Genomic DNA, 1,112,835 nt, shown 5'->3' on the forward strand with positions numbered 1-1,112,835 from the left:
TAGCAGCACAGCATAACTATGTATGAAAACACTAATTCAGGAATTTTAAAAGAGGTTTGGTTTTTTAAAATGCATGTTCTAATTTTTATGTCTTAGGCCTAGAGAGGCAATTGGAATAATGGGGGTGAAATCCATGCTCCATTGACTTCAGTGGGGCTAGGGTTTCACCGATGGTAACTAAAGGCTGGATCCTACACCCACTGAAGGCAGTGGGAGTGCTGCTATTGACATCAGGGGGTGTAGGATTGGGACCTAACACAGCCTGGATTTAGAAGCAAAGGTTTTAAGTAAAACAGTGTAAGAGTAGCCACTGGAGTCTGTGGATAAAGATCCTGTCACCTGATGGGGAAATTAACTGTTTATAACCCTGATGTGAACGAGACTAGGAAAGTTCAGTCTCTTTAGCCAGCACTCCTAAGCCTCACTCCCTTTTCACCTTTTAATGGCCATGGAAGAGCCCTATAGTAACTCCCACGGACTGTGTGCCTGTGGGAGGGCAGACGGACTCTCCTGAAAACCAGGAATAGCCCCGCATAAAAGACTTGAGTTCCCTAGAAGTAGCTCTGCCACTCATTCCCTAAGGGGACAGAATGGAGGGGATGTTAAAACACTTTAGTATCTGGACAAACTTACTCCTGAGCCAGTGTTGATCTCCTTCTGGGGCTTGCTCAGCAGGAAGTCATGCATAGTTTGTATTGGGAAGTGCTCTGCAAGAGTCCTGTGTGCTACTGCTTTTATGTACTGTGCACTCATCACCTTATATTATCACTGACGTGATAGCATAGCATAGGAACAGGGCCCCAGGAGGAGCAGCTTCATGCTCATGTCATGCTGTGTGTAGAACACGGAGTTGCCTTCATCCAACCTTGAGCCTATGGCTTCTGAGACCTAATTAGAGCTAACACTCTTTTTCCATTAGCCTGGCCTCATTTTTACTTCTGTATTTTATTTTGAAGAAGCCTGGAAATGTACAAGAGGAGATGTACTTTTCCATACAATTTTCTTTAAGCTTCCTGGGTCCCGTAAATTTGCATGAAGATATTGATGCATCAAGAGTTCCCATAATCTTACATTGTTATCCAGTCTACTTATTGCTAAGTATATGGATGCCCCAGCAGTGAGTGGATTAGATCTTAAGTGTAACTGCCATATAGGACATTTGTAGTTTTATGCAGAAAGTATGTGTAAGTTATGGATATAACCCTTGGCACTGAAGCAGAGTTTGGGGAAGGCCAAAAGAGCATCTGAGTGCTTTCACAAACCCAGGATTGGAGCTTCCATTAGAAGGAAGGAGGAAGCCCCTCTTCAACTATTCCCTGTTGCTGTTGGGTAGCAACTTGTCGTAACCCATCAGAGCGCGTAAGACCAGGTATTTTTAGTGTAGACCCTTTTGTCATATATCTCTTATACACCAGCCTCCAGGAGAGTTGTGCCCTCGGGAGAAGCACCTGGTAAGAAGGAACAAGAGGAGGAAGTGAATTATTTTTGTTGAATTCTTTTGTCCAAACTGACCATTTTATTTTTGGACTTCTGTTACCCTGGAAAGGGCAGCGCTTAGTTTAGCCAGAGGGAAACTAGCAATGGGGAAATGGAGAAAGTGGCTACATCACCAGAGGACCAGGTAAAAGATATGTGTGATAGATGGTTTAGGTTTAGCTGGCTTTTCATGCCTGTGTGCTGTTCTTACAGTGTAATATGGGGTAAAGTCTGAGCATTCAGCACTCAAAGCTGGAAAAAACTTTGCTTATTCTTTCAGATGTTTGTGGCACCTTGACCAAAAAAAAAAAAAATCTTGCTAGCTGATTCAAAAGTCTAATTCTTGAATTTTATCTCTGATCTTACCTTCTGTTTCAATAGTAGTAGTAGTAGTAGTAATGTAACTGATACAATTTACATTAACTAAGGTGAAATGATAAAAGACTGAAGTGCACCCTATGTAAAATAAGGAATAGCACGTACCCAGGATTAAAAGTTAAATCCATTCCAAAATGCTGGGGTTATATTCCCCAGTTTTCAATGTGAAAGCAAGTCTTGTGTCTCACCACAGGAAACAGACTGAAACGCTTGAGAGGAGCATATACGCACATGCATTTTTCGCCCCATTGTTTGTCACTCCAGCAGCTCTCAGCTAGAAACCTCTTCCTGTTCCTTGAACTTAGATGTTTAACACCTAGATGTGGCAGGACTAGAGGGAACCAAAGCTCTTTATTCAACCTGACTGTGGTAAGTTTTCAGCTAATAGCTAGTCCTACAAATGGGGCACACTTAGATGTGAGTTCTTGGGTCAAGGTCTTGTTCTTCAGCTTGATAAGTACTAGCCAAAGCCTGTAGCTCTGACTCAGTCCTTATGTTAAATCAATGAGAGTTTCCCCATGAATAATTACAGAGTAAGGGCTACAGAATTTGGATTGCTAATTTTATTCTCCATCTCCCTGGCCCAATTTTACAAACAAAACCATCAGAAAGAGTCTTATTTGCCTCTTTCCCTCCCTCCCTTTATTTCAGAATACCTCTGGACGATTTCTGAAATTCCTATCACCATCAACAAAGCCAGCCTCTTCTCCCTTCCACTCCCGTGCAAACCTAAATAAGTCACCAAAACAACAGAACACACCAGTGGAAGCTAAGGCATATGCATTTAGAACCCAACGTGAGAGAAAGCTGTGTTAGAAAACAAATGAAAAAGCACCACACATTTTTATAGCACTTTCATCTTGAAGCACAAAGTACTTGACAAATTATGAGCCTGATTTTGCAGTGTTCTTATTCAGAAAACACTCCTGCTAACACATAGCAATCAGAGCATTAAAATTCAGGCCTATTATCTATTATACACAAACATACAGAGGAATCTTTTCAACAAAATGCAATTGCCTTTGGGGAAAAAACACAACAGCTGCTTAACAGTATACAGTGACCCTATGAGACCTTTTAGGGACAGGAAGTTAAGAATACTGTACCCAACGGAAATTGCAGGGGATTTTTAGATTCATAGAAGATACTTAGATAAACTGGAATTGAGACATGACATTGGCATGAACACCTCAGTTCCTACAAAAGTTTGATCAGATCTCTAATGACCATGAATGTCAATCATTTCAGTTATACATCTCATATAAAGACACAGGAACAACAAAATACAGTTGTTGGGATAGCTAATGCAATACTCTTTGGGGGACCAAAAGTTAATTTTTAATACACAAGCTTTCAGAACTCAAGGTATGAGCATCAAGTGTATTTTCAAATAGGAGAAAGAAGACAGGGGGACCAAAATTTCGCCTAGACTCTCAATCTGTATGTCTGAACATAAGTAGGGTTAGGCCTAGTCTACACTAGAAAGTTTGGTTGACATAAGCCGCCTTGCGTCGACCTAATTATGCATGTGTCTATACTTAAAATTTGTCTCTCCCCAATGTAAGAACCTCACTGTGGTGACACAGTAACACCCCCTACCCAAACAGCAATGAGCTATGGTTGATGTACTGAAGTCAATGCAGTCCAAGTGTAGACACTGCATTACCTATGTCGACCCTAACCATCCTTCAGCAGCTGTTCCACAATGCCTGACACTGACTCCTCTGTTTACAGTCATGAACTTCACTTCCATGGGGTCACAGAGACCACAAGCCCATCTCTCCCCCCCACCCCCCTTTAAAACCCTGTGAATTTTTGAAATGGCTTTTCCTGATTGCCCAGCTTGGCGAGCACATTAGCAGCTCTCCATTGCTGTGTGCAACTGGCCAGCCAACAATGCCAACTACATGCTCTAAATGCACTCTGGGCTGGAGTAGACAGGAGATATTGGATCTCCTGGGCCTGTGGGGAGAAGAGGCTGTGCAGTAACAGCTATGGATCAGCCATAGGAATATGGACATCTATGAGCAGATTACATGGGAGAAGCAGGATAGGGGGTATGAGAGGGACCAGCAGCAGCGCTGCATGAGAGCAAAGGAACTGCAGCAGGCTACCAGAAGGCCAGGGAGGCCAACAGTCCCACCACTTTTACAAAGAGCTGCATGCCATACTTGGCAGGGACCCCACTACCACTCCACACACCACCCTAGATACTTCTGAGGAGCCTGAGTCACAGGCCCCTGCCATGAATAGTGAGGAGGAGGATGTGAGATGTGGAGCTTGGGGGGTCTAGCTATGCCATAAGCCAGGACCTGTTTTAGACTCCATCACAATCCTAGCAGTTAAATACGGGCAAGCCTGATTCAGGGGAAGGAAGCTCAGGTAAGTGTGTAAATGTATTTCCCCTTACAATGATGCAAACAGCTAGAAGAGATAGAAGTACAACAAAGACAGGTAAGTTATCTGCTTTTCATTCCCCTGCAGAGTTAGGCAGGGGAGCATGGGGAGCAGTTTATGTACAGAGATGGTACGCATTGAATCCTTGGAAATCTTAATGAAATTTTCATGGAGGTACTCTGCAATCCTCTCCCAAAGGATCCTAGGGATGGTGGCCTTAGTTCTTCCACTGCAGTAGAACACTTTCTCACACCACTCCATGGTGACTTTGGCAGGCACCATTGCTGTGAACAGGCTAAGGGCATACAGGCCTGGTCAACTTTGGGATGCCAGCATTAGCTGAGCTCTGTGCCTTTGTTACCCTCAGAAGTGAGATATCAGTAAAATCATCCCTGACTATGGAAAATGGTGCCAGTATTCAGTACCATTGCCCTAGATTCAGTTTCATGTAACCGAGCAATTCCCTCATTTCCCTTACCCCTATGGGCCATACTCACCATGGCTGGTGCTGTGCACAAGTACTTCAAAGCAGAAGTGTCTTAAACATGTCTGGTTTAAAACTTTGGGGAGTAAGGGAAGGGAGTTCAGAACCTTAATTTTTGCTTTCCATTGTGACTGTTCTGACAATGGTACCTCTGTGTGTTTTATTTGTAGTTGCAGGCTTGAGGGGTTCTCCCTCCTCACCCATGGAATGCCTGAGCCAGATAAGGAGGAGAAAGAGGGGGAGAACCTGGGATGAGATGTTCAGCGTGAGCCTGCAAGCCAGTGCTGCATCAGACCATAAGCAGAGGGCCTGGAGGGTGAATCTTTCAAGCTGCTTGGAGAAGGAAAGAGGGGACAGGAGAAAGGCCCAGGAGTCCCAGCAGGAAAAGGAGAGGAAGATGCACTAGGGGGCTTCTCTGGCAGTAAACACAGATGCTGCACATTTTTGTGGACCTATAGGTCCACAAATCATAGGCTTGTCTCCCTTTGCATTCCATGGAGCTCTCCACTTTAGCGCCTTCAAACCCTCCCCTACCCCTACATTCCTCCTGGCACCAGAGGCTGCATCCTTACCCCTACCACTCCACAGCAGAAGACAGTAAGAACAACCACAGATTCACATACACTAACCTGAGAGCGCCACTGTTGCTGTAAGTGTCGTCAAAACGGATATGAATGTTCTTTCCCTTTGTCAATTACAACTGGATCAGAACTTAAGTTTTGAATGCATTTGTTGTTAAATTCCATGGATTTTTTCCACTGGTTTTGTTACTCCATAAAATTCTACTCTTTGGAACATAATTCATCTTTATTAGATCACAATGTATGCTGCAGAATGCCTAGCAGTGCTGAAAGCACTCACTTCCTTGTTTTTGTACTGTGTGACAGTACTCATAGGATTAGTGACAAACAGTGTAATAGTTATAAACATACAGCAAGGACCAGAAAATGAATAGATGCGCTGACAGTGTTATAGACAGAGGTGCACACCAAGTGCCATATAATTCCTAACAAGCCCCAAAACTGCAAGGCCAGGTACAGCACACAGTTCCCAACCTATTACTGTGGCTCACTGTTAACATACTCTTTCAAAGCCTTCCTCAGCCATATAGCTCTGTGCTGAGCTCTTCTAGCAGCCTTTGTGTCTGGCTGTTCAAACTTGGCAGGACAACCGCCCCACCTCCACCCCAGCAGTAACATTCCCCCTTTGCCTCACAGATATTACACAGGACACAGCAGGCTGCTATAATCATTTGAGAAAAATATCCCAGAGATCTAATCTTATGAGTACACAATGTTATTGTCCCTTCAAGCTACCAAAAGGACAGTCGACTGTCATCCTGCACTGGCTGAGCCTGTAGTTGAATCTTCCCTTGATGCTGTCAAGGTAGCCTGTGCACAGTTTCATGAGCCAAGAGAGCAAGGAATAGGCAGGTCCCCCAGGATCTCTATTGGCATTTCAACATTCTTTCTTAACCGGCAGATTACCACGGGCAAAGTCCCTGCTTGAGGTTTTCTAAACATTCCTGTGTTCTTAGAGACACAAGTGTCATGCATCTTCCCTGACCAGCCAACACTGATGTCAGCAGAGCATCCCTGTTGGTCCTCCAGCAGTTGCAGAACCGTGGAAAAGTAGCCTTTTCTGTTAGATGCTCTGAGGCAAGGTGGGCTGGTGCGTAGGATACGCATGCCATCCATCACACCACCACAGTTCAGGAATCCAATTGCTGCAAATCCCTCTGCTATGCCCTGCACTTTGCTGAGAGTCAGAGTCTTGTATAGCAGGAGACGATTAATGGCCCTGCACGCTTACAAGACAACAGCCCCCACAGTGGACTTTCCAACTCTAGAATGATTTCCCGCGTACTGGTAGCAATCCAGCATCGCAAGTTTTCACAGTGTGAATGCCACTTATCTAACCACTGCCAGTGTTGCTCTCATTCTAGTGTCCCTGCACAAGGGCTAGGGCGAGCTCGGCACACAGATCCATGAATGTGGTCTTTCTCAGGCAAAAGTTGTGCATCTACTGCTCATCCTACCAAACCTGCATTATTATGTGATCCTACCAGTCAGTGGTGGTTTCTCGAGCCCAGAAGCAGTGCTCCGCCATCTGCATCTTCTCCATGAACTCCACCATCAACCTTAAATTGGTTTTTGCTGTACCCCACGTCTATCTGTCCTCCATGAAACTGTCCTCTTCCCCACTGATGCAGTTCTTCTTGCAGCACTGCAAATGCTGGAAGATAATGCAGCCTGTTCTTAAAATGCTCATGACAATAGTGCAGAGCTGTGCAGCATCCAGCCTTCTGTCAGAGATGGCAGACAGAGGACACCATGCAGGTTCATGGGATTTATTTTTTAAAGGTACAAAAAAGTTATGGATATGGTTGACTTTATAGTCTGGAGAAAGTTGCATGTCAGGAACTTTGCACCTTTCTCCCAGTCACCCCTGTTTCTGCCACACCATGCATTGACAAAACTTCCTGAAAGACAGTGCACTGGATGGTGGTGAGCTGTACGCTGGAATACCAACCTATGGGGCACCACACTGTGCACGCATTCCTGGTGAGTACCCGCAGAACTGACACAAGGAGCCAAGCATGCACATGCACAAGCGATATACCAAGTACAATAGATTTATGCCAACACAAATTGTGTTGGCTAAAGTTTATTGCGTAGACATGCCCTTAGGCTTTGATCTGAGATGGCAAAACTTATGGAAAATTTATACTCTGCCATACATGCCTAATTACCATCCAAAGGGTTTGTATGTCCTGATTTCAATATCAGGAGCTGGCATGAACTCATCCTACCCCGTAGTATATGCTGTCTTGACACTACATATAGTACAGTGATTACAACTTTAAGAAGAAACAAGGAAAGTAATTTCCCCACTGCCCACACAGAAACATTAGAAGGAAATGCTGAGATAAAGTGGAACCACCATTTGTTTGTCCTATACTAAGATCCTCTGATATTAATAATTATTTCTTGTGTAAGCCACAGCAACCTGAGATTGTTTGTCTGATAAAAGCAATACTGAAACTCACTTTTCTTGTTTGCGAGCACCAGCATTTTTCTAATCACCTCTGTGGCACGCACATGGTTAGTCTTCTGTTTTCTCTTGTTTCTATTCCTTCAGATTTTAACCATACTTTCTGGAGTTCAAATTCTTTTTCATAGTCTATTATAGATATATATACACATACATAGCCCATTCCTGGAAATCAATGGAAGTTTTGCCTAAGGAAGCGCTAAGGTCCAGAAAATGCATGTTAAAGGACAAAAAAAAAAAAAAATCCTAGAGCGACCAGGGGGGACTCAACTCCCTACCATGCAGTTGTCCATAGATCTGCATGGATCTTGGTACACCCATAAAGGGCAGGACCACCCATGCAGAGGCCAGTGCCTCTGCCCAGACAATCACTTTTGCATGGAACACTGCTCTCGCAGGAGTTGTATTCCCACTGGCCAATCACCTTGTGCAAAACCCTCAGCTCCGAACGGCATGCAGATGTGGTGCTTAGGCACAGATATTGCGTTGGCTCTCTGCCACCTCTGGAAGGAAGCATGTTGATCGATGGGTGGTGGCTGCTCCTCAGCGCTTCCACCACCAGCGTCCAGACCCCAATTCCTAGAGCTCCCACTTTTTTTTTGGCAGGGGAGGGGGTGGGACAGAGAGCAGGGAATAATGCTGCAAAATTGGTACGTCCCTTTCATATTCCACATCCACTTCAGATGTACCCAATCTGGCTCAATGCAAGGTATCATTGTGGACAATCAGGTCCAGAGTAAGGAGAGCAAGATGGGCCCATCACTTTAAATAGGTTGATTTCCAGTGTAATAGTTGATGTCTAGTGTAATGGTTGGAAGATAATGACATCTAATCAGTCCAGAACATTCTTTTGCATTAACTTATCATGGAATCAGGATGCACACACTATGCAGCCAGCTACAATTTCCAAAGCTTCATGGCCTGGGCCATTACATGAGAATTAAAATCCTTTTAAAAGCTGTAAATTATGGTGGGGGGACTGATCTTGATTTTAACTAAATATCACTCAGACTTGTCCGAACAATATTAGAATCAGATCATAGAAGTCTAACACACATTGACTGTTCCTTCTATCATTCCTTTAGAAAAGATTCTATCTAGCTTCTGCAAGTATGTGCCCATCGCTGTGGTATCTAGACAGCATCTACAAGTTAAAAGCCATGCATCCAAAATAATGTTGTGCATCTCTTCATTATTTGATTTTGTAGGCAATTATTTCTAGTAGACTAAATGTCTTGTTTATTCCTAGGATTATTTGCTCAATTTGAGGTTTATGTCTTTTGTTCCTACACAGTTATGTCTATTTCCTAGAAAGGTCCCACTCCTCTTGAAGTTAGTGACAAAACTCCTGTTAATTTCACTGAATACAAGCTCAGGTCCCAGGCTGGAGCTGCTCACACACTAAGTCTATGTTTGCACATATCTGAAGAAAGAAAGATGATAAACAGGTATCAAAATGTTATTTTTCTTCCGACATTGCTTTTGGGTCTACATACAAGCATGCACACATTTCTGAACCACGAGAAGTTTGTCTCATGGTGGGTGCAGTGGTTTGGAAGTTTGTATTCCTGCATTTGCACTTTACCCTCTGACTTTTGTCAAGTCACTATTAAAAAAATCTCTGTGCTTCAGTTTACTCATCTGTAGAATGGGCACAATAATAGCTACTTCAGTGAAGGGTTGTGAAACTTAACCCATTCACGTTTATATAAAAAGTGCCCCAAGCTCCATATATAAACATTACAATAATTGTAAAATACATTAACAATATGATATGGTACCTATCAATAATTCTTTACATTAGTATCTTTATTCCTCTTAAAATAGGGCTCTAAGTAGAGGAACAGTAAAAACAGTTCAGGTTATAAACTCTTGATCAGGCACATTGATGTGGAATGTGAATGACTAAAGAATGTATGGATACAGCTAAATAAGTAATGAATCATATAATGCCACTTTAGCAAGTTCAGTGCTTTTATTAAATTTAGCACCATGGTGCTCCGGACTGCAGATATGCAAAAGTTCAGATACTGTAAAAACAGTAACAGGTCTATCATCAGTGAAAAGTGTCTTCCTGACATAATTAAATATATTTAAAAACACTGTAAAAACTATTGTAATGATATTTTGTGAAAGATTTATCTAGAAAGTTTCCATGCTGCCCCCTGCTCCCTCAAGAAATACTCCATCCCAATGTTGCAGGCAATTTCTGTTACAATAGCTATAGATCAAATCCTCCTGTCTGAATTTAAAACTCCTGAGTTCATGTTGAAAATACAACTCCGATTGGCCCTGATGGAATACACTTTTTAGGACTTCCAGAAAATGGCAACTAAAAGTTGGCTCAGTGAGCATGACACATTTCTTTAAGTCATCTTAGTCATTTTAGCTTGCAAATGCTCCCTCACTGACTTGGCTCAATGTATTTCCTTTTGCTACACCAAATTCTGCCCTCTGATGTGCACTTGCAATTCATTGACTTCAATGGGAATGGGAGTACAAATTTTAAGGGATAATTTGGCCCTATGCATGTCTAGGTGTTCTCCCTCCATTGCTAGAAGTGTATTCTCGTCCTTGCTCACTGCAGTTTTCCCTCATTTAATTCACTCTATTAAAGACAGTTAAAGCCCCTTTTAAAATTTCTAAGCCTATAGTTTGGCTGTAAAAGAAATTCTTAATTAATCCACTATTCACTATAGCTGGAGAAGTTTGCATTTCCGCAAAAACCACTGGCATTCAGAGTTTCAGCTGAGAATGTGCTTGGATGAGTACCACTCTTCAAAGTGTTCAATTACATTAACATTACAGTAGCAAGCCCGTTAAAGGTTACCTTTAGAAAAAGCCTGCTAATGCTCTTGAGCAATAGGTTGAGATCCTGCCCTAGTGATTTCATGAGGTCTCCTTGCCCCCAAGTACACCAATATAGAGGGAAATGACTATCCTAATCGTTTTAAATGCTCTCCTACAGTGATAAATGATTCTTGGGAAGCTGTATCCAAAAAAAAAAAAAACCTCTGTTGTTGCTGGGGATGTATACAAAAGGGGTGTTTGCTAGAGCACCCCTTTTGTGTGCCAAATCTGATTGCTTATTGTTGCGTAACCCAGAGATATGCAATTTATTTTAGAAAAATAGAGCACAGAGATTCAGATCTTTTATGAATAGGAAATTGAAAAATCTGAATAACTGATAGGTACATGGCATTGTTTCCTTCTGTTAAAGTAATTTACTTCGCAAGGAATAAATGTTGTTAACTTATCAGCACCCAAATACCTTTGTGAGCCTTGATACAAACTAACGTATTTTCAAGAGAAGCAATATGTCTCAAACTGTAGAAAGGGAATATGCATGTACACACACACAAAATAGCCCCATCTACCACCCACCCAACTTATACAATCAAAATGTTGTCAGTACAGGATTCTAACTACTCAAGATTAAAAAACAAACCCTTTATGCTTCATGGAGTTTTTGGACTTGCTAAAAAAAGGTTATTTATTTAGCTGCTGAAAGAATGGAATCACCTTTACTATATAAAATTATATTACTATATAAAACAAAAGGTATGTTTACCCTTGAAAACAAAACACAAACCAATGCCATAATGTTGTATGTTAAGTAGCAACTGCTAGTGTGTACAGTTACTGCTATTGATTTTTTATTTCCAGCTCTGCCATTTTACAGCTCAATACATAGCTTTTACAATGAAACGTTTATAAGGCCTGCATAAGTAGTCAAAGTAGTTTGACTTCAATGAAATACTCAAATACTTAAAGCTAAGCATGCGCTTAATCATTTTGGAAGTCAGTTGGCTCTTCAGTTTTTGAGGGTTTTTTAAAATCATAAACTACTAACTAGTAATTTAAATGGCATGGAAAAAAATGCCACCTCCGCCTAGGGTTACTACCTCGCAGTTATCATTCCTAAGTGCTTTTGTGTTACGTGTCATATTGAGATCAGTAAATGATTTCTTAGGTTCCTCTAATTATTCAGCTCAAGACAGAGCAACTATTGTAACATCAGCTCCATTTTGAGATTAGTTTGCTTCATGCTATATACTGCCTTCGATACATAGATAATGAGAGAGACTGATTAGCTCAAATAACAGCCATAAAAATCAATGGATTAATTTTCTGCCTAATAGTCAAGCATGACATACACTCTGGATTGACCTTTTGCTGTTATAAAATGGCTTTATGTAAATATCTTACAGAAGTTTTTAACGTATAGTTATGCATATACGGAGACATATTTATATAATAAAAATGTAAGTGTCTTGGAATCATCAAAGTATACACATTGCCAGTTTATGTAACCCACCTGTTCGTTTCAGAGGAACAGCCGTGTTAGTCTGTATTCGCAAAAAGAAAAGGAGTACTTGTGGCACCTTGCTGTTACTCATCTTCCTTTCTCCATTCCTCCCATGATGTTTGTTACGTCCATTTGATGTCTTAACTGATTCAGACTTCTGGGCACTCCTACAACACAAACAAATCAATAATGATATGCTGTTGTGCAAATAAAAATAGTGCTACAATAACATTTGAAGCCAGCTGATTTTGCTAGCCCAGTGGCAGAGCTCTGCAGTAAGGCAGAGAAGACCTGAATTTCATTCCTGACATGAGTTTTTGGCTTCCTAGAATGGTAGATGCTTAGAGTGCTGTAGATAGAGCATCTTTAAGCTCTGAGGTGGGAAGTCGTTCATGCCACAAGTAGTAGTTCACAAACACCTCTGGACTTGTAAGAAAATATGTGGATAGGCTCCAAAGGGAATCCATCCTAATCCTCTTCCACCAAAGTGATGTGGGCTTTGGTCTTGAGAGTGGAGAGTGTAATACAGAGATACGGGTCTAGAAAGGAGATAGAGGACCCCGAGGGGGGGAAAAAACAACATATTTCTTCCCGCTTTGGACGGACTTACACTCCTTGCACTACCACGTCCAGGCTTCACCGGAGCTATTTTTAAAGGTGCCTTTCACTGACTTCCAAAATTATCCTAGCACTCTTGGATCGATTCCACTCTCAGGCGGTCGCTATTAGCATGGGTAGAACTCTTCTTGGCAGGCTGGAGTGCACTGTAGAGCTCGTTTTGCTGTTTGTCTGAGAAGATGCAAAATGCACGCAGCTAATAATCTGGGAGGCTGGAAAAGGACCCTTATATGGAAACCTGTGCAATAAGGAGGATGATCTGGTACTTAAGGCACTGGCATGGAACTCAGGAACTCTGGATTCAACTCCCAGCTCTGCTACAGACTTCTTATATGTCCTGGGCAAGTCATTTAAATTGGTAAGTTCCCCATCTGTAAAATGGGAATAATATTTCCATTGTCTACCTTATCTATATAGACTGCAAGGCCCAGATTTTTAAAAGGTATTTAGGCATTGCTGCACTCACCATTGCAACACCTCACTGATTTAAGAGCCTAAGTCTCATTTCAAAAGGGATCGAGGCACTTAGTTGCCAAAATCCCATTGACCAGAACAGTGTTTTACTATAGATTTGTCTAGGGTCTAACACAGTGAGGCCTCAAGTTGCTACTATAATACAAATTTTAAAATAACGTAGGGTGCAGATAGGATCATTAACCATCTCTTCTAGTGCTTGAGTACTAGAGGAGGATCGTGTCCCACTTGTTTCAAAAGAAAGAGGTTCCTTACATTCCTTATCCCCCTTTGTACTCCAATACAGCAGATAAGCCCTTTAAATACATTTGGAAAATAAATCCATGAATAAAAGTAATCACAGATTCCTGTTAAGGTGCAGCTGTTTGGTCTACCTCAGTTGGTCTACCTGAGCACTCAGCTACTACTGGTGAAGCCAGGCTGGCTTTGTAATTTTTTTTTTAAACCATTATGTGCACACTTTTGAACATGATTTAAGTACAATGAAAATTATTTGCCAACCACCTTTGCCAATATATAGAAAGCTATGATGTTGTTTCTATGGAAATTGCAGATCCACCTTAAAATGGAGGAAAATGCAAGGTAGATGTGAGAATTTTATTCTCATTTAGAGATCAGGGTTAAACTATAAAACGCATGGTACTAACATCATGTTTTCTTCCATGGAAAAACCAAGTTGAAAATTTAACTTTTGTTAATGCCCTCCTCTCTGGTACAGTAGGACTTATTTATGAGGAGTAAAAGTCATTTTCATTTGTCACTCTACAAACATGCATGAGGCATAAACATTGCTTAGAGACAGATAAGGAGTCTTCAGCCTACATTTAGTATTAACATTGATTCTATTGTGAAACACAATGTTGCCTCTTCTTCACAAGTGAGTTTGCAGTGACCTCTATAGGATAGACCTAAAATAGATGCACTTGTGTTCCAAGCTAAGATACATGAAATAATAATCATGCTGAACCAGTTTGTGCCCCCACAGGTTCACGTACAGTGGAAACCCTCCACACACAGATCTTCCCATCTCTGTGTGGGAGGAGGAGGAGGATCACCAACCTTGGTATCATGATGCACCCAGTCACAAGGAACCTGCTGAGATGTAATACCTGTGGCTGCATTGAAGTTTCTAAAGAAAACTTCTGCTCTGGGAAACCCTTTTTTGGGATGGGTTGCAGGGACAGCAGCGGGTGGAGAAGTTAAGTGGAGCACAGGTTTCAGTGGAGCACCACGACTAGACTGAAAAGTGCAGGGCAGAAGGCCTGATCCTGTAAGCTCCTGTGAGGTGCTGAGCACAGGTATAATGCCGGGGGTGGTGGTGCGGGGGGCAGAACTTGGCTGGAATTTCCACAGTCCAGCTTCTGGAGGATGTTCAATTCAATTTACACCCTGGGTGGAGAGCAGTGGAACTGAATGATATCCCACTGTGCGGCAGGCACTCTTCATGTAGAGACAAGAGACAGGAGCTAATTTGATTTCCTTGGACTGTTTTGACTGAGCAATAATAGAATGCAGTTCTTCAAATCAGAGATCATGGAGAGGAGCAAAGGTACATAAACACAGACCCCAATCACTATAGATTTCCAGTTCCATTTCTAAACCAGATAGATAAAGTCAACTGCAAATGCACATTCATACTTGGGGATGCCTATCTGACTCTTTTGAACTTTGTGCTCATCACTAATCCAGACAAACAATGGTGAATGGTTCCTACAAAAGACTTCACCAAAAACCACATAGCTGAACCTCATGCTTTCGCTGCTGTCTAGAACAAATAAACCATGCATTAATTATTAGGGCCAGATCCTTAGAGGAGAAATCCTTCATAGGCAGAGGATATCCGCTTTATATTGTGAAAAAACCCACACTTTAGACACTATTAATTTTGAAACCAAAAGTATCCAAAAGCAATACAGCTGCATGTCTCCCAGTCATACGTTCATATGCAGCCACTGATTTTGGTTGAAGACAACACTAAGATACAGTAAAAGCTGTGTTATGCGGCACTTTACCAACCCGAAAGCACTATAAACCAGCATTTCTGATCTTCATTGAATGTCTGGTTTATAGTCCAGTTGGCATGGGGCCAGCTAGCTGCCTACCTGGCTCCACATGACTCCCCGCAAGTGCCAATGTGTCCCTGCTGCTCCTAGGCGGAGGTGCAGCTAGGTGGCTCTGCAGCTCCCATTGGCTGGGAATTGCGGCTAATGGGAGCTGTGGGGGCAGTGCCTGTGGGTGGAGGCAGTGCGTAGAGCTGCCTAGCTGCACCTCCGCCTAGGAGCAGCAGGGACACATCACTGCTTGCGGGGAGCCACCTGAGATGAGCACCACCCAAATCTGGCACCACCCCATCCTGTGCCCCAACCCCTAGCCCTGAGCCCCCTCCCACACCCAAACTCCCTCCCTCTTAGTTAACCAGAATTTTTGACTTATCGGCACTCCCCCATGCTGGAGAACAACAGCTCAGTCTGTTCAGGGAAAGCTTGTGGTAGCTTTTCGGACTTTACTGTATATTGAACTGAGAAGTGCATATTGATCTTGAATCTGATGGTTAGTATTTACCTTGAAAGATAGTCTCAGTGTTGAAGAAAAACAAGCATTAATATGTACTTCAGTACTTTTCATGTTCAGTTCACTTGAATGTTAGGCAGTGCTTAATTTGTGTCAGGGCTGAGCCCTGGCACCTCTAGGCTTGGCAGTTCATAGCCCCAGCAACTCTGGGCTTGCTGCATCAGTTATGAATGTAAAAAAATTGCTTGAGCCCCAGCACCTAATTGCTTGACTCCCGGCACCTCTGTCATTACAAATTAAACACTGATGTTAGATAGTAATAATAGTGGTGGGGCAATTTATAGATCTCAGAACAGAACAGTTAGTTACAGTGCTTAATTTGTGTCAGGGCTTGCCAGGGCTGAGTGCTGGCACCTCTGGGCTTGCCACTTCAGTTATGAAAGTCAAGAAATTGCTTGAGCCCTAGCACCTCTTTCATTACTAATTAAGCACTTGTTAGTTCCTTGTCTAAGGACTAAGAGGAGATTAGCACCAGAGCACACAAAACTATAGTTCATTCTCTTCTATACTTATTCCTTTCGTTTATCTGCATACAGAAATCCTATTGATTTTTTTTAAAAGTAATTGATTTCAAAGGACTATATTTACAAAAATCCTTGCATTTTACCAATACAAGATTGCACTGCACGTCTGGACTAGAATCCTGAACTTCAGGCTGCTAGTTCTGTGGTTGATCGAGCAGTGGTACCAAGGCATCATCTTATGGTGACTGAATTAGGACAAAAGGGAACGAAAGCTACTAGTTTTTTCCCCCCCACTTCCCCTTCGAATGCCCTGCAAGTAAGAGTTCTTTACAATCAGGTTCTGAATTTACTTCTATTAGAAGGCATTCTTCATAGAATATGCGTCATGTGCCTCATTGGGCACATGACCAGAATTCCTCACCAAATTGGTCTGCTGATTGGATCATTAGCTTCTCCAGCTTGGGCCAAGTACTGATGAGGAGTTCGATGGGAACGGTGATTCATGTCCTCCATTAGAATGCATTGGGAAATGCCTTATTCACAGTTAATATGTGGGGATAATGGCTCAGCTGTGTGGCTTTATAGCCTGATTTTGAGGCACTGTCTCCTTTAGTTAGACTTTAATGCTTAGAGCGACTGACACCTCACAGCAGGGCTTAACAATTGGGGTACACCGGAGGCACAGCCCCGCTCAGATAAATGAAGAAACATTTTTTAAATGACAGCTGATGAAAGGTGCTAGACTGATGACCCAGGATACTGAGGTCCTGCCATTATCATCCATACAGAGCCTACTTGTGCATGCCTTCTTCAGGCAGAGCACCCACTGAACTCTGTGTAAGTCAGAAAAGCCACCACAAGCTTTGCCTGAACAGACTGAGCTCAGAACAGATATGCTGTTGCTGCCCAAGTTGTACAATTTCCCCCACACTGCTTCACTCATGTGCCTCATCCCCACCCAGGAGAGGTCACTTCTAAGAGTGAAAGAGATGTTCACTTTCATTGTCCATTTTTTCCCACTGGCTACTCTAATGTTGTTGCCAAGGGCATTAACAGGTGATGAGCACGGTAGCATATAATGATTTTTAAAATTAGTGTGTGTCAGGTCAACCTAGGGTTACCAGACAGCAAATGTGAAAAATCGGAAGGGGGGGGAGAGTGGTAATAGGACCATATATATAAAAAGAGTCCCAAAAACTGGTACCGCCCCTATAAAAATCAGGGCATCTGGTCATCCTAGGTCAACCTCAGAGTAAAATAAATTTACTTCACCTTAATTCTATAAGCACAGCAACCTGGGCCAGATTTAGAGGCAGGTCACCCAGGCGACCGCTTGGTGTGCTGGTTTTGTTGTTAGCGACAAAAGGGAAAATAGAATGTTTGAAGTAAAGTGTTTCAGGTATTCCACATGTGGATTTGTTTTTCCACTAACCTCCTAGAATGTTCTGGAGGTTTGTAGAATCTCAAGGAACCTTCCAGACTTTCTGAGAACTACATTTTCCTTGAACCTCCTAGAATGCTGTCAGCCATGCCCTTGTAGGTATATAAGTGACAGGGCACTGCCAGTCAATCAGGGAGATTGGGAACAAAGTGAAGTGAGAGCCCAGCTGCGACATTGTGAACCTTGTTATATTGTTTCAGAGTAGCAGCCGTGTTAGTCTGTATCTGCAAAAAGAAAAGGAGGACTTGTGGCACCTTAGAAACTAAAATTTATTTGAGCATAAGCTTTCGTGAACTACAACTCACTTCATCGGATACATTATATTGTGTAATTGGGAAAGTGTACTTGTGTTTTAAGATTTGACGAGTGTAAGCAATGACTAATAAAGGACATATTTAATGAGACGTGCTTCAGTTCGCAAGAGCAAAGGGGAGAAAAGCGACCTTTTGAACTAAAGGACAAGGGTTAACATTGTAAAACTGTCACCAACTGTAACGCTATTTAATACTGGTCCACGCAATGTTGGTGCACAATTCAATTTCTTGAAGTTAATACATTTCAGTTATTCTTAAAATTAAAAAGTCTATAAGCTTAGAGGAAACTAATTTTTATTTGCTTATATATGGCATGATTAAATACAGATTTACAGATCCTAGCATGCAAATTTATCTTTCATGACAGGGATAAATCACGCATGCAAATTATGCAAAGTTGTGAAATGGGCTACAAATGCAATCAAAAATACAATATTCAAAAATTTAAACAAATATGGGGGAGGGGGGGCTTCCAAAGACACTCCTCAGAGTGCCATTTGGTCTAGGCCCGGCCTTGACAGCAATTAATGCTGATGAGGATCCTTGTGGCACACTTGTTCTAGTATCTACAGTGTATAGCATGCATTTTGGTAAAGAGGCTCCAGTACAGCTGCAGGATATCAATGAATAGCTTGTCAGCCACAAAATAGCATGGAAAGGCATTTTCAAAAAAGTGTACTTAATTAAGGAGCCTCTGTAGAGCTCAGACAAGTTACAATGCCCCACCTTCAATCAGACTCTCTACAGGGACAAAACAATTTGGGCGGGGAAGTTTTGATAGCAGAAGCCAGTTGATGCTCTGGACTTGAGTTACTGACCTCTGGCCAGTCAATAGGGAGTCAGAAAAACTTTACTGTAATATTGCAGTGTTCATGCTGCAATCCTGCTGAAGGTGCTGCTGCTGTCACTTATTAAACTCACTCCAGAAAACTCTGGATTGGTTATATGACCTTTTAGTCGACAGTCCTAGGAGCTAGCAAATGTTTGAAATGCCTAACAGTCTCTAACACGAGATACCTTATTTATCTTGTGCTAGTCCAATTTGTATCAGCCTTCCACAACAAATGAACACAATTGTTCTTTTGGGTATCCATTATTTTTTGAATGCTACCTTTTAAGAGTGTTAGCATGAAGCTCATAACATGTATAACACAAAGCTAGTTAACAATGCAACATACACTACAATGTATTCTTTGTGCTGTACGATCCTGCCATTGCTGGGCCTGAATTTGTAACCCACTTTCCCTCATTTATCCGTGAATGAGAAAATATGAGTATTTTAAGAGTATCCTGGATAGAAAAAAAAAAACCTGGTTGGAGGAGCTAGTGTAAATGGATTCTACTGGTATCAGGACACCAGAGAGCCTGTGGGCTATTCTTCCTAGGAACGTTTACTGGCAGAACTGTAGCAGTATATAATTATGGCAGCATAGCTTCACATGTGGACACTCTATTCCAGAACAAAAAAGTGACTTTATTCTGGTGTAATTATTGTACTTCCAAAGGAGTAAACAGAGTAATTACTCCAGAATAAAAGAGTGACCTTATGCTGGTATAGTGTGGCATAGCTATAGTACTACCAGCCAGTTCCCTTGTGTAGATAAGCCCTTACTGGAATCCCAGAATAACTCTACTGAAGTCAATGAATGTACACTGGTGTAACAGAGATCAGAATCTGATCTCTGGGCAGCAGCAAGGAAGCTTGCAGTAAGGAAGTTGAAGACTCCAAAGACCATGTAACTACATGGCCTTTGTCCTTGAGCAATAGAACTGGTGGCAAATGAAGCAGCTAAAGGCTTGGGGAGTGGGGGAGGGAGGGTATAACCCAGAATTGCTATTTGAAAGTGGATTAAGTAAAAATGGTACAAAGGCACTGTAGCTCCCCATGTGGGCACTTCTGATCCATGCTAAGCATGGAATGGCTATTGTGCTTTAAATTTACACCCTAGCTGATTTTGCAATGGCTTCCTCACAATGTCAAGTCCTAACATTTTTCAAAGGTGTTAAACCCTGACTACGCTAGGTGCTAAACTGAAAATCCTGGTCCCACTGAAGTCAATAGGAGTTTTGCCACTGACTTCAACGGGGCTAGGATTTGTTCTGTAAAATATATAAATCTTCTTATCTCACATTAAAACAACACCTTTTTGTTAGTCTAGAGAAGGCCTATGTTCCTTGAAAAGCTCGATCAGATTTGGAGAGAGGGAGTTTATACTGAAGCCCTGGCAGGAGTGCAGCTAACAGCTATGCTAGGAAGTCTGCACACTGCACCAGAGACCCATTAGTGAATTGCCAGCATATCACAATTCCACTCTGTGTGCCATGCTTCCAGGAGGAACAGCCCAGTGAGAGGAAGAGCACCCTCGGGATTCTGGGCTGCTCTAATTTACAGCAGCCTGCAGAGGTCTGTTTCACAGCCTGATGCAGCCCACAATCCCCATCATACACTATAGATCCACCAGCAACCCACACCCAGCACCTAAACTTATACCAGGGGCAGCATAGGGCCAACCTGAAACAGTGTTTGTGCCTGGAAAATCTCCCATGGCTCCTTGCAGGCTGAGTGGAGAGAGAGGGCTGAATCCCTCCCAAGCTCTGATAACTCTCCATATTTAAAGTCATGGACATTCATGTATTAGATCTGACCTAGAGGAGCCCAGGGTGGGGATAAGCTTCATATGGCTCTGTCCTATCTACCATTCTTTTCCCCCTAACTCTGGACAAAAAAGTTAGACTTTTGCAGCTTTGACACTACCTTCAATTTCAGGGTGCTTCAACCCTTATTCAAATGACTTCATATTGCATACACTCTACTCTAGCCTATCAAGTTTCAGGCTGATCTGTCTCCACCTGTAGAGTTTAGAGGTGATGGAAAATTCACTTTCGCCAGAATCTCAGCTGCAACCTTCAGAGAGGAGTGTCTGGGTGCTGCTTCACAATAGCAGAGAGCCACCCTGCACTGAGAGGATCTTGAAGAGGTATAGAAGGAAAAGACACTTCAGGTAGTTGGGTCTATCCTTTCAAAAGTAGAGGATACGAAGAAAGGACAACAGGAGAATATCCAGCTGTATCTGTAGTTCTAGTGTCACACTCACCATAGCATCAGCATGTTTTAAGCAACGTTAATTCTAAACTTAATTTGTAGAAAATATCTTGCCTTCAACTGTAAAAAAAAAAAAACCTTAAAATAAATGAAGCATTCAAAAAAATGGGAAAGAGGGGAGATTGTTACCCATTCAGCCTAAACAGCGAATGAAGGGAGAATAAGGGCACATCCAAATGCCAGTCAGATAGTGATGTCTCAGTAAAAGAGTAAGATTGACTTTTTTTGTTCTAATTGTTTTAATTTCCATACAAATTAACAAGGAATCAGTTATATCGTCCCATGTGGAAAACTTGGTACCCATATGTGAGTTGAGAAAATCTAGGCAAGGCAAGAGACCTTTCTATAATAGAGACCTCAGAGCATTTCCCTTCTGTGGAATTTATTCAGAGGAATGAAGAGCCATTTATCATGACAGCTATAGCATTTGGTGCTGTGACCTTACCAGATCTCACAAGCTAAGCAGGGCTGGATCTGGAAATGGGCAGCCTTTCAATGGGACAAGATTAGATACACCCAAAATACTACAGGAAGTGTGCTGGTGGATCCAGCAGATGACACTCTTCTCTTCTGAATCAGTATTTAATCAGTGCGCCAGCATGATGTTAAACAGCACTGTGGTTGGGGTATCTGACTAAGTATTCATATCATGCTGATCACCATACTAGCTGAGAACTTGATTTTGCAGGGCACTAATGAATGTAAGGGAGAGACGGTTATGCTGATATAGGCTAAGGTGTGAATTTAAAATATTCTAGTTATGCCATTATAATCTCTAGCACAGACACTCATTTTGACATACATGCCTTTTTGGTTTAGCATGTATCACTTGGGAAAGGGTTTAAACTAATAAAAAGTCACTTATATCAGAACAGAGTATCCACATGGGGAGTTACCAGTGTAACCATGTAGACAAGGTCTTAAATGGGCAGGACCACATTTTTCTCTTTTCCACACTGCTAAATAGGCCTCCCATCTCCACTAGCTCACAACACACTTCTGGCCAATCCAGTTTGCCACAAACTATCAGATGAACTGCATGAAGCCTCCTTGCCTACTTATGAGCCAGAGCAGCCTCTGGCAAGACCCTTTAAATGGATGCTACTAACAAGGGATCAAGGCCAGGTCTATACTACAAATTTTTGCCAGAGTTGCTGGCCAGGGCCGATTTGTGACCAACATAACTGTGCCGGGAAGAGCCTTTAGTGTAGATGCAGTTATAGTCAGTCAGCAAACAAACTTCCAAAGTATCATTGGCGGAAATGATGCTGGAACAAGTTAGTTGATAGCTTAGAACAATGTTGCAGACAGATTACAATACACTGAACCACAAAGCTGAGTAGTCATGGACAAACTCTTGATTATTGGACCATAGAACCAAATGAAGAATGGAAAAAAAGGAAAAAAAGTACAATGGCTGAGTCATCACCCGGTTAAACAAGGGCCATGGTCGCTGCTCAGAAACCAAGGCAGGAGTGAAAAGTATGTGATCTGAACAAATAAAAACAACATGCAGAACAGGGAATTACATGATGTACTTGAAAGATAAGAAATTATTCCTGAACATAGAACATAACATTATCCTAGGCCAGAGCACTTGCAGTAATGATGCAAGTGAAAAGATATGAGTGTGAAATCGTCTATGCAAAATGATATGGGAAGGCAATGGAGAATTCTATCATGATGAACACAGGATATTGAAAAAACAAGCAGTCCTTGTGGCAACTTAGAGACTAACAAATTTATTTGGGCATAAGCTTTTGTGGTCTAGAACCCACTTCATCAGACGCATGGAGTGGAAAATACAGGAGCAGGTATAAATGCATAAAAGGATGTGAGTTGCCTTACCAAGTGTGAGGTCAGTCTAACGAGACAATTCAATGACTCAACCACTCCCAGTCTTTATTCAGGCCTAATCTGATGGTGTCCAGTTTGCAAATTAATTCCAGTTCTGCAGTTTCACATTGGAATCTGTTTTTGAAGTTTTTTTGTTGAAGAATTGCCACTTTTAGGTCTGTTATTGAGTGACCAGGGAGATTGAAGTGTTCTCCTACTGGTTTTTGAATGTTATAATTCCTGATGTCAGATTTGTGTCCATTTATTCTTTTGCGTAGAGACTGTCCGGTTTGGCCAATGTACATGGCAGAGGGGCATTGCTGGCACATATCACATTGGTAGATGTGCAGGTGAATGAGCCCCTGATGGTGTGGCTGATGTGGTTAAGTCCTATGATGGTGTCCCTTGAATATATATACAGACAGAGTTGGCACCATGGTTTGTTGCAAGATTTGGTTCCTGGGTTGGTGTTTTTGTTGTGTGGTGTTTGGTTGCTGGTGAGTATTTGCTTCAGGTTGGGGGGCTGTCTGTAAATGAGGACTGGCCTGTCTCCCAAGGTCTGTGAGAGTGAGGGATTGTCCTTCAGGATAGGTTGTAGATCCTCGATGATGCATTGGAGAGGTTTTAGTTGGGGGCTGTAAGTGACAGCTACTGGTGTTCTGTTACTTTCTTTGTTGGGCCTGTCTTGTAGTAGGTGACTTCTGGGTACCCTTCTGGCTCTGTCAATCTGTTTCTTTGCTTCACCAGGTGAGAATTGTAGTTTTAAGAACACTTGATAGAGATCCTGTAGGTATTTGTCTCTGTCTGAGGGATCGGAGCAAATGCGGTTGTATCTTAGAGCTTGGCTGTAGACAATGGATCGTGTGGTGTGGCCTGTATGAAAGCTGGAGGCATGTAGGTAAGTATAGCAGTCAGTAGGTTTCTGGTATAGGGTGGTGTTTATGTGACCATCGCTTATTAGCACCGTAGTGTCCAGGAAATGGACCTCTTGTGTGGACTGGTCCAGGCTGAGGTTGATGGTGGGGTGGAAATTAGAGAAGATGGTGGATATCAGGGTGGAGTTGCATTGGTGCTGAAGCTAAAGGCAAGCCTGACTCTCAAGGCATTTAACCCGATATCTCTTTGTATGCTGAAGAGGAGATTCAGAATCAAATCCTGTGCTGTTACACTTGTATTATTGTATGTGCTGACCTCAGCAGCGCCAAAGGAAGAAACTGCTGAATTTTTAGAATGATCCACAGGAGAGAGAAAGATGACATACATGGAACTACAGCTTGCAAAGAAACAGGTGTTTAGACCAGGACAAAGTACAATAGATCTATTATTTGTGATAAGACAAATAGAGAAATATATAGAACACAACCAAACCTATTACAACAACTCTACAGACTTTAGATGCTTTAATAGCATTTGGCAGAAAGGCTTATGGCAAGTTTTGAGAAGGTATGGCATCCCTGAAAAATTGATCAAGCTACTAGAAAACATCTATAGCAAGTTGGTCAGGGTAGACAAGAAGCTGATGGAATTGTGCAGGACAACCATAGGAATGAAACAAGGATGCACACTATTGCCAGATTCATTCAGCTTGGCTGTAGAATGGAGAGATAAAATGGATGGAGTCATGTTATGTGGCAGGACGGTGCATAACCTTAGATTCACAGACAATATTGACCAAGGAGGATTTACAGAGAGTGACTCACAAGGTAGACTGGAAAAGCAGAAGACTCTGATTTGAAGATCAGCACAGAGAAGACAAATTATGGCAATTGGAAGACAAAAGAAAGAGATAAAGATCAAACTGAGAGACAAAGAACTAGAACGAGAGGAAATATTTGTGCACCTTGGAGGATTAGTACTGAAGAATGGGAATGGTGAAGATGATGTAAAATGAACTAACTAGCTGCTAATGCATTCAAAGACTCAGAGATCTGAAAGGCTAAAGACATTTTGATTTAAAAAACAAAAATCACTGCATATGAGAACGGTCACGGCACTACTGCTGATGTTATATTCGTAATAATAAAGCAATGGAGAGGGATTCACACATTAATGCTTTGTTTATTTCTCACTGAAAGGTGCTCAGAAACCAAGGTGATGAGTGCAGTGTAAAAAACATGAATTGTTTTGCAATTGTAGCCGGGGGCATGTCTGCGAAGTTGAAACCTCCTCTCTTTCTCCTGGCTCAGATTTGGGATTTATTTCTTTGCTTAGGTGAAAGCTAGGTTAGGATTGCTGAGCTGTGTAGCTATACTGGTAAAATGCTACAAGTATGGATGTGGCTCCTACTGGCATAGCGTATTCCAGCATCCCTGAGTGAAACAAGCAATATTGGTAGAAGTGCGAGCTTTGCCATAGGATATTTTATGCACTTGGAGAGGCAGATGTGCCCTTTCCCTAGTAGTTTTGCCACTAGCTACCCTCACTAGGTTTAGCATGCCAGATGAGGCAAAATCACGGCAGTGTGTGGCACTGTTGTGCTGTTTGGAGCCTCTTCTGAGAGTGAGTTGCCTGGACCAACTGCAAGAGAACCATCATGTGTGCATGCAGCCGTCTACTGTGCAGAGGTACTCTTTGGAGCTCCGACCATGCACTCCTACTCCTCCACTCAAACTAGTGTGCTAAAAATAGCAGTTTGGCATGCTCCCAGCTGCTGTGCAGGTATAGGCTCCATAGACTGATGGATCTGGCTTACTCTGCTGGTTTCCTATGGTGTTTCTGCTATTCACGACCAAGGAGGGAAACAAACAGTTTTGTTTAAATATAGAACTAGAATACATTTCCCCAGCCTCTCGGCCATTTTCTTTGTTGTACACGCACCCTGGTGCATGAGGTTGAAATACAGGTCACAGGGAATACTGGTGGGTCAAAATATTGGCAGCATCTTACTGTATCTATATCATGCATGGGACAGCAAGGCTAGCTCCCTAACATTTATGATCCCCTAATTCTGATTATTACATATTTTTTTCTTCCATCCTGAAGTTTCATTTAGCCAGATCTCTTCAGTTAGGAGTGTTTGTTTCCTCAAGCTGTGAGTTATGAATTTTCTGACACAGGCTACTCGTAATAGCAACTGCTTTTTTCTTTCTCGAGCGAGAGAGCGAAATTTCTTTTGGCACATAGCGGAACAAACAAAGCAACAACAAGACTGGGAAAATATTAGCATGAAACACAGTGGACACAAGTACATTTTCCTAGAAACTGAAATAGTTAACAATTTACAAGCAACCAGAATGACAAAGGCTTTACCAATACTCAAGGGCAAATCCGTAGCTGTTGCAAATGGCTATAGCGGAGGATTTGTCCCTTGGAGTTTTTTGCTAGCATTTCCCACTGTTGCTACCAATGGCAGCAGCAGAGAGAGCTCTAGTCTAGACAGAGCTTCAGGTGTCGACTGGCATTTTAAACATGTGGGATAGCCTTGGCAGAAATCAGTGTTTTGTAACTATATATTCTTGATTTTTTTTAAATCTATTTAAATGTTCACAATTGTGGGAAATACAGGGAAGACACAAATTGTCAATATTGCAGGTCAAAACATACAAAATAGTCTTAAGTCAAATTCTAAAGTTCAAGCAGCATTTTTCCTTGCTTTGCCTGTTAATTTTGATCATTGGAAACACTGTCATTTTGTGCATGTACAGTGAAATTGATGTTTACCAAAATTTACTGATAAAAATTAGGGCTGTCAAATGATTAAAAAATAATCACAGTTAATCAGGAGATTAAAACTGTGATGAATTGCAACTTTTTTTTTAAAATTGCACTGTAAAGCAATAGAATACCTACTAAAAATTATAAATATTTTTTACATTTTCAAATATATGGATTTCAGTTACACAGAATACAAAGTGTACAGTGCTCACCTATTATTAGATTATCTTTTTTACAGTGCAAATATTTGTAAACAAAAGAAATGAGATGAACTGAAAAATAGTATTTTTTGCTTTTTTAGTGCAAATATTTGTAATAAAAATATGAAGTGAGCACTGTACACTTTGTATTCTGTATTGTAATTGAAATCAATATATTTGAAAATGTAGAAAAACATCTAAAATATTTTTAATAAATTTTAATAGGTATTCTATTATGGTTTGACAGTGTGATTAAATGGCTATTAATCATGTCTTCTTTAAAAAAAACTAGTTAATTTGTTGTGTTAATCGCATGCATTAACTGCGATTAACTAACAGATCTAATAAAAATCTAATCCTTCAAAGCCTAACTATGGGTTGTTTTTTTCCAAGATGTTCAGTGTCAATTTAAAACTATTCTCCCACTCAAGTCAGCAGTAGAATTTGTAAGGACTTCAATGGGAGCAGAGTTAATCATTGCTGAGCCCTTTTAAATATTCCTCCCTATGCTGTATAAGACAGTGCATAATATGCCAGCAACCACCAGAACCATGTCTCCATTTGCACTTCTATGACTGCAGTCACTGTTGAAGATGAACCAGTGGTAGCAACAGCAAAAAAACAAGACAAAAAAACCCACCACAGTCTTACTGTATTAAATGCTTATAAGAAGATTGAGTAGAAGACATGGCTTTAAAAAAAGAAAAAAACAAAAACAAACAAAAAAACCTCCTAAGGTTTTGTGAAGTCTCAGAAGATATCACACTTTCACTATTTGTTAGAAATATTTTGCTGTCATTTTGTGGTCACTCCCCATGCCACTGTTCTAAGCAGTTATGCATACACTCAAAAGAAGTGGTATGGTTGCCTCTATTGGGATTTACAGTGTATCATACTCAGAGCTCAGGACCAGAGCTGGTCAAAAACTCAGAATTTCCATTCTGCTGGAAATTCTGACACACAAAAAGAAATGGCTCCAAATTCAAAAGAAGAGTTCAAATTCTGAAATGTCCTGCAAAATGAATTTGGTAAAAAAATAATTTTGGCTCAATCAAAACATTGTTTGACTAAAATTGAAAGGTTTTGTTTCAGTGATGATTTTTTAAATATTTTGTTTAATTTTACATTTTAAAATTAGGGCTTAATAATTGTTAATATAAAAGCATATTTAATAAAAATAAAACCCAAACACATTTATAAAACAAACAAAACAAAAAGCGTTCCATATTTCTCAAAAACAAAGTGTTCCATACATTCAACATTTTTGTTTCTAATTATTTTTAAATGAAATTTCATCAGAAAAATCACATTTCTGGAGAAAGTTTAGATTTCAACAAAATGGGTTTTTTCCCCAAAGGCAAAAAATATTCTGCTGGAAAATTCTGACCAGCTCTTTTCACTACTAAGAACGCAAGGGCTCAAATCCTCAACTTGCTGAGCTTCTTCTGCAAGTGCTGAGCACCCTTGTTTCCCAAGAGCTCAGCAAGAAGATCTTGGTATGAAATTACCAGGGAGAAAATAAAGAAGGGTTGGGTAAAGGTGTTGCCAAGAAAGGACTGTGACCAGTGACACACATGCTAGTGACAGGAGAAGTAATGAGGAAACGTTGTTAAACAATAAAGGTTCAAAGGAAGGGAGGTCCTGGAAATAGAAACTCATGATGATGTAAATATAGGGAAGGTAAACTGTTGCATTGTTTACAGGCCTGATGATAATGTACTATAGGTGGAAGTGTTTCGGTAGAAAGCAAACTGTAAAGTTCAGACCAGGAACTGGAAGAGGAGCAGGTTCCAGAGGCATCTCCTGCTGGGCACATCCACCTACAACACAGCCCTCCCACAAGCCAAAATTTATTTTAAAAATCAGAACACTCGTCAGTGCACAGAAGCATCAGCTATTTTGTTTGCAGCCTGTACAGAGGGGAGGTGCACGTGCGCACACACACACAGCACGCGCCCTATGATGGAGACTTTATTTGTTCTTCCTTATTGTTGCTTTTCTCAATCTAAAATAAGTATGTGAAATTGTTGTTCTTCATAAATGCAAATATACCAGTGAGTGATTGTGGCTGTTCTCACAAGATCCTCTTGGGTCACTTCCATGCCAGATCTAGAAAAAAAAATCTATTTTTGGATGCCATTTAGACCCAGAGCCATAGGATCAGATAGAGAGTTGAGGATTTGAATTGGAACGACACTTGAAATTCAAGGGGTAAAGCAGAATGCCCTTGCCTTTACTCTGGGAGAGAACAAGTTAAAAATGGAGAGCCTTATTGAATAGGGTTCATGTAGTTGCTGGCAGAATTCAGGCAAGAGTTTTTAAACAAGAATTGAGATCAAGGGATACAAATGAAATTTGGAAGTGGGGGAGCAAAAAAAAAAAAAAAAAAGTGGCCGGATTTACCAGTTCATTATACTAGTTGTATTCCAGTTTACCTTTACTGAATCAGTGGAGTTTCCTCCCATGTAAAGTTCGTGTTATGGAGTGATGAGTGATACCCTTGATATTTACTACTGAACTTTTTTACCACTTCAAAATAAGAAAGGAGACATGGGAAAATCCTGGGATAGCTACAGACTATTTACTTCCAGTTAGACTAACTTACCACAAGATGTCACCAACGCCTAATAAAAGTTTAGGAAATAAAAATTAGGTTTCTTTCAGCACAATTTTTGCAAAGTGATTTAAAAAATATGCACACTGTTCTTTGGACAAAGCTCACCATTGCCATAAAACTGGGCCCTTCTGTTCGAGATCAAACATTTCCCAATTCATAGTTTACTTGTGACACATGGCTTTATATATCTGCAGTATTGTTGTTGTTTAAGAGGTCTTCTACAATATGCGAGACCCCCATTATGCTTAACAATCTGTCCCAATATGTATGTAGCTTAGACACTCTGGTTACCTTCCCCAGATCGGAAGAAGAGCTGTATGAAGCTCAAAAGCTTGTCCCTTCCACCAACAGAAGTTGGTCCAGTAAAAGATATTGCCTCACCCAGCTTGTCTAACAAGGCTACATAATCATTCATAAATGCACACAAATCAGTGCCCCAGTTTGCTATGCAGCTCCCTAACACAACAATTTATAGTAAAGGTGGAGTCACTGTGCATTAGTGGTGCCTGACCCTGGGGAGCAATGCCTTGGGACAATTCCAGTGTTGTTCTAACTAGAGTAACTGATCATTAAATATGGGCCTTGGTTCTGTAGAAACCCAAAAACAACATGCGAGATTTTCAAAGGCACAAACAGGAGCTTACTTTCAATGGGAGTTGGGAACCTAACTCCCCTTTGTGCCTGGAGTGGGGTGTGAGGGGGAAAGAGAAGGAACCACACACACCAGGTTCCAAGGGCTGAAATAAAGAGCTGTTTGTTAACATTAATTTTGTTAAGAAAAAGTTTTCACAAAAGGATGATGCATCTGATTTGTTTTCCTTCAAAAAGTACACTTTGGGGCATGCCCTTAAGACTCTGTTCACTGACCCTACTCTTTTTAACACAGGCTATTGTGTAGAAGTTTCCAGCCCTGGCTGTGCATTATTTTACTCAGGTGTTTACAGCTGCTCAGTACAGTCGGTAAAAGATATCTGGAATCAAAGAGAGGTGAAGTGACTCGACCAGTTCCTGGTGCTCAGCACTTCTGTAGGCTAGGCTCAAGAAGTCTGGAGTCGGGCACCTAAAAATTAAGATGCCCACAATCAAATGCCACCTCGGACTCTTTTGGGACTGGATTAGCTGGGGCATTCAAATGTCATACAGCAGAGGGAACACATAGGTACCTCCTTTGATCTCTGCCTCATCGGTCCTAGGATATTTTTTGTTGTTTAAAATAGAACAACTAAAATCACTAAGCAGATGCTGGGGTTAGCTGAGCTGTGGAGAGCACAGGCCAGATAGTGCAAAGGGGGATTAAACTCATCACCACAGTTTTACTCCCTGGACTGCTGCTCTGTGAAGGGTCAGTTCCCCTCCACTGTGTTACAGCAGTTGTCCCCAACATTAACTCTAGCAGTTACAGGGGGGAAAAACACACATCTGAACATCAGCATAACCAGGAGTATCACAGCTCCCTTTCCCCCTCTGTTACAGTGGCATCAAGGGGTGAGTGTCACTTTACAGTGTAAGAATGATGTCTGGTAGTGGTGTAGTGATCTTCCCTGAGCTGATTAAACTATCTTTAGTGACAGATTGCCTAGGCAGAGTGGCGTAAAATGAGTATACCACACACCAGATTCTGACCCATTACACTTACATCATTTAAAAACAATGTGGGGGGTGAGATGGGAGAAAAATCTCAACGCCCCGGGAGGCTGATTATTGTGTAATAATGTATTTTTGGCTATTGTTTCATCATGTCCTACCTCCAGCATGCCATTATTGTACAATAACACAAGCCTTATGGCATCTTGTTGCTTAGGTAACAGATAGCAGGGTCCAGACGGATACATGATTACAGAGAGTAGGACCAGGTCATTTGCACTAAACCCTAGCAGAAAATAAGTTAACAAAACTTGTGTGCACTTCTGCAGCCCACTGACATTAGAAAAGAGAGTTATTCCACGTGGTACTAGTGGATTAAGGGATGAAAAGACAGGATGCCCAGTTTAAGTTAAAATGTTTTTACCAAAAGATTTTTGAATAAATCCAACTGTTGCTACTCTGTGCCAATAACAAATACACCAAATCTGGTTGTTCAGTCCTGCAGTTCTTATTTGGGTGAAATTTTTCTTGAAGCCAGTGAGGGTGTTTCTATAAGGGTTTGGGAGCAAACTCTTACACATGGCTCAACAGCTTGAAGTTAGTAGAGCTATATATGCAGTGAAGGAGGTAAAGATACAAAATGCCAGCTTTACTTAAAAATAGTACTAACTAAACATCCACATTCAAGATGGGTCTGAGCCACATAGTTGTGAAAAGGGGTCAAACCCTGTCTTTTCAAGATCCAGGCCCAGATTGCTGTCTTGGGCTCACCTCTAAACTATACTGGGTAAAATTCATCCCAGGAAGAGAGCCAGCACAAAGCCTATGCATCACTTAAACCCCCCAGAGATCAAACTATTCATCTAAGCTCTCTGACATGGAAGCTAAGTTTTCCATTCCCCCAGCCCACTGCATGATTTCAGTTGGCTTCCAACTGCTATAGCTCTGGGACAAGACCCCAGCCCAACCACCTGTAGGCTATGTCTACACCAGCACTTGCTGTGGTATAATTTATGTTGCTCAAGGGTGTGAAACCCGCCCAAGTGATGCAAGTTATGCTGACTTAAGCGCTGGTGTGAACAGAAACTCTCCCACCGACATTACTCCAGACCTGCGAGTGGCAATAACTGTTAAGCTGACGAGAGAGCTCTCCCCCATTAGAGAGCTTACAGTGGCTCGGCTGCATCGCTGCAACTCCGCCGCTGTAAACACTAAAGTAGCCGTAGCCTAAATCAAGTCCTTTTGTAAATACATGTGTGTTCTGTCAGTAAGAATCCCTACTCTCATATAGCTTCCACCATGCCATTCTGGGTGTTTTGCAACTGGGTTGCCTCCACCCTTAGGCCCTGGTCCAGCAAGGCAAGTTAGCACAAGCCTCACAACACTGCTGTAAGGTAAACAGGTAAGTAATATTATTCCCATTGTAAAGCCAGTTTCCCCTTCATAAGGGAAGGGAGGGGAGGGGGGGATATCTGCCAAGCTCAGTGATGGAGTCAGGAAGAGAACCAGGACCCCACATCTCCTGCTCCCCTGCCTCAACAAACCATGCCCTCCCTTAGATGTCTGCAAGACCCTGTGGGTCACCAACCTCTCTGTCTCCTTCCTGCTCACTCTTAACAGGGAACTTGTTCACAAAATGAACTACCAGAAAATACTGTAAGTTGAATAGGTCTTAGTTGCACACATGCCCTGAGCCTGGACCTTCTTTCCATTACTTTGTGGGTAAAATACTGTATTAAATAAGCTCCGTGACACAAGATGGGTTTACCCCCCTTATTTGTATTATAGTGGTTTCTGCACTAGTTGCCAAGATCTTGCCTAAGAGTTTTATGTCAATCGCTAAAACTATTAAATCAGCACGTCAGGGCTGCAGCAGTCGCATTTTCCTTAGTTTATACCTGAGAATGATGGAGGCTAATTGAGGGAATCTGGCAGCCTGTTTCTGAATGCTGATTTATACAGGTTATGGTGGCTCTGGTGTATTAAGAGGTAAGTCTGCCTTCACATGGGGCATTTCCCTCAATGGTTAAAATAGACCAAAACAGAGGGGGCAATTCAGTTCTCATCATGGTTGTTGATATTGTGAAGAAAAAAGTGTCAATGCATCATTTGGGATGGGTTATGTCACAGGAAAAAGAAAATAAATGTACCTGATAGGAGAGTCCATGTCCCCAGCCAGGTCCACACTCAGCCTAGTAAGTGTATTGGGGAGTGCATTCAAAAGGTGAATATGGAACTGTGATAGGGGAACATCCCATCCACACACCCCACTAGGGATTGCCAAGAAGGGAGAGGGAACTGACAGAGCCATGCTGTTTCCCCTGGTATGGAAAGGAAGGGGAAAAGGGATAAGGGATAAGGGAGGGGAAGCCAGGGGCATGGTCTTCCTTTTCCCCTGGAAAAAGGAGTGATGGCTAGAGGGGGCAGGCTATCCCTCTCTGACCCCTGGAGGGGAGGGGGAACCAGCAGATGCTCTGTCAATCTTCCTCCTTTCTTCTCCAGGAAGACAGGGAACAATTATATTGAATTCTTCTTCTTCTCTCTCTCCCCCTCCCCCGAGATGAGGGAGCTGTTTCACTTACTGGTGCAAAGGCTTGAAACTCAAGGAAGTTGGAGCTCAAGAAAATCCCCAGCCCGGCACCAGCTCTTCCTACTTCACACTCTCCCAACTGCCGAGTCCAAATTTCCCCACTTAGTGAAGATGCAAAAAGAAGGAGCATTCGAGGAGAGCTAAGCTCTCCAAGCACACACAAGTAAGAGGAACAGGGACTATCCTGCTTTAGGTAGAGGAGTGGAGCTGCACTCTTATAGCCACTGCTCAGCATCACAAATTTGTTGGGCTGATAACCCCCCCTGTGAGCTTGTTGATTCAGCACTTCTAGGTTGCTGGCCAGTTTACAAGCCTCTGAGGTCACTGGATTAGTACCTCTAAACTTGCTGGGTTTATGTCAAGGAACAGGTTTTTGTGGGGTTACTGGCTCCTCAGATCTAGTTTCCTGGGCTTATGGCAAGGGACCGGCCTCTCAGAAGTCACTGTCTCAGCCCTTCTAGTTCTCTGGTATGATGTCAAGTTGCAGGTCTTTGTAAGTTCAGTGACTCAGCAACTCTGATTTGCTGGTCTGATATCAAGGGACACGTCTTTGTGAGGTTACTTGCTCAGCACTTCTAGCTTGAGGGGATGATGCCAAGGCCCAGATCTTTATTAGTTCATGAGCTGAGCACTATTAGCTTACCAGCATGATGTTGAGGGATTGGCCTATGTGAGGTTACTGGCTCAGCAGCTCTAGCTGGCTGGTCTGATGTCAAGATGGTTTGATGCTATTGGCTCAGCACTCCTAGCTTGCTGGGCTGAAGTGAAAGCATGTGCGTGAGGCTATTGCCTGTTTTCTCTGATTCAGGAGAGGAGACAGCAGTGCCAACCTCCCCCTAGTTATTGTGTTCACTTTACTGGTTGCTATAAGTTTTCCTTTTCCACAGGAAATATAGCTTTGGAGCCACATAGTCCAGTTTATAGCAGCCAGACTGGAGATATTGCTTAGAATAAATTGCACAATCTTTCAAAATGTTGTGTTGCAGTATAACCTTCATGTAAGAAGGTGATTACATTCGTCTCATTTGATATACTGGTACTCTTTGCTTGATTTCAAAAATGAGTTGTTCTACCATTTTGATGTCTGTCTAATCCAGTTCTCTTATTGTCATTTACATTTTGGCTCCAATGCAGACTTTATTTTCCAGCATTGTGACTTTTATCAGTGACTTTGTTTTTGGCACTGGGGGAGAGGTTCTTAGATCATGTAGGATAACTTCCAAAGCCATTTCAGAGCATGGAAAATTGCCTTCTTGCTTTTTTTTTTTTTAAACAAAATATGATATATGTCATCTCCTTAGATATTGGCATATATGTGCCTGGCTCTCCCCTGCCTTGTCCATATGTCTCTATGCAAACTAAATGTAAAGTGTTTCCATGCTGAGCTGGTAGCTTTTTACACCTACTTAGTACCGGTATTAGTGACTTCACACAGTGCAAGACAGTGAAGAATCAGATCCATCATTTTTGGAATTTATGGGACTAATTCTCCTCTCAGACTGGCGAGAATCAGAACTCCAGTGAAGTCAACTGAGTAAGGGTGATATAAAGCCACTCAGAAGCAAATCATGCCCCTGTATTTCAGTTCTGGAAATGCAGAGTTGTTGGCCCCGATACGTCACTGAGGGAAGTATCACTTCCTCAGGTCAGCTAGTTACAAGTGGAAGGGGGACGGGGGGACGGGGGAATGGCAGGCTTTTATTAGGAACTGCCCTACGAATCAGACCCAAGGCCCATCTAGTCCAGTAGCCTGTTCCCAACAGTGCCCAGTACCAGATGCTTCAGAAGAAGGTGTAAGAAACCTTCCTCAGTAGGCAAATGTGAGAGCAGATTATGCCACCTTCGGTCTCAGACTCTAGTAGTTAGAAATTAGTTTAAACCCTGATGCATAAGATTTAACATCTCTCCCAAAATATGTTAGCACGAATTATGGTTACAAGACTATCCATGGTTATCTGTATGACTGTCCAATCCCTGTTTGAATCTTGCTAAACTCTTGACCTCAACATTTTGTGGAAGTAATTTGAACAGCTAATTGCAATCTAATTGTTTGAAAAAGCATTTTCTTGTGTCAGTTTTAAATTGACCACCTTTTAATTTCATTGAATGTTGCCTTACTTGTGTGTTATGGCACAGGGACAATAGAAGTCGCAGATTGCTTTTTTTTTAAAAACATTTAATTTTAGACTTTTATTGTTTCTCCTCTTGTCATCTTTCAAAGTTAACAATCCCATTCTTTTCAATCACTGTTCATCTGTGATTTTTTTCTATCCCCTTGATCATGCTTGTCATCTTTCTCTGAACTCTCTCCAGTTCTGCAATATCTATTTTGAGGTGGGGTAACCACGAACTCCACACAGTATTTCAGATGAAGCTGCACCATCCATTTATGTGAAGGCATTTCAGAGATTTTCTGCAGCTGTGTGTCCCCCTCATGCTTTGAGCATGGAGCCAGTTTCTTGAAGCTTTATCACTCCAGTGTGTTAACTATGGGACACAGTCCAATACAGTCAATTTGGGGACACCAGATAAGTATTAGTTAGCTACCGTACCATGTTAATGATAGATGGAGCAGCACTGTCCTTTGGGCAATTTTAAATTAACACTGTTAATGTGTTGCAGAAGTGGAAAGAAAGGCATTCAACTATGACAGCTGTTAACTCACAGTATCGCACGTGTGCTGTATATAGAAGAGTGTTTAGCAAACAGAAAGCTGTACAAGTGACAAGTACTGCTGCTGCCTGTCACTCTTTAAAACACAAACCTCAAAAATTTCTCATTAACAAGCTTGTAATCCTTTTATAAATTAATCCTTTCTGTTGTATTTGTTCTGGTAGTTTTTTTTGTACTCCAACATTAACTTCTCAATTTTTGGAAAAAAACAAAACCCATACTTGCTTGTTTCCCCATTACTTCGGTTTTTGTATTTTTATTTTTGTTTGTTAAGCCTAACAGAGGCTTTCCCCTTCTCTGCTCCTCTCCTTGCATCTATGCTGTAAAGAATGTCCCTCTTGTTTCCCTCCACATCAAGCATAGAACTTCTCCCCCAGCATAATATTCATATTCATTCTAGGCCTGATTCTACCTTCAGGTAGATGAATCAACTCACCGCTGGAATGTCTTCTCACAGCTAGGCATGACACAGCAACCTTTTCTCCTCTAGTGCCCCCCTATGGACAGCAGTTCCAGCCCTGCCATGGCCTGTGTCTTCTCATGACTCAGCTTTCCAGCCAGATCATGTTTAGTCCCACCCCTCCTGGGGTAACAGCAAATTCAACAATCCTACCATCTGGTCTGCCACTCTCAATTCTATACCCACTGGTCTGTATGCCCTTTTCTCAGAGCTTCCCATAGCCCATGTCCCCTTCTCAGCAGCTTCATACCACCTTACCAGTGGGTGGTAGGGGGAAATCTAGGCTTCCCTCTCCACTGGGTTCTAGTCCAGGGACCCCCGGAAAGGCAGTCAAGGTTTACTCCACAGATTCCTTGCTGCCACCGTGGATTTCTTGCTGTTATCTCTTTCCTAGACGCTCTCCTCACCCTAGAAGTGCCTTCCTGTTTCCCACATCTCTTCACTCAGTCTCCCAGTAGCAAGGACAGAGTTATTCCCTACAGCCCCTTCTACTCCAAACTTCCTGTTTATAGAACCATGCAGTCCCTACCCAGCTAGGTTTCATTTACAGGTGCAATCAAGTGGGCAAACTGAGCTCTAAGACTCCTGTTAACTCTTTACCCCAGATAGGTGAACAAACACCCCATCACACTCCCTTACTGACATTGAGTAGAATCTTACTCAGCAAGTAGTCACACTGATTTTAAATGGCATTCCTTGAAGAGTAAGGTACTACTTTAGGGGAGTAAGAATGATAAAATATGGCCCTCTATTTGCTCTGCCTTCTTTCAGCAGTCATGTTTTTCAAGTTAGGTTCTGAATAAGTTATTAGAGCTGAATCACTACGTTAATTCTCTTAAAAAGGAAAGTATCATGCCACTAGAGCAGGAGTTTCTCAATCCAAACCCCCTGGGTATTAGTGAATGTTTAACCCATTGTAATTCATCTGTTTAACTAGCACTATTAAAATAGGATTCAGGAATACCATATTGTGAATGGCTGGCTAAAACAGTCCTCTTAGCATACAATTAGTGACTATATCATCAAAGTCCGCATTAAGGATCAGTCCTCATCACCACTCTAGCTCCAATTTCTTGCATACATTGCTGATTGAAGCCAAGATGGATAGTCTCAGGGTTTGTCTATGGAGCTAGTTAGCGCACAGCCAGCAGGAATGTGAACATACAGTGCTTTGCACTAATGGGCCATATGAGCCTTGCCACCATGCAATAAAAAAGTGCACTACAGAAATTACACATTTCAAATGGAAGTTTCAAGCCTTCAGTGACAGTCTCATATTGGGCAGAGGGAAGGGCCCCACTGCCTTAAGGAGAGCACTGGGAGGTCTTACTTGCCAGAAATTTAGTAAGGCCACAGCCAATGCTCTACTCCACTATCCAACCCCCCTGCTCCCCACCCCCTTACCATGCTGCTCAGAGCACCAGGACTGGCAGCCATGTTGCCTGGCAGGAGCTCACCGCCCAGAGCACTGGTGGCACAGCGAGCAGAGGCTGTGGGGGAAGGGGAAGCGCGGGGGAGGGGCCAGGGGCTAGCACTAGAGCCTTCCAAGAGACAGCCACACCCTGGCTATGTCTAATCTTGGAGCTAGGGGTGCAATTCCCAGCTCACTGTCACACTCACACTAGCTGTCATTGAGCTAGCATAGCTGAGGTAGCACAGTCCGTGGCAACACAGACTAACTGCCCCAATACATACCCATGGGGCCCAGGTGGGTTTGTACTCTGAGTGGCTAGCCTGTGCTACCATTCAACACTGCCCATGCTACCATGGTTATAGGACTATTTTTAGCATGCTAGCTAGATGAGAGCTAACAAGTATGTCTACACAAGCTGGGAATCACACTCCTACCTCCAAGTGTAGCTGTATCCCATAACTATTAATGGTGGTATGCTTATTATTATTTTAAATCTATGTTGTAACTCCATGTTAGAAGCCCTGCCTGCTGCTAGCATGGACCATTATGTACTTTCAGTGAGCCAACTGTAAGAACCATACAGCATCAGCTAGAAGGACTGGCAAAGGCTCCAAGCCTCCATTCCCACACACACTATCTCATCCCTGTTGAAATAAATGTAACTGAGTAGAATTTGGCCCTGAGTCTACTAAGATAGTACATTTGCCCCAAACAGATGAGAAAGCTACTGGCATATTCTCTTATATTAATCACCTTCCTAATTATGAGCATTCCACTGAACTTGAGGGCAGATAGTAAGGGTGATGAGCATTCTAATACACTACAGAGCATGCTTTATATTGTTAATGTGAAAGATTATATTGCTTAGCAAACAGGAAGTATGCTTGTGCAATATTTATTGTAACTCTAGATGAATTTCCACAAGAAAATTTTCCAGCATTTAATCCTTCTATTTAAAACTGACACTTTCCCCTCTTAGTTGAGCTACAGTATCTACACCAGCCAATACATTAATTCATGGGTTGTGTTTACATGGCAATCACAGATTAGGTTCATGGACTACATGCAGTCATTTTCAAGTGGAATAGTTGTCCCAGTCTAATAAAACACCAAAGGAAGCTCTTTTTTTAAAAGTCTACTTCCTAAATGATTTGCTACCAGAGGGCCAAATTTCACTCCCAGGTACACACACATATATATATCTGATATAATTGTGAAATGTATGTATTAATACCATGAGGACTTACAAATACTCAGTGATATCATGCTTTGAAGTCTGTGACTAAACAGGGAGAATCTTTCCCAGATAGGAGGGAAAGAAATTATCTGTCTCCAATGAAATTAAGCAAGGAGTGACCAAAACAGTGGAAGCTCCATTTACATATGAATCAGCAGGGTGATGGGAAGTTCACAGGAAGGAAGGAACAGCATGAAGTCATTCTGAATCTAGGGACAAAGCAGTGAGTTTGGAAAAAATATAAGGAGAGAGAAGAAGCCATCTTGGCACCCATCATTAGACATACATAAGAAGCTAGAGATCTTGCAAGCTGAGAAAGATGTGTCCTTCCACCAGGGGGATAGAAAACTACCTTGAACAAAGATCGTAAGTTGCTGAAGTTGGTCTTAGCCATTAGAAAGCATATTTACTGTTTGTAAGCCTTTCTAACTTCATTACTTCTAGTTGGTATCCCTTAACCCATCTCCTTTTGTTAATAAACTTGTTTTACTTTTAATCTAAAGCAACCCAATGCTGCATTTGAATTAAAGTGATTGTTGACTCCAGTTAATGTGGCAAACTGCTGGGTATTGTCTCTTTAAAATTAGCAAACAAACCTTATTACTTCTCTGAGTAGCTCAAGAGAGGGCTGGATCCTCCAGGGTAGAGGATTTGGGGAAAATTTAGGACTGAGAGTGTGTTGATCACTTGGCTAGTAGTAACCAAAGCTGGTGGAGACCAGGCTGTGGTGTAACAACCTGGCTGTTCGAGTCAGAGTTGCTGGACTAGGGCTGTTTAAACACAGACACTCGGTGCATGCTGGCTGCGAGTGTTCAGTATGGGAACTACAGCAGCAGAGCATTTAAAGCATGCCAGGGTTGCAGGGTAGGCAGTGACGTAACTCCTTACTGGTCTGGATTACATCCCAAAACATTACACTTAGCATTCCTCTTTCTTTGCCATGTCTCGTACTGGGCAGTATTTGGAACAATCTGTCGTTAAAAAAAAATTGCTGTTCACAAATACTTTGTCTTGTACTTCAGTAAAGGAGAAGAGAATGACAGAAGCGGTCAATTGTGCTTTCAAAAGGTCAATATGGCATGACCCCAATATCCTATATGTCCTGACAGTCCATTTACAATTTGCTTTTTCCCTTTGAAATTAAGCATCACAGAAGGATTTTGATGCCAGCTGTTATTCCTTTGCCCTGCTGTGTTCCAATGAAAGCCCATTTATCCAGTACCTGTGGTGACAAGCAGGGACCAGTGGCTAGGCTATATATCACCAGGTTAGGAGACAGACCTCTCACTGTTTTCAAAGTTGACATTAACAAAACATTTACATTTGTTTGTTGCTGGTGCAGGAGAATACACCTTGACTGGCACACAGGAGTCCACACACAATTCTCTCCCCCTCCATCATCAATGCATGGAGCCACTTCTCAAAGTGGGAGGAGGCTTGGAAAAAGAAGCCAGTTCAGGGCTGGAGGGAGGGTTCTCCTATGCATGGCATAGAATGGTGTCAGTTCTTGGAAAAGAGGCCAGTTTGGGGGTTGAGGAATCCCCCCCTCCCAGTACATTAAGCCAGATCCAGGAATAGGATTGGGAGCAAATGTTGGCTCAAGAGCACTGCCCCGCATCTGTCACTAGCAGAGAGAGTTGAGTGACATGCTGGGAGAAGGGCAATACTTACACTGTGAACTAGTTTCACTGGCCTATTGTGATTATAGATGTAGCTTTATCTTTTTTCCCCTCCAATGTGTTACTATAATTTAAACTGCTGGCTAAGCATATCCAGTCACTTCTAGGAACACTGTACAAAATTGCACAGCCTTCCTTGTCTGAAATTCAGCCCCTCTTAGCTCTTCTAGGAGCAGTGATACAAAAGAACATTTTAGCTAGTGCAGAAAGACATGGAAGAAAGATCTAGGCATAGAAGGAGCCATCAATTTCTCTGGGAACAAGTGGTATCATACTTGTACTTTCATAAGCACTGTCATTTGGGGTGCCTGGGCCACAGCCAGAAGCAACAATAAATGTGGGACAACTTCCTATGGTCAAAAGGCAGAGAGATAAAGGACAAGTGATTTTTCATAATGTTTCCATTTTCTTTTTGATTTCCTATGATGGGTCTCTAATCACTCAGAAACAGCATCCAATGCCTTCTCACGCATATCTGTGGTTTTGTCTATCAGCTGAGGGTAGTGCCACTAGCGTAGGCAGCTTACATGGCTTGGGAGCAAGTTTTTACTTCCCACTCATTAGAACGAGCTAGTCAGACATTTTAGCCTACGGCCAGAGTAACAAATGGGGTTAATCCTGACAAAAAGTACAAGCATCTCATTAAAAAGGTATGTAAAAAATATGGCCCAGGGCTGTATGTTCCCTTGCAGCATCTCTCATGCAAGTGAAGCAAAAGAGGTCACATTCAATTAACTATAACTTTGTTACAACGTCCTTACAAGCCCTATGGCCAGGTGCTCCAGAGGAGAAAAGACTCCCCACTGTCTCTTTGGGTGAAAAGGGAAAAATTCTGCCATAGTAGAGCTTCATTTGCTTAAGTTACCTACCCTCTGTTTCTCTAGCAACACTCTTGGGGACACACCATAATTTACATGATCTTGGATTGGGGTGGGTAGTGGGCTCCCATCAAGGGGAAAGCACTCTTACCTTGTGACAAAGAGCTCCCTTCTGTGCAGCCAGGCCACTGTTCGGGGTCCTAATGCTCTTGCTTACCTCTCACAGGGAATGTGGAATGAGGAGTCTGCTGCAAGAGCAATCACAGAGAACAACAACAAGGGAGCCAAGTGGACTCCGGTGAGATCCTATCTACCCAGTACTCTAACAAAGCTGAATCACCAAGCTGGGCTAAGGAGGGCGCCTCCCGGCAAGCAGCTCCCTTTGAACTAGAGACAGACCTGCACAGAGACACAAGGGCTATTGCTACTCACTGATCCCAATCAGAGTGGTGTTTGGTGGGTGAGTGAGATGATATGGCCAAGAGACTGTCACCTGTGGGACAGTCTCACCAGGGCACAGGAATGGAGTTAGATGCTGCCAAAATTACTGGAAGGAGGGTATTTTACTCTTTATTCGCATACATTTTCTGTTGCTGTGTTTTCCCAATTTTATAACTGCATTCCCTTTCCCCAATCAATATTCCTTGTTTGTACAGCCTTGGCTTGCTTGTGAGTGAGAACATTCTGCCTGTTAAAGGCCTCCAGGGAGGGTGTATTTAGTTTTCCCAGGTTTCTGGATGGGATTCATGAGATGCACATATCAGGCATTGGTTGCTATAGAAGGCTCTCATTAAGCAGATTAATTATTTTCATGAGTGCAAACAGAGGTGGTGCTAGCCCACTGGGGGCCCTCAGCAGTAATATTTTTGTCCCGTCCCCCCCCAATAATAATAAAAAGCAAATAGGCAGGGCCCTGGGCATTGCTTAGTCTGCTTATGCCTAGTGCCAGCTCTGAGTGCAAAACATTTAGTTCTGTGCCTGCACTAAATATTCAACAAACAGCTAATCATGATTTTAAAAATTCTGGCACATACCTTTCCTACATTTTTACTACAGTGCTACATGTTCTTGGATGTCCATTGGAGAAAACAGAAAAATGTATTCAGTTCAGGTAATGTTTACATTTTCTTAATGGCCTGGTTTAAATTCACAAACTCTGTGAATAATAAGAATCTGACAAAATGCACATGAGTTAAAATAATGTTAACAACTAAACAAAAAGGAAGTCTGGAAATACAATGCTCATTCACCTCTAACTGGACAATAAGTCTACAATATGACTGACTTTCCATTGTGTGTCACTATTTAGTTCTTGGGGTACTTTCATTTCAACCCATGTAATGGGCAGATATGTCAGCTCTGTTTAGATTATACTCTCTTGATCCTGCAATCATATCATCTTTCTTGGGTTGTAACTTCATCAGAATCATCAACTAAGCATTTTGGCCTCAGTTTGTAATGGGATGGGACACCTCTAAGCAGGGGTGCTGGGCACCTCCTGGCTTGAAGTAATAATAGCATGCATGGCTTCCATCATACATAGGGTTTACAGTTTTGTTCAATGGCTTTCAGCACCAGCCCTATAAAAGTTGTTCCAGCATCCCCGTCCCGAAAGGAAAACCTAGGTGTTATAGGAAATGTTGTTAACTCAATAGAGGCCACGCTTTCTTCTGAATTAAGATGATAGATCACCACATACTGTGTGAAAAGTGGCAGATCACTAGCATCTGATCAAATTCCTGATCAGATACCTATATTATGCCTAAATAAGGGCCCGATTCTGTAATCTTCATTTAGGCAAAATTCCCATTTAAGTCAGAGACTGAGTAAGTAAGTAAGATTTGGCCTCTACTAAATGCCCCCACAGTGTCTATTAGATAGAGTTAGTAAGTACCTTCATCTCTAAAACACTAGGCCAAATCCAGAAGTTCTTATTCAGACCTTATAAAGCAAAAATCCTGTTTAAGTGAGTAGGAATTTTGCCTGAATAAGAATTGCAGCATAGGAGTCACTGCTCTCTTATGCTCCCGGTACAGAATGGCTATTACATTTCTATTCTACATTCCAATGGTGATCTGTACATAAACAGTCTAATTCAGTTCTTATCCTCCAGAGCACGTGGAATAGGCTCACCCAGTGAAAGAAAGAAAGAAAAAATATAATGTGACGAAATCCAACTAACCCAGCTCAAAAAGACACTATAAAAGACTATCAAAATTTTCACTGACTTCCAAATAGCAGGGGGGAAAATGTCATGCCCAACTTGGAAAAATGTGGCTGATATGACAAATTTTGCAGAGAACACTGCATTCTTGGAAAGGCAGATTACAGAATGATTTTAATTTCAAATAAAATGTCTCACAGCTGTAGTGTCTATTTAGAAATATTGACAGCCTCAAGCTTATTTCCATGGTAACAGTAAGTAATCAGCAATGAACATTTTCTTTCATACATAAATGGAAAGAAGGTTGAACACAAAATGAAATACAAACTGTAGCAGGGCCAACATGCCATGAGGCAAACATGCTTTTGGAGAATTCTGCGAACCAAATTCTGCTCTCAGATACACAAGCACATGGAGCAACTCTCTCGGGTTCAGTGGAGTTACTTCACGTTTGCACCTGTGTAAATGACAGAAGAATAAGGGCTTTACAAGTTGATACTGCAGAATGGCCCAATACATTTCTTTTTTGTTTGGGCAACTACATTTATTTTGGTGAAAGTGAACAAGAGCCAGAATTGTACTAAAAAATGTCTAAAGCAAGAGCCTGCCCACAAAAACAGAACTTGGAAAAAAATGTCACATCACCCCATAAGAGCGCAGAGTTCTCCACATTTGGTGGTAGGCTGGAGGCATGGCTCTATAGACACCTCACTTATCAATCTACTGATTCAATAAATCTCTGTGAGAACTCTTAGACAGTGGACAATATCAGAAAGTGGACAATGGGGTGTGTGATAGGTTAGGCCTCTGCAACATGCCTCCATGGCCAGCCACTTACCCTGCCTCATGGTCTTCAGGGGTCAGCCCTCACCTCCCATGAGGTCCAATGCAGTGGTGCTATAGCTCTCCAACTAATGCACTCTTCATTTCCACCAGTGCTGAGATATTAAAGTCCGAAAATAAGAGAAACCAGGAACTCAAAATGTTGTTGTCCCATAAGTCCACAGCAGCACTCCAGGCCTATCTTCAAACAACCACTCATTTGGTTATCTTGAGGACCCAGTCATCCAATCCACCAGGAATCATCCAACCAGCGAACTGTCTCAGACTCCTGGCTGCAACCTGGCTTCTTTCACAGAAGGGGAAGCAGAGTTATACTTTCCTTCCTAGTCAGACATCCACTGACTAGTTTTCTTCTTTAAATCCTCTCTCCCCAAGTGCAATCTGTTACAGGTGTAACAGAGCAGGGCTAATTGGATCCACAGGCTCTCATTAACCCCCTTCTTGCTAATATGCGGCCCGTATGCCCCATCAACAAGGGGATAGGGCTGATAATGGAATATCCCACAATAAAAAAAAAAAGATTAGTTTATTTATAGGCAATTCTCTGGTACTTAACAAAATAAGCTTTTATTTATAGATGTTTGGCTCAAATCCAGCCCAGGTTAGTTCTAAAAAAGAGTTGTTGCCCTTTGGTACCTGTTTGGTGGTTTCACACCAACTGCTAGTGAAAGAGGGTCCACATCACAAACCTCACAACAAGCACCCTTGTTAGCAAGTCACAGCAAGGAGGACAAGGACCTGGAAACTGAACTCCCCTCTCACCCACAACAGGTTAGAGCTCAGCAACATTGTCAGGGTATTACAGAGATGCTTGCACTCCTTCTATTTGTTCTGGAGTTTTAATGTGGATAAAGAGAGCTTCACACTCCAGAGCTGTCAGTCAGACATACTTCATGAGCACTACATTTAGTTGAAAAGAATTCAAACTTGCCTGAGTGAAGGGCAAAACTGAATTGCTCACCACTTGAATGACAACTGCTGAATGGCGGATTGACACTGAACAGGAACCTTGAAGGTGTGGAAAATGAAACTCAAAGATACTCAAGTGGAGGAGGTAATTATATTAAGAGCAGCAATTACAAAACACACCTACTCCCAAAGACAAACTCAGTTGCCAAAAAACCAGGCCTGTTCTCAGAACTTGCTAGATATTGAGATACAGGTTCATGGCCAAAAAATATTGTGTCCCACAGCTCAGCAGGATTCAAAGAAGGATTGGATATTAGTCAGTATAACAAGAACTTCCAGAGTAGTAATAAAGGATTTTTTAAAAAAAGAGAGAAAGAAGGGTGTGTTTTGAAAGGGATATAAACTCACATGCTGCAGGATATAAGCCAACTTTTAAATCAGTGGTTCCCAAACTTTTTACTAAGACAACCCATCAACTGCTCTCTGCCCCGATGCTGCAACCTTAGTCCTGGCCACATGCAGAGGGGAGGCTTCAGGGGGTTGGGACTGGAGAGCGAGCCCACCCCACAGACACCTCGCAGCAGCAGCTCCTGTCCCAGAGTCCTGCTTCAGGCTTTGTGAGCTGATGCACAGGGCTGCAGCATCACGCAGATTTGGTCTGGATGCCTTTTCATCTTGATGAAGGTGCAGTAAGACCAAATTTGAGTGAGTGGCTCTGCAAACCCATCCGCCAGGTTGGAACACCCAAAGTTGCCCCAGCCCTGTGGGACAGACTGAGTATGGAAGGGCTCATTCTTCAACCCCCCGCAGCCTGGGCCTCGCCTCTGCCCTGGGCAGGGAGAAGCATATATTTGCCTAGGGCCCAGTGACAGGTTAATATAACCCTGGATGTGGCAACCCATACAGAAATTTCCCATAATCCACTGGTGGGTTGGGATCCACTACTCTAAATAATGGGTATGAGGCTGAAACTTTCCCTTGAGACAGGTTATCCCATAACTGCCTACTGCAGGTTTTCTTGTACCTTTCCTGAAGCATGTGGTACGGACCACTATCAGAGACAAGATACTGGACTAGATGGAACTTGGGTCTGATCTAGTCTGGAAATCCCTGTCTTCCCATGGTACCAAAGTCAGAACTATCTTGGCTTTTATGGAAGAATTGCTAGCAAAGCTACTGGGAATCAATACTAAGGAGGACTCTGTGTATATAGAAAATAGTTAAAGGATGCTTGGCATGCTTGTCCATAAATCAGGGCTGTGAAGGCAATCATAATGGAAGATTTACAAGAACACGAGAGACAGACACAGATGCTCAGCTACTATACTGAGAACGGAATGTCTATTTTTCCAAATCTGAGCCCTGTTACTGAATCTTGATGGAAAGACAGCTACTGATTAGAAGATAGATTAGCCATACAAGCTTCAAGTCTTTTCTCAAGGTAAGAGAAAGATAATGTGTATCTTTTGGGACACAGCCATAGCTAACCAGTAACTTACATGTTCAGCAGGAACTTCAACACTGCAATTTCAGCTATATATATTAAGTGTCAGTTCCTATTCCCACTGAAGTCTATGAGAAGTTTGCCAGGGACTTCAGGGAGATCAGTATTGGGCTGTGAGATGACACATGATGGTTCAGTTACCTTACTTTTTAATTGGCTATGTTGGATCAGTTTGCTTACTGTAATTGGTTATAGGCTGGAATGTTTTGGTCATTTATTGGTTGTATTACATATTTAGGAGAAAAATGTGTTTTGTTTTACAGATGTCATTCCCAGGCATTTTCCTTACTAAAGGAATCTCAGGCACAGTGGCTCAGATCCTGATCTCCAGCACAGGGGAACACAGTGGAGGTCATGGCAGGAGGGGTGCAAAGGTGGCTTTTGTGCTCATCCAGTCCTGGACCTACTGTATGCCAGTCCATCCCCGTGACATAAATTAGTGCACCCCAATAATTGATCTAAGTTACTGCCAGCAATGAACAGTCCCAATGGACCAATACAGCATCTGGGGGACAGGAGGGTGCTAGGATTCTCTGACTACAACCCCTTCTTGCTGGCCATATTCCCAACAAGGGCAGCAGAGAGGGAGGCATACAAGCCTCTAAGCCAACTATATGCCACTAAGGGCTCTCTGTCCACTGGAGTGAGCCTCTCGCAGCTAGTTATGTTGGCTGTATGGACAGAATGATCTTGTGATGTAGTGTAAAGCAGCCACACCAGACCCCAAGATCAGTGCCAGTGTGCCTCCCATTAAAGCAAAGTGCTTAGCTTCATTCTCACTGAGTTTTATTTTCCTTACTCAGGCTTTTATATACTGGGCTAAATTCCGCCTGAGTTATATCCTAGTCTCAACCCTGCATTCATTGTGCACCTAAAACTCTAGATGTCTTCACTCTGAGTTGAGTGTGCCAGGATTGCAGGATTGTTCCCACATGCAGCTTTATTGACTTCCACAAGTTGTTAGGGCAAAATTCAATGTGCAGTGTAATAATTATGGACCAGATTCTGCTCTCAGTTGTGTTCCCAATCCCCATTGACTTAAATGGAAGTTGTGTGACCCTAACAAAGTGCAGAATGGGGCCCTATAGATGGCTTACACTTGATGGACCTATAGATGGTTTACAATTTTAGCTGTGTATTAACACGTGTTAATTAACATAATTCTAAATTCTAGCATAGACACTGCACAAACATTTGTTCCAGATAAAGCTGAGCAAAATTGGGATGGAAATATCAGATTTTCACAATGTTTTTGTCCTGAATCAGTACAAATTGAAGCATGGATTTTTCATGGAATGACATGTTCCAAAAAAATTTGATTCAGAAATGCCAAAACGTTCCATTTTTAGTCAGTTCAGTAGTAAAGAAACTATATTTACCTATGGTGGCTCATTGCCTCATGGGAGCTGTAGTATGGGTTCAATGCCCCTATTCTTCCCTATGGGCCAGGCACCCTGGCTGGAATACATCTTCCACAATGCATCTGCAGCCATATGACTCCCATGATGCACAATGTTTCTCTGTCAGCAGTAAGCCTTATTGCATCATGGGAGATGTAGATCAGGCCTCCAAACTACAGGTCCCATGAGGCAATGTATCAAAACAGGAAAATTCAGTTAAACATTGAACTGACCTGAAATGGAATATTTTGTTAAATTTTTCCCATGAGAAAATTCAAACATTTTGGCAAAATTGAAGTTTTCCCATGGAAGTTCTCAATTTTGTTGTGGAAACGACATTTTCTGTTGAAAAAAATTTCTAACAGAAAATTCCCGACTAGATCTCATTGCAAGCCTGATTTTCCACTGAAAAACAGAAATAATTTCACTGAGGTCAATCAATGGAATTATTGTTTGAGAGAGAAGAATCAGGCTCACAGTTTGGTACTTATCAGCACCTAAAAGTTGTCATGTTATTCCAAATATCTGTGGCCAAGAAAAGCTGGAAATCTCAAAGATGCAAGAGTTATGATTAATTTTCTAAGCTCCCCTGCTTCTGTTAGGATTGGAAATATGATTAAGGATATCCTCTCTCATAATGGAGAGGATGAGGGCAGAAAGAGTCAAGCTTAATGGGGGAAAGGGCAGAAGAGTCTGTACACAGTAGAGAACACTCCCTTCCCAAGCCTGGAATGGAACCCCTCCTGAATCTCACCATTCCTTTGCTGTCAGCAAATATTTGTGAAACCCACAAGCAAAGCATGTGTTCCCCCTCTTGCTCTAGTGCTGGTCCACACAGAGGATGACAATTACTGCTATCAGTTACTCCATTATCTGTTATAATAACTGATATATTATAACTAACAGTTATCAGTTACTCCATTAGCTCACGTGGAAATATGCACACTTAAAACACATGTTAAACTATATTGTTAGGGTTGTAAAGTCAAGCACCTAAAGTTGGGAAATGCCAGAATTAAGGTTGCCTGTGCAACCTTAACTGGGTTCCTTTGTGTATATGCTTCATAAGACTCTTTAATTACATGTTTACATACTATTTTTTCCCACAGGACCTCTGCCTTGCTCAGTGTACTGGATGATCCAAAAACATACATGACTGGAAATGGGAACGGAGGGTGGGACATAAGCCCTAAATGGGGCATGGAAACCTGTCAAAATGTATATGATGATGAATAGTATTGAGGTTATACTACTTTCATAGAATCATAGGACTGGAAGGGACCTCGAGAAGTCATCTAGTCCAGTCCCCTGCACTCATGGCAGGACTAGCTATTATCTAGACCATCCCTGACAGCTATTTGTCTAACCTTCCCTTAAAAATGTCCAATGATGGAGATTCTACAGGAAATTTATTCCAGTGCTTAACCACCCTGACAGGAAGTTTTTCCTAATGTCTAACCTAAACCTCCCTTGCTACACTTTAAGTCCATTGCTTCTTGTCCTATCCTCAGAAGTTAAGAAGAACAATTCTTCTCCCTCCTCCTTGTAACAACCTTTTATGTATTTGAAAACTATCATGTCCCCTCTCAGTCTCCTGTTTTCCAGACGAAGCAAACCCAATTTTTTTCAATCTTCCCTCATAGGTAATGTTTTCTACATCTTTAATCATTTTGTTGCTCTTCTCTGGACTTTCTCCAATTTGTCCACATCTTTCCAGAAATGTGGCGCCCAGAACTGGACACAATACTCCAGTTGAGCCCTAATCAGCACAGAGTAGAGCAGAAGAATTACTTCTCATGTCTTGCTTATAACACTCCTGCTGATACATCCCAGAATGATGTTGCCTTTGTTTGAAACAGTGTTACACCATTGACTCATATTTAGCTTGTGGTCTACTATGACTCCCAGATCCCTTTTCTGCAGTACTCCTTTCCCATTTTGTATGTGTGCAACTGATTGTTCCTTCCTAAATGGAGTACTTTGCATTTGTCCTCATTGAATATCATCCTATAAACTTCAGACCCTTTCTCCAATTTGTCCAGATCATTTTGAATTTTAATCCTGTCCTCCAAAGCACTTGCAACCCCTCCAGCTTGGTATCATCCACAAACTTTATAAGTGTACTGTCTATGCTATGATGAAGATACTGAACAGAACAGAACCCAGAACTGATCCCTGTGGGACCCCACTCATTTTGCCCTTCCTGCATAACTGTGAACCACTGATAACTACTCTCTGGGAACAGTTTTTCAACCAGTTATGCACCCACCTTATAGTAGCTCCATCTGGGTTGCATTTCAAATACACTGCTGTTTCCCTGGGCTACTTCCTATCTATTAGCCACTTTTGCTACTTTCCTGCATGTACATAACATAGGTCTACTATGGTTCCCAGGGCTCTGGCTTCTCCCTAGGTCCTCCCAGCTCCTTCTTTCTCTTGCTGGAACTCCAACCCATCAGGACAGCCACTTTGTGCCCTACACCAGACATGCCAAACCTGCAAAAAAACAAACAAACAAACAAACAGAAATTGGGCTTGGTTTTGGCTTAGTTGGCTTGTGAGTTGCTTTTTGGCTTGTAGCTTGGTGCTTGTAGCTTGTTGCTTCTTTTTTTGATCAGCTCCCGGCAAACAGGGGCAAGGGGTAAGCAGGGGCAAGGGGGGAGAGAGTCAGCGGTGCACAGTGGGCCCACCACAGTCCCAGAATGCATGCCGGAGGGATCTAGTCACATAGAGTGTTGGGGTTCTTAGGGATTGGCTTGTTTTGGCCTTGTTTTGAAATGGAATTAGCTTGATTTTTGGCTTATTGTGGAAGTCAGGATGCTCATTTACCACATGAAAGTTGGCAACTGTGCCCTACACCCTTCCCTTCTTCAGTCTACCTTCCCAGAAAGCAGGAACTCCCTTCCTCTTCTCTCCTGGACCTCCTCCTTCACTTCCTTCTTTTATGAAGACCCAGCTCCTTCCCCACTGAGTCTAATAAAAAATCAAACCTGAAGCACCCTCCAGGTGAAGCAAGGTGGGCTGATCTCTCAGACTCCTTGTTCCCATGTTCTGTTTGGTAGACACCCCATCACACGGGGGTGCTGTGAAAATTAATTAATTAATATTGGTGAACCACTTGGATACTACAGTGATGAGCACTACAGAAAAGCCCATGAAAAAAATAGTACTTCTCTCTTCAGAGAAGGCTTTGAATAGTGTGTGATAAATAAGGCATAGGGCCGCACATTAAACAATGAGGAAAAAACAAAATATTGAATAGCTGCTCATTAAGTGAGCGCTGTCCAGGCTGTGCACTGAATGAGGCAGGAGTTTGTGGAAAAAATTGCATGGGACCATGTAGTTAAAAACTATGGCATAACGTATACACACAAGGGAGCTGATTTAAGGTTTCACAGGCAATATTAATACTGGCATTTCCTTACTTTTTAGTGCTTAATTTAGCAACCTTAATAATGTTTCTAAATGCAGTTTTTGTGTGCAATAATTTCTGTACACTGTAATAGACATCTTGGGAATAAATATATCAGGATTTATATTTTAAATATTTGGACAGTGTTGGTTTTTCAAATCAAATTTACAGAAACTATAATTTTTCTTGTTGGTCTCACATGTACACCTGACCTTGCCATCATTTACAGACTGTTATAGGAATCAAAAAATGATCCCCTGTCCCTGATCCACCCTGTAAACTCACACTCTTCATGCCACAACTGTTTTTCAATTATTTATCATCCCTCTGGATTATCTAATCACAGCCTGAAGTCAGCAGTGGATTATCTTGTTATACTAAATCTTGTTTGAGAGGAATCCCATCTGTGTGGCAAGCTCTTTAATGGTTCTTCTTTAAGAGGATTGGGATGCATCCATTCCTGACTGTATCCTAATTACATGTTGAACATTGCCTATAGTTACAGCTTTGGTTTCTTGGCATGACAATGGGCATATTCCTCTGAAGTCAAATATTTACTAGAATGAAGAATCCTTGATTCATGCCTCAGGTTATAATTCACCCCCAGATAATCAAGTGTTCATACTCTGTGGCAGTTGTTAGGGTTGCATAACAATTCATTCTAGTGAAGTAGAATGAAAACTACCCAATTTGTTACCCAATTTGCTCTGCTCCTCCTCATTTCCTTTAACTTCTGCTTACATATTTTCATTTTCCCCTTTATTAAGTTGTCTTCTTAAAGTGCTTTTCTCAACACAAAGCTACGCAGATTGCTGTTAACTTCAAATTAATGCAAAACAAATTATTCCCTCCCTCTACAATAACCACATGATGCACTCTGAAGATTCTCAGATTACAGTTGCTTATTACAAATTACTAGACATCATGGAGGCCATTCAGCCAGCAGTTTCCTTGACTAAGTCTTCACTACACAGATCACCCAAGGGATTAATACCTGGGTATGAGCACCCCAGGTAGCCTTGAGCAGCTGAGAGCATCCCCACTGCAAAGTTTTACCCATGTTACAGCGTACTTGCTGTTTCTCCACTCACCCATGTTTGTCTGGGGGCACGTCCCATCGTTTGTTATGTTGAGACACTCAAACTTTCTTTCCCAGTCAGTGGTGCCAATTGCAGGAGAACTTGTTTATCCACCAGGGGGAATTGTGGGAAAGAAACTGGAGGACTATCAGCACTCAGGTGATGTTGCCTGTGTCCTCACGGCACAGTTGGTGGGTTCTAGCCTGAATTAAACTGAAGCCCAGGTTCTAATCTTCACCCCCATCTGGGTAAACTAGCCTAGGCTTAAAGCACCTCCAGACTGAAGTCAGAGGTTTTTCCTGTTTGGATGGTTGGGGGGATTGAGCTAAGAGCCTGAGTTAACTGTGCCATGAAGACAGACCCTTTAAGGGTCATCCCCTTCTCCTCCATCACTACCAGTTTCTCTAGTCCAGTTGCCCTGACACCTTTCTGTATATTTTCCCGCTCCTCACCTAAGGGAACATGAAGATGCACTGAACAAAGATGACTGTTTTAATTCAGATAATTGTATCCTACCTTTCACTATAGCTCTTTCGGATTTGTTTGGAGAATAGCTGTTATCTTCATAAGGAATGATTTGCACTATTCAGTATTATTTGGAAAAACATATGGCTAGTTACTAAAAAGAAATCCAGCCACAGAGGATGTTGTTTCTACCTTTGCATCCTGACTTCAACAAATAGATTAGTACCCTTACACGAGTACTGATGCAATATATTTCAGCAAAACCAAGGGTTTGGTCTTTGTATGTATGACAAGTCATCTTCATTTCTATTCTTCAAAGGGTTTGCCACTTTATGCTGTTTGTATAATAAATTCATTATTTTCTTTTTCAATAAAATTGCCTAGGTTCTTAGGAAATCCAGATATCTGTGGACACAAAGATCTTCACAACATGTTCCATGCTATTTCTTGTGCATTGACCACCCACCATGAACTGATCTGTATAACCACTATTCTCTTCTCAAGACCCACATCTGCTGAAATGCCTGTGAGAAAAATGCCTGTTAAAGATAGCTTGAGGAACAGGCGGGGATACCTTCATCTTTATAGGTTTTTTTAAAGTGTCATGTATTTAATTCTATCTCTCTCCCCTCATTCTTCATATGTCACTTGTCTTCTGTCCAGGAAAGGGACCATGTTTTGACATGTATTTGTATAGCACTTAGCTCACAATGGGGCCCCAGTCTTGGCCCTTTGAACACCACAACAATCTAAGTATCATTAAATAATGCCCATCATTACCTGGCACCTAAAACATGTGTTGGGTCTACTTAGTGAAATCTCTTGAAAAATGACTTTGTTGGACTAGACCAAATATTTCCTCACGAATAAACAGCACACTGATTACAGGAAGAAAAAACTAGAGGAGAGAAAGAAGAAATATATATATTTGTAACTGTGTACTGCATGTTGTCCTATCACATAACCTTTTAAGTAACTGATACATGGCATATAATGCAGGGAGAAGCAGCAGCAGTCGCATTGGAACACATACTTCTATAAATATGGTAATGTCCCTGCAGCGAATAGACTATCAGATTACCAGTGTGCTGTAATGAACCTATAAATGTCATGCTTCATGTATCAGTGATGATAGCAACATGAAAGGTACTCTAGTCACAATCACAATTCCTTCCAAGTCTTTCTTCTCCTTCCCTGATAGGACACTCTGCCCCCCACATACCCCTTTTCTACCAAAATCAGATGCCCCTCTTTTACAAACGTTATGAGTTATTATCTGGGAGCTCATACACCATCAGATTCTCCTCCCTGTTTCACAGTTATCTTGGTATGGAAAATAAACAAGCAGAAACATCAAAGTATTCATTGATCTGTGAGAATAATTTCCTAATTTGGTATTATATTTTAGTTTATTTCTGCCACAACCAACACCTCCTGCATTTCCTTAAGTAACAAAACTGGCATATGGCTTACGCTGCAGATGGAACATTAGAGGCATGTACCATATCTTCCAAGATAAAGAGAAAGAGTTCCACAAGACTCTGAAGGTCTTCTGGAAATTAGAAGCATAACATCCCTCTAGCTGTCTTGAGCTGCTAAATACATAGGTAAAAATAGAGTACCAATAATATCAGAGCTCAATCCAGCTCACTGAAGTCAATGGGAGTTTTGCCACACATTTCAAAGAAAGCATGATCAGAGTCATTATACGACAATCTTTTCTTAGAGGAATTCAGAAGAAATACCAATAACTCCTCTCTCTCTATCTCTCTCTCACTCTCACTCTCATTTTTTTAAGCTAAATGTCTATCCACTTATTTCTTAGAACAGCTTTGTAACTGTGATAGCCAGGATAAACTTTGGTGGCATGCACTGTAATCATATGTCTACACTACGAAATTTGGTCGATTTTATAGAAGTCGATTTTTAGAATTCGATTTTATACAGTTGATTGCGTATGTCCACACTAAGCGCATTAAGTCAGTGGACTGTGTTCTCACTACCATGGCTAGGATCGACTTACAGAGCGGTGCACTGTGGGTAGCTATCCCACAGTTCCCGCAGTCTCCGCTGCCCATTGGAATTCTGGGTTAAGCTCCCAATGCCTGATGGGGTAAAAACTGTGTCGCGGGTGGCTTTGGGTAAATGTCACCAGGCCCCCCTCCCTCCTTCCCTCCGTGAAAGCAGTGGCAGACAATCGTTTCGTGCCTTTTTTCTGGGGTCCTGTCCGCCAGCCCTGCTCAGCCCACTGCCTGCCTGGATGATCAGGTTTATGTAACGTGTGGTTGTGTATTATTAATAGTTTGGTGTGTCTTGGGGCTTCTCTTTTTTTGCCACAGACTTTGCCAAATGTACAGGATTGTTTTCTCTAGCTACAGAAGCTACTTAATGCAATGTCTATATCTATGGCCTTCCTGCTCGCAATGCGGTCATGCCTCCGCCCAAGGCTGACACAGCGCGGAGTGCATGTGACACAGCGACCTGGCTTGGGCAGGATTGCTAGTGAGGCATGATGCTTTTGCTGTTAAGCAAACACAGCAATTCTTTCCTGGCCTCTGCCACTGAATGCCTCCATGCATTAAGCTGTGCCCTATCAGTGCGGGAGGACTGCATGAGCTTGGAAAACATGTCAACACGAGTGCATTTTTTTCGCCTTCTAATCTGCGATAACCTCAGGGACGGAGATGATGGGGGAGCGTAAAAACATTCTACGCTGTACGATTCTGAGGAGACTGCATGGTCACCCGTGTTGCCGAGTGCTGCTGAGTTCACCACACTGGCCAAACAGGAAATGAAATTCAAAAGTTCCCGGGGCTTTTCCTGTGTACCTGGCTAGTGCATCTGAGTTCAAAGTGCTGTCCAGAGCGATCACAATGGAGCACTCTGGGATAGCTCCTGGAGGCCAATACCGTTGAATTGCGTCCACACTACCTGGGTGAAAGTAAGTAGAGTGACTTACCAGTACGCTGGGGCCAGCTCTGGCCGCTGGAAGGGGTGGGGCTGAGGGGGTCAGAGCCAGCCCCAGCCCACCCTGTAAGGTAAGTGCCCCCTCCACTCCTCCCCCACCAGGGTAGCAGCAGCAGTCCAGGGCTCCGGGGGCTATTTAAAGGGCCCAGGGTTCCCCAGCTTCTACTGCCCCGGCCCTTTAAATAGCTGTCGGAGTCCTGGGGAAGCGGTGGCTATTTAAAGGACCGGGGCAGCAGAGGCAGCTGAAGCCAAGGGCCCTTTAAATAGCCCCTGGAGCCCCTGCTACCTAACAGATGCAGGCCAACATTTTCAAAAGGAACCAGTGATTTTGGGTGCTCAGCCTGAGACACCTTAGGCCTGATTTTCAAAGTGCTGAACATCAACAACTGTAGGGAGCTGCAGGTGCAAGATGTCTGACAAATCAGGCCCAAGGCGTCTGATGTTAGGGAGCCAAAAAGTGGAGCAGATTTATCATTTTTAATATTTGACCCTTAGCCTTGTAGAATCTCAAGAACTGAATTATTTGACAGGTTTCAGAGTAACAGCCGTGTTAGTCTGTATTCGCAAAAAGAAAAGGAGTACTTGTGGCACCTTAGAGACTAACCAATTTATTTGAGCATGAGCTTTCGTGAGCTACTGCTCACTTCATCGGATGCATACTGTGGAAACTGGCAGTATGCATCCGATGAAGTGAGCTGTAGCTCACGAAAGCTCATGCTCAAATAAATTGGTTAGTCTCTAAGGTGCCACAAGTACTCCTTTTCTTTTTGTGAATTGTTTGATTAGCTCATTTTGCATGCAGTGATACCAAAACTATAAATACTACAGTATCACACACACTATTAGAAGTAGTCACTTTCTTTAAAGATGTCTGATATTCATGAGGAACAGCACAATGCTAATCCTATTCATTCATAAAATATTACAATTATAAAGTGTATGGGCAACACAGAAAAAGTCATAATAATATTACATAAACACTTGTATATAAATGGCATGGGGGAACAACTGGCTGAGAAATACCTCTTGTATCAAGCTGTAAACCACACAGGGACTGATTTTGCAAACCCTATTCACACTGAGTAGAATTTACTAGCCCACTGAAAGGAATGAGACCATGCAGCATGTAAGAAAGTAGTATTCAGAGTAATAAGGATTACAAGAATTAGGCCCATAGCATTAATTAAGGTATTATAATAAAGTAGAACAAAATTTATATTAATATATGTCCTGTAATAATACTCTATAATTATAACAGGACGGTTAATATTTTTAACTGGACACCTGCTCAGTGGGTCTTTTCTCTCGCTAAGAAACCAACAAAGGAAAAGTAGCTAAGACAGTCTGTCAGCAGCCAGGAGGGCTCAGAGGTAAGTCCCCTTCTGTCTCATTTTGTGTGAGATCTTTAATCTTCCTGTTTTCCATCTTTTATTGCCCTTTAACTCTACTCTTCCTACGGAGCCCCTGTGTCAGGCTCTGCTACCTCCTGGCTCAGGACTGCTCTGGTTTATGGCATTAGGCAAGTAGAAGGTGCGAGTGCAGGAAATGGTCTGAGATGGTAATCTATGCAATGGTAGGGTGCCAGCTGCAAGCTCTGCCTGATTGAACAGAAAAGTTGCTAAGCTTGTCAGGAAAGTTAGTGATATGGTTATGGAACTCACATGTCAATCTGTGACTGAGTGGCCTCAACAAAACTTGGGACACATCTGTTAATACAGTGATCTGTGTATCATTATACGCTTGCTTCACTTGTCAATTAGTAACATTAGTAACTAGTGGGTTGGAGTGGCTTGGGTTGAAGGTGGGAAGATGTATTTTTCCAGATATTTCTCATTAATGGTTTTTGAAGAAAACCTGAAAAGTGATCTACTTCCTGCAAAGAGTTACTAGAAGGCAGGCTTAAACAGGTTTCTATAGAACTAGTCTTCTAGGACTACTGTAAACAGAGATGGGTCTATGCCATGATGGTTCTGTGGTCATCCAGATCTAAACTTCCCTACAATGTGAGGTAAATTGGACCAAATGTTCTAGTTTGAGCTCATATTTAATGAAAAGGTATTTTTCCATGAATGTTTTCCCTATTTGTAACTGTATTTTTAGTTTGAACATCTGTAGGAGCTTGCAATTTATTTCTGTTTTGAAACAATGATTCACTGATTATCATTCTCTCACCCTTATCCAGAAGGATGGCCCACACCTTTATTTCTTTCTTTCCTTTCTGCACCCCCCCTGCACAAAATATATTTCTTGCCTGGTAAAAAGTCCCAAACATGGAGACCTAACCATAAACAATCCATACCTTTGGGGAATGGTGAAATCTACCCTCTAGCTGGGAGGAAAGTAAAGAGCAAGCAGGGTGAATCAAAGTGCAGTGGCCCAAGATCAGCAGGTCTTGTCCCCATGGATCTTGGACCATTTACTTGCAGCCATGCACTCCCTGGTCCTGACTTCAGCAACAGCACAACTCACAAGGCTGCTATTGACTGCCTCAACACCCACCTGCCATTGCACTTACCCCTTCCTTTACAGAATTTGGAAGAAATACAGCAGCAAATTTCCCGGACATCTTACTCATAGATAATGTAACCTGCCACAGTAATCTGCAAAGCACTTTTTAAACCACTCCATTTCAAAGCTTTCTCACTGAATAGTAGCATCTGCTGGTGATTTACTTGTTGCATTTTTCTGGCAAGGAAAAACATTACAACCAGAAAACAGCCTAAGTATGGATCTTTACTTTATTCAAGTTAATGTCAAGATTTCATAAAAGAGAGAGTTCTTGCAAAGTGCCTAATTAGGGTAATTTCCCTGGTAAGACTGGCACATAGAAGATCTTCAGAACTTAACTGATACCCTTAGCTCAATGCAGTTTATACATTTGAAATCTCATGTTCTAAGATTTTTCTGCAGTTTCCTCCAAGTTAAATTCTCTGCAGCTTCCTGCACCTTTTATCTTTGTGCAGTGCTACAAACTATAAACTAAGTGACCATGGCCTCGGTGAAAGTCATTTGACAGAACAAATCTCTCCTCACATATCTTATAATTTCTTCTTTACATCTCTGTAATATTTGAGGTGACATAACAAGCTAATAGAAGGAAACTATCAGCAATGAATTATGCACATATTCGTTTATCACAGAAGGAGGAACTGTTTTATGGCAATCCTTAATGTACATTATATCTCTTTCTCTACCACATAAATGGATACAGCTGATTCACTGACTTGTCCTTGACATAGTGTCACACAGCAGAGCTGATAATAAGTCATTCACGACCACATTGCTAACACACCCAGAAAATCTAGACATATGCAATACTGCAAAGACCAATATCCTGAACTATTTCCATTTGTAATGCAGGATGTATTTTTAATTTAAATCACTTCAGTGGTCTGAGACCTAAATGTAGGTCTTCAGTCCTAATCAGGGTGGAGTCAGATTACATAATTAGTAACGATATATGTCACAATTTAACTGGCTCACCCATGCTATAAAATAAAGTGATCTTCCTGCATGTCATATTATGTTCAAGAGGAACACCATAATACTAGTCCTGTCCCTGATAAAAGGCATGTTTTGCCTTTCTCTGCGGGTTCATATCACACGGTCATAGAATGTGGACGAGAACTACAGTGGACATATCCTCATGCAGTCACAGATCTGTGAAACGGGGTTTGGTTTTCTCATTGAGGACATCTCTATTTATCCTTCCAAAATGTTTAACCAGTCCCTATTAGTTTGAAATGGGCACAGCACTTGAAGTTCTACTGCACATTTTGAGCCAGATTCATTACTGCCCTTCAGCCCCTTTGTGGTAGCACAGCTGGTGGAAAGAGACACAGGGCAGGCAGAAGCCATCCCCCGCACCCCACCCACCCCGTGAATAGCACCAGCAGAGGGCCTCTGTGCCAAATACAGAGGCAGCTCTGCTCTGCTCCCTCAGTAGCTTCTGTTGCTGGGGGCATTCCAAAGTAATCCATGGGCATACTGGAGGTCAGCTGGAGTTGGAGGTGTGGCTGGAGTGGTCCTGTGCCCTGAAAATTCCCTGCTGCCAAAAGCCACAGGGAGATAATGGCAATGCAGAGTCTGTTCATATCCTATGCCAGGGCTGAACTGGCCTCACAGTCCCTGAACAGTGGTGCAAGCCATCTGCACTCAATTCCCGCACTGGCACAGGGATGGACTCAGATGTTCATATTTTAGTCTTTTGGTTACTTTCCTAAGCGACAAAAGCAAATACTGTACTAGGAACAGGGATCACACTCAAGGTATTATGCCTCCTAAGGGAGTCCTGTCATTAGCTTTTTCTTCTGTTATCTGCGGTGTTTTATTTTTACAAAGACTATTTTATCAGTTCAGAGTTTTAGAAAGGTTTGTTTATTCTCACAAAGCATTTCAAGTCAGGACTGTGAAAATATGATAAACCTGTAGTCAATAAAGTTAATTATAAACCTATCAGAATGCTCAGGTTGAAGTCCTGGTTTCCTATTGATAACTGCCAGTCTTTATCTGCTATGAAAAGATAACTGCTATAAATCAAGCAGTGAATCTATGACAACATGCTATTGTACAGCTCAAATTTTAACCTTTCAAGAGATACAAAGGTAATTACATTAATTGTCTTTATATTTTTATACTTCACATTTTAATGCCCTTCAGGTCAGGGACTTCTCAGTAGTTAATTATCAGATGGATTAAGGCCCTGAGGCAAAGCCAAGGGACTTCAAATTTTCCACCCTCTGGCCACTAATAAATAAATAATAAAGTAGTTACACTTAGTACTTGTATAGCACTTTTCATCTGTAAATCTCAGAGAGCTTTACCAAGGTAAATAAGTACCATCATCCCCATTTTGCAGATAGTGAAACAGAGGTGCAAAGAGGTGAAGTGATTTCCCCAAGATTATATAGTGAATCACTGGCTAGAGAGGGAACACTAGTGATGCCTATGTGTCTTGTGAGTGAATATAAACAATCCCACTGAGATAACTACTTGTATAATTTCCACTAATATATAGGCTTTTGTATACTAACAGCTGTGTGAAAGATTTACTTACCACACTGACTGAGCATTCACCAGGCTACATCGTACTACACTACATTTATTTCTGTACCTTCCCTTATCCCCAGTAGACACTCTGTGGAGCAATTGCACTGGGACGGTTCCTCAGCTGTGCCGGTCTTTATCTCCTAAGTCCTGGTCTACACTGCGGAGCTGGAGTACAGGAGTCGACAGGAGGGTGCTCGGGAGTCGATTTATCACGTCTAGATTAAGATAATGGAGCTGCACTGGTTTACACTGGCTGGGAATCTGGAGCTTGTACACACTAGCGCTTACTTCAGTATAACTTATGTCGCTCAGGGACATGGAAAAGTCACACCCCTGGGCGATGTAAGTTTCACAGACTTACGTGACAGTGCTATGCTGGCGGAAGAAGTTCTCCCATTGACATAGCTACTGCCGCTCAGGAAGCTGGAGTAATTGTGCTGACAGGAGAGCGCTCTCCCGTCAGCATAGAGCATCTGCACGAGCAGTGCTACAGCAGCACAGATACCTTGGTACAGCTGAGCCACCACAGTGATTCTAGTGTGACTAGCCCTGGCCGTTTGCTTCTGGTCAGTAGGAACCAATCCCTATGTTCTGACTGCCAGGGTTTGCGCCAAGCGTCATTGTTATCTCATCTCCTTTACCATAGGAAACTTTCCAAATGCCAGTGATCCTTCCAGATTCACCAGCCCCTGCTTCTCAGCACTAAGGATGGAATTTGACATGGCCTATACGTTCATCCCTCTTAAAGTTGTGCAGGGGTATCCTCTGCCTATGGGGCATTTCTTCGAACAGCCAACTACTGTATCTGTGATTTGCTCCAATATAATTCATGAGGAGATTCTTACTATGGAACACATAATGGACTGCTCCTAAATATTCGCCACCAGCTGAGGCTGTGGCATCTCCAGTACTGACAACCAGTTTTCTCTCCAATTGCCAGTGCTTTCAGACAAAGATAAATCTGTATAGAAAACCTGCATAGAGGTAATGAAAATCACAAATTTCAATTTGCAGAGTTTCTTCCAGAGCATCATGCAGTTAAACAGGCAGGGGCAAGACCCACTAAATCCATGGATGTCCTGAGATGTCTGGAGAAATCCCACAGTTCTCAGGACACCTGTGGAAAGCTGAGGCAGTTGCATAGAAGACCAATGCAACCATAGGGTACTCAAGTACATCGTGTTCCCCATAGCATCAGCCTGGACGCTATGAACTCCCAGCTGCAGACTCTCCCCCAGAAATCCATTCTTAAGAGCAATTTCAAAGCATAGAGGGGAATATACATCCAAATTGCTGTCTGTGTCAACATTATCTTCCATAGTGCACAATGTAACATCTAATGTATATTGGCCTAAACATCATCTAAAAATAGCTGGTAACAAGAGTGTTTTCCATGAGGAAATATTAGGCAAACAAATCCCAATCAGATCATCCTACTACATTTCCCTCCAGCAGCAAAAGAGCCTTTTAATTCTGTTTATACATATCTCGATAAGGGAAGGAGACTGTCAATAGTTCTTCTCTGACTTGAGCTGCCTGATAAGGTTTTAATCTTTTTCATTGTCTAACTAATCCTTTTTGGAAATATCACATTTTGCAATCTCTTTAAGAAGTAGGCAACCAAGTATATGATTCAAAACTACCTCTCCCAAGTCACTTACTATATTCTGCTAATCATAATTTTCACAAACGCATTCCATCTCCACTGCCACGGGCAGCATTGAGCATTCAGTATGCAGCAGGTATTGTCAGAACCTAATTACATGACCAGTGCAACCATTCCCAAATTGTATCAGCTTCTGTCAGTTGAGAACGAGCCATTTCAAATACTTGTCTTTGTAGATATTCACCAGAAAAATCACTCTGTGATTAATTAAAATGAGTTATGCAGCACAAGCTGAAAACCTGGCCCTCGCCCAAATCAATTCAGCATCATTTTTCTTCTCTTGCTCCCCATTTCTCTCCTCCCACCCCATTTTTATTCCCAGACTTCCCTACCTCTGCTATTAGTCAGCATTCATCTGTACAGTCCTTTACTTCTTAATAGTAAAGAAAGTCACACAACTTCTGCCAATGCTTCAGCCTTCTCCCTCTGCCAGAGACTGAGTACATCACCTCTTTAAGATACTCAGCCTTTGTCAAGAAAAAAGTGGAAGAGTCATGTTCACATCTCCTACATAGCTGAGCCGTTAGCATCCCAGAGAATTACAAGGCACTACTACCCACAAAACAATATGGAGTTGCATGCTTTTTTTAATCCTCGCTGCAGACACCACTCAAAGTTAGTCATGTTGGGCATCAACACCAGTGCAAATTTATTTCTCCTTTATTTATCTATATTGTGGTAATGGCTTGGAGTCCCAGTTATGGTCCAGGACCCCATTGTGCTAGCCAATGTAAAAGCACAAAAAAAAGAGATGGGCCCTGCCCCAAAGAGCTTACAAACAACAAAATAAAGCTTTCTCTGTAAGGATGTGTTTATTAAAATATTGCCAACGCCAAATGTTAACAAAACCATGAGTTAGTCCCTAAAGAACAATAAGGCTATCTTAAAAACCATGAGATTTCTAAAACATACTAAATTTTGAGTTCTTTTTATTGGCCTTCTGGTTTTCCAGTCTTTAAGGTGCACTGGGGTTACATTTTTAAACTTTTCTCTACAGTCATAAGAGCTAAAACTTACTTTTTTAAAAAATGGAAGCTGAGATTCTCATGTATTCATGCAACTCCAAGACCTCAGGCTTTAAGAAAAACACCAAATATTGCGAGACTTATGATAAAAATCATGAAAGTTGGCTACAAAATCATTGCTTAGCTATGCCCAGCATGACTTTTATGGGCCCTGGCCAGTACTGAAAATAAATTGAAAGTTTGGCCACATGGCTGTAATTATCTTTAGTATGCTTCGCAGTCCAGAATTTTTGAAAGCTTTCCCCATTTTGGCCTCTAGGTCTTTTGGGAGTGTGAGTTAACCTGTTTTGTCAAACTTGCTCAGCACAGTACAGATTAATGTTCACCCACTCATCCATTTCTATGTGTTACTGAGTGATTTAAGCTTTAAAACCCTCTTGTCATTCGCTATCATTATCTTCTGCAGGAAAAGCATTCTGCTTCATTACATTATGTCTTCATTAAAATAAACCTTCAAATAGCATGTGGGTGAACAAAGCCCTCCAGTTTCATCTACGCCATTTGTAAAGAGTGGCAAAGAGCCCATTGCCTGCACAAATCAGTAATAATACAATTATATTAAAGTAGCTACATGTATGACACATCAATATTATATAATGAGTCATTCTGCAAAAGTGCAGGAGTGGCAATAAAATATTATACTGTCCTTCACCCTTCATTTATCATTATTGTTAATGCACATTTCACACTATGGAAAAGAAAAAATGCCAACCTGATTCGGCAACATAACAGCATAATCTTTTTAGTGGAACAATTTGCTATTCCATGAGCAAAACAATATTTGCTTAACACATTATTATTTCTCAGTTTCTCGGAAGGAAAGAATTTAGAGCAAGCGTAAGCAGGACCAAATTTTCTGTTTGTTCCTGGAGCTTAAACACCATTGCTATTATTAAACAACACTTGCTCTGAGCTGGAAGAGCATTCCCTGCGCTCAGACAGGAACAAGTATAACTAGGCCATCTCTGATAGGTGTTTTTTCAACCTCTTCTTAAAAACCTCCAGTAGTGTGGATTCCACAACCTCCCTCAGAAACCTATTCCAGAGCTTAATTACCCTTATAGTTGGAAAGATTTTTGTAATATCTAACCTGGATCTTCTTGCTGCAGATTAAAGCCATTACTTCTTATTCTACCTTCAGTGGACATGGAGAACAATTGACCACCATCCTCTTTATAACAGGCCTTAACATATTTGAAGACAATTATCGGGTCCTTCTTCAGTGTTCTTTTTTCAAGACTAAACATGCTGAGCTGTTTCTTTAACATTTCCTCACAGGCCAGGTTTCTAAACCGTTTATCACTTTTGTTGCTCTCCTGTGGACTCTCTTCAACTTGTTTGCATCTTTCCTAAAGTGTGGCACCCAGAGCTGAACACAGTACTCCAGTTGAGGCCTCACCAATGCTAGTAGAGTGGGACAGTTACCTCCTGTGTCTTACATATGACACTCCTGTTAATACATTCCAGAATGATATTAGCCTTTTTCGCAACTGCATCACATAGTTGATTTATATTCAACTTGTGATCTACTATAACCCCCAGATCCTTTTCAGCAGTACTGCAACCTAGCCAGTTATACCCCATTTTGTAGTTGTGCAATTGATTTTTCTTTCCTAAGTATAGTACTTTGCACTTGTCTTTACTGAATTTCATCTTGTTGATTTCAGACCAATTCTCCAATTTATCAAGGGCATTTTGAATTTTAATTCTGTCCTCCAGAGGGCTTGCAACTCCTCTCAGCTTGGCATCATCCACAAATTTTATAAGCATATCCTCCACTCTGTTATCCAAGTCATTAATGAAAATATTGAATCATATCAGACCCAGGACAAACCCCTGTTGGACCATACTAGATAGGCCCAATGCAAAAAGTCTGCATCCAGGTAATCCCACAAGCAGCGCGTACAATTTTTTTACCACTTAAATTAGGAAATAAAAATTTCAACATATTTCCTCTGTTGGAAATTATTTTAATTATTATACAGCTAGGACCTGTTCTAGTTCCCATTGAAATCTATGGTAATACTCCTGTTAGCATCAATGCCAGCAGGAACAGGCCTTAATAAAAGTTATGAGAGATTTGGAGTGATTTTTAAGATATAGTAGAGTCATTAGTAATGAGGGTTTTTTTAAACAATATGTAAATTAATTATTCTGGGTTTTTTTAATAAGAGATAAGGAGTTGGCACTTTTGTGACATGGCTCTCAAAGGGAAGAAGCTGTTATGATGTGGCCAGTTAGTTTACGCGGAAGTGGCATGGGTTTGGTAGAGAAAAGCTATCCAGCAGAAGCTGTCACCACCAGGCGATACACTTGCAACTTAAAAGATAAATACCCTAGAATACATTAATATATAGGGCCAAATGTATCTCGGCTATAACCCTATTGGCTTCAGTGGAGTTGAACGAGGATGGATTTGGCTCATAATGTTTTATCATAGCCTTATTAATTTGGCATGACTTTTATAAAAATATTATTTAGCCTTTCACTGCTGATTGCAGGCCAAATCCTGCTGTTTTGATTCATGTTGAAACACATGCTGATCAGCCAATCTATTTTGAACAAACTCAGCTGTGGAAGATACAGAGAAGGGTTATTAAGCTGATACGGGTATGGACGGTCTTTGCTAAGACAGCAGATGAAGCTATGCAATCTGGAGGAGAGGTCCTTACAGGGAATCTTACTGCAGTATACAAGTACCTAAAAGGGGATCACAAAAATCAAATAAGGATCTCTGTGTGAATTTAGAAGCAGCAACAGGAAAATACATAGACAATCCTATAAAATTAAAAAAGAATATAGATTAAATACACAGGATACTGCAGATGCAACTCATATTGATTTAAATGGGAACTCAATATGCAGATAAGCTGTAGTTTTAGGGTCTTTTCCCCCCCATCAAAAGGTAATAATCAGCATTTGGGTAATCTCTGCCCCTGGAGGTAATGGTAGACTTTACCCAAGATTTTTTTAAAAAATATAGGCAATGTGACACTAAAGTTATCTTGAGGGTTTAAACTGGATTATGTCATTAATTATGCTGATTGTCAAATTTGAGGTCATGTCATGAGAGGATCAGGTCCACACCAATTGGGTCAGATCTGAGAGCTGCAGGTGCTCAGCATCTATCGGGGTCACAATTCAGGGAATGCTTATGTGCATTCCTGAAATGGGGCCGGGATCAGGCCTTTTATTTCCACTGCCTGTTTTCTGTTGGAAAGATAAGAGTAGAGCCAATGCAAGGCTATTTTGAGGAAAGCTAAATTCTGTAATTTTTAGAATAAAATAGTGTGTTTAATAGGCTCATTTTTAGATAATTCTACAAAAGATTGCAGCTTTCCTCTTACCATGCTCCATAGCCAAAAAATATCATCAGTCACTTTCATGAGAAGAGTAACCAGTGCAGCAAGCTGAACTCATGCCAAGCGATGACAACTGGAAATGTTTTGAGTACTTACAAATGCCATAATTTTTATTAAATTATATTTTCTGAAGATTTGCTATATTAGGCAGAAGTGAAATTATCTGATAATTTGAAATTTCCTAGAGGTTGCCAGGCTTCGTGATAAGAATAATTGATGCAACATTCCCATTTAACGGACTTTCCATTAATAAAAAGGCAGAATAAATCATTCTGTCAATGGCTCATGTAGGATATTAGCAACTATTTTGGGCAATTTTTTCCAAATGCTTTAGTTGCATCAATGTATTTCAACAAATTTAATATTTACAGTGGAAGAATTCTCCTTGAATTCAGCACTGCCCTGAGACAGCTGTTCATATCCAGCCCTGGTCAGTAATGACTAAACGCCATTCCATCTGATGGTGCTTTGGTGACTTGCAGTATGTGAAATGACTTTGGTGGTCTCTGTCCAGTTCTGAGAAGACATGTCTCCATCACAAAAGTGATCTCAGCTGGTAACGACTGGCAAACCTGGCAGAGAGAGTACAAGGACTGAATTAGCAAGAAGACTCCATTGTTCTTTCTCCCCTAAAGATGATGCCTTCAGGTCAGTTTTGAGGCACACTGGTGGGAAAGGTTGTGATACCTGTTCTATGGCTCAGCAGAGGATTTAAATCTCCAGTGCCATCTATCTTAGCTACTTGTATATCTCCTATCACTGCAGTACCTGAGCACATCACAACCCTTAAGGCATTTATCTTCACAACACCCCTGTGAGGTAAAGAAGTACTATTATCTCCATTTTACCGATGGTGAACTGAGGTTCAGAGAAGATAAGTTACTTGCACAAGATCACACAGGAAGTATGCTTTTGCAAACAGGGACTGCTAACAGGGAGTTTCGAGAGGGAGTTCTCCAGGTGAAGGAGGAGCAAATACGGGACCCTTGGGGTAAGTGGCTGTCTGTAGTGTGTGTTTGTGTTTGGGGGTTACTTGCTGTGTGCTGAGCTTGTGTTTGTTTGTTTGTTTGTTTTGTTCGTTTGAAGGACTGTGTGCTGTGGCTGGCAGTTGGAAGCTGTGAGCTTCTAAACAAGGTTTGAAATCTAGAAGCCTTCGTTCATTGGCTGAGCCTTAGTCGGGGGTGGGGCTATCAAGAAGGCCAGGGCTTTATAAAGTAGTGAGCAAGTGACCAGGGAGCGTTGCGACCAGGGACTGCTAACAGAGAGTTTTGAGAGGGAATTTGGAAAGGGGGCAAGGTACACTTGCCATTCTTTAAAACCCTTAAACTAAACTAAATCAAAACTTCTTGATTTAAACAAAAACCCTATCATTAACCTAGGTAGCTGTAGGAGAGAATGCAGGCAGAAGCCCAGCAGCAGAGTGGGGGCTATCCTGTTTATTGCACTCAGTGTTACATGTATGATTACCTGCCCTGTGGGCAGGTGGCGTATGTGTGCATTCGGTGCAAGGAGCTCCTGGCCCTCAGAGACTGTGTACGGGCTTTGGAGGCCAGGGTGGCGGAACTGGAGGAGCTAAGGGAGGCAGAGAGGTATGCTGATGAGGCTTTCTGGGACACTGTAGATTTGTCCCATTTCCGGTGGGACAGCCCCTGTGCTGTTAAGGAGGATGAAAAGCCCAGAGAAGGAGAGCAGTCAACGGGAACAGAGGGAAACCTTCCCATAGTTGGGACCCTCCTTCCAGATGATGTTGGGAGTACCCTGTCACACTGAAGTTACCTCTCCAGGGGAGGGAACTCCAGTCATTAGGAAAAGGCAGGTGTTAGTAATGGGAGATTAGATCACTGGAAACATAGATAGATGGGTTTCTGATGAATGAAGTGATGTGATGAAGTGAGCTGTAGCATCCGATGAAGTGAGCTGTAGCTCACGAAAGCTTATGCTCAAATAAATTGGTTAGTCTCTAAGGTGCCACAAGTACTCCTTTTCTTTTTGCGAATACAGACTAACACGGCTGCTACTCTGAAACCTAAAATGATTAGGGGGTTGGAACAGGTTCCATATGAGGGGAGATTAAAGAGGCTAGGACTTTTCAGCTTGGAAAAGAGGAGACTAAGGGGGGGATATGATAGCGGTATATAAAATCATGAGTGGTATGGAGAAAGTGAATAAGGAAAAGTTATTTACTTTTTCCCATAATTTAAGAACTAGGGGCCACCAAATGAAATTAATGGATAGCAGGTTTAAAACAAATAAAAGGAAGTTCTTCTTCACACAGTGCACAGTCAACCTGTGGAACTCCTTGCCTGAGGAGGTTGTGAAGGCTAGGACTCTAACAGGGTTTAAAAGAGAACTGGATAAATTCATGGAGGTTAAGTCCATTAATGGCTATTAGCCAGGATGGGTAAGGAATGGTGTCCCTAGCCTCTGTTTGTCAGAGGGTGAGATGGATGGCAGGAGAGAGATCACTTGATCATTTACCTGTTAGGTTCACTCCCTCTGGGGCATCTGGCATTGGCCACTGACGATAGACAGGATACTGGGCTGGATAGACCTTTGGTCTGCCCCAGTGTGGCCATTCTTATGTTCTCATGTGGCAGAGCTGGGAGCTGAATCTGAGTCCCAGGTTAGCATTCTAACAACCAGGACTCATGTCTGTGAACCTTTCATAGAATCATAGAAACTATAGAAATGTAGGGCTGAAAATGACCTCAAGAGGTCATCTAGTTCAGTGTTTCTGAACCTTTTTGATACCAGGGACCAGATTGTTGCCTTCCTAAACTGTGTCATGGAAATCTCAGGGACTGGCGCTCGTCCACGGACCGATCATTGAGAAACATTGTTCAAGTCCACCCCCATTCTGAGGAAGGATTAAGGTCATCCCTGACAAGTGTTTGTCTAACCTGTTCTTTAAAACATCCAGTGAGGGGGATTTCAAAACCTCCGAAGGTAACCTGTTCCAGTGTTTAACTACCTTTATAGTTAGAAAGCTTTTTCCTAATATCCAATCTAAATCTTCCTTGCTACAAACTAAATCAATTACTTTTTGTCCTATCCTTGCTTGATATGGAGAACGATTGATCGCCTTTCTCCTTGTAACAACTTTTTACATATTTGAAGATTCATTATGTGTCCCGTCCCCCCACCAGCCTTCTCTGATTTAGACTAAATTAGCCCAATTATTTCAACATTTCCTCATAGGTCCTGTTTACTAAGCCTCATATTTTTGTTCCTGTCCTCTGGACTTTCTCCAATTTGTCCATTTTTTCATGAGCATAAACAAAAAAGTAATGGCACTTTTACATGATCTGATTTGTTTTTGTGTGTGTGACACTAAGCACCCCTGTATTCATACCCTGTGCACTTTCATAATAATCTTTGTACAAAATATGCCTTTTAAGGTATCATTTGAAAATTAACTCACTGATCATTAATATTCTTTCACGATGTATATATGTGGTGAATTTTAAGATTTATGGATATATGGTAGAATTATGACTAAAGTGTGTTTAAACACACGTCAGGGGAGTTGATAAACCGATCTGCCTTAGACAATGGAAAGGATATTTGATTCTCCAACCAGCCCAATCTTCAGGCAAAGACAATGAAGGTCCCTTTACAAATTAGGTAAACAAAGCTATTAAGCTTATAAATGGGGGAAGAAAGAGCATGGAGCTTCCTTCACCACTAGACTCCATGTCACCTTCCTCACAGCTTGAATAAACTTTAGTTTGAGGGGTTTACTGGTCTATAAAGATAACGGCTCTGAACCTCAACTGATAAGCAATTGAGTCAATTTATACAATTGTATTGTATTATGAAAGTGTACAGACTGAGGTCTTTTCTGTAAGCTAAAGACAAAATGGTGATTAATATAATTGTGAAATGTATGTAATATATATGAGGAAATATGGATACTTAATTATATTATGCTTGAAAATCTGTGGCCAAATGGGGAGAAACAGATATCCTTCCAGATAGGAGAGAAGGCAGCTATCTAGCTGTCTCCAGTGAGATTAAGCAGGGTGTGAGGCTGGCAGACCAGGTGCCAGCATAGGTGCTGGAACTAGGTGTGTTGGGGGTGCTACCGCACCCCCTGGTTTGAAATGATTTCCATCATATAAAGGGTTTACAGCAGTGGTGGGCAACCTGTGGCCCGTGGGCTGCATGCGGCCCATCAGGATAATCCCCTGGAGGGTTGCCAGACAATTTGTTTACATTTCTACAGCTACCCGCAGCTCCCAGTGGCCATGGTTCGCCGTGCTCAGCCAATGGGAGCTGTGGAAAGTGGCGCGGGCCTTTTGTTTTATTTTTTAAGTTATTTTATTTTTACTTTATTTCAGTGTTGTGTTTGAAGGGAAGAGTGTATTTACCCCAGTATTAATAAGCTGTGATGTGTTCTGTGTCATTAAAGGAAAAAAACTAACATTATTTCTCTGAACTGTCCAGGAGAGGGTTGAACATTCTAGAGCACATGGTTTGGGGAAAATTCAGGACTGGAGGTGTGTTGGGGTCACCTTGCTGATTGTAAACAAGAGTGGTGGAAGCCAGAGTGGGGCTGTGGGACTGTAGACAGGCTGCGGAGCTCAGAGCTGCTAAACCAGGGTAGTCTAGCACACAGCCACTTCAGTGTCTGACATGTATGCTTGTAGGCTAGTTGTGAGCATCCCAGGCTGGGAGCTACAGCAGCAAAGCACTCTAAGGCACCCAGGGTTGCAGGGCAAGTGGTGACAAAACCCCTCACTGGTCTGGATTGCTCCTCAAACCTAGTCATAATCTGGTACTTCTGGAGATCTTTATAGGTATGAACATTTTCCCCAAAAGACAGGCTTGAATGAAATAACTATTAGAGAGATCTACAATTTCCCTATTGTCTCTCTATATTAAACATATTGAAAATTTCATCAAAGTCTTCCACACAACATTTAATAGTTATTCCAGAATGTCTTAATGTCACACAAAATTCAAAGTGTCTTGTTTAAATAACATACAGCCTTTTGTTTTGCTCAGCAAGTGTGATCACTGGGTACACTAGCTATATGGTTGATAACCACCCAAATTATTGGGGAAGGGATGTTGGTCATTTTCCATAGTTGTGCTCATTTTTCAAATAACTTCAGTATCTCAGGAGTGATCTATGAGCCTGTAATTCTTTTCCATTTTATTGGGATACTTTTATTACAGATTCTTTTCTAGCTCCCCATACAGAAACTGCCAAGTTGAATCTACATCCAAGATCATAGAATCATAGAACTGTAGGACTGGAAGGGACCTTGAGAGGTCATCTAGTCCAGTCCCCTGCACTTATGGCAGGGCTAAGTATTATCTAGATGATCCCTCACAGGTGTTTGTGGAATATCCATCATTGGAGATTTTTAAGAGCAGGTTAGACAATCTCCCTAGACAATTTATTCCAGTGCTTAACTACCCTAACTACAGAGCCAATTTCTGTCATTCTATAATAATAAGATCAATTTTTTAAAAGCCTGTTCATTAGAAAGTTTAAAACATCTCTATTTCACCTGCATAAGTCTCTTTTTAAATGATTCCTTAATTTTGTATGGATGCAGTAAGTTATCCACATTGTGTTCTTAAGTTCATGACCACTGAAGTACAGTTGATGAAGGAGGCAAAATATCTACTGTTTTAGGGTAGCAGGGTTCTATCCTGGCTTGATTAAATCTTGGTAGGAACAGAAAACTAGCAGAATGGAGCAGAAGCAGTGTCCTACAATGGTAAATAAGAGATGCATGGATCTATTCAGTATGATCAAATAGGAATATTTGACATCTCACCAGAAAGTAAAACAGTGAAGAATATTTTATGTTTATATGGCACATTTCTTTCTGAAAGATCCCAAAGCATTCACACATTGTATAGTGTAACGGTTTAGATAATTATAAAGCTGTACAGCACCACTGGAATGCAGCTGCTTCCCAGGTGGCAAAGAATAGCCAATCACCACAGTGCCCAGTACTGAGGACAAGCGCACTGGGGTAAATCCCTATTTCTCACCTCCAAAAAAGTGCTATGAAATCTTACCTCCAATAAAGTGCTATGAAATGTCCACACAAAGAAGCAGACAGGATGTTGTTTTTTCGGGCTTGTGGCACCTTAAAGACTAACAAATTTATTCAGGCATAAGCTTTCATGGGCTAAAACCCAAGAAAGATACTCATACACAGAGAAGACTGTGACGTTACACTCCATATTCTTCATAGAAATATGGTTATGATATGACTATGGCCTAACTAAGATATATTTTATGCAAGATGGATCTTTTAAGGTATTGGAAAGGTTATGATTTATTGAATGTGATTATCCAATTTGTATGCATGTGTCATTTCTGTATATAAAGTTAAGAATATTGATTATGTAACAATTACAGCTGTGTGTGTATTTGGGAAACACCCACCAGACAACCGGTCATCACAGCCTTGATGGGTCTTTAGGAAGAAACAGTAAGACTGTGAAGATACTAATCTCTCTCCTTCCTGAGAGGGGTCCTGGGACATTGCTGTGACAAGATCACCTGATACAAAGTGCCATTTTGGACACTGCTGGTACTTTTCCTTGGTAGGGGGATGGGGATCAAACAAAGGTTTCCTGCCTTTTAATCTGGACTCTCTTCCATTGCCTACCCAAGAAGAAGGGCTGCTGCAATTATCTGAAGGGACAAAGGAATCAACCTGAGGGGAAAGGCAGGGGTGAGTCCAGACTGAGACGGGGGTCCAGTCTGTAAGAAGAAATAACTGGAACTCTAAACTACAGAAACTGTGCAACTCGCCTAAGATAACATTTAGGGTGAGAAATTACTTCTTGAAACCAGTCTCTTTAAGATCTTAAGCTTAGTATGCATGTTTTGTTTTATTTGCTCAGTAATCTGCTTTGTTCTGCTTGATATCCCTTATAATAATTTAAAATCTGCCTTTTATAGTTAATAAATTTGTTTTGTTTATTATCAAACCCAGTTTGTGCAATTTCTAACTGGGGAGGGGGGGCAAGAAGTTGTGCATATCTCTCTTCACATTGAGGGAGAGGGTGAATTTTTATGAGTTTGCACTTTCAAGATCTTTCTATACAGCGCAAGACAATATACCTTTGGGTCTGCACTTCAAGGGAGGTGGGCACCTAAGTGCTGGGGCAAGTCCCTTAAGCTTAGTCTTCCCAGAGCTGATCTCAGTGTCTGTGTCTTTCTGCAGCTGGGTTTGACCCTCCCTGTGTGTGTGCTAGAGGAGACCTAAGAGCCTGGCTCAGCAAGACAAGGTAAAGGGAGCCAGGCTGGCAGAACAGGAGGGGCTCAGTGAAACCCCAGAACAGCAGGTGGCATCCCAGAATGGGGGTCCAACCTGTCACAGTGGCATAGTCAAGCAGGATAGTGTGCACAGCTTATTGCCCTGAAACACCGGTGGTGGTTTTAAGTGTGTTGGCTAGAGAACAGACAAAGTGGTTACTGGTTTGTTATTTTCTTTTTGATTATTTCGGGTAAGGGAAGTAGAGGCAGAAAATCAGCAAGATGAGTGAAAACAGTACAATGAGTCTGGGGACATTGCTGAATGTTTCATCACCTTTGAGAGGCTGTGTATGCTCCATGCAATTCCTGAGGATCAACAGATGACCACTTTGGTTGCAAAGTTGACTGGGAGAGCTCTGGACATATTCAATAAGATGCCAATTGGTGATGCTTCCAATTATGGTAAATTTAAGGAATTGGTTTTAAAACCGTTTCGCATTACACCTGAGATTTATGGAGTAAAATTTAGAAGCCTTAAGGGAGGGGTTGGATTAAGTAATGTGGCTTATGTGAACCAACTGAGAGATCTACTGGACAAGTGGGCAAAGGGAAAAGGTATTACAAGCTTTGAAGCTATGTGTGATTTGGTTGCTCAGGAACAGTTACTGAATATGTCTAATGATGATGTAAAACAGTGTTTATGAGATAAAAAGGTAGAGATGGTCGAAGAACTTGCAACTTTTGCAGATAAATTTGAACAATCCCAAGCACCTATTAGGAATAAATCACAGGCAGAGGCGTTTAAGTTTGGTGGGAAGCAAGGTCCCTGTTTTACCCCTGGGAAGAAGGAGGGTATATGGGAGGCTGGACACTCACTGCCCCAAGTTCACTCCTCCAGTCATCATCACACTGAGGGAGAGGGCAAATTTTTATGAGCTTGTGCTGTGCAAATATTTTTTTTTCAGTGCAATACAATATAACTTTGAGTCTGCACTTCAAGGGAGGTGGGCACCTGAGTGCTGGGGCAAGTCCCTTAAGCTAAGCCTTCCCAGAGCTGATCTCAGTGTCTGTGTCTTTCTGCAGCTGGGTGTGGCCCTGCCTATGTGTGTGCTAGAGGAGGTTTAAGAGCCTGGCTCAGCACGACAGGGTATAGGGAGTCCAGGCTGGCAGAACAGGTGGGCTCAGTGGTATCCCAGTACATCAGGTGGCACCTTAAAGTGGGGCAAACTGTCACAGAGACATAATGGATCAATTTATTTTCCTCAGAACTGGGAGTTAGCTCTACCAAAATTTAAATGTTTGATTTCAGGGAGCATAGTACAGTATTCTAAATGTAAACAGCTATTTCCTCCAGCTCGAAGGAAGAGTAGTGGAATATAGATCAAATAGCCATGCATAGAGAAAAGGTACATAAACAGAAAGGCTTGCTTCCTTTTTCTGACTCTTGGTAACCTTGAGGCTGGTTTAGTCAATACCCCTGTGCAAAGTGGGTGCAAAATTCAATCAAATCCCACTCCTTCACTCACTGATGGTGGAGATAGTGTACATCCATGGTGTACAAGGATAAACTGTCAATGCAAGGAGGAAGACAGTGGCAAACCAGGGCCAGAGTTTCAATGTTCTGCATGGACCTACTCCTCTTGAAGCCAATGGGAGTAAGTTCAGGCCCCATGTGTCTTTTTCTTTTAGGGCAAAAGTCTACATTACAGCGCTACATCAGTGTAGCTGCACCGATACAGCTGTAGCGTGTCTGGTGAAGACACACTATGCCGATAGGAGAGCGCTCTCCCGTCAGGATAATTACTCCACCTCAGCAAGAAGCAGAAGCTATTTTGGCTGGAGAGAATCTCCCACCGACAGTACTGGTATGGACAGCGCAAAACTTGCATCGCTTGGGGGGAGGGGCTTTTTCACACCCTTGAGTGAAATAAATTAGATCAACTTAAGCGGTAATGATGACCTGCCCTCAGTCTTTTCTTTTATGTCAAATCGCACTATATAGTACATGCTTATAGCAAAAACTATAAATTAGTTAGTGTCTTCATCCTTTACTTAACTATTTTTTGTTCCAAATTGTATTTGTTTTGCTCCTTCTTTGTTTTTATAACACAAGTATTCTGCCAGCTTTCATTTTAAATTGTCTATAAACTTTTTTATTTTTAATTAAACTAACATGATACTTATTAATCTATTTCCTTTTGAATGATGAACCTGCAATAAAGTTAGTTGCGAAATTTCCATCTAAATTAAATAGATGATAAAACAGATTTCCCCCCAAAAAACCCTAAGTTTTCTGCCTTCCAACTAGTTCTCCCACATAATCATTAATCTGTTCTGCCTGGGAGTAGCAAATCTTCCAAAATTTATACTGGAAAAGTTTGTAAGTTACAATGTCTAATTTAAACAAATAACAAGAATAGTAGTAATTTGCCACCTCACATTCTGCACCACTACAGTTGAATCATTAGAAGATTCGGCCTGATGGTAGCATCCACCGTCTTTCCTATACTTGCCAACTGACTTAAACAAAATTGGAAAAACAAGCCAGAACCAATATATTTACAAACATATATTAGAGGAAGCCTTCCCATAGTCCCACTAGGCATGGGATCGTATTAGTACATGCAATAATCATGCTTACAACACAGAATATTTTGCCCTTTTTTCTATTACAGTGTCAACATATCACATGAGAAAGTGAATAATATTTCTTCAGACTTCTAATTTTTAAACTTACTAGGATAAAATCCCAGTAGAAAGTCCTATGGCTCTTTCTTTTCCCTTCTCTTCTCCCCAACTTTTTCTGACACAAATGATGGAGCAGAGTATTTCACCACATTTGGAAAGCTTCCTTACTTAGTGAAGCATTCCATAGGTAAGAACAAGTTACACCAGGAGTGAAGGTAAAGGAAAACCCGCACCCATTGTAAAGGAAAACCCCCACCCACTCAAAGACTGCTCATATTTTGCATGTCCAGTATACACAATAACTTTGCGTGGGTGTGGCACACTCCTCTCTCTGCCGCCAGTGCCTCCACTGCAGACAACTGCAGGCAGGAGTTGCTAGAGCTAAGCTTGCCATTGGTAATGGAGTGCAATATATAAATATGAGCAGTCTTTGAGTGGGTGGGGGTTTTCCTTTACCTTCACTCCTGGTGTAACTGATTGTTCCCTATGGATGGATGTAGTAGTACTGCACTGTGTTGACCACTTGGTCACCAGAAGTGCTCTACAGCCAACACTCACGTAATCACTGTGTGTCACTAGGCTGGGTCAGACTCTTGGGTTATATCTACACTGCAATTAGACACCCATGGCTGGCCCATGCTTTAATTACAGTGTAGAGTTAGGGCTTGGGCTGGAGTCCGAGCTCTGGGACCATCCCAGGATCCTAAAGTCCAGGCTCCTGAACATCTACACGGCAATTAAACAGCTCCTTAGCCCAGTGCCAGGAGCTGGAGTCAACAGTCAGCTGGCAAAGGCCAGCACATGTGACTAATGGCAGTGCAGACCTATCCTTAGACAGGACAAGCCAGCCTTAGGAAAATGTTTACTGTTTTCCCCTAGTCCAGCTCACTGACATGGCCTTTAAGACATGTCCCTATTTTTCTTCCCCAGAAAGCCAATGCAGGTGTAAAGGCCAGGGGTAGAAGGGGGTTGAGAGGTCTGGAAGGGGTGGGGGAAGAGAAGTGGAGAGATTTGTGAGCAGAGGAGGAGAGGCTGGGGGGATGGGACACCAGAGAACTTCCCTGGGTGCCCCTAACTTCTCCGGCCAGTCTGTATAACTTACAGCAGGCAGCTGTCCCAGAGGCGGAGGGGCTGTCCCCGGTGGGCGCTTGGGCTGTGTGACCTTGGGCAGGCCCCCCAGTTTGCCCCTCGGGGGAGAATGACACAGGGCCTCCTTTGGCAGCAGCTGGGAGAGGCGCAGGCTGCGTCGGAGCGAGGAGCGCCCCCCGGCGGGAGAGGCAGCACAGCCTCCGCGCCCAGCAGCCTCCCCGCCTCCTGTCAGGGGGCGCCTGCGTGCAGGGCTGGCGAGGCGGGAGCGCGGCCAGGTGTGTCTGTCTCTTGCCTCCGCCCCACGCTCCCTCCTCCCGCGCCGGGGAGTCGCAGAGCGCGGCAGCAGCGGCAGCAGCCACACGGGCGGAGCGGCAGCGGCAGCGGCAGGAGGAGGCGCCGAGCTCCCAGCGCAGCAGCTCGCCCAGTGCAGCAGCCGCCGCCGAGCCCCGCGCAGCGCGCACACCCCGCCGCAGCTCAGCCGGTGCCGCCGCGATGGCGAGGAAAGGCAGGAGGGGCTGCGACTGCCAGCGCTTCCTGAGGAACAACTGGCTGCTGCTCAGCACGGTCTGCGCCGTGGTGCTGGGTGAGTGGGGCCGGGCAGCCGGGGCTGGGGGAGCTGCGGCATCCTCCGGGGCTGGGACAGGGAGGATGCTGCTCCCAGCCGGGCGGGCAGGCAGCAGGGTGATTTCCGCGGCCCAGCAGCAGGGACCCCAGCCCCACCTCTCCCTCCATCTAGTCCTCCTCTGTCTCGTGGCTCAGGCCTGCTCTTAATCGTGGTCTTCCAAATTTGGGGGGGAGGGTGGCGGATAAAGAGCCGCTCTATCTAACAATCCCCCATCCACGCAGCCATCCGATTCCTCTCCCCCCGCCCCAAGTATCTCCCTTTGGGGCTTTCTGGAGCATGTCTCCGTGGAAACAGCAGCAGGAGAATCAGCATCCTAGTTTAGCCAGGCAGCGGCACGTTTGTGATGATGGTGATGAATGTTACCATCTCGCAGCGCAGCAATCCGATTACCGTATTTTACGTTCACACGGGGAGTGTGTGTGTGTGTGTGGGCGGGCCAGTGCTGGAATGCCGGTAATGACAAGGATGCATTTCTATAGCGCTGCCTACCAAGGGGCCCTATCCTGCGTTCCTTATGCACCAAAAAGCTACTAGTAAAATCAAGGGAGCTGTGGGTACACAAGGAATGGAAGATCAAGGCTCTAAAAGTCCCCCTGAATGTCTGGCATCGACACATTTGTGCTTTAATTCGCCATCCTGGCATATATCAGGGATAATGTCCCCCCCACCCCCTTCTCCAAGATGGAGAGTTCTTTCACTGTAATTATTTACAGGGGCAGACACTTCAATCTCATGTAGGCAGGCTCTCTTTCAGCTGCGACTTGCCTCACTGTAAAATAAATAAATAGAAGACCCTCAGTGGTTTTTTCCTGCCGGGATTTGCTAAATAATTAATTTGCCATCTCATTTACTTGACAGACTGTATGGTGGATTGTTAGAAGTGTAAATTACTCTTATGTAGCCAATGCACTTCTAATAAAATATTAACACCTATTAATGCCAGAAACTTAAAATAATAATAATTTGAGACAAATTAATGTTAGACTGAATAAACATTTTTCTGTTCCTACATATTGGCTTTCTTATTGGTTAAACTGGTTTTCAGTGTTAACGACAGAATATAATCATTACACTATAAAATAAAACCACAGCTTGAACTTTGCTGTTCTGCTTGTTAAAAATAGAAGTTTTATGCAAATTAAATAAACCAATTGCTGTTATAGCCACAATTAGAAATAGAATTGTGGGGGAGAAGTAGTATTATGGACAGTCCTAATTTGATATCATACTTATCTCCCTTCCCCCCCACAGCCTTTTCTGTTACTTCATCACCGTCTCCAATATTTATGCCACAAACTTTGAATAAAAATATAATTAATAATACGCCTCTGAATTTTTTTCAATCTGACAGGAAAAATCTGCAGACTTCTGTATTAATGGGGGTTTAAAATATCATGGGACTGTAATGCTCATTAGTGGTATCAGACTGATAAACCCTACAAAATTGAAGTCATTTGTGTATCCACACCACAGGTGCAACACACTGCAAGCAGCTTCAGCATACAGACTTGTCAGCATGCCTCAAATCTGACAAGAGAGACCTCCTATAGATAAAGAGGGGAGTTCATTCTCAATGGCCATTCAGTGTTAGGCCTGTAGGCGGAGGCTGTCAACAAAGATGCAAACAGTGGTGGTGTTTTTTGTATTTGGACATCTGCCTATCCAGGTTACAGGCCACTGAACTTTTGGTAATCTCTGATGCTTAGTTTGTGCCAACATCCTGCAGTAAAAAATTCTGCTTTTTGTTACCAATCCAATGTGCCATCTAGTGCCCTGTAAAGTGGTTTCAAATGGATTTCAATATTTTAGGGATGGATAATAATTTTTTTTCCCCCTGAGGAAAAATGGCACAAATTTCTGCAAATCAGAGAATGTGACCAGAGTGGCTGAAAGGGTGGTTATTCAAGTTTTGGATGACACATTTAAAGATATTTTTGCATGAAATATAATATTTGTCACTGGCATATCTCCTGCCTGTTTTCTTCTGGTTATTATTTTATGACTTTTTAGATGAGGACAGCATCCTTTACTTTTTTGCTCCTACACGGATATGTTGCTTCCATTGTTTTGTTACTTACATTTGCCTTTGGACATTTTTTGTTTTTTTCAGATTAATTACTAAATGATTTGAAGTGTGTGTGTGTGTGTTTTGGGGGGGGAGATGATTATTATTATTTTGTAACTCTCCCCATACTATAATCTGGAAGTAAAATCAGTTTATGTCCTCATGCATATTTTTGTGTGTGTGTATGTGTTGTCATCTAAGGGCTAGATTTGCAAAATAGCTGTGCTCAGTTAGGCATCACAATAAATGGCCAGATTTTGAAAAGAGGTCATTACACTGGATGCTGAGCTCTTTTGAAAATCTGGCCCTCAAGGACTACATACACCACCACTATTTATTATTTTTATTATTATCCATACACAGTTGTTGTTCTCAGATGTGTTTTTCATGAACTGGACTAGTTATTTCCTAACTATAGAAATGCTACCGAACAATATTCAGGTTTCAGAATAGCAGCCGTTTTAGTCTGTATTCGCAAAAAGAAAAGAAGTACTTGTGGCACCTTAGAGACTAACCAATTTATTTGAGCATAAGCTTTCATGAGCCATAGCTCACTTCATTCAGTGGAAATGCATCCGATGAAGTGAGCTGTAGCTCATGAAAGCTTATGCTCAAATAAATTTGTTAAACAATATTCATTTTCACATTAGCTTCAACAAACAGAACTGAAATTTATGGCCTGACTGCAACCCCAGGTAAGCAAAATGCCTGCTAACTCCAAGGGGAGTTATACAGTGCAAGAGTTGAATGGGGTGCCAAAACATTGAGGTTGAGTGACGTCGGAATTATGGGGAAGACTTTCAAATTACAAATAGAGGATGGGAATGCAAATGCCCTATGTGCCTTTGAAAATCAACAAACTGGAACCTTAGTATGTTTTTTTGATTAGTTACAAAATGACACAATATTAACAGAGTAAATCAGCTTGAGATAAAGCTATCTTAATCTTCAGGAACAAAGTTGCCTATTGCAACAAGCTGCATGTTATCTCCTATATTTCTACTGTTTCTCAGTGGTGGTATAACTTATATACCACAACATCAATAAAACCCTTTTCAGAACAATTTAATTTAATTACATGTCATAATAAAATGTCATTTGCTTATTACAGTCTGAGAAGTGTTTGCAATATACCAGTGGTTCTCAAACTTTTTTTACTGGTGATTCATTTCACATAGCAAGCCTCTGAGTGCAACCCCCCTAATAAATTAAAAACACATTTTTATATATTTAACACCATTATAAATGCTGGAGGCAAAGCAGGGTTTGGGGGTGAAGGCTGACAGCTCGCAACCCTCCCCCCCAAGTAATAATCTCATGGCCCCCTCAGGGGTCCCGACCCCCAGTTTGAGAACCTCTGCAATATACCAAAACTCCATAAGTCTCAGAATTGTAAGCCCTTCTTAATTAAATTAGCATACATACTGATTTTGTGCATTCTAGAGCACACAATTTAGTTAGGAAATAGCTTTTTTCTTTATGAAGATGGTTAGTTTGTAGGAGGAGTATAACATCCCATAGAGAGGAAGAGAATATAATTCAGAGATCATTCTGATGATTGAAAAAATACCCGGCTTTTATAGAAAACTATATATATGGTAAGGGATGGATATGAAGAATACTGCAAATTACTCAAAAGAATGTTTAAATTGTTAAACTATTTGGGGAAGGCTCAGATGCTCTAGCATTTATGGTGGTTTGATATAGCTTTTGCCCATCATAACTAAGGAAGATAAGTAAGCTAGAGAACAATATCATACTCATCTCTGGAGATTAAAAACAAAAACAAGAAAGGTTCAAGATTCTGGTGGGATTTTCTTCTGCACACTTGTAATATAATATGGGAAGCATTTAATTATGTGCCTGAGCTATTCATCTTTTCATATGAATAACATTTTTCATTTTTAAGAACCCATCTTATGTACTTTGGAATTTTTTAAATTTTTTTTTTACAATCTGAAAACAGATTTATGATCTGTGGTTTAAGATTTATGCAAAAAGTATTTTGTAAGCCTGATGTTGTTTTGTGTGTGGGTACATCCATCTGCATTAACTGAAGAGTAAGAATAAGGATTTTTTTAAAAAAGGATTTCTGTTCAGAACTGTTTGTTCTTAGTTTCTAAGAAATACTGTGTGCATTCAGTGAAATAACATGGACAACATGCTGTAATTTTTCAGATATTTCAAGTAGAAGAACTTTTTGGAACAATTTTGGTTGGATTTTTTATGTTTTAGTTTTTATTTGAAAATGACCCTTTGAATAAAAACAACAGACTGAAGTGATTATTTAGAAAGAATACATTTTCTGGACTGGCTTACAGCTTTACAATCCAGACTGAGCAAAGGGCAAGAGCAGAGAAGGGACTGAACTGTCTCTCTGAGTGTCATGCTTGTGACTTTGAAATTTCCTTTCAACAAAAATTTGTGTGTGTAAAATGCAAATGTTCAAGGAAAGAGCACAAGACTGGCCAAAGTGAATTCATTTATAAATTCAAAAGAAAGTTCACAGAAATTTTTAGTTTGTTTCTGTAGGTGAACCAAAGAGTTAATGCAGGTCAGATATCCTCTCTCCATTTTAGCATTTCATATTTCTTTGCCAGGGTAAGCAGTTGTCAATAGTGCAACCTCATGGTCATTTGTGTTGTCTAATTGCAAGGCTACACAAAGATGTAGGTAAGCAAGTTAACCTAGAACACTACAATTTTATTTATAGAAAGAAAAGGAGTACTTGTGGCACCTTAGAGACTAACCAATTTATTTGAGCATGAGCTTTCGTGAGCTACAGCTCACTTGTGTTTGGGCACCTGACATTATATATTTAGTTATTTAACTAACCAAGAATAAAAGGCAATCTGTTCTAATTCACTCCTGAACTTGAGAGTGAAAAACAGCCCTTCCCCTCCATCCCCACCATCTCCTGCAACATACACTAAATAAAGAGAGGCACCAAGCATATTAACTAAAGAGAATGCAGTCATTTTGTTTGGAGGACTTTTAAACAAGCAACTGTCCCACTCACCCCCTCCAAATTGTACATCTGCTTAAGAATCAAAGCAACATTGACAGGTCAAATTTGTCCCAAATGTAGATTTTGTAAATAAGATTTTACAGAACTGAAGGCAATAGCGAAAGAACCTATAAAAGAAAATGACCAGACTATTTTCATTCTCTAACCCTAGAGAAAATCAAAAGTAAACAAAGAGCATCCATGATGGAAGTCGCTGTTAAAAATCCTTTCACTTCTCAAACTGTAACATTATATGGAACATGGCCAAGCAGATTTTTAAAATATGATCACTATATTGACAGTGCTGCCTGTCGACGGGACTGTGGATGGCAAGATTCCCTTTCCATGGTCAATGTGCTATCCCATTTACCAAAATGACTGTAACCACTGCATTTGTAAGAGGTGGGGAATAGTGTTTCTGTACTCTGCCATTAACTCCCTTCTTTTCTCCAGGCTACATCTGCCTATTCACTTAGACTACTTCCTGAATTCCCAAACAGAACTCAGACTACAGTGATGGCCACTAAATAGTTAACATTTTCTTACTGTCACCACATGTGAGGAAAGGTGATGATCAAAGAAGGCCAAAACACATGGCAGGGGTTAAAGAAGAGCTGGGAATGGGGTGTGGTAGGGTTTAGGGAAGTAACAGGAGCTGTCCATGGTGGCTAGGGAGGCACAGCAATGGTAAAGAGACAGAAAATGGGAAGGGGGACAAGAGTTGAGGAAGCGGAGGAGGGGAAGGCAGCATGATAAGGGAGAATATAATTGATGGGGAGAGAAGGTTGAGTCAATCGCCATGGGAGCAGGGACGAGTGCAGAGAGAAGAAGACATGCTTCTCTGCAGAGCACTTGTTAGCCAGAACCATGGAATCCTGTCAGAGGGGAAAAAACAAAGAAAACTAGATTGAGAATCCCTAGTTCATGTAGCCTGAAAGGCGTCTCCATGCTGGAGGCAGGAGAGAAATGAGCTCATTGAAGGCCTGATCCTGCACCATTGAAGCTAATGGGAATTTGGTCATTGATTTCAATGAGCATGAGATCAGAGTCTTAGCTTGTCCAATCTCTTTATGGGAAGCATTACATCACTAGTGCCATGTCTGTTTTCCCACCTTCATCTCCTGGGAGGAGGGTATGTGCTAGGAGAAGAGACATTGGAGTAAATAAAAACAATCTAATTAATGAATTGCAGAGCTATAATTCCTGCTCAGGATTTAAATTATTATACAAACTACAGGAGCCCCATTTCTGTTTTTTACAGTGTCACTTCAGTAGTATCATAGGCCCAAATTCACCATTTCCCACTATTTAGTCTAAAATTAAAATATGATTATTTTATATTTCATAGTACTGACATATGTCTGTCTGATATAGTACAAAAATACAATAAAAGAACAGTAAGGCTGCAAAATCAAGCACTCAGCAATTAGGAAGTGCCAGAAGTAAAGCTGCTTGTGCAACTTTAATTTGGCCTCCTTGTGTGTATGCATTGTGCTACAGTCTTTAATTACACAATAACTTATTACTATTTCCCCTGGACCCCTGTCTCATTCAGTGCACAGGATGGATGGTAAGTTCTTAATGAGTAGAGAGTCAATATGTTATTGTCTTTTCATTGAATAATGTCTGACCCCTTCGCTTATTTACTGCACAGTATTCAAACCCTGCTCTGAAGGCCGAATTAATAATTTTCTCATGGGTTATTCCATAGCGCTGATTGTAGTATCTCAGTGTTTCACAGACATTACTTTATTTTCACACCGCAATGAGATAAGGGGTGATATTATCCCAATTTTACAGATGGACAACTGATGCACGGAGGTTAAATTGTGGGTGCTCAATTTAAGAACCTTAGGACTCAGTTTTGCAGAGTACTTAGCATTATATAGCACTTTGTATAATCAAAGCATAGCTCCCATTGTCTTCAGTTGCAGAAGTGAGTCCTCAGCTACCTGACATGGAAAATTACAACATTAACAGTTAAAATTTGGCAAAGTTATAAGCAACTGAAAATAGGGCCTTATACTGAGAAGTGTCAGGAACCCTTAATAACAGACAGAGTCAGACAAGGGATAATCTGTGGGATAATGATGATGATGAGACCTCATCTTTCAGGGATAAGATTACTAAATAGATGGTGTGGTTTCACATCACTTATTAAACCTCCATTTTCCGTTGGCCAATTAGTCACTCTTTGTAGGCATACATATTTTGTCCTGAGATCTTCCTGACACAGTTTAGGAAGGCAGCAAGGCAGTCCCTGGTATCAAAAAGGTCGAGAAACGCTGTATCTAATAAAGGAAGGAAGTATTACAATGAGGAAGTTTACTTTTAGAGTAGCTGTGTAACTTCACCAACTCATTTATGAGTATGGCTCTGTGTCTGTCACAGAGGTCATGGGTTCCACGACTTTATGACCTCTGTGACTTCTGCAGCAGCCAGTGCAGCTGGCACCGGGGCTGCCCAAGCAGATGAGGAAGCCCCTGAGCCAGTTGCACCAGCTACCTCTGGGGCAGTTTGGGTATGGGAGGAGGTTCAGGGCTGGGGGTTGGGGTGCAGGGCAGTGCTTACCCTGCAGCTCCTAGGCAGAGGGGCCAGGGGGCTCTGCATGCTGCCCCTGCCTGGAGGCACCACCTCCACAGCTCCCGTTGGCTGTGGTTCATTGCAAATGGGAGCTGTGGGGCCGGAACTCATGGCAGGGGCAGCGTGTGGAGCCCCCCGGCCTTCCCTCCCCCACCCCACCAGGAGCTGCAGGGACATGCCGGCCGCCAGTTGCGCGGAGCCCGGTAGGGAGCCTGCCAGCCCTGCTAACCTTCCTCCACCCCCAGTAGGGGGTCCTGGACTATGCGCCACCACCCACCTCCTCCCCAAAACCAGCAGGGGTCCCGGGACACCCCCCCACAGCACCTCCAGACTTACCCCCCACAGCACCGGTGGCCCCCCCATCCCAAGTTTTAGTTAGGGGTATATAGTATATAAGTCATGGACAGGTTGTGGGCTGTGAATGTTCGTTTACTGCCTGTGACCTGTCCATTGCTTTTACTAAAAATACCTGTGACTAAAACGTAGCCTTATTTATGAGATAGGAAGCACAAAAATTCCACTTTGATTTGGGAAGGGTTAAAGGTAAAAAGAAAATTAACCCCTCTGTAGCTGCAAGTGATGGGGGTGTCTAGCCAGTCAGCAAGACTCTCCTCAACCTCAGTCCTTTAAGATGATGATGTGTCAACAGGCACTTGAGAATGCGTACAACTTCTGATTATTTCTTTATAGAGCAACCTTTACTTTGCTGTTATCAATATTTTTATCATTTATTTTTACTACCGTTGTGCCCAGAGCTCCCAAGCAAGATCAGGGTCTCAGTGTGCTGGGTGCTATATATACACCTGGTAGAAGATCTTTCCAGTCCTGAAAAGTTTTCAACCTAGACAAGACAGACAAATGGGTGGAGAAAGGAAACACTATTATTCCCATATTACATATTGGGAACTGAGGCACAAATAGATTAGGGACCTAATCCAGAGCCCACTGAAGTATAAGGGAGATTTTTCATTGACTTCAATGAGCTACAGATCAGACTTTCAGGTTACACAAGGAGTCTATGGCAGATCTGAGAAATGAACCCAGATTTCCTGAGTCCCCATTAAAAGGGGGGAAATCTTGTTAAACAGATGCTGGAGGGAAAAAAAGTGTTTACCTAAGGTTTTGAGGAGAAACACAGCCTTTCTTCAAAGTAAAAACACTAGTTTGGCAATCTTCCATGGGACATGTTCAGTTAAGAAAACACAGTGTGAAAATCTCATTGCCAAGGGCATGAGACTCTGCCTCTGGGTGTAATTGTATCTACTAGGTTTTCTTACAAATGCCACTAATTAAATAGAGAGACAAGATGGGTGAGATGTAGTACCTTTTATTGGATCAACTTCTGTTGGCAAGAAAGACAAGCTTTCAAGCTACACAGAGCTCTTCAAAATTTAGTAGGAGTGCTACGTATTTAATCATTGAAGGGCCTGCTGCAGTAAAATATAACCATGGCTTTATGAGTTGAGCAAGCCCAGAAGGCCATAGATGCTGAATTAGTGGCAGGCCACCTAGGTAGGAAGGGGAGCAATCGACTGTGAAGAAATAGCCTTTTACGTTTGGGCCCCAGAGCCCCATCCAGGGAAAGGATCATTCTGCCATGAATGCTTCCTACACCTGGAGTAAACTCACTGCCTGACCTGATGCTGGGGGTGGAGCTACAGGCAAGTTAAAGCTAAGTCATCTGTTTTCTTTATTTAAAAAACATTTTAAAGCTCTATGTGTGTGTTTTTGAATATGGGGAGCATGGGTTTGTCCCAGCCACTGCCGTCTTGGTGGACGGGAAAAATCCTTTCTGCTCCATCCCTGCTCAGTCTCTCGTGTTTTATTTTTAAAGGTGGGTGAGACTTTTGTCTGTTGTCAGCATCTGTTTAACAAGATTCCCCTCCCACCCACCCCCACCCCCATTTTCCTCCTTCTTTCCAGCTAACAGGAATTGAACTGTTAGCTTGGAATATCTTCATATATTTGGACCCTTTAAAGTTGAGTTGTTCTCTGAAAATTGACTGTAAAAATGGCACAGGGAGATCCATGTCTACATTGCAAACTGGAAAAAAAAAAGTGTGTTCTTAATTTGTGTTAAAATAGCAGTGTTGCCATGTCTTCACTGCTTTTAACTTAGGTTAGTAGTTTGAGTTCAACCTCAGGCTCCCCTACAGGCTTTAACTCGAGCTGCTAACCTGAGTTAAAAGCAGTGAAGACATGGCAGCACTGCTATTTTAACCAAGATAAGAACACCTTTTTTTTTCTTTTTTTTTTCAGTGTAGACATACACCTGGACTTGTACTTTGGCACTAGTAGTAAAATTCTGCAGTCCAAAATCTGACCTCCATGACACCTGTACAAAGCACATTGCCTTCACTGGGGTTGCAAAAGAATAAGAATTTGGACCCGCAGCGGGAACTTAATTGGCAGTTCTCTTGATGATGCATAAGAACAGATAGACTCCATCATACTTTCTCTTAACTGTATTGACTCTGCAGGGTTAACAAGAATAAAAAATACTTCAAATTTATTTTTACTACTCAAGTGAGCAGAGATGACTGAATGTGTACAGGAAGCAAATGAGTTGAGAAATAAGATGACTTTTTCACAGTTACATGTCTAAGCAAGCAGCATACAACTGGAGAAATGCTGAACACTCTTGGGGATCCCACTGGTGTAGTTCCTATGAGAGTAACTGCAACATGGGGGAAGAGACAGCAGCAGAACACTTAACATGGCATCCCTCTTTTGATAGACACTTGGTATTTCCCCTCGAAATGGAAGATAGCCTTCATGTCTGCAATCCCAGGGAGCATACTGGACTCCTTTGGGCAGGCAGCTTCAGATGTAAATTTGGCCTGGAATCTCTGACACAATTTGTAATTTGTAAAGTATTTAGGCTTGGCTTGAGAAACTTTTCTGCTTCAGAGAGATGTAAGGGAAACAAAACAAAACACTATTCTGAAAAAATATTAAGACCTCAGTGTTTCCTATTTCCATTTCCTTGTTCCGTCATCTCTGGGTTCCCCTTTTCTTGGCTGTGGCTCTTTTCTCCTGAACCATTTCTGTGCACTTGCAAAACACAGCATGAAGCACATAAAAAATGAAAAAGGATGAACCATCTTTGGAAACACATTTGTGAAAACTGAACTGTTCCTATTTTTGTCATGAGGACAAAACAAAGAGATTATGATAAAGCAAGTGAATTACTGTCTGATAGGTTCATGATAATGTTGGTTCTCCATTAAACATCTGATATTCACTTCCGTTCTTTAAATCTTCAATTACATCTTTTATTAATTTGGAATTTTTAATGAATGCAAACCAGACATCCTGAGTCAACGATTAGTCTGGAAATTTAATGAGAGGTTTCAGTTTCTTCCTGCTGTGATACTAAGTGTCACACACGCAGTAGTACCTCTTTAAACAGCTGTGATGCTTGTCTCCTTTTCCTTCTCCAAAACTCCATACAATTCAATCCAATTCATTTATACGTAGTAGCACAGAAAGACAGAATCCGTGTTGTGAGTTACAAGACACAGCATCTCTAAAAGAGACTCTGGATTGACTATTAAGACACAAAACAGACTGTGGATGGCTTTATTTCTAAGGGTATGTCTACACTACGGAATAAGGTCGAATTTATAGAAGTCGCTTTTTTAGAAATCGGTTTTATATATTCGAGTGTGTGTGTCCCCACAGAAAATGCTCTAAGTGCATTAAGTGCATTAACTCGGCGGAGTGCTTCCACAGTACCGAGGCTAGAGTCGACTTCCGGAGCATTGCACTGTGGATAGCTATCCCGCAGTCTCCTCTGCCCATTGGAATTCTGGGTTGAGATCCCAATGCCCGATGGGGCTAAAACATTGTCGCGGGTGGTTCTGGGTACATATCGTCAGGCCCCCGTTCCCTCCCTCCCTCCGTGAAAGCAAGGGCAGACAATCATTTTGCGCCTTTTTTCTTGAGTTACCTGTGCAGACGCCATACCACGGCAAGCATGGAGCCTGCTCAGGTAACCATCACCCTATGTCTCCTGGGTGCTGGCAGACGCGGTACGGCATTGCTACACAGTAGCAGCAACCCCTTGCCTTGTGGCAGCAGATGGTACAGTAAGACTGGTAGCCGTCATCGTCATGTCCGAGGTGCTCCTGGCCACGTCGGCTGGGAGCGCCTGGACAGACATGGCGCAGGGACTAAATTTGGAGTGACTTGACCAGGTCATTCTCTTTAGTCCTGCAGTCAGTCCTATTGAACCGTCTTATGGTGAGCAGGCAGGCGATACGGATTTCTAGCAGTCATACTGTACCATCTTCTGCCGGGCAGGCAAGAGATGAGGATGGCTAGCAGTCGTACTGTATCATCTTCTGCCGAGCAGCCATGAGATGTGGATGGCATGCAGTCCTTCTGCACCGTCTGCTGCCAGCCAAAGATGTAAAAGATAGATGGAGTGGATCAAAACAAGAAATAGACCAGATTTGTTCTGTATTCATTTGCTTCCCCCCTCCCCCGTCTAGGGGGACTCATTCCTCTAGGTCACACTGCAGTCACTCACAGAGAAGGTGCAGCGAGGTAAATCTAGCCATGTATCAATCAGAGGCCAGGCTAACCTCCTTGTTCTAATAAGAACAATAACTTAGGTTTACCATTTCTTATTGGAACCCTCCGTGAAGTCCTGCCTGAAATACTCCTTGATGTAAAGACACCCCCTTTGTTGATTTTAGCTCCCTGAAGCCAACCCTGTAAGCCGTGTCGTCAGTCGCCCCTCCCTCCGTCAGAGCAACGGCAGACAATCATTCCGCGCCTTTTTTCTGTGCGGACGCCATACCAAGGCAAGCATGGAGGCCGCTCAGCTCACTTTGGCAATTAGGAGCACATTAAACACCACACGCATTATCCACCAGTATATGCAGCACCAGAACCTGGCAAAGTGATACCGGGCAAGGAGGCGACGTCAGCGCAGTCACGTGAGTGATCAGGACATGGACACAGATTTCTCTGAAAGCATGGGCCCTGACAATGCATGCATCATGGTGCTAATGGGGCAGGTTCATGCTGTGGAACGCCGATTCTGGGCTCGGGAAACAAGCACAGACTGGTGGGACCGCATAGTGTTGCAGGTCTGGGACGATTCCCAGTGGCTGCGAAACTTTCGCATGCGTAAGGGCACTTTCATGGAACTTTCTGACTTGCTTTCCCCTGCCCTGAGGCGCATGAATACCAAGATGAGAGCAGCCCTCACAGTTGAGAAGCGAGTGGCGATAGCCCTGTGGAAGCTTGCAACGCCAGACAGCTACCGGTCAGTTGGGAATCAATTTGGAGTGGGCAAATCTACTGTTGTTGGGGCTGCTGTGATGAAAGTAGCCCACGCAATCAAAGATCTGCTGATATCAAGGGTAGTGACCCTGGGAAATGTGGATGGTCATAGTGGATGGCTTTGCTGCAATGGGATTCCCTAACTGTGGTGGGGCCATAGACGGAACCCATATCCCTATCTTGGCACCGGAGCACCAAGCCGCCGAGTACATAAACCGCAAGGGGTACTTTTCAATAGTGCTGCAAGCTCTGGTGGATCACAAGGGACGTTTCACCAACATCAACGTGGGATGGCCGGGAAAGGTACATGACGCTCGCATCTTCAGGAACTCTGGTCTGTTTCAAAAGCTGCAGGAAGGGACTTTATTCCCAGACCAGAAAATAACTGTTGGGGATGTTGAAATGCCTATATGTATCCTTGGGGACCCAGCCTACCCCTTAATGCCATGGCTCATGAAGCCGTACACAGGCAGCCTAGACAGTGGTCAGGAGCTGTTCAACTACAGGCTGAGCAAGTGCAGAATGGTGGTAGAATGTGCATTTGGACGTTTAAAGGCGCGCTGGCGCAGTTTAGTGACTCGCTTAGACCTCAGCGAAACCAATATTCCCACTGTTATTACTGCTTGCTGTGTGCTCCACAATATCTGTGAGAGTAAGGGGGAGAGGTTTATGGCGGGGTGGGAGGTTGAGGCAAATCGCCTGGCTGCTGGTTACACACAGCCAGACACCAGGGCGGTTAGAAGAGCACAGGAGGGCGCGGTACGCATCAGAGAAGCTTTGAAAACCAGTTTCATGACTGGCCAGGCTACGGTGTGAAAGTTCTGTTTGTTTCTCCTTGATGAAACCCTCCGCCCCTTGGTTCACTCTACTTCCCTGTAAGCTAACCACCCTCCCCTCCTCCCTTCGATCACCGCTTGCAGAGGCAATAAAGTCATTGTTGCTTCACATTCTTTATTCATTCATCACACAAATAGGGGGATGACTACCAAGGTAGCCCAGGAGGGGTGGTGGAGGAGGGAAGGAAAATGCCACACAGCACTTTAAAAGTTTACAACTTTAAAATTTATTGAATGACAGCCTTCTTTTTTTTGGGGCAATCCTCTGTGGTGGAGTAGCTGGTTGGCCGGAGGCCCCCCCACCGCGTTCTTGGGCATCTGGGTGTGGAGGCTATGGAACTTGGGGAGGAGGGCGGTTGGTTACACAGGGGCTGTAGTGGCAGTCTGTGCTCCAGCTGCCTTTGCTGCAGCTCAACCATACACTGCAGCATACTGGTTTGGTCCTCCAGCAGCCTCAGCATTGAATCCTGCCTCCTCTCATCACGCTGCCGCCACATTTGAGCTTCAGCCCTGTCTTCAGCCCACCACTTACTCTCTTCAGCCCGCCACCTCTCCTCCCGGTCATTTTGTGCTTTCCTGCACTCTGACATTATTTGCCTCCACGCATTCGTCTGTGCTCTGTCAGTGTGGGAGGACAGCATGAGCTCGGAGAACATTTCATCGTGAGTGCGTTTTTTTTTCTTTCTAAGCTTCACTAGCCTCTGGGAAGGAGAAGATCCTGTAATCATTGAAACACATGCAGCTGGTGGAGAAAAAAAAAGGGACAGCGGTATTTAAAAAGACACATTTTATAAAACAGTGGCTACACTCTTTCAGGATAAACCTTGGATAGACCAGGGCTAAATTTCACACTAGTGTTGAGGTTTGACAAGCATCCTCAGACTAGAAATATATCTACAGAACAAAAGCAAAGATAATTGAAGTTAAACTCAGTTCCTTTGCTGTCTGACAGCAAGTTCTGAAACTTTTTTTTCAAAGCAAGATTTGTTCATTCATTTGACAAAACGTTTCCCCACCTCTCATGTAAATTGGTTTTGAATTAGGGATGTCAAGCGTTAACCTTAATTAATCACACAATTCAAAAAATCAATCACGTGATTAATCGCACTGTTAAATAATAATAGAATACTAGGGCTGTCAAGTGATTAAAAAAGTTAATCGCAATTAATCACACTGTTAATAAGAGAATACCATTTATTTAAATATTTTTAGATGTTTTCTACATTTTCAAATATATTGATTTCAATTACAACACAGAATATAAAGTGTACAGTGCTCACTTTATATTTATTTTTGATTACAAATATTTCCAAGTAAAAAATAAGAAATAGTATATTTTAATTCACCTAATACAAGTACTGTAGTGCAATCTCTTTTTTATGAAAGTTGAACTTACAAATGTAGAATTATGTACAAAAAAAACCCTGCATTCAAAACTAAAACAATATAAAACTTTAGAGCCACTCAGTCCTACTTCAGCCAATTGTTCAGACAAACAAGTTTGTTTACATTTGCAGGAGATAATGCTGCCCACTTCTTGTTAACAATGTCATCTGAAAGTGAGAACAGGAGTTCGCACGGCATTGTTGTCACCGGTGTCGCAAGATATTTATGTGCCAGATGCGCTAAAGATTCATATGTCCCTTTATGTTTCAACAACCATTCCAGAGGACATGCATCCATGCTGATGATGGGTTCTGCTCGATAACGATCCAAACAGAGTTGACTAATGCATGTTCATTTTCATCATTTGAATCAGATGCCACCAGCAGAAGGCTGATTTTCTTTTTTGGTGGTTCAGGTCCTATAGTTTCTGCATTGAAATATTGCTCTCTTAAGACTTCTGAAAGCACGCTCCACACCTTGTCCCTCTCAGATTTTGGAAGGCACTTCAGATTCTTAAATCTTGGGTTGAGTGCTGTAGCTATTTTTAGAAATCTCACATTGGTACATTTTTTGTGTTTTGGCAAATCTGCAGTGACGGTGTTGATAAATCAAACAACATGTGCTGGGTCATCATCCAAGATTGCTATAACATGAAATATATGTCAGACTGCAGGTAAAACAGAACAGGAGACATACAATTCTCCCCCAAGGAGTTCAGTCACAAATTTAATTAATGCATTATTTTTTTAACGAAAATCATCAGCATGGAAGCATGTCCTCCGGAATGGTGGTAGAAGCATGAAGGGGCATACAAATGTTTAGCATATCTGGCATGTAAATACCTTGCAGTGCCAGCTACAAAAGTGCCATGCAAATGTCTGTTCTCACTTTCTGGTGATATTGTAAATAAGAAGCAGGCAGCAGTATCTCCCGTAAATGTAAACAAAGCTGTTTGTCTTAGCGATTGGCTGAACATGAAGTAGGACTGCTTGGACCTGTAGGCTCTAAAGTTTTACATTGTTTTGTTTTTGAGTGCAGTTATGTAACAAAAAAAATCTACATTTCTAAGTTACTTTTTCACAATAGGGATTGCACTACAGTACTTGTATGAGGTAAATTGAAAAATACTTTCTTTTGTATATCATTTTTACAGTGCAAATATTTGTAATAAAAACTAATATAAAGTGAGCACTGTACACTTTGTATTCTGTGTTGTAATTGAAATCAATATATTTGAAAATGTAGAAAACATCCAAAAATATTTAATAAATTTCAGTTGGTATTCTGTTGTTTAACAGTGTGATTAATCGTGATTAATTTTTTTAATCACCATTAATTTTTTGGGTTAATCACGTGAGTTAACTGCAATTAATTGACAGCCCTATTTTGTACATGAAACTTCAGGCCTAGACCAACGTGCACAGTTCAAACTGATGGGGAATTTGGCCATATAGATTAAGAACTTTATAAGGATTTTTCAATAGAGGGAGATTTGAAAGGAATGACTGTTAGGTGCCTTTCCATGCCATAAAACCCAAAATGGAATAAAGCCACTGAAATTGATGGAACATTCCTGCCCCACCTGAAAAGCAATAAGACCATCAGTAAAATATTTCCTACCACTGATTTCCCACTGACTGTCTAAAACAACCTCTGTAGGACTCCTTGTGCTATTTTCCCATTCCACAAAAATATAAAGACGCCTTCTGTCCATATGCCCCAGTAAACACAGATAATGCACCAATTGAGGCTAATCACAGATACTGTATTTGCATTGTTAATCTACTGTCAAGGTTCCTTCCCCACTCTGAACGCTAGGGTACAGATGTGGGGACCTGCATGAAAGACCCCCTAAGCTTATTCTTACCAGCTTAGGTTAAAAACTTCCCCAAGGTACAAACTTTGCCTTGTCCTTGAACCCTATGCTGCCACCACCAAGCGTGTTAAACAAAGAACAGGGAAAGAGCCCACTTGGAGATGTCTTCCCCCAGAATATCCCCTCAAGCCCTACACCCCTTTTCCTGGGGAAGGCTTGATAAAAATCCTCACCAATTTGTACAGGTGACCACAGACCCAAACCCTTGGATCTTAAGAACAATGAAAAATCAATCAGGTACTTAAAAGAAGAATTTTAATTAAAGAAAAGGTAAAAGAATCACCTCTGTAAAATCAGGATGGTAAATACCTTACAGGGTAATCAGATTCAAAACATAAAGAATCCCTCTAGGCAAAACCTTAAGTTACAAAAAGACACAAAAACAAGAATATACATTCCATTCAGCACAACTTATTTTACCAGACATTGAACAAAAGGAAATCTAATGCATTTCTAGCTAGATTACTTACTAATTTACAGAAGTTCTCAGTCTGCATTCCTGATCTGTTCCTGGCAAAAGCATCACACAGACAGACAGACAGACGCCCTTTGTTCCCCCGCATATTCCAGCTTTGAAAGTATCTTTTCTCCTCATTGGTCATTTTGGTCAGGTGCCAGTGAGGTTATCTTAGCTTCTAAACCCTTTACAGGTGAAAGGGTTCTGCCTCTGGCCAGGAGGGATTTTATTGCACTGTATACAGAAAGGTGTTTACCTGTCCTTTTATTTTTATGACATCTACCTCTTCCTTTTCCAGAAACACTGTAGCATCTGTAGCATTCTTGCATCTGACCCTTGCAAGCAATACCACATCTGATGAATACATATGTTCCCATGCCTTTAATTGCTTTCTAATGCTGAAGGGCAGAACTATAACACAGATAAAAAATTTGCAGAGTCTAATTCATTTTTTTTTAAATTGTTCCTCTTTCCAAGTGTTTCACATTCCATGCTTACTTGTTAGCTTCTTGAGAGACAGAGTGCAACACATCATGTCCATTTACAAAGATTACAAATTATTCAACCCTAACACTTTCACAATATATTGCAAAACAAACTTTTCTCAGACCTCCACATGTTTTAGGAATCACAAGCAACCTGACCCTGCTTAATCAGAACTCCATTTCTAGGTCATCTCTTTGATTTCTCAACGTTGTTGTCTTGATTAGTTGCAGAGTAATAGTTTCTCTACACGTCACTATCTTGTATCTTCAGTTTCTCACTAAACAGCCTTTCCAATCTCAACTATTATAGCCAGAATAAAGGTTTAAAAAAAACAGTTCAGGGTCAAATGAAACATTTTGTTTTGATTTTGAGCGTTGAATGTTTGAATTGTTTTTTCATGACATTAAAGATTTCTAAATAAGAAGCCATTTCCAGGTGAAAAATTAAAACAGCTTATTTAGAACTTGTCAGAAAGAAAATGTTTTTATTTTGTGGGAGAGGTGTTTTTTTAATTTTTTTAAGAAACACAGACAATTTGGTGAAACCCATATGAATTCACAAAATGTTTTGGTGTCACCAAATCTGCATTTTACACTGAAAAATGGTTCGGTCAAAGATTTTTGCCCTGCTGTACTTAGGAGAGGGCAAGTAGATTTGCTAAAAAAAAAAAAAAAAAAATAGTGGATAAGTAGCAGTTGAAGCCATGTGAGTGGAGGAGATTCTCGAAAGAAAGGCTGTAAAGTGAGATGGGAAGAAGACTAAGAACAGAGACAGATGGTGAGTAACTCAAAGCTGATAAGCTCGTCTCCTGCAGACTGGAACCTGGAATAAATATTATGTCTTGAGAAGACCCAGGTTTATAATTTATCAGCTATGTAGTCCTAGTAATCAAGAATAATGACCAAAATAAATTTTAAAAATATCACAGTGAATGACATCAGATTTTTAGAACAACAAAAATAGAGGTCTGAAACCAAGAGGTCACTAGAGTTGTTATCTTGAGCCATCCAAATTAACTCATTATGGGAAGCGAGGAGATCTGATTGTTGAGAAATAAGCATGTTTTTCAGATTATATTTGAAATTATTTTGTAATAAAAACAAAATGTTTATTATTTTGTGGCTATAGATATTTTACTTATAGGGCTTCATTTGTTTTGTTCTATTTTCAGATTGTGTTTGATCTATACAAAGAGTGAAAATGTAAGTCATTGACTTCAGTGGAGGTACATCATGAATGAACTTGGTCCTGGGCAGTGTTCCCATTAATTTTTCCCACCCATGTGTGGAATTAATTTTGTTACGTGCACCAATATGGAGGTGATATGTGGGGGTTGGGGTGCAGGGGCTCTGGGGTGGGGCTGGGGATGAGGGGTTTGGGTGTGGGAAGGGGCACCAGGGCTACGGTGAGGAGAGAGGACTCCGCCCAGCTCTCTCTTCCCACAGCAATACCTGGGCTGTGAGAGAGAGGCACCTCTCCGCACCATGGCAGCTCCGGGGTTGGGGCTGCAGGATAGGCACCGCTTCCCTGGCCCCAGCAGATCCAGGCCGGGGCTGGGCTCTGGCCAGGGGAGGGGCGCTCCAGCTGGGCCAGGCCACTCCAGTTGCACCTGGGTCCACGCTGCCCTGGCTGCGGCTAGGGCCAGGCTCCGGTCGCACCTGGGTCCATGCTGCCCCAGCCGCACCTGGGTCTGGGCTGGGCCGGGCCGTTCTGTCTGTACTTGGGTCTGGTCCAGGCCGGGCCACTCCTGGGTCACCCCGAGCTACGCCTGAGTCCAGGCCGTGGCTGGGGCTGGGCTGGGCCACCCTGCCAGGACCGGGCACCCCGGCCATGGCAGGTTGGGGGCCTGGCTAGGTTGGGGCCGGGGGAGGGGCGCCCCTCCCCTGGCCAATCCCCGGCCACAGTAGGTCCCCAGGTGGGTTCCCTGAACACCTGCACAGCGCTAAATATGCTGCTGCATGGCCGCGCCACTTACAGGAAACTTAAGTCCTGGGGTCAGTTTTGTTCAACATCTTCATTAATGATCTGGATGATGGGATGGATTGTACCGTCAGCAAGTTTGCGGATGACAGTAAGCTGGGGGAGAGGTAGCTATGCTGGAGGGTAGGGATAGGGTCCAGAGTGACCTAGACAAATTGGAGGATTGGGCCAAAAGAAATCTGATGAGGCTCAACAAGGACAAGTGCAGAGTCCTGCACTTAGGAAGGAAGAATCCCATGCACTGCTACAGGCTGGGGACTGACGGGCTAAGCGGCAGTTCTGCAGAAAAGGACCTGGGGATTACAGTGGATGAGAAGCTGGATATGAGTCAACAGTGTGCCCTTGTTGTCAAGAAGACTAATGGCATATTGGGCTGCGTTAGGAGAAGCACTGCCAGCAGATCAAGGGAAGTGATTATTCCCCTCTATTCGGCACTGGTGAAGCCACATCTGGAGTATTGTGCAGCCGGGAGGCAGGGCATGGGGGAGTGGATCTCTGGGGACCTGGGGCGGGTGCTGGGCTGTGAGGGAGCGGGGAAGATCTGTATGTTGAGGCACTAGGGAATGGGGGTTCTGGGCAGTTGTGGTGGGGCTGTGGGCAGGGGGGCACCGGACAGGGGTGGTGGCGTGCAGGGCACTGTGCATTAGTGGCAGGGTCTGGGGGAGGGGCGCTGAGCATAGCGGGTCCAAGGGGGCTCTGGCCATAGGGAATGTGGGGGGGAAGGCTGTTCTGTTGTTAGGCGGGTGGGATGTGTGGCACGGCATGACCCGCCCCACGAGGGAAAGGGGCATGCTGGCAGCCCTCGTAAAACCCAACTGTTGTCTTTGTGCTTGGAAGAAGTGCAAGGGCTGTTTCCTCCATGCAACCCTGAGGCCCTGGCCCTGCTTTGTTGCACCAGGAGAGCTAGCTGTGACTGGCTGTGGAGTTATGAAGGCACATGGCTGCAGTGATGCAGCTCCACAAAGGCCCCCCCATGTGCTAGTGCTTAATCAGCAAAGCTGAGTCCTGAGGAAGCAGGAGCTTGTTGACAAGGCACCTATTTTATTTTTTTAATAATTCCTAAATTTCTGTCATTTGCCAGATAACACCATGGTAAAAGGGAAGAAGCACTGTAAGTGTAGTTCTCTCCCTGCAAATGTTATGCACCAGTCCTAGCGAATGTTTCAAAAACAATAGCTATAAATAATAAGATGCAGAGACATACTTTACAGGTGAGTCAGATTATGCCAAACAGGTGAACGCCTACATGATGCCCCAAATGAGACAGACACATCTAAGTACTTGGTTTGCAGCTGTACCATTTAGAGGGTTCCCTAATCACAGTTTACCTAGTCTCTGAGGTTCATGCCTGCACAGAGCAGGCAGGTACTATCACCTACTTAGAGAGCTCCCATGCCTCCTGGATTTTGAGAGGCCTCAGATTTGATAGAAGTAGCTCTGCAGTGTAGCTAACTCTAGATGCTATCATTTCACATCATTTCCTGCTTCCTCTCCATTAGGCAGAGCTATAGGAGAAGCACAGGGTTCCCTCTTCAAGAGCTAGGACACTGTACAACTTTCTGTGGTGGAGACTCGTTTGTGATGAATTGATGGGTAGTTACCCTCTCCTATCACACCGACTGCTATTAGGGGTCGGTAAATAATTGATTTTTTTTTTGTTTGCTGGCAGTTCCAAAAATATTGGGGGGGAAATTGATTCTGGTTGAACCCAATCCAGAAATTAAAAAAAAAAAATCAGTAAATCAAAAAAGTCTATTTTGGGTTGAATGAAATGTGCTGTGCCTGTGCATTTTTAAAGGGCTTGAGTCACAAAAGGGGGAGGGGAGGAGCCCATCATATAACCATTAGCCAACTAGTTAGGGTGCTCACCTGGGATGTGGGAGATCTTGCTTCAGTTCTTTCTTCTGCCTGATGTGGAATGGGGTTTTGAACTTCGGTCTCCTACCTCACAGGAGCGAGCCTAGGGTTGCCAATTTTGGCTGGACATATTCCTGAAGGTTTCATCACATGACGTAATCCTTTCATTCTTGGAGACTCCAACTCAACCCTGGAGGGTTGGAAACCCTAAGTATGCCTGAATCATTGGCCTATAGGGTATTTTGGGGAAGAGGTGTTGAAGCTGTTCCATTTTTATTTAAAAAATTAAGTGGAGCAAGGAATTGAACCAAGAGCTCCCACATCCCTGGTGAGTGCCCTAAGAACCAGGTTATCGAGCAGCAGTTTTCATGCCCTCTTGCCCAATGATTATTCAAGTATTTTATAGAAAGTGGAACCACTCCAGGAGAAATGGAATAACAAGAAGGGCGAGAAGAAGAAAATAACAGATTGAAACTTTGTCTACACTAGAGAGTTTTTACTGTTCCTAATATTGGTTCAGTTTCAAAGATGGTAGCAACAGCAATAACATGGACATTTTTAACTGTGTCCTCTAAATTGCTCAGAACAGGTCTAATCAGCATAGTGTTAAAACACTGGTGCGTACAGGAATCTGTTCTACACTAGACTACATTTCCTATATTGCATTACATTTCCCAAGGATAAAATTCCACAGTCAGAAAAGAGGTACTGACATAATTGATGCTGATGACAGCTCAGAAAGGAATGGAACCTATGATTCACAAATTCCAATACATAGGCAAATATGTGCTGCCTACCAAAATTCCCCCATTATTTCAATTGAATAAAATATTCTTCTAACTTCCTGTCCTAAATTCTAGTGTAGCATTTCTAGCTCCATTTTTAGTGGCTGTCCTATTTTAACTCCACAGTGCTTTGAGGTGCTACACAAGTCATTAAGAATTAATTGCTGTTTACTTGTCAGAATGTAGACTGAATAGGGAAGTGGCAGCACCGCTGTTTCAAAATATTGCTGAGAGAGGTAAGCCTCTTCTGTGGCACTGTCTGAGATTCCAAAGCAAACAAACAAATTACATGGGTGAGAGTCTGAGGAAACCCCACCCCCATCTTAAAAATTTGAAAAAATGGCATGTAGAAGTGGTACCTAAAAAAGTGGAGAGGGTAACAGAAGATCAGGGAAAACAACTTATGAATGGTAACCCATTCCACTTTCCAGTAACCTTATTAAATACAGTACAAGGAAATCAAAAGGTGTATATAATCATTTCATGAGTAAGTCACCATCTGGAATAATTAAAAAGACACTGTTCAAAGACATTTTTGTCACTGTTGTTACAAGTAATACCTAAGATGACTGGAACTGAAAGAGATTAAGGGAAAATATTTTTCAACTTGCCTGCCATGTGCCTCTGACAGCTCTTTGGGTATAATCTATTCCCTTTCCCACCGTCTAGTCAACTAGACCCAATCCTGGAGAAAGAACCCACTGGCTGGGCCCTGTGCAGAACCTGATTGAAGTCAGTGGGGCTGTGTGTGAGTGCAGAGGTCAACCTGCACTATTGTCTTTGCAGAGCAAAGGCCTTAATCAGTTTTCCTGTTTGTCTTGGTCTTTTATGCAGCAATGTGGGAGAGAAACACATTTTTAAAAATAGGAAAATGTGCTTTTGAAACTGCAAAAATTGTCTGAGAGGCGCAAGAGCAAGTCTAGTACCCAAAGCTACTTTGAACTCTGTTTTTTGAAACTGACTAGATTTTAAGTAGATGTTATCTCTAACATTCCCTTCTCCCCAATCCAATGCTGCCAACTACTCTCCGTTCTTAATGTTCCATTTGCTCTCTCACCTAAATATTGCATACTTAGCAACACTGAACGTTTCCCTGGCAGAAGTGATGGGTTCTCTTCAGCTCGTGACTCAGCCTGACATCAGTTCCTACTCCCTAGCTAGCACCTCTTTATCCTTACAGTGGGAGATTGGTAGCTAATGGTTCCTTTTCCCATCTCTCCCCTTGAAGGCATTTTGGAAAAGTTAGCCACATTTGTCCTCTAGCCAGAGCTCCTGCCTAGAGTAAAGGAAATAAGAAGCAGACTGTTAAATAGCAAGACTTTTTCCCTAAGCTTTTCAGAATTATTTTTAAAGACCAACCTTGCTCTGAGACTGTACCTGTTCCATTCTGTATTAACAAGTATTTGTATATATGGTGGCACTGTACTTTATATACATTACAACACTTTATTTTAAATGTAAACTCCAGTCCTGAAAACACTTATAAATGTGTTTAACTTTAGGCATGTGAGTAATTCCATTGAAAACACTGGGATCTAAATTTAAACATGTACATAGGAGTTTGCAAGATCAGGGCCTTAGTGACTTAGCTTGATAAGTACACATTCAGTAATTTTTTTTACATTTAGGGCTTTAAGAGCCTTCTTTAGAATTAACATAGAACTCAGACTAATTCTTTTCCAACACATTTCATTTAGGCACTTAGATAAACAGCAGAGAGTTTTGTGTCTCTCCTTCCACTGATGAAGGACACTTGCATAATATTGCAAATATCTTGAAGGCGGATAAGATTCAGGGTGTTGCAGGAAGGTTAAACTGTCTGTGCTCACTGACAGAAATTAATCAGGAATAGCTTTTTAGTTGCTTGGGATTTGGCTGAAAGGTTAACTTGCACATTAGTAGAAGCAATACAAACGAGGTAGAAGTTCATAAAGTTCCCATGCCTAGTTGCTGCTGTTCTGTTTGGAGTGAAGAAAAGATGGTTTATCATCACACTTGAGGGAGGTAAATTTTATGGTACTTACAAAGAGCACACAGACATGCAGACACTTAAAGGGTGGAAGATAGCATTTGAACTAGTGAACAACACAACAAAAGGATTTTTTGGGTGGTGATACATGTGCAAATCCTTAGTTTACATAAAGCACCATGAGATTCTAGTCTCCATGTGGAGCACACAAGATCTAAGTATTTAAGGTCTCATATGAAAGACACCATATAGCAAGACTGTGGTACTCAGTTTATCTGCACTGGAAGAACGAAGAGCTGAGACAAGCTTAAATGGATGTGAACCTGAAGTTTCTGGGGCCATAAAAGACCCTTAGCCAGCTAGGGAAAAATTATTCAGGTGCAAACACTGTGTAGGGATGCCATAGAGAAGGATAGAGAATGTGCTCGGAAGAGGCCAAGATGTTCTGAAGATCCAGGAGTCCCCACAGCGCCCATGCTCCACTGCTGTGGCTGCCTGGGTACCCCATAGGCATACCCCAGGGGATACTGCCATAAAGTAGAGCAATTCCTTCTTGCTGTACTTAACACACCACGTGCCACACTGGCTCCCAGAGCAGACAGGAATAGGGAGAGGTTGAAGCTGGCTCAAAGCTGTGCCTTTCTGTGCTGCCCCCCCCCCCATCCTCTCCCAAAAGACATAGAACACCAGCTGAGGCATTTTAAATCTGGTGCTTAGATCAGAAAGTCCTCACTGTAATTTTCAAAGAGCTTGGTCATATATTCATGCAGTAGCCCAGAACAGAGCTTGCAACTGCCAAAGCAAGGGAAACCCCAATAAGCAGCAACATTTTAAAAATATGTTCTTAATGTTTTACGTATTTATAGCTGGCTTTTTTCATTTCCCCCCTCTTCTTCCTCAGAACCGCTCCCACCGTTTCATCCCATAACCTACCATTTTGCTCTCAAAGAAATGTGATAACTTTGGAAACAAACCTTCTGAGAATCAAGGAAATACCTTGTACACAATTTTTGTCAACTGATTAATCTTGATTTACTTACTGCTGTCACAGAAGCAGCAGAGTCCCAAACCAAATAAGGCCCCTATCCTGCAAGTATCCATTTACTTCAATGAGCTTTACATCAGTCTCTTAGACCTGGTCTACACCTAAAACTTAGGTTGACCTACCTATGTCACTCTGGGATGTGAAAAATTCACACTCCTGAGAGATGTATTTCAGCTGACCTAAGCCCCAGTATAGACGCTGCTAGGTCAACAAAAGAATTCTTCCATCAATCTAGCTACCACCTCTCAAGGAGGTGGATTAATGACAGCAATGAACAAATCTCTTCCATCACTAAATGGCTACTATGCTACACTAGTATAGCTGCAGCTGTGCTGCTGCTGAGCTTGTAGTTTTAGATATACACTAGGCCTAGATTTTTAAAGTTATTTATTGCACCACCTACCTGACTTAGGCCAAGGCTACACTTAAAACTCTGCATCGGCGCAGCTTAGGGTGACTACACAGCAAGTGTGAAAAATTAGAATACTTTTTTTTTTCGGGGTGGGGGTGTAGCTGCATATATCAGACAAAGCCCCTAATATTTGGATGGTCCCAATAATAACGGGACATTTGGTCACTGTGATGCAGCTGCACTGCTGTAACACTTTAATGAAGATGCTGTAAGCTGACGGGAGTCAACTCTCCCGCTGGCGTAGTTAATCCACCTCCCCAAGAGGCGGTAGCTGTGTTGACATGACACTGTCCACCATGGGGGGGTTAGGCTGGTATAACTGCATCGCTCAGACGTGTGGATTTTTCACAGCCATGAGCAACGTAGTTATACCAATATAGGTCTGTAGAGTAGACCTCATGAGCCTAAAAGTGACTTGGGGGACGGGAGGGAGGGGAATCGATCTAAGTTATGCAACTTCAGCTATGTGAATAACGTAGCTGAAGTCGACATACTTAGATTGACTTACCGTGGTGTGTTCACCACGGTGAGTCGACTGCTGCCACTCCCCCATCGACTCTGCCTGCGCCTCTCGCAGCACTGGAGTACAGGAGTCGACAGGAGAGCGCTCGGGGATCGATTTATCGCATCTAGATTAGACACAATAAATCGATCCCCGCTGGATCGATCGCTGCCTGCCAATCCGGTGGGTAGTGAAGACATACCGACATTTCAGAGCCTAAACTTTCAAGGAGTCTTAGGAGCCTAAGGCCTGGTCTACACTAGAAAATTAGGTCGGTTTAACTAAGTCGGTCACGAATGTGAAAAATCCACACCCCTAGATCAGCACAGTTAAGCCAACCTAAATCCCCTTGTAGACAGCACTTGGTCAATGGAAGAATACTCCTATCAATTTGGCTACCACCTCTCAGGAAGGTGGATTACCTATGTTGATTGGAGAACCCCTCCCATCCATGTTGGTAGTGTCTATGCTGAAGCACTACAGTGGCACAGCTGTACTGTCACTTTTGAAAATGAGACTTAGGCTTCTAAGTCAGTTAGGTGTTGCAACACTGAGTGGAGCAATACCAGAATACCTTTAAAAATCAGGGCCTAGTCTAACTTTAATGTGGTAACTAACATAAGTAAGAGTTTGCCGGATTGGGCCAGTCCTGCATGCTGAACTGAACCCAGTTGGAGATTAGGGCTCTTGACACTTTGCATGACTAGGACCTGAATGTGCAGAGTGATTGCAAAGTTGTTGCCTTATACAACTATTCCCTTTAAAATAAAAACTACGGTGGAGGGAAGGTGAGGGAAAAAAATAAAAAAATATTTACCATTTTCATTAAATTGCATAAAATACAGACTGGGAAATATAAAAAGAAAGGATCAATGATAACCCAACTAAATATAACTGCAATATCAAACACCCATCAAGTCATAGTTAAACACAAATTATTGATTAGAAAAATAGTATCCAATATCTCAAACCACACACATCTATGTGAAAAGATCTGCTCTACAAATTATTTTGGGGAAGTTCTATGGCCTGTGTAATACAGGAGGTCAGACTGATCACAATGGTCCCTTCTGGCTTTGGAATCTATGATTCTATAATTATTTAGGGAAACAAGAGTTAAATAGCTGTCAAAACATTGGTAAACGTGTCTTAGCCCACTGATGTTCATTTCTTAGATTAGGTTAAAATTGAAAATAAAGGGTTTGTTCAGCCAGAGTGGAGGGATTAACTCTCCTGGACCAGGATTTGTTTTCAGTAATATTTATTATCTTTTACCTCATTCCTTTAAACAGAGTAATCACCTAATTTGTTTAAGAGAAAGATAAGAATAAATATCAATGTGTCTGATAATTTCTTTTTAGCCATTGATTATACTCACTGGCTGATGTTTTCTGGGTGGCTCAAATGGAGTAATACAAGCATAATTTGATTTGAATAGTGGTTTAAGTTAATTGAATACTTGGTGATTATTAAACAAATGTAGCAACTACAATGATGCGGTCTGATTTTTCACATGATGTTTTTCTTTCTAATGACATGGAGTGTATGATGTAAAAATATTGCTAGTTTACATATATTTTAGTTGATATGGATCAACCAAATCAGAAAATTCCTTACATATCAATCATCTTAGTTTCTTTTTTAATATACCAGTAGAATTAACTGTGATAAATGTTTTAAGTTTTTTAAAATTCCATTTGCAAACCCTCCTGATAGATGTAAATAGAGTAAGTTGTACAAAGTCCTGCTGGCCTTGTGGTTAAGGGCTGAGCCTCAGAAGACCTACGCTAAGTTTTCTCAAAACAGATGCTTAAAGTTAGGCTCTTGTGACCTTATTTGGTTGCCTAAATTACTGGTCCTCACAACTCAGACATTTTATTCTATTATTTATTGTATTAATTAGTTACCTGACGGTAATATGCCAAGAGAAAAGACTGAGGTGTATGTATCTCTGTTTCTACATGGTGTCATTTTAAAAGTCACCTTACTTTGGAAAAAATAAAATTGGTAGTCAGTTTTGTTTTACCCATTTTTTAATACTTGTTTTCTTCTCCTCCACCTCTATGTATTTATGACAACCTACTGCATAATCCTGAATATGTGTTATGTTTTTAATGTACCTTCTAGGTATTGGGGTAGGAGTTCTAGTACGAGAGTATGGCAAGCTCTCCAACCTGGACAAGTTCTACTTTGCATTTCCTGGAGAGGTTCTGATGAGAATGCTCAAACTCATCATTCTACCCTTGATCGTATCAAGCATGATTACAGGTATGACTAAAAATATGCTGTTTGTTATGTTCCTTCAACTGCTGTTTGGTTTTTCTTCTCCTTTTTTGTGAAAATAAATTGTAAGAATATTTTATTAAACTCTTATCTGCAATCCTAGATTATAAAAATTCTATTTATGTGAAATGTTTCTATATAGAATGTGAATGGAAATAGAAGATTAAGTCAGAATGTGATAGATAATGCTGCTAAAAACCAGATGTATGATAAAACTCTCCCACGATCATTTGCAGGTCTTGTAAATCATCTCTCCCACCCCATTCTTGATGGTGGATTAAGTGCTTCCCAATTATAGGTCCAAATCTGCAAATACTAACTCTGTGTACTCTCTATGAATGCACAGTAGTAAGTACTACAACTAGTAGTAAAATATTTGCAGGATCAAGCTTTAAATGCAGAAGGTGGCAGAACTGGCTGTCAAATATGCTCTAACTACAAGTTTGTTGTGGTATTTTTTTCATTTGTTTGTTTTTTATTCTCTCACTTTTTGTTCAGGAAACAAAAGCTCAAGTAGTCTTCCTTTAACACTCCATAATAAACCCACCCATGTTTGCCAAAGTGCTCTACTCTGTCATCTCCATGCAGTCTTTGCTTTTGGCTTGTGTTCAATATGCCCTTTGTCGTTTGGCTGGGTTATCATGGAAAGGGCTACAGGATTTGACTGAGAAGAGGGAGATCACCTTGTGGTTGGAGAGTGAGTGAGAGAATGCTGAGCATAGGGATGGCATGAAAGAAGGGTTGAAGACAAGATTGGTAGGAAGGAATAAAAGCAGCAGTCAGAGGCATGTACGCTGTAAGGGACTCAATCCTGAGTTTACTGAAGTCCATGGCAAAGATCCCATTGATTTCCATGATGCAGGATCAAATGCTATGCGGCAATTGCCAGAAAATGAGTGCAGCAATAGAGGCAGGAGTGGAGCTGGCCAAGCCTTGGAGGCATGATTCTGGTGTAAAGGTGAGAGGAAGCCAGTGAAGGAATTTGAGATGAGGAGAAACAAGAGCAGCAGCAGCAGCAAAGTTTTTGTTGGGGTTTTTTTTGGCGCCATTATTTTGGATACGTGAAAGGGAGTTGCAAGAAGGAAGTTGCAAAAATCAAGATGAGAAGTGGCCACAACATAGACAAGGTTTTTATCAGAAGTGATTAATATGAAAGAGGAGATTTTAGAGATTTCCCAACAGCCAGGATGTGGGGGGAAGAAAAAGAGGAGAAAAAATACCCTAAGTTTTAAATGATGGAGAGAGCGGTGGCTATTTTATGGTGCTGGAGATGGGAGGGAGAAGGAAGGAAAGAGGAGTTCTATTTTTTATCATGTTGAATTTGAGTCAGTGACAAGAGTTCCAGGAAAAGCTATCAAGAGGAAATAAGGCCTTTTCTCTTTTCAAACAAGCTGTGAAATAGGCTCACTCCTTTGAGTGGTGGATGAAACTGGACCTGGATTTTCAAAATAAGTGATATAATCCAGTTAATTTGTACAGGCTTCAGAGGATCCAAATTCATTATTCATGAATAAGGCTATGATTTAATCGTGAGTGTTTTTAGTAAAAGTCATGGACAGGTCATGGGCAAAAAACAAAAAATCACGGCCCCATGACCTGTCCATGACTTTTATTAAAAATATTCATGATTCAATCTTGGGGGGGGGCGCACTGCAGGGGGAAAGCTGGGGGCCCGCTGTGCGGGAAGAATCCCAGGGGGCCTGCTGCTGCTCCGGCCCCGGCAAAGGGGGAGTCCCAGAGGGCCCGCCACTGCTCCAGCAGCAGCTGGGAGGGGGGAGCCCTGAGGCCAGCTGCATTGGCCGGTGCAGCTGGCTGTGAGACTGCCCAAGTAGATGGTTGCAGAGCTGCTCCAGCAGTGGTCGGTGTGGCTGTTCCCAGTGTTGCCTAAGCAGCTGGCTCTGGTGCCAGCTGCTTGGAAGGCCCTAGGGTCAGCCACACTGGCCACTGCAGAAGTTGCGGACGTCGCAGGAAGTCACGGTATCCATGACTTCCGTGACCTCCATGGCAGACACAGAACCCTATTCATGAAACAAGTTCCTGTCCAACATTTCTGTTAGAGACATAATTTTCCCCCCACATAATATGCTTACCACCTACCATTTCCCCCCAAAATATCAGTAATCTGTGTTTGTAACTACTATTGGGAACTCAGAATTCACTGTCTATAGACTGCAAGGCCTAAATTCATAAAAAGAGACCCGTGTGAGCTGTTTTGCTGTTGCCTTGGCAGATTTGGTTTCCGTTGAACACAAGTGCATATTTGTCATACAAATGTGGCAGTTTCTTGGCACAGAACTCAAACAGCTTTTGCTAAAGAAGAAAAGACCAGACAGTGTCATTGCCTGGGCAATCAACATTCCAATTCTGTTCAGTAATTTATGTATTGCTTTAAGTTCTGTAACTCCTGGAGATATTGACAATAACTTCCAGTATCCAGATAGCTATGAAGTGCTTGCTAAGAAAACAGAATAGGCATGTCCATGCAAGGTAGTCATTTACACTGCTATCACTATTTTCCTTCATCCTGCTGTGCAAGACATTGAGTGGATACTGCTTTTGCCACATGGAAAGTACAATATGATAGTATTGAGGAACTGTCGCAGACTGAGGTGTCATTAGAGGAGGTTTTGGAACAAATTGATAAACTAAACAATAATAAGTTACCAGGACCAAATGGTATTCAAGAGTTCTGAAGAACTCAGGTATGAAATTGCAGAACTTCTATAATTGAAATCAGCTTCTGTCCCAAATGAGTGGTGGATAGCTAATGTGGTGCCAATTTTTAAAAAGGGCTCCAAAGGTGATCCCAGCAATTACAGGCTGGTAAGCCTGACTTCAGTACCAGGCAAACTGATTGAAATTATAGTAAAGAACAAAATTATCAGACATATAGATGAACATAATTTGTTGAGGAAGTCAACATGGTTTTTGTAAAGGGAAATCATGCCTTGCCAATCTACTAGAATTCTTTGAGGGCGTCAACAAGCATGTGGACAAGGGGGATCCAGTTAATATAGTGTACTTAGATTTTCAGAAAGCCTTTGACAAGGTCCCTCACCAAAGGTTTTAAGCAAAGTAAGCTGTCATGTGATAAGAGGGAAGGTCCTCTCATGGATTGATAACTGGTTAAAAGATAGGAAACAAAGGGTAGGAATAAATGGTCAGTTTTCAGAATGGAGAGAGGTAAACAGTGGTGTCTCCCAGGGGTCTGTACTGGGACCAGTCCCATTCAACATATTCATTAATGATCTGGAAAAAGGGGTAAACAGTGAGGTGGTAAAATTTGAAAACATAAAAGGTTGTTACAAGGAGGAGGGAGAAGAATTGTTTTTCTTAACCTTTGAGGACAGAACAAGAAGCAATGGGCTTAAATTGCAGCAACGGGGCGTTCAGGTTGGACATTAGGAAAAACTTCCTAACTGTCAGGGTGGTTAAACACTAGATCAAATTGCCTTGCTTAACAACTCCCCTGCTTACATGGCTTGCTTACAAGACTCCTGCTAATACATGCCAGAATAATGTTTACCTTTTTTGCAACAGTGTTACACTGTTGAGACATATTTAGTTTGTGATCCACTATAACCCTCAGATCCCTTTCCACAATACTCCTTGCTACGGAGTCATTTTCCATTTGTGCAGTGAGTGTTCCTTCCTCAGTGGAGTACTTTGCATTTGTCCTTATTGAATTTCATGCTATTTACTTCAGTTTGTCCTGTTCATTTCTAATTTTAATCCTATCCACCAAAGGACTTGCAACCCCTCCTAGCTTTGTATAGGCCACAAACTTTATAAATGTACTTTCTATGCCATTATGTAAATCATTTATGGTCTGGTCTCTTGATTTTCCCTTGATACAGGATACACTTTAAAATAAATTGACCATGATGGGGAAAATCTTAGCCCCAATGAAGTAAATAGCAAAACTCCCAATGATTTCTTCCGTGAGGCAAGGATTTTACCTGATGCATTTTCAACATTGGGAAGCAAAATCCCTCTCTTGTGTAAATGGAGAGCTTGGCAAGAGATAATTTTCCTCTGCTGTCTTGGTTTCCCACGCTGTAAAGGAGAGATGATAATACTTGCATGGCTACCTCACAGAGGTATTGTGAGGATGAAGGGCCTGCTCCTGTGGAAGCTAGTGGGAGTTTAGCCTTTGATCTTATGGGAGCAGGACTAGGCCCTAGTAACTAGTCAATGTAAGTGCTAAGTGGAAATATTATTTGTGACGTCTTCCCATCTCCCCTGATAAAGCTTTAGAAAATCTTATTAAAATATGAGAAATGTGGTTATTATGCTGTCAAGAGCTCTGGGAATATAGGAGATTCAGTATAATACAGTGTTCTTTTTAATTAATTTTAGTTTACCGCAGAGACCAAGTTGTAATTATTCCCATCTCCCCATACCTAATTTTATTGGCTAGCAGATATAAATTTTACTATGTCCAAAGGGCCCATTAAAGATCATTTGGCCCAAAATATCCAATTTCTTTGGTGCTCACTGAAAAATTCATCTTTCAAAGTGCAATGTTCCCTAAGATTGGTAACATTTCAGACTTTACCTGTATACCGACGTAAACGTCTTAATCAGCTAGAGGAAAAGAATGATATTTTACTCAGATTTGCCTAATAATGTGTCATTCACCTGCAATAATTCTTCACATAAAGGTTGTGATTATGCTTAATAGGAAATAATAAGAAAGTTCTAGAACTGTCTAGAAAGGGACTAGAGACAGTTTACTGGTGATTAGAGAAAGGGACTTGGTTAATGGATGGAATCAATTATAATTGGGATGACAAACAGTTGAAGAGGGGGCACATGGGCAGTTTGTGTGCTATTGGGGGCTTGGTTTACTAGAACTTAAAAAAAGTTTCAGAAGGTATACAGATGCAGGGCATCTATTAAACATGTTTCTAAATAGAGCTCATCTAATTAGTTTCAGCTTCCATTCTTCACAGACTTAAATTTACAAAGTGGTTGTTTCACAGTCTAACTCTAGTAAATGTGAAAGCTGCTGATGAATACTGCAAATGCATGAATAATGTTTAGTGACTGCCAAACATCAGTGCATAGAATCATCTGACTCCATATGCCTTAAGAGAAAGGAAGTGGTAGGAAACAAATGCTTGAGTGAAGTAATGAAAACAGGTCATTCTTCTGAAGCAAAATGTAAATAGTGTCAGCTTTGTGCTGATTCACCTAATCAAAATTTATCTTTCCTTGTAAGTGTGTAAACCCCAATTACCACAACAGGTGCAAACCCCAGCTTGTCCTTGTTTGCAGGTCAGCATCAGTGCAGCGGCTATGATTGCTGACCATTGATGACTGAATTGGGACTATTCCAAGTGCAGACTAGACCTGAGTAAAAATCCTTTTCTCCTTACACTTGCTCAACTTTCACTGTTTGTTGTGATGATTTTACTAGCTCTGAAGTCAGCACAGATTGCTCCAGAACAAATAAGACCTGCATTTCTATGTGGAAAAAAATCAAAAACTTTTTAAAAAATATGTAAAATTGTTTATACCTTCTTTGTAAATCATAAAGGAGCAATAAATAAATAAAAGGCACAAGCCAATTTTTATTTCCTGTAGTGTTTGGGAATTAGATAGTATCCCTTTAAATAGTTTTGACCCTTTAGTGGCCCTCACAGTCTTCTGTAGTTCAGAAGCCACTAGAGCCCTGCAGAGCAGCAGTGTGTATATGAAGCTAGGCCATACATATATATCATTAGCAAACACTGTTATTTGGACCCCACTGTGCCGGGTGGTTACTTTACATCATGTCTATTGTGTAAAGAGCAAAAAGACACATTTCCCTTGCAAGTCACCTTTACATTTTGGGCTGAAGGATGCCAAAGGCAAACACCCCGTGGTGTTCAGTGTTACTGAGGCAGAGAGAACTGCAGTGTCATGGGCTATTAATAGACAAGGATTTGCTTCCATTCTCTTAAGACTGTACAGCCAGTCCTGTCCCATCAATATTGGTTGCCATCATGAAACATAGGCAGTCTCTGCATTATTTAAGGTTTTTAATTATAATAAAATTTTGAAGTGCTGTTCTGGTTCACAGAGCATGATCACCACCAACTCACAAGGGCAAAGAATCTAAAGAAAGCATGCTGCAGTATCTGTAGCCTTCAATCTCTTTCTGACTCACTGAGGGGTCACTGAGGATCTATTGTTTGTGGCAATCTGATCAAACCAAAAGTTAAAGTAATTCACTGTGCTGTACTGACTTTCTTTATGTGCCATGAGCTACCCTCTTCCTTTCCTGTATTTCCTTATATGTAGTAACATTAATGCCACGAGCCGTTAAAATACTTACTGTCTTAGCGTTTCCTTTGTAGGGGCTGTAAGCTAATAATTGCCCATCTGTTCCTTTGACTGCTGGTAATACCTGGCTAAATAAAGCATTTTCAGGGTGTGCCTCGTTAACAGTATTCACATCATATTTTATGTGCAGTAATTGGGGATTGGGTGTCTACTGTATCCATTAACTACCTCTACGTTTTCCTGTGAAATCAGTTAGCCTTTTTGTTTGGCAGTGATGTGTTATCCTCCCTCTAATTTAGACTTTTAGTCCATCCCACGTTCTAGGTTCACATCATGGATTCAGAGCCGTGTAAAATCTGGTTTTGTTTAATGTATTCCTTACGTTTTGTGTGAGCTAAGTACTATACTAAGAGTTTTGTTAAACATTAAAATGTACTGGGGAATGATCCCATATAACAATGTGGGAATTAATACTACAGGTAACCAGGTCACTAGCTGTGATGAAATAGTCTATTTTGGAATATGTCTGTTGCCAGTAAAGCAGTAAGTATATCTCTTTTTGTGGCGCATAGGAGGTATCAAAGACTTTTTACTTAACTTAGTTATTGTGTCCCTTCAAGGGACAATAGTCATGAACTTGGACTTATCTAGCCTCCAAGACCTGATTAAAAGTCCCTGAAAGTGTGCTCGTTTTTTCTCTTTTTTCTTCTAAAGTTGGATTCTGTCTATGTTTTTGTCTTATGTTTTATTATCGAAATGACAACTTACTGAAATTTTGCAGCAAGTGTTTTGGCATTCAAAGCAATTACTTTCCATCTATCCATATGAAGTTTGAAAGTTGGTGAATTTGCATATTTGGTGTGCAATGGTATTTTTGTGTATTCAACACATATTAAACTGCTGATTTCTAATTAGCCTCTCATATCTTTCAGGTGTGGAAAAAGTTATTTGAAATGCTATATACTTATCTCTTTCTAATAATTATGATCACTTTTTCTATTGTCTGTTTTTAATTCATTTGTGTCTTTTATTCTGAAAATGTTCAGTAGATTAGCAAGTGAGTTTAGCTTTCTATGAGTTGTCAGAGCAAATGACAAACATTCAAGTGTCTTCTTTATACTCTATCAAAACTATCTCTTGCCGCTTGGTTATAACTGACAGCATTCTTCCATTCTGTTTTTAAAAAAAAAAAAAAAGCTAGGTAGTGCATTTTTGATTGGACAGCTAGAATGGGTCTCATTCTTGGGTCTAATTCTAGAACAAGCAGAAACCAATATGTGATGACTGTATAATCCTTACCTATGCATTTATTTGTCAGCAGCACTGCAGTTGAGATCCCATTCACTGTCAGATATACCAAAAACCCTTCATCAGCATTTTAGTGCAAATTGCTCAGCCCACATTATATGCAGAGGCACACTACCTTTTTCCTAGTTATTTGGTGGTGAGGGGTTAAACTAAGGACTGAAACAATCCCCAAACTTCCATTATTATTCATTGAATAGTAAGCAGTCCTATACAGAGAACATCAAGTGCCAGGATTTTCAGTAATGCTAGGTTAGATTCCTAAGCCCATATTTAAATTCCTAACAGAGTGGACTGATTTTGAAAAGTGCTGAGCACCCAATAGCTTCCATTAACTACACCTCACAATCTGGCAGCCCACCACCTTCATCATACAATGTTTCCTTACAGTTAAAATTTTAGGGCCAAACTTAACTTTTACACACAAACAAATGTAAACTGTGTTTTATTAGCAGTCATAAAATGCCTCAACACTAGAAGGGTTTACACTGAATTTTGCTGTGAAAACACTTAACAATGTGGGGTAGTGACAGTTACACCAATGTTTAAAGTACAGGTTATACTAGCCGCTCTAGATGTAGATAGACAATGTTTTAAAGCTTTTTCATAATTCTTATGTCGTCTAGTCCTGGAGAATATACTGTGCAATCCAGATAAGGGAATAAATTAAATGTTCATGTATTATACTTTATAAAGTCAAGATTCATGGCCATCATGGAAGAGATGAGGTTTTGGGAGGGGTGTGATTAAAGAGAGAGTGGTGTCATTGTAAACTAGGACTGGAAGATGATTCCAAATATGGGGGCAGTATGGAAAAGACAGAGCCAGAAATGGAAAAAGGGAAATTGACAGGAGGGTAAAAACTGGCATCACTGAACGATAGGAGTAGGTTGCTCTTAATTATGCTGGGTCACATTGGCTGGGATTAACTGGAGCACAGCACTCTCCAGCCACACTCTTTCCACTATTGGGGGTGGTAGGCACGCAGCATAGAACTATTCTGGCAACTTCATGCTGCTGAGGGCATCACTTTACAGCAGGGGTAGTCCTTGGGGTTTGTTTCCACACTCCTTTTATGCTGTTCCAATGTACAGCAAACTCTGCCGTCCTATGTCATGAATCTGGCTATATTTCCACATTTACTTCTCTCCTTTACCATACTTGTCTTACCAATGTAGACCAGTTGGTTGGTTTTTTAATGTTGAAAACTGGCCATTTTATGGCATGCAAAATCACATTCCACTTCAAGTCAACCTGCAAGATAGTGCAATTTACAGAGCTGGTACACTCTATTTGGTGAAAATATTTCAGGACACTTTACGCAATAGCACAGGCGCATACTCCTGCCCAGTGAAACTTTGTATAGCTTTGTATAGCCATATCTTCTATATTTAGGACGCAATTCTAATTTACAGTAAAATAAAATAAAATGCTTTTAAAAGAAAAGTGTAGATTACACCCATTTTTAGGTACACTGCCAGAATGGTGTGAAGGGGCCTTAGTGTAAATGAAATAATTTCTCTCACTTCATGAATGCTGCCAGAATGAGATCTCAAGCCAGAAGCATAACAATTAAACTACTAGTTGCACTCCAAAACTCAGTTTACAACCTTTTTTTTTTTTTTTTTTTTTAAGTTCATCCACTCTGAGTTTGTGAAAGGAGACAGGATGAGTTTCAGCATAACTGCAAAACTGAATACTTTATCATGCTCCTTGTAGATTCAGATGCACTAATTTTAAAGAAACGAACACTACCAGTTGTTAAGCCAACTATATACAGGGAATCCTTTTCTCAGGCTGCTTCTTTATCTCAGCTTATCCTGGCCATATCTAGATATTGCAGGAATCTTTTAATTGTGTGTGAGCTTGAACAGCCTTTATGGTGCAAAAGTTAAACACATCAGAAAGGAGACTGCAATTGTAGAGCCAGGCACAGGGAGCACCAGTGGGGATGCATCAGCCCTGCAGCATGCTCACCCATTTCCTTCTGACCCATTGGGGATGTTTTGTGGGGTTCTGTGAGGTTCAGATTCTGCATATGGGGGGAAGGCTGATTTTGTGTAACAAGAATACTATACAATGTGTAGCATTATTACCATGCCAAACTTCAGCACCTGGAATGGCAAGACAATCGCTACTACAGTAAAAGTTATGCACTCTGACGTGAATGATGTGATATTTGAAATATACATATTATACAAAATCTGTTATGGTGCTTGTGTGAGTTCCAGGGTTCCCTTGGCTCCGTGCACTCTAGGGAATCTCTCAGCCCCATAGGTTAAGGGCCAGTATACACTGCAGTCAGCGGCATTTCTGTTCCCCACTGGAGCAGGATGACAAAGTTATACTGCTAGACTGAGGGTTTGGACAGAAACAGGTTTACCAGCTATCCCTCTGAGATATTGGGTGGGAAAAGCAAGGCAATGGGCAGCTAATGAAGAAACACTAGGGAGGAGCAGGCCAGTCATCTACCCCTGAAAATATGAGGTGAGTGGGTTCCCTTCCTCTCAAGGAGAAGTAGAATCTGGGGCCTGTTCCAGGAGGAGTATTCTAGAGTCAGCAGAGACTTCTCCCAGACCTGGGCATCTGAAGGAGTTGGTGCTTGGGCAGCGCACGGAGACCACCTCCCCAGGGGCTGGCAGGGACGTGTCGGCCACTTCCAGGAGCAGTACCGAGCAGCGGAGTGAGGATGGGCAAATGCCCCCTTGACACCTCCCCCACCCCACCCCAATCAGCGGGCCTGAGGGCTGGGATTATTTGTTCCCACTGATGATCATGAGGAGGGGGAAGTGCCCAGGCCATGCATAGAGGGCCTACTGATGTCAGCAGCAGGCTAGATGGGTGAAAAAATATTTGTGTTATTTGTAATGTAACATTTGATTCACCCATTCTTTATTGTCAGGGCAGGTGAATACAACTTTCACCCCTACTTAGATACAGTGGTATTGTTCATAAAATGGCTTTGAGTTCATCCTGCTCTACTCAGTCATAAAGGAGACACATGCATGATAACATGCAAGCTGAATGCACGTTTTGCTTGAGAGCTGAATTTGAGATCATAGACCTTTCAAGAAATTGCAGAATAGCGTAAAAGACCCTCTCCACGTGAAACGATATTTGCATCTGTAGCCTGATGTAATGTATGATAGCATGAATTACATGAAAACATAGTAGAAACAATGCCTGCAGAGTCTAATATTAAATTTGCCAAATTTCACGGCAGCCAACATCCATATAAATTTGTTACTACTGATTAGCATTAATGTCCCATGGAAGATGAATATAAACTTAAATTCTTTTATATAATAAAAGGAGGAAGAGTATATGTAATAAGACTCCAACACTAGACATAGAACCCTGGATTTTCAGTTCTTAGAGATAAAGGAGTAACTCTCATAGCTGATAGCAGTAGTAAGTGTTGATCCTTATTAGACTAGCCACTAGAGGAGGACACAACAGTCAACAAGTTACAAATAGGCAGAATATCTTTCCTTAGATTTGATTATTTTATATTCTCATTATATTCAGATTAAAATTTGGATAAAAGTGAGGAACAGCCCCTGGATTTGAGTGTTTACAGGGCTTTTGTGTGTGGGTAGTTCCAGTGGTCACCCTTAAAAATTTACTAATCTCTTTAGATAAATTTTCAAAACTAATTAATAATTTCAAGTTCCTCAATTTTAGAGTAACCACTTGAAATGCCTTGAAGGACAGGGCCAGCCTCGGGGGTGATCAGGGTGTTTGCCCTAGTCATCACCATCCAGTGGCACCATATTCTCTGTGTGTATATAAAGTCTGCTGCAGTTTCCATGGTATGTATCCGATGAAGTGAGCTGTAGCTCACGAAAGCTCATGCTCAAATAAATTGGTTAGTCTCTAAGGTGCCACAAGTACTCCTTTTCTTTTTAATCAATATCCAGGCACACTGCCTGGCTGCTCTGCCATTTTTTGTTTTTGTGTTTTGGCTCAGTTGCTCAGGGGGTGCCAGAAACTTTTCCCACCATGGATAGCAAAACACGTAGTACCAGCTCTGTTAAAGAGACCTGATTTTCAGAAGTGCTGAGCACCCATAGTGTAGATGAAAAGAGAGTGAAACAAATTATTGAAGAATCATTTGTAAGCCCCTAGAGGATAATGGAGGTATAAGGTATAGCCAGTATGGATTTGTTAAGAATAAATCATGCCAGCCCAACTTAATTTCCTCCTTTGACAGAGTTACTGACCTAAAGGATAGAGAGGAAGCAGTAGATGTGATACACCTTGATTTTTAGTCGGGCTCTTGACACAGTCCCACATGACATTCTCATAAGCAAACTAGGGAAATGTGGTCTAGATTAAATTACTTAGGTACACAGCTGGTTGAAAGACTGTACTCAAACAGTAGTTATCAATGGTTCACTGTCAAAACAGGAGGACATATCTAGAGGAGTCCCATAGAGATCAGTCATGGGTCCAGAACTATTCAATATTTTCATTAATGAGTTGGATCATGGCGTGAAGAGGATGCTTATAAAATTTGCGGATGACACCAAGCTGGGAGGTGTTGCAAACTTGACAAATTGGAAAACTGGTCTGAAATCAAGATGAAATTCAGTAGAGACAAGTACAAAATACTACACTTTGGAAGGAAAAATCAAATGCACAACTACAAAATGGGGAATAGGTGGGTAGGTGGGAGTACTGCTGGAAAGGATCTGGGGGTTAAAGTGGATCACAATTTGAATATGAGTCAACAAGGTGAAACATTTGCAAAAAAGGCTAATATAATTTTGGGGTGTATTAACAGGAATGTCGTATGTAAGACATGGGAGGTAACTGTCCCATTGTACTGGGCCCTGATGAAGCCTAATGGGAGTGTTGTGTCCAATTCTTGGTGCCACGCTTTAGAAAAGATGTGAACAAATTGGAGAGAGACCAGAGGAGAGCAACAAAAATTATAAAAGGTTTAAAATATCTGAACTATGAGGAAAGTTTTAAAAAAACTGGGCATGTTTAGTCTTGAGAAAAGAAGACTGAGGGTGGACTTGATAACTAGTCTTCGAATATGTTAAGGGCTGTTATAACAAGGACTATAATCAATTGTTCTCCATGTCCACCAGCGGTAGGATAATAAGTCATGAGCTTAATTTGCAGTAAAGGAGATTTAGGTTCCTTATTAGGAAAACTTCCTAATTATAAGAATAGTGAAGGACTGGAATAGGCTTCAAAGGGAGGTTGTGGTTTTTAAGAACAGGTTTTAAAGAACAGGTTGGTTAAACACCTATCAGAGATGGTCTATGTTTACCTGGTCCTGCCTCAGTGCAGGGGGCTGGACTTGATGCATTCTCGATGTCCCTTCCAACCCTATAGTTCTATGATTCTATGCCCATACTAACGAAACAACACTACATTTTTGTTACTGTTATTGCCTGTTGAAAAGCACTAACTGTAGCTTGAGATGTCTTATGTATTTCCTCCCATTCATGCTTCTGTTCTGACAGCCTATAAATAAAATTAAAAACATATGGTTTTGTTTACATAGGATGTCCATGGTGGCATTTCCAAGGCTTAGCATTTGGAGGTGGCAGTGGGAATGGCTAAAATTAAATAAATAAATAAAATAAAGCAGCAGCAAGCAGCAGTAGTACTGGTATGAGCTGAACAATGTTCTAATGGTTCCCTGAGCTGCTGCAGAAATTTCTCATTTCAAGCAGTGAAGCTGATGCAATTTGGTGCAGTTTTAAACTGCATTTTGTCTATGGATCAGCCTCTGAATTACTATGCAAATATGGATAATAGGGGCATGAACAAAGTGGGACAAGCAGGGGCATGGGCCCTGAGGCCACAGCGGGGGCACAGAGCTCCTCCGGCCCCAGAGCCATGGTGGGGGCACAGGGGTCCTGTGGCCCCGGGGCCGTGGTGGGGAGAATGAGCTCCTCCGGCCCCGGGGCCTCCGTGGGAGCTGACAGCTCCTCCGCCCCGGCCGGGGCACAGAACGTGCCTCTCCAAAAGCAGTTAAATTTAAATTCCTGTGCGCACTCCTCATAATAGACATGATGCAAACAGATGCAATAGCTCGTTCTGCCCCTCAAGGGGCCTTGCTCTTATTTGTTATCTTTCACAATGGAAAATTAGGAAGGGAGGTAGCTGCCCCCTATGATGCCCCAGTGGGCATGTCTGTAAATGTCAATTATTTCCCTGCAGCAGTGTGATTTGATTTCTCTCCAGACCAAATACAAATACCATGTAGGATTTTGGGTGGCTGGTGGTTGTTGGCCAGGCAGTAAACACCATAATCTTTTCATTAAAATAATAAAGGAAGTGGGATGGTCCTTTGATTAAGTCTTTTGTCTCAGCAGTCAATTCCACACAGAGCTCAACCACTTGCTGGCTGGCTGGCTGGGAACTGGCCAAGTCAGCAGATTGAAAGTCGCGGTGTAGAGAGAGTTTACGTATTGGTCATCAAATGTGGCACCACTGAAAAACGCAGTTAAACAGTCTGCCTTTTGCTGATTCTACTTAATGGACAATTTATTGTGCGGGCTAAGTGGGATGGTGGAAGAAATGGATTCTGTCCGTTTCCACTCATCTTAAGTTGACTTGTTTCAGTCTTGCTAAGAGAACTGATGAGAAATGCTGCAGATATGCATTTGATGATGACTTTCCCTATTTCTAGAGCAGGGGTGGGCAAACTTTTTGGCCTGAGGGCCACATCTGGATATGGAAATTGTATGGCGGGCCATGAATGCCTGGTGGGGGAGGGGGACTCTGTGGGGTGTAGCATGGAAGGGCTCTATAAGGGATATTACCAAGTGGGGGCAGGGAGGACTCATGGGGTGTGGCGCAGGGAAGAGAGCTCTACAGGGGCGGTACTGGGGACTCCTAGGGGTCTTGCTGGCAGTGACACCAAGGCAGCCGTACCAGGCACCACCATGGGCGGAGGCACCCTAGCTGGGACGAGTGTGGCCCTGGGCAGATTTGAGGCTCTCGAGGGTGGGGCCGTAGGAGACCGGGAGGGGACTGGGTGCGCAGCAGCGTGGGGGGGCGCTGCCACGTAGGGGTGGGCTTCTGATCCTGGAAACAGCACGGTGAAGTCGTGCCTGCACAGTATGGCTCTGCGTGCTGGAAGATGGTGCTCATCAAGGGAATTATGAGTTGGGGACTGGGGAGCACCGGGCGGGGCAAGCCCCTGACCCTGCTCCCCAGCGGGAGGAGCGGGACAAGCGCCCGACCCCACTCCCCAGCGGGAGCTCGAGGGCCAGATAAGAACATCTGCTGGGCCGGAAGTGGCCCGCAGGCTGTAGTTTGCCCACCCCTCTCCTAGAGTCACAAAAAAAGTTGTTGTAGCTCGATGTGAGACGTGGTCTTGGACTGGGACCACTACAGAAGCAGTTGCATTAACATGGACATCGTCTGTAAGGGGCAATGGAAAAAGACGTCTCAAGAATTTAGCCCCTTGCTCTCAAACAGAATAGCTCCTGAGACAGGTGAAAGGAATGAGAAACATGCCAGGACAGAGCTGCTCAGACCTTAAATATCCCTATTATATAGCTCCACCCTGTTTACTTCCAAATCTCTAGGGACTTTTGAATTAACTAAGTAGAGTCCTAATAAAGCAGAGTTATACAAATTTGGCATGGCAGTATAATGAATGAGTGGCAAAGTTTAGGAAATAATAAAGTTATAGAACTATTCAGAAGCCTAGAGGAAAGGAGAACAGGTGGAGTTCATTGGTGATTGGACAGAGTGAGCCTTGTGTAGGTAGTAGGGGCAAAGTGTTGTCTGTCATTGGAAGAAGAAAAGAGGGGAGTGCATGTCGCTGAAAATAATAAGGGATTATTATTTAGAAACTTCTGAAAGTTGGATCAAGCAGCAAGACAGAAAAGACTGGTGCCCGTCTCAAAAAGTGTAAAAAAACTGGTGTCTCCTGATTCTTCAAGATCAAATGTACTACTGGATGAAACTTTGTCTATTGAAATGGAAGAGCAAAACAGTAACGATCCTGCAAAATATACCAGCAATGAAATGTTAGAAGTTTTCAAGTAGCTCTTACACATCAGCTTCATTCAGGAACAATCTCGGATCCTCTTGGTACCAAAAGAATGGCAAAGATTACTCAGGATTATTCCCTGAAGTAAAATGCAATGCAAAAATTTGACTTTGAGGAAACTAAAAGTTTCTTTTATACTAACGCATCTCATTCAAAGTAGCACAAACTGAGCATCTGATTGATGCCCCAGCTTCTCAATGACTCTTGGTGGCACTCTAAGGAACATTGTGTTTTTGCATTTGCATTCAACTTTGCACTGGGCAAAAGGAAGATTTTAATCAGAACACATCATTCATTTTATACAACAAGGGTTTTCAGGAGCAGCAGTAATTTAATAAAAGAAAATAAAAAAGTGTTGGGGAGATTTGAGAGATTACAGGTGACTGACGCTAGTATCCAGTGTAAGTGGAAATTTGGCTTGATGTAATTAACAAAGAACTGGTATCACACAAATGCAAAATTTTAAAAATGGGCCAGAGAAGCTATGAATCTTTTCCATTACTTAGCCAGCATCACTGATCCCAAATGCAAAAGTCAGAGATTGAACCCCAAAAGGAAGAAACATGGCAATTGTCAATGTTGTCAATTCTCATGATTTTATTGCAAGTCTTGCCATATTTGGATTTTTTCTTAAAGACCCAGCTCCTGAATTCTTGTAATAATGTAAGAATCTCACTTTTTTAAAGTTAAGTTTCTAGCCCTCACAACTGAGGAGAAAAGCTAGAAAAAGTCACCTCCCCTAAAAGCTCAAAAACTAGAAGGTAAATAAAAAAGTTCAAACTCTATTTTTTTTTATTTCAATCTTATTATTTTTGAACTATTATAATACTGATATACTATAAACTAAAATTCTTTCCTTCTCTTCTAAAATTGAAGATCCATATTTCTACACTAAATTTGTGTTTGCAAAGAACTTTGTGTTTTAGTCCATTATGCCAATATGGTGACAAATTGTGGAAGTAAAATCCCAGAAGATAGGACAATTGATTTCAGAATGTTGAAGGGACCATTGTGATCATCTAGTCTGACGTCCTGCTTAACACAGGCCATAGAACTTCCAGGAATTAATTCCTGTTTCAAGTCCAATAGCTGTGGTTGAACTAGAGCATATCTTTAGGAAAACATCCAATCTTGATTTAAAGACTTCCCAGTGACTGAGAATCTACCACAACCATTTTCCTCTGTACAGTACATTTACACTCTGCTCCAGTACATTTGGATGGTTTGATCAAAACTTAAAAGTAGATAAAACTGCTAAAGAGGTATGGTAAAAATGTATGGTATTTAAGGGCAGATACAAAAGCATGGTAGGGCTAATTATTGTATTCTCATATTTTACTTACAGAATTGCAAGCTTTATGTTTTTGATAATGTGTTTGCCACATTTGAGCAATAAATATGCTTATGAACTGAATCATGTAGTGTGTTTTCTGTGTTTCATTTTATAAAACCTCCATGACTCTCTTCAATTTTTTTCACTGGGATTTTTGAGTGGTCTTTTTTCCAGAAAAAAAGTTTTTTTATTTGGGGGAGGGAGAGAGGGAGTACAACACCCTTGTGCTATATCAGTATGGTGAATTACTCAGTCACTCCTTGCTAATGAGGGACTAATGCATTTACGTGAGATTGTTTTCTACTTTTTAAAAATAAAGTGTACACTTGCGTTTTTCTACGTGAAACAAATCCCAGCAAAGGAAAAGTGCACATTTTTAAAGTCAGCCTGAAGTACGGTATAGATCTGTCTCTAGACGATTCTGTGGGAGTTGTCATGAAATACTGCTTCGCTCTCGAGGTTGGTGGTATAATCATAAAATCTGAAGAAAATCCATTTTTCTGTAAGTACTTTTTTAAAAGAACAGCTCTTCTCTGAAAAATGACTGCATGAGAATAGCATGTTCTTACTCAGAGCAGCTAACCATTACCTCAGCTTATGTTACTGGCAAATATATTTTTGGACTGCTTTTTAGGTTTGGACTACTTTTTACTCCTATTAACACAGCACACCTAACATTGCAATGGGAGAGCAAGCTGAATTCTAGCATGGGCTTGCTCATCAGCAACAGAATTGTTAAATCAGTGAAAAATGCAGGGCCATATTTTGCCTTAAGTTACACCACTCTAACTCCATTGAACACAATGGGATTGCATAGGAACATCATTTTGGAGCCAGTAGAATTGCTGTGACAGGAACTTATCCTAATTATAGAATCTTTATTATTAAATACATGAGGGAAATAACATAGTTTTATTTTCAGCTCTCTGGTTGAGTTAGCAAGGGGGGCAGATTGAAGAGAATCTTAAATCAGAGCCTTGTTTTTAAGAAACCCCATCCCTTTTAGTGTTTATGGTAGGATTTATATTTTACCACTGCTGGAGCCACACTTGGAGGCCAGTACTGATACTCAATGTGACATCCGATGAAGTGAGCTGTAGCTCAGGAAAGCTCATGCTCAAATAAATGTGTTAGTCTCTAAGGTGCCACAAGTACTCCTTTTCTTTTTGCGAATACAGACTAACACTGCTGCTATTCTGAAACCTGACAAAATACATAGTTTTCTAAACTTTGAGTATTTTCTACCAAAGTATGATTTGTCTTTTAGCAGAAATCTATCCATTTGCTTTTTAAAACATGGTTTAAAATCTTGTAAGTGAATTTATCGTTTGTGGGAGGTGTGGGATTGACAACCCGCGAAACCAAACTCCTTCTATTATACATAAAGCAAGTATAGAATTAATTATCACACATATCTCAAGAGCACTTATCACCATAATATCCAAGCATGGACAGAGGCAGTGCAAACTCTCCCACTCTATCCTATGTATTGGACCAACTTCCTGACATAAAAAGTGAAAAATCATAGTCTGGTTTCCATGCACATTTGTTTCTTTGGTGGGATTGCTACCACAAAGATGCAATCAGCACTCATTGTGGTGCTGGTTTTTCTGCAGATGACCTGAGAATGCTGGGAAATGGGTTCTGCCCATTTGAGATCCTATATATATATGACTGTGCCCAGAGGGTTTGTTTCAAGTCTTACTGTACATACCCTGGTTCTTCTCTGTTAGGTCTTGTAATACCATGAAAGTCCAAGTAGTCAAATAGTTATGGGTCTATTACAGGAGTGGGTGGGTGAGGTTCTGTGGTCTGCACTGTGCAGGAGGTCAGAATAGATGATCATGATGGTCCCTACTGGCCTTAAAGTCTATGAGAAGAAGACAACATACTAAGAGACTCTCCATACTTTTTTTAATTGTTGTTTATACATATTGTGGAAAAGAGTTGATCACTACTATCAGGGTATTATCTAAGCACCTGATGCTCAAGCTATTATTAGCATGTGCATAAAGTACATTTGCCACAATCTTTGCTGTGGTTAGGGGTCCATATGTAAGATTTTTGTCAGATTTTTGTCTTTGAAAATATTTAAACTTACACCCACTCACTTTTCTGAGGTTAAACATCTTAAGTAAGTCGTTTCTTTTCTCGTCTGAAGGGAAGCCAACCAACCTCTGAGAACCTGACTACATATACTGATCAGTGCAAACATAAGGGGATCTCTGAGGTATAACAAATAGATAGTAGTGAGTCATTAACTAGCTGTGGTTATAGATTATTGAGTTTCAGAACCTGTTTTGGTGCTTGTTTTACAATTGTACCCTGGTTATTGAACTTGAGATATGTTGGCATGACTGTAAATCTTTGAAATAGTTAAATCTTCAGTGCAGAATTCCTTTGAACGTAAGAGAACCCTTCTCAAAAGCCTGGTATTTGATATATTAGTGCCAGAGGTTAACATTTCTTAAAGCTAATTTCAAATACAACCACCACGTCAGAATTCCTGCTTGACTCCTGCACCAACAAAAGCTGTTCTCTCTTACTGGCAGTGGCAGATCTAAGCACAGTGGTAGAAGCAGCTCTACTCACTCCTCCCCTTTTCAGAAGAATTTAAGTTTTCATTTTTAAACAGAAAATAAGTTTCTTACTTTTCTGGTTACAAAGAAAAACCTTCCATGGCAGAACCAATGCATTGTTTCTTGCCTGAGTATGCAGCCAAGCAGACTGAAACAATAGCTCTGTGCATGAACTGCCCTTGTGCTTTTCAGTGGGTGCTAATTCTGAAGCCAAGTGGCAACTTACAAATCTGAGGTCTTTTAAAAGTAAATATTCAAACAGCTTGGGGGGAAAATCCATTATATCCAGATAGGGGAAATAAGTCACTTGCTTCAACAAGTCAGCAAAACACTTAAGGCTTTCCCTGCAAGGTCCACACATGTGACAGGGTGTAGTGTCTCAAGCAAACACTGTAATCCTGTTACAGAAAGTTTTCCAGGATATTATTAGTATTGGCTGTTTGCTAGTTGTTTAGGAAGATTTAGGATGATGAACTATTTCCTTCATAGAAATAAATCACTTTATATACACAATACGTTTAGTCTTTAAAATCAGTTAATTTCTTTTTTTTCGCCCAGGTGTTGCTGCTTTGGACTCCAGTGTTTCTGGGAAGATTGGTTTGCGTGCCGTTGTATATTATTTCTGCACTACAGTCATAGCTGTAATTCTAGGTAATATCCTACACTGTAGCCTTTAGAAACCTTAAAATATTATGTAACTAGAAGTTTACAGCATCATGCAAATACTGAATTTTCACTGCTAACATGGAGATTGAGTCGATTCTCAGTGGTCCAACATCTAAAGTTGGGTAAGATCTTTCTATGGGGCCTGTGACAAACCTGTAATGAATATGGGGATTTCAAGAAAGAATCTAAAGGCCTGATCCTATACCTCTGAAATAAGTGGGAGTTTTGCTATGGATTTCAGTTCCGGGACTCCCTGCCCAGGTAAAGTTTAATTATCAGCATGATGTAATTGACTAAACAGCATTCTGCCTTTTTGCAGGCCAGACAAAAATGCAGATAGAATCTTCTTCAACCAGAGTCCAAAAAGCAAAGTTATAAACTGAGACTTGTTTCAGCCACAGTCCTAGAAGCACAAATACATAGTGTGAGTCACCTCCCCAGGGAGTGAGAAACCCTGCTGTTTCCCTTCTCAGCTCCTTCCCTCTTCCCAGAGCGTTTCCCGCTCTCTCCTTCTCACTGCCAGGTTCCACTCCTGCCTTCCTGCAGCACAGCCCTCTTGTAGTCCACTAGTTCTATACAGCAGCTCAGCCCAGCCACCTTGCAATTCCCTGCACTCAGGGAAGGCAGCAGTAGCCCTTCTTCTTGATCCAGGGGAGAGAATTAATCCCCTATATGCCAACTTCTCTGTAGAGTCAAACACAAGATCAAATTATGGGCCCAGATATCTCCCATTTATGGGAATAGTGTAAATTCATGTAAAGGCAGAATTTTGCTCCAAGAATGACCCATTTGCACATGAAAAAGCTACTTAACAGTTGGAAAAAACAGGAGTGTAGATGCATGAGCCTGATTCATCCCTAGCAAAACTTCACTGATGTCAAATACCAGGATAAATTTGGCCTGTGACTTGCACAGCTTAGGATAATACTTTATTTAGTTTAAATATGTGTGTGAGGAACTTTCAATGAATAAATGCAAACCAATATTAAATACAGAATAAGTTGAGAGTTGCCAGCTCCTGCTTTAGAATTTCTATTTCTGAGGGGAGTTTACACAAAGTTAGTTCTGCCTGTATCAATAAAAGTAATTCATTGACAGGGGTGTTGAGGGATCACAGACCTACAATTTGATTTATTTTTGTTCATTTATTTTGAACAATAAGGAATACCATGACAAGGGCTTAGCTTTTCTTATATCACAGTAACAATGCCTGATCCTGATCTCACTGAAGTCAATGGAAGTTTGTCATTGACTTCACTGTGAGCAAGACCAGGCCCTATGTTTACAGCATGTTTACAGATATTTTTTGTTCTGTCTGTTTCTGAAACCTAGTCTTGTGTGAACCTAATGCTCTAGGCTATCTTTACAAAAGTAAATTCAGCTCTGTGGATTCATGGAATGAGGCAACCCTATTATCATCTGAAAGCTAGTCATGAAAACTAGCTGTGCGAATTAAAATTAGACCAGTTCTTGAAAACATCGAACAGGAAAAAGCAACCATTTCCTCTTAAAGTAATTGCTCTTGATGAACATTTTATATATATAATTGTTTTGAATAGATAATATACACAAGAAGAATGTCAGAAGGGTCTAACTCTATCACTAGCATCATAGAACTGCCACTGACCAGACAAGTCTCTATTCTATTGGGAGAACCTACTCTTTAAGGATTCCAACTACGTGTATTTCTCTTGATTACAGGGATTGTGCTAGTTGTGACCATCAAACCTGGGGTATCTCAGAAAGTTGATGAAATTGACAGAACGGGCAGCACCCCTGAAGTCACGACAGTAGATGCCATGCTAGATCTGATTAGGTGAGTTTTTCAGCTTCCCTACTCTTGCTTCAAAAGGCTAAAGATAAATGCAATGATTAAAGTGCATAACATACAAATGCTTCACAATATCATTTGGAAGAGTAAGGATACAGAAAAAACCCTATGTTCCCAAAGGTTGGATAAATGATCACATAGCTTAAGATGGATTCATAGAAAACAGTTTTGTAAAATACCCTTTTGCCAACACTAGCACCTGCCTGGTTTGCTTTTGCAAATAAGGTTGTGTACATGAGACACTTCCGATAGTGACTCACCCAAGGTTCCAGCATCAACATTGCCCCTGCAGTTTATTTCCTCTGCCTCCAATGCAAACAATGTTACACTTATTGTCTTAGTATGCGAAGGGTATCCAAAAAAGACAGGTCAAAAGGCTAGTTTCCCCATGGCAACTCTGGAATTCTGTTTCCTAGAGCACAGAAGACTGCATAGTGTAGCTGTGCTGTGCTTTCTCTTCTCAATAAAGGAAGGAAGGTAACAGATACACCGCATGTATATTTCCTCTGCTTGCCTAGTCTACTGGTTTGCTGTGTCATCTGGTTTCAAAGCAATCTGGTTACTTCCCTTCCCTGATCAACTGACAATGATGGATAAATGAAGTGGTTAGGAAAAAACCAGCAAGGTGAAGTATGTACAAAAGACCTAAGCTACTGGGCTCCCCAATAAAATTTTTCATCCCTGGCATCAGCTGAATAATATGTAATTTGTTGAGAGGAATGCAGACATCAAACCAATGGGCTTCTTTCCCAGTAATGGCTCAGTAATTATAAAAATCTTTTATGACTTCCCACCTCACCCCCACAATTACAGTTAGTCCTTGCTCAAAATCACTTATATCTGTGGATGCTTTTCTTTCTATGGCATTTTTGCTTAATTGCTAATGTAAAAATCAACAGCTGAACAGCTAAGATAGGTGTTCTCATCACATTTCACTATCAAAGAAACCAAAAACTGGCTGATGATTACAGCAAATCTTTATTGGCATGATATTCATAAAATATCTGTCCCTCCCCCACCATCCTCACAGCTCACAAGGAGGCCTGTGTGACACCAACATCACCATAGTTCATACTGGTGCCTCTGGTTCCCCACCCCAGAGCCTCTGACATTCCCACTCTCTGTTCCCCTTCACTTGGCAAAGCAGGAGCAGCAGGTGGCTGGAAAAAAACATCTCTCCCTATTGCAGCATAGCTGCGGCAGAAGCTCTCAGCTAGGCTTCACCTGCTCAGCCACGCTGGAAGACTTAAGGTGGCCTGTTGCTCGCCACTTCGGCAATGTATGTGATCATGTAGGCCTGGCATGTACAGTGATTCTGTGAATGCACAAGAGGAACATATGCAGGTTTAGAAAAAGTAATTGAATTACTTTTATTTTAGATAATTGTCCAGTTTTAGTCTCAATCTCATGACTACCCTTCTCATAAACCACCATGATATAAAAGTTATGATGGTGATCTAAAATTCTGCTACTATGAATTATAGCAACTTTTGCATCTCAACTGGTTTTAAGGGCCAAATCCTGATGTCCTGGTTCTGGTTTCACCCAGTCCACACTTGTGCAGACTGCCCAAGGCTTCAAAGGAATTTTGCCTGACTAAGAATCTGAAAAATAAAGAGAGAATTTTAAGGATGATTTGGAAGGGATATAAACCCTCATGCTTCAGGGCACGGGTCAACCTCTACATAATGGGGTTAGGAAGAAACTTTCCATCAGGGCAGGTTATCCCATAATTGCTCACTACAAAGTTTCTTGCCACTTCCTTTGACGCATCTGGCACTGGCCACTGTCTGAGACAAGCAACTGGATTACATTGACCTCTGGTTTGGTCCAGCATCGTGATTTCTGTGTTCCTAATTTTTTCATTAAATGAAAATGGTTCTTGATGTTGGAACATGTGGGAATCTTTCAACAGCCAAGATTCATTTCGGAATCCAGGCTTATAACAAAAAACCTGTTCCCCCCACCACAATGTTAATAAACATCATTCCTCTTCCTGCAGATCTCTGCCCGATACATGGTGAACTATATAAAAATGAGTTTAGACTCATTACTGTACTCCTCCTGCAAATGAGGGAGATAGCACAGCATAGAAGAAGGATCCTGTATCTGTTCATCAATTTAAATGTCAAATACTGAAATGTGACCCTGGAATTCCACATTAAACAGCCACCTGAACATTATAAATCCTGAAGCTTTGTCTTGGCCAGTGCTTCAAAGCTGACAGTGATACATTCACCACTGTTTGGGAAGAGTGATTGTGTACAGCAGCAATACACCCCATTCTGTTTTTTGACTAGCTGGTTATTTTATTTTGGAAAATAGATTGTTTTCAGTATGTCATAACATTGTAAAGCCTTTATTTAACAGGAATATGTTCCCAGAAAACCTCATCCAGGCTTGTTTTCAACAGGTAAGGTCAAATATTTTTTGTTGTTGTTGCAGTTTTTATTCCCACCTATTCAGTTCTTCTTATTTCCAAGTCCCAAGGACGTTCCCTTGCGTTGCAATGTGGTAGGAATTAGTTATGAAAAATCAGGGTGGCTCTTGCGCAGCATTGAGACAAATGGTCTAGTGGAAAACATTATATTGTTAAAAAATCTCATTTTCCTTTCCACTGAAATAGACTTTATATTGCTAGCTCAAAAAAATGTATTCATCCTTCCCAAGGCCCACTGCTTTGGGAAATAGAAGAACCACCAAAGCAATATGTGAGTATAAAGTTTGCTCTTCAGAGATAATGGATAGGTAGAGGTGTGATAATTTTGTAATGATCTGATTGCCTTGTTCTTACAGTTCCATTGAGAAAATCTTTAGACTCTTCCTCTGATGAAATCTGCATGCACACACCCCTAACTCGTCCCCTACACACCCCAAACATCTCTCTCAAATCTGCTATAGATGGTTGGAACTGATGTCTGGGTGTCTACTCTGCATGATAAACACAGATTATAGCTGAAAGATCTCTCTTGAAAAAGAATGAGACCTAGAAGAGTTAAGGTTTTTATTGGTGCTACAGCAGAGATAAAAAGATCCATCCACCCAACAGTCTTGTTCCTGATTCATTCACATCTAAAACTGGGGAAAAGACCTTTGAAGAAATTCACAAATATATTTGTTGTACCTCATGATGTCATCTGCTTCCCTTTTTTTGCCTTCGTCAACAGTTGCTTACCAGAGTTATTGCGGGGCAATAAAACTCACCTAATACAGACCTAAACTTTTCCCAAGAAAAGATGTTAATCTTTCTCTACAAAATAGTGTGTGTTCCGTATGTTTAAGTGTTTACAGCAGTAGTAAATTTGTATATATATTTTAAAGGACAAATCCTGCTCCTTGCACCAGTCTTGCGAAAGGCTTCCCTGCAGGACTAGGGGGGAAGGAACCCATCTTTGTACCCTCATGGCTACAGCATCTCCCCCATGGAGTATATGTTCTCCACCAGCGAATGGGGAATAGCTGGTGGAGCTACAGAGTTGCTCTGGATCCATCTTCACCACCAACCTCTCAACAGTGACTCTCAGAAATTCCTCTTTGAACATCTGCTCCACTACACCCGCATATTGCAGCTCTCTTGTGCTGGGTTCAGGAATCCTGCTCTGTCCCCACAGAACTGCACAAGTTCCACACGGTGCACCAGAAGGGTGGGGAGCAGAATTTGCATGATAGTATCTGTGTATGAGTGAGCCCCTTTTCAGTGGTTCAGATGGAGAAATTCAGTCACTCAAAGTCATTTGAGAGCTTTACATGTTTGTGTGTAAGTGCTGGCCAAAAATTTTATGAAAGTCAGAACTGTACCTTTTCCTCAGAATTACTGGATAGATTTGCCATTGTTAATTTTCCGAGTGTTCCCAAATAAATGTTATCATTTCCTCCCACAAATTTCAGTATAAAACCAAACGTGAAGAAGTGAAACTTACAAATGAACTGGAAAAAAACAGCACGGCGGTTACAGAAGAGCCTGTCACAATTGTCATGACAACAGAGGCTTTGGAGGTGCAGTTTTTATTATTATATTCTGTGTTACAAAGAGAGGTAAAAGAAATAGGGAGGGATTTGTACACCGATATGTGGTTTGTTCATTAGATTAATGATCTGGAGGAGGAAGTAAACAGCAAGTTGGTGACATTTATCTTGGACAAAAATAAGGTAATACACAATGGGGGAAAATAATCTAAAGGTCTTATGTGATGAACTCTAAACTTGCTGATTCACTGAAGGAAATAGTCATTATGGATGGCTTGCTCAAGCTATATGCCTAATGTGCAATAGAGATTAAATAAATAAATAAAATACCTGTGGGTATTACAAAAAGAAAGGAAAAGAAAAGAATGTGACCACATGATGGCATTCTGATAAATGGTAGTAGTTAAATGTTCTTGAGTTTTGGTAGTTCCTCAAGAAAAATATAGTAGAGAATGAAAAATAAAGAAGAGATTTAACAAATATGAACAGAGGTATGGAAAGACTTACATATGACAACAGCTTGCAAAGACTAGGGTTAGCCTGGAGAAGAGAAAAGAGTAAGAAGGCATTTAATAGATGAACACAGAATTATGAGCAGAACAGTATAATTAATATTGATCAGATGCTCTTTTTTTTTAAACTGCCGTCTCATAATATAAGAGCAAGGGGAGATTTACCTAACTTAAATGCTAAAGTGGAAGGCAGTGGAGAATCAGGCCCTGTGTCTATTTAACTTTTTCCTCTTACAATTATACTGCACTTGAGACCCATAAGTAGTTGAACAATACAACTTAGGTCTTCCACTGAAATATCGTGCATCAGATTCTACCCTCATTATACTCATGCAAATCCACTAACTTCAGTTGAATTATATTCATGTAACTAAGGGCAAAACTGGATACCTTAAACATGATTCTCAATTGCACTAAGGCCCCTTTACAGTGATCTGGATATTGGCCCCTGCACAGAGGACCTCCCTGTCTGGCACAGAGTTGGCATAAGGGCTGTACATCAGCCCTGCTCTCAATCCCCAGTGCAGGAAGTGGATCATGTTCATGTTGGGGGTATGGCTAAAGCACACTATGCTATAGTTATTTTCTGCTTCCCAGGGACCTGGGAAACAGTGTGCAAATTAGAGCAGCCCTAGGGCCACTGTAACTTACCCTATAGTAAGGACAGGTCCTTGAATTCATAGGTGCTGGAACTAGGGGTGCTGGAGGTGCAGCAGCACCCGCTGGCTTGAAGTAGTTTCCATCATATACAGGATTTATAGTTTGGTTCGATGGCTCTCGGCACCGATATTATACAGATTGTTCCAGCACCCCTGCTTGCATAACCTTAGGGTCGTAAAGGCATCTTAAAGCCACCTTAATCGCCCCACACACGCATACTCCCTGCTGTAAGTGTGAGACCAGAGAATCAGGCGCCTTGTTTTTTCAGTAAAAGATCTAAGATGTGTTTTCATTTTAGGACTCATTTAAACTAAATATACTGTTCCTGTTCAATAACGCTCTTCTTGGTTTCAATCTACAGAACAAAACCAAAGAATACAAAATAGTGGGCATGTATTCCGATGGCATTAATGTGCTGGGCTTGATTGTCTTTTGTCTTGTCTTTGGAATTGTTATTGGGAAAATGGGAGAAAAGGGACAAGTTCTGGTGGACTTTTTCAATGCACTGAACGATGCTACAATGAAAATAGTTCAGATAATCATGTGGTGAGTACAATGATATCCTGATATTTTCTATTACCTCCTTTAAGCAAGTTTTGCCATTAACTTTAATGGAAGCAGGATCATGCTCTGTGTTTATTTTTTTATATCGCTTCTTACAGCAAACTACTTTAAAAGAAAAGTAAGTCTAATAAATGGCTTGCAAATTCAAAATAAGAAACAATAACATGAGCCAGTTTAGAATTTGAACTCTCATTTATTCGTTATTCATAAATACAAAGTGGTCATGTAATTTAAAACTTCAGCATCTTTAACCTAATATTATTAGGTTTTGTGAGATTATACTACATACACTTTGGACAGGGAAACCAGATTACAAACCCAGGTCTTGATCTTGAAATTGGAATAAAATTCTGCAGCCTGACCACACAGCTGTTCAGTACTCCATTATCTGTAATAGGCCTTTGTGGAAATCAGATTGCAGGATCAGGGCCATAATTTTCACCCAGGCCTTTATAGGGTTTGACCCTGAAAATACTTGATAATTAGAGTGTGGTGTTTACTACTGTGACCTGAAAAAGCACCACCGCTCCTGGCAGTGTGCACTATACACCCTAATAAGAGTTTATAGGATCGGGCTGTACGCATGTGAGATCACATGTGAACAGAGCCAGACGTAATCTGGTTGTAAAGCAATAACTTTTGCCTTAATTAAATGGTAGTTCTGTTCTCTGTGACACAAAGCGAAGACAAATGCATTGTCCTGATATATTAAAATGTATATCCTTATATAAAGATATAGCCCCCTGATTCTGCACTGCAATCCATGTGAGAAGGGAACTTTCTTTGCAGGGTAAGGTTATAGGCCCCAATCATGCAAACTCTTACATATGTGAGTAAAGTTATGCACATTCAAAGGTTCTGCAGGATTGCGGCATAGTTTGTAATCCCTCCCCCATCTCTCCAACTTCTGTTAATATGTCTTTACTCATTACATGTAGGACTGTGGTTATTGCTATATTTACTCTGACACCTAAACATGCAAACACTAATGTTTTAATATTAAAAATAACTTCTAATGTAGTACCTTTTGAAAGTGAGTAAATTCAGCTATATTGCAGAATCCTACCCCAAATTCTCCTTTATTTTTACAGTGATGAAAATAAATCTTTCTTCTTGCAGAAGGAAAATGTTGTGCCAGATCTGTGTAGCAACATCAGCTTTGCAAAAGGATGCATTTTTAATTAAGCTGTTTGTGCACCCTAGGTATATGCCACTTGGCATTTTGTTCTTGATTGCTGGGAAGATAATAGAAGTTGAGGACTGGGAAATCTTTCGCAAACTGGGTCTTTATATGGCTACAGTACTAAGCGGGTATGTCGTTCCTTGAAGGTAAAATGAAAACGTATGATTTGATTGGACCACACTTTATTAGGTTTTAATTATCTACAACAAACCAGCCTCTGCTATACTCAGACAGAGAATGATATAAAAATAAGATCTGAGAAAAGATCCCCTGTCTATAAAGTCATTTGAGGATAGTTTGCACTTGAAGTGCACCCTTTACTTTAAACTGTCAGCTGCCTTCTAGCCAGAGGTGCTGGAACAATTTTTATTTTGGGGGCTTGCTGATGATGGAAACCCTGGTGTTTGGTCTTACTGCTTCAATCCAGCACCCCTAGTTCCAGCACCAGTGCTTGCAGCATAAAATGAAAAGGTGCATATGGAACTCAGCGCTTTCTCTCTCTCTCTCTCAGCTGGCTGCTCAGTAGGTAATGTTGCTTTAGAAAATAGGGTGATGCCTCCACTAAACACAGGAAGGATGGGGCTGGGAAGGAAGTCTCCTGGCATGAAGAACCCTGCTGCTCCCACCAACTTATTGTGGGCGGCCTGGGTTTGCCAACCTATTGACAAGGTTGTGTTGCCCTCCTCAAATCTGGTAGCTCCCTGGGGATCATTGGGAGGTGAGAGTGATCTGCACCGAGGACCTGTGCCCCTACACCAGCAGTAGCCTCTGCCCAGCTCCACTGTATGGGAGAGGGAAAGGAAATGGTGCCGGAGAGGAAGTTGTGCCCCGTTTTCACACAGAGCAGGCAGTTTGCATCTAGAGAGTCTACTCTGTGAATTGATTTGGAGGTATGATCTGAGACATTGGTTCTTCAAGACAAGAGTAGCTGACAAAGCCACAAAAGCAGCATTTACTCTCTAGTTTTAATCCAGAGCAACTCTTAAAGGAAAAAAAAAATCTATTTTAGACCCCATGACTCTGCAAAGTGCTTCTCGTGTGTGGACACTTACACTGCACTAATCCCTTTGCAGGTCTGGGGCCTTAGCAAGGACAGTTTGATAGTTGTAAGCAATTTATCTTATAGCAATAGATAATCCACATCTCTGAGGAATATCCCACAAGGAATGCTGTTAGAAAGATAAATACATGCTTACAGTACAATTAAGTTAGGTGCATTTAAATGTCTGTTTCCAAGGCACTGAAGCATAGCATCCAGATTGTGCTGGTTCGTTGCCTTAAGCTTCAGCTCTACAAAATTTCTTCAGCATACTGAGGATTTATTCATGTTTTGTTTAGAGGCCAGATCCAAAGCAGCTTCAGAGCTTCTGCCCCCTTTGTATACAGGCACACACTATTCTTCAAAAGCATTTCACAAGCTTTCTGAAGACTGAGCAGAGGGGAGGGTAATATAAATGGGTTTAACACAAGCCGCTCTAAAAAGTAATGGAAAGATCTGATCTTTATTTTTTGTGAATCTTTCAAAAGTTTTTTTTTTTAAAATTGTGTACACTTTCATGTTGGGACAAGCAAGAAATAATTTTAAACTTCAAATAGTGAAATGTAATGACTATATAAATTAAGATTTATTACAGATTCAGAAATGGAATATTTGATTCTGATAATATTTCAAAATATTACACTGAAGAAGAGTGTGTCGGTTACATACAAGTGTAACATACAATGTTTTAAACTTTTTTAAATTTCCATTTTAGTTGTGGAAACATTTTCTGTCAGTTTTACAGAGAAGGCAGAAATTGATGATTGCCAATAATTAGTTAATTCAAATCTAATTCTTCTGATCTTAATTATAAATCAAACCATGAGCAGAAATTAGGCAGGAACATATAGAAAGAACAGGGTAAGTCTGGCAGTCTTGTATATTAATAACTCCAGATAGCCCAGATAAGGTATTCACTAGCTGGACAATTACTGCCCTTTGACTTCAGTTTTATCAAGGACACTAAATATTATTATGTGGTAGCACCCTAAGGCCCCCAATCAGGCCCTTGTCTTCCTGGGTGCTGTACAAACACATAGGTAGACACACTCCCTGCCCTGGAGTACTTACACTGTAAATGAAGTATTGTTACACATACTATCTTTCTGTTTAGATAGCAGCCAGATGCCCCAGGAGCATAACAATTTGTAAATAAGTTCCCAAGTGCTCCCTCAAAGGTCACCCCCTTCAAGAGCTCCCGGCTTTTCAGCTTTGCAGAGAATAGGCTCTCGCTCTGCAAGGCCCAGTGACGCCCTCTCCTTGACTATGCAGGAACTTACGGGAAGTTCTGCAGAGAGCTGTGCTCTAGCTGCCATGGGGAAAGGCAAAGGGCAGCACATTCTCTGCAACTCTAAACAGAAGGGAGAGAGTTTTATGACCAGATTCACAGAAGTGAGGGTGGTAATGTATGTAATGGGCATTAGGTAGCAGGGGTGAGGGAAAGGTCCCTGTTCTTCCTTCTCCCATCTTTAGGCAGCTAAATGCCTAGCTCCCGTTTACGATGTAGGAGAGCAAGGTAGTTGTCCCTCCCCATCCTCATTACTACATTTTCCCCTAGACCCAGCCTGGGTTTTTATTATTAATCTCTTCCATTTTGACCTCCTTTCTTGTTCTTCTCTGTCTTTATATTTTGGCCTCCTCTTTCTCTGCAGCTTTCTGTTCTGAATTTTCTGCAACCATCTTTTCTTTTTTTTCCTATGCCTCTCTTTTTGGATTTTATCCATATGTGATGCAGAACACCCTCAACTTCCATTGCGTTCGCCCTTTATCCTTTGTCCCTGTCTTTTACACTCCTTTCACTCCATCCTCTTTTTCCCTCTCCTGTCTCCAGCTCCAATCTCCTATCTCATATCTTCCCAGATTTTTCTTCTGTCCTTCCACTTTTTAATGTGTTCCTCAATCACTCCATAGTGTCTCTTTCTCTCTCTCTATTCCACTCCCCTAAATCCCAATATAATTTCTCTCAGATCCCCAAATGTCTTCATGTGTTTCTGAACCCCATTATGTGTCACTCTCAGATTGATTGTAGTGCATCTCACCCCCAATGTCTCTCCTTCAAGTCCGCCAAGGGTATGTTGCTCCCAGCGTCTCCCATGCCCAAACCCTAATTGGTTCGAATGTCTCCCTCCTCCCAATGTCTCCCTCCCTCCCTGCCTTCCCCAGTATCTCTCTACTCAAGTGTGTACTTCTCCATCTCACTGAATGGGGACACTTTATCAGCCTAAAGAAAGAGGAATTGACCTAAAATGCACCATGAGCAGGCCAGAGGAACCAGGGCCCAAAGAAAAGCTGGGGAGGAGAGGACAGGGGACTAAGTGGTGTCCCTGTAATCTACTCCTTCTCTTCCTTTAAAAAGCAAGGAACTGCTTAAATCTTGGTGTTTATCTGTGTTCTTGGGCAACAGGCTTCTATCTCAGGAAGAACTCTATTTCCCAGGACTTCCCTTCTCGCTGCTGATAAGCATTTTTTTTTACTGTAAAAATTTTAATCAACTGAGAGAGGAAGTTTTATGAAAATAAATTTTCATAAATAGTAAAGCAAGATATGACTAAATTACTGGGATGAGTGCTGAGATGAGCACAAACATATTTACTTGGGATAATTCTGTTTAATTACTGATTCTAACAATACCTAAGAATACAATTTTCAAAAGTGCCTAAAGTCAGTTGGGAGTGAAGCCCTAAGTCACTTAGGCCCTACAGAAAATTTTACCTTTAGTAACTTTTTGTAAAAGAGATCTCAACGCCAGCACATAACATTCTTTCCATTCTCCCTTTATTCACTTGTTGTGTTGGATCTAAAATATCTTTCTGCACATCATCATAAAGAACTTGATTTCTTTTTGGTTAAACACATGGTTCAGACTTTTTAGAGACAACCATTCTGTCCAAATTTGGCTTAAATGGTTAGATATATACTATAGTTTTGTTTTTCACACTTACGGTTTTACCAGCTCCCTAAAATTCTGCTTTCATTTGAGCTGTTGCCAATTATGTCCTATTTATAGGCCGATGATAATTATACTTGCTTTTACCAGAATGGTGAAAAAGTTCCTTTTTCCAATATTAGCCCCCAGAATCTCTCAACACTTCCATTCTGCTTGCTGGACCAAGCACTCACATTACAGATGAAAAACTACAAAGTCCAATAGTGTAAAACAGATCTCTCTTCCTACAGTCTGATAACTTGCCCATTTTATGTGCCACTGTAAATTTTTGTTCTGTAGGTAGCTATTGCCGTGATAATTGCCTGATTCTGGCAAAACAGGTGGTCTCAGACTTTCTCAATATCTTTATCAGCTGCTATGAGATCATTAAATGGTGTTGCAAACACACTCATGCTCCCAAGAACATCCTGTGACGGTACTATAGGAGTTCCAAGATTGTACATGCCACATATATGGTGTATGCCTTTTCCAGGTTCTGACGATTCCTATCTATGACAAATTGCTGTTGCTGTGATGGCATGTGACCTTGGATTGCAGGAAGTATTTCACAGACCTTTCATAAACATTTCACTTCAAATATACTTAACATAAGCTATATACCTTCAGCCTCAATGCCCATAAAGGAGCTACAGCATATACATTCATGAACTCCATGTTCAAATTAACAGATGTGTGCTAGGCAAGTATAGTAATTAACTCACCCAGGGCCAAATTCTTCCGTCAGATACATGCCCACAAGTCCAATTAACTTCAGCAAGAGTTGCTCACATACATCTGAGGGGAGAATTTTGTTGTTCTTCTCCTATCTATACAAATAAAAGTGAGCTAAGTAACAGTGTTAAATGATAATCCTTCAGGATCTAACAACATTCAGTACTGTAGGGCCCATATACGTCTCATTTACACCAGTGTAAATCAGGAATAACTCAATTGAATTTAATCGAGATTTACACTAATTTAACAGAGTAGAATTTGAACCAAATTTACATATGCAATTTCCCACAGTACAAAAATGGGATTTTGAGATGGATGGAATCAAAGCCATTATGAAAACCGATCTGTAAACCAAATTTCCCTTTAACCCCAATCAGAAAATATTTCCAAAAGGTGATATAATACTTTTTAATAACGCTAACCCATTTTTTAGCTCTAGCCTCTAGTCTTAGTTATAAGAATATTTTGGACTTTCATTTTTTTCAGCACTGCCAACATTTTTTTCAACACAGAAGAACAGGTTCTGTTTAAATATTCTCATTTATTTTATTTGTTTTAACATCTTCAGTTTGACTTTGGTCCTAATATATTAATTAGTTCAACTGATTTCATATTGTACATTGAAAACAGAGACATATAATGCCTCCCCACAAAAAAATTTGTTCAGGAGAAGTGCATCTGTCCAAAAATTATTAACATAAATTTGGGCATAATTTGCCCTGGAATACATGCATGTAATCATCACTGAAGTGAATCTGAGTTGCACACAGGTATCTGAGGGCAGAATTGGACACTGGTTAACACCTCCTCATTAAGACCATGAGATCAGATAGATCTAAGTATATGAACAGACTGTTTTCTTTTGCAGACTTGCAATCCATTCCGTTGTAGTTCTGCCACTGATCTACTTAATAACAGTAAGGAAAAACCCTTTTCGGTTTGCCATAGGGATGGCTCAGGCACTTCTGACAGCCCTCATGGTCTCCTCCAGGTAATCAAAACCATTTTTTTCTCCTCTAGCGTTAATATACTTTGTAATCATCATCTCTTTAGTTTATGTGTTGCTCTGATTTTATTGATGCCTGTGTTTCTCATCCTGATGTCACATGAACCATTCATTGTAAATCCATTGGGTGTAAACCTAGAGTAAGTATTACTCTTATAATTATTATATATATAGCACCCAAAAGTGTGCCGTTGGCTAGAATGGAGTTATCCTGGATTTATACCAATGCTTTTGAGATTAGTGTCTAGCCTCTTGAGTGTAAGTCCAGGAAATAGTGCTGTAAATTATTTCATTGCTCACAAAATATCTGAAGCTAAATTGTTTCATTGCTTTATTGTGTTAAGGATAGTTAAAACTTTCAGTTATTGTTCCAGGAACGAGAAGAGATGGGAATTACCATTTCATTCCGAAGGACAAACTGCACTATCGTTGTACGTGCACAACTCTCCTGCGCACCCCAGGGCAGAATTTGACGGCAGTTGGGCTTTTTTAAAAAAAAGCACATCAGATTAATAAAAGAACAGGTATTCTAGTAGTGTGCTGCTTATTTGTTTGTTTATTTATGACCCAGTTCAGCAACTTTGCCTGTCACCTTTCGCTGTGCAGAAGAAAAAAACCATGTCGACAAAAGGATTACCAGATTTGTTTTACCAGTCGGAGCTACAATCAACATGGATGGAACAGCACTCTATGAAGCCGTGGCAGCTGTGTTTATTGCACAGCTTAATGACTTAGATTTGGATGTTGGCAAAATAATTACCATTAGGTGAGGGTGATACCATAACATGAATTGTGTTGTTATTTTTGTTACTGAATTGTGGATTTAATTCAGGCACCCTAATGGAATCTTGCTGATTTCACTTCTGTCATTCACACCACTAAGCAATAAGGCTCAATTTTTCACTTCTTCCACAAACCCTCAGTAAATAAGCCTTGCACAGAGGACCTATGTAGAAATTTGGGGTGGGGAATGAGGTAGCAGGGCATGGGGCCACAGTGTCTGGAAGCTGTAGTTACAGTAACAGCTGAGGCTTGCAGTACATGCCCAACCTGGACATTTTGTCCAGTGGATCTGCATATTTTGCAATCCCATTGGCCATGCCCCCCACCCCTCCCAAGTTCCTCCTCAGTACTGCTGTTTAGACCGCTCCAAAGCATGCTGGGGGGTATATGTACTTGCCCTGTGCAGCAGAACCATGGCAGCTCCATAACCTGCCCACCTTGTTTGCCTGCCCAAGGACAGGCCAGGATCTACCCCTAAATGTGATCAGCCACTATGTCAACAACAATGCTGATAAAAACATCTGCAAATGACAGAAACCCACTGGGGCCCTGGATCCCACATGCCTCTATGCAGGTATAACTCCAAGTGAAGTATGGGATTGTCATGAAGAAGGATTTGTAAAAATTAGTTTTATATTTCCATGAACACACAATTCTGAATGTAGCAGAGAAATCCATTCAGGAGGACATTTTCAAACTGTCTTTTTATTGATTTGTCTGGAATTAAGTGTCACAGCGACTGCAGCCAGCATCGGAGCTGCAGGGGTCCCCCAGGCTGGACTAGTCACCATGGTGGTTGTGCTGAGTGCAGTTGGGCTACCTGCTGAAGATGTTACCCTTATCATAGCAGTTGACTGGCTTCTGTAAGTTTAATATATTCAGCATTTACTTATTTCAGTAATGTACTTTATACATGGTGCATGAACATCTATGACTGGACTTTTAACCCTGAATTTATTTCTCCTTCTAACTGGGCTGTTCAATAATATATGTTTAAAAATTAACTAGAAAAAAAGTTTGTTAGAGATAACACTGCCACACATCTGATCTGTAATACAATTATATAAAGAATTACCTGTTTTGATTAACAAGGATACAATCTTATCAGATCTGGGCCCTTTTTATTATTCTTTTATGTGAAGATGACATACAAGGCCAGATTTTGATAAAAACAAGGTCCAAGACCTGTACACACTATACATACAAAAATACTCACACCAATTACTACAACTGCATATATACTTCCTGCTTATGCTTAAATACCTGTTTATACAACCATGTGCCCTGATTCACCAATGCAGTTATGGTAACTGCATATACAGAGTACACAAGAAAATGGCCTCAGTTCATGAAAATCTAACTGAAAATATACAGACTACAAAATGTAACTAAGAAAAGAACTGTAAGCAAAAATATCCTTTTCAATCAGAGGTATTTGTAAAATAATGGTATGGTAGTTGCATAATTTATTTGCAGTAATCAGGTGCAAGCCACAAACATAACATTCCAGCTAATTTTCACAAAGCAAACAGTTTACTTCTGTGATTTTTGTTTTGTTTTAGAGGGGAAAAGTTCTAAGCATGTGTCCAGTGTGCAGTCGCACAGGGCTTCTGCAGTGGCAAGTTCTTTTCTGCATGAGCTGCTCTCCACTCTGAAAGATCAACATGGACATGCCCCCCCCCCACTGCCCTCCCACCTTGATTCCCCCTTTCCAGTTCATCAAAACTTTCCTGATCCTGTTAAGCCATTTTTCCAGAGGAGAGATAAAGATCTCCTGGGGGCTTGTCATGTGCCTTTTCCACTGATTCTAGAGGTTTGTTTATTCACAGACCTCTCTCCAGGAAGAAAGGTCTCAAAAGTTTTGGTCTTGCCCACTTGGTTATTTTGGGGTACCCCTAATGGCCCCAGGTGCTGGACTGATGGAGGAGAAAATATCCTCTGATTAAGGACGAGACACCCAAGCCCCAGGGAAGCAACATAATGAGGTACTGGAGTAGGAGACTGGAGTATGATCCTGGGTCCTGACTGTGATGGATGTACAGTGTTACTTGGAGCAGAGCAGCCGCTCTGTGCCTCAGTTTCCCTATCTGTCATATGGAGATAGTGGTGCTACCCACTTTGCAAGAGGCTTAAAGACCTATAGGTGCAAAGTTTGACTATTACTCTTAAAAAAAGAAAACCATGGCAGGAAAAATCTCTGATCTGTGAGCCATCCACTTTGTACAGCCATCCGTTCCTCCTGTGTGTCATGGTCAGACAGCTGATGGCTGTCAGAGTTACAACAGGATGAGCATTTCTATTCCTGTATTCCCAAAACAGACAGACAAAGTCTCTCCAGGGTCTTATTCACTGTCAGCTGCCTTAATGTTGCCCGAGACTCTCTGAAGTTGTATATCAGTATCTGCAAAGTGGGCTAACAGATGGGGGAACAGTGAAATCCCCTCCATAAGGCCTTGTCTAGACTAGGAAAGTAGTATAATTTAAAAACACAACTTAGCTCATGTTTTTATACACAATCTATGTCCTAGTCTAGACATAGGCATACAAGTGAGGAAGAACCACTGATGGTCTATGCCATCTTCATTGAGCCACAGAAAACAAATGAACAGGGCAGTCCGATTGTAATTTGGTTTTTTTATTATGTACGTTTCTGAAGTGTCAGGGTCACATTAAATTAAATGTAGACATACAAAGCTCCCCTCAATGAACAAAACTCTCATCCCCTCACCAATTGACTGATGCCATTTCCTTGTTGATGTATCTCCTAGACCTCCCAACAGGGGACGCTCTTTCTTAGAGGAAGGTTTATCAAAAAGTACAAGTCTCACACATTTTCAAAAGGTCACAGGACTCCATTTCAGCCTGGCCTCTGAAGAAGTGAATTCCACAGTTAAGGGCCCACCAACTAAGAACATTGACTCCCCCACATGATAGAACCTGGTCTCTGTCATCTTCAGTGCTTGCCATAGAGGGGTATGGAGAGAGTGGCAGGTTCTTGGATAATAAGAGCCCTAGCCTATTTAGGGTTTTACTGATAAGGTCCAGAACAATGAAACGGATCTAGTATTAAGCAAGTAGCTCGTATAGCATGTGGAGCATAGAATGGATATGCTCGTGTCAGCGTAGCAGGCAAGCCATTGCATGTTGAACCAGCTGTAGCTTCTGGATGGCCTTCAGGGTCAGTCCAAGGTGTACAGCATGTTGAAATCATCAAGTCTTGTGATGATAAAATTATGGGCCCCTGTGGCTGTGTCTTCATTCAAAAGGTAAGTGCAAAGTCTCCTAGCCAGATGAAGATGTAAAACCAGCACTTCTGGTTACTGCTGTTTGGGTGTTCATAAGCAACAACAAGTCAAAAAGGGCTTTGTGGTCAGGCACCGCCTTGACAATTTGAGAACAAATGCCTTCTCTTGTGTGAGTGTGAGATATCTCCTGCTAGATTCACAAGGCTATGAACACCAACTCTGTCCTTTGTGGACTGATCTTGGGGTGATGCAATGTTCTTTCTTTTCCCCAAATGTCCCAAGAAGGGAGCAGAATCTCCAGGAAGTGACCAAGTAACGGAATCTATTAATCTGAGTGACAACAGCTCTGAATCAGAAACGGAAGAGTGGATGAGGGAGGCTGTGGCATCCTCTTCCTCTTACCTGATGACTCATGGCCATCTCTTTATCCTCTCTCCCTGATGGCTGTAGATTCGGTGTGGGAGTTTAGTCAGTGTCATGAGGATACTCATGCAGTGTCAAAATGATCAGTAAAGCTCAGTCATATACCATGCTATTGAGTTTCAGTGCCTTGATTTTAAAAGCTCCAAGGAACTTGGCACATAATTGAAACTTTTGGTGACTGATCTTCTCCAGAAGAGACAACAAGGAAGACTCAAGGGCCAGAAAACACTGAGGTTAAGATATGTCTGAACTCTTTCTGAGAACAGTGTAGAATGTTCCATCGTCTCATTGTCTCACGTTGGGTGGTGCTCTTGGTGCCAGATATTGGGACTTTCTCAATAAATGCAAACAAACAAAGTCAAATCTTCCTGCGGACAGCTCTAATCTAATGACAAAACAAATGCCACTCTTGGGGAACTGGAGGACACAAGAACCACTGCTAGGTAACTTGGATTTTCCCAGTTTTCATATAGGTAAAAGACAACTGCATCGACTAGGCTGTGACTGTGGGCTCTCTGCCCACCAGAATAGATGGTGTATAGATAAATAGATTGGATGGCCTTCAGGGTCAGTCCAAGGTACAGCATGTTGAAATCATCAAGTCTTGTGATGATAAAATTATGGGCCCCTGTGGCTGTGTCCTCATTCAAAAGGTAAGTGCAAAGTCTCCTAGCCAGATGAAGATGTAAAACCAGCACTTCTGGTTACTGCTGTTTTGTGCAACAGGCTCAAAGGGAAGCACTGGGAAGCAATACTGTTTAGCTCTTTAGCCCTTTCATCATTTTTGGCTTCCAAGCAGCCATGCTGATATTTTCCTTGGAAGTTCTGATCCAGTACTTTTAGGGGGTGAAAGCAGTTTCTTCCACCTCTACCTGCAGTTAGGGACCACCTTTCTTTTTTATCTCAATATGGCAATTCATCAAGTCAGACTGATGTTACTCAGAAATTATAGGGAAAGGATGCACAGAGTTACAGCATCTCGGCAAGTTTTTGTCTTCGTCATGCTACTCAGTCTTTTCTTTGATATATTGTTCTCTCAGTCTACCCTTTATCTGATGATAGGGACAGATGCATCCAACCCACAATGGGGAGCCAATCTAGGACAACTCACACAACCCACCTTTGTTTACATGAAAAATGTTCGGAAGAGGTCAGAATGCTTTTACCAGAAAACCCTCCTATAGGAAGTGCCATGCCCTTAAATAGAAAGATTTTTCAGTGCTAAAGATGCTCTTTAGATGTCTGTCCATAGCAGTAATGTGACCAGTCCAAACTCAGGAACCATAAAACCTGTATAGTACTACATACCATATATTTCATAGGGCAGATTTTCAAGACCATACCTTCGTACTCTGAAATCCCCTAAAGAAGTTTGTTGTTGCCATAGTTGTTAAACCAGGACCTGTGATTTTCTAGTTAACATCAGCAATGTGAAATTACTTGAAAGGAAGAGACTCTAAAGGAGAGAGCATCATGCACAAGAAAAGATGGGCTGTTCCTAAGGATTCAGTATAATCACAAAAGTGCTTTTAACCTGTGTGCTGATATTTACAGCCAGTTAACTTTACCGCACAGTGCCTGTAAACTGGTAATATTCCACCTCTTTTTAAATTACTGTTGTGTGTCTTATGCAGGTTCTTTCCTCCCTTGAACTTTGGATTCTGAAATCTGACATTTATATGCACATTTATATGAAATTTGATTTCCTAACACTCTTGAGCAACAGTCAGTTTTAGTACAAATAACAGCCACAAAACTGGATCCATCAAGTAAAATCCCTTTATCAGCAAAGCTCTAATGATAATGACTAATGATTGCACCTGCATAGCAGAGAAGAGGCAGCTGCTTCTGCAGTACCTAGCTCTGCAATGAGTCTGTGCCAGACAAAATATTTGTGATTCAATCATCTTAAATAGATCAATTCATTTTTAAAAATGTAATTAACGTCAGGCTGATTTTTCCACTAGTGTGTTCAGATGGGGTTCAGCATGGGTTTACTGCAGGACAGGGCTTGGGGAGCGTTCCTGTGCAGAAGGCAGCCAGAATTTTCCAGGTGTGCTCCCCAAGTGGAGAGTTGCTAGCCAGCTGGCAGCAAAGGGCTGTGTTTCTGAGTGGATTGAGTTAGCAGCCAGGCCTCCCCACACCACCCCACCTGGAAGGATTTACTGCGGGAGCACATGCTATAGGTCACAGCCTCAGCTGGTGTATATCGCATAACTCTACTGACTTTGGTGCTATGCTATCTTACACCAGCTGAGGACCTGAGCCTGTCTTTCAAAAGCTAATGCTCTTCAGTGTGCTCCCCCATTTCCCAGAAGCATTCCACCTACACTATGTTAGCGTAATGCCTTCAGCTACCACTGCTCCTCTCCCTTCCTGCTCCCAGCACAGCTCCACCTCTAGGGATACATCTTCACTGCAGGGTTAACTCAGGCGCTTTGTCATGTGATACATGCTATACAAGAGTATTTAAGTAAAACATTGATACACTTTCCTGGTGTTTGCAATCCCTTTGTATTTGGGAACATTTGAGTGACTTTTTATTTGCAAGAATAAGCACAAAACCACCATGAATAAACATTTGTGCAGGTATTACCACCAGAGGCACTATTGTGGCCATTTTGAAAAGCTTCTTGCCTCCACCCCAGGCACTGGCATCAACATCCCTCAAAGCCTCAGCCATGCAGAGGTTACATAGAAGGAAAGTCTTCAGTCTCCAAGGGCTGGCAGCATGGGGAACAAACAACAGACACACTAGTTTTCACATTGTCTGTCCCAGTTCCATGCCAATTTACATCTGGCCCCAAATTTCAAACTACGCTACATGGCAAAGTATTGTCACTCCTCTGCCAAGTGGTAGCATTATTATTTATTTATTTAGCAAATTTGGGGCCTTTCTGGTCAGTTTCCCATTGGAGGGGAAACCAGTGACCTGGTGTCCAGCTATTTCTTCGTGTAGTTTGTTTTGTGTACACTTCAGACACCTGTTTTTAGACAGAGATAGACAAACAGCACACAGGCAATCCCCTCTTTCTGGAATCTCAGCCAAAATACCAATGCCCACTTCCCAGGGAGCAACTCTGCAATGAAAATTGATTCCAGTTGGAATGATTAAAGCAGAGAGCAAACTCTCCAGCTAGTCGCCACAGCTTCCTTCATAATAAAACAAGCAACAGCATAGCATTCCTTCAAAGACTGGACAGTGCTCACATGAAAAAGAACTTGTAAGTAGAGCTGGGCAAAACATTTTGGAGGAATAGTTTCCCTCCCAAAAAACCACAGTTTTGGCCAACCACAAACTGTGTCAATTCACTAAATAGTACTGACCACTCTCCCCACAAAAAGGCTTTTCAGGACTCTGATACATTGCAGCAGTGGCTTCTCTTATAACTTTTAGCCCGGTTGGTAGGGCACTCACCTGGGATTTGAGAGGCCTGGTTACAACTCCCCCCTTGGCCTGAGGTCACCCAAACTGCAAGATAGTGTCCTGGCCCTTAGATAAAGGCATCTCTCCTGATGAAACTGTTCTTCTGTTTATAAACAGTCATTGGAGCAGGAACTTCAACTTCGGTCTCCCACATTCTAGTAGCATTCTAACCAGGTATAGAGGCATTCTCACTCACTTTCCCTGCCCCACTGCCTTTTCATTGTCAATATGAGAGACAGTGGACTTTTTCAATTTGCCAAAATGTTTCACAATATTTATATGTAGTTTGACCTGAACTGATCTTCTTTTCTTTTCTTTTTTTTGGGGGGGGTTGGGGGAAGGGGCAGGGGTGGAAACAGGACAGAGAATAAAAAAAAAATCACTTATTTGCCTAGCTCTGTTGGTAAAATTACATGTAACATCACCACCCGATAACTTCTGCCATAACAGACATGTAATGTTACTGTTTCTAAAAAATCCCTTTTTAGTACCAATAATTCCATGTTTTTACAAATAATATTGCCTAGAGGAAAGAGTGAAAAAATTCTGCTCTGAGTTCCTACACCAGTGAAAATCCAGAGTAAACCCACTAGAATGACACGAGTATAGCATCTGGCTCAGTGTCTATAGTATAGTTTAATTTTAAACTGATTACTAAAAAATATTTGTATTTAAATAACATACGGTTTCTAAGAAAGCACAATGGAACCAGAAATCCTGGCCTGTCTAACACAACATTTTTACTCCATAGGGACCGGTTCAGAACAATGATAAACGTCCTTGGAGATGCTTTTGGTGCAGGGATTGTGGAGAAGCTCTCCAAAAGAGAACTAGAGCAAATGGATGTCTCGTCTGAAGTCAACATAGTCAATCCTTTTGCCTTGGAAACAACAATACTCGATAATGATGAACCGGAGACCAAGAAATCCTACGTCAATGGAGGTTTTGCCGTAGATAAATCTGACACCATATCATTCACCCAGACATCACAGTTCTGAAGCCTACAGTTCCACTGACACTGAAGGATAATTAAGAAAAAGCTAATAACAAACTTGAGTATATTTAATACACAGACTTCAGTCCCGTCCCCCCCCGCCCCCCACTGTTTGGATTCGCAGCATTTGGTCCCTGTGGACAAGTTGATGAGAAGGCATTAAGACAAGTTGTAAAATATGTCATTTTTTAATCATGTAAGATGGATGAGGCTTTGGAATGCCTGTTTGGAATCATCTAGCTCATAAACTGGATGTTAGAACCAGGCCAGTGAAATGAAGCAAATGTGCTTCTCTCGGGCAAACTGCAGTGTTTCACACCTCTCTTCCATTCTACCACTCAGTGTATGGAATTCTTGTTAATATTTTTGCCTTTCACATTTTTACAAATGACACTGCATATAAAACACCTACTGTAACTTGATAATGTGCCAAATTGTTCATTTCTGCAGCTAGGTTGAACAACACATGGGGCAAACAGTTTTAGAAAGAAAACAGGCCTTAAGGGTTCTGCAATAAGTGTTTTAACGTTTATGAGGTTTTACGTTGCTTTTACTTTAATCATTATGGATGTTGGACGTTCTTGGTCAAGGAAAAGCTTCTAATGTTATGTAGTTGATTTTCCCCGCCCCATGAATTCCACCAGAGAGCAGAACTGAACTCTGCGGATAAAGCAAATTGCTACAGGTTTGCTCTTCTTATACTTGAATAAATTATTGCAAAGTGAAACTCTCTGCCAACTTAGGTCCACTTTGATAGTTTATTAAAACATCTCCATGGGAAGTAGCAAGAAGACAGCTTTGGTATTGTCCATTTTTTATTTTAGCCTAGTATTTCTCAGCTGCAGGGCAGGCGGAGATCAGGAAGATGAAAATAGCTACTCATAGGGTGACTTCCAAATCTTTTCTGTTCGGAAAAAGGACATAATATCAAGTGTAGATGAGGTTGGTTTGTTTGCTCCTTGGTTTAATTTATTGGTTGAGCATGTGTAATTTTGCAGCTGCAAAAGCCCTAGGCCCCACCATTTCAGTGCCAAGCCCTATCTTATCAAAGTATCTGGACTAAGGAACCCATATGTTCTAGTGACTTGTTATACAAAGTGACAACATTACCATAGGCTTCTTCATAAACACATTCCATAATGTCAAGCATTCTATACAATGCTGGATATGATATTTCCATGGTGCAACATCATTCCCCGGAGGAAGGAATCGCTGTTAAGAACAAACTGTTTGCCTTGCACATCTATGTTGTGTCAACCATCTGACTTGCAAGGCAAATTGAAATTTATACCCAAGAGTCTCTTTTTCTTAAATAAGCTTATAGTAAACATAAAATTGCATTTACATGCTGTCAAAAATATTCAGGTTCCTGGATTGTTAGATAGTAAATTCAATCCTACCCTTTTGTAGTTACGTAAACCGGGAAATGTGCCAAAGAAAACTGAGAAGAAAATAATCCTTACGGTAGGTTTTGATAAATTGCACCTTAAATTAAATCAGCGAGACATAATCCTGTATGTATTTAAAATAAACATTGTAAACTACGACACAGTGTGACTCTAAAGTAAAAATACTGATATGTTTATACAAAATAAAGGAGTGTACAAATTAAGTAAATCAATGCTTTACCGTGTGCAGAACTAGTATATAAAATCTTCATTTGTACAGCTTTGTTAACAGAAGAAAAAACCCCACCAGTTTCCACAGTTGTCTATTGTGTGCTTTGTTTTTTTGTTTTTTTTTTTATTTTAAAGTCTTTTTAGTAACCAGCTTCTTATAAGGCACTATGGATACTGTTCCCATTGTGATCTAAATAAATATTTATTTATTTCATTCTTTCTCTATCCTACCATCCTCTCTTCATCCCTTTGTGGAATTCTGTATTTCTCCTGTTATGGCAGGAAAAAACAGATGAACTGCTAATACACTACTAAATCGCTTTTGCTGATGACACATTTGTAGTTTTACTATGTGTGGATTGCCCTTTTCAGTAAGGAAAGCAGACTGCTCCCTCAGGGGCCAATCTTAAGACAGCAAGCAAAGCCTTTACCTACAGAGGGACTAGGGGAAAGGATCCTCCTATCCAACACATGCTTTAGCACTAAGGATCCCGTGCAGCCAACCTGCAACTGATACTGCTAGGTATGAGAAGCTGCAGCACCAGACAATCTACCCATATTCTGAAGATATTGTTAAGTCCAGGGATGCCTGTCCTCGTGTAATTTTGGCCACACAGCTTCTTAGTATGTGAACCACCAAGTGTGAGTCAAGCGCTTGCCTTCTCCCCTCACATTATCCTGCAGAGATTTCACAGCAGAAATCATTTCCCTTGCGTGCTGGTGTGGATTCCTCCTTCCAGGATTCTCCACAGATCTGGCCCCCCACACAAGAGGAACAGAATGTTACTGCTGCCTTAGGCCCTTATGCAGCTTCGCAAGCAACCTCAGGATTGGACCCAACATTCTTTAAGTGGCACACATGGTTTTAGCCATGCTGTTTCCACTGAAATCAGTGGGAGTCACGTGTTCAAAATCATGCACAACTCTTAAAACCCTTCAGGCTGGATTGTCCAAATTTAGTGACACTAGAGGTCTCAATGGAAACCTTTCTAGGAACAAGGGACTGCACCTAGTTAGCATATATGATACATTTATGTAAATTTTAGAAGATAAAAATGAAGCCACACAAACATGACATGTGCTATTTGCCTATACCTGTATCTTCCTTGAGAAGAACAGAAATCGCTTGTTGTTTAAGTGCACCAGCAAAAAACCCCAAACTAACAGCTTTATCCTTCCTCTGGGTTACAGGGGTTCAGGCCACACTGGACCACCAGATTGCACCTGGACACCCTTCCTTTAGAACGCTCTCTGTGTGTGTGCACATGGGTGCATGTACGCACACCACCAATGCCTAACCAGTTCTGCTGAGGGGAAGGGGCCATGTTCCTAATGTTACTTTGTAAAGGCTAATGCTAGCTCTACCATGGAGCAGTGGTTCTCTGTCCCTCCTGCATTGCAGCTGGTACCTGAGCAGGTATGCAAAGGGGTGGTCTGGCTTAGGGATGTAAATATGAGTTTAAAAAGTTAACCAGTTAAACAATTAAAATTATATCGTTTAACCGGTTAAGCATTAACTGTTGTCGCTCTGGTGGTAGGCCAGCGCAGAGGGGCAGGGACTGGGAACCCGCTGAGGTTGGGGCCACTCCAGCCTGGCACAGCCAGGACAACTCCAGCCCACCGGCGTGGCCAGGGCTGGGGTCCCGCCGGCCCACCCAACGGGGGCCACTCCAGCCCGGCGGGGTCCTGGCCATGGTCCTGCTGGCTGGCCCAGTGTGGCCAGCCATAGGGGTTAATGGTTAAGGTCCGGTTAACAGTAAGCCTCATGCTTACCGGCTAACCTTCTACATCCCTAGTCTGGATGTGGAGTAGAGGGGAGAAAACCTCTTGGCACTCTCCCTCCATGTGCACCTGTGAAGGGCCAACCACAATTAGCATGGAAAGTGGAGTGATAACCTAGAGAGCGTTGAGTTAGTAAACACAGTATTACTGCAAAATTTCTACAGCCTGGCCATCATTATCACCACTTTCAACAACATCAAAATGGTGCCTATGCATGCTTTGTTTTATTTTAATAATAGAAAGAAAATACAAATATATTTTAAATAATAAAGAAAGAAGAATGGTGGCTATTATGGCTTTTCCTATAACCAATTCCTGGCCCCACTGAAGTCAAAGGAATAACTCCCACCAGCTTCCCTGCAACCCAGCAATTACCATCTAAAGAACCATATTTTGCCCTCCATTTTCACACAGAAGTTCCCATTGAAACTGAGTTGTGCCTAAAAGCAGGTCAGAATGTGACCCAGAGGAATTTCCTCATCCCATTTAGCCTTGACAACTAAAAGGAAGTGGCAAATACCATTCTAAACAAAGCCTTTTTCTCTCTTCTAAGCCTGCTTCTTCTCTCATCTCCACCACTTTTACTCCTACATTGCCAGTGCCGTACGGTGGTGTAAGTCAGGAGGAAAATCAGGTCCACAGACTTTCACACAGTAACACACACAATCTGTGCACTGCTTCTGCCTGAGAATACGTCTCCAGGGTACACAGAGAAGGGTGGCAGAGGGAGAAGCACAGTGGAACTAGAGCATAGAGCATTTCAGTCTAATCCTAAATTGTAAGTGTATCACCACATAACTAGTTGTGGTCTCCCTCTGTATCAAGCACTTGATTTGTTACTGTAGTTACGACATGCTGAGAGCAATTATTAAATGAAAAGAGAAAGTCAGAGTAACTCTGTCCAGTCTCTTTTTCTTAGCAAACAGGTGTCATTCTTTAAATTATGCTCCCACTTACAGCGGGTAAATCCATGGCAATTTCATTATGATGGCGGAAAAGGTTTTACTGTTACTGTCTATTATTTGTATTAAGGTTGCACCTAGGAACCCCAGTCAAAGATCTGGGCCCAGCACCTTACAGATGAATACTTTAAACTCCACCCACGTCATCGCTTCAGTTGATAGCATGGACTTTGAGCATTTTACAACTCTCCGTTCCGCTTGCTCATTGTTTTCTTTCTGCAATAGCAGGGATTGTTTCCCCACCTGTAGTTGTAGTATATTAACTAGAAGTAAAACTAGGGTTCTCTTTCTGAGCTTGGAGTGCTAACAGGGCCGTCCCTAGGAGGGTGTGGGGCCCAGGGCAGAAGTGATGGATCCATCTCTTCCAGGACCAACTGTGCCTGCCAATCGCACCTGCCTGCAGGGCCCCCCAAAGCACAGGGCCCGGAGCGGTCGCCCCGATTTGCCCCACCCAAGGGACGGCTCTGAGTGCTAAGAATACAAAAGTCACAAAATGGCATCCTACATCCTTAAAAAAAAAGGATTTGTCATGCAAGGAAAACCATGATGATTTGTTACAATTTACTAAGCACCAGGGGACGGATTCCTAAAAAGTATAGGCACTTGTGGATGGCTTGATCCTGAAATCCTCTCTCGTGTGAGTAACAGTAACAGGGTTAGGCCACTGGTCTTTATAAAATGAAAAGGCAGCAGCTCAGAGCGACACATCTGCAGTCAGATGCGTAAACTAGTTATCCTACATATGTGTTATTGTGGTCTCTAATGTGATTCAGCAGGACCAGAGGGCAGCAAGAGAGCGATAGATGGGAGGTATATAAGCCCCAGGATGATCAGGGCCTTATTCCCTGTTGACTGAGGATAGGATACGATAGGTTAATTGGAGCACTTGGAGCCAATTAAGGCCCTGCCAGAGACCTATTTAAAAAAAACCTGCCTCAGTCACTACCGGAGCCATCGATGCCCAAGAATAGGGGCAAGGGGCAGCTCCCTGACCATCACACCAAGGAAAACCTCGGGCACCACCACAGTGGCGTTGGCCATTTGCCACACTAGGCACATCACCTATAAAAAGCCATCAACCTACATGGCTCACACAGGACAGGAATAATAGCCATGCTATCGGCCACAGCAACCCGCAGGGGACAAACCGCCCAAGGGCCCGATCCTGCATTTCTTGTGCAGCCCAAACAATAATTGAAGTGGGCAAATGGTGGATTGGGCTCTGACAATTCCTAGTGTTCTGAACTTAGGCATGAGAATCCTGAAAGCAGTGTTGAGATCAGTGGTTGAGGAGTCATTTCAACAGCAGCTTTAGTTTTCTGCTGTCACCAAATGGCTCATACAGTGAGTGGCAAATGAGCTAGAAAGCAATGGTGGTATTCATTAGATGAAACTCTGAGCAACCCACACAGGCGAGAAAGAGTTAGGGCAGATCCCCAGCTGGGGTAAATGTTCATAGGATCTGCCCCTAGTCTCCACACATTATCCATAATGTAACGGTGGGGACAGTACATCCTTAGGAAAGACGAGCCAGATGAATTATTCATTGACACACAGCCACTTTTTACACAGCACTTGAAGGTAGTAAGTCTCATCTTCAAAGAGCTTGCAGCGAATACTCTTGTAAAGGATTTTACTTGGCACCCAGCCTATGCTCTTGCTGCTTGACAATTACTTAGGACTTAATCTATAGATCCTTCCTCTGCCAAGTATTCTAGGAGTGGGGTCATGGCTGCTGAAGGAAAGGAAACACTGACAGCTTGGAGGCACTTGTGCCAATCTGGGACCTGAACTCCTGTAGAATTAATTGACCAAGAAAGCCATTTGGGAAAAGCTCTCTCATCAAGGCAACTCCAGTTTGAGCAAAACCTCTTATGTATACTAACAGAGGGTTTTGGTTTCCCATCTAGCTTTTGGGGCAAGCAGCAAAACTCTGTAGAACCTAGATCTCCAAGGCACTATCTGTTGGCATTTCAGAGATCAGGAATCAAGTGTGGGTTGCTGTCCAGTCTATGCACGATACAGAAAAAGAATAAGAATGGACAAGTGCAGGAATGGGAACATAGGGAAACAGAGGTGCTACGTTGTGGGGTGAGGAATGTATCAGGCCGGTATACAGAGCCTGCTCCAGTTCAAAAGCTGCCTGTTTGGAGCATGTTGGATACATTTAAGCAAATCAGCGTTCCTGGGGTGCACACTTCAATGTCCATGCTCAATGTTCAGTGCTTTTCCAGCTCATGTTTGAGCTAAGAAAACAAATGAGGGGACAGACTTGCTTTGGGAAACACAGGACCCCAGTTTTTCTCTCACTTACAAGAGTGAGAATGAGGAGTGTCCCCTCTGCCGTCAGTGGAGGTATACCAGTATAAAGCCGTGCGTAAGCAAACCCAGGCCTAGGGCGTTTTCTTCTGGGCCTACTGCTAGGAAAGCAGCGCATATTAATGCAATCCTAACCCACACACACCCAGTAGAAGTACCATTAATAAACACTTTCTTTTGTATTAACGTTTTTGTGGCAGACCATCTCCCCCTCCCTCATTGTCCAACTGCCTTCTCAGTAGCAGGTATGTGTATATACAGCCAATTTTTTTTTAATCAGATGATGATCAGAATAAAATGTCAAGGGACTGCCAAGGTAATTCCTTGTCTTTGTTGCCAACATTTTGTGTTGTCTGTTCCACTACAGAAGGGTGTTAGACAAAACCGAAGCAGGACAGCAAGGGAAACCAGACATGGACTTTCATTTACCCCAAAAACATAAGCAAATCCTTTATCCCAAATGCAATGACTGTGTTTTTTTGGAGACTACAGGCTTTCAACTATAACAGAAAGTCCCAGGAACACTGTTACAAGGTATTCCAAGTAATAAAAAGTAGATGTGATAAACATCTTCTATTTATCTCTTGGCATTACGATTTGTGATCAATAAACCATGAAACCGTAATGTCACCCACCACAATACTCAAAGACAAATCCAGGAGAGTAGAGAGTAACCCAGTTCAAATTAGAACATTTGAAAACATATGGTCAGATGCTTAGCTGCTGCACATTGGCACAGCCAAATATTTGGCCCTTAAAAGATACCAGAAAACGTCACTTGCTTTCTTCAACAGCAAAAAAGAAATGTAGGCTACTAGCCCTGGAGTCAGATAAGACAGCGTAAGGCTTGATATGACAGCAAGTTACAGCCTAACAGTTCTGTAACATGACATAGAATATCAGGGTTGGAAGGGACCTCAGGAGGTCATCTAGTCCAACCCCCTGCTCAAAGCAGGACCAATCCCCAATTTTTGCCACAGAATCCTAAATGGCCCCCTCAAGGATTGAGCTCACAATGCTGGGTTTAGCAGGCCAATGTTCGAACCACTGAGCTATCCCTCCCCCCATTATGTAGAAAGAGTAGTTCAACAATACTAGTGACGTCTGTTGGCCTGTTTGCGTCTTAAAATGTGTGCTTGTGGCGATGGGAAATTCAATACAGGTTTATAAACTTGTTTAGTTACAGTGTGAGAATGACAAAGTGTGGAAAACTGTACAATAGTTACTGGAAAAATTATGCAGTGTAAACATTTACCGTAATACACTGTAAATCTGACTTTATCATACATTATTTTTCCATTTTTTATTTGAAGGCACTAGTTTTGTACACAGTATTTTGAACCATTTCTAAGGAACTAAGAGTTCATTTGCACTGTTAGTTATGATGTTCGAGGAAGCAATAAAACAACATGAACCTGGTACAGTGAACATTAGGCATATATGAAATATTTAATCTTTCTTGCAGCAGGCAGAGGAAATAGCTTTGCTCTCCAAATTTAATAGCGTTGCTGCTTTAATTCATCCTTGAGAACGAACCATAAAACAAATCTACAGTTTCACATGCAGGATTCAGACACAATGCAGCCAGAAAAGTAATACTTGGATACTCTTTTAGTCTAAGATGATTTACTTAGAGCCTTGGTCATAGTTTACTTTTTAAAAATGAGGAAGGGGGCATACAAAGGGCCATAGAATCATAGAACTGGAAATGACCTTGAGAGGTCAGCTAGTCCAGTCCCCTGCACTCAAGGCAGGACTATGTATTATCTAGACCATCCCTGACAGGTGTTTGTCCAACCTGCTTTTAAAAATCCCCAATGATGGAGATTCCACAACCTTCCTAGGCAATTTATTCCAGTGCTTAACCATCCTCACAGTTGGGAAGTTTTTCCTAATTGTGACAAAGCTCTGTCCTTGCCTCCATGGGTCCCGTGTTTCCTGGCAGATTTTTGCTAGCCTCAGAGGCTCACTGTGACCCTCCACATAACCCTTCTCTCTCTGGAGACAAGGGTCAAGTCTACTGAGCCATTTTCATCAGAAGCCAGCGAGGGATGTGAGGAGAAGTTATCCTTCCTTGCACAGTCTCTGTTGTCTCCCAGTCTCAGTGATTAATCAAGGGGCAAAGGTGGGGGGGAGCCTGGGCCCACCCTCTACTCCAGGCTCCAGGCCAGGGACCCTAATAGTATAAGCTCTGGTAGCTGACCTTTTAGAAACATGACATGTACAATTCCCTGGGCTACTTCCCCCACAGCAGCCCTCATTTCCTCAAGCTCCACTTCACCCTTACCTCAGGGCCTCCTTCCTTGTGCCTGATATGGTGTGTACTACTCAGCCTCTCCAACAGCGCAACTTCCTCCCACAGCTCCTGACATGCACACCCACCTGACTAACTGGGAGGCTTTTAACTAGTTTCAGCCAGCCCCTGATTGGCTTCAGGTATCCCAATCAACCCAGCCTTCTCCCTGCCTTCTGGAAAGTTCTTAATTGACCCCAGGTGTCTTAATTGACCTGAAGAAGCTGCCATTTCACTTATCCTGGTACCAGGGATTTGTTTAGCCTGGAGCTAATATATTTATCTCCCACTACTTTTCTATAGCCATATGGCCTTGCCCCGTCACATAATGTACAACCTAAACCACCCTTGTTGAAATTTAAGCCCATTGCTTCTTGTCCTATCCTCAGAGGTTAAGAAGAACAATTTTTCTCCCTCCTCCTTGTAATAACCTTTTATGTACTTGAAAACTGTTATTATGTCCCCCCCCCTCAGTCTTCTCTTCTCCAGATGAAACAACGCCAATTTTTTTAATCTTCCCTCATAGGTCATGTTTTCTAGACCTTTAATCATTTTTGTTGCTCTTCTCTGAATTCTTTCCAATTTGTCCACATCTTTCCTGAAATGTGGACACAATACTCCAGTTGAAGCCTAATCAGCGCGAAGTAGAGCAGAAGAATTACTTCTCATGGCTTGCTTACAAGTCTCCTGCTAATACATCCCAGAATGATGTTTGCTTTTTTTGCAACACTGTTACACTGTTGACTCTCATTTAGCTTGTGATCCACTATGACCCCCAGATCCCTTTCCGCAGTACTCCTTCCTAGGCAGTCATTTCCCATTTTGTATGTGTGCAACTGATTGTTCCTTCCTAAATGGAGTACTTTGCATTTGTCCTTATTGAATTTCATCCTATTTACTTCAGACCATTTCTCCAATTTGTCCAGATCATTTTGAATTTTAATCCTATCCCCCAAAGCACTTACAACCCCTCCCAGCTTAGTATCGTTCACAAACTTTATAAGTGTATTTTCTATGCCATTATCTAAATCATTGATGACGATATTGAACAGAACTGGACCCAGAACTGATCCCTGTGGGACCCCACTCATTATGCCCTTCCAGCATGACTGAACCACTGATAACTACTCTCTTGGAATGATTTTCCAACCAGTTATGCACCCACCTTATAGTAGCTCCATCTAGGTTGTATTTCCCTAGTTTGTTTATGAGAAGGTCATGCAAGACAGTACCAAAAGCCTTACTAAAGTCAAGATATACCACATTTACCACTCCCCCACCATCCACAAGGCTTGTTACCCTGTCAAAGAAAGCTATCAGGTTGGTTTGACACAATCTGTTCTTGACAAATCCATGCTGACTGTTACTTATCACCTCATTATCTTCTAGGTGTTTGCAAATTGATTTCTTAATTATTTGCTTCATTATCTTTCCAGGTACAGAAGTTAAGCTGACTGGTCTATAATTCCCCAGGTCATCCTTATTTCCCTTTTTATAGATGGGCACTACATTTGCCCTTTTCCAGTTTTCTGGAATGTCTCCCATCTTCCATGACTTTTCAAAGATAATCGCTAATGGCTCAGATATCTCTTCCTTGAGTATTCCAGGATGCATTTCATCAGGCCCCAGTGATTTGAAGACATCTAACTTGTCTAAGTAATTTTTGACTTGTTCTTTCTCTATTTCAGGCTCTGATCCTACCTCATGTTCACTGGCATTCACTGTGTTAGACGTTCAATCGCCACCAACTTCATGGTGGAAACCGAAACAAAGAAGTCATTAAGCACCTTTGCCATTTCCACCTTTTCTGTTATTGTCTTTAACCCTTTAGAGTTCCTGTTTTTTCAGACTGCATATCAGCATCTGTTTCTATACCCTTTACACAAAGAGATAAGAATTCTTTACAATAGGTCTAATCTGTATCACTGCACCCTGTAAACTGTTCCAGTCCTTTCCTCTTCCAGATATTGCATCCAACTGGAATTTTCATGTTAAATATTCTTAACTGACAGACAGGAGAAAAATATTTGAAATGCTGTGGCAGACTTATTCAGGAAATATGGGAGTGGAGAGAAACGGCTGCTTACTTTTCCTGCTATGTGGGATTTTACTCCTTCCAAGGTTAAGTGACACCACTGATCAAAATGAATTGAAAACTACAGTCCTGTGGCTGTGCACCGTGAAGTATCGAAGTGGAAATAAAGAGTTCTGCCATTGCTTTTCATTTCTATAAATCACGTCCTACAAGGTGCTGATCATGGACAAACATTTAAAGCAGCAATTTTTAAAGAAGATTACTTTGATCTTCTTCCAACTGATCAAACATGAAGTAAAAGTTATGATTCCTTTGAAAGAAAACGTTAGGATATTCCAAGGTCATCTTATTTTATCTTTGCAAAAAGCACCAAAAAGCCAAAACCAAAGTTAATCTGATTCTATTGCTGAAGATAACTTTCTCCCTCTGCCCAAATGAAGTCCTAGGACACCAATGAAGTAGTCAAGTCTTAGCCTGCAAGGTTTATTTAGGAAAGAGTTTTCCCTATTATTTTGTAATGGCCGCTCTTATGACTGAAAGCAGAGGCAGCCAATAACAGGAGAGAGAGAAAGCGCTTGCTAAAACCCGATCTCTTGTAGAGATCCATACAAAGGGGACTAAAGAGGTGCTTGCTCACACTGACTGATTCAGATGGCCAACAACTGAGAATAAACAAAGGAGTATTAATACTGCATAAGCTACAAGCAAACCCAATAGGCTTCAGAGTCGATGAGGTAACATATGGCATAAAAATATCAGTGTCATGGATTTGCCATGTCACACTAGAGATTCAGAGAAGTCCTGTGGCCTGTGCTATGCAGGAAGTCAGACTAGATGATCACAATGGTCCCTTCTGGCCTTAAATCCTATGAATCTATGAGGCTGACGGAATGTACGTTTTCCAGACCATATTAGCACTGGGTTTTATGCCCTTGCCTAGCTGAGGTGGTTTCAATGCTTTTCTTTGGGGTTTTTTTGTTTGAACAGTATCACATTTAAATGCAACTATAATGGGGTTATTTGGGGGATACACCTGCCGTCTGCACATCCCTGGGAATGAATGCATCTCTGCTCTTGGGAGCAGGAAAAGAAAGCAGGTTGCCCAAAAATAACAACTTCATGAACAGAGACTCGGACAGAGCTTTGGTCTCATTCCTGAGAGGAGACACTGTCAGCACATGGAGGTCAGTGGTGATATAAAGGAAGCCCTACAATCTCAGTGAGTTCTGGTGTGACCTACTCTAACAGGTGCCTATGTACATTTGACTGACATGCAACATGCCTGTCATGCAACATGTCAGTACTGTAGCCTCCCTGTGTGATCTGTATTAGCTGTTATAAATTCCTGTCCTCTGCTCCATCTCCTTACTCACTCCCCCATAACTTGCAATGTCTGAAAACCAGCCTCTCGACTATAAGGAGACCCATTCTGTGTGCAAGAGAAATGCAGGGAGAAGAAATCTCCCTTGGTGATGAATATCACCCTCTTTAGAGGGTGTTTTAGTTTTAACCCAAATAACAAGGTCATCTCTGCACCAAGATGGGAAGAATCCATCTTGGGATGCAAGGAGATACATAAATCTGATCTGTGATAAATAATCTCAGAAAATGACAGTTTGGAGACAGTTTTCCTGACTCAGAGAGACAGATAACGATGAAATGGAAGTGAATGGCCTTTGAAATTTGCCTGCTTTAAGAGGAGAGATGAGACAAAATTCCAAACTTTTTTTGCTTCTCATTAGGTGGAGACTTATCTCAGGAGTTCAGCTCCACATGGAATATGGAAACAGCATATCTGAAGTAAGAGCCTAGATCCCTCTGAAAAAGTGAGACTCCAGGAGACTCAGTTAATTATCTTCAGTTGCTGTCACCAGTTTTTCCAAAGTGTGATGAGTGACTGCAGATTACTTCAGGGATGTTGAGAACTGACATATAAAAAAAAACTTTAGGGAATGAGAAACTGCAGTTTCTCAAGCAGGGCAAAATTATGATTGGCCCCTCTCTTTACAATGTCCTTGCAGTACCATAATTCTGAACTATACTTTGTAATTGAATGGCTTCTCAATCATTTTTTTTTAAGGCCACAATTGACTGTCCTTAGAGGAATGTCATCCGATGAAGTATCGCAGGCAGCTGTTTAAATATTGAAAACATGAGCTTGATTCTGCTCTCCATCACTGTTACATAGGTGTGACCCCATTACTCCTGAGTTATACCAGTGTAAGATCAAACACAGACCAACTAACATTTAAAAAATAATCGTTTTGAGTCTTTAGCGACTCCAGCCAAACAATGCCAAGGAACCAAGCATTAACTGGAAACTATTAATGCATATTTCGTAATATGTACAAGGTACCGGCTTGGATTTGCCTTGTTTTAAGCAATATCAATGCAAGGAGTGAAACAGACTGACAGTGTCTTTTAAAAAAGTTATGGCTAAATCCTGTGCAAACAGGCAAGTGGTAAGACGTGACTTCTTTTTTTCTTCTGAACTGTTCGTTTTTCTGTTCCCTAATCCTCCCAGCTTATCCCTATCCAGTTTGTCCTGTCTGGTGTTTATATTGTGAGCTTTCTGGGGCACAGACGGTCTTCCTTGATACTTGTGGTGCACACACCAGCACAACGGAGCCTGATCCTTGATTGGCGTTCCTAGTTATTACTCTAAATAAATAGTAATAACAGCAAGAGTCACATGTTCCTGCAGATGATTCTATATTCAATTACAGTAGAACAAACAACATTGCTATGGCATCTACCCTCATTTAGAAGAAAGAATTAATAGCCCTAATACAACTAACATGCAAATACCTTATCCCTGTACAATAAGTACTAGATCTGGCAAATAACATTTGAACAATTTATTCCAATAATTTTCACATAATTATTCAGATTTCTCTAGCAATCACTCTAGCACGTATTTATATAGACAATGATCACATTGCTTCTGTGCATAGCTAGTCTTAGGTCCGGGGCCTCTAACATACAGTAGTAGAGAATCTAAGTAATTTGCAACAAAACTTACACCCTGCTGTAAACTAGCCTGAAGCATACCTTGACAGGTCAGGTTTATATACACAGTTTTATATGCTCTCAGCCTTCACTACTAGACTGTGAAACAGCTATTTTAGAACACTCTTGAAATATGCTAAGATGAAATAGCCAGCATCTACAGTAGTAAGTCTCAGTATATGTGGTTTATTTTAATACTGGGTATATAAAGCGGTCACACCCTAGTTAATGAGCCACAAGCAATATTCATATTAGGGGTCCAATGGTCTGACAAAGGCAGCCATGGTGACAAAGCCATCACCCCTGAAGAAGAGAAAGCTCAAGGAGGGGGAAAGTCACTGAAGGGTAACCCCAAAAGATTATCCTAATGGTGTAACATCTCTTCCCTAAAGCCCAATAAGGGAAACAGGAAGCACACTGAAGAGCTGGGTCTTCCAGTCTCCTGCCCACAACATTACAGAGTGAGACTTGGGCACTTGCTTACCTGAAGAAACTTCTTTCCTATTTAGCTCTCCTCTGGATCCAAGAGCACACTAGAAGACCAGCTGTGCTTGCTCACTGTTGGGAAATGCCATTTTGGCATCAGGTGAGAGAGGACCCCATGCCAGTGTTGCTAATTTATAACCTCAGATAGCTCCACATGGTGGGAGAAATGTAGTAGTGCAGAGTCCTATTGAGATGAATGGGAAGTTGCAAAAGCCCTGCTTTTGTTTATTTTTCTTTCCTTTGACTTGTCATTTCATGGGTGACTGGTTTTGGTTTCCCTTTATTTCCACCTGATCAGAGAAGACTGGGATATTGTGTCAATAGTGTCACAAAACCAAACATACGCACACACACAAAGCTAATGTGATGGAGGGGATGAAGTTAGAAGCTCAAAGCCATTCTCCTTCCTCAAAGTGAAGCAGATCAGGACAGATGTATTGCAGGCCAGAACTATGCAAGGCACAGAGTTTCTTAGCAAAACACGGATGTGTTGTAAGAGGTAATTCTTTCCTGAACTGCTATAGTGTGGTTCAATTCATTCAGTGATGAATATTTAAATGAAAACACACGATTCTTTTTATGATAGAGCAGAACCGTGACTTGTTTGCATCCTTCCTGCCCCCACTAAGGTGAGTTTGCAACCCCCAATTTCCATGCTATGGGCCAGATCCTCTGCCCTACCAAGATCTCTGTGCAGTCAGCGAAGCAAAGCAAGGATTGTCCTGGTGCGGGGGACTCCGGGACTGGGGGAAGGCTTGCTATGTTGCTCTTACACCAGCCTCTGTTGGTACACACATGCCCACTGCCACACAGGGTGGGCAGGGGGAGAGGAGCTGGGGTGTTGTGCCTGGCTGCAGGTGGAAGGGAGCAGGGCCTCAGAGTGATGCTCTCAGCCTCTCCCCAAAAAAAGGAATGGTCCCTAGGGAATTGCTCTACACAGTGTCAATAAGGGCAGCTCCAGGACCGGGGAGGCATAAGCCATCTTTGCCTTCCCTCACTTAACTACACCCAGCACGTGCTCAGTGCAAGTGAGGCTCAGCAATCTCTTTTTAATAACAATGTTTGGCGGGGCATGCTGCCTCAACTCTGCAAGATCAATCTGCGTTACCTCCACCAATAACCTCTAAGGGCTTACCCTCACTCAGGATACACATCAATATGGATTACTGAGATTTGTACATGCTCTTGAGTTTTGCACCAATGTCAAAACTGGTCCCCAGTGTTGTGAGTTCCTGCCTTAGCTACGATACATCGTGAAGAGAAACTTGCCGCTCGGATTCAGAATGCTAACTTTCCACATTTATTGTATCCCTTACACGTTTTTACTAGAGAGAATCCAAAGCACACTTCATCATAAGAAATAATAAATTAGTTGTTGCCAGATTAATACACCTGAACAAGAAACAACACCCCAGAACCAGACGCCAATCAGAATATAAAACTATGATTTAAAATATTTTGCTGTAATATTCTGTCATATCTCATTTACAAAGGTAAAACATATGCTTATGAATCTTAAGTGAACTGACTTCAGAGCCAGGAAGGGTCTTAAAGACTAATTTTAGAACTCTTTAGGTTCTAAAACAGTCAGGAAACTGTTTCCTGCCAGTTAAATTGACTACTGACTTAAAGATATACATTTTGAAACACAATAAACCTGCAACATCTCACTGCTGTTTTTATCATTTATCTGTATTGTTTCAAAATATGCAGATCACTCATTCAGTTTACCATAAGAACATAAGAAAGGCCCTACTGGGTCAGACCAAAGGTCCATCTAGCTCAGTATCCTGTCTTCCGACAGTGGCCCATGCCAGTGCCCCAGAGGGAATGAACAGAACAGGTAATCATCAAGTGATCCATCCTCTGTCGCACATTCCCAGCTTCTGGCAAAAAGATTTCATCTGGAATCTGAGAGACAAGCTAGGTTTTTGTTGTTGTTGGGAAGAGGTGTTTTTTTGTTTGCTTGGGGGGGTAGAGAGGACTTGTACATTATCCAGTGTAACAAATTGTGCCAACCTAATTCTGCTCTTGATTACACACATACAACCACACTGAAGACACTGAGTTTGCACAGGAATAAGGGAAGGCAGAATCTGGCCCTGCAGCTAAAATATCATTAATAAACCTGTTGATTATGTGACAGACAGAAAATAATCCAGCTCATTCACCCATAGTTGTGCTGGCTCTGCAATACACAGAGAATGAAAAGTAATAAAAATATATATTTTCCCACTGAAGTAAGCATCTATTATCATGAATATACACGAGGAGTAGATCTAATGATTTTGAAGTAATTTTTTTTTAGAATAAAATTGCATCTTAAGGACAAAATACTTGAAGGTGTTTCAACCATCCTTCAAATTTGCATACTTGTATTTTGGTGCTTACTTTTTAGATAGTGCAAAACGTGAACAAGGGTGCACAAAGTGTTTGCATGCACAGAGTGAGTAGCTGGGGTATCACTGAGCACCCTTCATTTCCATTCACTTCAAAAGGAGTTGAAAGAACTCAGAACCCAGCACCTAACTCACCAATCTACCCGCTTTGTATGTGCAAATACATTTGTGTACCCACAATGGAATTTTTCCCACCTGAGAATTAAAAGGCAAAAAGTAAGTGCATAAAAAACATTAGCACCCAAATCCAGAGGCCATTTCAAATAGCTGGCCCCAAATGAAGGAAAACTAAAGCCAACATTTGGTTTCTGTTGCAGTACTTGTGTTAATCTTATTTTTACAATGTTCAGAACATCAACAAGGTTGGAAAACCCATTAGATAGAGGATGGGTCTAATGCTGCCACATGGGAAGCTAGAATTTTAACTGGGGAATAGTCTTAAAGAAAGTCAGACAAACTCCATTTTAAACAAGACTGAACCACTACTAGCACTGCCAAAATATAGAAAACATCCCCGAAGGAGCAACCCTAAACTGGCAGAAGGATGGAATGGATGACCTGTCTTTCTCCAGGTTTGCTTGCTGTGGTTCTGTGACTCTTGGGTTCAGGCTAAACTTACTTCTGCTGGCGAAGGGAATCCAGAGTGGGGATTCAACCTGGAGAAGGGCACTCAGCGGAAGTGAGTTCTTCCACGGAAGGGCTGCTTTAATCTCCATGCAGATATTACACAAGCCCTGCAGGTGGAAGCTGCAGTGGAGATGTGCTGCATAAACTTCTTTGGGCACGTTCTTTCCCTAGCCGGCATCAATCACTCTGGGGGCTTAGCTGTCTGGCTGCATGGCCCTCAGCAGAGAGGAGACTATGAGCACATCATGCCTTCCACAACCTCCCACACGGCCGACTTTCTGCTGCAGGGGGCCCTTCTCCAAGTCTGCATGTGTGCAGATCCTATGTCAATCTGGCCCTCGGTTTCTGGACGAGCCAGGGCCAGCACTACTACAGAGTTCCTGGGGCAGGGTGTCCCTCATGTCACTTACAGTAGCTGAGAGAGAGAACAGGTTTTGCTGATTTGGTCCTCAGGGGCGTAACAGAATCCTTACTAGAGAATGCAGGTGCTAAGTGAGACATTATATGGGAGAGACAAGACACCATGAGTGTGGGAATGATGGGGACTGCAGGACACTCATCAATTCTAGTCTTGGCCAGGCAGGGTCAAACCTACTGGGGTCATAGATGGAAAAGATTTATCAGACTTCTAGTCCCTCCCTCAGCCAGTACCAGACTTAGCGTCTGACTGCTAAAAATAATATGCAAAACTTTTACATTTCAAATAAGGGAGTGCTGGTAAGGAAACAGCTGTGTGTTGGTTATTACCAGCAGCTGACATGGGACTGAGCTCATTTCTATAGATATGAGATCATTACCCAGACTTTTCTTTAACTCCTCATTAATTCATGAATGGCTTTTCTATTTCTGAAAAGCATTTCATGGACCGCAAAGAAAAAGCCTTCAAAACCAAAGAGAAGTCAGCAATGTGCGGTTTGGATGAATACCACACAGCAGCTGAACAGCCTAAACAAAGTGCATGTTGAAATCGGCAAATGACGTGATCCTTAACACTTCTCTACCTCAGCAGTCTATAAAATGCCTCCAGTGAGAATCTGGAAGGCTTTAAAATAGTTTTTGTTTTTTCCTACTTTACTATTCCGATTGCACTCCTGAGGATTGGATGAGCATGACTGTGAGTGTAATCCTGCTAACCCTTACTCACATGAGCAGTCCTAGGATGCAACAATCCAGCCCTGAGCAAGAGGTAGTCTACAGGGAACAGATAATGAAGCATTATCTCAGTCACTTATTCTAATTATAATAAAGTCTAATATGGATGCCTAAAGGCAGGATGCATATTACAGAGCTGGTTCCTTCCATCCTCCTACCCACTGTCTTGCAGGGAAACTCAAGCACTTACTTACTTTCCTTGGGAAACTACTGTCCTAGCAGTCTGACCCTGGACCTTAGAAGAAGGCAGCAGTGCTCTCACATGTGGGGGATCCCCTTGGGAGTGCTGCTGATTTACGCCTTCACACAGCTTCCCATGGTAGCAGATGTAGTACAGTATTGCAGACTATCATTCAGATGAATGGGAAACTGAAAATGGTCTTTTTCTGTATTTATTTATTCTGTTCTCATGTCTGGATGGTGTCATTTGCCCTTTACCATCTCTTTGTCAGTCTATGGTTTAAAACTCTCACACAAACCCATGGGGCTGATAGACTGAAGCCAAAGGGAGCCATCGGTCGAGGGCAATAAAGCTGGTTCCCAGAGACCAGACAAGGCAGTTCATATTACAACTTTGAAAAAGCCAGATCTCACCAACAAAAGTCGGCTTCTTGAAAAGGTTCAGTTATTATCTGAAATGGGCGTGCTTCTCAATGGAATATTACATAACATGGATTTTGTTATAGAACAGACTCCTGACTGGGCTCAGCTCATTCTCTCCTTCCTAAACGAAGCTCAGCTATAGCTGATCCTATGTGCAGCTATAGAATAACCAGGCTTGCTGCATTCAATGAGGCTACCTGCATGAAATGCAGGCTGCTAAATGTTTGCATTGGAAAGACTGCCACCACCTTTAGCAGACTAACTAAAAGAGCATGGAACAACCAAAATGCTTGTGTACCAAGCTTGTGTCCTCAGCACTCTCATGTATGGTGTGGAAACATGGACAACTTATGCACAGCAGGAGAAAAGGTTAAACAGTTTCCACCTATGTCGTTTATGCCGCATACTCAACACCAAATGGCAGGATTAAGTCACCAATACAGAGGCTCTTCAAAGGGCAAATTTACCAACTGTGACAGCCCTGCTCAAGCAAAGATGACTGCGCTGGCTGGGCCATCTGAGTAGACTGGAAGATGCATGCACACACAAGGACATGCTATACGGGAAGCTATCAGAGGGAACAACAAGACATCCCAAGCTTCGGTATAAAGACATGCAAGTGAGATATGAAGGAATTTGGGATTGATCCTGACCAATGGGAAATCTTGGCAAGTGATCGTAACAAGCGGCACCATCATCTCCATCAGGCTATCAAAGTGCAAGACAGGAGCTGGCTCCTACAGCTTGAAGAGAAAAGAGCCCGTAGGAAGCAAGGAGCTCCCAACCAAGATACATACATTTGCAATAACTGCCAAAGATCATGCAAATCTCGGATTGGACTATTCAGTCACATGAGACATGCAAACCGTATACATCATAGGTTGCAATTCCCACCATCTCTCGCAGACGAAAGGATGCCAACAACCTACCAGCTACATGAGTTAGAATGGTTCATTTAAGGGTTAGCTGGAGGTCAGACTAGATTATCATGATGGTCCTTTAAAGTCTATGACTCTATGAGGACAGTTGGACTCACAATCTTTAGTTAAAAGAAAAGGAGTACTTGTGGCACCTTAGAGACCAACAAATTTATTTGAGCATCCGATGAAGTGAGCTGTAGCTCACGAAAGCTTATGCTCAAATAAATTTGTTAGTCTCTACGGTGCCACAAGTACTCCTTTTCTTTTTGCGGATACAGACTAACACGGCTGCTACTCTGAAACCAGTCTTTAGTTAGGCTCTCATCTTGCAAAGATAGAGCATGTGCTTAGCTTTACTCACTCTGAGCAGTCCCATTCACCGCATAAAGCTAACCATGTGCATAGATCTGGATAGGATCAAGGCATTGGAAGGGATGATGCCACTGTTTTTATTCTGACTCTCTCCAATGCATTTTAGTGGGGCTATAGCAGAACCTCTAGTTTCCCTCCAAAGATCTCTTCTAATTCCTTTCCAATGTTTACATCTATGACTTTTTCTTATTTCTCTGTATCCTCTGTGGGTTTTTTGTTCTTGGTAAACCTCTCACTATAATTCTCTGCTATTATTATGAATAATAATTTAGCATAACACCATAAATGGTGCTTCACCAGACAAGCCTACAGTTAAACATGCAGAAAAGATCCTAGATGCTATCGTCATAATTTTATTACAAACTCATTTTAAATAAAATTATTTTATATAAAGAAATTATTCGAAATATTTTATTAAAAGAAATGTTTCAAGAAAGGATACACATTTAACACAGGTTCATTTTAACTGGTTGTCTGAAAAAATGTATGTCATACAGTAATTCAGTGTTCAAAGGGTCTTTTTTCTCTCTATATAAGTGCACCAATGAGAATGATGTGCATATATTGAGAAGAGAACTGACTTCTGACAAAAGTAACTCATTCTAGATAGTCAGTTCTAATGCTGGAACAGTCCCAGTGGTAAAGTAATTCCAAACGTGATACTTGCAGAAAATTCAGCCAACAACTCTTTCACACTCTTATGAAAATGATATCTGAGCCACACACTGCAATCATTTAATCAGTTGTGCTTATCCAGCACAACACAGAGTCTCATGTTAAGAAAGAGATTAGACATAACACCACACAGAAAATGAACCCCTGATCAACTCTGAGATGGAGATGTCGGTCTCAACTCTCCAAATTGGAGTACAGCAGGCTCTGAGTTGTCCCTGCTAAAGGAGTTAGAGTGTATATTACAAAATAGCTCCAAGAATTTTTGTTTAAAAAATCATTTCTGAAGTCTGTTTTCCAGGCAAGTAGTTTTTTAGGTTATTGTAAAATTAATCTCGGAGAAATATAATTTTGAAAAACTATTTTAAGTTACAGGACACAAAATTAAGTCCTCTTAATGTACTTACTAATTAACCTCCAGTGAACAATGTTTCCCATACCTAAAGGATAAACAGAGAGAGCATAATTCTGCACTCCTAACTTGGGTGAAACTCCCACCCAGTCTAATGTGACTTTTGCCTGAGTCAGGTCTGCAGGCTTTGGACCAGGATTATTATCCTTTTGTGCAGATCTTACCTTGCTTCCTAAGAAAGGGATTCAGTCACTCTGTGGCACAGTGCCCATTCTCTACTATGCACATTATCCCCTTCAAAACTGCACAGAGTCAACTGAAAAGATAAGAGAACCTAAGACTTTATTACTTTTTCTGTAGCTTGCCTTTGTGCCATTGACCTCAAAATCCCTGGAAGGGACGTTCAAGAGGGAGTGGCCTGGGAGGGAAACCCTGTTAAAGAGCTTCCATTACAGATGTACTGCCAAGGAGCTCGCTAGGGCACCCAGGACCCTGGAGTCAGTGTGGGGGGCACAGGGTCTATGAATAGATGATCCTGGCTTCCTGTTAGGAATTCTGGGGCTGAACCCTCTGCACACACTCTGCCCATCCTATCTCCCCCAAAATGACTTGGGGAAACTTCCCAGTCTCTCTGGCTCCCACGAATCTTCCATGGAAATGATCCATCTGGCCTCTAGTAATTACCACCAGACCTGTCACAAGGATTTTCTGTTGTAAAATTTAATTACTATGCCGTTAAGTACATGAAATTTACCATCTAAGTACTGACTATATAACCAGTATACATGTAAGCATAAAGACAGCTTACAGAAGATTTGCTGCGTTAAACCGGACATTCAGGAGGCCTACTGCAATGAGTCAATATTTCAAGCGCCTACGAGCTCCTTCAGCCCTTCGATTTTAAGTCAGGGTGTGTAATTCTACCAGCCAAAATAAGCCTTTAGTGCAACTTTGCATTTCTCAAGCAGAAGCACCATCAGCGTTCTGTGAAACTTCTCACTGAGAGAAGCACCTCTAGCCACGTACAGCCTTGGAGATGGACTCCTGTTAAAAAATGAGACGGGTTCAAACAAGCTATAGGAGAACTTGGTTAGGGTGGAGACTGCGGTAGTTCATTAGTCCATAAACCAGGTAGAGCATAAGCAGTGGCAACGCAAGTGTCACCACAAAGCTCCCCCATGTGACTCACATCTGACCTAGAGGGAACACTTGCAGATTGTGAGAAAGCTGTTCAGTCTCCATGCCCACTCAGCCTTTACCCGCTTAGTTCAGGCAATAAGAAAACCAGCTATTGCCATCTGTGAAAATTACATTTTAAATTATACTTGGCATTTCAGAGACAGTCATAAGCAGCATCCGGTTCAAGAGTGTCATCAATTGGGACAGCAGCCGTAGAGAACAGGATCTACATAACGTTTCTTAAAGTCACTGCACACCTTGAAGAGAATGTAGTGCTAGGCTGAGGAGCAGCTGCACGACTAGAACCTATGTTCCTCTACAAATAATCACATAGGCTGAATCGGTGCAAATTAAGCAAGTTGGGAATTTCCACCTTTCTTGCCATCCTTTATGGTCACCCTAGTCTTGCCAGCACTGGTGGCTGCTCACACGGATGCCATGTATAGCAAAGGAGAAAGAACTAGAGGGGCTGCTGTCTGCAATTCCACCACGTCAGGAGGTGATCTTGTCAGATGTCATAAGCTAAGAGTGAGACCTTCTCTATATTTGGATGGGAAACCCCCAGCAATGCCCTTATTGCAGCAGGCATCAGTGCCGGTGAAAAGTGGCATTATAAGTAATTTTTGAGGCATTACTAGGGTGACCAGATAGCAAGTGTGAAAAATCAAGACAGGGGTGGGAGTAATAGGTGCCTATATAAGAAAAGGCCTTAGGTATTACTGAACATATGTCCTTGTATAGTGTTGGGGACACTGTGCTATGGGAGAGGAGACCTTTCAGATGAAACATGAAAGATGAGTCCTGACTGCAGGGTGGTCATCAAAGATACTCTGGCTCCTTTTGCAAGAATATGATTGTTGTTAATCCTGGTGTCCCAATCAAATTCCCATTTTAATTACAATAAAACCCTGATTATCCAAAACCTAGTAAAGTAAAACAAGGAGGGTGAGGTAATATCTTTTATTGGATCAACTCCATTACCCAAAGGTTGGAACTATCCGTTTCATTGTATTGCATCCTCAGCTGCAGAGGAAAGTGGAGAAAGGCACTCCCTGAGGGCTACTATAAATGAATACTTCCTGCAATAGCTTTTCTGCAGTAGCTGCTCCAAGCTTTTCCCCCTTGAAGGTAAGCCTTCAATTATATGTGTGCCTCTCAACTGAAGTTAACAGGGTTGAACTTGTGCATGAGTAACTGAGAGCAGAATTTTGCCCAGTTTTCCATTCATAAAAAATGTTAATATCCCATCAAAATGAGTGACATTTAGGTTAAAAGGAAAAAAAAAGAAAGAAAGAAAAGCATGTGATGGAAAACAAAATATTTAACATACTCTTTAGGGATCTGCTGATAGGTGTGTTTACTCACAGGATTTGTCCTTTAAAATCCAAATGAACTAAATCACTTTGGGCCAAATTCTGAAGTCCTTAATTGGGCAATGTTCCCCTGGACTTAAATGGGATAAGAACATAAGAATGGCCCTAGTGGGTCAGACCAAAGGTCCAGCTAGCCCAGTATTCTGTCTTCTGACAGTGGCCAGTGACAGGTGCCCAGAGGGAATGAACAGAACAGATAATCATCAAGTGATCCATCCCCTGGCACCCATTCCCAGCTTCCGGCAAAGAGAGGCTAGGCACAGTATTCCTGCCCATCCTGGCTAATAGCCATTGATGGATCTATCCTCCATGAATTTATCTACTTCTTTTTTGAACCCTGTTATGGTCTTGGCCTTCACAACATCATCTGGCAAGGAGTTCCACAGGTTGACTGTGTGTTGTGTGAAGAAATACTTCCTTTCCTTTGTTTTAAACCTGCTGCCTATTCATTTCATTTGGTGACCCCTAGTTCTTGTGTTATGAGAAGCAGTAAACAACATTTCCTTATCTACTTTCTCTATACCAGTCATCATTTTATAGACCTCAATCATATCTCCCCTTAACCGTCTCTTTTCCAAGCTGAAAAGTCCCAGTCTTATAAATCTCTCCTCATACGGAAGCCGTTCCATATCCCTAATAATTTTTGTCGCCCTTTTCTGAACCTTTTCCAATTCCAATATATCTTTTTTTAGATGGGGCGACCACATCTGCACACAGTATTCAAGGTGTGGGTGTACGATGGATTTATATAAAGGCAACATGATATTTTCTGTCCTATTTTCTATCCCCTTCTTAATTATTCCCAGCATTCTGTACGCTTTCTTGACTGCCGCTGCACACTGAGTGGATGTTTTCAGAGAACTGTCCACAATGACTCCAAGATCTCTTTCTTGAGTGTTAACAGCTAATTTAGACCCCATCATTTTATATGTATAGTAGGGATTATGCTTTCCAGTGTGCATTACTTTGCATTTATCAGCATTAAATTTCATCTGCCATTTTGTTGCCCAGTCACCCAGTTTTGAGAGATCCTTTTGTAGCTCTTCACTGTCTGCCTGGGTCTTAATTTTGCCACCTCACTGTTTACCCCTTTTTCCAGATCATTTATGAATATGTTGAATAGCTCTGGTCCCAGAACAGACCCCTGGGGGACATCACTATTTACTTCTCTCCATTCTGAAAACTGATCATTTATACGTACCCTTTGTTTCCTATCTTTTAACCATTACCAATCCATGAGAGCACATTCCCTCTTATCCCATGGCAGTTTACTTTGCGTAAGAGCCTTTGGTGAGGGACCTTTTCAAAGGCTTTCTGAAAATCTAAGGACAGTATATCCAAGGGATCTCCTTGGTCCACATGCTTGTTGACCCCCTCAAAGAATTCTAGCAGATTGGCGAGGCATGACTTCCCCTTACTAAAACCATGTTGACTCTTCCTCAACAAATTATGTTCATCTATGTCTGACAATATTGTTCTTTATTACAGTTTCAACCCCCAGTTTGCCCGGTACTGAAGTCAGGCTTACAGGCCTGTAATTGCCAGGATCACCTCTGGAGCCCTTTTAAGAAATTGGCGTCACATCAGCTATCCTCCAGTCATTTGGTACAGAAGCTGATTTAAATGACAGGTTACAGACTACAGATAGTAGTTCTACAATTTCCCATTTGAGTTCCTTCAGAATTCTTGGGTGAATACCATCTGGTCCTGGTGATTTATTGCTGTTTAATTTATCAATTTGTTCAAAACCTCCTCTAATTATACCTCAGTTTGGGACAGTCACCTAAAAAGAATGGCTCAGGTTTGGGAATCTCCCTCACATCCTCAGCCGTGAAGAGCGATGCAAAGAATTCATTTAGTTTCTCCGCAACAGCCTTATTGTCCTTGAGTGCTCCTTTAGCACCTCAATTGTCCAGTGGCCCCACTGGTTGTTTGGCAGGCTTCCTGCTTCTGATGTACTTTAAAAAAAAATTGCTATTACTTTTTGAGTCTTTGGCTAACTGTTCCTCAAATTCTTTTTTGGCCTTCCTAATTGTATTTTTACATTTCATTTGCCAGTGTTTATGCTCCTTTCCATTTTCCTCACTAGGATTTAACTTCCACTTTTTAAAGCATGCCTTTTTGCCTCTCACTGCTTCTTTTACTTTGTTGTTTAGCCATGGTGGCTCTTTTCAGGTTCTCTTACTATGTTTTTTAATTTGGGGTGTACATTTAAGTTGAGCCTCTATTACAGTGTCTTTAAAAAGTTTCCATGCAGCTTGCAGAGATTTCACTTTTGGCACTGTACCCTTTAATATCTAAAAAGAAAAGGAGTACTTGTGGCACCTTAGAGACTAACAAATTTATCTGAGCATAAGCTTTCGTGAGCTACAGCTCACTTCATCGGATGCGTTCAGTGGAAAATACAGTGGGGAGATTTATACACATAGAGAACATGAAAGCTTATGCTCAAATAAATTTGTTAGTCTCTAAGGTGCCACAAGTACTCCTTTTCTTTTTGCGAATACAGACTAACATGGCTGCTACTCTGAAACCTTTAATTTCTGTTTAACTAACCTCCTCATTTTTGTGTAGTTCCCCTTTCTGAAATTAAGCGCTGCAGTCTTGGGCTGCTTTGGTGTTTTTCCTGCCACAGGGATATTAAATTTAATTATATTATGGTCACTAGTACCAAGAGGTCCACCTCTTGGACCAGATCCTGTGTTCCACTTAGGACTAAATCAATAATTGCCTCTCCTCTGGTGGGTTCCAGGACCAGCTGCTCCAAGAAGCAGTCATTTAAGGTGTCAAGAAACTTTATCTCTGCATCCCATCCTGAGGTGACATGTACCCAGTCAATATGGGGATAACTGAAATCCCCGATTATTATTATTGAGCTTTTTATTTTAATAGCCTCTCTAATCTCCCTGAGCATTTCACAATCACTATCACCATCCTCGTCAGGTGGTCAGTAATATATCCCTACTGCTATATTCTTATTAGTAGAGCATGGAATTTCTATCCATAGAGATTCTATGGTACAGTTTGATTCATTTACGATTTTTACTTCATTTGATTCTATGCTTTCTTTCACATATAATGCCACTCCCCCAACAGCACGACCTGTTGTGTCCTTCCGATTTGTTTTGTACCCTGGTATTAATGTATCCCATTGATTATCCTCATTCCACCAAGTTTCTGTGATGCTCATTATATCAATATCCTCATTTAATACAAACCACTCTAGTTCACCCATTTTATTATTTAAACTTCTAGCACTGGTATATAAGCACTTTAAAAATTTGTCTCCTTTTAGCTGTCTGCCATCACACGATGTAATTGAATGGGACTCTTTTTTATTTGATTGTTTCTGATCAGATCCTGCCTGTATTTTATCATTTTGCATCCTCTCATCTTCATTAGGACATAGAGATTCTTTATTAATAGATACTCCACTAAGGGATGTCCGAACCACGTGCTCCTCCACACCTGTTAGCTTTCCCCCAGCCCTTAGTTTAAAAACTGCTCTATGACCTTTTTAAAGTTAAGTGCCAGCAATCTAGTTCCATTTTGGTTTAGTTGTAGCCCGTCTTTCCTGTATAGGCTCCCCCTTTCCCAAAAGTTTCCTGAGTTCCTAATAAATCTAAACCCCTCCTCCCTACACCATTGTCTCATCCACGCATTGAGACTCTGCAGTTCTGCCTGTCTAACTGGCCCTTTGCGTGGAGCTGGGAGCATCTCAGAGAATGCTACCATGGAGCATTCACTCAATGTAAGGATGATAGAATTTGGCCCTTCATTTGCTGGCTGAGAAATGAAACCACATACTGCTGTTTAACACTGAGTCATTGGATCTAAAATAATGTCTCCAGTGAAGAAAAATGTTTGACAAATAGAAACAAATTAAAGTGTGGTTATGGTCAGAAAAGGGGCTGTGTAAAATTGCCACCTTCTTATTCATCAAATCTGCTCCCTGTATGTATCTTGAGCCATGACACCATACACTAGAGACCTCAGTAATTTTTCCTAATTTTAATAATTGACCAGTTTTTTACTCCTGCTAATAATATAGAGGTAACACATCTAGGGGAGACTGAGCTGGATTCTGTTCTCTCTTATAACAGTGTCTGAGATTCGCAAAAGAGCCTAAAAGAATTAGGCACCCAAATCCCACTGAAATTCAGTGGAAGTTGGGCACCTTAACTTGCCTAGACCCATTTGAAAAACCTAACGAGAACTGTTAAACAAAGTTCCAGCTATAGAATCTTTGCTGCCAGTGCTGATGGACTAACCAGAAAGAACCTATCATGACTTTCAGATCCCATTATGATGTTTGCAGCGTTGGCAGCTGGGAAAAGACAGAGAGAGAGAGAAATGTTTTTCATGTAAACTAATGAAATTTGATATGGTATCCTAGAGAGACGACAAACAAGGAAACCCAAAATGCCACTTTTAGAGTCACTGTTTTGGGTATAATGATTCTTAAAGTGACTGGGTAGTTTAAGAACACAAAAAATACAGCTTGCTTTGGCAATTACAAGTAAATTACAGTTGTATAGTCAGGAAATAGGGCTGTTTAGCATACTGTGACAAAGTTCCTCCTCTACCTTGGTGGGTCTTGCACTTATTGGCAGATTCGCTCGCCGTGGAGCTTCACAGCAGCCCTCAGCTTGGCTGTTTTTCTGAACCCACAGTCCAGGTCGACTCCTCCTGTGAAGGAGTTGGGAGGATTTGTGGGGAACCCGGGCCCGCCCTCTACTCCAGGTTCCAGGCCAGGGCCCTGTGGAATGCAGCTGTCTAGAGTGCCTCCTGGAACAGCTGTGCGACAGCTACAGCTCCCTGGGCTACTTCCCCATGGCCTCCTCCCAACACCTTCTTTATCCTCACCATAGGACCTTCCTCCTGGTCTCTGATAATGCTTGTACACCTCAGTCCTCCAACAGTCCGCGTTCTCCCTCTCAGCTCCTAGTGCCTCTTGCTCCCAGCTCCTCACACGTGCACCACAAACTGAAGTGAGCTCCTTTTTAAAACCCAGGTGCCCTGATTAGCCTGCCTTAATTGATTCTAGCAGCTTCTTGATTGGCTGCAGGTGTTCTAATCAGCCTGTCTTAATTGTCTCCAGAAGGTTCCTGATTGTTCTGGAACCTTCCCTGTTACCTTATCCAGGGAAAAGGGACCTACTTAGCCTGGGGCTAATATATCTGCCTTCTATTACTCTCCTGTAGCCATCTGGCCCGACCCTGTCACAATACTTTTACAACAGATTCTACTGCAGAAATACTAGAAATTTATAAATTTCCTGGATCCGAAATAATTCCAAAAAATCTAAAGGTGAAGAGAAGCATTTAAGCAGCTTACCTTTCTGATGACAACTACTTAGTAATATCTTTGCTCCAATGAGTCATCCTGAGGGGAACTCCTCAAAGAGATGGACCTTCTTTCAAGGACATCATCAATTTCAGGATCAGTGGCTCCCTGAAAAAACCTGTCCGATTAATTTCATTGTTCATCTTCATAAGCACTGCTAATGTACCTAGCCAAAAGCAAACCTATCAGCTGTTTCCAGGGGAGTTAAAACTACTTATTACTATAAGTTCAGGGCAATAAATCTAGGAGATTGTCCTCTATACTTCCCAGCGTTATTGGCTGGAATCATGTCAGTGAGATAGTAGCAAGTAACACCAGCTTCAGTAAACTCACTGGAAATATGTCTCCATATGGAAGTTTTTGAAATTATGCAACAAGAACAGTTCCTGATTGATACAAGGTATAAACTGAAAATAATGGGAAGAGCAGAGACAAAATGACTACAAAAGTTTTATGAGCAGAAAAGAGCTGTAGGTACATGAGTACTTTGAATGTAGGGTTCCAAAGAGGCAGTGTGGCTCAGTGGACTGAAAGGGAAGCTCTATTGCGTTCTACTCCAAGCTCTGTCATTGATTTATTGTGTGGCAAGTCACTTAAACGTTCGGCTCAAAGTCATCTCTGGTGTAACTAAACTAAAGTATATGGAGTTATAGCAGGGATTAATGTGGCCCTGGGAAGTGGATTTGCTCACTAGAGAGTATAAATGTTGGCTCTGTTTGACTTCATGATAAACATTTTTCTAAGTGGAGTCAAGGTCAGTTACACCGGATGGCACTATAGCTATGTCTACACTACACACCGTTTTGCGCGGCATGTGGTGTACATGTAGCTATACTCCACAGTGAAAAGAACACCACGTCCACACTCTGATGTGTAGCTCCATGTGTCAGTGAAAGGCTCTGGCAGAGGCAAGGCAGTGGGGCAGCAGCAGGACGCTACTCTGCTAAAAACAGCAAGTGTAGAAGGAGAGGCACAGCTTGGACATGAAGAGAGCCATGTAGAGTATGTAACTCACATGCACACCCACATCCTTCAGGTGCACCTTTCCTCTACTCACCTAAGCCATGCCTCACTGTTTACACTGCTACTTATAACTATGCTGTAGTGTACATGGGATGTATGCTACAGGCCGCCAAAAGAAGCATGTAGGGCCGATGCACCCTTTGTGACATCAGGGTGTGACAGCAACTGTTTGAATTTTAAGATCCAGAGTTCTTAAATATCCCAGTGAAATGAAAAGCTTGATCCTGCAACCCTTATTCATGCAAGTTCTCCTGTTGACTTCTATCATCCTGTTATGAGTTTGGTATTTATTATTAATCCCATTTTACAGGTGGGTAAAGGGAGACTGAGACAACCAATTTCACCCCTTGTGTAACTTCAGTGGGGATACTGCTATCAGTAAGGATCATATAGTTGGCCTGGGGAGAGGGCATCATGGCTCAGATATACATCCTTTCTCTTTTAGCATCAATGAAATGTATTATGTGCATTTGTTACATTAGAAATAGGCCAAACAGTGTGGAATGCTTTGAGTACCTCTGAACGGGTAGGTATTTGCGCAAGGCAGCCACGGTAAAGCAGGGCTGTGAAGTGCCAATTTATTTATTTAAAATTGCCATGGGATACTAGGCTAGATCCAGGAACGTTGGATCCCCATATTAGCAAAGAGATACCTGTCAATAATGGCATCCAGCTGGCCACTGTGCAGGTTAGGCTCATACATGAACACAAGTACAGTGGCTCACACCTCAAGATAGTTCAGAGTGCTATTCATATGGACTCGCTGCAGAAGAGGTATCAAAAAAGCCTTTGTGCTTCAGCAATTGTACTGAAACCATTTCCTTTTGTTAATTCATCTCTCCATGCATTACGGAGTGTGGGTTCCAACATTATTACACCTCTTTTTATCCTAACTCATCCTTACATTCTCAATCCCTTCTCTGTTACAGCCATGGACACCACTGCTGCATTTGTGTAGTGTACAGAAGTGGTGCTGAAGACAGGGGTGAAAGTAACTTAAAGGACTTATCGGTACTCCGGAGTCCTGAGCAGGGCGCGTGGCCTCGACCAGAAGAGGCGTGGCCTCAACTGGAAGAGGCGGGCCGGGCCCTTTAAATCAAGATTTAAAGGCCGCAGGCTCCGGCTGCAGCTGGGAGCCCCGGGGCCTTTAAATCACCCCCAGAGCTACCAGCTGCAGAGGTGGCTGGGAGCCCCGGGGCTCTGGGCACTTTAAAGAGCCTGGGGCTCCGGCCGCTGCGGGGAGCCCCAGGCCCTTTAAAGCACCAGCCTGGGGAAGCTGGTCCGGTCCGGCACGGTGTACTAGCTCTTGCCGGTACACCGGACCGAACCGGACAGTCTTACTTTCACCTCTGGGTGAATACCAATGAGACAATATTTAGTCCAGACCATCTTTGGGTGAATACTCTGGATGCTGAAAACCCGGCTGTAACATTTATAAGTCAATGGGGGCAGTGGGAGGTTGAGTGGACAGAGAAACCTATAACCTAGGAAGTGCAGATAATTAGGTGACACTGTCACATCAGCACCAGCTGCTCTCAAGTTGTAATATTAATACTCACAAAGGAAAGTCTCTGCTTTGCCTGGTTTGAGGTTAGGAGATTCTGCACTCTCTTGTGGATCTTTTCCCAACTGAAATGAGGATTGGAATATAACCTGCAAAAATGTATCAAAACAGTCACATCCCAAATTCTCCTCTGTCATAAAGACATTTTATTTTTTCCGCCAAGTACCTTATTCATAATTCATAAAGAGGGTGTTTGGCCCTCTTGAAACACAAAATATGTCATGTCATTGAGAATATGACCCACGATTTAAAGGATCCACTTAAGATGGGACTCAGCAATCTTTTGGCTGTGTTTTTCTTAAGTAGATGTGTTAATACTGTACAAATGAAGAAGAGAGGAGAAACTGACATATTCTAATAACGTATCTTAACGGATATTAGTGGCCAAGGCCACAGTTCAGTAAGGCATGTGAGTAGTTCTATTGACTTCAACTCACATATTTAAAGTTAGACACATATTTACATGCCCTGCTGATCAAAGCCCAATAGGTATTTTCTTCCTTCTTCTCATTCTTTCCCGTTTCTGATCTTTCACCCCATCTTTGCCCTTCTGTATCTTTATGAACATTTTCCTCTCTCATTTTCATTTTTGTCTCCCTCACACTTATTATTTTCAAACGTGCAATCGTTTTACCGGCAGCTGGTTTCTCACAGACCACCCACTTACCCCTTCAAGCTATTTTTCTTTTTTTCTGCCATTTCCTTCAGCTTTTTATTATCTCCATTCATCTCTCGCTCACTCACCCTCTCTCCCTGCTCACATTTGGTGATACTTACTGCTCATTCCCACTCCTTCCCTTTAATTATGTTCCACTTTCCTTTTGCTGGCATTTTCTCCTCTCTCCCCCACCCCAGGTTTCCCACCTCATTCTTTCCCTCACGCTCTCCCCATTTTTCCTAACCTTTCCCCCTGTCTCTTCAAATATCTTCCTTTTCCCCACCATTCTTTTTCTCTCCCCTTTGATGCTGTCTTCTGCTCTCTTGGACCATCCCTCCTCCCCTGCACTGCATACAGCAAAATAATCCAAAGAAGTCTTCCTCTCCCCTGCTGGCAGCATTCACTTTCCTGAACAAAGTGCCGTCAATCAACTATAACATCTTTAAAAGGCTGCATTATAGATGGTTCTGCCACGTAACTAAATGCATAAATTAACATTATCACTGAAGCCTCCAGGCAATTTCGACATTCAGTTTAAGTCATGCCTAGTACGGTCTGCAGTGCAGGATTTGTACTCTCTTGGGCAGGACCAGTGCATTGATAACAAGTAGGAAATGACTAAGCAAAGTAAAATTTGCAGGCAATGTCAAAAGGTTAGAACAGAAGGCCAAACCTCTGGGTTCTGGCCTGCTCTGCCACTCCGTTACTTTCAGGTGAAGATACTTAACCACTGTATGCCTCAGGTACCCACTTGGTAACATGGCCTAATGCTGTTTTCCTAACTCACAGAAGAGGTGTGAGGATTAATCAATGTGCTTTAACATTACTGAGAAGTAGCGCAGCTACACCTGCTTTGACTATTATAAGCAAAGGCCAGACTGCTCCTTTATTCCTTGGGAGATAAAGTCCAGGATAAAGATGAATTTTTCTTTTGTCCAAAACCTCACATTAAAGTAAATGAACATGAAAAGCACCACAATGATTCTTCTTATAGCCAATAAACATCAACCGCCAAGGAACAACACGTATCCGTCAGCAAAGTGCAGCTCTCAGCACCATACTTCCATTATGTGCAGCAATTCAGAGAGTAACTGTGCTTTGCAACTCCAGTAGAAGAAAACAGTATTTTACAGCGCTGATCCACAAAGTGCAGAGCCAACATAGCGTCTGCAGGGCTGCACATAATGATAATGAACAGAAAGAATCCAGTTCTTTAAGTGCAGTCCACATGATCGCCAATGTTACTCTGATACCATTGTCTCAGTTTAGCCCTGCAGTATATAGCACCACAAAACTATCTCCCCAAGCTGCCATTTCATAAGTTGCCAGAAAATCACAACTTTCCAACAACAACAAAAAACACCCTTAGATTTAATGAGTTAAACTTTTCAAAATCCTATTCTGAAAAAGCTGCCTAATTCGTTTGTTTGCTCACAGAGATAACCAATCTCAGACACAAACCATGCATGTACCAATAACATTCACGCTGCTGCGTATAATGGGACAAGTTTTCAAAACATGGCCTCTACACACACAATTTTTTTTTTTGCACATTGGCATCTGCAAGTGATTTTCTAATGGAAGCTCTGTCTGCATGTGCAAAATGGGCATAAAATACACTTACATTGGGTTTGAACATATAAATGATATCACTTGACACATCCAAGAGATCATGCACACACAAAAATCACATGTGCAGGCAACTGTGTGCACAAAAAGAAGCCACTTTGAAAATTTGGCCCACAAGTTCATCTTACCCTTGTGGCCATAATCAAGAGTTTCATGCGAGATTTGGAGATTTGGACTTTGCTGAGTTGGTGAAGACGGCCTCTTCCACAAAACAATTCCGCTACTACACTGTGAAATAAGGGGCTGTCATTTTTCTAAGTTCTCACCCAACCAGGCTGCCCTGAAGGTATCAATGATTTTAGTCAGATATTTAGGCAGTTGTCTGCCCAGAAAGAGAGGGTAGGATAGGGGCTTGAGCAGAGAACTGGTCATGCCAGAAAACCATTAGAGCAGCACGAAGGAAGGAAAGCTCTTTATTAAAGAAATAGCATGTAAAAGGATGCTTTATTCATCAAAAACACCACAGCTATTTTCGTACCTGTTGGGTTGTATAACTAAAGGGATTGGATACTTAACTTTTTGAACTTTAGGCATCTGAATATGAAAGTTTAGCCCTAATCGTCCATTTATAGTATAGTTAAAATTGTTTGAGCACCTCAGCACAATCCTTTGCAATACAATTTGTCCCATCTACACAGACAAACATATTAGAGGAACCCTCTTACAACCCTGTGTTTTTCTGTTGTTGATGATCTCCTGAAGGTAAAGAGTCACCAGTGCTTTATTTTCACATGGCATGCAATAGAGGGGAATTTAGCCAACTTAAACCATCCTAAGTCTGAGGCTAGTCAGCACCTCTTTTTTCACACAGAAGCACCTATTTTCCCATCCGTTACACAGACCTATAAACAGAAAGTAAATGGAACATTATCTTTCTAGACTCTTCAGCCTATATACTACATAGAACCTAGCAGATAGAGAATCAGTGAAAACTAGACAAGGAATACTCAGCAACGAGCCATTCCTGACAAAGACCCTGATCCAGCAAAGCACTGTAGCATGTGCTTAACGAAAAGCGTATGAGTATTCCCAGTGACTTTATTGTAGCAAAACTGAGACTACACACATGCTGAAAGTTAGCTACATGCTTAAGTGCTTTGCTGGATTGATGCCTAATGGGAAAATGATTTAAAAGTTATTTTGATTGATATCCAAAATATTCTGTGTACGGAGGGCTGTGGGGGGGTGGGAGGAAGGTGGCATTATCAATTATTCGGAAAGACCCAACCAGAGACACAACTGTTCCTTAGATTTTAAGATCTTGGGGCAGGGACTGTCTTTTTGTTCTGTGTTTGTACAGCACCTAACACAACAAGGTTCTGGTTCAATACAAATAAACAAACAAGAAGATATGTTCTTGACAATTTGTCTCAGAAAAAAGACCATTTTTTCTGTCCTGTTAAGTTTCCCATGTGCTCTCTGAAGTGTAGAGCTTTTTCCTTTTCTTCTCCAAAATAATACCGAACTAGCTGCAGCCTCCTCCGATGCAACATGTGGCTGCCAACAAACTGTTCTAACCTCTGACCTGCATGTTCTGCAATGCAGGACCAGTGGACACCAAAGAAATCATTCTTCTTGTACTTTTGGCAACAAATTTCCCCTTTCAGCCAAGGCAATCAACAGCCCTTAACATATTTCAGGGTGATAGGCGGACTAAACTCAGCAATGATATCAGACAACTTCTGACTATCAGGTTAAAGTAAGACTCAGACTCTATTTATAGATAGATATATTAAAGAAAGAGCAAGTTAAAGAAGTATGGATTGGATGAATGGATTATAAAGTGGTGTGACAAAGTTCCTCCTCTGCGTTGGTGGGTCCTGCGCTTATTGGCGGATTTACTCGCCTCAGAGGTTCACAGCAGCTCTCAGTTTGGCCACTTTCGTGGCTCAAATCTGCTGTTCACTCAGTTAGCCTCATCACTGGCCAGCATGGGGAAAAGGAAGAAGAACAATCCCCGCAGTCTCCGCTGATCCACCTAGTGGATCAGGGAACAGGCCAGAGACCTTCCCCTCTGGTGGAACCCACAGACCAGGTCAACTCCTCCGGTATCAAGTAGGGAGTTGGGGGGAACCCGGGCCTGCCCTCTACTCCAGGTTCCAGCCCAGGGCCCTGTGGATTGTAGCTGTCTACAGTGGCTCCTGTAACAGCTGCATGACAGCTACAACTCCCTGGGCTACTTCCCCATGGCCTCCTCCCAACACCTTCTTTATTCTCACCACAGGACCTTCCTCCTGATGTCTAATAATGCTTGTACTTCTCAGTCTTCCAGTAGTATGCCTTCTCACTCTCAGCTTCTTGCGTCTCTTGCTCCCCACACGCACACCACAAACTGAAGTGAGCTCCTTTTTTAAAAACCCAGGTGCCCTGATTAGCCTGCCTGTCTTAATTGATTCTGGCAGCTTCTTGATTGGCTGCAGGTGTTCTAATCAGCCTGTCTGCCTTAATTGTTTCCAGAAAGTTCCTGATTGTTCTGGAACCTTCCCTGTTACCTTACCCAGGGAAAAGGGACCTACTTAACCTGGGGCTAATATATCTGCACTCTCTTGTAGCCATCTGGCCTGACCCTTTCACAGTGGATAGAAAGCTGGCTAGATTGTCGGGCTCAATGGATAGTGATCAGTGGCTCGATGTCTAGTTGCCAGCTGGTATCAAGCAGAGTGTCCCAGGGGTCGGTCCTGGAGCCGGTTTTGTTCAACATTTTTATTAATGATCTGGATGATGGGATGAATTGCACCCTCAGCAAGTTCGCACTAAGCTGGGGGGAGAGGTAGATACGCTGGAGAGTAGGGATAGTGTCCAGAGTGACCTAGACAAATTGGAGGATTGAGCAAAAAGAAATCTGATGAGGTTCAACAAGGACAAGTGCACAGTCCTGCACTTAGGAAGGAAGAATCCCATGCACTGCTACAGGCTGGGAACTGACTGGCTAAGCGGCAGTTCTGCAGAAAAGAACCTGGGGGTTACAGTGGACGAGAAGCTGGATATGAGTCAACAGTGTGCCCTTGTTGTCAAGAGGCCCAACGGCATATTGGGCTGCAGTAATAGGAGCATTGCCAGCTGATCAAGGGAAGTGATTATTCCCCTCTATTTGGCACTGGTGAGGCCACACCTGGAGTATTGTGTCCAGATTTGGGCCCCCCACTACAGAATGGATGTGGACAAATTGGACAGAGTCCAGCAGAGGGCAACAATAATGATTAGGGGGCTGAGGCATATGACTTATGAGGAGAAGCTGCGGGAACTGAGGTCATTTAGTCTGCAGAAGAGAAGAGCGAGGAGGGATTTGATAGCAGCCTTCCACTACCTGAAGGGGGGTTCCAAAGAGGATGGAGCTCAGCTGTTCTCAGTGGTGGCAGATGACAGAACAAGAAGCAATGGTCTCAAGTTGCAGTGGGAGAGGTCTAGGCTGGATATTAGGAAACACTATTTCACAAGGAGGGTGGTGAAGCACTGGAATGGGTTACCTAGGGAGGTGGTGGAATCTCCATCCTGAGAGGTTTTTAAGGGCCAGCTTGACAAAGCCCTAACTGGGATGATTTAGTTGGTGCTGGTCCTGCTTTGAGCAGGGGATTGGATTAGATGACCTCCTGAAGTCGCTTCCAACCCTAATATTCTATGATTCTATGGTTCTATGATTGAAAAGATTGGGACTGTTCAGTTTTAAAAGTCAAATACCTTGGGCCATGACAGAGGTATAAAGACTAGTGAATGGTGCAGAGAAGATAAATCCTAGCTACTCTTTCTCACAATATAAGAACAAGGTGGGCAGTCAGTGAAACTTAAAGGCAACAAATTTAAAGCTGATGAAAGTAAATACATTTGTTGTCTGTTTGTTTTTCACACAATGGATTAGTTGTGTGTGGAACTGATTGCTACTAGATATTATTGAGGTCAAAAGCGCATTTTTAAGGCTAATAAGAACATTAGGTATGATTTAAAAGATCTTTACAGTACATAAATCTCACGTATCAGAACATAAGCCATAACCATTAATTGACTGGGGTTAGGAAGAAACTTTTTCTATTAATGTATTTTTCCCCAATTGTTCATAATGCGGTTCTTGTACCTTTCTCTCAAGTATCTGGTTTTAGTCACTGTCAGAGACAGGATATACTAGACTCGAAGAACCACTGGTTTGTTGCTGTATTGCTGTTCCTAAGTTCCCATACTTGTTCTCGCAGGTCTATATCTTTCAATAATCACTCTGAGTACTGTCAAAATGATCCACAGAAACATATCTGAGAGTCACAAACTCAACACCCTTAGAAAGTAGCTTGAATGTGAATGTTTTTGGTCATTCAACATCTCTGCTCCTACTTACAGCACCATGTCACTCAATTACAGATTTTTATAAAGGATCAATACCTTTGTTGCAGAGGAGAGTGACTCCGAACAGGACTAGGTGATCTGTAATGTGGGGAGGTGGCAAATGATGCTGTGCGGTGAAATGTCAAATCTCCTTGAGTAGGAGAACTGCCAGGGTAATTTACAAGTTCATCTGTTTCAAGAGATGATGAATCATGTTCAGATGTGGTCTGTTCATCCGGTTCCCTGATAACCTGTGGAACAAAGAAACATTTTTCTTTAGTTAGAAAGGACACAGGGAGGAGGAGAAAGGGGGAGAGAGAGAAGGAGAGGAAGGGAGCAAACAGTGACAGTCTGCAGTATTTTGTTGCATTGAAGAGGGGGTGGGGAATATCAGGCTGAAGTTGAAAACTCATAATGCCATATGTATAAAAGGACAGTTTTAAGTATGAGCAAACCCTAGATCTGGACAGGTAAATGGGAACACTTCAAAAATCTGGACCAAACAGAAGCTCTGATTAGTTGTGAGCCACATTTTCTAATAATAAGCAGAATCTATCACGCTGTTGGACAGCTAACCATTAGTCACTAACAAAAGCTAATAAAAGTCAATATTTCAGCCAGTCAGAAACAAGTTTATTTGTGAAAATGTAGCGTAGCGTAGGATCAGATAAGCAAGCTATTTCTACCATAAAGCTCTAAACCTTAATTGTGCTGTATTAGAATGAAGCTCCTTCCCACACAGTCAGTCATCTTAACTTTTGATGTTGCAAGAGATTAAGTAGAAAAACACCACAAAGTGGGGCAGTGAAAAAGGCCTATAAACAACCCGCACCTGCCAGTTGGGAATTTGCCAGTTGGGAGTTTTTTGTAATATCGACTTCAAGGTGCTTGTGATAGGACAACAAAGAGGTCTATCTATAGAGCTTATAATTAAATACAGGGCCAGAGCTTGTGCAACAATGTCACTCCAAGCAAACAACTCCATTCTCTCAGTCCCTGAAGCAGTCCGACTTTGGATACTGCTCTTCAGTTCTCTGGCTAGAACAAAACAGAAACCTTGTAGAATCCAAACCTGTTGCAATGTGGTGTGTCAAATTCTGTCCCAGTTATACCCATCCAACACACCTCACTGGAGTAATGACATTGCTGGGTAATAAGGAGAACAGAATTTGGCACACTTTCTCTAGAAGAGCCACATGGGGCACAAGTACCTCATTCAATTGTTTGCCACAAAAATGTACCTGTAAGACACTTTCCCATTTACTGTTCAAACAAGTCAGTGATGAAGCAGTGTAACACAATTCAACAACAGACAGGGTGACTTCCAAATGAGCTCACTCATCAGATATTCTGCTATGGAGAAAGACTCAGGGGCACTGTAAAAGGGCAAAACTTTTACTTCACTCATAATACAGCACAAGCACAACAGATTTTGGTCCAAACTCACCCCATCCCTGGCGTTTGCATTTATTCTTAACTAATGCAAGGGCTGAGGCAAATCTTAGCCCGAGCTCCTTCCTGAGCAGCCTAAGCTTCAGGATCCTCCCTGTAATAGCTCTGGTCAACCCATGTGACTCTCTCTTGGCTCAGAGAACTCCTCCTTAGTCTTTTACATTCCTGAAGTCAAGCTAATGAGCTCCTCCTAGCCTAGCTACCAGGTCAAGTCAGCTCAATCGTTTTGCTCCCCTGCACATGGTCCTGTGTGTTGACACCTGGTCATGGATGCTGATGGATAAGCTAGTCGCTGATCACAGTCTTTTTTATTCTATGGGTAGATTGTAGTGCTAGGAACTAACACTGATAGTGCTATTTTGATTAAGCCAGGTAAATGTGGTGCAACTTTCCATAATGCACCTCAATCCTGATCCAAAATGACCATATCTATTTCAACCCCATACATCTCTTTTGAGCCAAGACTTCTGACTGTGCAAGACAGCCTGGTGTTTTTGTTTTATGGGCAGATGGGAAGCAGGGTGAGAACAACAAACTCATTTCCTCTAGTAATCTAAAGCAGGATTTAAAGCTATCTCTCCAGAGATGAAGGACACATACAGCTAATCCCCTGGACACCTCTCCCTTCTCCCCTTTAGTACAACAGGCAAATTCTCTAAGCTAGCCAGAACACAGCAAGTAAGAGTGCAGCACACTAGTACACCTATCTGTGGCATGACTATCCAATAGCTAAAATAATTACATTTACATCAGTCACTTGGGACAATAGAAATAAAGTCACTATAACAGAACAGTGTCATAGGATCAGCATCTCCTTTTCTGGAAATAAATAATTTTCCCATGCCTCAACATTCATCTAATAGCAGCAGATCGTTATCCTTTCACCATGTTCTATTCCATTCATATTCTCTTTCAATCATTCTATAAGAACAGGAATGGCTCTGGGTTAGGGATTTTGCAGAATCTTAACCTTCAGCTGTATTATACTCTATCTATACAACATCATTTTGGATCAACGGAGAGCAAGGAGGTGAGGAAGGGTTCTCTGATCTAATATCTGTTATACATCATGCATTATGAGATTGATACTTAAGGAGAAAAACAACCAGCATTTATTAACAATCCACACTTTATTCATATCATAGATCACTTTTCAAGAGCCATTTTATTTAGAGAAGAGTAAAAAGTGAACATTGGAGGGCACTTTTTGACTCCTAGCCTAGAACTGGTAATAGGATATGGAACTTTCCACCTCTCGGTTAATCTGGCTAGCTTGGTGATGACTGACAGTTGTCAGTATCTGATGGCTGTTTGATGGTCTGTGTGACATGATTTGGTCTGATCTTTTGTGAACTAGTGTCAAAATCAGAAAAAAATATAATCACAATGGGCAAAGTAAAATACCTACTACAGTGGCCAATGACTGAATGGGAATGGGCAACCTTTTTCCCTCCGATGTGATCTTAGATTTTGGCACATTGGTAGGATTTAAATATTTCAAAGTGAATTTAGTACTGGTGAAAGGTGGTAGATTGGGAGCACCGGAGATGGAGATGTGTATTGCAGAACAGTAATGCAAACCCTCCGATGCTATCCTACCGACGTGCCTGAACCCAGATGTGTAGAGACCATGTAGGAATGAGATAGTTCACATTTATTTCTTGGCCTTTCTGCTAAAGTTGCTGAGAACCATATCAACCAGAGTAGCAGCGGCTTTTTTTATGTGAATACCAGTCCAAACTGAGACTATTAACTAATTTCACAGAGACATACAGTAGCTTACCAAACAGCTATCAGATAGTAACGATTTCCTGTTAATACTGCTCTGAGATTGAATTGAATTGATGACTTCAGGACAAATGGCGCCATATTCCATTATTAAAACTGTATGTTTGTCTAGGCTATGACTTCTATTATAATAGATTTCCATGTCGGTTTGTCACAGCCTTGATATCTAAAGTCATGGGTCTTTGTCACCCTGGCCAGAACTCTAGTGCGGTAGATTCTTCTAAGGAGTTTTACAAATTTGGCTCTGTAGATGTCCAGTGTAATGATGTCTGGGTAACTGTCCTGATTTTTAAATAGTTTCAACCTATTTTTATGGCAAAATAAAGATTTTTTTCTGAAAACAATGTGACCTGTAACTTTTTGACATTGTATTCTATAAATTTGTGAGTTTTTTTCTCGCAATAACCAGAGCAGGGCTTTTCTCATAATTTCCCATTACAGATAACCAGACCTAGCCATTACTGTCCCCTGAGCGATCAACTCCCCTCATTTAATTCTCTTTTTAAAATATGTAGATTAAACTACTAACAGAAGAGATGTAATTTTACAGTTATTTTTTAAATTACCTTAACTGAGGCATTTGATGCTTCACAGCTATCAAAAGATAAAGCTAAAAGAAAAAAGACATTTCAATGACTGATTATTAGCAGTTACTCTTACATTACTACTTTCACTGTTCATCCACATATTAGCACTGAACTCAGAACGTAATCACAAGATGACTAAAAATGTTCCTGGTAGAGCATAAGAATATACGAGCTGCCATACTGGGTCAGACCATCTTGCCCGGTACCCTGTCTCTGACAGTAGCCAGTACCAGAGCTTCAAGGGGAATACAGAGGGGCATGGATCAGCGTTCATGTCACACTCCCCGTCAGTACCCAGCCTGGGCCAGGGAAACAAATGATCCAACCAAGCAGACCAAATTTGGTGATGAATCCTGGTCACGTGCACTTGAGGCATGTTGCACATACATTAAGAAGAAGGGGGAGTGTACACAACAGAGCAATTATGGAGTTATCCACACCTGTCTTGCACACCTGACTTCTGGTAGTAAAAGGTTTAGGGTCACACCAAGCATGGTGTTCTATCCCTGACCATCTTGGTTTAAAGCCACAGATGGACCTATCCTCCATGAACTTATCCAGTTCTTTTCTGAATCCAGTTATACTTCTGGCCATCACAACATCCCAAAGCAACGAATCCCATAGTTTAGCTGGTTGCTGTGTGAAAAAGTACTTCCTTTTATTTGCATTATACCTGCTGCCTATTAATTTAATGGGGTGACCCTTGGTTCTTGTATTGTGGTAAAGGGTAAACAACACTTCTCTACTGACTTTTTCCACACGCCATAATTTTATAGACCTCTATCATATTCCCCCTTAGTCATCTCTTTTCTAGGCTGAAAAGCGCTAATCTTTTTAGACTCTCCTTATAGGGAAGCCATTCCATACCCTTGATCATCTTTGTGGCCCTACTCTAAACTTTTTCCAGTTCCACTATATCCTGTTTGAGATATGGCAACCAGAACTGGACACAGTATTCAAGGTGGCATTATGGTATTTTCTGGCTTATTTTCTATCCCTTCCTTAATAGTTCCTAACATACTGTCAGCCTTTTTGACTATTGCTGTGCACTGAGAGAAAGTTTTCAGAGAACCACCCATGGTGACTCCAAGTTCTCTTTCTTGGGCGGCAATAGCTAATTTAGAATCCATCACTGTATTTGTAAAGTTGGGATTATTTTTTCCAATATGCATTACTTTGCACTTATCAATGTTGAATTTCATCTGCGATTTTCTTCTCCAGTCACCCATTTTTGTGAGATCCCTCTGTAACTCACTGCCACTGACATTTTCTACAGCCTGATATAACAGTCGTAATTTGAAACCTCCCATTGGTCAAAGGAATTGCAATAGATGACCTAGTCTCTTTAGATCACCAACTGCAGAAGTAATACATAGTGTAGTGGTTCTCAGCCAGGGATCTGGGGATCCCTGGGAGGCTGCGAGCAGGTTTCAGGGGGTCTGCCAAAATAAAGCAGAGAGCAGGGCCAGTGTTAGATTTGCTGGATCCCACAGCAGAAAGCTGAAGCCCGAGTCCCACCACCTGGGGCTGAGGCCAAAGCCCAAGCAACTTAGCTTCATGGACTCAGGCGTGGGGCATGAGGCAATTGCCCTGCTTGCCACCCACTAACACCAGCTCTGGCTTTTTATCTACGGGATATGCAAAAACCAGTTGTTGTGGCACAGGTGGGTGGTGGAGTTTTTATAGCATGATGTGCGGGGGGGGCTCAGAAAAAAAAAAGGTTGAGAACCCCTGACAGTAGATATGTTGAGGTTAATTCAAATGACCAAGAAACTGAAATATTATGGTCCAGCTTCGCTCCTTCTCAAACATCCGTTTGGCACAGAGAGGAGGAGCTGCCAAGATCAGGGAGGGGGATCTGAATGTCAAACTAAGTTCTCTCCATCTTGTGAATTATTACTAATGAGAAAGGCTCTAGCGGCACTTAAGTTTTGCCAGGTGAAATGCATTGGAGGATCATATCCTCAGTCCTACCTGTGATGGCTCTGCAGGGCTAACAGGAGCAAAGAGAACTATAAACATAGCATTGTTAATAAATGCAACAGATATGACTCTCACTACACTAAAGGAAATATCTGAGTAAGAAGGTAGCATTTTTACAAAGTCACTTTTCCAAGTAGAAGTTCACTGCTATCAGTGACTATTTGAAGAAGTTGCCTTTTGAGTATATGGCTTTATTTCTTTGCCCAATGTGCTGATTACTTGATGAATATTCAGCTTGTGACAAGGATCAGAACAAAGAATACGAAAAATTATAGATTTCATGGCCTCAGGGGGCCTGATCCAAGGCATGTTGCAGGCAATTGGAGTATTTCTACTGATTTCAATGGCCTTTGGATAAGTCCCTTAGAGAAAAGACTTCCTGACAGTGGTAGCACATAATAATGGAGAAGAAGAGGTAATGTTGGTCTGCGGACAACAACTCTTTCCTTCAAAAGAGCATACTACTAAACAAGAGAGAAATCAGCTCCCACGCTAAACTGTCATGCAGTACTGAGGTGTACTGTAAAACAGCAGCCATGGTCTTCTACCCCAGCAATGGCTGTAATTCAGCTGTGAGCACATTTCTGCATTTCAGGCCAGATTCTGCTCCCCTTACTCACTCCAAGTAGTGCTTCACTCCGCAAACAGCCCCTTTGAAATGTGAGTGGCAGAATGCAGTCCATAGTTTGCAAACATCTTTACAATTAGGATAAATGGTGCTCTTACTTCTATAATAAATTTATTAAAAACAAATTTTAAGTACCTTGTTTCAATTGAAATTCAAGCGAATTCCTTGCTGAGCTCACATTTTGTTTTGGATTTCGATAAGGTAACTGTGATGAAGTTTTTTCACCAAATGGGTTAGAACTGTCTACCTAAAATGAAAGATATATAGTATGTGAGGTAATATCTTCTATTGGACCAAATTCTGTTAGTGGAAGGGACAAGCTTTTGAGCTCCACAGAGCTCTTCTTCAGGTCTGGAGAAGGTTAGCAGAGGTCCAAGCTAAATACAAGGTGGGACTGATTGCTAGGTTCACACATGCTGTAGGAAACCACTTAAAATGAAGTAGGCCAATGGAGGGTTATTAGACAGCAGGGGGTGTCACAAACAGTTGTCATGGGCCATAAAACCAGTGTCTCTATTCATATATTCAGCATGTGACAACAATCAGAAACACTGCAAACAACTATCTAAAATGAAGGAATAATATGAAGTTGCTATTTTTATTCTGTGAAAACTAGGACTGGACATGAACATATTTGCAGCTTCTTACAGTCTATAAAGAAAAGAATTAAAAAAAATGTTCTTCCCTCCCTCCCTCCCTCCCTCTTTCTTTCTTTCCTTTCACAACTACAAAAATAAACAAAAGAGGAGAACAATATACACAGCACAGTGCAGACATTTCAGCAAAACCCCCTAGTCTAAAAAACACTGGGAATTCTGACATTACTGATGCTTTTAGAATAAGGAAATGACCAGAATGAAGCCACCATCTTGTTATAGAAGAGGTACTGGATGTGGCACTTGAACTTTTGAGTTTTCTTTTAAATTTGTGGTTAGGACAGTTTTGAAAAATGCTTTCATCTTCATGGGGACTCAAAAAAATCTTTCATCTTCATGGAACAGGGAACTCAAACAATATGCCCTTCATGGATTGCAACAGGGTATCTATAGGAATTTAAAACATTATAAACAACCATTTAAAATAAAGTAAAACTACAAATTGGGGAAAATGATACATAGATAATTTAGTGGATTGGCTGGGGTGTTTAGATAGATCTGTCTGTGTCTCTCTCTCTGCCAGGATCTAATTTAGGCTTCTCTACAATGCACATCATCTTAACATATAAAAATACTGAGATACAGCACTTTTGAATCCCCCCCTCGCCCTTTTCCATATATATACATATATATACACACATATACACCTCACATGGGCACTGTAATGCTTAATTGGCTAGTGTTTGTAAAGTACTTTGAGATCTTCAGATGAAAGGCCCCATCAGTTCAAAGCCCAGGGAAATCAATGGAAGTCTTCCCACTGACTTGAATGTTCTCTAGATTCGCCATTTAAGAAGTCCAACATAGAAAAAAATGGGGTTTGTTATACCTTGCTACACCAATGGCCCATCTAGTCCTATGTCCTGTCTCTGAGAATGGCCAGCACTGGATGCTTCAGAGGAAGGTGGAAGAAACCTTATGATGAACCATGAAGGAAAAATCTGCCCTAGGAGGACAGTTTCTTCCTAACCCCAGACAGCTAGTGGTTTGTTTATGGCCTAAAGAATGAGGGTTTAAGTCTCTTATAATTTTTATCCCATCTAAATGTAACTTTGGATGTAATTATTAATGATACAAATGTCTAATCTTTTCCTGAATCTGTTAACTAGCTGACCTCAATGCTATTTGGTGGCAGTGAGTTCCACAGATCAATTAAGCATTTCTTTTTACATTTAAAATTTGCTGCTGGTTAATTTCTTTGGGTCTCCTCTTGATCTAGCTTTCTGAGGAAGGATAACAGGAGCACCCAATTTTCTCTAATATCATCACACACACAAAAAAAAACCTCACTACAGTGATTTTAAGACTTACATGTCTAACAACAAATGGCGGCCTGGTTTCAGCATCCAGTTTGTATCCAACAGACCCCAGGCTTAACCTTGACTGCTGCAGTTGGTTTTCTTTGCAGAGCTGACATAGGTGCTTTGTAGCATTTGGAGATGGAGAGCGGGATCTTAATAATCTTGTAAGGCTCTTACAGATCTTATTATCCTTTTTCTTTGTTGTCTTACATCGTGCTGGGGAAATGCTCCTTCGCCTGGGTGATACAGATGCAGATCTTTGTGTCCTCATTCTGTTTCTGCCCTGCTAGATAAATTAATTGTCTCATAAAGTAATTATCCAAGCAGAAACATGTACAAGCTATTTGCAAATCTCTCTGTAAAAGACAACCAGCTGAGCAGGGTTTAAAGTCAACAAGAGGCTCCTACACATCTGAGAGCAGACTATGGCTCTATGTGGCTACAAATTAAAACTGGGGAATCTGTGACCGTGCTGAGAAGTGACAGAAAGTCAATAACAGAAAGAAGGGAGCAGGGACTCATGCCTATCTTTTTTATCCATTTTACCTTTGTTTGACAATTTCTCATCTAGGGCTTGATCCTGTTAAATGTTGATTGCCCTCTGTGTGGTGCTCAGTAATCCCAACTTCTACTGAATTCAACTGGAGTTAAGAGCATCTCTAAAGAAGCATTCAGCAGCTCAAAGGATTGAGACCCAAAATCAAAATCCCGAGGTCATGACTTCAATGAGACCTTGCTTGAGTAAGGACATGAGCATTTGACTCCAAAGAAGCAGTAATTCTGAATGAGCCAAATTCTGCAACCTTTAATTGAAAAAACTCCCTTGACTTCAGTGAGAACTTTGTTCCAGAAAGGACTGCAAAATTTGGACCATAAAGAATAATTATCTGGTAATGTACTTAACCCTGCTGGTGCAGAGGAACAATGACACTGGAGATTGTGTCTTGGCTAGTTAGTTATAGCACAATCCAGAGAAAACTGAAGCTATGTTGGGGGGGATGGGGGCGAAGCAAGCAGAAGAAACAGTAACCAACAGCATGCAAAAATGAAACACTCACAGCCAGAAGCAAACCATTCTCAGTAAAGGCCCATGGGTCAGGGAAATCCTTCCCACCAGAGATCACGATCACCTCAAGTCTAGCCTCTTTTAGGAGACAATGCAAGCCCCATTTTTTTCTGTTGCCCTTTTCCAGAATAATCAGCAACATCCTCCTGACAACAATCACCAAGTAATGAGACCCTTGTCATAGCAGGTGAACTGAGAGAAGAATAAAGAGATTTTGCCTTTCAGTGCAGAATCGGTGTGATTCTTATTTCTGTCTGAGGTACTTAAATGCAACGGTGATGGGTGCACTGTGACAGATTAGATCAAACATTGATGTTTCTGTCCATGTTTGTGTGCTTTAATTAAAATACTTACATAAAACTGCTTTCTGTTTTGAAGTGGAAGCTCAGTAATGGTTGTTCTTGTGGAAAACTCAATTTTTGGTGCAATTCCCTTAAAAATAATAAAGAGGTGAAATCACTAAAAATAATGTCATGGTGCAGGTGTTACAGTTTTACAGAGATGAGCAACAGCACCTCTAATTCAGTGACATTTCCTCAAGCTTCTTAATCTTTATTTCAGAATCAGAAGTGACTAGAGGAAACGCTAAAACCAAAAAGGGGTAATAGCAGACAGCAAAATGAGAATGAACTTGCAATGCAATATGGCAGAAAAAAGAAGCAAAGTGCTCTTAGATTGCATATTCAGGTAACACGATATTGAGCAGGGAGGCAACGGACCCTCTTTATGGACCTAATCTTTGCAAAGTGGGGAAAGATGATGGTTGAGGCCAACAATGTAGAAAAATATGTAAGACATTAACACAATCCCAGAGAGATATCCCATTCCTCAAAGAGCAAGAGCTGGGATGAAATGGGAGAATAATTCTTTTTATAGATTTGAGGAGGCAGGCAGCTCTTTCCTGTTTGTTTAACAGCTGTATTTACTAACACCAGTCTTCCTAAAGGGCCCTTCATACTCCAAACTACACCCTCCAAACAACTGTGAAAACGGAATCTATATTTCAGTTTTCCTTTCAAGGCAGGTGAAAGGGTGACAAATATTGCAGAAAGACAATTATAATCTGTAATTAACAAACACAATCTGTTAACTTGTAATCACTTTGGAATTTGCATTTAATGTAGTTCCGATTTCTTTAAAAGCAGTAACTATGAAGTCACGGTAACTGTACAAACATTAAGGACCAAATTATACCTGCTCCTCCATTTGTGCACTGAGATGGCGAGAGAGGGAGCAGGAAGCCATAAACTTTCTGCAGGTATTAGAAAGTGTACGGGTAGTGCCAGCTAGCAGTGCCTGCTAGGCTCAAAGCCCTAGAGAAAGTGCATCTGCACAGGAGAAAGGCAGGTCAGGGCCCTATCCTGTGGACAGGCAGCAATTGAAAGCAAGGGATCTGTGTGGGAAGCACTGGCTATACCTTTATGAGGACTTCTACACACTACCACTTATGTCGGTATAACTAATGTCACTCAGGGGTGTGAATAAGCCACTCCCCTGAGCGACATAAGTTACACGGACCTAACCATTGGTGTGGACAGCGCTACCGTCGCAGATGGGGGCTGGAGTAATTAAGTTGACGGGAGAGCACTCTCTCATTGGCTTAGAGCATCTGCACCTCTGTAAGCACCGCTGTAAGCTCTGTAGTGTAGCCAGAGCCTAAATGTGTAGCAGCAAGTTCTGCTGCTCACCACACTTCTCCAAAAGTTCTCCCCCTCCCTCACATCACTCTCACCTCTAAGAGGCACAATTTAGCCCTAGAGGGAGACATTCAATTTCCAATCTCGTCGGTTTCAAAACTGAGTTATGTTATGTCTCCCCAAATCCATTCAGCCCGTCATGACTTTTAGCTTAACTACAACGACCTTAGCTGGATCAGAACAACAAAATTAACAACCAGATAATCAAGTTAGCACAGTGAGCGGCTTCCTTGATTACAAGATGCATTCAGGCACATTTTATTCTTGGGTTCAATCTCCGGTCAACGACACTTGCTACTAACGGCCAACTGAAAACTATTTTGAACTCCTTAAGGGCAGCAAATTTGAAGGGGCAAGAACTTCTGGGACTGTGTTGCCAACACTGCAGAAAAATCAAATGTATCTGCTTGAAGCTGCTATTGAATATTTGGTTGCCAGCAGCCTCACCAGGCTATAGAAATCAGCATTCATATTGTTTCAGTGCTTTTACTCCACATAGTGGCTTAGTGACTAAAGAAGAATCAACCCATTATGACAATGTACAAACTGACTATCTGCTAGGCCACTTTACCCAGGTGCTGAGTGAGGAGGGAAAGGAGAGTTGTTGTCAGTTGTTGTCTCTAAAATTGCATTTAAATACTATGAAATTTGCAACAAATGACAGAGTGCAGGAACATTTAACAAAACTTTTAATCACCAGGCCACCTGCTTTCAGGACATATTGACCTTGATGGAAATACCATTTTCATTGTTCAATTGCATTACAGTGGGAGAACATGGGTCTTTGTATGAATTTAATTGAACTAAACAAGCCCAGGCACATATAGGCAACAAAGCACATGCCAAGACTTGATGTAGAAACATGTAAATGACTCAAGAGAAGAAGACCTTCCAGTCCCATCAGGCTATTCTGTTCTGGCTTGACAGGGAACATTTACAGATTCAGTCACAGTTATAAAAAGTAGCACTAAGGGAGCACTTCACTTGTCCTACTCTGTATAGCCTGATCCAAAGCTTCTGATGTCAAGGTGTTTCCATTTATTTCAGTGGGCTTTGGATCAGGCCCTACTGTCAGATCTAGATTTCTAGAAGTCCACTTGGACACTTCACTTAATATTATTGATTATTAGAATTTTCTTCTCAGTTTCTAAATGAATTGTTACATACGCTCAGTTCTGATTCATTGTCTCAGACTGTTGGAGGCAGTGGCATTTACATTTATGTTAAAGGAGGGACAAATAAAACACATGACACCAAGTGAGAGTCAGACACACTAAAAATAAGAGAATAAAAATGGGACACCTGGTCAGAGCAGCATAAAACTGAACAAGCAGAATGCAGAGAAATGTCTTAGACAACCACAGCAACAACAGTATTTAACTTTAATTTACTTAAGAGAAAGAGATACAGTCCCACAACTGGATCAACCACTTTTTAATTGAAAAGCCAGAGCTGAGTTCTTAGGTACCAGTGGACAAGTGACTAGAATTTTTGCCCAAGAGGAGGACACTGAAGATGTAATTAATTTCAAGACAATAAACTGGAATCCTAAAAAACTAGTGTTTTACAGAGTCACTTTCCTCAGTAAGAAAAGGGGGACTTGTGGCACCTTAGAGACTAACCAATTTATTTGAGCATGAGCTTTCGTGAGCTACAGCTCACTTCCACAGTAGAACAGTTTTTAAGGTTGCATGTTTGGACTTAAGTTTTGCACTTCCAGATTTGAGGGTTTAACTGTGCAACCTTAACGCTGCACTAGCCTAGCTTTACTGCATTTAATCTCTAAATATTACAAACGCTTTATGTCAACTGTAAAAGCATTGAAAAACAGGTATTTTTCTTTATTACACAGTCTGACAGTCTAGGAGTATCAAACTGTAATGTGGTGGCAAGGTTCTTCTGTTGATTCACCCTGTTGGCAGACGGTGGACCCCTCAGGGAGATGCTGCTTGATTCCTGCTAAGTCATTGTGGCAGATGTGGCTCATTAACCCTACACTATATCTGAAGGAGGTGACAGAGGCTTTGAGCATAGGGAGCCTGGGTCTAGGACAGAGAGATCTCTGTAGGGAAATCTTAGGAACAGCTACACTTAGGAAGATGCTTACTTTTACTTCTTGATATTTCAGTTGTCAGTAAATCCAAACCTCACAAAGGGGGTCAACTGGATTAAATGCAGAGTGGACATGATTCTGCTCTCACTTACAATGCTGTAAATCAAGAGTAAATGTGGTGAACTCAATGGATTTACAGCAATGTAACAACAGCATGAGATCAAAATTCCAGTCTCCAGAGATTCTGTTCCGAGAAAGTCCACCTGCCCACACAAATTCCTATGAAGATGGATCACATGAAATGCAGTAAAGGAAGGAAAGGGCACATTCAGGGCCCAATCCTGCATGCCTTACTCATATTAGTGGCTGCAGTTATTTTAATGTGGTTGCTCATATGAGTGAAGTGTTCACATGAGTCAGCCTGCAGGTTGATCCCTTAGGTAACATATAGTATCAATATAAAATTCAAATAATGTACAAAAATAGACTCAAATTATGAACTGAGACTTTCAGTCAGTCAGGATCATAATATGGGACTTAGCAATGTGACCGAAAATTTGGAGAGCCCAGCGCAGTACATTTGACTTTTGACTTTTGCTTTGCTAGGACACAAAGGGTTTACTCATCCAGTTTTGTAAGTCATCAAACCATCCTGTCAAAAATATAAATGGGAGTGAGAGAAGGCCACTGTGTTAGTAGTAAGTCATGAATATAACAGTGAAAATCTAGACTATTGCAGTAAATAATGTCACAATTATAGTAAGAATGCAATGTACTCTGCAGAAAATTATAAACAGCACAAGACTGGACCTGGAAAATCAAGATAGCTAAACTGAAAAATGTATACATTGTTAACAGAAACAATCAGACATGGCAGACACCAAATAAGAGTAGTTAGATAAACCTAGAATGTCACATGGACTAGAACACTGAAAAAATTAAGGATGACAACAAAAGAGATGAATGTGGTATCAAGAATATAGTAATGTATTATAATAATTAACAGAATTAGTCTTAATAAGACAACATTAATCAAAACCTAGCTATTAGCTTCTGTAATCTTAGCTAGTATTACTGGAGCTCCACTTTAGATAATTAAATCTAATGCTGCCTTCTATTTTTTGCCCACATTGAAATCTTAGCATGAAGAAATGCAATGGGCTCTTTTTACACATTCAATCCTTGCAGTCCAAATACTTCTTTATAAATGAAGTTCCAGCACTAGTCCTACAGGGCAGTTGAGAAGATCTGAAGGGCAGCCGTACAACATCAGTACCAGTAGACTTACTAACTGAGACAGTAATGATATAATGAAAAAGAGAATCTGCTGCAATAGTGGGTATTGTTAGTATTCTAAGTGATGAGTTAGCTAAATTACCAGGATTTTAGAGTGGATCATAGTTTGACCCTTTCTCCCCTGTGAAAAATATCAGGATGTGCATAGGCAGGTTGGTTAGTAGAAAATAGGTGAGCAGAATTAGACTTGTTTTACTGAATTGCATGATTGAAGTAGATGTCACTTTTGTCTCTCTCAACAGACAATCAGAATGAGAGAAAGAACAGAACATCATGAAGTAAATGTGTATATGAATTTAAACTCTCAATCAAGGCAATGGTAATTTACTTTCTTTAATCTTAATTACAGGAAACATCAGGAAGCTGAGGTTAATAAAGCCATTCACAGGCTGGTTACCTGAAACACTGACTGCCTTAACATTGAGAAATTATTCTTCTCTCATTACTGTGGCAAGCTAATAAAATATTCAGATTTTCAACACCACATCAAAATACTCAACATGATCATCTCCAGATAATCTGCCCTTGACCTACCTAACATACATGTCGCTGATATTAATTACATTGTTTTATAATATTCCATTCTCATCAAAGAAAACTGGACTAAATGTACACCAGTAACTCAGGTGTTATATATTTATATGGTGCCATTAAACTATCTCTGTATTAGGCAGAACTTGCCCCTGGTGAGTAGAAAAATTTTCCTGGTATGTGCAAACCTAAGCCAGCAATTTATACAGAATTTAATGTTTTATTTAAAAATAATTACATACCTAGCCCTTATGATATTGAAAATAATTTTCTAAATGTGAACCAATGCAGTTTTGAGTCTGCAGGAAGACTGCTCCAGCAGAATATTGCAGCTCATAGCTTTCCCAAGCAGTAACGGAATGAAATGAACAAAACCTTGGTCAATTTTATTGCTTCTACTGCATAATCCAATCAGCCTCAGTGAAACTGCTGAGAATTCTGTCAGTTTTATTCTTCTGTTTCTGCTTCAGAAAGTTAAGAGCATCAGGAAAGACAGGCACTGGACATATTTACAAGGACAGAAGACCCCCCCAAAAAGATGATTTGGAGAAGAGTAAACTAAGGAAGAGAGAGAGAGAAAGAGAGTGTGTGTGTGTGTGTGTGTGTGTGTGTTAGCATGTGTGTGTACGTGCATGTATGTATGTGTGTGCGTGTGTATAAATGGCTAGGAAAGACAGTGCCCCCAAACACAGTCAATGAGCAGTGCCCTGGAAATTTACCCAACACCCTGCCCTTTCACAGCAGCTGAGGATGGGAGCTTTGCGGCTGAGACCCTTCACCCATCTTTTACATTGGCCTCTGGCTAGTAGATTTAATCTTCAGTCAATTGATGCCTTGTACTTTTTTCAGGACACTACAGAGCCAGACAAGGTACTTGAGCATGTCTCTCTGTTCAAGAGCCGTACAAATTCATGTCTCAAACTGAGATCCTCACAAAGTAGCATGCCCTGTTACACTAGCCAGCTGGGCCAGACCTCTCCCACTTTATTCTTTTCAGCTACCCATGGCAAACACTCATTTGGAGACAACTTACTGGGAAACTAGGAGACGTTTTCATTAGTAACTCTCTCTCCACACCAGGATACACAGGAGTCAGCTTGGGCTCTGGGAAGAGAAAATCTCGAGTATTCTCTTCATAAAAAGCGAGATAGTCTCCCACTGAAAGAGTGAAAAAAGGAAGAACTGTTTCCAAGATGGTTAATATTTTTTTAGAAGTCACACATTCTGTAGCAAGCCCTTCGCAGAGTGTGCAAGCCCTACCTGGCTCACCAAGAGACCTGTCCCTCTTTCCACATCAGGAATGACTCAATCAGAAGTACAGGAGGTCTTTGGTATAGGTGTGCTCCAGCAGGAGTGTCACAGGGAATCCACAAAGGGTGGTATCCCCTGTAGATCTGCTTTGAGATCTGTATGAGGAGGCACACAAGCCCTTTGGGGCTCAATGTAGGAAGCTTTCAAGACAGCGGCACCTTGCTCCTCTTTGGTATATTGCCCAGCTCCAAATGGTAACTGGGGGACCCTCAGTTTGGGCCCTGAGCAGCCAGTGTAATGAAAACAACAGAAACACTGATAATCAGTGAACACTCTCTGTTCTGCTGTGTGCTCATTTTTAATTTGTGAGAAAGGCTCCAGTAAGGTCAAACTTTTAGTCTCAGGGACTGAGAAAATAACTGCTTTTAAATCAAATGACTTGTTAGTCTCATTTCCATTGCGCTGTCTACTCTGCTTCTGATTAATGTCTCTATCTTGAAAGTGAAATGAAGGAGGCAGAAGGGAGAGAGTCCATTTACACCTCCATCTGTAATGAAAGATTAAGCTTAGCACAGCAACACTGGAGCTTGATGCCATCTTTTACACACAGTTTGTCACCGGTACCCCAAACTATTTTGGGATCGGAATGACTGCATAACCTCAGAGACATACAATCCACATGTATTGTGGGGAATTTCCAAAGCAGTGCAACTTCAGAGAGCACACCAAATTCAAATCTGTCCTTTGCTTTTCCTTTATTAGGGCCCAAGTTTAGGGGAGCAGAGCACCATCAATCTCACTGATGTGATTAGGAGAAGAAAGCATTCAAGAGTCTGCCTTTACACAGCATGGCCCTTCCAGAATATGCAGAGTCTATCCATATATCTGTCTATCCATACAGGGCCAAATCCTGATCCCACAGATGTACACTGGGAGTTTTCTCAATATCCTTGTAACACTAGGATTTAGCTCATTAGCATTTAGAGAGAGCTTTACTTTTCTGAAGCACTGTACAAACTACTAATTCACCTAATTAATTGTCTATTTAAATAAAATCAAACAAGACATGTTTGTAATGTGCTTATAAAAATCATATTTACATTCTTATGTTTGTTCAGTATAGCTGTCGTCATAAAGTGATTTGCAGGGTTGTTGTAGCCCTGTCGATCCCAGGATATGAGAGAGACAAGGTGGGAGAGGCAATATCTTTTATTGGACCAACTTCTGTTGGTGGAAAGGACAAGCTTTCGAGCTATACTGAACTCCTGTGGTCTGAAGCTGGTAACCAGAGCATCTGAGCTTAACACAAGGTGGGGCAGACTGTTAAGCATAAGTGAGCAATAGAAGGTTAGACTGTTAAGCATAAAGGGTTCACACATGCTGCGGTTTCTTTATGCTTAACAAACTAATCCTTTCTGGCCCACTTCATTTTAAGGGGCTCCTATAGCATGTGTGTACCCCTCCCGCTTAACAACCTGCCCCACCTTGTGTTTATCTTGGACACTTGGTTACCTGCTTCAGATCTAAAGAAGAACGCTGTGTAGCTTGAAAGCTTGACCCTTTCACCAGAAGAAGTTGGTCCAATAAAAGATACTACTTCATCACAAAGCGATGACAGGAAAAAGAATAGGGGTTACTTACCGAAGTAACTTTTGTTCTTTGAATGTACTCCCTCCAGACGGCCACACTGCAGGAGTCACACACCCAGCCACCCAACCATGGAACCTTTTTGAGTACTGCTGAGTCCAGCATTCCCCTGACTTAGAGTATAAATATCCCCATCTTTCTAACCATCCTGTTGTTCTTCTCTATTTCTAGAAGCCCATGACATTGAGCTCTGAAGCAGAGGGGCAGAGAGCGGGTCAGTGTGGCATTATATAAGGTATATATTCAGAGACAAAGGTCACTTTGGTAAGCAACTTGTTTTTCTCCTTCATCACATTGCTTCCCCAGGATAGCAGACTAACAAGGAGATGGACTGTGACACACCATTTGCTAAACTGTGACTGAGGCACAGCCTTCCTGAAATCTAACTTTGCTGCAGTGTCAAGCAAATACCAGCTCATGAACCGCAAGTAAAAGCCCTGCAAATTTCTCATAAGAACACGTTCTGAATGCCTGCCACAAAAGCTGCTACTCTCCTGCTTGAATGGGTTCTGTGACATTCAGATACAAGGACCCTGGCCCACTCATAATGAGACTAAAGACAAAACCTTATCCACCTAGGGTATATATCTATACTGCAGTTAGACACCTGTGACTGGCCCATGCCAGCTGACGTGGGATCACGAGGGCTCAGGCTCAGGGGCTGTTGGCCATTCAGACTCAGTCTGAGGCTCTCCCACCTTGCAATGGTCCTAGAGTCTGAGTTCCAGCCCGATCCCAAACATCTACACTACAATTAAGCAGCCCCTTAGTCCGAGCCCTACAAGCCCAAGTCAAATGGCATGGACCAGCCTCACGTTTTTAATTGCAGTGGAGACATACCCTTAGACAACCTTTGAACTAAAACACCTTAAACTTCAGACTTTTCTCCAAAGGCAATGTATGGCCTATTGGTTTTGATAAAAGGCTTTGGGACAGATTTTCAAAGACCTTAACTCATAAGTCGGCACATAAATTAAATAGTAAGATTTTCAAAGTGTTCAACGTTTTGAATGACCGCACTGGGAGCTACTGGGTACTGTGCACGTTTTGAAAATCTGGCCTTTACTTCTGTCTAATGAGCAGCTGCCAGTTCTCACCCTGCAGAATGTGCAATCAGGCTTCTCAGGGAACTTGGTGAAGCTTTGGGAAAAACACAGAGAGATGTATCGCGTCATATGAAAATCATCAACTATTTTTGTTTAAAATTTAGGGTGAGGGATACGCTGCAGTTTATCCTTATGAAAGATACTGCATATTGTAGCAATGGTATATTAGAGCCTGCAGCTCTGATGGTGGCACAACTAAAAGTCAAAAAGAAAGAAAACTTCAGTAAAAGGTAATAAAGAGAGCAAGATTCTTAATCCTTCTCAGCTTGATCCTTTATAGCTGGGTCATTTTTAGGGGCTCTCTAGAGCTCCCTCTTGGGCCTTGCTTACACTAGAAAATAGAAACATGGCAGCAATCAGTTTCACTGCACTGGTGCTGACCCTGATACAAGACAAACTGGAGTCAGTTCTGGTTTCACTAACAAGCATTACATTTGGATTTTTAAAAGTTGAGCAAAGTCCCTTCAGCCATTTTTTGAGTGAAGGAAGAGTGAAAAATATACAAACTTCCCATTGTAAAAAAAAAAATCTAACTACATATTTTTGCAGGGCTACAACAAAAAACAGCTTAACTCTGAAACTTGAAATCATGGCAAATGGAGCTCTACATTATTATTCATGTTACATTTACATATCATCGATGAACAACAATGGTGACAGAGATGAGAAAATGTGGAAAAAGAAATTAAAGTAATTTGAGTATTCCTAACACAGCAACCGGTAACATAAAAATGCATAAAATATATTATATTAGTGGTAGAGCACTACCTATTTTTTAGTAATGAAGACTGCCAGTGATTTTACCCTACATACAAATGTTCCATATTTGATTACCTTAAAGAGCAGGATTATTCTGCCACCCTGTGTCCACTTGATTTTTCTAACTTATAAAAAGCACAATAAAAAGTTGTTATAATGCCAGTGCTAATAGCTGCTAAATGGAAACTCTAAATTATTATTCACGTTGCATTTAAATATCATTGGTGAACAATAACAGTGAAAGAGAAGAGAAAATTAGGGGAAAGAAATTAGAAAAATTTGAATATTTCTAACAAATCAACCAGTAGGTCACTAGTCAGAAAATGTATCTTATTTTCACTGATAGATGATCAAAGCGTATGCAGAGTCGGGGTTGGGGTGGGACAGCAGATGTTTGAAGGCCCCTGGAAGAGGAGATGGGAGAGAGGAAGAAAGTGGGGAGGCAAGGCTCAAAGTTAACACCCACTGGAATGCTCCTTGTAATGTCTAATTAACCGCTATTTTGTAAAATATTTACTAGCCCATTACCTGAAGATACTAGTTGAAGTAATCCAAACGTTGTTATATTGCCTAAAAGAAGACAAATAAATGATGTCAAGGTGGCTGAAAAATTATGATATATTCAAAATATTCCTGTAGCACAACAATAAAAAATAAGGATAGATAGATAGCTAGATAGATCTGATGCAACTACACTGTCTTCAGTTATACATGCATTCTGAATATTCTTTAAATTATACTTACTTTCAAGCATCTCTGTTACAGCAGCAGGGTCTACAGCACTTTCAAATACCTACAGGAAAGTAATACAGAGTATATTTTTTCTTTATAATACAAAGGGCATTTTTATAATCTAGCATTTATATGAACATTTTTTATATATTCAACAAATATTTCCCTAAGCCATGCTGTGCTGTCATTAAGCAAACAAACAAACAAACCTGTGAAAATACTATATATTTTACTGCGTGTTACATGTTTATTAATCTCAGCTGTAAAGTACTGTAACAATTTGTTTAAAAAGTTGTTAAAGTCTTGAAAATCTTACTTGTTTAAACCTGAAATTTCACACACTGTAGCCTCTGAGTCAGACTTAGAAGTAAGTCTAAAGAGTTTTTCAGGAAATCTCCCACTATTGCACTAACATTAGTATAGTTCTACTATACTAGGAGAAGCAATGGTGGAAGAGCTAGTGTAAAGGGGGCACAGGTTTTTTTGAGAATACAGGGTTCTTGATCAAACCAGGGGCCTCAACCCACAAAGCATCATCAGTGCCCTGGCTGCCATCACTTTGAAGCACAGGACGAGCCCTATATAGACAAGAGAGGAGTTCAGGAATCTAAGGTGACAATCCTATTTGTTATTATGTAATTTTTAAAGACTATACATAAAATCAGAATATTTTATGAACATGAAATAAATATAAATACATTTGACTTGGCTTAATTTCATCCCATTACTCCTAGCCACAATTTGCTGGTCCACGCTAAAAGAGATTCCTCTGCCTTAGGGTGAAATCGTGACCTCTTTGAAGTCAATTTGAGTTTTGCCATTGACTTTAATAGGGCCAGGATTTAACCCTTAGTATTTTACTTCTTTCAAGCAGCTGTGGTCAGCTATATCTCCACTGACTCATCTTTTAACCCAGCCCTTAATAATTTTTGTTGCTTTTCACAGAACCATAGAAATGTAGGGCTGGAAGGGACCTCAGGAGGTCATTTAGCCCATCCCTCCGTGCTGATAGGATTAAGGATTTTTTCTGTTTTCCACCCAATTTGTCAACATCTTTCTACCTCTGATAATATTGAAGCTTGCAGGACAGTACTTCAGTGACAGCCTTTTTGGAGAAAGGAAACTCAAAGAGCGCATCTTCGCTAGGAAAAAAGGTATGGTCTTGAATGTCGTGTAAGCTAACACACGGTAATAAAAATGAGGTCGTATCTTAGCAAAAACAAGACAATTTGTATTTTTCATACATGTTAGCAGTCAAAGTAAAGACTATGTGGGAGCCTAGGATTTATCTTGACCTAACACTTGTTAAAACTATAACTCCCTTGTCTTCACAGGATTTTATGTCATGTTCATTATTGTGAATTAGCTAACACAAGGTAAGAACACACCTTTTTTCTAGTGAAGACAAGGCTCAATTCACTGTCAAGTAATCTTCAACTGTCACTCCAGGCCTAGGAAGTGAAAGGCATTTAATCGTATTCCTTAGAAAGTGGAATCTTATGAGAGATGTGGAAAGATTTATTTGTGAAAACAGAGCCACACAGAAAGCTGTTTGCAAAAAGCAGAGATTCTCCTAATAGAGCAGAGCAAGAGCCATTAGGGAAAGAATAATGGTAACAGATGTGCTCTGTACTCTTAAAAAATGTCTACTTATGTATTAAAACTATGTTACCTGTAGTGATTTCAACAAAGTTTTCTTGCCACAGCCAAACTGTGCTGAAACCATTTTTAAAAACCATCATCATGCATACATCACCATTCATCAATATCATAGCCAATCAGCAGAGAGAGTATTTTTAAAAATCTTTTATGAACATTTTAGAGTTAGCCAAACCATTTACTCCCAAGGAAATTCAGGCTGAATTCTTGTGTTCTTGGTTATTTCAGATTTTAATATGGCATGTAAAATGTTGGTTAAAGCATTCATCTGTCATTATCCTTAATTCTATGCCTGCCAGTATCATGAAAATCAGATGATAGTCATCCCACAGCAGAGATGTTATTTTGTTTCCACAGAAATGGGATCGCAACCAAATAAATCCTGAGCAAGAGAACTAACACACTAATGTCCTTCCTAGGATTATATAGGATTGTTTCCCTGGAGCACACTCCAGTCTAACCAGTGATCCACAACCGCCAGTGCTATTGCCATGAATAAAAATTCAGATAGCAAAGTGTTAAATTTTAGAACCTGTTCCCAGTCAAAGATGAAACAGATCTGATTCTTTGCTACCTTGCATGGGAAGCAAGTGTAAAATTATAGTAAATCAAAATCTTCTACTAACTGTACACTGATGGTAGCATTTTACACCCACTTTGCACAGTGTAAATTACTATCCATGGTGAAAGGCAGTAGAGGATCAAGCCCAAAGCATGTAATAAGTGAGAATCACCTTTTCAAACCACATCTTCTCATGAAACAAGAGAGGGAAAATTGGAGGAAGGCATTCTGTCTCCTTGTATTGGCCCATGATGCAGACACTGAGGTAAATGTCATGTTTCTCTGGCAGGACCACACCAGGGCAAGTGACCTTATGAAAGAGAGAAAACAATCATGGTGATCAGAATTCTTTTAGGGCAGCCTTCCCCACTCTGTCCCACCAGTGTGCCTGTTGCACAATCTGCAGGGACTACCATTATGGTCAAGTAGGTAGTACAATGTCTGTGCCCTGGGCTTCTCTGTTGACAAGGGTGCAGTTAGGGTCCAGTTCTATCTTCAGTTACACCAGTGGAAGTTACAGCTGTATAACTAAGGGCAGAATTGAGTTTTTGGAGTGGGATTTTCAAAAGTGGCTAAAAGCGTACGTCTACATTGCAGAAAAACACCCACTGCTGGCCTATGTGAGCTGGCCCAGAATGTTTTCTTTAGTTTTGTTCCTTTTATTTAAAAAAGTGTTAATATGCTGTGCATTTGCTGGTTTTATGCTTCATATATTTGGGACTTTCTTTTTTCAATAACTGTATCCTTGGTGATGAAATATCATGGATTTTAACATTTTACTGAACAGAAACTAAAATATTTTAATCGGATGCCAGAAGAGGGAATTCAAAGGCTAAGAGATAAGAGAAACATTTAAAAATAACTATTTCGCATCTGATGAAAAGCACTACACAAAAGGTGGTTATTATCTGCTCTTGCCAGACTCTGAACTGACACAATAATCCTGAAAAAGACTATTACACAATGAATATTGCACACAGTGTTGTAGAACTGAGTCCTGGCATTGCCCTGACCTTTACCATTAAGCCCCTTTCCCCCTTCGGTGTAATTCCCATTGTTCCCACGGGATAGGCAGCGTACAGCCTATATGAAAACAGGGCGTGCCCTAGGGCTGAAGGGCTAGGGCCAGGTAAAAGCCATTAGGACCTTATTTCGTGGTGCTTCACAGAGTACTGATTGTTTCTTTACAAGTTACCGCACAGAATCCTTTAAACACGCAGCTTCCTGTCAGTGCCCCCGCGAAGGGAGGCGACAGCGCTGACCCCGCTGGGATAACACGGAGCAGCAGCCCACGCACGGCCCGTGGGGACAGCAGGGGCAGCGTTTGGCCCGGGCAGCGGAGAGTGCTGCACGTCGGGGCCCTGCGCGGCCGCGCGTACACAGCTGGGAAGGTTGTGCGGTGGGGGCGCGGGGGGGGGGGAGCGGCTCTCCCGCCCCCGGGGGCCCTGCCCCTCCCTCGCTCGCTGCCCTTGCTAGTTCGGGCCCCTGCACCCGCCTCACCGCGTGGATCTGCAGCTCCACCACCACCTTCAGCGGCATGCCGGGGCGCGCTGGGGGGCTGCGGGGGGTTCTCGCCGCCTCCGCTCCCAGGCCGGCCGCAGCCCCGGCCCTCTCCGCCCGGATCAGCGCGCTGCTGTCCGGCAGGGGAAGCGTCGCGTTGCCATGGAGACTCAAACGTTCCAGCATTCGCCTTCGGAACGCGGAGGCAGCCCGCGCGCGCCCCCTGGAGCCCCCCATCAGCACTTCCGCCTCCGTCCCTCCCTCCCCCCACCATGAGCTGTTTCGCAGCATGCAGGAGGCTGGAGGGGAAGGGGGAGGAGCGAGGATGTGACACATTAGGGCGAGGGGCTGGAATGGGGCATGAAGATTGGGGAGGGTAGGGTGGGGGCAAGGCTGTGGCCTTGAGGTAAGGGGTGAAGAGGAGGTGGGACCTAGGGCACAGCTGGTGCTGGTCAAGCCCCGCCCCGGGCACAATGGAAAGTCCGCGCCTGTGCATGCAGGAATAGAGCCCTCTGCATGTGGCTCTTACCTGTGCCATGTGGAAGTGTGTCTGGCGTGAGATGAGGTGCTGTGGAATCAGATGCTTTTGCACACCGGCTGTATTGCTTTTCTTTCAGGAAATCATCTGTTGTCTGGAAGTATTGCTTCAGCTTCAGGCTGGTGAGCAGGAGGTTCTCATTTCGTGGATAGGTTATCTCCTTTCCCTTCTCAGCACTCCAACACGTCCCCAGTTTCTCAATCTGCTGGTGAAGACCATTTTGGAAGTCCTTTATGGAAGTCCCATTCCAGGAAGTTTGGGTGAGATTGTTTTTAAAGATATGGAAGAGCTCTTAGAGGATCTGCTGTATGGCTACCTTGGCATTCTCTTGCTGGGATAGTCGGATCTTGAGGATACCTCTGGGCTTGAAAGCTGTCATTTCATTTAGACATTGGAAGGGAAAGTTTCTACCCATTTTCTACAGACGCTGTAAACTCTTGCTGGTCATTCTGGCTTGTAGAACATAAATCCCGTTACAGTCCAGACATGAGATTTCACTGGAGAGGAGCAGCATGAGGCAACACTGCAGCAACCACCTGCTGATCATGATGATGTCTTAGATTCCCTGTGTTTGTGTAGAACTTGAGCAACTGGTGCCTGTTCAAGGTCTTTCGTAGACTTTTGTGTTTTTGACCCCTGTCTCTGAATTTAAGTATTCTGTAGGAAAAGATTTTTCTTTTGTCACTTTCTACTTTTCAAGGTTTTTCCTGCTTGAGGTTTTCACTTTCATTTTCCTTCTTTTTATTTAGTAGAAGCAAACAAGTCATTAGAAGAACAAAACCACAGTCATTAACTTTTTTAATGTTAAAGAATCCCTACATTTCTTTCCTTAGGCCCCCCCTGCCCTTTTAGATTAAAAAAAATTTAAAGGGTAAGAAGAGTATGATGATTAACATTGTCATCCAGTTACAGGTTAGAGTAGGGACCTCTCTGTCTACTCCCAAGTTCCTGTAGTTAGCACTGCTAGGCAGGTCTGAATGTCTGTTACACCAGTAAGACTATCCATGTTTTTAAGTGATAACAATGAATTTTGGCAGATGGGCGGGGCTGGGGGGGACTACTGCAGAAGTTCTTTTTGCTCAACTCTGCAGATAACAGCAGTGAAGTGATGTGTAAAGCTGCTGTTCCTTCACTTTGCCAGCTGGTGGAAAACTTTCCCTCTCTGGTGTCGCACTCAAAATCAGAAAACCCTGCTATACTCTGGCTGCCTCATTCCCTCCTTCCAACCTAACATTATAAGGACCTCTTAAAATTTGATCAGCATGGAAAAAATTCCTATGAGAGATTGGTGCCAGACAAGTCTCTATTAATCTCACACAATTTCCTGGCCATTTAAAATATGACAGAGGAAAAACCATGTGTGTAGGGAATACCAGAGGATGGACATAGGTCACTCAGAAACTGGGATGTTTACTTAAAAAACTGATATCCGCTGTGAAACACCCGAGGAACAGATACAGTTGAAGGGTGTGAACATGCTAACTTCTCGGGCACTTCTTAGTAGTTCCCAGTGATGTAGTGTAATGACATGGAAGGGAGTTGTGCAGAAAGATTGTTTTTGTGGTTGATAATAAATATGTTAGAGCGACTGACATAAAGGAATGTCACTTTCAAATGTGTTTGCCTTTTCACCATTCAAGCTTTATTCTTTTCTCAATGTGCATTTCACTGAGCTTGGACATTGAAATTCAAGTGGTCTGATGAATGAAGTATGCATCCTGTAGCAAGTTTCACTTTCTCTTTTTCATACCATAGCACTAGGCTGTCATGTTGGAGTTTCCATCAGTGAAGGGAAATGGTTTTCAACCCAAAAATTGAAAAGGAATTTTTTCATATTAATTTTTAAAAAGGAAAAGAAGAAAACATAAACATATGTCTGTTCACGTCACTTCTTTTACATCTCCCTGCCCCATCACCTCAAGCACTTTCTTTAATCATAATCTAGAGTTCTGCCTAAACTATTTGGAAGTGTCACTTTAAAGAATGCAGTATCACTTTAAAGGGACCCAATCATACCAGAGGCTCTGCACCCCAATCTCACATTCACTCGAGTGGGAGTCCTGGCAAGTTGAAGCTTCAGGAGATAATATTTATATGAAAGAGAAATTTTAAAATCTGAATCTTAACAAGAAAAGATAAAATAAGAAAGCAGTGGAAGTAAAGGCACATAGTCTTGCAGCACATTTGCATCAGCCATTCGCCTGTTTTCTGGGAAAGTTAGATGCAGACTCAGCTGGGTGAAATATTTGCTTGAATTCGATGAAATACTGCGTATTTAAATTTCAGTGAAAATAGCAGGAAATTTTGTTGGAATTTTTTCCTCTGTGTCAGCCAGCTTAACTTGAATGTGAAATAAGAGATTAGTTTAGCCCCTTTTCCTATTTGCAAATAATCTGCAAATTCAGAAGGTGCTAATGTGTTTATTTTAAATGATTTGACAAATGGTTTATACTCATTCCACTCTGATTGCTCGGGACCTCCTCACCACATCTTTTCCCTATGAGTATTTGCTATGCATAATTTGCTACTTGTTCTGTATGATGGTTCACCTGAGTCAATGCTATTGTGTCTGTTCCCGGGCTGGTTGCCTTCAAGTTCAAAACTGCTTTCAAGATATCTATTTTCTGGAGAAAATTCTCTTTAAAATATGTATTTATATGAGTGTTTGTTATACTTTCTCATTACAGAGATGTTCTTTTCTAACAAAAACTCACATGTGTATATATATTTCAGAAAATGCTTACAAAGGGCCAAACATTTTTCATAAATGTTTAATAAGTCTCAAATGTTTAGGCTGTGACTAAAATATGTTGTTGGCAGCGTTACTCTTGACTTATAGCTCTTTGAAACTACTATCCATTTACACCAAACTTGGTAGAGAGATGGATCCTCACTAGATCTGATTCAACTGGCAGGTTTATTACTCGAATTTTATATGTTGGATTGAGGTTCCATTTCAGCATGTAGCTGTGGATATCCTTTTCCTGAGGGTATGTCTACACTACGGAATAAGGTCGAATTTATAGAAGTCGTTTTTTTAGAAATCAGTTTTATAAATTCGAGTGTGTGTGTCCCCACAGAAAATGCTCTAAGTGCATTAAGTGCATTAACTCGGCGGAGCGCTTCCACAGTACCGAGGCAAGCGTCGACTTCCGGAGCGTTGCACTGTGGGTAGCTATCCCACAGTTCCCGCAGTCTCCGCTGCCCATTGGAATTCTGGGTTGAGATCCCAATGCCTGATGGGGCTAAAACATTGTCGCGGGTGGTTCTGGGTACATATCGTCAGCCCCCCGTTCCCTCCCTCCCCCCGTGAAAGCAAGGGCAGACAATCATTTCGCGCCTTTTTTCCTGAGTTACCTGTGCAGACGCCATACCATGGCAAGCATGGAGCCCGCTCAGGTAACCGTCACCCTATGTCTCCTGGGTGCTGGCAGACGCGGTACGGCATTGCTACACAGTAGCAGCAACCCCTTGCCTTCTGGCAGCAGACGGTGCAATATGACTGGTAGTCGTCCTCATCGTGTCCGAGGTGCTCCTGGCCGCGTCGGCTGGGAGCGCCTGGGCAGACATGGGCGCAGGGACTAAATTTGGAGTGACTTGACCAGGTCATTCTCTTTAGTCCTGCAGTCAGTCCTATTGAACCGTCTTATGGTGAGCGGGCAGGCGATACGGACTGCTAGCAGTCGTACTGTACCATCTTCTGCCAGGCAGGCAAGAGATGAGGATGGCTAGCAGTCGTACTGTACCATCTTCTGCCGAGCAGCCATGAGATGTGGATGGCATGCAGTCCTTCTGCACCGTCTGCTGCCAGCCAAAGGTGTAAAAGATAGATGGAGTGGATCAAAACAAGAAATAGACCAGATTTGTTTTGTACTCATTTGCCTCCTCCCCTGTCTAGGGGACTCATTCCTCTAGGTCACAGTGCAGTCACTCACAGAGAAGGTGCAGCGAGGTAAATCTAGCCATGTATCAATCAGAGGCCAGGCTAACCTCCTTGTTCCAATAACAACGATAACTTAGGTGCACCATTTCTTATTGGAACCCTCCGTGCAGTCCTGCCTGAAATACTCCTTGATGTACAGGCACCCCCTTTGTTGATTTTAGTTCCCTGAAGCCAATCCTGTAAGCCGTGTCGTCAGTCGCCCCTCCCTCCGTCAGAGCAATGGCAGACAATCGTTCCGCGCCTTTTTTCTGTGCGGACGCCATACCACGGCAAGCATGGAGCCCGCTCAGCTCACTTTGGCAATTAGGAGCACATTAACCACCACACGCATTATTCAGCAGTATATGCAGCACCAGAACATGGCAACGCGATACCGGGCGAGGAGGCGACGTCAGCGCGGTCCCGTGAGTGATCAGGACATGGACACAGATTTCTCTGAAAGCATGGGCCCTGACAATGCATGCATCATGGTGCTAATGGGGCAGGTTCATGCTGTGGAACGCCGATTCTGGGCTCGGGAAACAAGCACAGACTGGTGGGACCGCATAGTGTTGCAGGTCTGGGACGATTCCCAGTGGCTACGAAACTTTCGCATGCGTAAGGGCACTTTCATGGAACTTTGTGACTTGCTTTCCCCTGCCCTGAAGCGCATGAATACCAAGATGAGAGCAGCCCTCACAGTTGAGAAGCGAGTGGCGATAGCCCTGTGGAAGCTTGCAACGCCAGACAGCTACCGGTCAGTTGGGAATCAATTTGGAGTGGGCAAATCTACTGTGGGGGCTGCTGTGATGCAAGTAGCCCACGCAATCAAAGATCTGCTGATATCAAGGGTAGTGACCCTGGGAAATGTGCAGGTCATAGTGGATGGCTTTGCTGCAATGGGATTCCCTAACTGTGGTGGGGCTATAGATGGAACCCATATCCCTATCTTGGCACCGGAGCACCAAGCCGCCGAGTACATAAACCGCAAGGGGTACTTTTCGATAGTGCTGCAAGCTCTGGTGGATCACAAGGGACATTTCACCAACATCAACGTGGGATGGCCGGGAAAGGTGCATGATGCTCGCATCTTCAGGAACTCTGGTCTGTTTCAAAAGCTGCAGGAAGGGACTTTATTCCCAGACCAGAAAATAACTGTTGGGGATGTTGAAATGCCTATATGTATCCTTGGGGACCCAGCCTACCCCTTAATGCCATGGCTCATGAAGCCGTACACAGGCAGCCTGGACAGTGGTCAGGAGCTGTTCAACTACAGGCTGAGCAAGTGCAGAATGGTGGTAGAATGTGCATTTGGACGTTTAAAGGCGCGCTGGCGCAGTTTACTGACTCGCTTAGACCTCAGCGAAACCAATATTCCCACTGTTATTACTGCTTGCTGTGTGCTCCACAATATCTGTGAGAGTAAGGGGGAGACGTTTATGGCGGGGTGGGAGGTTGAGGCAAATCGCCTGGCTGCTGGTTACGCGCAGCCAGACACCAGGGCGGTTAGAAGAGCACAGGAGGGCGCGGTACGCATCAGAGAAGCTTTCAAAACCAGTTTCATGACTGGCCAGGCTACGGTGTGAAAGTTCTGTTTGTTTCTCCTTGATGAACCCCCCCACCCCTTGGTTCACTCTATTTCCCTGTAAGCTAACCACCCTCCCCTCCTCCCTTTAATCATTGCTTGCAGAGCCAATAAAGTCATTGTTGCTTCACATTCATGCATTCTTTATTCATTCATCACACAAATAGGGGGATGACTACCAAGGTATCCCAGGAGGGGTGGTGGAGGAGGGAAGGAAAATGCCACACAGCACTTTAAGCACAGCACTTTAAAAGTTTACAACTTTAAAATTTATTGAATGACAGCCTTCTTTTTTTTGGGCAATCCTCTGTGGTGGAGTGGCTGGTTGGCCGGAGGCCCCCCCACCGCGTTCTTGGGCGTCTGGGTGTGGAGGCTATGGAACTTGGGGAGGAGGGCGGTTGGTTACAGAGGGGCTGCAGTGGCAGTCTGTGCTCCAGCTGCCTTTGCTGCAGCTCAACCATACACTGGAGCATACTGGTTTGGTCCTGCAGCAGCCTCAGCATTGAATCCTGCCTCCTCTCATCACGCTGCCGCCACCTTTGAGCTTCAGCCCTGTCTTCAGCCCGCCACTTACTCTCTTCAGCCCGCCACTTACTCTCTTCAGCCCTCCACCTCTCCTCCCGGTCATTTTGTGCTTTCCTGCACTCTGACATTATTTGCCTCCACGCATTCGTCTGTGCTCTGTCAGTGTGGGAGGACAGCATGAGCTCGGAGAACATTTCATCGCGAGTGCGTTTTTTTTTCTTTCTAAGCTTCACTAGCCTCTGGGAAGGAGAAGATCCTGTGATCATTGAAACACATGCAGCTGGTGGAGAAAAAAAAAGGGACAGCGGTATTTAAAAAGACACATTTTATAAAACAGTCGCTACACTCTTTCAGGGTAAACCTTGCTGTTAACATTACATACATAGCACATGTGCTTTCGTTACAAGGTCGCATTTTGCCTCCTCCCACCGCATGAACGGATTTTGGTTGAATGCCAGCAAACATACACTGCAATGCTTTGTTCTACAGTGATTCCCCAGTACGTGTTGCTGGCCTGGAGTGGTAAAGTGTCCTACCATGAAGGACGAAATAAGGCTGCCCTCCCCAGAAACCTTTTGCAAAGGCAGAACCGCAAATGCCAGGGCAAAGTAATCCTTTCACATGCTTGCTTTTAAACCATGTATAGCATTTTAAAAGGTACACTCACCAGAGGTCCCTTCTCCGCCTGCTGAGTCCAGGAGGCAGCCTTGGGTGGGTTCGGGGGGTACTGGCTCCAGGTCTAGGGTGAGAAACAGTTCCTGGCTGTCGGGAAAACCGGTTTCTCCGCTTGCTTGCTGTGAGCTATCTACAACCTCCTCATCATCATCTTCTTCGTCCCCAAAACCTACTTCTGTATTGCCTCCATCTCCATTGAAGGAGTCAAACAACACGGCTGGGGTAGTGGTGGCTGAACCCCCTAAAATGGCATGCAGCTCATCATAGAAGCGGCATGTTTGGGGCTCTGACCCAGAGCGGCTGTTCGCCTCTCTGGTTTTCTGGTAGGCTTGCCTCAGCTCCTTCAGTTTCACGCGGCACTGCTTCGGGTCCCTGTTATGGCCTCTGTCCTTCATGCCCTGGGAGATTTTCAGAAAGGTTTTGGCATTTCGAAAACTGGAACGGAGTTCTGATAGCACGGATTCCTCTCCCCAAACAGCGATCAGATCCCGTACCTCCCGTTCAGTCCATGCTGGAGCTCTTTTGCGATTCTGGGACTCCATCATGGTAACCTGTGCTGATGAGCTCTGCATGGTCACCTGCAGCTTGCCACACTGGCCAAACAGGAAATGAGATTCAAAAGTTCGCGGTTCTTTTCCTGTCTACCTGGCCAGTGCATCTGAGTTGAGAGCGCTGTCCAGAGCGGTCAGAATGGAGCACTCTGGGATAGCTCCCGGAGGCCAATACCATCGAATTGTGTCCACAGTACCTCAAATTCGAGCCGGCAACGTCGATTTAAGCGCTAATCCACTTGTCAGGGGTGGAGTAAGGAAATCGATTTTAAGAGCCCTTTAAGTCGAAATAAAGGGCTTCATTGTGTGGACGGGTGCAGGTTTAAATCGATTTAACGCTGCTAAATTCGACCTAAAGTCCTAGTGTAGACCAGGGCTAAGAAGACAACCAGAGGAAAACTGTACATACTGACTTGCTTGGCTGCAAGGCCAGGGCCTGTGCCGCCTCTGGCCGCAAGTTTGCTAAAGATGTGTTCAGCTATTGAGGATCTAATCCTCCCAGAAGAAATGTATCATTTTCATGGTGTGACGTTCTGTATCTCGTAGGAACACCCTACACCCCCATGTTCATCCTTATGATTGTGTGATATCTAATGCAAAGTTTGTCATGTCGGGTGTCTTTGGAAGGCTCATGCTGCACTGAGCATTGTGGTCATAGTGATGTTATAGTAATTGTTGTTACAGCAATGTTAGAGTAATGTTAGAGGTTATAATTTCATGTTGTGAAGGCTAAAAATATGTCGTTTTGGCTTAAAATAAGCCCAAGCGAAAACTCTCCAAGAGCAGAGAGGCAGTTCACACCTCATCAGGGCATGTATGGGACAAACCCAGCCAAGCCTCACAGGAACAAAGGACGCTGGCCTAGGCAGCAACAAAAGAATCTATCGGACTCTCGAGTCATCCATCCCCCCTTCCTTTGGACAGTTTGGGACTGCGATGAGGTAATGCTCACCTGATTCTGAAGGGGGGGAGGCAAAGCCAAGAGGGAAGAAAGAACATGATAAAAGGGAGAGACGTTTGCCATGCTCTCTCTCTTCCAGCTACATCCACAAACACCACACCAAGAGACTGAAGCACTGATCAAAGGGGAGAGCCTGGCTGAAGAGCAATCCTCCCAGAAGAAATGTAACATTTTCATGGACTCTCATTGTGATTGTGATATGTTTTCACCCAATATTATACACAACTCCATTGGTGAAATGCTGTTTAACTAATATGGAAGTATAATTAGTCCAGATAAAAAGGGCCAAAATTATGATAACCTTTGCTTGTGGGGTACTTCACGGGAAGGCAGGGAGAGCTTGTATTTAACAAGCTATTTGCATTTAAATATAGTGGAACACAGTCACCAGGGCCTGCAGTTATGGTCTGCTGTTCCAGTTCTCGAGATGCAGGATGACCTCTGCTTCTGTAGTTACACCCTCATCCTTATGTAACAATAGCAGCTCCACACAGCATTGTTATTTCTAGTGGCAAATGAGGTGAAAGCAACCCCTTCTCCATAGTCTCTGTAGAGGAAGCAGCCATAATATGTCTGCATATACTAACTGAGGCTTGGCCTACACTAAAAATATAGGTCAACATAGCTATGGCAGTGAGGTGTGAAAGAGCTATATCCCTGAGCACTGTAGCTATGCCAACTTAACCCCCAGTGTAACTGCAGCTAGGTCAATAGAAGAATGCTTCTGTCCATCTAGCTACCGTTGCTCAGAGATGGAGTTCCTACAGCAATGGAAAGAAAGAAAAAAAAAACCCTTCCGTTGCGGTAGTCTGTCTACACTACAGACTTACAGTTACAACACCATAACTATGCTGCTGTAGTGCCCATAGTGTAGACGTGGCCTGAGTGCAAGGAAGGTACTGTTGGTATCCATCAGCCCCACGAAAAGGTCATGTGTGGCCAGTGAGTGAAGAGCATGACCATAGGCACACCCCTTATATGCACATGCAGTGGTGGTGGTGGGGGGTGGCTATAACCCTCCAGGCAAGTGTGTGTCGGCCTGCACCAAAGAGAGCATGTATTATTGTTGGTCTGTAGATGTAGCAATTGCCACTTGAGGGGCACTGTGAGAGTATGCTTCCAAGACTAGGAATGCCTTTAGCCTCCACCACTCAGGCAGTGCAACTCCCCCTCCCACTCTTAGAGCCATAACCGAGTACCACATGTATATATTTGTTATAACATTGCATTGGCCAAGAAGCATCACTTTATATTGTACATGCTACACTGCATATGTACATTATACATAAGATCATATTTCTTTTTGTAAAGATGTAAGCACCTTATGTAAAATAGAGCAAAATGCTTAAAACAGTTCAGGCACATTATGTGAGGAAAATATACACACTGCAAATGTGTTACAGTTACTGAAATATTTCCCAGGCCTATCTCCTTCAGACCTGCATCTCAGGATATAAGACACTCTAGACCGGCTAGAAGCTGTACAAAGGGAGACTGTCTCTACAATGGAAATAGGTGAAGTGGTCTAAGACATACTTGCTTTTCTTGGGCAAGACCTCCTAAGATCAGATGTCATGTCCTTCGATTTTGCTCAGTTTTGCTGTGTAACAGAATGAAAGCCAGGACCTCCTAGAGTAGAAAACCTCCAAACATTTTAGAAACTAATCAACTACTATATTAAGTCACAAGTGCTGCCCTATCCTCTGTTTATATACAAAACCAGAATACAAGCAGAATAGCTGTACTGTACTGAGAGCAGGGTATGTGCTGGGAAGTCTCTATGCCCCTTGGACTCTGTTGTGCCTTTCTTTGCAGCAGAATGGAGGGCTGTGGGTGTAGCCACTAGACAGGTCTGTTCTGCAGTAGGTGACCACCAATGTATGAGGTGTATAGGAACCCCATTTGTCTCTACCAGTAGAGCACCAGTGCAGCTATTCCATGCCAACCCAGCAGGCTAAGGGGCAAAATATTCCACCGAAAGCCAGATTTTTGAGCTTTGATGAGAGGTGGCGCCATTTGGCCGCACGTGTTCTGTGTTTCTTGCCTCATTTTCTTGCTAAGGATATTTGCATACCATAATCTTCCCTTTTCTGTGACCTCATAAATTCCATAGCAAGTTGTTTCTAATGTCATAAGCAGTGGTGATATGTGGTAGACAAGCAGCAGTCGATGAACTTAAGATGTACATGTATAGTATGTCCTCAAGCTTAAGGGAAAAAAAAAAGCCCTAGTATTGATTTGTTCTTAATCCTTATTTACAACCTTCTACCAAATTTTTTGAATTTATTTGAACACATTGGATTAGAATGAACAATCCTGGATCCTTGGATAATTAGGGTAGTTTAATGACTAATAGCAATGGAAACCAGGTGTTCCACCTAATAAAAAGCAATAACTCGGGAGTTCTCAGGACTAGGCAGATACAAGGCCAGAATAAGGTGTAGTGATCCTTTCCCCAAGTATGGGGTATCTATCTAGTGCTCAAGATAATGTTAAAAGGTGCAGTCCAGGTACCCCACGCTACTACATTGCCCAAGGAAATGTGGTTCACCGACAAGGGGGCAAAGCTATGCACCAGCTAGTGCATTCCAAGTTGCTAATACATACACCTCTACCCCGATATAACACGACCCAATATAACACGGGTTCGCATACAACACAGTAAAGCAGCGCTCTGGGGGGCGGGGCTGCTTTAATAATGGAAATGCTTGAGGCCAAAGCAAGTTCGATATAATGTGGTTTCACCTATAACACGGTAAGATTTTTTGGCTCCTGAGGACAGCATTATATCGGGGTAGAGGTGTAATTGTCATCTTCTGCACAGAAGCACAATGTATGTGCATGGCCCCGAACAAAATGATGCTTGTTTGACAAATGGCAAAATTGTCAATTCCATATCCATGCCATCTTATTTTATCCCTTTGTCTGACCATTTTTCCTTGCCTAACTCTAAAGCAAAGATCAAGCAGAATGCACGCTAGCTGTTCTGAAGCACAAGATAAATCAGTTTGATGTCAAAATTGCAAAACCGATATGGAGTGAGGCTAACCCAGATATGATCCCATACTTTATTGCATTCGATAATGTACCACACAGAATTGAAAATAGTGGTATATTACACTATAATACAAACAAGTAGCATTATGGTTTTTCTATATTCCCAAACTTGGATGACCTGCTGAGGGGGAAGATTGCTTTAATGAAAACACTAGAGATTAGCATATAAAGTATAGACACTTTACTTTGACAGAATGGGCAAGAAAAATATTGGCCCAGCCAAAGCATAGAAGCAACTTGCTGTAACCTCTCTTCAAGCAGGCCCTTTTAACTCTTCTCTTTAACTCTTCACTAACTGTCTTCAGAGGCTTTATGTAAATTCCCCATCAGTAATGACTAACCTGGGAAAAGCATAGGATAGAAAAAGCAGATGGAGATAATCCAAATAGACTGTTGTTGCTAAGTCTGTTGGCATCTACAGGAAACCAAGAAAGTCAAGAGTCGGCGCCAGCCCTGGTCTTGCTTTCATGAAAAAAAAAATCCCATTTTTAGACCCGCTCATGAGATTTTGGCTACTTTATAACTGGACCTGGAAGAAGCACACCTGATTTTTGGATCTGTTTTCGATTCTTAACTGTGGAGCAAATTCATATCCCACCTGTCAAAAAACACTGAAAGCGAGATACATATTTTTCCTGTGGTGGTTTCTTTTCACAATTTTTAGAGTCTTTTTTCTTCATGTTCATCCTTGTATATTTATACAAGGCACCCAGTTTACTGTTCCGCCATTTTTGTGTTGGGTAGGATGTTTTCTCCATTCTGCTAGACACTATTATATTTATTGTCCTGCCACCATCGTAAAAACTTTTTCAGAAAGCTAGAGGTTTTATAAAATGCCAAATGCTGTTGGGCTGTCCAGTCCCTAAATACCTTTAGAAAATAACAGATCTTCCAACAAGGTCTAAATAATTATCTTCTATATTTCCCTTACTCCTATTGTTCATCTAACAATTATGGCACCACAACAAAATTCATGGTGTATTTCCCACATCATTTCTCCTCCTTTTCCTCTCTCAAGGTCTGTGTCAAGCTTGCCTGTACTTTTCCTTTTATGGACAGTTCATCTCCCTGTTAGACCAAAACTGTGCTAGATAACCAGAAAGGGCCATCAAATAAACCCCTTTAATCTTAATTTCCCTTGAGGGGCTTTCCAACCTTGGGGAGCTTTTTGGCTAAAAGACAAGCTCATCTTGGCCTCTATTCGTCTGAACTTCTGACAAGGTGTCAACCCTTCAGCACAACTCCTTTCAAAAAAGAACAGTTTCATATCTAGTGTGATTGTTTTCAATTACTTGACTGTGTATTCATGCTGGTGATGGTCAAAAGCACAGATAATTGCAGCATGTATGCAACTGACATTTGCAAAATAATAAAATGTTAAACTATCTTCTATGTTGAAATTTTATGACTTTCAAAAACATATACTAAATATACAAGTCAGAATGCATCAATTCTCCCCATGTATAAATCTGCTCCTTGAACATTTGTCAGATAATGTATGAGAAAATGTAAGTGCACTGATATGACACATAGGATCACAGCACAGACTGACGTACAAGCAGAAGGATATAAATAGATAAGACAGAGGTGCTACAGTTGTTACCTAAACACAAAATCTTACACAAGGTGAAGAACCTCCACAGGCTATGGCAAAGGCGATTCCAAGTCACAGGAACAATGTTTTTCATGCTCATACTCACAAAGTAAAACATACTCTTCAGTCTAGATTTGTTTGTTTCAGGTCAAGGAAAAACATCAAAGATAGGGCTTAACCCTAAGAGGCACTAACCACTTCCTGCAAGGTACTGAGCACCCTGAACTCCCACTGAACTAGTGGGTGCTCAGCGCTTCTCAGACTTGGGCCCAAAGACTGAACAAACTGAAATTTTCCATGATAGAGAAAACGCAGTGACTGTAACATGCTGCATCTTAAGGACAAGATGGCAGCTGGATTAGGCAGGAAGAAGATCTACTTTTAAAAGTGTAGTATTTAGAAAACAGCCTTTAATTTACATTGCTACATGTAGAAAGAATAGTTAGACATAATAGCCAAGATTCTGCCACCCCTACTTACACTAATATCTCACTCTGCTAACACTGATTTTATTATTTAGTCTGCAGAAGAATGAGGGGGGATTTGAGAGCTGCTGTCAACTGAAAGGGGGTTCCAAAGAGGATGGATCTAGACTGTTCTCAGTGGTAGCAGATGATAGAACAAGGAGTAATGGTCTCAAGTTGCAGTGTGGGAGGTTTAGGTTGGATGTTAGGAAAAACTTTTTCACTAGGAGGGTGGTGGAGCACTGGGATGGGTTACCTAGGGAGGTGGTGGAATCTCCTTCCTTAGAGATTTTTAAGGTCAGGCTTGACAAAGCCCTGGCTGGGATGATTTAGTTGGGGACTGGTCCTGCTTTGAGCGGGGGGTTGGACTAGATTACCTCCTGAGGTCCCTTCCAACTCTGATATTCTATGATTCTATGAGTTATCTGAACAAAACCACCACAGCCCCAGAGGGACTGGTGACAAGGGCTGCTACCCCAAAAGGACAATGTGATGCCATGCCTGGCCATAAGGAAGTACATAGTGCTGAGTAAACCCTGTTACAATGCTTTTTCTTACATTACTTTAACTGCAGCATGTCTGAAACAACTATATTTTTGTATAATGACAGGTTTCAGAGTAGCAGCCATGTTACGCTACCAGCACTCCCAGCTATCTTCGAGACACCACTGACTTCCTGAGGAAACTACAATCCATCAGTGATCTTCCTGAAAACACCATCCTGGCTACTATGGATGTAGAAGCCCTCTACACCAACATTCCACACAAAGATGGACTACAAGCCGTCAGGAACAGTATCCCCAGTAATGTCACGGCAAACTTGGTGGCTGAACTTTGTGACTTTGTCCTCACCCATAACTATTTCACATTTGGGGACAATGTATACCTTCAAATCAGCGGCACTGCTATGGGTACCCGCATGGCCCCACAGTATGCCAACATTTTTACGGCTGACTTAGAACAATGCCTCCTTAGCTCTCGTCCCCTAATGCCCCTACTCTACTTGTGCTACATTGATGACATCTTCATCATCTGGACCCATGGAAAAGAAGCCCTTGAGGAATTCCACCATGATTTCAACAATTTCCATCCCACCATCAACCTCAGCCTGGACCAGTCCACACAAGAGATCCACTTCCTGGACACCATGGTGCTAATAAGCGATGGTCACATAAACACCAACCTATACCGGAAACCTACTGACCGCTATTCCTACCTACATGCCTCCAGCTTTCATCCAGACCACACCACATGATCCATTGTCTACAGCCAAGCTCTACGATACAACCGCATTTGCTCCAACCCCTCAGATAGAGACAAACACCTACAAGATCTCTATCAAGCATTCTTACAACTACAGTACCCACCTGCTGAAGTGAAGAAACAGATTGACAGAGCCAGAAGAGTACCCAGAAGTCACCTACTACAGGACAGGCCCAACAAAGAAAATAACAGAACGCCACAAGCCGTCACCTTCAGCCCCCAACTAAAACCTCTCCAGTGCATCATCAAGGATCTACAACCTATCCTGAAGGATGACCCATCACTCTCACAGACCTTGGGAGACAGGCCAGTCCTTGCTTACAGACAGCCCCCCAACCTGAAGCAAATACTCACCAGCAACCACACACCACACAACATAACCACTAACCCAGGAACCTATCTTTGCAACAAAGCCCTTTGCCAACAGTGTCCACATATCTATTCAGGGGACACCATCATAGGGCCTAATCACATCAGCCACATTGTCAGAGGCTCGTTCACCTGCACATCTACCAATGTGATATATGCCATCATGTGCCAGCAATACCCCTCTGCCATGTACATTGGTCAAACTGGACAGTCTCTACGTAAAAGAATAAATGGACACAGAACAGATGTCAAAAGAATTATAACATTCATAAACCAGTTGAAGAACACTTCAGTCTCTTTTATCACTCGATTACAGACCTAAAAGATGCAATTCTTCAAAAAAAACCTTCAAAAACAGACTCCAACAAGAGACTGCTTTAGGCTTGAATAGAGACTGGGAGTGGATGGGTCATTACACAAAGTAAAACTATTTCCCCATGTTTATTCCCCTCCCCCCTCCTGTTCCTCAGACGTTCTTGTCAACTGCTGGAAATGGTCCACCTCGATTATCACTACAAAAGGTCCGTCGTCGTCCCCGCCCACTCTCCTGCTGGTAATAGCTCACCTTACAGTGTGTATGGTAACACCCATTGTTTCATATTCTCTGTGTATATAAATCTCCCCACTGTATTTTCCACTGAATGCATCCAATGAAGTGAGCTGTAGCTCACGAAAGCTTATGCTCAAATAAATTTGTTAGTCTCTCAGGTGCCACAAGTAATCCTTATATTTTTGTAGTGTTCCTTGTCCACTCTCTCTTTTCCTACATCTCATGGCAAGCACTGTATCTCAGCCCTAGTCTACATTCAGCTCCTACTTCCTTCAAAGGCAGTCTCACTGAGGATAGCACCTTTGCTCTGGAACCCTTTGGCAAACAGTAAATAACTGACTGTCCTTGACCATTTTTATATTGCGTGAGTACATGTGCTCCCAGGCCCCTATCTGCAGAAGGGATTCTTTCAGCAGCAAATTAACATGAAGTGATTTACTTTGTCCATATTGGATACAAGGTTAAGGGGGTGGAGGGAATCACTCCAAGTTGCATCTACCCGAGCCATGAGTAAAACAACCATCACCATAGTACTTTATATAGGTGGCTAACACCATTATTTAAAAAAAAAAAAGGAATTGTTCATTGCTATATAGAAAATGAGCCCCTGGGGTGTATTGTGTATTTATGGAATGGGACACATTTTGAAGTTTGCCCCATTGTCCTCTATTGGGAGCAGGCCTTCAAGGATGTTCCACAATTTATTTTATAAAATATATGGGCTCTTCCTGATTTCCAGCAGAGGGATGCTCCATAGGCGAGGGCTGTCGAGGTAAGGGGCACCTTCTGGGTGGGACATGGGGGCCTGAGGCAGGCGAGACACTGCTCCAAGAGCTAGAATTCAGGAGGAATAGATAGAGTTGGAAGGTGTGAATATCATGTCCTGGTGATCACTCCAAGTAGCTGATAATAGTGAAAAATTGGGAATAATTCATAAAACAAGATGAACAATTAGTATAGTGTAACATGCTCCAGAGGTACCCACATGGATGACTATGATTTACAATGTGATCAGAAGGAGGTTACGCAGAGAAGTTACATTATGTATTTTTTACCAAGTGTCTCCCTGCGATGAAAGAATTAAAATAATTTTTTAAAAATCCAATTCAGTGTTCACCATTTTTACTGCTTCCTTTTCTTTTAACATTTGCCTTCCCCTCGGCTTGGGCAGGGAAATTCTTCTGGTTTGTTTAATTCTCTTCACTTCCTGTGGTCATGTTTCATTTTCTGGCTCTCAAGCCCAAGCGCAGACTTGTGCTGGAGTCTCCATCATGGCAGGATATAGAGGGGTTGGGCCAGGGTTCGACCCTCTCCGGGGTGGCAGGGAACCACACTGCTTCAGTACTTCCTTCCAGTTGTTGACAGGGATTTAGCCTGGCTGTAGGAGTCTCTCGCCACGGCAGCAAGAGAGGCAAACACAGACAGTTATTCGCGCCCGGATCTTGGTCGGCAGGCAATAGTGAGTCAAGGGCTCAGGTCCTCAGGCAAGAGCTGAGCAACAGTTTATACAATTAGCAGGCCAAAGCCCTGGGTCAGGATGAGGCAGCAGAAGTCAATGGCTCAGGCACAGGCTGAGCAAAGGCAGGTAAGCAACAAGCCCAGGCTCTCGACTCAGAGCAGCCTGGGAGAGGGGGAGACTGCCACCCACAAGTTCAGTGGCAGGAGGGATGCAGGCCTACCCGCTCCACTGTGTCCCAGCCCGGGGCCCTAGCAGTGGCAGAAGACCCGCTGCTGTGTCAGTGGGGATCCTGTCCACAACACACTGACATAGGATCTGGCAGTGCTGCAGCCAGTCTAGGGTCAGCTGCCCCTGGGCTACTTCCAGACTCTCCATCTAGAGGTACCTGGGTCTGGATGGTGTCCTCTGGGAGGGTCAAGCACCATGGGGTCCTCTGAGTAAATGGCGAGGGGCACGCTGGGCAGCTCCACTGGGCTCTGGTTGGCATCAGGCTGTGAAGTTATTGGCTTGAACTGGGACCGTATATAACATTGTTGCAACCAAGGTCCTGCAGTGGCACCAAATCTTGTATAAAGGCGGTCAAATAAAGTGTCTAAGACGAGGTTATGCTTTGCTGGTTAGGGTTATGCTATCCGTTTGCATGTATCATTTTTATATTTAAAGATATAAGTCTTGGCTCTATACTGTCTGTATTCCAAATTTATGCTATGCTTCTGGGTGACACCCAGACAAGTTGGTGTCAGCTCTGCCTAGCCTGCTTGATGGCCCATTAAGGACCATCCACTATACAACTGACCCATTGAGAGAAGGCAGACCCGCCTTGGGACTCAGCAAGGTATGCAGGGACCTGCCTATGGACAGAACTCTGAGGTTTTTCCAGGCCATGTGATGGACAGCTTGTCCTTGGGACAAAGAAAGCAGAGACCACATGGCAAGAGAATATAAAAAGCTACTGCAGCTCCTCCATCTGGTCTTCAATCCTGCTTTGTACCTCTGGAGGAACTTTGCTACACTGAAGCATTGAACAAAGGACTGATGACCCATCCCAGCTGTGGATGTACTCCAGAGACTTGATTTGAACCTGCAGTTTATTCCATCACTGCTACAAGCCTGAACCAAGAACTTTGCCATTACTGTATGTAATTGATTCCATTTAACCAATTCTAGCTCTCATCTATATCTTTTTCCTTTTATGAATAAAGCTTTAGATTTTAGATTCTAAAGGATTGGCAACAGCGTGATTTGTGGGTAAGATCTGATTTGTATATTGACCTGGGTCTGGGGCTTGGTCCTTTGGGATCGAGAGAACCTTTTTTCTTTTACTGGGGTATTGGTTTTCATAACCATTTGTCCCCATAACAAGTGGCACTGGTGGGGATATTGGGAAACTGGAGTGTCTAAGAGAATTGCTTGTGTGACTTGTGGTTAGCCAGTGGGGTGAGACCAAAGTCTTCTCTATGTGGCTGATTTGATTTGCCTTCGTGTACACAGAAACCCCAGCTGTGGGCTGTAACTGCCCTGCTTTAAGCAATATGTCCTGAATTGGCACTCTCAGTTGGGTCCCGCCAGAACCAGCCTCGTTACACGGGTGTTGGCAGGTCAGGCCAGTCCTTGGGTCTGCCGGAGGTCACCAGGGTCTCCCAACTGGGACCTAGGCCAGCAGCGTCTGGCCTCTCCAGTGGCTGCTTCTCGAGTGAGCTCTGTGGTCGGGCTTTTATACTTCCTGTCCTGTGCTTTGACCTCTAGGGGTGGGCAGAGGGCTCGCTGGCTCTGCCCACTCTGGTGTCGGGAGAGGCTCGTCCCTTTCTGGAGCGGCGGGGAAACACACTGCCTTGCTACACAAGGAAATGTGTTTTAATTCAAGAAGAAAACTATTTTCACTGAAATTAAAAAAGAAACTGTGAAAACATGTTTGTGCGTATTAATTTGGTTCGAGTCTCCCAAATCTTCCTGCACTTTTATAAGAAATTTGAGATTTTTGCTTCAAACTTTTGAAAGACACTCTGCAAAGCAGAGAAAGCAGACTTACCAGAGCCCCCAAATTGCCATGGGCTATGCTCCCCATTTTCCCATGACTTTCCAGGGGCGTTGGGCATCTGTATCCCACACCAGGGTGAAATCCCAGGGGAAGATGTTGTGGGGTACTGAAAGCAAATGAACAAAACAAACCAAGTATGAATGAGACCATGCTTTTGATCGCTCTTGAAGCTTCACACCCCCAGCACCCATTGTTCCAGCCTGGGGCAGCCCTGGCAGGTTGGCTGTAATGGAACCACGCTGATAGGGACCGGAAGGCAGGTCTGACAAAGCCCTAGAAGTGATGCAGACACTCAGGCACTCTGTGTGGAAAGATTTTGTGTTCTGTGCAGAAGCCATTGGGTCATCTATTTCTATGATGAAAGCGGGGCAAACTATTTCCTCCTGCCTCGTAGGGGGATGATAAGGGTGAGCTTGAGTGGGGATGTATTAGTGGTGTTTTCCTCCCTTTGATCTACCTGTGGTTGGATTTCCCACAGGAAGACCTAAAATCATAGATGATGGATAACATCAAATGGCTCTTAAGTAGATTAAAAGATTCTTCCATGTAGCACAGCTAAAAAACAGTGTGATGGAATAATTGCCAGGAGCTTCTCCTCTGCACTATAGGGGTAATGAAGAATTTAAACTTTGAAGAAGCGTTTGTATGGCTCCCACGTGTAATATGACTGTTGTGTTCCACCAGAGAGGGGGATACATTTTGGAGGTTATGAACCAACCTGTTTATAATCTTTGACTTGTTCATGCAGCATATTTTTGTGCTCATTATTTCCATGTAATTGTGCATTGTACATGCCTCTAAACCAGCAGGTCCCAAACTGAGGTTCATGAATAGGTGGTGGTACCTGGAGTACTGGGAGGTGATCTTCAGAGAACTGACAGTTCCCACATTCTTTTAAAGACAGCCCAAATTATATGAATGCGGTCCTACTACTCCCCTTCTCTGTAAGCATTTGCTGTATCTGCCACAAAGGTGTTACCTGATCTTGAATAGGAGGGGAAATGGTCCATAAAACAATTCTGGTAAGATTAGGCCCACCTCATGAACTGTTTGAGAACCCTGGAGATAAAGATAAGCAAAGGCTTCTGCAGTGATGCCAGCTGCTGACTGTGAAGAATGAACAGAGGCTCCTATTAGCAACTCCAAGTTAAGGTGATAAAAGGGATTTCCAATGGTGTCACAAATCTCAGAAGTTCCCCTGTGGAAGGGAGATCAGCACTGCATGATGCTAACGCTGTTGCAAGCATCACAAAGCATTTTGGGGAGGGTCAAAGGTGTGAATAGGGAGTGACAGATTCTTTTGCAGGCTGCAAGAGGCCAAAGGGGGAAGGAAAAAGAGGGCAGAGAATGGGTTAACTCAACACTGCAGCTAGCAAGCTCAGTCCAATGATAAGACACTGGCCCCAGTCCAAGGTCACGGCACTAGATGAGAAGTTTATCTCTCACCCAGCCACAGCCAGTCATGAGAAAACCAGGGCTGCAAAGATGGAAAACACAGGTGAGACGATGAGAAGGGGAGCAGAGCTTCATGTCCCTGGAGCCGTTGTGTTTTGGGAAAGCGGAGAAGACCACAGAAAGCTGTTTTGGACTGGCACAAAGAGCACCAGGAACAGAGGTTGTGGAGTGGAACACCCCCAAAGGAGCCCAGGACTTAAAACCCTCCTGAGAGCTAGAGCAATTCGGAGATTGGCAGCGAACCCTGGACAACCTGTGTGCATAGGACAGAATTCCTGTCCACCCGTCCCCCTCTTCTTCTTACGTTACACCCAGGCCTGGCCAGCCTCAGGTAGTGTGGGTGTGAATATGAAAGTGGGTTAGCGCTTGGGGCACTAACGCTTTCTTCCTTTATCTGAGTGACGTGGGGAGCACCCATTGCTCTCTGCTGTTATTTTATTATTTTATCAATGAAGCTTTAAAATTCAGACACTTGGTGTGTTTCGTCATCTCCTCCCCAAACGATCCTGCAGCTTCAACCTGATCACCTGAAGCCTCAGGCAGATTGGTAACAGAAATCCGTCACAATGGGGCATACATTACTGTTTTTTTTTCGTAAAGGAAGATTGCCAATCAGTGTGAAAATTCACACAGTTTGTTTTTATGCTCTTTGAACCCAAACTTGGCAGAGAGTAATTTTTAGTCACTATTTACATTACAACTGAAATGTTGATGCACTGTGCTCATAAACTGGTGGTTGTTGGTAGAACATGCAGTCCATAAGCACACAAGTTTGATTTTTCAGGGAGCCGGGGAAGACAAAGGGAGGCAGCACCAGGTGCTTACAAACCTGACTGTCAGGAGCGGGTACACACAGGGTTGATTCATGGCCTTTGTGAGACAAATGCACTCAAGCCTGATCGATGGAGGGGGAGAATTTGGCCAAACCAGGATTATTTGTTGGGGTTTAAGGAGTCTGGGCACATGGAAACTGAAGTTTCCTCAAATATCTCATTAGCCTTTACCAACTAGCTACTCTACCAAACACCCACCATTACAAGTGCTGGGGAAGAAATAATCTGGTAACAGACAGAAACACAAAAGCTGCAGAGTTGAGGTTGTTGTGTGTGGTCTGTTGGAGCGTTAAAATTAATTACCATACCCATTTTTCTTATAGAGTCACTGGTGAATCAGGGATTATAGTCGCAGTGTGCTTCAGCAGATTCCCAGTGTTAACAACTTATGTGAATGGGAGGCTCCTGTACTTAAAGTTAGACAAATGTTTAGAAGTCCTTTGCTGAACTGGTGTCATACAGCAGAACAAGAGATTTTTATTGGATCTTTTTAAAAAAAAAAATTATTAATACCTATCACTACTGGTTTAGGTTCCTATTTTGTATAAATAAATACATATTTAGAAATATTATAAAATATCTCTGAAAAAGATAAATAACAGCAATAAATATTATAAATACATAGAATTTGGAACATAAAAATACTTTTACACATACAGTAAATTGATCTGAAAATATTTTCACAGTGCAGGAAGAGACTATATAGTCACACTAGCTTAAAATTCCAGTACAACCAGTTATAAATGACCTATGAATTGGGATATACTTGTGTCTTTTTTTATCCTTGCAGCGAAACAGGCCTCCAGAAGCTCCATTTTCTTATGAGTCCATGTAACGATCTTTGAATGGGACTGTCATTCCAGGCAGCTAGGAAGGGAATTTGGCACGAGATGTAAAAAATCTGTTGGAGGATCGCCTGGGTGGCCACTTTGACAGTCTCTTTCTAGGTCTCTCTGAGCTTAAGAACCATTTTGAGAAGCATAAAGTCTCTCTCTTCATTCTGACCTTACAGAAAAATTATCCTTCCATTTTGTTTGGAAGTTGTCCTGGTTCACATTTGTAACGCTGAAGCAAAGCCAGTTACAGTTCAGAGGTATGATTTCATTTTTAAGAGGAGCCCAAAACAAATTCTGAGCAATCACATAATATCAATGATAATTAAGAAATCATAAAGTTTTTCTCCTATTCCCAGACTTCATTTTGTTTTGGCATCTTTGGAGCAATATCTTCTGTTTTACATATTCTCACATGAGTGAATCAATCCAGCAATATCTAGTAATAAGTAAACTGTGCAATTAGATTTTTGTAGTAGAGTTAGTCACTTGCTTAATGAAAAATGAATTGATAAGAGTCTCGAAAGGTAGTGCTTGTAGAATCAACTTAGAGACAACGGACTCCAATGGAAGTGCAGTGTCACTCAGCGGTTTTCATAACATCATTACTTGAAGCATCACGTGCTGGAATGAAAAAAGGGAATGGCTGAAACACACAGAGTTTCAAATTTCAAATATAGTCCATGTTTTTCTAACCTCAATTTTCTGGTGTCCTGACTGGAATGTTGTCTTACTAGGCAGTTGCTGAAGAGAGGCTTCTCACTGTTCTTTTTCCCAACTAAGACACTTACTGGGCAAAGTTATATTCAGTATGGTTAGTTATCACTCATGATATTTTGTCTTTAGTTAGCAGTTATGATGTATTTCTATGTTTTTCATATAGAATATTGTATGTGTGTGTGTGTGGAATGAAAGCACTAAATTATATGCTACTCTAAAACAGTTTTATTAATGTGAATTTGAAATAACAGAAATTACTGTGGGAGAAGGATTGGGGCCTATGTAATGCGAGTTATAAAATTATCCCCCATCTCTCTTCAGCTGTTTTATTGAACCAATATGATTTAGTTTCCCTAGGAAAAATGCAAATATGGTACCTTCGTTTTTAAGCCGATTTGTCAGTACGTCAAGAATGAGAAAACATCTGGATATTTCTGCACGGATGATCTCCCGGCACACCGGCTGTATTGGTTTTCTTTCAGGAAATCGTCTATTGTCTGGAAGTATCTCTTCAGTTTGAGGCTGGTGAGCAGGAGGTTCTCATTTCCTGGGTAGGTTATCTCCTTTTCCGTCTCAGCACTCAAACACGTCTCCAGCTTCTCAATCTGCTGGTGAAGTCCATGTTGGAATTCCTTTATTGAACTCCCATTTTTGCTGCAACTATATGAAGGTTTCTGTAAAGCAGAGAAAGCAGATTTACTAGAGCCCCCAGATTGCCATGGGCTACGCTCCCCATTCTCCCATTACTTTCCATAGGTGTTGGGGATGTGTATTCCACATTAGGGTGAAGTCCCAAGGAAAGATGTACAAAAGAGAGCAAAATAAGTAATATGAATACTAGAAGGAGCGGCTAAGGTAACAAAGTAAACACAAGACAATAGGGAAAAGCCAAATCATCTATTTCAGTAAATCTGAATGTTAACAGCAATTCAGGAGCGCTGGAACAATTGTTGTTGTGTGGCTGCTGAAAGCCATTGAACAAAAATGTAACCCCATATATGATGAAAACCATGCATTCACTTGCTAGTATTACTTTAAGCTGTGCACCCCTAGTTCTAACTTCCCTGCAGCAAGTATGCAAACAACCAGTTTATTAATTGAGGAAAATTAGATAAAAAGGCCTCAGAGCCTGCTGCAGAGGATCCATGCAGGCATAGGTACTGACTCCAGGGCTGGAACACCCATGGGGGAAAAGTGGTGGGTGCTGAGCATCCACCGGCAGACCCCCATCAGCACTTCCACCTCCCTCCCCACACCTCCTTCCTGCCACAATCAGCTGTTTTGCAGCATGCAGGAGGCTGGGGAGAAGGGGGAGGAGCAAGGAGGGGCTGGAACAGGGCATGAAGACGTGGGGGAGGGGTGGAGCGGGGGTGGGAAGAGGTGGGGTGGGCACAGGGCAGGGGCGTGGCCTTGAGAGAAGAGGCAGAGTGGGGCCTGGGGCACAGCTGGTGCTGGTCGAGCACTCCCGGCACAATGGAAAGTTGGCACCTGTGCCTGGAGCCCAGGGAAGTGAGGCATCGCAAGGATGCAGCTAAGGCTCCCTGCGAACCACGAGAAGGGGCGGCTTTGGGGGAATGCTTCCCAAGCAATGCTTGAGGGAGGAATGCAGAAGTTTTTAATCTTTTTAAAAGTCTAAACTTTTGTCCACATTGTCATAAATATAAAGGGAAGGGGAAACACCTTTAAATCCCTCCTGGCCAGAGGAAAAGCCCTTTCACCTGTAAAGGGTTAAGAAGCTAGGATAACCTCGCTGGCACCTGACCTGCCTCGCTGGCACCTGACCAAAATGACCAAAGAGGAGACAAGATACTTTCAAAGCTCCAGGTCAGGGAGAAACAAAGGGCTCTCGCTGTCTGTGTGATGCTTTTGCCGGGAACAGAAAAGGAACGGAGTCTTAGAACTTTAGTAAGTAATCTAGCTAGATATGCATTAGATTCTGTTTTGTTTAAATGGCTGAGAAAATAAGCTGTGCTGAATGGAATGTATATTCCTGTTTTTGTGTCTTTTTGTAACTTAAGGTTTTGCCTAGAGGGATTCTCTATGTTTTGAATCTGATTACCCTGTAAGGTATTTACCATCCTGATTTTAGAGGTGATTCTTTTACTTTTTTTCTTCAATTAAAATTCTTCTTTTAAGAACATGATTGGTTTTTCATTGTTCTTAAGATCCAATGGTTTGGGTCTGTGTTCACCTATGCAAATTGGTGAGGATTTTTATCAAGCCTTCCCTAGGAAAGGGAGCGTAGGGTTTGGGGAGGATTTTGGGGAGAAAGACGTTTCCAAGCGGACTCTTCCACAGTTATATATCTGTTAGACACTTGGTGGTGGCAGCAATAAAGTACAAGGGCAAAAGGTAAAATAGTTTGTACCCTGGGGAAGTTTAACCTAAGCTGGTAAAAATAAGCTTAGGGGGTTTTCATGCAGGACCCCACGTCTGTACCCTAGAGTTCAGAGTGGGGAAGGAACCCTGACACATATATTACAAAAGTAGTTTGGTCTAAAAAGAAGTTACCAAACTGGTCAAGGGACCGTTGGTGAACCAAGCTGCAATTGCTAATGGTCTGGGCAGAGCTGGTTGGTCACTGTGACGGTGCCCCCATAAGGCTTTATGGAAATATGCTTATGAATGTATGTATATGTCATAACTGGAATATTTTATGCTACTATATGCCATGTAACATCTCTGTAGAGGTTATGATTTACTGAATCTATTAATCCTATTTGTATGCATGTATCATTTTTCTGTTCGAAGTTATGAATATTGGCTGTATATTTGTCTGATTCTAAGTAGGTTTTAGGGAAGCAGTTGGTTAGCTTCCTGAGAAAAGACTATTCTCAGTAAGTGCCCAGTCAAGAAGCCCTTAAGCCAACAATGAACTTGGAGACGCAAATCCACATCTAAGCTTTCTCAGGAATGTGGTTTGGGTGATAAGGAACTCAGTCATGCTTGGACATGTGACTTGCCCAGGTGACTCCAAAACACCATTTTGTAGCTGAACTTTGCACAGGAGAGAGGAGGGGGTCTCCACCCACAAGAGAAAGTCTATTTAAACCCCTGGGAGATCCCTCCATTTTGTCTTCAAATGGCTAAAGAGAGAGCCTCTCCACCCCCAAAGATATCTGAAAGAAACTGGAACAAAGGACTGTAACTAGAGGGGGTGTGAGTGATTGCTGGACCCAGACTAGAAGGAGATTAGTCTGTAAAAGAAAGCTTACTGGAACTGGGGAGGTTTTTATTTGTATTCAGTTTTATTACCATACTAGACATAGACTTGCGTGTTTTGTTTTATTTTATTTTGCTTGGTAATTCACTTTGTTCTGTCTGTTACTACTTGGAACCACTTAAATCCTACTTTCTGTATTTAATAAAATCACTTCTTATTAATTAACCCAGAGTATGTATTAATACTTGGGGGCAAACAGCTGTGCATATCTCTCTACCAGTGTTATAGAGGACAAACAATTTATGAGTTTACCCTGTACAAGCTTTATACAGGGTAAAATGGATCTATTTAGAGTTTGGACCTCACTGGGAGTTGGGCATCTGAGTGTCAAGGACAGGAACACTTCTTAAGTTGCTTTCAATTAAGCCTACAGCTGTTAGGGGACATGGTTCAGACCTGGGTCTGGGTTTGCAGCAGGTTAATGGGTCTGGCTCAAACCAGGCAGGGCACTGAAGTCCTAATCTGACAGGGCATAAAAGCAGGAATAGAAGTAGTCTTGGCACATCAGGTGGTAGTCCCAAGGGGGTTTCTGTGATCTAACCCATCACAGTCACATGTGGATGATTTTTCTCCTAAACCCCAATCTTGCAAGCATGTACAGATGTGCATAGTTTTGCTCACATGGGTAGACATCAATGGTACTATGCGTACAAGTTACACATGCGCTTGTATAACCCACACACCTTCAGGGTGTGGTGCTCTGTCCCATCTAGTGGCACCGAGACCACTTAGAGAAAGATTGAGTCCGCTCTACAGCCTTAGCTAAGAGACGCCAGGCGTTTAGTTCATGTGGTAGAGACTCATGCAGTTAGCTCCAGAGGTCCCAAGTTCAATCCTGCCCATCGGTGTTACATTTGCAGGACTGGGGACTTTGTTTCCAACTTCTAAATCTCATTAAAATACAATACTTGACTAATATTACTTTCCAATTTAGGCCTGGTCTACCCTGGGGGAGGAGGGATCGATCTAAGTTATGCAACTTCAGCTATGTGAATAACGTAGCTGAAGTTGTTGTATTTAGATCTACTTACCGCGGTGTCTTCACTGTGGTAAATCGATGCCTGACGCTCTCCCGTTGACTCCGTCTGTACCTCTAATCGTGGTGGAGTACCGGAGTTGATGGGACAGTGCTCAGAAGTCGATTTATTGCATCTAGATTAGACACGATATATCGACCCCCCGCTGGATCGATCGCTGCCCGTCGATCCAGTGGGTAATGTAGACAAGCCTTTAGTAAGCAATTGCTGTGTTTGCCACAAAGATGTTACATAACTGTGAAGGGGGAGGGGTGGAGGTGGGAATAGGATCCAAGAGAAAATCATTCTATTAAGATCTGATCCAGCCCATGAAAAACATTGGAGAGTCCCTGGTCTAAAAACTTGTGATTTGTTTTATATAGTAGTGAGAACTAGTGCATAAAACTACTTAATGGGTAGGTGAAAACTTTTTAATGATCTGATTGCCACTCCACCAGCCTTTAGAGGAAAAAGTCACACGACGAGGCCGTGGAGGGGGAAAGGAAGATTTTTCAAGATTACCTTTGTCATGTTTCCTAGAGATTGCCCCATCCGGGGACTAGGTTTTGTCCCACTTTGGAATGAGCAGAAGGTTCACAATCCATTGATCCCCAAGGACCCAACGGAAGTAAGAGCCATCCATACAGAGATCCTGTGCCTCTTTCCTGGTTCCACAATTCCCTCCTGTCTGGTTTGCTGGCAGCAAAGCTCCTTCTAAAGTGCACTGCCAAGATTCCTCCATCTTCAGCTACCCATGGAGCCTATCCCAAAAGTTGCACACCTCAGAGAGGCGCTGCAGAAAAGTTAATAGTAGCAGGCTGTCTTATGTTCTGAGTAGATTTTCTATTGGTTTTCAAGGGAAGATGATCCACATAAACTCCAAGACCTCACTATTCTACCCCAACCCTCAGCATTCATTCCCAATCTCACAGAGGGCCCTCTGCAGGGTCTTAAGATAGGAGAAAGGGTGCAGCAGAGATGACAGGGGGAGACCAATGTGCATGAGGTTCCTATGGGCGAGTCTTCCTCTTATTTATTAGAAGAGAAATACTGAACCTCTGTAAGTGCAATGAAAGCAGTGGCATAGCTACAACAGTGCAAGTGGTACAGTCTCACCAGGACCCAATCAGCGCAGAGGGTGCTTGGATCTAGACACATTTATGTATCCCCATTCATGTCACCACCAACCTGGCAGAAGTTGATCTGTGCTACAGTAGAAAGGGGCTGCAGGGGGAGAGGATGACATGCTGGCCCTCCAGGGCAGGGAGGCAGCTGCAATGGGGGAGCCCTCCAGCCAGAGAGACCCTGGGCCCCATGTGTGAGCAGCTAGAAAGGATGTGCAGAAAAGTTGTGGAGGGATCACAGAACCAGGGGATGCGCAGGTGGGGGTGGAGGTAGACAGGTGATATGGTGCCCCCTCTCCTCCAAAGATGGAACATAAGGTAAAAGCATTGGCTGGTTTGCATGGGCTAGGAGAGTGTGGGGGGAGGGACTGGGGAAGGAAAATCGAGGGGGCTATATCGCAGCAGGTGTTGGAGGGGTTGGAGCATAACTGGATGGAGCTGGGGGTCTGAATCAAAGCTGCTGAGGGTGGGGAAAGGAGGCTGGAGTGAAACTTGGGGGTGTAGTTCAGAGATGGGGAAAATGGAAGGGTTTAGAGAGAAGCTGGAGGGGACGAGGGGATCAAGCTGGAGGAGAGCTTGTGGAGGCCTAAACTGGTGTGGGTGTGGATCAGGGAAGAAGGGGTGCAGGATGGAAGCCAAAAGGGCCTGGAGGGGTGATTGGACTGGAGCTGGAGGAGCTGAGGGCTGGACTGAAGAAGACTGCAGTGGGGTTTAGGGGAAACTGGATCAGCACTTCAGGGAAGCTAGGCAGAAGCTGCAGTGGGCAGGGGCTGGACTGGGGCTCTGGAAGGGTGGATTTTGGAATTGGGAAGGGGGGCCCTATTTTATTCTTGCACCAGCGTCCACAAAGGCCTTGCAATGCGCTGAATTAAAGTCTCCCAGAATATCATAAACCCAGTACAACGTCCTGCGGAGAAGGTACACTGAGTTCTTAGGGTCCATCAGAACAGAACCCAGGTACTGTAGGCAGAGCTTATAGCAATACCTATAGTTAAGGTTGCTCAGCACTTTCCATGATAAGACTCTGTTTTCAGTTCCATATAACTTTGCCAAATTGTAACTATTCAAACTGAAATTTCCCATGCCAGATGTTTGCATCAAGCTAAATTTTGTTCTTGTTGAACATTTCAGTAAAAACAGCTGATACGTTTCTCAGAATATGGTTAGGCGAAAATTACAGCAGTCAAGTGATTAAAAAAATTAATCATGATTAACCGTGTGATTAATCGCACTGTTAAACAATAAGAGAATACCATTTATTTAAATATTTTTTGATGTTTTCTATATTTTCAAATATATTGATTTCAATTACAACACAGAATACAAAGTGTACAGTGCTCACTTTATATTTATTTTTGATTACAAGCATTTGTTGTAAAAAAACAGAAATAGTATTTTTCAGTTCACCTAATACACGTACTGTAGTGCAATTTCTTTATCATGAAAGTTGAACTTACAAATGTAGAATTATGTACAAAAAAAACTGCATTCAAAAATAAAACAATGTAAAATTTTAGAGCCTGCAAGTCCACTCACTCCTACTTCTTGTTAAGCCAATCGCTCAGACAAACAAGTTAGTTTACATTTGCAGGAGATAATACTGCCCAGTCCTTGTTTACAATGTCACCTGCCAGTGAGAACAGCCTTAGAGAAAATATATTATTTTTCCCATGTTAAAACATTTTTTCAACTGTTTCATTGAGAAGCCCTAGCATGTTTGGTACAGGGACTTGAAATTTGGCAAAGGGATTGCTCCTGTCTCAAGGATATACCTTTTACCACTCACATTAAAATCTGCCAAAATTCAGCCAAGTTACAAGCTTTCTCAGTTTACATATGCTCAGTACAGTCTTGGTGGAATTTTTCAGCTAAATTCTCTGAAGATATCATCTGTACTGAGCATGCTTCAGCCTAGGGCTAGGGCTACAGGATATTAGGAGAACTTTCCTGGCAATTGCTCTTTTTCTCAGCTGGAGGCTGCTGTGGAGCCAGACACAGGAACTGAGAGCAGGAAAACAGTCTCTTCTGCGCTCTCAAATCTCCCTCTACTGGTAACGCTTAGGATAAGGAGAACTCAGCCTGATTGAAATGCAGAAAGGGGTGGAGAAGGAGAAGCAGAGACAATTTGTGCAGGGGAGAAATAGGGGCACAGTGGAAACAGAGACAGATTGTGGGGATAGAGCCAAAGAAAAGTGAGTGTGATAGGGTCAGAGAGTGGAAGCAGAGATAGGCTGCACAGTGGGGTAGCTGTGGAGGGGGCAGGGACAGTGGAGACTGAAAGCCTACCAGAGAGGATAGAGCTAGAGACAAGATTTGGGGAGATAAGGAAAAGGGGGCAGCAGAGATAAGATGCAGTGGGGACAGGGGCAGAAGCTGTGGGAGTGCACAGTGGGGAACAGATACAGACTATAGGGTCATATTTCAGAGTAGCAGCCGTGTTAGTCTGTATCCGCAAAAAGAACAGGAGTACTTGTGGCACCTTAGAGACTAACAAATTTTTTAGAGGATAAGCTTTCGTGGGCTACCGCCTGGATGCATAAAATGGAACATATAGTTACATATACATAAGTTATGGAAGTTACCATACAAACTGTAAAAGGAAAGGAGTACTTGTGGCACCTTAGAGACTAACCAATTTATTTGAGCATGAGCTTTCGTGAGCTACAGCTCACTTCAACATCTGATGAAGTGAGCTGTAGCTCACGAAAGCTCATGCTCAAATAAATTGGTTAGTCTCTAAGGTGCCACAAGTACTCCTTTCCTTTTGCGAATACAGACTAACACGGCTGTTCCTCTGAAACCATACAAACTGTGAGAGGCTAATTAGTTAAGATGAGCTATTATCAGCAGGAGAAAAAAACTTTTGTAGTGATAATCAAGATGGCCTGTTTAGACAGTTGACAAGAAGGTGTGAGGATACTTAACTTAAGGAATTAATTGGTTAGTCTCTAAGGTGCCACAAGTACTCCTTTTCTTTTTAAGGAAATAGACTCCAAGGAGGAACTGCTGAGCTTGAACTAATATGCAAACTAGATACCATTAACTTGGGTTTGAATAGAGACTGGGTGTGACTGGGTCATTACACATATTGAATCTATTTCCTTAAGTTAAGTATCCTCACACCTTCTTGTCAACTGTCTAAACAGGCCATCTTGATTATCACTACAAAAGTTTTTTTCTCCTGCTGATAATAGCTCATCTTAACTAATTAGCCTCTCACAGTTTGTATGGTAACTTCCATAACTTATGTATATGTAACTATATGTTCCATTCTATGCATCCGGGCTGTAGCCCACAAAAGCTTATGCGCTAATAAATTTGTTAGTCTCTAAGGTGCCACAAGTACTCCTGTTCTTTTTGTAGGGTCATAGGAGCAGAAATAGGCAGTAGGGGTGGATAGAAGCAGAAAAGGGAAAAGAAACAGGCTGCAGAGGTACATGCGAGGGGTTTGGAGCAGGATACACAAAGAAAGTAGGGTGTATAATCACTAGAGAACCCTCCCATCCAGAACCTGAAATAGAACCCAGGATTCCTTAGTCTCAGTATTCCTCTCTTGTCTAGCAAATAGCTGTGAAATCCACGAGCAAAATGTGTGTTTCATCCCCCTCTAGTGACTGGTCTATAAAGGATAAAAGTCTGCTACTGTTATCAGAACTACTCTGTTAGTGACAGAGATCTGTGCTGTGGGTCTAATCAATGTTTACAATCTTGCTGACGATGAATGTAGGGGGTTAATATGGTTCCGCATAACAGACTTTCTGTTTTTCAGTTGTTTTTTAATAACATAGGCAACATACATGGAATCAGAGAACCACTGAGTTGTGTCTATACCACCCAAGACAGATGGCTATCCAGCCTCCTTCTGAAAACCTCCAGTGAAAGAGCTTCCACAACCTCCCTATGCACTGTGTTCCACTCTCCTACTGTTCTTACAGTTAGGAAGTTTTTTCTGAGATTTAATCTAAATCAGCTATGCTATAGTTTGAACCCCTTGCCTCTTGTCCTGCCCTCTGTGGCAAAAGAGAGCAACTTTTCTCCATCTTTTCTGTGGCAGCCTTTCAAGTATTTGAGGACTGTTATCATGTCCCCTCTTAATCTCCTATTTTTGCAAACTAAACATAGCCAGTTCCCTCAGCCTTTGCTCACAAGGCTTGCATTCCATCCTTGTTATCATCTTTGTCGCTCACCTCTGGATCCTTTCCAGTTTCTCCACATCTATTCTATACATTCGTGACCAAAATTGGACACAGTACTCCAGCTGAAGTAAAGCAGCGCTTTAATGCGGGCTGCATATGGGCCGGTACTGGCTTCTTACCCGTACGCTGTACCGGCCCATATCGGCTCACTTTCACCCCTGGCTGAAGCCTAACCTGAACCAGCGTCGAGTAGAGCTGTACTATCACCTTCTGTGATATACAAATAAACTATGTTAAAATAAAATTAAGAGGGCAAAGTCAAGCCTTCAAAAGTTAAGAAATGATAGAATTCAGGCTGCCTGTGCAATTTTAGTTTGGACCCCTTTGTGTATGCATTAAGATGCAGTCTTTAATTGCAAGATCACATTATTTTTTTCCACAGAATCCCTCCCTCATTCAGTGCACAGGGTGGATAAGTAAGAGAGGGGAATGAGGTGTTGTCCAAAGTGCTGAGCACAAAGTGATTTTATCTCAAAAAATTACTGAAAAATGAGTCTAGAAAAACAAGAAACTGTAGACCAGAAATTAATGATTCTGGCCTACAATTCAGGGATGTGACTGCCACTATTTTAGAGCGACAAGGTGGGCAAGGTTATATCTGTTATTGAACCAACTTCTGTGGTGAAAGAGATAAGCTCTTCAGGTCTTCTGGGTATAAGCTTGAAAGCTTCTCTCTCTGACCAACAGAAGTTGGTCCAATAAAAGATATTACCTGACCCTCCTTGTCTCTCCAATATCCTGGGACCAACATGACTCCAACAACTCCGCAAACATTATCTTAATTTTGACATTTCCTAACTTTCGACTTTGCAGCCCTAATTCTATTTTAATGCAGGATTCTTTTGGCACATCCATCTGTCAGATTAAAATGCTTAAATCGATATGTTGTGTTATGACAGAGGTGTTAATAAAAACAGAGTAATTAATTACGGCTTACGAAAACCTTGCAAACAGTTACCTGTTTGTATGCACTGGATACACTAGTGGAGATATCTGCAAAGTGGCCCAGGTGTAATCTGTGGTGCGTGAAGCACATTCTAAGGCCGCCTGCGGGAGCTGTGGCGTACGCACACCCCTGCTGGCTGGGCAGACAGACTTGGGGGAAGGAGATCGGATTATTTGTAACAAGCGGAGTCATATTTATCTGCCGGGAGGGTGGGGGGGGTTGTTGGGCAATTTCCTTTTTTTTTTTTTTTTTTGGTAACGGCTCCAGAGCCGCGACACACGCGTGGCTTCCTCCGCCTGGCGCCGCTTCGCTTTAGTCCCTTTCCGAACGAGGCTTTTATTCCCCCTTCAACACAAACCTGGCCCCGCCCCCGCGCTCCTCCAGCACGAGCGGGCCGGGCGCCGCTTCCCTCGCGTAGCTCTCGGGGGCGGTGGCGCGCGCCATGACATCACACAACCGCCCCGCCCTCCCCTCTGTTTGCGGAAGTGACGCTCGGCCGAGTTTCCGGCTGGAGCTGGTAACGGTAACGGGCCTGCGCGGGGGGAGGAGCCGGGCCGGAGGGGCCGAGCCGCTGCTGCGCGTCTCTGCGGCGGGGATGGCGCTGTGGCCGCCGCGCTCCCGGGGTCTCCGCGCGGGGGAGGGGCAGGACCCGGACTCGCCCTGCGCGCCCCGCCCGCCGGACCCGCAGGTACGTTGTCCCCCCACTCCCGGGATCGGGCCCTGCGCTGGGCTCGCCGGCCCGGTCCTAGCAGCACGAAGCCAAACCGCTCCCCGGCTCGGCCTCGCCCGCCCTCGGGCCGCGGTGGCAAAGCCCCGTGGGCCTGCTGCGGGTCCGGCCCTGCCAGGGCAGCCGCTCCCTGCTGGGCGTGGAGCCGTGGACCCCGCTCGGCTCGTCCAGCCCCAGCTCCGCCCGCATGGGGTGAGTAGAGCCCGGGGGCGCCCCCCAGCTCCGCCCCGGAGCGCTTGGTAACCCGCCCCTCGTTAGACCCTGCCCGGCGACCCTCTCCGGCTGTTTGCCCCGTTTCCCCCCGCCCCCGTTGGCGGCGAGTGTGAAGGGAAGCCGCGGATGGGAGCCGAGTGTGAAGTCTCTGCAGCGAAGTGATGCTGACGCCCACGAGGCCCAGTGGTTCCTGCGGAGATAGGTGACTGTAGCGTGCGCCTACCCTCATTCCAGTCTGTGCCCCGCAGTCACTCAGCTAGCTAGCGCTGGGTTTGTCGGGGTCGCCAGGCCAGCACTTGACCATCACTCTGCCTTTTCCCATTCTCCGTCGCACTGCTGGGCGTGTCTGGCAAAATGAAGTATGTACAGTAGAGTTGTATGTAAACTTATTCAATCACCCTTCTGTTGAAAAAGTCAATGTATAGGTATATGGGGCTTCTTTCTGAGAGGTAAGTATATGGGTTTGGAACAACCAGGGACTGGAAATCCTAGAGAGGCAGCATAGTTAACTCCTTGGAATACTATATATTTCATTCCTTTCAAGACATTCTCTTCATCTGTGATTCTCAGGTAAGTTTGAGCTAGCAGCAACTTGTCCCCTTTCATTGAAAGGAGATCTACCATGATTGACAGCCCAAAGTAAGCATGAGAATCTGCAGATCACTATTTAGGAATTCATACACTTCCTTTTTTCTGGGTGGCTATATGAAGTGGGGTTTATAACTATTAAAAATCTCTCCTATGTTTATGTGAGAACTAAGTAAAACAGATTATTTTTCTACATATCTGTCCTTTGCACAAGGCGTTTTAAGCAAAGGATATTAATCTGTTTGGAATTTAATACTCATAAAGTCCAGTTATGGTCAGAGACTGTAAAGATGGCACTTCCTTATTACAGATATATATGTGTTTAGAGTTAATTCTGGTGTTTCGGCTATTGTTAGCACTGCAGAACCAGCACAGCTAAGAGAGAGCCAGCTGGATCCTATTTTTGCTGACGCTTCATCATAATTGTTTTCTACAGTTTGGTTGGAGAAGCTTTGTTACTGGTGATATATGATCCCTGAGTCTGCAAGTCTGGGAGTTATTAAAATGTATTTTATGTGTAATCTTGAGCTAATTTAATGTGGAAATCATTGAAGTAAACATCCAACTGTATAATATCAATTTTAGTCACCGTTCAGAATTTAACCTCCCTTCTCACAACTTTGCCATCTCAGAATTCTGTTCTACAACTAACCTTACCTGTTTGCATGTGCTATCTAAATTCTCTCCACTTCTCCAAATAAAAAAATCTGATTTTTTTTTCCCCCCATACAGATATATGGTCATGGGATTGAATTGGCTTGCCAAAAACAAAAGGAGTTTGTGAAGAGCTCTGTGGAATGCAAATGGAATTTAGCAGAAGCCCAGCAGAAACTTGGTAGTTTAGCACTGCATAACTCTGAGTCCCTGGATCAGGAACATGCCAAAGCACAGACTGATGCTTTAGAATTGAGACAGAGAGAGGAAGAATGGAGACAGAAAGAAGAGGCACTAATACAGAGGGAAACACAAAATCTGTGGAACGCAGATTCTGTTAGCAAGGATGTATTTAATAAGGTACGAACCATATCAACATGCATAAAACCAGGTAAAAACGAGTGATAGAACTGTTAGGTAAATCAGGTTATTTATATGGCACTTGTCACTGTAATATTATGTCTTTTGTATCCAGAACAGTCCATATGACAAGATTAAGAGCTGAATGAGTATCCTTTCATTTATTTTATTAAAATCCACCAAAAAGTAGGTCCTGCGCTGATATCGGAACATAAGAAATGTTTTTGTACTGCTAGCAGGGATCTCAAATTGCGTTGGTCCAAAACAGCAATTGTTTCCAAATGATAAAGTTAGGATCAGATCCTACCTTCTTCATAGTAATACTTTGATATTAAACTTACAAATACTAAGGACAAAAAAAGTTAGGCATTTCTCAAGTTTTAAAGACTCAGTGCCTTGCTACCTGCTGTGTTAGAAATACTTTGGTAGATGACAGTGCTATTCCATGCAATAATCCAGAACCAGACGTTAGAAGGAGTGTGTGTTTGTTTAAACCCTGATGTTAATTGTCAAAAAGCCCAGTTTCCCAGACACCACCTCATGCATGTTAAATTAAGTATATGCATCAGTGTGTTTGCAGGTTTTGGGCCTACAACTAGAAGCGTTACTTTTTAAATGGAAATTCAATCAAATGGTGTTCCCATAATGATATAGTTTAAAATAGCATGGAAAAGGATTCTGTGATTATGCTGTCTCCCTCCCCCCACAGAGTTTTATTAATCAAAAGAAAAGAAAAGAAATAGAAGATGAAGACAAATCCAAATCATTCATGCAGAAACATGAACAAAAAATTAGACATTTTGGTAAGTACCTCTCTTTTTCCAGCTTTTTATAGTTAGGTTCTATTGTTTTATAAAATGGACACTTATAAATGAAGCATCTGGATAGCAGAGTCCAGCTTCAGGTTTCCGGTTGATCAGGGTTTGGGATTTTCTTTGATAGTCATAACAAAATAGTCCTTTCTAAGTAAGAGGCTACATGCTGCAGAAGTTTATCTAAACAGCACTATTGACTGTAGGATTCAGTAAACACTTTTTTAGCGCTCAGCATAACTGAAGTCCTTGCGAAAGAGAGGGTTCTGTCTACTTTATCTGACACTTCATGAAAGGTGATATTAGAACAGTGGTATTGTAAATTCAGAAGTGTTTTTCTTTTCCAGTGAAGCATTTTTTTTTCCCTCAGTGCTTATCAAAAGTATATCCTTCCATGGAAATAGCAGCGAAGTAGCAACATTTCTAATATTTTAGTTCAGATATTAGAATCTCTTGTAGACTTCAGCTGTGTTTGCTGGTTTAACACAAAGCACCTACAGGTCCAAGGAAGTTTCAGGTTTGGGGGAAAAAACTGTTAAATACCGTTGAGAGCGCTAAGCTTAGTTGTAAACAAACAAAAGATGGAAGAAGCACCACTGCTTGGATGGAAGATGAAGATTTCTCTTCCACACTAAAGTTGCTTGGTTGCAGCTGGGGCATCAGGGGTTCTGTTATATTGCTCCTAACCTCTTTTAGAAACCTTTCTCTGACTAGCTCTACTGCCTACCTAGGCTGCTGCTTGCAGCTTTCACCAAGAAAGAACATAGTGGGCAATTCTTGTTTGCTGCTTGGGGAAAGAGATAAGCAGCATTAGAAATGATGGCCTTATTTGCAGAATCAGAAAGAAAGCGCTGCATCAGCTTAAATTTTGCAGAAATTGATTAGTACTTCTCACACCTCCTTACCGCCAGACGCTCTCCATGTACATGTGCTTCAGAGCGAACACTATTTACTCTGCATTGAGTGGATTTTTCAAGCCCTGTGTGTAAAGATGTTAAGTATTTAATACACATCTTTGCTGTCTAAGCCACAAGAGGAATAGCTTTAATACATATGATGGATTTACTACTGAAAATAACTTTAGTCAAATAATCATCTATTAATAGTAACCTAGGTGTAGAATAGGTTATCCAAGTATATCAGACTATCCACTAGGTGTCACTTAACTCTATAATTGAAATGTGATCAAAACCATTGCACTCAAATGTCCTGTGTCATGTAGTATTCTGAAAATTTGATGTCCCATTGTTCTGAGTCATTGATTGGCTCCTGTATTGGTAGGGGCATAGCTGTATTGGGGTTGTTGATTACCTGATGGAAGTCATCCCATCCAACCAGGGATTGGGTTGAGTTGGCACTTGATATGCCATACTGCCTTTTGTCTGTGGTGGTATCATTTTTAAAAACAAAAATGGTTTCTAGTCCTCTTAGCTTAAAAAAAAAACTTGTAAATGTGAAGTGATGCATGAGGCTGTCTCAGTATATGCTGACAGAAGTGATTGACCTGCCTCCATGAAATAACTTTATTGTCCAAGGATAACCACACAAGAAACAATGCTAACTGTTCCCCCACTAATCATTTTAGCAGAAATATCTACTTACTAGCTTTCTGGGTGGAATGCAAAGTACCAAATCTGTGTTTAGACTGATGTCTGATAGGACTCAAATACTTAATTGTTTTGTAGTGTCATAATTTCTTAATATGATGAGGTGTGTGTGTGTGTGTGTATATATATATATATATAAATAAATAAAAATATATAATTTTTTTTTACCTGTGGACTTAAGAATTCTCTAAACATTTTTTTTAGTATTCTGACTTCTCTTGTGGTTTTGGTTTTAAAGGTTTTTAATATAGCTTTTCCACTTTGTTTAGGACAGTCGCAAGCAATACAACTTGATGATTTCTCCTCCTGGTTCATACCATTTTACACTTTGGTCTGTTTGTATTTGGTCTCTGCATTTTAACATCCTACCTATAAATCAGAGGTAGATTAATTACTTTGTCTAATAGTACTTTTTTCTACTTCTGAATTCAAATCTGGATTAGTGTCTTATAGTTGTGAAATTACCTACTGTATGGTGTTATAGAATTGATCCCCTACCGTGTTGCTCAGTCGCCTTGGACAGCAAGTCATAAAACATAATATTCCTTTATTGATGCTCTTGTTTTCTAAAGAAAAGTTCTAAATAAATGAGAAATTCTAAATGTTAAACTCACTTTTATTTATGTGTAGGAGACATCTAACATGCAAATAGAGAGAACTGGAAAATATTTCTGGATATATCAGGAATTCTTAAACTTTTTTTTATAGTATGAAATTTTTAATAGCCAGCACCATGTGGTTAGCCAGCTAGCTCTCTGCAGCCCACCAAGAAATGTTCCACAGGTGTCCAAGGGCTAAGGGCTGTAGTTTGACAACTGATGCACTAGATAACATGGGAATAGCCTGGTTTTCTAGTGTTGCAGAAGTTCAGTTAATGAGCCTCTTCTTGTCTCATACATCTTTAGATCATGTTGAGCTTAGTTGAACTATGTGCATTATACAGGAAAATTGTAGAGGAAATTTATTTTGTTTCTGTCTCCTGTCTAATTCTTCTGCTATATTGGTAGTTCAGAAGCTGAAGTACTCTAGCCACTGAAGAGATACAGAAGAGGCAGTGCAAGCTTCTCTAGCCATCTAGCCTCAATCCTGTTATAGAGACCACATTTACAAGTGAAAGTGTCAGTCAGTCTGTAATGGACTCTTAATCATGGCCTTTCTGCTGAAACTAGCAAAAAAAGGTGCCAATCGTTATTTTGGTCACATGTCAATAAGACTTAATCTTCTGTGTCACTTTTCTGATGACAGGTTGATCATTCATTGAGTGGTAATGAGTTTTAGTCATTATGCTATGTCTACCCTGGCACTTTTGGCTGTAAAACTTTTGTTGGTTGGGGTGTAACCCCCCCCATCCCAAAAAAAAGTTTCACCAACAAAAGCACCTGTGGGGACAGTGCTATGCCACCAACATAGTTACCGCTGCTTGTTAGGGATGGTTTAATTATGTTGGTGGGAGAGTGGCTACAAGGGAGATGTTACAGCAATACAGCTACAGTGGTAGAGCTGTGCCGCTGTAAGGTCTCCAGTGTAAACGTAGCTTAAAACTCTACATCCTATGGGGTCCAGTAGTAATTACCTGGTCTCCATTGCCATTCAAATACCATAAGCAATGTATTTTTATGATAACACTTGGCTTTCTAATTCCTTTTCACCAGGCATGCTAAGCAGATGGGATGATAGCCAGAGATTTTTGTCTGACCATCCATACCTTGTATGTGAAGAAACAGCTAAATATCTCATCTTGTGGTGTTTTCACCTAGAAGCTGAACAGGTATTAGGCAAATCTTAAATTGCTCTGAATCTGGGAGAAGGTATAGATTTTTCCCACTTAATGCTACAGAAAGACTATCCACATAGATCACATTAAATGATTTATCTATTTCCCCCCCCCCCATGTTTCCAGTTACTTACTGGAGGGAACCTCCATAATACCTTGCATTATGTCTGTTCTTCAATAGTTCTGTCTCTCTTCTCTCTCCCCCGCATCCCCACTTTGTTTGATCTTGTAAGATATGAGAACTGGTCATCATGAAAGTAAAACACATTTGAAATATTAAGTTACATGCTTACAGTCTCTGTAAAAATGTAACTTTGTAACTTTTGTTTCCAGAAAAGAGCTCTGATGGAACAAGTAGCACACCAAGCAGTTGTTATGCAGTTTATTATAGAAATGGCCAAAAGTTGTAATGTGGATCCCAGAGGCTGTTTTCGTCTATTTTTCCAAAGAGCAAAAGTAAGTCGTTATTTCATTTTAATGCTAGAGAAGCTCTTGCAGCATCTGAGAGGGATCAGTGTTCAAGAGCAGCTGAAATTTCTTCCTGACAGCTGCAAGCTAAATATGTGCTAAGGGAATGGGCCCCAGGCTCTAGGGGAAAGGTTGAGTTGTTGGCAGCCCTTTGTGCAATAAGTGGTTGGTGTAACCATGAGATTGGAAGCTCTGTGGATTTTGTTGTGCTGCTAGGCGTGTACAAAAGGAGAACAGAACATAAAATCAATGTGTAATTCATATATAATCATACAATAAATGTACATTCTTTCATGCACAGAGTAATATAGAATGGTGAAAACTGTCTCCCATTTGCTCTAGAACCTTACTCTCTGAAAGAGTAGGGTTCCTGCAGAATCAATATTTTGTGCTCTAAAAACTAACTATAGATGAAGATATAGACACTGGACAGGAGTTGTCTCCATTGCACTGCTTAAACAGGGAGGTAGGTTCAGGACTAGATTAGCTTCTCAAGCAGCTGGGCTCATGATGTGCCACAGAGACTGCATGCTCCTCCTTTAGGAAAGGGAGCATTTTTATGCCTCTGTAATGACTCGGTATAGCCATCCAGGAGCAACAGTGTCAGGCTCCAGAGAGCTATGACTAGAAGGCATGTTAAAATCTTGAGATGGGGTCAAAGAGAGGGCATTCCACAGGACCTATCCATTGCAGTCCCCATTTGCCCCTATCACCACCCTCCCAAATAAAAAATGCTGTTGCAGAAGAATTACATGAGCAGTGTAGTCAGCAGCTTTCTTCGGAAACTCTGGTGCTAGTTGAATAAACTAGCATCAGGTCTGGCAACTACTCCATCACAGTATCTCAAAATTAATTTGTAATACATTTAATTAAAACTTAGTACAGAACTGCTTAATCATAGTTACAGGTATTTTTGCTGAACAGTGTGTGCAGTTCATTTAATATCTATGAAGCACTTTGGAGCTGTGAAGTATTCTGGAATACTAATGAAAGATAGAGTTCTTGAAATATGAAGTGATGTTGGGGAACACATCCTAATATTGTAAGAATTCAAGAACTCCATCTTTCATCCTAAATTTGAAATCAGTGAAGTTTAACTGCAAAATCCACTTTTGTCTGAGTAAGTTTTTTAAATTGTACATGCTAGCGAAAAAGCCCATCTAAGCTGATGTTGTCAAGATTTAGTTCTAAACAGGAGTTAGAGCTGCTAAGCAGGCAAACTGATTTCTAAGTCACAACTAATAAAAAAAAAAAAGGCATATTTAAGGACTTGGTGTCCCTGTTAGTTTGTTATCAAGGACTCCATTGTTTACTCTGACTTGTGTCAGTGTTTGTCACAGCCTTCCACTTAACAGTATTTTTGTATCACTGTGGTGCACCTCTCTATACCCACTTCTGCAGTTTGTACTAATCCTGGCTGGATTGCTGCAAATCAAAGGATGTCTTTAAAATGCTCATGGGGCTGAATTTGTGCACTGCTATGAAAATTTCAAGTACTTAGTCTGACTGTTCATCCTGGCAGATTCACTTGGGAGGGAGAAGAACGAGGAGTTCTTGTGGCACGGCTACCACTCTGAAACTTGGGAGGCAGAGTGCCTTGCCCGTTAATGGGGGCCCCTACTTTAAATAGTGTTGACTTGCGTCTGAAAAGTCCAGTACTGAGTATCCCCTCTCCTTTCAGCTTCTAGGATGGGATGAGGAATGAGTTAAAATTAGGATCTATTCACCACTCCTCAGATGCAAGAAAATAGCCTTTTATCATTATCCCAGCCAAAAATATTTAAACCACACTTCAAAAAAAATCAAGAAACCTAGCTGATTTTTCACAAAGCTGCTATTGGTTTCTCCAAGACTTTCATCTAAAGTTTAGGGTGGTGGTGGTTTCCCTTTTCTGTGCTTCATTGTGTAGCTCTTTTTTTTCCCCAGTAATGTAAAACTTTGGCTACATAAGTATATACTTCTAGTTTTGAGTTTAGGGGAATACTTAATTGGCAACCTTTTCTTTGTACAGGCAGAAGAAGAAGGTTATTTTGAGGCTTTTAAAAATGAACTCGAAGCATTCAAATCAAGAGTGAAAATCTCTTCACAATCACAGAGTTTTCAGGCTATGTCAGTTCAGAATCCTGTTGCCCATACTGGTCTCAGTTCCTTAGGCATGTTGGAGTTTTTGCCACAGGTAGGTTTTTAATAAATCCATTTCCAGAAATCATAATTGTTTTTGGGCCAGAGTCTGCCATCTTTACTCATGTAAGGGTAAAGATGGGGGGAGGGATAGCTCAGTGGTTTGAGCATTGGCCTGCTAAACCCAGGCTTGTGAGTTCATTCCTTGAGGGGGCCATTTAGGGATTTGGGGCAAAAATTGGGGATTGGTCCTGTTTTGAGCAGGGGGTTGGACTAAATGACCTCCTGAGGTCCCTTCCAATCCTGATATTCTATGTGAAGTAGTACCTTTGATTTCAAATAGGACTACTTATGGAGTAAGGTACTAGCTGGGAGTAAAGTTAAATATTCTGTATATAAACTATTTGCTCTGCATATAGATACTCAAAAGCTATCTCTTTGTCTCCTAGACCCCAAATAGCATCCAAGCACAAATCCAAATGCATTTTACAACCTGATAATTCAGCCCTAATGCATTAAATATTCATACTTAACCTACTCACAAGTAATTTTATCTGGTTCAAGTATGCTGGAGCAAACACTATTATAAAAGTGGTTCTATAATTAAATTTTGTATTTTATATTATAGGAGGTGAAAATGAGTTTCCAAGTAAAAATGAGCATAATGTTCTCATTAATGGACACCTACAAGTAATCAAACCTAAGAAAAATGTAGCCTGTGATAAGAGAATGGGAACTACAAAATAACTTTCATAAAACACTGAGGGTTCTGTGTAACTGGTTTTGGATTACAAAGCATGATTTAAATGTTAGGTTTCTTTTACGTCTGAGACCACCATTACTAAGGGTTTTTCCCCACTTGGATAGTTGAATGCGGTCAAAATTAAGACATTCGTTTTGAAATCCTTTTAATCAAGATATTTATATACTCAGGTTCACTTGCATCTGAGGTAACTTAGAATAGGATTACAGTAGCTCCTCGCTTAATGTTATAGTTATGTTCCTGAAAAATGCTACTTTAAGCGAATCCAATTTCCCTGTAAGAATTAATGTAAATAAGGGGGGTTAGGTTCCAGGGAATTATTTTTCGCCAGACAAAAGACTATATGCACGCGCGCACACACACACTATAAGTTTTAAACAAACAGTTTAATATTGTACACAGCAATGATGATTGTGAAGCTTGGTTGAGATGGTGAAGTCAGAGGGTGGGAGATTTCCCAGGGAATGCCTTATTGCTAAATGAATTGGCACTTAGCTGAGCCTGCAATGGTTAACACGTTGTTAATGTAGCCTCACTCTACAAGGCAGCAAGAATGGAGGGAAGGGAGACAGCATGACAGACAGACAGACACACTGTGTGTGTGTGTGAGTGAGAGAGAGAGATGCGCATTGCCCTTCAAGTATGGTGACCCTACTTTAAGTACACTGCCTTTTTAAGTAGATCAGCAAGTTGAGGCAGCAGCTGCTGCCAGCAAGTTCCCTCTGTTGTCCTGAGCCCTGTCATGTCCCCTACTGCTCTGTAGAGATGGGGGGCAGGAGCATGGGGCAGGGGAGGGGGACACCCTGACATTAGCCTCCCCCACACAGCAAGCAGGAGGATCCTGGGAGCAGCTCCAAAGCAGAGGGCAGGAGCAGCACATGGCAGTGGGGGGTGGGACAGCTGAACTGCCTGGCAATTGATAGCCTGCTGGGTGCTGCTGCACAGGGAACTTAGGGGAGCGGGGAGCTGATGGGGGGGCTGCCGGTCCACCTTGGTTGCAAGCCCCCACCAGCTAGCTCCAATGGCTGCTCTTTCTGCAAGCAGTTGACAGAGCAGGTGGCTGCCAAACAACATTATAAGGGAGCATTACTCAACTTTAAACAAGCATGCTCCCTAATAGATCAGCAACATAACGTTAACTGGGATGACTTTAAGTGTATATTTATTTCTAATTAGGCTCTCTTTCCATATAAGATGAATAAAAGCTTAGTACAGTCATAAGATTTCCTAAATGTCAAGGGAATACATTTTTAATAAGCTACATTACCATTAGTCACAGGCAAATCCTTATGCATCACATTCAAACTTGCGTCTTGAGTGTGAGATGCAGACAATTTAAAGGGAGCTAGGCAACAGACCACAGATGCAATATTAGAATCTCAGTATTTACTTATGTAGAATTAATGTTGTTTTCTCCTCTGTTGCAGACTGCAGACTCTCTTCAAAGCTGCGTAAACACAGGTCTCTTTAATTTAAACTCATTGGTACACCTAGATGATGAGGAACCCAAAATGATGGACACAATATAGTACTGTTAAGACCGAGGCCAAGTACTTTTGTTACAAAGAAAAGAACGTGGCTATTTTCTTGACACTTACTTTTCTGGGTGCTGCACTTTATTTTTTGCATTTGTTTTTTTGGAAGGAGGGTAATCCAGAAACACATTTGTCATTTTATTTGAAAATGTGCTGCTAGATTTTTGGTTCCCTTTTAGGAGAGGGGTTCTCATATGTTACCGAATGTGAAACTGGATGTTTTTTCTGCTACTTAAACTTGCCTTTATTCTTAATTTTAGGAATCAAAGTATGACAAACAAATCTGCACAAATACAATGTTTACGAGAAGTGGTTGATTCTAGTTGGAATCTGCTATAGTCTTTTATTATAGACATGGATGTGTCTTGCTCTATGAATACTAAAGATCACAATTGTACTCATGCTATACTGCTGACATAGTAAGCACTCAAATCCAGTTTTATCATATTAATAGCAATAAATCAAAAGCTGATATCAACTTGGAGGCTCAAATTAAAGCAGTGGTTTTTTACCTCTACTACAGGGATTAAAATTTTACTTTATGCTTTCAGACAAAGTACTTATTTCTGATTGTCAAGTTATGTACAATTTAGAGACAAAGTATATAATTGCTTAGAAGTGAGTTTTGAGCCGCATTTCCAGCAGCACAGTCACTGAGAAGCTGATTCTTCTGTCTAATATTTAGTGTTAATTTAAAATATTACTGCTGCATAACAAAGATCCAGTGTGAATAAATATTTTGTTTGAGAGAGATTGAGGGTGGGGAAAACAACTTCAGGATAAGATTGTACTGCAGCCAGGATCTCTCCTTCTTACCAGTAATGAAGAAAGCCTGAGTGCCAAACACTGACTGAACAGTATTGATTTATAATTCAGATTTGTTGTGGTTTTTCAAGCTTTCCTCAGTTTAAAAGGAAAGAAGAGTTCTGTTTCAGTATCAGCTGAATGATGCCAAGTGGTTAACTGTTGAGAGTAACAATATATAGGGCAGTATCTTAAGAGCCCTCTGCTTTAGACCTCTGCAAAAGTCAAACTTTTTAATATTTCCAGAATTTTGCCATAACAGTCTTTGCACTCCAGAACTGCTATTAAGCTTTCCTAATTATTTTCATGATTTTTTTCACCTGTGTATACAGCTGCTGTGTATCTGGGCTATTTCAGTGTAGGACTGACCCTCCCTGATACCACAGTAGAAATACCTAGATATTTTCTCCTTTTACAGCGAAGCAGCAATGTATTAGTTTATATATACTTCTTGAGTCACATTCTCTACTGCTTACTAACCCCTCTGCATTGCTTAAGTGGCATAAAGGGGCTGGAAAGCAGCCAGTTTTCCTCAGCCTACAGAAGACCCAGGCTGGTGCAGAACTAGCATTGCTGGCCAGCTTCCTATGCAGTCCCTCTGTAGCCACAAGCAAAGGGAGCAAGTTTGAAGAACTATTTTGTGAGTTGGCTTTTCTGTGCCAGTGGATGGCCACAGATAGTAGTTGTACCTTGGAGTGGCCCCTTGCCTGTCCTAAGACGTGCAGGCGCCAATGTTGGCACAGAACTAGTGCCAGAAACAGAACTGCAACCACTTCTTCTCTGGTCCCCTTCTTTGCCCCACTGTGGCCAGCACAATCTGGGCCTTTGTCTTCAGGTTATGTGAGGAGTAGGCCAGTCACATGCTTGGTTATAGAGAACCATAAGAGCATTTCTTCTTTTCAGTACTACAGAAGCCTTATGGATGGGAATTTAGGGGTGAGAACAGTCAAGCTTCAAAACATTTTCTGGAACTTCATTGGCATGTCTGTCAGCCACTAGCATGAGGGGGCTGACCCGCCTTTCTGATATGGAACACATTTAGTGGCACATTCTAATTTTAGGCCTCCAGTACACCGGCTTAAACACTTGTGATCTCTCTAGCAATCCCTTATTGAGAGAAGATAACAGCTCTCAGTAGGCTCTAGCCAAAAGCTGCAGAGACTATAAGAGTATATTCTCCAATACTGTAAAACCTGTTGCAGCTGAGTAGTGTGAGTGGAATACAGTGAGGAAAAGATCACAAAAGGGCATGTCATTTCTCTTACTAACTTCCCCCTCAAAATGACCAGACAGCATGAGAAATGACCTAGCTATGCAGTAGTTCATCTCCTAAACACAGTTAATCCCTGTATCCTACAGTGACCGTGCAGCCTCCCTTGTAGAAAGAACTGAACTTCCATCTGTAGGTGCTTAAGCCCTGATGTTGCTGGCATGTGAAGGACAGAACACACTTCTGCTAGGGGTAAGAAGCCTCAGGGCCATCTTGGAGAAAGAGCAGCCAATATCCTGTTCTTGGGGAAAGTGAAGAAATGTGTATTTAGACTAGTGCAAAGGTGGGAAGAGCTGTTGCTTTTTGTCTGGAAATGGTCCAGAAACCCCAGTAATGCTGGTGTTAAATGGAAGTATAGAACAAATCAAGGTTTTGTATGGAAATGCTAAGGCAACTGTCCAAAGGAATCTTGTCTCCACGGAACATGTGTATGTCTAGAGGTGTCTCTATGGACATACAGCCTGCTGGCTGCAAAATTTGTCACTTCTTTTTTTTTTTAAGAAAAGGACCCAAACTGAATAGTACCTACCTCAATAGCCTTACGCTTACAACAAATGAAAAGCTTTCCAAGTTCTTCAGATGCTTTTCTTAGGCCGTGTCAGTACAGGTGGTGTTAATACTTTGGAGTAAAAACCCTACAGTAAAGTATTTAAACTGGCACTACTGCTAGATGACCTGTTCATTGGATCACCACCAGCGAGGAGTGATGCTCTGAGCAGCATGGTCTGCTGCCAGTTACACCAGTTCCATAAAGTTGAACTATCTGGATGTGATTATTACATTGACTTCTGTACCTAGATCTTGCTGACCAGTTTCTGAAGAAGTGGGATTGAGGGAAATGAAATCAGCAGAGTCTGTAAGGCTGAAAAAATGGATAGGAGAGTTTCTTGTAAAGACTAGCAGTAGCTACAAAAATCTGGACTGCTTGGTATTTGAAAGAGCCAAGCTTACAGAGGGCTGTTGACCTCAGCCATCAAAGTCCAGTGTGGAATGGGAATGAGGCTGGTTCTCTACCACCAAAACATGCAGCGTACTCATCTCTGTTAATCTTATGGGAGAAACTATTACCCTACTGTTTTAATCTCTGCTCTATAACCTCATTAACTGAGGATTAAAGTTACACTCTACCATACCAAATGTAACCAGAGTGTAACCAGTTGGACTCTTCCAGGTGCAACTAGGTAGTCAGAATTTTGTTAATATTGTAACTTGGTAGAGTGAAATAGCAAAAAAGGTCAGTTTTGTAACTTTAAATGTGGATAAATAAAGGCTTCAAGATAGCTTGACAAAACATAGCTAACATGTTTAATCAAAGAAGCTTGAAGGTATACTCTTGTGGCAAGATTCTCCCCCACTGCTTTGGAAATGAGATTTAATTTTCTGTAATAAAACATTTTATTGTAGTGCTGTGTGTGACTGAAATTTAAGATGACCAGAGCCCCTAATTGACTATTGTATAGTGTCAATGTTCAGGATTCATGAAAATAAGATATCTAATCCCATTTTCTTTAGTATGCTTTCTAGTGCTTTGTCTAATCAAGTATCCCAAATAAGCATAGCTTCTTATGTTAAATAAGAGGCCAGGCAAAAGCCTCATTGATCTCATGAGCAAATTTTTCTGACATTTTGTTCTAAACTTGACTCTTCTGAATTACATTCCATTACTCTTAAGAGTACAAGCCCAAATTATTAGTCTTCCTTCAGGCAATTAGATCTACATGCTGCTTCTGCTGGAGTAGTTATCTAGTCCAACTAAATGTGTAATATCTGGCCTTATTTTCTTCCATTGTAATTCAGTAGCTCTCCTGAACTCACTTTATCACTCTGCTAATAGGGGGAACCAATCCTTACAGAGAATGATCTTCTTGTGGGCTAGGAATGTAGCCAAAGTTACCTTGGCCTTTTTCTTGACCTCACATTGCAAATTCATCGCTTTGAATATAAAGTCTGGTATGCTCTGCACTAGTGTGCCTAAATCTCTTACAGCTGTCAAAGTTTTTCCCCTTTCATTGAATGGGTTTTGGATTAAGTTTTCTAGATGAGTTTTATGCACTGTTCAAAGTGACTGGTCACCATCTTCCTAAGCCATTTTATGAAAGCGGACCAGGTGAGGTACAACATTCATGATTATAAGCAAAGTTTTAATTTTCCATTGCCTGTTAAATTAATTCCATGAGGGCAGAATGGTGCATTGGGTTACTGTTGTTGGTAACACCACTGATACTTATCTGCAGATTTTATCAGAGTGTGATTTACCCTCTGACAATGATCCAGTTTGGGGCTATCAAGACAACCTCCTGCTACAAACAATTATAGGAGTTTGAACTGTAACCAGCTCTCAATGAGAGTTACTACTGTTTTCCTTACTCAGCCTGCAGCTACACCACTTTCACTACATGACTTTGGTATCCACAGTATCTAGCTAACGGCATCTTTTCTACAGTGTAAATATGCATTGTTCTACATTTGCTGAAAGGTGCTTGGTAAGCATGAGCAGTTGACACAGTAATGTGAATTTTGAACACTTCTGCTCGTGAGTTTTTATAAGCCATCTTGCCTAATGTATCATGTTGAGGAAAAAAAATGCTGGTGCCTTTACTCAAATTCATTTTCTAAAAATCCAGATCAGCATTTCAGAAAAAGGACACTGACTTTTTTTTGGCAAATGCACAGACATGAAACTAGTTGCTTTTTATTACAGTTGGTCACCGTTTTACAAGAATTTGGTAAATTGCATATAAAAATACAGCTTTAAAATGAGTATACAGAAATGAAAAATCTGAATGCACGAAGTTGAAAAGCTGAGGGGTGACAGCTGGAGATTAGATCTTAGCTACTGATCTGTTTGGCCTATCAAACAGTAAAACAAAACCATGATTTTTGCAAGTTTCTAATGTTCTAGACAATCACTCTGAAAATGGAGACAGCTGGTAGCTTGTGCTTACCAACAAAGACCCAACTTCATCTGTGTGGGGCAGCTTCCTGCTGGCTCACTTCTGGTAATTTGGTTTGGAGGAAAGCATGCACCGTTGGCCAGATCTTGTTGGTTTCTGTTCCAGAGAAAGATTCCAGTACACCTTTTTTTCTAAAGGCGAGACAAAAGAACAAGTATAGACAAATCAGTATCTCCACTTCAGAGTTGAAAAATACTTCAAAGGTTGTCCTGGTGGAGGGGTATTGGCAACATTGTTGACATGTAAGAGTTCAGCCTCAAGAGCAACCGTCTGTTTTCTAAAAGAAGAACCTAGGTATGTCAAAGGTTTCATGCTTTGTTTCTAGAGTGGTACACATGAAAGGGAGAGCAAAGTTAGTGACCATATCAGATCTGGTGTATTCCAAAAGAGAAAAAGCGCTCTAAGGTAGTCACTACTGAACTATGAAGAAAATGTAAAAGAATGAAGGGTTAGTCCTAAGGTAAGCAGGTACTTTTACTCTTAAGCAGGCTCTAAAAGCCTTGATCAAATACTAATACAATTTCATTGTTCTGTATAGCCAAGTGGGCAAAACACTAAATTTTAAAGTTATACCATGTAAACAGAGTAAAGATTTAAATAGAATTTGCCTTGGGAGTGACTGTTTAGTTGCCACATATATGTTCTGTCAATGGCATTTTTACAGAGTACATTGTCATACTATGACTTGATAAGATAGGCCCTTATCCTACAATGCACCTGTGCCCCCAAGGAAGTCCACTGAAGTCAGTAAAACCATTGCTGACCTAAAGTACCCTCTCTTCAACCTCTTCCCTCCAGAGAAAGCGCTCCCTCCCTGTACAAGACATGCAGGGAATTACTGAAAGGCTTGGGACTATTTCTGAGTGACAAAAGGTCAGTTTAGTAATGGGATAAATGTCTAAACATCTACATGGGAATCCACTATTGCCCCAATGGTATTCATAAAATATCTGCACCTTAACTAGAGCACCTGTGCTTAAAGAGACAGATTTGAAAAAACCCATCAACTATTCCAAAGCTTGACTACTTTTCTCTCCCCATTTTCCTCCTGCAATGCAGTATACCATATTCTCACATCACACTCCTGTTTTTAAAATATCTGACTCATGTTTTGTATTAATTCACAAGTTTTTCTACCCACTCATGCCACTTACTGATTTTAGCCTTTTATCCCCTAGCAACTTTTACTACCTTAAGTCCTTGGCCAGCCATTGAGGTAAAAATATTGGCAGATATTTGATACAGTGAAAGTTCCGGGAAGGAAATACCTACTGAAACAGCTCCACGGTTGTGAAACTTGCCCTTGCTTTTGAAGTGTTGATCATTTTGATTGTTACTGTAAAGCTTCCTATGACTGCAGTAAAAGGTGCTGTACATCACTGTACCTTTTTGTTCCTGAAGTGCTCTTGGAAAAGAGGTTTTAATCAAGTAAATGGGGGGGAGGGAGATCTACCCATAATCCAACATATGTCATTATACTTTTACTATTATTGTGTAACAAGTTGAGAGGGAAAGTGACTTAAATGCTAAGTGGTTATATCATTCACCAATGTGGTATTTGTGCATTTTAAGAGAAATGTTCCTGTTCATCCTAATGTGGAGAGAAGTGTTTGTTTACTACTTACCGGTAATAGTCCAGAACAGGCTTTGTCTGTGCCTCATAAGCCTTCAGTCTCTTGGTAACAGTCTCTGGTTTATCATCATCACGCTGAACAAGTGGCTCTCTGGTAATATCATCAAGGCCCTAATTGTGGTTAAGAGCAAAATGACTTTATATTTCTGTTTAAGTGGACTTTGTGTTATTCTGTTAGTATCAATTTCTAGTTAGTCAAAGAAAAAACAGCTCTTAGCTAAAGTAGAGGACAAGCTACCATCCATCTTATCGGTGAGATGTTTACTTTCAGCAGTATACAAAACATACTTAAACTCCAGATGCATGGAGTAGCTGTTGTTTTCAGATTGTAGTAGAGGAGCACAAGTCAGTGAAGTCACATGTACTAAAAACAGAAACCTATGTATAGTGACCCTTGATGTATAGTGGAGCAGAATGGTGGATGTCTAGAATTGTTTCAGAAATGTCATGGACAACTGGCAGTACTAAAAGGCAGATATGATTTATGGTCTCTGAGAACAGCTTGTAAAAGGTGAAGAGCAGCATGGCCATATGGTTGGAAGATAGAATATGGAAGAGATGTTACAATGACTAGTGTATAGCAGACAGCATAAAAACCAACAGAGCAGAACATTTACGGGAATGACCAAACAGAACATGGGCCTAAACAGCAGGTTTTTACTTGAACCTCACCTTGCACTTTCAATTTCTTTTGGAGGCACTTTACACCTTTTAATAGTGAGGTTGAGTGATTTAAAACAGCAGTAGACTGAAAAGACTTTAGTGCTAACAAGTGGAAGTCATTAGAACTTAATCCTACATGATATAGGGCCAAGTTTTGCCCTCACTTACACACATGCAACACTCTTTGAAGTCATTTTTGTGTATCAGAGGACAGAATTTGGCCCACGGTATGAGGGACACTAAAACCTAAGCGGTCTCTTAACAGTTTTGACTAATCATATATTAAGCTGACTTGACCTGTGAGTTATACTAGCAAGTAGTTTTGGGATTGTTTTAAAAATACTTTAATCAACAAATTGTACCGGTAGCATCCTGTGATAAGCATATCAAAAGTCAGTAACGAAAAGCCATCATGCTCTTATAAGGACTCTGTTGCATTTCAGCCATTCAAGAATCCACTTCTTGATTTCACTCATGTGTTCCAAACTATTTCAGTGTACCACAATATGCATATTACAATTCCAGTACAGAGAACCTCTGCTTGAAGTAGGGAAAGAATGGGTTACAGGTGCATTTGATAAATACAATCACAACTCACACTTAGCTTTACATCTTACAGCTTAACACTTACAACATCTTTGGGAGGATTGAATTCAAGATTGTAGACTCTGCCACTACCAGGATGGATCCAGCGTGCAGTGAGCCGTTGTTTAATGGTCTCAAATGGCACATCCAAGTTAATCACAGTATCTATCTGACATGTTTCATCCAGAGCTTCTGCCTGTGGAACTGTTCTGGGAAAACCTTTAAGGAAAAATAAACTAGTAGTAGAGCAAAGGCAGAGTTACATTATTTAACACACAGTAAATGGCCTGGATCCAACTTAAAGAAACTGCTAGTCACGTAGCACAACAATCTCTACTCTGGAGTATCACTTAACTTAGGGTCACCTCGCTCCCTTTAGTTTTTCTGGATATCATCCCAGTGTCTCTCCTCTCCTACCCTCATTCCTCATTTCACTTGACAGCTACCTCCAAGACAAAGTAAAAATCCTTAGTGCTATTATTTCCTCCCATTCATCTTTGTTCCATCACTGGCCACTTTGACTGGACATCAGATTTTGAAAAGTTCTCCACAAAATCCATTCTAAGCAGCCTGTGTAATCTCAACATTCCTTACAAAACTGATTTAACGCCAAGGCAGTGCAAAAGTCAGGACTAAGTAGGGAAGTAACTGGTAGTAGCCATAAAGGGTCAAATTCATCCTTTGTGTTGCCACTGAAGTTTACTGGAGATGTTCCAGGGATTAATTTGCCTAAAAGGAAACTGACAACAGGCCCTACTCTAAACTATCTAGCGTCCAAAGTTCTACTAAAGAACGAGGTCAGTAAAAATATTTACTTAGGTTGTACAGGAGTCTGGCATCATTAACAAAAACTAGAAATATACTGATTTTTTTTTTTTGGCCTTTCAACCATACTTTTGAATCAAGGCAATAGTTAATTTTAATTCAATTATTTCAGATTAATAACAGATCTGAGCAGTGGAGTGTCTGAAGATAACATCTTTGTTACTGAATAAACCTAACCTACCTGAAGAGAAAGGGAACCAATGTTTCTCCATAAAGAGTTTAAGCACTTATTTCTAAAGCCTTGTTTATGTGGGGCAATTGACTAGCAATAGCTACAGAAGAAACTATTCCACTATTGCTATTCTGGAATAAGAGTTACTTTTCTGGAATAGTGTACATAGGGTGAGTTATTCCAGATTTTAGCTATGGCAGTATATTTCCCCATGTAAACATGCTCTAGCAGGTTTAAACCGGAGAAAGCCCTTTTCGCATACCATTAGGAAATGGCAATTACCGCCCTATCATGAGAGTAAGGACAACTAAGGCAAAAGAGCCTTACAACAAAGCACATATTGAAAAATCTGAGAAGGCCTTACAGCTAGTATTTCAGCTTAATGACATGCCCGCAAAGTGAGGAACCAATTCACTTATGCCAAGTACTTCACTTTCTGTGTATGTGTTACAGTCCTTCAGGTCCTATTTGTGTTACAATAGATGATCCTCTCATTCCATTTCCTGAGATGACCTGTAGATGAGGGAATGTGTCTAAAAATTAGATGTGAGAGAGTGGGGAGTCGCAGCTCTATTGCTGACTCACTCAGCAACTTTGTCACTCAGCCATTCTGTGCCTCTGTTTACTCAACTGGAAAACAGGTTTTACACTTCACAGGGCTGTTATGAGAGCTGAAGTGCTTCAAGACTCTTGGATGAAAGGTGCAGTAAGTACCATTTCAGTGAAATATTTGACCTACTGCTGTATCAAAAAAGGGTGTGTATACAAACCCAAAAAAGTATATGCAGTGATACAATAAAGCATATATATAGTTTGAGTGCAGAGGAAAAGCGTTTACAGCTCTGCAAAAATAAACCTTACTCTAAAAAAGTCACTTCAGTGCCTACAAGCCTCAAGTCTCTACATCTGTAGTGGTTCAGTAAAAGCCAATAAACTGTTTTCAGAGTGCAGAAACTCACACTTTGCCATATCAGCATTACAGCAGCTCAGTAAACAACTCAGTTTAGTCTGCCCTGGAGCTACCCATGACAAACTGCAGTTGCAGAACTAAGGGTTTTCGGATGAACATGTTTAGTAGACCAATATTATTTATATAGCATATAAACTCTATTGAACTCCATGGAATTACACTAACGATGATTTTGGCTGAAGGTCCCTGTCCAAAAAGAGTTTGCAACCTAAACCGAGAGAGGACATGGGGACAGCATGTATCAACTGTGGAGCCTTGCTTCATTCTGTCCAATGAGTGCTGTCAGCTGTACGGCTGCACATTCAGGTTCACGCTGTTGCAGCTGACATTGAATGTGGTTAAAAGTAAGGCACAGATCTGCAAAACATCCGTCTTATTGAATAGGTATTCCTGCCCCCATTCACTCACAGGATTAAACCTATGTATTCCAACAAGATAGAGATCCTTCAGGGGAAAAAGAAAAGCCAGTATGTGAACATATAATTATAGATTGTATACATACAAGAGGGCACAGCTGAATTTGTGTGTGCAATCTTAGTTTTGGTATTGTGTGGCTTGACTGTTTCACATTGTAACTTTACCAAAAGAATGGTTATATCCTGAAAGAATAAGGATTTTTTTAAAAAAAAACTGAACTATTCTAGAACAAAAATTCAGCCATTTGTATTATACCATATGAGCTAGGAGCCCCAGTCGTGGATGAGATCCCCATTGTGATAGACGCTGTATGAACTAATACCATTTTGATCTTTCACCTTTCATCCAAGAATAACAAAACGTTTTATTAACATTAATTAAGCTTCACACTATCCCTATAAAGTAGAATACATACTATTATCCACATTTTACTTATGGGGAAACTGAGGCAGAGAGGCTGTGATTTGCCCAAGGTCACATGGCAGTTTAATGGAAGAATCAGAAGCAGAATTCTGATTTTCTGACTCTCAAGACCCTGGCATAATTACTAGGTGTCCATTAATTGTCTTAGAAGTGAAAGGAACACAATCTTTCCAATCTACATTTCCTGTCTTTCCCACATGCAAATGATTTCCCCCTGTATCTTAACTTACCATCCAGCAGCCAGTGGTACCGGTGTAGATTTTTCAGCTCATTCAGCATCAACCGTGTCATGATATCATCTGGGATAAGCTGCCCTTGATCGATGTAGGTCTTGGCAATGACACCGACCTCTATGGAAGCAAAACAAGCATATACTAATGTAGCAATGCCCCTCAGCAGCCCGGATACAAATAACTTTAGTCAGAAGCCTGAGGGTAGAAGGGCTGTGAATTATAAGTGACTGACGTGTGATATTTTTTTAAATCTAAGAAAAAAATATTTTCCCCTCATTTTCACTACAATTTAGAGCAGATGCCAGTGGGGGTATTCACACTGAGTAAAGTTACTCATGTGTGTTTGCAGGATCAGGTCCTAGGACTGGAAACAGGAGAAAGTCACCAATAGAGCCTCTTTAAAAAGGTAGAACAAACCAAGAACACAAATGCTCTGGGTCCAGTAAGAATGAAAGGGCCTAACATTGCCTCATATTTCCTGATCAAAAAGTTGCAGTCCTATTGACTACTTTTCTGCATGTAGTTTAGCATTAAGTTCTACAGTATGGTGAACGTTAATGTCTTTTTCAGATGGATGACGTTTTACTAAAAGACAATATCAAAGTTCCAACTAGATGCCTCCTTGAGTATTTAAGAAAGCAACATGCGTCTGAAACACTATAGCTAGAGAATGTTATTTCTTTCACTTTATCCAGATTTACAAAGGAGTGTTTTTATAAGTGATATATGCTTTCATAAATCATTTGTGGACACTATTGTATTCACATGGTATTGACTAACATTTAATACCAGCACTCCTCCACTGGTTTGGTTAGATGGCAACCGTTTATTATGGTTGGTTTCCTCAAAAAACAAGAAGCACACAAAACATACCCTCACAAATTGCTATGTAAATATGCTATAGCTTAAGCAGAAGTTAGGGGTCTGATGTAGAAGTTATTTGGTGAGGTCCTCTGGCTGGTGTTATCCATGTCAACTAGATCATTGGTTCTCAACCAGGGATACGTGTACTCCTGGGGGTACACAGAAGTCTTCCAGGGGGTACATCAGCTCATCTAGATATTTGCGTAGTTTTACAACAGGCTACATAAAAAGCCCTAGCAAAGTCAGTACAAACTAAAATTTCATACAGACAATGGCTTGTTTATACTGCTCTATATACTATATGCTGAAATGTAAGTTTGAGAGCCACTGAACTAGACGATCATAATAGTCCCTTCTGTCCTTTAACTATGAAATTAGGACCCAGTCCTCCCAGTGTGGAACTTGATTGATTTTATACGTGGGGGATTTGCAGAACTGGATCATAACTGTTAATTCAGATACAGATGCTCCCCAATTTATACAATCATTCTGTTCCAGAACACTTTGCATAACTCTAGTTCTGCATAAGTCGGAAACATATACCTGACCGTTATGCCAAAAAAACCCAACCCTCCTATTTCTAGCTTATGGAACATTTTCCGTAAGTGCAGATTTGCATAAGTCGGATCTTGCATAGCCCAGGGATGGTCTGTACTTACTTTCTTCTTGAGCTAGCTACAGGACCCCAAACAGGAGAGTTGTGTGGGAATGGGAAGACACCGAAAAACTACAAGTGCTAAAACCTTACAATTTTTAAGGTCTTGGCTGCAGTTCTTCTAATTAGAGTTTTCTGCATGCTTAAAGAACTATCAGAAGGCACTCAAGTACTATAGTGATGAGGGCAGTATGCAAACCTGAAGAGAAAAAGAAGCTTTTCATTTACAGATTACTAGCTCCTTCCTTAGCAAGTCTCAGATGGCTCAAATGCAACTGATGCACTCAAGCACTGGAAAAAGTGGCCTTCAGGTTTTGTTTGTTTTTAAAGCAGCAATAGAAGGGTAGGAACATCTTCCTTAATTAAGGCAAAGTGTTCGTATTCACAACTAGGCTGTTCACAACACTCTCACTTAGAGATGGACATCTGCCACAGCAATCAGGTCCAGATTTCAAATATCCCCAGAGTCTAGGAACAGTCAAATTCAAAGTCATGGCAGTTTTAAAATCAAAACAACTTGAATCCAGACACTTCTATTTCTTTACCCATGCTACCCCTTTCCTATCCCAGGATGTGCTCTTGGCCCACCCTTCTCCAAATGGCACAGCTTTCCTTACTCTGCCTACATTGCAAAGAGATTTCCCTCACCATGATCAGCACTACACAGAAGGAAGAAGACATGGAAATCTGTTCCTCACGAGTTTAGTCCTGGTGAGCTACATACAGTTACATGGAGTGGGAGAACCTCTTCTTCATAAAATGGAAGGTGAGCCTTTCCCCACCACAGAATGGAGCTCCTAGGACCCCATATATTCCCCTCTGCTGGAGCCCTGAGGTTTCGGTGATACGGGAACACAAAGCAGGGGATTACACTCCTCTGCAGTCCCACCAGTTCCCACACAACAGCATGTGGGACAATTTAGGTTTTAGTTGTATAAACTCACTCTACTTGGTCTCCACTGTAGGTGCCCCTGAGCAGCCACAGGGCAGGAACTCAATTAATGGCACTACAGTTCCTCAGAAAAAAGAACTCTCATGCATTGAAATTCCAAGACTTTATCAAACAGTATTTGCTCCAGCCTTGCAAAAGCAAACAGCAGAATAGCCAGGATCTAAAAACCTCTCATGCAGGCACAAAGTGATCACTTTACTAGCGGGGCCAGAGATGAAGGAGGGGTTCAGGAGCAGAGGATCTACAACTGAAAGCATTAATCTGCCAACTACTATACCAATCAGGCTAGGAATATATTTTTATATTGTCCACGTCATCCTTTATACACACATTTTGCAGAGTCTATAAATCTTTGCAAAGCCTATAAACAGTAGCTGTTCACCTCATCCTATATACACACACATTTTGCAGAGACTATAAACCTTTGACTCAAATACCTAGTACCCTGTAAAGTTTCACATTCAAGAGGTGTTATACTAGGGAAATGCAGCTGAGTTAAAGCTGGTCCTGTGTGTGTTATCCTGGGGGAAACTATGTCACACATTTCAGAAATCCAAATATTCACTCTTCTTCATTCCCCTCATTTTCTGCAAGTTCAAGTAATTTAGTAAAGAAGTGTCTCCCACCACAACAATATCATGAAACCAGCTCTCAGTGCTAACATCATGCTCTCATCATGCATATGCCTAGCTTAACCTGCTTTATTAGCATTACTGAGAGCTCCACACCCTTGTTACCATTTCCATTTGCCCCAACTAGCACGGATCCTGTACCCAACTAGTTCTGGGTGTGGTTCGGGAAAAAGGGCAGGAACAACATACATTCCCTTTCTGCAACTGCCAAACAAGTAGCTGCTTAAAGACAGATAACAAGCGTTTTTAAAATACACTTTTAAAGCATGTCAACTCTCCACCTGCTTCCATATTACTTTTATCTCAGGTGCTCTATCAAGCAGTAAGGGGTGTGGGGAATTCCCATTCTGACATCGCGGGCACACACTACAGATCCATGCTACTAGCATGGAGGGTTGGATTCATCACTCTACTGCAAGTTTAGCTATTTTCATTTACCAATGAAACGAAAGGCAATTGGGACTGGGTTTTCTTTTTTTCTGGACAGCGGGGAGGGAAATGTCCGTACTGTGAGCAAAACCATGCTAGTTTTAACCCTGTTGTAACACTGCAGCGGTGTCAGGAACACCAGGGTTGTCCTAGTGTTTCAAATCTTGGAGAGTTTTGCAAACTGGAAAGAGGATCTCAATATGAGAGGGAGAGGGAAGGAACTGGATCTATTCTTTTATATACCTTACTACTTTGCTGCAGCAGAGGACCTTTGGCCTTGTCTACACATGCAAATTGTATCTCTTATACTAGTGCAATTAAAGTGGCACACCCCCTAAGTGCAGACAGGGAAGGGAATAAACTTACTACTCCTGGGGGGATTCTGTGCCAAAAAAAATCAAAATTCTGCATATTTTATTTTTCAAAATAATGCACAATAATCACACCAGTTTCAATTGTTTTGGTAATTTATTTAAACTTCAATACAGAAAAAAAAAGTCACAATAACTATTCAACTTTAATGTGTTTAGGAAATGCTAAGTTACAAACACTTGGTAACTAATACCCTGCATTCCAGTTATAATCCTGGATTTTCATTTAAATTACATTACAGAACACCAAACAGAAAGAAAACAAGTAGAATGCCATTTTAAATTGCTCAGACTTTCACACATGAAAGTCATACAGTTTTGCTAATCATTGTCCTGGACCTGGCTCTTTGGGAAGTGCTTGATTCTGATTGTACTGACATTTTATTGACTGCTTGGTAAATGTTTTATTTGCCCTCAAAGTCTTTTTTGTTTTCAAATGGGTAAGTAAAATAAATTCTGAGCTGTAATCTAACCCCATTGTGCCACTGTGGCACAGGAAAACAGTGAGAAAGCAAAGAGATCTTCCTATCTGAGGATTCCCTTACTGTCATTTATAATAAGGCTCCTTTACATCACTCTGGCAATGTAAGGGCCTTAAAACTTTCACAGGTTTTATGCTCCTGGGGGTACTGACTGAGAATGGGAACAGTTAACTAACAATAGGAACATTAACAATGTTACTATGTAGGCAGGCTGCTACATTTTTGCCTCAGAGAATGAGCTCAATTAACTCAGGCAGGCTGCTACATTTCTGTTTCTAGTCTGCCTCATGCATAATAAAAAGCTCTACCCTTCCACGCCAGCGAGCTTCAGTAGCCCCCCTGCCACCCTCGGTGATCCATCACACAGGCACACACACCCAGACCCCCTCCCCCTCTCTGAGGCTGCTCCAGGCACATTGGAACAGGCGTGCTGCCGGGGAAGAGGCGTGTGTCCCCTGGCAGATTTCTTGTGTGTTTTTTTGCATGTGGGGCACAGAAAAATGTGAGCCATATGAATTCTGTCAGGAGTAGCTTATATCTGTGTAAGGCTCTTTATGCCAGTATAGCTACATCCACCCTAAGGTTGTGCTAACTGAAATAGTTATACCGGTACAAAACCTTCATGTATTTTTTACACAGATCTGGGCCTCTGAAAATAATGTAGGACTTCATCTGGTGAACTGTGGACCTAGAGCCATTATAATTCTCAGTTCCTGCCAAAAGCATAAAATGGATGTCTATTTACAAAACTTCTGCAACAGCTTAGGGTGTCCTTGTGGGAAGTTACTGCACAGAGCCAACAAACTTCGACCATGTTCACCAGGCAACAGGTTGCTTAGCAACGGAGAAGGCATCACAAAATCTCCCCTCCAAAGCAGGAAAGCGTGATAATAAATGCAGACTGCTAAGGACCCTCAAGAACATGCATTCAATAAGACTCTTCTCTTCAACAACTGAACTCTTGCCAAAGTTTTTAACAGGGTGGCAGTTGCTGAAAAGGCAAAGTCTAACTCTAGTTAACCTTCTATGGATTAGTAAACAGTTGTAAATCTTTTTAATTTTCAAAAGAAGACCTGCTATAGAATTGAGAAATGTGGGTTTTTTCCACTATCTTCAAAACTCACAACATTTGTTTCTTTGTGGAAAACAAGACTGTTACCCCCAATTTTCCTACATAGTAATGTTAAAACTTTGAGAGGCATTTCCAACGAGCCTCCCATCCATCCCCTTCCTCCCAGTTACCACCAAACTTCTTGAGTGTGCCATCTACACCCACTCTCTTAGCTTCTGTCTTGATACTCACTCAAGATGGCTTCTGCTCTCCTCAAGGTCACCAATGGCCTCCCAGTGAACAAAATCTAAGGGATCCAGAACTTGCTATATAACTCCTTCCAAAAGTCTCTTCTCTATTCTCCTTCTCCATTTCTCCATTGCATTTCTCCGACTCTTCCTGGTATTTCCATAACTCAGTGTTCCCTTGGTTCTCCTCCTCCTGAGCTGGCTGCTCCTTCAGTGTCTTTGACAACTCCTGTTTCTCCTCCTGATCCTTCTGTGTTGGTATTGCTTAGGGTTTTATCCTCGTGTTCCCAATCTATGCTCACTCCCTAGATGTTATCTTCTCTCATGGCTTCAGCTACCACCTTTACATCCCCAAAACCTACCTCCCTGACCCTGATTTCTCCCATTCTGTTTAGTTTTGCATCGCCAACATCTCATCTAGATGCCTAGCAGGCTTCTTAAAACATCTCCCCATTTCTTAAGCACCTAGGAGCCCCATTCCAGGACCCCAGTGTGGTAGGAGCCATACAAACACAGCCTCAAAGAACTTACAACCTAAGCACAGAACAACAACAGATAACTACAGACAGACTGATGCAGGAATACAAGGAAACAATGAGACAATATTGGTCAGCATGATAGGCAGTGGTCGCATGATAGCATAAGAGCAGCCTAACCACTGTCCAGTTAGTTACAGGCATCATAGCAAATAAGACTTTTTAAGAAGGAATTTGAATAAAGAAGTAGCTTTGCAGATGTTTACAGTGAGCACCTACCTAGTGTGAGAGGCAGCACAGGAGAAAGAACAATAGTGCTCCTCTGAAAATTTAACAAGGGAGCAATAGAGTCTGGGATCATATGCTGATCAGAGGAGGAAGTTGACATCTCAATGAGAGATAATAGGTGGGGAGCGGGGGAGGAAATAGGCCAAGCAGGGCCTTGAATGTAAAGGCAAGTAACTTATGTTTGATGTGACAGAAAAGGGAGAGCCAGTGAAGGGATGCATAGGGGCCGACATAGTCAAAGCAACAGGCAAGGAAAATGATCTTTGCAGCTGCTGGGAGCTACTCCCCTCATGGGGGTGGGGTGTTTTTTTTTACAGCGCTGTCTCCCAGCGCTGGTGCCTTGACAACACAGCCACGTTAATGTGCTGACACAGCAGCACTTTAGCGTTGGTAGTGAAGACATACCGTCAGACTCTGACAGGGGTAAGACCATCAACTGACATCACGACTATTATTCATCTGTTATTACCCACACGCAGCGTAGCTATGTTTAAACCCAACAATGCCACCAACGGCTTACAAACAATTAAAATGTTAGTGTGGACAATACCCACGTTTGAAAATTCTGCCCATTGTTTTTTAAACAGTCACTGCTGACACAGTTACAACAGCTACTTGTGGACAGGGTAATATTAGGGGTTTGGTCTTTTTTGTTTTGTTTTTAAAAGACACTTAAGAGTAAGGCAACATTCTGAAAAGCAATTACTGATTTCAGGCTCCTCATTTTCTGGCAGGCCAACCTGAGACATCTTAAAGAGGCCTGATTTTGAAAGAGAAAGTACTTAGCACTTTCTGAAAAGGCAGACCTCTTAATACCTCTCAGTTTGGGCATCCAGTATTTGAGGCACCTCAAAATCACTAGATACTTCTGAAAATCTTGGCCTATGTCACTAAATAGTCAAATAATGTTTGGTTAATATGGTTTGGCGGGAGGGGAGCTTACCAACACAACCATGACAGAAGTGAGCACCTTTAAATATTTCCCTAACTTAGGGGGTCATCTCAACTCCTTTTGATGCAGAATAGATGGAACTTCAGTGTGTGCTTGTGACACTTTTTATGCCTTTTCCAGGGACAACATCTAAAAGTCTAGTTTAAGATACCATTTAATATTAAAACCACAAGAACTAAACACCGAGCAATATGCTGTACTTTTACTGAGCACTCACTTCAAGCATGATTTTGCTGAACACTGCTTTATATCCAAGTGCTTTCAAGACATTAAAATCCTCATATAAATATTCCACAGAGATATTCATACATTAAATGAGTTTCATACCAGCTGCCAAAGCAAACACATAAAAACCCTCTGCAGACAACTAACACCGTACGAAAAATAAAGGGGAATGCTTTAACCTATACTGCATATAGAGTCCAGCCACAATCAATGTTTCATCTATTTTTAACAAAACGTTAGAAAGAGGTGAAACACAGATGACCATTTGTATTTTATAAATGTGCACAATTAATATTAACCTCATTTCTGCTGGTTCCTGATAAAGCCCTCCGCTTTAAAGCTATCAACATTTCATCTGTGGTGTCAGGACTGTACCTTACCCCACCTACCAAATTGCAATCAAATGGACTACAAGGATGCGGGGAGGGTGTCTTGTGGATAACATGATACTGTCTAGGAAAGGGAATTAAAGTACAGCTAAAAATGCTTCTAATAATAAAACCATTACTTTCCCCAATAAACTGTGACTGTAGTTGCCCCTGGAATGTTATGTGATCATGAATGAGAAGGGACATGTTTCATAAGATAATATCTCTATTAAGATATGGTTCATACAAGAAAAAGTATGACAGCCCAGAATTCAACAAAAGCCTTAAGGCATCAGTATCACTGCCAAGAAGCAGTGTTTCACTATTATGAATTGTGACTGCTTAACCAGTTATTTGGGACACTAAATCTATCCCCTTACCTCCAGATTATTGTGTTTCTACTTAACTATATGTACACATAAGATTTGTTTCTCAGCACCTCAACACCTTTTAAGTATGTTATTTAATTTAAACACGTGACCAAAAAGGCCCCCCTGCGTTTCACCAGTTCAGCTCTCCCAATTTGCATCACCTAACCTAACTCCCTCTTACCAACCTTTGGAGTCTCTGAAAGGAGAAGGAGCTGTTGTCTTCTTCTGGGCTCACTCTCCCCCTCCCAGTTGATCTTATAATTAATCATGTCATGCATTTATGTAACACCTTTCAACCCAAAAGAACTCAATGCACTTTACAAACTATGGCCCAAGTCTTCAGAAGTCCCCCGCTAACTGTGAAGTCATTCCAAAGTCAGTAACTTGGGTCCTGGTTTTTAGAGCACCCACTTCAACTGAAGTCCATCAGAGATGTGAGCACTCAGTACCTCTGGGGGAAAGACATGCCAGACATCTCAAATACTGGACATTTGTTACCAAGCATGTAACTGTTTCACCACTGAAGTGTAAACCCCTGGCAGCAGGAATGGATTATGGCATGCATGCAACTCGCATGCAATCTGAACAAGGGAGTTATGGCCAAGGACACCCAGGCAAACTCTTCACTGAGTGCGGTGAACTGAATGGCCGAAGACCCATTCCCCAAACCACAGGCTATTTTGATTTACCGATCTCAGAAGGACAAAGGGCCCACACGGTCCCCGAAGGGAATTCAAGCTCAGATCTAGGCGAGGGAGCCAGGGGACTGCAGGATCACCATTACCCAAACAGCTGAGGCTACAGGCAGTTTATTCAGGAGCGAGGAGCTGGGCGGTCAGTACACACGGCAGCTCCTAGAAACTCCTCTGCCTTGGCGACAGGGGCAGGATAAATGCCACAGCCAGGGGCGGGGAGGCTGGGAACACAGGGACTTACTGGGCTTCGGAGCCTCCCTGTGCCAGCGCAACCATCCCCCCTTCAAAATGACTTTCGCTTCACCAGCCGGCCCCCGGCGCTGCAGGGTCGGCAGCCTCTGGGAGGAGACACGGCGGCCGCTGCCTGGGCCCCCTGCCCGCCCCTACCTGTCCTTCTCTGCAGGTTGTCCCGGAGCAGGTCCCCGCTGGAGAGGTGCTTCAGGGCGAAGTGCTTGACTATGCGGGAGGACACGGTGCCCTTGCCGGAGCCCGGCGGGCCCATGATCACGGCCCGCAGCAGCGGCCGCACCACCATGCCGGGGCTGGCGGGAGGGGACCCGTTTCGCTGCCCGGCGCCCGGGGAACCCTTCTCTGGGGCTGCGGCCGCTGCGCATCCCGCGCGGCGCGGAGCCCAGGGCTAGTGGCGCGGCCGCGGGCGCAGCCGCTGCGGGACTGCGCTGCACTCGCGGGGCCAGGAAGTGGAAGCGCTGCCTAGAAAGCCCAGCCCAGCCCCTCCTCCCCGCCTTCAACCTTCCCCTCCCCGGCCCGTCTGTCTGTCTCCCCCCGCACAGGCCCGCGGCTCGAGCTCCGAGCCCCAGGCTCCCGTGCAGCAGCGACCCCCGCCCGTCCCGCAGGGCTGCCCCGGGCCGGGGAGGCTGCAGGCTGAGGCGGCGCGGGGAAGCTGGTAGGAGCAACCGGCGCTGGTCCTAAAAGGCGCCTTATGCCCCCATCAAACCCTCACGCAGCCGCTGAGGGCAGAGCAGCCACTAGTTTAGCTGCGGGCCCTGGGCCCCCCGGGCGGGAAAGAAGAAAAGTCGGAGGGGGAGATACAGAGGAAGGACGGGAAGGGGGGAGATACAGAAGGAAAGAAAGAAGATGTTGCCAGGGCAGGAAAGCGGGCCGCTGTAAAGGTGCCCTCCGCCTGTCATGAGTCAGTGGCCCAGTTCAAAAGGACTTGCCAGGGTCTGAGTGGGAATTGACAGAGGAGGTAATGTTGGGGTTTCCTGTTTAATTTCATATCAACCGTATAACATCGCCTCCAGAGTGAACGTTTTCGCACTGCTCTAGTCATCTCCTTGAAGGCCTTGGCTGGGACATCCTGTTTGGCAAACAAATCTATATTCCAGCTAAGACAAAGCAAACACGGCTGTACAACAGTTCACAGGCTGCAAGACAGCTCTGTGTCCATTAGTTCTTCAGGGAACTAAGTGAAGCAGCTCAAGATGCAAACAGTCAAAGATGAAACTTTTCAAGACACTAAATGAAGCAAAAACTAAACAATGCAGAAATTTAGGTATCAAACAAAATCATGTTTTAGAACGGGGTGGCCAACCTAAGCCTGAGAAGGAGCCAGAATTCACAGATTTACATTGCCAAAGAGCCACAGTAATACGTCAGCAGCCTCCCCCCCCCCACACACTCCCAGTGCCTCCCACCCACCAATCAGCGCCTCCCTCTCACTCCCCCACCTCCTGATCAGCTGTTTCCTGGCATGGGGGGAGGGTGCCAGCGAGGACAGGGCAAGCTCAGGGGAGAAGGCGGGAAGGGGTGGAGTGAGGGCAGGGCCTGTGGCAGAGCCAGGGGTTGAGCAGTGAGCGCCCCGGCACATTGGAAAGTTGGTGTCTGTAGCTCCAGCCCCAGAGTCAGTGCCTATACAAGGAGCTGCATATTAACTTCTGAAGAGCCACAGGCTGGCCTCCCCTGGTTTAGAAGATGCAGCACAAGCGGAGAATGATGCCGGATATCTACATTAAGAAGGGCTAAATTTTCAAACAAATGAGCATGAGCTGCATGATTAAAATGAGCAATTGCACACATAATTGCACTAGTATGCATTTTAGTATTTTCAGCAAGTGATGCTGAAGAGCATAACACTTACTGAGCACCCAAATCCTTGTCTACAGTAAGGATTAGCCCTGATTTCAATCATTGGTGGCCCACAATGGAGTTCAACTGCATCCGTCTAAGATTTTCAAAACTATGAACCTAAAGTTAAGCTCCTAAATCCTAAATAGCTCAAGGCCTAAAACCTGATTTTCAGTTGCTGGGTGTTCAGGACTTTTGAAAATCATACCATTAATTTAGGTGCCAAACTATGGATTTTTAAAAAAATCTTGCCCCCCTACCACAGACCAAGGAAGCTGTGATTAGCATTGGCTGAGATAAATCCAGTTTCAAGGAGGGGTAAACTCAGTCAGTGCAAATTGCTGCTTTCCTCCAGTTCCCCTTAAGTCCTCTTGCCAAGTTTTGTACTATAATCACATTTTCCCATTTTTAAAAAAGTTTGTCCATACCCTAATACTGTGTGAAGCCTCTGGCAAGCAGGAGATATGGCAAAAAGAGATACAGTGAAAGTGACTATCTAGTAAGTACTGACAAATGCACAAAGTAAATGAACTGAAACAGATTTTTTCCCTCTAATTTCTTTGTAGTTTTAGATGTTGCTTGCAACAATAGTCAGAAAAACATTTTCAGGCAGAAATGTGATAGTTTATATTAATGGTGTCCCTTCAAACATGGTATATAAATATATGTCTATGTGTAGGAAATTTATTTGAAAGCGCTCTGTAATGGTTTGTTCTCAAGTTCCAAAAAATAAGATATTGGAGAGAGAGAATTGATGTTACAAAATAAATATAAATGTTTTCTTTCTCATGAGTGACAAGGAGGATGAGGTAATATCTCTTAATGTACCAACTTCTGTTGGTAAGAGAGAAGATTTTGAGCTTATACAGAGGTCTTCTTCAGGTCTGGTTGCTTTCTCATGGCCTGTGTGTTTAGTATTAGTAAAGTTAAAAAGGAAACCTCTCGTGTCCTGTTTGTAGATCCTCCATTGAGTGTGCAACTACAGCACAATAATCTGCGGAGTGGAGTTTGGTTATTGTTGCTGATATTACTTCAGTTCTGGCATGGAGATGAGAAAGGTTGAAAAGGTTGCCGTCAGTCCAATATTGGATGCCAATGCCCTGTGGCAAACCATCTTGGGTTAACGTTTTCATAGCTGCTTAGAAAATGGAGAAAAGGGTGGCTGCCAGTACACAGCCTTGTTTTACACCAGTTCAGATGACAAAGGGCTCAGAAGTAGAGCCACGGCACAGAATGGAGGCAGTCACTGGTCGTGGGCTATAAAATAAGGGTAAATATATTACAAAAATCAGCCACGTAGTAAAAAACATCACTGACTCCTCCACAGGCCAGCTCCTTGTTCTAGTGGGGTTTCATCACAGTTGCAACACAGAAGGATCGAGAGGAGGCAAACTCACATAGGATTTGTTGAAGTGCAGTACATCGTTGGTCCATCAAAGTCTAAATTAGTGTATCTACATAATTGTACAATCCTGTGTGTAGAAGAAAAGTCTTTTTCCTGACACCAGCATTTGCCTGAAGCATGAGATTTGATTACCCTTATCTTAACACGCTAAGTAGCCATTAACTAAAGTTTAACTTGGTTATGTGCTGAATGCCCTTCTCACTGCTGCTGGGCCTGCTCTTTACTCATGTGTAAAACTAAAAGCTATAGGACCAGGACTGTCCTTTGGAACATTCATTACTGTTGTGGCTTTTGCTGTTTACACAATAGCATAATATAAAGAAACCAGATGGGCATGGGGAATCCATATAACCATGCTTATTATATAGAAACAACATGTAAGGCCAGCTATATTTCTGCTCTGGCTGGGTTCAGAGATCTTCTAGAACACAGAACACAGTGAGAACCACTAAAAAGCTCATAAACTATTTGAAGAGATAGTATATTCTACATTTATATTGCCCATCAGTTGTTCTTGGAATATGCAGATGTCACCTTTAAAACCTTTTTGACCAAGTGGTTCCTAGATTTACGACCTTCCATTGGCAGTACATTTACAATTTGCAGTTAAAGGCTCCTATCAAATATTCTATATGAATCCGCAAATCTTAATAACTAATGCTTTTACAGATCTTTGAAAACAGGGTATAACATCAAATAATACAGAATTTTAATGCAAAATAGAAGTTATAAAGCTGCACTTCAGAGTCTGTGTAAACACACTTGGAGGTAACAAACAAGATTTAATGGCTGAGTTGTTATTTTCCTTGACATTTGGGGGGGCTGTCACATTGACAGAAAGCAAAGACCTCCTAGGAATTTTCTTAACTAGCTTGACTATTTCAAATAATTGAACAACCAACCAAAACATAAGCATGTAAGCTGTCATTCTCCAAGCGTCATGTTTCTGAAAATAATTGTATCTCTTAAAAAATCAGTAAAGGTAAGTTTGTGATAACCTAGTATTCTAAGAATAAATTATGTTAACAATTTCGTAATCTACATTGAGGTCTACCTGCTACGTCCCTTATCCTCTCCTTGGCCCCTGAATGTCAGTCAGAGACAAGGGAATGGGGCAACCCTTGGAGCCACTTTCCTCTGTAGATCCAAGCATCCCTGGACTCCTGGTCCCAAGCCCCAGTGGGGTGCCAGCCAGGGGAAGGAGGATACATCTTTTTGTTGCATAAATATAGCAATACATTCATATAGCATCTGTTCCTCTCATCACATACACTTGCCAGCTGAGCTGTATTCTGCAGCCTTCTTGCCAGGGACCCTTTCAGGAGCATCTTATCATGATTTTTGACACAAGGATACCCCGGCTGCCAGTGGAGTGAGTCAGTTGTGGGACATGCTACTGTCTTAAAATAGTAGTCTGGAAAGACAGCAAATTATTTCCCTTCTTTGTTTGGATGTGGCTGCACATGGAACTGACACTAGGGATTTGTGTAACAAATGACAGTGAGAGGGCCTTGGAGGGTAACAGACAGCAGTGGGATGAGACAGAAAGGGCCACAAAGAGCCAATGTGTGCATGGGCGGGGGGATAGAGAAAGAAAAGAGAGAGAACACAAAGGAATAGAGTAGAAATGAGTGAAAGAGGAAAGCCAGGAATATTCTATACAAGTCAAGGTTTATGAGATATGGATTTTCTTAGGATTGTGTAGTTGGAAACATCTGTGACCCATCTGAAGCTCATTTATGCAGTTGTTCCATATGAGCAATTCCTATTGAAATGGGAGTCTGTCTATCTCAGGGCCAGGCAAACTTTTTGGCCTGAGGGCTGCTTCAGGTTTCGTAAATTGTATGAAGGGCCGGTTAGGGGAGGGGTGTGTGGCCCAGCCCCCACCCCCTATCCGCCTCCTGCTTCTTGCCCCCTGACGGCCCCTCCCCCCCGGGACTCCTGCCCCATCCAACCCCCCCCGTCCCCTGACTCGCCCTGGAACCCCCGCCCCTGCCCCCCGCCACCCCATCCAACCCCCCCTCCTTCCTGACTGCCCCCCAGGACCCCTGCCCCCATTCAACCTCCCTGTTCCCCGCCCTCTGTCTGCCCTGACCCCATCCACCCCCCACCCCCTCACCACCACCCTGAACTCCCCTGCCTTCTATCCAACCCGCCCTGGTCCCTGTCCCCTTACCGCGCTGCCTGGAGCACTGGTGGCTGGCAGCACTACAGCTGTGCCGCCCAACTGGAGCCAGCCACGCCACCGGGCAGCACAGAGCACCGGGTCAGGCTGGGTTCTGCAGCTGCTCTGTCCCAGGAGCTCGCAGCCCTGCCGCCCAGAGCATTGCACCGCTGGCACAGTGAGCTGAGGCTGCAGGGGAGGGGGAACAGCGGGTGAGGGGCTGGGGGCTAGCCTCCTGGGCCAGGAGCTATGGTGCTGGGCAGGAGGGTCCTGTGAGCTGGATGTGACCCACAGGCTGTAGTTTGCCCACCTCTGGTCTATCTTAACAGAAGGTTAAATGACTTGATTACAGTCTACAAGTACCTACACAGGGAGCAAATATTTAATAATGGGCTCTTCAGTCTAACTGAGAAAGCGATAACACAATCCAATGGCTGGAAATTGCAGCTAGATAAAGTCAGACTGGAAATTAGATGAAAATTTTAACAGTAATTAATTAACAATTGGAACAATGTACCAAGGGTCATGGTGGATTCTCCATCACTGACAGTTTTTAAATGAAGACTGGATGTTTTCTAAAAGATCTGCTCTAGGAATTATTTTGGGGAAATTCTATGGCCTGTGTTCTACAGAAATTTTATGACCTGTGTTCTGCAGAAGATCAGACTTGATGGCACAATGGTCCCTTCTGGCCTTGAAATCTATCATCTCTTTGCTTATACCAATCATTTGTGTAACCACCAGTAGCTGTATAATTAGTGTCCTAAGGTTCTGCAAAAAAACGTAGTGGATATAGCTCAGCTGAAAAATAGAAAACTGTCAGTGCATCAGACTTCTTCCTCATTGAGTACAGTCTAGAATTCAGCATTGTCTGATTTGGAGTTTCAGCAACCACACATTTCTGAAATGCAAAGGAAACATGCAGAGTTTTGGCTTAACTTCATGAGTTGGAAACAGGGAAGCAATTGTTTCTTTGTCAAGAATTTGTTAACTAACATGCTTGGCAGTATCATGTGCTTAAGAATTCATACACATATAAAGCTACATTGCTTTAGATCCTCAGAAGCATGATATCAGAGCACTTACATTCTAATCTCTCTATAAAGATATATTTGTGTAATTGGAGGAGGTCCAGTATTTCACTTGGGTTAGGCATTGTGTACGATAGCTAAGGCTGAATTAAGTCCCAGTTAAGTCCCAGGCAGACTGCGAAGAGCTACAAAAGGATCTCTCAGGACTGGGTGACTGGGCAACAAAATGGCAGATGAAATTCACTGTTGATAAATGCAAAGTAATGCACGTTGGAAACATAATACTAACTATACATATAAAATGATTGGGTCTAAATTAGCTGTTACCAGTCAAGAAAGAGATCTTGCAGTCATTGTGGATAGTTCTCTGAAAACACCCACTCAATGTGCAGCGGCAGTCAAAAAACAAAACAGAATGTTGGGAATCATTAGGAAAGGGATAAATAATAAGACAGAAAATATATTGCCTCTATATAAATCCATGGTACGCCCACATTTTGAATACTGTGAGCAGATGAGGTCACCCCATCTCAAAAAAGATATACTGGAATTCGAAAAGAGCAACAAAAATTATTAGGGGTATGGAACAGCTGCCATATGAGGAGAGATTAATAAGACAGGGACTTTTCAGCTTGGAAAAGGGATGACTAAGGGGGGATATGATTGGGATCCATAAAATCATGACTGGTGTGGAGAAAGTAAATAAGGAAGTGTTATTTACTCCTTCTCATAACACAAGAACTAGGGATCACCTAATGAAATTAATAGGCAGCAGGTTTAAAACAAAGGGAAGTATTTTTTCACACAACGCACAGTCAACCTGTGGAACACTTTGCCAGAGGATGTTATGAAGGCCAGGACTATAACAAGGTTAAAAAAAGAACTAGATAAATTCATGGAGGATAGGTCCATCAATGGCTATTAGCCAGGATGGGCAGGAATGGTGTCCCTAGCCTCTATTTGCCAGAAGCTGGGAATGGGTGACAAGGGTTGGATCACTTGATGATTACCTGTTCTGTTCATTCCCTCTGGGGTACCTGTCACTGGCCACTGTCGGAAGACAGGATACTGGGCTGGATGGACCTTTGGTCTGACCCAGTATGGCCACTCTGATGTTCTTATGTTCTAATTCCAGTTTCCTTTCTGACACCCCTTTCTCAAAAATTTCTCAGACCACATTTAGGTGAAATTTTCCATGCTTTATCTCTGCCCAGAGATTATATTGTTTGGGGAAAGTTTGAGCCAAAATTAGGCCAACGTTTCTGATGTATTGGGTGCTTAAAAACACCCTTTTCCCCATGTGTGCAGAAACGTTGTCCGTAGATAACAAAAGAATGGCTTGGGAGAATGCAGGGGATGAGGGGAACTAAGGGCCTGGAAGTCAGTGGGAATCTTGCTACTGATTTCCATCAGGTTTGAATTAGACCCTTAGCTTGTTTGTTGATCATAGTTTTGTAGATGCTTGGCAAATCATAAGTATAAGCCAGGCTTGAAGAAAATTAGTCCAGTGCGTTTTAAGGATGAATGTTTCAAGTGGGAGATTTCACACTAACAAGGTAGAATTTGGTATGAGAGGTTTTGCTTGTTTATCATCCTAAAAAGTTTGATCAGTTTAAAAAGTTCAGGGTACAGTAAAGTGCTCTCTAGCTTTGCACCATCCTAAACTGTGAGCTTTAGAACCATAAGCCCTATTTCCTGCAGACATATACATCAGTGGGGTTACTCACACAAGTAACGTTAAGCTGGTGCAGAGGTGTTTGCAGGTACTGGACTTTAGAATCAATGTTCAGTCTACTGCTGACATTTAATTGATTTTTAATGGAATTTAGGCACCTAACTCTTTGGTTCCTTTGAAAATCCCAGCCTCCAGGTTTATATGATTTAGGTAATATTGTAAGCCAGTCAGAAGCAATGAGAGAAGTGTGGTAGAAATACCTATACAGCCAGGCTAGATTACATTAGATGTGATCAAAGCTGTGAGACTATTTAAACTCTGGGGTGCTCTTAACGTCTCCTCTGCCTTTAAACATCTGTGGCTATTTAAATTCTGAGACAGGTCATTTTACAAGTCCTCAATCAAGCATGTCTGGGGTCCAGAGGCTTCTTTAAGGCTGATCATCCATTCAAAACGTGGCAAGGCCTAGAGTTCCAGATCAAGAAAATTATATGCACCATTGGGCATTCTAACTCTGTGTTTAAAAACAAAGACATTCTAATGTACCACCTTACACTTGCTTCTTTGTTCTTATGCCTTGAATGTAGCAAAATAAAAAGGGGTTACACCACCATCTCCTATGGATCAAAGAGAACCATGCTGCTCTCAGGAGATCAGCGGAAGCAGAGCCATCTTCATAGAGAGTGTCTTAATTTCTTAGGGCACGAGGGACTGTGGAGGAGTAAGGACTTGTCTACACATGGAGTTATTCTGGAATAGCTATTGCTCTTTAAATTCACACCCTACCTTACTCCAAATTAATTTTCAAGCATAGACAAGCCTTAAGGGTATTTGAACCTGGGCCCTAGTAAAGCTCTCACAAGAACTATTATAAGGGACGGGGGCAACAAAGGAATGTTTGAGGTATATTGAACTCCAACCGGGAAAGGCAAGGACATTCAGGGTTAAAGGTGATCCTCAGTTCTACACATAACAAGTAGACACAACATGATCTTAGGTATCACAAGTGTTGTGCTACTCAGGAGCAAGAAAGTTCAGAAAAGGCTGATTTTTAGCCTTATCTTTGCATATCTTAATCTTTGTAGGATTCAGTCAAATCCAAAGAACATATCAATGAGTTTTGCAAGCAAGTTGCCTCAATTCAAGATGAAAAATTGCCCCTTAATGAAATCTAAATGAAACATAACTTTAACATAGATTTCAACAACATTTTGGTCACTAGGTGTCGCTAACACTACATTTAAAAATGCAGTCGCTCTGTGTGAGCATTTTCTGAGGCTTTGATAACCATAAAATTGTTTGGCACAAGCCTTCTTTCTTCTATTTTCCAGCCTCTCTTCTTGTATCTAAGTTCTCTGTGGTATCAGATATCCAGCCCATTATCTGTTTTATGTGGGCTGCCTAATAATATGTGGCAAAGTGAGAAAAATCCAGTCCCACAGATTATGTATCTTGCAGGCGATTGTACTAGCTTCTGCTCCTCTTCCCTTCCCAATGAACCATGTAAATATGTGAGTTCAGCGCTAGCCTCTTAGGCATATCGGGGCAGGTACTGAACAAGAGGAATTGTAGGAGTACATTCATTTCAATAGTTCCTACTCTGCCTGCTAGTAATAGAACTGACTATTTTGTTCAAATGGTGTGAGACAGTGTTTCTCAGAACCAGATCCTCAACTGGGATAAATTGGTGTAGTTTCAGTTGAGATATACCAGTTTACCCCAGCCAAGCATCTGACCCCACAGTCTTTATATTCAAGTGGGTTACTGCCAAGGTACCAATAGCCCTCTTTATTCTATTCCATGGCGCCATGTTTCCAAGGGTAGATGTTCTCTTATCATCATTCCTGTCTGATATATGTTTATTCTGAATCCAGATTGAAATTATGCTGGATTCCTGTATTAGGCTAAAAGTTGCGGGCAATGATGTGGGAAAGATGGTTTTGAAGCAAAATGTATATGGAGGAGAGGACTCAGTAGCTTTAAAGGAGGCAGAGATACTATAGATGGGACAGTGCAAGAGAAGGAGCAATTCCAAGCTGTGGTGAGCAGGGTGCCAATATCAGAACGAATGGGCAGGCTGTAGGTGGTATGCAATCAGAGTTGGCATGGGACAGGTCTTTGCAGAGTTCTGAAAACCCGGATAGCAGTTTGGAACTGGATTTGTTTTTAACTGAGATTTCACTTCATGACTAAAATAAAAAGTAATTTTGAATTGGATTTTAATTTAAATGCTGTTGTCCTTCCTCCTAATAGTACTGAATATTCTTCATGACAGCTTCAGCCCTTGCATCCTATGTTTGTTATTTTGTTTTTAAATTCAGCTTTTGACATCTGGGAGTTCTTACTATTTCAAACTTTTGTAAATAATAATCTAAAGTGAGAAAATATGCATTCCTTTTCCCCTTTCATGTGAACAAGCCTCAGCACAGAATTTCCCATGGGCAAGCTGATCCACAATGTGTTTCCTTTTGTTCTCCCGCTGCTGCCACGCAAATACAGTTTATTTGATCTCTCCGGCTGCTCCTTACAAAAATATCACCACCTGCGCTCATCAGTCACCTTTTTTAATTCCCACGTACCCTAGAAAAGTTGTAGTAACTTACTTCTCCTTTCTCTAAGCTTTCAGAGTAGCAGCCGTGTCAGTCTGTATTCGCAAAAAGAAAAGGAGTACTAGTGGCACCTTAGAGACTAACCAATTTATTTGAGCATGAGCTTTCATGAGCTGAATGCATCCGATAAAGTGAGCTGTAGCTCACGAAAGCTTATGCTCAAATAAATTGGTTAGTCTCTAAGGTGCCACTAGTACTCCTTTTCTTTTTTCTCTCAGCTATCACTCATGCTGTCTGTAGAATATCTGGTAGCAGTTGAGTCAGCTCATTAGAATTTCTACATACACCCAACACCCAGCACAAAAAGGACCCTTGGCCCTCTCCATTCTCCAACCCTCAGCCCCAAGGCAAAAGGAGAGCTCCAGATCCTTCCACAACCTCAACTCCCAATTCTGCATGTTGGTGACAAAGAATAGGAGGAGAAGGGCAATTGAGTGAAGAGGAGCGGTCGGCAGGGGGAGTGGAGTAGAGAACCAAAGAGGGATAAAATAAAAACTCTTGTTTTATTTAAAATGACTCAGAAATTACACAAATAGTCACCGAAAGACTTTATTAGTATTTCCATATGGGTTGAGAGGGGAAATGTTACATACCTTTCTGGTAAGTGTTGTTCTTTAAGATGTGTTGCTTACAGCCATTTATTTCCACTCCCTCTATAATATTTAAGGTAGCAGTACTTCCTGTATTCTCAAATGTAAAGATTTGATTTCTATCTGTCAACATGCCACTGGAAACTCTGCTTTAGTCAATGTGGCAAATTCTAAAGTTTGTAGCATCTTTTGGGTAAATTAGGCATCACTTCCTGTGTGGATATCACACGATATGTATTCTATAGGACTAAGTAGTGCCTCGTCAATGTTAAAAAAATGTTGGTGTGTCCTTTTTCATTTTGGCCCCGATTCCAGCCACTGGTGCACCTTTGCCACTGCAAGCCCCTTGTAAAAAAGAGACAAAGCTTCTATTTGTATTGATGGTGCTTACCCCGATTTCCCGCCAAAGTAACTTCCCTTGGTGAAAATAGAAGTTTATTATAGGGATTGCATTGATATAGATACGCAGGTAGCTAACTGGTCACTGTCAACTGGAATCAGGGCAAATCCAGTGTAGACAAGGCCTTAGATACAGCAGAAGTTTCTAGTGTAAATAGAAGTCTTCAGCACAGGCATTAGAAATAGAATTATCTTCTCACTGAAACGTGCATGGAGGTGCTACATACACATCAGTACATTTTATACTCAAGGTTATTATTTTATTAATAGAGAGGTTAAATTAAACGTATAGGCCAATGGTTCTCAACTGGGGTACACGTACCCCTGGGAGTACGCAGAGGTCTTCCAGGGGGTACGTCAAATCATCTAGATCAGTGTTTCTCAACGTGGGGGTCACAACCCCCAGGGAGGTCACAGGACAGGTTTAGGGCGGGTCGCAAGTGCAGAGATGGCATTAGAGGTGGCAAGCAAGGCAATTCCCTGGGGCCCCACACCACAGGGGCCCCGCAAAGTTAAGTTATATGCTTGAGCCCCAGTCAGCAGGGCTTGGGAGTCAGCCCTGGGCAGTGGGGCTCAGGCTTCAGACTCCTGAAAGGGGTACAGTAGTCTGGACAGGTCAAGAACCACTGGGCTAGACAAATGACAACCTTGATTTAATTATGTGTATATGTATATGTGTGAAACTGACCTTTTTATTTTTGTATATTATGACTCAATCTTGCATAAGAGAGAATGCCATTCTGTTCTTTATTCCCCCTTAAGAAATGGAGTACATGGATTTATGTGTGGGTCTATCTTTAGTGATAACACAAAATAGTAGCAAACATTGGCCTTCCTATTTCAACATGAGTTCAAGTAATAGCCCTGCATGGAGTGTAGTGGAAAATAGGGTTAAGAAATAGCACCTGACTGCACATTCATTACAAGGGGCTGTTTTGAATTTCTTTAGCTTCTCAGAATACCTGTCACATTTATCTCACCCACTCTCAAGTTATATGATGGGACAGAATCCAGCTGAACTGTAGATAATGGTCTTAAAGTGTGATTGATATGTCTTGTTGATAGTTAATAAAGGACCTAAGGAATGGGTTATTATATTTCAGTATTAAAACTGCATATTAGAAAGACCTGCTTTCTTATTCCTGCCCAAATGGCAATCCTCTGAATTCTCTTCTGTCCCCTTCCAACCTAATTCAAGAGATCATTTCCACAACCAATTTATTCTTATACCTTTCCAGGTGTATGTTGATTAACATAATAGCCTGACAAGGAGACGCAAATAAGACACTTGTCACAGTGCACACCATATGTTGCACAACCTAAGCCATGCTAGGGCTTCAGTTATGTGTTTTGATCCAAAGTAAAGAAACACCCTGTACATAATTTGTATTACAACCAGACTTTTGGGTGCATTTTGCATTTCTCTCTTCAATTTTAAACATCAAAATGAAAGGTGACCTTTGAGAAATGAGTTAGAAGGTCCTGGGCTAGTTCCTAGTAAACAGCTATCCAGGTCACAAAAGCCATTATCAGCATTGATGTTAATTAGTATTCTTGTTGGCAGTTCCTGAAATGCAACCACCTCAAGGGATGAAATGTGGCAGTTAATTTAACTAATTAACATTTGAGAGCAATGTTGCACAATTGTTTTAAACAAAAGTCTATCACAGAAATTAAACTGCAGGGAAGATAACTTAGTTAAACAAAATATTAAATTATAATTAATATAAATGCAATAGAAAAGTCAGTACAACCCAACTGAAAGAAAATGGTGTCAAAACAAAACATTTCAACCTTGTCAAAATGAAGAGTCTAGAAATTCTTTGTCTGAAAATTGTCAAAGTGGAGATGTTCCTATGAAACCTTTCTATTTTGACAAAACAGCATTTTCCAGTGGAAAAATGTTCCCTCAAAAATTGTTCAGCCAGCTCTACCTGTAATATACTTGAGGAGCTAAATGGCTACAGAGTATACTTGTGAAGTAATGTATATATGCAGACTTCATCCAGCATATTTGTTTGCTCCAACTGAACCATTGCTGTCAGACCCTGATGACCAAGGCTCTGGGTACTATGTGGCATATTAAGCCCAAAATATGTGCTAAAGATCCCTATTTATATAGCCGAACTGCACTAGTCTCTGAGTCAAGACTTGTTATTTTGTTATTTACCTATTTTGTTATTTACCCATTTACCACTTGTGGTTTAGCACCAACTATCTGGTAGGGATTCTCTGGGTAAGAAGCCAGCATATCTCTGGCACTGATTTTCCCTCCTCAAAGAGAGCTTTGTCAGGAAGATAAGAGTCTTTGTTGTGCGTGTACAGTGATGCTTTTAGGATATAGACTTGAAACTCTACTCAGTTCAATAACAAATGTATGACTGAACAGGTGAAAATGATTCTTAGCAGGAGCCAGCATACAGGGGGGAAAGGAAAGATTAACTCCGCAGAAATCCCACTTCAAGCTTTCATCCAACAAAGTGGATGAGCGGAAAGCAGAGTTGGTGTTAGGCTGATTACAAGCCACTCAGAAACTTTATGATTTGTAAGGATATTAAACTTACATTTTGGAACCAAGTTGAGAAAAATTAAATATGTAAGAAAAAGCATTTTGCAGTTACAATATATGAAAGTGCCTTTTAAAAGCATTTTGTAATGCATTTGTAGACAGTTATGTTCATGGTACATACACAGAAGTTAGATTAAAAACATAAAATACTCTTGCTGGACAGTTGCACCAAACATTAATTTCTTAGAATTCAGAACCCTAACACACAAGAACCCAAAACAGAGAGAGAGAAGGCAGGTTGCACTCTAAAACAGAGAGGCACAATTCACACCACCTTGTGTAGGCTAGCTATTTGCACATTTATTGCACAAGACCCAGATTACAGGCTACCCTACTGAACCCATTAGCCTACAGAAGGACCAAGAAACCTCTTAAAATCACAAGCTCTCACTTTAAGTGAGACAGTTTTCAATACACCACAGCAGTAAAGTCTACAATACTTGATATGCATAGACTGCAGGCCTCAATAATCATCCAATTCCAGCAGCCATTATAAGCTGTTCCTTTCCACATCACGGCTGAAACTCTGGTACACTGTTTACACTGCTGTTGCTATCCAGGTTTCTCTGGAAGTTACAGTAGTTTCCTGATTAGTGGGGACCAGGATTCTGTTCTGAGAACCATACTGTCAAATTATGTTATCCCTGGAGGTAGCTTACAGGGTGGGTTCATAACAAAAAAAAATCTCTATGCAGTATGCACACTAATCAAAGAAGCTGTACTAACAACAGTGGGTGCTAATCACAGCTATTGAAAATGCAGTTTTAACTCTAGTGTTGATAAATCCTGTCAGTTTCAGTCTGTGGGAGAGCACTCTTGTGGGAACATTCCATGGAATTTAATGGAGAATGATGGGGCCAATTCTGTCCCCCACTCTGTCCCCTATATATGCTGCTCTAGCAGCATTTGGGGACCATAAATGTGTTATAGCTGTCCAAGGGACAATTCCTCTGGTGCAAAAGCAGTATACAGCCACCATATGCAGCCCTATGCTGTCTTCCCCATGCCCCCACAGCATAGATCAGGGACTTCCTGGCAATGAGGTGAGGCTGGAATGGGGTGTGTCAGGAGTAGGAGGAGAGACCACTGCAGTGCTCTGCACACCAGAGATTCTGAGCTTTTCCAATCTGGGGAGCTGCCAGTAAATGATCCTCAAAAAGCCACTGTAAATTAGAGAAGCCACTCGGGCTGTTCTAATTTATGCTAGGGACCACACTGGCTTTGAGGCAGCCCAGAGTCCAGATGGTGCAAAGGTGGTTTAATGCTTCCTATTCCCCCTTCCCTTGGGGCTGTATCTTCTATGCTGCTAAATACTCCTGTAGGACTGTTAAAGAAAGACCTGTGGAGAAGATATTCTCCATTAAATTCTGTAGGTGTTTATAATAATTTCTCTAGAATCCTATTACATTTTTATAGAACCCTCTTAAATTCTATAGGACTTTCCCATAAAGAAATAAATTAACATTGGTCACAGGGGAGAGAATGAGAGAGCAGCCCTATCTATGGTAGAAACTGAGTCATATTAGACATCAGTCCACTTGATAAACACAGTGTGGCTGCTGATGTGGATAGGGTCAAATTGTGGTCAGCATTTAGTGTGATCATCCCTGCTAGAATGAGGAACCACCGTGGTCTCTGCATTAGGTGTGGAATTTGGTTTGACCTTATCTAAAACAGCATTAAAATTGTGTTCAACCATGTTTGAGAAGGATCAGAGTTGTGACAATGGATGTCAGATATAGATTCATTTCCAGTTTAGATAAAGCCAGAGCATGCATGCGTGAGAAAGACAGAAAGAGCACCACATTTATGCAGAGAATGGGGTGAGTGAAATGTGTGAGTGGAAGAAAGGAAGCATGAATGAACCTTCTGAATAAAATACTAGCACATTCTACAACAGTGGTCCAAAACACTCCACATCACAATTGAGTTATTTCATTGTTTTAGATCATTTACTGTAGAACACTGGTCTCATCATTATAAAGATGTGTGCAGCTAAACAAGTTGTAAAGACACACATAGGTTGCTACTGCCCATTCTGAAAAATGCAGAACAGTTCTGATTTTGAACACTTATGCTGCATTCAAATCTTCTGTAGAGCACAACAATTAATGTGAAAAGGATAATTAAAATGTTTAAAGCTGTTATAGTACCATACATCTGTTTATATTCAAATAAATATACTTCTTGAATATAAACAGATGTATTATATATGTATATGGTACATATATATATATACACACACATTAGAAGACTAAGTCCAAGAGTTTTAAAACTGGGTGCCTAAAATAAGGCTGCTAAATCTACATTGAGCCACCTAAATTAGTTTACTTCTGGGGGAATTCTGAGCCACTGCACATGCGCAGAATTCATGTCCCCCACAAATGACTTTCTGACGGGGAAGCAAAGGGAGGCTGCAAGAGCAGTCATGCACTGCTCCCCAGCAGTGCAGGTGCAACATTTCAGGTGCCAGAAGCAGCCAGCAGAAAGGTAAATCACTGTGGGGGAGAGCTGGGGACACCCAGGCCAGTGGCTTCTACGCAGCTGCTAGTCCTGGCTGGGCTGGAAGGATGGGACTTCCTCTTCCCCTGCAAGGAGCAGCCAGGGCTAGGTCAGATCCACCCCAGAAACCTCTCCGGCTGCAGGAAGCTCCACACTCCTGTGCTTCCTACCTCCATCACTCCTCAACTGTGGCGGGAAGGGTCACTGTATGGGGAGCTGCTCCCCCATCTGCCCAACCCCCGTTCATCTGGACTGGTCTCATACCCAGATCACCCCATCAAACCTCACCCCCTGCAGCAAGCCCCCTGCACCTGAGCCCACACCCCAACAAGCCTCACCCTCTGCATCTGGAGACTCTCTGAACCCCGAACCTCCACTGAGTCCCACCCCAACAAGCCCCACCCCACCTGCACCTGGACCACTCCAACAAGCCCCCCACACCCAGACCCCCACCCCACTGAGCCATACCAAGCCAGTACCCAGACACACACCCCACAAAGCCAGCACCCGGACCTCCACACTGAGCCCTCCACACCCAGACCCCCCCGATGAACCCCAACCATCTTCACCTGGACCCCCTTGCAGAGTCCCATTGCCCCTGCACCTGGAACCCCTCCCCCTCAAAAGCCCCTGTTCATCCAGATCCCTCCCACACCCAGACCCCTCACCAAGCCTCCGGCACCCACATTGTTCCACACAGAACACACACCTGGCTCTCCCCACACTAAGCCCCTCCACACTTGGATCCTGCTGAGCTGAGCCTGCCTGCCTACATCTAGTGTGCTTGGCATGGAGGGCAGGGCCCCGGGGTGTTTCTGGGGCAGGCCACGTAATAACCTCATGACCCCCTGACAGGTCATGACCCCCATTTTGAGAATCCCTAGTGTTGAGTAATAATCAGCCAGGAAGTACCAAAAGTTGAGTCCTGTTACTTAAGTTTTCCGTTGATGCCATTTTGGGTAAATGACTGAGGATAAACTCAAAAAGTTAACTTCACCTCAAGGTCGTGTTCAACAATGAGTGACTATGGTATCAATCCTGCAAGTGCTTAGCACTGCAGTTACGTGCACCCTTGACCACTCAACTTGATGTCACTCAGCACCTTGCAGATATGCTCATCACTTTACATGATCAAGATCTATTTGTGAGAGTGGCCTGCATAGAAATGTGAATTATGTAGGTACACCTGGGGTCCACCTATGCTACTTACCCTGTCAGCAGGCTGTGGTATAAAGCTGTTGGTCTTGCCTCTATTTTCAGGACTAGACCATGTTATACCCATGTTATGGAATCATGCTGAAGCTGAATTGTACTGGAACTTTAGTGTGGGTGGAGGAGTATATTGATTTCAAACTGTCACTCCCTATGTCACTCTGGTACAGGGTTAAAATAATCACCACATTAAAGATACACTGATTTCATTTACAGTTTTCTTTCCAGTGACTAGTATGAAGGAAGCGAGTGATACAGGGCAGATAAACTGATTGAGATGAACCAGAATAACACCGAGATCTAGAATCTCTCTGGGGACAAGATTTACTCACAGCAGGAGTTGGGGTTGTGGCTTCTGATTCTGTCTCTCTGATTCTGAAGCTGCACAGCTGCTCTGGCCCCAGTCCCAGCCCTGGGCAAGCATATGTTACAGCAGCCAAGGTCATCAAAGAGATCATAGGCTAGCTGAGAACTGGCGGAATGCAGCTGAGCTCTGCCCTGTTCCCGCCCTCCCCAAATAGAATCATAGAAATGTAGGGCTGGATGGGACCCCAAGAGGGTTCATCAAACTCCCTCCCCCCCCCCCCCCGAACTGTGGCAAGTCAACCTAGACCATCCCTGACAGGTGTTTGTACAACCTGTTCTTAAAAATCTCCAATGATGGAGATTCCACAACGTGCTTTGGAAGCCTATTCCAGAGCGTAACTACTCTTAGAGTTGGAAAGTTTTTCCTAATGTCTAACCTAAACCTTCCTGGCTGCAGATTAGGCCCATTACTTCTTGTCTTACCTTCACTGGACATGGACAATAACAGAGCACCATCCTCTTTATAATAGCCTTTTACATATTTGAAGACTTATCTGGTCCCCCTTAGTCTTCTCTTTTCAAGACTAAACATGCCCAGGGTTTTTTTTAACCTTTTCTCATAGGTCAGATTTTCTAAACCTTTTATCACTTCTGCTGCTCTCCTCTGGATTCTCTCCAATTTGTCCTCATATTTGCTGATGTACGGCCACCAGAATTGGGCACAGTACTCCAACTGAGGCCTCACCAGTGCCGAGTAGAGCAGGACAATTTCCTCCCATGTCTTACATCCAGCATTCCTCTTAATATGCCCCTTAATAGGACTCATTCCATTTTTGAGCCTTTATAACCCCTCAGATCTTTTTCAGCATTACCACCATCTAGCCTGTTGTTCCCCCGTTTTGTAGTTGTGCATTTGATTTTTCTTTCCTAAGTGAAATACTTTGCATTTGTCTTTACTGAATTTCATCTTGTTGAATTCAGACCAATTATCCAATCTGTCAAGGTTGTTTTGAATTCTAATCCTGTCCTTCAAAGTGCTTGCAGCTCCTCCCAGTATTGTGTCATCCACAAATTCTATAAGCACACTCTCCACTCTATCATCCAAGTCAGTAATGAAAATACTGAGTAGTACCAGACCTTGGCCTGATCTCTTCAGGGCTCCACTAGATACGCCCTCCCAATTTGACAGCAAGCCGTTGATAACTGCTGTTTGAGTACAGTTTTCAACCAGTTGTGTGCCCACCATAGGCGTGCACAGCACATTTCATTAGGGTGTGCGCCCAGGGAATTTTATTTATTTATTTATTTTAAAGGTGAACATTTATTGAATACTCAGTCATAAGGGACACTATTTTTATTCATCAAACAAACTAAAGAAACTAAAAGTTTACTAAACTTATTTTTTTTTAAATTAACAACTAAACTTTACTTAAAAAATACAAACTTAAAAAATGAGACACAAAATACCAAATTTTTGCTGTAGTGATAACCAGGCAAAGATACAGTCAATTTTCATGATCTTTATCTTTAACCAGATAATGAGCTAACCCAAATTGACCAAAACAGATTAAGGTTTCTTCATCTTCCTGAGAATGAGACATTGCTCACCAGGTGTTATGGACTTAAATTCCTCAATCACATCATTGTAATTAACTGACGAAGCCAATTCTTGTTCAATGTACAAAATCATGAGTGAGTCGAGGTGCTGTTGGGACATTCTACTTCTTAGTTTGTTTTTTTACATGTGCTAGTTTCTAAAAGGCTCTTTCACATGAACAGCTTGTAACAGGTAAGATTGCAAAGTATTGAATAGATTTGTAAAAGCCTGGAACATGGAAGACTGATCCGATTCCTAGCCCTGTCCCATTCTTCAGGGGGACACAGGGTCCAAGGCAGCCTGGGGGCTTAGCAGGGGGCCTGGCACCAGCGAGCAACCTGGCCCCAGCACACCCCACCCCACCTCTCCCCCCCCCCGCCCCTGAGCAACACTGGGAGCCGGTGGGGTGGAGCAGAGCGGGCTGGGGCCAGGTCACTTGCTGCTGCCAGCGCCAGGCCCCCCACTAGCCTCCCAGGCTGCCCTGGACCCCTTGACCCCCTGAAGAATGGGACAGGGCTAGGCACCACCATGTTGCACAATGGACACTTGACAAAGTTATCAGACTTGGTGATGGACATTGTGGGAGGTAGGGGGCATTATGTCATTCTGTCATTCAACCTGTAAAATAGCACACTTTTCCACACTGAAAAAAACCAGTAACCTAGTTAATAATAATAATAATTAATAATAAAATCAACTCATATAATTAATGAAAAATGTGTGTATACTGTATATGAGATTATTATATGAGAAATGAAAATGAGCTTGCTTTGGGATTTTACAAGGCACTTATATCATTTAAACACATTTGGTACCCTGAGAAATGATAACACTTCTTGCAAATCACATAAATAAATAGGGATCTCATGGTCTCCTTCCTTCACCCATTGCAAAGGTGAAGGTGTTATTGCTGGCTGCCCTAGGGCTGCAGAAAATCCTATGGGCAAAACATATGGAAAGAAGAGGATCAATTTATACAGAGGGCTGAAGGGGGACTCCCATAGTGCATTAATTAACACTTAATAAATACATCAAAATTAAATACATTACAGAGATAAGAACTTGTAATAACAACTTTACTGCATGAGAAGCTCCAGAGAAAGAAGACCCAGAGGGAGTAATGGTAGGGGGAATCCCAGGGAGACCACAGGAGCTGGTAGAGGGAGCAGACAGAACAAGGGTATAGGCAGAGTGGCTGCAGGGTTGGCCCAGTCTTCTGCATCTCCCCTGGGCTGGGAACCGGGTCAGCTCTGGGAGGAGGGACGGAGACAGTGTGCAGAGCTGCCCTACCTCTGCCCCAGCCCCCCAGAACTCTGCCCTGCATTAGGGTGTGCTTGGGCACACCCCGTGTGCACGCCTATGGCGCCCAGCTTAGAGTGATTTCATCTAGACCATATTTCCCTAGTTTGCTTTGAGAATGTCATGTGGGACTGTGTCAAAAGCCTTACCAAAAAAGAAAAAAAAAAATACTACCAAGATATATCACATCTGCTGCTTCCCCCCCAATCCACTAGACCAGTTTCCCTGTCAAAGAAGGAAATTAGGTTGGTTTGGCATGATTTATTTCTTCACAAATCCATGCTGGCTATTCCTTATAACCCTATTATCCTCCAGATACTTAAAAACTGATTGTTTAATAATTTGTTCCAGTATCTTTGCAGGTATCAAAGTTAGGCTGAATGCCCAATAATTCCCCATGTCCTCTGTGTTTCCTTTTTTAAAGAAAGGTATTATGTTTGCCCTTCTCCAGTCTTCTGGAGATACACCTCCACTGTCCCCTGACATACCACCCTATGCTGGAGCCAGTGATGCAGCTTTACGCTAGCTGAGAGCTCCTTACACCGGGCAGATTTTCAGATGGTCCATTACAGAGAGATTCTGCCTCATTTTGCACCAATATGCAGTGCAGAATGGATCCTGCCCCTAACTCATTACATCCTAAGGGCCCTGCCCTAACAATCTTTACTTACATGAGCAGTCTCTCACTCATGCAGTCTCCATGACCTCCACTGGATCTCTGCATGAATAAGAGTTGCAGAGTCAGGCCTTAAAATAGTAACAGTGTATAGATTGAACAGCGACTTAAACTGTAAACTTTCTGGGGCTTTCTTCCCTTCCCCTGTGTTTGGACAGCACCAAGCACAATGGGGTCCTGCTCTACGACTGATGCTCCTAATTGCTACTGCAATACAACTAATAAATAATAAATAATTATTATAATAAATGAAAGCTAATATTGGTTACGTTACCTAGTTCATAGATTCTTCCCAGCTTCTACAATGTAAAGCCATTTTGTAGCATATCGCTTCTAGGAGTAACTTTTCTACCTAAATAAATATAGACAGTGAATGATAAATTCTAATTATAAATATAGATAGTCTCATAATTCAGTTCAAGAAGTTCTGGTGACTGCATCAACCAATTAAGCCTCACTCTTGTGATTTATGATATTACCAGCACCTTTGGAAATAATTATAGTACTATTATTCAAAATTAGTTTGTCTTTTTATTTGTCATTATCCATGCTCTGAATACACCACTTCTTCTCCCCCTTCCACCCTACAGCTCCTGTTTCTGCACTGCCCTTCTCCTCACACTGCAGCGTCACCTCCTCTGCTCCATGTGGACAGAGCTACTTTACGTCTTGCTCTGGTGGCACTATTTTTCCGGTTGAAAATATTGCCAGCCCTAAGCATTCACAAATTATGAATCAGGCTTCCAAAAAAAAAAAAAAATACAACCCACGAGGCTGGCTTTATATATATATATATATATATATATATATATATACTTAGGGATCTTTTTATTTGCCTTCTGGTTTCTGACCTTCTAGGTTAAACTCAGCTTCTCTCCGAAGCCACAACAGGTAGAAACTTATTTTTGAAAATAAAAGCTGAGATTCTCACCTAATCAGTTCATTCCAGGAGCTGGGGCTTTAAGAAAAACACTAGATATCATGAGACTTGTGATAAAATCATGAGAGTTGGCAACACCGCTTCATTAATTTTTTCGTCCACTCCACTGAAGCAATAAGAAGCTTCTCCTCTAGCCATGGTGATTGGTTTGGTTTCTAAGTGAAACAATTGTGCCTGCAAATCTGATTGGAGAGCTATGTAACATATTTCTAAGGTGCCTAGTTCCATTGTGCACTCATGAGTGCTGGCAGCTGGGCTACAGTCAGGTCTAGTGGTTGAAACAAGAGTTCAGCATACTATTTGGAGCTGGGTTCAAGGGGGGCAAAGTCCAGAAACAAGCCAACAGTCAGTACCAGAGACAGAAGCCAAATGCCAGAGCATCAACCAGAGTCATAAGCCACAGGCAGAGCTAGGAATTGAAGCCAGAGGGAGCTGGAGACAGAGACAAGGTACACATTGAGCAACCACTGATGTGTTGTGGGGGCCAGGTTATAAGCAGGGCTGCTAAACCAGCAACCAGTCAGGGTTCTGTGGCCACTGGCTGTCAGTTCCAAGGCAGTGCAGCTGCGCTCATTGCTTGCCTAGCAATCAGGGAGCAGTCCAGCAGCTAGTCCTAGCTGATCTGGCCCCTGACAATGAGTGAGGAGAGGTGTTTGGGGGGTTGTTTGTTATTTTTGTACACGAATCACAGCAATCTATGTATTATTCTACATTGTAAGTATTGTTTCAACTGCTTCCTTCTTCCTGAAAAAAGCTGGCAGTATGAGTCTTGAAGTTTGATTTGCAGTGAACATAGTCTCTTCAAGAGATACACAATCTTATGCTTTCTCGCAGGCCATATAATAACAAATTAATACAAGCATTTTAAAAAGTGATTATGTACTGAAAAGCAGGTGGGGAAAATAAAGAATGATACTATTCACTTTTACAGCATCTTTCACCTGAATTTCTTAAAGCACTTTTAAATAAATCTCACAATACTCCTATAAAATAGGTAAGTCTGTGGGGCCACTCTGCCAGCAGAGATCAGCTGAAACCACCTCAAGATGACTGTCCCTAGCCCTGGTCTACACTAGGACTTTAGGTCGAATTTAGCAGCGTTAAATCGATTTAAACCTGCACCCGTCCACACAATGAAGCCCTTTATTTCGACTTAAAGGGCTCTTAAAATCGATTTCCTTACTCCACCCCTGACAAGTGGATTAGCGCTTAAATCGACGTTGCCGGCTTGAATTTGGGGTACTGTGGACACAATTCGATGGTATTGGCCTCCGGGAGCTATCCCAGAGTGCTCCATTCTGACCGCTCTGGACAGCGCTCTCAACTCAGATGCACTGGCCAGGTAGACAGGAAAAGAACCGCGAACTTTTGAATCTCATTTCCTGTTTGGCCAGTGTGGCAAGCTGCAGGTGACCATGCAGAGCTCATCAGCACAGGTTACCATGATGGAGTCCCAGAATCGCAAAAGAGCTCCAGCATGGACTGAACGGGAGGTACGGGATCTGATCGCTGTTTGGGGAGAGGAATCCGTGCTATCAGAACTCCGTTCCAGTTTTCGAAATGCCAAAACCTTTCTGAAAATCTCCCAGGGCATGAAGGACAGAGGCCATAACAGGGACCCGAAGCAGTGCCGCGTGAAACTGAAGGAGCTGAGGCAAGCCTACCAGAAAACCAGAGAGGCGAACAGCCGCTCTGGGTCAGAGCCCCAAACATGCCGCTTCTATGATGAGCTGCATGCCATTTTAGGGGGTTCAGCCACCACTACCCCAGCCGTGTTGTTTGACTCCTTCAATGGAGATGGAGGCAATACAGAAGTAGGTTTTGGGGACGAAGAAGATGATGATGAGGAGGTTGTAGATAGCTCACAGCAAGCAAGCGGAGAAACCGGTTTTCCCGAAGGCCAGGAACTGTTTCTCACCCTAGACCTGGAGCCAGTACCCCCCGAACCCACCCAAGGCTGCCTCCTGGACTCAGCAGGCGGAGAAGGGACCTCTGGTGAGTGTACCTTTTAAAATGCTATACATGGTTTAAAAGCAAGCATGTGAAAGGATTACTTTGCCCTGGCATTTGCGGTTCTGCCTTTGCAAAAGGTTTCTGGGGAGGGCAGCCTTATTTCGTCCTTCATGGTAGGACACTTTACCACTCCAGGCCAGCAACACGTACTGGGGAATCACTGTAGAACAAAGCATTGCAGTGTATGTTTGCTGGCATTCAACCAAAATCCGTTCACGCGGTGGGAGGAGGCAAAATGCGACCTTGTAACGAAAGCACATGTGCTATGTATGTAATGTTAACAGCAAGGTTTACCCTGAAAGAGTGTAGCGACTGTTTTATAAAATGTGTCTTTTTAAATACCGCTGTCCCTTTTTTTTTCTCCACCAGCTGCATGTGTTTCAATGATCACAGGATCTTCTCCTTCCCAGAGGCTAGTGAAGCTTAGAAAGAAAAAAAAACGCACTCGCGATGAAATGTTCTCCGAGCTCATGCTGTCCTCCCACACTGACAGAGCACAGACGAATGCGTGGAGGCAAATAATGTCAGAGTGCAGGAAAGCACAAAATGACCGGGAGGAGAGGTGGAGGGCTGAAGAGAGTAAGTGGCGGGCTGAAGAGAGTAAGTGGCGGGCTGAAGACAGGGCTGAAGCTCAAATGTGGCGGCAGCGTGATGAGAGGAGGCAGGATTCAATGCTGAGGCTGCTGCAGGACCAAACCAGTATGCTCCAGTGTATGGTTGAGCTGCAGCAAAGGCAGCTGGAGCACAGACTGCCACTGCAGCCCCTCTGTAACCAACCGCCCTCCTCCCCAAGTTCCATAGCCTCCACACCCAGACGCCCAAGAACGCGGTGGGGGGGCCTCCGGCCAACCAGCCACTCCACCACAGAGGATTGCCCAAAAAAAAGAAGGCTGTCATTCAATAAATTTTAAAGTTGTAAACTTTTAAAGTGCTGTGCTTAAAGTGCTGTGTGGCATTTTCCTTCCCTCCTCCACCACCCCTCCTGGGATACCTTGGTAGTCATCCCCCTATTTGTGTGATGAATGAATAACGAATGCATGACTGTGAAGCAGCAATGACTTTATTGGCTCTGCAAGCAATGATTAAAGGGAGGAGGGGAGGGTGGTTAGCTTACAGGGAAGTAGAGTGAACCAAGGGGTGGGGGGGTTCATCAAGGAGAAGCAAACAGAACTTTCACACCGTAGCCTGGCCAGTCATGAAACTGTTTTTCAAAGCTTCTCTGATGCGTACCGCGCCCTCCTGTGCTCTTCTAACTGCCCTGGTGTCTGGCTGCGCGTAACCAGCAGCCAGGCGATTTGCCTCAACCTCCCACCCCGCCATAAACGTCTCCCCCTTACTCTCACAGATATTGTGGAGCACACAGCAAGCAGTAATAACAGTGGGAATATTGGTTTCGCTGAGGTCTAAGCGAGTCAGTAAACTGCGCCAGCGCGCCTTTAAACGTCCAAATGCACATTCTACCACCATTCTGCACTTGCTCAGCCTGTAGTTGAACAGCTCCTGACCACTGTCCAGGCTGCCTGTGTATGGCTTCATGAGCCATGGCATTAAGGGGTAGGCTGGGTCCCCAAGGATACATATAGGCATTTCAACATCCCCAACAGTTATTTTCTGGTCTGGGAATAAAGTCCCTTCCTGCAGCTTTTGAAACAGACCAGAGTTCCTGAAGATGCGAGCATCATGCACCTTTCCCGGCCATCCCACGTTGATGTTGGTGAAACGTCCCTTGTGATCCACCAGAGCTTGCAGCACTATCGAAAAGTACCCCTTGCGGTTTATGTACTCGGCGGCTTGGTGCTCCGGTGCCAAGATAGGGATATGGGTTCCATCTATAGCCCCACCACAGTTAGGGAATCCCATTGCAGCAAAGCCATCCACTATGACCTGCACATTTCCCAGGGTCACTACCCTTGATATCAGCAGATCTTTGATTGCGTGGGCTACTTGCATCACAGCAGCCCCCACAGTAGATTTGCCCACTCCAAATTGATTCCCAACTGACCGGTAGCTGTCTGGCGTTGCAAGCTTCCACAGGGCTATCACCACTCGCTTCTCAACTGTGAGGGCTGCTCTCATCTTGGTATTCATGCGCTTCAGGGCAGGGGAAAGCAAGTCACAAAGTTCCATGAAAGTGCCCTTACGCATGCGAAAGTTTCGTAGCCACTGGGAATCGTCCCAGACCTGCAACACTATGCGGTCCCACCAGTCTGTGCTTGTTTCCCGAGCCCAGAATCGGCATTCCACAGCATGAACCTGCCCCATTAGCACCATGATGCATGCATTGTCAGGGCCCATGCTTTCAGAGAAATCTGTGTCCATCTCCTGATCACTCACGGGACCGCGCTGACGTCGCCTCCTCGCCCGGTATCGCGTTGCCATGTTCTGGTGCTGCATATACTGCTGAATAATGCGTGTGGTGGTTAATGTGCTCCTAATTGCCAAAGTGAGCTGAGCGGGCTCCATGCTTGCCTTGGTATGGCGTCCGCACAGAAAAAAGGCGCGGAACGATTGTCTGCCGTTGCTCTGACGGAGGGAGGGGCGACTGACGACACAGCTTACAGGGTTGGCTTCAGGGAGCTAAAATCAACAAAGGGGGTGCCTGTACATCAAGGAGTATTTCAGGCAGGACTGCACGGAGGGTTCCAATAAGAAATGGTGCACCTAAGTTATCGTTGTTATTGGAACAAGGAGGTTAGCCTGGCCTCTGATTGATACATGGCTAGATTTACCTCGCTGCACCTTCTCTGTGAGTGACTGCAGTGTGACCTAGAGGAATGAGTCCCCTAGACAGGGGAGGAGGCAAATGAGTACAAAACAAATCTGGTCTATTTCTTGTTTTGACCCACTCCATCTATCTTTTACATCTTTGGCTGGCAGCAGACGGTGCAGAAGGACTGCATGCCATCCACATCTCATGGCTGCTCGGCAGAAGATGGTACAGTACGACTGCTAGCCATCCCAATCTCTTGCCTGCCTGGCAGAAGATGGTGCAATACGACTGCTAGCAATCCTCATCTCTTGCCTGCCTGGCAGAAGATAGTACAGTACGACTGCTAGCAGTCCGTATCGCCTGCCCGCTCACCATAAGACGGTTCAATAGGACTGACTGCAGGACTAAAGAGAATGACCTGGTCAAGTCACTCCAAATTTAGTCCCTGCGCCCATGTCTGCCCAGGCGCTCCCAGCCGACGCGGCCAGGAGCACCTCGGACACGATGAGGACGACTACCAGTCGTATTGCACCGTCTGCTGCCAGAAGGCAAGGGGTTGCTGCTACTGTGCAGCAAAGCCGTACCGCGTCTGCCAGCACCCAGGAGACATAGGGTGACGGTTACCTGAGCGGGCTCCATGCTTGCTGTGGTATGGCGTCTGCACAGGTAACTCAGGAAAAAAGGCGCGAAATGATTGTCTGCCCTTGCTTTCACGGAGGGAGGGAGGGAACGGGGGCCTGACAACACGTACCCAGAACCACCTGCGACAATGTTTTAGCCCCATCAGAGTGCTCCATTGTGACTGCTCTGGACAGCACTCTCAGATGCCCGATTGTTTGCCATTGCTCTGACGCTGGGAGGGGCGCTTACAGGGTTGGCTTCAGGGAGCTAAAATCAACAAAGGGGGTGGCTTTACATCAAGGAGTATTTCAGGCAGGACTTCACGGAGGGTTCCAATAAGAAATGGTGCACCTAAGTTATTGTCCTTATTGGAGCAAGAAGGTTAGCCTGGCCTCTGATTGATACATGGCTAGATTTACCTCGCTGCACCTTCTCTGTAAGTGACTGCAGTGTGATCTAGAAGAATGAGTCCCCTAGACAGGGGAGGGGGGGAAGCAAATGAGTACAAAACAAATCTGGTCTATTTCTTGTTTTGACCCACTCCATCTATCTTTTACATCTTTGGCTGGCAGCAGACGGTGCAGAAGGACTGCATGCCATCCACATCTCATGACTGCTCGGCAGAAGATGGTACAGTACGACTGCTAGCAGTCCGTATCGCCTGCCCGCTCACCATAAGACGGTTCAATAGGACTGACTGCAGGACTAAAGAGAATGACCTGGTCAAGTCACTCCAAATTTAGTCCCTGTGCCCATGTCTGCCCAGGCGCTCCTGATCGACCTCACAGAGGCGACCAGGAGCACCTCAGACATGACGATGACGGCTACCAGTCGTACTGTACCGTCTGCTGCCACAAGGCAAGGGGTTGCTGCTACTGTGTAGCAATGCCGTACCGCGTCTGCCAGCACCCAGGAGACATAGGGTGACGGTTACCTGAGCGGGCTCCATGCTTGCCATGGTATGGCATCTGCACAGGTAACTCAGGAAAAAAGGCGCGAAATGATTGTCTGCCCTTGCTTTCACGGGGGGAGGGAGGGAACGGGGGGCTGACGATATGTACCCAGAACCACCCGCGACAATGTTTTAGCCCCATCAGGCATTGGGATCTCAACCCAGAATTCCAATGGGCAGCGGAGACTGCGGGAACTGTGGGATAGCTACCCACAGTGCAACGCTCCGGAAGTCGACGCTTGCCTCGGTACTGTGGAAGCGCTCCGCCGAGTTAATGCACTTAATGCACTTAGAGCATTTTCTGTGGGGACACACACACTCGAATTTATAAAACCGATTTCTAAAAAACCGACTTCTATAAATTCGACCTTATTCCGTAGTGTAGACATACCCTTAGATTTAAACATCTGGTGGCTGGTACGGTTCATTCTCAGTCGACATCACAGCTCTTTCTGTGCTGGTCTGATAGAGCCAAGAGCTCTGAGCTGGGGCTGGTGTTACTGAGAAAAGAAATTGGCCCCAGGTCTAGGAATCATACATGGCTCTCCCACAGAGAAGTTGCAGAGTAACAGCCGCGTTAGTCTGTATTCGCAAAAAGAAAAGGAGTACTTGTGGCACCTTAGAGACTAACCAATTTATTTGAGCATAAGCTTTCGTGAGCTACAGCTCACTTCATCGGATGCATACTGTGGAAAGTGTAGAATCTCTTTTTATATACACACAAAGCATGAAAAAATACCTCCTCCCACCCCACTCTCCTGCTGGTAATAGCTTATCTAAAGTGATCACTCTCCTTACAATGTGTATGATAATCAAGTTGGGCCATTTCCAGCACAAATCCAGGTTTTCTCCCCCCCTCCCCCCCCACCACCACCACCACACACACAAACCCGCTCTCCTGCTGGTAATAGCTTATCTAAAGTGACCACTCTCCTTACAATGTGTATGATAATCAAGGTGGGCCATTTCCAGCACAAATCCAGGGTTTAACAAGAACGTCGGGGGGGGGGGGGGAGGAAAAAACAAGGGGAAATAGGTTACCTTGCATAATGACTTAGCCACTCCCAGTCTCTATTCAAGCCTAAGTTAATTGTATCCAATTTGCAAATGAATTCCAATTCAACAGTTTCTCACTGGAGTCTGGTTTTGAAGTTTTTTTGTTGTAATATCACAACTTTCATGTCTGTAATCGTGTGACCAGAGAGATTGAAGTGTTCTCCGACTGGTGGAGCAGCAGCACAAAGTGACTGCAACACAACCAAGAACCGATTTCTCAGAGTTACCATTCAGTGCATGAGCCAAGTCCCATCTCTTTCCTCAAGCATTTGCCTAGTGTGAGGTATATGTGCTGGGGGTTAGTTTAGTTGTCTTTTCCATTTCTGCTGGTTAACTGTAGCAAAAACTGTATACAGTTCTTAGTTATGGAGATGCAACTTGAGACTTGGGAAGTGGACACATTTTATACATTACAGTGCACACAGAAGTGCCCATTTTAATTCGTAATAAATAAAATCAGTAAATAATCTGTCCATTTCAGAGGCAAAACACACAGAGACAGAGTAACTAGTCCATGGTGATGCAGCAAATCAATGCAGAGCTGAGAATTGTGCATCAAAGTGCTGCTCCTAGGCCACTGCTTTGTTGGAACTCTAAGGGTCCTCCTTGATTTTACCCCACTTGGTACACCTCGTCCTCTGGGCCCCCCATTGCCATTAATGCCCTTCAGGTTATGACTTTCCTTCAAAAGAAATCCGTATTGCTCTTTAATTGGCTACAGGCTTGCTTTTGTGTGATACAAGAAACTATTTTTTCTAAACACAAGCACACAACAAAGATTGACCCTGTTATGTCTACAGTATTCCATGCTCTGATCAATGCAGACCAAAAGACGAGGGGCCAACTTCTGCTCTCAGTTACATCAGAAAGTGGGCCTGCACCACTAAAGAAATTGACTGCAGGGCCAGGAATTAGACTAGTGCTCCCAAACCAGGCTGGCTTTTCTGTTTAATTTTCCTTCAGTTCAAAGAATATTTCAGCAGAGCAAGGCAGCCAATGATAAATTACTAAAAAGATAGCACTGCCTGAAGGAAAATGCATCCAGAAGTGGGTTTCGTCTTGCCTTGGGACAGTATCCGGCTCCTTACCCGGCATTTCACTCTAGGATTTGAATTATTTACATGCCAATAAATACAGAGCTGAAGGGTTTCAGAGAAATAAAATCATTCAGTGACACAGCATAACATGACAGTGCTACTAAGGATTGTTAACATCTATGGCCACATACCATACAAACACCACAGTTGTAAACCAAACACACACATATGGAGTCAGATATGGAATTAGGAGTTAGTAATTAGTATACGCAGTGATTTTCATCTGCAGGATACTTACAAACATTAACAAATTTTTATAGCATTCCTGCATCATAAGGATTTTATCTCCATTTTACGGATAATAGTAGTTAATTATTATCCCTCAGTATTACAACATAGGAATTTTTTTGATAGCCTTCACAACATACAAAATCTTTAAGCATAAAAGGAGAAAGCTACTGTCTAAAATTTATCCCCCATAAATCACCAATGAATCCTGACCATGAACTGACTCCATGGGTTTGGGTAGATAAACCCTGGACAGAATTTCTGCATTTTACATGCTCAAATGCACTCATTCTCCTTTGACTTTCCTTAAATTCTCACAGTGCCTAAGAGTGCTGTCCTCTGGGGGTCACTGATTGTGATGTCTTGCACTCCTGTGTTCTTGAGCTGCTCATTCATACCCATAGGGCTTGTTCCAAGTACTCCAATAATCACTAGGATCATCTTTGTTCCAGTTTTCCATACTCATTCCTCTTCATGACAGAGTTCTTCATATTTTGCCATTTTCTCTCCTTGTTTCTTTTTTATGTTTCTGACTGCTGGTATGGCAATATCAATTAGCATGGTCTTGTTTGAATTCTTTTCTATAATGGTTATGTCTGGCCTGTTTGCCTGCACCATTCCATCTGTGACAATTGCCAGATCCCATAAAATCTTAGCCTCTTCATCCTCTAGAGCACTTTCAATTCAGTGGTTGTAATACTGCATCATTCGTTTAACTCCATACCTGCCACAAAGGCTCCAATGCAGATGCTTGGCGATCTCATTGTGTCTGTCTGTTCATATATTCTCTCTCAGACAGGCTCTTTCAGGGAGTCAACACATGCTCCACCAACTCTTCCTTTTTGAAACACATTCTGCAGTTTGGGGAGCACTTGTGTTGATCAGTTTTGTTTTGAATGTAATTAAGCCTTAAGGACGACTTTTGTGTACTCATAATGAGGCTCTCTCTCTCTTTTGATGAGAGAGGCAGAGTTGATGGGAGAGGGTCAGCCATTGACTTATCTCAGTGAAGACACCGCAGTAAGTAGATCTAAGTACGTTGACTTCAGCTAAGTTATTCACATAGCTGAAGTTGTGTAACTTAGATCGATCCCCCCCACCCCCACCCCAGTGTAGACCAGGCCTGTGTATGCAAAGAGAAACAGCAAAAACTCCCAGAGAAGCTGACAGAGAAGCAGCAGAAATCCAAGGAGACAGACAGACCAAGCACTGGGAGCATGGTCCCGAGAAAAAGCCTAGAAAGAGATTTTTTATAGTAGAGTGCTGGCTGAAAGAGGCTTGGAATTGTCAGCAAAGAAACTGTCTCCTGCTCTTTGATTCCTGCTGTACTCAGGGCAACAGGACTTTATGTACATTGTTTGTAAATAAATAGGAGTGCATCAAAGAAATAACTGACTCCATCACCAATTTCTCCTATTGGTAAAAGCCTTCAAGACCCCAGATATAGGCTAATTGCTTGAGTCAATAGGATCATATAGAAGCTGCAAGTCAACTATTGACATCCACTCCTCTAGCCTTACTCCACAGTGGGAACAATGTGAATTAAAATCGTCACAGTAGACTGAAGGTCCTGTGAAGGTGGACAGAAGAGGAGTTGGTCAGTTGGCAGATGGAGATTTATAGACACCAATAAGTGTAATGTCTTTCACTTTTATAGCCTACCATTCAGTTACATCATTTAGACCTAATGATTAAACTGGAGTTGCTGGAATATGTTCCATGATGTAGGATGCCATCCTATGTTGCCTATGATGGAGAAAAGACACAACAGCAAACCAAGAATTGATAGTTGAATGTCAGTAGTAGAGTTTATTTCCTGAGGTAAGATGATGTGTGCTTCATGTTCTCTGACCAACTGCAGGAGGATATACCTCTTGGTCACTGAGATTCCCTCAATATTGAGGTGCAGCACCTTGAAAGCTGACCCAGTGCTAGGGTTTGTGATGTTGGCCCTGAAAATAATCCCCTTGGAGGACTCCTTCTGGTGTATTTGTCTTTCACTGTTTATGATGAGAACTTGAGATCCTGTTTGTTTTGCATTTTGTCTACTTTAGCTTAGCTTTTTGCTACTGATAGGGGGTTCCATGTGATGACAGTGTACTTGCTCCCCTATATTAGAAGACTCATATCACTATTAAGGGGCTTGATACTGCAACTTTTACTCATGTGACCATACTTTCCTGGACACGTAGTTCCACTGAAGACCATCTTTGTCATGATTACTATTAAAGATACAGTCATGAGTGCAGTTCAAGCAAACAACACTAGCCATTCCCTCCCAGTATCTCACCCTTAGTGCCTTACAAACTTAGTACCCAAGTTCAGATCTATGCAGCCATTAGATAATTTTTAATAGGGTTAGACTGTGCCACAAGGACAGCTGCAAATAAGGGGTGGTGAATGCTACACCACTCCCGGAACTGTAGTTCAGGAGCCACAGTCCCCTTTCTGCCCAGCCTCTTGTCCAAGGAGATAGTAGTTTGCTGCAATTTTATTAAAGTGAATGTTAAAATTATGTAAAACACAGGTTGAGAAGAGAGTGTCTGTACATCTGGGTATAGTACTTAGATTATCCACAAATACAAAGTTTGTTTTTAGAAGTCATATGATACATATACTACACCACAGTCCCACCCTGTCTCAGCTTTGTTGGCTGGCACACTAGGAGCAGAGCCAAGGCTCACCCTATCCCTGCCTGCCTGCCCACCTATGTTGGGAATAAAGGGGAGTAGTGAGCATACAGTGCCTCCCTCCCCTGTGTATCTGGACCCAAGATTTGGGTAGCCATCACAGGAGTATAAAAGAAGATCTAACCCATAATGTGTAATAGCAATAATAATGTAGAATGTGGATAAATGACTCTTAATAAAGATAATGTAGCATTGATTATTAGTTACATTAGTTTGTTACTGTGAAGATGTAACATAATGGTACATTCTGTTTTATTATTACCAATTCAGACAAAGGATTTAAATACATTAAAACAAAGTTTAAGCTTTTTCTCATATCCTGCCTTTGCAGTTGCGTCTGACTGATTTGATGGTTCACTATGGCTACAGATTGGTGCTTTTACTACTATTACTATTGTTATGCTGTTTTTGGTCTTGATTCAGGAAAACATCCCTATTTAGGAAGGGTGCTTAGGTATGCCCAAAGTTAAGCTGTAGCTCACGAAAGCTCAAATAAATTGGTTAGTCTCTAAGGTGCCACAAGTCCTCCTGTTCTTTTTGCGAAAACCGCGGCTACTCTGAAACCTGTGCTTAAGAACTTTCCTGAATCAGGGCCTTTATTACTAATACTGTGGCAATGATGCCTGTTTCTCTGTTATTACTAGTATTGATCCATTGCCGCTATGATTATTGCTACGGCTGAAATTAACTGTTGGTATGGCTTCTGCTGCTGCATCCTGACTACTGCTGTTGCTATTTTTCCTCCGATTACTGCTTTTCCTGCTGCTGTTGCTTCTGGTATTATTGCTGGTATGGGGCTGTTGCCAGTCTGGCTCTTGCTGTTCTGGCTACTAACACCCGTCCTGCTATCCCCGTCATCGCCACCGCACTGCTGCTGTTATCTTGCCCACTACCAGCGCTGAGCCTCATCCCCACCAGGGACTTTCCAACTCAGCCCCTCTGCCTCTGAGAGGGTGAGGCTCCGCCCCCTTCCCCTTTGACCCAGATGTCTCCGCGTTCCCTCTTCCTGTTCCAAACCACGTGGGCGCGCTGGGCACTGCCGCGGGGTATCAGCGGCGCCGCGATCGCAGCAGCGCCGAGGGGGTGGCCGGGCGGCAGCATGGCGAGCCAGCCGCACTCTCTCAGCTACGTGGGGTGCAACTTTTTGCGGCAGCGGCTGGTGCTGTCCACGCTGAGCGGGAGGCCGGTGAAAATCCGCAAGATCCGGGCGAAGGAGGAGAACCCCGGCCTCAGAGGTAGCGGGCGGCTTGCCTGGGCTAGGGAGGGCGTGCATGGGGGTGGCATGCAGAGGGGTTGGGCGGGAGAGGAGGGTTTTTTTCGGGAGTGGGGGGCTTGGGGCGGGGCAGTGATTTGGGGGAGGGTGGGACGGGTTTGTGTGATGGAAACAATCTGAATCTGGGGTCGGTGTTGGGGGAAGGAGCTGTTGTTTTTAAAGGAGGCACTAAATCCGAAGTGCGGTTTGTTTTCGTTCATAACTCGCTTGGGGTGGGGGGAGCAGATGTGGGTTCTTCCTCCAGGCAGGGAGCATGGGTCGCTGTCACCTCACCACTCTGTCAGAGATTTGCCTGGTGTCCTTGGAGCAGGAGCTGAATCCCATGTTGTTGGTTCCCCTAAAGGACTTGCCCCCAGTTACACTCTGAAGCCGTTTCCCGAGAGCATGCTTGATGTACGGTATCTACCTTTGACAGAGTCCTAAGAGTACGTAGAGAAAAAGAAAAGAAAACGCATTGGCAGCAATTCCATTTCTTGCTGTGCCAGTGAAGTTCTTTGAATTGAACTGCTCTCCTAGTGCTGTACCTGTGAATAACAGGAGTATGTTCCCAGGGTTTATTGCAGATCCCAAAGTGAAAATTGTTTTAAAGTTTGAAATAAGATTGTCAAGGAAACTACTAACAGCTTGATTGGAGCAAGGTTTGGCAAGCCAAGCAGGCCCATTTCTGAACTGGTGGGTCTGGATGGACCAGCTATATGTCCAGTCCCTTTATCGGTACAGTGTAACGGTGGGCATTGATGGATGTACTTTCTCTGGCCCCATGCACTGCAGTTCGTCTCTTGTGAAATGTTTTAACGAATTAGTGAATTGAGATGCAGCTGCTCTGAAACACAGTGTAAGTCACAGGAAATAGATGCAGGCATCATGACTACTTGTAAGGGACAAAGGCATTTTACTAATGATGTGAAATATTAAAGACCCTTAATCATGTGTTCAGTATTTTTGTTTATAAAGCTTATTCCCCGATATGATTCTATTTGGTACAAATATAAGGAATTTGACCCTTAAATCTTATGCATCTTCTCTTGGACTTCTCTCCAGGAATAGAGGGTGCACGCTTGTAGCTGCTCTTGTATTTTTGGCAGCAGCTTATCTTGCGGTGTTTCCTGATCTGTTAATCTGAAAGAGCTCAATGTAAATTATTTGGCTGGCAGTTCTCCTCATCAATCTAAACCTCTTGACTTCTGCCAATGTCATTTCTAGAGCTGAACTGCAGTTATTTGCACACCAAGGGAGAGTGCTTTGTTATGACCAGGGACCTGTTAGTGATGATGCATTATACATTGCTGAGTTTTGAATTAACTCTTAACACAAGGGGTTAAGAGAGCTGGGTGTCACTGTGCACAGTTCAAGGAAAACAACTAGCAGTGCTCAAACACCCTGCTCTCCCCGCCCCCCACCAGCATTAAGTTGCATTTAAAATGAGGTAGGAAGTAATCCAGAAAATAGTATACTGCTATTGAATAAGGCTGGGATTTTTTGTAGGAGTCTAAAATACCAAGGTGTCCAACTTCAACTGAAATTCACTGCAATTAGAGCATCTAGGTCCCTTAGGTTTCTTTGAAAGTCCTGTCCTAAATCAGTGGATGGCTGCCACTTTGAATACTGCGTTCAGTTCTGGTCCCCTTAACTCAAAAAAGATACAGAAGAGATGAAAGGGACCAAAGTCAGGTTTGGTCTACACTACAGAGTTAGGTTGACCTAAGGTAGTTTACCTCATCTAACTGTGTTAGATTAGGTCCATCTAGATTGTCTTAACTGTGGCTGTAGGTCCATCTAAATTAAGTCAGCTTAATTTTGTAGTGAAGCAAGCCCTAAGAGATGTTTTAGAGGTGCTGTGCATTGTGTGGTGACAAAGCAGGAGAAAATGGGGAGAGGGAAAGAATCGGAGGGCTTCCGTGGGATGCAGTGGACCCCCATTTCCTTGTCTCTCTTCTTATCATGAGAATTGTCATAGATGGCCTTGAAGTGGGGAATTCCGTGTGATTGTGCAATGAATTTAAAAGCCTTTACGTTCTTCAGTGGGGTAGCATTTGACCCTCATGATATATGGGCCCCCCTCTTCTAATGAATTAGTCCTTTTGGTCACTCAAACTTCATCAGATTGCCGTCAGAATCCTCTGTCATCTTCCCAGCATCTTCAGTCATAGACCAAACTGGAGCCAGGTTACCCCTCCCAGTGACCCTGTTCGCTCTATCTCACTGCCCTCTCCTCTGGGCCATTGGTTAGCTCTGCTCATCTAGGCAATGGAAGATCATTCTGTCTGTTCTGTGGCTTTTACAGCTGCAGAGAGATCAATTGATACTGCAGAGGAAAGGAGAAGATGCCAAGAATGAAGTGGCATGGGTGATTCTAACCCCCCGATTAAACAGTACACAGACCTTGCTCGCTAGAATTGCCAGATCTGGGGATGGGTTGCCTCTAAGTAGGACTGAGCGCTCCAGGAACCATTCAGATTCTGGATCAAATGGTCCCACTCATTGACTGCTGGTGCCAGCACCTCGTCCTGCATGCCTATTGCTTGTTCAGGCTGTGTGTCTGCTTCCCATTCTCAACCATTTTAATTGGTCCTCTTTCACTGTTTGCTGTCATCTTCCCTCAGGCCAAATAGCTGCAGCTAGCTGTGAAGATAATGGAAATAAATCCATCTACTAAAGATTTCAAAGAGCCTCCCACAATGTGTATAGCTTTAAGAGCGAATCCTGAGCTGGTTAGGGCAGGAACCCCTCTCCATTTTTGTACAGCACTATGTACATCTATGGCACTGTAGAAATGAATTTAAAAAAAAAAAATCTAATTCCATTTGAGTGTCTTAGGATTTCTTTGCATGGGCAGTCCCTGAGAAATGAGTTTGTTGGAGAGTTTTTCAGTCTAGTTCTGGGTGTAAATTACAATAGACACCATCATAGTTGTTGTTATCATAGTTATCACCATCATAGTTGTTACAATAGACACCATCGTAGCTATTTAACACCCTTGTTCAATGAATGAATGAATGTTCATCAAGCGTAAGCTACCCCCTCTCCCACAAACTCAGTTCCTCGAGTGTCAGGGTTCAAGTACATGGCAGAGCTGTGTGGGGAGGCCTGCACAGCCACGGCTGTGCCTGACAGGTAGAAAACTTCAGTCTACAGGGTGGTTAAGTCTGTACCTGTCGTGACCAACAGGTCTTAAACCTGGGTCAATTCAGTTCCCAGTCAACTGTTGGCTCCCTACTTCCACTCAGCAGCTCACTACTGATTGGCTGCATGGAGAGATCATGAAACCTGAAGCTCCTCTGGGAGGCCTTTCCTGGGTCCTGAGTGGAGGAACTCCGGGACCTCTGATTGGTCAGGACTAATTATTTAAACCCAAAGAGAGGCCTAGGAAGTTGTTGGCACAACTGAGCTGTACCTGGTTGCTACATTGGTCTGGTCTGACTTCCTGCCTTGTTCCTGATCCTTGTCACCGGCTCTGACTCTTGGCTTGATTCCTGCTCCAACCACTGTACGCAGCCACTTATGTCTTGGCTCCAACAGTATCTCTCAAAACCACCAAATTCTCAAAGATTATTACTCAGGTTGAATGCTGTGATACTATTTAACTATGTTATTGCCCCAGTCACATGGTTGGTAGGAGGTAGAGCAGGGGTTCTCAACCATTTTCGATGCTATAGAAACTCCCTGGCCCACTTGTACCACAGCTGTTTTTCTGCATATAAAAGCCAGGACCAGCATTAAGGGGTAGCAAGCAAGACAACTGCCCGGGGCCTCATGCCACAGAGGGCCCTATGAAGCTAAGTTGCTTAGAGAAAAGGAGGACTTGTGGCACCTTAGAGACTAACAAATTTATTTGAGCATAAGCTTTCGTAAGCTACAGCTCACTTCATCGGATTCATGCAGTGGAAAATACAGTGGGGAGATTTTATATACACAGAGAACATGAAACAATGGGTGTTACCATACACACTGTAACGAGAGTGATCAGGTAAGGTGAGCTATTACCAGCAGGAGACAGTGTGTATGGTAACACCCATTGTTTCATGTTCTCTGTGTATATAAAATCTCCCCACTGTATTTTCCACTGCATGCATCCGATGAAGCTTATGCTCAAATAAATTTGTTAGTCTCTAAGGTGCCACAAGTACTCCTTTTCTTTTTGCAGATACAGGCTAACATGGCTGCTACTCTGAAACCTGTCATTAAGTTGCTTAGGCTTCAGCTTCAGTCCTTGGCCTCTGGGCCCCAGGCTTCAGCCCCATGAGGTGGGGCTTCGGCTTTCTGCCCTGGGCCTCAGCTAGTCTAATTCCAGCCCTGCTTGGCAGATCCCCTGAAACCTGCTCATGGCCCCCCCAGGGGTCCCCGGACCTCTGATTGAGAACCACTGATGTAGAGGATGTAGCTTTTACCACTCCTTTTTAACAAGATACAGCATTTATTTATTTATTTTTGGCCAAGGTGGATTAATACTTGAATTGTGATTGATGCAAGAAAAGTTTTCAAATGAAAAACAATGAATTTGCATTGGTATTTGCAACCCCTTTTATTTGATTTTCATGACTGAATATTTGTGCAAGTGAAATCTTGTCTGCAAGGCTGTTCTCAGAAAAGATTGTAAATATTCCCGTAAGCACACATTCACCCTGGAAATCACCACAGTGCCATCTTGAAAGCTTTGTGAGTGTAAGAGTCATCAAAGCTGAGAGTGGAACCAACACCATGTGATAGCAACCATCTACAGCATGTACATATTGATTAGTGAATAGTGAATAATTGGAACAGTAGTTGTGGCAAATAGTTAATGGTTTATGCAACCACTTCGATCAGTAGATTAAGTAATTCAGTAAAAAGCAAAACATGGTCACAGTTTAAAAAGGAGCTATATTAATTTAATGACTTATTAGCTAGAGTTGTACAGCCTGCTCACAAGAGGATGGTTTTACTTTTTAAAACTGACTGGATTTTAAGTTTTCTACATAGTTTCAGGTTCTATACTTGCTCCTGAGTCTCCCTTCAGATGTGGTGGATTGGCTACATTCACTTTAAAAACACTTCTTTCTTGTTGCTGTTTAAGAGAGTCCACAACTGGAAAATTGAGCAACTAAGTCTGTGCAAAGTGCTGTAATGCACAGAGTAAACAAATGGAAAGTAGGTGGGAAAAATAAATATTTTTCTCTAATCTTTATTATTGTCACTTCAGGTGTTGTTTGTAGAAACAGCAGATAAAAACTTTCCAGCCGGGATTTTTGATGGTGTCTATTTAACAGCTCTTTAGCAGCAGCACTTTGCATTTGGAAGTCGTCTTCTGTAACAAAAGGCTTAAAAATCCTTTAAAAAGAGAACTTATAATTACAGGAAAAAACTGTTGGTGGTTATTAACTTGTAGCATGTACGTGTCCTGGTCAGGGCCCCATTGTGTTAGACGTTGCACCTGTACAAGTAATGCAGAGATGGCCATTGTCCCAAATAGCTTGCAATCGAAGTATTGGGAGACAGCAAACTGGTGAAGAGTGGAGGAGGCCAAGGTAACAGTGAAATGATTACTGTAAAAAAGCAGCAAGCTCAGCTCAGCTGCCTAGACTCCTCCTTTCCCACTCTCTCACGTGGACACGTGTACTCTTTTGTTTTGCTCTGCTCTAAGCATTTTCCAGTGTCTTCAGTCATGGTTTTTTCATGGAGTCTTCGTGAAAGAGGGTTCATTGGTGGTTTTGTGTAAATTCAGAATTATGCCATTTCTGGAGAACATCCCATTTGATAAACCTATTAGGAATATTTCTCTTACCAGTATCCATATGCAGAAAGAGAGAGGAGGTCCCCAACTCCAAGTAGCAATGAACTCTTGAGTTGTAGTCCCAACCCTGATGTTGACTTCCTCCATGTCCTTGGGCAAGTCGCTCAACCTTTCTGTGCCTCTATTTCCCCATATCTAAAATTGGGAGTAATAGTAGCCAGCCGTCTATCTTCATCCTCCCAGGGGTATTGAGAGGAGAGAGAGCTTTATCGACATGTGTCTCATGAATGCTGAATACTTTTCCAGGAATAACTTCCTAAAGAAAATAATTTAAAATCAACCCTTTTTCCACCCCCAACAGATTTTGAAGCAAGTTTTATACGACTGATTGACAAAGTGACCAATGGCTCTAGGATTGAGATAAACCAAACAGGTAACTATCTCTTCTTCTCTGTTCCTTTCTTCCATGGTATGTCACTTGGAGCTGGGAGAAGGGACCTCTTTGCTGGAGGTAGACAGGTTAGATGGTGATCTGTTTCCAGAGGACCAAGTGTTAAATACACAAATGCTCTGAGATGAATCAGAACGAGCCAAAGCCAGGAAGTTCTAAAACAGTGATTCATATTCTATTAAGTTTGCTTTCTGCTATATGCTGTGGTTCAGAGAAATATGAATCAGTCATAACTTGGAATTTTCTGGGAGGAGAATTCTTGGTTTGTGTCACAACTTGAATTAGTAGCAGTGATTCACTAGGCGGTGGTGGCCCTTCTGATGGGTTGCCTGCATTAGGAATTGCTGCACTGGGTGCTATTTCCAGTTATTTTAGTTGAGATGAGATGGCTCTGTTGAACTCAAGACTGTAGCCTCCCGAGGTGAGCCCTCTATGGTGTAATATAACATCACTAAAATTAACTTTAAATAAAAATAAAGGCTCCAGTGCAGTTTCCTCTTGCTCCCCCAGTATAGAAAAACTGAGGTAAGTTGTACAGCGTAAGCCCCATTTAACATCAGTATAGGGCATCTGCACTGATGCATGTGCCCAGGTACAGAAATCTCTAATGGAGAGAAGCCCTGCAGAGTGAGTTGCTGAGGTAAGTGGGGTTGGGAGTAGTGCATTGGAAGTGCTGCCTGCCTCTGTTGTAAATTCCTCTCTGTCCAGGAATTGACCCACTGTGGACATCATTGTGTATCAGAGTGTTACACTTCCTTAGTTTCTAGTGTGGTAATGACAGTTGTTTTTCTTCACTCTCTAAAGGTACCACCCTATATTATCAGCCTGGTCTTCTGTCCGGGGGGGTGTTGGAACATGACTGCAGCCCCCACCGTAGTATTGGCTATTATTTGGAAAGTCTGCTCTGCTTGGCACCTTTCATGAAACATCCATTAAGAATCGTCCTCAGGGGAGTAACAAACGATCAAGTAGACCCTTCAGTAAGTAACGAAACTTCATTAAGTGCCCTGACAACTCTTTTCTTCTTCCCTCCCCATCGACAAAAAACCCCACTGTATTTTTAAGTAGGATTCACCATGCTCTGTGCTACTTTATGTCTCGGGAGCCATCAGGTTAATCAGGAAGTAAACACCACATTTCAGTCAGTGTACTCTCCTTCAGCATTTAGACAAAATAAAATCGGGATCAGAGAAGCTAGACGCATAAGAGACTTTTTAGATCTGTACCAGGGTCTTACTGATCCAGCGTCACACCCTGCCACTGCCCTAGGTTTCCCTTATGGGGGCTTCTCAAAAACTACACCCAGCCAATTGCAAGTGAACTATCCCCAGTTTTTGGGGGTCTAGTGTATTTAAGAAACATCATAGTTCAGATATTAGCGTAAATCAAAATAAATCTTTCCCCCACTCCACAGTTCTTTCAGCCCCTTGCTGGGCTCAACAGCTCTTTCCAAGACCAAAAGAACACAATAGCTGCCATACTGGGTGAGACCATGGTCTTGGCCGGTATCTTGTTTCCCACAGTGGCCAGAATCAGAACTTCAGGGGGAGAGTACAGAACAGGGCAGCTGGAGTGATCCACCCTTGTTTTCACCTCCTGGTTTCTGGCAGTGAGACTTTTAGGCCTGCCCTGAATATGGGGTTGTGTGTGCCCCCTGTGACAAGATCATAGGGCCAGATTTTAAATATGCAGATAGGTCCCAAGTGAGATTTTCATAAGTGCCTCAGTGCTTAACTTCTGTTGATTTAGAAAGAAATGCAAGGAGAAACTAAGAGGGAAAGAATAATGTAACAAAGGGAAATAGAGCAGACACGAGCAGGGGAACATGACAAGATGAGGAAGAAGGGAGAATACAACGCTGAGAAATAAGGGTTGGTGGGTGATGAGATAACACTGCAGACAAGTGTAAATGAAGGAAAAACCCACTGAAAGACAGAGAGACCAAAATACAGCAAAAGGCAAAAAAAAAAAAAAAAAAAGTGAAAGATGGAAGAATCAAAGCAAGGTAGACAGGACAGCTGTTTATAGAACATCTGATGCCAAAATATCTATGAATGTTTCTGCCCGTATGGCTCCCTTCAGATTATTTCAGTTATGACACTTTCCATTTCAGCCCCTCTCTGCATCTCCCCCTACCCCTGCATCCTGGTCCCATTGCTAGCTTCTAACCCAGTTTCTGACTTCAGTTCTCTGCTGCTTCTCATCCTTTCCTGGGCAATCCTTCTAGGCTTCACATTGCACACATTTGTCCCTCACACCAAGTTTGCTTTTCCTAATCTTAAGGATGGGAGAGGTTGATTCTCCAGAGTACTATGAAAAGAGGAAGTTGTCTCTGAAGTTTTGAGGGGCTTTTTCTGTGAAGTAGGAATGCTTCTTATTGTTTCCATTGTGCAGGATTATACTGATGCTAAAATAAAGCCCACAGTTCATTTGAAACAAAGGTCATGCAACACTAATTCAGTTACAGTAGCAAAAGCTCTGTACATAATTTACTCAGCTGCTGTACAGTTACAAGCCAGCTTGCAGAAAGGAAGCAGCCTGATTGTTCAGAAAGAAGCTAATAAGAACACAAGTTCAAATGGCTCTTTGAACTTAGCCACAGTTGCCATGAATTGTGTTAGTGACAGTTCAGTGCTCAATCTAAAAACGGTAGTCTTATTACGGAAGAGGGGTGAGGAAAACATATAGGTGAAAATGCTGAGGTAATGTCCATTTAAAAGCTATTGGCTGTTAGAGAACTGGTGTTTTCTTTCAGATGTACGTTGGAGACTGCCATCCTTCCTGTGATTAGATTAAAGGGATGCTTTCAGATGGAAATCTAACCAGTTTAAAAATGCACTGTGTACAGTTGCAGATGTTAGACTGGCCCTTCAGTCCCTCAGCCAGTATTTATGGTTTACAACTACGTTTTCTTGTTGTTTTAAAAAAATGTTTTCTCTTCCTATTTCCTTTGTAAGCATCCACACAAATGGGAGGGGAAATGGAAACTGGGTATTAGAGTTGTGTGGAGAAAGGTAATTCCATTTCACGGAGGATTTAAAATTTTTTTTTTTTAAATCCCATTTGGAATGGGAAAAAAGAAATTGAACTTCTCTGTGAAGGAGAATGGAATACCTGGTCTGAGACAGTCCACTTGGCGTGCTGCCACAGACCCTGGCAGACCCAGTCTACCGAGGAGCTGTGGTCTTTGGGAGCCAGTTGTTCCTGGCTCCCTGTCAGGACACCAGATTTGCTGCTGAAGAGCCAAGAACGTGGAAGGCTGCCAGGCGGGTGAGCTGCCAGGAAACCTGGAACATTGTAACTCTGGCAGAATCACACAGTCTCCACAAAACGTTTTAATTTTGACAATTTGGCATTCTTGGACGGAAAAAACGTTCTATCATAGAATTTCCAGAGAGCGTTACTAGTTATACACAAAGGGCTGTCAAATGGCATGGAATTAAATTGAAAAAAGAAATGTTTTTCTCTCATCATTCATTTACTGCTATTTTAGATATTCATTGAACCAATAATGTTTAAAAAAAAAAATCAAAGGCAATTTTATTTTAAATTGCCTCTCTTTAATGGTGATGGAGAAAATCTTCCCTGTAAAATTCAGTGGGCAAAAGCACCCCAACTTGAATGCTGTTTTCAAGTAAGCTTTGACATATATCTAAACATTTAGGCTTGATTCAGGAAAACACATCCTTGTTGAGATGGGACTTAGGCCTTGTCTGTATGTAGATGTTGCACCAGTTCAACTGAAGTTGGTCTAAAAATCCAAGTGCTAGTTAAACCCATGCAAACCCCCTGCATGGACACTCTTGCATTGGTCAACTTACTGGCATAAGCCAGGTTTAAAAGTGTCTATGCAAGGTTAGCTTAGATTCTGCAGGTGAGGATGAGATTGGTTATACTCACTTGGGGAAGCTTCCCACTCAGCTCAGGCCAGCCAACCCTAGCATAAAGATGTTACATCACAAAAAACGATAACGTCCTATTGACGACTACAAAGGAAAAAGCTTCCTCAATACACAGCTGCTCTCTTTCTTGTCCACATGTTAAACTGTGATGGAGAGATTCTCTTCTCATGCTAATTACCATGGGGAAAAGCATTTTTTTTAAAGCAAATTTTAAACTATCCATAATATGTTAAAGTTAATTTGCTCTTTTTAATAAACTGACTGGATCTTGGAGCCAGATATACAGATGGATAAACTAGAACACAATTTTTTGGACAAATTGCTGTAGCTTTTCCACGCACAGCTCCAGGGCACCATTTGCTTATAAAATAATCAAAAACCAAGTCCATTTAAGACTAAAACTATATTTACCCACAAGGACCTCTATTCAGGACAGCATTGAAGCACGTGTTTAAGTCCTAGTCTACACACACAATTGCATTGGTGTGATAAGAGGTGTATTTTTAAATCATTTTAGTTAAACAAGTGAAAAACCTTGCATAGACACTCTTAAACATGGCTTATGCCAGTAAGTTGACCAATGCAAGAGCGTCAATGCAGGGGGTTTGCATGGGTTTAATTAGCACTTGGATTTTTAGACCAACTTTAGTTGAACTGGTGTAACATCTACATACAGACAAGGCCTAAGTCCCCAACGTACATCTGAAAGAAAACAGCAGTTCTCTAACAGCCAGTAGCTTGTAAATGGACATTACCTCAGCATTTTCATCCATATTTTCACTCGTTTAACTAAAATGATTGCTTCAAAAAAAATGCTTTTCCCCATGGTAATTAGCATGAGAAGAGAATCTCTCCATCACAGTTTAATATGTGGACAAGAAAGAGAGCAGCCTCTCTGTGCTGAGGAAGCTTTTTCCTTTGTAGTCATCAATAGGACGTTATCGTTTTTTGTGATGTAACATCTTTATGCTAGGGTTGGCTGGCCTGAACTGAGTGGGAAGCTTCCCCAAGTGAGTATAACCAATCTCATCCTCACCTGCAGAATCTAAGCTTTCGTTGTGAAAAGCAAACCCCCAAACTCCTTGATCCCAGCCTTTACAGCTGTGAAGAAAACCTTAAGACGTTAACCAAAGGTCACTGTTGTGGCAAGGACAGTTGCTGCTGTTACACTGTCGGGCCCACTCATTCTGCCTCAGGTGAGCTGCAGAGCAAGTGGGTCGGAGGAGTAGCTGCAACAGTCCCTGCTAATTCCTCCTGCTCTCTACACTGGGCTGGTGAACAAGGAGAATGAAGATTGTTTGCTCGTCTGGTTCACCTCTCCTGGGCCAGGCTTGTTCCCTCCCTGCCCCTTGCTATCTTCACATTGGTTGGCCCAGGAGCATTCCTGCTCTTGATACCTTTCAATTGCCTTCCATGGCTGACTCCAGCTGCAGCCTCTTGCTGAGCTCTAGCTGTTTTTTCCCTTGGCCTAGAAGCAGGAGCAGCAGATGCCTGACTTCTTATCCCCCTCCAAGGAAGCGCCAAAGAGCTCACCCTATCCAATAAGTTTCCCTAAGCAAGGGGAGAAGGAGTACAGTAGAAACCCCTCCTCCTGCCAGGGAAGGTGCTACTGGTGGAGCAGATGGGAGGAGAGGTGAAACTTCCGTAAGTGGAGGACTTGTGGAAAGACTCCCCTGGGCTGTGGGTCTGGCCCATAGTGCCTTGGATGCAAAAGCATCTTTCTGACTGTGCGTGCACACATACCCATTGGGGTGAAACAAACTGTTGTTTAGCAGCAGGCAGCAACACCGTGTAACCGTTGGCAGGAAGTGGAAGATACTGAAGCCAATTGAACTGCAGGGAAAATGTTCCAGACTGGATGGATGCTGAACCGAGATATTGACGCCCCCACTGTTGCAAGTGACATGACTTCAGTGACTGAGAGTTTTACTTCAGTTGCCAGAAAGACAGCATCCCTAGCTGCAGCATGCACCTAACACCATGCTGGAGTATTCACAGAGAAGAGACTGGGATGGCAGAATTTCCCTGCCCACCTCCTCTCCTGGGTCACCCAGGCCATGCTCTACAATACTCTAGATTTTTCATGATGGTCTGACCAGGCCTGCCCCTTATCTTGTGAGATTTACCAAACTCACATCCAGAGTTGGTGTAGCTACAGACCACTCAAAATACCCCTATGCCTATGGGCAACTTTTCTCTTTATGAAGTGGAGGAGATGGCATCTCACCAATATAACATGCAAACAAGGGGAAAACAGATTGGGATTATCATGACATACTGCAAATGTATCGTGGCTGCAGTAATCTGATTTTAAAATATATACCCGTAACAGTTCCTTAACCTCATCTTGGCTCTTGAGTGCTAACATTATAAGATTTGGGTTCCAGGACTTTATAATTGAAATGTTGTTCACACTGGCATGAAGTTGATTATACAGGGTTCTAGCTGGGGAGCAATTAAAAAGCAAACTCTCCAATAATCTGTTTAAATTCAACAGCTGTTTGTAATCCCATTTTAAAAACATGAAAACAAAATTTTTCCCTGCTGACTTTTTGTCCTTTTCTGTTTTCTAAATCCTGTTTTCCTGTGTTTCTATTACTGCAGGAGCCAATCTGAGACTCTGCCAACATGCCAGCATTATCTGTGTTAACAGGGATAGGCGCTGTGTTGAGGAGAGTTTTAACTAATGGCTATCTAGGAGAAGGAGGATCACCTATTGTTAGGGTTCATTTTGGTTGTCATCTCATTAAAATGGTTTTTTAAATGTTTCTTGGCAAGTGAATAGCTTTTTAAAATGATTTTGTTTTCTTAATACAATAAAAAGAAAAACAAGGATACATTTGGTCACAAACGCTAACCTTTATAAGTGTAACCACTGGACAGAGATATTAATTCTGGCAGCATTTTTGTAATGCAGTCCTGAGTTTTGTTATGGCTGCCAAACCTTGGTAGAGTTTGACAGTATATTGTGGTTTACAACTGAGGCTCTGGAGGAGGGATGGTTGTGTGATTAAGGCACAAGACAGGGATTTAGAAGATCTGAGTTCAACTCTCAGCTTTGCTCAGACTTGTGTGACCTTGGGCAAAACCCTTAATCTGTCTGTATCATGGGAATAGTAGTCCTTCTTTGGACCCCATCACTTGTCTTTTCTATTTAGATTGTAAACTCTTTGGGAGAAGGACAGTCTATATTATATGTCTGTACCGTGCCCAGTACAATCCTGATCTTGTTTGGGAACTACAGTGTTACAATGTCTTGCAGTTGTTGAAGACAAACTTGGACTTTAAGCTGGTCTGGTCCCATGGTATGGTCATAACATGCTTTCCCCATAGATACCTCCTCCAGGAGTATTTTGAACCCAGTGGATTGCAAAAGGGGATTTCCTAACTTGCACAGTAGGACTGTTTTTTACCAGAACTAGAACACTTTCTTAAAAGAGAGAGAGAGAGAAGCATTGTGTAACTCTGATAACTTGTCAGGATTTCAAGAGGACTTTCAAAACTTTAGGCACCCGTGTGTGTATAAATAAACAAAATTATGCTAAAAGAATCATATTTGATTATCTGTATCATGATGTTCATGCACAAGGGGGCTGAATTAAGGGTGCACAGGCAACCTTAATTATGTAATTTCCTAACTTTAGTCCTCGACTCTGCAAGTCTAATATTCTTTTATTATAGTTTTTCATGTGTAACGTCCCAGGTTTTTAAAAAACAAAACTCAAAAACAAATTCCATCTTGTGGCATCATATCAACACCCACATTGCTCAGAAATAGGATTTGAACCTTTAGATCCACATTGAAAATGTCTGCCATTTGAGCTAGCAGAATAACTGATAGCAAAAGTAGGTTGCAGTCATCTATGTGGACCAGCTACTAGCTGGAGATGGGGTGGGTGCTTTTTTGCTAGTGGATTTCACAGATATTTGCTCTCAGCCAAGGAATGGTAAGACTCTGGAATCTTGGGTTCCATTGCAGATTCTGGAGGGGAGTGGGTTCTAGTGGTCACAGACCACCTGGCCTATATCTAGTCTTGTCTCTTCCAATCCCAATGTCACTCTCTTTACCCAGACAGTCCCACTTTCCCTGTGGGGGCTTCCTGTCTGAATTCCAGTCTTCCCTCATCCATCTCTGGTCATTCTCTCTGCTGCTCTCCCAGGTCTGGCTCTTGTCCTCTCTCATTCCATTCAGGTAGCTTCCTCAGTGCTGCCTGGGCACCAGCAGGAGGAGCTTTGAGAGTGAAGAACAGATGGTCTCCCTGCTCTCAATTCTGGTGCCCAGCGCCACAGCTACCCATAGCAGCCAAGAGCAGCAGTTGCAGGGAAGGTCCTGCTCAGCCCTCGACTTGGAGCATGCCCAGTGCAGACGGACTGTTCAGAGGACTATCAGACTCTCAAGTCTCTACTGAACATATCCAAACTGAAACTATTCCCAGGCTCACAACTTGGCCAAATTTGGGGGGTGTTTTCCCACAGAACCAGCAAAAGGAGCATCCCTGGCACCAGGGTGAGCTCCCTGTCATCTTCCCCCTGCCTTATTTCAAGTCCCTGCTCCAAAGTCTGGAGGTGCTAGGGTGTCTCAAAGAAATGGTTGTAAGAATTTAACGTGGACAAAACATGTTTTTCTTTAACCTCATTCTGAAAAGCAGCTGCATTGTTTTTGCTGCAACTTTCAAACAATTGAAAGTGCACACATCCAGTGTGGGAAATTTCAGTCCAAACAGTTAGTTTGGGCAAAGTTATAAGCAACTGAAAACACGGTCTTATAATGAGAAATTTCAGGCAACCTTAATAGTAGGTAGCACCATCAGCTGTGTCTATAATATATATGTATTGTTTAGTCTGGAGGGCCCAGACTGAACCGTTAGACTGCTCATAATTGACTATCCTTTAAAACCCTTTACATGATTCGTTAACTTTCTTTGAACATAAATATTGCCTGTTTTATCTCATGGTAGTAAAGAGGCTGACTTTTTTGTCCTTTACTGTAGGTGGATGTACTTAAGGCAACAGCTCTGCCCTTGCTGAAAAAATTTGGAATCGATGGTGAAGGTTTTGAACTAAAGGTAATAATTTTTAATTATTTCCATTTAGCGTTGTCTGAAATGACATTTTGCCCTGGTTCACACAGAGCTACGTGTTTCCTGCCCTCTTCTGTCTCTAGGAGATGTACTCTCATCACTAGGTTTTATTAAATGTGTTACTAAAAATTCTTTGCCCTTCTTGTTGGCCTTTTAGGGTAGGGGAGAAATGCCAAGATTATTGAGTGGGAGAGGTTGGAAGATGGCAAGAATAGTCATTCTCCTTCCTCTCCAGGTTCTCCTGCCTCTCCCAAAAAAGGTCGGCATCATTTCCTTCTCTTCAGTCCTTTCAGTTTCCATCTTCCTTTGCTTACACTTCCCACCCCTAGGTACTGTTAGTGGGATCGTCTCTCTCTTCCCCCATCCCTTACCACTGGTTCAGCCAGACAGCCACTGAATCTACAATCTTATGCAAATTCAGGGCTGCCTCCAATTTGGGGAGGCTTTTCTCCCACAATCCACTAATAATTGTGCCTTTGGCATATCCCAAAATGTGGGTCTGAGCTGGGACAGGGGTTGGATGTGGAGAAGAAATTGTGGTCTCTCCAAACTTAACCTTATTTAAAAAAAAACAAAACAAAACCCTTCCTCGCTGTTTCCTACCAGACAGGAGTTCCTAACTGTTGCCTGCCTTTTTTTTTTTTTTTTTTAAATACCTACTTAGTGTGCACACAGGTTAATTATTTAAAATATTTGCTGTTTCTGACAGGCTGAAAAATCTGTATCCTTGTTGCTTTTCTTTTGGTTTATGAGGATGAGTTGGAGATTTGATTTAGTCCTTTGCGTGCTAAGCATTTGAGAATCTTCATGAAATTCCTTCAGAAGCAAGTCATTTTTCCAGTTTTTATTATCCCTTTGACTTAATCTTCAATGGAGATTTTTCAGTGGTAGGCATTGCCCATCCTAGTTTAAATTAGATAGAGAATGATCTTTACCTCTTGGTGTAAATTAGCTCTAGCATTGCCTTTCCTGTATTCATGTGACACTGGCCTCTATTGTTACTGTTCTAGTATAAGTGGAATAAAAGTAATCCGTTTGAATTTGTAGATGTAGTCTTTCATTTGTTTGCTAACCTGTTTTCTCCTTTTTTACTGTGGTGTCCAGATAACGAGAAGAGGAATGCCCCCCAAAGGAGGTGGGGAGGTGATATTTGCCTGTCCAGTTAGGAAAGTCTTGCGACCCATTCAGTTCACAGACCCTGGCAAAATCAAACGGATCAGAGGAACAGCGTATCTTTTTTTTTTCCCCCCCTATGTGTTTCTTTTCATTAACCGTCTGCGGATAGCAATTTATCATGTGGTTCAGTGTACACCAGAGTAATATAGATACGTATTGTGGTGCTTATCACACAGGTTATTGGATTGCAGCATAACAGTATGAAGTCCTTATCCAAAACACAACAGGAAACAAGTAAATAAAAAAAATGAAAAACAGATGAAGGTTTTTTGTTTTTGTTTTTTTGCTTGTTTTGTTTTTTTACCAGAAATGCTTAAGTAGCAAGGAAAATAGAAATGCTTTCCTATCACTTACTCCTGCTTCAGTGTGGAGGCCTGGACTAGATGACTTCTCAAGGTCCCTTCCAGCTCTACATCTGTATGATTCTGTGTCATGTAGCAACACCAAAAAGAGAATCTCACTATTAGGTTGGTTTATTTTCTTTAAAACCTTGAGTTGATTTATTATAGGTTGACCTGTTAGGCTCCTTTCATTTAATAGTGATTATACTAAATGTATGTCCGGTGAGAGCCTAAATTTAAGCTCAGTTTGTACTGCACAGCCCACACATGCATTTATGCCTCTTCTGTGTTACTAGTATAATCTGTTAGCTCTTAGACCTCCAATAGTACAATCAGGGACGGAAGTGGATGATGTGTAATGCAAGGAAAATGGAACACTATGGCAAAATACAAGCTCATACTGCACAAGCATATGGAACAGACCTTGATGTTTAGTGTGTTCTTTCCTCTTGTTTTTCACAGTGTATCTTCCTCAAACCTTCTGTTCCCATCGTATTAAGACAATAAGAAATTTACTCAATCAGAAGTGCAGTTATTCTCTTCCCTGTGGGGGAAACAGTGTTGGAGTTCAGCACCCATGAGCTCCTGCTCCCATTGAGCATTGTAAAAAGAAAAGGAGTACTTGTGGCACCTTAGAGACTAACCAATTTATTTGAGCATAAGCTTTCGTGAGCTACAGCTCACTTAATCGGATGCATACTGTGGAAAGTGTAGAAGATCTTTTTATATACACACAAAGCATGAAAAAATACCTCCTCCCACCCCACTCTCCTGCTGGTAATAGCTTATCTAAAGTGACCACTCTCCTTACAATGTGTATGATAATCAAGGTGGGCCATTTCCAGCACAAATCCAGGTTTTCTCACCCTCCCCCCCCCACCCCACACACACACACAAACCCACTCTCCAGTCGGAGAACACTTCAATCTGTCTGGTCACGCGATTACAGACATGAACGTTGCTATATTACAACAAAAAACCTTCAAATCCAGACTCCAGCGAGAAACTGTTGAATTGGAATTCATTTGCAAATTGGATACAATTAACTTAGGCTTGAATAGAGACTGGGAGTGGCTAAGTCATTATGCAAGGTAACCTATTTCCCCTTGTTTTTTCCTACCCCACCCTCCCTCAGATGTTCTTGTTAAACCCTGGATTTGTGCTGGAAATGGCCCACCTTGATTATCATACACATTGTAAGGAGAGTGGTCACTTTAGATAAGCTATTACCAGCAGGAGAGTGGGGTGGGAGGAGGTATTTTTTCATGCTTTGTGTGTATATAATAAGATCTTCTGAACTTTCCACAGTATGCATCCGATGAAGCGAGCTGTAGCTCACGAAAGCTTATGCTCAAATAAATTGGTTAGTCTCTAAGGTGCCACAAGTACTCCTTTTCTTTTTGCGAATACAGACTAACACGGCTGTTACTCTGAAACCTGTCATTGAGCACTGTGTAACTTGTAGTTCAGTTTGTAACTATAAACTTAAAAAAAAAAAAAAAAAAAAGTCCCAAGCAATCCAGTTTCCATCAGCCTGAAGGGAAAGCTGGAGCAGAGCCTGGATTCCTGCCAGAGGCATTGACTTACAGTGCATTCACCTTTTACTTGTGGCACTTTCTCATTATCTCCCTTGTGATATGCATGAGAATGGATCACTCTGTCCAGAATCTCAGATTGTAGTGTTGGGATTAGTACATTGTCACCAGACTAAGAGTCTGTTGATTCAGTCATATACTGTAAGATCAACAAGGATGCAGCTAGGTGTTTGATTGCATTCCACTCTTTGTCACAGTCTTTCCAGAACTGTGACTTGAATGAAGAGAACAGCTTCTGCATGCCTCTCTCGCTTCCACCCTGTATATTTATATGTTGTTTTGTCAATTCACACACAGATACGTGGTCATAATCTTAACATCCCCTTTTCCTTTCTTGCCCATGTTTCAATGCACCATCACAGGTCAACTATGCTGGAATTGGCCCTCCCCTTTTTAAATATGGCCTTTCTTTTTTTTGTTTCCCTGAGCTTGCTCACTCTTATCAGACTCAGTGGCATTGTGTTGCCTCTGGCAAGCCAGATGAAAAGCAATATCATGTAGTGAGTAGCTGTTTCTCAGGCATTTTGCTTTCTATCCATCAGGAAGAGCATGAATATTCTGAGCTTTTGAACATGGGTTTCTCCCCAACACACAGTGGGGCAATATTGCTGCCTTGAAACTATGGATAGAGCAACAATTGTTACTGCTTCTAATTGAAAAATCTGAAGTATTTTAAAAAGTGTGGAAGGAGGCCATTGGAGATAAACCCCACTTCCACAGCTAGGGATCATTTTGGAGAGAGGATGTCTTTGTTTAAAGATTTGGTACCCCGCTTCTTCTGCAAAGGTGAGAGAGATCTGAAACCCTCTCCTCTACAGGAGGTCCTCCAGCAAAGCTCAGGAAGACCAGAGTTCATATTGTTGATATTTCTAAGACACAGAAACAAGAAGAACCCCACTCGCTCCACCAGTCCTTTAAAAGGGTAGGACAAAACCACAACCATTCAGGCCTGCACACGCACAAAAAGCAAAAGGTAATGCAGCCCTTTTAAAAAAATATTCTTTGAAGGTCATCTTTTAAGACAGGAGTTTGCTTAGTTATATAGTGTGGTCTTTTGTACAGGCTTCACTGTCCAAATCAGAATGATAAAAAGATGTGTAGAAAATAATAAGAATGCATGCAGTTATAGAAAAGTATAAATTCAGGTTGAAAGATGGGCTGGCATCCATGAGTGGACAGATTGCAAAATGAAATATCCCAAAGAATGTATTGAAACCTCTTTGTGCACTACCCATCTTTCTGGTTTAAAGTACCTCCCTATCATAATAAATTCCTTGACTTCATAACATAGGTATTCTGTCAGAGTGTCACCACAGATAGCAAACAGAATCGTGGATTCAGCAAGAAGCATCCTAAATAAGTTTATACCAGATATTTATATCTACACAGATCACATGAAGGGGTCCAGTTCTGGAAAGTAAGTATCAAGGATTCCAAGGAATCTAACATAAAATCATACTAATGTTTTTTTTTAAGTTTGATATTTTGGACTAAAGTATGCGATCAAGTTTGATAGTGCATTTAATCTTCAGGACCTGGTCATCTGTTCTGCTGTTTAATGAATGAGTCTTTACAAGAAAAATGAAATACTTGATTGTGCATGTCCTCAAAATATTGTGTCTAGATTTATGTAGTGTGCTTCTTAACTATGCAACTTAACATTACAGTACATCCGCTGAAGGTAACATTTCCTTGAGTGCTTTCTTCAGTGTTTAATTGTTTTAGTCTAGCACTGCGTATAAGGTGCGGCAAAAGTTCAGTGAGTGGAGTAGGTATGGTGTGAAGGCTCCGATTCGAACCTGATTATAGCCTTCTTATTGGAAATGGTGCTACCTGCAGGGTGAGACCAAACAATTTAAATATAGCAAAACTCATTACTGACCTATATGTGGTAACTTTTTTCCCCCCACACACTTCAATCGTGAAGTCTGTTGCCTAGGTCAGTGTTAGGCTTCCAACTGAATGAGTGAGAGCATTAGTAAAAGTCATTATACTAATACATGTTATTGATCTGGTTCATTAGCAAAATGTGAAAGTGAAGCAAGGTGGAGATATTGTAGTTCTGACATAGTATGATAAACTGAGGGACTGTTTTGTTAAGACCTACCAAATTCCAGTAACTTGTCATTTGTGGGTGAAGGTGAAGGAAACCTTGAATAACTGTCTCTAGCCTTTCCAGTTTCTAATATGCACAACACCCTGAACAAACACTGTTCCAGTCATTTTGTCTTTCACTTGCTTAAACAATGCACTCTTTTTTGTTTGTTTGTTTGTTTGTTTGTTTTTTGTTGGTGGGGAAAGGGAAGTGCTGTAATTGGAAGACAAAGGAATAAAAGGGTATTGTGCATGGTTATGTGGTGGCATGAATGATCACCTGCAAAACTGTTTGTTTCTCCAAAAGATTCAAAAGACCAATGTGTTGTAAATATTGTGAAGGACACTTGAAATTTTGTTTTAGTGCTGATGCCTATTGTACATCATGAAGACTGTGCCATGTTCTTGTATGCATGCCCAGGAGCCGTGCTGAAGTCTAAGGGAGCCCTGTGCATGTATCCAAGGGCACAACGTGGCCCTCATACCTGATCTTCAGTATGGATTTGTAGCTGGTAAAATAGCATCATCACAATAATATACTTAATACCGTAGTCAGTGTGCCCTGCATGCATCTCTTCCTTAACCACCAGGTCTGTCTTGTAGTGGCTCCCTTTGTCTCTTTTGCCTACTTTCTTGCCAGAGCTTGCATTCTTAGAACTGCTTCCCATTTAATGTTTGCTAAGTACCTTCCCACTCCACCTCAGAAAACTCTGTCCAGCTCCATGAGCCCACAATTTGCTCTCTTCTGTGATTTCTCTCTGCGTCTTCTATTGCAAGTGCTTTTGGGCCCAGAGTCTGACAAGCTGTGGGTAGGAAGGGTGGCTTAGTGGATGGGGCATTGGGTTGGGACTTAAGAGAAGTGGGCTCTGCTTCAGCTCAGCCACAAGACACCCTGTGTGATCTTGGGCAAGTCATTTAATCATAGAATCATAGAATATAAGGGTTGGAAGGGACCCCAGAAGGTCATCTAGTCCAACCCCCTGCTTGAAGCAGGACCAATTCCCAGTTAAATCATCCCAGCCAGGGCTTTGTCAAGCCTGACCTTAAAAACTTCTAAGGAAGGAGATTCTACCACCTCCCTAGGTAACGCATTCCAGTGTTTCACCACCCTCTTAGTGAAAAAGTTTTTCCTAATATCCAATCTAAACCTCCCCCACTGCAGCTTGAGACCATTACTCCTCGTTCTGTCATCTGCTACCATTGAGAACAGTCTAGAGCCATCCTCTTTGGAACCCCCTTTCAGGTAGTTGAAAGCAGCTATCAAATCCCCCCTCATTCTTCTCTTCTGCAGGCTAAACAATCCCAGCTCCCTCAGCCTCTCCTCATAACTCATGTGTTCCAGTCCCCTAATCATTTTTGTTGCCCTTCGCTGGACTCTCTCCAATTTATCCATATCCTTCTTGAAGTGTGGGGCCCAAAACTGGACACAGTACTCCAGATGAGGCCTCACCAATGTCGAATAGAGGGGAACGATCACGTCCCTCGATCTGCTCGCTATGCCCCTACTTATACATCCCAAAATGCCATTGGCCTTCTTGGCAACAAGGGCACACTGCTGACTCATATCCAGCTTCTCGTCCACTGTCACCCCTAGGTCCTTTTCCGCAGAACTGCTGCCTAGCCATTCGGTCCCTAGTCTGTAGCTGTGCATTGGGTTCCTCCGTCCTAAGTGCAGGACCCTGCACTTATCCTTATTGAACCTCATCAGATTTCTTTTGGCCCAATCCTCCAATTTGTCTAGGTCCTTCTGTATCCTATCCCTCCCCTCCAGCATATCTACCACTCCTCCCAGTTTAGTATCATCCGCAAATTTGCTGAGAGTGCAATCCACACCATCCTCCAGATCATTTATGAAGATATTGAACAAAACCGGCGCCAGGACCGACCCTTGGGGCACTCCACTTGATACCGGCTGCCAACTAGACATGGAGCCATTGATAACTACCCGTTGAGCCCGACAATCTAGCCAGCTTTCTACCCACCTTGTAGTGCATTCATCCAGCCCATACTTCCTTAACTTGCTGACAAGAATACTGTGGGAGACCGTGTCAAAAGCTTTGCTAAAGTCAAGAAACAATACATCCACTGCTTTCCCTTCATCCACAGAACCAGTAATCTCATCATAGAAGGTGATTAAATTAGTCAGGCATGACCTTCCCTTGGTGAATCCATGCTGGCTGTTCCTGATCACTTTCCTCTCATGCAAGTGCTTCAGGATTGATTCTTTGAGGACCTGCTCCATGATTTTTCCAGGGACTGAAGTGAGGCTGACTGGCCTGTAGTTCCCAGGATCCTCCTTCTTCCCTTTTTTAAAGATTGGCACTACATTAGCCTTTTTCCAGTCATCCGGGACTTCCCCGGTTCGCCACGAGTTTTCAAAGATAATGGCCAATGGCTCTGCAATCACAGCCGCCAGTTCCTTCAGCACTCTCGGATGCAACTCGTCCGGCCCCATGGACTTGTGCACGTCCAGCTTTTCTAAATAGTCCCTAACCACCTCTATCTCCACAGAGGGCTGTCCATCTCTTCCCCATTTTGTGATGCCCAGCGTAGCAGTCTGGGAGCTGACCTTGTTCGTGAAGACAGAGGCAAAAAAAGCATTGAGTACATTAGCTTTTTCCACATCCTCTGTCACTAGTTTGCCTCCCTCATTCAGTAAGGGGCCCACACTTTCCTTGGCTTTCTTCTTGTTGCCAACATACCTGAAGAAACCCTTCTTGTTACTCTTGACATCTCTGGCTAGCTGCAGCTCCAGGTGCGATTTGGCCCTCCTGATAACATTCCTACATGCCCGAGCAATATTTTTATACTCTTCCCTGGTCATATGTCCCACCTTCCACTTCTTGTAAGCTTCTTTTTTATGTTTAAGATCCGCTAAGATTTCACCATTAAGCCAAGCTGGTCGCCTGCCATATTTACTATTCTTTCGACTCATTGGGATGGTTTGTCCCTGTAACCTCAACAGGGATTCCTTGAAATACAGCCAGCTCTCCTGGACTCCTTTCCCCTTCAAGTTAGTCCCCCAGGGGATCCTGGCCATCCGTTCCCTGAGGGAGTCGAAGTCTGCTTTCCTGAAGTCCAGGGTCCGTATCCATTCTGTGCCTCAGTTCCCCACCTGTAGAATGAGGGTAATACTTCCCTAGTTCATAAGTGTGTTGAGGATAAAATCCATAAATGGTTTTGAAGCACTTAGATATTGTGGTGATGAGGGCCATATAAGTGCCTAGCATTCTGGGTGCATTTTACCTCCCGTTTGACACCTTGTACATGTAAACTACATGTAAATCAAATACTTTGTGTTGGATTTTTAGAAATGTTGAATATCCACAACTTCAGTCATAGCCGTTGGGAACTGCCAAGGGCTCAGCAGCTGAAAAGTGAAGTCCTTTGTACTTACGGTGCCTTTGAGTCAGAACAGCTCAAAGCGCTTTATGTTAGATTATGGATAAAAATTCAGAAGCATCTAACAAGGTGCTTCTAATGAGTTAGGCTGCTAAGTCACCTCTGAAAATGGAATATAAGTGATTTGGAAAGTGTTACCCTGTAGCTGGTTATGTTTGCAAGTCTAAAAATCTGCACAGAATTGTTGTTGACTGTAAGCTACTTTATATGAAATGAGTGCTTGTTTCAGACCGTTTCTTAGAAACTATCTTCTTTTCTGTCATTTCACCACACTTCACCTAACACTCCTGGAGACTAAGTATTGTGGCTCAAGGTTATTAACAGTAAGCCAAGGTTATGAACCCTTTCACTTCTGGGGTATGATTTTACCTGACAGCCAAGTGGTAAAAAGAAGTGAACTGAGACAAACTCCTTTTAGACATGTCTGCATTGTAAAATACTATGGCATTTGGCACCTGGCTTGGCAGCCTTTGCAGAGATGGACTAAGGACTTAATGGACCTGGAGACTGAACTCCCCTCATTCTTACAATTGGTTCCTCGGTCTTGGTTGGCACAAATTAGCAAGGTAGCATGTGGAAGCCTGCCCTGTCGTTTCCAGCATTGTCCTTGTCTTGTGGATAAATAGGATTAGCAATGACTAATCAAGCACATGTGCACCATCCTGGATTTTGACTTCCAAGTAAAAAGGATTGCAGAGTCCCTTCCTCTATGCCAGCATCTTCAGGAAATCTATCATTTTAGCATCTTTCACAACCCCTAAAGCACCCCTGAAAAGGGGAGCGAGAAATTCTGAGTTGTATTTCTCTCTTTATATGTCTGGGGACTTGCACCAGAAAGTTCATCAGTGCAAATGGTAGCAGATGCCCTTTGCAACTGCAGGTGGAATTAGATCTTCATTTGTGTGATCCAAATCCATTGTCACCATGTGTAGGTTTTGCTGATTTGTGAAAGCGAGAGAGCATGTTTACTAACAGAGCATTGTCGTGGTTGCTAGCCACCAAGAAATGACGTCCTTTGGCATTGTTCCCATCTTACTTTCCAGATGCTCTTTCTGTCTCTGTTCCAAGTAGGAGGGCAAGAAGAAAGGACATGTCTTAATATACTTCCCACATTGCTCTGCAAACACAGGCGGTTAGATATGGGTGGGATCCCTGCTGTTCCTTGTGCATTCCACACACCCTTGAAAACTCCGTTTTTGGGAGGATCTAGGTGAAGCTGTTCTGCAGCAAGTAAGCTGCCATAGAAAGAAATGGACCTTCTCTATTTGACTGGGTGGAGAGAATTAGGAGCAGAGTGTCATGCTGCATAAGCCCCCTAACTAGCAACAACCAGAGAATGTATTTGTGCAGCTTCAGTGTGTAGCACTTCCTTTGTAGTTGTAATGAGCTTTATTCAACTGGCCAAGAGGTGCATCGGTTTAACTCTACATGGCCTGCTGCTGGGGCATGTGATGTGTGGGGTTGTGGGTGGGGAGAAAGCAATATAAGTGCTTTCTCCTGGGGTGAGAGGGGCTGGTGTAGAGAAGCTGCAGTAGTGGTTCAGCAGCAGTGCATGATTGAATGGGGCTGACTTTACTGCTTTGCATGGGTCAGCATGAGCTGGCAGCACCTCATTGTGCTCTTTAGGGACCTGTCCTCTTGTGCTATGGCTGCCTGAATCCTCCACGAGTTCTTGAGGAAACCGCACCTTGTCCTTCTCAATTGAAGGGATTACTAGAGTGATGCAGGGTCTCTGACAGGAAGGAGTAAATGAAGGGTCCTGTCAAAGAACAGTCCCCTCACACCCAGCGGGGAAATAGGGGAGTGAGTGAGGTGAAATGGGGGCAAAGGAGGTGTGTCAAAAATCCAGAGTGTAAAATGTAGAGGTCATGGGGAGCAAATGAGAGGTGGAAGCATGGATTACTTAACTGTAGGAGGAATTTGAGTTTCCTAATTGACTCCTGTAGTTGAAGGAAATTCAAACATAATCTCTCTCCCTTCCCTCACACCCCAGACAGACAATTAAAACTGAACTCCCATTCATACAGGAGAACCCTTTCCTCATTGACACTTTGCCAGCCAGTCTCCATAAGGGGGCCTTTCTTGAGCAGAGATTGCCACTGAGAAATCGTGCCAGGTTGTGGCATAATTGTCTGCAGCCATTAGGATTGAATGGCATGTAATTTACTCAAACTGAATTCAGAAAAGATTAAACTGTTAGTCATTTGATTTGTCTTGTTGTATCCCTCCTTTGAGCGATCATTTACCTTTTTCAGTACCTCCCACCCTCAAGATCTTCTTTTGAGATAACAGTTAAAGCAAATGGCATTCATGGCAAAAGAGGCAGGCTTTAATTTTTGTGTCTCATATGTGAGATGCTGTAGCACAAGGTCTTTTTTGTGTCTGTGTTCATGAGCTTTCTCTCAGTCTTGTGACTAGTGAATTAGCAATTGGAGACTTGTAGCTTGTGAGTTCATCTTGCTTGTCATATGTGAGCCATTAGAAACTGAGAACAAGGCAAAAGTTCTAGTTTTCAAACCCTTAAAGTGATACAGAAAACTCTCTCCAAACTCTGAGCAGAACAAAAGCTATGATGTGCTGGTCAGCGTCAGAGAATGCTGCTTCATTTGTCACTCTGTGAACGCATATACTTCGGGATTCTTAGGAAGTTGCTGTTGGTGATGTCATGTAGCTGTGCATTCATGTACATCAGCATTTCTCAGCCTTTTCAGATTGGTGATCTCTTATTCAAAGACAAACATTTTCACAACCCTCTTAGTTTTATAGTAAATATATCAGTGACAGCAACGTATATAATTAGTTGTATGTGTGTTTCAAGTCATAGACAGAGAACATTTGACCTTCAAGGGGAAGGGTGTGCAAGGAGTGAGGGATCGAGATTGTCTTGGCTTGAGGTTGCAATACAAATTTCAATGCCTCCTGACCCCCCAGATAGCCCTTCATGACACCTCTCCACCCCTGAAGTTGCAACCCACCAGGTGAGAAACACTGTTCTAGACAATGCACTTTTGGGTGAGTTTGCTGCTAGAATTCTCCATCGTGATGTATGGGGCATTTGTTGTAGATCATGCATATTCTTCTGAAACAATAACTTCTTCATTCTGAGCCCTGGAAGTTCTGGGTGCAAAATCCTCCTTAGTGCCATTTTTGTGAATGAACTACATGTTTTGACTGTCCTACAGCAGTCAAGGGTGCTTTCTTATCCCAGCAGAACTAGATCTTGTAAGGCATTCAGGAGCCATAATAAACCTCAGGGGCATTAGAAGCATTGAGGAGGTGCACAAGGTATGGTTCGGCTGCATAGCTCTCATGCTCTGTGTTCGGTATGGAGGTGTCCCTTGCTGTTAGGTCAGTAATAAAGAATTTAGATTTAGACCATTCTGATGAAAAGGCCTGAGTAGGGGAGAGGGAGTCCAGTGGCACTTGCCCTAGTTCATGTGTTGTATGAAAACTTACACATTTGAGGAGAGTTAAGTTAACTTTAGTTTAATAGCCAATTGCCAGTTTTTTTCTGAAACTTAAAATGAGACAACTGTATGAATAAAAGACAAGGGTATTGTCTGGACTTCTCAGTAAACTGCTCAGCTATCTCTGGATTTCTGAGACACAGTGGGTGGGGTAATATCTTTTATTGGACCAACTTCTGCTGGTGATGGGGACAGGCTTTTGAGCCACACAGAGCTCTTCTTCAGGCTTTCTGGTAAGACAAACCTCATCTTCACACCTGCAGTAAAATAAGGTAGCATTGTATATTGGCATTATTCTGGGCTTTGTGGTAAGGCAATTCTTCCACAGAATAGGTGTTACGGAATTCTTCTAGAGAAGTGACGCTTTGACCTGTTGGCTTAAAGTGGAAACAATCAAGGAGAGCTGGTGAATAATACAGGAGTAAAGCATTAATTACTTGCATCTGGTGCCACATTTGTATTCTGATCTTGCCAAATGTAGAGGTATCCTTCCAAAGAGAGTTTGGCTCCTTAGGGAATGTTTGTTTTGTTTTTGATTTTAAATGAGGTGGAAGCAACAGTAATCAGAGAGATGAAATGAACATATAAAGACTGTTCATGTTAGGCTTGGGAATGGCAGAAATATAACCCCCATAATAGCAGGCAGCGTTTGGCTTGGTTTAATCCTGAAATGCTGTTAGAGTAACCAATTATTCAGTGCAAGTCAAGTAGCCTCCTAGCAGAGAGCACTGTTGGAGACCTGTATGAGAAGGTTAGAATGAACTAGTTTCTTCCTTTTAGCTCTTCACATACTGTAATCAAATACACCTTTCAGTTCTGTCATTGTCTTTCAGGTCTCCAGGTTTTGGCCTGTCCCTTGTCGCAGAAACCACAAATGGCACTTTTCTGAGTGCTGAACTGGCATCTAATCCCCAGGGCCAGGGAACTGCTGTACTCCCAGAAGAACTCGGCCTGAACTGTGCAAAGCTGCTGCTTGAGGAGATTTACAGAGTAAGTATCCAAAGTATTCTCTCTTTCGCTGTCCTGTGGATGTAGCTGGAGGAAAGGTAGTGTGCAAGGAGAATTGCTTTCATTTGAAGCATGTTTCTGTCACGTCTAGCCTTTTGTTGGGCTTCAAGTACCAGTTTACTGCTCTTTTAAAACCCAAATTGAGGGTTTTATTTTTCTAGAATAATAAGCTTAGTTAATATAGGAAGTATATTAAACTGCATTTAGACAGCCATTTTCTCCAAGATCCACAAGGTCCACCAGCAACGTTCTTCACACATTGATTAAGACAGTGACAATCACAGGTCACTTTGGCTGGATTCAAAGCAGGCAGCTCTATATCTGATTACCAACTACCTGAATCAGCCACTGTCCCATGTTTATGTACACCAACATATACAAAGATGGTGCACATAAACATGGGACAGTGGCTGATTCAGGTAGTTGGTAATCAGATATAGAGCTGCCTGCTTTGAATCCAGCCAAAGAAGTGACCTGTGACTGTCTTAATCAATTGTGAAGAACGTTGTTGGTGGATCTTGTCCTCCTCATCCTGTGGTGGACACCATTAAAAGTAAATGACTTGCCACAATATTGACTATACTGTGAGATGTCCCATATTTAGAATGTGTACCACCGTGAGTCATTTGGAGGACACAACTTTCTGACTGCAGGGCCCCAAGTACTCTCCACCTCTGTCTATAAATAATTGGGCCATTTTCATTGGACTGGCTGTAAAAAGCTCTTTGTCTCTGTTATGTTGTCATGAGCAAATGTAATAATTCTTTTTATTAAGAGAATGAGATTGCTGCAGGGTCAATGCCCAGAAACAGAAAAGGAAAGTCTTTCAAGTGTGAAATGTTACCAGAGATACAAGAGAGTTGTAATGTGCATCCCAGCAGAACTACTACATGCTGTATTTGAAAATCCATCTGTATTTTGCTTTAAAAAAAATAAAATTGGTTGCTTAGCAGTTGTCGACTTGCCCAAAATAACCATAGTGATTAGGCCAAAGGATGACATCTGAGATGCTGCCTTACTGCACAAAATTGAAGTCATATCAGGCGCAGCAGAAAGCCTCCCTGGACTGCTTTGTGCGGGGATTCATGTTTTCCCTTCCTGTGCTCAGGGAACCTGTTTGAAAAAAGCCTAGGAAGCACTTCGTGTGATGCTTTTGAGACATAGCTATGCCAGACTGAAAGAGGACTTCGGGGCTATTGGGTTGGTGGCCTAGTGCATGTCTTCCAGCTGAGGGAGCAGCAGTGTCAGGGCTTCCTCTCTTCAGCTGGACTGGAGGCATTGGGCATCTAGCTCCCTCAGCCTCTTGGGCCCAAGATAATAGGAAGAAGATACAGCATGTATAATGTGTTTATAGTAGCCTCTATGCAGTAGTCTCATTAGAGACTGTCTGAATGATGGGTCTGATTTGTGGTTAATATCAGCAAAATAAGTGAAGAGGAGGAGTGGAAGGGTGTACATGAAAGCCTCATTTGGAATATCTAGATCAGCAGTTCTCAACTGGGGGCCTATGGTTCTCAACTGGGGGGCCACAAGCCGCTTTCAGGGGGGCCACAAAGCAGGGCATTAGACTGACTGTGGCCCAGGGCAGAAAGCTTAGAGCCCCAGACCCCCTGCTCCTACCCCACGGCTGAAGCCCTGAGCACCCTCCAGCTGAAACCCTGAGGGCCCACCCCCTCTGCTGGGCCCTGGCATTTTTATAGCATGGGGGGCCTTCAGAAAGAAAAACGTTGAGAATCTCTGCTCTAGATTTCAGTTCTAGTCACTAGTTCAGTGAGGCTTCACCAGTGTAATAAATGGCACTGCACACCTGTCATCAGAATTGGCTTGTGCACTGTACGGCAGCATTTTAGTCATGCAGAGCATTATGTGTATGAATAGTTTTGAGTGTCTGGATCATAAGGGGCAGATACTGTATCTTGCTGTCTGTGACGTTCCCTTCTGGTGTTATCTGGACCGGTGATCTGCTAGGCCTCCCGGTCCTTGACTCTCGGAGCCAGCCTTACCCTGCTGTGCTGTGAGAACCCCCACTCCTGGGCCGTTCACGCACAGCCTCAGGCGTGTAAGCTGCTCCCAGCTACTTGCAATCTAATGACACTCGCCAGTATCTCTGGTTCCAGACACAACCCTAGGAACCTCCATCTTGCAGTGTACAGTTATGCCCACTGGATGCTGCAAGCATATATAAGTTCATCAATTTAACAAAGAAATTGATATGTACCAGGCTTGTTCTCCCAAAGGGAGTCTCTGACACACTGCAAACCAAACACACTGCTTCAGGTAGAATAAACAAACAGATTTATTAACTAGATTATAAGTCAAAGCATAATAAATCAGATTTGGTCAAATGAAATAAAAGTAAAATGCATTCTAAGCTGATCTTAACACTTTCAATGTCCTTACAAACTTAGATGCTTCTCACCACAGGCTGGCTAGTTGCTCTTCAGCCAGGCTCTCCCCTTTGACCAGTGGTTCAGTCGCTGGGTGGTGGTGTCTGTAGATGTAGGCGGAAGAGAGAGAGCATGGCAAAATGTCTCTGCTGTTTATTATGTGCTTTCTTTCCTCTTGGCTTTGGCCTCCTGCCCCCCCTCCGCCCCCTTTCAGAGTCTGGTGAGCATTACCTCATTGCAGTCCCAAACTGCCCAAAGGAAGGGGGTGACTTCCTCCAGGGTCTAACAGATTCTTTTGTTGCTGCCTAGGCCAGTGTCCATTGTTCCTGTGAAGCTGGGCTGGGTTTGTCACATCCATGCCCTGAATAGGTGTGAACTGCCTCCCTGTTCTTGGAGAGGTTTTGCCTGAGCTTGTTTTAAGCCAGGAGGGTACATTTTCAGCCCCATAACTATATACATGAAATTATAACCTACAACCTTACTATATCATTACTGTAACAATTACTATAACAACATTATAACAGCCATGCTCAGTGCATCATGAGCCTTCTGAAGATACCCAGCATGACACACTTTGCATTGGATACCACACAATCATTTTATAAAGATGAACATGGGGGTGTAGGGTGTCCCACTGAGGTGCAGATAGTCACACTGTCTTGTCTCTCTCTGTTTGTTTGGGTTTTTTTGCATGGTACTAGGAAGGAAATCGCTGTTTTAGAGAGGATAGCCCTCTAAGTGTGCTCTTTATCTATTCGAGTTGAAAGGATCCTCTATACAAAATACAGGAGGAACTTTGTTATATCTGCCTAAAGTAAGATAATATCTTATCACTATCTGCTTTAGTCAATATGGTTTTTGGGGGAGGAAATGAGTTTACAAAACCTCTCATTTGGTACGTGTACGGGGTGGAATTATGTATTAGAAAGTAGCCAAGGCAGCATTTGAGTAAGTAAATTGCATGTATTGCAATCTACCACAAGCATACTTTTTGTATTCACTCTAGAAAAACCTTGTGTGTGTTAAACTGATTTTAAATGACTACTGTTCAATTGTGCTGAATTCTCACGTGGATAATAGGCTTTCAGTCTTACAAATGATTCAGCAATTGCCCTCTTATTTATAGTTTCTGATTAACAAAGAGTGCTTATCCATTTTAAGTACTTCAAATGCACTCTGAAATGAGAGAAGAAACTACTGGTGTTGACCAAAGGTAGCCAGCTCTTATGAGGCATGCATGTACAGAGTGTATTTAGTGCTGAAAATTTAATTTAATTGGAAATAGAGAAAACTAATGTCACTGTGAGAGCTGCCAGATTAGATTGAAGTATAGTTGCTATGGTGATAACTCAGTAAACTGTTTCTTGAATATATTGCAACTCACCTTAGGCTATGCATTTCAATGTTTAACTTGCTTATAACTTTCTCAAGTATCTCCTTTTGGGCTGAAATCTTCCATACTTGGTCTCAGCTAAAAGGTTTTGGTTTTTTTGGAGGGTTGTTTAAGTTTGTGAAGAATCTGTTAATCCATATGAGTTAGGCAAATGGGCAAAACTTATTTTCAGTTTTAACATAATACCTTAACTGTTCTCTTCATGTGACGGAACGGTAAAATGTGCAGCCTTAACCTCTGGCTAGTGCACAATGAGGAAATCACTCAGTATTGTATGCTGTTGATCGCACCACTATTACCCTTATCACCTAGATCTGTATTCAGAAGGTCATCCGTGACTCCTCCCTTCAAATCCAGACAGCAATTTAATCCCATTACTGCTTTTCCACAGTGTTTTAAAAAATCTGGTCCTTTGTGTCCATGCCTACGGTAAATCTCTCATCAGCACCCCTATCATATTTTGTCTTTTCTCCTACAGACTCTTCTGCTTCAGTCTTCTGATTCTTCACCTTATCCCCTTCCAGTGCATCAAAAATGATATTTCTTGTCCCTGTTTCTGTGAGGTACCTAGCACATACTTGAGAGCTCAAAATATTAACAGATAGCTGAGGAGGAAAGGACTAATTGGTTTTTCACATTTACCTAGCATGGGCAGTTACCAGTAGCACTAAACACAGTGTTGGCTAGACGCTGGGAACCCATGCCAGAAATGCAGAAGATTGGACTTCACTTGTATGGGGGCGTGTCTGAGTCTGCTTGCCTGTCCACTCCACTGAATCAGGCTCAGAACTCTCGAGTAGTTTCTGTACTTTCTTCCTAATGGCTTAGATGCAAGGGGCAGTATGCAGTCTCTATCTCCAAACAGTGATGGTCTTTTGAGGGATGTTATGAGCCAGGCAGTCATTGGGGTACCAGGCACTGTTACAGTATTGGCATGTTTCTACTGAGTGCGCAAACTGGGTGCTAGCCTACAACATACTGATCTGAGTGTACATATTTTTGAGAGTGCAGCTAAGGCCATTCATATTTGAAAGCTTGGGGCTTTGTAAGTGTGTTGCAGGGTGGGAGGGGGACACAGGGCATGTTGGGGCGGGGGGAGGCCAAAGCCTACAGCAACAGCATTACCTACAGCAACAGCTACTTCTAGTACTTTATTTACAAAAGCTGAATTGCAAATCTTACTCCTCTGTTTAAATTCTTAAAACCCCCACTTTGAGTCTGCTTCACCATGGAAACACCCTAGAACCCTTCAGATGATAGGAAGAATCAGAAATCCAATTTCCTATCAAACCCTTATTTCCACATGGCTTCCCAGCAGCAGTGGCTATTTTTTTACTTAAAAAGCAAATAAAACCACCTAGCGCTTTGTAAATTAAAACTACATGTTATCCAGCCACTAGGGAGACTGCTCTGTTAATCATTATACCCCCCCCCCTTTTTTTTTTGTTAAGCACCCAATAATGTACCATGTTCCTTGCAAAATAAGTGGAGACGGGCTGGCCCGAAGATTGTATGTTCTAATAACTTAGCTGATTGCCAGCTATGCCTTAAGAAAGAGGCAATGCCATAAGGCAGAGCAGGAAGGTAGCAAGGCTCGCAGAGCAGAGCAGCAGATCAGATGTCTGTGTGTGGTGGCACTGGTCTGAGGTCCAAAGCAGTGTTTGAGAGAGGAATAGGGACTGTTGGTGGGTCAGGTGACCCCTTTGTCCTTTTACCCATTAAAGGGCTGATGTGAGCTGTGGGTGAAGTGGCTAATTCTGGCATGGTCTAAGCTATGGGGCTGTTAGCTAAAGCAGCTTTAAAATTCTGTTTTCTAACCTAGTTATGCCACCAGTGTGAATGGGGCACAGTTCTAGGGAATCTTTTGAGACCAGGTCCTGACCCAGGGCAAGACTCATCCCTGAGTTAAACTGGCCTGGGCCTTCGTAACCCAGGGATATGGCAGAAAGCCATAAGAGGGGCTCCAGTGGCACAGCCCTTCTCTGGGGGCCCTCGGCTCGCTCAGTCCAAGGAGTGGTTGGTACCTAGTAGGCAGCACACTGAATGCATACCTTATCACCCACCTGGGGGTGGCAGGATTCTTATGCAGCCCCAGCTACGCTCTAAAGCTGCCCACACTCAGGAAAGGCAGCAGTGCAAACACTCTGCCCTTTTCTGAGTGAGAAATTTTTTTCCTCTCTGCCCCCGATGCATGCATCCTGCTTGATTAGGGTTGAACCGAGCCTCTAGACTCGAGCAATTTTCAGAAGCTGTTTTAAAAACATAAAACCCTGTCTTCTGTGACTTTAGCACCATTGGACAGAGTACTTCATAGGAGTAATAATTGAAAAGTTTCATCAATAGACAGTACTCCTGACAGCTGCTTTTCCCCTGCTTGTTTGGGTTTCTTAAAGTGGTGGAAGTTTCATCAGTAGACAGGGCCCTGGACTGGGACTCTGGAGGAAGAGGTTCTAGGCCAGCTTTGCTGCTTTTGTGGTGCAGGCAGATCAGTTCACCTCCCTGTGCTTCTGTTTCCCCTTCCATCCTTTGTCCATCTTGTCTATATAGTTTGTAAGCTCTTCGGCACAGGAACACTCTCTCACTGTGTCTATCTGGCATGTAGTACAGCGGGCCCCTAATTTAAGTTGAGGCTTTAAATGGTACCATAATACAAATAATGAGCAACAGTGATCTTGGTGGCCTTTAGTAGTGATCTTATCGCTTTCCCCATTATTTTTGGGAGAGTTTGGATTTAATCTGAAATTTTCAACAGAAAAGATCTCTCTTGAATGTAGATCCATATTCAAGTGGTTAAAGAGGGGAACTAGAGTAGTCATGGCCATTGAAGTGTAGGAACGTGGCATAAAATTTCATCAGCCAGTCAAGGTAGAAAAATCAATGATTGGAAGACATATTCCCATGTTGAGCATAGCTGTAGCAACAAGTATGTAGAGAGCAAACAGCATTCTCTATGGAGAGGAAGAGGAATGTGCTGAGGAAAGAGAGCCTTAAATATACACTCCCATGTGCCCTCCAAAATATACATCCCAACAATTATGTAAGGCTCATGCTGTATTGAAGCCCTCTTCTGCTGCACAGATTGTTTCTAAAGCAAATGTTAATGGGGAGATAATACGCCATCTTGTTCTGTCTGAGCAGCTCTTGTACACAGCTAAGAGTTGAACCAGTTGAGGGGGAAAGTCGTAGTTTTTTTCTGTGTGTGGGGATCAGGTATCTATTTAGTAAAGGTGGCTAACCCTGCTTGTACATTTAACAAGAGAAAAACGACATGACTTTTGACTAATTGTTTTGCTAGCTATACCACTTACATCATTCAGATCAGTGACTAACAATCAAGTTGTTGCTGAATAGACTAGTATTTTTTTAAAAAAGCTTAAATAACGAAAGTCAATCAAATATAGACGGAACATCTGGCAATTATTTGAAAATAAATGGTGTGAGACAAATGCCATGTACTCTTTACCCTTTTAGTCATCCAGCCTGCACTTCGTTATTTCTGTACCATTCTGTAACTGCAATAATTGAACTGCAGGCGCTTGGCCTTTTTGCTGTTTCATGTTACCTTTGTACTCTCCGGGCTGAATAAATCCACTTCAAAAAGTTACCAATAAACAAAACCGAGTGCATTGGTCAGCAGAGGTTGGACAGAAGTCAGTGAAGGTAAGGTCAGAAACGTTCACTGTTTTGAGAAATCATTCACAGGCAAAAGATAATGTAGATAGAGGAGTTGGGCTGTAAACCCTGAAGTGAAAGGAGCATCATTTCATTGTTTCTCCATTTCACATTCAAATTAGTTGTAAACGCTGATGTAATCACAAACTGCCAGGGTCAGTGCAGGGCAATTTCAGAGCTCCTTACAAAGCCATTTTGGAAGGGTCAGTGTGCAGCCTTCTTGACACACATGCTCAAGAGCCCAAAAGTCCAATGCCCAGCTAGCTGTGGGGGGTTCAGCACCCCAAGTGTAGGGCAGAGGAATAAGTAATGTCAGCAGAACTTGGGGGGAGGGGTTGGAAGGAGTGTTAATGGAAGGAGTCTAGTATACGAATGAAGTTACACCCTCAAAATCTCCAAATCAAACAGCTGTCCATGATCACGTTGTCCAAGTGTCCTGCTTTCTTTGCATTTCCTTTCAGTACAGAATCCAAATCTGTGCTGATGTTTGCAGCCCTCTGTGGTACTGCATCTCGCCTCTTCCTCCACACCCACATCCTCCCTCTGTGGGGTAGAGATGGTACAGTGTTGTCGAACAATAAACTTTTAGTAACTGTTTTCCCAAAAGGTTTGTAAGGGTCCTTCCTTCCACCCTGTCATTTTGACGAAGCCAATTCAGCACTGAAGTCATCCCATTCGTTACTGTTTTCTACTTTGGGAATTTTTAATTGGATGGTGGTGGTAAAATACTCTCTTAGAAAAATAAAATAAAAGGAGCAGATGTTGCTTGCCATGTGGCTGAACGGTAATAGCTCTAGTATGTAATTGCATGTACAAGTTTTTGAAATGGTTAATTTGGTTTCCTCAAAAAAACATTTTGGAGAGCCTATTAAGGATCTGATCCAAAACCCGCTGAAGTCAATAGGAGTCCATCCACTGATGGATGTGAGTTTTCGATCAGACTATCTATGAGAGAGTCCAAATTTAATTTTATGCCAGATTTTTCTCTTGCATTTGTTTGACTAGCTGTATTTGGTAATAAAAAAGCTAGTCTCGTTTCCAACTAAGCGAGAAGATAAAATGTATCCCCTTGCTCAAATGCAGAACGCTGCAAGCAGTTGCAGGAATGGCTTGTTGCTATGTATTCATTATAGTTCAACCCTGTTTGTCAGAAACATTTCAGGGCCATCAAAAAGTAAGGGATGAACAGTCAGTTTGCAATTTCTGGATAAACTGCTCATGCTAGGAGGAAATGTGAGATTAGGATAAATGGGGTTTTACTGTGTAATCTGGTTTGGCGTGTATCCAGAACCATGCTCCCTGCTTCTAATTATCAAAAGAAAGAGTTTTTCCAAAGTAAAGTTTAAAGGCTGCAATTATTTCCAAGCCATCTAGACTCCCTTGATTAAAGGGATACTATTAACTAGTTTGGGAACAAAATTTAGATTATTTTATTATTATTATTATTTATTTTTTATTTATTAATAATAAAGAAAACAGAATTTTGTAAACCCAAGTCTTTAAAGACTCTCCCAAAATGTCCAATCAATTTTTTGTTTGGATGTTAAAGGGGCAGTGTCAATGTCAAAATGACACTGCTGTCTGAAACATTTTTACAGTAACTGAAAGATACGGGAGACAAATATAAAGTTAAATTATATTAATATAGCCTCTTAGCCTTAGAACATAGCACACAGTACAATACATCTAAGATAAATACGAGTTTTAAAATCAACACAACTCAATAAAATTAATACAAGTTCTTTAAAAATACAAAAACAAAAAACACAAGTTCAGCCTTGCCTCAGAATCAGTTACAACTTTAAAGTCACAGTCCCTGCAACATTATACAAAAATAAACTAACAAGGGTTAGAAATGCAGTATTTCATTTAGGTCATAAGGAGTCTCTCTTTCATATACTTGGTTGACTGCTAAAACAGGCAAATAGGGCAACCCGCTTATAATAGAAACATTGTCACAAGTATTCTTGCTTTTGAGCCAGTGCAGGCATCTGAGCCAGAAATGGGACTAGACCTTTGTTTCTCAGGTAACTGAACAAGTTACCAGAAAGTAAGTAGTGTGGTAGATCTTCAACTTAGCTAGACCTGCATGGGCAAAACTCCTTTCTCCCAAACACGTTAGCTTCATAGTTTGAAAACAGTCTCATAAATGCCCTCCTTGACATACTTTTGTTCAAAATATCCAAATATTTCTCCAAACTATGTCTGCTCTTTGAATAAGAAAGCCAAGGGAGCAACTGCTATGTCCAGTTGTTTGCAGATATCTTCTCCTCTAAATTTAATGGAGATTCCACACTCTTGCCTACATCCCTAGCCAGGTCAAGTTGCAACAAGCCCAAGGAATGGCGAGAACAATGGACTTTCAAAAGCCAGAGGAACTCTAGGGGTTGTGTACTGCTCAGCTGTTCTCCCAGACATAACCTTGGATGATGCTGTAGATTCATATGCTGAATGCTCAGCCAATAATTCAATATAAAGGCATTATGCTTCACTCAAAACAGCGCACTCCCCTATTTCTGCCCTAAGTAAAGCTGCCAGGGTGTAATTTGAGAGGCTGAGCCTGGGAGCAAAATATTATTTTCCCACAGGGCCTTTGTTTTGCACATTTGATAGCGCTTTGTGTCATTCCACGTAGCCTGTGTTACTTGTAGTTGTGTGGATTTTTCACATAGCAACACCAGGAGGGAGAAATGTTCTTTGAAAACAGGAAAATGTGTCTGCACAACCACAATAATTGGCAGCCGGGGGTTGGGCAGATGTAATACCTGAAACTACTTTTAACTAACTTTTTTGAAGTTGAATAGCTTTCAAGGTTGTGTCCCATTTTAAACATTTACCTAAAGAGCTATAACCCAAGCATTTCAGTAATCTATTAGTGCACATGCACCTGACAGAGACTAGTCTATTTTCACTTGACCAAAATGAGTGAAATGCAAAACCAATATATTTTTCCTCTATTTACATTGTTTGTTAAATTTTAGAGATTCTTTGGGTTTTCATAATCAATAGTATTAGAAAAATAATTTCCTTACTATGCTTTTTAACTCAAGTCCCTTTCCAAATATGCCCTGTGAAGTCAGTTACGATTACAAAATCTGGATTTTATCTTTTGACCCTTGAAATGTGAGAGCTGTGATAGTTCTGTGTTTTAAGTAAACATTCCTCCATCTTTTTTCCTATTTTCTGGTTTGTATAAAGATTAATAATTAAAATGTTTGTGTTTACAGGGAGGCTGTGTGGATTCAACAAACCAGAGCCTAGTTCTGCTCCTCATGACCCTTGGACAGCCTGATGTTTCCAAAGTCCTACTAGGACCTCTGTCTCCGTACACGTAAGTTGTTCTCTTTAATTTAAATACCAAATCTTGTTTAATTTGCAATTAATAGAATAATAGGTATTTTTGTGCAGAACACTTCATTTGTGGCTATGAACAGACATATGTGTGCTGATCATTTTATGATCAGCACATCATAAGTTACTTAATGTTTATTTTTACACACTGGAAGAAGACTTCCTTACTTTCCTGTTTTCCCTCAGATTCCAAGAGAATTAAACTTTCAGAGACCAGTTTGTTGTTGGTTCTTGGTCTTGGATTGTATACACGTCAATTACATTTTTGTTACCTAGCATAAGCTGTCTTGTTTTGCCTAATGACCTGTGTTGTAGCTGTGCACATAATGGAATGTATTCTGAATGGCTGACTAACACCAAGATCGTATCCAGTTCATGGCATGAGTGCCAAAGAGAAACAGCTCAAGGATGTATCTCATTGAGACACTTGGGACCCTGGGGTCTCAGAACTGTTATGGATTGCATTTTATTTTTGCTTTGGCCTTTTTTCTAACAGTTTTTCAAGGTCTGTGGCAGTTACCAGTCTGAAGAGAGAGAAGTGCTGTGTTTTCCCCCAATGTTGGTTGGGACACAGAAGGGCAAAAGGCATGCTGCTTTCCTGTTACCATAGTTGGCTGATGAACAATTGACTAGACCAAAGCAGTTACCAGAGATTGAATTGATCAAACTGTGCCTCTTTAAGGGGAAGGGGAGAGATGTGTATGTGCGGGGATGATATCAAACAATTAGAACATGAACTGTCCTTTTTCGGTTATCATGGTACCGGTGCTGTATATGTGAAAGGTACAGTACTGTGATAACTGAAGAATGATGGTGCCATCACATGAGAACTACAAACTGCATAACTGCTAGCAAACCCTGATACCTCAGAAACCAACAGATCCACCAGAGTTGTGTGGAAGGGCGTTTGTATGGATTTTGAGGGGAGCAATGGAGGATTATCTTTATGGAAGGGGTGAAGTAGACCATCACAAGGTGAGTATCTACTTAGTGTTCCGTAATATCATCCAACATCAGTGATTAGAGTGTAATAATCTGATGTTTTATAGTTTTTTAAACCACAAAGTTTGTAAAGCAGTAATTTTTAAGTGGACTGATTTCAGCTACTTTAGCTCTTGTAACGGTAGTGCAGAGTTTTGGCAGCGGAGGAGGATTTCTATTGAGATCAGCACATTTCATGTGAGATCATGTGAGGTTTCTTTTTTCTGTCTGCAACTTCTGTGCTGCTACCATCTAAGGGTTGAGAAATCAGTCTCCACAGCTACTGAGCATAGATGCATGAGACATTTTAAAAAATAACGCTGAGAAGCAAAACGCTATTGAGTTCCGCTCCATTTCCCCACCCCGCATGTCCCCCTCCAACTGATTGCTGCTATGTTAGTCGTGTCTTGAATTTAGCACCTTCACACTGAAAAATCCCAAGCTAGGTATTTGATAAATGATATTTACAGTATAGTTCCCTTGTCTAGTGCAGTGCAGCTGGTGGATTATGGTGTTGGGAATGGGAACAATGCCTTGGAATAGGTCCCTTCCCCTGACCCCATGTGAAGGAGGACTCTACCAGGTTAATTGGGGGGAGGGGTGCTCACATGCCAGGCATGCCACCTCTGGCTCAGTTACTGACATGGTTCTCCTAAGTAAAATGGGCTGAAGAAAAGATACATTGGCATAGAGCCATATAGATCCTTCCTCCACATTCATAGTCCAGATTCCACAGAGTCTAGGAGCCTTTCCCTTTGCCAAGACAACTTTAAAATCAGAAGTGGGGCACTGCTGCTGCCATACCACAGATTTAGTTGTGTGCAATAGTGGGATATTAGATGGGGTGGGATCTGAGTTACTACAGCAAATTCTTTCCTGGGTGTCTGGCTGGTGAGTCTTGCCCACATGCTCAGGGTTTAGCTGATCGCCATATTTGGGGTCGGGAAGGCATTTTCCTCCAGGGCAGATTGGAAGAGGCCCTGGAGGTTTTTCGCCTTCCTCTGTAGCATGGGGCATGGGTCACTTGCTGGAGGATTCTCTGCTCCTTGAAGTCTTTAAACCACAATTTGAGGACTTCAATAGCTCAGACATAGGTGAGGGGTTTTTCACAGGAGTGGGTGGGTGAGATTCTGTGGCCTGCGTTGTGCAGGAGGTCGGACTAGGTGATCATAATGGTCACTTCTGACCTTAGTATCTATGAATCTGTGAATCCCAGATCATACAAGGTTAGGATGTTTTCACAATTTAGCATACGCTATTCAGCATACAGTTGTGTCATGGGGAGGAGGTGGCAACCACAGCACACAGTGAAACAGCTCAGGAGACCAAGAGGAGAGAGGGAAAGGGAAGTCTTACTCCTGCCGGAAATGGCCATTGGGAAAAGGAAAGGGGAATTTATCATTCACTCTGGGGAGGATTCATAGACTTTAAAACCAGAAGGGACCACCATGATCGTCTAGTCTGACCTCCTGTACATTGCAGGCCATAGGACCTCACCTACCCACTCTTGTGATAGACCCCTAAACTCTGGCTCAGTTATTTAAAAGTTGTCACCGATGGAAAATCCATCACAACCTTCTTAATTGTTCCAGTGGTTAATTACACTCACTGTTAAAAATGTACGCCTTGTTTCCAGTCTTGAGTTTATCTAGGTTCAGCTTCCAGCCACTGGATTGTGTTATACTTTTTCTCTGTTACAACAAAAAGCCCATTATCAAATAGGTGTTCCCCATGTAGGTACCTATAGACTGTAATCAAGTCACCCCTTAACCTTCTCTTTGTTAAGCTAAATCAGGGGTTGGCAACTGGTGGCACGCATGCCAAAGGCAGCACGCAAGCTGATTTTACTGGCATGCTGCTGCCAGCTGGAGTCCTGGCCACTGCCCCTGCTCAGCCTGCTGCCGGCCTGCAGTTCTGTCCACTGGTGCAGTGTATTAAATTTCTCCTCGTAGGAATGTACTACTTGAGGAGCACCAGGACTGGGAGCCGTAAGTAGTACACTGTAAGTAGCACATTCCTGCGGGGAGCAATTTAATACACTACACCTAGCCCCGCTCAGCCCGCTGATGGTCTGAAGTTGTTAAAATAAGTTCTCTCACTTATCAAAAATTACACTACAATTAGCTTAAAAACTTGAAAACGTGAAAACTTTGTATATTACAGTAATTGTTAAAAAATGTATAATGTTAAGAAATACATAGGGTTGATGAAACAAAGTAGTTGTACTTAGGTGCCTATGCTTAATTTGTGTTTTCGATGATTTACCTTCTAAAAAAATCTCGCATGTCTCGCACCCCCAGAAAGGGCATCTCGGACCCCAGGTTAAGAACCACTACACTAAACTGATAGATCTGCATTTTAATTTAATTTTAAATGAAGCTTCTTAAACATTTTTAAAACCTTGTTTACTTTATATACAACAATAGTTTAGTTACATAATATAGATTTATAGAGAAGGACCTTCTAAAAACGTTAAAATGTATTACTGGCATGCGAAACCTTAAATTAGAGGGGAAAAAATGAAGACTTGGCACACCACTTCTGAAAGGTTGCTGACCCCTCAGCTAAATAGATTGAGCTTCTTGAGTCTGTCACTGTAAAGCATGTTTTCTAATCCTGAACTCATTCTTTTGGATCTTCTTTGAACCCTCTCCAATTTATCAGCATTCTTCTTGAGTTGCGGGTACCAGGATTAGACACAGAATTAAATCGGCAGTCTCACCAGAGCTTGGTACAGAGGTAAAATAACCTCTCTACTCCTACTTGAGATTCCCCCATTTGTGCATCCCAGGATCTCATTAGCTCTTTTGGACACAGCATCGTACTGAAAGCTCACATTCAGCTATTATCCACCATGACCCCCAACTTTTGTCAGAGTCATTCTTCCCCAGGATAGAGTTCCTCATCCTGTAAATATGGCCTACATTCTTTGTTCCCAGATGTATACCTATACACATAGCCATATTAAAACGCATATTGTTTGCTTGTGCCCAGTTTACCAAGCAATCCAGATCACTCTGAATCAGTAACCTGTCCTCTTCATTATTTACCACTCCCCCAATATTTATGTCCTCTTCAAACTTTTAGTGCTGATTTTGTTTTCATCGTGGTCATTGATAAAAACATTAAATAGCCTGGGTCCAAAACTGATCCCCACTGGAAACGGAGTCTCTCGAGGACAATTCCCTGTTTACAGTTACATTGTGAGACCTATCAGTTAGCCAGTTTTTGATCCATTTAATGCATGCCTTATTAATTTTATATTCTATTTTTTAATCAAAATGTCAGCTGAAACAATGACAAAATCAACACAAATTCACAAAATGTTTCAGTCGACCCTAATCTGCATTTTTTGGTGGGGGGGAAAACCACTTCCTGAGATCGTCTCATTGTTTGGGATTTGGCATCATGTTTTAACCAGAACAGCCTCAAAAAATAGGAGGGTGTGATTGTCTAATGGCTCCGTAATATGCACAAGGGAACATAAACTGTAATTGGCTGGCTGATGTCTGGGAAATGTGTATATATAGACATTTAAATGTTGAACAGACTCTTGTCCTCATAGTTGTGGTATTGGGGAGTAACTCAGCCTGGAGTGAAAAGATCTGACAGCAAGTTCTGTAATAGAGCTGCCTTCTTATGAAGGCAATGGTTGGATAGAAGCTGTGTTTGTGCAATATACCAACACTTCTAATGGGTTAGGCCCCTTTAGCTAGCCTTGGGACAGCGTGTCATTTGGCATCTAAGGGTATGTCTACACTACAGCTGCTACAGTGGATGGAAAGGGTTTTTCTGTCTATGTAGTTAATCCATCTCCCCAAGAAGTGGTAGCTAGGTTGACGTAAGAATTCTTCCATAGGTGTAGCTGTCTACACCAAGGGTTAGGTCGACCTTGCTACGGTGCTCAGGGCATGGAATTTTCACAGCTTTGAGCCACGTACAAGGTCGAGCTAACCTTTTAAGTGTAAAGTAGGCCTAACTTTTCTGCTTGAAGTGTAAATGACTGTCAGTGAAATGACTTCTGTGGCAGCGATAATTTAGTGAACTACAGAACAAGCTGCTTTGCCCATAAAACACTTTTAAGTGCATGTGCAATTGATGTATCTCACGTCATTTCACTTTGCAGCCTCCTGGAAAGACACTGCTTCTGTAAACACTTGTTGTTTCGTTCAAGGCAGTGGCTTTTGTTTGAAGTTTGGGGAGAAGTGGAATGCTGCACACCAGGCTGCACTCTGCTCCCCCTTGCAGACTGACGAGGCTGCGCCTGGAGGTGGCTTTCATGCCTGAGGAACTGCAAGTGCATGTGGACACTGGCAGCCTCTCCTCCTCCCTCTTTTCCCTAATTTCCACCCCTCGTACTTACATGACAAGACAGCAGAGGATTAGTAAACACTGTCCCAAAGGAAGACCACAGTTCTCTGCCGTTTCCTGCCAAATTCTGTTTGCTTTCACTGCTCTCGGAAGTTTCTTGTATTGAAGAATGGCCTACTCTGCTCTGTCTCCTCCATTCCCCCACAATGTGCTCCCAGTGCTGCCACCATTTCTGGACCATCTCACTATTGGGGGAGTGCCTTGGGACTTTCTTAGGTCTTGTAGTGCTTCGGCAGTGATTGTGTCTCTCTTGCCTCGTGCTGCCTCTGTGTCAGGAACTATTTCTTAAAATAGCATCAGGGGACACAGAACTGAAAAGGAATTTGATCTCAAAAGTGTGATCAATATAGTATTAAAGCTCTTAGGACAATGGCATTTTCTAGGCTACCTGCCAAAAGAAGGCTCAGGAGTGGTGTGCAGGTCTCCTCTTTCTAAAGGCTAAGCTTATCTGAGAGGAGAATCTTGGGAACCTAGCAGTTGTCCTGTGGATTAAACCAGCGATTCATCCACTTTGGTATCCTGTCTCTCTCTAACAGTGGTTGGTACCAGCTTCAGAAAAGAGGGCAAGCATTGCATAGTGAGCAATTATCAATTTTCCATTTTGTTGCCCTTCAGTTTCATTGACTATCCCCAAGGCGCATCCCATTTACCTTCTTTGTACCATTCATTATTTTTTCTGTCATATCCACTCCAGTTTGTCTCCTCTTTAGAGCTGCTTTGTTTAATCTGTTTTGTGTCTCTTCCATAGAGAAGTCTCTTCAGACCTGTACACTTGAAAAAATAGATTTTCAGGTGTAAACACTTTTTTCCAAAAGAAGTCCAGAATCTGAATTCTTTTTTTCTTTTTTTTTTTTTTTTAAGCGATACTGTTAGATTCTAAAGATGTGTGTATTTTAGCAGTGGGGAGCTTGTAAAACTGATCAGCTTTGTGCTTTTGAATCTGTTTGCTATATTTCCTCCCACAAAACATTTTGAATTTCCTTAGCTACCCTCAAAAGTATTTTTCAGAAATTCCGGTAAAGTTTAGCACTGAACATTTTTGGGGGGGCAGGATGGATGGGGAACTAGATTGGGAGACATGGGAACTGGATTCTGTTCTGATTATGCCACTGAGCTGCTGTGTGACCACGGTCAGGTTATGCCACCTCTGTGTCTGTTTCCTCTCCCACTCTTTGTGTGGTCTATTTAGATTATTAACCCTTCATGGCAAAGACTGTCTTTTCATCTTTTTTTGCAGCTCCAGGCTCAGTTGGAGCCTTTATCTCGGCATTGCTATAATACGAATACAATTTTTTTCGAACCCAAACACCCATTTTCCTACCACTGTACCAAGTAGCCAGAATGTGAGAGAAGCTTTCAAGCCCCACAGACCTCAAAAGCTTGTCTCTCTGACCAACAGAAGTTGGTCCAATAATAGATATTACCTCACCCACCTTCTCTCTAAAATCCTGGGACAGACACAGCTTCAACTACATTGCATATCTCATTGAATGTTAGTCTGTGCTCTACTTACAGGACAAGACCGCTGTGTTAACCAGATGAGTAACTGATTTGTTGAAGATAGTTTTAACACTTCTTTTCTTTTAATAAAAAAAAAAAACAAAGAGAGAAAAAACTCACTTGTCCCCTCTCCTTTTCAGAATTGAGTTTCTGCGACATTTGAGAAGCTTCTTCCAGATTATGTTCAAAATTGAAACCAAGCCATCTCACGAAGAGCTCCAGGGTGGAGAGAAAGTCTTAATGACATGCGTTGGCATTGGATTTTCCAACCTTAGCAAGACAATCAAATGATGAAACATCCGCAGCTTTTACGAAAATTTGACGTCAAAACGAGTACAGCAGAGATGTAGTTTAGCATCGTGCATAGAAGATGGTTGGACCTCTTCTCCTTCTTTCCCCCCAGACTAATGTGGTGGTTGCTGTATGCAACTGTCTTTAAAAGTATTGACAGTTTTACCTTTTTATGGAGGAGTTAAGGAAGGAGACCTTAACAAAGATGACCAAAAAGAGAATTGCAGAGCAAATAATTTGTCAGAATGTGTATGGGGCAGGGGGGATTACAGAGCCCCATCAAAGAAATACCAACATTGAAATAAACTGAACTCAAACTAGAACAATAGTTGTTTTTAAGTTGTACATATACAGAATTTGTCAAAGGCCTCAATACTGAAAACACTTACGTACGTAATGTTATGCATATGAGTAGTTGCATGGCCCTTCCTGGAACTGTTTGCATTTATGAGGTCAAGTGTGTACATAAGTGTTTGCAGGATCAAGGTCTGAATCTTGAGTGGGCATTAGATAAGGACCATAAGACAGTGGAAAATCTCTTACTGATGTTATGGACTTTGTTCAAGCTCAGTGAACTCCTGGCGTGGGGATATAGAAGAAATATTTGCCATTAAACTTTTTTAAAAATTGGAATATGTAAAAAGATGTTTCCCTATACTGATGTAGTTCAACTTTCTTGCTCCCGGAGGTGGGAGGGGGGGGGGGCGAGAGATCTTTTGACTAGGTGTCTGATTTGTAAATTGTTTTATTTCAGATCCTTTATTTTACTGTTAGAAAAATTGTGCGGGTTTGTTTGCTTATCCAGTATTCCAAACACTCCAAAACAGGACTGTTCTGATCATTTGGGAAAGGTGGCAACACAATTGCATAGCCACAGAGTTTTGGTGGACTAAATGTATCACATCTGGGTATTGTCGTGTGTGGCGGCAATCTTTGTGGGTGAGGAGTTTGGTTGGGGTTCCTTTTTTAATGTTTGTTGGGTATCTTTCAAATTTCCAAATGATGAAATATCCCATCAGGAAAGATTTTTTTCACACACCAGAGGTAAGTGGTAGATGCTAATGCTCATATGTTTAGTATTGGACTGCTCTTATACAAGGAAAAAGTAGTAAGCACATGGCCACAAATTGAAGTAGTTTTCCTCAGAATGACAACCAATGAGGATGACTAATTTAAAATAAAACTATTTCAAAACAACCACTGGCTGTTACAATGGTCATAATCCTTTATAAACTATATTGATGCAATATGCTGTGATTGATATAGTATTACACCGTTAGAAGATCATGAGAATACATCCTTATCCATTACCATTGTAAGAAATGCATCTGTAACATGATAGGTTCATGTTGGACCCACATAGGAATTCAACGGAAGGCTAGGTGTATGATTAATAGTGTGCTGTAAATTATTGGAGGCAACAATACTCATTATGTACTGCACTTGAAATTGTGTTTTTTGTAGCAATCTGCCTACACATTTATTTAGAAAAATAAAATTGTATTGATTTTTCTAAATGAGGCTTTTTTCCCCCTTTTAAATTTTGTTTTCCCCAGACGAGCACCCTGAATTTTCAAAAGATAAACCGCTCCTCTAAACTGCTATGAATGCGATAATTATCACCTTGGAAAACTTCTGGGAAGAGCAAAATAGGGGTGACTTTTTCTTCTGTTTTTTTAATACAATGTGTAGAAATTACTGTGAAAAGTGACAGGTTTCAGAGTAACAGCCGTGTTAGTCTGTATTCACAAAAAGAAAAGGAGTACTTGTGGCACCTTAGAGACTAACCAATTTATTTGAGCATAAGCTTTCGTGAGCTACAGCTCACTTCATTGGATGCATAAAGCTGTAATATTTTGTACCCTGTCATGCACATCAGTGAAGGGAGCTGAGATGTAGTGTACGCCATGGCACAGCCTAGTTGATATTACTATATCTGAAAAGCATTTCATGCCTTCATTGATATTCAGGACATGTCACAAAATGCTGCAGCGTGTGTCACATGACGTAAATCATGTAACTCAACGTTTTATTGCTGGGCTGTGTAATTTATTATGTGGAATTGTGTCCTTACTCTTCAGAACCTTGATGGGGCACTAGAGTTCTATGTTGTGTGTTTTAAACTACTGCCAGGTAGTAACTTTTTGGTTAATTAAGAGATGGCTAGTCTAATTCAATGAACACTAGAATCTGGAACTCCAAAAGACTAGTCCCAGCTCTGCTACAGGCTTGCTGTGTAGCTTTGGGCAAAAACAGTCTCCATCTGTAAAACCTAAATATGCACCCATCTCATGGCTTTTGATTACTTGTGTAACATCTTGAACAGCTATATAATGGTTACATATTATCATTTTTGCCTCTGGGGAAGACACGAGATATTCTCATCTCAAGGTGCTGTGGGCTTGCCACTCCTCCCCCTAATGAAAATGGCATCCACAATGAGATATATGCCGCCCAGACTGTCACTTTTGAATATATTGAAAAACTTACTAGTAGAGAGTACAGCCCTGAAATTACTTGGAATTACTGGGGGGGGGGACAGTCTAAGTAGAAGAGTACATTGCTCATTTTGCTTGATACAGGTAAGTAGTGGGAAGCTCTTGGTTTCATTGTGAATAAAAAATTGATTCTGAAAAACACATAGCAGGACTATAGTTATTCAGACATCATAAGTCTGGTAAATACTGTTTTTGTCAGCATGATTAATCCTTCCTACTTATGCAAACAGTTACAAGACTCCCTGTCTTCTTCCTTTAATGTTAGTGAGTTTGTTGGTTCTAACCTGATCTGCCTCCCTGAAAGTTTCAGAGAGCATGATCAGACATTATTTATATCTCTCTTTTGTAAGTATAGTGTGCCCAATGCTCTTGTGCCCCAGTTTATTTCGATTCATTGAATCAAAGCACTGAGACTGCACCATGAAGTATTTATCTGATTGTCTGCCTTGCATGGGTAGCCACAGATTATGGACTAAAGGTCTTGTCCTGCACCACTGAAATCAACGAAGCTTCCACATTGACTTCAGCAGAGACAGGATCAGACCCTAAACTCCCAAAATCCTGTCCCAGTATGCACTGAATTTGGTGTCAAGGCTGTGTGGCTTGTTTGGAGCAGCTCTTACTTTATTCCAAAGTGCTGGCTGGGAATCAGGGCCAGGGAGGGAATATTCTCTGTACATTCCACTCCTTGCTGCTGTATGTATCCTCTGTGACAGGGTTAGCACCCAGTCAGCCAGGTATTGGTAAATTATACCCAGATTTTTTTTTAAATATATGCATCATCTTTATCTCTCCCAGTCTTCATTTGTTCACCTATGTCACATGGTGGGATGGCCCTATAAGGGAGTTGAGGGTAGCAAGTGAGTGCAGCAAGCCCCCTATATCTCTTTATCTCCATACCCAGCTACTATGAGATACACACCCAAATTATGTGCGGCATGTCTTTTTTGGAAACTTGGGTTTTAATCTCTTCTACCCTGTAAGTACTAGACTGTAAATAAGGTGTACTGATTTACCAGTATGTTTTAATTTACCTTAGTAAAAGAAGAACAATGTGCAGTTTATACAAAAAAATTTATAATACAAACCAATAACATGGCTGAAGTTTTGCGGGAAAGTAAATGTCCTTCTTTGAAGTGGATTCTTTGATAAGCTACCATCCATTTATACTGAAGGTACTGTATTTGGGGTGACTGCTTAAACACAGGGGACCAATGATCTAGAAGTTTAAATGTACAAGATGTGATTAATAGGAGTAAAAGTACAGATCCAACCCTAGTTAAGTTACTAATTTGGAGTGATACTCAGGCTTCTGGAATCCACCTGAATAAAGATTTTGGATGGTTACAACAACAATTTTTAGAAGATGTTGAAAATTACTCTCCGCAAACATGGTGTGCCACAAGTTGACCAGGCAGCAGATTCCTAAGCAGTGAAGTAATTATGTCATAAAGTGTCCTGCGCTGAACCAAACCGTAGCATTAGAGTGTTAGCCCATAACCCCACCCAGATAAAACAACTGGTTTGTGCAGCTTGACAGTGGAATGTTTACAATGACTCTCATTTGCTCATTGCTTTAAAGGGAAATAAAATAGGGTAGAAAAAAGGCTAGGCAGTTTCACAGATCGGCCAATCTTTGAAGAAGAAGCACCAGTTCTCCAGGGCACTCTGGTAAGAACTTTATTAAAATTGATTTTAGCGCTTATGTGAATGGTGTTGATTTGGCAACTCTACAGATCTGATTCCTGTTTATCCATAGACCAGGTGTAGCATGAGCTGTGGGAAGGCAATCTGCCTCACTTCTGATGGACCACTTCCATGGGGTAATGATAATTCAAGTTGTATGCTGTGACAAAGTTCCTCCTCTGTCCTGCGCTTCTTGACGGATTTGCTCGCCTCAGAGATTCATGGTGGCCCTCACTTTGGCCACTTTTGCTAGTGGCTCAAACCTGCCATTCACTCAGCTAACCTCATCACTGGCCAGCGTGGGGAAAAGGAAGGAGAACAATCCCCACACTCTCTGCTGGTCCACGTAGTGGGTCGGGGGACAGGCCAGGGACCTTCCCCTCTGATGGGCTCCACAGTCCAGGTCAACACCTCCTGTATCCAATAGGGAGATGGGGGGAACCCAGGCCCGCCCTCTATTCCGGGTTCCAGCCCAGGGCCCTGTGGATCACAGCAGTCTACACTATTTCATGTAACACCTGTGTGCCAGCTACAATTTCCTGGGCTACTTCCCCATGGCCTCCTCCCAACACCTTTTGTATCCTTATCACAGGACCTTTCTCCTGATGCCAGATAGCATTTGTACTCCTCAGTCCTCCAGAAGCACGCCTTCTCACTCTCAGCTCCTTGCGCGCACCTCACTAACTGGAGTGACGTCCTTTTTAAATCAGGTGCCCTGATTAGCCTGCCTGTCTTAATTGATTCTAGGTGCTTCTTAATTGGCTCCAGGTGTCCTAATTAGCCTGTCTGCCTTAATTGGTTCCAGCAAGTTCCTGATTGTTCTGAAACTGCCCCTGTTACCTTACCAGGAAAAAGGGACCTGGTTAACCTGGGGCTAATATATCTGTCTTCTATCACTCTCCTAAAGCCCCCTGGCTTGGGCTTTTCTTACTTTTTGCCCCTGTTTCAGCTTCCCCCCTGACCGGGCCAGACGCTTTTCTTCTTTTTTTTTTTTTTTGCTGTTTTTCTGCTGCCGTTCGAGTGCTGGTCGGCTGCCAGCTAGCTGCCAGCCCCACCACGCCTTCCCTCGGACACTGCTACTGCTCCAGCTGAAACCTCCAGGGGGTGGGGGGAGGACTGCCAACTCGCTCCCCGGAGGAGGGGAGTGGAAACCCCCAGACCCAACCATTTTGCTGTATGTTCATGGCCTAGAGGAATCTTCTTATCTCTCCGACATTCCTGGCCTGCTGAAAGCGTCGCTACAAAACCAGAAGGGAAGATGGCAGACAGAAAAAAACACCCAGGGAAGCTATAAATCATCGTGGAGGGGGCTGTAAGACTGAGTAATTTTTGAACTGTACTCTCGTGTGGGGGGAGTTTGTGTTTTAACTGCGTTTGTAGGGGCACGGGGGTGTGGCATGGAGCTGCCCCCCGATCTATTGGTACCCACCCCAACACTACTACAACCATCACGGCCCCCCCCGCCGTCCGTTCCTGCTGGCAACTTGCCATCTGCCTCCGGATTCAGCTGCTTTCCCTGATTCCACCGTCCGGACCAGAAACGACAGCCGACCAAACAATACTCTTTGGACAAACACGCGTGGGTCCATGTCCCATCCCCCCCCCCGGACTGTCCACCCCACAGTTTGCCCCTACTACCTGACCCCAACTCCTGTTTCCTCCCCCTGTCCAGTCTGACCCATTTGCCCCACCCTCCCCCGCCTGCAGCCCAACAGGGAGAAGTGGTTAATCTGCTTCCCCCTCCTCCTTCTGGTATCTCCCCGTCTTTCCCTGCTCACGATGGTAGGGAATGCGAGAGGTGAGGCCCCTCTAACAACCTCAGCTGCCCCTCCCCCACCTACCCCCCTGCCCAACCCCCAAGCCTCCCCCCCCCCACTGCTGCCAAAACACCTGCCACTGCCCCTGCTGGGGCATCGGCAGCAGGAGGCACCGGGGTGACTACTGCCGCTGCTACGCCCACCCCCCCCCCAAGATTCTAGGAGAGCCCCCCCTGTTAGCCGGAAGGGCCAGGGTGTGAAGAAGGGAAAGGGCCCTGCTACAACCACCAGGCCCTCCATGGCAGGGGCTGCTGCCACCGCTGTGGCCTCGTCATCGACCATGGCATCCCTCCCCGCTGTTCCCTCCACCAGCTCTGCGAGCGTCCCTCCCCCGGCCCCCAGGGTGTATGCCCAGGCGGTGGCAGCCCCCCCCCCAACCTGCTGCCTCGTCATCTTGCCCACCTACCGCCTCCGCTACCATCAATAGCGGCCGGGGCCCCTTTCCCACCATGACCAGGAGGCACGGCGTCCATTGCCTCCTGTTTCCTGCCTCGCCCCACAGGGAGACATATGTGCAGGCGTTGGCGAGGGTGGTAGGACCCATGGCTATTGTGGCGGCCTCCAAAATGTACAGGAAGGTCGTTTTTTTCTTAGTATCGGAGGCTGCCACCCAGGAGGCGGTGGAGAAGGGCCTGGTGGTGGTGGTGGGGGGTGTTCGTCCCCCTGGAGCCGCTAGAGGACCTGGGCGTCTGCCTAGTCCTGACTTCCGTCCCTCCTTTTCTACCCAATGCCGCCCTGTTACCCGCTCTCTCCACCCTGGGGAAACCCGTGTCTGTCATCAGCCCTCTCCTGTTGGGCTGCAAGGACCCCACCCTCCGTCACATTCTTTCGTTCCACCGGCAAGTGCAGCTTCTACCGCCGCCGCCAGCACATGACAGAGAGGCGCTCAAGGGGTCCTTCCTAGTCCCCTATCAGGGAGCCCGCTATCGGGTCTACTACTCCACGGGAGAGGCATGGTGCTACCTCTGCTGATCAGCGGGGCATGTCCGAAGAGACTGCCCCTTGGCCCGGTGGGGAGGGGCACCTGAGACCCCCGAGACCCGGCAGGGCATCGGCTCCGTCGTTGCTGATGCCCCAGGCCACCCGGCATCTGAAACCACCTCTCCTCCTGCTCGATCCACCGCTGCTTCCGCCCGGGCCCAAGAGACACCTCCCCTACAATGCCCAGACGAGCGAGAGAGCCCCGCCCTTGCTGTTAACAATCCGGCAGAGCCTATGGAGGAGGGTGCAGCAAAGATATCACCGGGCATAGGAGAGGGCCTGCCCCAAAGAGACCCCCCACCATGCTGCCTCACCGTTACCCCCCCGAGCCCCTGAACCATCGCCTCTGCCCCCCAACACGATCCCTGCTAACCAGCCCCCAGACGATGCTATGGAGGGCTGGACCCTAGTCCAGGGAAAGCGTGGCAAGCGGAAGGCTCGAGCTCCGCTGCACACATCCGATGTGGAGGCCCCCCGGAAGACCAGGAAGGGAGGCACTAATACTGAGCCTTCCGCTATGCCCACAAGTGAGATCCATCCGCCGGTGTCGTGGGGGAGGAAGACAAAATAACACTGGAAGGTAGGATCTCCCCTCCATGGGAGACGCTCCCCTCCGAGACCCCTGAGGAAGCCCCTTCTGCCCGAATATCACCCGAACCCCCCGCGAACCCCGAAGCGACCGTCGAAGCGGGCGCCAGAGGGGAGACCCCCAGGGTGGCAGAAGACAACCTCTCCTCCATGTATGAGGAGATTGAGACCCTAAGTTTGACCCCTGTCACCCAGGGAGAGGATGACCTACTGCCGGCTGGCCTCGATCTGGGCAACCTCACCCCAGTCCCCCTTTCCCCATGCTCCCTCCCCCTAACCGCCTTCCCGGGCGGGCACCCTACAGAAGGTGGTCCACCACCTGATGCCGTGGCTGCCAAATCCACCACAGAGCCTGCGCCTAGCATCACTGGGAGCCCCCTCCCCCCCCAACCCTCGAATCTGTTCGGGAGGCGCCACCTCTCAGCTGCTTGCCTCCCGAAGCTCAGAGCCTCGCCTCTGCCCCCGCCTCCACCCTTGTCCCTGCCCAATCCACCTCCTCCTGCAATGCTATTGCCGCCCCTGGGGTTATTTCTTTTCCTTTTTTTGCGGATCCCCCCCAAGGAGCATCCTTTGCATTTTCCTGCCGCGACCCATTAGGAGCTGCAATTTTCCCTCCGCCATCCCCTTCTAACCCAAGGCTTGAGCCGGACCTAATAACTTTAGCCTGTCAGACACCCCGTTGGTGGTCCGCACCCTGCCTTCCCGCCTCAGCGGACCACGAGGGTGCACCAAGAGCCCCACCACGGAATAACTGGGAAATCGCAACCCCACCTCCCCATGAGCTGCAAAAAGCGTTGCGGGAGTTTTTAGAAGACATCCATGGCTCCCGCAACAGGGTACAGCTAGCTCTCCAGCTATGGCGGGACTTTGATCAAATCCTCCAGGCCACAAGGGCCCTTATAAAGGAGGGTAGAGGGAAAGGAAGGCACGGTGCTGCGGCCTACGGGCGGGCCCGCAGCTTCTGTGATGATTTACTCACTTACGGGATGGGTCACGGATTGTTGCGTGCCCGCCGGGGGCCGCAAACACCCCCGCCAACAAGGAACCCCCACCCCCCCCAGCCCTCCACATGACGCCTCTCATTATCGCACCTTTGAACACCAGGGGCTGTAGGATGGCTCTCCGCAGGTCCCAGGTGCTCTCTTACCTTCGGGAAGGGGGGTACTCTGTGGTTTTCCTGCAGAAGACCCATACGGATCCGACCGCCGAGGACAGCTGGCGGCTGGAGTGGGGGGACGGGGTCTACTTTAGCCACTTCACGATTCGACAAGCTGGAGTGGCGACCCTGTTCTCCCCCAACCTACGGCCCAAGGTGCTAGGGGTCACTGAGGCCTTGCCGGGCCACCTGCTGCATCTCCAAGTCCATATGGAGGGGCTTGTGGTCAACCTCGTTAACATCTATGCCCCAACAACTAGCCCAAAGCGGCCGCAATTCTATCAGCGGGTGTCCGATTTCCTTGGCACCCTAGATTCTCACGAGTGCCTAGTCCTGGGAGGGGACTTTAACACCACCCTCGAGGAGCAGGACCGCTCAGGGCCCGAGCTGAGCTTGGCCGCCGCGAACATTCTCCGAGGAATAGTCGAACATCACTCCCTAGTGGACGTCTGGCGTGACCACCACCCAGATGACACTTCCATATTCACCTTTGTCCAGGTGGAGGCCCATTGGTCACACCACTCTCGGTTGGACCATATTTATTTATCCCTTGTCCATCTTTCACGAGCCCACTCCTCCAACATTCAGCCGGCCCCTTTCTCCGACCACCATCTAGCTACCATAACAGCCTCCCTCCATGCAGAGAGGCCGGGGTCGGCCTATTGGCACTTTAACAACAGCCTGTTGGAGGATGAGGGCTTCGTGACGTCCTTCCGGGAGTTCTGGCTGGCCTGGCAAGAGCAGCGGCGTGCCTTTCCCTTGGCGTGGCGATGGTGGGATCTAGGGAAAGTGTGCACCAAGCTCTTCTGCCGTGACTACACCTGGGGCACCAGCCGATGGAGAAATGCAGCGACAGAGCAGTTGGAATGGGAGGTCTTAGAGATGGAGAGGCATCTGGCCGCCAGCCCCGAGGAACCGTTCCTCTGCGGAGTGTGCCAGGAGAAGCGGGAGGAGCTCCGGGCCCTCGAGGACCATCGCACCCGAGGTGCCTTTGTTCGATCCCGCATCCGTCTCCTTCGGGAGATGAATCGCGGCTCCCGTTTCTTCTACACCCCGGAGAAAACGAGGGGGGCCAAGAAACACATCACCTGCCTTCTAGCAGAAGACAGCACCCCCCTCACAGATCTGGTGGAGATGTGTGGGAGGGCCCGTGACTTCTACACAAGCCTTTTCTCCCCGTATCCGACCGATCCTGGCGCTTGCATGGTGCTCTGGGAGGAACTCCCCATGGTCAGCGTGGGTGACCGAGACCGACTAGAACTGCCTCTCACCCTGGCCGAGTTCTCAGAAGCCCTCCGTCACATGCCCACCAATAAATCTCCGGGCATGGACGGGCTGACCGTGGAGTTCTACCGCGCATTCTGGGACATGCTTGGCCCAGACCTAGCCACTGTCTGGGCCAAGTCTTTGCAGGGTGGGGTCCTCCCTCTTTCGTGCAGGCGAGTGGTGTTCACCTTGTTGCCGAAGAAGGGGGACCTCCGCGATTTATGAAATTGGCGTCCCGTCTCACTCCTTAGCACGGACTACAAAATCGTAGCGAAAGCAATCTCGCTGCGGCTAAGGTCCGTGGTGGCGGACGTGATCCACCCAGACCAGACCTACACTGTCCCGGGCCGCAGCATTTTTGACAACCTATTTCTAGTCCGAGACCTTTTGGAACTCGGGCGTAGAGACGGTCTGTCGTTCGCCCTCCTGTCTCTTGATCAGGAGAAGGCGTTCGATAGAGTGAACCATGGGTACCTCATGGGCACTCTGCAGGCATTTGGATTCGGACCTCAGTTTGTGAGTTTTCTCCGGGTGCTGTACGCTTCCGCGGCGTGTTTGGTTAGGCTCAACTGGACCCTGACCGAACCGGTCAGCTTCGGGCGAGGAGTACAGCAGGGGTGCCCCCTCTCGGGCCAGCTGTATGCTCTGGCGATCGAGCCCTTCCTCTGTCTCCTCCGAAGGAGGTTGACAGGGTTGGTGCTGCGGGAGCCGGAGCTGCAGCTTATCCTGTCGGCGTACGCCGATGACGTGCTCCTCGTGGTCCAGGACCCGGGCGACTTGGCGCGGGTGGAGGATTGCCAGGCCATTTATTCAGCAGCCTCGTCCGCCCGAGTCAACTGGGTCAAGAGCTCTGGCTTGGCGGTGGGGGACTGGCGGCAGGTGAGCTCCCTCCCACCCGCGCTTCAGACCATCCGGTGGAGCGCGGGTCCACTGCTCTACCTAGGCGTTTACCTTTCTGCCACTCACCCTTCTCCGCCGGAGAACTGGCAAAATTTAGAAGGCGGGGTGATAGAGCTCCGGAAATGGACGACGCTACTCCGATGTCTCTCCCTCCAAGGGAGAGCACTGGTGCTTAACCAACTAGTCCTGTCCACGCTCTGGTACCGGCTCAACACCCTGGTCCCAGCCCTGGGTTTCCTGACCAACCTCCGGACATCGATTCTAGAGTTCTTTTGGTCAGGAATGCACTGGGCCCCTGTTGGAGTTCTTCATCTACCCCTGAAGGAAGGAGGGCAGGGCCTGAAGTGTCTGTACACTCAGGTCCGCGTTTTCCGTCTCCAGGCCCTGCAGAGGCTCCTTTATAGTGCAGGTAGTTTGATGTGGAGCATACTGGCGCACGCCTTCCTGCGCCGCTTCCAAGGGCTTCGATATGACCGGCAGCTCTTTTATCTTTCTCCGAGGGGTTTTCCGCGAGACCTCTCCAGGCTGCCGGTCTTCTACCAGGACCTCCTCCGGACCTGGAAATGTTTTCAACGACCAGGTCCGTGGCGGCCACCGTGGGAGCAGATCTCCTCTCGGAGCCCCTGCTACACAACCCCCAGCTTCGTCTGCAGGTGGCGGAGCCCCACTCAGTGCACCAGAGTTTGGTCCTGGCGGAAGTCACGAGAGTCGGAGACCTCCTGGACTACAACCGGGGAGACTGGCTGGATCCCCTGACGCTCGCTCGGCGCATGGTGCTCTCCAGACCTCGTACCCCACGGCGCATACTTCAGGAGGTGAAGGCCGCCTTGACGCCCGCTGCTCGGGCTTATCTCAACCGAGCCCTGCGCGAGGGCGCACCCTGCCTACCCTCCACCCCAGGCCCGCCGGTCCTTTCAATTGGGCCCCTACCCCGTAGATCCCAACAAACCCCTCACCCTTTCACTGCGAGCTGGCTGCACGAACTGCAGCCGGTCAGCTTCCAGATCGCGCCACGGAAACATCTATACATACTCATGCTTCACACCCTTCACGCCCACACTCTGGTGTCCCGCCCCAATACAAAGTGGCAGGACCTCCTGCCACCTTTGGAGGGTGGGCAGCCCCAGTGGGCCAGCCTGTATTCCACCTTGGTCCCGAGGTCTGTTGGGGACATTAGTTGGTAGCTCCTTCACGGAGCTGTGAGCACGGGCATGTTTTTGACGCAGTTCACCCCCATCCTGGCTACTTGCCCTTTTTGCAACATGAGGGAAACCCTGGCACACGTATATTTAGAGTGTGCCAGGCTGCAGCCCCTTTTCTGGCTCCTCACGAATATTTTATTATGCTTTTGGCTACACTTTTCCCTTCACCTTTTTATCTACACACTCCCCATCCGTGGCCCCACAAAGTCGCGGGATCTCCTGGTTAACCTCCTCCTAGCCCTAGCTAAAACAGCCATCTATAAAACCAGAGAGAGGAGGTTGGCCAATGAAGCATCTGGCAACTGTAAGGCCATTTTCCTATCCTCAGTACATTCACGTATCTGGACGGAGTTCCTCTGGGCGGCATCCACCGCCTCCCTTGACGCCTTCGAGGAGCGGTGGGCGCTGTCCGAGGTTCTCTGCTCGGTGACCCCGTCTGGTTCCCTCCATCTGACCCTTTGATTGAGGGGAAGAGTGAGAGAACCCAGCCCCAGCTGTTGCCGCTGTGGATACCATCATCACTGTCACCTAGGAGGGGTCCTATAATACATGGGTGTCTACCCCTCCCCCCCCAAACCGCCCACCCCGCAGCTGTGCCCATCTTACTGGGCACTCTCAGGAGAGGGAGGATCGGTGACACTGGGCGCGGCACTGGGTAACTCAGGAGGGTGGAAGACCACGAGTGTTGAGGAATCCCCCCCGCTCTGGGCCCAGGCTAGCCTGAACACTTCTCCCTCCTGAAGGCTGCTGTGTTATACCTTGCGTTTGCTTTTGTTTTGTTGCATAGTTTTGCTTTATCCTTTTTGATGATTCTTTGTAAGTGTTATGCAAACAAAACTCTTTTCTGCTCAGGGAAAAAAAAAAAAAATCACTCTCCTGTAGCTATCTGGCCTGACCCTGCCACAATGCCCATTCAGTTTCCACAGGCGAGGGTTGAAATTGTCAATAAGAATTAGGGCTGTTGATTAATCACAGTTAACTCACGCAATTAACTCAAAAAAATTAATCGGGATTTAAAAAATTAATTGGAATTAATTGCACTGTTAAACAACAGAATACCAATTGAAATGTATTAAATATTTTTGGATCTTTTTCTACATTTTCAGATATATAAATTTCAATTGTACACTTTGTATTCTGTGTTGTAGTGCTCACTTTGCATTATTTTTTATTACAAATATTTGCACTGTAAAAATGAGAAAAGAAATAGTAGTTTTCAGTTCACCTCCGACAAGTACTGTAGTGCAATCTCTTTATCATGAAAGTGCAACTTACAAATGCAGTTTGTTTTGGTTTTGAATGCAGTTATGTAACCAAAAAATGCAAGACTTTAGAGCCTACAGCTTCACTCAGTCCTACTTCTTGTTCAGCCAGTCGCTAAGAGAAACACGTCTGTTTACATTTACAGAAAATAATGCTGCCCGCTTCTTAATTACAACATCACCTGAAAGTGAGAACAGGTGTTCGCATGGCACTGCTGTAGCTGGCGTTGCAAGATATTTATGTGCCAGATGAGCTAAAGATTAATATACCTCACATGCTTCAGCCATCTTTCCAGAGGACATGCTTCCAGGCTGAAGATGCTCGTTTAAAAAAAATGCATTAATTAAATTTGTGACTGAACTCCTTGGGGGAGAATTGTATGTCCCCTGCTCTGTTTTACCCACTTTCTGCCATATATTTCATGTTATAGCAGTCTCAGATGATGACCCAGCATATGTTGTTCGTTTTAAGAACACTTTCACTGCAAATTTGACAAAATGCAAAGAAGATACCAATGTGAAATTTCTAAAGATAGCTACAGCACTCGACCCAAGGTTTAAGAATCTGAAATGCTTTCCATAATCTGAGAGGGATGAGGTATGGAGCATGCTTTCAGAAGTCTTAGAGCAATATTTCAATGCGAAAACTATAGGACCCAAACCACGAAAAAAGAAAATCAGCCTTCTGCTGATGGCATCCGACTCACATGATGAAAATGAACATGTATCGGTCAGCACAGCTTTGGATTGTTATCGAGCAGAACCCGTCATCAGCATGGACACATGTCCTCTGGAATGGTAGTTGAAGCATGAAGGGACATATGTATCTTTAGCGCATTTGGCATGTAAATATATTGTGATGCCGGCTACAACAGTGTCATGCGAACACCTGTTGTCACTTTCAGATGACACTATAAACAAGAAGCAGGCAGCATTATTTTCTGTAAATGTAAACAAACTTGTTTTGTCTGAGCAATTGGCCGAACAAGAAGTAGGACTGATTGGACTTGTAGGCGCTAGAGTTTTACATTGTTTTATTGAATGCAGGGGGTTTTGTACATAATTCAACATTTGTAAGTTCAACTTTCATGATAAAGAGATTGCACTACAGTATTTGTATTAGGTAAATTGAAAAATACAATTTATTTTGTTTTATACAGTGCAAATATTTGTAATAAAAAATAAACACTGTGCACTTTGTATTCGGTGTTGTAATTGAAATCAATATATGTGAAAATGTAGAAAACCATCCAAAAATATTTAAATAAATGGTATTCTATTATTGTTTAATGGTACGATTCATTGCAATTAATTTTAAATCGCTTGAGAGCCCTAATAAGAATCAATCCATGCTGTGTCAGTTGTGGTGGTAGATTTTTGTGAGCAGGACAGTTGTCCACTGAGAACTGGCTCAGAAGCCTCAGTCCAGTAGGTGGTAACCGCTTCAAATCTCTAGTGTCCATGCTTGGTTTTCACCCACCAACCTATATGTGAATTTTAAGTTGAATAAGAATTTTAATGGCCCAATTTGCCAAATAAAGAACATGAGCCTATACCTACCATATGCCAGTAAAACAGGTCTGTGTGTATAAATAACTTCCAGTTATCTGCTTGACTGGCTACGTGTGTTCACAAATATCTGATTGGCACACATACATCTGGTATTTGTGCAGATACATTAGTCATGCATATAGATATTTGTGCATGCCTGTCTCTGAAGTGCTGGCCCTTGTTGCATTAAAGAAATTGGAAGATTGCCTATTGTACCAGCTTATGGTTGCATATGACATGATGGAGAAGGTAAGTGTCACATACATTTTTGCATGAAAGAATGAATATTTTAAGAATTTTTTGTTGCAGTTTTCCAGCTCCATAACCTGCATCACTTGGCAGGGGCCTTAGATTGTTGGTGGCCGGGGGCGTTTAGAGGTGTTGTTATTTATTTTGCAGGTTGGTTTTACCTTCATGCTTTGGAAAAATATGACAATGAAACTTCCAAAGACAACTCTTTGTCACTGAGTTAATTCCCTCTAGCAGACAAGGCTGCTGTGACTACTGCACATGGAGCTATATTGTGCCCTCCGATGGAAAAGCAGACTGCCCTCTTGGGTAGCCAGACGGGGCCAGAGGACCATGGAGGAGATAAAGGCCAAGCACTAGCATCCACATGAAATTGTGTCCTGACTCCTGGGAACACAGAAGGTGCAGCTGCTTGGATCCAAGCCACTGTAGACTGTGAATGTATATAACTCAAACTAGTGACATAGAGGTCTCAAGAAACCTGTCAAAGACAAGACATTCAACCCTACCCCAATTGATGCTAGAGGCAAGTGAACTTAATTTCAAGGCACTGAGACATATTTCTGTGCTTACAAATGATGAGATCTGCAAGTTTGCATCAGCTTTCATGATGCATTGCTTTAAAGTTCTTGCACTCTGTCCGATTCTGTATGGCAATCCCTGTGAAGTAGTTTTGCAAATCTAAAGAGAATTTTTAGTATATTTAGGAAAAAACACACAAGCGCATGACCTGCTTATGCTGCGCTTTGCTATGGCAATGCTCCATGTGTAATGAAGTGTAGAATTACTGTCACAAATTGTTTCCATGTGCCATACTGTGCAAACTGTACTTCCAGCTAGAGTAATCCTCCAAGTATAGTGAAGGGGGGAAAGTGATTGTGCTATAAGAGAGGGCTCCACTGTAATTAAATTAGACATGATATAGGGGGTGCAAACTTTACTCTCTCTCCCAGGACTGAAATGCTTCTGAATACAGCAAAGTACTGCACAGATTTGCTTTCCCTGTGTATCACAGAGCATTGACGCTGGTGGGAGGTTGGGGGCAGCAGAGAAGTGTTTTTTGTGGTGGACAGCGGGTGATTTAAGACTGTGAACTGCATAGATAAGCTATTACCAGCAGGACAGTGGGGTGGGAGGAGGTATTGTTTCATATTCTCTGTGTGTATATAAAGTCTGCTGCAGTTTCCACGGTATACATCTGATGAAGTGAGCTGTAGCTCACGAAAGCTCATGCTCAAATAAATTGGTTAGTCTCTAAGGTGCCACAAGTACTCCTTTTCTTTTTGCATGGATCTAATAGCCCAAATGCTCCCCTTCTGTTCCTGCAGTGGAGAGCCCAGTGGCTGTTGAGGCTATTGCAGCTTTGAGGCTGCGGTAGTAGTCTGTGGGGGAGGCTTCCATCTCTGATTCTCCCAGTGCAGAACCTTCTTATACTGGCTACGTGTTGGGTTCAGAACTTGGCCTTTACTAAGTCCCAGGAAGCAAGCTGGAGCGATTGTACCATTTGCCCTCCTGCTGCTTACACGCAAGATTGCTGACTCTCAGTCCAAGTCTTAAATTCTCTGCAAGCTTGTATCTTGTAACCAGAGTTTTAGTGGCACCATGACAGTACTGTTCATGCACCAAATGTGGAAGGCATGTACGCCAATGTGCGCTCACTGTTGCAGGCTATAAATATAGGCCCCTCCGTCCTGTAGGATCAGGGCCTTAATTTTAATAACCTTCATGATATATATGCAACGTGTTCCATTTGACACAATAATGTGGGTGAGCTAAGTTGGTCACTTGTGTTTGCCAACTGTGCAGAAGGTAACAGTATTCTAGAAATGAAATCCATGGCAAATTTCCCATTGACGGGAGGAGCAGGATAGCCCTTTAGATTTATTTTTTGTATTGCTTCACACTCTACCTCTACCCTGCAGTCACTCTGCACTTAAATGCTAATAAAGCTCCTTTGGCCTCCCTCTATAAGGGAAAATCCTTTTGTTTTAGCAAGCTAATGCATTCCATCAGGTCAGACTGCAGTTCTGAAGGGTCATTCGTTACCATGTTCAGGACAGAGGGTCTCCATTAGTCTGTAAATGCGATCTGGATTAGGTGTAAAATACTTCCCAGAATGCTGCAGGCAGAGACGTTTGGATTGATTGGTTGATTTGATTTGATTTTTGCTTCACTTAAGTTTAAAAAAAGTACAGCCACTTGTTTCTGTTTTAGACACTCTTGAATGCATCTGAATTCAGTAGGTCCAAACAAAGCTTTGCTTGACTTAGGGCTGCAGGATTTGCTTATATGTAAGTGTGACTACACAGTCAGAATGTTTGTCAGGGGAAAAGTTTCTACTAACACTGAACACAGGATCTGAGCGACTCAGTTACAGTTCATGCCTGAGTGTGTATTAGAAATGAGCATTTTAGCACAGTTTTCACCTTTTGATTTTTCACACAGAATGGATATGTCATATATTTTCAAAGTAAACGAGTCTTACAGAGGCTAAGGTTAGAATTTGTGCCACATCTGTCCCATTCAAAAACACATTCAAGGGATTGTCATTAAGTTAGCTAAAATAAAATTAAGAAATCCAGATCGCTCTGTCCTCTTCATTATTTATCACTCCCTCAATTATTGTGTCATCTGTAAACTTTATCTGTGGTGATTTTGTGTTTTCTTCCAGGTCATTGATAAAAATGTTTACATAACAAAGGCCCAGAACTGATTCCTGTGGGACCCCACTAAAAACATACCCATTCAGTGATGATTCCCCATTTACTCTTCAAGACCCGTCAGTTAGCCAGTTTTTAATCCATTTAATATGTGCTATGTTAATTTTATATTATTCTAATTTCTTAATCTAAATGTTGGATAGTACCAAGTCGATGCCTTACAGAAGTCTAAATATATTATATCAATGACAATTATCTTTATCAACCAAACTTGTAGTCTCGTACAAAAATAAATAAAGCAAGTTAGACTGATAGGATCTATTTTCCTAAACCGTTGTTGATCGGCATTAATTATATTACCTTCCCATCCCACCATCAACCTCAGCCTGGACCAGTCCACACAAGAGATCCACTTCCTGGACACTACAGTGCTAATAAGCGATGGTCACATAAACACCACCCTATACCGGAAACCTACTGACCGCTATACTTAGCTACATGTCTCCAGCTTTCATCCAGACCACACCACACGATCCATTGTCTACAGACAAGCTCTCTGATACAACCGCATTTGCTCCAACCCCTCAGACAGAGACAAACACCTACAAGATCTCTATCAAGAGTTCTTACAACTACAATACCCACCAGCTGAAGTGAAGAAACAGACTGACAGAGCCAGAAGAGTACCCAGAAGTTACCTACTCCAGGACAGGCCCAACAAAGAAAATAACAGAACGCCTCTAGCTGTCACCTTCATTTTATTATCTGATTACCTTATCAGCCATTCCATTATTTCTCCCAGGCTTGATGTTAGGCTGACAGGCCTAAAATTACCCACGTTGGCCCGTTTACCCATTTAAATATGGTCACATTAGCTTTCTTCCAGACTTCTGAAATTTGTCCACTGTTCCAAGAGTTATTGACCATTAATGTTAATGTTCCAGAGAGCTCCTCAGCTAGCTCTTTTAAAACACTTGGGTGCAAGTTATCCATACTAGCTAATTTAAAAATGTCTAAGTTTAGTAAGTTTTGCTTCCTTTATCAGTTTTCTACAATTCCCAATTTCTGATTTATATACATTTCCCTGTCAATGGTAAAATGCCCATTGAAGTTAATTGGAACAAGATCAATCCCTTACTGTGACCTTTTCCTAGCTTTCTGTAAGTAATATTCTATGAATTAAAAACAGAGATGGGCTGAGGAAGTCATGTTTGGGTTCTGCAAAACCAAACGCAGGTCCATTTGGATCCAAGTTCCATTTTATCCAAATCCCCAAAGTTCAGGTTTTGTTTTCCTTCCATTACGAATGTATAGGAAAAAGGCTGATATTTTAATGACTTTTAGATTCTAAATTAGGGACCAAGCCAGCAATTTGCTGTGCACCTTTGGGGAGGTGGAGGCGCTCAGCCACTCCCAGAAAGTGTGCAGCATCTTGCAAGATCATGCCCTTAAGGGATAAATAACAAAAGGCAAATACAGCCCCTACTAACTTCTTATTCCATGTGTGGATGAAGTAGATATGATGGGCCAAAGCCACAAAGTTTGGGAATGTTCAGAGCAGGGGCTTGCTTTGGTCCCATGGCATGAAGAATAGATTAATGAGCTGATGAAGTGGTTGTGGTTCTTTCTATCAGCTTCTGAGTTCAGATAAAGAGTAAACCTACATCTGTTTGGCTTGCTCACTTAAACATTATACATTGATTAATTTAAGGCCTGAAGATTAAGCCTAGCATCACACATAACAAGACATACAAAACTGACTATCTCTGGACCTAAGATTGTACAACATAGCCCCCAGATTTACATTGAAATGTGGTTGAGCAATTTGGTGAGTAAAATATGACTCACTGACTCTTTTGTTTGTTCAAAAATATTAAAGGGAAATACAGGCAGAGATCAAAATTCCTACTAACTTATGTTTTTTCACTTTTTTCACTGGGTAATTTTCCAGCTGCTGGAGAAAGGCCTAATGTGAAGTATTTGTACAAACACTCTCCTTTTAAAAGATATTAAAGCTTTAATAAAGTCCTTTACCAGATTTGTTCCCAAGGCAATAACAATATTAATCAATGAGCTGCTCATTGCATTTTTTCCAACTCTTAGATACAGCATATTATCCTAAAGAGGTTGTCGTAGCAGAGGTATGTCATATGCATACATGTAATAAAATACTTAGCTTGTATTTAGTGCATTTCATCCTTATATCTCAAAGCACGTTGCTTGGATGGGGCCGTTATCCCTGCTTTACAGTGGGGAAATGGAGGCACAAAATGGTGAAGTGACTTGCTCAAGGACACAGGAAGATAGTGGTTAGAATTGGGAATAGAACCCAGGTCTTCTGACTCTCAGTCCAGTGCCAAGACTTTCCTCACTATCCTTTCATGGGACAAGATAAAAAAGACTGGGACTGTTCAACTTGGAAAAGACATTTAAGGGAGGATATTACAGAGGTCTACAAAATCATAAATGGTATGGAGAAAGTGAATAAGGAAGAGTTATTAACTCCTTCACATAATACAAGAACCAGGGATCACCCAATGAAATTAATAGGCAGCAGGTTTAAAACAAACAAAAGGAAGTGCTTTTCACACAACTCACAGTCAACCTGTGGAACTCATTGCTAGGGGATGTTGTGAAAGCCAAAACTATAACTCGGTTCAAAAAAGAATTAGGTAAGTTCATGGAGGACAGGTCCGCCAATGGCTATTAGCCAAGATGCTCAGAGATACAGCCCCATGCTCTGGGTGTCCCTAGCCTTTGACTGCCAGAAGCTGGGAGTGGATGACCGGGAATGATGATTACCTGTTCTGTCATTATCTTTGAAGCACTTGGCCCTGGCCACGGTCAGAAGACAGGATATGGGGCTAGAGGAACCATTGGTCTGACTATACTAGCTGTTCTTATGTTCTTACTACCCATAATGAAATCTGAATTAATGCAATGTCCCTTTAAGCAAGAATTCCAGTGGCTTATTTCCATCTTCTGGTTTTCTTCGCCTCTCATTTGTTGTCAGCTTCCTTTGCTATATAAGTCATGCAGCCTTACATAAACTTAAAGGACTAAATCCTGAAGTCTTTCCTTGGGCAAAACTCACACTGAGATGAAAGCCATGCCCAGCCCATGGCCAGGATGGTGTGCAGCCCCTCAAGCCTGCAGCATATGGGCAACAATAGCAGCTTCCACCTCACACAGGGCAACTGGATCATGTAAAACAAATGTGCAGCCATTCCCCGGCCCACCCTGTCCTTTCCCTTACATGGACTTCTGCACTGGCCAATGTGCACAGCTTCCCCTGCATGGCCATTCAGGCAGCAGACGCCCTGTATAACCTTTAGGCAGATCTTAAGTGGTTCAGAGGACCTTCCCCTGATCTTCTCCATCCATGTGACTTTCATCCAATGTTTGTGTCATCAGACAGGAGGATCTCCTAACAAAATGTCACCTAGCTATCTCCATCTTCCTATCTTGGGATACATATCACCTTTTCCATCTCATGTTTCCCTACATTCATCAGTTTGAATTAATAGATTAATATATATTCATTAGATCCCCTAGTCTAACCTCCTGTATATCACAAACCATTGCATTTCACCCACTTACCTCTGTAGTGAGCCAAACAACTTTTGTTTGGCTAATACACATCTTTCAGAAAGGCACCCAGTCTTGATGGGAAGACATGGCAAATCCACCACTTCCTTTGGTAGTTTGTTCCAATGTTACAAATTTGTGCCTGCTTTCCAATTTGCATGTGTCTAGCTTCAGTTTCCAGCCATTGATTTTTTTTATGACTTTCTCCACTATGTTAGAGAGTCCCTTTTCTCCACTGGGAAAATAAGGGAGAAAGTGAAAGGGAGGGATCTGTGCTTCAGATAGATACACACTCATCTAACGCAGTGAAGAAAAGGGATTGTGTCACCAACTGATTCTTTGGGATTTCAAGAGGGTGCAAGAAAAACAAGTTGCTTACTAATCGGCAAATCCAGAAGTCCTTATAATGGCCATTACAATGAGCAGTTCTGTTTAAAAATTGATGGCGTGTTATGGCCACCCATTTTGATGCAGGTCCCTAAACCCCACCAATGAAGTCAAAGGGTTTTTCCTGAGTAAAGATCTCAGAATATGGCTCTATACTTACAATGTAAAAAGCTGGCAAAGTTGAATTTGGAACCCAAGTAAGGTAGTTAAGTGAGCTGACCTAGCAGTACTGTATGGTTAGGAATGTCGTTCTGTTTCTTTATATCAATTATTTTTTAAAAAGGATGATCTTCTAAACCATGTGAGAGATGCATGGTGAAAGCCCAGCCCAGTTCTCCTTATTTGAGCATGACTGTTATCGCAGTCGATGGGCGTGTGTCCTGAATAAAGACTATATCAGCTCAGAAGTAAGACCTCAGAGTAGTGCCTGATGTTTTGAGCCATGACTTCCATTGGTTTTAATGTCATGTGACTCAAAAACCCCTATAACTAGCTGATAAAGACTTACCCCTTAGGTTCTGCTCCTGTTTTAACGTCCCTATTGACTCCTGAGAGCGCGGGATCTGGCCGCTAACATAATACTAGTGCTGCCTCCCAAAGTAACCGTTCTTATCTGTACTTACTTGAGTGAACAGTGCTTTGTACCCGCATCCTAAACAGTGGTGCAAGTAGAAATAATTTCTTGTTGGTACTGCACTCATGGGAGGGACACAAGGGAGGGCACGTGACCCTCCATGTGACTCCTCCCCCAGCCCGGGGGCCCCACACTCTCCCTGTCTCCTCCGACACCCCCTTACCTGTCTAAAATTTTACAACTGCACCTGTTAAACAGATGCAGTTGTAAAATGATGCTTTGGGCCCCTGGTGCCACCTGTACTTTGAGGATCCAGCAGCACCCCAAATTGAAAGTGTCTTAAATGAAAGAAGGATAGGAAGGACAATCACCCCACTTTCCCTTAACACCCTATCAATGCCTCTCTTATGTCCAGACTAAGCTTCTGCCAGCTTACCTTTATCTAAGTATTGCTCTCTGCCAGGCACTAGGACAGCAAAGATGCTGCGCCATCTGGGTTTGATGGAAAAGAGGCACAGAACGGTGTGTGCCATGTGCAGCGTGATAGAACTACAGCCCAAATTATTTTATTATTTTCTTCAGCATGACATACAGGAGGGGCAATCAAAATCGGCCTGGCAGAACGTGCATGAGAACTGTCTCTGGACAGATAAGCAATTGATCAAAATCACATACTCTGATCTCTCGGGGCCAAATCCTGTTCCCATTGAAATCAAAAGGAGTTTTGCTATTGAGTTCAATGGGAACAGGCTTTGACATTTGGCGAGGAAAGAACAAAACTACTCAAGCACGGCTATGTTGCTTATACCACAGGTATCAAAGGCTGCTGACTCATGTGAGAAAGTCAGCAGCCATCTGATCTTTGTCCATTGCAAGGGAGAAATCAGCAATCAATGAGGCTAGAATATAGTCTCTGTACCATATCCAACTCATAAATCCATCTGAAAAGGATTAAGGAAATATGAAGGCTCCAGATTACCGTAAAGTCCTCAGTCCCTTGGTTAGAATGCTCCCATCAATATATGTTCATAGTCCAGAGGCTGGAGCAGGAAAGAGGCAAAATGGACGTTTCCAGGCCAGGGCATTTTAGTTTCTGCCAAGTGCCAAGTAAAGGGAAATCTGTTCTTACTGTGAAAGATGGTGTTTGGAGTCACATGGGCAAGTTACATGTCCATCACCTCCACCCATATTCTAGTTAAACCGTTCACAAAAAGTCCATGAAGTGTAGACAGGTGTTTCTGAGGGTCCATTGTGAGCTAAGTGTTCCGTAATGGGCCATTCAGCTTGACTTACCCCTTCATGTGCTGGCTAAATACCTTGTGGGAGTTACCACAGCAGCAAGCATGTAGTAAACATAGCTAATATTCATAACTTCAGATACCAAGCTGAATATACAATCATAGAAATAGCATAATCATAATCATTTCACCTACATGACTATTCCCAAAAGAGATTCTGAAAAATCACACCACATTCCTGAGACCCTATGTACCAGCACCATGCCCCACTGGAGTTTTATTATCTGTTATGTAACAACAGAGATGGAGCCAGTGGCATGACTCCATTTAGCTTAAAAGGGCACGGTTAATTTTCAGCTGTTCAGGTGTGACTGCCCCTTTAGTCAGTGAGGACATACTGGCTGGCACACATTCAGGTTAATGGCCTTCAGTGTTCCTTTGCAGTTACCACGTTTATGAACATTAAAAAGTTATGTGCTGAGGTGGTTTAAAGCATAACACAGGTTTTTAGGTTTGCAAACCTGTGAACCTCTCCCTCTTTGAGATTTTATTATTATTATTTTGCTAGTTATAATGTGGGAGGGGGTCTTCTCTCCACCCTCTGCTCATGAGTTATGTATGTGTCTTGTAGCACTCTTCTGAACACCAGTTGGAAGGAATTTTTTTTCAGTAAGTGTGGACTGATTCTTTTCTCTTAGAAGGCATGTAATTTTTTCAGGTTCACAGTGATTAACACAGAAAACAATTGGGGCTGTTAAACTGTCTTCAAATTCCATAGGAAATTAAGGTCAGCTATATTTTCCAGTACAATGATGAAATGGGTGTTTGTATATACAAATATCAACATGCTTAACTACTCACTTTCCCCCAAAATATGTAATATTTCAGTCTATATAGAATATGGGAGTTGGGCGAGGAGCCATTTCCGAATATGTATAACTTACTAAAAGACAAATTTTAAGTAGAACCGTATCCTAAACTGCGTTATGGTACTGTACCCAAATACTGCATTTCAATGGCGAATTCAACTTCCTTTATAGGAACAGAACAGACTCCTGAAACTCTTACCACAAAAGTGGTCCATACATGCAAATAATCCCATTGTCTTCAGTGGGATTGATCAAATGATGAAGGGTTTACAGGATTAGGTTCCAAGTTTGTAAATTGTTCTAGATGAAACTGATAATGCCTGAGCTGTCAGATCAGAAGGAGCATCATTCGAATAAAGGTGGGCAGATGTGTGATAAGTCTTAACTCCGTTGCTAAGATGAGGAACATATATTCAGCAAAGTTCTTGGCAGATTCCTGAGGCAGCTGGTTTAAAATCATTAGTGTCCAGCATTATAATCTTCACTTATAGTTCTCTCACCTACAAAGCTGGAAAATGAGGCATTTGTTTTCTTTGTTTTGCTGCTCCAGTTCCAGTTAGCAAAATGCATGTTAGACTAGTTTGGCTGCAAAGAAGAATTCTAAGTACACTGGGGACAACACCTGATACCTGATACCCAGCAGAACTGGGCTGACATCAGAATCCAAACATCCTCTTGTCAGTGCAAGCAGAGGCATTCCTCTAATGATTTGGATTTGATGTGATGTAGTATGAATGTCATGGATAATTCAGACCAATGGGGAGAAACAGAACCAAAAACAGTGTTTAAACATCTTCTGTCCCGTCCTCCACCCCTTGAGGACTCCTGACCAATTTAACAGCAGAATACATATGGTAATAAACTTAAACAAAGCCTTTGTTTCAGTTTGTTAGCATATGCATTGTGCTGTTAAAGCCATATAAAGAATGAATGCCCTCCCTAGCCGTGTTCTGCACTGTGTTCTGCACCCAAGTCTTTCCAGTACCCCGTACCCCCTAAAAATTTCTTGCCGGTACTGCGTACTGGAGAGTACCATCCTACTTGCACTGCTGATCCTAATCTGGCCTGAGATAGGCTCAGATTATACAGCGGAAAAACAGAATGTCAGAGGCTGCATGTAGATGGGGGGGGAGGAGCAGGGTTGGCCACAGGGTAATGGGGACTATACAGCCTCTTGGGACATGACCTTCCAAACCTTCTTCTCACAGATTGTCCCAAACTAGCATTAATTTTCGCAATACGCAAGTTCTGCAGGTTTGCCAGAGGATGATGCTACAGATGCCTGGTTGCACCAAACTCTTCCTCCCCCCCCACCCCCCCCATTCTTTCAGACTGTTGTCCCTGCCAGTGGAAGTGTGGAGACAGACAAGGCAGCATGTAAGCCCCATGGCATGGAGCCTTGGCTGAGCAAGGCTAGACATCATAGTACTTAGAACACCGGTGGCCACAGGCCTTTGCCTGTATTAGTTTTCCCACCATTGTTACTGGCCTGTCTCCCAAGATCTGTGAGAGTGATGGGTCATCCTTCAGGATAGGTTGTAGATCCTTGTGATGCGTTGGAGAGGTTTTAGTTGGGGGCTGAAGGTGACAATCAGAGGCGTTCTGTTATTTCCTTTGTTGGGCCTGTCCTGGAGTAGGTAACTTCTGGGTACTCTTCTGGCTCTGTCAATCTGTTTCTTCACTTCAGCTGGTGGGTATTGTAGTTGTAAGAACTCTTGATAGAGATCTTGTAGGTGTTTGTCTCTGTCTGAGGGGTTGGAGCAAATGCGGTTGTATCGGAGAGCTTGTCTGTAGACAATGGATCGTGTGGTGTGGTCTGGATGAAAGCTGGAGACATGTAGCTAAGTATAGCGGTCAGTAGGTTTCCGGTATAGGGTGGTGTTTATGTGACCATCGCTTATTAGCACTGTAGTGTCCAGGAAGTGGATCTCTTGTGTGGACTGGTCCAGGCTGAAGTTGATGGTGAGATGGAAATTGTTGAAATCATGGTGGAATTCCTCAAGGGCTTCTTTTCCATGGGTCCTGAAAGACAATCATCACTCTCACAGATCTTGGGAGACAGGCCAGTCCTTGCTTACAGACAGCCCCCCAACCTGAAGCAAATACTCACCAGCAACCACACACCACACAACAAAAACACTAACCCAGGAACCTATCCTTGCAACAAAGCCCGTTGCCAACTGTGTCCACATATCTATTCAGGGGACACCATCATAGGGCCTAATCACATCAGCCACGCTATCAGAGGCTTGTTCACCTGCACATCTACCAATGTGATATATGCCATCATGTGCCAGCAATGCCCCTCTGCCATATACAGTGGCCAAACCGGACAGTCTCTATGCAAAAGAATAAAAGGACACAAATCAGACGTCAAGAATTATAACATTCAAAAACCAGTCGGAGAACACTTCAATCTCTCTGGTCACTTGATTACAGACCTAAAAGTCGCAATATTACAACAAAAAAACTTCAAAAACTGACTCCAACGAGAGACGGCTGAATTGGAATTAATTTGTAAACTGGACACTATTAAATTAGGCTTGAATAAAGACTGGGAGTGGATGTGTCATTACACAAAGTAAAACTATTTCCCCACGTTTTTTTCCCCCTGTTCCTCACACGTTCTTGTCAACTGCTGGAAATGGCCCACCTTGATTATCACTACAAAAGGTTTTTGTTTTGTTTTTTTCTCTCCTGCTGGTAATAGCTCACCTCACCTGATCACTCTCGTTACAGTGTGTATGGTAACACCCATTGCTTCATGTTCTCTGTGTATATAAAATCCACCTACTGTATTTTCCACTGGATGCATCCGATGAAGTAAGCTGTAGCTCACGAAAGCTTATCCTCAAATAAATTTGTTAGTCTCTAAGGTGCCACGAGTATTCCTTTTCTTTTTGCAGATACAGACTGACACAGCTGCTACTCTGAAACCTGTCACAATACTTTGCTGCTATCGCTCCCAGCTGGGCCCTCACAACAGCCTCTAACAGCAGGCAGGCCACAGCCGGAGTGTCTATATATAGCTACAGCCTGCCAGCCACCCATCAGCCACACCCTGGCATCCACCAGACTGGGTTACCACTTGCAGGGTGACCCCCAACACATGCCCAGTTCCAGATTTCTCCCCAAAATGTGTGTTCTGCATTGGCCAGCCCTCTCCTGGACTGTCCAGATATATTACAAGGAGATAGGTTTTAAGTGAGTACAAGTATAAAGCATTAAAGTCAGAAATGGTCACAAGAGAAATAAAGATAAAATGCTTCCTAGTACTAAAACTTAAACTAAATTTGATTCAAGGTGAAGTTCCTTGCCACAATGTCCCAGTAACATTGCTGACCAAATTCATAGGCCAAGGTCTGCTCCCAAAGTCTGTTTCTTTTGTTTCTGAGGTGAAAGAGAGAGAGAGAGGGATCGATAGGGAGAGACTCCTTGGGGTGTTCTTGCCCCTCACTTTATAGTCCAGTCCCCCTTTGAAATGCATTCTTCTGAGGGTTACCCCTAGATAAAGTTTGTTCCTGCTGTGAGGCTGGAGTCATGGAGTCTTGTGGTGAAGAGATTTCATGCTGTTGTTTGCTAAGATGCTAATCTGTTTGTTCCTGCCTCCCCTCCCCGCTTCCCTGCCAAAGAATGGCTGCTTGATAAGTGATTGCCCATCAACTTTGATGACACTCTGTTAGAGGCATCAGCTTGTCCTTTGTCTTTGAGAAACTGGTTACCCCAGACTTGCAGGGGCGGCGAGTTATATGGCCTCATGGTGGCCGGGCTCCACCAATATTCAGGGCCCGGGGGTCCGGTTCCACCAATGTTTGGGGCCAGGTCTCTCTCCCGGCCCCACCTGCTGCACCCACATGCCTCCCCCAAGTGTCCCCAGGCCCCCACTTGCTGCCCCCGCTCACCGCCCCAGAGCCTGCAGCTCACACTAACTCTGCTCTGGCGGCTTCCGGCATCATACTCTTGCCGCAGGGTCCTAGTGCCAGGGTAGGCTGCCCTTCCACCCTACCCCTGACCTTCTCCAATGCCCCAAACCCCTCATCCCCAGCCCCAGACAGAGCCATCACGCCCCCCACACCTTAACCCTCTGCCCTAGACCTGAGCCCCTCCCACACCCCAATCCCCTCATCCCCAGCCCCAGACAAAGCCCTCATCCCCCTCACCCCCACCCCTCTGCCCTCGCCCTGAGCCCCCTCTCACTCCCCAAACCCCTCATCCTCAGACCCACAGCCCTCACCCCTGCACACCCGCCTATCCCCAAACTCCGTCCCAGAGCCTGCACCCCTCACCCCTACCCTTTGCCTCAGCTCAGAGCCTGCACCCAAACTCCATCCCAGAGCCTACACCCCTCACCCCCTCCTGCACCCCCTGCCCCTGCCCTAGCCTGTAGCCTGTCCCCAAACTCCCTCCCAGAGCCTGTACCCCTCACCCATTCCTGCACCCCCACCCCTTGCCCCAGCCCGGAGCCTGCACTCAGCACCCAAACTCCATCCCAGAGCCTGCACCCCTCCTGCACCCTAATCCCCAGCCCCAGTCCAGGGCCTGCACCCCAGATCTCCTCCCCCCACCCAAACGCCCTCCCAGAGCCTTAGGCAGGTGGGGGGTGGAGTTTGTGCGGGGGCGGGTTCTGGGCACCACCAAAATTTCTACAAGGCTGCCACCCCTGCAGACTTGTATGGTAAACACATTTCAGACCTAATTTCAGCTTATGTTTATAACTTTACACATACGGTTGCTGCAGACATTTCATCATCATATTATTGACCAGTGAGTTATTAGTTGTCAAATGATAATTTACAAGGTATATTTTGTACAAAGATTATTACAGTAGTATGTGGGATGTGAATATAGGGGTTCATTTGGTCTCATTGGCTCACCTATTCAGATATCTCTTTGAAAGCATTATCCATTCCTTTTACTCTTGAGAATGACTTTCAAACTCCATTGCTTTTTATTAGAGTCAGATACGTCTTGCAAGAGCTGCTCATTTCAACTCTCTCGCGGGGGTGAAGAACTGTAGAAGGATATTTCTAGAGCCTAAAATGCTCTCCTTGAGGGTGTGATTTTATTTGCATTGAACTACGTTAAGTTAGGGTTTGGGTGGAGGTGGGAAATCAGTTTGAATGATGAACTGATGCTCCTTGAATTCAATGCCTGCTGCATGTCATTCCTCGGAAATGAAAAACTAGGAAATGAAACAAACTTGAATGTTGCTTTATTATTATAATTACAAGACAAATCTATCTATAGTCTGGGTGGCTTGTTTCAAAAAGGCTGGCCTAGATTCGGCTGTCAGTTACACCAGTGTAATTTGAGAGCAACACAGTTAAATGAATTAGCATCACTCCAGATTTACACCTGTGTAAAAGCAGAATCTGGCTCAGCTATTAAGACAATACATTCTGTACAATAACCATAGAGATTAAAGGCGCCATCTCCTGGTTGTCAACAGCCTTTCCCAAACAATTAGGCTGTAAAAAGAGCCACCTTAAAGGGATATGATCAATTTTTGTTTTCAACCCAAAATATAGGTTATAACCACAATTTTCAAATGTGGGTTGTGTAAAGTTCTGCACCTAAATCAACGTTTAGGGTACCTAAAGAGGTGGCCTGATTTTCAGAGGTGCTGAGAGCTGAACAGCTCCCATTAATTTCAATTTGAACTGTGGGTGCTTAGAACCTGTGAAAGGCAAGGTCCTTTTTAGAATCCAAAATATGGATTTTGGTGCCTAAATTAGGTGCCCAAATGTCACAATTTGGCCTTTGTTTATAAAAGGGGCTTGGAAAAATAACCAATACGAATATCAATATTTGTGTATTTGTTTATTTCAAATTAAAACTTGCTTCAGGTTTTAAAAATTTAAAGTTCAACATTCAGGGGCAGCCCTGTGAACCCAAACAGGACAGCTGTGTGCTCTTGCTGGAAAGTGAAACTGACTAGAAACAAAAGTGAAACTGGCCAGCTTTGTTGGACAGTCTCAGCTGCATGAGATGCATTAAGTAAGCCACATCACAAATGAATGAGATGTTTTACATTCTTTGATTATAAATCTAAAAAGTTTAAACCAAATAAGTATTTTAAAAAATATTATCTTGACAGTACCTCTTTAAAAAATTTAACAGGGCTGAGTTTATAATAGAGGGCCAGGAGTTGAATTTGTAACAGTATAGTCAGCTCAAGATTCTTGCTCCTATCTTTAGACTATTTGGTGCTTAATATAGGTGCCAAGTGCCATATCTTTACTTCCCCTTTGGCAGAGAATGGGGAATTGAACCTTGGTTTCTCACATCCCAGCAAGTGCTCTCACCACTGGGCTAAAAATCATAACGCAGATGTTCCTATCTCCTCCACCTCTATTTTGAGACCTGATCCGGTAGGCACCCTCTGAGAACACCTTCTAGACCAGGCAGCACAGGTGAGATAGGTTCTCCTCGACCTGTCTTCCCTTAGTAGATGGATCACACTGGGGCTTAGACAGGAAATAGATGGTCCAGAGCCTAGAGTGAGGCAGACAGGCACATATTCACAGATGCAACTCCTGACATCTGTAAGGCATTTGACTTGGTGCCACACGACATTTTGATTAAAAAAACTAGAACAATATAAAATTGACATGTCACACATTAACAGGAACAAAAACTGGCTGAGTGATAGATCTCAGAGTGTAACTGTAAACAGGGAATCATCTTTGAGTGGGTCTGTTTCCATTGGGGTACCACATGGATGGTTCTTGGCCCTTTACACTATTTAACATTTTTGTCAATGACCTGGAAGAAAATACAAAATCTGCAAATGGTATCTCTGATTTCAGAGTAGCAACCGTGTTAGTCTGTATTCGCAAAAAGAAAAGGAGTACTTGTGGCACCTTAGAGACTAACAAATTTATTTGATCATAAGCTTTCATGAGCTGATGATGACACAAGGATTGGGGGAGTGGTAAATAATGAAGAGGACAGATGACTAATCACTTGGTAAACTAGGCACAAGCAAAGAACGTGTGTGTTAATATGGCTAATTGTAAATGTATACATCTGGGAACAAAGAACATATTTACAGGATGGGTGAGTCTATCTTGGGAAGCTGCGACTCTAAAAAAGATTTGAGAGTATGACAGATAATCAGCTGAACATGAGTTCCCAGTGTGATGCTGTGGCCAAAAGAGCTAATGCGGTCCTGGAATGCATAAACAGGGGAATCTTGAGTAGGAGTAGAGAGATTATTTTACATCTGTATTTGGCACAGGTGCGGCTGCTGCTGGAATACTGGGTCCAGTTCTGTTTCCAGAATTCAAGAAGGATGTTGATAAATTGAGGGAAGAGCCACAAGAATGATTAGAGGGTTACAAAAGATGCCTTATAGTGACAGACCCAAGGAGCTCAATCTATTTAGCTTAACAAAGAGAAGGTTAAGGGTGACTTGATGACTCTCTAACTATCTAAAAGGGGAACAAATATTTAATAGTGGTCTCTTCAATCTACCAGAGAAAGGTATAACACAATCCCATGGCTGAAAGTTGAATCTAGACAAATAAGGTGACAGGTTTCAGAGTGGTAGCCATGTTAGTCTGCATCAGCAAAAACAACGAGGAGTCCTTATGGCACCTTAGAGACTAACAAGGTGTAAATTTTTAACATTGAGAGTAATTTCCCATTGGAACCAGGTCCTCATTATTAGCTGCTCTAACTTTCCAATGAAGAAAATGATCTTCCTGAAATTTTGTATGATGTATCTTGTGCTAGGGTAGAGTTCTTCTGGGGGAGTTTAGTAAATATTAGTCAAAGAATTTTAAAGTTACAATATGTGAAACTTGCACACACAGCATTTTGTTTACTATGGTGCCCACAGAATAAAAAGGTTGCATTGTTTCTTTGTTCTGGACCTAACATGCTGTAACTTCCCTCAAAAGTACAAATTACAAGGAAGACTGATAGTTAATGTCCTGGATACTTATGCCTACAGTCCATTGAATCTGATATATTGTATAAAAAGCAACATTTATAAATACATATGTTCATACTGTGAACATTTATAAGTATGGCCTAGCCTTCCTCAGACTCCAGCTGCTACTCTGAGTCACAGGTGAGGAATTCAGAGACCAGGGGGAAATCAGCAATGTCCTGGACATTGGCAGAATATGCAGGTGAGGCTAAAAGGGATACAAGAGTACCTAGGATCTTAGCAGAGAGTTGGCACAGAGAGGGAATGGAATAGGGTCAGAGAAGAGAGGGTATAGAAAGTGAGCAAAAGGAACCGGGGCCAGGGCAGACAGAGCCCACCTTGGGAGACTTGAACCCCAATTCAGCAAAGTACTTAAATGTGTCTTTTGCTTTAGGGGGCTCTATAAGATTCATCAAAGCAGGGCTCCCCTTCTGCAGACCTTATTAATCCACCCAGTTTTGGCCTTTATTACAAACTTTCCTCCAGAAACTAACAAACCAACAAACAATTTAATTAAAACAGGGAAGAATGTGAAAGTGTACATTATTAATCTGTATCAAAGTAGCACCTAGAGACCTCCCTCAATCAGGGAGGCCTGTTACACATGTAACTCCAAGGTAGTCCCCATACCAAAGAGTTTATAATCTAAATAAAGAGTATACAATCTACATTTCAATGGAGGACACCTAACACATCAAAAAATCTTCACTTTATTTACAAAAATTCTATGCCTTTCAAAAAAATCCAAGTTCAAATAAGTCTGCAAATGAACAGCTAAAAGATCCAGCCAGTTCCTCACTATCATATGATCCTTACTATCACCCGGTCTGATTTACTCCCAAATTTAACATTGCCTCACAATGCAATTTTCAAAAATATACACATATGTAAAAAACCCCACAAATTACTACAAGATTATAGGTTTCAGAGTAGCAGCCGTGTTAGTCTGTATCAGCAAAAAGAACAGGAGTACTTGTGGCACGTTAGACACTAACAAATTTATTTGAGCATAAGCTTTCGTGGGCTACAGCCCACTTCATCTGATGCATCTGATGAATTTGTTAGTCTCTAAGGTGCCACAAGTACTCCTGTTCTTTTTACAAGATTATAAAACCTCATTGCTTATACATGGGATGCATTTCCAAAGATTCCTTAGTTATCTGTTATTTTCAACTCTGCATTTGTTTTTGCCGATTTCATTGGTGGCAATGTTAAGTTTGGGAAAAAATCAGGTGGGATGATAGCAAGTGAAGAGGGATTATATGGCAGTGCGGAGCTAGCTGCATCCCCCTAATGTAACAGACTGGCAATTCTTTTGTGAACACCCCCGTTAGCAAGTTCTGGTGATCACACTGGGAGGTGTTAAATGGGTCCTGCTGGCTTACTGGTTTCCGTATGTAAAGCTCGATGAGAACAGGTAAAGGTTGTTACCACTTCGCTCATGCTATATATTCCTTCTCCACTCAGAATCACTTCCTCCAGATTACACCTCTTCACCCAGTTTAATTGTGTGTAAAGTTAAGAACACATTACTGGTATTTTAATGGGATGGTCTCACAGTCAACAAGGTTAAACATATGAATCAGTGTGTGCAGGAGTGTGACCTTAGTTGGTAAACTTTATATGTAAATATTCTAATCAGCAAGCCCTGAGTACACTTATGTAAGCGCAAAACACGCTATATTAATTGAATTCCATACCCCAAAGATTTTCCTTTTTATTAATAAAAATATCTTATTATTCAATCAATATGTACAGCACTAACAGACAATTGATGGAGCTCTGAGATATGCTTAAACACCTGGGATCAAATTAGTTTTGAATCCCTAATTCTAGTTAAATAGCACATTACTACTTCTGTATATAGCCAACATATGTAATTTCCAAGGGGACATAGTGTAGGTTGGATGCTGAGGCATAAATGAAGAAGGCATCTATGCTATGTGAAGTAGCTGCTTTGCTCAGCTGGTTATTTCTAGACTTTTGAGGGGTTTTTGGTTTTTTTAGGTAGAAGAATTATTTTATGGAAATTATAATACATTTTATTGGTGTTAAGTAGACTCCACTGAGGCACACTTTCACTCTTAGCTGTTTCGTAATCTGGGTTTTTCTTTCCTAATTCACATCATTATTTCAAATTTATATTATAGTAGTGCCCAGATGCCCCATTAGGATCAGAGCATCATTGCATTAGGCACCACTCAAACACCTAGGGATATCCTTCCACAAAGAGCTTGTGTTCTTGTAATATATTATATTAAAACTGCATAAAATGGTGGCTGGAAAAATGAATTGAAAAATAAGACTGGAGTAATTCAAACTAGAGCTGATCAGAGTGACCCAAAAGATCAGGGAGTGAAATCCTCCCATCTCCATTGAAGTCAAAGGGAGTTTTGCCTCCTATCCAATGGAGAGTCCTGTGTGGGGACGAGATACATTTCAACCTCTCTAACCCATGGGGAATCTTCAAAAAAATAAAGGCAGTTTGAGCTGGAGGAATATCTCAGTGTTTTCTTTTCCCACAGGACTCACTTCCATGTTGTATCCTATGAGAAGGAGAGACTGTCCTATGTTCCATCTTCAAAAACTTATTATTGCTGGTGATATACAATCCAGAATGAACCCAGCTTGACTTTCTGATCCCAAGCTGAAGTAAAAAACTTTTCTTTTTACTTGTAACTAAGCAAATAAGCTCTGGAAGTCACAGAGACACAGTAAATGTGCAGTACCCCGCAAAGCCATTTATAAAGAGTCACTTTCCAGCAATCAACTGTATTTGAAAATTTATTTCCAAAAGTACGGCAGTTAACACAATTACTGGTATTTGCCCACCTACATTCCCATCTGCATAACATTTTGGCTGCACAATAGCTTTCATTTTACTGTAGGAAAAAGATGTACATTCCATTAAAGGAAATCCCCATGCTGCTACTTAAGTGTGACTCAACTGACTCATTAGTAATCAAATCTATCTACATATCAGCACCACACCAACCATTCATGGTACCAGAATATCTGAAGAGCTTTGCAACCTCAGCTACCTTGGGAAGTTTGTGAAGTTTGTGGCGGTAATGTGGTTCACATAAGGCAGCAAAATACATTTGAGAAGAATGAGCAACAAACTGATTTCAGAGTCAATTCGTCTGTCTTTGCAGCAAACATAGCAGAGTCTGCTTCAAAGAAAACAATTTAGACCTGTTTTCAGTATACAAAAGAAAACAGGCAGAGGAAAACAAAAATCGTAAGTTACACCCTGTCAGAATAATGGAATTGTTTAAAAGGATAAACTTTTAGAGCTCCAAAAGGGGATAGTGGCCCACTTGGCTGCTCTAGTTCTTGTAAATTCTTTTGTCTTTGCTCTTGTTTTCCTTTTTCCCATTTGCCTTTATTTTGAACTCATTAGATACAGATACTCCAGTGACTGATGCTCTAGAAATACCTTTGGGGGTACAGGAAGGTATTCGGAATTATACCTGTTTGTTAATTGGGGCATGTTCTTTAAGATGTAAGATGGTCATTTTACCAACTCTTTAACGTGAAAATAATGACTTAGTTGTTAAAACTCTTTAAAAATTTAATTAGTCTTCCTCCTAGCATAACTTCCTCCTAGCATAATAATTAGTCTTACTCTATAGCATAACATTTGGAGATCTTGCATCAAGAAGATTGAAAATAATTTATGTTTCTATAACTTCAAAGGAGAATTAGCACAGAAGATTTTCTATAATCACTAGAAATGAGCTGGATCTTCCCAATGACAAGATGAAGCCTTCTCTGGGACAACATATCAAACTTTTCAAATTCTCTCCTCTCTGATTCTTTGGACCCTAATACTTACATGCCAGGTCTCTTAGACATGTGACCTGTTACTCACAGTTTCACTGGCCCCACATCACACACACCAGGGACAGCAGAGCTAGAGTACCCTCCTGAGTCTTGTCTGTGATTCTTTTTGACTTGAACACCAGCAGGCTGTAGAGTGGATTTCTCACTGCCTTCCCTTCATACTATTTGGAAAGTTGCACTTTGGTTCCACCTTCCACAATCTTCTGAGGAGGGATTACAGGCACCTATGAGGTGGCCTGGAAAGTGGCATAGAGTATGCAGAGGTAAGAAACCTGGTCATAGATGGAAAGGGATTTAGATGCTCCTCTTCTGTTCTATTCTGTATAGGCTCTTATACTACCCTCATCACCATAATAACTGAGCACCTTCCAGTAGTACATTAAGCAATGTAACTGCATCTGTCACAGACGGTTCAGCCTGTATCCAGAGGGAGGTTTGTGTGTGCAGAGTTTTGTTTTATTAGGATTCTTTTTTAAATCTAGACACTTCTAGGTGTTTGTGTTAGAGAAGCATATCGAAGAAGTGCACCTTATACTTTGAATGGAAGGTGGTGAGGTCTGTGATGGTTCTTAGCTCCTGTGGGAGTTGATTTGCCTGCACACAAGGACTTTTGCTTATGGTAGAGAGCTCACTGTGGCTGAAGAGTGGAACTGCTGACTACAGACTTCATCCAAGAGGTGACACACATTTGTTATTTCACACTGAGCCCCCTCAAAACCAAGGGCTAGCTCTTTGCTTGGCATCATAGGTGCTGGAACTAGGGGTGCTAGGAGTGGCTGCCGTATCCCCCGGCTAGAGGTGGTTTCCATTATATTTACAGTTTGTTTCATGGCTCTCAGCACCCCCACTATAAAAATGGTTTCAGCACCCCTGCTTGGAGTGCCCTTTTTCTACAGTGGGATGCATTACAGTTGTGTCCTTTCAGGATTTCTATGATCATCAACCTCTTAATTGCATGTGTGTTTGTCTTCTCAACCTGCAGCGGAGGGGAACAATGAAGCTCTCTTCAGTAACCATCTGCTAAAGCTACAGTTTGTTTCAGAGAATAATTGTGAACACCGACAGCAAGATGTGTTCAAAAATCTTTGTGCTGTATATATTTGAGGAAAAGGAATGCTTCAGAGACATAATATAAATGCCTCTCTCTGAGGCTGCAATTATAGAAAGAGAATGAGGGAAAGTTTAGCATTCCCTTGTCAACTGACTTTGACAGTCATAACTTTACAACTTGAGAAATTCCCATAAGAGCAGGAGAACAATATGTACATTTCCACAATAATCCATAACAAACAGCCTGATCCTGGAGCATTTTTTACATGAGCAGCCACTTTAGCCTTGTCTCTGGTAGGAAAAGTTAGCAAATGGTTCCCGTACTATGGTTCAGTTCCACCAGTGGTAGCAATATCGGGAGCTCTACGTATTTGGGCTGCTGCCAGCTTTTTAACCACTGTGTCAGTTAGACTTACTCTTGTTTTTAGCTGCATTTTGGTGTTTCTGCAGTTTCAGCAGAAGTCCCTTATGACATTTACATATACTAGGGCAATTAAAAAAACATATGTACCTAATCCACTGATGCAAGATGTAGCTTTTTAGCTTGTATATATTGCTACAGTAACTCCTCACTTAAAGTTGTCCCCATGTTGTTAAGTTGCTGATCAATTAGGGAACATGCTCATTTAAAGTTGCACAATGCTCCCTGATAACATTGTTTGGCAGCCGCCTACTTTGTCCACTGCTTGCAGAAAGAGCAGCCCAATGCAACTAGCTGGTGGGGGGCTTGGAACCAGAGTGGACCGGCAGCCGCCCATCAGCTCCTCGCTCCCCTAAGTTCCCTGTGCAGCTGCAGCCCAGCAGGCTATCAATTGCCGGCAGTTCAGCTGTCCCTCCCCCCACTGCCATGTGCTGATGCTGCCCTCTGCCTTGGAGTTGCTCCCAGGAGCCTCTGGCTTGCTGGGAGTGGGGGGAGGGAGCGCTAATGTGCAGGCCTGCAAGTTTCCTCGTCCTAAGTCCTGTCGTGTCCCCCCTGCTCCTGCCATCCGCTTACCCTATCTCCATAGAGTAGGGGGAGGGTGGGGACGACACTACAGGGTTTAGGATGGAGGAAGCTTGCAGGCAGAAGCTGCTGTCTCAACGTCCTGATCTACTTAAAAAGGCAGTGTACTTAGAGTGGGGTCAGCGTACTTAAAGGGGCAATGCGCATCTCTCTTGCTCACACACACACAAGGGGTGTGTCTCTGTCTCTGCCATGCTGTCTCCTCTCCCTCCATGCGTGCTGCCTTGTAGAGTGTGAGGTTACATTAACAACAGTGTGTTAAGCCTTGAGGGCTCAGCTGAGTTTTAGTTCATCATTGAGCAGTAAGGCATTCCCTAGGAAATATCCCACCCCCTTCCACCCTCTGACTTCACCACCTCAACCAAGCTTCACAATCATCATTGCTGTGTACAGTATTAAATTGTTTGTTTAAACTTACACTGTGTATACATATATATAATCAATATATAAACATATATAATTTGTCTGGTGAAAAAAATTTCCCTGGAACCTAACCCCCCATTTACATTAATTCTTATGAGGAAATTGGATTCACTTAACATCGTTTCGCTTAAAGTTGCATTTTTCAGGAACATAACTACAATGTTAACCGAGGAGTTACTGTACTTCATTACCTAAATAACTTCAAGAATTTTGTTAAACCAGATAAAAATCTGAAGAAAGTGCCCATAACGTCTATTTCAGGTAAAGCTAAGTTTACAATTTCAGTTCTGAAGCACCTTTATCAGTTGCTTGTAACATCCTCAAACAAATTCTGGTCACACTTTATATTAACATTTATATTAGTTTATAACGGGATAATAAATGATTAACATATAAGTATGTTGAAGACATAAATAGTATGTGCTTAGATGGCTGTAATACAGCAGTAGAGTGTTATAGATGATTACAAGCAACCTGCTGCACTGTTCCTCTCATTAACAATCTATAATGATTGAGTAACTATTTATTTAAACACCTAGTAATCAGCAGGAGGCCAAGGCCCTAGAGCAGTGGTTCTCAACCAGGGGTATGCAGAGGTCTTCCAGGAGGTACATCAACTCATCTAGATATTTGCCTAGTTTTACAAGTGGCTACATAAAAAGCACTAGCAAAGTCAGTACAAACTAAAATTTCATACAGACAGTGACTTTATACCACTTTATGTGCTATACACTGAAATATAACCACAATATTTATATTCCAATTGATTTATTTTATAATTATATGGTAAAAATGAGAAAGTAAGCAATTCTTCAGTAATAGTGTGCTGTGACACTTTTGTATTTTTTATGTCTGATTTTATATCCAAGTAGTTTTTAAGTGTGATGAAACTTGGGGGCACGCAAGACAAACTGGTTGCCTGGGAACAGAGGTGGTGCCAGCCCATTGAGGACCCCAAGCAGAAATATTTTTGGGGCCCTCCACAACACAATAAAAAGCAAAAGGGAACCTCCCTGCTTGAGCTACTTTGGGCATAAGAAATTACTTAGTCTGTGCCCAGCTCGGGCTCTGCCTGGAGGCTCCATCACACCACTAACTGCAGATAGGTTTGATAGAAAAGGGACCTTGGTGGCTCCAGTCAGCACTGCTGACTGGGCCATTAAACGTCTGGTCAGTGACGCGGCGAGGCTAAGGCAGGCTCCCTGCCTCCCCGTAGCTCCCGGAAGTGCCTGGCGTGTCCCTGCGACCCCTAGGCACAGGGGCCAGGGAGGCTCCGCAGGCTGCCCCTGCCTCGAGTGCCAGCTCCGCAGCTCCCATTGGCCAGGAACTGCAGCCAATAGGAGCTGTGGGGGCGGGGCCTGGAGGCACAGGCAGTATACACTGTGTAGAGCCGCGTGGGTGCACCTCAGCCCAGGGGCTGGACATGCTGGCCTCTTGTGGGAGTAGGGAGCCTGCCTTAGTCCCACTGTGCTGCTGACCAGGAGCTGCCTGAGGTAAGTGCTGTCTGGCTGGAGTCCATACCCTGAACCCCCTCCTGCATCCCAACCCCCTTCCAGACTGCCCACCTGCACCCCAAACCTCTGCCTCAGGTCGGAACCCCCTCCTGCATCCAAAATCCCTCCCAGAGCCTGCAGCCCCTGCCTCCACTCCCACACCCAAACTCCCTCCTGAAGCCTGCACCCCCTCCTGCACCCTAATCCCCTGCCCCGAGCCCCCTCCCACACTCTGAAACCCTTGGCCCCAACCCAGTTCCCCCTCCTGCATCCCAAACCCCTCATCCCAGCCCTACCCCAGAGCTCACAGTCTGTACTTTCCCCCCCTCCCAGCCCTGAGCCCACTCCTGCACCCCAATTCCCTGCCCCAGGATGGAGTGCCTCCTGCACCCTGAACCCCTCATTTCTGGCCCCACCCTGGAGCCCTCACCCCCTCCCACACCCCAACCCAGGAAAAGTGAGGGTGGGGGGAGCAGGCCACGGAAGGAGGGGGGACTGGAGTGAGCAGGGGCGGGGCAGGGGGATGTGGGTTTTGTGCAATTAGGAAATTGGCCGCCGCAGAGCCCCTGTCTGCGGGCCCTAAACCCTTCCCCGGCAGAGACACATCCCCGCCTCCCACAGCGCCTCCGGCCCGCTCCCCTTTGCTCCAGGAGCGCCTCTCCCACCCAGGCTTCTTCCCTGGGGTCCCCATCGCCTCTCCTGGGCGGGGTGCGCCCCACAGAGCCCTCTGGCCTCGCTGCCGCGGGCTCCGCTCCCTGCTGGGAGCTGCGCGGGGAGATCCGCGGGGCCCGCCCGGCTGTGGGTGTGTGGCGGCGGCGGGCGGGGGGAGAGCCCGGTCCTTGGCTCCTCCCTCCGCCGGAGCCTGCTTCTTCCCCAGCCTCTACGTGATGACGCGCCGGTGACTCGCCGGGGCCCCTGGGCACAGGCCTGTCGAGCCCAGCGCCGCGAGCTGGCCCCCGAGTGCGCGCCAGGGTCCCGCAGCGCAGCGCAGCGCGGCCGGCCAGCCCCGGGGGCGCCGCTTCCCGCTGCGGCTCGCGCGGAGGGAGCCAGGCGCCGCGGGGTGAGTAGCCAGCGGCGCGGCGCGCCCAGGCACCCGGCTCTCGTCTCTGTCCCCCCGGCACAGTGCAGCCCGTCCGACGGCCCGCGGGAAGGAGCTCGGGGAGCAGCGGGGGGAAGGAGAGGCGGCGGCGGGGGCGTGAGCGCAGTTGTGCATCGAGAGAGCGAACTTCTTGCAGCGAGCTAGAAGCCCCGCTCCAAACAGGGTCGTGTGTGTTGAACATCCAAAGGAGTAGTAACGATGTAGCATACATAAAATCTGTAGAGGTGCCTGAGTGTGGTTTTTACATGTTTTCGGAAAGAGATCCTAAAAGGAAAAAAAAAAAAAAGGGGGGGGGGATTTATCCCCCTTTGTAATTGCAATTGTTTGGTTTAGGCTTTAGCTGCAGAGTGAGGGAGAGAGATGAGGAATGTTTCTACTAAGCAGGAAAGGCCTTTCCTCCTCTTTTCGGATGGTGTGTATGTAGTTCGCTTGAATCTCTGTCCTGTGCATAAATAATACACCCAACAACTACCTGATGTACCTTTGTGTGAGATATTTATCAGTGCCTGACAAATGTAAGGATTTGTTTTCCTCTTTCTGCCTGTTGCGCCTCAGGGAGGATAATAAAATATAAATATTGGACTTTAAATGGAAATAATTTTGTTGGGGCTTCCTTGTGTGGAGGTATTTGAATCTTCATTTGGCTGATGTGATTTTTTTTTTTTTTTTTTTTTGGTAAATAGCTTAGTTTGGAACCATATAGTTTCCTCAGACATGGGTTTATGTGGCTTAATAATTCTTATTTTCAGGAGATAAGGGTTTTGGGGAGAGGAAGGTACCTTTTATGTGCAGTCCTGTATTACTGAGGTCTCTAATTGGCAAACCAAAATGATTAAGTAGTAATCTCTTCTTCTCTCTGTCTGTTGGTAAAGGGAAATGGATTGCCCTGTCCCTGATATTAGTAAACTATTAGCTGTAACAGTGGGCTTTTCTTTGTGGTCTGCTGAGCAGAGAGAGGACCGTTCAAGAATAACTGGAGTCTGAGAAAATTGTGTTGGCGACGCTGGTTTCATAATTGGTTTTGAACAGATTAGCTGTTGAGCCATCGGTAAGTTTTCTGACGTCTTGTGCCAAGCTTTCTCCCTTCCCACTCTCAGCCATCAGATTTAATGCATGTATGGCCTTCGTGTGTTATAAAATATATTTATACTTGTATGTTAGGAAAAGTAGGGAGAGAGAGGTAGCTCTATAGAGAGAGGAAGAGGACAGATTCTGACAGATGACATTGACTGGCTTCTTTTCCTGCCCCAAGCTGCCTGGTAATTACAATATGTGTGATGCTGCTGTGGTCTGACTTAGGTCTTTTCTTCCCTGCTTTGGATAAATGGGATGGTGGTGTGAGGGCCAGGTAGGATACAAGCATTGCCATCATGGATCAGAACAAATAGTGTATCCTGTTTCTGGTGATGACTGGTACCAGTTGATTCGGAGTAAGGTTCTAAAACCCCTGTAATGGACAATTACACAGTAAAGAGCCTCACTGGTAAGAGTAGGAAGGAATAATGATGCTAGTCAATAGCTTGTGGCTCTCCCCAGAGAAGGAGAGGGAAGGGATTTTATTGCTGAACTGTTTGCAGGGCTTTTTCATTTTTTTGTAAATGCCAATGACAATATAGGGAAGTTGTGTTTGGGAGGGGAAATTTTAATCAGCAGGAAGCTTACACAAAGTTGCAATAGATGAGTTAACATTCTTGAGAGATGCATTAGATTGTTGTGTAGGGCAGTAAAAGGGAAAACGAAAGGAGGCTAATGCTGTTGCTCTTGCTTCTCCTTCTCCTTACTTGCTGTCGTTAGGAGAGTGGTGGATAGAATAATGTAGGAGTTGAAATATGCTATGTGGAATAGCTGCTTTCAAACGAGGTGGAAAAAAACTCTTATGCACAACCACAGAGTATGACGTAAAGGAAGCTAGTTGTGGTAGCAGCTGTAATGTTTCTTTACTCATTTGTCAGTATCAGTGAGGACTGTTAATCTGAATCCAGTTCTGTTTCTCTATAAGTCTCTAAGCTTTATATCTTAGCCTGGGGGCATATGAGATTTTTACAATACACATTCATGTAACTAAAAAGAAAAATTCATGTTTTTATGGTTATATCTGCACTAATTTCAGTGGACTCTGTGGGTGCAGGGTTCCACCCCATGGTTCTCAGCACAGGATCAGGGCCAGTGAGGCTACTCATCTGAGTAAGACAAGCAGGATTTGGCTGAGTTTCAGTTCAGGATCATGTTTGTATTTTTCCCATTAGATTCATTGGTTCACACACAACTTCTCTAGTTCTTTCTATAATTTAATTTTTCTTGAATATTTGGGCATGGCATTTGCAGATTATTCCATAAAGTGTATTTGTATCTTCGGAAACTTTAAAAGCAAAACTAAAGCAAATAAAAATACTGAGACTTACAAAAAGACACTACTGTGCATTCAGTATTTTCATCTGAGGATTTTTAATATGTGTATTTTATTAGATATGTATAAAATAACAACATTTTGCTGGATGGTATAACATTCCACAGAGCATCTTGTGTCCTTCATCATTAAGGCAAATGGAAGTTACCATGCAGGACCAGACCATTGGTCCGTTCGTTAAGTCTGACAGCCTGTTGCTTGCAATGGTCAGTACCTGGCTGATGCTGAAAAGAGAGGTGATTTTTCCCAACCCTCCATATTGAACTTGTCTGGTTATGCAATGCTGAGCATGAGGGGAAATGTTGTATAACAGATGAACAGACTAAAGACTAAAAAAAGAAAAGGAGGACTTGTGGCACCTTAGAGACTAACAAATTTATTTGAGCATAAGCTTTCGAGAGCTACAGCCCGAATGCTGCCCCAGCAAGTGTGCCGCCCCAAGCACCTGCTTGCTTTGCTGATGCCTAGAGCTGGCCCTGCTTGGACGGTACGCTGTCACCACCAAGTGATTTAGACAAAGAATCAGGAAAAGGACCACTTGGAATTCCTATTTTCCCCAAAATATCCCCCCAAGTCCTACACCCCCTTCCTGGGGAGGCTTGAGAATAATATACCAACCAAATAGGGAAATCAGATTCCTAAAAAAACAGAACTTTATTATAAAGGAAAAAAAAGTAAAAGAAGCACCTCCTGTAAAATCAGGATGGAAGATAACTTTACAGAGTAATCAGATGCAAAACACAGAGGATTCCGCTCTAGGCAAAACTTCAAAGTTACAAAAGACAGGGATAAACCTCCCTCTTAGCACAGGGAAAATTCACAACTTGAAAACAAAAGGTAATCTAACGCGCCCTTCCTTATTTACTTACTCTTTTTGCAACATTGAGACTTGCTTTAGGATAATTTATAGGAGAAGGAGTTTTCTGATCTGGTGCTTCTCTGCTTCCCAAGAGAACACACAAACAAAGAGCACAAACAAAGCCCCCGCGCCCCAGATTTGAAAGTATCTTCTTTCCCCATTGGTCCTTTTGGTCAGGTGCCAGCCAGGTTATTTGAGCTTCTTAACCCCTTTCAGGTAAGGAGGAATTCTAGGCTACCCTTAGCTGTATGGTTATGACAGTCTACCATTGTGGTGCTCATTTGCCTGGCTTTATTAAAGTTCCATGTTTTTTTCTAGTCTTTAACTTAAATGATTGTCATCGGCAATTTTTGCCAGTTCACTGTTCACTCTTTTTCCCAGACTGCTGAAAAGTGTCTTAAACAACAGCAACCCAGTACAGGACATTGGACCACCCCACTGTTAATCTTTTGCTGTGCTGAAAACTGGTCATTTAGGTCCCAATCCCGAAAACATTTACACACATGCATAAAGTTTGCAGTTTCTAATCTGTGCCCGTACTTTGGTTCTCACTCCCATGATTACTCGGTTACCTTAAGAGTCTCTGTTGTGAGATTTTGTTAAGACTTTTTGAAAATCCAATTAAATTATTTCAGCTAGTTCTCCTTTATCCACTATTTTGTTGAACTGTTCAAGAATTGTAGTAGATTTTAGAGGCAAGATGTCCTTTCACAGGTGATGTGCTGGTTTGTCCATATCATATTGTGTCCATCTGAATGTTTTATCATTCTATTTCTAATTATTGTTTCAGCCAGTTTTCCTTGTATTGAAATAATAATATAATCTAGCTCTTATATAGTGCCTTTCTTCAATAGATTTCAAAGTGCTTTACAAGTAGGTCAGTAGCATTATCCTTATTTTACAGGTGAGGGAAACTGAGGCACAGAGTGGTGAAGTGCCTTGCCCAAGCTTATCCAGCAGACCAATGCAGAACCAGGAATAGAACCCAGGTCTCCTGGGTCCCAGTCCAGTGTTCTATCCACCGATCATTGGAACTGAGTTGTGCAAATATTTATACTTTTGAACTCAATGGGACAAGAATAAAATTATTCATATGCATAAGTTTTTGAACATATCCGTAGACTTTACTACCCTAAAAGTCAGCATAGCAGATTATGATTTCTTTAAAGGATAAATAAAGAACATTATTTTGGGTTAGAGAGCAGTTTGAGAGATGACTATTATGTAGTACAGTTATTGTTCAGAAACAGGCTGAACAAATCTGAGTTAGAAACATTTGTAGGTTTTTAATTTATTCACAGTCTCTATTTTAAAGGGGCACTGGCAAAATAAAAATAACTTAAAACCATTTTACTTGTTCTAAATTTGATACGCTAAATATTGAAACTAAGATAATCTTTAAAAAATCTGATTTAAATAGTGTGCAGTATGTTTTTAATTTTTGTTCTGCATTAATTTGGGTCAGTGAAATAGACTGGTCACTTTCAATTTGTTTACCATAAGTTTCACTTTGTATTTCTTATGCATTACTACCCTGCCACTCTTTTGGTTTCCAGCATTGCAGGGGAATGTTTAAAGATGAAAGGGAATTGTTTTAAATGTCTAATCAAGCTAGATGTTACAAAAACTAAATCTTGTACCTGTGTCACTCAGCTGACTCTCTGAGGCCTCAGTCCTGCAACTGCATCCAGGCAGGCAGTCCACTGAATTCTGTGGGACTCTATGAAGGCCATGGGGTTGCCTGCATGGATCCAACTGTACTATCAGGGCCTAAAGTGATATCTCAGTTTAACCAAAGTAGATAAGCCAGTCAGTCAAATTTTACTGGTAATGTAGGAGAACTCTAAAATGGATAGTTGGAAAACAGCTACTGGCGTGTTCAATGAGAAGAGTTCTATGGTGAATTAAATAGAGGTTGGGGCAGTGGTGAGCTGGAGCTGGTTCGCACCAGTTCGTGCGAACCGGTTGTTAAATTCTGTAGCCGTTTAGAACCGGTTGTTAAAGGGGTTCGGCAGACTCCGACCCATGGGCCACATGTGGCTTGCAGGACCATCCTGTCCAGCCCGCCTGAGCTCTACTCACCCTGCGGTCCTTCGGCGGCACGTCCTTCAGTCGCTCCGGGTCTTCGGCGGCACGTCCTTCAGTGCCGCTGAAGACCCGGAGCGACTGAAGGACGTGCCACCGAAGGCCCGGAGCGACTGAAGGAACCGGTTCTTCAGCTTCCGGCAGCTCATCACTGGGTTGGGGAGAGACAGAGTGACAGAGTCAAATGAAACATAAAGATAAGTGTATATTTTCTAAAGGATTCTGTCCATCATATAAAGACCAAAGGCTCTTCAGGATCCAGCTTTTTGAGTAAGCTTCACTTTTAGGATGATCTCCAGGGAGGAAAATCTAGCAAAACGAGATTAAAGTGACATGTACTATTATATACGGTGTGGCTGGTGACCAAAGATTTTTAAAATAGATACTGTAAAATTACTTTGGTAGAAAAGAGCACCAGTAAAATTGTTTTTCTGCCAGCAATTTTCAGATCTAGAGAATTCTGAACATTTGCCAAAATTCACATGAATAATTAGTGATGCTCTTGAGTGTTTAGTGCTGTGCCTGTGAAATTTATTAGTACTGTACTATGGCTGTTTATTAGATAAAACATAAAATGGTTGCAAGGGACATTGGGCCCCCAGCTCCTTCCATTCTGCATCATGGAGCAGTGGGGCACAAGAAGGGTTATAAAACCCCAAAAGCTCATAAAGAGACATGGAACATGGCCTTTTGCATGCTTGCCCTTAACAGCACTGTGTCTCTGGGACATCATTAATCTGTGTGTGTGCATGAGGTGGGAATGGATGGATTAGAGACAGGGAGCAGCCACTCTATATGGTATGATCTCCTCTTTTACCATCAGATTTCCCCCAAATGCCTACTCCAGTTCTCTAGTCCACAAAGAAAAACAAGGAAGGCAAAACTTCATATTCCTTATAAATCTAAGTGGGGGGGAGAATGACAAACTGAACTAAAAATAAACCAAACATTTCTCAAATTGCCTTTTTATATCATAGAGAAGCAAAAAAGGGCATAAACCCAACTTGTATCCTCTTTTGCAGACTGCTGCATGTTCTGTTTAGAAGTGTTTCTCACCATGCAAGTTTTCAAATGTATAAACTGTCAAGTCTTTTTCAAAATAGCTTGAAAAACGGTCATTTTTAATCTTACACCAGGCCCTGGCACTTGTGAAGTCATTTTGTGGCACTGGCAATACAAACTAGTGTGTTTTTTCTTTTGCTCTTTGAGCAATCAATGACTTTAATATACTATGTAATATTTAAACCAAGTATTTAATGGAGATGTGGTCACGTTCCTTAGCTACAGGTATTAGATGCCTACTACTAGCAATGGTAATCAACGCTACTGAAAACTGTTACTTTAAAAGGCACATTTGTTTGTTCATACTGAAAGGTTCTGCTTCCCAGACAGATTTTCAGATCTCTGCATTGAATAAAATGTGACTTTTCTTTGTGTGTGATTGATTGATATGTATGCGTTAAATGTCTTAAATTGGGTACAAGGAAATTTGCTTTTAAGGTAACCTTCACTTTGGCTTGTAAAATCAGTAAACTAAGGGCTGTCATGATTGACTCACTGTTTAGTGTATATTTTCCCTTTGAGGACGAGCATGCATAACTCCCATTAAAGCTAATGAGGGTATTATGCGTATGAAGGGGAGACTGAACTGTGGATTTGTTGAACATTTGTTTAAAAACAATGGGCCGTGTTTTCAACTGGTAGAGCAGTTGCAGTTACTGGCATAAACACAGTGCAAGGAAGTGAAAATCCAGCTTAAGCGATAAATCAGGAGTATTTCCATTGAAGTTAATGAGTTAAACTGGTGTAAGTGAGAGCAGAATCAGTCTAGGCTGGGCTTTTTTGGGGTTGGGGTGGGGTCAGGGGGATGCCTGTACTTCTCCAAATCAGCTTTCTAAATTACTGGCAGAGCTCTTGGTCTGTTAGCCAGTCTGTTTTTCTTGCTGTCTGTGGATTTACCAATTGAATCCAAAAACATTCACTTTTTTTTAAACATGAGACAATAATTTTGATTTTATTTGGGTTATTTTATAATAAAAATAAAGCAAGTATACAGAGATTCTATGAGCTTGAGTATAGAGAAAAGTAGATATTGGAATAACATAGAAAAGTGTTTGAATAGCTATAATATTTAGGGACTTAAGTCAATAATGTACTATTTACTTGTCTGCATAATGACATTCATCAGCATGAGATCAGCATCCAAATCCCATTCATGCTCCTTAATATAGGATAGTTCCAGCTGCCATTAGAAGGATGTTGCAATTGGTAAAGAAGCAATTCCTTACTCGGAGCCTTTACAATAAAATAATCTAGAGCTTTGCATTATTTGATAGCTCTGCTAAAGATTGCACATTATAGTTTATTAAAAATCAGTGTATGTCCAAAAGAATTTCAACAGATTGTCTTCATATGTTTGTTGTTTTTTCTTTTTGGAGGATACTCCTCAGAAGGTCATGTCTAAAGCTTGTTCAGTCAGAGATGCTGCAACATTGGTAGCTAACCTCAGGTTAGTGTCCCCTCTGCACTGACCGTGGTGCTCCAGGGGAAAAAGAGAAGCATGTTCCCTTGAGACAGGATGAATGAAAATGGATAATTAAATTTGATTTTTACATTTTAAATGTTTTTCTTTTTAAAAATAAAACTGTTCAAATACTATTTGAAATTATGACAACTTGTGTTAAGGTCTAAATTTACTACAATCTATTAAAAGTAAATTAAAAAATTCCAGCAATTCATGTTTTGCTACCACAGTTTTAAAGAAAGTCAACCCAGTGAACTGGTGAAAGTCACTGGCTAAGCACCTGAAACCAGAGTTTGATAATGTGCTAAACCAGCTTTTAACAGCAGTAGCCTGAGAGAGAATATTTTCTTAATTTAATTTTATTCAGCTAGTCCATCCAGTTCAATGACTAGTTCATTCAAAGTTTAAAAACTGATTGATTGGAAGTTGAAAAAGCAGGCCAAGCTTATTTTCCTCTTCCTATCTATGAATAAAAATAGATAGATGAATAAAAAGAGATGTGAGAACATGAGAACTGCTAGTTCTAAAACCTGGAAGGTCACGGTGATCAGAAACAATCAGTTCAATTCACTAACTATAGACAATACTTCCTTTGTTTAATAAATCAGTTAGTTTTAAATGCAGAACATGTTTTGATAAATTTGTTTTTTCCTGTGTATGCAGCACATTTAAGGTTGTTTTTATTTAATTAATAAAAGCTAATTTTATAATGCTGGTTTTATCCATTTTTAATTGAATTCCAGATTTTCTTCCAGATGTAGCTTGACTCAAATCGCAGTTAGAAAAATTAATTATCAAGTAAATAAATGCATCTTTCACTATTTGCGAACATAAAGACAAAATTTAGAATCTGAATAAATATTAAGTTTAAATAAATGTGTATAGCTATAGTATATGCTCCTGAAGTACCCCAATTTGATGTAAAGGCTATATTTAGGAAATCAACCATTTTTAATAGTTACCAGCCAATACGAATCAACTTTTATTTAGGGAAATAACAAGAGAGTACAAATGCAAAAAATCTATGATTTTAAATCAAGGTTTCCTGCTTGCTGTTTTAAATTTACAATTAACATTGGTGATTTAAATCACTTTAAAGATTTAAATCAATCAACCCTGCCCTGAGATCAGTTGAAGTTTTTTTTTGCCCTCCTGCACGTGTTAAACCAGGGTAGTGTCTGGCTCATATTATGTATTTTGGCAGGCTTGAGCCATATTATCCAAGTGTTTTTTAAAAGCAGTTTCCAAATTGTGGTCTGCAAACCCTTTCCAATGGTGCACAGCAAACTGGACCAGCCGTATTCTTTGTTAGCTCAAACCATGTGCAGGATACCTCAAGGCATTATGCTGGAGCTGGCACTACGGTCTGTTGCTCCATAAAATAATTTGTCTCCCCCACCAGCTCCTTTCTGCCCGCACCTCGTGGATCACTGGAGCCAGGATGGGAAGCACCAGATGGAGGAGCAGCTCAGTGCAGCAGCAAGGAGCAGGGGCTCAGCAGGACTGTGGAAGAGAAGTGACTCAGGGGTGGGCTTATCGGGAGGCAGAGAATAGGAGTGGAGACAGTTTATTTGAAGGCCCACTTCTTGTTCCCATCCTCCCAGCAGCTGTCTCATTGGCTCCTGGATCCCCACCACTTCTCCAGTGGCTGATTACCTTTCCACAGTGCCGCTGAGCTCCTGTCATGCCCCAGTGGATTTACCAGAGCCTCCCCATCAATCCTTCCCATTAAATAGGGGGGCAACCAGCTGCAGCAGTAGTCCCCAACTCCTCCACCTCCCCTAGCCACTCCCAGACCCAAGCAGCTCCCAGGACTACCTTCCTCCCCTTACCAGGGGCTAGATCTACCCCTGAAAGAGAGGATGGTAGGCTCCACATCAGCCTCTGAGGGTTGTCAGCTCAGCATCTATTTCTTGAGAGGCAGAAATCTGCAGCCAGGAAGTGAGGGCATTGAGGGGAAAATAGAGAGAAAAAGGTAACAACAGCAGAGTAAATAAAGCACAATTATTGTTCTACTGCCCAGGAACTTCCTGAATTTGCCAAGTGGCATTATAATTAAAAGCTATGCTAACCACACTTTAAATATATGGATGAAGGAGAACTGATTTTCAGGATGGAGGGTGCGTAGTGGGGGGTATGGCTATTGGCCGTAGAGAGGAAACTTAGTTTGGATTTGTTTGTGGATTGTGAAATAACTGATTGTAATTGTGTGGGAGGTAAGCGGAATTGAATTTCAGTGGAGGAAAATGTCTGTTGTTATGGGGGATGTTGATTATGAGGGGAGGCTAGAATTCATTTTGAGGTTTGGGGGATAAGAAGAATTGATGTTGCCAAGAAGGGAACTTGATTGAGAGAGGTGGCTGCTAGTTGATCTAGGGGGAAAATGGATTTTTTGAGTTGAAGGAGGCAGCAGATAGGGTGTAAAATGTTTTGAGAATGGAGGAATAGAAGAGGTGTGCGGGGCAGGAGCCAGGAAATAGGAGGGGGAAGAGAAAAGCAAAACCAGTGACAGTCACTGCATTTATTAATATTAACTGTACATGTACATGTTTGAATGCAAGCAGTTACACTAGTTGCCAGAGGGGTAATGTGCAACTGCAAATCTGAGCAATCCTGAGAGGTTAGGGAAGGAGGTGGTCCATGCTGTGAAAACATGTGAGAACCCCTGTTTTGTCACATCAATACAGACAGTTGGTGATCAAGAAAATTATCCACACTTCTAGATCCATGAGGCATGGACTGAGTGTGTACAGTGCCTAGCACTGTGGGTCCCCAGCCTGCCTGATGACTCTAACCCTTACCATAGTACATGTGTTAAATAATTTGTATCCGACTAGGTCTTCTTTTTGAAGTAAATGTAAACAGATCAGACCTGCAGCTACGATGTTGTTCTTTTACATGCAGTTAAATGAAAAACAAGCAGGATTTTTTGTGATCTCTCCTTTCTTGTTTGTTTTTGTAATCCAGAAGTTCCTTCCTAGATTTTTTCCCCCTTTATTTATGTTTAGAACTTTGTAATGAGTGAGGAACCTTTCTGGATTATTCATTGTATCTCATTTTTGGTGCTGTTGATTGAATTGGTTATTATACAGTACTGGAGTTTTTATTATATTATTAATATAAAATTATACTTGTAATAATGAGAGACATAATGTAGTTGCATAATCTGTAAATCAACTGGTGGCTATATAGTTTCATTGCTTTTATTTTAATGAGAGTGTAAATGTATATCTAGCTGAATAAAAGAAAAGGAGTACTTGTGGCACCTTAGAGACTAACCAATTTATTTGAGCATGAGCTTTCGTGAGCTACAGCTCACTTCATCAGATGCATACCGTGGAAACTGCAGCAGACTTTATATATACACAGAGAATATGAAACAATACCTCCTCCCACCCCACTGTCCTGCTGGTAATAGCTTATCTAAAGTGATCATCAGGTGGGCCATTTCCAGCACAAATCCAGGTTTTCTCACCCTTCACCCCCCCACACAAATTCACTCTCCTGCTGGTGCTAGCCCATCCAAAGTGACAACTCTTTACATAATCAAGTCGGGCTATTTCCTGCACAAATCCAGGTTTTCTCACATCCCCCCCACCCCCATACACACACAAACTCACTCTCCTGCTGGTAATAGCTCATCTAAACTGACCACTCTCCAAGTTTAAATCCAAGTTAAACCAGAACATCTGGGGGGGGGGGGGTAGAAAAAAACAAGAGGAAACATCTGATGAAGTGAGCTGTAGCTCACGAAAGCTCATGCTCAAATAAATTGGTTAGTCTCTAAGGTGCCACAAGTACTCCTTTTCTTTTTGCGAATACAGACTAACACGGCTGTTACTCTGAAACCTAGCTGAATAAAGTGTCTCTCTATGAGGAAGGACAAACCTGGACATAAGTGTATTATAAAATAGCAATACACAAGCATCTCTTGTGTGGCCTTTAATACATGTCTGAGTTAGTGAAATATGTAGTTTTTCAAAGACTGAATAGAGTATGAGCAAAATAAGCTAGAGGCTATTTTCAGTACTTCTAGTAGTTCTGAAAATCTGCAAAGTCTTCACAAAATCTAGCGAGCAGATCACCTAAATACTATCACTACACTAGTCCCCACAAAGTCTCATAATATGCTTACAGCCATATTTCAAGTGTTAAATGGTGTGTACAACAGCTGTGGATTATACAGACTTTAACTGTGTGATATCACCTCATTAGTTTCTCTTTTCATCTCTTGCCCTTTCATTCTGAATGTCATGGCCAAGAAAAGCAAAATTTAGTTTGGAGGTGGTGGAGCAGCATTAGTTCTTCTACAGATACACAATATAATTACCATAGTAACCCTCAGAACAAATGTACAGTAGCAAACAAATTGCTTTTGAATGATAAGAATACAAAAGGTAAGAGATTTGTCTTCTAAAAAGTTTGTTCCATAGACTGCATCTTTTTACTTCAAATAGAAAAATCAGAACATTTGGAAAACCCTGACTTGAAGGGTGGTAGGAGAAAGAAGCAGAGAGAGGAATTTGGAAAGAGAAGGGCAGGGGAAAGAGGCATACGAAGTGGGAAAAGTTTGGGCAGTACAGTACGGAACAGAGTGGGGATGTAGATAGAAGAAGAAAATGGCAAGAAACAGAGGATGGAGGAGGAAGATAAAGCCAGCAGAAAAAAACTGGGTGGGGGCCAGTTGCTATGAGTAATAGTCTGGCATCCTGGCATACTGGAGAGTCAGGTGTTAGGCTGTCTGGAGTGACTCAGAACTGTGAGTGCCTGCCTCAGGGAAGACTGTCAGAAAACAGGGCAGACACCATAACCTGGTGTTGTATTCTATAATTAGAATTCACCAAGCCAGTAACAAATGTGAACTCCTGGATCAATATACCAGTTTTACCATGGGGTGACAGACAGTCCCCTTAGACTCTCCAGGCTATCTTGCCACCCAGTCAAACTGGACTTAGTGATAAAATGTCACTTACGTAAAAAATCACACCATATTTAGGTTGCTTCCAGTCACTTTACCACAGATCAGTTGGTACCCTAGATCTTATAATGAAGACAATGTTGACAGCCAGTTCTATAATAAACTAACTAAAGGTTTATTATGTAAGAAAAGGAAATAAGAGTTATTGAGAGGTTAAAGCAGGTAAAATATATGTACAGGTGAGTCACAATCTATAATTCCAAATGGTAGCAGAGATATAGTAACCTGCCAGTTTCTGATCAGTCTGTCAGGGCTACACAGAATAACTCTGGGGGTCTCTGTCTTCTCGTTCGTTTATTCCACCCTGTTAGAATCCAAACAGTCCAGAGATGAAGGATCTTTCCTTGAATCCATTCTTGTAGCTTCTTTTCACAGAAAACTGGATGACAGGGTCACTACCCATGTGGGCTCTTACTTTGATGATAGAGAGAGAGGAATGCATTTCTAGTCCTTGACCTCTGATCATCACACGCAATGACCACTTGCTTTGAAATTAGCACTTTTCTGTTGAAGTTCTTCATTTGCATACCACAAGGCTGCTTTCTTGTTTGATGGGTTATTTAGTTACAGGGGTATACACAATGTCAATGTTTTATGCAGACAGGAGCTTCTCCCGTCAGTGTAGGTACTCCACTTCCCCAAGAAGCAGTAGCTACGTTGACAGGAGAAGCCCTCCTGTCAACATGGTGCTGTCTACACCAGAAGTTAGATCGGTATAACTGCATTACTCAGGGGTGTGAATTTTCTACACTTAAGTTTGTAGTGTAGCCAAAGACTAAGGTCTTGTCTACACTTACATTTTATGAAAAATCACCCCCTGAGCTCAGCAAGTCAGAGCGCTTTAAAGTGCTAGTGTTGACAGGCTCTGAGCACTGGGAGCCGTGCTCCCAGCGCTCGGCGCTAATCCCCTTGTGGAGGTGGATTACCAGAAGCGCTGGGAGACCTCTCTCCCAGCACTTGTGTGCAGCCGCACTCGCACTTCAAAGCGCTGCTGTGGGAGTGTTCCCGTGACAGCGCTTTGAAGTTTCCATGAGTAGCCATGCCCTCAGGCTCAACATATGTGACACCTGTGGAGTTTCAAGAGGGAGGGTTAAACAATGATTGGCCATCTGTCCAAACAAAGAAAGCTCATGAAGGGAACTACTGGCCATTGTGGAAGCCCTTCACCATCAGTAACCTTCAGAGAAAAAGCGAAGGACTATTTTAAGGATAGTAATCAGTTTCTTTGAGTCACAAGTGTGACCTGCATAATTTATTTTAAAAATCACTCTAAAAGACACTACAGGAATGGCAGGCCATTTAATTAGAGAGAAACTGTGGCTTTAGGAGGAAATGATTGAATTTCAGATCATGGCTAGGCGTAGCCAGGGAAAATTCATGATGTAATGTGGTATAGTGTAAGCGACTTTGAGTCTGTTTGAAAAAAATTTGCTGAACGTCGTGCAGTTCCTTTGCTATGCTATTCATGCAAATACTCATAACATCAGAGCACCTGGATATGGGCAATGATGTATGAAGGCTTCCAGAAGTGATCCACCATCTCCCCAGCATCAACCTCACTGCCAGCTTGACAGGAGCCTGAATGTCATGCCTAATTTGCATATTGTTTCACCTAAATTAAATTTATCATCCCCAGTGATTTTACAGTATACAGCTCACACCTATGACTAAATAAAACAGTTTACTGTCCTTAACATGATGTCTTGGTGCTTTCTCTCCTGTTTCCCTCTCCTTGTTTCTCTATCCTTCCATCTCCTGCTTTCATTCTGTTGTTATCACCATAATACTTTGATGTTACCGTCCTCTCATTCTGTTGTGCTGTTCCCTTTTTATTAGGTTCTCTCCTGTTTCTTCCCTCTCATCTCTGTGCCTTTCCATATTTTTCCCACTCTGGTCCCCTTCCCCATTTCCTCCATTTTTTCTCCTCTCTCATCTCTTTCTTTCTGATCCCTACTCTTCTTCCTTTTGCATTTGCATTGGTCTTCTGACTGTAATTTCTTCTGCTCCTGCTCCCAATCACTTTCCGTCTGGCAAACACATGCCCCTGTTGAGGACTGGTATTTTTTCTTAGATGCCCCAGCTGCTGCCCAAGTTTCAGTGTAGTCCCCTGAAGAACAGGGTTTTCAGATCTGCTGCTCTGACCTTTCACACTTTCTTTGGGGAAGAGGGGTATTAGCCAGATGTGGGAAGGAGCAACCGTCTTGGTTGTCTGTGGGTTGTGCATCAGAAAGCTTGCATTTTATGTTGCTGTTTCATAAGGTTGAGCCCCTTTTCTGGTAACAAATGTGCCGAAGAATCATGCCAACTAGAGCTTTTTATGATCTATAAAGACAAAGAGCAGACCGAGGCTGCAGAAATGGATACAGCATACAAGCAAACACATGGGGGTAATGATGGCCATGTGTCTTGTTAGTTTTATTCATTCATGTACAGTATGTATTTATTTAAGGTCCGTTTGTTTATGGGAGAGGACATTATTAGGCTAGGGGTGGGGACAAGGAATGGTGGTAAGGGTGAGCTTGTGGACCCAAAGCGTAGGGAGAAGTTCAGTTGGAAAGGAGGAGGAAGGAAGGGGGAAATGGAAGAGTGGAATGACAAAGAAGGTGTGTGGGTGGGAGGTGGAGGGGATGCTCTGAAGGCTGGGGTTCAAAGGAGCGTGGTAGCTGAGGAGAGAGTGTGGGCCTGAAACAGAGGGAGTTGAGAAGAGGCAGGGACAATCAACAAAAGGAGAATGTGATAAGAGTTCAACTTTGATTCCAGTGAGTCTCAGGTGTCTGGCTGGGGTGTGAAGGCCAAACAGCTGCTTCTGTTTCTCCTTAGAGGAGCTCCAAGGGGTGGACAGGTCATCTCTGGAGATCCTCCCATTGTTGCTGGTAGAGCTGGTGCTAGGCATAAGCAGACTAAGGCCCCGAGCAGCTTGGGCCCTGAGCAGCTCATGGGCTCCCCCTCTTCACCTTTTTAGTATGTCTTTGGGGATGGGGGTGGATATTCCTGTTTGGAAATGGGCCTCCACATGGGCTGGGCAACAGGTGACCACTAGGACCCTAAATCGACTGGAAGTTGATCAGGAAAAAGGTTAATGAGGCCATATTAATACCCCTGTTCTATTAGTAGGGTTGCTGCTGTAGGAGTAAGGGAGAGGATGCATAGAACCGAGAAATGGTACCTTTAGATGGGCTGCATGATTACAGTTTCTAAGGGACCAGTAGGAATTGCAGTAGTAGTATTTTGAGGCCCAGGTGGCTTGCTTCAAAGCATTGACTCTTATGTAATTACATATGATTATATTATATGTGCATCAAATACAGCGACTGTTAATCTTTTTGAAGGGTAAAAGCAAGAAACTGAATGTGTTGAAATATAATTTCATTTTAGAATAAAGGTGATTCTTAGAACTGTGTGGCGCTATTTAAGTAAAATGCATTAAAGTACATTTTAATAGGTCTGTTTCCCCCAGTGAATCAGAAGTATATGGTGGTTTAATTGCCATTAGATTTGAATCAAAGGAAGAATACACCACTAAATACATGTCTTCATTCCTTGCCCTCCCCTTAAAGCTCATCTTTATTATTCCTTTGTGATAATAACACACATGCAGAGCTAGTCCTCCAGTAAATCAATCCCTCCTACAAAAAGCCTCCCAAAAAGACACAACAGATGGAGCTGGATCAAAAGAAGCTAATATTTCTTGGGAGAAGATGTCTATTGAAGAATATGATAAATTGGAGAAATATACTAGGCTGTTTGTTTGGGTTTATGTTGTTTGTTTTACAAAGCCATTTTGCATGCTAGCCTTCCTCATTTAACTGATTACAGTGCTTCAACTTATCTTGTTTAGTTCCTGTTAAGTTTTGTGTGTCCAGATTCAAATGTCAATTTTCCCTTTCGGTTTAAATATAGATAACAAAGGAGACCCACCCGTCCAGAAGCAATCACACCTTTGAGAAATGTTATTTTGAGCAAGTTGTTTGCCTAGCTGCTGTTTGGATTATTATTAAGGCTAAGATATTCTCATGGCTATTTTTAGTAAAAGTCAGGGACAGGTCATGGGCAATAAAGAAAAATTCACAGAAGCCTTTGACCCATCCCTGACATTTACTAAAAATATCCATGATAAAATGGGAAGGGTTGGGCAGCTGCAGGGTGGCTGAGAGCTCTGGGGCCCCCCACCATCCATTGGGGCTCAGAACTCCAGGGTCCCCCTGCTGCCCATGGCTGCTTGGAGCTTGGGGGTCTGTTGCCTCCGGGACTGACGTCACGGAGGTCTTTGGAAGTCACAGATTCTGTGAGTTCCACGACATCTGTGACAAAATCCTTGTCTTAATTATTATTCTACTTGTAGAGCATGAGATGCTTAGTGGGCTCTTGCATTTCTTGCTCCCAGAACCCTCTTGAAGTCTGAGATGGGCACTTATGGGCAGTCCAGAGTTGGGGGAATTGAGAGTTTCACCTGACCTGAACCCTCTAAAGCACAGGTGGGCAAACTTTTTGGCCTGAGGGCCACATCTGGGTATGGAAATTGTATGGCAGGCCAAGAATTCTCACGAAATTGGGGGTTGGGATGTGGGAGAGGGTGAGGGCTCCGGCTGGGCATGCGGGCTCTGGGATGGAGCTGGGGATGAGGGGTTGGGGGTGTAGGAGGGTGCCCTAGGCTGGGACCAAGGGGTTTGGAGGGCAGGAGGGGGATCAAGGCTGGGGCAGGGGGTTGAGCACAGGAGAGGGGCAGGGGTGCAGACTCTGGAACTGCTTGAGGTAAATGCTGCCCTGGAAGCAGCGGCATGTCCCCCCTCCGGCTCCTATGTGGAGGTGCGGCCAGGCGGCACTGCACGCTTCCCCATCCGCAGGTGCTGCTCCTGCAGCTCCTATTGGCCGTGGTTCCCAGCCAATGGGAGCTGTGCTGGGGGGAGGGGGCAGTGTGCGGAGCCCCCTAGCTGCCCCTACGTGTAGGAGTCAGAGCGGGGACATGCCGCTGCTTCTGGGAGCTGTGCGGAGCCACCGCAAACGCAGAGCAGGGCAAACCCCCGACCCCGCTCCCCGGCTGGAGCGCCGGAGTGGGGAAGCCCTGGACCCCGCTCTCCAGCGGGAGCTCAAGGGCTGGATTAAAACATCTGAAGGGCTGGATGTGGCCCCCGGGCCGTAGTTTGCCCACCCGTGCTCTAAAGTCTGCAGAAAGCACAAGCTCAGCAGGCAGAGGGGGTGGGAACCAGGTAATAAGAGCCAGGTCACACTCCATTTTTATATTTATTTAAATAGTGTAAAACTTTATTGTTGTGGAGGCATGGCAATCCATTAGTTTCCAAGCACTTCACAACTGAGTGAGATCTTCCTCACTGATAGGGTTCTTCTCTTTATAAACAGAACAAACAGGACATGAAAATTGTGCCTCTGCTAGCCTGTGCATTAATCCTTGCATTAATCCTTCTATGCCCTCTGTCTGTAGCTTTGATCCCTCTTTCTTTAAGCTTTTGTAACACCCAATCTTCAGATTTAGGAGTACTTTTCTTTCTTTTGTCTTGTTTCCGAGTTTTCTTTTGAATCTACTTCTCCCTTCTGTTGAACTCCAAACATGATCCGTCCAGGAAGCACTAGCCAAAGGTAGTTGCAAATACACCTCTACCCCGATATAACGCGACCCGATATAACATGAATTCAGATATAACACGGTAAAGCAGTGCTCCGGGGCGGCGGGGCTGCGCGCTCTGGTGGATCAAAGCAAGTTTGATATAACGCGGTTTCACCTATAACACGGTAGGATTTTTTGGCTCCCGAGGACAGCGTTATATCGGGGTAGAGATGTAATTATCAGACCAGGGGAACCTTTTAGAGAGACAGAATCATAAGAGGTACCGTGTATTTTCAAAAGCGGTCTCCAGTCTCAGTATCTCTTATTCTTTTCTCATTCTGTAATTTAATGTACTGTTCATTTTATTTTTTTCTGACCTCTGATGATTTCAAAACAGCTGAAAGGGTTTGTGTTTAAAAAGTTTCCAAACTGTTTACTGGCAGCGAGATCAAGCATGGAAAATATCAGCCCAAGAGGTAAATATTTTGGAAAGTTATGAGCATCTGAAAGCTAGCTGTTAGAATGCAATTGTTTTTGCAGCTGGGACCACTGTAGTAGTTTAAAATTAAATTATTATATACAGTGTAGTCATAATGAGCTCTGTGTGGCTTGAAAGCTTGTCTCTCTCACCAATAGAAGTTGGTCCAAAAAAAGATAAAACTAAATTATGTCATGTAAAAGACCACAGTACATTTTGTAATGTATTACCTTTGCTTTTTTTTTTGTTTTTGTTAATTTGCAAAATTAACTCATTAGCAGCCAGTCTCCGAATTGTCAGTTTGAGGTTCTTCGTTGTTTTGAATCTGGTCATAAAGGCTGGGATTTTCAAAGGAGCCCAGGAGAATTAGACAACCAAATCCCATTGAATTTCTGTGGCATTTGGACACTTAAATCCCTTAGAGTCCTTTGAAATTCCCAACCAAAAATATTGACTTTTTGATAATTCCATGGGTATTTCTCCTGTAGAATATCGGGGAGGTTTGTATACTGTCATGATTAATTTACCCAACTGTGGTAAATAGAAAAGAATAGCTATTTAGTGCAAAATTCTATCAGCAGATCCACACAAGCAGATTTTTAAAAAGTGGTGAAGTGATGTCTGTCCTGTATAGAGAGATTTGTCTGCAGCGCTAGAAGATTATGCAATACCAGAAAATGTGTGCAATTCCATGTGTACTTGTCTCCCAGAGTTTCTAATGTTTGATTGGCCCGAAGGAGTCTTTGTTTATCACAACGTGCCATTTATTCCTCCTCTTCTGATTATTCAGACTTATTTGAAGAGCGTAAAGTATTCTTACTTAACTTGGAATTTCTCTGGAGGCTCCTTGGATAGGTAAATGCTAAAGGGAGAATATTTTTTTACACACTTGCATAGCACTGTAAAAGACTGTAGCACTGAAAAACATTATGGGGATTTGTAATTGTCCCTGGAGGATTTTGATGCTATAAACAAATTATATTGGCAGTTTGTGACAAGTATCCTTTTCTCATACTTTTTACATAACACCCATTTTCCTGAGGGCAGTACGCTGACTTTTTAACATCAGTAGATCTTCATCTTAATAAGAAGTCTGTGTGTATGTGTAATTATTTTAAATTGTGTATGTGTGTAAGGCATATGTTATCCCTTATAGCCTTGGTTGCCTAGCTCACCACTCCCTTTTCCAGTAGTTTATGACTTCCTTCAAACTTTTTGGGAGCAGGAGTAGAGGTAGATAGTTTACTGCCTGGAAGAGGCAAATTAGCTTACTGATTGCAATTGCCTTGGTATGCTACTGTTTCCTGATGCATCAGATCTTGGTTAATTTAAGAAAAATAGTATATAAATGTTCTCTCTCATACACTGTGATACTCGTTACTACAAGATGCAACTCGCATATCTCAGGTTGTGGAAAAATGGCATGATATTGTAACGTATTGTATTATTTGAGAAATAGTATCTGAGCAATAAAATGCAGTCTTAATGCTTGACCCACATTGCACAAGCGAACTGCATTTAAATCACATTAGCCCGAGCTAGTTTTAAAACTAAATCAGCAAACACACATTTCTCCTCGCTGTAGATGAAGTCGCTGTTTAAGGGCAGATATTGAGGCTCCTGTTTTCTCCCACTCACCCGCTCTCTCTCATATACCTGTATAACTCAGGTGGTAGTTCATCATTTCACAAACCCTAAACAAAACCGTTACAGCAGTCAGTTTTTTTGTAGCTACTTGCTGTTTGCCTGTTTTTTTTAAACAAGTGATAGTGACTGAAAGCACTTTATCACAAGTGCTTTTTTATTTCAATACTGTATAGCTTTTGATTAAAAAATTTTGTTTTGTGCTTATTTTAAATTCTGATGTCTGTAATTTAAGCATCTAGATGCCACAGTGAAAGGCACAATACAAATTAATAAACCCTTTGTTTAGTTTACTGAAAGCAGATAGCTTTGTGATTCAGATGACTACTCATATATAGTGAAATCACGCACAACAGATGACAAGTTACCGTATTGTAGCGTAACAGGAGAGTCAACATGTCAGAAAATAGAAGCTTTGACTGAACTTCAGATAAGGCCTAAAGATGGCTGGATTAGTGTCAACAGCTCTCTGGCTGTGGATCAGATTGTAAAGTTTGTGCAATAATCAGTGTACGTACCTCTTAAAGAAAGCACCAGCTCCAAGCACTTTGTCACACTTCACTAATTTAAATAGGGATAAAGTGTTCTCCAGATTTCATAATATGAGAGGTTTAGTCTGGCAGACAACAGTTTGTTCTGTAAGGTTGTTGTAGAGGAGTTGTGGAAACAAGGTAGGAGGGCAGGGTCACTAATCACTAGACCTATTCCTGCTCAGATGCAGAAATACACTCCCAACAGTTATGACTCCAAATCTCCCCTGCTCTAATACCGTTAGGATTCAGCTGTGAAACCATAGAAAAAACAAACTGCCTTTTCCCATCCCTTCTAAAACACATCTGGGAATGAAGTTGGTGTCTCCCAGAATGCACAGGGAAGACATCTCTCCTTTCATTTTGTTTGTACAAGCTCGTAAAGATATTTTTATGGAAGTTTAGATTTTCCTTTTGCACCCATGATCCAGTGATTTCAGAGATTGAAAAGTCTGCAACCGATTGTCAGTGCAGAAGAGTTCTGACTCCTATTTAATACATGGCCTGATGAAGATGTTGCTTTATTTCTAGTTTTTAATAAACTCTAGATTTGATTATCATCTTCTTTTTTAAAAAAAAAAAGTGTAATAATCATCTGCTCTTTCCCAGTTTTTCCTTGTGGTAGTGAGACTACCTCTGGCCCTCCTTCAAAGAAACTGATCTGGCTGGATAGGCAGGATGCAGACCTTGGATATTTCATGGTTGACTACTACTACTCTTTCCATTTTGGTTTCTCCCAAGATTTGAGATCTAGGAAGAAGCCTGTTTCATTTCGTCTCTGAGTAAGAAGTGAAAGAAGATTGCAAACTTTAAAATATATATAGCTGCAGTCTAGAAAAACTGCATGACATGAAATTTAGAGAAGTTCCCTGCACACAGACAACTCTTGCTTTACAAGGATTTACAGGTGCTGTAATATATATTTAATTGATTTTAGTGTGAGTACTTTTCAGGCTTGTGCACCCAGTTTTATTAGAGTGACATTTGTTAAATAAAACTGATGTGATAGTTATCTGACAGAAGTTAGAAGAAAATAAGTCCAAATTTAGCAAACCCTAATATTAATAACAATGTTTTCACAGTTAAAAGAAAAAAACATGTTGTGTTTGTTTCTCTTTAAACATTTTTGCTGCAGTACTTTAAACCCAAGATTGAAATTTTATTGATTTTTATATTTTAATTGTGAAAACCTTTCTATTAATGAGTTTTATTGAACTTTTTATTTTGCCAAACCTAAATTTTGGGCTGTAAGTTGCTAAATATTTATTTTAGATGTAAGCTAAAAAGATGTTGCAGGATTTCACTACAGGAATATATTGAGATAGAAAAACAGAATATCTGATCTTAGCTATTTCCTTTTGTTATCTATAGCCAGGACTGGATTTGGCAACAATGTACAAATGTGCTCAACTTTGCACACTTTATGCACTGTAAATGGAACAACTCATAGTGCCTAAAGTTAAGGAAATGAAAGGTTTGGCCTAAATATATAAAGATGACATAGACATGGCAACAGTAACATTGTCTATTATAACAGCTAAATGAAATTTGTGGTGCAAATCTTAAATGGTCTTCTATCATTGTATTGCTATTTTTGCCTGGTTTAAGCATATAGAGGTTCCTAGGAGGCAATATAACTCATGCAATTGATTACAGCTCTGAGAAATTTACTATTTTAGTGATTCAGTGTATGTATGTGCCTTGATGGTAGCTATCAGTATAAATTTCTAAGATGAAATAACTTTACTATCTGTTTCTGCTATGAATACTTTTGCATTACATACCCATACATAGTGGGTAATATATAATGGAATTATATTTTCTTTAAGTGCTATGTACTCCATGTTTTTACAGTCTCTAAAACTTTCATTTGCTGTTTCAGAACGTTTTCTTTCTGTTGCTTCATATTAGGGGACTTTAAACTGGACCTTCTCTCTCCCTTGTTTGTGAAACTTTATTTTTTATCCACGAATTAGTAGCCTTCCTGATTCCCTTGACCACTATAATTATAGTAGTATAATATAGTAAATTATAGTAAAATATAATTATATTATAATAGAATTTTACTATAATTTTACTCTCTCATCAAAAGGAGTTACCTGCATATTAAGACCCAGTTACTTAAACATGGTCTTAACTTTAATCACATGAGTAGTTCTGTTGTTTTCAATGGAACTACTTACGTGACTGAATGCTTTTCTGGATTGGCCAAAGTGCATAGCACTTTTGCAGGATCAAGCTCTAAGTGATTGTTATATCAAGGTAAAAGGCATCCAACTCGTATCTGCTTTGCAGGATAGGTAGGAGAAATGTAATTGAGTTGAAAAGCATACATTTCTTGGCAATGAGAATGGAGAAAACACTTCTTACATTTTAAGGAAACTTTCAGTACGGGTGTTGTCTAACATGATAATGAGCATATTCATATTTTTATACCATTCATGCAATGTTCATTATTATTGTGCTGGTTTAATGGGTTGGGTATATAACCTGACTAAAACAGAAGCAGTAAAAGCCAAAACATGGGCCCATGTCTGGTCAAAACAAAGGCATGTCCAAGGCCACTCAGGAATCTGAATTATGTGGGCAGGGGCACAGCTGGTCATTGTCTACATGAAGGTGTTTGTGTGTGCGAGAGACACAGAAGCAGACAGAAGGCCAAGTTGACAGTAACAGAAATGCTGGTAAAAAGGCCTTGAGAGAAATCTAAGAGAGCTTTCTAGCCACACAGTGCTGGCTGGAAAGGCAAGTTTGGAACAGTGAGCAAAGAAACTCTCTCCTGCTGTTTGATTCTTACTATGTTAAGGGAAACAAGACTTTATGTATAATCTTTGTAAATAAAGAAGATTACATCCAAGAAATAGCTGATTCCATCTAATGATTTCTCCTCCTAACTGGAACAACCTGAGACACTCTCTGAATTTGGCTAACCACTGGGTCAAAAGGGGTAATATTATTTAATACAGGAAACACTTCTTTGCTGTGGGCAAAAGGAAATCTGCTTCCTCACTACACAATTAATACATTCTGTTTAGAATGAAAGCTGACTTAGAAACTGAAAACAACTGAAATGTTCCAGAGAATAGACTCTTGGCTCTCTAATTTTAAATCAATTTCTAGAAATGGGGTGTACTGCTTGTAGATTTATTTGGTGGAACAATAAAGTAGGCAGAGGCTGTGACAGGTCAAGTAATCTCGAAATCAAGGATTAGAACAGGTAAAAAAATAACACTTTCTATTTTGTTGTGTTTTGGAGAGGGAGAATTGCATTATTGTGTTCGGACTCTAATTATCATGATGCAATTGTTTTTTTGTATAAAAATACAGATGAATATATCTTACTTACAACAACCTGTTTTTGTTAAATATAGCCAGTGCATGAGTTGTTTTTATGGAGATTTCATCCTACTGAAAATTTGGAACATTTTTAACGTGCTGGTTTTGAGCTAATGAAAAAAGTCTCTCTTGCCTGTCCGCCCACCCAATCAGTTTAATGACTTTCATAACCTTGTTGTGAATGTTTGCATCCCGGAGGGGCATTCTCTGTGTGGGCAGTGTTTGCTACATGTTCTGAGCTTGTGGTAAACATCTGTACTCCCCAGGAGTGTGGACCTGCAGGGGCAGTACACTCAAATAACATTTACAGTGGTAAATGCCTTTCTTGTCTAGAAGTTTGCCACAAATCTTTGTCAGTTTTTTGTTTGTTTGTTGCTGCTCCAATAGTGAATGAATATATCTGTGCAATGAGCAGTTTAGGCTTTCTATCTTGTTACATAAATCCCACAGTATTCTTGTCAGCAAGTTAAGGAAGTATGGGCTGGAAGAATGTACTATAAGGTGGGTAGAAAGCTGGCTAGATTGTCGGGCTCAACAGGTAGTGATCAATGGCTCCATGTCTAGTTGGCAGCCGGTATCAAGTGGAGTGCCCCAAGGGTCGGTCCTGGCGCCGGTTTTGTTCAATATCTTCATAAATGATCTGGAGGATGGTGTGGATTGCACTCTCAGCAAATTTGCGGATGATACTAAACTGGGAGGAGTGGTAGATACGCTGGAGGGGAGGGATAGGATACAGAAGGACCTAGACAAATTGGAGGATTGGGCCAAAAGAAATCTGATGAGGTTCAATAAGGATAAGTGCAGGGTCCTGCACTTAGGACGGAAGAACCCAATGCACAGCTACAGACTAGGGACCGAATGGCTAGGCAGCAGTTCTGCGGAAAAGGACCTAGGGGTGACAGTGGAGGAGAAGCTGGATATGAGTCAGCAGTGTGCCCTTGTTGCCAAGAAGGCCAATGGCATTTTGGGATGTATAAGTAGGGGCATAGTGAGCAGATCGAGGGACGTGATCATTCCCCTCTATTGGACATTGGTGAGGCCTCATCTGGAGTACTGTGTCCAGTTTTGGGCCCCACACTTCAAGAAGGATGTGGATAAATTGGAGAGAGTCCAGCGAAGGGCAACAAAAATGATTAGGGGTCTGGAACACATGAGTTATGAGGAGAGGCTGAGGGAGCTGGGATTGTTTAGCCTGCAGAAGAGAAGAATGAGGGGGGATTTGATAGCTGCTTTCAACTACCTGAAAGGGGGTTCCAAAGAGGATGGCTCTAGACTGTTCTCAATGGTAGCAGATGACAGAACGAGGAGTAATGGTCTCAAGTTGCAGTGGGGGAGGTTTAGATTGGATATTAGGAAAAACTTTTTCACTAAGAGGGTGGTGAAACACTGGAATGCGCTACCTAGGGAGGTGGTAGAATCTCCTTCCTTAGAGGTTTTTAAGGTCAGGCTTGACAAAGCCCTGGCTGGGATGATTTAACTGGGAATTGGCCCTGCTTCGAGCAGGGGGTTGGACTAGATGACCTTCTGGGGTCCCTTCCAACCCTTATATTCTATGATTCTATGATTCTACATCTGATGTGACCTATCAGAAACACAAACTGAAAGTATAGTAAATAGGGTAAATAACTACAATATCTTGTGGTGTTGTTCCTTCAAGGTTTTCAATCTATTCTAGAGCATAATAAGCCTGCATTGAGGTCAACTTTGATTACATTAAAGAAACGTAGGGCAATTTGTGGGTGGTCACAATATTTGTTGGAATATTAGGCCCAAATTTGGAGATTGCTGTTGATCAAGGGCCAAAGGCAATTGTTTTGATTCAATAGCATATAACTGTCTAAATATAAACATTTTCCTGTCGTACCTGTCATTTGATGATGATGAAATTATAGTTTTATAACCTAGTTAGAACTATAGTTTATAACATAACATAGTTTTATATTCTAACTTAGTGTTGATTGCCTTGTGCGAAATGCATTCTACTGCGTACAGTTCGCTGGCAGGATGGGATGGTGTAGCACAATTGGCCGAAATATAATGGACCCATTAATTATTAACAAATATTATCTGTGGTTTATGTAACTATTAGAGATTCCAGCTATATCAAAGTAGGTCTGAAACTTTATTATTTGTGCCACATAGTTTTGTTGTCAAGGCAAAGATCAGTAGGCAAAAAGGCAATCTTGTCTTGTGCTTTTTTTATGCAGCTCAAGCAATTGAAGTTTTTCCAGGCTGCACTGACTTGGCTTTAAGTCTGTTGTAGATGGCATGTATTTGCGATATAAATATTTAGTCTGAAGCTGATGCCAGTATAGGGGCAAAATTTAAACTTGTATCCAAAAGCTCTTTTCCATAAACATATATTAACTAGCATTTAGTATATTCCTATCCTTTAATTCTTTCTTAATTGAATCCTGTATCAGCATTTCCATTTTCCCCTGGGATTTATGTCAGTCTAACCAGCAGTCGAACTCCACTCCCAAGGGGTTCGTAACTCTGAAGTTCTACTTTAACTATCAACTTTTAATCCAGTGACCATAACGCTGCTATATCTGTCCATAATGAGGTCCAAAATAGAGTTTCCTTGTGTTGGGTATAGTATTTTTTGTGTTAGAAAGTTATCATCTATAATTTTTAGAAACTCTAATGATATTTTACTACTGGTGGCATGAAACTTCCAGCATATGTGCCCCAGATTGAAGTCCCCACAACAACACAATTGCCACACATTTTAAGCAGGTGTCTAAGGAGTTCTCATCCTGTGCTCTGGTTTGATTCAGTGGTCCCTAACAGAACCCCCTCCTGGGCTTCGTTGTTTTGCACATTCATCCCTATGCTCCTCCAGAGGGCATTCTGTGCCAAAACATTAACAATTCTGCACACAGTATTTTAAAATTCTGCAAATTTTATTTGTCAAATAAATGTGGAGGCTCCAGCATGGCATTAGGGAGCACAGGCCACTGGCTGCACAGAAGTGGGAGATCACCGTGCAGAGCCCCCCCCGCCAACTTCCCCCCGGGACACAGACTCAGCGGTGAGGCTGCACCCAACCCTGACACAGTGCAAGGACTGACCCTGACCCTCCATGCCAGATATGGGCAGGCAGATTCAGCAAGGCAGGATCCAAGTGTGGAGGGGCTCAGTGGGGGGGGGATCCAGGTGTGAGCTGAGAGGGTTCTGTATGGGGTGATCTGGATGCACAGGGGCTTCTTGGTGGGGGTTCTGGGTGCAGTGGTAATGGGACTCTACAGGGGTCCAGGTGAAGGTGGTTAGAGTTCTGGGTGTGGGGAGCTCAGTGGGGAGGTCCATATGCTGGGCTCAGTGGGTTGGGAATCCAGGTGCAGCTGGTTGGGGCTTGGTAGGGTGGGGTCCGGGTGGCTCATTGGGATGGTGCAGGGGGACTGGGGCTTTTCATGGGGGGTTCTGGGTTTGTAGGGATGTGAGGCTCGGCAGGAGGGTCTGGGCATGAGGGGATCTGGATGCATGAGGGTTGGGTGGATGGAGGAGCAGCTCCCTGTATAATGATCCCTTCCCCTGCAGCTGAGGAGCGATGGGCGCAGGAAGTGTGGCGGGTGGGGGTGCAGTTTTCAGAGCTTTCTATAGCTGGGGGAGAAATCTGGGGGTGGGTCTGACCTGACCCCGGATGCTGTGCAGGTGAAGAGGAAGTCCAGTCTTCCCCAACCCAGCTGGGACTAGCAGCTGAGCCTAGCGCAGGGTAGGAGCCACCAGTCAGGTCTTGCCCAGTCCTGTCCCCTGCCCCACAGTGATTTACCTCTCTGCCAGCTGCCCTGGGCACCCGAAACATACTTCTGGGGGGGGGGATTGTATGACTGCTCTCATGGCTTCCCTTTGCTTCCCCATTAGAAAGTCATTTTTCTGCGGGGAAGCAAAGAAATCTGCATGGGACATAAACTGTGTGTATGCACAGTGGCATAGAATTCCCCCAGGAAATATTCAAGATCCTGTGGTTCTGTTGTTGAAAGATAATCCATCTCAGATGGCAAAAATCAGTTCAGTGCCCTTTCATTTAAATCTGAGCAACATTAAGTTCAGTGGTGCACGGTGTCTGAAGTCTTGTTTACTCTTGTCTGAGTGATAAAAGGTTTAGAAAACCTGACCTATGAGGTTTCAGAGTGGTAGTAGCCGTGTTAGTCTGTATCAGCAAAAACAATGAGGAGTCCTTGTGGCACCTTAGAGACTAACAAATTTATTTGGGCATAAGCTTTTGTGGGCTAGAACCCACTTCATCGGATGCATGGAGCGGAAAAGACAGTAGCAGGTATAATTGAAAGGCTGGGAGTTGCCTTACCAAGTGGGAGGTCAGTCTAACAAGACAATTCAATTAACAGTCGGACACCAAGGGAGGGGAAAAAAACCACTTTTGTAATGAGAGTGGCCCATTTTTTCCACTCCATGCGTCTGATGAAGAGGGTTCTAGCCCACGAAAACTTATGCCCAAATAAATTTGTTAGTCTCTAAGGTGCCACAAGGACTCCTCGTTATTTTTGCTGACTTATGAGGAAAGGTTAAAAAAAACTGGGCATGTTTTAGTCTTGAGAAAAGAAGACTGAGGGGGAACCTAATAACAGTCTTAAAATACGCTAAGGGGCTGTTATAAAGAGGATAGTGATCAATTGTTCTCTATGTCCACTGAAGTTATGACAAGGCGTAATGGGTTTAATCTGTGGTAAGGAAGATTTAGGTTAGATTTTAGGAAAAACTTCATAACTCTAAAAGTAGTTAAACTCTGGAATAGGCTTTCTAAGGAGGCTGTGGAATCCCCATCATTGGAGGTTTTTAAAAAGCAGCTTGAACAAACATCTGTCAGGGAAGGTCTAGGTTGACTTGGTTCTTGTCACAGAATAGGAAGCTGAACTCGATGACTTCTTCAAGTCCAACATTTCTATGTTTCTATAAGCCCAGTTTGCCTAATGCCTGGGGAGCTTTTTCTGCATTCTCCATGTGATAACATAGGGGAAACGCATGTGTTTACAAATACAGTGAAAATTAAAATCATATCAGTAGGTGTTTTGTACCTTTTCACTTGTACCATATTTGTTTCGTGGTTTAGTTTTTTCACAGAAAAATACATACAGTAGAAACCTATAATTCACAAACCTAATAAATATCTCAAAAAGCTAAACAGGATTGCCAAATTTATCATAAAGATTGAAGAGCAGAACGCTGGAGGTAAATTATCATATTACTAAAATTTGGTTACTAAAAATCTGTGTGTTTTACTAGAAAATTTATGGTAATTAGATCATATTTCATAATGTAAGTGACTCTTGTGGACAGTGCCTAATATTCATGAATGTTTGAATATGAAATATTTTGCAAATGAATGTGTGCTCAGTGTTAATGGGCTTATATTGTGCCAAGGAAATAGCTGTTTTTTTGTAAAGACAGACAACCTTTGTATTGAGGGATGGATTGTATAACTGATTTTAGGAGCCTATCCCAGGGTTTCCCAAACTGGGGGTCATGACCTCTCAGAAGGTTACGAGATTATTATGTGGGGGTTGTGAGCTGTCAGCCTCCACCCCAAACCCCGCTTTTATTTAAAAAACAGAACAAGCTGCACCCTTATTTATCCCCTAACAAAACTGTTACAGCAGACCATGGTCAAAAGGCTCATCTACTGTAATTCCCTCTTAGCAGGGCTTTCCCTATAATTTCAGCTTGCTTTGAATGTAGGTTTTAGTAGAGGGCAATCATGCCTCACCAATATAAAAGAATTCTTTGAGGGGGTCACCAAGCATGTGGTCCAAGGGGATCCAGTGGATATAGTGTACTTAGATTTTCAGAAAGCCTTGACAAGGTCTCTCACCAAAGGCTCTTAAGCAAAGTTAGCTGCCATAGGATAAGAGGGAAGGTGCTCTCATGGATTGGTAACTGGTGAAAAGATAGGAAACAAAGGGTAGGTATAAATGGTCCGTTTTCAGAATGGAGAGAGGTAAATCGTGGTGTCCCCCAGAGGTCTGTTCTGGGCCCAGTCCTATTCAACATACTCACAAATGATCTGGAAAAAGGGGTAAACAGTGAGGTGGCAAAATTAGCAGATGATACAAAATTACTAGAAATAGTTAAGACCTAGGCGGACTGCGAAGAGCTACAAAAGGCTCTCTCAGAACTGGGCGACTGGGCAACAAAATGGCAGATGAAATTTAATGTTGATAAATGCAAAATAATGCATATTGGAAAGCATAATCCCAACTATACATGTACAATGATGAGGTCTAAATTAACTGTTACCACTCAAGAAGGAGATCTTGGAGTCATTGTGGATAGTTCTCTGAAAACATCCACTCAATGTGCAGCGGCGGTCAGAAAAGCGAACAGAATGCTGGGAATAATTAAGAAAGGGATAGATAATAGGTCAGAAAATATCATGTTGCCTCTATATAAATCCATGGTACTCCCACTTCTTGAATACTGTGTGCAGATGTGATTGCCCCATCTCAAAAAAGATATATTGGAATTGGAAAAGGTTCAGAAAAGGGCAACAAAAATGATTAGGGATATGGAACGGCTTCTGTAGGAGGAGAGATTAATAAAAAACTGGGACTTTTCAGCTTGGAAAAGAGATGGCTACGGGGAGATATGGTTGAGGTTAATCATGACTGGTGTAGAGAAAGTAGGTCAGGAAGTGTTGTTTACGACTTCTCATAACACAAGAACTAGAGGGTCACCAAATGAAATTAATAGGCATCAGGTTTAAAACAAATAAAAGGAAGTATTTCTTCAAACAACACATAGTCAACCTGTGGATCTCCTTGCAAGAGGATATTGTGAAGGCCAAGACCATAGCAGGGTTCAAAAAAGAATTAGATAAATTCATGGAGGATAGGTCCACCAATGGCTATTTGCCAGGATGGGCAGGAATGGTGTCCCTAGCCTCTGTTTGGCAGAAGCTGGGAATGAGCAACAGGGGATGGATCACTTGATGATTACCTGTTCTGTTCATTCCCTCTGGGGCAGCTGGCACTGGCCACTGTCGGAAGACAAGATACTGGGCTGGATGGACCTTTGGTTTGACCCAGCAGGGCCATTCTTATGGTATTATGTTCTTCTCCAACATTTTTATAATAGTGTTAAATGTAAAAAACTTTTTTATATTTTTTGAGTTGGGTCGCACTCAGATGCTTGCTGTGTGCAAGGGGTCACCGATACAAAAGTTTGAGAACCACTGGACTATCCCCATGATACATCATACCCTCTGTTGTTCATGTGACCAGGACACATCGATTTTTATGAGAAAGTAAAAGTTTTGGGTTGTGTGAGAGAAGATATTTATTTCATACGAGTCTACCATGTAACGATATTTAGTGCTAGTCTAGTGATGTTTTCCATAGAATTAATCTAGTTGCATTTTTATTTCTCTTTCTTTCTTTGGTAGTTGCCAGTAGACGATTTTTTTCCATTTAAGACCTATGTTGTTGGGTTTAGAGACTCGTGCTAGGAGCAGCTAATTAGAGAATTTCATGCACAGAATTTTTTCACATGGTAATGTTTTTGCTGGCCGGGCAGCACAGTGCCTTTCAGCATGCATATGCTTTAGTTGTGCTGTGATTGGCGTGTACTGGATTAAAATAGCATATACTTGCAATTTAAAAAAAAAAAGGCCTGAATCTTTTAAATTAAAAATAAATGAGTTCTGGTTTTAAGAACATTTTAAAGAGAAATTCTTTACCAGATCTTGAACTCTGGTGTAGAGTTAACAACATCATAGTAAGAGTGAAGATTTTGTAATCCTTAGCCACTCATACTTCAGAACTGGTTTTAAAAAAGAAACTGTGATATGCACCAGGCAAAGACCCAAGGAGGAGAACTTGAATCTATCGTATTAGCTGGGAGTAATATTGTTGAGTGCTCTTTTTATATAAAACAACAACAAATATTCAATTTGGTGTCAATTTATGAGTGGACAATGTAGAGAACGTGGGGTGAAAGTATGATCATGGTTGCTGAAGCCAGTGAACAAATATGCTGCTACATTCAAAGCAAGCTGAAAGTATAGGGAAAGCCCTGCTAAGAGGAAGTTACAATAGTTGAGCTTTTTGATCATGGTCTGCTGTAATAGTTTTGTTAGGGGATAAACAGTTTTGTTAGGGGATGAAGGGTGCAGCTTGTTCTGTTTTTTAAATAAAAACTTAAACCACTTTCAAATAATGTCCAATCCATGGAGCATTATCAAACCATGTCCTTTTCCAAGGAAAAGAATTGGCCAAGAGTTATGCAGTAATTCTCAAACTGTTTCTCTGCTTCTGAATGAGTGTTTGTCCATAAGCTAGGACACTGAGAAAGAGAGCCTCTTCACAACAAAGGCTTTTACTTAGCAGAAAAACTCTGCTTTTACAGAGTGGAGTACAAGGTGGCTCAGAAGCATCAAACTGGCAATATTATCCAGGTGTTCTTCTGGATAAGGGACTGAACTTTCCCGTGTCAACATTGATGGCAAATGATTGCAATATCTGAGCCTATAAACAAAGGAGAGGGGAGAATATCTCACACAGAGCGGAGTGCCATTTATAGAGCAGCGTAGGAGGAACTATTATAGCTGCTAAATACAGTATCGGGAGAGATTCCTGGTTCTGAGGAGCTGTTGTATTTGCTGCTTACTACTGCATCTACTTGAGATTATGGTGATAGGCACTTCAGAAATATTTACTGATATATTAGCCACCGTGTCCCAGACTCTGAAAAAGCAGGAATCTGCACTTACAGGAGGTGTGTAAAAACACCACGTCGGGCTGTGGAGATCAAGGAGTAGTAAATAGATTTTATTTGCTCTACACAGCGTTTTTTGCTTTGGGAGGGAGGGAGAAATTGTCAAGCGGTGTGACAGCTATGTTGTTGTCACTCAGACACCTGACCTGGATTCTGAGTTGACAAAGGATGAAGAAAGTATCATTAGATAGGGTTCACAGCAGAGGTGGGAAACTACGGCCCGTGGGCCACATCCTGACCGGCCTTTGAGCTCCTAACCTGGGAGGCTAGCCCCCTCCCCCTCCTACTCCTCTGCAGCCTCAGCTCGCCATGCCACCAGCACTCTGGGCAGCGGGGTTGCAAACTCCTGCCAGGCAGGGCGGCTGTGAGAGCTGCGAGGTGTAGTGTATTAAATTGCTCCCCCTAGGAATGTGCTACTTATAGTGTGCTACTTACGGCTGCCAGTCCTGGTGCTCTGAGTGGCATGGTAGGGGGGCGGGGAGCGGGGGGGTTGGATAAGGGGCAGAGGGTCCTGGGGGGGGAGTCAGGGGACAGGGAGCAGGGGGCGGTTGGATAGGCGTGAAAGTCCCGGGTGCCTGCCAGGGGGCAGGGGTGTGGATAGGGGTTGGGGCAGTCAGGGGACAGGGAGCAGGGGGAGGGGTTGAATAAGGGGTGGGGGCCCAGGGGTGGTGGTTAGGGATGGGGGGTCCTGGGAGGGGGCAGTCAGGGGACTAGGAGCAGAGGGTTGGATGGGTCGGGGATTCTGAGGGGGGCAGTCAGGGGGCGGGAAGTGGGAGGGAGTGGATAGGGAGCAGGGACCAGGCTCTTTGGGGAGGCACAGCCTTCCCTACCTCCCCCGCCCCCTTACCACGCTGCTCAGGGCACCAGGACTGGCAGCTGTAAGTAGTACACCATAAGTAGCACATTCCTACTGGGAGCAATTTAATAACTCAACCAGCCCTTCATATAGTTTCAGAACCCCGATGTGGCCCTCGGGCCAAAAAGTTTGCCCACCCCTGGTTCACAGGGTAATATATTCACACCTGTGTACCATCATGTACTTTGCAGATCATACTCTTTAAAAATGATAGTGTAGCCGTCAACACCAATTGACTTAGGTCTTCTTCCTACACATTAATTAAACCAGTGGAGAGCAGTTAGGTTACACCAGGAAGATGTTTGTCACGAAAGCAACACATCATAGTCCGTTATATCAAAAGCTGCCATGCGGTTGAGCATGATCAGAATGTCCAGTTTAACTTCCAACAAACACTGCTAACATACTCGGACTCGGTCTCTCTCTCTCTTTTTTTAAATAAACTGTTTGTTTCTTTATTTAGGAAGTTTTAACAAGTTTACAAATCCTGGCCATGTAACTATTGGAGAGAATACAGCAATCATTACAATAGTGAGCTTTTGCTTAGAGAAACATTGTACAGTATTATAATAATAATCAGATCTCTTTTTAACAGGGCATTAGCATGTACAGAATAAACATCTTTATACTACTCATGACGTGTCTAGTGATCTTATTAAATTGAGAGAAATCTCTAACTACATGTTTAGCGAACACGGCATGTCTATCAAATGTTAATATTCACAAAATTGGATAGGTATTCTGATCCTTTTTTTAGGTGAATGTACTTGGTCTGAGTACTGAATCAATGGTAATCAAATGTCTAAATACCTATTTGTCCTCTGTTTGTGTTGTTAAGTGTGTAATTGGTGTGTAAATATTTCCATAACAATCAACTCCCTTTTTTTTAATCATTCCTTGATGGTTGGATCATTTTTCTTTTTCCACTGAGAGGCTATCAGTAGCTAAGTAGCTCCTAGCAAATGAGAGATTAATTCGTCATTTCCTTTTGTGTGACCATTTCCACTAGGAAGCCCTAGGAAGATTACCCAAAGGATCACTTGGTAATAAATTATCCAATAATTTGTGATATTTGATTATGAATTGCATCCCAGTACTCTCTAATGACTGGGTATGTCCACCATATATACACAAAATCTCCTCTTTCACCACAATTTCTCCAACATTTATTCCCATTCAAGCTATGTATCTATTTTAACTTGACTAGTGTGAGGTACCATTGAAACAATATCTTGAAGAAATATTTTATTGAGCTGCAGGATGAAGTTGCTGGTTCTCTTTTCCAGAGTGAACCCACTCCTTTGGGGTAATCTGTTTATCCAGATCCTTTTCGCAGCATTTCATATATGGGCATTTTTTTGTTAGGAGGGTTGACTGCAAAGATTGATATAAATTAGTTACAATTCTGTTGTTTCCTAACTGATGGTCTACACTTGCTGGAATGTCACTGGATGTCCAAGTGCACCTGTAATTTAATAGTCACCTTTCCCAAACACAGGAGGATTGAGTCTGGGTAGTAATTAGCAAGAACTTCCCTTTGAGAGATGGCTAGTTGAGGGGAGATCTGGGAATTACGCTGTTTCTGGGAAGAGTGTGACAAACTCGTCACAGTGATGGGCTGGAGAAACCGCTCATGAGGCGAAACAGGAAGGATTATTTATTTAATTGTTTAATTTGCACAAAGCCAGGGAACCATACCCAACCCAAGGTCTAATGTAATTTCACCAAAAAAAAAAAAAGCAATAGACTGATCACTCTGGTGTCAAATACCTATCAGCTGATAAAATAACCTCCAAGAGTGAGCCCTTGGAGGGAAAAGAAACAATTGTCCATCGCTACCCTCTAGGTCCTTTTGGAAAGCTAGGAAGAGAACCACTTGAGAGAGACTCCATCCCTGCTACATGTCACAGAGGTCCCTCACAAAAACTCATGATCAGTGGTATCCAAGGAGCAGCTAGATGTAAAAGACTCAGCATAGATGCTTTGGATAGAAGTTTCAGATGTGCTCAGTGCTGGGTTAATATCGTTCCATTGAAATCTATTTACCATTCCTGTCAATGGGAACAGACACACAGGACAATGCTGAGGAGATTTGAAAATTTATCTTCATCCATGGAATCGAGGCGATCATAAACATATACCCAGTGCCGTCTCCATCCCATGTCTATAATTTCTGTAACTCAGTTGTATGGATTCAAGGAAATCTGTGTACTTGGACTGTCTAAGCTGCCCCACTGCAAAAGGGTGAGATGAGATACTGATCAAAATAAGCAAGATTCTCAAAAAAACAACTATTGACATTGATAATGGTCTTGCTGATTTTTCTTAAGAATAGCTGGCAACCTGCCTTCTCATCACGAAATGCTGATTACCTCCTCAAAAATTGGACCCAAGGCTTTTCTTCACAAACCAGCAACAACATTGTATCCTGGAGTTGCCACAGCACCTCCAGAATCTCCGTGAGTAACACCAGCTGAGTAATCAGCTTGCATGCTACCCAAGAAGTCTCGTTAACTGCTTTTCACAGTATCTATGGCTGAGGACAAGTGACACCTCTTGCCCTCAGTCATAACACTTTTGAACACTAACATAAAGTCTGTACATAAGAGGGTTCAAGCAGCTGCCTAGCCATATCCTGTCCAGTCTGTGCCAAGACTTCTTTAATCCAAATAGAACGCTGTAGCCTACAGGCTCGAATTAAAAACAGAACATGGCAAGAAACCAAAACGGCAAGAGCCCCTCTAACAACTGGTAATAGTTGTCTGTGAGCTGAAAGACAGCCTGGCTGGAATGGAGATGTGGCAGTACTTAGATTCAGTACCAGTAAACAGACCACAGAAATCCATAGTATGTATGTATCACCATACAGGGTCACATGAGTGCCTGGCGCATTCATCCCACATATCCATAGTTGAAGTCAAGCTTCTGGCCACCCCTGACAGAGTTTTGGATAAAAACATAGGGCATTTGTCACTCCTAGGAAGATACATGAGAGAGTTCATCAGATCAGGTGTCTACATGCACAGACTCTCCAAGGACTCCCACAGAAGTGCTGGACCAGCTCACAATTCAGCTATGAAATTTTCCCATGTAACCTTGGTCCATACACTAATAGAGCTATCTGTTCTGTTCTGTGTGGACTCAGGAAATAGCCAGATGCTCATAATCGTTTCCAGGGCTGGGCACCTTGTGCATTCCAACTGGTATGAAATTAACTACTTTCCCCATTTCTTGGTTCTGTGTGAGGCTGGCAGATCATCAAATACCCAGCTAGAAGGACTGGGATTAGCACTACATATATTGCTAGAGGGGATCATCACCACAGACATTAATCCTTAAAGTTCTTTTCAGCACAACTTGTTGGCCTGTAATTCAGGTGACATTGTCAGTAACCAAAATCCAAAAGTTCTGTAGCACTAGGTACTTGCACAGTATGTCCCCAGTTGTTCTACAGTCTTCAGGGTTGTTGAGGAATACATAATTTTAATTTGGTGCAATATGCAAAAATATCAATTTTACAGTGAGAGACTAGACTTTATTTGGAGAAGACTTTATTTGGACATCAGTTGATTCAGCAGAGCATTTAAGCATGTGCTTAAATCTCACTGAAGTGAATGGGTTTTAAGCACCTGCTTAAAGTTAAGAAAGTGCTTAAGTACTTTACTGAATCAGGGCTGCAGGTTTCTTCAAATCTCCTCTTTTCCTTCCAACAGGGGGAGCCCCCTGAAGCTTCTATTGCTCTTCCCTTCTCTGCTTTCTTCCCATAAAAATATACTTTATTGACTTTATTTTTGCTGCCTTCTGAGCCAGGACTGGGGGCCTCAGAGGCACCATGTGCCATTTCACTTTGGATGATGCCTAGGCTAACTGTTCCTGTGCACTGTTCTCTTTTTACCCCCTACTTGTTTCATTCCCCACTTTTGGGGCCCAATGTCAGGGTGACATAATGTATTATTACAGGTTTGCCTTTCCCCCATCAATTTGTTGCCAGGTGGGTGTGGTCTGAGAGGCTATGGGAATGAAAAGTGAAAATGTGTGTTTTCTTGTAGTGTGGGGCTGCCTATAGTCAAGTGCTAGAGGAGACTTTTATATTGAAGTCTCTGGGTGCATTAAAATACTTTGTTCAGATCTAGAGAATTTTCAGTCCCAACCCTGCAAATTCTACTGCTTGTGTAGAAAATACAGTAAAACCTGCCAAGAGCAGCCACTCATGGGAGTTAGCAAAAGTGGTTGTTTGTAAGAGGTGGTCTCCCTTCAAAGGCTTGCACACTAGAGAGCGGTGGTGTTCTGTAGCCTCTGCAAGTAGTTGCTTCCCAGGGCAACGGTACTACAAAATCCTGGATCCAGCTGCAAAATGTTTCCTTTTAGAGTATCAACTGCTATTGGAGGAACAATGTAGGTTATACATTTTAAGACCACTACTGATGTCTTTCATCTCATCGTCTTTCTTCTGTCTGTCTCCCATTTTCCTTTGTCTTTGTCTCTCTGAAGGGAGTGTCTCTTGTTCTTTTGTCTGTTACTTACGCCTTTACGTTCTTTCTCGTGGGCATCACCAGCCTCCCCAGAGTAATGCCACACTTAACTATAGATACGCTGCACAACATAAAACAGGATAGATCTTCTGGTGTGGTGCAGTTCCTCTGTACCATACTGTTGAAAAACTCTGGTCTTAGAGCCTGCTTTTCTAGCCATAGAGGATCATTCCAGAGAAACAAGTATTCTCCAAGGATATAGAGCCAGAGGAGAGGCTCCTATGCCATGCTGCCTCCTGCCTGTCAGCATGTAGGATGTGGCTGGTGAAAGTGGGTGTGGCTGGGCACATCCTTCCACTGTGGCAGTCCCCACCAACTGTTGTTTTGGCTTCTTGGGGGCAGTAGAAGCTGATGTAAAGTTGAGCGGCCCTCAGACTGTTCTAACTCAGCAAAAGTGGCTCCTCTGCACTCAGTAGGACCTGTATTAGAGGTATGCAGAAATGAGTTTTACACCACCGTTGTACCTTTCCCCCCATCCTGACCCATGTTGTGTGACGTTCCTAACAGTATCAGGCCCAAAGTGCATCTTGCTTGAACTTAGTGCTAAGATTAGTGCAGCTTAGTCAACATCACAGGTGGCACATGACTGATGGTGTAGACAGATCAACGAGTTCATTTGCGTGGCCAATTTACCACATGTAAACAATTTGAGGGAATGTACTTTTGCCTAAGGAAAACTAGACTGGATATCTTTTAAGGCCCGTCATCATCACTCTTGAACTGAATGGCAGGTTGATACTGAGCAATGCAAAGCACCCTCTGTGACCAGTGTTTCTACAGTACTCCAAGGGCCCTGTGGCTCAGGGAGCGATCCAGAGACTGAAAACAAGGAATTAAGCCTTCCTGGTGCCATACACACTATTGCTGGCCTGGGCATGAGACCAGTCTTGATCACTTGTCAGAATCCTACAGATAACTCTGTAATCTGGCGTGGAATAATGATTTGGTTGAGATGATTTAACTTTACTTTGGAGAGCATTGTAATAACAAATTCTGACAAGAATGACAATGTAAACTGTTTTAAAACTAACTGGGCAAAGAACTCTGAGAATGAACTGGAACATCAAATTATGTGCATTTTGGGGTACATTATTTTATATGATACATATTACAGAAAATTCTTCCTTCTATGTCTTGTCTTCTACTCCTTTTCATGTTTTTATTTTCTCTCCAGTCTCTCTTTAGTACACACATTTCTCATGCTGCGCCTTATGTTTCTTCAGTGTGTTTCTTCTTCTTTCCTCCTTCAGCATCTTCTGACATGAAAAGATTAAAGGTGAAAGTGTTCTGTGTGGGGAAACATCACAAGACTAGTTTAGGATTTCAACACCACTTCTCTTGTGCTTAAGCAGCCATGTCACTTATTTTTTTTCACTTTTTACATTCTTCAAAGGACACAACATTTGTGTTTTTGTATATTGGCTCTCCTTGGGTTATGAAATTTTAAAAATTATTTTCTTGGTATTAAGTGTTGCTCAGTAGTAAATATAAAATATGGCTGTATTATGAGTGTGTAAAAGATATGTGGGGTTTCTCTCACTTACTTACTTACTTCTAAGCCAGGTTTGTACTACCAGTACAGAGGAAAGCAGTTTGGTCTAATGATTATAGAATAAGACAGGGAGTCAGGAGGTCTGCATTCAGTTTCCAAGTTTACCACTCACTCATGTTGTGAGTTTAAATAAGTGATTTAAGCTCCATGTGCCTTAGTTTCTCTGTGTGCACACTGAAGTGGTAATATCTCTGTAAATCACTGTAAGTCCTGGGAAATGAAGTGTAAAACAGTTTTAAAAAAAGATTTATTATGCATGTGCATGGATGCGTGAAAAATCCTGTAAGCCACCTAGAGAATAGTATCCTAGTCCTTTTGTCCCATATAACACGTTTTTCATTTGTTTACCTGGCTGTGGGAGGGAATGTAACTGAGCTCTGGCCTTGCATTTCTTTAACAAAATAAACACCAATAATGCAGTCATTAGCAGACAAAATATTGGGATGTTTGGTTTGGATCTGGAGGTGGATGGATGGCTCCTTGCTTGCAACAGCGGTCAAAGTCCTTGCTATGAGCCAATTTTAAAAAAATCCCATTAAAAGATCATATACCTGCAAGTGCAGCAGACACTGGGGGAAAAAAAAATTAAAAACAAAAAGGCCAGTCCAAAACAGTCCTACCACACAGTATCAGTACCTGTTCGGGATTTTAGTTCGTTTCAGTCTACTGACTAGAACAGACAGTTAATACATCTAAGCACCTTTTATTTATCTGTGGTCTGTGATAGCCTGTAGTGTATACAGGGTTAGCTCTTCAAAAACAGGAGCCCAAAGTGGGCAGACAGAGGGTAAAATCCAGGCTGTATTATTCAGTGACAAAATTTCCATTGACTTAAGTGGGACCAAGATTTCACCTGAAATACGAAAATGCATGTGTAAACATACGTAACTAGCTGTTTTGCAGGCAGTGAACAGTCTGAGGCCACCAGTAAATCCATATTTTTGTGTGCAACTTTTATATAAGTTTTTGAAAATTTGGCCCATAATGTAATTGCTTTTACTTTACTCTTTTACTTTAATAAGCGCTAATCCATTTTAAAGGAGAATTCTGTTCTATTTTATTGTAGATAATGTGTTAAATTGGGTCCCAAACATATGTGTGTGTGTATATATATAATATCTTATATTTTAAGATTTTTTTGCATTTTGGATGGTTGTTACTGGCATCAGTTGGTTTTCTCCTTTTTTCTGTCAATTAATCATGTAGCAGACAATCAGTGTAGCATTTTCATTCCATTTGACTCCTTTTCTTTGCTTAGGGTCTGATTCTTGAAGTCTGGAGATTGGGGTTGGTTCCCCCGCCCCCCGCCCCCCCTTGCCAGCTACTTCCGGCTTTTCTGAAGAACAGGTCAGAGACTTGAGCAGTATTGCGATTGTAACAGTGCTCTCCAATGCTATCATGGAATCTGTGAGCCCCCCCTATAATATAATGAATTCAACAGGATCAGGAAAAGGGACCGTGACTAGGAGCTAATTTTTGCTGGATGGGACTGGGGCTCTGGCTGAGTGTATAAGATTTATTGAAACTGAGGGAACTTCTGAAGAGTCTGTGAAGTTTATAAATTCTGGTAGAACTGGCTACAGTTTGGCTCTTGTGAGCTTCACAGGGAGCTGATGATTCTTCCATGTACTTCCCAGGCCTGCTGATCTTTGCTGATGGGTTGGACTCTACTAGCCTCCCTTCTTGCTATGTGTGGGGTCACAGATATTTTTCCCCCATCCAAATGAGGGAGTTTTATACTAAAGTATACATTTTCCCAAGAACTTTCTTATTTACAACCAATGTTAAGAGTTTTTTAATAGAAATTCCTAAAGTTTGACCAGATTGAGCTAAAGATATAAATAAATATACTCTGTATCTTGTGTAAGAGGCCTGTAATCCTAAAATTCAGGGTTGATATGGAAAAAGTCCTTCTCTTGGCTATGTCTCCTCCGTTTTGGGAGAGTGAAGTAGGTAGAGTTGGGATGTCCAGCCTTAACAAGGTGCTGGATTGTGGAGGAAGGGTTTTCTTTGGACTATATTATAAGGAAAGAATGTAAGATGATGACATGGTTTTTGACCTAAGCCAGGGGCTGGGGGAAGGACTCGCATCTCAGTTCAGATTAGTGGGTGGGTTTGTATGCGGAACTTTCTCCAGTTGAAAGATAGCAGAAGATAGATGGAAGCTGGTGATTAGGAGTTAGGAGGCAGAGATGAAGTTAGAGTTTCAATCTTAGCCAACTATTTCAGCCTTTCTGACTTTTAAAGGTTTTTTAATTACTTTCCAATTTCCTAACTTTAAAAAAGTGTTTTTTAATTTTTTTAAATAACGACATTTCTCTAATAATGTTGTTTGGACTTAAGGCAACTACTGGTACCACTGTCTGAACTTTCTTAGTGGGATTTATGTATTGAAGAACTTCCTTTGTTTTAGGAGTAAAAGGAACTCCACTAAACAAAGGCTATATTTACTAAGTAGTTTCATAGCTTCGTTTTTATCATTGATTATAAAAAATACATCTCCAGTACAAAGATTCTCACCTCTTCATCATAATGCATTTCTTGTTAAAAAGTAAAAGAATTGATTATAATAATAGTGCAATCTATTGATTCATAGATTTTTAAGGCCAGAGGGAACCGTTAGATCATCTAGTCTGACTACCTGTGTGTCACGTTCTTGACCAGTTAGGCTCAATACAGTGCTATTAACTTGTATTTGACTAAAGAATACCTTCCAGAAAAGCAGCCACTCTGAATCTGAAGACATCATGAGATAGAAAATCCACCACCTTCCTTGGTACTTTGTTCTAATGATTAATCATTGTTAAAAAACTGTCACTTATATCTTCTTTGAATTTGTCTGGTTTCAGCTTCCAGCCTTGGTTCTTTTTATGCCTTTTCCTGCTTGATAAAATAGCCTTTTATTATCGTTTAATTCTTTATTAAGTGAGTCCTGTATCAGCTTTTCTATTATTTTGCCCGGGATCGATGTTAGGCTAACTGGCTTACAGTTAACTGGGTCATCCCACTTGCTCTTTTTGAATATTAGCATCTCCCATGTATTCCAAGATTTATTTAAAGTTAATGTTAGGTGGCCAGAGATCTCCTTTGTTATCTTTTAGGACTCAATAGTAAAATCCCTGAAAACAGTTTAACTTCAGTGCTGTTATTTCAGAATTACAAGGACAACTCCTCAAGTTATACAGGCTGCACTTCATAGGTTTTTAATGGCTTGAAGGAGTCTACAGATTTGGGAGAGATCTCCCATACTTAAAATAGGGAATACACCTGTACAAGTATTCTTCTTCGAGTAGTATCCCTAAGGGTGCTCCACTTTAGGTGTCTGTGTGCCCCCGCACCTCTAATCTGAGATTTTTGGTAACAGTGTCCTGTTGAGTCCCTGCATGTGCTCTCTCTCCCTCGGGTCTGACTATTCAGCACTGCACAGGCAACCCCCCTCACTTCCTTCTCTACCGCCTTTGGCCTCTGATGGAAGGAGCAGTTGTCCCTTTCTTATCTGTGTCATTAGCATAAGTAGTGTTGGTTTTGTTACCTTTGTTCTCCCTAAAAGTACTTTGGGTAGTGATTTTTATTTTATTTTATTTATTTTATTCCTTTGATTTAAAAAGAAAAGAGAAAAAGGAAAAGAACTTCACTTTCCTTCTCTGTCTGAGGGCATTTCCCCTCTCCCCCCAGGCATCTAGTAGACTCATAATTTTCTTTTTCAGTTTAAAAAAAAAAAAAAGTAAAGACGCTGTTCTTCTGCATATTCCTCCCTGCTAGAGGATGACGACCCCTGCCCAGGGGCTTGCCTGGCTCTCTGCTCCAGGCGGTGCCTCTCCGCCAGGAGTCAGTTCCTGTAATGGCCAGACACTCACTGTGCCTGGGAGACCCTCACAGAAGTGCTTTACCTGCCACACCTAAAACTGCAGCCTCACAGGAGCTGGGAGCTGAAGTTAAAATTCCTGCCTGTAGAGAAAACACTTCAGTCTGCAGGGGACTCCGGTGGGTGCTGACCCCGGATCATCTCTGTGGGTACTGACCCCGGAGCCTTCACTTTAAAAGGGGTCGAGTGGTGAAGAGGAGAAGGGGGGGGGAGCCACCAGCAGACTCCCACTGGAAAGGCTCCTCCGAGCAAGTGGCCAGCCAGAGAGGCGTTCCCCAGTGCAGCCATCTCAGCACTGATCCCAGTGAGACTCCCCAGAACGGCCACCTGGGTAGGACAATACCAGCAAGCTCCTGCTGTGAGCTCAGCTGCCGCATGGTTGGGTGCCGGAGCTCTGGAAGTTGAAACCTGAGAAGGGGCTTCCTGCTGTGAGCTCTGCCCTGCTCTGGGCTCTGCTCTCCGCAGTGACAAGGGACTTCTGTGAGCCCTGTGCTGCTCTGAGCTCTACTCTGGGCAACTACTGCATGGAGAGGGCACAGTTACCGTACCATCTCTAAAAGAGGGACACAGAGAAGCATTGCTGTCAGCTCTGCTTCTGCACGGAGACACCAGAGGCTTCCACCATCATGCTCTGAGGCAATGGTATCATCTCCTAAGGAGAGGGGACGGTTACCATACCATCTCTAAAAGAGTGGCATAGAGAAACTCTTTGGTACCAGATGCAACACAACTCCCATCTAGGAAGTGTTCTGCACCTTCCCAACCATCCATACGAGCTACAGACACTCCTCTGGAGTTACAGAGGAGCCCATGGTAACACAGGTACTCTGATACACTGGAAACCTGTGGCCTCAGTACCCAGGGAGAGACAATTACCATACCGTCTCTAAAAAAGTAGCATCAACAAACTTTTTGGACTGGGCAAAACTCTCATTTAGGGAGTGCTGTGCCCAACTATCGGTGCTGACAATGTACCACGGACCCTCCTCTGTGGTACCAAATGAACCCATGGTACTGCATGAGCTCTGGTACCCTGGAGACCTGATGATTGGGGAAGAACCCCAATCCCCATTACTTGGTACCAGGACCCTGGTATTGAACACATCCCGGCACCCAGAATCGGTGTACTGCCAATACCCCAGTCAGCGGTACCCTTACCCACTGACAAATCTGACACTGGCCAAGAGGAGATCATTCCCTGGCCTTTCAAGGTGGCCCACCACCACACTACAAGGGTCATCCCCAATTCCATCGCGCCAACCGCCCTTGCCTGCCTTCCTGCCTCTCCCTCCCACGGCCATATTGTAACTCTTCGGGTATATACACACACATATGGTGCAACCGTCTCTGGTGTCTCTCAGGGAGAGTCCACCAGATGGTTTGCTGCAGCCTGGCACCTGGGAGAGCACCTGACCAGGGCAGGAGAAAAGCTTTTTCAGAACAGGAAAGAAAGGGGGTAGGGGGGAACCACCTGAAGAGGAAGCTACCTCTTCAGCACACTTCTCCTCATCTCTCCCAGATGAGACTGTGCTGGCCACCCCTCATCACTAGGTGAAGATTTAAGAACTTTCTGGATCTCACCAAGAGGGTGGCAGACAAGCTGCAGATACACATCACAAGTTGGTGGAAATTCTGCACACTACCTTCTCATCTAGAACTGTCCTCCCAAAGAATGAGCTGATTCTAGATCCTACCAAAATCATCTGGCAGAGCCAGCCTCCATCGCACCAACCGGCAACAGAGTGTAAACAAAAACAACCCTACATCTCTACCCAAAGAGGCAGACTTTGTTTTCAACATCTGCAGTCCAACCCATCATAGTGGATGAGGTTAAGGCATGAAGCAAACAACATAATGCCAAGTCAACTCCATATGATCAGGCTTCGTAAGATGGCGTATTCATCGACAACATTACTGTTTAGAGTCATAAATTACCAAACTGTCATGGCCAAAACAATTTTGTTAATCTTGGGAAACCCAGGATGTTTTGAAACATTTACTGGAAACACAAAAAGAACAGATTCAGACCATTCTTAGAGAAGGTCAGTTAATAGCCAGATCGGTCCTAGAGACACCACTGGATGTAGCTGTTACAGCTGCCCGCCCAGTCTCCATGACAGTGGTACTGAGGTGGGTTGTGGGTTTTTTTGTTTGTTTGTTTTTTGTGTGCTACACCTCCTAGATTACCCAAAGAGCTACAGACTTCCAATTTGAAAGGCCAGACTCTTTGCGGAGAGGACAGATTTTTTCTCCACATCCTGAAGGATTCTCGGACCGCACTATGCTCCTTAGGAATCTACACTGTGGAACAGAAGAGAAGATATACCTCTCAACCACACCACAGATCACAATCTTCTCAATACTCACCATCTCTGTGCTGTTATGAGCCATAGTGTAAGAGGCCCAGGGCTCAAAAGTGAGAACAGTCTGCACCCCAGTTCATGACCTCTCAGACTGCCTCTTACAAGCACTTTGATGAGCTGGTCGGGGGCCTGAACAATGATACCTTATAGCCTCAGCTGCCATCTATACACCTGTCACACCACTCAGAAGTCACCTTACCTCACTTCACAGCAGTTAGGACCAGCTCTAGAGCAAAGAGATTGATTTCTAGCCCTGAACCTACAGGGTGTCTACTTCCATATCTCAATACATCCATTGTACAGGAGATTTTCTACTGCTTACCTTTGGGGCAGGATCATTATAGGTACAGACTGCTCCACACAGGGTATTCTCCAAGGTTCACTTCATTGTAGTGGCATACTAATCCCGGTACAATGACTGGACTTTATCAGTACCAACCTGATGCAGTACAAGCGAGAGAATTCCTCTCGCTACCCACATTCACCACCCTTGGACACATCTCCCTAATACCCTGGGGAGCTCACCTACACAACTACAAGGTTCAAAACAAGTGGCCTTCCACATCACTCTTTTGGGGCTAAGGGCTGCCAGGAGTGCCTGTGCACAAACTCTGCCTTTCATCAAAAACAACCCACAACGGCTATGATGGTCTTAATGTGACCTGTATGTTTTGAATAAACTGCTAAGGAGCTGCCAGATCTCCCTCCCTCTGCAAGACAGCATTCAAACTTTGGAATTGATGCACCCATCACAATGTGCTCATCTCAGCTGTCTGTCTACAAAGGATAGAGAATGGGACAACCAACAGTCTCAGCTGGAATTTTCTCACGACAATGAGTGTATACTGAATTCAGAGGTGCTGCAAGATATAGCCACCCTTTGGGGAAACCCGGCCTATGGATCTCTTCACTACTTATCGGAACAAGAAAGGTCCTGGTTACTGCTCCAGGGCTGGCTTGGGGAAACATTCACTGGCAGTTGCCCTCATCTTCCCAGTGGAAAGGGCCCAGTTGTATGTCTCTTCCCAGTTTCCTACCCTATCCAAGATTCTGTTGAAAATTCAACAAAATAAAGCGAGAGTTATTCTGATTGCCCCTTTTGACTATGACAAGTCTGGCTCCCTTACCTGACGCAGATGGCAGTATGCCCTCCTGTTCCTCTAATGTCAGCTCATTCTTCACCCGCTCTCTCAAAACAATGGACTGACCCTTCACCCCAACCAATGGGTCCTCCGCCTGCAGGCTTGGATCTTTCTTTGTTCCAAGGCTTAGAAGCAGAATGCTCTGACAAGCTGAAACACATGTTGCAACACAACCACAAGCTGACCACTCCACATACCTATCTACAAAATGGAAACGACTCCAAGTTTGTACCATTCCAAACGGACAGACCCAACCTCATCTTTCCTCCCTCTGATTTTGCACTACATTTTAAACTCTCACTCAGCTCCCTTAAGGTACATCTCATGGTGAAAATGGCTTCCCACTTGGAGTTTGCTCAACCACTAATATGTAGATTCTTTAAGGGCATTGGGACTCTCTTCCCCCCATGTGACACCACCCGCTCCAGCCTGGGACTTTAATTTAGTTCTCAGGGCTTGGACTAGACCTCCCTCTGAGTCCAGGGCAACTTGTTCTCTCTTACACCTGTCCATGACGAGAGCATTTCTAATTGCCATCACCTCAGCTAGGCACATAGGAGAAATAGCGGCCCTGATGGCACACCCATCATTCACGGCCTTTGTCATTAAAAAAAATAACAACTCTAAGGTCATATCCCAAGTTTCTCCCTACTTTTTCTGCACTTTTTATATAAATCAACAGATCCATCTCCCTGTTTTTTTCCCAAAACCACATTGTGACAACTGGGAGACAATTGTGTGTATGCTAGATATTAGAAGGACATTAGCATTCTACTTGGACAGGACTAAGGACTTCAGGAAATCCCTTAAACTCTTCCTTTCATCCACAGAAAGATCCAAAAGCTCTGTGATATCTCCTCAAAGACTGTCCAAATGGGTCTCTAGTTGCATTAATCACTTAGCAAGGGCACAACTTGCTTCCGTCCATATGCACTCCATGAGATCAGTTCCTACCTCAATCACATTCCATAGGGCTACCCCTATCTCCCCAATCTATAGAGCAATGACTGGGGCCTCTGTCCATACTTTTGCAGAACATTATGCGACCACTGAAGATGTGGCCACTGACACCATCTTCAACTCCATAGTACTCCTGTAGTAAAAGTCTCTGCTCCGAAATCCCAGCTTCCAGTAGTGGGTACTGCTCCGGAGCCACCTAAAGTGGAGCACCCATAGGGACACTACTCGAAGAAGAGGAAGTTACTCACCTTGTGCAGTAACAATGGTTCTTCGAGATGTGTGTCCTTATGGGTGCTCCATAACCCGCCCTCCTCCCCTCTACTTTGGAGTTCTCTATAGGACTCTGTGGTAGAGAAGGAAGTGAGGGGGGGTTTGCTTGTGTAGTGCTAAATAGCTTGAGGCAGACCATGAGGGAGGGAGAGCACATGTGTGGGCTCAACGGGACACTGCTACCAAAAATCTCCGATTAGAGGTGCAGGGGCATACAGACACCTAAAGTGGAGCACCCATAGGGGGACACATCTCGAAGAACCATTGTTACTGCCCAAGGTGAGTAACTTCCTCTTCTCTCTCAAAACAGAAGAAATTTTAAACCTGCAAATGTATTGGGTGAGCTTGTGACACACCTGAAACATAAACCAGTTTTGTATTAACAATTTTTTTTTGCATTTTGTAAATTGACCATAAATAGTTGAATTATTAAGGCAATGTTTCCATGAAAATGCTCTTTTAAAAAAATGTTTTTAACTGAAGGTAGTATTGATTTTTTTTTTTTTGGAGTTAATGAAACAATCTCTCTAATTTTAGTTTATTATGAAAGACGAGTACCCCAGCAGCACACTTTTTACTACAACCCTTGGTTTGCTTTCAAAGCCTTGGCTTGTTTTTGTAGGCTTCCATTTTTCTGCTGAGGTCTGTTTATAGAGATAAAGTGATCTTGGCAGTGCATGTCTTGTTGTATCTTTAATGTAGCTGACTGGTATTTCAGATATGGAACCAGTGGAGAACTTGCAGGCCACGGATGGCAAAGGAAGTGTGAAATAAACTATCAAGCAAATACATTCCTCTGAATTATATAGATAGACTGTCAAAACGGTTGTTTTGTATTATTCAATAATTTATGGCGTCAAAAATATGATTTTTGAAGTTCTCACTTCCTTTTTAACATTTGTTGACAGAAGAATTGAATTGTAGTAACAGAAACTGCAATATAATATACACTGTAATTGGCCCCTTATTTTAAATCTTTGTGGCAGGTTTTCATTTTTCTGAACAATTTTCTTTGAGGGATATGTCAGTAAATCTTCATTTAAAACTTGTACGTACTTGTGGTATCCTCCCACTATGGCTTATTATATTAAACATGATAGTTTCATGGTTTCCCTGTCTTGCCTCTCTTGATCAGTTTGCTGTATCCACTTATTGTCAGTTATCATATATTTGGGCCCTGATCCTGCAAAGATTTACACACATAATTTACTTGGTGTGTTACCTGTAGCTCCTCTGAAGTCAATAGGACTACCCACTGTGTATAAACCTTTGCAGGATTGTGGCTGTGGATTATAAACCTTTAGAAGCAGGGACTGTCTTTTTGTTGGGTGTACAGTGCCTGGTACTGATGGGGGTCTCTAGGTGCTACCACAATGCAAATAATAACATTGTACAAAATTTTATCCAGACAGCGTTCTATAGAATTAGATTCTCTAAAAACAGAAGATTTAAAGTTGTAATGAAAGGATTATTTTGAAAATTTTATTGTTTTGGATTATTGCAATTAGATACATTATTTTAACGAACAAGTTGCTTTCCCACCATAAAACTAGAACCATTTATGTAAATTTCAAAAGTATTAAAAACCACTTTGAGGAGCAGAATCATAACTTGACTTTACATGATATTGATAGGTTGTTTCCAAGTTGAAGCAATTAACTGAATAGTGATGCTCAAAGTTGTAAATATGGTATAAGCCTCTTTAGATATGCCACAGCAGAGACCATCACAGTAATACAACTTCTGGTTGTAGTATGTAGATTGCTGATTCACTGTGACTTTAGGTTATCTTGTTTACTTTCTGACTGTAATTTCTGCATAGGGCTAATTTGGTGTAAGTGCATACTTCCAGATTCTCTTCTGACTATGAAACAACTCGTAAAGAAAAGTGTGGATAGTCTTCTGGTTATACTATTGAAGTGTGTTTCTCTTCTGTAGCTCTTGTGTGCAGCATTTGTCCAGAAGTTCTCCCATTTTTTATGGTTTGAGCCAGGAGAGTGCTTTCTTTGTCAGTTTTTTTTCCAAAAGACTTTTCACAAGTACGGTTAGTGAGTAGCAATAACAGGATGAGCATGTTTTATCTAAGTTACATAGCATATTCTGCAACACTCAGTTTGCCTTTCCCTTTTTTGCAGATTGGGGGAGATGATAAACTTTACAAACAAGGAAGCAAACAAAAACACTTCAAATAATCATAAAAAAAAATTAAAAAAGGCTTACATGAAAAACACTTGTTCAGCACCTCCTCCTTCGCATCTCTCTAGAAAAGGAGACCCCCTAGGATTGTGGTCTGGAAGATTTAGGATTTTCATTGAGATTGTGCGGTGTTTGTTCAGATTAAACCCAACATGGCAAAGTAACCGATTTGCCAAGTAACAGTTGTAAAAGCTCCAAAGATAGAGGTGTAGTAGTTTGATAGGGAAGGGTAATCTCAGCCATCTTAGACTAGTTGTAGAAACTAAGGATATGTCCACACAGCATTTTGGAGCAAACCACCAAGTGTGGTTTGAGAGACTTGGGCTAAGTGCAGGGCTCATGCTAGTGCCCTAAAAATACCTGTGTAGATAGCACTTTGAAGTTGCAGCTTGGGCTCTGAACCCCACTGTGACGCTGCACTTCATATGCTTTATGAAATTATGCTTATGAATGTGAATATGATGTAACTGGAATATGCTTTATGCAAAAGGTCTCTTGTAAGGTATCATTACAAAGGTTATAACCTACTGAATGTATTCCTCTGATTTGTATGTATGTATCATTCTTGTATCTGAAGCTAGAAATATGAAGTATAACTCTGAGGTCCTATTGTAATTATGCAAAGTATAGGCCTTTAATAGTGGTTTAGAATCTTGATGGCTCCCATTGACTAGGACAATTGGTTGTAGATGGTTTATTTACCTGCAAGTCTTCCTTTGTATGTGTGGGCCAGCCCATGGGTAATGAGGTCTCACAGGACACGTGACCATGTCACAGGATACTAGAATCTATCTTAAATCTGGTACTTTTCCCATTTAGAAGGAGGGGTGGGGACCCAGAGAGATAAAAGATCCCCACCTCGTGCCAAAGCTATAGAAGTGGGTGGAACAGAACAAAGGAGGCCACCAGTCATGAGAGAGCCCCTGCTTTCCACCTAAGATGTCTGTTGAAACTAACAAGGACTGTACTAGGGGAAAGGATTGGGCCCAGAGTAGGAAGGAATCTAGTCTGTGAAAGAAGCTTAGAGGTAATCTCAGCATGTCCCAAGGTGGTCTCTGTGACTGAACTCGTCATACCCACCCCCTCCTTGAGCCTCAGAGCCCAAGCTACAACTTCAGAAGGAGTCTGCCCAGCTGTTTTTGGACGAGTAATGTGAGCCCTACAAACCCAAGTCTGTTGGTCCAAAATGTGGTTTAGACACACCCTAAGGGCCCCCAGTGCTGTGAGAACAGGTCACAATCTGGACCTATATGATTGTCTTAATATCTGTACCATAACTATGAAAATCTCTCCACCTTGGCTACTGTAATCCTTGAGCTCTGATTGGCTTTTTTTTTTTTTTTAAGAATCTCCAGACAGTTTGCCAGCAGTAAGCTCCTCATACCCCCTCAGCTTCTCACTCACGCGCTTTTATTGGTTGAAAGTGGTAGGCTCAGCAGTGACATAAACGAGAAGGGAATAATACCAAAAAGCAAAGGAGACGGGAGTTTATAAGATATGGGGAAAATGTATTTTAAACACTGTTAAACCATTTTTGACTCATGTCTTTCCTTCCTTCCCACTCCTCCCCCCCCAACCCCTCCTATCGCTGTGCAGGCCAGCAAATTCTTGTACACAGAATAACTCTTTACCCTCTGGGTTTACATAGGGAGAATCCTGGACCCATCCTCCAAATTAATTTTGAAACCCCATGTAAGCACAAATATGACAGTTATTCTGGAGACAGTGGCTTTGCTGACCCATAAAGGAGGGATAATAGGGAAATCAGGGGAGGGAGAAATCAGGACAGAAAAAGAGAAAGAGAAGTGTGGGAGGGAGTTCAGGGTGCGGGCTCTGGGTGGCGCTGATGTCAGGCAGCAGCGGGAAGCAGCGACATGTCCCTCTGGCTCCTACATGGAGGGGCGGCCAGGTGGCTCTGTGCAGTGTCCCTGCCCACAGGTGCTGTCCCCGCAGCTCCCATTGGCCATGGTTCCCAGCCAATGGGAGCTGTGGAGCTGACGCTTGGAGCAGCACCTCCGAGCGGGGGCAGCGTGCAGAGCCTCCCTTGCTGCCCCTTTGCCTAGGAACCGGACATGCCAGATGCTTCTTGGGAGCCCTGTGGAGCCAGGCATGGAGCCTGCCTGCCCTGCTGTGCCACCAACCAGACTTTTAACGGCCCAGTCAGCGATGCTGACCGGAGCCAACAGGGTCCCTTTTTGACCTGGTGTCGAAAACCAGACACCTGGTAACCCTAGTACCTGAGGAGAACATTCTTCATGGTCCTTTCTTTCCTTCTTTTAATATCAATGTTTCTCTGGCTGAGCTAGAACATGTCTTTCCTAGAAACAAGGTTGGTTTGTGTGATGGGATTTTTCCGAATCTATGTGTTGATAAATCCCATCTGATCAGTGTATAATATGTCAGAAAAGAAAGAATACAGAAAATATCATCAAGGGATGCTCTGTGTACGCTACTGATTGATTGATCGATTGCATAAGTGCCTCAGAGCACCCGTCATGGACATGGACCTGTTGTGCCAGACACTGTACAAACCCAGAAGAAGAGACTGTATCTGCCCCAAAGAGCTTACATTTGTTTTCTGCCCGCTCACTCACCTGGCTCCTTAGCAGCCTGTCGGGCTTCTGCGCTCTGTTGCTCCATTTCCTTTCATGGAGCACTTGGAAATTTTTGGTTTCCTTTCCTAATTTCAAAATACTGAAATCCTGTGAAACCAAATTCATTACTCTTATCTGCCCAGCTTTAGCCACCATATTTCACATAAACAGGGAGGGACAGAATCACAACTGTTTCCTTGAATATAGGTTTATGGTCTATTGCAAAATGCCCGTGTAGATCCTGTTGCATTCTCCACATGAAAACTGCACATGACTACCATATTCACTCATGTAGGTTAAAGAGTAGGGCTGTTGATTAGTCAGTTAACTCGCATGATTTACTCAAAAAAAATTAATCACGATTAATCGCAGTTTTAATCATACTGTTAAACAATAGAATACCAATTGAAATTTATTAAATATTTTGATTGTTTTTCTACATTCATGTATACTATATTCTGTGTTGTAATTGAAATCAGTGTACATTATTTTTGATTATAAATATTTGTAAAAATGATAAAAGAAATAGTATTTTTCAGTTCACCTCATACAAGTACTGTAGTGCAATCTTGTTGTGAAAGTGCAACTTACAACTATAGATTTTTTGTTACATAACTGCACTCAAAAACAAAACAATGTAAAACTTCAGAGCCTACAAGTCCACTCAGTCCTAATTCTTGTTCAGCCAATCGCTAAGACAAACAAGTTTGTTTACATTTACGGGAGATAATGCTGCCCTCTTCTTATTTACAATGTCACCAGAAAGTGAGAACAGGTTTTTCGTGGCACTTTTGTAGCCAGCATTGAAAGGTATTTATGTGCCAGATATGCTAAACATTCATATGCCCCTTCATGCTTTGGCTGCCATTCCAGAGGACATGCTGCACTCCAGCCAGAGAGCAGGGTCGGAGGCCACTCTATGCGGCTCCTGGATGTAGCGGCATAGCCCCCGTCCGACTCCTACGCACTCCAGTGGCCCCCTCCGGCACTCCAATGGGAGCTGCAGGGACAGTGCCTGAGGCTGGGGCAGCATACAGAGCTGCCTGGCCACGACTCTGCATAGGAGCTGGAAACGGGACATGCCTCTGCTTCCAGGAGCCGTTTGAGGTAAGCGCCGCCCAGAGCCTGCACCCCAGAGCCTCCCCCCATGCCCCAGCCCTTATCCTCGATCTCAGCCCGGAGCACCCTCCTGCACCCCAAACCCTTCATCCCCAGCCCTACCCCAGAGCCTGCACCCCCTAGGTGGAACCTGTACCCACCTCCACTTCCCCACCTCAGTCTGGAGCTCCCTCCCACAGCCTGAACTCCTCATTTCTGGCCCCACCCCGGGGCCCGCCTCCCCAGCCAGAGCACGCACCCCAACCCCAATTTTGTGAGCATTCATAGCCTGCCATACGATTTCTATTCCCAGATGTGGCCCTTGGGCCAAAAAGTTTGCCCACCCCTGTACTACAAGGCCTGATCCAACACTCATTTGAAGTTGATGGAAACTTCGACTCCCATTGACATCACTGGGCTTTGGGAGAGAACATAAATGATTTACTGGACAATGGTTACAGGGCAGTTCCCTAGGGATACTTTCAAAAGCAGTTGTTGTATAGGTAGAGGTTATGTGGAGGTCTCTGAAACAGACATTTGAGGCAGGAACGTTTAACGCTCACTAAGTAGCAAACTTCATCTGTGAGGACAGGAGTTAAAGCTTGTCTAAGCAACAAATTCCTTCCCCTCAGGAGTCCAGGCAAATCTTCTCTGGGCTGGAACAACGAAACAGATGGCACAAAGTACCTGCTGTGTCTATGGAACCCTTCCCAACCTTTACCTTTTCCCCCCTCCTCACTCCCCCACTAGAGGAGAGAGATCTGGCTGGAGGGCCATCCAAAGCAAAAGGCTGCAGAAATTTCTCTCTTTCTGAGCTCTGCCTCTCTGTTCCCTCCAACTCCGACTTCCCTCTGTGTTCTCCCTTTTGTTTGTTCTGTCTTACTCATCCTGCCTGGAGGAAGGAGAGGAGCAATAGGTTGCAAGAGGAAATGTTTCACTTTTGATGAACAATTTGTATTGCTACACAAGACTTAAATGTTTAGTTATGCACTGGCTACACTCCGTGGCTCCCGCAGGAGTAAGACTATCCCAAAAGGGATGCTACAGAAGGCTGCAAAAATATTATGCAAAAAGGGCCAGTATAGACTTGACTGAAATGTCCTATTCTAATCTTATACACTACAGGGCCTGTGATGTTAACCTTCCGAATGTAGCAAAAGGAGGTTTTGGTGTGGAATGAATATTTTGGTTGTCGGAACATACTACTTGTAAAGTGCATTGATAAGTTTGTTGTTTTAAAATGCTTTTTCTTCTGTTTTTCCTCCTTTCAGTAATTCTGTCCAACCATCTTTTTCTTTTTTAAAAAATAAAATTAGAATAAGTATTTGTGATAATGTGGCAAACATTTAATGTAAAATACAGATCTTTATTTTCTGACAAATACAGAAAAACATGAGCAACACAATGAGTACATGATATACCAGCAGCAAGTGAGTGTCTTGTGATTAACTCAGTAAAAGGAATCCCCTGGTGTTCCTCATGTTTTGTATACAGCTTTTTCACGTGCTAAAAGGTACTGTAAGTCCATGAAACTTTTGTAGTGAGAGAATGTTGGAATGTTGAGACACCAAAGTATGCATGTTCACCATTAGGTTGTCGAAGATATACCAAAGGCAAATGATCCAGAGGGTCAAATGCTTTTTCTGCATCAGTTAAAGATGACCTCCGAAGGGGAAAAAATGGGAGGTTTTTCTTTTTTTTCTTTAGTTTGTATTTTTATGAATTATAAAGCAGGTCTGAAAGATGTTTTTATTTTTGTTTTCCTGCTCGTATTTTACTTTACAGCTGTCAGGAATGTCAAACCTTGTAATCCTTGTTTTGCTTGAGGTCTCACTGGAGGGGCCTCAGTGATGTGGGTTGGTAGTGTTCTTCACCTTTAGTTGAAATAGTGTGATACTGAATCCTGAACCCTGATCTCTTCTTTTAGTTATTTGTTGGGCATTCAAGCTGAATAGATGTTGACAAAAACAAAATAAAAACATAGTTTTAAACATTTGACTAAAAATTTCTGCCCTCCTAAGTTAATCGGGTTTTACGTACATGGTTTATCTTGTGTTATAATCCTACTAAATCTCCTGTAGTCTATGGAGACTTTCCTGTAAAGCAGGGAAGAAAAGACCTAAATTCCCACAGTTTGAGAAAGGCTTTATACTTATAATACATTGCAAAGAAGCAAGAAAAGACACTGTTTTCCCTTGTCATGTCATCTCTAAAACAAATTTTTTAATCTCAAATCCCTGTGAAACATACAATATGTTTTGAAGAATGGGTAAGGATTGTTTATATTTGAATTACCAGACACAATTCTGATTTTAACCTTAAATCAGACTAGAAACTACTTGTGCTGTTCTGTAGGCACGAGGGCAGATCTTCATATGCACCAGGGCAGAGCTTGAATGGAGCGGGCAGAGACAGCTTTCTGTCCGTTCTATCCAGGGGGCATTATAGAGCAAGTTTAGTCCATGGCACAAGTTAGAGATGTCTGAGGACTGTTTAAGCTCCCTTTAAATCCTCTTTGTGCTGCCCTGGTGAAGTGCACTGAAGATTCAGCACAAGCGTTTTAGCAAGGATTTTTAGATCTGAGTTCAGCAGAGCACCTTGGCTTGTAAAATGCACATTTAGAGAAATCTCTGTTGTGATTACTCAGAATAGTAATAGCGGCTTCATTTGGAGGTTATTGTAATGGTAATGTTTTTTGTTGAAAAGTATGATTTAACGTGGCCAGTCAGGGAGTAGTAAGTTCATATGAGAATTGTTTGTATAACTGGAAGTTCATCAGAATCCAGGGTTTCCCCTGACTGTAAATTACTTTTCCTTTCTCACTCCTTTAAATATACAGGCATTAAGCCTACTATTGGCTTTGCTGAAAGTGAATAGAAATGACATTTGTCTTTTAAATAACCAGTTTCTTCCTTGCATGAGTATGGACAAGCAGGTGAATCATTCCAATCTAACATCCATGTGGCAACTAAAATCAGCTCTGATGAAGGGTAGAAGAGGAATTGTGTGTGCACGCTGATCATATGGTGGGTGCACATAGATAGTAATATTATTTGATCATCATGAAGAATGACAACTCTGATCCATCAAATGCTTGCAGTCAGATATCATTCTGGTTAGGATCATTGGTATTGCCATATTGGATCAGACCCAGAGTCCGTCTAGTCCAGTAACCTATCTCTGATAGTGGCCAGCACTAGATGCTTCTGAGGAAGTGTGAGAAACCTCCTGCTCCCAAGTAGTTAGAGATTGGTTAAAACCCTGATTTATGAGCTTAACTGTCTCTTCCAAAATTGGTTAGCCTCAATCATTGTAACTCTGGGTATTCTTGTTATCCCTACAAATGTCCGTTCTGTTTCTGAATTTTGCTAAGTTTTTTGGTTACATGGCAGATGTTACATTCAGCTGCACATATGCCTGATCAGCATGCTTCAGTTTGACAGCTGGCTATATGTAGAGCCCCGTGTGGATACAAAATTTATATCTGCAGATATAAAGCGGATATCCATGGAGCTACTGGGCAGGAGACGCACACTGCTGTGTGAAAGGGACTCCTGCCCGGGAGCATGCGAGCTGCTTGCACACATTAACGTGATGAGGGACAGCTGCCGATGAGCTGGGTGGCCACCCAAGTGGCAGGGATTGGGGGCAGGGTGCATAACAGTCACGCCAGAGGAGCTGCCCCGGCTGGGTGCTGGCTCCTGCAAGCAGCGGCCCGACACGCTGCTGTCGCTTCTGCTTCCTGGTAGAGCTCTGCAGATATTCGCTTTATATCCACATCTGTGGATATACATTTTGTATCCATGCAGGGCTTTAAGTATTTGCACGATGATGGAAGGTACCACAGTGGAAAAGTCGATTCTAGCTGTAATATGATAGCACCATATAATATAATTTACAAAAGATACACTAATTCCTACCATGTAATTTTTAAGAATTTCTGTATTGTGCACATATTTAAAGACTGTAGTCAAAGCAAATCTGTTTTACTAGAAGGGAAGCTAATGTCTCCCCTCCCTCCCAAATTGCTATTAATATTGGGATGCTTAAAATGTAACTTGGGCTTTTGGCCAAGTAAAAAATGGAGCAATGAAAATTTCTTGCCATGTCACATTTTTAATTTGGTGCTAGGCTAATAATCTCATTTGCTCGGGGTTATGCAGATGAACAGCTTTTAAAATAGAGCAAGGAATGAAGGTAACAGAGTTGGTGAATCAGCTGTAAAACGAGCAGACAGACTACAGATGAAAACAATTTAATTAATATGAATGGCACTTTCAGGCCCTGATCCTCCAAACACTTGTGTATGCTTTATGACTTCAGTAGGACTGCTGGTGTGTGCTTTCATGTTTTTGCAGGATTGGGGCCTGAACAGACTTTGTGGTGAATAAACTGATTCAGAGAGACTGTAGTATTTGCTTTCACCTGGTTGCTTCATAAGCATTTCAGGCAGGGGCGAAAGTAACTTTAGGAACTTATCGGTACGCAGGGCGGCGGGGGTCCTCAACCGGAAGGGGCGGGGCCTCAGGCAGAAGGGGCAGGGCTGGGGCTAGACTCCGCCTGCCAGCCAGCCCTTCAGTGCTGCCCAGTCCACGCTGCCGGGCGCTCCGGCTGCGATTTAAAGGGCTCGGGGCTCCTGGCCACTGCCGCTACCCCAGGGCTTTGACAGCAATTTAAAGGGCCCAGGGCTCCCGGCTGCCACTACCACTACCCTGGGGCTCCTGGCCGCCCTACCGCGCCAGCAGCCGGAGCCCTGGGTAGCGGTAGCAGCAGCTGGGAGCCCCGGGCCCTTTTAAATCGCCGCCGCCGCTACCCCAGGACTCTGGCGATTTAAAGGGCCCGGGGCTCTGGCACTGCTGGAACGGGTCGCCTGTGTACCAACTCTTACCGGTACGACGGACCAGACCGGATCGGCTTACTTTCACCTCTGATTTCAGGTTAATAGAAGAGTTGAAACTAGAAAATAGCATAATTTAAGAGACACCCACAATGTAAAAATCGTACCTCTGGAATTGTTTTCACCTGCTTTTGTTACAACTGCCAAGTTTTCATCTTTTTGCATAAGAGGAAGAGGAGGTTAAATGGAAACAATGCTATTTCTTGTAAAGTGATTAACATGGAAGGACCTGACAACTCAGAGAAGAGGAAGTCAGTGTTTATTTTGGGCAGAAGCCTGAGTTTCTCTACTAAAGTAATAACTATTTAGAGGAATTATTGTTGCAGTGAAGGGAGGGCTCCAGACTTCATCAGCAGATTAAAACTACTTGGGTAAAGTTTTGTAGGAGCAACTGGCTTGCCACAGAAAGCAATGACAGACCTATATGTTGTTAACAAAAACTGCAATCTTTATGCCATTGAAAGGCTTTTGGCATGGTGCTATAGGCGGATACACTTCAGGTAGTTTTTCTTTTAGGAAAAATGGCTTTCTTGTGTGCCTAAAATGAATATGGCTGTTTCTACTTGAACACTTCTATATTAGTGCCACTCCTTGTGTGACAGCCATTGCCTTGACTGACATACCAGGAACAGAACCAGGAAACTCCAGAGCTGAAAAAAGCACAAGCATCTACAGTTTGAGCTAAAGAGCCAGGCTCTGTAGGTCAGAGCTTTAACAGTCCGGTATGCTCTATTGATCAGACACAGAGGGAGGATGCATAACCCACAGTGGGTTACACTTGCACCTAGAGAAACAGCCTACAGTTGCTGTAAAACACTGATTCTGTGTACTAGTTTTATTTTAATATAATAAAAGCGATCTCTGATTTCTTAGTGTTGTAGATCTTATTTCAGAATTGTCATCAAAATGGTCTTTTGCCCATGTTAATTAACCTACTGCATTAAAAAAAATGCTTTGCAGTACTTTGGTAGGTATATTAAATTGGATCACATTGTAAATGGGTGGAAATCAACATTTTAAATAGCAATTTGATGTATATTGAAAAATCTCAAGCAATAGAGAGAAGGAATTTTGGTCTGACTACACAATCAAAGAGTAGCATTCCAGAAGATTCTTTTATGAAACAATAATATAGTTCATCAAGTCTAAGAAAATAAATAGATTGCTGTTTATGACAATCTAATGTATGTGTCCAGACTTGACTTCTAGTAAAACAATAGCTTCTTGTTAATTACACAACAAAATATTGTTAGAAATCTACTACTTGTACAGTACATTTTTATGATTCAACGTTTGGTTGTAAATATTCTTTATAACAAAAAGCAAGTGCTGAATGAGACCAAGTGGTTTTATATAAGCAAACTTTAGAGGGTTTTACCAGTATCTATCTATCTTATAAGTTTTGATTATACTGAAAAATTCATGATCGTTTCATATAAGAACAAAGACAGTCTTAGCCTAGTCAGTCATGTGCTCTTGGGTGCATTTTAAAAAGTCCATCACCAAATTGAGAGGTTTTGTGCGATTTCACTGCTTCTGATGGAGTTCACCCCCTCTGGATCCAGCTAAGCCATTCCTGCCAGAGATGACTTAGTCCTGAAAATGATTAAAAAATACTACAGAAGAACAGACTTCTTTTTTTTTTGAAGGGAGTAGACGTTTTCATTGCCTCCTCTATATCCCACCCCACCCACCTTCAAATTATATTAGTTGGACAGTGTGCTATACTGTCATTGTTCTCAGTTTATTTTTTCAGTTTCAGTTTTAGCATTAGAATCATAGAATATAAGGGTTGGAAGGGACCCCAGAAGGTCATCTAGTCCAACCCCCTGCTCGAAGCAGGACCAAATCCCAGTTAAATCATCCCAGCCAGGGCTTTGTCAAGCCTGACCTTAAAAACCTCTAAGGAAGGAGATTCTACCACCTCCCTAGGTAACGCATTCCAGTGTTTCACCACCCTCTTAGTGAAAAAGTTTTTCCTAATATCCAATCTAAACCTCCCCCACTGCAACTTGAGACCATTACTCCTCGTTCTGTCATCTGCTACCATTGAGAACAGTCTAGAGCTATCCTCTTTGGAACCCCCTTTCAGGTAGTTGAAAGCAGCTATCAAATCCCCCCTCATTCTTCTCTTCTGCAGGCTAAACAATCCCAGCTCCCTCAGCCTCTCTTCATAACTCATGTGTTCCAGACCCCTAATCATTTTTGTTGCCCTTCGCTGGACTCTCTCCAATTTATCCACATCCTTCTTGAAGTGTGGGGCCCAAAACTGGACACAGTACTCCAGATGAGGCCTCACCAATGTCGAATAGAGGGGAATGATCACGTCCCTCGATCTGCTCGCTATGCCCCTACTTATACATCCCAAAATGCCGTTGGCCTTCTTGGCAACAAGGGCACACTGCTGACTCATATCCAGCTTCTCGTCCACTGTCACCCCTAGGTCCTTTTCGGCAGAACTGCTGCCTAGCCATTCGGTCCCTAGTCTGTAGCTGTGCATTGGGTTCTTCCGTCCTAAGTGCAGGACCCTGCACTTATCCTTATTGAACCTCATCAGATTTCTTTTGGCCCAATCCTCCAATTTGTCTAGGTCCTTCTAGAGTTAAAGTGCATATCATATAATCTGTTGGGTTGTGTGCCAAGTCATTTTCTCTCCTTCCTTAGTTATGGTTATGAGAGAGCATTTTTGTATAAATGGGAATACAATTTCTTCGTTGGTCTTCTCTGTGAGGACATGCACACTGGTACATGTGATTGATCTGGGAGCAGAATGTTTGACGGAGCCCCTTCTTAAAATATTGGCATAATATTTGAGTCTAGTTCGTACAGTGCTTCTAGACGTTGTTTTTACCTTTATTTCCTGTCAGAATAAATTGGCACTTCAGGAAATGCTAGGAGAATAGGCGCATTTGCTGAAAACTGAAGTCTTTCTACTTAAAATTGTATTCTAAGCTTTCTCTTACAGAAGAAATGTAACTGTTCTAGATTGGGCTAAAACACAACTGAACAGGGATTCATTTCTGAATTGGCCAGAATGTGACTCAGTTGATATTCCTTCTTACACATCATCAGCTCAACCTCTGACCTGTCACTGAGGGGGATAACAGGGTTGCACAGGTGTAACAGAGGGACTAATTTGGCCTGTAGAAGCTCTGAGTTTGTAGGGCTGACAATTAAGAAGCCTGATTTTTACTTTTAAAATGAACATATTTGTTTTAGAATTCATTGAGAGGCAATAATCATGGAACTTTACAAAGCCTTTTTGTTTTTCCCATGCAGAGTCACTTTTCACGAAAGCTTAGGCTCTAATAAATTTGTTAGTCTCTAAGGTGCCGCAAGTCCTCCTGTTCTTTTTGCAGATACAGACTAACACGGCTGCTGCTCTGAAACTTTTCAGAGTAGAACTGCATTGTAAATTGTAGAGGAACTCACGTTTTGCTAAACTGCTTGAGAAATTATTCAGTCCTAACTCAGTACTATAATTCAAGGCTTCTGTGCTTCAAAATGCTGATGTTACCAGTGAAAAGCATCCCAGTTTTGTTTTTTTTTAAATCTGTATATTTATGTAGGAAATTGTAACAAGTTTACGAATTATTGCCATGTAAATATGGGAGATACCAGATCTTGTGTAGCTCTTTCAGTTTTCCTGGCTTTTTAAAGCCAGCAAATAACCTTCTGCTTTTTCTTTTTTAGACAAATGCTCTAAACACAATGAAAAGATGGCCTGCCTTACAATGACAGAGATGGAAGGAACAGCAACTTCTACTCTACACCAAAATGGTGACATCCATGGGAATGCAAATGCTCCCAAGCAGACAGAGCCAGTGCTTCAGGTTTACCTTTATCATTCCCCGGAGAAGACCGAAGGAGATTATCTTCAGTTTCCAGCTGGCGAATATATTGCAGAAGAGATTTGTGCTACTGCTTGTAAGGCTTGCGGTAAGAATATGTATGATGGTTTTCCTAGTAACGAAGTGATATTGTTTCAGCTTCATGCAACATTAGTTTTTAATATAGTGTGCACAGGCCCTGACTAAAATGTTTTATGCTATAACCTGTGCATGTATAGAACAATGTTTTTGTTTGTTTATTTCTGACCATTCTCTGCTCTGTGAGGTCATTATTTGCTGATTAATAGTAGTTACCTCCACATTAGCCTTTCAAAACTTTAACTATTAAGGAAGGGTTTATCAACCGAACAGTTTATACCAGCCCTGCAAAGCACCCCGATGCACTTTGTGACCAAGAGTTAGAAGCAGTGTTCCCTCTAATTTTTCCCACCCATGTGTGGAATTAATTTTGTTAGGTGCACCAATATGGAGGTGATGTGTGAGGGGGCTCAGGGCTGGGGCAGAGGGTTGGGGTGCAGGGGTGTGAGGGCTCTAGCTGGGGGTATGGGCTCTGGGGTGGGGCTGGGGATGAGAGGATCAGGGCTGGGGCAGAAGGTTGGGGTGCAGTGGTGTGAGGGCTCCAGCTGGGGGTGCGGGCTCTGGGGTAGGGCTGGGTATGAGGGGATCAGGGCTAGGGCAGAGGGTTGGGTGCAGGGGTGGGAGGGCTCTGGCTGGGGTGCAGGCTCTGGGGTGTGGCCGAGGATCAGGGGTTTGGGGTACAGGAGGGTGCTCCGGGGCTACGGTGGGGAGAGAGGACTCCCCCCCCCCCCCCCCAGCTCTCTCTCCCTGCAGCAGCACCTGGACTCGGGGGAGAGGCACCTCTCTCCCTGCAGCAGCAGCTCTGGGGCTTGGGCTGGGGCTGCAGGATAGGCGCCCCTTGCCTCACCCCGGCAGGTCTGGGTTCATGCCGTGGGAGGAGCACTCCTGCCAGGCCTGGGGCCAGGCTGGGCCACAGCAGAGTCGAGGCCAGTGGAGGGGCGCCCTGGACGAGGCAGGTTGGGGGCTGGGAGAGGGGCGCCCCTTTCCCCGGCCGGTCTACTGAGCACCTGCGCAGCGCTAAATAGGTTGCTGCACAGCCACACAGTTTACAGGAAACTTCGGTTAGAAGTGCAGCTGTCTGGAGGGCAATAATTCTCTTTTGCAGTAACGTTAATGTTTTGAAATGTATTTTTGTTCCACTGGGAATGAAAACAAAACCTTTCAGATGTTTTTATGAAGTGGAATTATGTCGAAATGGTGGGTTTTGGATTGACAAACTGAGCTTTTCAATTTGTGTCTCACTGTATCACTGTTGCAAAAAAAGTGAACAACATTCTGGGGTGTATCAGCAGGAGTGTTGTAAGCAAGACACGAGAAGTAATTCTTCCGCTCTACCCCGCACTGAGTAGGCCTCAACTGGAGTATTGTGTCCAGTTCTGGGTGCCACATTTCAGGAAAGATGTGGACAAATTGGAGAAGTCCAGAGAAGAGCAAGAAAAATGATTAAAGGTCTTGAAAATATGACCTATGAGGGAAGATTGAAAAAACTGTGCGGAGGGTTAGTTTGGAGAAGAGAAGACTGAGAGGGGACACGATGACAGTTTTCAAGTACATAAAAGGTTGTTACAAGGAGGAGGGAGAAAAATTGTTGTTCTTAACCTCTGAGGATAGGACAAGAAGCAATGGGCTTAAATTGCAGCAAGGGAGGTTTAGGTTGGACATTAGGAAAAAGTTCCTAACTATCAGAATGGTTAAACACTGGAATAAATTGCTTAGGGAGGTTGTGGAATCTCCACCTTTGGAGATTTTTAAGAGCGGGTTAGACAAACATCTGTCAGGGATGGTCTAGATAATACTTAGTCCTGACATGAGTGCAGGGGACTGGACTAGATGACCTCTCGAGGTCCCTTCCAGTTCTGTGATTCTATAATTACCTGTCTGTAATGTCAAAAGTGACCAGAGAATGCGGAATCAGAAAAAACAGTTCTTGACAAAAATGTCATCCAAACTAATATGTCTCTATGACAGTTTTCAGCTCTGACAAAATATGCATATTTCTATGAAATTTCACTTTCCTGAAAAAGTTCTGACCAGCTGTAGTTAGAAATAGCTGTTGTAAGGAGGCCCTATGGCCTTTATCCTGAACTTGCTAACACTTATATGTATGATAATTTTGCAAATGTGAATAGTCCCATTAAGTACAGTGGGACTATTTGTGTACGTGAAGTTACTTGCATGCATATATGTTTACAGGACCAAGGCCGTATTGGGTAAATATGGCAAGCAGTAAATAAAAAATAGCTCACTTTGGGCCATAGAGAAGTAAACCCCTTTTATTGGGAAGAGAATCATCAGCCAGGACAGTGGGTTGTTATGAAATCTTTTGAAAGAGAGTAGATATTACATATTTACACACAAGGAAAGGATTCCTTTAGAGCTGTTTCACTTTTGGCCTTATTTTGAAATGAATGGAAGCTGAGAGTGAAAGTCAAATAATTGAAAAAGGTTTGCTCTTTGTGTACACACTTCAGCTAGTTTTTAAGTACAACTGTATAACAGTCAAAGAAACGGTATGGGGAGAGAGAAATTAAACAGCAAAAAACTTTGCTCTCGTAAGGTCTAATTTAAACTAAAAAAATAAATGATAAATAGAGCTGAGGTTGGAACTGTGTCTTTAATTCATATCTACTGTAACTAGGTTTTATTAGGGGTTGTGGAACAAGGGGTTGATTTCACATGTTGTACTTTAGGTCCTACAGTCCTTGGACACTGTATGGTGATTTAACAATCTATCGTTCAGTGTCATCTCCTTCGGTTTAAACATATTTTCTGTTGCTTAGTCAATAAACAAAAAAACTAGATTGCCATTTTGCTTCTCTTTTTTTCAGAGATGTGAAATACTGCATAGGTTTCCAATGTGGTGATTATTAATTTGTAATACAGTAGCATCCAGGAGCAGGATTCTGGACTTATGGTCTGATCTGGCATGGCAAATCCTACATTCCTACAATGAATTTTTTGTGGGGAGGGTAGGTAATATAAGGCACATGAAAACACCGTCTACCAGTAGTTAGTGAGAGAGTGAAAATTAATGTGCATCTTTTTGAATTCCAGAATAGCACTGCTAAAGTAGGTAGCCCTGAATATTGTAGTGGTACAAATTTTTTAAAATTTGGAGACATGAGAGTATTTGTCTGAAGTTTTTTGAAAATTACCTCTGTAGATTTCTCCTGTTGGGATTTGCACTATTCCATCAGTATTGCAAGACGGAAATCATGTTGAAAAACAGTTCCCTTTTAGAGAATATGAATGCCTCCTTGCAAATGTAAATACTCAATATGTGGTTATAAAAAGGGAGCATGATTCCATCCATCTCAATTCCTTCTTTTCCAATCAGCCACAAGTATTTGAAGCCATTTACGTATGCCTGGAGTTTCCCTGCGTTGTCTCTTAAGAATTCTGTTTTCCTGCTTTTAAAATATTTCCTCCCCCACGTAGTAAATAGTTTGTAGTTAATTTAGAAAAGTTTTTAGTGTGCACTGTTCTCCTATTGGGATTGAGTTGTTGTAGGCATTTGAGAGAGACATCCTATGCTGACTCCAACTCTATGCTGTTTTGGGTCTGCAGGACTTTATCTGATTTTGGCCACTTGGGTTAGTTTCACATTGACTCTGCTAGTTAAGTCCCATTGTATTGTTCATTGTTCCCTTTGATATTTCAGGCATGTCTGAGACTGACAAATAGCCTGGTTTTAATTGTGTATCATGCAATACAAAAATGTCTGTAGCAAGCTATCATCCTCTGTGTCTTTTGTGTCTTAGGCAGAGCATCATCTTGGACAGCATGTCTGTATGTGCAGGATACTGTTGTTGATGTGTAAAGAGACTGTTATTTAAAGTGGTTTCTTTGGCAAGGGATCATCAGATTTGGACAGTGTCAGGTTTAGCTTCCATTGGTACCAGTTTCTTCTGATCCTCAGGTTTGGCAATCTGACTCTTAAGTTTTTCTAGGATTCAGTGTCAGTTCCAATGCAGTCTTAAATCAAAATCTTCTAAGTATCCTTGGGATAAGCAATCAAAACCTTATGGCTGTAGCCCCTGTCCCAAAGGCCCTTTGGCACTGTCCGAGGAACAGACAAGCTATTGTCTTCTCATACACAGAAGGAAAAATTGGAAACATGCCTGGAGAATCCCCTTAGACCTGTGAGGAGGGATGGCACTCCAGAAGGTGTAAGAAACCCCATGATTCTAAGAATAGGTCAGAATAGGAAGCATTTGCAGATCAAGGGACTCTGCACTGTTACCATTAACATCTCTATAGGTCCTGCTGCCCAGTTATTGCTATTGGATCCAGCATCTGTAGACGCCTACACACCGGTGGTGGTTAGAGATGGTGGTAGAGCGTCTCCATAACTGAATGATTCCTGTGTTACCTACATTTGATTCCAGGACATATTGTTGGAGTCTCATAAGATCTTCATGAGGAAGTGTTGTTAGCTGAAATTTTTCCTGTGAGTCCTGTGTACCAAACTGCTCCTTTTGTTTACCAGTATTCCGAATATTTTGGTCTGTTTGCTTTAATCAAAGAAACCAGGTTTGTACCATCTGAGTTCAGACAGGAGAAACCAGAGTGATGGAAACTTTGAGGTAGTGCACTATTTATCACCTGTCTCTGAGGATTACTTCCTTGGTTGTTATGACATTAGCAAGAAGAGTAAGTAAATTTGAAGTTTTTGTGGATTGTAAGGCCAGAAGGGATGATTAGATCAACAAGTCAGACCTCCTGTATATCAAGACCATTAAATTTCATTGTTACCCCTGTGTTGAGTCCATTAACTTGTGTTTGACTAAAGCATACCTTCTAGTAAGGGATTCAGTCTTGATTTGAAGACATCAGGAGATGGAGATTCACCATATACCTTGGTAATTTGTTCCGGCGGTTAATCATCCTCACTGTCAAAAACATGTGCATTATTTTCAGTTTTAATTTGTCTTGTCTTGTCTTCAGATTCCAGCCATTAGTTCTTGTTATCCCTTTCTCTCCTAGATTAGAGAGCCCTGTAGTACCCAGCACCTTTCCCTTGTGAAGGTACTTATACACTGTAATCAATTCACCTTTCAGTTTTCTTTTTGGTAAACTAAGTGAATTGACCTCTTTAGCTTAAGTCTCTCACTGTAAGGCATTTTCTCCAGCCCTTGAATAATTGTTGTGGCTGTTTTCTGCATGCTCTCAATTTTTTCAACATCCTTTTTAAAATGTGGATGTCAGAACTGTACTTGGTATTCTTGTGTTGGTCTTGCAAATGCTGTATATGCAAAGATAACATCACTTCTCAGTTTATACATCCAAGGATTGCATTAGTCCTTTTTGTCAAAATATCGCACTGGGTGCTTGTGTTCAGCTGTATTCTTCAACTTCATTATTATGTGCTCAAAAAGTCCCGGCTAGGAAGAATTATATGGAAAGATATGTTTCAGACCTATATTCTGTCTTCTGCAAAGTCTTTCCGCAGCAGTCCTGACTGGCCCAGTTATTTGAGATTTTGTTTACATACTGTATACGAGATTTCATTTCTTAAGTGCAGTAATATTCTGGCACAGAACACATGGGCACTTCTTTAAAACCTAGAACAAAACATAAATCATTTTAGTGGGACTTACTGTGTTTACATCAATGACGTTTTCTTTGCGGGTGTTCGGTGCCCAACTGGAATTATGAAAGCTAAACTCTAAGATGTGAATTGACGTGCTGAGCCATATTTGTTTCCTTGTATTTTATGCCATCCTCTCTGTTTGCTTTTGAGTATTCCAATCTCTGCATTGTTCTTCACAGAGCAACAAACAGCAGATCTTGAGAGCAGCAGTTATGTGACCTTGATTGAGGTTTCTCACTTTTATCAATATGCTGCCCTTATCCGTAGCGAAACATACTGTACACCAGATTGACTTTGGAGTTTTAGCTGCTGTCATTACAACTCAGGGACCCTTGCTTCATTCTTAGTGAGGGATGAATGGTGCTCAGTGAATGAGGCAGGGAACCACATACTGAACAGTAAAGATAAAAATATATTACTGAACAGCCCCTTTATTCACTGTGCATCATCCAACTTGCATAGTGAATTAGGCAGAAGTCTTCTGGGTAAAATATATACTCCTAGGGGCATTTTGCACAAAAAAAAATTCTGTGCACAATATTTTAAAATTCTGCAATTTTTATTTGTCAAAATAACACTACATAATCATGCCAGTTTCAATTATTTTGGTAATTTGTTTCAAAATACCTGTCAGCAACTATGTCTGTAACAATACAGACACACAATAATTCCCTCAGGGGAAGAGAGTTAAAGAAACTCCTATGACAACCCAGTTTCTGTTTCTCTGCCCCTTCCTCCCCCAGAGCCCAGTTGAGGGACCAGACACCCACAACCTCCAAGCCCACCTGCAGGCCCCCCCCCCACCAATACACCTAAACCTCTCGTCTCCAGAGCCAAACCGCGGGAGCCCCCCCAGCCCAGATACTTGCACTGCGTTCCACATCTCCCCCACAGAGCCCAGGGATCCAGAGGGAGAAAGAGCCTGATGCTTGGACCCAGGCTTACACAGAGTTTCCTACATTCCCTCAGGGCATGCTGGGAACTGCAGCTGCCAGGAACCCTCTAGCTCTCTCTCCCTCTCCCCAGCAATGTCTTTTATGTGCAAGCTGGGCTCTGCCAAGTCCAGTGGTAGCTGGCAGCACTGCAGCCCATTTCTGTGGGGGAAAGGAAATTCTGCGTGCACAATGTTAATTTCTACAAAAATTCTGCATTGCGCAGTGGCGCAGAATTCCCCCAGGATTAAATATAGAGGTGTGTGTCTCGTAAAATCTATAAAGTACTTTGAAGTAAAAGATATCCTACAAGTATTTTGTATATCAGTTCTGTCTTTTTCACCTTTCACTGATCTGTAGAATGGCTGGAGCCCACACTTCATATATCAGAGAGAAACTGAATTTGATTGGATAGGATAAATTAATGTTAAACTCTGTAAAAATGTTGTAACAGTTTGATTTATTTCTCAAATTCATACTTGGTCAAATATGCTTATTGAACCATGAAGCTTCTACTCAGTTCTTTACGTTTTATCCTGTGACATAATGCATTTATTACGAAATAGTGCTGGGTTATTCCTTGGGGTTTTTTAGTTTAGTTTTGGTTTTTCTTTACACAGTGTTTTCCATCTCTGTATTTTCCTGTATGTCCATGACTTTTATTTCTTGAAAATCATCTGTAAGGGCTGGCAGCTCTTGCAGATTTTGCTGGCTCCAAACCAAGCAAGTGTCAGATGATTTTCCCATTAGATTCCTCTTGTGAGTTAGACAGCTTTACTGTACACGTTTTGTTGTAAGCCTTGTACCTATGTGTGTAGGGACAGATGCTGTTCTGCAACAGCTTCAAATCAATGAGGACTCAAGAGTGAATCACATTTGCTGAGCAAGTTATTGCTATTACATACAAAGAGTTGATTAAGCACATCGGAAATGTAAATGAATCTTTGTTATTTTTGTAGCACCATATGCTTTAGACATGATGTAAGGAGAGAGATCTCCTTCGCTGAAGAGTTGAATCTAACCAGACGTTGTACAGAGCAGGGAGCGTTGCCCCATGCAATTTCCTCACCACACCTTAATTTCCCCTTTTGTGCATGCATCTTTGCTTAGTTTCCTTTTAACACTTGCCTGTTGTGTGTGTTGTGCTTGATAGCCCCTACCGAATGTTACTTTTGTTTTTTAACCTGTGCCTAACTTATTTGCTTGTTTTTATTCCTCCTATTCTGTTTGTATACGATTTACCTACTACTCCCATTACCTTTCCTCCTCTTTTTGAACCATCCCTTTTCCTTTGTCATTATGACTCATGCCTATGATATTTTAGCTTTCATCGCAGCCCCTTTTCCCTTGACCTCGAGACAGGTATCTGACACCACAGTGTGCATCCGATGAAGTGAGCTGTAGCTCACGAAAGCTTATGCTCAAATAAATTGGTTAGTCTCGAAGGTGCCACAAGTACTCCTTTTCTTTTTGCGAATACAGATTAACACGGCTGTTACTCTGAAACCTGTCAAGCTGCAGTGGCCACCCTACATGCCATCCCCATTGCTAGGTAGCAGCTCCATATTGGGAGCAAAGTTTAAGAAACCACTTTTAGAATAATCTGTTTCCTGTTTGTCAGGCCCAGTCATAAATCATGGTAATTGTAGCTCCTCAGTCTGAGAACCAGCTCATAGCTTTCCCAGGCATAAATTAAACATCAACAGGATGTGAACAGGAAATTTTCTCCTGTTCAGCAAATGAAGGTCCTTTTCCAGCTATTTCATTTAGAAAAGTCAAGATATTTCAAGTCTAAGCAGCTGAGAATCTTCCTCTTTGTGTTTATTTAATTTTAATTAATTTTAAAATAATAATCTTAATGATGAACATTTTGGGAAAGCAACATCTTTGTTAAAGATTCAGCACCACTGTCCATTCCACTTAGCTCTGAGAGTGTACAGTGATCAGGCTCTGAGATATCCAGGAAGTCCTCCAGCAAAATCAGGGAAGGCCAGAGCTGATATTGCTGATATTGCTAAAGTTTAAAAAACAAATGAAAAAACAAAAAACAAAAGCAGAAAATGTTTTTAAAAATCTTTCAGGTCTTTGTACATAATAAAGAAGCAAAAAAAGGGCACAGGATCAACTGATGGGGAAAAAAAAAACTTGGCAGGTCACATCCAAAGGTCACCATGGAATGCATCCGATGACATGAGCTGTAGTTCACGAAAGCTTATGCTCAAATAAATTTGTTAGTCTCTAAGGTGCCACAAGTACTCCTTTTCTTTTTGTGAATACAGACTAACACGGCTGCTACTCTGAAACATGGAAAGATGAGTACATCTTTGTTCCAGGAGGCTAGATTTTCAGAGGCGTACTTTTGTGCATGTGTGTATTGGGAGTAGGGTGTATGTGAAACTGTGCCTTTGAAAATCTGTTCTTAGGTTTGCACTTCACCCCCCCCATCCCACTGTCTTTATGGTCAGAGTCTTCCTTTCATAAGCTTTGATCTAACATTTAATCTCTTTTGTCACTGTTGGAAGACAGGATAATGGGCTAGACAGGCCATTGGTCTGACTCAGTATGGCCGTTCTTATGTTATGTTCTTATGCCAGAGGTATCAGAAGGCCCAATTTCTGGTGTCAGCCAAGTTTGTTAGAGATTTGCAGTACGCAGGAAACTGAGCACGATCGCTCACAAGAACATTCAGTTCTCAGTCTCCCAGCTTCTCTTCATCCTTGAATTCCATAGGCAATAGATTCCTGAGAAACTTTTTAACATTATTAGGCACAGCTGTATAGCCAGAGCTTTATAATTATATAAAGTGATCAATTTAGGTGTTCAGTAATTTTATTGACATACTGCAATATTGTAATCACTTGTGAGGTGTCTTTCTCTTTGATCTGATAGAAGATATTCTGTGAAAATTTTCTCCAATGGAAAATTGGGTTTCAACTAAACTAAAATGTTCACATCAAGTGTCTGCTTTCCATTGTTTCATTGGAAAACCAAAACCCCCAAAATGAAAACTTTAATCGGTAAACCATTTTCGAGCTAGCTCTAGTTCAGGGGCAGGCAAACGTTTTGGCCTGAGGGCCACATCGGGTTTTGGAAATTGTATGGAGGGCCGGTTAGGGGAGGCTTTGCCCCTGCCTCCTATCCGCGCCCCCCCCCGCTTCTCGTCCCCTGATGCCCCCCACCTCCCTCCCGGGACTCCTGCCCCATCTACCGCCCCCCACCTCCCTCCCGGGACTCCTGCCCCATCTATCGCCCCCCGCTCCCTGTCCCCTGACTGCCCCCCACCTCCCCATCCAACCCCCCCTCCTTCCTAACTACCCCCTCCCCCCCCCGCGCCCGGGACCCCTGTCCCCATTCAACCCCTCCCCCCTGTTCCCCGCCCTCTGACTGCCCCGACCCCATCCACACCCCCACCCCCGACCACCACCCTGAACTCCCCTGCCCTCTATCTAACCCCCCTGCTCCCTGCCCCCTTACCACACAGCACATAGCACCAGTGGCTGGCAGCGCTACAGCTGCACCGCCCAGAGCGTTGCGCCGGTGTAGTGTAGTAAATGCTCTCCGTAACTGCTACCAGTAGCACATTCCTACGTGGAGCAATTTAATACACTACACTGGCAGCATGGTGCGCTGAGGCTGTGGGGAAGGGGGAACAGCGGGGGAGGAGCCAGGGGCTAGCCTCCCGGGCCAGGAGCTGAGGGGCCGGGCAGGAGGGTCCTGTGGGCTGGATGTGGCCCGCAGGCCATAGTTTGCCCACCTCTGCTCTACTCAGTATTGTAATGTATGTACCATGAGACACTAAAATAAATTACGTGTATGGATATACAGGGTTCCTTTCTAGAAAGCTCCTCAAAGTTAATTTCAGTAAAATATGTATTGTTGTTGTTCAGTTTCACTGATTGTGTGTATTATTTCAACAAATAAAAACATGTTTTTATGTTTGTTAGAAAATGTTTTTAGGTGTTCGGACATGAAATTTCAGTCTTAGACGTGAGAGAAAAATCACTGAATATTATAGCATTTGTTTTTTACTCAGTTGTCTCTGATGATTACTAAATGTCCTGCTCCTCCTGATGTTTAGTGTTGTCGCTTAGGCAAGGTGGGAATCATGTACAAAGGGCTTTGGGTTCCTTTTTTTATGTCTAGACTGTGTACAATTGTCATTGACTTTGATGTCAGTGACTTCAATTCCAGTACACCTCATGGGTGTTTTACTTTTATACTTGCCCTTGCACATCTTGGCTTCCACTCTGTTTACTCTGACAAAACCTAGTGAAACATCTTGGGCCAGGTCCACTGGCATGTCGCGGCTGTTTTCCACCACACTAAGTTAATAATCTATCCCTGAATTCAGCCAGTCTGGCCCAGGGAGTATCCTCCTGGTACAAAAGTGATCCTCCAGTGGGGTAGAGACAACTTAAAGGTTCTTACACCACTGACCATCCTTGCTTCCAGTGAAACAGAAGTTGCTGGAGGAAAAGGGATGTGGACAGGACACACAGTGCTGGCCATACTTACAGGTTGTGGGACACTCTCCTGGGAAGCAGCAACTTTGAAAAAGATTTGAGAGTCATGGTGAATAATCAGCAGAACAGGAGCTCCCAGTGTGACACTGTGGCCAAAAGAGATAATGAGATCCTGGGATGCAGGCACAACTGATACCTACTGATATGTGTGGCGGGGAGCACAATTTAAAGGTTCGCCTCCACCCCAACAACTTGAGTCATTACCATCCACCTCAGCATACTCCCTCTTCTTACATCAGTGGCCTCTCCCTACAGCTCCCAGTTGTTTGCTGCTGCCTCTCCCCGCAGCCAGCTCACCAGCTCCTGGAGCTGTTTGTTGCACAGGGAGGGAGCCCAGCCAGCAAACCCTGGCAGAAATCTGGGAGGGTGTGCACAACTCCTCTGCTGGGGTGCATAAACAAGGGACTCTCAAGTAGGAGTAGAGAGGTTATTTTACCTGTGCATTTGGCTGGTGTGACTGCAGCTGGAATTCTGTGTCCAGTTCTGGTGCACGCAATTCAAGAAGGCTGTTGATAAATTGGAGAGGGCTCAGAGAAAAGCTACAAGTATGATTAAATCAGTGGTTCTCAAACTTTTGTAGTGGTGACCCCATTCACACAGCAAACCTATAAGTGTGACCCGCCCCCCCCCCCAATAAATTAAAAACACTTAAAAATATTTAACACTATTATAAATGCTGGAGGCAAAGTGGGGTTTGGGGGTGGAGGCTGACAGCTCATGACCCCCCATGTAATAACCTTGCAACCCCCTGAGGGGTCACAACCCCCAGTTTGAGAACCCCTGGATTAAAGGATTAGAAAACATGCCTTATAGTGACAGACTAAAGGAGCTCAATCCAGTTAGTTTAACAAAGAGAAGGTTAAGGAGTGACTGATGATAGTCTGTCCGTATCTGCAAGGGGAATAGATACTTAATAATGGATTCTGCCATCTAGCAAAGAAAGGTATAACACAATCCGATGGATGGAAGTTGAAGCTAGACACATTCAGACTGGAAATAAGATGTACATTTTTAATAGTGTGAGTAATTAACCCTTGGAACAGCTTGTCAAGGGTTGTGTTGGATTCTCCATCACTGGCAATTTTAAAATTAAGATTGGATATTTTTCAAAAAGATCTGCTCCGGGAATTATTTTGGGGAAGTTCTATGGTCTGTGTTATACAGGAGGTCAGACTAGATGATCACTGTAGTTTCTTCTGGCTTTGGAATCTATGAATCTTTGCTGTATGCCAAGCCTCAGCTATGTTTTTGGCCCCTAACCACTGCAGCCATCCGAAGTTCAACTGAGTTCTTCCCATGAAATAACAGGATGTAGCCCATCATATTGATCTCCAAAGTCATATTTTGAATTGCATGTATGTTCATCTAAACTGGGGGTGGGCAAACCTTTTGGCTCGAGGGCCACATCGGAGTGTGAAACTGTATGGAGGGCTGGGTAGGGAAGGCTGTGCCTCCCCAAACAGCCTGGCCTCCGCCCCCTCCCACTTTCCACCCCCTAATTGCCCCCCTCAGAACCTCCCAACCCATCCAACCCCCCCCTGCTCCTTGTGCCCTAACCCCTCCAAACCCCCGTGCCCCCAACTGCCCCGACCTCTGTCCACACCCCCACCCCCTGACAGGCACCCCGGGACTCCCACGCCTATCCAGTCCCCCCAGTTCCCCATCCCCTGACTGCCCCCCCAAACCTCCGCCCCATCCAACCGCTCCCTGTCCCCTGACTGCTCCCGCGGACACCCTGCCCTGTATCCAACCCCCCAGCTCCCTGCCCCCTTACCATGCCACTCAGAGCGGCAGGAGCTCGCAGCTGTGCAGCCCGGCTGGAGCCAGCCACGCTGCCCAGAGCACTGGCGGAGAAACGAGCTGAGGCTGCAGGGAGTGGGGACAGCAGAGGAGGGGCTGGGGGAAGCCTCCCCGGCTGGGAGCTCAAGGGCCAGGCAGGACTGTCCTACAGACCGGATGTGGCCCGCGGGCCGTAGTTTGCCCACCTCTGATCTAAACCTTTTTTTTTTTATTAATAAAATTCCACACAGATAAACCTTCTGTTTTTTCTCTTTAAAGCAAAAGCAAAATATAATTGTAAACTCTCACTGTTAACAAATCAAGGTGAATTAATTAACTAATTAATTTTAGGATTGGAGACTTCCTTATTTGGTTTCTCTCCACATGCAGAACAGTGAGGAATACAACATTGTGTAATATGATTGATGTAGAACGTTCTCAAAATAACCTTCAAAGGACAGGGACAAAAAACATTTTCACCGGTTGTTTGTGTCTTTCTTCATCCTAACAAGCTATTCTAGATTTAACACGTTTTGTTTTACCTTAGCAGAACACTCCCATGAGATCATATTTATTGACCTGTTATAATTTTAGATGACTCTGGTGGAGGAAGGCTAATTAGTACTCTGGATTGCTTTGAGAGAAAGCCGGTTTTCTCTTCTTCAGGGCATACTGATTTCTTAGCACTTCCATCTCCTGCATACTTTGGATCCAAACATAAGGCCTGCAGGTGTCTCCACACCATATATATGTATATTAGCCACTTATGTATTTACGTACTACTTCATTTATTCAATTTCACTGCTCTTGTAGCAAATACGTTTTAAAGCATAGTAAGTACAAATCTCTGTAAACCCTGCTTCCCCATTAATTAAATCTTCAGTTCTTGTGACTTCCAAGTTTTTTCATCATCCATGTACTGTAGTTCACTCTAATTATTTTCCCTTAATGGGAAACGTTAAACTTCATTACATATGATATATCAGTGTAAACCTTTTTCCTCCTCATCTAAGACTAGCAGCTTCAAATAGGCTCTTTCCTACTGTTCTACACTTTTTTTTTTTGGTCCTAAACATGACATTTTTGCAGTAATAACTATTAATACTTGTATTTGTCATAGACTGGAGCATCATCTCCAGGGTGGATAAAAATCAATTATTTAAAAAAAAAATTGGATTTTTAAAATTTAAATTGGATTTTTTGGATAGGATTTTTTCCTCAAAAAGCATTTTATCTAAAGAGGGTTTTAATTAAGATACATCATAGCTCAAAGATATCTCATCATGGAATAGGGATTTTAAATTCTAATTCTATAGTGTGTGACAATAAATTCAAGTAATGTTTAAGAAAAGTTTTGTAAATGAGTTCCAATAGTTCATGGATTAGGGATCCAATCTTATGGGGTACCAGGGGCTTCTGTATAGATTATTTAGGTTAATCTTTCTATCTACCCAATGGGACTCAGTGCTCAGTCTAGAAGATACCACCAGAGATGCTTAGTTTTGCAGTTCTCCAACTGTGGATTTGTGTCTACAGAGATAATATGGTTGTTAACAGCAAAAATGTTTTTAAATAAATAATATATAGATGTGAGAAATAACAGACCTCAATCCTATTGTCCCTCTGCAAACTTGTGTACACAGAGTCAATCTCTTACCTCTCTAAAAGTGCAAAGTTTCAAAAAGTTTAATGAATAGAAGATTGTTTGGGGGCAGAATAGATCCGGACAAGGAGAAGAAGTCTGGGGATAAATGTGAGAAGGGAGGGGGACAGGCAGTAGAAACAGAAGTGAAACTGTTTGAGCAGCATATTCCAGAAGTCTTGAGGTCTTTCTGAGTGTAGCCTTCATTGATTTGAGATCTACCATACCTTCTCTCACTAGAAGGGAAAACCTATAATGGCAGCTGGCCATAAAAGAGACCCAGTTTGGGAATGAGAACCATTCAAGAAATATATGTTTGCTGATGAGGTTTTAAAGAAAGTCACAGCAGTGAACTGGTGGAAGTCACTTAAGCACTTGGATTCAGAGACTGTTGAAGTGATGATTTCACTTTTAACAGCAGTAGCTTCTTCTGCCGTTGTAGGAAGAATATTTTCTTCCTTTGGACTAATTCATTCCAAACTGAGAAATCGTTTGGGACCTGAAAAAGCAGGAAAGCTTGTTTTTCTTTTCCAGATTATGAATAAACAGGAAAATGAAGGTGAAGACGACTGACTTAGCTGCAGAAGCCAATATTTTAAATTTCTCATGTTGACCTGGCTGACATAGTTGATTTAATATCTTTTTAAAAAAAAAATATTTCATTTAACTATTTTAGTTAAAAACAATTTGAACAAAAACAAACCTGATTTTAAAAAATTTGAATGTTTAACTAAATTCAAAATTCGTATGCTTGATTCATTAAAATATTATATGTTTGCTGTTGAAGAAAAAAATACAGAATACATAATGTTGTCGTTTTAGTTAAATAAAACAATTTAAATGTCTTTCTGGTGATGTTCTCCTAATACAGCATGGCAAGAAAATCCTCCAAATATTAATAATTAACCTGTTGATCTGGAGATAGTTCACCTCCCAGTGACTTCATAAATATCTGCTTCAATTACCTTTGGTAAATGAAATAACCAAACGATCATTCATTTTCTGATATAGCTGTAAAACTAATCTGAAAAGTTTTCAAAATAAATCACTTTAAAATGTATAGTGTGTACCTTCTAAAAATGAAACTTGCATCTGTCTCTGAGTTGTGAAGAATATGTATTAAGGTTATAACAACCAACAAGAATGCACTTTTATGTAGAAATCCATGATTAAATTGATCTTCCTGAGTAGTGATTTAAATCATGATTTAAATCAATTTAATTCAAATCAAATCCACCCTGATCATCTCTATGTAATGCAGTTAATTTTATGTTATGTACGTGCACCACTTATTATATGTCATATCAAATGATCTGTGAACCTTACACTTTGTTAAACATAACAAATGATACAAGTGATCATCCTTATTCTCTCAGCTATTTCTTTGTTTCTGCAAGGTCTGCTTTTTTGTATTATCTTATTTCTCTGCCAGCCATTGAACATTTCTGTCCTAGTAGAATAGTTGCACCTTCCTTATTAGTTGGTGGTTGTCTCTATTTTGGCATGTTCATCAGATGGTACTTTTGAGGAACAATTAAAAAAAAAAAGCGTTTCTAGTCATTGTCACTAAGAATTTTCAAGCAGCAGATAAAAATTGTTTGAGGTTTTTTTTTAAATGTATTTTTTTGCAAATCATTTGACCTATTGCGTGTTGCAAGGCTACTAATAAACCTCAGGTATCAGAATACTTGTTTAAGTGTTTATCCTGAGTCAAGCTGACCCATTTAGCCTCCTGCTCAGTAAATATATCCACCTGTGGCTGGGGGAATGGACTCAAGGCCAGTGCTGGTGCCATTTCCTTGAAGACCAGATGGGGCTCTGTAAAAGGGTGAACCCCTTACCTCTCTCCAGCACTCTCACAATCCTTGTCAATATAACTTGTTTGTATTTTCCTTGTATTATGCAAGCTAAAACACACAGGTTTTGGAATATGCCAGCTTTGCATAATATTACAGAATTGAATGTGATATACTTAGAATACTTGCATTCTAATCTTTGTTGTGGCAGCACATCAGAACCTAATAGTAAAAGACAGAGAACATTATCAAATTACTGTTTTAATTGCATGGCTGCACTACAAAGTGATTTGATAATCTACATTTATTCCTTTGGCTAGTGTATTGATAGTTTCTAGTGTTTCTTTGCGGTTTCCCATGCTCAGTTATAAGCCCTTATTGTGTGTCTTCCAGTCTGTTAATTTTTGTGTTCCCACTAAATGGCTCTGACAAATCCTGGCCTTTTTATACGTGATTATTTATTTGAATGAGAGGGCTCCAAAACAGGAAGCAGGGGAAAGAAAATGAGATGTAGATCCTGATCCTCTGTATTTACCCCTTTCTAACTGGAAGCTCTTTAAGTAGAGCAGGGCAGGAAGAGGCAATTCTGTTTCATGGAGGATTTTGTTATTTTACAAATTGGTTTTGTTACGATTAGGAATGTAAGTCAAAACTTGAAAATCCTCCACCAGAGGGGATGGAGCCCTGGGTCTGTGATGGTCCTCCTGGTGTGCTGCTCCAGGGCTGCAGAACCTGGAAGCCCAGACTAGTCAGCAGCCTGCCAGATAGGCGAGCTTTGCTAGTGGAGCTTCGCCAAAATTTAACCTTCTTCAAAGAATTGTGATTTCACTACTTTGGCAAATTCCAACAAAACAATGTTTCGAGCAGTTCTGGTTTTAAATTGGGACTGTTGAGGATTTAAGAGCTAATGGCAGTAACTGGTTTGTTTTTTTAAAAAAAAGTAAAATAAAAATACTAAACAAACCTAAGGTTTTGCTGGTGTGGATGCAGTTACAGACTTGGGGACTATGTCCCCAAATAAATGGGGCTCTGCACAGGGATAGAGATCCTTGAGGAAGAGCAACTTGCAGGATTTGGGCCTTAGACATAGTAACTTTAAGTAATGGAGTAGTCCCACTGAAAATCACACAGTGGGACTAGTCACATGCTAATTTAGATGTGCTCAAGTATTTGGCTGAATCATTGTCTTGGTTAGTTTTCCCTGTTTTATGGGAAAGAGGATTGGGGAGTTTATTTTTAAGCATTTTTTTTTCAATTTTTATCAATTTACATTTTCACAGTTGTAGAAGATTATGAGGGGATCAAATAACTTTTAATGACAAATATTGAGATTCAAAATTTTTAAGCCTTATAAGCCATTAAAAATACAATTTTTCACATCATATGTTAAAATGTACAAAGTAAATATCCTGAAATCAACAAATCCTATATGTTTTTACCATTCATTCGATAGTTCATTTGTAACGAGCCTAATTCAAAGTTTAATCATTGTATTTTGACTATAGTCAGTTCTCAAGCAGCATCTTTCTTACACTGCCTATCTGTAATTTTTAGGGTGACAAGATGTCCCAATATTAGGGGCTTTGTCTTATATCTGCTCCTGAAAAAAAAAGTGTCCCTCTTTTTCACTCTTGCTATCTGGTCACCCTGGTAAATTTCGATTATTATCAATAGAAATATTTTTTCATCAGTTTGTGTGTGTACTGTGAAATCAATGTTTACCGACACTTACCAATAAAAATCTCATATCAAGCATGTTTTTATGTTTGTTAGAAAATATTTTTAGTTATTCAAACAAGAAATCAGTCTTCTGGCTTCACTGCCGAATCGTGGAGCCTGTCTGTCTGTCTGTCTCTCTCTCTCTCTCTCTCCCCGCCCCCCATCCCCCACAAGTCAGCTTTCTTTGAACGTGACTGGTCCTTTGTAATGAGAGACAGTCCCTATGTCACAGAAGCATTCCCTTTTTGTTCTGCTCTCTTGTCATAAGCTTCCTTCCTCTGTGTCCTCCTAAATTGATAAGTCATAGTACAGTCGTATTAATACCTGGAATCCTGGAATGTGTAGGAAGGTGGACTTAATAGTCATGGTGATTCTCTTTGTTGTTCTGCTTTTAATTCTTTAAACCTAATGGTGTAAAACTAATACATTAGTCTGTTCAATTTTTGAAAAAAACACAAGAAATAAATTAAAACAAAGTACTATTATTTATTATTCTGGTAGCACATACAGTGCACTCTGCTAGATACAGTACAGCCATATGGAGATGGTCTTTGCCCTGAAAACCTTATAATCTAAGGGTTTGTCGATCCAGGGTGTTATTCCAGAATAGCTCTTCCTGTTTAGCTCCATGGGATTAAGTTAATCGGAGTAAGGGTTAGTCTCCACTAGAAATGCTATATTGGTAGAGTTGCACCAACACAACTGTGCTGCTGTAGCTCCTTTGGTGAAGACGCTCTGTGCAGTGGAAGAGAGCTCTCCTGTCGGCATAATAAATCCATCTCCCATGAGAGGCGGTAGCTATGTTGGCAGGAGAAGTTCTGCCGCTGACATAGCGCTGTCCACACCAGCGCTTAGTTCAGTGTAATGTACGTCACTCAGGTGGTTGACTTATTCACACCCCCTGAGCGACGTAAGTTATACCAAAGTAAGTGGTAGTGTAGACCTGGCCTAAGGAATGCATGAAGTTAATCAGGAATAGTTAACCTGCTTTAAATTCACACCCTACCGTATTCCAGATTAATTTTCATGTGTAGACAAGCCCTGGATATAAAGTGAGAGATAACAGCAGGTGGGTACAATGAGCAGACCGGGAGCATAAAGAAACAAAGAGATGATACTGAGGCAGAAAATAAACTGCAGCATGCAGAAACTTGAAGTGAAACTATGACCTACCAGTGCTATGGACAATCAGTTAACAAGACTCTCAGATACTATCAGTCCACCACTTTTTACAAGGGTGTGTTTTCTTACTACTAAAAAAAAGTGATCTGCATAATAAGGAACTTCTCAGTAAGCATTTGTTTTTCTGTTGCTTTACTAGGTATCATGCCTGTGTACCATAACATGTTTGCACTAATGAATGAAACAGAGAGAATTTGGTATCCTCCAAATCACATCTTCCACGTAGAAGAATCAACCAGGCTCAACATACTCTACCGAATAAGGTAGCATGACAACTCAGATAACACCTAAAAAAGAATTGTGATTTATTTTTCATATTTAATGCAAAAAGCTAAATAACAAAGCAGTAGCAAACAATATAATGTAAAATGTAACTGAATTATAGTCTCCGTATGAACTATTAGGTACTTGATAAGAAGCACACAAAATATGTTGGATTGAGTAAATTGAATAATCAATTGTATCATTTGTGCCTTTGTATTGGAGATAACTATACTTGCCTCTTCAGGTTAAAAAACAAAAAGGTACTGAAAGTACAGGAAGTTCCAATTATTATTATTTATTTGTTTTGTGATAAATGATCAACTAACAAGAGCCAAATTTCTTGTTCGTGGATTTGTGTTTTTGAGTCATGATGCTAATATAATTATTAGAAGTTCTGAAATGTAAAAAGTCTTTCATTGACTAAAATGCTGATTTATAGATATAATTAAGTTATCCCATCCAATCATCAGGACATCTACAGCAGAATTTGTATCTATCAAATGAACAAAATCTCTTTTGAAAGTGAACTTTTTGAGCTGTGCATCTACAATTTTTCCTGCTGAAAAGTCTTTTATTTCCTTGAAATGCATAAGTTAGCATGGGTGTCCCTTTGGTAAATTAATTGCAAATTGAAATGCAAAATGTTCTCTTAATGGCTTACTTTGCCCTATGCTGGTAGACTGAAATTATTTTATTGAAATTTCTGCTGTGTGCATCTGTTAGTTTGTTCCCCATTCTATTATAAGAGTAAGATAAGAATGACTACCAATCTGCACAGATGCACAGCAGAATACTCAACCATATTGCTAATTCCAATTTAAAATGTGGTTGTGGTCAGCAAAGCTATTCTGAAAATCTTACCTCTTTTTAGAGTGTTTTGTTCATTTTCCACTAATGTCATCCATACAAGAAAAAGTAAGATCGACCAGGTACAGTATCAAAAAAATAAAGCAATTTGTTTTGTTTTTTGTGGTATATTATGAGCAAAAGAGATTCAGGAATCAGAATTTAAAACTGGCAGTTTTGTTAGTGATATATTAGTTGGATTAGAATACAGCTTTCTGTTCTGCAGTTACATTAATTTTATAGTGCTACTCCTAGTTCCAAACATTTCTTTTAGTAATCTAAGATATGATTTAGTCACACTGGGAGCAGTTACAATGTTTGCAGCAACCAGGTGTCACTTCTGCAAGAACCACTTTACTAATCGCTACGCTGTTCCTCTTTGCAATAAACTGAATGGCGTGATAACCAGAGTGTTTTCTTTGGGATCACGTAATGGTTGTTCACTTAGGCATAGAATAATCTTGTCTTCCTTGGGCATTGTTATAATAACCCAAGTAGTTATATTTCATTGTATCTTCTCAAGAGGTTTGTAGAGGACCAAGGATCTTGCTACAGGGAGTTGTACATAAAAAGAAATCTTAACTTTACCAAGTGATAGTATTTAAGATGTGTGGTCTTTTTCAGTAGATATAGCCTTTAATTTTGTTGAAATTTGCTTAACTATACAGTGTGTATGTTCCTCAACAGGTTTTATTTTCCTCACTGGTATTGTAATGGCAGTAGCAGAGCATATCGTTATGGTGTTTCCCGAGGTGCAGAGAGCCCTGTTGTTGATGACCTTGTCATGTCTTATCTGTTTGCTCAGGTATGACTTGATTGTTTTTTGTTTTTTTTTTACCTCTTTGCCACTGCTTTTTGACACCATCATCCAAACATAGAATGTGTATGATATCCCACAGAAATAACGCACGAAGCTTGACTTAATTTCTCAGAGGCCAGTCTTAAATATGCAGATAAAACTCAGGGTCACATCGTGCCTCTGCAGTATGAGAGAATGAAAATCCAGTGTGAGGGAAGGGATGAAGGACTTGATGCCTCCACCGTGTTATTCCCCTCAGCAAGGATCAGGCTCCATTTTTTGAGAAGAGCAGGCTTGGAAATATAGGACCATGCCATTCGTGAACAGACCTTGTGGGACTTCAGCAATAAGCTGATAACAAACCTTTTAAGAGCTGAGTTGCCACGGGGTGAAGAGTAGCTGGGAACCAGTGTACAGATTCACAGAGTTCTGGGTACAGAAGAATTGAGTCACAAAAATGTTCAGTAAAAAAAATGTTATAAAAGAGAGATCACGATCAGGTAAATTTTCAGTCTGTTTGCTTGTGCTCTTTTCTCTCTCAGTGGCGAGATGATTTTGTGCATGGATGGGTAAAGGTGCCTGTTACTCATGAAACACAGGAAGAATGCCTTGGAATGGCTGTTCTTGATATGATGAGAGTGGCCAAAGAAAAGGACCAAACTCCCCTGGCTATCTACAATTCAGTCAGGTAATTCCTTACTTCAGAACAATGTTACTTTTACATATAGTAAAAGGATAACTCATTAGTTTACTGTTTTCTCACTCTACCTTTCTCTTTCATGTAACCCAAGCAATTAGCACCTTGACAGACACACAATTTTTGGCAACAGATTTGTTCCAGAGCAGAGATTCCCAAACATATTTATAATGTTGACCTTAGCTTAGTAGAGAGATTATCTCATGACCACCTCCCCTTACCCTTGTGATCACATGGACTACTTCCCTTTCCGTTAGCATTTGAACGTCCTTATTGCAACTTCAGCCATTGCTTATATAGAAAATAACATTAGGAAAGTAATTAATGTATTTTTAGCTGTCTTTTAATGAAATTTAGCAGGTGGAAACAAGGAGGAATCAACACTGTGACCAGTTCTCTGTGGACCTCTGGCAAGTGTTCTGTGGGCTGCTGGTGGTGCATGGACCATAATTTGGGAACCGCTGCTCTAGAACTTCCCATGTGTCTGCAGTTTTTCGGTTTCAAAAACTTTTTTCTTTTTATATCTGAAAAGTCCATGTAACTATTAACTTTATTTTACATGACATATATTTGTCTATGCTCTTTTAATCCAAAGAATCACTTCACCTATAAACAATCTTAAAATAATAACTAAAGTGCGTGTGCAACTGAAGGCAAACATATGTGCAAACACATTGTAACTTTGAGCTTCCAGGGGGAAGTCAGGAAAAATAAGTAATTTTTTTTAATGTTCTTTGTTTTAACAGAGAACTTCTGAAGTACGAAAGACTTAAATTTCACACAACCTTGTAACATTATTGGATCCTAAAGAATGTGGTTGTCTCTCTTTTGTTATGCATGTATTTGTGTCACAAAGCCCTGGTAGCACTCCTACTGTCTGGATGGTCACCAAGCTACTGTGTTTGAGCCTCACACACTAGGCCTATGTGCTCTTAAGCTTCCTTTGGTCTGAGTAGGCTGCAGAACTGCCCCGACACACTTTCTGGGCACTGGCTGTCTGTCGGTTATCCCTTCACAGAAATGGAACCTTGCAGCCTAGCTGCCACAGGCTCCAAGACTCCCCAGTAGCTTAAGCACACCCTTCCTGCTTTGAGCAGGGGGTTGGACTAGATGACCACCTGAGGTCTCTTCCAACCCTAATCTTCTATGATTCCTCAGCGCTCTGACCTTGTGTGAGCTCTGGGTTTACAGTTACCTCTTCAGGCGTCTGTGATAATTGAACCAAACAGACACACAGGCTTTGTAAGGTTTTCAAAAATGAATCACTCTTTACTTTTGCTAGCACAAGAAGCATACAGATCTAGACACAACAATAACCTGTGTATATGCACTTCCCTGCCTCATGTCCCTTACCACTCTTGAACATTCTTTGGGCTTATGTCAGAGTCCTCTAAAGAGTCTAGGCTTTTCCTCCAAATCCTGAAGTATCTCCCTGTAGTCCGTAGCCAGTTTCCTTCTTCCTTGGCTGGTCCTGCAGCTAAGCAAGTCCCCTCTGCTACAACAGACAGCTGCAGCGGCACAGGAGCCAGCAAACAGAGCTGTAAACAGGGGAGTTTGAGTGGGAGTTTGAAAGGGGAGTTTGACTTGTGGTGCTTGTTTGGGGTTTGTTTTTGCTGTGGGTGGTGGTGGTGGTTTTGGTGTGGTTTGTGTTTCCCAGATTAACAGGATTTAGGTGGGAAGGCTATGACAGATACAGAGGCAGCAGTGGGCGTGACCCATGTCGTGGAAGACACAATGAGGATGACTGGATGTGGAAGCTGTGGTATGTACGTGATCCTGGAGGGGGTACCTGGAAAGAGTTTTTTCTGCATGAAGTGCCGTCTGATAGAGCTGATGGAAGAAAAGATCCGAGGGTTGGCGATGCAGGTGGAAAGTCTGGTTGAGTTTAGAAGGGAGTTTGAGCGGCTTATGGAGCAAAGACCTGAGGCAGCTGAAGGGAAAAGCTCAGACTTACAGATGGAAGCAGGACTGAAGAATTCTGATGGGAGTCTGCTGGATGAAGAAAATGGACAGTGGAAGCATGTGACTAAGAGAATCAGGCAGAGGAAAAGATGGGCTAGTGAAGGAGAAATAGAGCTCAAGAATAGGTTGGCGGTGTTGGAAAATGAAGAAGGGGCTCAGCAAGTAGTCACTGAAGGTGGAAGGGCAAGGAAGAAGAGAAGAGCGGCTAGTCCTATAGGAAAAGGGGAAGAGTCAATGGCGACTACACCAAATATGAACCCCAGGAGGATACAGGATGGGTTGAAGAGGATTACGAGGGAGATTAGGAATGGAAAGAACTTGCAGCCAGAGGGAACAGGGGATAGACCAGAGAATCGCACCGTCACCAGGAAAAGGCAGGTCTACGTGATTGGGGACTCCTTACTGAGAAGAATAGACAGGCCTGTAGAATAGAATAGAATATCAGGGTTGGAGGGGACCTCAGAAGGTCATCTAGTCCAACCCCCTGCTCAAAGCAGGACCAATCCCCAATTTTTGCCCCAAATGGCCCCCTCAAGTATTGAACTCACAATCCTGGGTTTAGCAGGCCAATGCTCAACCCACTGAGCTATCCCTTCCCTTTAACCAGAGCTGATCCAGAGAATAGAAGGGTGTGCTGTCTTCCAGGTGCTAAGATACGGGATGTGAACCTGAGGTTGAAAAGGATCCTAAAGGGAGTGGGAAAGAATCCACTGATTGTCCTTCATGTGGGAACAAACGATACCGGTAGATTCTCGCTGGAACGTATCAAGGGAGACTATGCCAGGCTGGGGAAGACGCTTAAGGAAATCGAGGCTCAGGTGATCTTTAGTGGGATTCTGCCTGTTCCTAGAGAAGGGCAACAAAGGTGTGACAAGATTATGACTATCAACAGATAGCTCAGGCAGTGGTGCTATAAGGAGGGCTTTGGGATGTATGGCCACAGGGAGGCATTCATGGACAGAGGACAGTTCTCTCAGGATGGACTTCATCTGAGTAGGGAAGGAAGTAGACTTCTAGGATGGAGGCTGGCACAACTGATTAAGAGAGCTTTAAGCTAGGAATTTGGGGGAGATGGTTGGGAGATGTCCAGGTAATCTCCACGCTGGATTTTAGCATTGTGAGGGAAGAAAACGAAGTAAGAAAGGATACAGCCATGGGTAGGAGAATGTATATAAGGAGGAAGGGCAGTGTGGATACCAGTCTAATAGGTCATACTGGCTGTAGAATGTCCGTGCCTAATCGGCTACAGAATGTGAGTGAGGCCAAACAGTAAAAAATTAAGATGTTTGTACACCAATGCGAGGAGCCTAGGTAACAAAATGGAGGAACTAGAGCTACTGGTGCAGGAAGTGAAACCAGATATTACAGGGATAACAGAAACATGATAGAATAGTAGTCATGGTACTATATAGTAGACTGGACTACAGCTATTGAAGGGTATGTGCTGTTTAGGGAAGACAGAAATAAAGGTAAAAGTGGTGGAGTAGCACTGTATATCAATGATGAGGTAGAATGTAAAGAAATAAGAAGCGATGGAATGGATAAGACAGAGCCCATCTGGGCAAAAATCACACTGGGGAAGAAAACTACTAGAGCCTCCCCTGTGATCGTGCTTGGGGTGTGCTATAGACCGCCGGGATCTAATTTGGATATGGATAGAGCCCTCTTTAATGTTTTTAATGAAGTAAATACTAATGGAAACTGCGTGATCATGGCAGACTTTAACTTCCCAGAGATAGACTGGAGGACGAGTGCTAGTAATAACAATAGGGCTCAGATTTTCCTAGATGCGATAGCTGATGGATTCCTTCATCAAGTAGTTGCTGAAGCGACTAGAGGGGATGCCATTTTAGATTTGGTTTTGGTGAGTAGTGAGGACCTCATAGAAGAAATGGTTGTAGGGGACAATCTTGGTTCAAGTGATCATGAGCTAATTCATTTCAAACTAAATGGAAGGAACTAAATAAACAAAAATAAATCTGCGACTAGGGTTTTTGATTTCAAAAGGGCTGACTTTCAAAAATGAAGGAAATTAGTTAGGGAAGTGAATTGGACTGAAGAACTTATGGAGGCCTGGAATTACTTCAAGTCAAAGCTGCAGAAGCTATCTGAAGCCTGCATCCCAAGAAACGGGAAAAAATTCAAAGGCAGGAGTTGTAGACTAAGCTGGTCACCTCTTGTCTAGACAACATGTTCTCTTGCTCTCACCTTTTTTTCCATTCTTGTGAGTCTGGTTTTGAAAATTTCATTTTTTTTGTGTCCATTCTTTTGTTAAACTTCTTCATGTCATAACTTTTAAAACATAGTTTCATTTTTAATCACCTAGTTAACAAGATACTGCTGGAGCCAGTGACACAAGTGGTAACTGATTAAATAAAACTTGTTTTGATATTGTTTTTAGATTTTGGCATCTTTCTTTTAAGTTACACAGAGAAAATGTTAACAGAGCATTAAGTTATAAGAACATCCAGTACTCAAAAGTTAAGAAATCCAACCTCCCAGTACAAGGCTTAGTTCATGATACAGTGTAGTTTTGCATTGTTTGTTATCTTCTTTTTAAACTTGACGTATGTGGTTCTGTGTCTGTATTTACAAATCTGAATGATCTAGAAAGATCAGGATTTTGCTACATTGGCATAGCTATGGGAATTTATCAATGTATCCTTGCTGACTGGACTTCTTCCCAACCCCACATAATAATGACTAAATCAGAAATGTCCAGGTTTATGGAAACAACAATGTACTATACTTTGGAACTAGTAAATGAAAAATAGAAAACGGCACAATAAGTGTGGTTTCGTTTTCAACAACTTTTACTGAAGACTGAAATAAAAACCACAATAAATTTTAAAATCACAGTAAGTAGTTCATTTGATAAAGTATTTTTATGTTGGCTTTGTATTTATTTAGCATACAGAAATAATTTCCTTTTCTAGGCTTTATAGATAAACCTTGGAATTTATGTGCTAATCTTGTGTTCACAGTTACAAGATGTTTTTGCCTAAATGTGTTCGGGCAAAAATCCAAGACTACCATATTTTGACACGAAAGAGAATAAGGTACAGATTCCGCAAATTTATCCAGCAGTTTGGCCAATGCAAAGCTACTGCCAGAAACTTGAAACTTAAATATCTTATAAATCTGGAATCCCTTCAGCCTGCCTTCTATTCAGAGATTTTTGAAGTAAAAGAGCCTTGCAGAGGTGAAGAGAGTTTTGCAACCATTATAATAACTGGAAACGGTGGAATTCAGTGCTCAAGAGGGAAACATAAAGACAGTGAGACACTGACAGAACAGGTAATCCTTATGAATATGGCTTCACTTTTATTATTTTAAGGATTTTGCAAATGGACATGGTAACAGAGTAATTTGGTCATATGTTACATGTACTGATTCATTCTCATGTAGTACTATAGAATGAATTATGACTTTGACTTAATAGTTCTACTGTGATTTCTGTTTGAATGGGGTTTGACTTGAACCAAACAGCACAAGACTTTTTAAATTAGGTGGATTTTTTAATATAGATTATAAGAGAAATAATTTTTGACTAAGCAATTAAAGTACTTAGATGACAAATGAAGAGTGAAGTTCTCTGTCATTCATGCTACTGAAACAGGATTATTATAAAAGTTGACATGAGAAAGTAACAGCTCCGTCTAATTTAAGAGTTAAGCTAAATTATTCAATCATTTGTTATAATCATGTAGTTACATTTTATTCTTGATGTTATCTGGGTGCTTTTGTGTTTGTTTTTTACATTGTTTCCCATCTGAATATTCAACAGTTGAACTTAACGTTATCTGATGCTAGTTGCTAGCAGGAAATGAATTACTGGTTGTCAGGAATTACTAAGTCTAGCTTTGATAAGCCCCACCTGTTCCATTGCTAATGTGCAATGTACCCAGATCAGATCAGGAACACTGTTATCCCAAAGACAATGTATCATTTCAGGAGTATATCTTATTTATTGTACATGGCTTTTAAATAACAGAATATTATTGTGAAACATTTCTATAGCATTAAAAACTTACACATCACTTTACAGACTATAGATGAAACAACCCTTCTAGTATAACCCTTCTTTATAATCTAAATAGAACTGGTTTTTTTTCAAAGGGAAATTTGAAGGAGGAGTATTGGAGGTGATCTCCTTTTTTAAAATGAATAAATAAATGACCGTACATTTTAAAATACATATACATTTCATGATAGATAACAGACTAGATCAAAACAGTAATGTGAAAAATACCTTGTAGAACAAATTGAGGTTAACAGATAGATTACAAGTGATCACAGCCCATTATGTAAAATGGCACTTTTATGATATGGTATTTAATCATCAGGCATATTAAAATATATAACTACATATATGCAAATATCTTGATATTTCTTCCTTTGTGCTTATTAGAAACAGTGCAGACTGAACTAAAGTTTGGATAATTGGGCCAATAGTTATCATCTGTATAACTTTGATGATTGTTAAATGTTCCTACTAGACACCCTTCATATGCGAAAAGCAGCCTTCAAGAGATGGTTCTAATGATGATGTTTGGAGTTATTTTATAGAAAACTAGGCCTTTTAAAATCACTTTTTGTACATTAATTCATATATAAAATTTATCCTCTTTAGCCACGTTTTTGTGAAGCAACCTCTAACTTTGCACATGCTGAAATTTGTGTATGAAACTGTACCATTTGTGCATGCCAATCAAGCCTTTAATAGCAAGAGTAATAGGATTTGTATTGTTTTTCATCTGAGATTCTCAAAGTTTTTTTCCAAGATGAATAAGCATTATTATCCCCAGTTTACAGATGAGGAAACAAATGCATAAAGAGTTTAAGTATCTTGTTTGAGGCTATAGAGGAAGGCAGGGGCAGATGGGAATAGAAATCATGTCACCAGACTCCCTGTCCTCTGCTCTGACCATTAGGCAACTGTGCCTAATGTAAGGTAATTAACTACATTTACCTGTGGACAGTTTCTGCATTTGTCTTCAAATTTAATAGTGAGGTAAGGCAAGCTATATCTTTGACTATTGCAGCAAATCAGCGTCACAAAACTTTACTCAACCACTTGCTTGGAGCAAGATTTTTTTATTATTTATTTATTTATTTATTTTTATTTTGGTGAAGTGTTGGTAATGCAGTGGCTGTGATAGGTGGTCTTGCCAGCCCAGATTCTTCTCTGGTAACTGGGCATAACTCCATTGACTTTAATGTAACAAGATGATTTACACCAGCTGCGAATCTGACCCAGCATCTTTATGGAGAGCATCGGTGAATACATGTTGTGCCAGTGTAACCATGGATACACCTGCAAAAAGGCTGCAGTAAATAACAGAAACTAGAAATTCTTACTCAGATTATTATCCGACTGTTATTTCCCTTGAATTACAGAAATAACAAATAATAATGAGGTATATTATCTAAAATGCTACAGGCAACCAACAAAAAAAGCCATTACCTGTATAACATTTTGACTGATCTATCCTTATCCATCTGGTGGAAGAACAGAAAAAGTGAGACAGTCAGATATTTTAAGAATTCAGTTTGAGGACAGAATTTAAAGAACCAAATTTTCAAAAATTCCTGAATTGCACTCCAGTCAAAATTCACCCATGCTTCTAGCTCCCATTATGATTTGTGCCTTTGGTTACCATAGTCATGGATGCACGTGTGTGTGTGTGTGTGTGTTTTTCATTGTGAAAATCAGCATCCACTTCGTGATTATTTGATCTTCAGTGTTTTGCATTTGTCATCATTCCTAAGGTGATGAAAATATTTATCTATGGTTGTAGGAATTCTAGAATTTTGAATTATACTTTGAAAAACCATTTACTATGTTAGTATTAATCATAACCAACGTTTATTACAGGAATTACAGACATACTGTGATTTTCCTGATATAATCGATGTCAGCATTAAGCAAGCAAACCAAGAAGGCTCCAGTGAGAGTAGAATTGTCACCATTCATAAGCAGGACAGTAAGAATCTGGTATGTTTATTTTTCTTATTGTTTGATTTATATTGATATTGGTTTGATCATGTGATGGGAATACGGCAGTATTCACAATACTCTACTAAACCTATGTTGCAGTAAACATTACTCAGATGTTAATTAGGCAAAAGGTAAAAACTGAAGATTTTAACAGTGATCAATATATCAGTACATAGAGATGCTAATGTATTTGAAGCACCACAGCATAGACTGAAATTGAAACCAGGATATTTAAAACTAAGTGACATCAACTTTGTCTGCAGTTCATTCTCCAACTTCGTTGTGCCTAGCTAAATAATTATTAAACTTGTGTAATTTTAGTTAACCTAGACCCTAATCCTGCAATTCATTGTGCATGGGCACAGCAGTCTGTCCGCGCCCGTGCGCACACACAACTGCAGGACTGGGATTTGAGATTAGCCTGAAGGGAAAAAGATATACAGAACTATATATATCCATCCTGACAAAGGGTACAAAGCTAATAGTATAGCTGTTATTATTTAAAGTATTGTGTGAGGCATAGGTTTGAAAAGTGTTAGCCTGACAATGTAAACAAGTCACTTACAATATATTGTAAAGCGAATTTGTGTGTGAACTAAAAAGCCACAATTGTTTGTCTTTTTAATCCTAGCATTGTATTAGCAACACTGTTTCCTGTATGAGATAACCTTTTGGTGTAGTGGTTTCTTTCTTGATCCCCATTACTGATCTGTGAAGCATCAGATTTCCTGTTTCAGGCATTTTCCTGTGTGATCAAAGATCTACAACTTGTTGGCACATAAGACAGATGTACTGCTAAAATGGTTCTTCCTTCCTGGGGAAAGTAAATCCAAAACCTGCAAAAGCATTTGAATGAGAATGAATTCATTTTCTGTTTTTAATGCTGCCTTTAAAATGATACTGTTTTTCAGAATTATATTAGATTTTGATATAATTTACTCTTCAGTAGTCACATAGAATCTACACTTGTAGATAATTAAGCTGTGTTTTTAGTAGCTAGCCAATGGAAACAAATGGTTTTTAACGTAGTCTTTTCCTGTAATGTGCATGCGTGAGAAATATTTGTTCTTTAATACAGCACTTTCACTTTTCGATTATTAAAGAACATTATTTTCATTACGTCTTTCATTGCTGTTTTTCAGCTTCAGTAATGAACATGTTCAACTTTTCTTTTAAGGTAGTACAATCCCTTTTTCTTATAAAATGTGGTTGGTCTAGGACAGCCCTATAATGTAGTTACGATTCATCTGAAATGGGAGGAAAATGAAGGAACAGGCTATAGGTCGGAGCACATTGACACAAAATAAGGAAAGAAGTATTTTCAATATGAGATGCCCAAATTTCCTCCTGCTGTCTTTCTAAGATCTACCAGGAAGAACTGTTAATTTTCACATCTTCGGTTTCTCCTTGTTGAGAGAACTCCTCTCCCAAAATGGTCCTATCTTTACGGGATTTATTTACCAGAAATTGTCCTAACAAACCTGTGAAGCTCTCTCAAAAAAGAGGAATCTTGGGAAAGGCAGAGCATAGAGGGTGCATGAAAGATATGGGAATTAAAAACTTGTTGTAGTTTGAAGTTATTTATATTGATTTGAATTAAACAAAACATATGTGGTGGTTGGTTTTTCCCTCCCTTCACCCTTCCCACCTCCCTCCCCCATCATGACCTTTAAAAAAAATTACAGAGGTTGCTCATATGTCCATACTAAGCGGTTTGTCCTTTCGTCTTTCTATCAGGGATGTTCTGTAATAAAAGTTATTCCCTTTTTATACTGATAATTCTATTTAGCAACAAAAGGCTTTAAGTCCACATTGCATTCTGTTTCACCCACTCATTGTGCAGCATCTATAGCCCTCATTTTCATAAATACGGCAGTTGCATCATATTAGTGCAGCCTAGAAGTATGTGTGAGTTTCTGTTAAGCACAAATGCTTTATTAAAGGGCATCTCTTAAGAAAAGGTGAAAAACCAGAATTTGTCAAGTTTTAGGCATTTAATATTAGAGCTGGTGTAATCCGATCCCAAGCAAGTAAGTCTGTAGACAATCTTCTTGACATAGATTAAGGCCTTGTCTACACTATGGGGGGAGATTGATTTAAGTTATGTAACTTCAGCTATGTGAATAATGTAGCTGAAGTTGACGTACTTAGACCTACTTACCGCGGGGTCCACACTATGCTGGAGATGTTCTCCCATCGACTCCCCTTGCACTTCTTGTTCAGGTAGAGTACAGGAGTCGACAAGAAAGTGATCGGTGGTTGGTTTAGTGGGTCAGAGAACTGCTAAATCGACGGCTGATGCATTGATCGCTGTGCGTCAAACCCCCAGTCAGTGTAGACAAGCCCTAAGTACAAGCTTTTCATGTGTTAAATAAAGTTTAAGAAATCACGACCAGAGTATTTTAAAATATTTATTGTACAGCAGTTTTACTGAGAATGATGTTATGTAAAGTTACACAGTGTAGTGTATTAAACAACCTTTCTTACAGCTGCATTATGTTTCACTATATGACTCCTCAAAAAACCCTTGAGATCTCAACTACTGGTGTATAGCTCAGGTTATTCAAATAAACTACTTGAGAAAATAACAGAAAATACACTCGCTGGTCATATAGCCAATGGAGAGTCTGTTTTCTCTGAGTTGAACTGAGTTGCTGGTATTGGAAACCAGACTGGGGAGGAACATACCTTGAGGTTTGAATCACCACTGCGCTATTCCAGTTTTATACCAATGCAACTCCATTGAAACCAATGGAGTTATTCTGGCATAAAATTGGACTGTGACAAACTCAGACCTGACAGCTATGGGAGGGTGGTTGAAGGCAGGTATATCAGCCCGTTAAAGCCCTCTTTCCTGTGAGCTGAAAAGAGGTTACGTCAGGTTAATTAGGGACACCTGAGCCCAGTTAAGGGCTGCTGTGACCTTTAGAACCTCTTCTGGTGAGAGAGCTGGGAGTAGGGACAAGATACAAGCTGCAGAAGGGTTGGAGGATAGGTTTCTTCTAGGAGGAGAGCTGTTCTCCTTCTCACTGGGGAAATACCGAGTTTACTACTACTGCTTGGGGAAGGGCTGACAGTCAGGAGCCAGTATAATAAGTGTCAGTGCTCTGGTGGGAGCAAGGAAATGTTTTTTTGTGTGTGTTTTGGGGGGGGTTGTTAAGAAAACCACTTGGGACAACCCTGAGGCCTACCTTGTGAAAACTGTGAATAAACCATTGTTAAGAATTATAAACTGTGGAGAAGGACTGATTTACTCTAGGCCTCTGCTCCCCACCAGAGGGATAGAATAATAGAGTATCAGGGTTGGAAGGGACCTCATGAGATCTAGTCCAACCCCCTGCTCAAAGCAGGACCAATCCCCAACTAAATCATCCCAGCCAGGGCTTTATCAAGCCTGACCTTAAAAACCTCAAAGGAAGGAGATTCCACCACCTCCCTGGGTAACCCATTCCAGTGCTTCACCACCCTCCTAGTGAAAAAGTTTTCCCTAATATCCAACCAAAACCTCCCCCACTGCAACTTAAGACCCTTACTCCTTGTTCTGTCATCTGCTACCACTGAGAACAGTCTAGACCCATCCTCTTTGGAACCCCCTTTCAGGTAGTTGAAAACAGCTATCAAATCCCCCCTCATTCTTCTCTTCTGCAGACTAAACAATCCCAGTTCCCTCAGCCTCTCCTCATAAGTCATGTGTTTCAGTCCCCTAATCATTTTTGTTGCCCTCCGCTGGACGCTTTCCAATTTTTCCACATCCTTCTTGTAGTGTGGGGCCCAAAACTGGACACAGTATTCCAGATGAGGTCTCACCAATGTCGAATAGATGGGAACGATCACGTCACTCGATCTGCTGGCAATGCCCCTACTTATACAGCCCAAAATGCCATTAGCTTTCTTGGCAAGAAGGACACACTGTTGACTCATATCCAGCTTCTCATCCACTGTAACTTCCAGGTCCTTTTCGGCAGAACTGCTGCCTAGCCATTCGGTCCCTAGTCCGTAGCAGTGCATGGGGTTCTTCTGTCCTAAGTGCAGGACTCTGCACTTGTCCTTGGTGAAAGTCACCAGATTTCTTTTGGCACAATCCTTTAATTTGTCTAGGTCCCTCTGTATCCCATCCCTACCCTCCAGTGTATCTACCGCTCCCCCCAGTTTAGTGTCATCTGCAAACTTGCTGAGGGAGCAGTCCACGCCATAACCGCTGAGGCTGATGTGACGATAAAGGTGTGTTGCCACATATGGTTTTAGGGGTGGGATCACATACAGCGGACTCTCCTGGAGGCAAGATGAATCATTCCTGAGATTGGATGACGTGGTAAGGATGCTGGTGCAGGCCACTGCACCACAACAGGAGGCTACCAGAGTACAGATGGCTGCTCAGCAGGAATCGATACAAATAGAACAAGAGACTAACCAACTGCTGATGAATCAGGTGATACAAGACCAAGGCACCCTACGGGAAGCAGACAGACAACTGAAGGCCCTGACTACTCTAGGAGGTGGCCAGGATGGAGCTCTATCTTAAAGGCTAGTGGTTACCTACAAAAGATGATGACAAAGAGAGACGTTGAGGTTTATCTTCTCACGTTTGAAAGAACAGACCTATGTGAGGCCTTGCCCCAAGACCAGTGGGACGGTATCCTTGCTCCCTTCCTGAGTGGAAAGGCTCAGAAGGCCTGCCATGATATGGCAACGGAAACTGTCAAAGACTGTGCCCCATTGAAAACTGAGATTCTGGCAGGATCCAGAGTGACTACAGCTATAAAGCCCCAAGGATTCCACAAGTGGAGGTTCCAGGATAACAAAGCGCCAAGATCACAACTGTTCAGCTTGATCCATCTGACACAGAAGTGGCTGCATCCTGAGATCAACAGTATGGAAAAGATCATAGAACTCCTGGTTTTGGACAGATTCCTGAAAGGATTACTGCCTGTGAAGGTGGGTTGACCAAAATGACCCTTCCGACAACAACGATTTGGTTGCCTTCATAGAGAGACACTTAATGGCCAGAGAGCTTTCTAGGACTGCCAGAGAAGAGATGTACCAGACCCAAAGGCCAGCCCCAGTCCCAAAGGCCTGTACCTCTGATAGTTTGGGGTATGACTATATGGGGAAGGAGGGATGCTGAAGTGCGGCCTGAGGCTGGGAAGGGTCTTGGGGAACCAGGGAGAGAAGGCCATGGGGTAAGGCCTAATATCCCATAGCCTAGGGAGATATCAAGGGCTGTGTATAAATGTTATGCTTGTGGGGGAGCTAGAACATAGAGCAGCTCAATGTCCTAACAGTGAGGAGCCCATGCAGTGCAACTTGGTGGAACAGCGAGAGACTGTGCTTAATCAATCCTACAGGAATGGCTTTAACTCCACATAGGTATGTGGCCGTTCAGGTTGAATGGTACAGAGACCATTGCTTTAATAGACTCCGGAAGTGAAGTCACACGGGTCTCTGGGAAACTGGTGGGGTAAAACGAACTGTCTGAAATGCAGGGGAATAACCTGCATGCATGGGAAAGTTAATTATGAAATGGCCATTCCTGTACAAATAGAGGTTCGGGGAAGCACAACAAGGCTGGTGGCAGCTGTAATCTCTAAACTTCCATACCCTGTGCTCATAAGACAAGATTTCCCAGGGTTCGGAAATCTACTCCCAGTGAAAGGATTGGGGGAAAGTAATAACTCCACGTCTGATATCATGACTCCAGTAAATAGCCCACCTCCCATCTTCTGTGAATTAGCCCCAGACTTGTTTTCAAAGTCCCAGAAGACTACGCGAGAAAGATGGGCAGACTGAAGACTGGGGACCAAGATGTTGGCCCAGAATCAGAAGGTGGTGCTTCTGGTAAACAGTCTCATCCACCAGGCAGGGAGACAACTCAGTTACTGAACCTGAGGTTGAGGCCGGTTCCACAGAGACCAGCCCTCAGGGTAAAACTGAATTTGGACATTTCAGATGCTTGATCTCCTATATCAGAATAATAGAATAGTAGTAGTCTAGGTCAATGGGGTATGAGCAGAGGGGAAAACCAAAGGTCCAGGGCCTTACTTTGTGATTAAAAAAAGGACCTATTGTACAGAATACTATAACTACAGGAGCAAGAACTGAAACAGTTCCTAGTACTCCAAGGACACAGAAAGGCATTATTCGACATAGCCCATTGTCATTTGTTCGGGGAACATTTGGCAGTGAATGAAACACTAGATAGAATCCTTTGAAGGTTCTTTTGGCCAAGCATCTATATGGAGGTTTGACGCTATTCTGCTTCCTGCCCTGAATGCCAATTGCACAGCCCCAAACCTCAATTAAAGGCCCCTTCAGTGCCCCTACCAGTTATCTAAGTCCCGTTTAAAAGTACAGTGATGGCCCTGATAGACCTGCTGGAGAAATCAGCCCAAGGTCATCATTGTGCTGGACTTTGCTGCCTGGTATCCAGAAGCCATACCCCTGGGAAGCACAGTGTCCAAGATGATAGCTAATCCAAATATCCTCTCAGATAGGAGTACTCAAGGAGATTCTGACAGATAAAGGGACTCCTTTCATGGCAGAGTTGATGAAGGACTTGTGTGCGCTGCTTTACATGCTTCAGGTACTGCTTCCTACAAACCTTAGTCGACTACCACAAACGAATGGCCTGGTCAAATGCTTCAACAGAACACTGAAGAGCATGATACGGAAAATAGTGAGTTGAGATTGGAAAAATTGGGATACCTTGCTACCCTACTGGAAACTTGTTATAATGGAGGTTCCTCAACCTTCCATAGGGATTTCCCCCCTTCAAGTTGCCAAGTCGTTGCCACCCACGGCATATTGGATATTGCCAAGGAGCACTGGGAGGAACAGCCTCACTAAGAAACGAGCATCATTGAACATGTGACGCACATGCGGGACAGAATAACCCAAGTCACCCAAGTAGTGTGAGAACATATAGAAAAAGCACAAGCGGTCCAACAGGCCTGTTATAATCAACAAGCAAACATTCTGAAATTCCAGGCTTGGGATTGGGTAGCGGTGATGGGACCCCAGCAGAAAACAAGCCCTTGGTCAGATGGCAGAGGCCATATGCACGGGTTGATTGCAGAGGTTAATTATAAGATTTGACAACCCAATCTCTGAAAATAGGAACAGATCTACCACATTAACCTGTTAGAGCCCTAGCAAGACAGAGGCCATTAATGTGATGGAGTGAAACCATAATGTATTCCCAGAGAAGCCAGGCAAAACCATGGAAGCTCATCGTCCTAGATGCAGAAATAAATGAGAAAGTTAAACCATACCGGATCCTTGAGGCTAAAAGGAAAGAGATCAATACAGAAATGAAGGGGATGCTGGAGTTGGGAATCACTGAGCGTCCCATAGTCAATGGTCTAGCCTAACTGTTCTGGTTCCTAAACCAGATGGTACCAGTGGTTCTTCAGTGACTTTTGAAAATTAAATGACATGTCCCAGTTCAATGCCTACCCCATACCTCAGATAGATCAGCTAATTGACCAGGTGGGAAAAGCAAGATTCTTGTCTACCCTTGACCTGACCAAAAGGTATGGGCAAATCCCTCTGGCAGAGGTGGCCAAGGAGAAGAGGCCACCTTTTCTATGCCACAGGGCTTATAGCAGTACATTGTCCTCCATTTTGGATTACAAGGGGCTCCAGTAACCTTCCAGTGACTTACTGATAGCTATTATGACCACGTGCCAGGTATGCAGCTACTTACTTGGATGATGTGATCATACACAGCCAAGACTGGGGGATGCACGTAGAAAAAGTAGACACAGTACTGGATACTCTGAGGAAAGTGGGTCTCACTGCTAACCCCTCCAAATGTGCAATAGGGCTAATGGAAGCCAAATATCTCTGGTACATCATGAGGAGAGGTGTAGTGAAACCCCAGTTGAACAAGTTAGAGGCAATACAAAGTGGGCTTTGGGTGATCAAGAAGAAACAGGGCAGAGCATTTCTGGGGATAGTTGGGCATTACAGACAATTCATTCCCCACTTCACCACCGGGGCATACTCTTTAACAGATTTCATAAAGGCCAGCAATCCAGACGTGGTAAAATGGACCAGTGCAGCCAAAGAAGCTTCTGTGGATCTGAGAACAGCCCTCTGCAGCAGTCCAGTGCTAGTAGCCCCAGACTTCCAGAAGGAGTTTGTACTACAAACAGATGCCTCCAAAGTAGGGTTAGGAGCCATAGTTTCTCTCATGGTTGCAGAGGAAGACCACCCAGTTTTGTCTCAATAGAAGACTTCTCCCTAGAGAACAGAAATATACCATAGTGGAGAAGGAATGCCTCATGGTAAAATGGGCCGTGGAAACCCTCCCGTATTATCTGCTTGGATGGAGGTTTTACGCATGTTACAGGCCATGCTCCCCTGAAATGAATGCACCAGAACAAAGAAAAATTGCAAGACTAACAAGATAGTTTCTGTCACTACAACCCTTCTGCTTCAAAGTGCAGCATAGGGCAGGAATCAGGCATGCAGCCCAACCCCATAGTATTGAGCTGGGGGGCATATGTGACAAAGTCAGACCTGACCACTCTCAGAGGGTGGTCCTTTTCCATAAAAAAGCATCATCAAAAAGAACCTGCGCCAGTTTTGTATTAAAAGGCCTATAGAAGTCTCTTAGAATCGCCTTTGTCGTTGGTAACATGGGTCCCAGATTTTGGTCTTTAGGATGTCTAGTGTTTGATGCAGGACTTTTTGTAAGTAGAGCTTCTTGTTTCTCACTTATAGGCCCTAAATTCAGAAACTGGAACACAATATGCACGGTGTATTTAACATTGTATGTATGATCCTCTAAGCGGAGAACTAGTATCTGACCCTTGTTGAAAACTGTCAGCCAGTCCAGGAGATACAAAACATAAAGGCCAACCTGTAGCCTCACAGGCATGGCAGGTTGAAGGCAGGTATATCAGCCTTAGAATGGTTAAAGTCCTCTTTCCTAGGAGCTGAAAAGGGGTTACTTTAGGTTAAGGGCTGTCAATGACCTTTAAAAACTTCTTCTGGGGAGTGAGAGGGGAGGGAGGATCAAGGAACAATACACAAACTGCAGAAGGGTTGGAGGCAGCAGAGAGAAAAAGTTTCTCCAAGGGGGAGAGCTGTTTTCTTCTCTATAGGGGAAATATTGAGTTTACTATTTTTGGAGATGTGCAGGTGACCAGGAGCTAGCACAATAAGCATCACTGCTCCGGTGGAAGCAAGGAAGAGTGAGAGTGAGTTTGTGGTGGTTTTGCTTAAGAGAACCACTGAGGCATATACCTTCTGAGAATTCTAAATAAACTACTGTTAAGAATTATCAACATCTGAGAGAAGGACTGATTTACTCCAGCCTTCGCCCCTCACCCACATGCCACAGGGAGAACCACTGAGGCTGATGTGGCAGTAGATATGCATTGGCACATAATGTGGTGAATCAGGCCCATGGCATCCAGCTCACACATACAAATTGTTTTAAAAACAGATACATCCAAATGTAGGACTTACTGCAGGAATGTTGTCCTTTCAGTTGATGTATGCGTTGCTAGTGATGAGAACACTGTTAAGAATAATACATGCCTCAGACAGTTGGTATTAAAAAGTAATACTATAAATCATAAGTAACTAGTATTGTGGTAGACAAACAAGCAGAAAGTTATAGTAGTAGGCCTTTCAAGATCAGGGGGCCTGCAAATTATGGAAAGAAAAGATTGGAAGAAACCTTTTGTTTCTCATTTTCCTCTTATTAAAAAACAAAAACAAAACCCCAACACAATCTGGTGGCTCAAAATGCAGAAATAAAGAATGCAGCTGAATACATAATGGTGCCCTGGTACCCTTTAGTAGATGGTGATTTTTTTTTATCCTTTTTGCTAGTTTAGTTATGCCCTGGTTTGGGGAATGCACCCCATCTCCATAGAGCCCAAATACTCAGAATGAATTTCACCCATTTTTGAGCACATACCCAGTTATTCTGATGGAAGTCAATTACTCATGTAAGTGCTTATCAATATGAATAAGGGTTCCACTATCAGGGCCTGTCTATACTGTGTGTGTGTGTGAGAGAGGTATTTTTTTATATATACTGTTACCATACCTATCTGAGGATTGTGGTGTTTATTATAAATTAACCTCATTCTCTCGCTCTTTTTTTCTTTCCAACTTTTACAGGAGGCTGAATTTCATTCATTAAGAGAAGCTCTCTCTTTTGTATCGTTAATTGATGGATATTATAGATTAACTGCAGACGCTCACCATTACCTCTGTAAAGAAGTAGCACCACCAACAGTGCTTGAAAATATCCAGAGCAACTGCCATGGACCAATTTCGTAAGTAGTGCTCTTATATTATGACAAGGCACTTTTATCGAGTCTTGAAAGATGAGCTTCAACGAGGGTGAAACATAAGCATACTTACTGGAATGTATATTTATAGAAAAAATAGGTTTTTGGTGGGTGGTTTTTTTCAAATTTTCCTTTGGCAAAACATGTGGGGGGGTGGTTTCCCTTTGACTCTTGCTGCTGGGGGAATTCTGCGCCACTGTGCAATGCAGATTTTTGCAGAAATTAATGTTTTTTGTGCAAAATTCCCCTTCCCCTGGCCCCTCCCACCCCAAAATTGGCTGCAGTGTTGCTGGCCGCTACTTGGGGCAGCTGGATCCAGCAGTGCCAAGCTCACACATAGAAGACACTGTGGGAGGGAGGGGAGAGGGTGTATTGGCTGCAGGGGGCCCCGTGGCTGGACTTGGGGGGGAGAGGTTGTGGATGGCTGGTCCCCTGGCTGGGCTCTGGGGAGGGGATGCAGCGAAACAGGAACTCGGTTGTCATAGGGATTTCTTTTAACCCTCTACTCCTGGGGGAATTTTTGGGTGTGTCTCTATTGTGTTAGACATACTTGCTGACAATAAATTACCAAATAAATAAATAAATAAATTACCAAAATAAATGAAACAGACATGTTTATGTAGTGTTATTTTGACAAATAAAATTTTCCGAATTTTGCAGATATTTAAAATACTGCGTGTAGAATTTTTAATTTTTTGACACAGAATTCCCCCAGGAGTAGACTTTGTAAGGGAAGGTGCACTCCTTTTCTAATGAGGGGCGTCAAGTTTTGTAACACTGTTTCACTATATACTACCCCTCTATCTGCATATGAAACTCCTGTTGAGATTATTGGGAAAACCTGCAGAGTGAGAGTAGAATGATACCTTTTGTGATATGTTTCATGTTTGAAATTTTCTTTGTAAATCATAAGAATGAATACAGATGAACTTAAAGTATATTTCTTTCACTCAGAGTTCATTTTTATCTCCAACCCAGTCATGCAACAGACATAATGCTGAATTTAGGACCTTGTAGTCATTACTATGGCAACAGTGTATGATGTCATAAACGGAGGCTCTCATAATGTTTTTACTAAAAGATCTAGCAGAACTAGAATCTAAGTTGCAAGGGGAAAAAGGCAAATTCAGATACCCGTGTCTTCAATCATTGTGAGGGGAACACAGAAAATTGCTAGCTAATAAATTTAACAAATTGCTTTTTGTACAGCTGTCGTCTCTTAGTTCAGTTTCTCCAGTTCTTTAGAGAAACAGTTTGGTACCTTTATTGATTGTATTTCATACCGTACTGTTATTGTTTGAGCTCAGGATATGGGCAACCAGAATGTAAGTAAGCAGAATGTACTGCATTTAATTTTTTTCCCCATAGTTTAAACAAGAGAACCAATGTACTTGGTATACATATTTAAATCATAAAAAATTAGTCTGCCACCTAGTAAATCAGGCATATTTCTGTAAATTTGTCATTAACATGAGGGGAAGAGAGGGAGTGATCTACATCTTCCAAAAGACATGAGTGAAACCTGTCCTAATAAATTAAGCTCCTTCTGTTTACTTTTTGGGCATGGGGAGGGAAACTTGCAAATTTAAACAATAGAATCAGACGTTAAAGTTAGTTTTAGGACTGCATTGAATTTTGTGCTAGGCTTAGACCTTCTCAAGCAATGCCATTCATAACTAAGGCTAATATTTTGTAACTGACAGGTCACGGAATAAAGAAAAATTCACGGAAGCCCGTGACCTATCCATGATGGTTACTAAAAATATGCGTGACAAAATGGAGAGCTGGAAGGCCCCCTCTTGGAGCTGTGGAGTCGCCCCACCCCACGTGGCTCCGAGCTCCAGGGCACCCCCATGGCCCGCAGCAGCTGGGAGCTCCCAGGGGCCTTGCTGCCCACAGCGGCCGGGAGCTGTGGGGCACCCCTGCCACCTGCTGTGGCTGGGAGCTCGGGGCCCCCACGGTTCTCAGCCGCCACAGGCACAAGTCACGGAGGTCTCTGGAAGTTACGGAATCTGTGACCTCTATGACAAAATCTTAGCCTTAGTCATAATCTCTCGAACAAGACATGGACAGTTAGATAATCCATAGCAAAGTTGCTATATGGTTACTTTATTTCCTAGGAAAAATCAGTTTCCAGTGGTGGATGATTCAGTACTTTTTTTTTTAACCAGTTTTTCTTTCTCCTCTGAGCAGCTTGCCCTTTTTTTTTTTTTTTGTGCAACCACTTTTATGTTATGTTTACAACGAGGATGGCGCAGGTTTATGCGATGCTGCCAGCATTGGAGGCTATTCTGGGCCACAGATCTGCGCATTCCTTAGCCACGGGGCCTGTGATTGCTGAGCCTTTCATTTCCCCTTTGTTATTTACTATCACTCCCGCGTTGTCCTCAAAATAGAGGAACACCCCATCTTTTCTCCGGTATGATTTCCGCTGCCGAATTACCACTGCTGGGTGCACCTTCTTCCTGAGCTCAGGCTTGCCCTTCTTGACAGTAGCCATGACCATGTCGCCTACACCAGCAGCTGGCAGCCTGTTCAGGCGCCCCTTAATCCCCTTCACAGAGATAATGCACAGGTTCTTGGCACCTGTGTTGTCTGCACAGTTAATCACAGCTCCCACGGGAAGACCGAGGGAAATACGGAATTTCGCACCGGACGAACCACCACGTCCTCGCTTGGACATCTTGTGGTTGATAGGCATGTTTCCTTATCTGCATATAATGCTGTTGCTAACAGAACAAAACCCTAGTGTTTTAAAAAGCAAGTGCCATAGCACATAGATAGATACAGTCCTTCTATTAGGTACCCAACACACTGTGGACATAATTAATGCTTTCTAATAATGGTGTCATTGCTCAAAATCTCTGCTGTTTTTGCTTTCTGAAATTGTACAGCCGTTAACATTTTTTCTTTTTATTATAGCATGGACTTTGCTACCAATAAGCTGAGGAAAGCAGGCAATCAGACTGGCTACTATGTTCTTCGTTGCAGTCCAAAAGATTTTAAGAAATACTTCCTCACCTTTGCCATAGAGGTCAGTGTACTGCACTGAGCAGTAACGGTAGCCTGTATTGCACTGAAGCAGAGAGCACTGCTTCTTTTTCTTTTTTTTTTTTTCATTTACATACAGTAAATCGTTGAGTTTGTATCTTCTGTTACGTGAGCTATGTATTCTTCTATTCATTAATGTCATTGCTGTTCACAATGCTTTTTTATTTACATGCTATTTATTACTGTATAATTATCTGGTTTGTTTTGGTTTATATGAAAATATCTTTTTAAATCACAAAATTATCAGTACATTGGCCTCTTCTACCAAAATTTCAAAAATATAAAAAAACAGTAGCTTCTCCTTTGGTGAGGTATACCAAAAAATAGCGTGTGAGCTTTCATACTGGCTTGCAGCAGTGAGTTAGCTACTGTAACACATATCTTCAAAACTGTGCCTGTTTCAACAGATGACACCACAACAGTGCTAGTGCGTAGATGGAAAAGTATCAACTACTGTGTTAGAAACATAGGAATCTTTGCCAAATCAGAGCAATAGAATCAGTGGAGAAAAAAATGTTTTGTAGAATTGTACTGCTCATTCACTCTGCATATTTAGACTTCGCTTTCAGAAAGGAAATCTGCATGTGAAAGAGAGTTTCTTTTAGCTGATCTGGTAAGATCGTCCACCATTCAGAGCAAGTTTGTATAATTTCTTGCATTGGTTTTTCTAAGCAAACAATTAGAGAGCTGCTGAGATTTGGTGGTCATTGGTATGTTTTCCACAGGGTTGTAAAGAAAGGGCAAGTGACAGCAGTATAGGAGTTTCTATAAATTAGAAATGGACAACTGGACCTTTTGAAAGTTTGTCTGAAAGAAACTTGTGTTGAGATTGTGTGCCAAGTTTCAGCTTGGAGTTCGAACTATGCTGTAGACAACAAAAATAGGAATCTAGCCTAGGTTTTTGTAAGGTGCCTGTCATAAGAACCATACCTGCATCAGTGCACAGCACTACAAAATACATTTCACCACTGCTAATAAGTTTTTCTGTTTGAGCACTCAAGATGTGAGACTTCTTGCAACATTACATTTCCACCTCATCTCTTTTGTTGCATGAGGTAGCTTATGTTAGTAGCAATGAAGGACTCACTTATAACTGGGTCGATTCATTCTGTTTGTTTTTAAATCTCTTGGTTGCAGTCCCGATAGCTAATGTCAAAATACTAATCAACACTTCCAGTGATAGAAATAGTCCCTTACTAGCGTTATCAGTGTCTTCTCATTTTACTAGATACTGGGATTAAAATATGAAATGACAGTAACATGTTGTTTGAGAATTTTTCTCTTTAATAAATTGAGTGTACATAAATTGTTTACATTTTTAAATTATATGTGTCAGTCTTTCCTTTTCTAATTAAAAATCTCTACAGCGGGATGGTGTCGCTCAGTATAAGCACTGCTTAATAACAAAAAATGAGACTGGAGAGTATAATCTTAGTGGAACGAAGAGAAGTTTTGGTAACCTTAAGGATCTGTTGAATTGCTATCAGACAGAAACAGTCCGTTCAGACAACATCATTTTCCAGTTTACCAAATGCTGCCCTCCAAAACCAAAAGGTAAAAAACTTGTAAACACAAACATGTATAATTATTTTCGGGTTAATTGATATTTTTGAAAGAGAAATTAGCAGATCAATATATTTGCCTGACAGACATTTTCATCTCCTTAGTCATTGAGATTTCAGTGTTAATGTCAGCTTGGGTTTGCCTTGGTTTGTAAGAAGTTACTCACAGTGCTGTGATCCCCTTCCACAAAGCATGACCATCCCAGCTTGCAGCTGTCCTGACTGAAAGTGAAACTGGCCTCTTAATGATTGAAAGGTCACATTTAACAGCATTTCTCATCTGATCAAGTGTTTAGCTACAGGTTTGTATCACGAAAGAGATGCTAAATTTGCCATTTCTTATTCTAAAATGCACATGATGTACCATGAAAAGTGGAATGTTTTCAGCAATGTAATGCTGTACTTGTCAAAAATAAGAGTGCTTCAGAAACTTTAATAATCAGGAGAGAAAGAAGAGAGAACCAGAATGTTATCTCTAGTCAGAAAGGTCCAGGTTTGACATTTGTTTGATTAAGTCCTGTAATACGGTGTTATTTATTAAACAGATTAATTAATTATTTAATTAAATTTATTAAAACAGATTTATTAAACAGATTTATTTACTCTCCCTGCTATGGTATCCAGATTATCACAGGAGATTTACATCTTAAATTAATAATTCTGTTGAAACAACATAGTGATAAAAGTCTTTAACAGAGATGTTTTCTGGTTTTTGTTTGTTTTTTTTTCCTTCCATTCCCATCTTCTTCCCCTCCCCACCCAGATAAGTCAAATCTTCTAGTCTTCAGGAGCAATGGTATTTCTGATGTACCTACATCGCCCGCATTGCAGAGACACAATAATGTCAACCAAATGGTCTTTCACAAAATCCGGAATGAGGACTTGATATTTGTAAGTTCACTAGTTGCATCTCTCTGGCCATTTTCATGAACAGTTGCACACAGAGTTCTGAAAATCTAGTTCCTGTTTGTATGCCATTTAAAATAGCCTTAATTGCAGCAAGACATTTTGCTACAGTAGTTCTTTAGTTACAGTTTAAAAAAAAAGTCTTAAATTTGTGTGTCCCTTTCGTACAGGGGTGGGCAAACTTTTTGGCCTGAGGGCCGCATCTGGTTTCTGAAATTGTATGGAGGGCCGGTTAGGGGAGGCTGTGCCTCCTGAAACAGCCAGGCATGGCCCGGCCCAGCCCCCACCCCCTATCCAACCCACCCTGCTTCTTGCCCCTTGATGTCCCCCCGGCTATCCCTGCCACATCCACACTCTACCCCCTGCCCCTTGAAACCTCCCTTCTCCTTCCTGACTGCCCCCGGACACCCTGCCCCCTGCTGCCCCATCCAACCGCCCCTCTCCTTCCTGACTGCCCCCCTGGGACCTCTGCTCCCATTCAACCCCCCGTTCCCCGCCCTCTGACAACCCCAACCCCTATCCACACCCCCAGCCCCTGACCACTCCCTGAACTCCCCTGCCCTCTATTCAACCCCCCTGCCCCCTTACCGCACTGCCTGGAGCACCGGTGGCTGGCGACGCAGCTGCACCAGGACAGGGAGCCGCGCCATGCAGCACAGAGCACTGGGTCAGGCTGGGCTCTGCAGCTCCGCTGCCCCAGGAGCTTGCAGAGCATTGAGCCAGCAGCGCAGTGAGCTCAGACTGCGGGGGAGGGGGAACAGCAGGGGAGGGGCTGGGGGCTAGCCTCCTGGGCCAGGAGCTCAGGGGCTGGGCAGGACGGTCCCGCGGGCTGTAGTTTGCCCACCTCTGCTTTAGTAATAAACAAAGTTTTTGTTTTTATAAATATGTCTTTCCTTTTTATTGCATCACCCGCTGTTTTCTCCACCCGCAGAGGCCCAAATTCTTTATACTCCCAGCATCCAGTTTCCTTCCCTATGGGTTCTTGCAACCACCTGTCCACAGAGATCCCCAAAGAGTCAAAGGGGGTGGGGGGAGAGACCTTCATCTAATCAAATACTTAGGTTAAACTCTTTCCAGTATTCCTTACTCCTGGTCATCGGACTCTTGAACTGATTGTAGTAGCTTTAAAGGTTTTCTACGTACATTATTTGTGGAGGACTTTAAGTGATCAGAATTGGCAGAGAAAGTTGTCTGACTGCTCCTTCCCTGTTACCCCTATCTTTTTTATTTTTTAGAATGAGAGCCTTGGGCAGGGCACCTTTACTAAAATTTTCAAAGGTGTAAGGAAAGAAGTGGGAGACTATGGCGAGCTCCATCAAACTGAAGTCCTCTTAAAAGTGCTGGATAAAGTGCACAGAAATTACTCTGAGGTTTGTCTGGTTCTTGGGTAATATGTTTATTGATTGTTGTCTGTAAACAGTTACTGTTCTTTGTTACCATGAGCAACTTAAGATGGTGTTATATGGTAGACGATTACAGTTCAGTTTTAATCCAGAGCCAGATTCTTTCCTGCACCAAGCATAATTTTGTGTAGGAGAAGCAAGTAGGCTGTTAGGAAGCCAGTTGAAGGCTCTCTTATTCTCTGCCTTGCATGGCTGCACCTCAGCCTGTGGCTTAGGAACTGCTGTAACTAACCTACACCATTTGACAGTGGTCCCCAAGGGACCACATCCGCATGTTGAGAAATCCCAGAATACAGCAGTGTTCCAGCTATGCCCACTTCTGCCCCTGGTACTCTACACTTTGGACCAGGGAAACTGGTGCAAGGGCCAGCTGTTATGGCTTCACACCTTCTGAGAGCTTAACTCCCTATGTCCCCCACTGGGAGAATTCTCAGCTGACCAAATATGGCCAGTGTTAAGGTCCTTTGCACCTCCTGGGCAGCAGAAAGGGACCAGATCCAGGGAGAGAATTTGGCTCCAGATTTCATTTTTGATCCAATACACTACATGCAAATGCAATGAAATACTCTAGTTCAAAATTTTTGAGCAGTTAACCACCTTCTATTTGTTGTTTTTGGCCATCTTTTTGTGGAGTTCAGATATCTGCCATCGGTTAAAAGAGATTCCCTATGAGCGCTGCTTGCTTTCTGTATGTATAAAGCATTCTTGTCCACCGATGTTTTTCCTATCACCAAGAAATTAGATTGCTGACTAAACCATGTGTGCACTGTGGATAAAACAGTTACTAAAAAAAGTCACTGCACAAGCCAATAAGATGGAATCAGTTATGCAATATCCTTGCAGTAAGTTAGGAATTAAAGCAATGTGAAAATGTGGGTGGTTTTAATATGTTTAATTCCAAATAATTTAACAGTTGATTTTTCTCCACTGATTATCATTCTCTCTGCCTTGCACTTGTAGTCTTTCTTTGAGGCAGCAAGCATGATGAGCCAGCTTTCTTACAAGCACTTGGTATTAAATTATGGAGTTTGTGTCTGTGGAGAGGAGAGTAAGTAAAATCAAATATATTTATATAATTTCAAGCAGTTCTCATTACAGTTTCTGTTCCTGATATTGTGTAAAAGTCTGCTGCAAAATTTATTTACATCCTAGTCGTACGGGGTGGCTCAGCAGGCATTCATGTGAAAGAGTGACAGTTACTCCTGGGGGAATTCTGTGCCACTGTGCATGCACAGAATTTATGCCCCTTCCCTTCCCTCCCCTCCCCCGTCAGATTTCTTTGCTTCCCTGCAGAAAAATGACTTTCTGACAGGGAAGCCACAAGAGCGGTCATGTGACCCTCCCAAGCAGTATGTTTTGGGTGCTCAGGGCAGCCAGCAGAGAGGTAAATCACTGTGGGGCAGGAGGTGGGACTGGGGAAGACTTGGCTGGTGGCTTCTACCCTGCGCTGTGCTCAGTTGCTAGTCCCAGCTGCGCTGGGGCTGGGAAGGATGGGGCTTCCTCTTCCCCTGCGTGGCATCTGGGGTGGGGTCAGACCCATGGCCAGATTTTTCCCCTGGCTGCAGGAAGTTCTGCAAGCTCCCCCTGCTTCCTGCACCCATCACTCCTCAGCTCCAGGGGGAAGGATCCCTGTAGAGGGAGCTGCTGCCCCATCCGCCTAACCCCTGTGCATCCAGACCTCCTCCTGCCGAGCCTCACCCCCCATGCACTCAGAACCCCCCGCCCCCAAATGAGCCCAACTCCCCCAGCATCTGAACCCCCCACTGAGGCCCCACACCCAGACCCCCCTGCGGAGCTCTATACCCCCCACACTCAGACCCCCCGCATGCTGAGACCCAACCAGCTTCATCTGTACCCCCTGCAGAGTCCCATTACTGTTGCATCCAGAACCCCCCAACAAGCCCCTGTGCATCCAGATCCACCCTGCACGTGGGTCCCCCACTGATCCGCCCGCACCCAGATTGCCCCTCATAGAACCCTCTCAACCCACATCTGGATCCCCCCATTAAGCCCCTCCACACTTGGATCCTACCTTGCTGAGCCTGCCTGCCCACATGGAGGGTCAGGGCCCTGGGTGTTTTTGGGGCAGGCCCAGTCCTTGCTGTGTCAGGGTTGGGTCAGCCTCACCGCTGGGTCCATGTCCTGGTGGGGAGCTGCACAGTGATCTCCCACCTCTGTGCAGCCAGTGGCCTGCGCTCCCTAATGCCATGCTGGAGTCTCCACATTTATTTGACAAATAAAATTTGCAGAATTTTAAAATATTGTGTACAGAATTTTTATTTTTTGGTGCAGAATTTTTAATTTTTTGTCACTCAGGAGTGACATCAGCAAGCATCATCGGAAATTTGCAAGGGTTGTGGGAATATGCAGTGTAACCTTTGTGAAGGATTTGCTAATACATCTGTAGAGACTGGCAAAGGCTTTTGAGAGCCAGCTTTTCAAAATCAGCTGACAAAATGGTTTCCACAATTTGTCCACCTGCATTTGCATGTCCATAGTGATCAGTGGTGAGCATAGGTGCCTTATTGTTCAAGCAAATTACCATTTGCCCTGCAAAAAGTCTTGACTGTTACCCTTTGCACATGACCAAATGCTGGTTTTGTGGGGACAAATACAATTTTGGAAGGAGTAGTTTAGGCAACCAGTTCTGAAAATGTGGCCCATTATTTCAGAAACTCTGCCCCTCTCCTTCCTTCCCTCCAGTAAAAAATCATCCTCGGAACTGTATATGGGTATGTAGCATGTCCTTAGTAACTTTTTTAAAGCAACTTCAGATTGTTGTTCTAGATTTTATTTATGTATTCCCCTCATATGCCAGGCTTTTATATCAGCTAATTCTCCTGTTTTTGTATGCGTATATTGTCTTAAGGTAGATTAGTGTTAGTAGATCCCTTATCTTGGGATCATTTTTTATCTTCCACTCCTTTTACTCAGACCATAGGCATAGAGGACAGGTTTTGCTAAATAAACTTTGGGTTTTTGTTTGTTTTTTTCATGTGGCTTTTCTAAGTTATTTTAGCTTCGTGTTGTTTTCTTTCTATGATTCCCATTTTTTAACAAAATAAAACATTTTATAATAACAGTAAGTGTCGGAATCCTTTTTTTGTTTGATCATGGGAGTAATGAAGAGCTCAACATTCTGCAAGATGTCTCCTGAATTCAGTTAAAGGGGATCTGCAATGATTTTGTAAGCAAAGTTGTTTAAGATCCTAAATCCTTCTTATCTGCATCATAAAATGTAAATGCCCATATATTTTCCTTGACTGCTCAAAAAAGCCTTATCCTTGTTTTGCAGCTTGGCTAGAGCTTTCGTGATGAGAGAAACAACATGAAATAAATAGTATAAATCAATGGTTCTCAACTTTTCCCATACTGGGACCCACTATCCCATTTAGCAATGTAGGAGGGCAGGACTCCGCAGGTTGAGAACAATAGCCGTTCTGTTTGTGTTTGATTCTCAAAGTTATTTTAACATCATTTTGTGGGGTGGAAAGGGATCGTTTTAAATTGTTGGATGTCAAGTAATTTTATTTTAATAATTACTAAAAATATTTAGTCCAGAGAAACAAGAAATGGTAGGCCAGCTCTTACTAATTGTTTCTCTTATTGCCAACTAAGGGATGTGACTCCCGCTTCTTAGTCGCATGGGGGGAGGAAGGAGGGGGAAATGTACCTTACTGACTACAATGATCAAGACCAAGAAAAATAATCACAATCACTTACTATGTTAGTTTTATTATTATAGAAAGGAAAACAAACATTAAACAAAACAATACAAATGACAGAATACAAGTGATAGACTAGTGGCTTCTCTTACAAACTCTTCTCCACAGATAGTCATACAGAGCTTTTAACAGAGATTAAATTCCTTAGAGTCAAACACCTTTGGGGGTGCTTTTCTCTTGATAAGTTAAGACCAAAGTATATTGTTTCCCCAAATTAGCCTCTTGTACAGGAATACATGGTCTAACCATCTGGTGATTAACAGGAGAAACAGTTAAGACAGGGTAGGTGAGGTAATATCTTGTATTGGATCAATAATAAAAGATATCAATCACCAACTTTGTGTTTCTAATATCCTGGGACCGACATGGCTACAACTACACTGCATAGGAGAAACAGTAATATAAGTTACACCAGCATTTTCATATCCCAATAAAATTATTACAAGAATTTAAAGCTAATCCCTTAGTCTTAGTTAACTTTCTCTCACCAAAAAGAAAAGGAGTACTTGTGGCACCTTAGAGACTAACAAATTTATCTGAACATAAGCTTTCGTGAGCTGAAGCAAGCTGTAGCCCACGAAAGCTTATGCTCAGATAAATTTGTTAGTCTCTAAGGTGCCACAAGTACTCCTTTTCTTTTTGCGAATACAGACTAACACGGCTGCTACTCTGAAACCTTTCTCTCGCCAGTCGATGTTGAAGGCTCGGGGAGGTATCCTTGGGTTGGTTTATTCTTGAGTCTTCTCTGTCTATGGCAGCTTGCTTGTGGAGTGCTATTTTGAGCAGGATAGCCGAGGGTATGTGTGAGAGAAAGGGTGCTCACTTCAGAGTTTTTATACCCTTCTCCTTCCAATTTTCATGACATTATAGGAAAACACTCCTCTTTCAGGCTTGTTTAGATTCAAAGTTGATTGCTGTTGCTCTTTGGTTGGCTTCATACCTTGGGGGTCGGCTTAGGTGACACCTTCAGCTTCTGAAGTGCAGCGTTTCTTTCTGCCTTTGTGCTTTTTGGGTCAGGAAAGATCTATTCCAGATAACTTTTAAAATTAGGTTTAACTCTTTTTATTCAGTCCATTTTCTGAGATTGTCTTTCAGTTTTGTTAGCGTTTGACAGGAAATTAAATTCTGTTCTTCAAATAGTCCATATACTCTTTTTTTAATAGAAAAGTTTTTAATTGTCAGAACAGTCTTCTTAAATTTAAATAACTCTTACAAAGTCTTGAACTTATATAATTAAAAATTGTTGCCTTTGGAAAGATTATTCTGGTCTTCTGCAGTTGGTTGAGGGTTTGCCACTGCCAGTAATTAATTCCTCAATAATATAAATATTCTGTACTTAAATGGCTTTTTACACTACTTTAGCAAGGTTATTAGATTCCATGTTAGTACATAAAGCTTTTTACCATTTACATAGCAATAACATTAGATGCTGTAGTTAGAGCTTTGCATTTATCTAACATATCTGTAAGAATACATTTCACAAAGATGTTTTGTTTATTTCTTAAATGTTGAAATGACAAAGTTTAAAACTTCTCCATATACACATGGTTTATCTCTAAAGTTCTTAAGAACAGGAGCAGGTTTTCTTGCAAGAGAGGGTAAGGATTGGTAGAGCCGACTTTACCTATTTGTATTGCTCTGATAACACACCCTACATCCCTTTTTACTATTATGCCTCTACTTAAAACATAAATGTTTTACATGATCTGTTTTCTTTAAGTGTGCTTGTCCTTGGAAAATAGAAGTAGAAACCTTCTGGGATTTCTGTGATTAGCTTTCATATTTTGTGACATAATTTTACATATGTATTGTTATACTTCCAAGCACCCTGGCTATAGCATTCTTGTAGCTGTATCTTAATATTCAGTAAATATTCTCCTTGATTTCCCAGTTCACTTGTGGTGGTGTTAGCATACATACTTTCAATGGTTGTATAATGTACTGTATCAGTAGGGAATTTTATCTTCAGATAACTTGTTTGTAAGTATAGTAATTCATCTTTAAACTCATAATTAGACTCTGTAGTCTATTTACCTCTAAAGACCTGGGAGATTTACTTATGTAACTTCCTTAGTCTACTGAGAGGAGGCCAGTCCCCTATGTTAGCAACAACTACATTTAGTTCAGATAAGTCTGCTACAGATCTGAGTAAAATTTATTTTGTATAGTTCTGAAAACACTGCATGTTCTTTAAAAGACTAAGTTGCAGGCCAGTTTTTGCGTTATAAAGCAGGAAGCACACTGTGATTACAATAGTTTTCATTGTGTTTGGAGTCCAAATGAGGAACATGAATACAATTGAAAGCAGAAGCTCAGGGTTATTTCACTTCACTTAAAATTATTTGTTTCTAAAAAACATAAACCACTGAAACAGTGGCAACCATGCAGCTGGCTTCCTGGGTCCTTGACTAGAAGACTATTTAGGCAAGTGTTGCCAGATTAATACAGGCAGGCTGTGGGGAAAGGGCCTCTTCTTATGGCTGTGCTACACAAGATAAGCTATTAGCACAGTTTGTTTTCAGAGGGGAACTTCTGTTGTTCCAACAAAGAATGTGTTTCAATAGCAGAACCAACAACACTTCTATTCAGCAGGATGAAACTTTAGATTTTAAAAAAGAAGAAGAAAGTTTGTAAACAGCTGCAAAGTGACTGAGTTGAAATGATTGTTTTATTAATGCAATAGGACATTGATACACTTATACATTATGATGCTAACTTGAAACCACATTACTTTTATTGTCACAAGGCGGCGGGGGTGTGTGTTAAAATTGGATCTGTTTCTTAGTACAGTGGAGTAGCATCTTATGTGGGGGTTAGGTTCTAAAGTCCGCGCATAAGGCGAAAATCGCGTATAGTCAAAATTACCCTTGAAAAATCCCTTAAATTGCCCATAAAGTACAGTATACTGTACATGGTTTTGTGTATACAACCCTGTACAGTAATATGCATAATATATACAGTATTGTACAGTATATAATAGAGTACATATGCAAAATATAATTTTATAGTGCTATATTTTTAATTACAGGGGGGAAATTACAGGGGGTCGTCAGGGCTTGATGTTGATCCAGGTGACGGAGAGTGAGTCGTAGATGAAGTGGTTGGCTCTGGTTCAGCTCGAGAAGTTGATTGCATAGGCTCATCAGCTGCTGGTTGTTTTTCCTTGAAAAACATGGTGATCAGCAACTGTCGCTGTTGTCTCTTGAGCTGCTCAAACATTTCTTGATACGGTCTCAAATCGTCCGTAATACTACATGTGATTTTGAGGCTTCGTTCCATAGAGGGATCGTATTCAGGTGTTTCGCTGCTTGGAACACTTCAGCAAATTTATGAAGATTCCATCTTGCTGGCTCTTCCTGTTCTTCGTCATCATCTTCGTCTCCTGTAGACAATTTTATCAGTTCCTCTCGCTCTTTGTTAGTCAATGTTTCTCTATGGTTCTCAATTAATTCTTCAGTTTCTTCCTCAAGAATGTCGACGAAGCCATCGCCACCTGCTTGCCTGGCCACCTGAACAATGCGTTTCACTTCTTTGTCAATGGTCGGGAAACCCTTAAAATCATTCACACATTCTTTCCATAGGTTTTGCCAACATGCATTGACTGTTTCAGGCTTGATTGCATCCATTGCCTGTTTAATACAAGTGATGCAATCGGCAATGTTGAAGGACTTCCAACAGTCCATCACATTAAGATTGGGATCAGCTTCCATAACGTTACGTCTCTGTGAGAACGTAAGCCTCGTGTACGTGGCCTTGAAACAGTGAATCACACCTTGGTCGAGAGGTTGGAGGATGGAGGGGTATTGGGGGGGAGAAAGATGACTTCAACGTCGTTATGCGCAAACTGGAGTGCCACAGGGTGGCCAGGAGCATTGTCTACAATCAGCAACACTTTAAAGTCAAGTCCTTTCTCTTCAAGGTACCGCCTGACCTCCGGAATGAAACACTTGTGGAACCAATCCAGAAATAATGCTGCTGTCACCCAAGCCTTTTTATTTGATTGCCAGAACACAGGCAGGAGATTTTTGTTCTTGCCTTTTAGGCCACGGGGATTTGCAGCTCTGTGAGCAAGCCCAGCTTTATTAAATGCCCAGCTGCATTGCCACAAAACAACACAGTCACATGGTCTTGTCCTTCTGATTTTGAAATGTAAGTGCAGTTGGGCATTTTTTTAAGGAGAGCCCAGTCTCGTCAGCATTAAAAACTTGTTCTGGAAGATAGCCCTTTTCTTCTATGATTTTCTTTAATTGTTTGGGGTAGGTTTTTGCTGCCTCTTCATTGGCAGATGCAGCTTCACCAGTAGTCTGCATGTTTTTGAAGTTGAAGCGGTTCCTAAAACTGTTAAGCCAACCTTGGCTGGCTCTGAATTCCTTCTCATCAGAAGGCTGTCCCTCTTTGGCGGGAGGTTTGAACAGTGCGTAAAGGCTAAGAGCCTTTTCTCGCAATATGTTGCCATCGATAGGCACACGTTTCCGGTTCATGTCTTCCAGCCATAAATTTAATGCCTTTTCAGTCTTCACTGAAGTCTTATCACGCACCTGGCTCATCACCTTAGCAGTTATTGGAGCGTTTGATGCAACGGCTTGACGAATTTCTCTTTCTCGAATCTTGATGGCACGGATGCTAGATTAGTTGCGGCCATATTTACGCGCCACGTTGGAGACCGACATACCATCTCCCAATAAGTCCAACACAGCCAGTTTTTCCTCCAGCGTTGGAACAGATCGCTGTTTCTTTGGTTGAGCAGCAGATGAAGTAGTTGGCTTGTGTTTATGGGCCATGTAAGAAAAATACGTATCTTTAAACACTAGAATCGCACTCAGTGCGGCGAGATGCTCACACTATGAGAGGCACGCAGGAACTGAAACCAACTGAGGGAACAGCAGATTCACGTCTCCCATCTCACGCTCACTCCGGGGCATACGCTCATTGAGTGGAATGGTGGGCGAAATTGCCTGCACTATTTACAGGTCTCTTGTTGTTTTTCTTTTGCCAAGCGCGTATAGTTGAATTTGCAGAAGTTAAATGCACGTATGATGCAATTCACTTGTAGTAGCAGTACGTTTATAAAACAAGAATGAAAAATTAAACAGTCTGTTTACCTTTTAAACACTTTAAATCAGATATCCTGGTGCAGGAGTATGTCAGATTCGGATCCTTGGACACATACTTGAAAAAGAACAAAAATTCTATCAATATCTTGTGGAAATTGGAAGTTGCCAAACAGTTGGCATTGGCCATGCATTTTCTGGTAAGTCGATTTTTTTCTTTTTTTAGTTTGATAGTCAAATTCATATGCTTATGGTTTATTATCTATACATATTACACACACACACACCCCACTCTACATTAAAATAACATTATGCAGTCAAGCGCTCAAAAGTTAGGAAATGCCAGAATGAAGGCTGCCTGTTCAACCTAGTTCAGCCCCTTTGTGAGTATGCATGAAGATAGTCTTTAATTACATGATCACATACTGTTTTTTCCACAGGATCCATGCCTCATTCAGTTAACACAATGGACAATGTTCAGTTAATGAGAAGCTAATTCAATATTTTGTTTTCTCCTTATTGTTCAATGTGTGGACTTAAGCCTAATTTACTGCACACTATTCATATACAACTCTGAAGATAGCATTATTAATTTTGTCATGGGCTTTTTTGTAGCACTTATTGCAGAGGTAGGCAACCTGAGGCCCACGGGCTGTATGCGGCCCGTCAGGGTAATCCGCTGGCAGGCTGTGAGACAGTATTTACATTGACCATCCACAGGCACAGCTGCCCGCAGCTCCCAGTGGCCACAGTTCGCTGTTTCCGGCCAATGGGAGCTACGGGAAGCAGCAGCCAGCCCGCGCAGCTTCCCACAGCTCCCATTGGAAAGGCGAACCGCGGCCACTGGGAGCTGCAGGCAGCCATGCCTGTGGACAGTCAATGTAAACACTGTCTCATTGCTCGCAAGCGGATTACCCTGACAGGCCGTGTGCGCACCGCAGGTTGCCCACTACTGGCTTATTCGTATAGTATCTAAGTGCGTCACAAACGTTAATTAATTTATCCTCACAACATCCTTATCCCCATTTTATGGATGGGAAGCTGAGGCACAGAGAGATAAAGGTCAAAAGTGTTCACTAGGGCAGCATTCAACTGTCTTAACCACGAGACCCTCCCTTTATTTTCTGCAATCCCCTACCTCCTTCACTACACGCCTTCCAACTTCTGCAACAAATGGGGCAGAGGTCCTACGAAAAGCAGCCTCCTTTACTGTGAAGTCCTGATTCATGCCCAGAGCAGATGCATCCTATTCACTAAATGAAGCAGCGGTCCTGTGGGGAAAAAAGTATGTGATCATGTAATTAAAGACTATATCATAATGCATACAAATAAGGGAGCTGAATTAAGGTTGCACAGGCAGCCTTAATTCTGGTATTTCCTAACTTCTGAGTGTTTGACTTTGCAACCTTAATAATATTCTTCTAGCATAACCTTTTGTGTATGATTTCCTAGGTTTTTTTAAAAAAAGCAAACTGAAAAAACAGAAATTCCATCATATGGTTCATCAGTAGGACTGGACTCTTTAGATCCACCTGACAGACATCTGGCACTAGAGTTAATGGCATAACTGATACCTCTGTGTGAACCAGCACTAAAGGGAGATGAGACACTCACCTTGATAGTGGGTTTCACAGATATTTGCCAGCACCAGAAAACTGGTGAGACTCAGCTGTCTTGGGTTCCATTCCAGGCTCTGGAGGAGAGTCTGTTCTAGTGGGCACAGATTTTTGCACATTCCACCAAGCTGATTTCTTCTGCCCCATCCCCATTAATCTGTCCCTGTCCCTTCTATTTTTCACCCCTGGCTACTTGTGACAGTCCCAATCTCCTTGCCTTCCCAATCCATGGCCCTACTCCTCAGGCTTCTCATCCCTGTCCCTGTCTTCTTTTCCCCAGCCATCTCCTGCTCTAAGTTTTCTTTCAGAGTCAGAATCTCTCCTCCTCTCCACATGCAGTCCCAGGCTTCTTGCCCAACTAATCCGAGTTTCCCCCTCCAACTCCCAGTCCCGGTTTTTCTCCTCCAGTCCCAGTCTCACTAGACTCCTTGTCCCAATCTACTCCTTTCTCTCTTGCAATCCGGATGACTTCCCCCTCTGTGCTGCCTGGGTGCCAGCAGTGAGGGTCATTGAGGCATAGGAGAGACAGGCCCTGCTTTCAGTTCTAGCTCCCAGCCCCATCCTAGCCCCTTCACGGTTCAGAGTAGCAGTTACAGGGAAAGCCCTTCTGAGCCTTCATAGCCCTGAGCCGGAGCATGCTGAGCTAATCTGTGGGGATGATGCATGCACAGTTTAGTTGGCACTAGGAGCAGTGAGAGGCTCCAGCATGCTCGGTGAGGATGCAGTCGGTGGAGATTTTAGCTGTTAATGTTGAAGAAGTCTTTACTGCATGTGCAAACAGCGATTTTTTTCAAAGGCTTATAACTTGGGAAAATTTGGGTGGATTTTCATGAGGATGGCAAAAGTTACATCGCTGACACACATGCCACCCTGCCAAATTTCAAGTCCCAGCTCCAAAGCGCAGAGGCAGTATAGCGTTTCAGGTGAAATGTCTTAATTTTTTTAACATGGGCAAAGTAATGTATATTTTCTTATCCTTCTCAAAAACAACTGAACCATTTTGGCTGAAATTTTCCAAAAAAAATTGAGCCTGAGACACACATCGGGCATGAAAAATTTCATCCCTGACAGTTAAAGTTTCATAAAGTTATAAGCAACTGAGCATAGGGCCTTATAATAGGAAGTATTGGGCAACCTTAATAATGGACGGTGCTACCAGCCCTGCCTATAATTAAGGGCTGATCTGTGAGCAGCATTCCTACTGAAGTTAAAAGGGACTTGAAAGCAGAAGAGGGGACAGAATTAGTCCCATCTGAGGGTTAGCCACTTACAAGATTCTCGGCCAAATTCTGCTCTCAGACACACGCAGGTTGCTCCCATTTCAGTCAAGGATGTTAGTGTCAATGGTCTACGTTATTTTTCTCCTTCTTAATCTCTCCTCTTGTGTCCTACTATTCTTCTACTTTCTCTCTCCCTTCCTCTAAATCTTCTATCCGGACTATGTTCTTCACTTCTCTGTTACTCTGTTGGTGTCATTCCTTCTCTCATGCTGCTCCATAAGCAGCTCTTATTTTGTCCTGTTTTGTTTGCCAAGTGGTCCATTCTCTCCTCTTTTTGAAATCCCAACTTAAAAATAACTTCTTCCAGGAATCATGCCTACCATTCCTCCCCCGCCCTTCATCTCCCTATGCTCAATATAAATGACCTTCTAATAATGTTAATAGCTAACCACCAGTGAAAGCTACTGCCTTTTTTGAATTACTAATATACTTCAGGCCTTATTTGATATCTGCCTAGCTGTAGAACGTATATTAAAGCTATCCGAATTGGAAATCTAGATAGATAATGGATATAATTTAACCATTAGTTAAATTTTCTAGCCAGTTGGAGAGGAATTAGTGGTGTCATTTTATTTGTGCCTGCCATATGCGATCTGTTTAATTTCCTAGACTAACACTTTCTTTTAAATGCCTTCTGGTTTTTACCTGTTTATTTACATAAAAATGTATTTGTCTTTATCAGGAAGATAAAAGCCTGGTTCATGGGAATGTATGTGCAAAAAATATCTTGCTTATCAGAGAAGAAGATAGGAAGTCTGGAAACCTTCCATTTATCAAGCTTAGTGATCCTGGCATCAGCATGACAGTTTTGCCAAAAGACAGTAAGTCTTGGAGTCAACTGTCTGGGCTATTGTTTGTAACATTGAAAATATTTGTATTTTTATTCCTCCAACCTCTCATTGTACTGATTGTTTATTGTGATATAAGCTCCTCCAGCCTTTCTCCAGTCCCTAAAACACCATCCCAGACAGCAGTTAAAACTGCATCTTATCAACAAATGGCTATAGGAAACAGTCAAAATTTTCTGCTGGGTGGTTTTGTTTGGTTTTAAATAAGTCTGTACAAGAATACAAACCGGTTAAAATGGTACATTAGGAAGACTGGCATTTCAACACAGATTACTGTATGTTCTAAACAAAACATCTTTTCCAAAGGGATGTTTGACCATGCTGTAATGTGGCATGACTCAGTCTACTGTACTTGTGGCATACTGCTGGATTAGTAGTCACTGCAGGTCAGGATTCTAGTGCTTTATTATAGTAATGTGGAGAAGTTTAGAGAACATATGGAAAGCCCAGCATTTTCAAAAGTAACCAGGGATTTTCAGGTGCCCAATTTGAAACTGCAGGGACCTGATTTTCAAAACCATCCCCAACGCATCTCAGGCTGGGCACCTGAAATCACTGCACTCTTGAAAATGATGACCTATATATCTATAATATGCTGCTGTTCTGTCACTTTTACCAGCTGTGAAATGCTTTCAAATGGAGTAAAAATATTAGTAATAGGACAACATGCGCAAGTGGATGCATCTGATTATTGACTATTAGATGGATAGATAATGTATCCATTCTCATTGTTCTCCCCTTTTGTCTTTTTAAAGTGACACTGTCAGGTGACAATTCATATATTCTTAAACAGGTTTTCTTAGCCATGTTACAAATAACATCTTAGATTATTCAAATTGGAAGTATTTTTAAAATTTAAGGTACCAGTCTTCATTGATACTGTTTACTTTTTTGGGGGGGGTCTGGGGGGGCTATATTCAGCTTGGAAGATGAAAACAGACTAATTCATTTTGGCTTTAATCATATATTAATCATATATTTGGCTTTATAGTTTATATATGGTGGCAGGATGCTGCAACCTTCGGAATGCAAGCAGTGTAGTGTGATGGTGATGTTATCCAATAAACTTTCCACTGAATTTTTTAAAAGTTGCAACATTTCTTTTGATGGCATTCTTTTGTGAACTTAATTTCAAAAATCCTAAATCTTGGGTCTAAACTGATCTGACAGTATCCTTTTAGCTTGTTCTCCGATCAGTTTTAGTTTTGATCAAATAATGAAGATTCAAACAGATGAATTCCGATGTGTGCACACTGCTGCTTGTTGCAGAGTCAGCATGTTGCGCCCCATCTGAAAACTGCTAAGCGTATGCCTCTGATTTTTCACCCTCTCAATCTTGTGTGGGAACTACTGTTCCTTGATAGTGGGAAAGGGCATTCATGTCAGAGCAACAACACGATGTAGAAATTCCTTAGATCTGGCTTCATGGGGCTATAAAGAGAAGACAGTCAATGAACTTTTAAAATTAGAAGCAATGATACTTCATCCTAGTTACAAGTTCATCATTTGTGCGTGTGTCATTTAGCATTTACTATTGAAGAACAGGAACTTGAGAAGAGTTGAAGTATTTCATTCTAAAAAAATAAGGGAATTGTAGAAATTCAAACTTTTACTAATTCTAATGTGTTTAAGTAGAATTTGGAGATAAAAGTAGACACTTCAGTATTATTTGTGACCTGTTGTGTTTTCATGATTACATAGTTCTTCTTGAAAGGATACCCTGGGTCCCACCTGAATGCATTGAAAATCCCAAACAGCTAAGCTTAGCAACAGACAAGTGGAGTTTTGGTACCACTTTATGGGAAATCTGCAGTGGGGGAGACAAGCCCCTTGGTGCACTGGATTCTCCCAGAGTAAGTATTGGCAAGTAGCGTTGTTTGTTACTGTACCTGTGAATACCATGTTTCTTTGTTGATTATACTTTCTAGTCACCCTTAAAATGCTTTTTAGTGCAGTATCACATTGGGTCTTGCAGAGAGTCCCAGCCCCAAATTATCCAATGCAGAAGCGTTTACAGATATAAAAATGTCTCCAAAAATAGAATACAACTTTAAAAATTTCCAGAATTATTGCTCCGTAATATTGCAGGTCTTTTCTGCAGGCATATTTAGTCCATCTCTCTTGAAAATCATCAGGAGAGTCCCCTAAACACAAAACCCAACCCTTTTTGGAGCTTTATACAAACTCACTTGTACCCATCACAGAAGCCTAATCCTGCCTGTGGCGGCTGCTGCTGTAATTTCCCAATAGTTCCCTCAATGAGCTCATTTAATAACACATTCCTAGCAGAGCCACTGGATAGACCTGGAAGGAGAAACGTCTGAGATACTAGCCCCCTCTGACTCATCCACACTCTCTCATAATCAGAATGAGGCTCTTACAGCTAGAGACAGAACTCAGCCAGCCCACAGGTGGGCAACACTTTCTTACTGTTCCATCCTAGTTAGGCTGCACAGAATCACCTGCGCAAAGAAAATAAATTGGTCTTTCTCGTTTAAACCAGAAATGGCTGTTCTGCCACAGATATCATGTTTGTCACAAAACTGCTGAGAATGCTATTATATGCTAAAGCATCTTGTATATCTTTAATCCTAGAAGCTACAGTTTTATGAAGATAGGCACCAGCTTCCTGCTCCAAACTGGACAGAACTAGCAAATCTTATAAACAACTGTATGGATTATGAGCCAGATTTCAGACTTTCTTTCAGAGCCATTATACGTGATCTTAACAGCTTGTTCACGCCAGGTAAGCTCATGAAGGAAAGGGAATGGATTTTTGGTAGAAGATTGTGAACTCTTTGGGGCAGGAGCTGTTGTTTTTTTTCTGTGTCCACAGAATGCCTAGAATAATGGGATCCTGGTCCAAGGCACTACCAGAATATAAACAACAGAAATTATAATGAATATATTTTATTGTTTTCCAGTTTGCTATTAAAAGTGAATTTTACTGGGGGATCACCCAAAACATTTTCATTGTATTATAAATATTTATTTCAAATACATTGGCAAGATTGCACGCCTAGCTTCTTAGTGAAGCACATTATATCAATGATCCTTGTACTTTCTCCCAGGTGCTGGGATAAATACTGCTAAACTTGCTACTGTTCCTGCAGACTTACTCTCTGGTTACCAAATGCCCTTCTGATTTTTGAATGTTGTCCCCCCTAGAAAAGGGGCCATTGCACAGTAGGTGTTATAGTTAAACCAGCAAGGATTGGTTTGCAAAAATGCATGTTTGAAAATTCTTAAGAGAAGGGTCACTGTTAGTCAGCTGTCAAGACCAGTCTATCTTTTTTTTTTGGCCCAGCAGCATCCAGAGTGTCACTCCAATTTGCTGGTTTGTCATTCTTTATGGCAGCAACATAGTATCTAATATTTATTTAGGAAACTGAGTTCAATACACTGTTTATGTCTATCCAGAGCAAAATAGAATATTGAGAGGAGAGGGGAGCATGTCAGCAAAATGACAACATTTGCCCTTTCATCATTTTTTTGTATTTGCCCAGATTATGAGCTATTGACAGAAAATGACATGTTGCCAAACATGAGGATTGGTGCTCTTGGGTTTTCTGGGGCATTTGAAGACAGGGACCCAACGCAATTTGAAGAGAGACACCTTAAGTTCTTACAGCAACTTGGCAAGGTAGGAAGCTTTGAACTCTAATTGGCTGAAAGAAATAAGGTTACTTAGGTGTAACTGAGGTTCTTCGAGATGACTCTGCATGTTCTCATTAATGGGTGATTAGCCACTTGGAAGGAAGTTTTGAACTCTAAGGCCTGGTCTGCACTAAAAAATTAGGTCGGTTTAACTACGTCTGTCAGGCATGTGAAAAATCCACACCCTGAGCGGCGTTGTTAAGCTGACCTAAGTCCCCCTGTCGACAGCACTAGGTTGACGGAAGCGTTCTTCCATCAACCTAGCTACTGCCTCTTGGGAAGATGAATTACCAATGCTGCTGGGAAAACCCCTCCGGTTGGTGTAGATAGCATCTTCAAGGAAGCACTACAGCAGCGCAGCTGTGCTGCTGTAGTGTTTCAAGTGTGGACAAGCCCTAAGTGGCTGGAAGAACCCCACCTTTCAATTGCCTCCCGGTGATTTCTTATACATTATTTTCACTGCACCCTTGTGTTACTGGAATAGATTGTGTAAACATGGTTTCAGACAGATATAAGCACAATGCACATTCTGTCCTGATTTTGCCTGTCAGTCACTGTGTAGGATATCACTAAACAGGAGAGAACTCTGGGATGGAATCTCTGCACTGAATCTAGTGGCACTGAGCGGTTAAATGTTTCAGGAGTGCGTTACTAACACCAAGAGAGACCTATCTTTTTCCATTTTTATTTTCTGCTCTTAGATTCATTTAAAATTGCTCCTAAGCTCTTCGGCATGGTAACTGATTATTTTTTTGTATCTGAACTATCCTGAATATCCTCTTTCCCCTTCTTCCCACCTCCTCAACCTGCTTCCCAAACACATCTCCCCCTAATCCCACCTAAACTGTCCCCTGCGATACTTCCCCCCACCCCCACCCCCCGGCAGCCCGGTGTCCTGGTTTTTCACTTTGAAAATCTGGTCACTTTAATCCTGGTGCAGTCCTACACAGGTGATTAGGAAACGACTGTGACATGGGCTTTTTTAGTTTGCGTTTCTGTTTTGGTCTAGGGTAACTTTGGCAGTGTCGAGATGTGCCGGTATGACCCACTACAAGACAATACTGGAGAGGTAGTGGCTGTGAAAAAGCTACAGCACAGCACAGAAGAGCACCTACGAGATTTTGAAAGGGAAATTGAAATCCTTAAATCCCTGCAGCACGATAACATTGTTAAGTACAAGGGAGTGTGCTACAGTGCCGGTATGTAAAGCATTTAACATAGAATCATAGAACTGGAAGGGACATCAAGGGGTCATCTAGTCCAGTCCCCTGCACTCAAGGCAGGACTAAGTATTATCTAGACCATGCCTAACAGGTGTTTGTCCTTCCTTGCTCACACTGCTTATTAATCAATACAAAGCCAGAACTCCATTAAATGTTTTCATGTTGTTGGGATACATTTCCTGACTTTATCAGAGCTTTTATAGATGGCATAGCAAAAGAATCAGTGTCCATCATATTGTGCTTCATTATGCCAAATGGACACAATTTCATCTAGTTAATCTGTTGCAGTTATAGACGACTATTCTCTGATAACTTCTTTAAAAGTAAAAATTGTAACTATTTGCAACTAATCACACTGTAAAGTACAGACAAAAATCTGTGTAGAAAGTCATCAATAGTTCCATAAAAATGTTGGGGAACCTAAATATTTCTTCAGCTTTTTGTTTTTGACTCACTGCCGTGTCTCAGCAGAGTGAAACTCACCACTTCATGGACTTCCTTTATGAGAGGAGAATAGCCAGGGAGTGTGTTAGAAGCTTTAAAGTCATGGAGTGAAATCTTGGCTCTGTTGAAATCAGTGGGAGTTTTGCCATTCTCATCGGTAGCGTCAGGATTTCACCCTTGGGCTTTGCTTTAAAAAACCTTGTTTTCAAACCAAAATGAAGCTTTTTAAGCTGTTAACATTGCTGACCAACTTGACGGCAGCTACCATCTTCACCTGTGTAACGAGATGGAACTTTAAAAGACTAATTTCTGTTTTGTGTTGGGGGTGCTAGTTAAAGCATGAATCAGATATAACTTTGGACATACGAATAGTCTCTTGCTTCAGAAATAAGCATTTCCACTTCACCTTCACATGTATTTTAAGTAAATATTGTGGCTGGGACTCAGCGCTTAACTTGCAGCAGTAGCTGAGTGTAAATACACAAATTTGCATTTATGTTAATGTGGGTTTAAGTAGATAAATGCACATTGCTGGGCAGGCTAAAGGACAATTACTAAGCATTCACTGACACGGTATTTAATTAAAAATATGTTCAGTGATTAAAGAAAAGTTTAAATGCACTTCTGTGATTATGTCCTATTACAGTGCGATAACAATTTGATTTATTTTAGGTAAATGAAAATGTGGGAGAAGATTGCCTTTATAAATTCTGATTTCAGAGACAGCAGGACTAAATTGCTGCATAACTTCTCACTCCTTTCTCTAATCAAAACCAGGATTAGGTGGATTTTAGTAGATTTGCTCTCACTTGCTGCCTCATTGGAGTAATTTTTTTCCCCAGGGCCTACAGACTTTGAACATTTTTGTTGAGCTTGTCTGTGGCCTCTCATTCTACCCTGCAAAGGAGGTCTTTGTTCTCTTGAGAGAAACCGATTAGTAAACTTTTCCTAAAAGATGATGATAATATAATGATAGCCTGCTGTGCTCAGGAAGGAATCCCCTGCCCCCCCACCCCCACCCCACCACCACCACTACACAGCGCTGCATACTAGTGGGTAGGTGTATCATTAGTGTTGAGATTTGTTTATCTTCTTGTGAAGCAACAGATATTGCCTGATGCTGGAGCAAGGTAGTATACTTCATGAACAAATGAACTGAGCCAGTATGGCACTCTCAGTTTGTGAACCACAGAGGGCATTAATATTCATTCAGTGCTTCAGGTACAATATTTAACTCAATGTCCACCTGTGACAGTGAATTCAACGGGCTGAATCTGTGCTATATGAAGCAGTGTTTCATTTTAGTCTATGTGTTCTTGCCATTTATTTCACAACTGATATGGGACATAGTAAAACTGAGAGACTGATCAACTTTCATTATGCTCCTTCATTAGAAAATAGTTGGAGAAAAATTGTCTGCTGTGAAGCCTCTTTAAAAAGGCCTAAATCTGTTGCATTGTCAGTGTTTTGGGCTTAGCAGAATTTATTGTAGAATCTTGTGCTATTTAAGATGTACTCTAGATAAGGCACTTGAGTATTTCTGGTTAAAAATTGCAGGTAAACTAACAGAGAATTCTCCATCGGTCCTGTAACTGTTTCTTCAATTATGGAGTCATTAGTTTGCTCTAGGTTGGATGCATCTGTTTGTATATTTATTTACTTTACTAGAAAAGTATCCAGCTGTGAAAGTTTGAGGTTTGAGTGAGAGAGGATGTCTAGGTTTTCATAGAAGACAATGTGTACAAACACACCACACACAATCCATGTGTTTTGCTCAGTTCGTTGTGCATTCTTGTCACTTTGGCACTGCAAAATAAAACATTGATCACATTTTAGAAGTCCTTTCTCTACGACCTTCTCTACACTGGCAAAATACATGGTGTTTACTAATATGATTTTAAACATGTAGACAGGGACAAGTATGTGTTTAATATTGTGTTCATTAACATGATACTCTTTCCTATTGACTTCACCTCAGTTCTGCATGGATACAGTGGTATGCTCGTGCATTGTCCATTGCAAAATTGAAGCTTTATTTGCTGTGTGGCTGAGATCCCTGCGCATACCCATGTAACTGGATTGTCACTCCTACTTCTTTCTAGCTCTATGGGGTGTCTCACCCCATGGAGTGTCTTGCCCCATGTGCTGTTGGCGGCACTCTGTGTGTGACCTCCTGACTTTGTATTCCCTGCTGAGATGTGCCATAACTCCAGATTTCTCACGATGCACTGATACAAACATGGCTGGGCATTGTGATAGTATGAACGTGCAAAGATGTCTGACACAAAACTGTGTTATGTTCTGCTCTGTGGACATAGTTCAACTTTGTGTTTATTGTAACTAGGTCAGAGGAGGAGGGTGTCATGACCTCGTTACAAAACCATGGTGGTATATGTAGTGCAGATGCGGCCAAGGTTAAAACTGCAAATCTATCCATCTTACTTCCATACAGAGTAAGAATGTGGTGTGACACAGGCTATGTAAGACTGTTCTAGTCACTCACTTATGTAAGGAAAGGAACTACACATGTTCTGATGGAGCAAGAATAGAAGAGCCTCCAGGGTGAAATATTTAAATATTTTCAGCACTGTTTGCTAGTAAATTTATTTGCAGACGTATATAATTATTTGTATTAAGAAATGACAAAAATAGAACCTTATATTTTGTATGTATTTAAAAAGGTCGTAGAAATCTGAGATTAATAATGGAATATTTACCGTATGGAAGTTTGCGAGACTATATCCAGAAACACAAGGAGAGGCTGGATCACAAGAAACTTCTGCAGTATACGTCTCAGATATGCAAGGTAAGGAAACCTTTTGGGGCTGTTTACAATGTACATTCCTGCCGTCCGTTAGCAATGCTTACCCCTAAAGAATGTTTATTGTTATATTGATTAGAAATGCCTGATTCAGCAAATGAATGTTTGTTTTCATTGTCAACACTGGTTTGTGAGTAGGGAGTAACTAGATGTCCTACTTCTCAAAGGGTGACCACCACATCTCTGAAAACTAATCACCTTTTTGCTTATTCTAAGCAAGTTGGTCAAATGTCCTCTTAGACATTGGTGTTATGTGCTTCTGACTGTGTGAAAGTAAAGCATTCTGTAGTACATGCCAGTATACTCTTTAGTTGATAAAGATGTGAGCAGCAACAGAGGCACTGAAGCTTGTCTGTTTCCTAACCTCAGACAGACAGCATGCCATCACTTCCACTTAATTTGTGTTTGAAGCCATAAGGATATCTTTGCAGCCATAAGGGCTAGAATTTTTTTTTAAAATAAAAGCTTAGATTAGATTTTCCAGAAGCTGATGACACCTAGGTATGGTTTCTATTCATCGTGGGCTAGCAGATTTTTCAAGATCTGGTTGTTCAACTATAATAGTACCATTACCACAACCTATAATAAAACAATCAAAGATTTTATATTTACACAGTGTTAGCCTTCTACTGGATGCTTTTTCACTAAAAGCAAAGAAGCATGTGCTGTGTTTTCCTGAGACCCAGGCACAGAAGCCCAGAATCCTGCTAGAAATGCCCAAAATTGCAATATTTGTGTTGCTTGCCTTGTTGCTTGGTATTGATGTAATATGAGTTTTGAAATCCTGAGAACCAAATAGGCATCCAACATTTTGGATGTCCTCATCTGGTCTCCTTCATGAGGCGGGTTATACATAATATAGCTTCCCTACCTATTGTGTTCAGCACAGGAGAAACTGTAGACATTTCAAATTTCACCAAATATCCAGGATTTTTGTAAAATTCTGACCTTTTCATTAAACATTTTAGAATTCCTTCTTAAAAAAACAAAAAACCCCAAAACCTTTTATTTTATTTTATTTTATTTTTGGCCAAAGGCTAAAACAAGTTAATCTTTTCAACATCTAAATGGAACAAAACCGTAAACTTGTATAAGAATTGTAGTGTATGTGAATGTTCCTATATATGCATCCAGATTCTTCTGTGACTAGTTTTTAGCTGTGAGTACTATGCCACCAGTTGTACTCCTGCAGATTTAGCTATGGTTAAATGTCAGTTTCACTTTTTTATTCTTACCTGCAGGATTTTGTTGTTGCTCTGAACTTTTCTGTTCAGTAACAGGAAGAGGCCTTAAGGTTGTTCAAAAGACTCTTTTAAGTCACTCCTTTTGAGAGGATTTTTTTGTAGTTGTTACTTTGTTTGGTAAATATATTCAGCTTTGAACTACTGAGACACTAAGTAGTTACTGTCTGAAATACTGTACCATGCTATGGCCATGAAATATGGGATGGGAGAAATCCTCATATCTTCCTCTTCATGAGCCCTCTTTCCCCCCTCTCTTCTTCTGCCTCTTTCTGTCTTTGAGTTTTTTGACATTTTAAAATCTCCCCTTATTTTTTTGCTCCACATTTCTTCCTATTGATTTTTTAAAGAAGACTTTTTAAAAGTCTTTCTTCCCCACGTCAGTGATTTAAATGTAAATTCCTCCCCCTTTTCTGATCTTTTCTCACATCAATATTTTAAGCCATGTTTCTTTGCTCCCCTGCCATCTCTTCTGTCACTCCCTTTTCTCCATCCCGTTATTTCCTAAGCCCCATGGCTTGTAGTTGACACTTTACAAGTCCTCTGCTATGAAAATCAGCACTCCCAGAGGCAGCTCTTCTTGTAACTAATGAGGATGCTTCTATAGGTGCCAGTTAGTGCATCAGGAGCTAGTTGTGTGGTGGCAAAGTGTAGGAATCTGTGTGCAGTTCTGCAAAGTGCTGCGAGGTACCGGAACAGGGAGGGGACTGGCCCTGGGTGAGTTTCCCGCCTCTGGATCCTGCTTTGGGAAGTTCTTGATACACTTTTGCTGTCTCCTGAACTAGCTTTGGAGCCATTTGTCGTTTTTTGAAGTCTGAATATTTTTCCTTTATACTTAAATTTAATTTAAACTCTTCAAGAGCCCAGATTGAGCAAGCAACAAATGATGTACACAGTAGCATTGCAGTCAAAACTGGCCTGTCAGGCCCTACAGAGCCCAGCTTTGAGCCCCTTGGATTTGGGGGCAACTAGAAATGTAAAGGAGAATCTTTGCTTTTTCTTTTTTTTTTTTTTTAAATTAAACTTCTAGCCAGTTCTCTTGCAGAGAGAACTTTGCAAATATAGCTGATATAAGACAATTATTAGGTTGAAAAGAACAAGCACTTGGGATCAAGGCTCCACTTCTGCAGCAGGAAGCTGGTGGGACCTATAGATTCACCCACACACATGCTTTTTACGTAAAATGAGTTAAACTTTGGAATGTATCTGAGAATTCTCTCTAACCCTTCCTCAGCTCTTAAAGGCAGCCCTTTGGCTCATGGGTATTATGGTCGTGGATGTTTCGGGGGTGGAGAGTGGTGGCACAAATTATTTTGAAGCCCTGGCCAGAATACAGAAGCTGGCTCTGACTAAAACATGTTGTTGAGATAGATGCCACAGAAATCTTACTTTACTGACTCTGTCTTCTAATTAGGAAAAAGATTGGAGCTAATCACTGTAGGCAAAGTTACTGTTCTGGGGTGAGATTTTGTACTTGCTGTTTTCATTTATGCATCTGTTCTTTTGGTCTAAAAGTGTATTCCATTAAGAGATCCAAGGAGTTATTTCATTTTTTGTAAACGTTGGTCTTGAGTTTTCAAAACTGCATCTCCTTGTCCTTTTCTGTTTATTTCCTGCTGAAATTTCAATGGATTTATATAATGCTGGATCTTGTCACCAATGACATATTTTTTTTCTAGATGCTTTCTGTCTTGAGGGAAGCTAAAAAATAGTGGAGACATTGGATTCAGGTTCCCTTTGGCAGAGTAATATACTGCCGCCCATGCTTTCCTCTCAATATGTGCATGACTCCCATTAAAATTAATGGAAATAAAAGGGACATACGGTTGGACAAATATATACCATGTGGTGTTACATGGCAAATAAATACTAGGCCCTTATGACAGCTCTGATTCAAATAAATCAATCTCTTGTGCATTTTATAAATTATAAACCATGGGGTTGTTTTCAGCTGAAAGCTTAGAGGTAGAGGAGGATAGCATTTCCATTTACAGTGTCTGAAACATAGGGAAATAGCTCCAAAGGTGGTATTCTGAAACCATACCAGTTTCCCAGTCCAGTGGCCCAACTGAGGAATCAGGACAGCCATGGAAGAAGCCTGGATTTGAGAGCGATGTCAGGTCTTGTGATGGAAACTAGGCATGTCATGGAAGGGGCATATATGGATTTTTAGGGCAAAAGTGCTGCTCTAACATTGTTAATGTGCCATCCACAGAGAGGCATTAAGAGCTTGCATCTGAGGGCATCAGGCCATCCTTCTGCCTGGCAGCAAAGTATTGACACACAATGGTGCCATCTAGTGGTATAAAGAAAATGAGGAAAAATCTGTTCAAAAAGATTGACAGAAGTCTGGGGCGCATAGGTGTAAATCTGGCCCTGGACCTGCTACCTCTGAGGTGCTCATCCTCAAAACATTATTCCTCTTGCACCATAGGTTTAGTTTTTTAGAGTCCTACCGTTAAGGCCAGAAGGGACCACCAGATCATCTAGTCTGACTTCCTGCATATCACACACCTCCAGCACCGCTCAGCACCCACATATTACACCCAACAACCAAGATTAGACAAAAGTATTACAGCCCACAGGAGTATTATGTGCCACAGGCAGAGAGGCCCCTGCAATGGCAAGGAAAAATTTTATGCCAAAATGTTTGGTCAGCAGCCAAAATTTCGATGAACAACGCTTGCTGGTTTTTAGATGCATTGAAGGAAAGGAAAGGATTCTTGTGGAGTCATTGAACAGCTGGCTTGCTTAATGTTTCCAAACTGTTATACATTGGAATTGGTCAGCTTCTAAACCACGCTGTGCTGTGTCGACTCCTTCCCACCAGGTACAGCTGCCCAAACAGGATTTTCTCTTTAGTTACCATAAAAGACTATAGCTGGTTCCCATCCCATAGGCATAGTTTGACTTCTGTATTTTTTTGGGGGGCATTTTTAGTCAGGCCAATGGGGCTATGAGTGGAGGGGCAAATTATGCGTGTGTCTGAGGCTTGCAGTTGGGGTGGAGGGGCAATGCTCACCCATCCTCCCTCCGAACTATGCCCATGTTCCCCCCTCTCCTGTTTCAGCCGTGACAAAAGGAATAGTCACCATAGCCAAACTGCTTGCTCCTGTAGGATGTTTGACATCTGGGGAGCAGAAACAGCAGAAAGGAGGTCTTCTTCAATGCAGCGCTGGTCATAAGTTGTCCCTACTCAGAGTATGAGAGTGAATGTTTGTGAGGGTGAGTGCTGGTGGGGGCGCGAGGAAGATCACACAGGTTGTAGGGATCAAAAAGGATGATGAAATAGAGCTGGGTAGAGCAAGCAAAGGAGAGAAGGGGAAGCAAAGCCAAGATTGGCAGTCAAACAGGGCTGGCTTGGTTGGCACTTCGTGTTATGGTGCAAGAAACGTAACCTGGCTTTCATTCTCCCTGGGCTAATGGCTGCAGGTCTGCCAGCACAGCATGTTTGGCCTGGAGAGGGAGATACAGGAGTTGCCCTTCTCAGTAAGCTAGGAGTAATGTTGATGGGCTCAGAGGAGGGTCCAATCCAGCTCCCCTCGGCTAAGGAAGTTTACTGCACCTTGAAGCATTAAGAAGCTCTCTCCAAAAAAGATAGGCATTCAGACAAAAAAGGTTGCTATTATTCCTGTATTTGGTTTAAACTCTGAACCAAATTCACCACTGCCATAGACAAATAAGATTGCATTTAAGTTGATGAAATTACAGCCACTTATGCCAGTGCTAAATTTGGCCCTTTATCTCTATTGAATTTTAATAACAATTATTTAATTTGTGTATTATCTTTACACTTAGGGCATGGAGTATCTGGGCACAAAAAGATACATTCACCGGGATCTAGCAACGAGAAACATCTTAGTGGAGAATGAGAACAGAGTTAAAATTGGGGACTTTGGACTGACAAAAGTCCTGCCACAAGACAAAGAATACTACAAAGTAAAAGAGCCTGGAGAAAGCCCTATATTTTGGTGAGTTTCCATTTGCTTCATGAAACAAGACCGGGTGTTTGTAGTGCAGAGAGCTGGATTTTATTGCGCTGCAATATGCTAATATTTTTGCTTATTGTGGAGTCTAAAAGCCAAAGTTCATAGCTGTGGCTCCGCATAAAAAGTCACGTACATGATTTTAGTTACTGTATAGAAATCTGTAAATGTGGATGTTTTCAAGCTGCTCTCATGAAATTAATAATTATCTGTGTATTCCAGCTGTTTTTTTTTTTTAAATTCTCTAATATTATCAGCAAAGGTGCTGAAAGGTTGAGAAGTTTAAAGAAATGTGAAGAGTATTCTCCAAAGTAACCTGTCTCAGTGGACTCTCCCTCCTGGATTTGCACTTCTTGTATATAACCAGATAGAAGTTCTCACATGGCTTTAAAGTTTTCAGCCTTTGAGGTACCTGTAGGTTGATCATTCACATCTGCCTGCCTGATATCTTAGACAGCCTCTTGCATACCAAGGTCCATGTCTTCTGACCACATTCAGCAGAGTTTCTCCCTGGATGGTGAGAGAAGAAGGTAAAGTTCAGGTGAGGGATGAGTTTCCAGAGTAGGTCCAAATTATCCAGAGTCTTCAGGACACGCCGCAAAATCCTCCTCTTTGATAACACTTTTCTGTAATAAGCAGATGCTTAAAAAAAAAAAATCTAGAAGCAGTCTCTCCTTTTAACTAGGGAAGGGAAAAGAGAAGACTCTGTGTAGACATTACAATACTATGGAGCTGGGGACCATAGGAAATCCTAAAATAGATGCATGTTTATGTGAAAGAGCTTAATTTACTTGTATTCGGGAGCAGAGTGCATGCTATTTACATGAGCAGTACTTGTCCGCTTTAAGCACTCTAGAAATGTTATACTCTAAAGAAGAGAGTTGAGAATATAGTGTTCAACATACATAGATATTAGATTCTTGAGTACTGGGACAGGAGGGCTTATATGAGAACACAGTCAGTTGGCATGAGCCAAAGCACAATGTTGTTGATGGAAAGACACTCATTGACTTGAATGGGCTTTGGGTCAGGTTCTTCACACGAGAGGGTTTTTTGTATTGTTCATCATATTGTATAAGTAAGGCAGTTATGATAAACTGTTCTGAGTACACCGCTGTAGAAACAGAAATCAGGAAGATTTAAATATTTTTTTAAAAAGTAAAATAAAGTATAGATTCAAGTGATGGTAATGTAATAAAATGCAGAGGTATTCATGTCTGTAAACATGTAATAAGTAGATTTTCTTATGACATGTTTTAGGTTTATCAAATTAAGATGCCTTAATTCTAAAAATAAGAAAGGTGCAGAATAACGTCCCTTTTTCCCTTCCATATTAACTTTGCTGCTGATTCCCATGACTTTTTGATACAGGTATGCTCCAGAATCGCTGACCGAGAGCAAGTTTTCTGTGGCCTCTGACGTGTGGAGCTTTGGAGTGGTCCTGTATGAACTCTTCACATATATTGAAAAGAGCAAAAGCCCTCCAGCGGTCAGTGCATAGTTACAGGTTTCTGGAGTGCCTTCTCTCTTGATCTTAACTAAAGATTTAGACCGTACATAGATCTAAATCTATAGTTATTTACTGTTCCTTTTATGCTGAGAATTGGATTTTCGTAGCACAGCATACAGTTATAGGATGAATGATACGGAAAACCACTAGTACCAAGGCATAAAATGTTAATTAGGGGTAAAAAATTATCTGACATCTGTAAAAGCTGTAGCAATACTAGGGTTCATAACTGTATGAAACAGTTTTAAAATACTCAGATGTCAGACTTTCCCATACTAAAGCCTCAAGTATGACTGACACATCTTAATGCTGTTTGCAACTATTTCTAAGACCCTTCTTAGCTACAGCATTACACTGGGAGCTCATGTTCTATTGGTTGCCTACCATGACCCCTTAAATCCTTTTTCAGAGTCACTGCTTTCCATGATACAGTACCTCATCTTATAAATATGACCTGTATTCTTTGTTTCTAGATGGTATGACCTTATGTTTGGTTGTGTTTAAAATATATGGTGTTCACATGAGTCCACCTTACCAAGCAATCCAGGTTGGATTTATAACTGTCCCCATCATTATTTACCCATTCCCCAACTTTTGTGTCATCTACAAATTTTACCAGCAATAATTTTATATTTTCTTTCAATCATCAATAAAGAGATTAAATAGCAGTGGGCTGTGCACAGATCCCTATAGGAGCCCACCAAAAACTCCTCTCTTGGATTAGTTCCCCATTTACAATTAATTTTTGCAGTCTATCAGTTAACCAGCTTTTAATCCATTTATTTAGGCTACGTTGATTTTGTGTAGTGCTAATTTTTTGTCAGAACATCATGCGCAACTAAACCAGATGCCTTACAGAAGTTTGTCTGTTATGTCAACACATTTACCTTTAACAACCACGTGATTTAGTCAAAAAACTGTTAGATGTGTTTGACGAGACCTATTTTCTGTAAAACCATGTTGACTGTCATTAATTATGCTACTATCCTTTAAATTCTTTACTGATTATGTCCCATATGAGCCTTTCCATGATTTTGCTTGGGGTTGATGTCAAGCTAACTAGCCTATAATGACCTTAGTCATCCTGTTTTACCTTATTTAAATATCAGCATGACATTAACCATCTTCCAGTCCTCTGGAACTTCTCCGGTGTTCCAATATTTGTTAAAATATAACATTAATCCTTCAGAGAGATCCTCAGCCAAAACTCTTGGCTGCACACTGTCTTTAAATTTAAAAATGTTTAACTTTAAATAGTTGCTGTTTAATATCATCCCTAGTTACTGATGGAATAAAAAGTATTTCATTGTCACTCTAAGATATGAAAACATCATCCTGGTTCTTTCTGAATACAGAACAGAAATATTTATTGAATATTTCTGCCTTATCTGCATCATAATTACTACCCCTGTCTAGTTTCAGACTTAGTCCATTGCAATGACTTTACTTGTTCCTGATATATTTAAAGATTTCCTTCTTAGAATCCTTAACTCTATTGGTCATAGATTTTTTTTTAAAAAAAATCACTTCAAAGTGGTACAAAGTATAATTTGTTTTTACATGACTAAAAGTTGGCTTTGTGTTTCAGGAATTCATGCGCATGATTGGTAATGATAAACAAGGGCAGATGATTGTATTCCATTTGATAGAGCTTTTAAAGAACAATGGACGGCTGCCAAGACCAGATGGATGTCCTGATGAGGTATTACAGTTAATTTTTTTTGTCTTAATGTTGGATCAGCCAGCATGAATATATAGTAACTATAAGCTCTGTGTTCTGTTATGCATGGGTTATTGAAGCTACATCAGTTACTCAGAATGCATAGTCAAACACAGTAGAACATTGTGCCAGTATTTTATGGTAGTTATAAGACCAAGGAATTATCAAACATTCAGTCCTGCTTCTTAGTATGGCAATCCATCAATAACCTAGATGTAAAAATGTTGCTGAATATCTCTGGATCACCTGTGATCGATCACAATTGGTGCACCAGCAGACTTGAGTTCAGAACTGCAAATTTAATAAGGCGCTTGGGAGACTTAACAGTTCAGTCTATTAATGCATCTGGCTGGCATCTTGTAATAATAAAGGGAAAAACTATTAATGCAACCGTCAAACTGAAAAATTTAAATCTCAAAGTCAAGAAATGCAGAAGTTCTAGTGGTCATAAATGGTAACACATTAAGCTACCTATTGTAACCTGAAAAATAGGACTAGATAATACTACATATTATTAGCATCCTAGTTAAGATTTCAACAGTATCATTAAACTTTGCATTTCGTGACTCTTGTGACTTTAACTATACAACCTTATTATTAAAGTTATTTTGCATTTAATTTCCAGATTAAAAAAAAAAAAAAGCTTGTGTTTTGCCTGATCATTTCTCTTCCCACAGCAAATTTAGGAATGCACATGCTCGTTAGGGAGGAGTCTGGCCTAATTCTGCAAATATTTACGTACCTTCTTAACTCTAAATACATGAATAGTCCCATGGGGGAGTAGTCAGTGGAACTCTGTTCATGTACGTAAAGTTAAGAATGTGCATAATTCTTAGTGGGATTGAGCCTTGTATTGTAATTGTGTTGGATTTATACACACATTAAAAATAAATGTTCAGAAGTGGCTTCTGAATTTGTGCTTGTATTTTTGTGTGTATAACTAGTTGTTTTTGCATGTAAACCCCTTATCTGAGCACACAAACTCATCATGTATTTTGCCAGATGTCTTAGAAATATTCTTGTTATTTTAACTGCTTCTATTTTTGTAACCTTCAACTTCTTAAGCCAGGCTATCACAACTCAAACTGTTCAGGCCTCAAGGAAAGAAGAAGAAAAAAACCCATTACATTTTTAAAATTTTCTCCAACTTCTCAAAAATAATGTCAGCATTTCAATGTCAGATATCATATAACCTACCAAAGCTAGATGCAAGTGCTTTTTCACTGTAAGAAACTGTGAATCTCTCCTATTTAGGCCCCTAATGGATCACAGGCTATTAGGCCATAAACCTTTCCCTGGCCCAGAGCTTATTTTGTGGGCCTCAGACCAGTGTAATTTTGGAGTTAATTTCTCATTTTGTGCCTCTCATTTTGAAGAGAGTAAGAAACACTTTTCTGGCAGGTAGTGTTTGGGTTGGATGGTTTGTTTGTTTTTAAAGTTGGCATATGAAAGTTGGTAAGAGGCTTGGATACTAGGAATAGTCCTGGTGAAACTGGATTCATGGGCAAAGTACAGGTGAGAAAGTCAAAGATGCTCTGCAAGTTATCCTGTGGACGTCAAACCAAATATGTGGAGGTGGTCGTACATGTGCAATGGAAACTTCTTAGATCAAATTCATTTTTTTCCATAGAACAAATTCATTCTGTGTAGTGGTTCACTAAAACTAGAGTAGCAGTTTGCATATTGAGATGCACTGAGACATTTCAGACTCATTAAATTAACTATAAGTGAGTTCCAGTGTGTCTTTATGAACTGAACAGAATGTTTAAAGTTTTATAGTGCTGAGACAGGGCATAATCCAGAAATACTATATTTGTAAGACTGGTTTTTGGTCAGTCTTGTAAAGTAAACTTGGCACCTTTTTTAAAAAAAGAAAAAAAGGAATGTTTCTAAAAATATTAAACTCTCTTTTTAGAAATGGGTACAGGGTCTTCACTGCTTCAAGGATATACCCAACCTTTTCCCCCACAAACTCAGATCCCTGCTATTATAACCACCCCTCTGGTAGAGCAAAGCTAGATGCCATCACTCACTGCTTCACCTTATGTGAATCAGCGAAAGTGATGAGTGAAACATGAGCTGAGCCTTCAGTCTCTGCAGCACTGTGACCCCCTATTGCTCAGAAGCAAAAGACTAACTCAGATCCCCTTCCAGCAGCTACTACACTGACAGACCAGCTCAAAGTATTTAAAACTAGTTTCAGAGTAGCAGCCGTATTAGTCTGTATCCGCAAAAAGAAAAGGAGTACTTGTGGCACCTTAGAGACTAATAAATTTATTTGAGCATTAGCTTTCAACTAGTTGAAGTTTCTATGTATGTAATACTAATTCTTTGAGTAGTATCCCTTTGGGTGCTCCACTTCAGGTGCACATGTATCCCATGTACCTTTGATCGGAGATTGTCATTAGCAGTGTCCGTTTGGCTCACACATGCGCTGCTGGTATCCTTATGCCCCACACCGAAGCTCTATCAGGCTGCATAGGCGAACCATCCTTCTCAAACGCCTCTGTCTGAGATGGAGCTTAAGTATTGCGAGTGTCTCAGCTGGTTGCTGAGTTCATTCTCCTTAGTTTAGTTCAGTTAGGGTTGTTTTTTTTTAAGTAGTAGTAGTTAATTACTAGTTATTGAAATATTGTTTTAATTCCTCTGGAGAAATCCTCCCTGTGAGGGGGGGTGTCCAGCTCACTGAGGTTTAAATGTTGCCTCACATGTAGAGAGGCTATCCCTGTCAGCAGTGGACCCGCTAAGTACGTTTGCTGTCTGGGAGAGTCACACGTCCCACAGAAGTGTCACTGCTATTTAGCCCTCAAGTCCGAGGCACAGAAGAACAGGGAAATCAAGCTCCATCTTAATGATGGAGTGCTCCTTTCACCCTGTTTGGAGCCAGGTCAGAGAACTCCCCTGTACATCACTCCCCAGGGGTCTCTGGTGCCCCTGTGACCTTGACGTAACACTATCCTAGAAAGGGGAAAGCCTCAGAGACCTCCTCTAAAGGTCCTAAGAAGAGGACTTCTAAATCCCTTCTTAAGGTACCACCTCAAAAAGGCCTCGCTTTCCGACCAGGTCATCAGCCTCAAAGAGTTCGTCCTCAAGGCTCGGTACCATAGAGGCTCCAGCACCAGCAAGGCGGGAAAATCTTACAGTTCTAAGAGTACACATGGCTCCAAGAAGGCTCCAGAACATCTAGTGGAGATGGTCAGAGCAAACACAGAAGCTCAGTACCATTGGACTTAACCTCCTTCACTATTCTTATTGAGCTCTTTGGTACCGTATAAGACTAAGCCTCCATCTACATGAGCACCGCCTGTTAAGTGCTCAGAACCAGCAGTACAGTCCTGCAGAGACAAGCTTACCGATACATCGGTGCTGCAGCTCCACTCAGCGCTGCAGCTCCACTCGGTGCCGCAAGATTTTAAGTGTCTGAAGGATATATTGGTGACTGCTGAACCAGTGACTCCATTGCTAGCAGGTACTACCGAGTATCTCCCAGTTCTGAGAACCTCTCGGTCTCCAGCCCTTGTATGTCCCTGGAACTGTCACCTCCCTTTTCTGTCAGAGCTCCCTCTTTAGAAGAAGAGGACGATGATGGAGACCTCCCTTCAGTGTCATCAACCTCTGTTCAGGTTCTCCCGTGTACCCATATACAAACCCCCTTTCTCAAAGAGAAGGGGGAACTCATAACTCCTGGTGGGAGCAGCCCTGGATTTCACCCCCTCCTGCACATGGTCCTCAATGGTCATATTGGGATCCCTGGACAGCTTATTATCTGCAGTTCTCCAGGGCCCCAACTCTCTTGCATCAACTTTCTCCTCCTCAGCAAAAGGAATAAGATGTTCACGGATCAAGAGACTAGGGTGGATAAAGAAGCAACCCCTCAGAGTACCACTTCATCATCTTCACCAGGTGAGGCAGTAATGCTTCCTCCTCCATCTCTGGCTGATGATTTTTGGCAGTTTCAGGTCCTCATTAAATGGGTGACAGACTGCCTACAAATACCTCTTGAGGAGGTCAGAGAATCCCAACACAAGTGGTTGGATATTCTTCATTCTGCAATGCCATCCAGAGTTGCCCTTCCTATCAACAAGGCACTGGTGGAACCTCTGAAAACTATTTGGCAGACCCCCGCTACAGTAAAACCCATGCATAAGAGAGCCAGTAAAAAGTATTATGTTCCCACCAAGGATTCTTGAGTTCCTATTTTTTCACTCTAGAGGTTGATGGGGTAAACAAAAGGGAAAAACAACATCATTATAATCTACCCTATATGACAGAGACCAGAAGCTTCTGGACCTTCTGGGGAGAAAATTGTATTCATCAGCAACTCTACAATTCCACATTGCAAATTACCAGTCACTGATGGCCAAATACAACTTTACAAATTATGCAAAATTTTGCTCCTTTATTCAGTACCTTCCTGCAGACCAAAGGGAACAATTTCAGGCTACCACTGCTGACACAGTTAGTGACCAGGATATCTCTTCAGGCAGCTCTTGATGGTGCAGTTACTGAGGCCAATTCCATCTCTACAGAGTGGTGATGCACAGGGCATCCTGGCTAAAGTAGTTTCCCCTGGTTTCCCCAGAGAAGTCCAGAATGTGGTAAAGGATCTCTCATTTGATGGTCTGAAGTTGTTTGCGGAGAATACCAATGAGTCATTGAATACTCTTAAAGACTCCAGGGATGCATTACATTTCTTAGGCTCCTGCAAACAAAAGACAATTAAGTAGCTCTCACACAGCCAAAATCCTGCCCATTGCAATTCTCTGGTTTTCAGAGACTGATGGAGTCTCCTAAAAAGAGACATAGGATCAAGAGAAAAAGATCCTTTAACCTACCTGAGCAGGCTTCATCTCTGAAGTGTCAGTTTTAACCAGGTGATCCTGGATTTGGACTCTCTCCTCTCTTTCTGTCAGCTGTAACAATTAGCCCACTTCCCTCCATTTGGGAAACGACTTTCCCATTTCTGACAAGCATGGGAGCACATCACCTCGGACAAATGGTTGCTGGAAATAATATCATTGGGCTACACCATCCATTTTAGCTCCCTCCCTCCGCCTTGTTCTCCTTCCCTGTCCATCTTCAAGGGCCCTTCTCACAAGTTCTTGCTAAGATAGGAAATAAACTCCCTTCTTCATTTAGGAGTGACAGAGTCGGTCCCTGCTCAGCACAGGAGATGGGGCTTCAACTTGAGGTTCTTCTGCATGCCAAAGAAAAATGGAGGGTGGAGATCAATCTTAGATCTAGGACTTCTAAACAAATTTGTGAGGTCTCAGAAGTTCCAGAAGGTGACTCTCTGGCATCTATCATTCCTAGATTCAGGGGATTGTATTTTGGCTCTCAGCCTTCAAGACGCAAACGTCCATACAGCAATAAACCTATCCCACAGAAGGTTCCTGTATTGTGTCATAGGCCAAGATCAATTTCAGTACCAGGTACTCCCATTTGGTCCCTCCTGGACTCCGAGAGTGTTTTCAAAGGTTCTGTTGGTGGTGGCTGCCTATCTGTGTTGTCAGGCAATCCTGCTATTCCTGTACCCCTACGATGGGTTGCTCAAGGGTCAGCCACACCACGAAGTGTTGTCTGCCACACGGAAAGCACTTTCTCTGTTCTTGAACTTGAGTCTTTAATTGAATATGGGAAAATCCACACTGACTCCCATTCAGAACATACAATTTATAGAAGCATTCCTGAATTACTTGGCATTCAGGGCCTTCCTTCCCGTGGACAGATTCATAACACTATCAAACTATGTCAGAATTATTCAAGGGAGCCTCCACTTTTAGTCAGAAACTGTCTTCCCGCTTCTAGGTCGCATGGCAGCTTGCACTTTTGTGACAGAAGATAGGAGATTATGCCTTTGCTGTTCCCAGGGGCAGCTCAGTTCAGATTAGTCATCAAACAGACACAGCCTAGACAAAAAGGTGTCAGCTCCTCAGCAGGCCAAATGCTCCCTGTACTGGTGGGAAAAGGTTCATCACAATGTAGGGTCAGGAATCCCCTTTCTCCAACTGATACCAACGGTAACTGTAACCACAGATGCATCTCTTTTAGGAGGGGGTGGGAGGGATGGCTAACTGACAGTACTGGGCAGCTGGTCATCCCAAGAATCCACCCTCCGTATCAACCTGTTGGAGCTCAGAGTGGTCAGAAATGCTTGCCTTAGTTTTCTGCCTCTCATCAGACACAGGTCTATAGAGTCATAACCGACAACGTGGCCTTCGTGTTCTGTATCAGTCAGCAGGGAGGAGAGAGATCCCACTCCCTCTGTGCTGAAGCAATAAGGTTATGGAACTGGTGCATAAACCATTGCGTAAGAACTTCAGCAATATATCTCCCGGGTAGACAAAATGTTACAGCCAATGCTCTTGGCAGATTTCTTCCCAAGACTACGAATGGGAGGCTGATTCCCAGGTTCTGGTCAGCATTTTGCAGTTTGGGGGATTTCCAGAAGTGGACCTCTTCCCCACAACTGTGAACAAAAAAATGCCATCTGTTCTGTACAAGGAGGGGTTTAGGTCTCAATTTCTTGGGTGATGCCTTCCTCCTCACTTGGACGAAAAAGCTGGTTTGTGTGTTTCCCCTGACATCTCTGGCTGTCAAAGTGGTGAACAAAATCAGATAGGACAAGACCAGAGTTATCGTAATAGCCCTGATATGGTTGAGGCAGGGATGGTTTCCCTACCTCTTTTCGCCTTGCTCTTTGCTCAGTGATAAATCTTCCAGTCACTCCTCAGCTCCTCTCCCAGGACACTGGTCGACTGTATTCTTCTTCAAGTGCTTATTCACGTCCATTCCACATTAAGTGTGCGCGCGCTGCGTGCACAAGCATCGGAAACTTTTTCCCTTAGAGGCTCCCGGTGGGGACCCCTGAGTGGCGCCACTGTGCATATATACCCCCACCGGCCCAACCCCCTCCAGTTCCTTCTTACCGTCCGAGGCTTCCCCCCACTCCCTTGGTGCACAAGGTTCTACTCAAGGTGTGCAGGGACAGGGCAACGGTGATCCTTATGGCCCCAGCCTGGGCCTGCCAGCACTGGTACACATCGCTCCTAGAGCTGTCGGTGGAGGCCCCAGTAATCCTGCCCCTACACCGGGACCTCATTACACAGAACGGCGGGCGGCTTCTCCACCCCGACCTATAGTCACTGCACCTGATGGCGTGGAGGCTCTGTGGCTAAACGCCCTGGAGAGCCAGTGCTCCCTTCCAGTGCGACTGATTCTGCTTGGCAGTAGAAAGCCCTCTACCGGGTGGCCTATATGGCCAAGTGGAAAAGGTTCTTGTGTTGGTGTGAACGCCGACAGATGCAGCCGTGCCAGGCCCCAGTGCAGACCATCCTGGAGTACCTCCTGCACCTCAAGCAGCAAGGGCTAGCCCCGTCCTCACTCAGAGTGCACCTGGTGGCCATCTCCGCCTTCCATCCGGGGTTCTCGGGGGGCTCGGTGTTTTCCCACCCAATGGTGGGACGGTTCCTTAAAGGGTTGGAGAGGGTGTTCCCGTACTCCCGCCCACCAGTCCCCTCCATGGAACCTGGTCCTCTCTAAACATATGGGAGCCCCTTTCGAGCCCCTCGCTTCCTGTTCCCTCCTGCATCTTTCCTGGAAGGTGGCATTTCTGGTTGCCATTACCTCGGCCAGAAGGGTGTCCGAACTGAGGGCCCTCACCTCTGAGCCTCCGTAGACAATATTTCACAAGGAGAAGGTGCAGCTCTGGCTGCACCCCAAGTTCCTCCCTAAGGTGGTCTCCCAATTCCATTTGGGCAAGGACATTTGTCTGCCAGTGTTCTTTCTGAAACCCCATACGGACCTGAGTCACCGCAGCTTGCACACTCTGGATGTGCGTCGAGCGCTGGCGTTCTATTTGGAGCGCACCAAGCCCTTTCGCAAATCCACGCAGGTGTTTGTGCCTGTAGCCGAGAGGATGAAAGGCCTCCCAGTGTCGGCGCAGCGGATTTCGTCTCGGATGACAAGCTGCATCCGGGCATGCTATGAGCTCGCAGGTGTTCCGGCCTTGGCGGTCACGGCCCACTCGACCAGGGCGCAAGCGACGTCCACGGCATTCCTGGCACAGGTCCCGATCCAGGAGATCTGCAGAGGAGCCACCTGATCCTCAGTGCACACCTTCACGTCCGACTACACGGTCAACCAGCAGGCCAGAGAGGACGCTGCAGTTGGCAGAGCGGTCCTCCGAGCAGTTGTTCCGTGACTCCTACCTCCTCCAGAGGTAAGCTTGTGATTCACCTAATGTGGAATGGACGTGAACAAGCACTCGAAGAGGAAAAAATGGTTACTTACTTTCCCATAACTGTTGTTCTTCGAGATGTGTTGTTCACGTCCATTCCACCACCCACCCTCCTATCCCGCTGTCGGAGTCGCCGGCAAGAAGGACCTGGAGGGGGTTGGGCCAGCAGTGGCACCTCTCGGGGGCCCCGCCGGGACCACTAAGGGGAAAAGTTTCCGACGCTCGTGCACGTGGTGCGCGCACACCTAATGTGGAATGGACGTGAACAACACATCTCGAAGAACAACAATTACGAGAAAGTAAGTAACTGTTTTTTCTCTACCTCTAGACATGGTTCCATGATGGTTTGTGGGGTTAGAGTCAATCTGTTCTGCAGAGGGTACAACAGATGTTACCAAAAAGTAGGAAAGATTTTACCAAAAATGGTTACCTTCCGAAGTGGAGGAGATTTAATCACTTGTGTGAATTCCAGAATGCTGTCCCCGAATCTGCCTTGCTTCCGCTTGTTCTGGAGTACCTGCTGCACCTAAAGAAAACAGAACTATCACTTAGTTCTCTCAAGGAGCCTTAAGAGCTTTTCATACCACTATTGAAGGGTTCTCATCCTACAACCGGAAGGGTCATGGGAAGAGATTACTCAGACCTCTCACTGGAGAAAGCCCCCACCCCAGTTTGGGACCTTAAGTTGGTTCTTAAAAGTCTCATGAAATCTCCTTTTGAACCAATGGTGACCTGCTTCTAACTGAATTTGTCCATGAAAGTAGAATCTTAGTAACTATTACGTTTGCCAGCAAAGTCAGAGTGATTGGGGCCTTAATGGCAGACCTTCCTTTCACAGTATTCTACAAGGACAAAGGTTCCTTTTGACCACACCCCATGTTTCTTCCTCAAGTGTCTTCTGAGTTTCATTTGAATCAGATCATTCACCTACCACTTTTCTTTCCAATACCACACAATGCCAACCTGGAGACCGCTTTCCGTACTTTGGGTGGGTGTTAGGAGGATGTTAGCTTTCTGTCTAGATAGGACTAAATCATTTCTTAAATCTCCTGGACTGTTTATTTCCTTTGCAGATAGTTCTAAAGGCTCTGCTATTTCTACCCAAAGACAAATGCAATGGATTTCTGGGTGTATTATAGCTTGTTACGGGGCTGCCAGCATTCCACCACCTGCTGGCATGTCAGCTCACTTGACAAAGTCATAGTCTTCATCTATGGCTCTACTTTAAAATGTCCCAGTATCTGAGGTCTGCAGAGTTGCTACATGGTTTTTGGTACATACCTTCTCCAGGCACTGCACCTTAGTGCCTCTAGAGCTGATGTGGCAGTTGGCAATGCAGTTCTTTCCTCTGTGCTGGACTCTGTTCTGAAACTCGCTCCTGCTTCTGGGGATACTGCTCAGGAGCCACCTGAAGAGGCACACCCACAGGGACACTACTCGAAGAAGACAGAGGGGTTACTCACGCTGTGCAGTAACTACAGTTCTTCGAGATTGTGGCCCTATGGGTGCGCCTTTACCCACCCTCTGTCCCCTCTGCTTCGAAGTTTCCTTCTGAGACTTGGTGGGGGAGAAAGAACTGCGGGTGGTTTGCCTGCACAGCCTCATTTCAGGGTACAAGGATGCATGTGTGGGCTACATGGACACTGCTAATGAAAACTTCTGATCAAAGGCCATGGGGTGCATGCGCACCTGAAGTGGAGCACCCATCTTGAAGAACTATAGTTACTGCACAGGGTGAGTAACCTCTCTTTTCTGATGTCTTCCCCAGATTTATGCCATCATGACAGAATGCTGGAACAATAACGTAAGCCAGCGTCCCTCCTTTAGGGAGCTTGCGGTGCGAGTGGATCGTATAAGGGACAACGTGGGTGGATAAGAGAACTGAAGTTCGTTCAGAGGACATATTGGGACAGAACAAAGTCTGCCCTTTGGGTTGCTGTGGATTATACACATACATCCGTCTCTTTGTTGTGGGCAAAACGTGTGTGCAAATATCCTATCAGAACCTGCAAACTGTGAGGAATTCTGTTTTTCTTCTTCATCAGGATACATTTGCTACTACAAGGACATGACAATGAAATACTCTAATAGAAAGTGGATTATTTTTCTAAACAGTGTCCTAATATGTGATCAGTTAGCATCACCAGTATTTGCCTTACTTGGCAATGCAAAAAAAGAGTGACTTACCACTTTGGTGAGGTTTTTAGGGAGATGAAAAGACTGAATGCATTTCCTTGCCAAGATGGAGATGCACAGAATATATTTTTGGTGTTTTCACACTGAATGTATAGCAACTTGGCGTCCTGTGTAGTGTGTTGCACAAGGGCTTGTGCTTTATTAATAGAGTTTTATAATTTCATTGTGAATGAAGAATTGGCTTCTCTGTAGAACAAATTGAAGGAGGTTAGATAATTTACTAAGCAACTTTCAATGTGCCTGTTTGAGTCCATTATTAGCCAGCAATACATGCAGAGGTATATGTTAGGCTGTTGTGTGATGTACTGTAAATATTTTTAGGGAAAGGGAACAAATATTTAGTTCTATTTGTACAGCAACCCCTCTCCCCCCAAAAAAGTTAAATTTTGAAATGGACAAGCGTAAAAACAGCACAGTCTATTTTCCTACTTTCCCCCCACGTAACCGTTGCGGAAATGTTGGGTTCTCCCCACATTTTATGAAAATACAGGCAGCAAGTGGAATTGAAGCTGCTTCAGACAAAGCAATGACTTCAGTGGGCCACTTTGGAGAATGAGAATGCTAAACACATTATTAACCTTATTACATGCTGCTCTTTTGTCTTTCTGACTTTATCTTTGTAATGATGAATTTATCTATAAATAAGGATTCTGCTTTGGGGGTTGAACTAAAAATAGAAAACACCTCCAAATCCACAATTAAGTATTAGGATTAACTGTGCCCCTCTGCCTCCACTCCCAAAAGGAGTTTACAGCAAAACTATCAGACATCTTACCAGGACTGTTTGCTGATGGAGTTGTACCATCCCATTTCCTATTTCCTTCCTTTGATCAAACCCCAAGATTTGGGAGAAGGAAATATCAGTGAGATTTCCCAGGCAGAAATTCCTTCACATCGGTCTGAGGTTTAGGAACCAGGATTTGCCACCCTGCAAACAGGCCCAGGCCCCACCCTCAGAATTCTGTGAGATCTGCGTGAGGCCAAAGCTACCTGCACAGAGTCCCTGTACCTTGGCTTGGTGCTTCCATTAGTTCTGGCCTCAGTCCCTTTAACATATGTCAAGGAGCTGCAGAGAAAAGATAACTACAGCTCCAGGCTCAAATACCCTTTCTGGGGAACCCATGCGCTCCTTCTCCCTGGTCCATTACAGACCCACATAGAAGGGGTATACGATCTGTTGAGGTTAACTGAGGCCCCCTATCCTGTGAGGGAAGGAAGACCTGTGTATGGAGTGTCCCCTACATGCATATTTCTTGGGGGCACGATCCCCATTATCTCTAGCTGTAAGTCAATGAATGTGGTGTTTTCTAATTCAAGCCATATGATCCTACTTGTTCTCTTAAAATACAGTAGATTGTAAACTAAATTTAACTCTAACTTGCCTTGTTAGAGTGGTTGTTCAACTTTGTTTTTGTTCAGCAAATCTCATTTTAGGGGCACCACAACTCAACCTTTGTTCTTAGATCAGATTTCTAGTCAAGTGGAATGTTCATTTTTAAGTAAATTGACAGCAAATCAGAGAAACAGGAAAACTATTCGCAAACATTAAGGGGCACAATAGTGCTGTCATAATGTAAATCTTATAGGAAGATTGTTTTTAAAAAGTACCTCAATTCTAACTATGTTTACCCAGTGTTCAGCCCAGTGCCAGTATGAGAATGTTTTGTGCCACTACGGGACACTCCTGCAGGTCTTACCCAGGCAAGTCTTATGTTGACCAAAAACAGGGAGATTTTGCCAAGGGTAAGAAGTGCAGGATCAGGCCTTCTATTCTGGAAATTATTTTACCAATAATTTATGCTTCTTTTGTCACGATGTTTGAAACACTTAATGCATTTTTTAAAAAGTAACTTCACCATATATTTTTCAAGTGCTTTTTTTCAAATCAGTACCTGTTGTTGCATTTCTGTACATTGTTTTGGACTTGATTTTAAAATAAGTTGTGCAAAAGATGTATTTGCATTTGTATTTGTAGAGTCTTAACTTTGTACAGTGAGTTTTGTAGGGGTTTTGTTTCATTTGTTGTTTGTTTGGGGTTTTTTGGTAACCAAACAAAATATTCTAGTTTTACAAGCATTAAACAGCATTATTGCTGGGATGATGAATGCAGAAATCTGAAATTGCAGTGTATGACACTCAGTAACCCATAGAGGTGGGATCCATGAAAGTACATAAGCACCTAAACCCCAGACTTAGGTGCCTACATCCCTGTTTTAGGCACTTAAGTCCCAGTTTTGGCTCCACTGCGATTCAAAAAGCTCTTGCCAAACCCTGTAAGCACCTGAACTCAACACTGAAGTTTTTTAAAGTTCCCTAGGCACCTATGTTTCTTCCTTTGGCCATGTGCTGCCTCGTTCTAGCCGACCAGATGCCTAACTCCTATCTGAGCCCCAGAGTGATTCACTAACCAAGGAAAGACAGGCATTCAGACACCCAAGTTATGTGCAGGGCCCGATCCAGTAGACAGGCTCAGAGCTCACTTACCAGAACAAGTCCCATTGGAAATCTTAAGTACTGGACCTAGGGTCACCCACCTAGGAAGTCCTGAGTCTAGTCCCCCAGTTCCAAACACTGTTTCATTATTTATCAATAGTGCAACAGGAAAGAGTAAGGGACCCTCAACTTAGACTGTCCCATAGCCCCGTGGTTAAAGGCATTCTAACCACGGGGCTATGGGAGACCGCTGTTCAAATTCTTTCTCCCCTTCTGGCAGAGGGGGGAATTAAACCTGGGTCTCCCACACCCTAGGTGAGTGCTCTAACCACTGGCTGAGAAGTTATATGGTGGGTGCCACCCTGCCAGCACCACCATTATCTGTGGAGCGAGACAGGTGCCTAACTGACTCCCTCAAGAAACATCATAGGTGCCTAAGCCGTCTAAATCCAGGCAGCAGGTTCCTGTTAATGGATTTACATAGACATAGGTGCCTCCCTGCAACCTGGATTTAGGTGCCTATCTCCAAAAGAGGGTGGGGCAGGGCTTAGCACAGACATTTCTAGTTGGTATCTCCCACTGGCTAGCTTAGGTGGCTCTCTGCCAAGCATTCTGGCTTTTGTGTCTTGCTCTCTGAGGCATCTGTCTCTCCCAAGGTGATTGTATGGGTGCCTAACTCACCTAACTGCTTGGTGGATCGCAGTGGTGGTTCTGTAATTTTCTAGGCGCTTAAAAGTAAGGATTGTGACGCTCAGCGTTGCAATACATAAGTCCCTTCATTGATCCCACCGTAGGTTTCCAATATTTAATAGACACAGAATATAGCTTTTTTATGTAAAAATCTCAGGGACGTTTGTGTAATGCAATGAAGAGATCTTCCATACTGCTATTGTTTTCAAGTGAATAAAAGCCCTTTGCTTGTTCTAGTACAGTATGTCTGATTTCATACTCTATTTGATTTCATAAGTGTAGTGTTAGAACTTAAAGTTTTGAAGTTCTGTATTTTATTAAAAACATTTTAAAAAGCATCTGTTTTTTTACTTTTTTATATTCTATTTTAGTTTTTAGAGAAAAGATACAAATTCACATCAAATTTTGTTTGTTCAGTTGGACAGGGTAAATTAATCCATTGTAACAACTGTCTATATTTAAAGGCTTGATCCTGCAAGTTGCTTAGCATCCCCAAAGCCCAGTGAAATCATGAGGAGCTAACAGTGATTAGTACCTTCAGGAGTTATGCAACACCTTGCAAGATTGAGAACTCACAGACAAAAAAATTGATTCAGACAAAAAAAACCACCTTTTACAAATATAACTGTTCTGTTGGTTTTAAAGAGGATACAAATGCAGTAACTTTGCTGGACTTGTTAATGCCAAATGTAGTAACCTTTAAAATCAATGCACTTCGGAAGTTAGTTCCTATTAGTTACAGTAGCTCTGTATATACGCTGATATTTTCTTTTACATTATACAGTCTTTGCATTAACAGATAAGCCATAATTATTTTACTTTCTTCAGTTGGCATTCAGTTTGTCACATTTTCTTGTTATTTATAATGCTGTGATTTGTTGTGAAAAAGTGCTCTGTCCTACCTGTACATGACTGCTGCTACGGAGTAAAGTGAAAATTTTATTACAGCTACTGCTTTTCAGATTTTTATATTTAAAGAAAAATCATTTTAATATAAATGAAGTATATATTGTAAAAAGTCTTTACAAACACAAACGTGTTTTTATTTCCAAATATAATACTGGTCTGTGGTCCACTAATTGTGAATATATTTAGCTTCAAAATTCATTCTTAAACATATTCCAAAAAGTTGCAAAAGTCCATGTAATAAGCAACAGGAATGAATTTCCATAAAGCTATGACCTAATCAGAAAAGAGAGAAATTAGCAGCTAATGAGAGTTTGGACAAATCACAGTATCTAAGAAACGCTTCCATAGTTCTCAGACACCAGTTACTGTATATCCCTATGAATATAACTGTACCAACATATTTCAAAAAGTATTAAAATGATTTTAAAAAAAATCAGTTTCTTCTAATTTTTGCATATAGTTTTATAACAATCTTCTCCCGCCAACTACCCTTGATAACATTAGGGGAAGATAGGAAGTACTCCTAAGGATTTATTTGAGCCAGTATGACTAGTGCATAAAGAAGTCAGGCGGTGATGGAATGTGTAAAGGAGAAAAAATATATAAAGTGTACCTGAGAGCAGGATCAGAGACATGCAATCGTGTTTGACAATCAAAATTAGATATTAAAGTATTGAGAAGGAGTGTGTGTGCATGCAGAGGACAAAAAGAGATTGGAGACTCCTATCTCAGACAGCTGAGGAGGGTATTACACATTTCATGGAAAGACAAAACAAATGTGGGAGTAAGGGAGCTGACAGAGCAGGACAGCCAAGAAAATATCTTCAAAGAAAGAAGGCTCAGGTAGTTGGGACATGTACACAGTCTGGAAGATGGGAGACATGCTGAGCAAGCACTGAATTGGGTACCTGAGGGAGGAAAGAGAAAGCACGGATGGCCAAGGAAGAACTGGTAGAAGACCGTGACAGAGGATACTGAATGTGCGGGCATCACCTGGGATGAAGTACCACAACTAGCAGGTGCCTATAATCAGTGGAGGAGCTGGACCGCCATTTGTGTCAGCAGCACAGGAGGAACGAAGGTAGGAAAGGAAGGAGTGAACTACCACTGTAGGGGTCAGCCCAGGAGCTCACAAACAGAACAGCCTGAGTATAATCAAGAAAGCTCCTTCCTCTGCCCTAGGATTGATCGATTTAAACAAAAATGGGAAGCTGAGCAAAAGGGGGAATTAGAAGCCATCCAGCTTGTAAATGGGTGGTGATCTCTGTCCCAGGTTCCAGAAGACTATCCTGAGCAGGCTTGGCTCAGAGACTTTGCTTGAGGACTTTGAGTTGCGGAGCTTGTAAATCAGGGGTCCTAAGGTAAGGGCTTCTGGAACTGTTTGTTAAAAATTTTCCTTCCATGAGATACTTATTTTTAATTTGTTTGTTTCTTTTGGTCCCCCTGGCCCAGATCCCTTTTTAGAGAACATATGATGCCCCAGTTAGGGGGAAGTAAGGTGGGGGTCACCCACAGTGCCTACCCCAGCCTCAGGGAGGCATACTGGGACAAATACTAATTGAAAAAGTTACTTGAAATTGTATAGTGATTTAAGGTAATGTAGCATTGCAAACTAATTATGTGCACTGAACATGCCATATCATTTGAAATATTTTTTCTTTGCTAATGTAATTACCTCAACTTTTATATTCCCTACCTTAAATATAAATTCTCCCTTCTTGCATATATGGCCTGACAAGACTGAAGATGCATGAATTCTCAAAATAGATTGCATAAGGTGAAATTCAGTTCTGTGCAGAGGATCAATATGAGGCCTAAGTGAACTAGCTGCCAAGACAAAGTGATATTAAAAGAATATTCAGATATTAGACCAAAACTTAGCTTTTGTAACCCAAGCTTTAGAAATGTTTCCATTAAAGTGCTTGTTTTAAATAAGCATTTTCTTGCAGTGTTTGGATTGCAAGTACATGAGAACCTGAATGTTAAATGGACTAAAAAACGGAATACAGACATGAAATTTGAGTATTTTCATTATCCAAGATCAAAGAAATGTATAAAGTAACTAAATGCTATAATAAAGTAGTACATTGCTGCCAAGATTTTCAATTCAAGAAAGCGTCTCTATTCAGGAAAGGTGTTTAAGTGTGTGCTTAAAGTTAACTAAGGACAGCACATAATCAAGGCGTTATTTGGTCCCCTTTCAAATGCGTTTAACACCCAACCTCTCAGACTACCTAAAATTAGGCTCCTAACCCCTTATTAGGCACTTATTTTTTTAAATCTTGACCTTAATTTTAAAAATTTAGTTTTAATCATCTAATGTGGTAATAGCATAAAGAAATTCTCTTTAGTTGTTTAGTACACATTGATACGTGTGATGTTAGGAGGTGACAAACCCCAACAATAAGAATGGGTGTGCTGGCATACCAGAATGTTAGTTCTAAAATTTTAAAGGGACATGGTCAGGCTGTTAAAATATCTGAGAATGGACTCTAATCTGCAAAATTTTGATTTGATTACTTTAATTTTTTTATTGTAAGATTTCCTGTAATTCTGAATTGGTGTATATGAAAATGAAGTTAGTACTGCTCTACTGTCCAGTGACAAAGAGTTAGTGATTAGGTTATTCCAAACTCTGCATTTCCACACTTGTCAATATCTGACTTGTGGCGTTTTTGTGTAGAGTTACCTTTGAGTTCCTGGCTTTCAGACATATGTTTTTTTAAACATTCAATATGTATTTACAATTTTAAGTTAAGGTGTTTTCCTTTCGAACATTTAACACTTCAGCTTAATGACTTGTCTGTATGTAACCCATTCCCAATCACTTGTAAATACATATCTGTAGTGAAACATGTCTAAACATTCAACTAACCAACAAAAATTCATTGCTTAATGGATTTTTTTAAATAGAGGTGAAATAGAACTATGCTCAGTATCTTAGTCACCCTTGATCCTGAGAGAACCCTGGTAAGAATACCTCACACTCTTGTAACAAATGTGTATGTGCAAAGAGAGGATAAATTAAATAATGTATAGTATTCATTCATTTGTGAGTGAATTTTATCAATCCAGTACTTACATTACAGTTGGTTTACTTTCACCCTTCAAAGACTATTCACAAAGTGCCAGGATAATAGTGAAAGACAAACTTCAGCACCTTCTGCAAGTCACACCTCCTGCCTCGGTTAAGCCATAAATATTCCTTGCTTGAGTTGGGAATTATATTTCCACTTACTGCTTGTGGTAAATTTCATGGAGAGACAGATTTCCTTTTATTTTTTCGTATCTTCACTCGTTATAATGTTAATGGCTATGTCTTCAACATTGAACGTTAAGAAAGTGCCAAAGAAAATTCCAGTGGTTTGGTCCAAGAGTTAGCTTAGCCCACCTGAATTACACCTTTAGACCATGAGATGCAGGAGGAGGAAAGGTAGCTCACCTGGATCACCTCTGGGCTGTGTGCCTAGGTGGATGTGCCACCAACAAACCTGAAAGGCAGTCCTGGAATAAGGAACAGGTATGTCACTTCCTCTGCTTGTTTGTAAATATATACAGTGCAGCTTTTTCTCAGTTTTTCACTGTACAAGTTTAGCAGAGAAAATGTTCTGTCAAGATGGACTGTACATACAGAGCAATTTTCAAATGATCATAATTTAATCAAACTACAGTAATTTTTCTCAAAGCGCTTAAGAAATTTGGTACAGGCTATTTTCTATGTCAAATTTCAGCTCTCTGCTAGAGCTGTTTCTGCAGTAGAATTGCTAAGCATGAAATTGAGAGAGAATTTTCTCCCTCCTTCCACCCTATCAAATTAGGGGAGGCGTTTCTCCTCAAACTCTACCCCTTCTCCTTTATAAGATGCTATGTCTAGAAAAACTCATCCCAAAACTTGAAAAATTCATTAAGATGAGTGACTGGAAGCAGGGTTTAGAATGGAAAAAAATATGCACCCTTAACTAGCACTGGGAGCTACAGTGAACACACAACACTGTTACTCAGTTACTCTTCCCAGAGCATCTCTCATTCACTGCAGCTATGTATTGTAGAAGAAAACTGTATTTAACAGTTAGTGCTATAAATTGCCATCCCATTGAAATGTAAATGTTATGAAAGCTAAAGGTTGATGATATCCACATTTAACAGCTGTTTTTCCCATCCTCTTTTAAAATACCCTGAAGTTTTCACTCTACCAGTAAAATCTAATTGATGGGAATAATTACAAAGTCAGAGGATGAAAGGAACGTAGGAGATGCACTATTGATTTAGTGAAGCGTTCGTTTAAATGATCAAATATAATGGTTAAAAATGTACATGGATTGAAAACTAGCTGCAAGTCAAACAGTCATCATAAATAGTCTTCAGTAAGTATAGTGCTGCAGCAGTTGGTGTTAGGTCTGGTACTTAGAGTGGCAACTACTCATTGTCATTTTCACTAGTCTCAAAGAACACTATTTCAAAGTTACAATAGGATGCATTGTAAATACCAGAATTCAGAGGGACCTCAAGTGGTTACAAATATTAGCAGAAAATAAGTTTAGTATATCTGAAGAGGATAAAGAGAAAAATCTGGACACCACCCGTTAAGAGACAAGTAACAGTGGAAGACAAATGAAACAGAAATTAGAAATTCAACAATACATCTGGAATATTGCACACAATTGAATATTGCAGTATTCTAGAATTGTAGATAAATTGGAAGGTGTTCATAAAAGAAGTATGAATAGGAGCAAAGATTAAGGGTGCTAAATATCTAACAGCTCATCTAAATAACAAGTGAGGAACAGACGACAGAAGATAAACCTAGATTCCTTGACATGTTAATTCTTCAACCAGAGATTCAGGCAGTACAGAGATATACAAGTAAGAAAGAAGTCAACGGAAAGTTTAACCTGAATGAGAAAATTTTGTTTTAAAATGTGGTATTTAAGAAATAATTCTGCAATTGGATGGAGATGGTCTGAATATTGTACTAGATCCTCTTACTAACTTCTATTGTGGTATAGAAGCCAGTTATACTCTACAGTCTTCCATTAACTGGTGCAACAGCAAGCTTGGTGGTATTTGAGTTTCAAGTTACAGAACACCCTTTCAGCTAGAATTGGTCAAAGTCTCAGCTCTTTAAAGGATTCCCTAGGTATTGTTTCCAATGGAAGGGGAAAAACAATTCTATAGCATTTATATCAAACGGGGGGTCAGGACTGTTCAAGGTGTCGCAAGGTTATTACATGGGGGCTTACAAGCTGTCAGCCTCCGCCTGAAACCCTGCTTTGCCTCCTGCCTTTATAATGGTGTTAAATATATGTAAAAGTGTTTTTAATTTATAAGGGGGGTTTGCACTCAGAGGCTTGCTGTGTGAAAGGGGTCGCCACTACAAAAGTTTGAGAACCACTGATTTATATAGTGTGACATACTTTAATTACCATTGAGGTTTCTCCCTGAAGTGTTACAAAGAGGTGGTGTGAAAGTCTTACTATAATTTTAAAGACAAAGCCTTAAAACACAGAAAATAAAGGTTTACTAACAGAGTTAGAGCAAAGGTTACTGCAGCAAAACAAAATTACTAATTATCATAAGTTTGTGAGTTTTTAGAGAAAAAACAGTAACATATACAGCTGCTTGCAGACAAAATTGCCATGTTGTTGAGACTGTTTCCCTCCTTACATGCAGTACTTGATCAAGCATCACTGTAACTAACATTGAGTTCATATGTCTAAAATAAATACAGAAACACAATTTTAATCTCAGCATAGTGTACTGATATCAGCTTTGGTACATCCCCATTTGCAGCACACTCCTGCCACCCCCATTGACAAGTCTCGTTTTCTTCTGGGATATTTGGCCCAAGGAGAGCTATTTGACACCATGGGATTGGCAATCCCTGCTCCACCTCTGTTCTTCCAGGCAGCATCCTCAACCTGGCGAACATATTCACTGAAGTCATCTGACATGGGTACATACTCATTATAATCAAACAAACTAAACAAATCCTTCAATGTCAGCTGTCCAAGTGGTATGCTGGCTCTCTGCAGCTGCTCCAATCCAGGAGCTAAGACTGACTGTAATTTCAAGTTCTCTAGTTCTTTGTTACTAGTGGCTTGAGCAGAATCTGTTAAAATAAAAATAAAGATTTTTTTTTTAATTCCAAAGTTATTAGGTGTAATAGTGTTCCTAAGGGTGGAAGGTCATAGTTAGAAGTTACATCACAATCATTCAGCTAATAATAATAATAAATAATAATAAAGGAATCATTATGAAGGCTGCGAGCTTATCACGGAGGTCACGGATTCCATGACCTGCGTGACTTCTGCAGTGGGCCAGTGTGGCTGGCTACGGGGCTGCCCAAGCAGCTCAGGCAGCCCCTGGGCCAGTTGCACCAACTGCTGCTAGGGCAGTCTGGGGCCACTGCCACCGCCCTCCCCCAACAGCAGCAGGAGGAGTTTGGGTGTGGGAGGGGGTGAGGGCTCTGGGTGGCAGGCTCCCCAGAAGCAGCAACATGTCCCTCCCCCAGCTCCTGCCTCCACCCACAGGCACTGACCCCACAGCTCCCACTGGCGGCGGTTCCCGGCCAATGGGAGCTGCGGAGCTGGCAGCGTGAGAGCTAGGAGCTTATGAAGGGATGTCACCGCTTCAGAGAAGCTGGATAGAGAGCTTGCCAGCCGCACCAACCCCACCTCCCTCCAGCACCCGCGGCACCCCCTCCCCACACACCCGCAGCACTCCCAGGATTTAGTCAGGGGTATAGTACAAATCATGGACAGGTCACGGGCCGTGAATTTTTGTTTAGTGCCTGTGATCTATCCATGACTTTTACTAAAAATACCCGTATCTCAAACGTAGCCTTAATCATTATCTAAACACAAGATGACAAGAATAGCACTCCCACTACCTTGGCTGACAGGGTTGTTTTATTTACCTATTGTTTTAAATAGCCTAGTTTTGTAATAAACATGCTTTTAGCATAACTACAACAGTGTGGCTGCTGTAAGCGATACACTTGACAAGGCATCCTTTTTCCACAAGGGCTCCATGCAGTTACATGCAGTCTTAGGTGGGAAGTCACCACTTGTGTGCTATTCATTTATAAAGAGTAATTAAGCAGCTATGAGATACAGGCAATTTCCTCAGACAGCAGTTCTCAAACTTTACCAACCCAAGGACCCCCATTTTGATTTAAAAATTTTCATGGACCTCCAAACCCATCACTCAGCCTCAAGCCCCGCCCCCACATCACCCCTTCCCAAGGCCCCACCCCTACCCCACCTCTTCCCACCCCCACGCCACCCCTGCCTCTTCTCTTCCATGCCTCTTTCCACCCCATCCCCATTCCTCCCTCTCCCTCCCAGTGCCTCCTGCACACCACTGAACAGCTGTTCCCCGGCATACAGGAGGCACTGGGAGGGAGGAGGAGTTGATCAGCTGGACCGGTGGCCCTGGACGTGATTCTGCCTCCTCCCAAGTGCACCCCATCCCCACTCCTCCTCCTCCATCCCAGCACCTCCTACACACCACTGAACAGCTGTTCCTTGGTGTGCACGAGGCACTGGGAGGGAGTGGGAAGGAGTTGAGTTGATCAGTGGGACCTACGGACCCCCTGGAGAACCCTCGTGGACCCCCAGTTTGAGAAAAGCTGTCCTAGGGATTGACTGGCTGATAGAAGGTGATGGTCCACAGCTGTGCTCTTAAGCCTATGCCTGGATCATCTATTGCAGCAAAGTGTGTGTTGGGTAGTTAATTGGACTGTCTTGAACTTGCAAAGCAAGTACAATACTTTGTATCCCCACACAAGCACTGAGTTGTGGTTACAAGAATTTGTTGTACTGGAGTTTTTTGTAACATCTAGGAAGAGGGCTTTAACAATGGTCCAACTGATCAAGTGCCCTCTGCAACACACTTATGCCCCACAGTAGTAGGTATTCTTCAGTCTTGAGAGGACCATGGGTATCTACCCCTGAGAGGTAAAGAACTTACTCAGCTGGTTTTATGGCAGCTGAGGATGTGGCTGAAGAGACCCACTTGAGACACACAATCTCTGCCCAAATCTGTCACATTTAAAAGTGATGTTTCAACTCTTTGGGCTCTGCCTTCTGCAAGCTCTTTTCTCCTTTGCTAAGCTGGATGGCTTCCTCTCGTAACTCCGGACACCTTTGTTAAGCTCGTTTCCAAAGGCTGTGGTTTTGAGTGTGATCTTCCCATTTGTCCACATCCATGTCCATTTCTTTGAGGTCTCACTTGCACACATCCTTGAAACACAATTTTTGGGTATCCTTTGGGTCTTTTTCCAGATGCCAGTTCGCTGTAGAGGATGTCTTTTGGGTTGCACCCATCATTAATTAGGCACACATGCCAAAGCCAGCGGAGGCATCTCTATCTGAGAAGTGTTTGCATGCTGGGTATGCTGGAGCACCTCAGTGTTGGGGACTATCCCTCAAGGAAATGCCCAAGATTTGACTAAGGCAACGTATCTGAAAGCTGTCGAGCTTTTTTTCCTGATGAGAGTATAAGGTCCCTGTCTCACTCCCATACCAAAGTGTGCTGATAACCCATGCATGATACACACAGATCTTTGTGTTCTATCCGTTTGTTGTTTTGCCATACCCTCTTGCTCATTGTTGCTCTTGCTAGACATTGTTGTGGCAACTTTTCCAATGCAGTTTATAGATGTTGATCTTGATGGAGGGTGCTTCCTCAACCCCATAATGGAACATTGTTTGTCTTTTTTAGGCTAATGGTAAGCCCAAAGTCTTGGCAGGCTTTGGAAAAACTGTCCATAAGGTTTTGGAGATGAGCTTCTGTGTGGGTTGTCACTGCTGCATCATCAGCAAAGAGGTGGTGTTGGATAAGGGCCTCCTGAGCCTTGGTTTTAGATCTGAGTCTTGGAAGATTGAACAGCTTGCTGTCAGCTCTTGTGTGCAAGTAGATTCCCTCAATTGTGGAGAAGAATCCACAAGCATCATATTTGTGTTTGTCCTCCAAATCCATTCCATTCCAAACTCATTTAGTTACTCAACATTCCCTAACTGCACTAAGCAACATGTCAGGTGCTTTAGGAGACACAGAACATACTGGTACAACTGTGATTGTAAAGTGTGATGAGTATAAATGTGTCAAAATGGCTCTATCAAACAATGTTACTATGTAGAAGTGCTACCCTAGAGGTTTGCAAGCTGCCTATAATGTGGACCATCTCTTCAATTCTTATTGACTACCTCCTCCTATTCTTGACTGCATGAATCACTATCCCCTATTTGCAGACACTACCAGTTGCTTACATAGGGGGTAATGTTAGGAAAGTATTTATATATTTTCAGCTAATGCTTTGGCTCTTTGTTTTATCTCTCCCTCCAATCTGCTCTGTTTCTCTCAACTGGAAAGAAGGAACACTAGCAGCTTAGTTACACACCAACTCTGTGCAGGCCACAATTTGGGAACTTCTGTGGGTGGCTAGAAGGACAAAGCAAGACAACCACTTGTTTCATGCAATCTATCAAAGAAAAGCTTTCCTCATGTACGTGTAAGCGCAGCCAGTGTGGGGATATCACAAGCACCACCAACCTGGACTGTAAAAGCCATTCCATGTGAAATCCCTGTTTTCCCTTCCTTTTATTGTAGGCAAAATCCTTTTGTATTAGTTTCTCTAACTACTCTTGGGGCCCCAAATAACCTTTTTTCTTTACAATTGCAGCAAAATCAATTCAGACATTGAACTAGGAGCATGGCAGAAAAGTGTCCATTGGGGGGAAAAAATAGTCAAGATGCTGCTTTGCTTCAAATGAACAATTTATTTTTAAACTTCATCATGTCTTGAAGTTAGTCCTCTGACGACAAGTCATTTCAACAAAATGTATTAATTTTTATTTCAACTTGTGAGTATACCCAACCAGAACTGAGTGATATGCAAAAAATGACATGTACTGGCTAAGATTGTCACTTCTGCTTCAGCCTTTTTCCCTAGGGTAAACGGGGTAGAGTGGTATTATGGAGCCCTAAAAGCCCAGTATCCCCTCAGAGGATTTCCCCAGCACAGGGACTGCATAAGACAGACATAAGTACCCCTTCCAAAGCCCTAGTGTAGGAGGCATGTCTGGGTTCTTCTAGGCAGTGCTGCAGCGAAGGGAGGCTGCCATAACTTAAACAAGCCTCTACAGCTAAGTAATATCAGAGCTGCTCCAGCCCCTGGAGCATCCCCAGAAGCAGCAGAGTACAAAACCAGCATAGTCACCTCAGCCTGCCCCCCCCCCCCACACACACACACACACTTCTCTAGGCTGAGGGTTCTGTACTATACCTCTTAGAGGTGCAAAATAGAACCGTAGCCCCCGTACTTAGCACACTACTTGGGGAAGCACTATACCTATAGTTTCTGGTTGACTATTATGTCCTTCCAAGCAATTGATAATGGGCTGTTTTAGGACTATTCTTCCTCAGAGGTTTTGGGAACCATGTAGAGTTTGTTAGCTTTTAAGAGTTGATCAAGACAAAAGGTCCTATGGCTGCCATGAAATTGAATGAATCATAGAATATCAGGGTTGGAAGGGACCTCAGGAAGTCTAGTCCAACCCCCTGTTCAAAGCAGGACCTATCCCCAACTAAATCATCCCAGACAGGGCTTTGCTGCGAACTAAATGACTCAAAGTCTATATGAACACTGAAGGATTAATGCTGTGAGTCCATAAGCCCCTGCATTCATGATGCAGTCTGTTTATCGAGATCAGTTCCATCTCGATCCCATTCAGAGACACCAATACTAGATATGGGGTGGGCAAACTGCAGTCCGCAGGCCGAATCCAGCCCCTCAGGACACTGCTCTTGTCATACTTGCAAGCACACATTTGCAGAGCTGCTCTTTCACCCCAGTTTATTAGAAATTTCAGTGTTTTGTTTAAGCACTTGTTTTACTGATGCTGGGTATAGTTCAGAGTATGTAGATGTCTTCAACAGATTTTTACAGTAACAGGCTTAATGGCCAGTGTAAATAAAATATCCTTTAAGTTGAATTACTCCAAAGGAAATCTTTTCAAGCTACAATTTTATTCAATCAGTATTTAAGATTAATCCCTTTTATGTGACAATTTTATTTAAAAATATCTTTCAGAATAAGTTAACCCAATAAATAGATCAAGTCTAGCCTCCTCCATCCATTTAAATACCTGTATATAATCTAGTGTATACAGTGATGGGGACCTTAGTAGTGTTGCAGAACATCTTTTTAACTTTGTGCTGTGAATATTATTGATCTTTCTATTTTGTATTATATATTTTGTTTTGGCAAAATTTCTTTATCAAAATAAATCCTTGATCTTGTAAGTGCTTGTCTACACAAATATTTAGTTTGCGGCAAGCTACAATGTGAAGCTTCCCCATACTAGCCTGCTACAAACTAAGTGTTTATGTGGACCCTGCTGACTCTTTTAAATGAATATCAGCAGGGTCCACATGGACAGTTAGTCCATGGCAGATTCACACCCCAGCTTGCTGCGAACTAAATGTTCATGAAGACCAGCTCTAAGTAACCAAATAATATAGCATTCAAATTTGAGGAAGATATCATACATAGAATGGAAAAGATTAAATAACTATACAGGGACCAGAGAGTTCCCCAAAAGGACTTAAGCACCTAGCTCCAAAATTTAGGCACCACTGAGATCCTCACAATGCCTGCTCAGCTGTCACCAATTCTGGAAGTTACTGTAAAAGTTCCCATGGTTTCTGCCTCTGGATAGGTGCCCATCTCAATCTCATGCTTAAATCCCAGTGGCGTCCTTTGACTAGCTCACCTGCAGGGCCCAATCAGGTAAGTGTTCTCAAAGCACACCTAGCTATACATACACAGTGGGAAGATCAGGGGCAAGTGATGTAGACATCCCTGATGCTTTAGTCCAGGGGTGAGGGCACTCATCACATCTCAGATGAGTACCCTCACCAATGGACTATTGAGCTGTTCTTGTGAGAAACAGATTAGGTGCCTGATATCAGAACAGGGTTTCTCGTTGTGGATCTTAAGTGCATTCCTCTAGCTCAAGCTTGGGCATCTAACACCCTACTCTTCAGCTCCCTACCACCATGCTGCTTTTTGTGGATCCCATTCCCAGGTATGTAACTCTTTCCATGCACTGTATACAGAGCCTAGATGTCTAACTCAGGGTCTGAGGATTCTACTCATGAGCTGTTAAGTGCCTAAAAAGTTACGCTTGGCAATACTCAGCCTTGCAACACACAAGTCCCTTTCTGGATTTACACCCAAGTTCTCTCTCCACAAAACACAGTAACCCCTGTTGAAGTCCATCAGAGTTAATTGTATCCTGCTGAATAAGAATAAGGCCAAATATGACTTGTGCTAGAATGTGCTACTGAAAGAAGGGGTCACTTCCCATTTCTCAGCTCCACAAAGTAGTCTTCAAGTCTTGAAGACTGATACTACGAGTCTAGTCATACTAGTATTCAGGAGTTTTAACAAACAAATACAGTACAGGTTGACTAAACCAGAAGTCTTAGGAAGTGCTTTGCAGTCATTTGCTATTTTTGACTTCTGAATACACAATAGGAATCATTTTAACATGTCTTGAACAACAGTGCAAGTGTTTAATCTTTAAGCAAATAAATACACCTTTTATAACGGGGGTTCTCAACACATTTTTTGGTGGCCTCAGAGTGTGGCCACCAACTATTGTTGATGGCTGCTCTGACCATTTTTCCTAAAATACTTAAATATGCACATATATTTTTTCCTAAAGTTAATTATGTCCAAGTCCTTGTAATAGACTTATGAAAGGTTTGTTTGTTTGTTTTGTTTTTTGCAGGCTCAATAATAAAAATAATGTACAGTTGTCTCTTCTTTATTGGCCCTAAACAGCATAGAAACACAAATAAGGTGCTTTGAATGTCCTTGTTTTATTTCTTGGGTTTTTTTGCTTGTTTTAAAAGACTTGCTAGCTCCTATGGGTGCTGTGAAAAGTGATATTTGTATGTTTGTTAGTATCACTTTTCACAGCAGATTTACTCAGCCCCAGCAAGCCCAGGGACAAATTAAGTGCCGGATGGGGAGAGGGGTACAGAGGCACCTGGGGCAATGGAACACTGGGGGAGACAGCAGTGATGGGGGGGGGGGTGCTTGGGCCTAGAGCCTGTCACCATGTAGTCAGGGAATGGAGCCTGAAGCCCTATGCCAGGGGACAGGGCCCAGTGGCTGGAGCCTGCCCCCACAGCCCTCGGGAAGGTGGGGAGCACACTGGCTGCCTGCTCCTCCAGCTTGTCTCTCTCCAGCGTGGGGCAGCGCCCAACCACTGCTGGTAGCCCCTTGGTAGGGACTGCTGTTTTCTGCCCTCCCCTGGTGGCTGCATTGGAGAAACGCTGTGAGTGTAGCCATGATTTTTTTTTTTCCCCCAGGGTTTATTTCCTAGGATGACGGATTAAACAAGTTTCACTAATAGAAGCATTTATTTGAACATGTCCCATCATTAGCAAAGTAGAAGTGACCCCATGTGTTTGTGGGTTTTTAGGTGATTTGGGACAGTGCTCTATTCTTGCTCTTCAGTCAATCCCTGAAGCATCAACTGCAACCCATTACCACCATATTCAAGATGGAAGAGGTGGGAGGTAGTAGAGCTTTCTCTGAAGTGTGTGCTCATAACAAGTAGGCGGTTAGATTCCAAGCAGAGATAACAGGGAGCAGGCACTTGCCCATACTACAGAGCCTGTGGCATTACAGCTGTGTTAGGCACTTGCTGCAGTGACTCAAGGGGGGTGGTTGTCACTGTGGTTGATCCACCCCGGGAGAGGCAGAAGCTGGGACAACAGAAGAATTCTGTCAGTGTATCAGTGCCTAGGCCAGGGCTAAGATGCGTTTCATTACAGCTCTCGAGGGTGTGAATTTTTCACCCCCTTGAGCAACTGAGCTAGGTCGACCTAAGTCTTAGGTGTACAGCAGCCCTTTGTTTCCCCAAGGTGTTGCTTGAAAGTCAACCAACCTTCTTGGGCAGAAAGATCAGTTCTCGCTGCCCTTGCCTGTGAGTAGCAGCAACCCTTTGATCGCAGCGAAACTTACTGAGCTCTGTGCCACTTACTGCTGGCCAGAGCCTAGCAGTTAAATGGAGGAAGAAGGTCTCTCTCCCTCTGAGGTACTTTGCGGGTGTCCATTAGGGTAGCACCTGGGCACACTGGTCTGTTAATGAGTTTAGCCCAGAGCCAGAGCAGCCCTGTGCGCGAAGGGCCGCGGGTTGCAGAGCCGGCACGGCGGTACCCAGACGGTCCCGCACGAAGCCTGCGCGGGGGCAGGGACGGCCACGTCCCGGGCTCGGGGCTTAACCTTCCTCGCTCGTGGGGGGCGGTTTCGCGCTGGTCCCCGGGCCAAGGGGCGCACCAGGCTACCCAAGACCGAGGGGGCAGAGGCAGGGAAGTTGGGCGCGTAGCCGGGCAGAGGCGAGGGCGCCGAAGTAGTTTCTCGCCCTCAAGCGACTGGAAAGCCGAGGCTGCGCCTCACGCTGCCCGGCCCCGTCAGCAGCCGCCCCCTGCCGCGGCCGTGCGCTGGACACCTCGCCACCCCCCCACCCCGCGACGGGTGACAGCCCGGCCCGCCCGCCTCACCGCGAGCCGGGCTCCCGGGGGGCAGGTCCCAGCCCGGTGCCCCGCGCGTGCCGCCCCTGCGTTTGCAGCCTGCGGTGCGGGGGGGGGGGGGGTACGCCGCCCCCTCCCCGCGCTCCCGGTCACTCACCAGCGCCAGGCAGCGGCTCCCCCGCCTGCAGGGCCAATCTCTTCCAGCGGGACCCGCCGCAGGTGAAGATCACGGCGCGGATGAACTCCCGGCCGCACAGCTTCACCCCGTACTCGCCGCCCCGGGGCGCCGCGGCTGCCGCATCCCGGGCGCTCTGCGCGCCCAGCTCCGCCGGCAGCCCGGCTAACAGCAGCCCCGCGCACAGCGCCCGCAGCCTCAGCGTCAGCCCCATCCCGGCGCGCGGCCCGGACCCGCCCTGGCACCCGTCCGCTAGACGGTCACACCCGGCGCGCGTGCTGCTCAGCCCCCCGGCCCTCGCGCCAGCGGCCCGCCGCGTGCTGCAGGCCCGGCGCTCGCTGACGCCCGCCTTATATACCCTGCCGAGCGCCGCAGGCGCGGAGTCACCCACGAGCGCAGCCCAGCCCCGGGGGGCACGGCTCGGCTAGCCACCGCCTCCCTCTGCCTGGCCTCACTGAGTTATTGGCTTGAGCTGCGTGCCCGTCTCTCCCCTAATAACCCCCACTCCACCCCTTTGCAAACCTGCCCTACAGGAGCAGCGCTGGCAAGAGCCGCTGTCCCTCCAGACCCTGGCACAGCTACGTCCTTTGGGATGCGTGTAGCCGGGGGCACCCTGCTGCCCCCCTCACCCCTGGGGGGCCCGTGTTGCATCGTCCAGCACTGATTGATTCCCCTCATCGCCCCCACCCCCCCTTCGCTCCTCCACCTCAGCCACCCTGCTGTGGCTGTAAAACTACCCCCTCCTCTTCTGAGTGGGATTGAATACAGTGCACACAGGCAGCAAGGGAATGAAAGTATCACACTGGTAAAGGTAGTGGGGTAGAGCAATAAAGAGCACATGGTCCTGAGGTGACAGTAACTTGACACTGATAAAAGAAAAGGAGTACGTGTAGCACCTTAGAGACTAACCAATTTATTTGAGCATAAGCTTTCGTGAGCTACAGCTCACTTCATCGGATCCGATGAAGTGAGCTGTAGCTCACGAAAGCTTATGCTCAAATAAATTGGTTAGTCTCTAAGGTGCCACTAGTACTCCTTTTCTTTTTGCGAATACAGACTAACACGGCTGTTACTCTGAAACTTGACATTGATAAATACCTACTACTAGTGATGTTAAAACAATACCCTCTTTCTGCTCAGCATGTTCCTTTCAGTCACATTTCCCTAAAGTTACTTTTGCATCATCCACAACCACCACTGAATTCAGGCATTATATCTTGAATAGTGCATTGTAAAGAAGCATTGCTATATATATCGTGTAACTTTAAATCAACTTTTGTAGAACAACCATAACCAACACTCTTTAAACAATTTGCCATTAATTTCATTCTAACTGGAGGCAAAGTCACAGAAACTGTTAATCACAGGCAGGAAAGCTGTTCAGAACAAATCTAGCCACAAGCAAAGTAGCTAAGGTAGTTGTACTGCAAGTTAACAAATTAGAGTAATATATTTTTGTGTTCAAATATTTGCAGTAGAATGATGTAGGCAATAGCAAAGAAGCAAAATTATGTTTATTCATGAGAAATGTAAGCTACTGGTATAATTGTTACTAGTATAGTCAGTTTGTTGTTCCAGTATGAGTAATTCTTTTTAGAAGTTATTCTCAGGCTTAAAGTTTAAGGGAAAAAAACCCTCATGTGTACTTCATGTTGGACTGCACTCCACCAAGAAAACAAGAACAATCACTGCTGCACTTCATACCTTTTCTAGATCTGTGGATGTAGCTGTAACCATTTCCTTTCAATTGCTTATCAACCTTTATTTACATTTTTAGGGCTGAAGACAGGGTAGGTGGTGGAAAGCAACTGTGTAGCTCCCTCTTTAAGAAAGGAGATCCGTTTATAAATGCAACTTTATTGAGACTAATCTTGGCATATAGTTTAGATATTTTTTTAAAATACTTGGTCCCAGAAGTGTCCAGCTGCCACAAATTAATGTTGTCCGTTTTTATTATTTTTAGCTGGTGTTTTTGGTGGAAGTATATGTGCAAAAAACGTTTGCTATAATATTAGTGTGCTTTCTGTAATACAATACACTATTGTGTATTGGCTCCTGGCACTTGTAACCATTAAACAGGTGTGCTTTTTCCCAGTAGCATGTCCTTGATGAGAGATCAGAAAGTATCAGGTAAGGTGAATATGTCCTTATAATTTATTTGCACAAACTCCAACACCTAAAAGGTTTGTTAAACTGCTTAAGAGAAATATCAATCCACACCAATCTTTAAAAATTAGGAAACTTCCAGTTTAGATCCTTCTTTAACTGCTATCACATTTATCATTTTCAATCACAGACTGTACCCCAAAATGTACAGAGCAGCAGCCAATCATAATACAAAACCTCAGTTCTTTCTGACCTCAGCAACATCAATATGTCTGTTAGACGTCTGTTCATTGGGGAATTACATTATATTTTCCCCACAGGAAAGTATGTCAGAGATAATAGGAAGCAGGGGGAAAAGTGATATGGGGTGGATTTGACAAAGTAAAAATGTTCAGTAACCAGTGAAATATGGTAGTGAGATAAGAAGATAAAATTAACATGATGCCATTAGACAACAAGCCATAGCATGGGTAAGAGTTAGGAAAAGGCCCTGCTCACTTCCATTCATGTCCTGCTCTCTCTGCCTTGTAATTAATTGTAATTATAAATGCAAATGCATTGTAATCTATCTATCTATATATGGGGTTTGGGTTTTTGTTTTTTTTTGCAGGCTCAATAATAAAAATAATGTACAGTTGTCTTTATTTTTTATTGGGCCTTAACAGAATAGAAACACAAATAAGGTGCTTTGAACATTCTTTCCGGGGGTACATCAATTCATCAAGATATTTGCCTAGTTTTATAACAGACTACATAAAAAGCACTAGCAAAGTCAGTACAAACTAAAATTTCACGCCATGACTTATTCATACTGCTCTGTATCCTATACACTGAAATGTCAGTATAATAATTATAAAATAAATCAACTGGAATAGATATATTATAAAAATGAGAAAGTAAGCAATTTTTCAGTTATAGCGTGCTGTGACACTTTTGTATTTTTATGTCTAATTTTGTAAGGAAGTAGCTTTTAAGTGAGGTTAAATTTGGGGGTACACAAGACAAATTAGACTCCTGAAAAGGGTACAGTTGTCCAGAAAGGTTGAGAGCCATTGCACTAGATGATGTGATGATTAATATGTTCCTATTTGAATGCAATTGATTTTTTTTACCATAAACAAACCAAGTTTGCAAATATGTTCTAACACTTGCACCCTGACTCATGTTGTTTTGAGGGGAAGAGATTCTGAATGGTATGAGTGAAATAGAAGTGTAATGGTGTGATGTTATCTATAAGGATTTCTAAAATTCCCAATTCCAGACACCTGCCCCTTTTGCGGCGTGAGGGAAACCCTGGCGCACGTTTATCTGGAGTGTGCTAGGCTACAGCCCCTATTCCGGCTCCTCACCAATCTTTTGTTAAGGTTTTGGTTGCACTTTTCTCCTCACCTTCTTATCTACGCACTCCCTGTCCGTGGCCCCACTAAGTCGCGGGACCTCCTGGTCAACCTCTTCCTGGCCCTGGCTAAGGTGGCCATCTATAAAACCAGGGTGAGGAGGTTGGCTGATGGAGTCTCCTGCGACTGCGGGGCCTATTTCCGATCCTCTATCCGTTCACGCCTCCGGGCAGAGTTCCTCTGGGCGGCGTCCACTGACTCCCTTGATGCCTTTGAGGAGCGGTGGGTGCTGTCCGGGGTTCTCTGCTCGGTGTCCCCATCCGGTTCCCTTCGTTTGACCCTTTGACCGCACTCCCGTCCCTGTTTTTCATTAGTTGTCCCCCGTAATTAGTTGGCTTCCCAGGTCCTGTGGATCCCCCCCTTAGGCTGGGGGGGGATCCTTTCGTAGTGGACGAGCTCCGCCCGCCCGCTTCCTGGATCCCAATAGGACCAGACTCCTGTATGCCTGGATCCCAATAGGACCAGACTCCTGTACTACCAGACTCAGAGGAAACATCTATACACGCTCGTGCTGCACACCCTTCACTTCCTCACCCTTGCGTCCTGCCCCGACACAAAGTGGAACCCCGGTGGGCCAGCCTATACTCTACCCTGGTCCCGAGACCCGCCAGGGATATCAGTTGGCGGCTCCTTCATGGGGCCGTGAGCACGGGCGTGTACTTGGCACGGTTTACCCCCGTCCCGGACACCTGCCCCTTCTGCAGCATGAGGGAGACCCTGGTGCATGTTTACTTGGAGCACGCCAGGTTGCAGCCCTTATTCCGACTCCTCACAAATATTTTGTTATGTTTCTGGCTACATTTTCCCCCTCACCTCCTTATCTATGCACTCCCTATCTGTGGCCCCACAAAGCCTCCTGGTCAACCTCCTCCTGGCCCAGGCTAAAATGGCCATCTATAAAACCAGGGAGAGGAGGCTGGCTGATGGAGAGTCCTGTGACTGTGGGGCCTATTTCCAATCCTGCATCTGTTCACGCATCCGGGCAGAGTTCCTTTGGGCAGTGTCCACAGACTCCCTTGACGCCTTTGAGGAGCAGTGGGCGCTGTCCAGGGTTCTCTGCTCGGTGTCGCCATCAGGCTCCCTTTGTTTGACCCTTTGACCGCACGCCTGTTCCTGTTATTAGCTGTCCCTCAGAATCACTTGGCTTCCAGGTCCTGTGGATCCCCTGCTTAGGTGGGGGGGGAGGGGGAAGGAACCCTTTAGCAGAAGCCCACCCACTTCCTGGATCCCAAATAGGACCAGAGTCCTGTACCCCAGTGCTCTGAGTCGGTCACAAAAGTTAGAATTGAAGAGTGGGAATTCATGATGTGTCATGCTAGGGAATAAACAAGAACTACTGAAATTAAAATATTTGCAGTAAATGCAGAAAATATTAAAAAGAAAAACCACTGCCTTGAAAAAAAACTATTTTTAAATTAAATTCATTTTATTTTAAAAAGATTGTGTTCTCAAAACTAATAATTTGACATTTTAAGTCAGCAACATGATTACAAATAATTTTGTGTTTTGAAGTATTGAGTGGTTACAGTCTTCTTATTTTTCTATAAAGAACTTGCTCTGAGCTCTTCTGGCTTTTTCAAGGCTTTCAAAAGTGAGGGCTCCTTTTGGCATTTCTAGCAAGGTGTTCTCTGTGTCAAGTATGTTCTCTGCTTCACCTTAAAAAAAAGAAAAAAAAAGGATGAGATATAAATGCATCTTTGCACTTTTATAAGAACAAAAAAACAGTTTTCAGAGAAATTGCATATATTTTGTTTGAGGGCTTGAATAACTAAAGAATATTAGATATTTACTCAAATAATTATTATAACTGGGGCTGGTAGTACAACTTATTTTTAAGGTTGCCCAACACTTTTCATTATAAGACCCTGTTTTCAGTTGCTTAGAATTTTGCCAAGCATTTGGACTGAAATTCTCCATGCCAAGTGCCTGCCTTAGGCTAAATTTATTTGGAAAATTTCATTCATTTTCAATAACAAGGCTAAGGAAAAATGCTTTTTTGCCCATGTTAAAAAATTCTGGCAACGTTTTCTTTGAGAAGCTTTAGTGCCCCCATGTTTTGGAGCAAGGACATGAAATTTAGTAGATGTACTTTGTGTCAGGGATATGCTTTTCCCATCCCCAGGAAAATCCTCCCAAATTTGGCCAAATTATAAGCCTTTGAAAAACAGCAGTTTGCACATGCTCAGCAGAGACATGCTAGAGTTTTTCAGCTAAATTTCTTTACAATTCTGTCCATATTGAACATGCTCCAGCCCGGGACTGAGTAGGATTTCCCTGCAATTATGGCTCTGTTCCACTGTGGGCCAGGCACCAAAACAGACAACAGGGATACTGTCTCTCCTGTACTCTCAATGGACTCCCACCCCATCCCGACAGGCCAGGCTGAGTGGAGGAGTAAGCTGCTTGATCTGAATACAGAGGAGACTAGGATGAGACCTGTAGTGGGGAGTAAATTGGAAAATGGAACGAGGTGAGGGGAGGGGAGATCTAACTGCAGGCTGATGGCAGGGAGTGGGGAGTGAAACAGGGAGCCAATACATCACTGGGAGTAGACTGGGATGAAATAAAGACCTGGTGGCGGGGGAGGAGGACTGGCTGGCAAGGAGACGGAGACAAGAAGAGGAGTGAGGGAGCAGGGATAAAAACTGGTAGCAGAAGATAGGGGGAAGAAGATTGGGAACCAACACAAGGAGTGGCAGACTGGAAGAGGATGAGGAGCTACTGTGGGGGACAGACTGGCTGGGCAAGGAGAAGAGTTGGGTGGGAAACAGTCTGAACAAGGAGCTAGGGAGGGAGATGGATTGGTAGGCACTTGGGGCAGGAAAAGTGGGAAGTGGGGTTGGGGATGGAGACTGGCCAGTCAAGTAAAATGTGGATAGGGAGATAGAGGGGACTGAGCAAGGAGATAGGAACTGGAACGAAAAGAGTCCAGAGGCTGAGAACTGGACATGCTGGGCAATGAGGCTGGGATGAGAAGCCTGAGGAGTGGAGACAGGGACAGGAGCCAGAGGTGGGGAAGAGAGAGAGAGCTTTGACTGGGACAAATTGGAAGGAACAGGGCAGAAGAATCTGTTCCCATTGAGAATGCTCTTCTCCAGAACCTGGAATGGATATCAAGGTTCCAAAGTGTCTGCAATCAGCGAACACAATGAAACTCACTGGCAATGTGTCCTGTACCCCTCTAGGGCAATTCCACATAAAGGGTGATAACCTATCACTGCTTGCATTTACTCAGCTAGCTCAAGTGACAGATGTCTGGGCAGTAGGTCTAAAGGTTCCAGTCTGGCTGATGACCCATGTAGGTGTCAGTGATGCCACATTATGGAATTTCTGTTTTCAGTTTGCTTTTTTAAAAATCTAGGAAGTTACACACAAAACACTATGTTAGAAAGAACATGAAGATTTCAAAATCAAGTGCTCAAAAGTTAAAAAAATACTAGAATTAAGGAACCTTAATTCAGCTCCCATGTGCCTAACACAGTCTTTAATTAACTATCATACTATTTTTTCCGCACAGACCACTGCCTCATTCAGTACACAAGATGGACAATGCTCAGTTAAAGAAAAGCTATTTAATATTTTGTTTACTTATTTACTGCACATTATTTACTGCTCTAAAGACAAAACTATTGATTCTGTGTTGGTGAACATGTATGACTGTGTCATAATTTATATGTACAAGGGGGTCAAATTAAGGTTGAATAGGCAATCTTAATTCTGTTTTTTTCCTAACTTTTGAGTGTTTGACTTTGGAACTTTAACAATGTCCTTTTAACATAGTTTTGTGTGCAATTACACATATGCTCAATGCTGTATAAATTTTGAAAATAAATCTTTATAGCTGAGTATTTTGTATTTTATATTTTCCATTAGAGGTTATTGCACCTGCCTCATCTGTGCTTTACAGAAAGTTATCTGGACTGATCATTAAATTGATTCAAGGGCTGCATATTCTAAGGACAAGTCATATTCTGAATCCAGGTCTAAATATATACTAATAGCTCCTCATTGTCCTTTTTCTATAGTGTAGAAAAAGAGACCAACCATATGCAATGTTACTTTCAATTTATTACTTTTGATAGGCTCTATCATCAGGTATTTCTCTAGGATGCACATGATTAAGACTAACTTACTGGGGATTCTTACTTACTTACAAAAAGAAAAGGAGTACTAGTGGCACCTTAAAGACTGCATCCGATGAAGTGAGCTGTAGCTCACAAAAGCTTATGCTCAAATAAATTTGTTAGTCTCTAAGGTGCCACTAGTATTCCTTTTCTTTTGCGAATACAGACTAACACGGCTGCTACTCTGAAACCTTACTTACTTACATTCATACAAAGGATGACTTTTATTAAATTTCAAAACAGAAACTGGAGAGAACTAACTAAACCTGTCACTTCTTCTAAAATTGTTAGTATTAGTCCATTTGTATTTACATTCCAATTAATATTAATTATGATTTTTCTCTTGATTTTCTCAAATTTTGTATTTACTTAAGACTACCTGAATTGGTGGTGAAGGCTATTAGGATGGATTCTCTCTGCCGGGGAAGCTCAGACAGAAGGAAACAATTCTGACTTTAAGAGAGACAGAAAGGAGGGGAGGGATAGCTCAGTGATTTGAGCACAACGTAGGGTTGTGAGTTCAATCCTTGAGAGGGCCATTTAGGGATCTGGGGCAAAAAATTGGGGATTGGTCCTGCTTTGAGCAGGGGGTTGGACTAGATGACTTCCTGAGGGTCCCTTCCAACCCTGATATCCTGTGAAAGGAGAGTGAAGTAATGAGCTTAGGCACTTGCCCATAAGACAAAAAGAGCTACAAAAGGGACTGGCATGGCACATTGTGGTCAGGAACAAGATAGTCCAAAGGGTGCTTGGCTTGGTTACAAGTCTCAACAACTTCCAGATACATACCCTTCATCCTTTGCAAAAGTGTTCCATAACCCATATCATACTGGTAGGCAAGTATAAAGCTTAAGGGAACCACTGGAAGGAACAGTCCTGGTTTCTTGTTTTTTATTGCTCTGTTCATAAAAAAAAAAAAAGGGGGGGGGGGAAACAATAAGTTTTGTAAGATCAGCAGCAGCCTAAAAGCTTCATTAATCAAACAGAAGGTATTTAGCTACTCTAGAGACAGAGCCAAATATGTTTCATAAGACTACTAACCTGTTTTATGCACATTTTAAGGAACATTTATTTAACCAAACAAACCAAACATTGAAATGAAAGACATTTCTTGTGCTCCAGAAAAGTTTAAAGTGCTACGAACTACTGGTTCAGCATGTGTGTGTTTCGGAACAAAAAGAGTCTGATGTTTACAATATATGCTATTTATTACAAACCAAAATGCATATATATTTTGTTTTACAGTAGTATGTACATAATCGTTACAGGGCTAGCTGCATCTCTGATCCCTTTTTCTCGTCTCTTGAGGGCTCCCGCTCAGGCCTTACCTCTCTCAAGGTGGAATCCTATGATTCTCATTGACTCGGTTCTGGGGCTTCCGTGCCCTGTGTATTGACTGCGTTTACCCAGCAGGTCTGACTAGATAGGGGTAGCTGGAGTTCTTCCCTTCAGGAACTTGTGACCAGGGGTGAATAAAGTGACCCAAAACAGCCTTCTTAAAATGAAAGTACTGTTTAATCTGAACAGTAGGAACAGAGCATAACTTAAGAGGTCTATCCTACCTTAGACTCCTAACCTCTGAATTTTGGGTTTACCTTAGCTCTCAAAAACCTGTGGGTCTCCCCCTTTTTGAGATGGCATGAATCTTAATCCCTACTGGCTGCCTTGAACTTCCCTCCACACAAGGACAGAATCATTCCTGGGAAAACCTGTCTGGCAGGCCTAGCAAGAGGTCAAGCAGAGCATCAAAATTAATTACTCTTGTTTTGTCTCAAGTGTTTGCTGGGACGTGTACCTATGGTTCCACTTCCCTCTCATTTCCTGCGAACATTTCCTGACAAGCCCACTATTGAATTAACTCAATATATGCATACAGTAGATATCACAATAGCCTGTCAAGATAAAGTAAACCCCCTTACAAACAAAACTTACAGAAATACAGCATTCACAAATTACTAGACAGCTCCAGATCCACCACACATGTAGTATATAAGACATGGTGTACATTAAATATATACCTTACACACAGTTACTTCCTATGTTTTACCTTTATTATTATTATTATTTATTATTATTAAAGTGAAGTATAAAAAAAGGTTTCTGGAATTTCCCTTAAGCTCATCTTCATGCAGTGGTATAGCTTTGCTAACAACAGGCTTTTTGTATACAATTTGAGTGAGTTTCTTGATTTAATTTCTAAAACTTTAGAGTTTTTTGAGAATTTATATACATTGTTCAGTGACTTATATTTTTCAGTCATCCAGAGAATCTCGGTGGGGCTGTTTGTCAATAGACAGTCATCTTATTAAGTCATAGTACAGGAAAGAAAGTGGCACAAACTTTGTAAATAATGGTTTTATGCTGAATTTGACAGAGGAGCCTACCTACAGAGTCAAGTGCAAAATACCAACATGGGTCCATTTTACAAAGTCACTTTTGAGTTTAAAAATGAAAAAAATGTTAATCTCCCTTGTGCCAGGATGGAAAAAAAAGTTCTGACTATATGCAGAATATTTATTGCTCATAATATTGAGATGATACTTTTGATGACAGAGGAGGTAAAACAGTACAGGAAGGGAGAGTGATATACAATTAGTACAAAAGCTGTTCATCAGCAGTCCTAAATTCTAGCTTAGTTCTGCCACTAATTCTTGATGTAACCGTGGCACAGTATAACCTTTATGTCTCAATCTCTCCTTATGTAAAATGGGAATACAGTTACTTACCACCCATTTCACAGGAGAGTTGTGAGGGATAAATAAGTCTGTTCAGCACTTTGAATACATAAAGAACCATATAAATGTTAAATTATTATAAGAATACGGCTATCTCCTCTGCAGATATATTTGCCCTTAAGTATTAACAGTAAAAATACCAAACACAACTTGATTTGGTCACTGAAGTAAGCAGATATGACATACAGGGAGCTGAAAGATTGATTAAGGAAGTGCCATTTCTACTTCTCTGATCAGAAACACACACTTCAAAATAATTACTTAAGAATAGGCTTGGACGGATTAGATTTTTTTAAACAGTAAATGTAAGTACTTCACTGTACACACACACTGAGAAAAAAATAATTTCATCAAATAGTAATTGAAATTTACAGATAGGCAAAGTAAGAAAAATGCTGCTTGAGAATTCAGGATTTAAGGATATTTACTTCGTATATTTTGGCATGTGACGTTGACAATTTGTGTTTTAACTGTTACAAAGCTTTAACTTTTTGAATCTCAATGTCTACTGTCATTAAATAATTATTGGCTGACCTCCCCCATAATTTCCCACAATTGTGAAAATTTAAATAGATAAAAATAGAAAAAAATACTTAAAACAAACACTGATATCAGTAGAAATTATTTAAAAAAAATAAAAAATCAAATTCTGCCAAGCCTACTTAAGAACAGGCAAGAGAAAGACAATGACCACTGAGGAATTACTACAACTAATTTACTTGAATTTTCTAGTACATAACAAACTTCATACCCAGTAGTTAGACCTACAGCAGCAAGTCCAAAAAATATTCCAAAATATTTGAGGAATTCCCTTGTCCAAGCAATCTGCATAGCCATCTGTCTCTCTCGCATTTGATTCTGCATCAGTAGCTGTCTTTCCAGCTGAGGGTAGGTGAAAAAGAAAAGAAAAATTAGATTTAAAAAAAAGTAATTCATAATCTGAAAGTTTAAGCAGATCTTTCAGTCAATCAACACAAAACTCTAGTAAGAAGTTTTTGGTCTCCATCTCTTTCCAGGCAATTATTCACACTATTATGTTGAGATAAGTCTTCTCTAATAATTCATATTGTTAGAACAGTTCATATCAGTATTCCTACGAAAAGGATTTTCTAGGTTAGCAAATATTAGAAGAAAGCATTTCCCACCCGTCACCATGCCTTTGCGGGTCACAACTAAGAATACCAAATTCAGGACAAACTGCTGAGAAATAGGGGCAGATAATCTCCAGTTTTCAGGTGGATTTTCCCTGATAATATACCAAACCAGCAACAAAAGTAAACTTCTGTTTCACCACACTGGCTAACGAGAAGTCAGAACAGCAGTTTCCTTAGTCATTCCAGTCCTTGTATCATTGCCAAAAACGCTTGACTTTAACATGAGTAGTTCTTTACAACCAATTTCATCAAATGAAAGGTTCTTCTGATCCTAAAGGATCAGCCACACACCCAGCTCAATACATAACTCAGATCTTACAATAATTACACTAAAAGAAAAGGAGTACTTGTGGCACTTTAGAGACTAACGAATTTATTTGAGCATAAGCTTTCGTGAGCTACAGCTCACTTCATCAGATGCATACTGTGGAAACTGCAGAAGACATTATATACACAGAGACCATGAAACAATACCTCCTCCCACCCCACTCTCCTGCTGGTAATAGCTTATCTAAAGTGATCACTCTCCTTACAATGTGTATGATAATCAAGGTGGGCCATTTCCAGCATAAATCCAAGTTTAACCAGAACGTCGGGGGGGGGGGGGGGGAACAAGGGGAAATAGGCTACCTTGCATAATGACTTAGCCACTCCCAGTCTCTATTTAAGCCTAAATTAATAGTATCCAATTTGCAAATGAATTCCAATTCAGCAGTTTCTCGCTGGAGTCTGGATTTGAAGTTTTTTTGTCATAAGATAGCGACCTTCATGTCTGTAATTGCGTGACCAGAGAGATTGAAGTGTTCTCCAACTGGTTCATGAATGTTATAATGCTGAATAATCCCATGGGCTGAAATTGTGGAAAAGCAGCATCACTTGCCCCATAACCTCAGCCGTGCAGAACACAATGCCATCCACAGCCTCAGAAACAACTCTGACATCATAATCAAAAAGGCTAACAAAGGAGGTGCTGTTGTCATCATGAATAGGTTGGAATATGAACAAGAGGCTGCTCGGCAGCTCTCCAACGCCACTTTCTACAAGCCATTACCCTATGATCCCACTGAGAGTTACCAAAAGCAACTACAGCATTTTCTCAAGAAACTTCCTGAAAAAGCACAAGATCAAATCCGCACAGACACACCCCTGGAACCCCGACCTGGGATATTCTATCTTCTACCCAAGATCCATAAACCTGGAAATCCTGGGCACCCCATCATCTCAGGCATTGGCACCCTGACAGCAGGATTGTCTGGCTATGTAGACTCCCTCCTCAGACCCTACGCTACCAGCACTCCCAGCTACCTTCAAGACACCACTGACTTCCTGAGGAAACTACAATCCATCGGTGATCTTCCTGATAACACCATCCTGGCCACTATGGATGTAGAAGCCCTCTACACCAACATTCCACACAAAGATGGACTACAAGCCGTCAAGAACACTATCCCCGATAATGTCACGGCAAACCTGGTGGCTGAACTTTGTGACTTTGTCCTTACCCATAACTATTTTACATTTGGGGACAATGTATACCTTCAGATCAGCGGCACTGCTATGGGTACCCGCATGGCCCCACAGTATGCCAACATTTTTAGGCTGATTTAGAACAACGCTTCCTCAACTCTCGTCCCCTAACGCCCCTACTCTACTTACGCTATATTGATGACATCTTCATCATCTGGACCCATGAAAAGAAGCCCTTGAGGAATTCCACCATGATTTCAACAATTTCCATCCCACCATCAACCTCAGCCTGGTCCAGTCCACACAAGAGATCCACTTCCTGGACACTGCAGTGCTAATAAACAATGGTCACATAAACACCACCCTATACAGGAAACCTACTGATCGCTATTCCTACCTACATGCCTCCAGCTTTCACCCTGACCACACCACACGATCCATCGTCCACAGCCAAGCTCTGCGATACAACCGCATTTGCTCCAATCCCTCAGACAGAGACAAACACCTACAAGATCTCTATCAAGCATTCTTACAACTACAATACCCACCTGCGGAAGTGAAGAAACAGATTGATAGAGCCAGAAGAGTACCCAGAAGTCACCTACTACAGGACAGGCCTAACAAAGAAAATAAAAGAACGCCACTAGCCATCACCTTCAGCCCCCAACTAAAACCCCTCCAACACATTATTAAGGATCTACAACCTATCCTGAAGGATGACCCAACACTCTCACAAATCTTGGGAGACAGGCCAGTCCTTGCCTACAGACAGCCCCCCCAGCCTGAAGCAAATACTCACCAACAACCACATACCACACAACAGAACCACTAACCCAGGAACCTATCCTTGCAACAAAGCCCATTGCCAACTGTGCCCACATATCTATTCAGGGGACGCCATCACAGAGCCTAATAACATCAGCCACATTATCAGAGGCTCGTTCACCTGCACATCCACCAATGTGATATATGCCATCATGTGCCAACAATGCCCCTCTGCCATGTACATTGGTCAAACTGGACAGTCTCTACGCAAAAGAATAAATGGACACAAATCAGATGTCAAGAATTATAACATTCATAAACCAGTCGGAGAACACTTCAATCTCTCTGGTCACGCAATTACAGACATGAAGGTCGCTATCTTACAACAAAAAAACTTCAAATCCAGACTCCAGCGAGAAACTGCTGAATTGGAATTCATTTGCAAATTGGATACTATTAATTTAGGCTTAAATAGAGACTGGGAGTGGCTAAGTCTTTATGCAAGGTAGCCTATTTCCCCTTGTTTTTTCCTACCCCTCCCCCTCCCCCCCCAGACGTTCTGGTTAAACTTGGATTTATGCTGGAAATGGCCCACCTTGATTATCATACACATTGTAGGGAGAGTGGTCACTTTGGATAAGCTATTACCAGCAGGAGAGTGAGTTTGTGTGTGTGGTTTTTGGAGGGGGGGGGGTGAGAAAACCTGGATTTGTGCTGGAAATGGCCCACCTTGATTATCATACACATTGTAAGGAGAGTGATCACTTTAGATAAGCTATTACCAGCAAGAGAGTGGGGTGGGAGGAGGTATTGTTTCATGGTCTCTGTGTATATAATGTCTTCTGCAGTTTCCACAGTATGCATCCAATGAAGTGAGCTGTGGCCCACGAAAGCTTATGCTCAGATAAATTGGTTAGTCTCTAAGGTGCCACAAGTACTCCTTTTCTTTTTGCGAATACAGACTAACACGGCTGTTACTCTGAAATCAATAATTACACTGTTGCCAATCCTTTAGTATCTAAAATCTAAAGGTTTCAGAGCGGTAGCCATGTTAGTCTGTATCAGCAAAAACAACGAGGAGTCCTTGTGGCACCTTAGAGACTAACATTTAGCCCACCAAAGCTTATGCTCAAATAAATTTCTTAGTCTCTAAGGAGCCACAAGGACTCCTAGTTGTTCTTGCTAAAATCTAAAGATTTATCTATAAAAAGAAAGGAAGGTGAGAGTTAAAATTGGTTAAAGGAATCAAATACATACAACAATTGTAAAGTTCTTGGTTCAAGCCTGTAGCAGTGATGGAATAAACTGCTGGCTAAGTCAAGTCTCTGGTTGCTTCCAAATCATTGGAAGGTCCTCAGTCCTTTGGTTAGACTGCTCCCATTATTATAAGTCCATAGTCCAGAGGTCTGAGCAGGAAAGAGGCAAAATGGAGGTGTTTCCATGGCCTTTTACGGCTTCTGCCATGTGGAGGGAAACCCATTGTTTCAAACAAAGGCCTCAGCACAGCTAGTGGAAAATCACAGGTAAAAGATGGAGTTTGGAGTCACATGAGCAAGTCACAGGTCCATGCATGACTTCGCTTAGTCATAGCGGGAAATGCTATTAAGAGTAGATCCACGTCTTCCATTGTGAGTTAAGTGTTCTTTAATAAGCCATTGTATTTGAATAGTTCCTTCACAATGTGCTGGCTAAACACCTTGTTGGTGCTACCCAGAAGCAAATACCTTAGAAATACAGGCATGTATTTAATACTCCTAACTTCATCTACAAAAATGATACATGCAAACAAATAGCATAATCATATTCAGCGAATCAAACTTTCCATAAACATTTTACATGCCACATTTTGTACAAGATTTGTTGCAATTATATAACAGTGGTAGCAAGAATGGTCATAGTTTAATCAGTTAACATCACCCCACCACCACCTTTCTCCTTGTGAATAAAATTAAGCAGCGTTTAGGACACCTACATTTTTTTTTAAAATCTGTACGCATATTGTAATTCCAGATCCTCGGGTACACCCAGGCTCCTGGTTAAGGCTCCCTGATTCTTGTGTCATTTCTATGCTCATATACTTACAGCAGTTCAGAGACCACTTCAGTTTATGCTGGTTGATTATGATCCTCCAGGGTAGCAGCATTACAGCGGGCTATGCTCTCTATGTGCCCCCTGGGATTATTGATTTTTCTAAAGACTCAATATTAAATAAATAATTGTTGTATAGGCTAGAAATATTAAAGAAATTTACAAAAAGACTAATGAGACTTTCCCAGCTAAATATATAATCTGACTATTCGATGCTGGGTGTATCTGGAAGTTGTTTTGCTATTAACATTTAACCAGCCATAATCCAATAATTTACATTTGTACAATATATAGACAGGTCAGACTTTAAAAACCTTACTATCCTTACATTAGCGGTCTTAAAGAATATGTATAACATTGGGTTTTTATTAAATATCAGAAATCATACATACACCCCACCATTACTTTCATTTATTTTTTATTTAATAAAAAAATTGCTCAAATAGTGTATATTGTCTATTAATTCTGTTCTGCAGCACAAAACACCATAAATACCAGAAAACTACAAAGCCCGTCCCGCTCTATTCAGATAATATGCTGACTTAAATCAGAGTACAAGTGGGCATCTAAAACTTAGGAACTTTGCTAATTCTCATTATGTTTCAGCCTGTGTCAAAGATCAGAATATTTTATTTGGCTAGTTCTATCTTGAGATGAAAATGGACTACATTAAAAAACACCCACATACCACCCAAGTAATTCGAGATGTGCGCTCCTGTGGGTGCTCCACTTTGAATACATGTGTGCCTCTGCACCTTTGACCAGAGATTTTTGGTAGCAGTGCTCATTTGGACCGTGCATGCACCCTACACATCCTCATGCCCTGTACCAAGGATGCACAGGTGAACCAGCCTCAGTTTCTTCTCTATTGCAAAGCCCACAGCGTTAGCTCTGAAGCAAAGGGGAGGAAGGTGGGTAATGAAGCACACACTGTGGGGGACACATCTCAAAGAAGTCAAGTTACTGCAAAATGTCAGTAATCTCTTCTTTAAGTAGTATCCCTGTGGGTACTTCTCTTTAGCTGACTTCTTAGCAGTAATGCTTTAAGGAGGTGGGAGTTTCTGAATAGTCCATCACTGAAGAAAGAACTACATTGCCTCCTGCAGCATCTGATCTTGCAGTGTGAACTAAAACACAGTGATCAGATGTAACTTGCGTCTCTCAGGGGTGTGTGAAAAAGCCAACCCCTAAGCGATGCAAGTTACATTGACCAAAGTGCAGTCCACACCAGTGCTAAGTCGGCGGAAGATGCTCTCTCGCAGACATAGCTTCCACCTCTCATTGAGGCGGAGTAATTATGCCACCATCAGAGCACTCTCGCCATAGCGCGTCTTCACCAGATGCTCTACAGCGGTGCAGCTGCGTCGAAGCAGTGCGGTAGAGTAGACGAGCCCTTTGTGGTGGCTGCTATAGCAAAAAGGTTGATTTCTGGAATTCCCTAAGCTCTCATTTATAATTTAAGAAGAACTGTCCGCAGAGGTTGTCTGCCATGCTGTTTTGTATAACTGGGAGGTAAGACGCCAAAATTACTATCTGATTAGCTATGCACTAGTTCCAAAGCTTTATCAGTTCGGTGCAGTAAGGGGGCACACGCTCCGTCCTGATGATTGATATAATACATGCATGCTATGTTGTTTGTCTTAATCTTCATGGACTTGTTTCTGAGTAAGGGAAGTAAGTGCAGGGAAGCATTTCTAATCACTCTTAACTCCAACAGATTGATGTGCTAGTGCTCTTCCTGTAGTAACCATTAGCTTCAGACTGTGTGAGGACCCAAATGTGCTCCCTGTATCAAGAGGGAAGTGTCTGATGTTAACATGACAGTAGGAGGATTCTGGCTAAACCAAATTCCTGCACAAACCTTGGAAGGATTCACGCACCAGGTGAGTGACTGTAGGACCTGGCTGAGTACAGATATCTGTTTGTTCAGACTGTGGTTCTTTGGTACATAAACTATCCTGAGCCACCCCAGAGACATCAAAGAGGCAACTTGGTGTTTTTGTGACAAAAACACAAGGTATTGTGTTTCTGCAGTTGCAGATGTATCCTTTCTGGCACTTGAGGGCTGATCTGCACTCTTTGGATAAGGTCCTTCAGAGCAAGAAACCTGCAGAGAGGGAGAGAAGCTCTGCCTGTTATTGAAACCAGAAACACTCCAATAAGAAAAGTTCCTTGTGTAGGAGGTCAAGATTGATTTCTCAAGATTTATCTGCAGGCCTAGACTTTGGAATAGTGAAGTTGTTGTTTTAACTACCAACCAAGCCTCCTGATGCAACTGACCCTTGAGGAGTCCATTGTCAAGGCAGGGAAAGACAGTTATTCCTAGATGAGAAAGGTAGGCAGCTATGACCGCCATGATTTTTGAGAACTCCCTTGGGGCGGATGACAGGCCGAGAGTAGAATACGGGTACTGGTAATAACTGAGACTGAATGTGAAATAAAGAAATTGTTTGTAAGAGATGAATCGCTACATGGAAGTACACACTTCTGAAGTCCAGGGTCACAAGCCAGTCCCCCCAATTCCAGGGTGGGTATTATAGCTGCTAGGGACACCATCCTGAATTTCAGATGTCTGACATGCTTGTTCAATTGTCTGAAATCTAGTATCATCCTCCAATCCCCATTTTTCTTGGATATCAGAAAATATCTTGAATAGAACCTTTTCCCCTATGTTGAAGTGGGACTGGTTCTATGGCTCCTAGACTTAGGAGAAACAAGATCTCCTGTGTCAGCAATTGATCATGAGACCAGTCTCAGAAGAGGGATGGGGAAAGGGGTTGGAAGGGCAGGATGGAGATAAATTGGATATTATGACCCAAAGTCATGGCCTCCAGTACCAATTTGTCTGATGTTATAGCCTCCCAATCTTGATGAACTAGTGAGATGCAGTATCCAAACTAAGGAAGGGGGATTTGTGTCATGCAGCTGAGAAACCCTCGTCTTTGGGTGGCATTTGGATGGTATTGAAGGCTGGGATGAAACTGTCAAGGTAGTTGCAGGCTTTTTCCTTGAAAACCTCAATTACTTAGCCAGTGGTTCCAATGGCCTATGGAAGGTGAAAAATTGATCAAAGCGTGATCTTTGTGCCCATTGAAACTAAATTTTATTTTATCTGCATGTGTGTATAATCCTAAATGTCGCTCTACAGTTCTTTAGGGTATGAAGCAAGTCATCCATGGAAACCTCAAAAACATTCTGGCTACTGAAAGGTAAATCTTCCATGATTGATTGTACCTCCCAAGGAAACACAGACAACTTAAGCTAGGATGCTTGTCTCATCACTACTGTGGTGGAATCAGATCTGTCTGCAGCATCCACCACATCAAGTGAAGCCCACAGTGTAGTTTGTGTCTTTATTATGGTGTTGAACTGTTCTCCGTATTCCTGTGGTAAATGGTCAATGAAATATTAAACTTCTCATAGTTCACAGTCATATTTTGACATCAGCACAAGGTAGTTAGCTATCCTGAACTGAAGTGTTGCTGACAAGTAGCTCTTACAACCAAAAAGATCCATATGTTTCTGGTCCTCATTATAAGGGGTGGCTTTTTGGGTATGTCGCCTGCCCCTTTTGTTGACTGCGTCCATGACTAAAGAATTTGGTCCTGGATGAGAAAACAAAAACTCAGCATCCCTGGTTGGGATTTAATATTTTTCTTTATCAGCCCTCTTGCATATGGGGGCTGGGGGCAATTGCTGGAGTTTGCCAGAAGGACTTGGCTGGCTCAAGGAGTGCTTCATTAAATTGAGGTGAAGTTATGCAGTATGTCCTGGAGCTTGTGATGGAAATCCTGGACTTCTTCCAGGAGAATCTGCAGGGTGTCATCAACCCACTTCATCAGGTCCTGGAATTGCCTAAAGTCATCAGCTAATGATGGCAGTGGTGGCATTACTGCCTCATCAGGTGACGACGATGAGACATTAGTAAGGTGGGTAACCTCCTTGTCTACTCTTGCCCTTCAAAGGTCTCTTTGGACTCAGAGTGGGGAGGAGGGCTACATGGTGTCAGGTAACAAGATCTTCTGTGGTCCCCAAGGGACGTAGTTGACGCTGCTCAAAATTGCTGGAAGAACTTTGCCCATAGATCCCAGTAAGTCCAATGAGAGAGACCATATGGCATGGGGGAAGGATGGAGGTATCCAGCGCTAGTCATCCCAAGTGTTAGCAGGCAGGGGTCTGATGTCCTGCCTTTGTTGCATCTGCAATAGGAAATAACGTCTCCTGAAATAAATTGGAGAGCCGTGAATAGAAAGTTCAGGGTCTGAGTCAGAATGCTGCCCCACATATTGTATCAGAGATGACAATCCCTCCTCATGGATAGTAGAAGATAGAGAAGAGTCAGCAGTTGGTGACCCAGCTGACTTCTGTACCAAGAGGTGTCCAGAGGTCGCTAGATTAATTTGGTACCAAAAGGTCTTTCGGGTACTGGAATTCCTGAGGTATCGGTAACACAATAGAACTCGGTCCCAGCACCAATGATGTAGAAACTGTTGTGCGAGGCACCGATGTCAGTACTGAATGGGTTGAGGATTCCATTGAAGCCCGTCCCTGGACAATAGTAGTCTTCATTACCGAGCAGTACCGAGCCCTTTACTGCTGAGGAATGGGACTTAGTTGGAAGTCTTAGCATGCTTCACGGTACCTGAAGTACTCTGAGCCTCACTAGTACTCCTCTTGAGGCCTGAGATGTCTGGTGACTGGATATTCTTTAATGAAGATCTCTCTAGTCTGCTCCTCTTATTGCCTTCCTTATACTTTTCAGTGGGAAACCCTTGCTACCAGCAGCACGGTTATCAGTACCTCACTCTGGGAGTATTGGAGATGGGGTTTCAATGCTGCCTTCATCTTGGAAGCTCTCTGTGACCGTGATCTCGATGATGACAGTGTACTGACAGCAGAGGTGGGGGTCTCAAAACTTCCTCCATCATTAAGAGGTAGTACTTTATTTCCCTGTTTCTCTGGGATCTTCCTTTAAAAGAAGAAATGGTTCTTACACTTGCTAGGAATGTGAGAGTCTCCCAAACAACGAATGTACTGGGAGTGCCTGTCACTAACAGAGATTGCTTCTTGACAAGACAGGCCCCTTTTAAAGCCTAGGGCAGTGGCTCTCAACCATTCCAGACTACTGTACCCCTTTCAGGCATCTGATTTGTCTTGTGTACCCCCAAGTTTCACCACACTTAAAAACTACTTGCTTAAAAAATCAGACATAAAAATACAAAAGTGTCACAGCACACTATTACCGAAAAATTGCTTACTTTCTCATTTTTACCATATAATTATAAAATAAATCAACTGGAATATAAATATTGTACTTACATTTCTCTACATTTATATAAAGCAGTATAAACAAGCCATTGTCTGTATGAAATTTTAGTTTGTATTGACTTTGCTAGTGATTTTTATGTAGCCTATTGTAAAACTAGGTAACTATCTAGATGAGTTGATGTACCCCCTGGAAGATCTCTGAGTACCCCCAGGCTATACATACCCCTGGTTGAGAACCACTGGCCTAGGAAGCCTGGCATCCCTGACAGAAGAAAATTGTTCAAGCTTCTCAATAGGGGAAAAAGAAAAGTGTGTGTGTGTGTACACATTTATATATATATATTTTTTTTTTAAAGAAAAAGGGGGAAAACACAAATTCCAACAACTATAAGATACTAAATCTACTACTGCTGAGAACTAACTATAAAAACTAAAACACTAATACAAGAGGGAACAGGAACAGGCATACAGTAAACTCCATCTCTGGCTGAAGGCAGTTGAGAAGGAACTGAGGGAGTTTCTCCTATGCAGCCCTATATAGCCTCAGTACGGGGCACAAGGACAAGTGGACAGAATGAGCACTGCTACCAAAAATCTCTGCTCAAAGGCACCAAAGTGCATTTGTACCTAAAGTTGAGCACCCACAAGGACACTACTCAAAGAAGAATTACACTTTCTGGAGAGAGACAAAAAAGCATTAAGAACAGAGTAAGCGTACAGAATATTCTCTTGTTATGCATCTAGTATACTAGATGTACTATTTTTACCTATTGTCTAATGTGAGTATGTTTTTATACTTTTGTAATTGGTTTCCCACCCATTTAGTTATCTATATCACTATGGATGTAACTTGAACAGAACAGTTTAAGTTAAATAGTTACTGATTATTTCCTTCAGACTATGCTCATCTTGTCATCCTATTTATAAACAGGTAAGATACTAGATGAATAGAATTAATTTGTTAAAGATAATAAGGAACAGATTTAATTATATTTAATTGTACATAGGAAAAACTCCATTCAGTAAAGTCTCAGCAAATTGTTACATCTGGAGAGTAAAAGTCTGGAAAAAGAATAATTCTTATTACAAATATCATCAACAGCAACTAATTTTCCAGACATCCATAATTTTCAGACCACTTTAATTTCAGAAGAGGTAATTATGTAGTGGCTCATAAACCACTTAATCAAAATAATTAGATATAATTTTGTCACTCATGAGACATTTGCAGCCTGAGGGAAGCAGCAACGCTGCTTGTTAATTAGCTCCATTGTGGACCCTAATATCAGAGGTTTGGCAAATTGTTGAGGGCTGAAATGACTAAGACAAAATTATATATAAAATATCAATATAATTACCTCTATTTTCCTCTCACTTGGTTATTTGTGCAAAATACACACTGATGTGGAAAACACAGAAGTGCCTTTTTGTTTGCTTGAACAACAATAAATAATCTGTGCTCCTAAAATGCATAGTTCTATAAATGAGTCTTTGATTTGGGGTCGTGGGAGAAGGGAAGAGGATATGATGCACGAACATCTGTTGAAGGCCTCGGAAACAGAAATTTGCTAAAGAGTAGTTATTGGAAAAGCAAGTACAATCTAATTTGCAACAGTTAGTCAGTCACAAGCAAGTGAATAAAAGATTGAAAATTTTTGGTACAAAAAGTAAACCAGATAGGATCTTAACACTACTTTTAAAGATCAAAGTTATACTTTGATGGTGCATTGTAATCCATGTACCAAAAGGAGGAAAACCAGTTACTGAATTACAGGCACAAAGGTCAGGTGAACACATCTCTATAAATCTGCCATGTCCAATTTCAGAAGACCAGAGTTATTTTATGCGTTTACAAGTTATAAAACTATCGTTTATGATAAACTAAAACAGTGGTGCTCACGCTTTCCAGACTACTGTGCCCCTTTCAGGAGTCTGATTTGTCTTGCATACCCCGAAGTTTCACCAAACTACAAAATTACACACAGAAACATAAGTGTCACAGCACACTTACTGAAAAATTGCTTACTTGCTCATTTACCATATAATTATAAAATAAATCAATTGGAATATAAATATTGTACTTATATGTAAGTGTATAGTATACAGAGCAGTATAAACAAGTCTTTGTATGAAATTTTAGTTTGAACTGACTTCGCTAGTGATTTTTATGTAGCCTGTTGTAGAACTAGGCAAATATCTAGATGAGTTGATGTACCCCCGGAAGACCTCTTGAGTACCCCTAGGGTACTTCTGGTCGAGAGCCACTGAACTAAAACTTGGATTATAGACTAAAAACAAAGCAAAACCCCAGATTATGTACAGTCATATTCTTCACACTCCGTGACCTCTTAACACTTTCCTTAATGTATACTATTCAATTTACATCAAATACTAACCACAGATGCCAACCCTACACAAGTCTAGTAATTATCTATGCAGATTTCCCCCCCACCCCCCGCACATTTTTGATTCTTTGACTTTTGAATAGACTTCTCCTAAACAAAGATTTATCATATGTGCCAGTGTTCAAGGCATGTATTAGGAATTCAGTTAAGTGGATTAATGTAGTTTTTAATATAGTGCTAACAGTTCTGAGGTATCTCAAAAACAAAGGTACTTTTATCAGTTGCTACTTTGCAAGGAAGCTTAAAACTTTAGCGAATCAGTGATAGAGACCATTAAATCCCAGTGTAGTACGTACCTCCAGTACCACTGGGCCTCTAGTATATCACATATTTATCTAAATGGAGGTTTCTCAAGAAGCCACTCCCTGCCAAAATGTGCACACAGGCTATAGCTAATACTCAATGTTATTTGTATTACTTATATTGATTCAGCAGGATTTCACTGGAGCATCTAAATAAATTAAGAGGGCCAAATCCTGCAATCCTTGTTGGGCAAAACTCCCAATGAGGACTGTGGAAATTCTTCCTGAGAAAGGACCATCAAGATCTGAACTACAGGCAAGAAAATTTTCTTTATTCATATCATTCCTCCCAAAGGGACTAATCCAAAGCACACTGAAGTCAGGGGAAAGACTCCCACTGAACTGAATGGGTCTTAGATCAGGCCCTAATTCTGCTCCCATGTTGGCTTACAAAACACAAGTTTACAAAAATAAAGGGGTTTGTATTACTTATAATAAAGGAAGTTCGCCCTTCTGCAAAAGTAACCATGTAAATCCAAATGTGCTGTTAGCTTCTGTGAAAGGTATAGACTCTTGTTCTTCCATCCATGTAAAAAGATTAAATTTCAATTTCCTTAAATTAGAAAAAAGTCATTGCACACATTGCCTTGGTTAGTTACAAGGATGCACATATTAATTCTCACTGATATGAGATTTCTTACTTCAGGGTTTAGAAAGATTTGGCCTTTAACAAACAAGTATCTTATCAATGTAGCAAGAAATACAACTCAAATGCTCAGTGAAAGTCAGTTGAACAAACACCACACCTTGACAAAAACTAAACCACAGCGTGAAACAGCATGAACGAAACCTAGTGACACTTGGCCAAACTCATCCCTGATGTAACTTCATTAACTTCAATGGCATTTACACCAGGGATGAATTGAGTCCATTATTTACACAAAAAATATTTTTGTTGTTAAAAAAAAAAGCTTGATGACTTTGTTTTATTAGAAGATGCCTGAGCATTTATAGTTGTGTTAAATACAAACCTTTACAATAGTGTTACTAAGATTTGGACCGAGATTTCTGTAGCTCTATAATATGGTGTCTCTTTTTCTCTCACACACACACTCTCTCTCTCTCAAAGTTAGCATGTATGCTTCACATTTCTTCTTTGCACACAAAAGACAAACCAGTATCTTTGAAGGAGTATAACCTGGTGAAGAATCATTTAAATTCCAGAAATAATTATGATGCTTTTCTTCTCATACATTAGGTCCTGAAAATATTCATCCTTTCTACCCCTTTCACAATCAAAATAGGTTATTTTAGTTATCATTTAGTGTAGTTTCCTTATACAGAAACAAACAGCAATATTACAGTAATCAGAAGGTGCTGCCTGATGGGAAAAAAAAACAACTCAGGGGGTGCTTGAGGGAGAGATTCAGCAGCCCTAGAAACAAAATCTTTCAGGGCAAGGCCAAGGTGACTTATCCTTAAAGGAGAAAACACGGACACAGCCCAGGCCACAGCTGTCCCAGGCAGTGCAGCTCCATCAGAAAGTCTCAAAAGATATTTTCAACTATTAATAAATACCACTTACCCTCTGTTTTATTTATAAATGGATAAACTGAGGCACAGAGTGTTTAAATGACTTTCCCAACCAAGGTCAACCAGTGTAAGAGTCACTCCCACCAACAATCAGATGTACCCTCCCCCCTTAAAAATGATGTTGATTTAGCCGAATTACAAAGCCTCAGAAACCCCTGACAAGTATCATATTCATTTCCAAAACTTGTTTTCAACTTATTCAAAGGCTGACAGTTTTGCAAGCGCTTCTCATTTCAATTTAATTCCCTGACTCATTGGAAAACAAGCTATTTGCACCACCAGTAACAGAACTGCCACATTTCCCCACCCTCTCTATCAAGGAGGACCCAAACACAAGGAGGTCAGCAGAGCAGCTGAGGCACCCCTAAGGGGAGATAACAAGTTTAAGAAACTCAGCCTCCTTGAGGGGAAGCCAACCATGAGGAGCCCAGCAGAGCCCATAGATATATTCAGACCCCAAAGAGGGTCAGGCACACCCAGAGACTACTATGCAAGTGGAGCATGTTTCGTGTGGAGAGCCTGGAAGAGTACCATCCCCTTTGTCTTTTCATTCTGATCCCTAGACTTGTGCTCAGTATCTCCAAAAATTAGTCTTTAAGCTTGTTTGTGGCCTCAGTTTACCCATCTGTAATAGTCGGAGATCACCACCTACTTCAGAAGGATGTTGAAAGACTTAACTAATACTAGACATGCTTGAAGACAGCACTCTCAGTTCTTACTGACTTCAATGGCAATGGAGGGCCCTAGGGAAATATTCTGTTGAGGCCCAATACATGTTTAATAGAGGTTTAGTTTAAATTATTTTCAAGTGTTATTCATAGATTTGAAAGCCAGGAATGATGCCGGTGGTCAGCTAGTCTGACCTTAATATACCAGGATCCAACACCAGTTCCATGTAGGAAAAGGCTTTGACTGTTAAGCACAACGTATTTTTTAAAAGCAGATTTGAAATTGGATGTTTTACCACAGCTTTGAAATTAATATTTTATTTTCAGCTGTTAGTCTTAATGATTTGTCTTAGTTTATTTTCTTTACATGTTCTACTGAAAAATGCCAGCCACAGAGGACAAACACCCAAACTATTAAACATTCAGATTTTATTACAAGAGTGTGAGCCTTGATGTGTTATGACTTTATTTGCAGCCAAGTATCTTTTAAACTTTCTTTTCCAATTAAAAAAGCAAAACCAGGAGCAAGACTTTTAAAAGTGGCCTGAGCACTGGTTTACTTTACTGAAAACCATCACTTTTAAAGCATGGAACCATGCACAAGATAAGAAGTAATTAAAAATAGGTAAAGTGCATATTTAAAACATGCATTCTGTATCTTGTTTAGATTGACATCATTGGTCTGAGAGGCTATTTCCTCAGCCAATTGACCCACAAATGCAAACATTATACAGTACTCAGCTTTATCTGTCCACTGTCATTTCTAACTGCACACATTCAATTTCACGTTAAGATTATAAATCCAATCCTGCAAACTCTTATTCACGTAGACTATCAGCTTCAAAAGGACTATACATGTAAGTAAAAGCTATAATTGGTAGCTGTCTATTAGCATTTAGAGATTATGTCCCATGAAAGAAACAGTATACTTTGAAGAAAGATACATTCCCCCCCCCAAAAACGAGATCTTAACAACAGCCTTTACTACTTGGGCATGCAGTGTACAGTTTTTATATCCAGTTCTAACTTTTCCCATCATTTTCAGCTCTATCGTGATTTTAGTAGTTTGAACAGTTACCATAGTTTCATCTTCTTTTATCTTGCATTTCTACCCTAACATGTACTTTGGATTGGCATCATGGGGTTCCATTTTCATTGAATTCCATCTTAAATTTGCAAGTAAAGAGATGTTTTCTTTAACAGTTTGCTCTGCAAACTCACCCTAAGCTTCTTTCCATCTCTTGCATAACTCTCTGTGAAAGCTTTTGCAGGACAAATCAGGCCCTCTGTTGTAGCTCCACTGTCTACAGATTATACCCTAAATTACATTTATGTACCCTAAGTGAGTTTGCACAGGTGTAACTGAGGACTTCCCCTCCCATTTGTGAGGATCTAATTTCTTCATGCAATTGTTTATGTAGAAAAGTAAAATAGAAAAACTTCCTACCTGTAATAACAGTAGGACAATGGAACACCATGCCCAGGGAGGTTGTGGAAGTTCCTTCACTGGAGGTTTTCAAAAGGAGACTGGATAGGCATCTGGCTTGGATGGTTTAAACACAACAAAACCTGCATCTTGACTAGGGGTTAGGCTAGATGACCCTTGCAATCCTTTCTAACCCTATGATTCTAGAGTGTATGGATTTTTAGTTGGTATTACGGTGATAAGTATTTTGGGATTCTTTGGACCCAATTATTCTACTTTTGATATTTTTGTCTTCCCATCCCATTTACTCAGATTCTCTTAGCTGGAAAGAAGAGACAGCACCCTATGACTATCTTTGTGCAGGCCACCATTCATCCACAGACCACTAAACAATTAATCATATCCCTGATTTTATTTTTATATCTCCACAAAACTAAGTTAAAAGAACGTTACGTTTGCAAAGTCAAGCACTCAAAAGTTAGGAAATACCTGAATTAAGGTTGCCTGTGCAACCTTCCTAGAGGAAAATTAACGGCTGCTCTACACAGTTTTTGTAGCAATCTAATTATATTGGTTTTGAAACAAGCTATGCCATTGTAAGATTTTTATATCAGAAGAACGGATGTAAACTGCATTTGCACTAAGGGTTGCCCTGATTTAATTATATGGATTTATAAACCACGATGGTTGGATCAATGCAAAAATTATGTATAGACAAGCCCCAAGTAAATCAGCTCTGCAGCACAGACCTAAGAGTGCTCTAGCTAAACTAACCACATTGGGTTCATGCAGCCGAGTTATACAAAAATGAAAAAGACCTTGGTAATACTTACTCATTTTTTAAACTCTAATTTGCATTTCAGCCTTTACTGCTCTAATATACATGTATATACTCTAGTTATTTTCTAATTATAGCATCACATAATACTCTCCAGGAGTTTTTAGTAAATATTTTACACAACTATAAAGGAAGTAAAAGATCTCTCCCCCTCCCTCCCACGCCCCCAACTCAACTTACCCCTTTAGGGAAAGCCAACAGACAGATTACCTTCAGGTTATGTTGCTAAGAAACTTTAGACCAATTTTCCTATAATACTGTTTTTTACACACTAACTTCACTGAAATCAACGGAGTTACTCCTGGAGTTACATCCATTTAAGTGAAACCAGAATCAGGCCCTCTGACTTTAGGAGCAAATGCTAGTGGAGAGGAAGAGCTGCCTATAGGCATATAACTCTATGGATCATCTATACAAAAAAACCCAATACCTTTGTAAACAGCTGAGTACACATACACAAATATGCACACATGTAAAATTGGTAAATCATCATCTTGGGAAGTTACATACAAATAGGAGTAAGTTCTTATGTTGGTTTTGGAATAAAGAGAAATGTTTAAAATTAGTATTAATAGCAATTAAAATTCAAACTTTATAATACTCCCGAGGGACCTATTTAAAATGATTTTTCCACTTTAATGTAAATATATTTATTAGTTTCTTAATACTCTGGATTAGAGAAACTCTAGGAATAGTCAAGCATTTGAAGCCTGAAACATGTAAACAGTTTACAGTAAAAGGAAATCAATTTGAAAAAATGAAATGTGACAGATGGAGAAGAAAAAAAAAAAAAAGGGCAGTCAGTGCCTGTGAACTGATAATGTTATTAATTAGGCAGGGATAAATCATCCTGATCATTTCCATTGATTCTTCTTAAGACAGTCAAATGATGTCAAACCACAGAAGACATTATTTGAACCTGTCTTTTATTGATTAAAATCTTGTGGGAGAACAGTCTCATCTGCAGTAATTTAATCAACTTTGACAACCTGTGAAGAATAAATAGCACTCTCTTGCTAACAAGTTGAGCAATAGTAGATAGGCTGGAAGTTATCAATAATTTAGATTATTTTGTCGTTTTCTGCTGTAGTGCTTGAAAATGTATTTGCTGAAGGAAAGATGACTTCTACACTGGTCTGGTATTTAGCTTACAGTGCCCTTTAGGGAGTCTAAGGAAAGTGTTTGCCAAAAGAATTTGGGTCCTATGTTCCCCTCTTCTGTGATGTACGACAGGGAGCAAAAAAGCTGGAAAAAGCAATATACAAAGGACCATTAGTCTACAGAAGAAGTGAGACGCAGAGCCAAAGCAAATGATGCATCCCCACCTCCCCTGAGCTTGTTGCACTTCTGAAGGTCAGAATGATATTTTGGGACAGAGGGATAGAGTAACCACCAGGGCTGTCCTTACCCATACACAAAGTACGCAGCTGCGCAGGACACCAGGAAATTTGGGGCAATAAAAGCAGCTGCGTGCTGCTCCAGCAGCCAGCCCGATCCCCTGGCCAGCTGAGCTGCCCAGGAAAGCTGCCCCCCAGCTCTGCCTCTTCCCCATGGCCCCTGGCCCTGCTCCACCCCAGCTCCACCCCTTCCCATCCCTGCTCCACCCCAGTCCCATCCCCACTCCACCCCTTCCCCTGAGCAACATCCCAGGGGACTGCAGAAGGGGTCGAGCATGTCCTGAACTCACCGGGTGGCAGGAAGTGGAGTGACCCAGCCCCAACCCGCCTTGATCCGCCGGCTCATGCTGGAGGGTGGTTTCCCCCCTGTTCTCCAAGCCTTCTCCCATGGACGCCTGGGGCCAGCCCCCCCCCAGACCTGGGGCCACTCCCCTTCTGCAGGGGGGCTGCGTAGGGCACCAAAATGTCGAGGGATGGCCCTGGTAGCCACACTATACCTTGTGGTATTTCTGCAAGAAAAGACACTTCATGCCGTTTCCCCAGAGGAATGGATAGGACACAGGCTTGGCTGAAAGGCAGCCAGTTAGTGGCAGCACAACTGAAGAGGAGTCATATGTCGTGGGAGAGGTGATGTGCAGCAGCAAGGAGGATACCCTGATCAAAAGGTGTTCAGGTGGTGAAAGGAGGTAGTCTCCTCTGGATAGTGTACAGCACTAAAGTTTAGTTCATTAAAATACAATTTCAAAACTCAAAATTATTATTAGCAATGTTGCTACAAAACATTGGCTCCACTTAGTTTGATACAGACACCAAATGACTATGTTGTTCACCCATACCCCCAGCACTGAAGGATTTGGGCCTGTAAGTTTTCATTAAAAAAAAAAAAAAAGTCTCTAGGACATTTCCTTGCAGAGGTGTAGATCTCAATATGTAACCCAAGTGCCATAGAAACTCGTCAATGAAAACAGAAGAATCTTTTCAACTAACAGATCACACACACAAGGGTTGGCAACTTGCTTCCTTAAGAATAGTAGGGAGGACTCCTATTCCTTCAATAAGCTTTCTAGGAGGGTTGTTGCCTTCACACACCCCTAAACCTCACTGGGATTCTCTCCTGTACACCTCATGAGATCCACATGATTCTAGTGAATAGCCAGCACCCAAGCCACTGGCTCTCACCCAATCCCCACCCACAGCCCTCCTGAGGTTTTTAAAAAGAAAGCTCTGCCCTGTTCACACAGTGTTTAGGAGATCTGCAGGACAGGAGGGACAGGAGAGAGCAAAGACAGCCTGGAAAAAATCTTGCATTTCAGAATTCTTCAGGGAAAGCCTTTAACATAAGACAACTGTTGAGCTACTATAAGTCAATTTATAGGCCTAACAATCTTGAGAATACTCCTAAGATTAACTGCTATGAAGGACAAAGTCTTCTAGAAATCTAGTTACTCCAACATAAAAGTTAACTATGTCATAAGAAAAGCAGAACAGTCAAAACAAAGCAATCCATATAAGACAAAAAATAAAAATAAAAATTGAAAGTTCAGTAGAAAAGTTTTTAAAAAGCCCGTCTAACAAATAAATACTTCAGGGACAAAACTATTGATTCATGATTTTTTCCCCCACTATTCTCTTCAAGTGTATAATGTGCCCTATGAAGTTACTCTTTAGAGGTAAAGAATCAGAGCATTGAAGCAGAAATAAAACCTGGGAAGCAGGGATCTTAAACTGAAATGATCTTGTATAAAAGGTTATTATGACTGAACACTGTATCATGTCCTGTTTTGTCAGTGATTGAGCAGTTAAAGCTAGACAACCTAGTCTGTGATGAGGTTTCTTCATACCCATTTCAGATTGTCTTCCTCGTTTCCTGCTAAAAGAGAATTGTAGTCCTCTTCATTGGTGCACACATGAGCACATACATACAAACTTGTGTCTAAAGAAGAGGAACATTCGGAGACAGCATTAAAACAAGCCGTAAGATTTTTTTTTTAAATCTTTGTTTTAATTTCTTATTAAGAGTATTGCTTGATAGAGTACATCAAAATATACTGTAACCATTTTTAATACCCTATCAGTTTCATCTTATAGTTTTTAAATGGCGTGGCTTGTGTTGAACAATTAAAGGGGCCAGTATGTACCACCACATCTGGCTCCCATTGAAGTTACAGGCAAAACTCATTGTTAGTAGGACTGGACTTTTAAAATGGGAGACATCTCAGGAAAATTCTGAGTGCTGAAAGCAGCAGCATTGGTGATTTCTTAGGCGCAAGAGTTCACTCTTAGTTAGTAACCAAATAATGCCTATGCAGGTAGCAGTTTTCTTATCTGCAAGTTAGCCTTTGCTGGACAAAAGTAGCATTATTTTAAAATGAAAATGAACTCTAATATCAAAGATGGGATGTACTATATTTGCACATAGCGTCCTCTGCGGGGAATATTATCCTTTTGCATTTGAAGGAGTTTATTTTCCCTATCAAAGCAGAGTACTGTGATCACTCTTCTCCAGCAAGGAGACCATCAATACCCCCTCTAGAGTGCATTTGCTTTGTAGAGATCCCCTCTAGCCATGCTACTAGATTCACATTCTACAGAATTCTCTGGGCCAAATTCTACAGTGATATAAATGATAGTATAAACTGACCAGAAAATGGATACATATGGTAAGCAATATAACTTGAACCAATGTGGTGTTTCTGCTGGGCCTTACTTGTCTGCAAGAAGGACAGGAGACTTGTTATGGGTTTTAATCAGGCCGCAACTTTATTATATAGATGTCTGGGACTACCCAGCAGATAAAGTGTATAGTGCAGGCAAATCCATGCTTACTCAAATCAGTTCTCCGGGGCTTCCACCAGCCCCCCTTTGTTTCTATCCAGGTCCCCCAGCCGACCCATGGCTTGGACTTACCATCCACCACCCTCGTAAGAGGGTTAAGGAGGGGGTTGGCTCCCAGCCATACCAATCACAGGAGTCCCCAACCCCCTCCCCGTTCTGTTCCATTATCCAGTACCTCCTTTTAAGTCCTTTACCAGGCCATTTATCTGGTCACTGGCTGCCCTCCCTATGGAGTATCTGCACTGAACATCCACTCAACCATACAAAATAAGTTGCAACATATGGCCTACCACTTTTTCTTCTCATCAGAAAAGGTCTTCCCTCACATCCGCTATGGGGAAGGTGAAAAAAACCCACACTCCACCGAAGCCAATTGTGGTGGTGAGGAAAAAATGTCCTTTCCAGCCCCCCTTTAAAAGGGACGACTAGTGTAAAACCCACAGCAGGTTCAGTCCAGCCTGCCATTCGCATCCACTGGGGAGGGAGAGTGGGTGCTGGCTTCCTCGCTTCATGGAGCAAAGAGACTTGACCCACCCAGGTTTCGTACTTTAATGCACATTCCTGGGGGGGGAGAGGGGGAAGGGGGAAGAAGGGTCACTACTGCAAAGCTGACCACCAAGCACCTTTTTTACAGCAGTATCTCACCTCCTTCCTCCCCACCACAAAGCAGAGCTGCCCTTCCTTGGGTAAGCCCCAGACAAACTTTGCCCAACTTTTGTTGTGGTACAGTCATTATCTTCACTCACCTATTAATTTATTTTCCTGTTGAGTCCTATTCTACCTATTTTGTACATCCAGGATATGCAAAATTGGTGCACATTACGCTATTTTGACTTACACCTTTTTTCTGATCAACTTTCACCATCACTTATATCATGGCTTAATTTGGTCCTTATGGAACCTCTCCCCAACCTGAATCCCCTCCCCCCCAAAAGTGTGAACCTGATCTCACCCAGACCACTAACAGCAGGACTGACTCCAGTACAAAGGTTCTTGATTTATAAAAATAAATTGGAAAAAAAAAAGTTGTATGCTATGATCAGTCTTCATTGTGTTTCTTCTGCTATTGCTGTTTTTAAACAAGCCTAAACTAATAAAAAATGTTGTCCTTTGCCTCTTCATAAAACAATAAGCACACTGGCTTATAGACATACAGCATACAATACTCTCAGCAAAAATGCCTTTTTCTAGTGAGATAGATGGTTCCAATGTTCTTTGACACTTATATCATTCATCTTGTTAGATTTTATTTGGTACACACAAACCGATGAGAAAATTTATTTCCTGAATTACAGCACATATCACCTGGAGGGAAAAACAGTTGTTCTTGTTAATTCAAGAAAAATGCATTAGAAATGCCATAAACATTACTATAGTATCTTGTCAGGCGTACAACAAATGTAGTGATTCATCCCCCAAATCCCCCAGTGAAGGGAAGGATGGTGAATGGAGAAAGATTGTTGAAGCTTTATTGTATATAGCAGAAATACAGCCATTGTTTTCAGTGGGTTTTATTCTGCTAAAATGAAAAGATGAAAAAATATTTTAAACCAGTTCTCAAAGAAAATCCTAAGGGAAAAAATGTGAGGTTGAAGAGATCACTCAAAGTCTAACATGGTTACAAGAATGTATTTTCTCAATTATTGTCAGGGGAGAATGATCATTTTTATATTCCAAAACAAGTTGGGAAATCTGGAAATGTAAACAAAGTCATCACAAGAAAAAGTTTGATCTCTCTCACACACAGAGAAAAATCAATAAAAAAGCCAAGGCTAACATCACTGTAAACTGCATGTCAACTCTCTTTCTTTGATGATCAAGTCAGTGAAAGTGATGAGGCATAAAAAAAATCTGATTGTGCTGAAGTTCACTGGCATTTTACCAGTCATCATTTTTCCCTGCCTAGACCCAAGCAATACTACACACCTGCCTGCTAAAAACCCATTTCATTTTCCTAACCAGACAGTGAATGATCAGTAGCAGGCAGACTTTAGATTTAATTTCTTGGAAATAAGAAATTGTTTTTTTTGTTTTTTAAAGAAAAATGTACAAACAAAAAAAAAACATGCAACTTTCTTTTTAGAGTCTTTACTTGCAAATAAAATGGAAAGTTGTTCCTGATCTCCCCTTTCCCATTGTTTTGGCCCCTTATCCTGACAGTCAGTAATGCCCTCAAACAGGGACAACAAACAGGAACGCATGAAATATGGACCAAATCTGGGGATATTAAAAATGATTAGGTTATTTATTAGGTGTTAGGTTATTTGCAGTTAATTATCTCCCATATATAGCATACTAAGGCCAGATATTAAGATTTTATTCCTTCATTTAGTTTTATTTGTTTCCCCCTTTCTGTCCTCCTTAGCTATTTAGGATATTTAACTGGTTAGCTGAGGCAAGATCTGACATAAAGTTACGACAGTTCCCATTCCCATTGATTCAAGTGGTGTAAGATCAAGACCTTAATACTTTTTGTATTTAAGTTCAATAAAACTTGTATGTCAAGTACAAGAACCTTCCTAATTTAAAGCTAACCTTGAGAAATTACTAGACAGCCTGGCAGATAAACAAGAAATGTCAATATTTCCTCATATCTCTCTCTCAAGGTTTTTGGGTCTGCAATGTTAACAAAGTAGTTATACAAAATAAGAGATATTAATATTTTCTATATCTTCAACATGGTGGATTCCATAACCCAATTAAAATGCCATGACATTACTAAAAAAACCATTAAGACAAAGACAAAAAAGTCAGACTTGTGACCAAAACACCTTCACAGATGTTGGTATAATTCCTGCCTTTCTATCCAAAATTAATAGTTCCACTTATCTCTACTAACAGTACTGTATAGATGTTTAAGTAGTTCACTGTATAGTATGCATACAACATATTGAAAAACATGTGCAAAGACTGAAAAAGAAAAAACTCCAGCTCCTTAGGAAATATGAACCTCTGGATAAAGCCACCCAGAGGACAATTAGAATTTCATTAGATTCACTCCTATAAGAAATAAATCAAATAAGTTGCTTCTATTTGGGATTTAGCAATATATCTTATTGCAAGGTCATAAAACTAATGGCATTCTGTGTGTAATTTTATTGAAAAATTGAGATTAAGCAACAAATAGTTATGCAGGTAACTAGAGTTACACAATTCTGTAAACCTTACTCACATTAGGGCATCCATTAGCACCAATGGACTACCTATGTAAGGACTGCAAAATGGAAGCCTCGTGCAGCAGCAGCAATAATGTGGGCAACAGTACACAGTAGTTACCATGAAATAAATCTTGAACTCAGTACACACAGACAATACTATTGTACTTATATGGCTGGTCAATTTCTCAAGCTAGGTTTCAGAGTAGCAGTTTAAGTCATTTTCCAAAATTTAAAACTGAAGCAATATACCACTGGTAACTGTGATGGGCATGTTTTCAAATCCAAATTAAGTGGATCACTACCCTGCTCTGGTACTAACATACTAACCTGGACAATATCTCACTGAAGTATACCAGGACTTACTTTCTTTGAGAAATTGCGGTTTCTTGAGGTAATCTTCCCAGTTTTTCAATCCTCTTCCATAATGCTAGCCCTGATCTGCTTTTCGTTACTTGTTTACTATTCTAAAAAGACATGCATTGGGATTATCATAAGGCACTGCTTATCTGGAAGCAGACTAGAGATAATTGGTATACTTGCATTTCAAATTTAAGAACAAATTGTTGAATATGGGGATAAAATTGCCTCATTCCTGTTATTTATTGCTATTCAGTTCAAGCTTGTTAAGAAAAGCACTGGCAGAAGATGTAATGCAATCATGTTTTGTTTTGCCTGAAACCAAAGACAGAAAGTGTTGATAGTTAAGAAGGAAATAAAAAAGTGAGGTTAGTTACATTAATCTATGTTCCCACTCAGTATTGGATACATTTTTCCAGTACAAAAATTTTGCTCTGTATTTTATATTGCATCAAATTAGAGTCTAGTGAAATAAATTAGTGTCTCTGCAATAGCTGAATTATAGCTATAGCTGCAAGACATATTGTTATGAGAATTTCAGCATTATAACTATTTACATACACACTTCCACACTTGACAGCAACATTATTTCACATTGAAACCTATACAAGTCATATATAATCATTACAGCAGGCTGATTTCAAAATTTACAGTTCTTCACAATGGGCAACAATTGGAGAAAACAGATTATTCATTAAAGTACAAGACACAGCATCCAAGGGTCATTTTAAAAAGTAAAACTTATTTGTTTCATGATGGAACATTATTATTAAAATGAACTAATCCATCTATTTCCAAAAGCATGGAGCCTGCCAGACCCCTTAGTGCCATTTCATTTAACATACCAGTTTGCTGGTATGTTAAATGAAATATTTTAATTGCATTATATTGCTACATCCTATATGCTGTAATGTTAACAGATTTTTTGTTGTGTTGTGTCATAAATATAAAGGGAAGGGTAAACCCCTTTGAAATCCTTCCTGGCCAGGGGAAAGCTCCTCTCACCTGTAAAGGGTTAAGAAGCTAAAGGTAACCTCGCTGGCACCTGACCAAAATGACCAATGAGGAGGCAAGATACTTTCAAAAGCTGGGAGGAGGGAGAGAAACAAAGGGTCTGTGTGTCTGTCTATAGTCTGTCTTTGTCGGGGATAGACCAGGAATGGAGTCTTAGAACTTTTAGTAAGTAATCTAGCTAGGTATGTGTTAGATTATGATTTCTTTAAATGGCTGAGAAAAGAATTGTGCTGAATAGAATAACTATTTCTGTCTGTGTATCTTTTTTGTAACTTAAGGTTTTGCCTAGAGGGGTTCTCTATGTTTTTGAATCTAATTACCCTGTAAAATATCTACCATCCTGATTTTACAGGGGGGATTTCTTCATTTCTATTTACTTCTATTTTTATTAAAAGTCTTCTTGTAAGAAACTGAATGCTTTTCATTGTTCTCAGATCCAAGGGTTTGGGTCTATGGTCACCTATGCAAATTGGTGAGGCTTTTTATCCAACATTTCCCAGGAAAGGGGGGGTGCAAGTGTTGGGAGGATTATTCATTGTTCTTAAGATCCAAGGGTCTGGGTCTGTAGTCACCTAGGCAAATTGGTGAGGCTTTTTACCAAACCTTGTCCAGGAAGTGGGGTGCAAGGTTTTGGGAAGTATTTTGGGGGGAAGGACGCGTCCAAACAGCTCTTCCCCAGTAACCAGTATTAGTTTGGTGGTGGTAGCGGCCAGTCCAAGGACAACGGGTGGAATATTTTGTACCTTGGGGAAGTTTTGACCTAAGCTGGTAAAGATAAGCTTAGGAGGTTTTTCATGCAGGTCCCCACATCTGTACCCTAGAGTTCAGAGTGGGGGAGGAACCTTGACATGTTGTTAGATGCAGATAATATTCTTTTGTACCCTTTCTACATCCTGGGCAGATCCTCAGCTAGTATAAATTATGATAGAGCAATGAAGTCAACGGTGTTGACAATTTACATCACTCCTCCCTGGGTTTCCAGCCTTTGGTAGAAGAGTATCTTAAAAAAAAAAAATCACTTCATAATAATGTCTGTTCTCATGTCTTCCTTTATGTCTGTTCAGCATCTAGTACATTTTTGGGGCTACAGTTAAATAAAAATATTTATTATATAGGCTTTTTGTAATAATCTGCTTGTAGGTTAGAACACTTCCCCAACTGTTTATACTTTATTAAAAAGCAAGCTCACCTACTGTCTATGTTGGCTTCCTATACATTGATTAAATCCTTCTCCAGCTACTTAAATCCTTCTTTGAATTGTGTTTCTCCTACCCAACACACACATGATCACCACAGACTAATGTATGCATTACAAAGTCTGCTAAATGTTTAGATTTACTATATACCAATTACTGGAAAAAACAATTTAGAGCTTTTCACAATATTTGTTCAATAAATAGAAACAAGAACACTGAAAATCCGACCTCTACGGTTAACCAGTGTACTGTGTATAATTTGTTCAACATTTTTTAAAGGCTGAAAGTATCCTTAAAGACATAGTGAAGTGAACCAATATCAAAGAAATAGGTTTACGCACAAAAAGATCAGATATGCTCCTGAATTTTAAAAAGCTATACGAATGTTGTGTGTCTGATGTTTGGTTTATTAGTAGTATACTAGATTCTCAAGATGTTCCTGAAGTCTTCTGTATTTCTTAATAATGCCTTGCTCAGTGAAATAATTAAATATTGAGATTCTTTGTTAAATATGCTTTGTATTTGGCTTTGTTTCAACAAATTATTGTGGAAGGTGGTCTTCTCTAAATGACAAACAAAATTTCAGAATATATTTTAAACTTTTGACTCAAGCAAGGATAGTAATTACACTTTCTTTACCTTCCAACATTACATGAAATCTTCTCTGTGGTTTGCTGCATAATTGGGAATCTGTGCCAAATCAAATTGGTTAATATTAAACAAGGATCCACTCGAACAACTATGAACACAAAGGTAAAACAAATCTGAATTTGGTAGGATTCCCACTACTGACAGAGAAGCTATAACCTTAAACATATTTTTCATAAGTAAGCAGATTTGCTGAAGTATGTTATTTTCGTAGTATGTTTACTTTCTTTAAGGTTATATGGCTCCTATCAAAGATTAATATTCAGGAACATTTTCTGACTCTGGAGTTTATGTTTTGCCAACAAAAGATATGATGTTCCTTTGTCTTATTGGAATTTTTTTCAAAATAGTCTATTCTGTGAAGACAGTGGTAAAACAGATGCAGTGCAAATGGTTTCAAAGGCTCAAAAGTCAAGTTTTCAATACAGAGTTTATGATTTTTTAGAAACCAAGGCTACTTTCTTGTCACTGAATGTATTTCACTTATATGGTAACCAAAAAACAAAGGAGGTCACTGATCCAGCTATGGGTCTGTTTTGGCTGTACGTCCAACTGTACTGAAAGATAGAAGATACATGCTATCACTATGTACATCCACTTTAACAAACTTTCAATACAGTGAAAAATATTAAAACAGACATCTGTGTTACACAATGACATTGTGTAATACAAAATGCCATTTTGGGAGTAGGCCCCATAATCAAAAAGCTACTATTACAGTAATTACAGTTGTTTCCTATCACGGTCAAATTTCACTTAGTTTCTTCAAGACTTTCACTATATACCACTGTATCTTATCATCATAGCTTACATTTGTAAATATCTGCTGTGATAGAAAGGTGACAAGTACACCATTAAAGCAACGCCTTCCCCATAAACACTTTATTCAATGACTTTCTGGTTCCTACTAATCTCTCTGTGCTGATTTGCCCTTGTACAGAAACCTTTTTCCTCCAGCGTGTTTTTCTGGGGTATGGCCCTTTAAGTTTGGCAGAACCAAGCATCTGCAGCTCTAAATTAACCATTTTGCAACTTACTGCTGTGGCATCTTGCTCTCTTCCAGCAAGCAAATATATGTTACTGTCTTTCCTTTGTTATTGTTGAGGCGATGACTCAGTCTCAGATACATATATAAAGATTAAATATGCAATCAGTAGGAGCGTAATATCAAGCAGCACAGGGGAAAAGAGATGGCTTGCTGATGTAAGTTTTTAATAATGCTTGGAATTTCAGGAAAATTCCACAGTACTGGAAGACTGCTAATGTCCAATATTCAGAAAGAGCAAGCAAGATGATATGGCTCATTACAAGCTGGCTATCCTGACATTAAATCCAGGCAAAATAATGGAAGAGATGATACAGGATTCAACCTGTAAACAATTACAAGGTAGGAATAAAACTAATACCAGTCAACAAGCTTTTATGGTCAAAGAAATCTGTTTCCATCCTTTGAGATTACAAATTTGGTTGATAAAGGTAACTGTACAGATATAATATAGCCTTTTGAAAGGCACCTGATTTGGTATGGCACAACAGTCTGATTAAAAAATTAGCACTATATATGTACATGTTAAATGGATTAAATAGTGGCTGACAGATCTCAAAAAATAGTTTTTAATGGATGAATAACTGAATGGTAGGGTTGCCAACTTTCTAATTCCAGAAAACCAAACACCCTTGTCCCGCCCACTGCTCTGCCCTTCCCTGAGGTCCCACTCCTGCCGCTTGCTCTCCCCCACCCTCGTTCACGTACTCATTTGCACTGCAAGACCCAAACAGGCATATTTATTGTTTTGACCGACGTATTATGCTAATTTCAGGTTTTATTTGTTACAGGACACTAGAGTTGGCAGCAAAATAGTCAAAAAGGGTAATTAAAAAAAATAATGAAATTTCACAAAGGTTTTCATGATTCTTTCCCTCCTCGCTTCCCATTTTTTGTAACCAGCTCCATGTTTTTTGTTCACTAAAGTTATTGTAATTTTATGGTGGAATTAGGCTGATATATTATCACAGCTGCAATAGGTCCATTAAAGGCCTACTCCTGAAGCCCAAATACAAATCCATAGAAGACAACCACAGAAATGCACACCTGTCCAGATACCTATATAAATAAATCTATAGAAACTGACTCCCACACTTACATGCAGATACACACTGTTGTTGTGTACACATCTAGCATGCACTAACACACATACTTCCACATTATTTATTATAACAATTGTTGTTTAGTGCCTAGAGACCCCAACAAAGATCAGGGCTCCAGGATGGCAGGTGCTGGACATACACATAAAAAGAGAGAGTCTGCAACAAAGAGTTTATAATGCAGCTAGATAAAGGTGGGGAGAAACGTATGATACATTGGCTCTTCTGCAATTATTAGTCAACAATATTCATTTTTAAAGAAATAATACATTTCTTTTAGAGTTCCCTTCTTTTTTAAAAACTTGTTATGAAATAAATACATACATACTTTAGGTCATCAATTTTTTTGTTCACAGCCAGCAGAAGGAATAAAAGTCAGAGTTAGGCTGTAAATTTTATTCACATAGGCTTACACTCACCTCCCTACACAAAGACACAAACAATGCATGCATGCACACACTTGTCTACACAGAGATGCCCAGTTGGGAAGGGAGGAGGGTGGACTGGAGGGGAAAAGATGTGTGTGTGTTTGGAGGAGAGAAGATGGGGAGAGAAAGAGGCCAAGGATGAGAGCAGGCTGGGGGGAGAGGGGGCAGTGAAGGAGAGAGGAGGGGGTGAGGGAGTATGTGGGGTGGATGGGGATGCTGGGGGAGGCAGAAGGTTAAAGGTGCATGAGGATGTGGGGGGCACAGGGGTGTATAGGGTGCAGGGCTGTGGAGGGTGAGGGATATGGAGGTGGCAGTTCTGTGAGGTGGAGAGGATGGGTGGGACAGCGCTGTAAAGGGTACAGGGCTGGGATGGGTAGGTGTGGGGGACAAGGTGAGATGGGACAGGAGAGGGATGCAATGATGGGTATTGAGCGTGCAGGGGGGTTGGGACAGAAAGGGATGCAGCCCCATTCCCAGCATTCGGAGACAGGGATACATACCTCCAACTGCTGGGTGCCGGCAATGGGGCAACAGACCACGGTTCACCACAGGGCAGTGAGGGCACACGCCACAGCTCAAGCCCAGTCACAGGAGGAGCGCAAGGAGGAGAAGTGGGCCGGCAGCAGTGGGAGAGGCCAATGGGAGCTATGCCTGTGGGCGGGGAGTGGGGCAGCACGCGGATTCCCCTGGCTGCCCCTACGCATAGGAGCCGGAGGCAGGACATGCCGGCTGCTTCCCGGGAGCCGTGTGGTGTGGCGGCTAGCATGGCGCCTGCCAGCCCCACTGCACGGTGCTGCCAACCGCACAGTCAACGGCCTAGTCCGTACTGGAATCCCTTTTTGACCAGATGTTCTGATTGAAAACTGGACACCTGGTCACCCTACTGAATGGGTGTTGTTCTAGTCTGGTTCTGCAGGGATCAGTACTAGGCCTGATGCTGTTCAACATTTTCATCTATTATCTGAAACTAAATATTAAGTCACTGTGTTCGCCACAAATTTTATCAGCCAAGATTGTTGGAGCAGTAAATAGTGATAACAGGGCAATCATACAGTGTGATATAGATAATTTGATAAGATGGGCCCATTCAAACAAAATGTGTTTTAAGCCTAACCCTAACGCAAAGTTATACCTCTAGGAACAAGGAATGCAGGCCTTGCTTACACAGAAAGGAGACTGTATGCCGAAAAGGGGTCCTAGGGGCCACGCAACGCAACATGAGCTCCCACTACAACGCTGTGGCAAACTAGGCTAATGTGATGCTTTGATATATACACGGGGAAGTAGCAAGTAGTAGGCAAGTGATTTTCACCTCTGTATACAGTATTGGTGAGATGGATATTGAGTACATTTCTGGTATCCAAATTTTTTTTTATAAAAGACATGGGGAAAAAAACTGGAGAAAGTGCAGAAAAGAGCCATAAAATTATTCAAGGACTGGAGAAAACACCTTATGCGAGACTTAAAATGCTCAATTTGTTTAGCTTGTCAAAAAAATTGAGAGGAGATTTGATTACAGTAGAACCTCAGAGTTACGAACACTTAGGGAATGGAGGTTGTTTGTAACTCTGAACAAAATGTTATGGTTGTTCTTTCAAAAGTTTACAACTATCGTTGATTTAATACAGCTTTGAAACTTTATTGTGCAAAAGAAAAATGCTGCTTTCCCTTTTTTTTTTTAGTAGTTTACGTTTAACACAGTACTGTACTGTATTTGCTTGTGTGTGTGTGTGTGGGTGCTATCTGATTGCATACTTCCAGTTCCAAATAAGGTGTATGGTTGACTGGTCTGTTTGTAACTCTGGTGTTCATAACTCTGAGGTTCTACTGTACTAGGTAGGAGTACTTTCACAGAAAGAAAATATTGGGTACTAAAGGACTCTAATCTAGTGAAGAAAGGCATAACCCAAACTAACGGTGGGAAGCACGTAAGTAGAACAGAGCAAGTTTAAAAGATTTGACAAAATATTTTAACACTATGTTTTAAACCCACACATTTATAATTGATTGACTCCTACTAAAAATAAGTTTCTGCAAGAAAAACCAGTATTAAAGGAACCTATCCTATACATTTTAAAAACAAAATGTAAAACAGCGTAAAGCATAACCATTTGCCCATAATATATTTATTACAGAAATATGACTTAAGGACAGCATCTCTTTAGATATGTCTACAGTGGGAAAAGGTATATTTTTACAATGAGATAGCGACCAGATGTAAAGCTCCAGCGCAAGCTGGGGAAGCTGTAGTTTTACTGCAATTTAGCTAGCTGAGATGAACCCTAGGTTCCCCACACGAGGGCCCTGGTGCTCCCTTCCTACTCCTAGGTGTAGGAGGTTAGAAGCCCCCATATTCTCTAATTTAGCAATGGCCCATAAAATATCACATATGCTTAGAGACTTTTTTTGACCCCAGCAGACCATACTTCCTAAATCTTACTCTAGAATATGGCAATACATAATTGTGATGCAATCATTCCCATTAATACCTACATATCCAGCTATCATGTTGAAAAAATATATACTTCATGGAACTACAGAAACAAGATTGAGCTAGCTACTGGAGATGAAAATGCACATGCTTCTTCGTTTGTTAGGAGGGTTATTATGAAGGAGAAGTATACTGATCTTGTGACATGTTGTTATGAAGCAGAGCCAAGGCTAGCACAGAATTACCTGCCTACAATTCAAAAGGAAATAAAGGCTTCTTTTGTAAAGGCAAGAGTGTGCCTCTCCAGTATACTCAAATTCTTTCTTTTTCAACAAAAGAATGGAGAATAATGACTGACATATACTAAATATCAGAAAGATTTGAGTAATAGAATTCTTCACAAAGCCAAAGGCTATTAAAAAATTAAGCAGTCATGGGATGAGAGTTAAAGAACCATCATGGATCAGAAACTGGATACAACACAGAAGGAATAAAGTGGTTACTTTCATCATTGCAAAAGTTAACAATGGAACGCCCCTAAAATCTGAAGTAGAAATGGTGGTGTTAAATATTTTTAGCAATTATTTAGAAGATGTGGCGTACAAGTTTGCAGATGGAAAAAGCTTAATTTACACTAGTCAAGACTAGAAGACGACTTAAGAAACCCATAGGTGCTCTTTACCTTCTCACAGTACAACAACAAAGGGAAAAGCAAAGAAACTGAATATCAATCAATTGAACTGTTAATATTAAACTTTTTCCCCCTTCACAGTCTAAACCTCGCTGCCACTAAATGCTGAGGCCAAGAATTTAGTAGGATTCAGAAAAGGATTAGATATTTATATGGACAATGAGAACATTTACATATTAGCTGATATTTTAAAAAGCGGGATGGAGCATAAGCATTCATACTTTAGGCCATAAGCCAACTACTTGACCAGGGGTAGGAAGAAACTTCTTCTATGATGAAATTTTCTATAACTGTCTATTTCAGGGTTTCTTGCATCTTCCAGTGAAGCACTTGATAATGGCTCTCTCAAGACAGGAAAATAGACTAGATGGCCTACTGGCCTGAACTAGTATGGCAAGACCTACATTCCAACACACCAGTCAACTGATATTCAGTTTTCTTTGGACAAAATAAAAGTGATTTAACATTCCACACCACATCCCAATCTGGAAAAAAGCATTTCTTTTTCCCTCTCCAAGCTGTCACTGTGTCACTTTCTGACAGCAGATAAAGTTAATGGGTATGTATGAAACTGATGTCATTATGGCTTCATGGCCCAGGCAGCTGTGATGATAGGAAACCAATAACAAGCATTCATATAACCTCTACCACAGCTCCTAAGAAGTTGATTACACCCTTTACTGTGACTGAAGTTGAAAGCCCTGGAAATTGAGATTAATAAATCTGATCCTAACTCAACTCTCCAACGACTATGCCATAACAGAAGTAAAAGGAGACAGTCTCCACAGGCTGAGACTGACTAAAAGATCCAGATGAGAGGGATCAGTTAACTGTCTTCATCCTGATGCAGCCAATTTTGTCATGCTGGGTTGCTGCACTCTATCACAACTGTAAATTAAGATACTCCAGTTAGGATGAATGTGGTACACATTTGCCAGTGGGGAAGCACCCTATCAGATGCTTTATTATGCTGAAGTCATCTTCTGTCAGTCTTTCCCCTCCCCAGCCAGGATAACACACCTCTTCCTGGTCAGTCTCTCTCTTCAAAGCAGAAGAAATTTATCAGCTCAGACACACTTATGTCCCTGCACAACAGCATTTTCCCAGCATCATAGTGGTCAGGACATTTAAAGCTGATAAGGATCATACAGTCCTAGTCAATTTCAACAGGCAACTACTGAGAAAGTGATCCTGTATAGGAGTGAGGACATCAACAGATGAGCTCTTCAAAATTCTCAAACTTCGGCAGGAAGACAAGGGAAAGAGACAGACATGCTCCCTTTGTATCCATGTCTTGGCAACGCACAAGAATTGTTTCAAATGCACAAATCATTCCCCTGCCAATAAGAGCTATATTTTAAAAGGTCGCCTCAATGATGAACATTTATGGTAGCTGCAGCTGGTTACAAATTTACTATGATTGCAGCAGAATGTACATATAGCAAGTGGTTTTAGTATCTTCTTTGAGGTCAACAGTCTCTGCCCATTACATGGGTGGCCAAATAAACACCCATGATACTGCAGAAACGCTAGCGCTATGGTTTTCTAACCTAGGTCCACATCATGCTCTGCCATAGCAAAAACATGCAGGAGGACCAAACATTTGAAGTCACAGCATAATATCACATAGTGCAACTGATAGGTAAAAATTTCTAGAAGTGCAAAATCCAGAGTAACTTGTTAACCCATTTAAATGTTTTCTCTGGTCTCTCCACTCCAATTCAGAGTCGCATCCTCTGGCGCACAGCTGCAGCCAAACCTCATTTTCTTTTAAGGTTAATCTGAAGTGTGCTTAGTAATGAGACAAAAATCTGGGATCAATATTTGCAACACAATTCAGGTGCTGTTACAACAGCTCATGCTCAAGGTGCCCCATTTATCTACAGCAGAAAGACTGGCATATGACCACCTATTTCTTTTTGACTCACCAACATTCTTAGTATGGAAATTTCTCATCTCTTCAATCCCCTGGCTTGTATCACTTTCCCATAATGCTTTAATTCTATCTTGGCAACCTTCAGTAGCTGGATGATGTGTGGAAAAAAAATAGTGCTTAGATGCTATGATAATGGGCACTATAAAAATAATCTCAATCGATCATCTACAACAGTGGTTCTCAAAGCCGGTCCGCCGCTTGTTCAGGGAAAGCCCTGGGCGGGCCAGACCGGTTTGTTTATCTGCCGCGTCCGCAGGTTTGGCAGATAGCGGCTCCCACTGCCCGCGGTTCGCTGCTCCAGGCCAATGGGGGCTGTGGGAAGGGTGGCCAGCACGTCCCTTGGCTTGCGCCGCTTCCCGCAGCCCCCGTTGGCCTGGAGCAGCGAACCGCGGCCAGTGGGAGCCGCGATCGGCCAAACCTGCGGATGCGGCAGGTAAACAAACCCGTTCGGCCGGCCAGGGGCTTTCCCTGAACAAGCGGTGGACCAGGTTTGAGAACCACTGATCTACAATTCATAAATAATGGAAGACCATCAAAATGGAAAGGCAGCATCCAACTGAGCAGAAATAGAAGTGACAAAATTCTGACTAGTCATAAATTCAAATTTCATTATTAATGGCATTGCAAGTTAATAAATAAAATAGCTAATAACAGTTAATACTATAAATGACTCGCTGTGTTACCATAAAAAAAACGGATTCAACACAGCACGGCATATAATTTAAAAGAAAAGCAACCTAATTTGTAACTAGCTATAAGAATGTACTTCATTTTTGAAGTTTTTAAAATTTAAAATTCTATTTCATTAATAGAATATGCCAATACCTAAAGAGTTGTTCTAAAATGGATGCAAGAGTATTAAAGTTCTATTCACAGTACTTAGAGATATTAACCATAAATGCAAATGAGGAAGAATAAGAGGATCTTTGTAATCTTAATCAGATCCCAAGCATCCTGCATCTTGGTAACACTCTAATGACAGCATCAGGGTAGCGAGTAGTCTTCTCATGGACCACCAGCTTGTACCTTCAAGGAGCCTCTCCATCCACCACTTCTTGTGAACCTCATCCAGATGTCAGAACAATGGAGTCCTTATGGTCAAAGAACATAAGGACTCCATAGGACTAATGCTGCTGCTGGCAATGACCTCTGAAAAGCAGATCTTCTTGGATGCAAAAAGGAGAAGCAAATGGAGATGGCCTCCACTGGAGGTGCAGCATCTGTACTCCCTTGTGCCTCACTGGAGCTCCAAGGGTTATTGGCACAGATTTAAAATGGTATTTAGGTGCCTAACTGGATTTACAAAAAACATCTAAGCCTGTGTTGTGGCTTACTTCCATTTACTTCAACGGCAGTTAAGCACCTAATATGCTTAGCCACTTTTGTAAATCCCATTAAGCATCTATCCGCATACTTAGGTGCCTAAATGCTTTTGTAATTCTGGACTATTGTTCCTAAAGCAAGCACAATGCCTGCTGGAGCTCTCATTGGGGCAATGTACAACTTGCACTGCTCCCAAAGAATTATTACTATACAGTAAAATCTCAGAGTTACAAACACCTTGGGAATGGGGGTTGTTCATAACTTTGAACAAAACATTATGGTTGTTCTTTCAAAAGTTTACAGCTGAACATTAAAACTTTACTATGCAGAAGAAAAATGCTGCTTTTAATCATCTTAATTTAAACGAATCAAGCTCTGAAAACCTGGATTTGTGCTGGAAATGGCCCACCTGTTGATCACTTTAGATAAGCTATTACCAGCAGGACAGTGGGGTGGGAGGAGGTATTGTTTCATATTCTCTGTGTATATATAAAGTCTGCTGCAGTTTCCACGGTATGCATCTGATGAAGTGAGCTGTAGCTCACGAAAGCTCATGCTCAAATAAATTGGTTAGTCTCTAAGGTGCCACAAGTACTCCTTTTCTTTTTGCGAATACAGACTAACACGGCTGTTCCTCGGAAGCTCTGAAACAGTTTCCTTACCTTGTAAAATCTTATTTTTTTTAAATTTCCCTTTTTTCTTTCTTTTTTTTTTTTTAATAGTTTACATTTAACACAGTACTGTACTGTAAAGCATTTGTTTATTTGGTTTTTTCTCTCTGCTGCCTGATTGCGTACTTCTGGTTCCAAATGAGGAGTGTGGTTGACTGGTCAGTTCATAACTCTAGGTTCTACTGTATTCCACAATCCAGCCCTTAGCGTTTCATTAGATTCTGATGGGCCAGTGAGGCAACTTTTAAAGTGTGCATTCTTTCTTCCTACCAAATAGAGCCACACTACTAAGATTCTCAAGGTCTGATTCTTCTCTCATTTGCACTGGTTTAAAATCAGGAGTTATTCCACTCAAATCAGTGAATTTACACCAGCATAAAATCAGCTTAAGTCAGAGCAGATTCAGGCCTTTTAATTCCTTGTAGGCCTTCTTTCTGATATGTTAATCTTCATCTAGGCATAATATTTCTAAAAATACATTTTGTTTGAAACAAAGTAACTCAACTGCAATAGAAACACTTTCCTACCTCAAACATACAGGTCTGTTAGTGTCAGAGTGTTATTAAAAGACATCTGAAAAGAAAACTTAGAATCTGATTTGAAAAGTTATCTACCTTTGGCTCCAAAGATGACCAACGTGTCCCAGTTACACAATATGCCACAGTACTCTTATGTCAGTCTCCATCAGAGAGATATTAAAAAGAACTACCATGTAAAGCAGGGGTGGGCAAACTACGGGCCGCGGGCATCCAGCCCATCAGACATTTTAATCCGGCCCTCGAGCTCCCGCTGGGGAGCAGGCTCTGGGGCTTGTCTAGTGGCAACCAGGGAGCTCTATAATCCACGTGCTGCCCCTGCCCCAAGTGCTGCCCCTGCATTGGCTGGGAACTGCAGCCAATGGGAGCTGCAGGGGTGGCGCCTGGCACAGAGCTGCCTGGCCAGTGCCGCACCTCCACTTAGGAGCCAGATCGGGGACATGCTGCTGCTTCCAGGAGCTGCGGGGGCAGCGCCTGCAGACGGGACAGCGTGCAGAGCTGCCTGGCCATGCCTCCGCATAGGAGCTGGAGAGGGGACGTGCCACTGTTTCCGGGAGCTCCTTGAGGCAAGCGCTGCCTGGAACCTGTACCCCTGACCTCCTCCCATGCCCCAACCCCTGGCCAGAGCCCTCGCCCCCCACCCCCTGCAGCCCAACCACCTGCCCCCTCCAATACCCTGAACTCTTCATTTCTGGCCCCACCCCTGAGCCCACATCCCCAGCTGGAGCCCTCACCCCCTCTTGCACCCCAACCCTATTTTGTGAGCATTCATGGCCCACCATACAATTTCCATACCCAGATGTGGGTGGGCCTTGGGCCAAAAAGTTTTCCCACCCCGATGTAAAGGGATCAACTTAAAATAATCATCCCGCTGTCTGATATCTTATTTAATATCATCCCAAGTACTCCCTAATATTACAGTAGCCAAAAGAGATTAGTGGAAAGAACCCTCTTATTTCTGGTTTTATGAATGGTGCAATATGCAGTACTTTGTGTATTGTCAATTCCCATGTTTCCCTTACGTAGTCTATCTGTTTTCTGTTTATGTGGGAACTTTCTAGAAAGCAACAGGGGAGAGGGGCTTTTGGGGTGTGGAGAGAGTGATATTAAAAACAAAAACTGGCAGTCGGGCTCAGAGGCAGACAGTGCCTGAAACTGCTGTGAACAGCTTTTTGGGAAATGACTTGGTTTTATTTTGACAGCTTTTTTGAAAAATGGCTCATGTTCCCACCCTACCCAGTGAATTTCTCTACTGAATTCCCCTATGTACAATTTAGTTTCTAGTGGCATACCATTTGAAGTGACAGTGCCTTGAAATATTATTTAGAGTGTATTCTACAAATCTGCCCAGAAAACACTTTTCCGGAGTGCAAAAATCATTCATGGAAGAAGACTTCTGGACTACATGGATAAGCATTACATTCACAAACACTAACCTGAAACTCCATCTTTAACCTCTCTTGCTGTGTCTTTGTACTGCAATATTTAGGACTTACAAGATCTTTTATTGTTTGAAGATAGCTATAACACACCAGCAAAGGGCCATGCATTTATGACCTTATTAATAAGAGCTTCCTAGGTACCCTGTTCCATGACATCAAAGTCGACATAGCAGAAGTCTGAATTCACAAGAAACTACACATTGTACATATACAGACACACAATTCACTTTTTAAAGACATATTTGACAGAGGGAAGAGGGAGAGAATTTCAGTGCACATGAGTAGTGACTCCTTTAAGAATTAAGATGTAAAACACCTTAAAAAAAAACAAAAGTCGTTAATCCATACTAAATATTAATCATCTTTAGGTTTCACTTTTTAAATCTGATCTCAACTAAGAAAAATATTTTCCATTTGAAAATGTTGCACTCACTATCGTTACAAGTAACCAACCACTTACACTCTGAAACAGAAATAAAAACAAAAATATTTCACTCTATTTTCCATGTGTTTACTTTGTGCATTTTAAAGCATTTTTTTGATGGTTAACTACAAGAGAGGTTTTTTGTTTTCTTTTTTAAGGAGGAGTAAACCCTGGATGCTCAGACAAAATGCTGTGACACAAAAATGCAGATAGAACAGAAGGTACTAAAAACAGATACTGTGGAAGGTACTTCATTATAGTCATGCAAATGGTGCTCGTATAGCATTTTGTTTTTCCTATTTATAAACATTATAAAATGTCTCATATATGCTCTAAGACCTGGATTCTTTCTTCTACACATTCAAATTTTAAGGTAAGGCAAAAACATTATATATGTTAGCTGTAAATCTGATAATTTTAAGGAAGAGCTTCATGTGTGATCCCTCAAGCAGCAGGGATAGAATAAAGTGAAGCCTCAATTATATCTTTTGTTGGGAATCCTTTTGACTAGATTTGAGATGGATTATTTAGCTCTGGAGACACATATCAATGCAAACACAAACAAACAGCAAGTCCTCCAGAACAAGGCAGCCTGATAGTCCAATCTTCATTATTTTACAAAATAGCAGCAAGACAAAACTTACAAGGCCTCAATTCTTTCTTCTGGCTGAGTTCAAATTGGCTCAAAAATAGAGTGGAGAAGCGGAGGCATGCTACCCTTGCACTCCTCTCTTCGGGGGCCAGCGGGTCACCTGTACAAACTAGAGCAACCCTAATCCAAGCTATTTATTAACAAACACTGAGGCTGAATTACTAACTTTTTTTATTTTTGTGAGCTCGAGAGAATAGTCTGTGGTATCGTATGTTAATAGCAATAGATTTATTATCAAGCTTGATAATGTACTAGGCATTTTAAACCAAATAGACTTGGATGCTCTTCGAAGCTCTCTGGGCAGATACAGCATATTCCTCCCTTGTCTATACTAGAGGGTTAAATTGATGTAAGTTATGCAACTTAAGTCAATGTAAACTATGTTAAGTTATGTAAGGCGGTGTCTGCACCATGCTATGTCAGTGGGAGACGCTCTCCCGTCGACATAGCTCCTGGCTCTCAGTGAGGTGGAGTACTGAATTCGACAGGAGAACGCTTTTCCATTGACTTATTGCATCTTCACCAGACCCACTAAATCGATGCTGCTGCATCAATTGCTGCAGCGCCAATTTAGCCCATACTGAAGACAAGCCCTTAGTAAAGAAGCTTCAGGTATTTTAGTGAATGATAGGTTTTCTGAGGAAGTGAGAAGAAGTGACAACCTACTCCTATGTCTACTGTGTAAGACAACACGAAGGGTTTTCAGTTATTCAGCCATCTCACTGCAATGTGAGATAAGGAAGATTGCTTTGAGAAATGTTCTCTTGTATAATAAGAGTTTTCATGTTCTTTTCTTCTGACCCAAAAACAACAAAAGATTAAAATGTATTCTGGGTAACAATGGATTTGAGGAATTCGGAACAACATAAGAACGGCCATGCTGGGTCAGACCAAAGGTCCATCAAACCCAGTATCCTGTCCTCTGACAGTGCCCAATGGCAGGTGCCCCAAAGGGAATGAACAGACAGGTTATCATCAAGTGATCCATGCCCTGTCACCCAATCCCAGCTTCTGGCAAACAGAGGCTAGGCACAGCATTCCTGCCCATCCTGGCTAATAGCCATTGATGGACCTATCTTCCATGAATCTATCTAGCTCCCTTCTGAACCCCGTTATAGTACTGGCCTTCACAACACCCTTTGGCAAGGAGTTCCAGAAGTTGACAGTGTGTTGCATGAAAAAAATACTTTGTGTTTGTTTTAAAGCTGCTACCTATTAACTTCATTTGGTGGCCCCTTGTTCTTGTATTATGAGACGGAGTAAATAACACTTCCTTATTTACTTTCTCTCTACCACTCATGATTTTATAGACCTCTATCATAACCCCTTAGTCACCTCTTCTCCAGGCTGAAAAGTCCCAGTCTTATTAATCTCTCCTCATACAGAAGCTGTTCTATACCCCTAATAATTTTTGTTGTCCTTTTCTGAACCTTTTCCAATTCCAATATATCTTTTTTGAGATCGGGCAACCACATCTGCATGCAGTATTCAAGCTGTGGGCATACCATGGATTTATATAGAAGCAATATGATATTTTCTGGCTTATTATCTATCCCTTTCTTGATGATTCCCAATATTTTGTTCGCTTTTTTGACTGCCGCTGCTGCACATTGGGTGGATGATTTCAGAGAACTATCCACAATGACTCCAAGATCTCTTTCTTGAGTGGTAACAGCTAATTTAGACCCCAACATTGTTTTTGTATAGTTAGAATTATGTTTTCCAATGTGCATTACTTTGCATTTATCAACATTAAATTTAATCTGCCAATGAAAAAGTTAAGTTATTGAAAGGAAAGCAACTGTAATCCTTCTGTAAGAACCTCCAATCACAATTTCCATCAAAACATGCAACAACAACAAATATCCAGATGTATCTATGTATTATACATAAGCTGGCACTTTCCCTCTGCAGAAACAGAACTAGTTAGAACTAAACATACTATAATCAGAAAATAATGTTTAAGAAGGAAAAATCTGACATGCATAAAACCTGCAAGTATAAGTTTTGTATGTACACACATAACTTCAATTCACTCCGGGGGGTAGGGGAGAGGGAGACACAGCGGGCGGGGGTGTGGAAGAGACTTAGCCCATCTTTTCTTCGTTAGCCAGATTGTAATTACTTTCCACTTTTGTTATAAGACTGCAACACGTTTTTCTCAGGCTCCTGGTATTTCCCCCCGCCCCAATTTCCAATTATACAAACATCTTCTCCAAATATTCAGTTAAGTTTAAATGTCAAAAATTTATTCAGTTTAAATATTAATATTTAAAAAAATCTACTTGTCTTCAGAATGCTTCAAAAGCTAAAATATGCCACCTACTGGCAATTTAAGTGCAAAGTTCATCCATCAATAATTTGTAAGGAAAGATGTATTTTTAAGGTACACTGTATTTGATTTCAACTTCAGAAGTGTACAGAAAACTTTAGATTAAACTTTATACTCCCCACTGACTTGCCTCTGACTTTCAGTTTACTGTATGTCTACACTGCCCTGCATTTCAGACTACGGGGGTGTGAACTGCAGCACCTGTAGTGTACCCATGGGTAAGTTACAGCACAGCACTTTGGTACATGCTGCAATTCACACCCAGTAGCCCAAAATGCTGGGCAGTGCAGACATGCCATCAGAAGTTATTAAAATACTTGACAGCACATCAGACAACCACACTGCTGCCTGAATAAGAAAGAGTAATTCTATTGCTTACTTCTGGATTTCAGTGTCAAAAGCTTTCTTCCCCATCTCCATTATGCAACAATCTAATAAAATAATGACAAACTGGAGAGTAAGTCATCCAGCATAGTCTATCTAACCTTTGGTCTTTATCAGCTTGGCTCCAGGGCCAGGGAAAAGACAGACAAGTTGCAGCCTTGCTATTATCTTAGAATTACTGAAACTGACGAACATGAAACTATGTATGGGGGGAAAGAATTTAAATACATATTTTAGTTTTAACTTTTGGAATCCAGTACCTAGAGCAAAGCATTGGATTCTATTAGTATCTCTGCCACGGACTCACTTAGATATATGACTAACTTTACACAAGAGTAGCCTCATTGAGCTCAGTGGGACTACTCAAAGGCATGCTTGCAGAGCAGGATTTTTAGGAACCATTTATTCCTTATTCCTATTTATGATTTTAGAATAAGTCATTTAATCTCTGTACCTCAGTTTCCATCTGTAAAATGAGGATAATACCTATATCACAGTGGTATTATGGGATTTATCTGCTGTAAGATGCTATAAGGACTTTTGCTATAAACTTTCCCTATTTATAAACATGTTAAACCATCAAAATCACATAGCACTACCCTACCCCTCATACATCTCCATGTAAGAGTAAGCTTTTCTGAACAGGAGAAAAATCAGTAGCTTTTCTTGCTTCTGTACAACAAATGCTTACCTGAAGTCGGGAGTTCATGAGCATGAACTCCTGTTGACTCTTCAGGTTTTCATTCATAGATTTTGAAAAGATGAATCCCATTTTGATTTAAACTGTAGAATAAGTTATAAAAGGTAGATTTAAAAGGTGTTAAACACTGACCACAACAACTGAAGTTTATTTTGAATGTCTCTCTCACAATAACAGGTTTCAGAGGAACAGCCGTGTTAGTCTGTATTCGCAAAAAGAAAAGGAGTACTTGTGGCACCTTAGAGACTAACCAATTTATTTGAGCATGAGCTTTCGCTTTCGTGAGCCACAGTCTCTAAGGTGCCACAAGTACTCCTTTTCTCTCACAATAGTAGCAATAAAAAACTTAATAGCTCAGACTCAGTTAATAAGGATTCTGTTGCTGGCCTCCTGACCCAGAAGTTTTTATAGCTTATTGTATCACATCTATAGTTAGACAAGAGTGGCAAACACTGACAGAATGTGGGGTGTATTTTAAGGAAAATCAGAGATTGCAGTAATCAGATGCTAGCTTGATGGATTCATTAAAATCATGAAAAGAGAACTCAATTCATGTATCATGGAAGAAGTGGGTTTTTAGAAGGAAACTGAATGAAGGAGATGTAGAAATCTGAAGGAAAGGGATATGGATGACATCTTGTTTTCCTTTACCTTCCCTCAATTATGGAATAGCTGTTTTGTAACATTTTTCAAACCACCACCAAAGTTCCTGCCCACAACAATTAGGGAAAGAAATGTTGAAAAAAAAATCTTCTTATTTCAAGACACTTGGTGATTTCTGCTTGAATAATCCCCTCCACCCATAAAAGTGGAAAGCTGCTTCACACAATAATACTATAACAGCTCCTCTAAGTCTTCTCTGCTTGCTCTTGGTGCTGGCAACATTCATTGCCTGAAACTTGTTCAAAAATAAAAACAAAGTTTTAAACAAAACAGGCAACACACAACATGTGAGAAACTAAGGGCTCCTCCCAACCTCTGAAAAAGCCTGTCTATACCAGACTGCCTGCTTAAAACCCATGCTCACGGACGTTCCTTGGATAGTATTTTATTCTTTGTTTTTAACTTGGGATAGCTCTCTTTAGCACCAAACTGTCGGTGTGGATTGGCTGATATGGTTTCCTGCTGCAGCAAAGCCCAATCCCTGCCCTCCACTTACACACCATTTCCCTGCAATTGCTACTTCCCATCCCAGTGCACAGCCTGGACCCCAGCCCCCCTCACCACTACCCACCCCCCACCAACCCTCACTCCCCCATCAAACCCCATCCCTACTTCCTCCAACCCCCTCCCTCACCACTACCCAGCCCCCCACCAACCCTCCCCCCTACTTCCTCCAATCCCCCACCCCCTCTCTCACCACTACCCCGCCTACTACGAGCCCCCTCCCCCAGCAGCCGGTCCATGCCCCCAGCCATCCAACTTTGCGAGGAGGGATAGCTCAGTGGCTTGAGCATTGGCCTGCTAAACCCAGGGTTGTGAGTTCAATCCTTGAGGGGGCCATTTAGGGATCTGGGCCAAAAATGGGGGATTGGTCCTGCTTTGAGCAGGGGGTTGGACTAGATGGCCTCCTGAGGTCCCTTCCAGCCCTGATATTCTGTTATACCCGTTCCCCCCCTCACCGCAGGAGGGGGCAGAGGAGCCGCCGGTCTGGGCGGGCAGCAGGTCGCTCAGGAGTCGCCTCGCGCTGCCTCCGGGAAGGTCGTTGGTGGGCCGGGCCGGGCCGCGCTCCGGCGGGGTGGCCAACGAGCGAGCCGCCCTGGGTTTCTCCTGCCGCAGGGGCGCCGCGGCGGCGGCGGCGGCGGCGTGGGGGGGGATTTAAAGGGCCAGCGCGCTGCTGAGCTAAGATGGTGCCGCGAGGAGCCAGCGCCTGCCTGATGCGGGGCCGCCCCTGCAGCGGGATGGGGAGGGGGGGAGCGCGGCCAGCCAGCCAGCCAGCCAGCGGGACCGACCAGGGCGACATATCTCATATGTCGCCCCCCCCCCCCCGCCGCCTGACAAGCCGCCCCCCCTTACTGCCCCCCCCCAGCTCTGTCACAATGCTACTGCCAGTTTCCGTGCGCTCACCCACCCCTAAGACCCCAGGCCCTGGAGCCATGGAAATAAAAGCATTCGGCTGGTCAGCCCCAAACCCTCATAAACCAGGAGCCAGCCCCTAAAAACCATGAGCGGGGCATCGCCAGCAGTCCCTTAGTACATGGGAGGCCCCTTATTTTTTCATCTCTGTACAACAAGATGGGGAGTTGCTGAGTGTGGCAGGAAATACCCCTGGGCCCTGTAGATGGTACCTGCTGCTCATTATTACTGGTGATGATAACCATGATCTTAGTAGCAGGAGGCGGGGGTGCTAAGAAAACTGTCCCTTATTTCTGAAATACAATGTTGGCAACCTTCTCGTCAAGGTCACAAGGATGTGTTTGGTTTTTAAACCATTTTGGGTTCTTATTTGCCTTCTGGTTTCTGGATTTTTGAGGTGCGCCGGAGAGCTTCTCAACCTTTTCTCTCTAACCACAAGGACTAGAAACTTCATTTATTCAAATGAAAGCTCACCTGTCTCCAGGAGCTGGGGCTTTAAGCCAGACATCAAATACTGTGTGACTCATGATAAAATCGCAGGAGTTGGCAATGCTAAGTTTTTGGTTGATGACAAAAGCTTGAAAATGTGACCCAGATGCATCCCTTGAGACTCAGAAGGCAAAGAACCATTATGTCCATACAGACTGTCACAAAGGAATGGCATCAGCAAAGCCTAAAAAGACAGAAACAAGAAGTTTCAAATCTGGGTGCTCCTAAATCCAGACTGAGGCACCTAAATAAAAGTGGCCTGTTTTTCAAAGATGATGAGCACCTGCAACTCCTATAAGCTTTGCTGGGACTGGCGAGTGTTCAACACTTCTGAATATCAGACTACTTATATTTAGGAGCCTCAGTATGGATTCAGGTTTCAGAGTGGTAGCCGTGTTAGTCTGTATCAGCAAAAACAACTAGGAGTCCTTGTGGCACCTTAGAAACGAACAAATTTATTTGGGCATAAGCTTTCATGGGCTATAACCCATTTCATCAGATGCATGGATGGTAGGAAGGTATAAATATACAGCACATGAAAAGATGGGAGTTGCCTTACTAAGTGTGGGGGGGGTGTCAGTGCTAACGAGGCAATTCAATTAACAGTAGAATACCAAGGGAGGAAAAAATCACTTTTGTAATGGTCATGAGGGTGGCCCATTTCAAACAGTTGACAAGAAGATGTGAATAACAGTGTTATTAATTGAATTGGCCTCGTTAGCACTGACCCCCCACACACACACTTGGTAAGGCAACTCCCATCTTTTCATGTACTGTGTATATATACCTGCTACTGTATTTTCCACTCCATGCATCTGATAAAGTGGGGTTTAGCCTACGAAAGCTTATGCCCAAATAAATTTGTTTGTCTCTCAGGTGCCACAAGGGTTCCTTGTCGTTTTTTCAGTATGCATTTAGGACCCTAACTTTTGGAACCCAGTTACACTGGGTTTGTTGTTGTTGTTTTTTTAATAGGTCATAAACTGTTGCTATAATGCACAGACAACTAAATGATCAATAAATATAAATGAAACACAACAAATCTTGTAGGGTCCAATCCAGTTCCCATTGAAGTCAATGAGGTCTTTCTATTCATTTTAATGGAAGTTGGAGCAGTCCTTTAGAGAGTGAAGGAAAAATTGCCTATATCAGTGGTTCTCAAACTTTTTTTTTCGCGGACCACTTGAAAATTGCTGAGGGTCTCAGCGGACCACTTAATGATCTTTCCAAATGTTGTTTGTACTGTTAGCTAACTATTGTAAAGCGCTTTGGATAAAAGTACTATATTAAAAAAAACTTAATAACGTTTTTTGGTTCTACAAATAAAAGCACACAACTCATATTTTAATATCAGTAGTCTTACCTTTCTAATGTGATGGATATGACCTCTCTCCCCTGCTGCGGCAGTCCCCTAGCTGAGGCTGGGAAGGAGTGGGGTCTCTTCCCAGCAGCTGCAGCCCTGGAGCTGGGGAAAGTCATCTCTTTCTTTGGCCGCCGCAGCCCTGTGCATCCCAAATTCCCCCACCTCCTCTTCTCACCCCACTGCCTACTCCCACCTACGCCATATTCTCCGCAAGGTCACCACTTCCCCTTATATGTGCATCTTCTCCAGGGTTCAGGCACCTAATTAGTGGGGCCATGCCTGATCAGCTCCACTACTTAGGTGGGTGGCCCTTCATTCTCTTGAGTGCGGCCGCCCAAGTGCGCACCTTAAAGAGAACTATCTGCAGACCACCTGAATGGAGTTCGTGGACCACTGGTGGTCCATGGATCACAGTTTGAGAACCTCTGGCCTATTTTCATACAGGAAACTCTGCTGATCTATCATCTGACTTGTGTTCATACAAGACTATACATGGGTTTTTTGTCAGTTAACCTCAAGTCAACATCCTACATTATACAGTTCCATACAACTAAGAATATTTCTTTAGCATACTTTCTTTTAAAACTGAGGATTATTATTGCATTAAAGCTTTATGCATTTCAACCCAACTTCACACAATATGTTTATATATAATTAATGGATGAATTTATTAACTTTTTAAAAAATGCTGATTCTAAGAACTGTACAAATATTTAAAATACACAAAATTAAGGCTCTAGTCCTGTGATGACTTATACACATGCTTAACTTTGAGTATGTAAATAGTCCCAATTAACTCAATGGGACTTATATGCTTAAAGTTCAGAATGGGAGTAAGACTTTAAAGGGTTGCATCCCAGATATCCTAATCACAAAGTATAAATAAACAAAGAAAACAATGTGAATGTGTTAATTATTTACTATAATCAATTATATAATTATATAATCAATTTAGATAAGCTTGCATAACTTTCTGCTTGATGCTGCATTTCATATTAGATTAGTTCCATGTATGAATGGCAAAGACTATACATAAAATGCAATTAAACTACCTTAAAATCCAATTAATCTAGGTTTTTTTAAGTGTTAATTTTTAAAACCTTTTGTGTGTTTTCACAGAATAATTTTCATCTCAACATTTTTTGGGACTGTCAACTTGTTCTTTAAACACAAAGAAATGTTTATAGCATCCCAAAGATACATGTTTTTGTATTAGAGTGTTTAGTTAGCTTTTCTAACAGCAGGTTATGAGAATACAAATCAAAGCTCAGTGGATCCATAAAGTCTGAGGTCTCAACTCACAGGACAAGAATTGTCTCATTTGTGGACCTGGTCTTTCTAGTTCAGGGTTCAGACACATTGTCAGATCATTTCCAGAAACTTGCACTGCTGCTTTCTGGGCCTATCAGTTATTCTTGTTCTTTTTGTAAATATAGCTATCAAAAATTTTCAAATAAGAAATGTTTCTGTCAAAAACTGGTCTTTTTTACAAAAACCAAAGTTTAACAAAAACGTTCATATTTTAACAATTTTCCTTTTTTACACAAAACCCAAACTTATTTATTATTTGTTCCTACTCCTTTTTTTCTTGTCCCCAACCCTCCAAAACCTTCTCCATGGCATAATGGAAAAAGGAGAAAAGGGAGGAAAAAAAGGAGTTAAAAAAGGAAAAACTAAAACATTTTGTTTAAAAAAATAATTGCGAACATTTTTTAACTCAGGTCTGCCTGAAAACTTCTAAACAAAAACATTTTGGGATTTTTTGAAAATGTTCTTGACTTTTAAAATCACTTTTTGACCAGCTACATTTATTATTTATACAATGCCCAGAAGTATATTAAGCACTGTACAGTTAGATGTAAGGACATAGTTGCTACTCCCAAAATGTTTACAATTTAGACTCCCAGTCCTGCAAACGCTTGCACATTTACCTTCCACACAAGGGTAGTTCTATTGACTGCAATTGGACTACTTTTGAGTGTAAATCAGCAGTCCCCAAATTGTGGGTGGTGCCCAATTAGGGGGACACAGAGGAATGTTTGGGAGGCTTTGGTGGGACCCGGACCAGTCTCCCTGGGGGACAGGGAGGGAGCACCATCCAGTCCCACTCAACCCCCAGCTCTGCCACAGTCAGGACTGCAACTACACTCTGATCCCCAGCCTTGGCCCCTGGCTGTGGCTCCACTTCTAGCCCCAGCCCTATCCCCAGCCTCAGTCCCTGGCCACGGAACCAGACTCAGCCCCGGCTGTGGTTCCGTTCCCAGCCGCAGTTCCATTCCCAGCTCCAGACCCACCCCCAGCTCCAGCTCCAGCTCCAGCCTCGGGCCCCTTCCCCCTGTCCATGACCCAACCTCAGAAGCCATGGTCTCAGGCCCGGCTTCAGTGGGGGTGGTGGGGGGCACAGACAGGGTAGGGTTACCAGTTTTGGTTGGACGTATTCCTGGAGATTTCATCACATGACATAATCTTTAATTAAAGATTAATCTTTAATTCCTGTAGACTCCAGGCCAATCTTGGAGGGTTGGCAACCTTAGGACAATGCTAAGGCGGGTGCGCGACCATGAAAAGTTTGGGGACCACTGAAAATGCTTGCAGGATAAGGGTCTTAGGTTCTGATCCTGACAGTGCCTATAGTTTTGCAAATGAGTTATTTGACCCACATTAGTCGTACCATTGAAGGAAAGGCACAAGTGTCTGCAAAACTGGACCCTGAGCCTCTGATCCTGCAAAGGGACTGGCACAGGGAGGTCTTTCTAGTTGTTGCGAAAACCTCTTAACGCCAATGAAGTTTTATATGGTGTACATCCTTGAGGATTTCTTTGCAGTATCAGGGATTAAACTGTAGCCAAGATAGAAAGTGATAGCAACAAATAATAGAGTAGGAATAGGGGAAAGGGAGGATGTGGGTCACAAAATGAAGATAATGGGCAGAGAACCCTAAAAGGATGCACCTGGTTATTTTTATGTATTTATTTTAACTGCATAAAATCCTAGGTAATTCATCTTTTGGGGGAGGTCACATGGAAGGCACTCAGACACAAAGGTGATGGGATACTGTACAACACCCTAAGACAGAGAAGACTGTGAGACAGATGTGGGGCAGAGCTGAAAACTGAGATAGATTCAGGCACAGTGAAGAGCAGGGGGAGAGAAAAAGTGTGGGTAGGAATCAGGAAAACATGAAAGGGAGGCATGATAAGGCAGAGCAGAGAGCTAAAGTTAATTGATTGTAAAAACAATTCCATATGCATGGCTGATAAGAGTCAATTTCGCTGTAAACAGAAGAATATAGTCCAAAGGTAGACAGGTCAGGAGAAGGAGTGGTGCCTGTTGTAGGAGAAAAAGAAGCAATCTTAGTTACAATGTTACACACTCTTGATAACAGGGAGGGATTTCCTGCTGTAAGTTCTTTGCTCACAAGATGGCACAACTGCTTCTCTAGAGAATACAACACTGGGAAAACTAAATAAATGCTGTAGCAAGAGATCAGAAACAAAAACGTATTCCAAATGCAGAATCATGAGCTGATCATTTCTTCCCATAGAGGCATCTCTATCGTTCTATTCATCTTGTTCTAAATCAGAGGTCCCCAAACTGTAAGGATTGTTCGGTGGGGAGGAGGCACGGCAGGGCCCAGGCCATCCCCCAGAGGGGGCGGGGAGGGAGTGCCACCAGCTCTGGCAATCCACTCCCAGCTCTGCTCCAGCCTCACTCCCAGCTGTGGCCCTGGCTCCCAGCCCCACGCCTGGCCCTGGGCCTGGTTGTGGCCTGGCCCCAGTCTCAGTCCCAGCCCCACTCCCAGCCTCAGCCCCTGGTATGGCCCCACTTCTGGCCCCGACCCTGCTCCTGGGACTCAGCTGTGACCCCAGCCTCAGCCCCCTTATCTCTGTCTGCGACCCCCCTCCCCGGAATCCCGACACCACTTCCAGACCCAGCTCGGGGTGGGGTGGGGGGAGCAGACAGGAGTAAGGGGGGCACAACTCTGAAAAGTTTGGGGACCATTGTTCTAAAGACTTTAAATTAGACAGATTTTTCCTCTGGAGAAAGCAAAAAGTGTTTAAAACTTTTAAATATTGCCTTTTGTGCTTGGTAGATAAATGAAGGAAACAGGACCCCCCAAAAGAACAGGTAGCTTAATGTGAATAGGTAGAGTCCACTCTCTACACAGCACACATGAGCTAATGTCCAAAACTCACCCACTCTCTGGGGTTTGCCTTCACTCTCAATTTTAAAATAATCATACATAAACATGCAGTTTGATCAGGAACCGGATGTTTCTAGGGGTTTTCCCTGCAAGATCTCCTTCCTCTCCTGTTTCAGATAGGAACCTGGAAACTTTCTTATAATATTGGATCACTGCTAATGGCACTTTCCTAACATAGGTGCCAACCTGTGCTAGAGTGAGTCGGCCGAATAGTCCTCCCTGTGCCTTCAAGGTCCTATTCCCTGAAGTCTGTTACAGTTAATTTACTGGCAAAGACAAACAGGAACTGAAAATGTAGCCAAAGTAAGTGGTGTATTCATGTATAAAATGAAATCCTTAACAGCAAATGTCCTGATGTTGGTTATGATTTTTACAGTTAACTTCCAAATTAAAAATAATTAAAATTCATGGCTTAAAAAGAGCTCATTGTGTATTAGAAACATTGAAGCTAGTTCTGGGCTAGATCTGCTTTTGGATTAAAGAAGACTTCACCCCAAAGATAAGTACAATGAGCCACCTTCATCCTGGTGTAACTCCATTGACTTCAGTGGTGTAAATTATATGCCAGGAATAAATAATTCCTGACCAGGTATAGGTGGGAAATGTAATTTGTACAGATTTAGTATTTGGGGGGTGAGTAAAATGAGTTGAATTTATGCAATGTGACAGAAAAGGGGATGTAACAGGACAAAGAACGTAACAGAAGTGTATGAAACAAAACAGACACTCCTTTTCATATCTACGTAGAACACATACAGGGAAAGGTGAATCAATTCTGTCTGGATTAGCATTTTGGTATTTTAACATAATTAAGAGCTTCGGTGTAATAGGCAATTTAACTTTTGAAGCTGAAATGGGTAACAAATGAGTTTAAAAGGCTGCTAATGTTGCTACAACCTGGACCAGGGGTGGGCAAACTTTTTGGCCCGAGGGCCACATCGTGGTTGCGAAATGGTATGGAGGGCCGGGTAGGGAAGGCTGTGCCTCCACAGACAGCCTGGCCCCCGCCCCCTATCTGCCCCCTCCCACTTCCCGCCCCCTGATTGCCCCCCTCAGAACCCCCAACCCATCCAACCCCCCCTGCTCCTTGTCCCCGGGACCCTCTGGCCCTAACCGCCCCCCTGGGACTCCACCCCCTATCCAAGCCCCCCTGCTCCCTGTCCCCTGAGTGCCCCAACCCCTATCCATACCCCTGCCCCCTGACAGGCCCCCCGGGATCCCCGACCCATCCAATCCCCCCCCTCCTTGTCCCCTGACTGCCCCCTCCTGGGACCCCCATCCCTAACTGCCCCCCAGGACCCCACCCCCTATCCAACCCCCCCTGCTCCCTGTCTCCTGACTGCCCCCACCCCCTCCGGAACCTCAGCCCCATCCAACTGCCCCCTGTCCGCTGACTGCCCCCCGGGACCTCCTGCTCCTTATCCAATGCCCCCTCCCCCAGCTCCCTTACCATGCTGCTCAGAGTGGCAGGACAGGCTTATTGGAAAGCCTGGCAGGTGGGCGGGCACAAACCATGCTGCCAGAGTGGCAGCGTAGCTGCGGGGGAGGGGGGACAGCGGAGGAGGGCTGGGGGCTAGCCTCCCTGTCTGGGAGCTCAGGGGCCGGGCAGGACGGTCCCATGAGCCGTAGTTTGCCCACCTGTGACCTAGACCCTGCTTTGTTGATTAAAAATCTTTAAGGCAACAGTGTCATTACTAATATTGACAATGAATTTAAATGCATGTCAATCTCTCTAGTTGATTTATACTTCTGTCAAATTGTTTTGGAGGTTAAACTCTCAGTTTATGTGACCCAGGGCATAAGGGATGCGTATGGGTTTACAAAGACTCTCTGGGTCTGATGTCTACAAAAGGTGTGCGATCTCTACCAACAGTCAGTAATGCACTTGTCATCTTAATCATTGTGAGCTGTATCTATGGATAATATTTAAGGAGTTACGTATCTATACTCAAAATAGTTCTTAAAGTATGTGAGTTAAGACTGGTCACCAGAAGGTTATAAATAGATTTTGTTCAGCCATGGGGTAGGTGCATATTTCTCTGGCTGGTTATTGTGTACTGTGTGTAAGTCTATTTGCATTATTGAGCCGGATGTGAATGAAAAGATTGTGAATTCACATGAGAGAAAATCTCCAGGAAAAACAAAACCAGTAGGGGAGTGTCCTGTTTATGCGTAAAGACAATGAATTTGGGGGGAAATAACTGGTGGTACTATGAAATGCACCTGGGATCCTTCCCCGAGAAGATGAACTGTCAGTGTATTCTGTCTTATGAAAAGAAGCTCACAGCAAACATGGCTGGAAAACACTGAAAAGACTTTGGGCGAATTAAACTTAATTAGACAAGACGGAATCTTGTTAATTAAGTCTAGATTCTAGAAGGTGTGTTATGATTTTATTTTACATGTAACCATTTGTTTCCAATACTTCCAGTGCTACTTCTAGAATTGCTATAATTTGATAAATAAACTTGTATTTGTTTTCACTATAAACGTATCTAAGTGTTTGTGTTAAGTGGAATAGTGATCCTGAGGCAAAACTGGTAACCTGATGTGTACTGTTCCTTTAGGAGAAGCAAATCTGTGAATTCAGTGAGTGTCCAGTGAATCAGGGGCTGAACACTGGAGGACACAAGGGTTGGAGTGTCTCTATCACTAATCTGTAAATAGAAAGCTGGGCCTGCTGAGACCTGGAGGAGAGTGCTTGTGTTGCCTGTGGCTGGTGGAGCAGGGGAGCTGACCCCTGGTAAGCATAGATAAGGCTTCCTCCCTCACCCTAAGGGCAGGTGGTAGCGAGGACCTTCACAATCTTGGGTACTCATGGGAAGCGTTACACTTTGAGTCTAAAACTCTTTATATTTTCCAAAATAGAAGAACAAATGATCATTTAGATCAGTGACACTCAGACTGAGGCTCGTGAGCAGCAAGAGGCTCTTTAATGTGTCTCCTGCAGCTCTTTGCAGAACATGATGTTAAAATACTGTGTGATTTAATTACTAACCAGTCTTAATTATTAACCAATTAGGATGTTTTTACTATGTTATTAACCAATTGTAGTTGATAAAATAATAATACTTGATCAGTCATTTTGCTCTGAGAATAAGATTGATAGATATAGTAAATTAAATATTATATCTATCTATCTAGTAAATGAAATTATGATTTCACACTACTCTTTTGGGTAATGTTGATCACTAATTTGGTTTCTGAACCTCACAGTAATACAGTTCAAGAAGCAAGACTAGCTGAAGTTTTTGGAATAAGATTGTCAACCATTCAAAAAATTAGAACCTTCAATGGACTCTTTTCTCTGTCCAAGTATAACCTGTCCTATGAGTTCTGTAGCATTGATGTTTATTTTGCGTTCACATTTATTTGCTTACGGTCAATAGTTTGTGGTGAACGATCGTCTTACTGCAAAGATTCCTAACTAGACCCATCCGCAGTTTTTTCTTCTCTTTCAAGAATGAGCTTTAAACAAACCCGTTTCTGTAGTTTTAGTGAGAAAGCTGAAAACTGAGGATATTTATGACCTCATCTTAATGACAACTAATTCTTGAAGAGCTTTTCCTTCGAAAGTTTTCCTTTTAGTATTTGACTCCATGGAAATGGACGTGGGTGATACTTACTGGTATGTTAAATCTGAATGTAGAAACAGAGTAAATACAAACCATTTTTTTTGACTCTTGACACAACATTTTCTGTTTGCATTACAGGAAGTTCTAGAGAGATCTAATTTGTCCTCTACAGTAAACCACTTATCAAAAGTGAACTGTGTTTACATTGAGAAAAATTCATTGGGTTTCCTCTGAATGTTGGGAATCTATTGGCAAACATTCTTTTATTGCCAGAACTAAACCTTCTCATTCCTGTTGTATATTGAGTGATTAGAGATAATATAGTGATTGTTCTGAAGGTTGTTACATTTATAAACTTACCTGTATAACTAAATCTGCCATTCCAAGACTGAGGTCACTGGCTTTGCTTCTCTAGTTTGCTAGGATGATGCCAAAGAATAAGTCTTGATGAAGTTACTGGCTCAGCACCAGAGCTTAAAGTAAACTAGATAGGAGGAAGAGCATGGTATGTGGTGAAATCACATCGCATAAGAAAACAATTAGAAAATCATTTGCTTGATTCTTTTATTTTAATTAAACATTTTTTTGATTGTCACCTATAGTATAATAAATCATAATGACTTGCTCAGTTTTAACAAAGTAGACCAAATTTATCCCCAGTGTAACTCCACTGAACTCAGTGACGTTCACACAAGCATTGAATTTGGTCCAGTTAATTTATTATTGTCTCAGACTGAATGTTTCCATCATAATCTGTTTTTATTAACTTTTTTGTTTTTTGCCTTACATTAATGTATATTGTTGTGTTTCCAAACACCTATTTAAGGGCATTAGTATAAGTTCAGGAATGGGAGGAGAAGCATTCTTGTAGACTTATCAGAGTGGCATCTTTGATATCTTTCTTATCTTTACATACATATTTCTTTGATGAGCGTTAGCATTTCTTCTCAAGAAATCCAAATTTTATCTTCATCCAAAGCCAGTGTTTTATCTCTTGTATTGCCCATGATTTACTAAGCAGAATTAAGTGTAATAAGTAATTAACTAAGTAACAATTAACTAAGGACATCTGTCAAGGTTCCTCCCCCACTCTGAACTCTAGGGTACAGATGTGGGGACCTGCATGAAAACCTCCTAAGCTTACTTTTACCAGCTTAGGTTAAAACTTCCCCAAGGTACAAATTAATTTTATCCTTTGTCCTTGGAATAACCACTGCCACCACCAAACTCTAACTGGGTTTACTGGGAAACGTAGTTTGGACACATCTTTCCCCCCAAAATCCTCCCAACCCTTGCACCCCACTTCCTGGGAAAGGTTTGGTAAAAATCCTCACCAATTTGCATAGGTGACTACAGACCCAAACCCTTGGATCGGAGGACAATGAAAAAGCATTCAGTTTTCTTACAAGAAGACTTTTAATAGAAATAGAAGTAAATAGGAGTAAAGGAATCACCCCTGTAAAATCAGGATGGTAAGTACCTTACAGGGTAATTAGATTCAAAACATAGAGAATTCCTCTAGGCAAAACCTTAAGTTACAAAAAAGACACACAGACAGAAATAGTCATTCTATTCAGCACAGTTCTTTTCTCAGCCATTTAAAGAAATCATAATCTAACGCATACCTAGCTAGATTACTTACTAAAAGTTCTAAGACTCCATTCCTGTTCTATCCCCGGCAAAGCAGCATACCAACAGACACAGACCCTTTGTTTCTCTCCCTCCTCCCAGCTTTTGAAAGTATCTTGTCTCCTCATTGGTCATTTTGGTCAGGTGCCAGCGAGGTTACCTTTAGCTTCTTAACCCTTTACAGGTGAGAGGATTTTTCCTCTGGCCAGGAGGGATTTTAAAGGGGTTTACCCTTCCCTTTACATTTATGACAACATCCTGCCAGGGAGGGAGAATTCTGGACAGTACCCGTGAACTGAAATAAAAAAGAAATCCGTGAGCTTTTGCTATTTACTCCAAAATGTTAGGACTGTATAGTGGCTGGCACCTGTGTGGATGCACAATATGGAGTGAGCCAAAAGAAGCCTTCTCCCTCTTTGTGCTCCATGCAGAGGCTGGCCACAGTTGTAATCCTTGTTAACACCCTCATGGCACTAGCTAGTCCAAAGGAACTCTGCCCTTACTAGCCAGAGGAGCTGGCCACTCTCAGAGGGGAATGCATTCTGCCCTGAGTCACAATGCCTCCTCATGTTCCCACTCATGGTGCAGTCCTGTACCATTCCCAAAACAGGGTGGGGCCTAGTAGACACTATCAGGCCTTAAGTTTCTAGTCCTTCTGGTTGTGCAGACCGACTTCCCAGTATGAACCAATGGTCAAGCCTTGTCTTTCAACAGTTTCACCAACATAGAGCTTAGCAGTATCGTGCAACTGAAAATCTATTTTACTGATGTGCGTTCACACTGTCATTTGCACTGACACACTGCATTCACACACCAGCATGCTGCATCAATGCAAGGATGCTATACTGTGGGTGAGTGCCCACACTACCCAATGGCACACTGTCTCATGGGAAATTTTTGCTGTGTGTTGTGGTGGGATATTCACTGCATATTATGTGATACCTACTCACAGAATAGGTTGTTATGGGACCTTGGGGTCAAAGCCCAGAATTCCCTTTGATATAATCCTCAGATATACAATATGTAGGGCCTTGTTCATTCTGCTATAGATTAGTTTTAAATGTTTGATGGGTTTTCTTCTATATTCAACTCTGTAAATTGAGTCCTACTAAAAATTTATCAGACCAGCACAACTCTGTCAAAGCCTTTATGATGGTGAGTATTCTGGCTCCTTGCAAGCTCTTTTTTTGCTGATATTCTCATTGTATATTTCTGTGTTGTTGTTGTTGTTTGGTTTTTGTTTTTGCTGGGGTGCATGTTTGTTAATAGGACAATGTCTAGTAAATAAAGTGAATCTGTTTCAAGAAGTTGTGATCCTGGAGGATACATCCCTCAGGAGGATCACAAAGTGGCAAAGAAGGGAGCTATTGAAGAAGTCTAGAGGCCACCCAGGAACTATGCTGCCAAGCTCTCTTCTGTGACAATCCCTGATTTGCTGGTGTAGTGGCTTAGAAATGTGTCATATTCAGTTGTGCCTGGCAAATTAGCTCCCCCTCCAAATGTGCTAACGAAGATAAAATACTACTTGTCCAAAATGTTCTCTCAATTAGTGCCTGCAGACCAGAGAGCTGTCTGTGGCAAAATTAACAGGCAGCTCTTCCTTCAAACAGAGACCATCCTATCTCTGTGTCCATTGCTGTGCCTTAAGCTACACAGTCTTTGTGTTCTAGCTTGTTCTTTCACATTGCAGTTATGAGTTTACATGTGCCTGTTTTATATGCCATCAGAGTGCCTATACCTGTATCTGGGATGCTGGCTTTTGCATAAAAGCTATGTGCTTATGGATGTGGAGATAACACCAGAAAAATATTGCTACATTAACTAATTGCATGTAACAACTGAATAGCAGTGTCATTCTTGTCTACTACCTGAGATACATGCTTGTGTATTTATCAAATATAATGTGCCGTGCATCATTTTCTTCCTCCAGTACACTTAAACCTGTGAATTTATTTTGACATGTCCTCCCGACAACCAATACTACATAATGCTACTCTAGACGCCATTCAAACTGTACCCAACATGCTGGATTTGTGCACTTAGTTGCTTGTATGAGTTATAAACCAAACATTTGTAGTGGTATCTTGCACTGACTACATTTCTCTTTCTATTACAGGCTATCATTGTCAATAAAGTTTTGAAATTCTGTACATTCCTTTCCTTACAGTAACTTCCATTATGATAAACTTAAATCGGCCAATGATGTTGCTTTCCCATTAATCCAACTGTTACAGGAAAACAAAACTGAAGGAAATACATCCTATGAAATTATTTCAGTTTCACTTTTTGTGGGCTAAGTACAAAGCTTTGCTGTGCTAGGAATGTGGATCACCAGCAGTTTTATAGTGTGGTGATAAACTAACCAAATAATGAGAGCTCTAATAAATTTCCTTTTATCTCATGTCTACAGTTGTTAAAATACAGGGATGTATCTTAATCTGAAGAAAGACCATTCATTCCTCCCTTTCTCTTGGTGTTTTCAACATACTCTGGCAGAAATTAGGGCTATAGTATTAATTGCTGCCACCTCCTGCTGGAGGAAGGTTATTTTGTGTCTCATAGCTACGATTATTATTGTGGTTTGTATGATATTTAAAAAAAACTCCTGCTTGCTGACTTTAACTGGATTTGGCTTCCTAGTTTTAAGTGTATTTTCTCAGAGTTAAAGCAATGATATTATGTTTATATGGCGCTTTTTAGCCATAGTCATCATATTTTATGACCGATGGGCTAAATCCTGGCATTATGGGCAAAATCCTGTTTGGCAGAGATGGTGGTGCAAAGCTAGATAGGTTGTAAGGTGCATCTGGTGTAAGACACCAACAGTGTTGGCACTGGATGCCTCACATAGGTCTATCTCAACACACCATGAAACACTTTTTATTGCTTCTTGCTGCAGCAGCAAAGTTATTGCTGATAACTTGTGTATCATTTTGATGGCAATATATGCATTTGTCAGATTTTGGACAGACTTGACCCTTTCCCCTGAAACCATTTGCTTTGTTTCATGTTTATACCCCCAGGTAATCAGAACTTTGGTTTTACAAAGGAGGGAATTTATAATAGACTTGAGTGATGTATACACCAGACTAGAACAGTCTTTCCTTGTGTGCTGGATCCAGCCTTCCATGGAAATCATGGAAAATCTCCCATTGACTTTAGTGAGCATAGGATAAAACTTACATTAACACAAATGGTCTTATACTCCAGGGTTTTAGACATCTCTGTAGTCTCTGAGAATCTTCCACATAAAATAGATTGGCAATAGGGAAGTCCCTGGAGTCTCCAGCTTTTTTCCCTTTTGAAGTATGAAAAGATTTGCCTGTGGTAGGTGATTTGTTTTGGGGATATTTTGTTTCCTGCTTTTGTTGTTGTTTTGCTTTGCTGGAGAGAGCAAATTGGTTGATGGGATATCATTCTGTTTATGGTAGTGTAAGCAGAGTCAGGATGAGCTCTACCCTGACATCTGGTGGCAAGTCATGGTGGGTTGTGGAAAAGAACTTCAGGGGCTGATCTCATTTGCATAGGCACACCCACCCTGCCTAGATGGTCACTTTGGCTGCTGTAGGAGCCCCAGTTTCTCTGTTATTGGGGCAGAAATAAACTGTTATTATTCTGATTATGTGAATCAAGGACAGTGAAACTGTACTTGGCCTTTTGTTATGATGGAGGGACTCACCATCAACTAAGCAGCACTCGCTAGGCAAGGGTTATGGGTTCCAAAACCCAGTGAATGGAGAGAGGTTGGGGGCAGGTATTAATACTGGGTGGTATGGGCATCCTGGTGAGGGCCTTACATGCTAATTGCACTTTCTCCACTGTGGAATATCAGAGCTAATTTTGATTCTATTAAGAGTCTAGTTACAGGCTGCTGAGCTGAATTCACTTTGGGATAATGGTGCCCTAGCACTGAGGCTCCCCTACAACAAGCTGAAATTACAAAAGAACTAAACTTACTAAGAGCAGAAATCACTGAGTGTTGTGTTAAGTATGGGGGAGCCTGAAGATATATTGTGGAGCAGTTTGCAGGACGGCTGGCAGAGCAGAGCGGCTGGTGGAACAGAGCAGTTTGTCAGATGCCTGGAGCAGCTCATGGGGGTGGCTGGCAGAGCAGAGCCCCATGGAGAGGTGGGGCATTCAGCTTTGGACCACATAAGGTGCCCCTTAACCCCCCCCCCCCCATCTCCACCCAGGTTGTGAGATAAAACTCTGCAGATAAATTTTCGAACTCTGGGGCTGCCCTGACCAGGGACAGAGACTTTTGGGTTGTTGGACTTTTGGGACTTGGGGTGATTTTGGGTTGCTGGACTCAAGAACCAAAGGGAAAGGACAAGCCCCAATTTGCTTGAGGTGGGTTTTTTGCTCATGGGTTGTGTTAGGAAATCCTGTTGGTGGTGTTTCCCCGACATAATGCCACATTGTTTCTCTCTGTTATTAAAAGGCTTTTTGCTACACTCAGACTCTGTGCTTGCGAGAGGGGAAGTATTGCCTCTTGGAGGCACCCAGTAGGGGTGGTATATATTTGTCCCAGGTCACTGGGTGGGGGCTCGAGCCAGTTTTGCATTCCGTTATTGGAACCCCTAGATACTGAACCCAGCCCTTGTTGCTGCCAACTCTGACGGGCAGAAGGGTTACAGTAGGAAAACTTTATCAAATATCTCTGCAAGCAGGATGTCTTGATTTGAGATTTTCAATGAACAGAAACAATAAATGCAAATTAGAGAGGGACCTGATTTCAAACTCCGCATCCAAATACCCCAAAACTTTGGGGAATTTTGGATCCAACACCATATCCAAAATCTGCTGGTTATCCCTTTTTCTATAAAATGGGCTGAACTAACACCCTGCAGCTTTACACCCACAGACTTTGGATCAGATTTGAATTTTGCAGTTCAGAGTTGTCCAATACAAGTTTTTATTATGATATTACCGCTGGAAAAAATAAGGACCATTGAGAGGAAGACCCTGAATAATAGAGTAGTAGACAACTTCTTCTCCAAGCATGCACTTAACTTTGAATCTGATGTTAATACAAAATACTGTACATAGAAGAATTGGCTAAATGACAGATGTTGTTTTTATTGCAGAACAGTTATTTCTTGTCCTAAATATATAGGCAGATAGAAGATGAATGGGACATTCACCTGCCATTTAGTCTTGCACAGTTTTACCTCCTCCACCTGTGGACCTGTGTCCACTTCAACATGCAGGGCTGTCACATACTGTGACATTTTTGAGTGAGTCAGGTTCTAAAATAGTTCTGAGTGAGTTTCTAAAATGTCTCATTGAATCACAAGACAGCAAAATCCCCAAGAGATGGGAGAGACTCTAAACATTGCCTGGAAATGAATCCCAAGTAAAAGGAAGTCTCCACTCCCCTAGTAGGGAAGTGAGACTTGGGTCACATCTAATCTCTTCCCATGAGGGCATCTCCCCTAAATGAAGAGGGCATCTCTTCATGAGGGCATCTCCCCTGTGGTCTCTGCTGACTGCAAAGGCTGGGGCTGGACTCTGAGTTCACTTGGGAGTGTTTTCAAGCAGAAATAAAAAGGGGGATTGTTCTGGATAAATGACTCTCATTATGACACAGATAGTCATGAGATTTAGTGGCCCTGACTTGAGTCAGGCTGGAATTCCCTTCCGTTTGCTTCCCAGCTAGAGTCACTGAGGCAAACCCCGGGTACATGCCCCAAGCCCCAGAGGCGTGTGAATCTCCTGGACTTGAAGCAAGAGCAGAAGGGAAGTTTGGGGGTGGAGCGCAGAAAGAAAGAAGATCGCCCCTTACTCTGCTCTCACTGCAGTCCTGGGCAGGCAGCTGAGCTGGGAGGAGCATATTTCTAACGGGGCTACTGCTGCGGCTTTCCCTGCTGACTCCAGCTGAGCCGGTGGCGTAGCACCTGCTGTGCCTGTCACCCAGCCATTCGCCGAGCGGGAAGACTATAATTTAACCTCCAAAAGGTAGGAAAGCCCGTAGCGAGAACTTTACAGCTAAGCGGCGAACAGAAGAGAGCGTTATTTCTAGGCGAGGCGCGCGTTCAGGGCCCAGAACCGCGCACCTTGGCCGTCGGGCTGTGTGGCGGTCACTGGTACAGTACTCACCCGCAGTGTGCTTACCGCAATGGAAGCGGGCGTGCACGTCTGCATGGCTTCGTCCTGCGGTGCTCACACACAGAGGGTGAGAGCTGCCGGATCGCTCGCATTTGGAGGGAGAGTCCCGTCCCGTCCCCCATCCCCCCATTTTAGCCTGACTTTAAAGCACTCCCCATTTAGGGGCAAATCCTACCTCTCCCCCTGAAGCCCCGTCGACAGTGCAAACTGTGGTTGTACCGAGTGAGGGGCACGGGGAAGGAGGGGCTCTGCCTAAACGCCCCCAGTTTGCACCGATTAAGGTTAGCGAGCTCTCTGTCGCCTAGATCGGATTTCGAAAGGGGCATGGTCACACTAACGCAGCGGTTGCGTGTAAACAAAACTGAAAGTGCCGGATACCGGGAACCCGGCTGTACACTGGGGACTGTCCGTCTCCGGAGTGTCCATGGATCTCAGCCCCGCAGAGCAGGATGGATCCACTACTGGGCGGACCCACCAGCCAGTCCTCCGTGGAGGGGAAAGCATGAGGACCATAGGGGGCCCTCGCCATGGTCACGGAGCGTCTGCTGCTGCCGTACTCTGCGGGGGGTGGGAGCGGCCCTCCTTTCTGGTCCCCAGGGGGATGCTGCAAGGCTGAAGTTGTTCTTGATCCAAGGTCCTTACTGAAAGGCGCACTGTTGGTTTATTTTAAAACCTTCTTCAGCGCGAGTTTGCATTTTTTAGAAATTTCCCCCAAATAAACTAGACTGAATTTTACCACACTGTATATTCATTGTTACCCCAGTCCCACTTTGTGTAATTGTTTCTTAATTTGAATAAGTAATAGAGGGGGGGGCGGTGTAAACGCCAAAATATTTTTGGGTCACCCCAGCTGACACAGTCCCAGGGGCTGTTAATCTGTGCTGAAGTAGTTGGCACAGTCCGCTCTCTGACCTATAGCTTTATATCTGTGCAAAATGCCACCACATGCTATACACCTACCTTACCTTCCAATTTACAAATACTCCTTGAATAAGGAAGTGGCTGTCGTCGTCGTCATCATCTCATGACACGTCTGGTGGTTAGGGCAGCGACGAAGCTCCTCCACTCCTGTCTGTTTCAATGGTTCCCCAGCTGTGCCCCAGGTTTTTCAGCTCAGCTTCCACAGCCCTTCGCCATGTTGTTTTCGGGCGGCCTCATTTTCGCTTGCCTTCAGGTGTCCACCTTTTTGCTACTCTGGCGATGGAATCAGTTTCCATCTGCCATAGGCGCCAGCTTCCTTCAGGCCTGGGGGGTGCTCAACCCCTTGCTCCACCCCAGGTCCCACCCCCACCTGCCTTCTTTCCCCAAGTCCCCATCCCCGTCCTGCCTCTTCCCATGCCAACCCCACCTTTTCCCACCCCGCCTCTTCCTCACCTCTTCCCACCCATTTCTGTCCACTCCCCAAGCATGCCCCGTCCCCGCTCCTCCCCCTTCCTCCCAGAGCCTCCTGCACACCTCTAAACAGCTGGGAGGTGGGGGAGGAGTTGATAGGTGGGGCCGCCGGCAGGCAGGAGGCACTGGGGCAGGAGATGGGGGAGATGGCTGCCAGTGGGTGCTCAGCACCCACTAATTTTTTTCCGTGGGTGTTCCGGCTCTGGAGCACCCACAGAGTCGGTGCCTATGCCATCTGAAGCACGTGGCCAATTCATCTCCACATTTAAGGAGGTGGCTTTGAGTGGGTGTAAATGACAAAATATTTCTTGGCTCAGCCTAGTGACACATCTCTCCAGTCATTAATGGACTCTACTGTCCAGTTAATCACAAAAGTCCCATTTTGTGTAAGTGTCTTGCCTAAATAAAGAATGCAGAACTGATTTTTTAAACTGTCACAACCTGACAACCTTGAAAACAAAGGATTTCATATTTAGCTCTGCATCCACATGTGTTCAAATGCTTTTGTTTTGTTTTTGGCCAAGCACTCTTTTCATCTACACCAAAGACAACTTTAAAAGATTCTACAAGGGAATTAATCTCTTAAATCTATTCTGAGCATGGATTTTGATTAAGGAATATTATGTGGCAAAAGGGCTAAGATATGAAAATCTCCTCCTAAACACAACTTGAAGATAGGATGCTTTTAATTTACATGTTATATACAGAAAAGAAGGAAAAAAAGAGAAGAACCTGCTGATGGTGAAATTTTAAATTATTTGCCTCATTAGTTAGGATGAATGTTTTGCTCACAAATGATAGCACAAAGTACTTGCCACTGTAAAGCGCTGTAACTCCCATCAACAAGGTCTTTTCCTTAATGTATAATGTCTATAAGAGAGCAATACATAAGGAAAGCAGTTAACAAGGAAGCTAGACATGAGACAGTGGTGGTTATCCAAGTTCCATGACATCTGGATGCCCTGCCCAGGGGCATTCTCTCCTCTCTATTACCCAACCCTGAGCAATTGTGCAAAGGAAGGCGCGGGCAGCTGAGTGAGGTTAGTGCCTTGTGCCCATCACAGTAACTCTGATAGTTATGCTCTTGCAATAAAGTAGTATTTAGAGAAATCAGTCAAGAGATAAAATTTTAAAAACTGAAAAGCAAAAAGGTCAGTTGGGGTCCTTCCTGTCTCCTTTGTCTGCACTCTTTCTTGTTGAGGCTGATCTTGCTCATGAGAAAAGTCCCATTGACTTTCCCAAGCCTACCTGTATGGATAAGGACTAGTCAGGTGAGCAAATATCTGCAGAACTGGACCCTTCAATTATCAGTTTTTTGGGGCAGGATCTGTTGAAGGCAATAGATTTACTCAGGAGTTTCCCACTGTTTCAACAGAAAGGAAGTTGGACCTAAAAGTTTGGACAGCAAAGTAGACACATTAGCACTGGACTCAAATCCTGCCAGGTTCTGAGTGTCTTCAATTCCCATGACAGCAACAGGAGTCAAAGGCATTCAGTATCAAACAGAAGGTGCTCTGCACTTTGAAAGAAAGACTGAGCCATTAGGATGGGTCTAATTAAATACTTTGAAAAATGAAGCTACTTGGCTAAAAATTGCAGCTTGATATTTGGAAGGGACAGAGAGAGAGAGCATTAATGGAGGAGAATGGGACAAGGAACCATCAGGGTAGATGAAAGCAGCCTTCTCATTTACAGCCTGTCCTGCAAAGTGTCATATCTCGTTCATAGTGTGTTCAGTTCACATGATGGGAGCTGAGAGATTTCCATACCCCACGTTATCAGACCCTTGAGGGGTAAGATCACTTGTCCCCATGTATGGTGTGGCGTCATTCACACAGCAATTTATGCGTCAAGCATGTGTCTCACCTCTAACAGACGAATCAATATTTTAAAAATTCACACCTATTTTATCAGCACAATAACATACTTCAATGTGTATGTCCATCAGTCAGTATCTGCACTCTTGTAGGTAATCTTACTCAGGGTCTATGCTTAGTCTTTAGACCATCCTCTGAAATAGCTCACTCTGTAGACATTCATGGCCTGCTGAAGAAAAAGCCATCTATATGATATGGCTCCTGGTGAGGTCTGAAGGCATAGAGCAGAGTGGAATAGGGGTTCAACTGGCTGCTTATTTACAGACTGGTATATTAATTTTTATTATATCCCTATGGGAATTTAATTGTTGTCAGTATGCCTAGAGACATGTGTAAGTCTACTTTTATATTTAATAAAGCAAGTTGAAGCACAGTGTATACTTCCACGGTGTGTATATTGATCAGTGTTTACACACCCTGTCTTTGTTTTTTATTCACACTTTCATTTAATACGATTTACCCCACCCCTCACTGAAACTGAATTCCTGGGGAAGTTTTTCTGAAGTGTTTATTGCTTGCAAAACATAAGGTAAAATTCTTATCTTGTGTAGCTCTCTCAACCATCTCCAATTTCTGAGCACTAAGAGCCTTTCCTAAGTGCATGTAGCTCGCACTGAACTCAGTGGATATGTACAAATTTACAGAAGAGCAGGATCTGTCCCTCATTCTGCAAAGCTGGCATTATGTCTTTATATAAAGAGTACAGTAGAACCTCAGAGTTACAAATATCTTGGGAATGGAGGTTGTTTGTAACTCCGAACAAAACATTATGGCTGTTCTTTCAAAAGTTTATAATTGATCATTGACTTAATACAGCTTTGAAACTTTACTATACAGAAGAAGAATGCTGCTTTTAACCATCTTAATTTAAATGAAGCAAGCACAGAAACAGTTTCCTTACTGTGTCAAATCTTTTTTTTAACTTTCCCTCTATTTTTTTAGTAGTTTATGTTTAACACAGTACTGTACTGTTTTGTTTTGTTTTTTGGGTTTTTTTTTGTGTGTGTCTTTTTTTACCCCTCAGCTGCTGCAGATTGCATACTCCCAGTTCCAAATGGGCTGTGTGGTTGACCGGTCAGTTCGAAACTCTGATGTTTGTAACTCTGAGGTTCTATTGTATATCATTAAACAGTTTTCTAACTGCAAAAGAATCTAGGGCAAGCAGTTCTTAGTTCTGTCTAGCTACTCACAAAAATCCACCCCCTCAACCACACCTTGGGTACTTTCAGATTACTCAGTACTTGAATGTGTACATTCAAATGGTTCTGTTTTTTCACTTGTTTCTATAGGACTTTGTATGCCTCTCCCACACTTTACAGTAACAAGGTTAAACACTGACCTACATCTATGTATTTCTTCCTTGAAATTTGTACTGTGGCTGGATGTCACAACAGGTAGGAAGCAGAAAAATACTTGCCACAGTGTTAGATGACCTTTAAAGGTGGCTTCCTGTGAATTCAATCTTTGTTCTCATACACGTACCCTGAGCTCTAAAAAAACACAACAAACTGGTGCACTTTAAAGTGATTATGCTTTAAATGTCATGTTATGCTGTGTCACTGGTGTAAGTCCAGAGTAACTATTGCAGCCAAATGGAGTTGCTTCTTAGTTATACTATCAGAGGGGTAGCCGTGTTAGTCTGGATCAGTAAAAGCAGCAAAGAGTCCTGTGGCACCTTACAGACTAACAGACGTATTGGGGCATAAGCTTTCATGGGTGAATACCCACTTCGTCGGATGCATGTAGTGGAAATTTCCAGAGGCAGGTATAAATATGCAAGCAAGAATCAGGCTAGTGATACTGAGGTTAGTTCAATCAGAGAGGATGAGGCCTTCTTCTAGCAGTTGAGGTGTGAACACCAAGGGAGGAGAAACTGCTTTTGTAGTTGGCTAGCCATTCACAGTCTTTGTTTAAACCTGAGCTGGTGGTGTCAAATTTGCAAATGAACTGAAGCTCAGCAGTTTCTCTTTGAAGTCTGGTCCTGAAGTTTTTTTGCTGCAGGATGGCTACCTTTAAATCTGCTATTGTGTGTCCAGGGAGGTTGAAGTGTTCCCCTACAGGTTTTTGTATATTGCCATTCCTATTATCTGATTTGTGTCCATTTATCCTTTTACATAGGGACTGTCCAGTTTGGCCAATGTATATAGCAGAGAGGCATTCCTGACCACCCCCTCCTGGGATCCCCTGCCCCCTGACTGCCCCCCTCAGAATCCTCCACCATCCAACCCCCCCCCGGCTCCTTGTCTCCTGATTACCCCTTCCCGGGACCCCACCCCACCCCTATCCACACCCCCGACCCCTGACAGGCCCCCCCAAGGACTCGCACACCTATCCGACCACTCCTGTTCCCTGTCCCCTTACCATGCTGCTCAGAGCATCAGGACTGGCAGCCGTAAGTAGTACACCATAAGTAGCACGTTCCAATGGGGAGCAATTTTATACACTACACCCAGCCCCGCTCATCCCTTTGACGGTCTGGTGTTCTTAAAATAAGTTCTCTCACCCCTTATAAAAAATTACGCTACAATTAGCTTAAAAACTTGAAAACTTAAAAACTTACAAACTGTGTATATAACAGTAATCGTTAAAAATGTATAATGTTAATAAATACATAGGGTTGATGAAACAAAGTGGTTGTATTTAGGTGCCTGTGCTTAATTTGTGTTTTCGATGATTTACCTTCTAAAAAAAAATCTTACATGTCTTGCACCCCCAGAAAGGGCATCTCACACCCTCGTGGGGTGCCTGCACCCCAGGTTAAGAACCACTGCACTAAACTGATAAGCTCTGCATTTTAATTTAATTTTAAATGAAGCTTCTTAAACATTTTAAAAACCTTGTTTACTTTACATACAACCATAGTGTAGTTACATAATATAGACTTATACAGAAAGACCTTCTAAAACATTAAAATGTATTACTGGCACACGAAACCTTGAATTAGAGTGAATAAATGAAGACTCAGCACACCACTTCTGAAAGGTTGCCAACCCCTGTACTAGTGTAAAGCCAATCAGACTATGGTGTTTAACATTTAATTATGCCCTACCCACCCTGTAGTGTTTAAAGAACCACAGTACGAGAAAGCTAATGAAGTTGATGGAGCTTTTTGTTCCTCTGATCTTAACATAATGGACCCAGTTTTCTCTCAGTTACAAACACTGGTTAGAGTACATTGAAGCAGCAGGGGAAGCTCTTACTGTCCCAGCAAAGGAGGAGAGGGAGCTGTGGGGGAGCTTTGTTTCCCACAAGGAAGAAAGAGGGGAATGCTTTCCCTTTGCTTTTTCCAGAGGAGGGGGAGCTGTGCTCTCCCCACTTCTTTTACTTCTGTTGCAAGTCTACACAAACACCGCTGCAATTTCTCACCATTGCTAACAGCAGTTTAGCACCACCCCATGTTAGCAATATTGGGAGCCCTAGTGAAGGCGGACCACTGGCTGCCACCAGCATTCCAAGCACTGTTGATCAAACCTTGCTGTGAGCCTGGCTAGATGAATGAGGCTCCAAATGTTATCTATATTAGCATTCCAAGCATCGCCACCTCTGGTAGAGTTGCACCACTATTAGCAATGCTGGGGAGTTTTTGCAGAAGTTTCCCTAGTGAAGTCAGTGGAGTTACAGCAACGGAAAACCTGTCTGAGAGAAGAATTGGACACACTGTCTGTGTTCTGTGACTCTTCATGAGAAATCATGAGTCTGCTCAGCACAGTCCATGCCCTCGAATCTAGCGTTGCCTTGGGTTATACCCTAGCACAATAGCAGATATGCTTGGTTAATCATCAGCTTAATATTGAAATACCTCTAGAACGTTGAAGAAAAAAACAGTTAAGTAAATGGTAAACTCTTATCAGTATATAATTAGGAAGGTAGATAACTATTATGGACACCGAATTTCTTATTCAAAACCTAAAGGCAGTTTAATAAAAGTGTTGCCAATTTCTGAAGCAGTTTATGTGGGTATGAAATTTGGTGATCTAAAAAAAATAAGAAAAAATCCTGTAGTCCTCCGTACTCACACAAAACTCACTGATGGGAATTTTGCCTGAGTATGGGCTGAATAAGTTCTATACGATTTGGCCCTAGGGTATTCTTCTTGATTAAAATGTGTACTTAGAAATGTATCCCTTTTAAAATGAAGTTAGCTTATGCAGTTAACATCAGCAGTACTTTTTTTCAAAAAAAGAAAAGGAGTACTTGTGGCACCTTAGAGACTAACCAATTTATTTGAGCATGAGCTTTTTTTGTAGTTTACACTCCCACATAGGACTTGTAAAAATCAGTTAATCCAGGAGTGAGTAATTTTTGGTCAGATGGGTAAGAAAAGTAACTTACGCTTTTAGTTATGGGGAGAGGGGTGGGGGAAGCACAGGGAAGCAGATTTTGAGCTGATAGATTTTTTTTTCTTCACAGTTTTACAAGACTGCCCTCCTACACATTTGCATCATCTTTAATGCTTAATTCCTGCTTGTATTTGTGATGTAAGTGGTGGGCTTCAAGACCTGTTTCCATAAGTGTGCAACAAGAGGACTGAGTGGACACAGCGGGAGCCAAAAGGAAGCTACACTTTCAAGCAGCATTCAGGAGAGATCTCTAATTAAATAATAGTGCAGACAGAGAAAAAAGATCAAATGCCCCTTTGTGCAAAGACTGGACTCAGTTTCAGAAGGAACAAAACTCCTTTTTAATTTGCTTCTGGTCCTTCTCCTTACCCTTTGGGAGACCTGGAGAGTCTCATTCACTGACAAGCCTTCCAAAGAGTTTGTAAACTCCAACAGAGTGAGGAAAAAACTCATAAGATTCAGCTGATCTCTAGATTTTTCCATACTCCTGAGAAACCTGCCCAACTCTTCCCACCTGCCAAGCAGGTGAACAGTCTTAGTCTGATTTTTCCCATCATAGAGAAGCTCCACTGCACCTTCCCTCTCTTCACACTGCGGTTCCCAGTCCCTGGGTTTAATTCCTTCCTTCAACAGAGTGGGCAGCCAGTTCTCTCAAACCTAGTACTCCCTTACTTTTATCTCTTGTTCTCAGTATGATTATTCCATCCAGCTTGATATTTCTGGCAAGTGTTGTGGTATGGAGCCAACTGCAGCTCCTCTTTTCAGGCCAGCCTATAAACCCCCTTCCCTCCTGGCCCAGAAAGTTATTTGCAGACCCTATTACAAAGAGGCATTTTTTTAGGGATGTTCTCTTTGTGTCAAGATTAGCAGACTTTACCCTTGTGCACAGCTGAATATATTCACAAGATGTAAAGATCCCCCCGCTTTGGAGACGTGTGAAGGAACACGTCAACAGAAAAGGAGCACACAGGATGCATCCTATGCACGCTGTAGAGGAGTTCTTTAATGCCAGTCCTGCCCGGGCTAGCTTGGGGGGACAAGACAAAGTGGGCCAGGGGAGAGGCTGAGAACTCAGTCCACAACTGATGTGCAGAGCGAATAGCCTTGGGCATAAATTAGTATGTGCTTCTACTTGGGTCAAAGGGATGGATTTTTGCTTGCCAAACCCCTCAACCTTCACTTTCGGTTTCATACAGGTGAAGTGAATTTCACTTTTCGCAACAGAACGTGTTACTGTGACTTAAATGACGTGCCTTAGATGTGCCTCACATGCTAATTACCTGTAAGACAGCAATGTCCTGTATTGGTTTATTGGTTTATTTAGGAGTTTTTCCTGTGTGGTGTTAACAGTGGACAGTGGTCATCAGGTTGGCTAACTCTGAATCTTGTAATCTTGAGAGCTGGAGTTGGTCACAGTGTTTGTGGGGAAGACACTATCCGATTAAATTTTGTCCTCTTTTTTTTTTTTTTTTTCTGTTCATGGATCGTCCACCAAAGATCTTACACAAATGTTTTTCAGGCTATGGATTATTTGAAAGGTGTTCATTTTTGCTATGTGCTGTTTGCAGTCTGTGTTTGGTCTCATGGTACTATAATGGGTTTCCCTTCCACATGCTCTAGGTTGCAGGTGGGTTTAGTTTTGAGAGAAGTTAGAGGATCTGAAAGTTCTCTGGGAGTACAGTGTAGGTAGTCTGCTGCAGGGGAACAGGCATTGTAGTGAGAAGGCTTCAGATACATTAGAGGAGAATTTGGATTTTTAAACCATGTGGTTGTGTCTCTTCATTTGGCTATTCCTGATGCTACAGTATTGTTTCTACTCCCTGACTGGATGACTGAAACTTTTAAGGTTTCAGAGTAGCAGCCGTGTTAGTCTATATTCGCAAAAAGAAAAGGAGTACTAGTGGCACCTTAGAGACTGACCAATTTATTGCATCCGATGAAGTGAGCTGTAGCCCACGAAAGCTTATGCTCAAATAAATTGGTTAGTCTCTAAAGTGCCACTAGTACTCCTTTTCTTTTTGTGAAACTTTATTCCCATGCAAATATGCATATTCCTGTTCTCTAGACGTGAACTGAAACCTGTATTTGTGAATATATGTGAACTGCAAAACTAACTGGTACAAACATAGCTGAACCTAACAACCATTCAGAATACAAACACTCACACTCTGGTTTTGTGTCATTCAACTAGTTCTATTGACAGCAGATATGTTTCATGCTGAGTTAAAATAAGGGAGAGCCCTCCGCTCCCTTTCCTCTAAACCTACAGATGGAGAACTTTTCTCTCCTCTTTTTGGTTTGGAGGAGCAATGTTTCCAGATAACTTCCTCCCTCCTCATTGGCTAGTGCAGTGAGAGTTCCCTACTATAATCTACTTTAACCAATGTCTGTGTATGAGCACTTACTTTGTGGCATAAATTGATGAAAAGTGTATTGTTACATTACAAATGATGGATAAATGTGGGAATTTTATATTTTTTTAATTTATTTTTAAATCTGTTGTCCAGAAGTTGACACAGTTATATGCTGGAGCAGAACAAGGATTTTATTACCTGATTTACCAAAATATTTGCAATTTCCTCCATAGTCACAGGTACAATACGAGACTCCTGATGTACCTTTTGGGAATCTGGCTTATCTCTGTTTATAGTAGAACTCAATGCCTATGTGCAGTTACTACATTCTGCCTGGCTAAAGTACAATGTATAGTGTAATGTTAGAAAACACACCATAATAGGATTTTGTATCATTTTAGGTTCTTTCTGCAAGATGGAAAATGCATTGTGTATATTGTGTATATTCGTGTCCCATTGGCATTTCCTAAATGGTAAGAAGCAGAAATATTTGCTTAGGTTTTTTTTTTCAATGTATGGGCATGGGAACTATACCTTCCAACTTAGTTTTTCTTAAACTCTTAGGTAAAAAAACACTGTTCTTTATCATTTAAATGTTAAGCCAAACGTGTGCTTGAAAAGGGCTAGATTGATGTAGCTGGCAGGGGTAAATGTTTCAAAACAGTGGGGGGGGGGGGGAATAAAGAGCAGATGTAAAGAACTGCACAAAGAAAGACAAAGGAAGACACTGCAGTGTGCACGTTTTATTGGTCCACAAAATCATAGAATCATAGAATATCAGGGTTGGAAGAGACCTCAGGAGGTCATTTAGTCCAACCCCCTGCTCAAAGCAGGACCAATCCCCCATTTTTGCCCCAGATCCCTAAATGGCCCCCTCAAGGATTGAACTCACAACCCTAGGTTTAGCAGGCTAATGCTCAAACCCTCCCCCCAAGAACTATGCTACATATTCTTGAGTGTCATCTACTTGCACTTTATCTAGTAACTATTTACTTACATACAAACATAGAGCACTCTTGTAACAGGAAGCAGCAGTACAGGCTTCTCCACAGTGTTCTGAAAATAGAGGCCAAGAGGACACCCACGCCTAGTTTATCTACACAAATATCCTCTGTGTGTGTGTACAACTCCAGTGTAAATAGCTATTTAGGTACCTAACTGGTTGTGTGCATGCACAAATGCCAAACTTGCACACAGACACTGTGGATGTTTGTGTGCATAAATTAGGCACACAGAAAGGTATCCACACAGTTGGTAAAATATAACTTTGAAAATTATGTTCTTTTTGGAAAAGAAGTTTTATTCTGAATTCTGTTTTCCAGCTTTATTCACAGTTGAAGTTCCCCAGCCACGGTACATAGTAGAATATGGGAGCAACGTGACCATGGAATGCAGGTTTCGAGTGAATGGTCAATTAAAGCTTCAAGATTTAAGTGTCATTTGGGAGAAAAAAGAGGAACATACAAAAGAGGTTTACAAACTTCACAAAGGAAAGGAAAACTTTAATAACCAACACAGCAGCTACAGCGGAAGAGTACAATTGTTGAAAGATAAACTGCAATTTGGAAGGTCTATGCTTCAGGTCACCAGTGTAAAATTTACAGATGCAGGGACTTACCTCTGTCTCATTGGCTATGAGGGAGCTGACTACAAGATGATCACTTTGCAAGTAAAAGGTAAGCATTTTTTCCAGATAGTGGAAATCAGTTTATTACTGCATTATCCAGTTACAAGTTTCCCCTCACTGACTTCATTGGGATGGCAATAATGCCAGAGGGTGAAATTTGGCTCTTGGTCTGTAACTAGCATTCACAATGTGTGTAAGATCTAGCTCAAGCCTCTGTATTACAGCATTGTCAGCTCAACTCAAGAGAGAAGTTCTGCCTATCCTTTCCTTCTCTCGCTTATATTTGGAGGGTAATGAGGGAGGTGGAGATAAGGCAGAGCACTTCTTGTGCAAAAGTGCCCAGGTTTCCTTAAGCACCTCCTACCTCCTGGTACACTGAGGACATTCTACCCTCCCCCTATGGCCCCTTCTCACCCACAGCTTTGCCTTCTGGAGAAGAGGAATAATCCTGAAGAGGTAGGGGAGAGGAAGGGCAAAATACCTGAATGGATTCCCATCCTCTGGACAGGGATGGTGCTGACACCTCTTGCCCCAGGCTGTGACCCGTGATACAAGTTATATGTTACCCTCATTTTCTTTCTGAAAAATTATGGGTTGCTTGTCTCAATACTGCTAGGTATATATTGTAGGTTGAACCTTGCAGTTCTGCACAAGAGTTTACTCAGTATCAAGAATGCAAAGTTCACTACAAACTGTTCTCCCACAAAGATGCAATGGAAAACATGTAGACTAGGGGGAAGATTAATATCACTTTGATGCATAAATATTTATGCAAGTAATTCCCCCAAATGCTGATGGGAGCTATGGGATAAATTATGGGTTCTGGTGCACGTATGATGCAGAATCCGTAGGACCCCAATTGTCCACTTGGGTTCAGCATCCAAAGAGGCCTCCACTGACCTTCTGAGGCACCCTCCTGGCACTTACACAGGAGCCCAAACCCACACCTACCTCTGGGTGGAGTCTGTGACTCTGCCCTTTTCTACCACACATGGCCGCGAAACAAACAAAGACTGACGTTGGGGAGGTCAGCTGAAGAAAGGTTGATACAATCTTTAAAATAGTTGCAAAACTGTAGTGAAAATAGCTCAGTCCAGGTACAAAACCTACCTCCCCACTTTTACCATAATGATGAAGCAAACAATAATGATGTTTAACTTGGTCATCAAAAAAATATTACTTGCTCACGTGCAGAATTTTGGCTCGAAAGGAGCATGACCTCCTGAAATAACACACACTCTTCTGTCAGCACCATAGCTATAATAGCTTTTTGTGTCATTGTTGTTTTTGTTTAGCTCCTTATAGAAACATAACCAAAAGAACTGTGATTGTCCAGAGGACTGCAGGACAGAACGAATGGGAGTTAACATGCCAGTCAAAAGGGTATCCTAAGGCAGAGGTCATTTGGCATAATGGGGAACATCAAGACTTCAGTGACAAAGCAAACACAAGTTATGAAACAGGAACTGATCAACTGTACAGTGTGACAAGTACACTTAAAACCAACACAAGTATTAATGAGACTTTTCACTGTATATTTTGGAACAAAGAATTTAAAGAAAACACATCTGCTATTTTCATCATACCAGGTAATGTTTGTTAATTAAGGTTGTCTAGATTGGATCAACCACAACCTGTTCTTCCTAATCTAGACAAGGCCAAGCAATATATTGTAGAAATGGGTATAGTCTGGGGGCTTGAATTTTAGGCCTAATAGCTGGAAACTCTTGTGGGGGGTTTTAAATCTAGGCTCTTAAACTTCCTCTATGGCACTGGGTAAGTCACAGAACTGCCCTGCCTCAGTTTCCCACACGCAAAATGTAGCTAATACCTTGCAGAGGTTGTGTAGGCAATATTAATGTGATTGTAATGTGCTCTGAACACTGAAAATGCTAAGTGTTGTTATTAGGGTATTTTTTCACCATGTTAATATTTCCAGTATACATGGAGTGGGTGGGTAGTGATTCAAGGTGGGGAGTTCTGCACAGCTTTAAAAGTTATGTGAAAGTTGTGTGTGAACCTGAGGGTAGAAAATGTCCCAGTCTAGCTGGAGTTGAGAAATGAAACCCTCCCCTGCAACTTAATCATAAACATGTACAGTTTGGGGATGATAGCCATCAATTCCTTATTCCTACATTAAATTTAAACAAATTAGTACCAGAATCAAAATCTGTACATAGAATGGAGTGGGAGGAAGACATTGCATAAATCCAAAAGTACAGACGGGGCCCCAGGAAACTGCTGGAATAAATCATCAGAGGGAAAAAATGTTATAGTGAGCAAAGTATCAAGGGGTGATGGTATTTAACAAGGGAGTGAAATGATTTAAACAGCAAAATCCCCAGGTGAGATACAGTCCAGCCCTGTAATCCTGGGTGTGGAACTCTGCCTTTCCAAAAGGATACTCCCCAGTCTGTTTTCTGAGCAGCTATTGTGATAGCCATTTCCTTGAACACATATGGAAGAATGATCCTGCTGCATCCTGTCACAGACCCGTTTGTGTTATCCAGTGCACCTCCTCGGATACCACTGACTCCAGAAGCAAGGATAAATATTAAATTGTCTTCCACCTTGTCTGAAGCAGTTTCTGTTTATTGACTTGTCTCACATGGCTTGAAATGCAGCATCAGGGTGTGTCCTTGAACTCAATTTAAAAATGTATCACACCAAAATTTGTGCATAATCACTCTAAGGTACATATAGTAGATAACAGCAGAAGCAAAAGAGAAAGCAAAAATAAATAAGCTGCTTGCATATCATTCTGAAATGCCGAGAGCAGGGTGATAACGTGCAGAGTGGGAGCAGGGGGTTTATACCTGCGACCTGAACAGGGTTAGCTATAACTTCAGATGGAGGTTTGCAGTGATTGGTGTAAAATCAGTTTCTGCACTATTGTATATCTTTTCCTTAATGATTAAGCTCCCTTCATAAAATGTTAGCCTTCAAAAATACTAATATCATCCTGGGGCATATTAACAGAAGTGTCCTGTGTAAGACACAGGAGGTAATTGTCCCTCTGTACTCAGTACTGCTGAGGCCTCAGGTGGAGTACTGTGCCCTGCTCTGGGCACCACTCTTTAGGAAACATGTGGAAAATTTGGAGAGTCCAGTTGAGAGCAACAAAAATGATAATAATTTTAGAAAGCTTGTTTAATCTTGATAAAAGAAGACTGAGGAGGAATCTGATAACAATCTTCAAATATATTAAAGGCTCAAATGTTCTCCACGTTCACTGAAGGGCCAGGGAGTACAAGAAGTAATGGGCTTAATCTACAGTAAGGGAGATGAGGTTAGATATCAGGAAAACTGTATAAGGGTAGTTAAGCTCTGGAATAGACTTCCAAGTGAGGTTGTGGAATCCCCATCACTGCAGGTGTTTGTCCAACCTGTTCTTAAAAACCTGTCAGGGATGGGGTACGTTTACTTAGTCCTGTCTCTGCACAAGGAGCTGGACCTGCTGACTTCTCAAGTTCCATTCCAGCCCTACATTACTGTGATTCTGCATTTCCCATATGAGCATAGTAATGAGTCATGGACATGTCTTGTGGTGGTCAAAGTTGTTTGAAATTCTTAAAGTAATTATTGTAATTCAGTAATATTAACAATATTCTCAGGTTGTTGGGTTTTGTAATAATCACAGAGAAATAAAATCTATATAATTTATAACCTATTTTTAAATGGTGACAATTTTTTGTGAATTTTTTCCATTTTGTCCAGTTCCATGAGCTCATTGATAATCAAGAAAAAAATAAGACACTTAGAAATTTCAACAAAACTTTTTTTTTAAGATTCAAGAAAGTTTAACCTGCTTGAGTAATTTAACTGGTTACTGTAACTTGATTATTTCTCTAATAATTTTATTTTAATCCTTTTTAGATGATACAGTGGATAGTCAAAGGATTAACAGTAGACACTATTTTGCAACAGCTGGGGCTGCGTTGGTTCTCTTTGGATCATCGCTTCTATTTATGCTCTGGGTAAAAAAGGGTATACATTTTTTTGCCATATTTTTCTCCTTTTGTTATGTTTGTTGATACTAATAGGATTGAAATCAGCTGATGATGGTCTGTTCCAACTCCTTCACCCTGAAACCGCCAATTCTCTTCATTTTTTTTATCACATCCTTCCTGCTTCATTTGTTTTTTCTTAATCTGCTCTCACCACATAGTAACCATTAAGGTAGTATTTATCATCTCCCTGGCACAGGGAACTGTTTGGTCATCTGCCTACAGGCAGCTGTTAATGCATTTCCATTGGTCAAACTGTAGATGATGCTGCAGAGTGTTTTGAATGGTGCTTTCCCCATTCGGAAGTGAAAGCATTTTCTACTCAGCTGGCGTTGCCAAAGCTGCTTCCAGTTCTGTGGTTTCCCTCATGAGATGGAACCTACATGTCATTAGACTAGCATAATAATTGTCTTTTCTGTCATAGCTTCTAACAAAACTGTCTGAATTTTGACTCAATAACTTTATAAGGTATCTAAATGAGTGTATTCTAGTTATATTTTTTGTCATGGCTAAAATGTAACAGAGATGACCATAAACAGGTATTTGCAAGAATTTTTGAGATTTACATCTTGAAGATTTTATTACAAGAGGTACTCCCCCTCCCCATACAGTGGTTTGCCACCACTAGTTTGTTCCATTTTCTTGATTTTTTTAAATTAGGTTTTGTTTCTTTAGTTAATTTGAGTGACTTAAAAAAGCTGGTAGTTTCAGGATCTAACTGGGTTGCAGAGAGATTACCTGAAAAGTACTGGAGGTCTCAGTGTTGACACACACCTGTTATGCTGACAGAACCACACCAATTTGTCATACTGTAACAATATATGACCAGAAATGCATGAGGAAGCTTGAGTCAGGCAATGGGCTAACGGCTTACCAGAAAATCTTTTAAAACTATTTAGTAGGCATAAAGATACAGCTGGCATGAACTTCAACTGGAAATAATACAGAGCTGTGTGGTATCTTTTTTGGTAATAACTCTCAGTAGAGGTATTAATGTTATGAAACTGTTTTACTATTTCAAGCCGTGTAATATATTCCCCCATCACCAGCTCAGCACTGGAAATAGCTTTCTGGCTGGAAATCACATGGAAAAGGTCTTCCATCATCAAAATTTATGCTAAGATCTCCATTAGGACTGCATATTCCTAGTCCATCAGGTTAATGATAGCATAACATTGCTATGTCAGACTCTGTTAATCTCTTCACACAACTTCCCCCTGCCCCACATAAGAGGGTGTTATGGAGATGTCTGTCTCAGGCCCTGTATAAATGTTTTGTATTCTTCTATAACAGCCCCACAAGTGATGTCAGCAGTAGTGTTAGCAATCAACAGTACCTTTGCTATCAGAGTGTGGTGGGAACAGGAATACACGGTGAAAGTGGAGGAGGGAACAGAGGAAATCCTTGGTGTCTCAGAAGATTCCCTCCTGGGAATCTAATTATAAGGACACATTTTTCCTAAGTTACAAGAAAAAGTAATATTTTAGCTGTTTTTTTCCCAAGTTTGCACTGGAACAGTAACAAAGGTGATTTTTCAGTAGATACAAAACCTAATTTGTAGTCTTTTAGGTAAAAATATACAACAGCAAATAAGTTAGATAAATATTTCAGGGGTTTTGTAGTAACGCTAAATCTAAAATGAGTATTTTCTTTCATATTTTCCTTTTTCTCTTGCAGCTAGAAAAGATCAGGACAGGGAGACGTACAAATAATGCAGCAGTGAAAGTGATAAGTAAGTATTGCATACATGTGGCTGGATGTGCTTCAAGTGAAACTGGCTTAATTGAGAACTCACTACGTAATAGGGGCAACCCTAAGCAAAATTGTATTCTGCTCCATTTTGCATTCTTCTTTTAAGTTGTCTGATAACTAGACAGTAAGTAAGTGAGCTGTAGCTCATGAAAGCTTATGCTCAAATAAATTGGTTAGTCTCTAAGGTGCCACAAGTACTCCTTTTCTTTTTGCGAATACAGACTAACACGGCTGTTACTCTGAAAACTAGACAGTAATAATTAAACAATGAACTTGGTGCCTTTTATTTTCTGAAATAATGAAAACATATATTCCAAACAGTAAATTAAGTACAATATCAGACTGGACCAACTTTGCATATTACAACACAAACAGTCCTACCAAAGAGAAATTAGGTAAAATTGTAGGCAAATACAAAGACCAAGATTTTAAAAAGTTACTAATGATTTTGAATGGGTCAGTTTTTGATTGTCCATTTTAAGACATCTTAAAATGGCTCAAGTTCCTCCCTCCTCCAGAGGCTATATCAGATGAATAGTGTTTGAGAAGGAAAAACAGTTTTTAGTTTTAGTTCTATAAAACAAACTGTTTTATGCATTAATACTTCTTGTAAGCCTGCAGTTCAATTAGGCACTCAGCTTACCTAGAATACCATGGTCAGAATTCTTTACAAAGGATTTATGACCATACATGCAGGGAAAAAAAATATGCTCACTCATGTGTATGTGTGTGTTGATATTTTATTTTTATTATTTTAAAAGAATTATCGACAAATGAGGAAGAGGGCGATTGCAGAGAGATTTCTCCTGAGAATGAAGAACTGGAAAGTAAGTACAGGTGAAAAAGGAAAAATAGTAGCGAATTTCAGACAGTACAAATCATCTGCCAGCTTCCATGTCCAGGAAGAGAGCATAGCCCTGTGGGAGTTAGAGCTTAACAGCAGCTGTTGCTAAGGGAACTGACAGATTAAGAACTGGCCTGTGGATTAGTTTAAAAATTTAGATGCAGATTCTGAGCACTTCCCAGTCCACACTCCAGTGGTTTTAGGGGATCCTTTCCCAATTATTGACTGACTGATCTAAGGCCTCCTATTTTCCTTTCTCCCACCTGTTAGTTACATTTTTTGTTTTTAAATCTTTGCACTCTAGGGAATCTTTCTAGGTCTCTCTGGCTGATCTCCAAAAAGGAGCTTCCAGGCAGGGAGAGACCAGTAACTTCAGAATGAGACCCCTTTACAATTCTTCCATCGCTGGTTGATGTTCAGTCACCTGGAGATAAACAATCACCCTTGTTAGGATGCTGCAATGTGGAGAAAATATTAGAATGCTCAGTAAAGTCCATGGACTATATTTTTATGTATTTGTCACATGACTCTGTCCTTGGGAATGGGGCAGCACAACCAGCTAAGCTGGAATAGTAAAAGGATAATTCCTCCTTCTCTGTTCGCACTTGGAGATTTCTGTGAGTCAGTGGCCACAGATGCTAATTTTGGCTAAATCAGGTCCAAAGTCATCAAGAATATAATTGAAAAATACGATCCAATCAGTTAATTTTTAAACATCAGTTAGTTTAGCCTTCTTTGCGCTAGACGAGTACAGCTGAATTAAAAATTGATCTAGTTAAAGAGGTACAAACCGTTAATGTGAACAAATTTTGCCTGGATTGGGCTCATGACGTGGTAATTGGACAATTGCAAGCCACAATAGAGATTATTTATTTTCTTCTGGTGTTAAAAAGGTTGGGTCAAATTCTGCATTGATTTATATCCACTCAACCCTACTGGCTAAATGGGTGCAACTTGGTGCAGAATTTGTGTAGTAGTGTAGGCTATGTATTTTTTATTTATTTTACTTTTGGCTTTAGTCAGACTAAAGATGGGAAATGATGTCATAAATGTGTGGTGATGTCTTTTTGTAAAATGCTTGTATATTTTTTTTTCTTTTCACAGATGTACGAATTGAGGTGACTTAATGCAGAATGTTTTCTTCCTTCACTGATATGTTCTAGAGCTCTGGAAGTTTTATTTTAAATACTATTTTAAAATGTCCTCGTCTAATTCTCCTTTCATTTACACCAGTGTAAATTCAGAGTAAATTCGCAGAAGTTAATGGAGTTATCCTGATGTAAAACTGATCAGCATCAGGATCTCTGTGTATGTATTTGTATTTATTTAAGTTCCTACATGTTTGCTTTGTCCATTATGCACTTTTGTGGATGTTGTTCAGGTTTTTTAAATACGTCCATCAAAAAAGAAAGCACTTTAGGTCCCTACCCTAATTCATTTCATACTTGTTTTTAAAACATTCCAATTTTTCTCTGAGCTCTACGTTCCCTACTGAGACTCTATCACTTCCAGCCTCCATGGATGAAATTGTCATCACTTTGACCTACACAAGGATAAGAATGTCATGCATGTGGGCTACCATCTCTCCTCATTGCAGATTTTAAGATATTAGCTAACGTTCAGCAGTTAGTTAGTTCAACAGAGAAAAGGCTGTTTAACCCTCTTGTCAACATCACGATTCCTCCTGGGTTGGAAGTCATCAGATAATCTCTTGAACTTTGAAGATGCTCTAAAGAGTTAGAAGTTCTACTGTTTACTGTTACTAGGGATATAGTTGGCACCACCAGTTTGCAACTGGTCATTATTCTGATCAACCATCTGAAAAGCAAGACTTTGGACCTTCTAGAAGAGTAGCCTATGGAGTAGACTCTTTGGAAACAGTTGAGATGGAACATGCGCTATTCTATGATACAAAATAGACTTTCATGATTTAGTTGGGGATTGGTCCTGCTTTGAGCAGGGGGTTGGACTAGATGACCTCCTGCGGTACCTTCTAATGCTGATATTCTATGATTCTATGACTCTATGAAATCATTTAGCATGCATTTTGGGAGCACTTTCGAATTCTAAGTATCATTAAGCTATGGTTTGGTTATATTTTGCAAGATACCTACTTGTCTTTACTGTGTCTTTATTTTACTGTGTCATAAATTATGAGAATTATTTATTACAATAAAAATTCAAAACTATATTTTTTAATAAAGAGGGTGTTTTGTTTCCTTTTGTATCCTATTTCCTAAGCGCTTCCCCTTTGTATTACATTTTCGCCTTACATTGGCATGTCAAGAGCCTGCTACAAGGACAAACACTTATTAGGATATGTGTATGTTATTACAATAACTTGAAATATCATTCACAGTCGCTCCAGGTAACCTTTTCCAATCTCCCATCATGAAAACCATCATTTGAGATCTGGAAACTCACTGTAGTCAGATCTTAGTTTCAGACTTAAAGTAGCCAAGTCTTTTCTGTAAAGAAATTAAAGGGGTATTAACACCTATGGACAAAGTTTATGAACCTTCCTGCAGCACTGAAACAAACTGAAATCCATAGGGTGAAATTTAGTCCTGTGGATAGGGCTACCACTTAAGTTTCACTTAAGCCCTGTTTTGAAGGCTTAAGTGCATAGGCTCTGTTGGGGTGAATTGCTTCAGGGAGAATAACTCCTAAAATGAACATGACCCTATTCATTCAAAAAGTCCTCGTGCATAGGATCTTACTGAGGACTTCCTAAGAGAAAAAATACTGACTCCAGCATTCGTGAGATATGACTTTACGAAAAAGTTGGAAAACTTTAAAACAAAGTGGAGTGCCTCTCTTTTCAAAATGCTAGTATTCAAACAGGTTGTGTGAGTCACTTCAAATGTTGCAAAAACAAAAACCCCCAACGCCTCTAACTATACTATACCACGGTGAGAGCAACGTGCTGTAAATCAGGTTGTCGTGACCTAAAGGCCAAAATGTCTGACAACAGTGGCCTCCTCCTTTTAAAGGAAGTTGGAGCCTAGCTTCCTTTGCTGGAATTTGGTGAAGTGCTGGGCCTGGCTGCTTCTGTCATACGGATCACAGAAGTCATGAAAGTCATTGGTGCAGTGTGGTTGCTTTATGCTGCACCATGGATGCATTTTGGCTGTAAACCTGGCTTAACTACCCCACAGAGCAGCCCCCTGTGTCAGAGGGAACCTTCACTAGCATAGTGCTGATGTAGGGGGTCAGACACCACTCACCAGGAGCCTCATGCTGGCGTAGGATGGGAAATGGGCATGCTGATTACTCATGAGTACTGTTTTAAATGTAAAAACTCCCTCAGCGCCTCTAAAACCCTGATCATGCTTCCATTAAGGTCAATGGCCAAATTCCCATTTGCTCCAAGGATGCAAGATTGGGGTCTATATCCCCAGTCCCACTCCTTGGAAAAGCACCTAATCCTCTTTTACATGCACAGATTATTTCAGATCAGTGTGGTGCTGCTCATCCAAGCTGGACTCTGTGTTTTTGAATTTCTCTTTCTGTACAGCAACAGCTATTTGCATGTTAAAGTCAAAAAGCAGAGGAGTTCATCTAATTTCCCTTTGCTGGCCACATTTCCCTAAACAATTCAATAAATGTAAAAATAATACTACACAGCCAATGTATAGTTCCTTGTTGTCATACTAGGGGCTTTTGTAGAATGTGTTCTCATGGCACCACCATTTTTACATTGCCTGACTTTGTGCATTTATATTTGCAACCTTAATTTTGTACTAACAAAACATTTTAGTTTAATTTCTATACCTTTTACGTGGGAGGAAAATAAAAAGAACAAGTATTATGATGCTATGGAGTGACACTAGTATTGCCAATAGTCCCATATGACAAGGGAGGTCCCTTATTTAAATAGAAAATTGTCTGTCCCATACAAAATCTGTATGGGATACCTTTTATCCCCTATTTCAACAGCAGGGGGCCAGTACTTATGGTACATCTTTCCACTCCTCTCCCGACCCTGGCTTTTCAGTGCTGTGCAGGGAAATAAAGACCAGGCTGAGGTCAAGGGCCAGGGTCCGGAGGAGAAAGATGCACCTGCGAGTAGTGGCCCCATGCTGGACAGGGCCCCCTGCTGATTCCAGCCCTTGATCACAGCCCCCTCCACTTTCCCTGCACAGTCTCTGTCTGGCAAGTGGATGGGGCTGTGTGCCCCGGATCTGTGCTGAAGGGCCAGGGTCAGGAAGGGGCTTTGTCTGACAGGCCAGTCAGTACTCCCAGGGTGTAGCCTCCCTGCTTGCAGAGTCTCTGTCAGCATCCCCAGCAGAGGAGCATAACTGCTGGTTGGTGGCTACTGCAGCTGCAGCAGTCGGGGAGTGAGGCGGGCAGGGAGCCTGGTCCTGACAGCCAATACCACCTGCACAGAGCCCTGTCTGTTTCCCCTGCTGGACAGAGCTCCCTCCTGATTCCAGCCTTTCAGTGTGGCCCCATCAGGTCTTCGTGCCCCCCGATAACCCTATTGCATCCCCCAGGGGGCCATGCCCCATCGTTTGGGAACCTCTGGCTATAGTGGAACTAGTATTTGGAAGTCATATTATTCGTGGCTAACATTAGCTGCAGCACACTTTTACAAGTGGTCAGGAAAACATTCAATGCAACTATGAGTGAAGCATTGGGAACATCAGACATTCCTCCTGGACCTAAACAGAAAAAAATGAAGAGACTGTGTAGATATAAAAGTCAATGGGAAGAAAAATACAACTGGGTTAAATCTGTCACTTGCAATTCTGGTAAAGCCTTTTGTACTTTGTGCCAGCATGAATTCACTAACGGGCTGTGACAAAGCTCTGTCCTTGCTTCCGTGAGTCCCACGTTTCCTGGGGGATTTCGCTAGCCTCAGAGGCTCACCGTGACCCTGCACGTAACCCTTCTCTCTCTAGAGACAAGGGTCACAGTCTACTGAGCCATTTTAATCATAAGCCAGCGAGGCAGGTGAGGAGAAGTTATCCTTCCTTGCACAGTCTCTGTTGTCTCCCAGTCTCAGTGATTAATCAGGGGGCAAAGGTGGGGGGGGGAGCCCAGGCCCACCCTCTACTCCGGGCTCCAGCCCAGGGACCCTAATAGTATCAGCTATGGTAGCTGACCTTTTAGGAACATGACATGTACAATTCCCTGGGCTAGTTCCCCCACAGCAGCCCTCACTTCCTCAAGCTCCACTTCACCCTCACCTCAGGACCTCCTTCCTTGTGCCTGATATGGTGTGTACTACTCAGCCTCTCCAACAGCGCAACTTCCTCCCACAGCTCCTGACATACATACCCACCTGACTAACTGGGAGGCTTTTAACTAGTTTCAGCCAGCCCCTGATTGGCTTCAGGTGTCCCAATCAACCTAGCCTTCTCCCTACCTTCTGGAAAGTTCTTAATTGGCCCCAGGTGTCTTAATTGACCTGGAGCAGCTGCCATTTCACTTATCCTGGTACCAGGGATTTGTTTAGACTGGAGCTAATATATCTATCTCCCACTACTTTTCTATAGCCATATGGCCTTGCCCCGTCACAGGGCATAGAGGTGAAACTGACCTGAAGCAGCAAGCAGCAACCTATAGACATAAGAAAAACATGCAGGCCAAAGGCATGACAAATATTAGCAAATTCTTTGTCTCTTCAAACACTGAAAGTGACAGAATTGCTGCATGCTTAGGGTGACTAGATAGCAAATGTAAAAAATCAGGATGGGGGTGGAGGTAATAGGTGCCTATATAAGAAAAAGCCCCCAAAATCGGGGCAGTCCCTATAAAATTGAGACATCTGGTCACCGTAGGCATGTGTAATTACAACTGTTTACCACACAGGTAAACACACCCTAAATTATAACAGCATGCACTGTGATAATAAGCTTGCCAGTGAAATGTTTCATGATTCAAATATTGAGAACAAATTGTGTTGCGGAAGACCCAAAGCAGAGCTATTCGTGATCAATGTTTTGGCCCCAATGTCTGTGGGGGATTGTTTACGGGATTTATTACCACTGTTACCAGAACGCACATGTATTTTTCTGTAGCCACCAATGCCTCAAATAAGGGGAACAGGAAAAATTTTCTAATGTGCCTACAATATTTCACCATAACAAATGGCGTTCAGTTCAAGTTGCTCAATTTTTATGAAGTTGGTGATGAATCTGCAAAAGGCATTCATCATGCTAGTTTGAACTGCCTAGAGAAATACCAGCTCAATGTTAATTGCATCACTGCATACTTTGCTGATAATGCACATGTGAACTACTGCAAACACAGTCAGGTGTATCAGTTGTTATGTACAGACAATGACTGCATTTTGAAGGCAGACTGCCCCGCACACATAGTCCACAGTACCTGCAAACATGCGAGTGTCGGTTGACATAGAAACAATTGTGTTGAAAATTTACAGCAATTTTTCTGTGTCCGCAATATGCACAGAAGAACTCCAAAAAGTTTTGAGTTTGTTGACATTGAATGGAAAGAACGGAGTAGTGTGATATGTGAGTACAAGATGGCTATCCCTTAACCCAGCAGTTGATCGACTTTTGAGAAACTGGCCAGCAATTACAGCCTACTTCAAGTCACTACAGGAGTCTTGTCCAGTAGCATTAAAGAACATGTTCACATAAGATGGTGAGGATGCCTGCATGTGTTTTTTTCCACAAAGTGGCTTGTGTCTTTGATGTACTTATGAGAAACTTGGAGGCATCAAAGCTATGCATTGCTGACACGTATGTGCCATTTTAAGCTGAAGCTGCCGAACCAGAAAGAGGATTTGGTTTTTTTGGATTCCAAGCTAAACAACTGATGAGAAAGCTACTACTACAACAAAAAGCGAAGGTAAAGCAAGCCATCATGACGTTTTATGACTTTGTGCTTTTGTACATCGATAAATGGTTTGATTTCTCTACTGACAATGCAGTGATGAAGCTGAAACCCATGGGTCTCTACGAGAAGCTTAGTTTCTCAGATGCACTCAAAATGAGGGAAACCGTAAACATGGACTAGCTCTATGAGGAATTCTGCACCAGCCGATGTGTGATCAAAATATCCAGCAATGTCATTTCCAAATCTATCAGTGAAAAATGGAGGTATGTGTTTCAGAAGTGTGGAAAAGAAAACTTGAAAACCTTGTTCCAAATTGTGTAGTTTGTACTTAGTGTATCAAGATCAAATGCATTTGTAGACAGGATTTTTTCATTAATGGGGAATAAATGGTCTGACATACAGAACAGATACAACATAAATTTAATTAAAAGTGAACTCCAAATTTGCATAAACTTCCAGTCATCCTGCAAAGATTTCTTCATCTCTGTACAACAAGACTGGGAGTTGCTGAGTGCTGCAAAAAGCAGCAAGAAATACCCCTAGCAGTATTAATAATAATTATTATAATTATTATAATCATATCAGGAGGAGTGGGGCAAAAGTGCTAAGAAAACAGTCCCTTATTTTTGAAATACAATATTGGCAACTGTACAAGCTTATTCTGCCTGACTCCATTTATTGTAAATGACACCACACTATAGAAGCACATTGTTGTAGGGTGTTCTGCCCCTGCTACAATGTGGCAGAAGCATGAAAGAGCTTGCGTAAAACAGAGTTGGGTGTGGCTGACTGTTTTTTTCCCCGAGTTGGTAGAGATAGGGTTGCCAATTTTGGTTGGATATATTCCTGGAGGTTTCATCACATGACATAATTTTTAATTAAAGATTAATATTTAATTCCTGGGGACTCCAGAACACTCCTGGATGGTTGGCAACCCTAGGTAGAGAGGGCCACCAAGCCCCACACACCATACCTAGGTGCTGTATGTTGGTGGTACAAACTACCAAAGATGACATTTTAGTTGTTTACAATGTGGGGTTTATTATTTATTCTTATTTTATTTATTTTAACTTAGTGGGAAAACATTTTCTTGCCTGCCTAGGCCAAAACTGCCTGAAAGATTTTTCCTCCAATTTTACAAACTACCCACTCAAAATCAGTTTTGGACTAACTCCAAACACAGCCTACATCAGGATTAGAGCTGAAAGAAACTTTTAATAATTTAGTTCTTTCGGCATATCTCAAATGTCCCTGATTTTGACAGATATCACTCATTTATGTCCCAAAGTTCCCACACATATTTGGTGTCCTCTCACATCTATGGTTAAAAATTATTTACATCAGAAATGTAGAATCATGAAACAGAAGTTATAGAAAGAGTTGTTTAGAAAAGTCCAAACACCCACCCACACATAACCAACTCCTGAAATCCTGAGCACTTGATGTCAACAGGAGTTTAAGGTGTCAAGCCTCTCAGGATTTGACCCACAGATGATAAACCTATAGCTTCAATTATGAAGTCATTTTACTAGCAGTTTGTTTTGGAGGTAATCTTCTCAATCTCCAGTTCCCCTTCCTAAGAATCTTGATGTGCTAATCAGTGTGTGTATCTGAAAGAAAACCAATCCCTGCAGTATATGGAGATTGATATTTTGTCATCTCAGTAGAGGAGTGAAAAGTTGGTTCCTTCAGTGAACAAAGATGGTAAGAAAGGACCTGTGCTCTTTAGGCAAGATTCTAAATTTGCATTTCCTTTACACAAAATCTATAGTTAATAATTGGGCATGTAATATTCACTCTTTCTGTTTCAGTGAGTATTGTTTGCACATTGAGGGAATGTTTAGCTTTGTGACGATCTAGAAATAAAGCAGTGAGCCATAGCAGGGTGTTCATTAACAAGTTATTTTTGCACCTCAAAGGCCAAGTGGTTTCAAATGCCCAAGAAGTGCCACAGTAGGGTGACCAGATAGCAAGTGTGAAAAATTGGGCCCGGGTTGGGGGGGTGTTAAAGGGGCCTATATAAGACAAAACCTCTAATATCGGGACAGTACTGATAATATCAGGACGTCTGGCCACCTTGTGTCACAGAAGCTTGTTAAATACATACCCTGAAGTGATGTATTCCTGTTAGGGCAGGGGTGGGCAAACTACGGATCTGGCCTGCAAGCCCCGCTCTGGTGCTATACTTTGTAGTATAGACATGCCCTCAGCTAAAATGTAGATTTAAAGAAGTTGTTATAAACCAGTTTGATGGCATATTTATCCTTTCATTATGTTCCCAGTGGAATAATTAATAATTATTATTATTATGTTCCCAGTGGAATTTATTATTAGCAGTGGTAGAAGGATAAAAATAGTAAGGAAAATAGAATTGCTACTGTGGGAACAGTTGGTCTGATAAATTGGCCTAGGGTGGTGTGGATTTGGAAATGCAGGAAAGGTATTTGCGGCAATGCCTTTTGGACCCAGTTTTGTATGTTTTGCCTAAGGGAGCTGATAGCGGTGGCACTGTAGTAATATGTGTTTATCAGAACTTGTCTACACAAGGAAATTGTCTACACAAGGAAATTGTAGCTGTAGACAAGTCCATAAATCTTCTAGTTACATCATCTGAAAAACCCTGTGTGTTATAACAATACCTTAAGTTAATATGGGAAAGGAGGGTGGTAAAGAGAGGAAATGAATAAGAAAGGCTAGCAATACTCTGCCTGCACAGTTAGCTAATCTTTGCCTTTGGACTGACGCCAGTTACTTTTTGCCTCATCATGTTTGACTTAACTGTGAGTTAATATGTGGTGTGGCAGGGAGGGGAAAGAATTTGAGCACAATGAGTTCAAATTAATACCAATTTCACAAAAGTCAATAGAGTTACCCCGGGGATGTGTTTGAGCAAAAACTTTTATTCTATCCATCAGTAAGAACCTTTGCATTGTTAACACCTGTTCACCCTAACACAAAGTTCCACTGGTTTTGAAAATGGCTTTATAACATGCGCTAAAACCACTAAATGAAACTCTTTCAAAATCATTGTTCAGCATGCACTTTGCTAGTGCTCTGCACTGAACAAATTCAGCTGTGCTGGTGAAACAAGGTTCAGTACTCAGGTCCTGTAGCAGAACTTAGACATGATTCTGCAACATGCTTGAAAAATTGCTTAGTGAGAAGACAGACCCCTAGACAGAGAAGACAAATATACTGGGTTATATTTCCTAAAACAGTTCAAAATGAGAGTGTGGATGATGAAACCAATGTAAAGTTCTGAAATGACAAAAATGAAAATGTGTGAAAGCGGTGTCCCCATTTAGCAGCTAAATGCCAACCTTGGTATTGTATGTGATAGGAGGATGAGGAAGAAGACAGCACTTTCTTTGCCTTTCCCAGATCTCATGGATCCAAGAACTATGAGTAACAGGAAACAGCCTGAATTTAAAACAAGAAAAGGAAAAGAAACTTCCCCCATCTAGCTGGTTTACTGTAAAACCAAAGCAGAGATAAGACAAATGTGTCAGACCTTGCCAAATGATGAGGATTAGAATATGTCAGCTTTTCTGGTCATGATTTGCAGGATGTGAGTTAACTGTACTACTAACAATAGTTATAAACTCAAGGATAAAATGACTGAGTTACATGAGAATGTTAGGTTTCAGAGTAACAGCCGTGTTAGTCTGTATTCGCAAAAAGAAAAGGAGTACTTGTGGCACCTTAGAGACTAACCAATTTATTTGAGCATGAGCTTTCGTGAGCGAACCTGGATTTTCGTGAGAGAACCTGGATTTGTGCAGGAAATGGCCCACCTTGATTATCATGCACATTGTGAAGAGAGTTGTCACTTTGGATGGGCTATTACCAGCAGGAGAGTGAGTTTGTGGGGGGGGAGGGGGTGGAGGGTGAGAAAACCTGGATTTGTGCTGGAAATGGCCCAACTTGATGATCACTTTAGATAAGCTATTACCAGCAGGAGAGTGGGGTGGGAAGAGGTATTGTTTCATGATCTCTGTGTGTATATAAAGTCTGCTGCAGTTTCCACAGTATGCATCTGATGAAGTGAGCTGTAGCTCACGAAAGCTCATGCTCAAATAAATTGGTTAGTCTCTAAGGTGCCACAAGTCCTCCTTTTCTTTATGAGAATGTTAAGGTCTTTTAAAACAGGAAAAGTAACATTGCAGAGAGAGGTCTGCTGATATAGCAACACATTGAACATGCTAAACCATGAACGGCAGCTAATACTGTCACACACACACACACTCTGCCGCCACCCCACAAGCCTCTGGTTCAGAGGGCCCGTATGGCAGTGGAACCCCTCCACTCGTGAGGAGGATTGGGAACACAGTGGAATTGGACCAGTGCAGCTCCATTGCATGAGGGGATAGGAATCTTGGATTTCACTCAGGAATAGGTATTTCCTGTGCATTGCAGAGCCCAGCTTTTAGAGCCTCACTACACCTTAGCATGCAGGCTTCCGGGGGGACAAAGCAAGGACAAGGGCGTGGATTCACAAGAGAAACCACACACAAATTCATGTAGATGTATTGCCGCAGAAACAGGACTATAGAACCACAGCACAACCTCAAAAGAAAATTCCTTACTTCTCCTTTCCCTGATGTTCAGGCTGTGTAGGAGGGGGAGGATTTGGCTACACAGTTGTATGGTTGTGCAGTCTGCGCAAAAGCTCAGGACAAGAACAAGTCATTTGTTATTGTCTTGGCTCTTACAATACCATTATTCTTTGTCCTTGGACAAGTCATTTAACCTCTCTGCCTCTGCTCCTCCATCTGCAAAATAGGGGAAATTCTTATTTGACCTTGGTATGGAGTGCCATAAGTGTGTATGGGGCTTTGTAATAGGATAGCCTCTGCTCTGTAGATCATACAGTGTAGTTTAGATACAACATTCCACAATGCATGGAATATGACAATGAATAATGGGGAAGGAGGGAGTGTGGTTTATACAAATGAAGGTCATCATGAGATTGTTTGCATTTGAGCAGCACAAGGTGTGAGTTTCTTCCTTATTAACTTATTCTACCTGAGATGTTATTAGGTTGCCCTGGAAAGGTAGGTCCTTGTTAGAGAGACTGAGAAATTAAGTGGGTTTTGAGGAAAGAAAGCAGAGAGCTTGCCTTCTTTGCAAGGGGGTTTGTTAGTATTTTGTAAAGCTGTTGGATCGTGCTACAGAAATGTTAGATATTCCTTCTGCAGGAAAGAGCCACATAAGCTTTTGCTGATGAGGTTAAGAAAATTTAGTAAGAGACTCTGTTGTTTCACAATGCAATATGATCTCATGGTTATTAACTCTATGGCCAAACTCTGCCCCCTATTGCACCACACAAGGTGTAACCTTAAATATTTTTCAGGGGTTAGTCAAGAACAGAATTTGACCCAATCAACTTACAATGTGTTTTGAACAAGTGTTCTCTGATTAGAACAGCCCTGCAAAGTAGTGAGCTCACAGAATTCTCACTGGCTCTAAACAGTAAGACTGAAACTGGAACATGTGCCTGTCCATTCCTGTGAAACATTGGTGGTTTCCTTTTGATGCAAGCTTTAGTTTTTAAAACCCATGATATGTGAATACAATCAGAGAGTAAATGGACCGTTACTGGCTGCATAAAGTGCTGTGGGATTGCGATTCTTTTCCCTCTAATGTTCTCGTGGCATCATACAAATAGGTTAGAGGTGCTTTGCCTTGGAAACCTTGACTATTTCAACTGCTATATGATCCCTGATTCTTCCGACAGCTACATGGATCTGATGTGAGTATAATGCTACTAAAATGTAAAATGATTTCTGCTGCATTTTGTGACTAGCAGATAACATCATTCCTACTTGGATTTATAGTCAGATTTTCTTGTTTGATTTATAGTCAGTTTATCTGGTTTCAGCTGGTTTGGTTTCCATTCAGATTTTGGACCAGAGATGGGTCAGAACCAAGACCCCAGGTCCAAAACAACTTCAAACCCTGGGAGGGAGGGTTTCAGAATCTAAGCCTGGATATGGATCAGAATCTTACAAATGGGTCCTCTCTATTTCATACTCAGAACAAAAGCCATGGTGGCGGGGAGTAGCTTCAACTGGTGGATCAGTATGTTGCAGTTTTTGCCCATCTATTGTTCTGCCAGAGTTCATCTTACTCTGGCTTACAACTCAGTCTTATCCTGCCTTGCTTCCAATTCACTAGGAGTTTTAGAATGTGTCTCCTATAAAGTCGTGCTTGCTTTCTTTTACTTTGTATTAACCCCTTATTACATCCTGCATTCCAGGCTCACTGTTATACCTTGGCTTGTTGAAATCCTGGCCTCAATGAAATCAAGAGCAAAATCCCCACTGACTGCATTGGGGTCAGGATTTTACCCCAGGTCTTTTGGTCTGCAGTCCAGTACCCTATCTGCCAGACCATACTTCCCTTCACAGTAAAGGTGGAGTTGAGCCGTGGTATACATAGACAATGTTGCATAGGTGATGATCCATATTATTATATGTAATTTGTCTGCCTTACTGTCCACACGCAATATTCACAGCTTGGGGGACTCTATGCTGGGAAGCAGTGATTCTGAAAAAGATTTGGGGGTTTGTGATGAATAATTGGATGAACATGAGCTCCCAATACAATGATGTGGTGAAAAGGGCTAATGCAATCCTGGGATGCATAAAGAGGAGAATCTCAAGTCGGAGTAGAGAGGTTATTTTACATCTGTATTTGGTACTGGTGCAGCTGCTATTGGAATACTTTGCCCAGTTCTGGTGTTCACAATTCAAAAAGGATGTTGAAAAGTTGGAGAAGGTTCAGAGAAGACTCACGAGAATGATTAAAAGATTAGAAAACCTTCCATATAGTGATTGACTCAAGGAGTTCAATCTATTTAGCTTAACAAAGAGAAAGTTAAGGGATGATGTTAGAGGGCTTATTCCTTCACCCTCCCACTTCCCTGGTCCTTCTCGCATGAACAGAGAGCAACAATACCTGAAGTCTGAAGGTGCAAACAATTCGATGTTTATTGGGGTGAACTTCCAGCAAGCTTAAATCCAAGTTCCTTTTTCCTTATTTTCGAATCCCAATTTACTTCCTGTTTGCCCCTAATTTATATAGTAATATTCTCAGCTATACCTTAACCAATCATTTTACTGAAATTTACCTAACCAATCCCAAAGTATTGTAACATAATTCGCTAACCAATTATATCCCACTACCCTAATTAACTTACACCTAGCAAAATTAATTATACAGCAGACAGAAACAATTAGAGAACCAGACAGATTAACAATAGAAAAGTGTGGGCCATAAAGATAAAACATACAGAAATGAGGGTGTGTGGCTGGTAATAGCTCACCTCACCTGATGACTTGTTACAGTGTGTATGGTAACACCCATTGTTTCATGTTCTCTGTGTATATAAAATCTCCCCACTGTATTTTCCACTGAATGCATCCAATGAAGTGAGCTGTAGCTCATGAAAGCTTATGCTCAAATAAATGTGTTAGTCTCTAAAGTGCCACAAGTACTCCTTTTCTTTTTACAGAAATGAGGATTTCACAACCACAACTATTGAGAAGTGATTTCTTGCCAGACAAAGTTTTCTTTAACCATCTTTAACTGGTGGTGATAGGCATTATCAGGACAGGATTGTATTCCTAACAGCCCAATAGCACCTTATTTCAGTGTGACTAGTTTGGAATGTAAGTATGTGACCATACACTTCCCAGCTTATGGCTGCCTCTGCTGCTTAGCCAAATGCCTTAGCCTAAGAACCAGGCCTCAGACTATCCTAGTGAGAGAAGGCCCATACACAGGCAGACTATGATTTTGATTCTTTGTTTTATACCTCTGTAACTAGCTAAGTGATAAAAATACACCTAAGTTCTTAAAGTATAGGCCTTTACAGGCAGGCCTCCATATCTAAATCCTAACAGATGACTTCATTACAGTCTAAAAGTACCTGCCAGGGGTACACATAATTAATAATGGGCTTTTCATTCTAACAGAGAAAAGTATAACACGATCCAATGGCTGGAAGTTAGAGCTAGACAAATTCAGACTGGAACTAAGGTGCACATTTTTAAGAGATAGAGTAATTAACCACTGGAATAATTTACCAACGGTGATGGTGGAGTCTCCATCACTGACAACTTTTAAATCCAGGTTGGATGTTTTTCTAAAAGATATACTGTAGGAATTATTTTGTGGAAGTTCTATGGACTGTGCTCTCTACAGGAGCTTGGACTAGATGATAACAATGGTCCTTTCTAATCTTGGAATCTATGAATCTATTAAAAGTGTATCTGTCCCACTACCTTCTATTAGGCGAAATGCCCCATACTTTTCTCAGAGGTTTGTCATAAGAATACATTATTAATTAATGTTTGTAAAGCACTTTGCATAGCAAAAATGCTATATAAATGCTGAGTATTATTACTATGACTAAACTTTCTCCATCCAGGACATGGCCATCTGCAGACATGGAGATGGAGGAGGAGAAGAGTTTAGGGATGATTATTATACATGGCTTGTTAGACTATAAGCTTTCTGGGGCAGGGACCATGTCTTCATTTGTGTTGGTACAGTGCCTAGCTCCACGATGACCTGATGCTGACTGGGGCCTTTAGTTGCTATTATAATACTGATATTAATAATGGTGGCAAGTGAGAAGTATGAATTATGAAGACAGGATCTGGAATTGTTTGAAGGTGTCTGCTTACCCAGCAGAAGCATTTCCATCTTTGAATAATTTAGATGAAAGAAATAAGAGATGAAGCCACAAATTTGCCTATTCCAGACAGACATGGAGAGTGTGGAAGGCAGATCACCTACATAGCCCTGACAGTTTCTAATTCTGATGACTATATTCTACTTATCTAAATTCTCCATGAAGTTTTAAATGGATGCAGCAGTATATTGTATTTTCCTTCCTAAACCATTGCGTAATCCCTTTGAAGTCAGTGGCATTGTATCAGGGACAAGTTTGTTCTTGAACAAGAAGAATTTCCAGGTTGCTTTAAAACAATGGAAAGTAGCTGAAACTGTCTTTGAATTGTAGCATTTTGTGAAAAAAAGCATACAAGTTCTCTCAGATCCATGGTAATTTTGGGCCTGGTAACATGTTCAGGGTATCACCAAGGAGTGGGTTTTCATCAAGCAATACAAAATACTATAAAAAAGCACGTAATAATGGTTGTGGTAGGTGGGGTTTCTGCAGCATTGCATATTAGTATAATTCATTACAGTTATTTGTACAGTACCATAGTGTGCATGTGGCTTTATAGGCACATAAAATTGAGGGTCCCTGATATGAGGACCTTGCAATCTATGTAGAACAAATAGAATCTTAGAACAAACAGAAAATATATTAGGCAAGCTTTTCAAAAATGGGGGCTAAAATTAGGCTCCTGAGTCCATATTTAAGGACTTAAATAAGGAGGTAGGAGCCTAATTTTAAGCACTATTTTTGAAAATCTCAGTCTTTGATGTTTTTCTCCCCAAGTGTGTGTGTGTGTACATGTGTGTGTTTGTACGTGTGTATATGCTGATGGATTTAATGGAAACATTTTATAATGGTAACGAGAGACTCTCAGGAATGGTGATACTGTTATAGTATCAAGGTCACTTAATATCAACATATTTTATAGAATATCCCATTTCATGGAAATTTGTTTTTAATGGACCAAATCATTTTGCACTAGTTCAGCGTAATGGTGTCTATTTAATCTTAACTGTCATTAAGTAATATCCTGTTTAATGTTAATTGAAAACAAATTATTTCCTGTTCCAAAGGCACCTAAGGTCTTCCGTTAAGCAAACCCATTAATTCTGGCAGGTAGAATTTAGCCCTTTATATCAATTATTGTATGTGCTATAAGTGGGGTATTTTCATTTTTCAAATAACAGTATTATGTTCTCAGTCTAGTTGCATAGTTTCCATGTACAAGTATGTGAACAACATTAAGGGAAGATTAGACCAATGATTTCCATTTTTAGTATTACAGAATTGAATAAAAATTCCCTTACTTCTGCGATTTCTATTTCAGCCTGAGGATTTTTAAATAAGCTTGTTGGGAAATAATGAATAATGTCAATATATGTTGGAACAAATTGGAATTAAATTAAATTATCTGTATACTTCACTTAGGTCCTGATTTTGCAAAAATTACTTATTACTTGTGTGACAAAGGACCACCTATGTAAGTAAGGGTTTGTACAAACAGGCCCTGAAGCTGGAAGAGGGCTACATTCTCTAGTAATGCAGTTCATAGAACAACTTAAAGAACACAGTCCAAATTTAACAGATAGGTCCTGCTATGCGTGGAAAAGGATGAGATTAAAGAGCAAGGGCAAAATTCTTTTCTCAGCTATGTGTACATCTAAGAATAAGAATTTAGTTCTTAGCACAACTCATGATAGGTACTCTGCTTAGGTAAGAGACTGGCTCTTAGTGTTGGCTCTCATTCGTTATATTGGCCTCCTTACTGCACTAACATGTTGCTATATGTAAAAGAGTTTCACAACATATTAAATAGTATCACCACACCTTTGTTGTGCAAATTATTGCTTAATTCTGTGGTAAGTGGGCTGTTCAGATATTGCAATGATCCACCTCTCTAAGAGGCTAGAGAGATGGATGGACGGGAGGGGGCAGGGCCAGATTAACCTTTTGTGGACCCCCATGGGGGCAATGGAGCATGGTGTGGGGGGGCTGGGTCCTGGAGCGTGGGGCTGGACAGGGGTATGGCATGGCAGGGGCAGCCCTGCCCTGCCCAGCCCAGTGCGAGGCCACTATTTACAAACTGGCAGTTGCCAGACGCACAGTAGCCCTCCTGGCCCTGTGCTGCCAGCATTCCCCTTCCCCTCACAGGGTGGGCCATGCCGCACCACACATCCCCCCTGCCCAACACTGGAACACCCCCCACACCTGATTCCCTGTGGCCAGAGCCCCCTTGGACGCTCTATGGCCAGCACCCACCCCAGACCCTGCCACAAATGCACAGGGCCCTGCACACCACCACTCCTGTCCAGTGCCCCCCTGCCCACAGCCCCACCACAACTGCCCAGCACCGCACACAGAACCCCCACTCCCTAATGCCTCAACATACAGATCTTCCCCGCTCCCTCACAGCCCAGCACCCGCCCCAGGTCCCCCAGAGATCCACTCCCCCACGCCCTGCCTCCCAGCTGCACTCATCGACCTTGCTGGGAGGCGACTGTCTCTGCCGGGCTGAGCTGCCAGTGCAGCCAGGGCTGGTCCCGGGGCAGAGAATCACTCTGGCCCCCCAGGAGTGGCACAATCAGCCAGGCCAGGGCCTGCCCCAGCCAGCCTCCCTCAGGACCCACTTGCCTGGAGGGGCCCAGCCAAGCCCCCCACACTGCCCCCATCAACTGGCTGAGACTGGCCAGGCTTCTGCACCAGTCCCAGGTGGCTCAGCACCAGGGAGACAGGTGGGGCCGCACAGGTGGTGGGAAGCAGAGACTGCCCTGGAGGTGGAGATGCACTGGGGTCTGGCCGGGGGCAAAGAGAATCATAGAAAATTAGAGTTGGAAGAGACCTCAGAAGGTCATCTAGTCCAACCCCAGCCAGGCTTTGTCAAGCCAGGCTTAAAAACCTCTGCGGATGGAGATTCCACCACCTACCTAGGTAACCCATTCCAGTGCTTCATCACCCTCCTAGTGAAATAGTTTTTCCTAATATCCAACCTAGACCTCCCCAACTGCAACTTGAGACCATTGCTCCTTGTTCTGTCGTCTGCCACCACTGAGAACAGCCTAGCTCCATCCTTTTTGGAACCTCCCTTCAGGTAGTTGAAAGCTGATATCAAATCCCCCCTCACTCTTCTCTTCTGCAGACTAAATAAGCCCAGTTCCCTCAGCCTCTTCTCATAAGTCATGTGCCCCTGCCCCCTAATCATTTTCGTTGCCCTTCGCTGGACTCTCTCCAATTTGTCCACATCCTTTCTGTACTGGGGGGCCCAAAACTGGACACAATACTCCAGATGTGGCCTCACCAGTGTTGAACAGAGGGGAATAATCACTTCCCTTGATCTGCTGGCAGTGCTTCTACTAATGCAGCCCAATCTGCCATTAGTCTTCTTGACAACAAGGGCACACTGTTGACTCATATCCAGTTTCTCATCCACTGTAATCCCCAGGTCCTTTTCTGCAGAACTGCCGCTTAGCCCGTCAGTCCCCAGCCTGTAGCAGTTCATGGGATTCTTCCATCCTAAGTGGAGGACTCTGCACTTGTGCCTGTTGAGCCTCATCAGACTTCTTTTGGCCCAATCCTCCAATTTGTCTAGGTCACTCTGGACCCTACCCTCCAGTGTATCTACCTCTCCCCGCAGATTAGCATCATCTACAACCTTGCTGAGGGTACAATCCATCCCATCATCCAGATCATTAATGAAGATGTTGAACAAAACTGATCCCAGGACCTAAATTTCCTGAAAGCTGTGCGGCCATGCAGCAGCCTATTTAGCACCATGCAGGTGTTCAGGGAACCCACCTGGGGACCTGCTGTGGCTGGGGACTGGTTGGGGTAGGGATGCCCCTACCCCAGCCTAGCCAGGCCTCCAACCTGCCATGGCCTGGGCGCCTGGCTCTGCTGGGGCAGCCTGGCCCGGCCCCAGCCATGGCCTGGACCCAGGAAAGGCCTGTACCAGCCCAGACCCAGGCGCGGCTCGGGCAGCACAGACCCAGGAGTGGCCCAGCCCAGCCCACACTGAAGCACAGACAGAGCAGCCTGGCCCAGACTAGACCCAGGTGCAGCCAGGGTGGCACAGACCCAGGTGCGGCTCGGGGCAGCGCAGACCCAGGAGTGGCCCGGCCCAGCCCAGACCCAGGTGGCCTGGGACCGCATGGACCCAGGTGCGGCCAGAGCGGCCTGGCCCAGCCCAGACCCAGACATGGCCAAAGCAGCGTGGCCCAGCCCTAGCCATGGCCAGGGCGGCGTGGACCCAGGTGCATCCAGGGTGGCATGGTCCAGGCTGGCCCCAGACGTAGCCAGAGCAGTGCGGCCCAGCCCCAGCCCCAGTCCCAGGAAAGGCGGTGCAGCCCGGACCCAGGCACAGCTGGAGCGCCCCTTCCCTGGCCCAAACCCAGCCCCGGCCTGGACCTGCTGGGGCCAGAGCAGGGGCACCTATCCTGCAGCCCCAACCCCGGAGCTGCCATGGTGGGGAGACACGCCTCTCCCTCACAGCCCAGGTGTTGCTGCAGGGAAAGAGAGCTGGGGGGAGTCCTCTCTTCTCACCGTAGCCACGAAGCCCCCTTCCGCACCCGAAGCCCCTCATCCCTCACCCCAGAGCCCGCACCCCCAGCCGGAGCCCTCACACCCCTGCACCGCAACCCTCACATATCACCTCCATATTGGTGCACATAACAAAATTAATTCCACACATGGATGGGAAAAATTAGCGGGAACACTGCCCAGGATCGACCCCTGGGGCATTCCGCTTGATACTGGCTGCCAACTAGACATCGAGCTGTTGATCACTATCTGTTGACCCCGATGATCTAGCCAGCTTTCTATTCACCTTATAGTCCATTCATCCAATCCATACTTCTTTAACTTGCTGGCAAGAAGCCGGCGGGTGGGGCAAAGGAGTGGAGAGGAGTCCTCGGCCGGCTGGTGGGCAGGCCAAGAGGAGCAAGTGGTGTGTGGGGTTGGGGGGACGGGGGGCTGGCGGGGTCTCAGGGCACAGTGCAAGCAAGCAGGCAGGGGCCTCTTCTGAGCATGGGCCCGGCTCCATGGAGCCACTGGTGCCATTGTAAACCCAGCACTGGGAGTGGGACACAAAGAACACCTTCCCTCTGGCTGGCTGGGAGCAGGGAACACATTAAATCCTCTGCAAAGATGGTGGAGCTACCAGTCTGATATACACAACTTGGGAGCTGCCCGGAGCAATTCTGGATGACTCACTGCTGGGGACAGTTTTATTTCCCAAAAAATGAGTAAAGTTGAGGTTACTTCCTCTTATACCCCCTCCAATGTTACCAGAATCTCTGCTATAGTAAAAGCAGTGCTCCCATGTTTCAGTTTCTAAAGGCCGGATTCTGATACCCTTCATTGTGGTGAATAAAATCTCGCTCTATGAATATCCCATTGAAGTCAGTGAAACCACTTATGGAGTAGGGTCTTACCAGTGGTCTGTGGTGGCCTTTTGGTGTATCTGTGGTGCCTTTTCAAGCCAATATGTATAACTGAAGGTGGGATCATCAATGACCCATCGCCCCCTGGCTCCACCACTGCTCACAATCTGGCTCCACTACTGAGTGTTACCCGATGTGAAATAGGGTGCCAGAATCTGTCCCCCAAGGAATTTATCTAAGACTTTCCTTAGATCTTGGAGAAGAGGGGTAAATTTGTATATTTCTTCTTAGGGTCCCTTGTACATTACTATATTGTCTCACTGCTGACTGCGTAAGAGTTGTATAAGTCAGAAAAATCCAATTGTTGATGACCTTTGATACAAACTTCTACCATGTATATACACAAAACATCAATATTTTAGCAATGAGCTTCCATCTTAGCTGGTGATAAGTTCTATGTCTCAGCAGTGTGTGTGTTCAAAGAGGGAAGATGGAGTGTGGCGGGGGGAAGGGAAAGGGACCCAGGACTCTGTTTGTTTCCCCATTTAAGCAAAAATGTTTCCTCAAAATCATAATTAAGGAAGGAGGCAAAACCACTTGCAAGCAAACTTATTTAAAGTGCAGTTCACTAGAAATGTGTTCCTTAAAAATATGCTGAGTGGATGATTGTAATAGAGAGCCTAGAATCCAGCCCATGTAATTTGAAATGGGGCTGTAGGGCAGACAAGGGAACTGGGAATGTATCTTCCCCTACAGGAAATTTTTCAAAAATACTTGAGAATTGGTGCATTCCAATGGCAAACGATTTGCTTGACTACCTGTCATCTCATGCAAGGACTGAATCCAGAGAAGTGGTGAATTTCACCAGAGGGTGGGAAATTACCCAAAGCATCCCTTTGATTTGGTGGTGGAATTTTAACAAGGTACTATCACTAACCCAACCCTCCCCCTCTCCGTCCCATTTAGCACATTACTGAGAAAACACCTTCAGTTATGTGCCTTTTGGTCCCCGAAAAGACCCACAAGTGTCAGTGGTAATTTGAGCCTAGTCCTTGTGAAATAGGAAGGCTGTTGTAAAGAGGATTATGGATTCTTTCCCTTCCTTTCTCACACGCATTCTGTCACTCTCTCATACTCACAGTCCTGCTCATGCTTTCACAATCTTTGGCTATGTCTTCACTTCAGCCTAGCCCCATGATAGGAAATCACAAGTTAGCTGTCTCACTTTATCCTAACTCAATAGAGTGCTTCACACTGTAGATGAGAAGTCAAGTACCAGACACTTGCTGTCACATGCAATGTCCACACTGGCACTGAATCTAATTGTGAGAGATACACAGCTCTCTGAGTGCATGTCCCATGGTTCACAGCACCACAAACACACTGCTCCACTCTATGCTCACTTTCGCAGGGCACTGTGGGACAGTTATTCTGTCCTCTCTGGGAATTGTGGGCAGAAATGGCCTAGGCCTGGAAATTCATTTTTGGGCCATGACCCAAGCTGGTGTGCTGGTGTGCTGTGTCCTTCTTGTGCTCTAAAGTATAGATCTCACTTGCCCAAACAACCGGGACCAACTGCTGCTGTTTTTTATGGAGGCCGTGTCTCTTTGGTGTTCTTCCGGAGAAGCTGGCACCAAAAAATGGTGACTGTGTACAGAGGTGGCGTTTTGGCTTGGAGAACCCAGCAGATTGTTGTTACAAGCAGGAGACAAAACCAGCACCATGAGAACATGGTCACATGGACCCAGCTGCTACTGTCTTCCACGGCAGACCCCTCGCTCCCCCCCCCGCCACAATGCTGACTTCCACCTCTGGATCAGAATCACAAGCACAAGGTGATGGACTACATCATGATGAATACATGGGATGACCAGCAGTGGGCCCAGAACTTTCATATGAGGATAGCCACATTTCTGGAATTGTGTTAGGAGTTTTCCCTGGCCCTCGAGCACGAGGACACTCTGAGGAGAAAGGTAATATTGGTCCAGAAATGTGTTTCTATCACTCTGTGGAAGCTGGCAGCCCCATGTTGTTAGTGATCTGTTGGCAATCAGTTCGTGGGTTGGCAACTTCACCTTTGGCACAATGGACATGGAGGTTTGCAAGGCAATTACTCCTGTGCTGGCCCCCAGAGTTGTAAAAGTTAGAAAAATCCCTGAAATAATTGCAGGGTTTGAATGGCAATGTTTCCCCAGCATCAGGAGCTGTTGTATAGTATACCCATCTTGCTACGTTAGAGCAAGTAATTACCTTAACCAGAAAGGATACTACACTGCCATCATGGCAGATTAATGAACACCTACAGAGGATGCATGGATAGAGCGCACAATGCCAGGATGTTCCAGAGGTCTGGCTTATTTCAGTATGGGCAAACTGATTCTTTATTCCCTCCTAGTGATATTGGAACAGAGGTAGAGTGTAAAGGATAGAGCTGATTCAGAGTCGTTCCATGGTTCCTTAACTTGCTCTAGCCCCAGCCAGAGTTGTCCATAAATTGGGGGACATAGTATCTTGGAGGTGAAACTCTGGGACTAGGCATGGGTCAGCAGAATAGCTTTGAGCTGACTGGCTCATGATATGGAAAAGTCTTAAACACGTCCCTCTGGAATGCCAGAACCTTCCTGCTCCCCCAAAATTTCACTTTGATAGGGGAGCCTTTTTTACCAGGGGGAAAGGAAGAGAGAGCAGTCCCAGTGAAATCAGCATTGGTAATTATGCCAAACTAGTACTAGGCTATTGCGCTCACAAAATGTTGGGGAAACTGAGGCACAATGGTCAACTCAGTTGCCCAAGGTCTCAGCATGAGTGAGTGGCAGAGCCGGAAACACAAACTAGGGATGGAACTCTGGCACCATTGAAGTCAATGGGAGTTTTAACGCCACTGACTTCAATGAAGGCAGGATTACATCCTAGGTTTCCGGGCCTTCTGTCCATTGAACTGTCCTCAGGTCTATGCCTAGACAGTTGAGACTGGTTTGAGACCAAACCCCAGGTCTGAATGCCCCCGAACTCTGGCAATTCTGGACCCAGCTCTGGATCAGAACTTGGTAGATAGGTCCTCCCAGTACGTTCGCTGAGGTGAATGCACTGTGTTAACATTCCAACAAGTAAATGTCTGAACCCAACTATGATTTACTGAGAGGGAAAAATAGGAAGTGGTGCTTCCAAGCAACTAATAAAATGTATAAACATCAGAACTGCCCTGGAATTTCCCCTTCCTTTTGGCTTGTGGGACCCAATGAATATGTTATAGTGATGAAGCAGATCTAGCTGAGTTCTTTTACAAAAGGGACAGCAGGAAAAACTGGGTCCTGGCATGTACCCTGAGCCATTTCCCTATCTGTCAAAGACTTGTAGCCTTCCAATTGCTTTTATTTTCCTTCTAAGGAAAAAACTCCTTAGAAAAGAATTAATTTTCTTTCTGATTAACTTCAGAGAGTTAAGGGCACTAAGCAGGCTCCGCCTGTAGAGTCCTGGTTTTCAAATGTGCTGCATATCCAAAATTCCAGGGGAAGTGAATGAGTGCTGTGGGTGCTCATTACCTCTGAAAATTAAGCCTTAAATCCTAATCTAACCCTTCTTTTAATAACCTCAGGTGTCAGTGTCTATGACTGCCTCTGATGTCTCTCACACACATTAGTTACTCTCAACTCCAGCTCTGTACAATAAAATTTTATTTTGTACAGCCTCTTTCATTGAAACTATATGTCAAAACATTTTATGGAGTATTGTGTATTTTACAAATGACTTTATACTGAAGAATGTATGACAGCGTATGATATGGCACAGAACACAGCAAAACTTGCAGCCACAAGGTTAATAACAGAGGGAGAAACTATATGAGATTTTAAAAGAGATGCATTGACAACTGATGAGATAGAAAGATATAGAAAGTCTGTCGATGCAAGAGCTGTGGAGGTGAAGGCTCTTGCACCAACAGTGGAGAAATTCTGGGAAGGGGCAGAGGGGAAGCTGGTGCTAACAGAGCAGCAGGAATGGCAAGGTTAGGAGAAGACTAGAAAGAGATAAGGTGCATAAAGTTGGCAGAAATGTATTTCTTCTTGTGTTTGAGGTTACTAGCCTATTACTATCTTGAATAGTTTTGTGACATCTGATGACTCTACAACTCTCAGAACATTTAAGAACTCAGTCATGTCCCCTAATCTCTTTTCCAATGAATACAATACACCTAAAGTCCCTAAACTCTCCTTGTAATTATGCCACCCAAGATCCTTATCATCTTCACTGCTTCCTTCTATACTTTTTCTGGTGCATCAATAACTTTCCTGTAATCTGGTGCCCAGATTGTCTACAGTATCCTAGGGATGATCTTCCTCACTGCTGTTCATGTGGTCCCATACTGAGGTAGTCTATTTATCCAGCCTATTTTTTAAACTTTTATCATTTCTGACAGACACTGAATCATAGAGTATGAAAGTTAATCATAGAAATTGGGCTAATTAGATCATGAAGTGCACCACAAGCCAGTGAAGAATTAGGAACATAGAAATTGCCAGACGGTATCAGACTCATTTTGTCCATTTAGTCCAGTTCCTATCTCCAAATGTGGTCAGTACCAGACACTTCAGAGGAAGATGTAATAACTCCACAGTAGGCAGATGTGCAACAGAGATTGCTGTAAGCTCTAAAGCTTGACATTTCTATCACGTCCCATTTTTTTGCGTTAACTGTTAAAGTTGTGGATGTTCTTGTATTCCATATAAATGTTCAGTTCCTTTTTGTCTTTTATTAAGTTCTTTGCCGCAATGGCATCCCGTGCCAACGAGTTACACAGTCTGATTATGCACTGAGCGCTAAAGGCTTTTTAAATCAGTATTTAGTTTTCTACCTTCAATTTCATTTCCATGTTCCCTATAGTACCTTTTATTTTATTTTATCTACTTCAGTGATGACAATAACAATGATTATGGTAGCCCTCAGAGGCCCGAAGCAGAAATTGGAGCCCTATCATTCAAGGCATAGTAAATATATATAACAAAATGACAGTCCCTGTCCCAAAGAGCTTACAATCTAAATGTAAGAAGAGAGACAACAGACAGATACATTTGGAGGGTTGGGGGGACGAGCAGAAGGTATCAGTGAGACAATTTATATTAAAGTTCCAAGTGATGGGGCTTCCACCACTTCCCTTGGAAGTCTGTTCATTTGATTGTTCCTAGCTGTGAGGCTACCTTCTTTTACCACCCCGGTAATTTCTCCTCCTCCTTGGTTATACAATTTAAATACTTGTTGCTTAGTCAACCTACATGGATTTAATTCTTGTAGTCTTTCCTTGTAAGTGATTCCCTCTTGAATCATGAACCCTTTTGTTACTCTTCTTGGAACTCCCTCTAATTTGTCAATATCTGACTAGTAGTGAATATCATTAATGTGTTATTTCCCCTCCCATTTAAGATTATGGAGATGTTAAATAAGACTTGCCATTACACCAGTCTCTGCTGCTTCTCACTGCAAGCCCCCTTCCAATATCACAAGTAACATTTTTCATATCTAAGGCTATGTTTTAGGCATGGGCATTTTTAGTAAAAGTCATGGACAGGTCACAGGCAGTAAACAAAAATTCATAGCCTGTGACCTGTCCATTATACTGTATACCCCTAACTAAAACTTTGGCAGGAGGCTGTGGGTGATCTGGGGGGAGGGGTGGTCGGGGCACCGTGGGTGCTGGGGGAGGTGGCCTGGGACTCCCGCTGGTGCAGGGAGGGGCATGGCCCATGGCCTGCTGCCCAGGACCCCTGTTGGGGCTGGGGGGGGGAGTTGGCAGGGCTGGCAGGGGCTCCCTACCCAGCTTCACATGTCCCTGCAGCTCCTAGGCGGCAGAGAAGCCAGGGGGCTCTGCGCACTGCTCCCACCACAAGCACTGGCTGTGCAGCTCCCATTGGCCAAGAACCGCAGCCAATGGGAGCTGCAGAGACGTGGCCTGTGGGCATGGCCAGCATTCAGCGCAGAGCCCCCTGGCCCCTCTGCTGCCTAGGAGCTGCAGAGCCATGCCAGTGGAGACGGGAAGGTCCCCACCCGGAGGTAAGCGCCCCCCCATACCTTCCAATCCCCTGGCCCTGGCCCTGAGCCCCCTCCCACACACCCCAACTGCTGCTACTGGTCCAGGGGCTGCCCGAGAGGCTCCCCTGAGCCAGCATCAGCTGCTGCAGAAGTCATGGAAGTCACGGAAAGTCACAGAATCTGTGACTTCCATGAGCTCCGTGACAGACTCACAGCCTTATTCAAACCCTCTCCAGATTTGAATTATTTTTTAGAGTAAGATCTGTTAAACTAAACTACTACATGCCACAAGGGGCTACAGCAATGGTTCCCTCAACCCACCCAGCAATATTGTTAACCTATCCAACTATACTCTTAGCCCAGCAGAAGCAGCTGTCCTATCTCGGGGCCTCTCCTTCTGCCCCTCCACCCCCACGAACATGATACAGTTCTGTGGTGACCTGGAATCCTATTTTCGATGTCTCCGACTCAAGGAATATTTCCAACATACCTCTGAACAACATACTAATCCACAGAGACCTCCCTACCAACAGTACAAAAAGAAGGATTCTAGGTGGACTCCTCCTGAAGGTCAAAACAGCAGACTGGACTTCTACATAGAGTGCTTCCGCCGACGTGCACGGGCTGAAATTGTGGAGAAGCAGCATCACTTGCCCCATAATCTCAGCCGTGCGGAACACAATGCCATCCACAGCCTCAGAAACAACTCTGACATCATAATCAAAAAGGCTGACAAAGGAGGTGTTGTTGTCATCATGAATAGGTCGGAATATGAACAAGAGGCTGCTCGGCAGCTCTCCAACACCACTTTCTACAAGCCATTACTCTCTGATCCCACTGAGAGTTACCAAAAGCAACTACAGCATTTGCTCAAGAAACTCCCTGAAAAAGCACAAGATCAAATCCGCACAGACACACCCTTTCTTCTTTCACTCTTCTTTCTTCCACCCCTGGAACCTAGACCTGGGATATTCTATCTTCTACCCAAGATCCATAAACCTGGAAATCCTGGATGCCCCATCATCTCAGGCATTGGCACCCTGACAGCAGGATTGTCTGGCTATGTAGACTCCCTCCTCAGGCCCTACACTATCAGCACTCCCAGCTACCTTCGAGACACCACTGACTTCCTGAGGAAACTACAATCCATCGGTGATCTTCCTGATAACACCATCCTGGCCACTATGGATGTAGAAGCCCTCTACACCAACATTCCACACAAAGATGGACTACAAGCCGTCAAGAACACTATCCCCGATAATGTCACGGCTAACCTGGTGGCTGAACTTTGTGACTTTGTCCTTACCCATAACTATTTTACATTTGGGGACAATGTATACCTTCAGATCAGCGGCACTGCTATGGGTACCCGCATGGCCCCACAGTATGCCAACATTTTTATGGCTGATTTAGAACAACGTTTCCTCAGCTCTCGTCCCCTAACGCCCCTACTCTACTTGCGCTATATTGATGACATCTTCATCATCTGGACCCATGGAAAAGAAGCCCTTGAGGAATTCCACCATGATTTCAACAATTTCCATCCCACCATCAACCTCAGCCTGGTCCAGTCCACACAAGAGATCCACTTCCTGGACACTACAGTGCTAATGAACGATGGTCACATAAACACCACCCTATACCGGAAACCTACTGACCGCTATTCCTACCTACATGCCTCTAGCTTTCACCCTGACCACACCACACGATCCATCGTCTACATTCAAGCTCTGCGATACAACCGCATTTGCTCCAACCCCTCAGACAGAGACAGACACCTACAAGATCTCTATCAAGCATTCTTACAACTACAATACCCACCTGCGGAAGTGAAGAAACAGATTGATAGAGCCAGAAGAGTTCCCAGAAGTCTCCTACTACAGGACAGGCCTAACAAAGAAAATAACAGAACTCCACTAGCCATCACCTTCAGCCCCCAACTAAAACCCCTTCAACACATTATTAAGGATCTACAACCTATCCTGAAGGATGACCCAACACTCTCACAAATCTTGGGAGACAGGCCAGTCCTTGCCTACAGACAGCCCCCCACTCTGAAGCAAATACTCACCAGCAACCACACACCACACAACACAACCACTAACCCAGGAACCTATCCTTGCAACAAAGCCCGTTGCCAACTGTGCCCACATATCTATTCAAGGGACACCATCCCAGGGCCTAATAACATCAGCCACATTATCAGAGGCTCGTTCACCTGCACATCCACCAATGTGATATATGCCATCATGTGCCAGCAATGCCCCTCTGCCATGTACATTGGTCAAACTGGACAGTCTCTACAGTAAAAGAGTAAATGGACACAAATCAGATGTCAAGAATTATAACATTCATAAACCAGTCGGAGAGCACTTCAATCTCTCTGGTCACGCGATTACAGACATGAAAGTCGCTATTTTACAACAAAAAACTTCAAATCCAGACTCCAGCGAGAAACTGCTGAATTGGAATTCATTTGCAAATTGGATACAATTAACTTAGGCTTGAATAGAGACTGGGAGTGGCTTAGTCATTATGCAAGGTAGCCTATTTCCCCTTGTTTTTTCCTACCCCTCCCCCAGACGTTCTTGTTAAACCCTGGATTTGTGCTGTAAATGGCCCACCTTGATTATCATACACAATGTAAGGAGAGTGGTCACTTTAGATAAGCTATTACCAGCAGGAGAGTGAGTTTGTATGGGGGGGGGGGGGATGAGAAAACCTGGATTTGTGCTGGAAATGGCCCAACTTGATTATCATACACATTGTAAGGAGAGTGATCACTTTAGATAAGCTATTACCAACAGGAGAGTGGGGTGGGAGGAGGTATTTTTTCATGCTTTGTGTGTATATAATAAGATCTTCTACACTTTCCACAGTATGCATCCGATGAAGTGAGCTGTAGCTCACGAAAGCTCATGCTCAAATAAATTGGTTAGTCTCTAAGGTGCCACAAGTACTCCTTTTCTTTTTGCGAATACAGACTAACACAGCTGTTACTCTGAAATCCGTTAAATGCTTTACTGAAATCCAAATATGTTATTACCTACCATGTTTCTCTTCATCCACTGTTTCTGTAACAGAAAAAAAAGTTATTTTTCCTCACCAATGCACCCATTGCAAATAATTCAGATCTTAACCCACATTGTGAACTAGAGAGCTTCAAAGATTGGGAGAGCCATGGAATTCACACAGTTGGCCAGCTATTCAGTAAAGAAACTTATTAGAGGTCAAAACTAACTTTAAGTGGTCCAGTCTCCCCGGTGCTAGTATTTTCAGGCACTAGGTTTTTCAACTTTCTGGAAAACCTGTTTTATACAGAAAGCTAGCTTTAATAGAAGCGATTGTGTCCGGTCAATTAGGAAACAAAAAAATTATAACTAATTTATATCAATCGTTGCAGACAGCTTTCCCAACAAAAAAGTGCCCATATATGACACACTGGGAGAAAGGATATGGATAGACAAATAGCCTCAGAGGAATGTGGTTTGATTTTGAAAAGACAACCAGCAACCTCACTCTGTAGCACAATAAAATAAATTTCCTTAAAATACTATTTCAATGGTACCCCACACCAGTCAGGTTAAAAAATATAGAGAGAAACTGAATGCGGATAAATATTGGAGAAATTGTGGTGAAAGAGGAGATTTTATCCATATATGGTGGACATGTCCAGTCATTAGAGAATTTTGATGCAGTCCATAACCAAGTATCCCAAACTGTTGGATATTTATTACCAAATGTTCTTTGGTAATCCTGCTGGAGCTTCCTAGTGGAAATGGTCACACAAAAGGAAATGAAGAATTAATTTCTCATCTGCTCGTAGCAGCTTGGTTATTGGTAGCTACTCATTGGAAAAAGAAAAAAAGCCTAACCAATGAGGAATAGTTCAAAAAAAATGGAAGGTTTTGGTTATGGAAAAAATAACTCCCCAATTATATACCCAGCAAAATAGACAGAGGACAGATAGATACTTAGATATCTAAGTTATTGGTTATCTAAGACTCTGAGAATTCACAATTTTCAGTGAAGGCTGAGGGAGCTGCAGGATCACAGTGCTGCTGAAAATCAAGTCCCAGGCATCTCAAGTTAGGCACCAAAAAAACTGACTCAAATCTAATACCCATATTGTTCTGGTGAGCTCAAAAATTTCTCCATGTATTCTTTATTTCCTTATGTTTATTTCTGTGTCTATTTTGTTGGCTTTATTGGTTGTGTGTCTGTGTCTGCTTCATTTTATGAAAATAAAACCTGTTCCTTATTTCCCATCTCACTAGCTCTGGCATTCCTTGTTATTTAAGACTATTTCATTCCATTGCTTTTTCTTTTGTTTACCTGTTTGTATGAAAAAAGTACAAAGAATAGTCTCTTTGTTAATAATCAATGGCGCAAAAGGCTGCCCACAATAAAACTGGATTTATTCCTTTCAGATGTATTATTTATGGGCTGTCTTTTTATTGTCAATACAGTATGGTACTTTGTGGCATGTACTGTAGCAAGACTGCATGCAGAGAGAACAGACTATGTTTTCCCCTCCAGAAAGTCCCAGAAAGTCACGAAAAATCTAACCTCTTTTGACCAGACTAAAGGCCAGACTTTCCCTGGCCTTTGCATGGGTGAGTGGGAGAGAGGATAGAAGGAGGCCTTGCTTTCCCTTGTGTGTCCTACATTGAGACCTAAAACAAGTACAGGCCATGAGCACAGAGGTCTCATGTGAAAACTCCACTAAAAGAGTGACTGGGGTTGAGAGGAGATAAATCAGGAGTAGTCTACTATCAAGCCACAGAACATGCCAGACTCCTTCAGCTATGGGAGTTTGGGAAGTATGTTTATCCATGTACAAAGCTTTACAGACTATGAAAATTCATCTTCAGTTGCTTATAATATTCATGGGTACAGTTTCAAAGTAGAGTTATTGTAGTTACTGTAAGAAATAATCCTGGAAAGTAACTGGTGTCGATAAGTCCCCTGGACTCTTTTGAAATCATAAAGGCTCAGGTGCGGCGCTCTAAAAGCAGTTTCCCTGTTTTCAGTGTCAGAGTTCAGTGTACCATAATATACGGCATGTGCCTGTGCATCATTATACTCCAGAAAGTTACTTGATTCAGTCAGCATGTAAGATCCTATTTATATTTTCTGACTTCTAAGAACCTTGGAAAGTGGTTTAACTTTTAATGGTAACTTTATGGTAAAGGAGTTTGTTACATCTCAGCATGATAAGGCAGTTGTGAAAATTTAAGTTGCTAATATTGTTGTGTTTTAGACTCCTCTGAGAAAATGTTCAGAATCCTGCCAATCCTGATACTGGAAGTGCAGCTGTACTTGATAAGAGGTAAGAGATCTTCTCTTTTAACTAAAAGAAAAGGAGTACTTGTGGCACCTTAGAGACTAACCAATTTATTTGAGCATAAGCTTTCGTGCGCTACAGCTCACTTCATCGGATGCATAACTGTCATCAATATAACTGACATAAGAATACAACCTTAGCCTTTATACATGCATTTCAAAGTCTTCACCAAGATTTGCAAAGGTGACTAGCGATTTTTCAGAGCTCTGTTTTTGGGCATCCAACTGGAGGTGGCTTGTAGGGCAGGAGAGTAGCCATGGGTGGGCCACAGGCCACCCTCTTAGCACCCAGGCCCACCCCTGTAGCCCCGGTTCTGCTCCAGCCCCAGCGCTTGCCCCCCTCCGCCTGCCCACCTGGTGCTCCAACTGGGGAGTAGTGTCGAGGGCTCACCCCATTCCTGCCCGCAAGCCCCCATGCCCCAACCCCGCTCCCCAGTTGGAGTGCCGGGCAGGCAGAGTGGGGTAAGCCCCTGTACCCCAACCCCACTCCCTGGGGTGCCCGACTGGGCCCTGGGGGCCCCTGGCCAGCATGTCCATTGCCTCCCGCAAGATGGGCTGGAGAGAGTGTGGGGGGGGAAGCATCCCCAATCCCTCCTTCCCCCCCACCCCTGCCCTCTGTCATTGCCCACCCACCCAAAGTCAGGGCCCACCCAAGTATCCCATCCTGGCTACACCATTGTTGTAGGGGCCAGATTTTCAAAGGGTAGGTGCTCAGCACTTCTAAAAATCAGGCTCCTTTAAGAAATCTCATATTGGGCATCCAAAAACGGAAACATCCACAATCATTAGTGACTTTTAAAAATCTTGGGTGTTTCCTTCCAAGTGGCACCCATCAACTTTTCCATAAACGGCCATTTTCTTAACTTTTCTTCACGCATATCCACGGATCCTTTTGTCTTTTCCTCTCTATCTAATCTATTTATCTAATCTAGCTACTTCATGTGATACCTCCATCACCATGGCAGCTGAGCACCTAAATCATCCAATCCTCATCACCCGAAAATTATCAGGCTTCTAACTACACAATAACTCAGTCTTTCACATTCAGTGAAACTAAATGACTTTAACTGGATAAGAGAGAAATTAAACAAAATAAAAACAAAGGCCTCAAATGAGTCCAATCCTATTATTAAACTGTTAGTAATTATTAAATATTTGATTTGTGGTAACATCAAAGACCCCACTCAGGATCGAGGTCCCATGTACCAGATGTTATACAAATACATAAGAAGACACAGTTATGGACTAGAGACAAGTCAAGGAATAGGCTAGCTGTCCATATAAGGAATGGGCTAGGGAAAATAATTCTTTGGGCCCAGATCTCTGTTGTCCTACTATCCTTCTACCCACTGAGGAATATCTCCAATATAGAGGCTATTTGGATGGTAAAGCCAGCTATGCTGGTCCTTATAGTCCCTGTCTTAGGGGCTTCTATCTAAAATACTTATATGGCCCCCATCACTGTAGTATCTGAGTGCATTATAATCTTGAATGTATTTATCCTCACAATACTCCTGTGAGGTAGGGAGGCACTATTACCTCCATTTTACAGGTAGAGCACTGAGGCACAGAAAGACTATGCACCTTGCTCAAGGTCACACAGGAAGTCAACGCTAGAGAGGGGAATTGAACCCACATCTCTTAAGTGTTAGGCTGGCATCTGAACTACAGGACCAGCCTTCCTCTCTAGGCATAGCTATGGGTGTGAGTATGGACGAAGCACTGTAGAACCCTGTGTACTCTTGGTTGCTGCAGCTGCCTGTAGAGCAGCAGTTCCCAAAGTGTGGGTCATGGCTTTAAGTGGGGTCGCGGCAATCCTGAGTGTATGGAGGATGGCATTTTACTGCTGTAATGCAGAGGTGGGCAAACTATGGCCCGCGGGCCACATCTGGCCTGCACGACAGTCCTGCCCGGCCCCTGAACTCCCGGCCAGGGAGGCTAGCCCCCAAACCCTCCCTTGCTGTCCCCCTTCCCCTGCAGCCTCACCTTACTGCACCGCCAGCGCTCTGGCCCGCTGCTCCTCCCGGGCAGCACAGCAGCATGGCTGGCTCTGGCCATGTGGCGGGGCTGCAAGCTCCTGCTGCTCTGAGTGACACGGTAAGGGGGCGGGGGGTCCTGAGAGGGGGTAGTCAGGGGACAAGGAGCAGGAGGGGTTGGATGGGTCAGGAGTTCTGAGGGGGCAGTCAGGAGGTGGGAAGTGGGAGGGGGCAGACAGGGGTGGATAGGGGGCGGGGGCCAGGCTGTGTGGGGAGGCACAGCCTTCCCTACCCAGCCCTCCATACAGTTTCACAACCCCGATGTGGCCCTCAGGCCAAAAAATTTGCCCATCCCTGTTCTAATGGCTGCCACTGACAGTCCAGGAGAGTTTCATCATTTCATACAGTTTAAGCCCAGAAGGGATAATCAGAGCATCTAGGCTGACCTCCTGTATATCACAGACCATTAAATTTCACCCAGATGCCCCTATGTTAAGTCCAAAGACTTTCATGAGACCAAAGACTTTCAGTCCTCAGGAGACTAAACTATGTGCTACAGGCAGCAAACTGGAGTGACCAAGGTGCTACCAGTGCCTGAGGTCCCGGCAACGGCAAGAAACTGATTAGGTGAGAGATGTCCAGATACCACACCACATGCTATAGAGGAAGGTGAAAAAAACCCAGGTGCCTGCCAACCTGACCTGAGGGAAATTCCTTCCCAACCCCAAACCTAGTGATCAGATGGACCCTGAGCAAGACCCACCAGCCAGGCATCTAGAAAGAGGATTCTCTGTATCCCTGACAACACTGGTCCTCCTCATCTGTTGTCCCATCTCCACTGTAGCCAGTCTCTGATGCTTCAGAGGAAGGTGGAAAGAGAAAACAAACACAAGCCTAGAATACATCTACCCAGTTGTACATCAGGAAAAAAAATTCATTCCTTGCTCCTGCAGGCGACCTGCTGAACCCCCTGAAGCATGAAATTTGATTATAGCCTTAATCTTATATTATATATCTTAATGCACAGCTGCAAGTGTTATGAGCATGTGGAGGTAACACTGTTCTCCCCATGGGCCGATGAAGGAAAATGGTGAATGGGGGATACATAGATTCACAGGTTCCAAGGCCAGAAGGGACCACTATGATGAGCCACCCTGATCTCCCACACACAAAGGCCATAGAATTTCTTCCAGAAGCTGGATTAAAGCATATCTTTTAACCAGATATCTGATCTTATTTTACAGACTCCCAGCCATGGTGAGTCCACCACCTCCCCCCGAAAGCTGTTCCAAAGTTCTTTTACCCTTTCAGCTAGGAAATTGTGTCTTATTTCAAGGCTGAATTTGACTTATGTCAACTTCCAGTCATTGGATCTTGTTATGCCTTTGTCAGCCATGTTGAAAAGCCACCAACCACCAGGATCAATAGAGGATCAGGCAGTGTGGAACTCTGCTCCACCACTTCTCCTTCCTTCATCCCCCACATCCTCCCACATCTGTTCCTCAGAATGACCCACCATACATACAGCTGGGGCTGGCATGACTGCGATAAGAGGTAGTGGAGTTGCCTCTGTCAGCCTTCTGCATATAGAGAGTTCCATTATGCAAAAGGAATTCTTCACTGGCTATCTCTAGACATTATAAGGCCATTTTGTACCACATAAGCAGTTCAAAGTACTCTTAGCAGACTAGAGAAGCCAAAATATCTATTAAATACTGCTGAGGATAAAACCTTCACTTTACTTTTTTCTAGACATCCAAATGCAAATGGAAATTACAGCACAAAGATATTCTTTCGCTCTGGTTTATTATTTCACTTTCACCACAAGGTGCAGTTGAAACCATACTGTCTGTGTAAATATGAGATCATAAATGATATAGATAAAAAGGAAAAGCTTGAAACTCTTTTATATCATTCTTTCTTGATGACAATTGCTAACAAGCGAAGCAACGATCACACTGCTAAAAAAAATGAAGTTTTTCCTACTGATATTTCATTAATTTATGACACAAAAGTTGAGGATCCACGAGTAGCTATCTGGATTTCTCTTGATTATCACTATTAATGATTGCTAGCACTACTGCATTAAATCTGCCACTGTATTGTACAGGTGACGTTACAAATAAAATAAAAATAAGATATAAGGAATTTTATAGTGGAAATAACATTATGCATCAAATAAAGATTTAAGGTGTAAACAGTGTGCAGCAATAAATATTTCAGGCTCATGTGACTGAATGTCTCAAATGTCATGAAATTTAAACTTGGCAGCTAACTAAAGGAATTGTTTTGCCATCCTTTCTCACATGAGCTTGTACCTTGCTCTGCAAGAAGTCCCACTGACGAGATTCATTAGAACTATTCATGGAGTAAGGTGCTACTCCACGTGAGTAAGTGTGGCAGAATCAGAACTGCAGTGATGATTGAATGCTGCATTGTGTGATGCCTCTGGTCTATAAATTCCTCCAGTAATGTGTACTTACAATGGGCAAAATTTTGCTGTCCTTTGCATATGTGTGTATCCACAGTAAAGCTATTGATTTCAAAGGAGTCGCACTGGATTCACACTGATGTAAAGGACAAAACAAATTGGCTTAGCATGTCCACAAAGGATTGTTCCTTTTAGAGAAACTTCAGGGTACACAAGGTACCGTAATAATTTTAGACAGGTGCCCCTTGTGTAAATATCCATCCAAAGACAATAATGGGTTGTCTGAGATGCAGAGAACCTCAGTTTGTATCTTCTTCTGTTTTTGTATTTTGGACTCTGACATTAGTATGGAATCAAGTGGATTTGCTATTTACTCACTGTTATCATGGGGAAACAATTAAAACAATAACAAAGAAAAGGCTGCAAAGTTATAGTCTAACCAATAATTTTGAATGTTTGAATTTCTGACACATTTTGACCCAATGAAAGGAAAAGTCATAACATTTGCTCACTGGGTATCATATGGTTTTGTCTATCTTAGCTTTTTTCACAGTTGAAGTTCCTCAACTACAGTACATTGCAGAATATGGGAGCAACGTGACCATGGAATGCAGGTTTCCAGTGGATGGCCAGTTAAATCTTAAAGACTTAAGTGTCAGTTGGGAGCAAAAAGGGTTAAACGAGCAAAAACCAAAAGAAGTTTACACTCTTCAAAAGGGGGAGGAAGATCTTAAATCCCAGCACAGAGACTATAGGGGAAGAGCAACATTGTTACGTGACAAATTGAATTTGGGATATTCAGTACTTCAAATCACCAGCGTAAAGCTGATGGACGCAGGGTCTTACCTCTGTCTCATTGATTACAGAGGAGCTGATTACAAGTACATTACTTTGGAAGTAAAAGGTTAGTGGCTATATAAGACATGAATAATATATTAACTCAAACTTAAAATTCCGCTTTGCAAGATCAGCACTAACACTTTCTGGCTCTACTACAAAGACATTGGGCTCAGTCCTCAGGTATACCTAAGCAATGTTTGAGATAGCTCTTAGAGGGGGAGTAAAAGTGGCTTTATATCATCTTTCTTTTCCTCTGGATTCTGGAGCCTGTTTCGTCCCCAGCACAACTTGGAGCAGCTTTAGGGCTGCTCTAAATTGTACCATCTTGTAACAGACCAAGTGGGGATTGCCCAAGTAATTGTACCTGTCAGGCCAGGGACCTGTTATTTGAAAGAGCCTAACAATATTAAACATAATTTACACTGATGTAACTGAGGGCAGAATTTGGCTCATGGCCTTTTTTGCTGCTTATAGCATGTCAATGAGATTCTATGTTGAAACCTCTTCTGTGCAATCGTTTAGAGGAAGGGTTTTTTGAAAGGCAAAGAATGGAGATGCCAGTTTTAAAGGATCAGCTGTGTCCTTTGGCTTGTGTTTGCAAGCATCTAGTCATTTTCTTTGTTTCATTCCAATACGATGATAATGCCACAGCTGTAAGCTAGCGTTACACAAACATTCAAAACACCTGTTTTTCCCTCGGGTGGCCTGAATTGTTCTTTATCATATTACCACTGTTGTATTTATTACAGTAAAGCTTGCAGGCCCCATCAGTGAATGGAGGTCCATTGTGCTGGGCACTAGCTTTCTCTAGATCCACGAATTACAAACACATTATCTAGTAAAAACAATGAGTACTTGTGGCACCTTAGAGACAAACAAATTTATTTAGGCATAAACTTTTTTGGGCTAAAACCCACTTCATCAGATGCATAGAGTGGAAAATACAGTAGGCAGAATATATATACACAGTACATGAAAAGATGGGAGCTGCCTTACCAAGTGGGAGGTCAATTCTAATTAGACAATTCAATTAAAGTGGAAGTAAGCTATTATCAACAGGAGAAAGAATCACTTTTGTAGTGGTAATCAGGGTGGCCCATTTCAAACAGTTGACAAGAACGTGTGAGTAACAATAGGGGGAAATTATCAGGGGAAAATTAGTTTTTAGTTTTTGTAGTGACCCATCCACTCCCAATCTTTATTCAGGCCTAATTTGATGGTGTCCAGTTTGCAAATTAATTCCAGTTATGCAGTTTTTCGTTGAATAAATGGACACAAATCAGACATCAAGAATTATAACATTCAAAAACTAGTAGGAGAACATTTCAGTCTCCCTGGACACTCAATAACAGACTTAAAAGTGGCAATTCTTCAACAAAAAAACTTCAAATGAGAAACTGCAGAACTGGAATTAATTTGCAAACTAACCACCATAAAATTAGACCTAAATAAAGACTGGGAGTGGATGGGTCACTACAAAAATTAAAAACTAATTTCCCCCTGCTACCTTCCCCCTACTGTTACTCACACGTTCTTGTCAATTGTTTGAAATGGGCCACCCTGATTACCACTACAAAAGTGATTTTTCCTCCTGTTGATAATAGCTCACTTCCACTTTAATTGAATTGTCTCATTAGAACTGACCCCCCACTTGGTAAGGCAACTCCCATCTTTTCATGTTCTGTTTATATATATTCTGCCTACTGTATTCTCCACTCCATGCATCTGATGAAGTGGGTTTTAGCCCACAAAAGCTTATGCCCAAATAAATTTGTTAGTCTCTAAGGTGCCACAAGTACTCCTTGTTGTTTTTGCTGATACAGACTAACACAGCTGCCACTCTGAAACATGATCTAGTGTGACTCTGCAGGAAGTAGACTGAAGAAAGAATAGACATGGTAGGCTTGACCAATGCATACTATATTCTGCTGCAACATGGCCATCATTTCAAATTGTAGAAACAGTTGTAGATAAGGAACAGTGAAAGAAAGAGGGAGAACGGGGAAGGAATAGTGGAAAAAAATAATACATATTTAAAAGCAATTGCACTAAACTTGTTCTTATGCAGCATCTTACACGAGAATAAATGTCCAAATAATGAGTGAACCTGCAGAAGAGGAGTTGGTTTTAACTTGCCAGTCAGAAGGGTTTCCTCTAGCTGAAGTGTTCTGGCAAAATGAGAAGAATCTTAAAGTCAACGTATCTGTAAATACCACCTACACATTGACCACAGATGGACTATACAATATAACTAGTATGCTGAAATACAAGCCAAATGCTAGTGGAAACTACAGCTGCACATTCTGGAGTAAAGAACTTAATGAAGAAACTTCTTACATTTTCACTTTAGGTTCGTATCTCCTTTTGAACTTTTACATAGGGGTTGCCACAATGTGTGCGTGTGAGTGAGAGAGAGAGAGAGAGCATTTGTAGAAGCTGATTATATGCTTTAATATTATACTATATATCCTAAAATCAATCTCCAAAATTCCTTCCAAGTAAGTAGTATAGTATTGATTTTTTGGAGATAAAACAAATGAAACATTGTATTTGCTTTTGGAAATCTGGAATTTTACTAGCTGTTTCTGAACCCAGATTAGTTTTGCTGTTAATATACACAACCTTCCCCATCACATATTTGCATTTCCTCTTCTAAATTCTAGAATAGCTGCCCTTGCTTAGCTGCCAGTACAATGGTACTCCTCAGTGTATATTTGCAATCTGCATGGTTTTCCATTTTCTGGAATTCTATCCAACTAGTCTTCAATCAGTGCACAGATGATTTATAATAATATTCACTGAGCTGTCATGAATACAATGGGCCTAATTCTCATTTGCAGTACACCACTCTGGCAGCTTAAAGGAGTCTTATTGTAAGTGTAAAAATTTACACCCACCCACTTTAAGGACTCTTTGCCTGGTGGTGTAAAGAGGCCTTAGTGTAAATGAAAGTAAGGTCCGATAACTTTATAAACTATATTTCTTTTTTTTTCTTCTTTTTTTTTTTTTTGTAGCTCGACAAACATCAGTTGTTGGAAAAAAATCTCTGAATTTATTTATCATCCCAACCTGTGTAATAGCAGTTGTTCTCATATCTGCATTAATTATCTTTCTAAAGAGAAAATCACTCACAAAGCTCCATGCCAAAAAAGGTACATTTTGACTTTATTTAGTGGGTCCAATCTCCTAATTTGCTCTTCAGGCCTTTCAGAACAACTGGATGATTTCTACCCACAGTCACTTGACATTTGATTCTTTTGTTTTCCAGAGGAACTCTGATCTAAAGATGACTGATTGTTTCATTGGGTTAGGCTTTACTTCCCTCACCATGAGACACAGGAATTTTATGTATGATTTTTGTTCAGATTAAATAGCTAACACCATGGTATATGCGCCATACTCTTTACTGAACTATTATTAGCTGTAAGAAGAAAAGGAGTACTTGTGGCACCTTAGAGACTAACCAATTTATTTGAGCATGAGCTTTCGTGAGCTACAGCTCACTTCATCAGATGTTTACCGTGGAAACTGCAGCAGACTTTATATACACACAGAGAATATGAAACAATACCTCCTCCCACCCCACTGTCCTGCTGGTAATAGCTTAACTTGGATTTAAACTTGGAGAGTGGTCAGTTTAGATGAGCTATTACCAGCAGGAGAGTGAGTTTGTGTGTGTATGGGGGTGGGGGGGATGTGAGAAAACCTTGATCTATGCAGGAAATAGCCCTACTTGATTATGTAAAGAGTTGTCACTTTGGATGGGCTAGCACCAGCAGGAGAGTGAATTTGTGTGGGGGGTGGAGGGTGAGAAAACCTGGATTTGTGCTGGAAATGGCCCACCTGTTGATCACTTTAGATAAGCTATTACCAGCAGGACAGTGGGGTGGGAGGAGGTATTGTTTCATATTCTCTGTGTGTATATAAAGTCTGCTGCAGTTTCCACGGTAAACATCTGATGAAGTGAGCTGTAGCTCACGAAAGCTCATGCTCAAATAAATTGGTTAGTCTCTAAGGTGCCACAAGTACTCCTTTTCTTTTTGCGAATACAGACTAACACGGCTGTTCCTCTGAAACCTGTTATTATTAGCTGTGTTTACTTACTTTATTTATTTTGCTTTTTTTCTTAATGTTTTACTATCTGAAAGAAAACAATAGTGGGAAAGTAATAATGGATAATGGCCTATCATTCAACTCTGATATTGGTAATAAATCACTTCTCCAGTAAACTATACATGCACTTTGATTATCTTAATAAAGAATTTGAATGGAAACAAGATTATGGGCCTAATCTTGCAATTAAGGGCTGTAGGATTTGGCCATAGAGTTGTTGGACAGAAGAACTGTGGAGAAATTTGTTACAGTATCATGCCAAATATAAGAACACAGATGTTTTGGATATTTAAAAATCTGTTGAATTATATTGTTATGTTTTTAAAGTAGAAACTTTTAAAATAAAATTCTATAAATCAGATTTGTTCACACTTGCTTTAACAGACAAAAAAAGAAAATGTCTCCAGTTACAGAAAGAAGACAACAGTAAGTCATGGAATTTTAAACTTCCTGCTTATGACTTTTTCTTTTTAACAAGGGCATTGTCAATATATAAAGAATAAGTCAAATGAGAACACGAAAGAACCACTACGTACTTTAGAGTCTAAATTTGACTTTCCTTAACATTGCTACAAGCCTAGTAGGAATGTTCTCCAGATTCTACATGTAATCCTATGACTTTCCAGATAACACAGAAATGTGTAAATAATGAAGAACAGGTCACTTCCTCTCTCCAAGGTATTGCCTGGTCTGCTAGTCTGGTTCTGGGTCCACGTCAGGCCACTGTGTTTCTCCTAGCCATAATCTGGTACAGTACCAGATGATAAACTAACTTTGTTTTGGTGAATGTAGAGTTTTCTGTAGTAGTATGTACTGCATGTGACTTGCTTCTCCTTGGTCTTTGGCTCAAATCTAGTGTAGTATGTTTTTATCAATATATCAACTGATATGTCCTTTGCCTGGGGACTATATCCTGTCCTCATTGAGGATGGACTTGATAATCAAATGGGTCTTTTCCATCTCTAACTCTTATGAATGTATGACTTTTCTTGTCGTACAGAAATTTGCACAGAGCAAAGAACAGGTAATTTCCAAATGTATCTGAACTTCCACAAACTGTATTACAACACAACTTTCATTTTGTAAAAACAAGATAAACCAAGCAATAAACAAGATGACAGCATAGGTCTGACAACCCTCACCTAAGAATTTTCTGCATTTGGTTCTATTTCGTATTTCAGATGGGTTAAACCTTGTTATGGGTTGAGATTAAACCTCTCTGAAACTGATGCATGAATATACCCGTCATTGAAGATACATGGAAGGGACCAATCAGGGGCCTCACCTCAAACAAGGCCTAATAGAGTCTGCCCAGAAATTAGCACTCTGTGGGCGGAAGGTTCCACTGAGTATTATTCCAACTAGTCATGTGTATGAGAGAGTCCATGAGAGCGTCTGTCTGTCAGTATGGAAAATCCTACCAGGGGGTAGGACAGATAAGAAAATGAGAGAGGGACTCAAACAGCAAGAAAACCAACCAGGAGTCTGTTAGCATGATGTGTGACCCTAGAAAAAGCTAGAGAGAGAGGTTTTGGGTCTGGTGCTGGCTAAAGAAGCTTGAGACTGTAAGCAAAGAAGCTATCCTGTTGTTTTGGTTCTTTCTGCATTCAGAGAAGCAGGACTTTGTGCATTTCTTGTAAATAAACAAGATTGAATGAAAGAAAATAATAGACTCCATCATATATTTCTACTTCCAACTAGAGATCCCCAGAGACCAGAATTTTGACTAGCCATTCAGGTCAAAAAGGGATAACAATATTTATATACTTCAGCCTGAGATACTGTAGATAAAAATCTGTATAAAGCTGTTTATCAATAATATGCTGAAGACAGACCCAGAACAAAATCAGTACGGAGAACTGCCAGAGACTAGACTCCATAGGACACAGTTGAAATAATGGGCCAGATTCTGGCCCCTGATAAGCCTGTTTTGCACCACAAAATGCCCTTAAAGCCAGTCTCCTTGGCCAAAGGGAAATTCTCTTGGCATAGGGAGTGGATTCTATTCCACCAACCTTCTCCCTAAACCCAGCACAGGGTATGTGCCAGGGTTGTTGGCAGTAGGAGGGGTTGTGGCCACAGTGTTGCTGTGTCCTGGCAATTCCTAGTTGCCAGAATGGCCCCTTGGGAGTCATTGAAGCCGGACATAATTTAAGCAGTCCCAAAACTGTTTTAAGTTACTACACAGGCCAAACAGACCACCAAAGCCCCAGGGATCAATGAAATACGTGGAGCAAAGCCCTGGCACAGTTGAGGGTTTGTTTGGGAATGGTCTCTGGAGAAACAACAAATTGTAGTTTATAGGCCAGGTAGTGTTATGTCTTTTCAAAGGATGGGGTTAAATTGAAAATACATCCTCTCTTCTAACTAATAAAAACCAAGTTAGAAGGTGGCCTGGTGACAAGATGACTTTGAGCTTCCAGGGGAGAAGTGTAGATTAGGAATTGGATTGATGAAGATTGGGTTTTTCTTGGAAATGACTCACTGAATGTGCTGCAGGATACCTCTGGCTTTCCAGTCCGTTAATAGGTACTTCCAAAAACAGACACTTTCATGCTGTCCCAATTAAGCACTTTAAAAATAAACCTTAATAATCAAAAGCCAAATACTTTACTCTCACAAACTGATGTAAAACTTCAATGGAGTGACTGCAGGCACACATGAGAGTAAAATTTGATCCCAACTAAACTAAAGCCATCACGCAAGATAAATTCTGGAGCAGAGCTTCAATGCATGTCCAAACCTAACCCTAATGCATATTGTTTGAGCACATAGCGTGGCTTCTCATGGATTTGATTTCTTAACAGGAGTAGAATTCTTTTCACCATAATGCCCAGCCCCTGCTTACACATCAAGTCTTATGTTAGAGATTATAATGAAACACGTTAAAATGAAGAATTTGAAAGGGAAGATAACAGATCATTGGGATACTCATTGCCTTTTTGGGGTTTTGTTTTACTTCCTCTTTCTAATGACTGAAAATGTCTATGCAGTATGCAGGAAATCATATGACAGCCAATTATATTTCTCAGCATCATGCATTTTTAAGAAACACTGGAAAGAACCTTTATTCTATGCTGTGTGTATATGTGAAGTCTGAAAGCCACAGATGTTTACTGTAATGCTTTGGAAATGACCTACAGTCCCTCAGGTTGAGGAACAAGATTTTTTTGTATAAGAAATTCTGAACAGTACAACTTAAGTTATGTCAGCAATGCAGATTTAGAACATTGACCTAATTATTTAGGCCCCACTAGTGTGTATATTTTTGCACATGATATTCACGAGTAATCCCATTGGACTTCATTTCAACTAGGGTGACCAGATGTCCTGATTTTATAGGGACAGTCCCAATTTTTTGGTCTTTTTCTTGTATAGGCTCCTATTATCTCCACACCCCATCCCAATTTTTCACACTTGCCATCTGGTTACCCTAATTTCAGCAGGTTGTAGATTTGTTGTTATTCAGCTCATATATATGATGGTCAGTGGGAGTTTTGTCTGAATAAGAAATTCAGGATGCAGCTCATAGATATTAGAGTTGGAAACACAACTCAATGGATAATTCATTATGAATAATCTAGATGACCTTTGACTCTCTTTCTCTCCGCAAATGACTGTATTCATTGTTCTTGGTCCATAGCTTGTTCACAAGCAATTTATTGCCAGTGTTCTAGATTCAAATTTTGAAGTGTTTTGATTGGTCACAAGGGTCTATTTCTGTTCCTTGATTGCATGTGCATTCAAAATCTATATTTTGTTAATATTCTGCAAAATATTCATTAAAATTCATTGCTCTGGGCTGCAGTTCAGAAAAGCACTTATTTGTGTGCTTAACTTTAAGCCTAAGAGTAGATCCTTTGAAGTCAATGGTACTAGTAAAGTTAAGCATCTGCTCACATGTTTTGCTGAATTGGGGCTTTGTCAAACATTCCTGCTGGTAAACCTTTTGCTACACAATTCGCAGACAGAGAACACAAAAGGAGTGTGAACATAATGAAAGCAGATTCATCTAATTTTTTTTTAAAAAATCACAGAAAATGTTGTAATTATTTGCCCATCTCTATATGTAAAAGAACTAACAGATAATTTTGCAAATCTTCCACTGTTGGTCATAAGCAATTATTAAAAATATATTACACTATTTTCTAACCACATAGAGCCTGAAATAAAGATTGCAGATTACCCATTTCACATATTGTTCCCAATAAGTAGGTTTCCGTATCTGCAGTTCAATTAAATCATTGTTACTTGTGCTGCATCATTGGTATGAATGGCACTGCACAGACATTAGTGGCTTTCTTTATGCAAGCCATGTAGGAAGGATGAGGAATTCTGTCAGTAGAATTACTCTGACAATGGTCATGATAGATATCAGACAAATCATCTCAGTCTTGTCAGCACACTTCTCCTCATCCCTGATGTGCATGTGCAAACACACACATCTCTGGCAATAAGTAACTTTAAAGTATATAGGCCCAGATAGTGGGACAGCTTATGAAAGTAAATGCTCACCAGTTGAATAAGATGTTCATAATCTGACCCACAATTATTAATAGTAATATTCAAGGCTGACTCTCATTAACACTATAGCCTCTTTATGCCACTCTGTCAGTATAAAGCAATCTTAAAATGGGTGTAACTGTAATTTATGCCCACTTTAAGGCCCTTTTGCACCACCAATATGGTGTAAAGGAGCCTGAGTGTAAATGAGAATTAGACTCTCAATATTTAGTGGTTTTAAACAGAAGTGTTTTTTAAATTAAAATTTCCTTTTAAATTTTCCTGTTCTGTTTTTTAAAGGACATTTGAACCCTGAAATCCAGGACTTAATCATGACGAATGTCACAGATTCAAGAAACTGCACAGACGTGTGTCCATGAAAACTCTTCATCTGCCATGCTTGCAGTTTGCACTTTTCAGATCCCTTTTTGAAGACTACATAGGGAAATCACAGCACTTTAGGTCTGGAACAAACAATGCAAATTTTTCTTTTTGTCTGTACTATACCACTTAAAGGCTCCCTGTGCCTTTTGCCATGTTGTATCTTAGAGTTACAGAGAACCATACTGTTATTAAACTTGGTTAACAGCTATTAAGGGATTATTGGAGTGTATACTATACATTGTATGTTTGGGCATATTTTTTCACCTGAGAGCACTGTGTGCACCAAATATTTTGTGTTCAAGAATCCCCTTGCTAGCTGATTTAATTTCAGGAGTAGAGTCAGGATACAAAGCTTCAGTCACGTCTCATGGGACTCTGAGTAGAGGCTGTACGTGCTATCAGATGCCGGAACAATAATCTTTTGTACTAAGAAATTTCTACATATCTATTTTTCATGGGCCAAACTTTACAACCCATAAACTGGAAATTACCTAAAGCACCAACAGCAAGGAGATAGATTGAAGAAGTTTCATTTTACAACGCTAATAAGAGCCTGAAGTACACATCAAGCAACAGACCCAAAACTACCCCTGGATCAACATTATGTTATACAACCAACAGTTCAATGTATGGTTTGTTACATTGATTTCTTTATAGTTATTTCTTATTTGTAGAAGGCATGTAATATTAAAGCTGTTTTACTTTTTTATGGGGATAACTAAAAATGTAGACTACAGTGCTGTATCTACTAAATGTTTTGTTCTAGCTCTAGTTTACTTAATGGGGAATTGCAAAGCAAAATTGAATTAAGTACAGATTTCTGTGCTGAATGTGTTTACTAGCCAAGGTGGAGTTTTAACCCTCCTTAGGAACAGAAAGTTAATCCTCTCCATGCCAATGACTGGATGGAGTTTCTACATCCCATCAGAGGAATGCCTGAGTCACCTATAAATAACTGAGTACAGGGGACTGAGTACAGTTTTTATATTACTTCTCGGAATTCCATTTTGGAAAGAAGCTATGTCTCCACACTGAGAGCCAAAACCTGTTAGAACTTGGTGTAATCCCCAGAGCAGTGGCTTTTGGGGGCGTTGTCTTCTGGAAAAGGAGCCACTGCTTAGAAGTACCTTGTAGGCTTAAAGAAACAGAGATTCACCCAAGCCAGTGAAACCAACTTCTGTCATATCTCCACTCCCCACAAAACACCTCGGGTTTGGAGTTTCCCAGAATGTTTTGGCCCAGCTATATAAAAATTGTCACAACAGCAAAGTCAACATCTTCCTCTTCCTCCACTAGGTCTGGATTTGGATATTTGGAATCTGGTTTCCAATTGCCTGCATCTTGTGCAGTTATTTAAAGCAGGGCAAAATGGGTGTACAACACTACTTAATCAGAATGATAGCATTTACACCCACTTTGCACTCATTTTGCCCTGGTGTAAATGACTACACAAGGTGCAGAGTAATAGAAAACTAGGTCCCTGATGTGTGGCAGGAGCTGACTTACAGATTCAGCAGTTGTACTGATTTTATGAATAATCACTGGTTGATGGGGAAAGAACAAATTGAAGAGTTGTGACTTTGGTTTCCATGTATTGCACTTTTAAATGTCCAGGTGCCTGTTGTTTGCTGGAAGCATCTGCCGTTTTCTGTTCAGTTCAGATGTAGCCTGCTGCAGAGGAGAGACACACTGACCCAGATCACACTGGCCCAGATTTTCTGCTGAGTTTAGCAAATCAGTTGGGATGTCAGAGAGTCAGTTATGGCTAGAGCCCTGTGTGCAGGGCCGGCCCCAGGCACCAGCGAAGGAAGCAGGTGCCTGGGGAGGCCAATAGAAAGGGGCGGCACTCTGTCCGTGATTGGGGCGGCACGTCCATGTCTTCGGTGGCAATTTGGCGGCAGGCCCGTCACTCCCTCTCTCCCTCTTTGGTGGCAATTCGGCGGTGGGTCCTGCTTCTTCTTTTTTTCTTTTTTTTCCTTTGCTGCTTGGGGCAGCAGAAAAGCTGGAGCCGGCCCTGCCTGTGTGGATACAAAATTTGTATCCACATCTAATCTGAGATGCGCAAAAATGGTGCACAGATACAAAGCAGATCTCTGCAGATTTGCAGGGCTCTAGTTATGACTCCCTGCCAGGCCTCGTGGAGAGTAGAGAAGCCTGGGGACTACTTCAACTTGCATCACCAGTGGAGGATAGCCAAAATATATCATGCTTCAGCCACTCCTTATCTGTGCTTTGACACATCTGCTGAGCTGGGGGCTGTAGAGAGAGAGAGACATGGGAGTTGGCCCCATACTCATTGGGGACCTCCCTCACATCAGGGGTATACTAAACTGGAAGTTATGGGCTATCTCCATTCTTTTTGTGCTACCTGACCAGTGCAGAGAATCTGGTCCATTGTGCTCTCACATGGAGACTTTATTTTTGTTCCTTTTTATTCTTTTGTTTTCCATAATCATAAAATAAAAGTAATTCAAGCTGGAAGCACATGTTTGCTCTTTGTGTCTGGAAAAACATAATACATGTGCATTGATGTTCCCTCCTTATTCAAATGAACAGACTGAGGGTGTTCTGCCTGACATTATTATCTTACGCTGGAGATTCAATTTTGACTTGTCGTGTGTAGGTTCAATAGCGGGGAAGCTGCTCCTATGGAGAAGCATATATTGTATATTTCACCATCAGGTGTAAAAAGCACTATACAGCACGCTCCCCCAATGCTCCCCCTAGTGCTCCGTGAAGCATGCTGCCTCCATCTGACCTTCAGAGGCAGAATGCCTCAGAGCACCTCATCTTGGAAACTACAGCTCTGTACCGTCAGATGCCAGAGATGAGCAAGACCACAATTCTCCTTAGTATTTTTCTGTCAGAATCATAAATGTATCCTGGTCTGCATTTTTGCACCTTAACCTACGTGGAATGGATCCTGTCTGTGCCACAATGAAGAGAAGTTTCAGAATAGCAGCCGTGTTAGACTGTATTTGCAAAAAGAAAAGGAGTACTTGTGGCACCTCAGAGACTAACAAATTTATTTGAGCATAAGCTTTCGTGAGCTACAGCTCACTTCATCGGATGCATTCAGTGGAAAGAAGGGAAACCAAAACAGCTCTGAAATTGCAGCAAATGAAAGTTAGCATTTCAGCTACTTGGCTAATCTGTATTTGCCTATGCACTCATGCATGAGTTGGCTTTTTTTTCTGTAATCCCCTGAGTATATGATATGTGTGTGATATGATGAGTCTTTATACTTTCTGCTTCATCTACTGCTTCTCACAAGCTGTTATTTTGGAGCAGCTAACGCAGGAATATTCTGGTTTAGAATGGTGAGAGATCAAAGATTTTATGAGCAGTTTCCAAAGTACAGTGGATTAAAAGCTGCTCTTATGCTGGAAATCAAACACTGTAAAGTTTTTAAATGGCATGCAAAGGGAAGTCTGTATGTACAGACTTTCAGACTATCAACCCAGGTTGGCATCACAGGCTGGCACATTGGATACCTCCCATTGTAAGCTCCCATGATTTCTTCTGAAATGAACATTCTCTATTCATCTGCATAAATACATTCCAGATGACCACTGTGAGGGAATACTACAGAGGTGGGCCAACTATGGCCCGCAGGTGACATCTGGCCCACGGGACCGTCCTGCCCAGCCCTTGAGCTCCTAGCTGGGGAGGCTGCCCCTGGCCCCTCTGCCATAGTTTCCCCCTCCCCCGCAGCCTCAGCTCGCCATGCTGCCAGCCTTCTGGGCGGCGGGGCTGCAAGCTCCTGCCAGGCAGCGCAGCTGCGAGAGCTGTTGGCCTGCCCCGATGCTCTAGACTGTGCAGCGGCGTGGCTGGCTCCAGTCAGGCAGTGCGGCTGCCAGTCCTGGTGCTATGAGCAGCATGGCAAGGGGGCGTGGGGCGTGGGGGTTGGATAAGGGGCAGAGGGTCAGGGGACAGGGAGCAGGGGGTGGTTGGATTAGGCAGAGGTTCTGGGGGTTGGGGGTGGTCTGGGGACGGGGAACAGTGGGGGTTGGATAGGTGTGGGAGTCCCAGGGGGCCTGTCAGGGGGAAGGGGTGTGGACAGGGGTCGGGGCAGTCAGGGGACAGGGAACTGGGGGCAGTTGGATGAGGCGGAGGTACGGGGGCGGGGGGTCAGGGTGGTCAGGGGACAGGGAGGGGGTGGGGTCCCAGGGAGGGGCGGCTAGAGGCGGGGGATTCCGGGAGGGGGTGGTCAGGGTACAAGGAGCAGCAGGGGTTGGATGGGTTGGGAGTTCTGAGTGGGGCAGTCAGGGGGCAGGAAGTGGGAGGGGGCAGATGGGGTGGATAGGGGGCGGGGGCCAGGCTGTTTGGGGAGGCACAGCCTTCCCTACCCAGCCATCCATACAGTTTCGGAACCCCGATGTGGCCCTCAGGCCAAAACGTTTGCCCACCCCGATATACTATATCACTATATGCTAGGGCACCGTATTAGGTTTGGGGATTTAATTAAAGCTGGTGAAAAATATTTTTGTGAAAATCAAGGCAACATTTTTCACCAGTTCACTTACTGTGATTTTGCATTCCCCAAAATGCAGATTATTCTTGAAATTTTGAAATTCATGAAGTGTTTGTATATATAATCTTCCACTCCTCCCCTCTGGTTGGGGGCGCTCTTGTGTACTTGCTGCTTGTCAGTAACCAAAGAAATCTGATATTTGCAGTTGAACTGTGGGTCAGGTGGTTGCTTTCTCTGTTCACTCTTCCACCTGTGTTGCCTTCAGGTTTCTGCTGCTGACTTAAAGGCCTAGCTGCAGTTTCAGCTTTTCTGCCACAGCAGCACTGTTCCCTCTAAGCTGTGTGTGCGCACACAGATCCTAAACCCCACGCACACGGCGAAACACTGCACGCATAAAAAATTAAATACTACATCAGAGCCAGGCCGAAATATCATTTACGGGTGACTTTTGACATTGTTCAGCCGCCATCTATCAACACAGCCAGATTCTACTGGCAAGCGGGGGGGGGGGGGGGGGGGGGGAGGGGAGGGAAAGAAGGGCAATGAATCGTACCCCTCCCTGCCAGCATTTCGAAAGTGGAACATTGATCACGTCGGGAGACGGTCAGGACCCACACATCTCCATTTTCCCACGTTCTTTTGCCACAGATGCATGGACGTGATCGGACCTATGCACAAACTTCCGGTATCCTGATCTGAATGATCCCCCGTTTGCCCTTTTGTTGAGTCACGCTGTTAAGCGCATTGAAATAGTAGCCATATAATAAAAGTATTAATTTTAAATAAACCAATCTGGTAAAAAATCAATCCCAAAATGTCACTGTCTAGAGGTCTAAAGCGTAAAAGAACAGCGACTTCATTTAAATCTGGATGGCTGGATGAGACTATAGAGATGGTTACACCGAAGTCACATAGTGTAATGCTTGTTAAACTTCATGAAATATTCACATATGATGAGGACAACAGAGTGGTTTGTGTATATTGTCGAGATGCCAGAGCTTCGGGAGAATTTTCAACAGGAAGAATGTGGAACAACGTATGGAAGTTGGATTTCTTAAAGCATCATCTGTCAAATCCCTGTGTTCAAAATATAAAGATTTCTTGCTGAAGAGATTGTTATAGTCAGTCAGTACAATGACTTCAACTTTGCAGTAGCAAAAGAATCAAAAGCCAATTGGTTTTAAGTTTCCCAGATATGGTGACATTTGCTCACCAGAATGAACAGTTTCAGGATCTTACAAAGTTGATGGATATTGGAGGAACATTCCTAGCATCAAGTGCAGACTGTGAGCATGGCTTTAGCTTAATGAACACTCTAAAAAACAAACTACGGAATCGTTTACAAGTAGATCATTTGGACATGCTGATGTGTATTAAGAGTTACCAGCTGGATGGAGGACTGATAGATCTGGACAGAGTTTATATTGAATGGGCAAATGAAAAAGATTGCAGGGAAAAACAGTAAGGTTAGTTTAGCAGTCTTTGACATTTCGACCAATAAGGAAATTAAAATGCATTTTTAATTACATATCTTATTCTTGACTGATAATCATTTATTGATATGTTTTCGGAAAATTTTAAATTTAAAACACAAACTCTTGCTTTTCTTTTTTTACTTATGATGTCTCTATCTGAAAACCCATATAAATTGACATAATGGCATACTTATTAAATTGTCTTTATTGTATGTTTACCAAAATCTTTTCAGATGTGTATAGAATGAAAGGTGAAAGAGAACACCAATGGACAGAAGCCTATGGACTGATAATTATCATGATTAATATGTGCTTGATATATGCTCGTGATTGTCTATAAAAAGATCATAAAGCGTAATGCTTAAAACTAACTTCTGCTTCATGAAGAATGGATAAATTTCCTTTTTCTAAGTATTTAAAAATGACATTTATAAAATAACATGGTGTAAAACTATTATTATCACAAATTGCAAATTAAAACTTTTAAAATGTATAAGCATTTTACTTGCTTGGGCGCATTTGCCTCAGGGCGCAAACATTTGAACTCTGCTTCAAAGATTTGCACAGAAGAAATTTTTTGCGCACATGACCTGTCAAAAATTAGAGGGAACATTGCACAACAGCATTTTGACTTTACTGAAACTTTACTTAGGAACAAGAGAGAGAAAAATAAAATGGTAGCTGGTCAAAAAAAAAAAAGAAAAAAAAAGGGGGGTGTTGGCTCAGCATATTAGCATACTAGCTCAATCTAATTCTTTCCCATACTAGAGTGAATCTAGAGTAATCCTATTAGTGGAATTACTCTGGATTTCCACTGGTATAACTGAAAGCAATTTTCAGCTCCCAGAAGGTTAATGTCTTTGGAGAAAACCATCATCCCCAGTGAAGACAATCTGCTATAATGGTGAGTGAGAAGAAGATGAAGAAAGGCTGCTCAAAACAGCTGTGTGTGTGAAAACATCTATTGCATCTGGACTGAAGGTAGGAGAGAGATTTCAGATATTCACTTTGATGTATGGAGCCTCCACAGTAAAGGAAAACAAGATATATCTAAAATCTGCTAATTGAGAGGCCTAAATACCTAGAGTGGAATATTTTTTCTCCCTGAGACATACCCTAACAGCTAAATCTCCGTAGATCAGTTGATAACTTTGAATTTGGAATGGCCTGAACTTTATTTTATATAGACACAAACATTAAATTTTTGCAAACATGCAAAGTTAGTGAAACTGCTTAAACCAGTGAATTCTTGCACTGCAAAGGAGTACACTCTATGGGCCATATCCTGATCTCATTAAAGTCAACAGTAGAAATCCTATTGACTTCAAAGGGACTGGGATCCGGCCTTGAAGCTTGAAACTTACCTTCCTGGAAAATGACAGGTTTCAGAGGAACAGCCGTGTTAGTCTGTATTCGCAAAAAGAAAAGGAGTACTTGTGGCACCTTAGAGACTAACCAATTTATTTGAGCATGAGCTTTCGTGAGCTACAGCTCACTTCATCAGATGTTTACCGTGGAAACTGCAGCAGTTTCCACGGTAAACATCTGATGAAGTGAGCTGTAGCTCACGAAAGCTCATGCTCAAATAAATTGGTTAGTCTCTAAGGTGCCACGGTAAACATCTGATGAAGTGAGCTGTAGCTCACGAAAGCTCATGCTCAAATAAATTGGTTAGTCTCTAAGGTGCCACAAGTACTCCTTTTCTTCCTGGAAAAGTAGCCTCACAGCTTCTCTCCCTTCCTGGAGATGGCTGGGTGTGAACGTTTGGAGATACCATCTAAAGACTTGCACAGGTAACAAACAAAAGCAAAACTATTCTTCAGCATTGCAGATTCAGCTCTCTCCCATATTAAATGACTCACATCACTGTCAGAAACCTGCTTCTTGCCAACAAAAACAAAACAAAAAAGGTCACTAGTTCTTGAAATAGTGTGGGGAAAAAGCATAGCAAACCATATAGTTCAACTCAAGTAAATAATTAAAGTGCAGGATAATGTATTTATGCCCTCAGAAGGTAACCCCACCTCACTTGGAATTTGCTCTCATTAGACTGTGATATAATTGAAGCATAATAATAATGCTATAGTAATTATATGTTCTGCACTGGACTTTGCTTTTATTTTCATATTTACTAGTCTCTTCTCTGCATCTTAGACTCAGTAATATACTTTCCCTGCTGGGCTTTCCAACTGGGAAATGAAATGTCCTTGTTTGTGCCAGCTGAAGAGTCTTCCCTTCAGAAAAATAACAACAATACAACAAACAGCATCTTAAAAATTTCTTAACACAGAGAAGCAAACAAGCCAGAATATGGTACATATTACACAAACTTTTGGGGTGGATTAAATACATTAAGTACATATTGTTATTCATGCAGAGGAGCAAGAAATTTCTTTGAATCTCAGTTCATGAAGGCAGGGCTCCCAACCTATTCAGAGGGGTGAGTGTAGTGACTGTCTGGCCAGCACCTGAAACAAACCTGAGTCTCTACAGGGAGTGAGTTGCTTTCATCTTTCCATAGCTGGAGGAAGACTTGTCCAATTTCTGTAGCATGTGAGAGCAAAAGATAGGGAAATGAAGGACTCCCTAGGAAACTCTGGTCCAAAGAAACATGCAAAATAACAAGCTATCCTCCATTACAGAATGACTGCACTTACATTCTGAAGATGCTAAACAGACATTTTAGACCCATGAGAAGAAGATTGTTGTTTACATGCAAAAGTTTCCCCTGGGGCTTCGATCAGCTGGTATTCACTTGCTTGGGGTTTTCCCAAAATAAACAAAAGCATATGAAGTGCCCGGTTGACATGAAAAACCTATTGGGAAAATTTCTTGAAAAATAGATCACTTGTTGCAGTGTCATGCCAGTAAATGCTGCACTAAACCAGCAAGAAGGCTGTTTACAAGAATCGAAACTCTCTCAGCAGCTATGAGGAACAACAGAAGTATGGCATATATAGTTAGCTATTTTAGGCTTGGTCTACACTAGCCTTTTTTCCCTGCAGTTTTCCTACATTGGGAGCGCTTGTGTAGACAAGATTTTTGTGGCTACCGTAATATTAAGTATCGGCTGAATTTTGCAAGTGCTTACCTTCGTGCACATGAATACACTTTTTGAATCCAATGGGACAAAAGCTTATGTGATGAATGTAAAGTTAGGTGTGTGTATAAGTGTTTGCAAGACTTACTCCATTTAGATCTGTTCTGGTAAGTATAAAATAATGGCATATATTCTTAAAAACACCAGCAGCCACATATTGTAGCAATAATAGGAAAAAAGACAAATGTAAATACAGCCTTAAATCCCCTTTGAGTGTGTAGCTATATAACAATCACACTTCCCTGAAATTTAAGCTGTTAAATAAACCACAAAAAACAACAACAAACAAACATAAAAAACCCAACCCGGTGTGAAATGTTAAGGGAATGAGTTATAGACAGTGCATCAGGCTGCTTTTTCAGTCTAATACTTTGAATTTTGTGACTTTGGTGGATTTAAGTTAACTCGAGGTTGTTACTTTAACTTATCTCTGTGTTAGTTTATTTGGTGGTGTCTTTTATCATCTATTTTTATTCAAGAAAAAGAAAGTTTTCCCCTCTGGCTGTAGGAGAGTCAAGACCATAGATTGTTTATTATAATTACATCCTTGCAGAATTTTGAAACTAAGGGCCCAATTCTGCAAGCTGCCCTACACCCAGGTGGATCCTTACTGAAGTCAGCATGCAAGCTTGGGGGAGATCTTGCAGGACTGGGGCCTTAGTGCTTGCTCCCTTGATACTGTTACAGAAAAATATTTCCAAATGCACATTTAATAGATGGTTATTAATAGCTTTTATATACTATCAACCTGAATCAAGTGCTCAATGTATAGTGCTGTCACTTTCAAATAATATTGTGACAGAATGATACAACCAGGGAACATGGGTGGTGGTGAGGATTCCCCTGCGGAGAGAAGGGTTACGTGGAGGGTCACAGTGAGCCTCTGAGGCTAGCGAAATCCGCCAGGAAACGTGGGATCCACAGAGGCAAGGACAGAGCTTTGTCACACTACACTACCAAGTCCTTTCTGCCGAAGTAAAGGGCTTGTAAAGTCGACTTCTGTACTCCACCTCCACGAGAGGTGTAGCGCTTCAGTCGACATCCATGTGTCGACATGGGGATAGTGTAGACACTGTGCTGTGTAATTCAAATGAATTGACCTCCAGGAGGTGTCCCACAGTGCTCAGCTGTAACCACTCTGGAGAATACTTTCAACTCCACTGCACTTCAGCCAGCTAGACAGGAAACAGCCACCCCCCTGTGAAAGCCCGGGGAACTTCTGAATTTTCATTCCCTGTTTGATTGGTGTGGAGAGCTTGTCAACACAGCTGACAATGGATGCTCAAGGCTGCAAATGTGCTCCAGCATGGAGCACACAGGAGACACTAGATCTTATTGCTGTGTAGGGAGAAGAGTCTGTGCAGGCAGAGCTCCGAACCAGCAGAAGAAATGCTAACATTTGTGCCAAAATCATGCAGGGCATGGGGAGAAGGTCTACACCAGGGACACACAGCAGTGCCATGTGAAAATAAAGGAGCTTCGGCAAGTGTACCAGAAGACAAGGGAGGCAAACAGTCGCTCTGGTTCTGAGCCACAGACGTGCCGCTTCTATGAGGAGCTGCATGCGATTCTAGACGGCAACCCCACCACTGGTCCACTACCTGAAAACGCTTCGTGGATACCTTCCAGGAGCCCCAGGTGACCTCAAGCAACAACGAGGAGGACATTGTTGCCAAGATAGAGGAGGAGGAGGAGACTGTGCAGCCGGCAAGCGGAGGATCCATTCTCCCTGACAAACATGAACTTTTTTAAACTCTGGAACCCGTCCCCTCACAGGACCAATTGTCAGTGGAGCGTGATACTGGGGAAGACACATCTGGTAAGTACACATTTCCAATCAAACTATAGGGGTTACAAGCTATTATTTTTAATGTTGAATCTGAATAAAAAAATTGGGATAGAAGTTATCAGCGGCCACTCCAGCTACGCAGCGGGTGCTCTCTGAAAAAGACTGTTTATGTGCCCGGAGATGGTCCAGGAATCCTTCCTTGAGATCCCTAGGAAGCTTTCATGGTGGTACTCTGCAATCCTTTGCAGAAGGTTTCTGGGAAGGGCTGCCTTATTTCGTCCACCATGGTAAGACACTTTCCCACGCCCCTCCAGTATTAACACTTCTGGCATCATTGTGGCACTCAACACTGCAGCATAAGGACCAGGTCTGTACTCAGACACTTGCAACATCTGCTCCCTTCCGCCTCTGTTACCCTCAGGAGAGCGATATCGCATATGGTCACCTAGGGGAAATGGGAGAAGTTTTAAATGCTGGCCCTTAAATCTCAAGCAAGTCGATAAGTAATCCACCCCGTTTGGTGAATTCTGGGTCACACAACCACACTTTCCCAAGTGTGCCCTGGTTATGGTTGGAAGGGATCACTGCGTATTGCAGCCAGCATTTAAAAGGGGGGTGGGGGATGCTTCCTGTTTGTCTCCCTTCCACCTCAACACGGTGCTGCTTTTGTAACAATCAAATTATTTGTGGGGCTTTATGCTGGTGCCTGTCCTCAAGCACCATCCAGGTTGCTAGGGGAAAGGGTGCTATTTTAAGGTTACAACAATTAATCCCAAGGATGTCTTAACAAAAGCTGCAGCACAAGACCTCTCACCCATGCCTTGTAGCCTTACTCACCATGGCTGTAGCAGCAAACCAACTCTTGCAATAGCCAGTGGTTCTGCTTAAGTTGTGGCTTGCAGGGAAGTGCATTGTGGGGTGTTTCTTTTATAAAAAGGATTAAGCTTACACCAGAAACAATGTATGCACTGTGACATGTTTCAGAGTGGTGACCGTGTTAGTCTGTATCAGCAAAAACAACGAGGAGTCCTTGTGGCACTTTAGAGACTAACAAATTTATTTGGGCATAAGTTTTCATGGGCTAAAATCCACTTCATCAGATGCATGGAGTGGAACATACAGTAGGGAGTTATAAATACACAGCATATGAAAAGATGGGAGTTTCATCCAAGTGCGGGTTCAGTGCTAACGAGCCAATTCAATTAAGTTGGAAGTAGGCTATTCTCAACAGTTGACAAGAAGGAGTGGAAATTACTTTTGTAGTGTTAATGAGGCCAATGTAAACAAGGTGGCCCATTTCAAACAGTTGATGAGATGGTGTGAGTATTTAGCAAGGGGAAATTAGTTTTTGAAAAACAACAAGGAGTACTTGTGGCACCTTAGAGACTAACAAATTGATGTCGTTTTTGTAGTGACCCATCCACTCCCAGTCTTTATTCAGGCCTAATTTGATGGTGTCCAGTTTGCAAATTAATTCCAGTTCTGCAATTTCTCATTGGAGTCTGTTTTTTGAAGTTTTTTTGTTGAAGAATTGCCACTTTTAGATCTGTAATTGAATGGCCAGGGAGATTGAAGTGTTCTCCTACTGGTTTTTGAACTTTATAATTCCTGATGTCAGATTTGTGTCCATTTATTCTTTTGTGTAGAGACTGTCCGGTTTGGCCAGTGTACATGGCAGAGGGGCATTGCTGGCACATGATGGCATATATCACATTGGTAGATGTGCAGGTCAACGAGCCCCTGATGGTGTGGCTGATGTGGTTAGGTCCTATGATGGTGTCCCTTGAATAGATATGCGGACAGAGTTGGCACCAGGGTTTGTTGCAGGGTTTATTTCCTGGGTTAGTGTTTCTGTTGTGTGGTGTGTAGTTGCTGGTCAGTATTTGTTTCAGGTTGGGGGGCTGTTTGTAAGCGAGGACTGGCCTATCTCCCAAGGTCTGTGAGAGTGAGGGATCGTCCTTCAGGATAGATTGTAGATCCTTGATGATGCGCTGGAGAGGGTTTAGTTGGGGCACTGTCAGTGCTACCCTTGTGCTTTGTATTCTTTGCAGCTGAAACCTTGTCCATCACTGCATCCTCCACACCGGGACAGAGACTTTCCCAGATTAGAAGGCGGAAAAAGAAGACACGGGAGGACATATTCGATGACTTAATGCGCACCTCTGAATAGTTACCCACATTGCAGCACTCCATGAGTCGATGCAAGCCCTGCTAGTGAGGATGCACTCTGCCGACACAATGTGCATAGTGGGGACATGCAGAATCGACTTGCTTAAATCAGAGGCACAAAGTCAACTAATAAAATCAACCTAATTTTGTAATATAGACATACCCTTAGTCAAGATGACACTGAGAGAGAGGGAGAGTGCAATGGTCTCTTGGCCCATACAGCCTTTCCTTTCCCGCTGGGTTGAATACAGAGGTCGCAGGCATCTATAGGAACCATATGAAGCCTGCATTCAAAATGGTGGCAGAGTTTTGACTTCAGGCCTGCCAATTGCCATTTAAAAATATTTGGGGTTTCAAACTAAAAAGCACATAGAAACTCTTGTGCTCGTGTTCAAATATGATTATTTTTAAAAAAGTTTTAAGTGTGAATGGACTAACTGTCCATTCTGTGTTAGGTATTTATAATAATCCTGGTATTATGATCATTGCCTCAGGAGAGAATAACACTCAAGATGGTAGTAGGAGTTGCTAATATAGAGCTATTTCAAAGGCTTATTTTGATGTGGAGAAGAGCAGACACATTCACACATGCTGTTTCCCCCTCAAAACATGGCAGTTGCCAAAAGGTGCAATCTTCCTGACAGCAATGTCACTGTGACACCATTGCAGTGCCCATAGCCACATGTTATCCATCTTGATGTCTCAGGCTTATGCGGGTTGGTTACGCTTTTGGTAACCTCCGTTATATGAACAAATATGGTCTCTTTTGGGTAAGAAGCAAAACTTTGTAAGCCCTTCTGACAAGGCCCTCTGAGAGCAGCTTCTGGTAGCTATATGACGTGACTGTTCAACTGCTTGTGATGCACAGGAAAAACAATGTGTGCCCCCTCCCCGCTCCCCCCCCCCGTCGCTAAACAGGATCTCTTATTCCCGAAGGAGGATTTTTGTGGGAGCCAGCTGTTAAAATATTGTCAGAATGTCACCAAAAGTTCATCTGCGTAGCTTGATCTATGGTCCTCAGTCCTGACTTTCAGCACCAACTGCTATTCCAGCCCTGGGCTTCTCTTGAGCAGAGTCTGCCAACTGTGCCAGAAAAAGAAAAAATAATATTATGACATAGCACTTACATTTTCATCTTGCTCTGCAAACATTAACTAACCCTAAGTACCCCTGTGGGGCTGGTAAGTCTGTTATCCCCATTTTACAGCTGGACAAGCTTGGAGGGGTTAAGCAGTTTGTAAGGCTCACAGAAGGAGACTGTCAGAGCTGGGATTAGAACACAAAGTACATGGTAGCTTAGCAGAGTGCACAACTGAGGGATGCACATTTCTGAATGTTAAGATATTCCATATGGTGTATTTCTATGCTGTTGAAAAGCAGATATTCGTAATAAAATAGAAAAATGAGGATTCCAAGTTCATACGTTCTTGTGATTTTTAAACCGATGTCTGCTCCTCCACTGAAGGTTTAGATTTTGAACCCGCTGTGCATCCACAGCACCTACCAAATTGGGCAAGTAGACACAATTCTATTCTATACTAGTTCTTAGGCTGCACTCATCACAGCAATATCTGAGTTGCTTTTCTGTTGGGGGAAATCCACAACACAGCTGAGAAAGCTGATTTTTCTCCCCATGTTTTGTTATTCACTGAGTGTCAATAGCATGCATGGTGTTGTACAGTCAGACATGGGGCCCAACCCCACAGGCCTTCCAGTCTAAATTAGACCTACAAACCTGTTCCTGAAAGGTGAAATCTTGACCTTATTGAAGTCAATGAGAGTTTTGCTGTTGACTTCAGTGGGGCCAGAATGTCACCCATGATTCATAGGTTAAAAAACTCAATGTCAGGTGATTCTAGTTTGTTTTTCTTTTATAATATTACTAGTATTTTTATCCTTGGAGCCCAATCCTGTATTCTTTGTGCTTTCCTCTACACCCATTGCCTTGGGGCAAGTTTTCAAAAGAGCTCAGCTCCTATTTAGGCACCAACTCAATCTGCTTCAAATATTCCCCCAGCAGCTCCCACCAGGACACACCTGGGCAGATTTTCAAGAAAGCTCAGTATCCATTGTGCTGAATTCTCTTGAAAATCTGGACACTTATTTAGTTGCATAAGTGGGAGCTGACTTCCTTTAAAAAATCAGCCCTGTGTTGGGGCGGTGCCCCACCCCCATGCCAGATTGGGCTACAACAGGCCAGAGCGGCTGCGCAAGGTGGCAGCCAATCAGGGAGGGCCTGTTAGAGAGCCAATCAGGGCCAGTATTAGAGCCAGCCAATCAGGGTTAGGCTAGGCCCTATATAAAGGCTGCCCAGGAAGGGAGCAGGTAGTTTTTCCCAGGCCTTTAGAGGGTGAAGGTCTGTCTCCTGTGTGAGGAGACTAGCACCAGGGGCTGGGCCTGCGAAAAAGGGCCTAGCCGGTGTGAAGGGGCTGAAGGGGAAATGGCCCAGGGAGAGAGATGGACAAAGGGAGAGAAGGAGGGCAGGCAGGAAGGCTGCCGCCAAAGGGTCCCTGGGTCAGGACCCAGAGTAGAGTGTGGGCCTGAGTCCCCCCTTGCACTTCCACCTGGCTGTTAGAGTGGCCATCCCCTGCACCAGACCCCTGCCAAAAGGGATTAGACTTTGGGGTGCGGTTGGCCATTGTGGCTGGGGCAAAGACAAGGACTGCTGATAATCTCAAACCCCTGGAAGGGGGTGAGACTGGAGCAGTGGGCACTGCTGAAGGGCAGTGTCCTGAAGAGGGTCCCATGAGCTGGGAGCAATGTGGGTCAAGATGCCAATCTAGGGCAAGAGATGGATGGGACACCACTGGCAGAGGGTGCTCTACATGAACTGAGCTAATTCCCGGAGTCAACAGCAGGAGGTGCTGTGGTGGTGAGTGCCAACCCCGTCACAGCCCTTAATGGGAATTTGGGTGGAGCCAGGAATGCCAGGTCAGGCCCTTGGCAGGTTATTGTAATAGAAGAAGTGAATTTTAAGGGGGATTTAAAAATGGAGAAGGCAGTTTGGTGGACAGGAACATGCACTCCTCCTCTTCTGTAGTTTCTGAGTTTTTTCATTATGTGCTTATTTTCCCTGCACATACACAAGGCTAAATCCTGAGAGGTGTTGAGCACCTGCAATGGAAGCTGCAGGTGTTGCATAATTCTTGGGACTCGGCCCATACACTTAATTTCTCCAGAAACTTTTGTTATACTCGCCCTGAGCTTGCCAGCTTACAGCATTTCTCTGTTAGGGAAGAGCAAGCTTGCCAATGCCCGCTGAGTTTCTTCTGACACCTACCCCACAAGCTCTCACATCTCTAGCTAATGATAAAAAGTCTAGCAGGCTGATTAAGAGAGAACTGTGCAATGCCACCTGTTCAGAATGAATTTTAAGTTTAGTGAGTCGTTAGGTTCCTGTTGTGACATGTCATTGTATATTCTTTATGAAAACATGCTTATGATATGAATATGACAACTGAGATACTTTATGCAAGATGGCTCATGTGAGATAATTGGAAAGGTTATGATCTACTGAATGTGATTATCCTATTTGTATGCATGTATCATTTCTGTATTTGAAATTAGGAATATTGACTATGTATCTGTATTTCAACTATGCTACTTTGGGTGATGCCCACTGCCAACACTTCAGGTACAACTGTGGAAAAGCCAGACAGGGTGAATGGCCCATCAACAAGGACAATGGACTATAAAAAAGCTTAGTCTTCCTGTGAACCTGTGGGTCAGCTGGTGAAGAATGGCTACAGGGGCCCTACAGAGTCAGGTGGTCTTGTCACTTGGTACTAAAACATTACCTGGGACTTCTTGTAACTTTCCACTGTAAGGGAAGGGGAGTCAAATGAGGAAACAAAGGACTCCTGCCTTATGCAAATCCTATTTAAGGGTGGGGAGTGATGTAATCCTGGTCGTCAGTTCTCCCCTGCTACTTCACTCAGGATGACTGCTGAAAACAACTAAGACTGGACAGGAGGAAAAACTCGGCCCAGGCTGGAAAGTTGTCTGGCCTGTGAAGAAGATTGAAACCACATTTAGGGTGAGAACATACATGTAACCAGTTTCTTTAGTGTATTAAGCTTAGTTTGCATGCTTTGTTTTATTTTCTTGGGGGCATGGCTACACTTGCAGATGTAGAGTGCTTTGAGCTAAACCAGTCCTCGGAGAGCGCAGTAGGGAAAGCACTGCAGTCTGTCCACACTGACAGCAACAAGTGCACTGACATGGCCACATTTGCAGCACTTACAATGGTATTGGGAGCGGTGCATTTTGGTCAGCTATCCCACAGAGTACCTCTTCCCATTCTGGCACTGTGGCTTGTGGGAAGGGGATGGGTGGTGTGGGGCATTCTGGGTCCTGTCCCAACACCCTGTGATGCATCAGTTCGCATCCCAGCAATCCCTGTGCTTCTGTCCACACTTGGCGCCATCTTTCAACGTCTTTTGTATTGTGCGCTCTGTCTTCCCTTTCGGTCTGCGGGAATGGAGCCTGAACTGCTGAAGAATATGCTGACGAGTCTCACCAGCACGTCACGTTTGGCAGTCGAGTTACTCTTTAAGATCCAAACTGACAGTGAGAACTCCGACGATGATATCGACTCAAGTAACGCCTATGACACGAGATTGCTTCTCGCATTCATGGACATGCTCACCACTGTGGAACGCTGCTTTTGGGCTCAGAAAACAAGCAGCAAGTGGGGGGATCACATAGTCATGCAAGTCTGGGATGATGAGCAGTGGCTGCAGAACTTTCGGATGAGAAAACACTTTCATGGGACTTTGTGCTGAGCTCGCCCCCACCTTGCGGCACAAGGACACGAGATTGACAGCTGCCCTGACAGTGGAGAAGCAGGTGGCTATTGCAGTCATAGATTCATTGGGCCTATTTACCATGAATAGTTAAAGATCAATTAACTGCCAAAATCATGTTATCCCATCATACCATCTCCTCCATAAACTTATCGAGTTTAATCTTGAAACCAGATAAGTCTTTTGTCCCCACTGCTTCCCTTGGAAGGCTATTCCAGAACTTCACTCCTCTGATGGTTAGAAACCTTCATCTAATTTCAAGTCTAAACTTCCCAATGGCCAATTTATATCCATTTGTTCTTGTGTCCACAGTGGTACTGAGCTTAAATAATTCCTCTCCCTCTCTGGTATTTATCCCTCTGATATATTTATAGAGAGCAATCATATCTCCCCTCAACCTTCTTTAGCTTAGGCTAAACAAGCCAAGCTCCTTGAGTCCTTTCATAAGACAAAATTTCCATTCCTCAAATCATCCTAGTAGCCCTTCTCTGTACCTATTCCAGTTTGAATTCATCTTTCTTAAGCATGGGAGACCAGAACTGCACACAGTATTCCAGCTGAGGTCTCACCAGTGCCTTGTATAACGATACTAACACCTCCTTATCTCTACTGAAAATACCTCACCAGATGCATCCCAAGATTGCATTAGCTTTTTTCTCGGCCATATCACATTGGCGGCTCATAGTCATCCTGTGGTCAACCAATACTCCAAGGTCCTTCTCCTCCTCCGTTACTTCTAATTGATGCGCCCAGTTTATAACTAAAATTCTTGTTGTTAATCCCTAAATGCATGACCTTACACTTCTCACTATTAAATTTCATCCTATTACTATTACTCCAGTTTACAAGGTCATCCAGATCCTCCTGTATGATATCCCAGTCCTTCTCTAAATTGGCAATACCTTCCAGCTTTGTATCATCTGCGAACTTTATTAGCACATTTCCACTTTTTGTGCCGAGGTCAGTAATAAAAAGATTGGTCCCCAAACCGATCCCTGAGGAACTCCACTGATAACCTCCCTCCAGCCTGACAGGTCACCTTTCAGTATGACCTGCTGTTGTCTCCCTTTTAACCAATTCCTTATCCACCTTTTTATTTTCATATTATCCCCATCTTTTCCAATTTAATTCCCCATGTGGCACCATATCAAACACCTTACTGAAATCAAGGTAAATTAGATCCACTGAATTTCCTTTGTCTAAAAAATCTGTTACTTTCTCAAAGAATGAGATCAGGTTGGCTTGGCACGATCTACCTTTTGTAAAACCATGTTGTATTTTTGTCCCATTTGCCATTGACCTCAATGTCCTTAACTTTCTCCTTCAAAATTTTTTCCAAGACCTTGCAGGCTACAGATGCCAGTCTGGAAGCTGGCAACTCCAGACAGCTACCGATCAGTCACTAACCAGCTTGGAGTGGGGAAAATCGACCATTGGAATCTTGTTGATGCAAGTTTGCAGGGCTATTAATTGCATCCTGCTCAGAAGAACCATGACTCTGGGTAACTTTCATGACATTGTAGATGGCTTTGCACAAATGAGTTTCCCTAACTGCCGAGGGGCAATAGATGGCACACACATGCCAATTCTGGCACCAGCCCACCTAGCCTCAGAGTACATTAATTGGAAGGGGTATTTCTCTACGGTTCTCCAGGCGCTTGTGGATCACCATGGGTGTTTCATTGACATTAACCAGGCTGGCCTGGAAAGGTGCATGATGCAAGCATCTTTTGGAACACTGGCCTGTTCAGAAAGCTGCAAACTGGGACTTTCTTCCCAGACCAGAAGATCACCATAGGGAAAGTCGAAATGCCCACTGTGATCCTTGGAGACCCTGCTTACCCTTTAATGCTGTGGCTCATGAAACCCTACACAGGGAGCCTTGACAGCAGCAAGGAGTGGTTCAACAATGGCTGAACCAGTGCAGAATGACTGGAGTGTGCTTTTGGCCTTTTAAAGGGCTGCTGGTGCTCTCTGTAAGGGAAGCTGGACCTGGCCAATGACAGCATCCCTGTGGTTATAGCCGTGTGCTGTACCCTCCATAACATTTGTGAAGGGAAGGGTGAACCATTCACTCAGGCATGGAACTCAGAGGTTCAACACCTGGAGGCTGAATTTGAACAGCCAGAAAGCAGGGCTATTTGAGGGGCCCAGTGCAGGGCTGCAAGGATTAGGGATGCCTTGAGGGAGCAATTTGAGGCTGAAAGCCACCAATAATGTTTGGTGCCCTGCACAGGAGTAAAGTGCACTGGTTCCAATGTTAGCAGGAATCTGTTAGCTATGCTGACTTGCAGTGCCTGTTGCATTCCTGGGCTAAGATCTTTTACTTTATGCAATAATGAATGTTTTCAAAGCCAAAAAATCCATTTATTGAAAAGAAACACAGCTGCTTGGGAAACAGAAAGGGCAAGGGGGTGGGGTGGGGAACAGTACAATCACAGATTTGTGTATGTCCTGTTATCATACTCAGCCTTCCTGTCTGGAGTGCTGTGCAATGAGTGCTGCACTTCAGGCTGGCTAAAATGCATGGTGATGGGGGTTGAGTGCAGTGGGTAAGGGTCGTAGTTTTCAGGGTTGGGTGGTGAAGCTACAGGTGGCAGCTGGTGGCGATAAGAACCTGGATATTGGAGAAAGGGGGTTGGAAGTGACATGGGGGCACAAGGGAAAGAGTTTTGGGACAAGGGCTGCAGGTGGGCGGGGCGGGCACAGTTGTGCTCCACCTGCATGGCTACAAGCACCTGGATCAAGTCCGCTTGGTGCTCCGTGATGCTTGTCAGCTGCTCCGTGCTTTGCTGCTGGAGCTCTGCGCTTTTGTGCCAGTGCTCCCCATTCTGCTGGCGGATCCTCCTTTCACTCTCCCTCCACTCCTGCAATTTTTGATTCTCATTAAGGGACTGCTGCATGACTTCATGTAGCATGTTTTTTTTTTTTTTTTTGCTTTTACGTGGCCTCTTCCTAATTCATTGAATTTTTTCGGCTGGTGATAACACAGATGGCTGAGATCTCAAGGTTGCATCTGTAAAGGCAAAATGCAACACTTAACAGAGGCAGCATTGTTCACACCAGACAGAGCAATGATTCCCCCATACTTAAGGCAAGCACAGTCTACACAATAGCATAATTTCCCCATCCCAAAATGAGTGCACATAACCCACAGGAGCCCCAAAATGGTGAGTAAGCACTGGGTCAAGGGGGACTGATTGTTTCACAGCCATACTGTCCTCTAGATTTGTGCCTTGAGGAGAGCCAACAGCTGCAGGGGGCCCCTCTACTGAACACTGTCCCCACATTTTTCACAGGAGTTCGTCCTGGAAGATATCTCGCTGCTGAGGGTGACCTGGGAAGCAAGGGAGGGTCTTCTAATACAATGCAGCTTCTGCCGTGGCCCATATGCAGCTTGCCTGTGTGCAGCAATGGTTCCCCCGCCCCTGACAGCACAGTGGTGTGGACAAGTTAGCCTGACTGGGACAAGGACCACAGTGGCTCTCCCAAGAAACCTGCGCAAGCTCATTGCCCAACTTCTGGATGAGACCTTTGAAGAGATCACTGAGGCCGATTACTGCGATGTGAGAGCACATCAACACCCTATTCTGCATCTAAGCATGCATGCAGCCCTAACCCTCCTCGACCCAAGAGCTCGCACCAAAAACTTCATTCCCAAAATAAAAGCCACTTACTGGGAACCTCCTCTGGCATTTTGTCCTTCCCCCAAGCACCGGCTGTTCTGAGAGGTTACCTTCCTCCTGGCTTGAGAACAGCTCCTGGCTGCATGCATCTAGGGATGCCGGGGTGTCTCCCTCCTCCTCAGCACCCTTGCTCCCACTTTCCTCCTCCTGCCTTGTTGAACTGGGCTCTGACGTGTCCATGGTGGTACTTGGAATGGTGGTGGGGTCACTGCCCAGTATTGCGTCCAGCTCTTTGTAGAAATGGTAGGTTGCAGGAGCAGCACCGGAGCGGCTGTTTGCCTCACAGGCTTTGCAGTAGGCATTCTGCAGCTCCTTCACTTTAACCCTGCACTGCAGTGCGTCCCAGTCATGGCCCCTTTCCATCATGTCCCTTGATATCTGCCCGTAGGTATCATAATTCCTATGGCTGGAGCGCAGCTGGGACTGGACAGCTTCCTCCCCCCAAACACTGAGCTCCAGCACCTCCCCATGGCTCCATACTGAGGATCACCTGGCGCATGGAGGCATGGTCACCTGGAAAGATTTGCTGAGAGCACTGCACGCCTGGCTTAGCAAACAGGAAGGGGATTTTTAAAATTCCCAGAGAATCTAAAGGGCAGGTCTGATGGTTGGTCATCTGAGGGCAGGGCAGTAGAGTTCAAAGTGATGACCAGAGTGGCTAGAAAAGGCATTGTGAGACACTTCTGGAGGCTGATCCGAGCGCATTAACAGGCCAGGGTGTCCACACTAGCACTGCAGCACTCCAGCAGGGTCGCATCAAACGTTATTCCACTTGCCGCGGTGGAGGACCAGTAGGGCTGTAGCCGTGGAGTCGGTGCACTCTACGTGCCTTGCCAGTGTTGACGCGTCATGAGGCTGCTTTAATGCACTCTTAACTCGCAAGTGTAACCAACCCCTTAGTAATCTGCCTTGTTCTGTCTGCTACCTCCTTAACTACTTAAAATACACCTGTTATAGATTTATATTTCTGGTTTACAGTACAAGCCATTTTGTGCGATTTCTCATGGGGGGGGGGGGAAATTGTGCATACCCTCTTCCACATTGAGGGAAGAGGCAAATATAATATATCTTTGGGTCTGCACTCCAAGGGAGGTGGACATCTGAGTTCTGGAGCAAGTCCCTTTAGCTGAGTCTTCCCAAAACTGATCTGCAGCTGGGTGTGGCCCTGCCTGTATATGTGTGTGTGTGTGTGTGTTAGGAGGTTTTAAGAGCCTGGCTCAGCAAGACAGGTTAAAGGGGGCCGATGCTGGCAGAACAGATGACTTCCCAAGGGGTCCAACCCATCACACCTGCCTCTGAGGAAGTTACTGTTGTTCTGTCTAGTGTTTGGACACAGGTGATGGGATAAAAGGATGCTCAAACAGGGAAGAGAAATTATTTGCCCTTGAAATCTGGAGTTTGAGCAACAAACTGTAGGAAAATTGTTGGCTTTTCCTACTTAGTTTAATGCTGTGGGCTGGTTTTATGTGATGTGTGCTGTCCTTACCAATTGGAGGAGTTCCTGAAATGGCTGCCTTTTACTCTTGGTGTGTTTACTTTTTTCCTCTTCTGAAGTACCCTCTCTGTTCCTCTCAGGGAACCTCTGATACAAGCTGTCCATCTGATGTTTGGACTGAAATAAGTTCCTAGTGAACAAGTGCCTGCATCATAAACATTACCATGATTGGCACTAACTGGCAGCCTTGCTGGCTACCCATTAGACTTGAGATTATATGGGACTCTTACAAGGTTTTCTGATGTGCCTCCTGACCCACTATAGGAGTGGATGCATTGCAATATGATACGATAAATAACAAAACAAAAACCAACAATGGGACACATTTTCCTCTTATTTGCTCTAGATTACACCACTGTAACTTCATCTAAATATCTGATATTTCACATTCAGACAAGCAAAACTTTGCCCTGTGATCTCAATTGTGTGAGAGCAGCAGGGGACTTAAGTGGGGGTAGGGTGGATTTGATTTAAATCAAATTGATTTTAAATCACTACTCAGGAAGACTATTTAATCATGGATTTCTATATAAAAGTGTGTTATCGGTTGTTATAACCTTAATACATATTCTTCACAAATCAGAGATGTAGGTTTCATTTTTAGAAGGTAAACATTATACATTTTTAAAGTGATTGGTTTTTTTGAAAACTTTTCAGATTAGTTTTACAGTTTTATGTCAGAAAATGAATGCTTGTTTAGTTATTTCATTTACCAAAGGTAATTGAAGCAGATATTTATTAAGTCATTGGGAGGTGAACTATCTCCAATTCAACAGGTTAATCATTAATATTTGGTGGATTTTCTTGCCATGCTGTATTAGGAGGAGAACATCAACAGACAAACATTAAATTGTTTTATTTAACTAAAACAACGTTATGTATTCTGACCTTTTTCTTAAACAGCAAACATATATTTTAACAAAACAAACATGAATTTTTGAATTTAGTTAACAATTTTACAAAATGTGAATTTTAACTAAAATAGTTAAATGAAATATTTAAAAAAAAACAACAGAAATCAACTATGTCAGCCAGGTCAACATGAGAAACTTAAAATATTGGCTTCTGCAGCTAACTCAGTCGTCTTCACCTTCATTTTCCTGTTTTCATAATCTGGAAAAGAGAAACAAGCTTTCCTGCTTTTTCAGGTCCCAAATGATTTCTCAGTTGGCAATGAATTAGCCCAAAAGAAGAAAATATTCTTTCTACACCAGCACAAGAAGCTACTGCTGTTAAAAGTGAGATTGTCACTTCTACAGTCTCTGAATCAAAGTGCTTAAGTGACTTCCACCAGTTCATTGTGACTTTCTTTAAAACATCATCCGCAAACATATATTTCTTGAATGGTTCACCCTTAGCTCTGAAGTTTATAGTTGGCATTATGGAGGGATGGTTGCTGGATGTCCATGTCATAGTCCACTCCTCTTCTTCAGCAGTTAAGGTTTGACCCTGGTACCGAGTATTGAGAATCATTGTAAGAAAATGAGCTGCTGATAGTGCTTGTCCCATTCAGTTTTTTATGCTTGTAATTTAACTCTGTCATTGCATATTTCTCTTTTTAAGATCTCACTGAGTTCCTTCCAAATTTCAACAGTGTCAGCAATAAAACAGCTATTTCCCTGCATTTTGTTCAAGGCTGCAGAACTAGGCTTCAGGGTACTCAGCATGTGTTCAACATTTCTCTTACGCCCAATGTTGAGAACTTTGGCTGTGACAGGGGCATATATTTTTTTCATGGTTTTGTTCACAAACTGTCATCAGATTAGGCCAGTTCTTGATATCGTGCTCAAAACCGTCCACTACTGAGTTCCATCATACATCTTGTGGGAGTGTTAGCTTGGTTCCCTTTTTTCAGAGCAGCTGCTGCAAAGTGGCTGTTATGGAAGTATTTTGAAATTTCAGCAACATTAGCCTTTATTTCTGGAACACTGAAGTCTTTGGTTAGGAGGTGCATCAAATGAGCACTGCAACTGTATGTTAGCTTGTGACTCTTCACTTTCTTCTAAATTTCTTCTCGTCTTTGAATACATTTGCAGCATTGTCTGTGATCAAGCTGCATACTAAACATTTGAATCTTTTTTTCAGTTTGTTATGGCTTTTACTGCTATTTCTTGTAAGTATTCTGCTGTCTGTGCATTTTCCTGATGTATCAATTGTTTCTGTAAGGAAGACATTCCCTTCTTCTGTTGTCACACAAGCACATACAACAGGATCATTGTGGACATTGCTCTCCCCATCAAGACTCGGGTTAACAATTTTACCCTCTAGACCTTTTGCACACTGCTCAATTTCTTTCATACACTTTATCCAGCAATTTGTCTGCGACATCTGCTCTGTTGGGTGAACTGTATCTTGGTCTTAATGACTGAACCATGTTAATGAAGTGTGGGTTCTCAATCATACCGAAAGGAGAGTTTGTTGCATAAACAGGGCAATTCTTTCATCAATTACCTAGTTTTGTAATCTGCTGGTTCTTATAACCAACTTATCTATGGTTGTTTCTGGATGATTATTTTTTCTTTTTTCTACAGGTGATAACCACAGTATATGCGACATACATGATGTGACTGAAACACTATCATTGGCAGATAACTCTGAAACTATAGAAAATGATGGTGATCTTGAAGGTGGATAGTCTTCCGAATCCTGTATGTTGAGGATGGATTCTCCTAAACAAAATAAATCAATGCAGTTATTTAATTACCATACTGCTCATTTAGTATTACTCATTGCATTCACTGACACTCAGTACTACTTTAAAGGTGAAATTGTAAAAGGCCTATTTCCGCTATTTTTTATCACAACTGCATCTAAAATATATTTTTTTTTGCTCAAACATGAGAATTCAAGAATATTCCAGAAAGACAGGCAGTCCTTAAGAAAGTATGAAATAAAGTTTACCGACCTGAAGATCCTGCATGTTCAGATGCATTCCTTTCATCATATTCGACACAGCTTGCTCCTGAGTGGGAACACATCTCATGTTTCATTTGGGCACCCAGGCCTTGCATTTTTTTTTTTTGCACTGTTTGCATTTTGCACACGTGCCTGTCTTACCCACAGGTAGAGGAATTTCATTAAAATATTCCCAGACTGGGTCTCTTTTATGGCCTGCTGCCCTTATAGGTTTTCCCTCCTAGTGAGAGAATGGTATGGTAGATCTCAAATCAATGAATGCTACACTCAAAGACCTGAAGACTTCTGGAATATGCTGCTCAAACAGTTCCACTTTTGTTTCTACTGCCTGTCCCCCTCCCTTCTCACATTTATCTCCAGACTTCTTCTCCTTGTCTGGATCTATTCCACCCCCGACAATCTTCTAGTCACTGAATTTTTTGAAACTTTGCACTTTTAGAAAGAGGTAAGGGATTGACTCTGTGTACACAAATTTGCAGAGGGACAATAGGGTTGAGGGTTGTTATTTCTCACCTCTATGTTTGTTTATTTCAAAACATTTTTTGCTGTTAACAAGCATGTTCTCTCTAGAAACACAAATCCACAGTTGGAGAACTGCAAAACTAAGCAGCTTTGATGGTATCTTCTAGACTGATAACTGAGTCCCATTGGGTAGATAGAAAGACTAACCAAAATCTATACAGAAGCCCCTGGAACCCCATAAGATTGGGTCCCTAATCCATGAACTATTGGAACTCATTTACAAAACTTTTCTTAAACATTACATCACTAATGTCTCATACTATAGAATTAGAATTTATAATCCCTATTCCATTATGAGATATCTTTGAGCTATAATGTATCTTAATTAAAACTCTTTAGCTAGGGTTTTTTTCCTCAAAATCCAATTTAAATAAATATCAGCTATTTTTTTATTTAAATTGATGTTTATTCACCCTGAGTGGGGGACTAGGGTCCTGTAACTTATATGAAACTGTATGTATGAGAAGAGGTTTGAATTGGAGTACGCTGGTGTATATGTAAAATGTTCAGAGATCCTCAGATGAAACGAGCCATCTAAATGCAAAGTATTTACTATTTGTTCAGTAGTTCTAGGACAATTGCTGTAATCCTTTTCTAGGTTTTCTAACTGATACATTGAGACTTCTAAATGGGTTGAAAAGACCTCTTGTTGGGATTTCTTCTGAGTCCTTTTCCACTTGGCTTATCCGGAACAACTTGTTCAGTTCTGGGAGAACACTTCATCCAGGTTTCTGAGATCCAAAAAACTCAATTGGACTCCAGATTTTGTCACTCAGGTTCTTTTACTTGGCATACAGTAAAGATACACTGAGTTGATCATATTTAAGTGTAGGGGATGGGCAGGGCTGTCCCTAGCCATTTTGGTGCCTTACGCAGCCCCCCAGGCCTCTGCGGGGAGAGGCTAGCCCCAGGCCTCCGGGGGGTGGGGGGGAAGCAGGGGGGTAACCCTGCCCCAGCCTGCTCTGCTCTGCTCCCCTGGCTCCCAGTCTTGGGGGGCAGAGGGGAACCACCCCCCAGCACTCACTGGCAGCACGGCTGGGAGCCAGGGGAGTGGAGCAGACTGGGGTCAGGTGACTCCACTTACCATGGGGTGAGTGCAGGCCCAACTCCTGCAGCAATCCTCAAGGGAGTGGGGGCGGGGCAGGGGCAGGAAGAGGTGGGGCTGAGGTGGGGTAGGGGCTTGAGGAAGGGGTGGGGTAGGGCTGGGGCAGGGGCAGAGCAGGGGCAGGGGCCATGGGGAAGAGGCAGAGAAGGGGCTGGAGCAGCACACAGCTGTGCAGGGCACCAAGAAATGTGGTGCTCCAAATTTCCTGGTGCCCTACACAGCTGCATACTTTGCATATGGATAAGGACTGCCCTGGGGATGGGTATAGGGCGTACCACGCATCCAAAGTTACATAGAAACCCTCTCCATTCATATACATTTACACATCTTGTTGCATTTACTATACACTACATCACACATTTTTCGATTGGCGTGGTTACTTTGCAGGAACCAATCCCTGTGCAGTATGCTCTGCCCAAGCATTGCCCATACTCCACCTCCTCTTTACATTCCTAACTTATCTTGTTCACTGTTAGCGAACAGTTCCCTGGGTTTCAGAGTGATAGTTGTGTTAGTCTATATCAGCAAAAAGAACAAGGAGTATTTGTGGCACCTAATCTTTTCCACTGCATGCATCTGATGAAGTGGGCTTTAGCCCACGAAAGCTTATGCTCAAATAAATTTGTTAGTCTCTAAGGTGCCACAAGTACTCCTCATTCCCTGGGTGTTCTCCCTCTATCTTAGCTGACTCAGGTAGTCAGTCTGTCTTTTAGCCTACTGACCTATTTACTATAATCTAATCTGTTTATCTCCCTAATTCTGTCCTCTAAGAAATGAGGCCTCCCTTCATATGTTAATTACTCATGTCAGACCAAACTTCAGTTACACTTCTGAGTTTGTTGCTTCTCATTCTAGCAAACTTGTCTGGAGCTGAGAGCAACCTTGACACATGGTCGCCTGTAAGCTTGTCTCTATGCTGCAGAGTTTGAGAGCCTTGTGTGACGTGTCTGACATTTACTTCAAATGCAAGATGGAAACTTGATGGAGATTCTCTTAAACTTGGCTACAGGCTCTTTCAAGATGATAAACACCATGATGACAGATTCAGAAACAAATGCACAAAATGATCAAAACACAACCTAATCCTAAAATCTATGGCAAATAAGGGCCAGATTCTGTTGTTCACAGGTGAGACTCCTCTTGCTTTAATGTGGTTGTCTGGACATAATCAAGAACAGAATTTGAACCTCAAGGTTTAATAATCAACAAAGGAGGCTAATCTCTAATCATTAAGGAAGTATTGAGTTGCCATTTATTAGAAAAAATAATCAGTGATTAACCTTAAATAAGTGCTTGAAGAGTCTGTATGGTAACCCTAATTCAACAAAGCATTTACACATATGCTTAATTTTAAGCATGTTCATAATAATCCCATTCCTATTCAGCTAAACACTTCAAAATAATGAAGTCAACAAAACTTAAGGAGGCACTTAAAATTAAAGCACTTTTTTTTTTAACTTGGGCCTATATGAGTTAAACCTTTGCTGAAGATACCTTATGTTAGACACCTAAATTTTCTCTCATACTGAATCTTTTAATCATCTTTTTTTTGACATATAAAGTTGACATATAGAAGGAATGGGAGCAATACATAGAAATAATTTTGAAATAAGATTAATTTCAAAATCTAATTTCTTAGGAACTTTTAATGGTCCCATTGCTGTATTTTTAGGACCACATGAAACAGATGTGAAACATTTGTATGTTACCAAAAAAAGATCAACTGTGAGAACCATTTCTGTTTGAGCAAGTCCTTATCTTACATCAGTTGGCCTGTTAGTTTTATAATTGGAGTAAACAAGTCCTAAAGTAAAATCTGTGCTCTGTAGTCTATTGATACATAACACATTTCTTAGCAAAAATACAAGAAGTGTGTGTGTATATGTGTATATATATATTTTTTTCTGTTTTTCTATATCTTTATCCAGAGTCCTTCCCAATAAACAGATTTCTCGGTTTGGTACAAGCAAGATTTGAAATGTTTTTTTCTCTTATTAAAATCATATTCCAGACAGCAAACTGCCCTGATTATGTGCAGGACAATATTTGTTTAACTCTGTCAAGGAACTGTCAGAAACTTGGCATGGTTTAGTGATTAACACAAATTGTGACTATTGGAGTGTAGCGGGTATCTCAAAACAGAAGTTCAGATAGCTCTTCTCTTTAGTATCACAGTATCAGCGAGTTCTATTTTTATTTTCTGTCTCCAGAAAATCAAGTTCTATGGCTCCACCCAGTGTTTACATTTGAACTTCAAACCTCTTTCCAAAAGGACAGACTAATGTTGTATCTGCTGTCTTTTGACTGGACTTTGCACAACCTAGACCACTTGCCTAGTCCTCTGCTTATTGTGTATATGTGTGTCTACACACACAATGATAACTGATTACATAAATTACAATGATAACTTCCTCCCTGATTAGAAAATAGTGATTATGCTGATACACGTGACAATATAACTGTTATATGTATATAATACTACATACATTTACAGCACTCTGTAAAAAGTTTCACCTGATCCTGTATCTTTTATTTGCTCAAAACTTCAATTGAAATAAACAGGTGTTTTGAGGAATGTAAGGTCAGGCTCATTAACTAATTTATCTGTGTTGCACCCCTGTGAAGCAGATAGTTAAGTGTTTGCCAAAGGCCACACAAGTCATTTTACGATCTAGAATCAGAACTAGGGAGTTTTTGGCCCCTAACCTTGTGCTATTGCCTCTCAGCCTCATTATCAAACACATTTTGCTTCATCAGTGAGTACACTAGAAGAAGAGTAACCCACAGATGAACATGGCAAATAAAAAGCTTTGCTTTTTACTGAAGAACATCTGTACAGATAACTTGTCATCTTCTGATGTCATCTTCAGGGACAAGTAACATTTTAATCAATGGTGGCCGGGGGATGAGAATGAATTTTTATAACTGGCCGCATAGGAAATGACTTCTGCATTCCAGCAATTGTTCCAGCAATTGGGAAATACCTAAAGCCTTAAATAGATCATTTACAAATAGACAAAGGCAGCCTGGGTGCTTTATTCTACTTTTTCGTGGATTTAGTGCTGAGGAAAAATGCTGGCTTGACACTGCCTTAGAAAATTACTGTCTTCAGTTATCTACAGAACAACAATGTAAACCTGCATACCTGTCCCATCAGTATACTTCAAACCCTCTCCTATATGTGCATGCTAGGACAGTTCATTCACTGTCCTCACTGATTCCTGGATCTCTTGGCTAAGGCTACCACAAAGTATCCATAATGATAGTAAAAAGAAAAGGAGTACTTGTGGCACCTTAGAGACTAACCAATTTATTTGAGCATGAGCTTTCGTGAGCTACAGCTCACTTCATCGGATGCATACCGTGGAAACTGCAGCAGACTTTATATATACACAGAGAATATGAAACAATACCTCCTCCCACCCCACTGTCCTGCTGGTAATAGCTTATCTAAAGTGCTGGAAATGGCCCACCTGATGATCACTTTAGATAAGCTATTACCAGCAGGACAGTGGGGTGGGAGGAGGTATTGTTTCATATTCTCTGTGTATATATAAAGTCTGCTGCAGTTTCCACGGTATGCATCCGATGAAGTGAGCTGTAGCTCACGAAAGCTCATGCTCAAATAAATTGGTTAGTCTCTAAGGTGCCACAAGTACTCCTTTTCTTTTTGAGAATACAGACTAACACGGCTGTTACTCTGAAACCTGTCATAATGATAGTGAGTTCTTTTAGTGATGTGGCCACCTACCCCCAAGGAACTGAAGTGAGACTCCCCGCCCCAATTTCACAGACACCTGCTCACCCATCAAGTCAGTAGTGATTTTTTGCTCATGGACTGAAGATGTGGGGTAAAATTCTGGCCCCTTGTAAACAATGGGAGTTTTGCCAGTGACTCCAATAGGGTCTGGATTTCACCCCTGGAGGTGGAAGTCTCCTATTCCGTATCTCATTCAATCCATTGATGCCTCCCATGTTAGCAGTTACATAACAGTATTTTATCTATATAGCTGAGCTACAAGCTATCTTGAGTCACATCACCTTTTTAAATCTTACCTCACAGCGTAGGCTATTTTCTTTACCTTATTAAGTTTGTCCCTTTATGCTTTGCATGCGAACGGTGTCATAAAAACTGTACTTTATTTTCTTGAAGCTCTTTCTCTCGCTGTGTAAAAAGTTCTTCTCTAGCCATTCAAGACTCCAACTTGTATCATATAAGTAGCTAGAAACTGTTTGAACTATGTATGATTTTATATTTTTTTTAATTTGCTTGTATGGCTCTTTGTAATAAAGTGGATTTGTACTGCTATTACATTCTTTGTTTTGTCCCAAGGCAGCATTGGAAAGAAGTGAGGTTTTCCTGACAAAACATTTTGAAAGAAATAACTCAAAAAAACCCCAGTATAAATATGTAATCAAAGAATTAATGAATGTGTTAACACAGCTGCCTGTGCTGATCAGTATATGGGCCAGCAGAGCGCGATGTGAACAGTACAGCTGTGCTAATGGACTAAGCATATCAATCTTCCCTATGTATTACTGAATGGGAATGTGAGTTAGCCAATCTGCTGTTAATAGGCACTTCACGCTTTCCAGATGGGATAAGACATAGAAATACTGTCTTACGGGGGGGGGGGGGGGGGGAAGGGGATTTTTGTGTCAATTTTTGGTAAATTTTTTTTTGAGTAATTATGTAATGTTTTAAGGCCCTAAACCAGCACTCATGGTTTGTAAAATCCTGTTCGTAGGTTTAAAATAAATTGGTTTGGTTTTATTTTTTAAATAAAAGGAAACCAATTCCACTAAAATTCCATTTGAATCTGTCATTCAGAGTTGCAACAGTGACAGACCTACAAAGGGGAAACCAAGGATTCCCTGGCCTGGAATGGAACAACAGTTGTTGCTAATCACAATTGTTACTATTGGTTTCAGAGTAGCAGCTGTGTTAGCCTGTATCCGCAAAAAGAACAGGAGTACTTGTGGCACCTTAAAGACTAACAAATTTATTAGAGCATAACCTGCCCAAATCCTGCAAGGTGAAGTGGCAAAGGGAGGAAACACGTGGACTATTACACCCCCAAGTGGTGGAAATGAAGCAGATGAGAACTTTAAGGATTCACCTGTGGAAAACTGTACTACTAATCCCCCCCCCATGGGAATTTGGCAATTTCAGTATGTGGTATACTGATTGGAAGGGGGAGGGGTCCTAACCCAGTGGAGAATATCAAATTTATCAGGAAATATTGCATGGTATTCCTTAGGATATGTCATGATCAATGACAGTGGGAAAAACAGTCATCCAGACATGTTTATAACAAAGGGCCCAAAAATATAACTCTCTGGCCTCCTGGGGTGTTTGGGTTATGGGGTACCACAACTGGGTGTGGTGTTACCCATGTGTAATCATAATGGTACCTCCATAGAGGACAATCCTTAGGCTTGTAGCTATGTACGTACCAGACTGGGCATGAAATCTCCCCTAGGATGCTGGGAATATGACAATTTAACCGCTTTGCAAAATGTAACCCTACAGGTAATATGGATGCCAAGCTGGAAGGATCCTGATATGAGCTGGCCGCAGCCTGGAGCTGGAAATACTTTCTTATGGGCGAACGTGTGGGAGCAGGTGCAACCAGAGCTTGTTAGTGTGTCCTTTCAGTCCATTACATGAATGGGTGGTACACCCCAGAGAATGGGGGATGGACTGGGTACACCCCAACTGCAGCACATACACAGGAGGGTTGAAGCAACAATTTAATTGGTGAGTGAGGGAATACACATGAAATTGTCGCTGCAAAACAAATCTGTGGGCAGTAGGAACCATATAGAATCTGTGAGGGGAAAAGTGTGTATGGGAATGCAAAATGCTCACTAGGAGGGCTAGCACCTGGGTGATAATTGCAGAGGTACCTTGAAATGAGACGTCAACTAAAGTGGTCCCCATGACCCCTATCGGAATAATAAAAAAAGAAAGAAGCTCACTGGGAACCACTGGAGAAATAAACAGGAAAAGTAAAATAAACTATAATTCAGTTAAATATTTTTTTGGACAATTAATTACTTAAATATGCGCCTCCCTGATGGCTATAAAGGAGCAGACTCAATGGCCTGTGCCAGGGGTGGACAATTAGGTGCAATGTATATGGGGTATAAAGTGTTCTGCTGGGAGTGTGTACAATTCTGTAATATAACACTTGGGAGTACAAGTGTACCAGTATCTGACACAATTACACACATCTACATGCTGCCGTTGGCACTTTGGTGCATAAATGGATCTGTGGAACTCATTGCTGTGGACAATCAAACCAGTGCATTACCCGATTCCATACCAAATGGTCGAGCTGGTTTGGACAATACCCCGTTTCTCTGTAAATATTCAATGAACTCATGATATGGACAAGAGCACATGAACACTTTAAGGGCAGCTTGCTACAACTGCCAACAACTGCACACATTTAAAATATACACTCCAGAATGGTGTTACAGGATTTCACAGAAGAAGAAGAAGCAGTGTTTCTGGTGGTGGCTGGGATATTGGACTCAAGCCTTGGAAGCCCAGGCCCTTCGAGGAATGAATGTGTTCCAACTGGCTACTGAACTGCCTGCTGATTGTACTTGGACTGATGTAGCCTGTGCCCTTAAACAGGCCTAATGGACACTCATTTGCTTCTTGGTCATATTACTCATGTTGTAGGGATGTTATTCCTATTAATTGTATTATTAATTATATTCATGGGGTGTTTGAATGTGCTGCCTTAGCCTTTCCCCAAAGGCCATGTTTGTAAATTCAGCGGCTTACCCCTTTTTATGACCCGTCTTCTCTCTCTCCTGGTAGCATGATCAGTGGATCAAGGTATTGGGCTAACTGGAGCCAGGGCTTCCAGCCTGAATGCCCTGCCATTCAGTGAATGAGAAGGAAGGGCACCTGGATCCTTCTTTGAAGAGAGTGGGGGAGTGTTGGGAGATGTTAGAGTTAAGTAAAGACCTGGGAAGTTGCTGGTGTGCTGACATGGCATTAGGGAATGAGGCACAGGCAAGCAATGTTTCTTTGTTTGATAAATAAGTAGCCATCTTTTTCCCTTCCCTGTTGCTTGTTGAGAATTGATAAGCGTTGCAGCTGCGTGAAAAATTTAGTTGTCTAAAGAATACCCTTTGTGTAAAAGAAGTGTTATCTCCTCCCTTTTTTCCCAGCTACATAACAGAGCCCTGGGTCAGGGCCCCTTCCTCCTCCCCTGAGAACTGCTCATGGCCTCTCCCTCCCTCCACTGAGAACTGCTGATTGAGGGACAAATTACTGTAAAGAAATGTATTTTCAAGGTAAAGATGTGTGTATAATATGCATAATGTTGTAATCAGTCAAGAGGGGTGGGTATGATCATAGTATGGGAGTTTTTATTAATAAGGGTTTTTGGGGTATTGTAGCGGATGTAGGCCTTTACATACTAACTCAGATAAAAAAGAGTGTGCTGTAACTAATTCAGTGCTTACTCGACAAGTGGGTCGAGGGAAACAAGTATCGCAATAAAGAAGCCTATACTCAAATCTGCCTCTGGGTCAACCTGCTCCTTCTTCTAACAAAATCTAATTTATTTTCCTCCTCTGAAAAACAAGGTGAATACCTACCTACCTACCTCAGACACAGGGTATTAGTCTAAAATTCACTAATTTTGAGTAGGTGTACTATCTATTGCATGATAAGGGGGAAGGGAGGTACCTCAAGCAGTAGCCGCCCGACTACTTTAGGGTTGTACCTATAAAGAGAAGGAAGTCATGGCCAGGTAGTTGTAAGGAAAGATCTTTGTACGGGAGGGATTGAACTTCCACATTTTGAGGGCAAGGAATCTGGCAGGAAGACATTCTCAGGTTTACACTGCTAGAACCTAGTTACTCTTGGGGGAAATCTGCGCAAAAAAATTTTAAATTCTGCGCACCATATTTTAAAATTTTGCAAAATTCTGTATATTTTATTTGTCAAAATAACACAATATAATCACACCAGTTTAAATTATTTTTGGTCATTTATTTCAGAATACCTGCTAGCAAGTATGTCTGTAACAATACAGACAACAACAAAGATTCAGGAAATGTTTTTTGACAAATAGATTCCTTACTAGGTATATTAATACAGCACTCTGAGGAGTAATTAATTAAAAGTACAATACAGAACCATATTTTCCACACCTCTCAGAAGCAGTGTAAAGGCTTGGGGGAGTCGGGAGTAATGGAGGAACTGACGAAGAGGGAAGTAAATTGCTGGGAAGGAGCCTGGATATGAACTTGGAGGGTTTTTGGATATGGGTGGGAAAAATATGGAACAGGTTTTTTGGGGGGGAGGGGAGGGATTGTTAGGGAGCTTCCCCCATGCAGACCCTGGCTGACCCCTCGCTTCTCCCATTCAGTCAGGCACATCTGCCCCGTCCCCATGTATTCCTCCACCCTCACTCAGACACCCACTCCCCCCCATCCCCATGTGTCCCTGCACTCCCCCGTCCCTATGTGGCTCTGTGCCCCCACCCAGCCACCCTCTGTCCCTGCACCTCTCTCCCACCTGTGGCCCTGTGCCTCCACTCCCATTCAGCTCTGCCCTAGTCTGTCCTCCCCCACTAGCCCTTATGAGCCTGTCTGTCCTCCCCACTAGCCCTTATGAGCCCCTGTCTGACCCCCCCCCCAGCACCCCATATTGTCTGTCTTCCAACCTGGCCTGACAGGCACTGCAAAGGTGGCAGGCTCTTTCTCTTCCCTTGCTGGCCCGGAGCTGCTGCTTTGTTTTATTGCCACAGCGCCCTTTGGTGGGCAAAAGGAGGAACTGAAGCAACATTTCAGCAGAAACTTTTTTCTGTGCAAAAAATTAAAAATATGCATGGCTCATTAATTATGCACACACACACACAGTAATACAGAATTCCTCCAGGAGTACCTAGTGTAGGAAATAGCTGTCTCCTCCTTGATATTTTGTTTCTATAATATAGGTGGTTTCAAACTTTATCATAGTTTCAACTATGTTCTAACACAGAGATTCTTAAAAAAACTTTAAAAACTCCTTTGTGTTCAACAGATCCCCTCCCCTCCCAGTCCATCACAATGTCCCTGTGGGTAACTATAGAAATTTCTTACAAGGAAAGGTAATATTAGGAAAGTATTTTATATGTATTTTACTTGTCATTTATTGCAATTTAACATGTGGAAATACAGAGGAAAAATCAGTATGATAAGACCAGCTAATGCTTTGTGGACCAACAGGCATCTGCTGGTCAGTTTAAAAATGTTTGCTGTAAACAAAATGCAATTTTACTATCAAATGCAATTTTACTATCAGCTACTTACTGCTCTTAGTTTACCAGCATTGCACCACGTGTTGGTAAAGTGCCTTGAGATCCTTGTATAATACGTCAAAGTATTGTCTTATGAAGACCCAAATATCCAGCTCTGCTTTCTTAGATGTGGTGATGCACCACATGCTTAGAAGGGCTCTGTTGTGCTATAGTTAATGTACTATAGGGTATGTTTTGTGTTGCTGTAGGCTAATAAGATTCTTGTGGCAGACAGGCAGCAGAGGGAAAATAGTTTAGGAAACTTGTCTGATGTGTCTGGGTGCCATGTTGGCTGTATCTTGCTAGCATGGGTATTGCCCTGATAGCTTAAGGGAATTATTACTCCGCTTCTCTATAGTCTTGATCTTTTCACTTTTTTTTTTCAATGTCAGAAAAACAAACAATAATTCACTCAGATGAAATTTTCCATATAAATAAAGTTTAGCATGAACAAGGGAACATGATTTGTTAATTTTGAAATAGTCAAATTTAAACTAAGCCTGTATTTATTGCAACTGGAGGACCTATTGGGAAGACTTATTGTAATTAACATAATACTTGTAGCTTCCCTCCGAAAATAATCCTTTCCCCTGTGAGATGCGAATACTTGTGCTTCCCATATCAATAATTGAGAAATTTGTGAAAAGTGTGTAAGGATTTTCACTGTACACCATCACTTCAGTTGTGCTACTCCCTGATTTCTTTCATCCATTCTCTGCTTTCTTCCCTTTTTAACTTCCTTGTTTAGTGCTGCTTTATCTGGCAGGGTTTTGCTCAGCACCCATCACACTGTGCATTGCCTAGCTAAATCAGATTTCCCTGGGGAGGGCTCCATAAAGTCTTTTGCTCTCTGCCCAACCCTGGTCATAGAAAGCACTGGGATAGCTTAGATGCTCCAAGAAAAGGGGCTTATATTACAGAACTGGCCCTGGGCTGAAATGCAGGATCAGGACGCTACAGTAGTGTTGTGCATTCAGGTTGGATGCATTCCTGGAGAGTTCATCACATGACATAACCTTTAATTAAAGATTAATTTTTAATTTCTGGAGACTCCAGGACAATCCTGGATGGTTGGCAATGCTTTCTTGGACTAGGGGTTATGGATTCTATTGCTAGGGCACTTGGACCTAGGGTTAGGGTTCCTATGGGTAAGGCTTCACACCCTAGGGTTAGGATTACCATGAATAGGGCTCCCACCCCTTAGGTTAGGGTTCCTATGGGTTTGGCACGGTCAGCTAGGGTTATGGTTCATATAGGTAGAGCACCCTGCCCTAGGGTTACAGATCCTATGAGTAGGAAACTTGGAGCTAGGCTTAGGATTCTTTTGCGTAGGGCACTTGGAGCTAGGATTAGGGTTCCTATGGGTAAGGCTCCCCACCCTAGGGTAAAGGTTTCTGTGGCAAAGGCACTTGGAGCTAGGTTTAGGGTTTGTATGGCTAGGGCACTTGGAGCCTTGGGTAGGGCTCCCCACCCTAGGATTAGGATTCATCTAAGTAGGGCATGGGAAGTTAGGGTTAGGGTTGCTATGGGTAGGGCACTTTGTGGTAGGGTTAGGATTCCCATGGGTAGGGCTTTCCGCTATAAGGTCAGAGTTACTATGTGTAAGGTGCTTGGTGCTAGGAATTGGGTTCCTACGTTTAGCGCAGTTGGAGTTAGGTTTAGGGTTCCTATGGGTAGGGCACTTAGAACTAGGGTTAGGGTTTGTATGGCTAGGGCACTTGGAGCTAGGGTTAGGGTTCATATGGGTAAGGCTCCCTGCCCTAGGGTTAGGTTCGTGGGGGTAGGGCACACGGAGCTGGGGTTAGGGTTCCTGTGGGTAGCGCGCCACACCTTAGGGTTAGGGTTCCTGTGGAAAGGGTACATGGAGCTAGGGTTAGGGTTCCTGTGGGTAGGGCTCCCTGACCTAGGGTTATGGTTCCTGTGGGTAGGGCTTCCTGTCCTAGGGACAGGGTTCCTATGGGAAGGGCGCGTGGAGCTAGGGTTAGGGTTCCCCTGGTAGGGCTCCCTACCCTAGTGTTAGGGTTCCTGTGGGTAGGGCTCCACACCTTAGGGTTAGGGTTCCTATGGGAAGGGCGCGTGGAGCTAGGGTTAGGGTTCCTGTGGATAGGGCTCCCCGTTTAGGGTTATGGTTCCTCTGAGAAGGGCGCATGGAGCCAGGATTAGGGTTCGGGTTCCTATAAGAAGGGCACTTGGAGCTAGGGTTAAGGTTCCTACGGGTAGGGCTCCCCACCTAGGGTTATGGTTCTTCTGGGAAGGGCGCATGGAGCTAGGGTTAGGGTTCCTGTAGGTACAGCTCACCGCCCTAAGGTTAGGGTTTGTATTGGTAGTGCACTTGGAGCTAGGGTGAGGGTTCCTCTGAGTAGAGCTCCCCACCGTCGGTTTAGGTTTCCTATGAGTAAGGCACTGGGAGCTGGGGTTCATGTTCCTAGGTCTAGGGTAGTTGGAACTAGGGTAAGGGTTCCTATGGGTAGGGCTTCCTGCCTTAGGGTTAGGGTTCCTATCAGTACGGCTCCCTGCTCTAGCGTTAGGGTTCTTTTGGGTAGCAGACCTGGAGCCAAGGTTAGGGTTCATGTGGGTAGGGCACATGGAGTTAGGTTTATGGTTCCTATGGGTAGGTTTCTTGCCCTACGGTTAGGGATCATATGGGTAGCATGACTGGCACTAGGGTTAGGGTTTCTGTTGGTAGGGTACTTGCAGCTAGCATTAGGGTTCCTATGGGTAATGCACTTGGACCTAAGGTTAGGATATCTATAGGGGTACTTGGACATAAGATTATGGTTTCAAAGAGTAGGGCAGTCGAACTGATTTAGGGTTGGTATGCATAGGGCTCTCTCACCTTACAGTTACGATGGTTTGGGCACTTGGTGCTAGGGGCCCCCAGGTGCACCCCCCCCCAGGAACCTTAAGCCGCGTGCAGGAGACGTTCCTATGGGAAGCCTACGTGTCGCTCCAAGGTCCACCGTCAGTGGCATCTGCTATGGGGACAGGGTCAGGCTAGTCCCAGAGCGGCTACGGTTAACGGCAGGGACGGCGCGAGCGCACGAACTCGCCCCTGAGTAACCCCAGGGGGTGGTTTCCCGAGCTCCGGGGCAGGGCGGGGGACGGATCTACAGCACCCTCCTTTCTCGTGCGCCTGCGCGCTCCCCCCCTCCCCCCCGGATCGCCGACGCTAGGAGATTGAGGGCGTTACGGCTGCCGCGCAGCGTCACTTCCGGAGTGTTCTGCAGTCCGGCCAATCCGCGAGCTCGTCCCCCCCCCCGGCCTGGCAGTGGGTGGAGCTGCCGACGCGCCGTGGCTCCGGTCCCGAGGCCGTGGCGCCGGAGAGAGCCATGGAGGCGGCCGCAGGGGCGAGTGGCGCGCGCGGAGGTCGGAGGTCGGAGCAGGCGCCGCCGCCGCCGCAGCAGACCCCGCTATCCCGCCGCTCGGAGCAGTAACCACCGCCGTGTCCTGGCGACGCTGGCCCGGACCGAGCTCCCGGACCCGACCCCTGCCCGCCGCCAGCTTCCGGGACCCTCCTGAGCCCCGCCGGCCTGGCCCGAGCCCCTTCCTCCCTAGTGCCCCCTTGAGCTGCCCGGGGCGGCGGCCGGAGGCGCTCCGGAGTCCCCGGCTCCCCGATCCCGGCGGCTGGCGCCGTTAGTATGCCCGCCTTCCCCGCTGCCCCCCGGGTGCCTTCCCCACGCGGCTCGCGAGACGGGACCGGGCCGGGAGTCTGAGCGGCGTCGCCCGGGCTGGTGCCGGCCCGGCCCAGTGCGTACTGAGCCCCCTCGTCGCCCCGCGGAAAGAGGGGAGTCTCCGGCCATGTATTTCCTGAGCGGCTGGCCCAAGAGGCTGCGGTGCCCTCTGGAGACCCTGGAGCAGCCGCTGCACATCCAGACCGACCCCCAGAGGGCTTTCTTCGCAGTGCTGGCCCCGTCCCAGCTCAGCATCTGGTATAGCAGGGTGAGTATCGCCCTGCCAGCCCAGCCCCCGCTCCGTGTGCAGCCTCACCTGCAGGGAGCATGTGTTCCTCCCCTTCCTGCCCACTCAGCGCTGTGGAGCTGCAGGACGAGCTCCTGTGCATGTACTTCTGTGTTTGCAAAGCAGTCTTGTAAGTCAGACCAGTTGCACAATGCTTCCCTAGTTATTTGTAACGAGTCGCTACCATGCAACTTTTTGAAACCAGGCCCATTGGTTTAACAGCTTCAGTTACTTAAAGGCGAAAAATCCCCCATTAAGCTTCTTGTTCTTCACGTGTCTTGGGCAAGAAATATTGGGAAGTCTACTTTCTTTGCTCACCAGTACAGTGTTGCAATGTTGAGTTGTGGATACCCTGTATGGGAATGTTTCCAAGCAGTTGTTTACTGAAACTTCCAACGATGCCTCTTAGCACTTTGTAATGGCTGTTCATAATTCCCTCCCAAAAGTAGCAGGTTAGGCCGAACCTACTTCAAGTCTCTTTCTTGAGCTTCTTTGAACTCAGAATTGGAAATCTGAGGGAATCATGCAATGCACATCAAATGAAAATAAATTAGGTCCCAATCATACAGTGGACTGAATGCTGTTGTCCACTTGCAATCACTTCTGTGATGGGGGATTTTATGCAGACTTTTATTCAAGAGTAACAAGCCTCATAAAGAGTCTCGTTCGTTATCAGAATTAACATGGCCGTTCTTAGTTGGTGAAGCCTCATAAAAATTAACTTTTGAAATGTTTGCTACTTAACACCTTATATTGAAACTGAAAACTAAAATCATGCAGTTCTGTTGTTTACTTTCTGTACTTCACTCAGTTTGGGCAATGAAAATTGTATAATCAGTGTCACATAAGATTTATCTATGCAGAATGAATGGGGAAGTTAGTGTGAAATAATTGGTTCTGAATTTAAATTGTAACAGCTGTTCTGCACTAGTTCCCCTTGTGGAAGCTTATTCTGCATGGAGAGTGCCTTTTTTCAGTTTAGGTTCATCCATTTCCAAAGTAGATTAAACTAAAAAAAGCACTTTTAGTGCAGATTAGGAGTGTCCACATAGGAAGCTAGTGTGGAATAGTTATTCCAGGCTCTTCCCCCTACAGACAAGCCCTTACTGTTAACTTCACCATCTGGTTGTCATTTCTCTGACACACAACTGCAGTGTTGGGATTGGAAACACTGCAGGGGAATGCTATTCTTTAAAAGCCGAATTTAAGCAATTATACTAGACTGGCATTCTAAGGAGCCTTAGTTTTAAAAAGTAGTAAAGTCCTTAATATCTTCATCAAATGATGCCAGTGAAATTTCATCAGGTCATACTGGTACTGGGTGATCTGCATTGTCTGTGCATTAGCTTCTGGGTGGAGTGCAAGTGTTGGTTTTTAACCTATAAAGCCTTACATAGCTGTACTTGGGGCTGCATCTCTGCTACTGGGTTACTGAGTCTAAAGTCTCACTTTCCCAGTTTAATGGGAAAAGGATGCTTGTAGGGTGCTTTATTTGAAATGTCCATATCTTTAGAATGTTTCTCTCTGGCCCATCAAAGCCCAGTTTTGTTAACATTATGGATGTGGTATAACTGTAATCACTTTATCCCATGCACATTTGGGAAGAGGTGGGCTGAAGGTAGTGAAGCTATTGTTGGTAGTTTTGTTGGCAGGTATTACTATGAGCAGTCGCAAATACATATTTTTAATTGGTAATTCTAAATTTGTTTTGAAATATTAACTGTAGTTATAATCTCATTACAGAGAACTTGTGGATTTCACAAGATAATGAAAGCTGAGCAACTGAGGGAAAGATACTTTGACTGTTTAAAACTTTTGTTAACACCTGTTTAATGCCAAATAAAACGTTTTGGAGAAAGAGTCACTTTCTTAAAGTTACTTGTGGCACCTTAGAGACTAACACATTTATTTGAGTCTCTAAGGTGCCACAAGTACTCGTTTTCTTTTTGTGGATACAGACTAACACGGCTGTTACTGTGAAACCTTTCTTAGGGTTGTTCAATTGCTGTCTTTTAAGTTAAAGGGTAAGAGAACTCTCCTGAGATATTAACAAGACTTTTAACAAAACCATGGTTAGACAAGGCTTCTTACTAAAGTAAAACAAAATAGAAACATTTTTGGAAAGAAGCTCTTGGGTTTCCTGTTTTCTGCATAAAAATAAAGTATACCTCCGTTCTCCCTCTTTGTAGGTGAGATCATTTAAATCAAAATCATACTTTGAGTTCCCTTTTTTCCTCTTTGAAGATTTAAATCAAAACTACATATTGGGTTCCTGTGGAGGAAATTAGACTTTGTTTTCTCTAAAATGTTTTTCCTTGTCAATAGTAGCTTGTTCAAAACAGTGTCAAGTATCAGTAATATCTAACTTTCTGGAGCAGAATATCCTGAAGTTGCATGTGGTAATCAGAAAGGTGATGAATCTGGCTAAGTTCTATGCTGCATTATGTTTATTTCCAGCACATTAACATTTTAAATTCGGAGTTCAGCTTTGTAAACATACACTCAGTCATGTGTCACTTTCAGGCAAAGTGATACTGTTTGCTAGTGTGTGCTTATAAAGCTCATATTAAGGAAGACATACTTGCTGACAGATATTTTGAAATAAATTACCAAAATAATTGAAACTGGCCTGATTAAATAGTGTTGTTTCTTTAAAATTCTGCAAAATTTATTTGTTAAATGTTGTGTGCAGAATTTTTATTTTTTTGGAGCAGAATCTCCCCAGGAATAGTTTATTGCAGGAGTTCTCAAACCTCATTGCGCTGAGACCCCCTTCTGAGAACAAAAATTACTACATGACCCCAGGATGGGGGACCGAAGCCTGTGTGAGGGGTATGCAATTTGCTTGCCAACCTTTGAGAAAGTTTTGGATTTTTGCTCGTGATTTGTGGATGTTCAACTTTTATTGCATAATCTAATCATGGTCTGAAATATTATGCACTAGTTTAGATCACTTTATAAAAAGCTTTCTGTTATCAGCAGCAGAGTCTCAATGGTAGAATCACAGCTTGCATAGAAAGTGTGAGCTGTTTTTCTGTACTACAAAATTAAGAGTAAGGTGAATCAACACATCTGATTCTGAGAGAACTGCAACCCGTATGTCTCATTGCAGTTGCACATGACTAGATTTGTTTTTGTGGGCATTCATCACTATGCCTACAAAAGTGTGAAGGGAAAAAATATCTTGTAGTATTTTTGCTATAGTATTGTCACTCCAAGTTATGCTGCATGCATAAAGTAGCCTTTGTGAAGTTGATGCAACTTCCTTTAGAATTTCCTGCATTTTAGAAAAAGAAAACATCATCAAGCCAGCTTCTGGAGACATGCTAGTCTGGAGCTTTAGTGTTGTCTTTTCACAAGCAGAAATGAAAGGTTTAAAGGTTTGTGTGTAAAATTTGTGCTGCTTGGTGTTGAAGGAGCAAGTTCTGTGAGTTACAGTAGGATTTTTAGGCTCTTTCTCTATAGGCTCTAGGACGTAGTTTTAAATAAGCACAAGTACAAATTGTAATAAAAGGGAAGGGGCATCTGACAAAAAGGACTATTGGGTTACTCTTATGGTAAACAAGCCAACTTTTCTGTTACTATGCATCGTTCTAGGCAAATGCTTTTTAGCAACAGTATGTTCCACAGTTTGTAGATAAGGCCCAGTTCTGCATTGGTAACCACACATGTACTTCTGTTGACATCAATGGGACTTTGCAAGGATACTCACACAGTTCCTAAAAGCTGTATTGGGGTCTTAGGTTGTAACAGATTGCTTTGGAGATCGAATGGACTGTTCCATTTGTTCCGAGAGCAGAATAGGGAAGCTAGCTGTTTGTCTTCTGTGGTATGTTCAGAGATGTTGTTTTTCTGAGCAACCTGTAAAACTAATTGGTGTAAATATTTATATATCAGGGTTTGTATTACATCCCAAAGTGTCCATTCAAGTTTCTGTTGTGGTAGCCTTGCCAGCTACTTCACCTTGCTTGGTTCAGATGTCAATAGAAAACAATCTAGTTTAGTTTCATCTTTGCAAGTCTATCCACTAGTGTGAACCCTTCCTATAACTTTCACCTCTTTTCATCATCAGTGGAGGCACGCTATTGATTTCAGCACATGAAACCAGGTTGTAACAGTAGCCATTGCACTGCTAAATTCTGTGTCTAGGTAGGCTAACTTGATCACCCATTAATTTGGAACTAAATATTCTAGTAAGGAAAACAGTATCTTCACTTCCAGAAACACCACAAATTTTGCCCAAATAAAATGTACGCTGCTGGCTATGAATCTTTTTAGACATGCCTTTGAATTGCAGCAATGCTATGGAGTAAAATTATTTTGTAAATCGGTATAGTCAAACTTTATTAATTTATGCATCCTGTGACTTACATGTATAGAATAGTTTATTTCAAGTTTTCATAGTGTTCTCATAAAGAAATGTACAATATTACAAAGACTTCATAGTATTAATAAATAGTGTAAAAGTAATCACATATGAACAAATAATTAAAGCTAAGCTAGAATATATTAATGAGATTTTTTTCCACTTGCTACTGAAATGCTCAAAATCAAGTAGCTGGTAATTGGTCTAGTCACTAGTGGAAATTACTGAGATTCTAATAAAGATACAGAAAACACAAAAAGCATGTTGGTAAGGTACAAATTAAGGAAATAAAGCCATTTTAAATTCATTTGATCTTGGCTTACAACTAACGTGACATTTCATAAGTTTGGTCAAAATGGTTGCTTTTAAGTAGACTAGTGTATGGGTAACTTGAATTCAGAAGCATTCCTGATCTCATGTGTTGAATCTTGATACCTTGTGTGTATGCATTATGATACTGTCTTTAATTACATGAGCACAGGGTGGATAAAAAGCAATGATCTTTTTAAAAAAATAAAAAATTGGATTTTCAAACTTTATATCGGATTCTTTTATAGGTTTTTTCTTCAAAAAGCAATCTAAAGAGAGTTTTAATTAAGATGCGTTATAGCTCAAAGATATCTCATCATGGAATAGGGATTATAAATTCTAATTCTATAGTATGAGACAATATATTCATGTAATGTTTAAGAAATGTTTTGTAAATGAGTTCCAATAGGGACCGAATTTTATGGGGTTCTAGGAGCTTCTGTATAGATTGTTCAGATTAATCTTCCCATCTACCCAGTGGGACTCAGTGCTCAGTCTAGAAGATACCATTAGAGATGCTTAGTTTTGCAGTTCTTAAACTGTGGATTTGTCTCCAGAGATAACATGCTTGATAATGGCAAAAAATGTTTTAAAATTAATAATACGTAGAGGTGAGAAATAGTTAAATAAAACAATTTAAATGTCTGTCTGGTGGTGATCTCCTCCTAGCATGGCAAGAAAATCCTCCAAATATTAATTAACATGTTGAATTGGAGAGAGTTCACTTCCCAGTGGCTTCATAAATATCTGCTTCATTTACCTTTGGTAAATGAAATAATCAAACAATCATTCATTTTCTGATATAGCTGTAAAACTAATCTGAAAAGTTTTCAAAATAAATCACTTTAAAAATGTATTGTGTGTACCTTCTAAAAATGAAACCTACATCTGTCTCTGAGTTGTGAAGAATATGTATTAAGGTTATAACAACCAACAAGAATACACTTTTATGTAGAAATCCATGATTAAATAGAGTCTTCCTGACTAGTGATTTAAATCCTGATTTAAATCAATTCCATCCTGCATGAGCACATACTATTTTTTCTTTAACATATAGTTATCTTGTTTTTAGCTTCCTAGGTATTTTTTAAATAAAACTGAATATACAAATTCCATCATGTGGCATCATATTGATGCCTACATGATTCTTCATGAAAGTTTGGACTTTTAGATCTACTGCACAGACCTCTGTCATTTGAGCTCATAAAGTAACTGATGGTGGTAGGTTGTCATCCTCTATATGGACCACCAGTAGAGGGCCGTTGGACACTTTGTCACTGGATTTCACAGGAGTCTTGGGTTGCATTTCAGACACTGGAGAGCTCTAGTGGGCACAGACTTTTTGTTTTCATTACCCCAAGTTTCACCACTTCTGCCCCATGCTGTCCAAACTGTCTCTGTCCTGTCTCTTCCCAGCCTTTGCCTCTTTATTCCAGTCCTGTTCTCCTCACCTAATCATTCCAGTCTATTTGCCCAGCAAGTTCTAGTCTCACCCTCTGGCTCTTAGTTACAGAAGAGACAGTCGTCTTGCTCTGTTTCAGTGCTTAGCCCCAGCTTGTCCTGCAGCAGGGAAAGTTCTGCTCAAACTTCGTGGAATCAAGCAGCAAAGTTTTAGCATGTCTACTGTGATGTGCAAACTTCAATTTTTGAAAGGTTGCTTTTTTTTAATAACTTGGCCAGATTTGTGTGGATTTTCACGCGGAAGGCAAGAAATACATCCTTGCTACAGAAGTTACCCCTTGCTAAATTCCAAGTTTCTGACCAAAGCATAGGAGCAAAACATTTTTCCTAAGCCTTATTCTCAGAAATTTTGGCTGAATTTTTCTCCATAAAATTTAGCCTGAGACAGACACCTGGTATAGAAAAAATTCAGCCCAAATGTGTTTTGGCAAAATTATAAGAACCAAAGATACTGTAGTCTTACAGTGAGCAGTGTCAGGCACTCTTAATAAGTGGTAATACCAGCCCCACCTATAATATTCATTGCCTGTGTATTATATAATAGCACTTGATCTGGAGTCTGAAGCTCATTTATATAGGAACTGGTCTAGTTTTAAAAGTTCTGAAGTAGGTTTAGTAAGTATATTGAACATCTGTTGCAATGTATGTAATCCCTTTCAAAAGCAGTATGCTATTCTTTATCAACTGTACAGTAATGATGTCCCTGAAATTCTGTTTCTTAGCATCAGAATAACTTGATTTTATTTTGTGGCACAATGTTACTGCAGTAAAAAAAAACAACAAAAAAGCCATATTCCTTTACCATTCGGACATGAAATGTAACTACAGTTTTTTACTCTTTCCTCAGCCCAGTGTATTAATTGTAAGCTACAAGGAACTATCAAAACCAGCTTCTCAGTTTGGACCCTATAAGCAAGCAGAATGGAGGCCTGACAGCACCATGATAGCTGTTTCAGTAAGTAGAGAATTGTTTTCTTTGAAATTGTGATGTTTGTGTGTGAGAGAGTGAGTGTATATATCAATCTTAACTAATGCCAAAAGGCCTTCTGTGCCATAGGTAACAAGTCCCATATAAAGACCAGCTATACAAACCGTAATCAGTATTGATCATTGGTATAGCACCCAGTTCTCTCATGCATGATATGCATAATAAAAACTTAAAGGAAAGCTAGTTTTGAATTTTGCACAGAGGAATATTGTGGATGTTCATTATTTGTATTACAGTAGTGCTTAGGGGCTCCAGTTAGGAATCAATGCCTCTTGGTCCTAGGCGTTTTACAGACATGAAGTACAAAGACAGTCCTTGTCCCAGAGTCTACAGACAAGACTTAATAAATGGTAAAACAAACAGGTGTGGAGAGGGAAAAGGAAGGATAAGTAACAGTGTTTAAAAAAAGAACATCTTGCTTGGTAAGTAGTAGCCATAGCTTTTCAGCTGTATAGACATCACAGTAGGAGTGAATCTTAGAGGGTAAAGTAATGGCTTTATGGATATTTTGAGGGAGGTTTTTCCTGTGCATAGGTAATGGCATGAGACTGAGCAATGGAGTGCTTTGAGAGAGAAGCTGAGCGGTAGGTAATAAACGCTGGGAACACTGGAGCAAGGGCAGCTTTCAACATTATGGCTTCATGCTGCATAGCTACTAAATCAGATTCGTTTGTGAAGAACTTTAAAGACAAGAAGCTTGTATCTTATGAATGGAAAAGGCCAGTAGAAAGAAGCTGGCAATGTGATCAAGCAAATTGCTAGGAAAACTATCTTAGCAGCAGCATATTGCGTGGATTTGAGAGGCAAGGTTGCAGCAACAAAGGCTAGACAGTAGATTTCAGTAGTCAAGATGTAAGATGAGTTTTGGTAGTGTGAAGAGGAGGAAGGCTGTATCTTAATTGTACAGGAAGAAACATCAAGTTTTGGATATGGCCTGGATGTATGGGTCTAGAGAGAGGGCCAAATTGAAGATGACATCTAGATTATGGGCCTGAGTGACTGGGAGGCTGAGGAAGACGGTGTGTGGGTGGGTGGGAATCATAGAACTGGAAGGGATCTCAAGAGGTCATCTAGTCCAGTCCCCTGCACTCAAGGCAGGACTAAATATTCTAGAGGAAGGTTTAAGAAGGATGGTTGTCATGAGTTCAGTTTTGGCCATGTTGAGTTTTATCACTTGACATCCATGAGATGTTAAAGACCAGCGAAGAAGTCAAATGGTTCAAATGGTATGTAGAGGTAGGTTTTTGGGTCATCAGCATAAAGTTGCCTGAAGTTGTACGTGTGTGAGGTTATCCAGTGATGATAAAGAGGGACACAAAAGAAGGAGCCCAGGTTTAGTCATGTAGGACCCCCACCAAAATTTGGAGATGAGGAGGATCCACTGAAGAGTGATTGGAGAGGGAAACGTTGAAGTCACAAAAGCCAAGGGAGGACAAGATTTCAAGAAGATAAATATTTGAGGTATGGAGTGGGATAGAAAGGAAACTGGAAGAGAACTGCAGAGTCACCAGTCCCATATGGAAAGAGATTCTGTCTTCCTCTCCAATTTTTGTATAAGGACAGTGAGTTCTGGTTTTGCTGTTCTCAGCAGTGGTGTTGCTTGTATGTCTCAGCTGCAGTGAGAGACCAGTACATTAATTTCAGATGGTTGGAAGGCTTTAAGTCCTGAAAGCTTAGCTGTTCATCAGGTATACTGCATCTGAACCACATACACAAATATGTTAGGTATAAATTCTTAAAATATAAATTGTCTTTAGCATTTTCATTAGTGGTTGACCTACCATATTAAAAATATAATTCTGTGTAAGATTTTTTTAGTAGAAACTCATCAAATATTGTACAAATCTGATTGTTTACTATGTAGTCATTTTTGCTTTCTTTAGTAAGTACTGTTTTTGTCTATGTATTATAGTAGCCTTACAAAACTGTCAAGAAAATCTACTCTCTGAAGGATAATATGGAAGGCTAATAATTATTTACTTATCAAAACCATTATTCTCCCAGATTGACTGGCCAAGTATAACTTTGCAATAATGCTATGTAGCATTCTTCTAGCTTCACTGCTAGAGAAAGAAGGATCTTTAGTTCATCCATATTCTAGCATTACACTTCTGGAAATCAGGTGAATGGCCAGGCATCATTTGACTAAATCAGTCTTTTGTGCTTCTTTCTCTGCTGGAGTCTTTCCTGGACTTAACTAAAGTATCTGATAAATTGCTATCATGGTGCTCAAACTCCTTAAAAACCACTATTTTAACCTGCTGAACTCTTGTGAGTAAAAATACAAAATGGTTCAATAAAATATACACAGTAAACATTTATCTCTTCATTTTTTCCCCCCTGTGTATATTATGACAGAGTTTGAGCCTAAGGGCTTTACTCTACTGGCCACCTCTATTCCAAGGCAGCACATTAGCTAGTGATCTTGCCGAAGTGTAACAGCAGAATTTGGTCCAATGACACTCCCAGGGAGAGTCTAAGCAATGTAACAGGGAAGAGTCTGTGTTCATCAAATGATGTACGTGCTCATTTTTGTACCTAAAAGGGATATCGGGTATTAAGATGAAGTACGTATGCATATGCTACAGGTCATGTATTAATACCTGAAGTGGTTTTTCTTACACAAACCATGGTCTTCCAAAATCATTTCAGTTTCAAACTGCCAAAAGTGTTGCTGCAATTAGGATTGAAAAAGCTAGCTTCATGAATGTTTAAATTAAGCTAAACTGCTTAAATATGCTGCATAATATTAACAAATATATTTTTGGGGTGTTGAAAAGTGTTAGGACACTTCTGATGTGAGATAGATATGCTGTATTGTGACTCAGAGTTGATTTTTTAGTAATCTTCTGGATAAGTTACAGTACTTTAGAATGTTTTTATAGGACAGTGCTTAATATATTGCTGATGCAAGGTGGTGGAAATTCTAAACTCCCATGTCTTCAAGACTGAGTTCATGCGAGTTTCAGTTTCATAAACTAAAATAACCTACATTCATAATGAAGGTCAAACTGTTGTTGAAACGTAGCTAATCATGAGGTTTCTAATATGTTTCATGTTATAAAGACAGGCAAATTTGCAAGGCACAAATGAACATACTGTAGTTTAAAAAAAAAAAGTGGGGTGATCAGCCTTTGGATAACTTGTGCCTGAAATTAAACTTCAGTCAGATAACTGGCAGTAGTGAATCTTAGAAGGGTTAGCAGATGTGTGAATTCAGGGTGCAGCTTCAGAGGCTTAATTACTTCCTGCTCAAAAGAAAAGTGATAGCACTAGCTCTCAATTAGACAGCCAGAGCTATATACATTCTTGAATTGGAAGATAAATTTGTTGCCCTAATAATATATAAAATTGCTTGTGTGGGGGGGGGGGGGGAAGAAAGCTGTGTACCCTTGTTTGAGTTTTACTGTTCCCCAGATGACCACAGGGATGTCAAATGCAGAAATAAATTGAAATTACAGTAGGTAGCAAAAGCTACTTCTCTAGGGACGTTATTGTTACTTACATCTATAATGGGCACAAAACTCTTCCACTGGCTGTTATTTTCCTCTTCCTTTTTTGACCCTGCCTCAGGCTGTGCTCTAGGCTGAATCAGGACTAGGAACGAATGTTTGTATGGTGTCTAGATTAACATTTATAATCATGTTAATTCTGTTCAATTGCCAGTCAATTATATTATTACAACAGGACCAAAAAGATTTAGTGTAGATCAGGGGTTCTCAAACTTCATTGCACTGCGACCCCTTTGGACAAAAATTACTACACGACCCCAGGAGGGGGACCGAAGCCTGAGCCCATCTGAGTCCCACTGCCCGGGGCAGGCGGGGACAAAGCCAGAGCCCGAGCCCTACTGCCCTGGACGAGGGGGCCAAAGCCCAAGGACTTCCACCCCAGACAAGTGGCCTGTAACCTGAGCCCCACCATCCCGGGATTAAGCCCTTGGGCTTCGACCCCAGGCAGTGGGGCTTGGGCTTTGGTCTCGGGCCCCAGCAAGTCTAATACCCACCCTGGTGACCCCATTAAAATGGGGTCACGACCCACTTTGGGGTCCTGACCCACAGTTTGAGAACAGCTGGTTTAGATTAAACCAGTGTCTCAAATGTATTTCCAGTCCCTCCCCTTTTCCTATATTTCTCCTCCTGCTGCCTGTCCTCCACAAGTCTTCTAATATGTTTTTCTGTTCAGGACTTAATTCCCAGCGTATGCAGTGGGATTCTGCTGTTAATAAAAAGCTGTAGGAACAGAGTTAATTAGTCATGCACTGTCAAAGGGAAATCATATGGATGAATCCTTTGCAATGCAGCGAATACACTCCTTGATTTATAAGCATATGTATCTCAGATCTCTCAAAGCAAGGAGGGTGACTGTCCGGGCAGTCTATTGACACAGAGTGACCAGGGCATTGGGGAGCTGTAGAATGTGACATTGAAATAATAGTTTTACACTGAAATGCAGTCCTACCTAGTGTAAAGTAATTGTGCAGTTGAATGATTATAGTGATCTTGAAACAAACTTGTAATAAAATGTTCAGTTCCTTTACTGTTCAAGTAGCTTCATTGATGGCATTTGATGTCCTGTTCAGAAGTAAACCTTCTAAGGATAGCCGCTTGTACTGAGGATGGAATTCAAGAAGGCCTTTTGTATGTTAATGTCAGTAGGAAGATACTTTACAGTATTGTTTTACTTTTCCTATCTGGGTAGGATTCTTATGAGTTTAAATATTTGAACAGGTGCTAAGCAATTGAAAGAACTTATACAGATGTTAGAAATAGGTTCATGTTAAGTTTCTGTACTATGTATTATGCATTTAAGTTAATTTTGTTGCACAGTGGGTGGAAATAAATGGAAACTTAACTCTCAAGGTCAGAGTGGCACTTTTTTTGTCATCTCGAAGGAAGAAAGATATTTGCCTTGAAGAATCCCATTTATTTTTTATATTCTTGTTTTTTTTAGTTTGAAGCTGAAACTCAAATTGAATATATTAAAAAGCACTAAGTTTTTGATGCAAAAACTCTATTCAAGCTGATGAAATAAGCGAATGAGCATGTTTCCCTTTTGGTTCCTTAGCTGAAAAACAGGAAACCAGCTCTGGAAAGAAATTTGAAACCTTTCATATTTCTTTGCTTCTTGCCTTCAGTCTTTTTTGCTTTGAGTGCATGCCCATCCAGTTTTAAAACGAGTGAGACATAGTTTAGTGTAAATGCATTTGCCCAATTGTCTAGATGAGATTGCTAAACATTTGGTAAGAAGCTACTGGCTGGCTGACTTGGGACCTTCTTGGTCATTTGCCTCTGCTGTATTTGTGCAGGCATTGGATGAATTCTTAGTCTTAACTGTACTTGTTAATGACTGAATAAATGTCTGCTAGATTAATAAAATATTTTAAAAGTTTGAAACTACTTCTGTTATTTTGAAAGGCAGATTTGTTTCAATTATGGTGCTATGGTATGCCTAAGCCCATTGCCACCTCTTTCCCATCTCGGAGGTGCTGAGGATACGCTACACTAGTGTTTACTGCAGCAGCTTGGCTTTACTGCACAATTTTTTGGGCACTTCAGGCCAAATTTTTAAAGGTATTTAGATGTTAAAGATTCACATAGGCACCTAGTGGGATTTTAAAAGTGCGTAGGTCTCTAACTCCCATTTATTTAAATGAAAATCCCACTAGGTGCCTAAATAGCTCCTACAGTTTGAACTCTGATCTCCCTATTTAAGGAGGAAAATGCCTACCAGTGGTATGCTTTTCATATTGTCTTTTACTGTACAAAGTGATCCCTATGGTGGATTTTAAGGGGTAGTATGTTTTTTTTTTTTTTTTTTTTACCAGAAATGCATCTTGATTTCCAGGTTGTTCATTATAACTTTCTTGTGTAACATTTTCATATCATTGGCTGATGTAAGGTTTAATTGAAACATCTGGTTTATGATCAACCATATTTTGTCTTAAGTATGCATGGTGTGGTATCCGCGCTAATGAAGCTGGTATATGAAATTAAGGATTTTTTTACTGGATAGTCTATTTAATTTGTAAAATGTTTGAGATTTCTATAATGGTTTTTATTGGACTTCCTGTAAGTTTTACATATACGCACACAAATACAACATTTGTGAAAGCTACATCATCTATCTCTTTCAGACTGCAAATGGATACATCTTATTTTTTGATATTCCATCTTCAAGGGACAAGTATCTTTATGAGCCCGTGTATCCCAAGTAAGTAGTCTAAACTTTATTCTTTGCAATGTACACTACAGTACATAGTTTTACTTAGTTGAATGTACTTCTTTGTAAAGAACTTCTTCTTTAAAAAATGTTATAAAACTAGATTCATATAATGTAAAAATGTCTTCAGAGATATTTTAATGATCACTGAAAACAATTCCTAAAACTTTTGAAGGGCTGTTTAGTGGAAAAGTGATATATACTTGATGGAACCCTTGGGTTTTCTATTCACAGATAAGGTACTGTATCTCAGTTTTGCCACCAGAAGAGTTCTGTAACTTACAGCAATAAAATGTTCTAATTTTAAAACTCATTTAAAAAAACCTGTTCAGTTTCATGAAACCTAATGATATAAGCCTCAGTTCTTAGTTTGGTCCAGATCAGTGGAACAAACCATGCCTGAAAGAAACCCCAGTATGTAATTTTGTACATTTGTGCCAAAAAATTAAAACTGTTTAAAAACATTTCTATACTATCTTTAAACAGGTTTGAAAGTAAAATTCATATGTTACTGGACATAATTTATTTTTAATGTCTGGTATTTATGTAATGCCTCTTATTTCCAAATTGTTACAGACTACAGAATATACTTCACTCTTTTGAAATGCTGCAAATGAAATATACTGAAATTTTAACTGTGCACTGCAATGTTACTAAAAGGTTTGGTACAGAAGCTAAAGATTACATTTAAAACTGTAGGGATAAATTTTATGGAGGCAGAATCTGCAGTCTTTTAAATCATAAACTGTCTAAGACAACAGAGTAATAACTATGCTTGAGTGGTCAGAGGCTCCTTTTTACATGTGAGAAAAATGGCACTTCCTTAAAACTATGATGAGCTTTGGTTCCCTATTGATTCTGAAGAAAGAAAACATATATTTGGGGCCTCTTGACTCCATAGTCACAAAATTTGCCATGGGTTACCCCTTCTTCCCCCCACTCTAGAATCTAAGCTTCCATTTTAAAACATGTAGCCTTCACGGTTTTGCTCAAACCTTGGTTAAATTTTTTTGTTCAAAAGCTGGTGAAATGTGGCAGGATGTGTCATCTTAACCTATAATCTCATTAGATAAAATCCTTAAAAGAAATTGCAGAATAGTTAAAAAAAATATTCTGATGTAAACTGAGATTGTATAAAAAGATGTGAATACATAGTTTCAAGGCTTCTGATGATATCACAGAATTTTTATATCAGCAGACCATTTCTACCATAAAATGAAGTGGCAATATATAAATAAAACTAATGTGAATTAATAGTTTTGATGAGACAGTGTTCACCTCTGAACGCTTCTCAGGTGCTCTGGGCAAGCTAAATAGTTCAGTATGACAGTAGAAAGTGTGGGAGGGTGCTTTGGAGTATCATTGACCAGCATTGCCGTGATAACCACCACTACTGTCTGCTGAGACCATCCACACTACTTGGCTTCATTTCTCTTGATCCTGTGGTGTTCTGGCCAGACCAAATAAGGAGAGGGAACCTGATGAAAGTACTATTTTGATGACTCTGTCTTGAGCAGCTCCTGAGATGTGAATCTGAGGGCAAGTCTGCACTACTGCGCTGTGTCGGTGTAGCTGCACCAGTGCAGCCGTGCCGCTGTAGCACATCTCGTGAAGACGCACAATGCTGACGGGAGAGCGCTTTCCTATCGGCTTAATTACTCCATCTCTGCGAGAGGCAGAAGCTATGTCTGCGGAAGAGCATCTTCCGCCGTCATAGCATGGTGTGGAGAGAGCTTAAGTCGATGTGACTTGACGTCAATCGGAGAGGTCTTTTTCACACCCCTGAGCAACGATAGTTACATCCACTTAAGTGGTAGTGTAGACCAGCCCTAAGATGCCTACTGCTGCACTGTCCCCTAGTGCAGTGGTCCCCAAACTTTTTATCTCACGCCCTCCCTCACCCCTGTCTGCCCCCCGTCCCTCTGAGCCGGGGTCAGGATCATGGCTCCAGGATGGGAGGATGTGGACAGGGGTCAGGGAGCTGAGGCTGGGGCCACAGCTTGGGGGTGGGGGCCATGGCCAGGAGTAGAGCTGGATGGTGCTACCTGCCTGCCCGCCCCCCAGCCATGTCCCTCTGTATGTTCCTTCATGCCCTACAGTTTGGGGACGTCTGCCCTAGTGGCACTGCTACTTGTACAGCTGTCGAGCCAGGGCTGTTTCCCTTAAAAGACTGTATAAATAGAGGCAATAATGAAGATTTGTTTAAAATGTACAAAATAATTATACGGTAACGTATTTGTTATACCCTAAGATATGTATGAAACATTTCCCAGCTCTTCATTTTGAACCTCAGCAAGTGCTGTTCTTTTTTCATAGATCCTTAGATATTAAGGTCAGAAGGGACCATTATGATAATCTAGTCTGACCTCCTGCACAATGCAGGCCACAGAATCTCACCCACCCACTCCTGCAATAAACCCCTCACCTATGTCTGAGCTATTGAAGTCCTCAAATCATAGTTTAAACACTTCAAGGTGCAGAGAATCCTCCAGCAAGTGATCCATGCTACAGAGGAAGGCGAAAACCCCCCAGGGCCTCTTCCAGTCTGCCCTGAAGGAAAATTCCTTCCCGACCCCAAATATGGCGATTAGCTGAACCCTGAGTATGTGGGCAAGACTCACCAGCCAGATACCCAGGAAAGAGTTTTCCTCCCCTTTGTTATTCCAGCTTCGGTTCTATAGACAGCAGCTGCTTTTTTTGTGTTGTGCATCTTGTGTTGTGGTAGCATGTTTCATTTCAGGAGTGTTTTCTCTTTCAAATACCCAGGTTAGAAAACAGGATAGATATTGTATTTTTTTTATACATTTTCTCTTTTGGGTCAATTTTAGACCTGGATTTGGAGTTTCCACTTTTCGATTCTCCTTCTGTAATTTTCTGTCCCTCTAATGGTATACCCCATTTCCTAGCCTCATTTGATGAAAGCCTGGTCACTTGTTCCTGCCTGGTTCAACCTTCTGCCAAAGGTGGCATGGATTTGTTTTGGATTGATTCCATTTCAAGTAACCGTCTGTCTCATTTTGCCCACTTCTGTCATCCTCGCTTTACTAATAGTAGCTCTTTATAAGAAGCAAAGCTGATGGTGTGGTGATCATATATGTACCCATATAATTGCATAAATTCGGTATCTAGAATCTTGTCTGTAATAGCAAAAGCAAATGAGAAGTGTTGTCCTTGTTTGGACCTCTGTCTGTGCTTTAACCAGATGTGAGGTTAGCCATGAAGTTTTAAATCATGGATATCTTTACAAATTTAGCTTTGTAAATATTAGAAGATCTTCACAACATCCAGTCTGAAGACTGAGCTGCAGCTCTCTTAACCTCCAGTTAAGGCGGGGAAGGGAGATTTTGAATCAGACTGCCTCTTGGATAAAGCCTTCTGTTATACCACCCTGTGGGCCTGGAAAAGATCTTGCTTAGGTCCTTACCCAAAATGATTTAGGGACCTGATATTCCTTGTGTGACACAAGCATAAGAACCTCTTAAAAAAAACCAAAAAAACCCCCCAAACCCTTTAAGTCATAAGACAGTCAAGAGAGAGACAAGTTTTAGATTCAAATTCTGTTTTGAGATGTTTTCTTCTGCTTCCTCCTGGATGCCTGGTCTACTTGAATGCTGCTTTGATATGTCGCAGACTAGAGCAGCTAACAGCATTTTAAGCATTGATAGGAAGTATCCTCTGCTTCTTATTCCATTGAAGATTTGTCATGACTGGCAGAGGGGAGGGAATTGTTATAAGGGTGTTGAGGAGTACTCCTAAACTTTGTGGTTGCTGGGTGTGGAAGTGGCAGAGATGGCATGGGGTTGTGGGAGCTCAGCCACTACTAAAAGCTGCAGTGCCAGCATATAAAGGGAGTGATGTAAACATCTGACTTCTTCCTCAGTAGCACCAAGAGGTTTCTCTGCCCCATTATACCCTACCTGTGGGAAGCAGTCTACAGAAGTCTCACCCGTGAAAGAAGATGCAGGGTCTGTTCTATGTCGAATGAAATTGACATTTGACTACTCTAGTAATTTATTGCAATTCACTTGTAAGATTTTAGAAAGTGTTGTGGGTGGGGATTAAATGGAGATGCACTCTATAATGATGATTCTTTGGTGGTAGAATGTTTTTGGAAGCTGTTCTGAAAGTATTGTTAAAATTCCATGGCCTTTTGAGTTTTGAATGCAACATGGAGGCTAGGGTTTGCCTTTTTTCAAGCACCCAACATATTGGACTGATGTGCAGTATGATCAGTGCCAGTAGGAAAAGAAGCAGAGCTGCAAGTATGTTAAATGATTTCCAAATGAATTTTTGCTTGGTTGACTGGAAAGTTTACCATGTGGTGCAATTATCAGCCCTTCAGACAGCCCTTTATCAGATGTAAAGAATAAAACTGAATTTACTTTTACTTTCATGACTAATTGTATATTTTTCTACAGTTTGTTAGAGCTATTTATACACCATAAATAAATGTCAGGTTTATGTAGTTACATGACTTCCCTTTTTATAAAACAGAACAAAAAGCTCCACGCTAGCAAGATCTCAGGAAATTTATTGTACACCTATTTTATTGCCAGAAAAATGGAATGAAACAGCCCAAAATGCTGAGGGCACATACTTTTTGAAATATATAAATACACTGACGGGGCATTGTATCTTGTATACAGTACATGAGACTAATCAGGAATTGAGACTGTGTGTTCTGTTTTATCTTGTAAGAATTTTATTTTTAAATATGTCTGTACTAGTAAAGCTAAAACCAGAGGGACAATTTATGTTTAAAGGTACAGTACGTGGTAGACTCTGTAAAATCAAGTGTTCTAGTCAAGTTGTTAGTGACCATATAATAATTTTAGGTCTGGTCTACATTGCAGACCTATACAGTATTGGTATAACTACTTTGCTTGGGTGGTGAGAAAAATCCATACCCCTCTGCAATGCAGTTATATCAGCATAAATCCCCTGTGTAGATAGTGCTATGTCAACAGGAGGGCTTCTCCTGCTGACATATCTATGGCCTCTCGGGGAGGTGGATTAACTACACTGACGGGAGAGCTCTCCTGTCGGCATAGGAGCACCTTCGCTTAACTACTACAGCGGCATCGCTGCAACAGTACAGCGTTTTAAGGTGTAGAGAGCTGCCCTGAGTAATTTTATACAAAATTTTAGTGATTGTTTGACTTAGTTCTTCTAATAGACATTCAGAAGGTAAATTGGTGAAAGACTTTTTTTTTTTTCTTTGATCAACAGGAGGGCGTTATGCTGAGGAAATGAGATTTTAAATATTTATGTGGCCCCATAGCGTGTGCATGATACGTCTGTAGTCAAATACAAGAGATGCTGTCTGACTTGGGGCCTGCAACCTATTTCCCAATCCTGCTAAGATTTAGCACATGCTTAACTTTTAATCAGATGAGTAGTTTGAGTTCAGTGAGACCATTTGTGTGTTTAAACTCAACCCTCGATTTTTGCGAACGCGTGCCAATATTTCATTTATAATTAAATAGTAGTGTACTGAAGTTTTTGTATTAGGTTATTAAAAGTCCATCAGCTTAATATATTTCTGAGAATCTTTGATTTATGAGAAGCACTTAAACTACTTCTAGAACTTAATTATCATGAATGTGATCAACATTTTTCTGTTTTCTTATTATTTTTTTGGTTCTGCTTGGCAGTGCCTTATCTAGAGTCGCTTTCTGGTTCTCCTGTATAGTTGGTCAGGATTCTGTTCCTTGAAGGATGGAGATAGAGATATGGAGATAGAGATCAAAACTTGAATTCCTCTCTGTGATGTGCTTATTTTCCTAGGAGGAATAATTTTATAGGATGCCCACACCTAGATCTTTTGGGTTTATAACAAGAAACAACTTGGTGGAAACACCTAATTATATTGTAGGGTTGTCATAAGAGGAGCGCCTTTTCCATCTCCCCTTTTCCTTCACATGAATCAACTATCCACAAATTAGCTCTCTGGGACTAGAAACAATGTGGTGCTTCCTTGGAACACAATCTTTTATGTGCAGCAGCTTGGATACCTGCTAATAACAGCTTGCTGGTGGGTTGGCTCATAGTGCTATTCTGCACGTTTGCGCTGTATTTTTGATCTTTAAAATGAGTTTATTTCCAAGATCAGTTTTCTTTTTCCTGTTGAGATTTAATTAGCATGTGTTTAAATAGATTCTAGTTAAATATGACTTCACCAAATTACTTGGATTTTATTTTCAGTAGTCTGAGCAATGCAGATAACCCCGTTTTAGCCCTGAAGCCACCTAGATCTATGGATTCAGACCAGATTCCCACCCAATCTCAGGTCTCTGGGGAAACCTCTGTTATAAAAAAAATTTACTAATCTGTAAATTTCTTGAAATATCAGAAAAGCTGTCTAAACAACTTACATCTTCAAAAGCCTCTTATAGCTGCATTAAAGGAAAAATTATACGAACACTTTCAGTAATAAGTTAGAATGTTTGTATCAGGTCTTCATTTGCATCAGGTAAGTCCTTACATCCTCCTACTTCGTGGTCTGTGCCAGCTCCTGCTAAATTGTCAGCAACTACAGAGGATTTGGACAGTGTTGCAAAATGTATTTCTGCCTCCATTTGGGAAACAAACACTTGCTAATGGCCATCAAAGACCAGAGCAGTTGATTCAACTTTAATAAAGTTTCTTTAATTTCAGTCTTTGGAGCGATAATTGAGAGCTTACAGTAGTTTAGAGAATCTTGCCTTATTATATTTCTAACTTGCATTTAAAAGTAGAATTTCATAAACTTCATCATAAAGATATGACATCCCTATTTGACCCTTATGCAATGGGCCCTAAAGTACTGGTTTCTGATTTTATCCAAAGCCGATAGTTTTTGTGGAAGCGTCTTAATAGAAAACCAGGCTGACCATAGCTCATTTGAAGCCCCCTGTTAAAGCCTTGAATTGGAGAAGCCAAGTGCCTGGATAAGCGCATCCCATATCTTTCAAAATGCAATTGAATACACTTGGAGAATTAGATAGCTAAATAGAAAGTAATAGGTGCATAAAATTATGGATTCTGTTACTTTGTTACTTATTCCACAAAATCTAACCTTTTTAAAAAAAACTCTCTCAGTTGAGTAGATACAATTTTTATAAATTGATATTAACTGCTACATGGTAGCCAAGCTTTACAGAAAACTGGGTCCAGACAGATGACAGCATATCTGCTAAAGCATATTGTTCTCATTGAAGTATTAATCTTGGTATCTTTGCCCAGACTGAAGAATGAGTTTAATCTATCAAATTCTGCTATTAAGGTGCTCTTACTTCTCCACTCACTTTTTTCTCATTATGGGTTTTTTACCCCCAGATTTTCCAAGGCAGACTTTTCTTGAGAATACAGCCTCTGCTGGAAGGAGTTTGGGCATAATTGCTTAATCCCCTGTTTCCTTTTAATTTTTCAGCCTTCTCCTACTTTGGAGGTGTGAATATTTAGTCGTAGTTGGAATGGTGTTGAATTACAAACATGGAGAGGAACACCCAGTTTTGTAGACTAATTATAATCATTCTCTCAGGCATTGCAAGCAGTTACAGGAAAAAGTCTGCTTATTAAATGAGCATGGGACGCTTTAAAGATCCTATTTTCTGGGAACTGAATTCATGTTGGTCTCTTAGATTAGCTAAATCAAATGAAAGAAAATGCCGGTGTCATCAGATGGTACTTGGTTTTCCAGCCATTCCAGTGTACAAGTAGATTAACACCAAGGAAGTCCGTCTGAAATTGCTAACTACTGATCAACATCCTATACAGCAAACAAGGAAAGATTAAGACTGAGCTCTCAAAACTGGATACTCTCATAAAAAAAAAAAACAACTCTCCACACAAACTTCCTCATGGCTGGACTTTACAAAAACTAGACAAGCCATTTACAACACACTCTTTGCTTCTCTACAAAAGAGAGAGGACGCTAAACTATCTATACTACTACATGCCACAAGGGGCCACAACTGTGGTTCCCTTAACCCACCCAGCAATATTGTTAATCTATCCAGCTATACTCTTAGGACAGATTCTTCTTCTGGGCTATCTCGGGGCCTCTCCTTCTGCCCCTCCACCCCCATGAACATGATAAAGTTCTGTGGTGACCTAGAATCATATTTTCGACATCTCTGACTCAAGGAATATTTCCAACACACCTCTGAACAGCATACTAACCCACAGAGACCTTCCAACCAACACTACAAAAAGAAGGATTCTGTGTGGATTCCTCCTGAAGGTCGAAACAACAGATTGGACTTCTATATAGAGTGCTTCCACCAATATGCACGGGCTGAAATTGTAGAAAAGCAGCATCACTTGCCCCATAACCTCAGGCGTGCGGAACACAATGCCATCCACAGCCTCAGAAACAACTCTGACATCATAATCAAAAAGGCTGATAAAGGAGGTGCTGTTGTCATCATGAATAGGTTGGAATATGACCAAGAGGATGCTTGGCAGCTCTCCAACACCACTTTCTACAAGCCATTACTCTCTGATCCCACTGAGGGTTACCAAAAGAACTACACAGTCTGCTCAAGAAACTCCCTGAAAAAGCTCAAGAACAAATCTGCACAGACACACCCCTAGAACCCTGAGCAGGGGTATTCTACCTGCTAACCAAGATCCATAAACCTGGAAATCCTGGACCCCCCATCATCTCAGGCATTGGCACCCTGACAGCAGGATTGTCTGGCTATGTAGACTCCCTCCTCAGGCCCTATGCTACCAGCACTTCCAGCTGTCTTTGAGACACCACTGACTTCCTGAGGAAACTACAATCCATTGGTGATCTTCCTGAAAACACTATCTTAGCCACTATGGATGTAGAAGCCCTCTGCACCAACATTCCACACAAAGATGGACTTCAAGCCATCAGGAACAGTATCCCCGATAATGTCATGGCAAACCTGGTGGCTGAACTTTGTGACTTTGTCCTCACCCATAACTATTTCATATTTGGGGACAATGTATATCTTCAAATCAGCGGCACTGCTATGGGTACCCGCATGGCCCCACAGTATGCCAACATTTTTATGGCTGACTTAGAACAACGCTTCCTCAGCTCTCGTCCCCTAATGCCCCTACTCGCGCTACATTGATGACATCTTCATCATCTGGACCCATGGAAAAGAAGCCCTTGAGGAATTCCACCATGATTTCAACAATTTCCATCCCACCATCAACCTCAGCTTGGACCAGTCCACACAAGAGATCCACTTCCTGGACACTACAGTGCTAATAAGCGATGTCACATAAACACCACCCTATACCAGAAACCTACTGACCACTATACTTACATGCCTCCAGCTTTCATCCAGACCACACCACACAATCCATTGTCTACAGCCAAGCTCTACGATACAACCGCATTTGCTCCAACCCCTCAGACAGAGACAAACACCTAGAAGATCTCTATCAAGCATTCTTACAACTACAGTACCCATCTGTTGAAGTGAAGAAACGGATTGACAGAGCCAGAAGAGTACCCAGAAGTTACCTACTACAGGACGGGCCCAACAAAGAAAGTAACAGAACGCCACTAGCTATCACCTTCAGCCCCCAACTAAAACCTCTCCAATGCATCATCAAGGATCTACAACGAGAGATTGCTGAATTGGAATTAATTGATTTGGAATTAAATGAATTGGAATTAATTTGCAAACTGGACACCATTACATTAGGCTTGAATAGAGACTGGGAGTGGATGGGTCATTACACAAAGTAAAACTATTTCTCCATGTTTATTCTCTCTCTCCCCTCCCCCCTGTTCCTCACATGTTCTTGTCAATTGCTGGAAATGGCCCACCTTGATTATCACTACAAAAGGTTTTTTTCTCTCCTGCTGGTAATAGCTCAGCTTACCTGATCTCTCGTTAGTGTGTATGGTAATACCCATTGTTTCATGTTCTCTGTGTATATAAAATCTCCCCACTGTATTTTCCACTGCATGCATCCGATGAAGTGAGTTGTAGCTCAGGAAAGCTTATGCTCAAATACATTTGTTAGTCTCTAAGGTGCCACAAGTACTCCTTTTCTTTTTGCGGATACAGACTAACACGGCTGCTACTCTGAAACCTGATCAGTGTGGTACTTACTGAAAGTTTCTCTTCATGTGAGCTTTATTTTTGAAGGGAAACTATTTTATGGAGTATAGCATGGAAACTGTAGGGTTAAATGTAAGAGACATTTCTGGGTGGGGAGGTGGGGTGGAGGGGAAGACAGTTCTCAGGGGGCTCAGTTTGAAGCAAGAAATTGGGATTCTTGCTGTCTCTGTATCTTGAGAACAGAGTTCCCATGAATGGGGGTAGAAGGCTCTTTCCCACCCACCCACACGGAGCATGAGAAGAACTTGGGCAGAGACACTCACTCTCTGCAGTCTGTGAATCTCTGAAGAGGCTAAGTGTTCCTGGCTGTGATTGGATGGAATTTTAGGGAGAAAGAATTGGTTGGTCTCAGCTTCGACTCTGGCCACTGAAGATTTTTTCCCTGTAAGCCATGGCATGTTTGTGAAACCCCTGTAATTCCTGAACTTCATCTGTGGGCTACTATTGGCTTTTGTTCTTTTTTTGGTCACAGTTGCCACTTGCAATATCTAGGACTTGTAGTTTATTTTAATAACCAAAAGCAGGATTTATTGACTTGCTTTTGAAAGGAGATAATTTTACCTCATAAGAGAATCTGAAGGTTCTAATCTTTCTCCTGCACAAGAGGATCCTTGTTTTTAAAAGTGTATTTGGACCGTAGCCCAATTCATTAGTGGCTACGTGCTGCCAGTGATCCATGTGTTATGCACTCGTTTATGTCTGCAAGTTTCTTGTGTAGATTTAGGCCAGGAAATTTCTTTAGCTACTTTGGCACATAGAGCTAAGTGACTCTGATCTATGGAAGCAGATTGTCCTTACCTCTTGTATAAGTAAGAAGGTCTAAAATCTTCAGCTGACTGTCAGATAAGCTTGTCTTGAGAGTGGCAGATTGGAAAGATTTGGCAGTCCTTTGAGGGGCTTTATCCTTCAAATAAATGTTTACATTGATATTGACAAATCCAACTCCCAGGTGCTTTCCAGCAGACTTTTAAGATACAAAGTGGGACCCAGATAACTAGTTGAAAGATGACATTCTGGATTATTGATTCTATATTTGTCAAATCTTGTCAAGATGGTATTAAGATTCAAAGAACTTTCTACCCTGACAGTGATAGTCTTGTACATGGGTATGTTGAGATTAAGCATGTTTAGTTGTAGTTAGAACAGAGTTTTACCAGGTTGGGTACAGAACTCTGATCCTCTCTAACAATACTACTTATAACATTAAAGTGTACAGTGGCTACTTTCAACTCTATAGTGTAAAGCAGATCAATGTAAAAAGGATCAAGGATTATGGGATACCAGCTGTTTCCTGTATTTCACTCTGTTGCAGATCACTGTTGGATATTTCAGCATTTTAAAGGAAAATGAGCATTATTGTGCAGCTTAGACGAATTAAAGTTTAAACAGCTCTTGTATAAACTTAACTTAGATATAATCAGAGCCATTTGTTGTCGGGTGATGGAAGGTATGTCTGGCCTGAGGTTGTACTGGAACCTGGTAGTGAAGAAAGAACCCTACTCTTCCTCTGTAGAATCATAGAAATGTAGGGCTGGAAGGGAACTTCAGAGGTCATCAAGCCCAGCCCCTGTGCTGAGGCAGGACCAAGTAAACCTAGACCATCGCTAACGTGTGTTCATTCAACCTGTTCTTAAATGCCTCCATTGGAATAACTTGTTTAGGAATTCTGTGGCAGAACTGGGAATTGAACCCACATCTCCTGAATCCTAGGCTAGTGCATTAACCATGTAGAGGTCGTCCTCCTTAGACGAGTGTGTGTCAGGAGCTGCTTGCCGAGTCAGGGCATTAAAGATCTCATACCCAGGAAGTACAGCTGCTGAACTGATTTCTGTCACTGAAAGAGAAATTCTGAACTTTTTGTTGATGGGTGTGTGTATGTGGCAGTAGTCGGGGGAGGTGCTTGTAACACCATTTGTTGCATTAATACCTAGGCACCACCCAAGGAGTAACCAGAGCCATTGCTGTTTAACTTTCCTTCCCATTTTCTCCAACTACTCAGGGCTATGTCCTTCTGAATTTCCTATTGTCTCTGTGATGGGTTCCCTCCGGGGTGCCACCTAGAACTGGGGTACCACTGAGCCCTCTGACCCACCAGCCTGGGCTCCCTTTCACACTGTGCTACTGTGATAAGCTGCAGACACGCTCCTGGGTCCAGCACTTCCCCCAGTTCAGTCTTTGTTCCTCAGATGTTTCCAGGAGTTGTCTTGTATAGGGAGTGAAGAACACGAGATGATGTCACTCCCTGCCTTGTATAGCTTTTGCGTATGGTGGGAACCCTTTGTTTCAAAGCTTGGCTCCCAGACCAGTCTGTGGAAAAATACTGACATCCCAAGATGGAGTCCAGCATCATGTGGTCTGATCACATGTCCTTGTAGAGTAATAGCAGACATTACTCACAGGCTGCTTGGAGTGTTCTCTGGCAGGCTCATCACCAGGTGGGAGATAAGCTTCCCCTAAGGCCTACTGTTTTTTCCTAATGGCCCCTTGCCCACCCATTAAGTCACACATATATGCCTAAAATCACTCTTTAAAATTGGGACTTGAGCCTGTCACCTGTATTCCTGGAAAATTTTACCCACTGCCACTATCTGTTTTTTAGCAAGATTAAATGTATAGAGATTGTTACCTTTATCATTGAGGTTTTTTTTTCTGTGTTTCAGTCGGATAAGGTTAATATGGTCAGAGGTTTGATTATTAAACTGGAATGTCAGCATTTACATAAAAGGAATGAAGTGGTATATAGTTACTTGAATACTACATAACTTGTCAAAGTGTCTTTGGAGGGAGATAAGTTTTTGGTACTAGACTTTGCTTTAGCTGTATGCTTCAGATAGGTGGTAGTTCTCCATTAGCCAGTTTTATACTATGTACAAAACTAAATCTAGATCAGTTACACCTTGTTTTGTTGACAACAAAGGAGTTATATTAGGGCAGTATTTGCTAGCACATAACAGTTCAAAAAGTTTTATACCATGCATGTTAGTCTATGAAACTCTAGTTGCCTGAGCTTGCGAGGCCATATACTCAACTTGATGGCATTTGTTTGTATGCCATGTGGGATCTTTTGAACATGACATATAATCAATCCCAAACTTTCAGGGAATGTTCTTGGCATCTGTGGTTAGCACTCCACTGATTTGGAAATCAGATTTTCAAAAGATTGAAAATGGGGAACATATGGAGCTCCTGCCATCTGTTTAGCACAGCTGGAGTGTCAAGCAACTTCTCAATTGGCTGTACATCAAACAACTGACTGATAATACCCTTTAACACCTTCCAGCATAATACTGCCCCCATCTCATCTCTACTCATCCTCCCAACAGAGTTTAACATGTCCACACTCTGAATTCAGGTAAGGTGGGAGGGGAGTAGGGGTCTGCCCACAGTCCTGACATGGGTGTGGGAATGGGGGACCCTAGTAAGGAGACACACAGAACCCCTGGCAAGGAGAGATTGTTAGCCCCTGGTATAGAGAGCGAATGTAAGACAGACCCTATTTCATGGGGTAAAGGTAGCGGGTGGCAGGCAGACCCCTCCCATGAGGAGTAAATGGGGACACACACAAACCCCTGAAATGGGAGCACGCAAAGCCCCTCATGTGGGGGGTAGGAGAATTCTGGAAGGGAAAGTGGGGGCTCATAGAGCCCTTGCCATGGGTGGGGGAGGGGAGGGCATGGAAATGGGGTTGCACACAGAGCCCTGGTATGGGTGGGGCACAGAAACCCAGGAATGAGGCGCGCACAGAGCTCCAGGCATGAAGGAGCGGGTGGGGGAGTTTCAGGGAGGCCCTGAAATAAAGGGGAATGGGAGTGTGGCTTCTAGGGAGCTTGTGGAGTGGAATGGAGAATACAGGGAACCCTTGGTGTGTGCAGTGAGCTTGGCCCTATGGAAGCTACAAAGTAAACAAACTAGTTGTTGTGTCAGTATTTGATGCTGAAATATGCTTGCTTGTACATTTCCCTCAATCTACAGTAAAATCCAGTTCATTGTGATTCAATGTTACAGGTGGCATCCTGTGGCAGCCACCTAGTCTAGAAAAGATGCTGCTAAGAATTCACTTTAAAAGCTTTCAGCCATAGTTTTGCCTGTATTGTGGACTAGGTACCATTGTGTTAAAATGGCTTTTGTGAAAATTAAGTCTAGACAGTGACCTAATCTGGAATTGTTTCAATTGGATTTAACCTGTTTTATTGCTTTTATACCAATTGAGGCCAAACAGTTTTCAGAACCCTTCATAGAAGCATGCTACACAATGAAGTGTCAGTGACGACTTTTCTCATGTAGACACGCCAATGAAAACTGATTTAAAATGTGGCTTATAAAAGACTTATGCCTGGTCTATGCTGACCAAACACTGGCTAAACTGTAGGCATGAACCATGTTTAAACATTTCGTCTAAAATGGTTTAATTTGTCAGTGCAGCCAGGATCAGTCTCACACGAGTTGCCTTTTGGAATTTTTTGTCAGTAGCAGAGGCGGTTTGGTGGAGATTTGTCTTTACCTATTGCATAAGCAAATTATGTGATGCAATCTCTGTGTAGTCAGAGACAAGCATGATATATTTTTTAATGTCTGAGGCATCAAGCTACCTTGCAAAGGCGTTGTGGAAAGGACATGTTTTGGCAAGCATCATTTTACATTCCATGAATGGCAAGATCACAAAGATTTAGTCTTTCATGTTGGAGATAAATTTGTTTTTCTGCAGGTATTTGCTGGTTAGCCTTCTGAGGGCAATTCTATGCATGTTCTTATGTAAATTGGCTCCAGCATCTGTGGACCAAGAGTGATTTGACAATTATGGAATTTAAATTGTTAAAACTTGCATCTTTCACTAGTTTCACTGACCTCTGGATCTGCCTATATGCAATGCTTGCACTCTGTGCATTTTCTGGTTATGATAACACCTCTCCCAGCTTTCCTAAAAAGGAGTCTGTCCATTATGTGTGTGTGTGTAGTGGGGTGGTCACCCTGCTCCTGCCTGAATGGGATAAAGCAGCCCTGGAGAGGGCTGCAGTGGGGAAGGCTAAGCTGACTAGGAAAGCAGCTACAGCTGTGGTCAGCTTAATCAGGGCCCAGCTGGCCCTTATAAGAGGGCAGTGGGTCAGAAGCTGGCATGCACTCTCTAGCTTCATTGCGGGAGAAGGACTTGGCTGCCTGGGAGCTGAGAAGGGTACCTAGGGTGGAGCAGTGCTGGGGAAGGGCAGAGGGAACTGAGGAGCTCCAGCCTAGCAAAACCACAGGCTGCAGGCCTAATTAAAGGCCTACAAAAGGTACTGGGGCTGCAAACGGGCAGCCCAGAGGCAGCTGGTCCAACCCCCCTTGCCGATAATGAGTGGTTTATACAGTGCAGTCTCCCCCAGGGAGTGGGGGCTAGATTGTGACTGGCAGTAGCCACTGAGGTAGGGTGGGTATAGAGGGTTGGGGATTCCCCTGGGTGGGGAGACCCCCATTGTGGGTTGTTTCGGGGGGCAGAACCCAGAGGTAGAGCAGGCATCAGGGTCCAGGAGGGACACGGGCCAGCGGTGGGCGAGACACTGGCCTGCAGAGGGCACTCTGTGCTGAAAGAGCTGATTCCCTAGACGACCAGCAGGAGGCGCCGTGCTGGTGAGTCCTCGTCCCGCCACAGTGAGCTAGTTTTAAAATAATGAATTCCATACAGCTTCTAATCGTTCCCTTTACTTGACTACATGCCCATAAATTATAAATGATACTTGGACAATAAGCTCCCTCTTGGACACCACTCTGTGTTCATCCTTTCTGATACAAACACCATGATATTTTTAAAATGCTGTGTAGTACTGCTTATGTTGTTCAAATATTCTTCAACTAAGGTGTAAATTCACAATAAACATTTGAGACCAATCCCAAAATGAAGTCTTCCAGAAACACCACAGAAGACCACCCTTATTTTTTCTTAATATTTGTAAGCTGAAAATAATTGAGCGAAAGGGGACCATTTCAGGCCTGTCTCACAGATTACAAAGAAGCAAAAAATACATCTAATTTAAAAAAAAAAAACTTTGTAGCTCACCTTTATGGATCCTTGGGTAGCTTCTGAAGCAGGCAGTGTGACCTCTATATAATGCCTTCCCGTGGCACAATACTTGATGTTGGTTAGTTAATAATGGCACTATTTAATGTTCAATAATTTGTAAATATAAAGTAAACCACAAAAGTCCTGGCAGGGTGCAGGTGCCAGCCTGATTAAGGCTGGAAAGGAGGTATATTTCTGTAGTAAGGTGGACTAAAGAAGTAGTGGAAGATTTGTGCAACAGGCTTTTGGATATTTGTTACACATTACCCATATCTCTTCAGTAGAAAAGGAATCCCTGGATTCGTGTTTGCATCTTCATTTAAAGATAAAATATCTTTTATGTACTGGACTGATGGGGATTCCTAGGAACTCCTTGCTAACATTTTAGCAACAGCAAATTGAAAGAAAGGTTAGTATGCTTTCTCTGACTCTGTTGGAATTTACCTCTTTTCTGGATACTGCTTAATCATTTCTGCTAGCATTGACTTATCACAAGGCTCATTTTAAAAAATTATTCTGAAGGGTGAATTACTTTGCCTTTGGAATGGAGCAGCGTGTATCAAATGGCAGGTATTCAGGTTTTTTCGACATGGAGGTCTTCATGCTCCTTCACCTCCCAGTCCAAATTGTACACGTTTGTCACTGAACTATACCATTAGTCTGCTCAGCATATTTTTTAGGAACAGAGTGAAAACATTTCCAGTGAAGTGGAACTCAGTATATTTGCCCAGTGCTGCTGCTGCCTTTGACTAAAACTGAGCATTCTTTGTTGAAATAAGAAAACCTATTCCCTTCATCCCTGCATCAGTTTTTTGATGGAAGCCATTGACTTCAGTGGGAGTGGTATCTCATGCTTCCTCTCATACCTTTTTCCCTGCTTATATACAAGTAAACCTCTTAATTTTGCAAGTCCTATAACAAATTTGTGTGTGTGTTGTTTAGATTTCCTGCCCTTGTTTACAGGATATACCTGCACCGTTCAGAAACAAAATGGAAACCAAGGTATTGGTCTGGGGAGGACAGTGATGCTGACCTGCAAGAAAGAATGGGGTTGGAGATGGGAAAAGATGAAGACAAGTGTGAGATTTTGGAGAGAAGAGGTGCAGCAATTAAATGGGAATTATCTTTAAACAATTTAGTCATTTTACACCACGTTAAAGTCTTCACTTAAAATATGAATGTCATAATTTGGAAGGTGCTTCTGTTAGCTCTATAATAACCATGTAGTACTCATGATCTGAGCTGTGCAGTAAAATAGATGCATCATAGGTGACATGAGATTGAGTTATAAGTAAAATATCTTTAAGGAATTATTCTGTGGTCTGAAATCTTACCAGGATAAGAATTTGTGCCTCTCTTTGATTCTTTATGATGCATTAAAGAAGGCCTGAAAGTTGCAGTTCCCTTCCCCCATTCTTATATTTTACCACAGAAATATGAGGGACATAAAATTTTGTCTTTCTGAGGGCCTTCCTTGAATCACACAGATGTAATGGGAGTATTCTCAGGTCTTCACTTTTAATGATCAGCCATGTTAAATCTTTAACAGACAGGCAGAGGTGTTAATGCCTATTTTCCTTCAGTCTTCAATAAGAGGGTAAATTGTGAGCGGATGTTTAACAAGCTTAGCATTAATAAGAAGAGGAAAGGAACACAAGCCAGAATAGGGAAAGAACAGGCTAAAGAATATTTAGATGAGTTATATTTATTCAAGTTGACAGGGCTTGACAAAATTCAGCCTAGAGTACTTAAGGAACTAGTTGGAGCAGTCTCAGAACCAGTGACAATTACCTTCAAGAGCTCATGGAGTACTAGAGAAGGGCAAACACAATCCTTACCTTTAGAAGGAGGAACAATGAGGACCCAGGGAATTATAAACTAGTCAGCCTAACTTTGATACCTGGAAAGATACTGAAACAAATTATTAAACAATCAGTTTGTAAAAGCTCCTAAAGGATACTAAGTGACACATAATTGCAACATAAATTTGTCAAGAATAAATCAGGCAATACCACCTAATTTCCTTCTTTGACAGGGATGGGGGAAGTGGTAGACATGCTATATCTTTATTTTTAGTGAGGTTTTTGACACGATCCCACATTAAATTCTCATAATAAAACAAGGGAAATGTGATCTAAATGGAATTACAATAAGGTGGGTGCACAGCTGGTTGAAAAATCATACTTAGAGTAGTTATCAATGACTTGTGAGACTGGGAGGGTGAATCTAGTGGGGTCCCTGAGGAGTCTGTCCTGGGTCCAATACTGATCAGTATTTTCATTAATGGAGTGGAGAGAATGCTAATAAAATTTGAAGAGGACACCAAACTGGGAAGGTTTGCAAGCACTTTGGAGGACAGGCTTAGAATTCAGTATAACCTTGGTACATTGGAGAATTGGCCAGTAATCAACAGGATGAAATTCAGTAAAGACAAGTGCAAAGTATTATACTTAGGAAGGAAAAATTGAGTGCACAAATATGAAATGGGGAATAAATGGTTGGGTAGTACTGCAGAAAAGGACCAAGAGGTTATAGTGAATCACAAATTGAATATAAGCCAATAGTGTAATGCAGTGGCAAAAAAGGCCCAATATCATTATGGTATGTATTAACATAAGGGTCATATGTAAGACATGAGAGGTAACTGACCCATTCTGTCTGATGTTGGTGAGTCCTTAGCTGGAGTATTGTGTCCAGTTTCAGGCAGTACATTTTAAGACAGATATGGATAAATTAGAAAGAGCCCAGAGGAGACCAACAAAAATGATTTAAAGGTTTAGAAAATCTGACCTATGAGGAAAGATTTAAAAAAACGAAATTTGGGAATGTCCAGTCTTGGGAAAAGACTGGGATGGGGGAGAGACCTGATAAGTCTTCAAATATGTTAAGAGCGGTTATAAAGAGGATGGTGATCAATTGTTCTTCATGTCCACTGAAGGTAGGGCAAGAAGTAATCTTATTTGCTGCAAAGGAGTTTTAGATTAGATATTAGGAAAAACTATCTAACTATAAGTATACTTAGGTACTTGAATATATTACCAGGGGAGGTTGTGGAATCCCCAGCTTTGGAGGTTTTTAAGAATGGGTTGTCTGGGTTGGTCTAGATATACTTGTTCCTGGCTCAGCTCGGGGGTGGACTCACTAGATGACCTCTGGAGGTCCCTTCTGCTCTTACATTTCTGTGATTCTGTACTTATATTAATTAACTAACAAAACCAAAATCAGAGTTTTAAATAGTGAATAAAACCCAATTTTTATCTCTTAGGTTTCTTTCATGGCATCTGACATAATTCTGCCAGGCCTTCAGTCGTCCAGGGCACTAGTCAAGATGTGAATTCCCAGTGGAGAGGAACAAATGGAGAAACCTTTTGGGCCTTCTGCTTACCCTATAAAGAAGCAAAAAACAAAACAAAAAAAACCCCCATTAACCTATTTCTTCAGCAAGGGTTTTTTCCCTGTACATTTTAATGCAAGTAGAGTTCTGCAGAAAATGTGTTCATAAGCGCTTAGACATCAAGTTCTTTGGCTTTTGGAAAATGTTTTCATCCCTCTTCAGTGCTTGTATGAAATCATTGCAGTTACTTAGAATTTGAATAGAAGTGCAGTAGCTGCTGATGTGGCAACACAGAAACATTCCTTCCTGCTTCTGTCAGCAACATGCATTCATGGTTTAAAGGTCAAAGTAATTTAAATAGTAAAACCGACTCATGAAAATGTCCGTCATTTCTGAACACAGTATACTTCTGGATTTTAATACACCACCTTAAACTGCATTTGTATTACACAAGAAAGAGTATTTATCTTTTAAGACAGAGAATCTGACATGTAAGAATTAGAAAAATTTCTTCAATGAACACAGAAAGTAGAGATTACAATGTTAATTTAAAACATTATAAAATATTGTTGCTGAATTCATCAAACTGCGATCTGTGTGTCCCTTTGTGTTTGGATAATAGGAGATGCATTCTATTTGCAAAATTATAATCAGCAGTCAATTAATGAAGTAATTAGTGGTGAATAGAATAGCGGAATTAGTGGTAAATACAGTTCAAAATTATCACTTACCAATGATCACTTATCTTTTTGAAAAAGGTGCTTTGTGGCTTATGAGATTTGTTTGTTTTTCAAAGGAGCTATGTCTGCAAACACCACCTGAGATCTCGTGTTCCTTTTCCAGCAAGCCATGATGTCGTCAGAGTTTTTTCTTTTAATCTGTATCATTTGTATTCTCTTCTAAGAGATCTGCTGTTCTGCAGAAACAATGCATTCATATTAACTGGCTCCAGATGTCAGTGTTTGTATTGTATACTTCTATGGGGGCTGCAAAAGACTTCCTCGCTAAGCAGAGTTTACATTATATAGGTAGAAACTGTGTGTACACTAGCTTTTTCTTGAAATTTCCTCTTTACTATAGTTCAGTGGCTCTCAACCTTTCAGACTATTGTACCCCTTTCTGATTTGTCTTGAATACCCATTACAAAATCAGACATAAAAATACAAAAGAATCACAGCACACTATTACTGAAAAATCACTCACTTTCTCATTTTTACCATATGTCAAGGTTCCTTCCCCACTCTGAACTCTAGGGTACAGATGTGGGGACCTGCATGAAAAACCCCCTAAGCTTATTTTTACCAGCTTAGGTTAAAACTTCCTCAAGGTACAAACTATTTTACCTTTTGTTCCTGGACCTTATTGCTGCCACCACCAAGCGTCTAACAAATATAACAGGGAAAGAGCGCACTTGGAAATGTCTTTTCCCCCAAAATCCCCCCAAGCTCTACACCCCCTTTCCTGGGGAAGACTTGATTTAAAAAAAAATCCTCACCAAGTTGCATAGGTGAACACAGACCCAAACCCTTGGATCTTAAGAGCAATGAAAAAGCAATCAGGTTCTTAAAAGAAGAATTTTAATTGAAGAAAAAGTAAAAGAATCATTTCTGTAAAATCAGGATGGTAAATACCTTACAGGGTAATCAGATTCAAAACATAGAAAATCCCTCTAGGCAAAACCTCAAGTTACAAAAAGACACAAACAGGAATATACATTCCATTCAGCACAACTTATTTTATCAGCCATTTAAACAAAACAGAATCTAATGCATATCTAACTAGATTGCTTATTAACCCTTTACAGGAGTTCTAACCTGCATTCCTGCTCTGGTCCTGGCCAAAAAAAACAAAACAGAGAACCCTTCGGTCCCCCCCCCCCAGCTTTGAAAATATCTTGTCTCCTCATTGGTCATTTTGGTCAGGTGCCAGTGAGGTTGTCTTAGCTTCTTAACCCTTTACAGGTGAAAGGGTTTTTCCTCTGGCCAGGAGGGATTTAAAGGTGTTTACCCTTTCCTTTATATTTGACACCATATAATTATAAAATAAATCAATTGGAATATAAATATTGAACTTGCATTCCAGTGTATAGTATACAGAGCAGTATAAGCAAGTCATTCTCTGTATAAAACTTTAGCTTGTACCGACTTCACTACTGCTTTTTCTGTAGCCTGTTGTAAAACTAGGCAGATATCTAGATGAGTTGTTGTACCCCCAGGAAGAGCTCTGCATACCCCAGGGGTACGCTAACCCTGGCTGAGAACCAGTGCTGTGCTATAGATGTAGCTCTGCCATTGGAAGACTAATGTAGAGCTGCACTCCTGTGAGTTGACATTACAAGAACAACCAATGGAATGGTAGACAACAGTGAATTATAAGGTGGTCTATGCTGTATTTACTACCTTCATTTGTTAAAACACAGCATAATATTTATAAACAAAAGCTGTGAGGTGAATCTGGTAATCGAGAATGTGGTAATCGAGAGAGTATCGCACCCAAAGGACAACGTTTTCTGCAATGCTCAAGCAGTGGAGTAAAGTTTAGGCTGTTGTGGTAATGTTAACCTTGTCTGACAAATTTTCTTCCTCTTGTGACTTTTTTCAAACAAACCTGAGGTTATTTTTTGCATAGAATTTTGTGTTTATGAATCATAACTATATATTTACTTAACACTTGGCCGTACTTGAATTAGTTTCTGTTGTGATAGCGTCACAAAACTCTGGATTTTGGATGGTTTGCAGAAGTGCTCCTGCAACGTAGTAGATCAATATGAAAATTTATAGCATTTTGTGTTGCATTTCATCAGGATTGAGCTGAGGTTTAAAATAACTGCAAGTTTATGGCTAGCAGGGAAGAAGTGGGGATGTGAAACTTGAAAAAACTGTTGAAGTATTTCACGACTGGAGGGTGCTAGACCTGATGGCCTGCTGTTTAAAGCCGGGGACTGGTAGTTGGACTGCTTTGTTCTCCTAGCTCTGGCACTGACTCATTGTGGGACCTGCATGCTTCACGTTTTCCCATGTGTGAAGGAATAAATGCTTTCCTGCTTCTCATGAGGTGTGATGCAGAATTAATGTTGGGATAAATGCTCTGAAAAGCATTGTTGAAATGCTTGTATCTTGTTAATGTGTTAACCTCTGTAATACAACAGAGACCTGCTAAGTCATTGTTTGCAAAACTGCATTCTTCAGAATCACCATGAGAATTGGAATCTCTTCACCTCTCAGAAAAGATTTAGTAGTAAACTTTATAGAGAAGTTTCGTATGAAAGATACCATTAATTTTTTTAAAATATACCACATTGTGTGTGAGATGAATCAGAATTGACGTATGAACAAAGTGTATGGTCACATACTAATAAACAGCATTCAGACAGGTACTCAGGTTATTAATGAAAATTATCAAAGCTCAAGTATCTCTAATATTCAGGCTGGACTAGGATCCTATGACTAAGAATAAATCTAGTGTGAATGTATCAAAACTGCATTCAAAACATTTAACTTTGCCGGTGTCAGTTATTCTTAAGTAAGCATCTGTAGTTATACCTCAGGAGAAAAAACTGAGTGAGAAATGTGGATCTGTATAATCATTACCACTTGAGACGCAAGCAGCTTATTTCAATTTAATGTTTGATTTTTCTTGTAGAGGAAGCCCACATGTGAAAGGGACACCACGTTATAAGGAAGAGCAATGTGCTCCTTCGTTAACTCTAGAGATGAAGAAAGTGCTGGATTTGCAAGCATCTATCACCAGGTGTGGTATATAATCATACATGTGTCTATTTGAGGGGGGGAAGTTGGGGAGAGTGGAACCAGAAAATAGATTAAAAAAAAAAAATCAAAGAAAGCAAAATCTAAGTTGCTAATTGGTAGTTGGAGGGTAGAAGCTTATTTGCATGAATATTTTGCCTTGGTGCTTGTCTACAGGTCTTGTCTATGGTGTGGATTTTTTGCCCTGGTGTAGCAGCATCCGTACAAACATCTAATATAGGCATCCTGCACAGGTGTAAAAAATTACTCACACTGCTGCTGCACATCTGCACACCCTTTAGAAACTCTTAGCTATTTTTCAAAATAGCTTTTCTGTATTCTATCTGGCTCATGTAAAATACAGAGTAGTATGGTATATGTAAACGGTGGTACCACTCCTCATACCTACTAAACCTGCTAGAGCAGAGACAAAGGCTGAGTGGAGAACTTGACCTGTGATGTGCAGGGAAAGCTTCCTTCTTCCATTGGTGAGCACACTTCCCTCCCTGCCCCCCCCCCCCCCCAACGCTGAAAGGTACTAGATTGAAGTGTCCACGCTGTGCTCAGCATTAATACAAGATGAAAAACCTATTTCCTGCCCTGAGAGGCTCACAGTCTAAACAAACATCATAAATTTAAGCGCATTGGGTTACTTAGAAAGAAATCCAGTCTGGATTGTTTATAATAGGTGTGACTTTTCTAAAGCTGTAGTACTGTGGGGTAGTGTCTGTGGGTTTTATGGAAGTGATTTTTTTCAGATGGGACTTGAAAGAAAAGAGAATGGTTACATGATTCACAGATGTGCAAAAGGAAGTTCCAAGTGTAGGGATGGCATGGAAGAAGGCACAAAAATGATAAGTGAAAAGATGGAGAGAGGAAATATAAACACAAATCACAGCTGAGTTTTAACTTCCATTTAGCTTCCCCTTTTCAGGGGTGCTTGTGTGTACTTAACTATATACATAATGTATGCTATATGCATAGTTTTGTAGGAAACCTCTATTTCTGACTCATTCTGCAAATATTTAAGGAACACAAATCAGTGTTAATTTTTACTAAGTTATGAATCGTGTGTTGTGGAATTAAATAGGTAGCGGTGCTTCAGATGCTTTTTTTAGTTATAGCAAGCAATGGACAGATTTTCTCACGTTGTAGCATGAATGGTTTTTACCCTCACCACTTAAAATTCTGTGGGAAATTTTAAAAAATATTTACAATAGGTGTAAAAATTAATTTTGAACTTTGTATATGTATTACACATTTGAATATAAAACCTACAGTAATTTTGATACACATGATTATGAAAACTCAAAAATAGCCTTAGAAGTCAGAATAAATTTAGCAAAAGATTATTTCAGTGTCTCCAGTATAAATTGTGTATTGGCTTGTGTGCTTCTATGTAGAATTTGGCACTGGGTTCAGAGGGCATATAAAATATTTTGTTTGGGAGAAAATAAACATCTTCGGAGTGATTCTTTATAAGGTGGAATGATATGTTAATTCCACAATGAGAAGGAATCTTTCCAGGCACCCTCACCTTCTGCAGATTTTAGGACTTCATTTGAGAAAATTAAGTTTCTAGGCTGTTGATAGTGAAACACATATAATCAGAGTATACACTGATAAAATGTCTTCCTATGTCTGCATGCAAACAGTTCTGTTACATCTGCCTCAGAGCTTTGCAACTCTGAAGCAGAGTGCAAACTGGTCAGAGTTTTGTTAGTTTTAGCTGCTGCCATTCGATATCCTGTGAGCAGCAGTGAATTTGAAAAGAATCAAGTCACCTTCACTTGGCTGGAGTGTAAGAAAACAGAGCAGTAGCAGAAAAGAGAACCATTCAGTGTGTGGGAGGCTAGGAATGGAGGCTGAGAGATGTAGGGTAGCACATACCCTTTTGCCCACCTTTGTAGAAAGCCAGGAGGTTCTGGATGCAGGGAGGGATGGGCACTCAGCTTTGTCAAACACCTACAAGTGCCTAAATAGTCCATGGACAGCATCTTGGGTCAGAATCCTGGTATTATCTCTTTTCCCAGCAGGAGATTTCTCATTGAATGGGTGTTCGATGTGGGTAAGAGCACCCCTCCAGATTTTTGTGATCTTTTGCATCGTAGCCTCTTGCTATTTAGGTGTCTGGTAAAATTCCTAAATCCTTGTGGAAGGGGGATGAAAATTAAGGGGTTTACATTGGTAGAAGAATGAGAAGGTTGTAGAGGAAATACAAGATTGAGGGAGATGGGGAGAGAATATAGGTAGGAGATAGGATACATGATTTTGGGAGGTAGATTCATAGATATTTAGGTCAGAAGGGACCATTATGATCATGTAGTCTGACCTCCTGCACGACGCAGGCCACAGAATTTCACCCACCACTCCTAGAGTGATAGGGAGTGAGAAAAGGAGAAGAAAAAAACACTGAAAATAACTTGGGGAGGGGTAGAAAGAGACCATGTTCTGCTATAGGAAAGAAACTGAACTGAAGCCAGACAAGCAAAGAAAGTGTAACAAAAGTTACCTTTTTTTTTTAAATGCAAGTGAAAATTCAGTACCGTGTGTAATACAGCATACAGGTCTTAGCCATTTTAAATTGTAGGGAGCCTGGCTTTTGGGAATGGTTTAGCAACAACAGATATTTTTCACTCTGGCCACTAGGTATAGGTCTCAGATTAGCAGCTGTCACATAAAGCCTTAATAAGATAAACGCTTCTTCAAACAGGAATTAATTCAGGGAAGTCCTAGGGCCTTTGTTCTACAGGAGCTCAGACAAGATGATCACAGTGGTCCCTTCTGGTTTTATAATTATGAATATCACTAATCTGGTATTAAGTAATTGTTACTTTCAATAATTTTACGGGTTTCAGAGTAACAGCCGTGTTAGTCTGTATTTGTAAAAAGAAAAGGAGTACTTGTGGCATCTTAGAGACTAACTAATTTATTTGAGCATAAGCTTTCGTGAGCTACAGCTCACTTCGTCGGATGCATACCGTGGAAAGTAAAGAAGACGTTTTTATACGCACAAACCATGGAAAAAATGGGTGATTATCACTACAAAAGGTTTTCTCTCCCCACACCCCACTCTCCTGCTGGTAATAGCTTATGTAAAGTGATCACTCTCCTTACAATCCTGCCATCATGTGCCAGCAATGCCCCTCTGCCATTTACATTTGTCAAACTGGACAGTCTCTACGTAAAAGAATAAATGGACACCAAATCAGATGTCAAGAATTATAACATTCATAAACCAGTCGGAGAACAGTGATTATAACATTCATAAACCAGTCGGAGAACCAGTGATCTCTCTGGTCACGCAATCACAGACATGAAGGTCGCTATCTTAAAACAAAAACTTCAAATCCAGACTCCAGCGAGAAACTGCTGAATTGGAATTCATTTGCAAATTGGATACTATTAATTTAGGCTTAAATAGAGACTGGGAGTGGCTATTTCCCCTTGTTTTTTCCTACCCCCCCCCCCCCCCCCAGATGTTCTGGTTTAACTTGGATTTAAACTTGGAGAGTGGTCAGTTTGGATGAGCTATTAACAGCAGGAGAGTGAGTTTGTGTGTGTGGTTTTTGGGAGGGGGGTGAGGGGGTGAGAGAACCTGGATTTGTGCAGGAAATGGCCCAACTTGATTATCATGCACATTGTGTAAAGAGTTGTCACTTTGGATGGGCTATCACCAGCAGGAGAGTGAATTTGTGTGGGGGGGTGGAGGGTGAGAAAACCTGGATTTGTGCTGGAAATGGCCCAACCTGATGATCACTTTAGATAAGCTATTACCAGCAGGACAGTGGGGTGGGAGGAGGTATTGTTTCATATTCTCTGTGTGTATATAAAGTCTGCTGCAGTTTCCACGGTATGCATCCGATGAAGTGAGCTGTAGCTCATGAAAGCTCATGCTCAAATAAATTGGTTAGTCTCTAAGGTGCCACAAGTACTCCTTTTCTTTCTCCTTACAATGCATATGATAATCAAGGTGGGCCATTTCCAGGTTATCATACACATTGTAAGGAGAGTGATCACTTTACATAAGCTATTACCAGCAGGAGAGTGGGGTGGGGGGGAGAGAAAACCTTTTGTAGTGATGATCACCCATTTTTTCATGGTTTGTGCGTATAAAAACGTCTTCTGTACTTTCCACGGTATGCATCCGATGAAGTGAGCTGTAGCTCACGAAAGCTTATGCTCAAATAAATTGGTTAGTCTCTAAGGTGCCACAAGTACTCCTTTTTCTTTTTGCAAATAATTTTACACATTTTTCACTTTCGCAAAAAGAAAATAGTCTTCATCAGGGGTTCAGATATCAGTAACACTGTTAATTTATCCATTCAGTGTTCATGAACAACTCTGAATTCTTGGAGAAGTGGAAACACTGCTGATATTTTATTAGTTCAATATCTTGATAAACTTTTTAACTGCATACTACATCTTCCACAGAGTAACTTACTTGAGTAACTGCTTCCAGACATCTGTTATCTACAGTGTTATAAAATAGTGTTTTTGTTACATGAATAGTCCTCAGAGTTTGGTTTAGACAACACATCTCTGGAGAGTAACCATTGCTTTTCCTCAGTTTGCAGTCCATGCTGGAGGATCTACTGGTTGCTACTGCTGATGGATTGCTCCATCTTATTCACTGGGATGGCATGACAAATGGAAGGAAGGCCATCAACCTATCTACAGTACCATTTTCTGTAGACCTGCAGTCTTCTCGAGGTACTTTACCATCCCCGTCCCCATCCCCTGTTTATTGGTTAGATAATATGGAAAAAATACCTTCTACGCCAAAAATCTAAGTCTGATATCTTTTTCTGCTCTAACAACTGAAGAGGAGAGAAGTTTTTTTGTTTTTTTTTCCCCTTTGCTAAATATAGACAATCTAGCCTATTGTACTGAGATCCTATTATGCACAGAGAGAATACTTCAAAGATTGTAAACTCTGGCTAGCAATATGATTGTGATGACGGTTCTTAACAATTGCTCTTGTTTCATCAGTAGGTTCATTCTTGGGTTTTGAAGATATACACATTAAAGATATGGAATATTGTGCCACACTTGATGGGTTTGCTGCTGTTTTTAATGATGGCAGAGTTGGTTTCATTACACCAGTATCAAGTAGATTCACTGCTGAGGTACGGTTTACTTACTGCTTTTACGACACATATTTTTTCTTTGTAACAGTTTCAGTCTTTGTGACTATTCATTTTTCCCCTGTCTCTTGACGTTCATTTTTCATTTTTAAATGAGTTCTTTACGTTCCTCTGAATTCTTCAATATTAGTTGTAGAGCCACTTCCACTAACATAGCTAGTAATATGGACAAATAAAACTACTGTAGTCCATAAAAATCACTTGAATTAATAATAATTTTTAGGGCAGGAAGTGTGGCCTTGTGGGAAAGCACAGGACGGGATGCTAAGAGATCTGGGGGCAGATAGAGAACAGGTGAAAATTGTCATATTTCTCTTTAAGTCGATGGAACTGTTACAATTTATAACAGCTCAAGATCTGTCCCTTTGTTTATGTTCCCAGTTCTGGGGTTTTATTCCTGTTTCTGCCACTGGTTTCCTGTTACCAGCTATAAACAGAGAATAATAAAAGGGGTGATTTTCCCAGCTGTGCAATACCTCAGAGGTGGTATTGTGCCTAATCATTGATTTAAGTGCTTTGAGAGGTGCCTATCACTTTTTTATAGATATGATTTCTAATGTTTCTATTAGAGAATTATGGTCTCTTCTGAGATGTCTTCTTCACTTTTAATTTAACCTATAAACTACCAATACAGGGGAAAATAATTATTTTCCTTTACATTCAGGTATTTAGGGGCTTTTTACCTATATTCAATAATATATTCAACTTTTGTATTGTTAGATTTCTTTACTTGACTTTTTTATTCTCTACAAAAGGCTTTTTCAGCTTCCTGGATTTTATATAGCTTACATTTTTAGTATTACCTAGATCCATCAGTTTCAGCTTGGATTTGGTAATGCTTTTTATTTGCTTGAGTCCTTTTTTGGTACATTCTACTTATTTTTCTGTAGTGCCATAAAAGCACATGATTTACGATAAATGTTACAAACCTGTTTTACTTTGCTTAACCAGAACTCTCATTAAATTAAAGCCCATAACCCAAAAATTTCACAGGCATTTTTACATTTCATGGCCCTAACTAAATTTTACACCAACCCTACTGTCAAAGTTCCTTCCCCACTCTGAACTCTAGGGTACAGATGTGGGGACCTGCATGAGAAACTCCCTAAGCTTATTTTTACCAGCTTAGGTTAAAACTTCCCCAAGGTACACACTATTTTACCTTTTGCCACCAAGCGTCTAATAAATATATAACAGGGAAAGAGCCCGCTTGGAAACGTCTTTCCCCCCGAAAATCCTCCCAAACCCTACACCCCCTTTCCTGGGGAAGGCTTGATAAAAGTCCTCACTAATTTGCATAGGTGAACACAGACCCAAACCCTTGGATCTTAAGAACAATGAAAAAGCAATCAGGTTCTTAAAAGAAGAATTTTAATTAAAGAAAAAGTAAAAGAATCACCTCCGTAAAATCAGGATGGTAAATACCTTACAGGATAATCGATTCAAAACATAGAGAATCCCTCTAGGCAAAACCTTAAGTTACGAAAAGACACAAAAACCGGAATATACATTCCATTCAGCACAAATAATTTTATCAGCCATTTAAACAAAACAGAATCTAATGCATATCTAACTAGATTGCTTATTAACCCTTTACAGGAGTTCTAACCTGCATTCCTGCTCTGGTCCGGGCAAAAACAACACACAGACAGAGAGAACCCTTTGCTCCCCCGCCCTCCCCTCCAGCTTTGAAAGTATCTTGCCTCCTCATTGGTCATTTTGGTCAGGTGCCAGTGAGGTTATCTTTAGCTTCTTAACCCTTTACAGGTGAACAGGTTTTTTCCTCTGGCCAGGAGGGATTTAAAAGTGGTTAGCCTTCCCTTTATATTTGACACCTACAAAAATGGAGAATGTCGTCTGTTTTTGAGGCAAACTGCACTTGTTACATGTGTGATGGGTTGGATCACAGAAACCCCCTTGAACTGCCAACTGATGTGCCAAGACGACTTCTGCCCCTGCTTTCCCTGCGAACTTGAGACTCCAGCTCCCTGTCTTGCTGAGCCAGACACGCCAGTCTGCTCCAACACAGACTCAAGGTCTGAACCACATGCCCCAAAGCTGCAGACTTAGCTGAAAGCAACTTAAGAAGTGTTCCTGCCTTTAACACTCAGATGCTTAACTCCCAATGGGGTCCAAACCCTAAATAAATCAGTTTTACCCTCTATAAAGCTTAAACATGGTAAACTTATAAATTGTTCGCCCTCTATAACACTGATAGAGATGCACAGCTGTCCATCCTCCCCCCTTCCTCCCCCATTAATACATACTCTGGGTTAATAAGTAAAAAGTGATTATATTAAATACAGAAAGTAGGATTTATGTTGTTCCAGGGAGTAACAGACGGAACAAAGTGAATTACCAAGCAAAATAAAATAAAACACACAAGTCTAAGTCTAGTACAGTAATAAAACTGAATACAGATAAAATCTCACCCTCAGAGATGTTTCAATAAGTTTCTTTCACAGACTGAATGCCTTCCTGGTCTGGGCACAATCCTTTCCCCTAGTACAGCCCTTGTTCCTGCACAGGTGGTAGCTAGGGGATTTTTCATGATGGCCATCCCTTTGTTCTGTTCCACCCACTTATATATCTTTTGCATAAGGCGGAAATCCTTTGTCCCTCTGGGTTCCCACCCTCCTTCTCAGTGAAAAAGCACCAGGTTAAAGATGGATTCCAGTTTAGGTGACATGATCACATGTCACTGTAAGACTTCATTACCCACTTGCCAGCCCTCAGGAAGACTTACAGGTAAAGCCATCTACAGGTAATTGTCCTGGTTTATGGGAGCCATTAAGATTCCAAACCACCATTAGTGGCCCACACTTTGCATAATTACAGTAGGCCCTCAAAGTTATATTTTATATTTCTAGTTTTAGATACAAGAACGATACATTCATACAAATAGGATGAACACATTCAGTAAATTATAAGCTTTGTAATGATACCTTACAAGAGACCTTTTGCATGAAGCATATTCCAGTTACATTATATTCACACTCATTAACATATTTTTTATAAAATCATATAGAGTGCAATGACACAACGTGGTTTTATAATTTGTGATTCCTGTAATTTAAAATAAAAACTTTTAGAACGTACCATCAGTGCCTTCAAAAATAATCTGGACTCTTCCATTATAGAAGTGTGATTCTATTTTACTAACAGCTGTGGTAAAATAATAGAGATCTGAAATAATGGGATTTCTGTGTCAACATCCTCATTTTCTGAAGTGTCTGAATGCCTCCATTAAAATATGGAGACCAACATTTTAAAAAATGTTACAAAACATTCTGTGTCTCAAGTGGTGAAACTCAGAAACTAACAAGAGTGACGGCTCAGTATGTACTGTTCTTTTGCTATATTTAAAAGAAAGACAGATATGCTTTGCTTCAGGCTATCAAGATATAGCATACACTTGAAAAGAAATTTATCTGAACATAATTTTTATCTTGAAAAAGAGGGGACATCTTAAAATTTTTTAAAATGTAGGTTTTAATTCCTCTTGGCCCAGGACAGCAGTCCCTCCTTCACTCTGAGCACCCCTGGTCACATTGGTCACATCTGTGAATTCTGTGTATGGAGGGATGCAGGTTGGGCCCACTTAGATGAATTAATGTGCTGCCTAAATAACATCTCTTGAAGCCTTCTTTTTTTTTTCCCCATTCCCCTTGCAGCAGCTCCGTGGTGTTTGGGCACAAGATGTTTTTGATGGAACTTGTGTGGCAGTAAATAACAAATACAGATTAATGGCATTTGGATGTGCCAAGTAAGTTCTATATTGCTACTCCAAAGGTCTGATGGGAAAGGTTTGGGGTTTTTTAATGAAACACAGAATATAGAGTTGCTTTGCTGGAACTTGTAAACTAATGAATAGGTGTTCCATTGTAGGTGGAACTTTTGCTCTGGCTTGTAAGGAAATTTCAAAATGTCTTAAATTGCAATATAATGAAGCAATTCCCCACAAGTGAAGTATTTTTGCTAATTTTTTTCTATAATAAAAATGAAGCTGTAAGCTTACAGGAGGATACCGGGGCATGTTACAAAGTAAACTCTGAAATATAAATACCCCACAGTGATACAGACTAAATATGGGAAATGCTACTGGTTATGGTATTTCTTTAATGTAATATGCTATATAAATGTTTAAATTGAATTCTTGTCACTTTGGGTGAGACACCAGGGTTCTCCATTTTCTCTGTTCTTACTCTGTTCTCAGAAAATTGTTGTCCTGAGTTGTCGCTCGTCAGAGCTGCCCTTAGGATTTTTTGAGTGGCATGGCATGTTTTTATAACAAAGTGCACTGTGACTATTGCTTTCTCCCTGCATCTTAAGAGCAAACATATTTTTACCAAAAAAGTTTTTGAAGATAAAAATAGTACCTCATATTTCTGGGATGAGATTTTTTTTCTTTTATTTAAATGACTGAATTGCCTGTTTTGCTTTTTTAACCTTTGGCTGCTACAGTTAAATAAGCAGTTTTGTGTAGTTGTAGAAAATTTAAGCTAGTTATGGCTTAAAAAAATTATAAGCAATGATGGGACTGCACTTTTGTTACTAACAATGGAAATACAAATATACAAGTGAAAGCTATTTAGAGAAATTCTCCAACCTGATTTATTTTTTAGCCTTGTGGCCTGTACTGCTAAAACTTGAAACAGAATATCCATGTAATAATGTGAAGACAAGGTTTAGAGGGGACAATAAGGACTTTATACCATTTTTTTTAACATCCAACGATTCATTTTCATTGTTTTTTCTCCCCCCCAACTAGAAAAACACCATGGAAAGCGATAAATAGTGTACCATTTTTCTTCTGATCTTGTTAGATGCCCAGCATCCTGGACTGCTACTGAAGTGCTCAATTTTACATATAATAGGATAGTTTCAGTACAGTTGGTGTGTCTGTTATTTTTCTCCCAGTAAATATTGAATCATTTTGAAAAGTACACCACTATAAAGAGCCGTAGAGAGACTTATTCCAACTGGCATCTTCTTTGAGCGAAGGAAGTGTCTTCACTAATGTGGTTCTTGTTTCTGGTATTTTTATTTTTTTGGATTATTTTAGTTTACATTTTTACATGGCTTACTATAAATACATTACTTCCTTTGAGGCAACTACCACAGAGTAACACTCTGAGCTGTGCAGCTAATGGACACTAGGATGTACATGCGGATTTGCTCTCGACAAACACTCCGAGATGAAACCGTAGGAACCTTTTCCCATCACATCTGAACTCCTGTTTTGATGCTTTTTTTAACCAATATTAAACAATGCTCTTTAAAACGAAAGGGGTTTTGCCACTCCCGTAGTTTTCCTACCATTTATAGACATTTGTCTGTTTTCTTTCTTCTGTACCCACCCTACAAACGGTTGCATTTATAAGTGTGTGAGGGAAGAGGAGAAGTCACTGACAGTGAACTAGCAGTTGAACTCTGGTGTTTGAAACTGCCACTTTGATCCCACTCCATTTCCAATTTTAAAACTTTTTAAACAAGCTTCAGGAGCAGGCTTCCCAATCTCAAACTAACAGGGTTGGTTTGGAATGAGATAGCCCTACCCATTTTAAAAAGGGGCAACACATGACTAGAGAACACACATCACTGCTACTCTTGACAGAATACTCAGTTCTATAGTACAGAATGTAAGCTGGGAAGAGATGCTTAGCAAATTTGCTAGGTGACTGGGCATCTTTTTTCACTGAAAAGCTGAAGATATAGAAACTCTGTTGTGCTAAACTGCTGTCTCGCCCCTCTGTTTCAGTTCTCCTTGTCGGCTATTAATTTGTCTCACCCATGGGGTAGCTATTTTCAGAGCAGATTATAAGAATTTGGGCCATCTGTGTTTTAGTCTTCCAGTTATCTGTCTGCTTTTGGGCATATATTTAATTAAATACTGTTGTATTCTTTTAGTTCTACTCCTTCTTACGATTTTGTACTTATTTTTTATTTTATTTTTGAATAATAAAGCACCCTTTATTTGCCATAGGGGGTAGTACAAAACAGACTTCTGGCAACACAATAAATAGTGCATTAAATCCAAAGGTCTTCCATGGGGATTATTATGGACTTGGAATCCATGTAAACATTTACAACATATAGAATGCTTTTATTGATCCAAATAGTATTCATTGCAGTGGTAGTTTCATAAATCTGTCTTGTTTTAAATGTTAACTGACAGTGTATCAGTCTCCAGTCTTCAAGATAAATTTTAATTCTAAATATCAAGAATTTTTAGTATTAACAAACATTAATCTTTTACTAGTTTAATATCCATTTAAAAATCTCTCATGTTTAATTGTATAATTTTTGCTTTGTGATAAGAATTTAATCTATTAAATACAACGTAAACTTGAAATTGCCTTTTTATAATCTTTTAAGTACATTGGTGTTTATGAATTATGAGTCAGGCACTTCTGTGAACTGAGGACCCCTTTTATACAACCTATATACCAGTTTTTATGTTGTAAAAGTGTTGTAAGAGTTACTTAGTTTTTTGAAAGTGCTTGAGCATAAAGTGTGTCTCATCTCTTCCAGCGGCTCTGTGCAAGTTTACACAATAGATAACTCCACGGGAGCCATGCAGTTGTCTCATAAATTGGAGCTGACACCAAAACAATATCCTGGTGAGTTCTCATATACTAACTTTCTTACCAGAGTTTGCAGTTGTGTTTTATGAAGATCGTGCTGATTCTATGGAATATGTTAAATTGTGTGTTGAGTGTCATGATGTTTCTTGTAAATATTCTGAAAACACAACTTGATGCCCGTTAATAATTTTAACGATCTTTATGCTGTGATTTCCAAACACACACAATTTAAAATAGAACATTGATTTTTGGCACAGTGATCTGAAAAAAACCCTCATTTTGTTCTTGCATGTTTTGAATCTATACATTATTGCATTTTTCAGGAATTAAAGAATATTTCCTATACCATCCAATGCTAGTAAACATCTGTTTGTTGTTTACAGTAACAAGTGGTTTTCTTAGTATGCTTTTACTTCTGTGTGCTTACATTGGTCTCCTGGGTGCTTTTAATTGACTGATTTGGATATAGGTGTCTTGTGAAATAAGTCAGAAGTTTGCAAATGAGGTGTGGATTTCTTATTTAATAGCTTACTTTAGTAAAATTTAGATAGGAATGCTTTAGTGCTTTCCTTTAAAAGGTGTAAAGTACCAAGGTTTACATATTACTTTCTTCTTAGGTTTTAAGTCCCTCTGCTGGCCAAGTGAGAAATAACACTGGACTCATTGTAGTAGAAAAGTTACTTTCTGTTCTTAGGTCTTCCTTAATTCTTCCCTATGGATCCTCTGTACAACAGCGCAAAGTGCACTGGCTATGTGGTACACAGCCTGAACAATAGCAAACTCTAGTCTTGCTTGACCAGTGTATTTGGATGCTGATTTTGAATACGGGAATCAAACTTCCTTTCCCTCTTTCTCCTTTGATATAAATGCAGAACAAAATCCTCTTTTCCATTGCTACTCTGATATATTGTAAGCGGGGCATGAAGTACTTTTCGTCAAAATGCATAGTGAGTAAATCAAGTGGTAAGAATTTGCATAGTGGACTCAAGACAATTCACAACATTTCTATGTAGTTCTATAGAAAATCTCAGGATATCTCAGGATCTCCCAAATTCTAGCAAAAAATGCGGTAGGAGTCCAGTGCACTTCAGTTGACTGCTCTGTGGTGATACTTGAACATTAGACACTGTAATTTTCCTCACAGTAGACCTAATAAATATGAACGGACCTGGAGGTGAGGGATAGATGAAGAGGTAAATATGCATGCCTAATGTTGAAGAGCACATTTGTACCGGTCCTAGTACAAATGTTTCAAGAACATGTCATCCATGTGAAGATATGAACCTTGTAATAATGCTATGGTCAGGATGATCTAATGAGTTAAGTTCTGATTGTATAAGCTAAAGATGCCTAAGGGCAGCTGTAAGCTTAGCTTCCCAAGATATTTTTGTCAGAATGTAGGGAATTATATATATATTCCTTTGGGGGTAGGTGTATTTCCACCCCTCATGTACTTCAATAGAACTCCCATGATTCTGATCAAATGTTGGGGAAGAATTCATATTGTGTTCTTCATACCAGCTTTTTCATTCCTTTTAACACACTGAGATTTGTGAAGCAGAAAAAGATTCTAACTCAGCAGATCAGAAAAAATAGCACAGCATTCTTGTATTTAATACAAATCTGTGTGCACAACATGGTGAAAGCAGCTAAATCATTATTTTGATGCTTTTCATGTATGTTTTCCTGACTGTTTATTAACAGATATTTGGAACAAAACAGGACCTGTAAAACTGATGAGATGGTCTCCTGATAACTGTGTTGTTATGGTTACCTGGGAATGTGGAGGCTTGTCCTTATGGAGTGTTTTTGGTGCCCAGCTTATCTGTACTTTGGGAGGAGATTTTGCGTGAGTAAATATTAGCTAGGTACAAGAATGATGTACCTTGACAAAAAAATCTCTGCATTCTTTTGTATTTGACTTCTCAGTCACTGGACAATTCTTTAAGTGATCAGTTAGTAGTTTTAGATCATTTTCTCAAGCTATTTTTGCTTCCCTAGAGGCCAGAAAATACTGACACAATTTAAGCAAGGAGGAAGGTTTGAAAATAACAGTACTGCCTTTTTTGAGGTAGTCTTTGTCACCAGCAAAGCTCATCACCCTGAAGAGAAACTATAAGGAAAATAGTAAAAAGTCCCCTTTACTTTCTGTAAATGGCATGCTACATTTTAATAGCATCCACAAAAGCATGAACTTAGAGAGCTCTTGCATTACAAACAAGTGGCAGTGGCTTTGCATGTAAGCCATAGCATGAATCAAATAAATGGTACGGCCTGAGCCGTGAGTAAAAATATAAATACTAAGACAGTGCTGACATAGCAAGATTTTTTTTTTACTGTGAATCAATTTAGTTTCAAGTCAATCTTATTGTGTTCTATTTTAGTTATCGGTCTGATGGTACCAAAAAAGACCCTCTAAAAATCAGTTCTATGGTAAGTACAATTGTAAATAGCAACACAGTAAGAAGTCTAGCTGAGTCTCATTTATGTACTTTTGATTAGAAAAAAATTCAGGTAACCTAAACTGTTTTTTCAGTAAATGTAACAAGTAGCTATATGTTTTGTTTTTTGTTTTTTTTTTTAAAAACAGAACAAACACACACAACCCAAAAAACACACACAACTGTTCAGTTTGTCTTAAACTAATTACTGGGCTATTTTTGGTATGCATGCTTAACCATAAGGGGAAGGCTTTCTTTTGGTATTGCTCTTAAAATTAAGGATGAGTAAGATAACTGGATGAGCTCTGTAGCTTAACTTTTCTATTTCATGCAACTTGGAACAATAAATAAGCCTCTCTAGTCAGAATACGTTAAGACTGAAAACTTCATGGCCATAACTTTAATTTTTCTGTTAAAGCTCTTTACAAAACTATCTGTGGTAACTTCTGTAGTTTTAATTTCTGTTTGTGTTAAACAAGAGCAGTTAAAATAATTCTTGATGTATTTGTATTGTGAATTGGTCTGAAATTCTGTCAGTCTGAGTCAAACATTTGTGAAAAGAAAAGAGCTGATGAAATAGCAAGGCTCCTCTCCACTAACTGTGGAACATCTTGTACAGTTTAACTGAAATACTGAGTTATGTTTAAAGTCTTAACTCCATCAAAATTCATATCCCTTTTTGTATGTAGCTTTGGAATATGTACCACAAAATGGTTGGGGAGGAGGATGACTGGCGACTGGGGCAGGTCACTTAGCCTCTCTCCGCCTCATTCCCATCTATAAAATGGGAGTCCTAGAGAGGAGACCAGCACCATAAGGATGAAAATTGCCCATTGAAAATTCATAAAAATGCCATCCCTACAACTGAGTTGGGATATGGGATATGTGCAGACATCACAAAATGGTATAAACGTCTATATATTGTTAGGAGGAGATGACATACTAGCTGGGTTTTCTGAAAGTCTAGGATGAAATCCTGAAGTCAGTGGGAGTTTTGTCATTGACTCCAGTGGGTCCAAGTTTTTACCGTTAGTTTTACGATAGCTTTTATTAGGGATTTAAACCAGTGGGCTAAACAGGGTGGGTTTTTTTTTGTTTTGTTTTTGCCTATGAAGCCTTTAACATGTGGACTTCTTTAATAATTTGTTTTCTATTTAGCAGATGTTACATATATACTTGTTCTTTGAAGTTCTAACTACAGCTTACTATTCATATTTATGAAATAGGAATATAGAACGTAGACACGGAAAAGATCTATACATCTGAGTCCATCCCCTGTCAATGGAGGAGGTGATCCACTGACAAAGATCAGATCGCATCTATATATTTTAGAATTCAAAATAATAAATCTTGAAAATGCGTTGCTTCAAAAGGACATAACATAACTGGTGCCTAAGAGGCCATTCAGAGCAAAGAGGCATTCTGTTTATAGTGCTTAGACAGACTTTTGCAGACTATTGGTTAAGCTAAGTGGGATAAAGATGCTTATGCAAGAGATACTTTCTGTTAATTTTAATATTGGTACCATTTTTGGCAAGGTGCCCGTTTTTAAAAAAAGCATTTCAGAGTTTGAGTAGTTAAAGTGGAGATAAACATTTGTTTCTCCAAAAGTACCTACTTGTAACAGGTTTCCTGTCTTGGTTTTGTGCTTCCTAGCATGACACAAGCAGGAAAACACCCACTGCTCAGTCTTAAAGCCACTGGGTCCAGCAGGTTTTATCATGCACCATCTCTGTAGTGAAACCGTAGCAGCTCTTAGCACTGCCAACTAAGTGTTCCTTTGTTACTGCTGATAATGGGAGATCTTCCATTGGTTGATTGCTGTGATGTGCCTTCTGTTTAGGCACATGTTTACTAATTAACTTGGGCAATGAAAATGTCCAGTCTTCTGTATAGTCTTTCTACTGTCTCCTGCAGTACATTTGAAGTCGGCGTATATTTTAAATGTAAATAACTAGCATTAATGCACCATTGAGGTTGAGAAATCAAACACAAGAGCCTGGAAACAATAAAGAAAGATTGCTCTGCAAACATTAATCACTGTCTGTATTATATATGCTTTATCATAAAGATCGAGAGATAGGTGGTTTACTTTTAACAAAAAAACACCCAAAATCAAATGCTGGTGGTGACTGTCCAGTTATTGACCTTGAGTCATGGTATGTTCCTATGCTGTCTGCTTTTCACTTGCCTCTTGCAGTACCCTTTTTTTAATCTTTACTTTTCTAGAAGTGCTTTTAGTGCTTTTGAAAGGCTTGATCTGCTACAACTAATACTGTGTACAAAATAAAATTACTTACCTATGAATATATAATTCATATTCACAGGAATAAGTTTAACAAATCATTCACCTACATATTCCTCTTAAAGTTATAATTTATGGGTGCTTTAATCTTTTTAATTTTTTCAAATTCTATATTTTCTAGCTTTTGCATAGAGAAGAATTTAAACTGGGCACTAAAGTGTCTTCCCTGCCAGGAGTGGCTATGATATATCTGCTGGAGCAGCTGACTTGAAAACTGCAAGCTATGGGAGTTCCCTGCCAGTCTTATGGCTGGCCCAAGACCCTGGGCCCAAAAGGGGTGATCCTCCTATAAAGAGAGTTCCTGTATGTTTTTTGTTTTTCTGACTGTCTAAATCAATTAAGTGATTTTTTTATTTTTTTGTTCTGCATGTGTTCAGAGCTGGGGTTCAGAAGGCTATCACCTATGGGTGATCGATGGGAATTGTTCTCTGAATGCAGGGTGTGATATAGATACCAAGAATGAAGCTCATCAGCTTGGTATTCTGCAATTTCAGTTCATCAAGAGTGCACTCACTGCTAACACTTGCATGGTACGTGTTCATAGATAGATCTTACTATTTTAGAGATTATTAGATTAGAGATTCTCAGTTTTCAGAGAACCTTTTTTTGTGTTCCTTCCTTTATCAAGTGAAGTCTGATGTGTTTTCCAATAATTAAATTGTCGTGTTTATGTATGTTTCTCTTAAGTGCATCTTTCTAATTAAGCAAAATCTCCTTGTCAAATAGGAGATATTTTGAAAATACTGCTGTATATGATCATCCACTGTTTGGTATCTCTGCAGTATGTTGGTGCTTCAAAGATGGAAAAACTGCCTTAAATCGTATTTTTGTGCTGACTGTTGAAGTTGAATTCTGCAAAATGAAGTGTTTTGTGTTTGTTTTATTTTCTGTGCAGTAACGTCCTTTATTTATCTTTTTTTTAATATAGAGTAACCAGGAGCAGGTCCTCCTGCAAGGAGAAGATCGCTTGTATTTGAACTGTGGGGATGCAACACAGGCCCAGAATCCCAGAAGTGCTTCAGCACACTCTGATCATAAGCCCATCAGGGAAAGAGGCCCATTTTTGGAGGGCAGTTTAGATTCTCAGGGTTTAAGCACTTTATTAGGACACAGGCATTGGCATGTTGTACAGGTAATTCTCCATTTGTTACTCAAATAGTATTTTTGCACTTACTTCCTATCACCTGAACCTGGTGGTGTCTGTTTTTCTTTTTATCCCTTCTGCAAGTATTGTATTTGTTTCATATGGTGTGAAATCTCTGTGCTCTCCTGTTTCCTATTGCTTGCTCCCACGGTACAGCTTGTTGTTCCCTGAGGGCCAAAAGAATTCCGGCTGTCCTTTTTTCCTCCAGCTGTGGATTCGTATCCTAGACAGTCAAGGGATTAATAGGGCTAAATGCCTTTTTCTAACCTCATGAGAGAGAGCAAGAGAGCTATTTTTTTCCCACGTACAAATTTTTGCCTCCGGCCGGAAGGAACATTAGGGATGTTGGAGGTATGAAATACTCTGTAGAATATATGAAGTTTCTAATGCCCATGTAGACAATTTAAAGATTTGTCTATTGCAGACAACTTCAGGGTTTTGGCAATACATGCAAGCTGTTTGTTTAGATGAGGAGATGAAACCGCTTTATAGTATCATATCTTGCAAGAAGGTGGTGTTTCCAGAAGGTGTTAAGTCCAAAGCCATCATGCTTACTCATTCCAGCAGTAAGGAACAATGTATATAATTTTGAATCCATAATTTTAGACAAAGTTTCCTGCTTACATATCTGCTTTATGGATTTCACTAAAACTGAGGATGACACTTTAGTAAAACTGACATCAGGATTTAACTTATTGTACGTGCAGCGTATGCATCAGCATGATTATACCAGGCTCCAGGTGCTGTCAAACCTTAGAGCTCCATATACCGGCATTAGCCCTAGTGTTTTGTTTCATGTGCCATTTTGTATACTATCTTTATGAAAGTTTTTGATGCAGTACTTTCCACAGATTAGAGCATAGGTCTGATTTTAAAAAAAGCCTTTATACCCCTCACATCTTTCCTGGCTTTTTGGCTTTTTTTGATTAATTACAGTCGTTAACCCATGATATTTTACAAACTGATGCCTTTTAAAACAAATCTACAGAACCTGGAGAATATTTTTTATGTGGCTTTCTAATCTGACTCTAATTTAGAATGTATCTGCTTGCCTTTAATGAAAACTACCTCATCTAGGCAAGCAGCTTCATTTGAATTATGGTGGCTGATGGTTTAGTTGCTCATGATATGTGCAGTAGCGCCAGTCACTGTCCTAACAGACTTTGCACAGAGGAATTTGGACCCACCTTTTCTTCTGTTTCTCCATTGCACTCAAAAATGAAAAGGAATGTTACACAGGAGAAGAACTGTAGAATAAATACCAATCTAGGCTGAGATCTGTTTGATAGGCCTTTACACACAGGTGATGGTAGGAATTCTCGGACAACTGCTGTCTTTACACCCTATTGCCCTAGTTTATATGCTGAGGCATAACTGCCAGTTGGTAATGAGTAGAAAAGAGTGTAAGGAAGACCAGACAGCACACTTGATATTAGAGAAATGTATCCAACTGACAAAAATCTCTTAATGGTTTCACTTGTTACAAAAATACAGGCCTTGATTCCTTTCGAGATTTGAATGATCTTATTTGGTACCTCAACCAAATACATTTTTCTCTTGCGTAAACTCAATCAAGTTGAAAATTTACAGGAGAAAAGTTCCCTTGAAGTACTGTGTCCTGCAAAATAGCCTTGATTGGTTTCTATTTAAAGAGCTACTATATCTTCTTATGGACAGTAAAAATTAATTTGGTGAGGCTTTGGATCATTCAAGTAACAGAATACTGAGTATGTAAACTCTATCTGGAAAGGAGCTGGAGGCTTTTATAAATTGCTTGCATTGAGTCTTTTAGCTTTCGCTGTCATTGGTTGTTATCAATTCAGTATCTTCCCAAGTCCAACCTTTTTCTCATTTCAATGCCAGCCACTTTCCAAACCCTAGGACTTTCATGTCAAAAGAATCAGAAGTTAAAATCTAAGTCTGGAAGACTTGTTCCCTGAAACTTATAATTTGCCTCAAACCTAGGTTGAGTAAGTAGTTGTCTTGTGAAATGTTTACCTGATGGGTTACAGTAAACATCCTAAATTTGGCTGAAATTACGGTTAATATCCTTATAAATTGCAGATGGGAATGGAAGTCTTCTCATCTTTCTCTTCATTCCCTAAGAAGAATAATTTGAGTTTTAGCAAAAAGAAACTTATTGATATTCCATACTGAATCTAATTTTGTCTGTGGCAGAAGTTGATGCCAATTTAAAACAGCTAGGTAACTGACCAAGAAATGTAATAATTGAAACCATAAATCAAACTACAGATATTTTCAGACAACTGTGTTGGAGAACAAAATCCTTCCCTTCCCTATAGCCATAGTTCTAGTTACGCTTCTTGCCACTAGTTTGCTGTGCTGCAGTTTGTATACAGACTCATAGAATTTTACCATGTTCATTTCATGAGAACATAACTTGGCATATACCTTCTGTGCAAAATAAAACCATTAAACAGGAGTGAAAAAAGGCAAATTTAAAAAAAAAAAACAAAAAAAACCTCTTCTGACTCTATTGTTATGTCAGTACAAATCTAAGAAAATTTGATTTCTGGAGTTGAGGGCTGAGGAAACCATGCATAACTGATGATTTTACTGAATGGAATCTTCTCTTGACAACTCTTCAATTGATGGAAAAAATCAACTGCTTTAAGGGGGAAAAAAAATCTTAAAAATAGTATTTTGCCACTGTAACTCCCTATTAGATTTTTACATATTTTAAGCAAAGCAAAGAAAACAGCGATCAAGCTTAAAATATGTTAAAATTGTTTGTTTTCTAGGAAAATGATAGATTGTATAATTCTAATTATCAGACTTTGAATGCAAGTTTCTGAATATCAGGGAGCTTACTGCTTCCAGTGAGTTGCACTCTGGATAGATGGTAGTTAAATGTAGCATATCCAGTCCATTGAAACTTAAAGTTTATATAATTCTAAAATGTATTGGAAAGAGTGGCGCGAGGGAAGAATTGTGGTGGTGAAAAAACTCCAATGGCTGTGAACAAACCAGAATGTTCTGGAACTAAAATAGATAAAAGAAACCATTTTGACTGTGTGCATGTCCCTTAAAGTGTGTGAATTTTTATCATTTCAATTTGTTCTCAGTACAGTGATCTGTATTATATTACTTTTTTTAGATTCACAGTACATATCTAGAGAGCAACTGGCCTATAAGGGTGAGTTACTTAAAAATAGCTTGGTGCTTGATGAAAAATGTAAGCATTAGGTTTTTATAATTGTTCTTGTTATAGGATGAGATTGTCACTATATTAAATCAAAGCAATTTATGTATTTAAAAGAAAAATGTCATTTATTTAAAAGTATGGTAGAGAACATTTGTACTCAGACAATTTTCAAGTTTTAAGTTGAGTATATTAGTATTGCTAAAGTATTGATCTTGAATAGAAGTATGCAATTTTTGAACAATAGTTTCTCCTCTCCCCCCCACCCCCCCCACCCCCACAATTTTCGTCTGAACAGTTTTCAGCCATTGACAAGCTGGGGCAGAATGTAGCTGTTGTTGGCAAGTTTGGTTTTGCACATTATTCTTTACTCACCAAAAAATGGAAGTTGTTTGGGAACATTACCCAGGTGAGTGCTGACTAGTTTTATAAGCTTGTGTGCAGTTCAAACAGATTTATTATAATCACAATATTTTGGACATATTTTTAGTTTTCTACCAAATCATGTGTTTTCAAATGAATTTCTTGAAGACAGATTAGGGAAGCTGGTTTTGCACGTCTTGACATAAAACACATGAAAAGTAGTGTAGTTTGGAACAAACTTGACCGTAAAATATATGAATTATAGCAAAAAATTGTAAAGCTGGATGCCTAAAGTGAGATTCCTAAATCCATGTCTCAGCTCTTATATTTGAGTTGTAGATGCTCGGCACCTCTGAAAATCAAGTATGAAGCCTAACTTTAGGCACCCAGAATTGCAAATTTTGGCAACTATAATTTAAAAAGATGTAGATTTGCTGCGTTTACTGATGAACCATATGTAGAACTTGGCTTTGTTGAATAGTTTTTGAGTATCACATATCTGTCTGAAAACCCTTGAAGACTTATTTTTTTAAAAATTGTCATACCCAAATAAGATTGTTCTGTTAGTAGTGTTGCTGTTTTATATGTAGTCTACAGGATGCTTATATATGTATTAAGTGTGTGTATAATTCTCTATGTATTTTATTTTTGTGTATAAGTTACGTGATTTGTGGAAACTTCTAAGCAGCTTATAACCTTGCTGACTTGATTGATCTTTCATTTTATTTTAAGGAGCAAAATATGATTGTAACAGGTGGCATAGCCTGGTGGAATGATTTCATTGTTCTTGCATGTTATAATTTAAGTGACCGCCAAGAAGAGGTAAGGGATTTGTTTTTTCAAGCAAGCTAATCAGTTGCTATCTTCTTTGTGTGTTCTAAATATTAGGGCTGTCGATTAATCGTAGTTAACTCATATGATTAACTCAAATAATCGTGATTTAAAAATTTAATCCCAGTTTTAATCACAATGTTAAATGATAGAATACCAATTGAAATTTATTACATATTTTGGATGTTTTTCTACTTTTTCATATATTTTCAGTGTTGTAATTGACATCAAAGTGTATATTTTTAGTACAAATATTTGCACTGTAAAAATGACTTATATTTTTCAATTCACCTCACACAAATACTGTTGTGAAAGTGCAACTTACAAATGTAGTTTTTGTTACATAACTGCACTCAAACAAAACAATGTAAAACTTCAGAGCCTACAAGTCCCTTCAGTCCTACTTCTCGTTCAGCCAATCGCTAAGACAAAGAAGTTTGTTTACATTTACAGGAGATAATGCTGCCCACTTCTTGCTTTCTGGTGACATTGTAAATTAGAACAGGCATTTGCATAGCACTTTTGTAGCCTGCATTGCAAGATATTTAAATGCCAGATATGCTAAACATTCCTATGCCCTTTCCATGTTTTGGCCACCATACCAGAGGACATGCTTCCATGCTGATGATGCTCTTTTTTTTCTCTAAATGAGCATTAATTAAATTTGTGACTGAAATCCTTGGGGGAAAATTATATGTCCCCTGCTCTTTTACACCCGCATTCTGCCATATATTTCATGTTATAGCAGTCTCAGATGATGACCCAGCACCTGCTGTTTTAAGAACACTTTCACTGCAGATTTGACAGAACGCAAAGAAGGTACCAATGTGAGATTTCTAAAGATCGCTACAGAACTCGACCCAAGGTTTAAGACTCTGAAGTGCCTTCCAAAATCTGAGAGGGACGAGGTGTGGAGCGTGCTTTGAGAAGTCTTAGAAGAGCAGCACTCCGATGTGGAAACTACAGAACGCGAACCACCAAAAAGAAAATCAACTTTCTGCTGGTGGCTTCTGACTCAGATAATGAAAATGAACATGCGTCAGTCTGCACTGCTTCAGATTGTTATCGAGCAGAACCTGTCGTCAGCATGGATGCATGTCCCCTGGAATGGTGGTTGAAGCATGAAGGGACATATGAATCTTTAGCACGTCAGGTATGTAAATATCTTGTGACACCGGCTACAGCAGTGCCATGCGATTGCCTGTTCTCCCTTTCAGGTGACATTGTAAACAAGAAGCAGGCAGCATTATCTCCTGCAAATGTAAACAAACTTGTTGGTGTAAGCAATTGGTTGAACAGGAAGTAGGACTGAGTGGACTTGCAGGCTCTAAAATTTTACATTGTTTTATTTTTGAATGCAGTTTTTTATACATAATTCTACATTTGTAAGTTCAACTTTCATGATGGAGATTGTACTACAGTACTTGTATTAGGTGAATTGAAATACTATTTTGTTTTTTTACAGTGCAAATGTAATCAAAAATAAATATAAAGTGAGCACTGTACACTTTGTATTCTGTGTTGTAATTAAAATCAGTATATTTGAAAATGTAGAAAACATCCAAAAATATTTAAATAAATATTCTATTGTTTAACAGTGCGATTTATTGCACGATTAATTTTTTTAGTCACTGGACAGCCCTACTAAATATAGAGGCAGTTCGGGAGAATCTTGTATAACTCTTCAGTTGGGAGGGGGCTCAGTGTGAATAGGAATTTGGATGAATGACTTTCCCCAGTTTAAAAAATATTTGAGGAAGGTAAAAGAACTGTTCTTTGTTCAAGGTTTGCAGTTTTAGAACTCTCTCTCAATTTTTTTTGTTTTACTTTTGCTGTTGATAACTACAATAGTACTACCAGTTAAGCACTCAGTCAGTTTAGTATACAATTTAAAATTGCTTCCTAAAATGTTTTGCTAGGAATCCAAGATAGTCATAACACAAAAATCCATATGAGGCATTAATGGGTCTGTTGAAGTTTTTAGGTTACGTTGATGTTTGCAGCAAGAGAACTCTTGTCTAAACCATTAATTGTCCTTACAGCTAAGAATCTACCTGCGAACATCCAATCTGGACAATGCATTTGCACATGTCACCAAAGTCCAGGCAGAAACATTACTACTCAGTGTCTTCCGGGATATAGTAATATTGTTTAGAGCAGATTGTTCTATTTGCCTGTATAGTATTGAAAGACAACCTGAAGGGTGAGTACGACTGAAGCAAGTCTATGAAATTATTTTACCACATTTTTATAGTAATTTAACTTAGAAATATCTCCTCTATATGAGTAATTTCCTTTGATAAACTTTTAGTCTTAAGATTAATCATAGGCTTTGATAACTTATTGAGACAACTTTTCAAAATGTGGCATCCATTTGTAGCCATTCTATCACCTGTGTGTGCAAATGATAATACTCAAAATGTGGATACAAGGGTTTGCATATTTGGAAGCTTGCATGCACACATGCTTACCCAGAGAAACTTTTTGAGCACTGTCACTTTCACACAGAATTTATGTGTGCAGGTGACAGTGCCTGAAATGTGCACATACAAACTTGTGTTTGTGAAAAAGGTGTCGGAATTGAGGCACATTTGAAAACTTGGGCCATTTTAGCTGGTAGGGAAAGTAACCTGGGCTTCTGGTGTTTTCTCTTGAGACTTTTATCACACATTGAGGAGATTACACTTGAAGAAGATTGACTGATTAAATTTGCAATGATTACTGCTTAGCTGATTCTAATTATCTGTATCTCCAGACATGTTGGGTTCCAGTCCACTTCTTAGATTTTGAAATTGTAGCTTTTAAATGTTGTATTTTTAGCATAAACCTGTATGTGAAAACTGTGCACAACTTCCATAATTTATAAAACCTGCATGCAGACCTGTGATTATTTAAACTGGTATCAGTAACTTTACAAAATCTATAAAGTTCTTTTCTAAATAGAGAATTTAAAAAAATCTAACTGTACCCACCAGTTAATTCTGTCCGTTTAGCTTTCATATGCCATTCACCATGGAAAATTAGAGGAAATGGTCAGGGCCAGAAGTCTGTTGTACATTTTGACACGTAAGCTGCTGGAGAAGCAAGGGTTTGTCACTAATTGGTATAGCACTTAAAGATCAGTCAGAGGAATTTTTTTGTCTTGTTTTCTTACCTAAATACATCTTTCTAAAGTAAGGCAATAAAGACTTCAGAAGTTGAAGCTACATACCTTATCAGAGATTCTAAGTGCTTGTTTTTAATAGTTTGTCAGGATGGAACTTGCTTCTACACTCCCTAGCAACTGCCTAAGTGAGTAAATATCTGTATTCACAACATTACAGCCTGTAAAGCAAAGTAATAGTGATACAAAATCTTTAGAGTACTGGTGTGTCTAGAAAAATAATTCTAAGGGTTCTAAATGTTTCTCAAGGAAGGATATGAAATATTTTTTGTGAATGGACATACACTGTTAATAAGAAGGCTTTAGACAGATGGAGTCTTTATTTATTTTTTGCAATGAATTCTAGAGTTTGTCCCTGAGGGCACAGTACTGGGTTGCTTTAAGCGGTGGCCTACTCTTGTGTAAAAATCTAGACTCTATAGAGCTTATGTAGCTGCTACTTCAGCCCACTTGGTATTTTTTCATATAACATGGAATCCCTCTTCAGTGCAGACTTTTATTTAGAGGCTTGAACATACTTGAACATCTATTGAATCAATAAGTAAATGTAAAGGAGAAAAACTTGTCCTGTTTGTGAATGCTCAGCTGGAGTTGTAGTTTCTGCAACAGATACGGGATTCGTGACCTAAAAGTGGGTCCAGAAAAAGATTAGTTAGGCATATTTAAGGCACTACAAGATTTCCATAGAGAAGAGGTTTTCTAACTCTTTGGGCTCCAGTTCATTATTACTTTTCCCACTCTAATTTCTCACCCTTCCTTATGCAGCCTTGTATGTAAAATGGCCCTGATAGATGTCTGCAGAGCAGTAGAAGTCAGGACTAGTGCCTCCTGTTCCCTAGTCCTGCCAGAGATTTGTAGTGTGAACTAAGAGTGGCTGAGGGATACAGGAAGACTGTTCTGGATGATATGTGAGGCATTTCCGTGGTTAGAAGGAGCTGCAGAGAGATATGAGGTACCTGATAGCGAAAGGATGGGACACTCAGGCAGTATAATGAGTCCACGTGACAGGCAAGAACAGGTCCATGGAGACTTTTAAAAACAACTCAGTGTTTCAGGATTCTGCTAAACAAATGGGAGCTCCTGGAGAATGGAGTTCAGAATTATTCTTTATATGCCCCCAGGTGAAGCTGAGAAATGGGAGGCCATAAAGAAGGTGGCGGTCAGGAGAAGAAAAGATAAAAGGCCATGTGGGTTTTAGAGGAGATGGCATCAAAGTGGTAACAAATGTGGTCAGTGTTATAGAGGTGGTCATATTTACAGCATAGTAAACAGGAATCGGTGAGTTCTGAATCAAGGGTGATAAGGGTACAGAAAGTGAATAGTAAAAGTATGTTTTAAATTGAAGAGCAAAATGTCAGAGAAAGCCCTTCCTGCCCTGTCTCAGATACTTAGCTGAAGGAACTTGAAATAACGCCTTATATCTTACCTATGTGGACTGGAGTCATCAAAGACACTGAAACATGTGTACTTGACAATCATAACCATAAAAGTGGAAATTAAGATTAAAGGGAGAAGAAGGATAGGATGACTGAAAAGCAGGAGCGAGGTAAAAAAGAGCAAGGGGATGTGAAAAGTAAAGCTTTGAGACTCCGCCTACATGGAGTCTAGTGTAGAGGAGGTTCCAGCACAGAAGTCAGAACCATTTGGTGGGGAAGATTAGAACCAGAAGAAGGGAGGGTTCATAATTTATTGAAGTAGTCTAGATGGATGGAGTTATCCACAATATTGTAGCCTGCATTGAAATCAAAGAGAAGAAACCTTTATCAGTAGGGAGGGAGATGGCTGTTGTCTAACTTGGAGGAGAATAGTTCCAATGCCTTGTTCAGAGAAACCCAGACTGAAATCATCACTATTGAGAGCTACATTGAGCACTTTGCTCTTTCCTCCTGTGTTCGCATAAATTATCAAGATGGAACAAATCAGGCTAATGGGTTTATTAAATATAACTTTATCAAGTTCAGAGGTGTGGCCTGGGTACAGTTTCACAATTTAAGGGGAAATTGTTCTGGTTTCTTGAAAGAGCTCTGCTTCCTATGGTTAAATTAGTATTTTGCGTCATTAAGCATTTAGAAACTAGCTGTAATTGTCCATTAATTACTGTTAGAGGAGAAATGTTTAGCAACTATTTTTTTCCTTCCCCTTACAGTCCTAACCCTACTGCCAGTATTCAAGTTCTTCAGGAGGTATCCATGTCTCGTTACATTCCTCATCCTTTCCTTGTCGTTTCTGTAACTCTGACATCGGTGAGAACAGAGACTGGTATCAGCTTGAAAATGCCACAGCAGGTATGAGTCTATCCAGTGCTTTAGAGTTGTTGAAGTTTAATAAAAAGTAACTGACAATCTTAGAGTTGGCAGTTTAGTCCAGTGGTCTCCAAAGTGGGGTGCGTGCACCCCAGGGGTGCGCCAGAGGATCCCAGGGGGTGCGTGGATAGGAGGGGCACCGCCGGACGGCACTCCGCTGTTTTTTTTTTTTTTTCTTTGGCGGCAGCTCTGCACGCCTGCGGCAGGTCTTCCCTCCTTCTTTCTTCGGCGGCTCACCTGCGGCAGGTCTTCCCGTCGTCTTGCTTCGGCGGCTTGCCTGCGGTAAGTCTTCCCCTCTCTTCAGCGGCCTAGTGGGGGGTGCGCGATCCAAAAACTTTGGAGACCACTGGTTTAGTCTCAGACAGCAGCAATAGAGTGTTCTTTTTGAAGATGCTTTTCAAATATTTATAAAATGCTTATGTTTAGTATGTGAGCCAAAGCCCAAAAGAATCGAAACAAAAGCAAGCAAACAAAAGACCTGGGTACATTTAACTATTTAAATGCTGTGGGTATGAAATATACATCTTCTGGATCAATGCCCATAAAATTCCAAGCTGTTCTAGAACATGCATAAACTCTTTTCTATAATGTAGGACCCCTGGACGCACATAAGGTGCATCTTTTTGGTATTACCCACCTACGTCAACTAGGCAGTGAATCCATCGAAAGAGCAGCTGATTCCTGGCGAAGGGGCAATATTTGTTTATGTAATATTGTGGCCTAGACCAACTTTTCTATCTTAAGTACTTATTGCCTTGTTACCGTAGTACCGGAGTGTGTCAAATGGTTTCTGTACTTATCCTCACAATACCCCTGTGGGGTAGGGAAGCTATTATTCCCATTATACAGATGGGAAACTGATGCACAGACGATATGTCTACATTGCAGCTCGGAGCATGCCTCCCAGCCCAGGTAGATGAAGACACTAGCTCTGCTTGAGCTAGCGCCCTAAATACAGCAATGTGGATGTTGCAGCATGAGCTAGCCACCAGAGTATGGACCCAGAGGATCAGGTGAGTTTGTACTTGGGTGACTAGCCCATGCCACAGCATCCACATTACTATGTTTAGCATGCTAGCTCTCCTTGAACTAGTGCAAGTCTGTCTGCTCGGGCTGGGAGGCATGCTCTCAACTGCAGTGTAGATGTATCTAGAATGGCACAGTATCTTGCACAAGGTTGCACAAGAATTATGTGGTGGAGCAGGGAATTGGACGACTAGTGCCCTTAAGCTCTGGACCATCCTTCCTTTCTGAGAACTGTTACCTATTGGGTTATTTAAGGGAGATTAGTTGCCTGTGAGAAGTGTAATTGATCCAGTGGATGGGGGGTTGGAGCTTTCATTGATTCACTTCCTGCTTCGTTCTGAGATGCATTTTGTATTCTGTTCTTCCTCTGCACAGTGCTGAAGCTACATTACAGACTCTAAATCATCATGAGCTGTAGGACACAGTCTTGCCATTCTTAGCTAGCTGCAAGAAAATGCTCATAAGCAAAGGATCAAATTCATTGTCTTCCATCTCAGATGTTGAGAATGTAGAATTTGGGTCCTTCTAGCCTGATAGGAAAAACTGGATGTGGGCTTTATACACATAAGCTGTCAGGCAGTTGATTTAAATGTAAAACAAAATAAACATTTTTCAGAGATCCAAGTATCAGTGTAGTATTAGACATTTAAGGTTTTTAAGTGCACTTTTATTTGGGAGGGGAAAATTTACACTACAGATTGGGTTTCCTGATTGCTTTTACAGAAATTCCATATCAAATTTTTTGAGTTTACAAGTAAAAAGATGTTTACTCTAATTGCCATCTCTGCGAGTCAACCTTGAATATAAAAGTTAAGCTGGGTTCTTTCTGGCCCTAGCATTAACAGTTAAGTGCCTGCGATCAATCTTGATTAACCATTCTATTGATGATGCCTGAGCCACAATGGAATCCACCTTCCTCTCCTGTAGCAGTATTGACTCTTCAGTGTCAACAGAACAGAAGCAGAAAAAGCTTACTTTACAATTAAAGTTGTGAGGCAGAACTACGAATAGACATGGAGCAGTTCTGTTGAACGAGGTGGCATTTTTACAGTCACTTTTACAGTAGACCTATTTAAATGTTTCCTTCCATAGGTGCCCAGACCTGCTTGTTCCTTACGATTGTTTCCTATACTAAATAGGCTCTTTAAGAGGCTTGACCCTGGTGTAATCAATTCCACCACATGGCACTTGCACAGACTGGCAGCAATGCTAGCTCAAATAAGTGGATTTAAAGGCAAGGGGCACAGGCCAGGCTGGGGCTCAGGCTCGGCTATTGGGCTGTAAAATTCCGGTGTAAATGTTTGGACTAGTGCTGAAGCCCAAACATAAGGCGGGAGAGTCCCAGAGCCCAGGCTCCAGTCTGAGCCCAAAAGTCTGCACTACAATTTTACAGTGGCACAGCCCAAGCCCAAGTCAGCCGATGTGGGCCAGCCACAAGTGTTAAATTGTAATGTAGACATACCCTTAGAAGCTTTTTGAGGAAAGTTGCACACACTGAAACCTCTGCTTACAATTAAACTGTTTGATTAAAATGAAGTAGAGCAGGAAAAGGCCAGCACCTCCCTCCAACATATCCCCAGTTTACACGCTTTACTCCTAGATGAGCAAAGCTTTTAGGGAGCTTACGGGGTAGGTCCCTCCCTAAGAAACAGATCAAAGCCATGAGCATTTGCATCTGTCCTCCTTTATATGCAGCTGGTTTAGAAGAAAGAATTGTATCTAGAGTTCATACGCTAGTATTTACTAGCCTCCTGTAAAGATGTGCTTAGTGGGAGCGCCAGTGTTTTGAATTTACTAGTTTGGCGGTGAGTTTATACAGAGACTGTACTGTACATATCAAAGCAAAAATTATGAATTCGGGAAAGTTTAGAGATAAGTAATTTATAGTTTTTTCCCCACAGGCCTGTGAGGCAGAAAGCATTATGTTAAACTTAGCAGGACAACTCATCATGGTACAAAGGGATCGGTCTGGCCCCCAGATAAGAGAGAAGGACAGCAGTCCTAACCAAAGGAAACTTGTGAGTAAACATACTTGGGATTACACAAGACTTTTCAAAGGTTGTGAGGACACAGCAAATTGTGAAGGTGATTGGTCTTGGCCTAGAAACGAGTGTTTAGCTACACTTCAATGCCTGTGCTAAAACTGGTTGAATTATTTGTTGTGAATAAATTACCTGAAAAATGCAGTCCTCTTTTTCTGTTCACAAATCATTTACAAGCCAGTTTTTGTTTCTGCAAGTATCTGTGATAACCAGATACTACTTGTATTGCTGTAACATAGGGGTCCCAACCATAGATCAGGATCCCCCTGTGGTAGGTGCTGTACATAGGTTGGGCAAACAGTTTTTGACCTGTGGGCTATTTCTAAACTGTTCACTTTGAATACTTTGTCGTCCCCTTCGGGCACATACTGGCATTTTTGACCAACTTCTTAAAAGATAACAGAGAAATTAATGAATGAACTCTTTAATGTATGACTATCCTTGTTCTTATGACAATATGTAGATAGTCATATGAAGAGCAACAATTTCACAATCATTGGTAATAATGATGTCTGTGTGAATCTTCTGAAATTGCAGAGAAAGATGTGTGAGCGTGAGCATGGTTGGATTCAAATGAATGCTTGCAAACATTATTTTTTACAGTAATCCATCAGCCCTAGCTTACACTCTGTGCTAAAAATAGGCAATTTGAACAGCCTTCTGACTGGAATTGTCAGTGGCATCAGCTGGTAAATGAGGAATGAAAGAGATCCCTCTTGGTGGGTTAATTAATACTGGAGCTTTTTCTGGGTGCCCAAAATACAGCTAGACTAACTTGCATAGGAATTGCACTTCTTAGCAGTCCTCACTTTTAGAAAAGTAATGACCCCAGGGTGATGACAAGCTGTGTTTGTGAAAAAACCTTTAAAATGGATGGAGGCAAATAAATATCTCTGGTATACAGTACTTTGCTAGGTTTAGGCTTGTGGGGGTGGAAACACAAGTTGAATTGCTTTCTTGAGTACTTGCACTGACTAGAGTTTTAGAAATGCCTAGTAAAAATACATAAGTCTCTACAATAGTGAATTCCTATCATATACTCCCCTCGCCGTCAAATCTATTAAATGAAAGTGAAGTGTGTTTTGCAGGGAGATGCTGTTGCCCCTTTCAGCTGAAGGAAGGATGCTAGTGAGATGAGGCATAAATAAAAAGGGTATTAAGATTTTTTTTTTTCTTTTCTTCCCCAGCTGCCTTTTTGTGCTCCAGTTGTGCTAGCCCAGTCGGTTGAAAATGTTTGGACTACCTGCAGGGCAAACAAACAAAAGCGCCACTTACTGGAGGCACTCTGGCTCAGCTGTGGTGGGTCAGGTATGAAAGTCTGGCTTCCTTTGTTTCCCAGGGATCACCGCAAACCACATTCCTTTTTGTCAAGACGGATCATGCTGCCTTTCCACATCAACATATACCCCTTGGCTGTTCTGTTTGAAGATGCCTTGGTTCTTGGTGCTGTCAATGACACTGTACTCTATGACTGTTTATATACTCACAGCAGTGCTAGACAACATTTGGAGGTCCTCTTTCCTTTCTGTATTGTTGAGAGAACCTCTCAGATCTACCTCCATCACATTTTGCGCCAGCTTTTGGTTAGGAACCTAGGAGAACAAGCCTTGCTTTTGGCCCACTCCTGTGCCACATTACCTTACTTTCCTCATGTGCTAGAACTGATGCTTCATGAAGTGCTGGAAGAAGAAGCTACCTCGCGGGAGCCCATTCCCGACCCTCTGCTTCCCACTGTGGCTAAGTTCATTACAGAGTTCCCCCTTTTCCTGCAGACAGTTGTGCATTGTGCTAGGAAGACAGAATATGCCCTGTGGAATTACCTTTTTGCTGCTGTTGGAAACCCAAAAGACTTATTTGAGGAGTGCTTAATGGCCCAGGACTTAGACACAGCTGCCTCTTACCTTATTATCTTACAGGTAATAGTATCCTACTACTTGATTATAAAAAAGAAGTGAAGTTACTATTTAGTGTCCCTTTTTTTTGTTTTATTTAAACAATTTGTTGCATGTTTAGCATATATTTATTTTTTTAAAACCGCTAACACTTTTTTTGGTGGGCACCTGACCTCAATTATATCTGTTTAGGGATCAAATTAAATAGGACTAGCTCCCTAAAATAGCACTTAACAAAATGGAAAAGTGTGAAATATGCTTTTACCTACAACTCTCATTTTTGAGCATACTGCTGGGGGAGGGGCTTGACTTTTTCCAAAAGTATTCTTGGGTTTCAGAAGCAAATTATTTTTATATTGTGCATTACTTGTAGAACATGGAAGTTCCAGCAGTTAGTAGGCAGCATGCCACTCTTCTGTTCAACACTGCCCTGGAGCAGGGGAAGTGGGACCTTTGTCGTCACATGATCAGATTTCTTAAAGCCATTGGTTCTGGTGAATCAGAGACTCCGCCGCCTACACCCACAACTCAGGTTTGTTAAGAAAATCCTAAATCTTGTGTATCAGTCACTAAACATAATGAATCTCATTTATACCCAAGATGTAACATGTTTTTACTTTAGTTGGTCATACGCTTCTTTGTTGTAGGAACCCAGCTCAACTGGTGGCTTTGAGTTCTTTAGACATCGCAGCATTAGTTTATCCCAATCAGCAGAGAATCCTCCCAACAAATTTAATCTACAGAAAACACTGAGCATGCCTTCTGGGCCATCTGGGAAAAGGTAACATTTATATCATAGTACAATTCATGATTGATCCCTACGGTGCTGGACCACTGTACAGAGAATAGTCCCTGCCCCACTCATCCAAACTATTTACATTGTAACAGATTATACAATGGGGCTATATTAAGGCGTGGGCACTCATGACTCCTGGAGTCATGTGAGATCAGGATTTCAGCTTCCATTTAAAAAAAAAAACAAAAAACACGTTCTAGCCCTTATGGATGCAAAGACAAGTTGAAAAGTGTGAACCAAGTATAACTGATGCTTGCCTGAAACTACCTCTGGGATGTGAGAGCTGGGCCATTCATCTTCAGTGTGAAACCTGTTGTTAGTCCTGAAAGGGTCTGGGCCACAGCATGGGTAGGGGGGGCGGGGAGTGCCCAGGACCCTAGATTGTCTTAATTTGGCCCTGACAGCAACCTTAGAGGTGTTCTGTGTGCTGTGAGATTCCATAGATCCCTGGAGGTTCTGATGGAGCAGAACACAGTGAGCACTCACATGTCCATCAGCTATAATAGAGCATCTCACCTAATACTGCAGAAGAAATTTCTCCCTTTGCTTCTACTGCAGATATTGGCTACTTTGATTTCCATCTATCATAACTTTTTATGTGCATGAGCTGTAACTTTGATATTGAAGTTATTTGTTCTGCTTAGAAGTGGTAAACAAGATAAAATTCAGGGAGCACAAACCAGAATTGTCCATAGGAAGTTACTGTCCAATACTGTATTTTTAAAATGATGAGGAAAACGACCCTTCAGACCATGATGTGTGTTTTTACTCAAATAAAATGCTGTAAGATAGTACTAAGGTCAAGAACTTAGCAGATGTAATAAAACAGACATTTACATGGATAACAGGAATATCCAGAGTTGTTATAGTAAATATTATAAAATTAAGAAACAAAAGCTTTTGAAGGCCTGGTGTGGTAGGGGTTGGATGCCAGTGAAATTACAAAAAGAAACAAGCAATTAGCAAAATGAATACTTTGGGGAAACAATTAATTAGATGGAATTATTTATCTAATTAATTGCTCCTCACATGACTAGTTCAGGAAAACCAAATCAAAAGCTGGACTTACTGATTATGGTTATTAATGAGACTGCACTGGGGGTGCATCACCGCAAAACTTAACACAGATCCTTTTACACATTGCTGCCCCAAAATAAACAATTAACTTGACTTTGAAATAAAGAATGTTTAAGTAATTAAAAATTACAAAACCAATAAACAAGTAAATCATGCAAATGATATACACCACATAAACAAGTAAATAAAATGAATGATACAATGTAGCAACTCTTAAGACAACCTCTAAACAAAACATGAAATTCTGAAATATAAAGTAAATTAAAATATGGTTGGTTAACTATACTGAATGGCCTAGTTATAAAGCTGAGTATAAAATTCAAAAACCTCTGAGCATTAACCACAGTGGTGTTCACTTTAAGATACTAACAGCATCAATATTAACTAACTAACTAGTAACTAAACATTTTTAACATAATTCAACAACTAAACTGAGACAGAATATCAAATAACCAAGTATAAACGTAATGAAGTAACTGGACTGGAACAACTATAATTCAACTTCTTAGAGCTGTCAAGCAATTAAAAAAGTTAATTGCTTTTAATCGCATGATTAAACAATAGAATACCATTTATTTAAATATTTATGGATGTTTTCTACATTTTCAAATATTGATTTCAATTATAACAGAATACAAAGTGTATAGTGCTCACTTTATATTTTTATTACAAATATTTGCACTGTAAAAAACAAAAGAAATAGTACTTTTCAGTTCACCTACTACAAATACTGTAGTGCGATCATGAAAGTTGAACTTACAAATGTAAAATTATGTAAAAAAAAAAAATCTGCATTCAAAAATAAAGCAATGTAAAAAATATAAAAGCCTACAGTCCAATCAGTCTTATTTCATGTTCAGTCAATTGCTCAGACAAACCAGTTTTGCTTACATATATGCAGGAGGTAATGCTGCCCACTTCTTGTTCACAAAAGTGAGAACAGGTGTTCTCGTGGCACTGTTGTAGCCGGTGTCGCAAGATATTTACATTTCCGATGTGCTAAAGATTCAGATGTCCCCTCATGCTTCAGTCCCCATTCCAGAGGACACGTGTCCATGCTGACGACGGGTTCTGCTCAATAACCATCCAAAGCAGTGCGGACCGATGCATATTCCTTTTCATCATCTGTCAGGTTGATTTTCATTTTTCGTGGTTCGGGTCCTATAGTTTCCGCATTGGAGTACATTACTCTTTAAGACTTTTCAAAGCACACTCGACACCTCATCCGTCTCAGATTTTGGAAGGCACTTCAGAGACTTAAACCTTGTGTCCAGTGCTGTAGCTATCTTTAGAAATCTCACGTTGGTACCTTCTTTGCTTTTTGTCAAATCTGCAGCGAAAGTGTTCTTAAAATGAACATATGCTGAGTCATTTTCTGAGACTACTATAACATGAAATATATGGCAGAATGTGGGGAAAAATAGAGCCAGACATATACAATTCTTCCCCAACGAGTTCAGTCACACATTTAATTAACGCATTATTTTTTTAATGAGTGTCATCAGTATGGAAGAATGTCCTCTGGAATGAATGTTTAGCATATCTGGCATATAAATACCTTGCAATGCCAGCTACAAAAGTGCCATGCAAATGCTGAGATTTAGTTATATACTCATGAAACTAAAGGTTTCAAGTTTAGTCCTTTTAAGCAATACAACAGATAGTAAAGCAAGTTAAGTGAGCTTAGCATTACACAGACAGGTGTGAGCAATAATTCTGGCAATTACAAGTGAAAGCATGTAGTTCAAATCAATTTTAGTTACAGTGAAGTCAGATTCATGTCCTGCAAACTGAATTCAGTTATGTTCTTAGGAGAATTTTCTCCAATCTTAAGCTATTTTAAAACTTTTTTTCCTTGTTTGTACCATTTAAAATTAGGATATTTCTAGTAGTTGGATCGAAGTTGTTAGATTTATGACTTTAGTATTAAGAATTCCTCCCAGCCCAAGCACAGAAATTCCCTATGGAATTTTTAGCTATAAGCATTGATTTCCTAAATCTTTGTGCTTCTGAGCAGGTGGAATTTGTCACCCTTCCTTCTGTTCAGTGTGCAGTTGTCATCTTCATGGTGGGAGGATTCTGTCCAGGGAAACATCTTTTTCCCTAAGCTGCCAGATGAAAGATTCTTGTAAAAGACTCCTACTTGAAGAAAATCAGTCACTCTCAGGAAGTGCTAAACACTTATGTGGAATGGACCAGCTTTCTCTGAATCTGGTGTTGATCTGCCAGAAGAATTCCATCTAAATGTTTCTCCCAAGTATCAGTTTTGATTGTTGTTCTTGTGGTATTTTTATTTTGAAAATTACAGTGTTCATCCTCTTTCAATCACATAAAGGGATAAAAACATTAAGCTTCAGAGTTTACTGAAATCTCTAACTATTGGAAGTTAGGACAAACTTTATTGGGAGTAGGTTATGCTATTTTTCTTCTATTCCCTTCCTTTCTGTAAAGGAGCTGGTATTGGCCATTGTTAGAGACCAAGTACTGGACTAGATGGACCCTGGTCTGATCTAGTAAGACATTTATGTTCCAGAGTACTACACATTTTTGTTTTTAAAGGCAGTGTCCCCCTCCCATGCAGATATGGTGCTTGGTGTAGGAAGGAACAGAGTAGATATCTGCATGACTGTATATGAAGCACATTTCCTCTGTTATCCTCTTCAGTGGGTTCTTGGACTTCACGGGCCTCTCCTGTTTGAAGATTGCTACTATTCCACCACCAGCACAAAGTCGACTGCCTGGATCAGTATTTAAAGTTCATGTTAGACACTCAGTACCTATATGAAACATTGACCCAGGGAAAAGCTCACCTCTCCCAAAACTTGCAGGACTACCATGATTTTTCATGTATGTCCATCTCCTGAAGAGTCATTTGCTGAAAGCTAGTTATCCTGAATTAACTCCTGGTGCCACAGCACAGTGACATTGCTACTCCTGAGGGAATTCCGAGCCTAAAAATTCTGCATCCCGCCCCCCAAAAAAATATCTGCAAATTTTAATTTCAGTAAATAAATGTGGAGGCTCCACCAGGGCAGTGGAGAGCACAGGTCACTGACTGCATGAAGATCAGAGATTACCCTACAGTCCCCCACCCCAGGACAGGGACTCGGTGGTGAGGCTGCCCCAGAAACACCCCAGGGCTCTGCCCCTCTGTGGCAGGCACACCAGCTGTGGGCAGGCAGACTCAGGCTAGCAGGATCCTGGTGTGGGCAGCTCAGTGAGCAATCTCGGTGCACAGGGGCTTATTGGGGGGGAGTTCTGGGTGCAGGGGCAATGGGACTCTGCAGGGGGGTCCAGGTGAAGATGGTTAGGGCTCAGTAGGATGATGCAGAGCGGGTGGGACTCATCCCCCTGCTGAACAGGGGAGCCCCAGCTGAGGGCTTAGAGACTGGCAGGAGTGTTTGTCTGTGAGAGCAATTGCTAGTGCCACAGTCTTCTGGAGTTTGCTTTCTCTGAGAGGCCACTTTGAAACGGGGGGGGGGGGCTGCTCCTTGCTTCCCTAGTGCTTTGCCTTTACTGCTAAGACTTTAAGCCCCCTGCAGCTGGTGCTGCCTATCTAGTTTCTGGTTTCAGAGGAACAGCTGTGTTAGTTTATATTCGCAAAAAGAAAAGGAGTATTTGTGGCACCTTAGAGACTAACAAATTTATTTGAGTATGAGCTTTCGGATGCATTCCAATGAAGTGAGCTGTAGCTCACAAAAGCTTATGCTCAAATTTGTTAGTCTCTAAGGTGCCACAAGTCCTCCTTTTCTTTTAATCTAGTTTCTATCTGCCACATTCCTATTGTCACATAGATCATCGTGATAGTGAAGGCTCTTGGGTAAAGGACTTTTAAGCTACAGTCTTACTATCACCGCTTCACTTGTGTTGGTCCACAGGTGGAGTAAAGACAGCGACTGTGCTGAGAACATGTACATTGATATGATGCTCTGGCGTCATGCTCGACGCTTGCTGGAGGAAATCAGGCTTAAAGACCTTGGCTGCTTTGCTGCACAACTAGGCTTTGAGCTGATTGGCTGGCTGTGTAAGGAGCGAGCACGAGCTGCCCGTGTGGAGGATTTTGTGATTGCCTTGAAGAGACTACACAAGGATTTTCTCTGGCCGTTTCCAGTCATACCAGCTTGCTCTGTTAATTCACCTTTCAAGAATGGAAAGTACAAGACAGGTGATGTACCATCTGAGTTATTTTGGTGGACTAGGTTTGTCTCCTGCAATCCTGCCTCCATCAGTTTGAATCTCAGTTCAGCCAAGCAAAGAACATGTTGAAGTTTATCACCTGCACAGTTCCTTACTTCGCATGGTTTTGAAGGGGTTCAGAACCCCTTCTGTTTAGCATAGACCTCATGTCTTCGTAGTAGTTATGTTGTAGTTTCCTGTTTTCTCTCAGAAGTTATATTTTAGCTGTATTAAATCAGAGAACTAGATCTGTTACAGATCAGTCTGGACACAACTTTTTATACAATTTCAGCCAAAGAAAGTGACTAAAATCAGTACATTATGTGGTTTTAGATGGACATTTGATCAGCTTTATCTGATTTTTAAAGCTACACCTTGTTTTTCATGTGACCTGATGAAATTTGCTAGCAATGTGGTGGTAGTGAGATGGAAGAGTTAAAATTGTGAGAATGTGCTGCAGTTTTCAAACCTGTATTACAATGTTGTTGTTACATCTTTCCATATATTATTTTGAGAGATTACCACATGGATCTCACTGCAATCTTAAAACATCTTTTAATTCTATAAACTAGACTGAATTTCTGTCTCAAGAGTGCAAGAAAGTGAGTTTACATGGTAGCTCAGCTATGCCAGCAACATATTAGATGGCACTTTCACTGTGTGCCAGTGTCTAGGTACAGTGAGGCTGATCAAAGCGTCTTGCAATAGCCATAAGATCTGCATTCCCTTGCGTTTGTTTGTTTGTCAGCGACTTAATTACTTGAATTTTGACTTGGCTATAACTGTAAAAAGTTGTTTGGGAGATAAATGGCTACTTGTATGGTAGGTCTGTTTTTTATAAATGCCTCCTTATTTCTAGCTGTTGGAGAGCAGCTGCTCAAGTCCCAGTCTGCAGACAGTTTTTTAAATGTGGAAATGGACACAGGGGTCTCAAGTGCACCTCAGAGTCACAGCTGGCTTAGCACCATCAATTCCTCCCAGAGAGACATGGACACAGTTTCATCCCATGGACCTCATATGCAAGATGCATTCCTCTCTCCTTTATTTAATAAAGGTAGGTTATTTCTCATTCTCTCACTCTCATATCCTTTTCTGCATCACCCTCAGAAAATTGCATCTAGATATTCATCCTTTCTCATGAACGCCCATCACTGCTGTATGGTGCTGTCCTGTTATCTGATGATACCTTAATGCAGAAAAGATTGGCTCAGTCAGTGGAAAAGTATACTAAAAACATTTAAAAGTGCATTGACAACTTTGTGGCTGAGTCAAAATTGAAGACTACAACCAAGCAAGCGACAGCTGTATTTAAAAGGAATTGAAAGTAAAAATTCATGCTATTTTTTTTAAAGAAAAGGTCCTTACCTGTGTTGGTAGCACCTGAAACTATTAAAACTGATTATTGTAATAACTAAATTTGACTAAGTTTCCTTTCTATATCTTGCTTCATTTGGAAAAAGACTAGTTAATTTTAAATCCGTTTCACACATCCCAATCCCAATCCACTCCTGCTCTGCAGACCTATTTGTATCCTTCATGCCCATTTCATTCACTATATGCTCTAAAACTGACAATACTGATAATCAGATTTTTACACTAAGATGAGCAGGAATCAAAGGTGCACTACTTTGGCTTATAGGTCTGTTGGAAATAACTTTTAACTGGGGGCATGAATCAGCGTTCATGTTGTGCTTCCTGTCAGTGCCCAGGGAAGCTAATGATCCAAACAGCAGATGAAATTTGGTGATGAGTGCTGGTCATGTGCCACCTGGGGCATATGCTAAGAACTGCCTTGTAAGCTATTTCCACTGACTTTTTAGTTTTAGGATCAATTTAAGATGTTCACTGTAGTAATTTTGATTACTAATAGTATTTGGGAGATTTTTACATCTGTCCAAGAGCTCAATAGTACTTCACTATTTTCCAAATGATCTGTATGAGTGCCTCGGGGACCTGAGCTGTAGCTCACGAAAGCTCATGCTCAAATAAATTGGTTAGTCTCTAAGGTGCCACAAGTACTCCTTTTCTTTTTGCGAATACAGACTAACACGGCTGTTCCTCTGAAACCTGTTATATACATATTACTCTTTCTACCCAGTTTATCCTGCAGGATTGTCTTTACCTGGTACAAACAAGAATTGCTACTGAAGAAATAGCTTGCACCAAGAAAAGCAAGTCTATCTTTAAGTATATATTAATCTAATGCACCAACAAGGCCCTTAAATCCTTAGAAGGACAATATACTTAAATTCAGATTGCTCCTGGCTAACTACTAGCCGTTCAGTACCCAATAACACTCTTACTGAATCGCAAAGCTAGTTACATTAGTATGTAAATGTTTAACTATTAAATGTCACCAGTCAGTTTCTGGAGGAAGCAGTGCAAAAGAAAACATTGACACCTGATAAATTAAGATGGCTTTCCAAATATCCTGTTTAATGTATTTTGGAGGTGATGAATGCAGCATTGGTTCAGCAACAGACCTGACGGAAACAAGTTCTATTGTGGATGGTGACTGGACCATGGTGGATGAAAACATCTCCACTCTAAGTTTAACACAGTCAGAGCTGGAACATATCTCTCTGGAATTGGCTAGTAAAGGGCCACACAAGTCACAGGTCCAACTACGGTAAGTTACATCATCATGAGATGACTTGAGACTAATATGTTCAGTCTTGCTTTTAGCATGTGTATGATCTAGCGTTGTTCTGAATTTTGAGGGGAAAAAGCGTGCCACTGCATGAACTGTTTTGTTCTCATAGGTATTTGCTACACATCTTCATGGAAGCAGGATGTCTGGACTGGTGCATTATCATCGGCCTTATTCTCAGAGAATCTTCAATAATCAACCAGGTTTTTATCTTAATGCAGTCCTCTGATGCTGATGGAGAGATCTGGCAGAATATCAAGACTGGGCTACATGCTGTAGACAGATGGGCTTCCACAGATTGGTAAGTGTCATTGCAGCAGATTAGTTTTGATAGATGGCTGAATATAGAATTTGTAAGTAGTTCAATTTGGGGTTTATATTTACTAGTGTGAGGTTTTTCACTGATTTTTTTAGATTGCAATCTCTTTTCTTCCTGTGTGTTTGTACAAGACCTGGAACACTGGGGCCTTGATCCTGTCTGAGGCTTTTCGGTGCCACTGCAATATACTGATTAAATTTTCAATGCAACTAGAAACCTATCACTTTCCATTTTTACTAATTACAGAACACAGTGCTGTGTTTTCCACTATTACTTTGTAAGTTTTAAAATTCTTTTGAATAAATGAAGGGACCCTCTTATTACAATATATAATTTGGTATTTTGACAACGTTCCACTACTTGGTTCTCCATTTACATTGACTTCACTAAGAGTTTAGGCGCTCAGAAGAGAATTTACCTTAGCAGCTGCCCTAAAGAAATCCACAGGGAAGACAGCTCTGTAACAGTCTGTTATAATGCAGAGTCCCCTGAAACAATGGTCTCTATTTGAATTGCTGTCACTGTTTGACCCCATGTGCTTTACGCAAGAGCTCAAATAGATGTGCCTACAGTAATAATTTACTGCTGAAGCCTAGAGGGCAGAATGTGAATGAAGTGCTATTTTTAGTTCACGGCATAGTTACCTCTTCCTCCTTTGTTCTTTAGCCCTGGGTACAAGCCATTTTTAAATGTCATCAAGCCACAGCTCCAGAAACTAAGCGAGATATCAGAAGAGCAAGTGCAGCCTGAAGCTTTTCAACCAGTGAACCCCTGTAAGGTTACTGAACAAGCCAGCCCAAGGGCAGAGGAAAGCCGGAGTTTGACCTGCCATAGCACTAGCCCTCAGAGCGATAGTGGAAGTAACAGTGTGAGTCGACATGAAGAGGACATGTCTGGGGCAGAGGAGGAGGATCCTCTCCAGGAGGGAAGTTATGAGTGCACTGTATCCTAACATGATTTTAGTTGCTGGAGAGATAAGTACACAAATTATCAGGATTGTAAGGAAGCAAACCAGCTTTCAGACATGCTTCCCTGGGTTGGACTTTAATGTTTGATTTCTGCAAGCGTTGAATAGAGAATGTCAGATCCATGGATGTGTATAAGGTGACCTCAGAGAAGCAGCTCACAACACCTACAATTGAAACCAAGAGAATCGTTATGTGAAAAGAGTTGGTCTTATTGTGAAGATGACTTGTTCTTCCTCTGTCCTTCTCTAAATTGAGCTTGTTCTTCTGGTACTGGATATTGATTGCAGAAGGACAGCAATAGGCATCAATGCAGATTTTATTTTATTTTAACATGCATTTCATGGGTCCCTTTGCCATATGTGTCACCTAATTTGGACAACCTTCTGAATATCTCCTATATAATGAGAGAAAGCAAGAGATGACTTCACAGTTTTATTATCATCGACACCTTGCCTGTTTTTCCTGTCAGACTTTAACTACCTTCATCTTACAATTTATATTTTAAAAAGTTATGGCCTGAGTCAACTGGGATCTAAGTGTTTATGCTGTTTGATATCACTAAATATTTTGTATTAAAGAATTGTAAAGTGTATGTTTTTGTGAATATTCTTGTATAAATATTCTCAAGGGTGTGCTGTTCATGCTCTTGGGGTTGTACCATATTTTAAGGTACCTGTGTATTTTGCATGGTTATAGCTAACTGGTAAAATTAAAGCAGAGTTGCACTTCCTTCTGGATGTGGCATACTTTTACTCTGACCTATCATTACAGTAACATTTTAAAAGTGGCTTGATTTTTTTACCCTTGGCCACTCTGACCTACAATTAATTTTAAGATTACTGAAGGGTCTTATTTATTTCATGTGTAAATTCCTTTCACAAGAATGGATTTTTTTATGTAAATAGAATCACTTATGTACTGTTACTAAATTTTAGTAATATGTAAGCAGTGCATACTTACATTTTTTTCAAACATTTTATAATGTGTAATTAAGATTTTATTATAACTTTCAGCCACTTATGAAAGCTGGCTGCAGAAGTCTCATAGCTGCTTTGAGGTGCTTATTTTCCTAGCTGCTGTCCCCCAATATATGTAATATTAAATACCTTTAACAGTATTACAATTTAGATATTAGCTTGTTTGTACTGTGCAATCTGAATAAAATAATGCACCATTACTTATTTTATACAAAATTCCACTAGCTTATTTTTATGCTGTAACTACCACTTGGTAAAAAAAAAAAATCAATGGTCTCCCACTGCTGCTGTTCCTATTCAAATTCTGAAAATTTATTCTTCACACTTAAGACAGGTCAGGTTTTTCACAGGGGTGAAGTAAGTGGCTGGTTGCACTTCTTGCTTATTTATGTTTTAAAGAGTTTAATAATGGTGTCTGCTGTAGGTGTAATTTTGATTGCTTTAATTTGTCTTACATGCAGTAAAACTTCAAATCCTGTTTTGGGGGATAGATACCTGCCTAGTAAATACTTCAGATAACTGACATTAGTATGCTTTATGTTCTTCCATCCAAATTAGGGGACTTGACCAATAAAACAGTTGTATTAAGCTTTTGGTGAACCTTTAAATCTGTTAAAGAATACAGTCAACTTTTGACTGGCCATAGTCACAAAATTAAATTTGCAACTTTCCATAGGCAAAAAAAATCAAATGAAAGTAAGCCTTTAATGCTGCAAGTAAAACAGGCTGAACTAGTATACATTAAGTGAAAAATAAAATCCAAATTGTCATTTAAAACTGACAATTTATTTCTGGATGGTAAATTGAGTGCTGCACTAATGGATTGGAAAAAGTCTGAACAGAAGTTCAGATTCTCACTTCTGAAAAAGTTACAGGAGTAAAGGTAGATCTGCCCCCACCTGAAGTGAGCTTGGAACAGGGTGACCAGATGTCCTGATTTTTGGGTCTGTCTTTTATATAGGCTCCTATTATCCCCTGTCCCATTTGCTGTCTGGTCACCCTAGGTTTGAACAGAAGTCCCTTGAAACTATACTCAGGACTTTTCCTACTGTAGAAAAATGGCAGCTACTGCTATAATTAGAACTTTGTGCTGTAACTTTTCACCATAAGCCAGTGATTCTCAACCATTCAGCAATCTGATATGTCTTGTGTACCCCCAAATTACATCACACTTTCTTGTTTACCATAGTAAACTACTGTACGGAAATTTCAGTGTCTATGGCCATCCTTCTCTCAGTGTAAATAATAGAGCTGTACAAACAAGTAATTGTACTGACTTTTTACTAGTATTTATGTAAAACTAGGCAAATATCTGAGTTGAGGTACCCCTGGTTGAGAATCACTGCCATAAGCCTCCTAAAGTTTTTGATTTCCCCTCACAGCACTAAATTGTAAAGCCCTTCAACATGTACAGAACTGTCCTTATTTACATTCCAGCACTGCTATTCTATATGTAGTTTGAACAGATATAGAAGAAATTGCCTTGCAATAATCATCTGCAGTGATCTCACTAATGCAAAGCATCTTAAACACTTAAAAGCCAACCTGGACAATTTTTTGGAATAGAGTATACAGGTTTTTTCCTTCATACATTTATTTCTTAACTAATGTCATGGCTTTTGGTGAAATGAACACAGAGTAAATTACTGTAAAATTGAGCAAGTTAGCGGTCCTGTTAGTAAAAGCAATACTAAAAACTTACAGTATTCTTGGTTAATGCTATATGCGGCTGGGGAAAGGCAAAATAATGAATTGGATCTTAATGTAATTTCAAATAGTATCTTGTAGAGGGAAGTATTAAATGCTATTAGTGGAGGACCCAAATTGCAGTACTTGCTGAGTGTAGGCTTCTCTCAGGCATGTGATGTGGTACATCACTTTTAAGGTGCAGATTTTTAAAGCTACTTAAGCATTGCTATGCTTAATTGATTTAGGAGCCTAGATCTTACTTTCAAAAGCTATTAAAGCAGTCAGTCTGAATTCCATCAAATGACAATGGAATTTAGACTCATGTGCCTCAATAGTTTTACAAATCTGGGCTTAAAAAGCTAGAGTGGATACCCAATGAACATAGTATATATTAAACTACTGAAGAGTTCTGTATAAAGGTTTCCTCTCACCAACAGAAGTTGGTCCAATAAAAGATACTATCATCTACCTTATCCTGGGACTTACACAGCTGCATGTTTGTCTATGAGGTACAGCAGGAATTGGCTTGATATTTAACATTTTATCAACTAACTGGAAGAAAAGAATTACTGAGACAGTTTAGGGCTTAGTAAATAGTGACAGTGGGTCACAGATGCAAATGTAAGGTCATACTTACACGATGGGGAATCAATCCTGGAATGCAATGACTCAAGAGTTTGGTAGATAATCAGGTGAACGTGAACACTACTGTAGCCAAAAAACCTTATGCAATCCTTGGATCTACAGGCAGGAGGAGGAAATTTATATTACCGCACTGGTGCAGCTGTGTTCCAATTTATCACCCTCATTCCTAAATTGTGGAGAGAAGAGCTGAGTTATTGGAAAATGTACATTATAAGACTCCAAGGTGCTGAGACTGATCAAGTTAAAACCTACACTGTGACCACAAATTTGATAGCTCTTCAATTTAGCAGAGAAATATAATCCAATAGCTTGAAGCTAAAGTGCTTCAGACTAAAACTATGAGGAACAGTTTACCATGGGTTGTGGTGGACTCTCCCTCGCTGGAAATCTTAAATCAAAAGATATGCTTTAGTCCAGTGACTTCCAACATTTTTTCATCTGCAGACCCCTTTGGAAATCTTACAGAGTGTGTGGCCGACAGGTTGAAAACCAGTGTTGTATAGTAACAATCTTTCGTTAACCCCTTAGATATAAACCGGCAGACCACAGATTGAAAACCAGTGCTCTTGTCAACCATAGGTTTTGGAATTGAAGCAGGAATTAATTCATGTGACTCCCAGAGCCTGTGTTATGCAGGAGATCAGAGTTTCTAGCCTAACCTGGAAATGCTGAGCAGCAGCATGGATCTCCATTCACAGGTATCAGCCTCCATCTCTGCTGCCCAGTTTGGTCAAGCAGTATTAGTCTTTACTTCAATAGGTTCCCATCTCATGATCTAGAAGAGTTAAGCCTGAGTAATCAACAAGAGCAGAATACATATGGACACATACTCAAAGAAACAATGGTTACTTACCTGACAGTAACTGAGGTTCTTCAAGATGTTCTATACGCAGATGGGGATGCTGCACCCTCAAGAGGGGTGGCATGAAGCCATATAGAGCACATCCACAGCCCCAAACACACACTGCTGGTTAAAAGATTCTGATCACCTGTGTACAAGAGTGGGATCCATGTGTACAGAATGCACAGATCCATACTTACTGTAACATAATTAACTTATTTTAAAGCGTTTATGTTTATTTATATAAACACCACTGGTAAAGGTTTAAATTAATAAGACTTACAGGAGCTCCTGGAAAGTCTCATGTGGTAAGAGTTAGCCTAAACTAAAGCAATTTTAAAAAGACTAGACCTCTAGAAACTTCTACCACTTCACATGGAACAATTAATCCACTACTTGCTTACTGCACCACAAAAAGTAAAGAAAGGCTTCCACCACAGTGCACCTTTACCTTTCAACTCAATGCATGAGTGTGACAGCCTTTGGGCATATTGCAATTTAGTTATGAAGCATGTCACAAAGGCAGTCAAGTCCAATACTGTGCTTTATTAGGAGTTTAAGGCAAGAAAACTGCAGTATTAAAAAAGGTAGGTGAGTTCCTGAAATGGTTTACTGAAGCCTGCACTGTTTATAGTGTGAAATGAGTGAGTTGCATGTAGGGCTTGCAGAATTATTTCTAGAATTCAAAGAAAAAACTAATACACAAGAAACTGCATTGGTATCAGTTTTTATTCAACATAACCAGTATACCTGAATCCCACTGCCATTTTGGCATCTCTGATTACCTACATGTGATTTGTATCATTGCAGTTTTTAGATGCCTGTTACCCTGACACCTGCTAAATAATTCAGCAAACCTATGCTGCACTAAGCAGGCTCACCTACTCAGGTACACAGACACGTTGCCCTCTTACTCCATGTCCACACTTCACGGAGAATATTTTTACGCTCTTCAGTCATGCCATGTCTTACCAGTAATTGTAATTCCCCAAGTAAAAGGTTGGGGCTTGCAGTGCTAGAAACAAAAACAATCAATCAATCTCCCAGTAACAGAATCAGCATGTTAATAAGGCAGGAATTCCAGTAAGTCATCCCAGACAATTTAATTCTGCTATTTAATAAAGGGTGATCCTGAGTTAGCAACACCATTTCAGTAACAAAATATAGTTATTGCTTCACTGAAGTTCCAGAAGTTATTTGAATGCTGCACACTGACATTTCCCCCCTCTCCAGGGACTCTTCTTGCACTTGTTTTTTTAAGTTTACAAGTTAGAGGCACAATAAAAATACTAATTTTGGGGAAGACAGTGAATGATTCTGGTACAGCCTTAATCCTTATTTAATTGCCAACTCTAGTGTAAGTGCAGTACAAAACAGTACATTTAATGAGACTTACTATACATTTAAGAAAGCTGTTAAGACTCAGATTTCTGCAAAACTATTACTAATAATACACCCCTATTTATAGTTAAGTACTCTAAATGAATAGGGATAAGCACTGTACATGAAAGACCAGGTGCTGTTGAGCCAACAGTGTTAGTCTGGTGGTTTTCTTTCCTTTATGCAGTACAAAAACCAAAACAATTAGATACTTTAATTGGTCTGTGAGAATCTCAGTCATGCAACACCCTACAAATATATCCTCATAATATTCTGATTTGTTCCATGCTGGTTAAGTACACTCTAACTGAACAATTAAAAAAATTAAATCAGCAGCTAATAAACCTGATCATGAGAACCATCTTCCCTCAGGGCCAACTGCGAGTCATGAGGAATGTCATCTTAACCATTAATTTCTCACATAGATATCCACAACACTACAGCGTGTTGCTTTAACTGGTACATATTCAAGAACTCCTGTGCATATAATTTGGCAATTTTTATTCAGGTGAAAGTGAGGAGTGGTAGATACACTGGAGCCTATGGCTAGGATACAAAGGGACCTAGACAAATTAGAGGATTGGGCCAAAAGAAAGCTGATGAGGTTCAACAAGGACTAGTGCAGAGTCCTGCACTTAGGATGGAAGAATCCCATGCACTGCTACAGACTAGGGACCAAATGGCTAGGCAGCAGTTCTGCAGAAAAGGACGTAGGGGTTACAGTGGATGAGAAGCTGGATATGAGTCAGCAGTGTGCCCTTCTTGCCAAGAAGGCTAACGGTATTTTGGGCTGTATAAGTAGGGGTATTTCCAGCAGGTTGAGGGACATGATCATTCCCCTCTATTTGACATTGGTGAGGCCTCATCTGGAGTACTGTGTTCCAGTTTTGGGCCCCACACTACAAGAAGGATTTGGAAAAATTGGGAGGAGTCCAGCGGAGGGCAACAAAAATTATTAGGGGGCTGGAGCACATGATTTATGAGGAGAGGTTGAGGGAACTGGGATTGTTTAATCTGCAGAAGAGAAGAATGAGGAGGGATTTGATAGCTGCTTTCAACTACCTGAAAGGGGGTTCCAAAGAGGATGGATCTAGACTGTTCTCAGTGGTAGCAGATGACAGAACAAGTAGTAACGGTCTCAAGCTGCAGTGGGGGAGGTGTAGGTTGGATGTTAGGAAAAACTTTTTCAGTAGGAGGGTGGTGAAGCACGAATAGGTTACCTAGGGAGGTGGTGGAATCTCCTTCCTTAGAGGTTTTCAAGGTCAGGTTTGACAAAGCCCTGGCTGGGATGACTTAGCTGGGGATTGGTCCTGCTTTGAGCAGGGGGTGGACTAGATGACCTCCTGAAGTCCCTTCCAACCCTGATATTCTATGAACAAAGCATTAAGTTCATGCCATTGTGCTAGAGAATGATCAGCACAAACAGCTGGAATTAATTTGGAGAAGTTTCCCAACAGTCTAAAAATTTTCCCTACTTCCCCAGCTTACAGACACAATTTAGGAAAACAAAAATCAAAGATTCCAGTTTTTTTTGGTGGCTACATTTTTCTAGAGGGGTGGGATTTTCCAAAACACATACCTAATTTAGGAGCACAAGTCCTGTTGACTTTAAATGGGAGCTGTGTTCCTAAATCACTTGTGCTTTTGAAAATCCCATGCTCTAAGATTAAGTTAAGAACAGTTCTCCACAAATGTCAGATGCTTCATGTGCTTTAAAAGTCTCTTTTCACAATAGTTACATAAATCCTTATGGAAAGCACTTTGTTTAAATTAAACTAAACACGAAACCAAAGTATTAATGAAATGAAGTGAAATGAAATGAATTACGCTTAACCAACCAATAAAACCTACATAAAAGTATTTATCAAAAATATACAGATAGAAATAATCTAGTATGCTAAATAGAGATTTATAATCAACACCAATTTAGAAACTAGTAATCAAGCGGTTACAAGATGCCCACTCAAAAAAAAAAAAAAAAAGGCCAGAGTGTGACTCAGTGCTCTGATGTACACGACAATGCCACATGCTTGCATCTCATGTACGAGTCTAGTCTTCATGTTGTACTTGTAACAGGCTGCAAGATCCCAACAGGGAAATAAGTAGAAGACTGTATGATTTGTTCAAACCTCCTCTACTCAAAAGTCACTGTGGTAAAGAGTTAGCACAAGGACAGAGAAAGGAAGTGACCAATAAACATCTTTAAACAGAACAGTGGAGGACAGGAAAAGAAAAGTTGTTAGTGATCTAAGTAACAGACTGATCATTAAGTTTCATGGCATGAAATTTCCAGTCTTCGAAATTTTCCAAGGACACAGCATAGCCTAAGTGACTACTTCAAAACTGGTTTCATCCAGAGGTCACAGTAATACTTACTCAGAAAAAGGCTTCTGGCTCCATCACATACATGATCAAAAATCCTTTAGCCAAAACCTTATTTTATTTTAATAGGACGGGTAGGACTAAGTGTTTGTAGGTGATAGCATCCATATGTATTTAAAACCTGATGAGTATTTTACAACATTGTGGGAATTCCTTCACAAAGACCCTCATTAAAAAGTTACCTCCCCAAATGCAGTCTTCATGTTAGATCCACACTAGTCAAACTGCCACGTCAGTGCGAGAAACAGCTGAATTATAGTTGCATAAATATGGAGGCACTTCTCCCCCCAGCCCGAGAGGGCAAGACCACCCACTCCCAGAGAAAGAAGACAGGAACCCTGCTTATCCTTTAAGCAGTCAAGCTATCACAGAAACAATCTTGTGTCCAAAATGTTTGCCACAGATTTGTGAAAACCATCTTGTGCACCTTGCCAGAATGAACTCATGAATGAGAGTTGAATCTTCTGACACAGTGACACTAATCTTTCATCTTTGCATTGCTGCAAGACTAAAAGACAAAGAGGTCATAGGTGCAGACCCAACCAGAAGGAAATGTCCAGTTTGGAAATCTCTCCATTAAGGCATACAGCTGAGGTGACTTTTGATCTTCCCCAAAGAAATAATGTGCTGCTATGGCGAGGGAAACCATTCCATCAGAGTGCTTTTCTGCAGCCTGAAAGTGAGAAAAGGCAATGCCAAATTTACCAAGCATTACTTTTACCTTGGCCTCTTCATAGGTTCTAGATACCGTTTATTCCAGATACCTCTGCTGAGTCTTCCTACAAGCCAGCTAGTGTCCAATATACTACATCAGCCTCATGGTTCACTATTTTTAAAGTTAAAAGCCTTCTTAATGTCTGTTAAGATATACCAGCAGTATTATCTAATGTGAAAGAAAATCAATTTACCATCATGCAGAAGAGACTCTGCAGAATGGAGATCCCTGATAGAAGAGAGAATCAACAGACGTATTGGTATTGACCCGATATCCCAGCTGATCTGTATTCCGCTGCACATGTACAATGCCATTTACTTAAGACTGCACACATTCAATTGTGCTCAGGACTTGGCCCATGTATCCTTGAAGAGGTCAGTATGATCAAATCTCCAATACAAACAAGGAAGTGAATCTTCCTGCCTGAAGAGAGTTACTGTGAAAAGCTTCCAAAGGCTGCTCCTTCATCTGTTGGATCAATCTACTTGTCATGATTCTGATGGGCCCTGCAGCAGGCTCACTCATCACCAGCACCAGAGTTCCTTTCCTAGCAACTAAATAAAATTAATTTACCTTAAGTTTACTATACAAAGGAGTTCAGCCCCCTGATCATAGCTACCAAAGCGGGGCTACAAGTTTTGCAAGCTCTTCCCAACTCCTCAATCTCGTGTTCAGGTAACAAATAAAATTTCTTTGTCCGTCTGGCAGAGCTCCAGTACAAAACAGACTCCTGTTTGGCACAATGGGGTGCAAGGCCACTGGTGAGTATTTCTTTACTCCACCTTCGAAGATCATTTGGCAAGTGATCAGAATACCTTATCCAGGAATGAACCCTTGCTGAACCCGTGTGGTTCCCTATAAAAATTTCCAAGGGAATCAGACATCTTAAATTTTATGGCAATAAAAGATTCCAGGTATGCTGTGAATTATTTCTGGGAAACTTTAGGTAAAATGATGAGAGATGACTACCCTGGTCCCATCAACATTCACCTTGGAAAACAAACTGGGAATTGCTCAAAGAGGCACCTTAAAAGGGTAAACGTATCCACAGGAAGTTTACAAAACAAAGCCTGCAACTCCCTCCCTTTCTCAGGGAATGGATTTGCTACTCAAAAAAGAGTCCTAGTTTCCCAAAGCAAGTAAACATAGTACATGGGGAGGAATTATTTAGACTACAACAAAACTGCTCTGATTAGGAGCAGTGAGATACTATTAAGAAAAGGTAAATTTGAGCTAAATATAAAAAAATCCTAATGGCAAGACAGAAGACTGTAAAAGAGTCTATCAAAGGAAATAATGGAAGCCCCACCCTTGGGTCATTTAAAATTTGACAAGAGAATGCACTAAAATATATATATACACACACATATATATACACACACACACACACACACACACAGAGTGAGGACAGCCTTGTATCAGCCCACAGAGGACAGACTAAAAGACAATTAAATATCATCTCTAGAATTCTGTTAATCTATGTAATAAAGCAAGTTGGGTTTATTTTTAAAGTTTTCTCAAATATTTTTCACTCTCACCTTCAACTCTATCCAGAAGCGCCATGCCACAGCCTGCAGCCCATGAGCGTAAAACACAAAATAATCCCCTCCTATATTAGCAACAGGAATTCCATCTCCAAGAGACCAGCTGGACAGTGTTGACCCTTCATGTGGTCGAATGTACAGCGACATGTGACTGGGACCTACAACATCAGACAGGCAAATGTATTTGGATGTATTAGCAGAAGAAGGTGAAGAGAAACACATTTCTACTGCATTCTAGCTACTATGGGTTCTTCTGTGCCCAATCAGCTGTTTAATTTCATTTTGTATGAGAGATTTAGTCTGTGCGCTGCCAGTTGTCTCTCTCAATTTGAGATACAGAACTAAGCAGCTCTCCTGTCTGTAGCAGAAGCCATAGAGGATCCTGTGCAGCAAGACAAATAAAGGGGGGTGGATGGGATAGAGTTATAAAATGGGCTTTAAAAAGTTCTAGCTAACAAAAGTCAATTATTAATTCAAATGAGCCTTTACGTTTACAATTGCAATATAGCCACAATTTTTCGAGTGCCTGGGAAGTTGAATTAGTTGATGCCAGGTTCCCAATTATGCATTAGTGCCAATCACTCTACTATCCTAGGGATAGCATAGCCACTTTCAATACCAGAATTTAAGCCTATAATGAGCATAACAATCACAAGAGACAGATAGACATATAGCCACTCGCCTGATACTTCAAAGGTTAACTTTGTAGAATCCCAGTGCATTTGCTCTTTGGCCAGAAGTTTAAAGTGAACAGGGTTTGCGGGAGAAATTTCTTCACCAGGAAGATACCAGTTCTTTCTACAATAAAAAGCATTTTTTAAGCTCAATGCAACACTTAGAAAAACCTTATAGTGCTAAAAGATTACAGACTCTGGGCAAAATGCAAGTCTTTGTACAAGGCTGGGTGGCCTTGCTATTACAAAATGAAGTGTTCAAGTGCCATTCACCCTAGAGGAGAAGATTAATGCTTTCACAGTCTGTGTCCACAATCAAAACATTTAAAAGGGACACTCAGTGAACAGCAGGATTGCCTCCACCATGCCTTTATTCCTCACCTCATTCTCTTTGACCCAAGCCATAGTTAACTTAAGGTAGAACAAGCTAAAACAATAACCAAAGTAAGGAATTTTTAGATGTGCAAATTGCCACCCTTTGGGTGGACACGAGACCATGACATCAGTTATCAAGTGTTTTCTCATAAAGTTTCTGTGACAAAACACTTGCAGCCAGGGACATTATAATATGATGAAAGAGAAAGCGTTTTGCAGTGACAGACAAAAACGTTACAAAATGAGTTTTATTCTTCATCCTTCTATGGATCTTTTGCAAAAGTGTCTGGTGTGTCTTGGAAATTAAGTTCCATGTGGCCCTAACAGGCAGTGGCATTACTGAGAAGAAAGTTACCTGAGAAGAAAGTGCACAGGAAGAATCCAAGGAAAGCCACAGAGAGGGGCTTTGTCCTCACAATTAGTTCTGATAGTGTCATTGAGTTCAGGTACGTGAGGAGTGATGTGAGATATTCCAGCATAGTCCAACCCATTAATCCATATTCCAGAGTCACTTTTTACCAAATTTCCATTTAGGCCATAAAATCTTCTGCTCACGTGCTGGAAGAGTGAGGAACAAACAGAAAAACCATCAGGCATTTGGAATATTTTGTGCAACCTGATAAAGTCAGAACTGATTCTGAAATGCCCATCACAACTGCCTACATATTTTTGGCACAGCGTAAGGTCTTCTATGGCAGCGTTTTTCAAACTGTGGGTTATGACACACTACTGGGTCGCAGCATGTAAGGCGCTGGTTCGCCTTGCTCTGGTCAACACTGCCAACCGGGATGTTAAAAGTCTCATCGGTGGTGCTACCTAGCTAAGGCAGGCTAGTGCCTACCTTTTCCAACACCACACTGCACTCCGGAAGCGGCCAGCAGCGGGTCCAGATCCTAGGCAGGGGGGCTATGGGACTCTGCACAGGGCTCCACACACTGCCCCCACCCTGAGCCCCAGCTCTGCACTCCGATTGGCCAGCAACCAATGTGGGGTGCCTGCAGGCGAGAGTCACGCAGAGCTGCTTGTGCGCCTTTGCCTAAGAGCCAAACCTGCTGCTGGCTGCTTCCGGGGCACAGCATGGTCCACGGTGCACCCCGATTGCGCCTGACCGGGAGCTGCTGGAGGTAAGTCCGTGCCCATGCCCCAATCCCCTGCCCCAAACTCTGAGCCCCCACACACCTGCACCCCAAACTCATCTCCAGCTCCACCCTAGAGCCCTGACCCCCCCCCTGCACTCCAATCCCTTGCACCAGCCCTGAGCCCCCCCCCCCAAACCTGGAATCCCTTCCTGCACCCCAAACCCCTCATCTCCAGCCCCACCCCAGAGCAATGACCCCCTCCCACATCCCAACCCCCTGTCCCAGCCCCTCATTCCTGGCCCCAGCCCACAGCCCTCACCCCAATCCTCTGCCCCAGCCCTGAGCCCCTCCCACACCCCGAACCCCTCATCCCCAGCTCCGTTGGGTCACGGGCATCAACAATTTTCTTCAACTAGGTCCCCAGAAAAAAGTTTTGAAAACCACTGTTCTCTGGCAGTAGTTATCAACCAGGGATCTGGGGCCCACGAGCAGGTTTCAGGGAGTTCGCCAAGCAGGGCTGGCATTAGACTTACTGGGACCCAGGGCAGAAAGCCAAAGCCCCACCACCCAGGTCTGAACTCCGAGGCTCCAACACCCACTACCAGGGGCTGAAGCTGAAGCCTGAGCAACTTAGCTTCACAATGCCTCCTGTGGTATTGGGTGCTGGGCAACTGCCCTGCTTGCTATCCCCTAACACTGGCCCTGACTTTTATATGCAGAGAAACAGTTATTGTGGCACAGGTGGGCCATAGAGTTTTTTCGCATGTGGCCGGGGGGGGGGGGGGGGGGAGACGGACGGACGGACTCGGAAAGAAAAAGGTTGAGAACCCCGGTTCCACGGTATGTTAGAAAATGTGTTTCTATCAAGTTTCAGAGTAACAGCTGTGTCAGTCTGTATTCGCAAAAAGGAGTACTTGTGGAACCTTAGAAAGGTGCCACAAGTACTCCTTTTCTTGTTTCTATCAAGCTACTTATATGGTCCCCAGCATCGTGGTACCTGAACACCTGCACAGATTTGGCCACTAGATATTGCTGTAGGACACAAACAGATCTTCTTAAACATCAATGCTTATTGGACCTAGTACAGAGGTTGAACTCAAGTAAAACAATTTTACAAAGCAAAGAAACTAAGCCCCACGCACTCAGGGAAGAAAGACTGTCCCCAGGTTGCACTTTCCAAATGTTTTATAAGAGGTACTTGCTACCCCCTGAATAAAGTCAGTGTAGCCTAGTGACACTGGCAATAGTCCCAGAGATGTAATGTATAGTTTGCCTGACTGAAGCACTTAGGATATGTCTACGCAGCAAATAAAAACCTGAGGCCAGCCCACACCAGGTGACTTGGGCTCGTGGGGCTCAGGCTAAGGGACTGTTTAATTGCTGTGAAGATTTCCGGGCTCAGCTTGGAGCGTGAGCTCTAGGACATTATGGGGTGGGAGGGTCCCAGAGCCAGTGCTCCAACCCAAGCCAACAAGTCTATACAGCAATGAAACAACCCTGCAGGCTGAGCCCTGTGAGCCTTAGTCAGCTAGCACAGGCCAGCTGCAGGTGTCTAGTTGCTGTGTAGACATAAGCTTAGAGGGGAGATTCTCTGAACTTGTCCCCAGAATGACCAGAGAGGCTGTATGGAGACTTTTAAACTGAGCCTAAGTTTCTAAGAACAGAAATGGCATGGCAGAAAGTAGGTATGGCAGAAAGTAGAGGACTACTGAATTGGCTGTTATGGACGTCTAAGCAGTTTTTAGCTCTAGTGACAGTAAACAGATTCCTCCAGCTTTGGAAGGGAAAAAGGCAGCAACAGACTTTGGAGAGCAGGAATTTAGGAGGAGTTTACAGGAAATTAACACTCAATGAAACTCAATTAATCTCCCTCTAAAGTACTGAGTCAACCCTTCTTTAGGCCTTGTTTACACAGGAACTTGGTACTACCTTATACTGGTTTTGTTAGACCTGTACAGAACACTTTTTCCCCCCAACCCGGTGACCATTCTTATACTCATATTTTTCAAACAGCCTTTTTCGGTTTAGGTTAAACCCCTTGCCAAACAAACTACCTCTACTTAGCTTAACAAAGAGAAGGTTATGAGGAGACTTGATTATAGTTTAGAAGTATCTACATGAGGAACTAATATTTGATAATGGGCTCTTCAATCTAGCAGAGAAAGCTATAAGATGATCCAATGTCTAAAAGTTGAAGCTAAACAAATTCAGACGGGAAATAAGGCATAAATTTTTAACAGTGAGGATAATTAGCCATTGGAACAATTTACCAAGGGTCATTGGTGGGTTCTCTATCACTGTCAATTTTAAAATCAAGATTAGATGTTTTTCTAAAAGATATGCTAGGAATTTTTTTGGGGGGAAATTCTATGGTCTGTGTCATACAGGAGATCAAACTAGATGGTCACAACTGAAAAACACAAAAGTAGTGGACAAGAGTGTCCAAATGGAGCATTACACCAGTTTAATAATTCACACCTTAGATTATACCAAAAGGACTTTCCAATGTAGACAAGGCCGAGTGTGAATCACATGTTCCAAAAATCTAGGGATTACAAATCCTGTACTTATACATTTTTCATACTTCTTTTCTGGGTGACTATAAATGGAAGTTACCTACCTGTAACTGCAGTTCTTTGAGATGTGTGGTCCCTATCTGTATTCCACACATGGGATATGCATGCACACCACGCACATGAGTAACCTGCATTTCTTCTTTGAGTGCGGTCCCGATGCATATTCCACATATGGGAGATTAACAAGCAGTATGGTGGGTGGAGAGGATACAGAAGTGACAGTTAACTGCAGTACTGCTGTTCCTCCAGCCATATACACAGTTGACGACTGTATCAGGGCATAACGTCTCATGAAGGTATACAAAGAGCTCCAAGTAGCTGCCCTATATATGTCTCTAGAATGAAGTAACCTGCCCCCTTGTGCAATGTGTCTCTACCCATCATGGCTAGTTGGTAACAAAAGGGGTAATATAATCAAGATCCATTTTGAAAGTCTCTGCACCAATATAGATGGACCTCTTGACTGTTCTGCTATGGAAACAGTTTAGGTGTCTTTCTAATGTTCTTTGTTCTTTTCTCCAAACGTCCAGAGAATACAGTCTTTTCTTCTCTTCTGAGACATGTGGTTTAGGAAAAAATACAGATAAGTGGATGACCTATGAAACTCAAACTACCCGAGGTGGGGGCATAACAAGATCTTTTCTTTATAGAAAGCAATGTATGGGGGGCCTGCAATAAGCACTCTCAGTTCATTGACTCGTCTGGTCAACGTTTTAGCTATCAGAAAGACCACCTTCACGGATAGATGCATGTGGCCAGCAGTTCAAAGGGAGTCTTACTCAGTGATGATAGAACACAACTGAGGTCACATTGAGATTTGATCTTCACCACTGGTGGAAAGGATCTGAGAATCTCATTCAAAAATCTAGCTGTGACAGGGTGCATGAAGGTCATACGATTATTAAGTGGAGGATGGAAAGCGCAGATTGTGGCTACATGCACCCACAGGGAACCAAATGCAAGACCTGAAGACTTGGGGTAAATGTACACTCTAAGATACCAGGGATTCCTGCGGAATCTGGACGCAAATTGTGTTGATGAGCCCAGGCGGAAAAATGGTTGCAGTTAGGTGAATAAAAGATGGTTACTCACCTTTATAACTGTTGTTCTTCGAGATGTGTTGCTCCTATCCATTCCAATTAGGTGTGCGTGCTCCGCATGCACAATCGTTGGAAGATTTTTACCCCAGCAACACTCGGTGGGTCGGCTGATGCGCCCCCTGGAGTGGCACCTTCATGGCGCCAATATATGCCCCAGGCGACCCAGCGCCTCCTCAGTTCCTTCTTGCTGGCTACTCCGACAGAGGGGAAGGAGAGCGGGTTTGGAATGGATATGAACAACACATCTCGAAGAACAACAGTTACTCACCTTTATAACCGTCTTTTCTTCTTCGAGTGCTTGCTCATATCGATTCCAATTAGGTGACTCCCAAGCCTTACCTAGGCGGTGGGGTCGGAGTGAGATGTCGCAGAGTAAGGACTGCTGAACCAAATGCAGCATCACCCTGGACTGCTGCATTATCACATAGTGGGCGGCAAAGGTATGCACCGATGACCATGTCGCTGCCCTACATATCTCCTGTATGGGTTCATGTGCCAGGAAAGCAGAAGATGAAGCCTAAGTCCGTGTGGAGTGGGCGGTAAGGTGCATAGTTGGGATACCAGCCAAGTCATAGCACGCACGGATGCATGATGTGATCCAGGATGAGATGCGCTGGGAGACACCACCTTCGGGAGGAAGGCCGGGTGGGGTCGCAGCTGTACCTTGTCCTTAAGGGACACCGTATACAGTGGTTCCAATGTGAGTGCCCTGAGCTCAGACACATATCTCGCCGAAGAGATAGCTATGAGGAAGGCGGTCTTCCAGGAAAAGTACAGGAGCGAGCAGGTGGCCATCAGCTCAAACGGGACAGCCATGAATTTGGAGAGGACCAGGTTAAGATCCCACGTAGGGACTGGTTGTTGAATTCATGGGAACAGGCACTCCGATCCCTTGAGAAATCTGCTGACCATGGGATTGGAAAAGACCAAACGCCCGTTTTCGCCCGGGTGGAATAGCTGCCAGGTGCACTCTGATGGATGATATTGCCAAGCCCTGCTGTTTTAAGGACAGGAGGTAGTCCAAGATGATAGGTACTGACGCCTGTAGTGGGGCCATATGACTGAGCGCACCAGCAGGAAAAACGCTTCCACTTGGCTAAGTATGTGGACCTGATAGAGGGCTTCCTGCTACCCAAAAGGACCTGCTGTACCAGGCGAGAGCAGCGCAGCTCAGATTGAGTTAGCCATGCAGCATCCATGCCGTGAGGTGGAGAGATTGCAGGTTGGGATGACAGAGTTGTCCGTGGTCCGGACTGATCAGGTCTGGTCACAGCGGGAGTGGAATTGGAGTGACCACCAACAGCTCTAGGAAAGTGGTATAGCAGTGCTGCCTGGGCCACGCCGGGGAGACCAAAATCAGACGTGCTCTGTCCCTGCGCAGCTTGAGCAGGACCCTGTGGACTAGCGGGAATGGAGGGAAGGCGTAGCAGAGGTGAGCCTTCCACTGTATTAGGAAGGCGTCTGACAGGGAACCCGGAGAGCTTCCTTGTAGAGAGCAGAACACTTGGCATTTCCGATTCCTGTGAGAGGCGAATAGGTCTATCAGGGGAAAGCCCCACTTCAGAAAGACAGAGTGGATGATGTCCGGGTGAACCGACCACTCGTGAGTCTGAAATGATCTGCTGAGGTGGTCCCCTAAGGTATTCTGGACTCCTGGGAGAAACACCACATCAGATGGATCGAGTGGGCTATACAGAATTCCCACAGACGAGTGGCCTCCTGACAGAGGTGGGACGACCGGGCTCCCCCTTGCTTGTTGATGTAAAACATGGCCTGCAACACAACGGCCCTGAATGCACTCTCGGAATGTCTGACATGCCAGGCGCACAGCTCTGAGTTCCCATACGTTGATGTGCAGGGATAACTCTCCTGCCAACCATAGCCCCTGTGTATGGAGGACCCCGAGGTGGGCTCCCGATCCCAGGGATGACGCATCCGTGACTAGGGACACGGTGGGCCACGGGACGTGAAATGGCACCCCTTCGCACACTGATTTGGGGTCCAGCCACCAGTCTAGAGAGGCTAATATCCCTGGCGGGACGGTAACCACTGTGCTCAAGCTGTCCCAACCTGAGTGGTATACTGTGTTGATAGCCAGGGTTGGAGTGGACGTAGCCGCAGCCTGGCATGCACGGTCACATATGTGCAAGAGGCCATATATCCCAGGAGGCAGAGGCATGTTTTCATAGTCGAGGTTGGGAAGTTTTGCAGGCTGTGGACTATGTTCACCAGAGATTGGAAGCGTGCTTCCGGCAGAAGTACCCAGGCTAGGCCTGAGTCTAAGACTGCTCCTATGAATTCTATCCTCTGGGTTGGTACCAGAGTAGATTTCGCGACATTGAGCAGGAGGCCTGGTCAATTGAACATGTTCATGGTGAGCTGGACGTGAGACTGCACCTGATCCCGAATAAGCCAGTCGTCGAGGTATGGGAACACTTGTCGAGGTATGGGATCCGTTGTCGACGAAGGGAGGCAACCGCAACAGCCATGCACTTGGTAAACACCCTGGGGACCGTAGATAGGGCAAAAGGACGGACAGTGAATTGAAAGTGCTGTTGATTGACCACAAAGCAAAGGAAGCGTCTGTGCGCTGGGTAGATCACGATGTGGAAGTATGCGTCCTTCATGTCGAGGGCAGCGTACCAGTCTCCAGGATCTGAGGAAGGAATAATGGTCCCTAGAGAGACCATGCGGAACTTCAACTTTACCATGAATTTGTTGAGTCCGTGTAGGTCCAGGATGGGCCGAAGCCCGCCCTTGGCCTTGGGGATTAGGAAGCAGTGGGAGTAAAAACCCGTCCCTTGACTCTCTTAGACTCTCCTTGGAACCTGGGCGTGATCGGACTTCCTGTAGAAGGAGGTGCTTGTGAAAAGGGGCCCTGAAGAGAGGTGGGGGTAGAGGGTGCGGGGAGAACCAACTTGAAGGGAGTAACCCCTTTCCACCGTGCAAAGGGCCCAAAAGTCTGACGTTATGTGAGACCAAGCACGGAGGAAATGGGAGAGACTATCTTGGAAAGGTGGGGAAGGAGCCTGAATGGAGACTGGTGCTCCGTCCTCAGGCGCACCTTCAAAAGGTTCTGCTTAGGCCCAGCCGATGGGGGAGGGTAGGACCTCTGAGGCTGTGGTCTGAAGGGCTTTCTCTGCATTACTGGGGTATGCATTCCCAGAGAGCGCATAATAGTTCTCGAGTCCTTCAGACTCTGCAGCCTTGAGTCTGTTTTGTCTGAGAACAGGCCCTGGCCATCAAAGGGTAGGTCCTGGAAGGTCTGCTGCAACTCTAGTGGTAAGCCAGAGACCTGCAGCCATGAGATGCGGCACATGGCTATGGCCGAGGTTAGGGTCCTAGCCACAGAGTCCACCATGTCCAGAGAGGCTTGCAGGGAGGTTCTGGCCACCTTCTTGCCCTCCTCCACTAAACCCCCAAATTCCTCTCTGGACTCCTGTGGAACAAACTCTTAATTTCTCCATAGAGTACCATGAATTATAATCGTATCTGCCCAGGAGTGCCTGATAGTTGGCCACCCTAAGCTGCAACCCTCCGGCCGAGTACACCTTGCGCCTAAACAAGCCTAGGCGTCTAGCATCCTTTGATTTGGGCACTGGGGCCTGCTGACCATGCTGTTCCTTCTCATTAACTGAAGCCATGACAAGGGAACACAGTTTGGGGTGTGGGTAGAGGTACTCATACTCCTTTGAGGGGACAAAGTACTTCCTTTCCACCCCCTTGGTGGAATAGAGGCTGGCGATTGCCAGATTGTCTTGGCATTGGCCTATATAGTCCGTATGACTGGGAGGGCCACCCTGGACGGTGCCTCCACGGATAAAATGTCAACCACCAGGTCCTCTACCTGGAGGTTCATATTGCGCATCACCTTGCGGAGCAACTCCTAGTGGGCGTGGAGGTCCATAGGAGGAGGGCCCTAAACCGTAGTCCCTGCCACTGCCTCATCAGGCGAGGATGAGGAAGATACCCCTGGGACTAAGGGCTCCTGCGTGGGGTCCTGCGTGGGGTCCTCACGTGGAGGAACTTATTGCCCAAGGTCCACCACACTAGGTGTGTGGGCCTCTGTTGGCGCTGGAGTAGTCCCCTCAGAACCATCGGGGGGGGACGGAGGGACGAGACACAGTGGCCTCTGGTACGGGAAGCCCCTGAAGGAACCCCTTGGGCCTGATGGTATGCCCAGACCACAGTGAGGTCCTTGGCTCAGGTCCTGGCCTTCGTCCAGCCACTGGCCTGCACCATCCTCGCCCTAGTCCTGGGCGTGTTGGCCACCGTGTGAGCGTGACGACATGGAGGCGGAATGAGACGGCCAAAGCAGTGCTGAACGTGTTGGCGCAGAGCCATCCAGTGCTGTATGGTGCCGTGGACCAGTGGCAAGATGTAGAACGGTACCGAGATGTCCATCGGTGCCTGTGGTCATATCAGTACCGGGAGCCTGATCTGGATCTCAATGGTGAACTTCGACAAGACCGGCATTGGAATTGGCTCCGGGTCGAGTGCTGCTCTGACCAGTACCGGGAGCAGTGCCGAGAGTGCGATCAGTACCAGCCGTACTGCGATTCTGATCTCCACGAGCCGGAGCGATGTCACGAGTACAACTGGCGCCGAGAACGGGATCGGTGCCAGGACTGCGAGCGACACTGTGAAAGGTGCCAGGACCAAGATCGGGACCGGAACCAGTACCGCCCTGCTTCACTTGGCGACAGCGGTCATATCAGGGATGGTTTTCCCTTCGATGGCACCACCCGCACCAGCGGTGCCACTGGCTGCAGGGGAGTCGGCTCTGTGAGTGCGATCAAGTCCTGCGCTGTAGAGAAGGTCTACGGCATGGAGGGCAGCCTTAGCTCGACCGCAGTGTGCACTGGGGAGCTAACAGGCATCGGATTCGACAGCCCTTGCGGCGCCAGAGTGGACAGTGCAGGAGCCATTACTTGTCCTGTGCGCTCCAACAATGGACTTGGCTCCGGCGCGGGAAGTGTCGGTGGCTATCAAACTGACAACGAAGAAGCAGTCAGCACCTGCTTGGCTGCTGCTTCTTCTGGCCAGGAGACAGGGACTGGTGCCATGGTGGTGGAGGTGCCGGGGGGGCCCGATGCCGCGAGTCCTTAGCAGAGTCCGAACGCGGTGCTGGACCAGTCGGTGCCACAGGGGCACTTCGCACTGAAGACAATGCCGAGTCCCGGTGAGCGGAGGAAGGGACCAGGCTAAGTGCCGCCTCCAAAAGGAGCTGCTTGAGACTAAAGTCCCGCTCCTTTTTGGTCCTTGGCTTGAAGGCTTTGCAAATGCGGCACTTGTCCGCTTGGTGGGATTCCCCCAGACACCTTAGGCAAGAGTCGTGGAGGGAGGGGGGTCCACCTGTTGGCATCGGCTTCAGGCAAGCCGAGCAGGGTTTGAAGCACAGAGACCCAGGCAGGGGCCCCAGTACCAGGACGGGGGAGAGGGAGAAGACCCCGCTCCACCCTATTAAGTACCCTAATCTAACTACACTAACTACTAACAACTAATTACAACTATTAACGGGTACTAAGAGAGAAAGCTAGGGAGAGTGGAGATCAGCTACGCTGCGCTCCACAGTTCCAACGACCATCCTGGGCGGTAAGAAGGAACTAAGGGGCACTGGGTCGGCTGGGGCATATATCCGGCGCCATGAAGGCGCCACTCCAGTGGGTGCCTCAGCTGACCCACCGAGTGTTGCTGGGGTAAAAATCTTTCGACGATCATGCACGCGACGCGCACACACCTAACTGGAATCAATATGAGCAAGCACTCGAACAGCTTATTGTAGAAACTTTTCTCCTTTCATTAAAGATAGATTGCACCCTCTTGAAACGTAAGCATTCTATCTTTGATGCCCAGCCAAATACCAGGCTCTGAGTTGCACCAGCCCTGGACTGGGATGTTTGATCTTGCCCCCATGTCATGCTAGAAGGTCTTGCAACATGCTTTTGAACAGACCCCAAAATCCTTTTATTTACTTATCATTATTGTTATTTTTGATTGTTATTTTCTTTGGAGTCTGGACCTTGACTATACCTTGCCCAAGAAATTTGGACCTTGACAAAAAATAATTGACTACCCCGATTATGCTAGACTATACTATAAAAACTCCTAAAGAAACTAGTTATATACAAGTCTTACAGGAATGGTGCAGTAAAAAAGATGCTGAGGACATGGAAGATTCTGACTCAGAGCATGCGGTGGTCAGAAGGAACTGGAGAGGTGTCAGCCCACACCTCCCTTTACGCCATTGGTTGGGAGCACGAGAACTATGGCACATGTGGGCTAATGGAAACTGCTTGTAAGAAACTCCGGACTCAGACACACGGGGGTCCCACATGTGGGATACACATAGGCACCATCGCTGAAAGAAGAACAAGTTGTCAGGAGCAAAATCAATTATCCCAGTTTCCAAATTACTGCCACTACCCACTACTCTGCTAAGAAGGTAATCCCACTACATAATACCAGGATATCATTGATAAACAGGACTGGTTGTCTTTTAAGTTACTAATAAGTTTTCTTGATGTCAGATCTCTCAACTGGAGATAAACAGAGAAAGAGGCTCCAAGCCCACTGCAACAAGACAATTTGCCTTTATTTGATAACACTTCTTGTTTTTACACTTTGTGGTGTTCCAAAGTCTGGTAAGACTTTTAACCATTGCAAAGCTACACTTGGCACTCCACCCACTCTTTGCACATACATATGCACTCTAAAAATAACTGGGGAAGGCAAATCCTTTCACTGCTGAAGATTAACCCACTATCCTTTCAGGTTGACCATAGCACTCCAACAAAATCAGCAAATACAGAGTGCAGCTGAACCAGCCTCCACAGGAAATAGATGGACTGCTCCACAAGGATCAAAAGAGAGACAGTCTACCTAGCTTCCTGCATGCTACTTCTAAGAATATTGTTGGTTAGAACAAATATATGTAAGTATTTAAACATGTTTATTGAGCCAAATTCATTCCTGGTGTAACCGAACAGAAGTCAGGGAAGAGTGGCCCACCATGAACAATGACAACAAAAAAAGTTACAATAATCTCAAGCAGCTACATTATTTTAACTGCTTGGAAATGAACAATCCTCTTATGAATTGTCCTGTATCCAAGGATAAAATACCCTTCTTTGAAGGGGGAAAGGAAGGCTGAAGAGAAAAACCATCAGTTTAAAAAAAAGAATTTTTTAAATGTAGGCTATATATTATGTAAGGTTTTTCTTACCTGGAGAAAGACTCGCTTAGGCTTTGGATTAGCAGAATCAGAACTGTATGGGAAGAATACTCCACTGCAAACAAGAATTAGTGTAACTCCAAACACTGTAGTTAAAGTTATCAGTGTCTTCTTTGTACTTTTGGCAAGATAGATGAAGTTAAGCTACAGAATAAAAATATCAGACACTAGTTATGAAATTACTGCACTGAATAGCGAAAGCTAGTGCTAGTATATTTCTAAAGATCTAATTTATGGAATTCAGAGGACATTTTAAAATGTGATTATCTTCACAAGTGTTATTTAATTTGATGCAAGAGATGTTAAGTCTTGCAATCTTAAATAACCAATATGCTAGATCTATGTGCAAATTTCCTGGAGTTTTAAGAAAGCACACATAGTTTTTTAAAATGTTCATTAGAAAATGGTACCTGATTATTTTTAATTAGAGGACTGTGTGAGGGCCATTGTTAAAAACAGTGTTGAAACATCATGGTATTTATATATTATTCAGGTCAATTTATACACAATGCCACATTCTTCCTAAATTACACTAAAGTCTTAATTAGCCTCCAGTATTAAAATATCTCAAGAAAGTTAAATTATGTTTTTCAATTGAGGATACTCTTCCCTTGCACTGATCTGTGCATCTCCACCCTACAGCAGATATATTCTTGTGTTCTGTCTAAATGGGTTTGCTTCAACTAACAATGTATTGTTTACTGCATTTAAACTCTCTCCTGTACAATGACTCAGTTTAATCTCACCATGAATGCAAAAGAATCATCCTGAATACAGGAAGGGAAGTTTATAATGGGATGGACCCCCATCTTCATAGACAGCAGGTTACTTCAACAGAATATTGACCAAAAAAATGTACTCGTCCTCTCGGGGACTCCTTCACCAATAGGGGAAAGCCACTGAGCTTCCCCATCAGCATCTCATTTTCATATCATGTATAAATCCAACTCTCTAGTCAGATACTGGGCAAAATTCAACCCTGTAATATGTACAACTTCAATCAACTTCACTGAGAGGAGCACACCATTACATGAAGGTAGAATTTGGCTTTCAAGTATCCACAAACAGCAGCTCTGAAGAGTCTAGTTTAATTTTAATGTGTTGATTTAGCTACTTTTATGGGAGTTCCTTGTAATACGCTAGCTTTTTAGCCTACAATTAAACCACGATTAATTTCAAATATTCCTTTAAAAAAGTAGCTCAATATATAGATTACAAGATCTTAAAAAAAAAAAAAAAACTCCTTACAAAATAGGAAGATAGAATTACAGTGCTGCTAAGGATAAAGGCTGCCAGCACTACATCAGGTGGAATTTCTGTACCACTTCGACCCATGATGGGAATGAACATTTCAAATATCGTCCAGGTGAGGTACATTATATACAGGTATGGAATAAACATTCCCAGCATGTAAATCACAACAAATCTTATTGTGGCACCTACAGGAGAGAGGAAAAAAACAAGCAAGCATTATATTCTGTAGCCTGTAAGATACAGAATTTACAGTTTTAATTAGTTACTGTATATAATATCAAGGCACAAATACAAGCTATTTCCAAGGGCGAGGTCCATCTACATGGACAGAAGGCTCCATTTGGTACAGACCATGCCAGTGCAAGACATTTTTAAAGCCACATAATACTATATTGGTATTGTGAAAAAAGCGAAACAGACTTTTGTCTCAATATCTGTGTCTAACTATAACACTGCTTTAGGTCCCATCTTCCATCTAAATATTTGAACAATGATCAAAAAACTGAAAACACTGATAATTTACCCCACTGAATCTATATTGATATATATATTATTTTAGTAGCCAAAAGCCGAGGCTCTCTCACATGGGTGTAGCATTTGGGCCAAATAATCCACATCTGTGCAACCTTCCTCACATGGTCAATGAAATTGTTGCATGCAAATTAGTTGTAAAGAAAGGGTGGTGACAGGTTGAGTTACCTCTGATATCACAATGGTCTAGGACTCTTGGCATGGCATAGATGTGTAGCCGTACAACAAACAGGTGTAATTCGTGAAGTCAAAATAGTTGAGAACTTAGAAAGTGGATGGTAACAGACTGCAAACTCTAGTGATGATTGAACCTTGTGATATGCTGAACAAAGAGACAAGCTTGTTGCTGTTTCCATAGCTTCACACTGACAGACATTCTAGGCTTCAGGGTGACAATACTGGAATATTATATATAGAGCCCTGCAAATCCACTTTGTATCTGATATCCGCTTTGTATCTGTGGATATCTGCGTCCACGGAGGAAGATATCCCTGGACCATTTTTGTGGATTGCAGATTGGATGTGGATATAAATTTTGTATCCGCACAGGACTCTAATTACATAGATGACTCAAACCACTCCTACATATCTGCTCTATTCTAAAAACTGCCTTTATGTCAAGGTTACAGTTATTCCTAACAAAATGCTACTGGTTTTCTTAAGTTAGAATAATTCAGAGCTCAGAGAAGTTACTTTTGTTTAAAGAACCACACCACATTAATGGGAATTCTCTTTAGTTTAGTTCAAGCTGGCTGTAATCATGCCCGGACATATAATAACTGAGCTGCCAGGTTGTCAAATAATAAAATCAAATTTTACCTTTTTGTTTGAATTCTCTATAGGTCAATAGTTTTGTGAGTAAAGGAAACGCTACCCACATTGCACAGATGAATGCAGAGCAAAGGCCTAGCTGAGTGATTAGAACCAATGCAATAGACCAAACAAGAAGTGAGACATCAAAGAACATCTCCCCCAGGTACTGCTCATTTGTATTCTGTAAAGAAAAAAGAGAAAAAATACAGAATTAGCCCGCACAGTGATCAGTATATATCAGATCTCTTAAGGCCACTACTGCAAATTTCTGTTGCTTATACACAGATAAAGTTTTGTTTGGTCACCATCTATCCTTTTATAAACACTGCCACACCAGTTTCTTTCCCTTTATGGAGCTATATAATTAGATGCTACATCAGAGCAGATTCAAAAAAGTAGTTTACAGAGGATTAGTTTGGAAGTTGGAGAGAAGGAAGAGAGAATTAACAGAAAAGGAAGGCAACATTTTCTAGATGTATGTTTTATCCACATTGCTTTTTACTTTCATATGTAGCAAATGGTTTGTAACCACATGAAAACACATTTCACAAACACTTAAGAAGATTCTGAGTTACAGTTTCAGCAGCAGCTGTAACTATGCCTCTTCCTATATATTCAGTTTTATTACTGCATATACAATTACATTAAAGCCTTTTTTGGGTATAGTATTTTATATTGTCAAATTCGGGGGTTATTTTATTTTTTTCAAAGGAAACACCAGGATCCACAGGCAAGATCAGGCACATTTTTAACATTGGTTAGCAATGTTAGTGAAAACATGTGGTAGGGGGTTTCACCTTCATCAACTCTAGTTTGTTAAGTTCTAGTAACAGAAACCATTTCATCTCTATTTCTCTTGTAACCGTTTCCGTAGCTTCTGTAGGAGGTTGCATGGGTCACTCGCAGGTTTAAACTAGTGTAAAGGGTGGATTCTCTGTAACATGAAGTCTTTAAACCATGATTTGAGTATTTCAGTAACTCAGCCAGGGTTTGGGGGTCTGTTTCAGGAGTGGATGAGGTTCTGTGGCCTGCAATGTGCAGGAGGTCAGACTAGATGATCACGATGGTCCCTTCGGACCTTATACTTGTACTCACTTAAAACCTATCTTCTTGTATGTAAATAAACTTGTTTTATTCTTTAATCAAAACTAATCCAATTGTTGTCGTTAAACTGGACTATGAGATAACTCCATTTAAAGTAGCAGGACTTTAGAGGGGCAACAGACCTAAAATATCTGAACTGTTCAGGAGAGGGTTGGACAGTACAGAACATACATTTTGAGGGAAAATCTGGGACTGGGAGTGTATTGAGATAACCACGCAAGTGGTAATCAAGGCTGGTGGAAACCAGAGTGTGACTGAAGCATCTATAGCTGCAGCCTGCCAGCAGACACTCAGGGTGTGACTTGCATGCTGTTTTTTTGTTTATTGAGGGGCCAAAGTTGCGAGTTACGGTAGCAAAGCACTGTAAGGCACCCCAGGTTGCAGGACAAAGGTGACACAGCCCTTCAATGTCTGGATTGCACCCCAGAATATCATAGCAACATGATGACAAATGAAATTCAATGTCAGTAATGCAAAGTAATGCTCATTGGAAGTGAAAATGTAAACTACCGATACACCTTACAGGGTTCTAAATTAATTACAGGAACTCAAGAAAGGGACCTGGACGTCACCGTAGATAGCTCAATGAAGACTTCTACTCAATGTGCAGCTGTGGTCAAAAAACCAAACAAGAAATTAGGATGCGTAAGGAATGGGATGAACACCATGGAAATTATAATACCATTATATAAATCAATGGTATGGCCTCACCTAGAATACTCTGTGTAGTACTCAAAATGGAAAGTGCAGAATTAGAAATTCACAGAAGAGCAACAAGAGAATGATCAAAGCCAGGGGAAAACTCATAAGAAGAGATTGAAAAGACTGGGATTGTTATCTTAGAAAGGAGAAAAATAAGAGGGCACATGATAAAAGTATATAAAATAATGAATAGTACAGAGAAGGTAAACTGGGAACTTCTGTTCTCTCTGCCTTATAACACAAGACTAAAGGATCATTTAATAAAATTTAAAAGGTGAGAAATTCAAAACAAATAAAAGGAACCACTTTTCCACACAGTCTGTGATTAATCTGTGGAACTCATTGCCACAGGCAGTTATCTGAAGCCAAAAAAATTAACAAGATTCAAAGAATGACTGAATAACTACATAGATAAAGAATATGCAGAGTTATCATAATTAGTGATAACAAGAATGTCAAAACCTCATGCTTCAGGGTTAAACCAATTTAACTACTAGAGACCAGGATGAGACCTAATGCAGTAGAATTATCTTAAATTAGCCTACCATGGGGTTCTTGCCCTTTCTTCTGAAGCATCTAGTATTGGTCACTGTCAGACACAATATTCTCAACTAGATGGGTCTAGGGACTGATCCAGTTTGATAATATGCTTAAAAATATTCAACTTAACACCCTAAAAGATGTCCTTTAAATACATGTTAGACAGAGATACAAATCTTCATGAAGCTTATGAGCCAACTGAACTGATGGGCTTCCAAGTAGCCAATACTGTATCACAGTTCAGATTATTAAATCCCTGTTCATCATCAGTAATGATCTAATTTTTCTACTCCATGTCACCAACCAGTAAACTACAAAGAATCAGCACTTACCTTATAATAGAACTTTTTGGCTAACGTGTGCACAAGGATTAGTTTAGCTGCAGCTGCAGTTCCATACAAGAAGATGGAGACATAGAAGTGGTTATACCAAGAAAGAGACCGTCCGATGAGAGAGATGAACACTGCCACAATAAGAACAGTCACTAATGTGGAGAACCAACTTAACAATGTGAAGCCAAATGCAACGGAGAGCTCCTTCATGTAGTTAATAGCTAAGGAAGAGAGAAAGAATAGTAAACTCAAATGCAGTGGGCCATTTTATTAGCTACATCTTATAGTTAGGGTGCTATACTGGAACTAAAATTACAACAATGATCACCTTGGTCATTAAAGCAATTAAACAAGACGCAATGTAGGTTTAGGGGTCTGCTGTTGAAGATTCCTTTGCAGCATCAGGGCCTAAGCTATCCAGCCCATGTCCTTATCACTATAAGATCCTTTCTTACTGAACTAGTGATTTGTTCAGGGCATTTCCCTTGAGAGATTATCCCACAGCCTAGGAAACCTCTTGTTTGTTTTTTTAAGGATTCCAGTTTATGTTTTCCCAGAGAAAGAAGGTAGTTTCCGTAGCTTCTGTAGGAGGTTGCATGGGTCACTCGCAGGTTTAAACTAGTGTAAAGGGTGGATTCTCTGTAACATGAAGTCTTTAAACCATGATTTGAGTATTTCAGTAACTCAGCCAGGGTTTGGGGGTCTGTTTCAGGAGTGGGTGAGGTTCTGTGGCCTGCAATGTGCAGGAGGTCAGACTAGATGATCACGATGGTCCCTTCGGACCTTAAAGTCTATAAGTCTATTTAGCCTACATGAACAAGGTCCTTTAAGTAAGTTTTAGTACCCCTTTATTCCTTTTAAAAGACTGTTTTATTATTTGCTGCTGTATATTGACAAATTTGTATGTAAAAAGATACCCCTTTTTTAAATAAGAAAGAAAAAAGCCCTGCCCGTGTTACTAAAACTAACAATTTAAACTGGACATTGAATCATTTTGAAATAATTTCAGATGGCTGTTTTTAACTTTTTAAAAAATGCCACTGAAATTTTCATGAAAAGCTGAGCTACAACACATTCTTGATTTTGGGCCTATGATGATATCCCTTTATCACTGTAGTCATTTCATGCTTGAGTGACTTAATACAATGAGCTCCAAAGCAAATGACACAAGCCACTGAGTACACAATATCCATTTTAAAGTTCATCTATGCAAGTAACTGCATAATCTGCTGATAATTTCCTATCATGTTAGCTCCTGTTTATTTAAAAACTTACAAGTTCCTTCTCTTCAGAAAAATCACATTTGTCTTAACTGGACTTACCCCTGTTTCTGGGCTGTAATATTTTTTTTCCTAGATAAAGGACAGTAACTGCAGTTATTATATAGTTCATGATGGTGCCAACACGAGCAGGGTAGGCCAGGACAAACAGACCAAATACATCAAAGAAGACCACATTTCCATGCCGATAGTCAAAAGATTTTGCCAATTTATCTGATGTTGCTAAGTATTTTAGCATTCCTAATATATTGTCACCTGTTTAAGGGGGGGGAAAAAAAGACATATATAATAGGAAAATAGGAAAAACAAGTGCATAGTTCTATATATAGATGTTATAAAAAAAGAAAAACATTACATCTTAAAATTATACTTCTACATCACGTTAGAAATGTGTTTAAGATCTTTCAGCTGTCATTTCATATTTGATTACACACAATGCAAAATATTCTTCTAAACCAGGAGTTCTCAAACTTCAATGGACCGTGACCCCCTTCTGACAACAAAAATTACTACACAACCCCAGGAGGTGGGATCGAAGCCTAAGTCTGCCTGATTCCTACTGTCCCAGGTGGGGTGCCAAAGCCAAAGCCCGAGCCTCACTACCCTGGGCAGGGTAGAGGGTCAAAGCCAAAGCCCAAGGGGTTCAGCTCCAGTCAGAGGGACCTGTAACCTGAGCCCCGCCGCTCAGGGCTGAATGCTTCAGCTTTGGCCCTGGGCAGTGGGGCTTGGGCTTCAGCCCTGAGCTCCAGCAAGTCTAAGCCAGCTCTGGCGATCCCATTAAAATGGGGTCACAACCCACTTTGTGGTCCTGACCCACAGTTTGAGAACCACTGTTCTAAACCTACATAGTGACCCTTAATATAAAAAATCCTTGGGAACCAAGCTCTAAGCAGTGACATGCTCTTGCTGTAACAAATTATCAAAATGAGGAGCATCAGCTTTACAACAAGGATGGGGGGGAAAAAAAACAGAAGTACACTAGATCTTGCAGCTGTATTACTTTAAAAACAAAACAAAACATGTAAAACTGTTTGATCTCCATGAAAGTTATTCACAGAACTCTGCTGCTGAACCAATTCCTTCAACTAAAACTGAATATTAGCTATATAATTTATTCATGACTGCAAGACGACAACTGATGCTTGAGTGCCTATAAAAAGATTGAGAAACAAGCCTGGAAAGAGTAACATTGATTTAATTCTACCAGTCAAAGAAAGAAGACACTAATTTTGTTAATATTCCTGGTGGTGACGAGCACACACTTGGGTGTTGTGGTTTTTCAAAAATCTATTAATAATTTCTTTTACAGATTCTCTTAAGAGTAAATTTAGTGCTTATAAAAAGGTAAAATATTGACAGATCTGGAAAGTGAATTGTTCTCTTTATCCCCGGAAATAATAAAATATGGGCAGTGGCAGCAGCAGAAGCTTGCCCAGATTGTCCTGCCATTTTCATTCTGCCCCGGTTAGGGAAGGACCAATCCTAGAGGCAGTTCAGTCTCCATGTCACCCATTTAACCCTCAGCCTCCTTGTGGAGAATATTAAACAAGGATTCAAAGTATTGTGCATATTTGCCCATATGAAAATGGCCAGAGACAGATCTTTGAACAGTCATCAGAGGGCGATGAATTTGGTCAACACTGGCCTGGCCAGATTTCAATCTGAAAGAGGCTCCATAGCTTGTTACAAATCAGGAGCCACTGAATTCTGAGAAGTTTCATTTCTTTTGAAATTTACCAAATGTTTAGATTATGCATCACTAATCGTTAAGAAATTTCCAACTTATAGGGGCTATGATAAGGATTAGTGGGAAAAGGAAGCAATTTTCATTTAGCCATATTCTTTATCGGATTTTTGATGGAAGTCTGAATACCAACCTGCTCTCTGAATTGAATCCGTTAGTATTCTGTCTGGTGTGTCATATTTTGTATGGTAAATGTAGCCATTTTCAATAAAAGCCAAGTCTATTCCTATGAAGATAGAAAAGGACTATGATTAAAGTTACCTAAACCTAATCAAAAATACTTGAAAGCTTTCAGAACATTTTACAAAGTAAAAAATAGTTTAGTTCTACCAGTGTAACCCAACAACCATTTTTGACTACTATGACTTGAACAGCTTACCACATGTAGTAAGACTGCTTAAGAACCAATTTTGTAACAGAACCTGGACATATTTAATTAAAGGTATATGAAAATATTTGAACCTTCTGTATTTTACTGCCATGCCTGGTGTTTATACACACAGCTTCCCTCTACTGTAGAAAGTCATGCCTATGCCAATATTCCTGATTACCTGATTCTCTAATGAAGCTAGCCTCTAGCCTCCAAGGACAGCATAAACTATGGAAGGTGATAGGGGGCTTATTTGGTGACTGGTTGTCTGCCTGAAGCAGTGGAATATCACTCTTACCAGCCAACAGCCAAATTCCAGATTTTGTGCTTTCCCAGCATCATCACTAAAGATTCAGTGTGGTTCTATACAGAAAAGCAACTAGAAAATGTAATCCTGAGATTGCATGATTACCACTGCTTAACAATTCTGTGTGGTCAGCTTACAAGTAAAAAGAGATTTTTTGTAATTGCCAGTCTTGCAAAGTCTGCTTGGACTCCAAAAATCAAGCTGAGTTCTTTCCTTCCCATGAATCACCACTAGTAGAGATTCTGCAAGCCAAATGATGCCTTCAGTGTACCCCTGTGAAATTCATAGTGTGTACGCTCACAGTAGTACCTACATACTCTTAGTGCTGTCACTGATTTTGTACCAGTGTAGCTGATCAAAACAAACAAACAATTTTGTTGGTGCACAAGAAGGAATAGAATCCATTTCTCAGACACAGCTGTTTTCGCTCTGCATGGCTATCAGAAGAAAGGCAATAAAAACTCATTTGCCACCTAATAGAGTAGGTACATTTCCAAACACAGATGGACACAGATTAGCTACATCAGAAGGTACTATGCTTACAAAATCCATTTTGAGATTAGAAGTGTGCTTCAGAACAGTTCAGAGCACGCAGTACAATACTTTGCTTTAACCATGTCCTTAAGTGTCACTCTGTGTAGACCACTTTTCTAGAGAAGAAGATAACTCAGTGTTCATTCAAAGCTAGACATATTAAAATACCTTCAATCCTCCTCCTCTAGAAATCGATTTTCCTTTAGCATTTGTGCCAAATGAGATGTCATTTTGTGCCGTCTTCTCCAATTAAACCACCCATTATTTAAGTAGTTAGGAAAAAGGGATTAGTGTGAAATGTAAACTAAGGATTCAAAAGTCCCCATTCCTGACCATCTGGAGCATGACTACTGCAATGAAAGTAGTAAGACTGCAGCCATAAGAGTTACAAATCTAAAAGTGATGCTTCTTTTTTCCCGTCTATTCCTTACATAGATAATTTTTCTTTTAATTCTTGGTTGCAAGTGGGGGTTTTTCCCCACTTGAATTTAAATGTTTTAAATGTAACTATGCTATAATATATATTTGACTTCCAAGAGATTTCCCTGATTTTTAAGTAAGTAATTTTCCCCATGTGGTTGCCCCCTGTAATAGGCTCTCTTTCTCCCTGGGGTACCCATTGGCTTTATTAACACTGTTTGCAAAAACTGCCATTGCCAACTCATATGCCAGAAACGAGCAAGTTTCTGTAGCCCATATATCTGGATTGCAAAGTGACAAGGGTAGCAGCTTTCCATAACCTATACCTGTGAGGTGGCATTAAACCTCAGCTACAACGTGATACTGTGGTCAATGCTGTCATGGAGGAAAGCATTTTATATTTTCAAACCTGCTGTACTTTGACAATGTGGTACCGTTTTGGTTTAATTAAGATCAACTGTAGTTTGCTATATTAATCCACAACTTAAAAGTCAGAGAATTTTCAGTGTGCCATGGCATGGCCATGGCATAGTGTGCTAGAAGTCAGGGGGCTGACAGAGAATGAAGACACACTGAAACAGAGAACACTCAGGACCTTGAGTATATACACCTAGTCTGTGTGGGACACCAAAAACCATGAGGGTTATTTTCCTAGGGGAGAAACACAGTATGTTCCTCCTAAACTTAAGCAGACACCAAGTCAAGTTTCAGTTTGGAGTTCATGGCCTAGAGCCCAAACCCTAAAACTGTTACATGAATGAGCATTTACAGGATTGGCCCCTTGTTATAAATCTAGATAAGGGTTAAATAATGCCCCCCATTGACAGGCTTACTGATAACATACCTGGAATATTCCCGAAGTCCCTGTAGATACGGAAGTCTGTATCTGCAGGGATAATTCCACTCTGAAACACTTCCTGTGCCACCACAGAGGCAAAGGGATGCTTGGCTGCAAAGACATATGCTTGTACCAACCAAGGATTTTCAGGCCCTGCCAATGGAAAACAAGGGATTTACAAAAACTGGAGAATCATATACAAGATCAAAACTAAAGGAGTGAAGAGTGCTAAGAGGAGGCATTACTGGGCTTAAATATCTGACCCCTGGGAAACACCTTAATTAAGTGCATCTTGCAGGCCGGTCTACCTGATATGAAGGAGTACATTCTGAATCCACCTACCCCAAAACAAAGCAAACACTCAAAGAAGAACTAGGCACATTCAACTACATCTAACCAGTCTCTGGATTAAGTATCAGTGTTCACGCATAAAAACAGATCTTAATGGAAAACTCTTTTCTTCCGTGTTTCCACAGTTTCTCTCTTAAATAAGTTTCATGCTGCTAATTAGTTAATATCTCAAATATGTTGCTGCGAGAGAGCACAAGATTCAAAGTAAGGACAGTAAACCATATTGGAAGTGGATGGGAAGAGAGAGGAAACTGAAGTTTTATCAGGATCATATCTATATCATGTCGAGTTTGAGAGCCATGACCTCTATGATTTAAAAAAACCTGACTTGTAGGGTTTTTCATGTCATTGTCCTTCATTCCAATCATCCTACTCCTTAGTGCATTCATTTAAAAATAATTCTCTATACATCCAGCATAATGGAATATCATCAACTAAGAAGAGGTCATGAAAAATATGGGAAATTTCTCTATTTTTTAAATTTTAAATGTATGACTTCATTTCCCTGATCACTTTTGTATTGTTTGGCCACAGGGTCTGAAGGGGCTAATTTCTATTATAGGACAGAGGGAAAGCAATGTAGTGGCTGCATGTGCATCAGTAGGCGTATTCATGATCAAGCAAGAACCATCAACATATAAATGGTGTTACTGTGGAGGTATAATGGAAGACCAACAGCCGACTTCAACTTTTAATGATTGCCAGCCAAGGAAGGCTGAACATGTGAAAGAAGTGTGACTGAAGCTTGAAACAAAGAACTGAGATGTTAGACTATAATAAGAATGCTGCTGTCCAGTGCAGTAGTGTGTGAAACCCTGGATGTTTGGGCAAGACATGCACTTTATGCTGCAGCACACACATGTAGGCAGGCTTTGCTTTACCATTCTAATCTAAGGAACTAAATATCATATTTCTGTTGACTAATAAAGGATATCTTGTTTTGAAACAGCTGTCCTGTATTGCTGCAAACATTTGCTAGTTGCAGACCTCCCAAGATGGCAAGTCTCCAGTAGGGGTTTGAGCTCTTTGGGACTGCTGAAGGAGCCCTGGTGAGAAAAAGAGGTGTTGAAGCCAGGGACCCAGTCTTGGAGTAGCTGAGTAGCAGGGCTGTCCCCTGTAAAAAGGGGAAGCCTAGGGAAAAGACAACTACACTCCCAGAGACACTATATAAAGGTTGCTTGGAGGCATAGAGTGCTTTGTGGATCCATGACACATGGTTATCAATTTTATTGTAACTCCTTCTCTGATCTAATAATTTCCTAAGGGAAATTTATATGCTTTTATGACCTTCTTATTTTTAAACTAAAATGCTTCCCATGACAGGCAACAAGCCTTAATCATAACTGTATCGGTGATTAGATACAATGGCTATAGGTTCAACAGTAAGGTAGTTCTTGTTTAGATTACTGCACGTCTCCAGTTCACAATGCTCAAATCCCATTTTCCCATGCAACAAACACTAATCTCAGTGTTTAAAAACAAGTTAAAGCCCGTTCATCGTGAGAGATTAAAGTCAATGTCAAATAAACTGTTTGAGAACTGTGAGGATTTAACATAAGATTGCTACTGTCATTCAGTAAATCTCTTAAAACATTACTATACAAAAGATTCAAGTAGTACACAAGTCTTTACCTGTGACAATATTATGAACAAGGATTTTTAAAATTGCACTCATTGCATGTTTAATTTATTTTTCACTATTTAAACCATTTTTACTTTTTATACTTTGTTCAGTTTGAACACTGCAAATAAACTCGCATGGTGTCCTATGCTTTAGCAAGCACCTAGCCCATTTTAGCCCAGCACTGGGCACAGCCTAGGAAGGAAGTCAGCCAAGGTGGCTTTAAACCTAGGGTTGCCAATTCTCCAGGATTGTCCTGGAGTCCCCAGGAATTAAAGATTATATCATGTGATGAAACCTCAAAGAATAAGTTCAACCAATACTGGCACCCCTATTTAAACCATATTTACACACCACCCCTATCTTGATGCCAGTTCTGCACCATGCAGATCCCAACATGGATTTGAGCACCCTCAGGGGCTGGCTCCATAGGCCAGGAGCCACTATCATGGCTCTACGTCACATTAGGTTTCCCCAGGCAAGGGGGATTCTTCAATGGCAGGTTTACAGATTCTTCACTCCATCAGAACAGCATATAGCAGACAGAGGTATTGGGGAATTTAGCACTGTGGTCCCTACCACAACTTAAAAAATCTCTCACTTGATTACCAGTAGTTTCATTTTCTGACTCTTGTGCAATAGCACAGTGATGCAGTGTTTGACCTACACATTCTTCTGGAGAGGTTTTAATCCAAGATGAAAGGATGGTTTGATTAAGGTTTTACAAAAGCCTCCTCCTGCCCCAAAACCAAAATCCTTCCTAATCTGGGCCTAAAATTACACACAGTCTCTTTATATAATTTTTAAATCTAAGTAACTCTTTAGGACATATTGTTGATCAATAACCATTTATGTGGCAGTAGCACATAGGACCCTCAATTAATTTGGACCCCACAGTGCCAGTCACTGTACAAAAATGACAGTTCTCACCCCAATCCACCTACAAGATTTTTTTTTTTAAAAGGTATCACAGGCAGAGGAGACAAATAAGCGGGCTAGGATGGGGAAGACAGGATAACAGATAAACATAACATGAGCACAATTAGCCATTTAGTAGCAGTGACTACAGCTCACCACTTTCCTAGCCATTATCAGGCTGTAATTTATTGTATGCATTACATAAGAGGCAAATTTTGAGGACGATAAGGTGGCAAGCAGCTTTATAGATTTTGACTCCAAGCTTCCCCTCCCCCCCCCCCCCCCCCAATAAGATGAAGCATGAGAGAAAACCTGAAAGTGCTCAGAGAGTCAGGAAATCCAGGCTGGCATCATGGGCAGAGTGGTGCCAAGAGATGACCTTGTGATAACAACCTGGCTAAGTAGGTTGGGGGAAAGTTGTAGAGAACTTTGAAAGTAAGGACAATATGTTTTTGCTTGATGCACTGGAAGAGGAGATGCCAATCAAGGGACTTCAGATGGGGCTGACAGAGCAGTGAGCCAGGAAGGGTATTTTAGCAGCCACATTCTGAATAGATTTGAGTGGGGGAAGTTGCAGGCTTCAATGCCAGAGAGGTGGTATTAACAGTATTCATGGCAGATGATGATCATGGCATGGAGTTTTAGCAGTGTGAGCAAGGAGGAAATGTAGGATCTTGGAGATGCTGTACAGGAAGAAGCAGCAAGGTTTAGACATGTGTGGCTCAGAGGAGAGGGCTCAGTCAAAGAAGATGTCAAGATTACAGGCTTCAGAGACAGAGAAAAGATGATTGTGTAGTTCACTGTGATAAAGAAATAGGGGAGAGAGAAGCACTTAGGAGAAGTTCAAGAATTCACTGAAACAGACATGCTTTTTCTGCTCTTCCCCTCAGTCAGCTGTTTAAAGCAGTTACAAGTTTGATTAATTTTTTTTTTATTTTAAATCTACATACTGTTAGGATATAGATATTCAGGCCTGTCTGTAAAGGCCTGTACTCTAAGAATTTAGGTGTATTCTTATCACTTGGCTAGTTATAGAGGTATAAAAGAAAGAATTAAAATCACTGTCTGCTGGTGTAAAAGCCTTCTCTCACTGTGACAGTCTGAGGCTCTGTGCTTAGGCTAAGGCCTTTGGCTAAGCAGCAGAGGCAGCCATAAGCTGGGAAGCGACCGGTCACATCCTCATATTCCAAACTAGTCACATTGAAAGAAGGTGCTATTGGGCTGTTATGAATACAATCCTGTCCTGATAGTGCCTATTCCCTCCAGAGAAAGGGAAGTGCCTAGAAAATGTAAAAGGAAACTTACTTTGATAGCATCCTGTCTGGCAAGAACTCACTTATCAATAGCTAGGATGTGAAATCCTCACTTCTGTATTGTTTTGCCATTATAGTTCCCACTTTGCTATTGTTTGTCTGTATAATCTCTGTCTGGTTCTGTGATTGTTCCTGTCTGCTGTATAATTAATTTTGCTGGGTGTAAACTAATTAAGGTGGTGGGATATAATTGGTTACATAATCATGTTACACTATGTTAGGATTGGTTAGTTAAATTTCAGAAAAATGATTGGTTAAGGTATAGCTAAGCTGAACTCAAGTTTTACTATATAGTCTGCAGTCAATCAGGAAGTGAGGGGGTGTGGGGGAGATGGGAACAGGGAATGGAGGGTAAGGAAATTGGAATCATGTTTTGGTAAAGGGGGAAATGGGAACAGGGAATGGGAGTGGGGAAACTGGAATCATGTTTGGCTAAGGGCAGGAATGGGAACAGGGACACAGTGTAAGGCTCTGTGGTGTCAGAGCTGGGAAGGAGGATACTAAGGAAAGAAACTGGAATCATGCTTGCTGGAAGTTCACCCCAATAAACATTGAATTGTTTGCACCTTTGGACTTCGGGTATTGTTGCTCTCTGTTCATGCGAGAAGGACCAGGGAAATAAGTGGGTGAAGGAATAAGCCCCCTAACACATACCACTGACTTTGTGCTACAAACTGTTAGCACCATAGCAACATGTACTGGAAACAGTCAATACCATCGTAAATAGTCACCACTTATTGAAATCCCATGTCACTGTTAATTGAAGAGCCCTGTCAGATCATTCAATCCATCTCTTTCACGTTCAATCAGTTCTGTTCCTACAGAACAGTCTCAAGAGCCATATCTTGCTCGCATTGAAGTCAGTTAGAGTGTTACCATTAGGTTCTACTGGAGGACTGAGAACTAATTTAACGTTTGAATATTTACAGTGACAGGAGCACTTCACTCTCCTTAGAAGTAACATAACAGGGTGAACTAGTGGCACAATAGCACAAGGTTTTTTGAAATGTCTTTCTTGCTTCGTTTTAAAACTCCTTCCAGAAATGCCTCTCTCTATCTCTCCAGATTAGACTAATAACCTTATACTGAAATCATGGCATTGGTTGTGACAATGGGCCCTCCTGGCTACTCCCAGCACACAGAGCACTTCTGCAGTGATTCACCTGGCTTTTTGCTTGTTGATCTTGTATATACTTTCCCCTTTAGTACAGAAGTTTGTTGATGCCAGCACTTCAGAAGATTAAATTAGTTTAAACAACAGCAACACTTTTTAAATGCTGTGTTGAACACCACTATTATCAAAGGATTAGATTAAGTTAAGCATTTTTTCAAGAACCACATCTTTAAATGCATTTATTATTAATACCTAGAAAGGGAGTAAAAGACAAATTTAAATGCATCTTTAAATGCATTTATTATCAATACCTAGAAAGGGAGTAAAAGACATAAATTGTTTGAAAATGCATAACAAAGTAAATCACTTCCCCCTAAAGGGAGTATTTCTTACTTCATCCCAAGGGTAGTAATATATAGCCTTCATTTAGTACTTTAGATCTTTAAAGCAATGTATAAACCAAATCCCCAAAACTCTTGAGGTATTAGCAGTATTAGTCTCCCACTTCACTGATTGGGAAATAGATTAAGTAATATGGTGGTGATGACATAGTGAGTCACTGATAAAGCTGGGAACAGTTCTCAGACATTCCTGACTTCCTGTCTCAGATTCATTACTCTACCCCAGTGGTCCTCAGCCACAGGTACCTATACCCCTGGGAGGTATGCAGAGGTCTTCCAGAGGGTATATCAACTCATCTAGATATTTGCGTAGTTTTACAACAGGCTACATGAAAAACACTAGCGAAGTCAGTACAAACTAAAATTTCATACAGACAATGACTAGTTTATACTGCTCTATATACTACACAGAAATGTAAGTACAATATTTATATTCCAATTGATTTTATATTTATATGGTAAAAATGAGAAAGTAAGCAATTTTTCAGTAATAGTGTTCTGTAACACTTTTGTATTTTTGCCTGATTTTGTGAGCAAGTAGTTATTAAGTGAGGAAACTTTGGGGTACACACGACAAAGCAGACTCCTGAAAGGGGTACAGTGGTCTGGAGAGGTTGAGAACTTCTGCTCCAACCAACACTGAATTCAACAGCTCCTTTAATGTAATAACTGGATATACAGGAGTCATTCATAATGTGTATAGTCATTAAAATGACAATACAGTAACGTGGATTAATGCACTCAAGCACAGCAAGGCCTCTATTGTTCCTTAGGCAGATATCAAGCAATTTTTAGGAAAAATAAATGTCTCATATTTTAGAACTTTGTTTTTACTGTCTCCTTTCCAATGCTTTGGAACCCCTCCTCCCCACTACCTAAGGATATGTTTGGGAGACTCCTCAGCTCCCACATTATTCCTCCAGCAATGTGTCAAATTCATTGTTTTGAAAAACTCTCTACTGAAGTTTTCCATAGAAGCAATAAATAAACTGGAGCAGCAGAGGGAAATCTGCAGCCCAACCAGGATACAACGGAAGTTTATCACCAGCCCATTTATATTTCTGCAGAGTTGTGGTCAGCAGAAAGCTCTGCTTCCAACAGAAAAAACAAAATGCACTCATTTAAGGTGTTAGGAAGTACAGCAGCAGGATTATCCACCATTCCATTGATCTGTTTTGTACCAGCTACTTCAACACAAAATGGAACTACAACTGCTGCACTTAAAGCTCCAGCTGTGCTGCAGAGGATTTCCTGCCTGAATGGTGAATTTCACAGCATAAAAGAGAGTTGTTGTTTTTTAAAAGGAGTTAGATGGAATTTTCAAGGATCCCAAAGTGTATTTTATGGTTAAAAATTTCAGGTTGACAGATGAGAGCCAGGAAAGCAAGATTAAGGCCAATATTTCATTCTAAATTCATTATGGAAAAAAGTATCAAAAAATTGGCATTAAGAAGACATGTTGCCTCACTGTCTTCACAATGACTTTGTCTCTGCTTGTGCCAAAGCCTTAGGGTAATTAAACCTGTTCAATAGTTTGTTATCTGCAAGGTAAGGATCTGATGGAGTCTGCATGCTGTGAAATTTATTCTCATCGACCTCATGGGCTATTTTCAATATTCTTTAAGAAGTTTGTTTCTAGTAAGAAAACTTTAGTTTGTTTGTTTTTTGTCCTAAATAAAACACAACCAACTCATGTGTACAAGTGGGAAATGTAATGCATGATCATACCTGTCTGAAATACAAGTTCTTTCCCTCCTACACCTGCTGCCTCCAGGTTAATAAATGCTCTAATCGACTTGGCCCAGCGGTGTTGTGTAATGAAGCCATGACTAGCCTTGACAAGAAGCAAAGAAGATATAGGTCAAATATCTTTAAGAAAAAGCCTAGAGATTATTTGCCATCAGAGGCACCTGAATTCAGATTTTGACAGGGGAACGATCACAGGTGCATTGCAGGTGAAGCCAGAAGTTTACTTGAGGGCACAGAGAAGAGGAGCCATCAACATAACAAAATTCACTCATCTGCGTCCATGACACCACCACCACGTCTCCTCTTTCTTCATGCCCTCAAAAACCCTTATGTTCACACTCATTGTTTGGTGTCCAATCCAAATATTTAATATGTATATTATTACATACTAGAGAGTCCAATCAGCTAGGCCCTTTAGAAACACAGACACACAGTGTTTGTCTCAAAAAGCTTACATGCCTACAAACAATAGTTTAGCATAGTTAGAGTGGTTTAGAATCTAATTGTTTTTGTAACAACAACAAAACAAAACATATTTAGGTAATTACTACGATAATCAGGAATGCAACAGATTCCCTACTATGGCCTACTAACCAAATTGTTCTCCCTGAATTATGAATGAAGAACCACATTACAATATAGACTTCCATAACAGTACATTAGTATGGTTAAACTTGTAGTATAAATGTAAACTGAGTACTAAAACCACTTTACATTTCCAGAATGATGTAAAAAAAAAAAAAAGTGACCTTAATCTAAGTGAGAATCATGCCTGTAGAGTAGATGACCCTTTAGAGTTACAAGGTCTGTTAACTTTCACTGACAGAAAGTTATACAGCATTAAAATACTTTTTCAGGGGAGGGTAAAGGAGGAAACAAATGTCTATAACATCAGATTGTGACTTGCCAACCATCACAAAAAACTTTAAAGCAAACAAAATAATCAATTTGCACTTCTGTAACATCTGTCATAGGAAATCAAAACATTTACAAATATTAAGTCTGGTAGTTAAGTATTTCACCCATCTGAAAACAAGTGTAAATGATGCACAGAGAATTGACTTTTTTTTTTTTTTAAAACTCAACATCACACAGGTGAGAGGTAGAGCTGGGAGTAGAACCCAAGGGTCAAGATTCTCAGTCGTCTGAGCTGAGCAACACATGATGCTGCATCTTACTTGCAACACTTAGGAACCTGCTCATTAAAGCAACATTGTGAACATTCATAATTCAGGTTAAATTAACTTTATAAATAGCATTAATTATAATTATCCTCAGATAACTGAAAAGCCGATTAACACCTGTAACGGACATTTAGATTTGCAAAATACAAGGCAAACCTATAATTACTATTTCCTTTGTCAATCATCTCTAATTCAGGGTTCTGATTATGCATGTTTTATAAATCTGGCATACTAATTAATCTTACCTGCAAGATATTTTCTTCTGCACCGTTGAAAAGGAATATGACAGCATGTTGCAAGGGATCAGATGACTTTGAGAGAGTGTTCAGTATTTCAAGCATCACTGAGCAACTAACAGCATCATCACTGGCACCTTAATAAGGGGAACAGAGCAGCTAATGTGAGATTTTTAACATGGTTAAGACCTGTGCCCTCAACTTGACCCTTTACTACTCAAACATATTTAAAGAGTACATCATCCATCTCATTTTTGAAAACCTAATATTGTTACAAGTGACAAGTTATAACACTACAAAGTTTTTAAAAATTGTAATATTCCTCAGTAATTTTATTCTGACTATACGCAATGTGCAAACAAATGAAGTTTCCGTGTTTGCCCCTGCATAATCCGTTTCCTGTATTTGTACAAGTCTCTTACAGCAATAGGTAAGAAAAAAAACATTTAAAACCAAAAACTGCCAACTAGACACAGGGAGAGATGTAGTATTTAAGATTAAAAAAAATTAGTTAAAAGTAAACTGAACAGATTTAAAGTCAAGTGTGTTCCTTTAATATTTATGTTGATATTTTCATAATAAATTATATTAGTTGTGCCTGCAGTGATATTAGATAAATCGGTGCAAAAAATAGTGCTAGAGGAAACAGTGTAAAATGGTTTTAAAATACTGGACCAAACATTCATTCTTCTCTTAAAATAAAAAGTAGTTTCAAATATTATTTTAAAAACACTTGTGTAATAATCCAGCTTCTGGTGAGAGTTAGCTTTTGGCATGCCACCACGCTGCACAAGTAACCTTTAAGTCTATGGGTTGTTTATCTGTAATTATTACATGAACAAACATGGACATAGAGCAGTGGTTCCCAAACTCGGGTTCACGAAATGTATCAGGGGGTTCTCAGAAAAAAAAATCTGTAATGGCGGACAGAGCCTCCCTAGGGACCCCAGACGCAGGGCCGGCAGCCCAAGCCCCGTGGAGCCAGCAGCCGGGACCCCGGGCGCGCAGGCGGCAGCTGGGACAGGGGAAGTTGAGCGGCATGAGGAGCAGAGTGGGAGCAGGAGCCGCGCTGTACCTGGGGGTGGGGGGACCGTACAGGCTAATTTGTCCCTGGCCCCAAACCCCCCTGATGGCGGAGAAAAAGTATTTGTGCGCCAAATCAGCCAGAACCAAGGTTATTGTACCCAATGTGGCGGTAACGACTCCCAGTTAGTCCATACTCAGTCATTCTCTGTAGTGTGCCATTTTGCTCCAATGAGACGTGAGTGAATATTCTCATTTTCTAGTTTGTTCATTTGTTAGTGTTCTCAGTGCGTTATTTTTATCTGAACACCCAATATGGACAAGTGGCTGAAAACGGAAAGTGTAAAGACATGAGAAAATGAACGTTCGACATCAGCTAGTGTTTCATCAAGTCCAAAGTGTGGAAAATGTCAGTGATCACGATGGTCCTGGAAAGTTGCTTATGAAGAAAAGAAAATATGACAACGATTATATAAAATATGGCTTTACATGTACTGGTGATCAAAGGTGTCCAAAACCACAGTGCGTAATTTTTGGTGATGTTCTAGCAAACAGCAGCTTCAAACCTTCTCTACTTTGGCGCCACTGAGAACCTAGGCACCCCCCACAACTCAACAAGCCTGTTGATTTTTTCAAGTAAAAATTAACCAAGTGGAAAAGTGATATGTTTTGTATCCAAAGCAAGTACTGCTAATGAAAATGCACTTGAAGCGTCATATCAAATGAGCTACCAAGTAGCAAAAGCATCAGAAGTCCATAACATAGCAGAGAGCTTGACTGGTCCATGTACAAAAGACAGGTCATTGCATGCTCAGAGAAAAGGCTGAAAAAAGGATTGACGTAGTACCTTTGTCCAATAATACGTTGTCACAAAAAATTAATGTCATGTCAAGTAACGTAGAGACCACAATTGTACACAGAGTGACAAATAGTCCATATTATGTTATACAGTTGGATGAATCAACTGATGTTGCTAATCTATTTTGCTAGTGTTTGTACGTTATGTGAATGAAGGTATGGTTGAAGACGACTTGCTGTTTTGTCGACCATGGAAAGAATGTACAACTGGAGAAGATATCTTCTGACTAATGTATATTTTCAAGAAAAGGAAATAGATTAGTCTCATTGTCTAGGCATTTGCACTGATGGGGCCACATCAATGAGGGATTTGTAGTTCAAACAAAAAAGGCTACATCAAACGTCTCTTGGACTCATTGCAGCATCCAGAGACAAGCCCTCGCAGCAAAACGCATGCCTGACGGACTGAAGGAAGTGCTGGACAATGCAGTGGTGAATTTAATAAAATCACAGAAAACAAATTGCAGAATATTTCACATACTTTGTAAAAAACTGGGTAATGTACACAATTGCCTGTTGTCCCATAGCAAAGTTAGATGGCTGTCATGTAGCAAAATCCTTGTGTGCTTGTTTGAGCTTAGAACAGAAATCCTTCTTTTTTTCAACAGCCACCCTTTCCATCTCACCAGCTGTATGGAAAATCATGTCTGGCTCCAGAGCCTGGCTTACTTAGCAGACATTTTCTCGAGGATTAATTACCTAAATTTCTCTCTTCAAGTCCTCAACATAACAGTTTTCAACATACAAGACCGACCTGAATCCATGATAAAGAAGTTGCAGTTCTGGGAAAGGTGTTTGGAAAACAATTAACCTGAGCGTTTCAGTACTCTTCATGACTTCCTGGCAGAAGATAAACTTTAGTGGGATCACTGTACTAAAACCAATATAACTGCACACCTAAAAGGACTTTGCAAACGTTCAGGGAATACTTTCCAGCTACGTCAGGTAATAACGACTGGATTCGCAACCCCTCTGATGATACCACTTTCTCAACACACATATTGAGCCCTGAGGAAAAAGAGAAATAAATTGAGCTCTCCTGTGATTACAACTAAAAAGGAGTTTCAGAAGTCTGTCATTGATCAACTTTTGGCTGAGTTTAAGAAACAAGTACCCCCCTGCTGGCAGAAAAAGCTACTATAGTTTTGTTACCATTTTCAACAACATACTTATGCGAGAAAGCATTTTCCTTGTACGCACATCTGAAAACCAAATATAGCAGCAGACTCAGTGCCAAACCAGACCTGAGACTTTATCTTTCTCCAGTGGTTCCAGACATCCAAGAGCTATTCAGATCAAAGCAAGCGCATCCATTGCACTAAGGAGATTTAAACTCCTTATGAGAAATGGAAAGGGAGGTGGATATTTTTTGCTGTTTCTAAAATTAAATAGGCTGTTAGTGTTATTTTTTAAATTATTATGAAGAACAAGTTTTAAGCTTTGTTATAGTCGTGCGTTGTTTGCCTGGGCTGCTCAAGACCCGAATGTTTGTGGGAGGAACTCTTTATTTGAGCTGACTTCTTAAGTACCTTCATGCTGATTCACATCTAGTACTCCTTGATGAAACATGTAGGAGCCTTTTCCTATAACAGCCTTTATTGAAGTGATATGAGCTCCTGTGACATTATGAGGGTAATTTAATATCTCATTGAAAGGTGACGGGGGGGGGGGGGGGGCAGAAAGAGTTAATTAACTCACAGACTGACCTGACCCATGGCCGAACTTTAGAGACTGGTTAGGAAGATATGTAAATGAACAGAGCTTTGAAATGCAGCCTGCATCATTAGAGATGGAAGGGTAGATGTTTGCTCAGGTCTTGTGCTGTAAACAAACAAGTCTTGGCTATTGCTATAGCTTTGATTCAAAGATCAAAAAAGGAATAACAACATTTAGGAAGACACTTGAGTGAAATAATATTCTTGTCAATATGTCTCTGAAGGTTCTGGTAACCTGTAGCTGAACTGTTTAATGGATAAATTACCCTGTACTAATTGCCACGATGTTTAGGAGAAGGAAAGTTAAGCCTATTGTTTTCTCAGGCCAAAAGGCTGCTGGAAATGTATAAAGACCTTGGGACATGATCCTTCTTCATCTCAGCTCTGCTTTGGGTTTCAAGAGGGGGCAACCTTAAGCCATAAGGATTGAGATCCCCAGTCACTGACTGGAGTCACCCTGAATATGGACATTGGACTATAACCTATGGACTATTTCTAAAAGGACTTTTGGCAACTACAAGCTCATCTCTGCTATATATCTGAGCATCAAGAATTGAATTCAAGTCTATATGTATATTGATCTTTTAACCAAAACTCTTTTCTTTTTTAATAAATTTTAGCTTAGTTAATAAGAATTGGCTATAAATGTGTATTCTGGGTAAGATCTAAGTTATAATTGGACCTGGGTGTGTGGCTGATCCTTTGGGATTGGAAGAACCTTTACTATGATGAGAAGATTTTCAGTAATCATCATCATATCTGACACGTGTGTCTGGATAGAGGCCTGAGGCTGGGCATTTTAAGGGAACAGCGTTGTTTGGACTTCTGAGTAACCAGTGAGGTAATACAGGAGCAGTTTTGTGCTGGCCTGGTAAATCTAAGTATTGGAATATCCACCAGCTGTTGGGGTTTGTTTGCCCCGCGTTGTTTGCAGTTCACCCTAATTGAGTGACTTCAGCTGGCTCCCACGGGCAGCATTGTTACAGCTACAGAAGTGAAATCTTGGAAGAGTATTGCCATTTTCATAACGTAATAATAGTGTGTAATAAGCATGTCGTAAAAATACCAAATTACTGCTTCAATAATTTATGCTCTGTAAGGGAGAAAAATCCCTGGAAATATTCATTTGTAGGAGGGGGGTTCACGAGATTTGGTATTTTCGTGAAAGGGGTCCGTGGGTTATTAAAGTTTGGGAACCACTGACACTGAGTGTGCTCTGTGTGAAAACTAATAAAAAGCCTCTTCACAGAAGTAAACCAAAGAGAATTCTGTAATATATTTATGCAGCAACATTTAAATAATTACATATAAATACATACATTAAAACATTATTAGGGTTGCAAAGTCAAGCACTCAAAAGTTATGAAATGCCAGAAATAAGGTTGCCTGTGAATATGCATTCATGGTCCTTAATTACATGCTACCTTTTCCATAGGGCCCCTGCCTCATTCGGTGTATAGGATGGACTATTTCCCCTTAATAAGGGCCTAGTCAATATTTTATTGTCTCGTCATGCTTCAATATATGGCCAAATCCACAGGAAGGAACTCCAGGAAGATGGGAGATTAGCATTTTCAAAGACCCACTGTCTTTCCTAATGGACCATCCAGGCTGACTGCATACTGTCTGGTGGGCGTTCCCCAAGTATGCACAGTTGCAATTGTTACATAGTCAATATTCCTAACTTCAGCTACAGAAATGATACATGCACACAAATTCAATAATTACATTCAGTAAATTATAACCTTTCAAATACCTCACATGACCCATCTTGCATAAAACATATCTTAGTTATGCCATATTCATATCATAATATTTCTATGAAGAATATGGGGGCGTAACATCACACTGGCATTTCCTAACTTTTTGAGTGTTAACTTTGCAATCTTAAGCATGTTCTTTTAACATAGTTTGTGTGTGCGCAATTTCCTAGATTTTTTAGAAAAGCAAACTGAAAAAGCAGAAATTCTGTCATATAGCATCATATTGACACACACATGGTTCCTTGGAACTGGAACCTCTAAATCTACTGCACAGACCTCTTCCCCTTGAGCTAATGGAGGGACTGCTAGCAGTGGTAGGTCGTCGTCTATGTGGACCAACAGTAGAGGCAGGTGAGACACACACTGCCACTGGTTTTCACAGGCATTTGTTGTTGGCAAAGAAATAGCAAAGTTCTGGGATCTCAAGCTCCATTTCAGGCTCTGGAGGGTGTGTGCTTGAATGAACACAGACTTTTCTGCCCATTCCCTCCAAACTTGATCCTTCTGCTCCATCCCCTCCAACCTGTCCCTGTTATACCTCTTCCTCCTCCCCTCCCCGAAGCCTTGTCCCAGTCCCATTCTCCTTCACTACCCAGTCACAGTCTCCTTGCCCTGCCAGTCCTAGTCTTTGTCCCCACTTCCACATCTTGGCAGAGAAGGGAGACATCAGACAACACTTGCTCCTAATCCTAGTTTCACTGCCTGGGCTTCTCATCCAGTCTCAGTCTCCCTCTCACATACACACTCCTTGCTCCAATGTCACCCCACTCCAGCTCCTAGTCTGACCTCTGTGATCCACCTCTCTAGCTATCTGGCTCCCAGTCCCCCCTTACCTAGACATTTTCCTCCCCAGTTCTCCCCGCCTCCACTTTCCCAGACTCCTTGTCCCCATCTACTCCTTTCCCTCCCCCAGCTCCAGATTTCAGGTCAGCTTCCTACTCTACGCTGCCTTAGTGTCAGCAGGGAAGTCACAGAGCACAGGAGAGAGACAGGCTCCCTGATCTCAGGTCCAGTGCCTAGCCCTAACTATGCCCAGAGCAGCCTGCCATTAAAGGGAAAGTCCAGCTTCATGCCTGTAACCCTAGGCTGGAAGGAACATGCTCAGTCACTCTATGAGGATAACACATGCAGAGTCTGGTCCACACTAGGAGCTAAGACAAAATGGAACTATGCAGTTTCCCCCTCCACCAAGCCACTCCTCACAGCTGATTTAAGCACAGAATTGTGACATTTCCCAAGAATAACCACCTCGCTACCACCGCTCTTAGTGTGAAGAAGTCTTATCTATGCAGCCATGTCTCAACTTCCTAACTCCACTGGCCACACAAATACTCCCCACTCAGCCTAGACCAACTTTACTATCCCTCTGCAGGTCAGTGATAGGCACACTCCAATCCCTGAGCCCATAAGAAAGTCTGCAGAAAAGAATCATTACTTTTTCATAGACCTCATGTCCATCAGGACTGGGCTCCTTTTCTGGCAACCTTATTCACCTACTGATGGTCTATACTATTATGTTCACCACTTTTACAAGACAGAAATTTTGTACAAAGTATGCCTTGTGAGGTGGTATTTGAAAAGTCAGAATCTACTGAATGTCATTATCCTGGCGAAATATGCGTAGCAACACTATATGTGACATTAAGATTCTACTGTATGATTGTTACTGAAATACATAGTGACTCTGGACAGAGCCCACAAACCAGTTTTTTTGAGAGACAAAGACACACTGGCATTGAAAAACTATCACGTGCTTAAGTGGCCGTTCTGCAGCAGAGGGAAGGTGTGAATAAGAAATGTATATTGCATCATAAGAATGGTTCAAACCTCACATCCACAAAAGACTGCTTGTCGCCTGCACCCCAGCAGGGGTAGTCCTCATAGAGGGGAGGGAGGCATAAGAATGTGAGACAGTAGTCTCCAACTCACTTCTTCTCCAGTTTCTCTGCTCATGACATTAATGAATACCTGAAGGACACTGAACTAAAGGGGGGGGGGAGGGAGGAAATCTCAGTCTGAACGGAAACCCAGCCTGTGAAATTTACTGCAGCATATGATGAGACAAAACCATTTGCTTTAAAGTTCACTTAGCTTGCATTTTACTTTTTTTTTAAACGAATCCTGAAATGTATGCATCACCACCAGTACTCACTTAAAAATCTGTCTAAACTTATCTTATTGTTTTATCCTAACCAACATATTTGGATTAGTATGGAAAACTCCATCAGGGATAACAAGGTTCGTGCATTATCATTTTCCTTTCATGAAGTGTCGGACTTCCTATGAGCTTGTACTGTTCAGAAGGGTACTGAGCCATACAAGACACATTTCTGGGGGGACAAGGCTGGGACGAGGAATCTGAAGGAGTTGCCCTGTATGTAATTCATGAGTGATAGGTCAGAGTGCTCAAGAATTTAGTTAGGAGTGAATTTGCATGCTGAAGGCCGTGTGAGCAGGCCAGGAGTGGATGTTCTGATAGCAATGCAGTGTAAATAGACTTCAGTCTAGAGAACTAAGGGGACACAGCTGTTCAACAGTCCAGACTGTAGCCTGGGTAATGTCACATCCACCTTAGGTCTGGGAAAAATAATCTCACTTCCCAGAAGTCCCTGACAAGTAAGAGCACCATCCAGATGCACAAAAGCACCAGGTTTTCTGCCTGTCAGATAAGCTTCTTCTGTTGTCCTTAGATAGGCTGAGTGAAACCAGGAACAGCAGCACTGAGCTGCCAATCTAAGAGGAAGCTCAGTGAGAATGTAGTGAAGAGGCAAGGAGAAAGAGCTAAGCAGAGCAAATGGAACTCAGTTGCCAGCAAGTGGGAAGGGTGATTGGCCTAGCAGGGAACAGCCAGATGAGTAATGACATGAGAGCAGAGGGCCAGGAAGAAGTACACTACAAAGCATCATCATCAGTAATCCCTTGATTCGAGGATGATTTCTACCACAGATTTACATACGAGTCCTGAGAGGACTCAGGAGTACGATCCTGGAACCACAGATCTGCTCGCAGTAGGCACAGACATTTTCTCTCTCTTTTTTCAGGTTCAAGGGCAAGGCACTTCTCCTCAAAGCAAGCTACTGCCTGATGTAGGATGTGGTGCCACTGAGGTCACTTGGTGGCTTGCTCCTCCCACCTTATGATGTCCACGTCAATTGTCTTGAGATACACTTTCAATGTGTCTTTGTAGCGTTTCCTCTGACCACCATGGTCATGCTAAGCAGGCTTAAGGCCAACCCTCAGTTTGTAAGCATCATCTCTCAGTCCTCCGATTAGAGATCTGTGGTAACTAGTGAGAGAAGAGAATGGGTGGCAGTTTTTCCATAGACAGGAATCCTGATTCAACTGTAGTATCTCTTTGTCTGAAGGTATGAAATAATTTAATTTTCCAGTCAACTCAGAGTAGGCTGTGTAGAAACTGTTAAAGAAACTTGCAAATTTAGCACCAGCAGAGGCTGCAAGATGTTCTGATTTGATTTTAAGAGAGTGAATAGAGCTTGTAAGTTATAGTCTGCAGTCAGGTCTCTCAAAGTAAAACAAAAACTATTTTTGCCTGAAACAAGCAACAATTCATTTTGCCTGCTGAGCCACAGTAGACTTGGTAGTAAAACAGTAACTAGAGTTTGATTACATGCTGCTGCAAACAAAATTTGATTTGATTTTAGGAGGGAACAGCCTCCACTTAGAAATTTTATAGCCCGTGCAATTGAAGCTTAGCTGCCACCAGGACCAAATCAATCATACTATCTAACACATTTGTATAAAGTACACATGCAGATTTTATTAAAAATATAAAAAAATCTAGTACATCAAACCACCCTGTTGGAGTTGGATAACAAGGGTCAATTTGAATCAGCTGAAAGTAACACTGAAGTAAGTAAAATGCACAATACAGAGGAGTATGCAGAGGAATACGAGAAATTCAGATGTAAATACGCTTTCCAGAATTCACAAGCAGGAAAATACTCATGGTTTCATGTCAGAGACCAAAGGTGAAATCCTGGCCCCACTAACTGCAATAGGGTCACAATTTCACCTTAAATGTTTTGTGCAATTTGTTGCAAGAATGAGATACTCTTTGATATGGCTAGTCCTCTTATAGGTGGATGTAAGCGACATTGTGTGTAGAACAAAACAGAACAAATTCCCTGCATGAAAAAACAGTTCTGTTGCTCATGTAACATGCATCACTTTGTCCACAAGCAGCTCCTATTACTATACTGCTGTAAAAAGCATCATAAGAAACATCAAAAGCTGTAACAAAACAGAAGCTGCTTACTCTTCATTATGAAAAACTTTTAGAAGCCAAAAAGATATAAGTTGTCATTTAAGACAACAAAAGTTCAACAAAGACAGGTAAATACATGCACCTACCTGGGGTATTTGGTACAGAGTCAAAGTGGCAATTGGATAGCACGGCATGCTTAGCTCCACTTCTGGGCTCCAGCTTAACCACAACATTAGTTATGTTCGCATAGTAACTGGTAAAGCCACCTAAGAAGTCAATGCTGAAGGAGCCCGTTGGCCTCTGTATATCTACAGAAATCTTATGTGCATCACTGCTTTCTATTTCAATTGCCTTAATTTGTTCTAAGAGGTAGTTAACTGTGAGAATTTCATTTTCTGGACTTCCGACTGTCCTGGGACCAACTGCCGTTATGTTTTCAAGATATTCCCTACAAGAGATAAATTGAAAAATTAACAATGCAGATCTCTTGTAACAAATGCATTCAATATGCAACTCGGCCACAATTTGCACATTTTCACACACCCTTCCACTCCATAAGCTAAACAGAAAAGGTTTAAATCACCTAGCACGTACTGCAACTGACCACTGCTAAAATTCCTAATGCTATTAAGGTCAAAGATCTGGATACACAGCCTTTTGCTCAGTGCCATGTTGCCGATCAGAACCAGGGAGAAGTCTGACAGCACTGAACACCCCCTTTCTGTGTGACAATATGCCAATCCACTGATTTTATCTTTCAAAATAAGAATGTCAGCAGTGAAAATCTACACAGAAAATGCATGAAGGGAGAGCAGACTGTCAAGTAAGTTCATTGCTTTTTGATGCATATATATCACGCATCCCGACCACATCCTCCACAGGTCTGAACAAGCACATTCTTAGTAAGATTTACAATGAGCCAAATAATAGATTTATTTTACATTTATTTCAATTTGTCAACCACCATTCCCAAACACAGAACAATTAAAATTTAAGATATACAACACTAAAAGAAATACACAATTTGATAACCGAAACATTAACACAATATTTATTCATCACAAAAATAAAACCCATGAGAATGCCAAAAGGAAACCATAGCTCTTAAATACTTAGCTCATTTTCTCCCCAGGGTATGTCTACACTGCAAGTGAAGATGTTAGTACAGGCAGCCATAGCCATGCTAACTTTAATTTAGCTAACATGGGTAACAATAGTGTAGATATTGGGGCCAGGGCTAATAGCCAGAGTATGGCCATATCTACGCTACCACTTATGTCAGCAAAATTTATGTTGCTCAGTGATGGGAAAGCACCATTTTTCTTCTGCATGGTAAAGTTTCAAAGCTGTATTAAGGCCATGTTCAGTTGTAAACTTTTAAAAGAACCCTGATGTTTTGTACAGAGTTAGGAACAGCCTCCATTACTAATGTGTTGTAATTCTGAGGTTCTACTGCAAGTCCAATTAGCTACACTCTGAAAACTCAGTGAAAGCATTTGGACCGCACAGGAGTCAGTGAGGGCAGAATCTTTATGGTGGGGATGGGGATGATGTGCCAGATAGAGATCACCTAGTTTGACTCTTAGTGTGTCTCTACACTGCAATTAGACAGCTGGCCCACTTGTCCAGTACCTGACCCAGTAGTGAGATGGGGAGGTCCGGGGGCAGAATGGGGTGTGTGTGTGTGTTATTTTGGAAGGATGTGGGGGGGCAGGGAGGCCACTGGTAGGGAAGGGGGGGGTCAGGCCGCTGGGAGGGAGAGTCGGGCCGCTGGGAGGACCACATGCGCTGCCTGTACCTGGCCCAGGGAATGTCGAGGCACTGAGGGGAAGGGGGCGGGATGGGGAGGCGTGGGGCGCTAGGGGGAGGAGGATGGGGGTCGCAGGCACTGCCCATACCTGGCCCGGGGAATGTCGAGGCGCTAAGGGGAAGGGGGCACGATGGGGAGACGAGAGACCTGGTTGGGGGGGGGGGGGATGGGGGTCGCAGGCACTGCCCATACCTGGCCCGGGGGATGTCGAGGCGCTAAGGGGAAGGAGGCACGATGGGGAGACGAGAGACCTGGTTGGGGGGGGGGGGATGGGGGTCGCAGGCGCTGCCCGTACCTGGCCGGGGAATGTCGAGGCGCTAAGGGGAAGGGGGCACGATGGGGAGGCGAGAGACCTGGTTGGGGGGGGAGGATGGGGGTCGCAGGCGCTGCCCGTACCTGGCTGGGGAATGGCGAGGCGCTGAGGGGAAGGGGGCGAGGTGGGGAGGCGGGGGAGGGGGGGGTGGTCGCAGGCGCTGCCCGTACCTGGCCCGGGGGGCGCTGAAGTCCCGCGGCCCCGGCCGGCGCAGCAGCTGCCGCATGGAGAGCTGCACCAGGGCCCGCAGTGCCAGCAGGTAGAGCAGCACCAGCAGCGCCCCCCGGGCCTCAGGAAGCAGCCGCCACCGGGAGCCGCCGGCGGGGCAGACCCGCTTCTTCCCACCTGAGTCCTCCACCCCGTGCCCCGGCAACGGCGGGTGCTGCGGGGCCCGGGGCTCCCGCTCTCCGCCAGCGGCGCGGAGCCGCCTCACAGCCACCGCCGCGCCCCGCTCCATAGAGAGACCGAACCGGCACCACCCGGCCGACTGCGCGGCAGCTGATCTGCAAGGACGCTACGGGGTCGGGAACGGCTCAAACCTGCTCGGCTAGGGCCGCCCCACCTGGATTTCGCGGCGGGAGGGGGAGGCGCCGGCGCCGGCGCCGGCTTCCGAGGAGTCACATGGGGAGACGGCGGCAGCCATTTCCCCTTCCCCTGGAAGCGGGTGAAGATGCCCCGCGCCACTAGGGGGCGGACGCGACAGACCGCGTGCTCCTGAGCCCTGCCTGTGAGGGCTCCCTGCTGCCAGGAGCGCTAGAAAAGCAAAGGCTGCCTGTCCGCCAAAGAGTATAGCACAGGGGTCCGTGTATATGGAGCCCCTCATAAACTAGGGTGAGAGGGGCCACTTTTCAGACATGCTGGTCATTCATAACTTCAGCTGGAAGTTGAAGATGGTGAAGGCAATGGGAGGTGCAGAGAAGCAGCACCTCTGAAATTCAGCCCCTACCTGCCTCTCTGCTCTAACCTCCTTCGAACTAACCTTGTTATCCCTAGCCTGATTCTTGCTTGCATATTTATACCTGCCTCTGGAAATTTCCACTACATGCATCCGACCAAGTGGGTATTCACCCACAAAAGCTTATGCTCCAATACATGTGTTAGTCTATAAGGTGCCACAGGACTCTTTGCCGCTTTTACAGATCCAGACTAACACGGCTACCCCTCTGATGCTCTGTGACTGCATCCCTGGCTGACATTGATGTTTGGCTCGAGTGGAGCAGGGCCACACTCGGGCAAGTCTCTCATAGTGTAGGGCTCTAGCCTCTGCTGCACAGCTCCCTTCCAGAACTGGTCCACCAGGCACCTTCACTAACTGTCTATTTAGCATATGGTAAACGGCTCTTCTCTTCCAATAAGCCTCTCCCTGACCATCTGGGGCCCTCTCTCATGTTTCCGGTGTCTCCTCTATTAGTACCAAATACCTTTTGTCAAATGGTTTGCCTTGATGGTCACTATTATTCCATCTTTGTCAGTTTCCTTGGCTCTGTTCTTTAACAGATTTTATTTCTTTTAGAGGTTTGCTACTTCATTTTAGTCTAAGATGCATTTGACCTGTGCAAGACACCCTATACCTGAATTAGTAAATAAATCTATAATCAATTGGTCCAACGTTTGAAAGACCTGAATAAGCCCCTGAGGAAGAAATTCTAAGCACCTCCATCTGCTTTCCTGCCTGCTTGTAGGTTTTTCCATCTAAGTCATAGAATCAGCAGTTGTGACACCTGGTGGCTAAACAAACAGGCCTGAAAGAGAAGGGACAGGTTGAAATGCAGTGACTACATTCCCAACAAACTTTAGGTGTTTTTTTGTAAGTTTCCATATTCTAGTTCAGTGTCTCTTTTTACCTGATGCAATTCACATGTTGAAGTCAGTATGTTTATAAATTTCACTGCAGTCTGTCTCACTACACAACTTTTTTTAAGGCTTCCTGGCATAGTGCTGGAGTTCATGCATTTCTTTCTTTCTTCTTTCCATTTGTTCCTTATTTGTTCTGTCTTCTCCTCCAAGGGAACACTGTTGGGACAAAATTTAGTTTCCATAAAACCAAGATTGATTGAAAGGAAAATTACTGGGAAAAATTATTATTATTATTTTTTTTAGAAAATGGAACAGGATTTTCCTTAAAGTAAACGATGTGATCATTCCCACACAAAGCTTGCAACTCATACTCATAACAATTAACTGGAAGAACAAAAATGTGAAATTAAATCAAAATGGAAAAATCTTTGCTTCATCTGTGTAAATATCTGCATTATAATAAGGTGTTGTTAGTAACAAATCAGGAAAAGTGTTTTTTAAAATATATGGGGCCAGATCTTCAACTGGTGTAAATCCATGTAACTTCATTGAAGTCCTTACTCAGTTTTTGAAGTCATTTGGCGTTTTGCCTAAGTAAGGACTTTAGGACTAGGCCCCAAGTCCTTTATTTTTACCTGACCTATAATGTCAGCAATACCAAGGCATTGTGCCCACCATTCTAGAGACTAATTTATGAAATAAGAGTCTGGTTCCTCATCCCTTACTCATCTGAGTAATCCAGTAGAAGCCCATTCTTCCCAAAGAGCAGACTCACTTGAATTCAATGATTATTCAAGGAACTACTCTAGTGAGTAAGGGCTGTAGGGACAGGTCTTACATTCTTGGCGTGATAGATGGTATGAAATCTTTTAAAAAGATGAGAAAAGAAAAGAGGAATCTCACAGCCTCCTCCTACCCTGCTTGCTGGCTTCATGGCAAATTCTATGGTCCCTAATCAAGTAAAACTAGTCCCATTCATTTTGTGAATGGGCTAGGGACTGAAATTGCTCAAAATTTGAATCTCCTGCTGCTCACTGGAATGGAGGCAGCAGGGAGAGTAGAGAGACAACACAAGATGCTCAGCAATGCAAGCAACCCACTGTCCCCCAGGTTTATTATATTCAGGGGACCCTCAGTTTGAAGATTAGAATTTTAATATTGTTTCACTTTAAAAAAAAAGTCATATGGGGTTTGTTTGGGCTTTTTTATTATTGGGGATATTTGGAAACCAAAAATATTTATTTTTCAGAAGTGAGAAGTGAATCTGAGACCTATCAGTGTGGACAGCATGCTTTGTAGGCCAAAGTTCTGTTTTATTATTCTAATAGACAAGGTGGGTGAGATAATATCTTATTTTGGACCGTCTTCTGTTGGTCCAATGGAAGATATTACCTCATCCACCTTGTGTCTCTACTGTCCTTGGACCAAAACCAACACCACCACCACTGCATACGTTTTATTATTCTGTCAATTCAAACTTCACAAATAATTCTCTGCCTTAGTGAAGAGAGTTTTGTGAGACTTCACCAACTGACAACTCTCTTATGTGCTCAGAAAAGTTAACACTTAGGATAGCACTTTGTAACCTGTGTCAAGCTGGATGGATGTTGCACCATGCATCGGTTCCAATATGACCTGAACGTCAGTCAAAAATACCATGGAACACAGCCCTTGAGTTATGTTTCTCAGGAAGGAAGTTTGCTTTCTTAACAAAAAGGATTTGACCTAATTTTGGACCAAATGATTCAGCAGTTTTTCAGTTTGACTTTGTTTATGCCAAGTAAATGTGTGCTTATCTTAGGATATAATCCTTTTACTGCTACTCCATTTTCTCACAGGGCAATCTGTCAGGAAAGCCTTGTTCATTGGAGCATTTGATTTAATTTTAAGCATTATTTTAATTGAAGAAAGACTATGAATTCAGTATCGGTTCCTTAGGGACTTGAGGCCTGCTCCTGCTCCTTTGAAATTAACTATAAAATTCCCAGATCCACATCCTTCAAAGGTGTTTAGGCACTTAACTCCCACTGAGTTAGCCACCTAAATACCTTTGAAGATCTGGGCCCCCGTGACTTAAATGGGAGTGGGATTGGGCCTTTGGTAAAAATGTAAGTGTAAACAGATTATAAAACCAGAAATGACCATTGTAATCATCTAGTCTGACCCTCTTGCATAACATTGGGCACAGGACTTCCCAGAATTAATTCCTACGTCAAGTCCAACAGTTGTGGTTGAACTACAGCATATCTTTTAGAAAAAAGATACAATCTTGATTTAAAGATTTCCAATAATGGAGAATCCATCATGACCCTTGGTAATCCAATCGTTAATTATCTTCATGTTTAGAGTCACTGTTTCCCAGGATACAATTCCCCTTCCTGTAAGTATGGTTTACATTCTTTGTTCCTAGATGTATGATCTTACATTTGGCTATCCTGAAAAACACAGTTTGCTTGCATCCAGTTTACCAAATGATCCAGAAGACTGTGTATCAGTGATTATTCCTCTTCATTATTTACTGCCCCCCCCAAGTTTTGTGCCATTTGCCAATTTTATCAGTGTTGATTTGGGTTTCTATTTCTTTCATGTATTACATCAGCATCACTCTGTGATGTTGCACTCCATATGTTTATGGAAATATGCTTATGAGTATAAATATAATATAACTGGAATATGCTTTATGCAAAAGGTCTCTTATAGGGTATTACTACGCTTATAACCTAGTGAATATATTCATCCTGTTTGTATGTATGTCTCTTTTTTATATCTGAAGTTACGAGCATTGGCTCTATGCTAGTATTTGAAGTGTTTGCTGTAGGAAACACATAAGGGAGGTTTGGCCAATATATTGTGAAGGGGCTATTCAAGTAAGTTGGACTACTTAACTAACAATGGTCTTTGGGAGATGCCAATCCACATCTGAGCTTTCCTAGGAACATTCAAACGAACATGTAAACAATGGCATTGGCATGCAAAAAGCTGAATCATTCATGAACATGGGACTTGCCCAGGTGGCCACAAACTTCATCTTGTTGCTGTGATTTTGCATAGAAGAACAAAGAGGTTGCCGCCTACAAGAGAGACTATAAAAGGCCCTGGAAGCCTCTCCATTTTGTCTTCAGCTGGCTCAAGAGATGGCTTCTCTACTCCAAAGAGATGCCTGAAACAAACTGGAACAAAGGACTGTAACTACAGGGGTGTGAGTGATTGCTGAACCTAGGCCATAAACTACAGCATTGGTCTGAAAAGGTTTGTACCTGAGATAACATCTAGGATGAGAAATTATTATTTGTAACTAGATCCTTAGTGTATTAAGTTAGCCTTGCATATTTTGATGTATTTCTGTCTATTACTTGAAACCACTTAAATCGTACTTTTTATACTTAATAAAATCACTTTTGTTTATTATTAACCCAGAGTAAGGGATTAATACCTGGGGGAGCAAACAGCTTTGCATATCTATCAGCGTTCTAGAGGGCGGACAATTTATGAGTTTACCCGGTATAAGCTTTATACATAGTAAAACAGATTTATTTGGGGTTTAGGCTCCCAGAAAGACTAAATACTGGATGCTGGGAAAGTCCCTGTTAATTGAGAAGCCCGTGGGCTGAGTGAATCTTAGTTTCTGTGAACTGCAGTGGAGCTTGGCCCAACTTCTTGGTCTGTGCTGGAGCTGACTGGTGTCTCTGGCTCAGCAAGACAGGATTGGAGAGAAGCATTTTCCGGCAGGAGGGTTTGTTCTCAGTGGTATCCCAGCACATCTAGTGACAGTCTTGAGGGAGATTCTGTGCCCCAACCCATTCCACTGTCTACCTCAGTTTTATTTTGTCTCTTGATCTGTGTCCACATTGTGAGGCTTGAGTGAAAAGCTAAAAACCTTAAGTCATTAAAAATAATGGCTCAGCAGTTTAGATCTGAACAGACGGAGTCCTACTGATTCTGTAGTTCCCTTAAAAAGAAAAGGAGTACTTGTGGCACCTTAGAGACTAACAAATTTATTGGAGCATACAGCTCACTTCATCGGATGCATGTATATAAAATCGCCCTACTGTATTTTCCACTGCATGCATCCGATGAAGTGAGCTGTAGCTCACGAAAGCTTATGCCCAAATAAATTTATTAGTCTCTAAGGTGCCACAAGTACTCCCTTTTTTTTCTTTTTTTTGGAGGATACAGACTAACACAGCTGCTACTCTGAAACCTGTAGTTCCATTGAGGCTGATTATCAAAACAGCTGATACAAAATTGCATTGCCCAAGATATAAAGCCCCCAAAACACATCACTTTTTCATATTGCCTGATCAATAAGTATGATTCTAAGCTGCTGAACAAGGAAAACAAGTCTTCTGGCTTTGAACCTGCTCTGAGAACTGTTTGTTTAGTGGGGCTAGGGATTAAGTGCTTTGTCAGATCGAAGTCAGAGTGCTCAGGAGTTTGTAGGTTCCACCCTTGATAAGAACACAATGCAATGTTGATACAGCCTTACCCAGTCCAAATTAGCCTCCTGCGAGGGTTGGCTTTTAGAAGCTCTCCACAAAGGTATTCCCTATGTCATTTAGGAACTTCCTACACTATAAGGACTTACTACACCAATTCTCTCTTTTTTTTTTTTTTTTTTTTACAGCTCCACAATCGTGCCCCCTTCCCAGAGATGGCATCACATATGGAAATCTATCTCATAGGAATGACAGTAGGGCATCTAATGAACTTATATCCTTCAGTATGTTAAACTAGAGGCAAGAGCTTGTTTGGTGCTCAGCTGGGAAAGATTTTTAACAGGACCCAAACGTGAACTAGAAGGATGACATTAAGGCCCATTTAGCCAAATACTTGCCTTCATCTCCCTCCCCGCTCCCCCCAAAATGGTAAGGGGAGAGAGCCCCTCACGCAACATCCCAAAGTGATCCAAGAATTGGGCATCCCCACCATTCTCTAGTGAATAAAACAGGATCTCTTCCCAATCACCCATCTCAGCAACTGGGCGATGGAGAAGCATCCACAGATGCTATGATGATGGGAACCAGATAGAGAGATCGATCCCAAGTAAGCATGTTGCTACAGTCTGCCTTTGTCAGATGTGGCTGTTTTGTTTGTTTAATTTTGGGGAAATGTAATCTGATTACAGAAGCAGTTTAGAAGGTGCTCAAGCTATTTTTTAAAAGAAAATAAATGACACGTGAATGCTTGCTGGAAAGACAGGGGAATTAGGGAGTGGAGGAGTGGGGGGAATAGGAGCTTGGGGTTGCAGTGAGGAGAGGGGAATTATAGGGATGGGTGATAGGGGAGAGGCACTGAAGGGCTCACCTCAGGGACAGGCATTGGACATTAGGGGGAGTTGGAGGGGAGGGAATGTACACTCGGTTTCTGGAGGGTCTCCATTCCCTGCCATCTCATGTGGGATCTAGGAAGCCCCCTCTTCTGCCACCTCATGTAAGAGCTGGGATCCTTGCCCTTCTCTGAATCCCCATGTCTCTGAAAGTGTCTGAGCTCCTCTCCCTGCCCTACATGTGGGCCAGCATCTGGGGAAGCCCTGCCCCTCTGGTTGAGAAGCTGAGAACAGACATGCTGGGAGCATGCATCAAAACCCTATTGCTGAGACTAAGGCAAGGAGTTCAGAATGTACATGCTTGAAGCATATCACAGTCTCCGAAGCACTAGTACTGAGGAGGGGGAATGAGAACACCTTGAGATGAATGGAGCAGTTTGCATGTCTCAGAGGTATTGTTTCAGGGTGCATTCATGTTCATAGGGTGTTCTAATTAAAGTCAGAATTTACCATTGCAATGAATGAGCCATTTCAGAGCCTTCTAGGAATTAAGGTTATGCTGTGCTGGGGATCTGGATATAACATAGTAGTTGCAGATGATTAATTCCACATACTATTATAGCAAAGCACTAGCAATAGCTCTGCAACTGCTACTGTGAAGAATGAGAAGACTTTTCTTTTTCAAGGTTGGAGTCATCTTAGTCCGCTAAAATTTGAATGCTAACTTGGTTTTTCTTGAAATTTGGTGTGCCTCGGGGTTTTGGGTTAGGGGGAGTGAACTAAATTTGGGGACATATGAGCAAAAGGTTCTCGAGACAACCCACAGAAAAAAGCATTTCTTAAAAGTTCAGAAATACTACCAGCTTTTTTTTGGTGCACACCCTGCTTCTAAAAGTTAATGGCTTGATGGGATGAGGGTGAGCCGAAAATAGTAGTCCAGCCCCTGACTGACATGTGTTGTGGATGGCGGAGAGGGATGGAGAGAGAGAGAGAGAGACACACACAGACCACTCTTCTCTCACATGCCTAAAATTACTGTAACCAGACTCTGCCACTAGCCTTCTGGGGAACCTTGGCCAAGTCATGTCACTGCCCTGTGTCTCAGTTTCCCCATCTGTACAACAGGGATAGTTATGTTTCCCTCCATGGTAAAGTTCTCTACAATCTACTGATGAAAAGAGCTAGGTATTATCTTAACTGCAAATCTACATGATAACAATAACTGCTTAAATAATCACTAATTCCTACCAACATCATTCCTCTTACTGTTTAAAAAGCATGAAAATTCACTTACAAAAAACTTGGGGGTATTTTGTGCCCTTCCAGAATGTGGCGTTCAGCAAAACTTAAACTTCTAAAAAACCAGGAAATGAAGAATTGAGGTATTTCAAACTCAAACTTCCAAAAACCAGGGATAAGGCACATACCCACACAACCTTAATTGTGCCCTCTTAGAGCAATGCTTCAGAAGACCCAGAACATACTCACTCTGCCTTTGAATTGTACTGAACTTGAGCTACTTACATCTGCTCTACACATGAAAATACAGCCTACTCCATGGAAAGACCACCAAATTTAACACATATAACCTCTTCAACCACTTTTTACAGCCCTTCCCCCTTATATGTGCACAATGTCATCTAAAATTATATACTTTCACTTATCCTTCATTAAACCCACAGACCACACTAATCTCCCCCCAATCTACTAACAATCCCCACAGCAAGACGACCCCTATGCCCCGCTACTCACACAACCTACTCCATGCAGCACTGAACGAGTCATACTGGATCTCATGCACCTTTTCCATTTGATCACACACATCCCACAAGGGGGACAGCCCCCACATCTCCTCATATCATAATCACAGCTCTGCCAAGCTGCTCCAGCTAATCCCTCCCTGATTCAATATGGCTACACCTAACACAGTGAATGCATCTGGATTGCATGCAGACAATTCCCAGTGGCCATTGCCAGCCCCAGGGGGTCAGAGTTAAGGTTACCTGGGCATTTACTTAAACTCTGTATTTCCTGGTATTCAAAAGTTTATACTCAATTGCTGAACTCAATGTTCCGCAAGGGCATGAGACACCACTGGGCAATCTTAGCTCTATAGTAATGTTTTTTGTCAGTGAACAACATCACATACTAAAAAGAAGAAAAGCATCAAAAAGCACTTTTAATTGAGTCATTGTGACAATCACATCCTTAAATTGGGTAACTGTGTGATCTTGTTGTTATGACTTTGCCATTCTTCATACCCTCCCCCACCTCTCCCTAATGTTTCTTACCATCACTTGCTGCAACTTGGTTGGTAAGATCTTGGGAGCAGGGTTTATTTTTACTAGCTGTTCTGTAAAGCTATCAGAACACTTCTGGTCTGGGCACTGTAAAAAGTAATAAAAGTAATGATGAACAACACTGTGGTGCTCCAACAAATTGGAGGGTGCGCATGGAGGTACAGCAGAGGGAATTGCAGAAGACAGGAAGTGTATTTTATCAGCTTTCCGTTCCCCTTCATTAGCCTCACAGCTCCCCATCACCACACAAAAGGCATTTTAGGCAGCAGTGACATGGTTAAAACACTAAGAACCTTGTGCTTATTTAAACATGCAGAGCAAAAACTAACTCCTGACATGGTCAGAAGCTGGGCTGGATCTGATCAGAGGTGATTTCTCTTGGAGCCAGATGGAGGGCGTTCCCTCCATTTTTCACTTATAAACTGAAACAAGTCATAATCCAAGAAAAGCCTTTTAGTAGAGTACAAAACTCTTACATGCCAAAGGAATTCAAAATGGAATTCATATAAGTTTAAACAGTCTAGGGATTTTTCTTTTATCCCCAAAATTTTCTCATGAAAAAGTGAGGAGGGGAACCATGTTTATTTTGGGCTATGGAATGGACCAGAAGAGGGGAAAAGATAATTCAGGCGGTAGTACCGCACAAAGCTGCCTGTCCAAAAAGCAAATGTTTCATGTATTTCCATACATTTTTATAACTGTTAACTTAACTGAATAAACAAAACAGCAGAAGCTGTGACACCAATACAGAGCACAGCAAGTCTCTCAGAGGAAAAATAGCTGATACAAATTCCTGATAAGATTTTTCATCTTAATCCTTGGAATGAGGGAGTCGGTTATGTATATTAGTGTAACTCAGGTCAGGTCATTCTCAAAGCCTTTAGTGCTGCTTTATGATTGAATGATGTTTATTTGGCCCTTTCATTATCTGCATTTCTTCACTGTTTTAGCATTCACCTAGTATATTTAAAAAGATATACAGTACTGGGTGCTAGAATCATTCCAAAACCCATATTGCCAAAGAAAACAACAATTTACAACTTTCATCCAAAGCTCTTTACAAACTACACAGGAAACAAATTCACCTACCATGGAAATGCAGCTCTCTCTGCCATGAATTATACGACACAAATGCTTTTAACAGCACATGGTAACAATTCTCAACAGTTGAAGACAATCATTCCTGTGACTGCAGACATTTAGCTCCCCAGATCTATTATTACTGCATCACCCAGCAACGTCACCCAGTCTCCATTTTGACCATGTGCTTCCTTGCTTTGGAAGGCAGCGTTTCAGGATGTCTGCATGTCCTGTTTTTAAATCATGTTCAGCTTTGGACCTCTTCAGACCATGCAGGGTTTCTTTGAACCCAGTTTCTTCCCAACAACTGAATTTTATTTTCAGTACATTCAGTACAAATATATATCAAATTACTGGCTGATGAACCACCACATACAGGAGTGAGAGACACTCCTGAGGTCACTCCTCTGCCTGCAGAGTCTACTTTCCATGATTAGGAAATGAAGTGTACTCCTGGGAGAATTCTGCACCAAAAAATTAAAAATTCTGCATACAATATTTTAAAATTCTGCATATTTTATTTGTCAAAATTACGCAATATCATCACGCTGGTTTCAATTATTTTGATAAATTATTTAAACTACAATAAAATGGATGGAGAGTGGGGCTGGGGAGCATTGGAGGAAATCCCCAAGCCCCTTCTAACAGTAATGTAACTAGTACTGACCCTTTACTTCTAGTCATTAGTTAACAAATAGATGCAGCCATACGCTCAGTGTTCTATCATACACAACTGAAGAGCAAATGAGGGCCGGGAACTCAGGCACACAAATTTATACTGGCTACTGACCATCTCCAGAAAGGTCAGTAGCAAACAGTTCATGAAGCATATTTTGATAGGAAATTTTTTGAGTCCAAAAATTTAGACCAGTTCTAATCACTAAAGCACCATAAGCATTTATAAAGCCACACTGTCCTTTGCAATAAGGCTCCTTTACACCACTTTGGCAATTAAAGGAGCCTTAAAATTTTTATACCTGTGTAACCCTTCTGCCCGTCAGAGTTGGCAGCAACAAGGGCCGGGTTCAATATCTAGGGGATCCATTCCAATAACACAATGCAAACCAGCTCGAGCCCCCACCCAGTGACCTGGGACAAATATATACCACCCCCACTGAGCGCCTCCTAGAGGCAATACTTCCCCTCTCGCAAGCACATAGTCTGAGTGTAGCAAAAAGCCTTTTAATAACAGAGAGAAACAATGTGGCATTATGTTGGGGAAACACCACCAACAGGATTCATAACATAACCCATGAGCAAAAAACCCACCCCAAGCAAATTGGGGCATGCCCCCTTCCCTTTGGTTCTTCAGTCCAGCAACCCCAAATCACCCAAAGTCCCAAAAGTCCAATGACCCAAAAGTCTCTGTCCCTGGTCAGGGCAGCCCCAGAGTTCGAAAGTTTATCTGTGGAGCTTTACCTCCCAACCTGTGTGGAGATGGGACGGGGGTAAGAGGCACCTTACATGATCTGAAGCTGACCACCCCACAGCTCCATAGGCCTCCGCTCTGCCAGCCGCCCCACAAACTCCTTTGCTCAGCTCCACTCTGCAGCCCACAAGCAGCTCCTACCGTCCTACGAACTGCTCCACCAGCCTGTCCACAAGGCACTCCAGCCGTCCCGCAAACTGCTCCACAATATATCTTCAGGCTCCCCCACTACTTAACACAACGCTCAGTGATTTTAGCTTTTAGTCAGTTCAGCTCTTTGGTGAATTCAGCTTGTAGTAGGGGAGCCTCAGTACTGGTGCACCATTAGCCCAAAGCGAGCTCAGCAGCCTGTAACTAGACTCCTAATGGAATCAAAATTAGCTCAGATATTCCACAGTGGAGAGAGGAGGAAGTGCAATTAGCATGTAAGGCCCTCACCAAGAGGCCCATGCCACCAGGTATTAATACTTGTCCCCAGCCTCTCTCAATTCACAGAGTTTTGGAACCCATGACCCTTGCCTAGCAAGTGCTACTTAGTTGATGGTGAGTCCCTCCATCATAACAAAAGGCCAAGCACAGTTCCCATAATCAGGGTAATAACAATTTATTCTTCCTGCCCCAATAACAGAGACACTGGGGATCCCACAGCAGCCAAAGTGACCAGTTGGGCAGCTATGGCCTCATTCTAGGTGGGGTGGGTGTGCCTATGCAAATGAGATCAGCCCCTGAAGTTCTTTTCCACAACTTGCCACACCTCACCACCAGATGTCAGGGTGGAGCTCATCCTGACACTGCTTACAGCTGTTTTATACTCCTGGGGGAATTCACTAAGAACAATGGAAAATTCACTAAGCAGGCAGGCTGCTACATTCTGCTCTGCCTGAGGGGACAGAGCCTGCCCCGTGCCTACTTCCTCAGAAACACCCCCAAAGCCCTGCGCTTCCACACCAAACATGCTGCAATAGTGAGTGAGAGGGACAGAGTGTGTCTCTCTCACACACATACACGACTGCCCAGCCCTCCCTCTTCATCCCCCCTCCCCCCATACTGATTTATGTCTCTACCAGCTGCTCTGGGTGCCCAGACTGACCTGCCTGCAGAGTAGAGGAAGGGCGCATGACTGCTCTTGTGGCTTCCCTTTGCTTCCCCATCAGAAATCATTTTTCTACAGGGAAGCAAAGAAATCTGTGGGGCCATGAATTCTATGCACACGCAGTGATGCACAATTCCCCCAGAAGTAGAAGTGGTATTGTAGCAAAGTGAAGACTCACGGGTGCACAGCCTCCTACTGGTCATCCAGGAATTAGCTCTTTCCAGCCTCAGAGCACCTCCTGCTGGCCGGTGTCTCGCCTGCCTCAGGACCCATGTCCCTCCCAGATCCTGGTGCCCCTTATACTGGGTTTCTGCCCATGGCAGTCCCCAGGCTCTGGGTCTCCCCTCCCAGGGGAACCCCCAACCCTCTATCCCCACCTTGCCTAAGTGGTTACTGCCAGTCATCACCATCTGCCCCCATTCTCTGGGGCAGACTGCAGTGTAATGGCCTCTCATCATTTGCAAGGGGGGTTGGACCAGCTGCCTCTGCCTAACCCCGGGCTGCACCTCTGCAACCCCAGTACCTGCTTTGGCCTTTAACAAGGCTTGCAGCCTGGGCGTTTACCAGGCTGGAGCACCCCAGCTCCTCTTGTCTTTCCCCAGCCCTGCTCTGCTTCCAATACCCTGTCTCCCAGGCAGCCTGGTCCTTCTCTCTCCATAGCTAGAGAAAGAATTTGTAGCCCCTGGCCTCCAGCCCTCTTATCAGGGCCTGCTGGGCACTGATTGAGCTGGCCATAGCTCTGGTCAGCTACTCAGTCAGCTTCCCCAAGCTGTTCTCACTCATCTTATTTTAGGATTGAGACAATGAACTGTTCATCATGAATAGTAAACCAACAGAATGAATAACTCTTTCTATATCTTAACTTCAAAGCCTCTGTCTCCTCCATGTACATTAATCAGAACCAAATCACTACTGAGGAGGCTCTCTCTTAAAGGGTATGTCTACGCTGCAATGTAAGCCCAAGGTTAGTGGGACTTAAGTCAGCAGACCCAGGGTTTGAGAACCCATGGCTTGAGCATCTACATTCATGGCCAACCCTAGGTTAAGAAGTTTTTAACCCAGGGCTCTGGCATCTAAACTGCAGTATGAAGACCCGAGTGCATCCAACTGTATCCCAGACTTCCTACAGAACTCTTGAAAAGTTGTGCTAGCCCTTTGACTGTGGTGCCCTGTGGGAAAACTTGACTGTCCACACCATCCGTTATAGGAAGTAACATGCCAACACATCCTGCTGAGCCGTCATTTTGGCATGTATACTCCCAGCAACTGGAACCAGCAACATGGAGGAGCTGCCATTTCAAGAACTTCTTGAGCGTGGCCTTTGGCTCCTGTTTCAGAATGCAGGCAGAGCTTCCATGAGATACTGGTAAGCAGTTTGGTGGCATTTTCCTACCCACTGTAGGCACCTGACAGAGCTAATGACGGAGGAGGAGGAGGACATAGACATGGCAGACTTGAACTGGCTGATGCTGCTCATAAAACTCGGTATAGCTGCTGATGCCCTCTACCTACTCCAGCACTTCTGGACCAGGGCAACAAGCACAGACTGGTGGGAAGTGGAATGACCCAGCCCCAGCCTGCTCTGCTCCCCTGGCTCCCAGGCTTGGGGAAAGTGGGGAACTGCCCCACAGCACTCACCAGTGGTGTGGCTGGGAGCAGAGCAGGCTGGGGCCGGGTCGCTCTACTTACCAGCGAGGGCAGGCCCGACCGCTTCTGGAGTCCTCAGGGGAGTGGAGGCGGAGTTGGGGCAGAGCAGGAGCAGGGACTTTGGGGAGGGGGCTTTGGGGAAGGGGTGGGAAGAGGCAGGGCTGGGGCTGGAGCAGCACCAGGAAATGTGGTGCCCCATATTTCCTGGTGCCCTACGCAGCTGCGTGATTTGTGTATGGGTAAGGACAGCCATGCTCCCACCCCCTTTCCTTTCCCTTCCTTCCAAGTTTGCTCTGCACTTGAAGCCAGGGCCCAGGGTGGAGGCATATATCCACAAGGCAGGGGTTCAGCACTGGGTTCAACACTGAGGACTCCATGGGGCACGTTTGCCCTGTCCAGCCACTCAGAGGGGCAGACTGCATGGGCAATGGAATTGTCCAAGCTGTTCCTGGAATACAGGCCAGGGTACTCTGTGGTGCAGGCGCAGCAAGAGCCTGAACTCTTGTGGCTATTAGACGCAGCAGCTGCTCAAACCAGTCTCTCTATTGTACTCTGTCTTTCTCCCTTAACTGCTCTCCCTGTTCAAGAAACAGCAAAGCGGGTACCTGCTCCCACGCAGTTACCCTGTCCGAAAGCTGCGAAGGCAGCATGAGCCTTTCCGCTTGTCCCTTGGCATGTCTTTCCTCTTACTGTAAGTCCCTTTGCCTTGGTACCAGCCTGCTTGTTGGCCCTGTCCAGAACTTCGATCATACATTAATCACAGAAACACTATGGAATATACTGCCAATCCTTCCTACATCATTCAAACCTTGCAAAGCAGCGAACAAGTGCTCTAGGGAAAAGAAGAATGGCCATATTTTATCACCAGGAACAGAGCCCATCTGGGTAACTGCAATAGGATTCCTACAGTTTCCTGGTCGGTGAATGTAGCCACCGCTATTGCAATGATGGTTTTGTTTAGCTCAAACACGCGTACAGCTGAGCCCACTACTGCATTCTGTAACCACTTGGCTAGATTACTACCTACCTGAACTTATTTCTTTGCAACGATTTTTACGTTTTATGCCTCTCTCAGGCCTAATAGTCGTTGTTACGCATATAGCTGACAGGATAAAACATCACAACTTCAAACCTCCATTGTTCATGGAGTTTATCCTGAGAGTGACCCTTCCATGCTGTTTTCTGCAGAAGGGTCTCCTAGATCTCCAAAGTGAAGAGAAGAGTCTAGACTACCACAAAAGCCAGAACCACCAGTCCTGTTACATACACCATCCTGTTACATACACCAGTGGCTGAAAACACTGATTTAAATTCTTTGCTCAAGACCTCTCAGGTTTCTCCAATCATTTAAAATGTTAAGTGAGTATGCAATTCTACTAAGATATGCAAATAACAAAAATTTCAGATTCCAATAGCTCTGAACATTGGGAAAACATGGGTACAGTTCTGGAGCCATAGTTCATGATTCAGGTCCATTTCTAGCCTCCACATAAGAGCAATGGGAAACCTAACGCACAGATTTATATGGATGGTCCCTGCTCATGAGAAGAGGGAGAATTCACCTGGGACCATTGTGAAATAAATCTTCTAGCAATAAACTCCCGGTGTACTAAATATTCCTGCATAGATTACAAGAGGTTTCATAGTTAAAGTCAGTCTCAATGGGTGTTTAGTCAGGATCTTTGCTTCATTCTGTGAAAATACTCAGGGTATGTACTTCACAGAATACCATGGAAACAGCTTAAATACAGTTTTATTCAGGCAGAGAAACCTGAGTCTTTGTTCCAGGTCAAACAAGTATTGTGCTTTTTACAGCTTTAAGCTGTTTAGAGCTCTTATCTTTAGAATTCATATTTATCAAGGACACTGAACAGAATTCAAGCAGTAGCAGAATCACCAGTGAGAAAGAAGGAACTGCATTTCACACTTATTTAGCAAAGGCAATGGAAGAATTAAGTCCAGTGTTCATGTTCTCCCTCCCTGCCTGCCATTCCCTTCTGTTCAGTATGATAAACACATGTCTTTCCCCTGCAGGGGCCAATCTAATCTTTCTTTAAGTCAAGAATAAAACTCCCACCAAATTCAATGAGTCTAAAATCTATGATCTTCGGCCTGGTCTACACAGCATTAGGTCGACATATGCTGCGTTAGGTCAAATTTATAATGTTCATGTCTACACTACCGAGCTCTTTCCACCGACCCAAACGGTTTGTAAAATCAATGCCTGTACTCCACCTCAGCGAGAGGAGTAGCGCTAGAGTCCACCTTCCCAGGTTGAATTAGGAGTAGTGGAGACACAACACTGTAATTCGATGGGATTGGACTCCGGGAGATGTCCCAGAGTGCTCCAATGTGACTGCTCTGGATAGCACTTTCAACTCCACTGCACTTCATGCAGGTACACAGGAAAAGCCCCAGGAACTTTTGAATTTCATTTCCTGTTTGATCAGTGTGGAGAGCTCACCAGCACAGCTGACCATGCCTGCTTAGGGCCACAAACATGTTCCAGCATGGAGCATACAGGAGACATTGGATCTGATTACTGTGTGTGGAGAAGAGTCTGTGCAGGCAGAGCTCCAAACCAGCAGAAGAAATGCTGATATCTGTGCCAAAATCACACAGGGCATGGGTGACAAAGGCTACACTAGGGACACACAGCAGTGCTGCGTGAAAATAAAGGAGCTCAGGCAAGCATACCAGAAGACAGGGGAGGCAAACAGTTGCTCTGGTTCTGAGCCACAGACATGCTGCTTCTATGAGCAGCTGCATACGATTCTAGACAGGGACCCCACCTGTACCCCAACACTCTCTGTGGATACCTCCCAGGGGCCCCAGGTGGCTACCGGAACAACAAGGAGAAAATTGTTGAGGAGGAGGAGGAGAATGTGCAGCAGATAAGTGAAGGATCCATTCTCCCCAACAGCCAGGACCTTTTCGTAACTCTGGAGCCAATCCCCTCCCAGGACCTACTGTTGTGGGACCGTGATGTTGTGGAAGGCACCCCTGGTGAGTGCACACTTGTAATCACACTACAGGGGTTAAATGCAATTGTGGTTAATGTTTAATCTGAGGTAAACAATTGGGATACAGTGGTGGCCAGTCCAGTACGCAAAGGGTGCTCCCCGGAAAAGCCTGTTTATGTGCCAAGAGTTTCCACACCAAAAAATGTCCTCAGGTGTGCCCTGACACCACCTACTCTTTCATGTGTGCTTACCATGTCTGCCTGCAAACCAAAATCTGCTGCCCAGCGCTCTGCCATGTATTGTACCTTACTGGTAGGTGCTTCTTTTAAAGGACAAAATGTGTCTGTGTACCTCAGGGAACATATTTACTGCTGTGAAGTGTTTCATTCACTGCAAGAGTTAACCTGCTGTTTTCAACAATGTATGTTCTGTAAGGCTACCCTTGTGTTTTTTGTTTCCTTGCAGCTGCAACCTTGTCTGTGGGTGCGTCCTCCACACTAGCACAAAGGCTGTCCCAGATTAGAAGGTGAAAAAAGCAGACAAGGGAAGACATGTTCTGTGATTTTTCTCCGAGACTGACAGGGTTCAGCTGAATGCATGGAGGCTTACACTGTCGGAGAGCATGCGCATCAACCAAGAGGGGAGGAAAGCATGCAGGGAACAAAAGTGTAACATGCAAGAGGAGATGTTGTGGCTTATGGGGCAGCAAACCAACATGTTGAGGCATCTGGTTGAAGTGCAGGAAAGGCAGCTAGACCTTAGAGTTCTGCTGCACCCAATGATGAACCAGCTGCCCTCCTCACCAAGTTCCATATCCTCCACTCCCAGACATCCTAGAATGCAGGGGGGAGGGGAAGGGAGCTCCGTTAGCCCTTGAATTCAACTCCAGGAGATGGTTCATGGAGCAGAAGGCTCTCATTCTCATAGCTTTGATTGCTAGACAATGCAATTGTAATAAGCTACGTGTCCTTGCCCCTCCCTTCATGTTATCAGGCCCTTAGACCGAGGTTATCTTTGCTATTAATTGCTGTCTCTGTTCAGTGTTTGTTAGCATAATAAAAATGCATGGCTTGAGGACAACAGGCTCTTTATTCTCTGTGCACACTGTGGTTGGTGGAGGTTTAGTTTTCAAGGCAGTACATGCAAAAAAGGGGGCAGCTTGGTAAGGAACAACACACAGAACTGTCACATCAGTGTTGGGTAATTCATGAAACTGGTTTTTTAAAGCCTCTCGGAGACGCAGTGCACCTCCATGTGCTCTTTGTATTGCCCTGGGTCCGGCTCCTCATAACTGGCAGCCAGGCTATCTACCTCAACCCCCAACCCCATCATAAACTTTCCTGCCTTACTTTCACAGATATTATGGAGCACACAGCAAGCAGCAACAACAATGGGAATATTGCTTTCGCTGAGGTAAAACCTAGTGAGTAAACTGCACCAGCACCCCTTTAAACGTCCAAAGGCACATTTCTACCACCATTCTGCACTTGCTCAGCCTTTGGTTGAACTGCTCCTTACTGCTGTCCAGGCTGCCTGTATATGGCTTCATGAGCCATGGGAGCAAGGGGTAGGCTGGGTCTCCAAGGAAAATTATTGGCATTTCAATGTCACCAACAGTAATTTTCCAGTCTGGGAAGAAAGTTCCTTCTTTCAGCTTTCTGAAGAGACCAGAGTTCCTAAAGATGCATGGGTCATGTACCTTTCCCAACCATCCCACGCTGATGTAGGTGAAACAGCCCTTGTGATCCACTAGCACTTGCAACACCATTGAGAAGTACCCGTTTCGGTTTATGTACTCTTTAGCAAGGTAGTTTGGTGCCAAGATAGATATGGGTTCCGTCTATCACCCCACCACAACTAGGGAACTTAGCAGAAGTCTATTGATTGCCCTGGCTACTTGGATGACAGCAGTCCCCATGGTAGATTTACTCACTCCAAACTGATTCCCGACTGGTCTGTCAGCGGTCTGGCATTGCAAGTTTCCATAGGGCTATCGCCACTCGCTTCTCAACTGTCAGAGCAGATCTCATTTTAGTATTGCTGTGCTTCAGGGCTGGGGAAAGCAATTGGCAAAGTTCCATGAAAGTGGCCTTACACATTTGAAAGTTATGTAGCCACTGCTCATCATCCCATAGCTGCATAACGATGCGGTCTCACCAGTCTGTGCTTGTTTCCCCGACCCAGTAGCAGTGTTCCACTGTGTCAACAAGCTCGGCTGCCAACAAGCTCGGCTCCCTAACATCAATAATAATTGTACCAAAACTGCTTGTACACAGTTGAAGAACTGAAGGGCATCTACAAATGGTTTTGATATTTGTTGTTTAGTTCAGTGATTCATGTACAGACAGTAACACTTATACCTGAGGATGCTGTGTACTGAAGGTGGCAACCCATTCCAGCATATTTTTTCAATCCAGAATTCACATTGCCAATAAAGTATAATGTGGCTGAAGCCTCTGAGTTTATTATTGCATGGGGGGAAAGAAGAGGAAGACACACTGCTACACTGATCCATCCTCCTCCCCTCTTCCTCTGTGGTGCTAAGGAGCTCATCTTATTCCTCCCACAGATTTGAGCTGAGTCCTGAAGCGTCTCAAACGATATCCTTTACTCTTTACTCTGCATAGTGGTGTCAATCTGCTGCAGAGCAGAACTGGGTCTATTTTCTCCTCTTAGTCAGCATTGAGAAATGACTCCTATATGCCTGGTGTCACCTCAGACAAAACAGCAAACATTCCCTTCCCCTGCAGTGCACCGGAGGATTAAAAGCTAAATCCAAAAGAAAATATCCATTTTTAATAATATCACTCCTAAAGACTTAACAGTACTTCCCTCCTGGCCAGTGGAACAAACAAACTAATATGCCCCATACTGAATATTGATCAAGTCACTAGCACCTAAATCACCCGATCACTAGGACAAGCAAAACAAACAAGCTACTGCTACAGAACCCTGCACAGAAGCGTCACACTAGCAGACTACCTGTACCACAGTGAAATGTATTCTTACCAAGCACAGAATCAGTAACCAAAAACTAGCAGCGGAAGCTGGGAGATGCAGAGTACAGAGCAAACTCAGGCCCTGATCCAGCAAAGCACTTGATCACAAAAGAAATTGGGCTCCATAAAGAAACTTTGCAACCCTGGGGCAGCTCTAATGTGGTGAAAGGGTCCAATTGTGTATGCAGCAGCTCCAGGATTTGGAGAGCACAAAAGCAAGTTTTGCAGCACCTTTGCAGTCCCCTTGCGCTGACTTGTATTGTGTGCTCCTCAGATGTGGTGAAGGATCTGGCCCATGGCATACACACTCGGAAACCTGAGATGAGCCACAACCAAACCCTAGTTCTCAACAAACATTGGCACGATTCAGATCCAAACTTTCAGGTTGGCCTGATTCTTGGGGTGAACCAAAACTGTCGATCCAAACACCCATGCCTAATACAAATACAACCACACCTATTATGACTTCTTACCCACCTACCTCCCCACCCCACCCTTGCTTTCTTTGGTTTCTTAGTAGTGTCCAACTGCCTCTCTGAGTGTAGGAGGAGCCAAATGACTTAAGAGAAAAAAAGGAGTTCCTATCTCATACTGCTGTTTGGGCTAAAAATCCTGTACAATGCACATATCCCAGAGATTGGTTTGTCTGACTAGACTGAACGTGGAGAAGAATGAATAACAGGAACTGGTGGTTTGCAATACAAATCAAGAGCTTATGTGACATTGGAAGGTAGAGGAAGAGCTGCATATCCAGCTCAGACCTGGGCTGCTGTTATCTGAAGAAGGTAAAATAATCCATAACATTGTGTTATACTTTAATTATTTTAGACAAGCTTCTGGACAGCATTCTGCTATTCTCAGTCTTCTTGTTAAGACATGTATGTGAGCTGCCTTATTGCCTATATTAGTTTAGACTGTCCCTCACTTAAATGACATTAACGAAGTAGGAAAGGAAGATTTTATTAAATAAGATGGCTTCTTACCTCTATGCTCCAGGAACAATCATTAGCAGCAGCTATGTAACACCTGAAAGTTGTGGGGGCAAAACTGATTTGTAAGGGTGTAGTCAGGGCCAATTTATAACCTCAGATAAAGATCAGAAAGTATCTTACTGAACAGTGATTACAGGGCACAGACATTATGTGGATTTCAGCATGCATTGCTATTTGTGTTCCTCCCCCCCACCCCCAGACTTTTAATCTGATGACAATTAACAAAGGTTTGTTCTGATGTGTTTGTCACTCACTTATTAAAAAGACACTCAGCAGTTGGCTTTCAGTATGAAAATACCTGCAAGTCCAATAATCCCTTTTGTAACTGGTTACATAATTCTGCTGTAAAGCAGCTTTTATAATGATTGCGTCACAGTCCCAGCCTTTTACATGAAGAGATTTGTTCTCCCCCACCCCTTTTTTTTTGATACCTCACTCACCTCAGTGGTGTTTCCTTTCCCTTAAGACCAAGGGACAAGGCAAGGTGCCATTGTCAGTGCTTAAATAAAAAGAAAGGAAAAACTGATTATTATTATTAATAATAATAATTAATAATAATAAAATGATATCGCTTTGCTCTTACCTAGTGCCTTTCGTTTAAGCATCAGAAAGCTCAGTACTTGAATTTTTCTCCTCTTTGTGCGCCTGATCCTGCTAGGTGCTAAGCATCTCCAACTTCCACTGAATTCACAGGATTAGACTTTGACTGAGAGTGAATTAAATAATTCTGGGGCATTTGTTTATATTGGTTGTATTCAAACAGGAGAGCGGGATTCAGGATTTCTGGATTCTATTCCTGGCTCGTCCACTGACTTGTTACATGACCTGGGGAGAGTCATTTAAACTTGCCGTACCTCAGTTTCTCCATCTGCAGAATGGAGATACTACTATTTGTCTAACACACAACCGAAATGTGTGACTTAATGAATCTTTGAAGGTTATTTAGAGTCCTCAACTGTAGATTGACAAAAGAGTACACATTATTATCTATTATTAGTGCCTGACAAACTTACTGCACATGTCTGATGTGTCCTAAAACTGGTAACAATATTAGACCTACATTCTGGTTCTGAGAGCCAGGGGAGCACCTTCAGTGCCCGAGCAAGTGATGTGTGAGAGGAACAATGTGCCTTAGTAGCTGGTGAGTTGCGGAGATGTAGCACTGCTCCCAGCACCGCCCTGCTGGTGTGCAGAGGTAGATGGGATCATGGTCATCTGCTCTCTAAGTTGAACAGCACTGGTTGCTTCCCCGACCCACACACAGGGCATGGCTACACTTAGAAGTTAGAGTGCATTAAAGCAGCGCCAGGCGTCTGGAAAGGCATGTAGAGCGCCTGGACTCCACGGCTGCAGCACTCCCGGTAATCCACCTCCAGGAGAAGCATAATGCTTGCTGCGCCCCGGCTGGAGTGCCGTGGTGCCAGTGTGGATGCCCTGGTCTATTAATGCGCTCTGATCAGCCTCCAGATGTGTCCCACAATGCCTGTTCTAGCCACTCTGGTCATCACTTTGAACTCTACTGCCCTGCCCTCAAGCGAACAACTGTTAGACCCACCCTTTAAATTCTCTGGGAATTTTGAAAATCCCCTTCCTGTTTGCTCAGCCAGGCATGGAGTGCTCTCAGCGAATCTTTCAAAGTGACCATGCCTCCACGCAGCAGGTGATCCGCAGTATTACATACATGTTTGTATGTAAACAAACATGTGGCTGCCTTTTGTGCAGGGACTCCCTGTGTCCTCTCTTCCTGTGCACCCATGCTGGCAGCCATGAGAGCGCTCTGAACTAGGAAGCAGTCTGATACTAGAAAGGCTGCTTGTACTTGGAACCCAGTTTTTACATTTTAATCAAAAGATCCTTTTGGAAGCCAGCTGCTGGAGAAGGGGAAGTTTCCCTACACATAAAGCATCCCTTTCTTCCTCTCCTTCCATAGGGAAGTCACAGTGACAAGATGAGAACGTGGGGACTTTTGAAATATTCTGCACTTACCACATTTTAGTAGTTAGAGCACACGAGTGAGGTGACAGGGGATCTTGGGTGCTACTTCCAGCTGAGTTACTGTCTCACTTGTGTGTCCTTGGATGGGTCAGTTGACTTCCTTGTACCTAAGCATGAAGGTGGGTAAAAGTAGAATCTTGCTGAAAATGTACTCTCAATAACAACAGATCATTCTAGTACCTGCAGCGCAGGGAAATTTCCCAGAAATCTGGCTACAGTAACATTATTAATTACTCTGATAACTGAGGGTATCTAGTCTAAGTCCATGATTACTAAAACTAACCAGAGCCTGTCAAGGTCCCATTTGCATCATTTGAATCCTACCCAGAGGTTTTCTGTGTGGAAGGACTACCTGAGGGGGTGCCATTCCGCCGACCATCTACTTTTGGCATTCCAAGATTGGAGAAGATCCTGCGAAACAAATCTAAGATAAAATTTATCATAAAATTTATCAGAGCAGTAACCTAAATTATGATATATTTGCACTCAGGAGGAGGAGAGAGTTAAGTTGCTGTGTATATTATGGGCTAAATCATGCCTCTTATGTGGCAGAGACAGGCTGGGAAGGTTGAGGAGTACAAGGTGATGTCAGGAGGCATTAGACCTTTGTAAGGCTTCATAATTATTTTGTACTGTGTGAAGCATGACAAACAGCAGAGCTTATTCTATCTGTACAAAGGGATAGCTTGCACACTCTTGTTCAGGCACAGGGATAACACCTCATCATGACCTTGCTCAGATACGTGCACATATTTGGTCATGACTGCTGCATCCCTAATTGTGCTCCCGAGTGCCTCAGACCAAATTTTGTGACTGCCTCCTTCCAGCACAGCAACCCAGGGCACAGCTGTAACTTTGCCCTAGTCTATATTTTTTACAATATCAGAGCACTTACATATATTTATGGATTTGGCACAAAACCTCAGGTAAGGTATGGGAGCAATAGCCCCTTTTGACAAGTGGGGAAACGCAGGCACACCAAGATTAAGTAACTCGCCCAAGGCCACACAGAAATTCAGTGACAGAACTGGAAACTGAACCCAATTTTCCTGATTCCCAGTGCAGTGCCTTAACCACAAGACATTCCTTCTTCCCTTGAGTATTTATTTTGTCTGGGAGATTTTTGGACATAGTTCAGTCCCCTTTGCAGCTGATTCACTTGTCTGTCTTTTGCAGCCAGCCCTGTTTCTGTTATGCAAATACATCCAGTTCTACATATCAGTCAGAAATAAGAGCCAGACATGTGGCAGAAAAGTTCCTTTGCTTCAGCCTCTTACAGGGGGGAGCCTCAAGCATTTTTTGCTCTGGCTCAGAAAGTTGCTCAGATGGTTCCTTTTTATTCTTAAGAGTGTTTGGTGCTCACAGAACAACATCATTTGTGCAAGGTTACCTTGGGGCTTACAGTGGGCACTTGGTGCCAGGTGGGTTCTGCAGGTCTGGACTCCACAATTGTCACACCTTTCAGCTGCACGCAGACAAGATAAATACAAGTAACGGGATCATTTTCAGCACACAGCACACATCCTCCTTCTGTGATCAAAACTGTCTTCCACACCATGCCTCTTTTAACCGATGGCATACATGCTTACAGCCAGACCTACAGAAAGTCCCCTCCAGTGCCCACATTGAAAATGGTGGGAGGTAAGAAGCATTTTTCTGTGTCTGATAGAGTTCACCCACTCCAGCCCACTTGTCAATCACTCCTGCAAGGCTGACGATCCCAAGTTCATCATAAGACTTCAGAGGAACAATTCTCTCTCTCAGGAATGTACCAAACGAGACACATCTATTAAAATATCTCCAAAAAGGATAACACCCCAAACCACCACTATTAGGCCTTTACCCACTGCCCCCGTGCAGGTGAAACACTGATTCCCTGATATGTTGTATGTGGACCTAGAATAACACACAGCTCCATGCTGAAAACCATTCTCAGACTTGCTCTCATGCAGGTAAGACTACTATTGTCTTCACCTGTTATAGGATCTTATGCAGAATTGTCTCCTATTATGTGGGCTCAGCCCTCCTGCTCATAGAATTTGATGTTATTCTGAAGTACTGAAAAGTTATTTCATTGTTCAGGCTGAGGCAGAATGTTCCTTTTCATTTTCCATATTCCCTCTGTGCATGTCACATTAATGCACAGGATAGTTAGGTTTATCAACAGTTGATGAATCTTACTCCGAACTGCCTCTTCACCGTTGTTCAGGATACAAGCAGGAACAAGAGAAGGCTTTGTCTGCAACGATCAAGGTATCTACACAGTGATTAAAAAGACAGTGTCAAGGTTCAGAGGTCCCAAACACAACTTCTCTTACTTGACTTTTTCTGTTTTAAAATGTCCCCCGGGCAATAAGGTAACTCATCATACTTGTTACTGGGGTCTGCAATTGGCTTATAAAGTCAGCTGCTAAACTGGGCGACCCAGCAATGAGAAATCCAACATGTTCAGGGGCTTTGCTATGCACAGGAGGATGCATGAGCAGTGACCTGCTGCTCTCCCTCTTTGTCCCACTCTTGTAGGCTCACAGAAGATTGAAACGGACATCTTTCCTACCCTCTGGAGCTCAGAGACAGCAGGAATCGTCTCAGTTTACATCTCCTACTGAGTCACGCAAACAGCACCAGCCAGAGGAACAGCATGATGTGTATGCTCATGTCTTATGCACACATGACAACAGAGTGATTGTTTAGCTCAGCCCTGCAGCTGCAATTTACAGAGAGCTGTAATCCTGGTTTTAGAGAGCTGGTGGGGATGGGGAAGTTGCTGCCAAGGGATATTTTAAATTACATAATGTCAAGGCAGGAATCAAATTTTGGGCTTGGCAGCCTTAACAGCACGGCTTCAAAAACTGGGCAGGCTGGGGCTGTTGAAGGCTCAGTATGAGCTGGGCTCTCTGGTTCCATTCTTTAAGAATATGCCCATCTCTTCCTCTGTCTTTTTCTCTCTCTCTCTTTTCCATTTCCACTTTCTCATTTGTCTTCTCCTTCCTCATCCTTTTCTCCCTGTCCTCTTGCTCTTTTTATCCCTCTTCTGAGACTCCTGCTTCCCAGCTCAGGGACCCTTCAGTGAATGTTATAAACCAAATTACTGAAGTCCACATTATTCTTTACTTGATCGCTGTACCTATAGTTAATCACTAGTCATTCCCAGAGAAGTGGATGACATCTCTTTAATACTGGAACTTTTATTGTTTTGCAGAGCTACTAAAAAAAAATTCTCACACAAAAAAGATCTAAGAGAAGACTCAAGATACAGAAAAGATGCAGCACAGAGTAAACAGCCCACCAGATGGTGGCTACGGATGGGTGGTGGTGGTGTCAGCCTTCATAGTAATGGGCCTCACCACTGCTGTCCTAAAGACCTTTGGTTTGTTCTTTGTTGAAATTCAAAAGCACTTTGATGAACTCGCAAGCACCACTTCCTGGATTACATCGGTAACTATTGCCATGTTTCACTTAGGAGGTGAGTATAAGTGTCCCCTCCTGCCCCCAATGGTCTCTGTGTTTACTGTGTGATTCATATTTCATTAGGTATTTTCACAAACCTGTCAGATACACAAAGGAAATCATGTCTATCTAACTATATACAGAAACACATCCCTCCAAGGTACACATGGGTACATAAAGCAACAGAGTAGGTAAATACGGGGCATGTTTACACTAACATTAAACCCACCTGATCCAGTTCCAGAACTACATCCACATATCTACTATCTGCCAAAAATTAAAAGATGAAGGGAAAGGCAGAATGTTCAGTAATAACAAATAGTGGCACTTTGGAAATTAAGAGACCAGGGTTCTCTCCTCGTGATATGGGGCAAGCTGCAAAAACCTCTGTGTGTCAGTTTTCCCATCTGTAAAATGGGGATGATAATAATTATAATACTGACCCACCTTTGAAGGCATTTTGAGATCTCTGATTGAAATTAAAATCAGGCCTAGATCTCAAGTGTGCAGCATAGCTCTGTGCAAGTGTGACCTTTCCACTCCCTCAGTCTTGAGCTGGCTGCATGCCAAGCCAGTCTCCCAGCATAATTCAATTTAAAGCAGCCTTCTAGTTTATTGAGATTGACAGTAGCAATCAAGGGGCTATTGTAGTAGTTGGGAATTGCCAGTGACTAAGGAAGGCCTAGACGTACCCCATTCCCGCATTCATGTCTATGACAGTGCTACCATGTAATATGTTAGAGAAGCCTGTACTAAATTACACTTTTTCCATGTCTCTGGCTGCAAACCCTGCCCACTAGTCCATATCCCTAATACTTATCCCAAGATCTCAAACCCCCAAACAATTTCATATAGCCGCCATTAAAAAAAACAAACAAACAAAAACAAAACAAAAAAACTGTCAGAGAAATCGTTGTTCCTTCTCAGAAACAAATTCACTTCCCTCCACCAAAAAAATGATTGATGGTTCAGTGACAGCTTTTCATTATATACTGTGACAGGGTCAACCCAAATGGCTACAGAAGAGTGATCCTATTGAGATCCAGGAAATGGGTGGGCGGAAGCCCGCCCACTGCTAAAGGACCCACCCGCAGCCTAAGGGGAGGATCCAAAGGACCTGGAAGCCAAGTGATTTCGGGCAACTAATAAAATAACAGAGACAGGAGTGCAGTCAAAGGGTCAGACAAAGGGAACCAGACAGAAACACTGGGCAAAGAACCCCGGACAGCGCCCACTGCTCCTCGAAGGCGTCAAGGGAGTCAGTGGACGCCGCCCAGAGGAACTGTGCCTGGATACATGAAAGGACGGAGGATTGGATATAGGCCCCACAGTCACAGAGAGTGATAGAAGGCAGATATATTAGTCCCAGATTAACTAGATCCCTTTTCCCTGGTAAGGTAACGGGCAGTTCCAAAACAAGCGGGAACTTGATGGAACCAGTTAAGGCAGGCAGGCTAATTAGGACACCTGGAGCCAATTAAGAAGAAGCTGCTAGAATCAATTAGGACAGGCTGGCTAATCAGGGCACCTGGGTTTAAGAAGGACCTCACTTCAGTTAGGGAGAGGCATGTAAGGAGCTGGGAGTGAGAGGATGAGCTGCTGGAGGACTGAAGAGTACGAGTGTTATCAGACACCAGGAGGAAGGACTGCTGGGGGTTGTTCTTTTTCCCCATGCTGGCCAGTAATGAGGTTGTCAAGGTTCCTTCCCCACTCTGAACGCTAGGGTACAGATGTGGGGACCTGCATGAAAACCTCCTAAGCTTACTTTTACCAGCTTAGGTTAAAACTTCCCCAAGGTACAAACTATTTTACCCTACTTCCTTTGGACTTCCACTGCCACCACCAAACGTCTGACCGGGTTACCTAGGAAAGCGTTGTTTGGAGATGTCTTTCCCCCCAAAATCCTCCCAACCCTTGCACCCCACTTCCTGGGGAAGGTTTGGTAAAAAGCCTCACCAATTTGCATAGGTGACCACAGACCCAAAACCCTTGGATCCTAAGAACACTAAAAAAAAAAAAAAAAATTCAGTTCTTAGAAAAGAAGAATTTTAATAGAAGAAATAGTAAAAGAAAAAAAAAACCTGTAAAATCAGGATGGTAAATACCTTACAGGGTAATTAGATTCAAAACATAGAGAATCCCTCTAGGCAAAACCTTAAGTTATAAAAAGACACACAGACAGGAATATCCATTCTATTCAGCACAGCTTAATTTCTCAGCCATTTAAAGAAATCATAATCTAACGCATATCTAGCTAGATTACTTACTAAATTCTAAGACTCCATTCCTGTTCTGTCCCCGGCAAAAGCATCACACAGACAGACTCTTTGTTTTTCCCTCCCTCCCAGCTTTTGAAATTATCTTGTCTCCTCATTGGTCATTTTGGTCAGGTGCCAGCGAGGTTATCCTAGCTTCTTAACCCTTCACAGGTTAGAGCACACCCATCCTACCCCATTGTAAAACTATAATAAGTAATCATAATGGAAATTGTTTAGTCCATGAGGTCAGCATATCAGTGACCAATTGTGATACTGTTTGTGTGACTTGCACACAATCTTGGTCTGAAAAAAAAGTCTATTTGGGAAAACTGTTTTCATAGGAATTTTCAAATCATGACATAACATGGGGCGATGGTAAAGGGACGGATCAGAAAATGTACCAAATACCAAACATACATCTGCTCAGCAGGCTCTGAGGCTAGTCAGATTACATGAGTACAAGTCAGTTTTCTTCCCAGTACCAGAGTATAGGGATAAGGAAATGAATGTTGTGATTTAATAGTTGGGTAGAAAGTTTCCATTCAGAAACTTGTCAGAATTTATCAGAATCTTTCCAGTGGTTGGGGAATTTCAGCTAGGGGTACATAAACACACATATATTAAATATTACCTCAAAAAAAGGTGTAGGGTTAGTTTCAGTTGTGGGGAAAGTTTCAGGTCAGTTCTTCTTTTATCCCAAACTGTTTTTAACCCAAACTATCCTCAACTGTGAAATCCATATTTAGAGAGTTTTATATGGAGGTGTTTGAGGAGTGGGGGGACAAATGAAATTGTGACAAATGTTTTCCACAATCTGACCCTTTGAGGCAACTTTTCCCCCCAAAACCATCCAACTTTGAAAACGGGCAGTCTTACATAGCCTGGAAAGTATGATGCCCTCTCAAGCTGGTATCAACAGTGCAATAACAGCAATAAACTACACCATCCTAAGGGCTAGCATTGTCTTCTGTCTACAGATGGGCCAGACTCACTGTGTGACCTGAGGCAAATTATATAAATGGTCTCTCTTCTCAGTTTCCTATCCAAATAGTAGGGGTCACATATTGCCACAGGAGTGTTTTGAGGCTTAATTCATTAATATCTGTTACACACTGTGAGATCTTTGGATGGAACGGACTATAAAAAGGCAAAGTATCTGTAAATATTATACAGTCATCATCCCCCTAGACCAAGTTCACTGCCTCTCATAATTGGTATGGATGATAACTGTTCCATCTAAATGTTACCTTTAACCACAGTGAATCAAAGATTCATGAAACGCTGCTAAGTATTTTAGTTAGTGGGTAGAGTACTCAGCCTTTGGTGGAGTAAATGGAAGCTCCCAACTTTCTTGATCAGTTTGTAGCAGGAGGCCTCATCTGTACCAGCCATCTCAGCATCTATTATTCATGTGTAAGTGTTCTAACTTGCAAAGAAACTTGGGCTGTTCCATACTCTACACCAGGATTTGCACGTTAGACATGTGCATGAATGAATGGGCAGAGGCCATTAACAATGGCACTCAGGCAAACAGCACAGAACATATCAGTGGTTCCGAACTCTTTTGCCCATTGAAGCTATTGAGGTCAAATACTTTATTCCCCCCGCACTCTTCCTCTTTCAGCTCCTGTGCTGCCACTATAAACTGATGTTCCCAGTATAGTGGGCAGCACAGGATGTACCCATCACATGCTGTTCATTTCCAGCATGTTTAGTATCGGTCAGCAGGTTGAGACTCCAGTGTAAGAAGCCAGCTGGTCTGTTCAGAACTCATCCTGTTAGCCATGAATTTCTTTGCTTCAGACTGTACCTTTACTATTACTCTTAGCACAGTTATGGCTTCATTTTTCCCCCACTCTTTCCCTTTGTTATTCCCCACCCAAGGGTAGAGATTTCCTACTGTAATATGTAAAACAAGATACAGGATAAACAATCTTATTGAAATGTCTGAATGTTAACAACAGAGACCATTTGCAGTTGCTGGGGTTTCAGATAAATAGGTATTTAAACAAGTGGAAAACAATTTGCTCCCAGTCTAACTTTGACCCAGTGAGCTAAATGTCATTCCCTCCTCAGACTCTAATTTCTATGATCTTAGGAACTTCATTTGTATGAAATCTGCTTACTTCTTAAAGTAAAATCAAACCTCGGCTCCCTCTAGTGGCCATAGAAATGTCATACAATTTCACACAGCTTCTAGCCATTTCAGTAACTACTGTACACAGAAGATAAAACAGTCCGTTAAATGGTAGGCAGTAATCATCTGATCCAATGCCCACTGACATCAATGAACAGATAGTCACTGAGTTCAAAAAGCACTGGATTATACTCCAAGAGGAGTACCTAAACATTACTGATGCTTCTGAAATGTGATTGGATCACAGGGTCTAAGATTCTGGAATTTTTGCAGCAAGTTGTGAACGACAAGTGAAAGAACCAGCCCTCCCGAAGAACTGCTCAGTACCCAGGGAAACTATATAAGCTGTGCTGTTTATTGTGTGTTGTACAGTTCCCATAGCTCACCAAGAGATGCAGAAGCCCCTAATGTCCAACAAGTTTAGGGACTGAATCTGAGAACACATAGGAAAAATACTTCAAATCAAATATGGATCTCCTGCATCTCCTCAGCACATTACAGAAGATTTGCAACGTCAAGAAGGAGTCAGCTTTATCAACTCTCTGCCTGTGGAATTACTGTTTTTTACAGCCCCTTTTGGGTAAGCACTAGAGAGCGTAACAGATAATTGATCACTTTTCTATAGAAGCTTTAAGCCAAACTTTAGCAGATATATAATACTCTAGTATTAAAATCTAATAAATTGACCAAAATATCGTATAGCTGGAATCTCATTCTCTATTAAAAGCTTAGGATTATTTATACAGAACATTATTAGTTTCATTAAATTCAGTAGGACTCTTGCACAAAAGAAATGTTGAAAATCTTTTTTTTTTTTTCAGAAAGTCTGCTCTCTACCCCAGAATACCCCTCCCTAAACACATGCTGATTATGCTGCTAGAGCTGCCCTTCCTCAGTAGGGAGTCTTACATTTGCGGGGCAAAATCCTCCTTTCAGATAAGCACAATAGAATTCAGCTCTAATTTTCTCATATACATAGAGACAACAGAATACTGGATCAGACAGATGCCGGGTACAGAAGAGAGGGAAACTTTTCCTTAAATGTTTTCCTTTCTTGTGTAATTGGTTTAGTGAGCTTCATGTCCTAATGTTGCGTTATCCTTATTTTGCTGTTGTTTTAGCACCAGTAGCTAGCAGCCTGTGTGCAAGATACACCCATCGAGCAGTTGTGATAATTGGAGGACTCCTGGCTTTCTCAGGGATGACACTGGGGTCTTTTGGTTTCAACACTATCTGGATGTATACAACTACTGGCTTCCTACAAGGTACAATCAAAATGATGTCTCACACCTGCACTTCTGACCCCCTCATTTAGGGTGATTTTTTTCAGTGTTTTTTTTCTTTTAATATATCGAATTTCTGCTGTAATGTTACTGGTTTTATTTATTTTCATTTTAAAGCTTTAATGCACACTCCCCCCTTCCCCCATTTAGGTGGGTAAGACTCTGCATCAGAAAATTGCAATGGCAAATAATCATAACAGATAGATAAGCTTCATTTTCACTTGCAACTAACTGCAACCAGAAAATCAGCAGCTTTTCATTTTTAAACTAATGAGGCATTAAGGATTTTGCAGTGCATCTGAGGAGCCTCAAAGTAGCAGAAGTGCAAGAAAAATGTGTCCCTAATGCCGCACTTTGTGTGGAATAAGTTAAATCACAGGGCCATTACCCTGAGTCACAAGGCCAGATCCTCAGCCTGCTCCAACCCACTGCATTGTTCCAATGATGCAAGTAGGCTGGAAAGCTGGTTTAATCAGTCAGCTGGGGATTCCCCTTGATCAGGGAATAAAGCTGACATAATAACCCATTTCTGGTTCCATCCTGGTTGTGTGAGAGGACATGGCTGAAGCCAGAGCTTCTTGAAATCTGCCAATCCTGGGCCAGCAGAATTGACTCTTGGGAGCTGTTATGGGTGCTCCAGCTTACACCAACTGTAAGGCCAAATCCTTCCAGCCTGTCCTAAGAATGAGGACCACATAAAGATGGCATAATGCCATCTTTGCTCCCTTCCTCAGATCGTGCACTTGAATGCACATCAGCCTAATGCCTGGATATGGCTCAGGACATTTTCACTCTGTGTGTGCTGCCGCAGCAGCATCGCAAATTGTATCCAGTTTAAGCTGCATGACTTGTTTCAGTCAGTAGCAAATTGGTCAATAGTCTTTGGAAAAACAAAAGTTGTGCAGTGAGGAGGACAGTAATGCAAAGTTATCTATATGCACTACTTTGTATTTCTGTTTTTCTGGTTAAATGTGTACCTAAATGTCATAAAACACCTGACACAAACATACAGAATGTGTAACACAGCTGAGCTAATGCTGCTGATGGAAGCATAACTTTTTACAATTCCTGATTTTAACTATGCAAATTTAACACAGAAGTAATAGTGTGAAAGCATTTTCTGTTGTAACGGTGTGCTCCTGCCTGGACACAATAGCATGGTCAAGTCTAACTTTTCTTCTCTTCCCATGCAGGTCTTGGGATTTCCTTTTCATGGACACCAGCCATTAGCATTGTCAGCCATTATTTCTCTAACAGAAGGGCTTTGGCCAATGCTGTTGCCAGTGCTGGGGAATGTGCCTTTGCATTCACCTTTGGCCCTTTTTTTCAGTGGTTAATTGGTCTATATGGGTGGAAAAGTGCTCTGTTGATCATCGGTGGCATTCAACTCAATATATGTGTCTGTGGAGCACTGATGCGACCCCTGAAGAACCGTTGCATTCTTGAAGCTAGGAGTTCTGAAGCTCAGAGACCATCCGGCAAGGATGTGCCTAAGGCTGGCAAGGAACATGCATCTCCCAACACACAAAAAACATTCAACTGGATGCTTGTGAAGAGATTGGAGTTTATGCTTTATGCCATTTTTGGTATTTTAGCTGCTATGAGTTTTTTCGTTCCCCCATTATTTTTGGTTCCACTTAGCTACAGTCTAAGGATAGATGAGTCTTGGACTGCAACTCTCCTGTCCATTTTGGCTATAGCGGACTTCATGGGCAGGCTGTTGTGTGGCTGGTATGCTAACCTCCACCTTACTAGGACTATACACTTGCTGACAATGACAGTTGTTCTGATCAGCACGTCTTTGATGTTATTGCCACTGGCTAATAATTACCTGTCTCTGGCAATATTCACTGGCTTCTATGGCTTTTTCTTTGGTGCGACAGTGTCCATCCACATCACAGTGCTGGCAGAAGTTGTGGGTATGTCAGATTTTGACAGTGCCTTGGGGCTCTTTATGCTCATTCGAAGCACTGGAGGTTTTCTGGGGCCTCCTCTTGCTGGTAAGTTGAGATAGCACTTTCATAAACACAGCTTATTAGTGAACTGCTTGTTGTTTTGTAGCGATAGGCTCAAACTGAGAAGTTTAGATCTGGTCCAAATTTCCTCCAGTATGGATTTTAGCCATGTTTCAAGCCCATCTCTAGTTATCTGAGCTACAAAATTGATAATACAAAGAGCCAGACTAAATCTTATGGAGAAAATTTTGCCCCTTCTCCTCCCTCTGTGTAGAGCCTTCCCAGCAGTGAAACTGGTGGGAGAGTGGCAGGATTCCTGCCGGCATTCATGCCCTCATACAAACCTGCTCCATGGTGTGCAAATTTTTGGTGGTGCCAAGAATGGGTCCAAGTCTCGCCCTGCCCCCCCCGCCTCACCTGCCTAAGGCTCTGGGAGGGAGTTTGGATGCAGGAGGGGTGCAGGCTCTGTGAGGGGGTTTGGGGTGCGGGCTCTGGGCTGGGGCAGGGGGTTGGGGTGTGGTAGGGGTGAGTTTGGGTACAGGAGGGGATTCAGGCTCTGGGAGAGAGTTTGAGTGCGGGAGGGGTGAGGGGTCGGGGTCTGAGAGGGAGTTTTGATGCAGGCTCTGGGCTGGGGCAGGGGTGCAGGAGGGGGTGTGGAGGTCAGGCTCTGGGAGGGAGTTACTTACAGTGGGGGGGCGGGCTCTGGGATGAGGCAGGGGGTTGGGTGCGGGTGAGGCGCTTACCTCAGGTGGCTCCCGAAAGCGACTGGCACACCCCTCTAGCAGAGGCTCCTAGGTGGGGGGCACCCCTCAAGCACCGCCCTCGCAGCTCCCATTGGCCGCAGTTCCTGGCCAATGGGAGCTGCAGAGTCGGCACTTGGGGGGGGGCAGTGCGTACAGATCCCCCCACCCCCAGGGCTGTTCCAGCTGCTTCCAGGAGTGGTGCGGCGCGAGGCCGGGCAGGAAGCCGCCTTAGCTCCGACTGCTCTGCCAGTGGTGGCAGCGGTGGCTGGGGGCCCCCGAGCCCTTTTAAATCACCCAGGGATGGCAGGTGGGGCTGGGAGATGCTTCGGGGGAGGCACGCAGGGCCAGGAGAGAGATCCAGCCCCCAACATTGGTGGAGCCGGGCCCCTGGGCCCTGAATATTCCTGGAGCACGGGCACCACAGCCCCATATAACTCGCCCCCCCGCCATGGAGTACAATGCTGTAGGACTCCCAGTGTCCCAGCACAGAGACCATGTTTGTGGGAGAAGCAGAGGAGGGGGATATAGCCATGATGACATGGTATGAACTGTGGGGGCTACCGCATCCCTGAGGCTGTAGTATTGGCCACAGAGTAGCAGTGATACTGCTCGGCGGTAATGGCTGTAGGAGGATTCCATCCCCTTCCGGCCTACTACAGAGAACCTCCGCTCAAAGCTTGGCCACTTAGGGTGTGCAACAAGTGCCTCCTCAACATACCAATATGTTTTCTGGCAGCATCTCAGCCTATCAATATATTAAATGGAGAGGTGGCACAAAAAACAGTGGGAAGAAATAGGCCACATAGAGAAACCTTGAGTGAGTAGAAATATAAGCTGGAAAAATTCAAGTGCAAAGACTGCAGAAAAATACAAAACACAGATATTCAAGCAGGATATTAAGCAGTAATGCTGACGGAGACTTTGGTGTTACAGCGGACAGCAAAGTAGATATAATTTTGCAATGTGATACGGCAGAGAAAAGGCCAATATGATTGTAAGCCAACGCATATGAGCCATTGAATTTAGTGGGAGTCTTTCGAATCAGTCCCATGTAACAGCATAATTTCAGAAAGTAAGAAATTTTTACAGCCCTTTTCCATATAGTTCTGGTCCGACTGCCTCCAGCATTCTAGGCACAATTAACTGCATCTGCAACTGCATTCATTGAGCAGTCTAAGCTACCTGACTGCATTAGCAAACCAGGAAGTTGTCTAGATGGATATGAGTGTGGATAAAATTAATTGTGCCTGCGTTTCACTGCCACAGCATGATTGTGCACCCACAATATCCTATCCATCCATTCACGTTCTTACACCATACCTGTCACTGTGGTATCTGAAGGCCATGTTGAAGCCCAGCTAGAAATAAGAGTTTCCTCTCTCTCTAACTTTTATGATTCTTTGAAAAATAACTGTCCCAAACAGCAGAGAAGCTAAGAATAGAATGGACCTGAAGACAGGACCAACTTCTTGCCCCAGCTCAGGGCTGAGGCTCACTAGCAGGGTGCCAGAAGGAAGCTCACACTACCCTTCTGAAAATTACTACAGTGCTACCCAGTGACTGTCCAAAATACAGCACCTAACAACAGCAACACTGCAGTGCACTGGGCAACTACAGCACAATACTGTAGGGTTTGTTTTTATGTATATAAATGTGCCACTATCTGTGCTGTCCTCCTGTTTTGTGGCTAAACAGAGAATTTAATTCTATAGAGCTGTCAGCCTGGTGGCATCTTTCACTAGCATTAAATTCCTGTACACAAAATAAGTGATAAGTACACTGTGCTCTGAACTGTTCCTGTTAAGAATACGCTGATAAGGGTGATCTAATAGTCTCTGCTGCTGTTTGCATGGAGAGTTGCAGCTATATAGTGGCTGATAATATAGCAGATACTTCAAATGAACTCCTCTTCCCAGGACACTCCAACAGAAGAGCTTCATGTTGCCCTAGGATGACTGCACCTGGCACATTGGCATGCTATATCATTGGCCACTATTCGAGACAGGGTATCAGGCTTGGTAGTCCACCAATAGAATCTGATATGGCAAAACGTATCCCTGCAGGTCCTTTTGGGTGTATAGGGCCTTTGAGACAAGAGTGGAAGAGAATACAGAGGGGCCTCCGCACTCCCTGAGGGGCTCAGAAAATACCATGCACTTAGTTTACAAACTGGTGTCACTGAGCCAACTTCAGCCCTGGCATGAGCAGATGCAAACTCCATTGACTTCAGGGGAATTGCACTTGCTTGCCCTTGGGTTGAGCTTGGCTCATCACGAATAAAGGGATTTAACAAGTGTTAATGTTTTTCCCATCCCCCGTATTAATCTGAGCTGGTATAGGTCAGGTATAACGCCAACATGTGTGTGAGGAGGAAATAGCATTTTCCAACACAATGAAGACCATGAGGCTCCTATCCACTGATCTGGTGGATTTTAGGGGATTTTCCTCTTAGGAGGGTCAGGAAAACACCACAGGATTCACCAGAGATAGCACAAACCCTCCAGTGGCCACTCAATTGTTTGAAAATTCATCCACAGTAAAATCTATCATTTCCCTGTTCCATCCCACAGTGGCCCCCCTTCTATTCTCTGATCACACCGATATAGCTCACCTCTGTCGCCCATGACTTGCCCTCCCTTCTATCCTCTATGATTCACCCTATGCTCTTCCTTTCTCTACATGGCTTCTTCACAATTTCTGTTCCCTCTACTCTCCCATAGATTGTTCCCTCCTCCCCCCACTCTTTGTTGCCTCCTGCCCTGTTTGTGGGCTCATTAGTACTCTGGACCCTCCCACTCTGCAGTAGTTGCTGCTGCTGAGGGAGAGACAACTTGCAAAAAGCACAGCAGGAGGCCATTACCTGCTGTACAGTTCTTGGAAATTGGGTGGGAAACCAGTTCACTAGGACAGATGCTCAAAACCTGCGATGGTGCTAGCCAAACTGGCACTACTGGCTTCTAAACAACAAGCAGTCAGATACCTCATAGTCCACGTGGCTAAATTTTGTGGCTGATGAAGTTGTACCCATGCATCTGTCCATTGCTCCCCAAATTTGCACCTGCAGAACTGGTGACTGCACCCACTAACAGATGCTTACACACACAATTACCGACTGAGCTTGAACAAGTGCACTTGCAAACAGAGCAATTTAGGCAACTAATTTTGTAAAGATGGGCCTAAACCTGTTCTACATTTGCTGTCATTACAAGTATCTTAAACTGGTGAATTAACCTTTACAAAGCCAGAAGATGAAACAAACTCACAAAGAAAAGGTGTTCCCCTTGTTAATAAGATATCTCAGCAATTTCCATTAATTTCTTCTTGACAAATCACACCACTATCATTTGCTTTTCCCACCAGGTCTGATTGTGGACATGGCAGAAAATTACAGCGCAGGGTTCTACGTAGCAGGAGCCACTCTCATCATATCTATTGTATTTTTGGTCGTTATAGATCAACTCCAGCAGAAGAAAGAGCAAGAGAACAACACAGACACTAAACCAAAGAAGCAAATCCTGCTATTCCCTTCCCTTCATTTCCTGAAACTTAAGACTGGAAAGTGTCAAGAACAAGATATGGGGGTGTGACTATTGCTATTTATCTCTAAGAAAATTTGAGGGCTTATTTAAATGTTTTAGTTTAATACATTCCAAATCCCCCCCCCCCAAGGCTATCGAAGTGGTGTTTACAAATTTTTTGCTGATATTCTGTGTAGGGCTATGCGAAATTCAAAAAAAAAGTCACAACAATTTGCCTGCAAAAAAACCCACAAATTTTCACATATTTTAATGTGAAAGTTGCAGTTTCATCTGAACAAAAATTCAAATTTTGAAATGATAAAATGTATATTTTTTAACCCAAAAGATACAGTGTTTAGGTTGTTTTCTTTTTCTTTTTTGGGGGGAAGGGAGGAGGACAAATGTGTATCATACACACAAAATGGCAATAAAAATCTTAATACAATGCCCACTCCTTAAGTGCCTATTAAAGTCTGATGTTTTATTTATAATCTGGGTCATTTAAGTATTTCTGTCTGGTGATACTTATTGACAATATTTTGAGCACATGCAGCAGGCAGAAAAGAGCTGGAGAGCAGTTCTTAAACTTTTTCACAGTGTGGACTGTCCCTTGATAGTGAGATGTCTCTTGGACACCTCCCCTCACCCATTCATTATTGTGCAGACCAAGAATTTAATGTATTTTAACGTCTTTTAAAGACTGCTATTATTTAGTGCCCATGGGCCCCAGTCAGAGCTCAGCCCCCCACCAATGTCCCAGATGCAGTTAAGGTGGAGGAACCAGCATCATGCAACCAGACAGGTCTTCTGGGACCATTCCTTTGGGAAACGCCATGCTCAGATGCAACATAAAACACTTGTATGGGGAAGGAGAAAAGGAATTTAATCTCAAAGGGCTGGATCACTCCTACCATGGTAAAACCTGTGAGATGGAACTCAGGCAAATGAAACTTCTGTGAGGCTCACCTCACAGAAATTACCCCACCGTGTTATTTTGATGGTGGAGATGGGTTAGGTTTACCACAATGTTTGTAAATCAGGACACTGTAATTATGGTTCTCCCAACAGCCTTAATTCTGACCTTATATCAACACTTATGTCCTCCCTATCCAACAACAACCTCCTTACACCAAAACACAATACTTCACCCACATTCCCAACGCTCATCGTATATGCTAAGCCAGCGTAGCCCAGAGTATGGGTATACCCCTGGGTGGTGAGCATGAACGACTAGTTGGAAGGGATGGAACAGATAGACCCTCTCAATTGTTTTCCAAAATCTCAGGTTCAATTTTTTTAAGTTAGTCTTTAGCTGCTAGGACAGTGAAGAGAATTTCCAAACATGAGCTGAGACACATCTGTCTGAATTTGCAGGATAGCCTGAAACTTTAGCTCTGAGGTGTGAGAAACCCCATTCATTCCAAAGGGTGCTGACTTAGGTGCCAGTGATGATACTTTAAATGTCAACAGTGTTAACCAGTTCACTGCTCATGAAAGCATGGAAGAAAGAAAAGAAAGAATCATATTATAGTTACAAAATAAAGGACACATTTTAAAAGACAATTTACTTTCATGCAATTAAAACTCTAACATACATATAAGCCTTTAACAATATTTTCCTGAAAGGAGAGCTCATCTTTCAAAAGTTGGAGAAATTTGGTCTAAATCACTGTACTATAAACATGTTAGAGATATAAAGAGCCGAGAACCGCCAGCTAAAAAGTCAACTTCTAAAGTCGATTTTCTAAAAAGAAATCAATGACTACCTCAGTTGCTTCATCCTAGCTGTCAACATCTTCAAAATGCCAGTTTTGATTAGCCAAGAGTCTAAACTACCCAATATTCAGGATATCTCAACTGCATTATACAATCCCTTTCCTTAATTTGAATACTGCCTCTCTTTATTCCAACAAGCAGGGAGGCGATAACATCAGACAAATGGGCATCGGAGGCCATTATATCAAATTATACTATCCAGTTTACCTCCATCTCTCCCTCCACCCCCTTTCCCAGACCCCTTTCACGATCAATTGCTTGCACAGGAGATCACATCACTCAAAAGTCTAGGGGCCATAGAACCATTCGACAGAGGAAAAGGGTTCTAATTCAAGACATTTTCTGATACTCAAGAAAAATGGGAATTGGAGGCCAATACTAGACCTCAGGCAATTGAATAAACATGTCATACATCTAAAATTCAGGATAGTGTCCCTAGCAGCTATAATTCCCTCCCTGGACTCTGCGGACTGGTTTGTAACTCTCAACCTAAAAGATGACTACTTCCACATAGCAATTCATCCCTCTCTCATAAGATTTCTTTGTTTCACATTCAATCACAACCACAACCAGTACCAGGAATAGGTGCTAATTTTCTAATCTGCCCCAGGGGGTGCTCCCCCCCATCCCCATATCACCCCTTCCCCAAGACCCCACCCCCGCCCTGTTTCTTCCCACCCCTGTTCTGCTCCCACCTCACCTCTTCCTGTCCCCACCCTGCCCTTTCCCCACCCAGTTCCACCCCCTCCCCCAAGCATGCTGTGTCCTCACTCCTCCCCCCCCCCACGTCTCCTGAAACAACTAATCCACGGCAGGCGGTAGGCGCTGGGAGGGGGGGGAGGCGCTGATTTGCGGGGCCCACCAATGGGCAGGAGGCACTGGCGGGAGGGGGAGGTTCTGGTAGGGGGGCTGCCGGTGGGTGCTCAGCACCCACCATTTTTTTCCCCCGTGGGTGCTTGTGCTCCAGCCCCGGAGCACCCATGAAGTCAGCACCTATGGTACCTTTGGCCTTTCTTCTGCTCCAAGGGTTTTCTCAAAAATCATAGCAGCTGTAGCTTCCTACCGCTACTGTCTAGAAATAATAGAGTCTTTCTTTACCTCGATGACTGGCTCCTCAAAGGCCGGTCTTATCAGGAAGTACAATTGGCAGTTCAAACAAGAACTTTGCTTTCCTGCAGTCTAGAACTACAAATAAATCTCAATAAATTGACCTGTACTCTTACACAGCAAATACTTTTTATAGAAATGTTTCTGGATTCAATGATGGGCAGAGCTTATGTCCCTCCTAAAAGGTTCCTTGCTCTAAAGAACCTTATCCAAAGAATGCAGCTCTGTCCTTGAGTCCCAGCAAGTACATGTCTGCAGCTTCTGGGGGATAGGGCAGCTTGTGTTTTTATAACACAGAACAGCAATTTACATCTTCAGTGTTTCCAAGGGTGGCTCAGGACAGTTTATGTACACAAACAAACACAATCTGAACAAACTGGTGTCTATACCCATCCAGTTCTACAATCATTCACCTGGTAGAATGATCCTTTCAAGATTTGTGCAGGAATCCTGTTTATCCAGAATCTCCTTACAATCATGATAATATCGGTTGCATGTCTCCTTGGGTGAGGAGCAGGTTTGGGTCCTCACGCAGCCCAAGGCAAATGGTCACAACAAGAACAGTGCACTTGCACATCAATCTGCTAGAATTGAGGGCATTCAGAAATGTTTGCTTCCACTTTCTTCCCCTAATCAAAAGCAAGTCAATCAAGATCACGATAGACAACGTAGCTTGTATATATTACATCAATCATCACGGAGGAGCATGTTCCCCCTCACTCTACACAGAAGCAATAAAGTTTTGGAATTGGCACAGAGGCAACCTGAGAGTCATTTCGGTTTCTTACCTTCTGGGTATACAAAACAGCCTGGCAGATATCCTCAGCAGACCTTTTTTTCCCTAAATTATGAATGGAAGTTGGACTCGAGTCCTCAACAAAATATTCCTAGCTCGGGGGTTTCCTGAGGTCAACATTTTCACCACTGCAGCCAACATGAAATGCAGAAAATTCTGTTTCAGAGAAGGAACACAATCTCTAGGAGATGCCTCTCTCATTACATGGACAAAGTTTTTGGTCTTTTTTAATGCATATCCACCAACTCCATTTTTTTTAAAAGTTCTCAACAAGATCAAGTAGGACCAGACCAGGATCATTTTGGTTGCATCAACTTGGCCAACACAGGTTTGGTTTCCTTATCTCAGACTCACTCCTCACCCTCCATGGCAGTTCCCCAGAAATTCTTGACTACTATCTGAGAATGCTGGTGGAACACTTCATCACAATCTGAATGTTCTGAAACTTTAGCGTGGCTTCTCAATAGTTCTCGGGGCTACAGGCATCCTGTTTATCAGGAATACAATACGTCCTGTTAAATAGCAAGAAGGAATCAAGACGCTTACCTCCAGAAATGGAGAAGATATCATCTTTGGTGTAACTGTCATCATCCACCTGTCCAGATGTCTCTTTCCACAATCTTGGATTACCTGTTGGAACTGAAAACTTCAGGTCTCTCTCTGAATTCCATCAAGGTTCACTTAGCATCAATAACAGTGCACTCACCAGTAGATGGTTTCTCAATTTTTGCTCATCCCACCACACTGAGGTTCCTGAAAGATCTTATGAGCTTTTCCCCACAGATTAGGGATACTACTCTACTTTGGGATCTCAGCTTTGTTCTTAATGGTCTCATAAAACTGCCTTTTGAGTTGGACTAGCTGTGTGCTAGAGGCTAGAGGAACCAACAGATGCACTCTTAAGCCCCGCACAGAAGGTCGATGGCTGCTCAATGCTTATGCCCACAGCTGCAATTGCTCCTGTGCCTATCTTATTCCAAGCCTTGCTCCAGTCCACTCCAAATGTGCTCCCCTGCTCATTGCCTGACTCCTGGTTCATGACTCCGCCTATGCCCACTAGACCTTGTGGCCCACTGCTCCACCCACTAGGACCAGCTGCCCATACCTTGATTCATGACAACTACCAGTGTCATACATTTTGCAAATACCCATGGGGCTGAAGAGAGACCAAAGGACAGCTTTGTATATGGCTTGTTATACACTGTTAACTATGAACTGAAGAAACTTTTTATGGCCAGAATATATTGCCACATAAAAAGAGGCATCCTGTAGGTCAAGAGCAGCATACCAATTTCCAGGGAAGGGATAATAGAAGCAACGGTGATCATCATTAACTTGATTTTCTGAATAAATCTGTTAAGCATTCTGAAGTACAGAATGAGTCAAAGACCACCTCTCTTTTTTGGGAATCAAGAAATAGTGGGAATAGAAACCTTTCCCTCTGTGTTGATACGGAACTTCTTCTATTGCTCCCAGTTTTAACAGAGAATGTACTTCTTAAAACAGTCTTGTGAGATGGGTCCCTGAAAAGGGACATGAGAATATGTTGGAGAAAGGGAGGGAGGTAAATTGGATAACATAGCCCTTCTTTACTGTGCTAAGTACCCAACTGTCCAATGTAATCTCTGTTGATGCACTGTAAAAGAGAGATAGGCACGTTCCAAATGAGGGAAGGGGTATCTGAATGCAAAAGATGAAACAGGGTGGGTATGTTGTCTTGACAGATATATTAAAACACCTGTTTCAAAGTTACTGAAGACTGGTGAGAAGGACCTGCTACAGATGATGCCGGTGGACAATGTTTAGAAGACCTCCATATAGAGGCCTCTGCTGATAGTAGGGTGTGTACCATGTTTGAGGCTTAAACTGTTTCCTCTTTGCTCCGGAAGGGTAAACACTCAGCAAACAAAAGGGTTGCATGAGAATCTTTCAACATGTGCATCATGTTGGTGGTCTTCTGAGAGAACAGTGTAGCACCTTCACATGGTAAATCGCCTATTGCAACAATTCTCCAACTCTGGGTCGGGACCCCAAAGTGGGTCATGACCCCATTGTAATGGGGTCACCAGGGCTGGCATTAAACTTGCCAAAGCCCGAGCCCCACCACCTGGGGTCAAAGACCAAGGGCTTCAGCCCTGAGTAGTGGGGCTCAGGTTACAGGCTCCCTGCCTGGGGCTGAAGCCCTTGTGCTTGTGCTTTGGCCCCTTGCATCCAGGGCAGTGGGGCTTGAGTTCTGGCCCACCCCCGCACCCGGGGCAGTGGGACTCAGGCAGGCTCAGGCTTCAGTCCCCCTCCTGGGGTCATGTAGTAATTTTTGTTGTCAGAAGGGGGTCAAAGTGCAATAAAGTTTGAGAACCCCTGTTCTATTGTATTTTGCAGCAGTCTTGGAATGCTGAAGGCTTGAAACCAAGAAGAGCATCTCATTGAAATGTGATGCAGTATCTGACATGTCAATCGCTGCTTTGAAAGACGTGCAAATAGTGAGATGACCTTTTGAGGGAATGGCCAAGAATTGATCTTCGTATTTCCTGGGCAGTTTGTTAGTGAATTTTGAAATTGCTGACTAGTTAATAAAAGTATATTTTGACAACAATGCCAGATAATTTGATACTCTCATGGTGGTATATGCCTTTCTGCTATACACATCCAATCTCTGATAATATTTATCTTTCAGGGTAGCTTTGGAGTGAGGCTGCCTCAAATGCTCGTTAGATGCTGTAACCACTAAGAAGTCTGGAATTGGAAGGGTATAGAAACACTCAGTTTTGCTGAAGAACCTGGTAGCATCTGTCCACCCATTTGTCAGTGGGTGGGTTGGAGGCAGGTATCTGCCAAAGGGTCTTCATAGCTTCCAGTAAGGCATCGTTGATGGGAAGGGCAACCTTGCAGGAGCAGGAGTTTGCAATATGTCTAATAATTTGTTCAGATTGTCTGGCACAATTTCTGCTTGTATTCCCAAAGACACTGCTATTCTCCTAACAACCTTACCTTAGACCTTAGTTTATCCTGTGCCCATGGGGCACTCCAGTTCCTCAACTGACTGACCGCTCACTAGTTGTGGTACTTCAGTCACCAGGTGATGGCAGCACATTCAATATCTTCGGTCACTGTCTTTGGCCAGTTCTTCCTTGGCCTTCCTCACTTTCTCTTTCCTGCCTTGGGTACCCACTTCAATGCTTGCTTAGCATGCTCCCATCTTTCATATGATGTACACATCCCAACGGCCTGAGCCTTCTTTCTTTGATGATATTTTTCTAACATATCTTGTCCTATCAGCTTTCTTACTCTCACATTTGTTTTGTCTTTCCATGAAATGTGTAATATCTTCCTCAGCCTACTGTGATGGGCAGCCTCTAGTCGCTCTTTTGTTATCCACTGTCATTGGCCAAGTCTCTGCTCCATATAGTAGCATGCTCACTACAGTGGTATAATGGTCTGATCTGACCTTTGGTTTAGTATGGAGACCTCTGTTTGACCAGATGCTGTTCATCCTTCCAAAAATGGTGTTTGCTTTTCCTAATTTTGTATGAATATCTTTATTACAGGCACCTTCAAATGTTATCATACTCCCCAGTAGCAGAACTCTTCTAACTGTTCATTTTCTTTTCCCCCACATACACTTTTGCATCTGTTGTCCAGTTTCCTACTTTCATAATCTTGATTTTCTCTTCATTTACTTTCAATTCAATTCTTGCTGCATCCTGTTCTACCTCTCAAGTAAGGGAAATTATCCCATTCCATGTCACTTAGTAAAGCAATTTCGTCAGCAAAGACAATGAGAGCCTGAAAAACTTAAAAATCCTCAGGAGGAGGCAACGGGGACTTTGGAGACAGCCTCACTCAGAAAAGAGGAAGAAAAACTGGGGGTGGGGGGACATCTACAGGTCTCTCCCTAGTCTCCTCTTCTTCTGGGTGTTCCAGTAAAGAGGGAAACTGTGAGCCTAGATGTGTGTCATCTCTGGGCACTACAGGGGCAGGAGAAGATGACTTTATCCTGGATTTAGTCACTAATGGTGGCCTAGACATTCTAGAAGCAGGCCAACAAGCCCAATAAGGCAGGGAGCACAGTCCCATAGTGGAGGGCACCAAACTGAAGCATCCTTAGAATAAAGACCTTGCTCTAGAGTTTGGGCATCTCTAGAACGTTGACAGTATGGAGACCTAAATGACCTTGTTGGAGACACAGGTTTGTCACAGTGAGAGTAAGAAGAGAAGCTATAACTCTTCTCAGTAAAAGGAGGAGTCCCAGTAGGCAGCGGGGCAGGTCTTGGCACTGGAGGACGCCTGAGGAACTGAAGTCAACAGTGAAGTCAACTGAAGGAATTCTCAGAGGAACTGAAGTCAACAGTGTAGCTGATGGTTGCAGTGGATGAGGCAGTCCAAATGCAGACAAATGGGCCAACGTTCGTGGTGCCAGAGGAGCTGATGCTGTATATACTGACGAAGTGGATGGAATTGCTGGTGCTGCGGTAACTGTAGTTGCCAGTGCCAGTGGTGCCACAGATATTGTGAACAGAGAATCCAACAAAGGATTGTCCAGGAGAGGAGGGAGAGGGAGAGAAGGGATTTTGCTGTGAAGAATGCCTGCAACGTCAATGGCCCAATAGCAGAGGCAAGTGCTCAGCCACTAAAGCTAGCACTGCTGGACCTGGCAGTGCCAGTGACAACAATCTCCTTGGTATGTGTGATGACACCAGCCTTGACAGCTCCTCTGCTACCAGAATCGACAGTGCCACCTCTGATACAGTCAGTGAGTGTCAGTGCTTACAACCAGACCTCTCCTCAGCGCTGGAGGAGCTTTCAGAGCTTTTTCTGTGAGGGGACTTCAAATGTTGATCAGTCTCCGAGGACAAAGAGGGTTTTGAGGAGGCCACTGGAGATGAAGATGAACAACATTTCTCAACTGATTTTGGCTTAGAAACTGGGACTGTCAGAGGGGCACTTCTCATGGACAAACTCTCCACTGTCTCATGGTTGGGGGTGGTCTCTGAAGAGGGATACCTTGTCTTCTCAAGAAGAGGTTCCTTGAAGTGGAAATCCCTCTTATTTTTTGTTCTTGTTGGGAAGCAGGCACAAATAGGATATTTGTTCTTCACATACCCCTCACCTAAGCAGATTAGGCAACATTTGTGCCTGTCGCTGATAGGGATCACAGTCCTGCAAGTGGCATGCTGTTTGAAACCTGGGGATTTCTGCATATTAACCCCACTAAATAGTACCTAGCTTACTCTAACTAAACTAACACTAAACTACAACTATATACAGAAGGAGAATTTATCTAAGACTGGTTAATGGAGTGTTGAGGAGCTGCAACTCTCACCACGGGCAGCAAGATGGAACTGAAATGGAGGCAGTGATCTTGCCCTGATTATGCCCTCAGCTTGGTGCACAAAGGGAGCAGGGGCACATGTGTTGCCTTCTGATATGGTTGGAAAAAGTTTCCAAGTCAAATGCACATACACCTACACTTCAGGTGTCATTGGCATAGCGTAAGTACCAGAATCCATACCCCCCGCCACCTCAATAAGGCCTCAGTCCTGTATGGGGAGCTGCCCTAATCTAATATTAGCTGGCTATCTGTTGGGCATTGCTGTAGCACAATGCACTTCAATAATGCCCCTCTTCACTCTTTACATATCCCTGTGCTGGAAGCTGCAGTGAGGTGCCACAGGATCTGGCTATGACAGCTCAATATCCACTGAAGAGTCCCCCACCCTTGGGAGACAGGATCCTTAATTGGGGGAGATCTGGCTGCTTTTTGGCCCCTTTGTGGCAGCCAAGTAGCACAAAGGGACCAGAATGTAGCCGAGAATCTGTCGCTATTTTTTCCTAAAAACAATGAAAATCTTCTGGTAGGGACAGACTAATGGTAAATACCCTTTGTATAATTAACAACTCAATCCTGCACGGTGCTGGGGAGTGCTTCCTCGGAGATTCCAAGTGCCCTGAGTTTGAACTGAAATTATGGTGTATCAGGCACACTCAGCACCTCACAGGAGGCACCAAACACCTTGCATTATCAGGTCCCAAGTAAACATTCCTATTTCTTCCTTACCTTGTTGTGGATCTTAAGTTTCAGTGAAAACACAAACAAAAATCACAAGACCTCATCCTAGAGAGATGAAATGACCCTACCAATAACATAAAGACAATGGGTCCACTGTTTAAAAGGTCAGACACCTTTTCAGTGACACAGAAAGCATTCATTCTCCACCTATGGATAGTCAGGATTTGGCAGACTCTCACAATAGTTTGCCAGAGGCTAATGGATGTCAAAAAAGGTCTGGATTGTTGTTTTCTGAACATATTTTTAAATGTTTCTTTCCAAAATGTGATCAGGAGAGAGCTGAATCTCTAGCTCATAGAATGTCTTTAGAAATGTAATGTAGCTGGGGAGGTGGCCAACTTCTGGGCACAACTCCCTCAAGCTGTGGGTCTTTGCCGGTACATTTCTGCCCCACCGAGGAGGTCCAGCATAGTAGTGACTTCAGTCCTTTCAGGTTGTTCAAAGGTAATCAGGAAGAAACACACTACTGAAAACTGGTCATCCCACAAACCTTCAGTAGGGCCCCTCCCCGCTATTCAGCACTTGTTTTCAAAACAATCTCTGCTTCCCCTGATTCCCTTCTGATTCTGGTTGTCCCTTCCGGGATGGTTGTCCCAGCTGGCCAGTGAGCTCCATCTCAGGGCTGCAACCAGGCTTCTCTTCCACCATGAGACACACGGAGCTGTGTCCTCCCTTCTCGTCAACCCTGGACAAGGCTAGGCCCTCTCCTTTTATCTCTTCTCCCCACATTTGAAGTTGAATGCAGGTGTAGCAGAGCAAGGCAAGGGGGTCCACAGACTTTCCCTAACCCTTTCACTGCCAGTGTGGAGCGGGTCAGCTTCCTTAACCCCCTCTCTGCTGGTGTAGGGCCTCTCTGCCCCAACACAGTAATGCTTACAGAGTCTGCGCTTGGAGTTTTAATTATCTCACTAGTGTAAATTAGGAGCAATGCCACTGAAGTCAATACAGACACACCGGTTTGACAACAGTATAAATGAGAACATGATTGTGTGTTTCACCTTAACAACTGTTCTACCCCTCAACAGCAGCATTATGCCTCTGTCTTATAAGGCATTATTTGCACATTTTTTTCCATTCATTGCTATGAACGTCAGCCCATTAGCCAAAGGCAAAATAAAAATACACTGGGTTTTGTTATCACATGGTTTTTTTCATGAATGCTGGACTGTTGGCACCGATGAAGAAGAAAAAAATATATCTGTTATTTAGCCTCCTTCTTCTAGAAACATTTGTTCAAGGGTGGAGAAAATCCATGCAAAGAATTATATGAAATCTGCCATTCTATAAAGTTGGGAAGTGGGAAAGATTGAATTTGAGGCCTTACAAACTTGATATTAGCTCTTTAATGCTATACACAGATCTAAAACCTGATCCTGCAATCTTTTCACATTCAAAACTCACACAGGAGTACAAGTGTAATCATGCAGAGGAACCACTGCAAGATCAGATAATTATATAGCAGATATTTATTCAAAAGGGGCCAATTCTGCTCTGACCCCACTGGATTTGTTTTATTGTTATGGCTCCAGAAAAGAGGATTTCTTAAGTCCCATGGGATAATGGAACAAATAAGGCCCTGTCCACACTGGGAGCAGAACCATGCTAGCTTCAAATGTTTGCCCAGAAGAAAGATGTTTTCCAAAAGTAATAAATCCTAAACACACTCGTGACTATGTTAGGAAATATCCAATGCACTGGTACCAACAGTGGAGGAAGCTGTAGTGTAGAGAAGGTTCAGGTGTTTTTACCACCATTTTATCTAATAAGGCAAAAACAGGGGAAAACACAGAGCAGAAGAAATGTCTTGCTCTCCTGAACCCCACACTAACTAAATCATAATGTAGTAGTTATGGCTTAGGTGGTTTCTTTTTACTAGAGCGCTTGCTTACTTACCAGCACCAAATGAGCTACATTGGTGTAAGGGCTCTTTACACTGGTATAACTGCATACACATGAGGGATTTGCACCTATTTAACTATACAGTATCAGTTTCTAAACTGATGTGGCTATAGTGGTCCAAAAACTGTGTAGATAAACTTTCAATGAAACTGGTGCAAAAACTTTGTGTAGACAGGCACTAACTCCGAAACAAAAGCAATATAAACAGTTTTAAACAGGTACAAGTGTGTCCACACTTGGAGTTTTCACTGATTTGGGTAAATTGATGCAAAACCTGTGTGTGGCCCAGCCCTATGCAGTGTATGGGAGAGCATGGAAAAGTAATAGATCTTGTAGCTGTTTACCGAAAAAGATGGGGGGGGGGGCGGGGAGAGAGAAGAAGAAAGGGAAAAAGCTGTCTCTCTGCTTGGCCTCTTTCATGCTAATTAAAGAAATCAAAGGCTGCACCATTTGGAATTTAAACTCGTGATAGTCATGAGTGTAGAGACCAAAAAAAAAGAAAAAAAGATTAAGTGCTAGAGAAAAAAGCTGCCTATGTCCACCGAGCAGGCAGAGAGTGTGGATCTGCAAAGAAGGTGAGGCTTGCATGCTTTGTATTCTGCTAGAATTTCCCCGTTTATTTAAAACAAAATTTCAGAACAGTTTACTGGCTCATTCTGAACTCTCTGAAAAAGTTATTTAATTCGGTCTGATCTATTTCTAAAAGGGTCATTTTGTCTTAATTGAATTTGGTGATAGATTATTTTGGGAATATACAGTAAAATTTGCTCTTCTGCTATTTAACTGAGACCAATGTATTTACTTATGTCTTTTTCTATGGTTGTGTCAGATAAATTAGATTTGAACTGTTCTGTCTGATCAGATTTGGATGGTTAATTTCCCTCAGGAACCTAAACTAATGGCAATTAAGCATGCACAGATAGCAAATATAAATTGGTGCAGCTCTCTCCAAATCAATGGAGCTGTGCCAATTTATGCTAGCTAAGGGGTTTATCTAGACATAGACCACTGCAGTGTCTGCAGCACTCCAGGGAAGACACTACCTATGCTGACAGGAGGGGTTCTCCTGCCAGGAAAGGTAATCCATCTCCCCTACAGGCAGGCTGGGTCAACAGGAAAATTATTCCATCCGCCTAGTGCTGTCTACACCGGGGGTTTGGTAGGTTTAACTGTGTCACTTGTGGTCTGGATTTTTCACCTCCTAGAGTGACCTAATTATACCGACCTTATTTCCTAGTGTAGACCGGCCTAAGTATCTGGCTTTGGTTGTTTAAAGGGAATAGAAACAAACACTGTAAGTAAAATATTCACCTTCTCTTTCATCTGCTTCTCCCCTACCTCACCCTAGATAAAGTGCATTATTAACAAATTATTCCTGTTCTCTAAATGGCTTTCTTAAGAACCGATCATTTGGTCATGAATTTACAACAAACAAAAAATGTATGAGTGGTCTAAAGAACAGAAGTCTCCTCCTACATTGTCTTCAGGGCTGGTTTCAAAATACAGCGGCTTTACCTTGGGTTGAAAGGGAAACCCATTCTCATTCTTGAGAAATTTTATGTCAGAAACCTGTAAACATCTAAAGAGAACAAGCCAAATCCTTCTTTCAGGCACTGTGCAAACCCAGAGTAGCACCACTAAAGTTGGTGGGGTTATACTGATGCAAACCCAAAGTCATGGCAGTGTAACTGACAGCTGAATTTGATCCAATGTGTTTTGTTCTTATTAAGTTACCACAGCCTTGTGTGTAAATGGATCTACCTTTTATTAAAAATATTTAAAAGAAACCCAAACACTCTTTCTTCTGATAATGGAAATGGTGATAATGTATTATGTCTTAGGAGTATTGTAATGGATTACTCTTGTCCTTGTAGGCGTGACCGAAACCAGTCTTACAAAATGCCCAAAGGAGACCACCAAACAGATGGCATCTTCAGCAGAGGGAAGCGATATACTTACCTTGCAGCACAAGAGTAAGTATAAAACAAAACCCATGACAGCTTCAAAGCTAGTGAAAAGAATTGCATTCAAATTCAGATGTGGCATTCTCTGAAAGCCCATTTATAAATGACTCAACTGAGAGGTTTTCCTCTATCCTGGGAACAGAATTTTACAAAGTAGGATTTTTCTTCCAGGTTGCAACAAAGAAAACAGAACCCAAGATAAATTAATCAGAATTTCTGTGTTCGGGGAAAGTAACAAGGCCTTATAAAGATGAATAAAATCTCACAATTCTTTTGTCTCCTGGCTTCTTTAAATGGTACTAGAATCCTAACCGTCTTGAATCCCTTTCATAGAATGGGAAAAGACAGATGTATGTCTACATATACTGTTAAGCCCATGGTCCCCAAACACAATGTAACTCAAAATTCCCACCCTCTAACCACACAGTTCTTGTGCTTAGTGTGTCATGGAACATGACACAAGTTAGGAAATTGTCTGTGCACAGTTTACAGTCTTCTTACCTCTTTTCCGAAGTTGGGTAATGATTTATAAACCCAGTAATCCTTGTGTCTCTGGCATTTGCTATAACATGGTAGATGTTGGACAGAGGTCCCAGTGTTCTTTGCCTGAAGAGATTCAACTAATAAAAATGGGGTGTGTCTCCACAAGTGAGGCATTTCATTGCTTACATAGCTTTCCCATTATGGGAATGCTTTTTTCAGGGATTGGGGTGCATTCTATAAGTGGTGGTTCTTTGGAGACCAATATTTGAGGCAATGATTGCATTTTCCCAGTTGTTGAAATAGTCAAGCTTTTGGCAAGGACTTTAGCTAGGTCAGTTACAACGGGGAGGTTGGCAGGAATTAGAGACTTAGACAAGAATCTGTAGCTGCCAACTGGAGTGAGTTGAAGCTAAGAACAAATGTTTTGTCAAATTTTGCAGAAAGGTTTTGGCCAATTCTTTTTCTATGGTTCTCTAGTCCTCAAAAAAGTTGTTTAACAAGAAATTCTGAAGGTCCAAAAGTCCCACAAATGAGTGGAAGTCTCATTCAGCGGGCAGGCTGTACAGTGTCCAGCAGGTGAGGCTGCTGTTCAATAGCTATTTTTATCTTTGATGTTCGCCATGTGATGCTTCATACTCTGTATATCATCGAACCACTGCAGGATTACTCACTGCCCGGTGGTTCAAGAGCTCAACATATTAATAGTTTTATTTTTTAAAAGGCACAGAATAGTTCATTTGTGTTCTCATAGAAGCCTCTTGAAATTGCTGATAAATTTGAATGCTGTAAACACTTGTGCTAAACACACTCACTTATGGAAAAATTCATCTAGTTTTTCTTTTGCAACAGGGCTGCAGGTATTGGAATCCTTGTTGTGGTTCTTGCAGTTTTACTGATCATTGGCTGCTGGTATCACAAAAGGCGATGTGGCTATAAAAACCTCCGGGTAAGTGTGGCAACTCATATTCTGGTATAACTTCATTATTATTACAGTAGTGCCTAGGGGACACAACCAAGATCAGGGCACTATTGACCGAGGCACTGTACAAACACATAATATGAGAGCTTTTAAAATAAGACAAAGGACGGGGGAGAGGAAACTAAGACACAGGGAAGTGAAGTGACTTGTCCAAAAAAAAAAAATTAAAAAAAATATCCACACAGCAGATCAGTGACAGAGCCAGGTGTAAAACCCTGTCCTGCAGACTTTCAGTCCAGTACATTATCAATTATATCATCCTGCCACTAATATATATTGAACACCCCCAGTCTGCTAAGCACTTTAATAGTTTTCATCTAAGTCTTTGATTTGGCTTAGAGGGAGAGACTAAGGGCTTGTCTACATTACCCACTGGATCGATCCAGTGATCGATCCAGCGGGGGGGGCCAGGGGTCGATTTATTGCATCAAGTCTAGATGCAATAATCGACCACCGAGCGCTCTCCTGTCGACTAGGATACTCCACCAGGGTGAGAGGCACAGGCAGAGTCGACGGGAGAGTGTCAGCCATCAACTTACCACAGTGAAGACACCATGGTAAGTAGACCTAAGTACGTCAACTTCAGCTACGTTATTCACATAGCTGAAGTTGCGTAATTTAGATTGATCCCCACCCCCATGTGTAGACCAGGCCTAAATAACAAATGGAGTGGGGGTAGGGAAGAGAAGGACAAGGGTTACAGTTACAAGCTTATGTGTTTAATATAGTGGTTAAACAGACACCACAGTGCACATGTACATGTAAAAGGTAACCTGCAAAGGGGGTGTCATAAAAATAAAGGGAAGGGTAACCACCTTTCTGTATACAGTGCTATAAAATCCCTCCTGGCCAGAGGCAAAACCTTTTCATCTGTAAAGGGTTAAGAAGCTAAGAACCTCGCTGGCACCTGACCAAAATGACAAATGAGGAGACAAGATACTTTCAAAGCTGGAGGTGGGGAAACAAAGGGTCTGTCTGTGTGATGCTTTTGCTGGGAACAGATCAGGAATGCAGACTCAGAACTTCTGTAAAGTTAGTAAGTAATCTAGCTAGAAATGCGTTAGATTTCCTTTTGTTTAATGGCTGGTAAAATACGCTGTGCTGGGTGGAATGTATATTCCTGTTTTTGTGTCTTTTTGTAACTTAAGGTTCTGCCTAGAGGGATTCTCTATGTTTTGAATCTGATTACCCTGTAAGGTATTTAACATCCTGATTTTACAGAGGTGATTCTTTTACCTTTTCTTTAATTAAAATTCTTTTTTAAGAACCTGATTGATTTTTCATTGTTCTTAAGATCCAAGGGTTTGGGTCTGTGGTCACATGTACAAATTGGTGAGGATTTTTATCAAGCCTTCCCCAGGAAAGGGGGTGTAGGGCTTGGGGGGATATTTTGGGGGAAGACGTCTCCAAGTGGGCTCTTTCCCTGTTCTTTGTTTAACACGCTTGGTGGTGGCAGCATAGGGTTCAAGGACAAGGCAAAGTTTGTATCTTGGGGAAGTTTTTACCCTAAACTGGTAAGAAAAAGCTTAGGGGGTCTTTCATGCAGGTCCCCACATCTGTACCCTAGAGTTCAGAGTGGGGAAGGAACCTTGACAGGGGGAAAATGAATTTGTGCTCTTGTGGGTTTCATGATTATGTATAAAGAAGATCTAAAAAGGTACTTGCCAAGAATTGCAAAGATACTATATTTGGAGTTCTGTCTTCTCTTAGTTGAGCCAGACAGTAATTTTGAATTTTTAACAATGAGAGCTTTTCTCCAAAATATTTTACTTAAATAGGTTGTGTACAATCTGAATAAAAATCTCCTCTCATCCCAATTAATTAGAAGTTGTACTTCATTACTTGTGGTAATAATCTTATTATCTCTCCCCTGGAATGGGGCATAGTGTCTTCCAAAATACACATGACCTGAATTTCTACAGGGTTAAAAACCCACCTTCGGAAACCAAAATCAAAAACAAACACTTTTCAGGCTCTCTTTATACATCACAGAAAATGCACAAAGTAATTTTTCCCTTTGAATCTCCCCTTTAAAAATGTTATTATAAAAATATAATTACGATGTTTGTGCTGTTTGTTGGGGGAGAAACTGGACAGAAGAAATGACAATGCAGGACTGAAATAGGAAAGGAAGAAGAGAGGGGAGAGACTTCCCTCTTACAGGAGAGTCTATTATGGAGATTCTCTAGGTTTTAGTCAGGAGGAGAGGATGGAAGAGGATAAAGTATGGGCCAGATCAGATAAGAAACATTCACATAAAGAATCTGAAACATCAGAAAAGGGCAGACAAATAAACAGTGACAAGTTTTCAAAGTGCTTGTACACAAATGCTAGAAATCTAAATAATAAGATGGGTGAACCAGAGTGCCTCATGTTAAAGGAGGATATTGATATAGTAGGCATTACAGAAACCTGGTGGAGTGAGGACAATCAATGGGACACAATCATTCTGGGGTACAAAATATATCGGAAGGACAGAACAGGTTGTGCGGGGGGGGGGTGAGGGGGGAGAAGGGCACTATATGTGAAAAAATGTAGAATCAAATGAAATAAAAATCTTAAATGAATCCACATGTTCCACGGAATCTCTATGGATAGTAATTCTATGCTCTAATAAGAATATAACAATAGGGATCTATTATTGACCACCTGACCAGGACAGTGATAGTGATGATGAAATGCTAAGGGAGATTAGAGAGGCTATCAAAATAAAGAACTCAATAATAGTGGGGGATTTCAATTATCCCCATATTGACTGCGTACATGTCAGGTCAAGATGAAATTCAGAGACAAATTTTCTCGATTCTTTAAATGACTGCTTCTTGGAACAGCTGGTACAGGAACCCACAAGGGGAGAGGCAACTCTCAATCTAGTCCTGAGTTGAGTGCAGTATCTGGTCCAAGAGGTAACTAACAGGATCGCTTGGAAATAGTGACCATAATATAACAACATTTAACATTCCTGTGGTGGGAAGAAAACCTCAGCAGCCCAACATTTAATTTCAGAGAGAAGGTTAGGTAAACAGAAATTAAAAGGTACAGTGACTAGAGTGAAATCCCTGCAAGCTGCATGGACACTTTTCAAAGACACCATAATAGAGGCTCAACTTAAATGTATATCCCAAATTAAAAAAAAAACAGTAAAAGAACTAAAAAAGAGCCACCGTGGCTTAACAACCATGTAAAAGAAGCAGTGAGAGATAAAAAGGCATCTTTTAAAAAGTGAAAGTCAAATCCTAGTGAGGTAAATAGAAAGGAGCATAAACACTGCCAAATTAAATGTAAAAATGTAATAAGAAAAGCGAAAAAGGAGTTTGAAGAACAGCTAGACAAAAACTCAAAGGTAATAAAATGTTTTTTTAAGTACATCAGAAGCAGGAAGCCTGCTAAACAATCAGTGGGGCCCCTGGACGATCGAGATACAAAAGGAGCACTTAAAGACGATAAAGTAATTGCAGAGAAACTAAATGAATTCTTTGCTTCAGTCTTCACGGCTGAGGATGTTAGGGAGATTCCCAAACCTGAGCTGTCTTTTGTAGGTGACAAATCTGAGGAATTGTCACAGATTGAAGTGACACGAGAGGAGGTTTTGGAATTAATTGAGAAACTTAGCAGCTACAAGTCACTGGGACCAGATGGCATTCACCCAAGACTTCTGAAAGAACTCAAATGTGAAATTGTGAAACTATTAACTATGGTTTGTAACCTGTCCTTTAAATCAGCTACTGTACCCAATGACTGGAAGATAGCTAATGTAATGCCAATATTTAAGAAGGGCTCTAGAGGTGATCCTGGCAATTACAGACTGGTAAGTCTAACGTCAGTACCGGGCAAATTAGCTGAAACAATAGTAAAAAATAAAATTGTCAGACACATAGAAGAACATAAAATTGTTCCGCAAAAGTCAATATGGTTTCTGTAAAGGGAGATAGTGTCTTACTAATCTATTAGAGTTCTTTGAGGGGGGGTCAACAAACATGTGGACAAGGGGGATCCAGTGGACATAGTGCACTTAGATTTCCAGTAAGCCTTGACAAGGTCCCTCACCAAAGGCTCTTATGTAAATTAAGTTGTCATGGGATAAGAGGGAAGATCCTTTCATGGATTGGGAACTGGTTAAAGGACAGGGAACAAAGGGTAGGAATAAATGGTACATTTTCAGAATGGAGAGGGATAACTAGTGGTGTTCCCCAGGGGTCGGTCCTAGGACCAATCCTATTCTACTTGTTCATAAACGATCTGTAGAAAGGGGTAAACAGTGAGGTGACAAAGTTTGCAGATGATACTAAACTGCTCAAGATAGTTAAGACCAAAGCAGACTGAAGAACTTCAAAAAAGATCTCACAAAACTAAGTGATTGGGCAACAAAATGGCAAATGAAATTTAATGTGGATAAATGTAAAGTAATGCACATTGGAAAAAATAACCCCAATTATACATACAATATGATGGGGGCTAATTTAGCTACAACTAATCAGGAGAAAGATCTTGGAGTCATCGTGGATAGTTCTCTGAAGACGTGCACGCAGTGTGCAACAGCAGTCAAAAAAGCGAACGGGATGTTAGGATTCATTAAAAAAGAGATAGAGAATAAGATGCAGAATATCTTATTGCCCTTATATAAATCCATGGTACGCCCACATCTTGAATACTGCGTACTGATGTGGTCCCCTCATCTCAAAAAAGATCTACTGGCATTAGAAAAGGTTCAGAAAAGGGTAACTAAAATTATTAGGGGTTTGGAACGGGTCCCATATGAGGAGAGATTAAAGAGGCTAGGACTTTTCAGCTTGGAAAAGAGGAGACTAAGGGGGGATATGATAGAGGTATATAAAATCATGAGTGAATAAGGACAAGTTATTTACTTGTTCCCATAATATAAGAACTAGGGGCCACCAAACGAAATTAATGGGCAGGAGGCTTAAAACAAATAAAAGGAAGTTCTTCACTCAGCGCACAGTCAACCTGTGGAACTCCTTGCCTGAAGAGGTTGTGAAGGCTAGGACTCTAAAAGGGTTTAATAGAGAACTGGATAAATTCATGGAGGTTAAGTCTATTAATGGCTATTAGCCAGGATGGGTAAGGAATGGTGTCCCTAGCCTCTGTTTGTCAGAGGTGGAGACGGATGGCAGAAGAGAGATCATTTGATCATTACCTGTTAGGTTCACTCCCTCTGGGGCACCTGGCATTGGCCACTGTCGGTAGTATGGCCATTCTTATGTAGGAACGAATGATTTTTAAAAGTAGGGGACATCAGAGAGAGGCATAGCAGCTGCGGGAGAACAGGATCCAATAGCAACAAGTTAGTACATCTTTGTCCTCATTTTTGATCATCCCATGATTGGACGTCTCTAAAGAGAGATCATGGATTGCATTAGCAGTGACAGAGTAACAAAGCTTGCACAATGCCTGCTGGCATTATGTCCCCATTCTTATTGACTTTCACACTTTAAGTGATACATTTATAGTCATACTCAAGGTTTCTTTTTCTGTCACTCTCTCACCTTTCCTTACTGTCTATCAGAGTAAAAGCTTGCATGCTGGCACTATGAGAAGAGTGGCAGGTGAAGATGCCCCACTGGATTGCAAAGCACTTTTACAGGAGTACAGCAACTTTAACTCTGTGGTAAGGTGAAGTCTCAGGTTTCATTTACTTACAACGTTTAGTGAATGCTGCAGTTAGTTGCTGAGATGACTGCTGGTGAAGTAGTAATGATGCACTTTTACCTCTGGTCGATGGCTTCTTTTCTGGATTTGCATTATCTAAGCTGGGTCTGCATCTTCCACATGTTGAACCAATCTGTTAAGAAAAGTACTCTCATGTAATTCTTGTAGTGAAAGTGATTTGTGAAATCTAATATTAATAGCTTGTCTTAAAAAAAATTCTCTTCTTCCTCCTTGACTTTACGCTACTTTGATTTAGTTGCAACATGATCATTCCTATTTGATCTACTAGCTGTAATAAAATAGTTATATGCTGCAATATCCTGCAATATCAGGGTCTTCATGTCAACAGCTCTACCAATTTTACGGTGTGTGGGATTCCATAATCGGATATTGATTGTTTATGTGCTTCTGACACGCAGTACCAAAATCCACATACTAGCTATTTACCATAGCACTAATTGGGGTCCTCAGCATCAATCAGAACAGAAAGATGCATTATTGTAACCAATGAATGCCCATCCCCCCAAAATAGTTCAACTTCCAGAAAGTGAATATGAAGAGTTAAATATATTGAGTTATGATGGTGTGTAATTAATTTGAAGAAAGGAGAAAGGGTAATGAAATAATTTATGGTCAATATGCAGTAAATATGCTGCTAAATATTGTTAATTTTGTAATAAGATATGTACTTACATCTGCCAAGACACTGTAATGTTTTATTATAAACTACCTGAAATATCAACAACATCTCCCTCCCCCACCCCCTCGAAAAAGCCTATCCTTAAAGTACTGAACATTTGTTCTTTGATAGCAGCTGCATGGACAAATGTCTCATCACAAAATGAACTCAATCTTATGCACAACCAAAAAAGCAATGCTTAATTTTTTTTTAAAATAAATTCACAATCAGTTGTTTCAGCTGTTCTGAACTACAGTATTATTTAAGGACAACCAAGTAAACCGACGTAAAATTCTTTAAGAGGAATACAAAGCCGGCTAGAAGATGATACTATTTCAGCTTTAGTGTGGTTTGCTTGTCCTTCAATACATTCACTCTTCTTAGCATCTTCACCACATTTTTCATTCCCACAGGTACCTGATGCTCCACCAGCATATGACAAAATCTCCGCCGACCCATTGCCACCACCTTATTCACCATGATGTTGAGTCAGTCTTAAACTCTAAGTACACAAATTGATTCTTTTTGTGCTTTTGCTTAAACTCATGTGCAAACCAAGCATTCTTTATGGGTAAACTGTAATAATAAAGTACACATTTCCATGACTAGTTGCTGACAGTTATTGCCTAGTTCAATTTGCCTTTCATCCACATATGAAACAGATGAAAGGCTTTTGTATTTCTGCCCATTCCTAGATTATTTTTTCCCCAGCACTTGTAGCTGTGGGTGTATGGTGCAGTAGCTCATTGTGATGAAACAGGCTGGTTTGGTAAGGGGCAATTAATGGGGTGATAGAGAGATTGGCATTCCAAGGGGAAGACTTCAGGCTGTCACGATACAAACTTACTTGCCCCTCCCTCTCACTAATGAGATGTGCGTGTGAACTTCTTCCCAATTAGTCAGGTTTCCATATACTCAGTCTCCCTATCCACCACCTTTCACACTTATGTGGGCCTAATTTACCCCCTCCATCAGTCACACTTGGGTACACTTGCCTCACAAAGGACATCAATCAAGCTTGCGTGTATCCAATCCCTCCTGCTAAGGTTTGTAAGCACCTGAGGCTACCCCTTTTGCCCTCCCCCTACTGCCCCAAAATCAAGCTTGTGTGCTCATGGACTGCATGTTCCACCAACCACCAGTTTTATGAGCACCGTGCGTCAAAATTTCAGTTGTCATGTGAATAAAGACTAAAAATTACCCTAAACCCAATAATTAAAAAGTATTTGAATAACAAAAACAAAACAAAACTAGGCATTAGACCAGACCTAGTGAGGACCTACCTCTCCACCAAATCTTGGTATGTAGATGGTATTCTGAAGAGCTGCTACTCAAGCACTGCCTAGGACAGATTTAAGCCAGACACTAAATCCAGAGAGTTCTTATTTAAAAGTTTGTAAAAGAAGTCAAACAGCCACTACATTAAATGTTCAAATAGTATAAAAACAAATTGTGTGTGAATTCTCACCATGATTGTCAATCGGCCTTTAGGGGGAAAACGGGAACATATTCCCAACTGGAAATCCCTTTTCCAATGCAACCGAAATTAGGAGCCTCTGTACCTTCACAATCAACAGCTGGTGCCACTACAGAAGCTGTTGCTCATCTTTATCTCCAGGGTTCTCAAACAGTTCATGATGTGGGCCTAATCTTACCAAAATTGTTCTATGGACCATTTCCCCTCCCATTCGAGATCAGGCAACACCTTTGTGGCAGGTACAGCAAATGCTTACAAATAAAAGTAGTACTAGGAATACATTTATAGTCATTTCAGTCCTGGGAATGTGGGATCTGCCAGTTCGCTGAAGACCACCATCAGGTCCTCCATGTGCCACCACCGATTTACACTTTACACTGATCAACCACTTCTGAAGTATGGATGATCTTATTAAATTATATCTTTAAATTAATGTATCATGAAAAGCCTGTATGTATGTGGATCCACCATGAGTTAACGGGGCTGTGTACTGTCATTTGTGGTCACTTTCACAAAAATACATATTCCTGACCAGCCCTTGTACTGGACAGGCAACCTGGCTGAAGGCAAGTTAAAACAGTTGGCCTTAAAGGGTTGCACCGTCACTTGAGCCTCTGGGTCAATGAATTTGGGGTCCTCCAGGGATTGGTGGATAGCTGACACCTGTGCTCCAGTGTCTCTCCATGCAGTAACCTTCCTCCCACCCACACTCACAGTTCCCCTTTGCTCTGGGGGTATTTGCGAAGCATCTTGGCCTGAAGGCTCTCGGTGGGACCCCAGGGTGATGAGTTGCAGTCAGCTGGTGCTCTTGGGGCAGTTGGCCTTCACATGCCCCAGCTCATTACATTTAAAGCATCACCCAGCTGACTGTGGGCTGGGGTGAGGTGGATGGTTGGAGAATAGGGTGATAGGACAAGATGGCATTTGGGGGTCTCCCTGGCTGTGTGGAGGGCTCCTCCTTGAGAGGTGGGGTCTTGGGCTGACCCTGATGGTGGGGTGTCATCTTGGGTTGCCCCTTCTGGTATCCCCACTGACTGCTACTAGCTTCCTTCTTCTCCGCCACTTCCATGCATTTGGTTCCCATCTGCCCAGCCTCAATTACAGTTTTGGGTTGCCCACCTAGGATGTACCTTTCTATTTCCTCAGGAACACCCTCTAAGACGTGCTCCATTTGCATGAGGAGAGACAGATCTTCCAGAGACTTAACACTTGCTCCCGATATCTAGGCATCCCAATTTTTTACAATCTGGTAGGCGTGTTGGGGAAATGTGACGTCTGGTTTCCACCCCCTTAGGGCTCTGAACCACTGATGGGCATGCTCGGGGATCAGCCCCATCCCAGTTCTGGCCTTTTAAAACGTTCAGACTCGTTCATGTGTTCTTTAGGCATTTCAACTGCCACCTCTGCTAGGGGTCCATTGAGTTGTGGCCTCAGCTCCACTATATACTGCTCTGCAGGGATGTTGTACCCAAGGCAGGCCCTTTCAAAATTTTCTAAGAAGGCCCCTGTATCATCGCCTACCTTGTCCAGCTTTAATGTTACAAGCAAAACAAAAGCACCTGGGGTTCGCACAGAGGACTCAACAAGCCAAAAAGAAATAAAAAGAGAAAAATCGAATTGCGTCTTCCTACACATTTCCTGGTCCACTTACATATCTGGGGTTTCCCTCTCCAGCTGGGAGAACAGACAAACAAAGGGAGAGTTTTTCCCACATTTTAAAAGGTTCTAGACAAGAGAGCCCTCACTTCCTTTTACCTGTGCATCACAGTGAGACTTTTTATCCCTTTACAGGTAAAGCAAGTAGAGACCAGCTATTAAAAGGGATGTTATAGCTAACTGTCTGGGTGTCCAGAAAAGAGAGCTATCTCCCCTGCTTCATTTAATCACAACAGCTTTATGAAAGGCCATGCGGCCGGCGGCGGCCAGGAAAGGTGAACAGGGTGTGTGTGTGTGTGTGGATGGGACCTTTTGTAGTGATAATCAAGGTGGGCCATTTCCAGCACTTTACAAGAACAGTAGGAGGGGAAATAAACAAGGGGAAATAGTTTTACTTTGTGTAATGACCCATCCACTCCCAGTCTTTATTCAAGCCTAAGTTAATTGTATCCAGTTTGCAAATTAATTCCAATTCAGCAGTCTCTCGTTGGAGTCTGGTTTTGAAGATTTTTTGTTGAAGAATTGCCACTTTTAGGTCTGTAATCGAGTGACCAAAGAGACTGAAGTGTTCTCCGACTGGTTTTTGAATGTTACAATTCTTGACATCTGATTTGTATCCATTTATTCTTTTACATAGAGACCGTCCAGTTTGGCCAATGTACATGGCAGAGGGGCATTGCTGGCACATGATGGTGTGGAAGTATAACATTGTATAAGTATAACATTGTATAAGGGGACATGCTGGATACATTGTATATGAGAGGGCATGCCAAAACATGTTACAAAGTATCTGAGGGAGCACACGTAGGGACAGTTAGCTTTTGAATGGAGAAGCAATTAAGATAGAGCCAGCACGTCTAAGAAGCAGGCATCAGAATGGAAGGTGTGAAGGGCAATTAGTTAAGTTAACTGGAAGCTGTTAAAGAAGATTGTTAAGGGTGGCAGGTAATTGAAGATACATGACTGGTCTCAGGGATCTCGAAGGGTGGTGACTAAAATCTTTTTCTTCTTTTGTCTGTAACTTCTCTGTAACTTGTTCTCCAAAAAACTGTATAAATTAAAAGACACAAGCCCCACTCGGGGGGCTCACTTCTAAATGTATTAGCAGAGCAGCTTTGCTAATAAAACAGAGTGGTCTGATAAATTGTGAGTCTGAGTAAAACTTTGACAATGGCATATATCACACTGGTAGATGAGCAGGTGAATGAGCCTCTGATAGAGTGGCTGATGTGATTAGGCCCTTTGATGGTGTTCCCTGAATAGATATGTTGGCAATGTGCTATGTTGCAAGAATAGGTTCCTGGGTTAGTGTTTTTGTTGTGTGGTGTGTGGTTGCTGGTATTTGCTTCAGGTTGGGGGGCTGTCTGTAAGCAAGGACTGGCCTGTCTCCCAAGATCTGTGAGAGTGATTGGTCGTCCATCAGGATAGATTGTAGATCCTTGATGATGCATTGGAAAGGTTTTAGTTGGGAGCTGAAGGTCATGGCTAGTGGCGTTCTGTTATTTTCTTTGTTGGGCCTGTTCTGTAGCAGGTAACTTCTGTGTACTCTTCTGGCTCTGTCAATCTGTTTCTTCACTTCAGCAGGTGGGTACTGTAGTTGTAAGAATGCTTGATAGAGATCTTGTAGGCGTTTGTCTCTGTCTGAGGGGTTGGAGCAAATGTGGTTGTATCGTAGAGCTTGGCTGTAGACAATGGATCGTGTGGTGTGGTCTGGATGAAACCTGGAGGCATGTAGGTCTCCTGCTGGTAATAGCTTACCTTTCCTGGTCACTCTTGTTACAGTCTGTAACACCCATTGTTTTATGTTCTCTGTGTATATAAAATCTCCCCACTATATTTTCCATTGTATGCATCCGATGAAGTGAGCTGTAGCTCATGAAAGCTTATGCTCTAATAAATTTGTTAGTCTCTAAGGTGCCATAAGTACTCCTTTTCTTTTTACAAAGAGATTAGGTTCTTCTCTGCTCCTTTCTACAATTTAATTACATTTCCCAGTAGGCTTTTAGCTTGGTTACAAGCACAATTAAGGTCCAGTTTACACTACAAGTTAGAACCATGTCTGTGACAAAGGGCTCCCTCACTGGATTGTAATGGAAGGGTAACCAAGGCTTTAGTACCTCGCCTATATGCACATTTTTTGGTAAATCTTCCAACACTGCACTGCCCTGCAACTCCTGCAGGAGTTGCTATGGGCTACTGTTGCCAGGACATACGTATTTAACCCACTGTGTCGTGAAGCTCTGGTCAGAGCAGGTCTGTATGACATGATGGTAAAAATGTTTGTAGTTGTTTTCTATGATAGCTGCTGCTGGTGCAACAGGAGGAGATTTCCCTAAAAATGCTAGTGTAGGCACAGCTGGTTACAAATATATTGGAATACTTATAACTTCACCAGTGCAGCACAACATATGCTATTTCCTATCTACGTTGGTAGAGAAAACCTGTTCCTCTGGACCTGAGTTAAAGACCTCATCCTAGGTTTTGCAACTATTATAATCAAAGTTTGTAAAATGCCTGGTCATTTGTGTGGGTGGAAGACTTTTTACAGGTGATGAATAGCTCAAGGGGCTTTCTGTAATGCTTTTTTACCTATTGTAGTCTAGGCACCTTTACCTCTTCATCACCACTACAGCTGAATTCCATCCTTCATTATTCCAGCAGAGTTTTTTATATGTAACTAAGAGAAAGGAAGTGATCTCTCTCTCTCTCCTGATTTCAGGTTTTAACTGATAAACACCAATAAAATACCAATTTATTTTTTATAAAGAGGAAATCTGTGTTTATTCAATGAACACCAGAAAAACACCTGATATGGTTACTTGTATCAAAGGGCTTGTCTACATGGAGCAGTAATGGGGACTACAAAGGTGTGATTTCTAAAGTGAACTGACATGTTGTGCATTAACTGATACGTCTAAATCCCACTGGTGCGCACTAAAGGTTCCCTAGTGTGCTTTAACACAGTACTGTTTGACATAGTACTATGTTAAAGTGAGTTAGGGAACATCACAAAGAGATTACTCATTACAGTACATACTATTGTAATGGGTAATGTATATAATATACATCTATACAAACAGAAATCCCCTGATTCTGGGACTGCTACATAAAACTCAAGAATTGCTAAAAATAACCCCCAAAATATGAAATTAATAAGCCCCCAAAACAGAATCCATAGCTATATAGCAAATGATCAAGAGTCCTTTTCCCCTTTATTTTTAGTTGCTCTAGGGAAGGTTGACTCTGGCTATCATCTCAGTTGTTAGAGAACAATGATGAAGAGGGGAACTGTATTCACAAAATTACTGAAATTACTCTTTGCCCAATTTTATCATTTAGTCATAAAGCTTATTAGGCAGTCAGTCAACCTCGGGTTATTTCAGTTATCAAACAGGACTTCAGATATACATTTCCAATAATTCTCTTTATAAAACAGGACAGTCCACAAAAACTGCAGACTGCTATGTACTTCTCCAAACAAGCACATTTGCAAACACCTCCATTACAAGCTTATACATGCCAAGTTATTTTTAATGTAGTCATTTGAAGTTTCATTGTAGTGAAAAATAAATCTGCAGAAAAATTCAAGCAGAACTAATTACTATGTAAACAGTATTTTTTTAAAATCTGCTAATTGGGTTTCTCCAGTTTTCTTCCATATGAGATAAAACCATGGCATAAATCCTCCTATACCAGCAGGAGAAAATAAAAGCTTGTGTGACATTCCCTCTTTAAAAGGAGGCTAAATCTGCTCTCTTAAATCCTCTCAAGCAATAATGAAAGTCATTCTACTAAAAATCTACCAAAATAGTCTTCAGAAGAACAAAATCTTAGAAAGTCAATACCCAGTTCCACCAGCAAAATGAAAACAACATGCAACAAATGGGCTGGCATATGTGGTCTTGGAGAAATTAAATTATCAGATAAGAAATCACCATTCTACAATGTTCCTTTCTGCCTGTCCAGACATGAGGAACTTCAACTGCAGCATTCAGTTCCAGAACACAGTCAGTACCTAAATTTTTTTGAGTTGTACTAAAGTACAGCATGCAGGCCGTGTCTCCAAATGGAGGCATCTGAAAAGGCAGCCACAAGCCTGTAATTGTAAAGGTAAGGCACACATGGTTGCTGCTTTCTACAATTCTGAAGAGGAAACAATCCATTTCAACTCAAGAAGCAGACAGCTCTTACAAAATAACACTTCACTGAAGGCAGGGCCTCTTTCTCCAGGAAGGGTAAACTTCCTTAATGCAACGTCTTACTCAGTGAACTTGGAAGTCTTATGAGGTTAATAAGCCTTTCTTGGGAGTAAAAAATAATAAACCATTGATCCGAATTCCTACTTTCCAGATTTCTTTTAGATAGATATAAAGAGTCCTCTTTATAGCAGGATTGAGATGGTGCTTTAATTTCTCATTTCAAGGTGTTAGACAAATTATGTTGAGAGAGAATTCTTGGGGCAAGTAGAAAGAGAGAAAACCATCTGGGGAAGAAACTGAGAAACAAGCTTGAGCCTTAACTTGATGAAAAACCAGGCTGAGATGGCTGCAGGATAGAGCTTGAAGCTTCCCACTCCCCTGGCTGTACAAATGACCCACAGAAAAGCAGTTTTAACCGTGAGAACTGAAGATATTTCTTAGGGGCTAGGGGTTTATGAGAAACGTGAGGGTGTTCAGCATCATGCTGGCGTTCCGAGGGTTTCATAGATGGTGAAAATTCAACTTTTAACATACTCTAAAGTAACTCCCTTTCTCCAGATGAGAGTTTATGGATGGACAAACTCCTTCTTTGTTTGATAAAGTCCTAATCAAACTCTCACTAATGTTAAGAAGAGTCTTTCCATTCCCTTCAATGGGCACTAGATCAAAGCCTAGTTGCCAGAAACACCCAGGACAGGATTGCAAAATTTAGGACAGTTCCAGCCAAATTTAGACTGCTGACAGCTTAGGCAGGTGTAATGTGAAACTTTTCCCTGGATTCCTGCATGATTGCCTGAATGGTTTTAAGGTGGGTTTGCTCTGAAAAGTGAATCTTAAAAATGGCATAAGGGTTTTTCCTGTTTATGATCACTCAATTTCTTAATCCAATATGCTCAGTTTACAGACTCGGCCTGGGATCTTAGAGTCTTTGCAAAAGAAGGAATAGGTGTGTTAATGACAAGGCTAATGGCTGTAAAAAAACAGTAAAAGTGTGTTTTTCTCACCCATGTCAGCAGATACAACTTTGAATACACAGAGGAAGCAGATCTACTGTGTAGGTATATGACATTTTTTACAGTCACTTTTCATAGTCGAGCCAAATGTACTTTTCTGGTAGGCTTTGGGTCCCCCACGGTCCTCCCCAAATAGACATCCCCAAGTTACACAAACAGCTTAAAGGAGGATGTGAAAGACCCCAAAAGCAAATTGTCTGTCTGGTCAGTGTATTTCCCTTTTGAATGGAACTGGAAAGGACCCTGGGTAAATGAAAAAAGAAGGGCTGAACTTCTGGGATTTAGTTATCTAAACAAATATGGTGATTAGCATATCAAGAAATATGTATTTTATATAGCTCTTGTTCAGCCAGTGGCATCTTTAGTCAGAAGGAAGGAGGGAATCCTAGGAACTGTGGTGAACTAAAAGTTTTTGAGGGAAGATGATGGTAAAAGAAGCCAAATGCACTGGTATGAGATCCACACAACACTAGGGACAAGGGGAGAAAAGCACCTTGAGTTTGAGAGAGGGGACTTCTTTTCTGATCTGGAGGAAGGTCAAATTCAAAAAAGGATTAAAGAGGAGTCCAAAGTGAGCAGAACAAAAAGGCCTCCCCTAATACAATCATACCTGGCACCTGAACTTGTTGTCAGAAGGGCATCTCGTGGAAGCTGAAGTGTCTGCCCAGAGCTGAAGCACTCAAGAGACCTCTTCTCTAGGAGCATGAAAGGGTCCACGCAACAAGCGGCACAGAAGGCATCATCTGATAATTGATTCATCCCTGATCCACAGCTGGAGCTCCTTCTTTTCCTGTTTACTAGAGCAGTCAAGAGTTTCAAGAGCTTTACTCGCTTCAAGAGCTTTACTGTACCCATGCCTGTTATTTTCAGAAGAAAAGAAAATACTGGTCTAACGGAAGGGACACAGGAACTCACTACTGAGTATTCTTGATTTTGACTGGATGGCTATATGGTGATACATGGGAAGGAGAAGCAGTCCACTGGATTTGGATCCGTGGAGCCCTAGCCCAAGCAGAAACAAAAATCCATATGAGTTATATTCTATCCATGTTCCTTGTGCAGAACTTCATTTGATGGCATCCGACGTTATCTCAGCAAAGACTGTGGATATTAGATAGTCATATATTTGCATGTCCAAATAACTAAACATGCTGAAGGCTATATCAAAATTACATTAGTAAAAGTTAAGTTTATGTATTGTTTGGTGTGTCGTCCCACCCCCCAACCACATACTGATAAATATTCATATACATACAAAAATATATGAATCTGCTATAGGAAACAGGAAAAAATAGTTCATCATAAACACATGAAAGAAAAGATTTGACAGAAACACCATTTTGAAACTAATGAAAATTATTTCTTCTGCAACATCAAAGAGAGAAAGCAAAAGGTCAAAAATCACTTCATAGTGAGTAAGACTACGATTTAGTCACGGGTATTTTTAGTAAAAGTCACAGACAGGTCACAGGTGCTAAATCAGTCACTAAATGTAACGCATATACACTATAAAGAGGTGCATGTATAAATTGTTCTCCTACGATGCAATAGATACAGTTTTAAACTACTAAATCTTAGGTGCTGGGGACACTTCAGCGGACGCTGCTGCTGGGGGTGGGGGCGGTGCTCCGGCGGTCGCTGCTGCTCCTGAGGGGAGGGGTGGCCCAGGACCCTGCTGGGCTGCTGATCCGGGTTGGAGGTGGGGCAGCCAGTGGCCCTGCCGTTGCTGTTCCTCTGGGCAGGAGGTGGCCCAGAGCCCTGCCACTGCTCCTTTGGGCGTGGGGAAGCCCAGGGGCCCTGCCGCCTCCACTCCTGCTCTGGGCAGGTGCTGTTCCCAGATGGCTGCTCTGGGGCAGCACCCAGGACCAGTTCCCTGGGTCAGCAACACCAGCCGCTGCAGCTGCACAAGTCCTGGAGGTCCTGGAAAGTCACGGAATCAGTGACTTCCATGACCTTCGTGAAAGATTTGAAGCCTTAATAATGAGAGTTTCTTTGAAATATGAAATCTGTAAACAGGAAACCTGTTCCTAATTATTGAAATCCTATATGTAATGCAAATCACAGCTCAAAGTTTGGTGGCTTAAATAATTCTTTTTGGCAAAGTTCCACTCTGCAAGATTTTTCTGTATTAATGCATGTCTACTGTAAAGAGGTGCATGTATAAATTCTTCTCCCACGATGCAATAGATACAGTCTTAAAATACTGTCAAAACAAAGCAGTACAGCAACATGATTTATTACATGTTATTGTTGCTTAACAGTACACTGGTCCAAAATTACTAAAATACTTAAAAAACTATACATTATGTAAACAAAACATAAATAAGACAGCATAGTTCTTTGTACATATAGTTTAGTACAGATTGTTAGGGATCAGAAATATGTACAATTTTACACCATGGACTGGATTTTTACAATGCATAAATATATTTTTTTACAGAAACAAATCAAACAAAAATAAGATTTGACAAAAATAAAAAAGACACATATTGTTATAAACGTGCCGTCTAATGGTTCAAATTGTAAAATGAAACATGTCAATGTAAATGTGCAAAATGCTAGATTCCTTTAAACTAAAATCGAATTTTACACTTTGCTGTGTATATTAACAAGTTGGTCATTTTGACCATTTTATTAAATAACCCATTGAAAGCTTAGCTTAGAGGGAAAACAAACAGATCCTCTCACATCTCCCACAAGCAAACTGAAAACAGCTGCAATCTAATACAAAGATTAGATTTAAAGAAATCAACTATTTAAAGTATGTTTCAAACAGTGTAAGAAATGTTCAACAGTTATAATGATTTCCAAAGTCCAAAGAATGCCCCAAACATGTGAAATTGGCTCATTCACTCCAAATTCAGGATGCGGCTTTGTCAGATTTACCTAGGCCAGATGACTGAAAAGCAGGGAAGACACTAGTAGGATTTACGCTTTTGGACACTGCAATGGGTGACAGGGAAGAAGACAGAGAAGAAACCACCTTTGATGCTGGAGTATTTATAGCATTCAAAATGGCCCCTTCTGGGCTGACCAACAGTTTCTTGATAGATGTATCTAAGTGAAATACTGAAGTGCTACTTGGTAACTGAGAGTTACCAGCATTTATGGCAGGAACCAAAGAAGTTTTAGCTAAAACATTAACTGGAGGTTTTATCACTGAAGACATAGACAGTGTTGCTGTAGACGGTGGAGCGCTTGATTTAGCAGCAGTGTTTACTATCTGTGGTGTTGCATGTACAATGGGCAGAGCGTTTGCTGTCCCAAGAGAGTTCACAATTTTTGTAGAGCTTTTCAGAGGATGTTTTGATGTCTGCCAACTTAATGAATTACTTGGTGCTAGTGTGATGTTCTGGGAAATATGATTAACAAATGGTAGACCTCGAGCCCCTTGGCCATTGTTAATAAGTAAAGGAGGCCCATGTTTTGGATTAGCAGAGATGAGAAGAACATGGCTGCCTGCTCCAAGGCCTTGCGGTGGAACAATAAATCGAGTGCCATTAATCATGATGTGAGTTCCAGGTGCCAAAGGTGTACATGTGTTAATAACTATTTTCTGTTGAATACACGTTTCACTCAACTGACCCATTGCCTGGCTAGTTACAGTTGGTGAAGCAGTAGCAGTCTGAATGACAGAGGCACCTGGAGCACAAGAGTAAACATGAGCTGGTTTTGTTAAACTAGGAGGTATCTGCTGGCATGGGAGAGAAGCAAAGTTGGAAAAACTAATTATTTTACCTGTAGTTGGTGAAGCACATGGCAATACATGTTGAGGTTTGTGAAAGTTTGCATTAGTTGGCACTGCAGCTGAAATTCCTGGTGACTGAAATTGTACCAGTGTGGGGGGCTGTCCTTTTGGAAGGGGCAGACATTGTGCAGCAGCTGGAACTGCTGTCAAGCGAGGAACTGTCTGAATGACTTTAGTGGAGGCTGCCACAGGTCCAGGCAAGGTAACTGGAAACTGCAAAGGAGAAGGTACACTTTGAGAAGATATTCTTGGTTGTGTAGTTGAAATAAGAACAGATGAAGCAAGATGTCCTGTTTTCACAGTTGATATGGCCATAGTATTTCCAATATTTGATGTACACAGTCGACTAGTTACAACTGGCCTTATTCTTGAAGAAGTGTCATTTCCACTAACCAAAACAGCGGGTTGTGTCCCAATAGAAGTCCCACTTGGTGTCACTGAAACTGAATCTAAACATACATTTGCTGTTGTTACTATAAAAGCTTTTGCTGCAACACTTATAGATTCATTAACAGATGTAATACTTTGATTCACAAAACCTGAACATCCTGGAACCAAACTACCACTTGTTGACAAAGGCAAAATAAAACCCTTGCTGTTTATGTCATCTATTCCTTTGGGAGCTGCAGACTTCAGTATGTTAATTGGTGGAACATGCTGTGCATTGCCTGAGCTATTTACAATGGCTTGACCTATGTTTAGTCCAATTTTAACATCTTTTATTTGAGACACAGTAGGTGATGAACTTGCCTTTATTGGTGCTCCCATTGTAGATGGAATTAGAAGTAACTGAGGTTGTTCTGGGGTGTTAACATATGTTTTGCCTATGGAGGAAGGCAGGGCCTGTTTTAATGATTCTGCAACTAGACTGGTGTTTGATGGACTACTGGGAATTGGAGTATTAATGAAAACCAATTTTTGGGCACTAACACCAGTGGATGTTGGTATTATATTTACTCCTGTAGCTCCACAAGGAGAAAGAATAGGTGGATTTGTGACCAACATAAGTTTTTGAATCGGAGTACCACGGATCACATCTCCATTTGTTGCTGTAGCAGTCTCAGGTTGTGTAACAGGATATTTTTTAGTTTTAATATCAACCTGTTGCTGTGTTGAAGGAGTCTGGGTAATGTCTGTGCTACTTTGTTCAATATTTCCTGAAGAAATGCTAACAACATTAACAGTACCGTTTGGAGTTGCTGGCACCAAAGTGCTAGTTGATGAAATGGAGGACAAGAAAGTAGGAGATGATACCTGTTGAGTTTTCTCTATTACTTGATCCAAACTGCCACTAGTGGGAAGCTGCCCTAATGGAAATTTGAGATTTTTCCCTATTAGCTGGTTTAAGCCTGCAGGAATGGCTGGAATGGTAACAGAAGATGTTGTTGAGGGGGCAAACCCAGAAACAAAAGACTGACCAAACAGTGGGAGACTAGATGCGGCCGTCGCTACAGATGAAAAAGTAGAGGTTGACAACGTAGTGGATTTTGGAACCAAAAATGCCTGAAGCTGAGGTGCATAAGTGAAAACTGAATTTGGAGATAAAGTATTAGGTGAAATCTGGTCTGGGTTTGTCTGTACTTTAACAATTCCAGTGTTTCCCCCTCGTGTTGTGACAAGAATGGACTGCGATTCTCTTATACACACTGTTTTCAGCTCCTGCTTAGCTTCACAGGAGTCACTAGCCTGCTGTGGTGCTAGACTGTGAATGGAACAAGTAGTATTTGCAGATCCACTTAGTGTTGTTGCTGATGCCAAAGGCTGACCTAATGTGGAAACAGTGGATGAAGGTAAAGGTACAGAGAATGTGTCAGGTGAAACCGTAGTCTTCGTTTTGCCAGCTTCACTTTGGCTAATTTTAACTGCTGATGCTAGTAAGTTACTTGTTGCAGTTACAGAGGACAAAGGTTGTGGTCTGTTCACTGGACTAGTCACTTGTGACAAATGTGTAACACTCTTGTTAAAAACGGTACAAGACAGTTGAGTGGTAGCATTTACAGTTGGGTTTACAAGAACCGGTGCTAAAGAATCATTAACATGTGCTGCCTGTGGGAAAGATGTACAGTGCAGCTTTGCCACAGCTTTTCCTTCTTTGTGTTGTATGAGAAAATTTTGGGGTAAAATAAGAACTTGCTGCATGACTTTTTCTCCTGTTTTAGGATCAATCACAGGCTGCATTTGAATCTTCACTGAGCTGTTATGGACATCTATTGGTACACAATGGCCACTTGGCATTTTGTATACCATTTGTAAAGGACTCTTTGAATTGGTCTGGCAGGGCAATGCTGGCTTTAGTGGGGATGACTCCACAGACGACATAACTGCCTTTTCAGAAGCAAATATGTCCCTACCCATAGGGGGTGTCAGCTGATTTGTTAAGGTCACTTTGTTCCCAATATTCTTAGCAAGCAAAGCCTGGATGGGTTTGGTCCCTTTCAGAAAGTTTGATACTGACATTGCAGAATCTGTCAGGGCAAATGATTCTGGAGATGATAGCTCGCTTTGTTTCAGTTCACTCAAACAACTGTTAGTCTGCATCTCACTTTTGGCACTCTGGACTGTAGCCTCACTTGTGCTTAATTTAGTTTTCTTCCTTGGTGAAAGGTCTTTTGTGCTATCATCCAGGGAACTATTTTGCTTGGACTGACGTTTAATAGATTTGGACAGTGTCTTCTGTATTTCTTTAGAAGTCAATTCTTTCTTCAGTAGCCTGCTCCTTCCTGCAGGAAAATCCATTTCTAACAGTTTCATTTCATCTGCAGAAAGAATTAAACAAGTAATCGTAAATATACCACAAGTTAAATGTTTGCAACTGACACAGCTATATGATTGCTTTTAGCTAAACACTAATAAACTATGCAGTAGTTTATAAGTATGCTGTCATGTAAAGAATAGTTTCTGATGTGATGACAGTACTAATCATCCCATTAACTACATGCTTAAACATAATTTTAAAAAACCATAATAACTTAGCCTCCAGCCAATTTACATTTCAAATCCTATTGAGGAGGCACAGAATTTCATTTAAAAAATCATTAAGTCCCAAATTTGTATTTATGAATGCATCAAATTACAACATTCTAAGTGACAGCATAGTTTCCAGGATTTGATGTTACAATGCTTTAATTTAAAGCAAATTCATGAATTAAAAATAGAAATCCAGAAGTTTTTATACAAAACCAATAGATAGTTATGGATCCACTGCCTTTCATCCCAATTCATCCCAACTATTTAAAGAGCACAGGGAAAATGCTAGGGATGGATCAGGAGTAGAAGGGTACATGCCCATAACACTGAGGGCAACAGGAATTTGTGGTGTTGTGCTATCCACAGACAGCCCTGTAGCAGATGCTGTCAGTTCTAAGCTCTAATTCACGTTGTGTGCCATTTCAGCACCCACCACAGGCCAGAATCCAGAGGGCACAAATGTAGCACAAAGCCACCTTTGCCCATCCTTTCTCTCAGCTCTGCTTCCAAGAAGGTCAGCACAGAATCTAGACCAATATAATTCACCATAGTAAAAATAACATATAATACACAGCTACAACCAAAAAACCACAACACCAAACACAGGAAAACTGTAGGCCCTGTAGCACGTCCACATGGTCACTAAATCCCAGCTAAGTGCTTACCAAACTCTGAACGATCTTTTTGCAGGATCTCCAGATGCTCTGCAGCTTCTGAAGATTTACTGGCTACTGCATTGAAAGATTCTTTTCCATTATCAACTTCACCTTCTTCATTACTCCATAGTTCTCTGGCAAATTTATCATGGTCTGGCTGTCTTTTGAAATCATCATAGTCCTTCTTCAGTCGAGACCTTGAACAGAATATCAGACATAATGACTAACTTCTGCAACCTATTTTAAATATTTTATTAAGGAAATACTTAACTGTTCATACTTGTACCTATACTTACTGCCCAAAAACTTAATTAACATAGTTAAGATTCCCTAGCACAGGCTTGTGCCCTTCCAAACTGAGCACAGTGACTAAACTTAACCCTCTGAAAACCAGGAAATACAGATCTAAGGTTACGGCTCCCTTCTTGCCACAACCAAAATTCTGTCCCCCTGGAGCTGGCAATAGGTACTGGGACCAAATCAAATTTGACCTATTGCTAACAGTATCTGCCACTTTTTGTGTTGTATCCAACACAATTCTATGCCATCATTCCTTTTCATACTCTCTCAGAGACCTTCACTGTATTAGGTGCAGCTGTATTGGTTCAGGAATCAGTTGCAGCAAGTTCCCTGAGCTCACCCTGACATCTGAGTTGAGGCACAGCTGCAGCTAGAGACATGAGGGATCTCTGCTTTTGGTCTGTGTTATATACTAGGTCCAATTAGATGATCATAATGTTTCCTCTTGGCTCTAAAAATCTAAGAATGCCTGAAAGAATTTTTAAAATGTCTCAAGTCTCAGGGCTGCTAGAACAGCTGCTATTTACCTCCAGTGCCTGATATTCCACTAGGTATGTCAATAAGATGGGACCATAAGACTGCTTCACCCCATTTTAACATAATTTTACATATTCTCAATGCCCACCAGAATTCCACATCTGTCCTAGCATTCACACACTACCAGGCACTCTCTTTGTCCTCTGTTCTGTACTACTGCTCTGAGAAGTTCTTCAGTTTGTTGGAATATATCAAAGTGAATCAGAAGGATAAGACATCGGTAACTGAAGGTGATGACCGAGAGGGAATCCTTAGTACAAGGTGTTAACAACTAGCAAGTCTTTGGAGATTTGCCTAGAACAGGTAAAGTGGTCAAGTGTAATTTACAGAGCTGGAAAGACCTATTAACAACATTTTAAATACAGCTTCCTTGATGTGGATCTTGGTGCTGGTCTGCAGCTGATGTCAAATCTGACACCAGCTGAGGTCAGTCCAATCAGGTAATCTCAGTTTTGTGCAAATCACTGCCAAAGTTTGAGCAACAAGTGGGTGCAAAAAAATTTGTAAGAACAGGAAAATTTTATTCACAGTTAAAAGGTGTTGTATCTCAGGACCCATGGGTCCAAATGAATCCAACTTTGCATAATTAACTCTACTCTGGACATTGACTTGGCATAGTAATTCTAAAAACAATTGGAGTATGCATGGGAATTTTAGGGCATTTTGAAAAATCAGTTGTTAGACAGAAAGCTCTGCTTAATCTTATCTATGGAGTCATTAGCACTCCTGCATAACATGAAAACATCTAGCTCTTTAAACTGAAATATTGTCTATACCTCACACATAACCTTAAAGTATTGTTGTTACCAGGATGTTAGCATCAATTATTACTTTAAAAAATGTAACTTTTGTGTTTTGGTCATCTCTCTCACATTGTTCCAAAGAGTACCCCATTTACCTATTTCTCTGAAAAGCCTTCATTAGTTTTGGTTCCCATGGTAACAATTCATTTAGCAGTCGTACCAATGTACAGTGCAATTCCTTTACTGCTTGTTTCCGATGGTACCATCTTCCCTGCAAACATAAAAACATTTCTTTATTATTGCATTACAGCTGCATCTAATAAATATATTAGTCTGACACCAATGTCAGTGTACTTCCATGCAACATATAAAAAAGAAAATACAAAACTAAACATATATTACATTTGACTTTAACAATGCAGTCCAGTCTCAGCTTTAGTAAGGCAAACTCTAATCTTATTTAGAATACTTTTATTGAAAACAAACCCAGAAACAAAATCCTCATAAATAAAGGTCTCTTACCAAAATGTTTACTTTTCCAGGGACTAAGGTCCACTCCTGCAAACGTTTAAACATGTGCTTAACTTTACTTCCATGAGTAATTTTAAACATGTGAGATAATCCCATTGGGCTCAAAGGGACTAGACTCAAATGTGTAAAGTTCCATGTGTAAATGTTTACAAGATTAGGACTTAAAATTGTATTACAGCAAACCTAAACACTATTTTTAATTTTATGAATTATCAGATTGAAATAGACACTTTACAAAAAGAAAAGATATTTTATAATTTTCAAGATTATAAACTTCCCAGAAAATTACTTTTGGGGCTAATGTGTCTTACAATTGTATTTTATGCAAAGGCGAGTTTCTTGGGAAAGTTCTATACGTGGTGAGATTAATCATGATTCATGTTTTTAATTGCACAATTTATCGTGATTCATGTTTTTAATTGCTTGACATCCCTAGAAAAATTGTAAAAATCTGTCACAAAAAGGAAGTGCTCCTTCTTTTATTTTCTGATAACTCAGATATATCCCAGGTACAGAAGGTTTCAGAGTAGCAGCCGTGTTAGTCTGTATTCGCAAAAAGAAAAGGAGTATTAGTGGCACCTTAGAGACTAACCAATTTATTTGAGCATAAGCTTTCGTGAACTACAGCTCACTTCATCAGATGCATGCTCAAATAAATCGGTTAGTCTCTAAGGTGCCACTAGTACTCCTTTTCTTTTTGTGAATACAGACTAACACGGCTGCTACTCTAAAACCTTCTATACCTGGGATATATCTGAGTTATCAGAAAATAAAAGGAGGAGCACTTTCTTTCTGTGACAGACTTTTACAATTTTTCTAGGGATGTCAAGCAATTAAAAACATGAATCACGATAAATTGTGCAATTAAAAACATGAATCATGATTAATCTCACTATTAAACAATAATAGCATACCATTTATTTAAATATTTTTGGATGTTTCTACATTTTAAAAAATACTGATTTCAATTATAATACAGAATATAAAGTGTACAGTGCTCAATTTATATTTATTTTTATTACAAGTATTTGCATTGTAAAAAAACAAAAGAAATAGTATTTTTTAATTCACCTAATATAAGTACTGTAGTGCAATCTCTTTATCATGAAAGTTGAACTTACAAATGAAGAATTATGTACAAAAAAACTGCATTCAAAAATAAAACAATGTAAAATTTTCGAGTCTGTAAGTCCACTCAGTTCTACTTCTTGTTCAGCCAATCGTGCAGACAAACAAGTTTGTTTACATTTGCAAGAGATAATGCAGCCCACTTCTTGTTTCCAATGTCACCTGAAAGTGAGAACAGGCGTTTGCATGGCACTGTTGTAGCCGGTGTCACAAGATATTTAAGTGCCAGATGCGCTAAAGATTTGTATGTCCCTTCATGCTTCAACTGCCATTTCAGGGGACATGCGTCCATGCTGATGATGGGTTCTGCTCGATAACAATCCAAAGCAGTGCGGACTGACACACGTTCATTTTCATTATCTGAGTCAGATGCCACCTGCAGAAGGTTGATTTTCTTTTTTGGTGGTTAGGGTTCTGGAGTTTTCGCATTGGAGTGTTGCGCTTTTAAGACTTCTGAAAACATGCTCCACACCCCATCCCTCTCAGACTTTGGAAGGCTTTTCAGATTCTTAAACCTTGGGTCAAGTGCTGTAGCTGTCTTTAGAAATCTCACATTGGTACCTTCTTTGCATTTTATCAAATCTGCAGTGAAAGTGTTCTTAAAATGAACATGTGCTAGGTCATCATCCGAGACAGCTATAACATGAAATATATGGCAGAATCCAGGTAAAACAGAGCAGGGGACATACAGTTCTCCCCCAAGGAGTTCAGTCACAAATTTAATTAACGCATCATTTTTTTAACGAGCGTCATCATGGAAGCATGTCCGCTGGAATGGTGGCCGAAGCATGATGGGGCATACGAATGTTTAGTATATCTGACATGTAAATATCTTGCAATGCCAGCTACAAAAGTGCCATGCAAATGCCTGTTCTCACTTTCTGGTGACACTGTAAATAAGAAGAGGGCAGCATTATCGCCCGTAAATGTAAACAAACTTATTTGTCTTAGTAATTGGCTAAACAAGAAGTCGGACTGAGTGGACTTGTAGGCTCTGCAGTTTTACTTTGTTTTGTTTCTGAGTGAAATTATGTAACCAAAAAAAATCTACATTTGTAAGTTGCACTTTCATGACAAAGCAATTGCACTACAGTACTTGTATGAGGTGAACTGAAAAATACTACTTCGTTTACTATTTTTACAGTGCAAATATTTATAATAAAAATAATATACACTAATTTCAATTACAACACAGAATACAATATATATGAAAATATAGAAAAATATCCAACATATTTAATACATTTCAATTGGTATTCTATTGTTTAACAGTGCGATTAAAACTGATTAATCACGATTAATTTTTTTGAGTTAACTGCGATTAATCGACAGCCATAATTTTTCCAGTCAGATAACTCAAAAACGGTTTTCTTTTCCAAACTGAACCTTAGTTTGTATAATCCTCCATGAAGAATGCATGTTAAACAGAGTAATGTGCATGTACAGTACATTATTTTCCTTACTAGTTATTTAAGTGGGCATCAATTGTGATTATTAAAAAAAAATAGTAATTTAACACTATACATTTACATGGCACTTTACAAAGCAGGACATATATGCTTTATATATATTTGCCACAAGAGCTTAATTATTGAGGTAGTCATAAAAATGAGTCTGGATATCCACACTCTGCCCTCATACTTTTGCCACCTCACTAAGTTCAGTGTACTATAGGAACGAACTGGACTCAGTGGGCCAAATCTTGCCATAGATGATGTTGAGACAGGGAAAGACGGCATGGTTCTGCTGCAGAAACAGGGAGAGGAGTTGGTGGGAACTCATCTCCACATTTGATCTGCACCCTTAGTTTGCTGCAGAGCTCTGCTCTATAAGGGCTACCTGTACCCCAGAATGCATGGAATTTTTGCAAGAAGCGTTGGATTAGGGCCTGAATTTAAAGCCCTTCAAGAGTCTACAGTAGTCTCCATGGCTTGTTGGAAAGATTCCTTTCCACCCATCCCCAGGAGACTTCCCCAGGGCACAGTATGATCACTCAGGTTGCTAGCTTGTTTGAAAACAGTCCACTGTTTTTACTATGATGTGCAATCATTTGCATTTTATACAGCAGAATGAATGACTACTTATTGCTTATTCTTTAATTAAAATTACAAAAAACAAGGTACTTGAATGAAAAGCTATACATTAATGCCAAATTATGATTAAGATTTAACACACAGAAAAGTCAGGAAATTATGTGTTTTAATTCCCCCATGTGTAAATTGGTCACACTGCTCATATTATATATTGAAGTAAAAAACTGTCAACAGATACTATAATAAAAAGTTATATATGTGCAATATAGCCTAATTAGAATCCTGCTATTGGTTACTCATAAGAGTAGTCAATAGAACTATTTACAGTAGAAAACAATTAGTTTGAGCGATTTATTTCATTTTAAAGAGTATATTTAAAATTCCACATAGAGAATTACAGACATAAATGCATTTGTATATCATATAGTACTATTGGAATACATAAAATGGGTAATACTGAAAACAAAACATTAAAATAAGTAAACAGAATCTCACTGACTTCAGGACACTGAGATATTGTACATGTCTTGAATTCAGCACAGATTAAGACACATAAAAGTAAGATAAAGATGATGGATTAATATGTGAAATGTAGCTTGGGTGGAACAAAGAATGAAGGAATAAACGGATTTTTCTGAGACTCATTTACCTGTAGAGATGACTGATAGTCTGATTTGGGCAGGGAAAGTAGAATTTATCTTAGGTGGATTGGGCCACTGAATAAACTTTAAAGTAAAAAGTTGTAGAATGTGCTGACCAAATTGGCACAAGCATAGGCTTTAGCGTAAGAATGGACTACGAGCTTTTATTAGATTAAAATCACCTGAGGAGGGAACATCAGATGTGTAGAGGTCACATTCCTCTAATTTAAAAAGCAAGATGGGAAATTCTAATTTCAATTTCTTAAGAAAATTCATGTCATCCAGATTAAAATTTCTGGACAACCCCACATTCTGTTTGTTTTCCCAATCATTTCTGTGTGACTATGATACAAAATATCATGGCTTATTTGAAATGTAATTATGTTCTTGAATCCCAACTGTTCATTTTTCTCAGGATCCTGGAGTACAGCTGTTGGAGCTAAACCTACTGGTATTAATGCATAATGACAAGTAGAATAGAATGTGCAGAGTACTCTTTCCTCACATATGTTTAAAGCACACAGTAGATAAGAAAAAAAGGTACAAGGCCATTTGTTTTACTGGGCCAGGTTTTTTATCAGTGCAGTTCAATGTAGCTTTCAAGACAGAGAGTGCGATTTGTGAGAAGACCCTTTGCGGAATAAATGATCTGTTAGCAAACTTCAGACATAAAACTAGTCAAAAACAATGAAAACAGAAAACATGTTTTCTGAGGTACATTACAAACCCCAGCATTTTACTTCCTACACAAGTGCAAAATAACCAGGACTCTATTTCACATCTATGATAGAACATATAGCCTTGTATTCTTTATTACAGAGAAAACTAAATCACAGTTGAAGACAGAGATCGGATTGGGTCAGCTCATGGTATTATGCCTATATAAGCAATTCCTTGGTGGCCTACTAGTTTCTACAGAAATTCAGCATTTATTTAAAAATAATTATTTCTAGTCCCTGTTCTCTCAAAGATAATGTTCTGAATGTGACTTGATGCAGTGCTGAATCTACAGACAAATGGAATGAAAAATTACTGTTACAACCAAATGCTGCTCTTCTTCCGTGGGCACAGAAAGGGCCAAATGCAGTGGAACAATTATGATTCTACTGCACAAAGAAAGAGGGTTTGGCTGCTCAGGGAACTCTACAGAAGCGATTTCATGGAGTGACTAATAAATCTGTCACTTTATGATTCCATGCACAACTCCTTCCCTCAGTGAGGGGCATATTGTGATAAATAAAGTGGGGGAATAGCTCCCTTTGATGGTCACCCACAGCCACGCTAAACAGGTCTCCACACCAAACTCCATTCCTGAGCCTCCTACAGAAACCCAGCCAGAGGTGTTGAAACCAGACCCCAGACCAGAGTCTATGACAGAGTCTAAAAAACCAAAAACCGTTTGGGGATGTCCTTCCACTGGGAGGGAATGGGCAAGGATGTTTCTACCTATGTCCAGTCTTGTGAGGTGTGCCAGAGGGTGGGAAAGCCCCAAGACCAGGTCAAGGCCCCTCTCCAGTCACTCCCCATCATTGAGGTTCCATTTCAGCATGTAGCTGTGGATATTCTGGGTCCTTTTCCTAAGAAGACACCCAGAGGAAAGCTATACATTCTGACCTTCATGGATTTTGCTACCCAATGGCTGGAAGCAGTAGCTCCAAGCAACACCAGGGCTAAAAGCGTGAGCCAGGCACTGACAGACATTTTTGCCAGGGTAGGTTGGCCCTCTGATATCCCTATGGATTTGGGAACTAACTTCCTGTCAGGGACCATGAAACATCTTTGGGAAGCACATGGGGTGAACCACTAGGTGGCCACCCCTTACCACCATGAAACAAATGGCCTAGTGGAGAAATATAGAGGGACTTTGGGGGCCATGATACATAAATTTGGGAATGAGCACTCCAATGATTGGTACACTATCACAGTCTGGGATTTTCACCATTTGAACTCGTTTATGGCCATGAAGTTAAGGGACCATTACAACTGGTGAAGCAACAATGGGAGGAGGTTACATCTTCTCCAGGAACTAACATTTTGGACTTTGTAACCAACCTACAAAACACCCTCAAAGACTCTCTAGCCCAATGACTCTCAAACTTTTTTTTACTGGTGACCCCTTTCACATAGCAAACCTCTGAATGTGACCCCCACCCCTTATAAATTAAAAACATTTTTTATATGTTTAACACCATTATAAATGCTGGAGGCAAAACGGGGTTTGGGGTGGAGGTTGACAGCTCACGACCCCCCATGTAATAGCCTCGTGACCACCTGAGGGGTCCTGACCCCCAATTTGAGAACCCCTACTCTAGCCCTTGCTCGAGAAAACCTACAGGATGCTCAACAAGAGCAAAAGGCCTGGTACGATAAACATGGCAGAGAGCGTTCCTTCAGAGCAGGTGACCAAGTCACAGTCCTGAAAGCACTCTAGGCCAATAAAATGGAAGCGTTGTGGGAGGGGCCATTTATGGTCCGAGAGCACCTGGGAGCTGTTAATTACCTCATAGCATTCCCAGACCCTACCCTAAAACCTAAACTATACCATATTAATTCTCTAAAGCCCTTTTATTCCCGAAAAATCAAGGTTATCCAGTTTACCACCCAGGAGAGAGACGATGCTGAGTGGCCTGAAGGAGTATACTATGAAGGAAAAAGCAATGGTGGTGTGGAAGAGGCGAGCCTTTCCATGACCCTTGGTCATAAGCAGTGACAGCAAATCCAGGAGCTGTGCACCAGCTTCGCGCCAATGTTTTCAGCCACCCCAGGACGGATAGAATGGGTGTACCACTCCAATGACGCAGGTGATGCTCTCCCAATTAGAGCCCAACCCTACCGGATGGCTCCTCAAGCCAAAACTGCAATAGAAAGGGAGACCAAGGACATGTTACATATGGGTGTAATCTGCCCCTCTGAAAGTGCATGAGCCTTTTCAGTGGTTCTGGTTCCCAAATCAGACTGGGAAATCCGTTTTTGTGCGGACTATCATAAACTAAATGCTGTAACTCGCTTAGAAAACTATCCAATGCCATGCAGAGATAAACTGTTGGAGAAACTGGGACGTGCCCAGTTCATCTCCACCTTAGACTTAACTAAGGGGTCCTGGCAAGTGCTGCTAGATGACCCAGCCAAGGAAAGGTCAGCCTTCATCACCCATGTAGGGCTGTATGAATTTAATGTGCTCCCTTTTGGACTGCGAAATGCGCCCGCCACCTTCCACAGACTGGTAGATAACCTTCTGGATGGATTTGGGGAATTTGCAGTTGCCTACCTCAACAGTGTGGCTATATTCTCAGATTCATGGCCAGAACACCTGGAACACCTCCAAGCTGTCTTCCAGCGCATAAGGGAGGCAGGATTAACCGTTAAGGCCAAAAAGTATCAAATAGGCCTAACCTACCTTGGACCTACCTTGGACACCAGATGAGTTAAGGTACTATCAACCCCCTACAGGCTAAGGTAAATGCTATCCAAAATTGGCCTGTCCTCACCAGCGGATTTATTGATGTTCACTAATAATAATCCTGGTGGTGGATGCTCCATCACTGACCATTTTTAAATCAAGATCTAAAAGCTCTGCTGTGGGAATTATTTTGGGGCAGTTCTGTGGCCTGTGTTATGCAGGAGGTCAGACTCACTCGATGATCACAATGGTCCCTTCTGGCCTTGGAATCTATGAATGAATAAGCAGGTCCAATCCTTCTTGGGCTTGGCTGGGTATTACCGACGATTTGTACCACGCTACAGCCAAATTGCCACCCCTCTGACAGACCTCACCAGGAAAAAACAGCCAAATGCAGTTCAGTGGACTGACAAGTGTCAGAAAGCCTTTAACCAGGTTAAGGTGGCCGTTATGTCTGACCCTGTACTGAGGGCCCCGGACTTCGACCAACTGTTCATCATAACCACAGATGCGTCCAAGCGCAGTGTAGGAGCAGTTTTAATGCAGGAAGGACCAGATCAACAATTCCATCCTGTCGTGTTTCTCCACAAAAAACTTTCTGAGAGGGAAAGCCACTGGTCAGTCTCAGAAAAAGAATATTACACCATTGTGTATGCTCTGGAGAAGCTACGCCCATACATTTTGGGATGGTGGTTCCACCTGTAGACTCACAATGCTGCACTGAAGTGGCTTCACATAGTCAAAAAAAGTAACAAAAAACTTCTTCGGTGGAGTTTAGCTCTTCAAGACTTTGATTTTGAAATACAACACACTTCAGGAGCCTCTAACAAAGTGGCTGATGCACTCTCTTGGGAAGGTTTCCCAGAACAGCTGCGTAAAAATGTCCCTGCATTCTAAGTCATTGTAGTCCTTGAAATGTAAAAAGTACTGTTTAGTTCTTCATGTAATTATTAGTAACATTAGAGGTGCATGTATCTTATTAACTCTGTTTTCTAAGCCTCCAGGAAGAAATCCCAGCTGACCTGAACTAGGCTAGCCAGCACCGTATGTGATTTGGGGGGCATGTAACAAATAAAGTGGGGGGGTAGCTCCCTTTGATGGATACCCAGCCAGCCAGTTAGCTGTAAAATACCTCTTGATAGCTGTTCTTTACTTGCTTTACCTGTAAAGGGTTAAAAAGTCCCCGAGGTAAAGAAAAAAAAAAGTGGGCACCTGACGAAAAGAGCCAGGGGGAAGGCTAGAACTTTTAAAAATTGGGAAAGAAACTTTGTCTGTCTGTTGTTCTCTGGGCTGCAGGGACACGGAGCAGCAACGCTATAAGCAGAAATGCTGAGTAATGTTTGAACCAGGTATGAAAAAGTATCTTCCAAACCTAGAAGAAATTATTTGGACAGGGAATGTTTAGTTAGACACAATCAGGTTTATTTCTTATTGTGGCTTGTGGATCTCCTCTGTGCTAACCCCTTATGCCTTTGTTTGCTTGAAACCAGTGGCGTACCTAGGTGGAGCGAACAGGACATAAGAAAAGGTGCCACCCACTTGTACTCACCAAGCGGCGCTTCGGGTCCGCGGCGGCACTGAAGGCCCCCGCCGCTGAAATGCTGCAGAGGACCTGGAGCGAATGAAGGCCCCCACCGAGGACCCAAAGCACGTGAAGGCCCCTGCCGAGGACCCGAAGAGCATGAAGGCCCCCACCACCGAGGAGCCAGAGCGCGTGAAGGCCCCTGCCGCCGAGGAGCTGGAACGCGTGAAGGCCCCTGCCGCCGAAGACCGGAGACCGGAGCGCTACCAGGTGAGTAAAAATTAAAAAAGGAGCCTATAAATTAAAAAGGCGCCACTTGTGCTCAGAGGGGGAGCAGCCACTCCCCCCACCTCCCGGCTATGCTACTGCTTGTAACCTTTAAGATGAACCCCCAAGAAAGCTAGTTTGGGTGCTTAATTTTTGGAATTGCTCTTTTAAAATCTAGCAAAAGCCTAAGTTCTAGATGTATTTTCTTCCTTTATGTTTTTAATAAAATTTACCTTTTTGAAGAACAGGATTGAATTTTTGGTGTCCCAAGAGGTTTGTGCATATGCTATTTGATTAGCTGCTGGCAACAGCTAATTTCCTTTGTTGTTGGTTTTTCTCAGCTCTTCCCCGGAGGTGGGGGTGAATGGGCTTGAGGGTACCCCACAGGGAAGAATTCCCAAGTGTTCCTTCCTGAGTTCAAGGGGGTTTTTTGCATTTGGGTGGTGCCAGCGTTTACCAAGCCAAGGTCAGAGAAAAGTTGTAACCTTGGGAGTTTAATACAAACCTGGAGTGGCAAATACTAATTTTTAGAATCCTTGCAGGCCCCCAGCTTCTGCACCCCAAGTGCCAGAGTGGGGATTTAGCCTTGACAGATGGGCATATGGGTTTCAACATTACCAAATCCTATGAGTTGTATTAGTGGAAGTGGAGATGCTCCGCATCAAGCCACTGTACTGGAGGGGTAAGGATCCTTTCCCCCAAACACTTTTTGAGCAGAGGTCCAACATTTATTCTTAAGAGAAATGTGAACTCTTACAATGTGTTTCCTTGAGCTTACTGTAGAGCATGATTATAACACTTTACAATCAACATTCTTAACTATTTCTCTGCTGATCATTTTAACATAAATATCAGCAACTTTGGCATTGTAGGCAGAGCTTTAAACTGGGGCAGAGCTGGAAGAGAGTACCAATACGACCGCTTTTCTCCCCAGTGTGACTCCTAATTATAGGTAGTGGCAAAAAATTAGTATTTTTGTTCTGGTAGCAATAAGTTATGATATTTGGACTTTTGAACAAATGATCAAATATTTGTATAAAGGAAAGTGTAAAATGTGCTCTTTATTGGTGGCTTATAACTATATTTAACAAAAGGAAAATACCATTTACAATTATGTGCTGAATGTTCCCATATGACTACGGTTAGAGAGACAGTCAACAAATTCTGAACTTAAAACTTACCTTTTTTAAAAAAAATTAGGATTCCGACATCCAGAGCAGCCATGGAATGCTGACTCCACTCTCCGTGATGCCCCAGCATACACTAGTCTGATAATGGCATACTCATCATGGAACCCCAAAGCAGACTGGAGCCAGGATATGTATACAGGGGGTAAGGACTAAACTTTTATTTTTTAAATAAACACACACACACAACCACAATATTATGCAGTTTTATAAGATTTTTAAAAATTCTTATTTTATATCCTACGGGACATAAAATAAAGAATATTAGTAATCTTACAAAACCATGCAATATTGTTCAAAAAGGGTGGTGGTGGAAGGAGAAAACTTACCTTACCCTTATAGGCCTGCTCCATTCTGCAGCGGGGTTCGGTGGAATGTGTGACATCACCAGTCTACCGTTTTCTAGTGATGTTACACGGAGAGGGAGCTGGTGAACTGCAGCTGCTTTGGACATCAGACACCTAAAGAAAAAAATTGGTAACTTTTAAGTTCAGAATGTTTTGAATGCCCTTCTTACCTTAAAAAGAAAAGGAGTACTTGTGGCACCTTAGAGACTAACGAATTTATTTGAGCATGAGCTTTCGTGAGCTACAGCTCAGCTGTAGCTCACGAAAGCTCATGCTCAAATAAATTCGTTAGTCTCTAAGGTGCCACAAGTACTCCTTTTCTTTTTGCGAATACAGACTAACACGGCTGTTCCTCTGAAACCTTCTTACCTTAGTTATGGGCAAAATCCTACAACAATTCTTACTCAGTCCCACTGGCTTCAACAGGCTTTCTGAGTGACTAAAAATGCAGGATTTGACCTTATGGGGGCATTCAAAATATAAAACACAGGTGCTTCCATTTTAGTTAACAAGAAAAGTGGCTGCATGTCAATGACATGCATTTTAATGTCTGCAACATAATTTCCAAATAAAAATTATGTATAAAATATGTGGCTTTAGTTGTGATCTGAGGAACAGAACTGGAAACAAACAAAAATCTGTGAACGGTCTTTCATATTCAGAAAGAAGAACTTCTAAAAAACTCATTGCACATCTCTGCATTAATTATATAGTTAAGAATTTATTCTGTGGCTATGGAATTGGCAGGGAAATGATCAGACTTCAGCTCAATATGCTTCTTTAAAAATATCTGGTTGGGACTTCAAGACGTGCAGGGAGAGCCAAGAAAACCAAGCTGTTCCTACAAGTGAGGCCTCAGCCTTTCAGTGGCTGTCTACTAATATTTTCTCTTAAAGGAAATACTGTTAATAAGACTTAATTTCTAATACAAAATAAGTAATAATTTGTTTCTCTTAGCTCTCATGTGCTCTCTTAGCAGGCAAATGTACCAGACTACAATAAAAAACTTCTGTAGATCCTCACATAATGGTTAACTGTTTTTTTCCTCATCAGTGGCACACCCCAATTTTACCTGGTTAGTTACAACAACGTTCTCCACATAACAGAATCCTGAGAAGAGTACAACTACCAACAAAGTGATTGCTGGACTGTCTGGAACAACCAAACCTCAACAGTGGTCTCCTCAGTGAAGATAGCGCTATACATCCAGAGGTTCTCAAACTTCATTGCACTATGACCCACTTTTGATAACAAAATTACTACATGACCCCAGGAGGGGTGACCGAAGCCTGAGTCTGCCTGAGCCCCGCCATCCCAGGCCAGTGGGGGGAGGAGGGGAAGAGTCAAAGCCTAAGCTACACTGTGGGGGAGCAACACCCAAGCCCCATCACCGAGGGCTGGGAGGTGTGGGGGGAAAAGCCCAAAGGCTTCAACCCCAGCTGGGGGGCCTGTAACCTGAGCCCTGCCACCCAGTGCTGAAGTTCTCGGGCTTTGGCCCCAGGAGGTGGGACTCAGGCTTTGGCTTTGGTCTCAGGACCCAGCAAGTCTAACACCAGCCATGGCGACCCCATTAAATTAGGGTTGCGACCTACTTTGGGGTCCCAACCCACAGTTTGAGAACAGCTGCATTAGACCTTTGCTATACTAAATCCTTAAACAACTACTGCCAATTATGTTTTATCATGAAAGATCAACAAGCTAATACACTTTCAGAATCATGCAAAATATAACTGATTACATCAGCACTTTTCTTTCAGAAATTGGTCTTAAAAAACAGTATCAATGAAAATAAAGAAATCTTGTTTCTGTTTTCATAATACTGAGGCATCACAAAATGAAAGCAAATTAGCGATAAGACTTCTAGCTGCTGATAATGTATGTCTTCATTTTGTGGTTTAGTCTTTATTACAATATGCCTAATCAGAGAGATATTGTCAGCCCATTCAGCCAAGTGTTCTACTTTCCCTTACGGAAACAAAAATTATCATTTCATTAGCTAATTTACAGCATCTTATTTTTTAAAGAAAATTTGGAAAAGCTGAATTCAAAAATAGCAGACATTTTTTCTACTCTCAGTATGAGCTCTGTAAATTTTATAAGCCAGTGGCTCTCAACCTTTCCAGACTCCTGTATCCCTTTCAGAAATCTGATTTGTCTTGCATACCCCCAAGTTTCTTACAAAATCAAACACCAAAATACAAAAAAGTGTCACAACACACTATCACCGAAAAATTGCTTTCTTTCTCATTTTTACCATATAATCCTAAAATAAATCAATTGGAATATAAATATTGCACTTACATTTCTGTGTAGTATATAGAGCAGTATAAACAAGTCATTGTCTATATGAAATTTTAGTTTGTATTGACTTTGCTAGTGCTTTTTATGTAGCTTGCTGTAAAACTAGGCAAATATCTAGCTGAGCTGATGTACCCCCGGAAGATCTCTATACATCACTGGTTGAGAACCACTGTTATAAACTAACCTGAGACTGTAAGATTCTTCAACACTGGACTAGTCATTTGTTGCTCTCTGTCAAAAGAAGCTCCTGGTTTTTACCAACATTCATTCTCTTAACACATTACAACATGTACTATATGTCATCTCTTGAAGCTTTACAGGGTTTTCCTTTATAGATACTAACAAACCTGTTAAATTCCCTTCCAGTAGTTGAATCTTCCACCCTCTTAACTGCTGATAACCAAACATTTCCCTACCTCTTTTCATGCCAATATTTTAAAGAAAAGTTAGATATTTAATTATAACTACTGCTGATGTTTGGATATGTTGCCTTAACTACTTTTGAAGATTAATATATACCTTCAGATATATAAGGCACTTTAGAACAGGGGTGGGCAAACTATGGCCCATGGGCCATATCCAGCCCTTCAGATGTTTTAATCCAGCCCTCAAGCTCCCGTTGGTGAGTGGGGTTGGGGGCTTGCCCTGCTCTGGCACTCCAGTCAGGGTGCAGGGTTGGGGGCTTGCCCCACTCTGTGTGTGCCGTGGCTCCGCACAGCTCCCAGAAGCAGCGGCATGTCCCTTCTCCGGCTCCTACACATAGGGGCAGCCAGGGGTCTCTGCACTCTGCCCCTGCCCCAAGCACTGCCCCCTCAGCTCCCAATGGCTGGGAACCATGGCCAGTGGGAGCTGTAGCAGTGGCACCTGCATACGGGGCAGTGTGCAGATCTGCCTGGCTGTGATTCCACATAGGAGCCGGAGAGGGGACATGCTGCTGCTTCCGGGAGCTGCTTGAGGTAAGCGCCACCTGGAGCCTGCCCTCTGACTCCCTTCCATACCCCAACCCCCTGCTCCAGCCTGATCCCCCTCCTGCCCTCCTAACCCCTTGATCCTAGCCCAGAGCACCCTTCTGCACCCCTAACCCCACCCCAAAGCCCACACCCCCAGCCGGAGCCCCTCACCTCCCTCCCTGCACCCCAACCCTCTGTCCTAGCCCAGAGTCCCCTCCCGCACCCTGAACTCCTCATTTCTGACCCCACCCCAGAGCCTGCATCCCCTCTCACACCCAACCCCAATTTCATGAGCATTCATGGCCCGCCATACAATTTCCATACTCACATGTGGCCCTTGGGCCAAAAAGTTTGCCCAGTTTGTTTGTTTCAAGGGTGTGATAATTTTTACAGTTTTTTTTATTCTAATGGAAAGTGAGTTGCATGTATAAATCCCTGTACATTAAGAGGAAAATATATCCCTTACTCTCCACCACAATGTAACCCAAAAGCAAGCCCAGATTTTGCCCTTTGTGGTTCTACTTTGTTAGTAGATCATCTTAATTTTCAGTTTGTTACAGCCTGCTATTTTTAAGAGGGATAAAAGTCCATTCACCTTTCCAACTATTTACTTTTCCATATTTATCTCAGGCAATAGCTTTACCTATCTTTTAAGTTTCACAAATGATATAGAAGAAAATTAAGAAATATAACAGGCAACTCCTTATGACAGTGGTTCTCAAAGTATTATGCACGTATCACTGGCAACATGTACCACAATCAATAGGTTTATCAAAACAAGAACCTGCTATAACTACATTGACCAAATATTATGGAGGTGGTACTCAAAGAACAACTGTGTTTCATAGGTTATAAATGTTATGACCTAACATGTAATACACAGCTCACAAAAGTAAATCAAAGAGAATGAAACTAAGAAGCAACTGAATGACAACAAAAGTATTCTGACCGCACATTCATAAAAAACAAGCAACAATTGGGTTTCCATGTCTGCTGAATGAGAAGACTCCATAGGATTCCTTAGTTTATCAGTTAGGGTGCTTCAGTAAATTCACTAAAATTTTGGTAGGACCCCAATCAATTATTTAGGATTCCAAGAATTTCAGCAAGCAAGATGTAGCAAGTCGGTTACAAAACGGAATGTTTTCCCCTCTGTAAAATTTGGTTACTTAAATGGTCCATGTATAACTGTGATAATACATGGTCTGGTGCTGGAATCAGAGAGGTAGGAAACCCAGTGGTTCTGCTTTTCCCAGTCCTCTCTTCTGGACAGAAACTAGTTACTGTAAATGGACCCGAATCCTGAACACCACATGCTTTACATTAACTGACTAAAATAAAATCACAAAATCTACATCAGTCATGTCTGCCCTTTTCATCCTGAGGGACAAACATAGTTTCTGAAAGCTCAAGGGGGCAAAATCAATATTTTGAGGCAGGTTCTCTGCCCTATTCTACTCCCTTTATACCACTCAGGCAAAGAAAGTGAGGAGAAACCACCCACTAGCCTCAACCTGGAGATTCCCCTGGAACTACAGCTAGTATAGCCAGCTCCTGTGCCTCCCTTTTTACATCCCCTGGCACAAACCGTGTGTTGGAAGTGAGAAGAGGAAATGGGTGGAGTGCACTGTGCTCTGGCTATCCCTAGCTGATGTATGGTCCCTCCTATAAGATACTGCCAGCTAGCATGAGTCAAAAGCAGCCTCAGGATGCACCAACCTGGGCTGGGGCAGAGAATTAGGGAGCTGTAACTGGTTTATAGTTTTCAGCTTCTCCTCTTTTTACCCTCTCTGGGGCTGCCCTGGCCTATGTGGGGAAGGGGAGCCAGCATCCTTTGCTAGCTACTCCCCGAGGCTCAAGCTGATTTGTTCAAGTTCCTTTTCCTGCATCTCTCTGACTCCCACAGCCCAGCAAGAAAGCAAGCAATGGATTAGCCAGATATATTCCCTGCAATGCAACAGGTAAGCTAGTAGGGGAGCTGCTGACCAGCTGCATCAGGGAAAGGACAGCAGCTGCTCAGGGAGCACCTAGCTCACATCAGAGGTACTGCTGTGAAGGGCTGGGGCAGCAAGGAAAGTGGTGCGCAGCAATTTGGCAGGATGCAGCGATGGGGCTGATTCAACTCCAGTTTAAAAATGAATGGAGTAGCTTATTTGCAATTCATAATCAAATACACATTTTCTTCTTAACAGGTCATCCTCAAGGGCCACATGTTGGACACCAATGATCTATGCCATTAGGCTGCTACAAATCTAGCAGTAATCAGGAGATTGATCTTCTTCTGCACAGCTTTTCTTGATGGAAGAACATTACCCACGACTAAAGCAAAAGATATTAAATTGTACAGGGTGTCTAGGATCAAGCTGCTTGATACATCCAGACACAGAATGAGTGAAAAACTTTTTCAATAGGTCCATTGTTTTCATTATTGCAGGAGCAGCTGATAGCAACACTGATAGCTAAATTAAGGTTGCCTAACACTTTCCATTATACAAACCCATTTTCAGTTGCTTATAATTTTGTAACACTTAAAAGCATAAGGGCTGAAATTTTCCATGCCACAAGTCTAACTCAGGCTGAACTGTCCTGGAAATTTCAGATAAAATTGTTTAGCCATTTCAGAAAATGACATCTGAGTAAAATATGCTGTTTTTCCTATGTTAAAGAAATCTTACAACTGTTTAATTAAGAGGCTCTGGCACCTCCATGTTTTTGAGCAGGGACTTGAAACTTGGCAGCACAGTTACCTTAGTATCAAGGATGTGCTTATTTGCTATTCCTGTGAAAATCCACCCAAATTTGACCAAACTACAAGACTCTAAAAACTGTAGTTTGCATGTGCTCAGAAGTATGCTAGCTTAGCAACTAAATTCTCTGAAGATTTACTCTGCACTGAGCATGCTCCATTTTCCTTACAGTTCCTAAGTGCTGACAGGGGTCAGTTACTAGGAATACTGAGAGTAGGAGTACTGTCTCTCCTGTGTTCTGAATGCTCCTGTCGCTAGCACTCAAGCAGCAAGCAGAGGGAAGATGTATGAATGTATTGATGTATGTATGAAGTATGTAAATATGAAGAAAGAAGTCTGGAATGACTAAATATCAGGAATAAAAATCCCTGGCCTAGTTAGGCTCTGGCATCAATTCTGCAGTTTCTAAGAAGTTAACTTCTTCTGATAACAGTCTCTCATGAAAAAAATCTCTTAAGATGTGAGGAAGCTGGTTTTGAACTAGAGGGTGTGCTCCTCCCATCATCAGATAAACTCAATAACTCTCTGGTCTTAAGAAACATTTCCAAATCTGGCAAAAATGAGGACAGATGGTCCCTAAATGGAAGAATAAGGGTAAGGCTACCAAAGTCCTCTGGTAAATCTTCATACTAGCATTTTAGCCAGCATTACAAAAACCTGATGGCCCTGAGACCAATCAAAAAGATCGTTTATGCCTCCAATAGCCCTTATATTTTCCAGCTCACTAGCCCTAGTGATCCTTCGTAAGACTGGAATCCACCTAAGGAGGAAAAGCAACTGATGGAATTGGCCCTTCTGATACACCCTTTTCTTCCCTTCAAATAGCAGGCCTATCACCTTTGCCTGCATCTTTATTGACAGACCAGAATTTCATAGTTGTGTGCCTACAAGCAGCATTGATTACAACCAAAAGGAAGTGAATAGACAAAATCCTAATATTTACAAAAAGCAGTAACCTGCACAACTATGGACTACGCAACACGCTGTAGCAGTGACCAAGTTTTAACAGAGTAAGATAAGAAAAATCTAACTAAATTTAATACAACAACTACACAGGGAGAGAGTTATATTACATGACAGAACAGATTAGTGTAGAGAAACTGAGGGATGACTTGTGGGTAGGAGATTTTATACACTGTTTTAAAACAATGGGTTTGAGGGACATACATCCTCCCCCCAGCAATGTTTCACTGTGGCAGGTAAAAAAACTCCTACAGAGGGGATCAGCAGGGGGAATGTCATGAAGGAGAGAGAAATTCCAGTTGCTTCAAAGGGGTCATAACTCCAAAAAAAGGCCTCTGATAATTCAGCTTCTTCCAATGATCCTGCAAGAAGAGTTTCAGTGTCACTCTTTGGACTGCCATACAGAGAGGGGCAAAAACAAAACAGGCCTCAAGAAGAGTACAGCTCAGCCCAAGACCATCAGATATAAAAAGCTACTGAACTTTTTTTGGGCAACAAATTAAAAGAGTTTGGTTTAAACTATCAAGATGTGATAACACGCAATATAACATAGGAACTGACATACCATATCAGACAATGGTTCAGCTAGTGCAGTGTGCGGTCTCTGAGAGAACTAGATGTTTCAGAGGAAGTTGCAAGAAACCTCATGGCAAACACTTATGGAATTGCCTCCCAAAAAGGGAATGTTATTCTTAGGGTTTATCCACAGGAAGACTTAGTGGCACTAGCCTGCCATGCAATAACTGGCTCTGTAGATTCTGCTACTGCATATTAGAAGTCCAATAGTACACTTTGAGCTACGCACTACATAACTTTTAGTGCATGGTAGCAGGGTCACAAGGCCAGTTAGTGCATAGCAGGCCAGTGTGCTGTCGATTTACACTCCAGCTTGCCACTCACTAAATTTCCATGTGGATAATCCCTTAACTTCTGTCAGACAGAGACTGGCCCATTCCCTGAAGAATTAAAATTTATATCAATTCTATTTTTTAAATTCCTTATCTAATTTAACTGTGGATGTTACAACTGTGCCGGTCTTATTAGCAACATAAATCTATTTGACGCCTCCTAAACTCTTAGTTGCAATGACATCTCCTGGCAATAAACTCTACAGGTTAATCATGTGTTGTAAAGAATTACTTCCTTTTATCAGTTTTAAATTTGTTGCCTTATGATTTCACTGAATATCTTTTTGTTCTCGCATAATGAAAAAGAGTAAACAGAGCATATGATTTACCTTTTCTATCACATTATTTTGTATCATTTCCGCTATTGTTTATTAATTCCCCGTTTAGTAATCTCCTCTTTAAATGAAACTAAATGCAGTCCCAGTCTTTTCATGTTCTTAAATTTTTATTGTTATTTTTATGTAACATTTACATTGCTGTAGTCCCTAGAGACCAACCGGATCAGGTCCTCATTATGGCAGACCTTTACAAACATATGGAATGTGATGGTCCCTCCCTCAGAAAGCTTTACATGGAAGTCTTTTCCTGACTCTGTGCATTATTTGTATCGGTACTCCCCAGGATTTATGCTATATTCTTTTAGAGACAGGGCGACCAGAACCGAGCACAGCATATATAAAGGCATTGTTACATTTCAGCTTAATGAGCAATTATGAAAAATTTAGATATTTACATACTCTTCTAAAAGCCTTGCTGTTATTAGATAATCCATTATAGGAGGAACATCAGCAGAATACACATATAGCTATTAATCTGTACTGCCATACATAGATATTACTTCTATATTACTAATCTCTGCCATTCTGGTAAACCTCTCTCGCATTATTAGTCTTGAAACCAAGCTGCAGTCTTGCAGCTGCAAAATAATTTCAAATGGGGTCCATAACTCAGCTTTGAGTGTTGTTCTAGGCATCATTCTGAGTTTTTAAAGTAAAGTCTCTATTTTTCATAGTCCAGGTTAACATTTAATACCTCTTCCATTTCTCTAAACCTACCAAATCCACTTTTTTTCTTTTTTTTGCAAATAGAACATTTGTTGTATCAATAACCTAAGGGGACCTGAACATATGTCTTCAAGCACCTAAAGCAATATAAGCTGAATAGCCTAATTTTCCTTCTAAAATACAGAGACAAAGTCATTTAAAATTGTTAGGCATTTCCGTGGCATTTTTAAGAACTCTATCGATCACAGTTGCCATAGATGAAACTTTTATCAAGAGGCGGAAAGGAGAACAGAGATCAATAGTAGAAGGGGTTTGAGCCAGAGAGTCAAGAAAACAAATGGGTTCCACCACTTATGCTTTTAAAAACATTCATCTTGGTGGGAGACTCTCCCTCTTTGCCACCGCACCCAATATCTGCTGGATTCTTTGGTCCAATGGGTCTGATTTTGGCTTCTTGGCAACAGCGTCTTGGGTTATGTGGCCCAGTGTCTGCTAGGTATGAATCTGTCCCTCAATCCCCACTCCAAGGCCAGATGGAATGATCGTAATGCGTTGCCTCCCGTGAATGAACACTTCAGCAGCTGACTATAAATACAAAAGTCAGGCTAAGCTGAATCTGACTACACATTTGTGGAAGGGGAGGAGTCAGACATCAGCATAGACATTATGTGGCTACATCACAGGGCCCTGAGTAACCATGTGTGTGGCTGGAAATCTAAGCATGACCACAAATATGTGAGGATTCCATACACTGAATTAGTATCAGAATGTGGCCCCAAGAAAAGGTGCTCACAGAATAAGTATAAATAAACCTACTCTGTCTAAGGTACTATTGCCCTGCCCGAAGCTTTACTGAATCAAAACCATGAAAAAATGCTTAGACTGCTATATACTTATTAATTTCACTGATTCTTGACAGTAATTGTGAACTGAACACTAATATAAAGATATGATGGAAATAAAAAATAAAATCTTTCTAGCTAGTTAACTCTAGAGGCTTCCATACAGCTACTCATAAGACATAAATTCTAACAATTGACAGGCTCCAGAAAATAACTGGAACAATTTTATACCCATACAAAAGAAAGTTTTTGAACATCACATACCGATTTCTTTCTAATGTTCTCCAGATCTTTGAGTTCATTCTCGATTTTTGTGATTAATTCCCTGAGTTCATCAAGATTAGTGCAAATAAGCTAAAAACAAACAAACAAACAAACAAAAAAAGACTTGGTAATGCATCATTTAAAAACACACACTGAAGTTAAAAAAAAATTCATCTAAAAACACATTTTAATGCTTAAGTTTACCACTTGATCTTTTCTTTACTTCTGCAATTAATATATAACAAACAAGGAAAAAATCCCCATAACTTTTAGAGAAAAATCTTATTAGACAGACATCAGTCTTCAAGCTTACATAAAGATGGAGCAGCTGAAATTTTGATACCGCTGGCTGCGTCTCCATATGTTCTTACGTAATTTACACTTCCCCGCTTGTAAATGCCTGCGTCAGAGTCCAGGTACTTTCTAAAAGACAAACTTGCAGTGCAGAATGACACAGACCAGGAAACTTGCCCTAGTTTTAACTGTGCCTCTGAATACCTTTACGCATGCTCCGAACGATTCCATAGCACTGAGCTGCAATTGAGCTAGTAAGGTCATTACACCTTATTTTTGTTTGTTTATACAAAGTACCAGTAAATAAGTGTAACTATCATTTAAAATAGAAAGTCAACAAAAGACAATGGGCCAAATTCAGCCTTGGTATAAGGAAGTACAATTTCACTGATTTTAATTGAGTTGCACATGTTTACACCATACACCCATGAAAGGTAATCCAAAAAACACAGCTGTTTTCACAAAGTAACATGATTTGAACAAAAATAAGGCACGCAATATAACGTAACCCAATATAATGTATACATTCCTGTTACTAATTTCTTCAACAGATGGCTTGTTTTCTTAATATTTCCTTTCAGACTCTGGCTGTTAATTTCCTGATTAACTGAGCTTGTCTACATTAAAGAGGCTGTGCCGCTGCAACGGCGCTGCTGAAGTGGCTCTGTAGATACCACCGACACCAATGGGAGGGATTCTCCCACTGGCATAGGGAACCCGCCTCCCCAAGAGGCAGTAGCTTGCGCTGTCTACATGGGGATTTAGGTAGGTTTAACTATGCTGCTAATTAGCGTGGATTATTCACACCCTAATGTAGTTAAACCAACCTAATTTTCTAGTGTAGACCAGGCCTATGAGCACAAACATAATGTGAGCAACTAGCAGAAGAATTCTGGTTTACTAACATTTATGTCAACAATAGGCTTTTAATCTAGAAACCATAAAACTATAATTTTTTTATTCATATAATTGAATTTTAAGAATTCTAGGTCTTGGTGGAGGGGGTGTGTGGGTAAGATATCAGCTGACAACAACTTTTTTCCAGAGGCTATAACCCTGCACGGTTGGTCACTGGATTTAAAATATCAAAATAAGTGATACCAAAAAACATTCAAGTCTGTCTTCAAAATGTTCACTAATGATTACAAACATAATTAAATCTTTTAACAACAGAACACAAAATAAAAAATGACAGAATACAATTACTAATATTTATGGCAAAATCATCAAATTATTCTAATGCACTCTGATTTCAGTTGTTTTAACCCAGGAAATTCTACAATGGAAACAAGTTAAAATAAAATTTATGTACACTGATTTGACAATTTTAGGCTCCAAGTGTCCCTATGCCTACCTTCTCCAATACAATTTTTTGTTGTTGTTTCTGATACTTCCCTTCTCCAATTCTATTTTTTTAAAATAGCCTTGTTAATAAAATACAGCATAGACTCTTTTGTCAAGATACCGAGGTTTAAAAGACAGCTAATGCATACAGGCAATAATTACTTTCCATAACATTTTACTGAAAAAAGAGAATTTTTATACACACTTCAGTGGGTCTTTTTAAGAAAAAAAAATGGGGGTGGGGGGGTGAGAAAACCTGTATTTGTGCTAGAAATGGCCCACCTTGATTATCATGCACATTGTAGGGAGAGTGGTCGCTTTGGATGAGCTATTACCAGCAGGAGAGTGAGTTTGTGTGTGTGGTTTTTGGAGGGGGGTGGGGGGGTGAGAAAACCTGGATTTGTGCTGGAAATGGTCCACCTTGATTATCATACACATTTTAAAGAGAGTGGGCACTTTGGATGGGCTATTACCAGCAGGAGAGTGAGTTTGTGTGTGGTGGGGGGGGGGGGGGGGCGGAGGGTGAGAAAACCTGGATTTGTGCTGGAAATGGCCCAACCTGATGATCACTTTAGAAAAGCTATTACCAGCAGGAGAGTGGGGTGGGAGGAGGTATTGTTTCATGGTCTCTGTGTATATAATGTCTTCTGCAGTTTCCACAGTATGCATCCGATGAAGTGAGCTGTAGCTCACGAAAGCTCATGCTCAAATAAATTGGTTAGTCTCTAAGGTGCCACAAGTACTCCTTTTCTTTTTAAGAAAGTGGAGTAACTCTAACTTTATTAAACAAAGTAGAAATGAAAGAATAAGTGAGCAAATGATCAAGCTATCTTAGGATTTTTCAAAGTATTCCTTTTTTACTGCAAAAACAAAAAGTATATGTTTGCACAATCTGCTCTTCAGGTAGCTAGCAGCATGAACTATTCTTAAGTTGCCCAACTCTTCCCATTATAAAAATATTTTCAGTTGCTTATAACTTGGCCAAAACTTGAACCATTTGGGCTGAAGTTTCCAATGCCAGGTTTCTGCCTCAGGCTGATGATTTTTTTTTAAGTTTCAGCAAAAAGGGTCCAACCACTTCCACAAATGAAAATAGGGAAAATACATTGTTTGGCCCATGCTGAACAAATTAACACAACTGTTTTGTATAAAACTCTAGCACCTCCATGGTTGGGAGCAACAGCTTGAAATTTGGCAAGGAGATTACTTGGAGGAAGATGGACTGTGAGGGAGACGGGCTAACTGGAACTCAGATCAAGAAGTTAGAACTGGGTGGGCATGGAGACTGGAAAAGTTACCCACAGTTGGAGACTGGGATTAGCTAGATGAGGACACTGGGATGAGGAGCTGTGGAGTTGAGAAAACAGACTGGAATATGATGACTGGATGAGGGGAACGGGGCAGAAAAGGTCAGGCTTAGGGAGAACAGGAGCAGAAGGGTCTGTGACTACTAGAGAGCACTCCCCTTTAGAACCTGGAATGGAACCCAAGATTTCCGAGTCTCACCATTACTCAGCTGTCTGAAAATATCTGTGGAACCCATTGGCAAAGTGTGCACCTAATCCCCATCTAGTGCTAGTCCACGTAGAGGATGACAACCTACTACAGCTACTACTACCACCACCAGTTACTATACTAGCTCAAGTAGTGAAGATCTGTTGCTGTGGATCCAGGGGTGAAAGTAACTTAAAGAACTTACTGGTACTTTTGGGTTGGCTCTGGGCCCCCGGAAGGTGCGGGGCCTCGGGCAGAAAGCGTGGGGCTGGGGCCAGATTCCCCCAGCCAGCTCTTCAACAACTGCTAGACCCATGCCACCTGGGGCTCCAGCGGTGATTTAAAGGGCCTGGGGCTCCGGCCGCTGCCAGGAGCCCTGGGCTCTTTTAAATTGCTGGGCCCCAGGGCAGCTGCCCCTTCCCCTCCCATCAGAGGACCTGCCAGTATGGTGCTTAAAGGGTCATGGCAGCACTTTAATGAAGGCCGTGTACCAGCCCATACCAGGAGCCACTTACTTACTGGTACGGCGTACCAGCCCGTACTGGCTTACTTTCACCTCTGTGTGGATCTAAAGAGAAGGTTACTCACCTTGCAGAACTGAGGTTCTTCGAGATGTGTGTCCCTGTGGGTGTTCCACTCCAGGTGACAGTGCATCCTGGCGCCGTTGATTGGAGATCTTCAGTAGCAGTGCCTGGTCGGGACGCACGTGCTCAGCTGCTGTCTCACGGCATCGTTAGAGTCTGCCTGAGCATGCACATCCCGCACCCCCCTCAGTTCCTTCTTTACCGTAGAGATATCAGAATAGTACTCCAAAGTAGAGAGGAGGAGGGTGGGTAGTGGAACACCCACAGGGACACACATCTCAAAGAACCTCAGTTACTGCAAGGTGAGTAACCTTCTCTTCTTCTTCTTTGAGTGCTGTCCCTGTGGATGCTCCACTCCAGGTGAATGTGAAGCAGTTGGTTGGTGGGACTTTGGAGTTGCAGCAGTGACAACTGTAGACAGTACTATGTGGCCTACTATGGTGTCTGCCGTGGTATCCTGTGTGATAGCATAATGTTTGGCAAATGTGTGGTCAGATGTCCATGTGGCCACTTGGCAGATGTCAGTAATAGGTACGTTATGGAGGAAGGAAAAGCATGTTGACATCGCCCGAGTAGAATGGGTTCTGATGCCCTCAGGTGGTTGGGCATTCTGAGTTCGGTAACAGGATCTGATGCAGTCAGAGATCCACTTGGAAGGTCGTTGCTTAGAGATGGCCACCCCTTCGATCTGTCGGTAGTGGAGACAAATAGCTGAGGTGATTTACAAAATATTTTAGTCCTGTCTAGATAAAAGACGATTGCCCGTCTGACGTTGAGGGTATGTAGTGCCACTTCTTCTGGAGCCTTATCAGGTTTGGGATAGAATGCAGGTAATTATATTGGTTGATTAAGATGGAAGGTAAACACCACCTTCGGGAGAAATTTAGGGTGGGATTGCAAGGCAACCTTATCTTTAGAGAAGGTTTGTAGGGAGAGTAGGCCAGCAGGCACTTATTTCCCCTACTCTTCTCGATGACGTTATGGCAACTAGGAAAGCTATCTTCATAGATATCGAAGACCACAAAGGGCTCGAAGACCAGCTAAGGGCTCAAAGACCACAAAGAACTAGGTTGAGATTCCAGGTGGCTGCCGGTGGCTGAATCTCAGGGTAGAGATTTTGCAGGCCCGTGAGAAAGCATTTTATTGTGGGGTGGGCAAAAAGTGAATATCCGTCCAGTAAGTCACGGAAGGTGGTAAGGGCCGCGAGGTGTACTCTCATGGAGCTGAGCAAGAGCCGGTTATGTTTTAGTTTCAAAAGGTAGTCTAGGATGTTAGGGAGGGTCATGGCATGGAACGTCAAGCGTTTATGGGAGCACCAGACAGAGAAGCATTTCCACTTTTACAGGTAAGTCTTACAAGTGGAGTGTGCAGGAGGACATATCGGACCTGCTCAGAACAGGCTAGTTCGTGGGTTTGGAACCATGAAGGAACCACGCCATCAGATGAAGTTTCTGGAGCTGCGGATGAAGAAGTTGGCCCTTGTTCTGAGATGGCAGATCTGGTCTGTTGGGGAGAGTCCTTGGAGGACGGATGGACATGCATAGCAGGTAAGGGTACCACGTCTGTCTGGGCCAAGCCAGGACAATAAGTATGACCTGGGCCTTGTTGTTTCTGATCTTGCAGAGAACCATGTGTATCAGAGGGATCAGTGGAAAAGTGTACACAAGTGAGTTGTTCCACAGGATGAGGAACATGTCCCCTAGCGATGCAGTACCAAGTCCCACTCTGGAGCAAAGTAGGTGACATTTGCGATTCTGGATTGTGGCAAAGAGGTCTATCGACTGGGTGCCACAGCGGGAGAAGAGCTGTCGTAGTATCATGGGATGTAATTCCCATTCATGTTTCTCAGAGAAGTGTCTGCTGAGTGTGTTGGCGGTAGTGTTGTGACAGCCGGGTCGGTATGAGGCAGTATTTTCTATGTGGTGTTGTATGCACCAATACCTAACCGGATGGCCTCCATACATAGGGAGCGCGATCGTGCTCCCCCCGTCTGTTGATGTAAAACATACATGCTATATTGTCCATTAGGACCCAGATGAATTTGTTCTTTACAAGGGGGAGGAAGTGAAGACAAGCATGTGTGACTGCTCTGAGCTCTAGGAGATGTATGTGCAGACGCGTCTCTGACAGGGACCAGCGGCCCTGTGTCCCCCCAGGTGCGCTCCCCAACCGATCAGGGAAGTGTCCGTGGTGAGCATGAGTGTCGGGGAGCGTTGCTGGAAGGGAACGCCCATGCATAGGTTGTCTGATTTTGTCCACCATTGTAGGGAGGCTAATACGTTCGCTGGAAGAGTTAGCATCATGCAGAAGGTGTGTCTGCTGGGTTTGTAGTTGAAGTTTAGCTAACCCTGAAGACATCTCATGTGCAGCCTGGCATACTTGACCACAAAGGTGGTGGCTGCCATGTGGCCAAGAAGCTGTAGGCAAATACTTGCTTGTATCCTGGGGTGAACGGAAAGCATGCGTATGAGATGTGTAATAGCTAGGAATCTGATGTGTGGGAGCGAGGCTCTGGTTTGAATTGACTCCAGGTGAGCTCCGATGAATTTGATCCGCTGTGTGGGTGTCAGGGTGGATTTCTGAAAGTTTATTTGTAGATACAAACTGTAGAAGAGGGAGATGGCGAAATGGGTATCTTGTAATGTCCCGTATGAGCTGCCTTTGATGAGGCAGTAGTCTAGGTAGGAGGAAAGTATAATCTCGTGCCTGCGGAGGTGGGCCACAACTATGGCTAGGGTCTTGGAGAATACCCTCGGTGCTGTGGAGAGTCACAGTGGGAATACCCTGTAGTGGAAATGGTTGTGTCCGAATTGGAATCGCAGGAAGCATCTGTGTGCTGGATGAATGGATATGTGAAAATAGGTGTCCTGTAGGTCGAGGGCTGTGAACCAGTCCCCTTGTTCCAGCGTGGGTATTATTGTGCCCAATGTGACCATCTTGAATTTCTGGACACGTACACATTTCTTTAGTCGGCATAGGTCTAGTATAGGTCTCCATCCCCCGCCCTTCTTTTGGGTCAGAAAGTAGTGGGAGTAGAACCCTTTTCCTCAATGTTATGTTGGCATAGGTTCCATTGCACCTATCTGTAGAAGATGAGCCACTTCTACGCGAAGTAGGTGCTCGCGAGAGGGGTCCCTGAAGAGGGATGGGGTAGGGGGAAGGGTGGGCGGGTAGCATAGAAAAGGGATGGAGTAACCTGACTGAACTATTTCCAGGACCCAACGGTCCTGTGTGACCTGCTGCCAGGCATGGTGGAAAACCTGGAGGTGGTGGCCAAATGGGCAAATAAGCGGTGGAGTCAAGGGGTGGTCGCTCAAACCCTCAACCAACACTTCAAAATTGCTGTTTGTTTCCCGATGGGTGGGAGGTAGCTGGTTGAGCCTGGTTTTGTCTGCACCTAGGAGGTTTAGCATGATTCCTGGTTATATCATATGGTCTGGGCTGGGGCCGGTGATATTGTTGTGTGTGTGGCCTCTGATAAGGTTGATACCGTTGTCTCCTGGGGATGGCCGAATATATGCCCAGTGTACACAGGGTTGCTCTAGAGTCTTTCATAGTGTGAAGGACTTTGTCTGCCTTTTGGAAAAAAGCTTATCTTTATCAAAAGGTAGGTCCTCCACTTTGGTCTGCAGGTCTTTGGGGATACCGGATGCAGACAGCCAGGAAGATCTGCACATAACCACTGCAGTTGCGGTAGTGCGGGCTGCTGTGTCTGCCATGTCCACAGATGCTTCTAGGGCCATCCTGGACACCAACTGGCCCATGACAAGAACTGACTTAAAGTCTGCTCTTCTGTCCTCACGGATACAGGAGGTAAAATCAAAGAGCTTATTGTAATTGTCGAAGTCGTAGCTTGCAAATAGCGCAGAATAGTTTGTGATTCTGAATTGCAAAGTGGAGGAGGTATAAACCTTGCAGCCCAAGAGGTCAAGGAGTTTGAGGTCCTTGTCTTGCAGGGTGGGTCGGCTGTTTTGTGGCTGTTTTGTCCTGTGTGTCGCTGTATCCACTACAAGAGAATTCGGTTGTGGATGAGAAAATAAGAAGTCTTTAGCAGGAACATAGTATTTACGTTCAGTCTTTTTGCAAGTTGGTGGGATAGAGGCTGGGGTCTGCCAGAGGGTACCAGCTGGTTCTAGGAGCGCTTCATTTATGGGGAGCGTGATCTTTGAGGGCACAGAGGAGACCAGGAGGAGATCTCCTCCTCTTTTTGAGGAGTCTGTGTTGTGACTCCTGGACCTACATTCAGGGATGTCCTGGCTGAGTGCCACCCTTCTGAAAAGTTCCTGGAATTTCTTAAAGTTGTCCACATTTTGTGGAGGCAGAGGCATGAGGGCTCCGTCTGGAGCTGATGGAGAGTTAGGAGTTGGTGAATCAGGGTATGGTTCATAGCTCACCTCTTGGGGGGGGGGGGGGGGGGGCGCGGCTTCAGGCAATTTAGATGAAGATGGAGCTGGAGATAGAGGCACAGAATAAGTTCATGGTCTGGTGGAAGAGTCACGAGGATGAGTGGCAGGAAGAGCCGGCCAAGGGTACCACTGAGGCCAAGGCATAGGATAAGAGAAGTGAGGTCCTGCCCACGGGGAGATGAAGTAGGGAAACTGAGGCTGGTGCTTGTGAGCCATGTCCTGAGGTATAAATGGTTCTGGCGGAGGAGGAGAGGCAGGCTGGGAGAACTCTGCCCGCTGCTGCATATCGGGCTCACTGTCAGTGAAGGTAGCCAGGTCAGGTGGGGAGAGCGGCTGGTCAAACAGTGAGCACTGGTGTCAAGGAGCGGAGAGTCAGGCTTAGGGGCCACTGAGATGTGGTCCTGATTTAAGAATTACTGCTGCTCCCTGGGCTGTGATCCAGCTGAGCAAGATGTGAGATCAGAAGCACGTATTGACTTCCGCTTTGCTTTTGTGGGTACCGCGGGCTACAAACGGTGGGCTGTTTGTAGGCACCCTGCAGGTCTGCTCCTGCTGCTGGAATGATAGGCAGGCTCGGTGCCAACGTTCTTGTGGGCACCAGGGCAGAATGCACTGTCGGCACCGGATCTATTTTTGGTGCCAAGGAGACCGGTGCCGAGGAGACCTTCCTGCTACGGGAAATCGGGTCCCTGCCTCTGTGTTCCGCGGGAGCTGTGGCTGAGGTGCTGGGATGGTTGGAGGCGCCTGCCTTCGGGGCTGTCAGCACTGCAGGTAAGGATCTCGCAGGAGACTCTTTACCCTTTTGAAAGTCTCTGCAAGGAGACAGTTGGGCTTCCTGCCTCTTCGCCTGAGAGGGTGAAGCCATGCTCCCAACTGGTTCTGACCTGGCCAGGAAGCATGAGGGAGAGGGTTTGCTATTGCCCGTCTCCATAGGCGGCTGTAGGGATTTCTCCATCAGGAGCATTTTCAGCCACAGGTCTCTGCCACGACGAGGCCCTGGTTTTCAGGCTGGTATAATGGACACACTTGGCAGGGACATGTGTCTCACCGAGGCACTTCACACAGCGTGAGTGTCCGGCAGACCATGGCATAGGCTCCTGACAGGAGTCACATTTTTTAAATCCTGAAGACCCTGGCATTATTGCACTAGGAATGCTTGGGTAGCGTGTCTCAATTGGAGACAAACTTGAGGAAAAGAATAAAGTTTTTTGTTTTTTTTTAAACTAGTTAACTATTCTAAAGGAAGGGAAATAACTGGGATGTTTCTAACTAACTATTTCTATGTCTTTGTACTTATTTCCTTTAGTGACCAGGGAAGAGGATCAGAACTGCCTCGAGTCCCGTCTTCAGCCGAGGACGGTTGAGAAGGAACTGGGGGGTTGTGGGACGTGCACGCTCAGGCAGACTAATGATGCCGCAAGACAGCAGCTGAGCACGTGCATCCCAACCAGGCACTGCTACCAAAGATCTCCGATCAACGCCTCCAGGATGCACCGTCACCTGGAGTGGAGCACCTACAGGGACAGCACTCGAAGGAGAAGTTTCCAACCCTGCTGATGAACCATGCGGGTATCAATATGGTTCCCCATGATTAATTCTATTTTTTCAGTTTTCTTTTTAAAAACCTAGGAAATTACACACAAAAAAACATGTTTAAGGAACACTGAGGTTCCAAATTCAATCATTCAAAAGTTAAGAAATGCCATCATTAAGATTGTCCATGTAGCCTCCTTGTGCATATGCACTATGATACAGTTTTTAATTCCCTGATCATGTACTATCTCTTTCACAGGATTCCTGCATCATTCAATGTACAGGATGTACTGTGTTCTCAGGATGAATCAGAGTTATGTAGTGAAGGAGGCTGTAATACCCCTATCTCATTTGTTGCAGAAGTTGAAAGATGTGCAGTGAATGAGGCAAGGAATTGCAGGAAGAGAAAAAAAGGTCTCGTGATTAAGGCATGAATGTTACCCTAGAGAATTGGATTCTATCCATGCCTCTGCTGCAGAGTTCTTATGTGATGCTAGTCAAGTCACTTCATCCAAACTTCTCACAGATGTTCACTAACTGTGTGTTCTTGGATGCCCAAACTGAGATCCTGGGGATTGATATACAGAAATACTGAGCATTTATAGCTGTACGTGAAGTCAATGGGAGATGTGCTTTGAATATATAAAAGGCTGTATAAAGCGAAGTAGTCTGAAAAATCAGATCTTAGAGGTGTCAAGTTGGGCACCCAAAGTGGATACTTTTGATTTTAATCTCTAGGTATCTCAGTAAAATTGGGATTATACCATCCCCTCATCTCACAGGTGTACTGAGAAGGTAAATTAGTTAATGCTTGTGAAGCACTCAGATACTATAGTAATAAATGCCTGAGGCTACACAGTGAATGAGGATACAACAAAATATTGAAAAGCAGCTCAGTCAGTGAACACCATCAATTCTGTGCACTGAATGAAAACAGGATTCTATGGAGGGAAAAAGTATGTGATGATGTAATTATAGACTGTATCATGATGTATAAGCGCAAGGAGGAAGAATTAAGGTTGCACAGGCTACTTTAATTTTGAAATTTCCTACATTTTGGGTACTTGACTGCATAAACAGCATAAACATCACTGCAGCATTCTCTTTAAAAAAACCTCAGGTGGAAGGGCTAGTAGGCTTAATTCAGTGTTTCATTTTTTGTGATAATATTGCATTCTAAGTTGTTGCAAAGTTTTTGCCACTCAGCTTAAGGGAAAATGCCACTAATGAAACCAGAATACCTATCTTTTGATTCCTGTTGTCACATCCTCATAGCTAATTGCTGGTTCTTTTTCAAGAGAGGCATGTAAAACAACACACTTTCTACTACTAAATATTTTGAACAAGAAAAAGAATGTGGGAAAAAAGCTGTGCCCTTTATGGTTTTTGCAGGTGGCGACTGAAGATAAAATTTGGGTCTTTCAGGCACCTGGTCTGCAAATATTTATGTATGTGCTGAAACTTTAAGCGGTGTGAATAGGTCCACTGAAGTCTATGCACACTGAAGTTAAGCATGTACGTAAAAAAGAATCAAAGATTTGGGTTGATTAACATATATGGGCCTGATTTTCAGAACTGTTGACCAATTACTGTGGCACTCTGTACCTCAAAGCAGCACCCTGGAACCCACATATTCATGCCATGCAAGGTTTCATATGAAAGGTCATGATCTGCTGAAACCCATTTTTCTGCCAAAATATGTATATCATTAGTGTATATGAAGTTATGAGATTTTTCTGCATGTTTGTTACTGAAATATGCTGTAAGTTTGCTCGTGACATACAGAGGAGGCGACTGTGACATTATATAATTAAAATATGACCATGTAGATCAGGGGTGGGCAAACTTTTTGGCCTGAGGACCACATCGGGTTTCGGAAATTGTATGGAGGGCCAGTTAGGGGAGGCTGTGCCTCCCCAAACAGCCAGGTGTGGCCCAGCCCCCGCTCCCTCACCCTGCTTCTCAACCCTGGATGCGCCCCCCCCCCCCCCGAGACTCCTGCCCCATCCAAGCCCCCCTGTTTCCTGACAGCTCCCCCAGGACCCCTGCCCCATCCACTGCTCCATCCCAACACTCCCTGTCCCCTGACTGCCCCCGGAACCTTTGCCCCTGACTGCCCCCCACCACCCCATCCAACCCCCATCTCCTTCCTGACTGCCCCCATTCAACCCCCTGGTCCCCACACTCTGACAGCTCTGACCCAAGCCACACCCCCGCCCCCTGACCACCACCTTGAACTCCCCTGTCCTCTATCCAATCTCCCCTGTTCCCTGCCCCGTTACCGCGCTGCCTGGAGCACCGGTGGCTGGCGACACGGCTACACCAGGACAGGCAGCCACATCACGCACCACAGAGCACTGGGTCAGGCCAGGCTCTGCAGCTGCGCTGCCCCAGGAGCTCGCAGAACATTGAGCTGGCAGCGCAGTGAGGTGAGGCTGCAAGGGAGGGGGAACAGCGGGGGAGGGTCCGGGGGCTAGCCTCCCCGGCCGGGAGCTCAAGAGGCAGACAGGAGGTGGGATGTGGCCCACGGGCCGTAGTTTGCCCACCTCTGATGTAGATCATTGTTGCTACCACTGTTATATAATTGCAACACATCTTATACAAAGTGTGTCAAGTAAGGTGTTTATGGAAAGGTTCTGATTTGTTGATTATGATTATACTATTTGTATGCATGTATCATTTTGTATTTGAAATTATGAGTATTGGCTGTATACCTATATTTCAGATACGTTTGCTCCTGTGGTAACACTCACAAGGTATTTATCCTGCACGTCTTGAAGGGACTATACAAGTTAAATGGCTCATCAAGAAACACTTAACTCACAAGGGACCATGGAAGAAGCCCATCCACACCTGATGGACTTCTAACTAGAGTACCAGTAATGGCTTCTGCTATGACTGAGCGACAACATGCATGGATATGTGACTTGCCCTTGTGACTCCAAACACCATCTTGTTACCTGTAATGTTCCACAGTGAGAACAATGGGTTTCCCTTCAATTGCCAAAAGCTATAAAAGGCCCTGGAAATATCTCCATTTTGCATCTTTCCGGCTCAATCCTCTGAACTATGAACTTATGCTAATGGGAACATTCTAACCAAAGGACTGAGGACCTTCCAATGATTTGGAAGCAACCAGAGACTTAACAAGCCAGCAGTTTATTCCATCACTGCTACAAGACTGATCCAAGGACTTGGCAATTATAGTGTGTATTTGATTTATTTAACCAATTTTAACTCTCACCTCTCTTTCTTTCTTTCTTTCTTTCTTTCTTTCTTTCTTTCTTATAAATAAATCTTTAGATTTTAGATACTAAAGGATTGGCAACAGCATGATTATTGGGTATGATCTGAGTTACATATTGACCTGGGTATGTGGCTGGTCCTTTGGGATCAGAAGAACCCTTTTGTTTGATTAAATGGGTTTTAAATAATGATTCATCTTTAAGTCTAGGATCTGGGTGTTGAATCCAAGACTGGAATGCTTAAAGAGACTGCTTTTTTGACTTATTGTTAGCCAGTGTGGTGACCCAGAAATTTACTTTTGTTGCTGGTTTGTTATATCTTACGGGAGAATAACCAGCAGTTTTGGGGGGGTGTCTGCCCTATTTCTCAGCAGTTTGTCCTGAATTTGGTATTTTCAGTTGTGACCCACGGAGGCACGGTGACAATGACCTCCGCCCAGCTAGGGTTGCCAGGCATCTGGTTTCCGACCGGAAGGCCCAGTCGAAAAGGAACCCTGGTGGCTCCAGTTAGCACTGCTGACTGGGCTGCTAAAAGTCTGGTTAGTGGCGCGGTGGGGCTAAGGCAGGCTCTCTGGCTCCACGCAGCTCCCGGAAGTAGCTGGCATATCTGGCTCCTAGGTGCAGGGGCGGTCGTGGGGGCTCCATACACTGCCCCCACCCTGAGCTCTGGCTCTATAGCTGTGGGGGCAGCACCTGTGGGCGCAGGCAGCATGAAGAGCCCCCTGGCTCCTCTGCCTAGGAACCAGAGCCTGGGACATACCGGCCACTTCCAGGAGCTGTGCAGAGCTGGTCCTATGTTCTTAAAATAAAAAATATTTTATACAAAAAATTGTGTAATGGAAGGTGAACATATTTTATTTACATGAGAAAACAATGTCTCCTTCCTGTTTAAGCAATTTAACTATTGTAATTTCTCTGAAACAAAATTATTCAAGCACAATTTTTATTAGAGTAATTATGAATTTAGGACTCTTGCTCTAAAAGTTGTTGAAAAAAATGGGACATGCAATATCTAACTTTGAATCTCATGATTTATGGCATGTCAAATTTGCTTTATCAGATCTTAATATTCAGAATTCATAAAAGCTTGACTTCTATTTATATGCACTATTATGAGAAAACAGCTGAATGCATTCCCCTGCCTACTCTGCTCTTGAAGCTTTTAATTTTTTTTTTTTAAATCAGCCCTGAGCTCAAATCTTATAAAACAAGTACTGTAACAATCCAGAGCAAATCTTTTCAGGCAAATTAAAAACTTTGTTTATTTCAAACTAATGATAAGAAGATTTATCACTTACACTGTTAAGAAAAATTGAGTTGGCAAATCATTACAGATGAGGATTTATGGTCGCTGACTTGAAAGTGTCTTTATGTTCTGTTCTTCATTCTTTTAAATTATACTTACATGTCTGGCAGTAAATTTTATGAAATCTGTGATTTCATACTCACTTTGGTATTAAAACTATGAACAGAGAGCAGTGAAACTGGGAAACATTTTCTCATGTTGTTCCTCCTCATGGTATTCCCTCCAACTTGATGTTAGAATTATGCTTGAAATATTTACCAATATGTATTTGTAATGTATAGTTTGGGTACTTGTTTGTATTTTGGGCAGGTTGTGGCTTTTATTATGAATAATAATTTGCTCAGCCACTGAGATTCTTTTTAAAGCATCTCCCCAATAAGATCTATCCTGATGAAATAAAGTTCAATAAATAATACTGTAATTCCTATGTCCACATTATGGTTTTGTACAGCTTGAAGTGTTTCTATATTGCCAGATATGTCTCACGTATATAAAGCAACTTCTGAAAAAAATTCTGAACTTTATGTATTTATTTTACAATAGGTCTATGTGCAAGGATAACAATACTCTTATGATTATCAAAGTGCCTCACTTTGCATATTTCATACCCTTAAAACAGGCTTGCAGAGCCTCAATTAAAAAAGATTACCACTATATTAATGAAATGCTATAAATATTTCTTAAGTACATATTTAGAGCACAGGGCACCAGGAGAGCATTATAAAGGCACACTTTACCCTGCCATATCCAAAAACTTTAGCAGTATTTCCACTATACCTCCTTTCATATGTACATATTCTTGGACAGGACTCCTCTTTTTCAGCCCTGCCTGCATACTGGTATTAAAAAAAGATTTCCTAGTAAGGTTGTACTGCCAGTATTGACAGGTCATAACTTAGTTAAAATAGTTTTAAAACTCATTGGGCTCCACATTATCTGGAAGACATTTTAGATAACTTATGTCTTGTCTACACTGGAATCAAAACTTGACTAGCTGAAACAGTTTTTTAAAAACAATAGCGCAGGCAGGGCCTTATTAATATTTAATTGTGAATTAATATACATGTGGATAATGTGCCAAGAAAATATAATTTTTGTGGCATACTTGACATACTCCCCCCCCGGACTTTTATCAGTACCCTTTCCTCCTCCATAATCTAACACTTCTACAGATGCTAGTTGCAATTCTAGTACCTAATACTAGGAGCATAACAAAAATGTTTAGATATAGGTAGTGATCTAGCATCTAGGGTTAGTTACTAGGCATTACCATTTAGAAATTCTATCTGTGACCCCTTCTGGGACACTGCATCTTCACAGAAGAAATGGTTCTATTTGTGGGTTTTCCAGAATGATTATAACTTACGTAAGGCCTTAGTGCTAAGAATACTACTGATGCCTTTCTTTAGGTAAGAGATATAAAAGAGTAAAAAGACAGTCTTGTAGTTACAGGAGCACTCCAATCCAAGTGAACATGCATACATAAATCATGATTTATAATAGAAATGCTGAAAGACTTTAGCTGTAGTAGCACAAGAAAACAACACTATTATAGTTAGCATTCTCTTTGAGCTCTCCAGTCTAAAGTTCATGTACAGATAAGAGTTAAAACTTAAAAAAAAAAAAAAAAGATTTCACAAGTCTGGCTTTTTTCAGACTCAGAGTAAATCAAGCAAGGTCTCCCTTATACAAGGATATGCAGCGTCATACAACATGTAAAAATGCAACTAATTATACCCATGGAAACTACAGGTTTGTTAATATGTACACAGTATTACCTATTACATGAATCACTATTAGTTTTTCAAAGCATGTTCTGTATTTTTTCCTTGACAATCTTACTTAAGTATCTCTCGGCAACGCTATGTAAGGCTGTACATAATTAAATATATATGAAAACATTTACTGCTACAAAAAGCAGCACACACATCTGAGAATTCTATCAGATTAATTCTTTGGATCTGCTTGTCTGTGGTGGGAAGAAAATAAGAGAGTCACTCCTCATTAATTGCAAGCATAACTTCTAGAGTCACAGCAAATTGCAGTAGGAGATACATGCTCTAAAGACATTTAGATTTCAAGTACATAGAACAAAAATTGAGACATTTACCTGAAATTCTGGCACCGTAGGCTTTGTGACACCTTTCCTCTTCTTTGTAATTGCTTTTTTAGATATGGATTTTTTTCCTTGTAAGATTAAAAGAGAAAAGCTTCATAATGCTGTTTATTGCACTTCATTAAATAAAACCAAATTACATACAACCTTGAAAGTTAAATTATAACTAACAGATGGCTGATGGTGAGTCATGTAAACATAATGAATCAGAACCAGACTCAGCAAAAGCAAACATTAAACTAGAAGTACTTGTGTGCGGGACAGCCTAATTTCAACAATGAACAAAACCACTATAAACGCCAACACACACCAAATGAAAATTAAGGTATTACTGCAAGAACATTAGTAAACTATGAAAGAAACATTCACACTACCATTGTGAAGGGGGCGGGGGGAATCCATAATTTAAACCAGAAACATAAATCAAAAAACAAAACAAAAAAAAACTTACCTACACAAACTCTTCTCTGATGTTAGTATCCCACATTGATCCACACACTATGCCTGGGGCCCTGGCGTGTGATATTAAGTGTGCTCTCAGAGCACAAGCAATTTCTAGAAATCACCTCATGGATACACTGGAGTTACCATACCAGAAGAGACCACTGCTTAGTCTAGTCTAGCAACCTGTACCTGGCAGCAGCCAAAACCTAATCTTGCTTTAGAATAAGGCAAACACATTCCCCACAATGCATTTCCTGCCCAACTGCACAATGTAATGATATGGAAGAAAAATTCCTATTCAACTTTAAAGGCAATCAGTTTACCCTTGAAATATCAGGGATAATATTCCTTGTAACCTCTCAATCTAACAAAATAGCTATAAACATGTGGGCAAGATACTCAGGGATAAATTTCTTTATTTCTACAATCACATACAACTGTACATATTTAACATCTCTGACCTCTTCATTTGCACTCTAACCATTAACCCATCTCTGCCAAGACTACTATTACTATTCCAAACCTCAGAGTAATTTCAAAAAGCTGCAAATGAACAAAATTAACCAAATAATTTAAAAACAACCTACCACATAAAGTTCCCTTTCCCCCCCTCTAGTATGGATCAGGTAAAAAATTACCAAATTCTTCTCATTGCCTTGCCTGGAGTAAGTGTTTCGGGTTTTATTATGAGGTGATTAAAATTTCATTACCCATATTTTGGTCCATATTTTTCCAAATTTGGTTTGATAAATTTTAATTACTATTTTAGTGTGCAATATGCTTTGTAGTACAAATACAAAGATATGGCTCCTGTTCGATGTATCCAGAACAGCATAGAAAATAATAGTGAAAATATTATTTATATATATCAATGATAAATTGTCATCTGGAATACTCTGTTAGGGAATATTCTGTTCTCATCACATTATTTCAAAAAAGATATAGCAGAAACAGAAGTGGTCTAGAGATGGGAGACAAAAATAATTGTGGATGTGGAAAGATTTCCATCCGAGAAGAAGCTGAAAACTGCTGGGATATTATAATTTAAAAAGAACATGAATAAAAGAGGACATGACAGACGAACACAGAATAATTAATAGTATAAACAAAGACTAAGCACTCCTACTTGCTATAGCAACATATGAACAAGGGGACATTCAATTAAATTGAAAGGTGACAAATTACACAACTATTAAAAGGAAATCCTTTTTTTCAAAACACATAAAGAATACGTGGAATTCATTGTCACAATGTCTCATCGTGGCCAACTGCTTAATAGGATTCAAAAACAGATTACACATTTATATGGATAATGTGAACATCCACAGTTACATAAAAATTATATATATTTTAATATGAGGGATTTATAAACCTTGTGGAATCACAGAAACGTAACACTAGAGGTACCTCAAGAGGTCATTTAATCCAATCCCCTGCACTTAGGCAGGACTAAGTATTATCTAGACCATCCCTGTTAGTCTAACTTCTTCTTAAAAACCTCCAATGACAGCCATTCCACAAACTCCCTAGGTAATTTGTTCCAGTGTTTAACTACCCTTACAGCTAAGAAGTTGTTCCTAATGTCTAACATAAATCTCCCTTGATAAAATTTAAACACATTACTTCTTGTCCTGTCCTCAATGGATAAGGAAAACAATTTATTATCTTCCTGACAACCTTTTATGTAACTGAAGACTGTTATCATGTCCCCGTCAGTCTTTTCTTCTCCAGACTAAACAAATCCAATTTATAAATCTTTCCTCATCGGTCATGTTTTCTAGATCTTTAATTAATTTTGTTGCATTCCTGTGGACTTTCTCCAATTTGTCCACATCTTTCCCAAAGTGTGGTGCCCAAAACTGAACACATTACTCCAGTTGAGGCCTTATCAGTGCTGAGTAGAGTGGAAGAATTATTTCTTGCGTCTTGTTTACAAGACTCCTGCTAATACATCCCAGAATGATGTTTGCTTTTTTTGCAACATTATTACATTGTTAACTCAGATTTAGTTTGTGATCCACTATAACCCCCAGATCCTCCTCTGTAGTACTTGTTTCTAGGTAATCATTTCCCATTTTGTATTTGTGCAACTGATTATTCCTTCTTAAGCAGAGTACTCTTCATTTGTCCTTACTGAATTTTATCCTATTTATTTATTTATTTATGCCCAGATCATTTGAATTCTAATCCTATCCTCCAAAGTGCTTGCAACCTCTCCAAGCTTGTATTGTCCACAGACTTCCATAGAGTATTCTCTATGCCATTATCCCTATTTATGAAGATATCTAGAACTGGACAGAGGACAAATCCCTGTGGGACCCTATGATGGGTCCCCCCCCAGGGTGCCACCTGGAACTGGTGTACCACTGAGCCCCCTGACCCACCAGCCTGGGCTCCCTCTCACAAGATACTGCTATGACAAGCTGCCAAGTCCTCCAGCCTGCACTTTCACCAGCATACATACAGATAGGGACACACCCAGCTGCAGCTGGGGCTCTCTGCAGCCTCTCTGACCAGCCCCTGCATAGGAAGGCCACAGCTAAGGCAACTCCCAGCTCCCAGGCTCTTGAGTATAAACCCAAAATTATACCGTCTTGTGTTGCACGGGGAACTGTACAGCTTAAACTCATAAAGTTTGCCCCCTCCCTCAATGTGGAGAGGAATATGCAACAGCATTTGCCTCTTGAGCTAAGATTCCCATATACTTCACTCCAACTCACTGGTTAGATAAAGCAAAAACAAGTTTATTAACTACAAAAGATATAAGTGATTACAAAGTATAGCAAACAGATAAGGAGATTACACAGCAAATAAAAAATGCAAACTAATCTTAATATACTAAATAGATTGGATACGAATTAGCAGATTCTTGCCCTAAGAGATGATACAAGCAGGCTGCAGATTCTTTAGGGGGCAAGCTGCACTTGCTTTACAGCTTGGAATCCCCAGGTGTTTCATTCACAGGCTACAAATCCCTTTAGCTTCAGCCCAGCACTTCCCCAAGTTCAGTTGTTCCACAAGGGTTTCCAGGAGTCTTCTTCTGTGGGGAGTGAAGAACCCCAGATGATATCACTCCTTGCCTTATATAGCTTTTGCATATGGCAGGAACCCTTTGTTTCAAAGCTTGGTTCCCAGACCAGTCTGGGGAAAAATACTAACATCCCAAGATGGAGTCCAGCATCATGTGGTCTGATCACATATCCTTGTAGATTCATAGCAGCCATTATTCACAGGCTGTTTGGAGTGTTCTCAGGAAGGCTTATCTGGGAGATAAGCTTCTTAATGGCCCATTGCCATGAATAGGCCCTTCCCCACTATCTACACCAGTGGTTCCCAAACTTGTTCCACAGCTTGTGCAGGGAAAGCCCCTGCCGGGCTGGTTTGTTTACCTGCCGCGTCCACAGGTTCAGCCAATCACAGCTCCCACTGGCTGCGGTTCACTGCTCCAGGCCAATGGGGGATGCTGAAAGCGGCGGCCAGTATGTCCCTCGGCCCGCGCCACTTCCAGCAGCTCCCATTGACCTGGAGCAGCAAACCACAGCCAGTGGAAGCCGCGATCGGCCAAACAGGGGCTTTCCAAACAGCGGCAGGTAAACAAACTGGCCCGGCCCAGCAGGGGCTTTCCCTGCACAAGCAGTGGAACAAGTTTGGGAACCACGGATCTAGCCTGAAAGCATCTTGTGTACTGGATATTACCCGGGTTTAACGACATTTGAAATACAGATACATAGTCAATATGCATAACTTTTCCAATGACACTTCACATGACTTCTCTTGCATAAAATCAGGGTGGATAAAAATCAATGATCTTTTATATTTAAATTGGATTTTTTTTGATAAAATGCTTTTTGAGGAAAAAACCTATCTAAAGAGAGTTTTAATTAAGATACATTATAGCTCAAAGATATCTCATCATGGAATAGGGATTATAAATTCTAATTCTATAGTCTGAGACTATAGTCATGAAATGTTTAAGAAAAGTTTTGTAAATGAGTTCCAATAGTTCATGGATTAATTTTACAGCGTTCCAGGGGCTTCTGTATAGATTATTTAGGTTAATCTTTCTATCTACCCAATGGGACTCAGTTATCAGTCTAGAAGATACCATCAGAGATGCTTAGTTTTGCAGTTCTCAAACTGTAGATTTGTGTCTCCAGAGATAACATGCTTGTTAACAGCAAAAATGTTTTAAATAAATAAATAATATAGAGAGGTGACAAATAACAGACCTCAACCCTACTGTCCCTCTGCAAATTTGTGTACACACAGTCAATCCCTTACCTCTCTCTAAAAGTGTAAAGTTTCAAAAAGTTCAATGAATAGAAGATTGTTGGGGGTGGAATACATGTGGACAAGGAGAAGAAGTCTGCAGATAAATGTGAGAAGCGAAGGACAGGTAGTAGAAACAAAAGTGAAACTGTTTGAGCAGCACATTCCAGAAATCTTGAGGTCCTTCTGAGTGTAGCCTTCATTGATTTGAGATCTACTTACTATACCTTCTCTCACTAGAAGGGAAAACCTATAATGGCAGTAGGCTGTAAAGAGACCCAGTTTGGGAATATTTTAATGAAGTTCCTCTACCTGTGGGTAAGACAGGCATGCATGCAAAATGCAAACAGTGCAACAAAGAAATGCAAGGCCTGGCTGCACAAACGAAACAATAGATAAGTTTGCTATAAGAACCAGCAGATTACAAAACGAGGTAATTGATGAAAAAATTGCCTGGCTTGTTTATGCAACAATCTCTCCTTTCCGTATGATTGAGAACCCACACTTCATTAATTTGGTTCAGTCATTAAGACCAGGATACAGTTCACCCAACAGAGCAGATGTTGCAGGCAAATTGCTGGATAAAGTGCATGAAAGAGAAACTGAGCAGTGTGCAAAAGGTCTAGAGGGTAAAATTGTTAACCTGAGTCTTGATGGGGGTAGCAATGTCCACAATGATCCTGTTGTATGTGCTTGTGTGACAACAGAAGAAGGGAATGTCTTCCTTACAGAAACAATTGATACATCAGGAAATGCACAAACAGCAGAATACTTACAAGTAGTAGCAGTAAAAGCCATAACAAACTGTGAAAAAATATTCAAATGTCTAGTATGCAGCTTGGTCACAGACAATGCTGCAAATGTATTCAAGACGAGAAGAAATTTAGAAGAAAGTGAAGAGTCCCAAGCTACAAGTCCCAACATACAGTTGCAGTGCTCATTTGATGCACCTCCTAACCAAAGACTTCAGTGTTCCAGAAATAAAGGCTAATGTTGCTGAAATTTCAAAATATTTCCATAACAACCACTTTGCAGCAACTGCTCTGAAAAAAGTGGGAGAAACCAAGCTAACACTCCCACAAGACGTGTGATGGAACTCAGTAGTGGACTGTTTTGAGAACTATATCAAGAACTGGCCTAATCTGATGACAGTTTGTGAACAAAATCGTGAAAAAATAGATGGAACGGTCACAGCCAAAGTTCTCAACGTTGGGTGTAAGAGAAATGTTGAACACATGCTGAGTACCCTGAAGCCTAGTTCTGTAACCTTGAATAAAATGCAGGGAAATAGCTGTTTTATTGCTGACACTGTTGAAATTTGGAAGGAACTCAGTGAGATCTTAAAAAGAGAAATATGCAATGACAAAGTTAAATTACAAGCATTAAAAAACTGAATGGGACAAGCACTATCAGCAGCTCACTTTCTTACAATGATTCTCAATACTCGGTACCAGGGTCAAACCTTAACTGCTGAAGAAGAGGAGTGGACTATGACATGGATATCCAGCAACCATCCCTCCATAATGGCAACTATAATAAACTTCTGAACTAAGGGTGAACCATTCAAGAAATATATGTTTGCAGATGATGTTTTAAAGAAAGTCACACCAGTGAACTGGTGGAAGTCACTTAAGCACTTGGATTCAGAGACTGCTGAAGTGACAATCTCACTTTTAACAGCAGTAGCTTCTTCTGCTGGTGTAGAAAGAATATTTTCTTCCTTTGGGCTAATTCATTCCAAATTGAGAAATCGCTTGGGACCTGAAAAAGCAGGAAAGCTTGTTTTTCTTTTCCAGATTATGAACGAACAGGAAAATGAAGGTGAAGACGACCGAGTTAGCTGCAGAAGCCAATATTTTAAGTTTCTCATGTTGACCTGGCTGACATAGTTGATTTCTGTTGTTGTTTTTTTTTAAAATATTTCATTTAACTATTTTAGTTAAAAACAATTTTAACAAAAACAAACCTGATTTTAAAAAACTTGAATGTTTAACTAAATTCAGGTTTCAGGGCAGCAGCCTGTTAGTCTGTATCCGCAAAAAGAAAAGGAGTACTTGTGGCACCTTAGAGACTAACAAATTTATTTAAGCATAAGCTTTCGTGAGCTACAGCTCACGTAGCTCACGAAAGTTTATGCTCAAATAAATTTGTTAGTCTCTAAGGTGCCATAAGTACTCCTTTTCTTTTAACTAAATTTAAAATGTTGAATATTTGTTTTGTTAAAATATTATGTTTGCTGTTGAAGAAAAAAATCCAGAATACATAACATTGTTGTTTTAGTTAAATAAAACAATTTAAATGTCTGTCTGGTGATGTTCTCCTCCAAATACACTATAGCAAGAAAATCCTCCAAATATTAATGATTAACCTGTTGAACTGGAGATAGTTCACCTCCCAATGATTTCATAAATATCTGCTTCAATTACCTTTGGGAAATGAAATAACCAAATAATCTTTCATTTTCTGATATAGCGTAAAACTAATCTGAAAAGTTTTCAAAATAAATCACTTTAAAAGTGTACAGTGTGTACCTTCTAAAAATGAAACCTATATCTATCTCTGAGTTGTGAAGAATATGTATTAAGGTTAAAACAACCAACAAGAATGCACTTTTATGTAGAAATCCATGATTAAATCGAGTCTTCCTGATTAGATTTAAATCAATTTGATTTAAATCAAATCGACCCTGCATAAAATGCATCATAATTATGTCATAATCATATCATATCTTCACTGTGAAGAATATGGGGTGCAATGTCACAGACCCCACCCATTATTGCCTTCCACCTTGACTGGGAACCACTAACAACTACTCTGAGTATGGTTTTCCAACCAGTTGTTCACCCACCTTATAATAACTTTGTCTAAGCTGTATTTCCCTAGTTCATTTATGAGAAAGTCATGTGAGACAGTATCAAAAGCCTTACTAAAGTCAAGATTTATCACATCTACTGCTTTCCCCTCCTCACCACCCCCTGCCATCCACAAGGCTTGTTGCCCTGTCAAGGAAGGATATTAGGGTAGTCTGACATGATTTATTCTTGACAGATCCATATAGAATGTTACTTATAATTTATATCTTCTAGGTGCTTACAAACTGATTGACTGATTATTTGCTCAATTATCTTTCAGGGTACTGAAGTTAAGCTGATTGGTCTATAATTCCCTGGGTTGTCTTATTTGCCTTTTTATAAACAGGTACAATATTTGCTCTCTTCCTGTCCTATGGGATCTCTCCTGTCCTCCACAAGTTCTCAACAATAATCACTAATGGCTCAGAGCTCTCATCACACTGTTAAGTATTCTAGGATGTATTTTGTCAATCCCTACTGACTTGAAAACATATAAGTTGTCTTAGGCTATGGCTACACTACAGCCTATGTCAGCATAACTTATGTCGCTCGGGGGTGAATAAACCACTCCCCGGAGCAACAGAAATTACACCGATATAACCACTCGTGTGCACAGTACTATGTCAGCAGAAATGCTTCTCCCACCAACATAGCTTCTGCCACTGGCTTAGGTGGGGGTTTTTTTAATGCCGATGGGAGAGCTCTCTCCAGTCGGAATAGAGAGTCTTCACTGGACGTGCTGCAGTAGCATCAGGACAGCTGCGTTGCTGCAGCACTGTATGTACAGACATGGCCTAATTAATTCTTAACTTAGTCTTCCCTATTTTAGCCTCAGATCCTACCCCGTTTACACTCATGTTCACGATGGTAGTCATCTGATCACTGCTCACCTTTTTAGTGAAAACTGAAAGAAAAAAAAGGCATTTAATACTTCAGCCATTGCTACATAGTCTGTCATTATCTTTCCTTCCTCATTGAGTAATGGGCCTACCCTATCTTTGATCTTCCTCTTGCTTCTAATGTATTTGTAAAATGTTTTCTTGTTACTCTTTATGTCCTCAGCTAGTTTAGTCTCATTTTGTGCCTTAGCCTCTCTAATTTTGTCCCTACATGCTTGTGTTGTTTTTTTTATAGTCACCTTTCATAATTTGGCGTAGTTTCCACTTTTTGTATGACTCCTTTTTTTTTTTTTTTTTTTGAGTTTCCAGTCATTGAAGATCTCCTGGTTAAGCCAGGGTGGTCTCTTACTGTACTTTCTGTCTTTCCTATGCATTGGAATACTTTGCTCTTGTGCCCTTAATAATGTCTATTTAAAACACTGCCAACTCTCCTGAACTCTTTTTTCCCTTAAACTTGCTTCCCATGGGAACTTACCTATCAATTCTCTGAGTTTGCTAAAGTCTGCCTTCCTGAAATCCATTGCCTTTATTGTGCTGTTTTTCCTCCTGCCATTCCTTAGAATTATGAACATTATCATTTCACAATCACCTTCACCAACACTGCCTTCCACCTTCAAATTCTCAACCAATTCCTCATTTGTCAGAATGAAATCTAGAACATCCTTTCCCCTAGCCACTTTCTCCAATTGCTGTAATAAAAAGTTGTCTCCAATGCATTCCAAGAGCTTGTTTGATAATCTGTGCCTTGCAGTATTATTTTCCCAATAGATATATGGGTAGTTAAGTCCCCCATCACCATCGAGTCCCGTCCTTTGGATGATTTTGTTAGTTGTTTAAAAAAAGCCTCATCCATCTCCTCTTCTGGTTAGATGGTTTATAGGAGACCCTTACTCAACATCACCCTTGTTTTTTACCCCTTTCATCCTTACCTAGAGACTTTCAGCACCTCTGCCTCCCACTTCTATCCGAACCTCAGAGCAAACATATACATCTTTGATATATAAGCAAACAGTTCCTCCTTTTTTTCCCTGCCTGCCCTTCCTGAATAAGCTGTACCCTTCTATACCAATATTCCAGTCATATAAACTATCCCACCAAGTCTATGTGATGCCAGTTATGTAATACTTGTGATTATTCGCTAGTCTCTCTAGTTCTTCCTGTTCTTGCATTGGTATACAGACATATAAGATGTTCATTAGATCTGCCCTCTATATTCTCTCATCTCTCTTTTGTCCCTGCTGTGATTGCCCATGTTGCTCCCAGATTCCGATCCTTCACCTAGGTCTCCATGGGCTCCTGTCTCCTGCTCCTGTCAAACCTAGTTTAAAGCCCACCTCACTAGGTTATCCAGTCTATATCCAAAGATACTCTTCCCCTTCCTTGATAGGTGGACCCCATCTCTGCTCAACAGTCCTTCTTGAAACAGCATCCAAAATTGAAAAAGCCAAAGCCCTCATGGTGACACCACCTGCACAGCCTGTGCATGCACCTCTAGATGTGCCTGTCTCTGCCTGAGACCTTACCCTTAGCCGGAAGGATCAATGAGAACTCCACCTGCGCTCCCAACTCCTTCATCCTCATTCCCAAAGCCCTGTAGGCACTTCTGATTGGCTCAGGATCATATCTTGCATTATCATTAGTACCCACATGGATGAGCACCATGGAGTAATAGTCAGAGGGCTAGAAGATCCTCAGCAATCCTTCTGTAATGTTTTGGATATGGGCCCTGGCAGCAGCATACCTCCCAGAATGCCATGTCAGGCCAGCAGATGGATGCCTCTGTTCCACTTAGAAGGGATTCATCAAACCTTGCCTTTGTTTCCTCTTGGGAGCAGTGGCTGCAATCCCCCCAGCCTTGGGGGGTACACAGCTTCTTCTCCTCCACCTTCAGGAAGAATTCCTTATCCCTTATGGTCAGGGCAGCATCCTGTCTCTATGGATGGTAGGTTGGGAGCAGAGTAGAGCACTGTCTGCTGCCAGAAGTAACCAGCAGCCTGCTTCCTCAACCTTTGAAGGAGCCATTTCCTCCTCCAGCTGAATTGCTTCCTCAACCTTGGAGGACTCTGCATGCATATTTTCAATGAATTCCTCATGTGCACAGATGCTCCTCAACCTAGCCACTTCCTCCTGTAGCTCTCCCATCTGCTTCCTGAGAGATTCTACCATTAGGCGCCTCTCACTCTGGTGGTCTCCCCAACCTGGTTATCTATATGACAAGGAAATGCAGGCCATGGATGCTCTGGGCAGAAGCATCCTCGGTCGGGTTCTGTGTCTGCCTGTGCTGGTGGAGTAGCCAGGAGCAGTGTTGGCATTGGCAACATGGCCTTTCCAAACCATGGTGATTTTATTCTTTCTCCCTCCTACCAATGCCCTCGCAAACTCCCCTGTTCGCTAGTTCCCATAGTCTCTCTCTTCTAGGTCAGCCCTGTCCCCTCTAACACACAGGGGAAAGGTGATCAAGGATTAAAGGACAGGAGGCTAGAGACTTGCTAGTGCACTCTCATCTAGCAGGCTTCTGGCCCCCACTCCCACACAGCTCTCAAACACACAATCCACAACAGACCATGTAACCACACTATAAACTTTAAGCAAGTCAAAAGAAAAACGAAACAGACAAACTCACCCAAGAATTAGTCCTCTCTCCTTTTTCACCAGGGATTCTCCCTCATGCTTCTGGATATCTGGATATATGCTAACCAATAACTGATAGAGGAAAATTCTTCCTGACAAGTTTAATGAGCCGTTTATTATGTAATTGCCCACTGTACAGTTTCTTGCACCTTCCTCAGTAGCAACAAATAATGGCCACTGTCAGAGACAGGATACTGGACTAAACAGACCACTGGTGTGATCTATTAAAGCTATTCCTAGATCTGAAATTGCACATGCTGAATTTATAGCTACTTTTTAGGAGTCTTACATTACCAAAAGTAGAACTTTGGCTGGCACCTCACCCACCCACCCACAGATATGAAGAGGAGACATTTTCAAAAGCATAAAGGGCACACAACTCCCACTGAAAATCAGTAGTTAGCATGTTCTCATCAGGAAATTTCCGGGACCAGAAGGGTTTCCCTCAAATTTTTATAAAAATATAGACATTTTAAAAAACCCTAAATATTCTGGATATTCTCCCATAGAATGAAGATAGCACTTCTCTTATTTATCTTTCAAAAACATAATCCAAGCCTGGGCTGTAGAGTATAGCAGCCCATTTTACTGATTAACATAAAGCCCAATCATCTGAAATGATGCAACTTGAATTCTGCATACATTATCTAATATACTTAGAAAAAACAGTATTGAAGAATGAAAGATACGCTAACCAAAAGCACAAGGAGATTTCTGATATACTGGCACTGAGCTAAAAAGGCTTAGCACCCTGCTGTACCCCTTTCCCTTGACATGGAAGGACTGAATAACATGTTCTGGGGTTTCTGAACTATTAAATGGGTTACTCCTCATGTTTCTTTTAAATTAAAACATGTCATGTATGTTCTCTCTTTATTTTATATTTTAGCAGCTATACAACTGGTTGCTAAAATCTAGATATATGTACATTGAAGGAGTGACTTTTGGCAATTTGCAAAGATTATGCTATAGTTCCCAAACCATAATATTTCAATCTTATGTGTTATAGAAATAATTGAAGATTACTCTAATTTTGAATCCAAAAAAACTGATTTGCTGATATTCAACCCAATGCTGTGTAGGGCTTGCCTTCAAGCCATTGTTGCAATGTGACCGCTCTTGGCAATCTGACAAAATTAAAAATCTGGACATTACGATCACTGATGAATAGAGTAACATTGTGAAAGAGAACTTCCTACCTTATTTGATAAGGGCATAAAGCGATAAGAAAGATATGTTTTTATGAGAGAAGCACACAAATACTATTAAAGTGAATAAAAAGACTTAAAAAAAATCTACCAAATTAACATGTTGCCTTGTCAATCTCTGAATCAATCTCTAAAAAAGAAGATAGGTTGTTTATTCATTTCTTTATGGGGTGGAAAGAGATCCTGGATGGCCCTTAACGACATCAACCTCTTCTATCTCTAGGTGACTTTAACCTACTTGAGCCTAATCCCAGGCTCTCTATTACCTTTAATCTGAGGCTACCCATGAAATGCCAAGTGAACTAAACCAAACCACTCTAAGATTAAGTCTGTCAAATCCAGTTTCCCTTCAGTACATTTTTACCTGAAATCCATACTAAAAGATCCAACTTTATCATGCACACTTGTAGAAGACTAAGGGTTTCAGCTATGACTACTAAATTTTATGTAAAACTCCCTTTTACTTTAATCCACGTTTGTTTCAGAAAAAAATATCTTCTAGAGTGGGGGTTCTCAACCTTTTTCTTTGTGAGGTTCCCTCCCAAACATGCTATAAAAACTCCACGACCCACCTGTGCCACCAAAAGTGTTTTTCTGAATATAAAAGCCAAGGCCAACATCAGGGGGTAGCAAGCAGGGCAATTGTCCAGGACCCCACAAAACTCAGTTGCTCAGGCTTCAGCTTCATGCCCAAGAGGGGAGGCAGGACTCCAAGGGCTTCAGCTCTAAGTCCCAGTGAGTCTAACCATGGCCCTGCTTGGCGGACCCCCTAAAACCTGTTCATGGCTTCCCGGGGGCTGCGGACCCCCAGTTGAGAATAGCTGTTCTAAAGAGCATTGTTTGCCTCAATCACTTAGACACTGGATGACATAAATACAGGGGTTGGAGAAAAAACAGGAGCTAGAATTTACTTTGAGAAACTGACCTAAAAAATCCCTTAGAAACTGATTAGAATAATATCACTGATAGTAAAATATCAAAGGAAATGCTCTTCTATCTAAAGCTATTCAATATTCTATAAGATTTACTGAACCCCCACTTCAGTACAAAACGAGGAATTATTACCCAAAGACAAATGTTTGGGATGTGGTTAATTATAGGTGGGGCTGGCAGCATCACCTATTGCTAAGGTTGTCCAATACTTCCCATTACCAGACTCTGTTTTCAATTGCTTATAAAACTTTGTTCAACTTTAACCACTTGAGCTGAGGCAGTGGGTTGGGAGCGGAAGGGGGTGAGGGCTCCGGCTGGGGCTACAGGCTTTGGGGTAGGGCCAGAAATGAGGGGTTCAGGGTGCAGGAGATGGCTCCGGGTTTGGGCAGGAGGTTGGAGTAGGGGTGTAAGAGCTCTGGCTGGGGGTGCAGACTCTGGGGTGGGGCTGGGGATGAGGGGTTTGGAGCGTAGGAGGGTGCTCTGGGCTGGGATCGGGGTTCGATGGGTGGGAGAGGGGATCAGGGCTGGGGTAGGGAAGTGGGGGGGTGAGAGCTCCGGCTGGGGGTGTGGGCTCTGGAATGGGGATGAGGGGTTTGGGGTACAGGAGGGTTGCTCCAGGCTGGGACTGAGGGGTTTGGAGGACAGAAGGTGGATTAGTGCTGGGGCAGGGGGAGAGGCACGGGAGGTGGTACAGGCTCCAGGCAGCACTTACCTGAGGCAGCTCCTGGAAGCAGCAGCATGTCCCCCCACCCAGCTCCTATGCGGAGGGGCGGCCAAGCGTCTCTGTGCGCTGCTCGGTCCGCAGGTGTCGCCCCGCAGCTCCCATTGGTGATGGGTTCCCAGCCAATGGGAGCTGCGGAACTGGCGCTTAGGGTGGGGGCAGAGCACGGAGCCCCCTGGTTGCCCCTACACCTAGGAGTGGGACGGGAGGACATGCTGCTGCTTCCAGGAGCCATGCAGAGCCAAGGCAGGCAGGGAGCCTGCCTTAGCCCCGCTGCACCGCCGACCGGACTTTAAAGGCCCCGTCAGCAGTGCTGACCGGAGCCTCCAGGGTCCTTTTTGACCAGGTGGAAGGGGGACCACGCAGGGGCAGGGGGTTGCATATGGAAGGGGGTTGGGAGGCAGGCTCCGGGTGGTGCTTACCTCAAGCAGCTCCCGGAAGCAGCAGCATGTCCCCTCTCTGGCTCCTATGTGGAATCACAGCCAGGCAGCTCTGCACACTGTCCCATATGCAGGCGCCACCACTGCAGCTCCCACTGGCCGTGGTTCCTGGCCAACGGGAGCTGTAGGGGCAGTGCTTGGGGCAGGGGCAGTGTGCATAGCCCCCTGGCTGCCCCTATGCGTAGGAACCGGAGCGGGTACATGCCGCTGCTTCTGGGAGCTGTGCGGAGCCACGGCACATGCAGGGTGGGGCAAGCTTCTAATACTATGTGACAGCCTTGCAATTGTGCTGTCAGAGCCAAGATGTTTAATTTGCAAATCACTCCTTGCATTACACACTTATTCAAGCACAAGTGTATAAAAATTATATATGGTTTTTGTTTTAAATATCTGAAAAATGTAAGCCAATGAGATGACTGAGCAGACACATTATTCCAGTAGTGGTCATACCAGTGCCAAATACAGAAGTAATATAACCTCCTTACTACTCCTATTCGATATTCATCTGTTCATGCACCCAAGGATAGCATCAGATCTTTCGGCTACAACCATAGGCACTGACTTCCTGGGTGCTCCGGGGCTGGAGCACCCACGGAAAAAAAATAGGGGGTGCTCAGCACCCACTGGGATGACCAGCTGTTGGCAGCCAACGATCAACTGTTTTGCGGGTGCCTCGACTTATGAGCTGTTTCCTAGGGGCAGCCTGCGTGCAACTGCGATCAGCTTTTTGGTGGGCAGGCTTAGATCAGCTGTTTCTCACCTCCCTGCTCCCACAGGGGCTGAGTGAGTCTCACAAAAAAAAAAAAATCTTAAGGGTTAGGTGTGGGTGGGAGTGCTGGGCTAACAGTAGCAGCAAAGCCAGCCCCTACTCACCTAGGGTTGCCCCACACCTCTTGGGCTGATGGCCATGGCGTCTATGTATATGGTTGCTCCCTACCAGCCAGGCTCCACTCCAGCCACAGCAGGCATCAGGTGATCCACGGGAGCCCAGCTAGGCTAGGGCTGGGTGCAGTGGTGGATTAGGGGGAGGAGAAGCCTCAACCCCGGCAGGAACCACGCTGGGGAACAGAGGAGGAGACCTGACCCCAGCAGGAGCTGCACTGTGATGGATGGTGGGGGAGGAGAAACCCTAGACCCCGGCAGGAGCCACACTGGGCGGGGGGCAGGGGAGAAGCCCTGGACCCAAGCAGGAACTGCACTGGGGGAGGCAGGGGGAGAGAAGCCCCAGACCCCGGCAGGAGCTGCACTGGGTGGGGGGGAGGGGAGGAGAAGCCCCAGACCCTGGCAGAAGATGTGGGGCTGAAGTCCCCAGCTCGGGAGCCCCAGGAACCCTAGTGGCAGAAGCTGCAGGGCTGAGGCCCCAACCCCCTTCTGTGTGGAGCTGGCCTGAGCTCCTCTCTCCCCCATCCCCCCTGCACGGAGCTAGCTTTCACTCCCAGGCTGTGGAGAAATTCAGCCCAAATCTCCCCACCTTTATATCTCCATTTCCCCCATCATTACACAGCAATGAATGGATTTAGCCTAGGAGGCAGGGTTAGCATTAGCCCCATTTGGCAGGTGGGATCTAGGGGACACAGAGGTGAAGTGACTTTTGCAAGGCTAAGCAGGGAGTCTGTGGCAAAGCAGACCCAGAACACCTGAGCCCGAGGCCTGCGCCTTAACCACTGGCAACCTTCCCACCCAAGGAGGGGGAACCTCCTCTGCCACTTTGAGTGTGCGGGTGGGAGCAGGCACTAGATAGAGCCACCAGGAATTGGGGAGGAGAGATGGAAAAAGGGACATGGGTGAGAAGCAAGAATGGGGAAACATCAGGAAGGGGAGCAAGGACTTAGAGAAGAAACAAGAGAAAGGGAAAGGGGCAGGGAGAGCGAAAGAAAGGGAGAGGAGAAAGGGGCAGGGAGAGGGGAAAGACTCTCCACTGCTTGTCCCTCTCATCCACCTTCTTCCCACAGCCAGCAGCAGCCCTCAGCTCCCAAACAGGCCCTAAGCAGGTGTAAAGCCCAGAGTGAACATAATGTCTTTAAACTAGGACGTTAGTGAAGACAGCTTGTAGCTGAGTGTAATGATTTTAATATACGGTAATTCATGATAATGTAATGATATATTTCATTACTATTTTAATAATGATTACATTGTTAAGATGCCAATGATAGACACACATTCAATAACAGAATATGGAACAAGTGTATAAATATGCTGAACACTGCCAGTTTTGGGGGGAGGCTGAACCCACCCCCCCAAACACACACACCTCGCCTTCAAGGCAGGAGAGGGAAGAAAGGAGTGAGCAGTGGGAAGGAGATGCTCTGGGAAGAGGACCTAAGGGGAGGGGGCAGAGCAGGGGCAGGAAGAGGTGGACTGGGGCAGAGTGAGGGTGAGGCCTTGGGGAAGGGGGCAGAGCCGGGATGGGGCACCCACTGGCGAAACCAAAAGTCAGCATCTATGGCTACAACCTCACACTGGGAGCTCATGTTCAGCTATTATCCACCAGGACCCTCCCAAGTCTTTTTCCAGAGTCATAGCTTCTGTGTCCCCCATCCCATAAGTATGGCCTGCATTATTTGTTCCTAAATGTATGATTTTGCACGTGGCCATAATAAAATGGATATTGCTTGCTTGTGCCAAAGCTGACCAAGCGATCCAGATAGGTCACAGATCCAGAACAATCTTCTTCCTTATTTACCATTCCCACAATCTTTGTGTCATCTGCAAACTTTATCAGTAATGATTTTACGTTTTCTTCCAGGTCATTTGTAAAAATAACTAGTATAGGACCAGCACTAGAAGCACAACTGCTTCTTGACGATTCCCCATTTACATTTTGAAACCTGTCCAGTTTAATCCATTTAATGTGTGCCATGTTGATTTTGTATCATTCTAGTTTCTTAATCAAAATGTTGTGCAGTACCAAGCCAGAAGCTTTTCAGAAGTCTAAGTACAGGCAGTCCTTGACTTTACGACGTTCAACTGACGACAAACAGCACTTACGACGCTTCTGAATTGACACGCTGATTCAACTTACAGCAATTGGTTTCAACTTTACAACGCTCGGTCCCACAAGGGAGTGGGTTGCAGTTCTGAGTTACAACGTTTTGACTTATGACGCAATTTTCAGAAACCAATGACTGTGTCCTAAGTCTGAGGACTGCCTGTATATTACATCAACACAGCTATTTTTATCACCCAAACTTTATATCTCAAAGAGTTAGCTTCACAAGATTTACCTTCCCTAAATTCATGTTGACTGGCATTAATTTTATTACCTTTCTTTAATTCTTTATTAGTCAAGTTGCAGTGGGGGAGGTTTAGGTTGGATATTAGGAAAAACTTTTTCACTAGGAGGGTGGTGAAACACTGGAATGCGTTACCTAGGGAGGTGGTAGAATCTCCTTCCTTAGAAGTTTTTAAGGTCAGGCTTGACAAAGCCCTGGCTGGGATGATTTAATTGGGGATTGGTCCTGCTTTGAGCAGGGGGTTGGACTAGATGACCTTCTGAGGTCCCTTCCAACCCTGATATTCTATGATTCTAAGACCCATATCAGCCATTCCATTATTTTGCCCAGGACTGATGTCAGGCTAACCGATGTATACGTATCCAGTTGGTCCCGTTTACCTTTTTAAAATATTGGCACTACATTAGCTTTCTTCCAATCCTTTGTAACTTCCAGTGGTAACAATATTTTATTTTATTTGCGAGAATGAGACCAAAGCCCAACGAACGGGAAAAACAACAACAAAAATTCTTGTTGGACTACTAAATTTGAAGTCTGAGGTGCCTGTGGAGAAATCATCAGAATTCACTTTCCCCAGCCTGGAAACATCTAATTGCAGCTCTCTCTTTTCTCCAATATACAGAGAGAGCTTTCCTTCCTTATTCTGAACTGGAGTAATATGTACTATATAAAGTTCCACTGGTCTCTTCTAAAAAAAGGACCTTATTTTTTCTTAAGTTTTAGTGCTTAAATTACCATATTGACAGCCCTGGGGACTACTACACAAATCGGGCATTGGCAATAAGAGTACAAGTTTCCTCCGTAATGCCATGTCCATGGGCCTCCACTCTGACCTAGAAGAACACCTTTAAAATGCAAGAATATAGTGTAGTCCTATACTTGATATACCTTGACCTCTCTGCAGAGGTCCAGTAAGACAGAGTAACAAGATAAATTTATAGCTAGTCTAAGCAAAAAAAATTTATCAAATACCCGAATAACTTCTACACTCTGCAGGTTTTATATTCTGATATTTTAATCCCTTCCTCAAAGCTCTCTTTGATGAGCCAGATTTCCAGGTTTGAAAATGTACATTCTCACTCACTGAATAGATGAGATAGAGCTGACACTAGCCTAGAAAGGAACTTTATCAAGTGATGCACCACTAAAATAATATCTGATAATTAAATCATGTGGTTTTTTGAAAACCATGATTTATTTTAACAGGGACAATGGAGATCATATTTACCATTCTGACCTATTTTTAAGAAGACTACTTGTATTTGTAAGTTTCACAGTAAGCTGTCACTGATGCAATTCTCTCAAAATCTCTCACAATGGCAAATATAGTGAACATCTCAGAAAGATTTTTTTAACTGAGACTCTTTAACAATGCTCAAAACCTAGCTTTTGGAAAAGGTTTTTAGACAAAATGTTGCAATTGCTATTCACCTGTAACCTGTGAGGAATTCCTCTTGACTTCAAATTGTAATGGTTTACAAGATCTGGAACCTCTTATAATAACAAAGGGTGAGGTGAGGTGAAGGTTTGCTGCATAGAAAAATATGGTTTGAGACCTGAAGTCCAGAAAAGGAGGGACTAAAAACAGGGAGTGTCTTAAATCATGCTAATTTTTGCCATTAGCCATGGCAAAATACAGGCTTATCTACAGTTAAAATGCTGCAGCTGAATTCTAGCACTATCTAACCAGGGGTTAGTGTGGATTTTTCACACCCCTGACCAACACAGTTACACCAACCTAATTTCTTAGTGTAGACCAGGTCTAAGGGTGAACTCATACAGCCACCTGGTCCTCAGGCCTCTTTAACTCCACGAATTCTAACATTTCCAACCAAATTCCATCAAAAAATTTGATTTGCCCTACCAGATCTTAAATTGAATTGTAAGCCTGAACTATCTGTTAACAGAAATAGTAACACCCAGTTACCATTACAAGGGCATAGGACACACTTTATCACCTCCTGTTGTTCCCTGAAGTTCAGAGGGCAACTGAAATCTCATATTTGTTAGGTGCTTATTTTTAAATGTAGACTATTCTATTCCCACCCAATAGCTCCTCATCTAGAAATACACAAGGTTCAGGAATCCAGCAAATCGCAAGACAGAGTGCACGTCAGGGGTTTCTGTGCTGACATGGTCTGCATCTGCCTTGTCTCAAAACAGCAGAGGTCTTACAACAAATGAATAATTAACTGACTCGCAACACAGAATGATGTTAGCAAATAAAATGAAATCTCAGTGACACATATTTCTGAGGACATTGGTGCTGAATGACAAACACAGAGGCCTGATGCTTCAAGAACTCTGTTACAACTTAGAAAAATAAAGTGGTCCTACAGTATTTCATTATATGCTCATAACCTAGTTGATAGGCCTTTCTAAATCTGTGGTTTTCAAACTTTTTTTTTGGAGACCCAGTTGAAGAAAATTGTTGATGCCTGCGACCGAATGGAGCTGCGGATGAGGGGTTTGGGGGGCTCTGGGCTGGGGCAATGGATTGGGCTGCGGGGGTGAGGGCTGCAGGGTGGGGCGGGAATGAGGTGTTCAGAGTGTGCTCTGGGCTTGATGCAGGCTCTGGGGTGGGGATGGGGATGAGGGGTTTAGGGTACAGGAGGGGGCTCCGGGTTTGAGGGGGCTCAGGGCTGGAACAGGGGGTTGAAATGTGGAAGGGGGTCAGGGCTCTAGGCTGGGGGGTGCAGGCTCTGGGGTGGAGCTGGAGATGAAGGGTTTGGGGTACAGGAAGGGGTTCGATGGGGGGCTCAGGCCTAGGGCAGGGGATTGGGGCGCAGACTTACCTCGGGCACTTCCCGGTCAGCAGCGCACCGGGGGTGCTAAGGCAGGCTTCCTGCCTGTCCTGGCACCAAGGACTGCGCTGTGACTCAGAAGCAGCCAGCTGCAGGTCCAGTTCCAAGGCAGAGGCGCGCAAGCAGCTCCGCGCAGCTCTCACCTGCAGGAACCAATGCTTGGGGTGGGGGTAGTGCGCAGAGCCACATGGCCCCCCCACCTAGGAGGCGAATCTGCTGCTGGCCGCTTCTGGGGCACAGCGCAGTGTCAGAACAGGTAGGGACTACCCTTCCTGCCTTAGCTGGGCAGTACCACCAGCGGGACTTTTAATGGCCCAGTAGGTGGTGCTAACCAGAGTCACCATGATCCAGTGCCTTACATTCCGCAACCCACTATTGGGTTGTGACCCGCAGTTTGAAAACCACTGACCTACATGACATCTGATGCTATTGTAACATAATTTTTACAACTCCGAGAACATAGTTGAGGGTGTGGATGGAATTTATACTGAACACCACCAGCTTAATTACATACATGTTAAAAGGAATTAATACTTCAATCTCAGAGTCTGAATTCCATACCAAACACAAACCATCTTTATGTTCTACATAAGTATTTGCAATTTTGACTACTGTCAGGGTTCTCTCCCCACTCTGAACTCTGGGATACAGATGTGGGGACCCGCATGAAACACCCCCTAAGCTTATTTCTACCAGCTCAGGTTCAAACTTCCCCAAGGCACAAATCCTTTCCTTGTCCTTAGACGATATTACTGCCACCATCAAGTGATTTAGCCAAAGATTTAGGGAAAGGGCCACTTGGAGTCCCTGTTTCCCCAAAATATTCCCCCAAACCCCTTCACCCCCTTTCCCGGGGAGGCTTGAAAATAATATCCTCACCAATTGGTATAATGTGAGCACAGACCAAACTCCTTAGGTTTTAGGACACTGAAAATCAATCAGGTTCTTAAAAGAAGAATTTTATTTAAAAAAAAAAGTAAAAGAATCACACCTGCAAAAATCAGGATGGAAGGTACTTTTTACAGAGTAATAAAAAGATTTAAAACACAGAGGATTTCCCTATAGGATCAGATTCAAAGCTGCAAAAAAACCAGGAATAAAACTCACTCTTAGCACAGGGAAAATTCATAAGCTAAAACAAAAGATAATGTAATGCATTTCCTTGCCATTACTTACAATTTTTTGTAATCTTAGATGCTCATTTCAGGTATGTTTTCAGGGGATATATTTCCTGCCTGGTCTCTCGCTCCCCATTCAGAAGAGGGAACAATACAAAGAGAGCACACACAAAACCTACCCCCAGATTTGAAAGTATCTTCTTTCCTCATTGGCCCTTTTGGTCAGGTGCCAAATTGGTTATTTGAGCTTCTTACCCCCTACAGGGAAAGATTCAGTACAGCTACCCAGGAGGGATTTTATGCTACCCTTAGCTGTATGTTTATGACAACTACAAAGAAGGGAGAAACAGTGAATACTCAGCAAGTGTATTAGTTTGAAGCTCTTAGAACATTATTACGAGGTTCAGGATTTATATCAAAGCTCCTTTGAAACAAATTATTTCAGGGAATCTCTTGCATTCTGACAGAGCTGCCACACTATCCCAGAATGGGCTTTCTACATCAATGAATCAGACTGACAAGAATCAAAATAACAATTATTTTAATCTCTACTTTAGCAGAGTTGTCACGGTACTGCACCTCTAATCTCTCCTGGTCTCTCTAAGCCCTTCTAGATCTCAAGCCACAGGAGCTGTCACCACTTAATGTGGATTCACACAATTGTCCCACACTCAGACCAGGCCCTGAGTTGCAGTCTCCTGTATGATATATCTTAGCCGGTCTGACCTGTGTGATTATTCACGCTGTTAAACAATAATAGAATATCGTTTCTATAAATATTTTTGGATGTTTTCCACATTTTCAAAGATACTGATTTCAATTACAACACAGAATACAAAGTGTACAAAGCTCGCTTTATTTTTATTATATTTTCACTGTAAAAATAAAAAACAGTATTTTTCATATACTGTAGTGCAATCTCTTGATCGTGACAGCTGAACTTACAAATGTAGAGTTATGTACAAAAAATAACTCCATTCAAAAATAAAATATAAAGCTTTAGACCCTACAAGTCTATTCAGTCCTCCTTCTTGTTCAGCCAATCTCTCAGACAAACAAGTTTGTTTACATTTGCAGGAGTGTGACAGGGTGCTAAGCAGAAAACTGCTTAGCCAACCCTCTGTCACTCCAGCTCCAATTAAGGGAGGTGAATTGGAGCTGGGCAGACCACCTGGCCCTGACTGAGGAAGCTTGAACAGCTGCTGCCTCATCAAGTTGGGGCTGAATAAGAGCCCCAGGGGAAGGAAGGCCAAAAGAGGAAAGCTGAAGCAGAGGAAAGGCAGTGAGGGGAAGCAGAGAGAGATAGCTTGCCCCCTCTCTCCTGCCGGTGGACTGCAAGAAGAGGACTACTTGTATGGTGGAAAGGTGGTGGGAGCACAGTCTGTAAATAAAAGCACCAGGTGGGCACTGCACCAAAAGGTCTCTTTGTGACTTTCTCAGCCCAGCGGGGGCAGGAGCCAGGAGGACCCTGCAGGGACACTGTTACAAGGAGATAATGCCCACTTCTTGTTTATGTCACCCAAAAGGGAGAACAGGTGTTTGCATGGCACTGTTGCCAGTGGTGTTGAAAGTTATTTATGTGCCAGATGCGCTAAAGATTCATATGTCCTTTCATGCTTCAATCACCACTCCAGAGGACAGGCATCCATGCTGATGATGGGTTCTGCTCAATAATGATCCAAAGCAGTGTAGACCAATGCATGTTCATTTTCATCATCTGAGTCAGATCTCACCAGCAGAACGCTGATTTTCTTTTTGTGTGTGTGGTTTGGGTTCTATAGTTTCCGCATTGGAGTGTTGCTCTTTTAAAACTTCTGAAAGCATGCTCCACACACCGTACCTCTCAGATTTTGGAAGGCACTTCAGATTCTTAAATCTTGGGTCAACTGCTGTAGTTATCTTTAGAAATATCACATTGGTTTCTTCTTTGTGTTTTGTCAAATCTGCAGTGAAAGTGTTCTTAAAACAAACAACATGCTAGGTCATCATCCGAGACTGCTGTCACATGAAATATACGGCAGAATCCGGGTAAAACACAGAGCAGGAGATATACAATTTGCCACCAAGGAGTTCAGTCACAAATTTAATTAACGCATTATTTTTTTAACAAGTGTCATCAGCATGGAAGTACGTCCTCTTGAATGATGGCCAAAACATGAAGGGGCATACGAATGTTTAGCACATCTGGCATGTAAACACCTTGCAGTGCAGACTACAAAAGTACTATGTGAACATGTGTTCTCACTTTCAGGTGACATTGTCAATAAGAAGTGGGCAGCATTATCTCCTGTAAATGTAAACAAACTTGTTTCTCTTAGCAATTGGCTGCGTAAGAAGTAGGACTGAGTGGACCCCGTGGAAGGAAAAGGCCTAGGTAGGGAGCGTCGAATCGTGGAAGTCAACGAATGGCTACGTAGGTGGTGTCGGAGAGAAGGCTTTGGATTCTTCGACCATGGGATGGTGTTCCAAGAAGGAGTGCTAGGCAGAGACGGGCTCCACTTAACGAAGAGAGGGAAGAGCATCTTCGCGAGCAGGCTGGCTAACCTAGTGAGGAGGGCTTTAAACTAGGTTCACCGGGGGAAGGAGACCAAAGCCCTGAGGTAAGTGGGAAAGCGGGATACTGGGAGGAAGCACAGGCAGGAATGTCTGTGAGGGGAGGGCTCCTGCCTCATACTGTGAATGAGGGGCGATCAACAGGTTATCTCAAGTGCTTATATACAAATGCACAAAGCCTTGGAAACAAGCAGGGAGAACTGGAGGTCCTGGTGATGTCAAGGAACTATGACGTGATTGGAATAACAGAGACTTGGTGGGATAACTCACATGACTGGAGTACTGTCATGGATGGTTATAAACTGTTCAGGAAGGACAGGCAGGGCAGAAAAGGTGGGGGAGTAGCACTGTATGTAAGGGAGCAGTATGACTGCTCAGAGCTCCGGTACGAAACTGCAGAAAAACCTGAGTGTCTCTGGATTAAGTTTAGAAGTGTGTGCAACAAGAGTGATGTAGTGGTGGGAGTCTGCTATAGACCACCGGACCAGGGGGATGAGGTAGATGAGGCTTTCTTCCGGCAGCTCACGGAAGCTACTGGATCGCATGCCCTGATTCTCATGGGTGACTTTAATTTTCCTGATATCTGCTGGGAGAGCAATACAGCGGTGCATAGACAATCCAGGAAGTTTTTGGAAAGCGTAGGGGACAATTTCCTGGCGCAAGTGCTCGAGGAGCCAACTAGGGGGGGCGCTTTTCTTGACCTGCTGCTCACAAACCGGGTAGAATTAGTGAGGGAAGCAAAAGTGGATGGGAATCTGGGGGGCAGTGACCATGAGTTGGTTGAGTTCAGGATCCTGACACAGGGAAGAAAGGTAAGCAGCACGATACGGACCCTGGACTTCAGGAAAGCAGACTTCGACTCCCTCAGGGAACGGATGGCCAGGATCCCCTGGGGGACTAACTTGAAGGGGAAAGGAGTCCAGGAGAGCTGGCTGTATTTCAAGGAATCCCTGTTGAGGTTACAGGGACAAACCATCCCGATGAGTCGAAAGAATAGTAAATATGGCAGGCGACCAGCTTGGCTTAATGGTGAAATCTTAGCGGATCTTAAACATAAAAAAGAAGCTTACAAGAAGTGGAAGGTTGGACATATGACCAGGGAAGAGTATAAAAATATTGCTAGGGCATGTAGGAATGTTATCAGGAGGGCCAAATCGCACCTGGAGCTGCAGCTAGCCAGAGATGTCAAGAGTAACAAGAAGGGTTTCTTCAGGTATGTTGGCAACAAGAAGAAAGCCAAGGAATGTGTGGGCCCCTTACTGAATGAGGGAGGCAAACTAGTGACAGAGGATGTGGAAAAAGCTAATGTACTCAATGCTTTTTTTGCCTCTGTTTTCACTAACAAGGTCAGCTCCCAGACTGCTACGCTGGGCATCACAAAATGGGGAAGAGATGGCCAGCCCTCTGTGGAGATAGAGGTGGTTAGGGACTTTTTAGAAAAGCTGGACGTGCACAAGTCCATGGGGCCGGACGAGTTGCATCCGAGAGTGCTGAAGGAACTGGCGGCTGTGATTGCAGAGCCATTGGCCATTATCTTTGAAAACTCGTGGCGAACCGGGGAAGTCCCGGATGACTGGAAAAAGGCTAATGTAGTGCCAATCTTTAAAAAAGGGAAGAAGGAGGATCCTGGGAACTACAGGCCAGTGAGCCTCACTTCAGTCCCTGGAAAAATCATGGAGCAGGTCCTCAAAGAATCAATCCTGAAGCACTTGCATGAGAGGAAAGTGATCAGGAACAGCCAGCATGGATTCACCAAGGGAAGGTCATGCCTGACTAATCTAATCGCCTTCTATGATGAGATTACTGGTTCTGTGGATGAAGGGAAAGCAGTGGATGTATTGTTTCTTGACTTTAGCAAAGCTTTTGACACGGTCTCCCACAGTATTCTTGTCAGCAAGTTAAGGAAGTATGGGCTGGATGAATGCACTACAAGGTGGGTAGAAAGCTGGCTAGATTGTCGGGCTCAACGGGTAGTGATCAATGGCTCCATGTCTAGTTGGCAGCCGGTATCAAGTGGTGTGCCCCAAGGGTCGGTCCTGGGGCCGGTTTTGTTCAATATCTTCATAAATGATCTGGAGGATGGTGTGGATTGCACTCTCAGCAAATTTGCGGATGATACTAAACTGGGAGGAGTGGTAGATACGCTGGAGGGGAGGGATAGGATACAGAGGGACCTAGACAAATTGGAGGATTGGGCCAAAAGAAATCTGATGAGGTTCAATAAGGATAAGTGCAGGGTCCTGCACTTAGGACGGAAGAACCCAATGCACAGCTACAGACTAGGGACCGAATGGCTAGGCAGCAGTTCTGCGGAAAAGGACCTAGGGGTGACAGTGGACGAGAAGCTGGATATGAGTCAGCAGTGTGCCCTTGTTGCCAAGAAGGCCAATGGCATTTTGGGATGTATAAGTAGGGGCATAGCGAGCAGATCAAGGGACGTGATCGTTCCCCTCTATTCGACATTGGTGAGGCCTCATCTGGAGTACTGTGTCCAGTTTTGGGCCCCACACTTCAAGAAGGATGTGGATAAATTGGAGAGAGTCCAGCGAAGGGCAACAAAAATGATTAGGGGTCTGGAACATATGAGTTATGAGGAGAGGCTGAGGGAGCTGGGATTGTTTAGCCTGCAGAAGAGAAGAATGAGGGGGGATTTGATAGCTGTTTTCAACTACCTGAAAGGGGGTTCCAAAGAGGATGGCTCTAGACTGTTCTCAATGGTATCAGATGACAGAACGAGGAGTAATGGTCTCAAGTTACAGTGGGGGAGGTTTAGATTGGATATTAGGAAAAACTTTTTCACTATGAGGGTGGTGAAACACTGGAATGCGTTACCTAGGGAGGTGGTAGAATCTCCTTCCTTAGAGGTTTTTAAGGTCAGGCTTGACAAAGCCCTGGCTGGGATGATTTAACTGGGAATTGGTCCTGCTTTGAGCAGGGGGTTGGACTAGATGACCTTCTGGGGTCCCTTCCAACCCTTATATTCTATGATTCTATGATTCTATGACCTGTAAGCTCTAAAGTTTTACACTGGTTTGTTTTTGAGTGCAGTTACGTAAGTGGGGGTGCAGTATATGAGTGGGGACACAAGGCCACATGGGGGACGGAAAGCAGGGACACATGAGTGGAAGGGGTGGCTGAGTGGGGGTGCAAGGACACATGGGGACAAGAGGAGGGGGTGCAGGGCCACCTGGGGATGGAGGAGTAGGAATGGCTGAGTGGCAGTGCAAGGACGCATGGGGACAGGGGAGATGTGCCTGACTGAATGAGAGAGGCTCAGGGCCACCCAGGGTCTGCCTGGTGGAGGCTCCCTAACAATCCCTATTCCATACTTCTCCCACTCACTCGCAACAACCTTCCAAGTTCACATCCAGGCTCCTTCCCAGCAATTACTTCCCTCTTCCTCAGCTCCTACATTATCCCTGACTCCCCCAAGCCTTTTCACTGCTTCTGAGGAGTGCAGGAAACACATTTCTGTATTGTAGTTTAAATGAATTATTACTCAAGAGTTCTGTATTAATATGCCTAGTAAGAAATCCGTTTGTCAAAAAACATTTCTTGAATCTTTTTTGCTGTCTGTATTGGTACAGACATAGATGCTGACAAGTATTTTGAAATAAATTACCAAAATAATTTAAATTGGCACAATTATATTGTGTTATTTTGACAAAATATGCAGTATTTTAAAATATTGTACACAGAATCTTTCATTTTGGCACAGAATTCCCCCAGGAGTAAACAAGCCATATCTGAGGCTCATTAAAGGGCTGACAGTCTGAAAGAGCTGTACCAGCAGATTTTACAGATCCACTCTGCATCTGCCTTTAACTACTATTCTCCATTCTTTGTGCCTTGAAGTAGCTACAAAATCTGCTGTGGCAGAGCATCCTGACTGCGTATCTTCACTTCAACAAACCTCAGGTGGTTCATCAGAAGCAGAGCTCTGCAAGGCAGATTTCACCCTACCTTCCCTCTCTCAAGCATCTCTAGTGTTGATGGGGTGAGAGGGATGCCAAATATCTCCTTCACAGTTTATTGTAACCTCTTCTCCCTCCCCTGTTGATGTGGTGAGAATGGGGTAAGTAAGGGCTGATGTTAGGGCTGGGAGCAGATGGAGAAGAGGGAGCCAGAGAGGTGAGCCTACCAGTGTTGGAACCCCATGTATCTACCACTCTGGGCCATAAATCCTGAACAGGCTAGGGCAGAAACAGGACAATTTCTCATCTCATTCACTCAAGCTATCTTCCTGATCCTATACGTCCCTCATCATGGCCCGTGGTCATGTATTCCATATTGTGCCATATTCCTAAGGCTAAGGAGAAGGGGTTTTCTTACTGCTTTGAGATCCATGTTTCATAGAACAGTATCTCCACAGCACCAGTTCCTCTGTTTATGAAGATGAGGATTTTCACCGTACAAGAGAACAAGCTGAGAAAAAATGTAGGTCACATTTCTCCCCAAACCCAGCTAGGATGATCCCTCCCATCTTTTCCTTCCCTCTTCCCTGCCACGTCAATTTCTGGAATTTAACTTCAGTGAGTATCTCTTGCTCTATGTTTCTGTCAGACACTGGCTGGGGTGAATATTTTTTACTCTCTAGGTGCTTACATCAAACCCATCGGTACGTGGATGCCTTGATTTGCTCTTGGCCTTGGTCTACACTAGGAGTTGAGGTTGAATTTAGCAGCGTTAAATCGATTTAACCCTGTACCCGTCCACACGACGAAGCCCTTTTTTTCGACTTAAAGGGCTCTTGAAATCAATTTCCTTACTCCACCCCTGACAAGGGGATTAACACTGAAATCGGGCTTGCCGGGTCGACTTTGGGGTACTGTGGACGCAATTAGACAGTATTGGCCTCCAGGAGCTATGCCAGAGTGCTCCATTGTGACCGCTCTGGACAGCACTCTCAACTCAGATGCACTGGCCAGGTAGACAGGAAAAGGCCCGCGAACTTCTGAATTTCAATTTCCTGCTTGGCCAGTGCGGCACGCTGCAGGTGAGTGCAGAGCTCATCAGCAGAGGTGACCATGCAGAGCTCATCAGCAGAGGTGACCATGAGGGAGTCCCAGAATCGCAAAAGAGCTCCAGCATGGACCGAATGGGAGGTACAGGATCTGATCGCTGTATGGAGAGATGAATCCGTGCTACCAGAACTCCGTTCCAGTTTTCGAAATGCCAAAACATTTGTCAAAATCTCCAAGGGCATGAAGGACAGAGGCCACAACAGGGACCCGAAGCAGTGCCGTGTGAAACTTAAGGAGCTGAGGCAAACCTACCAGAAAACCAGAGAGGCAAACGGCCGCTCCAGGTCAGAGTCCCAAACATGCCGCTTCTATGATGAGCTGCATGCCATTTTAGGGGGTTCAGCCACCATTACCTCAGCTGTGTTGTTTGACTCCTTCAATGGAGATGGAGGCAACACAGAAGCAGGTTTTGGGGACAAGGAAGATGATGATGATGAAGTTGTAGATAGCTCACAGCAAGCAAATGGAGAAACCGGTTTTCCCAACAGCCAGGAACTGTTTCTCACCCTGGACTTGGAGCCACTACCCCCCGAACCCACCCAAGGCTGCCTCCCGGACCCGCCAGGCGGAGAAGCGACCTCTGGTGAGTGTACCTTTTAAAATAGTATACATGGTTTAAAAGCATGTTTAATGATTAATTGGCCCTGGCATTCATGGCTCTCCTGGATGTACTCCCAAAGCCTTTGCAAAAGGTTTCTGGGGAGGGCAGCCTTATTCCGTCCACCATGGTAGGACACTTTACCACTCCAGGCCAGTAGCACGTACTCAGGAATCATTGTAGAAGAAAGCATTGCAGTGTATGTTTGCTGGCGTTCAAACAATATCGGTTCTTTATCTCTCTGTGTTATCCTCAGGAGAGTGATGATATTCATGGTCACCTGGTTGAAATAGGGTGCTTTTCTTAAGGGGACACTCAGAGGTGCCCGTTCCTGCTGGGTTGTTTGCCTGTGGCTGAACAGAAATGTTCCCCGCTGTTAGCCACGGAAAGGGGGAAGGGGGAGGAGCTAGCCACGTGGTGGGGGGAGGCAAAATGCGACTTTGGAATGAAAGCACATGTGCTATGTATGTAACATTAACAGCAAGGTTTACTGTGAAAGAGTGTACCCATTGTTCTATAAAATGTGTCTTTTTAAATACCACTGTCCCTTTTTTTTCCTCCACCAGCTGCATGTGTTTCAAGGATCACAGGATCTTCTCCTTCCCAGAGGCTAGTGAAGATTAGAAGGCGAAAAAAATGCACTCACAATGAAACGTTCTCTGAGCTCATGCTGTCCTCCCACATTGACAGAGCACAGACGAATGTGTGAAGGCAGACAATGTCAGAGTGCAGAAAAGCACAAAATGACCGGGAAGACAGGTGGCGGACTGAAAAGAGTAAGTGGCGGGCTGAAGAGAGGACAGAAGCTGAAAGGTGGAGGCAGCGTGATGAGAGGAGGCAGGATTCAATGCTGAGGCTGCTGGAGGATCAAACTAATGTGCTCCAGCGTATGGTTGAGCTGCAGAAAAGGCAGCTGGAGCACAGACCGCCGCTACAGCCCCTGTGTAACCAACCGCCCTCCTCCCCAAGTTCCATAGACTCCTCACTCAAACACCCAAGAACGCAGTGGGGGGCCTCCGGCCACCCAGCCACTCCATCCCAGAGAATTGCCCAAGCAACAGAAGGCTGGCATTCAATAAGTTTTAAAGTTTTAAACTTTTAAAGTGCTGTGTGGCCTTGTCCTTCCCTCCTCCACCACCCCTCCCGGTGCTTCTCTCCTCCACCACCCCTCCTGGGCTACCTTGGCAGTTATCGCCCTATTTGTGTGATGAATTAATAAAGAACGCATGAACGTGAAGCAACAATTACTTTATTGCCTCTGCAAGCGGTGATCGAAGGGAGGTGGGGAGGGTACTTAGCTTACAGGGAAGTAGAGTGAACCAAGAGGCGGGGGGTTTCATCAAGGAGAAACAAACAGAACTTTCACACCGTAGCCTGGCCAGTCATGAAACTGGTTTTCAAAGCTTCTCTGATGCGCACCGCACCCTCCTGTGCTCTTCTAACCACCCTGGTATCTGGCTGCACGTAATCAGCAGCCAGGCGATTTGCCTCAACCTCCCACACCACCATAAACGTCTCCCCCTTACTCTCACAGATATTGTGGAGCGCACAGCAAGCAGTAATAACAGTGGGAATACTGGTTTTGCTGAGGTCTAACCAAGTCAGTAAACTGCGCCAGCACGCTTTTAAACGTCCAAATGCACATTCTACCACCATTCTGCACTTGCTCAGCCTATAGTTGAACAGCTCCTGACTACGGTCCAGGCTGTCTGTGTATGGCTTCATGAACCATAGCATTAAGGGGTAGGCTGGGTCCCCAAGGATAACTATAGGCATTTCAACATCCCCAACGGTTATTTTCTGGTCTGGGAATAAAGTCCTTTCCTGAAGCTTTTGAAACAGATCAGAGTTCCTGAAGATGCAAGCATCATGTACCTTTCCCGGCCATCCCACGTTGATGTTGGTGAAACGTCCCTTGTGATTCACCAGTGCTTGCAGCACTATTGAAAAGTACCCCTTGCGGTTTATGTACTCGCCGGCTTGGTGCTCCGGTGCCAAGATAGGGATATGGGTTCCGTCTATGGCCCCACCACAGTTAGGGAATTCCATTGCAGCAAAGCCATCCACTATGACCTGCACATTTCCCAGGGTCACTACCCTTGAGATCAGCAGATCTTTGATTGCATTGGCTACTTGCATCACAGCAGCCCCCACAGTAGATTTGCCCACTCCAAATTGATTCCTGACTGACCGGTAGCTGTCTGGCATTGCAAGCTTCCAGAGGGCTATTGCCATTCGCTTGTGAGCTGTGAGGGCTGCTCTCATCTTGGTATTCATGCACTACAGGGCAGGGGAAAGCAAGTCACAAAGTTCCATGAAAGTGCCCTTACGCATGTGAAAGTTCTCAGCCACTGGGAATCGTCCCAGACCTGCAACACTATGCAGTCCCACCAGTCTCTGCTTGTTTCCCGGGCCCAGAATCAGTGTTCCACCGCATGAACCTGTTTCGTTAGCACCATGATGCCCGCATTGCCAGGGCCCATGCTTTGAGAGAAGTCTGTGTCCATGTCCTCATCATTCTCATCACCGCACTGATGTCGCCTACTCGCCCGGTTTCGCTTTGCCAGGTTCTGGTGCTGCATATACTGCTGGATAATGTGCATGGTGTTTAATGTGCTCCTAATTGCCAAACTGATCTGAGCGGGCTCCATGCTTGCCGTGGTATGGCATCTGCACAGAAAAAAGGCGTGGAACAATTGTCTGCCGTTGCTCTGATGGAGGGAGGGGCGACTGATGACATGGCTTACAGGATTGGCTTACAGGGAATTAAAATCAACAAAGGGGGTGGCTTTACATCAAGGAGAAACAAAAACAACTGTCACACAGAATGGCTCCCTTAAGTATTGAACTCAAAACCCTGGGTTTAGCAGGCCAATGCTCAACTCGCTAAGCTATCCCTCCCTCTGGTATTTCAGGCAGGACTGTATCTCCATTAAAGTTTTCAAGGTGCCCCTGACAGACCTCACCAAAACGACTGTCAGCCGTTGATTTCACAGAGGGGGGGAGAGAGGAAGGAAGGAGCAAATGAATACAAAACAAATCTGATCTATTTCTTGTTTTGATCCACTCCATCTATCTTTTACATCTTTGGCTGGCAGCAGGCGGTGCAGTAGGACTGCAAGCCATCCACATCTCCTGGCTGCTCGGCAGAAGATGGTGCAATCGGACTGCTAGCCATCCTCATCTCCTGCCTGCTCACCATAAGATGGTACAACAGGACTGCCTGCAGGACTAAAGAGAATGACCTGGTCGAGTTACTCCTAATTTAGTCGCTGTGCCCATGTCTGCCCAGGTGCTCCTGACCGACCTTACCGAGGCGGCCAGGAGCACCTTGGACACAATGAGGATGGTTTTCAGGCCTATTGCACCATCTGCTGCCACAAGGCAATGGGTTGCAGCTGCTGTGTAGCAATGTAGTACCGCGTCTGCCAGCACCCAGGAGACATACTGTGACAGTGAGCTGTGCGGGCTCCATGCTTGCCACGGTATAGCGTCTGCACAGGTAACTCAGGAAAAAAAGCGCGAAACGATTGTCTGCCGTTGCTTTCACAGACGGAGAGAGGGCCTGACGACACGTACCCAGAACCACCCGCGACAATGTTTTTTTGCCCCATCAGGCATTGGGATCTCAACCCAGAATTCCAATGGGCAGCGGAGACTGTGGGAACTGTGAGATAGCTACCCACAGTGCAACACTCCAGAAGTCGACGCTAGCCTCGGTACTGTGGAAGCACTCTGCCGAGTTAATGCATTTAATGCACTTAGAGCATTTTGTGTGGGGACACACACAATCGACTATATACAAACGATTTCTAAAAAAACTAACTTCTACAAATTCGACCAAATTTCGTAGTGTAGACATACCCTTGGTCTCTAGGTTCAATCAGGACAAGGCTGTAGGGAAGTTCCATGTCTGTCTGAGGGTCTCAACTGTGGAAATTCCTCCTAGAAGAGGTCCACAGAGCACCTCACTCACCCTCTTTAGTGAGGGGTCTCAAACACGCGGCCCACGAGCTGCATACAGCCTGCGGGGTTATTTCCTGCGGCCCGCCATGCTGTCCACCAAGCTCCCCGTGCCCCCCTGGAGTTATGTCCTGTGGCCAGCCAGGCTCCCCTCCCTCCAGCACGCCGCATCCCCGCTCCTCTGCCTACCTGCAGGCACTTCCCACCACCAAACAGCTGTTTGGCAGGGCTTAACGCCTTCCAGGAGGGGGGGGGTGGAGGAGCAGGGAGCCGCACGCTCAGGGGAGGAGGCAGAGAAGAGGTGGGGCAGGGGCGGGGATTTGGGGAAGGGGTGGAATGGGGGCGGGGAAGGGGTGGGAAGAGGCAGGGCCTCATGGAAGGGGTGAAGTGAGGGCGAGGCCAGGGGCAGCGTGGGGGGAGGGGCAGTGATGCGGCCCTCGGGCCAATGTACTAGTCCTTATGTGGCCCTTGTGGTTTAGATTCCGCTTTAGTGCATGCTAGAAGTTTCATCTACTTCAGTTGACCCATTTTTTTAGTCTTTGGATTCCCTCCTTGAGCTTTTTTTTTTTTTTTTTAATTAACTGTCTACCTTTTATTTATTCCTCTTACCAGTTCGAAACTGATCCTTTGGAGGTGTTCTGTTTTTTGGGGGTTTTTTTTTTTATGCAGCACATTGTACTCTTAGCTGATTTCGCTTTAGTATTTGTCTCCTTTGCATGGTACTCAGATGCCTTGTGATAAGCACATTATAAATGTATTACACAAACAAAACATATGGAGACTCTGTACACTCTCTCCCACATTCCCAACAGTCACCTTGATACAGGAAATTCTGAAAAACTCTTAATGTGTGAGAGCATTCCCAAGACATCTGCTGGAGCCCACAATTTAAGAGTGGGAATCTATGAAGGGAAAGTGTAGTTACTAGACTAGAATTACAGGGAAATGTATTTTTTAACAAATCATTTATATTCTTTAATATTTCCCTTGACAAATTCACCATAACAATTCCAGTGTGAAACTAGGATTCCTTACCACACAAGTGCAATTTGATATAAATAACCAGGTACTTCCATGAGCTAGATTTACTACTTAGTTACAGAAGCTCATTTTATGACTAATATAATACAATTTCATTGCCCACTTTTTTTTTTTAATTTGCAGCCTAGCATACTTATTTCTGTTATAACAGGCTCTCCCAACATAACATGCTTGGTACCCAAAATATACCTTAATAAAGATTAGTAGAAATAAAGAAGCCCTTAAAATAGGATCAAACAAATTACATCAACTGTCTGCAGACTCATCTGACAGCAAATCCTAGTTTATGAAGTTGCCTTAAGCAAGATAATGTTGTTTATGTTTTAAGCATTAAAACAAAATGAAAAGTTAGTATGTTACAAACATTGGGCATCAAATTACACTATAGCAGCTAACACAGATGAGGAATTTGTGATAGTAAGATTTTTAATGCTCAATGCACTATATATAAGATATACAAAGTGAACAAACAGAAAATTGCAATTTTTCCCTGATCTCTCTTTTACAGTAATCAAGTAATCATATTAAAAATAGTATTACTTGTAACAATAGTTAGTTAAAAAAAAATCAGACAGAATAATTTTTAAGGGCCTGCTCCTGCTCCCTTTGAAGTCAATAGCATTATTTCCACTGATTTCAATGATGCAAGGTCAGGCCCTTTTCTCAGCCCAACAATCTGAATGTTGAAAATGTAAAAAACTTTTCACTATGTACACATGGCAAACTAGTTTGTAAAATCATTTCTTTAAAATACAGTTGGTATTTCTGAGAGCACTGCTAGTGATGACCACCTTGCTAAAGAGTTTGACAAATATAAGTATAGCAGCAACATGTAAAACAGCTTACACAATTTATATCCTGTTTAAATACCACACTGCTATTTTACCTGTGGTATGGAGCGTGTGGTATCTGTGCTCTACACGCCGCCCTAAGTGTAGATATAGCCTCAGATGCTTTTTGCGTCAAGTAAAACGTCTCACAGCAAACTACACTGACTACAGGCTACCCTGAAAACTGTACATGAATCATGTTTTGTCAAGTTTTATCAATTGACGGACCTGCTCTGTGCATACCATATATTGGATGTGAAACTCTTCCATCTAAAATTAATATCAGAAACTTAAAAGGCATGATACTGTTCCCATTCACAAAATAAAATATAACAAATACAGCTACAAAGTCTATTTTAAGAACACGCCACTATCACCCTTTCTCTCACTTTTAGTATAATCAAATCAACTTACCAGATTTGTGCTTCTTGTGTTTTGCTTTCTTTTTGATGATGAACAACTTATTCTGGATCTCAGGTTTGTAAGTCTTGAATGGGTGAGGAAGAATCTCACGCTTTCTTTGCAGGTCATCACGTTTTCTCTGCAGATGTGCATTCAAAATGTCTTTCAGTTTCTTTTTTTTCTTTTTCTTCTTTTTTGCTCGCATCTTAGTAAGTTTTAGTTTCTTATTATTCCATAGTGAATTCTCCAGAAACATTTCTCTAGCAACTTTGTGGCAATTCATGTCTGGATTGTTGCTATGACTCCCATTCACATGCACTTGGCAGGTTTTAAGGGTATTTGTTTTTAATGGGCTGGGCTCAGTTTTTATTAGGGAAGCTTCATGATGTTTCTCTCCATTTTCTACAACCCTGATTTCTCCTGGGCTGAGAGGTTCCCCAAAGCCAACAATTTCTCCTGGACTAATTGGCTTCTCCTGGTTCTCTTTACAGCAGCCAGTTTTTTTTATGTCACAGGCTGTATGCATTTTAATTTCACAATTGGGTTTCATTTCTTTTTCCGTGGTGACACTGAAACTATCCAAGTGAATTTTTGCTGGACAACAAATAAGAGAATCCATACTTTTCCCTGCTTCTATTTTACAGTGAGGTAGCAGCTCTTCTCTGCCACCAAATCTGACTTCCCCATTGCTTTTGCTGACATACTCACATTTCACTTTCTCCAATTTAATCCGTGGTACTTTTTTTACTTTGATGGGGGGAGCTGGAAATGCAGGAGCTTGAAAAGGCTTCTGTTTGTAAATCCGTACATCAGCACCACAGAACTGTGGAAAATGAACATAGGCATTCTCCAAGAAATCATAACCAAGGATCACTTCCCTACACTCATGGATAGGCTGCCCAAGCACAGCATCTTGAACATCTTTTTGTGTTTCATATACAAAGTCACAGAGGCCTTTTAGCAGCCATACTTTTTGGTAAAATGGGAGCTCATGAAATGGTGTTCCCTCCAAAGGATTAACTTCCCCAAGGACTTTAAAAAACTGGGGGCATAGCCCAAGCTTTTCTGCACAGCCATCAGGGTTGTCAGTTTGCCCTACAACAGTGTACCACTGTTGCACTTTCTGTCTAAGTGCTGCTTCCCAAGTCCTGTAAGGAAGAGTTGGTCTTCGATGCAAGGTAGATCTTCGATGAGGAGGACTTAACAAAGAAGTCATTATTTTGGATAAAAAAGCATTACACTGAGGCATTAGAAGACAACGTTCCAACTCATAGAAGACTATTTCAGGCAAGTTTAGAATTTGTTGTGCTAAACAAAGGAAATGACCAATAGCTGGAATTTCCCACATGGTCTCCATCCTTGTAGGTGCTGCTTCAGCTAAAAGTGACTTTTCCCATTCTTCTATTTCTTTCTGACTAGCTTCTTCTGCCTCTTTTCGTTCTTGCTCTCGTAGCCTATTGAAATAAAAGAAATGCCACAAAAATTAAGATATCTGATTTACCTTAAAAAATAGTGAAGGAGAAAAGTCAGAAATACAGAATGAAAAACCAATAGATTTTGTTTAAAGCAACAATGAACACAGCACGTAAAATCAGAATTCAGTTGGTCTTTAAGATGGATTACATAACACATCAGTACTCAAAATGGGAACGTATAGGTGATTATATCTTACCTACACTTCTTACTGCTGCCACTTGGAAAAAGAGGTGAGGGGATGAGAAAATCTTGGCAGATACCATCAGGTGTTCTCCCAATAACAATTCTACAGCCCTTTTATCAGCAGACACTGTTTTCTCATCAAGTATCCAATTAAAATCCTATCCAACTGCATACCTGTTGAGATTTTACCCTCACACTGCTGTACTGTGACTTCGAACAGCTATCTTGTCTCTTGTTTTCATTTAACATCTTTCTGATTTATACACAAATATACACACTTAACAAAAGGTATTCTAGTGTATACATGCCCCTTTTCCATGTGTGTTTTACTAATCAATGTGCAATGTGGGTTAAAAAGAGCAAATAAAATGTGAGGACGCATAAAGAATGAGATGGAAAATAACACTGAAAATATAATGATATTACATTTACAAATGGTATGCCCTCAGCTGGAATAATGTATTCAGTTCTGGTGCCACACCAAAAAGGATACAGCAGAAATAGTGCGTATTCAGAAACAGGTGATATAAATAGAAACCTACCTAGAAAAATTTCGATAGGTTGAAAAGAGCAAAACTACTTTATACAACACACTAATAAGAAGGAATCTGATAGATGTATACAAAATAATAACTAGTATAGAGAAGACAGACAGGGCACTTCTATTTATCTTTTTCATAATGCAAGTATATACGTACATTCAATAAAATGCAAAGGCAACACAATTAAAACTGATTGAAGGAAATGTTTTCACTACACAAAACTGGCCTGTGGAACTAATTGCCACAAGATAGGATAGAGGCCAAAAGGTAGCAGATTTCAAAGAAGAACTGGACATATATATGAATAATGAGAACATCCAGAGTTTCATTAGTAAAGATTTCTTTTTTTTTTTTTAATTTGAATGGGGTATAAACCTTCTTGTTTGAGGGCATACACTAGACTAACTCATAGGTTTAGGAATAATTTTTCCCTACGGAAAAGTTATTCCATAACTGCCTACTACAGAGTTTCTTACACTTTCCCCCTGAAGCATCTGGTACTGACCATTGTCAGAAACAAGGATATTGAGCTAGCCCGATCTCTGGTCTGACCCAATATTGCAGTTCCTATTATCTTATTTATTTTCAAACTATTTGCCCCAATTCTCCCTCTTACACACAAATAAATTAATATGAAATATAAATTGAAAGGATAAACTCCTCCCAATTAAGCCAAAAGACCCTAACCAAACACAGACTTCTCCATTTGATGACAGAAAGCTATTAATGAGTACTAGCCTCTAAAACAGTGGTTCTTAACTTTTACTGCAGCCTGCACCCCTTTGGTTCTCAAAATATGTTCTCTCACCTCTTATCAAAAATCATTGAAGTAGGTCAGTTCTTTAAACCTAGATATATTTTTTGTTTGTATATTACAGTAATCGTTAAAAAATATATAATGTTAATAAATACATAGTTTTGATGAAACAAAGTAGTTGTACTTAGGTGCCTGTGCTTAATTTGTGTTTTCGATGATTTACCTTCTAAAAAAATCTGGCATGTCTCGCACTCCCAGAAAGAGCATCTTGCACCCCCAGGGGGTGTGTGCACCCCAGGTTAAGAACCACTGCTCTAAAATAGACATTACTCTGCCACTTTATACATTTTTATGTATATGTATTGCATTAATAGCCTAGTTTAGATTGTATCTTTGTCGCAAAAAGGGAGTAATATACCACAGACCAGCACTTTTCACTAAGTGAGTGTGCTATATGTATTTATGAATGTGCAAGAACTACAGAGAAGTAGCCATCAAAATGTAATTCCAATGAAAGTTTAATCTGACACAAATCACGAAGAAAGTTCAAATGGTTTGTAACTGAAACCCCAAGATGAAGTTTCCTCATACTATATTGTTGGGTATTTGTTATTTATTTATCTATTAAATGCAGAAAGATATATTAATGCAACACCAAAAAATTTAAATTAAAAAATGTCAGTAAATTCAAAAGTTGATGTTTCCACATCAGCGTTAATACAGCCACGTTATACATATGAGGTCAAATCTTGCTTGCCTTACTTGGATGATTAAGTCTATTGAAGTAAATAGGACTACTTACATGAGTAGAGTGAGCTGTATCTGTCCTGCATTATATTTCAAGGTTAGCAAATACAGGCAGTCCCTGACTTTACGACGTTCGAATTACAACCTTACAACGTTTCTGAATTGACCCCCTGATTTGACTTACAACAACTGGTTTCGACTTTACAACCCTTGGTCCCGCAATGGAGCGTATTGTGGTTCCAAGTTATGACATTTCGACTTATGACGCAATTTTCAGGAACCAATTGTGTTGTAAGTCCAATGAGTGCCTCTATTAAGTTGTTAAATATATGCCATTAACAAACACACATATACAAAGGTGTCCGAATTAATTGGGAATCTTCACGTCTACATTTTCTAACTTTTGTCCACTGAAATGTTATACCTCAATATTGTATTAACACAGGGTTTTTTCAGTTAATTTCCTGAGGGTGGGCAGTAGAATAGAAAAAAGAAAGTAAAAAAAGTGACAGGTTTCAGAGTAACAGCAGTGTTAGTCTGTATTCACAAAAAGAAAAGGAGTACTTGTGGCACCTTAGAGACTAACCAATTTATTTGAGCATAAGCTTTCGTGCGCTACAGCTCACTTCATCGGATGCATACTGTGGAAAGTGTAGAAGATCTTTTTATACACACAAAGCATGAAAAAATACCTCCCCCCACCCCACTCTCCTGCTGGTAATAGCTTATCTAAAGTGATCTCTCTCCTTACAATGTGTATGATAATCAAGTTGGGCCATTTCCAGCACAAATCCAGGTTCCCCCCCCCCCACACACACAAACCCACTCTCCTGTTGGTAATAGCTTATCTAACTTTAGGTTCCTAAAGTTAAAGTGGGGGGTATTTTTTCATGCTTTGTGTGTATAAAAAGATCTTCTACACTTTCCACAGTATGCATCTGATGAAGTGAGCTGTAGCTCACGAAAGCTTATGCTCAAATAAATTGGTTAGTCTCTAAGGTGCCACAAGTACTCCTTTTCTTTTTAAAAAAAGTGAAGTGCTCCCATCCAAACACCCACTCAATTGCCACGCACTCTTAAACCTCTCCTCCACCTGCGAGAAGCCTGCCGTTCCTTCGCAACTACATAAGGCGGCTTCCAAATGCCTTATTTCCAAATGCCTTAGGCAGCTAAATACTCTAACATATGGTAATGTGTTTATTTGAATATATGAACTCTACATTGAAATAAATGTACAGGTGTTGTGTATATTAGAGCACTTGGGCTTGAAAAAAGGTGGGACCAAAAGGGTTTCTGCACCTTGGAGATGGGAGGGGAAGGGAATGGTCTGGTTTAGCAGATGGTGAAGGGGGCCAATCACTAAGAATAGCTATTAATAACCAAAACCAATCTTTAATTTATTAAAGATGTTGAAATTACAGCTAAAGATTGCATGCAGGCACACCCATGCAGAGTATAAATAATAAATTTGGCTATATAAATTTTTTCAGTGTATCAGTAGGAAAAAGCATATTTACTGTATTGCATTGTACTGCATTGGTGAAATGTATTGGCATCAATATTCCCTCAATTGTTGTTATTATTTTGTACTGAGGGGGCCACAAACTCCATTGAACATTACATTTTTGTCCTCCAGCCAAACAAAAAAAAAAAAAAGCGAGGGGTGAGCATGGGAGGGGGATTGTGTGTGTGCAGTGAGGGGTATGTATAGGAGGGGTTGTGTGTGTGTCTGAGCTACGGAGTGTTTAGGAGAAGTTCTGGGGGGCAGCCAGGAGAATAGGGTGCAGGGAGGGCTGCTCCAGGGTGGCTCCTCCCCAGTCTCACACATTAGTCTCTATTACACCCATTCATGATGTCCCAGAGGGAAATGATTTGCTATGCAGCAGCTGTCTTAAGAGCCTGGGAGAGGGAGGGACAGGGAGAGACAAACACACACACCCCCCGCAAGTTCCCTGGGCCAGGGGTTCCAGACATGCCCACTGGGGACTCCCAGGAAGGGGGCTAGGCTGGAGCTCACTCCCCTGCTGCCTCTTGGCAGCAGCAACTGCCATGGCCCTAGACACCAACTATTGTGCAGATGAGATGTGGGTATGGGGTCAGGGGTGTGTGCTTCTGCCCCTCAGGCCACAGCTTTGGAACTTCCGCTAACCCAGGCCAGCACTACAGAACCCAGACAGGCCCCATCTGAGCTCCTGCCCAAGGGGCATCTCAGAGCCACTACCTCCTCTTGGCTCAGCCAAGCATGACACAAAAACAGAAGGGCTTGCATTCCCTTGCAGTAAGGAGAGAAGTCCAAACCCACCGTCACGGGGGAGGGAACAAGCAGATTCTTAAAAGAGCCACACCACAGCCTTGCTGGGGCCGCACAGAGGAGACACGAGCAGCGTGATTTCTGATCTGCGCTGTATATATAAGATTCCTGCACAGTTTACATGGAACTATGATGGGTTTTACTAAAACAAACTACAAAAAGTATGCCACTGTGTACTTGTTAGTGCAACGTTTATACTCTAATTCCACTAAACTATATCATTTTTGTCAAAATATTTTCCCTTTATTACTAAAAAAAATCCTAAAGACACCTTTGCTTACTGCTTGGCAAAAACCCACGAAACTAGTGTAAATTTTATTGTTTTTAAAACCTGTTCTTGAGAATGAATCTACATCATTTAATAAATATTTATTGCACAAAGTCTTTCCATATTTTCCACCATTCCATGTTATCACACAATATTTTCCTGTGGCCACATTTTATCTCCAGTCTTACATATCTAGTTTGGAAAGAGAAACATAAAATTAAAACATGATTTCAATACTTGGTGTGTGATTGTGTATAAAGTAACATTTAAAAAGGAGGCTGTATTTTATATTTTTATTTGCAAATCACATTGGTAATAATGGGAAGCACTGTACATTTGGTAATGTCAAAACACTGACATGATGAAATCACTGTAAAGAGTGGCTGCAACAAAACGATACTATTATCTGACAAATAAAAATATCTGATCCAAACATATTTCTCTGAATGACATGTCCGACAAACTGTCAAATAGATTTCCTCATCTTATACTGGAATCCTTCATTCCTTAGACAAGCAAAAATTCCCACTGACTTCAACTGGATTTACACTGAATAAGGGCTCTAGCTGAATTTTAGCGGCCATATGAACTTGTCAACTCTGGGTCTTGCACCTAAAGATTCCTCCTATGCTTTGTGTGGAGAGAGAACTTTCAAAATTTTAGCTATTTGAAATTAACATAAAAATAACTGCTGGATGGTAAATCGATCTGAAACAAATTAAGAAAGCAAAGCATTAAAACTCTACATGTAGAAAAAAATAATCATACTCTCCCTGAAAATTATTTACCTGATACTTTTAAAAGTAACAAAGTATAACAGAAAGAAATTAAAAAACTATTTATTTTTTCTGTTTATTTTGTGCACTTGATTGCATCTTGTGTAGAGTCAGCTAGTGCAGTGGTCCCCAACGTGGTGCCCCTGGGTGCTATGGCACCCGCCAGGGCATATATGCGTGCCTGCCTAGTGACACGGTGTGAAAGGTAATGCCCAGCAGGGGAGAGAAGCCGCGGCCCCACGCCTGCCGGGGACAGAGAACTCTGGGGCTGCAGGCGCTGGTGTTCTCTGTTCCCGGCAGGCGCGGGGCCACGGCTTCTCTCCAGCTTCTCTCCGCGCTGCCCAGAACTGCCAAAAAAAAAAAAAAAGAAAGAAAAAAAGTGTCTCGGACTGCCGCCGCCCAAACTGCCAAAGCGCAAAAAAACACCGCATCACGCCCGAACTGCTGAAACAGAAAAAAAAAAAAAACCCCGCTCAGACTCTGCCACCACAAGAATGGACGAAATGCCGCCCTTTAGCATGTGACGCCCCAAGCATGTACTTGCTCCACTGGTGCCTGAAGCCAGCCCTGTGAGTATTCTTCTGCTGCACTCATACTGCTGTTTTCTCGCGCTTTGCAATTTATTATTGTTTTAACATTTTGCCCCAAAATGAGTGGTTCAAATAAAAGACAACGTACGCATTATTTCAACGCAGAGTGGGAAGAATCCCATTGTTTTGTTGAAAATAAAGGGAAATATGTTTGCTTATTGTGCGGTGGTACTGTTGCAGTGCCGAAAAAACAATGTTGAACGCTATTTCCAAACTAATCACGGCTGTTTTGACATTAGCCATCCATTTAAATCTGGAGTTGAGAAAGAAGAAAATTAATCAACTCAAATCAAACCTATCTGCCCCGCAATCTGTTTTCACTAGACAAGTGGTAAAGTCTAAAAGTGCTACTATTGCTTCCTTTAAAATTGCTCATCTGCTTGCAAGAAGAAAAAACCCTTCGAAGATGGTGAATTCTTGAAGGAAGCATTTTTGACTGGTGCTGATTGCCTGTTTCAAGGATTTCCTAACAAACGTGAGATTTTGTCGGTAATACAAGACTTGCAGTTATCAGACAACACAGTTACGAGGAGGATACATGCAATTTCAAGCGACATGCAAACTCAGCTAAAGGATGACTTGGAAATATGTGACTGGTTTTCGCTGCAGTTCAATGAGTCGACAGATATATCAGATACAGCGCAGTTGGCAGCTATGGTGAGGATGGTATTTCGTGACTTCACCATAAAAGAAGAGTTACTCAGAGTATTGCCTATGAAAGGGCAAACAAAGGGTGAGGACATCTGTAATTTATTCAAACCATATGCAACTTCAATTAGTATGCCACTACACAAGCTGTCTGCAATCACCACTGATGGGGCACCAGCAATGATGGACAGCACCAATGGATTCATTGCACTCTGCAAGAAGAATGAATCCTTTCCGAACTTTATGTTCTATCATTGCATTATCCACCAAGAAGCTTTGTGCGCCAAAGCTCTTTCTTTTCAACACGTCATGAATGTCGTTATTAAAATAATTAACACTATTTGAGCTAAACCTTTGCAACACCGACTTTTTAAGGCCCTGTTGGAAGATGTTGATGATAAACAATCTGATCTTATCTTGTACACAGAAGTACGATGGCTGAGCAAAGGTAAAGGTCTCACATGTTTTTTAAGCCTAATTGAAGACATCAAAGAATTTCTGAAGTCCACACATCAGAACTTTGAGCACCTAGAAGACTCCAGCTGGTTAATGGACTTGGCTTTTCTTGCCGACATCACTGACAAATTGAACATTTTAAATCTTGAGCTCTAGGGAAAAGACAAACGTGGCTCAAATGATAGGTTCTGTAAAATCATTCAAAGCAAAACTGATCTTGTGGATGTCACATATGAAGATGAAGTCTCTCATACATTTCCCAAGTATGAAGAAAGTGGTATGTGACAGTGATTTTAACCCATCACCATTTGTTATCCACATTCAAACACTTCTAGAACAATCTGAAAAGAGATTTCAACAGTTCACCACCATTGAGCCTGTAGTTGCTTTTCTTGTGAATCCTTTCACTTGCCAAATAGAGGTAACAGAAATGGCTACATCAATTGTGAGTCTCATTCAAGAAAGAATAGAAGACGTGGAATGGGAGATTTTGGACCTTCAAAATGATATTGTTCTAAAATCCTGCGCAACAGATGAAAACTTTGACCGAAAAAAGTTTCCTGCCTTAAAAAATGTAGCACACAAAATAAAATCTTATTTCGGTTCCACTTATCTATGCAAAGTTCTGTTTTCAACAATGAACATCATAAAATCAAAATACAGATCTCGGCATACAGATGCCCATCTTGATGATTGCTTACAAATGGGACTATCATCCTACTCTCCCAACTACAAAAAATTGGCTGAAGAAATGCAGTGCCAAAAATCACATTGACTTTATTAGAAAAAAAAAACACATGAATTAATGATACCTATTTTCCATTAAGTGCTGATGAGCGCATATGATTAACTTGTATTTAACTTTTTTTTAAAATGTTTGTTTGTTTATTTAAATCCAGTTACAAGTAACAACACAAAGAATATTTTTTAATTAACCATAACTGGCTATCTATGTTAAAGTAAGAATAATAAATATATCTGGACCAGCAGTTCAACAATGTTTTATATATAGGACTGAAATATTACTAGCCTCACTTTCTGCTTCAGCTAGTCTAAATGTTTCCAAAAAACTGTCCAATCAAAAATAACTTTATTTTTTAAAAAATAAATAAGATGAAAACTGTTAAGGAGTTTTTACAAAATAAATCATAATTTTTTCTTACAGGTAGATAAAAAAGAGCAAATTCACATGGTAAGGTGAAAGAATAATTGCCGCATAGTTTAATTAATACCTTTTACAAGTAAAATTACCTTTTTTATCTTATGGATTCATATATTATGTAATATTAATATATTATTTAATGTACAAATACAAAATAAGCCTTGAAAAATTTCGGTGTCCGCCACACTCTTCTGAAAACATGAATGTGCTATTGGCCACAAAAAGGTTGGGGACCACTGAGCTAGTTTAATGCGTGGCCCTTAAACTGGTACATAGTGCAGGTTGGCACAACAAACATGTGCCATGCCCATGCCCCGTGCATGTTACAGTTGTACAGAATACATTTTATTGGATGTTTGTTCTTTAAAAATACAAATTAGGAAATTATATTCAATATTACTATGTTAAACGTTGTTTATGTTGCTCAATCAAGCACTCAATAGTTCTGAAATACTAGAATTATGATTGACCACACCACCTTAATTCTGCCACATATGTTTTATGCTACATATGCCATGTAACATATCTCTGTAAAGGTTATGATCTACTGCACATATTCATCCTATTTGTATGCATGTATCATTTTTGTATTCAAAGTTATGAATATTGGCTGTTTACTTGTTGATTTTAAGTAGCCTTAGTAAGGCATTTAGTCCCCTTCTTTAGAAAGGAATGTGCAAGTTAAGTGCCCAATCAAGAAACACTTAAGCTGACAATAGACCTTGATAGACACCAATCCACATCTGAGCTTTCCTGGCTATGTGGCTTGGCCTGTAAAGTTCTGAGTCATGCATGGACATGTGACTTGCCCATGTGACTCCAAAACTCCATTTTGTAGCTGTAATTCTGCACAAGTGGAGGGAGGAGTTTAGATCCACAAGGAGACACTATATAAAGCCTTGGGAGACCCCCTCCATTTTGTCTTCAATTGGCTCAAGAGATATCCTCTCCACCCCAAAGGATCTCTGAAAGAAACTGGAACAAAGGACAGTAACCACAGGGTGTGTGAGTGATTGCTGGACCCAGACTAGGAGACTAGTCTGTAAAAGGAAGCTTATTGGAACACCTCTGAGGGTGAGGTTTTATCTGTATTCAGTTTTCCCACTGGATTAGGCATAGACTTGTGTGTTTTCTTTGGTAATTTACTCTGTTCTGTCTGTTATCACTTAGAACCACTTAAATCCTACTTTTTGTATTTAATAATCACTTTTTACTTATTAAGCCATAATATGTATTAATATGGGGGGGGGGGGCAAACAGCTGTGCATCTCTATCAGCGTTATAGAGGGTGAACAATTTATGAGTTTACCCTGTATAAGCTTTATACAGGGTAAAACTGATTGATTTGGGGTTTGGACCACATTGGGAGTTGGGTATCTGAGTGTGAGGGACAAGAACATTTCTTAAGCTGCTTTCAGTTAAGCCTGCAGTTTGTGGGACATGGTTCAGACCTAGGTCTGTGTTTGTAGCCAGCAAGCATGTCTGGCGCAACCAGGCAGGATTCTGGAGTCCCAAACTGGTAGGGAAGGCAGGGGCAGAAGTAGTTGTGGCACATCTGTTGGCAGCCCCAAGGGGGTTTCTGTGATCCAACCTGTCACAGTTGGGTTTTTTAAAAACAATTTTCTATAAAATAGCTAAAGGTCAGATTTTGAAAAAATACTAGGTGTCTAAAATGCAGACAGGTGCCTAGTGGGATTATTCCACTAGGTGCCTAAATACCTTTGAAAATCTGGCTCTACATCTCTAAACCCAGTTTTACAACTTATTCTTGTTAATTCTTAATTCAAGCAAGCTGTCAATGGAGTCTTACAAAGCTCCCACAACACAGAGCTGATAATCCACAGAATCAGGAAGATGGGGGAAAACTGAACACAAGGAGACTAAACAAAAAATGGTCCGAGGTTATTACATGTTGTCAAGGTTCCTCCCCCACTCTGAACTCTAGGGTACAGATGTGGGGACCTGCATGAAAAACCTCCTAAGCTTATCTTTACCAGCTTAGGTCAAAACTTCCCCAAGGTACAAAATATTACACCCGTTATCCTTGGAATGGCCGCTACCACCACCAAACTAATACTGGTTACTGGGGAAGAGCTGTTTGGACGCGTCTTTCCCCCCAAAATACTTCCCCAAAACCTTGCACCCCACTTCCTGGACAAGGTTTGGTAAAAAGCCTCACCAATTTGCCTAGGTGACTACAGACCCAGACCCTTGGATCTTAAGAACAATGAACAATCCTCCCAACACTTGCACCCCCCCTTTCCTGGGAAATGTTGGATAAAAAGCCTCACCAATTTGCATAGGTGACCACAGACCCAAACCCTTGGATCTGAGAACAATGAAAAAGCATTCAGTTTTTACAAGAAGACTTTTAATAAAAAATAGAAGTAAATAGAAATAAAGAAATCCCCCCTGTAAAATCAGGATGTAGATATCTTACAGGGTAATTAGATTCAAAAACATAGAGAACCCCTCTAGGCAAAACCTTAAGTTACAAAAAAGATACAGACAGAAATAGTTATTCTATTCAGCACAATTCTTTTCTCAGCCATTTAAAGAAATCATAATCTAACACATACCTAGCTAGATTACTTACTAAAAGTTCTAAGACTCCATTCCTGTTCTGTCCCTGGCAAGAGCAGCACACAGACAGACACAGACCCTTTGTTCCTCTCCCTCCTCCCAGCTTTTGAAAGTATCTTGTCTCCTCATTGGTCATTTTGGTCAGGTGCCAGCGAGGTTACCTTTAGCTTCTTAACCCTTTACAGGTGAGAGGAGCTTTCCCCTGGCCAGGAGGGATTTCAAAGGGGTTTACCCTTCCCTTTATATTTATGACACATGTATATACACAATTGAAAACAAAATATAAATTTGATGCCAATGTAACAAGAACACAAAATATCAATTTTAATAAAGTAAAATAAACTACTGTAAATAAACACATTCTATTAAAAATGTTCACCCCCATTGGTTCTTCAAGGGTTTCTTTTCAGATTAGGTCCACTAGTAAACATGCCACTCAGAGAGGAGAAAAAAAAAAACAAATACATTTCTTGCCTGCTCTTTTCTTCCTCATGGCTTATTTGTGAATACATTCTAAGTGGGAAGTGACAAAAAAATCACTAAAAGGAATGGTAGTATTGTATGAATAACCTTAGAAAACACATCACAGTCTGGTGTACTCATCTCCCAAAAGATGTATCCCAAGACACTTGTAAATGCAATTTGTAACAGTCTTCAAAATCACAAATGGAAAACCAAGCTGCTACTTTATATATTTCTTTCACTGAAGGAAAGGTTCTTACCGCCCAAAATAAGACTGAGTACATTAATGCCTGATTGAGTAGGATTATCCATAGATTATTATACTTCTGACATACAACATCTGATCCATCCTGTGATAACAGATTTTGACAATTTCATTCCTTTTACACCTTTAATGAAATGAAATAATCAGTAACAATGGCTAGCTGAATCCCTCTCGAGTAGACCCTGAGCATTCTTCAGGCATCCAGTTTTATACCATGAATGTTCCTTATTAGCATACTTAACATTGCATGGGGGGAAAAGGGATGGTAAACTAATTTTCTGTAATCTGAAAAAGACTGATTAATCTTTTGGTAAAAATATCAATGATCTTTAATGTTATTAAATTGTTCTTAATGTAAACAGAGTCAAAATGAGCTCTACCCTGACTTCTGGGGGTGAGCTGTGGAAAAGGACTTCAGAGGCTAACCTCATTTCCATGGGCACACCTACCCTGCCTAGCATGATGGGACTGCTGTGGGCTCCACGATCTCTTTGTTATTAGGGAAACAGAAGTAAAGTGTTGTTATCCTGGTTATTTGAATCAAGGACAGTAGAACTGTACTTGGCATTTTATGAGGGACTCACCCTCAACTAAGTAGCACTCGCTAGGCAAGGGACATGGGTTCCAAAACCCAGTGAACTGAGAGAGGCTAGGAATAGATATGTGTACCTGGTAGTATGGGCCCCAAACAGCACTTTGACCCCTCCTCTCTCCAGGGTCTAATAAAGCTAATTTTGACTCCATTAGGATAATCTTGTTACATGCTGCAGAGCTGAAATCACTAACTCCTAGGTCTAAGCCTTACACCTACTCTGGGCTAGTGGTTCTGAGTGTGCCATCACTGAGGCTCCCCTACTAATAGTGAAATCATTAAGAGCTGAAAGCTGTGTTAAGTGGAAGGGGGGGCTGAAGACATTTTGGTGAGCAGTGAGAGGAATGGCTAGCAGGACAGCTGGCGGAGAGGCGTGACTGGTGGTGAGGCGTGACTGGTGGTGAAGACTGCAGCAGAACCCCACAGAGAGGCATGGCAATCAGCCGGTGACCCAAGCAGTGGAGCATGTAAGATGCCCCCATACCTCCACACACTTTCACTCAGGCTGGGGGATACAAGCTGCAGATGAACTTCTGAACTCTAGGGGCTGCACTGACCAAGGACAGAAACTGTGGGAGGGGTGCCTTTTAGGTTGCTGGACTTAAGACCCTGAGGAGAAAATGCCACTTGTTGGATCATATTAAAGAAGTTCTGTATTAAAATCACAAATGAGTTTGATTCCCCATAGTTTAAATTCCAGGGTATCACTAACTGAGAGGTCTCTTATTTTTACTGTTTCTCTCCCTCTCTGTGTGAATCTTGCAAGCTGCTAATCGTGTTAGTACATCCTAAAACAGAGTCTGTTCTCAAAGCAATACTTTGTAACAACTACTCACACAGAGAGAGACTCAAAGCGATACTTTGTAACAACAGAAACAGCACACAGAAACTCCCCGCCCTTTTGTTGTATTTATCTCGCTTTGTTAACAATTGTGATTAAAATAGAGATAGAGGATGTATGTGGATGGATGCTTGGTGTGGATAATAACTGAATGAATGATCAGGGAGGTGCCAGCCTAAGAATCCAGTGTTCATCGGCTGAAGAAGGCGTCAAGTGGAAACAACCAGAGGACCCCCGGAGGGCAGACTGGAATCCACCCAACAGCCTCAAGGATCGGAGAACCAAAGAACAAGATAACATCTGGCAGCATGGAGCTATCAGAAATGTGCCATCTGCTGATTGATTCAGCAACAGCATGATGAAGCAATTCCCATAAACTGGCATAGGAAGAAATTCCTATAAAAATGGACTCTAGAAAGTGAGAACTTTGGGGTCTGATTCTGCAAACCAACTTCCAGGAGCATCAGATGAGCATCTGACAAGGCCCTGCTCCCTCCTCATGTCCAGGCCACCTGGGCAGTGGCTTGGCATGAGCAACTCTAAGGCTGGTAACTATGATAACAACCTTGCAGAACCTGTGTGTGTATGAATAAATATGAAATTGAATGGAATGTTATAGCTATAACTGCTTACGATGCTTCTTTCTGTATTCACAAATGTGGCATTTTGCCTTTTCCTCTTTAATAAGATCCTGCTTTTTATTTTATTGGTACAACACACTGCCAAACTTACTTGAGGGCAGATCTTTTGCTCATGGTTTGTGTTATGAATCCTGTTTGTGGTATTTCCCCAGATAATGCCACATTGTTTCCCTCCTCTTTAAAAGGCTTTTGCTCCACTCAGACTCATTGCTTGCAAGAGGGGAAGTACTGCCTCTTAGAGGCACCCAGGGGGGTGGTACAGAAGTGTCCCAGGTCACTGGGTAGGGGCTCGAGACGGTTTTGCATTGTGTTATTGAAAAGGAATCCCTAGATACTGAACCCAGACCTTGCTGCTGCCAACTCTGACTGGCAGAAAAGTTACATTAAGATGAATTATTAGTTTTAAACAAAGTATTTCCCATCTAGCACTCTTTCTTGATGTGATTGCTGTTTACATGGATAAGTAGCAGATGTGGCAATATCCTGGAAAAACCCTACTGAATTAAGTTTTAGTATCTTTGGAGTCCATCCTATTAAATGCAAAGATTATATATTATTGTGGATATGGATTATCAAAAAACTATACTGAACGAGGCAGACCAGAATGGGCTTCTGGAGGATAATACACGTGAAGTAGATTTCCTGGGAAATGTCCAGAGGGAGTTGAATGCAAATTCCTTCCACCCCATCTTCAGTTAATCAAAAACCCAAAGTTTTTGATACTACACCCTGAAGAACAAACCATTTTCTGCTGGTTATCTGTTCCTGAAGGTTGAAAACAAAGGTCCAAGCTGCATGAACAAACAGGATGATCTGCTTGTTCTGAGCTAAAGCTGTTATTAACTAGTAAGCACAGAAAAACTCCATGGTTTGAAGGACTGACTCCTACGAGAGCCCCTACTGGAGCTGGGGAAGGGTAGAATCGCTGGTAAGGTTATTAGCATGCATGCACGTTTTATTTTTTTTAGTATTTTTTTTCTGCAGTGCTTTCATCTTAAGAGTTAGGTTGACATAAGGCAGCTTACATTGACCTAACTCTGTAAGCGTCTACACTAAAATGTAGCTCCAACTGATAAAACTCACCCACTACATTTACTTAACTCCTCCTCCGCAAGAGGCAAAGTGCATAGGTTGATGTGGTTAGGTTGACTCAATGTCATTGTAGACACTGAGTTGCTTAAATAGACTGTTGCTTCAGAAACCGTTCCACAATGCCCTACACTGACAGTTAAATCAATCCAAGCACTCCTGGTGAGGCACTGCTGACACAAGGAGCGTACTGTGGACATGCAGAAGCAATTTAATTACTCCATGGCTGTAGGTCGATGTAACTTAGGTCAACTTAATTTTGTAGTGTAGACTTGCCCTCAGATATTTAAGGCCCGAAACTGGTGTTTATAAACAACACACCCCCAACAACCTTAACTACCCAAGAAGTTAGAGTCAGAGAATAACCACTTGACACAGCATACTCTACTCCCAAGGAAGCAGAAATGGGGACTAAGCAACCACGGAAGTTAATGTTGTTTGATGTTTGAAGCTTCATTAGTTTCTCCTAATGGTGGTCCCCACTAAAAAGTCATATGCAATAGATGTGAGCCAATTCCAGCATAGATAACCTTAATGGTCATGCTGCCATTGAGGGATCCGGAGAAGAGAATTGGGAACTATGCAGAGGCATCATGAAGGTACATGAGCCAAGATCCTGCAGCTCTCCAGCCTAGTTCCTTTCCAGTCTACTGTTTTCACATTTGGAGCAGAATGATAGCGCAGAAATAGGCTCCCTAAGAAGACTTCAGATTTAATAAGTATGTTCTCCCTTTCCCCTGTTTTCTTTTAGTCGATACTATGACCTTGAACTACTACACATTATGACAAATGAAAAGGAGAACAAGCGATATGCCCTATCAACATACAGTCCTTTTAAGAACGATCCTCAAACATAGTTCACAGAGCCCCAGAACAGAAAAAGAATTCTGTGGGATAAGTTAGGGATTGATAGGAGACAGTCCATAAGTGGACCTCTTTCAAAGTACGCCACAGAATGAAATATTTATTGAATACATTAAAACATCCTATACAGAACATATAAATGGACACACACCATACAGAGAGAATAAAAAAAGGTGATTATATGCTATTGGTATCAGGATGAATATAACTTCTCAAAATGTATTTAATTAAGAAACAACATACTCTTCCATTATAAGGAATGTGTTGTTCTAGACTAAAAATTATATGTAGTATTTTATTTCAACAAACATGGATTAAGAATGTTTCAAGTTACTTGTTTTCAGTACTTCAGTCGTGACTGCTTATAGTTCTGCTATAGTCATACAAAAAAATGGTCATGGGGAAGTACAGTAAATCAGGATTCAGCAAACAAGGAATATGTCCATAGACTACTGGCTTTCAAACGCTATTACAAATTTTCCGATATTAAAATATCAGAAGTTTTAAAATGATTTACACCATTACGGTGTTTGGGAAATTTTCCAATAACAAAAGTGAATTAAGACTAACTAGGGTTTTGCGGATACCTTCTAATGGTAAAAGCGTGTGTAATTCATGGCACAGTCGCAGTAAAAAAAAAAAAAAAAAAAAAAACAATTTCACACTATGGTCACAGTAACCTTGTGGACCCTGCGGTCGCACATTAACAGTTTGTTAGTTCACTTTGATCTAGTTCTCTTTAAAATGGGACTAGATCAAGGTGAACTAATCAACTGTTAAGGCACAGCAGCTGATCAAGGCAAACTTATGACCTGTTGTTGTGCAGCAGCAGGGTCTACATGAACAGCTTATTAGTAAGCACTGACCATATGCTGCACATGAACTGTATGTTAGTTTACTTGGATCTGGCCCTTTTTCACTGAGAACTAGACTGATACAAAACTAACAAATTGCTAATGTGTAGCCACAGGGTCCATATAAATGTCAAAATGGTTCCATGACAGTGGTGACCTTTTAGAGTCAAGTCCAAATATATGGCAAAATTCATGGGTTCTGTGACAGTGGTAATCACCATGATGTAATTGCATTCTTAACTATATTGTAGTCCAGGGTTCAATAGTGAACTCTGTATCACAAAACAATAGGTGATGTATTTGGTGTTCCAGAAGAGAAACATTTGAGAAATGGAAAGGCAAGACTACAAAAAAAATTAACTTTTTCCTTTTACCTCTTTTCTTCTTTTGCTCTCTGTTGCTCTTCTTGTCTCAGAACCTGAACCATTATGGACTCAAAAATGCCTGTTGCCAAGCCTGCTAAACTGCGAGGTGTGGAACGACGCCTTGTTGAAGTGCATGCTGTTCCTTTCTCATCTTCCAACCCATAGTACCCTTTGGATGTTACTGCTATTGTTGTCTTCTCTCTCAAGTGCCTTGCAAAAAAAAATAGATCAATGCACAATAATTTTTCCTGACCAGCAGTAATCCACTACCTACACCTCTAAAATGTACAACTGGGTTAGGTCAGAAAAAACTGATATTGTTATAGTGTCATTACTATCCTCAACTGAACTGCCAAATTCTTCAGAGATCAAACGACCACTTCTTTACAAAATATTAAACTTACATGCCAAAACCTACACTATTAAAAATGGTGAATAGCTATCTCCTAAATAAATAATGATTAGATTTTCAAAATTAATTTCTACATTATATATTTTGTAAACATCTAGACACACAAATATTATATACTTGAGCTCAGATAAGGCCATTTTCAGAACATACAAAAGCATTCTGAAACAAAAGATTTGTTGCAAACTCAACAGGACAGATTGCCAAAATTTTAAATTTTAGATTACAAAATTGGGAATATTTTACTTTGAAATATTTAAAAAATGAAATGGCTGAAAAAAGAATAATCTTTTCTTGTTTTGGATCTCTCTCTTACACTGTGTTAGGAAACTCAAATGAAGTCATGAAGTTTAATGATAAAAAATACTTTTCACAACATTGTATTTTTATTCAATTAGTCATCACCTTAGATTGTCAAAAAAATCAAGAAAAATTACACACACTTCCTGGGTTACAAAAGGTAAGAACCCAAACCACCACCAATTTCCCAGACTGGACCTAACAAAATAGAGAATGTCTTTCTCTACTACAAATGAATAGAGAAAATATATATACACAAGATATTAGAATCGTTAAAGACTGAAGAGTTAGAGGTTGTTTTGTAATGAGTATTAACAGCAAAACAGAAAACAAGCTACAAGTTAATAAAACTAGGCAATTATATTTTGTAAGCTAAGATGTAAATAATAGTAATTCAGGTTGTAAAATTTTATGAAGGCAAAAAATACAGATATTGGCTGCCAACATATTTGAGGACCTTTATTATTATTAATATATTCCCTAACATACTGATGCAGAAGTTTTGAGCACAAAGAATGCACAAAAGGGAGCTATTGTCAACAACAACAACAACAAAAACAAACTTCTCACATTCAGATTCATAGGGTGTGCAAAAGCCACAATGCCATTCCAACATCACTCATCACACTCAGGATGAACAGGAGAGCAAGAAGCAAAATATAGGTATTTATATAACACCCAAGTTAAAGCAATGTCTCCCCACTATCCCGGCCCGAACAGGACGCAATTAAAAGTGTAATCCTGGGAAGTGTCAAGAACGGAACATTCCCACCTGTACTTGTACACTACATTTACTTGTTCCTCTCCACTGTGAGCATAATAAAAAGATCCATATATTGGTCATTGATAGACAATACTGCAATTTACTCGGAGGATGTTGTTAAGGCCCACCTGCAAACAAACTGGATTAGAATGCAGCAGGCAACAACAGGGTAGCGCTGGCTGATGCAATCATCATCACACAATGCTTCACAGTCTGCATTGGTTCCCAAATGCATTTCAGGTCCATTTCATGCCCTTGATTCTCATTTTAAATGCCCTAATTCTACTTTTTAGACTGTAATCTCTTTTTTAGGATGTAAGCTCTGCAGGGCAGGGAACTTGTCTTCCTATAGGTCTGTACAAAACCTAGTACATTCTAGGCCAGTGGTCACCAACTGGTAGATTGTGATCAACTGGTCGATCCTGGATGATCTCCAAGCAGGGCTGCCGCTGAGACAGGCTCCCTGCCTGCCCCGGCCCCACGCCGCTCCTGGAAGTGGCCACTACGGCCCTAGGGGTCTTCCTCCACATGCTGTTCCTGCTTGTAAGCACTGCCCCCGCAGCTCCCATTGGTTGGGAATGGGGAGCCGTGGCCAATGGGATCTGCGGGGGCAGTGCTTGCAGAGAGGGGAATCGCATGGAGCCATGTGCCACCCACCCCCTCCCCTACAGGGAGCGTTGGCCCTTTCTGGGAGGGGCATGGGGCCAAGGTAAGCAGGGAGCCTGCCTTAGTGGCAGCCACACTGCGCTGCCAAACGGGAGCCGAGGGAGGTAAATGCTGCCAGGTAGGAGGCCACACCCCAACCCCGTGCCCTGAGCCCCCTCCCGGAGCCAGCATCCTGAACCCCCATTTGTACCCTGAACTGCCTTCTGCACCCCAAGCTCCAGCTCTGAGCCCCCTCCCAGAGCCAGCACCCCAAACCAGCCCTGAGCCTCCTCCTGGAGCCAACACCCCATACCCCCTCCTTCACCCCAACACACTGCCTCAGCCCTGACCCCCCTCCCAGAGCCAGCACCCTGTACTCCCTCCTGCACCCGAACACTCTGCCCCAGCCCAGAGCGGCCTCCTGCACCCAAACGCCCTCCCAGAGCTTGCACCCCTCACCCCCTCCTGCACCCCAATCCCCTGCCCCAGAGCCACCTCCCGCACTGTGAACCCCTTAGCCCCAGCCCAGAGCCCACACCCCCCTCCTGAACCCCAACCCCCTACCCCAGCCTGGTGAAAGTGAGTGACGGTGGGAGAGAGCGAGTGAGGGAGAGAGGCAGGGAGGAACGAGTGGGGCGAGACTTTGGGGGAAGGGGCGGGGTAGATCCTCAGTTGCCCTTAAATTCAAAAAGTGATCTTGGGCTTAAAAAGGTTGAAGACCACTGTTCCAGGCACTGCTGTAACAAAAATAATTTATCAGAATGGTTGCCACTTGCTCTGCAACCCCCACCCCACTTCTTATCCTCAGTGATAATCCTTTGGCTGCTGGAATCCAAATCTGAGCTCAGGAAATTTGGGACAAGACTATCCTTGGTGAAGAGCCCACGATTATGAAATACATATATACAGGAGATAAAGCTGAGTCCAATTCTAACCATATTTAGAGTAGTCCCCTAAATTACTCAACACAAAAGGAATGAACCACCAACCCAATAAACTGGCATAAAAAGAGAAGAAAGATTAGCTCTATTTACTACAGGGTAAACATTGTGAGCAACAAAGGAATCATCGGCATTTGTTAATTTGCTCCCTACCCCAACCTTGCCAGAACTCCTGTAGTTTCACCACACAATGTACCATGAGAAAACCCATGTACATTTTGTGGCATAAAAAACAGGTATCATTGTTTAACAATAAATGGTAAAATGAAGGCTGTGCTGCACCATGGGATGTCTATCCAGAATACTGAGATTAATTCAAACAAGCAGAGCTGCATGGACACAATGATTAGCAAGGAAAGTACCTTAATCTGGAATAACACAGTGGTGTGAACACACTTTAATTCAATGGAGTTAAATAGCTTCACTTACAGCAAACAAATTAATTGGATATAACATCCTCACATAGACGTGGCCTAAGAGCTTGTCTACGTGAGAAGTTATGACGACTTAATCAAAACTGAAGTTAAGCTAAAGCACATTAGCTTCAAAACTTTAGTTACTTCATCTTAACTTTCTGGAGTGTCCCCGTGTACACTAACTCTAATTACAGTCTGATCTAGAGTGGTGAAAGGAAGGAACAGAATTAGGTAGCAACTAGGCTGCCTAGCAATGAGATGAGTGCACAGGTGATTAACACAAGGTAATCTCTGATACTCCACCTTGCACAGGTGTTAGAGTGCTTAGCAGAAAAGCAATCCAGCACCTACCATTTGTATATATTTCACAGCCAATGCAGTACCAGAAGAAAGAACTAGTTATTAGATTTTTAACATCTTTAAATGCAGAGATGTGTGTATAATTCAAGTTGGGGATTGGATTACTGCCCACTACCCTTGTAAAAAGATTGTTCTTTAATCAAAAGTCATGCTTTCATACCCAAAGAATATTTTTATAATACATTGTGTGTTTAGGTTAAAAAACCTTTACTGCACAAGATCTTCACCACCTGTTTATCTGTATATTCACATGCCAGACAACTAGTAGGCAGCCTTCATTTTACCATTTATTGCTAAAGAATACCACCTGCTTTTTATGCCACAAATCTCAACAAAAATCCTTGTTAGCGTGATAGTACTGACAATTTTTTTCCTCCTTGGTTGCAAATATTATGAAAATTTTCATATTAAAGCAATATGAATTTTCTTCTTTTACCTTCTTTTGTGTTCCATTCAAATATCTTTTGCAGCTGTGCAGTTTTCTAATATTTTATGACCAGTTTCTTCTCACTTTTACCTGATTTTTTGGGGACAGGGGGCTTTTGTGTTGATTTTAAATGTTTTGTATTTCATCAAGTTCAGCTGAAGCTTTAAAATTATACACATTTTCATCAGCCCCTAACTCTTAAGGATATTAAACAGTATGGTACCTCATTTAGCCAGTTACTGAGTGATTGCCAGTATTCACTTATATTCAGAAACAGAATTCAAGGTCAACAAATTCACTGTGTCAGTTTGTTTAGGAAGTGGTTTTCAGCGTATCTTTTAGATCTATAGAGAATTTGATTCTAAAATGCAACCTTATATACCAAAGGTTCCCAAAACATTTTTTGCCAAACCACTCTTCCAAGATTAGTGTTCCATGAGTACCCGCTTGTTTATAAGAAACAGATGGCCAAGGGGTCACCGATAGTCATGGGGGCTAGTATGTTGTGCCCCACACTTAGAAAACTTCTGTTACAGAGTCACCTCATTTCTTCACAGATATGAAATCATTTTTCTCTTTTCAGATGTCCCATATCTGACTGGAAAAGCCTTCTAACTGCGGAGAGCTAGACACAGTGCACCCCAAAACCAGTCTCCTGTGTTGTCTAAGGGGAGCTGCTTCAGATAATCACAAGCAACTAAGCCCCAATCCCACTAATGGCATTGGTGCAACCAAGTTCCCAAGCCAAGGCCTGAAATACACCAGTTAAAAAGCAAAAAGGTTTCTGGAGTAAATCATTGTCCCTGTAGTTGACCACCTTCCTCCAACCATTTCTTTCTACATGCTATTTTATGAATCCCAACCAAGCTGACTACAAAAATCCTGTACATATCCCTGCAGTTCAGTCCTGAAATATTTAATACAAAGATTCAACTTAGTGTCTGTTCATACCTGTGCTACTTTTAAAGAGTACAATACATTAGAAGTTGGCATCTTTCACCACCCAGACAAAACATCTGATTATATTGGTGAGAACACCCTCAATGGGCTTTTTTATTACTTCATCTTCTTGTAAACCTCAGATCCTATTCTCACACCATTCTCGTGTACACATCACTCAGACTAGATGTAGTAATCTAAAGGCATTCTTCAATTCCTGTTCTAGAGATGCTCACAGTCCATTGCAGCAGGTGAGAAATCCAGGACTCAGCACTAGAAAAGTTTCTATATAGCTCTTTTAGAGTCTTCTGCCATTTTCTGCTATATTTGCCATTTTGGATTAACTGGGTTCCTATTTTTTCATCAGCAGTTTAGAATATGAATTTAACTAGATGTTGCAGCTATACTTTTATAACAATTATAGAATTAGGTCCCTCTGAGAAATTACTAACGTCCAAGACTTCACTTATTACCCAGATTCCGCTTTCTTGAGGTTCAGTCATCATCATAACAACTCAGATGGCCTAATTTGAAGCTAATGTGATTACTCTTAGTACTAACACTACCTGTTTTTTCAAAATAGAGAAGTATAACATCCCTCATGATAAAACTCATTTGTTATCATTCCATTATTGTGACACTCTGTACCTCAAATTAGCATCCTGGAATGCCCATATTCACAGTGTCCTTTAACTAATATATGTTTTGTACAATGCATGCCTTGTGAGGTATCATTTTAAAAGTCTTGATCTGTTGAATCTTAATATCCTGTTGAATTGTATGTACTATCATTGTATGTTAAGTTATGAAGTATTGCTGTATGTATTACTGAAATACTTTATGAGGTTGGGAGATGCCCACAGCTGGCCCTTCATAGGGACAAAGGAGCAACCATCACTGGCCAGACTGGGGTTAATGGCCCATCACGAAGAATCCACGATCCCAGAGACTTCTCAGAGAGGACACATATGCAATGGGCACTCCCCCAGGTCAGGGCAAGGATCTTTCTAGCAGCTGGAAGGAAGTATAAAAGAGATACAACGACATCACTTGGCCTCTTCTCTCCCCCCACCCCAAATCTCAACACCTGAAAGATCGTCTGGAAGACAATGACTTTGAAATAGGAAGATTGGTCCCAGGCTGGAAGGGAGTTCAGTATGAGTATTGAGAAGTGTAAACTGCCTGTAACTTCTACCAGGGTGAGAGATTGTTTGATTCAAATTTTGCTTAGTCTGTTGAAGTTAAAATTTAGACTGAATTTCTAAGATAACCAACTTTGATCTCTATGCCTGCTACTTATAATCACTTAAAATCAGTCTCTCTGTAGTTAATAGATCTGTTTTATATTTTACCTAAAACAGTGTGGTTTTGGTTGAAGTGCTTGGGGAATCTCAGCTCAGATTACAAAGGCTGGGGTAGGTCCACTTTCCTCTAAAGAAGTGGCAATCTTATTAATGAGCTTGCACTGTCCATGGGCGTCTTGAGCAGTGTAAGACGGTATATTTCTGGGGTGCAAGGCTGAGGTGATTGGCTGGTGCCTCTTCCTGTATGATTCATAAGTGTTTCAAGGAACATTCATACAATTTAGCTAGGTGTGTGGCTCCAAATGCTAATGGCTGAGTGATTACAGCGCTTGGAGGGGTGTTTCTTCTTGTCACTGGCATAGCTTTGTGAGAGACAAGCCAGGCTAGAGAGCTAAGGAGGCACAGCGGTCCCACAGTTCCAGATTGTGCCCTGGGAATCCCTGTCACAATTATAAAGCCATTTGTAAAGGTATAACTGTGTAATCTGATTTGGTTAACGGGCCAAGCTTCGAAGGCCATATACTCAACTGGATGGCATATCTCTGTTTGTCTATCCACCTCAATGCCACATCTAATCAGTTTTAGGCATCAGTGGCCAGAACCCTGGAAAATCAGAAAACTGCAAGAGTGAAAATGGAGGATTCATCTCTGCAATTGCCTATTGATCAAACAAATGGTTGATGGCACTAATGCCTTCCAGCACAACAATACCTATATTTCATCTATGCCCAGCATCCCAATACAGTTTAACCTTGAATGACTTATCTCCTAGACAAATAATGATAGGGGAAGGTGGGATGTGACCGTGTACTCAGCCCCTTTGCATGGGAGAACATGGGCCCCTGAAATAGCAGGAAGAGGGAATGGGAGTCATACAGAACCCCTGGTAAAGAGGAAACTGGGGACCTTTGTATGGGGTGAGGGGAGAATAGGGAGCACAAGAAGCCTCATGAATGGGAACCTATACAGAGACATTGATTTGAGGGAATGGGAGGTGCACAGAGTTCCAGGCATAAGGGAAAAGATGAGGGGAAAGTTCCTGAAAGACGCCAATGGGAGGATGGCACACAGGGACCTTGTGTTACAACAGAGGGATGCAAGAAGTCCCTGATGTCCAATGACCTCAGCCTGCAGAAGGTACAAAGTATGTTACACCCAAGTAATGATTTATTTACAAACCATTATTATTCTAAACCATCAATAAATCTGAAGCTAGTCCACACACACAGTCACCAGGAGCTATCCACTTGCACCTATCTGAATTAATACTTGTATTGCAGGAGACACCCATAGATGTTCCCACTAAGGACTGATTCATCTTTCACTGTCTGACCTGCCCACCAGTTTCAGATACAGATTAAGAAGTCTAGCCTAAACTCTACTTTTGCTGATAAAAGAAACTTCTGAGAATGTGAAATGAAGAGGACGAAAAATTATTATTAAATTTAATCACTTTCTTCAGTTGTCTTGACTAAAGAAAGATGCTACTAGGGATATATATGCCTATCAATATTAAAAAGAAATCTGCTAAGGATCTATATGGTTATCGATATCATTGTGTCTGTTTCTCCTCCTTAGATTAGGGACTTCGGAGTAGGTACTGAATCTTCCTCTGCTTTTGTGGCACCAACCACAAAATTTATGGACCAAATGAAGTGAGGCAGGAGCGGTGGAAGCACCCTGAAAGTGGGGGGACCAGAGGCACCCGAATGGTGGCCCTGCCCTCACACCACCTCTTCCCTCCCCTCCCCCCCAAGAGCCCACCCCACCCCTTTGCCCCCCCCGAAGACCCTACCCCGTCATTCACTCCTCTCCACCCCATCCCCATCGCTTGCCCTTACATCCAGTAAAAAGTGCAGGGGCTATGGCACCATCCATTCCAGCACCCCTGAAGTGAGGTCTAATGCAAAGTTTTTATTTTGGTTCTATTCTTTGGCCCAGATCCACAAAGGGACTTAGGTATTGCAGCACCTAACTTTTAGGTGCCTAGAAAAAAATCCGTGGAACAACAATGGGAGCCACAAAACCTGATTTAGTTGCACCCTAGTCTCCCTATAAAATGCATAAGGAAAGATAGCACCTAAGAATGAGATCACAAAAGTCAACATGCTAGGCAGAGTGTGCCTAAACTAGCCAACAGGAGACGCCACGGAGAGGGTACTCAATCTCTTCTGCTGAAGATGTTCCACTGCGTATAAATACTTAAGAGTCACTGGGACAGAGAAAGAGTGAGAATGACTCTAACCCGGTGAAAAGGGCATCCACCCAGAAGGTAGAAGACACAGGCTCCATTCCCCCTGCTCCAATTACTATCTAAAGTAGAACAGCTTCAACAGGAAAGACTAAGGGGGATTCACATCAGACTATCCTACTGTCCAGTGGCTGAGGCACTCTCCTGAGAGGTGGCAGATCCCTGTTCCAATCCTTTCTCCATCACAGTCCCATCAGGAACTGAACCAGGTGAGAGCTCTAATCACTGGGATAAAAGATATGAAGTGACCACCACCACTTCTCCCACCCCCAATTTTGGCTCCACCCCCAGGCGCCCTCCTGCTTGCCACTTCACCCTTGACCCCAGCCCAGGAAAGCTGATCCTCTTCCAGGAAGCGTGTTGGGCCTGCGGCTTGTACTGGGGGGGCCCCCAGGTGCTGGAGCTGTGCTGCCTGGCGCTCACGCCACCCAGCACTGGTCTACGGAACCCGACTCTCCAGGGCTGGGGCCCTGGACCCCGGAAGGGCTGGAGGCTCTGCGGCTGCCCACCCTGTGCTTCGGGGAGCTGGCGGCACTGGGACTGGGAGCGCTGGGACCGCAGCGCCCAGGATTGGGGGTGCTTGGGCCACCCAGCAGTGGGGCCATGACACCCCGGGGCTGCAACACCCTGGGGTTGGGTCCTGGAGGCACTGGGGTTGCAGCACCTGGTGCTCAGGGGTTAGGGGCACTCAAGTGGGGCAGGCAAGAGCTGGGGTAGCATGGCTGGGGAAGCAAGGCCGGCGGGCACAAGGAGCAGGGAGGGGTTCGGGGTTCTGGTGGGAGCAGAAGGAGCAGGGAGGGTGGAGAGGCCTTGGGCTGAAGGGGCGGGCCCAGCCTCCCCCAAAGTTTTTGCACGCACCACGCATGGAATTTTTATAGCAGAAACGTAGGCACTGAGTGAATTTAGGTGCCTATCACATTAGACAGCAGCCAGGCAGGGGTTTTGTAGATCGTAGTAGTGCCGAACATTGAAGGTTTATGGATCTTTAGCGATATCTGTAAGTAAAATAACATTAGAATGCTTATCACTGCATCCTAAGTGCCAAACAAAATTAAAAGATGCATCATCTACCTCTAGCAGTAAAGCTCTCCTTTCACAAGGAGTTTCTCCAGTGGCTGTGCACCCTTTCTTGGTTCTACCAGTATCAAATATCCAAGAGGAAGTAGCTTGAAGGCAATACTAAAATAAACAAATACATTTTTTAGCTGTCATTAAAGGTGAGAGGCTTGGGCTTAACCCCTCCTTCAGAAACAAGTTTCCTAAGCACAAAGAGTTGAGCCCTAGTGTGCATGTGGTTTTCATTACATATTTGGGTCACAAAAAACAAACAAACAATTTAAGGAAAGTGAGGCAGAAAGTGACTTTTGCCAGGAGTTAGTCCTCAAACCCAATAAGGCTACCACACAGGAGCGTACCCCATACCCACATAATTGGCACCTGTCAGAATCTCTTTGGTGTCTCAGGAAGACAGACAAGTGTTTGCTATACTTACCGGGACAGCAACGCCAGCTTCTGTTCTAGCATCATCTCCAGCTTCTGGGCCTGTTTGGAGAGCCAGTGATCCACTCCGTGCAACCGGTAACACGTCTCAAGCATTAGTCGAAAATCGGCGACGAAATCCGTGATCGCAGTGTACTGCCCATTGGAAAATCTCTCTTCCATCTTCAGCAGCCACATCCCGGCCGCTTGTTGTGGAAAGGAGTCGCTGTCGCTGCTACCTGCCAGGGAGGCGGTTCCTCCTTCCTCCGCGACCGCTGCCTGGTCTCCCTGGGGCTTCAGAAAAGGAGCCGTCAGTGGCCGGTGCTTCTCCAGCAAAAAATCACACAGGATCCGGTAACCCTGCTGGAGCTCCGGGCTCAGGTTCTGCTGCCAGCGGTAGCGAGGGCTGTTGTCCCCCGCATTCTCCTCCTCTGGCTGCTGCTCGTTCTCCTCTGGCGGGTCGCCGACTGGAGCTGCAGCCTCTGAAGCATCTCCGGCGGCCGGAGACTCCATGTCCCCCTCCGGCCGCGCCAGGCTCATGCACCCCACACACGCTGGGCCCGGGTTCCGCTGCTACCCGCCGGCGACCGAGCCTGGGACCGGGCTCCTCAGCATCAGTCAGAGCCCCCTCAGGCCAGTCACTCAGCGGCCGGGCGGGAAGGCAGGCTCACCTGTGCCGCTCAGTCCGGCCCTATGCCTTGGGGGCCCGTCCGCCCTCGCTGCCAGCCGGAGGGAAGGTGCTGCCTGCTTCCGGCTGTCTCCCATTCACAGTTCACCGAGAAGTTGCCGCGGTCTGTACCCGCGCCAGCCTCCCTCCCTGCCGGGGTCTCCGCCCGCCCTAGTAAGCGCCGAGGCAGCCGCTTTTGCTCTTTGTGCCTGGTTCCGTCGCCCGCCAAAGGGTCCGTGGCCTCCCCTCTCCCGGGTAACACGGAGGCTATGGCACATATCCGGGCATGTCTTCTGCCCGTATCGGCCTCCCTCTGTCGCGGCTCTGTCTTCCCCCAGCCAGCTAAGCGGGAAGGGGAAACCGCCCCCGCCAGCAGCCGCTCGGGTCTGGCCGGGCTGACCCTACCTTGGCCCGGCGAGAGAGCCGAGCCGGCCCAGCTCTCCCCTGGGCCCGGCAGAGGCTGCTGCCCCGCTCCCAGGCTGTGTCACCTCCCACGGGAGCTGGGGAAGCGGCCGCTCTCCGTGCCCGGCCCAGACTCCGTAGCCAAGCCCGGCCGGGGCCCCCTCTCCTCAGCCGCGAGTCGCACGGCGCCTCGGCCAGGCTGCGGGGCCTGGGTCCGCGGCGGCGGCCGGAGCGGAGCCCTGTCTCCGCCTGCAGCTGCCTGTGGGGCCCGTGTCTGCGCTCCGGGAGCGGCTCACGGAGCGGCGGGGACCGGCCGGGTGTCCTGTCCCCCTCCCCTCTACCCGCGGAAGGACATGGCTGCGGGCGGCGGCTGGCGCCGGCAGCGCTGTCAGTTAATGGCCGCGGAGGGCATCGGCTCGGCCCCCCGGGCAGGTTGGGAAGGGGCGAGAGAAAGAGAGGAGCCCCCCCAGTCCCTCCAACACGCATGCGTAATAGCAGCGGCGGCTGCGAAATAGTGCGCTGGTTGTTTTGGATGCCAGCTGAGATGCCGTCATTAGACAGCGACTTATTGTGGGACGGAGTGCGAATCTAAGGCACATGCGCAGTCTGGGGGCATTACCCATGGGTGGGTAAATCAGTGCGCATGCGCAATCTGAAGGCGCACTGTGATGGCACTTGCCAGGGAAAGTGGGGCTGGCCTTAACCTCAGGGTAGAGCAGCTTGGCATCAGCCAGGGTGCTGCTGGAGACAGGTGCACCAGAGCTACCCCTTGCTGAAGTGGTGGTGTTTGCACGCTACGGGCAAGATGAGAATACTGCTGTCATCATTTTGCAGCTCAGCCACTGCAATGCCCTCTGCTCTGGCTTTGGCAAATGCAGCCTTGGCCTGCTCGTCTCGCCTCAGCATGCTGCTGCATCGATCATTGTCGCTTTATATCCCTCCACGAGCTTCCCCCTTTACTAGCTCATCAAACGGAGCTGCTGCTGGTCACTGTCAAGGCCTGTCTCACCCCCAGCCCATCCTCTCTTGTTTGCTGTCAAAGCATCAGCACCCATCTCTGCTCAGGATGCTAACTTTAATTTTCCACTTGTTGCATTCTAGAACAATTTTGTGCTTCACACTTTGTTCTATAATGGGCCTGAGAACAACAATATGGTCTGCAAATTATATCCGCGGTCTAAATCCTGCTTGTTTCTCTCTGTGTTGCAAGTCTATTTGTTTCTTCATACGTTCCAAGATGATGTTGCACATGATTTTCCCACGCATTAAGAGTAATCTGATTCCTCTCTAGTTATTGCAGTTGGTCAGGTCAGCCTTCTTTAGCTATTTTACAATACGGCCCTCCCTTCCTGTGGGTTGGGTTCTTTTCTCCATTCCATGTTCTATCCAAAAACACAAGGAAAGTCTGGAGGGTTATTTTGTCACTTGTCTTGCAAGAGGAGATGCGGATTGGTTGGAAGGGAGATCAGGATGTATGTCTTAAGCTGCATCAGGTAAGGGTACCAGGTCTGTCTCGGCCAAATAGGAGCAATCGTGAGCTCTGTACTTTTTTATTTTTAGCAGGACCATCAGTAATAGAGGATTAGGTTTACATGTACTCCCAGTTCTAGTAGCTACTGAAGCACTCCTCTTTGAACATGCTGAACAGTCACCATTTTTTGAATCAGCAATCTGAAGGTTAGCTACAATTACAAGTGTGCTTGTAAAAGCATTTGATTTGATTCTGAGAAACTCCATGAGGAACGAGGAATGTCTATGTTGAAGTCAAGCTAAAAAGGTAAGTCATTTTGTGACTCTGTCAAAGGAACAAGGATTTCATGTTTGACAACCCGATACTAATTTGAGGACATGACTGGGGATTTTGAAAGTCTAATACACTATGATTACTTCTGGGGGAATTCTGCGCCACTGCACAATGCAGAATTTTGCAAAAATTAATGGGTTTTTGCACAGAATTTCCTTCCCCCCCCCCCCCACAGAAATGGGCTGAAGTGCTACTGGCTGCCACTAGGGGCCGCTGGACCCAGCAGAGCACATAGAAGACACTGTCAGGGGGAGGGAGCTACAGGGTTTCTGTCAGCTGCGGTTCCCCACACGCCCTGAGGGAAGGAGGTGGCAGTGCGCAGGAAATGCCACACAAGCCTGGTACTGAGCATCAGGCTGTTTCTCCCTCTGGATCCGTGGGCCCTGAGGAGTAGGGGGGTGGGTGTCTGGGCTGGGTGTCCTGAAGCTGAGGCTTGGGTGGGAGGGGTGCAGGTGTCTGCGCAAGGCAGGGCCCTTTGGGCTCTGGGGGAGAGGGGTTGTGGGTGTCTGCCCCCCCATCTAGGCTCTGGGGGCAGGAGGGGCAGCGAAGCAGAACTGGGTTTCTTTAACTCTCTACTCCTGGGGGTATTTTTGTGTGTGTCTGTATTGTTACAGACATACTTGCTGACAGGTATTTTGAAATAAATTACCAAAATAATTGAAACTGGAGTGATTATGTAGTGTTATTTTTGACAAATAAAATGTGCAGAATTTTAAAATGTTGTGCGCAGAATTTTTAATTTTTTGATGCAGTATTCCCCCAGGAGTATATGATGTTAGGTTACCTGCTGCTGTCAAGGTTATAGGATCTCACCAACGTGGGGTTCAATTGCCAGTGATTTGAGTTTTATTGAAGGGGATGGTTGTCACTGCACAATCAACAGGAGAGATTAGCGGGGGTGGGGTGGGAGGATCACCTGGGTGATACTAGGTCTGGGTCAGTCAGATGTCCTTGGGGGAATGGGTAGAGAAGACACTGCCACAGCATAGGGAGTTTGATTTGTGTGCCAAGATATCAGCTGGACTGAGCTGGGAGCTGCAGTGGAGGGGTTTGATCCAGAGAACAGGTGGACTCAAGTGGCAGGTGAAGACCAACCCAGCAGCAATGAGGATGATGGTTCAGCCAAAAGGAATCAGAACCCAACTCTCTATTACTTTGCAGCACACACAGCATCAATGACTGCAGTAAATGGTTAGTTCTTACTCCACAGGGAACAGAAAGGTTGGACAGGGGTTATTGGAACTATTAATTGGGTCAGAAAGCATTAATCTATACATTTAGGCTGTGGGAAGAAGTTACTCACCTTGTGCAGTAATGATGGTTCTTAGAGATGTGTGTCCCTATGGGTGTTTCACTGTAGGTGTGTCTGCGTCCCTGTACAGCTGATCAGAGAATTTTGGAAGTACTGTTTGTTGGGCCCACACATTTGCTATCTCGCCTCATGCTGCATCATGAGGCTAGCCAGCGCGCATGACCTAACTGTCCTCAGTTCCTTCTCCACCACAGAGTCATAAACAAGAACTCTGAAATAGAGGGGAGGAGGGAGGGTTGTGGAGCACCCATAGGGACACACATCTCTAAGAACCATTGTTACTGTACAAGGTGAGTAATTTTTTCTTCTTCTTCAAGTAATGTCCCTATGGGTGCTCCGGGATAGGTGACACCTGAGCAGTACCCCTCCTGGACAGCTGGGGCTTCGGAATTGGGTCAGTTACAGATGACAGTACTTTGGAACCGAAAATGGCATCAGAGGCAGAGGCCCCAGTGATTGCGTAATGTTCTGCGAAGGTGTGGGCTGATGCCCATGTTGCTGCTCTGTAGATCTCTGAGATAGGGACATCCTTGAAGAAGGTGACAGATGAGGAGATTGATCTTGTGGAATGTGTACAGATGGAATCTGGAGGGGTCATGTTCTGAATTTGGTAGCACTGCATGATGCAATTTGAGACCCACTTAGTGTCTTTGGACTCATATTGCTGAGACCTTGGATCTTTCCACCATAGAGAGGAAAAGTCTAGGTGACTTCCTAAAGGCTCTTTTCCTATCAAGGTAAAATGCTAGGGCTCTCCTAACATCTAAGGTGTGTAGCATAGTTTCCCTGTTATCTTGGTGAGGCTTGGGATAGAAGATTGGAAGGTGGATTGACTGATTCATGTGGAAAGGGGAGGCTACTTTAGGGTTAAACTTTGGATGCGGCCTGAGAGTAACCTTGTTTGGAAAGGTTTCAGAGTAACAGCCTTGTTAGTCTGTATTCGCAAAAAGAAAAGGAGTACTTGTGGCACCTTAGAGACTAACCAATTTATCTGAGCATAAGCTTTCGTGAGCTACAGCATCCAATGAAGTGAGCTGTAGCTCACGAAAGCTTATGCTCAGATAAATTGGTTAGTCTCTAAGGTGCCACAAGTACTCCTTTTCTTTTTGCGAATACAGACTAACACGGCTGTTACTCTGAAACCTGTCATTTAAGGTATGTTTTCAGGAGATGTTTTACCTACCTGGTCTCGCCCTCCGTCCGGAGAGGGAACAAACAAAGAGAGCACAAACAACCCCGCCCCCGATTTGAAAGCACCTTCTTTCCTTATTGGTCCTTTTGGTCAGGTGCCAACCACGTTATTTGAGCTTCTTAACCCCTTACAGGTAAAGATTCAGTACAGCTGCTCAGGAGGGATTTTATGCTACCCTTAGCTGTATGTTTATGACAGGACCAATGAGAGTCCGAAGGAGGGCCCTGTACTGGTAATGGTCGTGTCCCAGAGTGAATCTGAGAAATCGTCTGTGAGTCGGTAGTATTGAAATATGAAAGTAGGCAGCCTTTAGGTCGAGGGCCAAAAACAAGTCTCCCTGTTCCAATCATTGAATGATTGTTGATAAGATGATCATCTTGAACTTCTGAGCTTTGAGGAACTTGTTGAGAGCTCTGAGGTCCAGAATGGGTCTCCAACCTCCCTTTCTTTTGGGTATTAGGAAGTAACAAGAATAGAACCCCTTGCCTCATAGATGATGAGGTACTGGTTCTATAGCGCTTAATTTCAGGAGTCAGTCTATCTCCTGTTGCAGTAAACTCTCATGAGAAGGGTTCCTGAAGAGGGACGGGGAAGGGTGTTGTAGAGGAGGTAGAGAGGTGAACTGGATGGAGTACCCAGATTGGACAATCTCTAGGACCCATCTATCTGACATTGCAGAATGCTGCCAAGTGGTGGCCAAATAGGTGCATGGTCATAGGTAGTAGTGGGGAGTGGTCTTGTGGTGTCTCAATCTGACCATCAAAAGTGGTGCTTGGAGGCGGGGGCTGGGTTGAAGATTGTGGAATGAACGGCTTACATGTTGGGAATTTTCCCCTTTTTCTTTGGGGCTCATAAATGGATCTGTGATGGGAATTAGGACAAATAAGGCCTGTGTTGGGATTGCAGGCTGAAAATCTCTTTTGTTCCAGTGTATAGATTCCCAGTGACCTGAGGGTGGCCCTAGAATCCTTCAAGGTGTGGAGGAAGGCATCTGTCTTCTCAACAAAGAGCCTCACACCCTCGAAGGGGAGGTCTTCCACCATGGTCTGCACCTCCTTCTGGAATCCTGATAAGTGGAGCCATGATGCCCATCTCATCATCACAGCCAGAGAGATGGATCTGGCTGCCCTGTCAGTGGCATCAAGGGCCGAGTGATGTTTTTGCCACCAGTTGACCCTCCCAAAAGATGCCTTGAAGGATTCTCACCCTTCTGGCCGCTTACCAGTAAAGTCATTCTGTTTATTGCAATTCGTGTAATCGTATTTGCTGTGAGAGCCTTGAGAATTTACAGCATCCAGGAATTGGGTGGCAGGTGGGAGAAAAGGAATTCTGATTCATTGGCGAGAACATAATATTTCTTGTCTGCATGCTTGCACGTTGGGGCTACCGATGCCAGGATTTGCCACACTGTTGTAGCCGGATCCCTCGTTGATTGGGAGGGTAATTTTTGAGGAGGTGGTGTGTGTCTTTGATCTCCTCCAGTATGTGGAGGGTATCTGCTACTCTTTTTGCCAGCTCCTGGAACAGATGAAAATTGTCTGACATGGATGGGGGTAAGGGCATGACTGTTTTGTCTGAGGCAGAGGAGGATATGGCTTTAGGTGTTACCTCTTCCTCTGTGTCCCATTCTTGCTCCTCCGTTTCCCGAGGCTCTGAGGCCCTCGATGCTGTGGCTGAAGGAGCGTGCCTGGAGAGTTGTCAGGCAATGCTTAAAGCTCACAAGGCAGGCTAGCAGTGTGCTACCCAAGGGTCCCAGTATGGTTATTGCGGTGGCATAGCACCTGGTGGAGGTGCCCATGGATAGCTGTACCAAGATGGTGGTGGTGCCACCATCTGCTAGTACATTCCTGGACCCTCTTAGTAGTGGGTCCCATATGGAGCTTGGAAGGAGTGCTGTGAAACCTCCTCAGGCTCACTATCCGACCCCTGACTTGACAGTGGAGGGCCATGGCATGATTGCAGGGATATGCCCCTTGCCCAGCCAAGGCTCAGTGCCATGATTTCGGTACTGAGGGGTGGAGAACTGGGTGTCTCCGTCATGCCCAGGTCACTGGCCTGATGGAATTCCACTGATGCCAATTGTCGTGGTAGTGGAGCTGGGGAAGATGGAGACCTCATTTGTACCAATCTCTACGGTGCTGAGTGGGCTATTGTCACTGGCAGTACCGATGTGGATTCGCGTACTGGGAGCGTCTCCTTAGGGTGTTTGCCCTCTCAGCATTGAAGATTCAGTGCCCATGGCCAAAGGGTCTGTGGGCCCATCAGTGGCACCGGATACTGACCATCGCTGTGAGGCATGGGTACCACATTGTGGTCCCAGTGCCAGCGGTGCTGAGGATACCGAGCTAGATGGTGATCGCTTACGGCTATTCCTGGGCTCACTGAGGGGACTTCCCACTCTATTTTTTTACTTGTGGGAGGAGTCCTCAGTCTGTTTCGTTGACCCACTATTCTTCAAAGTTGAAGGCTGAGGGGAAGACTCATACCCACCGGAAAGTTGGGGTCAGAATACTGCCTCTGTAAAGATGATTTTTTTGGCAAAGCTCTCTGTCTTTGCAGGATCTTGGCTGGAGCTGCTGGAAGAGGGAGCACTTTTGTTGGATGTGGCCCTCGCCAAGGCAGCGGATGCACTTGGAATACTTGTCCGCAACTGGGATCGCCTCACTCCAAGTGCAGCTCTTCTTAAATCCTGGAGATCTGGGCATACCCTTGTCCAGGGGGGTGTTCCATCCCCCCCCAGCACCGGGGGTTGACAAAGGAATGAAATCTTTCCTTCCTTCTTTTTTTTAGGCAACAGCCAAATAAAAGTAGAATGAGGAAAAAAAAAGAGGTTTCAAAGGAAGCTAAAAATCGAAGTTCTCCGATCAGCAGCACAGGGATGCAGACACACCTACAGGGAAGCACCCATGGGGACACTACTCAAAGGCTACGTCTTTACTACTCGCCGGATCAGCGGGTAGTGATCAATCTATCAGAGATCGATTTATCGCATCTTGTCTAGACGTGATAAATCAATCTCCGAATCAACGTCAATACTCCACCTCGGCAGGAGGAGTAAGCGGCGTTGACTGGGGAGCCGCCATGGTCAGCTCGCCACCGTGAGGACTGCTACGTAAGTCGAACTAAGATACTTCGACTTCAGCTACGCTATTTGCGTAGCTGAAGTTGCATATCTTAGTTCGAACCCCCCGCCCCAGTGTAACCCAGGCCAAAGAAGAACACGGTATAACTGTTGGGGACTGTGCATTTGTAACTTCCTGTAGGGTTTCTCCCTGGTATTATCCCTTGATATGCACTGAGCACTTGCCCTACTTCAACAGAATTATCGCTTTATCGGGAGCACTGTCCATTTCTGGGGCTACTTCCGACCTCCCTGGGTCGCTGGGGTAGTTTCAGGTGGATGGGCTGGGATATGGGATCCCCTCAGTCAACACCAGGGTCTCCTGCCTGCCAAATATAGTATTTTGTCGAAAAGAAAACAGCACCAACTTAGTTCAGATTGTTTTATAAGCTACTTTTCATCTGTCCAAGGAAGAGTGAAGTGGCCACACATTTCACTGTAACTGAAAATCATTCACTTTCAAAAATAGGTTTTCTGATGCTAGAACATACATACATGAAAAATATTTCAAAGGTTCCCATCATATCATGGTTCCTAGGTTCTCAGTAAGTTCACTCAGGGAATTAAATTTTATACTAGTCAAGCCAAAGCCAAAGGGCAGCCTGTTGGATAAGTTATAGAATCATAGAAATGTAGGACCGGAAGGGAGATTGAGAGGTCATCTAGGCAAGTCCTCTGAAATGAAGCAGGACCAAGTAGACCAGGCCTGACGGGTGTTTGTCTAATCTGTTCCAGTAATGAGGATTTCACAACCTCCCTTGGAAGCCTATTACATTGCTTAACTATCCTTGTAGCTAGAAAGTTTTTCCTAATATCTAACCAAAATCTTCCTTGCTGCAAATGCAGTAAATTTCTTGTCCTACTTTCGGTGGAAATGGAGAACAATCACCGTACTCTTTATAAAATACTTAAAGACTGTTATCAGGTTCCCTCTCAGTTTTCTTTGCTCAAGAAGTTTTATGTATGGTTTAACAAAATATTTCTAAGGTGCCTATAATTTTGGAATCTAGAAATTGTTTTGATAATTTTGGTAAACCTTAGTTTGGGAAGAGCTTTTACTCTCTGCTGCATAATCCCTTTGCTCTTCTCAAAACAGCTGTGAGTACAGGACACATTGTGTAGTTCTTGGTGAGGGAAGGCTGTAGAGAGGTTAATCTAGTGTCTGTTTCAGTGGAGGCCTGTATAGCTGTAGTAGGCAGTCTTCTGTTGGCACATTTCAGACACCACACACAGTCTCAGCCTCCTAGTCATGGACCCAGACCTCTTATCTCCACTCACACTAGTGATCCCAATTTACTCACTTTACAGTTGTATAAGTGGCTACACAAGGTTAATGGTGATGGGAAATTAGACCTATGAAATTTTAAAGTTCAATATTTGGTTCTTTCAAGGACTCTGTTTGTCAGGTATACACATTGAAACACCTACCATATCTGTTGTATAGATCTGATTCCTTCCTCCTGAGAACTCTTTTCTATATCTGCCCCTTTGAGGGCACACATAGAAGGGACTGATATATCAATTATTCTGTGAAGATTTATTGAAAGAGACTCCTTCCAGTACTGCCCATCTCTAAAGGATTATAGTATCATGACAATAGCTCAGAAACCACTTTGTCACTTACTGAAATTAGTGATGTAGCCTGAGACTCAGGAATGCATTTTTATAAATATAAATAAGTCTCAACAGCTTTTGTTGACCTCAGTACAGCCTTAATCACTGTTGGCCATTCAGCATCCTAAAAAAGTCTCCATAGCTGTGAAGGCATCTATAATTACTTATAATTGTTTCACAAACAACAAGTCTGTCTCTTTTTCACCCCCAACTGTGCTGGCAGTTCCTCTTGTTCACCATGACCCCTTCCCTAGGAACTAAAACACAAGTTGCATTCTTAACCCTCTGCTCTCTTCTGTGTACCATATCTTCTTCTGACTGGTCATTACTTTTTCCTGTAAGGTTAACTACCACGCTTATGCTGATATTCAGCTATCCAGATCTTTTTCACCCTTTAATGACACCCCCTGCTCACAGTGACCAAATAAATGTATAGTTTTGTCTCCACTTTCTTCAGATGCAGTAAGAGTCTCTAACATAGAGGTGATTCTTTAATACAAGAGTACAACTCAATCTCTTAAATTGCCTCCATTGTCCATAATCTTGGAGTTTATTCTTGACCCTGAACTTGCTTCTCCTACATCAGTAAATATACTGATAATTATTTCTTCATTAGCCATTTGTAATGCTGCTTTGCCTACATCTACTGGAACTCTCTTCCATATAAGTACCTACCATACATTTAGGCAAAACCAAAAGTCTCCTGGCTTTGACACTATGAATTCATACACTATGGATTCCCAAGTCCTGGCTCTCCAGAAACACAGAATGCTACTTCTCAACTTCTCATGTATATGAAACAATGCAAACATATAATTCCATCCTCAAAGAACCCTGTAGTAAGATGAGGCCCTGAAACATAAACCCTTGGTATCAGAGGCCCGGTATGAGGCCTGAGGCCTGAACTAAAGTAATGGTCAAGAGTTTGCTGACATAAAGCAAAGTTAAGCTGTGAGCCACAGGCAGGCCTTGCTCACAGAAGTTGGCAAGAAGAAGGCTGCTAATTGGACGTATACACATATCTAAAGGGTATCAAGTACTAATAGGATAAACATATGCTAGGATGGTACCAGAACACTCTGATACTTGCACATTTCACACAGATAACAAGGAACAGATTGACCCATCCTAAAGACAGGGGCAAAAGGGTAATATGCTGGATAGAGTTGTTTTGTTCGAACCAACATGTACAAGGTGAGAGGCGGCACCTTACTGCGTAGAGAGCTTGTACCTTGCTATGTAGAGGGGTTGCACCTCGATAAGTCAGGAGTGATGTGTAACTTGTTTGTACCTGTGTAAGAATGCATCCCTGGGGCGGTGTCTTTGTCTAGCCGAGGGGGCAGTGAAGTGTCCCACCACTGACTGAGCTGTGTCCATTGTCAGGGAGCACATATGTACTAGCAGAACTGTAGACATCTAATCCGGGTAGCTAGAGACTGTGTTTCGTTTGGCAATAAACCTGGCTAGGTGCCTTCGTACCTTATCGGAGTCTGTGGTCATTGGGGGTTCTCTTGGGGTCTACTGTGTCAGCTATCTGCAGAGCCGGGGCAGCACACAGAGGGAACATACCCATGCAGCCAACTGTTCTCAACATTGAACGGAGCAGAACACCACACCGGTGACGTCTGACAACAAACCCTACTGACTTCTCTTCCATTTCACATTCCAATTTACAAACTGTACCAATATGATCGATCTCTCTCTCAATATAAAGGAACAGCCGCCCAAACTGATTTGCGGCCACCACCCCTTTCCAGTCCTGGCTTCCCTCAGCACAGTCCCAGTGATAAAAGAAACAGGCCAACTTCTTTCAGCCTAGCCCAGATTTAAAAAAAAAAAGAAAAAAAAGTTGAGTCTCAGCTTCCATCTGGCATATCTTCTCTGAGGAGCAAGGAAGTAAGTTTCAGAGATTTTCTTCCCTGACTCTAAACTAGTTCTTTACTTCAGGAACCCTGCTCCCTAGTTCCCAACCAAACAGGAAGAGGAGAGATTTTGTCCATTCAGAATCCCTCACTGTAACAATCTCATCACTTCTTATGATTTTTCAGCTGAGGCAGCACAACTGTAGACTCCACCTCCCTGCTGCATAATTGGCTCCAACTGTTTATTCCTTTCTCCAGGTTGACACCTCTCTCTGGAAGAGGCTTTACCCCTCCAACAAGTAAAAGGGTTCAACCTCTTCTAGGTTCAATTAGTGATAGGGTATATACATCCCACTACCATCCCGCCTAATTCAGCGATCACTTGCCTCCCTTATGCAATTCCTACCATCTGCAACAGGCTTCTTGTATCTTTCTCTTTCTGCCTTATCAGCTCTTCATCTCTTTTCAAGTATCTGCTGAAAACCCTTTTCTCCCCGCTTACCTACACTTCATTTTCCCTACTTCTGGCATCCTTACTGTCCCTGTTGTATATTTCTAATTCTATTTAGGTCATTAAATATTAAATCCATAAAACTTGTGATACATCTGTCATAGGTGGAATATGATATGGAGTAAAGATTATTAACATCCTGGGTAGATACCAGCAGTATTATCTAACTCAGAGTCCTGATGAGAGGGGCCTGGTTGCTTGTGAAACATGGAATGTGAAGGAGATTCATACTGGTGCTCTTGAAAGCATGTCACCTGTAATCAGTGGAAGCAAGAAGCTTCAGGAAGGAAAGTTTGACGTAAATATGATTTAGCCATTTGCAAAACAAAAAATGGACAAGCTCAAGTGAGTAAAGGGGGAAAAGAGACCTAACTTTACAACAACTTGAGAGAGTAATTCTAGATGGATGGAACCAGCTAACTCCAAGCATAAAACCTTAATGGAACTATAGGATTGCTTTAGCTCCTGTGGTGTATTGAAATATCATGTCCTCCATCTCTGAGGTATTCTGTAAAAGATGGAACTAATTGCTGATGATTTGAGCTGAAAATGATTCAATGCCTCAATGAAAAGCTGCAGGGAGAGTGAAGATGTGGGTACAACTGCCATTCCTGAGGGACCATACAAAGACAAGGAGTGGGAAAGAGAAGCTGCTGAACCTACCCCTTTGCAGGATGATAAGGCAGAAGGAAGAATAGAAAGTCCCCAGAAGAGAGTTGAACCCCACACTGACCTGTGCCAACAGCTAGGAGGAATGCAAGTACTATCCCCCTTCTAGGGCTGCTCCCAACGTTCTTTAGCAACAGACTGAATTCTGTAGCATAATTCCAAGTTTTATGATAAAATTCATAGAAAGGTCTTTAATAAAACAAACAAGATTTATTATTAATTTTAATATTTCTGACTTGTTTGTTCCTGCCACAGAATTCAGTACTGTCTACAAGAGAAAACAGGAACACTTGCTATAGAATTTCAGTCTGGTGTGCTGCAGAAAAACACAGAAGGAGCTGCTCCTATTTCTGTGATCTTAAACACATATATGTGTTTTGTATTACTGCTTATATGTTATGTGACTCCATACCAAGATCCAACTTGGATGCATACACCCAATGGAAGAGTGAAATCTGAATTTCCTGTTTGTGGCAAAGGATAAAAGTTATCAGGTATAGTTAGGAATAAAGGTGAAAAATAAGAATTAATGTTGTAATACTGGGCCAACAGGCCTCAGGCTTGTAAGATATTTAGCTTAGCCGAACAAGGCCTCAGGCCTAAAGAGAATCTCACATGAGTAGCTAACTGATAAGTGATCCTATATTAGTCACAGGAATAGAAGTGTTAACTGCTAATATTTAAGAAATACATATTGCAGTGTACCAGTTAAAGTCGTTTAGAGTATTTTGCAAACATAGGGTGTCTACAGTGTGCTAACCACAAGTTGTTATGGTGACTGGGTGATAATAAGAGTATAAAGCAAAAAGAAAAGGAGTACTTGTGGCACCTTAGAGACTAACCAATTTATTTGAGCATGAGCTTTCGTGAGCCACAGCTCGTGAGCTGTGGCTCACGAAAGCTCATGCTCAAATAAATTGGTTAGTCTCTAAGGTGCCACAAGTACTCCTTTTCTTTTTGCGAATACAGACTAACACGGCTGTTCCTCTGAAAAGAGTATAAAGGGAGATAATAAGAGTCTATGAAAACTGGAGCACCCAAAAAGTAGTGCGTGATTCACAAAACTGGGTGACTGGGCAGCAAAATGGCAGATGAAATGCAATGTTGATAAATGCAAAATAATGCACATTGGAAAACATAATCCCAACTATACATATAAAATGATGGGGGTCTAAATTAGCTGTTGCCACTCAAGAAAGAGATCTTGGAGTCATTGTGGATAATTCTCTGAAAACATCCACTCAATGTGCAGCAGCAGTCAAAAAAGCAAACAGAATGTTTGGAATTATTAAGACGGGGATAGATAATAAGACAGAAAATGTCACGTTGCCTCTATATAAATCCATAGTATGCCCACATCTTGAATACTGAGTGCAGATGTGGTTGCCTCATCTCAAAAAAGATATATTGGAATTGGAAAAGGTTCAGAAAAGGGCAACAGAAATGATTAGGAGTATGGAACGGCTGCCATGTGAGGAGAGATTAATCAGACTGGGACTTTTCAGCTTGGAAAAGAGACGATAAAGGGGGGATATGCTAGAAGTCTATAAAATTGTGACTGCTGTGGAAAAAGTAAATAAGGAAGTGGTATTTACTCCTTCTCATAACACAAGAACTAGGGGTCACCAAATGAGATTAATAGGTATCAGGTTTAAAACAAAAAGAAGTATTTTTTTCACACAACGCACAGTCAACCTGTGAAACTCCTTGCCAGAGGACGTTGTGAAGGCCAAGACTATAATAGGGTTAAAAAAGTAACTAGATAAGTTCATGAAGGATAGGTCCATCAGTGGCTATTAGCCAGGATGGGCAGGGATGGTGTCCCTAGCCTCTGTTTGCGAGAAGGTGGGAATGGGCGACAGGGGATGGATTACTTGATGATTACCTGTTCTGTACATTCCCTCTCAGGTACCTGGCTTTGGCCACTGTCGGAAGACAGGATATTGGGCTAGCAGGACCTTTGGTCTGACCCAGTATGGCCGTTCTTATGGGTGTGGAAGTTCAAGTGAGAAAAAGGGGTTAAAGCCTTCCTAAATATGTATGAACCCATAGGGTGTCAGCATACCACATTATAAAAGTTCACACTTCACTCAAATACTTATCCATCCTATACTCATATAATCAATGTGTGATAAATAGATTTAAACTGCATAGGATTATAGATGAAATAGCATATGAATTGACCATAACCCCACATAATATGTTAAATGGATGATAAAATGAACTAACTGGTTACACTGCCGTTCCTAGGTCTGGATATCTAAGGCACATTCCCAGCTACAGAATGCCACCGTTCCATGGGATGTGCCACCCTTCCATGGGATGTGGGGCTCTACAGCCCATCCCTGTTTGAATTTCCTAATTTTAATGCACATAGAATCTGAACCTTAATGCCATAACACTTTTTTTTGCTTTCATCCTTCCCGCCCTTTTTGTTTTAAAAGAGACAATTATGCAAGCATATAAATAAAATTTACTCCTGGACAACCAGAGGAAAAATAAGTAAGTAAAAAAAGTGTTCGGCAGCGTAATGAATCCAGCTCTTACTTGTGTTCTCTCTTCTAAAAACAAACAAAGACAAAAAAACACAAGCCAAAGAAACAACAAACCCACACAAAAAAAAAACACACCCCATACACAGGATAAAAAGAAGTGTATTTTGTGCTAAATGCAAAAAATCAAAACAAATATATTTTTAAATGCAATTTGTAAGTCTTACCACAGGAGAGTGATGTTGCATAAAGACCAAATCCTGGTCCCACTGAAGTTAAAGGCAGAATTCCCATCAATTTTAAACAAAACCAGGATGTGGCTCTTACAGCATAAAAACTACTAATGAAATATGAAACAAAGTGATAAGATACCGTTTGTTATACAGAGCCATGAGGGAAAGTATTTGTGACATGCCATGTCCAAGAAGGTGGTATGATATTTTAAGACCACAAGTAAAGATCATCCAACTATCAGATTAAATATAATTTATAAATTTAATTCCTTCATAGGCCTTGTGTTAGCTTTCTATATAGGGATGAATTTCACCCATCTTTTCAATATGTCAGTATATATTGAGTGTGACTTTTTGGAAAATAAATATCAGATCATGGTAAACTTTTTCAGCCTATAATTAAACTGAGGTTAAAAAATTCCTGAAGAATGTAACTGTTTAAAAATATTTCAGATCAGGCATTTAGGCATATTTCCATAGAAAATATAGCTGAAAGTATATTATATTTAAGACAGTTTTCTACATTTTGGAGGGGAGGAAATATATTATGCTTCTACCTGTGAAGAAGAGGGAATCATTTTATTTTTGGTTTCAGAGTAGCTGCTGTGTTAGTCTGTATTCGCAAAAAGAAAAGGAGTACTTTATAAATTTGTTAGTCTCTAAGGTGCCACAAGTACTCCTTTTATTTTTGGTTGTTAAGATCCTTGTGGCAGTAAATGGAATGATTAAGTTATAAGAAAGGTACATATTATAGTCCAGTAATATGAAACCCAGGATCTCCCTGTTGCTATTAGTTACATTTATCTTCAGGCACAGAATCATCAGCTGCATAAAACCTTTCAGTTGAGAAAAAATTGGAGCATAGATAAAGTATCACGTACCAACAATTATATTTCATGTTCTGAGTCCATTTGGAAGCTCAGTATAGCCATGAAATTAAATTTTAACCACATTAAAACTTTTCTATCATATGCAGAGGCTTTATCAGACAGATTTTTGTTGCCAGACTTCCTTCCACCACTTTAGAATTTTATATCTTTCCTATTCTATTTAGCATACACTAGCCTTTCTGACAAGTTATCTCCCGGTCTCCTTCTGCTACCTATTATTATGAGTCACACAAAAGGCATCAGCAGTTCCTCTTTGGTAGCTAGTACTTCATAATTTGTTTTTTTTTCAGATTTATTAAAGACCCTCCTAGCAAGCTGTCATGGTCAAAGTGGGTTTGAGGAGGAGCTCTCACTCCCTAGAAAATGCCTCATGCAGCTAGCAAAATATATTAGCCTCTCACAGCTAAACTCCGACCTCTTGCCTTCTCTTGGCAAAGGTGTTCTGAATTGAAAAATGAGAGTGTTAAAGATGGGTGGTCTGACACCCTGTAACCAGATTGTTCTGGGCAGGTAGAACTCATTAGCCACGGTAGGCAGTCCACCTAGGAAAAGTGACTGATTTCAATTCAAGAAGGTCAGGGTTGACGAGCCAGTTTGTAAAAATTGCACCAATCACACATGGGTTCTTGTCTTCAGGGAGTGTATCACTACATACGAGGGTGTCCCCTGTAAGCAATGCACAACTGCTTTGCCTGATGGCTGTGGAAAGTGGGAAAAGGCTACCACATTCTGGGTACATGTACTGAGAACTACATTTGGCTTCCGTGAACATGGGAACAATAATTGGGAAATCAAGAAGTAAAAGATGTTGAAAAGTAGTAAAGTACCCATTGCCTGTATACAAGAGACAAAATGGAAAGGGAGTCAAAAATCCATGAACATAATATAATGAGTTGACATAACAGTTTGCACTTCCCAAGGTTGACAAAGAGTGTTTTGCAACATCAGTGCTGTTCATTAGCTTCATCATAGCTCTGAAATTTCCTCTTGTATCATGTTTATAAGATCTCTGAAATTCAGAAGCTAAATGTTGTGCTAAGTCTTCTGTGAAACAGACACCAGCTATACTATCGTCTGTGTTTGTGGCAAGAACACGATATATACCCCTATTTATTTCTATAACTATCACAGAAAGCGATGCTCCATTCAAGCTTAAAAACCAACACATTGCTTTTCCCAGTGGGTGAATCTTGTCCAATTCCATATGCAAAGAGAGGTGCAGATGACTCATGAATTAATCTCAGAACATTAAATCCAGCTGCCCAAGCTACTTGCCCAAGGGCATTTTTCTGGTTCTCTCCAAACTCAAATGGTACAGTCAGGGCTGGTGTAATCATGAGGCAAACTAGACAGCCGCCTAGGGCGCCAAGATTTGGGGGGCACCAAAAAGGGCTCCGGCAGGATAAGCGGCGACGAGCTTGCAGGTGGAAGGCTGCCGGGCGGAGGGGAGGTGGGCTTGGGGTCACCCCTCCCCATGCTGATCACTCTCCCCCCACTTCTCTCCCTGCAGGTGCCAGCCCTGTGCCGGGGGGGAGGAAAGGCGGGGGCAGGAGGGGGCTGTGTGCTGGGGAGGGAGAAAGCGGAGGGAGGTTGAAGGGGGCTGCATGTCTGGCTGGGCGCTGTGAAGGGGGGGGTGGGTTGTATGCCTGGCTGGGAGGGCTCTTTGTGTGCTGGGATAGACTTTGGGGGGGAGGTGGAGGACCAGCGGGCCAAGCCGGCTGAGGAGGGGGCTATGGAGTGAGGCGGAGTGTGCTGGTTTGGGTTTTGGGGGTAGGTGGGAGGGACACCATGTGCCTTGCCAGGCTCCGGGGAGAGGCACAGGGGTTGTGTGCCGGGGGGCTCTGGGGAGGGCTGTGTTCCGGGGAGAGTGTCGGGGGTGGGTGGGATAAGCGCACTGCTTCACTACGGTACAAAGTGGCAATGATGTCATTTTTCTTGTCACGCGCAGCCGTTACCCATTCTGACAGGCTGTTTATAATGCTAAGTTTACTAGTTTTCGGAGGTTGTCGACTGAGGCTAACTATTTTTGTTGAGTTGTTTCAGATATAAGACTCTGGCAATTGCTGCTACATCATTTTGCTAATAATTTCTGTCAATTGGTCTGTGAGTCCAGGGGGAGGGGAGAATGGGGAAAGGGGAAGGGTGGCGCAAGGTGTAAGTTTTGCCTAGGGCGCAAAATATCCTTGCACTGGCCCTGGCAGTAATAACCACATCATTGACATTGGAACCCAAAGGAGACTGAGCAATTTCTTTCATTTTACTGAATATGAGTTTTGCAACTTCTTCCGGGCAAACAAGTTTGTTATCTGTTTCATACTGGAGTTTTCCATTCTTCTCAGTGACTGGACATTTGCTTTCTGCAATATATTTCTCAGCTTGTGGGTCACCAGAGCTTCTCCCAAGAATCTTCTTTATTTTCACTACTGTGTTTGCAATATTTCTTCCTCTACTTTGTTTTGCTGTCAAACCAACAACCTCTTTGTTTTTTGAGTAAGCAACAACAGCTGGCGTGACTCTATCACCTGCATCACTGGGAATCACATCTGCATGGCCATCCCCTGTATAACCTGTGTGCCACAAAAGCATCTTCCAGATGACTCAGGAGGCGTCAACATGGTTTTAGTAAACGGAAATCATGCCTCACCAATCTACTAGAATTCTTTGAGAGGGTCAACAAACATGTGGACCAAGGGGATCCAGTGGATATAGTGTACTTAGATTTTCAGAAAGCCTTTGACAAGGTCCCTCACCGAAGGCTCTTATGCAAAGTAAGCTGTCACGGGATAAGAGGGAAGGTGCTCTCATTGATTGGTAACCAGACAAAAGATAGGAAACAAAGGGTAGGTATAACTGGTCAGTTTTCAGAATGGAGAGAGGTAAATCGTGGTGTCCCCCAGAGGTCTGTTCTGGGACCAGTCCTATTCAACATATTCATAAATGATCTGGAAAAAGGGTTAAACAGTGAGATGGCAAAATTTGCAGATGATACAAAATTACTAAAGGTAGTTAAGACCCAGGTAGACTGCGAAGAGCTACAAAAGGATCTCTCAAAACTGGGTGACTGAGCAACAAAATGGCAGATGAAATTTAATGCTGATAAATGCAAAGTAATGCCCATTGGAAAGCATAATCCCAACTATACATATAAAATGATGGCGTCTAATTTATCTGTTACCACTCAAGAAAGAGATCTTGGAGTCATTGTGGATAGTTCTCTGAAAACATCCACTCAGTGTGCAGAGGCAGTCAAAAAAGCTAACAGGATGCTGGGAATAATTAAGAAAGGGATAGATAATAGATCAGAAAATATCATGTTGCCTCTATATTAATCCATGGTACGCCCACCTCTTGAATACTGTGTGCAGATGTGGTCACCCCATCTCAAAAAAGATATATTGGAATTGGAAAAGGTTCAGAAAAGGGCAACAAAAATTACTAGAGGGATGGAATGGCTTCCGTATGAGGAGAGATTAATCAGACTGGGACTTTTCAGCTTGGAAAAGAGATGGCTAAGGGGAGATATGATTGAGGTCTATAAAATGTGACTGGCGTAGAGAAAATAAATAAGGAAGAGTTGTTTACCACTCTTAACACAAGAACTGAATGAAATGAAATGACCAAATGAAAATAGGCAGCAGGTTTAAAACAAATCAAAGGAAGTATTTCTTCACACAACGCACAGTCAACCTGTGGAACTCCTTGCCAGAGGATGTTGTGAAGGCCAAGACCATAACCGGATTTTAAAAAGAACTAGATAAACTCATAGAGGATAGGTCCATCAATGGCTGTTAGCCAGGATGGGCAGGAATGGTGTCCCTAACTTCTGTTTGCCAGAAGCTGGGAATGAGCAACAGGGGATGGATCACTTGATGATTACCTGTTCTGTTCATTCCCTCTGGGGCACCTGGCACTGGTCACTGTTGGAAGACATGATACTGGGCTGGATGGACCTTTGGACTGACTCAGTCGGGCCACTCTTATGTTCTTATGTTCTCCTCCAGCATTTATAATAGTGTTAAATGTAAAAAAGTTTTTTCAGTTTATAAGGGGGGTCGCATTCAGATGCTTGCTATGTGAAAGGGGTCACCAGTACAAAAGTTTGAGAACCACTGGCCTATCCCCATGATACATCATACCCTCTGTTGTTCACGTGACCAGGATACATCAATTTTTATAACAAAGTAAAAGTTTTGGGCTATGTGAGAGAAGATATTTATTTCATATGAGTCTACCATGTAATGACATTTAGTGCCAATCTAGTGATGTTTTCTATAGAGTTAATCTAGTTGCATTTTTATTTCTCTTTCTTACTTTGGTAGTTGCCAGTAGACGATATTTTTCCATTTAAGACCTATGTCGTTGGGTTTAGAGACTGGTGCTAGGAGCAGTTAATTAGAGAATTTCATGCACAGAATTTTTTCACATGGTAATGTTTTTGCTGGCCTGGCAGCACAATACCTTTCAGCATGCATATGCTTTAGTTGTGCTGTGATTGGCATGTACTGGATTAAAATAGCATATACTTGCAATTTAAAAAAAAAAAGGCCTGAATCTTTTAAATTAAAAATAAATGAGTTCTGGTTTTAAGAACATTTTAAAGAGAAATTCTTTACCAGATCTTGAACTCTGGTGTAGAGTTAACAACATCATAGTAAGAGTGAAGATTTTGTAATCTTTAGCCACTCTTACTTCAGAACTGGTTTAAGAAAAGAAACTATGATATGCACCAGGCAAAGACCCAAGGAGGAGAACTTGAATCTATCGTATTAGCTGGGAGTAATATTGTTGAATGCTCTTTTTATATAAAAGAACAACAAATATTCAATTTGGTGTCAATTTATGAGTGGACAATGTAGAGAACATGGGGTGAAAGTATGATCATGGTTGCTGAAGCCAGTGAACAAATATGCTGCTACATTCAAAGCAAGCTGAAAGTATAGGGAAAGCCCCACTAAAAGGGAGTTACAATAGTTGAGCCTTTTGATCATGGTCTGCTGTAACAGTTTTGTTAGGGGATAAATAAGGGTGCAGCTTGTTCTGTTTTTTAAATAAAAACTTAAACCACTTTCAAATAATGTCCAATCCATGGAGCATTATCAAACCATGTCCTTTTCCAAGGAAAAACATTGGCCAAGAGTGATGCAATAATTCTCAAACTGTTTCTCTGCTTCTGAATGAGTCTTTGTGCATAAACTAGGACACTGAGAAAGAGTCTCTTCACAGCAAAGGCTTTTACCTAGCAGAAAGACTCCTACTTTTACAGAGTGGAGTACAAGGTGACTCTGAAGCATGAAACTGGCAATATTATCCAGGTATTCTTCCGGATTAGGGACTGAACTTTCAGGTGTCAAAAGTGATGGCAAATGATTGCAATATCTGAGCCTTTAAACAAAGGAGAGGGGAGAATATCTCACACAGAGCGGAGTGCCATTTATAGGAGGAAATATTATAGCTGCTAAATACAGTACATAAGAACATAAGAATGACCATACTGGGTCAGACCAAAGCTCCATCCAGCCCAGTATCCTGTCTACTGACAGTGGCCAATGCCAGGTGCCCCAAAGGGAGTGAACCTAACAGGTAATGATCTAGTGATCTCTCTCCTGCCATCCATCTCCACCCTCTGACAAACAGAGGCTAGGGACACCATTCCTTACCCATCCTGGCTAATTGCCATTAATGGACTTAACCTCCATGAATTTATCCAGTTCTCTTTTAAACCCTGTTACAGTCCTATCCTTCACAACCTCCTCAGGCAAGGAGTTCCACAGGTTGACTGTGCACTGAGTGAAGAAGAACTTCCTTTTATTTGTTTTAAACCTGCTACCCATTAATTTCATTTGGTGGCCCCTAGTTCTTGTATTATGGGAACAAGTAAAGAACTTTTCCTTTTCACTTTCTCCACACCACTCATGATTTTATATACCTCTATCATATCCTCCCCTTAGTCTTCGCTTTTCCAAGCTGAAAAGTCCTAGCCTCTTTAATCTCTCCTCATATGGGACCCGTTCCAAACCCCTAATCATTTTAGTTGCCCTTTTCCAAACCTTTTTTAATGCCAGTATATCTTTTTTGAGATGAGGGGACCACATCTGTACGCAGTATTCAAGATGTGGGCGTACCATGGATTTATATAAGGGCAAAAAGATATTGTATGTCTTACTCTCTATCCCTTTTTTAATTATTCCTAACATCCCGTTTGCTTTTTTGACTGCTGCTGCACACTGCGTGGACGTCTTCAGAGAACTATCCATGATGACGCCAAGATCTTTCTCCTGATTAGCTGTAGCTAAATTAGCCCCCCTCATATTGTATGTATAATTGGGGTTATTTTTTCCAATGTGCATTACTTTACATTTATCCACATTAAATTTCATTTGCCATTTTGTTGCCCAATCACTTAGTTTTGTGAGATCTTTTTAAAGTTCTTCACAGTCTGCTTTGGTCTCAACTATCTTGAGCAGTTTAGTATCATCTGCAAACTTTGCCACCTCGCTGTTTACCCTTTTCTCCAGATCATTTATGAATAGCTTGAATAGGATTGGTCCTAGGACTGACCTTTGGGGAACACCACTAGTTACCCCTCTCCATTCTGAAAATTTACCATTTATTCCTACCCTTTGTTCCCTGTCTTTTAACCAGTTCTCAATCCATGAAAGGATCTTCCCTCTTATCCCATGACAACTTAATTTACGTAAGAGCCTTTGGTGAGGGACCTTGTCAAAGGCTTTCTGGAAATCTAAGTGCACTATGTCCACTGGATCCCCCTTGTCCACATGTTTGTTGACCCCCTCAAAGAACTCTAATAGATTAGTAAGACATGATCTCCCTTTACAGAAACCATGTTGACTTTTCTGCAACAATTTTATGTTCTTGTATGTGTCTGACAATTTTACTCTTTACTATTGTTTCAACTAATTTGCCCGGTACTGATGTTAGACTTATTGGTCTGTAATTGCCAGGATCACCTCTAGAGCCCTTCTTAAATATCGGCATTACTTTAGCTATGTTCTGGTCATTGGGTACAGTAGCTGATTTAAAGGACAGGTTACAAACCATAGTTAATAGTTTCACAATTTCACATTTGAGTTCTTTTAGAACTCTTGGGTGAATGCCATCTGGTCCCAGTGACTTGTTACTGCTAAGTTTCTCAATTAATTCCAAAACCTCCTCTAGTGTCACTTCGATCTGTGACAATTCCTCAGATTTGTCACCTACAAAAGACAGCTCAGGTTTGGGAATCTCCCTAACATCCTCAGCCATGAAGCCTGAAGTAAAGAATTCATTTAGTTTCCCTACAATGACTTTATCGTCTTTAAGTGCTCCTTTTGTATCTCGATCTTTCAGGGGCCCCACTGGTTGTTTAGCAGGCTTCCTGCTTCTGATGTACTTAAAAAAAAATTTTGTTATTACCTTTTGAGTTTTTGGCTAGCTGTTCTTCAAACTCTTTTTTGACTTTTCTTATTACATTTTTACATTTAATTTGGCAGTGTTTATGCTCCTTTCTATTTACCTCATTAGGATTTGACTTCCACTTTTTAAAAGATGCCTTTTTATCTCTCATTGCTTCTTTTACATGGTTGTTAAGCCACGGTGGCTCTTTTTTAGTTCTTTTACTGTGTTTTTTAATTTGGGGTATACATTTAAGTTGAGCCTCTATTATGGTGTCTTTGAAAAGTGTCCACGCAGCTTGCAGGGATTTCACTCTTATCACCGTACCTTTTAACTTCTGTTTAACTAACCTCCTCATTTTTGCATAGTTCCCCTTTCTGAAATTAAATGCCACAGTGTTGAGCTGTTGAGGTGTTCTTCCCACCACAGGAATGTTAAATGTTATTATATTATGGTCACTATTTCCAAGCGGTCCTGTTATAGTTACCTCTTGGACCAGATCCTGCGCTCCATTCAGGACTAGATCAAGAGTTGCTTCTCCCCTTGTGGGTTCCTGTACCAGCTGCTCCAAGAAGCAGTCATTTAAAGTATTGAGAAATTTTGTCTCTGCATTTCATCCTGAGGTGACATGTACCCAGTTAATATGGGGATAACTGGAAATCCCCCACTATTATTGAGTTCTTTCTTTTGATAGCCTCTCTAATCTCCCTTAGTATTTCATCGTCACTATCACTGTGCTGGTCACGTGGGTCGATAATAGATCCCTACTGTTATATTCTTATTAGATCATGGAATTACTATCCATAGAGATTCTATGGAACATGTGGATTCATTTAAGATTTTTATTTCACTTGATTCTGCAGTTTCTTTCACATATAGTGCCACTCCCCCTTCTCCCCTGCATGACCTGTTCTGTCCTTCTGATATATTTTGTACCCCGAAATGATTGTGTCCCATTGATTGTCCTCACTCCACCAGGTTTCTGTGATGCCTATTATATCAATATCCTCCTTTAACACGAGGCACTCTGGTTCACCCATCTTATTATTTAGACTTCTAGCATTTGTGTATAAGCACTTCAAACACTTGTAACTGTTTATTTGTCTGCCCTTTTCTGATGTGTCAGATTCTTTATGTGAATGTTTCTCGTCTGATCTTGCCCATACTTTATCCTCTTCGTCCTCTCCTCCTGACTAAAACCTAGAGAATCTCTATCAATAGACTCTCCTCTAAGAGAAGTCTCTGTCCGATCCACGTGCGCCTCTGCAGCAATCGGCTTTCCCCCATCTCTTAGTTTAAAAACTGCTCTGCAACCTTTTTAATGTTAACTGCCAGCCGTCTGGATCCACTTTGGTTTAGGTGGAGCCCATCCTTCCTGTATAGGCTCTCCCTATACCAAAAGTTTCCCCAGTTCCTAATAAATCTAAATCCCCCCTCTCTACACCATCGTCTCATCCACGCATTGAGACTCTGAAGCTCTGCCTGCCTACCTGGCCCTGCACGTGGAACTGGAAGCATTTCTGAGAATGCCACCATAGAGGTCCGGCATTTCATTCTCTTTCCTAGCAGCCTAAATTTGGCCTCCAGGACATCTCTCCTACCCTTTCCTATGTCATTGATACCTACATGTACCACGACCACCAGCTCCTCCCCAGCACTACACATAAGTCTATCTAGATGCCTCGAGAGATCCGCAACCTTCGCACCAGGCAGGCAAGTCACCATACGATTCTCCCGATCATCACAGACCCATCTATCTATGTTTCTAATGATCAAATCTCCCATTAGTAACACCTGCCTTTTCCTAATGACTGGAGTTTCCTCCCACAGAGAGGTAACGTCAGTGCGAGAGGATACCCCAACATCATCTGGAAGGAGGGTCCCGACGATGGGAAGGTTTCCCTCTGTTCCCGTTGACTGCTCTCCTTCTCTGGGCTTTTCATCCTCCTTAACAGCGCAGGGGCTGTCCGACCAGAGGTGGGACACATCTACAGTGTCTCGGAAAGCCTCATCAACATACCTCTCTGCCTCCCTTAGCTCCTCCAGTTCCGCCACCCTGGCTTCCAAAGCCTGTATACGGTCTCTGAGGGCCAGGAGCTTCTTGCACTGAATGCACACATACGCCACCCGCCCATAGGGCAGGTAATCAAACGTGCTACACTGAGTACAATAAACAGGATAGCCCCCACTTTGCTGCTGGGCTTCTGCCTGCATTTTCTCCTACAGTTACCTAGGTTAATGATAGGGTTTTTGTTTAAATCAGGGAATTTTGATTATAGTTTAGTGTAAAGGTTTTAAAGAATGGCAAGTGTACCTCTCCCCCTTCCCACTCCCCTTCCACACTCCCTCTCCAACCTCCCTGTTAGCGGCCCCTGTTCGCAAAGCTCCCTGGTTGCTTGCTCACTGCTTTATAAAGCCCTGGCCTCCTTGATAGCCCCGCCCCCTGATGAAGGCTCAGCCAATGAACACAGGCTTCTAGATTTCAAACCTTGTTTAGAAGCTCACAGCTTCGGGAGAGATTCCTGGTTCTGAGGAGCCGTTGTATTTGCTGCTTACTACCGCATCTACTTGAGATTTTGGTGATAGGCACTTCAGAAATATTTACTGATATATTAGCCACCGTGTCCCAGACTCTGAAAAAGCAGGAATCTGCACTTACAGGAGGTGTGTAAAAACACCACGTCGGGCTGTGGAGATCAAGGAGTAGTAAATAGATTTTATTTGCTCTACACAGCGTTTTTTGCTTTGGGAGGGAGGGAGAAATTGTCAAGCGGTGTGACAGCTATGACAGCACTCAGACCGCCGCTTCCCGCAGCTCCCATTGGCCAGGGACGGCAAACTGCAGCCACTGGAAGCTGCAGGGGGGCTGTGCCTGCGGACAGGCAATGTAAACAAAAAGTCTCGCGGCCTGCCAGCGGATTACCCTGATGGGCCGCATGCCAAAGGTTGCCAAACTCTGGCATTGTGAGAGGTAAACATACACACCAATGACCAAGTTGCTGCCCTGCAGATCTCTTGTATAGGGACCTAGGCCAGGAATGCTGCTGACAAGGCTTGTGCCCTTGTGGAATGTGCCATAAGAGTTGGGACTGGGACCTGGGCTAAGTTATAGTATGTGCAGATGCAGGATGTGATCCAGGAAGACATTCTTCGAGATGAGACCGGGAGTCCTTTCATCTGGTCTGCTACTGCCACGAATAGTTGGTTTGACTTACTGAATGGTTTCGTGCGCTCGATGTAGAATGCTAGTGTTCTCCGAACATCCAGTGAGTGCAGCCTCTGCTCTTGGGTACTGGTGTGAGGCTTAGGATAGAAGACAGATAGAAAAATGTCTTGACCAGTGTAGAATTGTGACACTACTTTGGGGAGGAAGGCTGGGTGAGGCCTGAGCTGCGCCTTGTCCTTGGGAAAGACTGTGTAGGGTGGGCCGGAGATCAGAGCCTTTAATTCAGATGTCTGCCTGGCTGATGTGATGGCTACCAGGAAGAACCCCTTTCATGACAAATAGAGCAGGGAGCAAGTTGCCAGTGGTTCAAAAGGGGGCTCCAGGAGCCTGGTGAGGACCAGGTTAAGGTCCCTTGCAGGAACCGGTCGCCTAATCTGTGGATATAGGCATTCCAAGCCCTTGAGGAAACGGCCTACCATGGGATTAGCGAACATGGAGCATCCAGACGTTCCCGGGTGGAAGGCTGAGATACCAGAAAGGTATCTTGATTTGATGGTATTTGATGGATGTCGCAGCTAGGCCCTGCTGTTTGAGATGCAGAAGATACTCCAGGATGAGTGGTATAGATGCCTGGAGTGGAGGTGTGTTGCCGGGCACACAAGCAAGTGAATCTCTTCCACTTGGCTAGATAAGTAGCCCTGGTGGAAGGTTGCCTGCTGCCGAGTAGAACCTCTCTTACCAGCTCCGAACATAGGAGCTCCATGGGGTTTAACCATGAAGCTTCCAGGCCGTGAGGTGGAGGGACTGGAGGTCTGGGTGGTGGAGGCGGCCGTGGTCCTGAGTGATCAGATCGGTTCAGAGTGGTAGCACGATCGGGGTGTCCACTGACAGCTCTAGAAGCGTGGTGTACCAGTGTTGACGGGGGCCACGCTGGGGCCAGCAGAATCACCTCCACTTTGTCCCTGCAGATCTTGAGCAGCATCTTGTATACGAGTGCGACCAGTGGGAACACATACATGAGGCTGTCTCCCCAAGGTAGCAGAAACGCATCCATGATTGAATCTGGGCTGTGTTTCTGGGAGGAGCAGAACATTTGGGCACTTCCTGTTGCTCCAGGTGGTGAACAGGTCGACCTGGGGAAATCCCCACCTTTGGAAGATGGGGTGAAGAACATCTGGACAGACAGACCATTTGTGGTTGCAGAATGGTCTGCTGAGGTGATCCGCCAGCTCGTTCTGCGCTCCTGGGAGATAGGACGCCTCCAGGTGAATGGAGTGGGCTATGCACAACTCCCATAGCTGGCGGGCTTCTCAACATAGGGGGAAGGAATGGGCTCCACCCTGCTTGTTGATGTAAAAAATAGCAGTGGTTTTGTCCGTCATCACTGCCACGGTTTGTCCAGCTGGGACTGGAAAGTTTAGCATGCTAGTCGCACTACTCTCAGTTCCCTGTAATTGATATGAAAGGAGAGCTTGTCCTGTGACCACAGGCCCTTTGTTCAGAGATCTCCCAGGTGTGCCCCCAACCCAAATCTGACACGTCCATTACTAGGGACAAGGAGGATGGTGCGCTGTTGAAGGGGACACCTTCACATACCATCTGAGGTTGAGCAACCACTGTAGGGTCTCAAGTATGTGTCCTGGCACCATCACTGCCGAGTCCAGCCTATCGCACCCTGGTCGGTATATCTGTGCGAGCCACGCTTGAAGGGGTCTGAGCCCCATTCTCGCATGCCTGACTACATTCGTGCAGGCTGCCATGTGTCCCAGGAGACTCAGGCATCCCCTTGTGGTAGTGGTCAGGTACCGACTGAGGCTTTGAATAATGTCTGTCATGGCGTGGAAACGGGTCTCTGGCAGGAACGCCCTTGCCTGTACCAAGTCCAGCAGCACGCCGATGAATTCTACTCTTTGGGTCAGTGATAAGGTTGGCTCGTTCACGTTGGGGAGGAGTCCCAATCTCTGGAAAGTGGACCTGACCAATCATACATGAGACTCTACATGCTCCCTGGTTTGGCCCCTGAGCAGCCAGTCGTCTAGGTGGAGGTATACCTGCACCTGCCTCCTCCGGAGGAAGGCTGCTACAACCAACATGCACTTGGTGAATACTTGGGACGCTGTCGACAGACCAAATGGGAGGACTGTGAACTGATAGTGTTTGTGGTTGAGCACAAACCAGAGAAAAGATCTGTGTGCAGGTCAAATGGCTATGTGAAAGTACGCGTCTTCATATCGAGGACAGCATACCAGTCTCCTGGATCCAAGGAAGGGATGATTGTGCTAAGGGAGACCATGTGGAACTTCAACTTTACCATGGACTGGTTGAGTCCTCGCAGGTCTAGAATGGGTCTGAGACTCCCCCACATTGCCTTGGGGGTAAGGAAGTATCAGGAGTAGAATCCCTTCTATTCTGAGGAACCTCCTCCACTGCCCCTATGGTGAGGAGCACCTGCACCTCCTGGATAAGGAGTTGTTCATGAGAGGGGTCCCTGAAGAGGGACAGGGAAGGGGGGTGGGAGGGAGGGGAGGAGCAGAATTGGAGAGAATATTCCACTTCTACCATGCGAAGAACCCAGCAGTTCGATGTTATTTGGGAACAAACACGTTAGAAGTGGGATAGAGGATTCAGAAAACATGGGTATGGATCCGATGGTGTGGTGAGTGCACCGTCCTTGGGCGCATCTTCAAAAGGCCTGTTTAGAGCCTGATGGAGGCTGAGATTGGCCATGACCTTGCCCTGAAGGGGATTGGAAGGTTTCTGCCTGCTATTCCTGCCCCTTTGTCTATAAAAGTCCTGCCTCAGCTGAGGAGGATATGAGCGTTGTTGTTGTGGTTGGGGCTTAAAGTGCTTGCGTTGGGTTGCTGACATATTCATTCCCAGTGACTTCACGGTTGCTCTGGAGCCTTTCAAGCTGCGCAGCGTGGAGTCCGTCTGCTCCGAAAAGAGCCTCTTTCACTCCAAGGGAGGGTCCTGCAGGGTTTGCTGCACTTCCGGGGGTAGCCCAGATGCTTGAAGCCATGATGTTCTCCTCATGGCTATGCCTGAGGAGAGGGTATGGGCGGCCAAATCTGCTGAGTCTAGAGACGCCTGCAGAGAGGTCCACGCTACCACCTTCCCTTCCTCTGTGATGGAGGAGAATTCAGCCCTAGAGTCCGCAGGGATCAGCTCTTTGAACTTGAACATGGAGGCCCATGAATTGAAGTTATACCTACTGAGGATAGCTTTCTGGTTAGCGATCCTCAGCTGGAGACTCCCTTGGCATAGACCTTTCTAGCAAATAGGTCCATCCATTTTGACTCCTTAGATTTGGGGGCTGATCCTTGCTGTCCCTGACGCTCTTTCTTGTTGAGTGCTGACACTGCCAGAGAGCATGGCTGCAGGTGTGAGAATAAGTATTCATAGCCCTTGGAAGGGTCAAGGTATTTGCGCTCCACACCCCTGGTGGTCGGCGGAATTGAGGCCGGGATCTGCCATAGGATCTTTATATCGTTTTGAACAGTTTTGATCAAAGGCAGAGCTACCCGTGATGGACCTTTGGGAGTGAGAATATCCACCATGGGGTCCTTGGCCTCCACCACCTCCTCCGCTTGCAACCTCATGTTGCAGGCAATCTGCCTAAGGAGGTCCTGATGTGCCCTATGGTCAATTGGAGGAGGGCCCAAAGCTGATGCCCCTGCCACAGCTTCATCAGGGGAAGAGGACGAGGTGGACAGAGAGTGTACCGGGTCCTCCTGCCCCTCCAGCTCCCTGACCTCCTCTTACTCAGTGCACGCCCCTGTGGCGGTTACATCCTGGGACGCTGTAGCCTGACTCTGCAGCTGGTCCCGTGTTGGGGTCGCCTCGGCCGTGACTGGAGCCTGAAGGGGAGGTTGGGACAGCGTGGCCTCAGATCCGCAAGGCATAGGCCTGTCCCTAGGAGAGTGGAGTAACTGGTCTTCTGAGACTACCAATCTCGACCCCCCCCCTTGAAAAGGTACCCTTGGCCTGATGGTAAGCCACTGCATCGGGGGTTGCCACTGTGGCTGCCAGGCCAGCAGTGCCCTCCTTTGTTGCCTCTCGGACCTATGTTGACTGCTCCTCGAGTAGTACAAGTCGGCATCAGAATCCGAGGAAGCAGATCCTGATCGTGAGGACCATGGTGGCACCAAGGGCCCATGCACCGACAACCAGTCCCACGAAGAAGCAGGAGACTGGTGCCAGGATGATCTCACTGGGGTGACCGGTGCCCGGGATCCGGCGATGGGGACCAATAGCGGGTATCCAGTGCCTGCGATCAAGAATGAAGGCCCGGTGCCACAGGTCAGTGCTGATCCTCTGATGTCACCGTGGGTCGGTGATGGTTCTCTGCTGGCACTGGGGATTGGTGCCAGTCTGGCTTTGCTGCCAGGGAGGGAGAGCATCATGTCGCCAGTGCTAGAGGGGCTCTCGTGTGGCTTGATGCCAGGGAGCAGTGACACGGCGAAGGCGACTGAGAGCAGTGCCAGGTATGAGCCGGGGACTGCGAGTGCCGCATCATAGCGGGCTTGCCTCTAGACCAGTGATGTGCAATCTGCGGCCCACGGGCTGCACGCACCCTGTCAGGGTAATCCGCTGGTGGGCTGCCAGGCAGTTTGTTTATATTTGCACGGCCGCCCGCAGCTCCCAATGGCCGCAGTTCACTGTACCCAACTAATGGAAGCTGCAGGAAGCAGTGCGGGCCACAGGGATGTCTGGCCACCCTATCCCTGGGTGCAGTGCCAGGGAGCACCAGTGCCAAGGGTCTCTTGTGGTAGAGTCCTTCCTCAGCACCGTGTCACGTATGGATGCCGGAGCACTCCGTACACACGCACCTGGTGCCGGGTTCTGGCAGACTGCAACCGGCTGTGGGTGGAAAGCGGGTTCCATTAACATTTGTTTTAGTCGGAAATCACGCTACTTTTTGGTTCTTGGCTGAAAAGCCCTGCAGATTTTGCATCTTTCCATTTGGTGCGCTTCCCCCAGACACTTTAGACAACAGTTGTGGGGATTACTGAGGGGCATAGGTTTATTACAAGCACTGCAGGGCTTAAAGCCTTGGGCTCACAGGATGCCCCGGAGCTCAGCGGATGGGTTAGGGATTGGGGAGAGACCCTGCTCCCAACCTACTATCTAAACTATCTATACTAAATTAACTATAACACTAACTATAAACTGTAATAACTAACAGAAGAACACTAAGGGAGCACTTGTTGAGCAAGTGAGTACTGTTCCAATGGCCGTCATGGACGGTAAGAAGGAACTGAAGGGGGGTCGGGTCAGCAGGGTCATATATTGAGCACCATGAAGGTGCCACTCCAGGGGGCTCCACAGCCATCCCGACCGGAGCTGCTAAGGGAAAACTTTCTGACAACCGTGCATGCAGCACGCACACAGATCGGAATTGATGTGAAGAAGAATAAAGGATAGTGACAGAGGCTTGTGGATAAAGAAATTAGTATGAAATTTGAGGATGAGGTTCTATGAAGGTTGAGCAACAACCAAACTGACCACAATAATATCAGTGAGGCTTAGGGGGAAATATCCAAATTTATTACAGAAAGTGCAGCTGTGTCCAAACCAATGGTGGGAAATTTCATGACACGGAAATGTGGTGTAGTCCAACGATGTGTAGGAGGCAATAAAGAATAACTAAATGTTTAAGCAATGGCAGAAAGTAGGAATGGTGGGAAGTTATGAGAAATGCAAGCCGGTAAAGAAGATAGCCAAAAGAGCAGTTGTGGCGTTACTCACATAATTTAGGGCTCTCACCCTCTATCCTCCCTGGGCCCGGGATTCCAATGGCCCTCTACAGGTTAGCACGACCTTTTCCCAATGAACAAGCCTTCACACAGTGAACATCATTAAACATGTACATGTATGTATTATCAATTAATCAGCAGAATCCACCAACCAAGCATCTAATGGTCACCACTCCCAATAAAGCAGCCAGACATCTTCCGATGGCCAGTCAGGGTCATATCTCATCCAGGGCTCCAGCTTCTGCACAGTATGGTCATGCAGGGGTTAAGATTTCTAGCAGCTTTGGTCTTGAGCTGTGTCCCGGAGTTAGGTTCCAATGTGCCTCTCAGCTGACCTTCATTATATAGTTAAAATGAGAGTCCTTATTTACACCTTAACCAACTATTTTAATCAAACATAACTATACAGTAATGCTAACCAGTCACAACACCTGTTGAGCTAAAACAATATTCCTAGCAAGAGCACAACCTCATAATTTCTACTTATCAGCAAAAGCAACTTTTTACAAGAAATTAACACAGATATCCAGTAAGAAACTTGCAGAAACTCAAGGTAGCTGTCCATTCTACCTTCCATTCCCATCAACCTGTGATTTTACTGAATCTATCCCTGTTGGTAAGCTGCAGCTGATATGTCTCTATCTGTCTAAGCAAAGGCCACATGGTGGCGGGTATAATAGGCTGGGGAAGGCTGTGCCTTCCCAAACAGTCCCTTGTGGCTCTGCCTATGCTCCGCCCTGAGGCCCCCTCCTGCTTGCCCTTCCCCCTTGGCCCCAGCCCAGGGAGGCTGCTCCTCTTCCAGGGAACCTGCTGGGACTGGGGTTAGGGCAGCTGGGACTTGAAGTGCTCGAGGCTTGGGCTGCCCAGGGCTGGGGGAGGTCCTGGTGCTGGGGCTGCACCACCCAGCACTCCAGGGCTAGGGGCACTGGGGCCATGCAGCCTGGCACTCTGGGGCTGGGGGCGGGGCCACACACCGGCCACCAGCCCACCCAGTGCTCCAGGACTGGGGGGTGGAGGGAGCATGCGCTACCCACCCTCACCACCCACCCTCCTGCCTAGGGTTGCCAGGTGTCCTGGTTTTCAACCAGAACACCTGGTCAAAAAGGGGCCCTGGCAGCTCCAGTAAGCACCGCTGACTGGGCCGTTAAAAGTCTGGTTCATGGCGCAGGTAGGCTCCCTACCCGGCTCTGCGAAACTCCTGAGAAGCTGCCCACATCTCCCTCTGGCTCCTAGGTGGAGGGATGGCCACGGGGGCTTTGCACGCTGCCCCTGCCCCCAGGAACCGCGGCCAATGGGAAATGAGGAAGCAGCGCCTGCAGGCACGGGCAGTGCGTAGAGCCACGTGGTTGCGCCTCCATCTAGGAGCTGGAGAGAGATGTCGGCAGCTTGCCGGGAGCTGCCTGAGATAAGCACTGCCCAGAGACCACAACCCAAATCCCCTCCTGCACTCCAAACCCCTGCCCCAGCTCTGAGCCCCCTCCTTGTAGCCCATAGGATTATTTTGCTATTATATCCTACTAATCCAGCCAGCTGTATCAAATAATATGTTTCTTTTTCTGAAGTTAATCTATTTCATCCTTATATTTTATCAGTATTAATTCCTTGAATTTAGAATGTGTTGAGGCATGTGTTTCCTAATAATAAGTTTTACTGAAATGCTAAAATGCAAGAAGCCTACCGGTCTGTAAGATCCGGTAAGATCTGCTATATAGCAAAAAGTATAATCAGTTAAGAATATGTCAGTATAAAAGCTGGCAACCTTTGGCACAGATAAGAATGGTCCCTGAACTTTGGGGAACCAAAGGGAGGAACTATCCACATCACTCAACAGATTTATCCGGCATCTACAACCGATTGGTAACCGCAGGGTACACCACAACTTGGAGGTCACCAAGAGAGCCTAGGTTGGCCGTTTTGGAGTGAGATAATCCTTATTAATATATTTAGAAAATAAGTGTCATAATCCACTAACTAACCTATAGGAGAAGGGTACCCATAAATTTCTTAGGGTATGGAAGTAAGCTAAGGGTACAGTAGGTTGGGCCTGAATTACATAGTCTCAGAATCCTATAAAATACCTTGTAAGGAAGAGTCAGGAGGTTCTTCTAGGCTCTTGTAACTCCTGAAGCTTCATTTTCTTGGAGTGCTTTTTTCAGTTTTCCTATATTCTGTAGACTATCTTCTATCGTACTATCAGCTCAGCTTATGTAGTATAGTATAACTACTCAACATTCCTAACTATTGGGGAAGCCAGCACCATCATCTTTTCGGGCATGCCAGGAGTGAGGCTGGTCCTTCACCTCCTATTACAGATCCTCAAGAAAGGGTGTGAGTATGTTAGGTTAAGGTACTTATAATAGAATGTTACCACCAGGAGTTTTTGAATTCTTTTACTGTTTTGCAGTTATAAGTTTCATAGCATTTATTATTCTTATGTTAATTTCAATAAAGTTTTTAATAAATTTGGTATTGTCCTCAGTATATATGTTCTTGCCAAGCACCCCAAGAGTCCTCTCCCAATATAGAATTCTCTGAGTTCTTGAACTCTGTAGTCTGAATTGGATAAGAACCTATAAATTTTCTGGTCAGATGCGATCAGTGGCGAGCCATAACAACTAACTCATCAAATTCAGGAAAACATCCTGCACCCCAAACCCCGACCCCACCCCAGAGCCCATACCCCCAGACGGAGCCCTCACCCCCTCTCGCATCCCAACCCCCTACCCCAGCCCAGAGCCCCCTACTGCACCCCAAACCTCTCATCTCTGGCCCCACCCCAGAGCCTTCTCCTGCACCCCAAGCATCAGAGCTCACAGCCAGAGCCCTCACTCCCTCACCCGCACTGCCCAAACCCATTGAAAATGAGTGAGTGAGTGAGTGAGGGTGGGGGAGAGCGATTGACGGAGGGAGGGGGGAATGGAGTGAGCTGGGGGCATGGCCTCAGAGAAGGGGCGGGGCAGGGGCGGGGCAAGGGTGTTTGGTTTTCTGCAAATAGAAAGTTGGCACCCCTATGTCTGCCCGGTGTTCTGAGGCTGATCGCTCCAGGGCTGGAGGTGCTTGGGCGGCCCAGGGCTTGGCAGGGGCTGGCGGACTTGGGGGTCTCTTGGCTTTGTCAGGGGAAAGGAGCAGGAGGGGCAGGGCCTCAGGTGGAAAGGGTGGGCCGGGCCAGAGACTAGCCTTCCCGAGCCCATGTTTCACCCACCGCCATGCAAGGCAGAATTCCCTTGACTCTAGTTTTTGATTCCAACTTATGGTGGCTGAGCATACAAGGTGGTTGCAGTTTATGCTAAGTCCGTACACAAGATGGCTGTGTGAGTCAAGTCCAGGCCTCTCGTTAAGTGGAAGCTAAGGGTCAGGCATTTAAAGCCTTTATGTGCGTGTGACACTCTGTACTTTGGGGGAACACCCAGCACCCCCATGTTCATCCTTGTAAAATGATTGTGTGGTATCCAATGCAAAATTTGTCCTGTCAAGTGTCTTTGGAAGGCTCATGATGCACTGCGCATGGTTGTTATAGGAATTGTTACAGTAATTTTATAGCTTATAATTTCATGTATATAGTTATGGGGATGAAAATGTATCCTCATGGCTTAAAGCAAGCCCAGGTAAAATCTCTCCAAGAACAGAGAGGCAGTTTACACCTCATCAGTGCAGGTATGGGACAAATCCAGCTCAGCCTCAGAGGAACAAAGGACGCTGGCCTAGGCAGCAACAAAAGAATCTGTTAGACTCTCGAAGGAGTAACCCCCCTTCCTTTGCTCAGTTTGGAACTGTGATGAGGTAATGCACACCTGACTCTGGGGGGGCGGGGGGCAAAGCCAAGAGGGAAGAAAAGACATGATAAAAGGGAGAGATGTTTGCCATGCTCTTCCTCTCTCTTCCACTGACATCTACAGACACCACACCAACCGACTGAAGCACTGATTAAAGGGGAGAGCCTGGCTGAAGAGCAACCAGCCAGCCTGTGGTGAGAAGTATCTAAGTTTGTAAGGGCATTGGAAGTATTGACCAAATCTGATTTATGTTTTGACTTAAAATCACTTAAAATCTATCTTTATAGTAATAAATCTGTTTGTTTATTCTACCTGAAACAGTGCGTTTGGTTTGAAGTGTGACAGAGACTCCCCTTGGGATAACAAGCCTGGTACATATCAATTTCTTTGTTAAATTATGAACTCATATAAGCTTACAGCGTCCAGTGGACATAACTGGACACTGCAAGACAGAGGTTCCCAGGGTTGTGTCTGGGACCGGAGATATTGGCTAGTGTCATTTGGTTGCAAGTAGCTGGGAGCAGCTTACATGCCAGAGACTGTGCGTGAACAGCCCAGGAGTGGGGGTTCTCACAGCAGAGCAGGGTAAGGCTGGCTCCCAGAGACAGGGATTGGAGTGACCTAGCAGATCACTGGTCCAGATAACACCAGAGGGGAACGTCACAATGCGGTACTACTAACAGCTGCAACTGTTTTATGTGAGCAGAGCTCACTAAAGGTCCCAGTTGTCTTGCCTGTGGAAAACAAAGATCAGGCCCCAGAAGCAGTTCTGGTCATTTGAGCAGCAGGTAGAGTAAAAGCAGTAGGTGGACCTAGCCACAGCAGGCAGAGCAAAGTGTCATCAGATTCACTCACAGAATTCACAGATTCTAAACAGGAGGGCAGCAGACCAAACAGCAAAGTGAAACCAGCTGCGTTTACTACAGTGGGAGAAGGGGAATTCACAGCAGTTTAGTTTATGTTATGCCCAATTTACTGCATATTCCTTTTGTTGATATAAATAGCAAGAAATGTCTCCCTCTTTTTGGATTTTGCTGTACAAAACAGATCCTATACAGAGATCTTGTGTATCTCTGATGTGTGGAGAAAACAGGAGTTCCACGTGGATTCTGGCTGACCTCTTCATTTTCTCTCACACTACTCCTCCCCTTCCTGCCATTACTCATACTGTGTTCCCGTTAGGGAGACAGTGTACTTATTACTAATATCTTATATTTCTTAAGAAGAGCATCACTGCCAGTGAGTTATATTAGCTAACTGTGACCAGAGTTCTAGGGTAGAGCCAGCTGTGGTCACTCAATTAGGATGAACTGCAAAGAATGGGGCAGACAGTCCCCATAAAGCTGGTGGATATTCCAATACGTAGATTTACCAAGACAGCATAAAACAGCTTCTTTATTACCTTACTGGATACTCATAAATCCAGACATACAGTTCCTTTAAAGTGATCCAGCCTCAGGCCTCCATCCAGGTACCCATGTCAAATATGATGAAAATTTCTGTAAATCTCATTTCATCGTATAAAAGAAAAGGTTCTGCTAGTCCCAAAGGATTGGACACATTACCTCCCAGGTTAACGAATGTTCAGATCTTACCCAAATACACGCTACAGCCAATTCTTATTAACTAAAATCTAAAGGTTTATTTATAAAAATAAAGAAAAGGTGAGAGTTCAAATTGGTTAAAGGAATCAGTTACACACTAAGGGCAAAGTTCTCGGCTCAGGCTTGTAGCAGTGATGGAATAAACTGCTGGCTTACATCAAGTCTCTGGAGTACAGCCACAGCTTGGATGGGTCATTCAGTCCTTTGTTCAGAGCTTCAGTTTGTAGCAAAGTTCCTCCAGAGGTAAGAAGCAGGATTGAAGACCAAATGGAGAAGATGCAGCTGCCTTTTATAGTCTCTTGCCATGTGGCCTGTGATTCCTTTGTTTCAAACACAAGCTGCCCAGCACATGGTTTAGAAGTCTTGGAGTTCTTTTAAGAGAAATGCCCCTGCATGCCTTGCTGAGTCATAAGATGTATCTGCTTCCCTCAATGGGTCAATTGTATAGCTGATGGTCCTTAATGGGCCATCAAGCAGACTAGGCAGTGCTGATGCCAAACTGTCTGGGGTGTTACCCAGAAGCATAGCACGAGTTTGAAATACAGACGTATCTATAACTCATAATACAAAGGTAATACAAACATATAAACAAGATTATCATATCTGGCAAATTATGACATCTTTGCAAATATCTTACATGGCATATCTGGCTGATTACTTTGTGGGCATTACCCCAGGAGCAAACATTTGAAATCCAGGGATAGAGCTGTCAAGGTTCCTTCCCCACTCTGAACTCTGAGGTACAGATGTGGGGCCCTGCATGAAAGACCCCCTAAGCTTATTTTTACCAGCTTAGGTTAAAAACTTTCCCAAGGCACAAACTTTGCCTTGTCCTTGAACAGTATGCTGCCATCACCAAGTGATTTCGACAAAGAACAGGGAAAGGACCACTTGGAGTTCCTAGTTCCCCAAAATATTCCCCCAAGCCCTTACACGCCCTTTCCTGGGGAGGCTTGAGAATAAACAAGATGAGCACAAACCAGCCTTGGATTTTTAAGACCCAAAAAACCCAGTCAGATTCTTAAAAATCAGAACTTTATTAGAAGAACAAAAAAAGATAAGAGAACAACTCTGTAAGATCAGAATAGAAGATAATCTTATAGGCACTCAGATTCAAAACATAGAGAATCCCTCTAGGCAAAACCTTAAGTTACAAAAAGACACAAAAACAGGAATACACATTTCCTCCAGCACAGCGAATTTACAAGCCAAGACAAAGAAAACCTAATGCATTTTCTAGCTAGTTTACTTACTAACTTTACAGGAGTTGGAGGGCTTGCATCCTTGATCTGTTCTCGGCATAGGTATCACACAGACAGACAAAAGCTTTTTTCCTCCACTCCAGATCTGAAAGTATCATGTCCTCTCATTGGTCATTTTGGGTCAGGTGCCAGCGAGGTTACCTTAGCTTCTCAACCCTTTACAGGTGAAAAGATTTTGCCTCTGGCCAGGAGGGATTTTATAGCACTTTAAATACAAAAATGACACATGCATACAGATAGCATAATCATAACCAGAAAAACATAACCTTTTTATAGACACCTCACTAGACAACCTTTGTACAATATTTGCTGCAAATATATAACAGTGGTTGCAAAAATGATCTATATGGTCAGATTTTAATCAGATAACGTCACACTAACAAAACAGAAAAAGCACCTGTGTGCTCTGTCCTTTTAGAGCTTTTTCCTTGTTTAAAAATCAGACTCTAAATCAGTGGTTCCCAAACTGGAGTTTGTGGAATGTATCAGGGGGTTCTCAGAAAAAATTCTGTAATGGCGGACAGAGCTGTCGCTAGGGACCCCGGGCGTGCAGGGCAGCAGCTGGGACCCAGGTATGTGGGGCTGGAGCTGGAGCCCCATAGCCATTGGGGCAGGCAGCTGGAGTCCCGTGGAGTGCAGGGTCGGCAGCCCAGGCACCGAGCACCATGGCAGGCAGGGTGGCAACCGGGACCCTGTCCTTGGCTGACAGGGGAAGTTGGGCGGCATGAGAGGCAGAGTGGGAGGGGGAGCCATGCTGTATCTGGGGGGGCCATCCAGGCTAATTTGACCCTGGCCCCGCACCCCCCTGATGGTGGAAGAAAAAGTATTTGTGTGCCAAATCAGCCGGAACCAAGGTCATTGTACCCAATGTGGCGGAAACGACTCTCAGTTAGTCCATACTCCGTCATTCTCTGTAGCGTGCTGTTTTGCTCCAATGAGACGTGAGTGAATCGTCTCATTTTCTAGTTTGTTCTTTGTTAGCGTTCTCAGTGTGTTATTTTTATTTGAACTGTTGTACACCCAATATGGACTTGTGGCTGAAAACAGAAAGTGTAAAGACACGAGAAAACAAACCTTTGACATCAGCTAGCGTTTCGTCAAGTCCAAAGTGTGGAAAATGTCAATGATCATGATGGTCCTGGAAAGTTGTTTATGAAGAAAAGAAAATAAGACAACGATTATATAAAAAATGGCTTTATATGCTGTGACAAAGTTCCTGCTCTGCCTTGGTGGGTCTCGTGCTTATTGGTGGATTTGCTCGCCTTGGAGCTTCACGGCAGCCCTCGGCCTGGCCGTTTTTCTGAATTCACAGTCCAGGTCGACTCCTCCTGTGTCTGATCAGGAGTTGGGAGGATTTGGGGGGAACCCGGGCCCGCCCTCTACTCCAGGTTCCAGCCCAGGGCCCTGTGGAATGCAGCTGTCTAGAGTGCCTCCTGGAACAGCTGTGTGACAGCTACAACTCCCTGGGCTACTTCCCCATGGCCTCCTCCCAACACCTTCTTTATCCTCACCATAGGACCTTCCTCCTGGTGTCTGATAATGCTTGTACACCTCAGTCCTCTAACAGTCCGCGTTCTCACTGTCAGCTCCTAGTGCCTCTTGCGCCCAGATCCTCACACGTGCACCACAAACTGAAGTGAGCTCCTTTTTAAAACCCAGGTGCCCTGATCAGCCTGCCTTAATTGATTCTAGCAGCTTCTTGATTGGCTGCAGGTGTTCTAATCAGCCTGTCTTAATGGTCTCCAGAAGGTTCCTGATTGTTCTGGAACCTTCCCTGTTAGGAAACGGAACGTCTTTTGCTTGCTCCTCAGCTATTTGCTTTCTATTCTTTCCTAAAGCCCCCTGGCCCGGATTTTTCTTACTTTTTGCACCTGCCTTAGTCCCCCCCCGACCGGGTCAGACGCTTTTTGGTTTTTCTTTTCATTTTTTGTGTTTTTTTTTTCTGTTTACGTCCTTCGCCAGCACCCGCCCCCCCCCCCCCCCACGCCTGCTTTCGGGCGCAGCTACTTGCCTCAGCTGAGCCCCCAGAGGAGGGGGGGGGAAGATTGCCGATTTGCTGTCCGGGGGGGGGGAGTGGAAACCCCCAGACCCAGCCGTCTTGCCAGCAGCTCGGACTTTACAACATTCTTAACATGCCGAAGGCCTTGGAACACAGCCAACACAGCCGGAGAAGAAGATTCAGCAGACAGAAGAAATAATTCAAGGGAGCTATAAATCATCGTGAAGAGGGCCGTAAGATTGAGTAACTTTCTGAATTATACTCTCGTGGGGGGGAGTTTGACTGTGATTATTTGCGTTTGTGGCGGCACAGGGGGTGTGGCGTGGAGACCCCCACCCCCGATCCATCGGTGCCCCTACCCCCCCATCGTTATTACAACTGTCACGGCCCCCCCGCCGTCTGTCTCTGCTGGCAATCTGCCATCTCCTTTCGGATCCAGCTGTTCGCTTTGAACTTTGCCTTCCGGACCGGACACAACAGCCGACCAACCGAGACTCTTTGGACAAACGTGTGTGGGTCTGCACCCCCCCCCCCCCGGATTGCTTATTCTACAGCTTACCCCTATTACTGGACCCCGATTTTGTTCCCCCCCCTCCTCCCAGCCCCCCCCCCTCGGCATTCCTTCTCTTCCTGTCCGCAGCCTAGCGGAAGGAGGGGCTATTCCGTTTTTTCCCCTCCCCCCTCCTCCTTTCGGTGTCTCCCTGTCTTTCCCTGCTCACAATGGCGGGGAACGAGAGGGGTGAGATTGTTTCCACAAAATTAGTTGTCCCTTCCCCACCACCACCCCTGCCCGACCCCCAAGGTCCCCCCCCTGCCACTATTGCAAAGATACTTGCCACCCCCCCTGCTGGGGCACCGGTAGCAGGAGGCACCAGGGTGATTGCTGCTGCTGCTGCACCCACCGCCCACCCAGATTCTAGGAAACCCCCCCCGGTTCGCCGGAAGGGCCAGGGCGGGTGGAAAGGAAAGGGCCCCGCTAAAATCACTGAGCCCTCCATGGCAGGGGCTGCCCCCACCGCTGCGGCCTCGTCATCAACCGTGGCGCCCCTCCCTGTGTTTCCCTCCACCAGCTCTGCGATTGCCCCTCCTCCGGCCCCCAGGACGTATGCTCGAGCGGCGGCGGGCTCTCCCCTACCTGCCGCCTCGTCATCACGCCCCCCCCCGCCTCCGCCACCATCACCAGTGGCCGAGGCCCTTTCCCCGCCTTGACCAGGAAGCACGGCGTCCGTTGCCTCCTGGTGCCCGCCTCGCCCCACGTGGAGATATACGTGCAGGCGTTGGCGAAGGTGGTAGGACCCACGGCTATTGTGGCGGCCTCCAAGATGTATGGGAAGGTTGTTTTCTTCTTAGCCTCGGAGGATGCCGCCCAGGAGGCGGTAGAGAGGGGCCTGACGGTGGGGGGGGTGTTTGTCCCCCTAGAACCGTTAGAAGACCTGGGCGTCCGCCTCGTCCTTACCTCCGTTCCTCCCTTCTTACCCAATGCTGCCCTGTTACCCGCTCTTTCCACCCTGGGGAAACTTGTCTCTGTCATCAGCCCTCTCCCGTTGGGCTGCAAGGACCCCACCCTCCGTCACATTTTCTCGTTCCGCCGGCAAGTGCAGCTTCTACCACCGGCAGGAGCGCGTGACGAAGAGGCGCTTGAGGGGTCCTTTCTAGTCCCCTACCAGGGAGCCCGCTATCGGGTCTTTTATTCTACCGGAGAGGCCCGGTGCTACCTCTGCCGTTCAGCGGGGCATGTCCGCAGAGATTGCCCTTTGGCCCGGGGGGGAGGGGCACCCGAAACCCCCGAGACCCGGCCGGACATCGGCCCCGTTGCTGCCGACGCCCCTGGCTGCCCGGCACCTGAAACCAACCCTCCTCCTACTCGACCCATTGCTGCTCCCATCCGGGCCCAGGAGATACCTTCCCTACAACGCCCGGGCGAGCAAGGGAGTTCCACCCTTGCTAGTACCAACCCAACAGAGCCCATGGAGGAGGGTGGGGCAAGGATATTATCGGGTATAGGAGAGGGCCCTCCCCAAGGAGAAGCCCCCACCCCTCATGTTGCCCCACCGCTACCTCCCCGAACCCCTAAACCATTGCCTCCGCCCCCCGACACGACCCCTGCTAACCAGCCCCCAGATGATGCTATGGAGGTCTGGACCTTAGTCCAGGGGAAGCGAGGCAAGCGGAAGGCTCGAGCTCCGCTGCATCCACCCGACGCAGAAGCCCCCCGGAAGACCAGGAAAGGAGGCACTGCTATCGAGCCTCCCGCTACGGCCGTGAGCGAGATCCATCCGCTGGTGTCGGGAGGGGAAGACGGACTGGCATTGGAGGGCAGAATCCCCCCTCCACGGGAGACCCTCCCCTCCGAGATTTCTGAGGACGCCCCTTCTGCCTGGACGCTACCCGAACCCCCCGCGGATCCTGAGGCGGCCATTGAGGCGGGCCCTAGAGGAGAGGCCCCCGGGGTGGCAGGAGTTGGCCTCTCCCCCGTGTATGCGGAGATTGAGGCCTTAGATTTGACCCCGGTCACCCAGGGAGGGGATGATTTGCTGCCGGCTGGCCTTGAGCTGGGCAGCCTTACCCCAGCCTCCCTTTCCCCATGCTCCCTCCCCTTAATTGTCTTCCCGGGTGAGCACTCTGCAGAAAGTGGTCCACCACCTGATGCCATGGCCGCCAAGACCACCATGGAGCCAGCATCTAGCATTATTGGGAGCCCCCTCCCTTACCCCTTAACCCTTGACTTTGCTCAGGAGGCACTTTCCTTTAGCTGCTTGCCTCCTGCACCCCAGAGCCTTACCCCTGCCCCTGCCCCCACCCCTGCCCCTGCCCAAGGTCCCTCCTCCTGTAATGTTAATGCCGCCCCTGGGGTTATTTCCTTTCCGCCTTTTGCAGATTCCCCCCAGGGAGCAGTCTTTGCACTTTCTAGCCGCGACCCATTAGGAGTGGCAATTTTTCCCCTGCCATCCCCCTCCACCCCAAGGCATGAAATGAATTTAATAACCCCAGCCTGTCAGACGCCCCGTCGGTGGTCCGCACCCTGTTTACCTGCCTTAGCGGACCACGAGGCTGTATTAAGAGGCCCATTAGGGAATACCCCGGGAATTGTAACCCCACCCCCCCATGAGCTGCGGCATGCGCTACGGAAGTTCCTAGAGCACACCCGTGGCGCCCGCGATAAGGCACAGCTGGCCCTTCGGCTATGGGGGGACTTTGATCAAATCCTCCAGGCCACAAGGGCCCTTATAAAGGAAAGCAGGGGGCAAGGAAAGCGCGGTGCTGCGGCCTACGAGCGAGCCCGCAACTTCCGACACGATTTACTCACCCACGGGATGGGTCATGGGTTGCTGTGCAACCCGCCGGGGGCCCTGAATCTCCCCGCCAATACGAGGCCCCCACCCCCCCAGCCCTCCGCATGACGCCTCTTATTATTGCGACCCTGAATACCAGGGGCTGTAGGATGGCTCTCCGCAGGTCCCAGGTGCTCTCTTACCTTCGGGAAGGGAGGTATTCTATAGTTTTCCTGCAGGAGACTCATACGGACCCGACCGCCGAGGACAGGTGGCGGCTGGAGTGGGGGGACGGGGTATACTTTAGCCACTTCGCGACCTGGCAGGCTGGAGTGGCAACCCTGTTCTCCCCCAACCTACGGCCTGAGGTGCTAGGGGTTAATGAGGCCGTGCCAGGCCACGTGCTGCACCTTCGAGTCCGTATGGAGGGGCTCGTGGTTAATCTTGTCAATATTTATGCCCCACAAATGAGCTCCAGGCGGCCACAATTTTATCAGCAGGTGTCCGACTTTCTCGGCACCCTGGATTCGCACGAGTGCCTGGTCCTGGGAGGGGACTTTAACACCACCCTCGAGGAACGGGATCGCTCAGGGGCCGAACCGAGTCCGGCCGCTGCAAATATTCTCCAAGGGATAGTTGACCATCACTCCCTAGTGGACGTCTGGCGTGACCATCACCCAGATGACACCTCCACGTTCACCTTTGTTCGGGTGGAGGCCCATCGGTCACACCACTCTCGGTTGGACCGTGTTTATTTATCCCGTTTCCACCTTTCACAAGCCCACTCCTCCGCCGTTCGGCCGGCCCCATTCTCCGATCATCATTTAGTCACTGTAACGGTCTCCCTCCGTGCAGAGAGACCGGGGCCGGCCTATTGGCACTTTAATAACAGCCTGTTGGAGGACGAGAGCTTTGTGATGTCCTTCCGGGAGTTTTGGCTGGCCTGGCGGGAGCAGTGGCGTGCCTTTCCCTCGGTGCGGCGATGGTGGGATCTCGGGAAGGTGCGCGCCAAGCTCTTCTGCCGTGACTACACTCGGGGCACCAGCCGACGGCGAAATGCGGCGATAGAGCAGTTGGAACGGGAGGTCTTAGAGATGGAGAGGCGCCTGGCCGCCGATCCCGAGGACCCGTCCCTCTGCGGAGCGTGCCGGGAGAAGCGGGAGGAGCTTCAGGCCCTTGAGGACCACCGGGCCCGAGGTGCCTTTGTTCGGTCCCGCATCCGCCTCCTTCGGGAGATGGACCGCGGCTCCCGCTTCTTCTATGCCCTGGAGAAAACGAGGGGGGCCAAGAAACACGTCACCTGCCTTCTTGCAGAAGACAGTACCCCCCTCACGGATCCGGAGGAGATGTGTGGGAGGGCCCGTGACTTCTACACAAGCCTTTTCTCCCCGGACCCGACCGATCCTGACGCTTGTGAGGTGCTCTGGGAGGAACTCCCCACGGTCAGCGTGGGCGACCGAGACCGACTAGAGTTGCCTCTCACCCTGGCCGAGTTCTCGGAAGCCCTCCGTCGCATGCCCACCAATAAATCTCCGGGCATGGACGGGCTGACCGTGGAGTTTTACCGCGCGTTCTGGGACATTCTCGGCCCAGACCTAGTCATCGTCTGGGCTGAGTCCTTGCAGAGCGGGGTCCTCCCTTTGTCATGCAGGCGAGCAGTGCTCGCTTTGCTGCCAAAGAAAGGGGACCTCCGCGATCTACGAAACTGGTGTCCCGTCTCACTCCTTAGCACGGATTACAAAATTGTAGCAAAAGCAATTTCGCTGCGGCTAGGGTCCGTGATGGCGGACGTGGTCCACCCAGACCAGACCTATACTGTCCCAGGTCGCAGCATTTTTGACAACCTCTTTCTAGTCCGAGACCTTTTGGAACTCGGGCGGAGAGATGGTTTATCGTTCGCCCTCCTGTCTCTTGATCAGGAGAAGGCGTTCGATAGAGTAGACCATGGGTACCTCCTGAGCACTCTGCAGGCGTTTGGATTTGGACCTCAGTTTGTGAGTTTTCTCCGGGTGCTGTATGCCTCCGCGGAGTGTTTGGTTAGGCTCAACTGGACCCTGACTGAACCGGTCAGCTTCGGGCGAGGAGTGCGGCAGGGGTGCCCCCTCTCGGGCCAGTTGTACGCTCTGGCGATCGAGCCTTTCCTCTGTCTCCTCCGCAGGAGGATGACAGGGTTGGTGCTGCAGGAGCCGGAGCTGTGGCTGGTCCTGTCGGCGTACGCCGATGACGTACTCCTCGTGGTCCAGGACCCGGGAGACTTGGCGCGAGTGGAGGCATGCCAAGCCATCTATTCGGCAGCCTCCTCCGCCCGAGTCAACTGGGTCAAGAGCTCTGGCTTGGCGGTGGGGGACTGGCGGCAGGTAAGCTCCCTCCCACCCACACTTCAGACCATCCGGTGGAGTGCGGGTCCACTGCTCTATCTCGGCGTTTACCTTTCCGCCACGCATCCCTCCCCGCCGGAGAACTGGCAAAATTTAGAGGGCGGGGTGATAGAGCGGATCCGGAGATGGACGAGGCTACTCCGATGTCTCTCCCTCCGAGGGAGAGCACTGGTGCTTAACCAACTAGTCCTGTCCACGCTCTGGTACCGGCTCAACACCCTGGCCCCGGCCCCGGGTTTCCTGACCCACCTCCGGAGATTGATTCTAGAGTTCTTCTGGTCAGGAATGCACTGGGTCCCTGTTGGAGTTCTTCATCTACCCCTGAAGGAAGGAGGGCAGGGCCTGAAGTGTCTGTACACTCAGGTCTGCGTTTTCCGCCTCCAGGCCCTGCAGAGGCTCTTTTATAGTGCACGTAGTTCGGCGTGGAGCATACTGG

General features: G+C 42.4%; 15 protein-coding genes, 3 long non-coding RNA genes and 1 pseudogene across 45 annotated transcripts; 10 read left to right on the forward strand and 9 right to left on the reverse strand.

Annotated features, from left to right (window-relative positions):
• Positions 1–12,166: 12,166 nt before the first annotated feature.
• Positions 12,167–214,765, reverse strand: SPATA6L (spermatogenesis associated 6 like). 8 transcript variants are annotated; one of them, XM_075128763.1, is made up of 13 exons: positions 214,563–214,761; positions 213,235–213,372; positions 210,854–210,902; positions 210,638–210,679; positions 206,380–206,504; positions 200,124–200,201; positions 198,714–198,989; positions 196,882–196,993; positions 194,115–194,158; positions 190,366–190,559; positions 183,706–183,799; positions 181,115–181,231; positions 12,167–12,265 (listed from the first exon to the last, which is right to left on the reverse strand). In XM_075128763.1, the coding sequence occupies exons 1-12, from the start codon at positions 214,746–214,748 to the stop codon at positions 181,133–181,135; spliced, it is 1,437 nt and encodes a 478-aa protein (XP_074984864.1). In that variant the 5' UTR covers positions 214,749–214,761; the 3' UTR covers positions 12,167–12,265; positions 181,115–181,132. The 8 variants fall into 8 exon arrangements, with proteins under 8 accessions (XP_074984864.1, XP_074984866.1, XP_048706472.2 ...); XM_075128765.1 differs by lacking the exon at positions 12,167–12,265 and adding an exon at positions 64,097–68,262 and having other exon boundaries at positions 198,714–198,986; positions 214,563–214,762; XM_048850515.2 differs by lacking the exon at positions 12,167–12,265 and adding an exon at positions 64,097–68,262.
• Positions 79,076–153,456, forward strand: SLC1A1 (solute carrier family 1 member 1). Its single transcript, XM_048850514.2, has 12 exons — positions 79,076–79,281; positions 107,992–108,132; positions 128,222–128,314; positions 130,031–130,145; positions 132,531–132,573; positions 134,049–134,156; positions 135,660–135,844; positions 137,066–137,173; positions 142,614–142,736; positions 143,323–143,517; positions 144,263–144,397; positions 151,381–153,456. The coding sequence occupies exons 1-12, from the start codon at positions 79,191–79,193 to the stop codon at positions 151,625–151,627; spliced, it is 1,584 nt and encodes a 527-aa protein (XP_048706471.1). The 5' UTR covers positions 79,076–79,190; the 3' UTR covers positions 151,628–153,456.
• Positions 93,313–723,976, reverse strand: LOC142072208 (uncharacterized). Its single transcript, XR_012668610.1, has 2 exons — positions 723,925–723,976; positions 93,313–93,851 (listed from the first exon to the last, which is right to left on the reverse strand). It is a non-coding gene; the product is annotated as an uncharacterized LOC142072208 (long non-coding RNA).
• LOC125636811 (interferon beta-like) lies at positions 215,015–215,647 on the reverse strand (annotated as a pseudogene).
• On the forward strand, positions 248,992–263,558 carry CDC37L1 (cell division cycle 37 like 1, HSP90 cochaperone). The gene is made up of 7 exons (XM_048850520.2): positions 248,992–249,147; positions 250,720–251,001; positions 251,711–251,804; positions 255,073–255,188; positions 255,528–255,650; positions 257,674–257,838; positions 259,974–263,558. The coding sequence occupies exons 1-7, from the start codon at positions 249,055–249,057 to the stop codon at positions 260,073–260,075; spliced, it is 975 nt and encodes a 324-aa protein (XP_048706477.2). The 5' UTR covers positions 248,992–249,054; the 3' UTR covers positions 260,076–263,558.
• On the reverse strand, positions 259,781–280,776 carry AK3 (adenylate kinase 3). Its single transcript, XM_048850523.2, has 5 exons — positions 280,477–280,776; positions 271,028–271,147; positions 268,037–268,209; positions 266,735–266,853; positions 259,781–265,240 (listed from the first exon to the last, which is right to left on the reverse strand). Exons 1-5 carry the CDS (start codon positions 280,622–280,624, stop codon positions 265,117–265,119), a joined length of 684 nt encoding a protein of 227 aa, XP_048706480.1. The 5' UTR covers positions 280,625–280,776; the 3' UTR covers positions 259,781–265,116.
• Positions 315,514–363,158, forward strand: RCL1 (RNA terminal phosphate cyclase like 1). Its single transcript, XM_048850519.2, has 9 exons — positions 315,514–315,750; positions 321,860–321,931; positions 322,754–322,929; positions 330,843–330,917; positions 332,037–332,161; positions 335,336–335,461; positions 343,841–343,997; positions 354,695–354,798; positions 361,811–363,158. The coding sequence occupies exons 1-9, from the start codon at positions 315,615–315,617 to the stop codon at positions 361,959–361,961; spliced, it is 1,122 nt and encodes a 373-aa protein (XP_048706476.1). The 5' UTR covers positions 315,514–315,614; the 3' UTR covers positions 361,962–363,158.
• Positions 402,096–592,691, forward strand: JAK2 (Janus kinase 2). Of its 8 annotated transcripts, XR_012668609.1 has the most exons (27): positions 403,116–403,244; positions 466,436–466,681; positions 485,977–486,100; positions 487,635–487,752; positions 488,289–488,434; positions 493,390–493,702; positions 496,284–496,403; positions 506,544–506,701; positions 509,639–509,750; positions 511,135–511,321; positions 512,093–512,220; positions 513,471–513,605; positions 514,599–514,686; positions 522,487–522,614; positions 525,993–526,131; positions 527,860–528,011; positions 528,754–528,904; positions 529,665–529,801; positions 530,825–531,014; positions 534,164–534,288; positions 539,343–539,515; positions 540,902–541,019; positions 542,629–542,742; positions 589,509–589,674; positions 590,940–591,000; positions 591,598–591,720; positions 592,554–592,691. XR_012668609.1 is itself a non-coding variant. In XM_048850409.2 (24 exons), exons 2-24 carry the CDS (start codon positions 466,462–466,464, stop codon positions 566,318–566,320), a joined length of 3,645 nt encoding a protein of 1,214 aa, XP_048706366.1. In that variant the 5' UTR covers positions 402,096–402,184; positions 466,436–466,461; the 3' UTR covers positions 566,321–570,054. The 8 variants fall into 8 exon arrangements, 7 of the variants coding, with proteins under 7 accessions (XP_048706366.1, XP_048706360.1, XP_048706368.1 ...); XM_048850409.2 differs by lacking the exons at positions 403,116–403,244; positions 589,509–589,674; positions 590,940–591,000; positions 591,598–591,720; positions 592,554–592,691 and adding exons at positions 402,096–402,184; positions 565,952–570,054; XM_048850403.2 differs by lacking the exons at positions 589,509–589,674; positions 590,940–591,000; positions 591,598–591,720; positions 592,554–592,691 and adding an exon at positions 565,952–570,054 and having other exon boundaries at positions 403,091–403,244.
• Positions 508,949–509,406, reverse strand: LOC125636767 (large ribosomal subunit protein uL14-like). The gene has a single exon (XM_048850419.2). It carries the CDS (start codon positions 509,397–509,399, stop codon positions 508,977–508,979), a length of 423 nt encoding a protein of 140 aa, XP_048706376.2. The 5' UTR covers positions 509,400–509,406; the 3' UTR covers positions 508,949–508,976.
• Positions 562,729–572,262, reverse strand: LOC125636764 (relaxin-3). The gene is made up of 2 exons (XM_048850415.2): positions 571,938–572,262; positions 562,729–563,336 (listed from the first exon to the last, which is right to left on the reverse strand). Exons 1-2 carry the CDS (start codon positions 572,167–572,169, stop codon positions 562,972–562,974), a joined length of 597 nt encoding a protein of 198 aa, XP_048706372.1. The 5' UTR covers positions 572,170–572,262; the 3' UTR covers positions 562,729–562,971.
• PLGRKT (plasminogen receptor with a C-terminal lysine) lies at positions 576,864–628,724 on the reverse strand. Of its 4 annotated transcripts, none has more exons than XM_075128759.1 (5): positions 628,538–628,724; positions 626,923–627,014; positions 583,069–583,199; positions 580,372–580,481; positions 576,864–577,113 (listed from the first exon to the last, which is right to left on the reverse strand). In XM_075128759.1, exons 2-5 carry the CDS (start codon positions 627,001–627,003, stop codon positions 576,992–576,994), a joined length of 444 nt encoding a protein of 147 aa, XP_074984860.1. In that variant the 5' UTR covers positions 627,004–627,014; positions 628,538–628,724; the 3' UTR covers positions 576,864–576,991. The 4 variants fall into 4 exon arrangements, with proteins under 4 accessions (XP_074984860.1, XP_048706373.1, XP_048706374.1 ...); XM_048850416.2 differs by having other exon boundaries at positions 628,554–628,723; XM_048850417.2 differs by lacking the exon at positions 628,538–628,724 and adding an exon at positions 627,583–627,603.
• CD274 (CD274 molecule) lies at positions 636,903–666,771 on the forward strand. The gene is given in 10 exon segments (XM_048851802.2): positions 636,903–636,965; positions 637,731–637,806; positions 656,740–656,811; positions 657,661–658,014; positions 659,261–659,554; positions 661,842–661,952; positions 663,650–663,674; positions 663,676–663,704; positions 664,486–664,551; positions 665,673–666,771. Coding segments are annotated over 10 exon segments (1,113 nt in total). The 3' UTR covers positions 665,696–666,771.
• LOC125636647 (programmed cell death 1 ligand 2-like) lies at positions 676,393–711,784 on the forward strand. Of its 2 annotated transcripts, XM_075128760.1 has the most exons (8): positions 676,393–676,432; positions 677,047–677,130; positions 696,730–696,798; positions 701,761–702,123; positions 704,128–704,409; positions 705,074–705,211; positions 706,557–706,598; positions 710,976–711,784. In XM_075128760.1, the coding sequence occupies exons 3-8, from the start codon at positions 696,744–696,746 to the stop codon at positions 711,053–711,055; spliced, it is 960 nt and encodes a 319-aa protein (XP_074984861.1). In that variant the 5' UTR covers positions 676,393–676,432; positions 677,047–677,130; positions 696,730–696,743; the 3' UTR covers positions 711,056–711,784. The 2 variants fall into 2 exon arrangements, with proteins under 2 accessions (XP_074984861.1, XP_048706064.1); XM_048850107.2 differs by lacking the exon at positions 676,393–676,432 and having other exon boundaries at positions 676,799–677,130.
• Positions 723,977–751,173: 27,197 nt separating the features above from the next.
• On the forward strand, positions 751,174–831,286 carry RIC1 (RIC1 partner of RAB6A GEF complex). Of its 2 annotated transcripts, none has more exons than XM_048850924.2 (26): positions 751,174–751,845; positions 758,847–758,954; positions 765,124–765,200; positions 788,314–788,421; positions 792,988–793,130; positions 793,410–793,546; positions 797,239–797,330; positions 800,099–800,187; positions 801,856–802,000; positions 802,536–802,584; positions 805,275–805,427; positions 805,826–806,029; positions 809,160–809,198; positions 809,503–809,613; positions 810,300–810,389; positions 812,441–812,601; positions 815,708–815,846; positions 818,792–818,908; positions 820,120–820,848; positions 821,198–821,356; positions 821,472–821,605; positions 826,576–826,862; positions 827,733–827,927; positions 829,325–829,502; positions 829,636–829,824; positions 830,509–831,286. In XM_048850924.2, the coding sequence occupies exons 1-26, from the start codon at positions 751,705–751,707 to the stop codon at positions 830,792–830,794; spliced, it is 4,260 nt and encodes a 1,419-aa protein (XP_048706881.1). In that variant the 5' UTR covers positions 751,174–751,704; the 3' UTR covers positions 830,795–831,286. The 2 variants fall into 2 exon arrangements, with proteins under 2 accessions (XP_048706881.1, XP_048706882.1); XM_048850925.2 differs by having other exon boundaries at positions 793,413–793,546.
• Positions 822,365–885,917, reverse strand: ERMP1 (endoplasmic reticulum metallopeptidase 1). 8 transcript variants are annotated; one of them, XR_012668613.1, is made up of 17 exons: positions 885,555–885,917; positions 883,408–883,709; positions 873,687–873,814; positions 872,237–872,342; positions 864,797–864,943; positions 862,455–862,547; positions 860,620–860,832; positions 859,298–859,518; positions 856,626–856,800; positions 855,270–855,460; positions 854,013–854,165; positions 842,388–842,590; positions 841,666–841,781; positions 840,978–841,141; positions 834,975–835,110; positions 834,114–834,287; positions 822,365–825,435 (listed from the first exon to the last, which is right to left on the reverse strand). XR_012668613.1 is itself a non-coding variant. In XM_048850929.2 (15 exons), the coding sequence occupies exons 1-15, from the start codon at positions 885,839–885,841 to the stop codon at positions 835,915–835,917; spliced, it is 2,562 nt and encodes an 853-aa protein (XP_048706886.2). In that variant the 5' UTR covers positions 885,842–885,917; the 3' UTR covers positions 835,674–835,914. The 8 variants fall into 8 exon arrangements, 3 of the variants coding, with proteins under 3 accessions (XP_048706886.2, XP_048706884.2, XP_048706885.2); XR_007356787.2 differs by having other exon boundaries at positions 822,365–828,059; XR_012668612.1 differs by lacking the exon at positions 822,365–825,435 and adding an exon at positions 829,289–830,974 and having other exon boundaries at positions 834,114–834,217.
• Positions 885,918–906,584: 20,667 nt separating this feature from the next.
• On the forward strand, positions 906,585–918,047 carry LOC125636979 (uncharacterized). Its single transcript, XR_012668616.1, has 3 exons — positions 906,585–906,743; positions 912,148–912,411; positions 917,912–918,047. It is a non-coding gene; the product is annotated as an uncharacterized LOC125636979 (long non-coding RNA).
• A 1,257-nt stretch (positions 918,048–919,304) lies between these two features.
• On the forward strand, positions 919,305–924,742 carry LOC142072209 (uncharacterized). The gene is made up of 2 exons (XR_012668615.1): positions 919,305–920,073; positions 924,132–924,742. It is a non-coding gene; the product is annotated as an uncharacterized LOC142072209 (long non-coding RNA).
• An 11,644-nt stretch (positions 924,743–936,386) lies between these two features.
• MLANA (melan-A) lies at positions 936,387–946,311 on the forward strand. The gene is made up of 5 exons (XM_048850932.2): positions 936,387–936,509; positions 937,809–937,907; positions 939,231–939,327; positions 944,885–944,986; positions 946,120–946,311. Exons 1-5 carry the CDS (start codon positions 936,469–936,471, stop codon positions 946,186–946,188), a joined length of 408 nt encoding a protein of 135 aa, XP_048706889.1. The 5' UTR covers positions 936,387–936,468; the 3' UTR covers positions 946,189–946,311.
• A 5,933-nt stretch (positions 946,312–952,244) lies between these two features.
• On the reverse strand, positions 952,245–1,066,591 carry BRD10 (bromodomain containing 10). Of its 2 annotated transcripts, XM_048850921.2 has the most exons (8): positions 1,065,042–1,066,590; positions 1,054,804–1,055,004; positions 1,036,335–1,037,776; positions 1,000,354–1,000,430; positions 984,038–984,127; positions 963,158–963,273; positions 961,432–961,619; positions 952,245–960,555 (listed from the first exon to the last, which is right to left on the reverse strand). In XM_048850921.2, the coding sequence occupies exons 1-8, from the start codon at positions 1,065,566–1,065,568 to the stop codon at positions 956,912–956,914; spliced, it is 6,285 nt and encodes a 2,094-aa protein (XP_048706878.1). In that variant the 5' UTR covers positions 1,065,569–1,066,590; the 3' UTR covers positions 952,245–956,911. The 2 variants fall into 2 exon arrangements, with proteins under 2 accessions (XP_048706878.1, XP_048706879.1); XM_048850922.2 differs by lacking the exon at positions 1,054,804–1,055,004 and having other exon boundaries at positions 1,065,042–1,066,591.
• Between the last annotated feature and the right edge of the window lie 46,244 nt (positions 1,066,592–1,112,835).

Source organism: Caretta caretta, chromosome 5 (genome assembly GCF_965140235.1).
Source record: "Caretta caretta isolate rCarCar2 chromosome 5, rCarCar1.hap1, whole genome shotgun sequence".
NCBI lineage: Eukaryota > Metazoa > Chordata > Testudines > Cheloniidae > Caretta > Caretta caretta.

What these genes read in the sequence shown, in the direction of transcription:
- SLC1A1 (XM_048850514.2), top strand. Translation starts at nt 79,191, where the DNA reads ATGGCGAGGAAAGGCAGGAGGGGCTGCGACTGCCAGCGCTTCCTGAGG. An exon ending in GGTCTGCGCCGTGGTGCTGG is followed by an intron (nt 79,282 to 107,991) that starts GTGAGTGGGGCC and finishes TGTACCTTCTAG; the next exon opens with GTATTGGGGTAGGAGTTCTA. An exon ending in GGCAAAATAATTACCATTAG is followed by an intron (nt 143,518 to 144,262) that starts GTGAGGGTGATA and finishes TCTGGAATTAAG; the next exon opens with TGTCACAGCGACTGCAGCCA.
- SPATA6L (XM_075128763.1), bottom strand. Translation starts at nt 214,748, where the DNA reads ATGCTGGAACGTTTGAGTCTCCATGGCAACGCGACGCTTCCCCTGCCG. An exon ending in AGAAGATGTGGTTTGAAAAG is followed by an intron (nt 210,903 to 213,234) that starts GTGATTCTCACT and finishes ACTTTCCTGTAG; the next exon opens with GTATTTGAAAGTGCTGTAGA. An exon ending in CGCCATTTGTTGTTAGACAT is followed by an intron (nt 196,994 to 198,713) that starts GTAAGTCTTAAA and finishes CTTTCATTTTAG; the next exon opens with GTAGACAGTTCTAACCCATT.
- CDC37L1 (XM_048850520.2), top strand. Translation starts at nt 249,055, where the DNA reads ATGGCGCTGTGGCCGCCGCGCTCCCGGGGTCTCCGCGCGGGGGAGGGG. An exon ending in CCCGCCCGCCGGACCCGCAG is followed by an intron (nt 249,148 to 250,719) that starts GTACGTTGTCCC and finishes CCCCCCATACAG; the next exon opens with ATATATGGTCATGGGATTGA. An exon ending in ACAAAAAATTAGACATTTTG is followed by an intron (nt 251,805 to 255,072) that starts GTAAGTACCTCT and finishes CCTTTTCACCAG; the next exon opens with GCATGCTAAGCAGATGGGAT.
- AK3 (XM_048850523.2), bottom strand. Translation starts at nt 280,624, where the DNA reads ATGGTGGTGCGGCCGCTGCTGCGGGCCGTGATCATGGGCCCGCCGGGC. An exon ending in GTACCACTGGCTGCTGGATG is followed by an intron (nt 268,210 to 271,027) that starts GTAAGTTAAGAT and finishes TTTTCCTTAAAG; the next exon opens with GTTTTCCCAGAACAGTTCCA. An exon ending in TCAATCCTCCCAAAGATGTT is followed by an intron (nt 266,854 to 268,036) that starts GTAAGTGTTAAG and finishes AACCACAATTAG; the next exon opens with GGCCTTGATGATATTACCAG.
- RCL1 (XM_048850519.2), top strand. Translation starts at nt 315,615, where the DNA reads ATGGCGAGCCAGCCGCACTCTCTCAGCTACGTGGGGTGCAACTTTTTG. An exon ending in AAGGGGTCCAGTTCTGGAAA is followed by an intron (nt 335,462 to 343,840) that starts GTAAGTATCAAG and finishes ATTGTCTTTCAG; the next exon opens with GTCTCCAGGTTTTGGCCTGT. An exon ending in GGACCTCTGTCTCCGTACAC is followed by an intron (nt 354,799 to 361,810) that starts GTAAGTTGTTCT and finishes TCTCCTTTTCAG; the next exon opens with AATTGAGTTTCTGCGACATT.
- JAK2 (XM_048850409.2), top strand. Translation starts at nt 466,462, where the DNA reads ATGGCCTGCCTTACAATGACAGAGATGGAAGGAACAGCAACTTCTACT. An exon ending in TACTGCTTGTAAGGCTTGCG is followed by an intron (nt 466,682 to 485,976) that starts GTAAGAATATGT and finishes TTGCTTTACTAG; the next exon opens with GTATCATGCCTGTGTACCAT. An exon ending in AGCAGGACAGTAAGAATCTG is followed by an intron (nt 496,404 to 506,543) that starts GTATGTTTATTT and finishes CAACTTTTACAG; the next exon opens with GAGGCTGAATTTCATTCATT.
- LOC125636767 (XM_048850419.2), bottom strand. Translation starts at nt 509,399, where the DNA reads ATGTCCAAGCGAGGACGTGGTGGTTCGTCCGGTGCGAAATTCCGTATT.
- LOC125636764 (XM_048850415.2), bottom strand. Translation starts at nt 572,169, where the DNA reads ATGGGGCTGACGCTGAGGCTGCGGGCGCTGTGCGCGGGGCTGCTGTTA. An exon ending in GGAGCCGCTGCCTGGCGCTG is followed by an intron (nt 563,337 to 571,937) that starts GTGAGTGACCGG and finishes TTATTTTAACAG; the next exon opens with ATTCTGCTCAAGCCACTAGT.
- PLGRKT (XM_075128759.1), bottom strand. Translation starts at nt 627,003, where the DNA reads ATGGGATTCATCTTTTCAAAATCTATGAATGAAAACCTGAAGAGTCAA. An exon ending in GCTGTAGGTCTAACTACTGG is followed by an intron (nt 580,482 to 583,068) that starts GTATGAAGTTTG and finishes TTTTATGAACAG; the next exon opens with AGCAATAAAAAACAAGAAAC. An exon ending in ACTTTTGCAAAGGATGAAGG is followed by an intron (nt 577,114 to 580,371) that starts GTATGTATCTGG and finishes CTTTTTTTTAAG; the next exon opens with GTGAAGCAGAGAACATACTT.
- LOC125636647 (XM_075128760.1), top strand. Translation starts at nt 696,744, where the DNA reads ATGTTCAGAATCCTGCCAATCCTGATACTGGAAGTGCAGCTGTACTTG. An exon ending in TTCTTACATTTTCACTTTAG is followed by an intron (nt 704,410 to 705,073) that starts GTTCGTATCTCC and finishes TTTTTTTTGTAG; the next exon opens with CTCGACAAACATCAGTTGTT. An exon ending in AAAGCTCCATGCCAAAAAAG is followed by an intron (nt 705,212 to 706,556) that starts GTACATTTTGAC and finishes TTGCTTTAACAG; the next exon opens with ACAAAAAAAGAAAATGTCTC.
- RIC1 (XM_048850924.2), top strand. Translation starts at nt 751,705, where the DNA reads ATGTATTTCCTGAGCGGCTGGCCCAAGAGGCTGCGGTGCCCTCTGGAG. An exon ending in GACACCAAAACAATATCCTG is followed by an intron (nt 800,188 to 801,855) that starts GTGAGTTCTCAT and finishes GTTTATTAACAG; the next exon opens with ATATTTGGAACAAAACAGGA. An exon ending in CGCCTACACCCACAACTCAG is followed by an intron (nt 821,357 to 821,471) that starts GTTTGTTAAGAA and finishes TCTTTGTTGTAG; the next exon opens with GAACCCAGCTCAACTGGTGG.
- ERMP1 (XM_048850927.2), bottom strand. Translation starts at nt 885,841, where the DNA reads ATGGAGCGGGGCGCGGCGGTGGCTGTGAGGCGGCTCCGCGCCGCTGGC. An exon ending in ATTACAGCCCAGAAACAGGG is followed by an intron (nt 859,519 to 860,619) that starts GTAAGTCCAGTT and finishes TCTCTTCCTTAG; the next exon opens with CTATTAACTACATGAAGGAG. An exon ending in TAATTCTATCTTCCTATTTT is followed by an intron (nt 854,166 to 855,269) that starts GTAAGGAGTTTT and finishes TTTATTCTGTAG; the next exon opens with CTTAACTTCATCTATCTTGC.
- MLANA (XM_048850932.2), top strand. Translation starts at nt 936,469, where the DNA reads ATGTCCACCGAGCAGGCAGAGAGTGTGGATCTGCAAAGAAG. An exon ending in AGTGTGGATCTGCAAAGAAG is followed by an intron (nt 936,510 to 937,808) that starts GTGAGGCTTGCA and finishes TTGTCCTTGTAG; the next exon opens with GCGTGACCGAAACCAGTCTT. An exon ending in ACTTACCTTGCAGCACAAGA is followed by an intron (nt 937,908 to 939,230) that starts GTAAGTATAAAA and finishes CTTTTGCAACAG; the next exon opens with GGCTGCAGGTATTGGAATCC.
- BRD10 (XM_048850921.2), bottom strand. Translation starts at nt 1,065,568, where the DNA reads ATGAGCCTGGCGCGGCCGGAGGGGGACATGGAGTCTCCGGCCGCCGGA. An exon ending in AGAGCAAAAGAAGAAAAGAG is followed by an intron (nt 1,037,777 to 1,054,803) that starts GTAAAAGGAAAA and finishes TTATTTCAATAG; the next exon opens with GCTACGAGAGCAAGAACGAA. An exon ending in ACACAAGAAGCACAAATCTG is followed by an intron (nt 1,000,431 to 1,036,334) that starts GTAAGTTGATTT and finishes TAATCTTACAAG; the next exon opens with GAAAAAAATCCATATCTAAA.